Raw genomic sequence first — 1153433 nt, 5'->3', positions numbered from 1 at the left:
ACAAAACAGGTGATGGACCTAATAGCTGTTCCATGATAACGCATACCATATACTCTTAAGTGCCTTATAATCCTCGCGGTTATTTGCCAACTTTGGTATCGCTTTATCAAAACATGTCTTCGCGGATCTACTGGCGCCACACTTGGTGAGACTCTATGGAGCGCCGCATGAGGCACAAACTCTCCCACCTTCAATGAGGGAAGCCATGCAATGTTAAAACCGGGTAAAGATGAGGAACAATGTGAATCATACCGCCCCTTATCCCTCATAAATGTAGACACCAAAATAATTGCGAGTCTCTTAGCAGCTAGACTTAAACCACTAATGCCATTACTGGTGAGACCGGACCAGTCCGGCTTCAATCCGGATAGAGCGACGACACATAACACACGCACACTCTTCGCACTAGCACATTATCTGGCGCCGGAGATTAAGGCGGTGGCAGTGTTGTTAGATGCTGCTAAAGCATTCAACACGATAGATTGGAATTTCCTACACACGGTCCTAGTACGGATGGGGTTTCCTTTGATCTTCACACACTGGATCTCCATGCTTTACACGAACCTGTATGCACGTATCAGAGTGAACAAACATATATCAGAGCCAATAGCAATATGTCGCGGGACGAGACAGGGATGTCCGCTCTCCCCAATGCTTTTTGCATTAGTCTTAGAGCCATTAGCTTGCAAAATAAGACGCCACCACTATTCGGCCATACAACTTCCGACACGACCTATCCACATATCACTATACGCGGATGACATGGTTCTCTATGTCAAAAACCCAGAACAACACCTCAACCCCTTACTACGAGAATACATCAAATTTGGACATTACTCAGGGCTACAAATTAATTGGGGAAAGTCTCTTATCCTAGCATTAACGGACAGCACGGCCCCATCCGCCCTGAACTACCCACTAGAATGGCAGGATGACCCGACCAGATATTTGGGTGTATGGTTTCATAGGAATCCGGAGCTGGTCATCAGAACTAATTATGGGAGAGCGATATCAGCACTAGACGAAAAGATCAAGCGATGGAATAAATTGCCACTGTCATTGGCGGATAGAGCAGCCATCTGGTATTACTACCTAAGTTCCTCTATCTTTTTGCTAACATACCCATCAAACCGCCGGCAGAGGTGTTCCGTAACATTAACAAATTGGTACTGAGCCTACTATGGTCGGGCAAGCAAGCCAGACTAGAACTGCAAACGAAGACACTGCCGTATGAAAGGGGGGGCTTCAAGGTCCCGGACATTTATCTTTATTATCTTTGCGCCCAGGCGCAATTTGCGCACTACTGGTACCACGAGATACCCTTCCTAACACATGTTGCGGTGGAAACAGCAGTGGAACCGACTCAAGCATTTTGCAATAAGCTAGCCACTTTCTTCTACGATAAGGTAAACAATATCTATGCTAAATTTTCACTAGAAACACATCCGGATCCTTGCCCTAACGCTACCCCTACTAATCAACCCACCTTCTCACAATTTCATAAAATTAATCCTACTCAAGTCGCCGAAGTCATGAAAACCATCAAATCAGGATCTGCCAAGGATCCGTGCCCAGTCTCTATTCTTCCTCCTATTTCAGATCTCATTGCACTCCAACTTGCTAACATTTTCAATACCATGTTCAGCACTGGAGTCTACCCTGCAATCTGGAAGGATACTATCCTTAAACCCCTTCTCAAAAAACCTCACCTTGATGCGGATGACTCCAACAACTATCGCCCAATAGCCAGTCTGCCATTTCCAGCAAAAGCAGTCGAAAAATTGATGAATTCTCAATTATCACAATATATAGAAGAACACTCTCTATTGGACGATAGTCAATTCGGCTTCCGCAAACTCCATAGTACTGAGACCGCACTCATCAAATCCACCGATGAGATTAGGAAAGCAGTTGATCAAGGAGGAGCGGCAGTCCTCATTCTGCTCGATCTTACTGCGGCTTTTGACACGGTCGATCACAACATCCTGATCGACCGTGTCAATGCCAGCGGCATCCAAGCAAAAGCTAAAGACCTTATAAGATCTTTCCTTACTGGCCGTACCCAGACAGTTCAGTTAGACACCTTCTCATCTGAGCAACTGGCTTTACCTTGTGGTGTTCCCCAAGGCTCATCCCTCAGTCCAACCCTATTTAATATCTATGTCACCGATCTAGCAAGGGTTTTTAATTACTGGGGGATGAGCCTAACATCCTATGCGGATGACACCCAGCTGGTTCTTACCATCAAAGAGAACGGAGAAAAAATAGCTGCCAATTTCCAACAGGGCATGCTAGCCATCAGTCACTGGATGTCAGCTAACTGTCTCAAACTAAACTCTAATAAAACAGAGGTCATGACCTTCGGCAAACTTACTCCCTCCTGGTCAGATGCATGGTGGCCCACTAATCTAGGCCCCAGCCACCAAGGTTAAAAACCTAGGAATAACTATAGACAATAAACTCTCTTACTCATGTCAACATCACTGTCTCATCTTCTTTCTTTAAGCTGAAGGCCATAAAAAAGATTCTCCCACTTCTTCCCCCCAACTCTGGTAAAACCCTGGTCACCTCATTTGTCATGTCCTCTGTGGACTATTGTAATGGACTTTTAATGAATGCCCAACACAAGGTCATTAAAAGATTACAAGCTATACAAAAACGACACGGCTAGATTACTTTCCGGCACCCCCAAATTCAAACTCATTGCAGACACTATAAAAAACTATCACTGGCTCACAGTCAAACACAGTATAAAATTCAAAGCACTCTGCATAGCATACAAAGCTGCATACAAACAAGGTCCGCGCTTTCTCATTGAACCTTTCACGTTTCATGCCCCCAGTCAATCACTCCGCTCTATGAACAATTTCAACATGACAGTTCCACGCACTAGAACTGTTGTATGGGGTGATCGCAGCTTCCACGTCTCAATGGCAAAACTTTGGAACTCCCTTGATTTGGATGCTAGGTCTGCACCTTCTCGGATCATTTTCAGAAGAAAAATGAAAACATGGCTCTTTAATCAATAAATCATCCCTCCTTGCACTCTCTGCCTCATCCATAGCGCTGAGACGCCCTCGGGCAATTGTTCGCGCTCAACAAATCACATAAATAAATACATTTATTTATAAAGTTTTATATAGCGCAAACATGACCCTAGAGGATATCAGAGCGCTTTACATAACACCGTTCAGATACAATAGAAGGTAGAGGGTAAAATGCATACATTCAATTTACAGGTAGACAGTGGTAGGTAAGGTAACATGTTGAAAAACAGTAATATAAGAAAAATTTAAGTCTTAGGATGTGGATTTGTTCATTTGAAGTATTTTCACTTCTTTTTTGAAGGAGTAAGGGATCCTGCAAACATCTGGTGGTAATGAGCTCCAAATCTTCAGTGAGATACCGGAGAAGGCTCTGCAGCAGGTTCTATTTTTGAGGAAGGATTGTGGTTTCAGTAGTAGTGAGATAGCACTAAGCTAATGTCTGCAACCTCAAGACTGCTCTAGCTTTTGTGGTAAGTAACTGGGGGTTTTGATAGGAAGGGCTTTATGGATCATGTAGGCGATCTTTAGTTGTATTCTTGCCTCATATGGTAGGCAGTTCAATGCTTTTAAATATGTACGGGCAAATTTTGCGAATTCGTGGTACGCGAAAGCGCCGAAAGCATACTCGCGGTCTGCAAAATCTGCGAACTTTCATTCAATTGCGGATTTTTTTATTTTTGCTAGTTCGCAGGATTTTTTTCACCGCGGCTACCGCAAACTTATCCATGCAGTCTTCTATGGGCATGCCCATCTTCAGTTCCAGGGGGCAATTGCGTGTTCGCGTCCGTTTTTGAGTGCTCGCAAGGGAATGATCGCGCAAACTTACCCACGTGGTTGTAATGGGCACGGCCATCTTGTTTTTCATTCATTGCTATGGTTCTGGGCATGCCTTTTCTATCCGGTTTCAATCTTTGTAATCCTTTGAACTTTTTTACTCATTATCTATCTCTCTATTTTTCTACATCTATATTTTGTGTTTTTTCACCAACTTTTTGTTACTTTAATTACTACTTTTTTTTTTAGCTCTCTCTTCTTTCATTTACTTTGTTTTCCCTATTCTTTCCTATTTTTCCTTTCTTCTTTGACCCAGGACCATGGCAAAGGGAGCCGGCAGGTCGAAGGGGAAGAGTCCCGAACCCTTGCGGGTAATTAAGGGGGGAGTCAGTAAGTCCCAGGGAGATCTTCAGCGCGGTGGAGGTGGCCGCACTGGTCTTCTTTGTGCAGTGCCACCTCCCCAAGACCGGCGCGGCAGGCGGTACCAGGTATGGTCTCCGGGAGCGTCGCCAGCTATGGGGTAAGGTGTGCCGGGCCATGTATAGGGAGTCTGGGGTCCGGCGCATCTGCAACCAGGTGACGCACCGGTGGTCCGACATCCAGGACCGGGAACAAGACCTGCTCGACCTGCTTGGCTTCGAAATCCCTGGGCTTGGTGAGTACTAGTAGCTATTTAATAACTTCTGCTCTGTGTTATCTTGCAAATATATGTTTCTTCCAAAGGGCAAGAATGCTGCCGATTACATTGCAGGTAAATTATGTTTCAAAAGCTTCTGTGATTGCAGGTGCTCGCCTGCTCAGTCAGTGGCGGTGCTACTATGCTTACTTGTTTTCAATTTTGTGCTCTTTTGGCCTGAGTGATTATGTATAAGAGTACTTTACAGAACTGTGTAATGCTAGAGAGACTAGAGACTCAAGCCCAGTCCTTCCTTTGTACCCCTGCCACTAAGAAGAGATAGTGGTGGTGGATTGAAAGGTTGAGTATATTATGACTTGTTATGTAGTAGGACATTTTTTAGTGGTCTGCAATCATGACGGACTGTGTCTGTCACTTCGCGTGCTGCTGAGTGCTGCCTGTCCTAGTGAACCCTTTTCGTAGTTGCTTTAGTGAGTTACATAACTTTCCAAGTAGTTGTTCCGCGAATCCAGAAATACTATGTTGATATCCTAGTGGATCACATCGGATAGGTCAATAAATTTAGTGCAATTGTTGTTTATTTCCCCAAAATAATTTGTTATTGTTTTTTTGAAATGTTTGATTTCGTTGACAACAATCATCCATGTTTGTGTCTTTCTTTCATGTACATCAGCTCCTCCCAGGGGCAAGAGGACAGAGGTGGCGGCGCCGGCGGAGCAGGAAGGCCAGGATCGGTCCGCCGAGGGCTCTTCTGCTGGCCCCAGTTAGTTTTCCTGCTAATATTAATAATTATACTTCTCTAACTTTTACAGCACCTATTTATTCCAAACGTTCATCATAATTCTTTTTTTCCTAAATCGTCTTTGATCTTCTTGTAGACTGTTTCTAAATTCTTATCCTGCCTCTACTATGACTCTCTGTGCTACTACTATTTATTATTATTTGTCTGTGTAGCTAGCTAAGCTTGCACAGTTGGCAAAAGGTGTTAAACAAAACTCCTATTCAGCAATAGCTCTAGGCACTGAGTGCAGTCCTCTGGGTTGTCCATAATGTCTATTGAAGTCTTCTTAATGTTTATGCTTTGACAATTCCCAACAATAAAATGTCAATGGCCACCAAGAATAGGATACTAGTTTACTTTTTGATTGGATAGGAGGACATACTACTACTGTTGCAGGGACTATTCTGCACATACAGAACTATGGACAAGAAATAGGGCATTGGTGATAATAGGCGCAGATAGACTTTCCACATAGTCATAATAGAAGTTGAACCCCCAATCTCCTTACTGACTAGCTAGTGTGTCAGTCATTATTTAGCTCCCGAATGCAGCGATGATCCCCAATGATTATACAACCCAGAACATAAGACTACGGAGTCAGAGTACCCATCTCTCAGTCACGGAATCATGCTTGCAAATTGCAAACCCTTTCGCTCACTCACGACCAAAAATCACAGAGTCTATGTAAGTTTTAAAGCTTTATTAAAAGTAAAACAACTAGCTCTGTGTGTACTCTGTATATTAAATTTCAATTGTGCATTATATAAAAACATTTATTAAAATCAACTTCATAAAAGATAAACGGTGAACTCTTGAAAATTGAACAGTGGCTGATTTTACACATTAATTGTGGGAGAGCCCTCACCTGGTTGGAGCTTAAAGTCTTGGTGGTGATCATGACGACTCCGAGTAACATATTGCTCTTGTTCGTAGAAGGGAAGCTTCTGTCTGTTATGAGAAAAATGGTGCGTGTTAAAAAGCAAGCATTCGCCGCCACCACGGGTGGGTTAGGGCGGGTAGGGAAGTTTGTTTTATTCTTGTAATTGTTGCTTCACTGTATGCCCCCTGCTGGGACGCGATATATTGTACTCATGTTAATGTAAGTGACACCCCTTAGCACTTCCGATGTGACTTCCGACTGATGTATGTTCTTATCACTTCTTAAGCCCCGTAGGGCCTTTTTGATTCCCGGATAGTCACCTGCTCTGGCATATTCTTCAGCCGCATTCGGACAATGGGACGTGCTCCATACATTCAGCAGCTGTACCTTCACATTAGCTAATGGACCCTGTGAAGGGGCCTCCCTCTTTGTTCGTTGAACATACTCTTTAGGCGATATGTCGAATTCTTGCTGTATCTTGTCGGTCCCCTGCATGGGACTCTATGATGTCACTTTGGGTCCCTTGGGACTGTGTGCTTACAACTTCTAATAAAAATATCTTTGACAAAAAAGCAAGCATTCATCAGTTGTGCCAAAAACTGTAGCATGTTATGGCTAAGCATAAATAAAAACACCCTCCCCTTCCGAAAGGGGAATTTTTAGTGTAGACTAGAGAGTCACAAATGATATAATTTGTTTATGTAGTAACAGATATTTTTTCATTCCTAGACAAAATAGGGAATGGTGTATAAGGCATCTAAAAATATGAAATGTATTTTCTAGGCGTAACCCCATCGGCACAGCCCACCACCAGTGCCGGGGCCAGCGCGGAGGTGGTCACTCCAGGAGCGGATGCGGTGCCAGCAGGAACTGCTGTGGGGGATGCCACAGTAGTGTCGGGCAGTGGTAAGCTATTATATTCCTTACTTATTGAGATTGCAGAGTAGGCTCACTGCAGGGGTGTATATGTTGTATAGTACAAGTACACTTTACTGTTAAGAAGACTTACAAATTTAGAACTACATTTTTGTCAACCAGGTAGAAGAACATAAGTTACTTACCTGTAAACTGTGGTTCTCCAGTATTGGTGTCTTTCATAGATTCACATGCTTGAATATTCCCCGTCGTCGAAGTGGGAGTCCCACGGTACATAAATAGCAGTAATATATGCATATATAAATAAAATTACCATAATTATATAAATATATATACATACATAAAATACAGTAAAGTATCCAGAAAATTCAAAAGTACCACAGACCAGAATAGGCCCATAGAAAGCCTAAGGGAGAAAACTCAACTTAGTAACATATCAGTGTCATTATGTTCTGGTCCAAATTCCAGCCAATCAGGCTGTAGCTCCCTCTAGAACCTTCTCCTCAGAAGCCCAAGTCCTCAGATTTTCATAGCACCAAGTAACCAAAAATGCCTGAGGAGAAGAGAACCTCTGAGGGGAGGAAGGGAGGGTAGCATGTGAATGTATGAAAGACACCAATACTGGAGAACCACAGTTTACAGGTAAGTAACTTATGTTCTTCTACATTATTAGGGGTGTCTTTCATAGATTCACATGCTTGAGTAAGAGTAGAAAGCAGTAAACTAACATATAAGTCATAAAGGTAACAGTAAATTTTAAGCATATAAGAACATTATCATAAATATATAATGTATCATTATTCAAGAGAAAAAAACCTTTATGACTGGAGGCGGGTAGTAACAGAGGCTCACCTTTAATGGAAAAGATTCCGCAGCACCGCTTGACCCACTGCCGCATCCGCGGCGTCTGTTGACTGCAGGCAGTAGTGTTTTGTAAAAGTATGGCTGCTCGACCAGGTAGCAGCTCTGCAGATGTGTCGCAGGGGTACTCCCGCAAAGAGGGCAGCCGAAGTTGACACAGCTCTAGTTGAATGAGCTCGAACTGGAGCAGGAAGGGGCTTCCCAGCCCGTTGGTGACAAATTGATATGGCAGATGAAATCCACCTGGTTATCCTCTGTTTGGTAACAGGTTGTCATTTGCAGGTTGGACCATAAGCCACGAACAGCTGGTCTGACTTTCTGAACAGTGCAGTTCGCTGAATGTAAAATTTGAGACATCGTTACACATCTAATGAGTGTAATAAATGCTCAGCTGGAGATTGTGGATCAGGAAAGAAAGTTTTTAGGATGACTGGTTTGTTGAGATGGAAGTCACTAGGAACCTTTGGGATGAACCTAGGATTAGTACGTAATGTAACAGCCTCATTGGAGAATTGTAGGAAAGGAGGCTGAATTGTAAATGCTTGGATGTCACCGACACGCTTGGAAGATGTCAAAGTGAGCAAAAGTGCCACTTTCCATGTAAGAAACTTTAAACTTGCAGAGTGAATGGGCTCAAATGGAGGCAAGAGCAGCTGAGACAAAACTACATTTAAACGCCAGGCAGGCGGAGGACGACGAATGGGTGGAAACATTCGAAAGAGGCCTTTGAAAAATTGTTTAATGATTCTTGAAGAAAACAGATGTATACCCATCATGGCGGAAGCGGGAAATTGCTGCCAGAAACACTTTAAAGAGTGGAGTGTGAAAGTCCTGATTTTGCAAGAGATAAAAAGAAAGGTAGGATCTGTTCCGGTTTGGCCGTCTTGGGGTCCAAAGCTTTAGTGTGGCACCAAATAGAGAAACACTTCCACTTAAGTTGATAAGTTTTAATGGCGGATGGAGCACGGGCGCACGCTAGCACCTCTCTGCAATCATCTTCGATGTTTAAACGTACAAATTCATGGTGCTCAGGTTCCAGGCATGTAGTTGGAGATATGCCGGATCCGGATGGCAGATCTGGCCCTGCTCCCTCGTGAGGAGGTGAGGTAGCGGATGAAGCGGTATCGGGTCGGTCTGTGAGAACAGTAGCAGATCCGAAAACCAAGGACGTCTCGGCCACTTGGGTGCGATCAGGATGATATGACAAGGTTGAAACCTCATTCTGTGTAATAGACGAGGAATCAGAGGGAGCGGCGGAAAAGCGTAGATGAAGTCGTTCGACCAATTGATCGAAAATGTATTTCCGCTCTACTCTCTCTGGGGATGACGACTTGCAAAGTGTTGGCATTTCCTGTTGGAGGCGGTCGCAAAACAATCCATCTGCGGTTGGCCCCATTGTCGGAAAATGAAATCGAGAGTTGGTTGATTGAGTTCCCACTCGTGATCGTCCAATAAAGACCTGCTGAGCGAGTCCGCAAGAGCATTGGCCACCCCTGGCACATGAACGGTTGTGAGTTGGACTTGATGTTGAATCGCCCAGTCCCATATCTCTTGTGCCTGTCGGGAAAGTAGGAGGGACCTCGTGCCGCCCTGTTTGTTGAGGTAGTGCATGCTGGTGGTGTTGTCTGTCCTCACCAGCAGAGTGTGTCCCTGCACTAACCTCTGGAAGGATTTCAAGGCCAGGAAGATCGCCAAGAGTTCCAGCCGGTTTATATGCCAAGTACGCTGGGTTGTAGTCCACTTTCCTTTTACCGACATCTCGTCGAGATGCGCTCCCCAGCCTTCCAGAGACGCGTCTGTTGTGAGCGTCAGAGTCGGAGGTTCGTCTTGGAAAGAACGGCCTGTCGAGATGTTAGGAGGGTGAGCCCACCACTCCAGCGCCTTCTGAATGCGAGGCGTGAAAAAGATTTTGTCGTCGAACGACCCTGACACCTGTTTCCACTGCTTGTCCAGTTCTTCTTGTAGAGCCCTCATGTGCAATCTGCAATTGGGGATCAGTTGAATGCACGAGGAAGCCATGCCAAGGAATGATTTGAACGTTCGGACAGAAACGTACAGTTTTGACTGCAGGAAGTGCACCATCTTTAACATGCGGTCCTGTCTCTCTTGAGAGACGAACACCTTCTCCAGCCGAGAATCTAGCGAGGCTCCGAGAAAATCTCGCCGTTGTGATGGGTGAAAGTGTGACTTCTCGGCATTGATGGACAAGCCCAGGGTGTTGAACAGCGAGACGCAGACTTGGGGTGTTGCTTCGTCAACTGAAAAGTCTTGGCCTTTATACGGCAGTCGTCCAGGTATGGATAAAATTGGACGCCCTGCAAGTGTAGGAATGTGTGAGAACAACAGGAGTAAACCCATAAACCACGTTGGGATGGGTGTGGCGTGTAGAAAGTAACAGTTCCCAACAGGTAACAATATTTAGACAATTAATAAATGTATGCAGTCAGCATTACATGAACAAGAAACAAGGAGGCTCATATGATTTAAAGGGTTGTTATTCACCATTTCGGGAAAAGATGTATCGCATGGAATTACAGTATGTTGTTGCACTGTGCAGAGAGAATCATGTGACAACCCGAGTGCACTTGGTGATAAGGTGATATATACAATGAGTGACAAGTGGAGAAAACAAGTGCTGGGTATGTACAGCGTGAGCGGCGCAAAAGTGACAAAAAATTATACAGAATTGGCTCTACAGGATTAAGTTATAATCACTTAAAACATGGTACAGATAATTTTTCAGGAGCCAACAACGTTAATTGCGCCATAAAATTGCGCTGCGATGTCGACGGCGTTTCGATCCCTGTAAGTCGGGATCGTCATCAGGACAGGGTTGCAATTTCAAACAGTGCTGTGGGAAGAAAGGGCAAATCAGGAGGGATACTGGACGGGAAAAGGAAACTGGATGGGGCATCCCGCTGGTCAGGCACTACGCATGCATCAAACCGGTGATGCGGAGTGAGAGAGGGGGATTTTTTGGCAGTGGATGTGTAGAGGCAATAGCGTGTGAAAATGCCGTGTCGATGGGTGGCAAACGGGACGTGGGTACGAGGACTAGTACCGGATGTGTGAAGGTGGCTTAAAGAGGGAAAAAGTGGAAGAACCTACTGCTGGTTAGCACTATAGAAGGATTCTAACACTGGCAAGGGCAGCGGCATCAGCGTCTGCAAGGGGTCCTGTGAGGTTCCGTGACAATTGCAAGTGGTGTTTTCGACTCGTACGAATATGGTCGAGTCTGGTATCTATAAACCGCAAATGACGAGTTTAGTGGGTGTACGCAGTTTTGCTGTGCTAACCTAAACCGTTCGTTTGTTTCGTGGGTTTCCTCATCCGAGCCCACGGGTTCCATCTTAGATACGGCATCCATTTTGTCTCTTGCCCTCAGGTAGCCAGCGAACGGACACTGTCCGCTTCGCGACCCTGGGATTCCCAAGACTCTTGCGGAAGACACGTTTCCTTTGAAAGTGTCTGTATGATGAGGGGGATGATACTGTAAGGCAGATGGCCCCGCTCGAGGCTCATCTTGCCGTGCCGGTCTATTGTCTTAGCCGTGCATCTCATTAGGCGTGTCCCTTTGATGCCTGCAGCTCGTGTTTCCCGAGACCACCCTTTTACACCCTTTCCGATCTCCCCACTGTACTGTCTTCCTCTGCACCTGTTCTTGTTCCTTCTTCGATCTGTTTATTGCTGATTGGAATGTACTAATGGTGGGAAGATGGGTTTTTACAGTTGGGAACCACCAAATGTTTCCGTACTTACGTTCCGGAACCTGAATACATCAAAGCGACCCCTCTCGGGGATAATGATGGGAGCCAAGTTGTAAACCTTTGTGTACCATGTTAACCTATGAGAGAAATGTGTATAAAAGGAGCGATCCACAGTAGCAATTCGAATCAGATCCCGCGAACCTACATGCTGTGTACTTCACGTGACTTCTGTGTTCCCTGCAGTAAATAAACCTCGAATCTTTGACGCCGAAGGAAGTGTCCCGTGTCTCTGTCATTTGTACGCCGGAACAGGTTACCCACGAAGGTTTCAGGGGTTGTCCCCTGGCACCGCTGGGTCTTATAAAAACCCAGTCCTTCAGTTGGCGCCCAACGTTGGGCTGCATCAGTGGTACCGGTCCAAGCCCGACGATCGTGAGGAACTTCGTGTGAAATCTCCGAGGGAAGGTGCACCCCGCTTCATCGATCCTGTTGTCGAAATAAGTGGCCCTACGGCTTTTCCCGCGAAGATTCCCTCCTCCTGACGGCTGCGACGGACTGCTGCCCTGACTGTAGACCTGTTTTTTTTTTTTTTTTAATTTTTGAAAACCTTTATTGTGCATAAGGAAGAATAACACATACGGGCCTACAACCATCCGGCCGGCCACGAATAATCATTTAGCACAACAGCATACGATGCGGCGACACAGTACTGTAGCAGAATCACAAACATTTAAAGGAAGAAAGACTGAAGGATATCGCAGCACCTTGTCACAGGATAAATGCAGGTTAAATTTTAGGTTGTTTGTATGCGACTATCGGAGACAGGCCGTAGTATTCCGTACGATAAATGAAAATTTAGAACAAAGTCCATGCAGGTGGGACATGACGGTAGCAACTATATCAAGCAAGTCGAAGATTGATAATCAAGTCCCCGCCAGGCAGGATGGTTACACAATAGGTACGCTACAGAGCAGCATCTATGACCAGTCACAGCACCACTGCCACCCTACACCCAGCACTCCCAAACATGGATAAGAAAGTTAAAACCATAGAGGAGAACAAAACAGGTCCCATAGAAAGTAACAAAAATGAAATATAACCCCCCACCCTACACACATGCAGAGGCTATGGCCTACCCCCCCCCTAGCAGCGTGTCTGTCGCCCTATAAACCCGAAATTTAGGAAGAAGAAAAGTCGGAAGAAAGGAGAAAGTACAGCAGGAAGCGCAGAAGAAGGAAAAAGGGAGACAAAAGGAAAAGGAAAAAAGGGAAATAAAAATGGTCACTCTTGAATACAGGGAGGGAGAAAAGGACAAGCTAATCCGCCACTCCCCAAAGGAAAAAGTGGGGGGAGGAGCCCACTTAACATCAGAACTCCCGGGACCCCAGCCATCCACTACGCCCTACACTGAAAACCACCTAATCCGAAAGCACCAGCGCTGTATTAAATTGCAACAATAGGAGAGATGGAAGAAAACATTTCACAATATGTGCGCACAAAATTTACAGGAGCAGTTCCAAACCCTGTTCAGCCCACACTGGAAATCATAGGATCATCAAATCACATCAAGCAGGCCAATACAAGTCGATATCCGGACCTCCTAGTGCTGTCTAAGTCGCGAGCGACCAATACACCACGGCACCCGCCCAAACCCCGCCCCACCTAGAGAAGAAACCAAGATGGCCACCCCGGGCAACGCAGACACAAAGAGAGTTAAAATGGACGCCATCCTACACAGGCTACCCCCCGTCCCAATAGTCGTTGTTGGCAAGTCAGACACCCCAAAAATTTAACAGAGCCGATGGCTCACTAGGTATCAGGATAGTCAATTGTGGCTCCGACTGTGCCACGAACAAGACTGCAATAACAGAAAGGAGGCGCTAAGAGCGGGTGCCCAACGATATAAAATAGATCCCAACCAGCTGTAGAAGTCAATTTGCACTCCGCGTACGGTCCACACATTCTCCCCACACAGCATTTTGAGCCCGACCCCCATCAGGCAAGAGAGCAGTGCAGCAGACATACAATCTAGCCTTGACCAGATTTCGGACGTCCTGCAGTACACAGCCCTCCATGCATGTCGACCCCCTCATCAACAAAGGAACAAGATGGAAGCAGAGAGGAAGGGGGAGGATCACAAGTACAAAATGGACGACACCACCTACTCAATAATGATTCGGTTACAGTACATAGAGCCCCAAAATTACTCGGAAAAATCAGGTACAGCAGGGGAAAAGGCGAGAGTTCCAGTGAAAGAGTTTGCAGGGGGACCAGGAGTAGAATAGCCAGCAGTCCCACCTCCGGCATGAGCAGCGATTGTGGTGAAACAGTAGCCGAGTGCGGGAACAATGTATCCCCGGCAGAGTCGATATGCGACCGTCTGTAAACACCAGGCATGGCAGGGCGAAACATAGTCTCACTTGAAACCCTCGGCCGAACAGTAGCATTAACAGGAGCCCTCAAGGTAGCGATCTGTCCATGCTGGGAGCAGTCTCTCCGAATCTGCGCCAGGTCCAGGGCGATGTCGTCGAGCTTGTTGCAAAGTTCCTGGGAGTCTCGTGGCAGTGTCGCCCGTAGTTCTCGGAGGGCAAGCAGGACATCTTCGTAGGTCGGGGTAGGCAGTGTGCCCCCCCCGCGCCCATTGTCGGAAAGTGCAGGCAAGTCAATCCCTGGTGCGGCCGTGGCAGCACAGATAAGGGGCAATGGCGGACGGTCTCCTCCGTCCCGCGGGTCAACAGGGACTTCCATAGCGCCCACCAGCCAGGCACAGAAACAGGGGGGGGTGCGTTGTAAGCCAGCAGTTGTTCCGTCCGCCACCGCCGTGAATTGCTATGCAGCGGCGTCAGCAAGGTGCCCACTGCAACAGAACCAGGCGGTGTGGGCGAACGGGCGGGCAGCGATGTGCGGGCTAGTCCCGCAGTGGATCCGAGTCGTTCCCTCTCGACTCGTAACAATGGAGCCGGAGCGCCGTGCAATCGTCCCAGCAGTCGCGTGGCGAGCGTGATGTTCAGCACTCCACGGCGCCCGGGACACTGATTTCTCCGTTCCAGGGAGAGCAGCCCCTTCCAGGATGCGGGCGCTCCTCAAGCGGGTAGCTCGTCTTCACTCCGCCGAGGTCCGGCGGTAGGCGGCGAGGAGCGCCGGGGCAATGGCGTCGGGACCGGCACCGGGGTATCTCAGCCTTCCGGACGAGCCGAGAGTCCGGACAAGCATGGGCGAGATCAGCACGTCGTCCTCGTCTGAGCAGCCGATGAGGTAGGCAGGATAGCAGGCAGGATTGTTCGACGGGGCACAAGGACTGGCGGAGCCGGGAGCTCACACGTCCGCTCCGGTCGCCATCTTGGCTCCTCCCTGTAGACCTGTTTTGACGCCTGGCGTAGACCTTGGTACAGCGAGACGATTGACGGGCCTTCCTGGCGACGCCATCGATATTTGAGTTAAGTATTTGTGGGTCGCTCCCAGAGTCCTTAGTTGTGGTTGCTTAGTTGTTGCATGGTTCCATTGCATTTGTGGTTCTTGGTACTTGGTTCTTTGTTGTAATATTTGACGCCTGCAGACGCCAAAAACCGAGGGTTTTGTTCATTGCTGGGACTTGGTAAATCCCGTAACCCTTGAAGTTTGTGAACCTCAGCTAGTGTGCAAGATGCCTAGCCGTAGTACTTTGTTTAGTTGTTTTCGTTGTAGTGGTACGGATTCCCGATTGGAGGACTCATGTCCGATACCTCCGGTTGGAACTCCAACATATGAGCTCTACAGCAAGCACGGACTAGGTCCGATTACTTTTAATGAATATTGGATCCGCTATACTAAAAAAGATGGTGTACTTAGTTGGCCACCTCATGGTAGTTTCGAGACCCCGATCTTAGATAATCTCGAGACTAAATTGTTTAAGAAAAAATCAAGGCCGGCCATGTTTGATGCCTTTCGGTTGTGGCGTAAAGAGGCCAAACAGAGAGAAATCAGACTGTTAAAACGTAGTCAGAGAGATGGAGTTGCTACCATTGTAAAGAAAGCAGAGCAGTTACAGCGAGATAAGGAGGAAAAGGAAAAGGAAGTTTTCGATAGATTACAACGTATGTCTGTAGATAAGTGCTATCCTGCTTTACCGGCGGATACGGACAAAAAGGAGGAAGGTATCGAGGACCCCTTAATGTCTTATCTCATGAAGTCACCACCTCCGTACGCACAGGATACCGCAGTTCCTGTGGTTCCCCCTGCTCCTGTCCCTGCACTTCCAGCTGTTCCTGCTCCTCTACCTGCTTCTGTCCCTACTGCTCCTCCACTTGTACTTCCTCATACTCCTGCTCCCGCTGCCTCTACTGTTCTGGTTTCTCCTGCCGTTCCCTCTGTTTCTGGTACTTCTCTTGTTACCCCTTTGGGCTATTCTTTGTCCCCGTCTGTTCGACGCCGTACTCCTTCTGTAGCTGCTAACTTCTTCAATTCTCTTGGTCCTATTCTTGAGTCCGCTGGTTCGGACGGTCCTCAAAGACGTAGTCAGCTTCCTGGTGGTAGGGAGCGTGACTCTTTGTGTAATATGGCTATGGGTTGGATGAGATGCCCCGTTAGGAATCCTCCACGTGCGGTATTGAAAACGTTTGAGCAATTCAATATACCGACACAAAGATTGGTTTTTGAAGAGATGTGCAAGGTTTTGCGTGACCTAATATCAGCTGACGCATCCGATGATGTAATGACTGCCTCGACTAATCTACAGCTTCAGTTTTCAAGCGGAATGATAATAGGTACCAATGTTCGACGTGCAGTCGAGCAATTATTGTCCCTTCGTCCTTCTATAATGCCCCGAGCATTGTTTGTAGAAGACATTGAAGGACCGTTAGGAGTACCTGGTCAGTACCCCATGCGCGAAGTTCCACCAGTGTGGATGGCAGGTGATGCTGCTCATGTTCCGCCGATCCTGCCATATTTCCAGAGAGTATGGATACATCTCCCATGGAAACGATCAGAAGTTTTACAGGTAAAGCAATCTTTGCCTGACCCTCGCAAAAATCCTGCAGGGTACTACAAAGAATTATCGCAGCTCGTAGACGCTACGATAATGAATCTTGCCGATATTGATATGCTGTTTGGCAATGTCATGCCGCAACCGGTATGGACAAAGATTCGTCAGGAGAATCATGCGAACGAATTAGGTGGCGATTGGGCTGCGCTTGTAGCAGCTGATGGTTTACAAGTTGGTGGTGCGAAACCTGAACAGTTGATTGCTAATCTCCCTCAGAGAATTATAGCTCTAATGAAAACGCTTATGCCTGCCATGAAGGTAAATTAGGACAAACTGTCCGCCTGCAAGCAAAAGAAGGATGAGAGCGTCTCTGATTTCTTTACGAGATTTGAGGAGGCTTTCATCGACCACAGTGGTCAAGATATGGGTACCGAAGGTGGTCAGAGGTTGTTTGTGGACAAATTTGTTTCCAATTTATTGCCTGATTTGAGCAACAAATTAAAAAATTCTGAAAGTGCGTGGGCTGTTTCTACTTCTGCTCAAATATTGGCTACGGCCCAATATTATGAGAATAGAGAGAAAGAGGAGAACGATCGTGCTGACAAGAAAACGAAAGAACTCAAAACTAAAGTGTTGTTACAACAGGCGTATCCTCCGCGTTCGAATCAGAATGATTCGCAGCAACGTAATAGATCGCAGTCTCAATCGAATAGGTCACAATCACGTAATGATTCCTCCTCACAAAGATCATCGTTAGGGTACAATCAGTGTGCCTATTGTAGACAGGAGGGTCATTTGAAATTTGATTGTCCAGTCCTTAATGAGCGTAATAGTGGTAATTCGTCTAGAGGAGGTCGTGGTGGTTCTCAACAGACATCACGTGGTAGGGGTCGCGGTGCTCAGTACGATCGTTCCACTAACACTTTTGACTCCAATAATTGTTTTGATCAGCGTGGATCGTTGCAAGGGCGATCTGCTCAGTACAATGTAGATGATTATTACGTCGATCAGGGAACTGACGACGGTAATTACTAGGACAGCCATAGACAAGGAGAGGGAGTGGTATCAGTTCCGGTTGATCAGAGAGGGCCTTACGTCGCAGTTGCCACCTCGGGCGTCGTTGAGCCTTTTCTGTTGGACACTGGTGCAGCGAAAAGTTCCATAATGCATTCGAAACTCTCTGGCGCACCTTTGTCTGGCTTAACAAATCTTTCCGTTGGATTCTCTGGCGCCCCTGTTAGCAATCCAGTTTCACGCCCTTTGCCTCTTACAATTGGGCCACGTGAGCTCGAAGCTCCGTTGATTTTAACCACTGGTTGTGGTGAAAATCTTTTGGGCCTGGATTTGCTAAAACGTTTATTTGCGACTTTGTATTGTTCTCCTGCGGGAGTAAAGCTTACTTTGGGTGAGAGGGTTGTCTCTCCAATGTACTTGTCTCTCGATAAGCTTCCACCGGAATTGAGTTCTCTTCCTGCATCTTTGTGGGCAACAGGTCCCAATGACGTGGGCCTGCTTGACATCTCCCCTTATGTTGTCCATTTGAAATCTAATGTGCGGTTGCCACGTATTCCCCAGTATCGTATCTCTCTTGACGGCGAACGAGCACTGTTGGCGATCATCTACGATTTGATCGAGAAAGACGTTATTGAGGAGACCCGGGGAAACGTGTGCAACAGTCCTGTGTTGCCCATTCTGAAACGTACTGATCCTTCGAAACCACCTGTTTATCGTTTTGTTATCGATTTACGGGAGGTAAATAAAATTGTGATTCCTCAGTTCCCTGTTGTGCCCGACATCACGGCGCTACTGACTCTGATTCCAGCCTCGGCATCTTGGTTTTCAGTGATCGATCTGAAGAATGCGTTCTTCAGTATTCCGATTGCTGAGGAAAGCAGAGACCTTTTCGGTTTCTCTCTCGGTGGACGTAGCTTCCGGTTCAAGCGTGCTCCTCAGGGCTACTGTGAAAGTCCATCAATATACAGTCAAGCCTTGAAGGGCCAATTAGATGCGTTCGTGTTGCCGGCTGGTGCAGCCTTGATACAATATGTTGACGACTTATTGGTGGCTGCAGACACTCAGGACATTTGCAAAATTGCCACGGTATCGTTGTTGCAACATCTCTGTGACTTACATCATAAGGTGTCTCCTTCTAAACTTCAATATTGTTGTCAAGAAGTAACCTATCTCGGTCACTTATTGTCAAAGGAGGGAAGAAGGTTGACCCCAGAGAGAATTGCTGCGATCGCCCGGATGACTGTGCCAACAACTCAGAGAGATGTGCGTGCCTTTTTGGGCATCACGTCATACTGCAGACAGTGGATCCCGAATTTTTCACTGTTAGTGAAAACATTGGTGTCTCTTACGTGTAAGGACGTTCCAACTCCTTTACCATGGACGGAAGAATGTCAGAAAAGTTTTTCTGAATTGCATGACGCGTTGTGTTCGGCTCCTGTGTTAGGTACCCCTGACTACAGTAAGCTGTTCACATTATACGTGCACGAGAGAGAAGGTTGTGCGGTGAGTGTCTTGACGCAACCTTTTGGTGGTAAGCAACGTCCATGTGCATATTTTCCTCGACCTTGGACCCGGTAGCTAGAGCATTGCCGAGTTGTTTGAGAGCAACAGCGGCAGCTGCGGTGTCCATCCGACAATCAGCAGGATTGGTCATGGATAATATGCTTACGGTGATGGTTCCGCATGCAGTTGACACTCTCTTGAATCGTACGAAAACTCAGCACTTGACGAGTGCAAGGTTGTCTGGGTACGAGTTGACGCTCTTGGCAAGTCACATTCAGATAAAACGTTGTAATGTCCTAAACCCGGCGACGTTGTTACCTATTAGCACGGAGTCAGATGAAGTACCAGCTCATGACTGTTACTTAAGGACTGAGGAAGAAACAAAAGGTCGTGTGGACCTTAAAAACACTCCTTTGGATGATCCCGATGGGACTTTGTATGTGGATGGTTCATGTTTTAAATTGCCGAATGGTGATGTTACGACTGCGTATGCTGTGGTAACTTTGAATACTGTTGTGGAAGCTGCGAGATTGAATCAGAGCTCTGCTCAGGCTGCGGAGCTGATCGCTTTGACTAGAGCGTGTGTGTTGTCGAAAGGGAAACGTGTGAATGTGTTTACTGATAGTCAATACGCATTTGGCGTTGCGCATAGCTTTGGACGATTGTGGCGAGAGAGAGGTTTTATGACGTCGCATGGTACGAAGATTCAGCATGGACAACTTGTGAATGATCTTTTGGATGCACTTACATTGCCTAAGCAGGTAGCGATTGTTAAATGTAGTGCGCATCGTAAGGTGAGGGATGACGTTGGTCGTGGTAATGCGTTTGCGGATGAGACTGCTAAGGAGACTGCCCGGAACCTTAGCACTAGAATGTATGTGACGAGTTCGGTTAGGTGGCCTACAGAGACGAGTATGTGTGGGGATACCATCGAGAGTGTGAAAGCGATACAGAATGAGGCCACCGAGACTGAAAAGGCGAAGTGGAAAGAAAGCACGGGAAAGTTGGATGCGAATGGTTGTTGGATTGATTTGTCGGAGCACGAGAAGTGGATGTTGCCTGACGCGTATGTGCTAGCTGTTGTGACAATGGCACATGGGTTAGCGCATATCAGTGCGAAAGGTATTTGTAAGTTGTTGTCCCCTGTGTGGAAGAATGATGGTATCACGAAATGTGCTGAAAGATTGGTGAAGAATTGCATGATATGTATGATGTACAATCCTGGTAAGGGAACCCCTACACCTGCTGGTCATTTTGCACCCCCTTCATGTCCATTTGAAGTGATCCAGCTAGACTTCATCCATATGGAGCGATGAAATAACCTGAAGTACGTTTTAGTTGTGGTTGTGGTTTGCGCATTCTCCCGATGGATTGAAGCCTACCCTCTTAAAGACAACACTGCTATGTCCACTGCGAAAATCCTACTGAAGGAATACTTTCCTCGGTATGGAATGCCGCGAATCGTATGGTCAGATAACGGAAGTGAGTTTGTAGGGAGTGTAATGAAGAGTGTGTGTAAGGGCCTTGGAATTACTCAGAAGTTCCATAGCGCCAATCATCCCCAGTCAGCAGGTTTGGTTGAAGGGTATAATGGCACCCTTAAACTCAAACTAGCGAAGATTCAGGCTACGACTGGTCTTTCTTGGCCTGACGCTTTGCCTCTAGCTTTGTTGTCGACAAGGGCGACTGTACACTCCCGAGTAGGGCTTAGTCCCTATGAAATAGTGTTCGGTCGTCCTGCGAATGTTTGGGGGGTCCCTAGACCAAGTGTGTTTTCCAATCTTGAGTATCCAATGTTGATTGATTATCTACATGATCTGACTGCTAAACTGAGGTTAATTCATCAACAGGTTTACGAAGCATTGCCGACGCAGACGGAGGGTCCAGGCCACCAGCTCCAACCGGGAGATTGGGTGGTTACTCGAAACTTCGCTCGCAAGAGAAATCTGGAGCCCCGTTTCACTGGACCTTTCCAGGTCCTCCTTGCCATGAGAACTGCTGTCCGCTTGGAAGGTCGCAAGAACTGGGTGCATGCCACCCACACCAAAAAGGTACCTATACCTTTACCGGCGGACTCGTGGGTGAGGAAGGGCATTGCTTCATCTGAAACCGAAGGATTGCAGACCTTTGTACCTTTTAGCGACGCACAGCCTGTTGGAGAATCCTCAGTGCAGCAGAAAGACATTGTTGAACATTCGTCATCACACGACTCAAGATCTGAACAATCGACTGATCGACAGAACTCTGTCTCCTCATCGGATCCTTTGTTTGACGAATAGACACGTCCCGGAAAGAGACAATACTTTTTGCGATCCAATCCTAAAGACTAATAAAATTTTGTTTCTATCCTTTTGACATCTACGTTACCCCTTTGCCACGATCAGTCTAAACACACGTACCATTGTGATTTTTGTAAATATTGAGTTTTTTTCCATATGTGTTTTTGTTTCCACAGCTGAGAGACTTTTGTACATGCTTGTATACCTTACATCCAGGTGAACCGTAGGGCCGCGCGTGTACTTCCTTCTGGTTAGTAGGTCTTGACACTAGGTCAAAGACCGTCGGTTCCTAGGAACTCCTAGGGATTGACTACTGCTACACAGAACGAAGTGCGTCAAGAAACGTTGCGGACGGTTTTAGGGGATGGCGTTCTCAAAACTTGTGGACTTGGAAAAAGCTAGGGCGCAAAGATTCAAACTGCAACGAATTACCCGTACCAAATGCTTTATGTTTCAGGTGTTCCTTCTGTTTCTAATTGTTTCCTTGTTATTGGCGGGTGGGGTGTATTACATGATACTGTACTTCCTACCTTCTGCCATACCTACTCCTACTTCTGAACCTAAACCTACCTCCACTATATCCCCTCATTCCTTCCATATCTTACCCGAACACGAACAGGCTAGACGTGCAGAATTCAGAAATAATTCCTTTATTCAGCTCCTTCATCAGCACCAGTTAGTGGTTAACACTACTAATTGTTGGGTGTGTGGGTTAATGCCACATACCACAGATAAGGGAATTCCATATCTGGTCCTTCCTTATAGTTCCCAGGGTTCAGCTCGAGCATTTCAAACAATGTTTCGAAGTGCACTAGATTCCTACCCCAATCGAGAGCCACATCCTTCCCACTCTGGTCCTGGTTCGTACCACAAGCCTTTGGCTATAGCGATAGATGATTTAGATAGGGATATCTATGAACCGTCGCTCATCCCAGAGGAGGAGGTGCGAGCCTATAGGGTCCTGAGTAAGGTTGAGTATAGTGCGCTCGTGAATGAAAGACAGCGTAGAAGCTCGTCTCCAATATGGATCGTACCCCACCTTGGTAATTTCTGTCTACTGGGTCGTGGCCGAAGATCGAGAGCTAGGCTTGGAGAGAGTGCTTGCTCCGAGACTTACATCTTACCGATGCTCTCTTCCCCTGTGTTTCTGGCTGCTGAGGGTACATACTTCATCTGCCATGATCGTGCGTATACATGGTTGCCCTCTGACTTTGTGGGCTCATGTTATATCGCAAATTTGTTGCCCCTGACGTTCACTGTTGATGCAGATTATCACAAGACTAGAGTTGTGAGAGGCGTGATTAGCGAAGAGGACACTGCCGGTCAAGAGGCAGGAGACTTTTTCAAGGGTTTCCTTCCGTTTTGGGGACCTATGGTTAATAGTAGGAACCTGAGACAATTGACTCGAGTGGTGGAATCGACAGCTAATATCACTGCCAGTGCCCTTGGTAATATCACCACAGAACTTCAGGCGGATAGGCTCATGACGTTACAAAACCGTATGGTTTTAGACGTTGTTTTAGCAGATCGAGGTGGAGTATGTAAGGTGATCCATTCGAGCTGCTGTATTTTCATTCCAGATAACGCTCCGACTGTCTATCAAGCCATCTCAAAGTTGCATAAGATCTCTGAGTCCATACACGTGGACGTAGGGGATTGGACGCTACTTGGGTGGTTTTGGGGCCTGATGTCGACCTGGGGTTGGAAGATTCTGATGATCATCGGAGTTGTTGCGGCGTTTCTGTTCACGTGTTGCCTTTGTGTGCAGTGTGGTCCTGCCTTATGTGGCCTCTGTGCTACGACGTGTATAAGACAGCCGCCTGTTACCAAAGCAGCTCAGTTGGATAGAATTATGTTGCAGCAACATCTAGACGGTCTGATGAATATCGAATATGATTCCGACTAGTGCTTGCCTACATGAGGGCAAAAGGAGCGTCTGAGGTTCTGTGACAATTGCAAGTGGTGTTTTCGACTCGTACGAATATGGTAGAGTCTGGTATCTATGAACCGCAAATGACGAGTTTAGTGGGTGTACGCAGTTTCGCTGTGCTAACCTAAACCGTTTGTTTGTTTCGTGGGTTTCCTCATCCGAGCCCACGGGTTCCATCTTAGATACGGCATCCATTTTGTCTCTTGCCCTCAGGTAGCCAGCGAACGGACACTGTCCGCTTCGCGACCCTGGGATTCCCAAGACTCTTGCGGAAGACACGTTTCCTTTGAAAGTGTCTGTATGATGAGGGGGATGATACTGTAAGGCAGATGGCCCCGCTCGAGGCTCATCTTGCCGTGCCGTGTCTTAGCCGTGCATCTCATTAGGCGCGTCCCTTTGATGCCTGCAGCTCGTGTTTCCCGAGACCACCCTTTTACACCCTTTCCGATCTCCCCACTGTCCTGTCTTCCTCTGCACCTGTTCTTGTTCCTTCTTCGATCTGTTTATTGCTGATTGGAATGTACTAATGGTGGGAAGATGGGTTTTTACAGTTGGGAACCACCAAATGTTTCCGTACTTACGTTCCGGAACCTGAATACATCAAAGCGACCCCTCTCGGGGATAATGATGGGAGCCAAGTTGTAAACCTTTGTGTACCATGTTAACCTATGAGAGAAATGTGTATAAAAGGAGCGATCCACAGTAGCAATTCGAATCAGATCCCGCGAACCTACATGCTGTGTACTTCACGTGACTTCTGTGTTCCCTGCAGTAAATAAACCTCGAATCTTTGACGCCGAAGGAAGTGTCCCGTGTCTCTGTCATTTGTACGCCGGAACAGGTTACCCACGAAGGTTTCAGGTGTTGTCCCCTGGCACCGCTGGCTCTTATAAAAACCCAGTCCTTCACCTGTAGCCGGAGGAAAAACCGTAATTACCGATAGTTACAAACCGCGTGGAGCGGATCGTGAGTAGCGGTATTGGCGGGGAATTCGCCCGTCGTGCGACATATATTTCTTGTCTAATCGTGGCAAAACAGCTGGGATTGAGTTTGGTCGCTCCATTAGCTTCAGGCCCTCCTGCCAAATGTGGTCAATGATTGGAATTGTATGGGTTTGCTTTTGTTGTGGGTTCTTGAAATCATACAAGAAGCAATCAGTTTGTTGTTCCTCCATAGTAAGGTGAAAACGCTTAGTAGCACGGAGCATTAAGTTGTGGAAGCCTGCAATGTCCACTGGAGGCGAAGCTAAAGGTGAAGCCGGTGGAGTAGAGTATGTGTTGCCCCACTCCTGAAGACCGTTATCATCATCGGTATCATCAGTATCATGAGGATCTTAATTCACATTGTCTGTATCTGGTTGGGTATCCACCGTAGATGCGGGTGGAATAGATGCAGGAGGTTGTGGTTGTGGAGGAAGTTGTGGTTGAGGTTGTGGAGGAAGTTCTGGTGTTGGAGACGCAGGTGAAGATGGAGGGAATCTGCGGTAATAATCATCCAGCATGTGTTGCAGATTCATTACTAAGGATAAAGGTATCTGCGTAAGCTGCTCCATACTAGCTGGCTCTGTGTTGTCAACTGGAAATAAATCTTCCCCTTCGACGTTTTCCTCATCACCGTCCTCATCATCAAAATCCTGGCACTTAATGTGCAACTCAGATGGACTAGAAGCCTGTCTAAAAGGGCGTTCCCCTTCTGAATCGTTTCCAGATTCTTCATCTGCTGATTGAAATAATTGGTCTGGAAGACGTGTGCCGCTTCCCACAGGACTCAGTTGTATAAGTGGTACTTTCTTCAAAGAGGACGCAGTAACCACAGTAAAAGTAGCAGCTGAGGCCAAAGGTTGAGTTGACGTCAACGAGTCCGTCAACGTGGCTTCAGAATCAATCCGAGGCGTCTTCGTTTTCTTCTTCGTCGACGAAGATTTCTGTGCCGTCGACGATACAGTCGACGAGATTGGAGCCTTACTCGTTGACGAGGAGGGTGTCGTCGACGAGGACTTAGCCGTCGACGGGATGGCAACCGTCGACGAGGACGTCGACGAAGATGTCGTCGACGAGGCAGCCGTCGACGATGAGGGTTCAGTCGACGATGGCTTGGTCTTCGCCGCCGACGATGAGCACGTCGACGATGAGTTTTCTCCCTTAGGCTTTCTATGGGCCTATTCTGTTCTATGGTACTTTTGAATTTTCTGGATACTTTACTGTATTTTATGTATGTATATATAATTATGGTAATTTTATTTATATATGCATATATTACTGCTATTTTATGTACTGTGGGACTCCCACTTCGACAACGGGGAATATTCAAGCATGTGAATCTATGAAAGACACCCCTAATACTGGAGAAGACAGTCACCCTTGACTTCGCATTGGCAATAGCATTAGCGGCGGGAGTTGACGAGTAACCAATGGCCTCCTCTAAATTTGACTTCAACTCAGCTGTGAAAGTTTTATCGAGAAGCCAAGTCAGATCAGAGATGAACTTGATGGATGGGATTAACGAAAAGGGAAAGAAGGGTGTAAGGAAGGACGAGCGAGTTAAATTAATCACTGGCAAAGAATGATACGTGTTTTTGAATGCAGGCACATGTGTCTGGGAATCTGATGCATGGCCGGTTGAAGGCTGAAGCAAGGATGGGTGGAAGGAGAAAGAAAAGAGGACTGCCTGGGTGGGTGAAACAGAAACTTTATGTGTGCGCAATATATCCTTTGGTTCAAATTCAAATGAAAGTCAAGCACGGATGCATGGCTGGCGGTTTACAAAATAAAATAAAAAGGGTGTTTTTCAGTGAGAATAAGTAAGGTTTGTCCAGTTGAGACATTAAGAAGAATGATTGACATTTACTTTGAATGGATGGATGCCTGGGTGGTATCTTCCTCATAGATAGCATAGATAGCATAGGTGTATGTAGAGTAGACGGTCACTGGATGAAGAGTGTTACTTTGAAGAGCATGTAACACTGCACGTCCGTGCCAGAGTAGCAAGTAGAAGTTGTCATTTTTCAGAATACTCCCTTGACTAACAGTAGTTTGCAAACACAGCATATATTGTGTATCTATATTGTATAGTTCACATTATCAAGTCAAGTCACAAGTGCCTTCCTCCGGCGATTACGGGGACCACTCACTACCTCTGTTAATAATTTTTTTTCAACAGTGTCATTCATGTGTGGCCTATCGGTGTTCACTCAATCAATAAAAACAAAGCACCTAAAGTCATCCCTTATATAAGCAAATATCCTGTGAAGGGATAGCTGATCATATTATCTTCTTCATTTTCCTTTTGTAGTAGTCAGGGGCAGGCCAGGGTGAAAGTTAAATTAATTGAGCAGAAGCCCTTGTAACAGAGTATGGCCAGTGCCACCCGTAATAGAAAAGTAGGAGCTTAACCACCTGTATGCACTGGACTGGTAACAGTAACGCAAGTCTGCGTCATCATGGCTGCGTTTTTCTTGGGTGTAAGCTGACTGCGCTGGCATTATGCCGGCTTCCACAAGTTTACGTACTAATTTCGCTGAACAAAAGAGAAGAATAAGACTGGTGTACTGTCTGAGTTTAATGTAGTGAGTCCATATAGTGCTAGCAGAATTCCTGAAACTCCCACTAATGTTAGAGCAGAGGCCGACAAAGTGGGAGGTTAGATAGATACATGCCACAAATGTTATGTACTGTGCTTGCAAGTTGCTACTCTGACAACTTTCTGTTGAATTATTTTGTGTTAAACTTAAAGAGTATTGGTTACAGTATTTGTTTCTTTCTTGATATAGATACTCCTTCTAAACTATCAAGGAAGGAGTTGGCCATCGAGGCCAGGCGACGGAAGCTGGAGGCAATTGTCGCCGAAAATCGGCGTCTGGTGGCTCAGGAGGAGGAGGATGACTCGCAGTCAACATCCACAACAACAGCTGCATCCTCCTCCGTTGCCCCTGGGTCATACAGCCAGAGCAATACTACAGCGGTACGGCGCCGTGGTCCGGCAGCCACCCGCTGCCGCCGAGCAGCGAAAACAACAGCTGCCCCCCACAGTACATGCAAGGCTCGTATGCACCGATTGACCCTGCGAGTGGCCTACCTTGAGCAGGAGGTGGAGAGGCAGAAAGCCCTGCTCAAGGCCCTCCGGAGAGAGCTGCGTGACCACCTGGCAACAGGACACCGCCGGCCAAATTAGAGACTGGAGAGAGACAGCCCCTTGACCCTTTTTTAAAGACTTTGGAGGGGTGGGGGGGGGGGGGGAATTGGGCGTTGGGGTTTTTGAACTTGTGGGGACATTTCATGCACATTGGTTGGGGTTAGGGAGGGGGGTGGGTTGGGTCATGTGGGATAGTTCATTTTTGCTAGGCTCAAAATAATTATTTACTTTACACTTAAACATAGCATACACGTTTTTACTGTTTTGTGAGGGAGGCGGGGGGGGGGAGTTAACTACTGTATGTTTGTTTTCCTGAAACTTAACTGGCTGGTTGGTTCAAATTGTCTAAGTAATCGCCCAAATGTGTACAAAAGTGCCTCTGACAGAGTTAGTGAATTCAATTGTCCTACTACTTTACGAGTACTACCGTCAGTCTCTCCTCTCCTCCTACTCCATTATTCTTCCTCCCCAAAATGCTTATCTTACCTGTGATTCGTGTTTGAGAGTAGGGCTAGACACAGGGCTGGCTGCATGGCAAATGGCGATTAAGGTTGGCTATGGAATCCTGGACGGATGAAATGGCATCGTTGTTATGGTGGTAGTAGTGGTGGTACACACTGGCAGTAGCAGCATATGAAAAAAAGGAAATGAGACATTGAGTGGCCTGAGAGGAGCATTAAACAGTACGATAGTACACAAGAACAGTGCCATAAATTGTAGCCTAAGCAATGCTAAAGTATTCAATCAAAAGTTAACTACTAGTTGCGTGGATTATGGCTAGTACAAGAACTAGTACTGAAGGATGCAGCAGCATAAGCTTTCGTCACGTGTAGGAGGATGTTCTTGTTGATGAATCCACTCGATGGCGGACATGAAATTCTGAATTGATTTGCAAATACTCATGTGTGTGTGTCAAGCAGAATAGGAATATATCCTCAGATTCCTTGACCTGCCTTGAAATTGATTTTCTGTTGATTTTGACCTTATCCTCCCCAGCAAGCGTGTGGAATTATTGGTGTTATTTGCTCACAGCTCAATGAAAACCACACAGCCCGGGGGAAGAGGGTTAGGGTTTGAAAAATGGATGGGAATGGGGGTTTTTGGGAGAGAGAAAAAAAAGACACAGCATGGACAAACAGCAAATGAAGAAAAACAAATTTTTGGACACGACCATATCCATAAATCTTTTAAGGGACATAAAGGAAGTGCAAGCAGGACGTTGTTTGCCAAATGGACGGTTAGGTAACTGAAAAGTAGTACTTATACTACAACTTACTACTAAACAATTAGACAGTACAGGGCTGCAGTAATTACGCAATTTCTCTTGCCTATCTGCCCTCAGAGAGAATAAACACTTAGTAGTACATTACATTAGTTTTAAAAATAGCAAAGAAACTTATCAAATAGCTGTAGGGATGAATTTGAAGCAGAGAGCAAACGCACAGAGTCACACTCATAGAAGTTCACAACAATAACATTGTTTAAAAGATAAGGACAAGTAAAGAGGATACTGAAACTGTATGTTGTAGTTGTCCTGGTCAAATTGGTAAGTTGCATGCATCCAGCTATTCCTCTTATTCGCCGTACTCCTCCATTCCATCGGGCGCTCTGTCGATCAATCTTGGTGACCACACTGTCCACTGCCTGCCTGGCGGATGCGGAATTGGAGTTAATGTTTTTCCCATCGCACAGGGTAAGTGCCGGCCTGTAATTGTTGATGGAAAAACAGAAGGGGATATTAAAACACCCCGGAGAAAAAATATAAGGTACGGTGTGTAGTGCAAAAATAACACTTTCCCTTTCAGAGGCGACAGTATTAAATACATGCATCATTTCTAAAGTGCCTACTCTGAGTCTCTGTTTCCAGGGTAATAATTAGCACACAGCAGGCCAGGGCCATGCAGACGGTCAAGGCAGGCACCACTGAGTGAACCAACCTCCATGTAGCATACCTCTTTGACACAGCAGACAAAGCAGATCTAATTTTATACAGAAAGCCACATAGCCACAATTTTAATGAACCACTGTCTGGACTCTGGCATAACACTACACTCGCTCGACCACTCCATACCACGACTAGACAGACATGTAGTTCTGCTGTGGTTGTGGTTGTTGTTGACTTGTTTATTTATTTATTTTTTTTTAAAGTAATTTTTATTGTAGACATACAGCGCTCAGACCAGGATACATATATTCATATTATTTCTGTGACTTATTATCATCAATCATTCTTTGTCATGAAATACACAGCCTGTAGACCCACAACCCGGAGGTCGGGCGGCAGCAAGTAGTCGATCTGAGTTTTGTCTGGTTGCAACGTTTAGGATCATTTGTTTTCGCATTAAAGTGTGCATGTCTACTTTTCTGTCCTAACTTAACTGAACTATATAACCCCCCCCTTTACCCCGTCCCTGAATAACGCCATTCGAAATGTCTTCCCGTCCGGGCCTCGGCCGCTAATGGTTCAATCGCTAGTGCGAACAATAGGGGGGACGAGGAGCAGCCCTGACGGTTGCCCCTCTCCACCGGGTATTGTTGCGAGACCAAGGGCCCTATCCGCACACTTGCCACTGCCGCAGAGTATAGGACCCGCCTCCACTTAATATACCCTTCTCCCAGTCCGAATCGGTCCATAACCTTGTACAAATAGTCCCACTCTAGACTATCGAAGGCCTTTTCAATGTCTACGGATAGGACAAGAGGCGCTTGAGACACATCCTGTGAACTCTCTAGCAGGTGTGTAAGCCTCCTAATGTTAATCGTCGTGTTCCGGGCGGGGATGAATCCATTCTGGTCTGCGTGTACTAAGCCGGGCATATGCCGTAGGAGTCTAGATGCTAGTATGGAGCTCAATATCTTATAGTCAGCGGTTAGCATGGAGAGTGGCCTGTATGAGGCAGGGATACCACTTTCCCTACCCGGCTTCAGGAGCAGTATCACTAACGCCTCCCGCATTGATTGGGGCATTCGGCCCATTGCCTTGGCCTCCCTATATATTGTCTGGAGTCTCGGCGCTAAGATGTCTAGATATTTGCTGTAAAATTCAATGGGGCCCCGTCTAACCCCGGCGTTTTGTTGCGGGCCATTTTTTTGACCGCTCCCCTGATCTCTCCCAGGGTGATGTCCCTCCCCAGATCTTTCGCCTGTTCCTCGTCTAGCTGGGGCAATTGGAGGCCATCCAGAAAAACCTCGGTCTCAGTCTCTCGGTCCCCCTGTTCACTTTTGTAGAAGGCCTCATAATATCTTTGGAAGCCATCCAATATCTCCGTTTGGGAGTAACAGGTGCCCACTTCATCTTCTATAGCTAGTATGGGGGAGCATCGCTTCGTGGGGTTTGCTAACCACGCTAACAGTGTGCCAGCCTTGTCCCCCTCTACGTGGGTTCTAAGCATGTACGCTCGGTGGTCGAAGGCACAAAGTCATTCCACCTCCACCGCCACCCTAGCCGAGCAAACCTCTTCTTGGAGGTCGGGACGGCCAGGCCGCTTCTTCTCTGCATCTCGCAATTTGGAGTCGCCTTACTGATATCTTCTAGCAACACCTTCCGCGCGCCCACGTATTTTGTTATACATTGGTCCCTCACCACCACTTTAAATGCATCCCATTCTATCGCCCTGGTGGCTGTCGTCCCCTCATTATCGGTGAAGTATTGGGTTATACCCTCCTCCAGTGCCGCGCAGAACGACGGGTCTTCAAGGGTCTCTGGTCTCAGTTTCCAGGTCGGCACTCGAGGGACCTCGGTCGCCCAGGCCAAGTTACTGATTAGTGGGTTGTGGTCTGAGATCGTCCTCGAGAGGTACTCCGACCAAGTTACAGCTGGTACCACACCCCGCGAGCACAGTATCGCATCAAGCCGGACGTGTAGGTCATGCAGGCTGGAGAAGTGGGAATAATCGCGAGTCGTTGGGTGGTGCGCCCTCCATACATCAGTCAGCCCCCATCGCTCCTGCCATTCCAATCTACCCTTTGTGAGTCTGTGAACAGGGGAGTCTCTCAATGGTGGTTGGGGCCTATCTAGCGCCGTGTCCGCTATGGAGTTGAAGTCCCCTCCTATCAGGATCGGGCCTGCCAGGAAGTTTGCCAGTGTCCCCGACAACCCTGTTAGAAAAGCCAACTGCTCTGTACTCGGGGCGTATACGCTACACAGGACTATATCCCTCCCTTTCAGCCTGCCTTCCACCACCACGTATCTCCCCTTTGGATCCACTAAATGTCGTGTTGGTTGAAAAGGCGTCCCCGCCCTAATCCATATCAGTGCTCCCCTAGCATACGCTGAATAGGAAGTGTGAAAGACCTGACCCCTCCATCTCCTCTGAAGTGCCGTCCCCTCCTGCTTCGTGAGATGAGTTTCTTGCAGCAGCGCAATGTGGACCCCCCTTCGAATTAAGTAGGCGTGTACCTTATGCCTTCGTTGCATCGTGTGAAGCTCCCGCACATTCCAGGTCATGCACTTCAATACACCTACATTAGCCATTGTCCCGTAAGTCAAATCCCTGTCGCACATCGAATTTCAGCCCCTCACGGATGGTGTCTACCGCCCCAACTCCACCGAGTATTCCGAACTTTCCAGCACCCAGATTTCCCTGGAACAACAATCGCCAAACATGGAAAAAATCCCCAACAGTGTGCCCCCTCCTCCCCCCCAGAACAGGTCCCAATATTGGACTATCAGATCCCATCCAAACTAATGCAACTTCCCCAAACAGTGTTGCTATAACACCGTCGTAACCGTGGTTGCCTTAAGGGCTAGTGGAGCGCGGCCAAGGCTAGAAGGGAGCCACGCAAGCTCTCTCCCCGCACCCTCCCCTTTGTTCCCCCTATTCAGCAGCAGGCTCGAAACCCAGTTCGCAATCCCCAGTCATCCCATTCTTTAGTTCATGAAGTCCTCATTGGCAATCCTGCCCACTACCTGCCAGCTCCGAGTCAAATGTTCAGGATCGTCACCGATGTCAGTGGCGTCACCAGCGGGCCCTTGGTACTGTGCATTCCCGATAAGTCCGAGCCCGAGGCTGAGGCGTGTGTCTCGGTGTCCATGTCCTGTTTGGATTGGGAGCCTCCGGATCTCGCCAACGTTTCCATGGCTTGAAGCACGGCCTTCCTCTCCGCTTCCGTTTGCGATGCCCATGGTTTCCTAGCTCCATGTCGCCTCTTGCGCAATCGTTGCGATTTCCGTAGGCCCTTTGGCGCCCGTTCCCGTTCTCTTTCTTCTCGGGCCTTGGCTCCGTCAGTGCCCGCCTTATATGTGTCCCACCACTCCCATGCGTCCGCTGCCGTGCCAAAGAAGTGTGTCTTCTCGTCAATCACCACCCTGAGTTTTGCTGGGAAGAGCAAGGAGTATGGGATGCCCTCTGTCCGGAGCTCCTTTTTTAGCAATAGAAAGGAGGCCCGCAATCGCTGTGTCTCGAAGGTGAAGTCAGGGTACAAGGTTACTCTACTGTTCGCCATTTGAAACGGACCAGTGTCCCGGGCCCTCTGTAGTAGGAGGTCCCTCTCCTTATAGTGCAGCAATTTAGCGATGATCGGTCTCGGGGGTAGGCCTGGTTTAGGCGGTCCGGACGGAACCCGGTGCGCACGCTCTAGAGTCAAGAAGGGGGACAGGCCCTCTGGTGCCAACACAGTCCTGAGCCAGGTATCCAGGAACTCCACCATGTCCTCCCCTTCCTCCTTTTCCGGCACTCCTACGATACGGGCATTGCTTCGCCGACTCCTATTTTCGGCGTCCTCCGCTCGCCTTTCAAGGACCTGGATCCGATCGAGGGCATCCGTTAGTACGCTTTCTAGAGACTTATGTGCAGGAGCCAGGTCCTGTAGAGTGTCTTCAACCTTTTTGACCCTATCTTTGAGTTTGTCGTGGTCCGCTCGTAGGAGGCCCAGTCCCGAGACCACTTGTGCAATATCTTGCTGCAAAGTATCACGTGTGGCCGCTATGGCTTCCAGGATGCGGTTCTGCAGCTGCTGCAGCTCAGATGGGCCTGCAGGGTCGCCTTCTGCCATATCTGAGGCCGCCGCTCCCTCGGTCTTCCCCTTCGGCTTCACCATGTTTCTCAGCCACCTTTTTCAGGTGCGTCCACGGCCCAAGATCTTCTGTCGATCTCCGAACCTTTTCACGGGCGTTGGATCCTAGGTATGGGATCTTCGCTTTCTCAGCCCCTCCCGTTTCCGGATCGTCTCTGGATTATCACCCGGCTTGCCTGTCCGCTTCGGGTCTGCGGTTTGTTGTAGAGCTCCGTGGGTCACTCGGGCCAAGACCAGCGGAGCAGTCCCTCTCCTGGGCGTCTCGCCCTCATCAATCCGCACCACTCCTCGACTCTTCGCTGGTCGTAGGTCTGCACTTCGTTGGCCTTCGTCCGTCTACGTGACGCAGTAGCTCAGGTCACATCTCCATCTTGTCTAGTCTTTGTTCTCGGGCTAGCCGGCTCGGTGGGCAGGCTACCCTTTCGACATTTGTCGCCCGAGTCCGTCCCCGGGTCACCAATTCTTGTTCGGCGACGGTAATCGGATCCAGGGCTCCGGCACTTTCAAGGGGAAAGGTGGATCCGTAGCTGGTCAACTTTTATCACACCTCGGCCGCCATTTTAGGAGCGTCTTTGTTTCGCTTCGTTTTGAGACGGATCGGCGCTCCAGCTTCAAATCTCTATCAATCGGCTCCGTTGGTGGTTCTCCGTGTGCCCCTTGAGTTCGTCTGCCAGAGCCCCTGTTTTTCCGGGGTCGTCGTGGGTTTTTCTGCACCGATTTTCAGGATATTTGTGGGGATCGGGCGCGGAGCTCCGAGCTCACGCCGCCATTCCCTCCAGCGTCCAAGCCACGCCCCTTTGTTGACTTGTTTACCTGTTTGCCACTCACCTAATGGTCATAGTTCTTCCGTAAATCGACGATGATGTTTCATCCATCCCAGTGAGTGACTATAAAGATGTTATGTAACTTTGGTCATGATGACTCCTCATCACCATCATGGAGTTAGCAAACTCAATGTTGTTCATGCAGTCACAGTCTACACACAGTGAGTCCAAGGACACTTTCCATATTGAAAAATGCAACGTAGTGGCCCCGGCAGTAGAAGTACAATTTGTATTAAACAAGGTAAACAGAGTAGACTTAGAGTTTCATTTAGTGTGTAAAATATTAAATAATAACAGAACACATAGGATTCATTTCATCCACAACAAACAACCAGCAATTGCTTTCATCAGAGCCAGACAGCCAGTGTTGTCCACTGCATGCCATCTCATTATTCATTACCTGTTCCACTTTTTTTCAGCATCTTATTCTTAAGTGAAGGGCCACAGGGCAGCCTCTCGTGTCAATTTCAGAAGTAACAGTCAGCATAGTCAGTCATTCCAGTCCCACTTCTTTTGAGGGGACTCTTCTACGAAGCAACAGTTTCTTGATTCTGCGTAATCCAGCCATATGCCTTGAGGGAAATGGATAGGGAGAGTCTGGAGGAGGAGGTTAGAGGAGCATGACTGAGTTGTGAACTTGTGAACTTCAGGAATGCAGTCAGCGGCACCTTCAATATGGAAATAAGACGAAGACAGTGCTGCTGATGGATTTGTTGTGATTAAAGTTTTGTTGTGGTAAAAGTTGCAAAACAAAGAAAGACACACAGAAATAAATAGTGAATAAGTACGGGGAAAAAAGTAAGTATTTCAAGCCTAGGTGTCAGGGAAGTAGAGCTCGTCCTCAAACTCTGAATTGAAACAGGAGTAGGTCAGCTAACAGAGAAGGACTTCAGTCACCTAAGTCAGTGTCCTCTTCTTCCTGCGTGGATTCACGTATTTTGTAATCTGGTGGTATGAAGTGCTGATTTATCTTGATCATTGTTAACCTCTCCACATTTTTGGGTGAGAGGCATGTCCTTTTTGAAGTTACAATGGCACCAGCAGCACTGAAAACACGTTCAGAAGACACACTTGCGAGTGGGCAAGACAAAGAATTTATAACCAGCTTTGTGATCAGTGGCAATTGAGGCCTTTTCCCATACCAATACATCAATGGGTTCTGATCAAAGAAGACCTCCGTTAGGTCATCCAGATAGGCCTGCACCATCCACTCAAGGTCCTCCAGGGGTGCTCCACTTTGCGTACCATCTGTTGCCTTTGCATCAACACTGGAACGAGCAAAATCTTGATGAGTTATCTAATCCGCTTCCGACAATATTATGGCTGGGCCTGGTGCAGGTGATGATATGGTTGCTGGTGTCGTTAACGGCTCTGAGGGAAAGTGACTGCCTTCGGCCACAGAAGTGGACCTTGACGCCGGATGGCCTGCTGCTTCTGTAGTACTTGTAGTGGTTCCTTCAATTTTCTGCCGCTCTTTTTCGAACTGAGTGGCTGACAGAGCTAGCCAATGTTTTTACTTGGAAACATCTGCTTCAGAAAAAGGAATGAATGTATTGCTGGCCAGTGCCCTTTTGTACCGTGGATCCAGAATAGTGGCACAAATGTGATTTTGTTCTGAATGTATTGCTTTAAGCCTTGCATTGTCAACTAGGCGGTTTAATAAGCTCTCCGCCAACCGATATGAGTCTTGTTTTCAGCATCAACTCGAAACGATTAAACACCGCCTTCAGTTGGTGCTCTAACATGCCCAACAATGGGATAGCTTTGCCCAAAGTACATTCCGCCCTGCGGACTTCATGGGTGAAGACCTCAAAAGGACGAAGCATGTCTGTCAGGCTTTTAACTAGGTCCCATTCCTCCACCTCTAGCCTCATGACTTTCATAGAAGCAGCCCGTGCGTGAAATACATACTCATTGATTAACAAGTACTGCTCAGACGCTCAAGCATTTAGAAGGTTGAGTTCCAACGTGTTGCCACCTCCTGGATGAGTCCTCTGACTGGCACTCATCGGTCACGTTGAATGATCCTCAACTGATTCCGGACCTTAAAAGAATGGCTGAAATGTGTGCAGATTCTTCGGCAGAAGGTCAGTAACTTGCTGACTGTTTTCTTATTTCTAGAAATCTTGAACAATAATGTTAATGCTGTGCGCCAAACACAGCACTCTGAAATAGCCACCATCAGCCATGGCCTTAACTATATTACTGCTCCGTGGAAACATAACCAATCATGCGCATTCTTGGATGCAGCCAAAGACCTTACTGTTAAACTCTTCCAAAATGTTTACCGCAGTATGAGATTTCTCCATGGCAAACATGGCTACTGTTGCATGTTTCCGAGTAGCTTGAAAAATTGTGACACTGTCAACACCTGTAGCTATCTTCTCTCTAACCCCCACAAAAGCGACCCAGTGTGCAGTGATGCACATGTAATCAATGGCTTGGCAACTGGTCCACTTGTCTGTTGTGAGGTGGATAGTGTGAACAGCACTCTTCTGCAAAGCTGCCCCAATCACGTCCAGCACATCATAATGTAGTGCTGGAACCCCAACTCTGACAAAATAGGACCGGCTAGGAACCTTCCATTTAGGGCAGACTGTTGCCACAAATTCTAGAAAACCCACCCTTTCCATGAAAGAAAAAGGGAGAATGTCCAGAGCTAACATTTTAGCCAGCATTGCATTATACAGACGTGCCATTGGGTGGTTGCGTTCAAATGGCGCCTCCGACCAAAGCATGCTTTTAATGGTGATCTGGACCGTTTTCATATGTGACGATGATCCAGTCTTCTTCAACCCAGTTAGCCTCATTGATGTACTTTTTCGCACTGGTGTCTCTACCAGACTCTTACTGTGCCTCCTGGAAGTTGCTGGGGTAGAGGGTGTGGGCGCTACCACTGCAGTGCTGCTGCCAGGGGTACTGTCTATACCAGAAAAAATGTTTCTCGCTTCTTCACCTCCCCCCTGCACGATCAGCTCCTCGTCATCACCAGATGCAATATCAAAGGCTACATTTGGATTTGTACTTTTGGCTTTCCGGATGTTACTTAGGTGCGCCTCCCACTGGATGCTGTGGTGTTTTTGGATATGACCTATCAGGCCTCCGGTACCATAGTTGGTACCAAGCTTACCCCGACTAACTAATTGTTTACAAATCGAACAAATAACATGGTTTTCCACCTTTTTGCTAATACTAAAGAAGCCCCAAACTGAGGAGTTGAGATTTCTGGAGGTGGAGGTTCCACTTTCAATGCCAGATGAAGTGGAGGATGGGCGTGCCGGAATTTGTCTCTGTTGTGCACTTACAGAACCACTACTTGAGGTAATGGAGGTCGAGCTGAATGGAGGTTCCTGCCGGCCCTTATGAAGAGAAAATATGGAAGCTGTAGGTCGTGTTGGTGTAGCAGTTACCTGTGTTGGTGGTGGTACGAGTGCCACGCCGCCCACACCCCCCGCAGCATTTAGGGATAGGGTAAAAATGTCCGTCTGCTACATGCCCGCTGGGGCTGGAGTGAAGACTGTGATGACTGAGTCGTCATCGTCAGACTCTTCATCAGCAGCAGAATACACCACTTCTACTTCTTCTTCGTCATCACCCATAACTGAAAGCCTTGCGGGAACCTTCCTTTTGTTGGATTCCACTGGCCCAAACACTGCAGGAACGATGTATGACCAAATCCACTACCCCGACTCAAATGCCTCCCATGAGGTAGATAGCCATGAGAGGACACCCGAGCCCAGGGACGGGGACAGGAAGACAAACGAAAGGGACGTCAAAAAAGGCTTCACCCCTGAGCTGTACTGGACAATGAGACTCGACCACCACCTCCACGCCTCTGTACCTACGGAACAATTTACACACAATTACTTCTGTGTCCTACTCCGATATGTACCCCTTAGTCTCCCAATCCCATAACCACACTCCACCATGCAATGAAAAGACACCTCCTTACTTATGACTTGTACAGGATCAGCCTCGGGAGGTCTTTGGCAGCAGGTAGGATACAATCTCCACTGACGTAAGAGTTTCCAGTTCCAGATAGAGGTAGGAGATAAGGGGACTGCACTCGAGGACGCTTTCTGCCAAAAACGGGACTTTAGGGGGAAAAAGCCATTGAACTCGGCATAAAAAACCCCCAAACTAATGTCCTTGCAAGTGTTTACAGTCTTTAAACGGGGAGGGGGGTACAACAAACAAACGAATCCCTCTTCCGGGATCAGCAGCTCCTCCGTGGACTCAGTGCGGCTGAAAGCGCCCAAGCGGCACACAAAGAGGCGGATTGCCTACAACAAACGCGGAAGTAGAGGACGCTGCTCGGAATCCACGCAGATAACATGCCAGCTGGAGTTTCTCAGAACAGTAACTGACTCTCTTTCCGAGGAGCCGTCAATCGAGGGGACTGGAGCCCCAGTTACCCTCGATAAGCAACAAAAACACAACAGCACTAAGTAGTCAGGATAACGAAGGAAGAGAGGGAAGAAAGGGGGGGGCGGGATGCAGAATTCACATAAGATGAACCCAATGAAAGGAAAAAAAACGGAACAACCAGGAAAGGGATAGGGCAAGGCAAAAATAGAACCAATGACTCAGAGGGGATCCAATGACAAAGGAACACGAGCCCGTGAACCAAAATTCTCTCTAACAGCTCAGATACCACGACCCAGCACCTGGAACCCAAAGCTAAAAGATACCAAGCACTGAATCAAAGAAGGGGCGGTTCTTTTATCCCCTCAGGGCCGATCATGTGATGGTGGAGTATGGCCATAGAAGACAGACTAGACCTATTTCCTAACAGTATCTCCCCCCAATGGTCCTCCCCACCGGACGGGGTTTTGAGGGGTGTTGTCTATGGAACAGACGAACCAGCCGTGGCGCATGCACACTACCCGCTGGCTCCCATGTCCGATCCTCAGGTGTATATCCCTTCCAATCCACAAGGTAGAAGAGACGACCTCTCCTCCGCTTGGAATCCATTATAGCCTGAACCTCGAACTCCTCTTCCCCATCGATTAACAAGGGAGGGGGTGGTGGCAGCACCTGTGTTGATGGAATATAAGGCTTCAACAGTGACGTATGAAACACCGGATGGACCTTGTAATCATCAGGCAAAACAAGCTTCATGGCCACAGGATTAATCACCTGCGTTATAGCAAATGGTCCCACAAACCTAGGCTGCAATTTACGAGACCCCTGCAACCTAAGGTTGCGTGAAGCTAGCCACACCTGATCACCCACCTTGTAAGATGGAGCGGGAACTCTATGTTTATCTGCCTGAGCCTTCATGGTGACTTTGGTTGCCTGTAACTGTTCTCCAACTCTGTCCCATATTCCACCCAAGGACCTACAAATATCGTCTATGGCTGGCACATGCCCAGTAGGCTGGATGGCTAAGGCCCTAGGATGGTAACCCAATGAACAAAAGAAAGGAGTCATACCCACTGCGGAATGCAGACTATTATTGTAGGCAAACTCCGCAATAGGAAGAGCCACCATCCAATCACAAGACAATGACGACACAAGACACCTCAAATATTGCTCCATAGTCTGGTTTGTCCGTTCAGTCTGACCATCTGATTGCGGGTGGTACGCTGATGACAACCGTACATCTATTTTCAGCACAGAACACAGTTCCGTCCAAAAATGAGACACAAATTGTGCTCCCCTGTCAGAAACAATCGCAGATGGCAACCCATGGATCCTAACTATGGATGACATAAATACCAAAGCCATCTCCCTGGCAGTTGGAACCTTAGGTAACGGGATGAAGTGTGCCATTTTTGTGAACAGATCTACTACCACCATTATGGCGGTATGTCCTGTCACAGAAGGTAGATCCGTCACAAAATCCATACTAATGGTGTGCCAAGGAGCAGGAGGGACCTCTAAAGGCTGTAACAGACCCGACGGCATGCTATGGGTAGGTTTGCTAGTGGCACAAACGGGACAGGCGGCCACGTAACACTGTATATCCTTAATCAGTGAGTCCCACCAAAACCATCGCAAACACATCTCCCTCGTCTTTTGCATCCCCTGATTTGCTACCAGCGAGGAGGAATGACACCACTCCAAGACCATCTTCCTCAAGGCAGGGGGAACAAACAAACGGTTCCCATGATACAACAGCCCATCCTGCATCAATACCTGGGGTAAAGCCATCCAAGGGGCCAAATCCAATTGCCATAATTGCCCTTTGACTAGTGAGGGAAAATCCTCAGTGTATTGGCATTTTATATAGCGCACTACTTACCCGTAGGGTCCCAAGGCGCTTCGACCGCTGCAAAACCCTTCCTGGCTTCCCTGAGAGATGGTCCCTTAATGGGTATCTCCAGGGTGAGACCAGGCATCCCCGGCGGTCTGGTGGGGCCGTTAGTGAAGATGAGGCAAGCTAATGCCCAGAGTTGCCGAGTGTAATCGCTGATCAGAGTGGGCACCGAGGCGAGAGAATTATCGAGTCCGCTGACCCTGGTCCAGAACCTGCCGCGCCGGGAATCGAACCCTGGTCCCGGGCCGTCCTCTGCTCTCGGGTCTGCCGCCTCTAACCAGTGAGCCACACTATTTCTTCACCCCTACAATCTTCTCTTCACTGATCATAGGTCTGTCTTCTTTCACTCGTCCCTCCTCCTTACCTTCCATATGTATCCTAGAAAGGGCATCAGATTTTATCTGCTGTGCGGCGGGTCGATAGGTAATGACAAAGTCATACTCGTTAAAAAACAAGACCCACCGCATCTGGCGAGGTGTTAATGCCCGAGCAGACCGAAAGAATTCAAGATTCTTATGATCTGTATAGATCGTGACTGTGTGTCGAGCGCCCCAGAGATAATGACGCCACTCCTCAAAGGACAATTTCACCGCCAGCAGTTCCCTCTCAGCCACCGTGTAATTACGCTCCGCAGGCAACAGGGTCTTAGAAAAAAAGGCAATGGGGTGCATCTGACCCGTTTCAGCGTCCCTTTGGGACAACACCCCTCCCACTGCACACAATGAGGCATCCGTTTCCACAAAAAACGGTAAGGCAGTATCGGGATGCACCAAAACAGGAGCTGATGTGAAGGATCGTAGCAATTGATGAAAAGCATCCTGGACTTCAGTGGACCAGACAAAGGGAACCCCCTTCCTTAACAATCGGGTCATAGGGGATACGATATCAGAGAAATGGGGAATGAAGCGCCGATAGAAATTGGCGAACCCCAGAAGGGCCTGGATCTGCTTGACAGTAGATGGTATGGGCCAGGTAATAATAGCCTCTATCTTTCTAGGGTCCATTCGAATGCCCTCTGCTGTGATGATAAACCCCAGGAATTCTACCTTCTGAGTGCCGAACTGGCATTTCTCCAGTTTGGCGTACAGATGATGGTCCTGTAACTTCTGTAACACCTTAGATACATGTTCATGGTGTTCAGCCCCCGTCTCTGAGAAAATCAATATGTCGTCTAAATAGACGATAACACTTCTGTCCAGATATTCCCTGAGAACCTCGTTAATGAAGTATTGGAAGGCCGCTGGCGCGTTGCACAAGCCGAACGGCATCACGCGATACTCAAATAGGCCGAATTTGGTCTTGAACGCCGTCTTCCATTCATCCCCGGGTCGGACTCGAATGAGATGGTAAGCACCCCGCAAATCCAGTTTGGTAAATATGGTTGCTTTGCGGAGCTGGTCCAACAACACGGGGATAAGTGGAAGAGGGTACCTATTCTTCACGGTAGCCTTATTTAGAGCCCTGTAGTCCACACATGCCCTCTGTGAGAAGGTGGCCTGATATGCAGTGGTCACTATTCTAGTGAACACTATGTATCAGTCCAGCAACCCTTATTGATGATTGGTTGTAAGTCAACCTTATAGACCAGCTATCCTAGTAGCATGGATACGAGCAGTCTAAGGCTAAAGACTCGAGAGGGCGTGTTAAGCCAGCTGTTTACCACACATATACCCCTTGAACACCAAGTGAAAGGACACCACACAAGTGTTATGAAAATAAACAGTTATTTATTAAAGATCACAACAGCCCTGTACTCTTTATGAGGACAGGGTACTAAGCACAAACCAAAACTCTTACAAAAATACTTAAGTTAGCACAGTATATACAAATGCCCGAGGGGCACGGAAAACCATATACTCTGAAAGTGGAATGTGAAATTCCTAGCAGGTAAGTACAGTACTAATAGCTTTTGGAATCGCTAGGACTTGACTAGGGAATCGTTAGATTACTTCTAGGAGGCCTAGGGGACTCGGGTGCAGTGTGTGCACTCTCACGCGAGATGCGGACAAAAGTCTATGGTAGCTAGGAATTAGAAAGTTAGTGTTCTCGGGCGAACCCGACCTGGTAGGGAGAAAACGAAAGTAGATTCTGACCCTTGGATAGTGAGGCTATGCTGGGGCACCGAAATGCCGAAGTTACCTAGCCCAGGGGCTGCAGCTGCATAGGTCTGAAAAGACGTCGGGAATCCTCGTAGACGGACCAGGAGCCGGAAGAAAAGATGCTGGCCGGTGACCAGTGAAGAAAGTTCAGTTGGATCCAAGCCTGGATCTCGAAGATAGATGACACCTGAAAGCAGAGGGGACCAAGTTCGAGACTACTAGCCAGTAGTCAGTGGGCACCAGGAGGGCACCGGATGGTAGCCACCTCGACAAGGTGAGTGGGTGACGCTTGAGCTCGAAGATCTCACGGACCAGGAGGCGTTGTCGGCGACCAGGATGGAGGATCGAGCTGTCCCACGAAGATAGAAGCTGTCGGCGTCGCTGGACCCAGGATTGGGCAACAAAGCCTTGGCAAATTCAAGCCTACGCGGTGGACTTAAAATGGCGTCTGGATTGGACCAGGAGGGTCCGGGGTGCCTCTCTTCAAGAAGGAAGCAAGGGCCAGTCTGGAGCAACCAGACCAGCAGTCGTGAAGTCGTTGGGCGTCGTTCAGAAGGCCACAAGCCAGCCGGCTAGTAGCCAAACAACGCGGTGCACAGCAAACAGCAGAAGGGCCCCACGCAGATCGTGGAGATGCAGGGAGGCTGACCTTGGGTGCTGGAGCTGCGCAGGGTCGGGGCTTCTCGGACCCCAAAGCACTCACCAGTGGAGGACACGGTGGGCTTGCAGTAAAGATGTCGTGCAGTCTTGGCGATCGTCGGTCCCTCGAGGTCTCGTCGCACTCACGGTTCTTAGCTGGGCTGTAGAGGTGAGTAGAGGTCAGAGGTGCCAGGGAAGCCGGGTCTCGTCGAGCTGGGTCGTCGGATTCGTGATGAAGGACTTGCAGCAGACCGCAGTGTTCTTTAGGATGGTGCCCGCTTGATGCAGGGTGACTACTCCTTAGCCACAAGGGAGAATCTTGAAGAAGAAATCGTGAAGTCCTTTCGAAGAAAGTGGTATCTTGATTCCAAAGATGATCTAATTTGAACAGGGGGCCCGCTCCTATCTTTATACTAAAAAAGGGGGCTGACCCGGTGACTAGGTCCTGCCTATGGGTGGGACCAGGAGGGGGGTGGTTACACCCCTCTCCCCTGCCGGACTTCCCCAGGCCAGGGGCTGGTGTGCCCCTGGAACTGGTTCTGACTGGCCTATGCGTAGTGAGCACCGGGGTGCCACTCAGCAGTCACCTTCCTGAAAAGCCCTGCCTACCCAGGATACACAAAACCATGTCTGGGACGGTGCTAGCACCGCCCCTGACAGGAAACCCTTTGTCCAGGCTCCCCTCACTGGGAGGACTCCCAGCTGCAGGGGGTCAGACTCGTGTCTGTGGTGGCAGCATCCATTTTGTGGAGCTGAGGCTTCAGTTAACTTTAACCGGGGTTCACAGTTACATACATGTCGTGTCCCTCTAGAAGGGTGGAATGCTAACCCCGTCGCCAGAATTGGCGAGGGGTTAGTATTCCAATTCGTATGACACCTTACTCGACATGTTTTGATAAAGCAATACCAAAGATAGCATTTAACCGCGAGGATTATAATGCACTTAAGAGTATATGGTATGCGATATCATGGAACAGCTATTAGGACTTGGTTCCGCAAGCTGCAGACAGGCTCAGCTCATGCCAGAGCACCATCTCACACGATTCCAAGCACTCTGCCTTCAGGATTGTCAAGGCCTGCCATAGGAGTGACTGATAGGAATCTGTGTGTCCATTTTAGGGTTAGGTATAGGTATACTACACCTACAGCAAAGGGTGATTACACGACTTTGCCCCAGCTGTCATGCAGCCAGTTGTGTCAAATTTAGGAGGCCAGCCAGGGGTGGCATAATACATGCTGCAGCCCCTGGCAGCCCTGGGTACACCTATGCCCTGAGTTACAGGGTCTGATAAGGTGGCCCAGTACCAATTGGAAATGTACCTAGGGTACATGGAATCCATTTTAAAGAGAGAGCAGTAGGCCTGGGGTCCTGATTGGCAGGGTCCCAGGTCGACTATGTCCAAAACCAGCTAAAACACAGGGCAAAAAGTTGGGGGCAACCATAGTCAGGAGGTACCTTCCTACACCCTCAATGTCCCTTCCTTCTTCGGAATGAAAAAGAGCGCTGATGACACAGGCGAACAAGAGAGACGAATAAATCCCATCCCCAACATATCCTCTAAGTACTCCTTAAGATGTAACTCCTCGGGTTCAGAGAGCGCATATATGCGACAAGAAGGCAAAGGGACGCCAGGTATCAAATCTATTTTACAGTCAAAAGACCGGTGAGGAGGGAGACCCTGTGCCTTAACCTTATCAAAAACACCCCGAAAGGCAGAATACTGAGAGGGAACCGACATCACCTCCACCCCTGCACAAGACAAAGGAGGAATCCGTTCGCTAGCCTCCCTGTAACAATGTGTAAGGCAATGCTTGGAATCTAGAGTCCCCAAATGTTGCACCCAGTCGATCTTAGGGTTATGTTCCTGCAGCCAGGGGACTCCTAACACCAAACCAAAAGAGGGAGCGTCGATAAGGTCAAAGACCACTGACTCAGAGTGACCATTCTCACACAACAACGTCACTGGTTCTGTCTGGCGTGTTATGGAACCCGAGGTTAGTTCAGTCCCGTCGATGGCTCTCACAGGCTCTGGTTGTCTTTTGTATTGACATGGGATTTCTAACTTTTCCGCCAACGAGATGTCAATGAAATTCCCAGTAGCCCCGGAATCCAACAAAACAGACACGGGTACACGCCTACTCCCAGACATCAAGAGTTGTGCCGGAATAATGAAATGTCTTGGCACCTGATCTATCACACCCAGAACCTCATAGGTCCCCCCTGCTCCTCTTTTCATGGCTTGACTACGGTCCACCTGTACACATGCTACCTTTTTGCTGAATGCCTGTCCGGAGGGTTTAACAGGACACTCTCGGGCAAAGTGGCCCCCTTGTCCACTATACAAACATAAGTTCAGTTCCCTCCTCCTTCTTTTCTCTTCCATGGTTAACGGGCCTCTCACCCCCCCCCCTATCTCCATAGGCTCAGGAGCAGGCTTATGTTCCCCAAAGGGTTTTGTTTCCGGTTTCGTATAACTCCTCCAAGGTCCCTGAACCCGACTACGGTCACCACGCCTCTCAGTCAACCTATGGTTTAACTTCACCACCAGATCTATAAAGGCCGCACAGTCGTCTGGAGGATCAACCACCTGAGATACCACATATTGCAGTTCGTCACACAAACCCTGATAAAACAAGGAGGTTCTTTTGTCTGTGGGCCAATGTGTCTCTGACACCAACCTATTGAATGTTAAAACATAGGTTAGCAAATCCTGTTTGCCCTGTCTTAACTTGAGGAGCTCCGCATCGCTTGCCTGCATAAAAGCATGTTTAGCAAACAGGCCTCTCATTAATTCTTTAAACGCCAAGTAATCGTGCAATACCGGAGCATCACTTTTCACAAGAGGGATAGCCCACTGAGCCGCAGTGCCAGCCAAATACGATATTGTAAAAGCTACTTTAGCCGTATCATCCGGAAAAGCGGTCGGCCTGCACATAAAATGCAGTTGGCATTGAGTCATAAAGGTCCCATACTTATTGCTGTCTCCCATGAACCTCTCAGGGGGGGCCAAGGGAACAGGAACAGGCGTTGTAACAGTAACTGCTACAGGGGCTCCCCCCTCCGCTCTCTGTCCCGTCCCGCCTCCGTACTGAAATGTGGCTGGTTGGATATTAGGACCATGTCCCCTATCTCTCAACTGTTCTCTGGCCTTCACGGCCCCTAGCTCCTGTTTAAGTCCTGCGTTCTCCTGTTGTAAGTCCTGTACCTGAGCCTGTAAGGCAGCTACCGCCCCCACTATGTCCTGCATTGTAGGCGCCCGTTCGGCTCCCCCCAAGGGACCACCCAAGTCCTCGTCCATACCTCGTCCGGGCAGTGTATTTTATCGTGGGCTTGGTATTCTGTTGGATTCCACTGGCCCATACACTGCAGGAACGATGTATGACCAAATCGATCAATCAATCAATCAATCAATCAATCAAGACATTTATAGACCGCACTACTTACCCGTAGGGTCTCAAGGCGCTTAGGGGGGGGGGGGGGGGGGTGCCGTTACTGCTCGAACAGCCAGGTCTTGAGCTTCTTCCTGAAGGAGAGGTGGTCTTGGGTCAGGCGCAGGTCGGTCGGGAGGGAGTTCCAGGTCTTGGCGGCCAGGTAGGAGAAGGACCTTCCTCCTGTTGTCGCTCTACGGATGCGTGGGACGGCGGCGAGGGCGTGGCTGGCTGATCGGAGGTGGCGTTTGGGAGCGTAGAAGTTGATTCGGTTGTTGAGGTAGCTCGGGCCTTGATCGTGTAGGGCTTTGTGTGCGTGGGTGAGGAGACGGAAGGTGATTCTTTTGTTGACGGGGAGCCAATGCAGGTCTCTCAGGTGTCCGGAGATGTGGCTGTTTCGTGGGATGTCGAGGATGAGCCTGGCTGAAGCGTTCTGGATCCGCCGAAGTCTCTTCTGGAGTTTGGCGGTGGTTCCGGCGTAGAGGGCGTTGCCGTAGTCCAGACGGCTGGGGACGAGGGCCTGGGTGACGGTCTTCCTGGTCTCCGTGGGGATCCACCAGAAGATCTTCCGTAGCATGCGCAGGATGTTGAAGCACGCCAAGGAGACGGCGTTGACTTGTCTGGTAATGGAGAGGGAGGAGTCCAGGATGAAGCCCAGGTTGCGTGCGTGGTTCGTCGGTTTGGGTGCGGTGCCCAGGGCGGGGGGCCACCAGGAGCCGTCCCAGGCGGTGGGCGTGGAGCCCAGGATGAGGACCTCCGTCTTGTCTGAGTTCAGTTTCAGGCGTCTGGTCGACATCCACTCGGCTACCTCCTTCATTCCTTCGTGCAGGTTGGCTCTGGCGGCGGCGGGGTCGTTGGTCAGGGAGAGGATCAGCTGGGTGTCGTCGGCGTAGGAGATTATGTTGAGGTCGTGTTGGCGTGCGATGGCCGCGAGGGGGCTCATGTAGACGTTGAAGAGGGTGGGGCTCAGCGAGGATCCTTGGGGGACACCGCAGATGACTTCGGTGGCCTCTGACTTGTACGGTGGTAGGCGGACTCTCTGTGTTCTTCCGCCGAGGAAGGAGACGATCCATTCCAGTGCCTTCTCCTGGATTCCGACGTTGCTGAGGCGTTGCACTAGGGTGCGGTGGCAGACAGTGTCGAAGGCCGCGGAGAGGTCTAGGAGGATGAGGGCCGCTGTTTCTCCGTTGTCCATCAGGGCTCGGATGTCGTCGGTGGCGGCGATGAGGGCGGTCTCGGTGCTGTGGTTGGCTCGGAAGCCGGACTGCGAGGGGTCGAGGGATCCGTTCGTCTCGAGGAAGGCGGCCAGCTGTTTGTTGACGGTCTTCTCGATGACTTTGGCTTGAAACGGGAGTAGCGAGATTGGGCGGTAATTCTTGAGTTCGGTGGGGTCTGCTGTAGGTTTCTTGAGAAGAGCGCTGAGTTCGGCGTGCTTCCAGCTCTCGAGGAAGGTGGCAATGTTGAAGGAGGTGTTGATGATGTCCCGCAGGTGGGGTGCGATGACAGCGTCGGCCTTGTTGAAGACGTGGTGAGGGCAGGGGTCGGTCGGAGATCCGGAGTGGACGGAGTTCATCATGCGGACGGTGTCTTCGGTGCTGATCGGAGTCCAGGCTTGGAGGGTGGTGGTGGGCGGTGTTTCTGGGGTCGTGGCGTGCGTCGGTTGGGTGCTGAAGCTGTTGTGTATGTCCGCGATCTTGTTGTGGAAGTAGGAGGCGAGGGAGTTGCAGAGATCTTGCGAGGGGGTGATGTCGTTGTTTCCGGCGTTGGGGTTGGAGAGCTCTTTGACGATGTTGAAGAGTTCCTTGCAGTTGTGTGCGTTGTTGTCCAGCCGGTCCTTGAATGCAGTTTTCTTGGCGGCGCGGATCAGTTGGTGGTGCTTCCGGGTGGCGAGTTTGAGGGTGGTCATGTTGTCCGGTGTGGGACCAAATCCACTACCCCGACTCAAATGCCTCCCATGAGGTAGATAGCCATGAGAGGACACCCGAGCCCAGGGCAGGGGACAGGAAGACAAACGAAAGGGACGTCAAAAAAGGCTTCACCCCTGAGCTGTACTGGACAATGAGACTCGACCACCACCTCCACGCCTCTGTACCTACGTAACAATATACACACAATTACTTCTGTGTCCTACTCCGATATGTACCCCTTAGTCTCCCAATCCCATAACCACACTCCACCATGTAATGAAAAGACACCTCCTTACTTATGACTTGTACAGGATCAGCCTCGGGAGGTCTTTGGCAGCAGGTAGGATACAATCTCCACTGACGTAAGAGTTTCCAGTTCCAGATAGAGGTAGGAGATAAGGGGACTGCACTCGAGGACGCTTTCTGCCAAAAACGGGTCTTTAGGGGGAAAAAGCCATTGAACTCGGCATAAAAAACCCCCAAACTAATGTCCTTGCAAGTGTTAACAGTCTTTAAACGGGGAGGGGGGCACAACAAACAAACAAATCCCTCTTCCGGGATCAGCAGCTCCTCCGTGGACTCAGCGCGGCTGAAAGCGCCCAAGCGGCACACAAAGAGGCGGATTGCCTACAACAAACGCGGAAGTAGAGGACGCTGCTCGGAATCCGCGCAGCTAACACGCCAGCTGGAGTTTCTCAGAACAGTAACTGACTCTCTTTCCGAGGAGCCGTCAATCGAGGGGACTGGAGCCCCAGTTACCCTCGATAAGCAACAAAAACACAACAGCACTAAGTAGTCAGGATAACGAAGGAAGAGAGGGAAGGAAGGGGGGGCGGGATGCAGAATTCACATAAGATGAACCCAATGAAAGGAAAAAAAACCGGAACAACCAGGAAAGGGATAGGGCAAGGCAAAAATAGAACCAATGACTCAGAGGGGATCCAATGACAAAGGAACACGAGCCCGTGAACCAAAATTCTCTCTAACAGCTCAGATACCACGACCCAGCACCTGGAACCCAAAGCTAAAAGATACCAAGCACTGAATCAAAGAAGGGGCGGTTCTTTTATCCCCTCAGGGCCGATCATGTGATGGTGGAGTATGGCCATAGAAGACAGACTAGACCTATTTCCTAACACCTTTTACCTAGCTTTGTCGGCTCATGGCGTGCCTCCCTCTCAGACTGAATTGGTGGGTGCCAATCAAGATCTAGATCATCAGAAGGAAGGGGGATTGAAGAAGAAGTTGTACTAGTATCCCTCCTTTTCCTTGCTGGGGATCTGGAAGACAATGAATCATCAGAAGTGGCTTGCTCGGCTGATACCTCTGCATGAATCTCGATTTCCTCATGTGCCGCTACTTCTGGAGGAACAAGCATTGTGGGCAGTTGCGCCTCTCCTTGTTGCACCTGTGGTTGTCGTTGCGGCTGCGGTTGAACACCCATCAGGTGAGTTACACCCTGCGTTGATTGGATGCTACTTTGCGATGAGTCAACGCCAAATTCACTGGTCGGTGGTGAAAGAGCAATTAAAGTGGCTGCCTCGGTGGCACTCATGGGCTTGGGCCTAACTTGCCGTTGTGGCACTGAGACCAATGAAGGTGCTGCTTCCAGCTTGGTCCCCGGCGGACGCCGCTGCTGCAGGCGTAGTTTATTTTCCCCCAAAAAAGTGTCGGTCGGCACACCAGTCTCCTTGGAAAGTGGCGCCACTTGCTTCTTCTGCTCCTTCTTACTGGCAGTGGTACTGGTAACTTTCTTGGTAGAGGAACTACGGCCACCTTTCTTTGGGCCCATCTTCTTCAGATGTCAGAACAGCAGGACGCAGTTGCACGAGTTGCAGAGTTGTCTGTGGCCACACGTGACGTCAAGTGACGCTCTGCACACACCGCAGCAGGACTTCTTCCTGGCACTACAACAAGTGATGATGATGAGGATGATTCCTGGTTCTCAGTCTTTGTACACCTAAAAGCAAAGAAGCCAGAGGAACATCAGTTAAATAAATGTTGCATATGTCATGTTGCATATGTCATGCTTCAATTAATACTATTGCAACTAGGCATAATAGAAGAGACCACACAGAGAGAGTTGTTTCATGCACCCATTCATCATAACCCTAGGCCTACTGGCACGCAACCGCAAGCTTGCCGGCCTATAGCAAAAACTGCCTGGCCTCAATATGCCCCACCTACATGGCCAGGCCCTGGACCAGGCCCCAACACCACCCAAAAAACTACTCGAAATACACACAAAAATCACCCCAATCCAATGCCATCCATGCCCTAAATGATGTTTAAATTCAAGAGACCCCACAGAAAGACTTGGCCCATGCACCACTGAGTACCCCTGGGCATAATACATGAAAGCAAGGCTGACTGGGTGCAGGCCTATGGCGCAAAGCACATTTCCTGGCTTCAAAATGGCCTCTAGACACCTACCCACATGGCCAGGCCCTGGACCAGGCCTCAAAATGCCCCCCACCCACATGGCCAGGCCCTGGACCAGGCCCCAACAACACCCAAAAAAATTGAAATACACACAAAAATCACCCCAATCCAATGCCATCAATGCACTAAATGATGTTTACATTCAAGAGACCCCACAGAAAGACTTGGTCCATGCACCACTGAGTACCCCTGGGCCTACTGGCTAGTGTGGCTTTAACACGCACCACAAAATGAAAAAAAACTTCCACATATAACAGTGAGCTATTCAATTCCATGCCATCCATGTCGTAAATGATATTTAAGTTCAACAAAACTCACAGAAACAGTTGTATCATGCACCCATGACTAACCCTGGGCATACTGGATACTTTGGCTACCCACAATATATTTTCTTAAAAGTTGTGAAAAAGTTTATAAATTGTAGTTGCAGCAATCCCTTGCTCACTGGAGTGACTTACGGCACAACTTAGTTGGACAAACTAAGGTTTGCCCCACTGCGGTGCCCAGTGACCAGGATAGAAGGCTTAAGTGGGGTAGAGTAGTCGAGGAAGAATTCATGGCCACCATCCTGCCCAAAATAGAGGATTCAATTGCAACCTGTTTGGCCCAAGGCTCTTCAAACCAAGTAATCATACAGGCCTTTGATTCTATCTGTGCCCAAGTCACTAGGGACCTAACGGTACCTTAACCACTGTTCCCACCAAGGCCCTATAAATGGTTTGATTCTCAGTGCTCACGCATTCATAGATCCTTAAAAAAAGCCTTAAGGGACAAGCCGAGAGATAAAGCTTTAATTACTTGCCTGAGGCGGGAATACAAATTAACCCTAAAAAGAAGGAGAAATGCCATTAAAAATGAGGCCTGGAATAAACTTGTCAATATTTTTTTTTTTTTAATTTTTGAAAACCTTTATTGTGCATCAAGAAAAGAACAAATACGGGCCCACAACCAACAGGCCGGCCACGGATACGTCTGAAGCACCAAAGCATGCAATACGGCGACACAGTAACATCTTACCACACATGCAAGCATTTGAAAAGTATACTATCGGTCATAATGATACCGTGTCTCAGGAGTAATAAAGGTTTGTTTTATATTTTTTCTCGCAACCATTAAGTTCAGCATTCGTGATTTTAGCATAAACAAAGTAACGAAAAGAGCGGAGTCCGTGCAGGCGTGACGTGACAGTAACAACACTATTATATGCAATCATCTACCCAAAGCTCAATTCCTCCCAGGCGGCAGAGCGGCTCTGAATTTGTAATTTGTACAACAGGGTTACCATTTCTAGCGTCATAAACAGTGTTCATCGCCACCCACCCATCAACAGTCCCAAACACGGACCCAAGATATAGTAAAAGAAAAAGAGACTAAAGCGAAGAGAAATAAGAAGAAAAAGGAGAAAGAAGAGGAAAAACAAGGCACCATAGAAACCTAAATCGAGAAACTAAAAGCCCATCCCCCAACCCCCCACCCTACACGCATGCAGAGGCTACGGCCTACACCCCCCCCCCCGCAGTGTGTCTGTCGCCCCATAAACCCGAAATATAGATCAAGAAGAGGAGGAGAAAGAAGAAAGAATTATAACATCTGAAATATAGAGAGTAAGAAAAGATTATTCTAATCTAGAACTCCCACAAAAGAAGAAAAGTGGGGAGGAGCCCAACAAATATTAGGTCTCCCGGACACCCCAGCCATACAACACCTCCTGCCCCATATACAATAACAAAATTAGACAACATACAGTACGGAATAAAATAGGGAGAGGCCTCACATATCACAAGAGCTCGCATTGAGGAAGTGTCCCATCCCGAATCACCACCCGCCAGTCAGATCCAATTCGTCACCCCCCTCATGTGTTTCAGCAAAAACAGTGAACTGCGAGCGTATGATAAAGTGGGGAGAGGCACTGCAGTCCGCACCATTACACTGGAAAGAAGCGCTTCAATCCGAGACCTCACCGGCCAGGAAAGTACAATTCACCGTGGTAATCCTCTAACCCTGGCCAGTCCGCACACGTCCCTCCGGCCAGAACCCTCGTAGGGCAACCCCCAGTGGCAGAACAAAGGAACAAAATGGCCGTTCTCGACAGGGAGATGTTGTTCCGAGACAAAATGGACGGGTCCGTTCTCGACCAGTTGCATGAACCCAACGGAGTGATGTTAATAGGTGCTCCCAACGCTGCAGGATAACATAGGACAGGAGCAGGGCCAGCTGAGTGTGGGCATTCAAGCTAGCTAGATGCAGCTCCTGCGGCGCCGTCCTCGAGGGCAGCAAAACCACTGCAGGGATAATGGGCTCCAACAGGGGTGGAAACAGTGTAGCGCTAGTGGAGAAAGCAGGCAACAAACCGCGTTCGCTAACACTGCCGGAGAGCTGAATTATGGAGCACTCGTGCGGCAACAATGGAGCCCGGGTAGGAGTCAGGATAGGCAAAGTGTTACAGTGAGAAAAGCAAACCGGCGGTGTAGCCTCCACCCTGGGCGCATCAGCCTCACGTCTCTCGCACAGCGATAGGAAGCCTTCACACATTTCTGCCCTCCAGTCGGCAAGTTCAGCAAGGATCGAGCCATACGTTAGAGCAGCCGGGGATTCCATCCCCTCCATGATCACAGGCTCGGCTCCCAAGTCGGTACTGTGCCCAGGGCTTCGCGGTACAGTCCCATGCTGACCCGAGGCATCGTCAATAATCATCGCGCCCGGACCAGACATCTTCGAAGCTCCGCCGGGAGAATCACAGGGGCGCGTGGGCACAGCCAGCACAAGGCGAGAGGGACTTAGGTTGCTGCACCAGTCCAGGTCTTTTGGCAGCAGCGATCCCTAAGAAAACCAGATAGAATCAGGCTTGTGGGGGAGCTGCGGTAATCAAATGTCCGCCATCATGGGGGAGGCGCAGCACACCTCACCTGTGGGTCCCGGCAATAGCGGCACTCTCGAGGACTCCCGGTCGGCAGGCACGCCGATTACAAGTTAAGGGCAGGCGCGGACATTACCAGAGAGTAACACCGGTCAGGACGCCAGGGTCGCTCCGCATCCGTCACCCCTCGGGACTCCAGCTGCCGCCAGCAACGCATCCCATCCTGGGTCTCAGTCACGAGGGTAGACGCGGCCGCCGCCGACAACTCGATGAGAACTCAGGATCGCAGGCAGGCAGGGACACCGGGGGAACACCAGTCAATGCGGCGCACTTTCGCCGTTCTCCCGCTATCACTTAACGGCAGGATCAAGATCAGGATGTCCGTGCGGGGAACAGAGGCTCGAGGAGCCGAGAGACTACACGTCCGTTCCCGTCGCCATCTTGGCTCCTCCCCAAACTTGTCAATATAGATGTCCTTCGACATAGTAAAAACTTCTGGGATACCATAAATAACCAGTTTTTGTCGGGTACTGACAATACTGCCCTGGACTGTGTTATCCCGGATGAGAAATGGATTGACCATTTTCAAGATGTATATGGTAATGAAGGTGGTACATCCGTGGCTTGTTCAAGAACTGTTCAGGTCCACCTTGTGGTAGAGTTTGGGGAAGATGAGGTCTTTAAGGCTATAATGGACTCTTCCACAAATAAGGCGCCAGGGCCGGATGGCGTACCAGTTGACTTTTTTAGCTATTCCCCAAAAACTTGGTCACAAGTCTTAACCAGAGTATTTAGAGCTGCAAATGATAATATTTTCCCAAATACATGGGGCACTGCTATCATAGTCCCTATTTTTAAGAAAGGCAATCGGGAGGATCCAGGGTGCTATAGACCCATCTCCCTCCTTGACTCTGCGATTAAAATCCTGGGCAGTGTGTTATTGGGTAAATTAAGGACAAATCTGGAGGCTTGTGAGGGGCTCGCAAACATACAGTACGGCTTCCGGGAAAAGCGAGGTACCCTGGATCAATGTTCCAATCTCCACCTTCTTGTCTCTAAATACACGGTGGTCGGAGAGGGGTCAGTTTATCTGACCTTTATGGACCTCTCTTCGGCCTTCGACCTGTTTAACAGGTCCAAGTTATGGTCCCTGCTAGAAGAGATGGGGATAGAGGCTCCACTGGTAGGTTTTATGGCCACCTTACATCAGGACCTGTTCACTAAAGTAAGGGTCAATAGGGAGGGGAGATGCACTGATAGTTTCAGGTCAGAGAAAGGGGTGCGACAGGGGTGCATCCTGGCCCCCCTTCTCTTTACCGTTTATATTAATGGTTTAGGGAAACACCTTGAACTAGGGGTGGCAGATGTTTTGCGTGTAGGAGGAGCCCAGGTACCGGCCCTCTTATACGCAATACTAATTTATGATTATGATTATGATTATGAGAGGGTTTTTCTAAAGCGCACTTACACTCCAGGGAGCATCTTGGCGCTAGACATCGCTGTCTCCTCAAGAAGAAAAGAAAGAGCAGCTGTAGGGGTGTGTCCTGATGATGTAGGACTGTCTAAGAGTGGGGAAAAGGAATTAGATTAGAGCTAAGCAGAATGAGTCTTCTGTATTAAAAATCCAAGTTTTGCGCGTACTGGCAATAGTCTACAAATCTTATTGGACCGTTTTGGTTCATTTATGGAGAGCCTTGATTTGAAAGTAAATGCAACAAAATCGAACACTATGATCATAGGTCGCCAGAGAAGCAAGACCACCCGAGTAATTTTCACTTGTGGGGGTGATGTGGTTTCGAGGGTTCCTGTCTTCCCTTACTTGGTGGTCCTTTTCGATGAGAGGGGTTCTTGGGCCCCCCAGATAAAGGCAAAGAGTGTCTCTTTGGCTCGTTCAACAGCTGCTCTGATGCGCTTTTCGAAAAGACTGGAGGCTAAATCAATGGAGGCCTTGGTTAAAGTTTACAATAGTAAGAGTATTCCCATTGCTACGTATGGGTCTGCTCTGTGGGGATCCGTCAACCAGGATCACATTCAGAGAGTCGAAAAACTGGCTCATTCGTCAATTTCTATCTGTCCCAAATTCTACCCCCACGTTATCCATTCATGAGGAACTGGGCCTACCATACATTACTGACAGACTGAAGTTGGCACCCCTACTCTTTTGGATTAAAACATGGCTGAACTCTGAGCTGACGCTGAACCATGGTATTCTGTTGGACGTGGTATCAAGGGACCACGCCTTGAGAATACCCTGGTTGAGATACCTTAAAACCTCTTTTGCAGCGCTGGGGAGACCGGAAATCTATTCAGCCCCATCAAGTATTACAAAACGGATATTGGGTGGATTAAACATCATTTCCTTGAAAGGGTACGGTTAGAGAGAGAAGAGAGGGAAGTAACGAAACCGTCAGTAAGAGCTTACCTGATTCCAAGTACCACTCCCTCTCTGGAACCCTATTTAAAAATTGTTACTAATCCCCTTCACAGAGTCTTGCTTATTAAATTTAGGATGAACTTGATCCCCTATACACTTGGTCGTTTTCCTACTTGGGCAAAACCCGAGGACGCTCCACCTTGCAAATGCGACAATTTTTCCACCCAAGATACCCTACATTTCATGTTTGTTTTTTTGCAGATTTTATGCCTCCGCTAGGGAGAAATATCTAATACCTATTCTGAAGGATGCAGGCTTTCTTCAGGTTAGGCCAGCATTAATTTTCCTTCAAATGTTGGGCAACATGCACATTATTTTTTGTGTGGCATCTTACCTAACGGCTGCATTTAGATTAAGAAATAAACAAGCCCCAGGGAACATCTCATTTTAAATGCTGGCCTTGAGGGTTTTAATTAAATTACATTTTAACCTAAATTATCTATGAACTGAATTCTGTATGTAAATTGCAATGTGATTTTTATACTGGGCTAAAATCGAATAAAGCGTATTTTGACTGACTGACTGTAGTTGCAGCAACTGCAATGCCCCAAACAAACAACAGCAACTTACTTGTAAAATCTCAAATCCAAAGGTGATCCAAACAAAAAGTCCTCAAATATCCAGCAGCAGCCACAAAGAGTAATCCTTCCAGCTCAAGATCCAAATTAAAAGTGACCAGGACATGGACAAAGCGCTGGGAGGAGCCTGCTGGACAGGAACAGGTAGTTGGGAGACTCCGGGGCACTTCCTTCATCCCACCCCCAAAAAATGGACTCCTTGCACAAAAAAGTGCAGCCAAATGTCAATCTGAGGAGTTATTCTGATCCAAATCATCATTTTCAGACGGTTTATGCTGCCAGCGATTTCTTGTGCAGAATTGCAATTTTTGCGACTTCGAGAAAGCGAGCTGTTCAAATCTCTCGTCGGATGTCAGCTGCACGTCGCATCTATGTATTCGCAATTGTTTACTCTCGCGATGCGTGATAGCGGGCCCTTATGACATATTCTCAAAGTTTTGCAGTGCAAGACGGCGGGACTCCATTACGTACTCGCGGTCGAAAAGTCTCGTGCGATCACGCAGCCAGATCCAAAATGGTGCAGCGCCCGCAAACCGGGAGGAAAACAACTGGGCGAACTCAGAATCACGGTAAGTCAACGCCGCGTGCGAGAGATTGTATTTTTGAAGCACTACCAAGCCAAACAAATCCGCCAACTAGCGGATTGCGGATTTTTGGGTAATTTCGCGCGGACCGCGAAATTGCCAAAAATCCGCAAATTCCACAAGCGGAACGAATTTTCAGCCCATGATTACTTTTAAGGTTGGAGAATTGTGGTGGTTTCTTTTTGTTCCGGAGACCAGCCTGGCCACAGGGTCAGCTTGTATTAGAGTCAATAATGTGGGGAGAGCAGTTAAAGGTTATTAGATGCTTCAGCCAGAGGTCTATCTTTGGGGTATGGTTGGGGAGGGTGGGGAAGATGAGTAGGAATTCTGTTTTGTTGTTGTTAAGCATGAGGTGGTTGCCGGTGAGCAAATTTTGAATGTTATGCAGAATGGCGTTGAGAGAAATGAAGACCTATGGGGAGGAGACTTTCATATACAATTGTATGTCGTCTGCATACATGTGACATAGAATGTTCGTAGAGGTCAGCACGTTTGCCAGGGGTTCCGTGATTAGATTGAAACGGATGGGTGATAGTGCAGAGCCCTGTGGAATTCCTAGGGTGACCATAGAGGGTTGAGAGAGGGTTTGCTTCATCTTGATTCTTTTGGTTCTGTTTAGGAAAGAGGTAGTACGGGACCCTATAAAGTCATCCTTTGTTCCAGTAGGGACAATAGGTTGTCATGTTTAACCATGTCAAAAGCGGAAGACAAGTCAAGAAAAAAGACATGATTCATTATGGTCTAGCATTTTTATTACGTTATCCGTAATGTGAGTGAGCGCTGATTCAGTGCAATGTCCTTGACGGAAGCCAGATGGTGTTGATCTAGAAGATTGCAGTTCTCAATGTGGTTGCATAGTTGAGTTTGCACACATTTTTCAAGTTGTTCCACCAGAGTGGGGACGTTGGATAGAAGGTGGTAGTTGTTCAGATCTGTGTAGAGGGAACTGGCTTTTTTTAGTATGGGTGTAACCTGCCCTACTTTGAGACAGTCAGGTGTATTGCCTTGCTTAAGAGAGGCATTTACAATCTTTGACCATATGGGATGAATAGAAGTTTTTATCATTTTGAACATGGCAGGAGGTAGTGGACCAATGAAGTGATTGGAGGGATTAACCGCTAGAAGGATGTTGTAAATGTCATTTTCAGTGTAGGTCGTGAAGGTGTGGCATGAGGCATTGTTTTTGGGATTCCCACCAGTGCAGTAAATTGGTCCTTGACCTGGGAGTAGAATGTAGACTCATGATCGGTAGCTGATAGAAGAGCATTCTTAGATTGTAGGTCGAGTTCAATGTTTTTTGCTTTTTCTAATATAGTGGTCCTCGCAGTTGGGGGTAGCAGTCTCTCTTTGTTCCGTAGAGTTTGACGAGTTGAACGATTGTTGCTTAACTATTTCAAATAGATTTTTGGGCCGATTAATGCCTTGGTTCAGCTGAGTTTTAAAGAAGACCGCCTTTGCCTTTAAGGTTTTCCTGTTGTATGTTTTTCTCAGTGCTCTAAGGTGATTTAGGCGTTTCATAGAGGGTGCCGATCTCCATATTCTTACTGCTGAACTTAGTTTGCGTCGGTTAGAGTTCAGATTTGCGCTGAACCATTGTTTAGAGCTTTTGGTGGAAATGTTTTTTGTTGAAGGGGGGCTGTTGAGTCAAGTATTTCAAGAATAGTGGAGTTCTAGAAGTCTGTGCCTGCTTGGGGGCGATCAGGTCGGTGTTGCAACGGTTTGCTAGGTCTATAGGGTTCATATTTTGTGTATTCCTTTCCCATTGTTTAGTTTTTATAGGTTGCCATCTTTTCGGGGTCACCTTAATATTGATAGATAAGATGCTGTGATGGTCAGACCAATCGCAGGGGATAATGGAATCTAATGTGACATTTTAGCTATGATAAGGTCCAATGTTTCTCCCTTGTTGTGGGTTGGAATGTCACAGAATTGGGTCAGATCCGATAGGAAGGATTTAAGACCGTTTACAGCATGATCATTAGTATTGTTCCAATAGAGATTGAAGTCTCCTAGGTAAATCTGCAACACTTGTGGGTTGTCGTTGGATGTTATGACTTCCATTATCTGTTCCATGAACGGTAGATTATCACCAGTGGGGTGATATATTATGTGGAGTTTGCTAATGATGCAGTTGTTGTTTGCAATGTTGATGCAAAGATATTCACAGGTAGATAGAGAGGTGATGTCTGTTTGATTAACTGAGATTGTGTTTCGGTAAATGCATGCTACCCCAACGCCAGCTCTGTTTAAACGGATTATGTATTGGCTTGGAGTGACCAATAGGTTTAGGAGAGGTGAGGAGGAGCTATTTAGCCACATTTCAGTAAGGATAACAATGTCAAGCTCATTTGAGAGGATGAGATCTTAGAGGTCGGACACGTTTGCTAGCTGACCTGCAATTGAGAAGTACGCACTTCAGTTCGCTAGTGTAGTGGGTGAGGTCGGTCTGCACTATGCCGATATTTTTTAGATTTTTGCTATTTATAGATCTGTAGTTGTGAGTGGGTTCTCTGTAAGGATTAGTTTGAATGGTTTGTATACTATTCTGTGCAGACTTGGTATTGTCTAAAGGACTGGAATAAGATAGGAGGAGGTTGCGTATGTCATTATCAGATAACTCAGCAATTAGTCTCTTGGCACGAGAAAGGTTGTTTGGGGAAGGTATGGTATTATAAATAGTGTACTTGGGGTGAGGTTTTTGGCATATATATCAGTTTGTTTGGTAATTGATTCAGTTCACGGTGGCACTAGTGGCTCTGTGAGAATATAGGAGCTCTTGGTTGTGAAAATGTAATGGGCCTGGACAGACTAAAGAAGTTGCATGCTGCCAGATATTGTTCGGGAGATGGTGTTTATCTTACCATGGTTCCTGACGTGGGTACAAGACAATGTCTATCCAAAGATGCTCCCCTTCCAACTGAATTTGATCAAGTACCACCCACATTAGGAGCCACTGGCGACACTGATGTAGGCTTATTGCACATATCCCCAGTTTCCATACGAGTGAAGAATAATGTTACCTTACCAAACATTTCCCAGTACAAAATACCGAAGGAAGGAGAACAAGCTCTCCTTAACATTGTTCAGGACCTTATACGTAAGGGAGTTATCGAAGAGACCCAACGGCAACATATGTAATAGTCCTATTCTTCCAGTCCTAAAGAGGGCAAGTCCAGATTCCCCCACCGGTGCTGACGATGTATATAGTTTTGTGATTGATTTGGGCAAGGTTAATAAAATAGAGGTCCCGCAATTTCCAGTGGTTCCTGATATCACAACACTTTTCACGATTCCATCTACTGCTAAGTTTTTCTTTGTTATTTTTCAGAAAATGCATTTAGTATTTCCGTTCAACCAGACAGTAGGTATTTCTTTGGATTTTCACTGGCTGGCAAAAGCTTTCAATTCTGTAGAACTCCTCAAGGGTATACTGAAAGTCCTAGGATTTGTATTCTAGCATTGAAAGGTCAGTTGGATTCCCTCTCACTTTCTCCAGGCAAAGCATTGGTACAGTATGTCGCCGATTTGTTATTTGCCTCCGATACTGAACTAAGCTGTAGAGACAGTACCATAAAATTATTGTTGCACCTGGCACTTCATGATCACAAAGTTTCTCTTTTGAAGTTTCAGTGTTGTCAGCAGGAGGTCACCTATTTAGGTCACTTCCTGTCGGAGGGTAGAAGGTTAACGTCAGAACGCATCAGTGCCATTATTAAAATTCCCCGCCGCAGACTCAAAAGGACGTGCATGCTTTTATAGACTTCACTTCCTACTGCCGTCAATGGATCACAAACTTATTATTACCCTTACTAATTAAGCCCCTGCTTGCATTAACCAAAGATGTCCATGAGCCTTTGCATTGGACGCCTGACTGTCAGCAATCCTTTGAAGAATTAAAAATTGCCCTTTGCTCTGCTCCAGTACTAGGAAAGACCAATTATAATAAGCCTTTTGAGCTATATGTCCACAAGATGTGCTTTATCTGTTCTAACACAAAAATGTGGCGATAGACAGGGGCCTTGTGATTATTTTTCTGCTTTGCTTGACCTTGTCACAAGGGTCTTCCTGAGTTGTCTGCGAGCAGTCGTGGCTGTGGCCGGTTCGATCATACAATCGGTTGGACTTGTACTCGATACCGACATCACAGTCACGGTACCCCATGCTGTGGACTCACTTGAATAAGACAAGGAAACAACACCTCACCAGTGCACGTCTTACTGGCTATGAATTGACATTGTTTGCTAAACATATTACAATTAAAAGATGTGCCACTATGAACTTTGGCAATACTTCTGAGTACGTGTAGATAAGTCACAAATGTGCATACAGGCTGTACAACTCTTTCGGGACACGGAAACTTGCGTGTCCCTACTGCGAGTATTTGTTAATAATACACGCTTTGGAATGGAGCGTGATGAGTGCATGCACGCCTAAACTGGAATAAAAATAAAGGAATAGAAATCGAAATGAAAAGAAAGGAGTGCTTCAGACCTTTGACAGAGTGATTAGATTAATGCCGTTCCACCTCTGAAAGCACCCATGAGGATGACTCGTAATTCAACAGGAAATAAACACAAGGTTACGTCAAGGACTCTTCTAAACAAGGGACATCTAGAAAGAATAAGTTATTTAAAAAAATACATCTCTAATCATACAAACAATGGATGTTTTTGTTTACAAGTGGGATTTGAAAACACACGGACTTTGTTTGCACAGGACTTATTTATGTTGATATAAGTAACACGTAGCACTAGATGTTCGTCGGTAATTTAATCGGTAGGCACAGCACGGGGGTGTAAGGCTTGTATAGTTTTGTTTGCAGGGTGGAGTTTGGAAACCACGTGATGGGAGTGAATACAGGTGGGGTGGGGAACGTCAGGTTCAAAAGCGGGTATCTTTGAGATAATGAGATTTGGGAGCGGTGGATAAACCGGGTGGTTATACTGATCAAGACCATAAAGATACAGCAGGTATATATTAGGTTGTTACAGCGTAAATAAGTATGACGGTATAAACGAAGGGTTGGAATAGGCAGAGTGGGGATTTGATTCAGAGGGAAGACATTAGAAGTGAGTAAAAGTATGTATATGAAGGATTGAAGATGAGGAAGAAAGGGTGGTAAAAAGTGAATATGGAAGGGGGATAGTAGGCTTAGATAGGTTTTTTACACACAGGGGGTTACTAACAGTATTTGAGCCTAGTGATTATACCTGTCAATCATGTAGAAAAGCCCAAACTGGGGAGTTGGGGGATCGAGTGAGATGGGCGGTATAATTGGAAGGTTGAAAACTGTGGAGTATGGGGATTGAAACAATGGTGACGTCATTTGGGAGGTGGATAGATATTTATCGATGGGCACGTTTTGTTTTAGAAGGGGGTTTATAAAACATTGTAACACAACGTTTGTGTTTTATTTTTGATTATGCATTGTATGGGGCTGATGTGTATTTTTTGATACTTGTAGATACCCCTGAGGAAGGTCTTAATGTAGACCGAAATGCATTGGGTGAAGAAAATGTGCGGGAGGAATGAAGACAGATAATGTGCCTCGGTATAGGCCCAGATGGGCAATTCCAGAGTCATTTATAATGCGGGAAATGGTTGATCTTCATTTCCTTGACGTAACGGATAAAAGTGGATGAACTTAGAAAATAAACTTTGGAATAACTTTGGCAATACTTCTGAGTACGTGTAGATAAGTCGCAAATGTGCATACAGGCTGTGCAACTCTTTCGGGACACGGAAACTTGCGTGTCCCTACTGCGAATATTTGTTAATAATACACGCTTTGGAATGGAGCGTGATGAGTGCATGCACGCCTAAACTTGAATAAAAATAAAGGAATAGAAATCGAAATAAAAAGAAAGTGTATTTCAGACCTTTGACAGAGCCACTGTGAACCCAGCCACGGTACTACCCCTCCCTTCCGAGAATGATGCAGTCGACAATCATGACTGTATTTTCCGAACAGAGGAAGAGATGAAAGGACGGGCACACTTGATTGATGTTCCCTTATCTGATCCCCAAGGAGAACAACATGTCGATGGCTCTGGTTTTTAAATTACCAGATGTCACCACCACTGCACCTTATGCGATCACTACATTGCGTACAGTGGTAAAGACATCAAGGGTCCCCTACCAATATGCCTAAGCAGCACAGCTTGTTGCCTTTATAAGAGCTTCTGAATATACACAGCTGTTAATATTTACACAGACGGTACGCATTTGGGTTTGCTCATAATTTTGGGCTTCTCAGGGCAGAGAGGACTTCTTACATTGCATGATACTGAGATACAGTATGGACAGTTGATAGTACGATTATTGTCTACACTAACACTTCCTAAGAAAGTATCAGTCGTGAAGTGTAGTGCCCATAAGAAAGTGACAAATAATTTGGGTTGGGGATATGCGTTTGCTGATCAGACAGCCAAAGAGACAGCTCAGAGCAAGATGAGGAGAATGTTCATTGCAGGTCCACCTAGATGGGTTCCTGAGAAGATTGTGTTTGAAAACACGGTTGAGAGTGTAAAAGAGATCCAAAGTGAGGCCACAATCGAAGATTTTGCTGTGTGGCAAGAGAGTACAGCACGTTTAGATGAAAAAGGGTGTTGGATTGATTTGTCCGGAAAGCAGAAATGGATGTTACATGATTCATATGCACTCCCTGTAGGTACTAAGGCTCTGGAACAGCTCATATTAGTGCAAAGGGTATCTGTAAATTATTGGTCCCAGTTTGGTGTAATGACAAAGGGCCAGATGTATCAAAGGGTTTTGCCCATTCTATGTCTATGGAGAAATGTGTTGATACATATGGCCCTATATTTCTAAAATGACTGCACATTTAGTAAAAAATTGTACGCTTTGTTTGATGCATAATCCAGGAAAGGGCACACCCACACAAACCGGTAACTTTGCACCACCTACATTCCATTTTGAAGTCCTTCAGATGGACTTCATTGAGCTAGAAAGTTGTAACAACCTCAAATATGTCCTAGTGGTTATATGCACGTTCAGTAAATGGGTGGAGGCTTACCCCACTAAAGACAATAAGGCCACCACAACTCCGAAGGTCCTCATTAAAGAGTACTTTCCATGATTCGGAATGCCTAGAGTTATCTGGAGTGATAACAGACCTCATTTTCATGGGAAAGTGATTAGGCCGATATGTAAAGGTTTGCCTATTAAGCAGAAGTCCCCAATCACCCGCAGTCGACAGAACCTGTCTAAAAATATAACGGGAAAACAGTAAGAGAGAAAGGGATATATATATATCCTCCAAAACACAAACAGCCCCAAGGAGAGCGCTCTTTACCACAGTGGGTGCCGGTGCAGAGGACGGGCTTATCCTCCTCAAATTTCTCGCATAAAAGGTTCCTTGTCACAAGGAAAACACCGCACTCCAGCAGAGTATATTCTTTCAAGGGTTTATTTAGTGCAAATTAACACCATAGACCATCACCAACGCGTTGTTGCCCAGTCACTCCAGAATAAAGTTTTGATAGTGGGTAGCTTACGGGACAATTTTTAAATCACCAACCCTTTTTTTTACTCTCACAAAAAATTCAAAAAACAACCCCGCTCCACTGTAGTCAGGTGTCGCAGCACACCCGGATGGCACTTGGCTGTCCGGGTGGGACCCCGATGATGAAGCATGTCACCAACTAGGTTGGTGAGTGAGTGGTCTTCTAACAGAGGATGAATTTGTCCTTTCAGGCATTTTTGTGCACCTCTATTCTTCTGACGGAGGCATAAAGGAACCTCCTGGGGGTACTCCTCCATTTGTTTGTTTAAAAATATAACGGGACACTAAAATTGAAATTGGCAAAAAGTCAAGAGACTACAGGGTTGAGATGGCCAGATGCTCTTCCGTTGGCTATTTTGACAACTAGGACTACAGCATATTCTAGAACTGGCTTATCACCCTATGAGGACGTTTACGGCCAGCCAGCAAATGTCTGGGGTATCCTGAGGCCCCAAAAATATTTGCATAATGAATATCCTGTATTGCTTCATTATTTTGGACAATTGACATAAAGTTTACGTTCTGCTCACCAACAGGTGTGAGGCTCCTTGCCTCCTAAAAAAGAGGGATGTGGCCACAGAATCCAACCTGGTGATTTTGTACTGAAATAATTTTCAGAGGAAGAAAAGTCTGGAGCCCAGTTGGAAAGGTCCTGACCACGTTCTCCTAGCTACACAGACAGCTGTAAAGGTTGCTAGTTGGAAGACCTGGATACATGCAACTCACTGCAAAAGAATACCTTTGCCCTACTATCAGTGGGTCAGGGAGGGCATAGGAGACGTGGATTGTGAACAGGTGCCCAGATTTGTGCTCTTTAGCGATGCATAGCTGATTTGGACACAAACTGACAAAGAGAACGTCGATATTTTGAATGAGGCCTCCCCGCCAGAAATACGAGCTGTCCCAGAGCCTCTGTTCAGGGATCACACAGTGCCAGGAACTGCCAGGTACGACCTACATTCTCGGCTGAGGACCACCGAGTCCAAGGAAAAGAAAGATTAGGGATGGACTGCACAAGGTAGGAAAGTACTGAGCAGCAGAACCACAGAGGGAGTATTTTAAACGAAAAGTTGTATCTGTTTTGCTTTTGTTGTTTGAACATTATTCAGGAAAGTTTACTTTATCGACGTGGGATAGATTAGGAAAGACCTTAGGACGGAGCAAGCTCCACCGCCAGTGCTCAAGAGTGCCAACTGATGATGGACGATAGGAGCCTGTACCAGAGAGGCTCTGACGGACACTGGGAACACTTGCATTTCTTATCATTTTGCGCTTCTTCTTTAGTTTCATTAGGCATTCTTTTGGTAGACAAATTAATGAGGAAGCGCAGCCAATAGCTCCTAGACAAAGCAGTGCATTTGGGTCTATTCAAAGTAAAACTGCTTGTGTTATTGCTCTGATAATGGTGGTGGTAGTAGCAGTATTGGGGGTATTATGGTTCCTGGAAGATACATATAGTGTACCCACACTTGGCATGAGCAGACACATTCCTCTGAGACGCAATAGGAGGGATACAATGAACAACAGGTTTGTGGCAACACATAGAAGATGCTTTGGGAATGGGGCTGCCTGCTATCCTATTGTCAAAGATGAGCCTTTTGACCTACTTGTAAGGGAGCAGAACAACATCAGGACCCAATACTCCTCTCAAACTTCCCAGCTGGCAATGCTAACTTGCACGACAGGAAACAGAAAGGGGGGAAGGGGTTAGGGACAGAGAAGAGACTGCCAAGTCTTCACCAGGCCTTCTTCGTACATTCATCTGCTGTTGCAAATCTTCAGAGTGCTGTGCTGCGCTTGGTGAATTCTGTAACATTTTACACATATAGATATATATCTATACAATTCTACTTACATTACACTACTGATATTTACATCAATTAAGGCTCATCTTGTAAACACATACTTAACATATTCTTGGCTCTCTTCTTGTGTTGGTGGTAGCGTGCTTAGTTGTATTCACACTTTCTTGTGATAACTAATCTAGGTATCTGCAATTAACTTTTTACAACTCTGGCACTCTTAGTTATTCACATTTATTAGGTAATCCTTACTCTTATAATTTCCTCACTTGACTAATGTTCTGTATTAATTGGGTATGAACATATTTGGGTAATTCTTATCTTAATAGTGGTCTTTTATTCCTTTCTTTTTTAGGGAGAGAAACCACTGGAAACTTTCCTCTCAATCCCAGGGTAAGTATAAATTTCTCCAATTCTCTTGACTATCTGGTTTGATTTCTCTCTGGACTATCTCAGCTGCACAGACCCGACTCCCGTGCTTCCAAGGTAACTCTAAAATGCTACGAAGTACGAACTCTTTTTCCATGAGTTTTGGAAACTGTGAACAGTGCTTCACATACGGACTCTAACGCATGCACAACTGCTCTTTATTATTAATTGCATTGCCAAAGGTCTCCGAACACTAGCCCTAAGCACATGTGTAAACACTTGTTATCTCACAGCGTTTACCAAAAATATGCAGACACTAACTCTCTCACTGCGCAAACTCGAAAAACCATTAACTGGCTTTCATGCAGACTAGCCTGAGACAAAACACTTGGAACGACCTTACTTGGCTCCTTTGTCAGCTCCTGTTACACAGGTACGCTATATTTTTTCCGGAGCAGCAAACTAAATGACGATATCTTGCGGCGCAACTACCCTGACTACAAATTTAGCGCAGACCTTCAAATTGTGACCTACTCTTCTGCAATCTCAGGTGAAGTGCGAGATTATAAAGGAGACACTCATGGACATTCTAATGGTGCCACCTGTGTCACAACACTAGACCACTGACATGCATATTTCTTATTAGGGGCCATCTTGGACCTCCCAACCATGTGCCTGTAGGATAGTGACATTAACTGAACCCCTCACTGGTTTAAAACTGTGCCGGGTTCTGACATCTATCGGCTCTGTCGCTAGCCTCTGGACTGATTACCCATTGTCACCTGTTAATTACACATACACTCGACCACCAAAGTTTGTCGAAGGATATGTTCGGACTTGGTTACCCCGGGCAATGTTTGCATTACCGGAAGCCACAGGGTGAAGGGTAACCCAGCTGTGACGGCAGCACATATTGTGATAATTTTTATATGGAAGAGTAGAATATAACACTCGTGGGTTGGCATTATAAGAAGTGACAGTACCCCAACAGTCTGGTTATTATGCTGCTTGTTGCCCCATAGTGAACTTTAAATATACTTCTTTGTAAATCAATACTGTAGAAAAGAACATGTTTCCTGGAGCATTAATCAGATCCACAAACACCTGGAATGAATTCCAGATTTTCTGCAGTGAATTTTGAGGGGTTGATGTATGCACACCCACCGTTTTATTTTCTGTCCAATGGGACTTATTCCAACGTCTACAATGGTACTGAAGATGTGGCTCTTGGAATGTCTGCAGGGGTCCATGTAAGGACATCCCACCAAAAAAGAGATGGGTAAAAAGGACACTAACGAAATAATTTTGTGAATTAGTAACAGATATAGAAGTCAATAGCTATAACAATGGTATCACATTTGGATACATCTTGTCCTCTATATCTACCTTGGGCGTGTCATGCCTGCCGATCCGAGACAGTCGTGGTTTGCAATCGCTTGGTTGGCGAGAGCCGCTAGAATCTGGAGAGCGCATGCGCAAGGACTAGCGCATGCGTGAATATCCTATAAAGTCCTTTCTCTGTTACGGTACGACGCTTTGCGTTCCTTCCGGTTTTCGCGCATCGCTTCCGGGTCAGTGGTGGCGTCCGAGCATCGTCGGGAGAGGTCTACGGTTCCGCATCGTTCCTTTGATTATCGTGCACCTTTCTACCCAGATAAGTACAGGTGCTTTCATACTTAGATGTTAACTCGAGTGAAGTTGACTTCCAGCGCATGCTTGGTGTTGGAGTTTTGTTTTGGTTATTTGTTACACCTCATTACGGGGTTTGTTTGATTTGGCCTTAGAAGCAGGGGTAGTTTTTCTAGTTTCTTGGTAGGAGCAATACAGATTGTGCATGTAAGCTCCAGGAATTCTTCTACGCCTTATTTAAAGATACAAAACAGGTACGGCCATTTACCTAGGGGTCTATATCTGCATGACCAGTCTATGGTGATACTTATTGTCTCGCTTATGTTTTAGGGAATCACCAATAACAGACGTGTGGTACTTCTTGTGGAGAAACAGGGAGACATTCTTCTCACGGCACACTCAGCATTAGGTACCTTTATATATTGCTCATGATATATAGATCGGTTTCCAGTATACAAGGAGAGTAAACCTAATATCCCTACCTTACAGGAGTATTCTTTCCTCTGCATCACTCTATCCACTTTCTGTGAAGACAACAGAAGCGAAGTCAAGTACAGGTAGATGCCCGGTGTATAGTTTCCAGGTACTAAGTATCCTTGTCAATAACATTCATAGTCACAGATATACTAGACCCTCTGTTAGACGGGGACCTGGAGGGTCGGCCGAGGACACGGGGAGAGGCCTCCGGGGAGGGCCGTCTCCAGCGATTGTACAGACAAGTAACTTCCCCCCCCACAGATGGACACCACACAAGGATAAGGTTAACTCTCTTTATATGCAATTCTTGAGGTCAAGTATCACGGTACAGTGAGATCGGGACACGAGGGTCCTCTCAATTCTAGTCTCTGGAAGGGAAGGGGTAGCGGGACAGTCTTAGTACCGGTCCGGTACAAGTGGTAGGGTGGATAGCTCACAATCCTCGAGCTCGAAGTTCCGGGAGGTTGGGCCGCAGCAGCACCAGCGGCTCGGATGGTAGTTCACACAAGGAAGGGCCGCGGCAGCGCCAGCAGGTCCCTTGGAGGCCGTAGATTACCATGGGCCGCGGCAGCGCCAGCAGGTCCCGACGAGGATGTAGGTTGCAGCGGGCCGCGGCAGCGCCAGCAGGTCCCGACGAGGATGTAGGTTGCAGTGGGCCGCGGCAGCGCCAGCAGGTCCCGACGAGGATGTAGGTTGCAGAGGGCCGCGGCAGCGCCAGCAGGCAGGACGATAGTTCACAAGGCAGGGCTGCGGCAGCGCCAGCAGTCCGTCAAGGATGAGTTCTTCAAGGTGTCTCTCGACTCCAGGATACAACTGCCTTCCTGCTCTGGAGCTGCCCCAGTTATAGGTCTGGCCTCCTTTGATGTCCGGACCCTCGCTCTTGGAGGTCGGGAGGTCCGGGATGAGGGAAGCCCAGACACCCAGCAGGGGGGTGGAGCCAGCGCCCGGGGAGGCTGGGGGCGATCGGCACCTGGCGGGGGAGAGCCATCGACACTCCTCCCCCCCATTGACCTGCCAAGTGGTCCGTTCACCTCCTGGGTGGATGGTGGTGCCGGGATGTCGGGGCCTGGCCAGGCCCAGGGTTGGGGTCGGGCTGAGGCCACGCGGCCTCGTGGTGCAGTGTCCAAGATGGCGGCTGGGCCGGGCAATGGTGCTGACGGTGGCCCGGGCCAGTGATACAGAGATGTCCGGGAGCAGGCGTCCCGGAGGGTGCGGGTTGCGAGTCGCTTCTGTGGGTCGTCGGGGTGGTTCTTCTGGTGGCACCGGGAGAGCCGGTGTCCGGGCTCTGTCATGCGGGGAGGGAGCGAGCCCTTCACGAGGCCTGTCCAACACCCTCTATTAATCATTGTTCTTTATTTATAGGAGAAGGTCCTGAGGCCATAGGGAGTGCTGACCAGTTCTCTGCGCATCCTGGATTTAAGATTCCTGTGTCTCCCCAATCTTTCCTTGTTTTGTTTCCCTGCTTTCCCTACATTGGCATCATCTCTTATCACCAGTATATATATACCTCATTGGTGTAGAGTGAACCGGTGTGGGGGAGTTGTGGACAGAGCTTCAACTCCGTGGTGTTTCCGAGGCATCCTTCTACAAGGCACAACAGAACGCAAAGCCTTAATACATATTTGCCGCCCAAACACCATGGAGGTGACACTAGCTGACTTAGCTAATATGATGGGAAATCTCCAGTTAGAAACCCAGGCCTTAGCCACCAGATTAGATAGGATCGATAGGGATGGTTCTGGGGCCGCCTCGGGCTCACAGACACCAGTTATACAGGTGGTTACCCTTGCTCCCCCTATACCACTTGCACCCCCAGAACGCTTACCCGGAGATCCTACAAGATGTGCGGCCTTTATCAGCCAATGTCAGTTGCACTTCATGTGCAAGCCCACTTGTTTTCCTACAGACCAAGAGAAGGTGGCTTTCATGATTTCTTATTTGGGAGGCTCAGCTTCCAATTGGGCACTACCATTGATTGAACGAGATGATCCATTTATTATTGGATTACGATAGATTCAAGGGCAAACTGCGTAAATTGTTCGACAAACATACATTCACCCATGCGGCTGATACGGAGTTACTATTGTTGAAACAGAGAACTAGGGATCTGCCTACTTATATAGCGACATTCAATCGTCTAGTTGCGGAAGCCAGTTGGCCACAGGTAAAACGTAGTGCCTTATTCTATAAAGGGCTACGTGATGAACTAAATGATGCTTTGGCTCATGTGGTGGATCCTCCAGATTCCTGTCCTGAGTTGATTGATTTAGTGGTCAAGTTAGTTCATAGACTGGGAGAACGTAGAAAAGATAAGACGAGATATGAATATAGCAAAACTTTCTATAGAGAAAGAAAGACAGAGTCTGAGTCTAGTATAGTGCCGCCCTCAGAAGGAATAGAACCTATGCAAATAGGGAGTGTGAAGGGTCCAATCAGTGAAGCTGAAAGACAAAGAAGACGAGATCTTAAACTAGAAGACCCGATGCCAAAAGAGACTGAGGCAGCGGGTCATTCAGGATCTAAAGTCTCCTCAAACTCTCTCATTCAGAGTCACTTCTTTGTGCCTTCTTTATTACAGTGGCAACATTCTCAAACACGAATACCTATTATGATAGATTCCGGAGCCTCCGGTCATTTCATGGATAAAGGATGGGCTCAACAACATAATATTCCTATAGCACAAAAAGACATCATAGAAGAAGTCTGTACTATTGATGGTAGTACTCTGAAATCAGGGCCTATTACACAAACTTCTGATACCATCTTAGTGACATTAATGGATATCCACACAGAGAGCTTGTTGTTTGACCTCATATTGTCACCACAATTCCCTATAGTTTTAGGCTTACCATGGTTAAGAGCCCACAACCCCTCGATCGATTGGCAAAAGGGCAGTATTGGATTTGATCCCGAAATTTGTAAGGACCATATCAATCATTCAGTGTCACAAACAGAACAGGGGGAGGTGAAAGAGGTTCACTCTTTGCATTACGAACAGGATGTGGTTCATAAAGGTTGTAGCGCTACCACACATACAGAATTGCAAATAGACGAACCAGACACTTCGTTGCCGGAAGTCTATCTTCCTTTTCTGTTGATTTTTGATGCCAAGGAAGCCACGTGTTTACCCCCGCATCGGGGATATGACTGTAGAATTGATTTGCAGGCTGGTGCACGTATTCCCAATAGTAGGGTTTATGCGTTAACCGAAAAGGAGAATGTGTACCTGAGAGAATATCTCGATAAGATGCTGGACTTAGGTTTCATAAGGGTGTCTAGATCTCCTGCATCCTCAGCCCTTTTTTTTATACCGAAAAGGGAAGGGGGTTTGCGGTGTTGTATTGATTATCGCTCCCTCAATGCTGTTACCATTAAAAACCGCTATCCGCTCCCTCTCATCTCCTCTTTATTAGATCAGGTAAAGACTGCCAACTTCTTTACAAAATTAGATCTAAGAGGTGCTTATCACCTAGTAAGGGTAAAGGAGGGAGATGAGTGGAAGACGGCTTTTTGCACGAAATATGGTCTTTTTGAATATTTAGTGATGCCGTTTGGCTTGTGCAACGCCCCCTCTGCTTTTCAATATTTCATTAACGATATTCTGAGAGACATTTTGGATCAATATGTCATCGCTTACATAGATGATTTATTGATATATTCCAGTACATTGCAGGAACATATACTTCATGTACAGACTGTCCTACAAAGATTACGGGACAATTTCCTGTTCTGCAAATTGGATAAATGTTTTTTCCATAGATCACAAGTAGCCTTTCTAGGTTATATCATTTCATCTAATGGATTGGAAATGGATCCTCATAAGGTACAAGCTGTGGTGCAATGGCCTGCACCTACCTCAGTTAAGGAAGTGCAACAGTTCATTGGCTTTGCCAATTTTTATAGACGCTTCATTAGCCAGTTCTCAGACATAGTGACACCCATTACCAAACTCCTACGAAAGGGAATTCCCTTCGTATGGACATCCGAAGCTGATGAAGCATTTCAAAAGCTAAAGAAAGCCTTCACTAGTGCTCCTGTTCTGAGACATCCTGATCAGGGTAGTCCGTTTGTGGTAGAAGTGGATGCTTCACAGGTCGCAGCAGGAGGAGTTTTATCACAAGTCCATCCAGAAACAGGAGAATTACATCCAGTGGCGTTTTATTCTCACAAACTGACCGCTCCCGAAGTGAACTATGCTCAATCAATCAATCATAGGCATTTATAGAGCGCTCTACTTACCCGGAGGGTCTCAAGGCGCTGGGGGGGGGGGGTGCTGCTGCTACCCGAACAGCCAGGTCTTGAGCTTCTTCCTGAAGGCGAGGTGGTCTTGGGTCAGGCGCAGGTCGGGAGGGAGGGAGTTCCAGGTCTTGGCGGCCAGGTAGGAGAAGGACCTTCCTCCTGTTGTCGTTTTTCGGATGCGGGGGACGGCGGCGAGGGCGTGACTGGCTGATCGGAGGTGTCGTTTCGGAGCGTAGAAGTTGATGCGGTTGTTGAGGTAGCTCGGGCCTTGGTCGTGAAGAGCTTTGTGTGCGTGGGTAAGGAGACGGAAGGTGATTCTCTTGTTGACCGGGAGCCAGTGCAGGTCTCTTAGGTGTCCGGAGATGTGGCTGTGTCGTGGGATGTCGAGGATGAGTCTGGCTGAGGCGTTCTGGATCCGTTGGGAGTCTCTTCTGGAGCTTGGCGGTGGTTCCGGCGTAGAGGGCGTTGCCGTAGTCCAGTCGGCTGGTGACGAGTGCCTGGGTGACAATCTTCCTGGTCTCGGTGGGGATCCACTGGAAGATCTTCCGTAGCATGCGCAGGGTGTTGAAGCATGACGAGGAGACGGCGTTGACTTGCTTGGTCATGGAGAGGGAGGAGTCCAGGATGAAGCCCAGGTTGCGTGCGTGGTCTGTCGGTTTGGGTGCGGTGCCCAGGGCGGGGGGCCATCAGGAGTCGTCCCAGGCGAAGGGCGAGGATCCCAGGATGAGGACTTCCGTCTTGTCCGAGTTCAGCTTCAGGCGGCTGGTCGACATCCACTCGGCTACCTCTTTCATTCCTTCGTGAAGGTTGGCTCTGGCGGCGGCGGAGTTGTTGGTCAGGGAGAGGATCAACTGGGTATCGTCGGCGTAGGAGATGATGTTGAGGTTGTGTTGGCGTGCGATGGCCGCGAGGGGGCTCATGTAGACGTTGAAGAGGGTTGGGCTCAGCGAGGATCCTTGAGGGACGCCGCAGATGACTTCGGTGGCCTCTGACTTGTACGGTGGTAGGCGGACTCTCTGTGTTCTTCCGTCGAGGAAGGAGATGATCCATTCCAGCGCCTTCTCCTGGATTCCGACGTTGCTGAGGCGCTGCACTAGGGTGCGGTGGCAGACGGTGTCGAAGGCCGCGGAGAGGTCTAGTAGGATGAGGGCCGCTGTTTCTCCGTTGTCCATCAGGGTTCGGATGTCATCGGTGGCAGCGATGAGGGCGGTCTCGGTGCTGTGGTTGGCTCGGAAGCCAGACTGTGAGGGGGTCGAGGGATCCGTTCGTCTCGAGGAAGGCGGCCAGCTGCTTGTTGACGGTCTTCTCGATGACTTTGGCTGGGAACGGGAGCAGCGAGATGGGGCGGTAATTCTTGAGTTCGGTGGGGTCCGCTGTTGGTTTCTTGAGTAGAGCGCTGAGTTCGGCATGCTTCCAGCTTTCAGGGAAGGTGGCGGTGGTGAAGGAGGTGTTGATGATGTCCCGCAGGTGGGGTGCGATGACGGCGTCGGCCTTGTTGAAGACGTGGTGAGGGCAGGGGTCGGTCGGAGATCCGGAGTGGATGGAGTTCATCATGCGGACGGTTTCTTCGGTGCAGATCGGAGTCCAGGCGCGGAGGGTGGTGGTGGGGGGCGGTGGTTTGGTCGAGTTGGACGTGGCGTTCGTCGGTTGGGTGTTGAAGCTGTTGTGTATGTCCGCGATCTTGTTGTGGAAGTAGGAGGCGAGGGAGTTGCAGAGTTCTTGCGATGGGGTGATGTCGTTGTTTCCGGCGTTGGGGTTGGAGAGCTCTTTCACGATGTTGAAGAGTTCCTTGCTGTTGTGTGCGTTGTTATCCAACCGGTCCTTGAATGCAGTTTTCTTGGTGTCGCGGATCAGTTGGTGATGCTTCCGGGTGGCAAGCTTGAGGGTGGTCATGTTGTCCGGTGTTGGCTCCCTTCTCCAGGCTTTCTCGAGGGCTCAGCAGTTCTTCTTGGAGCTCTTGAGTTCGTCGGTGAACCACGGGGCCTTCTTGCTGCCGGGTCTGCTGGGCGGGGTCCTCAGTGTGGCGAGTTCGTCTGCGCAGTTGCTGATCCACTTTGTGAGGTTGTCGGCGGCCTGGCTGGGGTTCGCTGAGCTGGCGGGAGGGTGCTGGCTCAGGGAAGCGGCGAGCTGGTCGGCTGTGATCTTGCTCCAGCTTCTGCGGGCGACCTGTTGCTGGTGGTGGTGGGTCGTCGTTCTTCTGAAGGTGAAGTGGACGCAGCTGTGGTCCGTCCAGTGGAGTCCTGTGGCGTGGCTGAAGGCGATGTCTTTGCTGGATGAGAAGACGGCGTCGAGTGCGTGTCCGGCGAGGTGGGTGGGGGTGGTCACCAGTTGCTGGAGTCCGAGGTTGGCGAGGTTGTCGAGCAGGGTGGTGGTGTTGGGGTCGTTGTTGTTCTCCAGGTGGAAGTTGAGGTCCTCCAGTAGGATGTAGTCAACGGGGGGGAGGGCATGCGGGCTGACGAAGTCAGCGATGTCCTCGCTGAATTGGGTGCGTGGTCCCGGGGGTCGGTAGTTTTTTTTGGAAAAAAGAACGTGCACACCGGGTTATGTGTACTTAATAATTTATGAGTAACTTAGACAAGTATATTATAATAAATCATTCTCCACTCATGGAATTCTGATCAAGGTTATTTATTCTTTATGTATATTTAGTCTTTGTTGTTTTGTTTCTTTTTTATCCCTTTTTTTTCTTTTCCTTTTTTTTCCTTTTATATATACTCTTACTTATTTTGTTACAAAAAACATTTTTTTTACATTCAAATCATTAGGATGGTTTCACATAAAAACTGTTTTTTTTAAAACAACATCACCACTATTTAAGACTTATTATAAATGCAGAATTAATTCCTTCAACGCGTTTCGGCCCGTTGCCTTCCTCAGGAAATCTGCCTTGTTCTCTGTTATGATAACCGTAGCTAAAATGATGAGAAAGTAATACTTTAGTATTTATCTTATGCACAGATTTATTTAATTCTCTTGTCTAGCTGCTTACTTCAGATCAGGTTGCCTCTGAGGGTGGTCTTCGGGTCGGTGTGGATCTGGAAGTGTAGGTGTTCGGCGGTAGTCAGGATGTCGTCGGTGTAGGTCGTGATGCGGATGGTGTCCCTGTGGATGATGGCGATGCCTCCTCCTGTCTGGTTGGCGGTGCGGTCCCTCCTGGTGATCTTGTAGCCCTCTGGGATGGCGATGTCGGGCGCTGAGGAGGCGTTCATCCAGGTCTCCGTGAGGAAGGCAACGTCAGGAGCAGTGGTGTCGATGAGGTTCCAGAGTTCGATGGCGTGTCTGTGGACTGAGCGGGTGTTGAGCAGGATGCACTTGAGGTGGTTGCTGCTGGTGTTCGTCTTGGCGGGTGCTGGTGCGAGGCAGGTCCGGATGCAGGTGAACTTGCAGGCGGTACAGCAGAAGGGTCCGTGGGAGCGTCTCGGGGTGGCACGGTAGCATCCCGGGACTCGTCCGTCGTTGAGTGCGATGAGGGTGGCGGCGTCGTACGTCCGGCGGGTGGGCTGGGAACTGCGGGGGCCAGGGGTCCTGGCACTGGGCGCGGTCCAGGCACGGACGGGCGCAGGCGGGCTTACCTTTGGCGCACCTTCGGCGCTCCCGCAGCGCGCGTCCGCTGCGCGGTCGCTGAGGGGGCGTCATAAGAACGGATCCATGAGGGCGGGTCAGCTGTGAGGCGGGGAGCGCGTTGTCCTATCAGCAGGCAGGGGGGGAAAGGGAGTTGCTCGCAATAAAGAAGGTACTGGAAGAGTGGAGACCTTATCTGTTAGGCACTAGATACACGGTTACCATCATCACTGATCATAGAAATCTCCAATACCTTAAGACAACTGGAGCCCTTTCTATGAGGCAGCTCAGATGGACTCAGTTTTTCAGTGGGTATGACTTTGAGATACATTTCCGATCCGGGAAGAAAAATGGGAAGGCTGATGCTCTTTCACGGTTAGGGTTCGATTCCTTACCTTCAGCGGAGGTACCACCTCCTATTGTAGACACCAAGAGAATCATCGGGGCTGCCAGTAAGGAAGAAAGGTTTATGAAAGAGGTGCATGATGCACAGCAAACCCCCCAAACTTTGGAGTACCTGAAAGATCAGGAAACCCAATGGAAAGACGGGTTAGGTTACGTACAAGGAGGTCTATATATCCCCACAGTGCCATTGAGGCAAGAAGTTTTACAATGGTGTCATACACAGGGCTTAGCAGGACATCCAGGATGCAAGAGAACTTTAGAAATGGTAAAAAGTTATTGTTGGTGGCCCAGTATTTCACGGGATATACAAGAATATGTGAATACATGCCATGTGTGTGCACAGGGTAAAGCTTCTCACACTAAACCAGTAGGTCTGTTAAATCCTATTCCATACCCCTCCAGGTCCGTGGCACACAGTGTCTATGGATTTTATTGTGGAATTACCTCTCACAAGTACAGGGAACACTGCAGTATTAGTAGTAGTAGACCTATTCACTAAGACTGCACACTTCATTCCTTTGCCTGGTTTACCTTCTGCAATGAAGCTTGCCCAAGTATTTTTAAGGCACATTGTTCGGTTGCATGGCATACCCTTTGTTTTGATCACTGACAGAGGTACCCAATTCGTTTCACGTTTTTGGAGGCAATTATGTGGGTTATTACAAGTGGAAGTACGTTTGTCATCCAGTCACCACCCCCAAACGGATGGCCAAACAGAGCGGGTTAACCCCTTCCACGCTCATGACGAGCTGGGCTCGTCATGGTGTAGCCTCCACGCACGCTCATGACGAGCCCAGCTCGTCATGTAACATGGGTTTTAGAAAATCTCAGCACACGGCCGTAATTACTATCGCGCCCATGAGGTTAATCAAAGCCTGGAACAGCTGATTAGATGCCAATGTCTCCAGTCTCAGAAGGAATGGGACGAAGTCATCTGGTTAGCTGAGTTGACATATAACAACAGTCACCACTTCTCCACGTTATTCACTCCTTTCTATGGGTCTCATGGGTTTCATCCTAGAGTATTGCATATACCCCTTTCGATCACCTGCAACACTCCCTCAGTATCTGCTTTGGTGCAACATCTACAAACTGTGCACAATGCAGTGTCTGACAATTTGGACAAAGCCAAGACACAATATAAGAAAGGGGCAGATGCACATAGAACACCAGAACCTGTGTATAGGGCAGGAGATAAGGTATGGCTGTCATCTAAATACATAGCATTGAGAGGGGCTTGTAAATTTCAGCCTAAATATATTGGCCCTTTCCTTATCTCTAAAGTCATCAACCCAGTTGCCATGACGCTTGATCTCCCTGTGTCCATGAGAATCCACCCTGTTTTCCATGTCTCGCTTCTTAAGCCAGTTGTACCAGGTACACGTTTGCCACTGGGTCCACCTCCTGTTATTTTGGATTCTGAAGAAGAATATGAGGTAGAAAGTATTGTGGACTCCCGTAGGAGCAGAGGTAGACTGCAGTACCTCATACATTGGAAAGGGTATGGCATTGAGGAACGCAGTTGGGAGCCTGCAAGTCAAATTCATGCACCTAGGTTAGTGCGTTTGTTTCATAGACGTCATCCTGGAAAACCCAAACCTGTTGGGGGCAGTTTAGGTGGGGCGTACTGTCATGCCTGCCGATCCGAGACAGTCGTGGTTGGCAATCGCTTGGTTGGCGAGAGCCGCTAGAATCTGGAGAGCGCATGCGCAAGGACTAGCGCATGCGTGAATATCCTATAAAGTCCTTTCTCTGTTACGGTACAACGCTTTGCGTTCCTTCCGGTTTTCGCGCATCGCTTCCGGGTCAGTGGTGGCGTCCGAGCATCGTCGGGAGAGGTCTATGGTTCCGCATCGTTCCTTTGATTATCGTGCACCTTTCTACCCAGATAAGTACAGGTGCTTTCATACTTAGATGTTAACTCGAGTGAAGTTGACTTCCAGCGCATGCTTGGTGTTGGAGTTTTGTTTTGGTTATTTGTTACACCTCATTACGGGGTTTGTATGATTTGGCCTTAGAAGCAGGGGTAGTTTTTCTAGTTTCTTGGTAGGAGCAATACAGATTGTGCATGTAAGCTCCAGGAATTCTTCTACGCCTTATTTAAAGAGACAAAACAGGTACGGCCATTTACCTAGGGATCTATATCTGCATGACCAGTTTATGGTGATACTTATTGTCTCGCTTATGTTTTAGGGAATCACCAATAACAGACGTGTGGTACTTCTTGTGGAGAAACAGGGAGACATTCTTCTTACGGCACACTCAGCATTAGGTACCTTTATATATTGCTCATGATATATAGATCGGTTTCCAGTATACAAGGAGAGTTAACCTAATATCCCTACCTTATAGGAGTATTCTTTCCTCTGCATCACTCTATCCACTTTCTGTGAAGACAACAGAAGCGAAGTCAAGTACAGGTAGATGCCCTGTGTATAGTTTCCAGGTACTAAGTATCCTTGTCAATAACATTCATAGTCACAGATATACTAGACCCTCTATTAATCATTGTTCTTTATTTATAGGAGAAGGTCCTGAGGCCATAGGGAGTGCTGACCAGTTCTCTGCGCATCCTGGATTTAAGATTCCTGTGTCTCCCCAATCTTTCCTTGTTTTGTTTCCCTGCTTTCCCTACATTGGCATCATCTCTTATCACCAGTATATATATACCTCATTGGTGTAGAGTGAGCCGGTGTGGGGGAGTTGTGGACAGAGCTTCAACTCCGTGGTGTTTCCGAGGCATCCTCCTACAAGGCACAACAGGGCGGTATGATTATGGCCAGGGAAAGAGAGAGGCAGAGAATATTTCAGATGTTAAATTGCAGATTTTGTCCAATACCACAGTGGGGACTTTGAGATATTACTGCACAGTTAGAAAGCATGCAGGTGTATTCGGAACAGACTAGATATGCAGTAGATGCTATATTGGCCAAGTCTGGTGGTGTTTGAGCATTAATTGGTGATCAGTGTGTTTTGGGCATGGATAATTTGGAAAATAACATAACACAACACATTTTGGACATCATTCATAATGTCAAGGGCAATGCGAGTGAACATTGGAATTTGTCTTTCTTTGGTAGTGTGGGTTGGATTCTGAAGGAAATTGTTTATCTCATTGCAGTCTTAACATTCTGTTGTGTTCTCATACACTGTCTCTCACTTTGTTGTTCCTACTGTGTCACTGCTTTAACACCCAAGATATCTGTCAATGTTACAAATGCTGCTATGATGTTACAGAATGATAATGTTGATCTTGTGAACATAGATGAGGGAATTTTTGATGACACCTCTCTCCATGCTGTTTCTGCACCAGACATCAACAGTAATAAGTGCCCCAGCTCCATTTTGATCATGTGCGTAATTATGATGCTGTATCAAATTGTGATGATGTCCCATTTACCCCTGACTATGTGCCTGCTCCTCTTACTTTCTTCACAATGTCTTTAGCTCATGCTAAAAGAAAGCTTTGTTAGGTTATACTCATAGGTGCTTTTTTATGCCATGTATAAGTTAGCATTCGCTATGCCATTTTCTCTTTTAGATGCCATTTTGTATGCTGTTCGAAACTAATCCCGTCAGTTTCCGAGAAAGGCCCTTCCCTAAGTTTTGTTTCTGTAATGAATAACTGTTCATGCAAATGCATAGCTTTCTCCTCGTTTGAGAGTCTCTCCCACCTGTTTGGTAGTGTGATCTCAGCCTAGGGTAGAAAGGCTTTGGAGTATGCATCTTGATGGCCTGATGGGTTTTGCCGAGGCCAAAACAGAATTTCTCAGCATTGCTGGACAAAGGACGACAGGAGTCCTACTAAGAAGAATCGCCACTCGCTGTAATTTGACATTGTCAAGGCCTGTATGGAGACAAAAATGTTACCTGTACCCTCAAAGACCTCATGGCTACCTTGTATACCTTCGATGCGAACGCTGGACCCTGATCCGAATGGAGGGTGCCACATGCAAAAATTCCTACAAAGACACGCAAATCCCGGATGACAGTTCGAGCATCAGTGCTGATTTGTGGCCAGACCCATAAAAAGCAGTATCACAAATCCACTGCAACTAAGATAAACTTATACGCAGTATCAGAAGAGAAAGGACCGCAGTGATCTAAATAAACACACACAAGTGGTTTATTAGATATGTACAGCTGTGTTTGTGGTGGACGCGCAGCAGCCGAAGGTTTAATCTGCCGACAAATGTCACATGTAAGGACATATTCACGAGTCTGTTTGTACAAACCGCACCACCAGTAACGTTGCTGTTAGATAGATGCAGTTGCTGTAATGCCAGCATGAGCCGAGGCCATGCCCTCGTTAGTGGCTATTATCAAGGTTTGCCTGCAGTCCGCGTTGGGAATCAATCGGTCACCAATGTCGTTAATTCTCACATAGGGAACTTTATCAGGACTTAAATGATTAGAGTATTTAGAAGGGAAACCTCTAGGGTAATTACCTCCCTTCTCTGTTGCAGCAATAGCTGCCAAGAGGTCATCATCAATCTTACTTTTGGAACGTGTTACTGCTGCTACTACATAGGTTGCCACTGCTGTCTTTGCTTACTTAATCAAGACCATTACCAACAGCGTGTACTCCTACGCACTGGTGAACAAGGGTATGAATTACATTCACGTGAGGCAGACGCTCTTTAAGTTCTGCGACTCGAACTCAAAGCATTTTGTGTTTGATTGTGCTACCTTTGGAATCTCGATATTCATTCTGAGTCCAAAAGAATGCATTGTCATTGAAAGACTGAACACAGTAGTAAGAGTCACTTACAATTAGAGTAGTCACACGAGGATCAGCAAACTCCAGTGCAAGCACCAGAGCACATAGCTCTGCCAACTGGGCGGTACAGTCCCCTAATGTCTGTGTGTGCACGACATTGGACTTGAATTCGCCATTCACCATGGTACCCACCACTATTGAGCAGGCCGCTGAATAAGCATGCTCATACACCGTCGCCAGTTGCGCTGAACCGTCAGTGTAAATGATACAATGGTAATCCTCAAGCGGGCGAAGGACAAAGGAGCAGGATGAACAAATTCATACTGTAAATACTCCTGTGTCTGCAATGAGGGGTCTAAAATAAACGTGACATCCAGAGAAGTCAGTGAAACGGCCCATTGTAGCCAACGAGGATGCAAAGCTTTTGAATTAGGTACACTGGCAGGATACAGTGTTACAACCAACATATGTTTCCCCTGCGACAGCGCCCTCTCTTTTATAATCGCCATCTGCACTGCAGTCAAACCTTTTTCTAAAATAGAAAATCGCAATTTAGCCGAAGTGTAAAAGTGCGACTTGTAAGAAATAGGGACAGTGTCTCCTTCATTAAACATCAAGTATGTGAAACCCACTGTGCCTAGCACAATTCTGATAACCAGGTTCGTGTGGTTGTCACGTGTCACTAAGTATTTAGATTCAAGAAGATCAGACTGCATAGATTACAGTATAGATTAATGTTCTGGTAGCCAGCATGATTTAGTAAAAGTTGGTTGTATATAGGCATATAGCGGCTTGATATGCTGGGCATAATCAGGAATGCAAGTACGCCCGAAATAAAAAAAAAACAGTAAAGATTGTAGTTGTTTCAGAGTTGTCGGAGCGCGCAACTGTGCGCACTTCTCCAGGAAGTGAGGTGCTAAACCTCGACCTTCGTTGTTGAGCTCATAGCCCAGAAACAAAACTATGTACTCTGCAATGTGTGATTTTGCAAAGTTAAATTTGTAACCAAAGTCCGCAAATTTAACAATGATGCGGTCAATGCAACACAGATGCGGCCATTATTCGTCATCTGTGAGATAAATATCATCAACATAACAATACGCTTCCGGGTTGATGCTCTCCAACAGAGAGACGACAACATACGGCAAAGATGCCTGGACTCTATTTATAGCCCATGGCTAATCTTTTGAACGGTTTCTGTTTGCCGCCTGAAATAAAAGCTGTCCATGGACTACTAATAGAGAAGAGGTTATGACTGAAAAAGCCATTGGATATGTCAAGTGAGGTTTTAAACCTTTTTCTCCCGAGACTATCAACCAGGGCAGAACTGTGAGTATTCTGCACCGCGCAGGTCCGACAATGACAGTTTAAATGCTGGTAATCCAATACTAGGCAGTACAACCCATCAGGTTTGGTTACAGTAAAAAGAGGATTATCCATGGGTGACACATGTTGCAATCAGACCTTGATATTCCAATTGATCAAGGATTTCTGCGACAGGAGCTTTTGCTTCTCACTGCATGGGATATTGGGGTTCAGCCTGTGGCATAGACCACAATGGAATCTCATGTCTGGGTGAAAGTTTGTCCCATCCACATTGAGTATGGTACAAAGCCGGTGCAAGCACCTGAGCCCACTCTTCTGCAAAATTCTGCGACGGCACAGTGTGTATGCGAAACTAGGGAGAATTACCTCCTCCCCTCTCGGAGCGGCCAAAACGAAAGGCGGGGGGCCAGTCTGCCTCAGCTAACAAAATGTCATATGAAGAGGTCAGATTTTCCAAAAAATTCCTTTTTATTTTACGTTGTATGTCACTTTCAATTAAAAGTACTATGTCATATAGTCTTTCAGGGGGAGCCACTCTAGTGTCAGCTGTCTCTACGGTAATGAACGTTTCAGTTGCTGTCGCCTTCAGATACAGACAGTGCTTGCCGCACTACTGTATCCTCCGCTGCCTAGCAGCGTTAGCACCCATGTCCGGTTCCGAAGCGGTGTTCTCACTATACGTGGCATACCGTGCGGTTAAAGCAGCAACTTTCTTTTTCTGAAACTGAGGCCTTTGTTGTTGAAAGTCGTCCTTCTTGCCTTTACCTTATGTCTGGCAGGGCTGCTCACCACCCCGGATGGGGGGCTACTGGGGGAGTGGCTGGGCAGGAGGCTTCTCGTCCGCGGAACTGGCCACCATCAACACGTCCCAGCCCTCGGTGGAGGGCAAAATTGCAGAAGTGAGAGTGGACATGACTCATCAGGCAGGACCTTCGCAACGCGAATGCCCGGATTAAAGAGACTGAGTCCAGGAAATCCACTGTTGAAGATGACGTGCAGCAACATAAGGGACAGGTGGCCCATCTTCAGTCTCATACTCAGGAGTTGCAAGGCCGGGCGGAGGACGCTAAAAACAGGTCCAGACGCAACAACCTCTGCCTGGTGTGCTTTCCAGAGGGAGCGGAACAGGGTTGTATGGTGGACTTCCTGGAGAGGCGGCTGAGGTTCCCCGGGGATCCCTATCCCCTTGGTTTGCAATCGAGCGGGCTCACCGGTCCCTGGCCCCCTAACCAATGCCGGGTTCTCCTCCCCACCCGATCATAATGCGGGTTATTAACTTCAAGGATCAAGACATCATCTGGTCTGAAGTCCGCAAGCAACAATGGATCCTCGAAAAAAACTGCGCCATTATGATCTTCCCAGACTACACCCGTGAGGTCCATGGCCAGCGCCGCTCCTTCGGAGAGGTCAAGCAAATGTTGAGGGCACTTAACATTCAATTTCGGCTCCTCTTCCCGGCTCACCTGTGGGTGGTATTTGCAAACAAGCATTGGAAATGCAATAGGGCTTGCAGTGGAGAAGTGTAGCTCAATGGTTAGAGCGGCAGACCCTGATGCAGAGGTCTAGCCCGGGACCAGGGTTCAATTCCCCGCCTCAGCGGGTCTTGGGCTCAAAAATTCCACGGACCTGATAATTCTCGCCTCGGTGCCTATTCCAATCATGGAGTCCCACTCTGCAACTCTGGGCAATAGCTTGCTTAATCTCCACAACGGCCCCCACAACGCTAAGGATGCCTGGTCTCCATCTTGGGGGTGCCCAGGAGTGGACGCCTCACAGGGAAAGCCAGGATCGGTTCCACAGCGGTATTCGTGCAAGCGCCTTGAGAACCTTGCGGATGAGTAGTGCGCTATACAAGTATCAATTTACATTAGGAAAGTTTGAGCTATTGGTCTTATAAATGAATTTTTTTTATTTATGTGGTTTTTTTAAATAGCTAAATTAATAGCTTTGTCATTTACAATGCCAATAGTTATTACTTTCGCAAATGTGACACCTATAGCATTTGCAATGCAACATGTCTTTGTATTTACGTGACTTAGATGTATTGATATTACAAATAACAATGGCTTTTAATTTTTTTAAATAATACTTAAATAATTTATTTAATTTGTAATGGCATTAGCTTAAACTTTTGTAAATAACTTTTGTGAAGACTGTGTTCAGTGTTTTTATTGTGACGAAAATCCAAGAACAGAAGTGAAATATTAACATCTTTTTGTGATTTGTAATAAAGGTGAAAGCTTGAAAACAGCTTGAAACATTGAAAGAACATATTTGAACCAGTGATGCTGTGGTTGCGCTGAGTGATGCTGTGGTTGCGCTGAGTGATGCTGTGGTTGCGATGAGTGATGCTGTGGTTGCGATGAGTGGTGTGTGCATCGGTGGAGCTTAGTGGGTGCATTGGTGGAGCTGTTTGGTGGGTGCATTGGTGGAGCTTAGTTGAAGCATCGGTGGAGCTTAGTTGGACCATCGGTGGAGCTGTGTGGTGGGTGTATTGGTGGAGCTGTGTGGTGGGTGCCTCGGTGGAACTGTGCGGTGGGTGCATCGGTGGAGCTGTGTGGTGGGTGCATCGGTGGAGCTGTGTAGGTGGAGCTGTGTGGTGGGTGCATCGGTAGAGCTGTGTGGTGGGTGCATTGGTGGAGCTGTGTGGTGGGTACATCGGTGGAGCTGTGTAGGTGGAGCTGTGTGGTGGGTGCATCGGTGGAGCTGTGTGGTGGGGGCATTGGTGGAGCTGTGTGGTGGGTGCCTCGGTGGAACTGTGCGGTGGGTGCATCGGTGGAGCTGTGTGGTGGGTGCATCGGTGGAGCTGTATAGGTGGAGCTGTGTGGTGGGTGCATCAGTGGAGCTGTGTGGTGGGTACATCGGTGGAGCTGGGTGGTGGGTGCATCGGTGGAGCTGTGTGGTGGGTGCATCGGTGGAGCTGTGTCTTGGGTGCATCAGTGGAGCTGTGTGGTGGGGTCATCTGTGGAGCTGGGTGGTGGGTGCATCTGTGGAGCTGTGTGGTGGGTGCATCTGTGGAGCTGTGTGGTGGGTGCATCTGTGGAGCTGTGTGGTGGTTGCATCAGTGGAGCTGTGTGGTGGGTGCATCGGTGGAGCTGTGTGGTGGGTGCATCGGTGGAGCTGTGTGGTGGGTGCATCGGTTGAGCGGTGTGGTGGGTGCATTGGTGGAACTGTGTGGTGGGTGCATCGGTGGTGCTGTGTCGGTGGAGCTGTGTGGTGGGTGCATCGGTGGAGCTGTGTGGTGGGTGCATCGGTGGAGCTGTGTGGTGGGTGCCTCGGTAGAGCTGTGTGGTGGGTGCCTCGGTGGAGCTGTGTGGTGGGTGCATCGGTGGAGCTGTGTGGTGGGTGCATCGGTGGAGCTGTGTGGTGGGTGCATTGTCGCGTTCTAATCTAGGACCCTGATCGATACTGTGACCTTATGCCCCTATACGGCTATAATCCCCTTGTACCTCTATATTGGCATGACCGATCAAATGCAATATTCAGAAACTCGTCTCTGGCCTCACACGAACAGAGTCACATTTCAGAATCGCTTCCTCTGCAACTTCCTTTGCAGCTCATTAGTGCAAATGACACAGCGGAGGCCACTATCTAAGATTCCTAGACTAACAATCCGAGTTCTTCAACAAGATAAAAACTCAGGAACCTGGGAAAGCCCTGCTTGCTATGTTTTGATTAGTAATACAAATCTCCTAAATAATAGAACTCTAATGAGCACTGATAGACGATCACTTCCTAGTGACATCTTTATTGACGTCTTATGTCCAAAAACTTACGTCAAACAAGGCACCTTTCAGGTATAAATATTACCAACGTTGCCTTAAGCAAAGGCTGAAGCTGCTGCTGATGATACCATCGCTGAAGCTACTATCGCTACTGCTATCGCTGCTAACGAGCGAACGATGGTGTGGTGAACTTAGGAGCTGAACAGCCATCCCCCTGCAAGAGCCCAGCAGATGCAAGCTGCCCGCGGACGCTGCCCCTCCTCCTCCTCTTTGACGTGCTGAGAGAGACGCTGTCTTTTCTCCTGCTGAGAATTCCAGCTCCGGCGTTTCCAGCCTACTCTTGCGAGTGACTGGGATATCGAGTCCCTGGAAGGAGATACCAGACCTCCATCATTCTATTCCAGAGGTATGGTGTTGACTAAACCCCTAGAGAGAATTCTTGAAGCAAACCTTGGCAAAACCAACTTAACTAAAGCTACTTACTTACTCCCCTCCCAAGTATTAGGCTTAGGTCAGGTACACTGGGGTAGGCGTAGTTAGAAGCACCAACTGAGTACGTCAGCTAATGTATATATGAATGTATATATGTTTTATTCATTTTAAACCATTGTATGGCTAAGAAACCATATCAATGCTTTTACAGTATTATTTCGTAATACTCATTTTACTGTACGTCCTTTTTATAATAACAAGTCTTGCAATTGTGGCAATTCATTTCTCTTGTATGAGAAGAAAGACTGTTCAATAAATAATGCCTTTTATTGAAAACGCCCGTCTCTCTATTCTCTACATATTGTGAAAGTAATCTGCACAACAACTGACTGAGTAAAATAACTGTCTATTGTTTCACACGACCATAGAGATTGACTCTTATCTGAGGAGCAAAGTTGTCATGTTGCACGGTTGTTGGAAAACTGAATCCCTTCTTGTCTGTACCAGGGAAGCTGAGCACTTCCTATTCAGTCAAGAAAGTTTCCAGTGACCTCTGAGCTAGTTGGTAACAAACCCAATTAAGTTTAGCATAGTCAGTGGAGACCTGGAAGATCCGCACTTCTACGTCGATACTACTGTTTATGTTATTCCAATGCGCAGGGCCTATTGGGAAAATAGGAACTACACTACAGCATCGGTGGAACTGTGTGATGGGTGCATCGGTGGAGCTGTGTGGTGGGTGCATCAGTGGAACTGTGTGGTGGGTGCATCGGTGGAGCTGTGTGGTGGGTGCATCCGTGGAGCTGTGTGGTGGGTGCATCCGTGGAGCTGTGTGGTGGGTGCATCCGTGGAGCTGTGTGGTGGTTGCATCGGTGGAGCTGTGTGGTGGGTGCATCGGTGGAGCTGTAAGGTGGGTGCATCGGTGGAGCTGTAAGGTGGGTGCATCGGTGGAGCTGTGTGGTGGGTGCCTCTGTGGAGCTGTGTGGTGGGTGCCTCTGTGGAGCTGTGTGGTGGGTGCATCTGTTGAGCTGTGTGGTGGGTGCATCTGTTGAGCTGTGTGGTAGGTGCCTCGGGGGAGCTGTGTGGTGGGTGCCTCGGTGGAGCTGTGTGGTGGGTGCCTCGGTGGAGCTGTGTGGTGGGTGCATCGGTGGAGCTGTGTGGTGGGGGCATCTGTGGAGCTCTGTGGTGGGTGCATCGGTGGAGCTGTGTCGATGGAGCTGTGTGGTGGTTGCATCAGTGGAGCTGTGAGGTGGGTGCATCGATGGAGCTGTGTCGGTGAAGCTGTGTGGTGGTTGCATCAGTGGAGCTGTGTGGTGGGTGCATCGGTGGAGGTGTGTCGGTGGAGCTGTGTGGTGGGTGCATCGGTGGAGCTGGGTGGTGGGTGCATCTGTGGAGCTGTTTGGTGGGTGCATCTGTGGAGCTGTTTGGTGGGTGCATCTGTGGAGCTGTGTGGTGGGTGCATCTGTGGAGCTGTGTGGTGGGTGCCTCGGTGGAGCAGTGTGGAGGGTGCCTCGATGGAGCTGTGTGGAGGGTGCATCGGTGGAGCTGTGTGAAGGGTGCATCGGTGGAGCTGTGTGGTGGGTGCATCGGTGGAACTGTGTGGTGGGTACATCGGTTGAGCTGTGTGGTGGGTGCATCGGTGGAGCTGTGTGGTTGGTGGCACTTTTTATAAATCATTAGAAAAAGAGATCAATGAAATTCAACTAAAACCCATATATAGCAGAAGAGGAGAAAGCTCTAGTAACGGGATTCAGGATGAATGTATTCCTTTGAAGCAAATCGCCAGCATGTGAAAGGTGTAAAATAGCAATCAGCATAAAACGAAAATGCCAGCAAAAGACTTTATAAAATTCTGTGTGGCCCTGATAAAATAATTAGAGCGTTTAATTATATCATGACCAACAACTGTTATTGTTTCAAGAGCAGCGTGCAAGATGGTTAGGCTGCAATATAAACAAGCCCTCGGCATTGCTGTGGTGGGAAGGGGGGGCGGGGAGAGGCAAGAATATTGGGAACAACTTTGTTTTCAAGGTAGGCGGGCCCTTGTCCATTTAGACACTTATGAATCAGACAACATATTTTAAATTTAGTTCTCTGCCGGATTGAGAGCCAATGCAGTTGCTCAAGGAGGGGCTTAGATGCAGTTCTCGGGGGGACATTGAGAACAAGGCGAGCTGCCGTGTTCTGAGTGACCTGAAGCTTGGCCAACACACCTTCGTTGGCAGAAAGCAACAGGCCATTACAATAGTCAATCCGACTTAAAACCAATCCCTGAACAAGAGTTTTCCTAACGGAGTCTGGTAGTAGAGGGAAAACTTTACGTAACAGGCTAATGGTATGGAAGCATATTCCTGAAATATAGTTAATATATTGTTTAAGTGACAGATCTTGGTCAAATCGGATCCCCAGATTCTTCATGACCTGTTTGGGTTCTGGAACTGCTCCCAGGTCGTGCGGCCACCAATCTGGGGTCCATAGCATTTTAGCCTCTCCAAACAGCATTACCTCAGTTTTACTGACGTTGCACTGAAGGCAATTGGAAGACATCCAATTTGCCACTGCTTTCATGCCTGATGAGAAAGAGCTTCTTACATCAGCGGAGAGAGTCTTAAAGGGGAAGAGGAGCTGTGCATCATCCGCGTATGATACTGGGATGAAACAATACCTGCGCATCACTCTTGCCAGGGGTGCCACATAGATCATGAAAAGGGTTGGGCTTAAACAGGAGCCCTGTGGCACCCCTTTTGAGATCTCTACTTCCGCTGAACGATATGCATCCATGGTGACTCTCTGGGTGCGATCGGATAAGAAGCTCTTCAACCAGTCAAGGGCTTTGTTCTTGATGCCAGCGTTCGACAACCGATCGGTCTGGATGGTGTGTGACACGGTGTCGAACGCTGCCGACAGATCTAATAGAACTAGGATCACTGAGAGGCCCTTGTCCTGGTACATATGTAGATCATCAGTGACAGACAGAAGGGTGGACTCCGTGCTGTGTTTTGGCCTGAACCCTGACTGAGAGTAGTCCAGGGCGCCAGCAAGTTCGATATATCTGGACAGAACGTGGTTACATGCTTTTCTATCAGTTTCCTTAAGAATGGTAGTAAGAATAAGGGTCTGAGATTGGCTAGTTCGGTCCATGGGATGGCAGTATTTTTCCTAATGGGTCAGACAAGGGCTCGTTTCCATTCTCTGGGGACGTTACCTGAGCTGAGTGCGAGATTCACCAGTTTTTCAATCATGGGGCAGAGTTGTTCCGTCAGGGCAGGCATTATCCTAGCTGGGATGGTATCATCTGGACTACCACTTTTGATCTGTAATATTAATGAGGAAAGTTTCTTGTAAGGAGATGGGAGGGAAGGTATCTAATGAGTATGTATTCTGCTTAAGTTCGGTATCCACCTGAGGGAGCGCCGTATCTATGGTAATTGCCCTATTAGCGCAAACTATTTTATCGTAAATTATATCAATTTTGTTGGTGAAGAAGCAGGAAATGTCATCACATAGTTGTTGAGAAGCCAACTCAGGATTCACATGCAAATGGCTTGACAAATGTTTGTAAAATTTGATAGAGGACCCTTGGAGAGTTCCTGCAGCTTTGATTTGTGATGCAATATAGGCTTTGCGTGCTATGCGAATAGCTTTATGGTAGATAGATAATGCATCCCAATACTTTTTCTTATCCTCTGCCAGGTTGGAAGTTCTCCACCTCTTTTCTAATTTCCTGGCAATTAGTTTTAGTGTCCTTAAGTGGTCAGAAAACCAGATTTCTTGTTTGTTGGCCGGTCTGGGTTTGAACTGTTTCAGAGGGGCAATTTTATCTATCGCTTCCTTAGTTGCCCTTTCAAATTTATTAGGAGCGGTTACAATATTTTCCTGAGGGGAGAAGAGGGGGGAGTTAAACTTTTCCTTGAAGGTGGTGTCGGTGACTTTGTGCCACTGTCTATGTACACTCGGTAGTAAGATTGGGCGTGGGGGGGTGGGTTTGGAGTAGGGAGTAAGAAATTCAATAAAATGATCAGTCCAATTGACCTGTGTTGCAGGTAGGCAGGAGACTAACAGGAAGTTGGATAAGATCAGGTCCAGGGTATGACCTGCCTGATGTGTGGGCCCACTGTTACGTTGTATTAGTCCTAATGAGGACAGATCTGTTAATAGGGACTGCGCCTCGCTGCAATCCGACCTATCGCTATGTACATTGAAGTCCCCTACTAATATGAAGTCACTATCATTGTTGACATGTGGGGCTAGTAATTCTATCAGCGTGTTGGAAAAATTATTACATGGTCCGGGCGGGCGATATACTAGGGCACCCTTTTGACTTTCTTTGGGGGACAGTATTATTTTAAAAACTAATAGTTCAATTTCTGCGGTGCTTAATTCTTCTAAGACCGAAATGTTGATTCTTGTTTATGCACAATAGCGATCCCACCGCCTATTTTAGTGGGGCGGTCTAATCTAACTATTTTATAGTTACTTAGGACTCCCAGGGTTATGGCAGGAGTAGAGTGTGGTTTTAGCCACAGCCACTTTAAAAGAGAATGTCACATAACCAATTAAAAATATCATTAAACTCAATAGCAAAAACAAACATGGTATTAAAAATCTTTTCTGTGTAATTAGCTTGCATATCTTATTCTTAAAATTAATTGTCCTTACAGGTCTCTCCAACTCGAAGAAATCCATCCTAACTAAATTTGCTGCTCGCGATGGTAGGGTGTTCTATGCTAGGGAATGCCTCTGTCAACCCAGGGCAACTCCCTTAGGCCAACCAGAACCTTCGACCTATTGTCTAAGGCTTGCACTCCAAAGGCTTGGCACCGCGACCCTACAGCTGAACCCGGATGGCGGTTTGAAAAACAAAAATGAGTAGATCGGTGGAGAGTTAACCTGCAAACAGAAAAATCATAAAAACTTAATTTGTTCTTTATTAGTCCCATGACTCTTGGTCGCAAATTAGAACGATCTTTTCCAGGCAATGTTTGATCTTTGAACAAGAGTTCAGGCTCAGTAGTGTTCAATCGATTCAAAGGAGGCACAGATTCTTGCAAGAGATCGTCACTTTCTTTCTCAGAGTTTTTTCCAATCAGACGGGCATCGCTGAATAGCAAAAATCGTGGTCTGGGAGTCCTTCCTGGACCCACCGGTCGTACGGTAAGGGCAATGATGCCCGCTTGCAATGTACGCCGTGGATCCAGTGTTTGCCTTGCACTCGAACTGCAGAACGTGTAGACAGGAGAACTAGATGTGGTCCTGTCCAACGGGCTGATCATTCTTGTTCCGCTTAAAGTTTTTAGTGAGAACCAAGTCACCGGGTTTGATGGCGTGACCTGGATCCTCAGAAGCTCGTGGCAGGCTTTCTTAAACCTGTTGGTGTAAAACATGCAGTTTAGCCGTCAGTTCGTGCAAGTAATCAGGCAACACAGGATACTCGAGGTCACTAAACTTTGTTGGTCTTGGTACGCCCCAAATATTCGCCGGGCGACCAAACACAACCTCATACGGACTCAAACCCATTCGCGAATGCACAGTCATTCTTGTGGACAGGAGCGCTAAAGGCAAAGCATCTGGCCACTGTAAACCAGTGATCGCTTGGATTTTGGCTAATTTTAACTTTAGAGTGCCGTTATAGCACTCGACTAAACCAGCTGATTGGGGGTGATTTGCAGCGTGGAACTTCTGCCGAATTCCTAATCCCTCACATACTCTCTTCATTACTTGACCCACAAATTCACTCCCATTGTCACTCCAGATAATTCTCGGCAAACCAAACCTCGGGAAGAATTCTTTTATTAGGACTTTCGCTGTGGACAAAGCAGTATTGTCCTTCAAAGGATAAGCTTCCACCCATCTAGAGAAGGAATGTATGACGTTACAAAGAATTCCGTTGCAACGCATGCCTTTACCACGCATGCGTTACAACGGAATTCGTTTTCCACGCTTAACCTTTACCTCGAATATACCTTTACCACGCATACATTTACAACGTTTTTCGTTGTAAATGTATGCATGGTGAGGGCATACTCTTGATAAACGTTATAACTCTACCCTTAAATGCCCCCTGCCTCCACTCCTTATATTTACCCCTGCCCTTAACCCTTAATACATATATATTTATTTTACTAAAATGCCCCTTACCTTTTAATTCGCCTTCTCTCCTTCTTCTTTGGTTACGTCGGTCGTACGTCGTTGAGAGGAAGCGGAAGTTACTTTCCGTTTCCTCTCCAACGACATCGATTGCTTCAGCTTCGTCTTCACTTCGGCTTTTCAGGTAAGTTTTTTTTTGGGGGGGGGGGGAGGAGACCCCCCCAGCCCCCCTTTTTTATCCCAACGCTTTCTTTTTTTATGGGGGAGACCCCCAACCCCCCCTTTTTTTTTCATTTACCACACATGCCTTTACTACGTATTTTGTAGTAAAGGTATGCGTGGTAAAGCCTCTCGTTGTAACCACGCATGCGTTGTAAAGCATGCGTGGTAAAGGATTTCGTGGAAACGGCTTCGTTGTAGAGGCCGTTTCCCCTAGAGAAGGAGCAAATAACCACCAAAAAATTTTTCAGGTTGTTGCACCTCTCCATGAGGATGAAATCTAGCTGCAAAGCCTCGAACTGATACGTAGGAGGAGCAAAATGACCAGCTGGTGTTGGAGTCCTCTTACCAGGATTGTACATCAAACACACCATACAGTTCTTAACCAAATTCTCTGCACATTTGGGAATTCTCGCATTCTGCCAAACCGGAGCCAACAACTTACAAATCCCTTTCGAGCTGATATGTGCCATCCCATGAGCCATTGTAACAACTGGAAGCACGTGCACGTCAGGCAACAACCATCTTTGATGCTAGGACAAATCAGTCCAACAATCATTCGAGTCCAATCTACCCTTACTTTCTCTCCATTCATTCAACTCTTTCTCTGTAGCTTCAGCTTGGATGGATTTCACACTCTCAATCGTATCTTCACACATACTTTTCTTTGGAACCCATCTCGCCGGACCTGCAACATACATTCGGCTCATCATATTTCTCGCAGTTTCTTTCGCAACTTCATCCGCAAACGCATTTCCGCGACCAACATCATCCGTAACTTTCTTATGGGCACTGCATTTCACAATCGATACTTGCAACGGCAAAGTAAGTGATTCAAGAAGTTCATTCACCAACTGCCCATGTTGGACCTTCGTTCCATGCAAAGTCAAAAACCCACGTTCGCGCCACAAACGTCCAAAGCTATGAGCCAAACCAAACGCGAACTGGCTGTCAGTATACACATTCACTCGTTTTCCTTTCGCCAACACACATGCTCTCGTTAATGCAATCAATTCTGCTGCCTGCGCTGAATTATGTGGGATACGTGCAGCTTCAACAATCGTATGCAAAGTCGTAACAGCATATGCCGCAGTCGTATCACCATTCAGCAACTTAAAACACGAACCATCAACCCACAAAGTACCATCACACTCTGGAAGAGGAGTATCCCTAAGGTATATTCTCCCTTTCGTTTCTTCCTCAGTTCTCAGAAAACAATCATGTTGTTCTTCAATATCATCATCTGTCTCAGCTGAAATTGGCAACAACGTGGCTGGATTCAACGTGTTGCATCTTTTAATGTGCACATGACTCGCTAACAAGGTCAACTTGTAACCCAACAACCGAGCACTAGTTAAGTGCTGTGTCTTGGTACGGTTCAACAAGGTATCCACTGCATGTGGAACCATTACGATTAACGTGTTGTCCATAACCAAACCAGCAGACTGTCGAATTGAAACAGCCGCTGCCGCCGTAGCTCTCAAGCAACTCGGCAACGCTCTAGCTACCGGATCTAAAGTCGACGAAAAGTACGCACATGGGCATTGCTTATCGCCAAACTGCTGAGTCAACACTGACAATGCACATCCATCCCTCTCTCTCGTGGACATACAATGTGAAAGGCTTACTGTAGTCGGGAGTACCCAACACAGGAGCCGAACACAACGCATTGCGTAATTCGGAAAAGCTCTTCTGACATTCGTCAGTCCAAGGAATAGGATTTGGAGTATCCTTAACAGTAAGAGCTATCAAAGGCTTCGCTAACACAGGAAAAATTAGGGATCCACTGTCTACAGTACGACGTAATACCCCAAAACGCACGTACTTCTCTCTGTGTTGTAGGAACATTCATTTTCGCAATAGATTGAATTCTCTCAGGGGTCAGTTTCCTTCCCTCCTTCGATAAGAGGTGACCTAAGTAGGTTACTTCTTGTCGACAATATTGCAACTTGGAGAGAGAAACTTTGTGATGAAAATCAGACAAGTGGCGTAACAACGACAAAGTGGCTTCCCTACAAATCTCTTCATTGTCTGCAGCGACTAGCAAATCGCCAAAATATTGAAAAAGGGCAGCACCATCAGGTAAAACCAACAGATCAAGTTGTGTTTTCAAAGCTTGACTATAGATCGATGGACTCTCGCAAAAGCCTTGAGGAGAGTGCTTAAAGCGGAAACTTCGCCCTCCTAAAGAGAATCCAAAGATATCTCTACTTTCCACAGTAATCGGGATGCTGAAGAAAGCATTCTTCAAGTCAATCACCGAAAATCATGTGGCTGTAGCCGGAATAAGAGTACACAAAGCAGTAATATCAGGTACAACAGGAAACTGTGGAACAACAATCTTGTTCACTTCGCGAAGGTCGATCACAAACCTATAAACAGGAGGCTGTGAAGAATCTGTTCTCTTCAGAACAGGCAAAACGGGACTATTACACACATTACCTCTCATTTCCTCAATCACACCCTTTTCGATTAGATCATAAATAATCGCCAAAAGTGCTCTCTCACCATCACTCGAGGTACGGTACTGTGGAATGCGCGGTAACTTAGCATTCGCCTTCAGTGTCACAAAGTATGGAGGAATCTCTAAAAGACCTACATCGTTCGGACCAACAGCCCACAACGAATCAGGTAAAGAAGACAATTCAGGTGGAAATCTATCTTTTCGATATGTACATCGGAGAGATCACTCTCTTACCCAACGTAAGATGTACTCCTGACGGAAAACAATACAACATGGCATACAATCTCTTCAATAAATCCAATCCCAACAAGTTCTCACCGCAACCTGTAGTCAAAATGAGGGGTGCTTCAAATTTACGAGGTCCAACAGAAAGAGACAACGGAGCAGAAATCGGATTTGTAACCGGGGCGCCAGAAAAACCTACAGAAACGTTCTCAAAGCCAGACAAAGGTGCGCCAGGGAGTTTAGAGTGTATTATAGAACTCTTCGTAGCACCAGTGTCTAACAGAAAAGGCTCTGACACACCTGATGCAATCACTTCAACATAAGGTCCACTCTGATCTACTGGAACTGAAACCACTCCCTCTCTTTGTCCATGGCTGTCCTAACAATCATTACCATCCACTTCCTCACCTTCGACATAGTAATCATCTGTATAGTACTGTGCTGTCCTACCAGACGAACCTTGCGGCTGATCAAAACTATTCATTGAGTTCTGTGGAGGCAAAGAACATCCATTCTGTCCTCGACCTCTACCTCTAGGCGCTTGTTGAGCACCTCGACCTCTTACACCAGAAGCACCATTCGTGCGTTGTAAAAAAAAACTGAAAACTATTCTTAAAATGGCCCTCTTCTTTACAATACGCACACTGATTAGGCCAATACGGAAAACGCTGTTGAGAAGACTCGTTTCTTTGCGAGTTTCTCGAATATTGTGTCAGAGTGTAGACTAGCGCGCCTACCTAAAAGACTACGTTTCCCTGCACTCTCTGGCAAAGACTACTTTTCCCACAATCCTTGGCGGGATTACAGGATAACACCGGGCGGAGTCCGCCGTTCGGTGCTAGTGATTCCTGTGTTTGGAGGCTGCTGTTGTTCCTCTTCTCCGATGGGTTCCAAGTAGCCGGTTGGTTTCCAGCAATGACGAGTCGAGAGCCTGTACCCTGGTAACTTTTGAATGCGCTGGCTAGCGCGTTCCTTTTCGATACTTTGTATCGGCTTGTTCGTCCAAATCTGAACAGCGCTGAGTGTTTGTTTTGCCTCGCGGCTGCGAGGGATTATGTAAAGAACCTATATTTTCCTTGCACACGTATTTGGAGGATTCTGGGTGTGTGTGGTAAAGGACTGTGTTTTGGCTATTCAAGTGGCGGAGTGCAGGGGGGGGAGTTTGGGACCTCCGCACTACCGTCACGAAGCATTGGTTTGGGGCTACCTTACTCAGAACTGGTGGATATACAAATACCAAAGCGGAGTGCTGTAGTGAAGAAACTACGCCCTGCCGTGTTTGGTTATCTTTTTGTACGCATTGGAAGGAAGGAAAACATATGTGCTCTCATTTCACAACGGAGTGGATCTCTTTGCTTTTCTGTTGAGCACAAGGGTGCTCATTTAATCCTGGTGCATTTCGCTTATTCTTTGGAACTATTTACAAGCACATATATGTACAATGGGGTATGTGGATATCAACAACAAGGGTTTCTAGATAATGGAGTACTGTGGGTTGTTGCTAATACCTTCTTTTGTGTTGAGCAGGATGGAAGGAAGACGGGAGACACAGCAATAGGGTGGCGTAGAGTCCATGTATTACAGGTGAATTCAGGGGTTATTGACCTAGTGAGAATTCATGAGAATAGGTTTAAGTATTGTATTTAACCTTTGTACTTTTGTTTTTCAGTTTCTTTTTCCCTGCTGCCCCTTCCTTCTTCTCTTTGTTTTTTCTGGGTTTTTCCCCTTTTGGGATTTTTTCCCTCACCGTATCATCTGAACACCCTGTGTTTATACTTCAGGGTGTTCGGAGGGTCCGGAGGTGGAGCATAGTTGCTGCATGCGAATCCTGCGGAGTGTACACCTGACATATTGCTGATTCTGCTGATTATCGCTTTGATTATTAGGACGAGGTGGATAAGCTTGTTGTAGAAGAACTTTAGTCTTCAATTCCTTAGTCTTCTTATCCGCTTTCTCCAACTCAACTTTGCGCCTATTTTCATAGTACTGGGCTGTAGCCAAAATCTGCGCTGAGGTGGAAACAGCCCAAGCACTCTCAGAATCTTTCAGCTTAGTGCACAATTCAGGAAGCAAATTATGTACAAATTTGTCGACGAACAATCTCTGGCCACCCTCAGTAGCCATATCCTGACCACTATGATCTACAAAGGTCTCTTCAAACCGCGTGAAAAAGTCAGACACAGTCTCATCTTTCTTCTGCTTACAAGCAGACAACTTGTCCCAATTAAGATGCACTTCAGGCATCAAAGTCTTCATATAATTAATTATCCTACCAGGGAGTTGAGTAATGAGATCTTCAGGCTTAGCACCTCCAACTTGTCTATCATTCGCAGCACTAATATTAACCCATGTATCACCTAATTCTTGGTCATGATCCGCATGTAGAATCATACTCCAAATGGGCTGTGGGACAACATTTCCAAACAACATATCTATGTCTGCTAAATTCATGATGCACGAACCCACAGTCTGAGTGAGTTCTGAGTGAAGTAGTGTGGCTCACCAATTAGAGGCGGCAGACCCGAGAGCAGAGGACGGCCCGGGACCAGGGTTCGATTCCCGGCGCGGCAGGTTTCTGGACCAGGGTCAGCGGACTCGATAATTCTCTCGCCTCGGTGCCCACTCTGATCAGCGATCACACTCGGCAACTCTGGGCATTAGCTTGCCTCATCTTCACTAACGGCCCCACCAGACCGCCGGGGATGCCTGGTCTCACCCTGGAGATACCCATTAAGGGACCATCTCTCAGGGAAGCCAGGAAGGGTTTCGCAGCGGTCGAAGCACCTTGGGACCCTCCGGGTAAGTAGTGCGCTATATAAATGCCTATACATTTACATTCTTTATAATAGCCTGCTGGATTTTTGCGCGGATGATTGCCAAAACTTCAACACGCTTCCAAGGAACATGTACCCAGACACGCTGGAAGTGCGCAACAACAGGTGGAGCAGCATTAGGATCAGCAGGTCTCCAAACTGGAGGAACCTCACGCATCGGATATTGACGCGCTTTTCTCCTAACTGACGAATCAGGCTCAAACAATCGCTCAGAAGGAGTGTCGCTACGAAACGACAAGATAGTCGCAACTGCTCTTCCAACATCACTCGGACCGACACCGGTCCCTTTCGCAAATTCTGAACGTATTCGATACAACTCATCAGGAGCTTTACCTACTTCTTCAACCCATTGTTCATGGAGGAATCCACACATCATTTCAAAAACGTACCGCTGCTTCCCATTGAAGGAAGACATCCATAACACCCTCGATATACTGAGAAGCGTACGTAATCCACTTACGCGCCAAATGATCCAAAACTGTACGTTCATCTGTGTCAAGTCAAGTCAAGAGATTTATATAGCGCGCTACATACCCATAGGGTCTCAAGGCACTTGAGGAAGGGTGGGGGAATTACTTGTCGAATTTCCAAGTTTTAAGTTGCTTTCTGAATGCTAGGTGGTTCTGAGTAAGGCGAAGGTGAGTGGGAAGAGAGTTCCAAGTTTTAGCTGCCAGGTAGGAGAAGGATCTACCTCCCATGGTGGTTTTGTTGATGCGAGGTACAGTGGCAAGGGCTTGGTTGGAGGATCGTAGCTGACGGGAAGGGGTGTAGAAGGATAGTCGTGTGTTGAGGCATTCGGGTCCAAGTTCGTAAAGTGCTTTGTGTGCGTGGGTTAGGAGGCGGAAAGTAATCCTCTTATTTACGGGGAGCCAGTGGAGGTTTTTCAGGTGACCAGAGATGTGTTCTTTACGCGGGATGTCTAGTATGAGCCTGGCCGAAGCGTTCTGGATGCGTTGGAGTTTTTTCTGGAGTTTTGCGGTGGTACCGGCGTATAGGGTGTTTCCGTAGTCCAGGCGGCTCGTGACCAGTGCGTGGGTGACCGTTTTACGAGCTTCGGTGGGGATCCAGCAAAATGTTTTTTTGAGCATGCGAAGAATGTTGAAGCAAGATGATGAAACGGCGTTGACTTGTCTGGTCATCGAGATTGAGGAGTCCAAGATGACGCCCAGGTTCCGTGCGTGGTCTGTCGGGATGGGTGCTTTTCCAAGGGCTTCTGGCCACTAAGAGTCATCCCAGGCGGAGGGGGAGGTGCCTAAGATGTGGACTTCTGTTTTGTCTGAGTTTAGTTTCAGACGGCTGTGCTTCATCCACTCGGCTACTTCTTTCATTCCTTCGTGTAAGTTGGTTTTGGTGGTGTTAGGGTCTTTGGTGAGTGAGAGTGTGGTAAATATAATTTACCGTACAAGTTTTTCCATATAATTACTGACAAGTAAAAGAATAGCTCAATCAATGAGAGTCAGAGTCCGTGGTGTCTGAGTCATACGGGCTTTAATCGGGATGGCTCGAGCCATGGTAATCAATTCCATCAATACAAGGGTTCGGGGGTATATGCAATGATGGCAAAAAGATGTCAACGATTTATTAACAGTACATGACATATATAGTAAAACTGTACAATGGCGATGGATACAGTAGGCGTGACAAGTGAAAAGAATATGATAAAAACACATGTGCGTAGCAAAAAGGCGTGTACGGAGGTGTGTGCTGGAAACGTCACAAAACGTGTCATAAGTGGGTGGGTGCATAGAGGATTCTGCAGAGTCAGCTGAAACCTATGACCTGGGTGCGCGCGCAGCTGGTATGACGTGTGATTTGACGTGTATCTGGGGAAAACTGAGGGCTTGACTTTAGCACTAGTAGGGGAGACAGAAGTCTGGCATGTCAGATAGACCTGTCCCTACAACATATCTGATATCTTGTGTTTGGGGGATGTTTAATCTGAAGTAAAAGGTCTCTCGGGGAGAGGCTATTCTATACTGAATGCATATGTGTCTAAGTGCAATACGCGGGGCCATGGACCTACCCTGGTAACGGGAGCAATGAATTACATTGAAGGAGACAAGAAGGCTTGGCCCTTTGCTCTGCAGCCAGGAAGCTGTTTACCTATTTCATTAGACTGGAATGTGTTTTCGGGGAGGCTGAACTGGCTATGCTGATAACTTGAAGGCAAAATAATGTTTTGGCAGGCGGGCCAGGCCGAGCCAGGCACCGCTTCGCTTGGCAGGAAGTAAGGCAGAGGTCAGGGATGCATCTCCATGCTGCAGCTTTCAGAGGCAGAGACAGAAGTGGTTCGAAGGCAGAAATCAGGGCCTAGCTCTGCAGAGCCAGGAAAAACGTGAAAGTGCACCATGTAAAGACGTTGGCATGACATGGTTAGGAACTGAATTATCAATCCATTCATAGTGGATCTGATAGAGGACATGTTAACGTTGGACGCAAATGTATTTGCGTCTTCAGATTCGGTTGCGGAGGGAAGTTACATGCACTTTAAACTCGTACATGGAGACGTTGGGGTACACGTTAGGGGACATACTTGACCATAAAATTTTTCAATTACCTCAAGAGGATCAGTTGAGTGTCGTCAGCGTAGGAGATGATGTTGAGGTTGTGTTGGCGAGCGATGGCCGCAAGGGGGCTCATGTATACGTTGAAGAGGGTGGGGCTGAGAGAAGATCCTTGTGGCACGCCACAGATGACTTCAGTGGCCTCTGACTTGAATGGTGGGAGGCGGACTCTCTGGGTTCTTCCGGTGAGGAACGAGGTGATCCATTCCAGTGCTTTTCCTTGGATTCCGACGTTTTTGAGGCGCTGTAGAAGGGTGCTATGGCAGACTGTGTCGAAGGCAGCGGAGAGGTCGAGGAGGATGAGGGCGACTGTGTCTCCGTTGTCCAGCAGAGTTCGAATGTCGTCTGTTGCAGCGATGAGTGCGGTCTCAGTGCTGTGTTTGGCTCGGAATCCAGACTGTGAGGAGTCGAGAGATTTGTTGGTTTCGAGGAAGGCGGCGAGCTGGTTGTTGACAGCTTTCTCGATGACTTTGGCCGGGAATGGAAGGAGCGAGATGGGGGCGGTAGTTTTTGAGTTTGGTGGGGTCAGCTGTGGGTTTTTTCAGATGGGCGCTGAGTTCTGCGTGTTTCCAGCTTTCCGGGAAGGTGGCGGAGTTGAGGGAGCAGTTGATGACATCTCGGAGGTGTGGTGCTATGATGGAGTCTGCTTTGTTGAAGATGTGGTGAGGGCATGGGTCAGTTGGGGATCCTGAGTGGATGGAGTTCATCAGGCGGATGGTGTCCTCAGTGGAGATTGGGTTCCAGTTGTTAAGGATGTTCAAGGGGGGTGAAGGTCCTGCAGAAGGTTGGGTGGGTTGGTCTCCGGGTCGGTTGTCGAAGCTGTTGTGGATGTCAGCGATTTTGTTGTGGAAGAAGGAAGCTAGGGAGTCGCAGAGGGCTTGGGAGGGGGTGATGTCGTTGGAGTTGGCTGATGGGTTGGTAAATTCTTTGACTATGTTGAATAATTCCTTGCTGTTGTGGGCGTTGTTGTCTAGTCTGTCTTTGAATGCGGCTTTCTTGGCAAACCGGATTAGTTGGTGGTGTATGCGGGTGGCGTTTTTGAAGGCGTCCCTGGTGCTGGTGTTTGGGTCTTTTTTCCAGGTCTTCTCGAGGGAGCGACAGAGTTTCTTCGATTTCTTAAGATCATCGTTGAACCAGGAGGCGTTTTTGCTGCCTAGTTTGATTTGACGTTTTTTCAACGGTGCTAGGATGTCGGAGCTGTTGGATAGCCATTGAGTGAGGTTAATGGCTGCTTGGTCGGGGTTTGAGGAGTGGGGGGGGGGGGTTTAGAAGAAGCGATGAGGAGATCTGGTCGGTGGTGATTTTGTTCCAATTTCTTCACAGGGTGGGTTGAGGATGGTTGTGGATTGTGGTCTTATTGTAGATAAAGTGAACGCAGCTGTGGTCCGTCCAATGAAGAGCTGTGGTGTGACTGAATGAGACATGTTTGCTGGAGGTGAAGATAGGGTCGAGTGTGTGACCTGCAATGTGGGTGGGGATAGTGACAAGTTTGAGTCCGAGGTCGGCAAGATTGTCCAAAAGGGTGGTGGCGCTGCTGTCATTGCTCTTGTCCAGGTGAAAATTGAGGTCTCCCAATAAAATGTAGTCCTCGGAGGGGAGGGCGTGTGGGGTGATAAAGTCAATGATGTCGTCACTGAATTGTGCACGGGGTCCTGGTGGCCGGTAGAGGAGGGTGCCTCTGTGTGTGGTCTTGGGGTCGGTGTGGATCTGGAAGTGGAGGTGTTCGGCGCTGGCAAGGTTGACGTCTGAGCTGGTTGAGATGCGGATGGAGTTCTTGTGGACGATAGCGATGCCTCCACCCTCCTAGCCCTTAACCCCGGCCGACTCTCCAACTGCGCCCAAGCTGCTCCTGGACACACCCATGGACCCTTCACTTGCTACTCCTGCAAGTTCGACGGCACCAAGAAAAACCCCTCATCCACGATCGCACAACCGAGATCTGACTCCAACCACCTAAAATGCATCCTGCTCAACACCCGCTCAGTCCACAGACATGCCATCGACCTCTGGAACCTACTAGACACCATTTCTCCCGACGTCGCCTTCCTAACAGAAACATGGATGAACGCCTCATCAGCTCCAGACATCACCATAGCCATCCCGGAAGGAAACAAGATCATCCGTAAGGACCGCACCGACCAAACAGGAGGAGGCATCGCTATCGTCCATAAAAAATCCATCCGCATCTCAACCAGCTCAGACGTCAACCTTACCAGCGCCGAACACCTTCACTTCCAGATCCACACCGACCCCAAGACCACACTTAGAGGCACACTCCTCTACCGACCTCCAGGACCCCGTGCACAATTCAGCGACGTTATCACTGACTTTATCACCCCACACGCCCTCCCTTCCGAGGAATACATTCTGCTGGGAGACCTCAACTTTCACCTAGAAAAGAGCAATGACACCAACGCCACCTCCCTTCTGGACAATCTCGCCAACCTCGGACTCAAACAACTTGTCACTATGCCCACCCACATCGCTGGGCACACACTCGACCCTATCTTCACCTCCAGCAAACATGTCTCCTTCAGTCACACCACTACTCTCCATTGGACGGACCACAGCTGAGTTCACTTTACCTACAAAAAGACCACAACTCACAACCATCCTCAACCTACTATGCGAAGAAACTGGAACAAAATCACCATCGACCAGATCTCCTCATCGCTTCTCCAAAACCCCCCTGCCCACTCCTCAAACCCCGACCAAGCAGCCATTAACCTCACCCAATGGCTATCCAACAGCGCCGACATCCTAGCACCGCTGAAAAAACGCCAAATCAAACTAGGCAGCAAAAACGCATCCTGGTTCAACAATGATCTTAAGAAATCCAAGAAACTCTGTCGCTCCCTCGAGAAGGCCTGGAAAAAAAAGACCCAAACACCAGCACCAGGGACGCCTTCAAGAACGCTACCCGCATACACCACCAACTAATCCGATCTGCCAAGAAAGCCGCATTCAAAGACCGACTAGACAACGCCCACAACAGCAAGGAATTATTCAACATCGTTAAAGAATTTACCAACCCCGCAGCTAACTCCAACGACATCACCCCCTCCCAAGCCCTCTGCGACTCCCTAGCTTCGTTCTTCCACAACAAAATCGCAGACATCCACAACAGCTTCGACAACCGTCCCGGAGACCAACCTACCCAACCTTCTGCAGGACCTTCACCCCCCCTAGACTATCCTTAATGACTGGAACCCAATCTCCACTGAGGACACCATCCGCCTGATGAACTCCATCCACTCAGGATCCCCCACAGACCCCTGCCCTCACCACATCTTCAACAAAGCAGACTCCATCATAGCACCACACCTTCGAGACATCATCAACTGCTCCCTCAACTCCGCCACCTTCCCGGATAGCTGGAAACACGCAGAACTTAGCGCCCTTCTGAAAAAACCCACAGCGGACCCCACCGAACTCAAAAACTACCGCCCCATCTCGCTCCTTCCATTCCCAGCCAAAGTCATCGAGAAAGCTGTCAACAACCAGCTCGCCGCCTTCCTCGAAACAAACAAATCCCTCGACCCCTCACAGTCCGGCTTCCGAGCCAAACACAGCACGGAGACCGCCCTCATCGCAGCAACAGACGACATTCGAACTCTGCTGGACAACGGAGACACAGTCGCCCTCATCCTCCTCGACCTCTCCACTGCCTTCGACACAGTCTGCCATAGCACCCTTCTACAGCGCCTCAGAAACATCGGAATACAAAGAAAAGCACTGGATTGGATCACCTCGTTCCTCACCGGAAGAACCCAGAGAGTCCGCCTCCCACCATTCAACTCAGAAGCCACTGAAGTCATCTGTGGCGTACCCCAAGGATCCTCACTCAGTCCCACTCTCTTCAACGTATACATGAGCCCCCTCGCGGCCATCGCACGCCAACACAACCTCAACATCATCTCCTACGCGGATGACACTCAACTGATCCTATCACTCACCAAAGACCCTAACACCGCCAAAACTAACCTACATGAAGGAATGAAAGAAGTAGCCGAGTGGATGAAGCACAGCCGTCTGAAACTGAACTCAGACAAAACAGAAGTTCTTATCTTAGGTACATCCCCCTCCGCCTGGGACAACTCTTGGTGGCCAGAGGCCCTTGGAAAAGCACCCATCCCGACGGACCACGCACAGAACCTGGGCGTCATCCTGGACTCCTCACTCTCTATGAACAGACAAGTCAACGCCGTTTCATCATCTTGCTTCAACATTCTTCGCATGCTCAAAAAAACATTTCGCTGGATCCCCACCGAAACCAGAAAAACGGTCACCCATGCACTGGTTACAAGCCGCCTGGACTACGGAAACACCTTATTCGCCGGTATCACAGCAAAACTCCAGAATAAACTCCAACGCATCCAGAACGCATCAGCCAGACTCATACTAGACATCCCGCGTAAAGACCACATCTCTAGTCACCTGAAAAACCTCCACTGGCTCCCCGTCAATAAGAGGATTACTTTCCGACTCCTAACCCACGCACACAAAGCACTTCATGAAATTGGACCTGAATGCCTCAACACACGTCTTTCCTTCTACACCCCCTCCCGTCAGCTACGATCCTCCAACCAAGCCCTTGCTACCATACCTCGCATCAATAAAACCACCATGGGAGGTAGATCCTTTTCCTACCTCGCAGCTAAAACCTGGAACTCACTCCCCACTCACCTTCGTCTCACTCAGAACCATCTAGCATTCAGAAAGCAACTTAAAACTTGGATATTCGACAAATAACTCCCTACCCTTCTTCAAGCGCCTTGAGACCCTCCGGGTATGTAGCGCGCTATATAAATTCTTTGACTTGACTTGACTTGACTTCGTAGCCGTCAGAAAGCGGGGAACCTCGCAGCAAAGACTTTCGGGCCATGACAACATACAGGGGTCGATGAAGTGGCTGGCCTTCCTCCAGAATTTCCACACAAAGCTCTCCACGATCTTCGGGCTTGGACCGGTACCGCTGAAGTCGCCCCACGTTGGGCGCCAACTGAAGGACCAGGTTTTAGAACCTAGCGGCGCCAGGGAAAACGACCAATGCCTTCGAGTTCCCCTGCCTTGGCAAACAGAGACACGGGACGCTTCTTGATGACGTCAAAGACCAAAGTTTATTGGTTGCAACCAGGAACAGAGGTCTACAAAGCACAACACAGGTGGTTCGCTAGAGACTGCACAAATTCAATGAGCGGAGCATGGTCTTTTATGCCAAAAATAACATTCCAAAGGTGGCATTGGTTACATACAAACTAGCCAATCACGGGGTGACATTTCAAACATATCGCATGACGACAATCCCATTTTCAGTTGTCCAGCCCACCAGAAATGACCAAGCACATTCCAATTTCTTGTTCTATCAGGCCAGACAAACCCATCATAAAACCTCAACCCAAATCAGTGATTATGTCGTAAAGGAAGGAGCAGAAACAGATTGGAAGCAAGATAGAAAAGTGTGCAGTGTACTGTAAACTCCGGCACGTCCTGCTCTTTGATCTTTATCTGACCAGCTGCTTAACAAGGAACTGGCTCAGCGAGGTCAGCCTCGGGCAAGGGAGTCAGTTCGGCCAGGTCATTCAGAAGTCAGCTAAGGTGTACGTGTCTCAAGGACTCGTTCAGCCGTAGTCATCGGCCTATGTGAGGGCAACCACACAAAATGGCTGCCACACACAAAATGGAACCCGAAGGTTCAAACGAAATCCCTGAATACGTAGTGTTCTCATTGATCGATTAATGCGAAAACACTTGTACATACCGCACTCGTGATTGCGGTCTGCTGATACCAAAATCATCTATTTCCGACGGCCCTTATCGAACGGGTTCGGAACCACCGAACCTCAGACCCTCAAACTACGGAACTACACCATTTCATAGTGACTTTAAAGCAGGAATGGTGTGAAGTAATGTGCTATATACAGAAAGGAAAAGTAAAAATCAATAAAAAAACAGAACCGAGAAAAAGGTTCATAACATGTTCTGTCCCCAATGAAACTAGACAGTGCTTCTGCTTTGGGAGGGGAGGGGAGGGACGGAAGGGTGGGTGACTGCAAGTCCTCGTTGTGTGGGGTGGGTGGAGGTGAAGGGTTTATTTACAAAAAAGAAGAAAAAAGGAAAGTTTATTTACAAATACATGCAGGCTAAGTTAGGTTACTGAGACAGGCGTGGTATCATAACTACAGAATGATAGAAGACTTAATCCTACAGTTCTGGAGGGAGATAGCAGGAGGAAAAGGCTTTAAGGGGGGGGGATCTACCCATGTTGTGTAGGTCAGGATGACACTGTCAGGCACAGGGCCTTACGTGAAAGTTTCCAACCTGCTGACACTGTGTTGCGGTGGAGAGCCCTCCCTGCCACACAGTATGTACAGAAAATTCAAGTATCAGTCGTAAGAGACAAAACAGAGTCCAAAATTCTAAGTTGTACTCATCCAATGTGGACTGAGAGTTCCTAGTCATCATTAAGGCCGAAGGGGTTCTTGGTGTCGAGGAGCAAGATGTACTCAGACTCCAGCACTCGCAGTTGTTGCTCTCGGATATATATATATAGATATATATATATATATATATATATATATACACATACACACACACACACACACACACACATACATACATATATACACACACACACACACTATACACACACATATTGTAGTGTTTTAGCTTTTAAAGCACTACTCCTACACATTCATATAGTTTCTAGGCTACATATTAAACAAGCTATCCCTAATTAAAGGATGTTTTTAATCCTGGCAAATTAATACGCGACCTAGCATTAAATGTGTCATAAATTAAGCTGTAGGAAAGGCTCTGTTAATGAGACGTTTCAGGGAGTGCAGCAATTTAGCTCATCTGTAACCTTTGTGCAGGTGCTTAAAATGCATATGACCACTGTTTGTACGGCCCCTCAGTCTTCTGTGTCTTGGTGTCACTGCACCTGCTGCACCAATAATGCATACGCATAAATCGGAACACTGAAGCAAGCCCATGTTCCTAATAGGATGTCTGCTAACATTCTAGTCCACATTTCCAAGCCTTCTAACCAATTATAACATATAGAAAAAAAGCACTGTGCTAAAACAAAGCATTAAAGAAAAAAATGGATATAAATGTAAGCATTGTTTCTGTTCACTGCGTGTTACAAATTAAGCCATAAAAAGGATCTGGTATTGAGACTTTTCAGGGAGTGCAGCAATTAAGCTCATCTGTATACATTGTGCTGGTGCTTACAATGCATATGACCGCTGTTTGTCCTGCACCTTTGTCTTATGTGTCTTGGTGTCACTGCACCTGATGAACCAATAACGCATACGCATAAATGTGAACATTAAAGCATGCCCATGTTCTTATTAGGATCTCTGCTAATATTCTGGTGCACATTTAAATAGGAGTCTCTGCAACTTTGAAGCATTAATTATTGTTTTTTTAAAAAAAAAGGGAACAACAGTGAACAGTTGCGGACACTGGGCGTGTGTGACTAGGCATGATAATGGTGATAAGTTGGTCCACAACAAACATGCATAAAACACTGCTATGCAAAAATGGGTAGGAACCAGCATCCATTTTATTATTCTTTATCTGTAGTACAGAATCTTAAAATGCAGATAACCAGTGATTAAGGATCCCACTGTCTATGACCGCTGTTTGTCCTGCACCTTTGTCTTATGTGTCTTGGTGTCATTGCACCTGATGCACCAATAACGCATACGCATAAATGTGAACATTAAAGCATGCCCATGTTCTTATTAGGATCTCTGCTAATATTCTGGTGCACATTTAAATAGGAGTCTCTGCAACTTTGAAGCATTAATTATTGTTTTTTTTTTTTTAAAAAAGGAACAACAGTGAACAGTTGCGGACAATGGGCGTGTGTGACTAGGCATGATAATGGTGATAAGTCGGGCCACAACAAACATGCATAAAACACTGCTATGCAAAAATGGGTAAAAACCAGCATCCATTTTATTATTCTTTATCTGTAGTACAGAATCTTAAAATGCAGATAACCAGTGATTAAGGATCCCACTGTCCTGTGTGTCTTGGTGGCACTGCACCTGCTGCACCATTTAGTTTATTTATTTGAAATGTTTTATATAGCGCTGGCTAGACCCGGAGGTATCAGAGAGCTTTACATGAGTATCAGCCCATAGTTGCAGGTTACATTGTTACAAGGATTACACAGTATAAGAGCAAAGCTACATAGTTACATGATAGGTCGAGAAAAACAATAAGGACATATTCTCTTAAGGGAAAAAGCAGGCATGGGGAGATATTCGGGGAAGAGGGGGTATGAGCAGGGGAAGTAGACAAAGAATGAAGGAGGGCAAGAGGAGGGGGAGAGACAAAGCATGTAAGAGGAGGGGGTGGGTGACGGGGGCACAAACCGGTAGATGAGTAAAAGCGGATGTATACGCCTAAATCTGAAGTGGGAACCATGCCCATGCTGTTGATAGGATCTCTGCTAACATTACAAGGAACAATTTAATAAAAGCCCCGGCAACACTAAAAATACAATTTCAGTCCAGTAAACGCAGCTGTAAGAGAGATAGTAATAAATTATAGATAATTTAATAAATAGCTCTATTTTAGCCTTTAAAGCATGGCTTTTGCCCATTTGTACTGTTTCTGCGCTAAATGTTAAGCAAGCTACCCCCAAATAAAGTATGCTATTTAAACAGAAAAAAATAATAATCGCACTAGCATTGGATATGGCACAAATGAAGCCCTAGGAAAGGATTTGGTAATATGACGTTTCAAGGAGTGCAGTAATTTAATTAGTCTCTAGCTGTTGTGCTGGTGCTTAAAATTCATACAACCACTGTTTGGCAGGCCCCACTGTCCTTTGTGTCTTGGTGTCACTGCACCATCTGCCCCACTAATCCATATGCATAAATGTGAACTCTAAACCATGCCCATGCTCTTAACCGCTTCCGCGCTACCACATTTTAAGGCCTTTCACAATGTCATAAGAAATCAAACAAACAAGCACTGTACTAAAACCAGCGTTACAGAATCACTTGTGGCTATAGATGGAAACAAGGTTTAAGTGGCCTGCTTTTAAAAAATACACCGGTGTACCCTTCCCTAATCCGTACAGGGTGCCCGCAGCCAATTACACTGTTTCCGTGAACTTTTATGATTTTATAAATTGAGCAAAATAGTCCAGAGCCGGGAAACTTTGTAAAATGCCGGAAAATTAAACAAAGCAATCACAATACAAAAAGCGCTCGCCCATGGGCACTGCAACATAAGCATTGGCAGTTTGAGCTCCAAAACAACTTCACCAACACATGTGCACAGTTTGTATGCGCACTGTTCAAAAAATTACCCTCCCAAAATGACACTGTAAAAGACTGACTATTTATAATATGACTCCGATCTCAAACAAGAATACAAAGCTACCTTAGCATGTTATAAAAAACTAATTATAACGGAAAAAAGTAAATACTTTATCCATAAAATCAATGAGTCAAAAAACTCAAGCAAAACCCTATTCGACACTGTCAAAAAACTATCAAAATTCGAGAACAACAACTCTGAAACGTTAACTTCAGACTTCTGCAACGTGCTGGGAGAATTCTTTGTCAGCAAAGTATCCCTAGTATATGACTCCTTTAAAAACCATAACACAGAAATACCCATAAAGGATAACTCATCAACAACAATCCCAGTGAGTAGGGACTCAGATCCCACCACATTCTTCCAATTCACCCCCCCTACAGTGGAACAGATTCAAAAAGAAATCCATAGCATCAATTCAGGCAGCCCAATGGACCCATGTCCATCCAAAATAATGCATGTCTGCTCCGAACAACTGAGCATAGTATTAGAGAAATTATTCTCTCAAATCATTAAAACCAACATCTTTCCCGATGTCTGGAAAATGATATCGATCAGGCCACTTTTAAAAAAACCCAACCTGGACTGCGAAAACCCGAATAACTATAGGCCAATAGCTAGGATCCCATTCGCCGCCAAAATCCTAGAGAAACTCTTAAATAAACAATTATCCCGGTACCTACTGGACGGCAACTGGCTGGACCATTCGCAGTTCGGTTTCCGCGAAGGACATGGAACCGAGACCGCCCTTATTACAGCGGTGGAGGAACTTAGACAAGTACTGGACAACGGATCGAAGGCCGCCTTGATATTACTTGATCTATCGGCGGCCTTCGATACGATTAGCCATGAGACCCTCATAACACGTCTGAAAACAGCACAATTGCATGAATCAGCATGTGCACTCATCACCTCATATCTAGAGAACAGAACGTTCTCTATAGAATCAGGAGAAGCAAAATCTAATCAATTCAACCTACCATGTGGAGTCCCACAGGGTTCATCGATTAGCCCCACTCTTTTTAACTTGTACGTCACCCCCCTCGCACAACTAATAAGGGACTGCGGATTCACCCCTATATCCTACGCCGACGACACCCAAATTGTGGTGTCAATAAGTGAAGACGTAGAGAACACAGCAGAAAAATTTCAAATCTGCATGCAAAAAATAAGCCAATGGATGAGAACAAATTGTCTAAAATTGAATGGAGACAAAAGTGAGGTCATGATCCTAGGAGGGGACAAAAAAATCTGGTCCCATTCATGGTGGCCAAAAGAACTAGGAGGATGTCCTGAACCAACGGAGAAGGTAAAAAACCTAGGAATTACTCTAGACACTAATCTCTCCTTTGACGCCCAAGCGAATAAACTGGCATCATCCCTATGGTACATTTTAAAAATGATTAAAAAAATACTACCCTACATACCACTTGACTCACGAAAGACAGTGGTGACAGCATTGGCCATGTCCAGATTGGACTACGGGAACGGCCTGTACGCTGGAGCCAGAAAAAAAATTCTAACCAAACTCCAACGTTTGCAGAATGCAGCAGCCAGGCTGATATTAGGTACACCTAAATTTGAAAGAATCAGCCACAAACTTGGAGACCTACACTGGCTGCCAATCGAAAAACGAATACAATTCAAAATACTGTGCCTAGCATATAAAGCTACCAATGGTACCGGATCCCAATTTTTAAAAACTCATCTAAAAATATATGAGCCAAACAGAACCCTCAGATCTGGCCAAAAGAAAATAATTGCGGTACCAAGATTCAAGAGAGCAAACTGGGGAGGAAGAAGCTTCCTGGTACATACAGCGAGAATCTGGAACAAACTACCGCTAGATATAAAAACTAGTCCATCACTGATATCTTTCAGAAAGCAAGTAAAAACGTGGCTGTTCTCGGCATATCCCTAAACTAAACACCTCAAGAGTCAGAGTCAAATCACAGCGCCAAGACGCCTATGGGCAATCGCGCGCTTTACAAATGCACAAATCAAAATCAAATCAAATCATATAATAGCACCTGCACCACTATAGCTACAAATTAGCACTATAAAAGCAAATGTAACAAAGCCATTATTTAGCTGTAGTTTTAGACGCTATTGTAACAATATTTTAATTTTAATTAAAGACACATTTTATGTATACTTTATGTGATCTCTGTAACATAAACTAACAAAAGGAATATAATCCAGGAAGCTGAAAACATTGCGTTGAACTGTCATATAACTTGAACCCAGGCACTTTATTTTTCTTGACGAAATAACTACTTGTAAAAAAATAAAATTGCAGCTACGCTTTTAAACGTGTAGTAAAATATAAGGAGTTTTAGGCAATACGCTTTGAACAATTTAAACAAAGCAAAACAAAGCAATTTGAGTACGTTTATTTTGTAACTGGGCAAAGCAATGCATTCCCATTTAGTTCAAAAGAAAAACACAGACCGAAAGTCTGCTATAGTGTGAAACATTACATGTTTTCACCAGTTGGAAAACGAAACCAGACCAGGCTAATTAAGTTCTTTAAACTGTGTAGTAAAGATTGTAATCTGGTGCCTGGCAGCATCTGGGAGATGCAAAACAACTAATAGCAGGATGCTGAGCTCCGGAAAAAAAAATGGAAGTCACTGCTGAATTAAGGGCTAAAAACACACATCCCCCCTTCGCAATCGCAAACTTTCACATGCACACAAAATGCAATTACTTTGTTGTCGTCAAGAAATAACAATAGTTCATGTTTGCCTATATTTTACAAAGAGTACAGACCAAAGAAACTCAGTCAATAGCCGTAAAATAAATAACAAGAAAGCACTAAAAACAAAGCGCTACGCCCAGTTACATTAAAAAATGTGCTTTACTTAAAATATTTAGTTTTTGTGCATATGGGCATCCAATAAGTTATTTAAAGATGCTTTGAAAAAATCCTTAATAAGCACCGTTTCAATACGTGCAACCCGGGAAAGTGTCAAAAAATATGCGATAAATACAACAATTTTGCTATGCGAGCTGCCACAAGAACAATTCAGCATGCGCTTGCAAGTATATGTTCAACTAGGATCATTGAGAGATCGGTACTTGCCTTTTGGTGACGTGTTTGACTGTCTTTACTTGTGGCGCCATCTAACCTGTACATGTGTAATTTCGAAGGGAGGCCTACGCGCGCGACATCCTGTGCCTCACGCCCTCTAGTTGGAATCGGCATGGAGGGGGTTGTGAGGCAGCGTCGAATGACCTGGATAGATCGGGATCCTAGAGAGCTTTGCAACTAAGACATCAAACACTGCAAATACAGATCAAATAAACTCCTCAAATACCGATAAAGAAAAATAATAAAATGAACGCATATATATCCCCCCCCAAAAAAACACTACATAGCAGAATGCAATAGCATGTTTACTGTAGTTAGGCAGTGTTGCATGGGCGTTCCTGAAAAAAATAAAGGCTGATCTATAAAGTGCATTAGCCTGTCAAAAACTAACACAAGAAAACAGACGAGCTCAGGAACCAATTACTAACAAACAGCCGCAGTAGACTGAGATTCTACACATATCCAGATTACTTCATGCCTCGTAGAGGCAGCGCATGCGCTGCCCTATGCAAGACCTAAAAAACGGCAACTGTTGAAAGTTTTCTGGATTAGGTCTGAACTGAAATAGAAGATTTTGTATTAATACTCACCACAAAATTAGGTTTGTAGATTGTTGGACCGCAGGGTAATTAAGATGTGAGGCACATTTCAGTCTATTTTTTTGTTATAAACCAGGACTGTTTGGACATCCTCTAATTCTCCTCTGATGTCTCCATCTTTCATTTTCTCATTTATTAATCTCATTTTCACTTTTGCTGTTTCTGCTCCCCGCTTTTTCTCCCACCCTTCACTTTTGTCCTGCTAATCTCTCATTTTCCACTACTTTCCTTCCCACCCACTCTTTCTCTTACCTCTTCTGCTTTCTCATTCGGCCTTTGCCAATTTACTCTCTCAATCTTTTGGCTTTTCTAGCTTTTATTTACTTCCTCTTTTCTTCTATTCTTCCAACTGTCTGTCCCTCTCTGCTCCTCATACCACTCGTCTCCATTACAAACTTTCCATATTTCTAATTAGGTTGTCTCTCTTCTCCCATCGCATCTCTCATTTCTCCTTGTGTCTTAGTTACCTTCCCTCTAACATGGTTCGTTTTGTACCTTTTGTGTTTTCATGCTGATTGTAGCTCTCCCCATCTCCTTCAATCTTGCACTTATTTTTCTGCTCTACTCCCACATACCACCCTCCTCATATGCCTCATATACCTTCTAACTCCTCTGCGTGTCTCTTTTCCGTTCATCTCAAGACTATTTCTCTCAAGCACTTTTTTCTTGCAAGAGTTTTTCATAAATACTTCTTACTACCAGCTTTTCTCCTAACCCAAAGATTTTAGTTCAATCTGAGGCACCAATTTTATTTTTCACGTATAGAAACCAAAATATGTTGAAGTGCATGGTGGCTGCAGAAGCTGCTAAAAAAAACATGTTTAAGCTCCCATCACTCGATAGGAATATAACTATGTCATTAGAGATAACCATTTTGAAACGCTACTTGAATTCTTTAAATTATTCATTCACTAGGATGAAGAATATACCTCAAAAGAATTGCACACTGCTGCTCTTTGGTACATAAATAATTTTTACAGACCTGTTCATTATTTTGGGCCCAGGATATCAACTGTCTCCAGCGTTGCTGTGCTCACTTTGGCTGGTAATGTGATATCAAGCATGGGGCTAATCACACTTTTTTCCATTTAGTGAATGGGGTAGTACCGTGAGTGTGGTGGTGGATGCTGAGTTCTTACCTAAACCACTGCTCTCTGCAGTACCTCATTGCGCATGGACAGAGGTTAGCTAATTATGCACAACAATAGAATATTAGTGTGGTGATGCGGACATCAGTCCTAAAAGGTGTTACTGCAACCAGAGATGCAGTGCTCTTGGCAGGGAAGCCACACACTCCAGCGCCTCACACAACACACCCTTACCTAAACTTCCCTCAAATATGACCCTCCCGCACCTTTCAGGAGACTTCCACCTCACATTGCTGCCAGAGCCTCATACCTTACACTCCTGCATGTGGCTCCCACCTCACACTCTTACTAGAGCCCTCAAACACCCACCTACATGCTTCACATTCCATCGTCCCGTCTCACACTCCTGCCCAAGGCTCCCGCCTCACTCACATTCCTGCCCAAGCCTCCCGCCTCACTCACATTCCTGCCCAAGCCTCCCGTCTCACTCACATTCCTGCCCAAGCCTCCCGCCTCACTCACATGCCTGCCCAAGCCTCCCGCCCCACTCACATTCCTGCCCAAGCCTCCCGCCCCACTCACATTCCTGCCCAAGGCTCCCGCCTCACTCACATTCCTGCTGAGGCTCCTGCCTCACTCACATTCCTGCTGAGGCTCCTGCCTCACTCACATTCCTGCCCAAGCCTCCTGCCTCACTCACATTCCTGCTGAGGCTCCTGCCTCACTCACATTCCTGCCGGAGGCTCCCGCCTCACTCACATTCCTGCCCAAGCCTCCCGCCTCACTCACACTCCTGCTCAAGGCTCCCGTCTCACTCACATTCCTGCCCAAGCCTCCCGCCTCACTCACATTCCCGCCCAAGCCTCTCGCCTCACTCACATTCCCGCCCAAGCCTCTCGCCTCACTCACATTCCCGCCCAAGCCTCCCGCCTCACTCACATTCCCGCCCAAGCCTCCCGCCTCACTCACATTCCTGCCCAAGCCTCTCGCCTCACTCACATTCCCGCCCAAGCCTCCCGCCTCACTCACATTCCCGCCTCACTCACATTCCCGCCTCACTCACATTCCTGCCCAAGGCTCCCGCCTCGCTCACATTCCTGGCTCCTGCCTCACTCACATTCCTGCCCAAGCCTCCCGCCTCACTCACATTCCTGCCCAAGCCTCCCGCCTCACTCACATTCCCGCCTCACTCACATTCCCGCCTCACTCACATTCCCGCCTCACTCACATTCCTGCCCAAGGCTCCCGCCTCACTCACATTCCTGGCTCCCGCCTCACTCACATTCCTGCTGAGGCTCCTGCCTCACTCACATTCCTGCTGAGGCTCCCGCCTCACTCACATTCCTGCTGAGGCTCCCGCCTCACTCACATTCCTGCTGAGGCTCCCGCCTCACTCACATTCCTGCTGAGGCTCCCGCCTCACTCACATTCCTGCTGAGGCTCCCGCCTCACTCACATTCCTGCCCAAGGCTCCCGCCTCACTCACATTCCTGCCCAAGGCTCCCGCCTCACTCACATTCCTGGCTCCCGCCTCACTCACATTCCTGCCCAAGCCTCCCGCCTCACTCACATTCCTGCCCAAGCCTCCCACCTCACTCACATTCCCGCCTCACTCACATTCCCGCCTCACTCACATTCCCGCCTCACTCACATTCCTGCCCAAGGCTCCCGCCTCACTCACATTCCTGGCTCCCGCCTCACTCACATTCCTGCCCAAGGCTCCCGCCTCACTCACATTCCCGCCCAAGCCTCCCGCCTCACTCACATTCCTGCTGAGGCTCCCGCCTCACTCACATTCCTGCTGAGGCTCCTGCCTCACTCACACTCCTACCCGAGTATACCACCTCACACACCTTGTAGGAATCTCACCTTATGCTGCCAGCTCGAGCCTCCCTTCTCACGCTCATACCAGAGCCCCCCCAGCCTCACACACCTACCCGAGCCTCACACTCCTGCCCCAGCCTTCTGCCTCGCTCACTCTCCTGCCCGAGCCCCCCAGCCTCGCCCACCTCACCTCAGCCTCCCTCCCGCCTCACCGTTCTCGAGCCTTCTTCCGTTCCCGCCCGGTCTGTGCCCGCGCCGTCCTCGTGCGCTCTGCGCGTGCGCACTACAGCCCTTCCCACGGTCTTGTCATCTTCGCCGCGCGGCTCCAAGACTCCTCGCGCCCTCGGGCACTGGCGCAAGTACTGGGTGCGGTCCTCGCACTCCTCTCGGCCTATCCTTGGGCTCCTTCAGCGCCTCGTCTGGCCTATCCGCGAGCCCCTAAGGCTGTCCGCTCAGCCCTCGCGCTCCTCCTGGCCTATCGGTGAGTTCCTCGCGCTCCTCCTGGCCTATGGGTGAGTTGCTCGCGCTCTCCGCCCGCCCCCTCCTCGGCAGGCGCTGGCAGCTCCCTCTGAGGCGCCTCCTCTAGCCCCCCCGGTTCTTTTCCCCTCTTCGTCGGCCCCGGTCCTCGTGCCGCAGCCCGAGCGCCCCTCCCCCTCAGCGCGAGCGGTGCCTGTGGCCCCCGGCTCCCGCGGCCGTTAACGGCTGAGCGTCCGTTCCCCTGAGGGCCGAGACTCCGTCGCCTCCTCGCGTTTCTTCGGATCCCGGCCGGCCCGCGGGGGAGGTGAGTCAAAGGGACCGCCCCTTGTATTACCCCCCCGGACTGTGAGGGCTTCTTGTATCACCCCTCAGAGCTGTGCGGCCTGACACCTCTTTCAGCACACGCCAGGGCCATACATTGGTACATCCCCCTGTAACACCCGTCACAGCTTTAAGTGTGATGTCTTCTTTTATTACCCATCAGACTTGAACCGGTAGACTTCCTTTTATTACCCATCAGAGCGGCACAGGGTGACACTTCTTTTATTACCTTTACAATCTGTAGCCACCCCCCTTATATTACCCGTACGAGCTTTAGAGCCTGATGTTTATTTTCTTCAGAAATGAACAGTGAAACGTCCTTTTATTACTTGTCCGAGGTGTGCAGCATGACACCCTCTTTTAATTACTTGCTAGGGTTCCTTTTATTTCTCTTTACACAGGTGCAGATTAGTCTTACAGCAGTGCAGTATAATGGGTCTGGGGAGGCCCCTCACTCAGGATCAGGGCAAGGCACCTGCCATGTACCTGTTCATTCCACACTCCTTCGTGCACCCTAAAATGGAATGCTTCCATCTTTAAATCTTCACTCTCAGGCTGGCAACAGGGCACGCCTCACCCCCTTCCATTTCACCTTAGTAGGATACAGTGTGATCTGCACCGTTCCTATCGGAGCAGGGTCACGACCGATTTGCATTTAGCTGGGTCCAAACTGAGGTGGGAAGGTGGGCAAAAGAACAGTGGGTTGGAATGCTAGCCCTAGTGATTGGAGCGGTTAGGCTTATTGCAGGCATTCCTCTCATCACCTTTTGTGTGTTTTTTTGTTGATCTAGTGTGATCTTTTGATACGGTTTCCGACTTACCTGTAGGGATGAGCTAAAACCCCCACTGCTCTCCTCACACTGTATGTAGTGATCTCTATCTTTTCTTGCGGGATGCACACTAGCCCTAGACTTCCAAGTATCTCTGACCATCACACAGCCAGCAGGCACTTGATTACTTGATACATTAATGTTTGTTATTCTGGTTTGTTGCAGGTTGTTTTTAGATCTACAGGTACCACTTTGTAGGGTGCTGTAAGGGTGGTCATTACCACACTTCAAAAGTTGTTCACCACTACCAAAAAGTGTAGGTAGATCGTATCTGGTCCTGAAGAATTGACATTGATAAAAGGGCAAGAGACATGTTGACCCATGTCACAAGCGTATAACCTCACATCATTAGAGTGAAGATATGCATCTTTTTTACTTTTAATGAGGGTGGTGGCCATAATTCATTAAAATTATTTTGAGTGGACCTCCATTCCCTATTTTAATCCACATCCCTACACATAACTATCACCTACAATGATCTAGGGCCTTCACACACACTTCACACTACGGCATAAGGAATAAAGATCTCAGACAAAAAGGCCCCATCTCGGGTGCCGATTGGGTATTGCAGCGCCAACACAATAAGGAGCAGACCCGATGATGAAGCAAGACACCTAGCTGGTTAGTATGTGAGGGTCTTTTTCCGAAAGGAGGAGATTCTTCTCCTGATCGCCTAACTCCACACCACTATGTGGAGCCCCTGATCATACACAACTACCTACGCATCAACAACTGAGCCAACACATCTCAAAATTTGGGGGAACATGGCTGCCAGCAGTTAGGCGGTCGTGTAGCTCTCACCTTTCTTCACGTTTGGTGGTGTGCATTGCAACGCAAGGGTTTCTGCCTGAGGAACAGAGTCGGAGGGCGGGGTGAGGGGCAGACCTCTTGGCCTCCCGCAGGGGGTGTGCATTCGGCGAGTGGAGACATCTGCAGTGCTTTCTGTGCGCCGGGGGGGCCTCAGGCAGAATTTGTTAGAGGAGCTCAAGGCAGTGCAGAGTCTAAGCTGGGGAGTGTCTGGAGAAAGGAACAGTTGGGGGGGGCAGTGTACTATAAAGAAGGATGAACCGACATTTATGACACCAGCAAGGAATAAAATCGGGAGAAGACCGGCAGCAGCCCCCAGCAGTTCTGCAACACTAGGGAGGAAGGCAGACCGTTCAGGAATTAAAATCAATACTGAGGTAAGGAGGCTGGAGGGGCTTTCAAAAGGGCAGGTTAATAGATACACAGTGAGAAATAAACAAATCTTGGTAATCCCTGCTATATCCGATCTAGCCTCAAACAGACAGACACCATTACCTCTCTCCCGACTCCAGATCGTCTGGAAAAACCCGATAGATTGTCAGAAAACGGTGAAAGGAGGGAGAAAAAAAACAAAATTACTTGGCTAAGTTATAATATCCCCCTCCTTGCAGTCATATTTTAAAGTTCAAGCCCAGGGATAGGGGCAGCTAAACCAACCTCCACCAACAGACAAATCTAGTACAGACCAGTATGGGGGAGATTGCGAAAAGTAAAATTACCAGTTCTGCCTTGGATATTCTAAGAGATTTAGAGACTACTAACAGATACCAAGCTCTGGCAGATAAAGGAATAGAAGAGCAGTCACAGGAAATTAGTCCAATTTCGCTCTCTGAGCACGTTGTACACGCTAAACACCACACAGAAGTAGGAAAAGAGTGATTTGATACATAGAAAAAAAATCTGGGAAAGATACATGAAGTATTTGAGCTCTTAGAATGTAAGGTGAACTCTTTTGTAGAAAGATTGGAAAACATGGAAGTACCTGTAGAGAAGCTAAACAAGGAGGTTGAAATAAGTAAAAAGAAACTCTTCCCTTAGGGCAGGTAAAAAGTACTTAAGAGACCAGATCGAGACTCTAGAAAACAATGGATGACGAAATAATATAAGGATTTTAAACTTCCTCTCTTTCCCTGCTTTCCTCTGCCACAGCTCTGTAGGGCTTCTCCGCAATCCTGTCCATTGCTTTCATTTTCTGTCCTTCAAGCTCTGCTGGGCTTCTTTGCACTCCTCTGTCCCTGGCTCTCCTTTGCTACAGCTCTGTTGTGCTTCTCTGCACTCCTCTGCCCCCTGCTCTTCTTTGCCACAGCTCTGCTGAGCTTCTCTGCACTCCTCCGTCCGCTGCTTTCCTCAGCCACAGCTCTGTTGGACTTCTCTGTCCTCTGCTGTCCACCACCACAGATCTGTTGGACATCTCTGCAATCCTGTCCATTGCTTCCATCTGTCATTCTTCATTATAGCTACCTTGTGGTTATCTGGACTCCTCTGTCCCCCTTCTCTCCACTGCCACAGCGCTTCTCTGCACTCCTGTCCTTTCCTGTCATCTACCATTCTTCATCACAGCTTCCTTGTGCTTCTCAGCATTCCTCTGTCCCCTGCTCACCCACAGCACCGTTGGGCCTCTCTGCACTCCTGTCCTTTCCTGTCTTCTACCATTCTTCATCACAGTTTCCTTGTTCTTCTTGGCAGTCCTCTGCCCCCGGCTCTCCTTCGCCACAGCTCGGTTGTGCTTCTCTACACTCCTCTGTCCCCTGCTCTCCTCTGCCACAGCACCATTGTGCCTCTCTGCACGCCTCCAACCCCTGCTTCCCTCCGCCACAGCTCTGTTGTGTTTCTCTGCACCCCTGCCCATTACTGCCTTTTGCCATCCTTCATTACAGCTTCTGTGTGCTTCTCAGCATTCTCTGCGCTGTTGTCCATTCCTGCCATCTGCCGTTCTTAATCACAGCTTTCTGGTGCTTCTTGGAAATCCTCTGTCACCTGCTCTCCTCCACAACAGCTCTGTTGGGCTACTTTCTACTTCTCTGTGCCCTGCTCTCCTCAACCACAGCTCTGTTGGGCTCCTTAATTCTTCTATGTCCACTGTTCTTCTCCACCACAGCTCGATTGGGATCCATTTTGCCCTGCTCGCCTTCACCACAACTCTGTTGGGCTCCTTTGTTTTTCTCTGTCTCCTGCTCTCCTCCACCACATCTCTATTGGGCTCCTCTGCCCCCTGGTCTCCTCCACCACATCTCTGTTGGTCTCCTTTTTTCCCCTCTGTCCCTAACTCTCCTCCTCCACATCTCTGTTGCTCTCCTTTTTTTCTTCTCTGTACCTTGCTCTCTTCCACCACATCTCTGTTGGGCTCCATTGCTCTTCTCTGTCCCCCTGCTCTCCTCCACCACTGCTCTGTTGGGCTCCTTTGCTCTCTTCTGTCCACTGCTTTTTCTCTGCCACAGCTCTGTTGGGCTCCTTCGCTCTTGTTAGATTATGCTTGTTTATGCTCTAATAATGCCATGTATAATTTAGCATTCGCTGTGTCATTTTCCTTTTCAGACTCCATTTTGTGTGAGGTTCGAAATGAATCCTTCCGTGTTCTGAGAAGTACCCTTTGCTAAGTTTAGTTTCTGTAACAAAGAACTGCTTGTGCCCTGTCCTAGTTTTCCCTAGATAAGGAACCTCTCCCGCCTGGCTGTTAGTTTGAGCAGCACAGGATGAAACGGCCTTGAGTGTCCTGAACTGTGAAAGATATGAGAGTCAAAACCTTTTTGTCTTTCGCTGTCTAGCCACATCTGTTTGGAAAATTCCATTGTGAGCGTGTTCTTAGCTAACCATGCAATGTAGGGGGGCGTTGCCAGGCGCCAGCGAAGATGGCCGCTTGACTCGGGAGCTTCGTCGGAGCCAAGCCCTTACTGCTGTTAATCCAGCCATAATCTGTCCTGATTTACAATCCTCATATAGCCCCAGCCTGGCGCTTCGTGGCGGTGCCGGCAGCGCTAACTCCGGAGACTCTACTCACCTGTTACGCCGTGCGGAAATCCGGGACTGCTGGGCCCTGACTACTGCCGAGAGCGCTGGTGCCGCACACCCGGGCTGGAAGTCCACGCGAGGCCCCGTGCTTGCCGGCAGGAATCGGAAGGGGTGCTGGCGATGGCGCGCGGCCATGTGGGGGCCCCCTGGACATGACGAAGGAGCAGTAATGGCGCCAAAATCATCGGTATGAGCCAGTGAGTAGGCCGGCCTGCTGTGCATTTGGGGGCCTGCGGCGACCGTGTGTTGCTCCGCTGTTGGCCGGAGTGACTGGTAGCTCCATTAGACACAAGTGATTGCCGGGTGTTGAGTGCGGAGCCACGAGTCAGAGGCGGCGTCCGCTGGCCTGAAGGGGGCCCATTTGCAGCACATGTGAAGCTGGGGTGCCTCCGGCCCCCTTGAAGGAGAAGTGGTGTGTGCTTGGATATAGGCACAGAGACGATCACGCCACACCTTGTACAAAGACTCTGCCGAGCCACATGGGCCATTCTGCTGCTGGCCCCGGGGGCCGCCATATTAGAGAAGGACGGAGGTAGGAGCTCAGCAGGAATCCGACACGGGTGTGCAGTCGGACCGAGGGATTGAGGCATACGGTCTAAACGAGCATCAGGGAAACACCGCTTGAGAGGGCGGACCACATTCACAGGCTACACGGACTGTTCTGTGGGGTAACTCAGAGAGCATACCGTGTAGGAGGCAGCCGGGTGGGCCCCGGAACTGGTGGTGGAGGACTGCATCTATTGATGCCGGTTAAGCGTAGGAAAGGACGGGGAACTACGAGCCACAGCTGCTGGTGGGAGTGAAGGGTCCCTGGAGCGCGCCTTGTGCTCAACTACTATTGTCGGTGTGGCTCTCCGGCGGGCTGGTGTGCGCCACTGGAACGTTGCTCACTGATTGGGTGAGCCGACACCATGAGGCCTGAAAACACTGTTGCCACACAGACTAACAAGCTGGACAAGTACGCAGTCCAGCTAGGGACTCCGCAGGCTGCTAGTGCATTGGGAGACCAAGTAGACCCTAAAGAACCATCCCTGGCTTCAATCATAACAGCGATACAGACACTGGGTACTAATCTGGAGACAAAAATTGACAAAATCTCCATCGAAGTCAACCTCCGCACTGACCTCAGTAAAACCTCGGAAAAGCCCAAGGCAAATGAATCTGATATACGGGAGCTCCAAACCACCTCGAAGGTACTTGAACAACGCGTAAATGAATTGGTGCACCAACATCGCCAGGTGGCCCTGAAGCTGGAGGACCAAGAAGGAAGAGCCCACAGGACCAACATCCGCGTGGTAGGCGTGCCGGAGGACTCCGAGGGGCCTAGTGTGGAACTCTTTCTGGAACATCTGATCCTCACCCACCTGAAACCTAAGCGCCTGTCCAACATCTTCACCATTGAACACGCTCATCGTGCACCTATCCCTAAGCCCAAGCCGGGAGCGCCGCCCAGGACAATCATAGCGAAAATCCTGAGCTATAGGAATAGAGACGCTCTCCTACAGGCAGACGGGTGACCTACAATACGAAAATGCCACAATCCGATTCTTCCCGGACTTCACACTTCAGCGCTTAAGGTACAAAGAGAAAGGCGCTCATATGCAGGAGTGAAGGCGGTGTTGCGAGATAGAGGAATCAAATATATGATCTTCTTTCCCGCCAAGCTCAAGGTAATTGCGGGGGCAAATCTTTTATCTTCACTACGCTGTTGGACGTGCAAGTCTGGCTCGACAGAGAGTCGTCACGGGCTCCGGACCGGACGGAGGGGGAAAGCTGGAGAGACAATCAGGTCGCCTCGCCGGGATCGATGACCGAGAGGTCGGATGTGGACGGTCAAAGTCAGCGGTCTTGGCAGTCGAGGTCGGCCAGCCCCAAATGGGGGACTCTTCGAGAGGCGGCTGGCCATTAGTGGAGGTTGACCTGGCTACATGGACCCCTACGAACTGTCATGTATTGTGTGCTCCTGTGCAAGAGTGTGGGTCCTACCCTCTCTGGTGGGTCCTTGGGTATGGGGGGTTGTAATTTGATAATGTGATGACTTGTAGCCTCTGTAGAGTTAAGCTGCGAATGTTGAAGGTCTTCCCTCTTCTATGACTCTTTGGCCCGTGATGACCTCCGAAGGGTCGAAACACTAACTTGTCAGTGACAGGCTGCAACTTGATGTGACTGTGATCAAATCCTTGAGTAGTGTACCCTTCTGTAGCAAATTGTTAAGTTATGAGGGGTGGGCATGTGCAGCGGTTGGAGCTGGGGCCGGCACACTCTTCCCCTTAAGAAGGTTTTTAGGAAGGGGGAGGCTTCCTCACTCCTGGGTTGGGGTTGGGCGAAAGGCGCTCTGCTAATTGGGGATATGGGTAGTTCAAAGCCTACGAAGCAGGGAGGCGGGTTAGGGGGGGTGGAACGGCCATGATGGCCGTTCTCAGAAAGTTGGGATTTGGTCCAAACTCTATCAGCTGGGTGCATCTCCTCTATACCGAACCACTAGCTCAGGTGGTGGTCAACAACAAAATCTCAGACGTTTTCACACTAGAGAGAGGGACACAACAGGGTTGCCCCCTCTCACCTCTACTTTTTGCGCTCTCCCTGGAACCACTTGCCGTCTGGATTAGGCAGACTTCCTCCCTGAAAGAGATATGATGGGCAGACAGATTGGAGGACTGGATCTCGCTCTACGCGGACGAGATCATCCTCTACCTTACAATGCCACATGAGTCCATCACAAGGGCCCTAGATATCTTTAATCGTTTCGGAGAGCACTCCGGCTATTGCATTAACTGGGGGAAATCCCTCCTCTACGTCCTACATGGGGCCCCCCCTCAGATCCCGCGCTACTGCCCGATCCAGATAGCCATAGAAGGCTTCACGTACCTGGGCGTTTTCATCACCAAGGATCAGGCCACTCAATACGAGCGAAACCTTTTGACCCCCCTACAACGGCTCAAGAGAGACACTGCCACCTGAAAAAACCTCCTGTTGTCCCTGCTGGGCCGGGCAGTGCTATTTAAAATGATGGCGCTGCCACGGTTTCTATACACCCTCCAAAACTACCCGGATCCAGTTCCACAAAGATATTTTGCCACCATCGAGGCCATCCAGAGAGACCTTCTTTGGACCGGAATGCCCCGTTTGTCCTTACAAAAACTCATGCTTGGGTGGTTTGATGGGGGGATAGCGCTCCCGGACATCTGGAAATACTATTGGGCGGCACACCTGTCGGCCATCAACAAGGATACCTACTGTGCAGGGAATGACCCAGGGTTCGAGATGGATAAATGGCTTCTTCCGGGCAGGAATTTTGAGGCGGCCCTCTACTCTAGACCGGGTAGGTACCGCCTCACGGGACCTACCAAGTACTCAGTCCAGCTGTGGCACATAGTCCAAAAGAAATTGGGTTGGGCTGACAAACTTGCCCTAGCAACCCCTCTGTGGGCCTCAGAAAAACTGGGCACTCTTAGCCGCACAAAAGGATTCCGCAACTGGGACCTGATAGGGATATCTCGGATCAAAGATATGTGGGGCCCGGACGAGGTAATACCATTTGATGCCCTTAAACACACCTATGACCTGGCCCGGACGGAACACTTCCGCTACATGCAGGTCCGGCATGCACTTCAGGCCAATATTCCTCCAGGGACGCAGCTCCCGGAATCATCACCACTCGAAGACAGACTACTTGATGGCCACCTCCTGGAGAGGGCCATCTTTCTCACATATAAAAAAACTCATTAATCATACCCCGGACCCACTATAGCTCTGAGAGGGAAATGGGAGGCAGATGGGCTCTAAATTGATGATGAAGAATGGCGAGAGGCGCTGGCATCCCCCAGGGAAATAGCAATCTCTGCAAAACTGCGACTGATCCAGTTGAAGACCCCTCATCGAGTCTATGTCTCTAGCTAGCCCTGATGGGTCGTAGCGAAGATGGACTCTGTCGCAGCGGGTGTGGGGAGGCTGGTACCTTCTTACACATATTATGGGAATGCCAGGTGATACAGACCTACTGGACTTGGGTGCTCAATTGTATGTATGAGGTGTGGGGGGTGGAATTGCGCCCTGAGGCTAAGAGGTGCCTTTTTAATATCTGGGAGCCCTTCGATCTCCCTTCGAAAGGCAAACTATGGGCGACGTTAGGCCTAGCGATCGCAAAGACAAACATCGCAAGGTTGTGGGGGGCTGTCACACCACCAACGCTCAGTTCCTGGAAGAAAGATATGCATTGGAGTATGGTTCAGGATAAGACAGTTTGTGTCCACGGAAGTGGGTGGCGGTGTGGTCCAACTGGAACGACTACCGTGGAAATATATGTGAACCCCCCCACATTACTCCCATTGACGAGCTAACTGACTTATGATCTCTGTAGAAATAGACTTTTTCCCAGTATTAAATGTGATCTGACAGATTTGTAATTCCTGTGACTTTCATACGGATATAATGTACCAAATGTATTCCTTGTGTGTGATGACCACTTAACTTTGTTCTTTTTGCAAATAAAAAGATTTATAAAAAAAAAAACATGCAATGTACATAATGTAACTTTGTGCTTACTGTTCCTCAGTTCCCTCTGTAATACTCTTACAAGACTGTGCAGACGGAGCCCATATCTGAGCGTATACTAATCAGGGGTATGGAATTTATTAAAATATCTACTTGTCCATGGGGCAGGTTGCTTCATAAATCTACTTGTCCTGTAACAAAATCCACTTGTCCTCTTGGTGCCATGTAGAGCTGCCACAAATTATGGCAGCAATCTCATTATATAAGAGCTCTTGTATAGCCTCTCTGATTATGCCGGGGCATATACCATAGTAGTGTTTGAATACTAGTAATCATTTTATGTTGCCATGTTTCCGCAGACCTCCCATACTGAGAAATGTTTGAAATTTACTCCTGAGAGTGGCAGACGTAAACCTTTCTGAGTTGGGGGAAAAAGTAGTTGGAGGGAAAATGAACTTTCAAACATCCAGGTTTTCACATGAGCAAATCTACACATGCATATTTGCTCATGCTAAAATGCAGTTCACAAATATTTTGTAGAAGTACAATTTCTTGCCCTACTAATGTAAATTCTTGTGAGTTCACGAAAGGCATATACCAAAGGTGCACTTTTGAGACTTTCTTTAATACTTGGGCCCTTAATTTGGTCTGGCGTTAACCATGACCTTTTGTGTTTATTAAAATTGTCTCTCTCTCTCTGAATCGGCTGGCTTCACTGTGAGTGACAGCATTCTGCTCTTTCTCAAGGAGCATATCTGTACACAAAGTAGCTTTGTTCAGTGCCAGTAACTAATGTGGCAGTGTGTGCTTTTTTGAGACCAAAAAAATGTTTGCTTTTGCCAATGTTTGTTATAATGGTGAGGGCCCAGCAGCTCTCACATCAATAAGGTTTTACAAAATCCATGCCAAAACAAGTCACGCATTGCCAAAACTAAAAAGCTGACCACCAATGTCAGACCTACTGGCTTTGCCAAGGCTTGTTTAGTTTTGTTTCCCACAATCTTATTGAAACTGGTCACACAAATTTTCCAATATGAATATTTTTGAGCAATACTAGCATGCATCAACACATTTTACTAAATGATGCTGCAAAGAAATGGTACCTGAAATTGTACAGTAGTTTTTTCCCTACTTTCATTTTTTAGGAACATTTTATATTGAAAGCAAAGAAACATCAATCTTGCATTCAAGCTTCTGCAAATATTTGCATCTAATCAGAGCATTCTGTGAGCATCATGCATAGCCTCATGTTGCGAACCATAAATACAAGCTTGAACAGCATTAACACATGCACACAAATATTAACTTAACTACAGGCAGTACCCTTCCCTGAGCCTAAATGTGGTACTGCAAACTGGCAGCCAAAGGGTTTGTGCTGCGGTGGGGGTTGGGCCTACTTGTCCCAAGGACAAAAAACACATTAAAAGTTGTTGCCCTTGACCCCAAACAATATGTCCTGGGCGTCAGGCTATAGGAATTCCACATCCCTGACTAATAAATGATTATTGGTGTATATTCTCCACTGTTTCCCTGACTCTTCATTCGGTATGCAGTCCTGCCAAGTATTACGCATCTGCCGTGACGCTAACGCATTTCAGTGTGGTGATCCGCATCACCGCACTGAAAAGCATTGTCACGCATTTGCGTAGCTTCCCTAAGCACTGCCTAAACGATATCATGCAGTTAAAGTGTGGCAGCTGGCAGTGGCAGCACTCTCTACCTGGGCTGCGTGCGCTGTTCCTGCTGCAGGCTTGGGTCTTGGAGCAGAGTTGATGCTGCTGTTAGTCTCGCAGCGCAATGCAACAATGTTACATTTTGATTTCCGCGTCGCGGCTCACACAGCCCGACGTCGCTGTAGTGCCCAGGCCAGTCCGATACATTAATTAGTTTGGCGCCGAACGGAGGGGGGAGGGTGGAGGGGGGGGGGGGGTGTCACGTCCCGCTTGAGAAGGCAGAAGTTTGATTTGGGAGGAAGCAGCCTCTACTGGTGTGCTGGCGCCGCCACAATCTTAGCTCCTGCAGCACTGCCCGGGCCGCTATCGCATGAGTCCCACAGTGAAATAAAATGTATTATTCATCCCAAGGCTCAGCTTCATGTAATCGTCAGTGACCGGCAGTTGCAGTGGCTGCCGAGGAAAACCCATCACTGATTGGAGCAGCAGACTTTAGGACAGCCGGCACTTGGACTAAGGAGGCGGGCGGTAAACCTGAACTGCCACGGTGACTTGCAGTTTGCTTGCTTAGGAGAGTTGCTGCCTACAAAGGAGTCAAAGTAAGTACCAGCCACCAGAGTGTGTGCGTACTTATTCGACCCAGCGAAAACAGTACTTGCTGAATATTTAACTAAACACTAATTTGTTCATAAGCAAGCCAAATATGTGACGATCATGATTTACATCCTAAATGACAAGAAAATTCATGCAAACAAAATGCCATAAGTCTGCCTTTGTGTTTGGATGTGTTTTTTCAATGATTGGCGGGTTTTGTGTTTGTAAGTGTCAGACACGTGAAAGATTGCGAGAATGTTCTTCTGTACATTCGTCATGTAACGTTTCATGCCCCCTCGCTATGGTTCTATCACAAAGTACCTCTTGTGATATACGGATCCTTAATTTCTTGGATGTTTTTTCTCGCTGCGCACCCTGCTGAGATGGTGGCGAGTGTGTTATTCAAGGCACAAATGGATATCAAGTACAACCGATAACAAACAGCAGTTCATGTTCTTCAATAGTTTAGAGCCAGTTTGTTGCACTGTCGCAAGTGAAACTACTGTCACCAAAATGTTACATGCTTTTTTTGGCTAAAGCGCCATTCTGGCTGGAAAGTTAACTTGGCAACTGTGGTCTAAACTGCAGAGACGGGTAAAAGTAAAGTCCTGTGCCAGTAACTTTTTTTGTAATAAAAAATGAGGAAATCCTAAGCCAAAAATGAATCCCTGCGTGTGTGCCATCAGGACTGAGCACAATGTTTACACAGAGCTGGCTCGTCACCTTCCTCAAAAATATGTGTTCTGAAAGTCAGGTTAGTGAGACTATACTATTAGCCTATAGCTGTGGCCTAAAAGAGTGCCTCCCCGCTTTCTAATGCAGCCTGCATACAGCTCGTGGTTGGCGTCAATCGAGTGACTCTGCAGCTGATTATAATAAATCATGAACGCCTTCTAGACTGCTTTATCTATTTTTTGCAATTTTAGCTGCAGTCTGATAAATTCGTTATTTAACAATTATTTATTATGCTTTGAAGCAGTGAACTTGAACATTTTGTTGCCCAAATGGGTGTAATTTTCAATATTTTATGTTTCCCTCCTCCTCATTCCTTTATTTTGCTCGGGAGCAAGTGTCACTCATAGTCGCTGAAATGTCACTCATAATTTCACTGAAATTATGAAAGTGTCACACATAGCAATCTGAAACCTTGGCAGCTATGGGTATGGAAGGCAGAGATGTGGTCTGTGGTGACCCGAGTTTCCCTAAACGGATCACTTCCTTCATTTGGTGCCTGAATAGGGACTACATCGCAGCATGACCCATCCATTTTCCACAAAAGGAGAGGGTGAAAGGAACACAATTAAGTTTGAATGATGGCTCGGGGATCCCTGCTTGAAGAGATACTTTTCTCGCAGCTGCTGACTCTGTCCCACTGGAGAGTCCCTCGCCCAGTAGTCATCCCGACTGAAGTCCAGAACGGCGAACCTGTGATCTGAATGTTTGGTCCGAGGAGTCTGCAGTGGAGAGCTGGTCTATCTGTGCGCCTGACATCAGGTGAGTCTGTTTTAGTTTATGTGGATGTGGTACCATTGTAAATTGTTTTTGTTTCAGTCTGAGGGTGGTTTTGGTGAAAAGTGTTTTGCAAATACTTTGCCAGGTAAAATAACAACATTGTTTTTCTCTTTGCATTGCCTGGTATTAGTAAAATTTGGAGTTTGTGCTATCGTTGTTGTTCTACAGGTGCACGGTTGGCAGAATCTCAGCCTGCACCTCCTGAGGGTAGTCCTAAGTTTGATATGTATATAAAACATGGCCTTGGCCCTATTATGTTCAGAACGTCATGGCACAAATATCCGAGGGACAAAGCAGAGTTACATTGGCCTTTGACAGGATCCTTTGATGAACAAAAGATGAGAGTTCTTCAAGAACAGTTGTTTAAAAGACATAGTAGACAATCCATGTTTGACTCCCTCCGTACTTGGCAGAAGGAGGCCAAACGGAGGCGCTTAAAAATGGAAAAGGATGCTAGAAAGAGAGGTATGCAGACCCTTACACAGAAGGCTGGCGCTTATGATAAGGAGAAGCAGGAAACGGAGATAAAATGTGCGGGCAGGAGATTTTGGTTGCAAATTGATTGGTCCTATATGGCTCAGGCCGAAGGGGATATTTTCATGGAGATCCTTTTAGATGCCTGACCCCCACCACCATATGTCCCAGAATGGATATACCCAATTGTTCCCCATTAGCAACAACAACCTGCACAAGTTGCTCCTGTCTCTACTACTGTCACACCTATTGCCCCTGTTATCGTACCCCCTACTTCTCTTTCATTACAATCTCTGACTGCAGCAATACCTGTTACTCCCATTACAGTAATTTATCCTCCATTGTCATTAGTTACTGACACACCAGTGCGTGGTTCGGAAGATAGAGATTTGACCGGATTCAGAGAACGGTTTGGTCGGTTAATACGAAGTGAAGTGGGGGAGGAAGAGAAGAAAGTAATAGCTGGCCAGGCAATTCGGTGGGCTCACAACCCAATTTACAGTCTTGAGGCTATCTGGCAGGTAGAGCAAGACTTCGAACCCTTCTTACAGCAAAATGCCCTTAAACATATGTCCGACGCACTAATTGACCTCTGGCATACACACATCAAAACGGAAGCACCCTAAATATTATTTGATATTAGTGAAGGCGTTTAGGAACATTTCAACTCTAATTACTTATAGAGGCCATTTGCAAGATAACAGTCCCACTCAAATAACTCAGTTCCCAATGCGAGAAGTTCATCCCATTTACCACCCGGAAATCCGTGAAGTGACAGATCAAAATGGAGCGATTATCAGACCGGCTGTTGGTGCCTGTTTTTGGGAACAATGGGTTTATGCTCCAAGGAAAAGGAGTGAAGTTCTGGCCCTTAAAACTACGTTGCCTGATCCTAGAAAAAATCTTACTGCTTACTTTAAAGAATTGACAAAGGCTGCTTTTTCCATTTATTTATTTATAACTGTGATGACCCTCACTGATATTGAAATGTTTTTTGGTCTACTAGTTCCTGTTGATATTTGGCGACAGGTGCATACCCAAGAGCATGTCGCCAAGTTGAGCGGCACGTGGGATATGATTAAGGGTTGGGATAGTGATAGGAAGCCAGGAGACAAACCATGTGCTGAGTTACTCGCCGTGCCCGGTCACTTAATAACATATATGCACACACTCATTCCTCCAGAGAAAGTTAGTTGGGACAGATTGACAGCCTGTCGGCAGAAGAAAGACGAAAGTGTTTCTGATTTCTTTCACAAGGTTTGAATAGACGTTTCTGGATTACAGTGGGTAGGAAATGTCTACTGAGGGAGGAATCTTTCTATTTGTTGATAGGTTTCTTACAAATCTCCTTCCCGAAATAATGTCTAACCTTCAAGCAACTGAGAGTACTTAAACTATGTCTTCTCTCTCTGTGATTTTAAATATGGCCCAATAGTACGAGCATAGGGACAAGAAGAGAAAGACAAAAGTGACAAGAAACATAAGGATGTGAAGACAAAAGTATTACTGCAACAAGCGTATCAAGGTAACAATAGGGTACCCCAACAGCAACTCTTCCACGCTAGACAGTCACCCAAGACACCTTAGGGGCAGAATCAGTGCGCTTATAGCAAGAAAGAAGGTCATTGGCATAGCCAGTGCCTCGTACATTTGTGCAATGCTGCATCCACCAGAGGATGAGGTCCTGGAAAGAGGGGCCGTGGGATTAATAGGCAGCAACACACGGCTGCCCCTGTAGATCGTTCAGATAATTATTTTGACAACACTAGGGATAGGCAATACTACTATGACGTTGATGACGTGACAGGGATGTCTTTCAGCTGGGACTGCCAGGGACTGGGTACAGGACCAGTTCACATACCTTTAGTCTAGCGTGGCCCTTATGTCAAGATAGATTTGCAAGGATCTCCTAAGGAGTGTGTAGTAACTTGGGTCCAGACTGAAGGTAGATTTCAGGTAGATTTATTACCACAAGTTACAAGCTATTACAAATAGGATGAAAGCCCCACCAGGAGCGCCTGGCTAGGTGCTCAGCCCAAGACCAACTGTGATGAATCCAATGATAACATTCTACATGACATCACATTTACAGAATTCCACTGGTGGAGTCAAGGAAGAGATGTGGACATGCATATTAAGATATTACAGAGTGCTTGGTTGATACATGTGCCACAAAAAGCTCTTTTTGCCGACATCTGGTCGCTGGGGCAGCCCGTGTAGCCCATGTAACGGTTGGTTTTTCAGGAGTACCAGTTGTAAGCTCCATCTCATGCCCCCTTGCCCTTACAGTTGGCCCCTTTACCGTGGATTCCCCATTACTTTTGACTTCCAATTGTGGTGAGAATTTGATGTGCTTGGACCTTCTAAAGAAATTGCATGCTACCATATATTGTTCGCCGGATGGCGTCTATATCACCATGGGCCCGGACGTGGGTATCAGACAAGGTCTTTCTAAGGATGCTCCCCTTCCGCATGAAATTGATCAAATACCACCCACGTTATGGACCACTGGTGACACCAATGTAGGCTTGTGGCATACACCCCTAGTTTCTATACAGGTTAAGGACAATGCCATATTGCCCCACATTCCTCAGTATAAAATACCACAGGCAGGAGAACACGCTCTTTTTGATATTGTTTAAGACTTAATATGCAAGGGAGTTGCCGAAGAGACTACAGGTAACATATGCAATAGTCCTATTCTTCCGGTCTTAAAAAGAGCACCTTTAATCCTCCTAATAGTGCTAATGATGTATATCTTTTTGTGATTGATTCGCATGAGGTCAATAAAATAGTGGTCCCGCAATTCCCAGTGGTTCCGGATATCACTGCACTTTTAACAATGATTCCTTCTACTTCTAAGTTTTTCTCTGTCATTGATTTGAAAAATGCACTCTTTAGCATACCTATACACCAAGACAGCAGGTATTTGTTTGGGTTTTCTCTAGCTGGTAAACGTTTTCGATTTTGTCGATCTTGCACTCCTCAAGGTCCTACTGAAAGGTCGGTTGGATTCACTCTCACTTTCTCCAGGCAATGCATTGGTGCAGTATGTGGATGATTTGTTGATTGCTTCTGATAGGGAAAAAGGTTGCGAGGATAGTACAGCGAAGTTGTTGTTGCACTTGGCACATCATGGTCATAAGGTTTCCCTTTCGAAGCTTCAATACTGTCGACAGGAGGTCATCTTTTTAAGTCACCTTCTGTCGAAGGAGGGTAGAAGGTTAACACCAGAAGGCATAAGGTCCATCAATAAAATGCCCTGTTCACAACGTCAAAAGGATATGTGTGCTTTTATAGGCATCACTTCCTACTGTTACAAGGGGATCCCAAATTATTCCTCACTAATCAAACCTCTGCTTGCATTAACAACGAAAGCAGTGCTTGAGCCTTTGCCTTGGACGCCAGATTGTCAGCAATCTTTTGAACAATCAAAAGCTGCGCTTTGCTCTGCTCCAGTGCTAGGCAAACCTGAGTATAGGAAACAGTTTGTGTTGTATTTCCACGAGATGGCTGGTTGTGCTCTTTCTGTCTTGACTCAAAAGTTTGGCGATAGACTGAGACCTTGTGCTTATTTGTCTGTTGTGCTCGATCCTGTCACATGAGGCCTCCTGAGCTGTCTGCGAGCGGTTGCAGCTGTGGCCACTTCCATCAGACAATATGCTGGACTCATACTTGATACTGACCTCACAGTTATGGTACCCCATGCTGTAGATACACTTTTTTTTGTTGTTTTTTTTTTTGGTGCATTTCCTGTATGAGTGCCAAATCCACGTTGTGCCGCTGTAAATAGTTCATGACCTTTCTGAGTTTGCGATGATCATTCAGACCCCTCACATTCCATGTCAGTGCTCTGAGTGTACCCGCCTCCCCCTCTGGGGTTACACCGTTTGTACTAGACATCTTAGCAGTGGGGCAAATTGGCGAATGTCAGTAGATATTTCAAGGCTAGCATAGGCAGCATGAGCAGACAGAACGTATAACATTTTACCCAAACCCTCCCCAGTCCCTCCACCCCCCTCCCACAGCAGCCCCCCCCCCCCAACTTGGCCTTGCAGACTCCCATGCCTGGCTTTCACCTTGTGGATACCCTGCCGGGGTTATCTCCCAGGGGAATACCAGGACGGGGTCCCTAAGCAAGCGTTTAGAAACCAGTGGTGATTTGCGCTATATAAATTCCTGTACATTTACATTTACATTTACATTTCCGCATTCTACCCAATAAGGTCTCCCCCTCCCTCCTCCACTGTTTCTGTTCACCTCCTTATGACTACTCAGGTCAACATTGTGCAGACAAGTCCGCCTCAGTTTTATAGCAGATGCCAGACATATATCAGGTCTATTGCTACCTCCCTTTACTCCTGTCTCTACTTATCTGCCAGAAGTCTTCCATCGGAAGAGCGGACCAAGCAGCCAATCATATCCTCTCCGCAGGGCGGAATATTCAGGTGGCCGGAGATCTTTTGCACCCAGTCCGGCCTACTGTAAAGTTCAGGGTTCTTGGTCATTCCTGGTCGTCTAGATGACTATTTTCACCATCCTCCGGTGTTTCTGCGTTTCCATTTCTCTGCTCTCTTGACCATCTCTTCATTGCTTGCTGCAGTTCTTTTGGGTCTGTGAATATATGCGAGTGTCCCTGCCTATCGACACGCAGTTTGACGGGGTACAGCATCGCGTAATCCAGTCCCAGTTCTCTGAGGCGCTTCTTATGCGGGATGAAGTGTTTGCGCGCTTCTTGCACTTTAGCAGTGAAGTCCGGGTAAATTAATATTGCCGACCCTTCATATTGGAGTGCCGATTTGGCTCTAGCCAGCCTGAGGGCAGTGTCCCTGTCCCGGTAGTTGAGCAATTTAGCAATGATTGGGCGGGGAAGCGCTCCCGGCCGCGGGCCCAGAGCTCAGTGCGCTCGTTCCACAACAAACATTGCCGAGAACACCCACTCCCCCAGGAGGGTGGTGAGAAGCTTCTTGACGAATAGTTCCATTGTGCCAGTTTGCGTGTTCTCCGGCAGGCCCGTTATGCGAAGGTTACTGCGTCGTGAGCGTGCTTCTAAATCCTCCGTCTTGTCTTGGAGGGACCGCATCAGGCTCTCCACCTTCTTGTGCGCCGTGTCTAACTCTGTCTGCGCCTCTTCGACTTCTGTTATTCTCCTCTCAGCTATGTCGTGTTTCTCAGCATGTTTGTCTAGGCGTTCAGCTATGCGGTCCATCCTGTACGTCATGGCGTCCATTTTGGTGCCTAGTGCAGAGATGCTGGATTGAAGACTCTGTTCCATGGAGCGCAGCATGCTCTTGATATCAGAGCCAGCCACCTGGTCTTCCTTCGGCTGCGTGACTTCGCTGTGCTCCAAGGGAGGGCTTTGCAGCTGCAATCTTCTCTGTGCGAAGGGAAGTTTACTTTGCGTCTTGTCCCCTTTGCCCATCGCAATGGACGGTCCGCCACCCGACTGCGGGTGCTCTCGTAACTTGCCCCACCAGGGGAGCCCGTTCCGCGTCTGGGCGACTCAACGCAGACCAGGCCACTACACCACTTCCAGACGCAGGGTCACAACTATCGCCGTCAACCTGGTGTGGGGGGTCTTCCGCTTGACCTACCGTTCCCAACGTTGCAATAAAGTTCCAGCCCGGCCCGGCTCTATGTGTCCCACTCTGGAAGACTAACTCTGTACTACACCAGGGCCTCGCTGTAGTGGGAACAGCCGGTTGCCCAGCAGTGACGTCGTCCAGCACTCCTCACTGCTGCTTGTCTATATGGGCTACTGTTGCGCTCACGCGGCAGGGCGAGCTCAGCATGTGTACATATGCCAGGCTATGATCGCCACAGTCCTGCTCCTGCTACTGCTATCGCGGACCAGTCCACAGCGTGGGGCTTGCTGCTGGGATGTATTGGCTTAACTTCAGACCACCAATGCCACCCAACCGTCGCCGCCTCCACCGATGTCTTTCAGGCACCGCTGCTGCTAACGCCTCCGGGGGCGCACCCAGTGTCCCCGTGGCTTTCCTCCTGTGGGCCTCGAATCGTGTCCTCACTCCAGGTACCCGGCCCCCAACCAAGCCGTACCAGCACCACCGCTGCGCCGAGCCCCCCCCCCCCCCCGCCGCAAATGGCGTCCTCCAGCAGCATGTCACCTCTTCTGCCTCACGGGGCCTCAAGGGCGCGGTTGGAGGAGTAATCTTCCCTCACGGAGTAGCGGCGCCAGCTTCTCACCTTCCGACTCTGCCGGGAAGGTCCCGATCCGTGCTTCAGTGTGTTTCCCCCTCGGGCCTCCGAGGCGACCGCACTCCACGTAGCCGCACGTCCGTTCACGTCACCCGGGATTGTGTTTTGCTGGGGACCGCGGCTTTGCGGCCCATCAGCGTGCAGATCTTCGCCGCTCCGCGTTCGTGCCCCGGGGTGTCGAACCTCCGCAATTTTAGGGTCGCCGGAGTCCCAGCAACCTCCGCCATTTAGGGAGGGAGGGACCTACATTGTTGCTCTGTGGAAGGATAATGCAGGATAGAAGCGGTGCACGGCGGAGCTTCGGGTTTAAGCGGCCATCTTAGCTGCTGGCAAAACAAGGACACAGCACCTCACCAGGGCAAGTCTTACCGGCTATGAATTGGCATTGTTTACTAAAGATATTACGATTAAAAGATGTGCCACTCTGTATCCATCCACGTAACTACCCCTCCCTTCCGAGAATGATGCAGTTGACAATCATGACTGCATTTTCCAAACAGACGAAAAGACGAAAGGACTGGTAGACTTGGGTGATGTTCCCTTATCTGATCCCCAAGGAGAACTATATGTCGAAGGCTCTTGTTTTAAATTACCAGATGGCACGGCCACTGCACTACGAGCTTGTAAATTGAAAAAGGGGTTAGTTGTTAATATTTACACAAACCGTGTGCATTTGGGATGGGGCACAATTGTGGGCGCCTGTGGGCAGAGAGAGGATTCCTTACCTCCCATGGTACTAAGATACAACATGGACATCTAACATTACGATTATCTGCACTGACACTTCCTAAGAAAATGGTTATTGTAGTGCTCACAAGAAAGTGACAGATTTCCTACTCGTCCTTTCTGGCGAGTAGGAAAACAAACCAACTTTTGTCCTCTGTCTGTGAAAACGGAGCAAATGTGACAAGATAACAAGATTTAAAGGCATTTTTATTGCTCACAAAGTTAATGAGCAATAAAGATGCCTTTAAATCTTGTTATCTTGTCACATTTGCTCCGCTTTTAGAGACGGAGGTCAAGTAGGTTGCAGTTAGGTCGAGGACATTTTTTAAGGTACTAGTCCTGCAGGACTAGTACCATTTTTGGGATTTTTCGAGCCCTGCTCTAGTCATCCTGTCAGCGCGTTCCTTTTTAATGATTGTCAGCGTGTTCGGTTTCACTTGCGCATTCGGTTTTACTTTCACCGCCGCTAGCGCAATGCAATCTTACAACAGAGGTGGAGACACTTTGCACCCGAGGAGAGCGAGAAATATAATTTTCCGAAGCGGTAGACATCACTTGATGTTAAGCAGCCTTCAGCATTCTCTGATGCAGAGACATCAATGCTCCAGTCCTAGGCCGCTTTAAGTTTTAGCAGTGTCTCGTCCTTCACATAGAATAACCCCCAGCTCCTGTACAGTGTGTTAAGCCATGGGATTGGTTGTCGTACGACCCGAAAGTGCTATAATGAAGGGCCAAATGACATCTGTTGCATGACCAACAACAAACGATGTTCTTTAGGCTGAATTCACGGGCTGTCCATGTAAGTAGAAAGCAGGTGTGTTGTATGTAGGGACTGTATTCCTGAATGTATAAGTACGTGCATCAAATTTCTTTGTTTCATTAACCATATTCCACTTACGCACATAGTAAACCAAGTTTTCAACTGTTGAGTATTTGGTCAAGTTCCTTAGCTGTGAATTAAACATTAGCTCTTTAGGTTGACTTGCATACAGTATATTTATGACAGTTGACAAGCATCAGGCCTCGTTTAAAAGCTTGATTTTCATTTCACGCTTCTTCCTAACAAGAAGTTCCCAAACTTCTAGATGCTGTTTGGAAGTTCCCATAAGACTCTGTTCTGCAACTGGAACAGCTCCAATTCAGTGGCATGCTATGTGCAGAATTGCTTCGCCGCCATCTCCTTTAAAAGCCCTCTTCCTCCCTCTGTTTTATTTTTAGCCCTCCTTAATGACAGTGCAGCAAGATACAAGTAGTAATAGCTGGCTTTTACCGCCAAATCCTTTACAGCTTTCTTTTTTGTTGAGATTTATGTAATACGTACGTACGGTTATATGACTTTCCTACATCAATGTATAGTTGCATGGTATGTTTTTTTAACATTGGAACTATGAATGGCCTAACTTCTCGCTCATGAAGTCTATAATATAAAACCCAATAAATATATTGCAGTCTCCTGTGTACTGGAAGACCATATACTAAACAGTTTGGATCTACCACAAAGAACTACTCCTACCAGCCCAGACATAAATGCTTGACTACCTTGATGTCTATCCATATAAAAGCTCTGAATGTGTGGAAAGGTTGCTATCCAACTTTTAGAAAACGCTACAAGGCCACAGAAATGTTTATGTAAACACTCGGAGCGGGAATGGAGAAAGAGTTATAAGACCGAGGATAAAAATAAACACAAAAATTGCCTACGGGTATATAAGCAACTGCTGATGACATCGAAGCAAGAATACTTCGCAGCACAAATTAAGTCAGCAGAAAACTCAGCAAAGGAACTCTTCAAAATAATCTGTCAATTAGCTAATCCCTATTCTTCTAAAATACCTGAGAGCCAGGAACTCTGCGATAAAATTGCTAACTACTTCCTGGAAAAAGTTGAATACATTTTCTCAACTTTTAATAATGCTAATAAGTCGTCCCACGACTCAGGTACGGATTTGAATTCAACTTCACTAATAGACCACTTACTAACAAAATTCCCATTGCTGAGTAACACAGATACGACTACCCTTTTGCATAACGTAAAATCTGGCTCCCCGTACGACCCATGCTGTTATGTTATGTTAGCTGCATTTATTTTGCGCACAGCTGCTCCAGCGAAGGAGCGTCCTGGCGCATGGAAAAGGTGAGCATAACACAACGCGGAAAAAGTGAGAGTCAACATAAAAGGATTAAAACAGGTAGGTGCCCGATCAAAATTGCCAAAATGACCCCTCAGGCAATTACATCAGTGCTGACTCCCCTCTTTGAAAGGGTTTTGGAGGAAGGTGTATTCCCAGCACATTGGAAGACGGCCTCCTTGATCCCGCTACTAAAGAAACCAAATCTGGATCCGACAGATGTACGGAACTTCCAACCCATTTCCCGGCTACCTTTTCCTGCCAAAATGCTAGAGAAATGGATAAACAAACATTTGAGTAGCTATTTGCTAGAGGCAGAGATGCTTGACTATACCCAATATGGCTTTTGGGAAGGCCATAGTACAGAGACTGCTCTCCTTAAATCAACAGATGAGATTAGGAAAGCACTGGATCAAGGGGGCAAAGCAGCAATGATTATGCTTGATCTCTCCGCAGCGTTTCACACGGTCCATCACTCATTGTTGATGGGCTGTTTGTCAGCCTGCGGAGTAAAGAACTCCGCCTGGAAGGTTTTAAAATCTTTCCTTTCTGGGCGTAAGCAGATAGTAGCTCTCGGAGATTTCTGCTGAACCCCTTTTCATCTGCCCTGTGGGGTCCCTCAGGGATCATCAGTAAGTCCAACCCTATTTAATGTGTATGTATCGTCCCTGGCCCCACTAATAAGATCTTATGGGTTCCAGCTTACATCTTATGCGGACGATACACAGATAGTGGTCTCCCTCCTCCCTGGTTCAGAAGGAGTGGTTTGCCACAAGCTACACGATTGTATGGAAGCAGTCGGACTTTGGATGGCCAGCAATTGTCTGAAACTAAATTCAGATAAAACTGAGGTCATCCTATTCGGTAACGACATAAGCACCTGGACCCCAAATTGCTGGGCAAACTCCTTGGGTTCCTGTTCCTTCTACACAGGTGAAGAACCTTGAAGTCTACCTGGATGATAGATTGGACATGAGGAAACAAATCAACGCAGTGGTTTCTTCTACAATGTTCACTATTAGAACCACTAAGAAAGTTCTCCCTGTTCTGCCTAAGGAAAGTCGGTAGACGGTGGTCACGGCACTTGTCATGTCTAGACTTGATTATTGCAACAGCCTCTATTTAAATATCCAGAAGAGGCTGTTGCAGAGGCTACAGCTGTTGCAGAACACAGCTGCCAGGCTGATCGTGGGCCTACCTAAATTCTCTCTCATCTCTAGTGAAATCCGTAAACTTCATTGGTTACCGGTACGACAACGGATACATTTTAAATCTTTGTGCCTTGTCTTTAGATCGCTTCAGAAGCAGGGTCCATTATATCTGCAGGACCAATTGCAACGGTACTCACCATCCAGATCTTTGCGCTCATCAGGGCAAAGATTAGTAACCGTACCACCGGTGAAAAAGGCTCGCTGGGGTGGTAAAAGATTTGTGGTCGGAGCAGCAAAACTCTGGAATCCGCTCCCCACACGCCTGAGATGCTGTACCGAATTACTCCCCTTCCGAGAAATGCTTAAAACCTGGTTATTTTAGACTCTTCCTCCCGATAGTGTATGTTACCTTTTCTCATGGACAGCAGACAGCGCCAGGATACCCTCGGGTAACAGTTGTGCTTTACAAATTAATTAACATAACATAACATAACACCAATGTTACAAATATGTTATACAGTTGTTAATAACACACCATACTGACCGAGCACAGTAACAAGGGCCAGATGGAAGGGTCGATAATGACTGAATGTCTAAGATGTCTGCTCCACTCTCACCAGTCACAAACAAAAAATGGCAGCAAGGGAGTCCACCCCCTCATACCCGCATACAGCATCAGATATCCAGTAATTTGTCAATGGTGCACTGATACAAAAGACATAACATCCAACATTGGACACATTTCTCAATACTTTTCTCCAGCACTGGGCACTATACAATAGGTCCTGCTTCAGTTTTGGGCAATGTATCCTAAAGCTGTACTCGAACTCTGGCTGCAGTAGACCTATGTTAGCCCCTAAAGTAATTGCAGTGCTTCCGGCTAGGCAATGAGAAATGGGTACTGAAGCACAGATAGAGCTTCGGGTTTAGACACTATAATCCAGTAAGCTTTTCAAATCTGGTCCAAAAATGCCATACTTAGCCCCCTTGTTGGTCATAATATGCCACATATGGTGCTAAAAGTTATGGGAGTGACATTTCGCATGTATCCTCAAGTGAACACAGTACACGCCATTGATGTGCAAACTGTACATTGATAACAAAACCTTCCTGTTATGATGTTTATCGCTCCAAAATTACTTTTGCTCTCCTTGCGACCCTTCTATAATATTTACACAATGTTTAGTAACGCATTAACACATTCATAGACATTCAAGGACAAGGGTAAGATGCCCTGCTATCGAAAGTGCTGTATTTGTTCTTTGTTTTGCACATAACCTTAATAAAACCTTTCACACTAAAATACAAGCATAAAAATGCAATAGGTCTTGTCTTTCATTAAGTTAAAGCCATTTGCTTTGCTATACAATACCATTAGCAAAGCCAATGGCTTTAACTTAATCAAAGGTGAGACCTTTTGCATATTTAACCTTTTCCAGGCTCATGACGAGCTGAGCTCGTCATGAGGCATGGTGCTCCGGTGCTCATGATGAGCTCAGCTCGTCATGGGCCTTTGGAACGCTCAGGTGCGGGGAGAATTCCCCTGCTGTGCTGAGCGTTCCACGGGAGCCAATGCACCTGTGACGAGCTGAGCTCGTCATGAGCACTGTAGAGCATGCGGGCGCTGTGCGCGCCCCCCCCCAGCACAGCGGGGGAATTACCCCCGCAGCGAAGGGGTTAATGCTTGTTTCATTTTTCTTTTCCCTCTTGTTTATTATGTATCCTTTTGCTAGACAAGTTACTACGGAGGATCAGCCTAATGCTCCTATACAACGTAGTATGATGTGGTCTATATGAAGTAAAAGTTGAGTGGCAGCTACTCCCCGCTTGGCGCTGAGCTTGCACGCTTGAACAGCCACGCTGGGCTAATTCAGATTCTTCTCGAGGCATCTCGAGTTTTGTTTGAAAAATATTTTCACTGTGTCACTAATTTCGTAGTTCCATTTTTAATATTGCTTCTGTGCTTTAAACTGTGTTTTTAGATGCACGCTGTTCAATTATAACCACTTACCTGCACTCATTAAGGGATCCTAGACTTTACTGGGCTGTTCTCTGTTTCCTGACTCAAACCGGCACTGCAGCCAATCGCGGTGTGTGGACGGCGGGGCAGAGGCAGTGCCACACGGAGAGTCGAGCGGTTAGCGCTCTAGACCTCCGCTTCTGCAGGGCTATTTAGGCGGCGAGGAGGCTGGCGTTCTCGCGGTAAGAGTTGGTGGCAGCTACTCCCCGCTTGGCACTGAGCTTGCACGCTTGAACAGCCACGCTGGGCTAATTCAGATTCTCCTCGAGGCATCTCGAGTTTAGTTTTAAAAATATTTTCACTGTGTCACTAATTTCGTAGTTCCATTTTTAATATTGCTTCTGTGCTTTAAACTGTGTTTTTAGATGCACGCTGTTCAATTATAACCACTTACCTGCACTCATTAAGGGATCCTAGACTTTACTGGGCTGTTCTCTGTTTCCTGACTCAAACCGGCACTGCAGCCAATCGCGGTGTGTGGAGAGCGGGGCAGAGGCGGTGCCACACGGAGAGTCGAGCAGTTAGCGCTCTAGACCTCCGCTTCTGCAGGGCTATTTAGCCCCTCGTCGGCCCCAGCGCGCAACGGTGGCGCGCAGGGTGGCGCCAATCCTGCGCCAAAGACGAGCCTAAGACCAGCCCGTCTGGGCCCGTCCGGGCCAGGCCGGGTCTCGGGGCAAGGACCTCTGCTCATTTCAGTCCAAGACACTGCAGGTATGATATCTGCTGACCAGCTAAGGGGTCTGCGCCCCAGCAGACATAGGAACTGCTCTATTTTAAGCCCATCCCACCCAGATTTGCTATCTTGCCCTCACTGCGCTTTTACTCTTACCAATCTACAGCCATACCCTGGGGTTAGGCATAGTATCAGTAAGACAGCCCACCCCCCTGAGAAGAACCCAAAGGAATTTAGGTTCTACACCGTCAATTGCAGATCATTACCGCAGCACAAACTTGATATCTTTCACCTCTTATTAGATGAAAAGCCGAGTGCTGTATTCCTGACAGAGACTTGGCTACATGACAGTGCAGGACCTGATGTGGCTACCTCCCTTCCCCCGAATTATGCCATCGTCAGAAGGGATCGAGTGGGACAAGTGGGAGGGGGCATCGCAATTATCTATAGTAGAGAGCTTACGTGCAACATTGAAACAGTCAATATACCCGACTGCGAAGCGGCATTCTTCAAAATTGCTCTTAGTCCCAACTTCACGTTTTCCGGCGTGTTGATTTATCGGCCACCTGGGACAGGTACCTCATGGGCCGCAAATCTTGCTAACCATATCTCACCTTACCACCTTAATGCTCAAAACCTTACTGTATTGGGGGACCTCAACCTCCATTTGGAGGATGTAACCAATACTGCCTGTACGAATCTTTTAGAGGATTTTGCAGCATTAAATATGACTTTGCTTAATAAGGGCCCCACACACAAAGCTGGTCTCCTATTAGACCCTATTATCTCTAATATGCAGGACCTGAAATGGCTAACGACTGACCCTATTTTTTGGTCCGACCATTATCTTACACTCTTCAGTATTACATTAAAGGAGCCCACACGCCCTTCCTCGGTTCGCCCAGGGATCCTCATGAGGAACTGGAAAACATTAAACATGACCGAGCTGCATACTGCACTGAGGAAAAATCCCCCTGTCCACGACCAAGACATGGAAGGCACTGCACTCGCTACACATAAGTGGCTTGAGGATGCAGTTGACGCTTGCCTTCCCACATCCCGCTGTAGAGGGAAGGCGCATCGCCCTCCTGCCCCTTGGTACTCCGAGTCTTTGAAGTTAGAAAAATCAAAATGCAAAGCACTTGAAAGGCAATGGCGCAAAAAGTATGACCCGAGCAAAAAAGAGGCCTATCGCAAGGCTAGGAACATCTATCATTCGGCCTGTATGAAAGCCAAAGCCTGCTATGTTGCAGATACCATCTATGCGGCCACCAATAGAGCTCGTACGCTTTTTGATACTGTGAAGGAATTGGCCGGGGAAAAATCTATGGCAGCGGCCTGTCCTCTTAGTACTCAAAAATGGCAAGATTTGGCCTCTTTTTTTGTTGATAAGATTGAAATTATTATCTCCAATATCAATAAAAACAATACAGTTATGGATGGTCAGGAAGACACTACTCTAGCTAATAAAGGAGGACATTGTTTAGAATCTTGGCCCCTCATCACCTTGGACACTTTGAAACCACTACAGAAAACTATCAAATCAGGCTCCCCACGTGACCCAATTCCAATGAGTGTCATAAATCAGATGGATGATTATTCTTTATCAATCACGGAGACACTCAATGCATCCATTCAACTTGCTACAGTCCCAGCGGCATGGAAACATGCCATGGTGAGTCCATTGTTAAAAAAGCCCACTGCCGACCCGGAGGTCTTGGCCAATTATCGCCCGATTTCCCTGCTTCCCGCTTTCTCTAAAATCCTCGAGAAACACATTCATGGTGCTCTCACAACATTCACAGAAAACAACTGTTTACTCCACTCCTCTCAGTCCGCATTTAGGGCAGGGTGCTCCACAGAAACTGCTCTTCTTGGAGTAACAGAGAGGATCAGGGAACTCTTAGACGATGGCCAAACTGTTGCACTTATCTTGCTGGACTTAAGTGCGGCCTTCGATACCATTTCTCACTCCTGACTGCTAGCCAGGCTGGGGGAAAATGGTATTGGTTGCGCAGCGCTGGAATGGATAAGGTCATATCTGTCCCATCGCACCTTCCAGATTTCTTCCTCCCAGGCCTGTTCTGACACATTTAACTCCCCCCATGGTGTGCCACAGGGCTCAATTTTGAGTCCGCTGTTTTTTAATCTTTATCTCCGTCCACTTGCCGATCTAGCGGAGAGATCCGGTCTTGCCTTAATGACCTACGCAGATGATTCACAGATTATTTTTTCACTTTCAAAGTCTGACCCTCTAGCTCCATCTGTGCTCAATCAAGGTCTTCAGGAAATCTTCAGCTGGATGTCAAACAACCAGCTGAAGCTTAATGGGGAGAAAACGGAGATCCTCCTACTAGGGAAGAAGAAGGACCTCTGGAGTGCCCTCCACTGGCCACCGTCTTTGGGCACTCTTCCTACACCAGCTACCCAGGTCAGAAACCTTGGGGTCTCCATTGACAACTCACTATCCATGAAGCAGCAGGCCAATAAAGTGGCGGGCATTTGTTTTACCATCCTTAAATGGTTGCGTAAAATCTTATGGATGCTGCCTCCTGCCACCCAGAAGACCGTAGTCCATGCTCTTATTACATCTCGGCTTGACTACGGTAACATCCTCTACCTGGGCTCAAACAAGCAGTGTTAAGACGACTTCAACTCATCCAAAATTCCGCTGCTAGGTTGCTGTGCAAAATCCCCAGAAGAGCAAGGATCTCAAAGCACCTCAGGGACCTGCATTAGCTCAGGGTGGAGAACCGAGTTAGGTTCAAAGCCCTGAGCTACATGTTTAAAATTAAAGCCGGCACTGCTCCCAAATATTTACAAGATCTTGCCAGTCCCTACCTTCCTAAACGCAGCCTGCGATCTTTAACTGCAGCAAACTTTGCAGTGCCCAGGTTCAAATTGGCTAGAATTGGAGGAAGATCCTTTTCTTATTTGGGGCCTACCCTTTGGAATTCTCTTCCCCCCCCCATATCCGCAAGGAAGAAATTTTCTCCAGCTTCAGGAAAAGCATTAAGACCTGGCTTTTTGACAAATAACTGTCTGTTTGTCCTCCACTCTTCAAAGGTGCAGCTCAGTATCACAGTCTCGGCGCCGGGAAACCCTTTGTGGGTATCTGTGCGCCTTACAAATGTAAAAAATAAAATAAAATAAATAAAATTGTGTTTGTCATTGTTCTTGTAACGGTGGCAATAATAATATGTAGGGCCTTGTGGTTTCTGGAAGGTGCACATAGTGTAACCACAATTAATGTAGGTAAACACATTTTCCCAGGACGCAATAAGAGGGGTGCCACACATAATGTGTTTATAGAAATGCACAGGAGATTTTTTTAAAAGGGCCCACCTGCTATCCCACCCGATCTGTCACTAGCCTTTGAACTGCATACCCATTGTCGCTTGTTAACTACACATACTCTGCCACCTCAGTTTGTGGAAGTAAAGGGAATATCTGGGTTTGGTTATCCTGGACCATGTCTGTATCATCAAAAACACAGGGTAGAGGTTATCCGGGTTGTGAAAACAATACATATTGTGATAAATTTTATATAGAAAAGCAGAATATTAACACTATTGTGTTGGAATTACAAGGAGTTGACAGTACCCAGAGAGGCTGGTTATTTCCCTGCTTGTTGCTCCATAGTGATTAGTACAGATACCTTTTTGTACATCAATTGTTCAGGGACAATACTATATAAAAATATCCTTTCTCAAGATTCAAGCACTTCCGGAATTAATTCCAGATATGCTGCAGTGAATTATGAGGGGCCGATATATGCACATCCAGGTTTTTTCTTAATGTCCAGTGGCACTTATTCCAATGTCTTTAATGCTAACGATGATGTGGCTCTCGGAATGGTGCTGCTTTTAGGAGTTTCAAGTAAATAGGCGAAACCTAGAACAAAATGGGTAAAAAGGACACTAACAAAAGAATTTTGTGAACGGTAACAGACTTGAAAGTGAACAGCTGTAGTAATGGTATCACATTTGGATACATCCTCTCATCCATCTTTACATTGGGTGATACTGCCATGGCCAAAAAAGCCAGAGAATATTTCGGATGTAAGTTGCAGATTCTATCCAATACCACAGTGGCAGCCTTGATGGACATTACTACTCAGTTAGAAAGCATGCAGGTGTATTCGGAACAGACTAGATATGCAGAGGATTTTATCTTGGCAAACAGTGGTGGCGTATGCGCAATAACCCCTTCGATGCTCATGATGGAATGGTTCCGTCATGAGCATCGGTGCCCCTGTGCTCACGACGGAACCACGACGCAATGACGCTCTGTCGTCATTGCACAGAAACTGAAATTAGCCTTTAGGTTCATTTCAGTTTCACTTTCTATGTGCTCAGGGGGCTATCTCAGCACCCCGGGCATGTAGAAAGACGGGAGAGGTATCATTGGAAAGGGGAGAATGGTACCCCTCCCCAGTGGATCCCTGCTTGGGGATTTCCCCAGGAGGGCAAATGGAGAGCAAATGCCCCTGGGGGGGTATTAGCCCCCAACTGCACCCCCGGGGGTTAAGGGGGGGGGGCAAAAGCCCACTAGTCACAAGGAATTTTTTGGGGCAAATTTGAATTTGGGTGGGGGCTGCCCAAAACGGGCATGCCCATACCCCCAACCCCTCCCCCTGCAAAAATTACAGCCTTCCTGCCTCCCCTGGGAGGCAGATAGGGCAGTAGCCCCCAATCTGCCCCCCTTTTGGGCAGCCCCCCACCCTAATTCAAATTTGCCCCAAAATATCCCTGGCCTTGGGCCTCCTCCCGCCACTCTTCTCCATTTGCTGGCCTCCTAAACGGCGGCCAGCCATTGGAGAAGGAGTCTCAGTGTCGTCATTCTCTTGCTGTAAGCCCCGTCCTTTTTGGATTGGGGGGGCGTGTTTTTTCGTTTCTTTCTCTACTCTTTCCATTGGCTGGAATGTAAACAACAAGTCTAAAACAGGCCGGTTGTTTACATGCCATCCAATGGAGAAGAGGGGAGAAAGAAAAACACACCCCCCAGTCTGAAAAGGACGGGGCTTACAGACTCCTGCTGCCCGTCTCGCTTCCTCACCCGGTGTGCAATTTTCACGATCTCCTAATTCATGAGACTTGATAACTTGGTCTACGAGGTTTAACATTAAAGCAGAACACTGCACTCAGGGTACAAAAAATATTTGCACAACTCCACTGCTCTACTATCGCCTCTCGTGAACTGATCTATCTTTATAATGCTTGTGAATACAATTAACATTACACATGTGTTTTAAATCCCGCTATTCCATCCTACACATCCACTTAAAACATATATTTTATCTTATGCAACAACCCCAAACACGTTTAGTATAAACGCTCCTCTTCAAACGATTCCTACACCTAGCGGAGGCAAGCAAATTCTGGTGTGTCATTCAAAGGATCACCAAAGGCACAACGCTACCATGTCTAAGGTAATACACCAGAAAATAAACTGACGTATGGGTGCACGGCTGTCCTTCTTTCGCTATCACCGCCCAGACGTCTTTAGATACGGCGAATCTGCCGCCCTCGGTACCAATCTCGTTCTTTGTTCGCGTTGCTGATTGGCTATCGGCACTGATGCATCTGCCGCGCCAGAGGGCTCTTAGCGCTACATTTACTTCCTCGCAGGCGCGCAACTCCCTTCTACGAAAGTACTAACGGAGAAAAAAAAGCCTACCTGATGCGGACGGCACCGCCATGCTCTGACTGCAAGTGCCAATTATTGTTGACCGACGTAATTCGTGTAAGCTGTTTCACAGATAATATGTACGTTATAATTTTACAGGCGAGCTTGGGAGACTACTTTGTCGAATCTGCATCGCGGGAGATAGTGGGTGAACAGCGGGAGAACAAACAAGAGAGGCGCGTGTGAGTGACATCACAAGATGCGTGCAATGTGCGCCATAGGCCTTCTTTTATTTTTATCAAGGCGATTGCTCATAAACCAGGCGGTCCTCCATTGAAAAGGTGGATGTGGCGTCCATCTTGTATTGCTTTTTTAGGTCGAGACTGGCATTGGCTGGCTGGCGTAAGCTGCGCATCATTGCACACTGTCTACATGTGGGGTGGGAGGGGGCACTGGTCACACATCACAGCGTCTTGTATGCATGTTTTCTAATGATGGTAATTTCAGAACAAATGTATTTGTCTTTTTTCTACAAGTTGTGTATGTTCTGTAAATGTGTGCCCTCCCCGCACACATGACTGGATGTCGTGAATAGAGTATGCTTGAGTTTTCGATTGTGCAGTAGAAACCTGACATGCTCAGCTTCAGTTGAGTGTAAAACAGGGTGGTATTTTTGCTCCTCTGGTCCACACTTTGCCACATTTTCTGCACTTTAAATATTGCCAGATGGAGTAATTTATACCCCCACACCGCTTTCATTTTCTACATCACGTATTGTTTCCTGCTCACCCTGTGCCATCTGTGTGTGTGTGTGGCTCTGTGTGTGTGTGTGGCTCTGTGTGTGTGTGTGTGGCTCTGTGTGTGTGTGTGTGGCTCTGTGTGTGTGTGTGTGGCTGTGTGTGTGTGTGTGGCTGTGTGTGTGTGTGGCTCTGTGGCTGTGTGTGTGTGGCTCTGTGGCTGTGTGTGGCTCTGTGGCTGTGTGTGTGGCTCTGTGTGTGTGTGTGGCTCTGTGTGTGTGGCTCTGTGTGTGCGTGTGTGGCTCTGTGTGTGTGTGTGTGGCTCTGCAAATGCAATAGGTCTCGCATTTGCGAGAGATTAAGCTATTGGCATTGTAAATGACAATGCCATTTATTTATCTGTTTTCAAAACCAACACATACATAACAATTTTGTCATTTACAATGCCAATAGCTCTAACTTTTGCAAAGGCGAGACTGTTGCATTGTAAATGCTTCTTATTGGAAGACTTTGGGAAATGCTGGGTGTGTGGAAAATTGCGGATCCATGCAGATTCTTGAACTTTCCACTACAGAAATGTGATGAAAATGTGTTTTTTGGGACTATTCCTAAGGTTTACAAGGCATTCTCGGTAACAGAAACTGATGGGAGCCAGTCAAGTCACCCCATCCTGGATTCCCCTGGGTGTCTCGTTTAAAAAATGTATAGATTTGCTAGGTTTTCCAAGGTGCCGGCAGAGCTATGGTTCCTAAACTACAGCTAGGCACTTTGCAAAAAAAGGGTAACTTTTCATTGTTAAAATGTGGTGTGTTCATGTTGCGTTTTGCTGTCGTGGGCACTATGCCTTCCCACACAAGTGAGGTACTATTTTTATCGGAAGACTTAGGCTAATTCAGATTTGTAAAGCAACTGTTATTACTGATTGACTTTCGATGCATTTCTGCCTTCCAAATGAAAGACAATGTGTGAAAAAGAAGTCATTTTGATAAATGATCGATAATTCTCAAGCTAGTATGAGTATTCCTAATTTTGGAAATGTGCAAATATCTACTGTTTCCAAACTCTATCAGCCAGATTCATCAATGTCAAATTCTGCGATTTCTAAATTGCGAGAAAAAGCAAATCGCAATTTAGAAATCGCAGAACGGCATTCATGAATATTTGCGATAAAAAAATGCGATTCTCAACCGGCCGCAATCGGCGATTGCGAGCCCCCAGAAATCGGTAAATAATCGCAGAATCGTCCGATACCCAAGTTGAAATTGTGATCTCGCAATTACCGAAATCGCAAATTGCGATCTCGCTAATTGCGAGATCGCAAAAACAGGAAGTCGCATCCTGAGCACAGTGATGACATCCCAACCAGGACGTAGGCAGGTTCCACCCTCATTCAGCAGTGAGAGGCTGAAGTACAAGCAGCAGTGTCAGAGCTCCTCTCCAGTGTGCCTACAGGAGTAAAGCAGGAGACACCACAGTGGCAAGCATGTCACAGGATGCAGCAGGAGGATCTACTAGTGGGAGAAAGCGGAAAATAAAAATTTCTGAGCAGGAGCTCAAATACCTTATAGAAGGAGTATCAAAGGACCACAACCGGCTATTTGGCAAAGACTTCCGAAGGGTGCCTGAGACTGATAAAAGGCGCATATGGCTGCACATCCCCGCTAAAGTGAACTCCGTGGGGGTGACTCAGCGCTCGGTGGACGAGCTCAAAAAGCGATGGTATGACCTAAGAGGGCGGGCAAAGGAAAAGATTGCGGAGAGTCTGGGGGAGCATGTGGCGACAGGTGGAGGGGAGCCCACTGTCCCACCGAACACACCACTGGAGGACCGAGTGGAGGACACCATCAATCCACAGTCCTGCGTGGGTGTGATCCAGCTTGACTCCTCCCGACCCACACAAGACACACCAGGTAAGTGCCATGCGACTGCGACCCCCTGTCCCCCAAAAATGTCCATGACTCCAGTGTATCCCATATCAAAACCCAGTCATGCAGCCAAAGCACACCACTATAGCGCTAATGCATTGTGGGACATGTAGTCTGACCACAATTACCATCCTGCACCATTAAGCCAGACATGTCCAGTGAGAGTCAATCCTGCAGCGAGTCAGGGAATGGTAGTCTGCATGCATGTAGCAAGCCTAACTGTGTAAGGAACATGTCACTAATCAACGTCCACTTTACATCACAGGTGGCGCTGATGTCCCCAGCACAGACAGCGAAGCCCTGGTAATTGAGGACATCACGGAGGACACAGAGGGAGACACACATCATACCCCACAGCCCGGACCATCAGGGCAAGCTGCCGCACCAGCGGTCATCCCACCACCTGCCCCTGTGGCCAGTGCCACCCCTGTGCCAACAGGCGCTGCTGTACCACCGCGCAGCACACAACCACCAGTGGGTCCTGCAACACCAGCAGCAGGTCGCCAACCAACCCGCCGCCCTGCGGCTGTGAGGAGCCAGACAAGCGGACTGGTGAGGGAGCAGCGCAACAACACATTCTGCGCTGGCAGGGGCCGAAACGTGCGTCCAAGTGGGCTCTCCATTGAGCGCAGAATGCTCCATACCCAGGCCCGTCATCTTGCGGCCATCCACCTCCAACTGGACAAGACCGCACATAATGTAGCCCATATGTCAGACCGTATGGACAGGATGACAGCAGCTCTGGAGGCCAACACACAGGCCATGTTCAGCCAGCGGGATCTCAATCACCGCAGACACTGCCAACTGCTGACCCGCCTGTCAGCGTACACGCGGTCCAACTATATAATTGGGAACGCCACCTCCCAGCTCTCGCGACGCTCCCTGGCCATACAGGTCCAAATGGTCCAGTGCTGCCAGGACGTCGCGAGAGCCCTGGAGCAGGTGTCCACAGCCGTGCAGGGCATGCAGGCTACCCGCCATGGCCAGGAGGGGGAGGCAGACGACACCAGTGAGGCTACATCAAGCCATAGCAGCCAGTCCGTTCCACCGGTTGTAGCACCCCGCCGCAGCAGCAGGCCCTCTGCTGCCTCACGGCAAAATCTGGAGGAGGACGTTGAGAGGAGGTCAGGGGCAACTACCCGGAGGCGCCACTGAACTGTTGAACATTAGCATGAGGGTACATGCTGCCGCTACAAGCATGCCCTACAGACAAACGGACATATGACGCAATATGTCATTCATGTACCAGTTAGCAGAATGCCCAGTTTATTGTGCAGTAACAGTTACAAAAATTCTGACTAACTTAATCTGACTCATGTCATTATTTATGTTTTCATGCATGAGTTGAGTAATGGGTGTGGGGAGTGGGTGCACTAGAAATAGTTCATGCAGATTTGGTTGCGGCACCTGTGTCCTTCTGCAGGATTCTCACCGCGTGCGTGACGCACATGTGCAGGTGGTCGATTTTCCCCTTCTGACTCACTGCCAGAGATGTCTACAGGTATCCTGCGCTTGGTAGCAATGTTGTGGAGGATAGCACAGACGGCCACGATGCGGCAGAAGACCTCTGGCTCGTATTTGATGGCCCCACCAGTCTTGTGCAGTATTCGGAATCTGCTCTTCAAAAGGCCAAATGTCCTCTCAATGCAATTTCTTGTGCGTATGTGTGCTGCGTTGTAACGCCGTTGCTGTGGTGTTGCAGGGTTGAGGTATGGTGTGAGGAGGTACTCAAGGAGAGCGTAGCCGCTGTCACCTGAATGATAGGAGCAGAGGGTCAGTGCCTGTGCTGCGCAGCTACATTTTCAGTGTGATATTGTGGGGCATGTGTACTTACCCAGTAGGTGTCCTTCACCAAAGTCTCCCCTGGCCAGTCGTGTGTGAATGCCACTGTGCCGGAATATGAAGGAGTCATGTGTGCTCCCCGGGTACTGTGCCACTATGTCTGTGATGATTGTCTTTGCATTGCACACCATCTGGATATTGAGGGAGTGGTAGGACTTGCGGTTGCGATACATGTATTCCGTTTGTGCTGGTGGGCAGATGTGGATGTGGGTACAGTCAATGCATCCTATTATATGTAGGAATTGTGCTACATTATAAAATTGCAGCTTCGTGTCATTCAAGTCCTGTTGGCTGGTGGGGAATGAGATGTAGTGGTGTAGGCGGGTCAGCATGGACTTCAGGAAACTCCTTAGGCAGTGGGACATGGTGGGCTGGGATATTCCCCCTGCAACAGCGACTATACCCTGGAAGCTTCCGGAGGCCAGTAGGTGCAGGCTGCACAATACCTGCACATGGGTGGAACCGGCATTGGTCCTCCTTGTTGGGTGCTGCAGGAGGGGGTCTAGGTCCCGGATCAGCTTGATGATCATTGCCCCATTTAGGCGGTTCTTGGCGTAGATTTGCTCCTTGGTTTGGCCCAGTAGGGTGACCCGCTGATGGACTATCCGCTCCTGGATACGACGTCTGTTCCATGCTGCTCGCTGTAGCCTTCGCCGCCTGACCACCATGTAGAGTCCTGGCATTGTGAGAGTCCTCAGGCTCCAGCTGCATGTCCTTAAGTGTGTTTGGTCAGGCCTGCACCTGTTGGTAGTTTGCTAAAGTTTTTTTCAAATGATTTTTTTTTTTTTTTACTGGTTACCACCTCGTTTGGGTTCTCCTTAAATTGCGCGTCGCTAAGAGCAATTTTCGGGTTTTTCGCAATCTGCGATTTTTCATGAATGCCGATTGCGATTATTTTGCGAATTCGCTAATGTTTTCGCAGAATCCATGGTTTATCGCTATTTCAGAATCACAAATGGGCTTGTTCTAGGATTCTGCAAATTTACTTGCGAACTCGCAATTTTTTTTTGCGATTTCGCTATTTGGCTTTTTTTCCTATTATGAATTGCTTTCATTGAAATTGTGATCGCAATTGTTAATTCGCAGCTATTGCAATCGCAATTTGGCTTCATGAATCTAGCTGTATATTTTGTTCCTATTTCAGAAATCCATAGGTGTCTTTCATACCTATTTTTCCATGTATACATTTTTCCAGAACAGTTGCTATATACCCAGTACATAATAAAAAAACATTGCAAGTCGCTGCTCAGTTTTTTGCTCTGCGTTCGTCTGGTTCTTGGTGAACCTACAAGTCCTAAATATCATCACAACCAGTAATATCTAGCGGATGTAACAGTATGTTGCTTTTCAAAGAGCTGTCATAATTCGAAGAAGTTACAGGTGGAAACGTTGACACAAAAGGCTGTTTTTTCCAACAAATTTTCAATTTTTCCAAAATGTAACTCTTAGTTTCTATAAAGAAACCTTGACGGATCTACACAAATGACCCCTTGCTGAATTCAGAATTTTGTCTACTTTTCAAACATGTATAACGTATCAGGATCCATTATTGCTTTCATACCCATGTCTCCCATTAACTGGAAAGAGGTTAAAAGCACAAAAAATTTGCAAAAATAGGCTATGTCCCAGAAAAATGCTAAAACTGTAAAAAATGTTGGTTTTCTGACAAAAGTCTGACATTCTCTAAAAGCTGGGAACATGGTGATGTCAGCCCCACAAAAACTTTTTTGATACCATTTGTAGGGAAAAACCCAGACGGTTTCATTTGCAGCACTTTTTCCCAATTTGTCCCCCAAAAAAACAACATTTAGCTGTATTTTGGCTAATTTCTGAGTCCAGGAATCCACAAACCCTGGGTACCTTTAGAATTCCCAGGATGTTGGAAGAAAAGGACGCAAATTTGGCATGGATACCTTATGTGGTCAAAAAGTTACAGTTCCTTTGTTCGCCCTAAGTTGGCAGGGTATGGCCAGCCGTGGGTCCCTTGCTCGCTTTGCTACTGGATTCAAGATAGCCTGGATGATTAGGTTTATGAACACGAAACCGGTCCCAGGATGCTTGTTTCCGGTCCAGGGAAGACATGGCTTGGCAGTTCGGACTGGACTGTTCCCATGAGGCACAGGGTCAGTCTGATTTGCATATGGCCATGTCTGAACTGGGGTGGTGGAGTGAGCTAAAGAATGATTATGGATTAAACCCAGATCAGTTGACTGGGGGTGAGTGTTTGATTTGCTCGAACACTCCGTCGATCATCCCCTTTGGTATCGCTTTGTTCGCCCTAAGTTGGCAGGGTATGCCCAGACGTGGGTCCCTTGCTCACTTTGCCAATGGATTCAAGATAGCCTGGCTGATGAGTATTATGAACCCGAAACCAGTCCCATGATGCTTGTTTCCGGTCCAGGGAAGACATGGCTTGGCAGTTCGGGCTGGACTGTTCCCATGAGGCACAGGGTCAGACTGATTTGCATATGGCCATGTCTGAACTGTGTTGGTGGAGTGAGCTAAAGAATGATGATGGATGTTAGACCTGGCACCATTGGCGTGGGTCTCCCTTCCATTTTTGCTGTTGTCATGTAGTTTTGCTGGTGTTGTATGCTTTGGGCACTGTGCCACTGCTATTCAGTGCCGCAGTGCAAGTGCTCCCTACTGTAAATTGATGTACTAATCAGTGGTTCCATGATTGGCTATTTTGTTTACTTGTCAGACCCTAGTCTAGTGCACTGAGTGTGCCCAGGGCGTGTAAATCCAAATGCTGCTAGTGGGCTTGCAGCACTGGTTGTGCCACCCACAGAAGCAGCCCTTTAAAATGTGTCTAAGGTCTGCCATTGCAGAGCCTGCGTGCCGTCTGGTACTGCCATGCTGACTGGGCAAGTGCACCCACTTGCCAGTCCCTAAACCTTCCCTTTTCTTCATATCAGTCACCCCTATGGTAGGCCCAAGGGCAGGGTGCATTGTAAGTATTAGGTAGGACAAGCCCTGATGTGTGTGGCATGTCCTAATAGTGAATTACAGCCATTTTAGTTTTTCACTATTGCATGGCTACCTGAAATCCATAGGCCAGAATGGGCTGTTAGAGTTATTACATTTTATAATCCTAACTGTCTCAGAGAACATGGTAGAAATTCGAGTTTAGTTAGCCTGAGCTCAGAATAATAAAATACATCTTTTAGTAACATTTATTTTAATATTCTGTGTTTGCAAATACCACTTTTAGAAAGTATGTATTTGCTTGTCTAACCATTCAAACCTGCCTCTGCTAGGTTGTGTATTCCTATGTCTGGTTTTGTGAGTGACAGGGCTAGGTAATTCCAGGAGACAGGCTTAGTCACCCAGTGGTGAATAGATAGATCTGCATCTAGATGGGAGGGAGGAGTTGCACCTGAACCTTGAATAGTGCTGTGTCTGCCTTCCACAATGCTGGCTCCACCCCCTGGGGAGCGGCTGATGTCTCTGCCCTGCACACTGAAAGAAGAGAAGGAGTCCTGTACACAAAGTGCTCCAGGACTGTACTTGCCTTCCACAATGCTGGCTCCACCTCCTGTGGGGAGTCTGATGTGCATGCCCTGCACTGTGAAAGGAAAGGACAAGTCTGGTAAACAGAGTATTTCAAAACTGGTTTGGACTGGGCATTGGCCCCTCTCCCCTCAGAGAACAAAGTATTTTGGGGTATAAATATTGGGACCCTGGTCCCATGAAATTAGATCACTTTTGGTCTACAAGAAGAAACTATTACTGAGGAGAGGAACCTGAAGAAACTGAGGAGAGACTATTCCCAAGCTGAAGTGCTGCTTGTGGGATTGCCCTGCAGTGGTTGCCTTGCTGCCAAAGGAAGGAGAAAGGAACTTTGTGTACTTTGCCTTCAACTTGTGAAGGATCTCCAAGGGCTTGGAAAAGATCTTGCCTCCTGCTGAAGTCTCAGGGACAACAAACTTCACCCCCCAGCTCCCCAGAGTTCTTGTGGAAGTGCATGCTGCTGTTTTGGGCCATCTGAGGAACTGTGTCGCAAGGAGCTGGAAGCGTGACTCAACGAGAAGAAGCATGTCGCTTTGCTTGCCATCGCAACTCCGAAGGAGGGTGTCGCCGCTGGAACTGTCGCACTGCAACGCATCGGAGAGAAGCGTGCCGCAACGAAGAGGAAGCGTGTTGTTGTCGCTGCTGCTGCCATCGCAACTCCGAAGAGGGAAGGTGTCGCCGCTGGAGCTGTCGCACTGCACTGCATCAGGGGAAGAATCTCGCAACGAGGTCGGAGCATGTCGCCGTCGCTGTGCCTGCTGTTGCAACTCCAAATGAGGGTGTCGCCACTGGAACTGTCGCATTGCACCGCATTGGCCAAGAGCACCTCGCATCCCCGAGAAGCGCGCCGCCGTCTGAGCTGCTGCCGTCGCATCTTGGATGTCGCCGCTGTAGTTGTCGCATCAAGCGGAAGCTTCACGCATCGTGGGAGAAGAGAGTCACCGCTGGAGCTGTTGCCGGCGCATCGTAAGGGTGTCACCGCTGCAGTCCACGCATCGAGCCGGGGACTTCTCGCATCCCCGAGAAGCGTGCCGCATTTGGAAGATCTTCACGTCTTTATTTCTTTGCACCTGACTTTGCCGCATTTCCCATCCCTGCGACACTGCTTGTCGTAGAAGCGCAACACAACCTAAGGTACATTGACGCAGAATGTCCCATCTAAGAACTGAACTGAACTAAGCTTAAATCTACCACCTTAAAGTAATCGTAGTGTATATTTTTGTTGTTTATGGTCTTGTAGTAACTCTATATAAAGTCTACTTATATTTGATACAAAACCTGTGTGGTGTCCATTTGTAGTGTTGTCACTGGGTTACTGTATGTGGTCACAACTGCTTAACTTACATCGCCTCTGAAATAAGCCTTGACTGCTCGCACCAAGCAGCCTAGATGGTGAGCAGGGGTTATTTTAGGAGTGTAATCCTCTTGTCCTGACTAGAGGAGAGGGTCCCTATTTGTCAAAAGTAACTACCTGTGCCAACTAGAGACCCCCAAATCTAATAATGGATTAAACTTAGATCAGTTGACGGGGTGAGTGTTTGATTTGCTCGAACGCTCCGTCCATCATCTCCTACGGTATCGCTTTGTTCACTCTTTTTTGGCTGGGTATGCCCAGACGTGGGTCCCTTGCTCACTTTGCCACTGGATTTAAGATAGCCTGGCTGATGAGGGTTATGAACCCGAAACCGGTCCCAGGATGCTTGTTCTCGGTCCATGGAAGACATGGCTTGGCAGCTCAGGGCTGGACTGTTCCCATGAGGCACAGGGTCAGACTGATTTGCAATTGGCCATGTCTGAACTGGGGTGGTGGAGTGAGCTAAAGAATGATGATGGATTAAACCCAAATCAGTTGACTGGGGGTGAGTGCTTGCAATGTTCAACACTCTGTCCATCATCCCCTTTGGTATCGCTTTGTTTGCCCTAAGTTGGCAGGGTATGCCCAGACGTAGGTCACTTTGCCACTGGAGTCAAGATAGCATGGCTGATGAGGGTTATGAACCCGAAACCGGTCCCAGGATGCTTGTTTCCGGTCTAGGGAAGATAGGCTTTTCAGTTCACGCTGGACTGTTCCCAAGAGGCAGAGGGTCAGACTGATTTGCATATGGCCATGTCTGAACTGGGGTGGTGGAGTGAGCTAAAGAATGATGATGGATTAAACCCAGATCAGTTGACTGGGGGTGAGTGTTTGATTTGCTCTAACGCTAAGTCCATCATCCCCTTTGGTATCGCTTTGTTCGACCTAAGTTGGCAGGGTATGCCCAGACATGGGTCCCTTGCTCACTTTGCCACTGGATCAAGATAGCCTGACTGATGAGGGTTATGAACCCGAAACCGGTTCCAGGATGCTTGTTTCCGGTCCAGGGAAGACATGGCTTGGCAGTTCGGGCTGGACTGTTCCCATGAGGCACAGAGTCAGACTGATTTGCATATGCCCATGTCTGAACTGGGGTGGTGGAGTGAGCTAAACAATGATACTGGATTAAACTCAGATCAGTTGACGGTGGGTGAGTGATTGCAATGTTCAACACTCCGTCCATCATCCCCTTTGGTATCGCTTTGTTCGCCCTAAGTTGGCAGGGTATGCCCAGACATGGGTCCCTTGCTCACTTTGGCACTGGATTCAAGATAACCTGGCTGATTAGGGTTATGAACCCGAAACCGGTCCCAGGATGCTTGTTTCCAGTCCAGGGAAGACATGACTTGGCAGTTCGGGCTGGACTGTTCCCATGAGGCACAGTGTCAGACTGATTTGCATATGGCCATGTCTGAACTGGGGTGGTAGAGTGAGCTAAAGAATGTTGATGGATTAAACCCAGTACAGTTGACTGGGGTTGAGTGTTTGATTTGCTCTAACGCTCCGTCCATCATCCCCTAAGATATCGCAAAAAGTAGCAGGGGCCTAAGCGCGAACTACCCCAAATAGCCAAAAAAAAGGCTTAGCACAGGGAGGGAAAAGGCCTAGCAGCGAAGGGGATAATTGGTGACCGGTCCGTTATTGGCATATGAGAATTTAGAAAAAAATATAACACAACACATTATGGATGTAATTGAGGGGATGGCAAGTGGAAATTGGAGTTGGTCTCTTTTAGGTAGTTAGGGTTGGATCCTCAAGGAAATCATTTATTTTATAGCAATATTAATATTCTGTTGCATTCTCATTCAATGCCTCCCCCTTTGTTCTTAATGTGTCACTGTTTTAATGCCCAAACAGAAAATGTCAGCCCATGTTACCAATGCCGCTATGATGCTCCAAGCTGATGTTGATGGTCTTATGAATATAGATGAGGGAATATTTGAGGATTTCTCCCTCCTTGCTGTACCAATGTCTGATGTTTTCTATAAAGTGAGCCCATAGCTTCAACTCGATTGCATTTCTAATTTTGAGGCTCTATTCGCTTTTGATGCTTTTACATTGCCCTGCATATGTGCCTGTTCTCCCTGTTTTTTTTCTGCATAACAGAGCATGTCTTTGCTCATGCTAAAAGGAGGATTTGTTAGATTATGCTCGTTGATGCTCTCATAATGCCATGTATAATTTAGCATTCGTTGTGCCATTTTCTTTTTCAGACTCAGTTTTGTGTGAGGTTCGAAACTAACCCTTTCCTGTTCCGAGAAATACCCTTTGCTAAGTTTTGTTTCTGTAACAAAGAATTGCTTGTGCCAGTGCATAGTTTTCCCTAGATAAAGAACATCTCCCACCTGTCTGGTAGTTTGATTGCAGCCCAGGATGGAACGGCCTTGAGTGTCCTGAACTGTGCAAGATATGAGAGTATAAACCTTTTTTTTTTGTCTTTTGCTGACCGGCCACATCTGTTTCGAAAATTCAATTGTGAGCGTGTTATTATCTAACCATGCAGTGTACATAATGTACCTTTGTGCTTACGGTTCCTCAGTTACCTCTGTAGTACTCTTACAAGACTGTGCAGATGGAGCGCCGCTCTGAGCGTATACTAATAAATGATATTGGTGTATATTCTCCACTGTTTGCCTGACTCTTCATTCGGTATGGAAGGCTGAGAGGTGGTCTGTGGTGACCCGGGTGGCCCTAAGTGGGTCACTTCCTGCACTCTCCTCTGTCCCCTGTTCTCCTCAGCCACAGCTGTGTTGGACTCCTTAGTTCTTCTGTGTTGCCTGCTCTCCTCCTCCACAGCTCTGTTGGGCTCCTCTGTTCCCTGCTCTTCTCTGCCACAGCTCTGTTGGGCTCCTCTCTTCCCTGCTCTCCTCCACAGCTCTGTTGGACTCCTCTCTTCCCTGCGCTCCTCCTCCACAGGTCTGCTGGGCTCCTTTGCTCTCCTCTGTTCCCTGTTCTTCTCCACCACAGCTCTGTTGGGCTCCTCTCTTCCCTGCTCTCCTCCTCCACAGCTCTGCTGGGCTCCTTTGCTCTCCTCTGTTCCCTGCTCTTCTCCGCCACAGCTCTGGGGCTCCTCTGTTCCCTGCTCTCCTCCTCCACAGCTCTGCTGGGCTCCTTTGCTCTCCTCTGTTCCCTGTTCTTCTCCACCACAGCTCTGTTGGGCTCCTCTGTTCCCTGCTCTTCTTCGCCACAACTCTGTTGGGTTCCTCTGTTCCCTGCTCTTCTCCGCCACAGCTCTGTTGGGCTCCTCTGTTCCCTGCTCTTCTCTGCCACAGCTCTGTTGGGCTCCTCTGTTCCCTGGTCTCCTCCTCCACAGCTCTGCTGGGCTCCTTTGCTCTCCTCTGTTCCCTGTTCTTCTCTGCCACAGCTCTGTTGGGCTCCTCTGTTCCCTGCTCTTCTGATAGATACATCTGCCAGTGGATTCCTCACCTTGCGAATATCCCCTTGCGTCAGCAACATTCGGAAATTCTTTTCGTAGCTTCGCGCCGACGTGGACTTGGACGTCATTGAGACACGGCATCGCATGCGACTCCGCTGACGTCCCCGACGCCCATAATAGGCCCACGCCGGCGTGATGACATCAGTTCCCTTTTTTCCGCGTCGTCGACGCTAACGGTTTCGGGAATCTCAGTAGCCAACTGGTGACTTTGTTGCCTTAATATTTGCTTTCTGCTCCTTTGTATCTTCGCAATGTCGACAAAGAAGACCGGCTTCAAGCCCTGCAGGGAGTGCAGGAAGATGATGTCCATAACTGACCCGCACGAGAACTGCATTTGCTGTTTGAGCTCTGATCACGATGTGGATGGATGTTCATCTTGTCGGAAGATGAACCCGAAGGCCCTGAGAGAAAGAGAGACCAAACTCCTGGTAGCGAAGCTGAAGGCTGGCAAGGGAAAATCTTCGAGGTCTTGCTCTCGAAGGGTGAGGTCGAGGTCGAGATCGAAGTCAAGATCCAAATCTCGAGAGGAGTCGACTTCGAAGACCCCTTCAGACCATGCATCGAAGTCGAGCCCGCATTGGCAATTCCCGGCTCCGCCGAGGTCGTCAACGCCGGTTCCGACGTCGCCCGCTCCAGATCAACCTCGAGAGCATCCCACTGGTCCATCGAATTCGATACCGACGTCGATCTCGACTCCGTCAGAGCCGTTGGTGGATCCGACTGCGAAGCGTGTAAAGGAGTCCAGAAGGGAGGCACAACGCCTTTTGGAAGAGCAAAGGTATATAGAATCACATCCTGATATGTAGGAAGGTGAACCGGAGGAGGACTGTTTTGAGGATCTGGCTGACGCTGGTAGCTTGGATTTCTCTCCAGAGTGGGAGTTGTCATCAGGCTCAGATGCACCTTCAAAGGACGTCTAGCCCTATCATGTAGTGATGAGGAAGGCAGCAGAACTTCTGCAATTGACTTTACCAACAGTGGAGTTTAAGTCCAATATTCTAACAGAAGTTTTGCATTCACCTAGCTCTGTGGTGGAACCATTGCTTCTGTTTAATGATGCCTTAACGGAACCTATTATGGAGGTGTGGAAAAAACCACTGTCAGCTCCTGCAGTATCTAAGAGTGTGGAGAGAAGGTACAGGGTTGCACCTGAAGACCCTGCTTTTCTGACGACTCATCCATCACCTGAGAGTCTAGTCATTCAAGCAGCCTGTTCCAAAATGAATGTGAGTGCCTTTCCTCAAGTGCCCGGTGATAAAGAGGCAAAGAAACAGGATCAGGTGGCTAAAAAGACCTTCTCCTCTGCAAGTATGGCGTTGAAGTATTGTATTGTATTGTATTGGAAACTTATATAGCGCTCGGCTGCCCCAGCAAAGGGGCGTCCCGGCGCTGCGAGCGAAACTAAAAACAGAAGGGGAATACCAGAAGAGAAAAGATACAGTCAACTAATGCCACTTGCCTAATGGGGAGGTATGTGCATGCCCTTATGGATACTATGCGTACTTTAGCTCCTAAGATTCCTGATGCCAACAGGAAGGATTTTAAGGAGGTATGATCAGATGCACAGGCTGCAGCAGGCCAAGTGATAGAGTGGTTTGGACACTGCAGACTCAGTGGCACGTATCATGGGCACTGCGGTTGCCACTAGGAGATCGGCTTGGCTGAAATCTTCAGACTTTTCGGTAGATGTTTAGGCGGCTTTGCTGGATCTGCCGTTTGATGGCTCTGGTCTCTTTGGCAAGAAAGCTGATACGGCCTTGGAGAGATTTAAAGACAGTAGAGCAACTGCTAAATCTTTAGGTCTCCAGATCAGAGGTTCATCGGCCAGGAGGTTCAGAGGTTGTGGACGTTCTTCCTTTCGTAATTACCGACAGGGTCAGCAGCAGCAGCAACAACAGCAGCAGCAGAATCCCTTGTACAGATCTTACAGGGGAAAGCTAAGAGCTCGTCCTCGTGGACGTCAGGCCTCTTCCTCCTCCACCTCCTCCAACCCCCCAGCCTCAGAAAAGCAGCCCTAGATCCGCCATTCGGGATCATGCGGGTCCGGTGGGGGGTCGGCTTTCCCACTTTCTACGGGATTGGGAATCAGTTACATCAGATCTTTGGGTTCTCAATCTCGTAGAAAATGGATATGCCCTTCCCTGTTGGGAATTCCCTCCCAATTACCCTCCTTGCCAAAGTTTTTGCACAGAGGAACATCTGTTGCTTCTACAGGAGGAAGTGCAGACTCTATTAAGGAAGGGTGGGATAGAGGTGGTCTCAGAGCAGGAAAGGGGTCAGGGATGCTACTCCCGGTATTTCCTGATTCCCAAGAAGGATGGCAGACTTCGTCCAATCCTGGATCTCAGGATCTTGAATCTCTATCTGAAACAGAGATATTCAAGATGCTCACCCTTGCTCAGGTTCTTCAAGCGCTGCTGGAAGAAGACTGGATGGTGTCGCTCGACTTACAGGATGCGTATTTTCACATCCCAATCCTGAAGTCGCACAGGAAGTATCTCCGTTTTACGGTGTGATCGCAACACTATCAGTTTGCGGTCCTTCCTTTTGGAATTACTACTGCGCCTCGAGTCTTTACCAAGGTGATGGCGGTAGTGGCAGCACATCTCAGAAGGTCGGGGATTCCAGTATTCCCTTATTTGGACGACTGGCTGATCAAAGCGGAGTCGTCCGAGAGAGTGCTCCAACATCTGCAAGAGACAACCCAGTTGTATGTACAGGTTGGGTTTTCCGATAAATGTACCCAAGTCTCACCTGGTGCCCTCCCAGCGCATCCTGTTCATAGGTGCTGTACTGGACACAACTGTATGTCGTGCATTCCCTCCTCCTCAAAGGATTCGCGACATTCAGGAAATGATTCCTTTATTTTTCAATGGAGCGGTCGTTCCAGTCCTGAAGGTCCTTCGCCTGCTCGGTCTGATGGCTTCATGCATTCTGTTGGTCAACCATGCACGCTGGCACATGAGGGCACTCCAGTGGTGCCTCCGCAGGCAGTGGTATCAGCTCAACGGAGTTCTCAGGGAGTCAGTGAGGATCTCCAGAGAAGCTGCAGCGGATCTGTCTTGGTGGGGCGTGTAAGGCAGCCTGTCTGAAGGGAAGCCTTTTTTAACTGCCTCCTCCGGTGGCCACAGTAATAACGGATGCATCCACTCTAGGGTGTGGTGCTCACCTGGGGGACCTGGAGGTCAAAGGTCTTTTGTCTCCAGAGGAAAGGTTGCTTCATATCAACCTTCTGGAATTGCGGGCGATACGTTTGGCGCTCAAGGCCTTCCTCCCTTCCCTTCGTGGTCGGTCAGTCCAAGTCCTAACGGACAACACGACTGCGATGTGGTACATCAACAAGCAGGGAGAAGTGGGGTCGCAGTGTCTCAGCAGGGAGGCTCTTCGGCTCTCGTCCTGGATTCAGGACCATCAGATTTGTCTGATGGCAAATCATCTGGCCGGAGTTCTGAACGTTTGTGCGGACACTCTCAGTCGGCAATTCTCGGCCGATCACGAGTGGAGGCTCCATCCGGATGTAGTTCATGACATCTTTCAGATGTGGGGAACTCCTCGGGTGGACCTGTTTGCCACTCATGAGAATGCTCACTGCCCGTCTTTTTGCAGTTCCAGTATCCGATGCAAGGAGCCTTGGGGGACGCGTTTCAGTTGAGTTGTCGAAGACAACTCATTTACGCGTTTCCCCCCATACCTTTGATTCCTCGGGTTCTGAGGAAGATTCGCCAAGACTGGGCCGAAGTCATATTCGTCGCCCCGGATTGGCCAAGAAGGGTGTGGTACACATATCTTCTCCACCTCTCCTCTCACCCGCCGCTCCGTCTCCCTCTCAGGGCAGACCTCCTCTCCCAGATGGAGGGACAGGTTCTACAGCCCCACCTTCAGACATTACACCTTCATGCCTGGAGATTGAACGGGGCAACCTGAATTCCTTTTCTCTCCCACACGATGTGGTGGATGTCATATTATCAGCTAGGCGTAACTCCACTAAATCCATGTATTCCTACAGATGGTCTAAATTTGTCACCTGGTGTGGAGAAAAATCCGTAGACCCTATGAAAGCCCATTTATCTGATCTTGCTCTCTCTATGGCGCAGCAACGGCTTGCTGTTGCCACAGGTTATCTCTCGGCCTTGTCGGCATTTCTATGTTTGCCGGACCAGCTGTCTCTTTTCAAATCTCCTGTAGTTTTAAGATTTTTGAAGGGTCTTACTAATAAATTCCCTCCTACTCTCTTTATTGTGCCTCAATGGGACTTAAATCTTGTTTTAACATACTTGATGGGTGCTCCCTTTGAGCCCTTACACAAGTGTCCTATGAGGCTTTTGACTTTTAAGACGGTCTTCCTCGTTGCAATTACCTCGGCAAGGAGGGTAAGTGAGCTTCAAGCTCTTAGTTCCAAGCCCCCATTCTTGACCATTGATGCTGAACGAATGGTTCTTAGGACCAGGGCTGCTTTTCTCCCTAAGGTGGTGACTCCCTTCCACCTAGGAAAATCCATTACCCTCTCTACCTTTTATCCTCCACCACACCCTTCCAAGGAGGAGGAGAGATTACACCGTCTGGATCCTAGGAGGGCGGTGAGCTTTTACCTGGACAGAACTAAAGACTGTCGAGTGGATGACCAACTCTTTATTGGGTTTGCTGGCTGCAAAAAGGTAGAGCGGTTCATAAGAGAACTCTTTCAAGATGGATCATCCTCTGTATAAAGATCTGCTACTCTTTGGCCGGTAAGGAGCCTCCAGAGGGTATAAGGGCTCATTCTACAAGAGCTAAGTCGTCAACCTCTGCATTGTCTAGAGGTGTTCCTGTAGAGGATATTTGTAGGGCCGCAACTTGGTCCTCCCTCCACACTTTCGCGAAGCATTGCTGCTTGGATACCGAGGTGAGGAGGGACGGCCATTTTGCGCGCTCTGTCCTCCAGGATTTTCTGGTATAGGAGAGTGGACTCCCTCCTCCGAGAGTGGGTACTGCTGTGGGACTCCATTCACAAGGTGAGGAATCCACTGGCAGATGTATCTATCAGAAGAACAAGTTACTTACCTTCGGTAACGCTTTTTCTGGTAGATAGAGTATCTGCCTGTGGATTCCTCACTGACCCACCCGCTTCCCCGTTGTCCACTCTTCTATACCAGAGAAACTGTACTGTATTTGTTTTATGGTCAAAGAAAATGTACCATTTCAAATGTTTTCTTACATTTGCTTCACACTGTGTGTGTGCTACCTTGACTTTCTTGTACTGTGTATACTATGTATGTTTCTACTGTCATTGGTCCGTCCGTGTGCCTCGAAGGCACGGAAAAAAGGGCAGAACTGATGTCATCACGCTGGCGTGGGCCTATTATGGGCGTCTGTGACGTCAGCGGAGTCGCGTGCGATGTCGTGTCTCTATGACGTCCAAGTCCACGTCGGCGCGAAGCTACGAAAAGAATTTCCGAATGTTGCTGACGCAAGGGGATATTCACAAGGTGAGGAATCCACAGGCAGATAATGTATCTACCATAAAAAGCGTTACCGAAGGTAAGTAACTTGTTCTTCTCCGCCACAGCTCTGGGGCTCCTCTGTTCCCTGTTCTTCCCTGCCACAGCTCTGTTGGGCTCCTCTCTTCCCTGCTCTCCTCCTCCACAGCTCTGCTGGGCTCCTTTGCTCTCCTCTGTTCCCTGCTCTTTTCCGCCACAGCTCTGGGGCTCCTCTGTTCCCTGCTCTTCTCCGCCACAGCTCTGTTGGGCTCCTCTGTTCCCTGCCGCCCTCTGTGCTCTTCCCACAGCTCTTCCAAGCCTTTCCTCCTCTTCCCCAGCAGCAGCCCTCCCACCCCTCCGCTCTGCCTGCACAGCCCCCCCACCCTCAGCTCTGCCTGCACAGCCCTCCCACCCCTCACCTCTGCCTGCACAGCCCTCTGACCCCGCCCCTCTGCCTGCACAGCCCTCTGACCCCTCCCCTCTGCCTGCACAGCCCTCTGACCCCTCCCCACTGCTCTGCACAGCCCTCCCACCCCTCCCTCTGCCTGCACAGCCCTCCCTCCCCTCTGCCAGCACAGCCCTCACACCCTTCCCCTCTGCTCTGCATAGCCCTCCCACCCCCTCTGTACAGCCCTCCCACCCCTCCCCTCTGCCAGCACAGCCCTCCCACCCCTCTCCTTTGTCTGCACAGCCCTTCGACCCCTCATCTGTCTGCACAGCCCTCACATCTGCCTGCACAGCTCTCCCACCCCTCCCCTCTGCCTGCACAACTCTCTGACCCCTCCCCTCTGCCTGCACAGCCCTCCCACCCCCCTCTGTACAGCCATCCCACCGCTCCTCTGTACATCTCTTCTACCCCTCCCCTCTGCCAGCACAGCCCTCCCACCCCTCCCCTCTGTCTGCACAGCCCTCCCACCCCTCCCCTCTGTCTGCACAGCCCTTCGACCCCTCATCTCTGTCTGCACAGCCCTCACATCTGCCTGCACAGCCCTCCCATCCCTCCCCTCCCTCCCCTCCGACTGCACAGCTCTCGGACTCCTACCCTTTGCCTTCACAGCCCTCCCACCCTTCCCCTCTGCTCTGCACAGTCCTCCGACCCCTCAACTGTCTGTACAGCCCTCCCACCCCTCCCCTCTGTACAGCCCTCGCACCCCTCCCCTCTGTACATCCCTCCCACCCCTCCCCGCACAGCCCTCCCACCCATCCCCTGTCTGCACAGCCCTCTAACCCCTCACCTCTGCCTGCACAGCCCTCCCACCCCTCCCCTCTGCCTGCACATCCCTCCGACCCCTCCCCTCTGCTCTGCACTACCCTCCCACCCCTCCCCTCTGCTTTCACAGCCCTCCCTCCCCTCTGCCAGCACAGCCCTAACACCCTTCCCCTCTGCTCTGCACAGCCCTCCCACCCCCTCTGTACAGCCCTCCCACCCCTCCGCCAGCACAGCCCTCCCACCCCCTCCCCCCTGTCTGCACAGCCCTTCGACCCCTCATCTGTCTGCACAGCCCTCCAACCCCTCACATCTGCCTGCACAGCCCTCCCACCCCTCACATCTGCCTGCACAGCCCTCCCCTCTGCCTGCACAGCCCTCTGACCCCTCCCCTCTGCCTGCACAGCCCTCCCTTCCCTCTGCCAGCACAGCCCTCACACTCTTCCCCTCTGCTCTGCAAAGCCCTCCCACCTCCCCTATCTACAGCCCTCCCACCCCTCCCCTCTGCCAGCACAGCCCTCCCACCTCTCCCCTCTGTCTGCACAGCCCTTCGACCCCTCATCTGTCTGCACAGCCCTCCCATACCTCCCCTCTGCCTGCACAGCCATCTGACCCCTCCCCTCTGCCTTCACAGCCCTCTCACCCCTCCCCTCTGTCTGCACAGCCCTCCCACCCCTCCCCTCTGTCTGCACAGCCCTCCCACCCCTCACATCTGCCTGCACAGCCCTCCCACCCCTCCGCTCTGTCTGCACAGCCCTTCGACCCCTCATCTCTGTCTGCACAGCCCTCACATCTGCCTGCACAGCACTCCCACCCCTCCCCTCCGCCTGCACAGCCCTCGGACTCCTCCCGTCTGCCTTGACAGCCCTCCCACCATTCCCCTCTGCTCTGCACAGCCCTCCCTCCCCTCTGCCAGCACTGCCCTCACACCCTTCCCCTCTGCTTTGCACAGCCCTCCGACCCCTCAACTGTCTGCACAGCCCTCCCACCCCTCCCCTCTGTACAGCCCTCCCACCCCTCCCCGCACAGCCCTCCCACCCATCCCATCTGCACAGCCCTCCCACCCCTCACATCTGCCTGCACAGCCCTTCCACCCCTCCCCTCTGCCTGCACAGCCCTCCGATCCCTCCACTCTGCCTGCTCACCCCTCCCACCCCTCCCCTCTGCTCTGCACTGCCCTCCCACCCCTCCCCTCTGCCTTCACAGCCCTCCCTCCCCTCTGCCAGCACAGCCCTAACACCCTTCCCCTCTGCTCTGCACAGCCCTCCCACCCCCTCTGTACAGCCCTCCCACCCCTCCCCTCTGCCAGCACAGCCCTCCAACCCCCTCCCCCCTGTCTGCACAGCCTTTCGACCCCTCATCTGTCTGCACAGCCCTCCCACCCCTCACATCTGCCTGCACAGCCCTCCCACCCCTCCCCTCCGCCTGCACAGCCCTCCCACCCCTCCCCTCTGCCTGCACAGCCCTCCCTCCCCTCTGCCAGCACAGCCCTCACACTCTTCCCCTCTGCTCTGCAAAGCCCTCCCACCTCCCCTCTGTACAGCCCTCCCACCCTCCCCTCTGCCAGCACAGCCCTCCCAGCTCTCCCCTCTGTCTGCACAGCCCTTCGACCCCTCATCTATGTCTGCACAGCCCTCCCATACCTCCCCTCTGCCTGCACAGCCCTCTGACCCCTCCCCTCTGCCTTCACAGCACTCCCACCCTTCCCCTCTGCTCTGCACAGCCCTCCCACCCCTCCCCTCTGCCTGCACAGCCCTCCCTCACCTCTGCCTGCACAGCCCTCCCACCCCTCCCTATGCCTGCATAGCTCTCCCACCCCTCACCTCTGCCTGCACAGCCCTCCCACCCCTCTCTATGCCTGCAAAGCTCTCCCACCCCTCACCTCTGCCTGCACAGCCCTCCAACCCCTCACCTCTTCCTGCACAGCCCTCCCACCCCTCACCTCTGCCTGCACAGCCCTCCCACCCCTCGTCTCCGCCTGCACAGCCCTGCCACCCCTCACCTCTGCCTGCACAGCCCTCCCAACCTCCCCTCTGCCCGCAAAGCCCTCCCACGCCCCCCCCAACCCCCCCTCTACCTTCACAGCCCTCCTCCATCTTCTCTTCCTGCACAGCCCTCCTCCATCTTCTCTGCTTGCACTGGGCCTTCCGTGCCTGCCCTGCGCAGCCTCCAACCCTTCCCATCTACCCTGCACAGCCCTCCTCCCCTTCCCCTCTGCTCTGCACAGCCCTCCCAACCTTCACCTCTGCTCTGCACAGCCCTCCCACCCCTCACCTCTGCCTGCACAGCCCTCCCACCCATCACCTTTGCCTGCACTGCCCTCCCACCCATCACCTTTGCCTGCACAGCCCTCCCACCCCTCACCTCTGCCTGCATAGCCCTCCCACCCCTCACCTCTGCCTGCACAGCCCTCCCACCCCTCCCCTCTGCCTGCACAGCCCTCCCACCCCTCCCCTCTGCCTGCACAGCCCTCCCCTCTGCCTGCAAAGCCCTCTCACACCTCACCTCTGCCTGCAAAGCCCTTTCACCCCTCACCTCTGCCTGCACAGCCCTCTCACCCCTCACCTCTGCCTGCACAGCCCTCTCACCTCTGCCTGCACAGCCCTCCCACTCCTCGCCTCTGCCTGCACAGCCCTCTCTCGCCTCCCCTCTGCCTGCAGTCCTCCGATCCCTCACATCTGCTTGCACAGCCCTCCCACCCCTCCCCTCTGCCCAGTCCTCCCACCCCTCCGCCTGCACAGCCCTCCCACGCCCCCCTCCCCTCTGCCCAGCCCTCCCACCCCTCCACCTGCACAGCCCTCCCACGCCCCCCCCCTGTCTGCACAGCCCTCCTCCATCTTCTCTGCCTGCACAGCCCCCCTGCCTGCACTAGGCCCTCCGTGCCTGCACTGCACAGCCCTCCCACCCCTCCCCTCTGTCTCCACTGGGTCCTCCGTGCCTGCCCTGCACAGTGCTCCCACCATTCCCCTCTGCTGCACAGCCCTCCCACCCTCCCCTCTGTCTGCACAGCACTCCTACCCCTCCCCTCTGTCTGCACAGCCCTCCCACCCCTCCCCTCTGTCTGCACAGCCCTCCCACCCCTCACATCTGCCTGCACAGCCCTCCCACCCCTCCCCTCTGTCTGCACAGACCTTCGACCCCTCACCTCTGCCTGCACAGCCCTCTCACCCTTCACCTCTACCTGCACAGCCCTCCCCTCCCTCCCCTCTGTCTGTACATCCCTCCCACCCCTCCCATCTGCTCTGCACAGCCCTCTCACCCCCCCTCTGCCTGCACAGCCCTCCCACCCCTCCCCTCTGCACAGCCCTCCCACTCCTCCCCTCTGTCTGCAAAGCCCTCCCACCCTTCCCCTCTGCCTGCAAAGCCCTCCCGCCACTCACCTCTGCCTGCACATCCCTCCCACCCCTCACCTCTGCCTGCACAACCCTCCCACCCCTCACCTCTGCCTGTAAAGCCCTCCCACGCTTGCCCTCTGCCTGCACAGCCCTCCCACCCCTCCCACCCCTCCCCTCTATCTGCACAGCCATCCCACCCCTCCCCTCTGTCTGCATAGCCCTCCCACCCCTCCCCTCTGCCTGCACAGCCCTCCCACCCCTCCCCTCTGCCTGCAGAGCCCTCCCACCCCTCCCCTCTGTCTGCACACCCCTCCCACCCCTCACCTCTACCTGCACAGCCCTCCCACACCTTCGCCTGCAAAGCCCTCCTCTCCCCTTAAAAGACACTTCCAAATTTAATTCACGCCCTCTCTACTATCCGTAGGAAGTCCTTCCATTATAGGAAATTCTATTCTCCATGACTATAGAAGTGCATTCCCAGTGTGTTCCTGTGTTTTGAGTGTCTGGCATTTAGTGCAGTATTATACCTCTACTTGTACTTTGTACCCTTTTGTAATCATGCATACATGTCACTTTTCTGATAGATACATCTGCCAGTGGATTCCTCACCTTGTGAATATCCCCTTGCGTCGGCAACATTCGGAAATTATTTTTGTAGCTTTGCGCCGACGTGGACGACGTCACAGAGGCACGACATTGCGCGCGACTCCGCTGACGTCACCGACACCATAATAGGCCCACGCCGGCATGATGACATCAGTTCCCTTTTTTTTGCGTCGTAGACGCGAGGGGTTTCGGGGAATCTCTGTAGCTGTTAGTAACTTTGTTACTGTTTTTTCTGTTTTCTTGCTTTTTTGTCTCGCTGAAGATGTCGACTAAGAAGACCAGGTTCAAGCCATGTGGAGAGTGCCGCAAAATGATGTCGATCATGTAGGAAGGTGGATACCTGACTATGGTTACCCCAGATTTTTTGCCTATTGTTTAGCTGGTTTTCGACTTGGTTGGTCTGGGATCCTGCTAATCAGGACCCCAGGCTATCTGCTCTCTCTGTAAAATGGACTCCATGTACCTTAGGTACATCTCCAATTGGATATTGGGTCAACTTATGAGCCCCTGTACAGTGTACTGGCCACCCAAATTGACACAACTGGCTGATCACTCAGCTGGGGCAAGGTGGTGTAATCACCCCTTGTTTAGATATAGTATTCCTATATCTAACCTTATATCTAGACACATATACACCTATAAGTCACTCCTATGGCAGGCCTTAACAATCCTGGAGGCAGAGTGCTTGGTTTTATGTGAGATGGTGCTCTAGCATGAGCTGAGCCTGTCTGCAGCTTTCGGAACCATGTCCCTATAGCTGTTCTAGGATATTGCCATACCATATACTCTTAAGTGCATTATGAACCTCGCGGTTAAATGCTATCTCTGGTTTGGCTTTATCAAAACATGTCGAGTAAGGTGTCATACGATTTGGAATACTACCCCCTCACCAGTTCTGGTGACGGGGGTAGCATTCCACCCTTCTAGAGGGAGAAGACATGTTGTTCCTACTATTCCCGGTTAAAGTTAACCAGAGCCTCAGCATCACAAAATGGATGCTGCTGCCACAGACACAGGTCTGACCTCCTGCTGCTGGGAGTCCTTCCAGCGAGGGAGGCTTGGACAATAGGTTTCCTGCCTTTGGAGGTGCTAGCACCTCGCCCCAGACAGGAATTTGTGTATTGGGACAGGGAGGGCTGAAAGGATTGAGACACTGCCTGGGGCACACAAGGTGTCCCATGCATAGGCCAGTTCAAACCGGTGCTGGGGCACTCCAGCCCCAGCTCTGGCGCGAAACTGGACAAAGGGAAAGGGGTGTAACCACCCCCTTCCCTGGTCCCACCCATAGGAAGGACCTAGCAGGTAATCCAGTCCCTAAGATTGGTATATAGGTAGGAGCTGAGTCCCAAGACTTTAGATTATCCTGACTGAAACTCTGAAACAAAACTCTGGACCTTCATCACTCTACTTTACAAGGAGAGACCACCCTGCACAAGCAGGCACCAACAAGCGATCAACGGCTTGCTTTGTCGCCGCCTCCCGCCGGAGTCCAAGCCCAGAGCCTGACAAGAACCAGATTCCCAGACATCCAACAGCCCGATCCACAGTCCCTGCAAAGCTGAGACCCGTGGAGGCGACGAGAGACGTGGGACCGGCCATCTTGAAAAGTCTGCAACCTGCTAACTTTGCAGCCCCCTAGGCCTCCTCGAAGCTGTGCATTGCACACTTCGCGAGTTCTGCGTGGGGCCCTTTTGCATTTTCCTGCTCGACGCATCTGCCTGGTCACTTGCCCGTTGGCTAGTGGTTATCTTGGCGACGATACTTTGAATTTCCACCGCTGGTCTGTTTGCTACAGACTGGCCCTTGCTTCCCTCAAAAGAAGCAGCCCCTCAGACCTTGCTGGTCTGAGTAAGAAGCCAACTTCGTTTCCTGCGTGGGTTGTCTTTGCCAAGGCTTGTTAACTCCAATCCTGCAGCAGACTCCGCCGACAGCGAGAGCCTTCGTGGGACAGTCGGTGCCTCACTCCTGGTCGTCGACGCCTCCTGGTCCACGTGGCTGCAGAGATAAGCTTCCCATCAGCACCTGATTGCAACGCAACATCACCTGGTTCCTTCCTGGTCACTGACTAGTGACCCAGACTCTGTCCCCTCTGCTTTCAGGTCCTCTTCGATCCACCCTTGGATCCACCCGGACTCTTCTCTCCTGGCCACCTGCAGTATCTTTTCTCCAAGGCTCCATAGAACTCCACGACGAAACCCGACACACTTTGGGACCTATGCACCCGCTTCTTGTGGGTTAGATAACGCGAGTACTGCGGTGCTCCTGTAAAGAGTTAAACTCCTAGTTTCAAGTGGTTAGATTCTAGTCCAGTCGGAAGACTCCCAAACCTTTAACTTTCTAACTTTACGTACCCATTGACTTTTATGTGTGCACGCGTGTGCCTTTAGACACTGCACATGCATCCCGTGGGCCTCCTGCTCCCTAACTATTGTTAGTCCAGTGTAGCCCCATCGATTCTCAAGGCCCCAGGCCTTACCATTGTTCGTGACATGGTACTTATACCATTTTTTTAGTATATGGTGTAGCGGGCCACCCGGCCCTATGGATAATTGTGAAACTTTTGTATATTCTATTAAGTTACTTGTTTTGCTCTTGTGCTTCTGTGCTCATAAAGAGTTCAGGGGATTGATTTAGAAATAAATACATATATATATATATATATATTGAATATATATCCTGTGTGGTGTCCTTTGATTTGGTATTAAAGGGATTGCATATGGTAAAACAGCTGGCTTCACATGCCCTCTTGAGTTTAGCCTAAGACTGCTTTGTCCATGCTACCACTAGGATAGCTGGTCTATAAGGTTGACTTTACAACCATCACCATAAAGGTTGTTTGGACTGGTGCAAGGTGCTCACTAGAATAGTGAACATCATATACCAGGCCAACTTCTCACAGATCACGGACCCGCACGAGGATTGTATCTGGTGCCTGAGTTTGGACCATGATGTCGAAGGCTGTTCTTCGTGTAAGAAGATGAACCCGAAGGCACTTCGTGAGAGAGAAACTAAACTTCTGGTGGCGAAGTTGAGAGAAAGAAAAGAAAAGAAGACGTTGAGATTGTGTTCGAGAAGGGCGAGGTAGAGCTCAAGATCCCGCACGGCGTAGCCTTCGAGGTCGTCATCCGATCATGCTTCGAGATGAAAAAAAAAACATAAGAAGCAAAGGCATGGATCTCGACATCACTCCGGTAAGGATTCGGACTCGAGACCGAAGTCGCCTAAGAGGAAACCTGGAAAGGATGTAGTGTCTCCATCACCAGAGGTCTTGGATCCAGAAGGTGAGGCTTCGCCTTTGAAGTCGCTGGTTCAATCTCAGGCTCCGGTTTCGAATCCATCTCAGGCGCCGTCTCTGGCTCTAGAGGATGAAGAGGTCCCTTTGAATGAGGGCTCGACGTCTATGACACATCCACCTGTGGAAGAGGAGGCGAATCCGGAACCTCTGAAGGGTCAGTCTGTGGGTTTTTACCCACCTTTCCCAGCTCCAGGTCAAGACCCTACTGTGTTTTTAAACGCTATGTATGGAGTCTATTCCAGAGCATTGTACCCCTCTAGTTCACCTTTGGGTACCATGGGTCCCCACTTCTATGCTCCAGCTCCCTTAATGCCAATCATGCCGGCGCCGAGGTTGCCCACACCGATACCGCCGTCGCCGGCTCAGAGTCGACCTCGAGAACGGCGCCCTGGGCCTTCGGATTTGATCTCGACGTCGATACTGGCTCCGTCTGAGTCGTTCACGGATCCAACTGCATGGCTGTTGAAAGAGAGATCCAGAAGGGATGCTCAGCGCCTTATAGAGGAGCAAAGAAATACAGAAGCTGAGGCTGAGATGGAAGAAGGTGAGCTTTAGGAGGACTGTTTTGAAGATCTAGGAGAAGCCAGTGGTTTGGAGCTTTCTCCTGATTGGGAGCTGTCATCTGTCTCTGATGCCCCTTCAAAGGATGTTACGCCATACCACATGGTCATAAGGAAGGCTGCAGAACTTTTAAATTTAACTTTGCCTACAGTGGAATATAAATCCAATCTCTTGACTGAGGTCCTCCATTCCCCAAGTTCTGTTATCGAACCGTTGCTTCCCTTTAATGAAGCATTAATTGAACCTATTTTGGAGGTTTGGAGCAAGCCTCTTTCAGCTCCTGCAGTGGCTAAAAGTGTTGCAAGGAGGTATAGAGTTGCACCTGGGGATCCTGAATTTTTATACTCGCATCCTTTGCCTGAAAGTCTGGTTATTCATGCAGCCTGTTCAAAAAAGACTGTGGGTGTATTCCCTCAAGTGCCTGGGGATAAGGAATCCAAGAAACAGGATCAGACTGCGAAGAAGTCTTTCTCTTCAGCAAGTATGGCTTTAAAATCGACCAATGCCACTTGCCTTTTGGGGGAGATATATACATGCCCTGATGGACTCATTACGGATGTTGGCTCCTAAAATTCCTGAGGACAGCAGGAAGGATTTTAATGAGGTATTGGCCGATGCACAGTCGGCTGCTCGCCAAGTGATTCAGAGTGGGCTAGATACTGCTGATTCAGTTGCTCGCATCATGGGAACTGCCGTTGCCTCTAGAAGGGTTGCCTGGCTGAAGTCATCTGACTTTTCTGCGGATGTTCAGGCTGCGTTGTTGGATTTGCCTTTTGATGGTGTTGGACTATTTGGTAAAAAAGCTGATGCAGCTTTGGAAAGATTTACGGACAGTAGGGCTACTGCCAAATCTTTGGGGCTGCAGACCAGAGGTTCATCAACTAAAAGGTATAGATGTTTCGGACGTTCTTCTTTTCGTCCCTACCGTCAAGGAAAGTTTACTTCACATCAACCTTCTGGAATTGCGGACGATACGTTTAGCACTCAAAGTCTTCCTCCCTTCCCTTCGCGGTCGGTCGGTTCAAGTCCTGACGGACAACACCACCGCGATGTGGTATGTCAACAAACGGGGAGGAGTAGAGTCGCAGTGTCTTTGCAGAGAGGCTCTGCGTCTTTGGTCCTGGGTTCGGGACCATCAGATTTGTCTGATGGCAAATCATCTGGCCAGAGTTCTGAACACAGATGGAGGGGCAGGTTCTATACCCCCACCTCTGGACCTTACACCTTCATGCCTGGAGATTTAACGGGGCAACCTGAATTCCTTTTCTCTCCCACATGATGTGGTGGATGTCATTTTATCGGACAGGTGTGACTCCACCAAATCTATCTCTCCATCCAGATGGTCTAAGTTTGTCACTTGGTGTGGAGAGAAGTCTGCTGACCCGTTGAAGGCTTGTTTATCTGATATTCTACAATTTGCTCTTTCTTTGGCTCAGCAAGGGTTTGCTGTTGCCACAGTCAAGGGTTATCTTTCGGCTTTGTCAGTATTTCTCTGTTTGCGGGATCAGCCATCATTGTTCAAATCTCCTGTGGATTTAAGGTTTTTGAAGGGCCTTACAAATACATTTCCTCCTACTCCCTTTATTGTGCCTCAATGGGACTTAAATCTGGTGCTTACTTTCCTGATGGGTTCTCCTTTCGAACCTTTGCACAAGTGTCCCTTGAGACTTTTGTCTTTTAAGAAGGTCTTCCTGGTTGCAATTACCTCGGCAAGGAGGGTAAGTGAGCTTCAAGCTCTTAGATCGAAGCCCCCATTCTTGACCATTCATGCTGAATGAATGGTTCTTAGGACCAGGGCTGCTTTCCTGCCTAAGGTGGTGACTCCCTTCCATCTAGGACAGTCTATTACACTTTCTACCTTCTATCCTCCAACTCACTAGGAGGAGGAGAGACTTCATTGCTTGGACCCTATAAGGGCGGTGAGCTTCTACCCGGACAGAACTAGAGAGTTCAGAGTGGATGACCAGCTCTTTGTTGGATTTGCTGGCTGCAAGAAAGGAAAAGCGGTGCACAAGCGCACACTTTCAAGATGGATCATACTATGCATCAAGATCTGCTACTACCTGGCGGGTAAAAAAACCTCCAGAGGGTATAAGGGCTCACTCTACTAGAGCAAAGTCTTCAACATCTGCTTTGTCTAGGGGTGTACCTGTAGAGGACATTTGTAGGGCGGCAACTTGGGCCTCCCTCCACAATTTCGTGAAGCATTACTGCGTGGATTCTGAAGTGTGGAAAGATGACCACTTTGCGCGTTCTGGCCTCCAGGACTTTCTGGTATAGGAGAGTGGACACTCTCCTATACCACTGGCAGATGTATCGATCAGAAGAACAAGTTACTTACCTTCGGTAACGCTTTTTCTGGTAGATACAGTATCTTCCTGTGGATTCCTAACATGCCCACCCGCCTCCCTGTTGTCCACTCTTCTATCCCTTAGTTATTGGCAATGTTTTTATGTATATATGTTATTCTCAAAAGTAGTGTTTTATTCTACTTGAATTACTGCTTTGTCTTTACACTGTATGTGTTATCTTGACTATTGTATACTGTGTATATATCTACTGTTGTCGGTCCGTCCGTGTGCCTCGAAGGCACGGAAAAAAGGGCGGAACTGATGTCATCACGCCGGCGTGGGCCTATTATGGTGTCGGTGACTTCAGCGGAGTCGCGCACGATGTCGTGCCTCTATGACGTCGTCCACGTCTGCGCAAAGCTGCAAAAAGAATTTCCGAATGTTGCTGACGCAAGGGGATATTCACAACGTGAGGAATCCACAGGCAGATACTGTATCTACCAGAGAAAGCGTTACCGAAGGTAAGTAACTTGTTCTTTAGGTCTCGCGCCTAGCGATACACTGCGCAGCAGCGTTTGCGCAGCGAGAGTCCTTTTGTCCGGGTTTTCTAAATGGACCCTGGAAATGCACATGCTCTTGCGTGTGATTTTACCTTTGCGGCCTGCTGTTGACCTTTCCTTGCTTGTTTTTTTGTAAACGAGCACACAATAGGCATGGGGCGGGCGCATAGCCCTGCCCCTGGCCTATTGGTGTCTATTACGCGCATTTCCTGCCATATGGTTTCAATTATCGTGCCTAGAGACGGGCGCGATAATTGAAAGTATATGGCGTGCGCACCACTCACGGCTTCCGTAGCGATCTCAACTTACGGGGAGGTTTCAGCTCCGTGAATCCAGGCCGGGGAAATCCACTTTATTTGTGCAACAAACAAAACCTGTTTCCCAAAAAAGTTGTCATTCAGAAGCGTCCACCAGAAAGTTACGTTACCAGCAAGACAAGGAAGGTCCAAGGATTCCAAGGTTAAACAACGCTTTGATAAGCTGCTTTTATAGGTAGATGGAGACACACTCAAAGCTCTGGACCTCTTGAGCTTCATAAAGGAAGACAAGTTTGAAAAGTGGAGAGTGTGTATTCCATGAAAGATCAAAATTGTACTTATTTGGATTAATATCCGTTCTTTCAAATTATCATATAGAGGACAGAACTACATCAGGTTGCAGTGTGACATCTTTATTATTTTGTTGTGAGACATGGACAGCCGACACGTGTTTCGCCCCCTATTAAAAAAAAAGAAGCCCTATGCAACCTTATCGGCTTTTGTTAATATGCTTTTAAACGATCAGCGCAAATTTGACACACTATATTTTATGCAAGCTACTTTGCAGTATTTGTAAATCCTATATATGACGGGTCATATCGTATCTGGAGTCAACTACATGCACGTGAAATTTAAAGGATACCTTTTCCTTTTAACAGCTATTAAACGCCATGATCTTCTGAAACATGCTTAAACCGTATGTACTTTTTGATGTGTTCGACAAGTACAAACGCCCACCTCTACCAATTAGTAATGAGGACATGTGGGGCAACCCACTAATAGATAATCGCTAGGGCACTCGGGCCCAAATATATAAATAAACACATTAATAAAACACAAGTCCAAATACATGAATACTTGGTTAGCTTGTACCCTATATATTCTTTCATTATATGCATGACTTTCAAAGATGTTTAATGTGATAAATTGCATGTATTACTTGAACTGTTATGGTATAACATCAGGCCACAAACAATCTGTATATATATTTTTTATTAGAACTTACAGAAGGATTTTGCTCCACGAGTATTGAAACGCTTGTCTTTTGGACTTTGACAATTTGGAAACAGTAATGATATACGCTGTATATGTGTAAATAGGTATGACCGTTGCATATTGTTTATTATGTTCTTACTCTTTGTCTCGCTTTACTCTACTACCTTGGTTTGGGATTTTTTTGCACAATTTCTGTGCCGCTAGAGAACATTAAATGCTCGGTCGATCTGAGGCACACGTGAAAGCACACCTTTCTGGACTCTCCTTAAATCACTCCTTGTTAGGTCCCATTTTAACTCTTTGCACACATTTTCTGTTTTGGACCTTTTATAAGTACATGCGAATCTGTAACCACGTTTCTTGTGGTATGATACACCTTCTTTTCACGATCCATATAATGTATAACGTACAAGAGAGCTCTGATGCTAAGACATCAGAAAATATATCAATCACTTCTCACTCTAGGTGGTTTCTTTCTTCTTTCTTGGGGTCAACTGCTATCTCGCTTCATCTAAAATATTTCATCTATCTTTCCTTACAGCCTTGAGAAAGCCCCGGCGCAACTAGCCAATAGGGGGCGAAACACATGTCGGCTGTCCATGTCTCACAACAAAATAATAAAGATGTCACACTGCAACCTGAAGTAGTTCTGTCCTCTATATGATAATTTAAAAGAACGGATATTAATCCAAATAAGTACAATTTTGATCTTTCATGGAATACACACTCTCCACTTTTCAAACCAGAAAGTTACGTGTTGTCCGAGAAACTCCCGCCGAAGCACATCAAGCGTGACTAACAAGAACTACTCAGACGAGTGTTAAAAGCCGGCCGTGCTCCCCCTCCTCTCTCTGGACAGGGCTCTTGCTCCCCACACTTCTGTTTCAGGCCTGGGGCCCGCGGTGGCTCTGCTGGTCCAGGACACACAACAATCACATACGGATCACTAACACACACCTCACGCAGCGTAGGCTCCGCTCCCGGGCGCAGGCGGCAGTGTGCCCTCTCCAGCACCGGACTCGCGCGCTCCGCCGGCAGCGCACCCAGAGACAAGTTCCTCAGCCAGTGCTTCACCTCACATGCAGTCACTTCCCCATACATGGTGTCTTCGGTGACGGTCCTGCGTCTGTGTCTGCTCTCACACAGTGTTTCGTTGTCCCATGGAGGCGCTATGTCTCTGATCACCGGTTGTGTCTTCCTTGTGCAGGCAGCACATCTCTGTCTGGAGTGCACCGCGGTCTACGGGGTGTGTGTGTGTTCGCACCCACTGTATCTGCTGACATCACGTACAAGAGTTGGTGCACCTTGCCAAATAGCTTGAAGCTACATGTGTTACAGAATGAGCTGAAACGGAGGGCAGCCCCATCTTGTATCAGAAGCAGCGCCACTCGATTTTTTTTGCTGCCTTGGGCAAAAATGCCCAGGTACTTGCTGTCACACATCTGTAATACAGTTGACAGTCTAGTAGCTGGGGTGAGTGGAGCTAGGTGGGCTGAGGGGAAGAGGAGGGGTCAGGACAGGATGAGGGCAGTTAGAGTAGGGACAGGGTCGATACAGGTCGTGCTGAATAAAGCTCCTATATACTATAACATGTGTCCATGGTTATTTGTAGCTGGATGCTACAACTGGCGACGAGGAATGGGATGACCAAGCCCACTGTGTGCAGAGCCCCACAAGAGCGCCCTGTCCCAGGCAGCCTCGAGGCGAAGAGAGCGCTGCCCAAGGAAGACGGAGTTGCTGCCTGAGAAAAGGAACCAGCAGCAGGTGACCCTATCCCTCCCGCAGTTGAGAGGGACCCAAGAGGGAGCCGAAACACCGAGCGCTGAATCGCTCGAAGAAGAGACGCTGTTCGCGCCGAAGCGCGACTCACGCATGAAGCGTGCAAAACGGGTGAGCGCTGCACGAGCAGAAATCGGGAGCCCACCCCGACTCTGCCAAGCCCCAAAGGTGAAAGAAAAAAGAAAAGTGCCTCAGGGTGGAGGACATCGCCCCCACGAAGGTCTGCTGCCCCCACGAAGGTCTGCTGCCAAGCGCTGTTGAGCGCGGTGAAATCTGAGCCCGAGTAAGGTCCGACGTCGGAAAACCTCACGCCTGATGCGTGAGTGTTGGCACGCTGTCGCTGGAAAAGCGCGGGACCCTGCAAAGTAAGGCGGGACCCCACCCCAACCTCACCTGACGGTGGCGAAGACCAAAGGGAGCCAAATCTGGAGTTTGCTGACCCTGGAAGCGACTGCCGGTGAGTCCTGTGTGAAGAAATGGGGTCGAGTGAAGAGAGAAAGTAGTGCCTGCAGACAACTACGGCGGCCATCTTTGAGTCAGGCAACTTTTGGGACATCCTCCCTGTGCAAACTGTGGACGGCCATTTTGAGGTCAGGCAAACCAAGTTCAGCAACGAGCATTGGCGAACATAATAAAACAAGCATTGGTAACCATAAGGAAACAAGCATTGGCAAACGTAAAGAGGCAAACAAGCATTGATAAAAGCAAATAAACAAGCATTGGCGAGAAACAGCAAACCAGCACGAGCACCTACAAACGTGATGCAACAAACATTGGCCAACGCAAGCGAGGAAAAGAAACAAGCACAGACGCATGCAAGTGTAACGCCCTGAACGTCTCAGGATCGTTTAACAGACACGATAATGAGGACGCAACCACTTGTGAAGGGTTAGTTATTTTAATGAAGGCAAAAATAATACAAAGAGTAAACAAAAGTTATAGTCACTGGAATCTTCCAGGCTAAGTACGTTACCAGCCCACAGCACGGATGGTCCTAACCGTCCTCTGCATATACGCCGATCCCGGCGTATGCCAACAGAGGGCAGAAATGAAATGGCCGACAATGCCAATCGGTAGGCTGTGAGGGGCACGAAGAGTGTTGGGGAGAATCGAGGAGTCAGGGAAACACCCAGCCGGGGTCTCTACCTGAAGGGAGCAGCCGCTCAACCTTTTCCTCAGACTGCACCGGGACGCGGAGTCACCTCCTGGTGATGCGTCACCGATACCCCCAATCAAAAGCAAGAAGACTGAACCGAGAGCAGCCGCTCGATCGATCCTGTGGACTTCCGAGTCTGTAACGCGGCAAACACCTCCTGGTGTGCGTTACAGCTGGCAGTCCCTGTATCTCTGGTCGGGCTGGGAGTTACGACTCCAACCAGCAAAAGCGCCACTGCGCTTTGACTCAGCCGAGTCAAAAAGCGAAGCTCAATGGTTGACCGGTAGAGCTTCCGGGTCCTTCACAGGTGACGATGGGGCAAGACACGGCCCAGGGAGTAACGACTCGACCTACCTCCGTTCTTGCCTTACTGGAGCACCACTCCGGAACACTGCTCTTCACGAAGCAGGTACGTCGGTGTAAACACAATATCCGACAGCGTTGTACCTCCCGGTTCCTCCCTTTATAGGGCGTGTTTTCCTTGAGTTATGTAACAGCTCTCCTGTTTACATAAGGGCGTGTTTTCCTTGAGTTATGTAACAGCTCTCCTGTTTACATAACCTCTCAACCGCTAAGCATCCTGGGAGATGTAGTCCGTTTTCGCTGGTTACCGTTTTCCTCCCCTCGCATGACAGGAATTCTTGACAGTACATCCTCCCTCTCAGCGGCTCCCCACGGGGCCAGCGCTGGCAGGAAAACGCCGATGGAACAAGGAGACCAAGCGCGGAGCATGAACCCCTTCAGCCGGTTCCCATGATTGCTCCTCCGGGCCATAGCCTTTCCACGCAACCAGGTACCACAGCTTCCCCCTGCGCCATTTGGACGCCCGTATGCCCGACACTTCATACTCCACCTCCGACTCCACGCATACCGGCCTAGGTGTCCCAGACGGCTTGGAGGGTGCTGGTTTGAGCAATGATACATGAAAGACAGGGTGTATCCGCAATGACTGGGGCAAGCACACCTTCACGTTCACGGGACCCATACACTTGGTAATTCGATAGGGGCCCATGTACTTGGGATGGAACACACTGTTCTTTCGAAACCTCATGTTTCTTGTGGATATCCAGACGTAGTCTCCAGTGCGGTACAGTGGCCCGGGCCTTCTCTTCCTGTCTGCCGCAGCCTTGTATCTTCTCTTGGCCTCTATTAGGACAGCCCTTGAGCGCATCAACGTGTCTTTTATGTGTGCCACCCTGTCCGCTGTGGCGGGAATCCTGTCCTCTCTGAACGGATGTAGAAATGGCAAGAACCTGGGATGTTGGCCATAGTTGCTATAGAACGGAGATGACTGTGTGGAGCTGTGAGTGGCATTGTTGTAGGCTATCTCTGCAACCCATAGCAAGTCGACCCATTCTTCCCTGCCCTGGTCCACAAAACATCGCAGATACTGTTTGAGCGTTTGGTTCAGGCGCTCGGTTTGGCCGTCCGTTTGAGGGTGGTAGCTGGTGGACAGGGCGGTCTTAACATGCAGCGCAGTGCACCAAGTCTTCCAGAATTGCGCAGTAAACTGCGACCCCCGGTCCGACACGATCACCCCAGGTAATCCATGCAGTCGTACCACATTCTTTAGGAGTAGTGACGCCAATTCCCCGGCCGTAGGGACTCTCTTGCAGGGGATAAAGTGCCCCATTTTCGTCAAGTACTCCACCACCACCAGTATTGCCGTCATCCCCTGGTCTACCGGTAGGCCCACCACGAAGTCCAGTGATATGCTATCCCATGGTCTATCCGGGGTTGGAAGTGGATGTAAGAGCCCTTGGGTTCGGCCATGGTCGGCCTTCATCGTAGCACACGTAGGACACTCCTGTCCCCACCTCCTGACATCCACTCTCATGGTTGGCCACCAGAAATGCCGTCCCATGCTAGCCACCGTTTTTTCAAAGCCCAAATGACCTGCGCATGGAGAGTCATGGCACCAGATGAATGCTTGTTTCCTTAGCCTAGGCGTGGGTATCAATAGGCACCTGCCCTTCAGGGGTATCCCGTCCTTCAGCTGCCATTCTCTGTGACTGAAGAGCCACCTCCGCCATGCGAATGACCTGATCCCTCTCTTTATTCCCCTCAGGAAAGTATCCGGTTGGATAACCCCCAATACCATCCTCGGGGAAATGATGGAATGCTCGGTCGCAGGCAATGGTTCCTTAACTGCAGATTGACGGGACAGGGCGTCCGCCTTCCGGTTTTCCGTCCCCGGCCGATATGTGATGCGGAAGTTGAACCCCGCAAAGATCATCCACCGCAGCTGCCTGGGAGAAAGGTGTCTTGTGGCCGTCATGAACTGTAGGTTCCGATGGTCCGTGTACACCGATACCACATGTCTTGCCCCCATCAACCAATGCCTCCATTCGGTGAAGGCGTCCTTGATTGCGAGAAGCTCCTTCTCCGCAATATGGTAGTTGCGTTCGGCGTCGTTGAGTTTGCGGGACATGTACGCAACGGGATGAAGCACCCCTGTGTCGTGGTTGCGTTGGGACAAGATAGCCCCCAGCGCCACATCCGATGCGTCCGCTTCCACCACGTAGGGGAGATCCGGATCGGGGTGAGCCAACACCGGCGCCTTACCAAAGGCGTTTTTCAGGGCCTCAAAGGCTGTGTTCGCTTCAGGGGACCATACAAACTCCTTGGACTTCCTCAGTAGCTGTGTGATTGGGGCCACCAATCCTGAAAATCCATCTATAAACCGCCTGTAAAAGTTGGCGAAGCCAATGAAACTTTGGACGTCCTTCACGCTTTGGGCACCGGCCATTCTTTCACCGCCTTGATCTTTCGTTCTGCCATCTCCTGTCCCTCTGGACTCAGCATCACTCCGAGGAATTCCACGGATGTGACGTGGAAGTCACACTTGCTGAGTTTACAAAACAGCATGTTTTCCCTCAGCTTTTGGAGCACAGCTTTGACGTGGTGTACGTGCTCCTCCACACTGGACGAATAGATGAGGATGTCGTCGATATAAACGACCACGTAGATATCCAACTCCTCTCTGAATACCTCATTCAGAAAGTACTGAAAGGCTGCTGGGGCGTTGCACAGACCGAACGGCATGACGAGGTACTCAAAAAGGCCGAACCTGGTCTTAAAGGCGGTCTTCCACTCGTCTCCGTCCCTCATGCGTACCAGATGGTATGCCCCTTTCAAATCCAACTTGGTGTAGATACGAGCTTTCTTGACCTGTTCCAGAAGTACACTGATGAGAGGCAAGGGGTACCGATTTTTTATGGTTATCGCATTCAATGCCCTAAAGTCCACACAGGCTCTCAGCTCCCCATTAGCTTTCGGGATGAAGAAGAGTGGCCAGGCGGCCGGAGACTTGGACGGGCGGATGAATCCTAGCTTGAGGAGTTTATCCAGGTACCCCCGGAGATGCACGTTTTCAGGCTCCGTCAGGGCATACAGCCTGCCGCTGGGAACGCTGGCCCCTGGCACCAGGTCGATCTGGCAGTCAAACTGTCTATGTGGTGGTAGCACTTCCGCCTTCACCTCATCAAATACATCCTCAAAACTGTGATAAGCCTGGGGGAGAGCCACATCTTTTTCTGCCGCTGTAGCCACCGTCTGACTCCCGCTCTCATCTGCGTCAAGGGATTCCGTTCGTATTCCACAATGCAGGGTGCAATACGGTGACGTCATTTCGATGCGATGTGTTGGCCAATCCACAGAGGAGTTGTGTTTCTGTAGCCACGGCAATCCCAATATGACGCCATATTGGGGCGCTCGGATGATGTTAAAATCGATTTGTTCCAAATGGTTCCTCCCATATCTCATCGGAAGGACCCCCGTGTGCTGCCCGATGGGCCCCGTCACCAATCGCCTTCCGTCTACAGCATAGACGTCTTCGGGTACAGCTTTGGGAAGAAGCACTAGCCCTAGCCTGCATGCCTCGTTGTGGTCCATAAACATGCCAGTGGCCCCTGAATCCACCATGGCCACAACGGGTATCCACTGGTCATGCACTCCCACGTGCACCGTGAGAAACAGGTGTCGTTGTCCCTTAGTGACCGAGTTGGAAAGTGAAGGGATGGATGAGTGACTCCGAGATGCCCCTTCTTTGGTCTGGGAGTCCTCTAGTTTTCCGCCGGTATATCCACCACGGCTGTTACCGACCGGTTGGCCCGATAACGTGACGTCTTCGGTTTGGCAGGGCATTCACGTACGTAGTGGCCCTTTTTGCCACAATATAGGCACAATCCTTGTTTACGGCGTGACTCTTTCTCCGTGGCTGTGAGGCTCGCTCGTATTGCGCCGATGTCCATGGGTTCTCCCTTGGATGCGGTGGAAGTTTCAGGACTTCCCACCGTCACATAGGATGGAAGGGATTTTCCTTTTCTCCCTTGATCCCCCTTTCTTTCACTTAGCCTATGTTCCAGCCGTAATACCAGGTTGATAAGGCCCTCACATGTCTTGGGTTGAGGGTCAATATGAGCCACGGCGTCCTTGAGCTCATCGCACAGCCCTTGATGGAAGAGCGCCGTCTGTTTAGCAACAGGCCACTTGGTTTCCGCAACCAGCCTTCGGAACGCGTTGAGATACTGCACCAGGTCGTTGGATCCCTGTCTCAACTCAAGCATTTCACGGTCCGCCGTGTACGAGTCAGCCCTTCTGTCGAATACCTTCAGGAATTCCTCGCGAAAAGCACCCCAATCACATAAGATGGGGTCGTCCCTGCTCACCAGAGGTACGGCCCATTGTGCCGCGTTTCCAGCCAAATAGGAAATAAGGAAAGCCACACGAGCCTGACTCGTGGGGAACGCCTTTGGTTTGCACGATAAATGTAGCGCCACTTGTGTGAGGAATACCTGCACTGTGTTAGGATCCCCACTGTACCTCTCTGGTGTTGCCAAGGGGATGGCTACCGGCATTTCCACTACTACCGCAGGGGTCTGGTTCGTGAGGGAGGTGCTGGGCGTGAGCGGGTCCAATTGGATAGCATCCAGTCTGGCTTTTACATCGGCTGTTTCTTGCCTAGAGGCAGCAATTCAACTTGCACGGTCGCTAAAGCAGCCAGCACATCATCAAGTGTTGCCATGTCTGTTATCGACCGGGAGACAGTTAGTGTTATTAAGGTTGGATATTTTGTAACGCCCTGAACGTCTCAGGATCGTTTAACAGACACGATAATGAGGACGCAACCACTTGTGAAGGGTTAGTTATTTTAATGAAGGCAAAAATAATACAAAGAGTAAACAAAAGTTATAGTCACTGGACTCTTCCAGGCTAAGTACGTTACCAGCCCACAGCACGGATGGTCCTAACCGTCCTCTGCATATACGCCGATCCCGGCGTATGCCAACAGAGGGCAGAAATGAAATGGCCGACAATGCCAATCGGTAGGCTGTGAGGGGCACGAAGAGTGTTGGGGAGAATCGAGGAGTCAGGGAAACACCCAGCCGGGGTCTCTACCTGAAGGGAGCAGCCGCTCAACCTTTTCCTCAGACTGCACCGGGACGCGGAGTCACCTCCTGGTGATGCGTCACCGATACCCCCAATCAAAAGCAAGAAGACTGAACCGAGAGCAGCCGCTCGATCGATCCTGTGGACTTCCGAGTCTGTAACGCGGCAAACACCTCCTGGTGTGCGTTACAGCTGGCAGTCCCTGTATCTCTGGTCGGGCTGGGAGTTACGACTCCAACCAGCAAAAGCGCCACTGCGCTTTGACTCAGCCGAGTCAAAAAGCGAAGCTCAATGGTTGACCGGTAGAGCTTCCGGGTCCTTCACAGGTGACGATGGGGCAAGACACGGCCCAGGGAGTAACGACTCGACCTACCTCCGTTCTTGCCTTACTGGAGCACCACTCCGGAACACTGCTCTTCACGAAGCAGGTACGTCGGTGTAAACACAATATCCGACAGTGTTGTACCTCCCGGTTCCTCCCTTTATAGGGCGTGTTTTCCTTGAGTTATGTAACAGCTCTCCTGTTTACATAAGGGCGTGTTTTCCTTGAGTTATGTAACAGCTCTCCTGTTTACATAAGGGTGTGTTTTCCTTGAGTTATGTAACAGCTCTCCTGTTTACATAACCTCTCAACCGCTAAGCATCCTGGGAGATGTAGTCCGTTTTTGCTGGTTACCGTTTTCCTCCCCTCGCATGACAGGAATTCTTGACAGCAAGAGCCAGGTAAAAAACGACAAGTGGACACAAATAATCACGAGCAAATGCAAGGATTACAATAAGGAAACAAGCCCAAGCAAACGCAAAAGGCGTAGTAAGGAAACATAAACAAGCACTGGGAAGAAGCAAACTAGCATAAGCAAACGCAAGCAACGGGTAAAGATGATGATGAACACATACCGAAGAGCGTAAAAGGGAGAGGAGCTGCTGGACAGAACCGCACGAGGATCAGAAGAGGGCAAGACTGTGAAGGACAGTCCCAGAAACAAGCACAACATACACTGAAGTGACTGGAGGACTTGCGCTAGTGTACAGGGAACGCCTGAACGAACAAAGATGTTAAACGTGCCCAGCATCACCGCGGAAGAGTCGGTAACCGCCTGCCACTAGCATGCGGTTCGAAAGAAAAGGAGCCCCGTGTCTAGCACAGTGCAGCTGAGTGGTGGACACTTCGGAACGCACGAAATCTAAGTTTGATTCACTGGCACATACCGTGATGGTTGCAAAGATTATCAACGTCCCAGCAAATGACCAGACAGAAGGCCTCGAATAAAGAGGATCAGCTAAGAAGACGAGTGAACAGCCCGTGCCTTGCGAATATAATCTATCAGAATCCTCCTCTCATGGCGGGGGAAGAAGTAGCACACCGGTTCAATCCCTGCATTGAAGTACCACCCCCAGGGGTGCAGACGGATACTTGGAGTCTGTGTCTCAAACGGAACCAATGGCTGGCAACATTGGGTGACTTCCTGGACGCCAATGGTGAACAAAGGCAGAGAAAATGTCTAATGCTGCTCCTCCATTTGGTGGGTCCTGAGGGCCGATGCCCAATCAAAACATTTTCCAAAGAAGACACAGAAATCTATGAAAGACTCCAAGAGAAGCTATGTGCCCGTCTCTCCGCACAAGCAGAGGTGGATCATGATCGCATCGTTTTCAACACAGCTCGGCAGGAACCAGGCGAACCATTGCCAACTTTCATCATTCGGTTGCAAAACCTGGTACAAGGCTGCCATTTTAACACCTTTACGAATGAAGACGCAGTTCGACTCCGGATAATTGAAGGCTGTGCAAACCCCGACACAAAGCTCAAGATCCTGCTAAGAAATTGGTCGTTAGAAGAAATCATTAGGAAGGCTGAAATTGGAATACACGTCAAAGCAAGAGACAGATCAAAGGACCTGCCTCTAAAGGCAAAATATCAAGATGCCTGGACTGATGAAACTCGGAAAATACACAAAACAAAAAGGAGAGAGAGGGAAGGCAGACCAGTGAAAAGACAACGGGAGAGACAAAGTGACAAGGAGTACTCCGAGTCAATCAGTCAAAGGACAACCTCAAGGAGTTCTTCACCCTCAAGGTGTCATTCAATGTCTGACGAGGAGGGAGCGTCAAGTGGGACAGATAGCACCCCTGGACAAGATGGCAACCTGTACAACAAGAGAGTAAGGAAGACAAACTATAGAAGAAGAGATCAAAATGGTCAGAACTGGAAGTCATTCATTTCAAAAACTTTATTCGATTCAAAACAAAAGAATCATAAAAGTTGAACAATTACATTTACAAACATAATTTAAAATTAATTTTTAAAGAGAGTCTTACAGTTATAACACTATAAAATTCATTAGTTAATATAATCACAAATAAAGCCCATAGTTTTACTTTCAATTAATTCAGATGGTTCATGAATTCTTCGTACCGGGGTATATATTAGAGGGCAGGTAAGATAAGTAATAGAAAATCACAATGCAACAGTATACGATATACATAATCAAAGGGTCAGCTTCTTGGGGCCATATTTAGCCATACCGTTTTCTAATCAAGAGTGACACTTGTATAAAGTTTAACATTGCACAACAAACACCAGATGATGACAAAGATAATAAATAATCATAACCCTCTTTGTAATGGCATGGTTGTTTTTCCTTGAGGATCGGCTTAATAAACCTGATTCTCGGGTCCTTGTATAGAGAACAGAAAAGAACAATATGCATCGTGCTTTGGCTGTCTTTGTTATTACAAGGACAGGGGGGCAGTTTCTCGCACCAGCCCCCCTGTTTAGGAAACGCATAAAGGAAGTGCAGGGTGTGTAACCTAAACCTTGTCAAATAAAATCGCCATTGCACATGATTTGTGAAGGTTAGATAAAACTGGTGCTGCAAAGTGGCCTTAGGAACATAAGGGCTAACCAGGGAGTTCGCAAGCGGTGATTTCCAATAATTTGTTTTAATTACAGTTTTGATATCTCCCTGTATATTTTCGGGATTGTCAAATATATCTCCCAAGCCTATTCTATGGAGCATTTCTTTTACATAAGATAGCCAGGGGATCTGATTCATATTTGCCAGTTCTAAGCAGTCCCGGAGGATATCTCTGGTAAGCTGTAAGTCCTCTGATAGCCATATTTTGCCCCATAACAATAAAGGGGAAAGGCGAATGATGTCACTCACATAGGTTAGACCTATTTCGTTATGGGCAAATCTGTTTGAAGAGCCTGATGGAATAGCCAATACACGTTTTAAAAATTTATTCTCCATAATCTGTATCGTGTCAGGGCTATCGGTCCCCCAAACCCCTGCCCCATAGGTAGCAACCGACAAACATTTAGCTTTGTACAAGGTTTTTAGATGTATGACAGGTTTTTGGCCTAATTTTCCACAGAAACGAAACAGACCCTCTATTGAGCGACTAGCACTCTGAACTCGTGTCTTCATTATCGGGGCCCAGCTTAGTTTGTTGTTAAAAAGGTTTCCCAGATAATTAAAATTTTCAACCTTTTCAATAATGGAGTTACTTACTACAAACTTTCTACTTTTGGTGCCCTTTGGGCCACAGACCATAACAAAGGATTTGGCAAAGTTTACCTTGAGGTCTAGGTCCAACATAAATTTGTGGAAGGCATCAAGACAATGCTGCATACTATTTGCTGTGAGTGTCATGAGTACCGTGTCGTCGGCGTAAGAAAGCATTGGAATGCTCCTGCCGTTGACCTTTGGGAAATCATGACAGTGGTCCAACAGATATTTTTCTAGACCATTGGTGTATACAAGAAACGAAAAAGGAGCTAATATGCATCCTTGTCGGACGCCCTCAGTTGAGAGGATAGACTTAGTTTTCTCTCCCCCTGGCCCAAACCTTATGGCTACAGTAGTAGATTCATGGAGTCTACGGAGCAAAGTGACCAAGGGTTCCTCGAAACCCATGACCTCCATCATTTGCCACAGCTTGCTCCGACACACAGTGTCGAATGCACTTGAGAGGTCCATGAAGGCAAGATGAATTGAAGATTTCCTTGCCTTCACGTATTTCCCTATGATCAGGGCCAGGTTCAGGCACTGTTCGACAGTACCTTTGCCTTTTCTGAATCCATATTGGGAATTCACAATAAGGCCCACAGAGTCTGCCCATAATTCTAGTCTGGCTAAAATGACCCTACCCAGAATCTTACATGATGCATCAATTAATGAGATTGGGCGATAGCATCGGGGGTCTGATCTATCGCCCTTCTTAAAAATTGGCACCACTACTGCCTCCTTCCAAGATGCCGGAATACGGCTAATGACAACTGCTCTAAAAACGTTTAACAGCACGGGGGCCCAAGCCTTAACATTGTGCTTAAAAAAGTCCAAAGGCACTAGATCAGGGCCAGGTGCTTTTAATGGTATGCCTTTCGACAGAGCATCTTCCACTTCTTGCAGGGTGAGCGATGAGCTCAAGGACAGGGAGGATTGAGAGACCACCGTTTCCTTTGCATCTCCTGGTGATAGTTCGTTGGGTAAAGTTCCATGGGGATTAAAAATGTTCCCGAAATGTGATTCCCATGTTTCACATGCAATCTGCATCACAATATTGTCCTTGCCATTATTTGTAAAAAGGGGGCGATTGATGACTTCCCAGAAAAGCCTGCTATCCTTCAGTTCCGAGGCCTTTTCTACATCTTCCCAGGCTTGATTTTTTAAATCCGACTTTCTTGTTTTTATGGCTTCTTTATAGGCCAATCTGGATGCTCTAACCAGTTCTATATCCCTAGGTTTTTGTTTTAATGCCGCTTTCAGAGATCTGTTTGTTGCCGAACATGCAGCATCAAACCATCTTGGGCCTAGCCTTTTGTTTTTACCAATTGGTTTTATGAGGCGTTCGGCTACATGCCTACATAAAGATTCAAAGTTTCCTATGACCTTTTCTGGGTTAGTTGTAGGTGTTAGACATGCCTCGTATTCAGAGCTATATCCATTTAGGATCTCTGCCTCAAGACCCACCGCATCTATTTTACCCCATTTAAGAGTAATGCCTTGGTTCCTGCTATACTTTACAGGTTGCTCCCAAACAGGGTGTGTGGGTTTAATAGGACAAAACAGGGATAGGATTAGAGGGTTGTGGTCACTGGCAGCATTAGCAATTACTTCCAACTTATCAACATAGTAAAAGTGCCCACTGGAGACAATTACAAAGTCAATAAAACTCATCGTACCTCTGGTACCCTGAAACGTCGGTATTGGAGTAGAATTTAGGCCAACCCAGGGCTCCGCTATGCATAAATCATTTAGAATAATGATGTTGTTTAAGGCGTCCCCCTGGGGTGTATGTTTGAAGTGTAACAGGGGTTGATCATGGGAGTCTCTCAAGCCACACACCTTCGAGTCCCCATAGGTGCATAATGAACAGTTGAAATCTCCCACCCAGATGACAAATAATAGGGGTTGCTCTTGGCGTGCCCTGGCTATGGCCTCTTCCAATTTCGACATTACGAATGTCTCATTGTTGTCAAAGATGTTATAATACCAGTTAATCAGCAACAATGGTTCAGGAAACAAATTAACCAACATCAACACTTGAAACCATGGGGAGTCAACTATCATAGAACTTACAAGTTTACATAGTTTTAAGGAGGTTGCTGTCATTAGGCCACCTTTTGCCCTACCCACTTGTGAAGGTATCGCTAGGGTATTAAAGGCTTGGAAGCCCTCGATGTTCTGGGTGGATCGGCTCCATGTTTCCTGAAGGCACAAGATGTCAGAGTCACCCACAAAGTCTAACCATGCCTCATCCTCCAACCTTGAGGCGAGCCCAGCAATGTTCCAAGAAATTAGACGCATCCTTAGTTCATTTTGGTTCTTTCTGACTGGTTCAGGTAATACTTCCAGGTTATACCTTAAGATGATTGAACTTGGTTCACTTTCTTTAGTAAGGTCTGCCTCAGGGGCTTGGGCGTTAGAAGTACGATCGTCACCAACGGAAACATTCTCCCGTGAGTTATCGTTACAACTTTCTCCCTTCTCCCTCTGGCTGGGCTCACCTATTGTTAAGGTATTAGTAATACAGGGAGGATTTTGTGATGGTCAATCTATCTCTTCCATACCTGCAAGTGGATCAAAACAGTTTCTTAAGGGGATATTGCTTGGGAACCATCCTAGGTAATCTTCCCCCTGATATCTTGGTCTTAGGTCGTTGTGCCAAGTTTGCGAGGGGTTATTATTGTTATAAATTGATCCCCAATGGAAGCCATCACTCTGTTGCGGAGGTCCCCAGTTGTTTTGATTTGGCCATACGGCCCTATTTCTCCGGGCCCACCCAGGGTGTGTTTCACTGTTGAATGCCTGCCCAGTGTTCTTGTAAAGCAAAGTCGGGGGAGCAAAATTCAAATTTGGGTAAAAGTATTCTAGACCTATACATTGAATATCCCCAACTCTAGCAAATCTCGGTTTACAGCAGATAATATTTTTTACCCAGGTATCACTGAAGTTGATCAGGATACAGTCCCCCTCTATGTCCTTCTCGCTTGGGCCCACCCAGGGGACTCTGCGCACACTAAGTATTTTTGTTTTGGAATCAGGAGGGAGTGGTCTGTTAATGTTAAGCCAGTATATTATTTTGTTTTTTAGTTCCTGTATTGATTCCGTTTTATTGGGCAAAACTGGGGGTACTCCAGTGAGTATTACCATAAAAGGGGCTGAGTCTGGGGGCAAGTTTACAGGTGGTAGTTTCCTTTTGTGTGCTCTCTCGTTGTCGTTACTTACTGCAGGCCCCTGTGAACATGTTTGTTTGGGCCCTTGGGTAGTTCCCTGTTTAGCGATAGTAGCTTCTGGTGTTGGTGTTGGTGTTGCACTACCCATATTTTTACTAGGGGGCCCCACAGTGACCGCCACTGCAGGTTTAGTACGAGCTAATGGTACAGGTTTTGTGCGTACTAAGGGGAACGGTGCTGCCCTAGGGTCACCAGTTGTGAGTGCTTTAAAAGTTTTACTCACATTTTTATTCTCTCCCCCTTTTTTTGGATTACTAATGTTGGTGTTACCATTTTTATTGTTGTTATTAATGCCCCCCTCCTCAGGTAATTTATTCTTCAGTGCTAAAGTTTCAAGGGAATTGGTGTTAAGAGAGATGAGATGTTCCAATTGGTCTAATTTTAAATTAACAATTTGAATTTTCTCTAGGACGGGCAGCAAGAGCATCTGCACTGTTTTCTCAATTTCTCCCAGAAGTCGGTCATTATTATTGATATTAAATGAGAAAGTTTTCTGACCCGCATCAACTAGGTGGGTGCCCTTTTGCTTGGGAGGAATTGTCAAAGCTTTAGGTGGTGCTGGCTTCGCTGACTTAGATCTAGTTCCTTTTCTATGGTTTCCCCCTCTTTTACGTTTATTTGGATTGTTAGGTTCCCGCTCACAAAGTACTACATGATCTTGTGGAAGGATAGGCCCATTGTTGCTCAAGTTACTCAAGTTGCCATCTAAGGCATTTTCCCCCGTAATACCTGATGGAATAGGTATAGGAGTGAGTATAGGTGCTTCAGCTTGAGAATCCCCTGGGTCTACTATCGTAGTTGTCTGTGAATCAGAAATTACCACTAAATTTGGGCTAGCCTCTAGGTTACTATCTGCACTATCTGCACTTTGCTCAAGAGTAGGTGGCTTATTGGGGGTGATTTTAGAGGCAATATCTCCCAGGGATGAGCGTTTTCCTGTTACTAAGTCTAGGGACAAACGCTTTTCTGTAAGGGCAATTTCTTTTTCTAAGATCACAGTTGCCCGACTTATAAAATCATCTAAAGTTCCAGTGGCTTTCCCATTGTTCGTTTTTACAGTAACCTGTCTACCCTTCCCTGAGCGCAGGGACATCATGTGAGTTCTGGGAAACCGCTAAATATATAGTGCTAGAACTTACAACCAAACAGTTTAAAATATGAGATCTGTGATCACTGATGAAAGGGAGTAGCCCGACCCGACCTTGATCGGCCTTGGACGGCCTTAGACGGTCCCGCCCTTGTCCCGGGCTTCTCCCGGCGAGCTCCCGCGCAGCGGTATTCACACGTTAATTTATGGCTCTTACGGTGATCACCCGGTCGTTGGGGGCGGGGCGGGGAGGGAGAGCAGCCCAGGTGGAACGGGCGGGGTTACTGGGACTCCTGGGAAATGTAGTCCCAGCCCTCTTGCTCGCAGCCCTCAGCCCCTGTCTTACCCCAGCAGCAGCTAACAGCCCACGAAGGAGAGCGCCCCTCTGCGAAGCGGGACCCGCGCAGCGGGTTCCGCGAGGCGTTGGTGGAGATGCAAGGAATCCACAGGCAATCCAAACAGCAAGGCAGGTTTGTCAAGGTGTCCCACGAAGTGCAGGGCAAGCCGGTATTTGATCACCCGGTCGTTGGGGGCGGGGCGGGGCGGGGAGGGAGAGCAGCCCAGGTGGAACGGGCGGGGTTACTGGGACTCCTGGGAAATGTAGTCCCAGCCCTCTTGCTCGCAGCCCTCAGCCCCTGTCTTACCCCAGCAGCAGCTAACAGCCCACGAAGGAGAGCGCCCCTCTGCGAAGCGGGACCCGCGCAGCGGGTTCCGCGAGGCGTTGGTGGAGATGCAAGGAATCCACAGGCAATCCAAACAGCAAGGCAGGTTTGTCAAGGTGGAAGTCGACGCAGGAACACTCTTCGTCAAGTCGTGAAGATGAGTCTGAGGGAACATCCAGCAGGAGAACGCATCACACCCGTATCATGGGTGTCCAAGCACCAAACAAGTGGGAAGAAGAAATAGGTCGCATAAGACGAACTGATCCTCCCCAACAACGAACAAGAAAAGACCAATGCATCAATGGCACCCGGGACAACGAAGAAACTGAGAAGAAGTCGTTGATATGTGAGAAAGGCAAAGATGGAAAACCTCAAGACCAAACACAAAGAACAAGCACGTGGTTGTTGAACAACTTCTCAAATGAAACAACGTCAAAGACAAGTCGACGAAGGCGCCCGGAGAAGCGTCTTAAAGACAACCCTGAGTCAAAGAACAACGTGTCGAGGCCTACTCATTTCAGAAATCCATTACTCGATACATTCTCAAAGGAACGCTTTAAAAGGGGTGTGGCCAGGAACTCCTCTGATTCAGAGAGCGCGTCTGTCCGATCCTGGAAGTCGACAAAAGACTTCTCTGACTCAGAAAGCACATCTGTTCAATCCCGTGAATCGACCGAGTCATGGTCCCGACAACAGTCATGGCGTCAACCACCTGAACGCACCATGGAACCAAAGGACATCCTTCCCGTCAAGAGCAACATGTCACACACTAAGGTCTCTGAAAACTCAGTCACTCCACAAGACAACCTGCCATGTCAGTCACAAGTATATCCAGACATAGATCATACACCGTCACCCCTGAAGGGGTCTGCGAGGCTGACTCAAAGGACCTACAAAAGGAAAACAGAGACAGTGGACCTTAGTCACCGGATGGGAAGGGACCAGCCAGTCACTCCGCAAGGAAAGCCGGACGTGTCAGTAGAGAGAGATCATCATCGGATGAGAGAGAAACATGCCTACGCACAAATAGCCCACGAGTTCGCCATGCAACCCGAGGCCGCTAATGAGTTATCGAACCAAATCAAGACAGTCTCGTCAGATAGTACCGTACTGTCTGGTATACATGACCCTGAATTGGAGGACAGTGTTGCCCTCGACCGGACAAGACAAAAGGAAGCAAAAGTAGATGCGGGTGCTCGGAAGAGGACCAGAACATTATCCACTCATGAAGGAGACCGAGCATCTGAACCAACAGCAGTTACACCACAGGAAGGAAACATGATGACTGCAGAGTGTGAAAGTAAACAGTTCACACGCAACGTGATCAAAAATGCCCTGATTAAGACAACGGAAAGATTGACCAAAGCCAAGCCCACCACTGATTCAACACTACTGAGGCTTGAAGAACAGGCTGTCCGCCGACCCGTGTGGTGGATTAAAGAATTGCGAACACTGAGGACATTAAGCTCATTTTGTTAAGAAAGGGGGAGATGTAATACAGTTGACAGTCTAGTAGCTGGGGTGGGCGGAGCTAGGTGGGCTGAGGGGAAGAGGAGGGGTCGGGACAGGATGTGGGCAGTTAGTGTAGGGACAGGGTCGATACAGGTCGTGCTGAATAAAGCACCTATAAACTATAACCTGTGTCCATGGTTATTTGTAGCTGGAAGCTACAACATCCCTCTTTCAAGCACACACCTACGCACACACGAACAGCTCAGCTTGTTACTCGTCACGTAACATTTGCGTCCTAAACTAAGATCAGTTTAAATAATACACTTTGGAATGTGCATGTACACGTCATTGCTCTACACAAGTAAACATATCTCGCAGTCACCCCACGCCCCTGGGTGTACCCCTCAGGTAGACCTGTAACAAAGCAGTTAATGGAGTGCTTAATTTACAAGGGTCCCTCTTAATTTTTAATTCAAAATCCATTTCAGGGATAAAACATGTGGTGGTATATGAGCTTTGGAATCATGTTACGATAGTTTTGACACTATACCGAAGCAAGACGTACGTACTCTCAATAGTATCGCACGTGCAAGTGGTAAGAATATTTAGATGCAGTTTTCTCTTCTGTGCGTCACATATTTTCCGGCAGTCCAGGCCAATCAGCAATGAGCTGACCTCTGCTGACAGACTCATGAGTTGAAGCCGGCGCCAGGTATATGGTGAGCCTCTAGTGGTGCTTTCGGGCTTGAGAGCTTCTGGACCCCCACATTCCTAACAACTGTTGGTCCTTTGCTAAAGTGACTCCACACCAGCCCTGCCGGCATAGAGCCCTGTCCCTTTCCTACCGGGCCCCGCCGCAGACTTTCCTGACGCGAGGCCGTGCAGCCCCTGTGTGATGGTTCTTGATGTTCTTTGCTTAACCTGGTACCTTCAGACTGCTTTTTAATTGCAAGTGCAGGTTGTTTTTGTGCACTGACAACAGAAACGACGTGGCAGAGGGCTGTAATACAGCAAGTCAGCATTACTGTCCGTAAAAGCATAGCGGTAGAGTGGGATTTTAAGAGCTACTTAAAGCATAGAAAAGATACTCCATCTGGGTGCAGTAATACAGTGTGAGTGTTGTAGACAGACAGAAGCTATTAGCGAAGACACGCAGGCAGTGTATGGGGTTGTTTAATTGACTGCAATTTCTTTTCAGTCTTAAAAATTGACTATAGGGCAGGTTGTCTCTTAGAGGTTTCGGGTGGAAGCTTTTGTATGATAACAAACTGTTCTTTGCAGTCGGTTTTGTAAAAGTCTTTGTTTCAAGCTGTCCATCTTTAACAAAAATTGTTAGATCTAAAAAATCTATACTGGTATCATTTGATGTGAATGTGAATTTTAAACACTTGTCTCTTGTGTTCAACCAGTCTATGAATAGATTGAGCTCTTTCTCTTTCTTCAAGAAATTGCAGTCAATTAAACGACTATAAAAAACAAGCACAAGAATTAAGCCCAAAACTCCAAAGTCGGGACTACAAACAGGCCACTATTTCAAGATGCCATAAGAGAGCAAGCAACCAACCGAGAACTTCCCTACTTGAAACTGTCACAAAGGAACCTGTTCGAGATCTGGTCACATGTGTCACAACATATTGTCCGGCTACCTATACGGTCCAAAAACTGGTGAACAAGAACTGGCGGATTTTACCATCAGGGAATCTTAATTGGCCTAAACCCAGATTTGCCAACCGCAGAACGCGAAACCTGAAAGACATTGTGAGAAGTTGGCCTGATATATGATGCTCACTAGTTCTAGTGATCACCTTGTATCAGTCCAAAAAACCCTTATGGTGATTGGTTGTAAAGTCAACCTTATAGACCAGCTATCCTAGTAGCGTGGACAAAAGCCGTCTTTAGGCTAAACTTTGTTGGTGCTCCCTGGGCCGCCCCTCCTCCCCGCTACCGCTTCCCAGCTGCTGCCCCTCCCACACACGAATAGAGGGCTCTCCACCTCTTCTGACCAACTGTGACAGCCCGGACTTGCTCCAGAACGGTCGCTCCCTCCCTCACTCCCTGGTCCCACGCTTTGAAACTGCTACTGACCGCATTTGGGTATCGTTGCTAGCGCTGTGTGTGTTCTGTTATAGCGCTGTGTGTGCATTTCATCCTAGCTCGTTTTGTATAGCGCTGGGTGTGTTCATTGCTGCTCGCTCTGTATAGCGCTGTGTGTTATCTGTGAGAGCGCTGTGTTTGCATCACACTGTAACTCGTTTTGGAGAGATTTCAACCGACCTGGATCAGCCTTTGGCGCTGCTCGCTCCGCTCCGCATTGCAACGCTTTGGTGTACTGTAGGCGCTTTGATTCCATTAGCTGCCCCTGCCTCACTTTCACTTTGACCCTCCATTTTGTTTGTGTTGGTGCTCCCTGGGCCGCCCCTCCTCCCCGCTACCGCCTCCCAGCTGCTGCCCCTCCCACGCTCCGCCCCCTCCACCATCCATTTATGACCATTGCCCCCACGGGCAGCGTTCACGCGCAGCGGCCGCGCCCCAGTTGCGCCGAAGGTGCGCCAAAGGTAAGCCCGTCTACGCCCGTCCGCGCCTGGACCGCGCCCAGCGCCAGACCCCCTGGCCCTCGCAATGCCCAGCCCTCTCGCATTACTTACGACGCCTCCACCCTCCTAGCCCTTAACCCCGGCCGCTCCCCCAACTGCGTCCACGCCGCTCCTGGACTCACCCATGGACCCTTCTCTTGCAACTCCTGCAAGTTCGACGGCACCAAAAGCAGCTCCTCATCCACCAACACCAATCAGAGACCTGACACCAACCACCTAAAATGCATCCTGCTCAACACCCGCTCGGTCCACAGACACGCCATCGACCTCTGGAATCTACTTGACACCATCTCACCGGACGTCGCCTTCCTAACAGAAACATGGATGAATGCCTCTTCAGCCCCAGACATCACCATTGCCATCCCGGATGGATACAAGATCATCCGTAAGGACCGCATCGAGCAAACAGGAGGAGGCATCGCTATCGTCCATAAGAATTCCATCCGCATCTCAACCAGCTCAGACGTCAACCTTGCCAGCGCCGAACACCTCCACTTCCAGATCCACACCGACCCCAAGACCACACTCAGAGGCACCCTCCTCTACCGGCCTCCAGGACCCCGTGCACAATTCAATGACGACATCACTGACTTTATCACCCCACACGCCCTCCCCTCCGAGGACTACATTCTATTGGGGGACCTCAACTTTCACCTGGAAAAGAACAATGACAACAGCACCACCCCCTTCTGGACAATCTTGCCAACCTCGGACTCAAACAACTGGTCACTACCCCCACCCACATTGCTGGTCACACACTCGACCCTATCTTCACTTCCAGCAAACATGTCTCCTTCAGTCACACCACAGCTCTTCACTGGACGGACCACAGCTGCGTTCACTTCACATACAATAAGACCACAATCCACAACCCTCCTCAACCCACCATGCGAAGAAACTAGAACAAAATCACCATCGACCAGATCTCCTCATCGCTTCTTCAAAACCCTCCTGTCCACTCCTCAAACCCCGACCAAGCAGCCATTAACCTCACCCAATGGATATCCAAAAGCGCCGACATCCTAGCACCGTTGAAAAAACGTCAAAGCAAACCAGGCAACAAAAACGCCTCCTGGTTCAACGATGATCTTAAGAAATCGAAGAAACACTGTCGCTCCCTCGAGAAGGCCTGGAAAAAAGACCCAAACACCAGCACCAGGGACGCCTTCAAAAACGCCACCCGCATACACCACCAACTAATCCGGTCTGCCAAGAAAGCCGCATTCAAAGACCGTCTAGATAACAACGCCCACAACAGCAAGGAATTATTCAACATCGTCAAAGAATTTACCAACCCTTCAGCCAACTCCAACGACATCACTCCCTCTCAAGCCCTCTGCGACTCCCTAGCTTCCTTCTTCCACAACAAGATTGCAGACATCCACAACAGCTTCGACTACCAACCCGGAGACCAACCCACCCAACCTTCTGCCGCACCCTCACCCCCCTTGAACATCCTCAATGACTGGAACCCCATCTCCACTGAGGACACCATCCGCCTGATGAACTCCATCCACTCAGGATCCCCAACTGACCCATGCCCTCACCACATCTTCAACAAAGCAGACTCCATCATAGCTCCACACCTCCGAGACGTCATCAACTGCTCCCTCTACTCCGCCACCTTCCCGGAAAGCTGGAAACACGCAGAACTCAGCGCCCTTCTGAAAAAACCCACAGCTGACCCCACCGAACTCAAAAACTACCGCCCCATCTCGCTTCTTCCATTCCCGGCCAAAGTCATCGAGAAAGCTGTCAACAACCAACTCGCCTCCTTCCTCGAAACCAACAAATCCCTCGACCCCTCACAGTCCGGCTTCCGAGCCAAACACAGCACTGAGACCGCACTTATCGCAGCAACAGACGACATTCGAACTCTACTGGACAATGGAGACACAGTCGCCCTCATCCTCCTCGACCTCTCCGCTGCCTTCGACACAGTCTGCCATAGCACCCTTCTACAGCGCCTCAGAAACGTATGTGGAAAGTGAGCCCATAATTCTAGCGATGCCCAGGCTGCTGGCGCAAACCGCCTCTCAGTTCCCATTCTGAATAATTATCAAATAAAGAGACGGGCGCTGGGAGCAGGAATCAAGAACAGAGTTTATTTCTCATGAGGAGAGCATGTCATTTCGGACACGAAACACAGTGTCTTTCGGGAGGTGCTCTAACAAGTGAGCGTGAGACTCCGGCTTTTATACATTTGCAGAACATTTGATGATACAATCAGGTCAATGTGTCGCAAAAGGGAAACATTCCTATAATCCTCGTGATGATCCTATTCCACATACATTCACAATGGGGACCCTTGACCTGCTGATAAGAGGGGAGGGCAATCATGCAGCTGAGTGTGCCGTAGGATGTGTGCGCCTGATCACGGCCCAGGGGGTGGGATGGCTAGGCATACAATAAGGGCAGTAAATGGTATCTCCTGGCTTAGGCGATGGCCTCGGACATGTGTGGTCAGCCAGACTCGGGGGAAGGGGTCATCAAAGGAGTGGTATTCATGCCTGCGTGGACAATCGAGCGCGGAGGGAGGGCTCGTCAATAGAGGGGCATTCATGGAAGGGAAGGAGGTGCTGGTCAGGCGCGGCCGTGACTCGCAAGGACAGGGCTTTGCGGAAGAAGAGGGTTTATGACTTGTTCATGTGAGGAGAAGGAGGGGGGACGGGGTGCGTGCAGGACTAGAGCCGCGCAGAGAGGGAGAGAGAGAGAGAGAGAGATCTTACGACCTGTACATGGGGGAACAGGGGCAGCCAGATACAATTGGGGGGGCCATGTCAGCTGAGGCGAAGGATGCTTCTTCGAGAGGGGAATGGAGAAGGCCTGGGTCAAGCAGGAGGGTTACCTTTCACATCAGGGTCGCGCAAAGGGAGCGGGTTTCATGGCCTATACATGAGAGAGGGGGTGCAAGATACGCGCAGGAGGGAAGCTGGGGAGTCTAATGGGTAAAAAGGGCCATGGTGCCTAGAATGGCCGTGCATATACACAGGGGTACGGGTTCTTACTGGCAGGGTGATATAGTCAATAATTTACAGTATCCATGGTGCCCACAGGGAGAGGAGTGGGAGAAGAAGTGAAATGAATGCTGTCTATGTACATCGAATTTGTCAGATTTCACAGTCGCCCCTTTTTACATAGCAGCAATCATTTTTACAGCTGATGACATTACGGGCAGGCAAGCATCGATGACGAATTAGCACTTTGTCGATACTAACATGTGGCGTACAATCATAGACAGTTAAGGTGAAGGGAAGAATGCAGTACATACGAAATTACATTTTCGGTGTGTTCCTAACAGTTAAACGCATTACATAGCACAAGGCTTTCTGACTAAAAAAATGTGACCAATGAACAGTTTTGACCAGGCAGTTGAGAGCGGAATTCAGTTCAATGCACAGTATTTCTTCGTCACAGTGTCTTTTTATCAGCAAGCCATCACTGGTAGGCTCTAATCCGGGTACTTTCGGTGGCGCTGTTGAGCACCGGCGATGGAGCTACGTGTCCAGCTCGGTTCCATCCTCACGCGTTGCAGGGTGCGGTCAGTCCTCTGCTGTTAGACCACAGTCCTGTTCCCTAAACTGTCCGTTTGGTGGCGCCTTATGCTCGGCACCTATAGTTCTATGGCAACACCCTATTCCCATATGAATGCAGTTCTTTCCTTTGGCAAAAGGTGACGTGGGAAGGTGGGTGAATGTTGTTCAAACAGTCAATGGGAGAAAGAGTGAGCGGAGTTGGGTCAGAGTTCCTGGGACACACAAAAGGGACCAAGGGAGCAAAGGATAACAAGCAGGCAGGCCCATCAATCGGGCCCAAAGAAGGGGGACGGAGACTCCAGGCACACGTGGGTTAGCAGACGGAGGGCTTCAGGGCAGCCCGTCATTTTTCATTTTCCACGTCGAAAGTGCTGTCTCGTCCGTATCTTGTTGCTCTGCAGCTCCACCTTCGGTCGAGGTCACACGTGTCCCAAGATCTGTAGCCAGGCTGTACGTCACATCCGACCCATCTCCTTCGGTGCTCGTGCATCTTTGAATGAGTACAAGACAGTGTTTTAGAGAAATGGCAGAAGAAGATATCTACGCATGTGAATTCCTCCCTCAATTTTCCGCATTTGAGTCCTTATGGTCATTGGTCACAGTCAGAGGTCTATTACCAAGCAGTGCATGTGTCAGCATTCCTACTGAATTTATGGCAGGTATATTCATTGGCCCATTTATGATTCAAGTAAGGACAAGATAATATTTCCATCAACTGTGCATTACATCATTTTCAACATTAGCGCAGCATTTCCCTTCAGAACCGGCTAACATTTTCAGACAGGGCGGGGGTGCTATCGTCGGGTGTCGGGCAAAACAAGATATCCTCAACGGTCAGCAGCTACCCATGGTCATTATGTTTATACCGGGGACAACGGAAGCGGTTCTATCAAAAATGGGGCGGGGGTGCTTCAGGCGCTTGCGCTTGGGTGCAAAGGGGTGGGGCAATCTGGGTATTGGGTGTCAATCTAGACGTTGGCGTTCGTCTCTGAAGAACAGACATAGGATGCCATTGACATACAGTTCCCCTAGAAATGGCCTGATTTGGGGGACTTTAGTCGTCTTACCTGTCCTTTCTTTCTTAGCCAATTCAAGTTCATTCATTTTGCAGAAAGGAGAGGCAGTAACATGGCAAGATACAGTCATTTTAGTTTTGGTCAATTTCGCTGAACACCTTCGTGTTCAAATACGTATCAAATCGGAGTGGTGCCGGTGGGGCACAATTTTACCAAAAAGATGGACAGAAAATAGGGAGGCTCTCAAAGAGAGTGAGAGTCGTCCGCAGTCTAAACGAGCCATTCGGTACACGTATGACATGTAAGGAGAGAGAGAGAAAGAAGGGTGGAGAGAGAGACGTGTACGAAAATAGGTCATTTAGTGCGTTCACAACACGGAACAGCAAAGGTCAGGTAACATGCAGATATAGACAGAGGGGAGACATATATTCGTACGTTACGCACACACAAACTCTGACAGGGAAGACGGCACATGTATTACACATAGACAAGACATTCACAACGAGACAGGAAACAATTGTTAGTCTACAAGATCTGTTTTATATTTTCTACATATCGTTACTATCCTATTTATCTACGTGCTTAGCTCTTTCTGCCTTTCCCCCCTTTTTCTTCTCGTTTGTCACGCCTGTGAGCGTTCCCAATTACCAATACTCACACCTCCGTTGGCTGATCGGAAATTAACCTGGTCATGCTAGTTACCCATGGCTGGATCTTAAACCATTTTTCTGTTCCCTCCTGTGGTGGGAAGTTCTCCAGGCTGAGGCAACGGCAAGTATTGATCGGGAAAACAGTCGGACAGCTTGGCTATATCTGCAAGAGTGTGAGAAAGGGAGTAGTGCATTTTGAACATCGGCGACATTTCTAACTACCTAGACGGGTGGTGCCGTGGCAACCCTTATACGTACGATTTTCTTTGTCCTTTCCCTACCTATTCAAACGTCCGGTTACATTATTTAACACGTCCTTTCTAGTCAAAATTTTGTTCGTCATCCAGTACCTGTCCAGTTTCTATGTCAGTCCATCCTCTCAGTCGCTATGTCCTAAGGAAGAACAGTCATGTTAAGTCTACGTCTTTTCTTTTAAGAACCTATCGTTATAACGACTTCACACATATTCCCTCTTTTCCTTTTTCGTAGGTGGTCTGACCGTCGCTCTTCCACACTTCAGCCGACGTTCCGACGTGACCTGCAGAAGGGAGGGAAAAGAAGGGGTGGGGGTGGCAGCATTCAAAGTACATCAGCATGTAGTAGCCCGAAAATGTTTTTACTTACCACATACTCGACCCATCTTCACGTACCGCCTTTCTTTACCATCTCGGCGTTTAAGCCCAGATTTGACCAGAGAGGTCAGACAGATAATCGTTGACGATCTGTGCGACATGAGCTACTTGGTCGTAACCTCTTTTGATCGGGTACAAGGGTGGCGGCCAGGTGGCATTTCTGTGGTGTCGTTTCAGGGCTTCTAAAGCACCTTTCCGGCTGCCTGTCACACATAGTGTGGCTGCTAAATATCGGGTCCTTTTTAACCTTTAGCCTTCATCATACTTTCTCGTTGCTCATAGTAGTAATTCATTCAAAACTCATTAATGCAATCCGCTACAATGATGCTTTCGTTTCCAAAATGCCTTTAATAAAAGAGGGTTGACACATAAATACAGGCCTACAACCCGGTGGGCTAGCCACGGAGCAGATTGGAACTGTGCATGGGAAGAACGAAGCCGGTGGCAGTTCATTGTATAAAAGTGCGGCAGTGCAATAAAATCATATTAAACTCTCCTACAGAGCAAGCATGATGCATGTCAGTAATTCATCTTAAATACGTTCATAAATACATCGTCCAATGATCATTCATTTATACCAATTCATTTCCCAACTCATAAACAGTACCCACCCTTAAGTCAATTCATTGTTCAAGCACATACTCAATACCCTTCATATTTACTTTCATTATCCAAACGTTATATATATCTTGGTGCAAAAAGCTTGCGCGATCAGGGTGCAACAAAGTTCATTAAAAACGTCACATTTCGCGTCGGCGCCATTTTGGGTGGGGCCAGGCGAGTTCTAGCATAGTCAGAGTGTCTCTAGTCTCGCAAGGTTGGCCCAGAACTTTCCATTGGCAGTTCAGAAAGTCTCGTGCAATGTGGTTAACAGTCTAACAATATGGACCATGAGTCAAAGAGTGGGAAGGGCGGCAACAATTTTCCTACCGGGTCATTCTGGTGTTCCTCCGGAACTGAACAAGCCTGTGCCGTGGCGGTATCTTAGCCATTTCCGATCCAAGTCTGGTGCCGGCAGGAGCAGCACCGCTGTCGTGGTTCCCAGCAAAGGGGACGGGGGCACCCATGCAGGGGGTCGGGGGCCCCCCGGCTCTTATAGAATCTTCAAGGTCGAGGAGAGGCGATATGGAGCGTGTGCCCGTCCTGGGTAGAGGACCTCTTTTTGATGTTGACCCTTAAGCGAAGAGCGTTGGGGTGTCGCTGGAAGCCTCCACCTGGAGGGAGGTGGGGGAGGGCCGTTCGCGGCACCTCCCCCTTCCAGCGACCCTGCGCCGTTCCCCGGCTCCATAGTTTTCGACATCGGCCATGCCAGCCATTGATGATGGGGGGGGGGTGGTCGGCGGCTGAGGCAAGACAGCCCCCCCCCTTCCCTCGGCGACATGTGGCGGGACTACCTTCAACTCTCCAGGGAGCGTGGAATGTGGCTGGACCGCCTATACCTATGAAGGCAGGCGGTGAATTTGGCATGTGGCGGGACTAGCTGATCTGCCGCCGTTCTTGCCTTGGCTTCGGCTCTGGACCAGCAGATGATGGCATGCGGCGAATTTGAAATGTGGCGGGACTACTTGATTCGCTGTCGTTTCGCCTTGGCTCCGGCCCTCAACAGGAGCCGGATCGGGTGAGAGAGAGGGGTGGTCGGCGGCCGAGGCAAGACAGCCCCCTCTCTCCCCGCGGCCTGCAGGGCGGCAGAAGGGAGAAGACGGAGAGGTCCTTGTCATCCTTTTTGGACCGCCTGCCCAACATCGTCTCCTTCTGACCGTGGGCAGGCGAGTCCCTCGTGCCTCCAGGCCTCGCCTTCCGGATGGGCGTAACCGCGGGCCTGTTGCACTTCGGGAGCTTCCGGAATGGGGGTAGGTACTTATTGAGTTGTTTCTATTTCATGTGACCGTTATTTGGGCGGGGCGGGCAATGAGGCAGACATGTTGGGAACAGGAACAGGCAGTGAAGCCTAGCTACCTCGTGGCTATGTTCTGATATCGAATCTTTTCGCCATTTTACATTTCTTATTACGAACTACTTCTAATGTTTCTTATTTTTGGTGAAGTCAAAAGCTCATCAGGGGGTTACTGACTTAGCCTGATTTCCTTTTATTTTTCTTTCTCTTCCTTAGCGTGTTTCGAGCTAAAGCTTTTTGTTAGTAGGGAACGGTGATCACTTCATATTTTTATGTGTCCTTTTCACTAGGGGGGTACATCTGGACGGACCAGACGAGTCCCCTCCAATAAATGGTCCGGGGTGGAACGAGATTATCGATCAAAAGGGGAACATATATTCCTTCATTAGGGTATCATCCTGGACAGACCGAGCGATGTACTTCCACTTACTAGGGTAGCCTCCTGGACGGACCAGTCGGTCTATTTCTACTAAATGGCCCATGAGTAGAGAGCATATGTCCTCCATAAGAGTAGTCTCCTGGGCGGACCATGCGAGCTACCCCACAATCACCAACCAGTGGGGAGTGGGTAGGACTGACGAATTCACAAAGGGGCATAACCTACCCTTTTCTACTTGCAAAGACTAGACAGAGTGTTTCTATTTCACGTTGTTTGCAAATAGAAAATACCTCAAACGAAACAATTCCTGGAACAACAATGTCCAGGCAACCAACCAATCAGTGGGGAGAAAAACAGGCATGACGGATTACAACGGGGACAAATGTCTGCATTACCTGCCCTTCGCTATCCATAAAGGGAACAGAATATTCCTATTCATCTCTGTTTGTGGACAGGGAAGATCTCAAAGAGCAACAATCGATTATTAATCGACTTCAAACAATTCAGTGGGGAGAAAAGTAGGCATGACGGATTACACCGGGGACAAAAGTCTGCATTACCTACCCTTCTCTATCTGCAAAGAGGGACGACGTTCCTATTCGCCGCTGTTTGCAAACAGAGAATGTCTCGTTCTCAAGAGAGAACCAATATGTCAAGTAGCCCTCAAAGCTAAATGAACCAATACCAACAATGCCAGTATACAAATACCGGTTTTCAATACGAACAATCAATCAATAACCAATACCAACAATGCCAGTATACAAATACCGGTTTTCAATACAAACAATCAATCAATCAGGTGGACAGAGCCACCCTACCAATCAGGCGTAAAAACACCCTACTTAATCTTACCCGGACCGGACCATACGGACAGTTCTTTCGACTCCCTCCTCCAGCGCCCGATCGTTCTCTTACTCCATGTAGCATTCCTGTGGGATTCCAGTCAGGACAATAGGTCACTCAAGAGAGGTCCATTCAGAATTGGTGAAGTTCTGTCGATCGGCAGCCGGGCTAGGGCCCTCTCAAGGCAGGCATACCCCGATCAGTTTAGACGTTCACTTTTTCGTCTGGATCTCTCTTACCGAACCCTATGTCACTGATGGACCCCGCGTTGGGACGCCAATTGTGGAAAGTGAGCCCATAATTCTAGCGATGCCCAGGCTGCTGGCGCAAACCGCCTCTCAGTTCCCATTCTGAATAATTATCAAATAAAGAGACGGGCGCTGGGAGCAGGAATCAAGAACAGAGTTTATTTCTCATGAGGAGAGCATGTCATTTCGGACACGAAACACAGTGTCTTTCGGGAGGTGCTCTAACAAGTGAGCGTGAGACTCCGGCTTTTATACATTTGCAGAACATTTGATGATACAATCAGGTCAATGTGTCGCAAAAGGGAAACATTCCTATAATCCTCGTGATGATCCTATTCCACATACATTCACAATGGGGACCCTTGACCTGCTGATAAGAGGGGAGGGCAATCATGCAGCTGAGTGTGCCGTAGGATGTGTGCGCCTGATCACGGCCCAGGGGGTGGGATGGCTAGGCATACAATAAGGGCAGTAAATGGTATCTCCTGGCTTAGGCGATGGCCTCGGACATGTGTGGTCAGCCAGACTCGGGGGAAGGGGTCATCAAAGGAGTGGTATTCATGCCTGCGTGGACAATCGAGCGCGGAGGGAGGGCTCGTCAATAGAGGGGCATTCATGGAAGGGAAGGAGGTGCTGGTCAGGCGCGGCCGTGACTCGCAAGGACAGGGCTTTGCGGAAGAAGAGGGTTTATGACTTGTTCATGTGAGGAGAAGGAGGGGGGACGGGGTGCGTGCAGGACTAGAGCCGCGCAGAGAGGGAGAGAGAGAGAGAGAGAGATCTTACGACCTGTACATGGGGGAACAGGGGCAGCCAGATACAATTGGGGGGGCCATGTCAGCTGAGGCGAAGGATGCTTCTTCGAGAGGGGAATGGAGAAGGCCTGGGTCAAGCAGGAGGGTTACCTTTCACATCAGGGTCGCGCAAAGGGAGCGGGTTTCATGGCCTATACATGAGAGAGGGGGTGCAAGATACGCGCAGGAGGGAAGCTGGGGAGTCTAATGGGTAAAAAGGGCCATGGTGCCTAGAATGGCCGTGCATATACACAGGGGTACGGGTTCTTACTGGCAGGGTGATATAGTCAATAATTTACAGTATCCATGGTGCCCACAGGGAGAGGAGTGGGAGAAGAAGTGAAATGAATGCTGTCTATGTACATCGAATTTGTCAGATTTCACACGTAGGAATCCAAGGAAAAGCACTGGAATGGATCACCTCGTTCCTCACCGGAAGAACCCAGAGAGTCCGCCTCCCACCATTCAAGTCAGAGGCCTCTGAAGTCATCTGCGGCGTGCCACAAGGATCGTCACTCAGCCCCACCCTCTTCAACGTATACATGAGCCCCCTTGCGGCCATCGCTCGCCAACACAATCTCAACATCATCTCCTACGTGGATGACACTCAACTGATCCTATCACTCACCAAAGACCCTAACACCGCCAAAACCAACTTACACGAAGGAATGAAAGAAGTAGCCGAGTGGATGAAGCACAGCCGTCTGAAACTGAACTCAGACAAAACAGAAGTCCTCATCCTAGGCACCTCCCCCTCCGCCTGGGATGACTCTTGGTGGCCAGAAGCCCTTGGAAAAGCACCCATCCCGACGGACCACGCTCGGAACCTGGGCGTCATCTTGGACTCCTCACTCTCGATGACCAGACAAGTCAACGCCGTTTCATCATCTTGCTTCAACATTCTTCGCATGCTCAAAAAAACCTTTCGATGGATCCCCACCGAAACTAGAAAAACGGTCACCCACGCACTGGTTACGAGCCGACTGGACTACGGAAACACACTATACGCCGGTACCACCGCAAAACTCCAGAAAAAACTCCAACGCATCCAGAACGCTTCAGCCAGGCTCATACTAGACATCCCGCGTAAAGAACACATCTCTGGTCACCTGAAAAACCTCCACTGGCTTCCCGTAAATAAGAGGATTACCTTCCGCCTCCTAACCCACGCACACAAAGCACTTTACGAACTTGGACCCGAATGCCTCAACACACGACTGTCCTTCTACACCCCCTCCCGTCAGCTACGATCCTCCAACCAAGCCCTTGCCACTGTACCTCGCATCAACAAAACCACCATGGGAGGTAGATCCTTCTCCTACCTGGCAGCTAAAACCTGGAACTCACTTCCCACTCACCTTCGCCTTACTCAGAACCACTTAGCATTCAGAAAACAACTTAAAACTTTGATATTCGACAAGTAATTCCCCACCCTTCCTCTAGCGTCTTGAGACCCTATGGGTATGTAGCGCGCTATATAAATCGCTTGACTTGACTTGACTTAGATGCAGAGAAGACAACCCGACCAGCTCACTGCCATTGGGAGCAAGGCCCTGGAAATTGAGCCGCTACACACCTAGACAGAACTTTTTATGAGTTGGTGGGAACAACCATGCATCTTGTTAACGATCTCAAGGCAAGTTTGTGCCTGTAAAGCCAGTATGTAAATATCGAAATCGGGGCAGACCACTATACTGAACCATTGAGTAGGTGGGCTTAATCATCGGATTTTTTTTTTTTTCCCCAAAGAAGCCAGCTGTTTTACCACATATAACCCCTTGAATACCAAATGAAAGGACACCACACAGGTTGTTATGAAAATAAACAGATATTTATTAACTAACATACACCTCTGAACTCTTTATGAGGTCAGAGGCTAAGCACATGACAATACTAAAAAGGAAATACTAGTTCGCACAATATTTACAAGTGCGCCTTAGGGGCACGACAAACCATATACTCAAAACAATGGAATGCGAGGAAAGAAAATACCGTAAGGAGATCCAGAGGCTGGAGGATCGCTGGGACTACGCTACAAACTAGGTAAGTAAGTACAGGAGGCCCACGGGACTCACGTGCAGAGTGGGGACTCTCACGCGGGATGCGTACCAACGTCTATGGATACTACAGTGTTCGAAAGTTACGGATTCCGGACGAACCCGGCTGGATGGAGGGAAAACAACAGTGGACCTGGACACTAGGAGAGTGAACACAGACTTCAGCACCTAGAAGCTTTAGTTACCTAACCCACAGGCTGCGGGTGCATAGGGCTGAAGTTGCGTCGGGTTTGCTGCGTTGATCCCGGTGATGCCTGAAACAAGGAGTTGCTGGCAGGCAGCCAGATGGAGGAGTCCGGTGGTTCCAAGGTTGGAACTTAGAAGAAGGAGTCCTGAAAGGGAAGGGGACAGAGTCTCGGTCACTAGCCAGTGACGGTGCTGGAACCAGGAGGGAACCAGATGCTGTCGCCGCAGTCAGGTGAAGGAAGGGTCGCTTCTCTCTGTAGCTGCGCGGACCAGGAGCTGCTCTTCACGACCAGGCTGGAGGCACTAGCTGTCCCACGTAGTCTGCTGCTGTTGGCGGTGTTGGATCGTCGATCTGGTCAACAGGCCTTGGCTGATGCAAGCCACGCGGTGGAACAAAGATGGCGTCTGGTGCGGAACAGGAGGGTCCGGGGTGCTTCTCGTTTACAGGGAATCCAGGGCCAGTCTGGGGGAACAGACCAGCAGTGTTGGATTCTTCGGGTCGTCGTCTCAGAGGTCACGAGCCAGCCGGCAAGTGACCAGACAACAGGACCAGCAGCAACCAGGCAAAAGGGCCCCACGCAGATCTCGTGGATGCTGGGGGGGCTGGTCTTTGGTGCAGGAGCTGCGTCGGTGTGGGGCTTCTCAGACCCCAAAGCACTCACTCGAGGATCCCTCGGCGGTCGTGCTGGAAGCGCTGTGCAGGTTTCTCAAGATGGCCGTCTCCAAGTTGCTCGTCGCACCCACGGGTCTCAGCTGTGCTGTGGATGTGGGTAGAGGTCAGAGGAGTCTGGAGGTCCGGGTCTTGTGGAGCTGAGTCGTTGGATTCCGGGATGGAAGGACTTGCAGCAAACCGCACAGGAGCTTGATGGTGCCTGCGAAGCAGGATGGTCACTCCCTGACCATAGGGGAGATGCTTCAGTCTTCTGGTAATCAGGAGGTCGAAGGTCAAGAGTTTCTTCGTGGAAGTTGTCAAGATTAATCTAACTGGGAATGGGACCAGCTCCTACCTTTATTCAGCTAAAGGGGGCTGCACTACGACTAGGTCCCTCCCCTGGGTGGGACCAGGAAGGGGGGTGGTTACACCCCCTTTCCTTTGTCCGGTCTGGTGCCAGCTCTGGGGCTGGAGTGCCCCAGGAACTGGTTCAGACCAGTGTATGCACAGGGACACCTTGTGTGCCCCAGGCATGTCTCATTCCTTTCAGCCCTGTCCTACCTAATACACAAAATCCTGTCTGGGGTGGTGCTAGCACCTCCCAAGGCAGGAAACCCTTTGTCCAAGCCTCCCTCGCTGGAAGGACTCCCAGCAGCAGGAGGTCAGACTTGTGTCTGTGGTGGCAGCATCCATTTTGTGATGCTGAGGCTCGAGTTAACTTTAACTGGGGTTCACAGTTACATACATGTCGTGTCCCTCTAGAAGGGTGGAATGCTACCCCCGTCGCCAGAATTGGCGAGGGGGTAGTATTCCAATTCGTATGACACCTTACTCGACATGTTTTGATAATGCTATGCCAAAGTTAGCATTTGACCGCGAGGTTCATAATGCACTTAAGAGTATATGGTACAGCGTTATCATGGAACAGCTATTAGGACTTGGTTCCGCAAGCTGCAAACGGGCTCAGCTCACGCCAGAGCACCATCTCACATAATTCCAAGCACTCTGCCTTCAGGATTGATAAGGCCTGCCATAGGAGTGACTGATAAGAATATATGTGTCCATTTTAGGGTTAGATATAGGGATACTATATCTAAAGCAAAGGGTGATTACACCACCTTGCCCCAGCTGTCGTGCAGCCAGTTGTGTCTGTTTAGATGGCCAGTCAGGGGTAGCATAATACATGCTTCAGCCCCTGGTAAGCCCTGGGTACACCTATGCCCTGGATACCTAAGGTATGCTGTACAGGGACTGATAAGGTGGCCCAGTACCAATTGGTAAATGCACCTAAGGTACATGGTTGTCAATTTAGAGCGAGAACAGCTAGGCTGTGGGTCTGATTAGCAGGCCCACAGCCAGGGAAAGTCGTAAACCAGTGAAGCAAAAAGCAAAAATCGGGGGTGACCATAGGATTGCAGACCCTACTCTCACTCTCCTACAGACATATTAGTCGACACCCGTCCAAAAAAACAAATCACAAGTGGTCAGTTAAGGAACACCGACATGGTCATCGTAACAGGACACTATCCGTGTGGAACCTGCCTTGCCTGCAAATTGACAACCAAAACACTACAATTAACAGAGACATTGCTTTGGACCCAAAAACAACATACCAACTGCAACTCAACACATGTAATTTACATGATAACATGTCCCTGTGGTAAACAATACATAGAAATGACTTGCAGAAAACTAAAGTTAAGAATTGGCGAACATAAGAGCAATATTAAGCTGAAGAAAAACAACACGAAACTCTGTACCCATTTTGTCGAAACAGGACACAAAGCAGAAGACTTAAAATGGACAGTAATTGAAATTTTACAAGACAAGACAGGCAATGCCGAGAAAATCTTATATGAGAAGGAACAAAGATGGGTGAACAGACTCAAAACCCACCATTATGGACTGAATATTAAATTACCTTGGCACCAATTTGCATAATATCCCTCATACAGGAGATGCAACACACGTCATGTTACAAACATACCACACAAAGAGGGTAACATCACTTTGTTGATATGGGCATTATTTTTAACAGAATCCCCGTTTTTCATACACCAATTGCTTTGTAATCGATCTGCAAAATAGGTATTAATAACAGTATCATGCTAATCGATACTGAATAAAGATACCAATATGGCAAATCACGTTTCACCTACAAAAACGCCTGACAATGTCTGTTGTCTCTGCCTAAATGAATTCCCGCTGTCCGCTTTCTAGTTTGATGATTCCGACAATAGAAAAACGAAACACTGATGGCACTTCCGCGTCCAGGGGCAGCGTCAGCACCAGACACGGAACACGCCTTCCATTGCGGGTAAGAACAACCACGCCACAATTACGCGTTTCTAAACAACAGAAGTCTATCTTAGATACGACAATTAAGATCTTTATAATGGGAACAACTTAAACCCTTTATTTGTAGCCTGGGACCTAAAAGTCCAATCCCCAGAGGACACCAAAATACGACTAATCAAGGTAATGACTTCACCGGGGCTTTTTCGTCTGGGTTCTAGCCATGGGTAACTGCGCGCTAACCTCAAGCATGACATAACATGAATGGCGTATCTATCACATAATGATAGTTAGCAATTAACAACCGCTAACTACGATGCAAATAATTCTTTAAGAGTTATGAATTAATTTACAACATTTTCTCAACCAACAACCACAATTCATAAAATATGTGAATTAATACCACCAACATTCACAAATATAAAATGTGCCTTAATGCCCGCATGATCTCATTGCCCCAAGTGACTCGCTGAGATATTTTCCCCCGATATGTGAAAACTGTGAATAATATTTCCCGGACTAATAATGTCCGTTTAGAATAAATCTGAAATTTAATGCTAGAATGCACAGTGCTAGATAGCTAAAAAAACACACATGCAGAGGTACACCATTGATATCAGAAAAATCAAGAAATTCTGATTTTGTGATTTCTATTTCAGGTAAAATGTGCCTTGAATGAATAAATACTACGGTGGGTACAATTAGAACCCCTGATATACTACACAAAAGGTGTGAGTATCATTTTAATCTGTTTTGTCCTGACGAATGCTCCATAGACCCGGCTGGGCAGCAAGGAGCAGAAACATGTTGACTGTATGTTTTAAGTGATATACGCGGATCCAGTTGCTCGATCTATCAGTATACCCCTGTGTAATTTTTTAACAACAAACCACATCCGTTTGTGTCTGGATGTATGTTTTGTTTTTTAATATTAACCTTCTTTCGTGGTGGTACCTATATCAATCTCTGGACACTGCTACGCTACTCCAGGCTTGAGGTTGGCATGTAGCACAATAGATTACCCGATGATAAATGCCACAACGTCTTAGAGTATATCCATTTGTATTTCTTCCTTGTGTGACGTTACAACATGTACATTTGCAATGTTTCTGCTTGTATCTCTTCCTTGTGTGACTTTACATCTTATAAATGTGTTGTATTTGTATAGCGCGAACAGTAACCCGTAAGTGCTAGAGCGCGCAGTTTTCCCCAGGTCACCCGGGATACCAATTCTCTAACACGCACTGGGCCCTTGGCGTGAAGAACACATTAATTTCGTTTGGGTGAAAACTGGGTGAGGATTTCTCCTCCTGCACGCTGCTAGGAGTAATCAAGTTTGGATTTACCTCTGCTTACCATGCACCCGACTTACCACAGGCGCAATTCTTTGACGGACCTGGAGCTGTTAAGGAAAGTAGACAGGCCTAACATCCAATACACCTTAAAATCCACAATATACTTTCCACAGTTTTGTAAAATGACCACAGACACCTGATTAAGTTCGAGTTTTTATATAAGAATTCAAAGTGAAGAAGCCAGAATAATAAGCGATACACAGAGTAATATATCAAATATCAAAATCAATACCAAAAGATAACTTTGCACAAACAATATAACCATTTAGAATATATGGGAAACTACAGGGAGAAGTTTAGTACATACTATCCACTGCAACTTTATACTAGAACACAGGAATGGGATGGGACCTAGAACATGTACTTAACCTAAGTATTGAACTATTCTTGCTACTTTCACTGCAAACCACTAAAGGAAAGGGAAAAACGGGAACATGCTATGGTTTATAAAATCAATGAATTTCTAAAGGAAAGGGGAAGAGAAGGAACCAACTAAAATTCAAGCACATATAAGTTCAATGGCAATAAGGCAATAACACAGGTACGAATGCTTTATCAGATCAGAGAGAGAGAGAGAGAGAAAAGAGACATAAAAAGATACGCAAACCCACAATCTATATTTACCTAATTCAGATTGAAGACCAACCCTGGCCACGGGTCAGTTGGGAAGACGGGGACAGGGACCCTCAGAAAAGGAATGCCAGACTGCGAGCAGGTACAGCTCACGGAGAATAAGGACAGGATACCCCTCAGATTCGGATCAAGGACTGGGCCTCCCAGGGTACGACCAACACCCACAGCTTCGGACAGCAACGCCTGCGTTACCCCCTCCTGCAAGTAATCCGCCAGAAACCCTGATTGGATTTCGAATTCCCCAGCAAAGTGCTTCGCCAGCACTTAGGATTTTCCACCCCTTAGGAGTTTGTGGAAAGTATGGACAAAGTGCTCCGCAGCACTTTCAGAATGAGCACCTATTGAGATCGTAGGGTCAGTGACAGGTCTGCTACTCGGACAAGTCGGACAATTTTCCTAAGCTAAACTAGGGTAATTATACAATTTTGGGGACCCTCAGACCACCCCCTAATGTTGCAAGTGACAGTTTCCCATATTGTGATTGGTCAGGAGAGGTGGTGTGGTCTTTACCACCTCCTAGAATTCAACTTTCGCACGATTAATATTCAGTTTTCATACCCGCCCCCCAGGTTCACGTTCTCATGCACAGAATACAGTAATACAGGACAGTCTTTGCAATAGGTAGCAACAGTGTTGCATCTCTCAAGGTGAGGCGCCGTATTCCCAGTGATGTTCCCAGGCGCATTGTGCTTCAGGTGCCAGCTGGCTAGGCTTAGCTTCTGCGCAGATGGAACTTTCTCCGGTCACGTGACAGTGCCCAGCAGAGCTTCAAGCATGGCTCCGCTCATGATTACCCAGCCCACAAAGACGCGGTACATGAAAAGTAAGCGAAAACAAATTAGAATCATACATAAAAATGATCGCACTGTATACCGCGATAAGAGATAACCAACCCTTACTTTTATAATAACTATAGCATTAGGGATTAATGCGAAAGAATAGATAGGCTAAAAGCTGCTGCAGTAAGCAGAGAGCGTGGTGAGAGACAAGCGGCCATATTCAGCATCAATGCGCATGAGCACAGAATCCCTCCAGAATGCGAGTGCGTCACATCACATGGGTATGACCGACGCATGCGCAGACTGAATTGCGGCAAAGCAACCATATTCAGTGCAAGCTTCGTTAGTACTTGAAAAGACGAACAAGCAAGCATCCTAGGGACACCCGCGTGTAGGGGAAAACACGTTACAAATGACGAACAAAGGTGTTAATATTATTATTCCATTTAGACAAGGGTTTTGCATACGAGCAAGGCGCTATACGTGCGAATCCTTGCTCCATCAATCCCCTCTTTGATGATATTTACTATCATCACTACATGAAGGAAACAGATGCCAACTTTTCTCATTCATTCATATCGTCCATTTCGATTTCAATAAACTTATTGTTTAGTTTTCTTTCAGCTTCCTTATGAGAGTGGTGATTTTTCGCCTTTTTATAAATTGCACTTTTCAGCTCTTCTAATTCTAATTCATCAATGTTTCTTTTCACCCCCCTCGGATTGACTGTATATTTCTTCTTACACTTCTGACATTTGCAACAGATAAAAATGATCAATACAATCACACCTATTATGACTATTGGCATCAGTATTTTCCACAAAATGTTTCTACCTAGATTAGTAAACCAACTACCTATTGAGGAGAGACCTCCAGTCAGTCTCGTCCAGGCACTGTCAACCTCCAATGGTTTGAGTTCCTTTTCCAAATTAGTTATGTTCCTCACATATTGTTTTAATTCGATGCTCTTGTCAGGAATGTAGGTGCAACAATGTTGCGCCTTCAGCATTCTACAGACTCCGCCCTCTTTTGCTAATAGGGTGTCAAGGGCAAGACGGTTTTGTAAAACCATTGATCTGATCGCAACCATTTCAGTATTGACCAGCAGGAAACCAGCAGCAGTGTCCGTTGATAACCGGTCCACTACTGTAGACAATTTGCAGATTCTATGGGTGTTCAGAACTACCCCCATTCCAGGTATCAGTGCACTAAAAATATCACCTACAATTTCGCCTACACTTTCGCGTCTACTACGCACTAAGCCATTAGTTTCATCATCGCTTCCAGCTGCATTGTTCACATGGTATATTTTCGGGAAAACAATGCCAAAGTAGCAGCTCCCATACCAGTGATCCGGCAATTTGAAATAAGCCTTGTTCCCACATATATAATATATTCCGGGAAACACAGGTTCTGACCCATTTTTGAAACCCCAACCTCCAATTACCTTATAATTATGTTCACACTCGCTGGAACCGATGAATACATTGTTATAGTACTCTGTCTTTTCCCTATGGATACAAAGTTTCCCCTTTCTTTCAAAATCCAGCAACAAGGCAGGACTGGCTTCGCCTTCTGAGGTGTAATTCATGTGCTCAGCCCACTTAGGGATTCTATCCTTCTCGTCATTTGCCTTCTTCTGAAACTTTTCTCTCCTTCTGTCTGCCATCTTTATAAACATCTTTTCCTGCTCTTGCAGAGAACAGGTCAGATTGTCTTCCCTTGCTTGATCTAAGTCTATGTTACCTATAGTCAGGAAATATTCTCCCATATAGCGGGTCACGTCACTTGTAGTATGTACACGGTTCAAATGTCCTCTAACAGGAAGTTCAGAAAATACTACGTCATCATTTGAATAATAGTACTGCAAGGTGCTTCTATAGAACAAGCTAGCCAGTATACTACAGGATATTCCATAGGTCAAAGGTAGGTGGTGGTATGTCACGCCTTCAGCCACTGAAGTTGGCAGCTTCATGCAGACATAACAGTCCTCTATTTCCATAGCTTCTACATAATGCACTAACAAGTTAGCAAAAACATTTAAGTGCGTCCTGTTCTTTATTTTGTGAAAATGTAGTCCATCCTCATCTGGTGCTTCTAAATCAGGTCGGGTGTGTGTCAGTCCTACTCTTTTGTCGCGTCTCTCTAGTCTTCGTGGTGTGTCTGCAGTCGGTACAACCCCTACATCTACTGCTTCGGGTTCAGTAGGGGACAAGTTAGGATTCTTACTTATCATAAAAGGTAGAAAAACTGTTAGTCCTATCCACATTACTATTAGCATAGCTACACTACACAAGCATATCTTACAACAGGTTTTGAGACACCCACAGCGGGATCTCCCAGAGACACTCGGATCAGACATATTTAGCTTACAGGTGGCTTTTGCTACCCCTCTTCGTTTCTCTGCACAAAAGGCTCACTTCGGCTCTCTTAAGGAGGGTCTTCGTCCGAACTCCGATCAGCAATGGACTCGTGGTCACTGTTGCCACTGTGGTGAGGCTCGTCAATTTCTTCCAACACAAAGTACGTCCACTCAGGGCTCCGATACAGTCGGTTCTGTTTCTTTATTCTGTCGCTCTTTCTCAGCGATTTGCCTTGGGCTGCACTCCTTTCACTTAAAGCCCTTTTTCGGTCTTTATCGTTTTCGTCGACTGTCTTTAGTCTGAGCCTTAGTCTCTTGACGTATCGAGGTGTATTTCTTCCTCCGTGCCTCCCAGTGGTTGAGGAGACTTCTCCTTCTCCGTGCACTCTTTTCACTTTTTGTTGTGGCACTTCTGTTGTCCTGCCTGTCTGACTAGTTCCAGGTCTTTCGTCTATTTCTTCTGCCTGGTCGCTAATCTGTTCCTGTTCAGATTCAAATCGCACTTTCTTTTTACTTTTTGTTACTGTTGTTTCCGTTGTCTGAGCACTTTGATCTATTTCTATCTGTTCCTGTTCATGCTCTTCGACCTCTTCGCTTTCTTCTGCATGAACGTCAGCCCTAATTTCTAACTGTCCCTCTCCCTTCTCGGGAGTTTCAGGAGGAGTGTCGATGTCCTGATCTGACCCTACTTGGCCTACTTCCTGATCAGGTGTATTGTGGCTTTCATTGACCTGACCTGCTTCTTCTATTTCTGACTCACCTGGACTATCCCACTCACTGTCTAAGTAAGAATATTTCCGGGTTCGTATTGGATCATGAACCGGTTCGTCGGCGGGATACCATTCAACGTCTTGACTTGTGCTCGGCAGTTCGATGTCAGCTAGCTCCGGACTCTCTTCCTCGGAGGTCTCTTCAGCTGTGCTGCCTTCAGCTCCAGTCGCGTTTTCTCCAGATACCCGCTTTGTGTGGCTGGCGTGGATCCACTTCGGTACACCAGCGCACTTCACAGCAGTGGTAGTGACGAGGATCACTTGTCGTCGCTTTCCCCACCTTGGCTTCAAGCAGCTGCTCCGGGTGTGTTTCTTTAACACCACCCAGTCTCCTGGCTGCAGGTTGTGTGCTGGAGTCTTTGGCCACTCGTCTTCAGTCTCTCCAATCTGCTGAGAGAGAGAACGCACTTGGTCACCCAACTGCTTGCAGTATTCTAGCACCATATCATCAGAAATGCTTAGCAGTTTGTTTCCGGGTACCCATGCCTGGCGCATCACTCTTCCCATCAACACTTCATGGGGACTCAGGCCAGTCTTTCGATTTGGGATACTTCTCAAACTCATCAGTACCAGGGGTAAAGCTTCTATCCAGTTCATTTTTGTGGAATCACACATTTTTCCCAGTCTGGACTTCAGAGTGCCATTTATTTGTTCCACTACCCCAGAAGCCTCTGGGTGGTAGGCGCAGTGCAATCTTTGCTTCATTTTGAATGCTCTACAGAGTTCCAATAGGACATCGTTGGCAAAATGCCCACCTTGGTCCGTTTCGATTGTCTCTGGGATCCCATACCTAGGTATCAACTCCCTGAGCAATAGCTTGGCTGTGGTGATAGCGTCATTTTTCTTAGCTGGATATGCTTCCACCCACCTAGAGAATAGACAAACTATGACTAAAACATATCTGTATCCGTTGCATCTGGGCATGGTTATGAAGTCTGCCTGTATTCTTACGAAGGGACCTACTGCCTTTCCAATAGTACTCTGTTTCACTACAGTCTTCTTTCCTGCATTGAACTGCTGACACACTAGGCACCTCTGGCAAAACCTTTCCGCCTGGTCCCTGAACCCTGAATTGCAGAACACTTGTTCAAACACCCGACACATTGCATCTCTTCCCATATGTGTTGGCTCATGTATCATTCTGACCATGGGGTCGATCAAGCTATCAGGCAGTACAGGCACCCCATCCGGATTTACCACCACACCATCTTCTCGCAACTCGCATTCCTTTGCGGCCCACCTGCCTTTTTCTTGCCTGTCTGTGGCTTGTTGTATTTCTCTTAATTCTTCCCACGTTGACACATTATCAAACAACATAAGTTGGCAGCTGGTTCCATCCCACCGGGCAATTTGTAGGGACATCTGGTGTCGGGCACAAAACTGTGCAATTTTGTCAGCGTACCTATTACCGGCAGTCACGTCGTCATTTCCAGACCTGTGAGCCGCACACTTGACCACAGCCAATTCTTTGGGCAATTGGATAGCTTCCAGTAAGTTATGCACTACTTTCCCATTTCGGATAGGTGTGCCAGAGGAAGTCATGAATTCTCTTTGCAACCACAATTGGCCGAAGTCATGAACAACCCCGAAACAGTACTGACTGTCGGTGTAAACAGTAATTCTTTTGTTTTTTCCCCTCTTGCATGCTCGAGTCAACGCTATAAGCTCCGCCACTTGTGCAGATTTCACCTCACGCATGTAAGAGGCCTCGATGACTCCTGTCAGAGTAACCACAGCATAGGCAGCACTCAGACTCCCACTCTCATGTCTCAAACACGAGCCATCCACAAACATTGTTTTATCCCCGTCCCGTAGTGCTATTTCACGAATGTCAGGACGGGGCTTGGTGCTATATTCAGTCAGATCAATGCAATTATGTTCTCCACCCTCATCCGATTCTGCATCCAGAGGGACAGGTAACAGTGTCGCAGGATTTAGGACATTGCACCGGGAGATAGTTATATTTTCAGCACCAATCAAAATTCTCTCATACTTAGTCAGCCGACTAGGTGTGAGGTACTGGGTCCTAGTTCTAGTCAGTAGGATGACAACAGAGTGAGGAACATAGACAGTGACGGGATGTCCCATGACAATGCTCTCGCTCTGTTCCAGACTGACGCAAGTAGCAGCAACGGCTTTTAAGCAGCCAGGCAGTCCAGCCGCCACTGGATCTAGGGTGGCCGAAAAGTAGGCGACCGGCCTTCTGACTGATCCGTGCTCCTGAGTTAGGACTGAAAGAGCACAATTTTCTCTAGTGTCACAGAACAGTTCAAAGGGTCTATTGTATTCAGGCATACCCAATGCAGGTGCGGTACACAGACAGTTTCTCAGAGTTACCCAAGCATTCATACTTTCACTGTCCCACTGGACGGGGTCCTCCACTCCTTTCTTTGTCATATTTATCAGGGGTCGGGCTAGAGCCGCAAATCCTGCAATCCATTGTCTGCAGTAACCCACAACTCCCAAGAACATTCTCACTTCTTTCTGAGTTTTGGGCAGTTCCATTGCTCTAATTATTTTGATTCTTTCGGTAGTTACTTTCCGGATTCCTTTTTCTATCTGGTGCCCCAGATACTTCACTGAGTTTTTACAAAACTGCAATTTGTCAGGCGACACTTTATGTCCTCCCTTTCCTAGGTGATTCAGCAAGGCAATTGTGTCAGTGACACAGTCAGACTGGGTTTTAGATGCCACTAACAGGTCATCTATGTACTGCACCAAAACAGACTCTCTTGGCAGCACTAGGGATTCAAGGCACTTTTTCAGTATCTGGTTGAAAATCGAGGGACTTTCGGTGTACCCTTGAGGGACACGATTCCAGACATAGATATGGCTGTCGAATTCAAAACTGAAAAGGAATTTGCTTTCAGGGTGCAATGGGATGGAAAAGAACGCGTGGCACAGATCAATGACAGTGAACCATTCTGCATTCCAGGGAATCTGGTAGAGAATGACTGCAGGGTTGGGTACAATAGGACAGCAAGGTACGACAATTTGGTTTACCTTGCGCAGATCTTGCACTACCCTGTACTTCCCACTAGGCTTTTTGATCCCAATGATAGGCGAATTACAGGGGCTGCTCAACACTTCTTCAATTATTTCTGCTTCTAGCAGCCTCGTTATTTCAGTCGCTACTCCTGCCTTCACTTCTGCACTCATTTTGTACTGTCTTGTTTTGGGGTATACAGCATTTGTTTTGATTGTTATTTTAACCGGGTCCACATTTGCCATCAGGCCTACATCCTTTCCCGTGAAATCCCACACTTCGGGTACTACTCTTAGCTGGAGTTCCTCAGGTAAATCCTCAATTGTCAAAGGCTTGATATCAGCATCTTGTCTGACTAACATTAGTTTGTACAGGCCATCTTCATCGGGGGTCTGAATTTCAACGCCATTTGGTGTGCAGTAAATGGTACAACGCATCTTGCACAACAAATCACGTCCCAGTAGGTTTACAGGACTGGAATCACAGACCACAAATCTGTGCATTTCCTTGAAATTCCCTATAGAAATTTCCATTGGTTCAGTTACAGGGGTACTTATTATCTGATTTGATACGCCCACTACTTGGATAGCTTCTCCCGAGAGGGGTAGGTTAGGAACATCCACTGTTCTTACAGTAGATCTGGTAGCACCAGTGTCCAACAGAAAGGTGACATCTCTGCCTTCAACCTTTCCTTCAATGTATGGTCCAGTCTGGTCTACCGGTAAGGAGGCGCCAAGTACGCACTCCTCATCCTCCCCTCTCAGGCCCCGTCAATCTTGATCTTTACAAAGGAAGGTATCACTTAGCAGGTACTGTGGAATGACCGCATTTCTTTCACTCTCAACCTCCCATACTTCCGCCCTCTCATTCTGCTGACCCTGACTCTTAAAATTCTGTCTAGGAGCGCGAGGTACTGGAGGTAATTTTACCTGTTGCTGTGTTTTCCTTGTCCCCTCTTTCGGCACCTGTGGATTTAAACCATTTACAGGGGCATTACCAGCCTGTAGGTGTGGACACTCGTCTCTCCAATGCCCCATCTGGCCGCACCCATGGCACGGAAACTTTTTCATGGCTTCCTCACGACTCATTTTAGGTCTGGGCTTCCCTCCCCCCCCAGAATTGGTATTCTGAACATTATTATCAGAAGTCAATTTACTTAACTGTTTTTCTTGCTGTTCAGCTAATTTCACCTGTGCCCACATCACTTTCTCCTTGAGGGCTTTCTTTTTATTTTCGATTTCATCTTCGCAGTATTTTGCATATTTCAGGACATCATCTATGGGCTTTCCCTGCCAACTGATTTTGTTATCTCGAATCCACTGTGATATTTCAGGCCTTAATCCTAGCACAAATCTGTAACTGAAATGGGTCATGTCTTTCATGTCCACATTATCAATACCACTGTAAGTTTTGAATACCTGTAGTAACCTTTCGTAAAATGAATGCACTGTCTCATCACGTTCTTGGGTTGTTCTATCTATTCGGGTCCAATCTGTCTCTTTTGCGGGAACCTTTTTCTTGAGATATTGTATGACTTGATCATATTTCCTCATTACTTCAGGTGCAGGCGCACCTGTTTTCTCATCTCTTGGAAATTCCTCACTGGGCCAATCAATTTCAATTTTACAGTCGGTCCACAGATCTACAGGGACCACAATGTCGAAAAACCCATCCAGGTCTTTCAACAGGCATTTCTGAACCTTTATGAACCGCTCTACCTGTCGGTACCAGTCAACTGGTTTCTCACGTAATTTCGGGAAGTCATTCGTAAATGACACAATATCTTGTCTGGACCAAGGGACATGGACATACTTTCCTCCCGGGACCTCCCTCATGGGACACAACTTTTCTGTTGGGGTTACTTCCTTTAATACAAATTCTGATGTTACTGACCCAGCCCTGCTGCCTTCCTTTTTCTTCGCCCACCTTGTTCTCCACTTCCCCACTTCGCCCCACTTCTGCAGGAGTTTCAACAATTCCTTTACTTGGATCTGTTTCCCCATCACATTCAGGCTTTCTAAGTCTTTGTCTGTGAAGTCTACTCTGTAAGGTTTCTGAAGGATTTTGGAGCGACTAACATCAACTCCCATTTCTGTAGCGGCATCCATTATCTTTTCGTGGAGCACCCTAGCACTCCGGGTAAGATTTTTACTGATGAATAGTAACTCTTCTTCATTATACGAGCTCAGGCGCTCAACTCCCACGTTCCCAGCCATCATTTCTTCTATTTCTATTCTTAATTTATATATTTCCAATGTTTTAGGTTGAGAAGTGGTCTCTTTCTCTATCTCCTTTGTCCACCGGTCTAATTCTTCAGGGGAAACTAAAGAGGCGTTCCTAATTCCAGATGCACTTTCAATCACCACTTCCTTTTGTCTGGGCTGACTCCTTGTCCCTATTACACTGGGCCTCGACTCCCTTATGGGCAAATCCATTAAACTTCCAGATTCACACTCACTTTCCTGATCCTCATCTATGAATACTTCTTTCCTCGGGGTCTGGCAGCTAGGAGTAGGCAGTATTGGGGTGATGACAGGAGGAAGGGGACTAATCAAGTCATTTTTATACATTGGGATAGCAGGACCAATAGTTACCGGAATGGTCAAGGCCTCAGGATGGGGATGCATCTGTGCAATGGTTCTGGCTAAATCCTCTCGTTGTTTACAGAGGACTTCTCTCTCTTTTTCCTGCAACCCCCTTTCAACAGTATTGCCATGTAATACCTGGGGTACTAAGGATGGATAAATACTCGGGGCAGTCGGGGTAACCAATCGAGGGGGACTTTCCCCGAATGGCTGATAATTCGGGACTGTGGACTTGGGTCTGCAAAACTCATCCCTTCCACTAGGTTTACTGCTTGTAGCTATCCTGTCTGTATCACTTTCCCTCCTACTCCGGGGGTAAGTGGTAACAGAGCTTTGAGAATGCATCGAATCTGATTCTGCTACATAGGGAGGTGGATCCTTCAATAACAAGTCTTCCAGGTGTTCATCTTCTACATCCCCCATAGGGGCTAGGTGATGGGTTTTTGCTTTACATTTTCCTTTTTTCTCCTCTGATACTCCCATCATGGGAAACAGTCCTTCAGTTAACATAGACTGCCTCCACTGTTTCATTTTCTGCTCTTTGGTCGGCGTGGGAAGTCTGGGATACCACTTACTCACTCCTTTATCCATTCGGGGTTTATCTCGCTCTGCAGCCTCAATCTCCCATTCCTCCAAAGCTTCGTACTGGGTCAACCTAGGTCTAGGGTGTAATTCATTCATGCGGGTCCTTAAGTTAAACAGGATCCGACCATTAAATGTACCTTCAACAGGGAATGCCAGGACTCCGTCATCTATAGTATACTTTGCCCAATTTTCTAGCCAGACACAAGTGTGATACCCTTTATCAAACATCATGAAAGAAGCAGGGGTATTTGGCGGGGGAATGAGTACACCTTCTCTCGTTCTAATGGGCTTGTCAGTTTTGAAAAAATTCTTTACTTTATCCGAAAATGACAATTTTCTCTTTAATCCATACATCATGTGCGGTCTACCTCGTCTAAGCTGATCCTTATAAAATCCTAGGTATTTGGGATTCGGTATGAAGTCTGGATACCACATATAATCTTCGGGACTTTCTTTGAACTCGGCTTGATCAATTTTGTTTACTTTTGTACTTCCAATGCTAGCGCGACTTTTATTTCGCGCCACCCAATCAGGTCAGAGAATACAACTACAGTCAACCAATGGGTGCGCGGCCTTTTCGCAAGACAGAGTCTCCCGTTTCGGCACTCACCCCTCCTTCACAAATTCAGCTCCGCTACACGCCCGCTGTCCTGACCAATACCAGCGCGGCACGGAGTGACGTCAGAGCAGCTCTCCGACTGACTCCCGCCTTCACAAGGTAACGGAAACTTTTTACTCTCTCTAAAGTGCAAGTGCAAGTTTTAGTTAACAATACGCAACGTTTGCCACTATGTCTGAGTGTTCTAAAAAGAGAAAAGACTTTTCTTTCGCTACTAGTAAACCACTTCTGTCTACTTTTCATTCACTCTGGATAGACTTCTTTGCCTGTCCCTTCACACTAGTAACATAGAACCCGTTATTCTTCTGACTCATCCACCTTAGTCGGGGATATGTACTGAGCCAGGATTTCACCAGCGAACTATTTTACTTACCAGACAAGCCTCGAAGACCCTACTACTCCTTCCGTATGCGACCCTTACTAGGTGATATCGCAATGAAAGTTTTATAACGGACTCGTAGCTATCATTCACTCCAGAAACAAAGGTCCTAATTAGTGCTTCCAGTTATCCTTAACCCTGCACTAATTATTCAAACTTAGTGACTTCAACAGCTAACCGGATTCTACTCACCGTTAGCTAAAATACTTCCCCGGGGATTCAGACTACACTGAACATTTACACACAATTCTGGGTTAATTCAACATGCAGTATTTATAACAGCAATGCAAATTCATGAACATTTACATATAAAAACACATTTCAAAATTATTGTAAAAATACAGTAACAATCAACAGCACGTTTTTGTATTCACGGTTTGTTTATGACTATCCTGTCTACCTAATCTAACTAGTCCAAACCATCCTCTGCTAGCCAGAAATTACTGCTAGAGCGCGCAGTTTTCCCCAGGTCACCCGGGATACCAATTCTCTAACACGCACTGGGCCCTTGGCGTGAAGAACACATTAATTTCGTTTGGGTGAAAACTGGGTGAGGATTTCTCCTCCTGCACGCTGCTAGGAGTAATCAAGTTTGGATTTACCTCTGCTTACCATGCACCCGACTTACCACAGGCGCAATTCTTTGACGGACCTGGAGCTGTTAAGGAAAGTAGACAGGCCTAACATCCAATACACCTTAAAATCCACAATATACTTTCCACAGTTTTGTAAAATGACCACAGACACCTGATTAAGTTCGAGTTTTTATATAAGAATTCAAAGTGAAGAAGCCAGAATAATAAGCGATACACAGAGTAATATATCAAATATCAAAATCAATACCAAAAGATAACTTTGCACAAACAATATAACCATTTAGAATATATGGGAAACTACAGGGAGAAGTTTAGTACATACTATCCACTGCAACTTTATACTAGAACACAGGAATGGGATGGGACCTAGAACATGTACTTAACCTAAGTATTGAACTATTCTTGCTACTTTCACTGCAAACCACTAAAGGAAAGGGAAAAACGGGAACATGCTATGGTTTATAAAATCAATGAATTTCTAAAGGAAAGGGGAAGAGAAGGAACCAACTAAAATTCAAGCACATATAAGTTCAATGGCAATAAGGCAATAACACAGGTACGAATGCTTTATCAGATCAGAGAGAGAGAGAGAGAGAAAAGAGACATAAAAAGATACGCAAACCCACAATCTATATTTACCTAATTCAGATTGAAGACCAACCCTGGCCACGGGTCAGTTGGGAAGACGGGGACAGGGACCCTCAGAAAAGGAATGCCAGACTGCGAGCAGGTACAGCTCACGGAGAATAAGGACAGGATACCCCTCAGATTCGGATCAAGGACTGGGCCTCCCAGGGTACGACCAACACCCACAGCTTCGGACAGCAACGCCTGCGTTACCCCCTCCTGCAAGTAATCCGCCAGAAACCCTGATTGGATTTCGAATTCCCCAGCAAAGTGCTTCGCCAGCACTTAGGATTTTCCACCCCTTAGGAGTTTGTGGAAAGTATGGACAAAGTGCTCCGCAGCACTTTCAGAATGAGCACCTATTGAGATCGTAGGGTCAGTGACAGGTCTGCTACTCGGACAAGTCGGACAATTTTCCTAAGCTAAACTAGGGTAATTATACAATTTTGGGGACCCTCAGACCACCCCCTAATGTTGCAAGTGACAGTTTCCCATATTGTGATTGGTCAGGAGAGGTGGTGTGGTCTTTACCACCTCCTAGAATTCAACTTTCGCACGATTAATATTCAGTTTTCATACCCGCCCCCCAGGTTCACGTTCTCATGCACAGAATACAGTAATACAGGACAGTCTTTGCAATAGGTAGCAACAGTGTTGCATCTCTCAAGGTGAGGCGCCGTATTCCCAGTGATGTTCCCAGGCGCATTGTGCTTCAGGTGCCAGCTGGCTAGGCTTAGCTTCTGCGCAGATGGAACTTTCTCCGGTCACGTGACAGTGCCCAGCAGAGCTTCAAGCATGGCTCCGCTCATGATTACCCAGCCCACAAAGACGCGGTACATGAAAAGTAAGCGAAAACAAATTAGAATCATACATAAAAATGATCGCACTGTATACCGCGATAAGAGATAACCAACCCTTACTTTTATAATAACTATAGCATTAGGGATTAATGCGAAAGAATAGATATGCTAAAAGCTGCTGCAGTAAGCAGAGAGCGTGGTGAGAGACAAGCGGCCATATTCAGCATCAATGCGCATGAGCACAGAATCCCTCCAGAATGCGAGTGCGTCACATCACATGGGTATGACCGACGCATGCGCAGACTGAATTGCGGCAAAGCAACCATATTCAGTGCAAGCTTCGTTAGTACTTGAAAAGACGAACAAGCAAGCATCCTAGGGACACCCGCGTGTAGGGGAAAACACGTTACAAATGACGAACAAAGGTGTTAATATTATTATTCCATTTAGACAAGGGTTTTGCATACGAGCAAGGCGCTATACGTGCGAATCCTTGCTCCATCATAAGCATCCCGGCGCTTGTACTCCTACCACAAGGGAACCCCTCCTGGCTTTTCCTTGTGAGGTGTCCACTCCTGGGCATCCCATGGTGAAACCAGGCATCCCTTGTGTATCGGGGGCCGTTGAGGAGACTAAGCAAGCTATTGCCCAGAGTTGCAGCGTGGGGCCCATGCTTAGATTCGGCACTGAGGCGAGAATATCCGGTCAGAGAAATTTAAGCCCTATCCCGCCGAGGCGGGAATCGAACCCTGGTCCCTGGCCAGCGCTCTGCATCAAGGTCTGCCGCTCTAACCATTGAGCCACACTTCTCCACTCCATCTTGTACATTTGCAAAATGTTTTCTGTTTGCATCTTTTATGTAACTCATGTAATCCTAAGTCCTTATGTATCGCAACTGGTTCTTATGTAAAGCGCTCTGACAGCTTCAGGTAATGTTCGCGCTATATAAAAATCGCAATAAATAAATAAATACATTTCAGTTCTGTTCCTATTGTGAAGCCTCTGACAACTTCGGGTAAAGTCCGCGCTGAATAAAAACGCATAAAATAAGAAATCTCTCCCCTCTGCCTGCACAGTCCCCCTCTGCCTGCACAGCCCCCCCTCTGCCTGCACAGCCCCCCTTTTGCCTGCACAGCCCCCCTCCCCTCTGCCTGCACAGCCCCGCCCTCTGACTGCACAGCCCCCTCCCCTCTGCCTGCACAGCCCCCCTCCCCTCTGCCTGCACAGCCCCCCTCCCCTCTGCCTGCACAGCCCCCTCCCCTCTGCCTACACAGCCCCTCTCCCCTCTGCCTGCACAGCTCCCCCCTCTGTCTGCACAGCCCCCCTCCCCTCTGCCTGTACAGCTCCCTCCCCTCTGCCAGCACAGCTCCCCTCCCCTCTGCCTGCACAGCCCCCCTTTTGCCTGCACAGCCCCCCTCCCCTCTGCCTGCACAGCCCCGCCCTCTGACTGCACAGCCCCCTCCCCTCTGCCTGCACAGCCCCCCTCCCCTCTGCCTGCACAGCCCCCCTCCCCTCTGCCTGCACAGCCCCCTCCCCTCTGCCTACACAGCCCCTCTCCCCTCTGCCTGCACAGCTCCCCCCTCTGTCTGCACAGCCCCCCTCCCCTCTGCCTGTACAGCTCCCTCCCCTCTGCCAGCACAGCTCCCCTCCCCTCTGCCTGCACAGCCCCCTCCCCTCTGCCTGTACAGCTCCCTCCCCTCTGCCAGCACAGCTCCCCCTCCCCTCTGCCTGCACAGCCCCCTCCCCTCTGCCTGCACAGCCCCCCTTCCCTCTGCCTGCACAGCCCCCCTCTGCCTGCACAGCCCCCCTCCCCTCTGCCTGCCAGCCCACCTCCCCTCTGCCCGCACTGCCCCCCTCGCCTCTGCCTGCACAGCCCCCCCTCCGCCTGCACAGGCCCCCTCCACCTGCACAGCCCCCCTCCCCTCTGGCTGCACATCCCCCCTCCTATCTGCCTGCACACCCCCTCTCTCCTCTGCCTGCACAGCCCCCCTCTGCCTGCACAGCCCCCTCCCCTCTGCCTGCACAGCCCCCTCCCCCTCTGCCTGCACAGCCCCCTCCCCTCTGCCTGCACAGCCCCCTCTGCCTGCACAGCCCCCTCTCCCCTCTGGCTGCACAACCCCCCTCCCCTCCCGCCTGCACAGCCCCCGTCTGCCTGCACAGCCCCCCTCCCCCTGCACAGCCCCCCTCCCCCTGCACAGCCCCCTCTCCCCTCTGCCTGCACAGCCCCCTCTCCCCTCTGCCCGCACTGCCCCCCCTCCGCTCTGCCTGCACAGCCCCCTCCCCTCTGCCTGCACAGCCCCCTCCCCTCTGCCTGCACAGCCCCCCTCCCCTCTGCCTGCACAGCCCCCCTCCCCTCTGCCTGCACAGCCCCCTCTCCCCGCACTGCCCCCTCCCCTCTGCCTGCACAGCCCCCCCCCCCTCGCCTCTGGTTGCACAGATCCCCCCCCCCCCTCCGCCTGCACAGCCCCCCCTCCCCTCCGCCTGCAGTGGGTCCTCCGGGCCTGCAGTGGGAGCTCTGCTCCTCCTCTTTGTTGCCACCGCTCCTGCGTGTTGTTTTGCTGCGCACACATCTCGCTGCACAGCACAGCTCAGCCCAGCTCAGCACAGCTCCGCCGGGAGGGCTGCCTGGGGTGTCAGCGGGGGGGACTCTGGGCCCCAGAGCCTCTGATCGGACCCGCTTGTACTGCGGTGAGCCTCGTGGGGGGAGCAGGGGGTGTGGGTGCACATGGGGGGGAGGAGGCGATCCTACACCGCTGGGGCTGCATCTGGCTCCTCCAAGGCTCCACACACTGTTTACTACAGCCCGGTGCTGGCGTGTGACGCAGTGCATTCTGGGTCTTGCTGTCCTGTAGGGATCGGGCGTAGCTGCGGGGTTCTGCAGAGGACTTTAGAATGGGGTGGATGGGGGTACTCCAACCTGCCATGCGTAGGCTCCTACTGTCTCTTGTCTAGGTGTGTGTTTGATAGTGTTTGATACACAGGTGTGCAGGGAGCACAGCCCAGTGTATGTTCCTGTAGTGTTTGATACACAGGTGGCGGGGAGCACAGCCCAGTGTATGTTCCTGTAGTGTTTGATACACAGGTGTGCAGGGAGCACAGCCCAGTGTATGTTCCTGTAGTGTTTGATACACAGGTGTGCAGGGAGCACAGCCCAGTGTATGTTCCTGTAGTGTTTGATACACAGGTGTGCAGGGAGCACAGCCCAGTGTATGTTCCTGTAGTGTTTGATACACAGGTGGCGGGGAGCACAGCCCAGTGTATGTTCCTGTAGTGCTTGATACACAGGTGTGCAGGGGGCACAGCCCAGGGTATGTTCCTGTAGTGTTTGATACACAGGTGTGCAGGGGGCACAGCCCAGTGTATGTTCCTGTAGTGTTTGATACACAGGTGGCGGGGAGCACAGCCCAGTGTATGTTCCTGTAGTGCTTGATACACAGGTGTGCAGGGGGCACAGCCCAGGGTATGTTCCTGTAGTGTTTGATACACAGGTGTGCAGGGAGCACAGCCCAGTGTATGTTCCTGTAGTGTTTGATACACAGGTGTGCAGGGAGCACAGCCCAGTGTATGTTCCTGTAATGTTTGATACACAGGTGGCGGGGAGCACAGCCCAGTGTAGGTTCCTGTAGTGTTTGATACACAGGTGTGCAGGGAGCACAGCCCAGTGTATGTTCCTGTAGTGTTTGATACACAGGTGTGCAGGGAGCACAGCCCAGTGTATGTTCCTGTAGTGTTTGATACGCAGGTGTGCAGGGAGCACAGCCCAGTCTATGTTCCTGTAGTGTTTGATACACAGGTGTGTAGGGAGCACAGCCCAGTGTATGTTCCTGTAGTGTTTGGTACGCAGGTGTGCAGGGAGCATAGCCCAGTGTATGTTCCTGTAGTGTTTGATACACAGGTGTGCAGGGGGCACAGCCCAGGGTAGGTTCCTGTTGTGTTTGATACACAGGTGTGCAGGGAGCACAGCCCAGTGTATGTTCCTGTAGTGTTTGATACGCAGGTGTGCAGGGAGCACAGCCCAGTCTATGTTCCTGTAGTGTTTGATACACAGGTGTGTAGGGAGCACAGCCCAGTGTATGTTCCTGTAGTGTTTGGTACGCAGGTGTGCAGGGAGCACAGCCCAGTGTATGTTCCTGTAGTGTTTGATACACAGGTGTGCAGGGGGCACAGCCCAGGGTAGGTTCCTGTTGTGTTTGATACACAGGTGTGCAGGGAGCACAGCCCAGTGTATGTTCCTTTAGTGTTTGATACACAGGTGTGTGGGGAGCACAGCCCAGTGTATGTTCCTGTAGTGTGTGATACACAGGTGTGCAGGGGGAACAGCCCAGGTGTAGGTTCCTGTTGTGTTTGATACACAGGTGTGCAGGGAGCACAGCCCAGTGTGGGATCCTGTAGTGTTTGATACACAGGTGTGCAGGGAGCACAGCCCAGTGTTGGTTCCTGTAGAGTTTGATACTCAGGTGTGCAGGGAGCACAGCCCAGGTGTAGGTTCCTGTAGTGTTTGATACACAGGTGTGCAGGGAGCACAGCCCAGTGTGGGTTCCTGTAGCGTTTGATACACAGGTGTGTAGGGAGCACAGCCCAGAGTGGGTTCCTGTATTGTTTGATGGACAGGTGTGCAGGGACACAGCCCAGTGTAGTTTCCTGTAGTGTTTGATACACAGGTGTGTAGGGAGCACAGCTCCGTGTGGGTCCATGTAGTGTTTGATACACAGGTGTGCAGGGAGCACAGCCCATATGTAGGCTCCTGTAGTGTTTGATACACAGGTGTATAGGGAGCACAGCCCGGGTGTAGGCTCCTGTACTGTTTGATACACAGGTGTGCAGGAGCACAGCCCAGTGTATGTTCCTGTAGTGTTTGATACACAGGTGTGCAGGGGGCACAGCCCAGGTGTAGGTTCCTGTATTGTTTGATACAAAGGTGTGCAGGGAGCACAGCCCATTGTAGGCTCCTGTAGTGTTTGATACACAGGTGTGTGGGGAGCACAGCCCAGGTGTAGGTTCCTGTAGTGTTTGATACTCAGGTGTGTAGGGAGTACAGCCCAGGTGTATGTTCTGTAGTGTTTGATACACAGGTGTAGGCTCCTGTAGTGTTTGATACATAGATGTGTAGGGAGCACAGCCCATGTAGTTTCCTGTAGTGTTTGATACACAGGTGTGCAGGGAGCACAGCCCAGTGTGGGTTCCTGTAGTGTTTGATACACAGGTGTGCAGGGAGCACAGCCCAGATGTATGGTCCTGTAGTGTTTGGTGTACAGGTGCGTAGGAAGCACAGCCCAGGTGTAAGCTTCTGTAGGGTTTGATTCTCAGGTGTCCAGTGAGTGCAGCCCAGTGTAGGTTCCTGTAGTGTTTGATACACAGGTGTGCTGAGGGCACCCCAGCTGTAGGCTCCTGTAGTGTTTGATACACAGGTTTGTAGGGAGCATAGCACATTGTAGGTTCCTGTAGTGTATGATACACAGGTGTGCGGGGTGCAGCTCCGATGTGGGTTTAGTAATATTTGATACACAGGTGTGCTGGGAGCGCAGTCCAGGTGTAGGCTCTTGTAGTGTTTGATACGCAGGTGTGTAGGAAGCATAAACTCATTTTATCCAGTTTTATGGGTGTCATTCATAGATTCACATGCCTGAATCATTCCCCGTCGTCGAGACGGGAGTCTCCGGTACATAGCAAAGTAATGTCCTATAGACATACATAGAGAATAGTAGGCCTAAAGGCCTCACCTTAGTAACATATCCATGTCCTTTTGTAAAAAGGACCAAACTCTAGACAAGAGCCAATCAGCTATCACCTCCCTCTAGAACCTTCCTGGCAGGAGCCTCAGTCCCTCAGATTTTCTACCGCACGTTGTGCTAAGGGAGTCTCCACCTGAGTTCTGCTCAGGTTTGCTTCTAAAGCTTTATTTCTTCACAATTTGGATTCTTTCTAGGTAAAAGCGATTTACTATGGCTGATACTCATAAGAAGGGTCTTTTTAGAGCCTGTAGTTTTTGTGGTAAAAAAAGGCTCCACATCGATGACCAACACAAGAAATGCTTATATTGCCTATACCCGGATCATTCATCTAAGGACTGCAAAATATGTAGAACATTTTCCACAAAAACTCTCAAAGACCGAGAAGGACGCCTTCTGCTATGGCTCCAAAGGCTCAAGGACAGAGACAATCTGGAATCTTCTGAAGAAGGTGAGAGCTCTTCAGTCTCCTCTAAACTGTCTCTCAAAAGGCAAAGGGTAGCTTCCCCTAGCCCTCAAGACGCTCCTCCAAAGAAGACAGCTAAAAAGTCTTCAGAGGTCCTGTCAGCATCAGCGTCTGACAAGGAGGTTCATACCTTCAGAAAACCTGCGCCGTCGTCGACGACGACCTCATCGACATCATCATCGGTGCTCAGTAAGGCTGTGTCTCCTGCCTACGTCTCGACGACGACGGCATCGTCGACGTTAACTTCTTCAACGACGATTACCCCATCGTCGACGGCGGGTAAGCCCTTGTCGTCGACCATTGTTATTAAAAGGTCATCGTCGACGCCCAAAACGCCGTCGACGACTGCAGCGCCGACGACAGTCTACTCCGTCGACGAAGGCCACGCCGACGAAGACATCGTCGCCGAAAACATCGTCGACGGGCACACCGTTGACGAAGGCGTCGACGACGATGAAGGCTCCGTCGGTAGCGGCACTGTCGACGAAGACGTCGTAGACAATGAAGATACCGTCTACAGCAACACCGTTGACGAAGGCGTCGACGACGATGAAGGCTCCGTCGGTAGCGGCACTGTCGACGAAGACGTTGTCGACAATGAAGATACCGTCTACAGCAACACAGTCGACGAAGGCGTCGACAACTATGAAGACTCCGTCGACAGCGGCACTGTCGACGAAACCATCGCCGACGACCCTGTTGGAGCAGTCGACGTCGATAACCCTGTCGACGGTAAATGTCCAGAATGAACAGACTGTCGGCAATACATTGTCGACGATCACTCAGTCGACGAGCCAGGTGTGTATGACTGATTCTGGTTTCCATTCCACTTCTCAGGTCAAAATCTCGAAAAGGGCAATCACGCCGGACTTAACATCTCCAAGCCGGGTGCAAAGTCTCCCACCAGCTCATCTCCTACAAGATGAAGAATCGGAGGATATGCTCCAGGCAAACAGCCCTTCGGAGCTAGTGGTGAAATGTCAAAGCTCGGACGAGGAAGTAGTCCAGCAGCATACAGTACAGACGCACATTACACCCATGGTGTGTCTGCCAGCATCTCTAGTGACTGACGTAAGATTTCTGATTGAGGACTATAAACAAAGATTCCCAGAATCACCAGCTCCTCAACCAGCGGCGACAGTGCCATCGCCACGGCCTCGACCGCCGCCCTTGGTTCTCCAGCTGGAGAGGGTGCACGTGTCTTGTCCTCCATCATCTATGAAGAAGAAGAAGATCAACCAGAGGAGGGCAAAGTGCAGGATAAACAATCCATTCATGACGACTATAACGAATATGTCATCGATTCTCCAGCGTCTCCTGTGCCCGCTACTTCAGACTCTCCACCGGTGGACATCAGTGGTTTCCACATTTTGGTTGAGAGAGCGGCAAAATGCTTCCACATGACAATGGAATCTCAGGAGCATGACTGTTTCCTATACTACTTTAAAAACCCGCTTAAAAAAGCAGCGTGATCAATTCCAATAATTGATTATGTATGGGAACAGGGTCTGCAGTTGGTTGATGCAAACTCCAGCCTCAGTCTCGCCAGTAGTTCCAAGACTGGATAAGAAATACAAGGCCCCACCGTCAGCAGCGGCCTGCCTCACAGGACACCCTAAACTTGATTCGGTGGTCACTCAGGCGGTTCAAAAGAATTCAAGAAATCCCTCATCTCCTTTGACAGCGCCACCGGACAAGGAGGGGAGGAAGTTAGACAATGTAGGAAAGCGTTTTTCTACTATGTCAGCGATGACGGTGAAGGCAGCAAATACACTAGCGCTTCTAGGACGCTACAATAGACTGCTATGGGCGGATATTGCACCGTATTTATCTGAGTTACCAGACGCCTCAAAAGAGGAAGTACAATCTATCCTTTTGGAGGGTCAGACGTCAGCATCTGAAATGATAGACTGCACTATGGTTGTAGCAATGACTGGATTCCGGCAGCTGGCCGGGGCAGCCGTTTTACTGAGGCAAGGATGGCTTAAGGCAACCTCATTTAGACCGGAGGTACAGTCTAAAGTCCTAGATATGCCATATGATGGCCAACATCTGTTTGGAGCTAAGATTGACGAAGCTCTACAAGCTATTAAAAAAGACACGGACACAGCAAGAACGCTGGGTACGCTCCAATACAAGAACCAGTCCTTCGAGGGAACAGAGGACGAGGACAACCCTCATACAGAGGTGGTTTTCAGAGCAGATCATCATATTCTTCCAATCAGGGTAGAACCCAATATCAGAATCGACAACAACAGCAGGGCCGACAATCCTCATACGGAAAGTCAACCTTTAGGGGCAAAAATCAAAGGAGGAACAATGGCGGACGCCAATGACCTATTCATCCAGCCAGTCCAACCACCATCTACTTCTTTAAAGATTGGAGGAAAATTATAACCACGGACCAGTGGGTCCTTCAATTGATTCAATTTGGCCATTCCATGGAATTCGAAAGTATCCCTCCGACAACTCCTCCCCGCCCAATGCAACACAAAAACCTACGATTGCTTCTACAAGAACTCTCCATTCTGCTCAGGAAAGGAGCGATAGAGAGAGTACCATCGTCTCAGAAGGGGAAGGGGTTTTACTCCCGCTTCTTTCTCATTCAGAAGAAGGAAAAGAAATGGAGGCCCATTCTAGACCTCAGAGCGTTTGAACAAGTTCTTAAAGAAGCAGTCGTTCCGCATGGTCACCATACAGGAGATCTTGAACCTCCTGGAGGAAGGGGATTTCATGACGTCCCTGGACTTACAGGACGCATACTTTCATGTTCCAGTCCACAAAAATCACAAAAAATACCTGAGGTTTGCAGTTGCGGCCAGGCACTTCCAGTTCCGTGTCCTACCTTTTGGCCTCAAATCTGCGCCCCGCATCTTCACCAAGTGTCTCTCCCCGGTGGCAGATTTCCTCAGGCAGCATGGTCACCAAGTCTTCCCATATTTGGACGACTGGCTGGTGAAGGCACCATCCTTTGCAGGTGCCTCAAGATCCTCCCAACGCCTGTCTCAATCTCTTCAGTCACTTGGGTCTTACAATCAACCAAGAAAAGTCCGCTTTTCAACCTTCTTGCATCAGCACCTTTCTCGGAGCAACTCTGAACACAGGTTCCGCAAAGGCGTTTCCATCCCAGGAACGAAAACGCAAGCTCCTTTCTCTAGCCTCAACAGTAGCCTCAAAGAAAACGTTGCCAGGTCGTATCTTCAAATCTCTTTTGGGGATGATGTCATAATGCATCCTACTCATACTACATTGCTGTCTACGGATGTTTCCCCTACAAGAGGCTTTGTCCAGGCAGTGGACACAATGCACAGGGTCGTTCGACGACCGCATAACTATTACAGTGCGAATCATCAAGGCATTGCAATGGTGGATGTCATCAAAAAACCTCTAGCAGGGACTAACATTCCTACTTCCCGCAGCTCCTCATGTCATCACAACGGACGCTTCCTTGGAGGGTTGGGGAGCTGTCCTACAGGAACTACAGTTAAGTGGCAAATGGTCAGAGCTGGAAAAACATCTCCACATCAACCTACTCGAGCTGAGGGCAGTCTTCCTGGCCCTACAGTCATTCTTGCCGAGGATCAAGAACACCCTAGTGCTCGTCATCTTTCATAGATTCACATGCAACCCTCCCGCCTTTCCGGGAAGGACTCACCTAACTCTCTCAGTGTCACGCCTACTTAGCTTAGTGCGTACGAAAATCTGAGGGACTGAGGCTCCTGCCAGGAAGGTTCTAGAGGGAGGTGATAGCTGATTGGCTCTTGTCTAGAGTTTGGTCCTTTTTAGGTTTTGACTGGCCATGCGCTTTGCGCATGTGCCAAAAAACCTCTTGAGTTGTGTGTGTGTGTTTGGGTCGGCCTGTCTGTCAATGCCGGACCAGACACGGGGGCGTTCCCGAGATTCTTTGGCTTTTGCCGACGTCACGCGACGTCAGGCGAAAGCCGGGAACGCCCCCGAATCTGGTCCGGCATTGCCGGCACCTGCCTCTGCTATTTTGGTCCTCTAGCGCTTGGGAGCGCTTGATTTTGTTCTAGCGCTTGAGAGCGCTGTATTTTGCATCTAGCGCTGAGGAGCGCTTTGTCCGCCCAAGCGAGTGCCACCTCGCTTTTATTTGTGAATTCCCGGGAGGCTACCCCGGATTGCGGCAAAAAGAAGTTCCCCTCGGCCTCAGCAGCGCGACCCGGAGCCTGGGGGGCTCGTCTGCAGGGCCGCGCTGCCATTGGCTGTCTCGCCAGCCTATCAAGCTTTAGCCTGGCCGGAGGGTTGCCCGGCAACGGGAGAAGCGTCCTCGAGGACGTCGGGGAAAATGGCGGCCTAATCGCGGCTGGGGCGCCGGCCGCACGTACTGCCCAAGAGGAAGAAGGAGCCCAGCGTCTTGTCCTCGGCGAGGCTCTCGAGGGTGAGAGAGCCCCGCCCGCGGCCCGGTAAAACAAGCAGGGCACACTAACTGTGACATTCACCCCGTGACCTGGACGCACCCCCCACCCCCGCCCACTCACTCCTGCACACGCGCTTTAATTAAAAACACCCAGAAAAGAGCGCCTTTGTCGAAATGTATCGGACATGCGGATAGATATTAGACTGTTATCGACATGGCAAGGATGTATGTGTGAAGATAAGGAACATGCTGTCATCGGAGCGCGTGCAGCAACTTCACACGAAGGGGCGAACGATCTCCTGAAATAAACGTGCTCTGGGAGAACCTCTTGCAGCGATGTCCTCAGGTTAAGGGGGTGTTTTCTAGTTGCTAAATGTTTACGTTGACAATTTAGAAGCTCTATGCTCTAATCCCAGCTCCACCCTGTTGACAGCAAGCTTTGTGTGATCCTGGGACTCGCTTTTATCTCGTCTCTCCTGCCAACACAGTAGCCGCTCTCACTCTCTCCATGGGTTCCTTTACCCCTGAAGAGGTCGATGCCCTTTGGTAGGCACGGACAGTACTGCAGGCCTCAGTACTTTCGACCCCACACCCTTCACCAGTACCGAATGCCCCCCCCCCTCTCCGTGAAGCACACGGTGGGGTACCTCAGGGTCCCCTCCGTTAAGGAGAAGGGCGCGTTCCCTATAACCCATTGACACACGCCGAAGATCACACATTGTAACACACATTGTAACGAGTCATACATCTTTCTTCGTGCTTAAGCTGTGACACTGGGTTGGTCTTAAGTACACCTCGTTTAATAGTAGAAAGTCTGGTAAACATTTACAATTGAGAATATCATTAAATGAGCACAAATCGAACTCACGTTATCACTATTAGCATTCATGCATTATATTTCTACAGAGATCATGGCCGGTTTGGGCGATCTGTGCTTGAATCTGGCTTCCACCTGCGAACTGTGTGACCCTGGGCAAATCTCGCTTGGCTTTGTCTGTGCCCCGTTCATTTTCTCTGCCAAAACTATGGGCGCTCAGAAACAGACTGCCCCCGAGAAACAAACGCACTGACACTAGTTGCATTAGGAATTACATCTGTCGGAAAATCCTCACATTTAGAGCGTCCTAAAAACATCAACAAATAGACACGTTTCCATGCTCGTCGGCGTGACGGGTTTCCACTCAATGAATTAAAACACCAGATACGGAGGAGCTCGTTGCGGGGATGTGTGAGTTTCATGCGGGCTCCAGGTTTATTCAATCTACGCAGAGTGAACTCTGCCTTTCATTTTTTCACAAGTCGATAAAAGGAGTACCATTGGGTTGGAGTATAATGAAACCTTTAATTGACTGCAACCGAATAATCAAAATCCGCCGTAGCACGCGCTACAAATAAAGCACGTCATTATTTCATAGCCTTAATTCTTACCGTACAATGTCACTACAATATTCAGGGATCTTACACACACCGGATACAGCGAGGTCCGACCGTTAAAATATCGACGGGAAACCCTCAGATCCCGGCTCTAATCCCAGCTTCGCTGCCAGTACACAGTGTGTGTGATCCTGGGCAGACTGCCTCATCTCCGCCTGTGTCAGGCTCCCTAGCTGTCAAAAGTGGGGAGCGCTTAGAAACGGGCTACCGCCGATGACGTGTTATTTATAACCATCAAAGGAACTGATATATCTCCTCCCCCCCCCAATTAACCCTTTGCATCATAACATGTAGATAAGACACAGAAAATGAAGAATTCGGAAATAACGCACTCACCTGCACTGTCTTTTTTTGCATCATTAGGGCACCATCTCCGGGGGCGCGGTGGGGCGTTGTTGGTCTTGGCAGGGGGTGCCACACAGCGGGGGGCTCCTGGGGGTGATGGAGAGGGACGGGGGGGGGGGCTGAGGTGAGTCCCAGCTCTGCCGTGGGAGATGCGTCCACACGCACACACGCACGCACACATACCACACTCACGGCACAGCGGAGTCAGTTACAGAGCTGAGTCCCCCCCCCCCCCCCCCACCTCCAGGGCAGTCACTTCGGGTTTGTTTGTGACAACAATAGTTTGCTTGTGAAATGCCCGGCTCGGCCTCTCCTCGGCGTGGACTCTTTTTTGACAGCAGGCACGGGGGAGGGGGCGGATCGCTCACTCCCTCCTGAGTTTAGGCCCGGCTCTGGGTTTCGGGGCCCCGTTTCCCGGCAGAGACATATTTCAACGACGAGGAGGCTGCGATCTCTTATGCAGGGGACTCGTGTCTGTATCTCATGCCTTCATCATCAGTATCTGTGTGGACCACATTATTCTACACATTATGCAACTGTCGGAGGTTGAATCGTTTTCTTCTCTCTCCTCATTTCTCTGCATTGCTGTTCATTATAAAAACCAAAACCATTTATTTAAATATTTTTAAAAAAACTTGAAGCCAGGAAGACCAGGAAGCGAATAAACGTATATTTTCCAAGAAACCACAATTTCAGCGGGGGGCAGGTGCTTGTCCCTCTCAATATTCACACCACGCCTCTAGGGGGCGCTCTGCCGTCATACCACACTTCCATAGGCGCATGTGCCTATTTGTGGTGACGTGACACCTCCAAGGGTAGCACATGTCTAGCTGCAGTCACACCACGTGTCCACATGGCACATGCCTGTGTGCGCAGTCACACAACATCTCCAGGGGCGCACACCTCTGTTTATGGTCACACACCGCACCCCAGGGGGGCAAACTTCCATGTACCGTCAGGCACACCCCAATGAACGCAGGCGTCACTTTTTTGACACACCGGCGGTGCAGTGTGCTGGCCCATATTCACAAGCCAGGTGAAGCCACCCTGCGTGGCTTTTATTCATGGCTTTGTAAATATGGCCTCCTTTCACACATTACTCTGCATGAAAGTGGCGTTCCATGGGTGTTGCTGAGCGTGTTCCCATAAAACATCCATGGAACCTGACGCGTTCACAGATTTACTAAGTAAACCTGGAAATGCGTCAGATTCCTACGCTTTCCCAGAGGAGGCGTAGGAATGGCGCAACAACGAGAAATACCTTTATTTCTCCTCATGTTTCCCTTTTCTAGATGTGCTTCATTCTGCATAGAAAGAGGAAAACACCTCTCATGGCTTTTTTGTGCAGGAAAGTTTCCCTTCCTGCACAAAAACGATCACCCCCACAACGCAAACACCCTCGAACCATGGAGTAAGGATGCCTGCGTTGGCGCATGGCAGCCCCTTGTGCGCCGACGCAGGGAAGAAGGACAGGAATGCGCCGTATCTTGTAAATATGGAGCATTCCTTCCCTTTCCTTTTGACATACAGCAGCCCAGAAGACGGCTTGCTGAGCTGCCGTGCGTCAAATATTGTTACTATAGCCCTGCAGGGATACATGTATCTGTCTATAGTCACACCACATTTCTAGGGTGCTATATTTGTACAGTTCCATCCTACAGACCTTCCAATCAATGTTTTTTCTGCAAGAGCCCCTTATCTGGAAGGTCGTAGGCAGCGTCCTCTGTATTCCCACCCTCAGGCCATGCATCTGTGTTCTTCGGTTCATGGTTCAAGGTGTAGCGCTAACATGACCATCACAGATCTGTAATGGGGCTTTCAGCCTGCTAGGAAGGTCTGTCTAATAAAACTGGTAAAAACTGTCTGACTACGGGTGTTGCCCTACACCTCAAACCAGAAGTCCACTTAAAGTTATGGCACGAAGCACGCAGATGTCTAGAAGTGCTGGGACCTCTGTAAATGAGTTACAAACGCGAGAATCTGAAATTGTGTCCTTCCTAGCCATTTCTTTAGCACAAGAGGCTGACCTTGGTTGTTCTGGGTGTGTGGGTGTGTGTGGCTCTGGGTGTGTGTGGCTCTGGGTGTGTGTGGCTCTGGGTGTGTGTGGCTCTGGGTGTGTGTGGCTCTGGGTGTGTCTGGCTCTGGGTGTGTGTGGCTCTGGGTGTGTGTGGCTCTGGGTGTGTGGCTCTGGGTGTGTGGGTGTGTGTGTGGCTCTGGGTGTGTGGGTGTGTGTGTGTGGATCTGGGTGTGTGTGTGGCTCTGGGTGTGTGTGTGGCTCTGGGTGGGTGTGTGGGGGGGGCTCTGTGTGGCTGTGTGTGTGGGGGGCTCTGTGTGGGTGTGTGTGTGGGGGGGGCTCTGTGTGTGGGGGGGCTCTCTGTGGGTGTTTGTGTGTGTCATTTGCGAGAGAATAAGCTATTGGCATTGTAAATGACAATGACATTTATTTATGTTTAAAAAAACATAAATAAAAATAATGTCAAGAGCAATGCCAATAGCTCTAACTTTAACAAAGGCAAAACCATTGCATTGTAAATGCTTGTTATAAAAGGACATGGATATGTTACTAAGGTGAGCCCTTTAGGCCTACTATTCTCTATGTATGTCTATAGGACATTACTTTTCTATGTACCGGAGACTCCCGTCTCGACGACGGGGAATGATTCAGGCATGTGAATCTATGAAAGACACCAATACTGGATAACTGCAGTTACAGGTAAGTAATGCATTTCTTAGGTTCCTTTAGTGTATGATACATAGGTGGGCGGGGGTGCAGCTCGGATGTAGGTTCAGTAGTGTTTGATACACAGTTTTGCTGGGAGCGCAGTCCAAGTGTAGGTTTCTCCAGTGTTTGATACACAGGTGAAGGTGTGCAGGCAGTGCAGGCCCGGTGTGTGTCCTGTAGTGGTTGTTACTAGGTTTGAAGCCCAGGTATAGTTTTCTATGCTGTTTCGGCCCACCAAGCTTTTCCTGCAGTCAGTAACGTGGGTTGTGAGGGGGGAGGACGGGAGCAGCTCTCTCATTCTTTGCTCTATTTTCAGGTTTGCTTTGTTACGGCGATTGAAGATGTTTAATCAGCACCATCCTCATCTCCCGCACCCTCAACCGCCTCCTCATCACCCCCAGCAGCATTTCCACCAGCACATGATGCAGCTGCAACAACTGCTGCAGCAGCAACAGCACCGCCCGATGCCCATCCCTCACGGAGGAAGGTAAGTCTACGCACTTGCTGCACTCCGTCACATCTTGTTCCTATGGAGGGGGGTTCTCCAGTATTGTATCTTTTATAGATTCACATGCTTGAATCTTCCCCGAGTCTCCCTGTAACAGTAATAAGAGCAGTGTGTCAATTCACATTGATTTAAGACACCCAAACTTCAGCTAGTCGGAGCAGAGTCCCTGGAGTACTCATCCGCTGCAGAGCCACCATACCTCAGATTTCTTACCGCATATCGTGTGATAGGGAGTCTTCCTGAGCTCTGCTCATTCAGTGTTTCACTTTTACCCTTTTGACCAGTTCATCTCTTCACCTCATAGCGTCATCTGAGGTAGAATTGGTAAGACTCAGAATGTCTGAGTCTGCAAGACTTGTGGAAAATCCAGACTTTTCTCTGAAGTTCCACAAAAAGAATGTCTTTATTGCCTTTTTCTCGGATCAGAGACCCATAGAATGCAAGTAGAGCCATACTTTTTCCATAAAACCCTCAAAGATTGAGAGCGTAGATTGCTTCTGTGGCTCCAGAAAAAGAAGGCTGCCAAATACTCGGGCTCTGAGTATGAGGAGAGAGCTCATACCTCCTCTAGATAAAGAAAGGAGGGTGAAGTGTCCTATTCTCACAGAGAGTAAAGAAATTCAGGTCTCAAAGCAAAGAAGACTGCGGAAAAAAGATCACAAAAGGAGCTGTCTGGCTCTTCTTCCTCTAATCAAAGATTTGGTTTAGTACCTCTATTGATTCCTTCCACCCCTTCAAGGAGTCCTCTTCCAAACAAGATTTTCTGTGGAAGAAGCACTCACCGTCTACAGCCACTGTTTCCAGGATCAGGCAACCATCAACCGTCTCGTTGGCGACTGCCACTATGTCGACGATCCGCATTCGTCAAAGGAGGTGGTAATGTACTTATCACCTCCTTTTGGGTCGGCACTTTGCCCCTGAGAGTTTTCACAAATTAATGGGCTGCTGGTAGGAGTGCCTTGTTCGTAAAGCTTTCTCAGAAACTGTCAACTATGTAAGTTTTGTCTGTCTCAGCTGTGTCTCTTCAGCTGAAATGGCTCAAATCACTATGTAAAACTTTGGGGACCAGAAGTAGTGCAACTGCATTTAGAATTCTGAGATCTGATTCCTTTCTATTGTTTGTTATCTCAGTTGCTAAATGTTTGGGCTGGATGTGGACGTCGAGGTCAAAGATGTTCCCTAAAAAATTTATGGTGTTGCTAACACACAATATATAGTTGAAATACACACAGCTCAGTCAACCATTGATGTAAGCTGTTATGCTCTTTGCTCTTGTGTGTTGGCTATCGTGCGAACTATGTTGTAGGCCAACAATTTATTATCCGTTTGTGGTAATACTGTATTTCATTGTTTTAATGTTTTGCTAACTTGAAGTCATTATAAGTATACTACATTAGACATGGGTCCGAGTATGTAAGCTGACATGGAACTTCTTTTAATTGTGAATTGCTTATTAGTTTTTTTTATCGCTTTGATAAATTACCTGATTTGAAGTGTATCAACAGAATAGGTGGGGGAATTGCCATTGTCCACAGAAACACCTTCAAAATCTCGACAGACGCCGACGACACCCTCAACACCGCCGAACACCTGCACTTCAAGATCCACACCGACCCCAACACCACCCTCAGAGGCACCCTCGTCTACAGACGCCCGACCTCATCATCACACACGCCCTCGCCTCCACGGACTACATCCTCGGGGACCTGAACTTCCACCTCGAGAACAACAACGACTCCCAACACCTCCACCCTGATCGACAACCTCGGACTCAAACAACTTGTCACATCACCCACTCACTCCGCCGGCCACACGCCTGACCCCATCTTCTCAGCAAGCACCCACGTCTCCTTCGACTCCACCACTGAACTCCACTGGACCGACCACCACTGCATTCATGTCAGGTCCAGCAATCCTTGGAAAAGTATGGTGCTATGTGTGGTCCACCTCCTGATATCTCTAAGGTCTGATGATAGCCACAGACTCTTTTGAGTGATCAGGTGAGGGAAGGAAAGGGAGGGAAACGCAGGGAAGCAAATCTGTAACAAGAAGCACACAATGGTAAATCCTTCCTACTGTTACAGTGTTTATGGTAACCAACATAAGAATACTTTGTATGGAATTGCCTTCCATAATACCTGTAAAGAAAAATAACTGTACTTCATTCCAGGGTAGAATCGCCTAAGCCACTGCCTCTACTAGATCTAGAGATAGAAGAACAACATTATACCTTTCTCTCAATATACCCAGATAGACATTAAGGTGAGATTATACGTCATGCCTACCTAGAGAGGCTTAGTGGCTAGGAACAGGGGTGAGGAGCCAACATCCAAGGAGCTCAACTTGCCCCTGCTAGGAGAAATAAGCAGAGAGAAACGCCAATAGGCTTAGCCCAAAGAACGTATAATGATGATGCAGAATCATGTATACATTCGCAACCAGCAAGTTTTGACAGTGAATTGAAAATCAAAGCAGTAAGTAACAATGTTTCTCTTTCTCCCTTCTATGGGAATATACGCTTGCACTCAAGAAGGAATGATCCTGTCCTGACTGTATTTCCACCATACATGCCAAGGACGTGAGTATCAGAATTGTTTGTGGGCAATGTTATCAAATAAAGAACTGCACAGCCGCGCAGTGATTTGTCAGCAAGCTTCGAGGTCAACTAACACCCAAAGTCTGTGCACAAAGTGGCAACCTCGCAAGAGTCACGAAGACTCAACCAACGAGGTTGCGATGCCCAGACTACCAAGATCGTGAACGCTATACGTGCGCTCTCTGAAACAGGCTCAGCCCTGCAAGAGTCAAGGAAGAGACTCGTCCAACGGGGCTAACACGGAAAAATCAGCCCCGCAAGAGTCATGGAAAAGACTCAACAGGGCTCGTGACAGAAGCGGAAAATAGCACTCAGCAGCAAATGCGGGCCAAGAGAAGTTTAGTGCAAAGCACCCCTACCCGATCCTGAAGTCGCTGTAGCTGCAAAGTACAAGCCAGGAATTAGCAGCAGAGACAGGAGTTTCAGGAAGCACTATATCCGGCGTGAGAAGTTTTCCTGATATATGATGCTCACTAGTTCTAGTGATCACCTTGTATCAGTCCAAACAACCCTTATGGTGATTGGTTGTAAGTCAACCTTATAGACCAGTTATCCTAATGGTAGCATGGACAAAGCAGTCTTAGGCTAAACTCTTTTGGCATGTGAAGACAGCTGTTTTACCACATATAACCCCTTGAATACCAAATGAAAGGACACCACACAAGTAGTTATGAAAATAAACAAGATATTTATTAACTAACATACACCTCTGAACTCTTTATGAGATCAGAGGGCTAAGCACATGACAAGACTCTTAAGAAAAATACGTTAAGTTGCACAAATTACAATGGTGCCCTAGGGGCACGACAAATCATATACTAAGTAAATGGTATAAGGAAATCGATAGAAGGCATGGAGCTGTCCAGAGGCTGTAGGATCGCTGGGACTACACTATCCTAACCTGAGGTAAGTAATAGGAGGCCCACGGGACGCGTGTGCAGAGTGTGAACTCACACGCGAGATGCGTAACAAAGTCCATGTTCGAAATACAGGAACCCACTGTGAAGGGTTCAGAGACCTGGTTGGTGTTTTCTGGTTACTGCTTATTAAGTCAGTGTGTACCAAAATGTGAGAAAGAAAAATTTCTTTCTAGAGTCCCCTCACTCACCGGGGTTGCCCCACGGTGACATGCTTCATCATTGGGGCCATCCCAGTTCTCTACGAAAAGGGGCGTGCTACGACAAAACGACTACGCAGGAGCACTTGTTTGTGAGATGACTATGTGTGGTGTAAGTGTGGTGATGGTGGAGTGGGTGTGTAATTAAAAATACCGTGCTAGTGGGCCTCAACAATTTATTTTGCTCCTAGTGTGGTATAAATTAAAAAGGGGTAACACTGTATTCTAACTTTTAAATTGAGCTAGATCAGTGTTATGGTCAACATGTTTCAAGCTCCCCCAGGCTTTTCATCAGGACCATACAGGGTCCAGCCCTGTATTTCCACTCCTATATTCTAATGAATAGGTCTTTTTTTTTTTAAAAAGGAATACTAGTTTTTATGCTATACGCTGTTAATAATAAAACATGCGTGTTTCATATACATACGGTTTGTATTTTACTCGTATTGCTGTAAAAGAGAATGACATTTGATTAGTGGCGAACATCCCCCTTCACAAAGGGGGGAACACACATGCACCTCACTTCATCTAGGGCGTGGGTGTGCCCTGGGCACCATACTGGTGCGTGCTGGTTTTCAAACCGGTGTGAAAGATACAAAACTGTGAATAAAGTGGTTTAGTGATTTCACTCAGAAGACATAAGACTTAATGTGACTATTGACAAGACACACAACAACACCTACACATAAAATAATATCATGGCAAATGGTATATTTACATATATGAGTGTTAAGTTACACTTCATGGTCTCAGGCGAGGGCAGGATCGCCTCGTGGAAACATTGCTGTAAGGATTTCAAGGTAAAGGTTACATTCCTCCTTATCTATAGTTTCCTGCACGGAAAATCAATTAGACCCTCTAGAAAGGTTTGGCATAGCGGCATTACTGCGCCCTGCTGTACTTACTTCCTATCGGCAAACCCGCTCTGTACTACCTGTTCACTCCTCACCCGACCGCATACTGAAGCAGGAAGGGTGTGCCGGTGTATTTAGATTCACCGCGCTTCCGGGTTGCCGGGCCTCTTTACAAGACTAGACCGTTTCGTCTATGGCGGCCATCTTGAGGGTGTGTCGTTGAGATCGACACGAGTACTTGATAATTTTGTGTGTAAAATTGGTATATGGCCGAATTTTTGAGGGCGGAGTAATTTAGAGTGATGCTTTAGTGGAGGACTTAATTACAGTATAATTTAGAACACAGATATTTTTATTTATTGAAAAGGTAGGAATTTACGGGGTGCTTTAGAACCCATCCATATTTGTTGTAGTGTGTTTTTAGGATCCTCTGATAGTGGATTGGTGTTTCACTTTATCGTCAATAGATATTTCTACTTTCCTTTCTTTGAGAAGGATTCAGAGGAAGGGGGTTGGGATTTGGACAGTTTCAGAAATAGTTTCAGTTTCAGAAAAAAGGTACTTGTCCTTTTTGAAGTATTATCATTTCTACATGGCGGGGCTAGGGTCGAAATGCCCCCCATGGGATTTCATCATTAAGCCCCAGGGTGTCAGTGTGCAATCGAAACACCCATCTTTGTTCTCGCTCATGGAGGATTTTTTCCAGGTTGTCCTTATTCTTCACTACTTCCAGGACTACCCAAGTGAGGTCATTCGGTGTGTGGTTCTGCTCAATGAAGTGGGTGGTCATTCTGGTGGTAGCTCGTTTGCACCTTATGTTGCTTCTGTGTTCCACTATGCGGGTGCTGACCTTCCTAGTGGTCATCCCTACATAGTGTAGGTTGCATGTGCAAGTTATCAGGTACACCACTCCACTGGTGTTGCAATTGGAAAAACCTCTTAGCTCCCATCTTGTAGCATGGTTGAAGGTTATGGTTTTCGTTGTGGATGTTAAATGGCAAACACTGCAATTGTTACATGGGAAATGTCCACTTGGTAGTGGTTGGGATCTTATTGTTTGATTTGTAAGTATGGGACGGGTATGCACCAAAAAATCTTTCAAGTTTTTTCCACGTCTATGGCTGAACATGGGGGTAGGTATGGTTAGTCCACCACTGTTGATTATCGGCCAGTGTTTTTTGATTATTTTAGACACAGTGTCTGAAACTTGATTAAATGTAGTGATACAAATGGGTCTGTTGTTCTCTGATTGAGTTCTCTCTTTTGGTTCTAATAGGGCTTCCCTATTATTATTTGCAGCTCGTTTTTTTGCTTCCTTAATCAGTTTGTTTGGGTATTTTCTGTTTCTCAGCTTGTTGCCCAGGTCTTCTGCTTGGGTCAGGTAGTCAGTTTTTTTGCTATAATTCCTTCGTAAACGGAGGAATTGCCCGAATGGGAGGTTCTGTCTAAGATGGCGAGGGTGGAAACTGTCAAAGGCCAAGAGACAGTTTCTTGCTGTCTCCTTGAAGTGAGTTGTTGTAACTAATTTTCCTGACTCAGCATGTATATTCAGATCTAAAAATACCAAATCAGTCTTGCTCATTGAGCAAGTGAATTTCAGGAAGGGATCCTGTTTGTTGAGCCACGTCAAAAAAGTTTGTGCTTCTTCCTCTGTACCTTGCCAGATCAACAGAATATCGTCGATATAACGTTTCCATTCCAGAATTTGGTGTCTGTGGGGATTCCTCTCATTTAGTATTTTGTTTTTCTCCAACTGATGGACATACAGTCCGGCTATGCTCGGCGCGAAAGTGCTGCCCATGCTGGTCCCGTGTTGTTGTTTGTATAGTGTTGATTCGAAACGGAAAAAGTTTTCAGACAATGCTAGTTGGCAGCATTCCATCACCACATGTCGTGGGGTGTGGAATTCCCACTCGCTCTCGTATAGAACCTCCTCCAATATCTGTAAGGTCTCCCTGTGTGGCAAGCTGGTGTACAGACTTTCAACGTCCAGACTGATTAGAATACTGGATGTTGGATCAAAAGCTAGATCTTTTAGGAGGCACAGTACGTCCTTAGTGTCTCTAAGGTAAGTGTTGGTTTTCTGCACCAAAGGTCTGAGAAAGGCGTCCGCAAATTGCGACAGGGGTTCTAGGATTGACCCTATCCCCGAGACTATTGGTCTTCCTGGTGGATTTTCTAGTCTCTTATGAATTTTCGGGATAGTGTAAAAATATGGTATCGTTGGTTTCTTATTAGTCAGAAACTCTATTTCTTTCTTAATCAACCAATCGTTGGCTTGACACTCCTCTGTTAGGTAGGCAATCGCAATCCTTAATCGTTCTGTGGGATCTTCATCCAGTATGGCGTAATTTCTTGTGTCCCCCAACAGGCGAAGGCATTCTCTTCTGTAATCTGTGGTGTTCTGTAGGACGATTGCCCCGCCTTTGTCGGCTGGCTTGATGGTAATTAGGTTATTTTTTGAGAGTTCTTGTATTGCTGATTGTTCAGCTTTACTCGTATTGTGAAATACTTTGATTGTGCGTGGGTCCAGCTCCTGTACCTCCTTCATGACTGCTTTCTCAAAGGTCAGTATTTCCACGGGTAGGCTGTGGGCTGGTGGGACAAAATTTGATTTCTTTTGTAGTCCTGTGTCACTTTTAGATCGTTCTTCGGACTTTTTGTCTTGAAAGAAGACCTGTAATTTGATTTTTCTCAGGAATTCTTTTAATTCACAGCAAAGTTTGAACTTGTCTGTGGTTGGGGTTGGTACAAAACCTAAACCCTTATTTAATACTTGGATCTGTGTGTCTGTCAGGGTTATTGAAGACAGATTTACCACTAGACCGAGTTGGTGCTCGTGGTGGGTTCTGGGGGGCCTTTGCTCCGTGTGTGACGTACTGTTGTCACCACTGGTTCCGCCCATTGCACTCCTTGGCTGGGTTTGTTCTTTGCTCGTTGGGCTGGGCGGCCTCTCCCTAAAAAAGGTTTCCTCTGGTTGCCTTGATTGCCTTGGTTGTTTCCCCAGTTTTGGAAGTTTGGTTGATGATACATTGGTGGGCCATAGAAAAAAGGAGGCGGTGGAGGACCGTAGTTGTATGGGTCCTGGTACATTGGCCATATAGGTGCTTGGTTGCCCCTATACCCTCTTGTGTTGCCTCTTCCTCTTCTGGGTCTTCTGTTAGGGGTAGTATTGTAGTTGCTTGATCCCCCTGAGCTGTCTGATCCTGCGTCAGAGCCATCGCTATCAGTGTTATAGCCAGGGTTCCTGCTGCTGGTTCTGTAGTCATCCCTGACATAAGGATAGACTTTTTCATGTGAAAATATCTTCTTATCCTTGGATAGTTTGATATATTTCGAATCCTTTAGGCTAATTTCGAATTCGGACATAGTTTTATTCAGCTCATTTAGTCTTTTCGTGAGTTCTGCTGGAGTTTGGAAAGATTTCAGGCGAATCTCCATTGAATTAATCTCCTCTTTTAGGGAGTCTACTAGTCTGGTCGCTGTTTTTATGATCAGAACTAGCCAGTCTCTAGTGCAGTGCCAAGATATTTGTGAACAGTCTAGTTTGAATTGCTTGTCGTGCTGAAATATAAATGGTTCGTTCCTGACTATGAGGCCTCTTGGTGCGGCATTTGCTTGTAAGTATTCTGCCATCATGATGCCATGAATCAACGTTTTTATCTGTGTTCTCTTCAGTTCTGTTAGTTCGTCCCAACATTGGCTTGCATCACTATTTTCTCCAGTAGGTGCCCCTGCATGTGGTAGCATGGAGGCGATAGCCCTGTCTACTTCATCTTCCGAGAAAGATAGTCCTGTATTTTGTGCCATGATGATTTTAGTGAGATTTTTGGTGTGTAATGTCGAGTCACTAGATCAACTCGGTGTGTACCTTACAGTTGACCTTTTATGTAAAAACTCCCGCGGCTGCTTGATGCAAGAACAAAAAATAGGAGGGAGAGGGAGGTTAAACCAGTCCAGGTCGGCCTCCAGTCAGTATTCGAAATACAGGAACCCACTGTGAAGGGTTCAGAGACCTGGTTGGTGTTTTCTGGTTACTGCTTAGGTCTCTGAACCCTTCACAGTGGGTTCCTGTATTTCGAATACTGACTGGAGGCCGACCTGGACTGGTTTAACCTCCCTCTCCCTCCTATTTTTTGTTCTAACAAAGTCAATGGACAGTACAAATTACGAAAAGGTAAGTATTAGACAGTTCCGACTAGCTAGGACTAAAATGACTGGAAATCTGGACACTAGGAGAGTCAATCTACCCTTGAGCACCGAAATGCTCCTGTTACCTCACCCACGGGCTGCGGGTGCATAGGTGTCAAAGAGTGTCGGGTTTCCGCGTTGAAGTCTATGGAGCCTGGAAGAAAAGATGCTGCAGGCGGCCAGAAGGAAGATGTCCGGAGCGACCCAAGGGTGGATCGAGGAAGATGAAGACCTGAAAGCAGAGAGGACAATGTTCACAGTCACTAGGCAGTGACTGGAGTGGAACCAGGAAGGAACCAAATGCTGTTGTCGCGATCAGGTGAAGAGTGGACGCTTGACTAAGCAGCCACGTGGACCAGGAGGTGTCTTGGACGACCAGGATGGAGGCACGAGTTGTCCCACGCAGTTGTCCGGATTCGGCGTCAACAGGCCTTGGCAAAGGCAACCCACGCGGTGAGTGGAAAAGGCGTCTGGTGCGGACCAGGAGGGTCTGGGGTGCTTCTCCTTTGCAGGGAAGCAGGGGCCAGTTTTGAGCAACCAGACCAGCGGTAGTATTCCAATTTGTATGACACCTTACTCGACATGTTTTGATAATGCTATGCCAAAGTTAGCAAAACCGCGAGGATTATAATGCACTTAAGAGTATATGGTATAGCGTTATCATGGAAGCAGCTAAAGGACTTGGTTCCGAAAGCTCCAGACAGGCTCAGCTCATGCCAGAGCACCATCTCACATAATTCCAAGCACTCTGCCTCCAGGATTGTTAAGGCCTGTCATAGGAGTGATTTATATGGGGTATATGTGTCCATTTTAGGGTTAGATATAGGTATACTATATCTAAAGCAAAGGGTGATTACACCACCTTGCCCCAGCTGTGTTAGCAGCCAGTTGTGTCAGTTTTGGATGCCACCACGATAATAACGGTAACATCTTTTTGGCCCTCATTGCGCTACATTGCTCCTTGTTGTTGTTCGGCCATTTCCCAGCTTGACCCGAGCCCTCCCTCGACCTCGCTCCCGCCTCCCTGCTGACCCTCCCACGCTCCGCCCCCTCCACTCTCCATTTATGTCAGATGTACCAACGCGCAGCGTCCACGCGCTACGGCCGCGCCGAAGGTGCGCCAAAGGTAAGCCCGTCTACGCCCGTCCGCGCCTGGACCGCGCCCAGCGCCATACCCCCTGGCCCTCGCAATGCCCAGCCCTCCCGCATTACTTACGACGCCTCCACCCTCCTAGCCCTTAACCCCGGCCGTTCCCCCAACTGCGTCCAAGCCGCTCCTGGACACACCCATGGACCCTTCTCTTGCAACTCCTGTAAGTTCAACGACACCAAGAGCAACTTCTCATCTACGAAACCAAAACAGTTATCCGACCCCAACCACCTACAATGCATCCTGCTCAACACCCGCTCGGTCCACAGACACGCCATCGACCTCTGTAATCTACTAGACACCATCTCTCCGGACGTCGCCTTCCTAACAGAAACATGGATGAACGCCACATCAGCCCCAGACATCACCATTGCCCTCCCGGAAGGCTATAAGATTATTCGCAAGGACCGCACCGGCCAAACAGGAGGAGGCATCGCTATCGTCCATAAGAAATCCATCCGCATCTCAACCAGCTCAGACGTCAATCTCGCCAAAACTGAACACCTTCACTTCCAGATCCACATCGACCCCAAGACAACACTCAGAGGCACCCTCCTTTACAGGCCACCAGGACCCCGCGCACAATTTAGTGAAGACATCACGGACTTCATCACTCCACACGCGCTCCCCTCCGAGGATTACATCCTTTTGGGAGACCTCAACTTTCACCTTGAAAAAAACAACGACCGCAACACCACCACCCTTTTGGACAACCTCGCCAACCTCGGACTTAAACAACTTGTCACTACCCCCACCCACATCGCAGGTCACACACTCGACCCTATCTTCTCCTCCAGCAAACATATCTCCTTCAGCCACACCACAGCTCTCCTGTGGACTGACCACAGCTGCGTTCACTTTACCTACAACAAGTCCACATCCAACAACCACCCCCAACCCACTCTGCGAAGAAACTGGAACAAAATCACCATCGACCAGATCTCCTCATCGCTTCTTCAAAACCCCCCCGCCCACTCTTCAAACCCCGACCAAGCAGCCACTAACCTCACCCAATGGTTATCCAACAGCGGCGACATCCTAGCACCACTGAAAAAACGACAAATCAACCTAGGCAGCAAGAAGGCCTCCTGGTTCAACGATGATCTTAAGAAATCCAGTAAACTCTGTCGCTCCCTTGAGAAGGCCTGGAAAAAAGACCCAAACACCAGCACCAAGGACGCCTTCAAAAACGCCACCCGCATACACCACCAACTGATCCGGAATGCCAAGAAAGCCGCTTTTAAGGACCGACTAGATAGCAACGCCCACAACAGCAAGGAATTATTCAACATCGTCAAGGAATTTACCAACCCCTCAGCCAACTCCGACATCACCCCCTCTCAAGCCCTCTGCGACTCCCTAGCCTCATTCTTCCATAACAAAATTGCAGACATCCACAACAGCTTCGACAACCGACCCGAAGACCAACCCACCCAACCCTCTGCAGGACCCCCACCCCCCTTGAACATCCTCAATGACTGGAACCCAATCTCCACTGAGGACACCATCCGTCTGATGAACTCTATCCACTCAGGATCCCCCACAGACCCATGCCCTCACCACATCTTCAACAAAGCAGACTCCATTATAGCACCGCACCTCCGAGACGTCATCAACTGCTCCCTCAACTCCGCAACCTTCCCGCAAAGTTGGAAGCATGCCGAACTCAGCGCCCTTCTGAAGAAACCCACAGCTGACCCCACCAAACTCAAAAACTACCGCCCTATCTCGCTCCTCCCATTCCTGGCCAAAGTCATCGAGAAAGCGGTCAACAACCAGCTCGCCGCCTTCCTCAAAACCAACAAATCCCTCGACTCCTCACAGTCCGGCTTCCGAGCCAAACACAGCACGGAGACCGCCTTTATCGCAGCAACAGATGACATTCGTATTCTACTGGACAATGGAGACACAGTCGCTCTCATCCTCCTCGACCTCTCCGCAGCCTTCGACACAGTCTGTCATAGCACCCTTTTACAGCGCCTCAGAAACGCCGGAATCCAAGGAAAAGCACTGGAATGGATCACCTCGTTCCTCGCCGGAAGAACCCAGAGAGTCCGCCTTCCACCATTCAAGTCAGAGGCCACTGAAGTCATCTGCGGCGTACCACAAGGATCTTCACTCAGCACCACCCTCTTCAACGTATACATGAGCCCCCTCGCGGTCATCGCATGCCAACACAACCTCAACATCATCTCTTACGCCGATGACACTCAACTGATCCTATCACTCACCAGAGACCCCAACACTGCCAAAACCAACCTGCATGAAGGAATGAAAGAAGTAGCCGAATGGATGAAACACAGCCGTCTGAAACTGAACTCAGACAAAACAGAAGTCCTCATCCTAGGCACCTCCCCTCCGCCTGGGATGACTCTTGGTGGCCAGAGGCCCTTGGAAAAGCACCCATCCCGACGGACCACGCACGGAACCTGGGCGTCATCCTGGACTCCTCACTCTCGATGACCAGACAAGTCAATGCCGTTTCTTCATATTGCTTCAACATTCCTCGCATGCTCAAAAAAACATTTCGCTGGATCCCCACCGAAACTAGAAAAACGGTCACCCACGCACTGGTCACGAGCCGCCTGGACTACGGAAACACCCTATACGCCGGTACCACCGCAAAACTCCAGAAAAAACTCCAACGCATCCAGAACGCTTCAGCCAGGCTCATATAGACATCCCGCGTAAAGAACACATCTCTGATCACCTGAAAAACCTCCACTGGCTCCCCGTAAATAAGAGGATTACTTTCCGCCTCCTAACCCACGCACACAAAGCACTTTACAAAATTGGACCCGAATGCCTCAACACACGACTGTCCTTCTACACCCCTTCCCGCCAGCTACGATCCTCCAACCAAGCCCTTGCCACTGTACCTCGCATCAACAAAACCACTCCTACCTGGCAGCTAAAACCTGGAACTCACTTCCCACTCACCTTCGCCTTACTCAGAATCACCTAGCATTCAGAAAGCAACTTAAAACGTGGATTTTTGACAAGTAACTCCCCACCCTTCTTCAAGCGCCTGGAGACCCTCTGGGTATGTAGCGCGCTATATAAATCTCTTGACTTGACTTGACTTGACATGCTGCAGCCCCTGGTCGGCCCTGGGTGCACCTATGCCCTGGGTACCTAAGGTACACTGTACAGGGGATGATAAGGTGACTCAGTATCCAATTAGATGTGTACCTAAGGTACATGGAGTCCATTTTAACAGAGAGAGCAGGAAGCGTGGGGTCCTGGATAGCAGGATATCAGGCCAACTATGTCGAAAACCAGCAAAACACTAGGCATAAAGTTGGGGGCAACCATAGTCAGACATCCACCTTCCTACATCCGGCTTCCAGCGTGCGCCTGACGTCATCGACGGAACGTCCCCCACGGTCTCATGGGATATGTAGTTCCGCTACAGACGCCTCCGTCTACACGGAGCTGCGAAATTCGTCAGTGTTCTTTTGGGGCGCCTGGAATCCGCCGTGACAATCCACTTCACCTTCCAGAAACCCACCACCGCACTCAGCCGATACCTCGCCGCAGCTGGGGCAAGATCACCGAGGACCAGCTAACCACCTCCCTTGCCCAGAGCCCACCCACAGACCCCACCGACCCCGACACCGCCGCCTGCAACCTCAGACAGTGGATCAACAACTGCGCCAACACCCGCGCCCCGCTCAAGAAACCCCCCAATACCCAGACCAGCAAGAGAGCCAGCTGGTTCACCGAAGACCTCCAGGCCTTTAAGCGAACCTGCCGAAAACTGGGAAAAAACTGGACCGCGAAAGAACACCTGAAAGCTACACAGCCCACAGGAACGCCACCCGCTGACACCACCAACTCATGACATCCGCCAAAAGGACCACCTTCAGAGACCGCATAGACAACAATGCATACAACAGCAAAGAGCTCTTCAGCATCGTGAAGGAACTCTTCAACCCCAGCTCCAACACCAACGACATTCTACTATCTCAAGAACTGTGCGACTCACTGTCCACCTTCTTCTATCGCAAGATCATAGACATCCGCGACAGCTTTGACGCCGTCATCACCCCGGCAACCACCGACACCCCCGCCCCTACGGCCACCACCTGCACCAACCTCCTTCTCGCATGGACCAACATCAACAATGACGACACCATCAAGATCATGAACACCATCCACTCCGGATCCCCAGAAGACCCCTGACCACACCACATCTTCAACAAAGCCATCAGAACCATCGCACCTCATCTCCAGAAAACCATCAACATCTCCTTTGAGACAGCGACCTTCCCGCAGAGCTGGAAACACGCAGAGATCAACGCCTTACTCAAGAAACCCAATGCGGATCCCAAGGACCTAAAGAACTTTCGACTCATCTCCCTGCTCCCGTTCCCGGCGAAGGTCATCGAAAAGGCCGTCAACAAACAACTGACTAGCTTCCTCGAAGAGAACAGCATCCTGGACCCGTCCCAATACGGATTCCGTAGCAACCACAGCCCCGAAACTGCCCTCATCGCTGCCACCGACGACTTCAGGATCCTGCTCGACAACGGAGAAACCGCAGCCCTCATCCTCCTGGACCTGTCAGCCACTTTCGACACAGTCTGCCACCGCACGCTAAAAATACGCCTACACGACGCCGAAATCCAAGAAAAGGCCCTGGACTGGACCACCTCCTTCCTCACCGGGAGAACCCAGAGCATCCGCCTCCCTCCCTTCCGCTCCAAAGCCACTGAGATCATCTGCGGCGTACCCCAAGGATCATCCCTAAGCCCAACATTGTTCAACGTATACATGGCACCGCTCGCCCACATCGCCCGACAACACGACCTAAACATCATCTCCTACACTGACGACACCCAGCTGATCCTCTCGCTCACCAAAGACCACCACACTGCGAAAAAACCAACCTCCACGAAGGAATGAAGGCAGTCGCCGACTGGATGAGGAACAGCTGTCTGAAGCTGTACTCAGACAAGACGGAGGTCATCATCCTCGGTCCCACCCCCTCAGCCTGGGACGACTCCTGGTGGCCGACGGCACTAGGAGCACCCCCTACACCCACCGACCACGCTCGAAACTTGGGGGTCATCCTTGACTCCACACTCTCCATGACAAAGCAGGCCAACTCCATTTCCTCCTCCTGCTTCAACACCCTCCGCATGCTTCGCAGGATCTTCAAGTGGATCCCCACCACAACCAGAAGGACGGTCACCCAGGCACTCGTCAGCAGTAGACTGGAATACAACAACGCACTCTACGCAGGAGCCTCGGCCAAACTCCTGAAACTGCTCCAACGCATCCAGAACGCCTCCGCACGCCTGATCCTCGACATCCCGCGCCGCAGCCACATCACACCCCACCTGAGAGACTTGCACTGGCTTCCCATCAACAAGATGATAACCTTCAAACTCCTCACCCACTCACACAAGGCATTCCATGAGACGGGACCAGCATACCTCAACAGCCGACTCAGCCTCTACACCCCATCCCGCCAGCTCCGCTCTGCAGACCGCGCCCTCGCCACATCCCCCGCATCCGAAGAGTGACCGCCGGCGGCATATCATTCTCCCACCTCGCCACCAAGACGTGAAACACTTTCCCCATCCGCCTACGGCAGACCGAAGACCTCCTAACCTTCAGGACACTTCTCAAAACCTGGCTCTTTGAACAGTAGCAGCTCCCTCCTCCCCCCAGCGCCTTGAGACCCTCACGGGTATGTAGTGCGCTTTACAAATGCCATGATTGATTGATTGATTGATTGATATGTTCATGAGCTTTGTAAGATGACCAAGATACACCTATGATTATACGACACATTTGAGTCCATACACTTTGTGATCAAAGTTAGTCTTATCCGCGCTCGCAGCTGCTCCATTGACTAAGATTCCTCTTCAATCCGCATCATTGGTGTTGCTGTCTACAATGATGTCAGCGGACCCGTATACAGCTCCATCAATGGGGGAAAAAGATTTTGCGCTTGCTCCATCAAAAGGCACCACTCCATCTCTGCTTCAGGATTTTTCCAAAATTTCTCCATTGCCCCCAGCTCGCCTCCTGGATTTTCAGGAAACGAGGATGAAGGTCCGTTCGGCCCTGCATACAACCCTTCACAATTAAGAGTCAAATGTCAGTAGTCGGAGGAAGAAGAGGAGTAGGACGCCCCATCTTCTTACCTTGAGGGCAAGTACTCCTTCTCTGATAGCTGGCATCCCTCTGCTTAGCACTTGGATACCTTCCAGGAACATTACCTGTACAAAGACCAAGAGGATGAGCACCATCAAATCCATGAACCTTATCTATAGCATCATTAGACCTCAAACCTCCAAGCCAGTGTCCGCATCTGTACAGGCGTCCAAAGAACTCTGTGACAACTTCACCCATTTCTTCAACGACAAGATCTCAAAAATCGAACTATCATTAGATATCAACAACTCACACCTCACGAAGAGCATCACGGTTGTGCCACATGTTATCTCTCCTGGCTCCTCTCCCAACTCCTGGCTCAGCTTCCGTCCCGTTCAAGAAATTGAGATAATCACGTTGATCTCCACCTCCAAACCCTCAGCACATGTCCTAGACCCCATTCCTCCCCTACTGATCAAAAAAATTAAGCACGGCTTTGCACCGCTCTGGAGAAAAATCATAAATAGCTCCCTAAAAAACACGCAGATGACCCGCTCCTTTATGTCAGAGAACCGGAAGAGAACTTGACGGCGGTAATTAGGCAGGTGGTTAGATTTGGCGCGCTGTCTGGCCTTAAGGTCAACTGGGAGAAATCACTGGTATTCCCGCTCACGCCTGCTACCACTGAATTCGAGATGGACTACCCCCTAAGTTGGACGTAGACTCAATAAGGTACTTGGGCATCCGCCTACACACGGAGGCGGATATTGTGTTTCTGGAAAATTACGGCACGGCCATATCCAAGCTAGAGGATGATGTAGAGTTTTGGATTCGTCTCCCGTTATCCCTGATGGGGCGTCTCTCTATTATGAAGATGGTTGTCTTGCCTCGATTCCTCTTCACCAATATCCCCTTGGTTTTACCGCGCACCTTCTTTCATAGATTGAGACAATTAATGCTCAAATAGCCTGGGCCGGTAAGCAACCTCGGGTGCAGTGGGGGGTACTCACGCTGCCATACCAATTGGGTGGCCTTGGTGCACCAGATTTTGAATTATACTACAGGGTGGCGCAGGGAGCGCACCTGCATGCCTGGATCCACGGAGGAGAGGGGGAACCTACCTTAGGATGGAATGATTGTTTGCGGCACCAGTACACCTGCCGGCAGTTATCAAGCCAAGTCAAGAAATACTTTATTCGGTTCAATTTCCAAAACCACAAAAGTACAAAAACACACATAATGATCCACAAGACACCAGGCAGCATAATGACATAAAAATAAAATATAAAAAGAGAGGGAGTACCCAATTTAAAAAATGCTAACACATGATGTAATGATTTAAAAACAGCTATATGTACATCGTTGTATAGTTAAAAAAAGAACATAAGAGAATTTGATTTAAAACTTGATTCAAGTTACAGGAATTAATGTTTACAATAATTCATCTAGGACCAGTTAATCTTTTTACTAAGTCTCACCGCTATGGTTAGAAATCTGGCTACATTGTAAATTTCCCATACATTTGATAGTAATTGGAGATATAATAAAGCTGGCTTAACTTGCCTAAACCCTTTCCCCTTTAACAGGGGTATGATGAACTTTTTCCTGATATCTCTAAAATAATCACAGAAGAACAGGAAGTGTGCAGTATCCATAATTGAACAGCCATCACATTTACACAACTCTAAATCAAGTGGCTTGGTCCAACCAGGACGGCCAGAGATTAGCAGGTGAATTTTGTCTAATCGGAACTTGGTTAAAAGGAATCTATGATTTGAATTATTGACAACCTTTAGGTAAAGTTCCAGATCATGTCCAGAGGATACAATCAGTTGATGGGTCCTGACAGATGGCTTTAACAGCTCCGAACCTTCTCTGTCCATCCCTCGGTTCAACAAAAAAGTGTTTTTGACCCACTTCAGGTCACCTTTCACTAAGTTAGATGGTTCATTAACCACATGGCTGCTAGGCGTTTTCCCGTCCTGCGCTAAAAAATATAAAACACCATAAATCATGACGAGCTGGCCTTGTCATCCGCGCACGGCAGGTAAGCGCCATGACGAGCCCAGCTCGTCATTAGCTTCGAAGGGGTTAAACAATTCAGGCCGACCTAACTTTACACATAGTTGTTGTACGTATTTCAACCAAGGGATCTTGTCCCAATGATCCAGCCTTAGACAGTCCTTAAAAATTTCATGATTCACTTCCAGTTCCAGGTTAAGCCAGACTGAGATCCATTTTAGTAAAGGGGCCATAGCGATTCGGTCTTCCAGATAATCCACGCCGCATTCCTGATGTACTATGAAGCCGGCCGTGGATCGTGGCAGGGAGAGAATCGTTTTAAGGAAGTTATCTTCCGTTACCTGAAGCATTTTAACTGGCCTAAAACCCCATAGGTCTGCGCCATACATGGCGATGGCAATACACTTAGCAGCATATACCTTTAAAACTGCCTCCAGGGGTTTCACCCCTAATTTACGTGAAAAGCCCAGCACTGCAGAAATAGAACGTGCCAGGGCATTTTTTTTCTCCAGCAATTGGGGGTGCCACGTCGAACAATCATCAAATACAACCCCCAAATAGGGAAATCTGGAGACTCTTGTCAGCTTATGCCCATTACATTGCAGTGTCATTACATTTTTTCTGGCCTTCCCTTTCTGGGCCACCACCATGACATGGGATTTGCCATAGTTAACACTTAAATCAAGATTTATCATAAAATCATAAAATGAATTTAACAGGCATTGAAGACCCACTGCAGTTCTAGCTAGGAGAGCAGCGTCGTCCGCATATAATAATGCGGGCAATAGGTACTTCCCTGCCCTCGGGATGTCCTTGTTCGCTGCTCCCAAATCATTTATGTATAGTGTAAAAAGCAGGGGAGCTAAGATGCATCCCTGCCTTACACCATTGGTGATACTGATTTTACCCGTGCAGTTACCTTTTCTATCATATCGTATCGTGGCTGTTAAGTCCCTATGGAGGTCCGCTAAGAAATGCACAATATTAGGATCTATTCCAATTTTGAGAAGCTGGCCCCATAACTTGGATCTGTTTACTCGATCAAATGCCGAGGACAGATCCATAAAGGCAATATACAGGGATCCTGGCTTCGCTATTGTGTATTTCCCTATAAGCAATTGCAGATTCAAGCTTTGAATCACGTACACTCACCTCCCTGCCAGAACTCGCTATATCCAGCCAGCAAGCAGAGGCTTATGGGAGATGTAGTCAAACGCCAGATACTCATGGGAATTGAGTTCAGGTAGGCGCGCAGTCTAAACCCTGCCAAGAATGATCACCGCATCAAAAATCTGATCATATCTCCCCTGCACTCAAGGAACTCAAATGGCTTCCAGTAGAAATGCGAAGTAGCTTCAGAACAGCCGGCTTAACCCATAAAGCCCTTCACACCGGCAAACCGAGTACCTGGCGAAAAAACTCAGAAAAGCAGGCCAATCCAGGAATCTGAGAAGCTCTAACTCCCTCCTACTCATCTCATCTAAAACCAGAAGGAAAAGAACAGCGGAATGTTCTTTCAACGGAAGCGCCCCCAAAATTTGGAATTCCACCACCCCCCCCCCACACATCAGAACCTTGCCTTCCTTCGTGGAATTCAAAAGACAACTCAAATCCCTGTTGCTCAACCGCTCCCTCGGAAGTGGATAACTTGGGACAGTCAGTAATTATCAAGCTCTGCTCCAATCCTAAGACTCCGAAGACTACAATACGCTGCTCTTTACTCTGACACTCGTTGGTTGTTACATCGCTCCTATGTCATGTATCCGATGATTATATGCTATGCTCCTACTGTAAAGCGCTCCGATACCCTTGGGTCTGGACAGCGCTATAGAAAACTTCTTAAATAAATAAATAAAATAAAATTTGTCCGTTTCTTTAGTCACAGATTTACTTGTGATGCTTAACGATTATTACAAACGCTTCCCTGAGGCAAACTCTGCTCAGTAGCCTCCACCTAGGCAGGAAATCCCTATTGCCACTCCTGCTACACAAAGTACACCTAGACGGCAAATGATAAAATCGAGCAAGGACTAAAGACAAGACTGCTCCTGGTGGGAAGACTCCAGTTATTATTATTATTATTATTATTATTATTATAATATTTCTTATATAGCGCCAGAATTGACCCCCGAAGGGGTATCTCCGCGCTTGCCTTGGGAACCCGTCCTGGGTTTTCCCTGTGAGATAGCCCCTACAGGGCATCCCCAAGGTGAAAGCCAGGCATCCCGCCGCGGGGGGGCCATTGTGGAGATTAAGCAAGCTTAATGCCCAGAGTTGCAGAGTGTGAACCCATGATTAGGTCAGGCACCGAAGCGAGAATTATCGAGTCCGTGGACATTTGAGCTCAACACCCTGCCGCGTCGGGAATCGAACCCTGGTCCCGGGTCTGACCTCTGCTTCAGGGTCTGCCTGCTCTAACCAGTGAGCCACACTTCTCCACAATTGAAACTTTGTCTCCATGCTCTTCAAGTTTCTGCAACTTTGTGGCTGTGCATCTTGCGAGTCAGCAAGGACTCTGCCTGCATCCAAGCAAGAAGTAATCTCCCTTGGAGTAAAGGAGTTACTTATCCAGTATTGGGGTATCTTTCATAGATTCACATGCCTGAATCATTCCCCCTCGCCGAGGCGGGAGTCCCACTGTAAATACAAAAGTAGTGCCAAAAGTAACTAATCAATCAATCATAACACTTGTATAGCGCGCTACTCACCCGGAAGGGTCTCAAGGGGCTTGGGGGAAGGGGGCCGCTACTGCTCGAACAGCCAGGTCTTGAGTTGTGTCCTGAAGGCGAGGTGGTCCTGGGTCAGCCGAAGGTGGATGGGGAGGGAGTTCCATGTATTGGCCGCCAGGTAGGAGAAGGATCTGCCTCCGGCGGTGGCTCTTCGGATGCGTGGTACGGCGGCGAGGGCGAGGCTAGCGGACCGTAGCTGGCGGGTGGGCGTGTGGAAGGTCAGGCGGTCATTGAGGTACTTGGGGCCCAGGTTGTGGAGAAACTTGTGTGCGTGGGTGAGGAGCCTGAACGTGATCCTCTTGTTGACGGGGAGCCAGTGCAGGTTCCTCAGGTGGCCGGAGATGTGGCTGCATCGAGGGATGTCCAGGATGAGTCGGGCGGAGGCGTTCTGGATGCGTTGGAGTCTTTTCTGTAGCTTGGCTGTGGTTTCGGCGTAGAGGGTGTTTCCGTAGTCCAGACGGCTGGTGACGAGGGCCTGGGTGACCGTCTTCCTGGTTTCGATCGGGATCCATCTGAAGATCTTGCGGAGGGTGTGAAAACATGAAGAGGAGACGGCGTTGACTTGTCTGGTCATCGAGAGGGAGGAGTCCAGGATGAAGCCCAGGTTGCGTGCGTGGTCTGTTGGCTTGGGGGCGGTGCCCAGGGCTGGGGGCCACCAGGAGTCGTCCCAGGCGGAGGGTGATGGTCCTAGGATGAGGACTTCCGTCTTGTCTGAGTTCAGTTTCAGGCGGCTGTTCTTCATCCACTCGGCGACGTTTTTCATCCCTTCCTGAAGGCTGGTTCTGGCGGTGTCGGGGTCTCTGGTGAGGGAGAGGATCAGCTGGGTGTCGTCGGCGTAGGAGATGATGTTGAGGTTGTGTTGGTGTGCGATGGCTGCGAGAGGTCTAATGTAGACGTTGAAGAGGGTGGGGCTGAGTGATGATCCTTGTGGGACGCCGCAGATGACTTCGGTGGCCTCGGAACGAAACGGGGGGAGGCGGACTCTGTGTTCTTCCAGCGAAGAACGAGATGATCCACTTCAGTACCTTCTCTTGGATGCCGGTGTTGCTGAGGCGTTGGACTAGGGTGCGGTGGCAGACAGTGTCGAACGCGGCGGAGAGGTCCAGGAGGATGAATGCCGCTGTTTCCCCGTTGTCGAGAAGGGCTCGGATGTCGTCGGTGGCTGCGATGAGGGCGGTCTCGGTGCTGTGGTTGGCTCTGAAACCGGACTGCGAGGGGTCGAGGGATCCATTCGTCTCGAGGAAGGCGGCAAGCTGTCTGTTGGCGATCTTCTCGATGACTTTGGCAGGAAAAGGGAGGAGCGAGATGGGGCGGAAGTTTTTGAGGTCGGTGGGGTCCTCTGTTGGTTTCTTCATTAGGGCGCTGAGCTCGGCATGCTTCCAGCCCTCCGGGAAGGTGGCGGTGTCGAAGGAGGTGTTGATGACGTCTCGGAGTTGGGGTGCGATGGTGGAGTCTGCCTTGTTGAAGACGTGGTGGGGCAGGGGTCAGTCGGAGATCCGGAGTGGATGGTGTTCATCGTGCAGGCTGTGTCTTCGGTGGTCACCGCGGTCCAGGTGCGGAGGGTGGCGGTGGGGTGCGTTGGTTCGACGGTTGGGTGCGAGGATGGTGCGCCGAAGCTGTTGTGGATGTCGGCAATCTTGCGGTGGAAGAACGAGGCGAGGGAGTCGCAGAGATCTTGTGATGGGGTGATGTCGCTGTTGCCGGTGCTGGGGTTGGAGAACTCCTTGACGATGCTGAAGAGTTCCTTGCTGTCGCGGGCATTGTTGTCCAGTCGATCCTTCAGTGATTTCTTCTTGGTGGTGCGGATGAGCTGGTGGTGCTTGCGGGTGGCGTGTTTGAGGGCGGTCATGTTGTCAGTGGTCTGGTCGAGGAGCCAGGCTTTCTCGAGGGTGCGGCAGGTCTTCTTGGAGTCCTTGAGTTCGTCGGTGAACCAGGGGGCCTTCTTGCTTCTGGGTTTGCTGGTAGGGTTCTTCAGTGGTGTGAGGTCGTCGGCGCAGGCGGTCAGCCACTGCGTGAAGTTGCGGGCTGCTTCGTTGGGGTCCGGTGTGCTGGCAGGTGGGTTCTGGCTGAGGGAGGTGGTGAGTTGGTCGGCGGTGATCTTGCTCCAGCTTCCGTGCGGAACCTGTTGCGGGTGGTGATGGGTAGTGGTTTTTCTGAAGCTGAAGTGGACGCAGCTGTGGTCTGTCCAGTGAAGTCCGGTGGAGTGGCTGAAGGCGATGTGCTTGCTGGATGAGAAGACGGGATCAAGCGTGTGGCCGGCGTAGTGGGTGGGGGTGTTGACCAGTTGCTTGAGTCCGAGGTTGTCCAGCAGGGTGACGGTGTTTTGGTCCTCGTTGTTCTCCAGGTGGAAGTTGAGGTCCCCTAGGAGGATGTAGTCGGCGGAGGGGAGGGTGTGTGGGCTGATGAAGTCCATGATGTCTTCGCTGAATTGTGTGCGTGGTTCCGGGGGTCTGTAGATGAGGGTGCCTCTGAGGGTCGTCTTTGGGTCAGTGTGAATCTGGAAGTGGAGGTGTTCGGCGGCGGTGTAGGTGTCGTCGGCGTCGGTCGTGATGCGGATGGTGTTCTTGTGGACGATGGCGATGCCTCCCCCAGTCTGGTTGACGCGGTCCCTCCTGATGATCTTGTATCCATCCGGGATGGCGATGGCGATGTCGGGGGCTGAGGAGGCGTTCATCCATGTTTCAGTGAGGAACGCGACGTCTGGTGATGTTGTGTCGAGCAGGTTCCAGAGTTCGACGGCGTGTCTGTGGACGGAGCGGGTGTTGAGCAGGATGCACTTGAGGTCGCTGCTGGGGTTTGGCTTGGCGGGCACGGTGCATGTTCGGAGGCAGGTGAACTTGCAGGTTGTGCAGGTGAAGGGTCCGTGGAAGCGTTTCGGGGCGGCCCGGCAGCAGGTGGGGGTCCGGCCGGTATTGAGTGCGTTGAGGGCCGCGGCGTCGTAGGTTTGTAGGGTCATCTTGTGTCGGTGGGGGCCAGGGGTCCTGGCACTGGGCGCGGTCCAGGCGCGGACGAGCGCAGACAGGCTTACCTTTGGCGCGCCCGCTGCGCGTTTGCCACTCTGCCATATGTGGAGAGTGGGGGGGGGGGCGGAGCGAGGGAGGAGCAGCTGGGAGGCGGGAGCGGGGCAGCGAATGGGAACGGCCACAGAGGGAAGGGGGCGGGGCCGCAGGGGGGCAGCGGCGGGGTGCAGGTAGGTGGCGGGAAACGCAGGCAGGGGCTGGGCACAACAAGGGGCAAACAGAGGGAGAAATACACCAAAATTAAACAAGGAACAAAATTAATACAACAGGGGGAGAAATATACCAAAATTAAACAAAGAACAAAATTAACACAAGGATAATACAACACAGGGCAACAGGGCAAATGCAGCAACAGCGGTCGAGGGCCAGGAGCACAGCTGCGGGCAGGGCGGCACTCGGCAGGAACGGAGGGCAGCCTGAGCTCACTCACGGGGAGTGTGCGCGGTGCGTGGGGTGACCGGCCCAGAGGGTCAGGGTAATAGTAGTAGGCCCAAAGGAAAAGGCCTGAGACCTAGATCTTAGCAGCCTATCTACCTCATCATGGTAAAAGAACCAAAAGTTGGCCCCAACCAATCAGCTATCAGCACCCTCTAGAACACTCTCAGCAGAGCCAGTTCTCCTCAGATTTTCACCGCAGGTCGTATGGAAGGGAGCCTCCCTGAGTGCCATTCAGTTTTTCTTTATTTATTCCATGATGTCTGACAAGAAAGCTTTATTCAAACCCTGCAGAACCTGCAAGAAGACGAGAGTCCATGTTGATGATCAACATAAGGATTGCATCTACTGCCTCTACCCTAACCATGAGGCAAAAGATTGCAAAAATTGCTGTACCTTTCCTTAGGGATAGGGAGGTAAGAGTGCTGTTGTGGCTCAAATCCTCTTCCGCTGAGGAGGATGATAGAGCCTCAACTTCTAGCAAGAGAGCTAGATCCCAGGACAGTTCTTCAAGTATGGTAGAAAACACCATAAACCTTTTCACTGTACTTCTGACCCTTTACAGAGGTCTCCTTTCATTTCCTCTGGGTCAGCGCTGTCTCCTCAGTCCTCTGCTCACAAGGAGTCTAAGAAGGGGTCTTTAAAAACTGAGTAAAAGCCTCTCAAAATCTCCGGTTTTACCTCCGTCAACGATTTCTGTCACTTCTTCTGCTCCATCGTCGACGGACACTGTCTCGACGACGTCTATAACCTCTCCTATACTGTCGACGAGGATTACTATCCTTTCTAAGAAGACCGTCGTCGAAGAATCGTCTACGAAAACCTCGTCGACGAAGTCAGCGGCGAAGTCCACGTCGACGACAGTACCGTCGACGAAGCCTCCATCGTCGACGAAGACGCAGTTGTCAACTGACCCGTCGACAACACCATCGACGACTGTCCCATTGACGAAGAGCCTGTAGACGAAGAGCCAGTCGACGACATTGACGAAAAGCCCGTCGACGACAAGTTCATCGACGGAGAGCCCGTTGACGACAATTCCATGAACAGTGGATTTACCTGTTCAGTCTACGGCACCAGAGTGCCGTATCGAAACCTGTGATCCAGCCGGAAAAGGCTATCGAACCAAAGACAAGTGCTCCAAAGAGACTGGTCGATCCCAAAAAAGCCATTGACTCGACAAAGGACAGTCAACCGAAAAAAACTGTCGAGCACAAAAAGCGTGGCAAACCGAAAAACCCGGTTGATCCGAAATCACTCGTCGACCCGACCAAAAGGTCCGAGCCGAGGAAAACCAATACGCCACCAAAGGTCGTCGACACAGAAGGGGGTATCGACCCAGAGGCAATAGTCGATCCAAAACAGACTTAGCCGAAGAAATCAAAGACACAGCCACGGACAGTGGAAGAAGAACTCTTCCATCCAGATCCATCAGACGACCAGGCTAAGATGTATATTATTCCTGAGACTGGTATAGTCACAATCCTACACAGGAAGAAGAGACCACTGAACACTGACTCTCATGCCCCCATTCCTCTAAAGAAGAAGGACTTTGGGACTTCTCCCTCTAGAACCTTCATTCCTTTCTATCCCACTATGCCTACTACGCCTTTGGCTCCTTACCCTCCTTCTCACTATGGGGACAATGAGGGCGACACAGGACAAGATCCTGAGCATGATTATGACTATCCAGAGGATCCTAACCCCCAAAATGAACCATGGGGGGAGCCAACTGACCCATATGACACGCATCCCATCCCTGACGTCCCCTCATACACAACAAAGCCGTCACCTACTGACGACACCATTGTCTTCAACCAACTAATAGACAGGGCCGCGCAGTACCACAACGTTTACATGCACAATGACCTTATAGACGAAGACTTCTTATTTGACACTTTTCCCTACTTCGGAAAAAAACGTCAGAATACTTCCTATGCTAAAGAGGGTATGAAAACACGCGCCTGATATATTTAAAGATACAGCCAGGGCAGCGTAATCAATCCCAGGATTGAAAAGAAATATAGAGCAGCCCCCACAGACCCTACCTATATCAGAGGTCATTCACCATTAGACTCACTGGTAGTGGCTAATGCATGCAGAAGGGCCAACTCACAGACAACAGGGGAGGCTCCTTGTCCTGATAAAGAGTCCAAAATACTAGAGGCCTCGGGTAAAAGAGTAGCATCACATGCCTCCAATTCATGGAGAATTGCGAATACACAAGCTCTGCTAGCTTGTTACGACAGAGCACACTATGACCAGCTTGAAAGCTTAATGCAACACCTGCCTGAGCCTTTTAAAACCCAAGCGAATGACCTCATACAGGAGGGAAAATGTATTACAAACGCCTCCATCAAATGTGCGCATGATGCAGCCGACACTGCAGCCAGGTCTATTAACACTAGCGTTTTACTACGACAACATGCATGGCTGCAAATTTCGGGCTTTAAGAACGAGGTGCAGTCCACCATTCTTAACCAACCAGTCAATCAAGACTTCCTTTTTGGCCCTGCAGTTGACACCATTCTAGACAAAATGAAGAGACACAGAAACTGCAAAATCAATGGGTGCATTGCAGTTTCAGCAACACAGAGGTTCCTTTCGACGCTCCTCATACAGAGCAGCTACACAAGGCAATACTTCACATACAAAGGCAACACCCAAGGTTCCTTTAACAAGAACTCCAACAGAGTAGTTATAGGGGCAACAATAACAAGGGGAGAGGAGGTGGAGGCAATAACACCAGAGCCTCCACTGCCACAAAACAGTGACTTCATCACGCTACCTCCAGACCACCTAACACCGGTCGGAGGCAGACTCCAACAGTTCCTACCTGTCTGGCACGCAATTACCACGGACAGGTGGGTGAGACAAATTATCCAATCTGGCTACTGCCTAGAACTCACCTCTACCCCACCAAACATACCACCCATACACCGTCCTATGTTCAAAGAACACATCACCCTGCTACAACAAGAGGTGAAATGCATGATGGAAAAGGGGGCCATAGAGCCAGTCTCTTTCCAACACTAAGGGACAGGAGTATACTCCCTATACTTCCTTATTCCAAAGAAGGACGTTTCACTCAGACCAATATTGGACCTCAGACCCCTAAATCAATACATACTGTCGGAACACTTCCATATGATCACACTACAGCAAGTTCTCCTGTTGCTACAGCAAGGAGACTTCCTAGCAACATTGGACCTCAAGGACGCGTATTTTCACATACCCATCCATCCAGCTCACAGAAAATACCTCAGGTTCACAATAGAAGGTCAACACTACCAATTCAAGGTTCTCCCCTTCGGGGCAACCACGGCTCCAAGAGTGTTTACAAAATGCTTAGCGACAGTAGCTGCACATCTCAGGAGGCAACACATCCATGTGTTCCCGTACCTAGACGATTGGCTGATACAAGCAAAATCGTACCAACAGTGTGCAAGAGACACGTCTCAAACACTTCAGCTGCTACACAGACTAGGGTTTTCCATAAACTACCCAAAATCGCATCTACAACCATCCCACATACAACAATATCTGGGAGCTACTATAGATACCTCAGTAGCAAAGGCATACCCAAACTCAGCGAGGATAGCCAGCATGCAGATGCTCATTCGCAAATTTCTGCCACAACACACTCTTCCAGCTCGAGTCTTCATAAAGCTCATAGGCATGATGGCCTCCTGTCTATTCATTGTCCCCATGCCAGACTTCACATGCGTCCATTACAAGAATGCCTAGCACTGCAGTGGAACCAGGCTCAAGGACAACTAAAAGACCTAGTGTTCACAACTCTCAGCAGTGGTGGAACCAACAAAACCTTTTCAAGGGGCGACTGTTCCAAGAGCCGGTTGCACAACTAGTATTAACAGAGGACGCATCACTGACAGGCTGGGGAGCCCACCTCCTTCACTGCACAGTACAAGGGCTCTGGACAATCAAACAAAAGAAACTGCATATCAACCAACTAGAGTTGCTAGCGATATTCCTAGCCCTGAAAGCATTCCAGAAATACTTGTATAGCAAGACTGTGTTGATCCGGACGGACAACATAACAGCAATGTACTATATACAGAAACAGGGAGGAACACACTCTCCACAACTGTCCCACTTTGCACAGAGCATATGAAAGTGGGCAATTCCAAAAGATATCTTTCTCCTGGCAGAACACCTCCCAGGGAAAGACAATCAGATTGCAGAACTGCTCAGCAGGCACAGCCAGCAACTACACGAACGGGAGATTCACCCCCAATTTCTCCAACCATTCTTCAGGCAGTGAGGGCACCCAGAGATAGACCTGTTTGCCACAAATGAAAACTCAAAATGCCAGTACTTTGCCGCCAGGTTCCCTCATCCGTTGTCACAAGGCAATGCGATATGGATGAACTGGTCAGGCAGATTTGCGTACGCTTTTCCCCCAGCACCACTGATTCCGCTGTTCATAGGTGCGGTACTGGATACAACTGTATGTCGGACATTTCCTCCTCCACAACGAATTCGCGACATACAGGAAATGATTCCTTTATTTCACAATGGAGCAGTCATTCCAGTCCTGACGGTCCTTTGTCTGCTCGGTCTGATGGCTTCTTGCATTCTGTTGGTCAACGATGTACGCTTCCTCATGAGGGCGCTCCAGTGGTGCCTCCGCAGGCAGTGGTATCAGCACAACGGAGATCTCAGGGAGTCAGTCAGGATCTCCAGAGAAGCTGCAGCGGATCTGTCTTGGTGGAGCGTGGAAGGCAATCTGTCTCAAGGAAAGCTTTTTTAGCTACCTCCATCGGTGGCCACAGTGATAACGGATGCATCCACTCTAAGGTTGGGTGCTCATCTGGGGGATCTGGAGGTCAAGGGTTTTTGGTCTCCAGAGGAAAGGTTGCTTCACATCAACCTTCTAGACTCCACGAAGCTGGACAGTAAGTCACCAGGACACTGGCTGCCCACCTCTACACCCCACTCTGTCCTCCATGAAGGGCAGTAAGTCACCAGGACACTGGCTGCCCACCTCTACACCCCACTCTGTCCTCCATGAAGGGCAGTAAGTCACCAGGACACTGGCTGCCCACCTCTACACCCCACTCTGTCCTCCATGAAGGGCAGTAAGTCACCAGGACACTGGCTGCCCACCTCTACACCCCACTCTGTCCTCCATGAAGGGCAGTAAGTCACCAGGACACTGGCTGCCCACCTCTGCACCCCACTCTGTCCTCCATGAAGGGCAGTAAGTCACCAGGACACTGGCTGCCCACCTCTACACCCCACTCTGTCCTCCATGAAGGGCAGTAAGTCACCAGGACACTGGCTGCCCACCTCAACACCCCACTCTGTCCTCCATGAAGGGCAGTAAGTCACCAGGACACTGGCTGCCCACCTCTGCACCACACTCTGTCCTCCACGGAGCTGGACAGTGTCACCAGGACACTGGCTGCCCACCTCTGCACCCCACTCTGTCCTCCATGAAGGGCAGTAAGTCACCAGGACACTGGCTGCCCACCTCTGCACCCCACTCTGTCCTCCATGAAGGGCAGTAAGTCACCAGGACACTGGCTGCCCACCTCTACACCCCACTCTGTCCTCCATGAAGGGCCGTAAGTCACCAGGACACTGGCTGCCCACCTCTACACCCCACTCTGTCCTCCATGAAGGGCAGTAAGTCACCAGGACACTGGCTGCCCACCTCTACACCCCACTCTGTCCTCCATGAAGGGCCGTAAGTCACCAGGACACTGGCTGCCCACCTCTGCACCACACTCTGTCCTCCTTGAAGGGCAGTAAGTCACCAGGACACTGGCTGCCCACCTCTGCACCCCACTCTGTCCTCCATGAAGGGCAGTAAGTCACCAGGACACTGGCTGCCCACCTCTACACCCCACTCTGTCCTCCATGAAGGGCAGTAAGTCACCAGGACACTGGCTGCCCACCTCTACACCCCACTCTGTCCTCCATGAAGGGCAGTAAGTCACCAGGACACTGGCTGCCCACCTCTGCAACCCTCTCTGTCCTCCATGAAGGGCAGTAAGCCACTAGGACACTGGCTGCCCACCTCTACACCCCACTCTGTCCTCCATGAAGGGCAGTAAGTCACCAGGACACTGGCTGCCCACCTCTGCACCCCACTCTGTCCTCCATGAAGGGCAGTAAGTCACCAGGACACTGGCTGCCCACCTCTACACCCCACTCTGTCCTCCATGAAGGGCAGTAAGTCACCAGGACACTGGCTGCCCACCTCTGCACCCCACTCTGTCCTCCATGAAGGGCAGTAAGTCACCAGGACACTGGCTGCCCACCTCTACACCCCACTCTGTCCTCCATGAAGGGCAGTAAGTCACCAGGACACTGGCTGCCCACCTCTGCAACCCACTCTGTCCTCCATGAAGGGCAGTAAGTCACTAGGACACTGGCTGCCCACCTCTGCAACCCACTCTGTCCTCCATGAAGGGCAGTAAGTCACCAGGACACTGGCTGCCCACCTCTGCACCACACTCTGTCCTCCATGAAGGGCAGTAAGTCACCAGGACACTGGCTGCCCACCTCTGCACCCCACTATGTCCTCCATGAAGGGCAGTAAGTCACCAGGACACTGGCTGCCCACCTCTGCAACCCACTGTGTCCTCCATTAAGGGTAGTAAGTCACCAGGACACTGGCTGCCCACCTCTGCACCCACTATGTCCTCCATGAAGGGCAGTAAGTCACCAGGACACTGGCTGCCCACCTCTACACCCCACTCTGTCCTCTATGAAGGGCAGTAAGTCACCAGGACACTGGCTGCCCACCTCTGCACCCCACTCTGTCCTCCATGAAGGGCAGTAAGTCACCAGGACACTGGCTGCCCACCTCTACACCCCACTCTGCCCTCCATGAAGGGCAGTAAGTCACCGGGACACTGGCTGCCCACCTCTACACCCCACTCTGTCCTCCATGAAGGGCAGTAAGTCAACAGGACACTGGCTGCCCACCTCTGCACCCCACTCTGTCCTCCATGAAGGGCAGTAAGTCACCAGGACACTGGCTGCCCACCTCTACACCCCACTCTGTCCTCCACAAAGCTGGACAGTAAGTCACCAGGACACTGGCTGCCCACCTCTGCACCCCACTCTGTCCTCTATGAAGGGCAGTAAGTCACCAGGACACTGGCTGCCCACCTCTGCACCCCACTCTGTCCTCTATGAAGGGCAGTAAGTCACCAGGACACTGGCTGCCCACCTCTGCACCACACTCTGTCCTCTATGAAGGGCAGTAAGTCACCAGTACACTGGCTGCCCACCTCTGCACCACACTCTGTCCTCCACGAAGCTGGACAGTAAGTCACCAGGACACTTGCTGCCCACCTCTACACCCCACTCTGCCCTCCATGAAGGGCAGTAAGTCACCAGGACACTGGCTGCCCACCTCTGCACCCCACTCTGTCCTCCATGAAGGGCAGTAAGTCACCAGGACACTGGCTGCCCACCTCTACACCCCACTCTGTCCTCCATGAAGGGCAGTAAGTCACCAGGACACTGGCTGCCCACCTCTACACCCCACTCTGTCCTCCATGAAGGGCAGTAAGTCACCAGGACACTAGCTGCCCACCTCTGCACCCCACTCTGTCCTCCATGAAGGGCAGTAAGTCACCAGGACACTGGCTGCCCACCTCTGCACCCCACTCTGTCCTCCATGAAGGGCAGTAAGTCACCAGGACACTGGCTGCCCACCTCTACACCCCACTCTGTCCTCCATGAAGGGCAGTAAGTCACCAGGACACTGGCTGCCCACCTCTACACCCCACTCTGTCCTCCATGAAGGGCAGTAAGTCACCAGGACACTAGCTGCCCACCTCTGCACCCCACTCTGTCCTCCATGAAGGGCAGTAAGTCACCAGGACACTGGCTGCCCACCTCTGCACCACACTCTGTCCTCCACGAAGCTGGACAGTAAGTCACTAGGACACTGGCTGCCCACCTCTGCACCACACTCTGTCCTCCACGAAGCTGGACAGTAAGTCACTAGGACACTGGCTGCCCACCTCTACACCCCACTCTGTCCTCCATGAAGGGCCGTAAGTCACCAGGACACTGGCTGCTCACCTCTACACCCCACTCTGTCCTCCATGAAGGGCCATAAGTCACCAGGACACTGGCTGCCCACCTCTGCACCCCACTCTGTCCTCCATAAAGGTCAGTAAGTCACCAGGACACTGGCTGCCCACCTCTACACCCCACTCTGCCCTCCACGAAGCTGGACAGTAAGTCACCAGGACACTGGCTGCCCACTGCCCACCTCTGCACCACACTCTGTCCTCCATGAAGGGCAGTAAGTCACCGGGACACTGGCTGCCCACCTCTACACCCCACTCTGTCCTCCATGAAGGGCAGTAAGTCAACAGGACACTGGCTGCCCACCTCTGCACCACACTCTGTCCTCTATGAAGGGCAGTAAGTCACCAGGACACTGGCTGCCCACCTCTACACCCCACTTTGTCCTCCATGAAGCTGGACAGTAAGTCACCAGGACACTGGCTGCCCACCTCTGCACCCCACTCTGTCCTCCATAAAGGGCAGTAAGTCACCAGGACACTGGTTGCCCACCTCTACACCCCACTCTGTCCTCCATAAAGGGCAGTAAGTCACCAGGACACTGGCTGCCCACCTCTACACCCCACTCTGTCCTCCATAAAGGGCAGTAAGTCACCAGGACACTGGCTGCCCACCTCTACACCCCACTCTGTCCTCCATAAAGGGCAGTAAGTCACCAGGACACTGGTTGCCCACCTTTACACCCCACTCTGTCCTCCATGAAGGGCCGTAAGTCACCAGGACACTGGCTGCCCACCTCTGCACCACACTCTGTCCTCCATGAAGGGCAGTAAGTCACCAGGGCACTGGCTGCCCACCTCTGCACCCCACTCTGTCCTCCATGAAGGGCAGTAAGTCACCAGGACACTGGCTGCCCACCTCTGCACCACACTCTGTCCTCCACGAAGCTGGACAGTAAGTCACCAGGACACTGGCTGCCCACCTCTACACCCCACTCTGCCCTCAATGAAGGGCAGTAAGTCACCACGACACTGGCTGCCCACCTCTACACCCCACTCTGTCCTCCACGAAGCTGGACAGTAAGTCACCAGGACACTGGCTGCCCACCTCTGCACCACACTCTGTCCTCCATGAAGGGCAGTAAGTCAACAGGACACTGGCTGCCCACCTCTACACCCCACTCTGTCCTCCATAAAGGGCAGTAAGTCACTAGGACACTGGCTGCCCACCTCTGCACCCCACTCTGTCCTCCATGCAGGGCAGTAAGTCACCAGGACACTGGCTGCCCACCTCTACACCCCACTCTGTCCTCCATAAAGGGCAGTAAGTCACTAGGACACTGGCTGCCCACCTCTGCACCCCACTCTGTCCTCCATGAAGGGCAGTAAGTCACCAGGACACTGGCTGCTCACCTCTACACCCCACTCTGTCCTCCATGAAGGGCAGTAAGTCACCAGGACACTGGCTGCCCACCTCTGCACCCCACTCTGTCCTCCACTAAGCTGGACAGTAAGTCACCAGCACTCAATCCTGGCCTCCATGGTGCAGGACGGTAAGTCACCAGGACATTTGCTGCCGCCTACCTCTACATGACATCCTCCTGCTTTTGTTTATTTATTGTGTTCCAGCATGGGGTAACTCTTCATACAAAACTTGTACATTTGGCCAAGAGTGCATTCTGGTTCACGAGGCAATAGATGTTTTGCGTGGAATTACTATTCTCTTTGTCTTTGTAAAGCTGCCACTTTCCTGACCATTCCTCTTCTCTGCATGTCTTTGTAAAGCTGGCCCTTTCCTGACCATTCCTCCTCTTCTCTGCATGCCTTTGTAAAGCTGGCCCTTTCCTGACCATTCCTCCTCTTCTCTGCATGTCTTTGTAAAGCTGCCACTTTCCTGACCATTCCTCTTCTCTGCATGTCTTTGTAAAGCTGGCCCTTTCCTGCCCATTCCTCCTCTTCTCTGCATGCCTTTGTAAAGCTGGCCCTTTCCTGACCATTCCTCCTCTTCTCTGCATGTCTTTGTAAAGCTGCCCCTTTCCTGACCATTCCGCCTCTTCTCTGCGTGCCTTTGTAAAGCTGGCCCTTTCCTGACCATTCCTCTTCTCTGCATGCCTTTGTAAAGCTGCCCCTTTCCTGACCATTCCTCTTCTCTGCATGCCTTTGTAAAGCTGCCCCTTTCCTGACCATTCCTCTTCTCTACATGCCTTTGTAAAGCTGCCCCATTCCTGACCATTCCTCTTCTCTGCATGTCTTTGTAAAGCTGCCCCTTTCCTGACCATTCCTCTTCTCTGCATGCCTTTGTAAAGCTGCCCCTTTCCTGACCATTCCTCTTCTCTGCATGCCTTTGTAAAGCTGCCCCTTTCCTGACCATTCCTCTTCTCTGCATGCCTTTGTAAAGCTGGCCCTTTCCTGACCATTCCTCCTCTTCTCTGCATGCCTTTGTAAAGCTGCCCCATTCCTGACCATTCCTCTTCTCTGCATGTCTTTGTAAAGCTGTCCCTTTCCTGACCATTCCTCTTCTCTGCATGTCTTTGTAAAGCTGCCCCTTTCCTGACCATTCCTCCTCTTGTCTGCATGCCTTTGTAAAGCTGCCCCTTTCCTGACCATTCCTCTTCTCTGCATGTCTTTGTAAAGCTGCCCCTTTCCTGACCATTCCTCTTCTCTGCATGTCTTTGTAAAGCTGGCCCCTTTCCTGACCATTCCTCTTCTCTGCATGTCTTTGTAAAGCTGCCCCTTTCCTGACCATTCCTCTTCTCTGCATGTCTTTGTAAAGCTGCCTCTTTCCTGACCATTCCTCTTCTCTGCATGCCTTTGTAAAGCTGTCCCTTTCCTGACCATTCCTCTTCTCTGCATGCCTTTGTAAAGCTGCCCCTTTCCTGACCATTCCTCTAATTCTCTGCATGTCTTTGTAAAGCTGCCTCTTTCCTGACCATTCCTCTTCTCTGCATGCCTTTGTAAAGCTGTCCCTTTCCTGACCATTCCTCTTCTCTGCATGTCTTCGTAAAGCTGCCTCTTTCCTGACCATTCCTCTTCTCTGCATGCCTTTGTAAAGCTGTCCCTTTCCTGACCATTCCTCTTCTCTGCATGCCTTTGTAAAGCTGTCCCTTTCCTGACCATTCCTCTTCTCTGCATGTCTTTGTAAAGCTGCCCCTTTCCTGACCATTCCTCCTCTTCTCTGCATGCCTTTGTAAAGCTGCCCTTTCCTGACCATTCCTCTTCTCTGCATGTCTTTGTAAAGCTGCCCCTTTCCTGACCATTCCTCCTCTTCTCTGCATGCCTTTGTAAAGCTGCCCTTTCCTGACCATTCCTCTTCTCTGCATGTCTTTGTAAAGCTGCCCTTTCCTGACCATTCCTCTTCTCTGCATGTCTTTGTAAAGCTGTCCCTTTCCTGACCATTCCTCTTCTTCTCTGCATGTCTTTGTAAAGCTGCCCCTTTCCTGACCATTCCTCCTCTTCTCTGCATGTCTTTGTAAAGCTGGCCCCTTTCCTGACCATTCCTCTTCTCTGCATGTCTTTGTAAAGCTGCCCCTTTCCTGACCATTCCTCTTCTTCTCTGCATGTCTTTGTTAAGCTGCCCCTTTCCTGACCATTCCTCCTCTTCTCTGCATGCCTTTGTAAAGCTGCCCCTTTCCTGACCATTCCTCCTCTTCTCTGCATGCCTTTGTAAAGCTGGCCCCTTTCCTGACCATTCCTCTTCTCTGCATGTCTTTGTAAAGCTGCCCTTTCCTGACCATTCCTCTTTTCTGCATGCCTTTGTAAAGCTGCCCCTTTCCTGACCATTACTCCTCTTCTCTGCATGCCTTTGTTAAGCTGCCCCTTTCCTGACCACTTCTCTGCTGACCTGCTGTGCTTGTTCTTCATTGGAGGGGCTGGTCCCTCTTGATGTGAGCTACGCCTAAAGATCATCGCAAACACGGGTGAGGTGGACTCTTGCTTCCTCTAACTGATGGTGGGAGGAAAATCTACTCCAAAGGAGAGGAGACTGTTCTCCCTTCACCCCAGTGTGGAGACCACCGACGGCTGGTCCAAGTCTCTCACATGTTGTTCCTCTGGTGCCCATGAGTGGGCTTCTCTGGTAGGGCATGCTGGCTTTTTATGTGGGTGCTGCACGTACGGCGGGTCTATATGTTGGTCACCTTGGAAGCTGTCCCTGTTGACTGGGAACTCCCATTCCCTCCCATGGTCTTGTATGGGTTTCCCGCAGTCTCAGATGCGTTTGACTGTCAATCAACTCGATGTCGGTGGCTGCTCCAATAAGAGTCCCTCAAAATCCTGCTCTTGATCAGCCCTGACTGGCCTGAAATATGATTCATGCTACACCGACCCTCCAAAAGAACATAATGCACTTCCTCTGGATAGGAGGAGGTAGAGGAGGGGTGTGCCTTCCTCAAACTTGTAACTTTGAAATCCTCTGGACTTCGATGAGACCCTTCACACCAGTTTGAGAAAAGACGCTTCTTAAAGCCAGGACTGTGGCTGCTTTCTGTCTGCCGTGCGGGCTGGGACAAACCCTGGATCGTGGAAGAACCCTTGCTAAAGTGAGTGACTAGTAAAAGAGGATCTGACCTTCCTAGAGGGGAGAGAAACGGTCCTGACTGGTAGCAAACCCATGGCAAGGCCTAGCTGATTTAGGTTCTCTCTGGAGATTGCCTCTGAGGAGTGATCTGCCCACACCTAGGGAGATCTCTGTGATCCAGTAGCTATCACCAAAGCAGCAAATGCCATCATCTGCAGGATCCTTCATCCACCACCTGGGGCAGTCGTACATGAAGGGCCCCCGGGCATTTTGGTATTACAGAAGATGCTGCAGGTGCTTGTACGGCCCCTTCTGTAACACTGATTCACATAAAACGCCAGCGCTATCTTCAAGGGGGCGTCCCTTCATTTGCATGGGGGGTGCTCTATGCAAATAAGGAATCCCTTAGCCTCTCGCCCGGGCCGTATTAACGACGTGAGGCAAAGAAGCCCTCAGGAGGCGCACTTACAGTGTGCCAGACCTCTGCAGGGGGTAAAGACAGACATCCTCTTTAGAAGTGCAGGTGGGTGGCGCCTGCTCAGTCAAACAAGGAGCAGCTGTAAAGCAGCCGCTCTGTATTTCACGTAAATGCGCTTCCCCCAGGGCAGCACGAGGTCGCAGCTACCCTGGGGGCAGCATCATTCCATCGAGCACCCCATTTGAAGGACAATGGGCCCATGTGTAATGCGGCTCCTGCACACCTCTTGACTTCACACACCCCATCGTGGTGGTGGGTTCTGGTGTCTTCAGCTGGTCACGTTTATTCTAATGCTTGGGACCCTCCTCCTAGCTACGAGGTCTCCTAAATTATCTAAGTTTGAGGATCTAATTAGTCCCTGTCTTAAATGATCAGTTCCCAGTTTGGAATGTGGAGGCCCAGAGGGCTAGTGATGCTTCTGTTAAAGTTTGGCAACAAGCAGGGGCTCTGGGGGGGTGCTGGACCCTTCTTCATGTGAATGCCCTCCTCACTTTGTATGGACTTCAGGCGCCCAGTCAATGCCCTCCTCACATTGTACGGACTTCAGGCGTCCAGCGAATGCCCTCCTCACATTGTGTGGACTTCAGGCGTCCAGTCAATGCCCTCCTCACATTGTGTGGACTTCAGGCGTCCAGTCAATGCCCTCCTCACATTGTACGGACTTCAGGCGTCCAGTCAATGCCCTCCTCACATTGTATGGACTTCAGGCGGCCAGGCAATGCCAGCCTCACATTGTATGGACTTCAGGCGTCCAGTCAATGCCCTCCTCACATTGTATGGACTTCAGGCGTCCAGCCAATGCCCTCCTCACATTGTATGGTCTTTAGGCGTCCAGTCAATGCCCTCCTCACAATGTATGGACTTCAGGCGTCCAGTCAATGCCCTCCTCACATTGTACGGACTTCAGGCGTCCAGTCAATGTCCTCCTCACATTGTATGGACTTCAGGCGTCCAGCCAATGCCCTCCTCACATTGTATGGACTTTAGGCGGCCAGTTAATGCCCTCCTCACATTGTATGGACTTCAGGCGTCCAACGAATGCCCTCCTTACATTGTATGGACTTCAGGCGTCCTGTCAATGCCCTCCTCACATTGTATGGACTTCAGGCGTCCAGTCAATGCCCTCCTCACATTGTATGGACTTCAGGCATCCAGTCAATGCCCTTCTCACATTGTATGGTCTTCAGGCGTCCAGCCAATGCCCTCCTCACATTGTATCGACTTCAGACGTCCAGCCAATGCCCTCCTCACATTGTATGTACTTCAGGCGTCCAGTCAATGCCCTCCTCACATTGTACGGACTTCAGGCGTCCAGTCAATGCCCTCCTCACATTGTATGGACTTTAGGCGTCCAGTCAACGCCCTCCTCACATTGTATGGACTTCAGGCGGCCAGTCAATGCTCTCCTCACATTGTATGGTCTTCAGGCGTCCAGCCAATGCCCTCCTCACATTGTATGGTCTTCAGGCGTCCAGCCAATGCCCTCCTCACATTGTATCGACTTCAGGCGTCCAGTCAATGCCCTCCTCACAATGTATGGACTTCAGGCATCCAGCCAATGCCCCCCTCACATTGTATGGACTTCAGGCGTCCAGTCAATGCCCTCCTCACAATGTATGGTCTTCAGGCATCCAGCCAATGCCCTCCTCACATTGTGTCGACTTCAGGCGTCCAGTCAATGCCCTCCTCACAATGTGTCGACTTCAGGCGTCCAGTCAATGCCCTCCTCACAATGTATGGACTTCAGGCGTCCAGGCAATGCCCTCCTCACATTGTGTCGACTTCAGGCGTCCAGTCAATGCCCTCCTCACAATGTATGGACTTCAGGCGTCCAGGCAATTCCCTCCACACATTGTACGGACTTCAGTCGGCCAGCCGGATGCTAAGCATGTGGGACTAAATCCACCTGGTGTTGGCTACCCAACCAGGTGCCCCACCTGTGGATACTGAAGCCGGAGATCACAGTGCTTTTGGTATTTTTACGGATGCATATTTGTAAAATGAATCTTTTGATAGATTTGTTTTGCTTTTCCAAACAGCAAAACCCAACAATCAAGGAGCTCCATCAATAGTGCTGCACAGGACATATAAAATCGAGCTGGGTGTGTCGAGCACAGCGTTAGCACTCTAAAATATTCACTATTAAAGCCTCCGGGTCCTTTGTCTTGGGGCGTCCTGTTTTTCAAATGTTTTTGCGCTTTGTGGTTGTGTTGCACGATTGTTCTCTGTATGAGTTCAAATCCGCGGACCTTCCACTCTCTCGCACTCAGGACTGCTGAGAAACCGGCGAATCCGCCTCAAAGCGTCACTTACTCCTTATCTACATTTATTAAAGGTATTTGCATAATGCTGACCAATCACTGGTGAGATATGTAAAGATGATAAGAGAAAGGTAAAATGAATGTACCAATATAGTTCGGACCCCAGTGAGGTTTGAAAGAAGGCTAGTGAGTGGTCACCTAGTGCGACTAATTTCACCAATGGGATGGCGTAAAAACAAAGCATGGAAATATTGTCCTAACGGGGGTCATCTTCTTTGTCCTGAACCCACCATGGTAGCGTGCTGTACGTTTATCTGTGCTTGTTTAGTTTGTTTCATATTTTTTTCTAGAAATCAGTGCTTTATTCTTTGTATCTTTTCAGGGTGATGGCTCCACCACAGCAACCTCCTGCCCCACAGCAGCCCCCACCGCAACAGCAGCAGCCACAAATGATGACCCTGCGGGCAACGACTCGTGCAACCATTTTAAGCCCCAACCCAATGCTGCAGCAAGCTCTGTTTATGCAACACATGCAAGGTACTGCCAGTTGTATGTTTGTCCTTGGGTCAAGGTGAATTTTAAAGAAATGTCCTCTGAGCCAAGCAAGATGCTTCCAGACCAGTGTGTCTGGGGCAAGCAAGATCCTTCCAGAGCAGTGTGTCTGGGCCAAGCAAAACCCTTCCAGAGCAGTGTGTCTGGGCCAAGCAAGACCCTTCTAGAGCAATGTGTCTGGGGCTATACCCTTCCAGAGCAGGGTGTCCGGGGCCAGAAAAACTCTTCCAGAGCATTGTGTCTGAGCCAAGCAAGAGCCTTCCAGAGCAGCGTGTCTGGGGCAAGACCCTTCCAGAGCAGTGTGACTGAGCCAAGCAAGACCCTTCCAGAGCAGTGTGTCTGAGCCAAGCAAGAACCTTCCAGAGCAGTGTGTCTGGGGCAAGCAAGACCCTTCCAGAGCAGTGTGTCTGGGGTAAGCAAGACCCTTCCAGAGCAGTGTGTCTGGGGCAGGCAAGACCCTTCCAGAGCAGTGTGTCTGAGGCAAGACGCTTCCAGGGCAGTGTGTCTGAGCCAAGCAAGACCCTTCCAGAGCAGTGCGTCTGAGCCAAGCAAGACGCTTTCAGAGCAGTGTTTCTGGGGCAAGCAAGACCCTTCCAGAGCAGTGTGTCTGAGCCAAGCAAGCCCCTTCCAGAGCAGTGTGTCTGGGCTTAGCAAGACGCTTCCAGAGCAGTATGTCTGGGACAAGCAAGACCCTTCCAGAGCAGTGTGTCTGGGGCAAGCAAGACTCTTCCAGAGCAGTGTGTCTGGGGCATGCAAGACCCTTTCAGAGCAGTGTGTCTGTGGCAAGACTCTTCCAGAGAAGTGTTTCCGATAGATACATCTGCCAGTGGATTCCTCACTTTGTGAATATCCCCCTGCGCCAGCAACGTTCGGAAAACTCTTATGTAGCACACCGGCGTGGACGACGTCACAGGAGCACGGCATCGCGCGCGACTCCGGATGACGCCACAGACTCCTTTTTAGGCCTACGTCGGCGTGATGACATCAGTTCCCTTTTTTCCGCATCGTCAACGCTAACGGTTTTTTGGGATCTCTAGTGTTGTAGATAGTAACTTTGTTGCTATTTCTGTGTTATTGTATCTTCTCGAGCCACTGTCTTTAGCCGAAGATGTCGTCGAAGAAGACAGGGTTTAAGCAGTGCGGATCGTGTGCCAGGATGATGTCCATTACCGATCCGCATGATGATTGCTTGTGGTGTCTGGGCTCGGACCACGACGTCGGAGGCTGTCGTTCCTGTTCTAAGATTAACCCGAAGGCTCTGCGAGAACGAGAGGCTAAATTCCTTCTAGCCAAGGTAAAGGGAAAGGATGCCAAGAGGCCTTCGAGGTCAAGATCCAGACGCTCGAGGTCGAAGTCGAAATCGACGTCGAAGACAAGATCGAGATCAAGGTCCCGGTCGGAGTCGGCGTCGAAGTCTGCTTCGGGACATGCTTCTGGATCCTCGAAGAAAAAACATAAGAGGAAGATGCATAGTTTGAGGCATCATTCCGGCAGGGAGTCGTATTCGAAGAAGAGGTCTTCATCTCATAGGCATCTTAAGGACTTCATGTCACCATCACCATCTCGTGAGCCTGAAGGTGAGGCCTCGCCTTTTCAGTCTCGAGGCCATCTCCGGGTGCGAGTCTGGATCTGACTCTGGATCCGTGTCCGACTTCGGCACATGAGGAAGAAGACGATGAAGATACTCGGGCTCCGACGACTCCGGTGCATCACCCCGAAGAGCAGGAGGGTCATGAAGGAACGGTTCCGGTGCAGCCTCCTCTAGGGCAGCCAGTGGGTTCGTACCCTTCGTTTCCTGGTCCTGGACAGGACCCCTCGCATTTCCTAAATGCAATATATGGCGTGTATGCCAGGGCAATGTACCCCGCTGGTGCACCGGCTGGTCCCATGGTCCATTGTCTTATAACTTTGGCGTACCTCAAGCATACGCCCTGGCGCCTTTTATGCAGTTTTTCCGCGCGCTGCTTCGCCGACTCCGGAGCGACCTCGGGATCGGATTCGGGATTTGACGCCTGTTCCAGCTTCCCATCCTCAGACTGTCCAGCTCCTAACTCGACGCCGGCCCCAGCTCCGTCAGAGTCGCTACCGGATCCGACGACTTCGGTCCGGTTGGAGTGGTCGAGGCGTAGAGCACAGGGTCTCTTGGTCTCTTGGAATAGGAGTATGAGGATCCAGAAGTAGAGGAAGGAGAACTTTAGGATCAGGATGATTATTATGAGGATCTGCATAGTGCAAGTGGTTTGGAATTTTCTCCAGAGTGGGGGTTGCCTGCAGTTTCTGATGCAGATCCTCTAGGGATGTGGCTCCATACCACGTTGTGATTAAAAAGGCTGCAGATCTGCTGAACTTGACTTTGCCTTCTGTGGAGTTTAAGTCTAACATCTTGACTGAGGTTCTACATTCACCTTCTTCAGTTGTTGAGCCAACTCTCCCTTTCACTGAGGCTCTTACTGAACCAATAATGGAAGTCTGGAAAAAGCCCCTGTCTGCTCCTGCGGTGTCTAGGACTGTGGCAAGACGCTATAGGGTGGCACCTGGTGATCCTGAGTTCTTAACCTCCCATCCTTCGCCAGAAAGTCTGGTTGTTCAGGCGGCTTGTTCTAAGAAGTAGGCTGGTGTTTTTCCCCAAGTTCCAGGGGATAAGGACTCGAAAAAATTGGACCAGAATGCCAAAAAAGTGTTCTCGTCAAGTAGCATAGCCTTGAAATCTACGAATGCTACTCGTCTGCTGGGCAGATATGTGCACGCTTTGATGGACTCGTTAAGCAGTTGTCATCTCAGCTTCCGGAGGAGGACAGGAAGAATTTCAATGAAGTTGTATCTGACACGCAGGCTGCAGCTCGCCAGGTGATTCAGAGTGGCATGGACACGGCGGACTCTGTGGCTAGAATGAGTTCATCAGTCGCCACTAGGAGAGCCGCTTCGTTAAAATCGTCTGAATTTTCATCTGATATCCAGGCTGCTCTAATGGATTTGCTTTTTGATGGCACAGGCCTTTTTGGGAAAAAGGCTGATGCTGCCCTAGAAAGGTTTAAAGATAGCAGGGCGACTGCAAGGTCTTTAGGCTTACAAGCAAGAGACTCTTCCACCAAGAAATTCAGGGGTTTTGGTAGGTCTACCTTTCGTGCCTATAGGCATAGCCAACAGCAGCAGCAACAACAGAATCCTTAGTACAAGTCCTACAGAGGTAAATAAAGGGGTCGTGCCCGAGGTCGTCAAGCCTCCTCCTCCTCAACTTCTTCCTCTAATACCCACCCCCCACCTACAACAGCAAAGCAGCCCTAGATCCACCATTCTGGATCATGCGGGTCCTGTAGGGGGTCGGCTTACCTATTTTCTACGAGATTGGGAATCGGTTACATCAGATCTTTGGGGTCTCAATCTCGTAGAGAATGGGTATGCTCTTCCCTTTCGGGAGTTTCCTCCCAATTACCCTCCTTGCCAAGGTTATTGTTCGGAGGACCACCTACTTCTCTTACAGGAAGAAGTCCTGGCACTGTTCAGAAAGGGTGCAATAGAGGTGGTTCCGGAGCAGGAGAGGGGTTAGGGATGCTACTCCCGGTATTTTCTGATCCCCAAGAAGGATGGCAGACTTCGTCCAGTCCTGGACCTCAGGATCTTGAACCTCTTTCTGAAACAGGAGAAGTTCAAGATGCTCACCCTTGCACAGGTTCTTCAAGCGCTGCTGGAAGAAGACTGGATGGTGTCGATCGACTTGCAGGATGCGTATTTTCATATTCCCATCATGAAGTCGCACAGGAAGTATCTCCGTTTCACGGTGGGTTTGCAACACTACCAGTTTGCGGTCCTTCCGTTTGGACTTACTACTGAGCCTCGAGTCTTCACCAAGGTGATGGCTGTGGTGGCAGCACATCTCAGAAGGTCGGGGATTCCTGTGTTCCCCTATCTGGACGACTGGCTAATCAAAGCAGAGTCGCCGGAGAAGGTGCTCCATCATCTGCAAGAGACAACTCAGTTGTTGCACAGGTTGGGTTTTTCAATAAATGTACCCAAATCTCACCTGGTGCCCTCCCAGCGCAACCTGTTCATAGGTGCGATACTGGACACTACTGTGTGTCGTGCATTCCCACCTCAAAGGATTCGCGACATACAGGAAATGATACCTTTGTTTCACAATGGAGCGGTTCCAGTCCTGAAGGTCCTTCGCCTGCTCGGTCTGATTGCTTTTGCATTCTGTTGGTCAACCATGCACGCTGGCACATGAGGGCACTCCAGTGGTGCCTCCGCAGGTAGTGGTATCAGCACAACGGAGATCTTGGGAAGTCAGTGAGGATCTCCAGAGAAACTGCAGCGGATCTGTCTTGTTGGAGCGTGGAGGACAATCTGTCTCAAGGGAAGCCCTTTCAACTACCTCCATCGGTTGCCACAGTGATAACGGATGCCTCCACTCTAGGGTGGGGAGCTCATCTGGGGGACCTGGAGGTCAAGGGTCTTTGGTCTCCAGAGGAAAGGTTGCTTCACATCAACCTTTCGGAATTGCGGGCCATACGTTTAGCACTCAAGGCCTTCCTCCCTTCCCTTCGTGGTCATGTCAGTTCAAGTCCTGACGGACAACACGACTGCGATGTGGTATATCAACAAACAGGGAGGAGTGGGGTCGCAATGTCTTTGCAGAGAGGCACTGCGTCTCTGGTCCTGGGTTCAGGACCACCAGATTTGTCTGATGGCAAATCATCTGGCCAGGGTTCTGAACGTACGTGCAGACTGTCTCAGTCGGCAGTTCTCGGCCAACCACGAGTGGAGGCTTCACCCGGAGGTGGTTAGTCACGTCTTTCGGACATGGGGGACTCCTCAGGTGGATCTGTTCGCCACTCACGAGAATGCTCACTGCCCGTCGTTCTGCAGTCTCCAGTTTCCGATGCAAGGAGCTCTCGGAGACGCGTTTCAGTTGAGTTGGGACTCGCAACTCCTTTATGCGTTTCCTCCCATACCCTTGATTCCTCTGGTTCTGAGGAAAATTCGCCAAGACCGGGCCCAAGTTATATTGATCGCCCCGGATTGGCCAAGAAGGGTGTGGTACACAGATCTTCTCCGCCTCTCCTCGTGCTCGCCGCTCCGTCTCCCTCACAGGGCAGACCTCCTCTCCCAGATGGGGCAGGTTCTACACCCCCACCTCCAGACCTTACACCTTCATGCCTGGAGATTGAACGGGGCAACCTGAGTTCATTTTCTCTCCCTCACGATGTGGTGGATGTCATCTTATCAGCCAGGCGTGATTCCACCAAGTCCATCTATTCTTATAGGTGGTCTAAATTTGCTGCTTGGTGTGGGGAGAGGTCCATTGACCCTTTAAGGGCTTGTTTATGCAGTATTCTTCAGTTTGCACTTTCCTTGGCCCAGCAGGGTTTTGCAGTGGCAACTATCAAAGGTTATTTGTCGGCCTTATCGGCTTTTCTTTGTTTGCCTGACCAGCCCTCTTTGTTTAAATCTGATTGTTTTACGTTTCATTAAGGGCCTTACTAATACATTTCCTCCTACACCTTTTATTGTACCTCAATGGGACTTGAACCTTGTTCTTACATTCTTGATGGGTTCTCCTTTTGAACCTTTACACTCATGTCCCTTGAGACTTTTGTCTTTCAAGACGGTCTTCCTGGTTGCAATTACCTCGGCAAGGAGGGTAAGTGAGCTTCAAGCTCTTAGTTCAAAGCCCCCATTCTTGACCATTCATGCTGATAGAATGGTTCTAAGGACCAGGGCTGCTTTTCTGCCTAAGGTGGTTACTCCTTTCCATCTGGGGCAGTCTGTTACCCTTCCTACCTTCTATCCTCCCCCCCACCCTTCCAAGGAGGAGGAGAGACTTCATCGCTTGGACCCTAAGAGGGCGGTGAGCTTCTACCTGGACAGAACAAAGGAGTTCAGGTTGGATGACCAGCTGTTCGTTGAATTTGCTAGCTGCAGGAAGGGAAGATCGGTGCACAAGCGCACTCTTTCAAGATGGATAATTTTATGCATCAAGATCTGCTACTCCCTGGCGGGTAAGGACCCTCCTGAGGGTATAAGAGCTCACTCTACTAGAGCAAGGTCTGCTACTTCTGCTTTATCTAGGGGTGTACCTGTTGAGGATATTTGCAGAGCCGCGACTTGGGCCTCCCTCCACACTTTCGCGAAGCATTACTGCTTGGATGCCGAGGTGAGGAGGGACGGCCACTTTGCGCGTTCTGTCTTCCAGAATTTTCTGGTATAGTAGAGTGGATACCCTCCTCCGGCAGTGGTACTGCTGTGGGACTCTATTCACAAGGTGAGGAATCCACTGGCAGATGTATCTATCAGAAGAACAAGTTACTTACCTTCGGTAACACTTTTTCTGGTAGATACAGTATCTGCCTGTGGATTCCTCACTGACCCACCCGCCTCCCCGTTGTCCACTCTGCTATACCAGAGTTTATGTATTTTTTTGTATATTTATATGTATTTAAATTGGGTTTTTCATACCCTGCTTCGCACTATGTGTGCAGTTTTGAATTGTATGTACTACGTACACTGTATATATATGTATTTCTACTGCCATTGGTCCGTCCGGCGCCTCGAAGGCACGGAAAAAATGGCGGAACTGATGTCATCACGCCGACGTAGGCCTAATAAGGAGTCGGTGACGTCAGCCGGAGTCGCGCGTGCGATGCCGTGCTCCTGTGACGTCGTCCACGCCGGCGTGCTACAAAAGAGTTTTCCGAACGTTGCTGGCGCAGGGGGATATTCACAAGGTGAGGAATCTACAGGCAGATACTGTATCTACCAGAAAAAGCATTACCGAAGGTAAGTAACTTGTTCGTCTGGGGCAAGACGCTTGTTTCTAAGTGAGAGGGTGCTCCTGCATGAGCAGGATATGAACAAGGGAACCCAATATACCCTTGTAGGCTTGGGCATTAGACGTTTGAGGTCAATGTGTGCGACAAGGGACTTAATTGAAAGCAGCAGTAAATAACAATTGGGAGTAGTGCAAATGTATCGTCCTCCAGTGAATCAAATTTGATATCACACTAACAAGCTAGAGCATATCAAGCTAAAAATGGAAGGAAATGAAGGAAAGAAACACGGAGGTAGTAAATTATATGCAAAAAATTATTTTATATTGAGGGTCAAAGCATCTTATGGGGAGATACACAAAAAGCAAATCAAGCAAAAAGAGTTATGAACAGAGATACGGATTGCATCAACTCATAAGTTCACAACAGAAACATCAACTCCTGGTAGATATCACAGACAACCAGATTCTATAATTAATAATGGTCGTATGTTGGTGCCAGCGCAATGCTTCTGGAGATGATGGAAGTGTCAACGCCGGCGTGCTACAAAAGAGTTTTCCGAACGTTGCTGGCACAGGGGGATATTCACAAGGTGAGGAATCCACAGGCAGATACTGTATCTACCAGAAAAAGCATTACCGAAGGTAAGTAACTTGTTCGTCTGGGGCAAGACGCTTGTTTCTAAGTGATAGGGTGCTCCTGCTTGAGCAGGACACCCATGCAGCCTACGGAGTCCATTCTACCCCAGATATCTCCCATGGGCAGAAGCATGCATTATGCCACCAATGGGAGACCATGTAAAATGGATCTACAGGCCTGCTATTGCAGCCTGTGTAAGCTGGTGCTAGCACCACTTACTGAAGATATAGGTTTACTATATCGAAGGGTTACTGCACTTAAAACCTATAGGTCACCCCTATAGAAGGCCTTTGCAATCCTGAAGGCAGGGTGCTTGTTTCTAAGTGAGAGGGTGCTCCTGCATGAGCAGGACACCCATGCAGCCTACGGAGTCCATTCTCCCTGGTTGTCAGTGAAGCAGCCATGTACTATATACTACATAGAGGGGCACCGCGTAATTACACGATGACCATCACGAAAACGGCTGCAACAAATCCTATCATGTTTGGTATCAAACATGTTTGAATCATACCCCCACACTGTAAACAGTGTGGGAGGTATGATTCCAAGCACTGGTAGAGTCCTCCGTTACGCTCTCAGTGTTCCCGGTACCAGCCTTCTAGACCCGGGCAGCACAAAATGGTTGCTGCCGACCAGAGACACATTGCTGCCCTCCTACTGCTAAGCCAAGATCGAGCAGAGGAAGGTAGAACAAAAGGCATCCTGTCACAGGGAAGTGTGACCACCTCCCAGACAGGATTTAGTGTATTGGGACCGGGTGGGTGCGCTTGCCAGTGCCGGAAAGTCTGTTTGAGGGGCACAATTGGTTTCCCCGTACATAGTCCAGTTCAAACCAGTTCTGGGAGTCGGTGGCTCCCGCTCTGGCACGAAACTGGACAAAGGACATGGGAATAACCTTCCCCTTGGGAGGGTCCCCTGAATCTTCCCAACACTTTCCCTCGGGTACATACGGGCTTACCTGGGTGTAGGTCCCTAAATTCATCGTGGGCTAAGATTCAGATCCTATACCACTACACTTCTGCCGTCTGGGCACTCTGGACTTTGTTGGACTTCCTTTGGGCCTGACTTTGTCTCCCGTCCAGTCTGCTGCATTCTCTGTGCCTGTGCATCATACAGGAACCTTCCAAGGCCTGTGAATCATCAAAGACACCTGAAATAATCTCCCTTGGAGTGAAGGAGTCACCCCCCCTGCATTTGCAGGCACCGCAACAAAGTTGACCAGTCTAAAGATCTTGAGCTCCTCTGGACTCCTTTTGCTCTGCAACATAGGTGGTTGTTTTCCACCGCTCCAGAGGCCTGCCCTGCTCTCTCACCAATTGTTAATTGTATTTTTTAAATTCTTTTTATTGTTAACAAAACAACAGCACAGAGTTCCATTATTACAATGAACACATCAAAGTAGCCAGTAATGTGGTACATACAGTTTAGCATTGTCATATTAATTCTCTTCCAGGGGATCCGCATCAATAGTCATAAGCACATGAATATTCCCGCCCATGCGCAGGACCCCAGAAACATATAAAAACATATATGTGGAAACCATATATGTAGCTCTATATATATTTATATATATAAGTCCAGAATCCTGCAGTGGAGCAGCTCACAGCAACAGGTACAGACCACTCGAGCGCGTTCTCAGGGTGATAAAGTGCTTTTATTACTCCGTAACTGGCAGCATGACGCGTTTCGACCGTGGGCACCCGGTCTTGATCACATGACGAGACCAAAAACCAGCGAGTTTTTAATGCAGATAGAGAGCACCAACTCCTCCCAGTCTAGCATAGACATAAAAACATACTTGTGATAAAGACTACCCGAGAGTTCAAAAATCAGTACTACACTTGGAATATTTTACAAGAGGGTAAATCTCAATAATTAATGAATATATAAATGCAATAAAGTGCATAATAGTAATATATAAATATGCACAGTTTATAGAGAGATGAAATTCAATATATATATATATATATATGTATATATATATATCATTAGCAATAAACACACAATGCAGCCTTCCATATACTGGAAACGCTGAAGAATTTCCCTTGCGCATAAATACAATTCCAATAAAGCAGGGAGAAAGAAAATACATTTGGAAAAACTGCTTAAATGCACAGCAGAAACCATAATCCTGCAAAGAGGAATGAAAGAACATTGCCAGCACATAGGCTGCATTGTAGAAACATCAGTGTAGAAAGCTGAAACGCTAACCCACAGAAACACACAGAATAAACTGTCACCGTGCCTTTAATGCAGATGACCCCCTAGCTTCCCATCATGCCTCAGGGGTGACAGTTAGGTCAGTTGTTCTTTCTGGCTCCTTCTGTCCGGACCCTAGTAACTTTTTTTTTTTGTAACTCTTTTTATTGACAATAAAAGAAAACATAAACAAACAAGGCAATAGAAGGCAATACAGCTGGATACGTGTTCAAAGGGGGAAGAAAGCGCATTACAGTGAAGTAGTGTGGCTCACTGGTTAGAGGCGGCAGACCCGAGAGCAGAGGACGGCCCGGGACCAGGGTTCGAATCCCGGCGCGGCAGGTTTCTGGACCAGGGTCAGCGGACTCGATAATTCTCTCGCCTCGGTGCGTGCTCTGATCAGCGATCACACTCGGCAACTCTGGGCATTAGCTTGCCTCATCTTCACTAACGGCCCCACCAGACCGCCGGGGATGCCTGGTCTCACCCTGGAGATACCCATTAAGGGACCATCTCCCAGGGAAGCCAGGAAGGGTTTCGCAGCGGTCGAAGCGCCTTGGGACCCTCCGGGTAAGTAGTGCGCTATATAAATGCCTATACATACATACATACATACATAGAATTTAATACAAATCATCAGTGCAGAAAAAAATGGGGGGAGCAGGGGGAAACAGAGTCATAACACATTAGAACTAAACAGGACTAGGATTGTCGATTCAGGGGGAGAGAGTTACATCCGGGATATCGGTGAGGGGAGGTGTGCAAACATCACCCCGGTACGAGTTCCACTGGCCCCAAATTTTACCCCACTTCCTCGGTCTGCCGCGCGCTACATACACTGTTTTCTCCCGAAACATACACCAATCCATATTCTCCTTCCATGCCGAGATAGTGGGCGGCCTCTGGGACCCCCACAACTGTGCTATATCTCTCTTGGCGATCATATTTCCAAGGGTCGCCCACCGAGTCTGTGCCACATCATAATCAGTCTGTTCCCAAACATTCAGCAAACAACGCCTGGCTTCGGGCATCAGTGGAACACCCATGACTTCCTCCATCACGGCATGCACTCGATTCCAAAACACTACCACCTCCGGGCACTCCCAAATTATGTGGAGAAAAGTACCAGTTAAGCCACATCCACGCTTACATAACCAATCCACAGAATAACCCACACGAATCAGGCGAGGGCCAGTCACGTAAATCCGATGCAGGATCTTAAGTTGCACAAGTCGGAGACGGGCTGGAATCGCGACCTCCTTGGGTGAGGATATCGCAGATTGCCAGTCCTCATCATCCAGCTCTAAACCGTCACTGGTCCAAACCTCTCTGAGGTGCAACAACAGGTCTGTACCATCGTTAATCAATTACTTGTATATCAGAGAGATAGTGCTGTCTGGAACGTATCCGTCAAGCACCCGATCTTTGAGTGGGGATGATTCCGGGATAGCAACACCAGCAGGAAAAACCGCACTCAACGCGTGGCGGATCTGCACATAGCGGAAGAACTCCTTGTCATTAAGTTCATATTCTACCTTCAACTCCTCGAAGGTCTTAATCCTATCTTTGGTCCAGAGATCCCTAACTTTACAAATACCGATCATATCCCACTTCTCAAAGCCTTTCGTCCTCCACAAGCTGCCCAGTCTTTCAGACACATAGAGCGGAGTCGCCCGGGTCAATCGGTCCGTCCACCCCATTGCCGCATTCGCACACTGCCACACTCGCACTGCTATCTTAGTGGGTCCCGAGAGTTTCCCTCCAACAGATTTGGAGTAAAGCGCCCTATTATAATCTCCACCCTGCAGCTGCCACTTATCCATCTCAAACGCAGGGTTTAACGCGGGTCCGTACATTGCATGGTTAATCGCTCCCAGCTGCGAGGCCCAGTAGTATCGCTTGATATCTGGAAGTGCGATACCGCCGTCATACCAGGGAAGCGTCAGTTTGGCGAGGGCGATATGCGGACGTCCACCCCATATCAACCTCCTCTGCAGACTCTCCACCTCCGACCCTAGTAACTTAAGCTCTGTTTTTTTCTGATTTCTGTCAGAAATTACTGCTCATTTGTTGTCAAAAACCTCTTACTTCTATGTTTTTCTGCTGTTGAAGTACTTTTCTACTATTTTTGAGAGAGTTGGGCATAGTTTTCCAGTCAAATTTGCCATCTCTTTTTGACTCTTGCCCTTTCTGTGGCAAGAAGAAGGCTAAAACAGACTCCCATCCTGTCTGTCATTGCCATTTGCCAGTCACTGTACAAAAGAACACTGTAGGACAGAGAGAGGATTCACCTCTATGGGCTGGCTGAGAAGGGTAAAACACCTTCAAGAGGCAGGTCTCCGATGTAGAAGAGGAAAGAGAGAGCCAGATCTTCATCTAGAAGTAAGGTTCCAGTCTGCTCTCTATCGGCGTCTGGCTTGGCGACAAAAATACCTTCATCTGCAGTGAAAATGTCAACGAAGAGACCATCGGAGGCAGGCTCGCCGTCGAGTCGTTCTTCGTTGCTGCGGGCTCGCTCAACATCAAGGGATAGATCTCAGTCGTCGCCGTCAATTCGGCGTTCGCCGTCGAGACGTCCTACGCCGTCGCCCTGTTATCGGCGTTGAAGCACTAGTCTCCGTTGCCGTCAACCAGGCGGCAGTCAACATCGAGAAGTGCCTCGTTGTCACCAGAGGCAAGGCACACCACTCGTCCGGTGACGTTAAACGTCAAGGGCTAGATCTTCGTCGACGATGAAGAAGGACTCGTCGTCGAGACCTTGAGTCAATTATACTAGGCGTCGTTCGACGTTGAGACGGCAGTCTCAATCGACGGCGAGAAGTGCTTCGATCTCGACTCCGCTGGCTTCCAGTAGATGATCAGCGTCAGGAGAGAGATCTGAAAGGCCTAAAGACAAGAAGTTGAAGGTATTTCTCTGTCGATTCGTACTTCGTTAGGGTCTCCTGCACACTCATCGTCGAAGGCGAAGTCTGTCACGTCACATCATTGAACGTTGAAATACAAGGAGAGGTCGACGTCAAGGAGAAGATCTCGCTCTAAGGATTCACCAGTGACAGTGACGCATAGTCGGTCGACGTCGAGACACTCCCCATCGACGTTGCATCGTTCATCAAGACGCCGATCGCGCTCCAAAGATCGCAGAGAGTCCTCTCATTTTATTATGAGCCCTCCCAAGGCACTCTCGACGTCACGCAGCTCTTCTGCTCATTCTACAGAGCAGACAAGAACATCTCCAAGAGGCTCTACACGGAGACAGCGATCTCCTTTGATTCATCTTTCGCCGCAGAAAGAACCCTCTGGTCATGCTCAGTGGCATGCGGACTATTCAAGTCCACTGCACAGATCCCCACTACAACGTCTGGTGCAGGAGGTGGACAGGTCCCCCACTACTTGGACCAGGGATTATCGAGGCAAATTCCTGGAGCATAGATCAACTAATGCTTATCGCAAAAGGCGAAGAATACCATCTTGGTCATCATCTTAGACACACTCATCCAAAAGGGAATCCTTTCCTACACTTACGGATTGCCCTCTCTCAAGAGTGTCACCCATCGATGATGTTAACACCTTCCAAGATGTCCTCGCTAGAGGAGCACCGAAGCAGAGTATAGACATGTCAGCACCTCAGGTCACCACTTGAATAATTTTCGAGACCCTCCATCAGAGTTCTGAGGCTAGACCATTACTCCTTGAACCGGTGATGGACTTCTTCCTCACCCCATCGTCAAATATTTCCACATCTAGAGAAAGGAGGTTGGATGTGTTCGGTGAATCTCCAAGATACATACTTTCACATTCCAATTGCAATTGCAAGTTCCTGCGATTCATGGTAGGCGCGAAGCATTACCAGTTCAGAGTCTTACCGTTCTGCCTCAAATATACCCACGGGTATTCACAAAATGCATGGCAGTGGTGACGGCAGCATTCCATCGCCAAGGCTTGTTTGTGTATCCATACCTGGACGACTGGCTTTTGAAGGGATCATCTCCTCACATGATGCAGCACCACTGCCACATCTGCCTAGATCTCCTTCACCGCTTGGGCCTTCATGTGAACATGGAAAAATCAGTTCATCAGCCCACTCAGTCGCTCCACTATCTGGGCTCCACCTTGGACTCCGGCCTAGGAAAAGTGTTTCCTTCGGAAGAGTGACTGTTATCAGTGAGGAACAAATGCAATATCATCCTTCAAGCACATCAACCATCAGAAAGGCAAGTGGTGTCTATACTGGGGTCGGTGGCATCTTGCATATTTCTCATACCCAACTCCAGATTAAAAAAGAGACTGTTGCAGCAGCATCTGGAGGACAAATGAGACCAATCCTCAGGTCATTGGGATAACCGAATTCTCCTCTCTGAAGCTGGGAAGAAATCTATTCTCTGGTGGACTCAGCCAAAGAATCTTCTAGTGGGATTCTCATTCCATCATCCTCTTGCAAAACAATCCTGTAGCAGGGATTCCGTTCTCCTACAGAACTGTGCATAGAGATGTAGAACCTTAGTGAATTAGGGTGACCCAAAACTCACCTCAGTATCCAAAATCCCCTTACCGAGCTAGCTACAGTGTCTCATTGGTCATAACAAACTCCCAATGACTTAGACAAACCAGAACAGACCTATTGGGTGCCAAACATTTAATGGCGCATTCGCGCATCATGAGGATGTAAATGTAAAGGAATTTATATAGCGCAAATCACCGAGCGGTTTCTATGCGCTTGTTTAGGGAACCCGTCCTGGTATTCCCCTGTGAGATAACCCCGGCAGGGTATCCGCAAGGTGAAAGCCAGGCATCCCACCGCGAGGGGCCATTGTGGAGATTAAGCAAGATATTGGCCAGAGTCGCAGAGTGTGAACCCGTAAATCGAGTAGGCACCAGAGCGAGAATTGTTGAGTCCATGGACATTTTAGGACTCAAGACCCCGCCGAGCCGGGAATTGAACCCTGGTCCCGGGCTGACCTCTGCTTCCAGGTCTGCCTCCTCTAACCAGTGAGCCACACTTCTCCAGGTTCATTGCTGCAAGGCAGCTGCCCCCATAAGCGAGGGGGGTAAGACAGGCCCTTACTCTAGGGATTGTGGCCGCTTGTGTCCATTTGTAAGGCAAGCTGTTTCGGGAGCAGGGACTCCCACTGTACTTTTCACATTACCCTCTGCCTCATGGGGACGGGGAGGGCCGCAGTTCATCGGATGTTTTCTCAGGCTCGCCGGAACACTCTTAAATGCCGACATGACCTTATAGTGTGGCTAAAATGCTACTGGGCCACCATTCTTTCATAACGGCCAGTGCTCATTTGACATTGGCCAATACGGGAGACCTTGGAACATCGCTCTGCAGCGTGGGGCAGGACCAGTAAAATCGCGCAGCCCATCCCGGCAACAGACACATTGGAAATGAGAAAAACATGCCGTAAAAAAAAAAAAAAAAAAACAACTGCCCACTGTAGGAGAGTAGGGTCTGCAATCCTATGATCACCCAGATTTTTTGCTTTTGTTTCACTGGTTTACGACTTTCTCTGGCTGTGGGCCTGCCAATCAGACCCACAGCCTGGCTGTTCTCTTTCTAAATTACGAGATGTACCCTAGGTGCATATACCAATTGGTACTGGGCCACCTTATCAGACCCTGTAACTCAGGGCGTAGGTGTACCCAGGGCCGCCAGGGGCTGCAGCATGTATTATGCCACCCCTGGCTGGCCTCCTAAATTTGACACAACTGGCTGCATGACAGCGGGGGCGAAGTCGTGTAATCACCCTTTGCTTTAGATATAGTAGCTCTATATCTAACCATACAATGGACACCCGAGTCCCTATCAGTCACTCCTATGGCAGGCCTTGACAATCCTGAAGGCAGAGTGCATGGGCTCGTGTGAACTAAGCTCTGGCTCGAGCCGAGCCCGGTTGCAGCTTGCGGAATCAAGACCCAATGGCTGTTCCATGATAACGCGTACCATATCGGTAACTTCGGTGTCGCGTTATCAAGACATGTCGAGTAAGGTGTCATACAAATCGGGATGCTGCCCTCTCATCAACTCTGGCGACGAGGTTAGCATTCCGCCCTTCTAGAGGGACACGACATGTACGTGACTGTGAACCCCGGTTAAAGTTAACGAAAGCCTCAGCTCCACAAAATGGATGCTGCCACCACAGACACAAGTCTGACCTCCTGCTGCTGGGAGTCCTTCCAGCGAGGAGCACTTGGACAAAGGGTTTCCTGTCGAGGGCAGTGTTCGCACCGTCCCAGACAGGGTTTGTGTATTCTGGGTAGGTAGGGCTTTTGCGAGAAGGTGACTGCGGAGTGGCACCCCGGTGCTCACTACGCATCTGCCGGTTAGAACCAGTTCCAGGGGCGACAGCCCTGGCCTGGGGAAAGTCCGGCAGGGGAGAGGGGTGTAACTACCCCCCTTTCTGGTCCCACCCTTAGGGCAGGACCTAGTCATGTACCCACCCCTTTCTTTAGGATAAAGGCCGGAGCGGGGACCCTTCCAAATTAGATCATCTTTGAATCAAGAATACTTTCTACGAAAGGACTTCAAGACTCTTCTCAAGATTTCTCCCTTGTGGCTAAGGAGTAGTCACCCTGCATCAGCGGGCACCATCTAAGAACTCTGCGGTTTGCTGTAAGTCCTTCCTCAAGGAATCCGACGGCCCAGCTCGACGAGAACCGGCTTCCCTGGCACCTCTGACCTCTACCCACGTCATCAGCTCAGCTGTGATCTGTGGGTGCGACGAGACCTCGAGGGACCGGCCATCATCAGAACCTGCACGCTCTTAAAAACCAGCACGACCATCGAGGTAACTCTCTGGTGAGTGCTCTGGGGTCCGAGAAGCCCCGACCCTGAGCCGCTCCAGCACCGAAGTGCAGTCTCCCAGCATCTCCACGATCTGCGTGGGGCCCTTCTGCTCGCTGCTCAGCACGTTGTCTGGTCACTGGCCGCTGGCTCGTACCCTTCTGTGACGACGACCAAGAATCAACACTGCCGGTCTGGTTGCTCCAGACTGGCCCCTGCTTCCATCTTTTGAGAGGCACCCCGGACCCTCCTGGTCCACCCAAGACGCCGACAGCGACATCCGTCGTGGGACAGCTCGCACCTCCACCGTGGTCGCCGACAACGCCCCCTGGTCCGAGAGACTGCAGAGCCTAGCGTCGCCCACTCACCTGGTCGAGGTGACGGCCAACCGGTGCCTTCCTGGTACCCTCTGACTACTGGCTAGTAGTACGAACTTGGTCCCCTCTGCTTTCAGGTTTCATCAATCTCTACGAACTATTCAACACTGGTCGCCGGCCAGCAACTCCTTTTCTTCCGGCCCCTGGCTCGTCAGCGAAGACCCCGACGCCTGTAAGACTTGTGCAGCCGCAGCCCTCGTGGCTAGGTAACTCGGCATTTCGGTGCCTGCATAGCCTCCTTACTCTAGGGTCCCGAGTCCCTCGCTTCCGACTTGCCTTAACCTTTCCGTGTCCTAGGACACTTGTCTTTAAACTATGCACTTGAAGTATTTGCTAAAGAGATTTGGTTTGTGCTTAGTACCCTGTCCTCATAAAGAGTACAGGGCTGTTGTGATTCTTAATAAATATACTGTTTATTTTCATAACACTTGTGTGGTGTCCTTTCACTGGGTGTTCAAGGGGTACATGTGTGGTAAACAGCTGGCTTAACGCGCCCTCTCGAGTCTTTAGCCTTAGACTGCTCGTATCCATGCTACTAGGATAGCTGGTCTATAGGTTGACTTACAACCAAACACCATAAGGGTCGTTGGAACGATACATAGCGGTCGCTAGAATAGCGAACGTTGCATATCGGGCCAACTTCTCACATTGGTGAGCAGCGGTTGGGATTTGAGCTTGCTGTTGTTTTACCACACGTATCCTAAGAATATCTTGTTGAAAGATCGCACAAGTACTGTTAGTACATATAACTAAAGCTTAGAATACTCTGAGTTCTACTGAACCAGCTGTTGTAGCTCCTCAAGGCTTAGCACACCTTGGCTACAGCTCTTAGCAAGGGAAAAGTAGGAAAACACATAGTGTAGGTAGGTGCATCACTTACACCACACTAGAAACAGTATGTCGGGCCAAGGAGGAAACTCTGAGTCTCCCCTTGTGTCAGTTGACCCTCCACAGGTCATCCCTTCAGGATATACTGTGCTGAGCTTCAAGGAGTTAAGACGATTGTGTCACTCCCGGAAGATTCCGCAGGGGTCTAACCCCACAACGTCCTTTCTGATTGGTCTCTTGGAGACTTATGATGCCAGGAGAGCTGAGAAACTTCGTAGCTCTTCTAATCCAGAAGGAGACATGCCTCCCCTCGAGGGAACCCGAGACGATCCTGACCTCATTCATCTCGCAACCGAGAACGAGGATGTGGAGGAGGATGAGGATGAGGATCTCTCTGGGGACGAGGCAGATAAGGGACAGGTAGAAGTCGTCAGACTAAGCAGGTCCAACTTAAGCAAACATGATAGCGGTACTGGGGGACCCCTGGGGCCACTATCAGGTCAGCTTAACATGGGGAATGGACGAGCCAGATCTCTATCAAGAGGCTCTGGCAGATCCCTTCATACCAACGGCTCTCACAACTCTTCTCAAAGAGGGATGACGTCCCCTCAGAGGAGAGTGTACGAAGCGAAGGAAAGGGCAGCTAATCTGCGGATCGAAAGGGAAGAACTTGCCCTGGCCAAGGAAAAGCTTGCTTTCGCTAGAGAGCAACAGTTAAGTGGGGCAGTCCCCACTGGTGGCAGCAATGTACCTAGTAATAGGGAAAAGAGTTTCGATACGAAACACCTTGGGAAGATAGTGCCCCCCTTTAAGCAAGGGGACGACATCCACAAATGGATTACTGCTTTGGAGAGGGCCTGCACTGTGCAAGGCGTTCCCCAGAGTCAGTGGGCAGCTATCTTGTGGCTCTCCTTTGAAGGTAAAGGAAGAGACAAGCTCCTCACCACAAGGGTAGAGGACGCTAACAATTACCAAGTCTTGAAGAATACACTCGTTGCAGGGTTCGGCCTAACCACTGAGCAGTACAGGGTGCTGTTCAGGGATACCCAGAAAACGCAGTCTCAAGACTGGTCTGATTTTGTCGATTGTGCCACTAAGGCTTTTGAGGGCTGGTTGCTGGGCAGTAAGGTTACTGATTACAAAGGATTGTATAATTTGATGATGAGAGAACAAATTTTAAACAATTGTCAGAACCAGTTGTTGCATCAGCATCTTGTCGACTCGGATCTGACCTCTCCTCAAGAATTGGGGCAGAAGGCGGACAAATGGGTTCGTACGAGAGTTAAACAGAACCAGGGCCAGAATCAAGGTGGTCAGAAGAAAGCAGACCAGAAGGGTAAAGATTCTAAGGGGGAACAAAATGACCAGAAGTCTTCGACAGGTCCCCAACAACCCAAAGAGGGTGGGGGTCAGGCTCCCCAAAAGAAGAAAGAAGGCCAATCCAAACGTTGGTGCCAGTACTGTAAAAATAAGTCTCACTGGTTTAGTGAGTGCACCAAGAAAGGAGGAGGGCAGACTCCTGCCACTGCAGCCCCTAAGGCACCTGTGCCCCCTAGTACAGTCAGCAGTGGTAGTGCGCCTCCCAAGGGTTTGGTAGGGTTAACCCTGGGTTCTGAGGGGCGTGACAACTTAGTTGGCACACTCACTCAGGCTGTCCTTGTCAGTACAGGGGACGTGGACGTGTCCCCTGACGTAAGCCCCAATACGCTGGGCAAATACCGACAGACGCCTTTCATAAATGGAAAGATGGCTCAGGCCTATAGGGACACTTGTGCCAGCGTCACCATGGTGACGCCTAACTTCGTGGACCCTGGACAGATCATGCCAGGTACAGAATTCCTGGTGACCAATGCAAGCAATGTCACTACCAATCACAGTATGGCAATTGTAGCTTTCTCCTGGGGAGGGGTAACTGGCCAAAAGAAGGTTGTAGTTAGTCCAGACCTCCCAGTGGATTGTTTGTTGGGCAATGATTTGGAGTCGTCACAATGGTCAGAAGTGGAGCACCGGACTCACATGGAAATGTTAGGTTTGCCAGCACATGTGTTCGCTGTGACTAGGTCGCAGGTCAGGAAATGCCCCACTGAACAGGTGCTGGATCCTGGAACAACGGACCAGACACCTCCCAAGAAAAAGAGCAGTAGGGTTAAGGCTGCGCCTTCCCCCTTGCCCCAGGTCGAGGATCAAGTCTCAGAGGAGGCTGACCTACAGGAATTGAGGGAAACTGAGCCGAGAGAGTTCGAACTTGACCAAGTTGAATTCTTGGGCTCAGGGGGACCCTCAAGGGAAGATCTGGGGAAGGACCAATTAGACTGCCCTTCTCTTGAACCCCTCAGACAGCAGGCTGCTGCTGAGGCTGCAGGGAACGCCACAGGTACCCACAAGGTATACTGGGAAGATGGACTCCTGTACACTGAGGCAAGAGACCCCAAGCCTGGCATGACCAGGAGGCTGGTCGTCCCCTTGTCTCAGCGTGGTTTCCTACTTACCTTGGCCCATGAGATTCCCTTAGCAGGTCACTTAGGCCAGACGAAAACGTGGGACAGGCTTGTCTCGCACTTTCACTGGCCTCACATGAACGAGGATACCAAGGAGTTTTGCCGCTCCTGTGTCACTTGCCAAGCCAGTGGTAAGTCAGGTGGCACGACAAAGGCCCCCCTTATACCAATGCCTGTGGTGGGGGTGCCCTTTGAACGGGTGGGGATCGATATCGTCGGTCCCATGGAACCACCGACAGCATCAGGGCACAAGTTTATACTGGTGGTAGTGGATCATGCCACCAGGTATCCTGAAGCTATTCCCCTTAGGACCACTACAGCACCTGTTGTGGCAAGAGCCCTAGTTGGAGTATTCTCCAGAGTGGGCTTCCCTAAGGAGGTCGTCTCCGACAGAGGTGCAAACTTTATGTCGAGCTACTTAACTGCTATGTGGAAGGAATGTGGTGTTAACTACAAGTTCACTACCCCCTATCATCCACAATGCAATGGGCTTGTTGAGAGATTCAACAGGACCCTAAAAGGGATGATTCATGGACTACCGGAAAAGCTTCGGCGTAGATGGGACGTCCTGATCCCCTGCCTCTTGTTCGCCTACAGAGAAGTCCCACAGAAGGGGGTTGGCTACAGCCCTTTTGAACTTTTGTACGGGCATCCTGTAAGAGGACCCCTGTGTTTGGTGAAGGAAGGATGGGAGAGACCTCTCAAAAAGCCTGCAGCCAACATAGTGGACTATGTGCTCGGCCTCCGCTCGCGGATGGCTGAATACATGGAAAAGGCATCCGAAAACCTTAAGGCCAGCCAAGAACTCCAAAAAGCTTGGCATGACCAAAAGGCTGTCTTGACTGTTTACCAGCCCGGACAGAAGGTGTGGGTGTTGGAGCCAGTGGCCCCAGCAGCACTCAAGGACAAATGGTCCGGGCCCCACACCATCCTGGAGAAAAAGGGAGAGGTCACCTACCTGGTCGACCTGGGAACTCCCCGGAGCCCCCACAGGGTGCTTTATGTCAACAGGCTAAAAGCATATGTCGACAGGAAGGACATGAGTTTGCTCATGGCCATAGATGAGGGACAGGAGGAGGAGAGTGACCCTCTCCCCGACCTGCTCTCTCAGAATCCTGACGATGGCTCGGTAGATGGTGTTGTCTTTTGCGGCAGCCTCTCCGACCATCAGCAGAGCGACTGTAAACAGGTTCTTCAGTCGTTCCGACATCTGTTTTCTCTGACACCCAGTCAGACCGATTGGTGCACCCATGAGGTCGACACTGGTGACAGCCTGCCCGTAAAGAGTAAAATCTACAGGCAGCCTGATCACGTCAGAGACTGCATCAAAAGTGAAGTGCAGAAAATGTTGGAGCTGGGAGTCATTGAACCCTCGGATAGCCCTTGGGCTAGTCCCGTAGTTCTAGTGCCGAAACCTCACACCCAGGGTGGTAAGAGAGAGATGAGGTTCTGCGTAGACTACAGGGGTCTCAATGCAGTCACTAAGGCTGACGCCCACCCAATACCAAGGGCAGACGAGCTTATTGATAGGCTGGCTTCGGCCAACTACTTAAGTACGTTTGACCTGACAGCTGGGTATTGGCAAATCAGGTTAGCTGAGGACGCCAAGCCTAAGACAGCATTTTCAACCCCTGGTGGGCATTATCAGTTCGTGGTGATGCCCTTTGGTCTGAAAAATGCACCTGCCACCTTCCAACGGTTGGTGAATCATGTCCTTACTGGGCTGGATGACTTCTGTGCGGCATATCTTGACGATATTGCTGTGTTTAGCTCCACCTGGGAGGATCACCTGGTCCACCTGCGGAAGACGTTAGAGGCACTGCAAGCAGCAGGTCTCACTATCAAGGCCACCAAGTGCCAGATAGGGCAGACACAGGTTGTATACCTGGGCCACCTTGTCGGTGGAGGTCAGGTTCAGCCACTGGAGAGCAAGATACAGTCAATCAGGGACTGGGCTCCTCCAACCACCCAGACTCAGGTTCGAGCTTTCTTGGGCCTGACTGGATACTACAGGAAGTTTGTCAGGAACTATGGGTCCATTGTGACACCGTTAAATGAACTGACAAGTAAGAAAATGCCAAAAAAGGTTCAGTGGACAGCGAGCTGTCAAAAAGCATTCGATGACCTAAAGCAGGCCATGTGCACGGCGCCTATCCTCAAGAGTCCGGACTACTCCAAACCATTCATTGTCCAAACAGATGCTTCTGAGTTGGGTGTGGGAGCTGTTCTTTCTCAACTGAATTTTGATGGTCAAGACCAGCCCATTGCTTTTATAAGTAGACGGCTGACCCCTAGAGAGAAGAATTGGTCAGCTATTGAGAGGGAGGCCTTTGCGGAGAGGTGTGGCTCACTGGTTAGAGGCGGCAGACCCGAGTGCAGAGAACGGCCCGGGACCAGGGTTCGATTCCCGACGCGGCAGGGTCTTGGACCAGGATCAGCGGACTGATAATTCTCGCATCGGTGCCTACTCCGACCAGGGAGCACACTCGGCAACTCTGGGCATTAGCTTGCCTCATCTCCACAACGGCCCCACACAAACGCCGGGGATGCCTGGTTTCACCTTGGAGACCCCCAGGAGGGACTATCTCACAGGGAAAGCCAGGACGGGTTCCCCAGCGGTCTATAGCGCTACGAGGCCTCCGGGTAGCAGTGCGCTTTACAAGACACAACAATTTGCTGTGGTTTGGGCCCTGAAGAAGCTGAGGCCATACTTGTTTGGCACTCACTTCAAGATTCAGACCGACCATAAGCCCCTCTTGTGGCTAAATCAGATGAAGGGTGAAAACCCCAAACTGCTTAGGTGGTCCATTTCCCTACAGGGGATGGACTTCACAGTGGAACATAGACCTGGTACTGATCATGGCAATGCCGATGGGCTCTCCAGATATTTCCACTTAGAACAAGAAGACTTACCTGGTCAAGGTTAGTTAGTTGTTCCGACGTTTGGGGGGGGGTCATGTAGGAGAGTAGGGTCTGCAATCCTATGATCACCCAGATTTTTTGCTTTTGTTTCACTGGTTTACGACTTTCTCTGGCTGTGGGCCTGCCAATCAGACCCACAGCCTGGCTGTTCTCTTTCTAAATTACGAGATGTACCCTAGGTGCATATACCAATTGGTACTGGGCCACCTTATCAGACCCTGTAACTCAGGGCGTAGGTGTACCCAGGGCCGCCAGGGGCTGCAGCATGTATTATGCCACCCCTGGCTGGCCTCCTAAATTTGACACAACTGGCTGCATGACAGCGGGGGCGAAGTCGTGTAATCACCCTTTGCTTTAGATATAGTAGCTCTATATCTAACCATACAATGGACACCCGAGTCCCTATCAGTCACTCCTATGGCAGGCCTTGACAATCCTGAAGGCAGAGTGCATGGGCTCGTGTGAACTAAGCTCTGGCTCGAGCCGAGCCCGGTTGCAGCTTGCGGAATCAAGACCCAATGGCTGTTCCATGATAACGCGTACCATATCGGTAACTTCGGTGTCGCGTTATCAAGACATGTCGAGTAAGGTGTCATACAAATCGGGATGCTGCCCTCTCATCAACTCTGGCGACGAGGTTAGCATTCCGCCCTTCTAGAGGGACACGACATGTACGTGACTGTGAACCCCGGTTAAAGTTAACGAAAGCCTCAGCTCCACAAAATGGATGCTGCCACCACAGACACAAGTCTGACCTCCTGCTGCTGGGAGTCCTTCCAGCGAGGAGCACTTGGACAAAGAGTTTCCTGTCGAGGGCAGTGTTCGCACCGTCCCAGACAGGGTTTGTGTATTCTGGGTAGGTAGGGCTTTTGCGAGAAGGTGACTGCGGAGTGGCACCCCGGTGCTCACTACGCATCTGCCGGTTAGAACCAGTTCCAGGGGCGACAGCCCTGGCCTGGGGAAAGTCCGGCAGGGGAGAGGGGTGTAACTACCCCCCTTTCTGGTCCCACCCTTAGGGCAGGACCTAGTCATGTACCCACCCCTTTCTTTAGGATAAAGGCCGGAGCGGGGACCCTTCCAAATTAGATCATCTTTGAATCAAGAATACTTTCTACGAAAGGACTTCAAGACTCTTCTCAAGATTTCTCCCTTGTGGCTAAGGAGTAGTCACCCTGCATCAGCGGGCACCATCTAAGAACTCTGCGGTTTGCTGTAAGTCCTTCCTCAAGGAATCCGACGGCCCAGCTCGACGAGAACCGGCTTCCCTGGCACCTCTGACCTCTACCCACGTCATCAGCTCAGCTGTGATCTGTGGGTGCGACGAGACCTCGAGGGACCGGCCATCATCAGAACCTGCACGCTCTTAAAAACCAGCACGACCATCGAGGTAACTCTCTGGTGAGTGCTCTGGGGTCCGAGAAGCCCCGACCCTGAGCCGCTCCAGCACCGAAGTGCAGTCTCCCAGCATCTCCACGATCTGCGTGGGGCCCTTCTGCTCGCTGCTCAGCACGTTGTCTGGTCACTGGCCGCTGGCTCGTGCCCTTCTGTGACGACGACCAAGAATCAACACTGCCGGTCTGGTTGCTCCAGACTGGCCCCTGCTTCCATCTTTTGAGAGGCACCCCGGACCCTCCTGGTCCACCCAAGACGCCGACAGCGACATCCGTCGTGGGACAGCTCGCACCTCCACCGTGGTCGCCGACAACGCCCCCTGGTCCGAGAGACTGCAGAGCCTAGCGTCGCCCACTCACCTGGTCGAGGTGACGGCCAACCGGTGCCTTCCTGGTACCCTCTGACTACTGGCTAGTAGTACGAACTTGGTCCCCTCTGCTTTCAGGTTTCATCAATCTCTACGAACTATTCAACACTGGTCGCCGGCCAGCAACTCCTTTTCTTCCGGCCCCTGGCTCGTCAGCGAAGACCCCGACGCCTGTAAGACTTGTGCAGCCGCAGCCCTCGTGGCTAGGTAACTCGGCATTTCGGTGCCTGCATAGCCTCCTTACTCTAGGGTCCCGAGTCCCTCGCTTCCGACTTGCCTTAACCTTTCCGTGTCCTAGGACACTTGTCTTTAAACTATGCACTTGAAGTATTTGCTAAAGAGATTTGGTTTGTGCTTAGTACCCTGTCCTCATAAAGAGTACAGGGCTGTTGTGATTCTTAATAAATATACTGTTTATTTTCATAACACTTGTGTGGTGTCCTTTCACTGGGTGTTCAAGGGGTACATGTGTGGTAAACAGCTGGCTTAACGCGCCCTCTCGAGTCTTTAGCCTTAGACTGCTCGTATCCATGCTACTAGGATAGCTGGTCTATAGGTTGACTTACAACCAAACACCATAAGGGTCGTTGGAACGATACATAGCGGTCGCTAGAATAGCGAACGTTGCATATCGGGCCAACTTCTCACACCCACCGCCGCATGACGTTCTTAAAGGGGCGGAATGAGAAAAAAATCTACGGAACGCCCACGAATCTGCTCGGAGAATAATGGACAGATCTCTCTTCCAATGGCTAGCCTCCATTTATGGAGCTAGCCAATGGAAGAGACAGGCGGGACAAAGCCCCGTACTGCTAAACAAAAGATTTCGCCTGCACGAATACTGCTCCGCAGTGGACCCCAGGCGAAACCTTTAAAGGGGAGCGACTGGGTACAGTCGGGGGCTCAAAAAGTGATACGCGTGAGGGGAGGGTAGTGAGGAGATACACTGTGCACACTCTTCTAAGCTCTAGGTGACGGTAGTGCTCAGGGTAGGGAAAACGGGAACTCTGGTGCAAGATGACTACGGTCTAGCGTTTCCCTTCTTGCCCGCCCAACCTGAGATACGCGATCGTACCTGTGCAAGCCACGCTTCTCCGGAAGCGTGGCTGGGCGAGTCGCGGAGTCGTTGGCCTTCTGGCTCCTGTAGTCTCTGGGCTGGTACTCCGGTTGGCTCTCCGTCTGAGCTTCTCCTCTCGTCACGGTTCTCCGGTCTCTCCACGGTCTTGAACTCCTCACCTCCTCCGGTGTTTGAACACACAGGTCTCCCTCCGCGTCATCTGTGGGGGCGTGGCTTAGAGACAACTCGGCCCAGTTAAAGTAACTCTGGCCTTTTTCTTCTTCCGTGGAATAGTGGTGGGATTCTGAGTCCTTCCGTACTTCCGGCTGCTGAAGAAAGAGTGGGGAAAGGGAATCGTTGATATCATCCCATTCAACACGTAGGTATGTACTGGTTCGAGGCATGTGGGCTGCTGAATTCGTATCTGTGCATAGATCGCCGCCTAGTGTTGGGTCTGGATGATTGCACATTGTTGTCCTGGAAGAGTCTTCGAAGTATCACGAGATAGGTGGCTCCTCCCCTGGACTACAGTGCGCATGGGCATCGCCTCCATCCCCAGATTGTTTTTAGCCATTGGCAGAGATGGAGTGAAGTAAGTGAGTGATGCCCATGCTACGAGCAGATATATATATATATATGTATGAAGACTGCAGCTGCTACAGGCGCCGGGGAGGAGGGTGGGCGATATGAATGTCAGCAGCCCTACATGCCAAGAACAGATGCATACTGGTAAGTAGCATTTGCAGTTCGAGGCATGTGGGCTGCTGAATTCATATCTGTGCATAGAATACATAGCAGTCCCTCCATTAGCGGCGGCCGCCCGTGCCAGCTGCAGCAGTCTGAAAAAGTGTCTTGAGAACAGCCTGACCAACAGCTCTGCACTCCAAACAGCTGCCTGCTGTTTGGAGTGCACGTCTACACAGTAATGCTTAGTGAAAGTGTGTGTGGTAGACCATGTGGCTGCTCTACAAATATCCTCTAAGGGAATGTTACCTAGGAAAGCCATAGAGGCCCCCAACTTTCTGGTGCGCATGGGCATCGCCTCCATCCCCAGATTGTTTTTTTCCGCCATTGGGTTCGGATGTGTTTCGGTTCCCTCTGTCGGAATCGATAGTTGTTTAACTTTCCTAACTTGAGACCAAAAGGTCTTTAGGCTTAGCGTCGGTATCGTCTTCGTTCGGGTTTTGTTCTGTTTCTCAGCTCCGAACTCTTGCTGCCCCTCCACGTGCTTTCGGTGCGGACGGGCCTACACGACGCTCCAGACTACTGAACATGGAACGAACTCCGTTTAAGAGGTGCCCGGTGTGCACCTCTAAGTATTCACACCTCGACGTGCACCCGGTGTGCAACAAATGTTTGTCGCCGGACCATGATGAGGCCAGGTGTATGGCCTGCTCAAAGTTCCGGTGCAAGAAGACTCTCAAGCTTCGTCGGGCCGCTAGACTCCAGGCCCAGTTATCGGCACCACCGGCGCCCCCGCCGGACAACATCTTCGAAGAATTTGTTGGAGACGACGATGTCTTTCAAGTTTCGGACTCTAGCCCTGCGTCGGAGGGGGATGACTACGACGCGGGAGACGAGGAGTTTGATGAAGTCGTCGACAAGGTAGGGGACGACGATGGGGCCATTGCCACCGTGGAGGATAGCTCGGAGGAAGAGCATCCTCGGACTGACTCAGGGGTCAACCCCCACCATACGGCCCAGGTCGAGGGATCGCCTTCGGGCCTTACCCAAGACCTCATTAATCGTCCAGCAGCCCCGCCCCCGGGCCCGGCCACGGACATTTCTGCTGCGCCACTCCCGTTGAAGAAAACGAAAGTGAAGCCATCGGGGTCCACACCAACGGTATCGAAACCGAAAGTGAAAGTCGCACTGGTGGGACAGAAGACTCTAGAGGCGTCAAAGTCTAAGAAATTCAAAATGGCCGACTTGAAGAGCCACGCCAAGATGGCCGACCCGAGGGCCTCGGGGTCGAAGGCGAAGTCGACCGACGCGGCCGCCTCGGCGCCGAAGATGGTCGAGGTCGATGACCCAAAGAGAGCTTCGAAGAAGCGTCAAGGCGATTCCAAAGCTCTGGCTGCGCCGGCTCCGGCCGTCGAGGCCGAGGATGGTGATGTGTCGGCTCCGAAGACCGTGCCTTTCACCGACCCGACTCCGGACTCGGGGAAATTGCTCGAGCCGGTCAAGCCCTCTCCGGCCTTAACAAAGAAGGTCGCGGAGTCCCTGCAACGGATTCGGAAAGACGCTGTGGTTCCCGAACCAGAGGATGTGGTGCCGAAGCCCGCACCGAAGCCGGCAAAGGCGCAAACGCCTATCCGCTTCACGCTTCCGCCGAAGTCGACGCCGAAGGCTTTCGCTCCGAAGCATGGGGCAGGCGTGCCCTCAAAGGTGGTGTCAACACCCAGGGCGTCATTGGTGGTGTCGAAGCCCCGGCTCCAGCCCCTTGCGGAGGAAGAGCGTCGGGAGGTCATCATCGACGCCAATACCGGGAAGCTGTCTCTCCTCAAAAGGAAAATCACCACGGAACCGGTGTTGGAACATTTTCGCATTCCCCTCAAAAACAAGAAGGACTCTGCGGGTACTTCAGCCCCTATAGAGCCTGCATCTCCCAAGAACTTAGAACGTTCACCGACACATTCCAACGCTGGGGAAGGTGACGGAGAGGAGGGGGACGAGTATGACTATCCGGCGTCCTCGGATCCGGAGGAGGAACATGAACCTTGGTCTGCCGGAGGCGACCCAGAGGACCCTCAGTCGGGTCAGGAACCGCAACTCTTTGCGGCGAAAACCTCACCAACGGAGGACTCTGCAGCCTTCAACGCCTTGATTGAGAGGGCTGCAGCAAATCATGATGTCGAACTGCATTCGGATCCTGTGGATGTGGATTTTTTGTTTGACACTTTCTCAGTGGCTGAAAAGTCAGTCAAGACATTGCCAATGCTCCAGGGAGTGCTAAAGTACGCGCCGGAGGTCTTCAAGGAGCCCACTCGGGCGCGAGTCATCAACCCTCGCATTGACAAAAAATACAAGGCAGCGCCCTCAGATCCAACATACATCAAGGGACACTTGCCACTGGACTCTTTGGTTGTATCCAACGCACGCAAGAGGGCGAATTCACAGACCACTGGTGACGCTCCTCCCCCAGACAAAGAGTCAAAAATATTTGAGGCCTCAGGAAAACGAATTGCTGCACAGGCAGCTAACATTTGGCACATCTCAAACACGCAGGCCCTACTTGCACGCTACGATAGGGCACATTACCACATCCTAGAAACACCTCTGCAGCACTTACCTGATCAGTACAAGGAGGCAGGGGAAATGTTGATTCAGGAAGGAAAGCTAATCACTAACGCTTCCATCAAATGTGCGCTGGATGTGGCTGATACAGCCTCCAGGGCGATCAACACTAGCGTGTTGCTAAGGAGACATGCATGGCTTAGGATATCAGGCTTCAAACCAGATATACAGACAACCATCCTGAACCAAACAGTCAATCCTGACCACCTGTTTGGCCCCGAAGTGGATGCGACACTTGAAAAAATGAAGAAAGACACGGACACTGCTAAATCTATGGGGGCCCTCCAGTTTCAGCAGTTTCGGGGTGGTTCTTTTCGCCGCTCCAATACCAGAGGCACCTCAAGGGGTCAGGCATCGCAATCCACACAGTACTATAAGAGCAATACCCAAACCTCATACACCAACAAGGGTAGAGGTGGCTACAGGGGCAACAACGTCAAGGGCAGGGGACGTGGAAACAACAGCTCCAGGTCCTCCACCGCCAACAAACGGTGACGCCTTGTCACTGCCCCCCGACCACACAACACCGGTCGGGGGGAGACTCCAGCAGTTCCTGCCCGCGTGGAAATCCATCACCACGGACAGGTGGGTCAAATCTCTTATCCAGTACGGTTACTGTCTGGAACTTACTTCCACTCCACCAAACATACCTCCAAGAAACCGTCCTATGTCCGGCGAGCACATGCACTTGTTGCAGCAGGAAGTTCAAGTCATGCTGCAAAAAGGGGCAATAGAGCTCGTCCCACTGCAAGAAAGGGGAACAGGGGTTTACTCTCTGTATTTTCTAATCCCCAAGAAGGACGGATCCCTCAGGCCCATCCTGGACCTCAGGCCCCTCAACTGGTATATTCTCTCGGAGCACTTCCATATGCTCACGTTGCAGCAGGTACTCCCTCTGCTTCGACAGGGGGACTTCCTGGCGACGTTGGATCTAAAGGATGCATACTTTCATATCCCCCTGCATCCTTCCCACAGGAAGTATCTCAGATTCACGATTCAAGACCAGCACTACCAGTTCAGGGTTCTGCCTTTCGGGGTCACCACAGCGCCAAGGGTCTTTACGAAGTGCCTGGCGACTGTGGCGGCGCATCTAAGACGCCAGAACGTCCACGTCTATCCCTATCTGGACGACTGGCTCATTCAGGCAAAGACAGAACAGCAGTGCGCCGACCACGTGTCCCGCACCATTCATCTCCTGCACGATCTGGGATTCTCGCTGAATTACCCGAAATCCCATCTCCAACCCGCCCATATACGGCAGTATCTGGGCGCGACAATAGACACTCTGGCAGCCACTGCGCAGCCAAATTCAGTGAGAATCGCCAGTATCCAGACGCTGATCCAACGATTCAGACCTCAGTACTCGCTTCCAGCGAAAGTGTTCATGCAGTTGATAGGCATGATGGCCTCCTGCATCTCCATCGTCCCGCACGCGAGACTACATATGCGTCCGCTTCAGGAGTGCCTAGCACGTCAGTGGACTCAGGCTCATGGGCAACTGACAGACCTAGCGTTGGTAAGCGGTCGGGCGTACAACTCTCTGCATTGGTGGAATCCACAAAACCTTTGCAAGGGCCGACCGTTCCAGGAGCCTGTGCCGCAGATCATCCTGACGACGGACGCTTCTCTCCAGGGATGGGAAGCGCATGTACTCCACTACACAGTGCAAGGACTATGGACACTACAGCAAAGGAAGATGCACATCAATGTTTTGGAGTTGATGGCAATCTTCATGGCCTTGAAGGCATTCAAAGTACATCTGTGCAACAAGGTCGTGTTGATCCGGACGGACAACATGACGGCCATGTACTACATTCAGAAACAGGGGGGCACACACTCTCCGCAGCTACCTCATCTGGCTCAGAGCATGTGGAAGTGGGCCATTCAGAGGAACATCTTCCTCATGGCAGAGCATCTCCCGGGCAAGGACAACCAGATGGCGGACCTGCTCAGCAGGCACAGCCATCAGATGCACGAGTGGGAGATACATCCATCAGTACTCCAGCCGTACTTCCAAAAGTGGGGTCATCCAGAGATAGACCTGTTCGCCACAAAGGAGAACGCAAAATGCCGAAGCTTCGCCGCCAGGTTCCCACACCCGCAATCGCAGGGCAATGCGATGTGGATGAACTGGTCAGGCAGATTTGCGTACGCTTTTCCCCCAGCACCTCTGATACCGCTGGTGGCACGCAAACTCAGGCAGCACTCGATGACTCTCATCCTGGTTGCTCCGACGTGGGCTCGCCAACCATGGTACACCACGTTTCTGGAACTCTCCGTGGTACCGCATCAAAGGCTTCATCTCACTCCCAGCCTTCTGACGCAGAGCCATGGCGACATTCAGCACCCAGATCCGCAACAGCTCAACCTGGCGATCTGGCTCCTGAGGTCCTAGAGTTTGGCTACCTCAACCTTCCCCCCGATTGCATGGACATCATTCGGGAGGCAAGGAAGCCCACTACTAGAGCATGTTATGCGGCTAAATGGAAGCGGTTCGTCGTTTACTGTGTAAACCACAATATTGACCCGCTGGATGCTTCCATTCAAAACATCATTTGTTACCTGTTCCACCTGTACCAATGCAATTTGGCGTACTCTTCCATCCGCATTCACTTGTCTGCAATGGCAGCATACCTCCAGAATAGGCAACACCTGTCACTTTTTAAAGTCCCGGCTATCAAGGCTTTTCTGGAAGGACTCAAAAGGGTCATTCCACCACGGACACCACCAGCTCCTGAATGGAACCTCAATGTGGTTCTTACAAGGCTGATGGGTCCTCCCTTTGAGCCACTGCACTCTTGTGAGCTTCAGTTTCTGACTTGGAAGGTCGCTTTCTTAGTAGCAATTACATCGCTACGGAGGGTTAGTGAGTTGCAGGCGCTCACCATCCAAGAACCTTTCTTCCAGGTACACGCTAACAGGGTGGTGCTCCGCACTAACCCCAAATTCTTACCCAAGGTTGTATCTCAATTCCATATGAACCAGACAATTGAGTTGCCAGTGTTTTTTCAAAACCCAGAGTTGCTGGCGGAGCGGATGCTCCACACCCTTGACGTCAAAAGAGCCTTAATGTACTACATTGACAGGACAAAAGATTTTCGTAAGACCAAGCAACTTTTCGTTGCATTTGCCTCACACCACAAGGGAAACGCTATCTCCAAAGCTGGGATCGCTAGGTGGATCGTAAAATGCATTCAGATTTGTTACGCTAAGGCTAAACGCACTCTCACAATTCCACCAAGAGCCCACTCCACCAGAAAGTTGGGGGCCTCTATGGCTTTCCTAGGTAACATTCCCTTAGAGGATATTTGTAGAGCAGCCACATGGTCTACCACACACACTTTCACTAAGCATTACTGTGTAGACGTGCACTCCAAACAGCAGGCAGCTGTTGGTCAGGCTGTTCTCAAGACACTTTTTCAGACTGCTGCAGCTGGCACGGGCGGCCGCCGCTAATGGAGGGACTGCTATGTATTCTATGCACAGATATGAATTCAGCAGCCCACATGCCTCGAACTGCAAATGCTACTTACCAGTATGCATCTGTTCTTGGCATGTAGGGCTGCTGACATTCATATCGCCCACCCTCCTCCCCGGCGCCTGTAGCAGCTGCAGTCTTCATACATATATATATATATATCTGCTCGTAGCATGGGCATCACTCACTTACTTCACTCCATCTCTGCCAATGGCTAAAAACAATCTGGGGATGGAGGCGATGCCCATGCGCACTGTAGTCCAGGGGAGGAGCCACCTATCTCGTGATACTTCGAAGACTCTTCCAGGACAACAATGTGCAATCATCCGGACCCAACACTAGGCGGCGATCTATGCACAGATATGAATGTCAGCAGCCCTACATGCCAAGAACAGATGCATACTGGTAAGTAGCATTTGCATTCTTTATCCGACCCTCCTCGTCACATATAGACTGTAAAACATTAATCTCTGAAGTGCTTCTCCAGTCCTTCCTGACGAAAGGCAAACATCAACACTTTCGAAGATCTATTGTAAAGAAGTGCTCCTGAACCCGTAAGTGGGAGGGACTATTCAGTGCTTATGTTTTAAATGGAGATTCCCGAGATAAAACCAGGATAACTGGTAAGAAACTATTCCTTCCTTTCACCTTCCCTTTCTTTGTCTCAAAAAGCTGGTAAAGTAGTAAAATTGACCTTACTGCAATGCTTGGTAAAACTAAATGATATCTGCTAAATAATGTAATGTTTGCATGTAGGACTTCCCACACCCAACAGAACCCCTTAAACAGAATGCCTCCTATACATTTATCAAAGCCCTTGTGCTGTAGGTAGCAGGGTCCCTCAAGGTATGCCACAGACAAGCATCCAGCTCAACACTGGAGACTAAATCCTTCACCTACATCCAACAAAGCACATATACATCAATGCCACAAAAACCTATACTCAATGCAGTCAAGATGTGTTGGATTTGCAAACGTTTGCAAATGTTCCAGATGTCTATTTGTTATCATTAAAAGATAAAGAAATTCATTGGTGTTTTTGTTACTTAGTATTTAGTGATGCTTTTCTTCTGCAGGTAGCATGCGTGGATTTGCAATGGGGCCTTCACCTGCCATGCCGCAGTTCTTTACTCACTCAAGACATTCCATGATGAGAACTCCTCCCATTGGAATCTCAATGAAACCCCCGCAATTGGGCTTTCCAGGCATGTCCTTTCAGCAACAAAATCGGATGTTTTACAAGGTAAGAGACACTTCATTCCCATGATGGGCGTAACATCTAATGGAACAGTGACGCGTGTGTGTCGCTCCTTGTTAACATGACTTTTTTAAACCTACAATATTCCAAGTCTGGTCTTCCTTCTGGTCCCCAAACAGCCATGGAATTCTTTCACCATCCGTGATACTGATTCTGCTTTTGAGAAAGTGCAAAAATAAAACTACTTTTTGTTAAAGAAAATTTCTAGACCCAAACACTAGATGGTGAAATACTGAATCGGATGTGAATCTAGAATGGTCTCAAGCTTCAAAAGTAGTGCTAAAGGAATGTAAATGCTTTCCTCTTTCTGTTGCTGAGAAACAGAAAGAAAAATCAATGGACTTAGGGAGATGAAGAGGAAGCCCATATCAAAATGGTTAGTTCTCTGGGGGGGGGGGTCCAAGATGGCGACTGCAGCAGACTCGGAGTTGGAGTTGCGACTGCTGTGTTGAGCGAAGGCTGTACGAGTATCACCCCTCACTGCTGGGGGAGCGGAATGGGCCTAGTCAGCCCCCTGCCGAGCTGAGCATCCTACTCTACAATCTTGAGGGCTGAACCTATCACTAACAGGAGGATCCAGCGCCAGTGCCTGGTGACTCAATCTTAGGAGGGCACGTATTCCCTCTCTTGTGGGAACTCGGGGCTGGTGCTGCTGGGTGAGGGTGGCAAATCTTGCTGCACTTACATGGGGCCCTCGACTGGACTGACCGGCCAGCTGGCAGTGGAGTGACTGTGCTGCTTGTCAGACCCCGACACCCGCCCTGGCTGGTGCACATAACACGGGACCCCAAAGGGGGGTTACTGCACCACTATTGCAGTGTGTTCACTATTGTTTATATTGCTCTGGGAGATCTGTCTCGGCTGGATGGCGGTCTACTCCGCCCCTGAGCCTACTGACTTCTGTGTGCCACAGAGTAAAGATGGTGAAGCCAAAGTGCGCCAGGCCCCAGCTTACGGTAAGCGGCGAAGCGGAGATGGACAGGACGCCGATGGAAAAGACTCTTGGCAGCCTTCAACACCTTGAGAAGACTCTTCAGGCCCACTCTACACAATTCGACAGGGTGCTTCAGGCCATCATGGACACTAAGACTTCCCTGGAAACCTGCATAGACTCTGTTTCTGTGGAGGTTAATCTGATGCGGGCTGACTACCTCAAGTTGGCAGAACGAGTGGGGGAAACCAAGTCCACTTTGGCAGCTGTAAGACCATCAGTTCAAGAACAGCAGGAGCTTCCGAAACAGGTGGAAGCTGAAGTCGCCACCTTACATTGCAGGGGGGAAGATGACCAGGGCAGATCGAGACTTAATAACATTCACCTAATGGACTTTTCTGAACGCTCAGAGGGCCCTAACGTAGAGCTGTTCTTGGAAGACTGGCCAGTTAGATCATCCTGGATGTCAAGGCACCTAACGTTTTTCTCCATGGAATGTGCGCATCGCACACTGGGTTAATCCCCCTTAGCTCCTCCACATCCTATCCTAGCGCATCACCTCAACTATAGAGACGAAAACCTGCTTTTAGAACGCTTTCGCACCAAGAGCCCTTAGTCCCATGAAAATGCTCGGATTACGACATAGCCTGATTTCACCATTGAGATGCAATGCCGTAGCAGATCGTACTCTCAAGTCAAGCAACGTCTTCGGGAGCTGGACCTTAAAAATGCTCTTCTGTTTCCCACTAAGCTTCATGTAATTGATGGCGACAGGACTCGCATCCTCCACTTGCTGGAGGATGTGTGGAGATGGCGGCTGGATAGTACCCAAGCCCAGACATCGCCTTCCCAGGGCACAATCAACCAAAGATCAGGTGGCCGAGGAACCGTCCCGCTGGTGGCAGAGGCCTCCTTCTATGGTACGAACTCCTCTGCTCCCTTCCGGGATGGAACTGGGTTCAGACTTGGGTGGCTCACTTCCTGAATTAGTTGGAGATTAACAGGGCCCAAAGGTCACTCCTAGATCAGCTGAGGATCTGGAAGTGTGACACCACTGCCTGATGAGGCAACTGTCCTGCATTGGGTGACCTTTTCACAGGACTAGTTGCCAGCCTGAAGGGAAGAAACAATGTGCATGGGGACTGTGAGGTACTCACCAAACACTGTCGCTCTTATACTGGGGCCTAGCTATGTCCTTCACCCTGGCGCCACTTCACCCCGGCGCCACTTCACCCCAAGGTTCCCAAGTGGACTCCATTGTAGACAGTTTATTTGCTATTCTTTCTTTTCTTTACCCTGTCACTAGTGTACAGCTTGGGGATGATATTTTGGACGGGCCCTGCCAGGGCAACTGTCCCTGGTGGAATAGAGGTTTCACTTGTTGTGGTTTAACTAGATGCTCTGAAAGTGTTCCAAACAGTACTTGCTGCATTCCTGCATGTCACATATAAGTATAGGCCTTACCTAGACTCCATGGGACGGTTTTGGGGTGGGCAGGGATGTCTCACACTTTTCCCTTTTGCTTTGCACTGTGACCACCTTGACAGACACACTGGTCGATGCCCGTTTCCCCTAATATCTCATCTCATCACCAGGAACGTGTGTGGTGTGACCACTCCATCAAAACGCTATTGCATCCATGCCTTAAGCAGAGTCATGTACACATAGCTATTCTCCAGAAAACACACCTTAATGTCGCAGAGTTACATAAGCTTTTGGCTAAATGGAGAGGGCAGGTACATGGCACTTCATCATCCTTCTTAGCTCGTGGGGTACTAATATGGATAGCACCAGGAGTACCTTACATTGTGAATACACAGAATGGGACGCCCGGGGTCGATATGTGATTCGGGAAGGCCAGCTGGATGGAGCTCCTGTTACACTGGCTGCGATCTATGCTCACAACACACCGCAGGGAACACTTGTGCTTTTTGGGGATCCGTCTTTACCTCGACTCTGGGGCGGGGACCCATCCCCTCCAAGCAGCTGCTACTAGGCATACAGCTCAGTACCTCAGTCAATGGTTAACATGAATGCGTCTTCAGAATGTATGGCGGCTCCTACACCCATTGGACTGCGAGTACTCCTTTTACTCACAGGTGCACAAAGTGCACACCAGAATTGACCTTTTTTTATGGACAGCCCAAATTGATGCCCAGTTGGTCTGGGCGGAATTCCTGGCATGCACCCGGTCTGATCACTTCCCATTGCTGCCTACCTTGCAGGTATACTCACTTGGTGACTACAAGTGGAGGCTTTATCTGACCCTCCTTTTCATGCAGATCTAGCCCAATGCATCGAATGGTACTTTGCACTCAAAGCAGGTATGCTTACTAAACGTCTGATACATGTAATAGATAAGGCAAACTTCAATGCCTCAGACGCGGCCTTGCTGTCAGTCGACGCGGAAAAAGCGTTTGACCGTGTGGATTGGCAATATATGAATAACAGTCTGGCGAGATTTGGCCTGGAAGACCGGTTCCGCACCTGGGTAGCCAGCTGCTATGCATCTCCCCGGGCGACGATCAAAGTCAATGGGACGAGCTCCAAGACGTTTGAAATTCGGCGTAGCACACGTAAGGGCTGCCCGCTTTCACCGCTACTATTCGCCCTTTACGTGGAACCCTTTGCCCAACATATCCGAAACAACACAGACATCACGGGCATCAAATTCGGGGGAAGAGGAGCAGACCATCAGCCTCTATGCAGACGACATCCTAGTCGCTGTGGACAACCCCAGGGTGTCTATACCAGCATTCCTGAGGGAGATGGAGCGCTTCGGGCTGTCTCAGGATTCAAGATGAATGTGGGAAAGTCCGTTATTCTCCCCCTGGGCAGCAATACCCGCCGAGCCAACAGGGGAACGCTTCATATTGAGGGGCTGGCTGTGCAAACTGCACTGCCGTACTTAGGAATAGAACTAACTCCCTCAACAGCCCAGACAGTCGAACTTAACTACTCCAAACTTCTGACACGCATTCAGGGGGACATATCATGGTGGCGTCAACAACCGCTCTCGTGGTTGGGCCGGGTTGCCGCGGTCAAGATGTCCCTGTTACCGAAAGTGTTATACCTGTTCCAGACTATCCCGGTCACTCTTCCCTTGGGTATGCTTAAAAAGCTGCAGGATACCATGCTAGAGTTTGTCTGGGCTAACAAACGTCCCCGGCTCCGACGTGATCTGGTCACTAGGACGACGGCGGAGGGCGGATTGGGGGTACCTGACCTGAAGCGTTATTTTCAGGCGGCACAGATGAGATACCTCCTGGAATGGTCCCGGCCACTCTCCGAAAAGCACTGGCTTTTCCAAGACAGAGCGATGGCGGGTATGCCACTGTGGAGAGTCCCCTTTCTGGCACGGGCGGACAGACCAACCTATCTCAAAAAATCGCCTATCACCAAAAAACTCCTCCAGGTATGGGACGCGGTAGCGGTCCCGAGAGGTCTGACAACCTTTCCCTCACCAATGACGCCCCTGCTGGACAATCCAGCGTTTCCCCCTGGGGTGCCCCCCGGCTCCTTTCCCCAATGGCGACAAATCGAATGCGGCTCCGCGGGACACTTATTCGACCTCCAGGGCTTTATGACGCTAGACACGATAACAGACACATATGGACTTGACAAACCACACCGATTTCAGTATTTTCAGTTGCGGCACTGGCTCACACACAAAGACATTGAACCCCTCGTCGGCCGCACTCTCACCACATATGAGAAGTGGCTTCTCAGTAAATCTAACGACTCGAAGGCCATTACAGAATTATACAAAATGCTGGCCCCCACGCCACTCACAACGAGGTCGGCGGGTCAGAAACGATGGGGGAAGGAGCTGGGTCGCGCACTTTCAGACACAGAATGGCGAGACCTCTATTATCGAGCACACCACACAGCTAGAAACACAGCCAGCAAAGAATCGGTGGTGAAAGTGGCCTATTACTGGCACCTGACACCGGAACGCCTACATCAAGGTAACCCTCTGAGAGACCCCTCGTGTTGGAGGGGGTGCGGACAAGTAGGGACCAGCGCAGCGTTTTCGCCGCAGTGACACCGGAGTCACGCCAGAGTCCAGCCCGTCTGCGCCCGTCAGCGTCCCGGAGGCGACTAGGGCGACGGGCTGGACTGGTCTCTGGCGGCCTCTTCAACCACTTTTTTTTATCATGCTTCAACATTCGGCGCAGGAGCTCCGGTCTCTACAAAAAATGGGGGGCTCTTGCCGTAAGGTATTTCCGGCCCGCTACAAGGCTAAGAGTCGGTGCCCTGACTGTGGATGGTTGCCACACAAAATTCGGTTTACCGTACTAGACAGGGAGGTAGATAGCGTGAAGCATCTTTGTTTGCTTTTAAATACTAGATCACTCAGCCGACATGCTCTGGACATCTATGATCTTCTGGTAACAGAAAAGCCTTTGTGCTTGATGTTGACTGAAACGTGGCTAGGGGAGCTTTCTAACCCCCATATTGTTACAGCTATCCCCCCTGATTACAATATCTTTAGGCAAGATAGACTGAAAGGGCGAGGGGGGGGTGTGGCACTTGTGGTAAACAAACGTGCCACTTGCACCACTATTCCTATGGATGTTATCATGGGATGTGAATCCCTTGCCTTCTCCATAGTATTATCGCCGCACCAATCTTTTAAAGGACTTCTAGTCTATAGGCCCCCGGGACCGACAGGCACCTTCTTTGAAGAGCTCCAGTCGATAATCTTGACACTGGTGCTGAGATCTGAGCACTGCATATTGGCAGGCGACTTCAATATCCACATGGATGATGGAACGGATGTAGACACGATCAAAATGATGGATGTTACGGCTCCTCTAGGCCTTTCTCCATATCACCTTGGACCGACGCATGAAAAGGGCCATACCCTGGATCTGGTCTTCTCGACTACTTCTATAGAGATGTTAGTGCCTTTGCAGGTGCTATGGTCGGATCACAGGCTGGTCAAATACTATGTGTCGGAGGCAAAAAACCATCTAGTGCTCCTCCCCGGCAGTCTTGCCAAGGGTCGAGGGCGTACCACCGGGTGACTCCAGAATTGCTGGCACAGGCATGCCTGGCTCACCCTTGCCTTATGACAGGGGACCTAGAAAGGGATTTAGAACTGTTGCAATCATGACTCACGGATAGGCTGGATGATCTTGCCCCGGTGAGGCCTCCTCGCAATACAGCGAAACTGGCATCTGCCCCTTGGTTTACCGAAGCACTGGCGGCCTCACGGCGGCAGTGCAAGGTAGCAGAGAGAGCTTGGCGTTCGCAATATGATCCCGCGGCAAAACTAGCTTATAGAGCCTCTGTCAAAGCCTACCATCGCAACATCCTCTCTGAAAAAAGAGGCTATTTCTCGAGGAGAATTGAGACTGCTTCCAATTCGTGCAAGGAGGTATTCGCCATTGTGAGGGAATTTATGACCCCTCGTGCTCCTTCCACTCAGGTACCCCCTACTGAGGCATGGGTGAGTGCCCTTGCCAATTTCTTCACCTCCAAGATCAAATTGATTCAGGACTCTTTTCCCCTGAAGGGGGTAGAAGTTTCTCACTATTCTGAGGGTGTCTTCGATTTAACAGCTAGTGCAGACCCGGTCCTGGCAGACTTTCCGCCACTTTCAGTTTCCTCGTCCCTGGACCTGATGGCCTGCTTTAAATCGGGATCACCTCTTGACGTATGCCCTGCCAAATTTTTGGCAAAGATGGCCGAAGTCATTAATCCCATCGTGAATCCTATTCTGAACCACTCTTTGAGTGAGAGTGTGGTCCCTCAGGCCTGGAAGCAGGCGATGATCATCCCTCTGCTTAAAAAGCCCGGCCTGGACTCAGAGGTGCTGGCTAATTACAGGCCCATTTCGCTTCTGCCCGCCTTTGCTAAGATCCTGGAGAAGCACGCGCATACGGTGCTCTCCGACTATCTGGAATCCCATGATCTGCTGCACTCCACCCAATCCGGCTTCCGCACCAACTTGAGCACCGAAACAGCGCTCCTGGAAGTTTCGGAGGCAATTAAGGAGGTGCTGGACTCAGGAGGCAATGCTTGGGATGCTCGATCTGTCGGCGGCCTTTGACACCGTCCCCCACGAGGGTCTCCTCGCCAGACTTTATGAGATCGGTCTGAGGGGGACGGTGTTCAGCTGGTTCCGATCATTCCTGGCTGGCCGTCGACAAACGGTCTGGGCCTCCTCCAGTTCCGCCGAGATGCCGTCACTGGGTGTCGGAGTCCCACAGGGCTCAGTGCTGAGCCCGACTCTCTTCAACATCTTTATGACCCCTCTGGCGGCACTGGCGGAATCTTTCGGGGCCCAGATCGTTTCCTATGCCGATGATACCCAGTTCCTCTTTACCTGCGAGAAAGGAGCTTATTTTGACGGAGATGGTATCCGGGGTTGCCTTGGGGCTTTTTTTAATTGGTTCCAGCTTAACAGCCTCAAGTGCAACTCGGATAAATCGGAGGTACTCTTCTTCGGCTGCAGATCGGACCCACACTGGCAGGAATGGTGGCCTGCTAATATGTTTCCCCCTGCAGGCTCCTCCCAGTTAGCCAAGAATCTGGGGATTAAGATCGATAATGGTCTGACGTTGAGATCCCAGATTCTTGGTCTCACTGGTACCTGCTTCGGTCTCCTCCGGATGCTCCGCAAGTTTCTTCCTGTGCTCCCGGAGGATCACAGGAAGATAACGGTTCAGGCTATAATTGGCTAGAGAATGGATTACTCGAATATCCTTTATCTCGGCCTGCCGGAGTATCTGTTGTAACGACTGCAGGTGGTCCAGAATTCGGCAGCACGGGCCATCTTTGGATTACCCGGCCGAGCTAGAACCTCGGGCCTCCTGCAGTCACTCCATTGGCTGCCCATCCAGAAGCGGATAGTCTTTAAGGCCTTGACCTTGGCCCATAAAGCTCTACATGCTTCAGGAGCAAAATATCTCCAAAAAAGGCTAGCTTTTTACCATCCTGCAAGGTCCCTGAGGTCGGAGTCTTTGTTTCTTGCCGTGGTCCCTCGCATAAAAAGGGCACGTATAGGAGGTCGATCTTTAAAACTGCTGGCTCCGCAGCTTTGGAATACTCTGCCAGTGACATTGCGTAGTACCTCCAATCTGTTGGCGTTTAGGAAGGGCCTAAAAACCTGGCTTTTTACTCTTTAGATACCAGTCTTGATTTTAGTTTAGGGCCCTCTCATTTTTCTGCCTTTCCTTTTCCGTTATGTTGTGATACAGGTTTGCAATAAAGCGCCGGGACACTCTTTGAGTAGCCGTACGCTATACAAGACAAAAATAACATAACATAACATAACCATGATACACATACTGTGGGAATGCAAAGAAGTGCAGGACTATTGGGAGGAAGTACTCAAAGACATCGACACATACTTTGAAACAGAGCTTCCTCGTTTCCCGGCATACACGATCCTTGGTCTCCCCAACAGACTTATTTTCCCACTTAAATCCATTAGAGGGAGACAGATGGGGCTGGCATTAGGTGCTGCAACACAACACATCCTCTCCCTATGAGGAACGTCACGGTTCTCTTCCAGGGGATCCTCATCAATAGTCATAAGCATTAGAATATTCCCGCCCATGCGCGGGACCCCGGAAACAATATATTATATGTGCCCCACATATACATATACATATATATATAAATATATATATATAAAAATAAGCCATTGCAGCCAAATAAAACAGTAGAGCTGGAATATGCTGTGAAGAATTTCCACCATACATGTGTATTAGCATTAGAAACATGATAAACAACACCAATGCTTGTTTAGAAACTGTTTTAATGCTTAGAAAACAGCAGAAATTCTTATAAGACACTGTAAGCATATACAGCTCCCAGGCTGCATTGCAAATACCCAGTCTAAAAAGACTGAAAAGCTAACCCTGTGGCTGCATGTACCAAAACTGACGCTGTGCCTTTAAGGCACCTCTGCCCCTAGCTTCCCATCATGCCTCAGGGGTTACAGTTAGGTCAGTTGTTCTTTCCGGCTCCTTCAGGAAGGACCCTGGATACACAGCTCCACAGTTTTTCTGCCTTTTTCAGTCAGAAAAGCTTCTAAAGAACATTTTTTTGATTTACTTTGACTTTTTACATCAGGGTCAAGTAAATAACTGCTTAGCAGTCGAATTTTTGTGAGGTTTTTCCTGTCAGGATGCCTTCATTATTCGATGATTGCCCTTCTTGTGGCCACAAGAAGGCAAAAACGGACTCTCATGAGGTCTGTATTTTATGCTTGCCAGAAGATCATGATCCAAAGGACTGTTCTCATTGTCAAAACCTGTCTGACAGAACTTTAAAAGACAGGGAGAGGAACAGGCTCTATGGTTTGGCCCAAAGATCCATGAGGGGAAGATCTACAGAGAGGAAGAGTTCAAAGAGACCCAGAACTCCCTCCAAAGGCAAGTCGGAGCGTCCATCGACCTCAGCGCCGGGCTCGGCGCTGAAAAAACATCTGATGGAAAAATCGAAAGATAAAGCTCCGTCGACGTCGGGACCGGCGTCGACGAGGAAATCGTCGTCGAAAAGAAAATCACCGACGACGAAGAAAGCTCCGCCGTCGTCAACTAGGCGACGATCGGCGTCGAGAGAAGCCACGAGATCTCCGTCGACGAGAAGATCGACGTCAAGACGTAAGTCAACTCCGCCGCCGTCAACCAGGCGACGGTCGGCGTCGAGAGACAGAATACACTCGCCGTCGTCCCAACGTCGACAGGCTTCGAAGAGTGTGACACCTCCGCCGAAGTCTCCACGGAGGCGCTCGGAGTCGAGGAGCAAGAGCCCCCTCGGACGATCGTCGTCGAGGAAGGGATCATCGTCGAAGACGTGTCGGCGCTCGACGTCGAGGATGTCCGATCCTCCGCCGTCGCCACATGCCAGGTCGAAATCAAGGGCTTCGTCGACGACAGGACGTCGAAGGCCATCTCCGTCGCCGACAGACCAACGTCGGCCGACGTCGAGACCTCCGTCGACGGCAGGGCAACGCCGTTCGACGTCGAGACCTCCGTCGACGGCAGGGCAAAGCCGCTCGACGTCGAGACCTCCGTCGACGGCAGGGCAACGCCGTTCGACGTCGAGACCTCCGTCGAAGGCGGGACGACGCTGTTCGACGTCGAGGGAGAAGACACCGTCAGCGGCTCGACATCACAGGTCGACGTCGAGAGAACACGGGTCGTCATCGAGGCGTTCGACGTCGAAGATTATCACTCCGTCGACGCCGCAGAGGCGTCCAACGTCAAGGGAAAGACTTCTAAGACGTCCGCCAACACCGGTGAGACGAAAATCCCCTTCAGTGCCTTCGACTATTTTGGTGACCCAATCGGCTTCTCACCATTCCTCCTCAAGGGCCTCTAGCTCATCGAGGTCCAGTTCCAGGAGTAGAAGTCCGTTGCCCCAGCGAAAGATAACACTCTCGCCGAGATGGTATGCTCCTTTGCACACGTGGAAGGATTCTGGAGCGACGGAGAGGCTGCACAGATATGTAAGCCCACTCCACAGGTCACCTCTTCAGAGACTGGTAGAAGAGGCAGACAGACAGAGTCCTATCAGGCACCAATCACACTCTCGGGAGAGGAGAGCGGAAAGGTCGCATACCCCCAGGGTCTCCCGATCACCGCGGAGAGAGCATCCCAGATCTCAAACGCCGAGAAGGGAGAAACGAACTGAGAGGTCGAGATCTCCACGAAGGGAGCGTCGGAGAGAATCACGTTCTCCTCGAAGGGAAGACCGACCGAGAAGATCGCCAGTGAGGAAGGTAAAATCTCACCACAGGAGAAGGAGAACACCATCAACCTCCTCCTCATCCTCTTCAAGATCTTCTAAAAGGGATTACTCCCCAACGCTGGCAGACAGCCCTCACTCCAGAGCTTCCCCGCTTGACGACGTCAACACATACCTAGACGTTCTTCAAAGGGGCGCTCAAAAACTTCAAATAGAAATGGCTGTTCCAGAAGTTTCCACTACTGTAATTTTTGAGACCCTTCGGCACAAATCATATTCACGGCCTTTGCTCCCATTGGTTCCAGGGATAATGGACCCAATCAAGGAGGTCTTCCTCACGCCAGCGGCAATCAGGGCGGTTCCGGCACGTATCCAGAAAAAGTATAGGCCGGCCGACTCGGACCCAATCTTTGTTAAAGGGGAGCCTGCGGCGGACTCTGTTATCGTAGCCTCAGCTAGGAAGAATCACGCAGTCGCACCCTCTTCTTCAGTTCCTCCTGACAAGGACAGCAAGACCCAAGATTCTTGGGGACGCAGAGTGTGCAGCACAGCAGCTTCATCACTGAAAGTCTCTAGTGCCTCAGCACTTCTCGGCAGATATGATAGAGCACTGTGGGACTCCATGGAACGATTCAAAGAGAAATTGCCCAAGGAGGACCAGAAGGACTTTGAGGAGACAGTGACGGAGGGCTGTTTGGTGGCAAACCAAATGATCAGTTCGTCCGCAGATAACGCACTCCTAGCAGGACATGCCTACTCGCATGGGGTTTGCGCGAGAAGATCTTCTTGGTTGCGGTTGACGGGTCTCAAACCAGATGCCCAGCAACGCATCCTCAATCTGCCCTTCTCAGGATCTTCACTCTTTGGGGAGCATGCCGATCAGGAAATGACCCGCATGAAAACCGAATTGGACACGGTGAAGGCGGTTGGTCTGGAAAAGAAGAAAGAGCCGTTCAAGCGACGCTTCAAGACCAACAAGAACCGGGGAGGCCAACAGAGGGTTCAAACCCCTCAATGGTCTCAGAACAAGCCACAAGGGAAGACACAATACAGAGGAGGAAAATCAGGCAGAGGCAGAGGCGGACATCATCAGTCCTCTGCCACGCCCAGAGGAGGCAAGGCCTGAGCAGTGGCTTCCTCTGGCGCCGTTACCCACTCCAGTGGGAGGAAGTGCTTCGCAACACCTGGAAGAGTGGGTCAGCATCACAAAAGATCAGTGGGTGCTGAATATACTGCGCAATGGATATGCGCTACGTTTCCGGAAGAGACCACAACCGATTCCTCCAAAAAAGACTCGCTCGTACCATCTAAACCTCCTCAAAAGGGAGGTGAGCGTCCTCTTGCAGAAAAACGCAATCGAAGAGGTACCGCCATCCCAAAGGGGGAGAGGAGTGTACTCAAGGTATTTTCTAGTCCCCAAAAGAGACCAAGAGGACAAGTTCAGACCAATTCTAGATCTTCGGTCCCTCAACAAAGTGGTGGTCAAAGAGAAGTTTCGCATGCTGGCACTTCATCAGATATGTCCTCATCTACAAAGTGGAGATTGGATGTGTTCGGTGGATTTACAGGACGCGTACTTCCACATTCCTATCACACCAGGTCATCGGAAGTACTTGAGGTTTCTGGTAGGGAACAAGCATTACCAGTACAAAGTACTTCCGTTCGGTCTGAAATCCGCACCAAGGGTGTTCACCAAGTGCATGGCAGTGGTAGCGGCATGTCTACACAAAAAAGGTCTTTTTGTGTACCCATATCTGGACGACTGGCTCCTGAAGAGCCAGTCCCCTCATCAAGCCACCAAAGACTGTCGTCTGTGTCTTCAACAACTACACAGGCTTGGGCTCCACGTGAACACAGAAAAGTCAGTCCTGCATCCCACGCAAACCATCCACTATCTGGGAGCGGTCCTAGACACAAATTTAGGAAGAGCGTTTCCTTCGCAGGAGAGACTATCTTCCATGGGGCAGAAATGCAGAAAGTTACTTCAGTCTCCTCGTCCAAAGGTGCGAGAAGTAGCGTCTCTACTGGGCTCCATGGCGTCCTGCATCTTCCTAATTCCAAACGCCAGGTTGAGGATGCGTCCTCTTCAAGAGTCTGTGGAAGACCAGTGGGACCAAGCGACTGGAGATTGGGAGGATCGAATCATCCTATCTCAAGCAGCACTGTCCTCAATACAGTGGTGGACTCGTCCTCGGAATGTCTTGCAGGGAGTCCCTTTTCAGCAGCCTCTTCCTTCGATGTCTGTGATAACGGAGGCATCTCTGGAAGGTTGGGGTGCTCACATGGGTCGTCTTCAGATTCAGGGTCGCTGGTCGACCAACCTTCAGACTTACCATATCAACATGCTGGAACTTCGAGCAGTACATCTGGCGCTCAAAGCGTTCCTTCCAGCAATCACAACGGACAAGATCTTGGTTCAGACGGACAACACTACAACAATGTTCTATCTGAACAAGCAGGGAGGAACACGGTCTCGCCCTCTGTCTCAGGAGGCCCAAGCCATATGGCACTGGCTTCTGGCTCGGGGACTGTCGGTGGTGGCAGTACACCTTCCAGGCGAGCTAAACACAAAGGCGGACGCACTCAGCAGGCACTTCGAAGATCAGCCAGACTGGGTGCTAAACGACGAAGTAGTCGAAGAACTCTTCCGTTGCTGGGGCCGTCCAGACATAGATTTATTCGCGGACGACGAAAACGCCAAATGCCACGCCTTCGCGTCCAGGTTCCACCGACCAGGGACACAAGGGAACGCTCTCCTGCTGGAGTGGACAGGAATGTTCGCCTATGCGTTTCCTCCTCTGGCTCTGATTCCGAAGGTGGTGGCCAAGCTCATCAGATCGAGCATGGACATGATCCTAGTTGCTCCGGATTGGCCGCGACAATGGTGGTATCCAGACCTATTACATCTGTCGCTGTGTCCACACAGACGTCTGCCATGCAGACCAGACCTGTTGAGCAAAATGAACGGGAGGATCCTGCATCCCAACCTCCCGTCACTGAACCTGACTGCATGGCTCCTGAGGTCTTGCAATACGGACACTTAAATCTGCCTCCAGAATGTATGAATATTTTAAAAGAGGCAAAGAGGCCTTCCACTAGGGCGTCTTATGCATTCAAGTGGAAGAGATTTTTCATTTGGTGTAGGGACCATGGCTTTGATCCCACCACAGGACAAGAAGAGGTAGTCCTCCCTTACCTCCTTTACTTAGCGACATCAGGGTTGAAATACGCTTCTATCAGGGTTCACCTATCTGCCATAGTAGCGTACAGAAAATCACCTACACAAACGTCGTTTTTTCAGGTCCCAGTGGTTAAGGATTTCCTTCAGGGATTGAAGAAGGTCTATCCCCCTGTGAGAAATCCTTCTCCTCCCTGGGAGTTGAACCTGGTTCTCTCCAGGCTGATGTCTGCACCGTTTGAACCTATACACAAGGCCTCCTTGCAGCATCTCACTTGGAAGGCGGCCTTCTTGGTGGCAATAACCTCTGCTCGCAGGGTTAGCGAGATTCAAGCACTCTGCACCAAGGAACCCTACACGGTGTTTCACCACAACAGAGTGGTAATGAGAGCTCACCCCTCTTTCCTTCCAAAAGTGGTATCGGATTTTCATATAAACCAAACGATTACCCTTCCTTCGTTCTTTCCTAACCCATCGACCCCAGCTGAGAGGTCGTTGCACTCGTTAGATCTTAAACGGGTGCTAAAGTTTTACCTAGAAAGAACAAAGGGCACCAGAAAGACAGACCAACTCTTTGTCAATTATGGGTCAATGAGGACCGGGTTTGCGGCAGCCAAGAGGTCCATCTCCAGATGGATTGTCTCATGTATCAAACTAGCATACCAGCTGGCTGGCAAACCTTTGTTACAATCACCCAAAGCTCATTCCACTAGAGGGAAGGCAGCCACAACAGCATTTTTACATGACATTCCCATGTCAGAAATTTGCAAGGCTGCGACATGGAAATCAGTCCATACCTTTACAAGGCATTATTGCCTAGAGTCTGATTCCAGAGCGGATTCTCAAGTAGGGCAAGCCTCCTTGAGAAACCTATTTGGGTAGAATAAGGCCTACTGTTTGGGCCTACGAATGTGAATGTTACCTGTTGATTCCTTTGCCCGCAGGGATGAGGTGAGGCTCGCTACTCTATTCTAATGCTTATGACTATTGATGAGGATCCCCTGGAAGAGAAGGATTAGTTACTTACCTGTAATCCTAGTTCTCTTCCAGGGGTATCCTCATCAAAGTCATAAGCAACCCTCCCGCCTCCCCGGGCAAAGGACTTTGTTTATTAAGTAGGAGATGTTTTAACCTGTTATTACCATGGTTTTGTTTTCAGTCTCCGAAAAGAACAACTGACCTAACTGTAACCCCTGAGTCATGATGGGAAGCTAGGGGCAGAGGTGCCTTAAAGGCACAGCGTCAGTTTTGGTACATGCAGCCACAGGGTTAGCTTTTCAGTCTTTTTAGACTGGGTATTTGCAATGCAGCCTGGGAGCTGTATATGCTTACAGTGTCTTATAAGAATTTCTGCTGTTTTCTAAGCATTAAAACAGTTTCTAAACAAGCATTGGTGTTGTTTATCATGTTTCTAATGCTAATACACATGTATGGTGGAAATTCTTCACAGCATATTCCAGCTCTACTGTTTTATTTGGCTGCAATGGCTTATTTTTATATATATATATTTATATATATATGTATATGTATATGTGGGGCACATATAATATATTGTTTCCGGGGTCCCGCGCATGGGCGGGAATATTCTAATGCTTATGACTTTGATGAGGATACCCCTCGAAGAGAACTAGGATTACAGGTAAGTAACTAATCCAAACCCACGCACACAGGATGGTTGCATCAATTATGGTACATAATGGGAATGGAGAGAATCCAGGCTTCACTCACGCAAACATCTGACACATTCAAAGAAATATGGCAACCTATACTCACCCTACTCACTAGGGAATTTACTGAGCTCACATGCCCCAAATATCTAAGAGTCCTCAGACTATCAGATGAATTCCACAACAGGGCGACAGAGGAGACACGTAGGGCCTAGACCAGATCCCCTCAGACACTGGCTAAAGATGAACACACCGAGAGGAGGGAGGGGGATGGGAGAGGGAGGGAAAGGGCAGTTGGGGTTAGGGAGGGTCTAGGGAAGGGCATGGGCATAAAAGATTCAGCTTGCACTGTTTGTTCGGGTCCCCACTTTCTGAACTTCCACGGACAAAAGACAGTTGCCCCTGCAACCCAGGTATCCGGGGTATATGAGCTACGAAGGGAAGGGATTCAAGTGACGAGCAATGTTGATCCACTTGCTGTATTGTGCTGCTTTGCTGAATCCAATAAAATCAATTTGATCCAAAAAAATAAGCAGGTATGATACATCAAGGGCAGTCGAGTGGGATGCCCATAAGGTGGTGGTGCGCAGCCTCTGTTTATCGGCTTCCTGGGGAATACGTAAAAGTTTGTTGAGGGACCTTTCGAACATTGAACGCGGCCTTAGTTCCCTAGAAATACGGGTGTCCAACCACACGGCCCGGCTGATCAGCTTCACCAGCTGCGCAAGCAGCACAATGAAGTCAAGGGGACCATAAGCAAACATGATTCAAGGCAGCGCACAGCCCTGCAGCATGCAGAGGGGGACTGCTTGGGGAGATTGCTAGCTTGGCTTGTTCCCATTGATGCGATTTGTTTTGCTGGTAACTGGCTGCTTACCTCGCAGCTGGACATTAACTGGTCCTTCCACGATTATTACCGGGAGCTTTATGCTGCCCCAGTCCCCCACCCCCGAACCGCATGTGCAAATTCTTTGGCCCCCTCTAGCTGGCACGGCTGAATGCCTTACAGCGGGCCGAGCTGGAGGAACCATTGCAGCTTGAGGAAGTACGCATAGCCATGTTTGAGATCACTCGCAACAAGACCTAAGGCACTGATGGCTTACCAGTTGAGTATTACACCACCTTCCTCACCCAAACCACTCAACGCCTTCCTAATGTTTAACGAGGCTAAGGAGCGGGATTGCCTACCGCACTCAGAGGCCCTGATCATGTCTCTGCCCAAACCTGGCAGAGACCCGTTAAAGTTTCTTCATACCACCCTCTCTTCCTGTTTAATATGGATTGTAAAATCCTGGGCATGATATTGGCTGACCATCTCCTTCCCTTCTCTCAGTTGCTGGTTCACACGGACCAATCTGGTTTCATACCAGGACGCAGCACATTTTTGAATATTCGCCATCTTCCGCGCCTCCTGCATAACACACCAGCAGATGCTTTTGCCCAGGTCGCTGTGTCATTGGACATAGAAAAAGCATTCAACACCCTGACCTGGGATTTTTTATACTTATTCCTCACTCACATAGGGTTTGGACCAGGATTCTTGGGCTGGATGTGCACCCTCTATGCCGGCCCTATGGCACACGTGAAGACCATGCAGGTGATTTTGGGTAGGTTCAACCTCGGTAGGGGTACATGACAGGGCTGCCTGTTACGCCTCTCATTTTTGCGCTAGCCATTGAGCCCCTGACCTGGCAACGTTGCCAGCGGGCGGCGGGCGGGAGCATCCATGAACGTGACTTGTACCACATAATATTGTTCTATTCTGATGATGGCTTGGTCTTCCTATGGGAGGTGGAGTCGTCGTGGAGGCCTAATGTAGATTTCTGATCTCTGGTTTATGCATGAGCTGTCCTAAATCATTCATGTTTCCCCTAATGCGCAGACCTAATGAGGCCCGGCCGGAACCCCAACAGATTAGTTTGCAGTGCTGTCACAATACTTTCAAATACCCCACCGAGAAGGACCTTAAGGTGGAAAACCTTAAAAAAGCAATAATCTCCATACAGCGATCCTTGCCCTTCTAGCGCTCGCTCCCCTTGACCCCATATGGTTGAGCAGTAATGTCTAAAAGGTTAGTTCTTCCCCGATTGATGTATCTTCTTTGCGGCCCTTCCCCTTGTGCTCCCAGGAAATTCTTTTGTGAACTACATGGCCTGCTCCTAGAACTGACACAGAGTGTGTGCCGCCGCCAGGTTGCATAGTCTACATTACAATGCTCACTCCCTGAGGGTGGACTCGGAGCACCTAATCTCGAGCTCTATTACGCGGCTGCTCAATTACAATGGCCTATGGTGTGGTTGTGCACACCACAAGATCCCAAAATGTTCTTTTGCGCGCAGCTTTGCAAGGTATGAGCCCCTATAGCTGGCTGTCCAATCCTACCGTCCCCCCTTAGACACAAGTTCAGACAGATGGTGGTAGCCCGTGCCTGCTTGCGCAGATACGTATATCGCAAGGGCTCCACACTCCCATATTCCCATATTCTTCATCGATTGTTATTTGGCATTTACCTCTGCTGCGCTGGGAAGTGCAACGCATTCAACCAGCTCAGTGGAGCGACGTTGAGCCCACACAAGTAGGTGACCTTTGCAATGATGGCATGCATATGTCATTCCAAGGAATAGTTGAAACCTATGGGCTGAGCGCCGGTCACATCTTAATACACTGTGCTCTTCAATGTGTGATTCAAAAGATTTGGAACATTGGAGATGCCGAGCCACCTGCTTCTCAGATACTAAACACAGCAGTTCACACACCATTACAAGCCTATTACAATATCTCCCCGTCTGACCACGCTTTAACCCAGTGGCGGAAAAAAACAATCTGAGGATAGAGTCGATGACCATGCGCAGTATTGTCCAAATGAGGAGTCACCTAACTCGTGACTACAAAGACTTCTTCCAAGAAGACAACAACCTGCAATCATCCGAGCCCAACACAGGGTGGCGATCTAATGCAAAGTGTAGTGATCTGCAGCTCTACGTGCCAAGAACAGATGCATACTGGTAAGTAGCATTTTCCTTCTAGAACCAAGCAAGCCGGGTACAGGTAAGCACATCATAAGGCCACGGACTGCAAGATTTGCAGAACCTTCTTCACCAAGACCTTGAGGGACAGAGAGGGACGTCTCCTGACTTGGCTGCAGAAAATGAAGGACCGCAAGGAAGTTATGTCTTCTGACAGTGAGGGCTCCTCTTCGATGGTGTCATCAAGAAAATCGAAGAAGAGGGGTAGGTCTCCCCCTACTACATCTGATGAGCCCCATGTCAAGGCCTTGCCTGGGACCTCTGAGAGGCCTGCTTCCTAAAAATCTACTCACCACGGTGAAAAGGAGAGGCAGGGACAGCCTGAGGAGTCGCAACCTTCACTAAAGGCTAAAAAGATCGTCCCTGTGACTTCACCACTCTCTGACAAGGACAGAGGGGTGAAAAAGCCTTCTACTGCGACTCAGGAGATTGTTTCAGACAAGAAACAGCGTTCGTCGACGGTGAAAACCACAGGTACGTCAAAGATTTCTGTCAAGAAAGACTTGTCTTTAAAATTGGCCTCGTCGACGATGGCTACGACGACGGCACCTGCGCCGTCGACGATGTTTAAGATGCCTGATGCCTGTTCGTCGTCGACGAAAATGACTTTTTCCACGTCGACGACGATGACGGCGAGAGTCGCGGCGACGACAAGGACAACGTTGACGACGACACCTGTGACCTTGATGCTGACGACGAGTTCGTCGACGGTTCCGTCGACGATCCAGCCATCGTCGACGATTACCATCTCCCCGTCGACGATTCAGTCCTCGACGACGAGCGCAGTTTCTTCGTCGGCGCCTCCGTCGACGAAACAGTCTTTGAAGATTCAACCGTCGACGACGATTCCGTCGACGACGTCGTCGACGACTGGAAAACTTGCTTTTTCTCACAGGAAAAGACAAATAACACCGGAAATGACATCTCCACGGCAAGTTCAACGGTTTCCTCCTACCCTATTGCTGGATGAGGACTCTGAAGAAGAGGCTTATAGCGATTTCGGGCCGGCTTATAGCCCTTCTGACTTACAAGTCAAATTACAAGACGTCAGTTCTGAGGAAGGTGAAATGGAGCAACAACACTATGTTCCACAAGATTATTATGACCAACAGGAGAGGCCACGCATGCAGGTTCCTTTGCAGAAACCTCCACGTCAGTCTCAGCAGGAGATGGTGGCGATGCCATCCACTCTCATCTCTGATCTACAATTAATGTTGCAGGACTATCGGAGGCGATTTCCTACTCCACAGGAGGTTCAACAGGTACGCCCTCCTACACCTCCGCCATCTCAACCAGTGGCAGAACACTCTTTGCCTTCAAGAGGGCGTGACCCAGAGCCTGTAGACCATCCACAAGAGGTGGTGCCCATTCGGGATGATACGGATGATGATAATGCCTCATCTGATGTAGATCGGCAAGTGGACCCTGACCAAGATCAGAATATAGACCGGAATCAGGATGACCTTCGAGATCCAGACGTCATAGGGCCTGATTCCGCGATCTCTCCTCCAGCAGATATCAGAGGTTTTCACAACTTGATGGAACGAGCTTCCAAGAGATTTGGTCTTCCAGTTACCACAGGTCAGTCCAAATGTTTTTTGTATGATTTCAAAGAACCATTCCGGAAATCTGTACGTTCAATCCCCATCATTGAACATGTTTGGTCTGAAGGCTTAAAAGCTATGCAGAATCCGGCCAGGGCCCTCCCGGTGCTCCCCAGACTGGAGAAAAAATATAAGGTGCCAGAGGGCATCCCGGCATGTCTACTAGGTCAACCAAAACCGGACTCGGTTATCTCCCAGGCCGCACAGAGTAAATCTAAGAACCCATCCACGCCGCTAACGACGCCACCGGATAAAGAGGGCAGGCGTTTGGACAATGTTGGAAAAAGATTCTCCACAATGGCCAGCCTCCTCGTTAGGGCGGCTAATGCTTTGGCGATTCTGGGGAGATACGATCGCCAGATGTGGTGTGACCTCTCCCCGTTTGTGGAAGAACTTCAGGATGCATCTAAGGACGAGGTCAAAAAGATCTTACTGGAAGGGGAGCGAGCCTCTTCTGAGGTAATCGACTGCGCTATGGATATAGCAACTACGGCCTTCCGAGCGCTAGCCGGCTCGGCAGTTTTGAGACGCCAGGGTTGGTTGCGAGCCGCGTGGTTTAGAAAGGAGGTACAAAAGAAAATTCTGGATCTGCCTTGCGATGGGGAGATGTTATTTGGCAAACACGTGGATGACGCCCTACAGGGCATAAAGAAAGATACAGATACGGCCAAGTCCTTAGGAACTTTACAATACCGCAAAGTGCCCTTTAGGGGAGCAAGAGGAAGAGGATTCTCCTCCTATAGAGGCGGCAATCAGCACCGCTACTCTTCCAACTCCCAACCTGGCTAAACATACAAACCCCAGTATTCACAGAGGGGTTCTTTCTCTCGCCAGCCGTCGAGAGGACGACAAGGGCAGCAGAGGAGAGATAATACCAAGAGACAATAGCGGCCAGGTGTCTCTTTCTACTGTTCCTGTACCCTCGTTAACACCAGTGGGGGGCAGGATTGCCCATTGCCTCAACAACTGGATGGTCATAACAATAGACCAGTGGGTCCTAAACATCATCAAGGAAGGACACACGTTGGAGTTCCAAGATCTTCCTCCAACGAGAGCTCCAGACGCCTTTGCACCCAAACATCTGAAACTCCTTCATCTCGAGGCCCACCAACTCTTCACCAAGTGGGCAATAGAACCTGTACCTCTCTCCCAAAAGGGGAAAAGGTTCTTTTCCAGGTTCTTCCTGGTTCGGAAGACGAAGGACAAGTGGCGTCCGATCTTAGATCTACGACAGCTCAACACTTATCTCATCAAGTTGTCCTTCAGGATGGTCACTCTTCAGGACATCCTCCGCCTTCTCAATCCAGGGGACTACATGGCAACCCTAGATTTGGAAGATGCTTACTTCCATGTACCCATTCATCCAGCTCACAGGCAAGATCTTCGATTTACAGTAGGCAAGAGCCATTTTCAATTAAAAGTACTGCCTTTTGGTCTCCGGTCCGCTCCGCGGATCTTTACAAAGGTACTGGCTCCTGTGGCAGCCTTTCTCAGAAAGCAGTCTTTCGAAGTCTTCCCATATCTGGACGGTTGGCTGCTAAAGGCTCCTTCGTTCCAAGAGGCGTCCAGGGCAGTCACGAGCTGCAGACAACTGTTCGAGCAGCTAGGCCTTCGGCTCAACAGGGAAAAATCGATTTTGCGCCCCTCCAAAACAGCGAAGTTTTTGGGTGCGATCCTAGACACGGAGTGCTGCCTGGCTTTTCCTTCAGAAGAGCGCCAAACCAAGCTGATTCTTTCAGCTCGCCTTCTACGGACACGGGCGTTTCTGTCAGTTCGCAAATACAAATCGCTTCTCGGATCAATATCATCCTGCATACCATTGGTACCTCACTGCAGGCTGCAAATGCGTCCACTGCAGGAACAGTTGGACAAACAATGGCGTCAGGTGACGGGCTCCTTCGACGATAGGATTGTAATCCCTCCGGAAATACGGAAGGCAGGTAGCTGGTGGTTGCTAAAAGACAATCTTTCAGTAGGTTTGCCATTCCAACTTCCACCATCTCCCATGGTATTGACAACAGATGCTTCAATCGAGGGATGGGGAGCGGTCCTCCAAGAACTGAAAGTCAGTGGTCATTGGAGCTCAGTCCAAGTCAAGTTCCACATCAATCTACTGGAACTTATGGCCATTCGTCTAGCCTTGCAGGCTTTCCTTCCAAGGATCCGCAACCGTTCAGTGCTGGTTCGTACAGACAACACCACAGCCATGCACTACATAAACAAGCAGGGCGGAACGAGATCTTGCACCCTTTCGAAGGAAGCACAGAGGCTTTGGAATTGGGTGATCCAACACAATATCACCCTTTCAGCAGAACATCTGGCGGGCACACTCAATGCCACAGCGGACGCTTTGAGTCGCCAAAAGACTATCAGCCACGAATGGGAACTGGATCAGACCATTCTGAACGAACTGTTTTCACGTTGGGGGGCCCCAACCATCGATCTGTTTGCAACTCCCCAAAACGCCAAATGCCAGTCCTACGCAAGCAGGGTTCACCATCGGGGATCCTTGGGGAATGCGCTTTTGATTGCCTGGTACGGCGCATTTGTTTACGCCTTTCCCCCTATTCCGCTGATCCCGAGACTGATCCGCAAGCTCAAGGTGAAACCGTGCAGAATGATTCTGATCGCACCAGCATGGCCCAGGCAGTTTTGGTACACAGAACTTCTTCTCCTCTCCCAAGATCAACCGATTCTCCTGCGTCCTGTTCCATCACTGTTGACAATAGCTCACGGACAGGTTCTGCATCCAGACCTGAAGTCACTACAATTGACAGCGTGGCTCCTGAGTTCAGAGAGTTCCAGGGTTTAAATCTTTCAGGAGAATGTAAGGACATTTTGGCCCAGGCCTGAGCGCCTAGTACGAATAAAACCTATTGGGCTAAGTGGAAGAGATTCTTCCTTTGGTGTCGGAGAGAAGGTCTACATCCATATACATCCGCACCGCACCAACTCTTGCCTTACATCCTTTCTCTTGCGAAATCTGGATTGGCTCCTTCTTCTGTAAAGGTACATCTAGCGGCCATTTCTAGATTTAGACAATCATCATCAGGTCCTTCCCTTTGGTCTGCGAGGATCATTAAACAATTCTTGAAAGGTTTGTTCAGGGTGTTTCCACCAGTCCGGCCTCCACCACCAGCCTGGCATCTTAATTTGGTCCTGTCCCATCTAATGAGGGCCCCATTTGAACCTATTCATAGGGCTGACCTGAAGTTTGTCTCATGGAAACTGGCTCTTCTCTTGGCCCCGACATCGGCTAGAAGAGTTAGTGAGCTCCAGGCTTTCACAATTGAGGAACCTTTTCTGCAATTCAAGAATGATGTTCTCATCCTACGAACAAATCCTAAATTTATTCCGAAGGTACCCTCAGAATTTCATCTGAATGAGCCGGGGGTTTTAAAATCCTTCTTTCCGCGTCCCTCCACGCCAGCTGAAAGGGCTTTGCACTCTTTGGACATTTCACAGATGTCTCAAGTTAGACTGTTCAGAAAATCTTCCCAGCTTTTTGTTTCATTCAGTACTCCACGAAAGGGGTGTCCAATTTCTAAACCCTGCATTTCCCGCTGGATATCCAGTGCAATACACTTTTGCCATCAAGAAGCGGGGAAACCACTACAGCGAGCAGTTCGTGCTCATTCTACAAGATCAATGGCTTCATCTGTGGCACTATTCTCAGGTGTCCCGATCAAGGACATATGTAGAGCGGCGACATGGAGCAGTGTCCACACCTTCACTCGCCACTACTGCTTGGATTCTTCTGTGAAAGAGGATGCGTCAGTGGGCCAGGCTGTTTTGAGGAACCTTTTCCAATAAGTCGGTGAGCTTTCCTTACTATCCCGCCTTCCTGTTTCCATATTTTGTATTACTTGTGATTGTTCTGCTTTGTGATGCATGTGTATCTGTTTTTCTTATCAGGATTATGTATGACATTTACAGGTACACATATTACAAAATATGCTTTTGTCTTTACTGCTAGCTATTCTGATACAAAGCATGGGAATCTATGAAAGTTCCAATACTGGGGCAAGAAAACAAGTTACTTACCTGTAACGTTGGCTCCCCAGTATTGGTAACTTTCATAGATTCCCATGCACCCACCCTCCTCCCCTGGGAAAGCTCAGCCTTATTATCCAATGGTGTTGCTGTTCACAACGGCTACGAACATCTGAGGCTCTCTCAGGAAGGTTCTATGGGGTGAGGCTGCTCTGATTGGCTACTGCAAGAATTTGGTCTCTTTTACAAAAAGAGGTGGATAAGCTACAAAATGAGATGAGGCCTAGGCCTATTTTTAGGTTTCGAACCTGGCGAGGGGCACGAAGTGCCCCTCCCAGTTTGAAAACTATTGTCTTCAGTATGGACGTCGGCCCCGCCTCTGCCTCTCATTGGCTAGCTCCATAAATGGAGGATAGCCATTGGGAGGCAGAGGCTGTCAATCGCGCTTTCTCACGAAAACGCGATTCGGGGGCGTTTCTGGTGCTTTTTTTAAGCCCCGCCCCTTTGTCCCGGGCCGCGCTGCGATTGGCTGCCGGCCCGGGACACCCCCGTGACGTCATTCCCGGGCCGCGCTGTGATTGTGTGCCGGCCCGGGACCTGACTTGTTTGTATTTACAATTATAGGATAAAACACGTTTAAAAAATAGTGTAACATTGCAGCTCAAAACGATTATCTTTTCAGCCGAATCATGCCAGTACACTACAGAACCTAATGTAATAATTCTGTTGATTTTCGTATCGGACAAGGGCGCGTTCAAATCCATTTGGAGGGAAGGTAGTTTCCTTATGCGTTTAACAATAAACAGGTCTTCATAAAAATTAAATAGAGATGTTTCTACGGCTATACCCGCTGAAAACTAAATTGTCTGCACCTGGGAAAACGAGGAGACAGAAAGCAAGACTGTTTTGGGTGAGCCCTAACCTTGCGTGCATTGTCCGCGCGGTGGCGCCTCCGCTCGGGCCGCTGATATTTATTTACAAACTGCGCGAGGCGGGCGAAGCTCACCCAGCACGCCTCGGAGCTCCGTGTGCGGGCTGACGCAGACCAAGGTCCCCGGAGCGTCGGAAACTGCCTGGCGGGCCCTGGTGGTTGAGGTGGAAGACTCGTATGCGAGTGACTCTGCCCCAACCCTACCACCCCCTCTGCCCAATCCTATAAATGTACCGCGTCTCACACACCCCCTCGCAGAGCCAGCGGAGGCCGGGGCAGTAGCTGAGCCGCTCTACCCCAGTGGGGAACACTTCAGAGATAAAGACGTTCGAAGCTTATGGAGTTTGTCCAACTACAACTTAATCATTTGATAACAGCAGAGTTGCCTTACTGTGTGATCCCGTTACAGTCAATGCGTCCAACTAAGACTTATCAGTAACGAACCTGTCCCCAGGTGTGACAGTTACGGGGGCCGAGTTAGGTTGCTGTCGCCCGTTTTGACAGCGGCAGTCATGCATTTCAAAAATAACAAAAATAAGCAGGGGACTTACTCTTGGCATAAAAAGTAGCTTTTTAGATCGCTACCCAAACCTCGCTTACTCCCAAGTTCCAATTTGCTTTGGTCCGTGTCTCCGTAACCCCAAAGTTGCCGTCTGTAATATATTGCTGCATTGAGGAAAGTGGTATTTTAGGAGTGTCGGTGACGTCAAACAAAGTACAATAAGATAAAAGTATAAAAAGAACGAGGCGCAAAGGCGCAATAATGTAAAAAAGTAAAATAGAACCATAAAATAAGACAAACATCTAAACGTTTGAAACATTTCTTAATACAAAGACAACCCTCTCTCGTAAAATGGGGTGCCTGAAACGCACCGTCACTCATTTCACTTCAATAGGATTGCTTTTTTTTGCTTAACTTGTACAAAAGCACTGTCGCCGCCCTTATGCTCTGTATGGAGATCGGGGGTCGGCTTTCCCCCTCCAGGGCCCAACCCACCGCCGGGTGTGTCACCGCAGCCAGCGTATGCAGTCTCGTATTTCCCTATGTTAAGAAACTGCACAGAGCGCTATCTGTCGGGCACTACAATCTAAAACAAATTTGGTATTTCACAAACTCCAGGATCACATCTCTCCTTCTCCAGTTATCTCTGTATTTTCATATCGAGATATAGACAATATTAAGGGCACGTTTTATACGGGAAAAATCGCGGTTCAGAGTTTTGTCGTTATTAAATTTTATTGTGCACATCTATTTTTACGTGGCAACACATTTCTGATCATAAATGACTTATTGCGATGTTCTTGTCGCTTTTCAGCATTAGAAGCGTTACACCCGGATCAGTGCAGTACATATGGGGCAGCGGCCCTGCTCACTCACCGGTGGTCTGGTTTCTGCTCGGATTCTCCCCGGCCGCACCATGTCCAGTCACGTGCAGCCTTGTATGGACCAGGTGCCCTCTGTTGTCACTGCCCCATGAGTGTGGGGCTCCCTGTGGGACTCGCTCCCCCTCAGCACTGCTGGACGTGCCGCACTCCCAGGGGAAGGGGCCCTGGCCAGGCTTGTGTGGTGCCCAGTGACTGCTCTGTACCATCCACTCCACGGACATCAGGCCCTTCCCTGGCAGAGGCGAGGCTGTCTGCATTCCCACACTTTCAAAGTACTCCACAAAACTATGAATCACTCCCCGAGCCGCCGCTGCTTGACTTGCTGCTTCCAAACACTGGCTATTGTAACTTTCGCCAGTGCCTGGCCCTTAAATGGCAGAGCCCAGGAAATGATGCCTCGGACAATAGCCCGAGGAGCGTGCCCTTAATCTCGTTGTGTTCAGGTGATTGTCACATCCGACTAATCCCTGAATTCAGGCGTTAACAAGTGCCGGGGTCCCGATCCTGGCGCCAAGTTCATCTACGAGGCGCTCCGGGCGGGGTAATTGCATCTGGGCGCTTGTATCGCTGCGCAATGTACTTTAGAGGTCTAACCATTCATTGCCTCCATTCTTGTAAATGGATAATGGGGAAATTGTACAAGTTATCTGGCATTTTACGGGCTTCCTTGAGGCTGCATTCTTTTAAGTGATACACTAACACAATGGTACCTGGATCAAAGGCTGCACCGCCGGGGTGATGGTCTCCCATAATGTCCTGCGGGGCTCGTGTAGCCCACCTAATATGTCTGTCGCCGCAACCGCGCCATGGACAGACAGCCGACCAGACCAGCGGCTGTCACGGGCAAAGCCTCTTGGCCAATCAGCTGCATTCCCCTCTGGTTCATTCATGCATCCTTTTGCTGCAGAGAGGGATCGGTGCACTGATCTGCTGAACTATCACACCACAGCTGTAAATACCACGAGCAACGTTCATATACACATGTAAAATACATCTATCTATATCTATCCATACATCCATCCATTACTCCTTTCATCCATTCATCCATCCACCAATCCACCCATCCACCCATCCATCCATCTACCTATCTACCTACCTATCTATGTATGTCTGTCTACCTAGCTATAATCTACCCATCTCTGTCTGTCTGTCGCTGCTGTGTCTGTAAAGGAGTCCCCACAGTTACCCAATGGCGAACATTCATCGCAGTTGCAGGCATTTTTTAACTTCGAGTAATTGACACGGAATAAACCAGTGGAGCGGACATGCACACAGATGTCATATGTTGAAGATTGCGTCCATAATGCTGCCGGCACTGGGCCTGTTATCCTGTAGACGCAGAAAGACGTAAGTTCTTTCCATGCATGTCATTGTAACCCAAAGAGAGCAATCCGTGACAGACCACAGAAACGACACTTTGGTTTTTCAACACATGCCCATAATAGACCTCGCAAGGACACTGCCTTACAGACGTAAGGTCACCTTTCAATTTTGTGTTGAAAAATCATTATTTTTCTGACTGAATAAAGGTGGCCGGAAGCAGGAGTAAGTGGCGCTTTTTCTTTCCACAATGTCTGAGCGCTGCCGGAAAGGTTATATATTTTTTCAGGTCACACAAGTACACTGCGAAGAACGGGGATAGATTTAAAACATGGGCAGTGAGTCACATGCTCTACTGTACACCACAGCGAAACACAATTTCAGTTTCCGAGAGAAGTAGATGAACAAAAACGTATATTTTCAGTGACCCAGCTGTTTTTCTGAAAGTGAAACTGCAGATCAAGTGTGGCCTGGGTGAAGGGCCCAGAAAGAGCCAGGACCAGGGCCGCGCTCACCTCGAGTAGCTGCATGGAGATTTAAGATGTTACTGCAAGCTGATGCACGCGAATATTAAAGTGGAAACTATGACCAGTATCCCACGAACACCGATAACACGCAGAATACCAATATATTAAAAAAGATCAATACACAAATTGCCTTTAACTGGTGGTTCATATTGTGGTTTTGTTGTTGCACGAAGTGTCAAATAGGAGTTCCCACTACTCATCTGAATGCTGTTCTGTATCGACTTCGATAGGATGAATGGCTTAGTCGGCCCTGTAGGGAATTACAATCCTTAACCCGCATTATTATGGACACAGATTTCAGAGAGAAACACGTGTGCAAGTTTTGCTTGCAAGGAATTACATAATCCCATTTCTAACGGGAAATTAAAGGAAATACCATGTATATAAATATCTTGTTCAGCCAATCCTTCTCTGGCGCTGCGTCAAAAATCTGGGGTAGCGATCCGAAGCACTTAGAACAACAACCTCACATATTGCTGTCCACAAAGAAGGGGCAGAATTCCTTTTAAATAATTTATTTGATTAAATGATTAATAACTCGGAACTCCTGAATTCAATGTATATAATGTAATGCATTCCTTAGTTTGGACACAATTCTGTTAAGCGTTAGTCACAAACGGTGGTACAATCCCGGATGGATTGGACAGCATCGGTATTATTTACAGTCGATATATAAACAAGCATTTGGCAAAGCCAATAGGTCTGTTTTGCATTACCAGTTCAAAATAAAACATTTTAAAAGCCTCCTAAGGCAAAAGAAAACCAACATAAACGAGTTCTCTCTACATACAGTGCATTTATTTTGCACATTGATCATTTTGAGATGGAAATAGTCCCCTATGCATTCTACAGCAAGTACTTCATTTGAGGAGGGATGCTACACCAACACGCACTGGCGTTGCCAATAGGTCTCGCAGTAGGAAAGTTGGAGCTATTGGTTTTGTAAATTACATTTTATATTTATATATCGTTATTGGCATTGTCAATAACAATATATAAATATAAAATGTCATTTACAAAACCAATAGCTCCAACTTTCCAAATGCGAAACCTATTGGCAACGCCAGTGCTTGTGTCACTTTGTGCCTACTACTAAGGTATTTTCTATTTACCGAGGCTCCCATTCCGACGACGGGGAATGATACAAAGCATGGGAATCTATGAAAGTTACCAATACTGGGGAACCGAAGTTACAGGTAAGTAACTTGTTTTTTTACTTTTGCTAACACAGGACTGGATCTTGGATTCAGTCCTGGGTCATTTCCTGAAACAGGTGAGTAAATACGTTTTGGTTAAAGGTACATTTCAAAAGTTGACGCAACTTTTTCGCATAGAATCACCAATGTTATCCTGTGGGAGGAAATTCACTTAGCAGGTAAGTTAGGTTATCGTTACTTTTTCTTACTCGGTGCTGGGTCCTAGATTCAGCACTGGGACATTTCCTGAAAACAGTTGAGAAAATGTGTTTTGGTTATTCAGCTGATATTTAAGGAATATTTGTAGTTTTCAAAAGTCGACACTCAGAAACCTTTTGGGAAAAAAGTGTCAGTGTTATTCTGTGAGGAAAAAGAGGTTATCGGTTTCAAGGTAAGTAATCGGTCTATGGAGTTAGGGTCCTGTGGTTCTACCCCGGGGACTCCCAGGGTCAGTGATGCATTGTTGTTGCACCCTCAGCGGCACTCGGCGGCCGGGTGCAGAGTGTTGAGGCCCTATGTTATCCCATGGAGGATAGGGGGACTCCGGTTGGTGGCTGCTGGCAAGCAACCCACAGGGTTGTGGGAGCAAAGCTCCTAGGGTTAAGCTCAGGGCAAGTTGCGGACCAAGTTAGCACAAAAGGTGCACCCTCAGCGGCACTAGGGCAGCCGGGTGCAGGGTGCTGTTTTGAGGTCGGGTGCCCTGTTGATATCAATGGAGATTCTCCGGGACAAAGAAACACTGCAGGCTAGTCCTGCCTAGATCAGAAGCGGTCGCTCCCCGCGCTGCTCCCTGCTGCTAGAAGTGGTATCGTAGCGCTTCTGCCTGACGCATCCTGCTCAACACCGCTCGGTCCACAGACACTCCATTGAACTCTGGAACCTACTCAACACCACATCTCCGGACGTTGCCTTCCTCACAGAAACCTGGATGAACGCCTCATCAGCGCCCGACATCGCCATAGCCATCCCGGACGGCTACAAGATCATCCGAAAGGACCGCATCAACCAAACTGGAGGAGGTATCGCCATCGTCCATAAAAACACCATCCGCATCACGACCAATTCCGACGACTTCCTTGCTACCGCCGAACACCTTCACTTCCAGATCCACACCGACCCCAAGACCACACTCAGAGGCACCCTCATCTACAGACCACCAGGACCCCGCACACAATTCAGCGAAGACATCACTGACTTCATCAGCCCACATGCCCTCCCCTCCGAGAACTACATCCTACTGGGAGACCTCAACTTCCACCTGGAAAAGAAAAACGATAGCAACACCACCACCCTTCTGGACAACCTGGCCAATCTCGGACTCAAACAACTTGTTGACACCCCCACCCACCTTGCCGGACACACGCTCGACCCTATCTTCACCTCCAGCAAACACATCTCCTTCGATCACACCACAGCTCTCCATTGGACGGACCACAGCTACGTTCACTTCAACTACAAAAAGACCAAGAACCACAACCCCCCACAACCTATTCCCCGAAGAAACTGGAACAAAATTACCACCGACCAGCTCTTCACATCGCTTCACCAAAACCCTCCTGCCAAATCATCGGACCCAAACCAAGCAGCCACCAACATCACACAATGGATCACCCACAGCGCCGACGAACTAGCACCCTTGAAATACCATCAAATCAAGCAAGGTAGCAAAAAAGCCCCATGGTTCAACGACAACCTTAAGAAATCCAAGAAGCTCTGTCGTACCCTCGAGAAAGCCTGGAGAAAAAACCCAACCACTGACAACCTGGCCTTCTTCAAGAACGCCACCCGCAAACACCACCAACTCATCCGATCCACCAAGAAATCAGCATTCAAGGCTCGACTTGACAACAACGCCCAAAACAGCAAGGAACTATTCAACATCGTCAAAGAATTTACCAACCCCACCGCCGGCACCAACGACATCCCTCACTCCCAAGACCTCTGCGACTCTCTATCCTCTATCCTCATTCTTCCACAACAAAATCGTCGACATACATAACAGCTTCAAAAACCAGTCCGAACACCAGCCCACTTCACCCACCCCCGAACCAACACCGCACTCTAACAACCTTTACACCTGGAACCCAATCACCACCGAAGACACCATCCGCCTGATGAACTCCATCCACTCAGGATCGCCAACCGACCCATGTCCCCACCACATTTTCAACAATGCAGACTCGATCATCGCACCCCATCTCCGCGATGTCATCAACTGTTCCCTCAACTCCGCTACCTTCCCGGAAAGCTGGAAACATGCCGAACTCGGCGCCCTTCTGAAGAAACCCACAGCAGACCCCACTGAACTTAAGAACTACCGCCCCATCTCGCTCCTCCCATTCCTTGCCAAAGTCATTGAGAAAGCCTTCAACAGCCAGCTCGCCGCCTTCCTTGAATCCAACAAATCCCTCGACCCCTCACAGTCCGGCTTCCGAGCCAAACACAGCACCGAAACCGCCCTCATCGCAGCAACAGACGACATTCGAACACTACTGGACAACGGAGAAACAGTTTCCCTCATCCTACTTGACCTCTCCGCAGCCTTCGACACAGTCTGTCATAGCACCCTCATACAACGCCTCAGCAACGTCGGAATACAAGGAAAAGCATTGGACTGGATCAACTTGTTCCTCGCCGGAAGAACCCAGAGAGTCCGCCTCCCCCCTTTTAGATCAGAGGCCACCGAAGTCATCTGCGGCGTACCACAAGGATCATCACTCAGTCCCACCCTCTTCAACATATACATGAGTCCCCACGCATCCATCGCGCGCCAACACAACCTCAACATCATCTCCTACGCAGACGACACCCAGCTGATCCTCTCTCTCACCAAAGACCCAAACACCGCCAAAACCATCCTACACGAAGGAATGAAAGAAGTTGCCGAGTGGATGAAGAACAGCCGTTTTAAACTGAACTCGGACAAAACGGAAGTCCTCATCTTAGGCTCATCCCCCTCTGCCTGGGATGACTCTTGGTGGCCACCAGCCCTGGGAACCGCACCCAAACCTACGGATCACGCACGTAACCTGGGCTTCATCCTGGACTCCTCCCTCTCGATGACCAGACAAGCCAATGCCGTCTCATCATCCTGCTTCAACATCCTACGCATGCTCAAAAAAGTCTTCCGTTGGATCCCCACCGAAACAAGAAAGACGGTCACCCACGCACTGGTCACCAGCCGTCTGGATTACGGAAACACCCTTTACGCCGGAACCACAGCCAAACTACAGAAAAAACTTCAACGCATCCAAAACGCCTCAGCCAGACTCATATTGGACATCCCTCGTCAAGTTCACATTTCCGGTCACCTGAAAGATCTCCTCTGGCTCCCCGTCAACAAGAGAATAACGTTCCGTCTCCTCACCCACGCACACAAAGCCCTCTACGACCTAGGACCCGAATGCCTCAACACACGACTGTCCTTCTACACCCCCACCCGCCAACTATGATCATCCAATCAAGCCCTCGCCGCAATTCCGCGCATCCACAGATCCACCATGAGGGGAAGATCCTTCTCCTACTTAGTGGCCAAGACCTGGAATTCTCTCCCCACCCACCTCCGCCTTACTCAGAACCACCTCTCCTTCAGAAAGCAACTAAAAACTTGGATATTCGATAAGTAAAACCCTCTGGGTGAGTAGTGCGCTATATAAATTTCTGAACTTGAACTTGAGGATCTTCTAGGAGTGACCACCACTTTGAGGGGTAAGTTGGGATGTAGAGAGATGGTTAGGCACCCCTGGGTTGGGCACACAAGGCCGTTCGGACATCAGATTGTTTTACCCGATCTGGTCGCAGTAGGGGGTTCCTCTGGATTGCAGCTGCAGGGTCCGTCTGGAGGCTTGAGGCAAGTCAGGAGTCGCCGGATCTCGGGTCAGGATCGCCGGGGGGACCTCCTCGTGGTGTTTTTCCACTCTAGCTCGGGCCGGGTTCGGCGGGTGCAGAGTGGGATGGATTTGCGGTTCCTGGCTGGAACCAGGAACTGCAGTTCAAACACGTCCGGTGTTCACGGGAGAAACAGCTTGGAAAGTGAATGCAGGTAGGTCCTCCAGGGTTTTTGAGGTTGCTGGCCCCTGGACACGCAGGGGTTTTGCAGGAGCAGGTTCGAGGGGAGACAGGCCTTTAGGGCTCGGGCCAAGTCAGTGGGCGTTGTCCTCTTGTTACCTCCGCACGGCTTCTCGTCCTTCTCTTCTTTTTCTTGTGGTTGCTGGATCTGAGGAAGGAAGGTTCATTGTTACCCTAAATACTAAATTTAGGGGTGTTACAGGTAGGTAAAGGGCAGGGACCAATGGTTCCCTTCCCTGCGGTGGGTACACCCCTATTCTGCCACTCTCCAGTGGGAGCGGGGCAGGAGCCTGTCTCTGGTTGGCTGGGTTCCCCCTATCCTTAAGATGGCAGGGACTCAAGGTTGTGCTTCACCTCGCCTCCCCCACCTAAGCGGGGGTGGGGGGTGAGTTGGCAGAGGTGGGCACACCTCTCTTCCTCACTTAGTTTTTCCCGCCGGTTCTCCCGCCCAAAGCGGGGGGTAGAACCAGTGGGGGCCGGTTGCTGAAAGCAGCAAATGGTCTGGAGAGGCTCACAAAGGTGGAATGCCTTTGAAGCTGCCCCTGCCCTTCCTGGGGGAGGAAGTTTGGCACCTCGTCCTGGGATGTGCATTGTTTCAGGCCCCAGAGAGCAGCAGGCTCTCGACCCAAGAGGGCCAGAAACATGTCTGGTGGTGGCAGCCTAGGCAGGCACTCAGTCAGGTCACTAGGAGTTGGTCGAGTTTCAGGGGGCATCTCTAAGATGCCCTCTATCATGCATTTTACATTAAAACCCACACTGGCATCAGTGCGGGTTTAATGTGCTGAGAAGTTTGATACCAAACTTCCCAGTCTTCAGTGCAGCCATTATGGTGCTGTGGAGTTCGTAATGACAACCTCCTAGCACCATATTCTCCTAATGGCAGCACTGCACTTATTTTTTTAATTTATTTATTTTGAAAGTTTTATATAGCGCGAAAAAGATCTTTGCAGATATCAGAGTGCTTTACAAACACAAGGGGTAAGAAAACAAGAGAGTGATTAACAGACTTTTGAGCAAAGAATAGTTGTAGGTAATAAATGAGTAGCAAAATAGGGTAGGTACATGAGGGAGTATAGTCAATCAGCTAAACCAATAATACAAATAGACAATCAGATAAGCAAATAGTACAAATAGGTGCAGAGTCTCCAGTAGATCCAAAGTAAAAGTTCAGGTGAATTTAGCCATGAGGATAGCTTTTACTTCTTTCTTAAAAAATGTAGTGGAGGAGATAAGCCTGGTTTCTGGAGGGAGTTAATTCCAGATCCTAGGTGCCATTCCTGAAAAGGAGCGTTTATATGTTTTTTCCTTCTGGAATCTACGAGGTTTCAGAAGAAGATTCGTTGTACTTCTAGTGGTTCTTGAGCCACCAGATATTGTCAGCTTCTGAGTGAGGTAGCCGGGTGAGTTGTGGTGTACGGCCCTGTGTGTCATGCAGGCAATTTTCAGATGTATTCTGGCTTCAAAAGGCAGCCAGTTCAGGGATTTTAGGTCAGGTGAAATATGCGAGTGTTTTTTTGATCCAGTGATAAGTCTCGCTGCAGCGTTCAAAGAGGCTCTCAGGGGTGCAGTTATAGATAGGGGGAGTCCGCAGAGGGCGACGCTACCTTAGTCTAATCGAGGAATGACTAGGGCTTGTACTGCAGTTTAGAAGTCCTTGGCTGGGAGGAAGGGTTTAAGTTTCCTCAAGGTATTGATTTGGAAATTAGCTCCCTTAGTTGCCTTGCTGATATGATGTTGCATATTGAGATTTGTGTCAAGGGTTATGCCTAAGGATTTCGCAGAGTCCACGATGGTAGGTTGGCAGTTAGGTGCTTAAGCCAGGTTTGAGTGGTGGAGATTTTCGCGGGAGGTGAAATCAGAAGGAACTCAGTTTTCAGAGCATTGAGTTTGAGGTGATTATCGGCAAGCCATGATTGGGTGTTTCTGAGCGTTGAGTTCAGAAGTTTGATGTCTTTGGGGGATTGTAATTTGAGATATAGTTGGGTGTCGTCGGCGTACATGTGAAAGTGAACATTAGATGCTTGTAACAAGGTGGTGAGAGGTTCCTTGACCAGGTTGAACAATGTTGGGCATAGGGAAGATCCTTGTGGGACGCCTAATGTTACAGGCACTGGTGGGGACATCAAGTTGTTGCTCTTGAATTTCTGAGACCGGTTATGCAGGAAGGAAGTGAACCACTTGAGAACAGTCCCAGATAGACCCATTGTGGTGTTTAACAGCTCGAGTAAGTTGTCATGTTTGACTGTGTCACATGTTGAGGAGAGATCAAGAAGGATGAGGAGGCAGGTATCGTTTTGATCTAGGATTTGGAGGGCGTTGTCTATTATGTGTGTCATAGCAGTTTCAGTACTGTGCCCTGCTCGGAAGCCTGATTGATGAGGGTTGAGGAGGTCAAACTGATCAATGTGTTTTGTCTATTGGATTTGTACGCATGTTTCCAACAGTTTGGCAAGGGTGGGAATATTGGTAATAGGACGGTAATTGTTTAGGTCAGTAGGGTCAGCTGTTAGTTTCTTGAGTATAGGCGTGATTTGTCCCACTTTAAGGGAGTCGGAAATGACTCCTTGTTGAAGTTAACTGTTAATAATTTTGGTCCAAAGTGGGAGGAGCAATGGGATGAAGTCCTTTACAGCGTTAGCAGGAAGGGGGTCTGTGAGGTGATTAGAAGGTTTCAATGTGCTGAGCAGTTTGTAAATTGTTTCTTCTGAGTAAGTGTCAAAGGATGACCATGCAGCATTGTTTTTTGGTTCAGTGGGTGTTATGCTGTGGGGGTTGGAGTAAAGGCTTGCGTCATTGAGGAGATCGTTCCTTATGTTATTAGTCTTTAGATTAAAGAAAGCAGAGAAGTCTTCACAGGATGGTGTATCGCCCATTGTGCTATGTGATTGTTGGGGTTGTTCCTTCGATTGAGATCAAATTAGTTCAAACATTTTTCTTGGCCGGTTTTTTGCTTGGTCGAGCTGGAGGCTGAAGAAATCTGATTTTGTGCGCTTGAGTTTCCTGAAGTAGGCGTTTCTCTCTTTCTTCAGAGTTTTAAGGTGCAGTGCCGAAGGGGCTGATCTCCAGGTGCGCTCTGCCATTCGCATGGCCCGTCTATCTTCGTTGAGTCTTCCATTGTACCATGGGTTGGAGTTCTTAGTGGAGACTCTTTTCAGTTGCAAGGGGGCGGCCTCATTGATTATTGAAGTCATAGAGTTGAGGTAGTGGTCGGTCAAAGAATGAACGTCAAAAGCGCCGGTAGGGGGAAGGAGGAGATTGCAGCTGTGGGAAGGTAAAGAGTTTGGGTTGAGTTTCTTCAGGTCTCTTTTCCAGACCTTGGATTTGGTGGATTGAACCGGGTTAAATTTAACTTTTTCATTGATGAAGAATGTGATAATGTGGTGGTCTGACCAGTCACAGGGTTGGATTGACTCAAGCTGGGTAGAGTTCTCGTTGGAGATGATAAGGTCGAGGATAGAGCTTTATCGTGGGTCGGGCTGTTGCAGATTTTGGTGAGGTCAAGAGCGTTAAGGTAGTTTTTGAGACTATTTACCACCGCGTCCTTGTGATCATTCCAATGGAAATTGAAGTCACCAAGGAAAATTTGAGTGTTTTGCCGTCCGGAATTGGTTGAGATTGTGTCCATGAGTTGTTGGGTGAAGATGAGGTTGTCCCCAGGTGGGTGGTAGATGATGTGTAGAGAGCATACAGGTTTGCTCTCGCTGATGACATTGAGGCAGATGTATTCACAGGAGGTAAGAGGGAGGGGGGTGACTCTAGTAGCTGAGAGGTTGCTCCTATAAGTACATGCGATTCCACCACCTATCAAGTCTAATGATGTGGTAGTTGGGGGGAATTAGAATATCCATGATAGGTGTAGAAGATTCAGTTAACCAGGTTTCAGTCAAAATGGTTAGATCAAGGTCCAGTGTTTTGATGAGATCAGCGATGTCGGAGGAGTGTCTAGGGGCCGACCTGCCGTTGAGAAGTATGCATTTGAGCCTGGGGGTGCAGAGAGTGGTAGAGGGTTCTAGAGTGATGGGGACTTTTTTAAGATTATTTGGGACGGAGCCTCTGTTGTTTTGTGAGGGGTGCCTAAGGGGGTTAGAATGAATCGTGGGGATGGAAAGGTGTGTGGTGGCTAAGTGGTTTTGGGGAACTGAGTCATATGAGCGGAGGAGGGTGCATATGTCGTGGTCCGTAAGTGGATTGATGGTGCGTCGGGAGCGGTTGGTGTGATTGCGAGCGGGGATTGAGGTCCAGTGTGGGGATTTTTGTGTGAGAGGGTGAGTAGGATGGGTGGGGGATTTGTTAGGTGGGGAAGTGGTGGTGGGTAGGGGGTGTCTGGGTTGTGTGAAGAGTAACTTGAGAGGGTGTGGAGATCTTCTTTGATTTGGAGGAGGGTGGACATAATCATGTCCAGCGTGGGATTGGGGAAGGAGTTGGGGATGGGCACAGAGGGTGAATAAGTGAATAGGTTACTGGAGTGGGGGGGAGGAGTGTGGTGTTAGTGCAGGGGTTGGTGGTATTAGTGAGTGGGTTGGTGTTCGGAAGTGTAGTGAGGTTGGGGGGAAAGGGAGTGGTTGAATTAGGGAGGAGGTTAGTGGTATAGGTGAGGGTGTTGGTGGTAAGAGGGGTAGGAAAGTGGGGGGGAGGGGTGTGAGAGTATTAGTAGGGGGGGTTGGTGTTATTGTGCCGGGAGTAAGTGGTAGGAGGGGGAGGGAAGTTGAGGGATGAGTGTAGGCTGGTGGTTGTGGGGGTGCAGGTGAGGTAGTGGGGACTGAGAGTGGGGGGGGAGAAGTTGAGGGGTGAGTGAGGGCTAGGGGTGTCTAGCGTGCAGGTGAGGTAGTGGGGACTGAGAATGGGGGGGAGAAGTTGATGGATGGGTGAGGGCTAGGGTGGCGGGGGTGCAGGTGAGGTGGTGGGGACTGGACATAGGGGGGGAGATGGGATAGGAGAAGGTCCTGATGTGGGCAGGGGGAGTGTAGTTAAGGGAGGTAGGGTGTTCCGAGAGTCTAGTTGGAAGTGGGAAGGGAGGGTTATGTTGGGGGGCAGAGGGGGTGGGTGTGGGGAGGATGTAAGAAGAGGAGTGATCTACGGCTGTGATTGAGGGATGTGAGGTGATTGTAGAGGGTGGGTGAAGGAGTAGAGTACTGGGGGAAGGGGGGAGGTGTGTGTTAGTGGTAGGAGGCGCTGTGGAGTCAAGGTTGTTAGGATTGGAGGCTAGATGGATTGGAGTCTGAGGGTTGGAGATATATTCTTTGAAAGTGGGGAACAAGTTGCCGAATATTTATTTATTTAATTTTTTACATTTATAAGGCGCACAGATACCCACAAAGGGTTTCCCGGCGCCGGGGCTTATGGAGACAGAGCTGTACACAGAAGGCAGAGGACAGAAGGCCCCCTACTTATCGAAAAGCCATGTCTTAATGCTTTTCCTAAACGCGGCGAAGTTATCTTCCTTCCGGATGCAGAGGGGGAGGGAGTTCCAAAGGGTCGGGCCCAGATAGGAAAAGGACCTTCCTCCAACTCTAGCCAGTTTAAATCTAGGCACTGTGAATTTTGCTGCATTGAGGGAGCGGAGGTTGTGTTTAGGAATGTACGGCCTAACCAACTTCTGTAGGTACTTGGGAGCAGTACCCGCTTTAATTCTAAACATATAACTCAGGGCTTTAAACCTAACCCGGTTTTCCACCCTGAGCCAATGCAGATCCCTAAGATGCTTAGAAATCCTCGCTGTTCTGGGGATTTTACACAACAAACTGGCCGTGGAGTTTTGGACCAGTTGAAGACGTCTCACGACAGCTTGGTTGGAACCCAGGTAAAGGATGTTACCGTAGTCAAGACGGGATGTAATTAGTGCATTGACCACGGTCTTCTGGGTCGCAGGAGGCAGTATCCATAGGATCTTACGCAACCACTTGAGGATGAAAAAACAAGTGCCCGTTACTCTACTAACCTGTTGCTTCATCGATAAGGAATCATCGATGTAGACCCCCAGGTTTCTAACCTGGGTAGCTGGGGTAGGAACAACACCCAGGGATGACAGCCAGTGAGTGTCGTTCCAGAGATCTCTGTTTTTACCATGAAGGAGGATCTCTGTTTTCTCCCCATTGAGCTTCAGCTGGTTTTTAGACATCCAGCTGAAGACTTCATGGAGGCCTAGTTTAAGAGCAGATGGAGATAGAGGATCAGATTTAGATAACGAAAAAACAATCTGCGAATCATCAGCATAAGTCATCAATGCTAGGCCAGCTCTCTCTGCTAGGTCAGCCAGGGGGAGGAGGTACAAATTGAAAAATAACGGACTCAAGATTGAGCCTTGTGGCACACCGTAAGGCGAGCTGAAGATGTCCGAATGGGCCTGAGATGACGAGATCTGAAAGGTGCGATGGCTCAGATAGGATACAATCCATTTTAGCGCAATACCTCCGATACCACTCTCCCCCAGCCTAGCAAGTAGTCTGGTATCGAAGGCTGCACTTAGATTGAGCAAGACAAGTGCGATCGTCTGGCCGTCGTCAAGAAGCTCCCTAATCTTCTCAGTAACTCCAAGAAGGGCAGACTCAGTGGAAGGCCCCGCCCTGAAGCCCGACTGAGAGAAATGCAGTAGACCGTTATTTTCAGTAAACATAGTGAGAGCACCATGAATATGCTTCTCCAGAATTTTTGAGAATGCGGGAAGCAGGGAAATGGGCCGATAGTTTGCCAAAACCTCCGGGTCAGCTGTCGGTTTTTTGAGAAGGGGGCTCACCATGGCATGTTTCCATGCCGATGGAACTTTGGCGAGTTGGATAGAGGCATTAAGTGTCTCTGCAATAGTGGCCAAGGAAGAGTCATCCAACTGACTCATAATACTAATAGGAAAGGGGTCACAAGGAGAACCTGACTTGATGGAACGTTATAGAGATTTCATAATGTCTAGAGTGATAAGGGGCCAAGATTCAAGCCGAAACCCTCCTGTCAAAACTGGAGAAGTGTCTACTTGCTCGTCCATAATTGTCGAGGTTGTGTTAATGTTTGAGATGATAGTCTCAATTTTCTCCACAAAGAACGTGGCCAAGTCTTGGCATTGCTGGGTATTAAGAGGACCTGCCGCAGCCAAAGAATTTCCTCCGGCTAATTCTTTGACAGTATTGAAAAGAGTACGGGCTCTGTTAGAGGCTGCGTTAATAGTCTCAGTCACATAATAGGCTTTGGCTTTTGTACATGCAGAGTGGTAAATATTCCTAGCTTTACGGTAGATCTCTCTTTTCCTAGGGTCATATTGTTTGCGCCATTGCCTTTCGAGCGCCTTACACTTTGATTTTTCTTGTCTAAGACACTCGGTATACCAAGGAGCAGGTGGGCGGTGCATGTTCCCTCCACAACGAGTTAGAGGCAAGCAGGCATCGACCGCATTCTCCAGCCATTTTTGAGTCACGAGTGCATTATTTTCCATATCACTGTCCAAGACAGGGATTTTTTTCTTCAGGGCAGAGTGAAGCTCAACCATGTCTAGCTTTTTCCAGTTTCTCATGAGAGCCCGTGGTCGAGCCGGAACCAGGCGTGTGGGTACTCTAAGGGAGATGCTAAAGAGTGTTAGGAAATGGTCTGACCAGAGAATAGGGTCGGTTTTTAACCATTTAAGTTCTGGCATAGTAGATATGACAGGATCTAACAAGTGGCCAGCTTTGTGGGTAGGGCCCTTATTACGCAGCGTCATGTTATAAGCGGCAAGATCCTCTAACAGGTTCATACCGACGACATTTGATTCATCCTCTAGATGAATAGGTCAAGGTTCCTGTCTGTGGATTGAATTAAGATAATGCCGTTGTTGTAGATAGTGATGGTTGCTCTAGCTGGGAAAAGTTGGGATGGTGTGGTGGACAGTATTAAGCCATGGGCGGATTTCCTGGTGGTGGAGATAGTGAGTAAGGTGAGGAACGCTTTTCTCCATTGTGCTCTACGTATACTGTATAAGATGATATCGGTGCTCTTGGCTCCATTGTTTAGTGAGAAGTAGGTGTCTACAAAGGGGGTTTCAGGGTGGGACTTTAGGAAGTTGTGTTTAAAACGGTTGGCGTTTTTTTTGGAGAGCTCGGGGGGGGGGGTAATTAATTTTGTATGTGTGCTTGCCCGTGGGATCCATGTTGGGAGTAGAGGTGTAGGTAGGTGAAGGAATGGACAGTGCCTAGGAATGAACCTGGGTACTGTAGGCGTACAGGGCTCATGCACCTGTATCCTCACAACTGGCATCATTCAATCAATCATAGTACTTGTAGAGCGCGCTACATACCTGTGAGGGTCTCAAGGTGCTGAGGGGAGGGGGGTGCTGCTACTGCTCGAAGAGCCAGGTCTTGAGGAGTCTTCTGAAGGTGAGTAGGTCTTGTGTCTGCTAGAATGTGGGTAGGTAGGGTGTTCCAGGTTTTGGCGGCGAGGTAGGAGAAGGATCTGCCCCCGGAGGTCGTTCGTTGGATGCGCGGGGCATAGTGCACCCAGCTAGAGGAGTGACTGATGTATACCAACGTTGGCTCCATGTCTTACTGCCGTGACCGGGTCCGAAGCACACACCCTCTGGCTGGTCCGTATAAGAGGCGACTGCCGCACGGGAGATGAATGTTGGGAGACATTAGTACTTGAAGTGGAAGCCAAATCTGATGAACGCCATCCATGTGCCATTGACATGTCACTCACATGCATCTGTTGTATCTTACCATATGGCATCTTGGTTGCCCCACCACCACTGTCCACAATACATCGTTCCCCACACATGCAGCATTTCCACACCTTGCTCCCGACATGCAGCCCAAGTATACACTAACCCACTCCCAGGTTCAACCAGTCATCTATTACTTTTTTTTTTTAAATCTTTTTTTTATTGTTTTCATTGTTAGCATTGGCAGAAAATCAGGTTGATCACAATCACAATTTACTATTAATGTACATTCCCATATCAGCAATACAATCATTACATATATATGTTTTTGTAGTTCGTGTGGTTCCCCAGGCAATCCCTCTATGTACCTCCTGTTGCTCTCCCTATTGTTCCTCCTCCAAACTGTCTCCAGTACGATCCGGTGGCGGCACACATATGTCTCCCCTGAACTTATTCCACGCTCCCCATATATTGTTCCATTTCTGGGGACAGCCCATATTAATAAATACTGTCCTTTCAGCCATCATGGCCATGTCCATGTCACTGCACCAGGCTGCCAATGACGGCACTTCCGCTGCCCCCCATTTTTTCACTATATTTCGCTTAGCCAACATTAACCCCAGCATGGCCCACGTCTGCGCCTGATGAGTAAGGTCATTCGGTTCCCACATGTTCAACAGGCATCTCTTTGGTTCCGGTACCAATGATACCCCTTCAGTCTGCGATATCGTTCTCATTCTTTTCTTCCAGTAATCAGCTAGCTTGGGGCAGTGCCGTATTGTATGGTAGAAGTGTAGTGTAGTTCCTATATTCCCAATAGGCTCTGCGCATTGGAATAACAAATACTATAGTTTAGACGTAGGCCTGAGGTTGACTAGGTCTCTATCATATATATTAAACTTAATTGTGAGTGCCAGCTAGCTCAGAGGTCACTAGAAACTTTCACGAATAAACAAGAAGGGATTAGTTTCTGACAACCGCATAAACATGACAACTTTGTTTCCCAAGAATAAGAAATCAATCTCTAGAGTCGCGGAAACAATCGATAGCTATTTTACTCAGCCAATCGTGCATGCTTCGTTTCACTAGAGGTGCTGAGAAAATAGAGAGACTGGCGTTTTCAATAAAAGGTATTTATTGAACAGTCTTCTTTCTCAAGCATAAGAAATGTACTGCTACAATCGTAATACTGGTTATAAAGTACAAGGTATATAATACGAAAAGTATTATAAAGTAGTACTGTAAAAGCATGATATGGTTTCTAAGCCATAAATTGCCTTAAAACATATAAAATACATACAGTGATAAAATAATGACTAAAAGTACTCAACTGGTGCTTCTAAAATACGCCTACCCCGGTGTACCTAACCCAAGTCTAGTACGAGGGAAGAAGTAAGTGAGGTGTAGCTCAAGTTTAGCATTCTTTGCCAAGAATCTATTCCAAGAATTCTCTAAGGGTCTAATCAGCTCCGTACCTTGGTTTAGAATGAAGGAGGTCTTGCATCTCTCTCTCAGGACTCGATTTCCCAGTAACCCGCAAGGGTAGCCTGGAAACACTGGAGCTGGATTTCTCGGCTTGAGAAAAGACAGCGTCTCTCAGTGCGTCAGCTGGAGGGTCGGCTTCCTTCGGCACTTGCTGCTGCAGGCGTCGGGCAAGTAGTTAGTCGATCTGCGTCAAACCACCGTGTGTTTGTCTGGGCAAATGTAGGCATGGTTATACCTTGAAGGTGCCGAGTTTGACGTATGATTGGACTTAATAACGTCACTCAAAGACTCAGTTCTTTAAAAACTAGATAAATTAGTATTCAGGAGAGGCGAAGTCCCTAGCTGCTGAAGGCAGGTTTTTCTAAGAAATCGTTGTTGATTCTTGGAACTTAGTGGAAGTAGCCATGCCGTATTTGGGCTGTTTAGGCTCAGTCCAAATATGGTAATGATTTCTATGCCTATATAAGGATCGGGTAATTTATACCTATATAAGGGAATGAATCTGGAAAAATACACTAGGGTTCTAGATTCATTTACAACAGAAGATTCCCTCCTCCCCGCAACCTCTAAGGCAATATGCATTTGAAAAGGCTTGTGTTCATGAAACTAGTATAAAGAGTATGGAAAAACAAGTCTCAACTGATATGAAGCATATTATGAGAGCATCCATTCTAGCATAATACAAAAAATTACATTCATGAAATGTCTCTTAAGGTCATAGAAAAGAAACCGAGACTATCCTATAATATAATATTAGCTGCTGAAGGTGGGTTTTTCTAAGAAATCGTTGTTGATTCTTGGAACTTAGTGGAAGTAACCATGCCGTATTTGGGCAGTATAGGCTCAGTCCAAATATGGTAATGATTTCTATGCCTATATAAGGATCGGGTAATTTATACCTATATAAGGGCATGAATCGGGAAAATTACACTGGGGTCCTAGATTAATTTACAACACCCACTCCACGATTTTAAGTTTAATGAAACTAAACGTATAAGTACTGAACATTTCAAAAGCTAGTGTTTACAATCCCACCTAAAACACAAAATACAAATTGCATTTGAAAAGGCTTGTGTTCATGAAACTAGTATAAAGAGTATGGAAAAATAAGTCTCAACTAATATGAAGCATATTATGAGAGCATCCATTCTAGCATAATACAAAAATTACATTCATGAAATGTCTCTTAAGGTCATAGAAAATAAACCGAGACTATCCCATAATATAATATAATATTTATACCGTTTTGTGATGATGATTAGGCCAAATATTGTCACTAGGAAGTTTTTCAAAAGAAATCTTGTTCTCTAAGAATGGTTCTACTTTAAGCAGATTACTCTGTGCCAAAAAGTTCTATTTTGAAAAGGTTCAAATTGTTAGCTAGTTTGTTTTGAAAAAATGAAGGCCGAATCTCAGAGTTCAGGGAACACTGTGTTCATGAATCAAAAGTTATTCTCGGTGTCAGGAGAAAACATCAGATCGTCTAGGCTGGCAAAGAAACGGTCTACCATAGTAGGCGAAAGTGGGGCCACTTCAGTTAGCAGGTCAAATGTGCATAGATGAGGATCATCGCCATCTGCGTTTGAAGCATTAGCAATGTCCGCAGTAGGTGGTACCTGTGTGACTGTAGTGTCACGTATCTCACCCTCAGTTAGACTTGCCGGTGAGACTTCAATAAATGCCATCACCAGAATTGGTAGCCGTTGGGGGCAACACGATGCATGAGTCGTTACCGGACCTAGCAAAGCGTCAACATCCGATGGCAGGACTGAGGGAAGTGTAAGACAAATGTCCAACACGCATTCTTCTCCGCAAAGCAGGCATCGTAGAACAGGTAAGATGCAATCTTGCCAGATTGGTCTGAACGATCGAAACCAAGTTGTGTTCAGATCTCTTAAACAAGCCAAGCCAAGAATCTGTGTAATTCTCTCACGATACCTCATGGCCAGGAGGCATTGTTCCATGGTAGTCTGGGTATCGCTGGTGACCGGACTTGCCATATCGGAGCAGAAGGAATAAAAATAGAATTCCTGCTATGAGCCCCAAAATAAGAGGCAGACCGCCGAACACAGAGTGCACGAAATTTGGAAAAATGCAGAGGACTGCTTCAAATGGTGTTAACAGTACCGAAAAAATTGTCTTAAATACATGTGCGATGCCACTGGTATCTGACATATTTAAGATTTGACTTAACATTTCTGCAAAATGTACTGTGCAGTTTGTTGATAATGCATGTATTCTCTGCAAAAGTCCTTGCAACTTGCAGATCATACGTTTCTTTAGATGAGGTCAGTGGCACAGTTTTTTGCAAAAGAATGACTTTCATTCTGCTTAAAGTATCAATTTGTATAGAAGAGATATTCAGTGAAGGCCATAACTCCGTCTCCCTGTCTGTCTTGCTTTTTGGATACAATACTTGCATACAACAAGTGACCCTTGATGACACACTAACGAGATACGTTTTTCCTGGCAACATGCCACAACAGCTGTGGTCATTGAGCATAACGTAGCTGCCATTGGATAGCTGCCTGAAAATTGGTTCTATCACTGTGGAGGGTGTACCGTACAGGTGGCAAGAGAGGTTATTTGCAGATTTCGCTGGCTGCGAATAAATTAATACCTTGGCACAAAAGTGTACCACTTAATGAGTTCTTACAATTTTTACCACTAAGGAATACCTCTTTTCCCCCACTCCAACATTTGTGTGTGTAAGGTAAAGTCCAGGTCGACTTAATGTATTCTTTACCCAACCTTTCATACAGGCCCGCTGGTAAATGCTGTAGACAATACTGAAATTTGAAAATCGTCACTGATATCGTAATGGTGCCATGTATTATCCATTCAATGACAGGCTTCTCAGAAACTGTCAATGGTAATCTTTCCAGTTTTTCAAAGCTCAGCAACGTATAGTCTGCTCCTCTTTGTGCCAAAGAGATTTGTTTATCTGGGAGGTTAAATATAGTAAACAATTACGTTGTGTTGATTAGACGCCAAGGCACGTAGCCTGAACGAAGATTTTGTAACGTCCAGCCTAGTAGCATTATAGAACGTAACTGAGACTGGCCATGTTGTAACATTAGCAAGTCCTGCTCTAGTATGTCAATTGCAGATCATACAATGCTGTCCAAAGAATATATTCTGGAGGACAGAGTCGTTAACCCATTGTCCACTACAGAGAGAGTTTTCTCTAAATTAATACGATCAATTTCTCGAATTCTCTCTGCAGTTTCCATTTGCATTATTTTCCAAGCTTTGTTGTACGCAGCGTATATACCGGCGTATATGAAACGTTTTTGACGTGGTTTGCAAGGCCCCATTAGGAAATCTCGCAAATCATTGCCTTCTTTAAGTAAAGATAAGTGTTGTTTAATCTCTGGAAGTGTAGATTTATGTAGCCATTCAAGGCATAGCTCTCCTACACTGCAAGTAGGTACTATCCCTGGATGTTGTCTCTGGTAGTATCTTGGATCTGGCTTATTCCCTTTTAACCGTTGTGTTTTGTTCAGGAATCTATCTTGACAGTTATTAGTGTCTGAGGGCCGAATTAACCATTTTTTCCAATCAGGATTAGTTCTGCTGTGTTTTAAAATATATGGTACGTCTACCTCCTTTTCTGTAGTATCATTACTCTCAGATGTGGGTTTAGGTATAGACGGTTTATTTAAATCTTTTATCTTAGCCAGGCCAAGACAAGAAGTTTGTTGAACAGTGTCATTTAAAAACATTTGTTCTGGTATAATGCAGGCTCTGAACAGGGCTTCTAAACCTTGCACCTGCCAGTCTTTCGTGCCCCAGACAGTTTTTGTCTCAATGTTGTCTTTCCAAAAGTCAAAACCTAGTGTAGACAGCTGAGCATAAAAGTTTGCAGCAGAATAAATTTGTTTAGTATTGGTCAACATTGTTTTAATTCTTGTTTTATTTACATTTCTGAAATAAAACGTTTCTGGATTTGTCCCATTAAAACCTGAGAAGTATGGAAACTTTTCATAAAATGTTTTTGAGCTGCCCTTTGGCGGCGTTGGACAATGTTCCCATTGATTATATGTAAAAACATTCCTAGGGCTTGCAGATTTATGCAAATAATGATGACCATAATGATTAAAACAATACATTTGTTCATAATCTGATGACCCTTCTAAATAGTGATGTTCCGTAAATTTTGCAGACATTTCTAAATCAGACATCATATTATTAATAGTCTCAAAGTCCCAATCATCAGAAAATGTGCTAGGTGATACAAAGTCACTCAAAGAAACATTGAACTGGTGTGGAATCTTCAGCATTTCCACTGGGCCATAGATATCATAATCAGTTCTATCCCATGCTATACCTTCAGGTATAGGAACGGCTGTGATGTTTACTGATGACAGGTCTCTTTTTTCATGATGAGATGATTTGTGAGGTTTTAGGACCAAGTTGATTTTCTGACTTGCTGTGTCCACTGTACTGTATTTTCCATCTATCATTTTTCCCAAGCTTAAAACCAGAATGAGCCAGAGCAGGAGGAAAAGTACACCTAATCCAAAATTCAATCATTGGTGAAACCAGATATGTTTTTTCAAGTTGATAATAGAGTTCTGTTATTTTTTCAATGAAAGCTTTATTTGCTGGCGTTACTTCAGGTTCACTGGGATCCTCAGAGAAGGTATCAAAGTTGATAAAATAGCCAGAGGCAGTTCTGTCAATTGTTACAATTGCATCAGGATTATTATTAATCCTTGGAGCTGCTTCCTCCTTTGTCGTATTCGTATAGTTAGAGGCTACATCATTGTAGACTGGTGTTTCTTGAATAACTGTTATTTGGGTCTCAAGAGGCATGAGTTCCATGGCTTTATTGCATAGTCCTTCTTTTCTTACTGCAGATTTATCAAAGGTGATAAGTCTTTCAGTTTGAACCTCTTGGATAGTAGCGAGATTTGGTCTTCTGCTACATCTTGGGAGTCCACTGGGCCTACTACTTAATATCGGCCACACAATGTGGTTTGACCAGGTCGATGGACACAACTCTGTTCTCCCTTTTACCAGCAAGGGGCGGTAGTACTACTGATCTTGTTCCTTGGATTGCCAAAACAGGTACTGCTTTTCTGTAAGAAGGCCCAAATTCCTTCTTTACCGCGATCGTTTCCCTGACCAAATCCCCAATCTTTGGAATCAAGACAGGCCTTGCTGGGACAGGTGGTTATTCTTCAGTGGTCGTTGGCTTCTGCGTTGTTACTCAGACTTCTTCTTGTTTCATTTAAGTCCTGTAAAACAGCCAAACGATCTTTGACATCAAAGGGTTTTTGTTCCACCACTGAAGTTTGACAATCGAGGTCTTTGATTATCATTCTAGTACCAAACAGTAATTCATATGGAGTGATTCCACCCAGAGAATTTCTTGGCAGATTGTTAAGACTACGTTGGACACTTATTAGATGTTTGACCCACCCATCACCCAATACCTTAGCTGTTATGGATTACTTTATGTCACGGATTTTCTTTCCACTACCGCATTACCCTCAGGATGGAAGGGTCTAGAATACCGCAATGCAATGCCCAAGCTAGCCATGGCCTCTTTGTAAGCTCGAGAGCTAAACCCAGGACCCTGGTCCGAATGTAGCATGCTGATTGCGTATGTGCCGATAAAGACTCGCAAATCCTTTATAACAGTTCCGGTCGTCAGCCAAGCGCTGGGGCCACATCCAAATAAATCTTGTCCTAGTAGTTGTGGGACCGCATCTGTCCATCGTGACGTCTGCGTGTAGATAGCCTAATGCTTTCTAGCAATGGTATCTGAACTGGGCTGGCTACACTTTCGTCAGGTATCTGGTGGTCCTCAAAGCTGTGGTATCTGTAACAGGTATCACAGTTAATTCCAAATTCGTAAACTTGGACGCTCATTCCTGACCACCAGTACATCTCTTCTAATTCTATTAGAGATTTCAGGATCCCTTGATGTGCCAGACCCTCTCCCATATGTGCATCTTGAACCAAAAAAGCTCTCCGCTTCCTGTTTGGAATTACTCTGTCCCCCACTCCAGCGATTCAAGCAAAAGGAACGGAGTTTGCATCAATTATGTATGTATACGTGAGTGGATAGTTTAGAGGTAACGCCGCATTGTTGCCTTCCATTGAGGCTTTTACTGCTAGTAACGTTTCACTGTCTATTACTCTTTTTGAGCGAGCGATTGTAGCTACGGAAGCCGTTCTCACAGCTGCCTTCGCGGCTTCATCAGCCAATGAATTCCCTGCAACTTGAACGCCATCACGCTGATGACTCAGTGTATGAATCACATGAGTCTTTTGTAGTTCTTTCTGCAAAAGAACTACTTGTTACCAAAGCGTTTTATGCTTAATTGTGCCACCTTTTGCGTCTTTGAAACCGTTTTGAACCCAGTTCTGCAGATACTCATTGTAAAATTGTACGCAGTAATATGAATCGCATACTATTAGTGTGGGGAATTCGCGATCGGTATTTTCAAGCGCCATCTTGAACGCCTGTAGTTCAGCTCACTGAGCTGTACAGTCTCCGAGTGATTGAGTTTTAGTGACCATAGGTCTAAATTTACCTTCGCGCCAGCGACCTTTAACAATCGCGCACACAGCACTATAGGCTTGTTTACCCCCAATTGCGGGCTGTGCTGATCCGTCTGTATAGATTATACATTCGGAATGTTCTAGAGGTAGAATCTCGGTCGGCAGAGTACATTCGTGTTCGTATTGTAAAAAAATTCTTGCGTTTTCAAGTAGGGGTCAAAAACGTATTCAACGTCTGTTGCAGCAAGAGTGTTAACCCATTGTATCCATCTCAGATGTAAAGCTTTTGCATTTGGAATGCGTGCTTTCGTCACTGCCTCTAAGGCAAGTACAGGTGTGACGATCATTATTCGTTTTCCCTGTGCTAGAGCTCTCTCTTTTGCTACTGCAGTTTGAACAGCTGTCAAAAAAAATTCTGTAGAAGTGAATTTTATTTCAGCTTGTGTGTACAAGTGTGATTTGTGTGCTATTGGTACCTTTTCACCTTCATTAAAGGTTAGGTATGAGAATCCGCATCTTCCTGGGATGATTCGGATCACAAGGTTGCGCACATTGTCGCGTGTTTCTAACTGTGTTTTGCTAACATGTCTGTTTGCACTGAAAGCAAAATTTCTGTGTGGTTTTGAGTCCAATTAGTTGGTTTAAAATTAGGTTTGATTAATTCGTAGAGAGGTTTAACCCTACCTGCGTAATTCAGAACATGAGTTCTTCTGAAATTCAGGAAACCTAGAATTGACTGTAAGTATTTCAGCGTCTTTGGAGATTGGAGCAGCGCACATTTCTCTAGAAAGTTAGCTGCCAGGCATTTGCCTTCACTTGAAAGTTCGTATCCTAAGAATAGGACCTTGAGGTGGGCAATTCGTGATTTCTTAAAATTGAATTTGTACCCTTCAGACGCGAACCCCAGTATTATGGTGTTCACTCTTTTCAAGTGCACGTCCAAATCATCATCCTCAAGATAGATGTCATCGACATAAGATAATGCCTCATCATCATACATTTGTAGTAACTCTGTTACCCTGGCTGAAAATAACCCTAGACTATTCTTGAATTCTTGGGGGAGACGGCAAAATTGTCGCTGTGTCCCCATAATTGAGAAAGCTGTCAAATGCCTACTTTCAGGTGCAATATTTTGACAGCAAAAACCCATTTGAAATATCTAATGTGGTTTTATATTTTTTCCGCACAATGTTATTCATCAATGCTGCACTGTGTGCATTTTGTACTGCAAATGTTTTACAACAGGAGTTTAAGTCACGGCTTGCGCATGGTGTCGTATGCCGACGACACGCAGCTGGTCATCTCCCCATCGCGAGCGCCCGGTCTTGCGGCAGATATCTTCAGAGCATGCATGCAAGACCTAGCTGCCTGGATGTCTGCCAACTGCCTTAAGCTCAATGGAGGCAAGACTGAGGTGCTGGTGGTGGGGGGAGACCGAGCGGCCTGGACGTCGGCGTGGTGGCCACCTTGCCTAGGACCAACAACAAGCCCCTGCCAGGAGGCGAGGAATCTTGGTGTTTGGTTCGACTCCAACCTAACTTTCGGACCCCAGGTCAACCGCGTGGTTGGTTCCTGTTTCGGGATCCTCAAGACCCTCAGGAAGGTTCTAGAGCTCCTTCCTATCAAAGCCCGCCAAACACTTGTGCATGCACTACTCACGTCCAAGATGGATTACGGCAACCTGCTCTACCTGGGGACTCTCGAGAAGAATCTGAGCCGCCTGCAGGTTTTACAGAATGCCGCAGCCCGGCTGGTTCTCAGACTGCCCCAAAGATCAGCTTCTAAAATCGCGCTCCAGGCCCTACACTGGCTCCCGGTGAGAAGCAGGGTGCAATTTAAAGCACTATGCACCTGTCATCGGATTATCAACGGCAGGGCACCTCTCCCCCTACAGGGTCTCCTGACACAATACGAGCCTTCTCGTTCCCTCAGATCCTCTGGCTCGGGACGCCTGTCCATTCCTAAGGTGTCCAAAGCAAGGATGGGTGGCAGGTCCTTCAGGTACCTGGCTGCATCTAGCTGGAACAAACTCCCTGTGGCGTTGCGCCTAGAACCCTCAGAGTCCATTTTCAGAGCCAAGCTAAAAACATTTCTTTATGCCCGGTAGTGGGCTCCCATCTTAGCTCCTCCCACCTCAGCACCTTCCTGCTAGCGCTCGCATCACAGCGCGGGGACACGCCGTTGGCGTCACCATGCGCTTTACAAGACCCCCTATTATTATTATTAAGTGTCTGTAGTCCAATACCAAACGATATGAATTGTCTGGTTTGGAGACCGGAACAAAGGATTGTTCATTGACGAGGTGCATGTTTCAATCACCCCTTGGTATTCAAGTTGATTTAAAATCTCCCTGACTTGTTTTTTAGCTTCTTGCTTAACTGGATACTGCGTTTGTGCAGTAGGCTGATTTTTTAACTGGATTTTATGATGAGGAGAGTCCTCATCCCATCCTACATGATTTTTATATGATGCTGGAGCCTGAGCTACTGCCCATTTTCTGGCATATGTGTATTTTTTTTATGAATTGGAATGTGATTTGAGAAGGCTGGCATAATAATCTCTTCGCCATGTGGGCACTCCCTGACAAATTCAGGTGGCCAGTCTTGTTCAGCCAGAAGAATGTCATAGCCCTTAGAGAGCTTCTCCCCAAAGAGTGCTCTTATTTTTCTAGTTATGTCCCCCTCCATCCGGAGTGTTACTTCATATAACTTATGGGGTACACTAACCCTGGTGTCTGCAGTTTCAACTTGAATGGATTCATTCAAGTCCACTGTCTCCAGATGATCCTTCAGGATCTTGCGAACTATGGTGACTTCTGCTGCGCTGTCTAGCATTGTCTGGGCCCACTCCCCATTCTTGAGTTGTGTCCTCAGGATCCTCGGCATGTCTGATTTTTACGCTTGCTACCTTCTTTTTGGTGAATTGAGTTTTCTTATTTTTTGGAACGTGCTGTTCTTCTTTGGACTTCACGCGTTCCTCTTTCTGTTCTGATCGTCCTCTCCTCCGGATTTCTGCGAGGAAGTCTGAAAGGTGCGAGAGGAACGTGTATCAGTATCTTGATATCTATCAGGTTTTCTTAAAGTATCCCTATTTCTAAGGTTATACCTTTTTTCTGAGGGCTCCCGTTGGTGAGATCTTCCTCTGGACTGAGAACGTTTCTCTTTAGGAAGTGTCTGTTTAGTATTTTCCCACTTCTTTTTAGGAGTAGTGAGATTATTTTTTATAAACACCTTTTCAGGATTTTCTGTTAATTCGGGTTTTACTGGTTTCCCACCCAAACTATCTCTTCCTAATTCTTCATAAGATTTTTCAATAATTCCAGCAAGCTCATATGGTCGGTCTGTTATATCTGTTTCTTTTAACTTTTGGCGGATTGCCACGGATGCTGCTTTACCTCTAATGTTAGCTAACATTATAGCTGAGACCTGTTTTAAATCTTTCAGTAATTTCATACCTAGATTTAAGGCTGGTTCTGGACTGTATTCATTTTGAATCTGCCTCAGAAGATCTGGTATTACCGCCATAGACGAGACACCATGTGTTTTTGTGTAAATTGAAGCAAAGACTGTACCCCAAGTGTCACAGTCCTCCACATGTGGTGCTATCCCCATTGGTAAACAGATTGTCAGAATTCTGTTTCTCATGAGGTGTCAGAATTCTGTGTTTCTCATGAGGTGTACTATCAGGGAATACGGCCTCAATTTGAGTAATTTTCTGAGCTAACCAGAACGGAATATGTTCCCTCTTTGCGGGCAATTTATCAATGACCGATTGTATAGTCTGTGGTGTGATTTTGTTTGTATTCCCCTGGTGAGGGGTGTGCTGTGGAATCTTTACAGCTGGTTGGACTGTTAAAGTCCTCATGACATATTGAACCAATTGTCTGTGTATTTTAATTAACTGTTTCAGCTGAGCTAACAGTTCTGGACCTGTCATTCCGTTAATGTCAGGATGTGGTGTGTAGCTGGCCAGTACCGGCCATGTTGCTACTGGTCTACCTAGTAGACCGTGCCTGGTAATGTGATTTTGATGTTTTAGGACGCCTTTAAACCAGAGCTGATGCTCTTGGTATGTTAATGGAATTTCAACGTCCTCAAAAGGGACGTATTCCGCTGGAGGTTCCTCTTCTTTGTAGTAGTGGAACTCGTGTGTTATCGGATTTGCTGTAGGAAGCAGAATCCATGAATAGAATACCTCTGTTTGCCGATATTCATGTGCCTCTATAACAAAGATTACTTTACCACCTCTCGATGATACTCCATTTTCTATAAGTTTTATAGTTATGGTTTTCCTTATATTCGCCGGGATGATTATTGCATCCGGGTCATTTTGTTGCAGATTTGTGTCATCTAAGACGGCTTGAGCTGCAGCTGTAGTTAATTCTTCATCACTAATCATTATTTTACTGACTGAAGAGTTTGCAGAACAAGTTTCAAGGAAACAAAGATTAGGTGCACAATATTTTGGAACACTGGATCCTTCAATGTTGAACAAACCAAAAACTAATACATAGGATTTTCGTCCTACTGAGTTTTGGCGGATATTAACCTTTTACCCACTCCAGACGTCTTTTGGAGTATTTTACGGGAAAAAGGCGTCTGTGTGAAAAGCACGACTGAGTTACTCTAGTATCTAGTGTTAAATTATCGCCTTACCAAACGTTGGGCGCCATGTAGTGTAGTTCCTATATTCCCAATAGGCTCTGCGCATTGGAATAACATATACTATAGTTTAGACGTAGGACTGAGGTTGACTAGGTCTCTATCATATATATTAAACTTAATTGTGAGTGCCAGCTAGCTCAGAGGTCACTAGAAACTTTCTCGAATAAACAAGAAGGGATTAGTTTCTGACAACCGCATAAACATGACAACTTTGTTTCCCAAGAATAATAAATCAATCTCTAGAGTTGCAGAAACAAAAGATAACTATTTCACTCAGTCAATCGTGCATGCTTCGTTTCACCAGAGGTGCTGAGAAAATAGAGAGACGGACGTTTTCAATAAAAGGTATTTATTGAACAGTCTTCTTTCTCAAGCATAAGAAATGTACTGCTACAATTGTAATACTGGTTATAAAGTACAAGGTATATAATACGAAAAGTATTATAAAGTAGTACTGTAAAAGCATGATATGGTTTCTAAGCCATAAATTGCCTTAAAACATATAAAATACATACAGTGATAAAATAATGACTAAAAGTACTCAACTGGTGCTTCTAAAATACGCCTACCCCGATGTACCTAACCTAAGTCTAGTACTAGGGAAGAAGTAAGTGAGGTGTAGCTCAAGTTCAGTATTCTTTGCCAAGAATCTATTCCAAGAATTCTCTAAGGGTCTAATCAGCTCCGTACCTTGGTTTAGAATGAAGGAGGTCTTGTATCTCTCTTTCAGGACTCGATTTCCCAGTAACCCGCAAGGGTAGCCTGGAAACACTGGAGCTGGATTTCTCGGCTGGAGAAAAGACAGCGTCTCTCAGTGCGTCAGTTGGAGGGTCGGCTTCCTTCGGCACTTGCTGCTGCAGGCGTCGGGCAAGTAGTTAGTCGATCTGCTCCAAACCACTGTGTGTTTGTCTGGGCAAATGAAGGCATATTTATACTTTGAAGGTGCCGAGTTTGACGTATGATTGGACTGAATAACGTCACTCAAAGACTCTTTGAAAACTCTGCGAGGCCAGCGCCTCCTGCCACTCTGTATCATCTAGGTCGCCTAAGTCACGGGTCCATTTACCCCTGAGAGGTACCGTGGGATCCGGTAGGTTATTAATCAATTTGCGATAGGTGAATGATGTAGCTTGCTTTTGCATGTAATCCGTTAGCAGCCTGTCCTCCTAAGGGGAGGCCTCAGGCACCTCCGTACCATGCGGGATAGCCGCGAGCAGTGTGTGTTTAATCTGTGTATAACGAAAAACCTCTGAAGGTGCAAGCTCATAGTGTTGCTAGAGCTGTTCAAATGTGACCACGTCCCCCTCAGCCCTCATGTCACCTACCGTTGAAATGCCTATGGTATCCCATTGCTCAAAGCCCTTGCTGTTCCTAAGTCGTCCCAGCCGTTTAGTATCCCAGAGCTGAGTAAGTTGGGTAAAGACCCCTTGCCAACCCAACCGTATCTGCGCTGCATGCCATATTGTAACTGTGTGTTTTGTGGGCAGAAAGCATATTTCTTGGACCAAGGAGGAACCTGTCTGCTCTGTATGCGGGGTCTGCCTGTGGAGCATGTATCCACTGGTTAATGACCTTTAGTTGCGCCGCCCAATAATACAGCTGTATATTAGGGAGTGCTATCCCCCCATCATACCACCCCCGGGTCAGCTTATTCTGTGCTCTATGCGCCCAGCTTGTTACCCCAAAGCAGGGTGGACACCTGGGCAGCGATTTTCTTAAAATATCCTGACGGTGCGGGGGTGTTCTCTAGTGCATATAGAAACTGGGGTAGCGCCATCATTTTAAACAACGCCGCTTTTCCCAACAACGTCAGTGGCAGCAATTCTCAGTGTGCAACATCTCGCTTCAGACGCTCCAGCGGGGCGCCAGATTTTTGGAGAAGAAATCATCTGGATTTGCTGTAATGTAAATGCCTAATTATTTAAAAGAGTTGTTCGTCATCTGGAGCAGGAAGCCAGCAGGTAGTTGCGGTGGGGGGCTGTGTAATATGTACAGAACAGATATGGACCAGTTTATGGTGTACCCCGATGCCCTTCCAAAATTCTCACAGATATTAAGGAGAACCAGTATTGAGCGCCTAGGGGCGGCCAAGTACACCAATACATCATCCGCGTATAGGAAGATGCGGTCCTCCCACCCTTCTGTCCACCTGAGGCCCTTTATCATCGGCTCCCATCTAATCCATGCCGCCAATAGCTCCAGCGCCAGGGCGAAGAGTAGTGGAGACAGGGGACAAGCCTGGCGAGTCCGCCTTGCAAGCGGAAAGTCGTCACAAATGTGCCCATTGGCCGTAACGTGTGCCATAGGTTTAGTGTACAGGAGGTGAATCCACGCACAAAGCTTGGGGCCAAAGCCCAGATGGTGAAGTACTGCGAACAGGAAGGTCCACTCCACCATATTGAAAGCCATCCGTGCATTACGGAGCTTGAGCCATTACCCCACGTAGGCGCCTAAGATTCAGTGCAATATTTCTACCTGGCATAAACCCGGACTGATCCGGATGTATTAGAGTCGTAAGATGCGGTGCTAGTCTAGTCGCCAATACTTCCGCAAGGATTTTGGCTTCCGCGTTTCATCTGTTACTTTTAAACAACCCCGTCACCTCTCTTCCTCTCCTCCTGTGGCGTGCAGGAGGAGAACTAGTTCAACAAACCACCAACCTCCTTGTTTCTTACCTATCCATGTTATTACAATAAACCGGTTCCTAATAGAAAAGAAACAAGATGCGTCTCCAAATACTACTGTTTGCTTCTAATGGGCCTCGGAGCTCTCGAATTGTTAATTTGTTTACTGTTTCTTTTCTTATTATTTATTTCTTCCTACACATGGTTGAAGACTGCACAGTAAATGCTGATACTACCACCACAAACTGTTAAGTACCGAATACAATTTGAATGCCCTACAATCACCTTATCATACTGTGCTTGTGGAATCATGTTTTGGGAGCTCCACAAACAACTGTTGAAATACAATAAACGTGTTGTCAATAAAAATATTTATTCATGCAAAAAAAGTTTAGTTTTCATTCAGCAAATCATAAACAGTCGATAGCCCCACCCATGCCCTCTTTCCTAAAGCAGTTTTCATAAAAATTGGTTGTAAAACTTTTTCTTTTAAAAAGTCAATTTTTTAAAACAAAAATATAAAAGGCAGCTTATTTGTAGGCTATGTTGACTATATTTTGTTTATTTTCTTTAAGGAAATGTAAATTGTAATTTATAGTGATCACTAATTTAACAAAAGAAACATCTTTTTGAAAGGAAATGTGAGAGAAAAGAAGGGCAGTATCTAATGAAAGGATATAGTCTGCGGAGGCTGAAAAACTGAAACTATTCCTTAAGGAAGTACCCTTCACCTGAATTCAATTATGCCTTGTCAGTGGCAGTTTCTCCAGTTCCATTTCTCCACCTCCTCTTAACCCCTTCCACACTCATGACGAGCTGGGCTCGTCATGGTGTAGCCTCCTCGTACACTGATGACGAGCCCAGCTCGTCATGAAATAAAGTAAAACAGCAATTCCCAGCACAGGAGGGGAAAACTCATAGCAGCCATGTGGTTAACAGTATCCTGCAGCAATCTTCAGGCCTTCTTCGTAGAAAAATATTCCTAGATATTGGTGATCTTCTTTCACTCGTCGTCTTTTCAGCGTATGGATATTTTTGCATAGAACTGTGATACTCACTACAGCGCCTGGATGTGAGAGGTCTTCCCTGGGGCTTATATTGGTGTCTAGGTTATGAAATCTTGTGTCTAGAAGTGGGCCAGTCCAGCCAGCAGTGGAACTGTAAGGTGGATACCTGACTATGGTTGCCCCCAACTTTTTGCCTGGTGTTTTGCTGGTTTTCCGACTTAGTTGACCTGGGACCCTGCTATTCAGGGCCCCAGGCCTACTGCTCTCTCTGTAAAATGGATTCCATGTACCTTAGGTGCATATCTAATTGGATACTGAGTGACCTTATCAGTCCCTGTACAGCATACCTTAGGTACCCAGGGCATAGGTGTACCCAGGGCCTACCAGGGGCTGCAGCATGTATTATGCCACCCCTGGCTGGCCATCTAAATCTGACACAACTGGCTGCACGACAGCTGGGGCAAGGTAGTGTAATCACGCTTTGCTTTAGATATAGTATTCCTATATCTAACCCTAAAATGGACACATATATTCCTATCAGTCACTCCTATGGCAGGCCTTATCAATCCTGAAGGCAGAGTGCTTGGAATTATGTGAGATGGTGCTCTGGCATGAGCTGAGCCCGTTTGCAGCTTGCGGAACCAAGTCCTAATAGCTGTTCCATGATAACGCGTACCATATACTCTTAAGTGCCTTATAATCCTCACGGTTATTTGCCAACTTTGGTATCGCTTTATCAAAACATGTTGAGTAAGGTGTCATACAAATTGGAATACTAACCCCTCGCCAATTCTGGCGACGGGGTTAGCATTCTACCCTTCTAGAGGGACACGACATGTATGTAACTGTGAACTCCGGTTAAAGTTAACTCGAGCCTCAGCATCACAAAATGGATGCTGCCACCACAGACACAAGTCTGACCTCCTGCTGCTGGGAGTCCTTCCAGTGAGGAGAGCTTGGACAAAGGGTTTCCTGTCAGGGGCGGTGCTAGCACCATCCCAGACAGGGTTTTGTGTATCCCAGGTAGGCAGGGCTGAGAGGAAGGTGACTACAAGTGGCACCCCGGTGCTCACTGTGCATATGCCGGCTTGAACCAGTTCCAGGGGCACACCAGCCCCTGAGCTGGGGAAAGTCCGGACAGGGGAGAAGGGTGTAACCACCCCCCTTCCTGGTCCCACCCATGGGCAGGACCTAGTCGCGTGCCAGCCCCTTTCTTTAGAATAAAGGTAGGAGCGGGGAACCTTCCAAATTAGATCATCTTTGAATCCTGAAACTACTTTCCACGAAAGGAACTCTCGACTTCTTCTCAAGATTTCTCCCTTGTGACTAAGGAGTAGTCACCCTGCATCAGCAGGCACCAACTAAGTATCTTGCGGTTTGCTGCACGTCCTTCCTCCGGAACCAGACCGACCAGCACAACGAGACCCGGACTCCCTGCCATCTCTGACCTCTAACTGCCTCTACTGCACAGCTGAGAACCGTGGGTGCGACGAGACCAGAGGAAACGGCTATCATCAGAACCTGCACGACACTGATCCAGCACGACCGCCGAGGGACCCTCGAGTGGGTGCACTGGGGTAAGAGAAGCCCCAACCCCAAGCAGCACGAGCACCGAAGTCCAGCCCCCCAGCATCCACCAGATCTGCGTGGGGCCCTTTTGCTTCTGTGTTGCTTGCCACGTTGTCCGGTCACTTGCCCGTTGGCTAGTGACCCTCCAGACGACGTCCTCAGTTTGTTTCACCGCTGGTCTGGTTGCTCCAGACTGGCCCTTGCTCCCCTCCAACAGAGGAGCACCCCGGACCCTCCTGGTCCACTCCAGACGCCATTTTGAGTCCACCGCATGGGCTTGCATTTGCCAAGAATTGTTGCCCCAATCCTGGGTCCAGCATCGCCGACAGCAGATACCTTCGTGGGACAGCTCGCTCCTCCATCCTGGTCGCCGACAAAGCCTCCTGGTCCGAGAGACTGCAGAGCCCAGCGTCGCCCACTCACCTGGTCGAGGTGACTTCATCCGGTGCCATCCTGGTGCCCTTCTGATCACTGGCTAGTGATTAAGAACTGAGTCCCCTCTGCTTTCAGGTCGTCTTCAACTCCGATCCAGGCTTGGGTCCCATCGAACTTCATCACTGGTCGCCTGCCAGCAACTTCTTCTTTCAGGCTCCATAGACTGTAACGAGGATTCCCGATGTCTTTTGAACCCTATGCAGCCGCAGCCCCTGGGCTAGGTAACCTGAGCATTTCGATGCTCCAACGTAGGTTCACTATCTAAGTGTCCAGATCCTTTTACGTTTTCAGCCTAACTAGTTGGATTCGTCCGATAACACTAACTTTACGAAATCTAGCATCCATAGACTTTGTCCCGCATCCCGCGTGAGAGTGCACACTCTGCACCCGATCTCCCTAGGCCTCCTGCTCCTAACCTGAAGGTTCTGTAGTGTAGTCCTAGCGATCCTGAAGCCTCTGGATCTTGTTACTTACCTGCTAGTTTTTCGCATTCCACTTTTAGTGTATATGGTTTTTCGTGCCCCTCGGGCATTTGTGTAAATTGTGCAACTTAAAGTATTTTTGTAAGAGTTTTGTTGTGTGCTTAGCTCCCTGACTCATAAAGAGTTCAGGGTAGACTTGTTATGAATAAATATCCTTTTATTTTCATAACAACTTGTGTGGTGTCCTTTCACTTGGTGTTCAAGGGGTATATGTGATGGTATAACAGCTGGCTTAACACGCCCTCTAGAGTTTAGCCTAAAGACTGCTCTTGTCCATGCTACTAGGATAGCTGGTCTATAAGGTTGACTTACAACCAATCATCAATAAGGGTTGTTTGGAATGGTACAAAGTGATCACTAGAATAGTGAGCACTATATATCAGGCCAACTTCTCACATAGGGTGTGTTTAGAATTTATATAGTTTATATATACCTGGTGTGGTTCTCCTTTCATTTGGTCATTCAAGAGATTATAGGCTGGTAAAACAAGCTGCTTTACATTCCTTCAAGACTTAGCCTGCAGGCTGCTTTCCACAGCTACCACTAGGATAGCTTTCAATAAAGGTTGTCTTTAACCTATTACCTCTAAGGGGTTGTTTGGACTGGTGCAAGGTGCCCACTATAACTCGTGGACAGCATATGCCAGGCCAACTTCTCACATGTACCATTAACCACAGATCTCAGAAGGCATGCATACTCCCTGGGATATCTCTACATACAGCCTTTGCATGTTGGTGCCTTTGACCACAGGTCTGATATACACCCCTTGAGGTATCTCACCAGTCCTTACGTGTTGGTACCATTGACAAAAGATCTCTGGAACATCTGATCCTTCTTCTAGGTATCTCGCCAGCTCTTGGATGTTAGTACTTTTGAAATTGATCTGGGAGTACACATCTTTTTGGAGTATCTCACCAGTCTTTGAATTTTGGTTCATAAATGGATCAAACATGCACTTAGAACTCTGGTACTGGGATGGTGCTCCTTTGGGTGCCAGTTGTCCCCAGACATATCGCTTTGAATGTAAATAGATAAATGGTATTTGTGTAGCTCAAACCTAGCCAAAATAGACTGCAGTGTTCTGTTTAGAGTCATAGTCGTGCATACAGTCAACGAGTGACAGTAGAGGTAGCCGTTTACTGGATTCTTCCTTCATTGTGAAATAGTGTTCTTGTAAGAAATGTGTCTACAGCTCTTTCCTAAATTGGAGAAACGTTGCCTTGTTTTTCCTGTTTACGCTTCTTAGTTTCCAGTCTGATGGTGGTTTCCCTGTGGGCTTGCCAGGAGCCTTCAGAGATGTTGAGCTTGTCCGCTGGATATGTGGGGGTGCTGTTGATGATGGCTTGTAAATGATGCAGCTCGTTGTAAAGATGGTGCTGGCCTGCAGGAGGAGCCAGTGGAGTTCCATCCGGATGGGTGTTACGTGATCATATTTCTTGCGGATCTGGATAAGACGTACTGTGGATGCCCTAAGGGGTGCCAGTGCGGAGTCTGGGAGGATATTTAGCAGGATTTTACCATCAGTCACATGAAAGAGTAGAAGAGGTTGAACAAAAGTCCTAAAGATGCTTTGAAGAGGGCTGGGACTAGTCCATCTTTGTTTTTTGGCAATCTGTTCCTTGAGTCAGAAGTTGCAGTCCACTGTGAATTTAAGTGACTCTGCATTCAGTAAAACTGAGGGTTCAAATCCCTGAAGGTTAATGTCATTGAGCTGTGTTTGTACTATTCGCCCCAGTATTGGAACTTTCATAGATTCCCATGCTTTGTATCATTCCCCTGTCGTCGGAATGGGAGCGTCGGTAAATAAAAAATACCATGGCAGTAAGTACAAAAGAGAAAACTAGGCCTATGCCTCATCGCATTTTGTAGCTTGTCCACCTCTTTTTGTAAAAGAGACCAAAAATTCCGCAACAACCAATCAGAACAGCCTCACCCCTTAGAACCCTCCTGAGAGAGCCTCTGAGCTTGGTCTGGAGAAGCGTAGACTCAGAATTTAAAACATAATCCAATGGTTGGGGAGTTACATTTAATAGTAAGGTTTTTTTGTTAACAAAATTAACCCTTTTTGCAACATTAGGATAAGGAAAGACTGGGGAAAAACATCATAGTTCTCTAATCTATCTTTTGCAGTTTGCATGCAGCTGTTTGAATATTTTACACTGTAAGCATGTAGGCCAGGATGTTACCATGTGAGTTGATGCGTTTGAAACATTTCCTATTTCTTGTTTGGTTTGTAGGATTATCAGCGAGGCTACGAGAGGAAGCGCGAGTTAGAACCAGGGTCTTCTTCACAGGCAACAGGGAGTGGCGTGAAACCCATGGAAAAGACTGAGTTGGATGTCCCAAAAGCAGCATCAGAAGCAGAGCAGGGTGCCATCTCCCCAGCCGGTAATTCACGATGTGGCACAGACTCTGTGTATTGCTGCTTACTGTCTTCATTTGTGGATCCTTTCCAGTATAAGCTTGTTTTGGGAATTTTGGAAGCCAGATACTGTGTGATAGAGACATGTTTCTTCTTGTGTGTATCCTTTCCTCTATCCCTCCTACCAAACATTAGTGACCAGACATTGTGTAACACTGGGCCCTTTAATCCTGTGTGTATCAGTGAATACACCTCAACTTGAAACGGAACAAGCTCTTCTTGGTAACAATCGAGTCCGTTATGACGTGTTCCTGTTTTTTGTAATTCTCTCAGGGGTAGGAGGGGTGAGAATGAGTGAGTAAAGGGCAGCTGAAACAAAGCAGTCCCGTGACCTTGCAAGGCAATGGAGACCATAGAGGGCTTTATTGATTTACTGTGCACTCCATAGTAAACCACAAAACGCTTACCATACAGATGCACTCCAGTGCCTTGTCGTGCTATTGATGGCATCTGGAGCTTTACAATGACCAACCAGTGGTTTGAAACAAGCCCTTCATGCAGCCTGTTTTATTAGTAACCGTCAAGCTCGTTATGACGTGTTCTTTTTTGTAACTATCTTAGGTGTGGTAAGGGGGGTGAGAATAAGTGAGTGAAGGGCACCTCAAATGAAGCAGGCACGTGGAGACCATGGAAGGGATTGCTCTCTCTCATAACAAATGTTCTCCTGGTAATTGAAAAGAATGCTGTGGTTGAAAGACAAGATGAGACCTTGATTTACAGGCCTGTTCCAATACGCTTGGAGAAGCACAAAGCAAGCAGCCATGGGGGTGTGGGAGGGAGCAAGCGAATCCTTAAAACCTATGTAGGTAGCACTTAAGTGAGTAAATTTTTGCTTTAAGGATTCGTTATTTACCACCAACTATAAGTTGGTGGTAAATACCGAATACCTTCAAAAAAGTAATTATTTGCTTTTTTTCAAGGTGCCATGATGTATGTGCGCCACATGTGCACACATGCACGATGCAGGTGTGCAACAGGGTGTCAATGTGACACCCTGCCACCTTTGAATATGCTCCCGCTACTACCGATTCGGTAATACCGAATCGGTAATAGTGAATGGCTTCCCATTCATTCCTATGGGCCTCCAGGCCCATAGGAATGCATGGGAAGGTATTCCTTATTACCGAATCGGTAATAAGGAATATTACAGAAACTGTACATTTTACAGATTTATTACCTACATTATATTTACCGATTCCTAAATACCGAATCTGTAAAATTCGGTATTTAAGAATCGGTAAATTGAGATTACCTACATCAGGCCTTTAGTTGCCAAGGCAGTGGTGGTACAAAGACCTTCTCCAGATGTCAGCTGGATGCTATAGGAAGCTTCTTTGCAGAAACAACTGCTATCCGGGCTTCAGGAGTAAATGCAACACCTGCACCTACCATCCTTGAATTTTGCCACACGAGTCTTGAGGTCAGACAATATAAACATTGATTCTCTTCCAGGGGATCCTCATCAATAGTCATAAGCACATGAATATTCCCGCCCATGAGCGGGACCCCGGAAAACATATATCATATATATGTAGCTCTACATATATGTATATATACATATATAAACACCCACAATGCAGTCCTCTCTGGAAGAGCTGAAAAATGATGCAATAGAAAACCTTTGCACAGAAACATTCCAATAAAAAGCAGGTAGAAAGAAAAAACCTTTGTAAACTACTTTATTATACAGTAGAAAAGGTAATCCTGCAAGGAAAATGAAAGCATTGTCCGCACATAGGCTGCATTGTAGGAAAAACCATAGATTTGAAAGCTGAAAAGCTAACTCATATAGACAGTAACAGAAAACTGGCACTGTGCCTTTAAGGCAGCCATGACCCCTAGCTCCCATCATGCCTCAGGAGTGACAGTTAGGTCAGTTGTTCTTTCCGGCTCCTTCTGACAGGACCCTGGTTTCTACAGCTCTCTTCTTTCTGATTTTTGGCTGAAATTACTTCACTCTTTGAAGTGAAACCTCTTTACTTTGACGTTTTTTCTGTGTTGAAGTGTTTTTCAGCTGTTTTTGAAGGGGTTTGGCATTGATTTCCACTCAGAAATGCCTTCCCTTTTTGATGCTTGCCCTTCCTGTGGCAAAAAGAAGGCAAAAACAGACTCTCATTCAGTCTGTATTTTATGTTTGCCTTCAGATCATGATCCTCACACCTGCCAGCATTGCCAGCTCCTGTCCAAGAGAACTTTAAAGGACAGGGAGAGGATTCGCCTCTATGGCCTTGCAGAGAAAAGAAGATCCACCTCCAGAGGCAGGTCACTGCTGAGGAAGAAAAAGGAGAGAGCTTCCACAAGTAAGATTCCTGTGTGCTCTCCATCGGTGTCGGGCTCGGCGCCTCGAATCAAGCAACAGTGGTGTCGACAATAACATCGACAACGATAGCTATGACGACGGCAGCCTTCATTTTGATGACGAGCTCGTCGACGGTGCCGTCAACGCTTACACCTTCGTCGACAATGACTAGTTCTCCGTCGACGGTGCTCTCGTCGACGACGGTTTCGTCGACGGTGGAAAGAGTATGGATTGTGATAAAAAGACGGCAAATTACGCCTGAGATTACGTCCCCACGAAAGGTGATGCCCCTACCTCCTGCTTTAATTTTTGATGAGGATAATTCAGAGGAGGAAGAGGATGAAGACAATGATGGTCCTTATGGAGAGGCTTACAGTCCTTCGCAGCTCCAGGTAAAATATCAGGACTCGGATTATGATCGCTATTATGAGAAGGTGCGTCAACCTCCTCCCAGAGAGAAGCTACAGGAACAATCCCAGCACGGTATGGTGGCAATGCCTTCTTCGCTTATATCAGACCTGCAGATGATGCTCATGGACTATAGGAAATGGTTTCCTTCACAACCTCCTGAAACCATTCATATGCCTCCTCCTGTACCACCTCCCACTACATCGGAGGTTCGGCCACGGAATCCAGAACCTGAGGAGGTTCATCAACCATCGATTCAGGTGCATACAGTTCAGGATGATGATGATTCCTCGGACGACAGTGGGGATGTGACGGAGGTCCCTAATCCGAATAGAGAATGGGACTATTATGTGCTACCAGGTCCATCTTCTCGTTCACCTGATCCAGTGGATTCATCACCTGCAGACATAGGTGGTTTCCATGGAGCGGGCTGCCAAACGGTTTGGTTTGCCAGTTACTACAGTTCAAACGGACTGTTTTCTATATGATTTCAAGGAGCCATACAAAAGATCCGTCCGCTCTATTCCCATCATAGACCATGTGTGGTTTGAAGGAGTGAACGCTATGCAATCACCAGCAACCGTCATCCTGGTCTCACCGCGACTAGAAAAGAAGTACAGGGCACCTGATGGTAGTCCTGCGGGTCTGATTGCCCAGCCAAGGCCAGACTCCGTGATCTCCCAGGCAGCCCAAAGGAAGTCGAAGAACCCGGCGGCTCCTCTAACCTCTCCACCGGACAAGGAGGATAGACGCCTGGACAATGTGGGGAAGAGGTTTTCCTCTAGGTCAAGTCTCCTAGTTCGTGCCTCCAATGCGTTTGCGATCTTAGGCCGCTACGATCGCCAGATGTGGTGCGATATGGCTCCGATGATAGACCAATTACCGTAACCTACTAAGATGGATGCACGGAAAATCTTGGATGAGGGAGAGTGGTCTTCTGCAGAAATAATTGACTGCGCCATGGACATAGCGACGACGGCTTTCAGAGCCCTAGCAGGTTCGGCTGTCCTTAAGAGACAAGGCTGGCTTCGGGAGACAAGGCTGGCTTCGGGTGACCTGGTTTCGCCCTGACGTACGAGCAAGATATTGGATATGCCTTATGACGGTGACATGCTTTTTGGAAAGCATATCGATGAGGCCTTACAGGATATCAAAAAGGACACAGAAACAGCCAAGTCCGTAGGCACTCTTCAATATCGTAAAGTGCCATTCCGAGGAGCAAGGGGAAAGAATTTTAACAACAGAGGAGGATACCAACAACGTTACTCCTCGCATTCAGTCATCGCAGTCCTACAGACCCCAGTATACTCAGAGGCAAGGTCAATCTGCTTCTTTCTCTCTGCAGCAAGGCAAAAGCAGTCAAGGTGGCCAGGGTAGAGACAATGCTAAACGTCAATAGCGGCTTCCTGGCTCTTTCTACTGTTCCTACCCGTCTGATAACATCAGTGGGGGGCAGGATCTCTGATTGCCTGAGAAACTGGAAAGCGATTACATCAGACCAGTGGGTCTTGAATATCATTCGGTGTGGCCACACCTTGGAGTTTCAACAGCTTCCTCCAACCAGAGCTCCGGGCGCCAGCGATCAAAACATCTACGGCTCTTGCGTCTCGAAGCTCACCAACTCTTCATCAAGGGGGCAATAGAACCGGTCCCTCTCTCACAAAAAGGGAAAGGTTTTTATTCCTGGTTCGCAAAACGGAAGAGAAATGGCGTCCAATATTAGATCTATGGGAGCTCAACACCTATCTCAAAAACTTTCCTTCAGGATGGTCACCCTGCAAGATATTCTGCGTCTTCTGAACAACATGGCGACACTAAATCTGGAGGACGCATACTTCCATGTTCCGATCCATCCAGCTCACAGGCAATACCTACGCTTCACGGTAGGCAAGAGCCATTTTCAATTCAAGGTGCTTCCGTTTGGTCTCAGGTCGGCACCACGGATATTTACCAAAGTACTTGCTTCAGTAGCAGCGTTTCTCAGAAAGCAATCTCTAGAAGTATTTCCCTACCTAGACGATTGGCTTATAAAAGCTCCAACCTTTCAAGCAGCTTCCAGGGCAGTCTCAAGTTGCATCCAATTTTTCATCCATCTGGGCCTGCAACTCAACAAGGAAAAATCGAGCCTTCGCCCATCCAGGTCAGCAAGGTTTCTAGGATCTATCCTGGACAAGGATTAATGCAAAGCTTTTCCAAACTTGTACTGTCAGCTGGTCTCTTGCAAAAGAGGAAATCGCGGTCTGTCCGTCTTTACAAGTCCATGCTAGGATCGATATCATCCTGCATACCATTGATTCCGCACTGCAGACTTTGAATGCGCCCGCTGCAGGAACAGCTGGACAAGCAGTGGTACCAAGCGGAGGGCTCGTTCGACGACAGGAAAACGGTGACACCAGCAATGAAAAAAGCGTGCAGCTGGTGGCTGGTAAAGGACAACATCTCAAAGGGTTTAACCTTCACGCTTCCTCCGTCTCCCATGGTTCTCACCATGGACGCCTCATTAGAAGGATGGGGAGCTGTTCTGCAGGAGCTACATGTGAGTGGTCATTGGGATCCAGATCAGCGCAGGTTCCACATCAACCTGTTGGAGCTCAAGGCTATTCGCTTGGCCCTAAAGGCCTTTCTGCCACGGATTCAGAATTGTGCAGTGCTGGTCCGCACGGACAGCACGACGGCCATGCAAGCATGGCGGGACGAGATCCCGAACACTTTCCAAAGAAGCTGAAGAGATTTGGGACTGGGCGATTCTCCACAACATTGCTCTTATAGCAGAGCACCTCGCGGGCTGCTCAATACAACAGCGGATGCGTTGAGTGGCCAAAGATCGATCAGTCACGAATGGGAATTGAACCAAGCCATTCTAGACGAGGTCTTCGCATGCTGGGGAACCCCAACCATAGACCTGTTTGCGACTCCAGAGAACGCCAAATGCCAGCTCTACGCAAGCAGGGATCACCATCGGGGATCCTTGGGGAATGCGCTTTCGATTGCCTGGTGCGGCGCATTTCTCTACGCCTTTCCACCAATACCCCTGATCCCGAGACTAATCAGGAAGATCAAAGCGGAACCTTGCCGAATGATCTGGATTGCACCAGCGTGGCCCCGACAGTTCTGGTACACAGAACTCCTTCTACTTTCTCGGGATCTGCCAATTCATCTGCAGCCGGTTCCGTCTCTCTTGACGATGTCTCAAGGTCAGGTGCTCCATCCAGATCCGAGCTCACTCCACTTGACAACGTGGCTCCTGAGTAACGAGAATTTCAGGACCTGAACCTCACCAAGGAGTGTAAGGATATTCTGTCTCAGGTCAGAGTCCCAAGTACGAATAAGACCTATCGGGCTAAGTGGAAACGGTTCTGTCTCTGGTGTCAGAGGCAGAGTCTTCACCCATACACTTCAGCTCTGCATCAGATTTTGCCATATATTCTTTCTCTGGCTAAATCGGGTTTGGCTCATTCTTCGATCAAAGTACATCTGGCGGCCATCTCTAGATACAGACGGACATCTTCAGGTCCTTCGCTTTGGTCTGCGAGGATTGTGATACAGTTCCTGAAGGGCCTTTTCAGGGTTTTTCCTCCGGTCCGGCCTCCTCCACCAGTATGGCAGCTTAATTTGCTATTGGCTCATCTGATGAGAACCCCTTTTCAGCCCATTCATAGGGCGGACCTTAAATTTCTATCATGGAAGCTGGCTCTTCTCTTAGCTTTGACATCAGCTAGAAGGATAAGTGAGCTCCAAGCGTTTACAATTGGAGAACCTTTTCTACAGTTTAAGAAGGATGTTCTGATTCTGAGAATGAATCCAAAATTCATCCCGAAGGTTTCATCTGAATTCCATCTGAATGAGCCGGTAATTTTGAAATCTTTTTTCCCTTGACCTTCTACACCAGCTGAGAAGTCTTTACATTCTTTGGACGTTCAGAGATGTCTGAAATTTTATCTGGAACACACAAAACCTTTCAGGAAGTCTCCTCAACTGTTTGTCTCTTATAGTGCCCCGCGGATGGGATTTCCGCTGTCAAAGCACAGTATCTCTCGTTGGATTTCCAATGCTATCCAATTTTGCCATCAAGAAGCGGGCAAGTCGCTGGAAAGAGGAGTTTGTGCTCATTCAACTAGATCTATGGCATCGTCAGTGGCTCTATTTTCAGGAGTCCCTATCAAGGACATGTGTAGGGCAGCTACGTGGAGCAGTACCCACACCGTCACAAAGCACTACTGCCTGGATTCTTCTACGAAGCATGATGCAGCTGTTGGACAGGCTGTCCTGAGAAATCTTTTTCAATGAGAGGTGAGCTTTCCCTACAATCCCTCCTTCCTGTATTGCACATTTTGTATCACTTGTTGTATTCCTGACTATGGTAACATTTATGATTTCTTTCCTGTGAGGATCACTATGTAACATGTAATGCTATTCATGTAACAAAATGTGCTTTTATGGCTTACTGCTAGCTATTCTGATGCAAAGCATGGGAATCTATGAAAGTTCCAATACTGGGGCAAGAAAACAAGTTACTTACCTGTAACTTTGGTTCCCCGGTATTGGTAATTTTCATAGATTCCCATGCGCCCACCCTCCTCCCCTGGGAAAGCTTGGCCTCTTTTCATGTTATGATTGCTGTTACACAACGCCTACGAAAATCTGAGGCTCTGAGGCTCTCTCAGGAAGGTTCCAAGGGGTGAGGCTCTTCTGATTGGTTGTTGCAGAAAGTTTGGTCTCTTTTACAAAAAGAGGTTGATAAGCTACCAAATGAGATGAGGCCTAGGCCTAGTTTTCTCTTTTTGGACCTATTACTATGGTATTTTTTATTTTATTTTCGAGGCTCCCATTCAGACGACGGGGAATAATACAAAGCATGGGAATCTATGAAAGTTACCAATACTGGGGAACCAAAGTTACAGGTAAGTAACTTGTTTTCTTCCCGCCAATGTGCGGGGACCCCGGAAATAATATAAAAAATATATATGGAAATCACATATATACAGCTCTACGTATATGTATGTACATATATCATTTTTTCTCATAACAATGCAGCTCCCATAGGAGGCTAAACAATGGAATTACCCATATAAAGATTATTTGCAAACATATAAAAAACACATGAGGGCAAGTAATGTTCGGTTCAGTTCATAAACTTTATTTCAATTTTAAAAATCACAAAAGTTGATACAAAATACACATAGCGGTGAAGATAAAACAGTCTAATGTAGCTATTAAAATGATTCTTCCTATTCAACTATTAAAATAGTTCATCTAATATTGTAAGTTCCACTCTAAAATGCAAAGTTATACGATTGCTATATTAAAAAAACTCTTAGAATGCCCGACCAGGCTAACACTTGGAATACCAACTAACATTGTTTCATGTTACAAAACGACTACTTTCTTAACAAACAGTAACAATGATAGAAAGTGCATAGTGCTGATGCAAAACCTAAGCATCTACCTTAAGCTGTTATCTCTCCAGCAAATTACCCACACCCATCCCAAAAAATTTGCAACAGCGATCACAATGGACTCTTCCATAGATGTGATTAGAATCCTGAATGCTTCGTTGCTGGACCGGGTCCCCAAGTTCGAACATAGGGGTTTCAACCATCTTAGCCTGGGCTTATTATAAGCTGGACAGGCAAATAATATGTGTATCGCGGATTCAATTGAATTCGGGCAATGTGAGCAATTACTGCTGATCGAGCTACACCATTTGCTGGTAAATGCCTTAGTAGGGAGTGAACCCACCCTAAACTGATGATACAGTTTCCTATCTTTAGGGATGGTAATTAGATCCCAGTAGCCTTCATACTTTACTTTTTTGCTTGAAATCAAGGAAGGCTCTAGACAAAGAGGGTACAGAAAGGGCCGCAAATCGCCTCATAGTTCTCAATTCCCAGTATGCTACCTTGAGCTCTGTTTTGGATTGAGAGACCGTGTCGGCGAGGGAAGTCCATAGGTTGCTTAGCCCCATGTCACAGAGTGTAATTCTAACACACCTTAACCATGGAATTGTATTCGTGACATCTGCCTCTTTTACATCTTTTAATGCCAGGGCATAGTGTGAAAGCTTGGGGGTCACCCATAGCCTTCTCCAGTATGCAACTGGCCTATAGTGAGCCACATTCCTAATGGAAGGACAGCCCAGATCCAGGTATAAGGGTAGTAACGGATGGACTGTGGGAGGCCAATTAAGGACCGCAGGAACTTGTTTTGTGCTAGCACCAAGGATTCAATGTTGGCATATCTCCATAGCTCGGCCCCGTATAGGATCGAGGCGCCAATTTTGGTGTGTAGATTTGTAATACAGGAGCAATGGGTTTAGTATATGAAGATCTCTGCTCCTTGAGCAATGCACCCGACAATTGTGCGTGCTTAACTGTGAGCAATTCTATTTGGGGCTTCCAGCTCAATTTTTATTAATGGTTACCCCCCTCAAACCCGCTTCCCCCAAATAGGAAAAAATCTCAGTTTATTCCAATGTTCCTCCCTTCATTTTGACTCTACCCACAATCTTCTTATGTTTGTGCCGGACCATGTACTTTGTTTTATCCACATTAACAATTAGTTTGTGGTCCTCGCAAAACTCCTCAATCTAGAAAGGGCATATTGAAGGCCCTTTCTTGTTTTGGAGAGGATGAGGGTATCATCTGTAAACATAAGTAACGGGATCCTGTGCCCAACTAGTGACGGCGCATCAGTAGGGAAATTCTTAAAATAATTCACCACCCCATTTATGTATAGAGAGAAGAGGAGGGTACTAGAACGCACCCATGTCTAACCCCTTCTCTACAGGAAACGTTTGCGTGGTATTTCCCTGCGCATCCCATCTCACCTGCGCGCAGTTAGTGGCATGTAACTTGACCAGAAGTGCCAGAATGTCTAACGGCATACCTAGCTATAAAAAAGTGCGCCACATCTTGGTTCAGGGAACAAGGTCAAAGGCCGACTTTAAGTCGACGAAGGCTGCGTAGATGGTGCCTCCCCCTAGGACTAAGGTACGCCAGTAAATAAGGATAAACCTGAACACCTGATGGTGCTAGTAGATGACCGAAACCCGGCCTGGAGGTGAGACAGGATGTTGCATTCCTCCATCCAGGCCTGAATCCTACTTAGTACCAACCTTGCCAATACTTTTTGTATACAATCGATAAGGCTTATGGGCCTATAGTTCTCTGGTAAACTGTGATACCCTTTTTAGGTCTCGGGCCTAGCGTACACTGCGCAGCAGTATCGCGCAGCCAGAGTCCTTTTGTCGGGGTTTTGAAAATGGACCTAGGAATTCCACGCAGCTTGTGCGTGTTATTTCCTAGGTCCATTTTCATTGGCCTTTGCGTCTGTGTACTTTTAAAACAGAAAACGCAATAGGCCATGGGGGGTCGCATAGCTCCGCCCATGGCCTATTGGTGTCTGTTACGCGCACCAAAGACCATATGTCTTCAATTATCGCGGCCGAATGTGGCCGAGATAATTGAAGACATATGCTCACAGTGGCGCCCGCGCGCGCACCACTTGCAGGCGTTTTTTAAGGTTACAAGTTAATAAGATTGTTTGCCCGGTGGTGACTGGTGATGTTACCTGGCAGTGGACTATGCCCAGCTGGTGGGGGGTGGCTACGCGACAGCCCCGCCCTTTAACGGAAGTGTTCGAGTTGGAAGTGGGACAGGCACACTGGCCCCAGGCATGTGCTGCAACGCTGATCGTTACGGGAGGTTAATGATTTTACATTGTGGGGCTAATCCAAGTCTCGGAGGCCAGCAGTGTTTAAGTGTGCAGGGTGAGCAGTGTGTGGGTGTCCAGGCTAGCAGTGTGTAAGTGTGCAGGGCTAGCAGTGTGAAAGTGTGCAGGGTGTGGAGTGCTTTGATGCTGGTGAGTGTGCAGGGTGAGCAGTGTGTGAGTGTGCAGGGTTAGCAGTGTGTGAGTGTGTAGGGTTAGCAGTGTGTGAGTGTGTAGGGTGAGTAGTGTGTGAGTGTGCAGGGCTAGCAGTGTGAAAGTGTGCAGGGTGAGCAGAGTGTGAGTGTGCAGGGCTAGCAGTGTGTAAGTGTGCAGGGTGAGCAGTGTGTGGGTGTTCAGGGCTAGCAGTGTGTAAGTTTGCAGGGTGAGCAGTGTGTGAGTGTGCAGGGCTAGCAGTGTGCAGGGTGTGGAGTGCTTTGATGCTGGTGAGCATGTAGGGTGAGCAGTGTGCGAGTGTGAGCAGTGTGAGTGTGCAGGGTGAACATTGTGTGAGCGTGTAGGGTGAGCAGTGTGTGAGTGTGTAGGGTTAGCAGTGTGTGAGTGTGTAGGGTTAGTAGTGTGTGAGTGTGTAGGGTTAGCAGTGTGTGAGTGTGTAGAGTTAGCAGTGTGTAAGGCGAGCAGTGTGTGAGTGTGCAGGGCTAGCAGTGTGTGAGTGTGCAGGGCTAGCAGTGTGTGGGTGTGCAGGGCTAGCAGTGTGTGGGTGTTCAGGGCTAGCAGTGTGAGAGTTTGTAGGGTGAGCAGTGTGAGTGTGTAGGGTGAGCAGTGTGAGTGTGTAGGGTGAGCAGTGTTTGAGTGTGTAGGGTGAGCAGTGTGTGAGTGTGCAGGGCTAGCAGTGTGTGGGTGTTCAGGGCTAGCAGTGTGAGAGTTTGTAGGGTGAGCAGTGTGAGTGTGTAGGGTGAGCAGTATGTGAGTGTGTAGGGTGAGCAGTGTGTGAGTGTGTAGGGTGAGCAGTGTGTGAGTGTGCAGGGTTAGCAGTGTGTGAGTGTGCAGGGCTAGCAGTGTGTGAGTGTGCAGGGCTAGCAGTGTGTGGGTGTTCAGGGCTAGCAGTGTGAGAGTTTGTAGGGTGAGCAGTGTGAGTGTGCAGGTTGAGCAGTGTGTGGGTGTCCAGGGGTAGCAGTGTGTAAGTGTGCAGGGTGAGCAGTGTGTGGGTGTGTAGGGTGAGCAGTGTGTGAGTGTGTAGGGTGAGCAGTGTGTGAGTGTGTAGGGTGAGCAGTGTGTGAGTGTGTAGGGTGAGCAGTGTGTGCGTGTGTAGGATTAGCAGTGTGTGAGTGTGTTGGGTTAGCAGTGTGTGAGTGTGTAGGGTGAGCAGTGTGTGAGTGTGCAGGGCTAGCAGTGTCTAAGTGTGAAGGGTGATAGGTGTGTGAGTGTGCAGGGCTAGCAGTGTTTACGCGTGCATGGTGAGCAGTGTGTGGGTGTCTAGGGCTAGCAGTGTGCAGGGTGAGCAGTGTGTGGGTGTGCAGGGTATGGAGTGCTTTGATGCTGTAGGGTTAGCAGTGTGTGAGTGTGTAGGGTGAGCAGTGTGTGAGTGTGCAGGGCTAGCAGTGTGTGTGTGTGCAGGGCTAGCAGTGTGTGAGTGTGCAGGGTGAGCTGTGTGTGAGTGTGCAGGGTGAGCTGTGTGTGAGTGTGCAGGGTGAGCTGTGTGTGAGTGTGCAGGGTAAACATTGTGTGAGTGTGCAGGGTAAACATTGTGTGAGTGTGCAGGGTGAACATTGTGTGAGTGTGTAGGGTGAGCAGTGTGAGTGCAGGGTGAGCAGTGTGTGAGTGTGCAGGGTGAGCATTGTGTGAGTGTGCAGGGTGAGCATTGTGTGAGTGTGCAGGGTGAACATTGTGTGAGTGTGCAGGGTGATCATTGTGTGAGTGTGCAGGGTGAGCAGTGTGTGAATATGCAGGGTGAGCTGTGTGTGAGTGTGCAGGGTGAACATTGTGTGAGTGTGTAGGGTGAGCAGTCTGTGAGTGTGTAGGGGCAGTGTGTGAGTGCAGGGTACAAAAACTCGAACTAAGTCCACCACACACACACTTAACACCACACATAACACCCCACAAATAACACCACACACATAAGACCACACACACCACACACCACACACACAACACCACACACACACAACACCACACGCACCACACACACACACACACCACCACACACAACACCACACACACACTCACTACCACACACACTCGCCACCACACACACTCGCCACCACACACGCAACCACACACACAACCACTCACTCACACAACCACACCGTCAGTGCACACTTTCACAAGACACAGACACCATAGGTCGTCAGTGCACGCTTTCACTGGGCACAAACATCACCAGCCGTCAGTGCACGCTTTAACGGGGCACTAACACCACCAGCCGTCAGTGCACGCTTCCACCAGGCACACACCACCAGGCGTCAGTGCATGCTTTCACCAAACACACACACCACCAGCCATCAGTGCACACTTTCACCAGGCACACAAACCACCAGACGTCAGGGCACGCTTTCACCAGGCACACACACCACCAGCCGTCTGTATATGCTTTCACCAGGCACACACACCACTAGCCATCAGTGCTCGCTTCCACCAGGCACACACACCTCCAGCCGGCAGTGCACGCTTCCACCAGGCACACACACCACCAGCCATCAGTGCACAATTTCTACAGGCACACACATCACCAGCCATCAGTGCACACATCAATTGTTAACGCATCTACAATTAAGTATTGTAGCAATCGCAGTATGGTGCACTTTCCTTTTAAACATATTCATCTAAAGCGCAGCATGCCATCATTGCCATAATTCCAATCCAACCCACATAATTCCACTACACACCACATGCATACACTCCATAACACATGGCTAAAAGACATTGCCATTTACAATGCCATTAGCTCTTACTCAAATAAATCCGAGACCTGTTGCATTTACAATGCTTGGTTAAAAATGGGAAGAATTTCTGCTCCTGCCCAAGTACCGGGCATAAGTGCTCCACTAGCTATGGCATTCACTAGGAGCTGAAGGTATGATGCCCAGTTGGGTAAATTGTGAAAGAACAGATCAGCGGGAATGCAATCAGGCCCTGGTGCCCCTGCCTCTTGGTATTAGCTGGAGTGCACGTTCCACCTCTTTCTTAGTAAAATGTAGGGTGGATGCTGGAGGTGGCATATCATGAAAATCATGCATAACACCTGCACATGCAAACTGAGTTTTAAAATGAGAAACCCATTGATCGGGCTCCACATGATTCTGGGGGACCTTATTAGGGGCCCCACTACCCCACCTCACCAAATGCCAAAAAACAGTCATATTTCTCCCTGAGTAACACTTGAACTCTGTTTTTTAATGAGCCAAACACTCATATATCATGAAAACTGCAAATAAAGTAGACATTGTTAGCCTACTGACTGCATTGTAAACCAAAAGCATAGAAAATGACAGCATTTTCAACAAAACTGGCACCGTGCCTTTAAGGCTTCCCATCATGCCTCAGGGGTGACAGTTGGGTCAGTTCTTTCCGGCTCCTTCAGTCAGGACCCTGGATTTTCAGCTCCTACCTTTTTTGACTTTCTGTTAAAAATATCTTGATAATCTTCAAGTTTTTCACTTTCACTCGACGTGTTTTGACTTCAAAGTGTAGGTGCTGCCTTTTTGTGTTACAGAAAAGGTTTATTTTTGTAAAAAATGCCTTCCCTTTTCGACCCTTGCCCTTCCTGTGGCAAGAAGAAGGCCAGGACTGATACACACCCTGTTTGTATCCTCTGTCTTCCCGAGACACTTTCTTCAGACGGCGGTCATCATTGCAAGAACTTGTCAAGGAGAACCCTTAAGGACAGAGAGAGAATTCGTATTTATGGCCTCTCTGAAAGAGGCAGGTCTCCTAAAAGGCAGCAGAAGAAGAGAACCCAGTCGACGTTGAGAGAAGTCCCGACCTGTTCTCCGTTGGGATCAACATCGAAGCTACCTATGACGACGAAAACAACATCGAAGACTTTGATGACGGCTCATCATCACTCGACGGCGAAGACTTCGTCGTCGAAGGCATCGGTTCCTCCGTTGCCGTCAACCAGGCGGTGTTAAACGTCGGAACAGATCACTCCGTCGTTGTCACGGCAATCGACGTCAAGGCACAGCGCTCCGTCGTCGCATTGACGTCGAGGCACAGAGCTCCGTCGACGCTTCATCACTGGCATTCGATGTCGAAGCAGGTTACTCCATCGTTGTCTCACTGGCATTCAACGTAGAGTCACAGGTCTCACGGTCTTCGGCGTCAAGGCACAGGACACCTCCTTCGGCGTTGAGGCAGCAGCAGCATGGTTCCTTAACGTCGATCCAACATACCTCGACGTCACCGGTCAACGTCGAGACAGAAATCTGCTGAAACAGCATCGAGGAAGGAGGCGGCATCGGCGTCAGAGAGGCGTTCGATGTGCAGGGGGCGTCCTACAGTATGTTCAAGACCTCCTTCTAAGAAGAGGAGGTCTTCATCGAGGCAGATGTCTCTGTCAGGATTCCAGGCAGCACAAAGACACTCCAGATCTCCGTCTAAGTGCCCTTCCGGAGAGGCCTCTCTTCCAGGGAGCCTATCGTCATCGCCTTCAGGCTCTCATGATTCACACCGAGGGTCAACATCCAGATCCCCCGGAGGTGGTGATCTCGTCTTCTGACAGCCCAGTGTCAAGACATTTACAAGCAAGGTCATTGCATGAAGAGGTGAACCCATCTCCTCCGGCACAATCTCCTGAGAGGAGAGAAGGGCAGAAGTCGCCTTCCATCAGGTTGTTACCTAGATGGTACAGACCATTGCATCACTGGGCTACTGAGAAGGACACAACAGTGCGGGAGTACTCCAGTCCCCAACACAGGTCTCTATTGGCTCGTTTTATCCAGGCAGCGGATCGTGATCAATCCCCTTCAAGAGCCTGAGAACCGACCCACACCCCGGTGCGTTCACACAGACGGAGGTCCAGATCCATATCCAGGAGCAGGAGGAGAGTGCACAGATCTCCTACTCCTTACTCATCTTCTACTCACAATTCACATAGAGACTATTCTCCAACTCTGACGGACAGTCCACCGTCGAGAATCTCTCCAGTGGATGACATCTACACATTCTGGGCAGAGGGGCACTTAAGCTGGGTATTCCTATGCCAGCCCGCCAAAGCAAGTCTTCCGTGATATTTGAAACCCTGCATCACAAGACAGCAGCTAAACCTCTGCTTCCCTTGGTTCCGGGCATCAGAGAACCGGTCATTGAAGTCTTCCTCAAGGCACCGATGAAATCCGCTCCACGGAGGATCCTGAAAAAATATCGTTCGCCAGAGGATGATCCACTCTTCCTCAGAGCCAACCCTCCCCCGGATTCAGTAATAATTGCAGCGGCGAGAAAGACCCATGCCGTTGCATCTTCCTCCACTGTACTTCCAGACAAGGCGAGCAAGACACAAGATTCTTCAGGACGGAGGGTGTGTGGCACTTCGGCCTCCTTGCGAAGAGTATCCAACGCGGAGGAGCTCCCGATAGATCCCTGTGAGATTCTCTACAACTCTTCACTGAGAAGCTTCCTCAGGAGGATCGCGGGGATTTTGATGAAAGGAGGGCAGGCAGGTTTCCAATCAGATCATTCACGCTACAGCTGATGGAGCCACCCTATTGGCGCATGGATATGCTCATGGGGTATGCGCATGGAGATCATCTTGTCTGCGACTCACAGCGCTCAAACCAGAAGCACAGTCACGTATCCTCAACTTGCCTTTCTCTGGGTCATCCTTGTTTGGTTCACACTCTGACGAGGAAATGCAACGTATGAAAACGGAACTGGACACACTAATAGCTGTTGGCCTGGAAAAGAAAAAAGAGTTCCGTAAGAGATTCCGCCCGTACAATCGGCGTTCTTCCCAACAGAGGGTTCAAACCCCTCAGTGGCAGAAGAATTAAGATCAACAGGGGCAACAAAAGTCACAATACAGAGGCAGGCGCTCCTCAAGAAGTGGAGGAAATCAGTGTCAAGGCAACAACTCCAACAAGACGCAAGCCAAACAATGAGTTCTCCCTTCTCCTAGTGCCGTTGACCACTTCAGTGGGGGGGGAGTATCACAAATCATATCGAAGAGTGGCGAGCGATCACAAAAGATCGCTGGGTGTTAGCTATGCTTCAGAATGGATACTCTCTTCGTTTTCAACATCGACCTCCTTCAATCCCTCCAATGCCAACATCGGGTCACCAGGTAAAACTCCTGCAAAAAGAAGTGGCCATCCTTCTCAAAAAGTCAGCCATCGAGAGGGTACCAGTAAAGGAGTTTACTCAAGATACTTCCTAGTCAAGAAAAAGGGCCAAAAAGCAGATTACAGACCCATTATGGATTTGCGGACACTCAACCTGTACATCAAGAAGGAAAAGTTTTGCATGTCTTCATCAAATATATCCACATCTCAGGCAGGGGGATTGGATGTTGTGACGGGGGGTGCCAGATGACCCCTTGTCAGGATACACCCCAGCGACATATTAACAAAACATTCTCCCCTTTTTCTATGCAACAAAAGGAGAGCTGGAAATCGACAGATACGGACATGGCCTTACCCGAACTGGGACAGAAGGAGGAACACTTTCTTTAATTGGGCAGAGCTCGAGCAAGAACACGCCCCCAGAAGTGACATGGTCGAGGGAGTAAATACTGGAAACAACACCATACCGGTGTGTTAATCACCCGGAGAAAGCAAAGGCGTAAGGAGAAGTGAGGGCGAGAGCGAAGGAGGCAGGTTCGAGGACAACGCGGAAAAGGAGACGAGTGGAGAAGACCGAGAGCGGAAGCAGATCGCCACGCAGTTAAGCCAGGAGGCCAACGACAAGGCGCTTCGCCAAGCTACACTTCAAGGGAAGTGTGGCTCTCCCAGGTACGTTCCCGTATAGCGGGCTGGGCGGGTATCAAGGGATTTCAACCCCCCCTGAACCCTCACACGAACGTCCCATGCACTTCCCTGTTCCTCACTCCACCGGCACTTCGTATCGCACTTCTTTTGAGCCAAAGAACCTTGTGCACACATGTGAACCTAATCCCCCTTTCCCCTAAACACTGTATATAAAAGTACACCCGATTGAAGCTAGTCTGCCTTCTTTCTTTTCTTTTTGAACTACGGTGGCGGCAACGACGGCCGAGCCAGCAACTACATCTCCCAGAAGCCCTCGGGTGTGGAGAAGAACCGGACTGGAACATTGGAAAGAGAGACTCTCTCCCACCGGAATAGACGCTAAGCCTCCTCTCCCGTATTACCGCAGTGTGATAAGGCGTCGTCGGTTGTTAAAACCAATAAAGCCCGCATTATCGTTATCCCCTGTGTCCGTGAGTCATTCCGGCCCACAATAGATGTGTTTGTTGGATCTACAAGATGCATACTTCCACGTCCCGATCACTTTACGTCACAGACAATTCCTGCGGTTCCGGGTGGGATCCGCTCATTACCAGTTCAAAGTCCTCCCATTCGGGTTGAAGTCAGCCCCCCCGAGTGTTCACGAAGTGCATAGCGGTGGTGGCAGCCGCTCTGCGCCACAGGGGTGTCTTCGTGTACCTATATTTGGACGACTGGCTGTTGAAGGCTCCTTCCCCGGACAGTGTAAGGAACCATTTCCTGAGATGCATCGACCTATGTCACGGACTGGGTCAACATGTGAATTTCAGCAAGTCAACTTCACACAGAAAATACATTTCTTAGGAGCTCTGTTAGACTCCGAGGTAGGAAAAGTGTTTCCTTCGGAGGAGAGACAGTGTTCCATCATTCAGAAATGCCAACTGGTTCTGCACAACAATAAGTTGCCGGTGCGACGGATTGCCTGCCTTCTAGGGTCGATGGCATCCTGCATCTTCCTGGTCCCCTATGCCAGACTATGGATGCTTCCTCTCCAGCAGGATCTGGCGGACAAGTGGGACCAGCAGTCAGCTCGCTGGGACGACAAAATAACCTTGTCAAACACAGCTCGAGAGTCCATACCTTGGTGGATGAAAAGACGAAATATGCAAGTCTGAATTCCTTTCCATCAACCAACGCCGGCCCAGACACTGATCACAGATGCCTCGCTACAAGGCTGGGGGGCACACATGGGACATCTCCAGACACAAGGACTGTGGTCTCCCAAAGAGCGCTCCTACCACATCAACATGTTGGAGCTGAGGGCAGTCCATCTAGCCCTCAAAGCTTTCCTACCCTTTATTCAAGCAACATCAGTGTTAGTACAAACGGACAACACCACCATGTACTACTTGAACAAACAGGGAGGAACACGTTCACGCACCCTTTCCCTGGAGGCGCAAAATCTGTGGCATTGGCTCCTGGCCCAGAATCTGTCAGTCACAGCAGCCCATCTCCCAGGAGAGCAGAACGTGGGAGCGAATGCTCTCAGCCGTAATTTCAGAGACAGAGAGGACTGGGTTTTCAACGACGAGGTCGTCTAAGACATCTTCCAGTCATGGGGTCGTCCCACCATAGATCTCTTCGCGGACAAGGAAAATATCAAATGCCGAGACTTCACCTCACGGTTCTACCGGCCAGGATCGAAAGGGAATGCCCTTTTGATAGACTGGTCAGGGGCATTTGTGTACGCCTTTCCACCCCTTCCGCAGATCCCGAAGGTGGTGAACAAGCTAGCTCATTCGGCCACGAGGATGATTCTCATTGCCCCAGACTGCCCGAGACAGTGGTGGTACCCAGACCTTCTACAACCATCCGAGTGTCCTCACACGAAGCTGCCGTGCAGGCCGGACCTGCTATCCAAGATGAAAGGGAGGATTCATCATCCCAACCTTCCCTCACTGAACTTGGCAGCATGGCTCCTGAGGTCCTACAATACGGCCACCTTGGACTGCCGCAGGACTGCATGTCCATTTTAAAAGAAGCAAGAAGACCTTCCACGAGGCATTCTTATGCATGCAAGTGGAAGCGTTTTTACTTGTGGTGTATGCAGAACAATTGTAATCCTATCAAAGGTCAGGAAGAGGTCATTCTCCCTTACCTACTTTATCTGGCGAAAGCAGGATTGAGGTCTAATTCCATTAAGGTGCATTTGGCGGCTATAACGGCTTGTAGACGCTCACCCTCTCAACCATCTGTTCGAGGCATATGAGCTGCAGATCGTACACTATGCATTAGATCGTCACCTGGTGTTGGGCTCGGATGATTGCAGGTTGTTGTCTTCTTGGAGAAGTCTTTGTAGTCACAATATAGGTGACTCCTCCCTTGGACAATACTGCGCATCGGCTCCATCCTTAGATTGTTTTTTTCCGCCACTGGGTTCGGATGAAAGTTACTCCGCTCCGCTAGAAAAACTTTTTCAGCAACTCCGAAGCGCAAAAACCTCCTACAATCAATATTGACGTCGAATATACAACTTTCGACGCCATTAACTCGATTCCGGTTCATCGACGCGGGCCGCTAGGCCTATCTACGCCGTGCGTCCTACACCACATGGAAAGAACTCCGTTCAAAAGATGCCCGGTATGCCGAGCAAAATTTCCGCATAGCGATCATCACGAGGTCTGCAACCTCTGTCTATCGCCGGATCACGCCGAGTCGACCTGCACAGCTTGTGCATCCTTCCGATCGAAAAAGACCATCCGGGATCGGAGGGCCTGTCAACACGAGATGAAATGAGATGAGCCCCCGCACCGGAGAATATCTTCGATGACGAGGTTCCGCTCGTTCCGGAAGAGGATTTGCCTGATCTCCAGATCATATCGGAGGCAGAGGACTCAGATGACTCGATTCCATCACGTCAACCCGTGAGTACCTCTGTCCCTGCACTGCATACACTGCCCAAGCCAAAGGCGATGGTCAGCACTTCGCCCAAGGGGCCCAGTCGAGACCAAGTACTTCCTCCTAAAGCCCAGCCTTCGAGCTCGGCTCCGAGGAAAACATTTACGCCTTCAGGTGCTTCGGCACCGAGCAAACCACACGTGCCGATTCCACCACCTCCATCTGCACCGAAGCCAAAAGATCCTTCGGCACCGAAAGCAAAAGATCCTTTGGCACCAAAAGCGAAGGATCCTTCGGCACCGAAAGCGAAAGATCCTTCTGCAACGAAGACTAAAGAGGCATAGGCACCGAAAGAAGCTCCAGCTCTGGCTCCGAAGCCGTCGACTTTCAAAACTAGAGAGGGAAAGCCGGCGTCTGACGCCACAAAGCCAACGAGACCACCTTCCACTCCGAAGACTCCTGCGTTGGTGCCAACACCCGCAAAGCCTGATTCCGAGGTTCCTAAGCCCTCGGACACACCTGTCAAGCCGAAAACAACACCTTCGGCACTGAGAACTTTGCCACAGGACGCTGTAGCACCTCCAAAGGCAAAACGACAAAAACAACCTCTGTCGGAACCAAAAAAATCGACGCCGAAGAAGGTTGTAGAGGAAGAAGAACTGTTCAGACCAGATCCTAAACAAAAGAGGATCTACATGAACCCAAAGACTGGACATGTAGGTGCTATACCTCATAAAAAGAGACCAGCAGAAACACCACCTGCACCTGTGGTTCCTGCCAAAAAGAAGGACTGTGCAACTTCCCCTATGCATCCTCCCTCTCCTGTATCTCCTTCCTCTCCTGTCCCTCCTTACATATCACCTCAAATCTCTCCTGTAGACTCTCCTGCATCCTCACATTCACCACAAACTGATGAGGAGTATGACCTAGGTGGTGGGGAGGATCCGAATACAGACCCAAATACATATCCTTTAGATGAGGAGGTCTATACCTTTCCACCTCATAATGTGCCTGATATCCCGAATCCGCAGTTATACCCATCAAAGCCCTCTCCTCCAGAGGACAGCATTGGTTTTAATCACCTCTTACACAGGGCTTCTATCTACCACAATGTTACAATGCATTCTGATGGAGGATTTTCTGTTGGATACTTTTGAGCCATCATACAGACCTACTCACATTCTTCCCATGATCAAAGGAGTTATTAAGCACGCTCTAGAAATATTCAAAGATCCTGTATGCACTAGGGTACTGAATCCAAGAATAGAAAAAAAATGTAGGCCTGCACCCGCTGACTCAACCTATATTAAGGGACATCCTCCTCTAGACTCTTTAGTGGTGACCAATGCAAGAAAACGAGCGAATTCACAGACTTCTGGTGAAACGCCCCCACCTGACAAGGAATCCAAAGTTATTGATGCGTCAGGTAAAAGGATAGCTGCACAAGCAACAAATATATGGCGCATTGAGATACACAAGCTCTTCTCTCACGTTATGACAGGGCTCATTACGACAAATTAGAGACACTAATACAGCACATTCCAGATCAATACAAAGATCAGGCAACAGAGCTCATACAAGAAGGCAAATTAATTTCAAATGCCTCAATAAAATGTGCACTAGATGTCGCAGACACAGGAGCTAGAGCTGTAAATACAAGTGTCATACTCGGAAGACATGCGTGGCAGCGCATTTCAGGGTTCAAACAAGAAGTGCAAACCACAAACTTTAACCAGCCTTTTAACCAAAACCAATTATTTGGCCCAGAAGTAGACACTACACTGGAGAAAACGAAAAAAGACAGACTCTGCAAAGTCAATTGGAGCTCTACAGTCCACACAGAGTAGAGGTTCTTTTCGTCACTCCTTTTTATAGAGGAGGCTCCAAACTGACTTGAGCAGATACAACAACATCTTTTAAAACGCAAACACAAACATCCTCTAACAAAGGGTATTTTAGAGGAGGATACAGGGGCAAAAATAACAAGGGAAGAGATCGCGGTAACAACTAAACAGGGACTTCCCTCTGCTCCCCCAACAGCATTCCACTCCTGTGGGGGGGGCAGATTAACACAGTTCCTGCCTGTCTGGAACTCCATCACAATGGACAGGTGGGTGAGACAGATTATCCAACATGGCTACTGCCTAGAATTTACAGCAACCCCCCCCAAACATACCACCCAGGCAGCGTCCTATGTCTACAGATCACCTGACTCTGCTTCAACAAGAAGTTCTAGCACTTCTACAAAAAGATGCTATTCAACTAGTCCCATTAGAGGAACAAGGGACAGGGGTTTACTCGCTGTATTTTCTAATTCCCAAAAAGGACGGGACACTGAGACCAATTCTCGACCTCAGGCCCCTCAACCATTACATACAATCAGATCATTTTCATATGATCACTCTGCAACAAGTGCTCCCACTATTGCAACAAGGCGATTTCCTCTCAACGCTAGACCTGAAGGACGCCTATTTTCACATCCCAATACATTCTGCTCACAGGAAGTACCTACGGTTTGTGATAGAAGGACAACACTATCAGTTCAAAGTCCTTCCATTTGGTGTCACAACAGCTCCACGGGTGTTCAAAAAGTGCTTAGCAGTAGTAGCAGCACATCTCAGAAGACAACAGATACATGTCTTCCCTTACCTGGATTATTGGCTCATAAAAGCCAAATCATTCCACCAATGTGTACAACACACTCGGCAGACAATTCAATTGTTGCACAACTTAGGGTTTACGATCAACTACACAAAGTCGCACCTAGAGCCTTCGCACGTGCATCAGTATCTAGGAGCTACCATAAACACATCTACAGCTCTAGCGTATCCCAGTCCAGCCAGAATACAGAGCATTTAATATATAATAAACAACAGAGGAGTGACTGTGATACAAAAAATATATATTACATGTGATAGTTGTGAAGTTTGTTGAAAAAACAAACAGACTCCGCCGTGCGCCGCACGCGTGATCAATGCTCACACGCGTGTGACGCACACAGCGGGGTAGTCTCAGAGTCCCAGACTATGCCCGGAAGACTATTCCCATTTAAGGGAAGAGTCTGAGGGTCTGATGGTCACACGGTCAAGGGGGGGAAGAGACCCTACTTCTTAGAAGGACCCTCAGTCACCACTAGTTGGTGACATGCTTCATCATCGGGTCCCCGCTGGGGTGACCTAATGTCTCCCCAGCGTGCTACGACGCCTGGTTACAGCGGAGCAGGATGTGGTGAGTGTAACAGTGCCCAAATTATGAGGTGACTAGTTGTGATTGTGCAAATGTGTCAAAAATAATTAAAAAATGCAAGGGTTGTGCCTTTAAAAATTTTTTAATAATGGCCAACCTGCATTGGTTAAAAACAACGTGAGTGGACTCCCCAGGTTCTTAATTAAGGAACCGGAATCCTAGTTGAAAGGCATGAATTTGGTCGACATGTTTCAGCTGATGATAGCGTTTCGCTCAGCTTTCTTCAGGACCTAAACAAAAGTCCTCCGGTGGTGTGCGCGCGCTAAGGCATACCCTCCCGAGAGGCTCTAAGTGTGAAAAAATATATACAGTGAAAGTACAAGATAAACACCACACTACACACTTGGTAGGGATGTATGAAGAGACTACAGAGCATTTAAGCCTTAGTCTCCACTTTTTAACACCAACAGTCTCTCCAAGCAAGGCCGTTCATGAGATTAATAGGCATGATGGCATCTTGCATCTTCATAGTTCCACATGCAAGAGGGCAAATGCGCCCATTACAAAAGTGTCTGGCACAACAGTGGAATCAGGCTCAAGGTCAGCTCACAGAACTGGTGTTGGTAGACAGCCGTACGCATCGCTCTCTGCAATCGTGGAACACCAAAAACTTGACAAGAGGACGGCCGTTCCTCGAGCCTGTTCCACAAATAGTGCTCACAACAGACGCATCCCTCACAGGATGGGGAGCCCATCTCTTACACCATACTACTCAAGGTCGATGGAACAACCAACAAAAGCTGTTCCATATCAACCATCTAGAGCTGCTAGCGATATTCTTAGCACTCAAAACATTTCAACTTCAGGTACAGAACAAAGCTGTCTTAATCCGGACGGACAATATGACAGCAATGTACTATATACAAAAACAGGGGGGGACAAACTCTCTGCAACTGTCCCAGCTCGCACAGAACATTTGGAAATGGGCCATTCCTCAAAACATTTATTTGTTAGCAGAACAGCCTCCAGGGGTTCACAATCAGATAGCGGATCTGTTAAGTCGGCAGTCACAACAGATTCACGAATGGGAACTATATCCACAAGTTCTTCAGCCATTCTTCCAATGGTGGGGGCACCCACACATAGACCTGTTTGCCACCCACGAAAATGCAAAATGCCCAACCTTCGCCGCCAGGTTCCCACACCCACGGTCCGAGGGGAATGCAATATGGATGAACTGGTCAGGCAGATTTGCGTACGCTTTTCCACCTCTCCCCCTCATTCCACTAGTGGTGCGGAAGCTCAAACAACAGTCTCTCAAGCTCATACTAGTAGCTCCCACATGGGCACGCCAACCGTGGTTCACCACACTATTAGATCTCTCTCTGGTTCCACATCAAAAGTTACAGCTCACACCCTCACTGTTAACACAGAACCATGGAAAAATCAGACACCCAGACCCAAACCAACTGAATTTGGCGATCTGGCTCCTGAAGTCTTAGAGTTTGGTTATCTCAACCTACCACCAGACTGCATGAATATCATTAAAGAGGCGAGAAGACCCACTACCAGAGCGTGTTCTGCCGCCAAATGGAAAAGATTTGCAATATATTGCAAACATAATCACATTGATCCACTGGATGCTTCCATCCAAAATATCATTTGTTACCTGTTACATCTACAAAGGTCTAATTTGGCATACTCTTCCATACGCCTACATCTTGCAGCAATTGTAACCTATTTACAAAACAGGCAACACTTGTCTCTTTTTAGGGTACCTGCAATCAAAGCATTTATGGAAGGATTAAAAAGAATAATCCCTCCCAGACTGCCACCTTCTCCAGTATGGAACCTAAATTTGGTCCTTACGAGACTCATGGGACCCCCTTTTGAGCCTCTACATAAATGTGAACTACAATTTCTGACAAGGAAAACTGCTTTCCTTGTTGCCATCACCTCTCTCAGAGGAGTAAGTGAAATACAATCGCTCACTATACAAGAACCATTTTTTCAAATACATACTAATAAAGTGGTTCTCAGATCTAATCCAAAATTTCTTCCAAAGGTTATCACACCTTTTCACCTAAACCAATCTGTAGAGTTACCAGTGTTTTTCCAAAACCCAGACTCTGTAGCAGAAAGGGCTTTACACATGTTAGATGTTAAAAGAGCTCTGCTACATAGATCGAAGTAATTCCTTTAGAAAGACAAAACAATTGTTTGTATCTTTCTCTCCTCCACACAAAGGCAACCCTATCTCTAAAGGTGGGATTGCCAGGTGGATTGTTAAGTGTATACAGATATGCTATCAAAAAGCTAAACGCACACTAACAGTTCCTCCTAGAGCACACTCTACTCGCAAACTAGGAGCCTCTATGGCTTTCTTAGGAAACATACCACTAGAGGACATATGCAAGGCAGCAACATGGTCTAGCGCCAGGACACCTCCGGGTATTAGAGCGCTCTATAAATATGTAAAATAAAATAAATAAATAAATACAATACACACCTTCACTAAACACTAGTGTGTTGATGTGCAAGCCAAGCAGCAAGCTGCAGTAGGCCAAGCTGTCCTTAGAACACTGTTTCAGAATGCTGCAACGGATACAAGCGACCACCGCTAGGAGAAACACTGCTGCACAATCGATGCATAGTGTACGATCTGCAGCTCATATGCCTCGAACGGAAAATGCTACCTACCAGTATGCATCTGTTCTTGGCATGTAGAGCTGCAGATTCGAACACGCCCTCCCGCCTCCCCGGACTTGTATCTGTTCCAGTTCTCATCTTACTTAGATGCACACGCATGGACATCCCTTTTTTTCTCTTCACTTATACTAACTCCATTATTTCCCATCATGGCGAAAAACAATCTAAGGATGGAGCCGATGCCCATACGCAGTATTGTCCAAGGGAGGAGTCACCTACATCATGACTACAAAGACTTCTCCAAGAAGACAACAACCTGCAATCATCCGAGCCCAACACCAGGTGGGGATCTAATGCATAGTGTACGAATCTGCAGCTCTACATGCCAAGAACAGATGCATACTGGTAAGTAGCATTTTCCTTTTTCCAGTTGCAAGCTGTTAAGGATTTTCTGGAGTGTTTGAAAAAAGTCTACCCTCCGGTACGACCTCCGTCGCCACCCTGGGAGCTAAACCTGGTGCTATCGAAATTGATGGGTCCACCTTTTGAGCCCATACACAAAGCAACCTTGCAACATATTTCTTGGAAGGCTGCGTTTTTGGTAGCAATCACGTCAGCTTGCAGAGTGAGCGAGATACAGGCACTCTGTTCCAAAGAGCCCTATACAGTTTTCCATCTAAATAGGGTGGTGTTGAGGACACATCCCTTGTTTCTTTTTAAGGTGGTGTCAGATTTTCATGTGAACCAGACCATCTCTCAACCCACCTTTTTCCCAATCCCTCTACTCCAGCTGAGAGGCCTTTGCATTCGCTGGACCTGAAAAGGGTTTTAAAATTCTATCTAGATCGGTCCAAATCTATAAGAAAATCTGATCAACTGTTTGTCAACTATGGATCAATCAGATCTGGTTTTGCAGCTTCGAAACGTTCCATTTCCCGATGGATAGTTTCATGTATCAAACTTGCTTACCAATTGGCGCAAAAGCCCCTGGGGTTTTCTCCCAAAGCACATTCCAAGAGAGGAAAAGCAGCTACTACAGCTTTTCTTCATAATGTGCCCATGTCTGAGATCTGTAAAGCGGCGATCTGGAGGTCCGTCTATACGTTTACCAGACACTATTGTCTGGAGTCAGACACCATAGCAGACACCCAAGTAGGCTAGGCCTCCTTGCAGAATCTGTTCAACAGCTGATTTCGGCTGTTGCATTTTGTTGGTTCATGGTTTTTCTCATTTACCTGCAGGTGGTTGATGGGCTTGCTAGTCTATTCAGTGCTTATGACTATTGATGAGGATCCCCTGGAAGAGAGGGATAAGTTACTTACTTGTAATGCTAGTTCTAGTTCCAGGGGTATCCTCATCAAATGGGAGAAGGACACGCACAACCATGTATAAACAATTGTAGACCAAAGGTAATATGGTGTTGCATGCTCCTGGGGCTTCACTTTCTGTTCCAACAAGCGTTACTAAGAAGTGAATGATGTTGCAGCCCCTGAAAGAGGAGCTGTCCCCCAGTGCACAGCGTGAAAAAATTCAATAAAATGGTTCAATCCAATGTAGAAAATTGAAAATCTTTAGACCATGCAGCAGTTGGTTGTCTTGTGTTTAATAACCATTAATCTGTTTTAAACATGCAATGTTCATGCTTAAACTTCTTTACAATATAATTCACCAAAATAAGTATTTCCAATGGCTGGACAGCCAAAGCCTCAAAATTTTAAATCAATGTCCATCCAAAAGTAATGTCCATCCCAATCCATTTCGGCCATCGGTTCTGCCCTTCATCAGGGGAACGTTATATTCAATGGTGAGGACGAAGACACACGGTGTAAGGGTGATGATTAAGGGGAGTCATTTTGGTGAATAGGTTCGATCTGGCATGTAAAATCCAGCGGTGTGGCGTTTGTACCTCTAAGTAGTGTGCAGACTGCCACAACTTTGGATTGCGGTTGAGTCTTTTCTCTTATTGACACGACTACTACTACTACTAGTAGCTAACAGTTCGTCCTTTACGACGTCGGACGGTCAAATAACGAGGAATTAGGAAACCTATCGTGATCACTATATTCGGCCACTGCTTGGAGGTTACCATGTACAGCGGCATTAGAGAGTTGCCCCATAATTAGTTTTTTCGTACACTACGTAGAGGTATCCTCCTCCAACAGCAACTGAGAGTTGTGCGCCGGGACAATTTTACTGTTCGGGTTCGGGACGATATACATTTTTCGTGCCCACCACTGAGTCCACATTCTGCAGGGATCCACCCACCCGTTGTGGTCACAATACCACATCTTCATTTGATATTTAATTCCTATTCTGTTTAGCCTTGAGAAAGTCTTGGTACGGACTAAACACGTTTTGGCTGTTTCTTTGATGCTTGTGAATAAAAAGAAAATCATGTTCAAAAAGACCTCAGCTTGATCATCTTGTCTCAAGAAGGATATCTTTCATGAAGCATGCTTATATTATGACTGTTTTGATGAAAAAATTGTTGTGACTAACAAGTTATCTTTATTATCGCTTTCAGGATAGTGCTTATTTGACCCTTTTTGTATACTTTCTATACCAAGACAAGCAACAAAGGTTCTAGGAACTGCTTCTCAAACAAAAAAAAAGAATTCTGTGTGTCTGTTCACTTAGCTTCTGGGCATCATGTCCTCAGCAATCAATATGATCCCTCTTGCACGCCTGAAAACGCGAGCCTTACAGGAACAGCTACAAACAATAGAACGAGAGCCAGTTCATCTGGCTCGCAAGTCTCTTTACCCTTCTCTGTGCACCAACTACCTTCAGATTCAGACGGACAACGCGACAACTATGTTCTATCTGAACAAGCAGGGAGGCACGAGGTCAAGAGTCTTGTCTCTGGAAGCACAAGCCATCTGGCACTGGCTCCAGGCAAGGGGCCTTTCCATCGTGGCAGTTCATCTAGCAGGACTTCAAAACGTCCAAGCAGACTGCCTAAGCAGAGTCTTCGTATAAGTACACGATTGGGTGCTCAATGAGGAAGTCACGCAGGAGGTTTTTCTGCGCTGGGGCGTACCGGACATAGACCTGTTCGCAGACGCGACCAATGCAAAATTCCCCATCTTCACGTCCAGGTTCCCCCAACAAGGATCACTGGGGAACGGACATTTAATCAGCTGGTCGCAGACATTACTCTACGCCTTTCCTCCCCTGCCTCTGATCCCGGCGGTGATCCAGAAATTCTACAGGACCAACACCAGGATGATCCTGATAGCGCCAGAGTGGCCACGCCAGTGGTGGTACCCCGATCTTCTACAGCTGTCGGAGGTCCCGCACCGGCGACTTCCTTGCCGTCCAAACTTGTTATCCAAGGACCAGGGGAAGGTGTTTCATCCCAACCTCCCCTCCCTTCGATTGACGGCATGGCTCCTGAGGTCATCCAGTATGGACACCTAGACCTCCCAGCAGACTGCATGAACATTCTTAAAGAAGCAAAACGACCCTCCACTAGGAAGTCGTATGCTTTCAATTTGAAGAGGTTTTTCTTATGGTGTCATGAACACTCTCTCGACCTGGTACATGGCCAAGAGCAGGTGATTCTACCTTATCTGTTGCATTTAGCGAGATCAGGCCTAAAATACCCCTCCATCAGGGTTCATTTAGCTGCCATCACAGCATATAGGTAGTCACCTTCTCAAACATCTTTCTTCCTTGTGCCTGTAATTAAAGATTTCTTAGAAGGGCTTAAGAAAGTCTTCCCACCGGTGAGGTCCCCCTTTCCTCCCTAAGAGCTTAATATCGTCCTGACTAAACTGATGAGTGCTCCTTTCGAGCCTATACATAAGGCTTCTTTGCAGCACTTGACCTGTAAAGCTGCTTTTTTAGTGGCGATTACCTCTGCCCGTAGGGTCAGCGAAATCCAGGCCTTGTGTTGTAAGGAACCTTACACAGTTTTTCATGCCAACAGGGTGGTCCTACGAACGCACCCAGGTTTTCTGCCTAAGGTAGTCTCAGACTTTCATATCAACCAGTCTGTTACCTTACCTATCTTTTTTCCTCAACCTTCTACTCCCCCGGAGAGGTCATTACACTCTCTAGATCTCCGGAGGGTCCTGAAGTTCTACTTGGCTAAAACCCTGCCACTTGGAAAGTCTGACCGGCTTTTTGTTAATTATGGCAGCACTAAAACTGGCCTGTCAGCCTCAAAACGGTCCATTTCTCGCTGGATTGTCTCCTGTATAGCTTTAGCTTACCAACTAGCTAACAAGACCTTAGATAAACCACATGCACACTCTACTAGAGGGAAAGCTTCAACTACAGCTCTCCTCCGTAATGTTCCTATTTCTGAAATTTGTAAAGCGGCAACTTGGCGGTCTGTGCATACCTTTACCCGCCATTATTGGCTGAACTCAGATACTCAGGCTGATGCCCGAGTAGGGCAGGCTTCTTTAAGGAACTTATTTGCATAAGATGTATTTGCAATGTGTACTTTACTCAGTCTTTGAGGTATTATTTCTTGCTCGTCCGCGAGACTTTGGGTAGGAGCTTGCTAATCTATTCATAGATTATGACTATTGATGAGTATCCCCTGGATGAGAAGGATTAGTTACTTACCTGTAATCCTAGTTCTCATCCAGGGGTATACTCCTCAAAGTCATAAGCTCCCGCCCACCTCCCCGGACGAGTTTGTTCATAAAGTTATGAGATGTTTACTGTGGATCTACTCAGGTGTTATGCACCTCCAAAAAGAACTGACCCAACTGCCACCTGTGGTGCACCATGGGAGCAGGGTGTCGCCTTCAGTTCTTAAAGGCCGGTACCCCTACTCTAATGCCTTAAAGGCAAGCAGTCGGTATTTCTTTGTTGCTTTATACTCTACTGCAGCCTACTGGCAAATGCCTGTAATTACAGGTTTTTCCTGTGGCAATAAAGCATTGTTGTATGCAAATGTTTACTGCTCTCTCCACTACTGTGTGTATGCTAATTTTATGTAATTTTGCGGCAATTTTGCCAGTTGGGAAATGTTTTAGGCTGCAAATATATGTTTTCACATATATATATATACATATATTTTTATATGTATTTTCTATATGCTCCGTGATCCCGCACATAGGCGGGATTATTCACAGATTATGACTTTGATTAGTATACCCCTGGATGAGAACTAGGATTACAGGTAAGTAACTAATCCTTATTCATCACCACACCCACTCGGTGACATGAGGATAAACACAGTGTTTGATGGTGGGATGTGCAATGGGGAATACATGATCTAAAAACTACAAGGTATAGGGCACGGAACGTTATGGAAAGAAGGGGGACTATGGTGCCTATAAGGGGACGTGAGGTTTAGGGTATTTCAGGGTTTGTACGTCTCACGTGCTGTACACCCAGACCCTCCCTATCCAACCCCCCGTGTTTGTCCACCGCCCATCTCCCCTGCCCCCGCTACACCTTTCCTCTCTCTCTCGGTGACTCACCGGCTCTGCCGCAACTCTCCTGAGTTGCGGACTCTCTCCAGTGTTCTCCGGTGGGCTCCACCACTCCTTTATTTCTTTAAAACCCGAGGCTGCGGGTTTTAAAGAAAAGGGTCCTCCTTAATTTTAAAAGGTTCCCTTACACATTAGAAGGTATAGCGACGCCTTCTTGCCAATATTTCTCGGTGAGGTAGTCTGCTCTGAATTCAGTGCGTCCGAGTCCGTCCTCACGTTATGGATGCTTCAGCAGTAGATGCATCTACCCTTTTCTTTAAAACCAGCAGCCTCGGGAAGTGAACAACTAGAAAGGTAACCCTCTAACAAACAACGGGGACCGTTTCTAAATCCATGGCCTCTGGAAGCGAATGAATAGACAGGCTTTTCCATGGTAATTTAGAGTCTCTGTGGTGCAAATCATTCTACCTACCCGGGACACCTGCTGGCTCCCATAAGAGTACTTCACTGAAAAACGTTAATCACTCAACCCACAGCAGCGCTAGGCAACCGAGTCTTTGATCCGGGCGTTTAGATGAATAAGGGTACTCAAGATATGAAATCCATGTCCTGAGGATGGTCTCCTACATGAAAGAATAGAGACCGAAACGTCGACTGTGGCTTTATCTACCATTGAATGCTCAATTAATTTTGTGATAGGTAGAAAAGCTTTAGCAATTGATGTAGTAAGGACTGTGTAAATTAATGTATTTACCCTTCTACGTTATTGCTGCTCATTTTGTACCCAATATTTTAACTTGATTCAAAAAAGATTAAATACTTTTTGTCTATATACACCCGCTCTTTGCTCTCTCCTTCCACTGATTACTAACAGGTGACAGTTTTTGAATACATGGAATTTCTGTTGTTGCATAACCAGCACTAGTGGGTTGAAATTACTAAGCCCACACGATTTCATTCTCTAAGTTATTTTAAAATTCTTTTGTTTACTAAAATCCCTTGAAGGTACCTTCATCATATCATACTATTTGCCCAAGCCCTCAAGGGTAAACTGGGTTGCCCACTATCAATCCCCTTACTGTGACCGGCGCCAGTAAGAAGACTCTGACGTCGAAGTGCACCCGAAGCCCCTGGGCCTTGGTTAGCTGCACAGACGGTGCCCCTATGACCCCCTACATCCTAACTTACCTCTGGTGTTGTTGGTCTTCCTCTTGCAACCTCTAGTGCCACGCCTGCAGCCTCTTTGCCATAAGAAGAATCCTATTTGGAACACATTGGGCGCCCAATGTCCAAATGGCACCCTGGACCTGGCCGCCCCAGTGCCTCTGGTGGTGTATGTTTGGTGCTGCTTTGTGGCTCTCCTGTGCTCAACCTAACCCCCAAAGATTTGCCCCTGCAACCAATCTACTTCCCTGCAAGCTGTGTGGCTCCTGGCACCCCCTAGCTCCACTGGAAAGCAGTGGGCCGGACACCGATTTTGACCTCTGCACAAGGCCGCTCCTGTTTTGGTACTCACCTGACGCCTGGCCCTTGCTGACTTTTTACCTGTTTAACTGCGTTATTATTTTCCCTATAGGGTAACATTGGACTATGTTGAAAAGTAGAAGTGTCGATTTTTCAACGTATAAAGTATTTTTAATTAAAACTATGCTTACCTTATTACAAAGATAAAAATAAAATACGAACAAAGTATATATTCTAAAATGTATCAGAATCTCCTTGAGTCCTGTGTCCATTATTGAACCTTGTTGTGCAACAAATGTCTTCCACTCCTGTGTGTGAGGCCTAAGCCTGCTCGCCCACACTACCACTAATAGAGCACTTTGGGTTTTTCATTGAGCCCTGTACAGTTTGGGGAACCTCTGGACCCTGTGCACGGTGTCACCACCTAGTGCCAATACCATATACAGAGCGAACTTCCTACAGATGTGCTACATTAAGGCATGGAGGGTGCTCTACGCTCCTCCATGGGCACACTCTACTGTGGCCTTCTGAGGCCACCTCACCAGAGCTGATATTTGTGAAGCAGCTGACTGGTCATCCCATCATACTTTTATAAGCATCATTCTCCAGTATTGGGGTGTCTTTCATAGATTCACATGCCTGAATCATTCCCCGTCGTCTGAGTGGGAGTCCCACGGTACATAAAAAAGCAATAATATGCCATAATATCCTAGAAAAACTTTGTAATAACCAACCAGGAAGTAAAGTAGCCCAAGCTACAAGAGAAAAAACTTCCACACTCATGACTATCCTAGTCATTTTGTATAGCACAAACTGCAGCCAATCAGGCGACAGCACCCACCAGAAAGTTCTCCCCAGAGGCTCAGGTTCTCAGATTTTCGACCACACGTTGTGTGAAGGGAGTCTCCCTGAGCTCTGCTCAGTACTTCTCTTTTTCCTTAAAGATTCCTTGACTTTAAGATGTCTTCCTCAAAGAAATCTTTATTCAGACCTTGTGACTCTTGTGGTAAGCTCCGGCTTTTCTCTGAAGATCCCCACAAGAAGTGCATTTACTGCCTGTACCTGGACCATCAGGTGAAGGACTGCAAGATATGTAGGACCTTCCCTCAGAAGACCCTCAGGGACAGGAAGGGCCGCTTGCTTCTGTGGCTACAGAAGCTCAAGGATCAAGATAATCCTGTTTCTGAGGCAGGCAGTATTGCCTCTGGGTCTACTACAGCTTCTAGGAAGAGAGCTGCTGAAGAGGTATTATCTTCTCCTGGGGCCAAGTTGTGAAGAAGCAACAATATTCTAAGGGGTCTGAGAGGCCTTCTACTTTTAAGGTTACCCCCCTGCTAAGAGCAAACGTTTGCCATCTACACGCCGGAGAAGAGCGACCAAAAATTTACCTCCGAAACCAACGTCTGACTTTTCCTTAGAAGAAGACCCCGTCGTCTACGGCGCCGTCAAAGACTCCTTCGTCGACGAAGGTTTCCGTCGATGCAACATCTACTTCTACGGTAACCTTCTTTTCACCTAAACCTGAGATGATCATGTTGACATCGTCTCCTCCGTCGACGTTGGTCTATGTCTCAGTCAAGCCTATCTCCTCGACGAGAAAATCTTGATCTGCCATCATCAGTGCCTCATCGACGGCCAAGCTTAAGAAGATTCCATCGACGACAGCTTCATCGTCGATGTCACAGTCGATGGTTGCTCCATCGTCGTCGACGACCTTCCCGTCATCTACGAGCTCGTCGACGACACCTACACCGTCGACGACCAGATCGTCGACGAAGGCTCCATCGTCGACGGCGACTCCGTCCTCGACGAAGGCTCCATTGTCGACGGAGACTCAGTCGTCGACGAAGGCTCCATAGTCGACGGAGACTCCGTCGTTGACAAAACCCTCCTCGTCGACGAAGGCAACTGTACCGTCGACGACGACCTTATCATCGTCTGGGTCCATTCCTCCGTCGACGAGCCTGTTAACGATTCCTCCGTCTACGCCGCAACTGTCTACATGTAAAACAATCCAGGTTTGGTCACCATCTACAGCTTTTACATCAACACCGAAGCCTTCCTTGCTACAGAGACGAGGTTCTGGACTGGAACCTTTATCTCCATTGCACCTGTTGCCTTACAGAGTACCCTTACAGGTCCCTGAGAAAATGCTGGACTCTGAGGATAGTGAGGAAGATTCTGATTTGGATGGAAGGTTTGGAGCAGCAACAAGTACTTCAGAATTGCTTATCAAGTACCAAGAAGAAGATCAAGATGATCAACCTTCGCCTGAGCATGTGTCATCACCCATTACTAGTGTGCCCACAGCTCAGATGCCTGTGGCATTGCTAACGAATCTACAGCACATGCTTAACGATTATTACAGGCGTTTTCCACCATCTGAGTCGGCGGACTCTGTGCCTCCTACACCTGTGGTGCAAGCGTCCACGTCTGATTTCAGGTCTCCAAGGCCTCCTTCGCCTGTAGCTTCCCATCATCCTGAACAATCATCTGACGAAGAAGAGAGAGAGTAAGGTGAAGTTGATGACCGATCCTTGTTGTCAGAGTGGGACGATTATCAGGTCCAAACACCTTCTCCTTCACCTCCGGTTACTGCAGATTCACCTCCAGTGGATATTGGAGGCTTCCACCTGCTTATGGAAAGAAGTCATAGAGGAATGCTTCCTCTATGACTTCAAGGACCAGCCAAGGAAGCAGACTAAGTCAATACCGATTATCGAATTCATCTGGAAAGAGGGACTTAAGGTGATGTCCACTCCTGCTTCTATCCCTCCAGGACTGCTGAGAATAGACAAAAAATATAAAGCACCTGACAAGTCTCTAGCTTGCCTCATAGGGCACCCTAAGTTAGATTTGGTGATCGTACAGGCTGCACAGAAGCGGTCCAGAAATCCTTCATCCTCGATCACAGCCCCACCGGATAGAGACGGCAGGCGTCTAGATGATATTGGGAAACGTGTGTCTACAATGGCTGCAACTACGGTCCGGGCTGCCAACTCTTTAGCCATTCTAGGCAGGTACGACCGGCAAATGTGGTCGGACATTTCGCCGTTTATCAACATGCTTCCAGAACCTTCCAAACCGAAACTCTGAAAGTACTGCAGGAGAGAGAGAGAGAGAATCTCAACCGAGATTATAGACTCTGCAGTTGATGTGGCTTCGACTGGATTCAGACAGCTAGCGGGGGCTACCGTCCTGCGCCGGCAAGGCTGGCTAAAAGCGACATCGTTTCGGCAGGAGGTGCAGGCTAAAGTCTTAGACATGCTTTTCGACTGAGAAATTTTGTTTGGCCCGCACATAGAGGAAGCCTTGCAAACAATCAAAAAGGACACAGAAACAGCCAGATCCCTCAGCACCTTACAATTTCAAAAGCCGCCCTTTCGAGGTGCCAGAGGACGCGGATCGTCCAATCCTAGAGGAGGTTATAGTCAGCAATCTTCCTACAGACCTTATCATGGGAATCAACGTTACCAGTCCCAACGTTACCAATCTTACGGCCAGCGTAAGTAACACAACCTATTCCCAAAACAAAAGGAAGCCTGCTTACCGTGGAAAGGATTTTAATAAAAGGCAATGATTTTCACCACCTGCCACCACAACTGCCGCATTCCCACATAAAAATTGGAGGAAGAATCTCAAAATTTTACTCAACATGGTCCTCAATAACGTCGGACAGGTGGGTCTTAGACATTGCGGCCAAGGTCCATGCCCTCGAATTAAAAAAATTTCCTCCAAATGTTCCCCCAAGGGGCCCACCTCCAGCTCATCTCAAGGAGTTGTTTTCCCATATCAATCTGATGTTAAAAAAAGGAGCAATCGAAAAAGTCCCTCAGCTTCAGAGAGGAACAGGATTCTTTTCCAGATTCTTTTTAATAAGGAAGAAATCCGGGGAATGGCGTCCAATTCTAGACCTTCGTGCCCTCAACAAGTACTTGAGAAAACTATTGTTTCGGATGCTATCACTCCAAGAAATACAGCATCATCGGCAGGGGAGTACATGGCCACCTTGGACCTTCAAGATGTGTATTTCCATGTTCCCCTTTTACCCCGTCACAGGAAGTTCCTGCGTTTCAAAGTGGCTGGCAGGAATTTTCAGTTCAAGGTCCTCCCCTTTGGACTACGATCAGCACCCAGAGTGTTTACAAAGGTCCTAGCTCCAGTAGCAGCACACCTCCGGCTGGAGGTAATACAAATTTTTGCAGCGTGAATCTTTCTGGATTCACTATGCTGTGCATCATTCCGCGGTCTTGTGGTTGGGTCCGGAATCGTAGTCTTTTCTTTGTTTTTTCGTAGCCCAGGTGGGCATCGATGTCCCACCTTTTGGTGTATTTCCAGTGACGTCGGCGCGCTTCCTGTAGAAGCACCCACTCTTGGGCGCCATCTTCAGATTCTTTTTTCCGCGATTGGGTCTGGATCGTTCCCGAGAGGGCTCCAGACATTTTTGGAGAAAAGAGAAGAAAACACGCAGTTTTTGGACAAAAAACATTGGAGAAGACTTAAGGAGACTTCATCATCCAGAAGATCGACGAAAGAGGGAAGGAAGTTCAACAACTTCGATTTTCCATCGAGGAATGCGAGTGCAGGGGGCCCCCTGAATGCATGAGATGTACAAGACTCCTTTCAAGTTCTGTGCAAATTGCCACCACAAGTACGCACAGAAGGACCAGCACCTGGTTTGCAACCTCTGCCTACCGGTAAACCACGAGAGCAGCGACTGCTAAGCCTGCTCCTCCTTTACGCCGAAAACGCTTCGAGTTCGAGCGAGACAGAGAGTAGCCAACGCCACGATGCAGAGCAAGGGCCAGCCTCCATCCCTTCGAGACCTGGGCCTATCTTCAGACGAAGAAGACAACAACGCCGCCGAAGGGACGGCTACACGGTCGTAGAGACCGATATTAGGAAGAATCCAAAGAAGGTAGGAGACTCTACGGCCCCTAAAGCCCCGAGAGACCAAGAGTCTCGAAAGATCGAGGGAAAATCCTCGAAAGCACCGGCGCCGAAAGCTTCGGCGCCCGCACCTAAACCCAGGCCCAGTGGATCCTCTGAAAAGGAGTCCGCGGTGCCAAGAGCTGAAGAACAGCTAAAGCCGTCGAAAAACGTCTCCGAAAAGGAACGTCCGATGCCGAGGGAGAAGGACCCGATAAAGGCCCCAGCGCCGACGCCGAAGATAAGCTCGGCGCCGAAACCTTCGATGCCGAAAATAGGTTTGGCACCGAATTTACCGCCTGAAGAGACTGGCCGACCCATTGGACGCAGATCTGGCTGCCGAAATGGAGAAGAAGAGGCGTCTCAAAGCCGAAATGGAGAACATCCTGCAACAAAAAAAGGATTTCGACGCCAGGATGAAAGACTACATAATCCCGACGAAGCCCAAGCCACAGGTGCATGAGGTGGTCGAGGAGGAAGAGGATGAAGGCGAGGAACAGTCGGAGAATGTTGAAACATTCGACGAACCGGACGAAGAGGAGGCCTTCGACTACTATGAGGAGGACGACGACCGCAGGACGCTCCTGGGTTCGGCGACCTCGGAAAATCAGGAGATCGACTGGCAAGAAGTCGACACAGGGAGTCCTGAAGAGAGCGTCAACACGTATCCTTCGAGGCCTTCGCCGCCAGATGACATTGGGGTGTACAACACCGTCATCAGGATTGCAGCGGCTGTCTTCAAGGTGAAACTCGACGAAGAGCAGCAGAAGGCTGACTTCCTCCTCGAGACATTGCTCCCCACACAGACCAAGAGCCAGTACCTGCCAATGCTGGAAAGTGTCTTGTCACAAGTAAAAAAAGCCTTCAAGGAGCCGGCTACATGCAAGGCAGTCACACCAAGGACTGAAAAGAAGTATAAACATTCATCCAAGGACCCAGCCTATATCCAGGGCACGGTCTCAGCTGACTCAATCATTGCTGCCACAGCAAGGAAGAGGGCTAATGTGCCTACTACCTCAGGACCACCTCCAGACAAAGAGAGCAAGAGGATGGACTTGGTAGGGAGAAGAATTGAAAGGAATGCCGCGATGCACTGGCGAATGGCCATTTCCAACGCACTACTAAACAGGCATCAGTACCAAATCATGGAGGAACTGGGCAAGTTGATAAAGAATATGCCTCAGGAATTCAGAGACAGAGCTGAAAACCTAGTCGAAGAGGGGAAGAATGTGGCAAACTCTTGCATCAAGACAGCTCTGGACGGAGCGGACACCTCCAGTAGGCTCATGATGATGGGCATCACAGAAAAAAGACAAGCCTAGCTCAGAGTGTCAGGCTTCAAGCCAGAAGTACAACACAGCATCCTGAACACTCCGTTCAACGGACAGACCTTGTTCAGGGCCCCAGTAGACGAAAAACAAATAAAGAAAGACAATGAGACAGCAAGGTCCATGGGGGCATTGCAGTTCAGAGGGTCGAAAAGGGGCACCCCATCACGAAGGCCCAACGGCAGGGGTGGTAACCAGCCAGGAACATCGCACCAGGCGTTCCAACAATCCTACCAGGCGGAGAACCAAACACAGCAAGGCCAACAAAAGCAGTCCTGGCAATACCAGCAGAGGGGCCAGTCCTTTCGCGGGAGAGGCAATGGACGTGGCCAGAATAGGAGGGGAGGTCAGCAATGCCCCGCCAAGTGACTTAGTCAGGCAACGTGTGCCCACCCAAATAAGAACTCCCAGAGTGAGGCACAAGGACAACACGCAGGGGTCAAGCGCACTAAGTACCTGCTTGCATGTGAGACCAGTGGGAGGAAGACTAAAACATTACTTCCAGGAGTGGAAGGCAATAACTTCAGACAAATGGGTTCTAAACATCATGCAGTTCGGATACTGCATAGAACTGGAAAAGACACCAACAAGCAGATAGCCGAAGAGAAGGCTGTGAGAAGTTGGCCTGATATGCAGTGCTCACTATTCTAGTGATCACTATGTATCAGTCCAAACAACCCTTATTGATGATTGGTTGTAAGTCAACCTTATAGACCAGCTATCCTAGTAGCATGGACAAGAGCAGTCTTTAGGCTAAACTCTAGAGGGCGTGTTAAGCCAGCTGTTCTACCATCACATATACCCCTTGAACACCAAGTGAAAGGACACCACACAAGTTGTTATGAAAAGAAAAGGATATTTATTTATAACACAACAACCCTGGACTCTTTATGAGGACAGGGTGCTAAGCACAATACAAAGCTCTGAAAGAAATACTGAAAGTCGCACAATTTACACAAATGCCCGAGGGGCACGAAAAACCATATACTACAAAAGTGGAATGCGAAATTACTAGCAGGTAAGTACTACTCTCAGAGACTTTAGAAACGCTGGGCCTACAATGCTGAACCCTTAGATTAGAAGCAGGAGGCCTAGGGACGTCGTGTGCAGAGTGGAAACTCTCACGCGCAATGCGGGACAAAGTCTATGGAGGCTAGTAAATGCAAAGTTAGTGTTCTCGGGCGAACCCGACTAGGTAGGCCAAAAACGAAAGTGGATCTAGACACTTAGAGAGTTGTTCTACGCTGGAGCACCGTGGTACTCGGTTTACCTAGCCCAGGGGCTGCGGCTGCATAGGGTTCAAGTGTCGTCGGGAATCATCGTTGACAAACCAGGAGCCTGAAGTAAGAGTTGCTGGCAGGCGACCAGTGAAGATGTTCCGGGCTGATCCAAGGACTGGATCAGTTGAAGAAGAGTACCTGTAAGCAGAGGGGACCAAGTTCTGAATCACTAGCCAGTGATTAGGTGGGCACCAGGATGGCACCGGACGAGGTCACTCAGCCAGGCGAAGAGGTGACACTGGATTCTGCTGCTGCACGGACCAGGGCGCTGGTGTCGACCAGGCTGGAGGTCTGCGAGCTGTCCCATGTCGGATGTCTGCTGCTGGCGATGCTGGATCCGGTGAAGGAGGCAACAAGCCTTGGCTACGGCAAGCCCACGTGGCGACACAAAATGGCGTCTTGAGTGGACCAGGAGGGTCCGAGGAGGGTCCCCTTCAGGAGCAGACTAGGGCCAGTCTAGAGGAACTAGACCAGCGGTGAAACAAACGTAGGACGTCGTCTGGAGGGTCACTAGCCAACGGGCAAGTGACCGGACAACGTAGCAGCAGCCCAGGAGCAAAAGGGCCCCACGCAGATCTGGTGGATGCTGGGGGGCTGGACTTTGGAGCTCGTGCTGCTTGGGGTTGGGGCTTCTCTTACCCCGGTGCACCCACTCGAGGGTCCCTCGGTGGTCGTGCTGGTTCAGTGTCGTGCTGGTTCTGATGGTCGCCGGGTCCTCTGGTCTCATCGCACCTACGATTCTCAGCTGTGCTGTAGAGGCAGGTTGAGGGCAGAGAGGGCAGGGAGTCCGGGTCTCGTCGAGCTGGGCAGTCTGGTTCCGGAGGAAGGACGTTTCAGCAAACAGCAAGATACTTATGTGGTGCCTGCTGCTGCAGGGTAACTACTCCTTAGTCACAAGGGAGAAATCTTGAGAAGAAGTCGAGAGTTCCTTTCGTAGAAAGTAGTTTCAGGATTCAAAGATGATCTAATTTGGAAGGGTCCCCGCTCCTACCTTTATTCTAAAGAAAGGGGCTGGTACGCGACTAGGTCCTGCCCATGGGTGGGACCAGGAAGGGGGGTGGTTACACCCCTCTCCCCTGTCCGGACTTTCCCCAGCTCAGGGGCTGGTGTGCCCCTGGAACTGGTTCAAGCCGGCATATGCACAGTGGGCACCGGGGTGCCACTTGCAGTCACCTTCCTCTAAAGCCCTGCCTACCTAGGATACACAAAACCCTGTCTGGGATGGTGCTAGCACCGCCCCTGACAGGAAACCCTTTGTCCAAGCTCTCCTCGCTGGAAGGACTCCCAGCAGCAGGAGGTCAGACTTGTGTCTGTGGTGGCAGCATCCATTTTGTGATGCTGAGGCTTGAGTTAACTTTAAACTGGGTTCACAGTTACATACATGTCGTGTCCCTCTAGAAGGGTGGAATGCTAACCCCGTCGCCAGAATAGGCGAGGGGTTAGTATTCCAATTCGTATGACACCTTACTCGACATGTTTTGATAAAGCGATACCAAAGTTGGCAAATAACCGCGAGGATTATAAGGCACTTAAGAGTATATGGTACACGTTATGATGGAACAGCTATTAGGACTTGGTTCCGCAAGCTGCAAACGGGCTCAGCTCATGCCAGAGCACCATCTCACATAATTCCAAGCATTCTGCCTTCAGGATTGTCAAGGCCTGCCATAGGAGTGACTGATAGGAATATATGTGTCCTTTTTAGGGTTAGATATAGGTATACTATATCTAAAGCAAAGAGTGATTACACCACCTTGCCCCAGCTGTCGTGCAGCCAGTTGTGTCAGATTTAGATGGCCAGCCAGGGGTGGCATAATACATGCTGCAGCCCCTGGTAGGCCCTGGGTACACCTATGCCCTGAGTTACAGGGTCTGATAAGGTGGCCCAGTACCAATTGGTAAATGCACCTAAGGTACACGTGTCAATTTAGTGAGAGAACAGCTAGGCTGTGGGTCTGATTAGCAGGCCCACAGCCAGGGAAGTCGTAAACCAGTGAAGCAAAAAAAGCAAAAATCTGGGGTGATCATAGGATTGCAGACCCTACTCTCCTACATGACCCCCCCCCCCCCCCCCCCCCAAACTTTGGGACAATAAACTAACCTTGAACAGGTGAGTCTTCTTGCTCTAAGTGGAAATACCTGGAGAGCCCATCTGCATTGCCATGATCAGTGCCAGGTCTATGCTCCACTGTAAAATCCATCCCCTGTAGGGAAATGGACCACCTAAGCAGTTTGGGGTTTTCACCCTTCATCTGATTTAGCCACAAGAGGGGCTTATGGTTGGTCTGAATCTTGAAATGAGTGCCAAACAAGTATGGCCTCAGTTTCTTCAGGGCCCAAACCACAGCAAAGGCCTCCCTCTTAATAGCTGACCAATTTTTCTCTCTGGGGGTCAGCCTTCTGCTAATAAAAGCAATGGGCTGGTCATGACCATCAAAATTCAGCTGAGATAGAACAGCTCCCACACCCAACTCAGAAGCATCTGTTTGGACAATGAATGGTTTGGAGCAGTCTGGACTCTTTAGGATAGGTGCTGTGCACATGGCCTGCTTTAGGTCATTGAATGCTTTTTGACAGCCTGCTGTCCACTGAACTTTCTTTGGCATCTTTTTACTTGTCAGGTCATTAAGTGGAGTCACAATTGATCCATAATTTCTGACAAATTTCCTGTAATGACCAGTCAGGCCCAAGAAAGCTCGAACCGGAGTCTGGGTGGTTGGAGGAGCCCAGTCCTTGATGGATTGTATCTTGCTCTCCAGTGGCTGAACATGGCCTCCACCTACAAGGTGGCCCAGGTATACAAGCTGTGTCTGCCCTATCTGGCACTTTGTGGCCTTGATAGTGAGACCTGCTGCTTGCAGTGCCTCTAACACTTTCCTCAGGTGGACCAGGTGGTCCTCTCAGGTAGAACTAAAGACAGCTATATCATCAAGATATGCTGCACAGAAGTCATCCAGCCCAGTGAGAACTTGATTCACCAGCCTTTGGAAGGTGGCAGGTGCATTTTTCAAACCAAAGGGCATTACCACTAACTGATAATGCCCACCAGGGGTAGAAAATGCTGTCTTGGGCTTGGCTTCCTCAGCTAACCTGATTTGCCAATACCCAGCTGTCAGGTCAAATGTGCTTAAGTAGTTGGCAAAAGCCAATCTATCTATAAGTTCATCTGCCCTTAGTATTGGGTGGGCATCAGTCTTAGTGACTGCATTGAGGCCTCTGTAGTCTACGGAAAACCTCATCTCTTTCTTACCACCCTGGGTGTGAGGCTTTGGCACTAGAACTACTGGTCTAGCCCAAGGGCTATCTGAGGGCTCAATGACTCCCAGCTCCAACATTTTCTGCACTTCTGATTTAATGCAGTCTCTGACATGATCAGGCTGTCTGTAGATTTTACTCTTAACTGGCAGACTGTCACCAGTGTCAACCTCATGGGTACACCAATTGGTTTGACTGGGTGTCAGAGAGAACATATGTCTAAAGGATTGAAGAACTTTTTTGCAATCCTTTTGCTGATGCTCAGAGAGGCTGCCACAAAAGACAACACCATCCACTGACCCATCATCAGGGTTCTGAGTGAGCAGGTCTGGGAGAGGGTCACTCTCCTCCTCCTGTCCCTCATCTGTGGCCATGAGCAAGCTCATGTCCTTCCTGTCGACATATGCCTTGAGCCTATTCACATGGAGCACCCTGAGGGGGCTCCTGGGAGTTCCAAGGTCCACCAGGTAGGTGACCTCTCCCTTTTGCTCAATGATTGTGAGGGGCCCAGACCATTTGTCTTTGAGTGCTGCTGGGGCCACTGGCTCCAACACCCACACCTTCTGTCCAGACTTGTACACAGTCAGGACAGCCTTTTGGTCATGCCAAGTTTTTTTGGAGTTCTTGGCTTGCCTCAAGGTTTTTAGAAGCCTTTTCCATATACTCAGCCATCCTGGAGCGGAGACCAAGTACATAGTCCACTATGTTGGTTGCAGGCTTTTTGAGAGGTCTCTCCCATCCTTCCTTCACCAAACACAGGGGTCCTCTTACAGGATGTCCATACAAAAGTTCAAAAGGGCTGTAGCCAACCCCCTTCTGTGGGACCTCTCTGTAAGCAAACAAAAGGCAGGGTATCAGGACATCCCATCTACGCCTGAGCTTTTCAGGTAGTCCATGAATCATCCCTTTTAGGATCCTGTTGAACCTTTCAACAAGCCCATTGCACTGTGGATGATAGGGTGTGGTGAACTTGTAGTTGACACCACATTCCTTCCACATAGCAGTCAGATATCCTGACATGAAGTTTGCACCTCTGTCAGAGACAACCTCCTTAGGGAAGCCCACTCTGGAGAACACTCCAACTAGGGCTCTTGCCACAACAGGTGCTGTAGTGGTCCTAAGGGGAATAGCTTCAGGATACCTGGTGGCATGGTCCACCACCACCAGTATAAACCTGTGCCCTGATGCTGTCTGGGGTTCCATTGGACCAACAATGTCAATCCCCACTCTTTCAAAGGGTACCTCCACCACAGGTAGTGGTATAAGGGGGGCCTTTGTTGTGCCACCTGACTTACCACTGGCTTGGCTAGTGACACAGGAGCGACAAAACTCCCTGGTATCTTCATTAATGTGAGGCCAGTGAAAGTGTGAGACAAGTCTGTCCCAAGTCTTATTCTGGCCTAAGTGTCCTGCAAGGGGAATCTCATGGGCCAAGGTAAGAAGGAAACCTCTCTGTGACAAGGGGATAACCAGCCTCCTGGTTGACCAGGGTTGGGGTCTCTTGCTTCAGAGTACAGGAGTCCATCATCCCAGTATACCCTGTGGGCACCTGTGGCGTTCCCTGCAGCCTCAGCAGCAGCCTGCTGTCTGAGGGGTTCAAGAGAAGGGCAGTCTAACTGTGCCTTCCCCAGGTCTTCTCTGGAGGGCCCCCCTGAACCCAGAAACTCAACCTGATCAGGTTCAAGTTCTGTAGGCTCAGTTTCCCTCAGCTCTTTGAGGTCAGCCTCCTCTGAGACTTGATCCACAACCTGGGGCAAGGGGGAAGGCAAGGACATGTCACAGCAAGGACATGTGCTGGCACACCTAACATTTCCATGTGAGTCCTCTGCTCCACTTCTGACCATAGGGATGACTCCAAATCATTGCCCAACAAACATTCAACTGGGAGGTCTGAACTAACCACAACTTTCTTTTGGCCACTTACCCCTCCCCAGGAGAAAGCAACAATTGCCATACTATGGTGGGTAGTGACATTGCTGGCATTGGTCACTAGGTACTCTGGACCTAGCATGATCTGTCCAGGGTCCACAAAGTTAGGTGTCACCATTGTGACACTGGCACAAGTGTCCCTGTAGGCCTGAGCCATTTTTCCATTTATAAAAGGTGTCTGCCTGTATTTGCCCAAAGTATTGGGACTTGCATCAGGGGATATATCCACATCCCCTGTACAGACAAGGACAGCCTGAGTGAGTGCGCCAACTAGGTTGTCATACCCCTCAGATCCCAAGGTTAACCCAACTAATCCCTTGGGAGGTGCACTACCACTACTGACTGTACTAGGGGGTGCAGGTGCCTTAGGGGCTGTAGTGGTAGGAGTTTGCCCTCCTTTCTTGGTGCACTCACTAAACCAGTGAGTTTTACTTTTACAGTATTGGCACCACCTTTTAGACTGGCCTTCTTGAGTCTTCTTTTTCTGCTGTGAAGCCTGACCCCCACCCTCTTTGGTTTGTTGGGGGCCTGTCGAAGACTTCTGGTCATTTTGCTCATTCTGGTTATTACCCTTCTGGTCTACTTTCTTCTGACCACCCTGGTTCTGAGCCTGGTTCTGCTTGACCCTTGTTCTGACCCATCTGTCTGCCTTCTTTCCCAATTCTTGGGGAGAGGTCAGATCTGAGTCAACAAGGTGCTGATGCAACAACTGGTTCTGACAGTTATTTAAAATCTGTTCTCTCATGATCAGATTGTACAACCCTGTATAATCAGTAACCTTACTGCCCAGCAACCAGCCTTCCAAAGCCTTAGTGGCACAATCCACAAAATCAGACCAATCCTGAGATAGAATTTTCTGGGTATCCCTGAACAGCAACCTGTACTGCTCAGTGGTTAAGCTAAACCCTTCAATCAGTGTATTTTTCAGGACTTGGTAATTGTTAGCATCCTCAGCTCTAGTAGTGAGGAGCTTATCTCTACCTTTGCCTTCAAAGGAGAGCCACAAGATAGCTGCCCACTGACTCTGGGGGACGCACTGGACAGTGCAGGCCCTCTCCAAAGCAGTCATCCATTTGTGGATGTCATCCCCTTGTTTAAAGGGGGGCACTATCTTACTCAGGTGTCTAGTATCTAAACTCCTGTCCTTTTCTCTAGGTAAAATGCTGCCACCAGTGGGGTCTGTCCCACTCAATTTCTGCTCTCTTGCAAAGGCAAGTCTCTCTTTGGCCAGGGCAAGTTCTTCCCTTTCAATCCTCAGATTGACTTCCCTCATCTTGGCCTCATGCTCTCTCCTCTGAGGGGATGTCATCCCTCTGTGAGAAGAGGTCTGAGAGCCATTGGTTCTAATGGATCTGTTAGAGCCTCTGGATAGACCTAACTCGCCCATTACCAATGTTAAGCCTGCCTGAGAGTGGCCCTGGGGGTCCCCCAAGTCCATTCTCATGCCTGCTTAAGTTGGTCCTGGTGAGTCTACTGACTTCTACCTGACCTTTGTCTGCCTCATCCCCTGACAACTCCTGACCCTCCTCCTCTCCTTCACTAACTGTTCCTTTGAGTTGGAGGTCAGGGTCCCCAAGGGTTCCCTCTAAGGGGGGCATGCTCCCATCTGGATTAGAAGGGCCTGTGTTAGAAGCCCTCCTGGCATCATAAGTCTCTAAGAGACCAATCAGGAATGGGATGGTAGGGTTAGAACCCTGTTTTAGCTTCCTGGAGGTACACACTTGTCTCATCTCCTGGAAGCTAAGAGCTGCATATCTTGATATGACCTGTGGAGGGTCAACTGACACAATGGGGGCCTCTGAGTTCCCTCCTTTGTCTGACATGCTTCTAGTGTGGTGTAAGTGATGCACCTACCTACACTATTTGTTTGCCTACTGATCCCTTGCTAAGAGTTGTAGTCAGGGTGTGCTAGGCCCTGTTAAACTACAACAGCTGGTTCAGTAGAACTCCGAGTATTCTAAGCTAAGTTATATGTACCTTGGTACTTATGTGATCTTTCAAATGATATTCTTAGGATACGTGTGGTAAAACAACAGCAAGCTCAAATCCCAACCGCTGCTCACCAACGTGAGAAGTTTGCCTGATATGCAGTGCTCACTATTCTAGTGATCAATATGTATCAGTCCAAACAACCCTTATTGATGATTGGTTGTAAGTCAACCTTATAGACCAGCTATCCTAGCAGCATGGACAAGAGCAGTCTTTAGGCTAAACTCTAGAGGGCGTGTTAAGCCAGCTGTTATACCATCGCATATACCCCTTGAACACCAAGTGAAAGGACACCACACAAGTTGTTATGAAAATAAAAGGATATTTATTTATAACAAGTCTACCCTGAACTCTTTATGAGTCAGGGAGCTAAGCACACAACAAAACTCTTACGAAAATACTTTAAGTTGCACAATTTACACAAATGCCCGAGGGTCACGAAAAACCATATACTACAAAAGTGGAATGCGAAATACCAGCAGGTAAGTAACAAGATCCAGAGGCTTCAGGATCGCTAGGACTACACTACAGAACCTTCAGGTTAGGAGCAGGAGGCCTAGGGAGATCGGTTGCAGAGTGTGCACTCTCATGCGGGATGCGGGACAAAGTCTATGGATACTAGTATTTCGTAAAGTTACAGTTATTGGACGAATCCGACTAGATAGGCTGAAAACGAAAAAGGATCTGGACACTTAGTGAACCTACGTTGGAGCACCGAAATGCTCAGGTTACCTAGCCCAGGGGCTGCGGCTGCATAGGGTTCAAAAGACGTCGGGAATCCTCGTTACAGTCTTTGGAGCCTGAAAGAAGAAGTTGCTGGCAGGCGACCAGTGAAGAAGTTCGATGTGATCCAAGCCTGGATCGGTGATGGAGACGACCTGAAAGCAGAGGGGACTCAGTTCTTAATCACTAGCCAGTGATTAGGTGGGCACCAGGATGGCACCGGATGAAGTCACCCCGACCAGGTGAGTGGGCGACGCTGGGCTCTGCAGTCTCTCGGACCAGGAGGCGTTGTCGGCGACCAGGATGGAGGTGCGAGCTGTCCCACGAAGGTGTCTGCTGTCGGCGATGCTGGACCCGGGATTGGGGCAACAAACCTTGGCAAAGGCAAGCCCACGCGGTGGACTCAAGATGGCGTCTGGAGTGGACCACGAGAACAAGGACCCCTCCGCCGTCGTCAACTGGGCGACGATCGGCGTCGATGATGAGGTCTCCGTCGTCGTCTCGACGACATTCGGTTTCGACATCTCGAAGACCTTCGACGTCGAGACCGGATGCAGCTCCGCCGTCGTCTAGAAGACACTCGGCGTCGAGTGAGAGACATCCTTAGTCGTCTGCTTCTCATCGCCGTTCGACGTTGAGACAGCACTCACCTGCTTCTCATCAACACCAGTCGCCGTCAAGACGGCGTTCGACGTCGACAAGATGGCAGGAGCCTGGATCGGCGTCTGGAGCACGTTCAACGTCGAGACAGGCCTCAATGAGGTCTGGGGATGGATCCGTCCTCCTGGTGACGGAGTCAGCCTCACGCCATTCGTCCTCTCATTCTTCCAGGAGGGCTTCTTCTATGTCGCCCACTCCGGAACCTGCTACCGCGTCCGCAAGTCTCCTTCGAAACCAAAGGAGGCCCCTGCTGCAGTTCAGTGTTTCCAAAGATGGTATCTACCTGTAAGTCATTGGCAGGACTCTGGAGCAGTAAGACGGATGCAGGAATATGCCAGTTCTGCACATAGGTCTCCTCTTCAGAGACTGGTGGACGAAGCGGACAGAGCGAGCCCTCCTAGACACAGGCATGAGAGGTCTCTGGAGAGAAGGCACGACAGGTCACGTTCTCCGAGACGCGAGGAACACACTGTGAGATTGAGAGAAAGGAGTAGTAGTGCACACTGAAGAAGTAGGAGAACGCATCTACTTTCTCGACTTCCTCCACCCGATCCTCCAGGAGGGGTTACTCCTCCACACTATCGGACAGCCCGATTTCCAGGGTCTCTCCCATAGACGAAATTTCCACCTACCATGAGGTTCTGCAGATAGGTGCGCAGAAGCTCAATATTGAGATGTCTGTCCGCAACTCACGACAACAGTGATTTTCTAGACTCTTCATCAGAAGACAGCATCTCGTCCTTTGCTGCCATTGGTTCCTGGGATCCTTGACCCTGTCATGGACACTTTTTTAACTGCAGCAACCATTAAGGTGGTGCCGGCTCGTCTCTTGAAGAAATACAAGCCAGCTACCTTGGATCCGGTCTTCGTCAAGACAGATCCGCCTGCAGACTCTGTCATTGTGGCGGCAGCGAAGAAGATGCATGCTGTTTCGGCCACTTCATCTGTTCCACCAGACAAAGAAAGAAGGTCCCAGGACTCGTGGGATCGCAGGGCCTGCAAGTCTGCTGCTGCCTCCCTTAAAGTCTCCAGCGCTGCTGCGTTGCTTGGCAGGTATGACCGAGCTCTCTGGGACTCTTTGGAGCGTTTCAAAACCAAGCTCCCAAAGGAAGACCAAAAGGATTTCGCTGAGATAGTCACAGAGGGATCTTTGGTGGCTAACCAAGTGATAAGCACATCGGCAGATGGCGCGGTGCTATCAGCGCACTCTTATGCGCATGGAATATGCGCCAGGATATCGTCCTGGTTACGATTAACAGGACTGAAGCCAGATGCTCAGCAAAGAATCATGAACCTCCCGTTCTCTGGCTCTTCTCTCTTCGGCACTCACGCTGACGAAGAGATGAATAGGATGAAAACCGAGTTGGACACGGTCAAAGCGGTTGGGTTGGAGAAGAAAAAGGAGTTTAAGCGCCGCTACAAATTCAACCAGCGCAATGGGCCTCAGCAGAGGGTTCAAACCCCTCAGTGGTCCCAAAACAAGAACCAGGGGAAGACCCAGTTTCGAGGAGGAAAGTCCAACAGAGGTAGAGGTGGTCACCAACAGCAGTCCTCTACCACGACGAGAGGCGGGAAGTCATGAGCAGTTGTTTCCTCCGCTGTTGCCCACTCCAGTTGGAGGAAGTGCTTCTCAACATTTAGCAGAGTGGGCCAGAATCACAGGAGATGGCTGGGTGCTGAATATACTACGCAATGGATATGCGCTACGTTTCCGTGCGCTTCCGAAGGACATACCACCAAAAAAGTCTTGTCCTCATCAGTTAAAGCTGCTTCGAATAGAGGTGAGAGCTCTTCTCCAAAAGCAGGCGATAGAGGAGGTTGCACCTGCTCAAAGAGGAAAAGGAGTTTACTCCAGATACTTTCTTGTCCCCAAAAAAGATCAGGAGGACAAGTTTCGACCAATCCTGGACCTTCTACTTCTGAACAAGGTCATTGTGAAGGAGAAGTTTCGCATGTTGGCCCTTCACCAAATATGTCCACATCTGCAAGTAGGGGATTGGATGTGTTCTGTGGACCTCCAAGATGCGTACTTCCACATTTCCATCGCAAAACGTCATCGGAAGTACCTGCGGTTTGTGTTCGGCCACAAACATTATCAGTACAAGGTCCTGCCCTTTGGACTGAAGTCGTCTCCGCGAGGACCGATCCATCCCCAAATGCATGGCAGTGGTGGCAGCTTTTCTTCACAGAAAAGGTCTCTTCTTCTATCAATACTTGGACGACTGGCTGCTAAAAGGTCCATCCCCACTGCAAGTGAGTCACGACTTCCAGTTCTGTCGGCTCCGTTCTGGACACAAGTGTGGAAAGAGCGTATCCTTCGGAGGAGACACTGTCTTCCATGAGACAGAGATGCAGGCTTCTGCTCCAGGTGCAGAATCTGACAGTCCGGCAGGTGGCTTCCCTGCTAGGATCCATGGCGTCCTGCATCTTTCTCATTCCCAAAGCCAGGCTGAGGATGCGTCCTTTGCAGCAGACTCTGGAGGACCAGTAGGATCAGTTGACAGGTTGCTGGGAGGATCAGATCTCTCTCTCCCAGGTGGCGAGATCCTCCCTCTCATGGTGGACTCAGCAGCGGAATCTGATGGTAGGAGTCCCTTTTCACCAGCCACTACCAGTGCAATCGGTGGTGACAGACGCGTCTCTGCAAGGCTGGGGGGCACACATTGGGTGCCTTCAGATTCAGGGACATTGGTCGGCAAAAGAACAGACCTGCCACATCAACATGCTGGCGCTACGAGCAGTCCATCTGGCTCTGAAAGCTTTCCTGCCAGCAATCGAGTCCGATTCAGTCCTGGTCCAGACAGACAACACGACGACTATGTTTTACCTGAACAAGCAGGGTGGAACTCGGTCGCGTCCTCTCTCCCTGGAGTCGCAAGCGATCTGACACTGGCTGCTCGCCCGGAACCACTCGTGGTGGCGGTGTAACTTCCAGGAGAGCTAAATGTCAAGGCAGACGCACTCAGCAGGCACTTAGAAGATCAGCCAGACTGGGTTCTACACGACGAGGTGGCGGCGGACCTTTTCCATCGTTGGGGTCGTCCGGAAATAGATCTATTCGCAGATAACGAAAACACAAAATGCCACGCCTTCGCGTCCAGATTCCACCGTCCAGGGACAGAATGCTCTTTTGATGGACTGGTCATGGACATTTGCCTACGCCTTTCCTCCTCTGCCCCTGATCCCAAAGGTGGTGTTCAAGCTACTCAGATCCAGCATGACCATGATTCTGATAGCTCCAGACTGGCCACGGCAGTGGTGGTACCCGGACCTTCTACATCTGTCGATACTTCCACACAGGAGACTACCTTGCAGGCCGGACCTGCTGACTAAGATGGGAGGGAGTATTCTTCATCCCAACCTTCCCTCACTGAACTTGACAGCATGGCTCCTGAGGTCCTGCAATACGGACATTTAAATCTGCCTCCTGATTGTATGCATATTTTTAAAAAAGCAAAAAGACCCTCCACACGAACGTCATACGCGTTTACGTGGAAGAGGTTTTTTCTGTGGTGTAGAGCACATCACTTTGATCCTACGAAGGGGCAGGAGGATGTTATCCTCCCTTCCCTTCTGTATCTAGCAAGTTCTCCAGTATTCAATCTTTCATAGATTCACATGCTTGTTACTTCCCCGTTGTCATGGTGGGAGTCTCCCGGTAAATAATAACCATAGCAGTAGAAGAAAAACTGCCTGAAACCATAGAGTAGTGAAACCAGAGGGTAACCTCTCCTCCTCATTATGTGGCCCAAACTACAGCCAATCAGCAGCCAGCCCCAGCCTACACCATTCCCAGCAGAGCCACCATACCTCAGATTTCCAACCGCCTTCGTGTGAGGAGTCGTCTCCCTGAGCTCTGCTCAGTTTTTTCTCTCTTCACTGAACTTTTGACCTTCACTCTTCAGAGTCAGGTATTGTGTTTGTTCTTGTCAGCATTAATAATCTCAGAATGGCTGAAAGCTCCAAGAAGAGCCTTTTCAGAGCTTGCAGGTCCTGTGGAAAGGCCAGGCTATTTTCTGAGGATCCTCACAAGGAGTGCTTGTACTGTCTGTACCCTAAGCATATTCCTAAGGACTGCAAGTATTGTCGGACCTTCTCTGCCAAAACTAGGATAGAGAAGCGCACCTTTTATTATGGCTTCAGAAAAGGAAAGCTCCAGACTCTGAGTCTGAGGGGGAAGCCAAAGGACACACCTCTAAAAAACAGAAGAGAGGGTCCTCTGAGGAAAAGGGAGATGGGAAGAAACCTAAAGCAGGAAAATCTAAGGAAGGTGAATCCTCTACTTCTCTCCCTCCAACTCCTCTCAAGCCTTCCTCAGGAAAGAAGGCTCCGTCGTCGCTTCCGTCGACGAAAACTATCGAAATTCCAGTCAGATCGCCGACGAGACCGTCGACGGCCTCGACGACGACCACCTCGTCGACGACTACGACAATCTCGACGACGACAGCTTCGTCGACGACGACGACTCCGTTGACGGTGAGTTCCAGACCTTCGTCGACGGCAAGATCCTTGTCGACGAGCGTACCGTCGACGATACCGATGATTGTTCCGTCGACGACCCCGTCGACGATGAAAAAACGTCGACGATGGCATCGCCTACAAGGATTACTTCTACTTATATTTCTATTAAGAGGATGACTCCGTCGACGGGACCGTTGACGAGCAAAAGAGGGGAGTTTTCTACGCCAAAGATTTCACCCCTGCTGCCCTCTACTAGTCTGGATTGCCAGGAATCTGAGGAGGAAAGATTCTACGGTGTTGCGTACAGTCCGTCGCAGCTCCATATTAAGCATCAGGATACTGATGAGGAAGGCCAACAAGAGGAAGAGGAGCATTTCTCTTTTAGAGATCGGCCGGTCAAGGGCCAGATGAGATACGAGTCATTTCATCAGGCTTGTCATTATGACGACGAAGAGGAAGTAGATACGCCCGCGAGGGAAGAGGCTATGTCAGTGCCTGTCTCTCTTATTTCAGATCTGAGAAGCATGATTGACAGTTATTACCGTCGATTTCCGGAGGATAATGCGCCCGTCTCTTCCGCGGCCGCTGGGAATGTTTCACAACCAGCAAAAGAAACACCCCTGATTCAGCCTCCTACTCCTCCTCCACCTCCTCGGAAGGAGGTACAAAAGGTTATCACGATTCGTGATGATCTGCATGATTCTGATCAGGATGATCAAGAAGAGGAATGAGAAATCACCCAAGATGACGTGGTTGGGGATGAATGGGACCAATATATAGTTCCAACGTCTCCGGTGTCTCCATTGCCCCAATCAAGCTCTCCGCCAGAAGACATAGCCAGTTTTCATGATTTAATGGAAAAGGTGGCTAAGAGATTTCAGCTTGAAATGCCAGCCAAGGCTAGTGAATGTTTCCTCTACGACTTCAAGGAGTCATCCAGGAAATCCGTGAGAGCTATACCGATTATTGATCATGTCTGGTCTGAAGGTCTCAAGCTGATGAAGAATCCAGCCTCAGTTCCAGCTTCTATACCCAAGCTGGATAAAAAGTATCGCGCTATAGAGACGGCTCCAGCATGCCTCATTGGCCGGATTCGGTGGTGACCCAAGCAGCGCAGAAGCGTTCCAAGAACCCAATGGCAACATGCGTGGCACCTCCTGATAAAGAGGGCAAGAAGATGGCTGGCATAGGTAAACGTTTCGCAGTCATGGCAGCAGCTTCAATCAAGGCAACTAATGCTATGGCGCTTCTGAGCCGGTTTAATAGGCAGATGTGGTCGAACATCGCACCAATTCTGTCGCACCTTCCGGAGGACAAAAAAGAGGAGGCAACTACCATTTTACAGGATGGAGCCAGGGCAGCATCAGAATCCATAGATGTGGCAATGGATATAGCTTCCGTAGCTTTCTGTCAGATGGCTGGGGCGGTAGCTCTACGGAGGCAAGGATGGCTCAAAGCCACATCCTTCCGTCCAGAGGTTCAATCTAAAATCTTGGACATGCCTTTTGATGGCGAAAGCCTCTTTGGAAAACACATTGACGATGCATTGCAGGAAATAAAAGCAGATACGGACACTGCTAAATCCTTGGGTTCACTACAGCAGAACCGTTTTCAATCCTTTCGTGGCCGAGGCTCCAGGGGAAATTTTCAACAACGATCCTCTTTCCAATCAAATCGGTATCAACCTTACAACCAGCAGGGATACCGTCAGTACTCCCCCAACCAGCAATATCGGGCTCCAAACACTTCTTTCCATCAACAGGGAAGAAGAAGGTCCGCCGCCAGAGGGAAGCAGACAGTGAAATTCTTCTGTTGCTTCGCAAGGGAGACTACATGGTCTCTTTAGACCTGTTGGATGCATACTTCCACATTCCAATACACCAAAAACACAAGAAGTATCTGCGATTCACGGTGGCGGGGCGCCATTACCAGTTCAAAGTTTTGCCTTTTGGCCTGAAGTCTGCCCCCAGAGTATTTACAAAATGCATGGCTCCAATAGCGGCACAATTAAGACAGCAAGGTCTCCAAATTTTTCCCTATTTGGACGACTGGTTAATAAAGGGACCATCGTTCCAAACAACACAGAGATCTCTGAGGATGTGCATAGATCTCTTCCAAAGTTTAGGTCTTCGGATAAACAGAGAGAAATCGTTTTTTCATCCGACTCGCTCTCTACAATTTCTAGGAGCAATCCTGAAAATACAGGAACTAAAAGCGTTCCCGTCAGAAGATCGAATAACAAAAATCTTGAATCTGATTGCAACTCTGACATCAAAAAAGTTCACTTCCATCAGAATATTCAAGTCATTACTGGGGATGATGTATGTGAGAAGTTGGCCTGATATATGATGCTCACTAGTTCTAGTGATCACCTTGTATCAGTCCAAACAACCCTTATGGTGATTGGTTGTAAATCAACCTTATAGACCAGCTATCCTAATGGTAGCATGGACAAAGCAGTCTTAGGCTAAACTCTTTTGGCATGTGAAGTCAGCTGTTTTACCACATATAACCCCTTGAATACCAAGTGAAAGGACACCACACAGGTTGTTATGAAAATAAACAAGTATTTATTAACTAACATACACCTCTGAACTCTTTATGAGATCAGAGGGCTAAGCAAATGACAATCTCTTAGGAAAAATACGTTTAAGTTGCACAATTTACAATGGTGCCCTAGGGGCACGACAAACCATATACTAAGTAAGTGGAATGTGAAAGTCAATACTAGGAATGGAGCTGTCCAGAGGCTGTAGGATCGCTGGGACCACGCTATACTAACTTGAGGTAAGTAATAGGAGGCCCACGGAGCACGTGTGCAGAGTGTGAACTCACACGCGAGATGCGTACAAACGTCTATGGACAGTACAGTTTAAGAAAAAGGTGAGTACGGACGTCCCTGACTAGATAGGACTGAAACGACTGTGGAACTGGACACTAGGAGAGTCAAGCTACCTTTGAGCACCGAAATGCTCGTGTTACCACACCCACAGGCTGCGGGTGCATAGGTGCCAAGTCGTGTCGGGTTCCGGCGTTGAAGTCTATGGAGCCTGGAGGAAAAGATGCTGCAGGCGGTCAGGAGGAAGGTGTCCGGTGTGATCCAGGGGTGGATCAGTGAAGAGAAGAACCTGAAAGCAGAGGGGACAATGTTCAAAGTCACTAGCCAGTGACTGGAGTGGAACCAGGAGTGGAACCAGATGTCGTCGTCGCGATCAGGTGAAGGTGGATGCTTGTCTCTGCAGCCACGTGGACCAGGTGGTGTCTTCGACGACCAGGATGGAGGCACGAGCTGTCCCACGCAGGCTCTTGCTGTCGGCGGTGTCGGCTTCGGATTCGGAGTCAACAGGCCTTGGCAAAGGCAACCCACTCGGTGAGTGGAAACGGCGTCTGGAGTGGACCAGGAGGGTCCGGGGTGCTCCTCTTTTGGAAGGGAGTAAGGGCCAGTCTGGAGCAACCAGACCAGCAGTGAAGTTGTCGGAGTTCGTCGTCTAGGAGGTCACCAGCCAGCCGGCAAGTGACCAGACAACGCGTCGAGCAGCAAACAGGCAGAAGGGCCCCACGCAGATCTCGTGGATGCTGGAGGGCTGATTTTCGGTGCAGGAGCTGCTCTGGGTCGTGGCTTCTCAGTCCCCAAAGCACTTGGACGAGGATGCCTCGGAAGTCGTGCTGGAGCGAAGTTCTGCTTCTTTCAAGATGGCCGGTCCCACGTGTCTCGTCGCACCCACGGATCTCAGCTGTGCTGCAGATGTAGGTAGAGGTCGGAGAGGTCTGGGAATCCGGGTCTCGTCGGGCTCTGAAGTCTGGATCCTCGAGGGAAGACGACAAAGGGAAGCCGCTGGATGCTGATGGTGCCTGCTTGTGCAGGGTGGACACTCCTTGCCCACAAGGGAGATTTCTTCAGTCTTCTGTGGAGCAGAACATCGAAGTCCAGAGTTTCTTCTTGTAAAGTTGTTTAGGATAATCTAATTTGGAATGGGACAAGCTCCTACCTTTATCCGGCTAAAGGGGGCTGTACTACGACTAGGTCCCTCCTCTGGGTGGGACCAGGAAGGGGGGTGTTTACACCCCCTATCCTTTGTCTGGTCTTGCGCCAGCTCTGGGGCTGGAGTGCCCCAGGAACTGGTTTAGACCGGAGTATGCACAGGGACACCTTGTGTGCCCCAGGCATGTCTCATTCCTTTCAGCCCTGTCCTGCCTAATACACAAAATCCTGTCTGGGGTGGTGCTAGCACCTCCCAAGGCAGGAAACCCTTTGTCCAAGCCTCCCTCGCTGGAAGGACTGCCAGCAGCAGGAGGTCAGACTTGTGTCTGTGGTGGCAGCATTTATTTTGTGATGCTGAGGCTCGAGTTAACTTTAACCGGGTTTCACAGTTACATACATGTCGTGTCCCTCTAGAAGGGTGGAATGCTACCCCCGTCGCCAGAATTGGCGAGGGGCGAGTATTCCAATTAGTATGACACCTTACTCGACATGTTTTGATAATGTTATACCAAAGTTGGCAATAACCGCGAGGATTATAATGTACTTAAGAGTATATGGTATAGCGTTATCATGGAAACAGCTAAAGGACTTGGTTCCGAAAGCTGCAGACAGGCTCAGCTCATGCTAGAGCACCATCTCACATAATTCCAAGCACTCTGCCTTCAGGATTGATAAGGCCTGCCATAGGAGTGACTGATAGGAGGATATGTGTTCATTTTAGGGTTAGATATAGGGATACTTTATCTAAAGCAAAGGGTGATTACACCACCTTGCCCCAGCTAATTGATCAGCCAGTTGTCAGATTTGGATGGCCAGCCAGGGGTGGCATAATACATGCTGCAGCCCCTGAGTGCACCTATGGCCTGGGTACCTAGGGTACACTGTACAGGGACTGATAAGGTGACTCAGTCCAATTGGATATGCACCTAAGGTACATGGATGTCAATTTAGAGAGAGACAGCTAGGCTGTGGGTCTGATTATCAGGCCCACAGCCAGGGAAAGTCGTAAACCAGTTGAAGCAAAAAGCAAAAATCGGGGGTGACCATAGGATTGCAGACCCTACTCTCCTACAAAGTCCTCCTGTATTCCATTGATCCCAAACTGCCGTTTGCAGATGAGACCGCTGCAAGAATCCTTGGACAAGCAATGGGTCCAAGCCCTGGGATCATTCGACGACAAGCTGATCCTAACCGGTCAGATCAAACAAGCAATGTCATGGTGGAGTATCAGGAGCAACCTTACGAAGGGGCTGTTATTCGAACCTCAGTCACCAAGTTACGTGATGACATCAGATGCTTCATTGAGAGGTTGGGGAGCACACCTGCAAGACCTAGAGATTTAGGGCCTTTGGTCTCCTCAAGAGGCAAAACTTCACATCAATCTCTTAGAATTGAAAGCCGTCTTTCTGGGCCTTCAGGCTTTCCTTCCCAGAATCCAGGGTTCATCGGTCTTAGTGAGAACAGACAGCACAACAACAATGTTTTATCTGCGCAAGCAGGGTGGCACGAGATCGAAACCTCTATCGATTCAAGCACAGAGAATCTGAAACTGGCTATTGCGCCAGAACATAACGCTGCAAGTGGAACATGTTCCTGGAATAGACAACGCAAGGGCGGATCTGTTAAGCAGGTCATCAGACATTTGCCACGAGTGGGAACTATGCCCAGTCCAGCTAGATCGGATTTTCAGCATGTGGGGCAGACCGAGCCTGGATCTGTTTGCAACTCAGAGCAACAAAAAGTGCAGACATTACGCCAGCAGGTTCCCTGTTATGTTATGTTATGTTATGTTAATAACATTTATTAGGCGCAACAGCTGCCCCAGCGAAGGGGCGTCCTGGCGCCTGATCATATGCAACAACACAACCGATCAGAGCTGACGAAGGGGGATACTAGCCTACAGAAATGAACAAGTGGGTTTTAATGGCCCTTCTAAAAAGGGTCAAGCTGTTGAGGGCCCGAATGTGAACAGGAAGGGAGTTCCACAAATCTGCCGCCAGCACGCGGAAGGAACGTCCTCCCATCCTGCTAAGCCTGAACCTAGGCTTGTTCGCCAAATACTGGGCTTCGGATCTGAGGGATCGCGTGGGGACATAAAAAGAAATAAGGCCTGTCAAAGCCGGAGGAGAAGAAAGCTTTAAGATCTTAAATGCCAGACAGAGAACCTTAAATTTAATTCTCTGTCTGACCGGAAGCCAGTGCAGAGAGGCCAGTACAGGAGAGACAGAACATCGTCTCGGAAGACCTACAATGGCCCGTGCAGCAGCATTCTGCACCCTCAGCAAGGTTCCAGAGGGAATGCTCTTCACCTCCGATGGACAGGGATGTTCGCCTATGCCTTCCCTCCTTTTCCCCTAATTCCCAGATTACTGAGGAAAATGAGACCAGAACCTTGCCAGATAATTCTAATAGCCCCAGCCTGGCCGAGGCAGTTTTGGTATACGGAGCTTCTACAAATGTCAGTGGAACCAAAGATACAGCTCTCAATAACCAAGCATCTGATTTCCATGAACGGGGGCCAAGTTCTTCATCCACAATTGACCTCTCTAAAATTGTCGGCTTGGAACCTTTTGAGCACGAATTCCAGTCAGTAGTTATTCCTCCGGAATGCCATGAAATATTGCAGAGTGCCACAGCGATGTCTACCAACAAAACATACTGCAAAATGGAAGCGATTTTGTAATTGGTGCGTTGCTAACGCAGTGCATCCATTGTCGTCCTCTGCTGAGCAAATTCTTCCTTATTTACTACATTTAGCCAAAGCAGGACTTGCGCACTCATCTATTAAGGTCCATCTAGCAGCAATATCCAGATAAAAAAGATCTCCAGGATGTCCATCTTTGTGGTCAGACTAATCAAAGAGTTCTTAAAAGGGCTGTTCAGAAAGTTTCCTCCTGTTAAGCGTCCTCCACCTTCATGGCAGCTTAACACAGTCTTGTCACAACTTATGAAAGCTCCGTTCGAGCCCATCCACAAATCAGAACTACAATTCTTGTCATGGAAGGTAGCATTACTGCTGGCGCTCACATCAACCAGGAGAGTGAGCGAGATCCAAGCCTTTTCTATTTTGGACCCCTCTATACAGTTCAGGCCAGATAAAGTGATGCTAAGAACTAACCCAAAATTTGTGCCTAAAATACCTTCTTCTTTTCATCTAAATGAACCTGTGATCCTGCCTACATATTTTAGAAATCCTTCCACAGCGGCTGAAAAAGCTCTACATACTTTGGATATTGGCAGATGCCTAAAATTTGACATTGAGAAGACAAAAGATTTTTGCAAATCAAACCAACTGTTTGTCGCTTACTCGGGGCCCAGAAAAGGTCTGGCCCTGTCACGTTCCTCCATTTCCAGATGGATTGCACCCGCTATTGCCTTCTGTCATGAGAAAGCAGGAAGGCCTCTCGACATGAAAGTCCGTGCCCATGATACACGGAAAATGGTGACGTCTTCTGCATTGCTAGCAGGAGTATCCCTTCCAGACATATGTAGAGCAGCAACCTGGTCGACTGCTCATACATTCACTAAGCATTACTGTCTGGACACGGAATGGAAAGCAGACGTAGCAGTGGGGCAGGCAGTTCTGCGACATCTCTTTAAATAAGGTACATGTTTATGAATTGTATTCTACTAATTTTTTCTATATGATATGTTTTTCTCTTTACGCTAATAATTATAATGGCAAAGTTTGATTGTTCATTCCTTTGGATTTGTAATAAGTTATTTTTTTAATAGAAGCAATTTATGGCACACAGCCCCGGGAAAGGAAAGGGGTCTAGCCTAGAAACGCTCTAACTACAAGGACTGCTATCTAATCTGATACAAGCATGTGAATCTATGAAAGATTGAATACTGGAGAAAGAACTAGTTACTTACCTGTACACTATGGTTCTCCAGTATTATCTTTCATAGATTCACATGCGCCCCGCCTCCCCGTTTCCATTAGGTAGGCCACCTTTTATCTCTGGTTTCCTGCATAGCTTACCCTTGGGCGGTAGGAAATCTGAGGTATGGTGGCTCTGCTGGGAATGGTGTAGGCTGGGGCTGGCTGCTGATTGGCTGTAGTTTGGGCCACATAATGAGGAGGAGAGGTTACCCTCTGGTTTCAATACTCTATGGTTTCAGGCAGTTTTTCTTCTACTGCTATGGTTATTATTTACCGGGAGACTCCCACCATGACAACGGGGAAGTAACAAGCATGTGAATCTATGAAAGATTGAATACTGGAGAACTTGCTAGATACAGAAGGGAAGGGAGGATAACATCCTCCTGCCCCTTCGTAGGATCAAAGTGATGTGCTCTACACCACAGAAAAAACCTCTTCCACGTAAACGCGTATGACGTTCGTGTGGAGGGTCTTTTTGCTTTTTAAAAAATATGCATACAATCAGGAGGCAGATTTAAATGTCCGTATTGCAGGACCTCAGGAGCCATGCTGTCAAGTTCAGTGAGGGAAGGTTGGGATGAAGAATACTCCCTCCCATCTTAGTCAGCAGGTCCGGCCTGCAAGGTAGTCTCCTGTGTGGAAGTATCGACAGATGTAGAAGGTCCGGGTACCACCACTGCCGTGGCCAGTCTGGAGCTATCAGAATCATGGTCATGCTGGATCTGAGTAGCTTGAACACCACCTTTGGGATCAGGGGCAGAGGAGGAAAGGCGTAGGCAAATGTCCATGACCAGTCCATCAAAAGAGCATTCTGTCCCTGGACGGTGGAATCTGGACGCGAAGGCGTGGCATTTTGTGTTTTCGTTATCTGCGAATAGATCTATTTCCGGACGACCCCAACGATGGAAAAGGTCCGCCACCACCTCGTCGTGTAGAACCCAGTCTGGCTGATCTTCTAAGTGCCTGCTGAGTGCGTCTGCCTTGACATTTAGCTCTCCTGGAAGTTACACCGCCACCACGAGTGGTTCCGGGCGAGCAGCCAGTGTCAGATCGCTTGCGACTCCAGGGAGAGAGGACGCGACCGAGTTCCACCCTGCTTGTTCAGGTAAAACATGGTCGTCGTGTTGTCTGTCTGGACCAGGACTGAATCGGACTCGATTGCTGGCAGGAAAGCTTTCAGAGCCAGATGGACTGCTCGTAGCGCCAGCATGTTGATGTGGCAGGTCTGTTCTTTTGCCGACCAATGTCCCTGAATCTGAAGGCACCCAATGTGTGCCCCCCAGCCTTGCAGAGACGCGTCTGTCACCACCGATTGCACTGGTAGTGGCTGGTGAAAAGGGACTCCTACCATCAGATTCCGCTGCTGAGTCCACCATGAGAGGGAGGATCTCGCCGCCTGGGAGAGAGAGATCTGATCCTCCCAGCAACCTGTCAACTGATCCTACTGGTCCTCCAGAGTCTGCTGCAAAGGACGCATCCTCAGCCTGGCTTTGGGAATGAGAAAGATGCAGGACGCCATGGATCCTAGCAGGGAAGCCACCTGCCGGACTGTCAGATTCTGCACCTGGAGCAGAAGCCTGCATCTCTGTCTCATGGAAGACAGTGTCTCCTCCGAAGGATACGCTCTTTCCACACTTGTGTCCAGAACGGAGCCGACAGAACTGGATATTGGCAGATGCCTAAAATTTGACATTGAGAAGACAAAAGATTTTTGCAAATACAAGCATGTGAATCTATGAAAGATAATACTGGAGAACCATAGTGTACAGGTAAGTAACTAGTTCTATCTGGTCCTAAGTATGCTTCTATCAGGGTGCATTTATCTGCCATTACGGCGTACAGGAAGTCACCTAGTCAGCCCTCCTTTTTCCAGATGCAGGTGGTCAAGGACTTCTTACAGGGGTTGAAGAAAGTGTATCCCCCTGTTCGAAACCCTTCTCCTCCGTGGGAGTTGAACCTGGTTTTATCAAAGTTGATGGGCCCTCTTTTTGAGCCAATCCACAGAGCTTCCTTGCAGCATTGGTCTTGGAAGGCCGCTTTTCTGGTAGCCATTACATCAGCGCGCAGAGTAAGCGAGATCCAAGCACTGTGTACCAATTAGCCTTACACTGTTTTCCACCATAACAGAGTAGTCTTAAGGGCGCATCCTTCTTTTTTCCTCCCCTAAAGTGGGGTCTGATTTTGACATCAATCAGTCCATTTCCCTGCCATCTTTCTTCCCTGATCCAGCGACCCCAGCTGAGCGGACGCTTCATTCCTTAGACCTTAAGAGGGTGCTTAAGTTCTACTTACAAAGTACCAAGGAAATAAGGAAAACAGATCAACTGTTTGTTAATTATGGCGCCATGAGAACAGGCTTCCCAGCCGCTAAGAGATCCATTTCGAGATGGATTGTTTCATGCATTACCTTAGCTTATCAGCTGGCGAAAAGGCCCTTACCTTAACCTCCCAAGGCACATTCCACCAGGGGGAAAGAGGCCACTGTTGCTTTCTTGCATGACGTCCCTATGTCAGAAATTTGCAAGGCCGCAGCCTGGAAATCAGTTCATACTTTCACGAGGCACTACTGCCTAGAATCTGATTGCAGGGCTGATGCTCAAGTAGGCCAGGCCTCCTTGAGAAATCTGTTCGGATAGTTGTTTCCTCTATCCTAGCTTGGTTTTTACTAGGCTTACTGATCACGTTTTCTGTGTTCTCCTTTGCCCTCAGGGAGATGAGATGAGGCTCTCTATTTTATTCTAATGCTTATGACTATTGATGAGGATCCCCTGGAAGAGAAGGATTAGTTACTTACCTGTTATCCTAGTTCTCTTCCAGGGGTATCCTCATCAAAGTCATAAGCAACCCTCCCACCTCCCCGGGCAAAGGACTATTTTAATCTGGAAATTGTTAACCTCCTTGTTCAATGGTTTTTTCAGTCCCCCCAAAGAACAACTAACCTAACTGGCATGATTGGAAGCTTGGGGTCATGAGTGCCTTAAAGGCACGGTGTCAGTTTATTGCTATGCAGCTACAGGTTAGCTTTTTAGTCGTTTTAGACTGTGTATTTGCAATGCATCCTGGGAGCTTTCTATGCTTTCAGTGTTGTATGAGAATTTCTACTGCTTTCTAAGCATTAAAACAGTTGCTAAACAAACTTTGTTGTTTCTCATGTTTCTAACGTATGTTATTCATGTATGTTGGAAATTCTTTACAGCATGATTCAGCTCTGGTGTTTATTAGGCTGCAATTGTATATATACATGGTTATATATATATATGTGGGGCACATATAATATAGTGCTTCCGGGGTCCCGCGCATGGGCGGGAATATTCTAATGCTTATGACTTTGATGAGGATACCCCTGGAAGAGAACTAGGATTACAGGTACTCCTTCTTGCATTCCTTTGATACCAAATTGCCGCCTCAGGATGAGGCCTCTTCTGGAAGAACTCAACCTGCAATGGCTGCAGGTCTCCGGCTCATTCGAAGATCTCATTCAAGTCACCCCTCGCATCCGAGAGGCTCTTCTCTGGTGGATTCAAGAAAGAAATCTACAGAAGGGTTGCGCGTTCCTTCAAGACGCGCCAAACTACATAATGTAATGTAATGTAATGGTGTCTTGTAAAGCACATGTATCACCCCGCCATGGGGTATCTCAGCGCTGTAGACCGCTGGGGAACCCGTCCTGGCTTTCCCTGTGAGATGGTCCCTGCTGGGTATCTCCAAGGTGAAACCAGGCATCCCCGTCGTATGTGGGGGGCCGTTGTGGAGATAAGGCAAGTTAATGCCCAGAGTTGCCGAGTGTGATCCCTGGTTAGAGTAGGCATCGAGGCGAGATTTATCGAGTCCGCTGACACTGGTCCACGACCCTGCCGCGTCGGGAATTGAAAACTGGTCCCGGGCTGTCCTCAGCTTCCGGGTCTTCCGCCTCTAACCAGTGAGCCACACCACTCCATATAATCACCACAGACTCATCCCTCGAGGGTTGGAGAGCACATCTTCAAGGGCTGACGGTCAGCGGGAGATGGTGCTCTCAACAGAAATTCTGGCACATCAATCGATTAGAACTAAGAGCCATCTTCCTAGCCCTCAAGTCTTTTCGTGCAATCATTCAGGGGCCCACGGTATTGGTTCGCACAAACAATACTACGAGCATGCATTATTTAAACAAACAGGGAGGAACTCAGTTGGTTCGTCTATCTCAAGAAGCCCAGGAGATATGGACATCGGCGATACGACACACAATCAATCTCTTGGCTGTTCATGTACCGGGAACGGCAAACGTTCTGGCGGACACCCTCAGCAGGTCAACGGGGTCCACCCACGAATGGGAACTTTATCAACAAACGGTGGATCTGATTTTCCAGCAGTGGGGTCATCCCGATCTAGACCTCTTTGCGACCAAGAAGAACAGCAAATGCCTGTTCTTTGCAAGCTGGCATCCCCACAGAGACTCTCAGGGGAATGTGTTTTCAATCAACTGGTCTCAAACATATGCTTACGCCTTTCCTCCGATACCGTTGGTTCCCAGAGTTCTCCGGAAGGTGAAGAAAGAGCCAGGTCGCCTGATTCTCATCGCCCCCAGGTGGCCTCGCCAATACTGATTCACCGAGCTCCTTCTCCTCTCAGACTGCGATTCAATACAATTTCGACCAATACCGAATCTCCTCTCCATTCAGAATGGCCAGATTTACAATCGGGACCTGGCCTCTCTAAAATTAGCAGCTTGGCGCCTCAGTACCTTGAATTCGCCCTTCTGAATATCTGTGCAGTTTTTAAGGAGGTACTGGCTAATGCACGAGCACCTGCTACGATAAAGACGTACAGACTTAAATGGAAAAAGGTTCTGTATCTGGTGTCAATCAGCTGGGATTCATCCTTTTCAAGCAACACTGGATCAGATATTGCCTTTTTTCTTACACCTGGCAAGATCAGGTTTATCTCATGCAACACTAAAGGTTTTCCTAGCAGCCATTTCAAGGTACCGTCAAGATGGGTCCACCTCTCTTTATTCTTCAAGAATAATACAGCAGTTCTTTAAAAGACTGTTCGAGGCATATGAGCTGCAGATCCTACATTTAACAAAAGATCGCCACCTGGTGTGGGGCTCGGATGATTGCAGGTTGTTGTTGTCTTCTTGGAAGAAGTCTTTTGTAGTCACGAGATAGGCGACTCCTCCCTTGGACAATACTGCGCATGGTCATCGACTCCATCCTCAGATTGGTTTTTTCCGCCTCTGGGTTCGGATGAAAGTTTTCCGCTCCGGCTAGAAAAATACTTTTTCTGCTTTTTTCGAAGCGAGAAACTTCAAACAAACTTCTTTCGACATCGAACAGACTCTCGACATCACCAGCTACATTCCGGTGCGTCGACGCGCGCCGTTGGGCCCATCGGCGCCGTGCAGCCTACGCCTCATGGAAAGAACTCCATTCAAGAGATGGCCGGTATGTCGAGCAAAATTCCCTCATAGCGACCATCACGAGGTTTGCAACCTCTGTCTCTCGCCAGAACACGAATCGACCTGAACAGCCTGTGCCTCCTTCCGATCGAAGAAAACAATTCGAGATCGGAGGGCCCGTCGACACGAAATGAGAAGATCAGCACCAGCACCGGAGGCCATCTTTGAAGAGGAGATCGTCAAAGAGGACGTCTCCGAGGACGAATATTCAATCGAAGATATCTCCGAGGACGAGGCTCCACTCGGCGCAGAGGAGGACTCGCCTGATCTCCAGATAATATCGGGGGCAGAGAATTCGGATGACTCGATCCCGTCTCGACAACCCGTGAGTACACCTGCCCCTGCACGACATACATTACCCAAACAGAAGGCAACGGTCAGCACTCCGCCCATGGGGCCCAGTCGAGACAGACATTTACCCTCCTTCGGGCCCGGCTCCGAGGAAAGACAAATGGCCTTCCGGTGCCTTCCGGTGCCTCGGCACCGAAGAAACACCATGTGCCAGTTACACCTCCTCCATTGTCACCAAAACATCCTTCGACACCGAAGATTTCGTCGGCACCGAACATAAAAAACCCTTCGGCGCCCAAAGATAAAGACACTTCGGCACCCGTACCATCAGCGCCAAAGACAAAAACTGGACCAAACCTGAAAGCTTCGACTCCGAAACCTTCCGGTTCAAAAAACAAAGAGGGGAAGCCTGTTTTCGACGCCACCGGCCCAGCAAAACCTGTCTCCACGCCGAAAGCTCAAATACCGGTACCGAAGACCCCAGATAAGGCTAAACAACATTCGGCACCGAAAACGTTGCCAAAGGACTCGACTACTCCTCACAAGGGAAAAAGTACTAAACAACCTCTATCGGCTCCAAAAAGATCGACGCCGAAGAAGGTTATAGAAGAGGAAGAACTGTTTAAACCAGATCCTAGACAGAACAAAGTCCATATTAACCAAAAAACTGGACATGTGGAAGCAATCCCTTATAAGAAGAGACCAGCAGACACACCACTTACACCTGTGGTTCCTGCCAAAAAGGACTGTGCAACTTCTCCAATGCACCCTTCTTCTCCTTCACCTTCTTCCTCTCCTGTTACTCCATGTGTAGAACCTATACCACACCACCCTGATGAGGAGTATGATTTGGGTGGGGGGGATGATGTTCCAGAAACACATACATACCCTTTAGATGAGGATGTTAACACAGATTACCCTAAGGATGATGAGGATGCATATAATTTTTCACCAAATAATGCACCAGACATCCCTGATCCTCAGTACTACCCAAGAAAACCTTCCCCTACAGAGGATAGTATTGGGATGAATCATGTATTAAACAGAGCTGCACTTTACCATGGGGTTCCCATGCACTCTGATGACATTGAGGAGGACTTCTTGTTAGACACTTTTGAACAGTCACAAAGGTCTACCCAGATATTACCAATGATTAGGGGAGTCATAAAACATGCTCCAGAGATTTTTAAAGATCCAGTAGGGTGTTAAATCCTAGAATCGAGAAAAAGTATAGACCAGCACCAGCTGATCCAGTATACATTAAGGGTCATCTGCCATTATACTCCTTGGTAGTGTCAAAGGCACGCAAAAGGGCCAATTCTGAAACTTCTGGGGACACACCCCCGCCTGAGAAAGAGTCCAAGATCATTGATGCGTCAGGGAAACGAATTGCTGCACAAGCAACAAACATATTGCGCATAGCAAATACACAAGCCTTACTCTCACGCTACAACAGGGCTCATTATGATCAACTAGAAAAGTTAATGGAACACCTACCAGATCAACACAAGGATCTAGCAGCAGAACTTTTACAAGAAGGCAAATTAATTTCAAATGCCTCAATTAAATGTGCACTAGATGTAGCTGACACAGCATCCAGAGCAGTAAACACTAGTGTTATTCTCAGGCGTCACGCATGGTTACGCATCTCAGGTTTTAACCAGAGGTACAAACTACCATTCTAAACCAGCCCTTTAAACAGAACCAATTGTTCGGGCCGGAGGTAGATAATACATTAGAAAAGATGAAGAAAGACACAGATACCGCTAAGTCTATAGGGGCGTTACAATACACCCAAGCTAGAGGTTCATTTCGCAGCTCCTCTTATAGAGGAGGCTCCAAGCAGACCTGCGCAGACACAACATCATCTTTTAAAACACACACACAGACCTCCTCTAATAGAGGATTTTTTAGAGGAAGATACAGAGGCAATAACAACAAGGGAAGAGGTAGAGGTAGTAACAACAACCGCTCCTCTTCCACTCCCAAACAATGACTTCCCTCTGCCTCCCCTACAGCATTCCACTTCTGTGGGGGGCAGACTTTCACAGTTCCTACCTGTCTGGATCTCCATCACAACAGACAGGTGGGTAAGACAAATTATCCAACATGGCTACTGCCTAGAACTCACAGCAACCCCCCCCAAACATACCACCCAGGCAGCGTCCAATGTCTGAAGAACACATAACTCTGCTTCAACAGGAAGTTCTAGCACTCCTACAAAAAGATGCTATTCAAGTAGTTCCATTAGAAGAACAAGGAACAGGAGTCTACTCCCTGTACTTCCTAATTTCAAAGAAAGACGGGACTTTAAGACCAATTCTCGACCTCAGGCCACTCAATCACTACACTCAATCAGATCATTTTCACATGATCACTTTACAACAGGTACTCCCATCACTACAACAGGGAGATTTTCTGTCCACACTAGACCTATATGACGCCTATTTTCATGTTCCTATACATCCTGCGCACAGGAAGTATCTAAGGTTTGTCATACAAGGACAGCACTATCAGTTCAAAGTCCTCCCATTCGGGGTTTCAACAGCACCACAAGTGTTTACAAAGTGCTTAGCAGTAGTGGCAGCACATCTCAGAAGACAACAAATACATGTCTTCCCCTACCTAGACGACTGGATCATAAAGGCAAGATTGTACAACCAGTGTGCACAACACACAAAGCAAACAATTCAAACACTGCACAAGTTAGGGTTTACGATAAACTACACCAAGGCGCACCTAGAGCCTTCGCATGTTCATCAATATCTAGGAGCTACTATAAACACATCAGTATCTCAAGCCTATCCCAGTCAAGCCAGGATTCAAAGTATTCAGAACTTAGTCTCCCTTTTTCAATGCCAGCACTCTCTCCAAGCCAGAGTGTTCATGAAACTAATAGGCATTATGGCATCTTGCATCTTCATAGTTCCCCCCGCAAGACTGCAAATGCTCCCACTACAGGAATGTCTAGCACAACAGTGGAATCAGGCTCAAGGTCAGCTCACAGACCTGGTGTTGGTGGACAGCCGTACATATCGCTCTCTGCAATGGTGGAACACCAAAAACTTGACAAAGGGACGGCAGTTCCTAGATCCTATTCCAAAGATAGTGCTCACGACAGATGCATCCCTCGCAGGATGGGGAGCCCATCTCTTGCATTATACCACACAAGGCCAATGGAACAATCAACAAAGACGGTTCCATGTCAACCATCTAGAGTTGCTAGCAATTTTCCTAGCACTCAAAACTTTTCAAGTACAAATCCAAAACAAAGCTGTCCTAGTCCGGACGGATAATATGACAGCCATGTACTACATACAAAAACAGGGGGGGACACACTCTCTGCAACTGTCCCAACTTGCACAGAACATTTGGAGATGGGCCATCCCTCAAAACATACATCTGACAGTCCTGCAATAAAAGCATTTATGGAAGGATTAAAAAGGATAATCCCCCCAGGTTACCACCTGCTCCAGTATGGAACCTAAATGTGTTCCTTACAAGACTCATGGGACCCCCTTTTGAACCGTTACCTAAATGTGAATTACAATTTCTAACATGGAAAACTGCTTTCCTTGTTGCCATCACCTCTCTCAGAAGAGTTAGTGAAATCCAAGCATTCACAACAGAAGAACCATTTTTTCAAATACATCCTAACAAAGTGGTTCTTAGACCCAATCCAAAATTCCTACCAAAATTGATTACTCTTTTTCACCTAAACCAATCAGTAGAGTTACCAGTTTTTTTTTTTTTTAAACGGACTCTGTTGCAGAAAGAGCTTTACACACCCTAGATGTTAGAAGAGCTTTACTATATTACACAGACAGAACTAAATCATTCAGGAAAACAAAACAACTATTTGTATCCTTCTCTCTCCCACACAAAGGCAATCCTATCTCTAAAGGAGGTATTGCTAGATGGATTGTTAAGTGTATTCAAATCTGCTATCACAAGGCTAAACGTACACTAACAGTTCCTCCTAGAGCACACTCCACTCGCAAACTAGGAGCCTCTATGGCTTTCTTAGGAAACATACCATTAGAAGATATATGCAAGGCAGCAACATGGTCTACAATACACACCTTCACTAAACACTATTGTGTTGATGTGCAAGCCAAGCAGCAAGCTGCAGTAGGCCAAGCTGTCCTTAAAACACTTTTTCAGTATGTTGCAACGGATACAAGCGACCACCGCTAGGGGAGACACTGCTGCACAATCGTTGCAAAAGTGTACGATCTGCAGCCCATATGCCTCGAACGGAAAATGCTACTTACCAGTATGCATCTGTTCTTGGCATGTAGAGCTGCAGATTCGTACACGCCCTCCCGCCTCCCCGGGACTTGTATCCGCTCCAGTACTCATCTTACTTAGATGCACACGCATGGACATCCTATCTCTTTACTTCTACTAACTCCATCATTTCCCATCATGGCGAAAAACAATCTAAGGATGGAGTCGATGACCATGCGCAGTATTGTCCAAGGGAGGAGTCACCTATCTCGTGACTACAAAAGACTTCTTCCAAGAAGACAACAACAACCTGCAATCATCCCAGCCCAACACCAGGTGGCGATCTATTGCTAAATGTAGGATTCTGCAGCTCTACATGCCAAGAACAGATGCATACTGGTAAGTAGCATTTTCCTTTCAGAATGTTTCCTCAAAAACGTCGTCCATCTCCATCATAGCATCTCATTATAGTGTTAGTGCAGCTCATGCGGCACCCTTTTGAACCAATTCACAGGGTGGATTAAAATTCCTAACATGGAAAGTGTCTCTGTTGTTGGCTTTGACTTCATCTAGAAGAGTCAGTGATGTCCAGGCTTTTACTGTCGATTCACCTTTTTTACAGTTCACGTCTTTTTCAGTAGTGCTCCGCACAAACCCAAATTTTCTGAGGTTTGGTGGCCTCAGGGGGAGCGGTGTTCTCTTGGCTGAATATATGAGATATTCAAATGAGATGATTGTGCTACGTGACTGTTTTCAGCCATTCAGGCTCGGTTTAGGGTTGTTCTGCTGTTTTAATGTTATTGTGGCACTTCAAACTCGAGGAGTGGGAACTATATAGACATGTCAATCTGTAAATAATATTACCAGCCCTAGGTTGGCATTAAGCACGTTAAACTGTCCTGTGAGTAGTTGGCCTGATATGCAGTGCTCACTATTCTAGTGATCACTATGTATCAGTCCAAACAACCCTTATTGATGATTGGTTGTAAGTCAACCTTATAGACCAGCTATCCTAGTAGCATGGACAAGAGCAGTCTTTAGGCTAAACTCTAGAGGGCATGTTAAGCCAGCTGTTATACCATCACATATACCCCTTGAACACCAAGTGAAAGGACACCACACAAGTTATGAAAATAAAAGGATATTTATTTATAACACAACAACCCTGGACTCTTTATGAGGACAGGGTGCTAAGCACAATACAAAACTTTTAAAGAAATACTGAAAGTCGCACAATTTACACAAATGCCCGAGGGGCACGAAAAACCATATGCTACAAAAGTGGAATGCGAATTACTAGCAGGTAAGTAACTACTCTCAGAGGCTTTAGAACCGCTAGGCCTATAATACTGAACCCTTAGATTAGAAGCAGGAGGCCGAGGGACGTTGTGTGCAGAGTGGAAACTCTCACGCGCAATGCGGGACAAAGTCTATGGAGGCTAGTAAATGCAAAGTTAGTGTTCTCGGGCGAACCCGACTAGGTAGGTCAAAAACGAAAGTGAATCTAGACACTTAGAGATTAGTTCTACGCTGGAGCACCGTGGTACTCGGTTTACCTAGCCCAGGAGCTGCGGCTGCATAGGGTTCAAGTGTCGTCTGGAATCCTCGTTGATGAACCAGGAGCCTGAAGTGGAAGTTGCTGGCAGGCGACCAGTGAAGATGTTCCGGGCTGATCCAAGGATGGATCAGTGAAGAAGGATACCTGTAAGCAGAGGGGACCAAGTTCTGAATCACTAGCCAGTGATTAGGTGGGCACCAGGATGGCACCGGACGACGTCACTCAGCCAGGTGAAGAGGTGACACTGGATTCTGCTGCTGCACGGACCAGGGCGCTGATGTCGACCAGGCTGGAGGTCTGCGAGCTGTCCCACGTCGGATGTCTGCTGCTGGCGATGCTGGATCTGTTGAAGGAGGCAACAAGCCTTGGCTACGGCAAGCCCACGTGGCGACACAAAATGGCGTCTGGAGTGGACCAGGAGGGTCCGAGGAAGTTCCCCTTCAAGAGGAGACAAGGGCCAGTCTAGAGGAGCTAGACCAGCGGTGAAACAAACGTAGGACGTCGTCTGGAGGGTCACTAGCCAACGGGCAAGTGACCGGACAACGTGGCAAGCAACACAGAAGCAAAAGGGCCCCACGCAGATCTGGTGGATGCTGGGGGGCTGGACTTCGGTGCTCGTGCTGCTTGGGGTTGGGGCTTCTCTTACCCCAGTGCACCCACTCGAGGGTCCCTCGGCGGTCGTGCTGGGTCAGTGTCGTGCAGGTTCTGATGATAGCCGGTTCCTCTGGTCTCGTCGCACCCACGGGTCTCAGCTGTGCTGAAGAGGCAGGTTGAGGTCAGAGATGGCAGGGAGTCCGGGTCTCGTCGTGCTGGTCAGTCTGGTTCCGGAGGAAGGACGGGTAGCAAACCGCAAGATACTTAGTTGGTGCCTGCTGCTGCAGGGTGACTACTCCTTAGTCACAAGGGAGAAATCTTGAGAAGAAGTCGAGAGTTCCTTTCGTAGAAAGTAGTTTCAGGATTCAAAGATGATCTAATCTGGAAGGGTCCCCGCTCCTACCTTTATTCTAAAGAAAGGGGCTGGTACGCGACTAGGTCCTGCCCATGGGTGGGACCAGGAAGGGGGGTGGTTACACCCCTCTCCCCTGTCCGGACTTTCCCCAGCTCAGGGGCTGGTGTGCCCCTGGAACTGGTTCAAGCCGGCATATGCACAGTGAGCACCGGGGTGCCACTTGCAGTCACCTTCCTCACAGCCCTGCCTACCTGGGATACACAAAACCCTGTCTGGGATGGTGCTAGCACCGCCCCTGACAGGAAACCCTTTGCCCAAGCTCACCTCGCTGGAAGGACTCCCAGCAGCAGGAGGTCAGACTTGTGTCTGTGGTGGCAGCATCCATTTTGTGATGCTGAGGCTTGAGTTAACTTTAACCGGGGTTCACAGTTACATACATGTTGTGTCCCTCTAGAAGGGTGGAATGCTAACCCCGTCGCCAGAATTGGCGAGGGGTTAGTATTCCAATTCGTATGACACCTTACTCGACATGTTTTGATAAAGCGATACCAAAGTTGGCAAATAACCGCGAGGATTATAAGGCACTTAAGAGTATATGGTATGCGTTATCATGGAACAGCTATTAGGTCCATCACCTGTTTTGTTGGCAATTACCGCCATAAGTGCGCTGGGGATGCTCAGACGTGGGTCCCAGGCACTCCACACCACTGGAGTCAAGCTAGCCGGGCTGATGAGAGGTGTTACCTCGAAACCGGTCCGGTCCTCGGATGCTTGATTCCGTTCTGGGAAGGACATGGCTTTTGTAGTTCGGACTGGACTGTTCCCATGGGGCACAGGGTCAGAGCTGATTTGCATATCGCCATTGTCTAACCCAGGGTGGTGTGGAGTGCAAAAAAACGATGGATTTGGGCCCAGATCTTTGGACTGGGGTGAATGTGTGACATTGATCCACATTCTGTCCATCACCTGTTTTGTTTGCAATTACCGCCATAAGTGCGCTGGGGATGCTCAGACGTGGGTCCCAGGCACTCCACACCACTGGAGTCAAGCTAGCCGGGCTGATGAGAGGTGTTACCTCGAATCCGGTCCAGTCCTCGGATGCTTGATTCCGTTCTGGGAAGGACATGGCTTTTGTAGTTCGGACTGGACTGTTCCCATGGGGCACAGGGTCAGAGCTGATTTGCATATCGCCATTGTCTAACCCAGGGTGGTGTGGAGTGCAAAAAAACGATGGATTTGGGCCCAGATCTTTGGACCGGGGTGAATGTGTGACATTGATCCACATTCTGTCCATCACCTGTTTTGTTGACATCCAAAATTTGACACGTGCTCTCAAAACATCCTCCGCTCGCATGCAGAATAGACACCAAAACACGTCGACACAATGTTACAATACAAGGTAGAATCGTTAAATAGTCAAGCAATGCACACGATGTGACTAGAAACGTCCCTTAACTCTGAGAATACAAAGCATGTATGTGTGTATAGTGTCCACGGCATACATTCTCGGAAGTTCCCTTCAATACAATACACTCACTGTATACATTCTGCAATCCAGTTGCGCGGTAGGCACAGCTATATGATTTACCATTTGTAAACATGTCCTGCGTGCCAACAATACCTGCTAGGCACGTACTGTGACGACGCACAGGATACCTACCCTGCAATTACCATAAAAGCACCACACTGTGCACACGTGTGCCTCATTTGAACTCCACGCAAATAGAATGCACAGTATATCTGCTCTGCCTAAGTAACAGATATCCCCCTAATGCACACAAACAACACTAGTCCTCATCCCATCCTACCGTCCACATCTGCAACACAAAACAGAGCCAGCCTACACTCCCAAACAAAACAACCACAAATGTACCACTCGCAGTCACTCCACAGGCCTTTTCATAGTTTCACACCACTCCAATCCTTGACAACAGTTTTCTGATGCCATGCATAGGATACATCCCTTCGCACCCTATGCGCATGCCAAGCCCATTGACTTTGCCAATGTTTGTTATCCAATGGTAGGCAGAGGCAGTGGCAAGCGAACGAAGTGCCAGAGGCAATGTGGCATCATGCCTTCAAGAGCCTGATAGCGGGTCTAATTACAAGACTCAGCAAATGCAATTTCAGGCAGTCCTTTGATTGCTCTGAAAGCCATACTCCGAGAGCGAGCTGCGGGAGGCATGTGTGCGATGCCTGCGGCTGCAGCCTGGCTCGGACAAGCACGCTGTTTACAGAGCGCTTTGAACGCACATTTGAATGTGATTAGGGGTGGAAGTCTGCTGTCTGAGACGGACTTCAAATGCTCCGTTGGGAAGTGTGTGCCTGAAGCTACTGTACACAGAAAAGGCCTTTAAGACCAGCTTGAAAGGACAGAAAGGATGCCACAGCTCCTGGAATATTTCTCGAGCTTTTGAGACCATGTCCACTGAAGATTTGGGTGGGTAAACTGCAGGTCAAACATGTTGACTCGTGGTAGGGCAGACGTAAACTTTCATCCAACGAAGGTTGATGCGATCACTACGAGGAGTCTGATTGAGAAACACCAGTCCGCGCTGCCATCAGCTCTTCGCCGGCCTGTGAGGAGTGGGAGGGCGGGGGCTGCCTGCGCATGCGCGCCACTCTAAAGTTTCGTTTTGACGAGCGCGAGCCCGGAGAAGAGAAGTGCCGCACGAAGTCCCGGGTCCCAGGAGTCGGCCCGGGTGAAGACCCGCGGGGAGACTGCTGGGCCCCCATGCCTATGGGGAGAGCTCCGCTTCTTGGTAGAGTGGCAGAGGAGCTCGAGTGCTCTGCGGGGCTCCCTTGGCAGATGGTGCGAGCCCGAGTCAGACTTCTGTGAGGTAAAGGGGGGGCGGGGGGGCTGTGTGCCTGTATGTGTGTGCCTGCGTGTGCATGCGCGCGCCTGTGTGTGTGCGTGCATGCATGCATAGGGGTGGGGGCTGGCTGTGTCTGTGTGTGTGCGCCGTTAATGCATAGGAGCGGAGCTGGAAGTTAGTCTGCGCAAGGTCAGCTCAGACGCGCGCTCCCGCGGTCAAAACTGAGACTGCAAAAGCGCGCGTCTGAGTCGTGTCCACATTCCCAAATACGGATAACAATAGTTGTCAAAGCTGACAGCAATCAATGCTTCACATTGAGTGCAGGTCGTGCTTCGACCTAAAAAGACAATAAAAGAATAATTCAGTAATTTCTGAATCGAAAGCCCAGTTTTATAAGAATTTCGCAATTCCATACTTTATTGTGTCTCGCCTAGAGAGTTTGGCTTTTAAAAATCAGGATTCGTTTTTATACAACAATATTAGATAGATGAAAATCAAATTCCTTCTCCAAATGAACTTTGTTTTTTCAGCTGGAAATAAATGGAAGATTTGAAAAGAAAAATAGACAGCAGTGATGATGAATACAAATTTGCTCCCTTGGTCTCCAGTGTTATTTACCTTACTCGTAGGACGATTCCTCCTTGCGGATATTCGACCAACTTAATTGAAGACGCTGTATTAAAAACGCAGGAAACAATATCTGATGAGAGTCGAGCAAATAATTTTATTTCTCAAAATTTCCACTAATTGGCAGAAGCAGGATATTGTGTCATCAGAAACATAGAGCAAAGTTAATGTATTTACCTTTTCTGTACTAAGTGGCAAGTTTAAAAAAATCTAATTTTATTACGAGAGGTTGGTGTATTGTAGAACAATTTATTACAATAAAATCCACCCAGAAAGCTCAATAAATTGTTTTAGATGTTAGGCCACCAAAGGCGCAAATAGATCTGTCCTAGTTTATCCAGTTTTTAGTACTCCATAATTGAATATCTTGAAAGTATTCTTTCAATTCAAGATGTCAAAATGTGATCTATACTTAAGTGCTGGTGGCATACTCGTTAATGCCATCATCCAAGCATTGGTAGTGTGAAGAATTCTATACGAAGCAGCTGGAGCAAGTCAAAAGCTTCCTAAAATATGGGAGGAATTGTTTGTCTAACTCACTATTACATGTTATTTTAGCATTCATTTGTCTGTGTCCCGTTATTTGTTGGTATGTAGATGGGTCAGAATGATTCCGTTAATGAATTCTATTCTTGTGCAGTTTGAGACGTAACATTACGTTTTTTCCCTTTCTGCACTTTAGTGTTTTAAAGCTTGACTTGAGGCATATATGACAAAGTAGACTAATTGTATTCATTATTTTATCAAATTATGCATTTCTTGTAAATGTGCGTTACTATATTTATGTACCTCTGCATTTAAAAAATAGAAAGGTACATAGCTTGTTTCTTATTTCATTTGACTTCTGTACTTCCCAAGCTGTACTTCCTCGCTCATGACAATTGTTCTGCTTTTTTAGCTTTTCTTTTATGTATTTTAAAATATGTGATCTGTTTTTTAGAACCAGAAAACCAAGCGGAATCTACATCTGAAGACGGGCCTGAGCCCTCGGCGAAGAGGCTGAAGAGGTATTGGTTTGGTCAAGGCTTGTGTAGAAAGAGATTGGGCGCCTCTCTTGGTTGGTGCGTTTGGTTTTCCTTATGTTGAATGGAAGGATTTCTCTGTCATGGATTTGTAACTAGATGATCAGGGCATGTCTACTCTCCCTAGTCATGGATACAAATTACAGTTTAGCTCTTGCTCTTCTGTGTAGCCATCACCACCACATTTCTTCCCAGAAGTGGAAATGAATGTTCTTGTCGTCAGAGGGTGAGTGCTGCTGTCTCGAACTTTCAATTCCCCCCCACTGCAGTGAATACTGCAGCCTCAGGGCCTGAAAACTCTGCTTTTTGACAATTTTCTATAAAATGCGACACACTTCTTTCAATGGGTGATCGAAGGCCCGTCCAGCAGAGCTGTGGTTGCAGATGTAGCTTTTCTAAAAGCATATCACCATCACAGAGGTCTCTTCTAAGTATATCCAGGAAACCTTGGATATTTATTCATTCTCTGCTTTCTGGTTTGTACCAACTGTTTCTTTGAGTCGTACTAATTTTATCTCCTGAGGTAATCTGCTAAGTAATTGAGCTATTTATGCCTGAGCTACTCTCTCTGCTCTTTGTTCATTTTCCTTCCTCTGGCGGCTGCTTGCCTTTTTGAAACAAGCTTGAGTTTGAGGCATGATAAAGAGTAGGTATGATCTGTGTGAGAAGTTGGCCTGATATATGATGCTCACTAGTTCTAGTGATCACCTTGTACCAGTCCAAGCAACCCTTATTGTGATTGGTTGTAAGTCAACCTTATAGACCAGCTATCCTAATGGTAGCATGGACAAAGCAGTCTTAGGCTAAACTTGTTTGGCATGTGAAGCCAGCTGTTTTACCACATATAACCCCTTGAATACCAAGTGAAAGGGCACCACACAGGTTGTTATGAAAATAACCAAGATATTTATTACTAACAAAACACCTCTGAACTCTTTATGAGATCAGAGGGCTAAGCACATGACAAGACTCTTAAGAAAAATACGATAAGTTGCACAAATTACAATGGTGCCCTAGGGGTACGACAGACCTTATACTAAGTAAATGGTGTAAGGAAATCGATAGAGGAAATGAAGATGTCCAGAGGCTGTAGGATCCCTGGGACTACACTACCCTAACCTTAGGTAAGGAGCAGGAGGCCCACGGGACGCGTGTGCAGAGTGTGAACTCACACGCGAGATGCGGGACAAAGTCAATGGACACTACAAATTACGAAAAGGTAAGTAAAAGACAGTTCCGACTGGTTAAGACTAAAACTAGAGGATACCTTGACACTAGGAGAGTCAATCTACCCTTGAACACCGAAATGCTCTTGTTACCTCACCCACGGGCTGATGGAAAGTGTGTTGGGTTTCCGCGTCGAAGTCTATGGAGCCTTGAAGAAAGATGCTGCAGGCGACCAGGAGGAAGATGTCCGGAGCGATCCAAGGGTGGATCGAGGAAGTTGGAGACCTGAAAGCAGAGGGGACAATGTTTACAGTCACTAGCCAGTGACCAGAGTGGAACCAGGGAGGAACCAGATGCTGCCATCGCGATCAGGTGAAGAGTGGACGCTTGACTCTGCAGCCACGTGGACCAGGAGGTGTCTTCGACGACCAGGATGGAGGCACGAGCTGTCCCACGCAGGCTCTCGCTGTCGGCGGTGTTGGATCTGGATTCGTAGTCAATAGGCCTTAGCAAAGGCAACCCACGCGGTGAGTGTAAAAGGCGTCTGATGCGGACCAGGAGGGTCCGGGGTGCTTCTCCTTTGCAGGGAAGCAAGGGCCAGTCTGGAGCAACCAGACCAGCGGTGTAGATTTCGTGGATCGACGTCTAGGAGGTGACTAGCCAGCCGGCAAGTGACCAGACAACGCGTCTAGCAACAATCAAGCAAAATGGCCCCACACACATCTCGTGGATGCTGGAGGGCTGATCTTCTGTGCAGGAGCTGCTCGGGGCTGGGGCTTCTCAATCCCCAAAGCACTTTCTCAAGGATGCCTCTGAAGTCGTGCTGGAAGCGAAGTGCAGTTTCTCCAGTATTGGGGTGTCTTTCATAGATTCACATGCTTGAATATTCCCCGTCGTCGGAGTGGGAGTCCCACGGTAAATAAAATAGCAATAAATACTAAATATAATATATATATATAAAACATACATATATATATATATATATATATATATATATATATATATATATATATATATATGTAATTCTGGTCAGATATGCGGAAACAGACCGCGAAAAAATACAGGAAAAAATTGATGAACTGAACAAAGAAATTAAAGATATTGGACAAACAGAGGAAGAGGAGAAACTGAGAAAAGATATGTTAAGCAGATTACAAAAAGAAGAGGAAAAGATCAGGGAAAGGAAGGCATACAAGTACCATCGAGATAGAATGGACTATGAATGCGGCAGAATATTTACTTTTGCCAAGAAATACGAGAATATGAAAATCTCTAAATTCAGTGGACTAAATACAAATGCGAGTAGAGCTGATCTGCACACTAAAGCAGGGCACTCTTCTGCGTCAAGTCTAAGCTCAGCAGTTGAGAGTGAAACAGATGATGCACGACAAGGGAGAGTCCCAACGTCCATCTCACTAGTGGAAGAAGTGGGTTTTCTGGTGGAAGAACAGAACCAAACCCTCCGGCCAAAACGCCAAACAAACAAACCTTTGGCAAAACCAAAAGCCGCACCTGCAAACGCAGAGAAAGGCGACGGGCAAGACAAAGGAGAGAGCAACAGAAGATACCCACGGAGGTGGAATCGCAAGTAAGACAAGAAATAAACAAAAGGGATGAAAGAAATACAAACAAAAATATAACAGTAACCAATTTGTCAGAGGTAACACTAAATACAGCTGAATTACAACTCTTATCTCTGGGATTGTCCTTTGCTCCTGAAAGCACTTTTGACTACGCATCCACAAGAATGGATATACACAAAGGAATACGGAAACTAAAACTGAAAAAATACCATCTACTCAAAAAGAATTCCGAATTAAATAGCACAAGTGAACCTGCCCCTGATGAACGGATACAAAGTGAATTAATATTCAATACACAGGAGAGGGAGTTCATTCAAGACTTAGATGACATGAGATCTACACAAACCCAGGAACTCATGACACTAGGAGCATGTGAACCAAATACTGTGTCTCAAAAACTTGACAAATGCATCACAAACTTCAAACCTCAATCAAAGTTAGTTCCAATTATGCCTCGTGATGGGATCGATATCATGAACAAATCATTAGAGATCTCAAAGATTCGAATACAGCCATAAATAAACCCAAACAAAGGAAACAAAGGAAAATGGAAAAAAGTTATAACCAGTTGTTGACGAAATTATCAAAAAACCGACAGATTGTTGTGCACAATGCGGATAAAGGGGGCAATCTTGTAATTTGGAAAAAATCAGACTATATACAAGAGGCCCAAAATCAACTGGCAGATACAAATGGTTACCGTCGCTGTGACCAGGCAACATTGAAAAAGACAAATGATCAGTTATATAATAGGCTGTTGGCCTGGAAAGGATTGGATTTAATAAGTAAAGAGGAGTTTTTATTTTTAAAAAATGACAAACCCACGACACCGGTGTTATATTTTATACCAAAGCTCCACAAAAATCCTCTAAACCTTCCGGGACGACCAATTATCTCGGCAATGAACAGCTTGACGGAACATATGTCGCAATATATCGACCACTTTTTACAAGAGTTTGTGCACAAACTGCCCTCATATTTAAGAGATACTGGTGACTTTTTAGCCAAAATTAACAACATAGATTGGCAATCAGATTATTTACTGATAACAATGGACATTACATCATTGTACACCAGTATCAGCCATAAAGATGGTTTGAGGGCAACAGAATTTTATCTTAGACAGAGACCAGATGAACATAAACAACATAGCAAAATGCTTTTGGACATGATGGACTTCTGTTTACATAACAACATATTTCTGTTCCAACATGTTCTTTACCAACAAATACGAGGTGTAGCTATGGGGGCCAGTTTCTCCCCAAGCTACGCCTGTCTCCATATGGGATGGTGGGAGGAACTGGTCCTCCATAGAAAATTTGGAGACATACTCAATGAACATGTAAAATGTTGGTGGAGATATATTGACGATTTATTTATTGTTTGGAAGGGTACAAAAAGAGAGGCTGAAATATTTATTGAGAATTTGAACCAGAATGAAATTAACTTGCATTTTACTTCAGAAATAAGTCCAACAAATGCAACATTCCTGGATGTAGAGCTATACATAGAGAGTGGGAAATTAGAAACTAAAATCCATAGAAAACCCACTGCAGTAAATTCTATACTGCATGCTAACAGTCATCACCCCAGACACCTGGTACAAAGCATCCCTTACGGGGAAATGCTAAGACTAAAGCGCATATGTAGCACACCCCAGGAACTAAAAATTGCACAAGATGCCAGTAAACTCCGTTTTCTGCAACGAGGGTACACAGCACTATGTATAGATACAGCCATTAAGAAAAGCAATGCAATAACTAGATCAACACTCTTACACTCAGCCCTAGCACAATTACCAATGACCAATGAGATATCTGAGCCCCCTATACAATCTGACAAAGACTTTAGGATGATTGTAAGATACAATAAACAGTATAGAGAGATTAAACAAATAATTCAGAGGAATTGGTCTCTAGTGAAAAATGATCCAACACTAGAAAACCATCTCCCCAGTAAACCCACGGTCACCAGTAGGAGGGCGCCAAATATGAAAGATAGATTGGTGGTTAATAATCCTATAGAACTCCCGAAAAAGAATTGGTTTAACCAAAGGAAGGGGTTCTATAAATGTCAGGTATGCAAGGCTTGTTTAAATGGTGTAAATACTAAGAGTGTTAAACTGGCATTTGGCAAAGGGGATCATGTAATAAAACATATGCTAACATGCAAAACAGAATATGTGATTTATGTTCTAGAATGCCCCTGCAAGCTAAAATATTTGGGAAGCACAAAGCTGCAGGGGCATAAAAGAATATTACAACATATTCGGGCTATAAAGAACAAAGATCCTATGTACCCAGTTGCTCGACATTTCAATGAAAAACATCAAGGAGATGAAAAATTATTAAAGTACTTTTTACTCGATACTATACCCCCAAGTAAGAGAGGAGGAGACAGGGATGAGAAATTACGAAGACTAGAGACCAAATATATCTTGGATCTAGATTCGAAACATCCACATGGTCTGAACGCCACCGAAGACCTGTATACCTGTCTCTAGATCTACAGAAGTATTTAGTTAAGATGTGGGGATCAAAAAGCTTATTCCCTAAACTGAAAATATCAATCAGAGGACGGAGGGAAAAGATCTAATACCCGAGAAACAGAGTCAACATAAACATTAAACCTCACGCATTGGAAAAGGCAGGAATACATAAGAATTAGAAAACTTTCTTTAACAATGGTTTTTAAATAAAGGACAAAAGAAAGTTTATTCCTAGCCTATCACCAGTGATCCTTGTACAAATGTTTTTAATTCAACTTCACCCTTTTTTTAAGCACTTTTTTCTCACATAATTTTTAGAGAGTACAATATATATTACCAACAGAGGCTTCTAGTTGGTAAAACAGGTAGCTAATAAGATGAAAATAAAGGTATTAAGATAAGAGTGACAGTGGAAAGAAAGTAATAGACCATGTAGAAACCAATATAAGGAAAAAAATATGCATATTGATGATTTTAAATATAAAGTTTTATATTTTAATCTATATGGAATTTTTTAAATGTATAGGAAATATTTGTAGAATACAGTGTTACATTAGATCTGAGAGATAAAAAGATTGGTTGTACATATGGTATTTAAACCATGATGAAGTTGACATGAATTGGCACAGAACAACATAAATGTTGCATAAGGTATTCATACCGTGACTTTAATGCTAAAATTTGCACATTCGCATAAATTTGCACATATAATTGTTTTACTAGAGAGGCACAATTTGCACTTTGTAAAAGGCAGCTATATGCAGTGACTTGCACATGAAAATATGTACTGTATTGCGATATTTGCACAAGCGTTATTTGCACAAGTGTCCATGTCAAGGGTACAACAATTATGAAAAATATCTGTGAAGACTCACTGTAAAAGAAACAGAGAAATTACTAAAAATTTAACTAAGATGGCACTAGACCGATACTGTCACTTTGAAGAAACTACCAAGTAGCACTGTTTTAATGTACAAATGAGCACTGTCACTTTAACACAGCATCACTAGCAAAATGAAAAGAGAAAAAAGTGGTGGGTTTGGCATTTAAGGGGTCAGGTGACGTTATTTCGTGTCATGTGATCAAGGTACGTTGTACCGAAACGCGTAATGGCCGACATCTGCACAGCTAAATAAAGAAGATTCTGAGCACTTATTTGGGTCTGTACTCCACGTTCTTTTCAAAGGAGAAAGGCGCAGGCGACTGCTCGTGCGAGTGGAGTGGCGCGATACATATATAATCAGGAGAAAAACCCTGAATTACATATTAGAGAAGGTATACACTGCCTAACCAAAATTCTACATAGGAATGCACCAATCAGGCGACAGCAGCCCTCTAGAACCTTCTCCTCAGAGCTCAGCACCTCAGATTTTCTACCGCACGTCGTGTGTAAGGGAGTCTCCCTGAGCTCTGCTCAGTTTTTCTCATCTCTTCAAGTTTTTTCCTGTTTCTCAACATGTCTACAAGTAAGAAGTCTCTTTTCAGAGCTTGTTCATCCTGTGGAAAACTAAGACTTTTTTCTGAGGACCCACACAGTAAGTGTATTTACTGTCTTTACCCTGACCATGAGGTGGGGAGTTGTAAGTTCTGTAGAACATTCTCTACAAAGACTTTAAAAGACAGAGAAGGCCGTACTACTCTGGCTTCAGAGGCTAAAGGATAAGGACAATGTACTTTCTGATGCTGAAAGTCTAATTTCCGGCCAGTCTAAAGCAGGTTCAAAGCGTGGTAGTGTGCAGGAGGTGCCTTCTCCATTTTTGAAAAAGAAGAGGATGTCTCTCTCCTTGACCCCTGCGGTGTCTTCACCACTTCCTACCACTTCTGGGCCCACAAGACCTGGCTCTCAGGCTCCTTCTGCATCTACTTCTAGTTTTTCTGTGAAGAAAAACTGATTTTCCGTCAACGACGGTGTCGTCTACAGTTCCGTCGACGAGATTTACTGTATCTGGTTCCAAGTCAACGACGACGGTAACGACGAAGCTTGCATCCAGATCGTCGACAGCCCCTTCGTCGACGTCTTCGTCGTCGATGAGAGTAATTCTCACGTCTAAGACTGTTTCATCAATCATCCCAATTTCGTCGTTGACGAAGAAACCTCCGTCGTCGACGAAGAAACCTCCGTCGTCGACAGTCCGATCGTCGTCGACAAAAGGTTTGAAGATGTTGATTTCGTCGACGCCTTCGACGACGAGTGTTGACGAGTGTTACGTCATCGTCTGTTCCATCGACAGCTGTCCCGTCGGCGACTGCTCCGTCGACGACTTTCCCGTCGACAAAAAAGATAAAACAGAAGACTTCGTCGTCATCGACGTCAATGAAGGTTCCGTCGACGGCTCCACTGCTGTCGACGATGTCCCCGTCGACGATGTCTTCATCGACGACGGTTTCGATGGCGATTTCAAGTAAGAAGACCGCAAAGACTATTGCACCGTCTATGCCTACGAAGGCTCCGTCGACGGAAGGATTGTCATCGACGTCAAAATCTCAAGATATAGTCACAGTGACACTGTCTTCATTTGCCACATTGCCCTTGTTGCAGCTGTCTTCCAGCAAAACGGAAATGGCTCTTCCACCCTCTCCTTTGTTCGCTACAGATTCAGATCAGGAGTCTGAAGGGCAGGAACATGAAGCTTTTCAAGAGGCTCAAAGTCCATCAGAGTTGATAATAAAGTGTCAGGACTTCAGTAATGATGAGGAGGAGCAGTACGGCCATCATGATGAGGTTCAGACTCAAATGCCGGCTGCGATGTTGCCATTCTCAATGATTTCAAGCCTACAAAATATGTTGGATGACTATAATCGCCGTTTCCCTCCATCTCCTCAAGTGGCTACTGTTCCATCTGTTTTGACCCCGATTACGGAGCCGTCTACCGCTCCTCCGGAACCTTCACTGCCTGCTACCAGTCAGAGGCAAACTTCAATTCAGGTTCACGCAACTTTGTATCCTGATGATGATGACGAGAACCCTCCTGAGCGAGAGGATGGTGAAGTTACAGATGTGGGTGGTGATGATCAGATGGCGGAGTGGGACGACTATCGGGCACAGACACCATCCCCATCTCAGGTGACGCCAGGGGATTCTCCTCCGGTGGATATTGCAGGCTTCCATCAATTGATGGACAGAGCAGCTCAACGATTCAAGTTGCCACGAGTTCAAAGAGAGGAGGATTGTTTCTTATATGATTTTAAGAACCAACCATATAAACAGATTCATACTGTTCCAATAATAGATTATCAGGGCTGAAGGGGTGAAACTCATGAAAACCCCAAACTCTTTACCGGCGCAATTGCCGAGGTTAGAGAAGAAATATAAGGCGCCGGTGGGATCTCCAGCATGCCTTACGGGCCAGCCGAAGCCTGATTCTGTCGTTACGCAGGCAGCTCAGAGAGGATCGCGGAATCCTGCATCTACTATCACAGCTCCCCCAGACCGTGAGGGCCGACGCCTTGATGCTATAGGTCGTAAATTTTCATCAATATCTTCCACTACTGTGCGAGTGGCTAACGCTATGGCCATTTTGGGTCGATATGACCGTCAAGTTTGGGCAGATATGTCCGCCTATGTGGCGTTACTTCCGGATGCTTCTAAGGCAGAAGCGCAACAGCTTCTTCAGGAAGGTGAACGTACTTCCGAGGAATTGATTGTGCAGTGGATGTGGCCTGCACTGAATTTCGACAACTCGCTAGAGCGGCCGTCTTATGTCGGCAAGGTTGGTTGCGCTCAACCTCTTTCCGTCAGGAGGTTCAAGCAAGAATTCTTGTTATGCCTTATGATGGCGAATCCCTCTTCGGAGCGCACATTGACGAGGCATTGACATCTATAAAGAAGGACACGGACACTGCACGTGCCTTAGGTACGCTTCAATTTAAGAAACAGCCCTTTCGGGGTGCTCGAGGACGAGGCACTAATTCCAATTTTCGAGGAGGAAGCAATCAATATCGCTCCTACAACCAAACCAATCAGCGTTTCTCCGGAAACCGTCAACAATCTTTTCGTCAACAGCCAGCCAAGACCTATAGAGGAAAGTCCACTTACAGAGGAACTTCCAACAAACGACAATGACTTGCCTTTAACTCTGCAAATTGGAATCTCTCTGTTTGGTTCTCTATGGTCCTCCATCACCACGGACCATTGGGTGCTCGACATTGTAAACAAAGGCCATGCATTGGAATTCACCGAGATACCTCCTCCGTCGCCACCTTCCGGGCCTCCACCCCCGCACCTCAAAGAACTCTTTCATCAGGTTCGCCTTCTGATTCAGAAGGGTGCGGTAGAAGTGGGACCAAGGTCTCAGAGAGGGAAGGGGTTCTATTCCCGTTTTTTCCTAATTGTCAAGAAGAACGGAGAATGGAGACCCATTTTGGACTTGAGAGCGCTCAATCAAAATCTCAAGACTCAATCTTTCCGCATGTTGACGCTTACAGAAATCTTGCGTTTGCTCTCAGTTGGAGATTTCATGGCGACTATCGATCTCCGAGATGCCTACTTCCATGTCCCAATACTCCCAGGTCATCGGAAGTTTCTACGATTCAAAGTGGGGCAACAGCATTTCCAGTTCAAGGTCCTGCCATTTGGCCTCCGTTCCGCTCCTTGAGTTTTTACCAAGATATTGGCTCCGGTCATGGCTTTTCTTCGCCTCCAAGGTGTCCCTTTCAGAGTAACGACGGCACCCAAGGTGTTCACAAAGTGCCTGGCGACGGTGGCAGCACATCTAAGGAGACAGCACATACATGTCTACCCTTATCTGGACGACTGGCTTGTTCAAGCAAAGAAGGCCCAGCAGTGTGCCAGCCACATGTCCCACACCATTCATCTTCTTCACAGTCTGGGATTCTCGCTGAATTATCCAAAGTCACATCTTCAGCCCGCCCACGTGCGACAGTGCCTGGGCGCGACGATAAACACTCTGGCAGCCAAAGCTCAGCCAAATTCAGCGAGAATACACAGCATGCAATTGCTGATACAAAAATTCAGACCCCAACACTCGCTTTCAGCAAGAGTGTTCATGCAGTTGATGGGCATGATGGCCTCCTGCATCTTCATAGTCCCGCACGCGAGACTACACATGCGTCTGCTTCAGGAGTGCCTGGCACGTCAGTGGAATCAGGCTCAAGAAGAGCTAAAGGATCTAGTGTTGGTGAGCGGTCGGGCATTCAACTCTCTGCATTGGTGTAACCCACAAAACCTTTGCAAGGGCCGACCGTTCCAAGAGCCTGTGCCACACATTATACTGACGGCGGACGCGTCTCTCCAGGGATGGGGAGCTCATGTACTCCACTACACAGTGCAGGGACTATGGACAGCACAGCAAAAGAGGATGCACATCAACCTTCTGGAACTGATGGCAATCTTCACGGCGATGAAAGCATTCAAAGTACACTTGTGCAACAAGGTCGTGTTGATCCGGACGGACAACATGACTGCCATGTACTACATACAGAAGCAGGGAGGAACACACTCTCCACAATTGTCTCATCTGGCTCAGAGCATGTGGAAGTGGGCCATTCAGAGGAACATCTTCCTCATGGCGGAACACCTCCCGGGCAAGGACAACCAGATGGCGGATCTGCTCAGCAGACACAGCCACCAGATGCACGAGTGGGAGCTACATCCATCAGTACTCCAACCGTACTTTTAGCAGTGGCGTCATTCACAGATAGACCTGTTCGCCACAAGGGGAAACGCAAAATGCCAAAGCTTCGCCAGCAGGTTCCCACATCCACAGTCGCAGGGCAATGCGATATGGATGAACTGGTCAGGCAAATGCGTACGCTTTTCCCCCAGCACCTTTAATACCGCTGGTGGCACGCAAACTGAGGCAACACTCCCTCATCCTGGTTGCTCCAATGTGGGCACGCCAACCATGGTACACCACGTTTCTAGACCTATCCGTGGTACCGCATCAAAGGCTACACCTCACACCCAGGCTTTTGACGCAGAGCCATGGCGACATTCAGCATCCAGATCCGCAACAGCTCAACCTGGCGATCTGGCTCCTGAAGTCTTGAAATTTGGCTACCTCTACTTGCCGCCAGAATGTATGAATATCATCAAGGAGGCAAGACGGCCCACGACCAGAGCTTGCTATGTGGCTAAATGGAAAAGGTTTGTCATATATTGTCAGCAAATCAAAAAGGAGAGAGAGGACTAGGTAAGCCAGTCCGGGTCCCCTGGTTATATGTAGAGATATCAATATAGGACTAGCTATGTTGTGTTAGAGGAGACTCAGAAGGTATATCTGTAGGCAAACCCTTAGGTTTGGACATGAAGCCCTCACACACCAACCTAGTTGGTGTCATGCTTCATCATCGGGCCCACCACAGTGACACCGAATGTGTCCCGGGTGTGCTGCGACTCCAGATTACTGAGGAGCAGGTATTCTTACTGAGTGTGCAGTGCTGGTGAGAATGGAGGTGAAAGGTTTAAAAGCTATCCAGGAGGTCCCAGTTCCCGAGGGTAAAGGTAAATTTAATACCTGGGCCCCTGTTAGCAAGATAAAAAGGCTGTGGACGTTGTGGAGTATATTAGGGGCTCCTACGTCCTTGTGGTCTACATGTTTCAGCCAGGCCTTTTGATTAAAACTGGCTTTCCTCAGGACCAAATGAGTATGTGTGAGTGAAAATAAACTATATTAAGTGAAAGTGTATGGTAAAAAAGTGTTGCACTCGCTAAGGTGCCGTACGTGTAAGAGGGGGATTCCCTCTGCTTTACTGTACATAAAACACAAAACAGTACAGACATACAAAGAGAGTCATTGAGAATGGTATTAACCAAAACACAACAATTGCCGGCTTCTGGTGTGCGTGAGCGACCTAGAGCGGCAAAGAACTTAGCCATGAGTGTGCCATGGCTATAGTGAACTATGGCGGTAAATTATTAAACGCAGTGGCAGTGGTGGGCTACACAGCGAAACAGGCATAGCGTGAGGTACAGGTAAGTGTAGAACATAATTCCTCACACTTGCTACTTGCTGTTAAAGCCTCATGGGTCACTTGGCAGGGAGGGAAAGGAGACCCTAAACATTTGTAGAGGATTACAGTTAGGATATCACCTGTGGAGAGAAATTGTTGCTTACCCAGAGCGTTGTGCAGAGATCAAGCTTACTCACGGTATTTCCGATCAGCGGTTCCTGCGACCTATCGTCCTGCTCCAGTGTCCCGAGTGAGCTTTGCCAGAGTCAGGTAAGGGCTTAAATAGCCGGTTTGATTGTTATCACCTGGAGAGGGGAGAGGGCGCGGTCGCGTTTTCTGTTTAGGGCGCAGGCGCTGGGAGCTAGCGGTTTTTACCTAGCGCATGCGCAATGTGAGGGTTCCAGCGCATGCGCGGTAGAGGTGAATGCGAGCGCTATGCAGTCGCGCATGCGCCATGGTACTGGGTTGGCAATGGTAGTGGCAAGTGCGCGCGGGTCCGTGCGCCACTGAAGGAAAAAGAAAGGAATAAAGTAAAAGGCCCAAGTGGGTCCCTTATTATTTAAAAAGCAACAACAGGTATATATAGGTCAAGGAGGCAATTACAGAATAGGGACAGACCACGAGTCTGAGCGCAGACAGGGATACTGACCAATATCTTACATATGTGTTTTTTATCTCGCCAGAGCATTCCACGGGATGGAATCATTGAGCCCCTCTATATGGGTAGAGAGGCGATAAATCCAGCGTTGCTCTTTGGTGAGCAGGGTCTTCTCATCACAACTTGAAAGTGCGAATTGTTCGATCACCGTCCAGGTGAAATCATTCGGGGTGTGATTTTGCACGATGAAATGCTGGGTCAGTTTGCTGATGTTTTTACCACAGCGCATGGTGCTTCTGTGTTCAGTCATCCTAGTTCTGACCTTCCTAGTCGTCATGCCTACGTATCTCAAGCCACAGCGACAGGTGATTAGGTATACTAGGTTAGATGAATTACAGTTTGTGAATTGTCGTTGTGTCCAGGTTTTCCCAACTTCCAACGACAATGTCTTTGAAGGGGTAGTCAGGTGGCAGACGCTACAGTTGTAACACGGTTGGTGGCCTATTAGTTCTGGTAGGCCCCAGGTGTTTAAAATTGTCTGGCTGGTTTGGTGTGTTTTTCTGGGTCTCGTAGTGACCAGCTGATCCTTCAAATTTTGTGCCCTTTTGTATGCGAAGCGTGGGAGGTCCCAGTTCCTCGTGCCTGAATTGATGATTTTCCAATTTTTGCGAATTATACTGGAGACCTGATTGGAGGCGGTGTTATAGGTGGTCACACACGTCATGGTTGGTGTTTCTGGTGGTCTGACCACGGCCTCCAGAAGGGCCTCCCTATTCTGATTGCGTGCTCGTTTACAGGATTTTGTAATGATTCTGGACGGGTAGCCACGATCTTCCAACTTGTGGACCAAGGCTTTGGACTGGTGTTTGAAGTCATGGAGGTTGCTGCAGTTCCGGCGAATACGGAGGAACTGGCCAAATGGCAGATTCTCCCTCAAAGGTCTGGGGTGGAAACTGTCAAAACGCAACAACGAGTTCCTGGAAGTTGGTTTGTAATGAGTCGTTGTGGTCAGACCCCCCTGATCAGCTTTTATGTTGAGGTCCAGGAACGCCAGTTCAGTAGAACTGCTAGTGCAGGTGAACTTCAGAAAGGGATCAAGGCTATTGATCCAGGTGAGAAAATCTCTCAATGTCTCCTCATTGCCTTCCCAGATAATGAGGATATCGTCAATGTATCGACGCCAGATTGTTATATTTGCTGAGTAGGGGTTCGTGGGGGCTTCGATGTTTGTCTGCTCAAAGTGGTGGACGTATAGCCCCGCCACGCTCGGCGCAAAGACACTGCCCATCGAGGTACCATTCGTTTGTAAGAAGAATGTGTCCTCGTATTGGAAATAATTCTCTTTTAATGCCAACGTGGCGCAATCCAAGATGAAATGACGGGGTGTGCGATGTTGCCAGTCAATCTCCATCAAGACATCATGGAGTACCTTCAGTGTGGCATCCTGAGGGAGGCTCGTATATAAGCTCTCCACGTCTAATCCCACCAGGAGGTGCTTGTCACTATCGAAACTGACATCCTTAATGATGTTAAGGAGGTGCTTCGTGTCTTTGACGTAGGATGGAGTTTTTTGAACCAATGGGTTGAGGTAGTGATCACAGAACCGCGATAGCGGTTCTAGGAGGGACTTTATCCCAGACACTATGGGTCTGCCCGGTGGTGGGGTGACCCCTTTGTGCACCTTGGGCATGATGTAAAAGTAAGGTACTTTTGCATCACGTGTGTTAAGATATTCAGCTTCTTGTTTTGAGATGTATTCCGCGTCAGAAGCCTCCTGTACTAGTTCTGTGATCTTTTTCTGTAGATCTTTGGATGGGTCTCTCAGTAATTTCCTATAGTTACGAGTGTCACTTAATAGCCTGCGGCATTCGGTGTCGTAGTCGATCTTGTTCATGATGACTATCCCTCCACCTTTATCTGCTGGTTTGATGATGCGGGTAGGGTCATTTTGGAGTTTTTTGATGATTTCCCTATCCTGAAATGACAGATTGTTGAAATGGTTTTGGGGTTGTAATTTCTCAACTTCTGAGTATACTGCCAATTCGAAAGTACTGATCTCTACTGGCACGGTAGCCGGTGGTGGAGTGAAGTTGGATTTAAGTTTCAGCCCTGTTTCATTGGTGTTTTCTGAGTCAAGGGGTTTCTCCTTGTTTTCGAAAAACGCTTTTAGCTTGAGTTTTCTAAAAAACTCGGCCAGCTCGACATGGAGTTTGAAAGTATCTAGTCTGATGGTCGGGACAAATGACAGTCCTTTATTCAGGACATTGGTTTCTTCATTGGTGAGGGGTACGTCGGCGAGGTTGAATACCAGGGTGCCGGTATTGGTTGGTTCAGCTACTTGCTGGGGCCCGCTTGCTCTTTGGCTTTGTTCCTGGTGTTGGCACTGACCGGGTCCTCTTCTGTGGACCACTGTGCTGGTTGAGGCGCCCACTGTACTTGCTGTGGTGGATTCCTTCTCTTGCCGCGGGGTCTGTGGCCTTGGCCTAAAAAAGGATACCGCTGATTTGGGTTGTTCTGGTAGTATGGTACCTGGCCAGGCGGAAATAAAGGTGGATATCCATAATATGGAGGCATTGGGCCGAATGGCGGAGGCCCGAAGTTTTGGAATTGCGGGGGGCCTTGCCATAGTTGTGCTTGTTGTTTTCCTCCACGGCCTCTCCCTCTGGCTTTGTAGGATCCATTACTGGAGCCGCTAGAGATTGAACTAGTATCACCTGAGCTGTCCGTGTTCTGGCCTCTTGTGGGTGCAGTATACGTGTCGTCAGCATAGGGATAGGTTTTTAGATAGCTAAAGTTTTTTAGATCCTTTTCGAATTTCTTTATCTTGGTTTGGGTTAGGTATTCTTTATAATCGTTCATCTCCCGATTTTGATCTTCCAATTTCTTCTTGTATCCTGTCAGAGTGGTTTTGAAATGGGTCTCAGTCGCCTGGATCTCTATCATCACTGCGTCTGAAAGGCGTTTGGCAGTTTTTATTATCAAGATGAGCCAGTCCCTGGTGCAATGCCAGGCTATCTGAGCCCAGTCTTTCCTGAAGGTGACATCGTCAAGGAATATTCTAGGAGCGTTAGTGACCAGTAAGCCTTTAGGCGCTGTGTTGGTCCTCAGGTATTGTGCGAGGATAACGCCATGCAAAATAGTGCGTATCCTGTTACGCTTTTTCTCAGTGAGAGTGTCCCAATCTGTAGTTTGCGCTACTGTTGTTGCTGTGTTAAAATCTGCCAAGAGTGTGGGGTCATCGAGGATCTCAGTGACGTCATCCTCGGTGAATGTTAGGCCTGTGTTTTGTGCCATCTTGCATCAGTTAGGTATCTCTCGCAGCTGCGCGCTGCCAATTATCAGCAAATCAAAAAGGAGAGAGAGGACTAGGTAAGCCAGTCCGGGTCCCCTGGTTATATGTAGAGATATCAATATAGGACTAGCTATGTTGTGTTAGAGGAGACTCAGAAGGTATATCTGTAGGCAAACCCTTAGGTTTGGACATGAAGCCCTCACACACCAACCTAGTTGGTGTCATGCTTCATCATCGGGCCCACCACAGTGACACCGAATGTGTCCCGGGTGTGCTGCGACTCCAGATTACTGAGGAGCAGGTATTCTTACTGAGTGTGCAGTGCTGGTGAGAATGGAGGTGAAAGGTTTAAAAGCTATCCAGGAGGTCCCAGTTCCCGAGGGTAAAGGTAAATTTAATACCTGGGCCCCTGTTAGCAAGATAAAAAGGCTGTGGACGTTGTGGAGTATATTAGGGGCTCCTACGTCCTTGTGGTCTACATGTTTCAGCCAGGCCTTTTGATTAAAACTGGCTTTCCTCAGGACCAAATGAGTATGTGTGAGTGAAAATAAACTATATTAAGTGAAAGTGTATGGTAAAAAAGTGTTGCACTCGCTAAGGTGCCGTACGTGTAAGAGGGGGATTCCCTCTGCTTTACTGTACATAAAACACAAAACAGTACAGACATACAAAGAGAGTCATTGAGAATGGTATTAACCAAAACACAACAATTGCCGGCTTCTGGTGTGCGTGAGCGACCTAGAGCGGCAAAGAACTTAGCCATGAGTGTGCCATGGCTATAGTGAACTATGGCGGTAAATTATTAAACGCAGTGGCAGTGGTGGGCTACACAGCGAAACAGGCATAGCGTGAGGTACAGGTAAGTGTAGAACATAATTCCTCACACTTGCTACTTGCTGTTAAAGCCTCATGGGTCACTTGGCAGGGAGGGAAAGGAGACCCTAAACATTTGTAGAGGATTACAGTTAGGATATCACCTGTGGAGAGAAATTGTTGCTTACCCAGAGCGTTGTGCAGAGATCAAGCTTACTCACGGTATTTCCGATCAGCGGTTCCTGCGACCTATCGTCCTGCTCCAGTGTCCCGAGTGAGCTTTGCCAGAGTCAGGTAAGGGCTTAAATAGCCGGTTTGATTGTTATCACCTGGAGAGGGGAGAGGGCGCGGTCGCGTTTTCTGTTTAGGGCGCAGGCGCTGGGAGCTAGCGGTTTTTACCTAGCGCATGCGCAATGTGAGGGTTCCAGCGCATGCGCGGTAGAGGTGAATGCGAGCGCTATGCAGTCGCGCATGCGCCATGGTACTGGGTTGGCAATGGTAGTGGCAAGTGCGCGCGGGTCCGTGCGCCACTGAAGGAAAAAGAAAGGAATAAAGTAAAAGGCCCAAGTGGGTCCCTTATTATTTAAAAAGCAACAACAGGTATATATAGGTCAAGGAGGCAATTACAGAATAGGGACAGACCACGAGTCTGAGCGCAGACAGGGATACTGACCAATATCTTACATATGTGTTTAATGATTCCATCCCGTGGAATGCTCTGGCGAGATAAAAAACACATATGTAAGATATTGGTCAGTACCATTGCCAACCCAGTACCATGGCGCATGCGCGACTGCATAGCGCTCGCATTCACCTCTACCGCGCATGCGCTGGAACCCTCACATTGCGCATGCGCTAGGTAAAAACCGCTAGCTCCCAGCGCCTGCGCCCTAAACAGAAAACGCGACCGCGCCCTCTCCCCTCTCCAGGTGATAACAATCAAACCGGCTATTTAAGCCCTTACCTGACTCTGGCAAAGCTCACTCGGGACACTGGAGCAGGACGATAGGTCGCAGGAACCGCTGATCGGAAATACCGTGAGTAAGCTTGATCTCTGCACAACGCTCTGGGTAAGCAACAATTTCTCTCCACAGGTGATATCCTAACTGTAATCCTCTACAAATGTTTAGGGTCTCCTTTCCCTCCCTGCCAAGTGACCCATGAGGCTTTAACAGCAAGTAGCAAGTGTGAGGAATTATGTTCTACACTTACCTGTACCTCACGCTATGCCTGTTTCGCTGTGTAGCCCACCACTGCCACTGCGTTTAATAATTTACCGCCATAGTTCACTATAGCCATGGCACACTCATGGCTAAGTTCTTTGCCGCTCTAGGTCGCTCACGCACACCAGAAGCCGGCAATTGTTGTGTTTTGGTTAATACCATTCTCAATGACTCTCTTTGTATGTCTGTACTGTTTTGTGTTTTATGTACAGTAAAGCAGAGGGAATCCCCCTCTTACACGTACGGCACCTTAGCGAGTGCAACACTTTTTTACCATACACTTTCACTTAATATAGTTTATTTTCACTCACACATACTCATTTGGTCCTGAGGAAAGCCAGTTTTAATCAAAAGGCCTGGCTGAAACATGTAGACCACAAGGACGTAGGAGCCCCTAATATACTCCACAACGTCCACAGCCTTTTTATCTTGCTAACAGGGGCCCAGGTATTAAATTTACCTTTACCCTCGGGAACTGGGACCTCCTGGATAGCTTTTAAACCTTTCACCTCCATTCTCACCAGCACTGCACACTCAGTAAGAATACCTGCTCCTCAGTAATCTGGAGTCGCAGCACACCCGGGACACATTCGGTGTCACTGTGGTGGGCCCGATGATGAAGCATGACACCAACTAGGTTGGTGTGTGAGGGCTTCATGTCCAAACCTAAGGGTTTGCCTACAGATATACCTTCTGAGTCTCCTCTAACACAACATAGCTAGTCCTATATTGATATCTCTACATATAACCAGGGGACCCGGACTGGCTTACCTAGTCCTCTCTCTCCTTTTTGATTTGCTGATAATTGGCAGCGCGCAGCTGCGAGAGATACCTAACTGATGCAAGATGGCACAAAACACAGGCCTAACATTCACCGAGGATGACGTCACTGAGATCCTCGATGACCCCACACTCTTGGCAGATTTTAACACAGCAACAACAGTAGCGCAAACTACAGATTGGGACACTCTCACTGAGAAAAAGCGTAACAGGATACGCACTATTTTGCATGGCGTTATCCTCGCACAATACCTGAGGACCAACACAGCGCCTAAAGGCTTACTGGTCACTAACGCTCCTAGAATATTCCTTGACGATGTCACCTTCAGGAAAGACTGGGCTCAGATAGCCTGGCATTGCACCAGGGACTGGCTCATCTTGATAATAAAAACTGCCAAACGCCTTTCAGACGCAGTGATGATAGAGATCCAGGCGACTGAGACCCATTTCAAAACCACTCTGACAGGATACAAGAAGAAATTGGAAGATCAAAATCGGGAGATGAACGATTATAAAGAATACCTAACCCAAACCAAGATAAAGAAATTCGAAAAGGATCTAAAAAACTTTAGCTATCTAAAAACCTATCCCTATGCTGACGACACGTATACTGCACCCACAAGAGGCCAGAACACGGACAGCTCAGGTGATACTAGTTCAATCTCTAGCGGCTCCAGTAATGGATCCTACAAAGCCAGAGGGAGAGGCCGTGGAGGAAAACAACAAGCACAACTATGGCAAGGCCCCCCGCAATTCCAAAACTTCGGGCCTCCGCCATTCGGCCCAATGCCTCCATATTATGGATATCCACCTTTATTTCCGCCTGGCCAGGTACCATACTACCAGAACAACCCAAATCAGCGGTATCCTTTTTTAGGCCAAGGCCACAGACCCCGCGGCAAGAGAAGGAATCCACCACAGCAAGTACAGTGGGCGCCTCAACCAGCACAGTGGTCCACAGAAGAGGACCCGGTCAGTGCCAACACCAGGAACAAAGCCAAAGAGCAAGCGGGCCCCAGCAAGTAGCTGAACCAACCAATACCGGCACCCTGGTATTCAACCTCGCCGACGTACCCCTCACCAATGAAGAAACCAATGTCCTGAATAAAGGACTGTCATTTGTCCCGACCATCAGACTAGATACTTTCAAACTCCATGTCGAGCTGGCCGAGTTTTTTAGAAAACTCAAGCTAAAAGCGTTTTTCGAAAACAAGGAGAAACCCCTTGACTCAGAAAACACCAATGAAACAGGGCTGAAACTTAAATCCAACTTCACTCCACCACCGGCTACCGTGCCAGTAGAGATCAGTACTTTCGAATTGGCAGTATACTCAGAAGTTGAGAAATTACAACCCCAAAACCATTTCAACAATCTGTCATTTCAGGATAGGGAAATCATCAAAAAACTCCAAAATGACCCTACCCGCATCATCAAACCAGCAGATAAAGGTGGAGGGATAGTCATCATGAACAAGATCGACTACGACACCGAATGCCGCAGGCTATTAAGTGACACTCGTAACTATAGGAAATTACTGAGAGACCCATCCAAAGATCTACAGAAAAAGATCACAGAACTAGTACAGGAGGCTTCTGACGCGGAATACATCTCAAAACAAGAAGCTGAATATCTTAACACACGTGATGCAAAAGTACCTTACTTTTACATCATGCCCAAGGTGCACAAAGGGGTCACCCCACCACCGGGCAGACCCATAGTGTCTGGGATAAAGTCCCTCCTAGAACCGCTATCGCGGTTCTGTGATCACTACCTCAACCCATTGGTTCAAAAAACTCCATCCTACGTCAAAGACACGAAGCACCTCCTTAACATCATTAAGGATGTCAGTTTCGATAGTGACAAGCACCTCCTGGTGGGATTAGACGTGGAGAGCTTATATACGAGCCTCCCTCAGGATGCCACACTGAAGGTACTCCATGATGTCTTGATGGAGATTGACTGGCAACATCGCACACCCCGTCATTTCATCTTGGATTGCGCCACGTTGGCATTAAAAGAGAATTATTTCCAATACGAGGACACATTCTTCTTACAAACGAATGGTACCTCGATGGGCAGTGTCTTTGCGCCGAGCGTGGCGGGGCTATACGTCCACCACTTTGAGCAGACAAACATCGAAGCCCCCACGAACCCCTACTCAGCAAATATAACAATCTGGCGTCGATACATTGACGATATCCTCATTATCTGGGAAGGCAATGAGGAGACATTGAGAGATTTTCTCACCTGGATCAATAGCCTTGATCCCTTTCTGAAGTTCACCTGCACTAGCAGTTCTACTGAACTGGCGTTCCTGGACCTCAACATAAAAGCTGATCAGGGGGGTCTGACCACAACGACTCATTACAAACCAACTTCCAGGAACTCGTTGTTGCGTTTTGACAGTTTCCACCCCAGACCTTTGAGGGAGAATCTGCCATTTGGCCAGTTCCTCCGTATTCGCCGGAACTGCAGCAACCTCCATGACTTCAAACACCAGTCCAAAGCCTTGGTCCACAAGTTGGAAGATCGTGGCTACCCGTCCAGAATCATTACAAAATCCTGTAAACGAGCACGCAATCAGAATAGGGAGGCCCTTCTGGAGGCCGTGGTCAGACCACCAGAAACACCAACCATGACGTGTGTGACCACCTATAACACCGCCTCCAATCAGGTCTCCAGTATAATTCGCAAAAATTGGAAAATCATCAATTCAGGCACGAGGAACTGGGACCTCCCACGCTTCGCATACAAAAGGGCACAAAATTTGAAGGATCAGCTGGTCACTACGAGACCCAGAAAAACACACCAAACCAGCCAGACAATTTTAAACACCTGGGGCCTACCAGAACTAATAGGCCACCAACCGTGTTACAACTGTAGCGTCTGCCACCTGACTACCCCTTCAAAGACATTGTCGTTGGAAGTTGGGAAAACCTGGACACAACGACAATTCACAAACTGTAATTCATCTAACCTAGTATACCTAATCACCTGTCGCTGTGGCTTGAGATACGTAGGCATGACGACTAGGAAGGTCAGAACTAGGATGACTGAACACAGAAGCACCATGCGCTGTGGTAAAAACATCAGCAAACTGACCCAGCATTTCATCGTGCAAAATCACACCCCGAATGATTTCACCTGGACGGTGATCGAACAATTCGCACTTTCAAGTTGTGATGAGAAGACCCTGCTCACCAAAGAGCAACGCTGGATTTATCGCCTCTCTACCCATATAGAGGGGCTCAATGATTCCATCCCGTGGAATGCTCTGGCGAGATAAAAAACACATATGTAAGATATTGGTCAGTATCCCTGTCTGCGCTCAGACTCGTGGTCTGTCCCTATTCTGTAATTGCCTCCTTGACCTATATATACCTGTTGTTGCTTTTTAAATAATAAGGGACCCACTTGGGCCTTTTACTTTATTCCTTTCTTTTTCCTTCAGTGGCGCACGGACCCGCGCGCACTTGCCACTACCATTGCCAACCCAGTACCATGGCGCATGCGCGACTGCATAGCGCTCGCATTCACCTCTACCGCGCATGCGCTGGAACCCTCACATTGCGCATGCGCTAGGTAAAAACCGCTAGCTCCCAGCGCCTGCGCCCTAAACAGAAAACGCGACCGCGCCCTCTCCCCTCTCCAGGTGATAACAATCAAACCGGCTATTTAAGCCCTTACCTGACTCTGGCAAAGCTCACTCGGGACACTGGAGCAGGACGATAGGTCGCAGGAACCGCTGATCGGAAATACCGTGAGTAAGCTTGATCTCTGCACAACGCTCTGGGTAAGCAACAATTTCTCTCCACAGGTGATATCCTAACTGTAATCCTCTACAAATGTTTAGGGTCTCCTTTCCCTCCCTGCCAAGTGACCCATGAGGCTTTAACAGCAAGTAGCAAGTGTGAGGAATTATGTTCTACACTTACCTGTACCTCACGCTATGCCTGTTTCGCTGTGTAGCCCACCACTGCCACTGCGTTTAATAATTTACCGCCATAGTTCACTATAGCCATGGCACACTCATGGCTAAGTTCTTTGCCGCTCTAGGTCGCTCACGCACACCAGAAGCCGGCAATTGTTGTGTTTTGGTTAATACCATTCTCAATGACTCTCTTTGTATGTCTGTACTGTTTTGTGTTTTATGTACAGTAAAGCAGAGGGAATCCCCCTCTTACACGTACGGCACCTTAGCGAGTGCAACACTTTTTTACCATACACTTTCACTTAATATAGTTTATTTTCACTCACACATACTCATTTGGTCCTGAGGAAAGCCAGTTTTAATCAAAAGGCCTGGCTGAAACATGTAGACCACAAGGACGTAGGAGCCCCTAATATACTCCACAACGTCCACAGCCTTTTTATCTTGCTAACAGGGGCCCAGGTATTAAATTTACCTTTACCCTCGGGAACTGGGACCTCCTGGATAGCTTTTAAACCTTTCACCTCCATTCTCACCAGCACTGCACACTCAGTAAGAATACCTGCTCCTCAGTAATCTGGAGTCGCAGCACACCCGGGACACATTCGGTGTCACTGTGGTGGGCCCGATGATGAAGCATGACACCAACTAGGTTGGTGTGTGAGGGCTTCATGTCCAAACCTAAGGGTTTGCCTACAGATATACCTTCTGAGTCTCCTCTAACACAACATAGCTAGTCCTATATTGATATCTCTACTCTTGTCATATATTGTAACAACAATGACATTAACCCACTGGACACATCTATTCAAAACATCTGTTATTTGCAGCACTTATACAGGTGTAATTTGGCGTACAGTTCCATTTGTATGCATGTATCCGCAATAGCAGCTTATCTTCAAAACAGGCAGCACCTCTCGCTATTCCGAGTGCCTGCCATTAAGGCTTTTCCAGAAGGACTCAAAAGAGTGATCCCTCCCAGACACCCGCCTTCACCGATCTGGAACCTCAATGTGGTCCTCACCAGACTGATGGGACCACCTTTTGAGCCTCTCCACTCTTGTGAGCTTCAGTTTCTAACCTGGAAAGTGGCTTTCCTAGTAGCCATTACCTCACTACGAAGAGTTAGTGAACTCCAGGCCTTAACCATTCAAGAGCCGTTCATACAGGTCCACGCAAATAAGGTTGTACTACGCACCAACCCTACATTCATGCCTAAGGTGATTTCGCAGTTCCATATGAACCAGACCATAGAACTGCCGGTTTTCTTTCCCAATCCAGAAAATGTCGCAGAGAGATCCCTACACACATTAGATGTCAAAAGGGCTCTTATGTACTATATAGACAGAACTAAAGACTTCAGAAAAACAAAACAGCTTTTTGTTGCTTTTTCACCACAACACAAAGGCAACCCGTTTTCCAAAGCAGGGATAGCCAGGTGGATCGTTAGGTGTATTCAAATTTGCTATGCTAAGGTTAAACGCACACTAACCATTCCACCAAGAGCACACTCCACACGTAAACTAGGAGCATCCATGGCTTTCCTGGGGAATATTCCTTTAGAAGAGATATGTAAGGCAGCCACATGGTCCACCACACATACATTTACGAAACACTACTGCGTAGATGTGCATTCTAAACAGCAGGAAGCTGTAGGGCAGGCTGTTCTCAAAACTCTCTTTCAGACTGCTGCAGCTGGCACGGGCAGCCTCCGCTAATAGGAGGGACGGCTATGTAATCTATGCACAGATATCGATTCAGCAGCCCACATCCCTCGAACCGAATATGCTACTTACCAGTATGCATCTGTTCTTGGCATGTAGGGCTGCTAATATTCAGATCGCCCACCCTCCTCCCCGGCGCCTGTAGCATTCAGAATTACTATGAAGCATGGACAACACTCACTGTATCACACTCCATCTCTGCCACAATGGCGAAAAACAATCTGAGGATGGAGGGGATGCCCATGCGCACTGTAGTCCAGGGGAGGAGCCACCTATCTCGTGATACTTCGAAGACTCATTCAGGACAACAATGTGCAATCATCCGGACCCAACACTAGGCGACGATCTATGCACGGATATGAATGTCAGCAGCCCTACATGCCAAGAACAGATGCATACTGGTAAGTAGCATATTCTTACTTTTTCTGTTTAATATTATATGACTGCTCTTTAGCATTTAGTCATGTTTTTCATTGATAATGTATTTACTTCACTATTGTGGTTTATTTATTTATTTATTTATTTATTTTATTTATTCAAAGTTTTATATAGCGCGAACAAGATCTTTGCAGATATCAGAGCGCTTTACAGAAACAAGGGGTAGGGGCAACAAGAGGGTGATTAAACAAACTATTGGGTACAATATAGTAGTCGGTAGTAAGTGAGTAGTAAAATAGGATAGCAATCATGTAAAAATATAATACCAATAAACAATCAGGTAACCAATAATACAAAAACGGTGCAAAGTCTTTGATCCAACAACAATAGAGTTCAGGTGAACTTGGCCATAAGGATGGCTTTTACCTCTTTCTTAAAAAATGCAGTGGAGGAGATAAGCCTGGTTTCAGGAGGGAGTGAATTCCAGATCCTGGGTGCCATTCCTGAGAAGGAGCGTTTGTATGTTTTTTCCTTCCGGAATCTTCGAGGTTTCAGGAGGAGAATTTTTGTACTTCTATTGGATCTCGAGCCTCCTGATATAGTCATCTTATGAGTGAGGTAGTTGGGTGACTTGTGGTGTACGGCCGAGTGTGTCATACAGGCAATTTTCAGCTGTATTCTGGCTTCAAAAGGCAGCCAGTTCAGGGGATATATGCGAATGTTTTCTTGAACCAGTGATGAGTCTCGCGGCAGCGTTCAAGGAGGCTCTTAGGGGTGCGGTTGTTGACAGGGGGAGTCCGCTGAGGGCCACAATTCTGTAGTCTATGCGAGGGTTGACTAGGGCTTGTACAGCAGTTTGGAAGTCCTTAGCTGGGAAGAAGGGTTTAAGTTTCCTCAGAGTGTTGATTTGGAAATTAGCTCCTTTGGTTGCTTTGCTAATGTTCTGCTGCATGTTGAGGTTGGCGTCCAGTGTGATGCCTAAGGATTTCGCGGATTCCACAATGGTGGGTTGGACATGGAGCACAGTTAGGTGATTGAGCCAGATTTGGGTGATGGCGATTTTCGCAGGAGGTGAGATCAGAAGGAACTCAGTTTTCAGAGCATTTAGTTTGAGGTGATTATCGGCCAACCATGATTGGGTGTTTCTGAGTGTGGAGTTCAGAAGTTTGATGTCTTCCGGGGATTGTACCTTGAGGTAAAGTTGAGTGTCATCGGCGTACATATGGAAGTGTACATTAGATGCTTGAAGCAAGGTGGTGAGTGGTTCCATGACGAGGTTGAACAATGTGGGAGATAGGGAAGATCCTTGTGGGACGCCTAAAGTTACAGGCACAGATGAGGACAGCACGTTGTTGATCTTGAACTTCTGAGACCGGTTATGTAGGAAGGAAGTGAACCATTTGAGAACAGTCCCGGATAAACCCATTCTGGTATTTAACAGCTCCAATAGGTTCTCATGTTTGACAGTATCAAATGCTGAGGAGAGATCAAGAAGGATGAGGAGGCAGGAATCATTGCGATCAAGGATTTGGAGGGCGTCATCAATTATGTGCGTTATAGCCGTTTCCGTGCTGTGTTTCGCTCGGAAGCCTGATTGATGAGGGTTGAGGAGGTCAAACTGATCAATGTGTTTTGTTAGTTGGAGTTGTACCCATTTTTCCAGCAGTTTGGCCAAGGTGGGGATATTGGTGATAGGGCGGTAATTGTTTAGGTCAGCCGGGTCAGCTGTAGGTTTCTTGAGTATAGGCGTGACTTGCCCCACCTTGAGGGAGTCTGGGATGAGTCCTTGTTGAAGGGAGCTGTTAATGATTTTAGTCCAGAGTGGGAGGAGCAGGGGGGTGAAGTCTTTTACAGCATTAGCAGGTAGGGGGTCTGTGAAGTGATTAGAGGGCTTCAAGGTGCCGAGCAGTTTGTGAATTGTTTCTTCAGAGTAGGTGTCGAAGGACGTCCATGATGCGTTGTTTTTAGGTTGAGTGGTAGTCATGCTGATGGGGCTGGAGTATCGGCTTACATCATTGAGGAGATCACTTCTTATGTTGTCGGTCTTTAGCTTAAAGAAAGCAGAAAAGTCTTCACAGTGTGGAATATCGCTTGTTGTGCTGTGTGATTGTAAGGGTTGCATCTTGGTTTGAGTTTTGACTAGTTCGAACAGTTTTCTTGGTCAGTTTTTTGCTTGGTCCAGCTGGAGGCTAAAGAAGTCAGATTTTGAGCGCTTGATTTTCCTAAAGTAGGCATTTCTCTTGTTCTGAAGCGTTTTAAGGTGCAGTGCTGAGGGGTCAGATCTCCAGGTGCGCTCTGCCATTCGCATAGCACGCCTGTCTTCATTGAGTCTACCATCATACCAAGGGTTCGAGTTCTTGGTGGAGACTCTCTTCAGTTGCAGGGGGGCGGCTTCGTTGATTATTGAGTTCATAGAATCGAGGTAGAGGTCGGTCAGTGATTGAACATCAGAGGCGCCCGAAGGGGGAAGGAGAAGACTGCAGGTGTGGGAAGGCAAGGAGTTTGGGTTAAGATTCTTCATGTCCCTTTTCCAGATCTTGGATTTGGTGGGTTGAGCCGGGTTAAGTTTAACTTTTTCGTTGATGAAGAAAGTGATAATGTGGTGGTCTGACCAGTCACAGGGTTGGATCGCCCCCAGTTGGGTAGAGTCCTCTTTGGCGATGATAAGGTCGAGGATCGAGCCTTTGTCGTGTGTCGGGCTGTTGCAGATTTGGGTGAGGTCAAGCGCATTAAGGAAAGTTTTGAGACTATTCACCACTGCGTCTTTCTGATCGTTCCAGTGGAGATTGAAGTCACCCAGGTAGATTTGAGTGATCTGCCGACCGGCGTTGGATGAGATCGTGTCTATGAGTTGTTGGGTGAAGGTGAGGTTGTCACCGGGCGGGTGGTAGATGACATGTAAAGAGCATACAGGTTTGCCCTCGCTGGAGATATCGCGGCAGAAGAGTTCACAGGAAGTGAGGGAGGGGGAGGTGACTTTAGTAACAGCGAGGTTGCTCCTAAAAATGCATGCGATTCCCCCGCCCGTCTTGCCAGTCCTGTCGAGTCTAATGATGTGGTAGTTGGGGGGGGGGGGGGGGACTAGTATGTCCATTATAGGTGTAGAAGTTTCAGTTAGCCACGTTTCAGTCAGAATGGCTAGGTCAAGATCCATTGTTATGATGAGATCCGCGATGTCGGAGGAGTGTCTCTGGGCCGATCTGCAGTTAATGTTAATGTTAAAAATGGTCTTCTATAGCGCACGGCTACTCCAAAGGAGTGTCCCAGCGCTTTTTATTGGTGACCAGAAAAAAACAGACAACACACAACCATAACAGGTTCAATACAGAGGACTAAAGGGGACCAGCACTATAAAGAGCGCCCTAGCGGGCAAAGAGCCAGGTCTTTAGGCCCTTCCTAAAAGCCAGTAAATTAGATGTACTACGTAGAGTCAAAGGGAGAGAGTTCCAGAGTTGCGGAGCTCGCAGCCTGAAAGAACGGCCTCCAATACGGGCCTTTTTTACTCGGGGAACCACAGCCAGGAAAAGGGACTCCGATCTCAAAGATCGTGCCGGATGGTAAAAGGCGAGCCTCCTTTGGAGATATTGGGCTCCCGAGGCGTACAGAGCCTTATGGGCCAGTGTCAAAGCCTTGAATGTTATCCGCTTCTGGATAGGCAGCCAATGGAGCGACTGCAATAGGCTAGAGGCTCTGGCCCACCTGTGGAGGCCAAAGATGGCCCGTGCAGCCGTGTTCTGGACCACCTGCAGGCGGTGCAAGAGATACTCCGGTAGGCCAAGATATAGTATATTGGAGTAATTTAATCTTGAACCGATTAAGGCCTGAACCGTAGTCCTCCTATGTTCCTCGGAGAGCAAAGGGAAGAACTTCCGGAGCATCCTGAGGATGCCAAAACAAGTTCCTGTGAGAGTCAGAACCTGGGATCTAAGCGTCAGCCCGTTGTCAATCTTGATTCCCAGGTTCTTAGCTAGCTGGGACGAGTGCGCTGGAGGGAACATGTCGGCAGGCCACCATCCATGCCAATCTGGGTCAAGTGGGCAGCCGAAGAAAAGTATCTCAGATTTATCTGAGTTGCACTTGAGGCTGTTTAGCTGGAACCATTTAAAAACAGCCCCAAGGCACTCACGGATACTCTCTCCGTCAAAATCTTCTCCCTTTCGGCAAGTAAAGAGGAGCTGGGTATCATCGGCATAAGATACGATCTGGGCCCCGAAGGACTCCACCAATGTCGCCAAAGGGGTCCTAAAGATGTTAAATAGAGTCGGGCTCAATACGGAGCCCTGAGGGACTCCGACTCCCAATGGCGGCATCTCGGCGGAGCTAGAAGAGGCCCAGACCGTTTGTCGGCGGTCAGCCAAGAAAGATCTAAACCAGCTGAACACCGTCCCCCTCAGACCGATCTCATAAACTCTGGCGAGGAGACCCTCATGGGGGACGGTGTCAAAAGCCGCCGACAAATCAAGCATGACCAGCATAGCTTTGCCTCCTGAATCCAGCGACTCTTTAATGGCCTCCGACACCTCCAGCAGCGCCGTCTCGGTGCTTAGATTGGGGCGGAAGCCAGATTGGGAGGCGTGTAACAGATTGTGAGACTACAAGAAATTGGAGAACACGATATGTACATGTTTCTCCAAGATCTTAGCCAACGCAGGGAGGAGCGAGATGGGCCGATAATTGGCGGGAGCCTCCGGGGCAAGGCTCGGCTTCTTAAGAAGGGGGATGACCATAGCCTGCTTCCACACCTGCGGGATCACCCCCTGGCTCAGGGAGAGATTCAAGAGCGGATTTGCCAGAGGATTTATGGCAACCGCCATTTTCGCCAAAAATTTGGCCGGGCATGGATCAAGGGGCGACCCAGATTTAAGATTGGCCATAAGTGCCAACGACGAGGGTGCCGACAGTGGCGGAAAAGCTGCCAAGACTGGACCTGGAGTAATTGGATGGACTGGCTCATCCGCGAGACTGGGATGAACATCAACCAGCTTTGTAGGAAAGGAGTCCTGGATCACCTTTATCTTTGTGGTGAAGAAATTGGCGAGGGTAGCAACCCATGACTCAGAAGGAGCGACCTGCGTAGAATTTGAACGCGGGGTTGTGAATTCTCTAACGATCGAAAAGATCTCCTTACAAGAGTTGGCTGCGTCCTCAATTCTCCTGGCAAAATAGCCTTTTTTCTCCTGGAGAATTTCCCAGTGGTAGGCTTTAACCGTTGACCTGTAGGTAAGCCTCGCCTCAGCGTCATACTGAGACCGCCAAGCCCTTTCGGCAACTTTACACTGCCTACGGGAGTGCACCAGCGCATCGGTGAACCAAGGAGCAGAGACCCGTTTGAATGTAGTTCGGGGGGGAATCACGGGGGCTAGATCGTTCAGCCTGTCTGTTAGCCACATCTGCAGGGCTTCTAGGTCTTTGTCCAGATCACCCGTAAAAGGGAGGGGATGGTCCAGAGAGGCCTGGGCCAGCATCTCCGGAGTCACCAGTTGAGTAGGATGCATTTGAGTCTGGGGGTGAGAAGGGTGGTCGAGTGTTCTAGAGAGAGGGGGACTTTTCTGAGATTATTGGGGACATCTGTTGCTTAGAGTGGGGGGCCTAAGGGGATTTGTGAGAATTTTGGGTATGGGGAGGTGTGTGGTGGTTGTGTGTTTTAAGGGACCTGGGCCAAATGAGCGAAGGAGGGTGCATAAGTCGGGGTCCGAAAGGGTGTTGAGGGCGATGGGGCGGTAGGTGTGATTGCGAGCGGGGATAGAGGGCCAACGCGGGGAGTGTTGATTGAGAGGGTCTGTGGGGAGGGTGGGGGACTTGTTGGGTGAGGAAGTGGTGGTAGGTAGGGGGTGTCTGGGGTGTGTGAAAAGAAGTTCTTTGATTGTGTGGAGATCTTCTTTGACTTGCAGGAGGGTGGATATAATCATGTCCAGAGTTGGATTGGGGATGGGGTTGGGGATGAGAGCCGTGGGCGAGTGGTTGAGTAGGGAGCTGGAAAGGGAACTGGGGAGGGGGGGAGGGATATGCTAGCGTTAGTGCAGGGCTCTGCGTTAATAGTAAGTGGGGTGGCATTCGATGGCTGAGAGAATTTGTGGGTGAGGGGTGTGGATGAGGTAGGGGGGAGGTTGGAGGCATAGGTGAGGACGCTGGTGGGAGGCGGCGCAGGTGAGTTGAGGAATGAGTGTAGGCTGGAGACGGTGGGGGTGCAAGGAAGGTAGTGGGGGCTGAGAATGGGGGGAGAGAGGAGGAGGGGTTAAGGTAAGGGAGGTGGTGTGTTCTGTGAGTCTAGTTGGGAGAGTGGGGTAGTGGGGAGTGAGAGTGGGGGGGGGGGAGATAGGGTGGGAGATGGACCTGCCGCGGGACGGGGGAGATAAGTTCAGGGCGGTGGTGGTTTCTGCGAGACTCGTAGGAGGTGTGAGGAGGGGGGTAGGGAAGGTGGGGGTATGGAGGATGTATGAGGGGGAGTGATCTTCGCCAGTGAATGAGGGGTGTGGAGAGGTTACATTGGGTGGGTGACTGACTACAGCGCTGGGGGGATGGGAGAGTTGTGTGTCGTTCAGCTGTTGTGATAGGTTAGACATGTTAGATTGAAGATTGGAAGTGGAGGGTGTTGTGTAGTATGTGGTGTTAGGAATGGAGGTCCGCCGGTTGGAGATGTGTTCTATGAAGGTGGGGAACAGGTTGTCGAGTAGGTCAAGGTTCCTATCAGTGGATTGGAATAGGATGGTCCCGTTGTTGTAGATGGTGATGGTGGCTCTGCCTGGGAAAACTTGGGATGGTGTGATAGAAAGCGTTAGGCCATGAGCGGATTTTCTGGTGGTGGAGATAGTAGGGAATGGAGAGGAACGCTTTCCTCCACTGTGCTCTACGTAGAGTGTAGAGGATGATATTGGTGCTCGTGGCTCCATTGATCAGTGAAAAGTAGGTGTCCACAAACAGGGTTTCAGGGTGGGCCTTCAGGAAGTTGTGTTTGAAGCGTTTGGCATTTTTTTTGGTGAACTCGGGTGGGTAGTTAATTTTGTATGTGTGCTTGCCCATGCGTTCCATGGTGGAAGAGGTGTAGGTAGAAGAGGGGGGTGGTGTGCGTGGGTGAGTGTGTGAGGTTACAGGGCTGTAAGAATGAAAATAAAATAAAAATTGAGGATAGCCTTAGGTATGGGCAGTTGATGAGGATGACTAGTCTAAGATGGCCACCAAAGTGGAGGACTAGTCAAAGATGGCCGCCAAAATAACATATAGACAGACAAGAGTAGTAGTCCTTTGTCTGTTGTTGATGTTGTGGTTTTAAATATATGTTTATGGGAGTGTATCACAATAAGTCTCTCACCATCCGCAACCGACTTTTGTCTGGCATACTGATTGCTATTCTGATTCAGGCATGTGAATCTAAAAAAGATACCCCAATACTGGATAAGAAAACAAGTTACTTACCTGTAACTTCAGTTATCCAGTATTGGCATCTTTCATAGATTCACATGCACCCACCCTCCTCCCCAGAGAGTCAGTCCTCTCATTTTTGGGATACTCATTTCCCACTTTTGCTAACGAACATCTGAGGAGAACTGGTGCTGCAGAGAGGGTTCTAGAGGGTGCTGTGAGCTGATTGGTTGGAACAAAGACTTTGGTCTTTTTAGCAATAGGCTACTGCAATCTAGGCCTCAGGCCTTTCTCATAGGGCCTACTACTGTAATTTACTTTTGGCACTGCTTTTATATATACCGTGGGACTCCCAATTCGGCGATAGGGAATGATTCAGGCATGTGAATCTATGAAAGATAACACACTATATTTAGGGTAGGGTCAGAAGCCAATATTTAAAGACTCTACGGGATACACAGCCCCATATAAGACATTCAAAAACACAAAAAATATCCTGAAGTCTAGTAAATAGGATCACAAATACTCATAAACCAAGACTCTAGTGGAATATACAAAAATTGTATGGATTCCCATCACTCACCAGTCCTGGTGACATGCTTCATCATCTGGGTCTCCTTTTACAGGGCTTCAACTCCACCCTAATGATGGAGGAGCCCAAGGATGTTTTCAGATATCAAAACAGATGTGAGCAAGTATGTTCATAAGGTGTATGGGAAAGTGCAGTGCAAAAAGTGATGTGAAATCTAAAATTTCAGAAAAGGGGGTGGTGATGGACAGAGTATCTGAATTAAGCAGAACACTCCTACCCAGTCAACAGATCAGGGCTTGATCCATCATCGTTTTTTAGCTCACTGCACCATCCCAGCTCAGAACCTGGCTACATGCAAATTAGTCTGTCCCTGGCCCAGTGCATCATGGGAACAGGGCAGACTAAACTACCAAGCCAATTCTTATACTGGGAAGGAAACAAGCTTCCGGGGACCGGTTTCTGGCATTTCAGCCGTCATCGGCCCGGCTTGCTTGAATCCTGATGGTGCAATGAGCTAGGGACTCACATCTGAGCATACCCTTCCACGCTTATGGTGAACAAAACAATTCAGAAAAGGGGGTGGTGATGGACTCACTGCACCATCAGGATTCAAGCAAGCCGGGCCGAAGAAGGCTGAAATGCCAGAAACCGGTCCCCGGTAGCTTGTCTCCTTTCTGGTGAAGAATTGGCTTGGTAGTTTAGTCTGCCCTGTTCCCATGATGCACTGGGCCAGGGACAGACTGATTTGCATATAGCCAGGTTCTGAGCTGGGATGGTGCAGTGAGATAAATAACGGTGATGGATCAAGCCCTGATCTTTGGACTGGGTAAGAGTGGTCTGCTTAATTCAGACACTCTGTTCATCACCACCCCCTTTTCTAAATCTAAAATTTAGGCGTAATCAGGCCCCCAAGTTTATTATTGGCTGATACGGTCAAAGGTTAAAAACAGTGCAAAGGAACAGTTTCAACAGATAGCTGTCCATAACTAATCAATCGGTCAACATGTTTCAGCATGAACAGGTAAAAGTCCACCTGATGCTTTCTTCAGAACCTAATTAATATTAGTGCTACTGCAATGTGATGTGAAATACACAAATGTGAAAAAGTACCAAAAAAGGATACACTGTGGAACAATATAACTCCACAGCTTAGTTCTCACAGCGCTCAATCCTCGTGTCTTTTGAAAGATCTATAAAAGATACAAGTGGTACAAGAAAAGTCTTGGGATACATTATATTCGTCCTATCCAAAAGTCTATGCAATCATAATTAATTTGTCAGACTAGCCCCCATCGTGGGCACTCATCTATCGAGCCTTGCCTCAAAAGTATAGAGGAAATACCTCACCCCACCTGGCAACAACTCAGGAGAAAGGAGGCACCGCTCTAAAAGGGGGAAAAAGCAATACACTGAAATGATAATTTCCATGGTGGATTGTCCACCCTTTACGTTCCATTCACACATCTCTATCGTCCGTGACACTACAAAACAAAAGTCACTCCAAACAACCAACATACTTTCAATGTGTTACCCCAAAAGGGAAATGTCATCCTTGATCATTAGCACTATAGTGATGTTAATGTAGCCCAGTGTATTCTGAATAGAACCTGTCTGGAAAATCAGTTAGGAACCTTAAGAAGAGGTTGCAAGCAACTTAGGATTCTGAGTATTCTTGTGCCCACCTTCCTTCTAGTGATGTACTGCAGTGAGCATTTCATCGTCTGCACCGCCTCTTAGGTCCTTTCCAGACATATGTTGCCACCAGCCTCTGTGCCACCTACATCACTGCCAACGTTTCCAAAGCAGCCTGTGGCGCTTCTGGCAAAATTTCACCATCCTCTTCTCTCCATAGTCGTATGGGATACAGAGCATGGTAGAAAGATTTCCTCCCCATAGGCATGATAGGCATCATTCCTGTGACAGACTCCGTACACCTCTATATCGTCAGCATCCTCTTCTCTCGATAGAGTAGTATGGGATACAGAGCGTGGAAGGAAGCTTTCCTCTCCATAGGCATGATAGGCATCATTCCTGTGACAGACTCCGTACACCTCTATATCTTCAGCATCCCCTTCTCTCGATAGAGTAGTATGGGATACAGAGCGTGGAAGAAAGCTTTCCTCTCCATAGGCATGAAAGGCATCATTCCGTACAAGTCTATATCGTCAGCATCCTCTCTCGATAGAGAAGTATGGGATACAGAGCGTGGTAGGAAGATTTCCTCCCCATAGGCATGATAGGCATCATTCCTGTCACAGACTCCGTACACCTCTATATAGTCAGCATCCTCTTCGTCTTATGGAAGCTATTTTCCAACCGATTTGCCTTAATGATGTTTAATCAAGTTTTAGTTACTGGGGCAGCAAACCTCAATATACCAGTGTCGTTTTTGAGACACACTTACATTTCTACAGCCAGGCCTTCACATCCTCTTTTGGAACTGCCAGGGGTCTTTATACAAAATCAGCTTCAACCTGTGTTCTAGACAGCAGAAAAAAATACAAGACCCTCTAACAGAGTCTTCTTTTCTTAAGGGGTCATCCACAACCTGATTCCGCCATCATTCCAGCAGCAAGGAAATACTATGCGTCTGCAGCTCACCCTGAAAAAAGAAACGAAACACCTGGATTCTGTAGAGGCGGAAATGTGTGGCATATATGCTCCTGGTGTTAAAGTTAAAGATGCCAGAACAACAGCTTTACTTGTTGGCAGGAGGGTCAGATCATTATTATTATTATTATTATTATTATTATTATGAAAATTTTTTATAGAGCGCATAGTCACCCGGAGGTATCCCAGCGCTAGGATCCCTACGTCTGCGGGTCCGGGGGCAAAAAGAAGGGGGGTGGAGGGAGGGAAAGCAGGAATAGAGGGGGAGAGTTAAGTTAAGGGAACAGGTGAGTTTTCAGCCGTTTCCTAAAATGTAAATAGTTAGGTTCTGTTCTCAGGTCTCGAGGGAGAGCGTTCCCTTATGGGACTTGTAATGTTTCTTAGACTCTCTCACAAAGAGAGCGAGAGTACTTTCAGAGGGATCTGACAGAAGGAATGATAGTGAACCAGATGATTATTGTGTCTCAGATGACTTTGATTTTGAAACTCATAGCTCCTGTCAGGGTCTAGCAATGGGTCGTTCATCCTGGCTAGGGTGGACAGGATTGAAACCTGTAGTGCTGCAGCATATTTTGAATCTGCCCTTTTCTGGTACCACACTTTTTGGTTTTGACTCTCAAGCTAATGAGGAGCTGCAGCGGATGAAGACTGCGATGGAAATTTTGAAAGCCGTAGTCATGGAAAAGAAACGGGAATACAGGATACATTGCAGCCCGTCGGATCAGTTGTACTTCCCACATAGGATTCGAGCCCCCTCAGTGGCTTCAGCTTCATCAGTCACAAGATAGGTTGTATCAGTATAAGTAATCTTTGTGCGGCAGGTGGTCAGCCATCATTAGTGGCCACTGGCAACACCACCTGCAGGAGGAAAATGGTGACTCCCCCAGTCCTCCTCTAACATACGTCTCTCCATGGGGAGAAGCCTAGTGAAACACCTTCCACAGAGACAAAGCATCGCAGAAGACAATTGGGTGCTGAATATTGTGCAACAGGGCTACATCATCTCCTCTAGGCATTCCTCTAAAGTTGTCATCCCTACTCTTAACTAGACTGGCTTCAACAGGAGGCCAGCACCTTTCTGGTAAAACAGTCTGGAGAAGGAGTCCCATTTTCTCTAGAAGAAAAGGGAATGTATTTCCATTACTTTCTGATTTGATGGAAAGGGACTGGAGGAAGAATTCACACATATTGTCCCAAACTGCAAGAATTATCTGTCACCCTATACAATGAAAGACACGACTAGACAGACATGCCAGATTACACTCAGATGAAAAATAAGATATTAAAAGAGGAACTGAGCTGTAAGGTGATATTGTAATTAATAACAAACCAGGTTGCCATCAGAAGCTAAGGGCGACATCGGAGAGAGACCTAGGCTCAGTGGAATATATAGATCAGAAAGCAGCAGTAATGCACCCGAGAGAGGTGGCCATAAAAATAAGACCGCCACTGATCCAGCTGGGTGTACTGGATCAAGGTTGGGCTACTAATCACTCTGGCAAAGATCACTTCAGTTCCTAAAAGGTTAGGGAGCTCATATGGATCGTCTCAGAGTATAAAGCGCATGGACCCATATCAACCCCGCTCAACCATACCAGTCTGATGGAGTCGAGGAATGTCCACGACGCTCTCAGATATTTTGGACCAGAAATAAAGACCACACATTATCTAAACATGCATTACCAGATGCAGAGTGCTGTCTCTCAAAGAGCTCACTGATTTGTTTAAAATGCCGAGGTGGATTCACTCTGCAGCATTAGGCAGCAAAGTCTTCAACTACTGGGAGTAACTGCTACTAGATCTGTTTTCAAATGCAGAAAGCGTGAAGTGTCCGATCTCAGCACCTGGTACGACCACCCAGCAACCTAGGGTAATGCCCTTTAGACCGAATGGTCAGGGACGTTTCAGTATGTGTTTCCGCTGATATTCCGATCCCATCAGTAATAATCAAATGAACTTACTCCAGAACAAGTATGATCCTCATTGCACCAGAATGGTGGTTCACCAGCCTACTGGATTTATCGCAGCTTCCACACATAAGACTGCAGTGCAGACCAGATCTCCTCCACAATAATAGGGGCCGGACCCTCCCCCCCAACTTACTATCCTTCAATTTGCCAAAGTGACATCTGAACTTTGATTGTGTGGCTAATCTAATGGATGCCAAATATTCATCTACTAGAATTTCAGACTTTTCAAAGATTTTGTATCTGAAAAAATGGCTGGAAAAATATCCGACAGAAGCAGTTCTTCTAACTCTATTTTTCCATATTTAGGCTTGTAGTTCTCTTCTTTAAAAAAGTCAATGCTGCTGCTTTTTATAGGAAGTGTCTTTCATAAACCTCTTTCTCCAGGGTCCTAGTTAAAGACTTCCTAGAACACATAAAAAAGGTTTCCTTAATGGTCAGGAAACCACTACCACCTTTGGAACTCAGTGCCTTCTTTCAAAATGAATGGTCCCCATTTCAAAACTATTTATAGGGCCACCTGTAGCACACTTTGTGGAAGACTACTTCCCTACTACTGATCACATCCGCTCCCGGTGTTAGTGAAATGAAGTCTTTATATTCAAATGAGCTATACACTGTTCTCATAAGGACACACTTGCATTTTCTTCCCAGGGTAGTCTCTGATTTTCATGTAAATTAGGCTGTTGTTCTTGCAGTCTTTTTCAGAATTCGTGCACACCATCTGAATGTTTTTACTTCCTCTTTTAAGGAGGGTTCTGCATTATTGCTATTCATTGATAGTCGTAAACGCTTGAATGAGCTCCTACTGTCTGCGTGGATCTGGAGCACCGTACCACAGATCTGGTGTTCATATAATAGAACACAGGGTGTGAATAATCCACCTGTCTCCAATCAGCCTTTCAAGAGGGACTTTTTTTCAGAAAAACCAACAGGTTCATTCTGACATTTTTTTTTTATATTTCTTTTTATTAATATATAAAAATCAATGAAACAAAATTAACAAATGCATTGGGGGTCCATCAACAATATTTCTGCAGTGTTCGGAGCAGAGGAAGTCTTGCAAACAGAATATGATACACAGAATAGTATAAAACTTAGAATCAAGGGGAATCCTGAGTGTCTGAACACTATCACAGTGCCACAGTATGTGCAAAAACGTCGCCATCTCTCCACAGCCTCTCTTGCATTCGCCATTCGTACTCCATCCCATCCTCACCAGAACCGGACCCGTAACATACGATCTATGTAGAATCTTTAATTCCACCAGACCTAACCTCATCTGTATTGCCACTACCCTAGGTGAAGGACACAGCATCAACCCAATCCTCATCGTCTATCTCCAAACCATCAGCAACCAACGCCACCCTGAGAGACCCCAACGGGTCGCCCATGTGATTAATCAACTTTAGATAGATCAATGAAATAGTTTTCTCTGGGATATGCCCATCCAATACACGATCTTCAAGAGGGGAGGCCTCGGGGAGGGTGTCCCCCGGTAAAACATGGGAGAGGAGGGCATGCCTGACCTGTAGGTAACGAAACCGCTCATTACTATGAAGGTGATGTCTCTGCTGGAGCGCCTCAAAGGACAGTACTTCCCCTTTCCCCCAAACATCCTTAATCTGACCAATACCAATCAACTCCCACTTGTCAAATCCTTTGGTGGTCCACAGATTGCCCAATTTGGCGGAGCTAAAGAGAGGGGTTGCGAGAGTCAATTTCCCTTCCCATCCCAAACTCCTGTTAGCCGCATGCCAGACCTTCACCGCATGTGAGGTGGGACCCGTAAGCGAAAACCGCCCCAGCCGATTATACAAGGCCCGAAGGAAGTCCCCCCCGGGCGACTAACTACGATCCATGGCATTCCCAGGGTCCCCTGGCAAGCCATACACACTATCTGATTAATAGCCGCCAACTGGGAGGCCCAATAATATTTCTTCAGATCGGGAAGCCCGATACCTCCATCATACCAAGCCAGGGTGAGTTTAGCATAGGCGATGTGGGGTCTACCATCCCACAGAAGCAGCCTCTCAAGCGCCTCTATTTCCTTGAAGTATTTAGCGGGCACAGGGTCCATGGCATTTTGGAGAGCATATAAAAACCGAGGAAGCGCCAACATTTTAAACAATACTGCTCTGCCCAGGAGAGACAGAGGCAAGGCCCTCCAACGCTCAACATCAGTACGTAGTCTAACCAGCGGTGGCAACAAGTTCTCTGCGTATCTTGTCCTGGCGTCCAGGGCAATATAAATTCCCAAGTAAACAAAGCCCGTAGTAGCAATTTGGAGGTTGCAGGTCTGTGGAATCACCGGCGGGTCTCCCGACAATACTAACAATACAGACTTCACCCAATTAATAGCAAATCCTGACTACTCACCAAACACTCTGAGAATGTCAAGAAAGACAAGCAACAAGGATCTAGGCGAAGTGAGATAGAGAAGCACATCATCTGTGTAAAGCAAAATCTTGTCTTCCCAATCCGGGGACCACCGCAGCCCACGTACAGACCTATCCCATCTGACCCAAGCCGCCAACGGCTCCAGCGCCAACGCAAACAGAAGGGGCGACAGAGGACGTCCCTCTCTCCAATGCAAAATCACCGGATTGACAATTGTTCACAACGACGCGAGCCAAGGGGGCAGTGTATAGCAGGCGCACCCATCCAATAAACTCAGGCCCGAAACCCTGCTTCTCCAAGACTGCGAACAGGTACGACCATTCGACCCGATCAAAGGCCATGGTGGCGTCCAGGGACAGCAACACAGCGCGTTGCTACAAATCACGGGCCCTACCCAGCACTCCGTGTAAACGCCGAAGATTCAATGCAGTGTTGTAGCGTGGCATAAAGCCAGACTGGTCTGGGTGTACCAAAGTGGAGATCACCTTGACCAACCTGATCGCCAGTATTTTAGCCAAAATCTTGGGTTCTGCGTTGAGCAATGAAATAGGTCTATAGGAAGAGGGGGAGGCTCAGGGCTTACCTGGTTTATATTCGCAATCCGCTGATCATAGGGGAGGCTACCAGACTCTTTACTCTCAAGAAACATGGCTTTAATATGCGGCGCGATTTTGTAAGCATTTAATTTATAGAACTCAATCGGAATACCATTGGAGCCTGTTGCCTTCCCCGAGTTAATGCTCTTGATGGCTCCCACTATTTCGTCATCCGTAATAGCAGAATCTGTATACTTCCGATCTTCTTCAGACAAACTAGGCATAATAATGTCTCTAATCATCTCAGCCATGTACAGCGCCAGTATATGCGTCCGAGGAAGCATAGACACTCTTATAGTGGCAGCCAAAAGAATCCGCGATCATCTGAGGATCTGTGAGCGCCTCAGGACCGCCACTCTCAAGCTCAGGTACCAACCGAGAGGCGCGCTCCCAACGCTCCAGCCACGCTATGAGCTTGCCAGCCCTATCGCATGTTCATAAATCCTACTCTGGACATCATTATGTTGAGTCACCGCCGATTCCCTAGACAGCCTATGGTACTCGTCTTGCTTGAGGAGTAACTGATGCTGATTCTCGGCAGACGCACCACTGGCAACTTGCTCCTCCAAGTCGACAACCTCTGCCTCAACAACATTAATCTCCACCAGACGTCTTTTTCTTCCCCCCAATGAGACAAAGCCTCCCCACGTAGAACAACTTTATAGGCCTCCCACAGCGTCTGCGCAGAATCCACGGTACCCTGATTATGTTCAAAATACTGTTCAGAAGCCCTACATATCTCTTTCCTAATGACGGGGTCTCGAAGGTGCCAGGCGTTAATAGGCGCAACTCTACCCACCGTAGGCTGTCCCATCTCAACTCGGACCCAAACTGGGGAGTGATCGGAGATACCCCTACCCAAATGACGCGCCTCCCTGATAGTGTCAGCCATAGCCGCAGGCAACAGAATATAGTCAAGACGCGACATAGAGCCACGCGCCGCCGAGAGATGTGTATAGCTCCGTAGTACAGGATTCAAGAGACGCCACAAATCAATCAGACCCAAAGAATCCAAAAATTCGGGGAGCCACTGACGCGATGGAGGGAGCGAGCTTGGCGGGGTACGGTCTAAACTACCATCGGCAACTGTATTAAAGTCACCACCAAGAACTAGAAGACCAAGTGGGAGCGAGAGAAAAACCTTAGCAAGATCCTTAAAGGTGTCAGATTGGAGGCCTGGGGGAACATAGATAGAGAGAAAGGTGACAGCTTTACCCCCGATCCTCCCAGAGACACCCACATATCTGCCCCGCTGATCGGACCACGTAGCCTGAACCTCAAATGGGAAGGCCTTCTTCAACAAGTTTCCAACTCCCCTAGAGCCTGTCATGAACCCTGCATGTGCGATCAGTTTATATCTCCCTCTATGAAGGGCCATACAACGATTACCCACAAGATGTGTCTCCTGCAGAAGTACCACCTCTGGTGAGTGACGCCTGATAAGCTGACTAACCATACCTCTCTTGATTTTGTCCCCCAAACCATTCACGTTCCAACTCAACACCCGGATCCCCGATTCATGATTAGAGCAAGACATTCACCCCATTCCACAAGCGCACATTCACATCCGCCGACACCCAATGCATATCAAAACGAAACTGAAACCATAAAGAAACAAACGATTCCCCTCCCTCACTCAAAACCCTTCCCCCCTCCCTGCACCCCTGCATTAGGACTACGCCCCAACCCCAACTCGCAGTGTGCCTGTCGCCCCGCCCAACAATGGTAACTAAAAGTAGGAAGAGGAGGCGCCTGCCGCATAGCCCGCTAACCCATCTCCCCAAAAGATTCATGTCTAAGGAACAAACTTAGTAGCCCAAAGCAGTACTGTTACACAATAAGAAAAGGTTATATCCACCCCTGTGTCCAAAGACCAATTAAATCGTTCAGTGCAGAAGTCTCTCATTCCGGGCCCTGCCGCTCGTCCTCAGTCTCTTGTCGCCGGTCTTCAGCACCATCCGCCATCACAGTGTCCAACCAATCCGATGCCACCTCCGCATTGTCAAAAAACCAAGTCTTCCCATTTGTTTCGACTCGTAGCTTAGCAGGACATAGCATCGAGTATTTCATCTCTTTGTCTCTCATCCTCCGCTTGACTTGGAGGAAACTCTGACGCATCCTCTGTACAGCTTGTGTAAAGTCCGGGAAGAATGACAGTGGTATTTTCGTACCGTAGCGGGCCATCCATCCTTGAGGCCTGGAGTATGACATCATGGTCCTGAAAATTCAGGACCCTCGCAATTATGGGTCTAGCTGGCGCCCCCACTTTCGGCGGCCTGCCCGGAACCCTATGCGCCCTCTCCACTGTAAAAAACTTGCTGAGTCCCTTAGGCTTCAGATGTTTAAGGATCAGGTCTTCTACAAAGAGATCAGGTGTACGATCTTCCGCCTTTTCCGGTACACCTAGGATGCGAATGTTGTTGCGCCGATTACGGCCCTCATAGTCATCAAGCAGCCGTCGGGTCTCCTCCCGTGCCGCTTGCAAGGCCCGGACCTCTCTCTGTACTTCAGCGACGTCATCCACCAGGCTGGTCGTTTTGATGTCCAGGGACCTCACTTTTTCACTAGTCTTAGCGTGATACGTGCGCAGAAGGTTAACATCAATCTTAACCGAGTCCAGTTTGGTATCAAGCGCATCCATCCTAGTCCCCATAGACGCCTCAATCCTAGTGCCAACATCCATTATGTCTTTCAGAGAAGGCTTGGAGCTGCCACTTGGGGAGGCGGGTCTGGTCGCGGGGTGTTGCCTCTGGTCGCTCGGAGATCCCTTAGGAAGTGTATATCTGTCCAGTTTATTGGACTGGACAGCTCTCTGTACTCTCCCACCTTTGGGGGGAAGTTTCTCGGTCTCCGACCTCGCCGCCATGGAGGGTGAGCGAGGGGGCCTCAATCAATCGGCCGATGTCGCACAAGTTCACACCTCCGACAACACTTCACACCTCCTCCGCGTTCCAAGAGCCGAACCAGAAGCAGTCAATTAGTGCAGGGAAGGCCCCCTCAAAACGCCAAGCCGTCAGGAATAATTCCTGGTAAAGGTTCAGGTGGAGGCACCACTTCCGGTCGACACAGCCGCTGTTGTCGCATTAGTGCCCGGCCAAAATTGTCACAACAGTCCGCGACTCAGGCGACGGAAAGGCCCAAAATTTCAGACGACGATCCGGGAGGGTAGAATTGCACCTTTCGAGCCGCAATTTCACCAGGGCGCAGCAATGCTATTCTCCCATCGAATGCGGTCCTCAGGTCACAGGATAACTGGCAGGATAGACGAACGGAGGAACGGGTCTGACAGAGCTACACGATCACGCGGCCATCTTGGTCCCGTGCTAGGCTCCTCCTCCCCATTCTGACATTTTTAAACTACATTTCAACTTCTTATGTTCAAATTCAGTTTTAAATGAAACTTGATGGCCTTATAATGTAAAACCTACTGGATTGATGTTCATGGATACCCTCCCAAGTGCAAAATCAGGTTTTGTTTCCTGTATACTCTGGAAGGGCCACTGAACACAACTAACTGCAAGCACTCTTGCATTTCAGATATCCTTCTTGTCTTGGAACATAGCGGGCCTAAGATCCAAGAGTGTCTCCCCAAATTGGAATAGCCTAGTTAAACAGTATGATGTTTTCCTATTCCAAGAAACATGGTCCATAGATCCATTATTTCACCCTGGGTTTTTGACTTTTTATGTCCTGGCGACCCGTGTGGGTTAACAATATGGATAAAACAGGACATAGGCTATAAGATACTGGCCCTTGCTACACATTGCCCTGACAGACCAGCTCTCATGTCAACATTGACATTTTTAATATTTATACGAGAGGACTAAAAGGCGGAGAGAGGTCCAGAACCGTGATTGCCCTTGATGGATTATTAGAAAGTCCTCAGGTACATCTTCTCTTGTAATAACCGCGTACTTTAACTTTCGAACCACTTGATCTAGATGAGAACAATCTAACCGAAGAGGAAGATGCACGCTGGGACTTCCCAAGTCTATAATTAGCACCTGATAAAAGATGGACAGAAGCAGCCCTTCAACTCAAAGCTCTCTGCTGAGAACCATATCCGACAAACAGGAGCCCAATACCTACAATAGTTGGATATCTGATCTGAAACTGTGGTCTGCTCTCATTTATATGGTGATTATCGAGAGAGTTGAGAGTCGCCACAATCTACTGAGCTTTGCAATTGAATACCAGCAAGGGAAAATCTCCTAATACCTTGACCTTGACCGGAGACTTGTTAATCTCTACTGACATGAGACGAGTCAAGTGGACTAAGGTAGTAGAAAAGCCAGATATATTATCCACCATGAGCAGAGATGTGTCATTTGCAACAGCAGAGCTAGGACAAAGATTAATTATAAACTATTTGATAAACTCCTAACCCATTTTCATAGACACTCTCATATCAATGGCAATCCTCCTAAGTCACAGCAACATTGGTACAATAAAGAAAAATGCAGACAAGCGCAAAAGCTTCTTGTGGAGGCTATAAAATCCAAAAACTCAATCTGCATCCAACAATCAAGGAAATCTTATAAGACTATCCAGGGCCAGCAAAAAGATTGGTACGAAAATAGATGGTAGGACCTCAAATTAGCAAGCTCTGGGAAAAATCTCCAACACTTTTGGCACTTAGTTAAATGGGAAAGGAGGGCAACCAATACCCCCGAAAAAGTATATAACTCCAGATACAGGGACTGAACACTTTGCTAGACAATATGCAAAGGAAGATGAGCAGCAAAGCAAGCACACTGTCGAATTTACCTTTAGTCCTTCGGTTCTATCAGGTACAAAGATTTCTATCCTTTTATTTGCAGATGACGCGCTCATTATCTCTAAAACTCTGAGTGTTTTGCAGTTTTCTTCAGTATACGAGGGTTAGTAATCAATAATACCCCCCAAAAATGTATGGTTTTTAATCGGCATCAATCATTCAGGAGTGCTATCAAACTACTTAAGGTCCCTCTACCTTTGATACTTTTTACTGTCAATTTGCCCCAATCACTCTTTCTTTTTTCTGTGTCCTGTGAGAAGGATCCAAGAGAATGTGCAAGGTTTTATGCATTTCCAAAGTAATACTCGAGAATCTGGAGGGCCAAACAGAAACTTCAGGATACTGTGTTCTCAGAAGAAAGCACTAGCTGGTGTCTTTTCACAGTAGCGAACACATCACAAAAGGCGCAGGCAGCCTGTTACTTTAAACTGCCCCGCTACGAACCGCATACCCATTGCGGTGTAATTGTCACGTAAAAAATGTAAATAATGAAATCGGAGCGGAGAGCCCAAAAACACCTGCAATGCCCCTCAGCCCCGAGAGGAGATGATCCAGAATACCTGATAACGCGTAGGGTTGTTCTGCTCGCAGGATTCAAGCAGGCTTCTTCGAGGAGAGAAAGCTTATCTCTGGCAGTGACCCGAGCGACCTCGAGCGGGGAAGCACCTTCCGCTACTCGGTCTGGAAGGTTTGTCAAGCGCCGTTCTCTGCACAAGGCAGGGCTTATATCGGAACAGTCTTTTGGTTGTCACATGGTTTCTCCTTCCTATCACTGTGCCCCATGGCCTTCTGGGGGATGTAGTGCAATAGGGCAAACTGTGAAATAACGGGATTTCATGCAAAACAGAGAAAGGTGTTGTGTGTTTTTCACTTATACTAGTTCCCTTTCGTGTCTGAAAACTAGTAATCGCATCAAACTGTTAACCCGAAACCATAGAGAAATCAGACACCCAGATCCAGTCATGCTCAACCTAGCGATCTGGCTCCTGAGTTCCTAGAGCTTGGGTGCCTAAATCTTGCACTTGATTGTATGAATGTGATCAAAGAAGCTAGGCGTCCCACCACTAGAGCCTGCTATGCAGCCAAGTGGAAAAGATTTGTGATACACTATACCGTTTCAAAACTTTTATTCGGTTTTCAGACAATGATTAGAGCGGCAGACCCTGATGCAGAGGTCTGGCCCGGGACCAGGGTTCAATTCCCCGCCTCGGCGGGTCTTGGGCTCAAAATTCCACAGACCTGATCATTCTCGCCTCGGTGCCTATTCCAATCATGGAGTCCCACTCTGCAACTCTGGGCAGAAGCTTGCTTAATCTCCACAACGGCCCCCACAACGCTAAGGATGCCAGGCCTCCACCTTGGGGTTGCCCAGGAGTGGACGCCTCACAGGGAAAGCCAGGATGGGTTCCACAGCGGTATTCGTACAAGCGCCTTGAGAGCCTTGCGGGTGAGTAGTGCGCTATACAAGTATCAATTTACAATTTTTTACATAAAAAGTACAGAAATAAAATATTGCAATACATGTTAAAATCTCAATATTTTGATTCGTTTAAAAACCTTTTCTAAAAATATTTCATTAAGATGCTGTACAAGAGAACAAGAAATCAAATAAACAGAAGGTCAAACTTTACAGCGAATTTTTAAACATTATTTTAAAAAGCAAGCTACGCACTTAGCAGCGTATTGAGAATCTAAAGACTGAAGGGCCAGATAAACGGGCCGGCAGGTTCTCAGGCCCATTTTACGAAGAAGGGGAATGATCCAACGCTTGCGGGGGAGCTCGTAATATCTGCAGAACAAAGTTACATGCTTTGAGGACTGGGATGATATTCCGTCACAAGGGCATTTCATTAAATCATGCGACCAGTCATGTTGATTGGGAAAGGTAACAAGACGAAAAAAAGAATTAAATCGAAACCTAGTCAAAACATATTTTTCATGATTAGTTAGAAAAAATGTTAGGTATGGTTGAATACCAAGAGCTGACTGGACCGATAGAATCTGTACATTTGATGGTTTAATTACTTCTTAGGAAAGACGCAAGTCTCTGAGATGGATTACAAAACACAAAACACCTAGTCCCAAAGGCAATACTTTATGTAGAACTATGGGCATGATTGGATTTGTCAATAAATCATTCCAATTACTCATCTAAAGATAGAAGTAGTTGTCATGCTCAAGAAACTTGCCAAAAATAGTTAATAAAAGTAGCCACTCTCTGATACATCTAAACATTAGACAACACAGTACTAACATTCACTAGAAAGACAACATTTGAAAAAATGTGTGAATAGCTAGCGGACACCTCACGGGCGAACCACCAATGGGGCTCCTGGTTGGTACTCACCAGGTTAGCCCTGTTCTCATCATCGGTGTCCACTAGCTTAACGCAAACGTGTCCGACTCCCAAAAGTAAAGAGACAGTGAATGGTGCAGTGTACACAAACTTATATGTGACAAAAACTAACAACATTCAACATATAACAAGACCATATACTGTGCATGCAAGACACATAGACCTTTTTATTTGTATCTTCTTGTCTGCAACAGTAAACATATAAACATAAAAGAGGAGAAAAGCGAATACTACCTATCGATTCGCTTTCACCTCATTGCCGACATGTTTCATTGCCATGGTAGATTTTCAGGCAATTTCTTCAGGGCGAATGATTTTAAAGAAAGCCACTGCCAGCAGTACTATGGTGGACGTGCTGGTTTAGGACTTGTGCTATCATACCGCTTATGATCGCATCTTTGGACGTCAGACAACCCACTTCCAGACGGTAAGTGTGGTCTCGTGCTCCCTTAACTTGTATCTGTGGAGAAGGCACGGGCGGCGTCTTCTCAACACCGGATCCGGTGTTGAGAAGACGCCGCCCGTGCCTTCTCCACAGATACAAGTTAAGGGAGCACGAGACCACACTTACCGTCTGGAAGTGGGTTGTCTGACGTCCAAAGATGCGATCATAAGCGGTATGATAGCACAAGTCCTAAACCAGCACGTCCACCATAGTACTGCTGGCAGTGGCTTTCTTTAAAATCATTCGCCCTGAAGAAATTGCCTGAAAATCTACCATGGCAATGAAACATGTCGGCAATGAGGTGAAAGCGAATCGATAGGTAGTATTCGCTTTTCTCCTCTTTTATGTTTATATGTTTACTGTTGCAGACAAGAAGATACAAATAAAAAGGTCTATGTGTCTTGCATGCACAGTATATGGTCTTGTTATATGTTGAATGTTGTTAGTTTTTGTCACATATAAGTTTGTGTACACTGCACCATTCACTGTCTCTTTACTTTTGGGAGTCGGACACGTTTGCGTTAAGCTAGTGGACACCGATGATGAGAACAGGGCTAACCTGGTGAGTACCAACCAGGAGCCCCATTGGTGGTTCGCCCGTGAGGTGTCCGCTAGCTATTCACACATTTTTTCAAATGTTGTCTTTCTAGTGAATGTTAGTACTGTGTTGTCTAATGTTTAGATGTATCAGAGAGTGGCTACTTTTATTAACTATTTTTGGCAAGTTTCTTGAGCATGACAACTACTTCTATCTTTAGATGAGTAATTGGAATGATTTATTGACAAATCCAATCATGCCCATAGTTCTACATAAAGTATTGCCTTTGGGACTAGGTGTTTTGTGTTTTGTGACTGCATGAGTGGAGGGCTACCTAGTCCCTGAAATCCCTCTCAACTCCTATTTTTTGTACACTCTGAGATGGATTAGACAAAGGTTTTTCAGGTCTTTCCTGGTGATGTCTGACTTTGTCATGGGCTCAGAGAAGTAAATTGTACAGTTCAAATCCTTAAGGAAATTGGAGACATATAGAAGCCAAGGGATTTTGCTCCAATTTGCCAGGGCTTAGCAATCGGTAATCAATGTACGGGTTAGATGGCATTGCGTTTTGGTCCAAATACGGTGCCACAACAGAATCGGCTGGCATCTGATGTTATCTGCGACTCTGGGCAATAGCTTGCTTAATCTCCACAACGGCCCCTCGCGGTGGGATGCCTGGCTTTCACCTTGTGGATACCCTGCCAGGGTTATCTCACAGGGGAATACCAGGACGGGTTCCCTAAGCAAGCGCTGAGATGCCCCAGGGTAAGTCGTGCGCTATATAAGTTTCATTCATTTCATTTCATTTCATTAAGATTCCTAAATAAGGATATTCCCTGGTGCATTCCAACCTAACTTGTTCAATGAAAACTGGTTTAGGGTTCTTCGCCTTGGGGCCGATGTGCATAACAAAGGTTTTATTTTTATTCACTTTCAGCCCTAAGGAGAGTATAAACTGATAGTATTTATCTAACTGTCTTTGTAACTGGATTAGTGTTATTGCTAAAATTACAGAGTCGTCCGCGTAAAGCAGAGCGGGAATAGGGTGGTGATTGATAGATGGAATGTCCTGACTGAAGATCTGTCAGAATGTTATTCATAGACGCCCAATCCTGGAGACGTTCCAAGATCAGCCGGCCAGCGACTTTCCCCAGGGAGTCCAGGAGGGAAATGGGCCTGTAACAAGCTGGATTATTACGTTCGCCCTTCCTAAAAATTGGGAGCAGGATAGAAGATGACCAAGAATCTATTAGGCCTATTTTTGTAACTGCTGCCATTACCTGGGTGACGAGAGGTGACCAGAGTTACATGTTATTTACAAAGATGTCTAGTGGAACCCCATCCGGGCCGGGGCCTTACCAGTTTTGGAAGATGACAATGCATTAATGACCTCATTGTGATCAAAGTGGAGGTCAATAGGAAATATTTGGTCCCCGGTACCTTCGCTTGCCACCTGAACCTCAGTTATAGTATCTGCGGATGGGCCACCAAATATCTTTGAAAAGTGAGCCACCCACTCGTCGGCCGTCACAGCAACATCTAGGTGTTGGGAAGATGTGGCATCTACCAAAAAAGGTGATTTGACCGTGCGCCAAAACAGAGAACTGTCCTTACGTAGGCAGCTCTCATGTAGTTGGGCCCATAGATTTTTCTTTATTTCCTTTTTGCGGTTGTGCTGTGCCGATTTGTAGACATTTCTAAGTTTAACTATCTCAGCAGGATCTCTGTCGTGGTTGTGGAGGGCTCTTTTTAGGTCAGTTAAAGCTTTACCGCAGGTTGAGTTAAACCAACCTTTGGTTTCCGTTTTCTGGATTTATGTTTGCGAAACAGTTCTGCCCGTATAATTTTGATAATTTCCAGAAAACTAGATATAATCAACTGTGGAGGGGAATCTGTTGCCACACAATTATTCATCCATGGGAGGGCTCTAGGTATCACTTTGCCAGTAATTGCTTCTTGGTCGACTTTGGACCATTTTACCGAGAAGCCGTTTACTTTATCCATGGACAGTGTTTGTTGGTTTAATAAGCTGACCCTAGTTAGCTGAAGTGAAACATTGTTAATTGACAGGGTGACACTATTAGGAAAATGATCGCTACTAATATCTGAGCCTGTTTTAAAAGTTTTCAATTGACCCTTTAATATCTGGGAGCATAGAATATAGTCGATGACACTTGACAGACCCCTTCCATGAAATATTGGAAGGAATTCGGCGGGTGGATCCACAAGGTTATTTGCGTATTCCAACTCCAATAAGAAAAAACACTCATTCAGGCAGTTACCTAGGTTCGTATGTGTGAAATGGGTCAGGGAGCAAACGTTTTCGTCTTGGAGGCCACAGGTGCCATTCTTATGGTTATTGCACAGAGAAACATTAACATCCCCCCCCCCCCAATCACATAGAAAGTAAGAGAGGTGTACTTGTTCCATTGTTCTATTAGAAAGGATGTGATTTCAATTAAAGTTTTGATACATTCGGCGGACTGGAGGTTATTATAGAAGTTAACAAAAAAATACAGTATACACTTATTAAATGAGACCTTTAAGATTTGAAAGTTCTCATTGGAAAGAAGAACAGTTAAGTTCATGGATGGTAAGTTATTTGAGGTGTATACTACTAGACCCCCCTTAGGTCTACCGTAGGTTTTAAGGCTAGCTGGGACATAGTATGTCTTGTAACCCTGAATGTGTATAGGCTCAATGGCCCAGGTTTCCTGTAAGCATACTATTAGGTGTGCACTTACTGTGTCTAGCCATGGTTTGTGGTTTATGGTGGAGCGGAGGCCAGCGACGTTACAAAATAGGACAGAAAGGGTCTGAGTAGAGTTTACCGGGTCTTTTGTGTTGGAGAGAGCGTTGGGATCTAGTGTACCTGACTGTGAGTATAGATGTGATATTGGAGGTGAGGGATGTAATTCAGAGGGGTCATCAGGGATAATAGAGTTCTCTAGCAATAAATCTGAATCTGTTGATCTTGGGGGAACTACCTTCCCCGTATTACCAGATAACTCGATGCATTTTATTGCGTCTAAGGACATTGATGATTCAGAGGTTATTGCTACGGGGGAGGAAGATATTATTAGTTTTAATTCTGTCATCATATCAAGGATACCATTTATGGAACATGATTTCGGGGAGCGTGAAGATGATGGTAAGGGTTTAAACTCCGAGAGCGGGGGACCTGTGCTTTCCTGACTAGTACACGATGATGGTCAATCTACCATTTCTAGGCAGTCAAATCTGTTTGCAAGTGGAATGCCTCTCCAACCCAAGGGGGGGGCAGCATCTCTACCTCCATATCCAGGCCAGTCAACCCAGTCTCTTCTCCTGTCCCAGTTTCCTACTTGGGTCCAGCTCCATTCTGGGCCTTCGTTGTAGCGAGGTGTTGGCGGGTAGAAGTAGGAGAGTCTTTTTGTATCTATCCCGTCGTTTGTTGCTGGCATACCCCAGGAGCAGATTGTGAGAAGTTGGCCTGATATATAGTGCTCACTATTCTAGTGATCACTGTGTATCATACCAAACGACCCTTATTGATGATTGGTTGTAAGTCAACCTTATAGACCAGCTATCCTAGTAGCATGGACAAGAGCAGTCTTTAGGCTAAACTCTAGAGGGCGTGTTAAGCCAGCTGTTATACCATCACATATACCCCTTGAACACCAAGTGAAAGGACACCACACAAGTTATGAAAATAAAAGGATATTTATTTATAACAAGTCTACCCTGAACTCTTTATGAGTCAGGGTGCTAAGCACAATCCAAAGCTCTTAAAGAAAATACTTTAAGTTGCACAATTTACACAAATGCCCGAGGGGCACGAAAAACTATATACACTAAAAGTGGAATGTGAAATACTAGCAGGTAAGTAACAAGATCCAGAGGCTTCAGGATCGCTAAGACTACACTACTGAACCCTAAGGTTAGGAGCAGGAGGCCTAGGGAGATCGGGTGCAGAGTGTGCACTCTCACACGGGATGCGGGACAAAGTCTAAGGATGCTTGTATTCGTAAAGTTACAGTTATCGGACGAATCCGACTAGATAGACTGAAAACGACAAAGAATCTGGACACTTGGATAGTGAACCTACGTTGGAGCACCGAAATGCTCTGGTTACCTAGCCCAGGGGCTGCGGCTGCATAGGGTTCAAAAGACGTCGGGAATCCTCGTTGAAGTCTATGGAGCCTGAAAGAAGAAGTTGCTGGCAGGCGACCAGTGAAGATATTTGGAGGGATCCAAGCCTGGATTGATGTTGGAGACGACCTGAAAGCAGAGGGGACTCAGTTCTTAATCACTAGCCAGTGATTAGGTGGGCACCAGGATGGCACCGGATGAAGTCACCTCGACCAGGTGAGTGGGCGACACTGGGCTCTGCTGTCTCTCGGACCAGGAGGCGTTGTCGGCGACCAGGATGGAGGTGCGAGCTGTCCCACGAAGGTGTCTGCTGTTGGCGATGCTGGACCCAGGATTGGGGCAACAAACCTTGGCAAAGTCAAGCCCACGCGGTGGAGTCAAGATGGCGTCTAGAGTGGACCAGGAGGGTCCGGGGTGCTCCTCTCTTGGAAGGGAGCAAGGGCCAGTCTGGAGCAACCAGACCAGTGATGCAATCGTCGTGGTTCGTCGTCAGGAGGGCCACTAGCCAGCAGGCAATTGACCGGGCAACGCGGTGAGCAGCAAAGAGCAGAAGGGCCCCACGCAGATCTCCCCCACCGAACTCTGGGATCTACTCGACACTACATCACCGGACGTCGCCTTCCTTACTGAAATATGGATGAACGCATCATCAACACCCGACATCGCCATAGCCATCCCGGACAACTACAAGATCATCCGAAAAGACCGCACCATCCAAACAGGAGGAGGCATCGCCATCGTCCATAAGAACACCATCAAAATCAAGACCAGCTCCGACGACATCCTCACAACCGCCGAACATCTTCACTTCCAGATCCACACCGACCCTAGGACCACACTCAGAGGCACCCTCATCTACAGACCTCCAGGAACCCGTAAACAATTCAGCGAATCTATCACCGACTTCATCACTCCACATGCCCTCGCCTCCGAGAACTACATTCTACTGGGAGACCTCAACTTCCACCTGGAAAAGAAAAACGACAGCAACACCACCACCCTTCTTGACAACCTGACCAATCTCGGCCTCAAACAACTTGTTGACACCCCCACCGATGTAGCCGGACACACGCTCGACCCAATCTTCACCTCCAGCAAACACATCTCCTTTGATCACACCACAGCTCTCCAATGGACGGACCACAGTTGTGTTCACTTCAGCTACAAAACCACCTCGTCCCACAACCCCCCACAACCTATTCCCCGAAGAAAATGGAACAAAGTCACCACCGACCAACTCCTCACATCGCTCAACCTAAACCCACCCCCCCCTCTCTTCGGACCCAAACCAAGCGGCCTTCAAACTCAAACAATGGATCACCCACAGTGCTGACGAATTAGCACCCTTGAAAAACCATCACACCAAACAAGACAGCAAAAAGGCCCCCTGGTTCAACGATGAACTTAAGAAATCCAAGAAACTATGCCGATCTCTCGAGAAAACTTGGAGAAAAAACCCAACCACCGACAACATGACCACCTTCAAGGCAGCCACCCGCAAACACCACCAGCTGATTCGATCCACTAAGAAATCAGCATTCAAGAACCTACTCGACAACAACGCCCATAACAGCAAGGAACTATTCAACATCGTCAAAGAACTCACCAACCCGACCGCAGCCTCAAACGACATCACTCCCTCACAAGACCTTTGCGATTCGCTATCCTCCTTCTTCTACAACAAAATTGAAGACATACATAACAGTTTCGAAAACAGCTCCAACGAACAATCCTCTCCACCCCCTGCAGAACACAAACCACCCTCGAACAACCTCAACGCCTGGAACCCAATCACCACCGAAGACACCATCCGCCTAATGAACTCCATTCATTCTGGCTCGCAAACAGACCCATGCCCCCACCACATCTTCAACAAAGCTGACTCCATCATCGCACCCCATCTCCGTGATGTCATCAACTGCTCCTTCAACTCTGCTACCTTCCCAGGAAGCTGGAAACATGCTGAAGTCAGCGCTCTCCTGAAGAAACCCACTGCGGACCCCTCTGAACTTAAAAACTACCGCCCCATATCCCTCCTCCCATTCCCGGCCAAAGTCATTGAGAAAGCCGTCAATAACCAGCTCGCCGCCTTCCTTGAATCCAACAACTCCCTCGATCCCTCACAATCAGGCTTTCGAGCCAAACACAGCACCGAAACCGCCCTCATCGCAGCAACAGACGACATCCGAACACTACTAGACAACGGAGAAACAGTGGCCCTCATCCTACTCGACCTCTCCGCCGCCTTCGACACTGTCTGTCACAGCACCCTCATTCAACGCCTTAGCAACATCGGCATAAAAGAAAAAGCCTTGGACTGGATCATCTCGTTCCTAGCTGGGAGAACTCAGAGAGTCCGACTTCCCCCGTTCAAATCAGAAGCCACCAAAGTCATCTGCGGTGTACCACAAGGATCATCACTCAGCCCCACCCTCTTCAACGTTTACATGAGCCCACTCGCTTCCATCGCACGCCAACACAACCTTAACATCATCTCCTATGCTGACGACACCCAGCTGATCCTTTCCCTCACCAGAGACCCCAACACCGCCAAAAGGAATCTTCACGAAGGCATGAAAGAAGTTGCCGTATGGATGAAAAACAGCCGCCTAAAACTTAACTCAGACAAAACAGAAGTGCTCATCCTAGGTTCCTCCCCCTCTGCCTGGGACGACTCATGGTGGCCTTCGGACCTGGGCCCAGCACCCATTCCAACAGACCATGCACGTAACCTTGGCTTCATCCTAGACTCCTCACTCTCGATGACCAGACAAGTCAACGCCGTCTCATCCTCCTGCTTCAACGTACTTCGTATGCTCAAAAAAATCTTTCATTGGATCCCCGCCGAAACAAGAAAGACGGTCACCCACGCACTGGTCACCAGCCGACTGGACTATGGAAACACCCTCTACGCCGGAATCACAGCCAAATTACAGAAAAAACTCCAACGCATCCAAAATGCATCAGCGAGACTCATTTTGGACATCCCTCGCCAAGATCACATTACCGGCCACCTGAAAGACCTCCACTGGCTTCCCGTCAACAAGAGAATAACATTCCGTCTCCTCACCCACGCACACAAGGCCCTCTACAAACTAGGACCCGAATGCCTCAACACTCGACTATCCTTCTACACACCCACCCGCCAACTTAGATCCTCCAATCAAGGCCTCGCCGCAGTTCCGCGTATCCAAAGATCCACGATGGGAGGTAGATCCTTCTCCTACTTGGCGGCCAAGACCTGGAACTCACTCCCCACTCAACTCCGCCTTACACAGAACCACATCTCCTTCAGAAAAGAACTTAAAACCTGGCTATTCGATAAATAATTATTCCACCCCCAATCCCCCGACCTCCCCTCCTCCCCCCCAGCGCCTTGAGACCCTCTGGGTGAGTAGTGCGCTATATAAATTCTTGAACTTGAACTTGTGGATGCTGGGGGGCTGGACTTCGGTGCTGGAGTGGCTCAGGGTTAGGGCTTCTCAAACCCCAAAGCACTCACTCGAGGATCCCTCGGCGGTCGTGCTGGATAAGCGTCGTGCAGTTTTGAAGATGGCCGGTCCCTTCAGGTCTCGTCACACCCACGAATCTCAGCTGGGCTGATGATGCAGGTAGAGGTCAGAGATGCCAGGGAATCCGGGTCTCGTCGAGCTGGGCAGTCTTGATCCGGAGGATGGACTTACAGCAAACCGCAAGCGCTTAGATGGTGCCCGCTGGTGCAGGGTGGCTACTCCTTAGCCACATGGGAGAGTCTTCAGAAATGTTCAAGAGTTCTTTTGTGGAAAGTAGTCAAGATTCAGAATTATCTAATTTGGGAAGGGGGCCTGCTCCTACCTTTATCCTAAGAAAAGGGGCTGGCCCGCGACTAGGTCCTGCCCATGGGTGGGACCAGGAGGGTGGTGGTTACACCCCTCTCCTTTGTCCAGTCTCTCCCCAGCTCAGGGGCTGGGGTGCCCCTGGAACTGGTTTGAGCCGGCATATGCACAGTGAGCACCGGAGTGCCACTTGCAGTCACCTTCCTCTCAGCCCTGCCTACCTGGGATACACAAAACCCTGTCTGGGATGGTGCTAGCACCGCCCCTGACAGGAAACCCTTTGTCCGAGCTCTCCTCGCTGGAAGGACTCCCAGCAGCAGGAGGTCAGACTTGTGTCTGTGGTGGTAGCATCCATTTTGTGGAGCTGAGGCTTCAGTTAACTTTAACCGGGGTTCACAGTTACATACATGTCGTATCCCTCTAGAAGGGTGGAATGCTAACCCCGTCGCCAGAATTGGCGAGGGGTTAGTATTCCAATTCGTATGACACCTTACTCGACATGTTTTGATAAAGCGATACCAAAGATAGCAAATAACCGCGAGGAATATAATGCCCTTAAGAGTATATGGTACGCGTTATCATGGAACAGCTATTAGGACTTGGTTCCGCAAACTGCAAACGGGCTCAGCTCATGCCAGAGCACCATCTCACATAATTCCAAGCACTCTGCCTTCAGGATTGATAAGGCCTGCCATAGGAGTGACTGATAGGAATATATGTGTCCATTTTAGGGTTAGATATAGGAATACTATATCTAAAGCAAAGGGTGATTACACCACCTTGCCCCAGCTGTCGTGAAGCCAGTTGTGTCAGATTTGGGTGGCCAGCCAGGGGTGGCATAATACATACTGCAGCCCCTGGTAGGCCCTGGGTACACCTTTGCCCTGGATACCTAAGGTATGCTGTACAGGGACTGATAAGGTAACTCAGTATCCAATTAGATATGTACCTAGAGTACATGGAATCCATTTTACAGAGAGCAGTGGCCCTGGGGTCCTGAATAGCAGGGCCCCAGGTCAGCTAAGTCGAAAAACCAGCAAAACACCAGGCCAAAAGTTGGGGGCAACCATAGTCAGATATCCACCTTCCTACATAACCCCCCCAAACGAAAGGAGATAAGGCTATCCTTGACCAGGTAAGCCTATATTGCCTGAGTGGCCATATGAGGTGGTATATGCACTGGCATGGTTACCCCCTTTTTCATGGTCCACTAAGCAATCCCTCACCCTAAGGGTATCTGAGGGTCTCCACCATAGGGAATCTCTACCTGTGGTGTGTTTTGGCAAAGTAAAAGGCTGGTGTTGGGATGGAGTACTGAAGTGAGACTCCACTAATGTTGGGCTCAACTTCCTCCAATCACTATCCACCATATGCGCCTTTCTTTCCAGGACTGAGTTGCTGTGAGCTCTCAGGGTCAACCTCTGGCTACCTAAAGCTGGAGGCTGTGTCCCTCTGTTTGGCTTACTGGAGGAACAGGTCAGGTTTGGGGTTTTTAGGCCCCAGGTTTGGCTGTGCCCAACAGTGTCAATCTGTGGGAGGTCCGTAGCTAATTTTAAGGGGGATCCCTCAGGAGTTTGTTTTAGTTTCACTGGGCTAGGACTACTAGCTTCAGTGCCCTTAATCTGCTGATTGGGAAGTTTTTTTGGACAGGGGACCCTTTGGGGTCCACCACTGGCCTCCCTGATCTCCACAGCCCTGGGCTGATTGAGGCAGGGTAGAGAGGGGCAGGTTACCTGCTCCAGACTGGGTCCCACCTTGGAAGGGCCCACTGACAGCAGAGGCTCTGCCAGGCTGGGCCTGACTACCTCTGGGGTAGTTTCTTCACAAGGGGTCAGATCAGTTCCCTGAGGAGGCTGATCCTTTCCTAAAGTCTGGTGGGAGGGAGATTTCTCTTCCTCCTCAATGCTCTCTGTCTGAGTGGAGTGATCCATAGTTTCAGGCTTCACAACACTATTATCTGTCTGAGTTTGAGCTGTGGCCATCACAACTCCACCAACCTTTTCAGGAAGGGACTCAGTTTGGGTATGGGCTGTGACCATCACAGCCTTGCCAACCTGTTCAGGGAAGGAATCTGTCTGAGATTGGGCTGTGACTGGCACAGCCCTCCTGACCTGTTCAGGGAGGACATCTTGGACTGGGGCTGTGGCTATTACTGCCCCACTAACCTTACCAGGGAGGTTTACCATTTTAAAATGGGTTTCTTGCTCTACCTCAGCCCAGGCTGAGATCTCTAAATCATTCCCCAGTAGGCAATCTACAGGCAAGTTTGGTGACACTGCCACTCTCTTGTGGCCAGTGACACCTCCCCAGCTGAGATTGATCACTGCTATGGGATGATCTCTCTGCACTCCATCAATGTTGGTTACCTGGTATGTGGCTCCAGGTATAAGTTGCCTTGAGGTGACTAGGCTCTCAGTCACCATGGTGATGCTAGCCCCTGTGTCTCTGTAGGCCTCAACATTTGAACCATTGATGAGGGGCTCCTGTCTGTACTTGCCCAAAGTGTTGGGACAAGCTGTGAAGTTGGCAAACCCCATGCCAGTCTCACAGACAAGAGTATCTAAGTCTGGGGACCTGGTTAGGCCAGAGTCCCCAGGAACTCCCAAAGTAAATGCACCCAGATTCATGGGGGCACTCCCACCACCTGGGGGATTACTACTAGTAGTAACAGGAGGCTTGTAAGTGTTACTTAGGGGTATGTTCTCCTTATTGTTGTTGGCCCTTGGGCAACTGCTGTCAGTTTTGTAATGGCCTACCTGTTTGCAGGTATGACAATAAGGTTTATTTTGGGTATTGGAAGGATTTTGGGACCCACCCTTTTCAGAGGAGTTTTGGGGCCCTGTGGTTTGATCAGAAGATTTATTCCCACCCTTCTCTTGAGGCTTGGTTGATTCCTTCTTTTGGTTACCACCCTGATTCTTAGGCCTAATCCTGGTTCTGACCCATTTGTCTGCCCTCTTACCCAATTCTTGTGGAGAGGTCAGATCAGAGTCTACCAGGTGCTGGTGTAATAACTGGTTCTGACAATTATTTAAGACTTGCTCTCTCATAATAAGATTATACAATCCTGTGACGTCAGTAACTTTACTACCCAATAGCCAGCCTTCTAGAGCCTTAGTGGCACAATCAACAAAGTCAGTCCAATCCTGAGACTGAGTTTTCTGGGTGTCCCTGAACAGCAATCTGTACTGCTCAGTTGTTAAGCCAAACCCATCAACCAGTGTATTCTTCAGGACTTGGTAATTGTTAGCATCCTCAGCTCTAGTAGTGAGGAGCTTATCTCTACCTTTACCTTCAAAGGAGAGCCACAATATAGCTGCCCACTGACTTTGGGGGATGCACTGGACAGTGCAGGCCCTCTCCAAAGCAGTCATCCATTTGTGGATGTCATCCCCTTGTTTAAAGGGGGGCACTATTTTACTCAGGTGCCTAGTATCAAAACTCCTGTCTTTATCTCTAGGGATAATGCTGCCACCAGTGGGGTCTGCCCCACTCAATTTCTGCTCTCTAGCAAAGGCAAGTCTTTCCTTGGCAAGGGCAAGTTCTTCCCTCTCAATCCTCAGATTGACTTCGCTCATCTTTGCTTCATGCTCTCTTCTCTGAGGGGATGTCATCCCTCTGTGAGAAGAGGCCTGAGAGCCATTGGTGCGAATGGATCTGTTAGAGCCTCTGGATAGAGACCTAACTCGTCCACTCCCAATGTTAAGCCCACCTGAGAGTGGTCCTGGGGGTCCCCCAGTTCCATTCTCATGCATGCTTAAGTTGGTCCTGGTGAGCCTTCTGACTACTACCTGACCTTTGTCTGCCTCATCCCCTGACAACTCCTGATCCTCTTCCTCTCCTTCACTTCCTGTTCCATTGAGGTTGAGGTCAGGGTCCCCAAGGGTTCCCTCTAAGGGTGGCATGTTCCCATCTGGATTAGAAGGGCCTGTGTTAGAAGCTCTCCTGGCATCATAAGTCTCTAAGAGACGAATCAGAAATGGGATGGTAGGGTTAGAACCCTGTTTTAGCTTCCTGGAGGTACACACTTGTCTCATCTCCTGGAAGCTAAGAGCTGCATATCTAGATATGACATGTGGAGGGTCGACTGACACAATGGGGGCCTCTGAGTTCCCTCCTTTGTCAGACATGCTTTTCTAGTGAGGTGTAAGTGATGCACCTACCTACACTATATGTTTACCTACTGATCCCTTGCTAAGAGTTGTAGTCAGGGTGTGCTAAGCCCTGTTACACTACAACAGCTGGTTCAGTAGAACTCAGAGTATTCTAAGCTAAGTTATATGTACCTTGGTACTTCTGTGATCTTTCAAATGATATTCTTAGGATACGTGTGGTAAAACAACAGCAAGCTCAAATCCCAACCGCTGCTCACCAATGTGAGAAGTTGGCCTGATATATAGTGCTCACTATTCTAGTGATCACTGTGTATCATTTCAAACGACCCTTATTGATGATTGGTTGTAAGTCAACCTTTAGACCAGCTATCCTAGCAGCATGGGCAAGAGCAGTCTTTAGGCTAAACTCTAGAGGGCGTGTTAAGCCAGCTGTTAAACCATCACATATACCCCTTGAACACCAAGTGAAAGGACACCACACAAGTTGTTATGAAAATAAAAGGATATTTATTTATAACAAGTCTACCCTGAACTCTTTATGAGTCAGGGAGCTAAGCACAATACAAAACTCTTAAGAAAATACTTTAAGTTGCACAATTTACACAAATGCCCGAGGGGCACGAAAAACCATATACACTAAAAGTGGAATGCGAAATACTAGCAGGTAAGTAACAAGATCCAGAGGCTTCAGGATCGCTAGGACTACACTACTGAACCCTAAGGTTAGGAGCAGGAGGCCTAGGGAGATCGGGTGCAGAGTGTGCACTCTCACGCGGGATGCGGGACAAAGTCTATGGATGCTAGTATTCGTAAAGTTACAGTTATCGGACGAATCCGACTAGATAGACTGAATACGACAAAGGATCTGGACACTTGGATAGTGAACCTACGTTGGAGCACCGAAATGCTCAGGTTACCTAGCCCAGGGGCTGCGGCTGCATAGGGTTCAAAAGACGTTGGGAATCCTCGTTGAAGTCTATGGAGCCTGAAAGAAGAAGTTGCTGGCAGGCGACCAGTAAAGATATTCGGAGGGATCCAAGCCTGGATCGATGTTGGAGACGACCTGAAAGCAGAGGGGACTCAGTTCTTAATCACTAGCCAGTGATTAGGTGGGCACCAGGATGGCACCGGATGAAGTCACCTCGACCAGGTGAGTGGGCGACCCTGGGCTCTGCTGTCTCTCGGACCAGGAGGCGTTGTCGGCGACCAGGATGGAGGTGCGAGCTGTCCACGAAGGTGTCTGCTGTCGGCGATGCTGGACCCAGGATTGGGGCAACAAACCTTGGCAAAGTCAAGCCCACGCGGTGGAGTCAAGATGGCGTCTGGAGTGGACCAGGAGGGTCCGGGGTGCTCCTCTCTTGGAAGGGAGCAAGGGCCAGTCTGGAGCAACCAGACCAGTGATGCAATCGTCGTGGTTCGTCGTCAGGAGGGCCACTAGCCAGCAGGCAAGTGACCGGACAACGCGGTGAGCAGCAAAGAGCAGAAGGGCCCCACGCAGATCTCGCTGGGGGGCTGGACTTCGGTGCTGGAGCTGCTCAGGGTTAGGGCTTCTCAAACCCCAAAGCACTCACTCGAGGATCCCTCGGCGGTCGTGCTGGATAAGCGTCGTGCAGTTTTGAAGATGGCCTGGTCCCTTCAGGTCTCGTCACACCCACGAATCTCAGCTGGACTGATGATGCAGGTAGAGGTCAGAGATGCCTGGGAATCCGGGTCTCGTCGAGCTGGGCAGTCTTGATCCGGAGGATGGACTTACAGCAAACCGCAAGCGCTTAGATGGTGCCCGCTGGTGCAGGGTTGCTACTCCTTAGCCACAAGGGAGAGTCTTCAGAAATGTTCAAGAGTTCTTTCGTGGAAAGTAGTCAAGATTCAGAATTATCTAATTTGGGAAGGGGGCCTGCTCCTACCTTTATCCTAAGAAAAGGGGCTGGCCCGCGACTAGGTCCTGCCCATGGGTGGGACCAGGAGGGGGGTGGTTACACCCCTCTCCTTTGTCCAGTCTCTCCCCAGCTCGGGGGCTGGGGTGCCCCTGGAACTGGTTTGAGCCGGCATATGCACAGTGAGCACCGGGGTGCCACTTGCAGTCACCTTCCTCTCAGCCCTGCCTACCTGGGATACACAAAACCCTGTCTGGGATGGTGCTAGCACCGCCCCTGACAGGAAACCCTTTGTCCGAGCTCTCCTCGCTGGAAGGACTCCCAGCAGCAGGAGGTCAGACTTGTGTCTGTGGTGGCAGCATCCATTTTGTGGAGCTGAGGCTGTGTTAAGCTTTAACCGGGGTTCACAGTTACATACATGTCGTATCCCTCTAGAAGGGTGGAATGCTAACCTCGTCGCCAGAATTGGCGAGGGGTTAGTATTCCAATTCGTATGACACCTTACTCTACATGTTTTGATAAAGCGATACCAAAGATAGCAAATAACCGCGAGGATTATAATGCACTTAAGAGTATATGGTACGCGTTATCATGGAACAGCTATTAGGACTTGGTTCCGCAAGCTGCAAACGGGCTCAGCTCATGCCAGAGCACCATCTTACATAATTCCAAGCACTCTGCCTTCAGGATTGATAAGGCCTGCCATAGGAGTGACTGATAGGAATATATGTGTCCATTTTAGGGTTAGATATAGGAATACTATATCGAAAGCAAAGGGTGATTACACCACCTTGCCCCAGCTGTCGTGCAGCCAGTTGTGTCAGATTTGGGTGGCCAGCCAGGGGTGGCATAATACATGCTGCAGCCCCTGGTAGGCCCTGGGTACACCTATGCCCTGGATACCTAAGGTATGCTGTACAGGGACTGATAAGGTAACTCAGTATCCAATTAGATATGTACCTAGAGTACATGGAATCCATTTTACAGAGAGAGCAGTGGCCCTGGGGTCCTGAATAGCAGGGCCCCAGGTCAACTAAGTCGAAAAACCAGCAAAACACCAGGAAAAAAGTTGGGGGCAACCATAGTCCGATATCCACCTTCCTAGACAGATGTGCTCAACTGTGAGTGGGTCATCAAAGTTGACAATAACGCAGTCACCCAGGATTCTTTTCGGCTCTTTGCCTAGCCATGGGACCCTGCGAATTATTGAGACTAGCGGAGTACGGTGGTAGAGGTCTGTTAATAGACAACCAGTGCAATACTTTGTTTTTTAAAGACCAGCCTGGTTCCTCTGTGTTTGTACTCAGCTCAGGAACGCCAGCCATAATCACCACATAGGGACTTGCTTCTGGTGGTAGGTGTATTGGGTGTCCAACCCTTCCCCTGGACCTGGTGTTGGTATTTTGTACCCCTGGAGGCTTAGCTTGGTCGGACGTCTGGGTTTTAGGGGGAGCTAGAGTTTTTGTAGTAACAGGGCCCTTCTTCACCATTGTGGCGGGGGGCTTTTGTTGTACAGATGACACTTCAGTGGCGGGTTTTGTGGCTTGCGCCCCTGCTTTAGTAGTTTTGTTATTTGCTTTTTGCACCATTGTTTGTCCAAGACCCGTCCCCTTTTGGATTATTGAGGTTGCAGTCAGAGCTGCTATCTGTTTTTCTATCTTTAGGAGGGTCTGTTCAATGGGTTGGATATAGGTTTTAATTAATTCCCCTAATCTAATTAGCAGTTGGTTGTTTATACCGCAGATTTTACACCCTCCACCCGTGTTACTGTTTGCACTGAGATTTGCTACGTCTGTGGAAAGATTAATTATTTCTGCTGGTGAAGAAATCAACTCTCTCTGTATTGGACCAGGTTGTCCTGAAGGCTGAATGGTAGGTACTTACGGTGTGGAAAACATCTCTTTTTAATTGTTTGAATTGTGTTATTCATTAAATATAGCAGATTTTGATGACATAAATATTATAATTATTATAGAGGCTTTTGTAGCGCGCTCTGTTACTAAAAAATAGTATCCTGGCGCGAGAGAGAGGGAGAACAGATCAAATTATATCCAGATTAGAGAGACATCCGTTAAGCAGTGATGTTAAAGAAATGGGTTTTTAGGCCCTTCCTGAACGCCGTAATGGATGAGGATGTTCTCAAATGAAGAGGAAGGGTATTCCAAGCTCTCGCCGCTCTGACAGAGATGGATTGGCCGCCGAGCCTGCTGTATTTAAACTTTGGCACATTCATTTGGTGGAGATTGATTGACCTGGTTGGGGACATAAAGGGAAAATCCTTTCCTCAGGTAAGCTGGACCCGTTTGATGGATTGCTCGGTATGCCAGCACAAGGATTTTAAATAAAATCCTTTGAGCAACTGGAAGCCAGTGAAGAGTTCTAAGAGGTTGACGGACACTAGAACTTCTGGGTATATTAAACAACAGCCGAACCGCAGCATTTTGAATGACTTGGAGGCGATGAATCAAATAGGCCGGGAGTCCGCAGAAGAGGGCATTCGCATAATCCAATCTGGATAATATGAGAGCGCGAATGACCGTCTCCTTGGCCTCTCTCGGAAGCAAAGGGAGAAATCTGCGCAGGGTTTTGAGTGTGGAGAAACAAATTCCAGTAAGTTTTTTCAGATGGTCTTCAAATCTGAGGTTGTTACTAAACCAGACTCCTAGGTTTTTTGCAGGTCCACCGATGGATTTGGGGCATGGGAGATCGGTGGGCCAGAGAGAGTCACTAAAGTTATCTGAAAAGAAACCATACAGCAGGATTTCAGATTTACTCTCATTACATTTAAGTTAGGCACAAGCCAGCCAGCGAAAGACCGATGATAAACAGAATTGAGCTCTCGACGTGTCCGAGTTGAATAGAGTTGAATACATAGCCAAAAATTAGGTCCTTTTTTAGGTCTCTGCGTCAACGCGCGGAAGCGCGTCTCCGCCGGAGATCTTTTGTCAGCGACTATGCTTCCCAGGAGACAGTCCCGGCCACGCGCATCCAGGCGATTTGTAACTGGAACGCGCGCTGTGGCCAGGCGCTGTCTCCTGGGAAGCGCAAGCACCACACACGCATGCGCATACACACACACACAAGCGCCCATGCACGCACGCACATACATACATACAGAGACACCACCCCTGACACATACACACACGCAAGTGCACCGAGGCCCCCCGCCCCCCTCCCCCTCCCCCCCCCCCCCCGCCGTCACCGTCGCACACATACATACACACACACACACACGAGCATACACACACACACACACACACGTGCACCAATCCTGCTCCAGCCTTTAGGAACTTACCTTACCTCAGCACGCGGCGCCCAACCTCCTGCTGGCGCGGCCCCGGGGCTCTACACCGCTCACAGGAGCCCCGGGCCGCGAGACGCAACGACTCCGCCTGCCTCCTCTTCAGTTCCGGTCTGAACGTGGCCCCGCCCCCGTCACAGGCGACCGTGCCTGACTTCCGGGGCGGCCGCGATACTAAGAGACTGCTGGGGACAAAGTGTGGTCTGTGGAGTTACAATGGCTGCAAGCAAGGGGTGAGTGTGAAAGTGCCAACCTTATTTATGTTGGCGTCGTGCGGCGCAGCCAGCTGTAGCATTTGATTAGTGCCTAAACAATAGCGATGCGGGCCACGAGCGGTTATTTCGCAGAACAAAGATGCATTGCAGATTGCTTTATGTCGCGTCCATTGGCGCTTATTATGAGAAGTGTACGGGCCTGACGGAAAGTAATTGCTTTCCGCCGGTGTTTTGGTTGGCTGCCGTACATCAGGTAGCCTGTGTTTTCTTTGTATTCACGGGCGGCTTGTACAAGAGAATGGGCTGATTTCCCACAAGGGCATTCACGCTAATTAATTTAGTTATCCCAAGAGCTTAACAAGTTGGAGCCCATGCTGGCCGAGTAGCGGCGTTCTTCCACAGTACAATCACTTCATGGTATTTAAGATTAAGCGATGTTCCTTCCCCATGCGAACGAGCTCACGTGGTCATCTCTGGGCGCGTCTTCGCTTCCCTCGGATTCTAACAGGGAGGTGTCCGCTTTCTGTATTTTTAGTGGTGAGTGGTGAGGGCAGAGTGGTGAGTGGTGAGTGCAGAGTGGTGAGTGCAGAGTGGTGAGTGCAGAGTGGTGAGTGGTGAGTGCAGAGTGGTGAGTGCAGAGTGGTGAGTGCAGAGTGGTGAGTGCAGAGTGGTGAGTGCAGAGTGGTGAGTGCAGAGTGGTGAGTGCAGAGTGGTGAGTGCAGAGTGGTGAGTGCAGAGTGGTGAGTGCAGAGTGGTGAGTGCAGAGTGGTGAGTGCAGAGTGGTGAGTGCAGAGTGGTGAGTGCAGAGTGGCGAGTGCAGAGTGGCGAGTGCAGAGTGGCGAGTGCAGAGTGGCGAGTGCAGAGTGGCGAGTGCAGAGTGGCGAGTGCAGAGTGGCGAGTGCAGAGTGGCGAGGGCAGAGTGGCGAGTGGTGAGTGCAGGGTGGTGAGTGTGCAGAGTGGTGAGTGTGCAGAGTGGTGAGTGTGCAGAGTGGTGAGTGTGCAGAGTGAGTGTGCAGAGTGGTGAGTGTGCAGAGTGAGTGTGCAGAGCAGTGAGTGCAGAGCAAGTGTGCAGAGCATTGTGTGCTGTTGAGTGCAGAGTGCTGTGTATTGGCAATGTTAATGACAATGCCCATTTATTTTTGATTTAAAGAAAAAAAATGTCATGAGCAATGCCAATAGCTCTACCTTTAATGATGTCGAGACCATTGCATTGCAAATGCTTGTTAAACACGTGGCATCAGTTAAATACACATTATCATTGGTACACAGAATTTACTTTTTTAGCTGAAATATACTGTTAGTACTGGTGATTGACCCTTTGTAACTTTACCTTTCCCGCCTGATTAATGGCATGCGTATTGAATAATAAGCTCACTATAATGTGCACTCAATAGGAGTGGACACACCTTCATACCGTCCTTTTGGTGGGGACGCCCTTGTCCTTTTTGTAAACCACTATCCCCCCAGTCCCCTATTTAGCCTGTGTGGGGTCCTCCTTTAATTTTCTAACTGAATGGTAGGTAAGGCTTTGTGATTAAGTTGTTTCTTGGGATGGTTCACTGTATGCGATTTCTTTGTTTTCTTCTGTTTAGGTATCGCTCCCTCCCTTAATCCCCTATTTAGTGCTGTGGTGGAATCCTCCTGGTTCGGGCTTGCAAAAAGAACAGGTGTTTTTTCTAACAGCATAGATGATTGCGAGTCTGAAAACTCTAAAGATGCTGACAGGTCGACTGTACATGGCACAGTGTGTGTTTCTACGTGTACTTCCAGTAGTGACCCGGGTTCCAGTAGGCGTGTAGGTGTCTTATCAACAGCAAGGGAACCCATCGAGGACCGTTTGGCCGTGACCAAATCCTGTGATACCCTTCGTTCTAGCAGGATTATGCCTTGGTCAATTGCCTCGTTAGCCCTAGTGATAAACGGGTCAATTGGGCCAGTTATCTGTGCAGCACACTGTACCAATAACACAATCAATCCTCTAAATGAGTCTATTGAAAACATCATATGTTACCTACTACATCTTCAAAAGTGGAATCTAGCTTACACATCAATCAGGTTACATCTCGCTGCCATAGCAGCATACCTGCAAAATAGACAACATCTCTTATTATTCAGGGTACCTGCCATTGAAGCATTTATGGAAGGCCTCAAAAGAATAATTCCTCCCAGGGTACCACCCTCTCCAGTATGGAATCTAAACATCGTTCTCACTAGGTTAATGGGCCCTCCATTTGAACCTCTGCATAAATGTGAGCTACGATTTCTTACATGGAAAGTGGCGGTCCTTATAGCTATCACATCTCTCAGAAGAGTCAGTGTGCTACAGGCACTAACTATTCAAGAACCATTTTTACAACTCCGTCATAACAAAATGGTTTTCAGAAAAAAACCTAAATTCCTTCCAAAGGTTATTACTCCCTTCCATCTCAACCAATCTGTAGAGTTGCCAGTCTTCTTCTTACAATCACAAACAGTAGCAGAAAGAGCTCTTCCTACTTTAGACGTAAAAAGAGGACTTCTTTACTATATTGAAAGAACAAAACCACAAAACCTTTTCGTAAAACAAAAACGCTGTTGGTTTCCTTTTCACCACCACATAAAGGTAATCCCATATCAAAGTCAGGAATTGCAAGGTGGATTGTCAAATGTGTACAAATTTGCTATCACAATGCAAAACGTAGACTTTCTATTCCCCCTAAAGCTCGTTCCACTTGCAAAATAGGGGCTTCCATGTCATTTTTAGGAAACATTCCCCTAGATAATATCTGTAAGGCAGCTACATGGTCTACACCGCACACATTCACAAAACACTATTGTGTAGATGTGCAAGCAAAACAACAAGCTAGTGTGGGCCAGGCTGTACTCGATACACTATTTCAAACTACTGCAACAGATACTGGTGGTCGCTGCTAAAGGTACGGTACTGCTATGCGATCTATGTATAGTGTGTGATCTGCAGCTCATATGCCTCGAACGGAAAATGCTACTTACCAGTATGCATCTGTTCTTGGCATATAGAGCTGCACATTCACACATGCCCACCCACCTCTTCGGCTACCTTTATCTGTTGCAGTATTATCTTATTTAGATACAACATACATGGACATCTTTCTGTTCTCACAAAACTCCATCATTTCCCTTCTTGGCGAAAAAACAATCTAAAGATGGAGTCGATGTACATGCGCACTATTGTCCAAAGGGGGAGTCACCTATCTCGTGACTTCCAAAGACTTTTCCAAGACAATAACAAACTGCAAACATCCAGGCCAAACATCAGATGGCGATCTATGCATAATGTGTGAATCTGCAGCTCTACATGCCAAGAACAGATGCATACTGGTAAGTAGCATTTTATACAGTATTGGGGTATCTTTCATAGATTCACATGCCTGAATCATTCCCCGTCGCCGAGGCGGGAGTCCCACGGTAATAATATATACAATAGCAGTGCCTTAGAAAATTATTTGTAGTAGGCTGAAAGACTATAGGCCCAACAAGGCCCAACATTTAGCAGCCTATCTACCTCATTATATAAAAAGAACTGAAAAAGAAGTTCCAACCAATCGGCTGTCAGCACCCTCTAGAACCTTCCCAGCAGAGGCAGTTCTCCTCAGATTTTCACTGCACGTCGTGTAGAAGGGAGTCTCCCTGAGTGCCTACTCAGTTTTCTACTTGTTCCTTCAGAATGTCTGAAAAGAAAGCCCTTTTCAAGGCCTGCAGGACCTGTGATAAAAAGAGGGTCCATGTAGATGATCAGCACTCTGACTGCATCTACTGTCTGCATCCTTCTCACATTGAGAAGGATTGCAGGATTTGCCGCACCTTCCCTGCCAAAACTATCAGGGACAGGGAGGCAAGGGTTCTTTTATGGCTAAAATCATCTTCTACAGATGATGAGGACAGAGCTACTACTTCAAGCAAAAGAGCCAGATCTAAAGATAGCTCTTCTCCTGAGAGGACAAAACATCACGAATCCTCTCATAGAGCTACAGAACCCGCAAGGAGGTCATCGTATCCTCCCCTTGGATCTCCATCAACTCCAACCTCAGGATCTTCAACAAAAACTGTGAGTACAGCCCAGGCAAAAACTGTTGCTCTGGTGTCTTCTCACACAGTATCTGTGACTTCTACCACCTCAAGCTCTTCTGCTACGGTGTCTACTTCTTCTATCACCTATTGTGTCAGCGAAGGTTTCCTCAAAGAAATCTTCTGGAGCTGAGGACATTTCTTCTATTTCCTCTAAAACATCGTCGACTGTTCCAACGACGACGATGCTATTGTCGACGAAGTTGTCGTCGACGAAAGCCCCATTGACGTCGAAGTCATCGTCGACGAAAGCCCCATCGACGTCGAAGTCATCGACAACGAAGAGCCCGTCGACGACGAAGATCTTGTCGACGAAGAGCCCGTCGACGATGAAGATCTTGTCGACCAAGAGCCAGTCGACGACAGTCCCGTAGACGACAGCCCCGTTGACGTCGGTCACGTCGACGTCAGCCCCGTCGACGTCTGTCATGTTGACGAAGATTCCATCGATGCCAGCCCCGTCGACGACGTCACCGTCGACGGCGGACCCGTCGACTGTGAAACCGTTGATGACGTCACCCTCGACGACGAGTCCGTCAACGACGAGCTCGTCTACGGCAATTCCATCAATGAGCCAACCACTTTCAGTGCACCTTCTCAACAAGATGCCACCTGCAAGAGTGCAATACACTCATTTTCAGTTGAAGACCTATCAGAGGCAGGACTACTCTAATATTTCCCCGCTTCTGCCGTCACACATTTTGGAAACGTATGTCGAGGAGGAATCGGATGAGATTGATGAAGATGAAGAAGATCCCTTTGGGATTGCACGTCATCCGTCAGAATTGCGGATCAAATGTCAGGAAGAAGATGAAGAAGACGATATGCAAGAGCATTTCTATCAGGAAGATTTGTCTACACCTTGCTATAGACAATCATACAGACCTCCACGTTCCGAGGAGACAAGTCATCTCCCCCCTTCTTTGATCCATGACTTAAAAGCCATGTTAGCAGACTATGGCCAAAGGTTCCCGCCTATACCGTCCACGCCAGCTGTGCCTCCGGTACCAGTAGAAGTACCCAGGCCTCCATCACCACAGGCTCCAGTGTCACCAAGACACACTGTGGACCTTACACCACAAGATGATCAGGATTCTTCCTCTGCGGATGAAGATGGAAGAGAGGAAGGCAAGTTGCCTAATGACAACACACCTGCAGATCCTTGGGATGAATACATAATCCCCATGCCTTCACCTCCTTTGCCGCAACCCTCGGATTCCCCACCGGAGGACATTGGCGGCTTTCATTATATTATGCAAAGGGCTGCTACAAGATTTCAACTGCCAGTTACTATTGAGCAGTCAGACTGCTGTTTACATGACTTCAAAGAGGGGTATAGGAAGATCACCAGGGCTATAACCATTATAGATTTTATTTGGAAGGAAGGTATTAACATTATGAAGACCCCCGCTACTATTCCTGCAGTTCTTCCTCGTATTGAGAAGAAATATTGAGCATCGCCAGACACTCCATCTCGTCTGGTGGGCCATCCACGTTCAGACTCTGTTATATCTCAAGCTGCTCAACAGAGGTCCAAAAATCCATCCACTCCAATCTCAACACCACCGGACAAGGAGGGCAGGAGATTGGATCTTATAGGAAAAAAGTTCTCCACCAATGCTGCAGCTTCCGTTAAAGCAGCGAATTCCTTGGCAATCCTTGCTCGCTATGACCGTCAGATGTGGTCGGATCTATCCAAATTCATAGATTTAATACCAAAAGATCATAAACAGGAAGCACGTAAAATAGTGCTGGAAGGAGAGAGGGCGGCATCAGAAATAATAGACTGCGCCCTAGACATCGCACACACTAACTTTAGACAGTTAGCAGGCGCGGCAGTCCTCAGACGACAGGGCTGACTCAGAGCTCCCTCCTTCAGACCGGAAGTGCAAACTAAGATCCTGGATATGGCTTACGACGGGGATTCACTCTTCGGTAAACACATAGACTACGCCTTACTTGCAATCAAGACGGATACCGACACCACCAAATCACTTGGCACCCTGCAATATAAGAGAGGCTCTTTTAGAGGGGCAAGGGGTCGTGGTTTTTCTTCCAGGGGAAATTACCACAATCAACAGAACAGGCAGTACCCGTAGGAAGGTGGATACCTGACTATGGTTACCCCAGATTTTTTTGCCTAGTGTTTAGCTGGTTTTCGACTTAGTTGGCCTGGGATCCTGCTAATCAGGGCCCCAGGCTATCTGCTCTCACTGTAAAATGGACTCCATGTACTTTAGGTACATCTCCAATTGGATATTGGGTCACCTTATGAGCCCCTGTACAGTGTACCTTAGGTACCCAGGGCATAGGTGCATCCAAGGCATACCAGGGGCTGCAGCATGTATTATGCCACCCCTGGCTGGCCATCCAAACTGACACAACTGGCTGATCACTCAGCTGGGGCAAGGCTGTGTAATCACCCCTTGCTGAGGTATAGTATTCCTATACCTATTTAAATATTGACACATAATAACCTGTAAGTCACTCCTATGGCAGGTCTTAACAATCCTGGAGGAGGAGTGCTTGGTTATGTGTGGGATGGTGCTTTAGCATGAGCTGAGCCTGTCTGTAGCTTTCAAAACCATGTCCTTATAGCTGTTCTATGATATCGCCATACCATATACTTTTAAGTGCATTATAATCCTCGCGGTTAATGCTAACTTGGGTTTGGCTTTATCCAAACATGTAATGTAAGGTGTCATACGCTTTGGAATACTACCCCCTCGCCAATTCTGGCGACGGGGGTAGCATTCCACCCTTCTAGAGGGAGAAGACATGTTATTGCTGACTATCCCGGTTAAAGTTAACCAGAGCCCCAGCGTAACAAAATGGACGCTGCTGCCACCGGCACAAGTCTGACCTCCTGCTGCTGGGAGTCCTTCCAGTCACGGAGGTTTGGACAATAGGTTTCCTGCCTGGGGAGGTGCGAGCACCACCCAAGACAGGACTTTGTGTATTGGGACAGGGAGGGCTGAATTGAATGAGACACTGCCTGGGGCACACTAGGTGCTCAATGCATACCCCAGTTCAAACCGGTTGCTGGGGCACTCCAGCCCCAGCTCTGGCACGAAACTGGACAAAGGAGAGGGGTCTAAACCACCCCCCATCCTGGTCCCACCCACAGGAGGGACCTAGTCAGTAATCCAGCCCCTTCCCAGTCCTGAGACTTTAGATTAGATCCTGACTGAAACCCGAAACGAAACTCTGGACCTTCGACATTCTGCTGAAGCTGAAGACTGAAGAATCTCCCTTGTGGCCAATGAGTGACCACCCTGGGCAACCAGGCACCATCCAGCAAATCAACGGCTTGCTTTGTCGACATTCCCGCCGGAACCCGAGCACAGAGCCTGACAAGACCCAGACTTACAGACCTCTCTGACCCTCTCTTCACGACTGCAGCATAGCTGAGATCCATGGAGGCGACGAGACACGTGGGACCGGATATCTTGAAAAGCCTGCAACTTGCTACCTGTGCAGCTCCTGAGGCACCCTCGAAGCTGTGCACTGGGGATTGAGAAGCCCTGATCCCGAGCTCCATCTGCGACGAAGATCAGCCCACCACACTCCACGAGTCCTGCGTGGGGCCCTTCTGCATTTGTTCTGCTCGACGCGTTGTCCGGTTGCTGGCCCGTTGGCTAGTAGCCTCTGTGACGACAATCCTTTTGAACCACCTCGCTGGTCTGGTTGCTCCAGACTGGCCCTTGCTTCCCTGCAAAGGTGAAGTACCTCAGACCTTGCTGGTCTGCACCCGGAGCCTTTGTTGTATCCTGCGTGGGTTGCCTTTGCCAAGGCTTGATTACTTCAATCTAGAAGTCGACCCCTCCATCTGCCAGAACCTTCGTGGGACAGCCCGTCTCCAGCACCTGGTCGTCGTCAACGCCTCCTGGTCCACGTGGCTGCCAATACAAGCTTCAAGACAGCACTTGATTGCTCCTCGACGTCGTCTGGTTCCTTCCTGGTTCCACCCGGTCACTGGCTAGTGACCCAGACTCTGTCCCCTCTGCTTTCAGGTCCTCTTCATCCTCGATCCACCCTTGGATCCACCCGGACATCTTCCTCCTGGTCGCTTGCAGCATCTTTCTTCTGGTCTCCATAGGCTTCAACAACGAAACCCGACACATCTTCACACCTATGCACCCGCCGTCCGTGGGTGAGGTAACACGAGTACTTCAGTGCTCCCAAGGGTATTGACTATCCAAGTGTCTAAGTCTCTAGGTGTTTCCTTCTAGCCAAACCGGAAGTGCCCTAAATCCTTCTAAATCTAACTTCTAAGTTCCCATTGACTTTGCATTGAATCCTGCGTGTGTGTGTAAAGACACTGCACGCGTCGCCTGTGGGCCTCCTACTTCTAACCTATTGTTGAGATAGTGTAGCCCCAGCGATTCCCTAGGCCCTAGGCCTTTCCTTTTCTCGTGATGTGGTACTTATACCACTTTCTTAATTTATGGTTTGCTTCGCCCCTAGGGCCTAACCGTAAAATATACAACTTAATGTATAATAACTAAGTGTCTTATTATGTGCTTTTCAGAGGAGTGTATTAGAAATAAATACATATATATTTTATATATATCCTGTGTGGTGTCCTTTGATTTGCTATTCAATGGGTTACATTTGGTAAAACAGCTGGCTTGACACGCCCTCAAGAATCTTTTAGCCTAAGACTGTTCTGTCCACGCTACCACTAGGATAGCTGGTCTATAAGGTTGACTTACAACCATCACCATAAGGGTTGTTTGGACGGGTGCAAGGTGATCACTAGAATAGTGAACGCCATATACCAGGCCAACTTCTCACAGTACCAATCTCAGTACACACAGCCATATTACCACTCTTCATACAGACAATCTACCTCCAGTAATTTCTCTTGTCAGGGAGGAAGACGTAGAACAAAAAATCAGGGACGAGATTCCAACAAACGCCAATGAGCTCTGCCGGATGCCAGTCCAACAGCCTCCCCTCCCTGTGGGCGCGAAGATCTCCGCCTTTTACCAGCAATGGCGGAACATTACTTCGGATCAGTGGGTCCTCGACCTAGTCAAAAAAGGACACACTCTGGAGTTCTTAAAGAAACCACCTGCAACCCCGCCCAGGGGTACCCCTCCTCGTCGTCTTCACTTACTGTTCAAAGAAGCCTTAAACATGTTTCGCAAGAATGCGATAGAGAAGGTTCCCATTCCGCAAAAAGGAAAAGGATTCTACTCTCGCTTCTTCCCATAAAAAAGAAGTCGGGAGAGTGGAGCCCGATTTTGGATCTGCGCAAACTCAACATATTCCTGAAGAAACAGGGTTTTCGCATGGTGACGTTGGCAAATGTGCTCAATTGTCGAAGGGGATTTCATGGCTTTTCTGGACTTGGAAGACGCTTACTTCCATATCCCTATACACCCCAAACACCGCAAATACCTGCGATTCACAGTGGCTGGCGTCCACTTTCAATTCAAGGTGCTCCAATTCGGTGTGAAATCGGCACCAAGAATATTTTCAAAATGTTTAGCCCCAGTTTCTGCAGCACTGAGGTCGCAGGGAATACAAGTCTTCCCATACCTCGACGACTGGCTGCTCAAGGGACCATCAAGACAGGCTGCAAGGCAAGCGGTCAACAGCTCCCTCCGTCTATTCTCAAACCTAGGGCTCACTCTCAATGCAAAGAAATCTCAACTGCAGCCCCGTCAAGTGTTAACCTTTCTGGGAACGTCACTGGACACCCAACAGTGCAAGGCGTTCTTGTCTCAGTAACGGCAGAACAAACTTCAAAAACTGGCAAAACTAATCTCAACAAAAAAGTCACTTTCTGTCTGAACATATGCTTCTCTTCTGGGGATGTGCTCGTCAGCGATCAGTCTAGTCCCATTGGCAAGACTCAGGATGAGGCCGCTGCAAGAAGAATTACACTGACAATGGCGACAAATAGGAGGTTCTTTCGTCAATCGCATAAAGGTGACATTCAGAATGAGACAAGCTCTTCTATGGTGGTCAAAAGAAAACAATCTGTCACCGGGCCTCATGTTTCTCCAAACCATTCAGAGTTTATCCTGACCACGGACGCTTCTATGGAAGGTTGGGGAGGTCATATCCAGGACCTTCAGATTCAAGGGCGATGGTCTCACCAATATGGGCAGAAACACATCAACCGTCTAGAGTTAAGAGTCATTTTCCTGTCTCTGCAGGCGTTCCTGCCGAGAATTGCAAATTCCTCAGTACTGGTGCGTACGGACAATACCACCAGCATGTTCTACATCAACAAACAAAGGGGGGACGAGATCTCTCTCCCTCTTGCAGGAAGCTCAAGAGATGTGGGAGTGGATTATACAACACGGCATAACCCTCAGAGCGGAGCTTGTGAGGGGTGTTCAAAACTCTCTAGCCGACAACCTCAGCAGATCTCTCACAGGTTGCCACGATTGGGTTCTAGAGCAGAATCAGGTGACCAGGATCTTTCGGAAATGGGGCACGCCAACTCTGGATCTGTTTGCGACGCCACAGAACACCAAATGCCTGTACTACGCCAGCAGATTTCTTCAACGGGGGTCAAGAGGAAATGCCCTGTCGATGAGATGGTCCAGAATCTATGCATATGCCTTTCCCCCGATTCCTTTAATACCGATGATACTGCAAAGATGTAGAGGGAACATTGCACTCTTCTCCTCATTGCTCCTCGCTGGCCGAGACAGTACTGGTTCCAAGAACTGCTCCTGCTATCTCAACAGATTCCAATTCGTCTCAAACCGACAATTTCAATGTTGACAAGGGAAGGAGGTCAGATTCTACACCCGGATCCTCAATCGCTTCACTTGCACGCCTGGCTCCTGACTTCTTAGAGTTTAAGGATCTCAAGATTTCTTCAGACTGTAGAGAGATTCTGTCTCAAGCCCGTGCTCCGAGAACTATCAGAACGTACCGTTTTAAATGGAGGCGATTCTGTAGTTGGTGTGAAGCAAATAATATTCATCCGCTCCAGGCTCCACCTGAGGATATCCTTCCTTACTTGCTATCGCTAGTCAAAGCAGGTCTGGTCTTCTCTTCTATAAAAGTACATCTGGCCGCTATATCCAGATTCAGAAAAAGTTCAAACAAGCCATCACTATGCTCTTCCTCATTGATAAAGCAATTTTTCAAAGGATTATTTCGGGCTTTTCCTCCAATCCGACCTCCACCTCCTGAATGGGATCTCAATATCGTTTTGTCCCAGGTAATGAGGAGGCCCTTTGAACCTATTCACAGAGCTGAACTAAAGTTTTTAACCTGGAAAGTGGCTATTTTACTAGCTCTCACTTCAGCCCGGAGAGTTAGTGAGATACAAGCTTTCACGATTTCAGAGCCTTTCCTTCCTTTCTCTAAGGACTATGTCACCCGGAGAACCAATCCGAAGTTCATCCCTAAGGTACCATCTCAATTTCATATAAACCAGCCGGTAAAGTTAAAGACTTTTTCCCGGATCCTGTCACACCGGCAGAAAAGGCCCTGCACTCTCTTGATGAGAAACGATGTCTAAAGTTCTATCTTCAAAAAACTAAGGCCATAAGAATATCTAACCAGCTATTTATTGCTTATGGACCGGTCACGCTAGGACAAGCCGTGACGAAAGCAAATATAACTAGGTGGTTATCCTCAGTAATACAATTCTGTCACGAAAAGGCTAACAGACCTTTAGTCAGAAGCACATTCCACCAGAATGATGTCGGCGTCGACAGCCTTATTTGCTGGGGTCACGCTGGAGGACATTTGCCGAGCTGCTACATGGAAGAGTGTCCATACTTTTACAAAGCATTACTGCTTGCAGTCGGCATCACAGGATGATACAGCAGTTGGAGAAGCGGTGCTGCAGCATCTTCTTCATTAAGGTTAGACTTTTAAAAGGTCTCACATATTATATTGCTGTCATAAGACTATGTATGATATACTGTAATGTTTTGATTGTCAAATTACTATGAAATATATTATCTGAATATAATTATTCCTTTAAGAAGATTTTCTGCATATATGTATATTTACATTTTAGTGCTCTATAACCTTCCGGGTGAGTGGGGGATATGTAGAATTACGCTTTGTCTCCCACCTTCCGCAAAAGACAGATATGGTTTTACTGCTTGCTATTCTGATTCAGGCATGTGAATCTATGAAAGATACCCCAATACTGGATAAGAAAACAAGTTACTTACCTGTAACTACGGTTACCCAGTATTGGTATCATTCATAGATTCACATGCACCCACCCTCCTCCCCGGCAGAGCAGTTCTTTATTAGGGATACATACTTCTCACTTGTGCTAGGAAAATCTGAGGAGAACTGCCTCTGTTGGGAAGGTTCTAGAGGGTGCTGTCAGCTGATTGGTTGGGACTACTTTTCAGTCCTTTTTACATAATGAAGTAGATAGGCTGCAAAGTTTGGGCCTAGTTGGGCCTATAGTCTTTTCAGCCTACTACAAATAATTTTCTAAGGCACTGCTATTGTATATATTATTACCGTGGGACTCCCGCCACGGCGACAGGGAATGATTCAGGCATGTGAATCTATCAAAAATGCCAATACTGGATAACTGTAGTTACAGGTAAGTAACTTGTTTTCTTCCTTTTTATACACAATAGCTTATATTTGGAATCCAGAAATGCAGAGCAATCCAAAACTTAATAACAAGTGTACTACTATTCTATGTTCCCACTTTTCTCCCGATAAAAACTGTACCTCACCTGTGTAGCTTGCCCAATCGCCTGCAACAAAATACATCTCAAAACATTACTTGGAGACATCACATTTCACCCAGCAAAATAAATGTTTCTTTACAATGTGGGTAGCTGCAGATTTTGAGCACTAGCTTAACCGCCACCCAGGGAAGCCTACCGTACCCAGGCATTTCGGAAAGCTGGTCATACAGGGTAGTGTGACCTGTGTGGTTCTCACAAGGTTTTGTTTACCTAAAACCCTTTGCAAACCTCAAACTTTGACTTGAAACTTGCATTTTTCTCAAATTTTCAGAGAGCGAGTTACTGAATCCGCTGAGAGCCACTAATTTCCTACCATCCAGCATTACCACGTGTCCTGATAAAAATGGTACCTCACTTGTGTGGGTGGGCCTAGTGCCACCAGCATGAAAGGGCTTTTAGTATAACATGGACACATCAAATGTTTCCACTCAAAACCGACCTGTTTTCTCATTTTGGATCTGTGTGGATTTTAGGCCCTAGATCAGGCACCAAATGTACCAACAATTTGGATTTCTAACTGCGGATTCCGCACCTTTTGGATATTTTCCCAGACTTTACATTGGATGTGGAAAATCTTCAGCAGTACCACTGCATGCTAGTAGACAGCCCAGTGGCTCTGCCTCCTTGTCGTTCCTCGCTAGATGTGACGTGTGCGGGCATATATATCGAAGCCACCCATGCGCACTTACATCAGTTCCTTTCTTTGCATGCGCCCGCAGAAGCAGACCAAACTCATTAGTAAAGACCAATATGCAGATCCCTAGATTGAGATCTTTTAATGTGGGGAGACCAGTTCATGGAACGGGGGTGGGAGGGTCTATGAGGAATCTGCAGTTAGAGAGAAAGAGTGTTACCGAAGATAAGTAACTTATTCTTCTGCTAGAGACTTCTCACCGCAGATGCTTCACATTTTTAATAGATGCCCAAGCAATAACTCCTATGAGGTGGGTTTCGGAAGTAGCTCAAACCTTTAAGTCCTGGAGGACTGAGTGGGCTCGCAGGGTCCTGACGGTTCAGGCAATAGTGCCTCTTGAACATATGGAGTGACACCCTTGTAGCAGCTGGACACATGTCTGGAACAGGCAGCCCATGGGCCAACACAGTGGTAGCAGCCTTGCTCTGGTAGAATGAACCTGCAAGCCATCTGTATGGTGCTTTTTGACCAGTGAGTAGCAGATCTTAATCCAGAGCAGAATCCAGTGGAAGATGGTCCTTTTCTGCACAGCTTTGCATTTCTTCTCCCCTATGAACTCAATAAGGAGCTGATAATCCACCCGGTCGTCACTAGTATGATTGTTATAGAAGCGGAGAGCTCTTTTCGAATCCAACCTGTGAAGCGATTCCTCCATCTTAGAAGGATGAGGTGAAGCAAAGAACACCAGAAGGGTAATGGTCTGAGCAACATGAAATGGAATCATTATCTTCCGAAGGAAGGAGGCACGTGTCTGGAGGACTAGTTTGTCTAGTTAAGGCAGGTCAACAGAAAGGGCCTAAAGCTCGCTGACCCGTCCCTTCTGATATTATGGCAACAACAAAGACTGACTTGAAGGTAAGGAGCCTGAGAGGACAACTGTGGAGGGACTGAAAAGGCAAACACGTCCCTTTGAGGCGTACCGTAAGAAGGAGGAGGAAAAACCATATTGTAACCCCTTGAGGAAATACATCACCACTGATTTGAACAATTAAGGCTGGTCCAGCAACCAAACAACAAAACTTTGGACTGCTTGGCATGGGGTGGGTTGATCTGTTTAGTGTTGTCATTTTTTATTGGAAATTTGAAGATAAAAGTACAGATGCAAATAATGATACAGAGTAAAATCTTTGGTATGTAAAAAATGGTACAAATGAAGAAAAGCATTAAACAGAATATAATAAATATGAGAACATAAGGATAACGTATATTCCATAATCCTAAATGCAATGATAATGAAAAGATTATAAAATAAGTGCAAGATGAAAGAAGAATGAAGGAAAGGAAAGAAGAATAGAACAGAAAAAGAAGAAAATAATAAAGAAAGAGGAAAAAGAAGAGAAAAAGAAAAGAATGGATAAAAATCCCAGAGCAACACAGATTTACATAAAAAGAGGTAAGGGAAGAAAATGTATAGATGAGCAATACGAGAAGGACTCAAAAGAATAGAATTAAGAAGGTGGGACAATCAGAGGAGAAGGAGGAGTGGAGCCAGAATTATCACGTACAGAGGCTTCCAGAAAAGGAGACCACACCTGGAGAAAAATGGAAGCTTGATCCTGCAAATTATAAATTGTACGTTCATGTAGAGCTGTTTGCAACATCGCCACCAACCACTCCTCCTGCGAAGGGGGCAGAGGAGATTTCCAGTGCCGTAGTATACAAATTTTTGCCGTGGCCAGAGCCGTATGGAGAAGACGAGTTTGTGGTTTAGAAAGCTTCGGAAGGCTACGAAAATCATGCAAGATAATATTCAGAGAGGTAAGGGGTAGAGGGAGTGACATAGTAGTAACCAACGTCTTCCGTACAAAAAGCCAAAAAGGTGTCATATGAGGGCATTCACAAACAATATGCGTAATATCACAGCCAGAGGCTGAACACCTCCAAAACAAAGTATGTGATATTAACTTATCATGGTGTAACTTGACTGGAGACCAGTGCCATTCATGTAGAATTTTAAAAACACAACATTTAAGACGGGCTTCGCGAACTCCCTTATGTAACCCTTCCAGTATTTGGTCCCATTGAGTATTGGAATATGTAACCGAGAGGCGAGATTGCCATTATAACTGGAGAGCTTGTGAGAGGGGTTGTGAAAATAGAGGATGCAAGAAAGTTTTATAAAGACCAGAAGTCACACCTTTAAGATTCCCCCACAGCTGTAGATAGGACAAAAGAGGAGATACAGATATCAAATCAGGTGGGGGACCTAAATGTTTCGTGAGAGCTTGCTGGAGCTGAGTGTATGGCAGATGGAATTCCTCACAGAGTTGAGAAAAAGATTTAAGAGTGTTATTGTGAAACAACTGATCTATTGTCTGAATACCAGCTTCCTGCCATATGGGCCAGGACAGAGTGCGACCTCCAACCCGAACGGCAGAATTAATCCATAAAGGAGCTTTAATATGGATGCGTGTGTTAGATTTAAGTATACGATGACTCCTCTGCCAAGATTTGGACATTGCAAATAAGATAGGGTTTTTAGGATCAAAAGAACTGACCCCTTTACCATAAAGAAGGGACAAACCTGGACCAGAGGCTAACAAGTGATGTTCAAGAGGGACCCATTGAGGTATATCTTTAGATTTAGGTAGAAAAAAGACAAGTTGCGAAAGATGAAGAGCAAGTGAGTAATGTTCGATAGAAGGGAGACCCAAACCCCCTTGTGACTGATGAGATTTTAATTTTTCAAAGGCAAGACGCAGTTTAGCCGTGCCCCAGACAAAAAGTTTAATTTTGGAGTCAATGGATCTCAAAGTGGTTAAGGGGATGTGAAGAGGAAGCATACCTAAGACATAAAGGAAACGAGTAAGAGTAACCATCTTGACCGCCTGTACTCGCCCCAACAAGGACCAACCGAGAGCCTTCCATTTATCAAAGTCTCTTTGCATTTGCGCAATTAAAGGAGTCAAATTGTCCGTGACTATATTATCCAACCCTCTATTTATTAAGATTCCTAAGTACTTAAGCCGGGATGATTGCCAATGAAAAGGGAAACCAGAAATCACATCCTTTGTTGTACTAATAGTCATGGGTAATGCTTCACTCTTGTCCCAATTTATCTTGTAGCCAGAAAAGGAAGAGAAATCATTAATGATGCGGAGGAGAGCAGGAAGGGAGCGGGGGAGATCAGTAAGTGTAAGGAGAACATCATCTGCATATAAATAAATTTTTGAGTGACCAATTGGAAGGGGAACACCTATTACCTCAGTAGATTGTCATACCGCCGCAGCTAAAGGTTCCATTGCGAGAAGGAAAAGAAAAGGGGAGAGTGGGCAACCTTGACGAGTACCTCGTCTGATTTGGAAAGGGGTGGATAGGAAACCGCCGCAATTGACCTGAGCCGATGGATCATCGTAAAGCAGTCGCACTTTATCTATAAACTGATCACCTAACCCAAACCTTTGCATGACAGAAAAAAGGTATTCCCACTCGATACGATCAAATGCTTTTTCAGCATCTACAGAAAGGAGTAACGCATTGTCAGTAAGATGTTTAGCTGACCATAAAGTATGAGACAGGGTGCGTAAATGGTTACGAGATGACCTACCCGGAACAAAACCTACCTGCGAATTATGGATTAAAGAAGGTAGAACTTTACGAAGGCGTGAAGCAAGAATGCTAGCAAGTATCTTAACATCAGAATTTAAAAGAGATATGGGCCTATAACTACTGCACAACAAAGGATCTTTGCCAGGTTTCGGTAAGACAGCTATAACGGCCTTGTTGGAAATAGGACCAAGAGAAGACTCCTCCACCGCCTCCCCAAATGCAGCATGTAAAGTATCGATCATACTCTGACCGGTCCATTTGAAGAATTCAGGAGGGAATCCATCATCTCCCGGAGCTTTATGATATGGCAATGCAGCTATCGCTGAAGATATTTCATCCTTCGTAATAACACCCTCCAGTAGGGCTCTACCCTCATCGGAGAGTTATGGAAGATGGACTGCAGCTAAAAAATTGGACATCGCAAGTGTGTCTATATGAGTGCTTGGAGAGTAAAGAGATCTGTAGAATGAAGCAAATTCTTCAACAATCTCTTGTGGGGGGGAGGAGCTACGACACCAACCAAGATGGCCGCATAGTCTCCCGGCTCCGCTGACCTCCGTCCTACGCTCTACTATCCTGTCACCTATCCTGATCTCCTGCCCCGGATCCGTGTGTGTGACCTGATTTGCACTCCGATGATGTGATCCCGGGGTTTATCCGACATCGTGGAGCGGAGTAACGTCGAGGACCGATTTGAGGCCTAACCAAGCCGAGAAGCCGGGGTCTCGAGTGCTGGCCTAGCCGGGTCCGAGTTGAACAACAACGGACTGTTGAATGCGGTTGGGTCCGGTCTCTGGAACATTCAGAATTTCGGGATTGCTCTGCTACCAGCTGCTGCCTGGTGTTCTATATGAGGTGAGGTGACGAGTGACGCACGGCGCTGTGTTGCGGGGGTCCCGGACCGGGGGTCCGGCATTCATATCGCCGGTACCCCCTGGGTTGGAATCTCCCTACGCGCTACTGCATGCTACCAATCTGCCCCTCATGGCTCATTCCTGCTCCGCCTAATCTTCCCCCGGAGAAGGCGCCTCTCTGTGGGGAACACCATGCCTGAGGAACAATGGAAGCTGACGGAGCAGGCTCAAAGTGGCCCGTCATTGCGGACGGTGCTGGAGGCCCTTGTGGCACTTCAGGAGACTGTTAAAGCCCAGACCTGCAGCCTGTTGTTGGTGGCGGATGGAATCAAAGGATTGAGACCGGATCCTGACTTGACGCCCGAGACCCGGCGACCAGCTCGCCTTTCGATTGACGCCCCGGTGGCGTACTTAGACCCGGTGCTGGAAGCTGTATTTGCCCCTATCGCAGTGGAACTACCCGAAAGTACTGTGCTTGGTGACTCAATTAATCCGTTGGAATCCCCGTATTTTCAACTGTCGGAACATTTACATGCTGTCCCCACTTCGGATCCTTTCAATTGGTACTGTGACCTGTTTTGGACTGTGTCGGCCCCCCTCCCCAGTCGGTCTATCAAGATGGCGGATGGGATAAAGCCTGGCTTCGGAGACGGGGAGGGGCATCGTTGGTACCAGCGACTAATTTGGGACCTTCGGTTCTTTTTTCATCTGTGGACCTCTGTTCTGCCAACTTCTGTGTACCTTTTGAGATTTTGAGGACGGGGCTTTCTTCCCCTGACGGACTCAGCGAATTTAATCGACGGGGCCAAGGCTGAGATTGTTGTCTGGGTTGTTCATTGTGGTATTATGGTTAACGGGATTGTTTTATTGCATTAACGGAGTCCGGGGCGGGGTTGGTTAGGATGGGGGCGAGAGACCGGGAGTGCGTTGCATAAAGCCCTCCTCCATTTCCCCTCTTCGGGTGGGGTTTAATTTCTTTTCCTTTTTTCCCTGTTTCCGTTCTTGGGCGACAGGCACGCTGCTAGGGGGGTAGGCCGTAGTCATCTGCAGGGGTGCAGGGTGGGGGGCTGGGGGATGGGAGTTATGTTTTTTCTTTGTTTCTATGGCCTTTTTTTCTCTTCTTATCTTTCTTTGGCCTTTTCTTTTCTCCTTTTCCGGGTCAGTGTAGTGGGTTCATTGTTCGGTCCATCTCTGCTTTCATATCTGTGCCTCAACTCTCGCGATGTTTCGGGGCCACGGGGCGGGCATAAATGTTGGCGCGAACCGTAATAGTATGCTTGTTTATCCGGATGTCGTCTGCTTTAACGCCACTGATTTACATAAAAACGAATTAACTGTGGACACACTATTTCGCTCGCCCCCTCTTCATAGCTTGAGATATTGTATGGCACCTGATCCTTCTAATTTAATATTATAAAATGAAACCTTTTGTATCCTGTTCCCAATTTGATATGGCTTCCAACCAGTGCGCATTGTGGATGTAGCGACTATGTTCCCCGGGAGGCTGGGTCTGAAGTTTTGATCGTAGTATTGTGTTGCAATTGCTTGGCGGCCAGCCCTGGGGGTTGTAGGCCCGTGTTTGTATCTGGTTGAAAATGTCAAATAAAGGTTTTCAAAAAAACAAAAAAAAAAAAATCTCTTTTGGTCGAGTAAGTACGTCACCATTACTTGATTTAATAGCTGGGATTGCCATATTGGCCTCACTCTGTCTCAATTGCGCAGCTAACAGCCGACCAGCCTTTTCACCCTGCTCTTAATGACGTCCTTTCATCCTTTGTAAAGCGTACTTAGCTTTAGAAGTAAAGGAACTATTAAGAGACATTCGCGCTTTCTCCAGTGATTTCCGAACCTGAAGGGTTGGATTTAAGATATATGATTGAGAAAGTTGGCGAATGTCCTACTCCAAAGCAGTCGGTTTATCTGCCTTTTCTTTATTGCGAAAAGCAGCGTCCCGCATGAGTTGACCCCTAATCGTTGCCTTGGCCGCTGCCCAAACCATTCTCTTAGAAGAGACTGATGTATCATTGAGAATAAGATAATCTTGGAGCTGTGATTGCAAAAGGAGTTTACCTGCTGGTGCTCTGTACCTAGCTATATTCAAGCGCCATGGTTTACGTCCGGGTTTGGAAAGACCCAAGTCTAGAGACAAGAGAACAGGGGAATGGTCAGAGATGGCTGCTTCCAGGATCTGGGACTGTGTAACCAATTGGACTGCCCATTGTGAAAGAAGAAAGTAATCAAGACGTGAGAATGTACCATGCACCTGTGTTTGGAGGGGAAAATTAGAGAGGCTTACCTGCACGATAATTTGTGGAAAACCCACCCACATTTGTGGGATTTAGTCAGTAGGGCTACTTTGAGGCTCGGGAGGCATACATCGCGGCGCTAGCCGCCATCTTGGGTGAGTGGGTTGGGAAAGTGGGCCGGTGACTAGGCGCCATCTTGGTTGGCGGGCTAGACGATCGCATAGGCGGTCTCCCGCGCTCTGCTTCCGCATCTTGGTATTTAAGGTGAGCCCTTACTTTCAGGAGGTAGATCTTATAGAACCTGCACGCACGCTACCGCTTCTGTTAGCTTTTTAACCTTATCTTTATTTTAATTTTAAATCGCCACAACCTGGCTTCTGTTCATGCTTCGCGCTAGTGCTGTAATTTGCGCAGACGCGCCTGTGTTTGGAGGGGAAAATTAGAGAGGCTTACCTGCACGATAATTTGTGGAAAACCCACCCACATTTGTGGGATTTAGTCAGTGGGGCTACTTTGAGGCTCGGGAGGCATACATCGCGGCGCTAGCCGCCATCTTGGGTGAGTGGGTTAGGAAAGTGGGCCGGTGACTAGGCGCCATCTTGGTTGGCGGGCTAGACGATCCCATAGGCGGTCTCCCGCGCTTCACGGTGATAAATAACTATGGTGCACCCAGCGTGCAGCGTTGGCGCGCAGCGGGCGCGTCGTAGGCGCGCCGGAGATGCGCCAGAGGTAAACCCGTTTGCGCCCGTTCGCGCACAGGACGCGCTGGCGGCTGGAAATGCTGCCTCGGTCCCCCTCACGCCCCTAACTCATACCAAAGAAGATCTACTAGTCCCGACCCCTGTTGTCACGGGAGAAACTCTTCCTTCTACTACTGCCGAAAACCTCAATTCTCTGGTCTGCGGCCTGCTAAATGTGCGATCTTTATGCAGGCATCATACAGAGATAGCGCTACTCATAGAACAACATGAGTTAGACGTCTTATTCATGACTGAAACATGGACGAGGACAGATAGCGGTATAGAACTGGGACAAGCTTGCCCCCCAGGTTACAAGATTAGACATAACCCTCGTGTTGGGGCTAGAGGAGGAGGTGTAGGACTGATTTATAGGGACTCACTGGACTTCTCCCAGTTTGAAATCAAGCAAATCAAGGATTATGAACTGATGGGTTTCTCTCTGAAGGGACAGGGTGGGGTACTATTAACTGGTCTTCTGTGTTATAGACCTCCGGCTGGCGGTACATCGGCTGTGTCCGACCTTACCGATCTAATATACGACCTTTCCAACTCCCTTGCCAGACTGATGGTACTGGGGGATTTTAATATGTGGCCAGATGGACCTACAGACTCAGCCTTTACATATCTCACACAGGCTTGTCGCAATATCAAACTAGAGCAGTTGGTTCTTTCTAAGACTCATCAGATGGGACATGTTTTGGATTTGGTCTTTGCTGACGCTGGCCAGGTAAAGGTTAGCAATATCCTTCCGCAGTGCTGGACGGACCACGCCCTAGTCCTTTTTTCAGTAGCTCTCTTGACGGGCTGCTCTAAAACTAGTAACACAGGTATGGCTAGGACGGGGAGAAAATGGTCCAGGCTTCTGAGAGGCGCAACCCTTCCAAATCTGCTTGCTGAAGCTTTTCAGCTGGCAGACAACGCGGATGAAAGCTATAACGCGCTCACCCAGCAAATTAAGACCACCTTGGATAGGCTGGCTCCGCTAAGAAAAACGCGAGACAGAACAAAAACTGCCATGCCATGGTTTTCGAGGGAACTTCTCAGTAGTGAACTAACTCAGCAGTGCAAACAGGCGGAGCAGAGATGGAGGAGACATTATCTGGCATCGGATAAGATTCTCTTCAAACAGGAACTCGCAGCCTACAAAGCACAGATTAAGTGTGCAAAAGCGAGGTTTCTGGAGGAGACTTTACTGTCAGCCTCAAACAAAGCACAAGCTTTGTTTAAAATTGTCAACGAGCTGTCACGACCGGCCTGTGCTACCACCGCTATCCCAGCCTCTCAGCTACTATCCGATTCATTGGCCAAGGCCTTTGAAGACAAGATCGCGACAATCCTGAGCAACCTAAATCCCACGACATCTGGGGCTGCTCATCCTCCTATATTGGAGTTGGAGGCTGGGAAAGCCAGGCTGGAAAGTTTCCCTCTCCCGTCTTTTGCAGAGTTTGGTGTCCTAGCGGATAGTGTATCCTCTGGGTCCCCCCTTGATGTTGTTCCGCACAAACTCTGGAAAGTCTTTAGGGAAGAGCTGTACCCTCCTCTCCACGCAATTTGTTGCCAATCTCTTGGCTCCGCCCAGGTCCCGGACAGCTGGAAATTTGCAGTTGTTTCTCCATTACTGAAGAAAGAATCACTGGATCCCTTATGCCCCGCTAATTACAGACCCATATCATTACTTCCCTTTCCGATTAAGATCCTGGAAAAACTGGTCACAAGACACCTGTCCAGCTTTTTGGAAGTTAATGAATGTCTGGATGCGGCGCAGTTTGGTTTCAGACCAGCACATGGAACCGAATCAGCCTTGGTGACTGTCTTGAGTGACCTTCGTTCGCGTGCCGACTATGGACGAGCAGCCTTTTTAGTGCTGCTCGACATGTCGGCAGCGTTCGATACGGTCAGTCATGCCATCCTGACCAGGAGACTGGAGGAGGTTGGGGTGACGGGCCTGGCCCGGGATTGGCTTGTTTCATACTTGGCCAATAGACATCAGGTAGTTGCCCTGCCCCCCTTTAAGTCCACCGTTAAAAGGGTTGGTCAGGGAGTACCCCAGGGCTCGGCCATCAGCCCTATTCTTTTTAATCTGTACCTCCACCCCCGGTCAAGCTAATTAAATCATTTGGCATTTCAGTCACCAACTACGCTGACGACACCCAGCTTATTTTCTCCTTCGAAGGGGAGAATGCGGTGTCCCTGGAGACCTTTCACCATTGCATGGCCACCACGGCAACATGGCTGAGTAACAACTCGCTGCAATTTAACAGCTCAAAGACAGAGGTGTTACACTGCTCAGTGGACCGGGTCCCTCGATCTCTACCACAGGACTTCTGGCCCCCCTCCTTTCAGGGCACGGCGGCAGCAGCTACCTCGGTTCGGAATTTGGGAGTGACAATGTAACCGAGTCTTCAACTGGACGGTTTCATTGACAAACAGTATCCACCTGCATGGGCCTGTTGCGTTCTCTCAGGAAGATTCTTCCTCTGCTCCCTGTCAATGCTAGACCAGAAGTAGTGCGCAGCATCATTCTAAGCAGACTGGATTACTGCAATGCACTACTTCTGGGGGCACCTGCTATGGCGATAGGTAAGCTACAAAGAGTGCAGAATTTCGCGGCTAAGCTAGCACTCTCCCGCCGTCGTTCTGACTCATCTTCCGCAGCTCTTAGAGACTTGCATTGGCTCCCTATCCCTCAACTAATCGAATTCAAGGCGCTATGTCTGGTCTTCCGGGCTCTGCATGGCTCGGGACCGTTGCCCTTACAGGAGATGTTCACTTGGTACACCCCAGCAAGAGCTCTCCGTTCTGCCTCTGCCTATTTGGTGGTTGTTCCTAAGTTCCGGAGAAAGCGAATGGGTGGCCGCACGTTTGTTTTTCACGGCATCTAAGCTGTGGAACGATCTGCCACTGTCGCTCAGATGCTCAGGAGACCTCCCTTCTTTTAAAAAACTATTAAAAACTCATTTGTTTCCTAGGTTAGGATAATTGCTCTATGATCCTTCTTTGATCGTGTTTCAGGACCTGTTTGATCTCAGCGCCAGGATGCCCGTCAGGTGACAGAATGCGCTTTATAAGTGTGTTATACATACATACATACATATATGCGAAGGGGAGAAAAACATGTATTCTTTGTCCTGAGGATGACTCAATCTCCAGTGATCAACTAAACCAATATCAGCAAGAATGTCCCGGAAAATGGCTCTATCTGGAGCATTAACAGTGTCAAAACAACCCGTTCTGTCCAGAGCCGGATCTGGTGTCAGATTTCAGTCTTCTCCAATGAGAAACTGGGAGGCATCAATTTCCGTGAAAAGGCGGTTCAGTCGGAGAAAAAAACTGTTTTTTGGAGCCTAATGGAGCATAAATGGAACCAAGACAGATGAAAGAGTTCCCAATCTTCAACTTGGCAAATACATACCGACCTTCTGGATCAGACCATGTTTTGAGAATTGTGAAGGGAAGTGACTTTCGGCGAAGTATGGCTACCCCACACTTACGAACAGGGTTAGGGTTGGTGGGATCATGCTTGGAGACACTACTATGAATCACCTTACCGACCCAATCTCTGCTGAGTTTACTAGATTCAATGTCATCTAAGTGTGTTTCCTGCAATAGAGCAACGTCCACATGTTTAGATCGTAAATATGTTAGTACTTTTTTACGCTTAATATAATGAGTGAGACCATTAACATTCCAGGAAATCACTGACCACGAATTAGGAGAGGACATCGTAGGTGAGGTCAAAAGGTAAATAGAAAGGAAAGGAAACACTTGAACAAAAATTAGAGAAGAAAGATGTTGCACTGGGAGATAATAGACAAAGTGAGTCAAGGAAAAGGAAAAGAAGAAAAAGAAAAGAAAGGAAGAGAAGAAGGAAAGAAAATACAGAGGTAGTTTAGAAAAGCAAAATAAGTATCTAAGATAAACAAATCAGGTAGAAACGAACAAAAGAAAAAGAATAAAATAGAAAAAGAGAAGAGAACCTAGACTGTTATCTACGGGTCTGGGAGCACTGAAAACAGCGCCAAGGGGTAATCGGACCCCCTCCAAGGAAAGAAGACTGGGGATCTAGAGAGCAAAGGAGAATATGGAATATGCGAGACAAAAAAGAGCAAGGCAACATTATCAAAAATTGTGTGAAAACATTAAGTATTCGTCAAATTAGTGTGTTCATAGATTATGTACACATCCCTGCATTGGGCACTCCCCTAAGGTTCGTCACGAAAGACAGACTCCACTGTACTTTAAAGTAAATTTATTTGTTGTTCATTAAATGATAACGTTGTGTATTCAGTTCATACTTTCATTTCATTATTCCTTGTATTTCAACAATGTAATGATTTCCAAAATAATGCTCCAATGCATTTCGGGCAAGAGTCGCCCTTTCTCAAGGAGCCCTAAAATTCAAAACGGCAATGGTTTGCTACATAGCCCATCATAATAACGAAATACATGCAAAAACAATTATATCCAACATTTTAAAAGTTCCATAGAGTTTGAATTGAAGTGACTAAACGGTAACAGAACATATTCATCCATGGTATACGAATGTGCTATGGTTTAAATGAGTGTCAGTGAAAAAAGGTGCTCGCCTAAATGGTAAAGTGGCTCATGGTTTAAAACGGGTGCATACGGGAGTGTGAAGGGTTGAGGAATACCTAACGTCGGACATAAAGGAAAAACAAGGAGAGGCTCACATGGTCTTGAAGTTCGAAAGGGTTTCAAGGAAGCTGTAACAAAAACCAAAACAAAGTCAGCATATGTGGCAAAGGTTACCCTGGTGGTAACGTGAATTCATCATTTTAACGTGCAGGCGGGGAACCCGACTTACTGAAATGGTTAAGGGTACACGAAGTATCCTGATATCTTCCATCCGAATCAGGATCGGGATACGGAAGTTTGACTCGGCGTTGGAGGAAATGTTTATCGCGGTGACGCGTAGATATAAAAAGAGGACTTACGGGAAGCTATTCAGACAGGTTGAGTGAATGACTAGTATATAGCGTCCGATCGCGCCAGCGACATCGAAGATGGACTTATGACTGAATCATGTCGGCCATCTTGAAAGGAGTGTTACAAAGAAAAAGGGGGAACCTTAATTGTAAGCAACAAAAAAGGATAAAGAGAATGTTGCAGAAAAATGTGTTACAAAAAAAGGGACCTTAATCAAGTGCACACAGTGAAATTGTGGTATACCATAGAAGCACGCTATATGACATATAGTGAGTATTGAAAGTGGGTTGGATGTACAAGAATGTTGGTTAATAGACGCACAGCAGAAATCAGTGTCCACATGTACCTCAGTGGATACTTATAGAAAACAACTAAGTTCAATACGGTCATTCAGACCAAATGGTTTCAAAGATTGCTTATGATATATCCATGCGGTTTCTTTCTGTAGAAGAACTTTGTTATTGTCTTTTCCTTCTTTCTTCTCAATTAGCTCTAATACCATGAATTTTAATTGTGCCACACTGTGGTTGTGTTCCAAGAAATGCATAGCCACACTGTATTTTTCTTGTTTGGTCCGTATGTTTGACTTGTGTTCGTTTAGGCGAATTTTTATTTTCCTTTCAGTTTTTCCAATATAGATTTTCCCACAAGGGCATTTGAGCAGATAAATTAAGTTGGTCGAATCGCAGGTTGCATTCACATTGATTTTGATTTCAGTACCCTTCATAGGATGGTTTATTTTGTTGCCCTTAATGATGTTATTGCAGCTGTTGCAGTTGAGACAAGGTCTCATTCCTTTGTATTCAATTTGTCGACCCTTGTGTCTCTCGACAGAATTTCTCTTATTTTGTTTGCTCTGGTGTATGCAAATATTGGTGGATGTTTGAAAAGATCTTTAAATTCAGGTTCAGATGATAGGATTCGCCAATGGTTCAGTATGATTTTTTTATATCTTCCGCTTAATGTAGAGTGTTTCGACACTAACACCATTCTGGTGTCTTCACTTTTGGTTGCTCTCATGATTGCTTTTTCCTGGGTAATGTTTGATGCTTTGTAGCGTAAATGGACGGTTACGCCACCAGCAGGAGCACCCATACATGATCAACTCTTCTTAAACAAAGTATTTAAAAACACAATCGCAACTAGCTGTGCACCGTACCTATTGATTCTTTTTTCAAAACATTAAGTATTATCATAAAGCAAAACCAATGAATAAAGAGAATGATTAAGTGCATGTTATAAATATAATTCAATAAATAATAACTCGAGAGGGCAAGAAAAGAAGACTAAAGGAAGTGGAGTAAATGAAGGAGTCCCCATAGCAAACAGTAAAAGAAAGAAATAAGATATATGAAGGAAACATGAGAAATAATGTATGAAAGAGAACAAAGTAAAGAATGCCGTAGGAAGAGAGAGAGAAAGAATTTGTAGACAAAAGAAGAAAAGCACTCATAGGGAGACAAGAGAGCATGACTAGAGACAATATATATATAAGTGAGTAGAACAATATAATAAAAGTGTATTATGTCAAAACCCAAAGTATCTGATAAAGCAGATGAACAGTGTAAATCTAAACACAATAACCAGAACATGGAAAAGGGGCATTAATGGGGAGTAAGTCCCATATGTAATAAGCATGTACAGTATATAATGAGCAATACCTACAATGCATAAATACTCCAATTTGTTGAAAACTCACAGTATAACAATAAAACATATAGCACAAAATAAAACAATGTGCATAGTGTATAATACTATAGATCCACATGTGAAGAAGAAAACAATTAGAACATCAGATACTAGAAATTATCCTAATCTAAAAAATAGCAATAATACAATAAAGAAACAAAGAATATCCTATAAAACCGGAGTAATTAATATATGAAACGAATAGCAAGAAGCGTAATAATAGAACAACACCATAGCTCGGGGGGCGAACAAAAGGAGAGAAAAAGCACTTGTGGGATGAGGAATAATCTTATAGTATACAATAAGCAAAACCTGTAATAATTAAATAATTGCAAACTGCAAAGCACAGTTTTATTAGTAGATATAGGAGAACAGTAAGGTATAGAATATTATATAGGACACTAAGGAGAGTGGGTCTTATTGCACCATGCATTAAAAACTTGGTGAGCTAAACGAGCAGAGAAAACATTATGAACAATAAACACTGCTGTACACTTATAGAATAGAAAAAGTAATAAAACATTAAAGCATTTAAAACTCAGTCAGCATCAGAAGGTGTCTTAAGAGGCGACCTAGATTTGTCTCGTTGCTGCATAGTAGTATGAGAGGAGACAGAACGTAAAGCCAATTCCTTGCCATCCTGAGAGCGAGGCAGACGAGTGAAATCCCTGCCACGTTCTCTAAATTCAGGAGAGGAATACAATTGAGATGTTGGAAGATTTGTAGAGGAGGACTTGGACCGAGAAGAGGGAGCAGAGGGAGGAGTCTGCGTTTCCATATCCTGGGATCTGATATCATTCAGAAACTGCTGTAGAAGTGCAGGTCTTTGGACTCACCATTCCTAATAATACGAAAACGAGCAGGCTCAAATAATCCATATTTGATGTCCATTTGACGTAGTTGGGGTCGCATGGAAAGAAACGCCTTTCGTCGTTCATTCGTTTCTTTAGAGAAATCTGCAGCCATATGGATGGTATGACCCTGAAATAGAAAGCAGCCATGAGTATGAGCCAATGTTAGAATCTGTCTGGTTTGTTCATGTCGTAGGAAGCAAGCAATGATTGGTCTAGGTCTTGCCGAAAGTCCAGGACGCAAAGGGCATAATCTGTGACCACGTTGGAGTTCAAGAGGAGGAGTAAAAGAAATCCCAGTCATAGTGGGATGGGCATCACAAAGAAAGGACTTCATGTCTTGCTTCTCAACATTTTCTGGAAAACCAAAAAAACGGATATTATCCCTACGACTTCGATCTTCCAAGTCGATGATCTTACTGTGTAGGAAAAGTAAGTTTTGATCTGAACCCTGAACAGAATCCAGACGACCCTCTATGTCTATTATTTTAGAGTCAAGAACATCAATCCTGGAATGAAACGTAGTAAGTTCTGCCCTGATAGACTTTGTTTCTGTGGTCAATGAAGACATAGCAACATCCAGACCCTCTAACCGGCGATTGACCCCAGAGAGTTCTTGTAATATACATTGAATAGTGTCAGATAAGGATTTGTCAGTTGAAGGCGGTACAACTTGCGATGAAGGAGGTGACGTTGAGCCATTACCCTTAACTGTTACAGAAGAAGATTGTTTTACCACTTCTTTGAAAAGTGGCTGTTTAGGACCACGACCCCCATTTCTATTGTTAGACATGTTCGTATACCGTTTTAGAAGCACACAAGGTCACAAAGTTATTCCAACGACAGGCATAAATAGATTTGGATGATGGACGTCTGGCTTCCAAGAGGACATTCACTACTTCTGGAGGAATGTTGAAAGCACTCAACTGTTGCCGCACAAGCTCCAAGCATGGAGGTGCAGGTTGCGCATGCCCAGGATCAAGACCCGGCTCTCCTGATCCAACAAGAAATCTTGCCGAAGGGGTAGCTAGATTGAAGGACATAACCTAGCATGTGCCTTTGTAAAGCGCACGTTCACCCAAGGGTATCTTGGTGTTGAATAACAGATGTTTATTGTTACCCAGCTCAATAGTACTCATTTCATCGAGCTTGGAGGGATTAAAGGCAGAGTGGACCCGGGGGGATTAGAACCAGTGACCATGAGGTTGAACACAGGCCCCAACCGTGGACGCCTTAGTCCACTGAGCCACCAGGCCAGGCAGATGCTCATGCCCAGAAGTCAGGATACTATACTCTCCATGCCCAATCAGGAGCCACTGGAAAGACTTGGGCCTGGTCGGTCGTGATCTTCTTCAAAACTTAGGCAGAAGACGTATCTGCGGAAAGACATATAGGAGTCCCGAGTTCCATTCTATGTGGTGAGAAACACCTTGGAAAGTCCAACACGCAAAAGTACTGACATTGCGCATTCTCGCATTCTCAGCAGTGGTAAAGGGATCGAGCCAGGGTTCTTCACATTCACAGAAAGACCGTGCAGCCCCTTCATATGTAACTTTCATTTGTGATTCGCAAGACGTTGATGGCTTACTTTGTTCAAGTAACCCGCTAGGTGGTGTTTCGCCAGAAAAGTCCCTTGAACACCTATCCACATCCAGAGATTGCAAGCCACCTTGCATAGGGTCCACGAGCCCACCCAGTCTTGCTTGTTGAAGTAGCATGTGGTGTAGGGGATGGTGTTGTGGGTGTGCACCTGAACCAGCTTCCCTTTGATGGAGGGCAGAAAGACCTTCAGTGCCAAGCAGATAGCTCTCAGCTCCAGAAGGTTGATATGGAGCTGGGCGTTCACTGGAGACCAGACGCCTCTGATGTCCACCTCTCAAAGATGATCCCCCACCAACCCAGAAGCAGTGCATTGGTGACCTCAATGAGCACTGATTGTGGTAAGGAGAGAGAGTCTGCCGCTGAGCAAATCGCTGTCCTGCAGCCACTACTGCATATCTTTTGCAGTCTCCTCAGAAATCTGGACCACCTTGGAATTATCCCTTTGGTGCTATGCCCAAGTGAACTACAGATTGCTCTGTAGAGCCTGCACATCCCATCTAGCTTGCTTGACCAGCAGGATGCAGGCACGGCCATCAGTCCCAGCAGCCTCAGAGCCATACTGACTGAGATCCAGGAGAGATGTTGAAACCGAATCATAGCCAGAATGTCCTAGACTCTCTTCTCCGTGGGCTAGGCATGCACTGCACCATGTCCAGAATGCCTCGTAGAAAGGGGAGTATCTTTGGAGACTTCCGGTGTGACTTTGTCAGATGATAGTGAACCCCAACAATGTTAAAAGGTTTGCTGAAGTCTGGAGTTGGGAGATGACTACCTGGGGCAAGCCCACCTTCAACCGCGAATCTGAGGTAGGGAAAGACTGGGAATCCTGCAACCACCACTGACACTTTCGCGACCACCGAGAGGCACTAGTAAGGCCAAAGGGGAGCACAGCAAACTGAAAATACTCATGGCCTACTGTGAAGCGCAGGTAACACCTATGGGGCTGCAAGACAGGTCCAATGCCACCGTCCAGTCTCCAGGGTAGAGGGCTGATAAGACCTGGGCCAGTGTGACCATCTTGAACTTGTCCTTTTTCAGAAAGGCATTGAGAGGGAGTGTAAGTCAATTATGCAATAGAGGCCCCATTCTTCTTCTACACCTGAAATCACGTCCGACTTCTGGCACTGGAACCCTCTCTCTGGCTCCTTTCGCCAAAAGAGCCTCGACTTCCTGCTGCAGCAGAGGCAGAAGGTCCTTCCTCAGGTGGGCGTGGCAGGGTTCAGAGAAGGATTATTATTTGGTGTCCCTAGATATCAGGGGCATTTTATATCTAGGCAAGCAGCCCAGCGAGACACTGAAGGGATCACAACAGTGGGGTACTGTTTGCATAGGGTGTCCTGACCACATTGGAGATGCTGGTGGCTGAATATAGTCTCGCCTTCGTACAATTTCAAGCACACCAAGCACTGTTAATGGAAATGGGCACCCTTTGAGAGATCACAGGCATTTGATCGAAGGCACATGAGCTGAAACACCCACAATACAGAACTGGGGATGGCAGCAGGTTAATTACCCGTTTTATAAAGAAATATGGGAAATCTCAGGAGTCTTACTTGTCAGACTGAGAGACGAATGGGAATCCGGCTCTGTGTGGTATGAGGAGGGTGAGTCATGGGTGGGACTTCAGTGACAGCACAGGAGGCAGATGATGGTTCAGGGCAGTGGTGTTGGACGTGTGCAGCGGACAGGCTGAGTCGGTACTGATCCAAGGCATGTCCAGGGACCTATCTTGGGACTACTACCAGGCAGTCTTCCTCACTTCTCTGCCTGAGTGGAAGATTGTGCTGGAAAAAAGCAAGGGTAAAATAGAGAAAGGAGAGGGGCAGAACAGAATTAACAAGAGAGAGGTCAAACATTTAGGGTTACCAAAGGAATGAGGAGCTATCTAGTGGAGTGATGATCCAGAGGAGAGCAAAATTAGGGGGGAGAGAAGTCAGAGCAGGTGTATAAGCTAGAGGGAGGTTGTGCCTGTGGTGCAAGTGGGCGGCGCTTGTGATGGATCTGCGTGGTGGCCTCCTTGAAACATTAACAACTGTTTATAAGCTTGTATTCCCTGGGACTTTAGAATTCTTTTTTCTTTTACTCTATCATGGAATATTGTTCCCTTTTTATTTTGCTAGTTGGAAGGTTGAACCCACGAAACAGTTATCATGGCTGACCAGTTGCCTATCTCGCAGCCCCTCCTAGGCGCGTGTGCTTTGAGTGGGGCAGAGAATATACGTTGCAGATGATCCCTGCACGCAGTGGGTTTATGGGCTTTTTTTTTTGTGTCATAATTTTTTATTGGAGTTCAAAGATAGGCAATTTCATAGGTTACAAAACAATATAATAAATATAAATCAGTATGTGACAAATGGGCTTTTTTCTTGCTCATGGTACAAAGAGTTGGGAAAAAACAGGGGAATGATAACAGGCATCCGTAAATAATGATCGTTTTGGGTTTTTTCAGCTTGGAAGAAGAAGGCTGTGATGGAGAACCTTGTGTTGGCGTGAGCCAGGAGGAAGAGGACACAGATTCCCCAGAAACAGGTGACCGGAATGTTGCATCTTCAGGAACTCATCCTTTTTCCTCTGTTGTTGAGAAGGGTGTGCTTATTTGACCCCTAAGGCAGTGTCCATTTAAACAGTGAGGAGAGTAGGTGCCATGACACAGAAGACGCTGTTGCCCTTTGCCAGAGCTTGTGCCACCTTTGCCCACTTAGGGGGGTGTAACACTTTAGCCACAGAGGAAGGTTTATCCTTTTGCCTATCAAGTAAGAACGCTGAGAAGGACAGATAGTAGAGTCCTGCAGATCCAACGGGTGAGATAATACCAGACCTCTAGATAAGTGATTTAATGGAATATAGCAGCATCCTGTAAATTGTGCAAACTCCCAATCACAAGCATCCCTGCACACATTGACAGACATGTGGCCACACCCTCAGCCAGTTCCCCTTTGTTTGAAGAATAGAGAAAGAAAGTCCCCTGAAACAAGAAAACATACAAAGTCTAAGAGCCATCTACAGAGTTGGATAGGGTGGGGGTTCTTCCAAAAAGTGGGGAATATCCGGTCTGCCCTCTTTAATGTGCCATTGACAGTGGTGGACAAGACATCTGCCCTCTGCGGTAGCTATCCGTCATACAACAAACTCTTGAAGATATGTTCACATAAGCTAGGTGGACAGATCACCATCATGGGATTTTCTTAAAAAAGTTATAGAGAAGTTAATGTTAACCAGGTTGTAATAGCAGCTACATGACAAGACCTCAAAAGACATGCAGGTCACAAGTTAAGGTTCTATATTAACATCAATTTCTAACGAGTCGCACTCACTTCATCCCACCAACACTCATGGAAGGCAGAATTGATATTTGACTACCTAAAGGTATGCTGTTCCTCTTGAAGTGGTGCCTAGTCAAAAAAGTCAGTAGACCAACCACTGTCATTCGTAATGACAGGATAGGTGGTATCTGGCGTGGGAGGGAGTGTGGAGGGATTCCTTCTACCGGAACTAGGCTCCTCACACACCCAGCAAGCTAGGTGTCATGCTTCATCATCTGGACCTGCTCCTCGTTGGGTCAGCGCTGCAATGCCCAACAGGCACCTGTAAAGGGGCTCTTTATCGGAGATCTTTTGTTCCTTGCCGTATGATGAAATGGGGGTGTATGGCCTGTGATGTGTAGATATAGTGGAGTGGAAAGGTGATTTAAAAGAAGTAAGATAGTCCAAATAACACGTTTATTCTGGCTGCTATCCACCTCATTAAAACAAAAGAGTGACAGCTTATCTGACACCAGGGTTCAGTTAAAGCTATGCTCATCTCTCCAGGTCAACATGTTTCTTGCCTAATGGTGAGTTCAATCTGTGGCAATTCTTAAGGACCTAATCAGTGAATTAAGTAAATCTATCTACACCTTGTGGTGGGGCTATTTGCTAACTACTACATGTATTCACTACTGGTCAAATTCTCTGTAGTGTTTTTCAGTAACCTAAAGAAATGGATATATGAATGGAAACACAAATGTAACGCCGGTATTCTAGTCACAGAGTATTCCTCACTTGCTCTCCAATCACCTTCTGTGAGAAAGTTGCTCTATATATACTGGACTAGAATGAAGTACAGTGTGTATAGAGTCCACCAACCCCAGAGGTATAACAGAGGTTAAAGTAAAAACTGACCTTACTCTCCAAAGTGGTAGCTTGGTCGAGCAGTAAGGCAGTTCCAGAGGACAGTGTAAAGCAGTTGTTGTACACACTCAGTCAGCAAAAGGTTTCACACACTCAAGGACTGAACTCCAGGCCAATTGCATTTATATCCACAGATATAGGTGTTTTATTTTTAGAACCAACATGTCACAAACTAGGCAGGATGACTAACCTTAATATTCAGATGCAGCAGGAGCGATGTCGTAGCCTAATTCCTTCCTCCCTAGGAGCGGTTCCCCAGACGAGCCATAGGTATAACACTCCTCTAGGAAGACCTCCCCCAGGGAAGGGGAAAAAATGGAGAAAGAAAATACAACAGGCTGGCAGCCAGAAACCATCTACAGCAGGCAAAGACAGGTTAGGTGTTCCTCTCTAAATCTGCTTGCTGAGTCTGCATGGATACACAAGAAGACACTTGTAAATACTCACCCCCCCCCCTTAATGAAACCAAGAGCAATAGAGATATAGATACACGGTGAATACTCACTAGTCTGAACTGCCACAAACATCCAAGAGGAAAATTGATAAAGAAGAATAAATAAAAGAAAACAAATTCAAAGAGTCACAGCTCCAGAGAGAAAGCAAAACTCTTAGTCTCGAATGCACATCTAGGAAGCTAATGTGCTCTCTCAATGAAGTCTCGTTTTTCAATTAGCCTGTTCCAATTCTCCGTGGCAAGTAAATATACACTAGTTCATGTCTTTTCCGATCCACAGGAGATAACAGCTCCAACTAGTCAAACAATATCCAAGCCGATAAACATATAGGCGGTGCTCAAAAGATAAGAGTCACGGAGCTCCAAGAAAGAATGTTAATTAGAAGCGTCCGCTTCTATCACTGTACGGAGAGGAGGCGCTGTACAATCGGCGTTCCGTGGCTCAGCCCTTTGTACAGTCAAGCCCAACAATGCTCACGTACCCGAAAAAGCAGCAGGCGCCGGCTCCTTCTATCAGCGCGGCTTCGGGTCTCTCAGCGCGGCTCCGGTTCTCTCAGCGCAGCTCCAGGTCAAAGGGCACAGACGAGCCGTGCAGCGGGAAAGTCTATCAGCACAGCTTTTGCTCGGTCTCCGCTCACTCCGAGCAATCAAATGTTTCACAAGGAAATAACCAGGGGCCCCGTAAGGCTTAGACAAACGCTTGGGTTCAGGATAGATAGGCTTTAGAGGTAACAAGCACCGGAAGGAAGGGGAACAGAAAAAATATAGCAACAGAAAGAACTAAGTAAAGACACAAACAGCAGACTAAGCAGCAGGCACTCTGGGAGATGCTGTACTCATATTAAGGGCCTACAACGTGACAGAACCACCTCTCTAGGACCGACGTCTCGGCGGTCCACCAGGCTTAGATGGGTACATAGCGTGAAAACGCCGCAAAAGGCTAGGGCAGTGGAGATTAGAACGAGGCTCCCAAGAGCGTTCCTCATGCCCATAACCTTTCCAGTCAATCAGGTATTGTAAAGCACCCCTCACTCTCCTGGAATCGAGTACAGCTCGCACTTCATATTCAGTGTCCCGATCTATATCCACAGGCTGTGGCCTCCCCATTGCTCTGGTACCTGGCACATACGGCTTCAAAAGAGACACATGGAACACTGGATGTATGTGCCATGTAGGGGGAAGACGAAGCTTCATGGCCACCGTATTGATAACAGCAAGAATGGGATATGGGCCAACAAATTTGGGTTGCAGCCTTGTGATCCCCTTCAATTTCAAGTACTTCGTACTCAACCATACCTTGTCTCCTATAGTATACTCTGGTTCAGGGGTTCTTTTTCTATCAGCCTGTTTTTTGTCATGGTCTCTGGCTGCCACCAACTGCTCTCTGGCCTCCTGCGCTATAGAGATAAGGTGAGCATGATGCTCCTGTATAGAAGGAAGGGAGGAAACACCAGGGTGATCAAAAGACAAAAAATTGGGATGAAAGCCATGAAGACAATAAAAGGGCGAACATCCCAAAGATGAATGGGTAGCGCTATTGTAGGCGAACTCCGCCATCCACAACAACGTTCTCCATTCCTCACTTTGTTGCAGAGTAAAACACCTTAGATATTGTTCAAGTGTTTGATTAAGTCTTTCAGTTTTCCCGTCTGTCTGGGGATGATAGCTTGTTGACAAACGGGCATCGATATTCAGGATGTCACACAATGCCTTCCAAAACTTAGAGGTAAACTGTGTTCCCCTATCCGTGATAAGAACAGAAGGGACCCCGTGTAACCTAACCACATTTTGCAAGAAGACTAAGGCCAATTCCCCAGAGGTAGGCAATTTAGTTAGGGCTATAAAATGACCCATTTTGGTTAAATGATCAATAACCACTAAGATGGTGTTGTTGCCGTGACTGAGAGGCATCTCCACGATAAAGTCCATAGAGACGGTGTGCCATGGCGCTGGGGGTATCGGTATAGGGCGTAACAAACCGCTACTTCTTTGATGCTGTGCCTTAGCCTGAGTACATACAGGACACTTAGCCACATAGTCCGCAATGTCCTTCCTCAAGGTCTCCCACCAAAAATACCTGATGACAGTTTGCAAGGTTTTCTGAACACCCAAATGACCACCTAATGTAGAATCATGAGTCCATTTCAGAACTTGATTTTGTAGTTCTGTCGTAAGCACATACAACTGTCTGTCCCTGAAAAGAAGTCTGTTTAGAAGTGTTCTCTGCTGTGGTTCCACAGCTATCCAGGTTTGCGCATTAATCAGTTTGACTTCCTCTTCAACTTGTTTCAAGAAATCAAGGGAGCCTGAAATAGCTGAAGCCGATGGAGAGAAGGATGCCTCCTGGAGAATGACTGGTGGATCCTCAGGGTCTGGAGAAAGGTCCCTCACTGCTGATTCTGGTCTTGAAAGCGCTTCAGCTTTACCATTTTGGGGACCCGGACGGTATTTAATTACGAAATCAAAATGCGAGAAAAACAAAGACCACCTTAATTGGCGTGGTGTTAACGCTCGTGCGCTTTTCAAAAAAAGGAGATTCCGATGATCGGTGAAGATTTCCACTGTGTGTCTGGCCCCCATAAGATGGTGTCTCCACTCCTCACAAGCCCTCTTAATGGCTAGCAATTCCTTATCAGTGATGCTGTAGTTGATTTCACAGGAGGATAATTTACAGGAGTAATATGCCACCGGATGTAGTTGTCCAGTATCCAGGTTTCTCTGTGAAAGAGTACCTCCTATGGCATAGTATGATGCATCCGTCTCCATTATGTAGGGTTGGCTAGCATCTGGATGTCGGAGAATGGGAGCAGTCACAAAACATGTCTTTAGAGTTCGGAAGGCACATTCCGCAGGATCAGTCCACTTGAAATTGGCTCATTTTTTCAACAAATAGGTCAAACGTTGTATGATCCTAGAGAAGTCTTTAATAAACCTCCTGTAAAAGTTTGCAAAACCCAAAAAGCTCTGCAAAGCTTTTACGGACGAGGGAGATTCCCACTGGATAATAGCTTGTGTTTTCTTTTTATCCATCTGGATACCATTCGGGCCGATGACATAACCCAGGAACTCCACTTCTCTCGTGTGAAACAAGCACTTCTCCAACTTGGCATACAACTCATGTTGTTGCAGTCGTTCCCGGACTTCCATCACGTGCTGAACATGTTCCTCTCCCGTAGAGGAATAAATCAAGATGTCATCTATATAGACTATACATGAAACATCCAATAAGCCTCTCAACACCTCGTCCATAAAGAATTGAAATGCCGCGGGGGCATTGCATAGGCCAAACGGCATCACTTGATATTTGTACAGCCCGTATCGGGTGCGGAAGGCAGTCTTCCACTCATCTCCTCTACGGACACGCACCAGATGATATGCACCCCGCAGATCCAACTTGGTGAATATCCTAGCATCTTTTAACTGGTCCAACAAGACTGGAATCAGAGGCAGCGGGTACCTGTTCTTCCTGGTAACTCTATTAATCGCCCTATAGTCTATACGTGTCCTTAAGCCCCCTTCCTTCTTAGGGATGAAAAATAGGGGCGACGAAGCAGGAGACGTAGACGGACGGATGAATCCGGATTCCAACAATTTCTTCAGATATTGTTGTAAGTAAGTGTTTTCAGCTTCAGTGAGAGCATATACCCTGCTACACTGAATATTTGCTCCAGGTTCCAACTCTATGACACAGTCATACTCCCGGTGTGGGGGTAGTTTACTGGCTTCTCTTTCACTGAAGACCTCCTGATACCTTTGATATACGTCCGGAAGGGTAGTCATTGCGTTGACTCCCAACTCTCTTCCTCCAGAAGCCAACGTACTAGCAGGCGTTTCCATTCTAATTTCCTCGTGAGGATGCGTTGGAATACAATGTTCTGCACAATATACAGAGCTCAGTGTAATAGAACGAGCAGCCCACTTAACAAGTGGGTGATGTTGGGTTAACCAAGGCATACCCAAGATCAACCTAAACTGAGGAGCGTCGATTAAATCAAAGGATATGTGTTCATAATGTTCTTGTCCTACTTGCATCACCAATGGACAGGTATGATGACACACTGGTCCCGATGTCAAATCCGATCCATCTACAGCTTTCCCTGCTTCAGGTACCTCTTTTTCGATGCAAGGAATTCCCAACCTCCTAGCATATTGTACATCAATGAAGTTACCTGTAGCTCCAGAATCAAGCATGGCGTGTACCATTACAGGTATTTCTCCGGGCAATGTAAGGGTAACACACAAATTCATGTGGGGCACAGAAGGTTGCATGGTATTAGCTATTGCATGAGAGACCTCTTTCACCTCGTCATAGCTCAAACCAAGGGCCTCTGGTTTGTTTGAGCCTTCTCGTTTCCCGAATCCTGTGAAGGATATTCAACAGCAGGTATGTTTCTGATGCTCTTTGTTTTTGCCTTGCAGTCTCTGATAAAATGTCCGGGCTTTCCGCAATACATGCAAAGCTTTTGGTTGCGTCGGCGCGTTCTTTCTTCTGAACTCAATGGACCTCTGACTCCCCCTATTTGCATAGGTTCTGTAGTGTCCGCAGTAGATGCACCCTCCGATGCCACTCTAGGTTTTGGTACTGGAAAACGCAACTCATAGCGGTGCTTATCGCCCTTACGTTCCTGTAATCGATGATCTAGCTGTATAGTAAGATCTATCAATTCTTCACAAGAAGTGGGCATGTTCACCACCTGGGCCAGAACATCCTTCAGTTCCCCTCTCAATCCTTGATAAAACAAGGAAACTCGTTTGGCAGATGGCCAATCAGCCTCGACAACAAGACGGTTGAAATGGGTGATGTAGGTTAATAAATCCAGTGATCCCTGTTTAAGCGTTATAAGTTCCCGATCCAAGGACAACATATGAGCCTTGCGGTCCAACAACTTACGCATTTCATCACAAAAATCGTCAAAACTAGCTAACACAGGGTCGTTTTTATCAATTAAAGGAAAGGACCAACTCGCAGCGTTGCCTCCCAAGTAAGACAACATAAAGGCGGTCTTAGAATGGTCATCAGGAAAAACAGAGGGTTTGCACATGAAGTGCAGCTTACACTGCCCTAAAAAGGTACTAAATTTCCTAGGATCCCCTAAGAACCTTTCAGGCGGTGCCAATGGTAGTTGAACAGGTTGTATAACCTGAATGGTGGATGGACCCTGCACTCCTGGGGCTAAATGGGAAGATGTTTGGACAGGGGGGGGGGGTAAAGTGGCCTCCCTAATATACTGCTTTCCTGTAGTCCTAGCTTGGGCCAATCCCTCAACATCACGTCTAAGAGCACCCATCTCATTCCGCATATCATGGTTCTCCCCTCTCACTGCGTCTACCTCTACCCGTAAAGCAGTTAAAGAATCCAACACGGTTTGCAATACAGTGTTGGTATCCATCGCTCGAGCCGCAAGAGGACGTGGGCTTGTCACTCTGTCACAAACTAGGCAGGATGACTAACCTTAATATTCAGATGCAGCAGGAGCGATGTCGTAGCCTAATTCCTTCCTCCCTAGGAGCGGTTCCCCAGATGAGCCATAGGTATAACACTCCTCTAGGAAGACCTCCCCCAGGGAAGGGGAAAAAAAGGAGAAAGAAAATATAACAGGCTGGCAGCCAGAAACCATCTACAGCAGGCGAAGACAGGTTAGGTGTTCCTCTCTAAATCTGCTTGCTGAGTCTGCATGGATACACAAGAAGACACTTGTAAATACTCACCCCCTCCCCCTTAATGAAACCAAGAGCAATAGAGATATAGATACACGGTGAATACTCACTAGTCTGAACTGCCACAAACATCCAAGAGGAAAATTGATAAAGAAGAATAAATAAAAGAAAACAAATTCAAAGAGTCACAGCTCCAGAGAGAAAGCAAAACTCTTAGTCTCGAATGCACATCTAGGAAGCTAATGTGCTCTCTCAATGAAGTCTCGTATTTCAATTAGCCTGTTCCAATTCTCCGTGGCAAGTAAATATACACTCGTTCATGTCTTTTCCGATCCACAGGAGATAACAGCTCCAACTAGTCAAACAATATCCAAGCCGATAAACATATAGGCGGTGCTCAAAAGATAAGAGTCACGGAGCTCCAAGAAAGAATGTTAATTAGAAGCGTCCGCTTCTATCACTGTACGGAGAGGAGGCGCTGTACAATCGGCGTTCCGTGGCTCAGCCCTTTGTACAGTCAAGCCCAACAATGCTCACGTACCCGAAAAAGCAGCAGGCGCCGGCTCCTTCTATCAGCGCGGCTTCGGGTCTCTCAGCGCGGCTCCGGTTCTCTCAGCGCGGCTCCAGGTCAAAGGGCACAGACGAGCCGTGCAGCGGGAAAGTCTATCAGCACGGCTTTTGCTCGGTCTCCGCTCACTCCGAGCAATCAAATGTTTCACAAGGACATAACCAGGGGCCCCGTAAGGCTTAGACAAACGCTTGGGTTCAGGATAGATAGGCTTTAGAGGTAACAAGCACCGGAAGGAAGGGGAACAGAAAAGATATAGCAACAGAAAGAACTAAGCAAAGACACAAACAACAGACTAAGCAGCAGGCAACCTCGGAGATGCAGTTTTCATATTAAGGGCCTAAAACGTGACACAACAGTTATAAAAATATACTGTTCGAGGCATATGAGCTGCAGATTACACACTATGCATAGATGGCCACCTAGTGTTGGGCCCGGATGTTTGCAGTTTGTTTTGTTGCAGAAAAGTCTTTCGGAGTCAAGAGATAGGTGACTCCTCCTTAGGATGATACTGCGCATAGGCATCGGCTCCATCCCCAGATTGTTTATTTCCGCCACCGGGCTCGGATGTGTTTCCATCGCTCCGTGTTGGAACCGATTTCCTTCGGCGCGCAATCCTCACCAAACTACAAAACTTAGTTTCAAACGCTTTCCAATCGACGCTAATTTTCAAACATCGAGGATCTCGATTCCGGTCGTCGTCGACGGCCTTCGGGCCTACCTAGGCCTCAATTCAAGCTCATGGAAAGGATGCCATTTAAGAAGTGTCCTCAATGTGTGTCGAAGTTTCCCCCACCGACCTGCATGAGGTGTGTAACCTCTGTCTCTCTCCGGAGCACGAGGCGAAAGACTGTTCAGCTTGTGCCTCTTTCCGCTCCAACAAGACTATCCGGGACTGAAGAGCGAGGAGAACAATGGCTCAAAGATCTTCAGCTCCGATTCCGGACAACGTCTTCGAGGAGGACGGCGACCGGGAAACAACGGAGGAGGGATACCATACTACCGCACACCGTGTCTGGAGAATAACGTACCCGTTTTTCTAAAGTGCCTCAGCAGATGGATCCCCTCCCGGCTACTGCCTTATACACACCCGTATTAAGTGGAAAACTCTGATAAACTTGACTAATCCTATTGAACGGAACATAGCAGCAAGACTATTTTCTTGCGCTTTACTGGATGTACCGGTCCTACTGACCAGTACACATGCACATACACACTCAGTGAATACCTCCATGAGTACCAGACTTTTCTCAACTCACTTGCTCGGAGTTGAGTTAAAAGCCCTGAAGAGTCGTGTTGACTCATCTGTACACGACGAAACACGTGTCGGCTTACTATGACTGTTCTTCAAGTCTGGATACATTAAAACTTCATCTTGCTGGGACAAGAGAAACACCAAAGGATCTGCTTTGATTTATTGTATTGTGTTTGTCATTGTACTAAACTTATCTACCCCATTGTAGTTGCGAGAGCACAGCTGTGTACTATTGCTAAGTCCTGGACTTTTTAGACGGTTAAGGGTTTTTTCCGTCTGCTCTTCACGCACTACTCTTTGACTACTTACTCCACACACTGTAACGTATTAATTGAGGCAGAGCGCCCCTAGTATCTGATTTCTCTCAAAACCCCCATCGCAGTGTCTTCGAGGAGGGCGTCAAGGTCCCTGAAAAGCATGACGTCGACAGCAGCTCCGAAGCATACAATTCCGAAGTCGAGGACATCACTCCAGCGCAGCGGGTCATATGTAAGACCGTCAAACCCCGACCCCTCCTCAACACAGAAGGCCCCGGTCATACCCTCACCCTCCAGCTCGGGTGCAGACCGTCAAACTGCTTCTACTGCCCCACCTTCGGGCCCGGCTAAGAGGCTAACAAAGCCTCCAGGCGACTCGAGCTCGAGTCGACCTTCACACGGTGCCGGCGCACACAAACCGGCACCGAAAAAGACAACGGCCCGACATCCAAGCCATCGGCAGCGAAGCACACCACTACTCCTTCGGCACCGAAACCCAGGCCGGAACCAAGCAAGCTCGCTTCGGATTGCAAGACATCACCGGAACCGAAAAAATCATCAGATCCGAAAAAGTCATCGGATCCAAAAACCGTACCGGAACCGAAAAAACACTCCGAACCGAAAAAAGCTTCGGAGCCGAAAAAGACGGCTGCCTCCCCAGTAAAAGACATTGCCAAGAAACCAAAACAGGCCATCTCGGTGCACAAGACTTCATCCTCACCAAAAGATCGATCCCCTGCAGTGGATTTATCCTACCCAGACCCTGCTCAAAAGACTCTGGCTAAGGACCCAGTCACTGGACGCCTAGTTTTGGCTCCAAAAAAGCGACCACTGGACACACCAGCTCCAGCTCCTTATTCAAAGAAGGACATGGCTACCTCTCCCTTAAGACTGCCTTCCCCTTCTCTCTCGCCTGTACCATCACCACCACCACAGCATTCTCCATCATTCCCCTATCACACTCCACAGGGATGATACCTCTGACGATATGGGGGGTAACACACCTGATCCAAAAACGCCCACAGGATCCCCAGACCTGTGGGACAATTATACCACCCCAGATGTCCCAAATGTCCCTCAGGATGACATATACCCCTCAAGGCCTTCCCCACCAGAAGACACTATAGGGTTTAATGAATTAATTCACAGGGCTGCACATCATGTGGTAGATATTTATACAGGCCCTGTTGAGGAAGACTTCCTGATGGATACATTTGATAATGCACAAAGGTCTTCATCCATCTTGCCCATGCTCCTGAAGTCTTCAAAGACCCAGTCAGAACTCGGGTCATTAACCCTCGGATAGAGAAAAAATATAAAGCTGCCCCATCAGACCCAGCATATATTAAAGGCCCAGTACCACTAAACTCACTTGTAGTTTCCAATGCACGCAAGAGAGCAAACTCAGAAACATCCGGTGAAGCTGCACCACCAGATAAAGAGTCTAAGCTACTTGACGTATCAGGCAAAAAAACAGGGCCTCATGCAGCAATCATGTGGCGTATCACCAACACACAGGCACTACTAGCCAGATATGACCGGGCACGTTACGATGAGCTAGAGTCACTAATGAGGCACTTCCCTGACAAGTACAAGGATAGAGCAAACAAGCTCATCCAGGAGGGGAAAAACATCACAAACACATAAATGTAAATGTAAATGTAAATGTCAAGGTATTTGTAGAGCGCACTGTCACCAAGCGGTTTCCTGGCGCTATTACTCATACCGCTGAGGAACCCATCCTGGCTTTCCCTGTGAAGTGTCCACTCCTGGGCACCCCCAGGGTGAAGCCAGGCATCCTAGCGCTGTTGGGGCCGGTGTGGAGGTTAAGCAGGCTATTGCCCAGAGTTGCAGCGTGGGGCCCATGATTAGAATAGGCACTGAGGCGAGAATTGTCAGGTCCGAGGAAATTGAGCCCAAGACCCGCTGAAGCGGGAATTGAACCCTGGTCCCGGGCCAGAGCTCTGCATCAGGGTCTGCCGCTCTAACCATTGAGCCACACTCCTCCACAACACATCTATTAGGTGTGCCCATGATGCAGCAGACACGGCCTCTAGGGCAGTTAACACCAGCGTCTTGCTATGCAGACACGCCTGGCTGCGCATATCAGGGTTCAAATCCGAGGTACAAAGCACCATTCTTAACCAACCTTTTGACGAACAAAACCTATTTGGACCCGAGGTTGATGTATCATTAGAGAAAATGAAAAAAGATAGAGACACCGCCAAATCTATGGGAGCCCTGCAGTCGCAGGCTCCCAGACGTTCATTTCGTCGCTCAAACTATTGAGGTGCCACCAGGGGATATACTTCAGACACAGCTTCTACCTCGTACAAAGCCCCTACACAGTGTACCTACAGATAAGGCTACCAAAGGGGTGGGTACAGGGGTAACAATAACAAAGGCAAAGGCAAAAATAACAACTCCGTCTCTGCCTCTACCTCTGCCCAATGACTCCCTTCCCCTTCCCCCGTCCCATTCCACTCCTGTCGGGGGAAGACTTCAACAGTCCCTGCCAGCCTGGGAAAACATCACATCAGACAGGTGGGTGCTCCAAATAATTCAATCAGGTTATTGTCTGGAACTACAATCTACCCCCCCAAACATACCACCCAAGCAGCGTCCAATCTTACAGGAACATTTAACATTGCTCAGACAGGAGGTAATATCCCTCCTGCAGAAAAATGCAATAGAAATAGTTCCAGAGCACCAGAAAAACAAAGGAGTATACTCCCTATATTTCCTAATACCAAAGAAGGACGGATCCCTAAGACCCATCCTAGACTTCAGACCTCTAAACATTTACATACAGTCTGATCATTTTCATATGGTCGCACTTCAACAGGGCCTTCCACTACTGGGACTAAACGACTTCCTTGTCACTCTAGGTCTCAAGGACGCCTACTTCCATATTCCCATCCACGCAGCACACAGAAAATATCTCAGATTTGTGCTAAATGGACAACACTACTGTTAGAACTGGCTATTTCTGGTAGGCTAAGGCTGACGCCAAAGCCAGGCAGAAACCACCATTCTAGTCAGGGCGAGGGAGTCACACGCCAAGATAACCCCTGCTCCCCTGGTAGCTTGGCACGAGCAGTCAGGCTAAACTCGGAGGCAATGTGTAAAGCATTTGCGCCAGCACACAACAGCAACAACATGCTTGGCACACCACAAAAGGAACTCCACACAAGGTTATTATATAATAACTTTTGTATTGTAAAAACACATCAGATAGTATCACACAATATACATGGTGCCAACTGGCACGGGCAATATTCACAAGGGATTATGTACAGGACAGGGCCACATGGGACACTGTCAGAATCAACACTTTTAGAAATAGAATAAGTATAGCACAAGATAACAGTTATAAAATACATCCAGTAACTACTGGGAACAGGTACCAGGACCTCACTAGGACCACCTGTACTAAAAAGAACAACCACCTAAGTATCACACAGCATTTAGGGGTATAAGCACAACACATTACACATGATGCATGAAAACACATTCAGCGGTGTAGTAAAGGGAAACACATGATGCCTAAAAACATTCAGAGGTGTAAGACAAGGGAAACACATGATGCATAAACCTACACATTCAGCGGTGTTCAGAACAAATACAATAGCGCAAAAATCACATGAGCCACCTCCTGTGGCAGTCCCTAGACCAATTGGCCTTGTTGGGGCTCAGACGCCCTGTGTCCAAATGTCAGGGCGCGCTGCCATGCAGCGCCAGTCCAAGCACAAGCCTAAACGTAGCAGGTGCCCACTACTTGCTGGGCACCTGGGAACACACAAGACCTAAACGGTGCAGCTGCCCACTAATTGCTGGGCAGCTGGGAACTTCAATTGCGACAGGGTCCTCACTGACCCTTAGGAAACAAACTGCGCTCAATCGTTGGAGCCACACAGGCTCTTACCCCACACTGCGCAGGACGTTGGAGCCACACAGGCTGTTGAACAATTATAGGCCCCTGGAGCCCTCGAGGCTCTTAACAAATCCCTCGCAGGCAGGAGGGGGCGGGCACCGGCAATGTGCCCCGACGCCCCCTCTAATTAAAAATGGCCAAACGCTGGAGCCAAACAGGCTCTTAAACAAAATAGTCTCCAGGGAGCCCTCAGGCTCTCCAAACAACTGTGCCCCCTAGAGCCTCCGTGGCTCTAAACACAATCATAGGGGCAGGGAGCCTCTCGGGGCTCTACACACGTTGGGGCGACCCACTGCCAACCGGGGCCACCCTTGAAGCCCTCGTGGCTTCACGCTGACCATGAGCGCGAGCTCGCGCTACCGGGGGGGGGGGTCGGACACCGACAATGTGTCCCGGCGCCGCTCCCTTTCCTCTGCCCCACTCACCGGTTTACTGGCGAGCGGCGGCTCTCCTCCCTCGGGGCTCTCTCAGCACACGGGAGTCCCTGCAGCCGGCCACGCTCCTTCTCTCGGGGCTCCCTCTCGGTCACGGGAGCCCCGCAACGGCCGCCATCTTCTTCCTCGGCTCTCTCGCTCCTCCAGCAGTCCCGAAGACAGGGACCAATCCGGACGCGGCGTTTGGGGCGAGCCTCTGACACACCCGGGAGTCAGCCAATGGCAGTGCGGCTCCCGGGACAGGCTTTCAGTGACGCTCCGCTTCTCAGCCAATCACGGCACGACCACGGCGATGACGCTGCGCCGCACGGGCCTATCCTGTCGCGGCGTTGGTGAGGGGGCTCGGCTCCTCCAGCCAATGGGAGCGCAGCGGCTCCGATCTTCACCGCGGCAGCCTGTGTTTACGAACGGCAACTTCTGGGGGTATTCCTGGCCCCGGGCAGTGGCGGTGAACAGGCGGCAGATGAGTTTTGAGGGCGCAGGTCACGGGAAGACCGCCCTCTCGGCCTCACAACCGCGCTAGAGCAGAATTCACGAGGGGAGGCACCACAGACCTCCAAAAATATTGAAACTCGGGCTAAATAGCAGGTCCGAGAGCAGCTCCATACTGCAAAGGGTCAAAATAAAGCGCTCCAAAGCGCTAGAGGCAAACAAAGCGCTTCCAGGAACTTTTAGGCTATCATAAGCCCAGGCAAAAGAAAGAAAAAGTTCTCTGAAGGGAAAGGCAGCTTCTCCATGCTGCCAATGGTCCCAGAGATTCCCAGGGGCAAAGCAAAGTCCCCCCAATCAGCCCAGGCAAGGCAGAGGGGTCCCCCAGAAGTCCTCCAGGCATCCAGGAAAGTCCATCAGAGCTCCAGGGGCTGGGCAGGGCCCAGGGATTCCCCTGAGCCCAAGCAGCAGCACGCCCCTGGCAGATTCAAGTCAGAAACAAGAACAAATTGGAAGGGGACACAGCCCCTTCTTATACAGGGAAAAGTCTTTGAAGTCTTTGTGCAGGCAGTGTGAGAACCAGCTAGAACTGGTTATAGGGAAGTCCCTTCAGTATCAGGGACAGAGGTGACAGTCGCCCAGCGGGGGTGGAGCCAGCATTGTGGTCAGGCAGGCACAGCCCTTCACTATCAGGTGCCATCTCCTCCCACTTCCCTGGCAGCAGATGCTGCCTTTCATTCATGGGCTGACTCAGACAACCTCCTGGGCTCTCCAGCCCCTGTCACCCTCAAACCAGACAGTCAATCCACAAGCAGGCCCAGCCACTCCTGGACCAGGCTCACCAGCCAATCACACGCCAGACACAAATTACACAAATATGCCAACTTCTAAAAGTGGCACTTCTGGACTAGACACAATCATGCCGCATATACCATTAAGCAGCATTCCATCTCACGAGTTCTCTCATACCAAACTCGCCCCTGCACTCCCCACACATCAGGAACTACCATGGGCATACATATTTCCCATTCATTTCTATAGGAGGGCAGGTCACTCACCACACATACAGAGAGCGCAAGCACTTTACACTGTACCACAGTGAAAAAGTGCGCAGAGGCCTAAAATCACCCCACCAGGTTCCAGAAACAGACTAGGAAAAAGGAAAAAGTCTCGGGGTGAACCTGCCAAAAGGGCCAGGTCCAACAACTACCAGTTCAAAGTGCTCCCATTCGGAGTCACAACAGCTCCAAGGGTGTTTACCAAATGCCTAGCAGTAGAAGCAGCACACCTAAGAAGACAACATATTCACGTCTTCCCATATCTGGACGACTGGCTCATAAAAGCCAGCTCATACAGACAGTGTGTACAACACACACACGCTACCATTCAACTGCTTCACAACTTGGGATTCACAGTAAATCACACCAAATCGCATCTGCAACCCTCGCACATACAACAGTATCTCGGTGCTACAATAAACACCCAACTAACACTAGCCTATCCCTCTCCAGCCAGGATAAGAAGTGTACAAACTCTCCTAACAAAATTCAAACCGCAACACTCGCTACCAGCTCGAGAGTTCATGCAGCTCATAGGAATGATGGCATATTGCATATTCATAGTTCCTCACGCAAGATTACAAATGCGTCCACTTCAAGAGTGCCTAGCACGCCAATGGAACCAGGCTCAAGGTCAACTAACAGACCTAGTGTTGGTAGACGGTCTGACTCATCGTTCTCTGCAATGGTGGAACACCAAAAATCTTTCCAAGGGGCGACCGTTTCTAGAGCCAGTTCCTCAAATAGTCATGACAGTGGACGCATCGCTTTCCGTCTGGGGAGCCCATTTACTGCATCACACCATGCAGGGCAGGTGGACACCGCAACAAAAGTTACTCCATATCAATCATTTGGAGTTGCTAGCTTTGTTTCTAGCTCTGAAAGCATTTGAAACTCAAGTGTCAGGCAAAGCTGTCTTAGTCCGCACAGACAATATGACAGCTATGTACTACATAAACAAGCAAGGGGGGGACACACACTCTCTGCAGCTCTCTCAGTTAGTGCAGCAGATATGGAGATGGGCTATACCGCTAAAAATCTTCCTCTTAGCCCAACACGTCCCAGGAGTACAAAACACTATCGCAGATCTGCTAAGTCGACAAACACAGCAGATCCACGAGTGGGAACTTCATCCACAAGTTCTTCATCCGTTCTTCAAATGTGGGGACAACCTCAGATAGACCTCTTTGCCACTCACGAAAACGCAAAATGCTCAAACTTTGCCGCCAGATACCCACACCCATTGTCCAAGGGCAATGCGATATGGATGAACTGGTCAAGACTATTTGCGTACGCTTTTCCTCCTCTCCCACTATTTCCGTTAGTGGTGCGCAAATTACAACAACATTCCGTGACACTCATTCTAGTCGCTCCAACTTGGGCCAGACAACCGTGGTACACCACGCTGCTGCAAATGTCTGTGGTGCCACATCAAAAACTAAATCTATCTCCACGCCTATTAACGCAGAACCATGGAGAGATCAGACAACCGAACCAAGCTCAGCTCAACCTAGCGTTCTCTTCCAGGGGATGCTCATCAAAGTCATAAGCACTGAATATTCCCACCCAAAAACCTTGTAAATGTCCTGCAATTATAAAGGAAACAAAGAACACATTAAATCAAATATCCTTTGAATTTTGTGTTTTAATGAGTAAAACCACTCATAACTCCTGAAAATTGCTCATAAAAGACATTGTTGACCTCAGGCTGCATTGAAAAGCAATAACATAGAAAATGAAAGCTTTTTCAACAAAAAAATGTCACTGTGCCTTTAAGGCAGCCCTGACCCCAGGCTTCCCATCATGCCTCAGGGGTGACAGTTAGGTCGGGCTGTTCTTTCCGGCTCCTTCTATCAGGACCCTGGTTAACAGCTCCCACCTTTTTTTAACTTTCTGTCAGAATTACTTGGTGTTTTCTTCAAGCTTAAGCTAGGAGTTACCTTAAAAGCTCCGCAGATCAAGACCTCAGTAATTTTTGAAACACTACAGCATAGGTCTGCACCCAAACCTCTTCTGCCTTTGGTGCCGGGATTATAGAGCCAGTTATGGACGTCTCTTAACCCCAGTGACGGTCAAGGCGGCTCCGGCAAGGATCCTTAAAAAGTACAAATCTCCAGAGGACGACCCGCTATTCCTCAGAGCTGATCCTCATCCGGACTCGGTGATTATCGCGGCGGCGAAGAAGTCCAATGCAGTCGCCTCATCCTCCACTGTGCCTCCGGATAAGGACAGTAAGATGCAAGACTCGTGGGGAAGGCGGGTCTGCAATACATCAGCAGCTTTTCTCAAAGTTGCCAATGCAGAAGCCATCTTGGGGCGTTATGACCGATCCCTGTGGGATTCTCTGCAGCGTTTTGTGGAGAAACTCCTAGCAGAGGATCGTAAGGACTTTGAAGAAATCCTCCTGGAAGGCAGTCAAGTCTCCAACCAGGTGATAAGTACCGCAGCGGATGGGGTTACCCTAGCAGCTCATGGGTATGCTCATGGGGTAAGGGCAAGGAGGTCATCATGGTTGCGCCTAACGACTTTGAAACCAGAAGCCCAAGCGTGCATATTGAACTTGCCTTTTTCAGGTACTTCGTTGTTTGGCAAAAGTGCGGACGAAGAGATGCAGCGCATGAAGGCAGAGCTGGAAACTCTCAAGGCGGTGGGTCTTGAGAAGAAGGAGTTCAAGAAGAAATTTTGCTCCTTTAACACGCGCTCTACAAAGCAGCGGGTTCAAACCCCGAACTGGCAGAAGAGCCACGATCAGCAGGGGCAGCAAAAGTCCCAGTACAAAGGAAGGCGTAATTACAAGGGAGGAGGTAATCAACGCCAAGGCAACAACACCGGCAAGACTCAATCCAAGCAATGAGTTATTTCTTCCCCCAGCGCCGTGGACCACTCCAGTGGGGGGAAGCCTGGCAAATCATTTGAAAGAGTGGCAAAGCATCACAAAAGACAGATGGGTGTTGTCGACGCTTCAGAATGGGTACTGTCTTCGTTTCAATCATCTGCCTCCACCGGTTCCCCCGATGTCAACATCAAATCATCAGCTGCACCTACTGCAAAGAGAAGTTGCCACTCTACTCAAAGTCAGCTATCGAGGGGGTGCCAGTTTCTCAGAGGGGAAAAGGGGTGTACTCCCATTATTTTCTGGTCAAGAAAAAAGGACAGAAGGCAGAATACAGGCCCATTCTGGACTTGCGAACACTAAATCTGCACGTCAAAAAGGAAAGATTTCGCATGTTGGCGCTTCACCAAATATATCCACATCTCAGGAAGGGAGATTGGATGTGTTCGCTGGACCTTCAAGATGCTTATTTTCATGTTCCAATACACCCCAGTCACAGAAGATTTCTTCGGTTCAGGGTGGGGACCTCCCACTATCAGTTCAAAATCCTACCGTTTGCGTTGAAGTCGGCCCCTCGGGTGTTCACGAAGTGTGTTGCAGTGGTGGCAGCTGCTCTACGCCGCAGAGGGGTCTTCGTGTACCCATACTTGGACGATTGGCTGGTGAAAGGTCCTTCCCCAGTCAGCGTAAGAAATCAGTTCCAGACTTGTATACAGCTCTGCCAGAGACTAGGGCTACATGTCCACTTCGGAAAGTCAGTCATTCAGCCCACCCAGAGAATCCACTTCCTTGGAGCTCTGCTAGACTCCGAAGCAGGAAAAGTGTTTCCTTCGGAGGAGAGACAATCATCAATCACCCAGAAATGTCAACTGATTCTTCGCGGCAAGGCTCAGAAAGTGCGCAGGATTGCCTCCCTGCTAGGGTCGATGGCGTCTTGCATCTTCCTGGTCCCGAATGCCAGACTTCGAATGCGTCGTCTTCAGCAGGATCTGGAGGACAAATGGGACCAACAAACGGCTCGCTGGGACGATCACATCACCATCTCAGACGCAGCTCGAGCTTCTATTCCGTGGTGGACAAAAGCTCAGAATATGCAGGTGGGAGTCCTGTTCCATCAACCTCCCCCTGTGCAGACACTGATCACAGACGCTTCCCTTCTGGGCTGGGGAGCGCACATGGGACCACTGCAGGTGCAAGGTCAGTGGTCACACTATTAAAGTACTTACCATATCAACATGCTGGAGCTGAGAGCAGTCCACCTAGCTCTCAAAGCGTTCCCGTTGATTCCGAAGGTGGTGAGCAAGCTAACACACTTGTGCACAACAATGATTCTGATTGCTCCCGATTGGCCGAGGCAGTGGTGGTACACTGACCTGCTTCACCTGTCAGTGACTCCTCACAAGAGGCTACCATGCAGGCCGGACCTGTTGTCCAAGATGGATGGGAGGATCTACCATCCCAACCTTCCGTCACTGAGCTTGGCAGCATGGCTCCTGAGGTCATCCACTGCATGCTCATTCTGAAAGAGGCAAGGCGTCCTTCCACCAGACATTCGTATGCATGCAAGTGGAAGAGATTCTATATGCGGTGTATACAGAATAGTCATGATCCGATCAAATGTCAAGAAGAAGCAGTTCTTCCTTATTTGTTGTATCTGGCTAAAGCAAGTTTAAAATTTAATTCCATCAAGGTGCACCTAGCGGCCATAACGGCTTATAGGCGGTCATCTTCTCAAACCTCTTTTTTCCAGCTAACATCTGTCAAGGACTTCCTGCAAGGGTTGAAAAAAGTATACCCTCCAGTGCGTCCTCCTTCCCCACCCTGGGAGTTGAACCTGGTGCTATCAAAGTTAATGGGTCCTCCTTTTGAACCCATTCACAAAGCTACTTTACAACATCTTTCATGGAAAGCAGCTTTTTTGGTGGCTATCACGTCAGCTCGCAGAGTGAGCGAGATTCAAGCCCTCTGTGCCTCAGAACCCTATATGGTGTTCCATTTGAATAGGGTGGTGCTGCGGACGCATGCATTTTTTCTACCTAAAGTGGTGTCAGATTTTCATGTAAATCAGACCATTTCTCTGCCCACTTTTTTCCCCAACCCCTCTACTCCAACTCTGCATTCTTTAGACCTGAAAAGGGTTTTAAAATTCTATCTTGACAGGTCTAAAGTGATTCGTCATTCTTATCATCTTTTCGTTAATTATGGATCGATCAGGACAGGCCATGCTGCCTCCAAACGTTCCATTTCCAGATGGATCCTTTCATGTATTAAACTTGCTTACCAGCTAGCGCAAAAGCCCCTGGGGTTTTCTCCCAAGGCGCATTCCACCAGGGGAAGAGCTGCAACTGCGACTTTTCTCAATAATGTGCCCATGTCTGAGATCTGTAAGGCGGCGACCTGGCGGTCCGTCCATACATTGTCTTGATTCTGACACGAGAGCTGATACCCAAGTAGGACAAGCCTCAAAAGAATAATTCCTCCCAGAACTCCACCAGCACCAGTGTGGAACCTGAACATTGTTCTTTAAAGGTTAATGGGTCCTCCCTTCGAACCATTACATAAATGTGAATTGCAATTCCTAACTTGGAAAGTAGCTTTCCTGGTAGCAATTACTTCTCTCTCTTAAAAGGGTTAGTGAACTACAAGCATTTACCATCCAAGAACCCTTTTTGCAAATGCATCATAACAAAGTGGTTCTTCGTACTAATCCTAAATTCCTTCCAAAGTCATTTCACCCTTCCATCTGAATCAATCCGTTGAGCTGCCCGTATTCTTCTCTCAGCCTCAAACATTCGCAGAAAGAGCTCTACACACCTTAGACGTTAAAAGAGCTCTGCTGTACTATATCGAAAGAACACAATCGTTTTGTAAAACAAAACAACTTTTTGTGTCTTTTTTGCCGCCACATAAAGGCAACCCTATATCAAAATCAGGGATCGCCAGATGGATTGTTAAATGGATACAAATTTGTTACCACAAAGCAAAACGCACATTAACAATTCCTCGAAAAGCCCACTCAACAAGAAAGATAGGGGCTTCAATGGCATTCTTAGGGAACATCCCCTTAGATGACATATGCAGAGCAGCTACATGGTCCACACCGCACACATTCACAAAAAAGTATTGTGTAGATGTGCAAGCAAAACAACAAGCCACTGTGGGCAAGGCTGTACTCAAAACACTGTTTCAAACTACTGCAACAGATATGGGTGGTCGTCGCTAACTGTGGATACTGCTATACAATCTATGCATAGTGTGTGATCTGCAGCTCATATGCCTCGAATGGAAAATGCTACTTACCAGTATGCATCTGTTCTTGGCATGTAGAGCTGCAGAGTTACACACGCCCACCCGCCTCCCCGGCTACCTTTATCTGTTCCAGTATTATCTTGATTAGATACAAATCACATGGACATCACTACTTCTTGTACAGCTCCATCACTTCCCTAATGGCGAAAAACAATCTGGGGATGGAGCCGATGCCCATGGGCAGTATCATCCTAAGGAGGAGTCGCCTATCCCGTGACTCCCAAAGACTTTTCTACAACAAAACAAACTGCAAACATCCGGGCCCAACACTAGGTGGCCATCTAAGCATAGTGTGTAACTCTGCAGCTCTACATGCCAAGAACAGATGCATACTAATAAGTAGCATTTTCCTTTCTTGTTATGAGTTCTCTCATGTAATTACTTTGCAAAGGAGCAATAAATTTCGTGCACACAATTAATACAGTATTGACAGTAAGCAACACAATCCTAAAACACACTATATCATTGAGCTCAATGGATTTTCCACATGTAAGTACAGTTGATTACTATATAGATTACTTTAGTAGTCCCAGGACTAGATCTGAGATTCAGTCCTGGGGTCAAAGCTGAAACCAGGTTAGCAAAAACGTTTTAGTTACTGTAGTGAATTTTCATGAATATAAAGCTGTTTTAAAAGTTCACACTTAGAAACTTTTCAAAGGAAATCTGACAATGTTATTCAATGGGAGAAAATTCAGGTTGCAGGTAAAGTACGATCGTGTTACTTTCGTAATCCAGCACTGGTCTCCTAGGGCCAGCACTGGGGTCTTAACTAAAAACAGGTAGGTAATTGCATTTCAGTATTTCGTATGGTTTTTAGACAACATTTCAAGTTTTCAAAAGTAGACAGAAGGAATTTCATAGAAAATCAGACAATGGGTTCCTATGGAGAAAATACAGGTTACAAGTAAACCCGCCAGGGATTACTTTTGTGGTTCAGTACTGGGCTGAAAGGTACAGCACTGGCTTCTTCCCTGATCACAGGTGAGTACTTAGGAATTCGGACTTTGGCTGATTTTATGTGAATATTTTCAGGTTTCAAAACTTCACACTTGAAAAAATTTCGAGTCAAAATGAGTCAATGTTATCCAATGGCAGGTAAGTAAATTACTGGTTTCCAGGTGAGTACTTGGTTGGTGAGGTTAAGGTTCTGGGCATAGGCTCAGAGGTCCCCCAGGCTCAGGTAAGTACAGTTAGTTCACTCCCAGCAGCACAGGGGCGGCCGGGTGCAGAGGTAGGTAGGCCCAATGATATCCAATGAGGGAAGGGGGGCCTTCGGTTGGTGGCTGCTGGCTAGCAGGCCACGCGGCTGTGGAAGCTGGGCTCCTGGTCACTTGCTCAGGGCAAGGGGGAAGTAGGATAGGACACAGGGGTCACAGCCAGCGGCACTCGGGCGGCTCGGTGCAGGGTGCTTTTTAGCCGTCGGGCGCTCAATGTTATCCAATGGGTAAAGTCAAAAAGGAACAAAAGCTGCAGGCTCGGGGACGGAGACTCTCCAGGGGCACTTCGAGTGGTAAGTTTGGATCTTGGAGCACAGGTAGGTACTCCAAAGGGAGGCACAGGGGGCTGTAGGGCGCCGGGTGCAGGGGTGTCTTTGGGTGTTGGAAAAGCTTACCCTCGGCTGGTCGCGGTTGGGGTGGCTCCTTGTTCTTTTTTTTTTTTTTTTTTGCAGAGTTTTATATAGCGCGAACTAGACCCGAACCGAATCAGGTATCAGAGCGCTCTACATATCACCAGTTACGTTACATGAGGACACACATTCATTTTAGGCACAGGGAGATTAAGTGATTTGCCCAGAATCACAGGAGGTTTTGGCGTTGTTACCGAGACTCGAACCCAGATCCCCAGGTCCGAGGTCGAGCGCCCTAGCCGTTAGGCCAACTATTTGCCTTGCATACAGGCAAGTGGGTGGGTTCAAAACACTTAAGTATCGTATCATATCATTTTAGGGATTGCATCTTTGGAATACTGTGAAAAGAACATACATTTTGTGAATCCCAGTCATCATTAGTAGTGTACTCACAATCAACCTAAATGTGTGGCTTAGTTTTTAAATGTCCAAATTACTCCATTGACAAGCCTTCTATTTGATGCTGCAGTTTATCTGATTTTGATGACACTATAGCATGTGTTTAAAAAAAAAGGCAAAGGAAGGGCAGCGTTGTCATTTCCATCGGACTAACTAGGAGATATCAAGAAAGGCCACCATTTCAATATTACTTTTAAGATTTAGGATGCTCATATAGACAAGTCTCTTGGATTCGTTTGTTCATTAGAATTAGCGGTGATCATCTTTCTGCTTCACTCCTGAATCATCTAGCACCAAGGCCATGCCGGTCTGTTTTAGTCATATCTGTGCATTTTTAGAGCTATAAACGTATTTAAATGTGTTAGTGTCTCATATTAATATTTCTCCTGAATCATTGTTCCCAGGCTGTTACAAGACATCTTGGTACTCATACAATTGTATGCATAACAAACACATTTTTATAAATCTAAGCTGGACAGCTGCTTCACCTTGTATCTAGCTCCTGTAAGAATGGCAATATTAAAAACCATCTACTTAATGAGATTGCACATGCCACTATGTGTGCCATTGCTTTAAGGACCTTATGAGCCATAACTAATGCAAAATTTAAATGTCCAACTTGAAGGAGGGGGAAAGAACAAGACAGTGCTCAGTACAGTGACATAAATACCAGGATATGAAAGTAGGGATTGTGTCTAAGCTCTGCAACTGGTAATAGTTAACAACCAGGCAGAAGAGTATGTATTAAAAAGTACTTATCTGTACAACAGGTTGTAGAAAGCTGCAGGTCCATCAAATGAAGCAAATCTTGCAGTATTTTTAAAGTTTTGTATTTCCAGAGCACCCTTTCACAAAACACGAAGTTTAAACCTGACCTAAAAAAGCCCTAACTGGGAGTACAGAAGAAAGACTCTCCACTTCATAGACTGGTACGCAGTCATAATTTGAAAAAGATAGGTTACGCATGATCATATGTTAAATGGCTCCATTTTTTCCAATAGTGAGGATTTAAAAAAATGCACAGGATTTCTCAATCCAATAACCGAAAATAATTTTAGCATATTATGAAAGATGTTGGAAAAGAAGCACCCGACAGCATATAAAGTAAGGCAAAAGGTTGCAATAGCCATAAAGTTAATGAAGATACAGATACTCACTAAAGCCAAACGGGGGGGGCTCATTTTAAAAATGCACTCCCTTACCTACATAAAACACCTTTGAAATGTCTTATAAGCAATGGCCAGAGGTTCAAAGTAGTACTCTTGGCTGCTGCTGAACAATGATTTGACATCAAAAAGGAAAGACTGAGAGATGGAGATGTTGTGGTATAAAAAGTCCACAGTAAGGTTAAATACTAAAGTTCTGAGTCAGCAGGCGTCGGCTGGTTTGTCAAGGAGGTTCTTTGGGCACTGGACTTTGGGTCCCAGTCACCGGGGGGACGTCCTCGTGGTCTTGGTCAAGTTGGGCACGGCCCGGGCTCGCCGGGTGCAGAGTGGGCTGGTCCGGAGCTTCCTGGTTGGCACCAGGTGGGTTGTTGCAGCAGAACCTCTGCTGATGGGAGTCCCAGTCTTCAAGAGGGTCAAGGCAGGCAGGTCCTCCGGGTGTCCTGATGTTGCTGTCCGCAGGAGTCGCCAGGATTAAGCAGAAGCAGGTTCCAGGATCGACAGGCCGGTAGGGCTGGGGCCAAGTCAGTTGTTGTTGTCCTGTTGTTAGCAGCTGCACGGCGGGTCTTCTTCTTGATATTCTTTCTTCTTTTCATATCGGGATCTGAGGAAGGAAGGTTCAGGGAGCCCCTAAATACTGAATTTAGGGGCGTTACAGGTATACAAGGACAGGGACCAATGGGTCCCTGCCCTGAGGTGGGTACACGCCCGTGCCTGCTCCTCTCCTGTGGGAGGGGGGCAGGAGCCTAGCTGTGATAGGGCAGGGCTCCCCATCTTCAAGATGGCCGGAGCTCGGATCGTGCTAAACCTAGTCTCCCCCACCTGAGGGGTGGGGTTGGCACAGGCTGGCACTCCCCCTTCCTGACATAGTTTTCCCGCCATAGTGGGGGGCAGGACTGGTGGGGGCTGGTTGCTGGGTACAGCAAATGGTCTGGAGAAGCTCATTGAGGCGGCATGCCTTTGAAGCTTCCCCCTGCCCATCCTGGTGGAGGAGACCTAGCACCTCACCCAGGATGTGCATTGTTGCAGGCCCAGGAGAGCGGGAGCTCTCCACCCAGGGGTCCAGCAACATGTCGGCTGTGTGGCAGCCACTCAGCCAGACTTGGATTGTAGGTTAGGGTTTCAGGGGGCATCTCTAAGATGCCCTCTGGTGCATTTTACATTACATCCCGCACTGGCATCAGTGCGGGTTTAATGCGCTGAGAAGTTTGATACCAAACTTGTCAGTCTTCAGTGTAGCCATTATGGTGCTGTGGAGTTGGTAATGACAACCTCCTAGCACCATATACTCTTAATGGCATCCCTGCACTTACAGTGCCCAGGAATGGCCCTGGGCACTGTAGGGGCACAGGGCTCATGCACCTGTGCCCACACCTCTGGCATAGGGCACAGCGGTGACGGAAGTATGAAGATTCTGTGGGCATGGCACACAGGGATGTGTGCCATGTCGACTCTGGTTTTAATTCTGTACTTATGCACTCAGCCTGCAAAGGCAGTGTGTGGGTGCCAGGGTACAGGGCCCCTGATGGTGGCACAATAAGTGCTGCAGCCCTCAGGGGTCTTCTCTGGTCACCATGCCCTGGGTACCTAGGGTACCAACTACTAGGGGCTGAAATATGGCCATAGATGCTAATTGGGTTTTGTTTCAGTACAGTTTTAGGAAAGGAACACAGGCCCTGGGTACCTGGTTGGCAGGAGCCCAGGGCACACTCGGTCAAAGCACATCAGCAATTCAGAAAAAAGTGGGGGCATACCAAGGCAAGAAAGATGGCACTTTCTCACACCTCCTTTACTGTAATGCGACTATTAAAGTGAGATACAAATCTAAGCACATGCTGGAAATAAAGGGGAGTGGGGGGGTCATATCTTAGATACCTCAATAAAACCATATGCAAACAATCAAAGGACTGTCCCTCCCCAGAGGGGAGTTGTAGTGAGGGCATCACGCAAGGGAATAGTGGTTCACTCATACAAAAGAACATATGACTGTGTATATAAAAAGCTCCATTCATAGTGTCTAGAAGGTGGTATTGGTGCCAGTCGTTGTACAACTCACCTCCCTATATTGGAAATGTCACCTCAGTCGGTGTGCGGCGGTTCTAGTAGGCACCTGGAACATGGTGTCCTGTAAAACATGTGAGGCAAGGAAGGTGAAAAGGTCACAAGTCGTTAGATAGTTGTACACAACCCGTTCCTGCTCTCATCGCCTGCCCTTATGTGGATAGCAGCAGGGAGTATTTCAATGTATTGCCGGTTCCCAAATGTGAGAAGTTGGCCTGATATATGATGCTCACTAGTTCTAGTGATCACCTTGTATCAGTCCAAACAACCCTTATGGTGATTGGTTGTAAGTCAACCTTATAGACCAGCTATCCTAATGGTAGCATGGACAAAGCAGTCTTAGGCTAAACTCTTTTGGCATGTAAAGCCAGCTGTTTTACCACATATAACCCCTTGAATACCAAATGAAAGGACACCACACAGGTTGTTATGAAAGTAAACAAGATATTTATTACTAACAAAACACCTCTGAACTCTTTATGAGATCAGAGGGCTAAGCACATGACAAGACTCTTAAGAAAAATACGATAAGTTGCACAAATTACAATGTGCCCTAGGGGCACGACAAACCATATACTAAGTAAATGGTATAAGGAAATCGATAGAGGAAATGAAGATGTCCAAAGGCTGTAGGATCGCTGGGACTACACTAACCTAACCCTAGGTAAGGAGCAGGAGGCCCACGGGACGCGTGTGCAGAGTGTGAACTCACACGCGAGATGCAGGACAAAGTCAATGGACACTGCAAATTACGAAACGGTAAGTAAAAGACAGTTCCGACTAGTTAGGACTAAAACGACTGGATACCTGGACACTAGGAGAGTCAATCTACCCTTGAGCACCGAAATGCTCTCGTTATCTCACCCACGGGCTGCGGGTGCATATGTGTGAAAGTGTGTCTGGTTTCCGTGTCGAAGTCTATGGAGCCTTGAAGAAAGATGCTGCAGGCGACCAGGAGGAAGATGTCCGGTGTGATCCAAGGGTGGATCGAGGAAGATGAGGACCTGAAAGCAGAGGGGGAAATGTTCAAAGTCACTAGCCAGTGACCGGAGTGGAACCAGGAAGGAACCAGATGCTGTCGTCGCGATCAGGTGAAGAGTGGACGCTTGACTCTGCAGCCACGTGGACCAGGAGGTGTCTTCGACGACCAGGATGGAGGCACGAGCTGTCCCACGTAGGCTCTCGCTGTCGGCGGTGTTGGTTCCGGATTTGGCATCAACAGGCCTTGGCAAAGGCAACCGATGCAGTGAGTGGAAAAGGCGTCTGGTGCGGACCAGGAGAGTCGGGGGTGCTTCTCCTTTGCAGGGAAGCAAGGGCCAGTCTGGAGCAACCAGACCAGTGATGTAGTTTTCGTGGATCGTCGTCTAGGTCACTAGCCAGCCGGCAAGTGACCAGACAACGCGTCGAGCAGCAATCACGCAAAAGGGCCCCACGCAGATCTCGTGGATGCTGGAGGGCTGATCTTCTGTGCAGGAGCTGCTCGGGGCTGGGGCTTCTCAATCCCCAAAGCACTTTCTCGAGGATGCCTCTGAAGTCGTGCTGGAAGCGAAGTGCAGTTTCTTCAAGATTGCCGGTCCTCGTCGCACCCACAGATCTCAGCTGTGCTGCAGATGTAGGTAGAGGTCGGAGAGGTCTGGAAGTCCGGATCTCGTCGGGCTCTGAAGTCTGGTTCCAGGCAGGAAGGACGACGAAGTGAACTGCTAAGACGCTTGATGGTGCCTGCTTATGCAGGGTGGTCACTCCTTGGCCACAAGGGAGATTTTCTTCAGTCTTCTGTGGAGCAGAACGTCGAAGTCCAGAGTTTCTTCTTGTAGATTAAATTCAGGATAATCTAATCTGGAATGGGACCAGCTCCTACCTTTATTCGCCTGAAGGGGGCTGTACTATGACTATGGGTGGGACCAGGAAGGGGGGTGGTTACACCCCCTATCCTTTGTCCGGTTTCGCGCCAAAGCTGGGGCTGGAGTGCCCCAGCAACTGGTTTGAACCGGGATATGCACAGGGACACCTTGTGTGCCCCAGGCATGTCTCATTCCTTTCAGCCTGTCCTACCTCAATACACAAAATCCTGTCTGGGGTAGTGCTAGCACCTCCCAAGGCAAAAAACCCTTTGTCCAGGCCTCCCTCGCTGGAAGGACTCCCGCAGCAGGAGGTCAGACTTGTGTCTGTGGTGGCAGCATCCATTTTGTGATGCTGAGACTCGGGTTAACTTTAACCAGGGGTTCACAGTTACATACATGTCGTGTCCCTCTAAAAGGGTGGAATGCTACCCCCGTCGCCAGAACTGGCGAGGGGGTAGTATTACAATTCGTATGACACCTTTCTCAACATGTTTTGATAATGCTTTTCCAAAGTTAGCAATAACCGCGAGGATTATAATGCACTTAAGAGTATATGGTATAGCATTATCATGGAAACAGCTCAAGAACTTGGTTCCGAAAGCTGCCGGCAGGCTCAGCTCATGCTAGAGCACCATCTCACATAATTCCAAGCACTTTGCCTCCAGGATTGTTAAGGCCTGCCATAAGAGTGACTTATAGGAGTATATATGTCCATTTTAGGGTTAGATATAGGTATACTATATCTAAAGCAATGGGTGAATACACCACCTTGCCCCAGCTGTGTTACCAGCCAGTTGTGTCTGTTTAGATGGCCAGCCAGGGGTGGCACAATACATGCTGCAGCCCCTGGTAGGCCTTGGGTACACTTATGCCCTGGGTACCTATGGTACACTGTACAAGGACTTACAAGAGTGACCCAATACCAATTGGTAAATGCACCTAAAGTACATGGATGTCAATTTAGAGAGAGAACAGCTAGGCTGTGGGTCTGATTAGCAGGCCCACAGCCGGGAAAAGTCGTAAACCAGTGAAGCAAAAAGCAAAAATCTGGGGTGACCATAGGATTGCAGACCTTTCTCTCCTACACCAAAGATAGCCAAAGTTTACCCCTGCGGACGGACAATAAAGGAGTAGGGCTATCGCACTCACCACTGCAGTGTTAAGCGTCTTCGAAATGATGTTCGCCCAACCATCTACCGGGATAAATATCCCAGCCACATTCCTCCCGGTCTGCCCCCCAGAGAGTAACCGGGTGTACCAGATTGGCGGCACACTAAATTTCCTGTTCCCATCCTTGACCACACCTACAGCGGGTTCGGTCAGGTACGGTCACGAACCCTTTCCAAGAGTATCGTTATGGCCGCCGTAATTGCTAGGAACACTACTACTGCAGTTCCTAGACCAAACAAGGTATTACGCGAACCGGGCTCCACCCCCTCCTCGCACGTGACCCGGAACAGTACTTCAGCGCCCATGAAAACTGACACACACTGATCCGGTGCCGGCAAGGAGGGGTAGGTGACTCGACCTCGTTCCCCAACGGAACGGTGAGTATTAACGATACACTTGAAAATCCAAGTGGAAAAATTTGAATCAAAATTGGTTGCTCCAACATGTCATTTTATTTCAAGACATGAGTTATTGTACTTTCATTACTTCATGAAATGTATTTTTCTTCTGTATGAATCCATAAAAATGCTTGAGAAACACAAACGTGTGTTTGTTTAGCCCCATGCATTTCGGGCAAGCTCCTGCCCTTCGTCAGCTCATATGCCTCAAATAGAAAATGCTACTTACCAGTATGCATCTGTTCTTGGCATGTAGAGCTGCAGAGTTAGACACGCCCACCCGCCTCCTCGGAACCTCTATCTGTTCCAGTGTTATCTTACTTAGATACATTACACATGGACATCTTTTCTGTTTCTTACAAACTCCATCATTTCCCATAATGGCAAAAAACAATCTAAAGATGGAGTCGATGCCCATGCGCACTACTGCCTAAGGGAGGAGTCACCTATCTCGTGACTACAAAGACTTCTTCCAAGACAACAATAAACTGGAATCATCCAAGCCTACACCAGATGGCGATCTATGCACAAGTAAGTCATTCTACAGCTCTACATGCCAAGAACAGAAGCATACTGGTAAGTAGCATTTTCCTTTCGGGGCTAAGTGTTCAGCTTACAGTCTTAGTTTTCAGGATGAAGAATCACCACTCGACTAGGTTCAGGTAAGTATCAAATCTGCACCTTCAGCGGCACCGGGGCGGCCAGTTGCAGGGTTCAAACTTGTGATCTGGTGCCAATGGAGAAAGGGGGTAATCAAAGTGATGGTGCTTACAAGGGAGTAACAAAGTATGATAACCCAGTCGCTGGAGATTCAGGTAAGCACAGGGGGCCACAAGGCAGCACTGAAGTTATACCCTCAGTGGGACGGGGGAAGCCGGGTGCAGAGTGCCATCACAATGTCGGATGCCCAGGGCGAACCAATAGAGGAGATTGGTCTTGAAGGAAGGCTGCAAGCTCATTACAGGAGGCCGGACAAAGAAAGCCCGCAGCTGCTCAGGTAAGTAGAGATGCTTGGGGATGTAGGGGCACCGTTGGTTGCACTCACCAAGGCCCAGGGGCTTTGGATATAGAGATGTCATTAGGCGTCGAAAAAGTCTTAACGGGCATATCACGATCAGGGGGAGTCTTCGAGTTGAGGATGCAGGCGTCGAGGTGGAGTCCGGCAGGGGTCAGCCCATAGTGGACTCTTCCTCAGAAGCACTGGGGAACCTTCACAGGACCGGTGAGCCTCTTGAACTCAGGTCATGGGTGTCAGGTGCAGAGGTGGGTTCTGGGTGGGTTTGCGGTTCCTCAGGGCATAGGTCTTTGTTCTTTAAAGTTTGTTTCTTCTGGACAGGTCTGTTGTTCACAGGAGATCTTGGTCTTTGTCGAAGGCAGTCAGTCCTCCCAAGGCTTTGAAGGTTGCTGGGCTACTGGATGGGTCATCTTTTGGCACAGGATTGTCAAGGACTTTCACAGGCCGGTAGGGGTGGGGCCAAGTCAGTTAGTGTCTGTAGTCTTCTCTGCTGGTGCCAACCTATTGTGTCCAGCACTACTTAGGTCATCAGGGACCTCCTTTCATGATCTGGGGGTGCCACTTAAATAGTAGATTTAGGGGTGGTACTGGGGAGTGCCAGGTGGGGACCAATGGTTCTCATCCAGGGGATACTTATCAATAGTCCGAATCTATGAAAAATCCCCGCCCATGTGCGGGATCCCGGATCATATAGAAAATGCATATATATACCTATTTATGAATATGTGAAAAGATATATATATATATATAAGTATACAGCCTAAAACATTTCCTCAATGGCCAAAATGCTGAAATTACATAGGTTTGTATTTATTTTATTTTTATTTGTGCGATTTTATATAGCGCAAACTTTACCCGAAGGTGTCAGAGCGCTTTACATAAGAACCAGTTGAAAACATAAGGACTTAGGATTACATGTGTTACATAAAGGATACAAACAGAAAAAAATGCAAATGTACAAGAGGTAAAGTCACACAAGGAGGAGGTACAAATGGATATACTCTAGGAGTCACAAAGGAATGGTAGAGAGTACAAAGGTCTGCTGCATATACTAGTGATTAGAGTTATCTCTATCTACATGGGGAAGGGATACATATGGATATACTCTAAGAGTCACATAGGAATGGTAGAGAGCATAGCGGACTACTGCATATTCTAGTGATTAGAGTTATCTCTATATACATAGGGAGGGGATATGACTGGATATACTCTAAAAGTCACATAGGAGACTAGTCGTTAGAGTTATCTCTATATACATAGGGAAGGGATATGACTGGATATACTCTAAGGGTCACATAGGAATGGTAGAGAGTACAAAGGTCTACTGCATATACTAGTGATTAGAGTTATCTCTATATACATAGGGAAGGGATACACATGGATATACTCTAAGGGTCACATAGGAATGGTAGAGAGTACAAAGGTCTACTGCATATACTAGTGATTAGAGTTATCTCTATATACATCGGGAAGGGATACGAATGGATATACTCTAAGAGTCACATGGGAATGGTAGAGAGTACAAAGGTCTACTGCATATACTAGTGATTAGAGTTATCTCTATATACATAGGGAAGGGATATGACTGGATATACTCTAAGAGTCACATCGGAATGGTAGAGAGTACAGAGGTCTACTGCATATACTAGTGATTAGAGTTATTTCAATATGCAAAAAAGCAGAGTTCCATAAGTGTGGATGCAGTCACAGCACAAAGGGAGGGTGGGAGGGATGCAAGGGTATGGAGAGAAGGCAAAGCAGAAAAGGGAAGAAACATTTGAGGATCATCAAAGGGGGAAAGGGTTAAAGGACGAGGGAATGGATGGAGGGTCAGAGTCCAGAGAAAACTGTCCGAAATCAGCAGCAAAATGTCGGCCAGCACAGAACAAAAAGTAAAGAAGTCCAGGAGAGAAGGTGGGAGCCCAGGTGGGAGATGAAGCTCTCCCAACCCCTAAGGAAGAAAGGGAGCAGTAAAACATTTGTCATACAACAATGCTTTATTGCCATAGAGAAAACCTGTAATTGCAGGCATTTGCCAGTAGGCTGCAATAGAGTATAAAGAAACAAAGAAAAACTGACACCTTGCCTTTAAGGCATTAGAGTAGGGGTACCGTGCCTTTAAGACCTGCAGGAGACCCCTTGCTCCCATGATGCACCACAGGTGGCAGTTAGGTCAGTTCTTTTTTCCGGCTCCTTCTGAGAGGATCCTGGAGCTTGAGCTCTTCAGTTTTTGTGACTAAAACTGATTTTGAACTAATTTTTTCAAAACATTTGACATTTTCTGTATTCTAAAGGCTTCTTCTGCTGGTTTTGTGGACTTCCATAAATGTTTTCCAGTCAGAATGCCAGCCTTCTTCAGAAAATGTCCTTCCTATGACAAGAAGATGTCACTGGCAGATCCACACTCGGTGTGTGAGTCGTGTGTCTTGCACAATCCTGACCAGTGCCACCATTGCCCGAAGTTCTCCAGGCGGACCCTCCCAATAGGGAACGCATAAAACTCCATGCACTGCTGGAAAAGGACAAGAGTCATCAGGGTGGTGGCCATGGAGACCCCAGACCACCATCTTCCAGCAAGCAACATCAGAAACGGCGACATTCTACGAGGAAGGGAACAAGAGATTCACCGTCGAAGTCGCCGTCGAAGAGCCCCAGTTCTCCAGTATTAGGGTGTCTTTCATAGATTCACATGCCTGAATCATTCCCCGTCGTCGGAGTGGGAGTCCCACGGTACATAAAAAAAGCAATAATATCCTTGGAAAAACTTGGTAATAACCAACCAGGAAGTAAAGTAGGCCAAACTGCAGCCAATCAGGCGACAGCACCCACCAGAATTTTCTCCCCTGAGGTTCAGGCTCTCAGATTTTCTACCGCACGCCGTGTGAAGGGAGTCTCCCTAAGCTCTGCTCAGTTTCTTTCAATTTTCTTCATTTCGCTTCAATTTTTTCTTCATATATCACAGTTTTCTAATGTCGTCTTAGACGAAGTCTATCTTCAGACCCTGCGTCACTTGTGGAAAGCTGATACCTTTTCCTGTGAACCCTCTTGAAGAGTATATCGACCAGCACTCTGCCTGTCTCTGACATGGTAGAATTTGAATTTGAATTTAAAATATTTATATAGCGCGGCGTACACCATGCGGTTTCTTGGCGCTTTGGAGGCTCAATTAGCAGTAAAAATCCAGGACTAATAGAGAGTAAAAAAGATCAGTTTATATTAAGAAAGGCCTGGGTAAAAAGGAGGGTCTTAAGATCTTTGCGAAAGGAGGAGTAATGTGTGGCCAGGCGCAAGTGATCAGGAAGGGAATTCCAAAAGGAGGGTGCCAAAAAAGAGAAATTGGCTCCACCCCATTTCTTGCGTCTGTACCGGGGAACCTGAAGGAGTGATTGTGTGGATGACCGAAGCTCGCGGACAGGGATGTACTCTTTAAGTAAGGAGGAGATGAAGGCCGGGGCAGTCCCTTGGCGCGCCTGAAAGACCATACATCCGGTTTTAAAGAGGGAACGCTCCCTCACAGGTAGCCAATGTAGTGCTTTCAGCAGGGGAGTAGAGTGACAGGATCGGGGGAGGCCATACACCAATCTGGCCGCCTGGTTTTGAACCAGCTGGAGCTTCCGCAGGCTATACGCTGGGATGCCGTTGTAGAGGGCATTGGCGTAGTCCAGCCGGGAAATAACCAGAGCGGACATGATTAGCTTAAGTGCGAGAGGAGAAAAAAAACGAGAGACAGAGCGGATAGTTCGAAGAATAAAAAAGCAAGAAGAAACCACAGAAGTAATTTGAGAATGAAGATTGAGTTGGTTATTAAGTTTAATGCCCAGAGTTTTAACTGAGGAAGAAGGTGCAGGAGGGGAACCTAAAGAGGAAGGCCAGAAAGAAGAGTTCCAGGGACTGGAGGAACCACCCGTAAGGACCAATTCTGTTTTATCTGGATTCAACTTCAGATGGTTGTGGTTCATCCAGTCTCTGATGAAAATCATAATTGACTGAAAATTAGAGATAGAATGAGGAGAAGAAGACAGATTAAAGATAAGCTGGAGGTCATCTGCGTAATTAAACACAGTGACCTCCAGTTGTTGAAGTGCAGCAATCAGAGGATAGATGTAGAGATTAAACAAGAGGGGGGAAAGAGAAGAACCCTGAGGGACACCACAGGTGACTTTGAGTTGGGTGGCCGAGAAATCCCCCAACCGGACCGCCTGGGTGCGGCCCCTCAGGAAGGACGATAACCAGACCAGGGCTGAGCCCTCGATCCCCGCCGCACCGACACGGGAGAGTAAGATGGAATGGTCCACCGTGTCGAATGCGGCGGAAAGATCGAGGAGCACCAGAGCCTGGTGACTGCCATAGTCCATGCCCTCCCTGAGATTGTTCAGGACCGACACCACGACGGACTCGGTGGAGTGCCTAGGCCGAAAGCCTGCCTGGCGGGACGCAAGGCCCCCATTAGTTTCTACATGGGCACTGAGGACCGATGTTACATGCCGCTCCAGCACCTTGCCCAGAAAGGGCAAGAGAGAGATGGGACGGTAGTTGGCTGGAGCGGAAGGGTCCGCGCCAGGCTTCTTGAGGATGGGGACTATGGTGGCAGATTTAAGAGATGGAATTACCACCCCCTGGGCCAGCGAGCTATTGAGAAAGGATATAGGCGGTTCGGGACAAGCGGAGTAAATCTGTTGCAGAATGTGGGCTGGGCAAATGTCCGCCGGGGAACCAGATTTTACTTTGGGAAGGATTGCCAAAAACCCTTCTTTAGTGATCGACGGGATAGAAGAAAGAGAACCGTGAATAGTCGGGAGAGAGGGCTCAGAAAAAGTGGGAGAGGGGGGTGGAATGTTAGCTCTGATGTTGACAATTTTTTCTAGAAAATAAGTATTCAAAGAATCACAGAGGGACTGAGAAGGGAGGGGCTTGAGAGTGGCTCTGTCAGAATAGGCCAATTCCTGGACAATGGAGAAAATCTCCCTGGATTTGTTTTCCGCTGTCAGGATTTTTGCTGAGAAGTGTGTAGTTTTAGCACTTAGTATGGCTCTTTTGTAGTCACTCAGCAAAGTCAGGTATCGATTTTTTTGTAGCGGGCAATAGTCCTTTCTCCATTGTCTCTCGGCCTGCCGAAGGGTCAGTTTTTTTGCCTTCAAGTCGTCACCAAACCACCGATTAGACTCCTTGGATCTACGGATCGAAATCCGTCGTAATGGGGCTACCGTGTCACAGCCTCCAGCAAGCCAGGTGTCAATTGCTGCGGCTTGAGAGGTGGAAGATAAGCCCTCTAAGTTGGGTGCGGCGTTCAACAGCGAGGATGACAAAGCGGGAAGGTCTACCCTATTCCAATTCCGTGCCCAGGTGTTTTTGGCCGGCAAGATCTTTTTTGCCGATTTAAGGGAAAGGGAAAAGGAAATCAGGGCATGGTCTGACCACGGGCAAGGGGACACAGTCATGGAAGAGACCGAGGCATTAAGCGACCAAACCTGGTCAAGTACATGGCCATGGGTGTGCGTAGGGGTATGCAAATGGGAAATAAACTTGAAAGATGCAAGTGAATCAGAGAATTGCTTAGAGGCAGTACATTCCTGGGGATCTGAAGGCCAGTAATTAAAATCCCCCAAAACCAAAACTGAGGCGTGATTAATCGCTAGAGTGGCCAATAGGTCCTGAAAGGCCGGCAAAAACAGGTGAGATGGCTGGGGTGGGCGATACATTAATAAACAGGTGAGCGGGGGAGAAAAGGCAAGTGAACGAGCTACCAAGTGCTCAGTAGGATTTACAGTAGAGGAGGGGAGAAGTTGAAAGTTATGCTCGGAACGGGCAATGAGAGCCACTCCACCTCCTGCCTTACCCGCTGGTCGATCAGCGCGAAGGGCCACATAGGATGGGGGAAGGGCAGCCAACAAATAAGGCAGGGAGGAGTCGCAAAACCATGTCTCTGTTAGCAGTAACATGTCAGGCTGGTGAGTATCAAGCAGCACAAATAGCTCCTGGTGATGCTTTACTGCCGACCTGGTATTGAGTAAAATAAGAGACAGGGGGGGAGAAAGGAGCGCGGGGTCAGGATCAGGGGAATGGGGCAGGGAAGGGATCAAATTGGTAGGTATGGAGTCATGGGAGGTAGGGTCAAGGCCAAGAGCTGAGATGCGCCTAACAGTGGGTGTAGCCAATGGCCAAGGGCCCTGAAGAGCAAGCAAATCAGTGGAAGAGTAGGAGAGGACATGATAACACGCCCCTAGCCCCGTCTGGCCGCGGACGGGCGCAGACGGGCTTGACTTAGGCTCGACTTCGGCGCGCCTTCGTCGCGCCCGCTGCGCTCGTCCGCTGCGCTTCCTCATAGGGGGACGTTTAAGTAGGGGCGGAGCGCGGGGGGTGTGGCGCCGAGCTAGGTCGCCTGACCAGCCCAAGCTAAGATGGCGCCCACACTCCACCGAGCCCTGCTGAATACAGTTAAAAAGATTGTCTCCTGTTGACTCTGGAGAGTTAAAAATAGTAAGAGTGATCCAGCGCCGCTGCTCTCGATCTGCAGGGCGTTTACAAGCACAGTCTCGTGTCACAGCCTCGTGTTCCACTGCAGGCGCGAACCCTCTGCCACCGGGGTCGCCTGCCTCCAATGTCGAGCGCTGAGGGAGCTGCTCCAAAGTAGGGGCGGAGCGCGGGGGGTGTGGCGCCGAGCTAGGTCGCCTGACCAGCCCAAGCTAAGATGGCGCCCACACTCCACCGAGCCCTGCTGAATACAGTTAAAAAGATTGTCTCCTGTTGACTCTGGAGAGTTAAAAATAGTAAGAGTGATCCAGCGCCGCTGCTCTCGATCTGCAGGGCGTTTACAAGCACAGTCTCGTGTCACAGCCTCGTGTTCCACTGCAGGCGCGAACCCTCTGCCACCGGGGTCGCCTGCCTCCAATCAGGAGGAGGAGTAGGAGGAGAAGGGGTTGTTTTTGTGCTTAGACTATACCCCCCTTCTGATGTGGGAGGATTTTTTTGTTTGTCCTGCACATTAAGGTTTTAAGTGATGCTTCTCCTCTACTTCACCAGCTGAAGTAACATCACAATTAAGGGGTCTCTGGCCTTCTTTGAGTCTGCCTCCCACATCTACGCCAACGAGATTTACTGTTGGGCGTCTAGACTCACTCTGTGCACTTTTCTACGTGAAAATGTGCCAGCTTGTTGACGATACGGTCGATGTACTCTCTTACAACAATCTCTGCCGTCACTGGTGCTCTGCAACTACAACGGCTCCAGGCATTTGTCAACGACAGTGAGGACAGTGCCCTCTCGTCGACTGCAGGCTCGTCGACCACTGGGAGTTTCGTCAATGGTAAATTTCGTCGACAGTTGGCCTCGCCGACGGTAGGCTCGTCGACTGGGGCCTCGTCGACGGTGGCCTCGTCGACGGTGGCCTCGTCGACGGTGGCCTCGTCGACGGTAGGCTCGTCAACTGTGGCCTTGTCGACGGTAGGCTCGTCTGCGTTGAGCTCTGTAGACAGTAGGCTCTTTGACAGTGAGCTCCGTAGACGGTGAGCTCCATAGACGGTGAGCTCCATAGACGGTGAGCTCCGTAGACGATGAGCTCCGTAGACGGTGAGCTCCGTAGACGGTGAGCTCCGTAGACGGTGAGCTCCGTAGACGGTGAGCTCTGTAGACGGTGAGCTCTGTAGACGGTGAGCTCTGTAGACGGTGAGCTCTGTAGACGGTGAGCTCTGTAGACGGTGAGCTCTGTAGACTGTGGGCTCCGTAGACTGTGGGCTCCGTAGACTGTGGGCTCCGTAGACTGTGAGCTCCGTAGACTTTGAGCTCCGTAGACGGTGCACTCCGTTAGACGGTGGACTCCGTTAGACGGTGGACTCCGTAGATGGTGAGCTCCGTAGACGGTGAGCTCTGTAGACGGTGAGCTCTGTAGACGGTGAGCTCTGTAGACGGTGAGCTCTGTAGACGGTGAGCTCAGTAGACGGTGAGCTCTGTAGACTGTGAGCTCCGTCAACATTCTGCTTCGTCGCCAGTTGGCTTCGTTGACGGATGACCCTGTGAACTGTTGGATTCGTCGACGGTTGAGCCCGTTGACAGATGGTTTCACGCACTGTTGACTTTTATGCACAGTGCTTTTGTAGACGATTTATTTCGTCGACAGCAGCTTTCCGCAAAATCCATGTGATGGCTTTTTACTTCCGCCATTATTCTTCTTGGACAGCAGATTGCCGTATGAACATGTTTTTTCTTCAGATCAGAATTATGTATTTCTGACAGCAAGGCTGCCACGGCCTGTACCATGGCGAGATTACGTCTTCTCTTACAACTGGATCCCCTCCTTATGAAGAGAGCGGCAAATCGTTTTCCCCTTTAGCCTCGTCCTGAGGGAAGAGGTCTGTTTTTCTCTATGATTTAAAAAAAAAAACAGAAACAAGTTTGTTCAGTTTACTATCATGGACTTTATTTAGCAAGAAGGTGTTAAACTCATGCAGAGGCCAAACTCTGTGCCGGCGGTTTTTTTCCACGCCTCAACAAGAAATGTGAAGCTCCAGACTAATCACCTGCTTTTCTAGTCTCTCAGCCTACCCTGACTCAGTCATTACTCAGGCGGCACAGCGATTATCTTGCAATCCAGTTGGGCAGGTATGCCGCCAGATGTGCTCTGACATGTTGGCGCTAGTTGAACTTATTCCAGAATCCTCCAAGCCTCACGCTTTGAAGATCCTGCAGAAGGGAGCGAGAGAGAGAAGTGCATCAGAAATAATACACTGTGCAGCGGACATTGCGTGTACAGGTTTTCGACAGCTCGCAATAGGGGCAGTCTGGCAAAGACAATTTTGCTTCAATGCTACGTCTTTCGCAAAGAGGTTCAGACTTCAATACTTCACTTGCCTTTTGATAGAGGATCCCTTCTGGTCAGCATGTTGATGAGGCACTGCAGACCATCTTAAAAGACACAGATACTGCCCCCACCCTCAGGACTCTCCAGTATAGAATCGCAGCCTTTTCGTGGTGCCGAGGACGTAGCTCCACGTCCTTTTTTTCAAGGGAGTTCCATCCAGTATTGGCTCCTACAATCAGAACTAACAGCGTTACTCAAATCAAACGCAGTCACATAGGCATAGTACCAACAGGTCCTACATAGAAAATCATCGTACAGCCGAGGCAACTCTTCTAAGAAACAATGGATTACCTTGAACCCACCTTTATTCCCTCAAAAAACGTTGGAGGTCTCCTCTCTCACTTTTATTTTTTTTATTTTTTTATTTATTATTATTGGTCAAAGGTGACAGAGGACCATTGGGTTTTTAAACGTCGTGCCCTAGGGCACTCTCTAGAATTTGTCAAATTTCCCTCTTTCTACACCTCCAAAGGGATCTCCACCTCCTCATCTACGGGAGTCATTTGCACAAGTGTCTATATGGATACAAACAGGGTCCGTCGGAGTGGTTCCGAATCTCCAACAGAGTTAGGGGTTACTCTCAGTTCCTCATCAGCAAGCAAATCAGGAAAGTAGTGCCTGATTTTAGATCTTTGCGCAAACTTTACGAATGTTGTACCTCAAGAAAGTCCTAAAGTTCTTATGCCAGAACGGCTTTATAACTACATTCAACCTCCAGGATGTCTATTCTCATGTGCCAATCCTTCCTAAGCACAGGAAGTGGCTACGCTTTACAATAGGTACAAAACATTTTCAATTAAAGTCCTACCTTTTGGACTTGGGTGCGCTTCACGTGTCTTTACGTAGATCCTGGCACCAGTGGCAGCCTATCTACGTCTGCAAGGCATACAAAATTATCATTACTGAGACAACTGTATAATAAGGGCTCACTCTTATTTACAAGCAGTCCGGCACACCCAGACTTGTCAGTCACTGTTTCAAAACCTGGTTTTCAATAAATCATGACAAGTCCCAACTAGTACTAGCTCCGATATGAACATTTCTCGGAGCATCAATCAATACAAACCTAGCAACGGTGTTTGTCTCACACGAATGACAGGCCTGCAGCTCCCACTTGGTGGTTCTTCTACATACAAAAAAGTCAGTTTCCGTAGATCCTTAAAGTCATTCCTGGCCACGGCCTCCACCTGCATCCCGTTGGTTCCCAACTACAGATTACACATGAGAAAAATGCTAGAGGAGCTAGACCAGCAGTGGTTGCAAGTCTCCAGTTCATTCGAAGTTCTCATTCAAATCACTCCTCTGATGCGAGAGGTCTTTTATTTGGTGGGTCCCAGAAAGAAATTTGTAGAAGGGGTGTGCGTTCCTTCAGGAGGCTCCAAATTACACAATCTCCACAGACGCATCCCTCGAGGGTTGGGGAGCACATCTTCAAGGGCTGAAGGTCAGCGGGAAATAGAGCCCTCAATCTGCACATCAATCTGCTAGTGCTAAGTGCCATCTTCTTAGCCCTCAAATCCTTTCGTGCAATCCTTCAAGGGGCCACAGCATTGGTTCGCACAGACAATACTACAAGTATGCATTACTTAAACCGGGAGGAACGAGGTCGGTTCTTCTATCTCAGGAAGCCCAAGAGACATGGGTTTGGGCGATATGACACAGGGTCAATCTCTTGGTTGTTCATGTGCCGGGAGTTGCAATGTGCTGGCGGACACCCTCAGCAGGTCAACGGTGTCCAACCACGAATGGGAACTGCAAAAGCCAACAGCGGATCGAATCTTCCAGCAGTGGGGTCATCCTGATCTAGACCTCTTTGCAACCAAGAAGAACAGCTAATGCCTGTTCTTTAAAAAATGGCATCCCCACTGGGGCTCTCAGGTTCCCAGAGTTCTCCGGAGGATGAAGAAAGAGCTGTGTCGCTTGATTCTCATCACCCCCGGGTGGCCTCGCCAGTACTGGTTCACCGAACTTCTTCTCCTCTCAGAGTGCGATCCAATACAGTTTCGACCAATACCGAATCTCCTCTCCATTCAGAATTGTCAAATTTGCCATCCAGATCCGGCTTCTCTAAAAATAACAACTTGGCGCATGAGCACCTTGAATTCGCTCATCTGAATATCTCTGCGGATGGTAAGGAGGTACTGTGGCTAACGCGCGAGCACCTGCTACAATAAAGACATACAGATTTAAATGGAAAAGATTCAGCATTTGGTGTCAATCTGCTGTGGTTCACCCATTTCATGCAACACCGGACCAGATATTACCTTTTTTCTTGCACTTAGCAAGATCAGGCGTATTTCATGCAACGTTGAAGGTCTTTTTGGCAGCTATTTCAAGGTACCGTCAGGATGGGTCCACCTCTCTTTATTCTTCAAGAATACAACAGTTCTTTAAGGGACTATTCAGAATGTTTCCTCATGTACGTCGTCCGCCTCCATCATGGCATTTTAATGTAGTATTAGCGCAGCTCATGCGCCACCCATTTGAGCCAATTCACAGGGTGTATTTCAAATTCCTAACATGGAACATTTCTCTTTTGCTAGCTAGGAGTCAGTGATGTTCAAGCTTTCACAGTCAATTCACCTTTCTTACAATTCACGTCCAATTCTGTGGGGCTACGTACAAACCCAAAGTTTATGCCTAAGGTGCCTTCGGATTTTCACCTGAACGAACCAGTCATCTTAAAGATGTTTTTTCCTAATCCACAATCCCCTGCGGAGAGGGTATTACATGCCCTTGACATCAGAAGATGTTTTAAAATTCTATTTACAAAGGACCTCTGCCGTTCGCAAATCCGATAAACTGTTTGTTGCCTATGGAAAGATACGGCAAGGACAAGCAGTGTCTAAACAAACCATAGCTAGACGGATTTCTGCAGCAATTGACTTTTGCCATCTACAAACTGGAAGACCTTTACAGCATAATAAAAGAGCTCACTCTACAAGAGCTGTTTCTTCCTTGACTGCTCTTTTCGCTGGAGTTCCTCGTCAGCAAATCTGCAGAGCAGCGACTATGTCCAGCAGACATACTTTCACCAAGCAATATTGTTTGGATGCTGCCAGCTAGGCTGATACGTCAGTGGGTCAACGGTTCTACGCAATCTTTTCAGATAAGATGAGCCTCTGTTTTCCCTCCTCCTCTGTACTACTTTCCAGACGCTTATTCCATGCCTATATTGGGTGCATTCTCATGTGATTGCAAGTTTTTCATGCATATATGAATGTTGGCATTTTATTATGTAAATGTATATACTTGCTATGTACAAACTATGTTTCAATGGCGTCTTCCAAGCATTATTTCGGTACTGCTATCTATTCTGATTCAGGCATGTGAATCTATGAAAGACACCCTAATACTGGAGAAGAACAATAGTTACTTACCTGTAATCTGTGGTTCTCCAGCATTGGTGTCTTTCATAGATTCACATGCAACCCGCCCACCTCCCCTCAGAGGCTCTTGGCAAGGAAGTTTTTAGCTTCACTCCTGTGTGAGAAAATCTGAGAGCCTGAGCCTCTGGGGAGAACATTCTGATGGGTGCTGTCGCCTGATTGGCTGCAGTTTGGACTATACAAAATGACTAGTATAGTCATGAGTGTGGAAGTTTTCACTCTTGTAGCTTGGGCTACTTTACTTCCTGGTTGGTTATTACAGAGTTTTTCCAAGGATATTATTGCATATTATTGCTTTTTTTATGTACCATGGGACTCCCACTCCGACGACTGGGAATAATTCAGGCATGAGAATCTATGAAAGACACCAATACTGGAGAACCACAGATTACAAGTAAATAACTATTGTTCTTACTCTTCAGGAACACCATCTCGTCGTCGAGAGTCTCCGCGCATGCAAGTAACTCGGCGTCAAGGCACCACATTTCGGGCTCGAAGTCTGTGGGTGCTGAGAGACCTAAGTCTCCGTCGACGTCGAGGCTTCCGTTGACGTCAAGACACTCTCGGCCGCCCTCGAGGGGGTCAGCGTCGAGAGTCGCAACGACAAACATCTTGCCATCAGTGGGCTTGCCGTCGTCGAGAGTGTCGTCGAGGTCCCACCACTCGACGTCAAGAAGATCGACGTTGACACGACGGCATGGAACATCGCCGTCGACACGACGTCACGATAGATCGCCATCGACTCAACACAATGGCAGATCAACGTCGAGATCTCCAAATCGACGCCGAAGGTCGACGTCGAGGTCACCTCATCGCCGTAGGCGATCGACCATTGAGACCTCATTCAACGCCGATGGTGACTCAGACCTCATCGCCGTTAAGGCACTCGACGTCGAGAGAAAAAACTACAGGAATCACGGAGGAGTCCCAACGGTGTCAGGTCCATGCCAGGTTCCGTCACTAGGCTCCCTTCAGCCCCTATTTTCAAGGTTCAAGGTAACTCTTTGCAGCAGTTTCCAATCTGGGGTTCCATCCAGAAACAGGTTCATGTTTGCAGTCAGAGGGAGGTTTGGTTCACGCTTCCTGATTGCTCCACCAGGGTGTTAGGTTAGCGTTCTAGTGTTCCTCTGCTGTCCGCCATTTCCTTTTCCTGCACGTTCTATGTGGCGCACTTCAACTGTCCATTCCCGGCAGCTAGACATCCTGCTTTTGGCTCCTGTCATAGTCTCCTAGATCAGTCGAGTTATAGCCCCCCTTTCCCGTCAAATAATTCTCCAAATCATATCTTTGGGCTTTTGTGGGAAATAGAGTAGTCCCAAGTCCGATATTTGCTCCGTTCCGTTTCCTGCCGCAGCTCCGCATTGTCGAGTGTTCTGTGGAGTCGGTTGGAATTTCTGAGGCAGTAATTCTTCAGCGGACATTTCCTTTTGACAAGTAATTCATCCGCTCCGATTCCGAACTTGAGCCTTAAGAAGTTTCTATTCTTCATTAAAAACTTCATTGCAGCGCTTTTGTGCTGTCCAGCGCTATTCTTGAATTATTATCTACAGAGTGGCAGAGACAATCATTTTCTGGTAGAGTCTGCGCAGTTCTTAATAGACTCTTTCAGTTATGTCAATTGTAATGTAATGTAATGTAAGGAGTTATTTATACCGCGCAACTATCGCTCCAAGGAGCATCTTGGCTCCCACTTGTATGGCTGATCAGATAGAATTCTTACACTAGGGATCTGGCAGTAGTGTCAGGTAGGGTAAAGATCCAGGTTTTTAATTGTTTCCTGAATTCAGTTTCTCTGTCCAGAGCTCTTATGTGAGGTGGGAGGGTGTTCCATGCTTTTGCACCTAATACCGCGATGGACTTGCCTCCGCGGGTCTTAAGCCTGAATGATTGAACTGCCAGAAGATTGGCGTTGGTCGAGCGGAGAATTCGGGTTGGATGATATCTGGTGAATTTTTTCCGCAGATACAGTGGTCCACGTTTATGAAATGCTCTGAAGGTGATGAGCAATATTTTAAATAGAATTCTTTTAATGATAGGTGGCCAATGTAGAGTTTTAAGGGCTTCTGTCGCTGATGATCTTCTGGGCCACTTTAATATTAGTTTGGCCGCCGAATTCTGCACCATTTGGAGCCTATGGGTGACCTCCTTATTGGTGCCTGCATATAATCCATTACAATAATCAAGATGAGATGTTACCAGTGCGACCACTACTGTTTTCCTGGCCTCCAAAGGAAGGAGATCGAAGAACTTTCTCAGACTCTTTATAACACCAAAGCACGTACCTGCCACTTTCAGTGCCTGCTGTTTAAAGGACAAATTCCTATCAAAGGTCACTCCCAGATTGCGGGCCGTGATAGCAGTATTGGGTGGAATTTCTGCTTTCTCAGGCCACCACAGTCTGGGTATGAATTCATTGTTTGGGCCCATCGGTATTATCTCCGTCTTCCCGGTGTTACATTTCAAATGATTAGTTCGCATCCAGTCAAAGGTCGCCGTAAGGCAGCCCTTGAGTTTCTCTTCCCAGTCCTGGTTGTCTTTGTCCATGGTCAGGATCAGTTGCGTGTCGTCGGCATAGGCTATAGCTTCTATGCCAAACGAAGCAATCAAGCTGATTAGGGGTGCGGTGTAGACATTAAACAATGTCGGTCTAAGACTAGAGCCCTGAGGTACTCCTGTCGTGAGTCTTCTCTCCCCAGATTGAAATTCTCCTAGCGTCACTACCTGTCTCCTTCCACTCAGGAAGTTCTTGAGCCATTCAAGTACCACGCCAGTGATGCCAAAGGATTTCAGACGGTCTATCAGAATGATATGTGAGACCGTATCGAAGGCCGCCGATAGGTCTAATAGAATCAGGACGGCCTTCTTCCCTTGGTCTAGGGCTGTACGGATGGTATCTGCAGTATGCAAGAGAGCAGACTCCGTTGAGTGCTGTGCTCTAAAACCTGCCTGGTTAGGGTGCCATACTTCACTCTCTTCTAAGAACCTGGTCAGTTGTTGATTGACCATAGATTCTGTGATTTTGCATAGAGCAGGAAGTAAAGAAATGGGACGCAGATTAGATAATGTGGTGGGATCAGGGAGCTGTTTTTTTTGAAGGGGTCTCACTGCTGCAATTTTCCACTCTGAGGGGACATTGGCTGTGGCCAGGGAACTATTTACAATGTCGTTAATGACAGGGTTGGCAACCTCCACAATAAGGTGCAGAAGTTTAATAGGGCAGGGGTCAAATGGAGAACCAGATTTGGTGCGGAGTATAGTCCGCCGGGATTCCTCTAAGCTGACAGGTTGGAAGCTCGTCAATTGTTTCTCTACCAATCTCTCCTTTCCATTAGCTTCGTCACTGGTCAGGCTAGGGATTACGAAATCCTTAGTCAGGCCCTGTACTTTAGCTTCAAAGTACTCGGCGATGGCCTCAATCAAAGCAGTGAATGAAAGGCAGTTTTCAATTGTAATATAGTCAAGTGACTCTCCAGTGATTAAACTGCAGTTCCTTGAGTACAGTGTGCTGCTTCAAGACAAGATATCTACGAACTACTACAAGTAAATTGGAGTATTAATTATATGCATATGGTTATACTGTTATTTACCACCTCTACTAGACGCTACTTTCAAAACAGACACTAACAACAACTTGAGTCCTACAATTCTGCAAGAAAAGACTTATTGTAGCAGTACTCTTCCACAAAAGAGAGGCAAAATCCACATAGTAACAGGTATAGAGAGGTGGAGCAGAGAGAGAGTAGAATTTCCAAGTGTTGTTTGAACTATAGTAATTATCTGTTAATTGTTTCAGGTGTTCACCAGCTTCTCGAACACAAGAGGTAGTGAAGAAGGCACCAGTGTGGAAGTCTCTCTTTGTTGTTTGTTATCCACTTCCCCTTTCCCTTCCATTCCTGGGCTTGGAGAAATCCGGGTGCAGGGGTGTTTGGGAATTTGGAAAATATTCAGCATTGAAGCCTTGGTCATTCGCTCCCACGGAATCAAGATAATTCAGGTACTGCTTCTGACAGATTGAAGTGCCTTAAATTACCTTCCGTCTGGGCCAGATGGCTGAAGGGTTGGATGTCAAGGCCTTGGCTTCGGTGTTAGAGGGGTTACAGAAACAGTTGAGTGAAACTAGGGAGGAGGTGAGGAAATCTAATCAGGAGGCTAGTTATTTGCGTCAGAGAATAGAAGAGCTTTCTGAAAGTCCACGTCCAAATTTTGGGAGTATCAAGTCATCTTCTTTTGCGCCCTCTTCCTCTTCTTCTTCAGAGTTAACTACACAGGTAGTGCATGCTATGTCCCCTACCATTCCATTGGCCCCCCCGAGAGATTTCAGGGAGATCCCCATAAGGCACAGGTTTTTCTTACACAGTGCTCTTTGCATTTCCTTTGCAAGCCCATTTTGTTTAAGGAGGATCAGTCTAAAGTGGCGTTTGTGCTGTCCTACCTGAGTGGCGATGCAGCAGTGTGGTCATTACCACTGGTGGCTTGTAATGATCCGGTGTTGTACAAATTTGAAGAGTTCAAGGCTGAATTTTTGCGTATCTTTGATCGAAGAACTATTTCACAAACTACAGACAATGAGCTATTGGAGTTAAAGCAAGGAAATCGGGATCTGGTGGCGTATTTGGCACAATTTAACAAATTGATCGTTGAAACCAGTTGGCCGGAATCTAAGAGGGCGGCAATTTTTTACAGAGGTCTAAAGGATGAATTGAAGGATGGACTGGCTCAGATTCCAAAAAGACCAACCGACGTATCTGAACTTATAGATATAGTTTTGCAGATAGATCAGCGGCAGGCGGAAAGACGTAATTAACGTCGGAGTGATGTTCGTACTCTCCCACCGCGATTTGATCGAGCCAGGTCTGAGTTGGTCAAGAACCAAGAGGGCCAAAGTCATTCCAATGAAGAACCCATGCAGGTGGGAACGATCCGAGGTCCTCTTACTAAGGAATAAAGAAAAGAGGCGTCAGGGCAAGCTGTGCATGTATTGTGGTCAGTCGGGCCATTTTGTCAAGGAATGTCAGAAGAAACCCAAGACCAGCTCGTGGGTAAAAGACCGGCTCCACCAGTAGACGCAGTTGCACTGGTGGGAGCAAGTGAAGAGACCACTCCAAAGCCACAGTTTTTGGCGAATACTCTACAGTCTGCAGCCCCACATTTGATTTTGTCTAGTAAGATTTTTTTCGGAAAAACTCATGTGGAAGAAGTTTCTGTGATGGTTGATTCGGGGGCTACAGAGAACTTTTGTGACATCCAATTTGCCAAATCTTTAGGAATTCAATTTGAAAAGAAGCTAAGACCAGAACCAGTTCGGGCTGTTGACGGCACAAATTTGTCTTCAGGGCCTATAGCCTATGATACAGAAGTGATAACAGTATTGGGTCCGGGAGAACATCGGAGTTACATCCGATTTAATCTCATTGATGCACCTCAGTTTCAGCTCATACTTGGTTTGCCTTGGCTCACCGAGCATAATCCACAGATCGATTGGTCTAGACGCACAGTGGAAATGAACTCAGATTTTTGTCGTGAGCACTGTTTTCAGTCAATTCCAGAGACCTCAAGTTCCACCATGTCATTAAATTTGGCGAATCAAATTCAGATGATTTGTGCTCTGGAAGTTCCTGTAATTCCAGAGGAATATCAAGATCTGAAGGAAGTTTTCAATGAGAAAGAAGCTCGAAAATTGCCACCTCATCGAGAATATGATTGTCGGATCGAATTAGAGCCGGGAGCTTCTTTGCCGTGCAGTCGAATTTATGCCTTATCGGAACCAGAGAACATCCATCTGAAGGACTACATCGAACAAAATTTAGCCAACGGTTTCATTCGACCTTCACAATCCCCCGTGTCATCGCCTCTGTTCTTCATTCCTAAGAAGGATGGAACTTTGAGAACCTGCGTTTGTTATCGGGCCTTGAATTTAGTCACTAAAAAGAATCGTTATCCACTACCCCTCATTTCTGAACTCCTCGATCAGGTCAAGGATGCTTGCGTGTATACCAAATTGGATTTACGTGGAGCCTACCATTCGGTGCGCATGGCTGAGGGTGAGGAGTAGAAGACTGCATTCCGAACAAGACTAGGGTTGTTCGAATACCAAGTGATGCCTTTTGGGCTATGCAACGCCCCAGCAGCTTTTCAGCATTTTGTGAACGATGTGCTTCGTGAGTACCTGGACCGATTTGCCGTGGTTTACATCGATGATATCCTCATTTATTCAAACAGTCTGGAGGAACATGTTTGCCATGTACGTGCTATTCTGGAGCGGCTGTTGGAGAATCATCTGTTTGTCAAGCTGGAAAAGTGTGTTTTTCATTCTTCTAGTGTGGAGTTTTTGGGTTTCATCCTATCTCCAGAGGATGTATCCATGGATAATTCTAAGCTTCAGGCAATCAAGTCTTGGCATGCACCAAGGTCTGTGAAGGAGATACAGAGCTTTTTGGGATTTGCCAATTTTTATCGGCGCTTCATTCAGAATTTCTCAGAAAAGGTGAGCCCAATTACTCGTCTACTCAAGAAGAATGTACGATTCATTTGGGAACGTGAATCGGAGGAGGCTTTTCAGCTGTTAAAGGAAGCATTTGTCACCGCTCCTGTTCTGCAACACCCCAATTTGAAGGAACCGTTCTTTATTGAAGCTGATGCATCCAATTTGGCAATAGGAGGAATTTTGTCTCAACGTCAGAAAGACACGGGTCAACTCCATCCAGTGGCTTATCATTCCCGTAAACTATCTCCTGCAGAGATCAATTATTCAATTGCGGATAAGGAACTCTTGGCAGTAAAAGAGGCTTTCAAGGTTTGGAGACATTACTTGTTTGGTGCGAGACATGTGATCACTGTCTTCACAGATCATCAGAATTTGCAATTCTTAAAATCTGCCCGAACTCTAACTCCTAGGCAACTGCGGTGGTCACTCTTTTTTGCAGACTATGATTTTGTTTTGACCTATAAGCCTGGTTCAGCTAATGGAAAAGCAGATGCCCTTTCAAGTTTGAGTATGGGAGAAGAAATTGATGCCAAGGTGGAGGGATTTATCATTCCAGAAGAAAAGATTGTGGCCATTGCGGTCGAGGATAAATTGGAGAATCGGATTAGAGAAGAATTCACTAAGACTGAATTTTCAAATTGGGAAATGGAAGGTCCAGATCGAAATGTTAGGGATGGGAAACCATTCCTACAAGGGAAGATGTTCGTCCCCAGTGAGAATCTACAAAAAGAAGTCATTCAGCAGTTCCATGATCATCAGTTGGCTGGCCATAAAGGTGCCAAGAAGACTTTGGAATTGATCAAGAGAACCTTCCTTTGGCCAGGCATGGACACTCAGGTGAGGCAGTACATCACCACTTGTGAACCGTGTGTTAAGGGCAAGAGTTTGAGACAATCCCCGCAGGGTCTCCTAATGCCTTTACCTGTTGCCCCATCTCCCTGGCACACTATATCCATGGATTTCATTGTTGATCTGCCCACTAGTCAGGGGTATTCAGTGATCTGGGTGGTAGTGGATCAGTTTTCTAAAATGAGTCATTTCATTCCTCTGAAGACCCTACCCACAGCATCTCAGTTGGCCACACTGTTTGTGGAACACATTGTCAAATTGCATGGGATCCCCAAGGTAGTTATTTCATATCGTGGGCCACAATTTGTTTCCCGATTTTGGAAGTCCTTCCTAAATGGTTTGGGGGTTGACTCTCGTCTGTCCACCAGTTATCATCCGGAGACGGATGGACAGACGGAAAGAGTAAATCAGGATTTAGAACAATATCTCCGGATGTATTTGATGGATCAGGAAGGGGAATGGCCTTCTTTGTTGAGCACAGCAGAGTTTGCTTATAACAATTCAGTCCACTCAGCTACTGGTTTCTCCCCGTTCTTTTTGAATTCAGGTCGTCATCCCAATATGTTGGTTGGGCGGGTGGATGTTGAGGTCCCTGCGGCAGAGGTGGTGATTCGAAATTTACAAAGATCCTATCAGATAGCTTCTTCTAATCTCAGTAAGGCTAAGGGGGCATACAAGGTTCAGGCAGACAAGAAGCGAAGAGTAAGTCCCATTTATGAGCCTGGGGAAAAAGTTTGGATTTCCAGCCGACACATGCGGTTGAGGGGGAATCGGAAGTTCCAACCGAGATTTGTGGGTCCTTATGCAGTGGTTCGGATGGTGAATCCAGTGAGTGTAAGAGTAGCGCTCCCTAAGTCACTGAAGATCCACCCAACTTTTCATGTCTCGTTGATTAAAAGAAACCCCCCAAATTTCAGACGTGTCCTACCCCCAGCCCCAATTCAAGTGCAGAACTCTGAAGAATTTGAGGTCAAGAGGATTTTGGACTCTAAATTGAGAAGAGGGAAAATCTTCTATTTAGTGGACTGGAAAGGTTATGGTCCTGAGGAAAGGTCTTGGGAACTCAGTAGCAATGTTCATGCTCCAAGATTGGTCACAGAATTCCATAAGATTCATCCACTGAAGCCCAAGGAGGGGGCTTTGGTGGGGGGTACTGTCAGGTCCATGCCAGGTTCCGTCACTAGGCTCCCTTCAGCCCCTATTTTCAAGGTTCAAGGTAACTCTTTGCAGCAGTTTCCAATCTGGGGTTCCATCCAGAAACAGGTTCATGTTCGCAGTCAGAGGGAGGTTTGGTTCACGCTTCCTGATTGCTCCACTAGGGTGTTAGGTTAGCGTTCTAGTGTTCCTCGTGCTGTCCGCCATTTCCTTTTCCTGCACGTTCTATGTGGCGCACTTCAACTGTCCATTCCCGGCAGCTAGACGTCCCGCTTTTGGCTCCTGTCATAGTCTCCTAGTTCAGTCGAGTTATAGCCTCCCTTTCCCGTCAAATAATTCTCCAAATCATATCTTTGGGCTCTTGTGTGAAATAGAGTAGTCCCAAGTCCAATATTTGCTCCGTTCCGTTTCCTGCCGCAGCTCCGCATTGTCGAGTGTTCTGTGGAGTCGGTTGGAATTTCTGAGGCAGTAATTCTTCAGCGGACATTTCCTTTTGGCAAGTAATTCATCCGCTCCGATTCCGAACTTGAGCTGTAAGAAGTTTCTATTCTTCATTAAAAACTTCATTGCAGCGCTTTTGTGCTGTCCAGCGCTATTCTTGAATTATTATCTACAGAGTGGCAGAGACAATCATTTTCTGGTAGAGTATGCGCAGTTCTTAATAGACTCTTTCAGTTATGTCAATTCAATCACAGCAGTGAATGAAAGGCAGTTTTCAATTGTAATATAGTCAAGTGACTCTCCAGTGACTAAACTGCAGTTCCTTCAGTACAGTGTGCTGCTTCAAGACAAGATATCTACGAGCTACTACAAGTAAATTGGAGTATTAATTATATGCATATGGTTATACTGTTATTTACCACCTCTACTAGACGCTACTTTCAAAACAGACACTAACAACAACTTGAGTCCTACAATTCTGCAAGAAAAGACTTATTGTAGCAGTACTCTTCCACAAGAGAGAGGGAAAATCCACATAGTAACAGGTATAGAGAGGTGGAGCAGAGAGAGAGTAGAATTTTCAAGTGTTGTTTGAACTATAGTAATTATCTGTTAATTGTTTCAGGTGTTCACCAGCTTCTCGAACACAAGAGGTAGTGAAGAAGGCACCAGTGTGGAAGTCTCTCTTTGTTGTTTGTTATCCACTTCCCCTTTCCTTCCCATTCCTGGGCTTGGAGAAATCCGGGTGCAGGGGTGTTTGGGAATTTGGAAAATATTCAGCATTGAAGCCTTGGTCATTCGCTCCCACGGAATCAAGATAATTCAGGTACTGCTTCTGACAAACGGCAGTCGGTTCCAAGGTCCAGATCGTCATCTGGAGACCGGTCATCGTCTCTAGGACTGCATATTGTGGAGATATCATCTGAGTTATCCCCCAGACCTGCAGAGGAGAGGGCCCACGGTCTGTCGCCTCGCCATCCGCAAGGTGCCGGGTCAGGTGGCCCCAGTAGTCCGGGCTCAGACGACTCCCGCACGTATTCGCCATCCAGGACCACTCCTTGGAGAAGCGCTCCGGCTGGACCCTCGAAGTCTCCCCCTAGGAGACCAAGATCGCCTTCCAGACCAAGATTAGCCTCTACACGTCGGTCTAGGTCGAGGGGTCGTCACGGCCGTCATCACGACAGACCCCATAAGAGAAGGTGCACAAGATCACCCACATGGTCCTCCTCTACAAGATCTTCGGTCCGGGACTAATCCCCGACCTTCTCTTCAACTCCTCCATCGCGGGTGTCGCCCATCGATGACATCTCGACTTTCACAAATGTTCTGGGTAGAGGTGCAAAAAAACTCAACATCACTTTGCATACCCCGGTGGTTCCCACGTCCGTCATCTTTGATACCTTACATCACCGTACAGCTCCTAGACCGCTGCTACTACTGGTGCCAGGATTTTTGGAACCGACTATGGCCACCTTCCTCACCCGTGCGACAGTGGGTTCCATTCCATCCAGAATTGCCAAAAAATACAAGGCTCCAGCAGAGGACCTCTTGTTTCTCAGGGCTGATCCACCAGCGGACTCAGTTATTGTGGCTGCAGCCATGAAGTCCCACTCAGCTTCTACAACATCCTCTGTCCCCACTGAGAAAGATAGTAAACAGATGGACTCATATGGGAGGAAGATGTGCAATACTTCAGCGTCATCAATGAAGGTTGCGAGTGCCTTCTCTGGAGATATGACAGATCTCTTTGGGACTCCCTGGCACGATTCACCAAGAAGCTTCCTAAAGAAGACCAGCAGGATTTCACGGAAATTCTGCAAGAAGGGGGGCTAGTAGCCAATCAGGTGATAAGTGCTGCAGCGGATGCTTAATATCTCGCCGCTCATTGGCTACTCCTATGGAGTCTGTTCACGACGCTCAGCCTGGCTGCGCCTCACAGGCCTCAAGCCTGAATCCCAGAAAAAAATACTGAACCTTCCATTTAATGGCTCGTCTTTGTTTGGGGCTCACGCTGACGACTAGATGAACAAAATGAAGGCAGAGATGGACACTGGCTGTTGGCCTAGAAAAGCGCAAAGAGTTCAAGAAACGTTTCTGTCAGGACGACAAACGTGCTTTACCAACAGAGGGTTCAAACCCCTCAATGGTCCTCCCAGAATCAACAAAGATCACAGTTCCAACATAGGCGCCCTGGAAGAGTAGGTGGCAATAACAAACAGCAGTCCACCTCTAAGCAGCCTCCCAAGCCTTGAGTCGTTGCTTCCTCCGCAACCGTTCGCCACTCTGGTGGGAGAGAGTGTAGCTTTTCACCTGGAAGAGTGGGAAACCATAACAAGGGACAAATGGGTGCTGAATATTGTGCAGCATGGTTACTTGCTGAGGTTCAAGCCTCCTTCTCTGCAAGTGCCCCCCCAATTTAGGCGCCTTCCTCATATTCAAAGTCAGCTGTTAAAGGACAAAGTATCTATCCTTCTGGCAAAGAAGGTCATAGCAGAGGTCCCGCCCATACAAAGAAATCAGGTGGTATATTCCTACTACTTCCTAGTCCAAAAGCGAGGAGTAGCCAAAGAGTACAGACCTATCCTAGACCTGCGCCTGCTGAACAGGTTTATCAGAAAGGGAGAAATTCTGTATGCTGGCCTACACCAGATCTTTCCGCACCTCCATCAGGTAGACTGGATATGTGCCATCGACCTGCAGGACGCCTATTTTCATATACCTGTCTCAGTGAAGCATCGCAAATTTCTCAGGTTTCAGATCTCTTGTCACCACTATCAGTATCGAATGCCTCCGTTCGGCCTCAAATCCGCCCCGCGGACATTCTCCAAGTGCATGGCGGTGGTGGCTGCCTTCCTCCGCAGACGGAAGATATTAGTCTACCCATACCTGAAAAGCTCCACCCCTACTCTACTTCAGAGCCATCTCACATACTGCCTCAACCTGATGCACTCCTTGAGGTTGCAGGCCAACTACAAAAAGTCGGTCCTCAACCCCACCCAATGAATACACTACCTGGGTGCCTCCCTGGACTCCGCTGAGGCAAGCGTGTGTCCTTCGGAGGAGAGGTGATCAGCGAGGCTTCTTAAGTGCCGCACTCTTCTCGACACCCAGAGACTTACTGCCAGACACTGCAAGACAAGTGTTGTCACTACTGGGATCCATGGCCTCGTGTATCTACATTGTACCCAATGCACGCCTTCACATGCAACCTCTGCAGCAGGCACTCTAGGATCAATGGTCTCAGAGGTCAGGTCACTGGGAAGATTGTGTCTCTCTCCACCAACTCGCCAGAGACTCCATCAGATGGTGGATGAAACGCTCTCACCTGCTGCAAGGGGTTCAGTTTCATCAGTCGCCTCCAACGCAGACAGTGGTCACAGATGCCTCAATGTAAGGCTGGGGAGCTCATATGGACCAGCTTCAGGTACAAGGTCTCTGGTCCGAGACAGAAAGAAACTATCATATCAACTTCATGGAGCTATGGGCGGTCTATATGGCGCTCAAGCCTCTTTACCCGTCTCTTCAGTCCAGGCACATTCAAGTTCAGACAGACAACACAACAACAATGTTCTATCTGAAGAAACAAGGAGGCAGCAGGTCACAAGTTCTGTCTCTGGAAGCGCAATCCATTTGGCTGTGGCTTCTGGCGAGAGGTCTCTCCATTGTTGCAGTTCACCTACCAGAGATCCTGAATGTTCAGGCAGACAGTCTAAGCAGAGACTTTGTAGAAGCGCATGGCTGGGTGCTCAACGAAGATGTCGCCTAGGAAGTGTTTCGGCAATGGGGAGTGCCAGACATCGATCTGTTTTCAGACTCGGCAAACTCGAATGCCCCGTCTTCGCATGCAGATTCCCCCAGCAGGGATCAAGGGGGAATGCACTTTTGATCAGCTGGTCACAGGCATTGCTGTACGCTTTTTCTCCACTCCCTCAGATCCTGGTGGTGATACAGAAGTTCTACAGGACCAACACCAGAATGATTCTGATAGCGCCGGAGTGGCCATGCCAGTGGTGCTACCCGGATCTCCTCCTATTGTCAGAGGTTCTTCACCGGAGGCTACCATGCCGCCCGGACTTACTGACCAAGGACGAGGGGAGGGTGTTTCATCCCAACCTTCCCTCCCTTCGATTGGCGGCATGGCTCCTGAGGTCATCCAATATGGTCACCTAGACCTTTAGGCTGACTGTATGAACATACTTAGAGAAGGAAAGAGACCCTCCACCAGAAAGTCTTATGCTTTCAAGTGGAAGAGGTTTTACTTCTCCAGTATTGGGGTGTCTTTCATAGATTCACATGCTTGAATATTCCCCGTCGTCGAAGTGGGAGTCCCGCTGTAAATAACATAGCAATGTAGCCATAGCACAAGCATATATACATAGAGAAAGCAAACAACCATAGAGTTTTCCTAGATAGACAACATATCAATTCTATGATATTTCTTAGTCATTATGTTTTGGTCCAAATTCCAGCCAATCAGGCGTCAGCACCCTCTTTGAATGTTCTCCTAAGAGGCTCAGGCCCTCAGATTTTCTACTGCATGTCGTGTGAAGGGAGTCTCCCTGAGCTCTGCTCAGTTTTCTTTTCAAATCTCTCAGGAAATTAGTTTTTTGGAATGTCTACCACCACGAGGCCCGATCGTCGATGGAAGGGAGCCGGTTCAAACGATGCCCCCTTTGTAACTCTAAGTACCCGCACATCGATGTACACCCGGTGTGCAACAAGTGCCTATCTCCGGGGCACAATGAGGCCAACTGTCTAGCTTGTGCTCAATCAGGTCGAAGAAGACGCTTAGACTTCGACGCGCAGCGAGGCAGACGATGACGATGCCAGCACCCGACCCGGTGAATATCTTCGATGAAGAAGATGATGAGGCCGTCGAGAATGAGGATCCAGAACAGCAGTCGGATCCCGGTTCGTAGCATGACTCCAACTATTATGAAGACGACGAAGAAAACGTCGAGGTTAAAAACGTCGTCGAGGTAAGGGGACGACGCATCACCCATCGGAGCCGTCGATGACGACTCGAGCGATGAACCAGGCCCACCAGTGAGTACGGGGCCCGGAACAGACACTGAAAGACTTCCAAGGGCTCAGGTCGAGGCATCGCCAGAAGGCCTTAGCCAAGATCATGACGAACATTTTATAGCCCAGCGTATCGGCCCGGCTAAGAATATATCACACGAGCCACCAGTCGAACATTACCAGTCACTAGGTAAATCGAAACCGAAAACCATGGAGTCGAAAACGAAACCGAAACTGCTAGAGAAAGTCTTCGGATCGAAGAGTTCGAAACCATCGGATTTGACAAGGAAGAAAAGTGTCGACGACCCTGCGGGTTCACAAATAAAGAGTGTCGAACCGAAGATCGGTATGCTGAAGTCCATGACTAAAGTCAAGCACGTCGAACCGACGAGGTCGACGTCGACGGACAGCGACACAAATAAGGGACTCGAGTCTCGGAAGGTTCTTGATCCGAAGCAACGAGTCGACAGGCCACAGTTCGTCAAAGGCCTCGAGCCGAAGTCCAAGAGCGGCTCGAAGGAGCACGTCGAGTCGAGGCAGAAGAGCGCACCTCCAACGCAACAGGCGCCTAAAACATATTGGGGAAAAGACAAAGTCGATTGGACCAATAACGACGCTGGCCCCGAAGAAGGTCACTCTGTCTACAAAAACTATGCCACCGATAAAATTCGGACTGCCCCCAACTGCACGGCCTAAGGCGGTCGATCCGAAAACTGGGATCGAAACGTCCAAGAAGGTGTCAATGGGGAAAAGGAGTCATTCTCTAGAAGAGGACACTGTGTACCAAGAGCCCTCCTATGATGAGCAGTCGAAGCTACATATCGACTCCGACTCTGGCAGACTTACTATTTATCAGAGGAAGATCAAGTCAGAAAATCCTCTTGAAACATCTAAAATTCCACTCAAAAAGAAAAGGGATTCTTCCACATCACCTGTCCTTTTTGAGACTGTAAGGGACCATGGCCAGGACACTTCTGCATACTCACCCACACGCACTAATGAGGATATGGGGTATGACTACAATGAAGAATTTAATTACCCTGCGGACATGGATCAGGATGACCAGACTCAAGCCTGGACAGACCCTGTTGACCCGGGGGAGTCACAGACTATTCCTGACACTCCTTCTTATCCTGTCAAGACTTCGCCAACAGAAGATACAGCTGCGTATAACGCATTATTAGAAAGGGCAGCACACAATCATGATGTGGAAATGCATGCTGACCCAATTGAAGAGGACTTCCTATTTTGACACTTTCTCCACTTCAGAGAAATCAGTCAAGACATTGCCAATGCTGAAAGGTGTCCTTAAACACGCAGGAGACATTTTCAAAGAAACCACAAGAGCAAGGGTTGTTAACCCCACAATCGAAAGAAAATACAGACCAGCACCTGTGGACCCTACATATATTAAGGGACAGCTGCCACTGGACTCTTTGGTGGTATCAAATGCTCGTAAGTGTGCCAACTCACAAACCACTGGTGATGCTGCTCCTCCAGACAAGGAGTCTAAGATATTAGAAGCTTCTGGAAAAAGGGTGGCTGCTCAAGCAGCTAATATATGGAGAATTTCTAATACACAAGCCCTATTAGCCAGATACGATAGGGCTCATAATGACTCACTAGAGCAACTGCTACAACATTTGCCTGATGTCTACAAGGATGGAGCAGAAACACTAATACAAGAGGGAAAACTCATATTTAACGCATCCATTAAATGTGCGCTAGACGCAGCAGACACCGCAGCCAGGGCCATCAATACAAGTGTCATGCTCAGGAGACATGCGTGGTTACGCATCTCTGGGTTCAAACCTGAGATTCAAACCACATTATTAAATCAGCCTGTGAACCCTGATTATTTATTTGGTCCTGATGTGGACACAATAGAATTAGAAAAGATTAAAAAGGACACAGACACAGCCAAGTCTATGGGTGCCTTGCAGTCACAACAATTCAGAGGAGGCTCCTTTCGTCGCTCCGGTAACAGAGGAGCTGCACGAGGCCAGGCATCCCAGCAGACTCCATACAATAAAGGGAGCACGCAGACCACCTATAATAAAAACAATAGAGGTGGATACCTTGTCAACAGCAACAAAGGCAGTGGACGAGGGAATACCAACACCAGATCCTCCGCCAATACTGAACAGTGACGTCTTGTCACTGCCCCCAGACCATGTAACACTGGTCGGGGGACGATTACAGCAGTTCCTGCCAGTCTGGGAAAGCATTACCACAGACAGGTGGGTGAGACAACTTATCCAGTAGGGCTATTGTCTAGAGCTAACCTCCACTCCACCCAACATACCCCCAAGGCACCGTCCTATGTCCGCAGAGCACATACACTTATAGCAGCAAGAGGTCATCAGCATGCTGCAAAAAGGGGCCATAGAACTCGTACCTATAGAACAACAGGGTACAGGGGTATACTCGCTGTACTTCTTAATTCCCAAAAAAGACGGGTCTCTCAGGCCAATACTGGACCTCAGGCCCCTAAACCAATACATCTTGTCAGAACATTTTCACATGCTCACTTTACAGCAGGTTCTACCATTACTCAGTCAGGGAGATTTCCTCGCAACACTAGGCCTAAAAGACGCATATTTCCACATACTGATACATCCGGCACACAGGAAATATCTCAGGTTTACCATACAGAATCAGCACTACCAGTTCAAGGTCCTGCCTTTCGGGGTGACAACAGCCCCCAGGGTGTTTACCAAGTGCCTAGCGACAGTAGCTGCGCACCTATGGAGACAGCATATTCACGTCTACCCCCTATCTGGACGACTGGCTTATCCAAGCTAAGTCGGCCCAGCAATGTGCCAGCCACATGTCCCACACTATTCACCTCCTACACAGCCTCAGAGTCTCATTAAACTACCCAAAGTCTCATCTTCAACCCGCCCATGTACGACAGTACCTGGGAGCGACAATAGACACTCTGGCAGCAAAGACACAGCCAAACTCAGCAAGAATCAAGAGCATTCAATTACTAATTCCGAAATTCAGACCTCAACACTCGCTCCCAGCACGGGTGTTTATGCAGTTGATATGCATCTTCATAGTCCCTCACGCGAGACTACACATGCGTCCGCTTCAGGAGTGCTTAGCACGGCAGTGGAACCAGGCTCAAGGACAATTAAAAGACCTAGTGTTGGTGACCGGTCGCGCATACAACTCTCTGCATTGGTGGAACCCACAAAACCTTTGCAGGGGACGACCGTTCCAAGACCCTGTACCACAAATAGTGCTTACGACGGACGCATCTCTCCTGGGATGGGGAGCGCATGTCCTCCATTACACAGTGCAGGCACTATGGACGACACAGCAAAAGAAGTAGCACATCAACCTGCTGTAACTGATGGCAATCTTTATGGCAATGAAGGCGTTCAAAGTACATTTGTGCAACAAAGTTGTGTTGATCCGGACGGACAACATGACTGCCATGTACTACATACAGAAGCAGGGAGGGACACACTCTCCACAGTTGTCACATCTAGCGCAAAGCATGTGGAAGTGGGCCTTTCAGAGAAACATATTCCTCATGGCAGAACACCTCCCAGGCAGGGACAACCAGATGGCGGATCTGTTCAGCAGACACAGCCACCAGATGCACGAGTGGGAGATACATCCCTCAGTGCTACAACCGTACTTCCAGCAGTTTGGTCACCCAGAGATAGACCTGTTCGCCACAAGGGAAAACGCAAAATGCCAAAGCTTCGCCGCCAGGTTTCAACATCCGCAGTCTCAGGGCAATGCGATATGGATGAACTAGTCAGGCAGGTTTGCGTACGCTTTTCCCCCAGCCCCGCTCATACCACTAGTGGCACGCAAACTGCGACAACACTCGATGACACTCATCCTAGTTGCTCCAACGTGGGCGAGGCAACAGTGGTACACCACGTTCCTAGAACTTTCCGTGGTGCCTCATCAAAGGCTGCGATTAACACCCAGTCTTTTAACGCAGAGCCATGGAGACATTCAGCACCCAGATCCGCAACAGCTGAACCTTGCGATCTGGCTCCTGAAGTCCTAGAGTTTGGTTACCTAAACTTGCCTCCTGACTGCATGAATATTATCAAGGAGGCAAGAAGACCTACAACCAGAGCATGCTATGTGGCAAAATGGAAACTATTTGTCATTTATTGTAACAATAATGACATAAATCCACTAGATGCATCAACTCAAAACATCATATGTTATCTGTTACATTTACACAGATGCAATCTAGCCTACAGTTCCATACGTATACATTTAGCTGCGGTGGCAGCTTATCTTCAGAACAGGCAGCACCTTTCACTCTTCAGAGTGCCTGCTATTAAAGCTTTCATGGAGGGACTCAAACGAGGGATTCCTCCAAGACACCCACCTTCACCTGTCTGGAACCTGAACGTGGTTCTAACCAGACTGATGGGACCACCTTTTGAACCTCTACACTCGTGTGAAATACAATTTCTAACATGGAAAGTGGCTTTTTTAGTGGCAATTACATCACTTAGAAGAGTTAGTGAGCTGCAAGCCCTAACTATTCAGGAGCCATTCATCCAAATTCACGCAAATAGGGTAGTGCTACGGAAAAAACCCTAAATTTATGCCAAAGGTGGTTTCCCAGTTTCACATCAATCAAACAATAGAACTGCCAGTGTTCTTCCCAAATCCAGATTCAGTGGCAGAAAGAGCTCTACATACACTATACGTTAAGAGAGCTCTCCTGTACTATATAGACAGGACAAAACATTTCAGGAAAACTAAGCAACTATTTGTTGCCTTTTTACCACAGCACAAAGGCAATCCCATTTCCAAATCAGGTGTAGCCAGATGGATTGTTAAGTGCATACAGATTTGTTATCAGAAAGCTAAACGCACATTAACAGTTCCCCCAAGAGCGCATTCAACACGCAAGTTAGGGGCATCCATGGCTTTCCTAGGAAACATTCCTCTAGAAGAAATATGTAGAGCAGCCACATGGACAACCATACATACATTTACAAAACACTACTGTGTAGATGTACACTCCAAACAGCAAGCAGCTGTAGGACAGGCTGTACTCAAAACTCTTTTTCAGACTGCTGCAGCTGGCACGGGTAGCCACTGCTAAGGGAGAGACTGCTATACATTCTATGCACAGATATGAATTCAGCAGCCCACATGCCTCGAACGGAATATGCTACTTACCAGTATGCATCTGTTCTTGGCATGTAGGGCTGCTGACATTCATATCGCCCGCCCTCCTCCCCGGTGCCTGTCGCAGCTGTAGCACTCAGAATTAATCTCTAGCATGGACATCACTTACTGTATCATACTCCATCTCTGCCACAATGGCGAAAAACAATCTGAGGATGGAGAGGATGCCCATGCGCACTGTAGTCCGGGGGAGGAGCCACCTATCTCGTGATACTTCGAAGACTCTTCCAGGACAACAATGTGCAATCATCCGGACCCAACACTAGGCGGAGATCTATGCACAGATATGAATGTCAGCAGCCCTAAATGCCAAGAACAGATGCATACTGGTAAGTAGCATGTTCCTTATTGTCTGTATCCTGAACATCCATTTAAGGATTGCAAGATATGTAGAACCTTCTCACAGAAGACCTTGAAAGATAGAGAAGGCAGTCTCCTTCTGTGGCTACAGAAGTGGAAGAATTCAGAGAACCCTGTCTCTGATGTTGAGAGTGTGTCTTCTATCAAAACTTCTTCATCTTTGAAGAGAACCAGTGAACATCAGAAGACCTCTCCTAAACCTAAAGTGGTGAAGAAACATCACAAGGACCAGCCTTCCACTTCAAGAGGGGTGAGTTCTCACCCTCAGAGTCTTCCTACTCCTGTTATGCCCTCGAGATCTGACTCTCAGGCGTCTAAGACTCCATCTACGCAGTTTTTACCTCAGAAACTGCTATCCTCGTCGACGACTCCATCGCTACCCCCATCGATGAGAGCTGCGGTCGTCGAGTCTACGTCGACGACGTCGACATCATCATCTATGAGGACGGCCTTGATCCTGTTGTCGGCATCTTCGCCGTCGACGGTGGTATCAGTGAAGGTGAGGCCTAACTCGTCGACTATACCTTTGACATCGTTGACGATACTGTCCAAGCAGAAGAAGAAAAAGGCTCCGTCAACGCTTACCTTGTCGTCGGCGGTGGTGACCTCGTCGACGGCGGCCTCGTCAACGGTGTCTTCGTCGGCGGTGGCTTCGTCGGATGTGACTTCGTCGACGGTGGCCAAGTTTGCCATCCCGACCCAGCATCTCTACACTTGGCGGCTTGGAACCTGAGCACTATGAATTTATGAATTTGGACATTCCTAGGGATTGTAGAGAGGTCCTAGCAAAGGCCAGAGCACTGTGAAGATATACAAACTTAAATGGAAAAGATTCTGGCTATGGTGCAGTGGTGCCCAAGTGTACCCTATACATTCCACTCCAGAGCAACTTTTGCCTTTCTTTTTGCAATTGGCAAAGTCAGGCCTCTTGTTTGCCAACTTAAAGGTTTTTCTAGCAGCAATCTCACGATTCCGTCAGGATGGCTCTAACTCTCTTTACTCTTCCAGAGTCATTCAACAATTTTTTAAAGGTCTTTTTCGGATGTTTCCACCAATTCGTAGACCACCTCCTCCTTGGCATTTAACCACATGCGTGCGGGGGTTATTTTTGCGCTACGCTGCTTTTTTCCAAAAGCTGCATTACATGACGAGCTCAGCTCGTCATCAGCACACGACCACCGTGGCTGATGACGAGCTGAGCTCGTCATCAGCATCGAAGGGGTTAAACATTGTCTTGGCACAAGTAATGAGACACCCTTTTGAGCCAATTCAAAAAGCTGATCTTAATTACATTACCTGGAAAACTTCTCTACTTCTGGCTCTCACTTCCTCACGTCGAGTCAGTGACATTCAGGCGTTTACTACTAGACTGCCTTTTCTTCAGTTTACTAAGGACTCAGTCTTATAACGCACCAATCCAGTTTTCATCCCTAAGGTGCAGTCAGACTTTCACCTCAATGAACCAGTAGTTTTAAGTCATTTTTTCCCAATTCTCAGACACCAGCAGAAAGAGCACTCCACTCCTTGGATATTAAAAGGTGTCTAAAATTCTATCTTCAAAAGACAGCGACCATACGTAAATCAGACCAGCTTTTTGTGGCCTATGGGATGATGCGGAAAGGACATCCAGTCACCAAAAGGACAATTGCACGCTGGATATCTTCTGCTATTACCTTTTTGCCACCAACAAGCAGGAAAGCCACTTCCTACCTCTGTCAGAGCATATTCTACTAGAAAAGTTTCCACGTCTACGGCGCTGTTTGCTGGTGTGCCTCTTCATCACATTTGCCGAGCTGCAACATAGTCCAGCAGGCACACTTTTACGAAGCACTACTGTCTAGATGCTGCGTACAACGCTGATTCAGCTGTGGGACAAGCAGTACTTCGAAATCTTCTTAAATAAGATAAGCCTCTGTTGCTTCCCTCCTCCTATATACAAGGTACTTTCTTTTTCTTTTTTATATACTTCAGTCTTTTGGACTGTGCATGATTATGGTTATCATTATAGTGTCATTATTAAGATGATTGATCAGTACCTTGTATTATTCTAATTCTACTGCTCACTACTCTTATTCAAGCATGTGAATCTATGAAGGACACCCCAATACTGGAGAAGTCTTGGCCTGACCTTGCCAAGTGTAACAAGTATGGGAGAATCACCTGCTCCTGACCTTGAATTGGATTGAGAGCATTGTCCTTACACCAAATGAACAAAGTTACTGACCTGTAAACTGTGGTTCTCCAATATTGGTGTCTTTCATAGATTCACATGCAACCCACCATAAAACCTTCGCCAGCGCAGGGCAATTGCTAAACAGCAAGAAAAATAACAATTTCTGCCTAAAAGGTAAAAAAACTGTCCAGCTCTAGCTCCAGAATCCTCTCAGAAGGAGCCAGAAAAAGAACTGACCTAACTGTCACCCGTGGTGCATGCATTGAGCAGAAGGGCTCTCTAAGGTTCTTACAGGCAAAGTGCCTAGATTCTTGAAGGCAAGGTGCCAGTTGTCTTTTCTGTCTGAGGACAGTCTTTCCTATGCAGCCTATGGGCCAAACTGCCTGCAATTACTTGTTTTTTTCCTTGTTCTGGAAAATAAAATATTATTGTATGAATCCATTTGGGTGTATGGTCTCTATTACAAGTAGTCTTAATTTTTTTTTGTTACTACAAGTATTGCTAAAATTATTTTCTAGCTGTTTGTCCCTATTTTGGTTAAGAATTCTTTCTTTGGGCTGCATATTTACATATATGTACGTTTATACATATTTAGGTGTATAATTTTAAAAGTTTATAAACTTAAATTTCTGGGCATACACCTGTATATGGATGTACATATATGTTTTTTTATATATATATGTATATGTATATATATTGGTATAAGCTCCGGGGTCCCGAACGTGGGCGGGGATTATTCACTGCTTATGACTTTGAGTATACCCCTGGAAGTGAACTAGGATTACAGGTAAGTAACTTATCCTTCTCATCCAGGGTTATACTCATCAAAGTCATAAGCGACCCATCCACCTCCCCGGACGAGCATTACTGGAAAGTTATTGTATGAAGATTACGGATATACTCAGGTGCTTGTGCACCTCCAAAAAGAACTGACCTAACTGCCACCTATGGTGCATCATGGGAGCCAGGGGTCTCCTGCAGGTCTTAAAGGCACAGTTTCCCTACTCTAATACCTTAAAGGCAAGGTGTCAGTTTGTATTTGTTACTTCATACTCTACTGCAACCTACTGGCAAATGCCTGCAATTACAGGTTTTCTTTATGGCAATAAAGCATTGTTATATGACAAATGTTTACTGTTCTCTTTCTTCCTTAAGGGTTGGGAGAGTATAGGTGCTACAATTCAAACCTATGCATTTTGGTCATTTTGGAAATGTTTTAGGCTGCATATATATATATGTTTTCACATATGCATACATAGGTGTATATATATCACCTCCACAGCGGTTCCTTCTCGGGAGTTGATGCAGCGCTCTCGCATGTGTGGTATCCTGCGGCAGAACCAAGCCGCTAATTATCCCAACAACTTTTTCCCCGAAGGGGAAAACAACGGGTCGCACAACTAGCTTGGATTTAAACAGCAATCCTTTTTATTTTTAAAAAGGATTGCTGTTTAAATCCAAGCTGGTTGTGCGACCCGTTGTTTTCCCCTTCGGGGAAAAAGTTGTTGGGATATATATATATATTATATGTATTTTCTATATGCTCCGGGATCCCGCGCATGGGTGGAGATTATTCATAGATTATGACTTTGATGAGTATACCCCTGGATGAGAACTAGGATTACAGGTAAGTAACTTATCCTTCTCTTACCTGGGGTGTCTACAAACACTATTATGCCACTCTCCTGTTGGAGGGGGCCGTAGCCCTAACCCTGATTAGAAAAATCGCACCATCCTCAAGCTGGTGGGAACTGAAAAATGTGCTTCACTTCGCTTCCTGCACCTGAGGTGAGTTAGTTCATGTCCCTCTAAAAACCCTTCCTTCTCTCCTTCAACCCCTTCTTACTCCAGCCAAACCCCTTTTGCTCAGCATTGTTATGGAAGGCTGCATTGTGTGTTTATTGTTTTGTGTGTATATATCTATACTACTATTATAAAGAGAGAAGTCTGTCCTTTGAGCCAGGTAAACTCGAAAAGTACACCACCAATCTAAACACCCAAGACATCTATGAAAACCTCAGGGCAAGCAGAAGGACATAGGCGATATAAAAATTAAAAATATAAAAACATTTACGAATAAAAATAAAGTAGTCCCTAGAAAGTAGCGCCGGCCGCGACGTCTGCGTGATGACATCGGGAGCGCGGGGAGGAGCGGCGTTCGGGAGCAACAGGAAGAGCGGAGGACATGAGCGCGGGGAGGAGCTGCGGAGGACAAGCGGAAAGGAGCGGCGAGAAGCGGAGGAGCAGTGGCAGCGCGGGGAGGAGCGGCGGATGAGGTAGCGGACAAGCGGTCAGGTGCGGTGAGAAGCGGAGGAGCAGTGGAGCGGTAAACACAGCAGCGCGGGAAGGAGCGGCGGATGAGGTAAGTCAAGCATCCGCGGGTGCGCAGCGAGGGACGGGCGGGGGCCATGAACAGTGAGTGATAAAGGGTGCGCAGCGAGGGACAGGCGGGGGCCATGAACAGAGAGTGATAAAAAAGCATTTTACACAAAGTCAGGACGTTGGGGGAAACAAAGCGTGTGCAGAAGCGGCCGCTCTGCTGCGCCTCTCCTGCTGCGATGCTGCCCCCAGCCCCTTTCTGCACGGGCTGCTAGTGTATATATGTATATATATATGGTCTGAGCTGGAGCAATAAATCGTTATGAAACTGAATTGGAACTGTGTTGTGCCACATCTCTTGTGTCAAAATATATATATATATATATATATATGTTTTACTGGTGCAGTCGACAATAAACAGATGATTGAACTCTCCGTGTGGGCATTTTCATGAAGGGGACCTTTGTTGTTTGATGTTTAGCGGCTTTCCCGGCCGCGAAGATGCCCTGCTACATACTATGCAGATCTGCATCACGTACCTACCTGGTGCTTAAAGAACGGTGAGCCACGGATTGTTGGACATTTTAAAGGCAGCAGTTACAGGTTTCCGCATCGGCACCAACCCACTGGGGTCCGTAACTTGTATTGAACTTGGGTCACAACAAGCAACCACTTGGGATTAATAAACAAGGAACTTCAAGTACCGAGATGCAGTGTTGCACACGCCCACAGGGTGGGACTTGAGAATATTTAAAGAGTTCCTTAGAGATGCTGTTGTTTCCTGCTGAATGCCACTGGTGAAGGAATGAATATTCTGAAACGCGTTTGGCTTTATAGTGTGGGGGCAATGATGGAACTGTTTTACTGGTGCAGTCGACAATAAACAGGTGATTGAACTCTCCGTGTGGGCGTTTCATGAAGGGGACCTTCGTTGTTTGATATATATATATATATATATATAATTTATATTTATTATATAACTACATAAATGGTTTCCACATATATGTTTCCAGGGTCCCGTGGCTGGTTGGGAATATTCTGGGGTCCCGCGCATGGGCAGGAGTATTCATGTGCTTATGACTTTGATAAGGATACCCCTGGAAGAGAACTAGGATTTCAGGTAAGTAACTTATCCTTCCTTGATTAATCATAAGGGAGGGGAAACAAATTCACTTAGTTTAGCCCAGCGTGCTTGATAAATCAAATAGCTCTATCAGACCTATCAGACTGAGCGCCAAGATACCCGTAGGTTGATAGCAGCGCTATATAAGAACACAATACATACATACAATACAGGGTTTTTGCCAATTGCTCTTGAGGAATTTCTAGAAAAACTTCATATGATGAGTTGTCTTTGAGAAGCAAAATTGATTTATCTGATAGAGACTACTAGCCGCAGATTCCTTCACGTAGAATTATCCCCAGGCATGATCTGGATCCGGACAATCTTTTGCGCAGAATCCCTGCGCACCGGGGGGGGGGACATCACCCGACTCCGCCCAGGCGTTGTAAACGTACGTTTTCCTTTTCCACGGGCAGTGCGGATTCTGTTTGTGCTACTTGGCCTGTTTAGGCCTTTCCCTTTCGCTTTTGCGTGTGTGTGGGAACAGTGTGCGAATGCCTTCTGGCTTTAAAACGTGCTCGTCTTGTGGACCCCTGATGTCTGCGACGGAACCTCACCCCACCTGCAAGTGGTATTTTGGGGAACACCACGACTCCACTGATTGTGAGGCGTGCCAGCAGAGGAAGCTGAAGTCCCGGCGGGAGCGCCGGATAAAACTCCTCTCGGCTTGCATGTCCAGGTCGGCGGCGTCCTCTCGCCCGGCCCCTGCGGAGGGTTCTCGAACCCACTGCCTCCCTCGTCGACAGCGTCCTTATACCTGTTCGCAAGAGCGTCGCTCGCCTGTCTGTAAGTGTCGCAGTTTGTCCCCAAGGGTCGGCTTTCACGTGGTGCGGCCCCGCGTGCCGTCCTCTTATCCGCAGTTTCCCGGTGTGCGAGCGCCTAGAGCCCAGATGGAAACATATGGGGCGGCTTTGCAGGCCTCGCCGGCTTCTTCCCACTCCTCCTTCCCCTCCTGGGACCTCAGCGGATCCCTTGCAGTGTGCAAGGACCTCCGTGGCGTCGCCGGTGGCTCCGGCCCAGGCGCCTACTGGCTCGGATCCAGCTTTGGAGGATGTGGTGCCGTTGGGATGCGGCCCTTTGGGGTTCCCTCCTTTGGACCACGGCGCCTCTGCTTCGCTGCAAACTCCAGCGGGAGTCCCTGTGGTGTTGCTGGAGGTCGCCAGGTCTTGGGACGCACCCTGAGCTCCTTGCGGTCCTCTGGACAGGCGGCGGTCTTGTACGAGGCCAAGGTGACGCCGCTTTGGCGCCGGCGGGTGCTGGGCCTGGCGGTGCCACAGGGGTCGGCGGAGGGCCCCTCTCGTCCCGGGTCCCTCTCATCCCTCCACGCAGGTGGCTGCCTCGTCGTTGGTTGGGTTAATGCCTTTCCGGCGCCGTTCCCTCGCCGCTCCGGCCCAGCCCCGGTCCCCTGCACCGTGGCGGTCACCCCTGGTCTGGTTGTTGACTCGTCTTCAAACGCCTCCTCTTCTCCAGAGGTTTGGCGTTTGCTGGTGTGATCCTTGCCGGAGACGGGCCGCCACGTCGTGGCATTTTTACTGACATCATCTAAGGGCAGCTCCTTGCTGTCTCCGCGGCCTTCGCCAGAGGAGCCGCAGGTTCCCCACTCCTCGGTCCCTCTTCCTTGTTTCCAGACCTGGCCCTTCACTCCTCCGGTTCGCTTGGAGGATGACCGCCTTAGCTTGCAGCCATCATCTAACGAGGAGCTGCTTTCCCCTCCGCTGGGCCCTACAGAGGTGAGTGCGGCTTTCGCTCGCGCTGTTTCCACGGCTGTGGGAATTTTGCGCATGGGTGATCCAGCAACCCATTTCCCCCCAAATCTTCTTCTGGAGGTTCTCCATCAGGGTTCTGGTGGCAGGGAGCTGTTGCTTCCCTTCAAAAGTTCACTCCATTCTTCTCTCTTGGGGACTTGGGGCCGTCCCGCCACGGGGGACCCGGCGCCCGAACGCCTTCTACACCGCCATCATCCGGCGACGCGTGATCCGATGTGTCTTTCCTTTCACCCCTCTACCATAGGCCCTCTTTTGCAGACTGCCTTTCCTTCTCTGCCGCCGCTCTTGTCTCCCCCGTCGCGGGAGGCCCACTCTCTGGACTCCTGGGGGTGCAATATGTTTGCCTCGACCAGTGCGGCTCTGTGGGCACTTAACACACTGTGTGTTTCGGCTCGGGCAACTTCTTGCTTCTGGGACTCGGCGGCGTCCCTTATGTCTGCTGCTTCACAGGAGGGTGTCTGTGTTGATTTGAGACACCATGTGTTGGATGGCCGGGAGCTAGCGGCGTTATTCTTCGCTCCACGTTGAACATCTCGGAGGTGCTGGGTCGTGCCATGGTTTCTTCAGTTGCTCTTCGTTGCCATGCCTGGCTTCAGGACAGTGTGCTCACAGAGAACGTTCGAGAATGGTTGGTGGACCTTCCCTTCGATGGTGCTCTTTTGTTCCATGCCCCTGGGGACTCTGCCATCCAGAGGTTCTTGGCGGGGCTTCGTCCTCCTCCTCCCCCTCAGTGACCTGCGCTTTGATCTGGTTCTTGGAGGTGTTCTTCCGTTGGGGCGAGCTGCCCCGGTTGTCTGTTCTGTGTGCTTCACGGCCACCCGAGTCCTCCTTGTTGGGACTGTGGTTCTGTTAGCTGCTAGCCAGCCCTTCTTCTTGACTGTTTGTTTTTTCTTCGGGTTTTCTGCACCATGCTGGCCCTGAGATTGGGCCTTCTGTATTTTTCCTCTCTGGCTGCTTGGTAAGCCTTCTGCAGGTTTTTGCCGCAGGTCTTTTTTTGTTGTCCTCTGCTGCGGAAGTGTTTTCCTAAGAGGTTCCCATGTCTTGGGACGTGATCTGCCCTATTTGGGGTACTGGTGGCTGTTACATAGCCCTGTTATGTGCTGGGGAGCTGTGGTAGCCTGCAGGCTTCTGCTCTCCGTGGCGTTATAGTATATTGCAGGTTCAATCTTCTTGCTGATGTCTTGGGGTAGCTTAAGTTCCGCCACAGGGTGTTCTTCTCTGGGGTCACTGCGCTGTTTTGCCTGGTCTGGCCTGCTGTCCATTGCCTGGTGTCATGGTCTTGTCCAGTCCCACTTCTTTTTGGGCCGTGTGTGCGGTCTCCTCCCTGTGGCGTGTCCGGACTCGTCTTCTTCTTCTTCTTCGGGTGGAGTCTGGCTTGGTCTGAATGCTTCTTCCAATGGGCCTTGCACCCGGTTTTACCTCTTCTTCCTGTGGGAGGAGTTGGTCTCTGTCGTCTTGTCCCTTTTTGCGGCGCAGTTCGTCCCTGCGGGCTGTTGGGAGGTTCTTCCTGGTTGACCTTAAGTTAAGCTTTTAGGCTTCTGCCTGTTTATTGCTGGCAGCGCCGTTGTGTCTGGGATTGCCTTTGCTCTGCCTCTTCTCCTTGGGGTCTCTAGGTTACTCTTCTCCTTCGGTGCTCCTCTTCCTGGCCTTGGCCGGAGGTTTGTTGCCTGTACGGGCGTGGGGTGCTTGGCCTCCTTTTGCCTTGCCTTGCTTCCTCTGCTGGGTGAAGGACAGGCTGCCTCTTCTTTCTTTTCCTGCATCCCCTTTGGGGTTGGTGGTCTTCCACTGGCGGGGTTCCCTTTGCCTCGGGGGACGGGGCTCCTCATCCTGTCTTCGGTCTCGGCCCCCGTGGGACCCTCTGTTATGGCCAGGCAGGTGGGGTCCTCTTGCAGACCCTCCTTCCCCTTGGGTGTGGCTAGGGTATCTATTCTACATGAAGGAATCTGCGGCTATTAGTCTCTATCAGATGTACGAGTTACTTACCTTCGGTAACGATGTATCTGATAGAGACGATTCTAACTGCAGATTCCTTCATGGCCCACCCTTCCTCCCCGTTCAGCGAGGACTTTTGGCTTGGTCTTTTGCACTTGCCTCCCTGTGGGTGACTGTGTCTTCTATGTGTACATTCTTTCCCTCTTTCTGGCAGGATGTTCGTCCTGTTTAATTGTTACGTCCTCCTCTTTTGGCACATTGGAGGATAGGTTTGTGGGTGCTTCTGTTCCCTTATGCTCTGGTTGCTCCCGGTTGGGGCCTACCTTCCACCCCATCCCTCCACTCCTCCCCCCTTTTCTTACTAGGGTTCCGGGCCCTCTGCTGTCCTCTAAGTTAGGGACTTTTGGCTGTGCCCCTACCCTTTGTTCCTTGTGGGGGTTGTCACACTCTGTGATGGGGCTGTCTTGGAGTTTTGTCGTTCCTTGTCTGTCCCAGACTGGTACCACTTTGTTGCTTTGGTTGGGGTTGTAGTCCTGCCACATGTTGCCATGACATTTTTACATGTGCCCTTTGTCTCCAGGGGGGCTATCTCTGTACTGACAGGGTTGCTGCTCAGGGCTGGGCTCTGTTCTTTAATCTTTTACTGCCTTTGGGTGCTGCAGTGCCTGTCACTGCTCCTCATGGTGTTGTTCCTCACCATTCCTTTTCTGTTCTATGCACACTGTTCCTATACTCTCACAGTTTTGTCTGATGGCTCCGTGTTGTGGAGCGGAAAAGTTCTCCGAAGAAAACTGACATGGGCGCGCCGGGGTGGGACTTATGTGACCTTGCTGACGTCACGTACTTTGACAACACCTGGGCGGAGTCGTGTGATGCCTGGGGATAATTCTACGTGAAGGAATTTGTGGCTACAATCATCTCTACCAGATACATTGTTACTGAAGGTAAGTAACTCGTACATTAGTCTCCCATGACCAGTATGGAAGAGACTAGCTTGGATATACTCCAAATAATCAGTTTTTAACTGTTTCTTTGAGGCAAGAGTCAATGATGTGGGTCCGACCAAACTCATCTAAGGCCTAATTTTTCAAACCAGGATTGGACATGCTGAGCCACGGGAAAGTCAGGCCTTTGTCAATAGACAGCAATTCCTTTACAACATTTCAGTATGGCTTACGCCCCTCCTCACCCAGTATGTAAGCGGCCTTAGCCGGGCAATTTCTTCCACCCTTTTAAGTACCACATCAAGGAACATGGGGGTTAGGGGAGTACTCTTGGGAATATGGAGAAGCAAGCAAACAAATGTGTTTTTGCTAAGATAGTGTGGGTCTGTATGCATGTGGCCCCATATTTCATTGTCACATAAGGCCGTGATTGAACATTTAGTTTGTATAGCTCTATAGCCACAAGCTCTTGAAGTTATTCCCTGGTGTTTTTTGGTTGATCCTGGTGTGAGCACTGCCCTTCTTTTCTGAATATTGAGGGTCCACGAGGCCCTGCTATTGAACATAATGCCCAAATATTCAAATCTAAAAACTCATTCCAGATCCTCATTGCCCAGGGCTAGGATGTTTTCGGATGATCTATGTGTTCTAAATACCATACATTTTGTTTTTGAGATGTTAATCTCCAGGCCTTTAGCCACACAAAAAGTATTAAAATTGTCCAATAGTTGCTGCAATCCCATAAGCGTCTGAGAGATTAGGAGGGTTTTGTCAGTGAATAATAAAGCAGGAACACTATCCCCTTCTAAATTGAAGGTGTCTATATATCCTTGACGAAGGGCCTCAGTAACAACAATAACAAATTAGGGGAAATGGGTGAAGGCAAACACGCATCCTTGTCTCACCCCTCTCCATATTGGGATTCAGTCTGTTAGTTGCCCCTGGGGCCCCCATTTCACCTGCGCATAGGTATCTTGATGAATTCTTACTGTTTGGCCAAGAAGGGCGTCAAGAACCCCTCAGGTTTTTAGTGTGCCCGTAGGAACTCCCGAGGGACCAAGTCAAAGGCTGCTTTAAGGTCAACAAAAGCTATATACTGATGATCTGCTTTGAGCTTTGTGTAGATTAAAAGGAGCATTCTCAGGACTTGGTCTGTGGTGCTGACTTTGGGTCAAAACCCAGCTTAGAAAAAGATTAAGATCTCTGCGCATTCAATCAAGTAATTTAGTTTATTTGGCAACTGCCTCGCATAAACCGTTTGGAGAATATCCAAAAGGCTTATTGTCCTATAGTGGCCAGGGATTCTCTGATCCCCCTTTTTATAAATCGGGATAATTTCCCCCCTTTCCATGTCCCGTGGATCGGAGCCCCTGCGGCTGTTGTATCCTTCAGGCAGTTCACATATGGTGCACAAACCGACATGTCATGGCTTAGTAGCTTGCTGAGAATGTATCTAGTCCTGGGCCCTTGCCTAGTTTAATCGCAGCAATAGGTACTCCAGTTTCCTCAAGTGTAAAGTGAAGGTTTGAGGAAAAAAGGTCTTGAAGGGAAAATAAGGTCAGGGAGGGAGCAAGCTGGTGTGATAAGCTAAGTTGGGGCATGATCATATCAACTTAGAGAATTATCTATATATCGTTTTAAAAAGTTCTCCAGGATCCCACACAAGGGCAGGACTTTTGAGTGCTCATGACTGATGAGGATTTCCCTAAAAGAGCTGTAGGATTACAGGTAAGCAACTTTTAATTCAACATATTGGTGTGTGATACCTTTGCTCAGAAGGGGTCCACTTCTTTGAAGCCAAGAGTTCACCCAAGTGGACTTCCCAACCTTTGGACTCTTACGTCGTTCAGTTCCAAATATCAGTGACTAATGCTGTATCTCCTGCCCTGCTTCTCTTTCTCTCTCCTCTCTGGCCTCTCCTTTTTCCTCCCTGCTTTTGTCTCTCACTGGTGTTTTGCTTTCCCCTGTCCCGCTAGGCGCTTTCCTTTCCTCTGCATCTCCTTGTTTCCTCTCTTTCTTTACTTCATATACTCCTCATGAACATCTCTCCTCCTGTCACATCTCCTACCTGTCTCTCTCATCTACTTGGTTCCTCTGCCTTCTAACAAGAGAAGTAAACATGGACCAAGAAGCGTTCACTTGACAGGTGCAGGCTGGGGAACTGGCGTGCTCAAGAGTACAAGGCAAGGCACACACAAAAGTATCTGACAATACAAATATACATGATACATACAGTGCAATACAGAGTATCCCTGATAATCAGTTGGTTCAGTGGGGGACGCGCTATCTACAGAGTGATCACACTTGCATGGGTAAGATGTCTTCATTCCTGAGCAAGTGATAACATACATGGTGAACTGGCTGGAAGATTGCAGGTCCAATAACCTTTTCCTTAGCACCGTCACTTGGGTTAGCCCCCGCCTCATTGATCTCACACAAATGGGTTCAATGGAAAGTTGTGAGGTCAGTCCTCATCCCCTTCAGAGAAAGTGACTGGCTGATCATGGGTAAAGCGGAGGCTCACAAGGCCTCATGCACCCTATAGAGCTGCCTCTGGTGTGACATGCAAGGCTGTAGATGGCAGTCTGCAGCCGTAATTCCCAACAGCAGTTGGCTAGCAATTGCCAACGACTATACTATGAAAAAGCCTAACATAACAACAGCAAATATATTGTAGTGAACTTGTGGGCTTCATATAATGTTCTTTGTTTCCAGGCCTCGATAGATTGCAACAGTGCCAGGTTGACTGTATTCCAAATGCACAGAACATCTCTATGGATTCCAAGACTGAGGTGGGTAATTCAGATTTGTGTCATTCCCTACCTCCTCTCCTCTCCCTGCCACCCCTCCCATCCCTCCAGCATCATGGAGCTACAAATGTTCAGTTAAGGATTACAAGAAGATATATGCTTGAATTTCATATGTGGGTTAAGCCTCTGTTGGTGGTAATTAGTAATAACTCATGTGTCTGCCACTCACATGTCAGCAGAAGACTGGGATTGTTCACATTCGCATACAAAATATCCAATAACTAGGCAAGTGAGAACTAAACATGTTGTTGTGTTTGATTGCTATTGTCCCAGTGCCAGTAAAACCTAAAACATGAAGGGTAATGTTGTATTAGTGTAGACTACTAATATATCATAAAAAGCAATGCGGGATGGCCAAGCAAGGGTTGGTGATCGTGAACACAGAACGATACTCTCCACCAGCTGTAAAGAGTGTTTCCTTCTCCAGCCATGGATCGTTCATAGATTCGCTTGCTTAAATATTCCTCAACTTCAGGCTGGGAACCCATGGTAGACAATGTTCTCTTACAGGGGATCCTCAGAAATAGTCCTAAGCAGTGAAGTGATCCACCAATGCACGAGATTCCTACAATATATAATTATATATTGTAAGACCTGACACCCTCTGGTGGTGGTCCACCAAGCCTTTTGCCTTTGCCCCTCCTATTTTGCTAAATTCATTTTTGTTGGCTTTAAGACTCTGCACACTCTACCATTGCTAACCATTGATAAAGTTCTGTCTCCCTAAAACATGGTACAATTGGCATAAACCTAGTTAGCATATTAAATTTACATATAGGACTCTAGTAAATGGTACTACATGCAGTGGCAGCTAATGACATTTAAAAGTGGTGGGGTGAAACAGCAGCAGGTATCAGGGCTCACAGCTAATGGGAATAACTGTATAGTGCTCTCCGCTAAAACCTACCTGGGATTGCCTGTCTCCTGATTTCTACCCGTGGATCTTTGGAGGCGCTCTGGGGCTCTGACAAAGCTCAAGGACGCGCAACGCTGGTCTCCCCCACTGCCGCTGCCTTCTGCAACCTAGTGCGCGGCTGCTGAGGGGGGAGACTACATCTCCCAGGCCTCCTTGTGGCTCAACGCCACCCACACGCCGATTTCGCGCCAGGTGGCGCCTAAAAGGACGCCAGAGTTGCGGCGAAGCGGGTGCTCTCCGCTAAAACCTACCTGGGATTGCATGTCTCCTGATTTCTACCCGTGGATCTTTGGAGGCGCTCTGGGGCTCTGGCAAAGCGCAAGGACGCGCAACGCTGGTCTCCCCCGCTGCCGCTGCCTTCTGCAACCTAGTGCGCGGCCGCCGAGGGGGGAGACTACATCTTCCAGGGCTCCTCGTGGCTGGACGCCGCCCACACGCTGATTTCGCACCAGGTGGCGCCCAAAGGACGCCCGAGTTGCGGCGGAACGGGTGCTCTCCGCTAAAACCTACCTGGGATTGCCTGTCTCCTGATTTCTACCCGTGGATCTTTGGAGGCGCTCTGGGGCTCTGACAAAGCGCAAGGATGCACAATGCTGGTCTCCCCCACTGCCGCTGCCTTCTGCAACCTAGTGCGCAGCTGCCGAGGGGGGAGACTACATCTCCCAGGGCTCCTCGCGGCTGGACGCTGCTCACACGCCGATTTCGCGCCAGGTGGCGCCTAAAAGGACGTCGGAGTTACGGCAGAGCGGGTGCTCTACGCTAAAACCTACCTGGGATTGCCTGTCTCCTGATTTCTACCCGTGGATCTTTGGAGGCGCTCTGGGGCTCTGACAAAGCGCAAGGACGTGCAACGCTGGTCTCCCCCGCTGCCGTTGCCTTCTGCAACCTAGTGCGCGGCGGCCGACAGGGGAGACTACATCTCCCAGGGTTCCTCGTGGCTGGACGCCGCCCACACGCTGATTTCGTGGCAGGTGGCGCCCAAAAGGACGCCAAAGTTCCCGCGTCGCGGGACGCAGGCGGGCGATGCCGGGCTAAGCCCGGGCAAAGGGCGGGCCGTCTGTGGCCATCCGTGGCAGGACAAGGCTGGGCTGGGCCATCCCACTTTGGCTTCAGGAACAATTAAATACCGGTAAGAAGCTACTCTTCCCATAAAATCTGGAAAGGGAAATAGCAAAGGATGGGTAAGAGGAAACTAGCGTTAAATGGTGGGAAAACTAGTCCTGAAGTTGTCCCCATTACAAACTTTTTAAAAAGTGCTGTGGGGAAATTAAATAATGAAATAAATCTCGTTGAAGAAGAACTTCCTGCCACAAAGGATGCTCTAGACGCGGCTATAAAAAAATTGCATCTAGAGGCTGGGAGTCTGCGACTTGCCTCGCCGCCCAAATTGTTAAAGGTTGCTGCCAAGAGTAGCGAAAAAGCTCCTGAGATTGAATCCACTAGCCATCGTGAAGGTAGTCCAGTAAATACTATAGGCATGGAAAATCCATGTATCATGACAACCCCTCTAGACATCTCTGTACTTTCTGACTCTTTGGAAATGGTTTCACCCCCGGCAAAAAAATTGAATCAGCAACCGCCCAAAGCAAAAGAAACACCGATAGCTAATCAGCAGAAAAAGGTTAAACCCAAATTTAAATCTAAAAAAGGGGTAAAAAATCAAGGGCATATATTGGATGAAAATATGGTTGACTGTGCCCAAAAAGCAATAAACCTTGAAAATCTCTTTAAAAAACTGCATGGGAAAATAGACTGTATCGAACGCCGACTAATGTCAGAAATAGACCAAGTGAAGAAGAATGTCACTCACCTCCTAGAACTGGTTTCAATCCAAACACTGGTGAAAGGGTCATCAGATGAGACTGAGAAGAAAAAACTGTCTTGGGGCACACAGTGTGCCTCAAATTGCACAACTAGAAATCAGCTAAGATCCATATGTCAAGTACCATCACAGCAGAATGATTCATTACCAGGTCGATCAACAAAAGTGGATAAAGTCGGATTTAAAAATATGGCGCAGCATTATGGGGGAGAGCTAACACTGTAATCCTTCAAACACACGAGAATACGTTTTTAAAACGACTGCTTGCAGTCCCTAATTCTACATCTAACTGGCTAGCTCATAGAGAGTTGTCTGTTCCCTATATTAGGACAATTCTGTGGCTTGAATATATTCATATTTTAATAAGTAGCTACGGAATAACCCTAGACCGTAAAGAACCTATGTCTATTCAAGATTATAGTAAGAAAGAATTGATAACAAATGTAATTGCCGCCATGGACTTAGTAAGGGAGGTTGAATCCAATGTAAAACAAAGTATCATTTCTTATCAAGAGCGTCCGCTCTTTATGGGCATACAGCCCCATCTTATCATAGTAAGAAATGTACATCATAGATTCCTTCTGACTAGATTAAGACTTGGGACCCTACATTATCTGGCCGCATTTCCTGAGATTTGGAGAAGGTACCATGTCTTACCAAATTGTCCTTGTGATGGAAAATCTCCCCAAACCACGCTGCACTTTGAACTTTTTTGTGAATTTTATAGGGATATTCGTAAGTTTGCCTTGAAACCTTTATTTTTGGCAAACAAATGTTGTTATTATGAAGTTTGCAGGATGAAAAGATTATGAATGCTGCATGTACTTTTATCCAATTGTCTATTAAGAAAAGAAAGACTTATTCCCATTTGGAGGTCCTAACCTATGAAAATTAAGAGATTTGATGTTGGACAATGTAACACACAATATTTTAAATATGTGATATTAAAAAGATCCATGTATTTTAATCGTCTGTGATGATTAATGGATTTATAAGATTTTATTGAAATCATATTAAATCCCCCCCCCCCGGACTTTTTGTCTAATATGTACTGTATTTGTAAATAGATGCGACTGTGTAAATATTGTATTTTTAATTGACTTTTTAGTATGCTTTTATGGTCATGTGAAATGTACTGAATAAAGCCTTTTTGATTTGATTTGATTTGAACTGTATGGCCATGTTCTCCAGTAAAATTAGTTTCACTTACAGTTTGAAAAATGTAATATGTTAAAATATATTTTAAAAAACAACACATCCACTTCCCAGGGCCTCCAAAATAGAGACAATATCAGCTTCTGGTTTACAGTAACTTGGGCCAATTGTCTTTTGATTGGACCTGGACAGAGTCTGATGCAGCCATCAGGTGCCACTGGAGCATGTTCACCGGCCGATCACCTTATTTGTACTTCATTTGTCCATGTATTCGAGTAAAGGCAATTTTTAAGCAGCAAAGAATGTGTTGTATACGAACTAGAAAGCATCACTACGGAACAGCAGGGAGAAGGAATGGTACTTCTCTCGAATTCGTTAGAAAAAGTCCAAGTACATGATGGCCAGTACCATGAATCCCTTGGCTAAACTCGGGATGAATGGTAAATATTCCTCAATCTTATCACTAACTACAGGCCTTGAGACAAAGGTGGCCATTCACTCTGTTGATCTTTGCATTGTCTAGTTAAACCCTAGAAACGCCCATGATTTTGAAGGTATAACACTTGGAAAATTAGAGTATAAATCTCCACTCTTTACAGATGATGTTTTGTGTTTCCTCACAGACCCTGAAACACCGATCCACGTCTTGCTGTGAGAACTAGACAATTTTACTGAGGCCCCAGGTTTAAAGGTCAATTTCTAAATCGTCTGCAGTGTGAGTTTCATACCTAGGGGGCTTTAGCAAAGAAACAACGCAGAAAGAAGAAATAAAATGGAGCAAGATGTCCATTCGATATTTAGGTATTTACCTTACAAGCTCAGCATGGGATGTCTACCTTCATAATCTATTGCCTTTATTAGAAGCCTATTACAAAGGTTTATGATTATGGTGGAAGATGGGAAGCTTCCTGCTGCGCTGAGTGGCCAGAATTAAAATAAACCTCTTAGTGAGACTCCTCAGTGTGTTAAATGGCTACCACCTAAACCTTCTAAAGCTACCACCTAAACCTTCTAAAGCTACCACCTAAACCTTATAAAGCTACCACCTAAACCTTCTATAGCTACCACCTAAACCTTCTAAAGCTACCACCTAAACCTTCTAAAGCTACCTCCTAAACCTTCGAAAGCTCTCACCTAAACCTTCTAAAGCTCTCACCTAAACATTCTATAGAAGCAATAAACCATCTAAAGGTACCACCTAAACCTTCAAAAGCTACCACATAAACCTTCTAAAGCAGCAATAAACCTAATACAGAATAAATTGGTGACCTTTGGAAATGTAAAGCCGGGTCTGGTGGCTCAGTGGACTAATGCGTCCACTGCAGGGGCCTGTGTTCGACCTCATGGTCACAGGTTCAAATCCCGGCGGGTCCACTCAGCCTTTCATCCATCTGAGGTCGATAAAATGAGTACCATTGAGTTGGGTAACAATAAACATCTGTTATTCAGCGCCAAGAAACCGCTGGGTGAACGTGCGCTTTACAAATACACATGTTATGTTATGTTATGTTATGTTAAAGCCTCAAAAGTACGAAGGCCCACACTATATAGTAAGCCATTATAGGGAGGGCTAGGATTCCCAAATGTTGAAAACTATATGTACAAAGCCCAACTGCAGCCGGTACTCGACGGCTCCTGTCCCAGTGTGGCGGGCCATTGTAGAAGTAGCCCATTCCAAGGTTCTACTTCATAATCTGACATGGCTGCCCAGAGACGCAAGTCCTATGGCATCAGTAATAAGTTATATATCACAACATTATTGCATTACTAGCATACCCTTACAATTCCTTCCCTAGAGTTTTCAATCACTCACAGCCCTGGCTTCCCTCTGGGGCTGTCAAGTACTGGTTTCCAGAGATGGAGCGGACACATACCTCTGAGGTGAGGAGATGCATACATGCATTGAGAAATGGGAGACTGGCGAATAGAAATAAAACCCTCTCCGAGTCCATATGTCATAATAAGCTAGCAACAAAATGCTTTCACTCTTACATAAACAGCTTACAGGCAGACGAACCACACAGATACACGGCTAACCGGGCTAGAGTTTTTGGGGTACTGATCGGATACGAACAGCCGATTCCACAACAGGCACACAGCTCACAGAGAGTGGATGCAGCATTGGAATGAGATAGTACTTTACCCCCACTAGATAAAGAAACTTTTACAGGTGTCCTGACTGATGTGGAAGGTTTGTGTCGAACAAGGTGACATGATTCTCACGTAGATGTACATGCCTTCAAGCTTGTGAATCTATGAAAGATCCAACACAGTAGAAGAAGAGCTATCGTTTGCAAGCATTGATGGGGGTAACAGATGTGCATGCCTTCAAGCGTGTGAATCCATGAAAGATCCAGCACAGGAGAAGAGCTGTAGTTTGCCAGCATTGGTGGTGGTAACACATGTACATGCCTTCCAGCGTGTGAATCTAGGAAAGATCCAACACAGGAGAAGACGAGCTATGGTTTGCCAGCATTGGTGGTGTTAACATGTGTACATGCCTTCAAGCTTGTGAATCTATGAAAGATCCAACACAGTAGAAGAAGAGCTATTGTTTTCCAGCATTGGTGGTGTTAACATGTGGACATGCCTTCAAACTTGTGAATCTATGAAAGATCCAACACAGGAGAAGAAGAGCTATTGTTTTACAGCATTGGTGGTAATAACAGGTGGACATGCCTTCAAGCGTGTGAATCCATGAAAGATCCAGCACAGGAGAAGAGCTATAATTTGCCAGCATTGGTGGTGGTAACAGATGTACATGCCTTCCAGCGTGTGAATCTATGAAAGATCCAACACAGGAGAAGAAGAGCTATGGTTTGCCAGCATTGGTGGTGTTAACAGGTGTACATGCCTTCAAGCTTGTGAATCTATGAAAGATCCCACACAGGAGAAGAAGAGCTATTGTTTTCCAGCATTGGTGGTGTTAACAGGTGGACATGCCTTCAAGCTTGTGAATCTATGAAAGATCCCACACAGGAGAAGAAGAGCTATGGTTTGCCAGCATTGGTGGTGTTAACAGATGGACATGCCTTCCAGCGTGTGAATCCATGAAAGATCCAGCACAGGAGAAGAAGAGCTATTGTTTGCCAGCATTGGTGGTGTTAACAGGTGTACATGCCTTCAAGCATGTGAATCTATGAAAAATCCAACACAGGAGAAGAAGAGCTATTGTTTTACAGCATTGGTGGTGTTAACAGGTGGACATGCCTTCAAGCGTGTGAATCCATGAAAGATCCAGCACAGGAGAAGAGCTATAGTTTGCCAGCATTGGTGGTGGTAACAGATGTACATGCCTTCCAGCGTGTGAATCTATGAAAGATCCAACACTAGAGAAGAGCTATCGTTTGCCAGAATTGGTGGGGCTAACATGTGTACATGCCTTCAAGCCTGTGAATCCATGAAAGATCCAGCACAGGAGAAGAAGAGCTATTGTTTGCCAGCATTGGTGGTGTTAACAGGTGGACATGCCTTCAAGCTTCTGAATCCATGAAAGATCCAACACTAGAGAAGAGCTATTGTTTGCCAGCATTGCTGGTGTTAACAGGTGGACATGCCTTCAAGCTTCTGAATCCATGAAAGATCCAACACAGGAGAAGAAGAGCTATTGTTTTCCAGCATTGGTGGTGTTAACAGGTGTACATGCCTTCAAGCTTGTGAATCTCTCAAAGATCCCACACAGGAGAAGAAGAGCTATTGTTTGCCAGCATTGGTGGTGTTAATAGATGTACATGCCTTCAAGCTTGTGAATCCATGAAAGATCCAGCACAGGAGAAGAAGAGCTATTGTTTTCCAGCATTGGTGGTGTTAACATGTGGACATGCCTTCAAACTTGTGAATCTATGAAAGATCCAACACAGGAGAAGAAGAGCTATTGTTTTACAGCATTGGTGGTAATAACAGGTGGACATGCCTTCAAGCGTGTGAATCCATGAAAGTTCCAGCACAGGAGAAGAGCTATAATTTGCCAGCATTGGTGGTGGTAACAGATGTACATGCCTTCCAGCGTGTGAATCTATGAAAGATCCAACACCGGAGAAGAAGAGCTATGGTTTGCCAGCATTGGTGGTGTTAACAGGTGTACATGCCTTCAAGCTTGTGAATCTATGAAAGATCCCACACAGGAGAAGAAGAGCTATTGTTTTCCAGCATTGGTGGTGTTAACAGGTGGACATGCCTTCAAGCTTGTGAATCTATGAAAGATCCCACACAGGAGAAGAAGAGCTATGGTTTGCCAGCATTGGTGGTGTTAACAGATGGACATGCCTTCCAGCGTGTGAATCCATGAAAGATCCAGCACAGGAGAAGAAGAGCTATTGTTTGCCAGCATTGGTGGTGTTAACAGGTGTACATGCCTTCAAGCATGTGAATCTATGAAAAATCCAACACAGGAGAAGAAGAGCTATTGTTTTACAGCATTGGTGGTGTTAACAGGTGTACATGCCTTCAAGCGTGTGAATCCATGAAAGATCCAGCACAGGAGAAGAGCTATAGTTTGCCAGCATTGGTGGTGGTAACAGATGTACATGCCTTCCAGCGTGTGAATCTATGAAAGATCCAACACTAGAGAAGAGCTATCGTTTGCCAGAATTGGTGGGGCTAACATGTGTACATGCCTTCAAGCCTGTGAATCCATGAAAGATCCAGCACAGGAGAAGAAGAGCTATTGTTTGCCAGCATTGGTGGTGTTAACAGGTGGACATGCCTTCAAGCTTCTGAATCCATGAAAGATCCAACACTAGAGAAGAGCTATTGTTTGCCAGCATTGCTGGTGTTAACAGGTGTACATGCCTTCAAGCTTGTGAATCTCTCAAAGATCCCACACAGGAGAAGAAGAGCTATTGTTTGCCAGCATTGGTGGTGTTAATAGATGTACATGCCTTCAAGCTTGTGAATCCATGAAAGATCCAGCACAGGAGAAGAAGAGCTATGGTTTGCCAGCATTGGTGGTGATAACAGATGTACATGCCTTCCAGCGTGTGAATCCATGGAAGATCCAGCACAGGAGAAGAAGAGCTATTGTTTGCCAGCATTGGTGGTGTTAACAGGTGGACATGCCTTCAAGCTTCTGAATCCATGAAAGATCCAACACTAGAGAAGAGCTATGGTTTGCCAGCATTGGTGGTGTTAACAGGTGTACATGCCTACAAGCTTGTGAATCTATGAAAGATCCCACACAGGAGAAGAAGAGCTATTGTTTTACAGCATTGGTGGTGTTAACAGGTGGACATGCCTTCAAGCTTCTGAATCCATGAAAGATCCAACACTAGAGAAGAGCTATGGTTTGCCAGCATTGGTGGTGTTAACAGGTGTACATGCCTACAAGCTTGTGAATCTATGAAAGATCCCACACAGGAGAAGAAGAGCTATTGTTTTACAGCATTGGTGGTGTTAACAGGTGGACATGCCTTCAAGCTTCTGAATCCATGAAAGATCCAACACTAGAGAAGGGCTATCGTTTGCCAGCATTGGTGGGGGTAACAGATGTGCATGCCTTCAAGCTTGTGAATCTATGAAAGATCCAGCACAGGAGAAGAAGAGCTATGGTTTGCCAGCATTGGCGGTGATAACAGATGTACATGCCTTCAAGCTTGTGAATCTATGAAAGATCCCACACAGGAGAAGAAGAGCTATTGTTTTCCAGCATTGGTGGTGTTAACAGGTGGACATGCCTTCAAGCTTCTGAATCCATGAAAGATCCAACACTAGAGAAGAGCTATGGTTTGCCAGCATTGGTGGTGTTAACAGGTGTACATGCCTACAAGCTTGTGAATCTATGAAAGATCCCACACAGGAGAAGAAGAGCTATTGTTTTACAGCATTGGTGGTGTTAACAGGTGGACATGCCTTCAAGCTTCTGAATCCATGAAAGATCCAACACTAGAGAAGAGCTATCGTTAGCCAGCATTGGTGGAGGTAACAGATGTGCATGCCTTCAAGCTTGTGAATCTATGAAAGATCCCACACAGGAGAAAAAGAGCTATGGTTTGCCAGCATTGGTGGTGTTAACCGATGTACATGCCTTCAAGCTTCTGAATCCATGAAAGATCCAACACTAGAGAAGAGCTATTGTTTGCCAGCATTGCTGGTGTTAACAGGTGGACATGCCTTCAAGCTTCTGAATCCATGAAAGATCCAACACAGGAGAAGAAGAGCTATTGTTTTCCAGCATTGGTGGTGTTAACAGGTGTACATGCCTTCAAGCTTGTGAATCCATGAAAGATCCAGCACAGGAGAAGAAGAGCTATGGTTTGCCAGCATTGGTGGTGTTAACAGATGTACATGCCTTCAAGCTTGTGAATCCATGAAAGATCCAGCACAGGAGAAGAAGAGCTATGGTTTGCCAGCATTGGTGGTGTTAACAGATGTACATGCCTTCAAGCTTGTGAATCCATGAAAGATCCAGCACAGGAGAAGAAGAGCTATGGTTTGCCAGCATTGGTGGTGTTAACAGATGTACATGCCTTCCAGCGTGTGAATCCATGAAAGGTCCAGCACAGGAGAAGAAGAGCTATTGTTTGCCAGCATTGGTGGTGTTAACAAGTGTACATGCCTTCAAGCTTGTGAATCTATGAAAGACCCCACACAGGAGAAGAAGAGCTATTGTTTTCCAGCATTGGTGGTGTTAACCGATGTACATGCCTTCAAGCTTCTGAATCCATGAAAGATCCAACACTAGAGAAGAGCTACTGTTTGCCAGCATTGCTGGTGTTAACAGGTGGACATGCCTTCAAGCTTCTGAATCCATGAAAGATCCAACACAGGAGAAGAAGAGCTATTGTTTTCCAGCATTGGTGGTGTTAACAGGTGTACATGCCTTCAAGCTTGTGAATCTATGAAAGATCCCACACAGGAGAAGAAGAGCTGTTGTTTGCCAGCATTGGTGGTGTTAACAGGTGTACATGCCTTCAAGCTTGTGAATCCATGAAAGATCCAGCACAGGAGAAGAAGAGCTATGGTTTGCCAGCATTGGTGGTGTTAACAGGTGTACATGCCTTCAAGCTTGTGAATCCATGAAAGATCCAGCACAGGAGAAGAAGAGCTATGGTTTGCCAGCATTGGTGGTGTTAACAGATGTACATGCCTTTCAGCGTGTGAATCCATGAAAGATCCAGCACAGGAGAAGAAGAGCTATTGTTTGCCAGCATTGGTGGTGTTAACAGGTGTACATGCATTCAAGCTTGTGAATCTATGAAAGATCCCACACAGGAGAAGAAGAGCTATTGTTTTCCAGCATTGGTGGTGTTAACAGGTGTACATGCCTTCAAGCTTGTGAATCCATGAAAGATCCAGCACAGGAGAAGAAGAGCTATGGTTTGCCAGCATTGGTGGTGTTAACAGATGTACATGCCTTCAAGCTTGTGAATCCATGAAAGATCCAGCACAGGAGAAGAAGAGCTATGGTTTGCCAGCATTGGTGGTGTTAACCGATGTACATGCCTTCAAGCTTCTGAATCCATGAAAGATCCAACACTAGAGAAGAGCTATTGTTTGCCAGCATTGGTGGTGTTAACAGGTGTACATGCCTTCAAGCTTGTGAATCCATGAAAGATCCAGCACAGGAGAAGAAGAGCTATGGTTTGCCAGCATTGGTGGTGTTAACAGATGTACATGCCTTCCAGCGTGTGAATCCATGAAAGGTCCAGCACAGGAGAAGAAGAGCTATTGTTTGCCAGCATTGGTGGTGTTAACAAGTGTACATGCCTTCAAGCTTGTGAATCTATGAAAGACCCCACACAGGAGAAGAAGAGCTATTGTTTTCCAGCATTGGTGGTGTTAACCGATGTACATGCCTTCAAGCTTCTGAATCCATGAAAGATCCAACACTAGAGAAGAGCTACTGTTTGCCAGCATTGCTGGTGTTAACAGGTGGACATGCCTTCAAGCTTCTGAATCCATGAAAGATCCAACACAGGAGAAGAAGAGCTATTGTTTTCCAGCATTGGTGGTGTTAACAGGTGTACATGCCTTCAAGCTTGTGAATCTATGAAAGATCCCACACAGGAGAAGAAGAGCTGTTGTTTGCCAGCATTGGTGGTGTTAACAGGTGTACATGCCTTCAAGCTTGTGAATCCATGAAAGATCCAGCACAGGAGAAGAAGAGCTATGGTTTGCCAGCATTGGTGGTGTTAACAGGTGTACATGCCTTCAAGCTTGTGAATCCATGAAAGATCCAGCACAGGAGAAGAAGAGCTATGGTTTGCCAGCATTGGTGGTGTTAACAGATGTACATGCCTTTCAGCGTGTGAATCCATGAAAGATCCAGCACAGGAGAAGAAGAGCTATTGTTTGCCAGCATTGGTGGTGTTAACAGGTGTACATGCATTCAAGCTTGTGAATCTATGAAAGATCCCACACAGGAGAAGAAGAGCTATTGTTTTCCAGCATTGGTGGTGTTAACAGGTGTACATGCCTTCAAGCTTGTGAATCCATGAAAGATCCAGCACAGGAGAAGAAGAGCTATGGTTTGCCAGCATTGGTGGTGTTAACAGATGTACATGCCTTCAAGCTTGTGAATCCATGAAAGATCCAGCACAGGAGAAGAAGAGCTATGGTTTGCCAGCATTGGTGGTGTTAACAGATGTACATGCCTTCAAGCTTGTGAATCCATGAAAGATCCAGCACAGGAGAAGAAGAGCTATGGTTTGCCAGCATTGGTGGTGTTAACAGATGTACATGCCTTCCAGCGTGTGAATCCATGAAAGGTCCAGCACAGGAGAAGAAGAGCTATTGTTTGCCAGCATTGGTGGTGTTAACCGATGTACATGCCTTCAAGCTTCTGAATCCATGAAAGATCCAACACTAGAGAAGAGCTATTGTTTGCCAGCATTGGTGGTGTTAACAGGTGTACATGCCTTCAAGCTTGTGAATCCATGAAAGATCCAACACAGGAGAAGAAGAGCTATTGTTTTCCAGCATTGGTGGTGTTAACAGATGTACATGCCTTCCAGCGTGTGAATCCATGAAAGGTCCAGCACAGGAGAAGAAGAGCTATTGTTTGCCAGCATTGGTGGTGTTAACAGGTGTACATGCATTCAAGCTTGTGAATCTATGAAAGATCCCACACAGGAGAAGAAGAGCTATTGTTTTCCAGCATTGGTGGTGTTAACCGATGTACATGCCTTCAAGCTTGTGAATCCATGAAAGATCCAGCACAGGAGAAGAAGAGCTATTGTTTGCCAGCATTGCTGGTGTTAACAGGTGGACATGCCTTCAAGCTTCTGAATCCATGAAAGATCCAACACAGGAGAAGAAGAGCTATTGTTTGCCAGCATTGGTGGTGTTAACAGGTGTACATGCCTTCAAGCTTGTGAATCTATGAAAGATCCCACACAGGAGAAGAAGAGCTATGGTTTGCCAGCATTGGTGGTGTTAACAGATGTACATGCCTTCAAGCTTGTGAATCCATGAAAGATCCAGCAAAGGAGAAGAAGAGCTATTGTTTGCCAGCATTGGTGGTGTTAACAGGTGTACATGCCTTCAAGCTTGTGAATCTATGAAAGATCCCACACAGGAGAAGAAGAGCTATTGTTTTCCAGCATTGGTGGTGTTAACAGGTGGACATGCCTTCAAGCGTGTGAATCCATGAAAGATCCAGCACAGGAGAAGAGCTATAGTTTGCCAGCATTGGTGGTGGTAACAGGTGTACATGCCTTCCAGCATGTGAATCTATGAAAGATCCAACACAGGAGAAAAAGAGCTATTGTTTTCCAGCATTGGTGGTGTTAACAGATGTGCATGCCTTCAAGCTTGTGAATCCATGAAAGATCCAACACAGGTGAAGAAGAGCTATCGACACCGACAACAGCGAGATCCTTCGTGGGACAGTCCGTATCCAGCTCCTGGTCGTCGTCGACGCCTCCTGGTCCATGTGGCTGCAGAGACAAGCTTCCCATCTTTATCTCTTTGCATCTCGACATCGCCTGGTTCCTTCCTCAGACTCTGTCCCCTCTGCTTTCAGGTTCTTCACTGCTCCGATCCACCCTTGGATCCACCCGGACATCTTCCTCCTGGTTGCCTGCAGCATCTTTTTGCAGCTCTCCATAGGATTCGACGAAGAAACCTGACACGAAAAAACACCTATGCACCCGGCTTCCCTGGGTGAGGTAACTCGAGTACTCCAGTGCTCCTGTGGGTAATAACTATCCAAGTGTCCTAGTTTAACTGGGTTTTCCCGTAGCCCGAAATCAACTACTTTGTAACTTTTACGTTCCCATTGAAAGTCTATGGTAACTTGCGTGTGTGTTTAGACACTGCACACACATCCTGTGGGACTCCTACTTCTTAACCTTTGGTTGTCTAGTGTAGCCCCAGCGATTCTCTAGGCCCTAGGCCTATTCACCTTTCCTGAAGTGGGTCTTATACCACTTACTTAGTATACATTTCGTGAGGCCCCTAGGGCAGAATTGTATTTGTGCAACTTATAGTATGCTTATTGAGTAACTTGTGCTGTATCTAGAACTCTGACCTCATAAAGAGTGCAGAGGGGTTGTGTTAGTAATAAGTACATATATATTTGATATATACCTTGTGTGGTGTCCTTTCATTTGGTATTCAAGGGGTTATTATTGGTAAAACAATTGGATTCACATGCACTCTGAAGTATTAGCCTAAGACTGCTTTGTCCATGCTACCGTTAGGTTGACTTTACAACCATCACCATAAGGGTTGTTTGGACTGATACAGGGTGCCCACTAGAAAAGTGGACATCACATATCAGGCAAACTACTCACATTAACCACACTAGACCTCAAGGACGCCTACTTCCACATTCCCATACATCCTTCTCAAAGGAAGTATCTCAGATTTGTACTAGAAGGACAACACTATCAGTTCAAAGTCCCTCCATTCGGGGTCACAACTGCACCACAAGTGTTGACAAAGTGCCTAGCAGCAGTAGCAGCACATCTCAGAAGACAACATATCCACGTCTTCCCATACTTAGACGATTGGCTCATAAAAGCCAAGTCATTCAATCCGTGTCTCCAACACACATCTCAAACAATTCAAACACTGCACGACTTGGGGTTTACAATCAACTACGCCAAGTCACATCTCCAGCCCTCTCATGTACATCAATATCTAGGGGCTACCATAAACACCAATACAGCTTTAGCTTATCCCAGTCCAGCCAGGATACAGAGCATTCAAGCCTTAGTCACAAGGTTTCATAACCAACACTCTCTCCCAGCCAGAGTGTTCATGCAACTAATAGGCATGATGGCATCTTGCATTTTTATTGTATCATATGCAAGACTGCAAATGCGCTCATTACAAGAATGTCTAGCACATCAGTGGACTCAGGCTCAAGGACAACTAACAGACCTTGTGTTGGTAGACAGCCGCACACATCGCTCTCTGTAGTGGTGGAACACCAAAAACTTGTCCAGAGGGCAGCCGTTCCTAGAGCCAGTTCTACAGATAGTACGGACAACGGACGCATCCCTGACAGGATGGGGAGCACATCTGCTCCACCACACAACTCAGGGAAGATGGACCGCTCAACAAAAGGTGCTTCACATCAATCACCTAGAGTTGCTGGCAATTTTCCTATCACTGAAGTCCTTCCAAGTGCACATACGGAACAAAGCTGTCTTAATCCGGACGGACAACATGACAGCCATGTACTACATACAAAAACAAGGAGGCACACATTCCCTGCAGCTGTCCCACCTCGCACAAAATATTTGGAGACGGGCCATTGCAGAAAAGATATATCTGCTTGCAGAACACCTTCTAGGAGTTCATAATCAGATAGCCGATCTGTTAAGTCGACAGGCACAACAGATTCATGGATGGGAACTACATCTGAATGTTCTTCAAACAGTCTTTCACAAGTGGGGTCATCCAGACATAGACCTGTTTGTGACACACGAAAACGCAAAATGCCCAACCTTTGCTGCTAGGTTTCCACACCCATTGCCCAAGGGCAATGCGATATGGATGAACTGGTGAGGCAGATTTGCGTACGCTTTTCTGCCAATCCCACTAAAACCACTAGTGGTACGCAAGCTCAGACAACAGTCTCTCAAACTGATCCTGGTGGCTCCAACATGGGCACGTCAGCCGTGATTCACCACACTGGTGGAGCTCTCTCTAGTTCCACACCAAAGACTGTCGCTGACACCATCGATGCTAACGCAGAACCATGGAGACATCAGGCATCCAGATCCAAGTCAACTGAATCTGGCGATCTGGCTCCTGAAGTCTTTGAGTTCGGTTACCTTAACCTACCACCAGACTGTATGAACATCATTAAAGAAGCCAGGAGACCCACTTCTAGAGCTTTCTATGCTGCTATATGGAAAAGATTTGCCATTTACTGCACCAATAATCAAATTGATCCTTTGGATCCTTTCATCCAAAATATTATCTGTTACCTTCTCCATTTACAGAGCTGTAATCTGGCATATTCATCCATATTTTTTTTAAACAGAATTTGTATTGTTTTGATTGCATAAGAAGCGAAATAAAAGGCAGAACAGCAGGAATACAGTCCCCTCATAGCCATCAACCCATGACAAAACATTTGTATGGTGGGGCCTCTCCTAGCATATTCATCCATACGCTTACATCTTGCAGCCATTGCGGCATATCTACAAAACAGACAACATATGTCGTCGTTTTGGGTACCAGCAATAAAAGCTTTTATGGAAGGATTAAAAAGAATTATTCCTCCTAGGTTACCAACCTCTCCAGTGTGGAACCTAAACATTGTTCCTACCAGGCTCATGGGACCCCCTTTTGAACCTTTACACAAATGTGAACTGCAATTTCTCACATGGAAAACAGCTTTCCTCATCGCTATTACCTCTCTTAGGAGAGTTAGTGAGATTCAAGCTTTCACTATACAAGAACCATTCTTACAATTACACCGTAACAAAGTGGTTCTAAGGACTAATCCTAAATTCCTTTCTAAAGTAATTACTCCTTTTCATCTAAACCAATCTGTAGAGTTACCAGTGTTTTTTCAAAACCCAGACTCTGTAGCAGAGAGAGCTCTACACACACTAGATGTCTAAAGTGCTCTTCTCTATTACATCGATAGGACCACATCCTTTCGCAAAATAAAGCAACTATTTGTAGCTTTCTCTACACCACATAAAGGCAACCCCATTTCTAAATCAGTTAGAGTAAGAGTTATTTTTATTTGCATAGTTAATTAAAACCAATTGCAATACAAAATCCAAATATAAAAAATTAAATCTGCATACATGATAAGAACAGCGTATCGTAATCACAATTTCTCAATTCATTTTAAAATCTCAAAGAAGCATTCTAATAAATTTGCCTTTAAAATAGGTACAATTTTGTTTTATAATGTCGTCTAAAAACATTTTAAATTCAAGTTATGTCATTTTCATTTCCAGTTCCTTCATACTTCCTGTTAAATTGGCCTTGGCAATAGATACAGTTTTGTTTTATAGTTTTGTCTTAAAAACATTTAGAATAACATTTTTGGCATTTTCTTTTCAACTGCCTTCATAAATTTCACAAAACTGCATTTCAACTGTGGGTCCTGAGATGCAAAGCAGGCGATAACTGCCTTCCTCCGAGAGCGTATCCCTCGTTGATTGAAGTGATGTTTCAGCAGATGTTTTCGTTCATCCAACAATTTGTCACAGGAACATAACAAATGCAGCATATCCTCTGGCACTAGGCCACATAACCGGCAGAGGGATTCTGTTTTGTCTTTTGGCCAGTGTGGGAAGTGTCGAATGCAGGGTGGCAGGCCCATCCTATACCTTAAAAAATACATTTTAGTAGTTTTAGCATAGCCCAACCCAAAGTAACTCTGTGCAGCTTGTGCCGAGTAAGAGTTCAGAGTCATCCAGCCATGTGTTCTTTTTGAGAGGGCTGCCTTATCTTCAACCCACGATAGATGTTTGATTGTTTTCTTGACCAGATTTATGAGCGTTGTATGATTTGTTGAGGTATCCCAAAGCTGTTTTAAGCCCGTATTTGCCAGGCTGCTTTTAAGATACTTGGCAGCTGGTGAGGAAGGGTGTTGCTCTAGCTCTGTCCATAGATGCTCATTTAGGGTTCCTTGTTTGAATTTCCTTACTTTGTCCCAGACAGTAATTATATATACTACAAGGCTGCCTTTGACCATATAAATCAGAACATTTTATGGTCCCAACTGAATGGTTGGGGGTTACCGAGGCCTCTGCTAGACCTGCTGATTAACCATCATACAGAGACCTGGGTTCAGATAAAGGTGGGGGATGGATCACTCCTGTCAAGGCGCATACCAACCAATAAAGGCCTCAAACAGGGATGCGTCTTGGCTCCCACACTATTTAATCTGTTTTTAGGAGATCTTTTACCAATCCTAAACAGCTGGAACTCTCATGCCCCCAAGCTGGGACGGCTCCAATTACCGTGTCTTCTCTACGCAGACGATATAGTCCTAATAAGTCACACGAAGGTAGGGCTACAACACCTCGTGAATACAACACATGGTTATTCTGAATCAAACCAGCTGACTATAAACTTGGAAAAAACACAGTCAATGACTATCAGTAAGAACAAGAAAAAATTGACGTCTTGGTATTGGAACAACACACAAATTGATGATGTGTCAGTGTACAAATATCTAGGAGTAAAGATTGACAACAGTGGACAGTTTACTGCACAGAAAACGAGCATCAGAATAATCGCAATCCCACCACCTTTGCCGCTTAATCTGTCGTGGCGCTGAATGAGGTATCCTGGGGGGAGGGCCTGGACTATGTCCGGATCGGAGTTGATTAATAACCAAGTTTCTGTTAAAAACAGTATGTCTAATGTTAGGTCCTGCAGCAGTGAGTAGATTTCTAGGGAGTGTTTAGGCAGGGACCTGCAGTTCAATAGGGCCATACTAATGCGTGTTTCGACTTGAGGAGGGGTCTATTTTGTCGAGAGGGAGTATTGGCAGGAGGCGCAGGGGCTGTGTGGTCCCTCTGGGGTGAGTGAGTGAAGGCATGGGGAGTTTTAGGCCGGTCTCTATTGGCGGAGTGAGTCACGCGAGAAAGTGATGGTTGTGGTGGTGGGGGGGGAGGGCAGGGGTTCCTGTCCCTGGGCCCGGCCCGGTCTGGCACGGACGGGGCACAGACGGGCTTACCTTTGGCGCGCCCGCTGCGCGTCATGGGAGGCATGGGGTTTTAAGCTCTGGCGCTGATGACTGGCTGCTGAACACTAGAGCGCTAACCTTGCTGCCCACGGGCACTTCCGGTCTGCGTAGCCTTCCCTCCACTCAATCGGAACACTCCATGGTGGACCGGGGAAGCGCAGCCTGGTGCCTGTGAGGTTGGAGCAAAGGGTGAGTAGGGTTACGGCGATTTTTCAAAATTGGTGCAGTGAATTAAAAGAAAGTTTCCTGGGGCTTCCAACTGGCGATCAGGATGTCCTGGGATTGTGGGTGTGTGGGGGTAGTTCGGCACGGTGGCAGAGTGAGTAGCAGAGTTGCGAGGGCTTTCTGCACGGTGCTCCTACCTTCCACTACTTTCCCAGTCAGTGCTTCTGTTCTTGTGCTTATCTACTGCGCGCTGGGATGTCAGCAGGGTTTTAAACTCTGGCACTGATGACTGGCTGCTAAACACTAGAGCGCTAACCTTGCTGCCCACGTGCACTTCCGGTCTGCGTAGAAAAGGTAGAAAACTTAAGTGCCCTTCTGCGGGTAAGCTAGCAAAAAGTGCCTAATCTAAAGTGAGTTAAATGAATCTTGTGTTCAGAGTTATCTACCCATAATAAATATGATTCTCCAGTATTAGGGTGTCTTTCATAGATTTACATGCCTGAATCATTCCCCGTCGTCGGAGTGGGAGTCCCACGGTACATAAAAAAGCAATAATATCCTTGGAAAAACTTGGTAATAACCAACCAGGAAGTAAAGTAGCCCAAGCTACAACAGTAAAAACTTCCACACTCATGACTATCCTAGTCATTTTGTATATTCCAAACTGCAGCCAATCAGGCGACAGCACCCACCAGAATGTTCTCCCCAGAGGCTCAGGCTCCCAGATTTTCTACTGCACGTCGTGTGAAGGAAGTCTCCCTGAGCTCAGCTCGGTTTTCTTCAATTTTCTTCATTTTACTTCAATTATTTCTTCATAAAATCACAGTTTTGTAATGTCTTCTTACACGAAGTCTATCTTCAGACCCTGCATCACTTGTGGTAAGCTGTGAATTTTTCCAGCACTCTGCCTGCCTCTGACATGGCAGGAGGAGAAGGGGTTGTTCTTGTGCTTAGACTTTACCCCCCTTTTGATGTGGGAGGATTTTTTTGTTTGTCCTGCACATTAGTTTTTAAATGATGCTTCTCCTCTACTTCACCAGCTGAAGTAACATCACAATTAAGGGGACTCTGGCCTTCTTTGAGTCTGCCTCCCACATCTACACCCACGAGATTTACTCTCGGGCGTCTAGACTCAATCTGCGCACTTTTCTACGTGAAAATGTGCCAGCTTGTCGACTATATGGTCGATGTACACTCTGACGACAATCCCTGCCGTCACTGGTGCTCTGCAACGACAAACGGCTCCAGGCAGTCGTCAACGACAGTGAGGACAGTGTCCTCTCGTCGACTGCAGGCTCGCTGACCACTGGGAGTTTAATCGATAGTAAATTTCGTCGACAGTTGGCCTCGTCGACGTTAGGCTCGTCGACATTAGGCGCGTCGACGGTAGGCTTGTCGACGGTGGCCTCGTCGACGGTAGGCTCGTCGACGGTGGCCTCGTCGACGGTAGGCTCGTCGACAGTGAGCTCTGTAGATGGTAGGCTCCTTGACAGTGAGCTCCGTAGACGGTGGGCTCCGTAGACGGTGGGCTCCGTAGACTGTGGGCTCCGTAGAAGGTGAGCTCCGTAGACGGTGAGCTCCGTAGACGGTGAGCTCCGTAGACGGTGAGCTCCGTAGGGCGGTGAGCTCCGTAGGGCGGTGAGCTCTGTAGGACGGTGAGCTCCGTAGGACGGTGAGCTCCGTAGGACGGTGAGCTCTGTAGACGGTGAGCTCTGTAGACGGTGAGCTTAGTCAACATTCAGCTTCGTCGCCAGTTGGCTTCGTTGACGGATGACCCTGTCAACTGTTGGATTCGTCGACGATTGAGCCCGTTGACAGTTGGTATCACGCACTGTTGACTTTTATGCACAGTGCTTTTGTGGACGATTTATTTAGTCGGCGGCTGCTTTCCGCTACTTCCACGTGATGGCGTGATGGCTTTTTACTTCGGCCATTATTATTCTTGGTTTTTTTTCCACGCCTCAACAAGAAATGTGATGCTCCAGACTATTCACCTGCTTTTCTAGTCTCTCAGCCTACCCTGACTCAGTCATTACTCAGGTGGCACAGTGATTATCTTGCAATCCAGTTGGGTAGGTATGCCGCCAGATGTGCTCTGACATGTTGGCGCCAGAATCCTCCAAGCCTCACGCTTTGAAGATCCTGCAGGAGGGAGAGAGAGAGAGAAGTGCATCAGAAATAATACACTGTGCAGCGGTCATTGCGTGTACAGGTTTTCGACAGCTTGCAATAGGGTCAGTCTGGCAAAGACAATTTTGCTTCAATGCTACATCTTTCGCAAGGAGGTTCAGACTTCAATACTTCACTTGCCTTTTGATAGAGGATCCCTTCTGGTCAGCATGTTGATGAGGCACTGCAGACCATCTTAAAGGACACAGATACTGCCCCCACCCTCGGAACTCTCCAGTATAGAATTGCAGCCTTTTCGTGGTGCCGAGGACGTAACTCCATGTCCTTTTTTCAAGGGAGTTCCGTCCAGTATTGGCTCCTACAATCAGAACCAACAGCGTTACTCAAATCAAACGCAGTCACATAGGTAAAGTATCAACAAGTCCTACATAGAAAATCATCGTACAGCCGAGGCAACTCTTCTAAGAAACAATGGATTACCTTGAACCCACCTTTATTCCCTCCAAAAACGTCCGAGGTCTCCTCTCTCACTTTTATTCCAATTGGTCAAAGGTGACAGAGGACCGTTGGGTTTTTAAACGTCGTGCCCAAGGACGCACTCTAGAATTTGTCAAATTTCCCTCTTTCTACACCTCCAAAGGGACCTCCACCTCCTCATCTGCGGGAGTCGTTTGCACAAGTGTCTATATGGATATAAACAGGGTCCGTCGGAGTGGTTCCGAATCTCCAACAGAGTTAGGGTTTACTCTCAGTTCCTCATCAGCAAGCAAATCAGGAAAGTAGCACCTGATTTTAGATCTTTGCGCAAACTTTACGAATGTTGTACCTCAAGAAAGTCCTAAAGTTCTTATGCCACAACGACTTTATAACTACATTCAACCTCCAGGATGTCAATTCTCATGTGCCAATCCTTCCTAAGCACAGGAAGTGGCTACGCTTTACAATAGGTACAAAACATTTTCAATTAAAGTCCTACCTTTTGGACTTGGGTCCGCTTCACGTGTCTTTACGTAGATCCTGGCACCAGTGGCAGCCTATCTACGTCTGCAAGGCATACAAAATTATCATTACTGAGACAACTGTATAATAAGGGCTCACTCTTATTTACAAGCAGTCCGGCACACCCAGACTTGTCAGTCACTGTTTCAAAACCTGGAGCATTGAGCTCGCCAGTTAGGGTTTTTTTATCACTATTTTCTGGTTTAAAGTGACATTTTTTTAGTTTCACTCAACGTCTTTAATACTTGACTTACTAAATCCTGATTTTTGGCTTATTTAATAAGTGCCCGGCCTTTGGAAAAAAAATGGCTAAATCGGACCCACATTCGGTCTGTATTGCTTGCCTTCCTTCATCTCACAAGCCAGACCAGTGTTACCACTGCAACAAGTATTCAAAAAGAACCCTTAGAGAAAGGGAGAAGATTAAGCTGCATTCTATGCAGGAGAAAGGAAAGGAAGCAGCAAGTGGCCGAGAAGAACATCCCTCAAAGAAGCCCTCCTCTCAACCAAGGCTGCAGCACAAAGCGAAAGGTGAGAAAAGGAGACGCCGGTCTCACACGCTGTCGAGGGACAGATCGACATCCAAAATACCTTTGTGCTCCGAGTCAGCGTCAAAATCGCCATTGAGGCGCACTTCGCCGTCGAAGCAACCAACTTCAGGTGGGAAGTCCCATAAGACGAAGTCGACACCAACGCGTAGGCAGTCCGGCTCACCTACGACGTCAGGCGGCAGTGGCTTGAAGTCAACTCATTAACTTCGAATCCCACTGCCGAGAGAGTCCATTGTGACGTCGAGAACACCACCGACGTCGATAGGTCCACTCGCTTCAATGTCGAGTTGAACACTCAGGGCCTCAACACCGGTGAGGCACAGTTGTTCGCCGACGATGCGTCTGCACGGGCATTCGCCGTTGAGACGCATGACTTCGACGCATCCGTCGCCAAGGAGGTTGACGTCAAGGAGATCGACGTTGAGATCTCAAAAAACACCCTCTGGATCTAGGAGGTCAAGAAGATCGCAATCCAGATTGACAGCGAGGAGATCCACGTCGAGGAGATCACATTCCAATCACAGGTCTCCTCCTGCCAAGAGACCTAGGGCGGCATTGAGAGACCGCTCGACGCGGGATGCCCAAGTTGTGACGTCAAGGAGTGCCTCTTCCTCCGCTTGACTTCAGATAGTGCAAGTCACTCCTGAAACCTCACCAGTGCCGACTCTAGCCTCTGCAACTAATATCTCCTGGAGATGGCTGGGGACATAAGGAAGAGGAAGATTCACAAGATAACGACTGCCACGTTTGTGAGAAGTTGGCCTGATATATGATGCTCACTAGTTCTAGTGATCACCTTGTATCAGTCCAAACAACCCTTATGGTGATTGGTTGTAAGTCAACCTTATAGACCAGCTGTCCTAATGGTAGCACGGACAAAGCAGTCTTAACCTAAACTCTTTTGGCATGTGAAGGCAGCTGTTTTACCACATATAACCTTTTGAATACCAAATTAAAGGACACCACACAGGTTGTTATGAAAATAAACAAGATATTTATTACTAACAAAACACCTCTGAACTCTTTATGAGATCAGAGGGCTAAGCACATGACAAGACTCTTAAGAAAAATACTTTTAGTTGCACAAATTACAATGGTGCCTTAGGGGCACGACAAACCATATACTAAGTAAATGGTATAAGGAAATCGATAGAAGGAATTGAGCTGTCCAGAGGCTGTAGGATCGTTGGGACTACACTACCCTAAGCTTAGGTGAGTAGCAGGAGGCCCACGGGACGCGTGTGCAGAGTGTGAACTCACACGTGAGATGCGGGACAAAGTCAATGGACAGTACAAATTACGAAAAGGTAAGTAAAAGACATTCTGATAGATACATCTGCCGTGTGGATTCCTCACCTTGTGAATATCCCCCTTGAGCCAGCAACGTTTGGAAAATTCTTCGTAGCACGCCGGCGTGGACGACGTCATAGGAGCACGGCATCGCTCGCGACTCCGTCTGACGTCACCGACTCCATATAAGGCCCACGTCGGCGTGATGACGTCAGTTCCCTTTTTTCCGCGTCGTCGACGCTAACGGTTTCTGGGATCTTCTGCGATACTTTTGTATCTTTTCGCTGTTTAGCTGATTCTGTTTCTCTGTTGGAGTTCACTTCAACGCCGAAGATGTCGTCGAGGAAGACAGGTTTCAAACAATGTGGTTCCTGTTCCCGGATGATGTCGATCACCGATCCGCATTCTGACTGTCTATGGTGTCTTGGTTCGGGTCACGATGTTAAGAACTGTCGTTCCTGTGACAAGATGAACCCCAAAGCCTTGCGTGAGCGGGAGGCGAAGCTTCTGTTTGCAAAGGTGAAGGGAAGGGAAGCCGGAAGGTCTTCGAGGTCAGTGTCCAGGTGCTCGAAGTCGAGACAGCTGTCGCGGTCGAAGTCGAGGTCGGCTTCGAGGGCCAAGTCGAGGTCGAGAGAGAGATCGAGGTCCAGAGGGAGGTCGAGGTCCTGATCCAAGTCGGCCTCGGGCCATGCTTCGGGCTCCTCGAGAAAGAAGCATAAGAGGAGTAAACATCACTCCAGGCACCACTCTGGCAAGGAGTCTTCGGATTCGAGGAAGAAGTCACGTAAACATCACAAGGACTTCGTATCTCCTTCTCCTGCTCTATCTCACGTTGGTTCTCCAGTTCAAGAGCCGGAACAGGATCTGGAGTCGCACCATTCATCGGTGCATGAAGAAGAGGTTCCTCGAGCACCGACTCCGGTTGTGGAGCCTGAAGAACAAGAGGGCCAGGGTGCGCCTTTGCCGGATCAGCCTCCTTCGGAGTGGCCGTTGGGTTCGTACCCACCCTTTCCAGGTCCAGGTCAGGATCCCTCGCAGTTTTTAAACGCCATGTTTGGTGTTTACTCGAGGGCAATGTACCCCACTGGTGCGCATGTTGGTCCCATGGGTCCTTTGTCTTTCAATTTGGGTGTGCCCCAGGCTTATGCCCCGGCCCCCTTTATGCCGTTTATGCCGACGCCTTGTACTCCTTGGCTCGGTACGGCGCCGCCGAGGTCGTCGACTTCGCATGCGGCTTCGCCGACTCCGGATCGGCCTCGTGGTGATTCGGATCGTGGTGCTTCCCGTCCTCCGGCTCCTCGCTCGATGTCGGCTCCGGCGCCGTCGGAGTCGTTGCCGGATCCATCGACTTTGGTCCGTATGGAATGGTCGAGGCGCAGGGATCAACGCCTCTTGGAAGAGAAGGAGTGTATGGACTCCGAGGTTGAGGAAGGGGAGTTGCAAGATCAGGGGGATTGTTTTGAGGACCTTCAAGACGCAAGTGGCCTGGAACTTTCTCCTGAGTGGGGTTTGCCAACCGTTTCAGACACTCCATCTAAGGACTTGGCACCCTATCATGTTGTTATTAAGAAGGCTGCAGAGTTGCTAGGCTTGACTTTGCCCACAGTTGAATACAAGCCCAACATCCTTACGGAAGTTTTGCATTCGCCTTCTTCAATTGTGGAGCCTACACTTCCTTTTACAGAGGCATTGACTGAACCAATAAAGGAGGTCTGGAAGAGACCTTTGTCTGCTCCTGCGGTTTCCAGGTCAGTGGCAAGGCGTTACAGGGTGGCTCCTGATGACCCTGAATTTCTTTCCTCGCATCCTGCACCGGAGAGTCTGGTAGTGCAGGCCGCCTGTTCCAGCAGGGCTGCGGGCTCTTTCCCTCAGGTGCCGGCAGACAAGGACTCTAAGAAATTGGACCAGTCTGCTAAAAAGATTTTCTCCTCAGGTAGCATGGCCTTGAAGTCCACCAATGCTACTTGCCTTTTGGGGAGGTACGTTCATGCTTTAATGGACTCTGTTAAACAACTTTCTCCTAAGCTTCCGGAGGACGATAGGAAGAACTTTATCGAGGTGGTTGCTGATACTCAGGCTGCAGCTCGTATGGTTATACAGAGTGGTATGGACACGGTGGACTCTGTTGCCAGAATTATGGGCTCTACTGTTGCTACAAGAAGGGCTGCATGGCTTAAGTCCTCTGATTTTTCTTCTGATGTTCAGTCTACATTGTTGGACTTGCCATTTGATGGGGCAGGCCTCTTTGGCAAGAAGGCTGACGTAGCTCTGGAGAGGTTCAAGGACAGCCGGGCTACGGCGCAGTCTTTGGGCCTTCAGATGAGGGGCTCTGCGGCTAGGAAGTACAGGGGTTTTGGCAGATCCAATTTTCGTCCCTACAACCAGGGACAGCAGCAGCAGCAGCGTCAGAATCCTCTGTATAAAACCTACAGAGGAAAGCAAAGGGGCCGTGGTCGTGGACGCCAGGCCTCCTCCTCCTCCTCCTCTTCCTCTAATAACCAACCCCCTCCCCCTGCAGCAAAGCAGCCCTAGATCCGCCATTCTGGATCATGTGGCTCCGGTGGGGGGTCGGCTTACTCATTTTCTACGGGATTGGGAATCGGTTACATCAGATCTTTGGGTTCTCAATCTCGTAGAAAATGGGTATGCTCTTCCTTTCCAGGAGTTCCCTCCCAATTACCCTCCTTGCCAGGGTTTTTGTTCGGAGGACCACCTTGTTCGCCTGCAGGAAGAAGTCCTGTCTTTGTTCAAGAAAGGTGCGATAGAGGTGGTTCCAGAGCAGGAAAAGGGTCAGGGGTGCTACTCCCGGTATTTCCTGATCCCCAATAAGGATGGCAGGTTACGTCCAATCCTGGACCTCAGGATTTTGAATCTCTATCTCAAGCAGGAGAAATTCAAAATGCTCACTCTTGCGCAGGTTCTTCAAGCGCTGTTGGAAGAATACTGGATGGTGTCGATCGACTTGCAGGATGCGTATTTTCACATCCCAATCCTGAAGTCGCACAGGAAGTATCTCCGATTTACGGTGGGATCGCAACACTACCAGTTTGCGGTCCTGCCGTTTGGTCTTACTACTGCGCCTCGAGTTTTCACCAAGGTGATGGCAGTGGTGGCTGCACATCTCAGGAGGTCGGGGATACCTGTATTCCCGTATCTGGACGACTGGCTGATCAAAGCGGAGTCGCCCAAGAAGGTGCTTCATCACCTGCAAGAGACATCGCAGCTGTTGTTCAGGTTGGGTTTTTCCATAAACGTGCCCAAATCTCACCTGGTGCCCTCCCAGCGCAACCTGTTCATAGGTGCGGTACTGGACACTACTGTATGTCGTGCATTCCCTCCTCCGCAAAGGATTCGCGACATTCAGGAAATGATTCCTTTGTTTCACAATGGAGCGGTTGTTCCGGTCCTGAAGGTCCTTCGCCTGCTCGGTCTGATGGCTTCTTGCATTCTCCTGGTCAACCATGCACGCTGGCACATGAGGGCACTCCAGTGGTGCCTCCGCAGGCAGTGGTATCAACACAACGGAGATCTCGGGGAGTCAGTGAAAATCTCCAGAGAAACTGCAGCGGATCTGTCTTGGTGGGGCGTGGAAGGCAATCTGTCTCAAGGAAAGCCTTTTCAGCTTCCACCATCGGTGGCCACGGTGATAACGGATGCATCCACTCTAGGGTGGGGTGCTCATCTGGGGGATCTGGAGGTCAAGGGTCTTTGGTCTCCAGAGGAAAGGTTGCTTCACATCAACCTTCTAGAATTGCGGGCCATACGTCTGGCGCTCATGGCATTCCTCCCTTCCCTTCGCGGTCGGTCGGTCCAGGTCCTGACTGACAACACGACCGTGATGTGGTACATCAACAAGCAGGGAGGAGTAGGGTCGTGGTGTCTTTGCAAAGAGGCTCTGCGCCTCTGGTCCTGGGTTCAGGACCACCAGATTTGTCTGATGGCAAATCATCTGGCCGGAGTCCTGAACGTACGTGCGGACATTCTCAGTCGGCAGTTCTCTGCCGACCACGAGTGGAGGCTTCACCCGGAGGTTGTTCGCAACATCTTTCAGATGTGGGGGACTCCTCGGGTGGATCTGTTCGCCACTTGCGAGAATGCTCACTTCCTGTCATTCTGCAGTCTCCAGTATCCGATGCAAGGAGCATTGGGGGACGCGTTTCAGTTGAGCTGGGGAGGTCAGCTCCTTTACGCGTTTCCTCCCATACCCTTGATTCCTCGGGTTCTGAGGAAGATTCGCCAAGACCGGGCCCAAGTCATATTGGTCGCCCCGGATTGGCCAAGAAGGGTGTGGTACACAGATCTTCTCCACCTCTCCTCTCACCCGCCGCTCCGTCTCCCTCTCAGGGCAGACCTCCTCTCTCAGATGGAGGGGCAGGTTCTACACCCCCACCTCCAGACATTACACCTTCATGCCTGGAGATTGAACGGGGCAATCTGAATTCTTTCTCTCTCCCTCACGATGTGGTGGATGTCATACTTTCTGCCAGGCGTGACTCCACCAAGTCCATTTATTCGTACAGGTGGTCTAAGTTTGTATCTTGGTGTAGGGAGAGGGATGTTGACCCGTTAAAGGCTCATTTATCTGATATCTTGTTGTTTGCTCTTTCTCTGGCACGGCAAGGGTTTGCTGTTGCCACTGTCAAAGGTTACCTTTCGGCCTTATCGGCATTCCTCTGTTTGCCGGATCAGCCCTCTCTTTTTAAATCACCTGTGGTATTAAGATTTTTGAAGGGACTCACTAATAAGTTCCCTCCTTCTCCCTTTATTGTTCCTCATTGGGACTTGAATCTTGTGTTAACCTATCTGATGGGTTCGCCGTTTGAACCCTTACACAAGTGTCCAATGAGGCTTCTTTCTTTTAAGACGGTCTTCTTAGTTGCGATTACCTCGGCAAGGAGGGTAAGTGAGCTTCAAGCTCTTAGTTCCAAGCCCCCGTTTTTGTCCATCCATGCTGAAAGAATGGTTCTTAGGACCAGGGCTGCTTTTCTGCCTAAGGTGGTTACTCCCTTCCACCTAGGTCAATCCATTACCCTTCCTACCTTTTATCCTCCCCCACACCCTTCCAAGGAGGAGGAGAGGCTTCATCGCCTGGACCCGAAAAGAGCGGTTAGTTTCTATCTTGATAGGACTAAAGACTATCGAATAGACGATCAGCTCTTCGTGGGTTTTGCTGGCTGCAAGAAGGGCAGATCGGTGCACAAGCGCACACTTTCCAGATGGATTATTCTCTGCATCAAGATTTGCTACTCTCTGGCGGGTAAGGACCCTCCTGAGGGTATTAGAGCTCATTCAACTAGAGCGAAGTCTGCTACTTCTGCATTGTCTAGAGGTGTTCCTGTTGAAGACATTTGCAGGGCCGCGACTTGGGCCTCCCTCTACACTTTTGCGAAGCACTACTGCTTGGATGCTGAGGGTGAGGAGGGACGGCCACTTTGCGCGCTCTGTTCTCCAAGATTTCCTGGTGTAGCAGAGTGGGCACCCTCCTCCGGGAGTGGGGACTGCTGTGGGACTCTATTCACAAGGTGAGGAAACCACACGGCAATGTATCTATCAGAAGAACAAGTTACTTACCTTCGGTAACGCTTTTTCTGGTAGATACAATATCTGCCTGTGGATTCCTCACTGACCCACCCGCCTCCCCGTTGTCCACTCTGCTATACCTGGTTTTATATGCAAATGTATTTATGGTTTTATCTGATTTTGTATAGTTTTGCACTTTAATTGCTTTTGATTTGCATGTGCTGTGTACATTGTGTATATACATATATATGTATTCGTTGGTCCGTCCGGGTGCCTCGAAGGCACGGAAAAAAGGGCGGAACTGACGTCATCACGCCGACGTGGGCCTTATATGGAGTCGGTGACATCAGACGGAGTCGCGAGCGATGCCGTGCTCCTATGACGTCGTCCACGCCGGCGTGCTACGAAGAATTTTCCGAACGTTGCTGGCGCAAGGGGGATATTCACAAGGTGAGGAATCCACAGGCAGATATTGTATCTACCAGAAAAAGCGTTACCGAAGGTTCGTTCCAACTAGTTAGGACTAAAACGACTGGATACCTGGACACTAGGAGAGCCAACCTACCCTTGAGCACCGAAATGCTCTCGTTACCTCACCAACGGGCTGCGGGTGCATAGGTGTGAAAGTGTGTTGGGTTTCCCCGTCGAAAGCAGAGGGGACAATGTTCAAAGTCACTAGCCAGTGACGGTAGTGGAACCAGGAAGGAACCAGATGCTGTCGTCGCGATCAGGTGAAGAGTGGACGTTTGACTCTGCAGCCACGTGGACCAGGAGGTGTCTTCGACGACCAGGATGGAGGCACAAGCTGTCCCACGCAGGCTCTCGCTGTCGGCGGTGTTGGTTCCGGATTCGGCGTCAACAGGCCTTGGCAAAGGCAACCTACGCGGTGAGTGGAAAAGGCGTCTGGTGCGGACCAGGAGGGTCCGGGGTGCTTCTCCTTTGCAGGGAACCAAGGGCCAGTCTGGAGCAACCAGACCAGCGATGTAGTTTTCGTGGATCGTCGTCTAGGAGGCCACTAGCCAGCCGGCAAGTGACCAGACAACGCGTCGAACAGCAATCAAGCAAAAGAGCCCCACACAGATCTCGTGGATGCTGGAGGGCTGATCTTCTGTGCAGGAGCTGCTCGGGGCTGGGGCCTCTCAATCCCCAAAGCACTTTCTCGAGGATGCCTCTGAAGTCGTGCTGGAAGCGAAGTGCAGTTTCTCCAAGATGGCCGGTCCCACGTGTCTCGTCGCACCCACGGATCTCAGCTGTGCTGCAGATGTAGGTAGAGGTCTTAGAGGTCTGGAAGTCCGGATCTCGTCGGGCTCTGAAGTCTGGTTCCAGGCAGGAAGGACGACAAAGTGAACCGCTAGGACGCTTGATGGTGCCTGCTTGTGCAGGGTGGTCACTCCTTGGCCACAAGGGAGATTTTCTTCAGTCTTCTGTGGAGCAGAACGTCGAAGTCCCGAGTTTCTTCTTGTAGATTCAATTCAGGATAATCTAATTTGGAATGGGACCAGCTCCTACCTTTATTCTCCTAAAGGGGGCTGTACTGTGACTAGGTCCCTCCTATGGGTGGGACCAGGAAGGGGGGTGGTTACACCCCCTATCCTTTGTCCGGTTTCGCGCCAGAGCTGAGGCTGGAGTGCCCCAGCAACTGGTTTGAACCGGGGTATGCACAGGGACACCTTGTGTGCCCCCCGCATGTCTCATTCCTTTCAGCCTGTCCTACCTCAGTACACAAAATCCTGTCTGGGGTGGTGCTAGCACCTCCCAAGGCAGGAAACCCTTTGTCCAGGCCTCCCTCGCTGGAAGGACTCCCAGCAGCAGGAGGTCAGACTCGTGTCTGTAGTGGCAGCATCCATTTTGTGATGCTGAGGCTCGAGTTAACTCTAACCGGGGGTTCACAGTTACATACATGTTGTGTCCCTCTAAAAGGGTGGAATGCTACCCCCGTTGCCAGAACTGGCGAGGGGCTAGTATTCCAATTCGTATGACACCTTACTCGACATGTTTGATAATGCTATGCCAAAGTTAGCAATAACCGCAAGGATTATAATGCACTTAAGAGCGTTATCATGGAAGCAGCTAAAGGACTTGGTTCCGAAAGCTGCAGACAGGCTCAGCTCATGCTCTCACATAATTCCAAGCACTCTGCCTCCAGGATTGTTAAGGTCTGCCATAGGAGTGACTTATAGGAGGATATGTGTCCATTTTATGTTTAGATATAGGTATACTATATCTAAAGCAAAGGGTGATTACAACACCTTGCCCCAGCTGATTGATCAGCCAGTTATGTCAGATTTGGATGGCCAGCCAGGGGTGGCATAATACATGCTGCAGCCCCTGGTAGGCCTTTGGTGCACTTATGCCCTGGATACCTATGGTACACTGAACAAGGACTTACAAGAGTGACCCAATACCAATTAGATATGTACCTAAGGTACATGGAGTCCATTTTAACAGAGAGAGCAGGAAGCCTGGGGTCCTGGATAGCAGGATCCCAGGCCAACTATGTCGAAAACCAGCAAAACACTAGGCAAAAGGTTGGGGGCAACCATAGTCAGATATCCACCTTCCTACAACGTTCTCCTAGTTGAACCAGATCCAGATCTCCTATAATTTAATCAGTGCACTCATCTCAGAGACATGAGCGGCGTGCCACTCCACAAAGGTTCCCAACTTTGAGAAGGCACTCAACACGTTCTCCTAGGAGTCGGGCATCCAGATCTCGCCACCGCTCTCCTAGAAGACAAAGCCTTAGATCTTCTTCGTGGTCTTCAGATTCAAAGGCAGATTACTCTCCTGCTCTTTCTTCCTCTCCTCCAAGTAGAATATCGCCCATTGATGATATCCTGACCTTCAATGAGGTTCTATGTAGAGGGGCTGCGAAGATTCATATTGAGATGCCGGTTTCTACCGCTAAAACGTCATTATCTTCAAAACACTCCACCAAAGGTCTTCATCTAGACCGTTGCTTCCCCTAGTGCCTGGCCTGCTAGAGCCTGCTCTTCAAAAAATTCCCCCATCTCGGATCACTAAAAAGTAGAAGGCTCCTGAGAAGGACCTGTTTTTTATGTGGGCAGACCCTCCGCCGGGGCTCGGTTATTGTGTCAGCAGCACGGAAGAACCAGATGGGGCAGCATCATCTGCGGTACCCCCGGATAGAGACAGTAAGGCCATGGATTCTGTCGGTAAGAGATTGTGCACCACCTCAGCATCATAAATGAAGGTAGCCAGTGCCTCGGTCTTACTGGGTTGATATGACCGCGCTTTGTGGGACTCTCTCTCACAATTCACTGAGAAGCTCCCATAGGAAGACAGACAAGATTTCCTTGAGATACTCCATGAAGGGGGTTTGGTGGCCAATCAAGTCATCAGTGCAGCGGCTGATGCCTCTGACTTAGCTGCCCATGGTTATGCACATGAGATTTGTGTCCGTCGCTCTGCCTGGTTGAGATTGACGGGTTTGAAGCCAGAGGCTCAACATCGTATCCTCAATCTCCCCTTCAATGGCACATCCCTCTTCCTCTCTCATGCTGATGACGAAATGTCCAGGATGAAGACTGAACTGGACACTATGAAGGTGGTTGGGCTCGAGAAGAGGAAGGACTTCAGGTGACGCTACCGCCCCTACGATCTACGCCAATACCAACAGAGTGTTCAAACCCCTCATTGGTCCTCCCAGCAACATCAAAGAAGATCACAGTCCTACCAGCGTCATCCTGGTAGAGGACGGGGAGGGAACTCCAGACAGTCCACACCTGCTGCCAAGCAATAACAGAAGCCGTGAGTGCCTGCTTCCCCTAACTCTGTTACCCACTCCGGTGGGGGGAAGTGTCAGTTTCTACCTGGAAGCTTGGACCAAAATCACACTAGGCAAGTGGGTGCTCAATATTGTGAGGAATGGGTATTCTATCAGGTTCAATTCCCTCACCGTCTATTCCTCCTCGAAAGACTGTCATCCATTGCATAAATCTTCTGAGAAAAAAGGTGTCCACTCTACTCCTAAAGGAGGCCATCGAGGAGGTCCCATGGCACCAACGTCGACAGGGGTCTACTCCCGATATTTTTTGGTCCCAAAGAGAGGTCCAAACAAGGAGTTCAGGAGTATACTAGATCTCGGGCTTCTCAATAAGTTCATTCTGAGAGAGAGGTTCAGAATGCTGGCATTACATCAAATAATCCCGCACATACATCAAGGGGATGCCTTTCGGTCTGAAGTCAGCTCCTCGCACATTCTCAAAGTGCATGGCAGTAGTAGCTGCTTTCATGAGGAGGAAACAAGTTTTTGTCTACCCTTACCTAGACGACTGGCTCCTCAAGAGTGCGTCTCCAACTCTTCTACAGCAGCACCTCGCTTACTCAAGTTTCAAGTTTAACATTTGTATAGCGCACTACTCACCCAGAGGGTCTCAAGGTGCTTGAGGGAGGGGGGTACTTTACTTATCGAATATCCAAGTTTGTAGTTGTTTTCTGAATGAGAGGTGGTTCTGTGTAATGCGGAGGTGGGTAGGGAGAGAATTCCAGGTTTTGGCCGCTAGATAGGAGAAGGATCTGCCCCCCATGGTGGATTTATGGATGCGTGGGATTGCGGCGAGGGCTTGGTTGGATGATCATAGTTGACGGGTGGGGGTGTAAAAGAACAGGCGCGTGTTGAGGCATTCGGGTCCTAGGTCGTAGAGGGCTTTGTGTGCGTGGGTGAGGAGACGGAACGTTATTCTCTTGTTGACTGGGAGCCAGTGGAGGTCTTTCAGGTGACTGGAAATGTGGGCTTGGCGGGGGATGTCTAGTATGAGTCTGGCTGAGGCGTTTTGGATACGTTGGAGTTTTTTCTGTAGTTTGGCTGTGGTTCCGGCGTATAGGGTGTTTCCGTAGTCCAGTCGGCTTGTGACCAGTGCGTGGGTGACAGTCTTTCTTGTTTCGGTGGGGATCCAACTGAAGATTTTTTTGAGCATGCGTAAGATGTTGAAGCATGATGATGAGACGACGTTGACTTGTCTGGTCATCGAGAGGGAGGAGTCCAGGGTGAAGCCCAGGTTATGTGCGTGGTCCGTGGGTGTGGGTGCGTTTCCCAGGGCCGGTGGCCACCATGAGTCGTCCTAGGCGGAGGGGGATGAACCTAAGATGAGGACTTCCGTTTTGTCCGAGTTCAGTTTTAAACGGCTGTTCTTCATCCACTCGGCTACTTCTTTCATCCCTTCGTGTAGGTTGGATTTGGCGGTGTTTGGGTCTTTGGTGAGGGAGAGGATCAGTTGGGTGTCGTCTGCGTAGGAGATGATGTTGAGGTTGTGTTGGCGCGCGATGGATGCGAGGGGACTCATGTATAGGTTGAAGAGGGTGGGACTGTGTGATGATCCTTGTGGTACGCCGCAGATGACTTCGGTGGCCTCTGATGTGAAAGGGGGAAGGCGGACTCTCTGGGTTCTTCTGGCGAGGAACGAGATGATCCAGTCCAATGCTTTTCCTTGTATTTCGAGGTTGCTGAGGCGTTGTATAAGGGTGCTATGACAGACTGTGTCGAAGGCTGCGGAGAGGTCAAGTAGGATGAGGGCAGCTGTTTCTCCGTTGTCCAGTAGTGTTCGAATGTCGTCTGTTGCTGCGATGAGGGCGGTCTCGGTACTGTGTTTGGCTCGGATGCCGGACTGTGAGGGGTCGAGGAATTTGTTGGATTCGAGGAAGGCGGCGAGCTGACTGTTGAAGGCTTTCTCAATGACTTTGGCAGGGAATGGGAGGAGCGAGATGGGGCGGTAGTTCTTAAGTTCAGTGGGGTCTGCTGTAGGTTTCTTCAGGAGGGCACTGAGTTCGGCATGTTTCCAGCTTTCCGGGAAGGTAGCGGAGTTGAGGGAGCAGTTGATGACGTCTCGGAGATGGGGTGCGATAATGGAGTCTGCTTTGTTGAAGATGAGGTGGGGACATGGGTCAGTTGGCGATCCTGAGTGGATGAGTTCATCAGGCGGATGGTGTCTTCAGTGGTGATTGGCTTCCAGTCGCAAAGGTTGTTGGAGGTGGGTTTTAGTTCGGAGGTGGGTGGGGTGGACTGGTCTCCGGACTGGTTATCAAAGCTGTTATGTATGTCAGCGATTTTGTTGTGGAAGAATGAGGCTAGGGAGTCGCAGAGGTCTTGGGAGGGAGTGATGTCGTTGGTGCCGGCGGTGGGGTTGGTAAATTCTTTGACGATGTTGAATAGTTCCTTGCTGTTGTGGGCGTTGTTGTTAAGACGATCCTTGAATGCTGATTTCTTGGTGGATCGGATCAGTTGGTGGTGTTTGCGGGTGGCGTTCTTGAAGGTGGCCAGGTTGTCGGTGGTTGGGTTTTTTCTCCATGTTTTCTCGAGGGTGCGACAGAACTTCTTGGATTTCTTAAGGTCATCGTTGAACCAGGGGGATTTTTTGTTACCTTGTTTGATTTGATGGTTTTTCAAGGGTGCTAATTCGTCAGCGCTGTGGGTGCTCCATTGTGTGAGGTTGGTGGCTGCAAGGTTAGGGTTTTTTTTTGTTTTTTTTTTTTAAACCTTTATTGTGCAGATAGTAGCATACAAATACGGGCCTACAACCAATTAGGCCGGCTACGAAGCAATCTGGAAAGCACATAAATCAATAAAGAGGTTTCACAGCAGTCACCCAGTATATTGCGGACCAGTAGTTCAATCGTAGAGGAGCTGAGTGTGACCACCGGACGCAGGATCAAAGAAGGTTAATTTTATAATAGAAATCATAGCAGGATCAGTTGCAGTTTAATCATCTGAGTGTCCACAGCGGGCCACGAATCAATCAGCGAGACATTAAGGCATCAATAAAAACGGTCATCAGCAATAGTCTACAGCAATCAGAATAGAGATGCCATATTTCCAACCAGTACCCATCGTAGTCCGCCACGCACACACAGACCACCAAATTAACATACTTATACCTAACTGAGTAACCAGAACGGCAAAAGGAGTTACAGTCATTCTCCATACTGACCCAGAAGATAAGAAAGAGGGGGAACAATAAAAAAAAAAGAAAAGAAGGAACGCCGCGCTGCTGTACGCGCCCCCACAGCGATAAGGGCGAGCAAAGTGACTGGGGACAACGTTAATGGGGGGTGGGGCGTTCAAGTCAGGATATCTGTGCAATCAATATCGTATAAAGGAAGAGAACCACACCCCCCCACACACAAGCGAAACACGCACAGCCACGGCGTCCTAAGAAAGGGACACAAAAGAGCCATAGAAACTATTAAAAAAAACGGTCAGAAAAAGACCCATACCCACCCACCCCACCCTGCACCCCTGCAGAAGGCTACGGCCTACCCCCCCAGCAGCGTTCCTGCCGCCCTAAATAGGAAACCCGAAATATAGGAGAAGTTAGAGAGAGGGAAAGGAAACAAAAGTGACAAAAAAGGAAAAGGAACCAGGGGGAGAGAAGAGCCATCAATCGAAGCCGTAACCCCGGCCGCGCCCCCACCTGCGTCCAAGCCGCTCCTGGACGCACCCATGGACCTTTCTCCTGCTACTCCTGCAAATTCAGCAGCACCGACAACATCTCCGCTACGACCACAACACAGATTCCCGACCCCAACCACCTAGAATGCATCCTTCTCAACACCCGCTCGGTCCATAGGCACGCCATTGACCTCTGGAACCTACTAGACACCATCTCTCCTGACGTCGCCTTCCTAACGGAAACATGGATGAACGCTTCCTCCGCCCCTGACATCGCCATCGCCATCCCTGATGACTATAAGATCACACGCAAGGACCGCACCGACCATACAGGAGGTGGAATCGCTATCGTCCATAAGAAAACAATCCGCATCTCAACCAGCTCTGATGCCAACCTCGCCAACTCCGAACACCTTCACTTCCAGATCCACATCGACCCCAAGACCACACTCAGAGGCACCCTCCTTTACAGACCACCAGGACCACGCGCAAAATTCAGTGAAGACATCACGGACTTCATCACCCCACACGCGCTCCCCTCCAAAGACTACATCCTTCTGGGAGACCTCAACTTTCACCTTGAAAAGATCAGCGACCGCAACACCGCCACCCTCTTAGACAACCTCGACAACCTCGGACTTAAACAACTGGTCACTTCCCCCACCCACATCGCAGGTCACACTCTCGACCCCATCTTCACCTCCAGCAACCATGTCTCCTTCAGCCACACTACGGATCTCCTCTGGACTGACCACAGCTGCGTTCACTTCACCTACAACAAGCCGAAACCCATCATCCACCTCCAACCAACTCTACAAAGAAACTGGAACAAAATCACCACAGAACAGATCTCCACATCGCTCCTTCAAACCTCCCCAGCCCTCTCTTCTAACGCCAACGAAGCCTCCTCCAACCTCACCCTTTGGTTATCCAACACCGCCGACACCTTAGCACCACTGAAAAAACGTCGACACAAACTTGGCATCAAGAAGGCCGCATGGTTCAACGACGACCTCAAGAAGTCCAAGAAACTATGCCGCTCCCTTGAAACGGCCTGGAAAAAAGACCCATCCACCAGCAACAAGGACGCCTTCAAAAGCGCCATCCGTACTCACCACCAACTGATCCGAAAAGCCAAGAAAACAGCATTCAAAGATCGACTTGACAACAACGCCCACAACAGCAAGGAACTTTTCAACATCGTCAAGGAATTTTCCAACCCCTCGGCCAACTCCAACGACATCACCCCCTCTCAAACCCTCTGCGACTCCCTAGCCTCTTTTTTCCACAACAAGATTGCTGACATCCACAACAGCTTTGACAACCAACCCGGAAGCCAACCCACCCTACCATCAGCTGACCATCTTCCCCCCGTTAACACCCTTAACGCCTGGAAGCCAATCTCCACTGAGGACACCATCCGCCTGATGAACTCAATCCACTCTGGATCCCCCACAGACCCATGCCCTCACCACATCTTCAACAAAGCAGACTCCGTCATAGCTCCGCACCTCCGAGACGTCATCAACTGCTCCTTCAACTCCGCTACCTTCCCAGAAGACTGGAAACACGCTGAACTCACCGCCCTTCTGAAAAAACCAACAGCAGACCCCACCGAACTCAAAAACTACCGCCCCATCTCGCTTCTTCCATTCCCGGCCAAAGTCATCGAGAAAGCCGTCAACAACCAACTCGCCGCCTTCCTCGAAGCCAACAAATCCCTCGACCCCTCACAATCTGGCTTCCGAGCCAAACACAGCACTGAGACCGCCCTCATCGCAGCAACAGACGACATTAGAACTCTGCTGGACAATGGAGACACAGTCGCCCTCATCCTCCTCGACCTCTCTGCAGCCTTCGACACAGTCTGCCACAGCACCCTTTTACAACGCCTCAGAAACATCGGAATCCAAGGAAAGGCACTGGAATGGATCACTTCGTTCCTCACCGGAAGAACCCAGAGAGTCCGCCTCCCACCTTTCAAATCCGAGGCCACCAAAGTCATCTGCGGCGTACCACAAGGATCCTCACTCAGTCCCACCCTCTTCAACGTATACATGAGCCCCCTTGCGGCCATCGCCCGCCAACACAACCTCAACATCATCTCTTACGCGGATGACACTCAACTGATCCTATCTCTCACCAAGGACCCCAGCACCGCCAAAACTAACCTACACGAAGGAATGAAAGAAGTCGACGAATGGATGAAACAAAGCCGTCTGAAACTGAACTCAGACAAAACAGAAGTCCTCATCTTAGGTAAATCCCCCTCTGCATGGGACGACTCCTGGTGGCCGGAAGCCCTCGGAAATGCACCCATCCCGACAGACCACGCACGGAACCTTGGCGTCATCCTGGATTCTTCACTCTCAATGAACAAACAAGTCAGCGCCGTATCCTCTTCCTGCTTTAACATTCTTCGCATGCTCAGAAAAACATTTCGCTGGATCCCCTCCGAAACAAGGAAAACAGTCACCCACGCTCTAGTCACGAGCCGACTGGACTACGGAAACACCCTATACGCAGGTACCACCGCTAAACTCCAGAAGAAACTACAACGTATCCAAAACGCCTCAGCCAGGCTCATATTAGACATCCCACGCAACGAACACATCTCTGGTCACCTTAAAGACCTCCACTGGCTACCCGTCAATAAGAGGATTACTTTCCGACTGCTTACCCACGCACACAAATCACTCTACGACATCGGACCAGATTGCCTCAACTCTCGACTGTCCTTTTACACCCCCTCCCGACAACTTCGCTCTTCCAGCCAAGCCTTCGCCACTGTACCTCGCATCAACAAGACCACCATGGGAGGCAGATCCTTCTCATACCTGGCTGCCAAAACATGGAACTCACTCCCCGCTTACCTTCGCCTCACCCAGAATCACCTAGCGTTCAGAAAGCAGCTTAAAACGTGGATTTTTGACAAATAATCCTCCTCCCCTTCCTAAGCGCCTTGAAACCCTCTGGGTACGTAGTGCGCTATATAAATGCTATGACTTGACTGACTTGAATCATTCTGCCCTTACCCCCCGCCATCACCCACATTAATACAACAACAAAACAAAATCGACATAGTCTCGGGTATCATAAACCTTCGAAGGAATCGTCCATAGTATCATGGTTGAGGGCACTTCTCATCTCCATCCGCCCACCATCAGTCCTCCGGGTCCAGAACCGGCTCACCCCTGTCCTTTCTTAGCCATCGCTACCGCGTGTGGTAGAATAGTGGGCAGCAAACAAATCAAAGTGGTGAGGCCGTATGGTAGAAACAGGACAGACCATGGGAGCAAACCAGAGGACTCCAGCAACCAGCGGGCAAGCAAGAACTTTGTGCGGCAGTCTAGACGTTTCAGCAACGACAACGGGAACAACAAACAGTGTGGGTAAAGTCTCACCGCCCAGGAAAGTAGAGTCGTCCCCGCAGGATAATACTGGAGTCTCGCCGGGGCAGTTCGAATCGGCAATCTACGTTGTTCCCCGAGCAGTCGAGCAGGAACGGGCCCCGACGCGGTGCCCATGCCAGCGCCCGCCACGATCAGGGCGACCCCGGGATCCGGGGCCGCTGGTGTATAGTCTTGTTGATGCACAGTGACAGCACTCCTCACGGCAACAGAGGGGGACGAAACAGCACACACTCAGAGCCGAGCCGCGTCCAAGAGGGGCGGCCCGACAGCAATGGCGGCCGTCCTTCTATCCAGCACAAGGGTGTCGAGGGTCAAGGTCGTGCATAAAGTCTTTAAGGCATCAAGAACATCACCAAGCGTGGGCTCCCGCTCACACGACCAGACCCCCGTACACTTCAGTGGCACAAATTCGCCGCCCCGGTGCAGTCCGTGATTCAGGGTGCCGGCCGCCATCTTGCAGATTTAGCCGCGTCCCCGTGCGCCTCAACTCCTGGAGCGGGCTCTCAAGCAAGGCCACCACGGGAGCACCCTCGAGCCCCAGGAATGACAATCTGGGTGCAGAAAGGAGAGCCACCAAAAGGGGGACCGCCAGCGCCACAACCCCGCGGGCGCCACACGCAGACTCCGGGCGCAGGGCTTCAAGATGGCCGGACAAGGCAACAAGGGGGGGAGCCTCCTACACGGTCTTCCCCCTTCCACGTTGTGCTGGACCTCACCACGGGGGCCTCCGGCCGCTGGACCAGGCCCGATCCGTTGCCATCGGCATAACCGCACCACGGCCTCTCCCAGGCGACCTCTCCTCTCCACCGGGGACCGCCGTCGACACCATCTCGCCGGCTGACCTCCACAGTCAAGTCCCCAGTCTCTACGCCGCGGAGGCCCCGGACCAAGCAGGGGTATAACTTCGGATCAGCCGCTCGCAGGAGCCCCCGGGACAGATGGTGAGTACAAGCTTTCCTTCGTCTTTCCGAGTCTTCCCGAGTATGTCGTCTCGGGGCAGGATACGTATCAGGATATATGAGTTGGGCAGGAAGGCTGGCGGAGCCGAGCTACAGTGCGGCCATCACGGTCGTGAGCTTGGCTCCTCCAAGGTTGGGTTTGATGATTTTGCAGGAGGGTTTTGGTTGAGCGTTGTGAAGAGTTGGTCGGTGGTAATTTTGTTCCAGTTTCTGCGGGGAATTAGTTGCGGGTGGTTGTGGGTCGTAGTCTTTTTGTAGTTGAAGTGAACGCAGCTGTGGTCTGTCCAATGGAGAGCTGTGGTGTGATTGAAGGAGATGTGCTTGCTGGAGGTGAAGATTGGGTCGAGCGTGTGTCCGGCATAGTGGGTGGGGGTGTTAACAAGTTGTTTGAGTCCGAGATTGGCGAGGTTGTCCAGAAGGGTGGTGGTGTTGCTGTCGTTGTACTTTTCCAGGTGGAAGTTGAGGTCTCGCAGTAGAATGAAGTCCTCGGAGGGGAGGGCGTGTGGGCTGATGAAGTCAGTGATGTCTTCGCTGAATTGTGTGCGGGGTCCTGGTGGTCTGTAGAGGAGGGTGCCTCTGAGTGTGGTCTTGGGGTCGGTGTGGATCTGGAAATGAAGATGTTCGGCGACTGCGAGGTTATCGTCGGAGCTGGTCGAGACGCGGATGGTGTTCTTGTGGACGATGGCGATGCCTCCTCCTGTTTGGTTGATGCAGTCCTTTCGGATCATCTTGTATCCGTCCGGGATGGCTATGGCGATGTCGGCCGCTGATGAGGCATTCATCCAAGTTTCTGTGAGAAAGGCGACGTCCGGCGAAGTGGTGTCGAGAAGGTTCCAAAGGTCAATGGCGTGTCTGTGGACCGAGCGGGTGTTGAGCAGGATGCACTTCAGGTGATTAGTGCCGGATCTCTGTTTGGAGTATTAGGATTTGGTGTGGGTCTTGATGCAGTCGAACTTGCAGGAGTGGCAGGTGAAGGGTCCATGGGTGTGTCCAGGGGCGGCTTGGTGGCAGTTTGGTGGATGGCCGGGGTTAAGGGCTGAGAGGGTTGCGTCATCGTACGTTATGCGGGTGGTGTTGATTTTGCTGGGGCCAGGGGGGTCTGGCGCTGGGCGCAGTCCAGGCGCGGACGGGCGTAGACGGGCTTACCTTTGGCGCACCTTCGGCGCGCATAGGGCGCATCCGCTGAGCGTGAATGCTGCGCTCAAAAGCATCTGTCATAAGTGGATAGTGGAGGAGGGTGGGGCGAGGGAGGAGCAGCTGGGAGGCGGGAGCGGGGTGGAGAGCCGGGCTGGGAGGCACAACAACAACAACAAAATGGCAGCAAGCCAAAAAGCCAAGCAGGACGAGATTGGGGCACAAGCTTATTAATGGCAATGAAATGGGCAGTGGCACCGGCACAATCAGACACAAATAAGTTAATCAAGCAAAGGCAGCAATGTACAATAGTGTCTTAATTAATGCGCTGTTAACAGTATAGCGCTACGAAATAAATCGAATCAGGCACAAATTATTTCTGGAGCAATGCGCTATTGATTTTAAAGGTCAAAGAGCTGTCTAGCACAATGGCGCTACGATACCAATTTCTCAGCAGAGAGCAGCGTGGGGAGCGACCGCTTCTGAGGAACAAGACAGATAGGCAGATGGGAATCAGACAAGTTTAAGGTGTACATTCGCCCAACATCAGACAGATAATGAATTGGGAAAGACATGTGTTGCGGCGATTCAGTTGGGGGATCTAGTGTACATTCTGTACAGCAAGCTTTACGTATAATAAAAGGATGATGGGTGACGTGTACTCAACATGTCTGTGCTTTCTGTTCTAATCCACAGAATACAAAACAGTGTGGGTCATCGGACACTCATACGTGTCCAGGGTGGCTAACAAAACTTGCTGCCTTGGGTGGAATGCTACGTTCCCATTTCAACGGACAAGGGTGCAATGGTTCGGAAAAGAGGACTTGCGCTGGAGAGAATTGTGGAGTGTCATTGAGGAATTATGCGCACGTGCGGAGGATCCGAGTATTTTAGTAATTCATCTCGGGGGAAATGATCTTCCAGAGATGGGGCGGGGTGACCTGCTTCACACGTTAAAGAAGGATCTCACCAATTTAGTCAAGTGCATGGGCCCAACGAAATAGTATGGACCGAGATAATTCCTAGAATGGTATGGGCTGGTGCGCGCTCCCAATATGGTATGGAGTTGTCAAGGAAGAGGCTAAATAGCCTAATGGCCAAATTTCTAAGGGGGGCAGGCTTAGCGATTATCAGGCACACTCTGATTAACTTGCGGCAGCCGCACTATTACAGAGCAGATGGGGTGTACCTTTCGGACACTGGGACGGATGTCCTGCTACGAAATATGCTAGCAGTGTTGTAGGCTGTTGGTAGTTCGCAAGAATGGGGCCGCAGTTAAGGCATGGGGGGGGGGGCCTCGCAGGCAGCGATAGCTCCCGGCGAGGCATGGCGGTACTTACAAAGCGATCCAAGAACAATACAAAAGCAGGTGGCGCAGCGGGCTCAGACTACAAATGGGGTAGGCAGGACCCAGGGGGTCACTGGCAAGCTCCCAGAGCTCCCTGTGTTCAGGTGAACCGGAAGTAAACAATTAAAGGCGCAACTTGGGCGGGGACAAACGCCAACCCGGAAGGGAATGTGTGGGCCCCGGAAGTGAAAAGGTCACCCGGCCGGGTGGGAACCGGCTGGTTACCCGGGAGTGAGTGGACACCGGATGCAAAAGGGGCCATCCGGTTGGGTTAAAGCAGACGCTTACCCAAGGAGTGTTTGGAAACCGGAGGTAAAAGGTTACCCGGTCGGGCCGGAAGCAGAAGCTTGCCCGGAGAGAAAGGAAAAGGTGTGTCCCAGGGAGGGGGTTACATTGGCAATGATAGCTGCACTGAATGTAGGGCACAGTGCATTTGCATAAGCTGGGTCTACCCGTCAATTTAAAAGAAAATCCATCCTCAATCCAACACAGAGGACACCGTATACACACAAGCGTATCCTTCGGAGGAGAGACTATCATCCATTCTCCACAAGTGTCAGACCCTCCTGAAGATACCTCAGCCCACGACCAGGCAGGTCTCATCTCTACTGGGTTCGATGGCCTCATGCATTTTTCTAGTTCCAAACTCCAGACTTCACATGAGACCTCTACAGCAGACTCTAGAGGATCAATGGTCTCAAATCTCCAATCGCTGAGAGGACACTCTAACTCTGCCTCTGTCTGTCCGGCTCTACATCAGATGGTGGATGCAACAGACACATCTCCTCATAAGAGTTCCTTTTCAAGAGGAACTGCCCAAGCAGACTCTGGTGACGGATGCGTCCCTTCAGGGATGGGGCGCTCATATGGGGTGACTACAAATCCTAGGAATGTGGTCAGAGAGAGAACAACTATACCACATAAACATGATGGAGCTCAGAGCGGTGCATATTGCTCTCAAAGGCGTTTTTTTCCTTCCATCAAATTGACTGCTCTGCTTGTTCAGACGGACAATACATCAATGATGAACTACCTGAACAAGCAGGGGGCACCCGTTCCAGACCCCTGTCGCTGGAAGCACAGGCGATTTGGAAGTGGGTTCTAGCACGAGAAATGAAGATCTCCTCAATTCATTTACCAGGCGTCCTCAACGTCCATACGGACGGCCTAAGCCGGCCTTTCGCAGAAGCCTCGACTGGGTGCTAAAACAAGAAGTGGCGCAAGACATCTTCCACAGCCGGGGAACACCAGACATAGATCTCTTCGCAAACGCAGAAAACGCAAAATGCAGCGTCTTCGCCTCCATTTACCCGCAACCAGGCTCCAAATGAAATTAAATTAAATGAAAAGAAAATGTATATAGCGCAATGGCTACCCAGAGGCGTCCCAGCGCTGCAGAGGTTAAAGCTAAGTGAGGGACGCTAGACTTAGAAGGATTGTAGAAGAATATTTAAACAGGTGTTTTATTAAAAAGCCAAGTTTTGAGGAGCTTTCGGAAGGTAAGTAGTTTGGGCTCTGATCTTATTGCTCTATTGATAGACTGGTCAGAGACATTACTCTATGCTTTTGCACCAGTCTCCCTCATTCCCCTGGTGATCAGAAAACTGTACGAATCCAAGACAGAGAGGATCCTGGTTGCTCCAGAGTTGCCTCGCCAGTGGTGGTACCCGGACCTTCTTCATCTGTCCAAAGTACCTCAAAGGAGGCTGCCATGTCATCGGATCTGTTGACCAGGGCGGGCGGAAAGGTGTTCCATCCCAACCTGCCATCCCTGAGGTTAGCTGCTTGGCTCCTGAGTTCATCCAATAAGGACATTTAGGTCTCTCTCAAGATTGCATGCAGATCTTGAAGGAGGCTAGGAGATCTTCTACGAGGAAGTCTTACGCTTTTGAGTGGAAGCGTTTTTACATGTGGTTTACTGCTGAGGGTCATGACCCTATTCGAGGTCAGGAACAGGTACTGTTACCATACTTACTGTATTTGGCCAAAGGAGGTTCGCAATACTCCTCCATAAAGGTTCACCTGTTAGCATAAAGAAGTTTCCCACTCAGGCTTCTTTCTTTCAGATGCCAGTTGTTAAGGATTTCCTGGAGGATCTAAAAAAGGTCTACCCACCCGTTAGGTCTCCATCTCCTTTCTGTGAGATTAATGTGGTCCTCTCTAAGTTAATAGGTCCCCCATTCAAACCTATCCATAAAGCTTCCCTTCAGCACCTTTCGTGGAAGACTGCTTTTCTCGTGGCAATCACATCTGCTCGCAGTGTGAGCGAGATACAAGCCTTATGCTCTACAGAGCCTTATCTCAATTTTCACGCGAACAGAGTGGTGTTACGAACTCACCCAAGGTTCCTTCCTAAGGGGGTCCCGGAGTTTCACATCAAGCAGTCAATTACCCTTCCTTCTTACTTTGCAAACCCTGTTACTCCTGCAAATAGAGCTCTGCACTCTTTAGATCTAGATGGATAGTGTCATGTATCATGTTATCTATCACCTGGCTCAAAAGCAGCTCCCGGGCAAGCCGAGGGCGCATTCTACAAGAGGCAAAGCTGCTACGATAGCGATGCTTAAAAATTTACCTTTTCATGAAATTTGTAAGGCAGCCACATGGCTTTCGGTTCATACCTTCGCACACCATTACTGCCTTGATTCTGACACTCAAGCAGATGCTCAATTTGCACAAGCATCCTTGAGAAATTTGTTTGGGTAATATATGTTTTGGTAAAGTGGTTTTGATATGCTGGTATTCATCCACAGGGTACGGGGATGGGCTTGCTCCTCTATTCAGTGCTTATGACTATTGATGAGTATCCCCTGGACGAGAAGGATAAGTTACTTACCTGTGATTCTAGATCTCTTCCAGGGGTATACTCATCAAAGTCATAAGCAACCCTCGATCCTCCCCGGACAAATAAAAGAGCCATATATATGTATCTGTTACCCATGCTGTGATTACACTGTTATACGCCGTCCAAAAGAACTGACATTGCATGATGGGAGCCCTGGGGGTTCCTGGAGGTCTTAAAGGCACGGCACCAGTTTTCCCAATTGTTTCTATAAGCAGCCTCTAGGTTAATCTGCCTCTATGATCTTGCCTTTTTACCTTTGAAAATAAAGGTTGTGTGTTTCAAAGCAAACTCAAAGCAGTTTTCTTTATATGTATCATGAGAATAGCATGACTTATGTTTCTTTATTTTTTCAAATGTTAAAGTATTTACAATGCATTTGTGGCAGTTTTGAGCCTAGTAACGTTTTCAGGCTGTATATGTGTGTTTCGTGAATAAAGCTGACTCCAATGGTTACCCTGTTGTGGCCTCTTCTCTTTCTACGGAGGAGTTGTGGACATTTATTCAGCGCGATCACCAGTGTCGCGCTTAAGAGGCCCCCACAGCATCAAGTTGGCCTTGGATTTGCTGGTCTCTGCCTCGGCGGAGCTTTTTTTGCATCCAGGTTACTGGAATTTCCAAGGCCCACATCCGGGCCCGGTAGAAGATGGAGCGATGAGGCAGTCATTGAGTACACGCTGGGCAAGGTGGATTTCCAGCCTTGCCCCCGCTGTAAGGATCATTGTGACTCTGGGTTGCTGCGGTCTGGGGACTCGAGTGAGCGGAATTCGTGGGACATACAGACTTTGGGGGTTTGTAAACATCAGAGCTCTAATCCACCCCCGCAATACCTACCGGCAAGAATCTTGCATTCTGGGACCTGTAGGTGCCATGCATTAGGCGGCCCACAGGAGGTCTATGCACATGGAACTCACCTGGGGGCGGAGCAGCTCACGAGCAATCAGGATGGGGTTGGGTATTTAATTCCAGAACAAGCGCCTGCATCCTAACACCCCTGGAGCTGAAGAAGGCAAACAGGCGCTGAAATGCATTTGCCATGATGTGTGTTTCGTGAATAAAGCTGACTCCAATGGTTCCCCTGTTGTGACCTCTTCTCTTTCTACGGAGGAGTTGTGGACATATTATTTATGTGTAGTTATATGCATATTATTTGCTATTGCTCCGGGGTCCCGCACATGAGTGGGACTATTCAGTGCTTCTGACTTTGATGAGTATACCCCTGGAAGAGAACTAGGATTAGAGGTAAGTAACTTATCCTTATCTCATCTCACAGAGTTGGTGAGATTCAGGCACTTTTGGTTCTTTAACCATGTAGGATTTTCCATTCTAATAGGGTAGTCATGACAACCCATAAAGTTTTATTTTCAAAAGTGTGTCAGAATATCATATTAACTAGATTATTGCTCTTCCAGTTTAAAAAAAAAACTATCCTCTAGCTGAACGTTGCTTACCCTCGATAAACATCAGGAAGGTTTTATGTTTTTGTGTTAGCTCAAAATATCACAAAAATTAAACCATTTGTTTATCAGCTGTGACCCATGTACACAGGCCTAATTTCCTCAAAACATCTATTTCTTGCTGCATTGCGTCCTCCATGTCTCTCAGTTGGTAATTGTTAATAAACTGCTGCCATGTTAACCCAGAGGCCATTCCACCATATGAAACCTAGTTACTTCAACCTCGATGAAACACATCCTGTTAACAAATGTATTGATCTTGATAAGAGAACTAACACTAGTGTAGGTCAAGGTATTTTGAGAAATCTTTTTGGGTGACTGTCTATTAAGAGTTTATCCTTCTGTACAGTTGATTTAAATTTGACCCCTTCTAATCAAAAACCCCTAGGGGAAAAATGGCTTTGCCCTCGTCGAGGGATCGTTCCATGTCGAAGGTTTTCTCCATCGGACAGAGTAGCGGGAAGGCATCGGGCACGCTCTTCTCATGGAGCAAGATCTGGAGACTCTAGCCATTTGGCGTCACGTCATATGACGTTGAGACACTCAAGATAGACGTCGAGGAGATGCTCGCAAACCAGAGATACTCCCATATTGGTAACGCAGAACAGATCCACGTCACGACAAACGTCTCATCCCTCTCCGAGATGGCGGTCACGTTCAAGATCGCGTGGGGCCTCTTCGCATTCCATCCGAAGTCCCCCACAGACAATTGCCTCTTCTCGCAGTGCATCTGTGCAATCTTGAGGTCCTGCAGGCTCCCCTTCTAGAAGCCCTCATAGGAGACAAGAAACCCCTTCGGTTCACCTCTCTCCCAGATGTATGCAACCACTGTATGTGTGGCAGTCGACAGCAGCGGGCGGAGGAAGAAGGGCGGCTGAATATTCAAGCCCTGTACATAGGTATCCTTTACAGCGCTTGCTGCAAGAAGCACACAAATCGCCTACCACTCGCCCCAGGGAGCACAGAGGCAGGTCTCCGGACCGAAGACATAGCCATCATAGAAGGCAGCGTACACCATCATGGTCGGCAACGACAACGCAATCATCTAAGAGGGATTATTCTCCAACCCTCACGGAGAGTCCTCCCAGCAGAGTGTCACCCATTGATGACGAGGAACACTTTTCACGATGTGTTGACCAGAGGTGCACAGAAGTTGGGCGTTACCATGGCCACAACTCAGACGACAACGTCTATTATCTTTGAAACGCTGCACCAACGATCAATGTCGAGACCGTTACTCCCCTTGGTACCGGAAGTCATTGAACCAGTGATGGACGTTTTTCTGGCCCCAGCATCAGTAAAAGCAGCTCCTGCAAGGATCTTAAAGAAATATAAGCCTTCAGCTTCGTAACCTTTGTTTTTAAGGTCTGATCCTCCCCTGACTCCGTGATAATCGCGGCAGCGAAAAAGACACATTCGGTGGCATCTTCATCTGTCCCACCAGACAAGGACAGTAAAGTCATGGACTCTTGGGGAAGGAAAGCCTGTGGTTCGGCTGCATCCTCGTTACAGGTGTCCAATGCTTCAGCCCTGTTAGGGCGTTATGAGAGATCCCTGTGGGACTCTTTGGATGGTTTCAAGGCAAAACTCCCGAAGAAAGACCAACAAGACTTCGCGGAGATTGTCCAAGAGGGATCTTTGACCCCTTCTAATCAAAAACCCCTAGGAGAAAAATGGCTTTGCTTGCTACTCTAATCTAAGGTTTGACTATCAATGAAGATTCTGTGAAGCAGAAGAAATTGTGAATGAATGTTGTCCTGTTTCAGCATAATAAGCATCTTTGTTGAAATCATAAACAAACCACCTCCCTCCCCAGCCTTCTCTCTTAGTTATATATGATAAAGTGTAGTCTCTGGTTCCACCAATATATCCACCAAAACGACTTTACTCTGTGAGGCAGTTTAGGTCTTGAGACTGTGTATTTATCTAAATGATCATCTCAATTGTTTTCTGATGTATATACTATAAACCTTCGTACAGTCATAGTATTAGTCAACCATTTCACTTGGGTTGTGCCCAAATAAGCTCATCTAGATCTAGGATTTGATGACCCAACTGGTTTCAAAGAAAATAATTCTTTGTAGTAGCTTTTCAGATCCTGTTTTAGAGAGGACTTTGCTTTGAGAGAAATGTGAAGTTTTATTGGATTTTGTTTTAATAGGCACCAAGTAGTGGGAGCTCTTTAAAAGTGACGATCCAACAGAGCAGCGAAAGTCGAGCCATCAGCGCTACCGCTCAGAAGCCTGCACCGAGGACCAGCGAGGGGAACACCGCAGTGCAGCCAACTCCAGGAGTCGGGCCCAAGTTCTTCTGTTACATCTGCAAAGCCAACTATCACACCCTGGAGGTAAGGCACATGGGCCAGGCGGAGTGGGGGTGGAAAAGGTTGGCGCATGAGGGCGCCATGTCTACCCTGTGGGTCAGTGTTTGCACTCTGAATTGCCTGAGAACAAACGAGGATCGAAATAACATGAATGGTTTAGCAAATGCTTTGAAAAATGAAGAAGTATTGTCTGTTTTCTGAAGCAGTGACTCTCCATTGATAATCATAAGAACTCCATAACACCAGTCAGTACGAGATCCTATAGCACCATCACAAAATAGTTCAAGAAAGCACCTTTATTCACAAAACGTGATTTATTTTCATGCAAAATTCCAATTGTGGTAAATTATTAGAAATGCTGTATTGGCTGAATTTCACTTAAGGCTTGATTTAGGACTTCGTGGACAGGGTACTCTGTGACAAACATGACAGAAATCCCATCTACCTCCTTACTAGTGCCTTGTATCCTATGGCACTTGTAAAAAGGTGGACGGGAGTTACGGAGGAACCCTCTTCCAAATCAGGCCTTCTCTTCCAGGGGATCCTCATCATAGTCATAAGCACATGAATATTCCCGCCCATGTGCGGGACCCCGGAAAACATACATCATATATATGTAGCTCTACATATAGGTATATATAGATATATAAACACACTCACAATGCAGTCCTCTCTATAAGAGCTGAACAATGCTGCAATAGACTTCTTTGCACATAAACATTCAAATAAAAGCAGGGAGAAAGAAAAACCTTTGAAAACGGCCTTATTACACAGTAGAAAAGCTAATCCTGCAAGGAAAATGAAAGCATTGTCCGCACATATGTATTGCGATTTATATAGCGCACGTATCACCCGAAGGCATCAAGGCGCTTGCCTTGGGAACCCGTCCTGGTATTCCCCTGTGAGATAACCCCAGCAGGGTATCCACAAGGTGAAAGCTAGGCATCCCGCCACGAGGGGCCGTAGTGGAGATTAAGCAAGCTATTGCCCAGAGTCGCAGAGTGTGAACCCGTGAGTCGAGTAGGCACCGGAACGAGAATTATCGAGTCCGTGGAATTTTTGAGCCCAAGACCCGCCGAGGCGGGGAATTGAACCCTGGTCCAGGACCGATCTCAGCTTCCGGGTCTGCCGCCTCTAACCCCTGAGCCACACTTCTCCACATAGGCTGCATTGTAGTGAAAACCATAGAGTAGAAAGCTGAAGAGCTAACTCATATAGAAAGTAACAGAAAACTGGCATGGTGCCTTTAAGGCAGCCATGACCCTTCGATACCATCATGCCTCAGGGGTGACAGTTAGGTCAGTTGTTCTTTCCGGCTCCTTCTGACAGGACCCCGGTCTCTACAGCTCTTCTTTCTTCTGACTTTTAGTCAGAAATTGCTTCATTTTTTGAGGTTAAACCTCTTTCCTTCGACATTTTTCCTGTGTTGAAGTGTTTTTCAACTGGTTTTGGCATTATTTTCTAGTCAGAAATGCCTTCCCTTTTTGATGCTTGCCGCTCCTGTAGCAAAAAGAAGGCAAAAACAGACTCCCATTCAGTCTGTATTTTATGTTTGCCTTCAGATCATGATCCTCACACCTGCCAGCATTGTCGTCTTCTGTCTAATAGAACTTTAAAAGTCAGAGAGAGGATTGGCCTCTTTGGCCTTGCACAGAGAAGATCATCTTCTAGAGGCAGGTCACCGCTGAGGAAGAAGAAGAGATCATCAGCGTCGGGCTCGGCGCTACAAGACCCTTCTTCAGCAATGAAAACGGCGACAAAAAGACCATCGGTGCGGGCTCGCCGTCGAGAGAAGACCGGTGGTCGACGAAATTCACAGGTACGTCGAGGCCTCCGCCGTTGTCAACCAGGCGACGATCGGTGTTGAGGCAACGATCTCCGTTGGTGCGGGCTCGCAGAACGCCGAGAAAGAGGCCTCCGTTGTCGCCGTCAAAGCGGCATTCGACGTCGAGACAGGCTCCGTCGATGCCTAGTCACAGTCGTTCGACATCGAAGCATGGGACTCCGTCGGCGTCAACCAGGAGATTGTCGACGTCGAGTCAGGCTCCGTCGTCGCCTAGTCACCGGCAATCGACGTCGAACCATTGAACTCCGTCGACGTCAACCAGGCGATTGTCGCAGTCTTAGGATCATCAGCGACCGGCGTCCATGCATACGTCTCTGTCAACGTCGTCCAAAAGGTGTTCGACGTCGAGGCAAGTACCATCTCCTCCGTCGGCATCAAAACGACGTTCGACGTCGAGGTCCAGATCCCCGATGAGGCGGAAGTCGACGTCAAGGCCAAGGGTGTCGACGTCGAGGGATCGTTCGATGTCGAAGGTTTTCTCCATCGGACAGAGTAGCAGGAAGGCATCGGGCATGCTCTTCTCATGGAGCAAGATCTGGAGACTCTAGCCATGCGGCGTCACGTCATATGACGTTGAGACACTCAAGATAGACGTCGAGGAGATGCTCGCAAACCAGAGATACTCCCATATTGGTAACGCAGAACAGATCCACGTCACGACAAACGTCTCATCTCCCTCCGAGATGGCGGTCACGTTCAAGATCGCGTGGGGTCTCTTCGCATTCCATCCGAAGTCCCCCACAGACAATTGCCTCTTCTCGCAGTGCATCTGTGCAATCTTGAGGTCCTGCAGGCTCCCCTTCTGGAAGCCCTCATAGGAGACAAGAAACCCCTTCGGTTCACCTCTCTCCCAGATGTATGCAACCACTGTATGTGTGGCAGTCGACAGCAGCGGGCGGAGGAAGAAGGGCGGCTGAATATTCAAGCCCTGTACATAGGTATCCTTTACAGCGCTTGCTGCAAGAAGCACACAAATCGCCTACCACTCGCCCCAGGGAGCACAGAGGCAGGTCTGCGGACCGAAGACATAGCCATCATAGAAGGCAGCGTACACCATCATGGTCGGCAACGACAACGCAATTATCTAAGAGGGATTACTCTCCAACCCTCACGGAGAGTCCTCCCAGCAAAGTGTCACCCATTGATGACGAGGAACACTTTTCACGATGTGTTGACCAGAGGTGCACAGAAGTTGGGCGTTACAATGGCCACAACTCAGACGACAACGTCTATTATCTTTGAAACGCTGCACCAACGATCAATGTCGAGACCGTTACTCCCCTTGGTACCGGAAGTCATTGAACCAGTGATGGACGTTTTTCTGGCCCCAGCATCAGCAAAAGCAGCTCCTGCAAGGATCTTAAAGAAATATAAGCCTTCAGCTTCGTAACCTCTGTTTTTAAGGTCTGATCCTCCCCTGACTCCGTGATAATCGCGGCAGCGAAAAAGACACATTCGGTGGCATCTTCATCTGTCCCACCAGACAAGGACAGTAAAGTCATGGACTCTTGGGGAAGGAAAGCCTGTGGTTCGGCTGCATCCTTGTTACAGGTGTCCAATGCTTCAGCCCTGTTAGGGCGTTATGAGAGATCCCTGTGGGACTCTTTGGATGGTTTCATGGCAAAACTCCAGAAGGAAGACCAACAAGACTTCGCGGAGATTATCCAAGAGGGATCTTTGGTGTCAAACCAAGTAATAAGAGCAGCAGCTGATGGTGTCTCCCTGGCGGCGCATTCTTATGCGCATGGCGTTTGCGCACGCCGTTCCTCTTGGTTGCGACTCACCACTTTGAAACCAGATGCTCAACAACGCGTTCTTACCCTTCTCCGGTACCTCTCTGTTTGGGGCCCTTGCAGACGAGGAGATGGGCAGGATGAAGACAGAATTGGACACCTTAAAAGAGGTTGGCCTTGAAAAACAGAGAGAATTCAGAAAGCGTTTCAAATAGTACAATCGCAAAGGGGGCCAACAGAGGGTTCAAACCCCTCAATGGTCCCAGAATAAGCAGGGGAAATCCCAATATCAAGATCAACGATCTTCCAGAGGAAGAGGGGGACGCCTGCAGCAATCCTCTTCCACACCCAAGGCAGGAGGAAAGCAATGAGTCTATGCTTCCTCCAGCACTGTTGCGCACTCCAGTCGGAGGAAGTATAATGCACTATGCTCAAGAGTGGCGCACAATAACAAAAGATCAGTGGGTGCATAATATACTAGTCGATGGCTACGCACTACGTTTTTGCAAAGCTCCAAAAGACTGTCCTCCGATAAAATCCAGACAACATCAGCTGGATCTCTTGCGTCAGGAAGTGGCGACCCTTCTAAAAAAGCAAGCAATAGAAGTGGTCCTGTTACTACCAAGAGGAAAAAGCATCTGTTCCAAATACTTCCTGGTCAGGAAGAAAGACCAGCAAGGCAAATTCAGACCCATCTTGGATCTGCGTCTTCTAAACAGATGCATCAACACGCTCCCCCTCCAGATTAGGTCCAACCCTAATTTGTCATCTTTTCGGAAGCAATTAAAGACTTTCCTTTTTAACGTTCACCATTATTATCCAGTATTATGGGTGTCTTTCATAGATTTGCATGCCTGAATCATTCCCGGTCGTCGAGATGGGAGCCTCGGTAAAAAGAAAAGTAATATCCTATAGACATACATAGAGAAAAGTAGGCCTACGGGCCTTGCCTTAGTAGCCTATCTATGTCCTTTTGTAAAAAGGACCAAACTCTAGAAGGTAGCCAATCAGCTACCACCTCCCTCTAGAACCTTCCTGCCAGGAGCCTCAGTCTCTCAGATTTTCATCCGCAAGTTGTGCTAGGAAGTCTCCACCTGAGTTCTCCTCAGGTTTCTTAGTTTATCTCTTTTTCTCACAGAAATTGGATATTTCCTTCAGAACTCAACTATGGCTGATCAACAGAAGAAAGGTCTCTTCAGGGCTTGCTCATCCTTTGGTAAGAAAAGACTACACGTCGTCCTTAGCTTCATACTGTTGTTAAGCAACTTCACTGATCAAATAGCGCTTGGCGCCCCTGGGCAGCAATCGCGCTTTACAAATGTATGTTTCATTTCATTTCATCAAAAAAGAAAAATTCCAGATGCTGTCTCTCCATCAGATTTTCCCTCACCTGAAGACGGGCGATTGGATGTGCTCAGTGGATCTTCAGGATGCATACTTCCACATCCCGATCACGGCACGGCATCGCAAGGTCCTACGTTTCACGGTAGGGAAAGATCATTACCAGTTCAAAGTCTTGCCCTTCGGCCTCAAGTCAGCCCCAAGGGTATTCACAAAGTGCATGGCGGTGGTAGCAGCTTACTTACATCATCAAGGCCTACACGTATACCCATACCTAGACGATTGGCTACTAAAAGAATCGTCCCCTCGTCTGGTACAGGAGCCTGTTCACATGTGTCTGAGCCTTCTTCATCGTTTGGGCCTTCATGTCAATCTGGACAAGTCAGTCCTGCTACCGACCCAATCGATCCACTATCTGGGAGCCACTATCGATTGCGTCTGAGGAAAAGTGTTTCCTTCGGCGGAAAGACTATCATCAATGAAGATCAAAGGAAACCTGATTCTTCAAAGTCCGCGGCCGTCAGTGAGGCAGGTGGCTTCTCTGCTGGGCTCAATGGCCTCCTGCATTTTTCTCATACCCAATGTCAGGTTGAAGATGAGACCACTTCAGCAAGACCTGGAAGACAAATGGAGTCAGGCCTCAGGTCAGTGGAACGGACGGATTCTTCTATCCCCCTTTGCGAGGAAGTCCATCCACTTGTGGGTACGCCCTCAAAATCTCATGGTGTGAGTTCCATTTCATCAGCCTACGCCTGTACAATCCCTGATCACAGAAGCCTCGCTTTAAGGCGGGCGGGGTGCATCTGGGCACCCGCGTAGCTAGGGGGGGGCGAGGGGGGCGGTCCGCCCCAGGCGGCACCTTTTTTGAGGCGGCACCTTTTTGAACTAGTTAGTATGAGGCGGCCGTGGCTGCGCGGGCCGTCTCTGACTGACTGTCTGGACAGCAGCCGAGGCCCGTTGCGGCCGCGGCGGCCTCTGTGACTGTAGGCACTTTGATCCAGGCAGCGGAGTGCATTGATGCTCGATCACTCGTTACCCGCCCGGCCGTTACCGTTACCCAGCAATCAAGTTAGCAATCAAGTGATTGTTGCCAACCCCCCTTCCCCAGTCTCGCTCACACTAGTCCTCCAGCCTCCAGGGCCGTCAATCAGTGGTGGCGCGCGCGAGCGCAACCAATGACGGCCCTTGAGGACATTTTTGGCCAGCCCTCGCCGCACCGTAGCAGTGTGACGCGTTACGCTCTCCTGCCCGCTGCGCTTGCTCGCCCCTCGTCCCGGCCCCGTCTAGTAGTCGGACTTTGCGTGGAGAGGAGACCACCTTTCTGAGTGACTTGCCTGCTTACTGTAATTCGAGGTGAGACAGACTGTGAGAAAGTAATAAAGAACCGTCCGAATTACAATGAATGATTGCAATGCACCGTGCACGGCCACGACAGCACCAAGTTACACTCTGTTCTGTTTTCAACAAGCAAGCAGGTCCCAGACTCGCTTTGCACTCTGCCGCGGCCCGTTAGGTTTTGGATCTCATTCTAGGCCTCCTTCCTTGTTGTATTCACTCATACACGACGAAGTAGAGTAAAGTAATCCATAGTAGGCAGGATGGCGCCCGCTCCTGCCCGGGAGGGGTGGTCACCCCCTCTCTCTCTGTGATGCAGCCAGATGCCAGGCCTGTCTTTTGCCCCTTTTTAAACTCCATCACGTCCACTCCTGGCATGCTTCTCGCCTCCACTGCAAGCACAAACAGTGCGGGCATGAAATAATGGTATTTTTTACATTCGGTGTCCCACAGCACAATCATTGATGGGGGATTGTGGAAAGCTGGGGTCATGCACCACAAATAGCCAGAGAATCCAACCACACAAATATTTAACCATGTCCAAACTAGAAGAGAACACATACAGCATATTTATATTTATTTTATAGTTTTTGTTATAGCGCTGCTAGCCCAGAAGAGTGACAGAGCACTTTATAACTAAGGGTGCTAGGATATACTGTGGAGAAGCAACAGCTGTGCAGGTGTAAGATGTAGGATAAACAATGTAAAATGAGCAAGAGAACACTGTACTTTTTAGGTCTCGCCTGTCGATGCGCATGCGCATCGAGCAAGCAAGACTATGGGGGCTCATCGACTCTTTATCTAACTTGCAAGGAATCGTGGCGATTCCTTGCAGTGCCCGTGACTTTTAAGCTCAATGCGCATGCGCATTGAGCTTAAAAGCGCGTGCACGTCCATCTTTGTTTACCCGCTCCGCCCCCTCCCCTTCCCGCCGTGTCGCATTTCTCCTCCCCCCTCCCCTCTCTTCCCTCCGTCTTGTTTATTTTACCCGCTCCGCCCCCTCCCCTTCCCGCCGTGTCGCATTTCTCCTCCCCCCTCCCCTCTCTTCCCTCTGTCTTGTCTTGTGAGTCTCTGTAACTGTACCCTGCCTTCAGCGTCACGCTGCCTACGGGGCCAGCCTCCTACAAGCATCCTTTCGCCTCCCCCCTCCCCTCTCTTCCCTCCGTCTTGTCTTGTGAGTCTCTGTAACTGTACCCTGCCTTCAGCGTCACGCTGCCTACGGGGCCAGCCTCCTACAAGCATCCTTTCGCCTGTTAGCATTAAGGGCGCTCCTACCTTGCACTCTCCTTACTGAATATTCGCACCTGCGAGCTCCCCTTCTCCTGCACTCTATATGCTAACACGTTGCTATTGCAAGCTTCCTTTTGTTTGCACTCGCTAGTGGAAATTTTGGCTGCTGCAAGCGTCATATTCCTTACACTCTGGTTGGCTGTTGCAAGTTTCACTCTGCTTGCAATCGCCGATTGAAAGCTTGGCTGCTGCACGCTTGCTTGCACCCTGTGGTCGAAAGCTTATGTCAGGCAAGTTTGCTTGCACTCTCCGGTTGAAAGCTTGTCTGGTGCAAGCTCCCTTGCACTCTTGTTGAAAGCTTAGCTACTGGAAACTTCATTATTCCTGCACTTTACCACACACGCCCCTAATCTCGCTGCACAGTGGTGCCAGACTACTGCAAGCTTCCATCCACACGCAGGCTCTCCTGCACACCAACGTCATTCTTTTCGTGTGACCCGCCACAGACCGACCTTTCTACAGGGCTGAGGAGGGGGTGGGGGCAGCAGGGCGTCCTTTGCAAAAGGTTTTAAACTGTACAGTTTAATCGATAAACTTTCCATTTGGTGCATCAAGCAGGCATGCATTCCTGAATCAACACTGCATGACCCAGTTTGTGGTAATTGTACAGTTTTTCAATCCCTGGTTTAATTTCGTTCCTGTTTTTTTTTTTCATTTCTTCAAGTTGTCTCCTTAATTTAAGTGTAAGGCTTGCAAATTATTATAAACATAGATAAGAACGGAAAGACACACTCCTTTCACGTGCCCCTGGCTGTAAAAGGAAGTGACACATAGGTTGAAAGCCTACAGAGCGTGTTGTGCACATGAAAGTGACAATGCGGAAACAAAGCAGCTGGCTGCTCTGGAGTCTGCAGAGATCTTATCGACTCTATAACCGTCTCCACCACAAATGGGCCCCAAACACTGTCGATCGCACAAACTGGCCGTATGTTAAAGTGATGCTGACACTCTAATGGATGTTTTCCACTTTGAATTCTCCCAGCTCTGCCCAGAAGAGAAACTTTTTCCTTTCAAACTGATTTGCCCAGTGCAGTTCTATTCACTTTAATCCTAAATGTGAATTCCTGCTTGCATACAATAATATTGTATTTGTGCACACAAACGAAATGGATGTGTTCCTAAAAAGCAGGGAATACATACATGAAATAAATGCACATTTGAATCGTTCATTAAGGATAAAAGCATATTTGGAAATTAATTTGCCAGAGTGCCTGTGTCAACCAGGGAGGCCTTGAGGACAAATAGCTGGGCTTTCAGAAACTTGATCCCAAACACGACTTGCTCATAATATGAATGTCTCTTTTTATGAGTGCCTAAGTTCATTGTGTTTTGTGGCTTGGAGATAACACACGCACAAATCTAGTCAGACGCAAATGCTATTTCAAAGTGTTTGTATATTGAAGTCAAATCGTTTTCCATCAACAAGCACATTTTCAATGTCACTTCACATTGTGAAATGAATGGAAACGAACAGCTGTGTTAAGAGATACATTTTTTGCATTAAGAGATATATTGTGTGCATTAAGAGATATATTGTGTGCAACTACTGATTACAGAATATGCAGCCCTTCATGTGTGCGGTCTGTGTGCGGACACACATTTATAGCATATCTAGTTTTAAAAACCACCATATTTTTCGTATTTTACACTGGCAGTGAGCTGCTCTTCAGCAGGGGCATCCCATGCCACTGACACTGCCCCAGCCCTTACAGTGTATCTGAAATGGCAACATGGAATTTTTTACTTTTACTAGAAGGCACCACCGTTTTCACCTTTTACAGTGGCAGTGAGTTGCACGTCAAGCAGGCTTTTCTATTCCGCTAATACTGCCCCAGCCCTTCCAGACTTTCCAACTCACACTCCACCTACACATAATACCAGTACACTCAAAATCACATAACTACTATCCATATAATGCCACTGCACACTATGCCACATAATTCCACTACACACATGCACCCCACACCAAACATTTACCCGTCACACAATTCCACAACTAACAATTCCAACCCAACCTACATAATTCCACACTGCATACATGTACTCGACTGCACAACACACCCTCACACCCTCTCACCCTCACACACCCCCTCACCCACACTCACCCTCACTCCCTCACCCTCAACCCCTCACCCCCTCACCCTCACTCGCCCTCACCCTCACTCACCCTCAACCCCTCACCCTCAACCCCTCACCCTCAACCCCTCACCCCCACTCGCCCTCACCCTCACTCACCCTCAACCCCTCACCCTCAACCCCTCACCCTCAACCCCTCACCCTCAACCCCTCACCCTCAACCCCTCACTCACCCTCAACCCCTCCCCCTCAACCCCTCACCCTCACTCACCCTCACTCACCCTCACTCACTCACCCTCAACCCCTCACCCTCACCCTCAACCCCTCACCCCCTCACCCTCACTCGCCCTCACCCTCACTCACCCTCAACCCCTCACCCTCAACCCCTCACCCTCAACCCCTCACCCTCAACCCCTCACCCACCCTCAACCCCTCCCCCTCAACCCCTCACCCTCACTCACCCTCAACCCCTCACCCTCACTCACCCTCAACCCCTCACCCTCACTCACTCACCCTCAACCCCTCACCCTCAACCCCTCACCCTCAACCCCTCACCCTCAACCCCTCACTCACCCTCACTCTCACTCACTCTCACTCGCCCTCACTCACCCTCACTCACCCTCACTCACCCTCACTCACCCTCACTCACCCTCAACCCCTCACTCACCCTCACTCATCCTCACTCACCCTCAACCCCTCACCCTCACCCACCCTCAACCCCTCACCCTAACTCACACTCACCCTCACTCACCCTCACTCTCACTCACCCACCCTCACCCTCACTCACCCTCACTCACCCTCAACCCCTCACCCTCACACAGTGCAATAGGTCTCGGAGCATTTGAGTTAGAGCTTTTAGAATTGTTTATGGCTTTTTTTATTTGTAATTCTTTAGCATTGGCTACAGGAAACAAAAATGCTAAAGATTTACAAAAAAACCCCATAAACAATTCTAAAAGCACTAACTCTAATGCTGCGAGACCTATTGCATTTCCAATGCTTGTTGGATCAGGTCAGTACTATAATTTTGGGAATAGGGATGGGTAAGGGCGTAGCTGGTACCTTTGGCCGGTATTTAAGTCAGTGGGAGCTATGGCAAGCATGTGCCCAGCTCACAATTTAGACATGCCAATGCCTCTAATGTTCTGATTTGTTACCTTTGCCTCAAATTGTAAAGCGCTCTGATATCCTTCGGGATCAAGTTTGCGCTATATAAAACTTTATAAATAAATAAATAAATGTAACTTGCATGATCGAGGTAACTGTTAGCAGCAATACTTCGTGTCACTCCTCGGAGGCTCGGACATCTTTCAAGTGCTCACCGTCTTTTTTCCCCAGCACCCCCCTCCACCCCCCGCCCCCCCCCAAGGGGCGGCAATCTGAGGGGTAGCCCCGGGCGCCACAAGCTCTAGCTACGCCCCTGCATCTGGGTCCTCTTCAAACTCAGGGGAGATGGACCCCCCACAAGCAGACTTACCATATCAACATGCTCGAGCTGCGGGCAGCCCACTTGGCCCTCACGGCTTTTCAACCAGCCCTTCAGTCCGACTCAATATTGGTTCAAACGGACAACACAACCACCATGTACTATTTAAACAAACAAGGTGGAACACGAACTCGTTCTCTGTCTCTCGAGGCCCAAGCAATTTGGCACTGGCTGCTAGCCAGCAACCTGTTGATCACGGCAGTCCATCTACCGGGAGAGCAGAATATTCAGGCAGACTCCCTAAGTCGTCATTTCCAAGAGCAAGAGGTACTGGGTGCTCAACGACGACGTAGTGGACGACATTTTCCAGTGGGGTCATCCCAGCATCGACCTCTTCGCAGACGAAGACAACAGAAAATGCCACGCCTTCGCCTCCAGGTTCTTCCGACCAGGAACGAGGGGGAATGCACTTTGCTGCTGGCTAGGTGGCATTTTACCGCGCTGCGGTTTTAAGCGCTGAAACTTTTTATCTCTTATTATTTGACGCATTTAGCGCGTTTTTGCTTCGCTTTTATTTTGGCTGCATTTTTAACTGTGTTCTGTTTGGGCTCTCCCCCCCCTCATACCTGCACTTAATTCTGGAATCTTCACCACCGTTTTCGGTGGGCCCGGGTTCTGTGGGTGGTCCGGGGACTGTGAGTCGATCGGCGACCAGCGCCATCTTGGCTTGGGAACTGGCTTTCTTCGGCGGGCGCCATTTTGGAGCGTCCACGCGCTCCTCCCTCCATTCGGCGCCTATTTAAAGTTGCTCTTCCCCGCGCAGCGGGAACGCGCAGCTGGGACGCCGTCGCATGCCGGAGTCGTGCCTGAGTCCTGCCCGTCTGCGCCCGTCCGCGCCTGGACGCGCTGGGCGTTGCGGGCAGTCGGGATCCTGGTGAGCTGGTTCTGGCTCTCGTTACCATGCTGGTGTACTCTGGCGATACTCTGCGGGGTATAGGACGCTCAATCGGGAGTTGTACCCTTCCCCCAATACACCCACTAGCGGGCCCCTTTCACTGTTCATGTGGAAGGTGGTCCTTGGATCCCCCTACCCTGAGCTCACACGAAAATCCTGCGGTTTCCCTTAGTAGAAACCTCGCCGGGCACTCCCTCCGCATCTTTAGCCTGAACGCCAGGTCTCTGGTGCTGCATTACCAGGCCGTATTTGACCTGATACAGGAAGAGGCCCCGGACATCGTAGCCATCACCGAGACGTGGTTGAAGGATGACGATGTGGGCATTATCAACTTGGCTTTTCCCTCTGATTTTTCGGTTTTTACCCTTAATCGATCTACCAGAGGAGGGGGTATTGCGTTGGCCTTGCGACCTGGCCTTACTGGTAGTTGGTCTGGTCTGACCATTGCGGGATGTGAAAGTGCGGTGTTTAAAATCTCGGTCACCCCTCAGTTCACACTCTCGGGGATGGTGGTCTATCGCCCCCCTGGGAGTGATGTGGCGTTTAGAGCGGCCCTCCCCGACATGGTTAGCTCCTTGGCAGTAGGCTGCCCCAATTTTTCGATCCTGGGAGACCTCAATTTACACTTTGAGAACCTCACCTCCCCCTCGGTTAGCGGTATTCTCGCTGACCTGGAGGCCCTTCAATTGGTGCAATTGGTCCGACAGCCTACTCATACAGGCGGCCATACCTTAGATCCTTTCTTCACTAATTTGGCAGACGCTGCTGTCTCCGCCGTCACACCTCTTGGCTGGACGGACCACTCTCTGGTTTCCATTTGTACCCCTCTGCCGGGAATGATTGTTGTTCCCCCGGCTAAGATGGTTATTAGGCGGCAATGGAGTAAACTACGGCTGGAGGACCTACATCGTGCCCTCGCCGAGGAGCCTTTACATCTTCCGCTGCTGGTGGACTCAGGCTATGAGAAGTTCTGCTCCTGGATTTCCAAGGCGCTCGACGCCCTTATTCCACTTACCGCTTGCAAAGTTAGCTCCAGGGACTCCAGCCCATGGTACGATGGCGCCCTACGTTCACTCAAGGGTAGTTGTAGGCGAGCAGAGAGGGCTTGGCGGAAGGCGTACGATACCGGGAAAAAGGCTATTTATCTCGCCTCCGTCAAAGTGTACCATCGGGCTGTTTGCCAAGCTCGGGCAGCTTATTATGCTACTGAATTCGGCAACAGCTCTAACCCCTCTAAAACCATCTTTAAAGTGATGAAGGATCTCCTGGCAAAGCGTGCCTGTACCACTACGACTGGCTCCACCACTCACTGTGAGGCTCTTGCTTGTTTCTTTTTGGAAAAGGTCCAAAACATCTATCGGACGTTCCCTTGTACAGAGCCTCCAGTTGAGACCCCGGTTAACATCTATGGTGATTCCACCCTGCACGTGCTGCCCCCGCTGACATCTGAGGGGTTTGACCTTCTGGCTCTGCAGGTCAAATCAGGGTCCCCCGCTGACCCACTTACTGCGACTCTCTTTAGGGAGCCGTCGTTTGTGGGACGGGCCGTGGTTCACTCCCTGATTAACATCTCTTTGGAATCAGGCACGGTACCTGCTAGCTGGAAGCGGGCAGTGGTCTCTCCCATTTTAAAGAAGCCATCTCTGGATCCAGATAAGCCTGAAAACTATCGGCCCATCTCCTTACTCCCGTGGCCGACCAAAGTGTTGGAGGCCCATGTCAACAAAGTTCTGTCGGCTCACCTTACCCATGCTAACATCTTGGATCCCACCCAGAATGGGTTCCGTGCTGGACACAGCACGGAGACCGCGCTCCTCTCCATGGCTGAACACCTTCGCACGGTGCTGGATGCGGGCCAGACAGCAGCGCTCGTCTTATTGGACTTGAGCGCTGCGTTTGATACTGTCTCGCATCCTATCCTGTTGCATCGCCTGGAGGAGATTGGGCTGGGTGGATCTGCCCTCCAGTGGTTCCGGTCTTTTCTAAACGATCGTTTCTTTAGCGTTGCTGTCCCACCGTTCCAGTCCCAATTCCATCCTTTGAAACAGGGGGTGCCGCAAGGATCCTCGCTGAGTCCCACGTTGTTTAACATCTACGTGAGACCGCTGGCTGAGGTCGTCAAGCAATGGGGCATGACTATGGTCTCATATGCTGACGACACTCAGCTAGCGGTTACGATCAGCGGGGATGCGGACCGGGATGCCCCCAGGTTTCAGAGTGGCCTTAGGGCGGTGGCGAGCTGGATGAAGAACAACTGTCTCCAGCTCAACGCTAAGAAAACTGAGATCATGATCGTAGGCAAGAGATCGGAGCTTTGGGGGGACAGATGGTGGCCTACGGAGCTGGGGCCGGCCCCCGCCCCGGTCACGGAATTAAAGAACTTAGGAGTATGGATGGATCCTTCCCTCAGCTATGTTGGCCATACGAAGAAAATTGCGGCCTGTTGCTTTGGCATCATACGGTCGCTTCGCCCGGTTTTGAAGTTCTTTGACCATCGCACCAGGCAGCTGATAGTCCAGGCTACAGTGTTATCCCGCCTGGACTATGCCAGCTCTCTTCTGGTAGGGTCCAACGTGGCTGAGGTTACCCGCCTCCAACGCGTCCAGAACGCTGGGGCGAGAGCCATTGTTGGCCTTCCCCGTACTTGCTCTGCCTCCAGCACTTTGAGATCACTGCACTGGTTGCCTATCAAAGCCAGAATTCAGTTTAAAGTGCTGTGTATGGCGTTCAAGATTTTGAAGGGAGCAGGTCCCCCCATTCTTGCGGACCTTCTGTCATGGTATGTGCCCACTCGGACCCTGAGATCCTTGGGTCAGGCACTTACTGTGGTTCCCCGATATAGGCTGTGTCGAGCTGGTGGCCGTTCCTTCCGGGTCAGAGCAGCCGAGCTCTGGAACTCCCTTCCTGTAGAGTTGCGACTGTTAGATGATCTGCTAGTTTTTCGTAAAGCCTTGAAAACCGTTTTGTTTTAATAAATTCACTTTTTTTCCCTCTGTTCTGTTTCCTGTGGTGTTGCATCTTTACCTGCCATGCGCCTGGACGCCCCTTAGCTGGGGCAGCAGTGCGCATTACAAATGTATGTAACATAACATAACATAACATCAGTTGGTCTGGGATGTTTGCATACACCTTTCCACCCCTCCCTCTCATTCCGAAGGTGCTGGCGAAGCTCCAGGATGAAAATGATACTAATAGAACCAGATTGGCCTCGCCAGTGGTGGTACCCGGATCTCCTGCAATTGTCAATTCGTCCGCATCGGAGACTTCCATGCAGGCCGGGCCTTCTTTCCAAGATGGGGGGGAAGATCTTCCATCCGAGCCTTCCCTCCCTCAGCCTGACGGCATGGCTCCTGCGGTCCTACAGCAATGAACACTTAAATCTTCCTGCAGACTGCATGGACATTCTAAAGGAATCAAAGAGGCCTTCCACCCGAGCATCATACTCTATGAAGTGGAAGAGGTTTTATCTTTGGTGTGTTCAAAAGGGTTGGAGCCCAACTACTGGTCTAGAGGAGGTCATACTACCGTACTCACTCTATTTGGCCAAGTCGAGTTTAAGGTACTCTTCTATAAAGGTACATTTGGCAGCCATTACGGCTTATCGCAGGTCTCCTAACCAACCTTCATTTTTTCAGCTTCAGGTGGTTAAGGATTTCCTACAGGGGCTAAAGAAGGTTTGCCCTCCTGTGAGACCTCCCTGTCCACCTTGGGAGCGGAATTTGGTATTGTCCAAGCTCATGGGTCATCCATTTGAGCCCATCCATAAAGCTTCTCTGCAACACCTGTCTTGGAAAGTGGTGTTCCTGGTGGCAATCACCTCTGCATAGTGAAAGGAAGTTATAGCTAGAAAAGGTTCTAAACTATTGTTGGCTGAAAGAATACCCTTCTATGTCTCAAATGTAGACATATATGAGATAAGCACTCTACAACAATCTGATAAACAAAAACATTTTTTTATATACTTATTTTGATTAGTTTATTTGAATTATTTTTTCTTTTTGTTGACTTATACAAAGTTCATATTTAAATAGATGAAACAATGATACAAAAGTGCATTTGAAAATCAAAATTAAATTACATGTGAATACATTCATATACTATCAGAAACTATATACAAATCCATGCAATAGATTAAAGCGTTGATTCGGGCAGTGCGTCAGATGTCTTACAACGCGCGTTTCGGCACACAGCCTTCATCAGGTAGCCGTCCACTACTCTATAAAACACATGACATAAATGTAAATGATACAATACGAGTGCCTATGTAACATAACCAATTGATAAATAGCGGTATTCACTAAAAGAACAGAACTATTACATATATATATATATACACTTGCACAATAGGTAACCTGATACATTACACTATTAAGTTAACAAAGCCTTCAATTTGACAATGTTATAGCCTCACACTGTGAATAATTGGAATGGAATAAAAAGGAATAGTTTTTTTTGCAAAAATATATACATTTACATAAGTAGTGTGGCTCACTGGTTAGAGGCGGCAGACCCGAGAGCAGAGGACGGCCCGGGACCAGGGTTCAATTCCCGGTGCGGCAGGTTTCTGGACCAGGGTCAGCGGACTCGATAATTCTCTCGCCTCGGTGCCCACTCTGATCAGCGTTCACACTCGGCAACTCTGGGCATTAGCTTGCCTCATCTTCACTAACGGCCCCACCAGACCGCCGGGGATGCCTCGTCTCACCCTGGAGATACCCATTAAGGGACCATCTCTCAGGGAAGCCAGGAAGGGTTTCGCAGCGGTCGAAGTGCCTTGGGACCCTACGGGTAAGTAGTGCGCTATATAAATGCCTATACATTTTTATACAAATATCTCAGAAAAATATAACAATACATTCATATCTACATATATTTACACCAAATTCTACAATTTCCTATTCAAATCGTCTAGTTCAATCATCCTGATCGTTATAACACATTACTATGACTGTTATTGGACAGTTCGCTGTATATGGGATGAGTATTCTTACCATAATAAAGATGGCAAACAGGGATATACTGTGGTTTCAGCTCAGTTGGCATGTAATAGAGCTCCGTGCAGACGCAGGAGGATTTTATCTATAAATAAGAAGATGCCTATTAATACTCCATTCTACAAGTAATTTTATGGAGAAGATGCGAAGGAACAGCAGTATAAAACAAAAGCGCTCCATGACGTCATTTACCTTGGTCGAAAAAACGATGCCGACAACCTTCCGTCTGGGAATAACTGGCTCCAAGTGGGCTCTGTGGAAACCGATGAGAACCGAGCACCATAACGCCTTGCTCTTTAGAAATTGGCCGGAAGTGCATAAAGACCAATGAAAGGGTCGAAAATGAATTCAAACAGCCGAAAAAAAAAAAGATTTTTTGTTAACGTGTAGTTTGGAAACACGGCAACAGCCCTAGATAATCTAGTCGCGTGCTCGGGCGGGCTTCAGCTACTTGTGAAGCCACGTGTATATAGCTAACGTCAAATGTGCCGAATTGACTGCACGAACACTTGACGCTGGAGGCTGATTGCAACCGATAACGAATCCCGTCAAAGATGTTGGAATATTAGCACGAACACATGCCACTGTGGGCTTATGTACTCGGTAATATGTGGGTTGCTGATTGCAACCGATAACGAATCACTTCGAAGGTGTTGGAATATTAGCACGAACACATGCCACTGTGGGCTTTATGTACCTGGTAATATATGGGTTGCTGATTGCAACCGATAACGAATCACTTCGAAGGTGTTGGAATATTAGCACGAACACATGCCACTGTGGGCTTTATGTACCTGGTAATATATGGGTTGCTGATTGCAACCGATAACGAATCACTTCGAAGGTGTTGGAATATTAGCACGAACACATGCCACTGTGGGCTTTATGTACCTGGTAATATATGGGTTGCTGATTGCAACCGATAACGAATCACTTCGAAGGTGTTGGAATATTAGCACGAACACATGCCACTGTGGGCTTTATGTACCTGGTAATATATGGGTTGCTGATTGCAACCGATAACGAATCACTTCGAAGGTGTTGGAATATTAGCACGAACACATGCCACTGTGGGCTTTATGTACCTGGTAATATATGGGTAAAGATGATACATGAAAAATAGAATGACCTGTTCTAATGGTTCAAGATAACCATCTCTGGGTATGAATAAATATTATTAGAATGCCACATATTATGTTATCCCGTATTTGACCGAGGAAAGGAGTAGATGTTAAAACATAATATAATAGGGCTCGAATATTATATTTTATGAAGATAGAATTACCCACAATTTGATGTTATGGAGCAGGGTGGATGGAAAGAGGTATATGTCTGCCTGGTTAGTCAGCACAAAGACTCCAGGAGCTTTAGAACTCGAAACCACAGTATGTCTGTTACATGAGTCCTATAGGTACAATTAAAATGTATACTTCGTTACAAAAACAACTAGTTCATAACTTCAGATTAAAATGAAGAAACAATTGTTATGATCAATGTACCTGCATAAACCCATATGCATACTCCCGCATAATTGTTTTGCCGTTCAATTTATCAATAGCTGTACATCCTCTGTTATACATTCTTGAATACAAATCAATGAAGACATGTGGCAACTCTAAACTAGTTAGAATTTACATTAATAGAAATATTCTAATCTAGCTGAAAAAAATCAAATCAAATGATTGCATTCTCCCACGGTAGTTCTTGATTCAGGCCGTTATGGACTGTGTTTAACATAAAGATATAGTACACTTCTCGTTTCTTCCTGAGTTTATCAATATCAATTCCATCCTTAGGAACCATCTTCTCCAATATAAACCACTTGATATCTTCAGGTGTGTGTGGTTACATTCAAGAAAATGTGATACCATTGGTGAATTGATTTTAGAGGTACGTATTGCAGACCTATGTTCTGTTAGTCTGGCATTCAATGAACGAGAAGTCTCTCCCACATAAGCTTTCTCACATGGGCAGATTAGTAGGTAAATGTTTTTTGTTTTACAGTTACTCATACATTTACTTACAATTTTTTGTCCGTTATATTGCACTTCTTTAGCTTGGATAGCAAGGGAGCATACTATACACGTACCACATTTAAAATTGCCTACCAATGGTATCATGTCTGTGATGTTATACTGAATGGGCTCCTTAACTTTGTTGGGCATGCGAGAGCGGACAATCAGATCTTTTAGGTTTCTATTTTTTCTGTATGCGAACATTGGTTTTTTGATTTGTTCTTCTTTGCTGTTATTTACATTTAGTAAGTGCCAACATGAACAAATGGTTTGTCTAATCTGTTCGTTTAATATAGAATGGCGTGTGACAAAAACTAGATCGTCCGTTCTAGTTTTAGTGGAGCCTGATAAGATGTGTTGCCGATCAAAAAATCTACCCCGATTATAGGCATCCCGAACCAGCCGGTGCGGGTAGCCTCTTTGAATACATTTCTCCTTCATGTCTGTGGATCTCAGGTCATAGTCTTCAAGTTTAGTACAGTTTCTTCGTAAACGAAGAAACTGTCCAAAAGGGATGCTGCTTTTTTGTTTGGTTGGATGAAAACTATTAAAATGTAACAATGTGTTACGGGCCGTTGGCTTAACGTATAAGTCTACAAATAGTTGTCTCTCATCATGTTTTACGGTTATGTCCAAGAAGTCCACTTGTACATTACTGATTTGAGGCGTGAACTTTAAGTTTTCATCACATAGATTCAACCATAAGATAAACTCATGGAGAATGTCTTCATTGTCATCCCAAATGAAAATAATGTCATCTATGTACCTTGACCAACAAAAAAAATGGACTCAAAAAATGGCGCTACCTCATTGAAAATATATTGTTGTTCGAAGTGTGCAACGTATATGTTGGCTATAGTGGGCGCACAAGAGGCGCCCATGCTGACTCCTTTAGTTTGCTGGAATAAGTCGCCACGGAACTCAAATACATTTTCTTCTAGAATGATCTTTAGGCATTCAATAATGAAATCATGATCACATTCAATTTCATATAGATTCATAAACCATTGGACTGCTAAAATGGCACCATTTCCCGGAATGTTGGAGTATAAGCTCTCAACACGCAGAGTTAGCGAAATTCAGGCTTTGTCATCTAAAGAACCCTATACAGTGTTCCACCATAATAGAGTGGTTATGCGAACCCACCCGTCTTTTCTACCTAAAGTAGTGTCGTAGTTCCATGTAAATCAGTCCATCTCTTTGCCCTCTTTCTTTCCATACCCTACGACTCCAGCGGAGAGAGCCCTGCATTTGCTGGATTTAAAGAGAGTTCTCAAATTTTACTTAGAAGCCACAAAATCTGTGAGAAAATCTGACCAGTTGTTTGTCAACTATGGTTCGGTCAGAACGGGTTTTGGTGCTTCCAAATGTACCATCGCTAGATGGATAGTCTCGTGTATAAAGTTACCTTACCAATTGGCAAATAAACCTTTGCTTGCTAGCCCTAAAGCTCACTCAACTAGGGGCAAAGCGGCAACAGTGGCTTTTTTGCATAATGTACCGCTGGCCGAGATTTGCAAAGCGGCAACTTGTAAATCGGTTCACACATTTACCAGGCATTACTATCTGGATTCAGACTCCAGAGCAGATACCCAAGTGGGCCAGGCCTCCTTGCGGAATCGGTTTAAGTGTTGAAATCTCGGAGTCTGTGCTCGCCTAAAAGCAGGTTGTTTTTTTCTGATGTCTGCATAGTTTCCAGTCTACTTTCCCGCCGGATGAGGGGTTGGCTTGCTATTCTATTCATGTGCTTATGACTATTGATGAGGATCCCTGGAAGAGGATTAGTTACTTACCTGTAATCCTAGTTCTCTTCCAGGGGTATCCTCATCAAAGTCATAAGCAACCCACCCGCCTCCCCGGGCAAGTAGTTATGTGAAATATATGTATGATTTTTAAAGAAATGGTCTGCGGTTATCCGCAAAGAACAACTGACCTAAATCTCACCCCTGAGGCATGATGGGATCTAGGGGTCATGGCTGCCTTAAAGGCACAGTGCCAGTTTTCTGTTACTTTCTATATGAGTTAGCTGTTCAGCTTTCTACTCTATGGTTTTCACTACAATGCAGCCTATGTGCGGACAATGCTTTCATTTTCCTTGCAGGATTAGCTTTTCTACTGTGTAATAAGGCCGTTTTCAAAGGTTTTTCTTTCTCCCTGCTTTTATTTGAATGTTTATGTGCAAAGAAGTCTATTGCAGCATTGTTCAGCTCTTACAGAGAGGACTGCATTGTGAGTGTGTTTATATATGTATATATACCTATATGTAGAGCTACATATATATGATATATGTTTTCCGGGGTCCCGCACGTGGGCGGGAATATTCATGTGCTTATGACTTTGATGAGGATACCCCTGGAAGAGAACTAGGATTACAGGTAAGTAACTATTCTGTAGTAGGGGATCTCTGTGTATAGTCATAATCTAGAGAATAGTCCCGCCCATGTGCGTGGACCCCGGCAATCAAAAATAATCTCTTAAGTTGTCAAAATCATGCAGAAACTGCAAAGACACTTAAGAGAGAATTTAAAGACAAATAATGCAGCCTATATCCACAGGCTACACTGTCCAGTACTTCAACTAGAAATTCCACCAAAAATCACCACACACAGCCCAGCCTGCCAGTTTCTACCATAGAGAAACCTGCCTCCCCCAGTCCAAGACTCAGGAATGATAGAGAGGAAGGTAGGGACAGACAAGCCCCATAGGCTGCCATTATGTGGCTTAAATAGGATACTGTGCCTTTAAGAGAACTTTCCAGACTTCTCCCAGTATCCCAGAATGCATAGCAGGTCCAACTTACTTTCAGTTCTTTTTTCCGGCTCCTGCTTACAGGACCCTGGCATTGAGCTCTCCCTTTTTCAAGGGTTTATTGAATTCGTTTTTGCACTTTTTGACTTTTAAAAGTGCTGTAATTACTGCTTGGTGTTCTCTTCTCACTTTTGTGCTGTTTTTTAGGCGTTTTGGGGCTCCAAAATGCCTGGCCTTTTTGTTAAGTGCCCAGCATGTGAGAGGAAGAAGGCCAAAAGCGATCCCCATGATGTCTGCATCGTGTGCCTTCCAGAAGATCATGGCCCTGAGGAGTGTGTGATCTGCCAGCAACTTTCTGCTAGGACACTCAGGGACAGATTGAAGATCAGGCTGGCTGGCCTGGAGGATAGGCGCCAACGTGCTGCAGGTGGGTCTGGGCAGCCTGGGAGGGATCCCTCTGCCCCTGCTGAGGCCCCTGGGGGGCTCCCCGGGGGCAGGAAGTCCAGCCAACGATCCCATTCTCCGTCGACGTCGAGGGCTTCGACGACGGCGTCGAGAGGGATGACGACGGCGTGCTCCCCATCTCCCCGGGGCTCCGGGTCGAGACGGCGTGACGGCTCGACGGCGAAGGAGAAGCCGACGTCGAAGCCGCCGTCGACGTCATCGTCTTCGTCGACGTCGAGGTCTTCGTACCGACGCCGAAGGCTCAGGGACGTGCATCGGCGCTCGCCGTCGAAGCGGCACCGACGCTCGCCGTCGAGGCGACACCGTCGGTCGTCGTCGAGGCGACACCGCCGATCGTCGTCGAGGCGACACCGCCGATCGACGTCGAGGGGCTCCTCGACGTCGGGGACATCAGGACGACGACGACGATCGACGTCGAGGGCGGACCGCCCGACGTCGAGAGGGCGACGTGAGAGGTCGCGCAAGAGGGGATCGACGTCGAGGAGTCGACGTTCGACGCCGAGGATGAGAGGGTCGACGTCGAGGGGACGACGTTCGACGCCGGAGTCCAGGAAGCGCCGTTCGACGCCGGAAAAGCGTCGTTCTGCGTCCAGCAGACAGCGGTCAGCGTCGAGGAGTAGGTCTCCCTCTCCCAAACGACGCAGAGGGGGCTCTAGCCCCAGGAGTCACGCCACTTCCAGTGGACGCAAGAGGAAGAGGTCGCCTGCGGATGGGGATGGATCTCCGCACCCGTCCCCTAAAGGGTCACCGAGCTCGGTGTACTCGGAAGTGTACACTCCATCTCGACCCGGGACTCCTGCTCCTCCACCCGTACCGAAGGAGGACCCTCCGCCCGTGCCACCACTTCCTACGGGGGATCCTGCTCCACCTCCGGTCCCACCGCATGGGCCCACCCCGCAGCCGGTGGTTCCTCCGCCGAGGTCCACTTCACTGCCGTCACTGCCTGTTCCTCCCAAGGGGACCCCGAAACCGAAGCCCCGGGAGGATCCGAAGAGTCCCCGTGAGAAGCCACGGAAGACCCCTCCTCGCAAACCGAAGGAACGCCCTAGAGCTGGCAGGTCTCGTTCTCGCTCTAGGCACAGATCTTCCACGAGGTCGAGACACCGCCATAGGAGGCGCGAATCTCGCTCTCGCACGAGATCGTCTGGGACCAGGGACTATTCACCTACGCTGTCGGGGTCGCCGGACACCAGAGTGTCCCCGATAGATGACCTGGTTGCCTTTCAAGACGTCCTGTTGAGGGGCGCGGCGAAGCTAGGCATTACACTGACAGTGCCTACTCCGAAGACGTCCGTCATTTTCGAGACTCTACATCAGAGGCACATGTCTCGTCCCCTCCTGCCCTTGGTGCCGGGCTTGGAAGAACCGGCTATGGCGCTGTTTCTCACCCCGGCTGTGACGAGAGCGGCCCCGTCCAGGCTACTAAAGAAATACCGGGCTCCCGACTCGGATCCGGCCTTCTTGAGAGCGGAGCCTCCGCCTGACTCCGTCATCGTCACGGCGGCCCGCAAGCAGCACTCCACCACCCCGACCTCCACGGTTCCCCCGGACAAGGAGTCTAGGTGGATGGACTCGGCGGGGCGAAAAATCTGTGGGACTTCCGCGACATCCATGAAAGCGGCAAGTGCCACGGCTCTGTTGGGGCGTTACGACCGCGCCCTCTGGGACTCCCTCGAGCGCTTTGCGGAGCATCTACCTCGGGAGCAGCGTGAAGACTTCATGGAGGTCCTGAGTGAGGGGATGCTGGTGGCCAACCAGATAATCAGCGCGGCTGCAGACTCTTCCCTGTTGGCTACTCACGGGTTCTGCCACGGGATCAACCAACGGCGCCACGCCTGGCTCTGACTGACGTCCCTGAAACCGGACGCGCAGCAGAGGGTGGCCAATCTGCCGTTTTCCGGGGAGACACTCTTCGGGAAGCACGCAGATGATGAAATGGCCCGCATGAAGGCGGAGGCCGAAACGCTGACGGCGGTGGGCCTGGAAAAGCCCAAGGAAACCAAGAAGCAGTACCGCCCTTTCCAACGGCGGTTCGGAGGGCAAGGCCGAGGCCGGGGACAGGCTTCGGGGCACTCGCAACAGCAGCAGCCGTTCCGTAAGCCGTTCCAGAAGCGGCAGAAGGGCAGAGGAGGCCAGCAGTCGGCTTCGGCGCCCAAGGGCCAGGCGGGGCCTAGGCCCTAGGAACTTACTTCCCCCGGATCCGTTACCCACTCCGGTAGGGGGAAGCATCCAACTTTTTCTGGCAGAGTGGAGAAAAATTACTCAGGACAAGTGGGTGCTGAATATTGTTTGCAATGGATACAGTCTTCGGTTCACCAGCCCTCCTCCAGCGATTCCCCCGGTCAGCTCGCAGTTCCAGCTGCGCGAGCTTCAGGCGGAGGCGGATATCCTGTTGAGGAAAAGGGCGATAGAGGACGTACCTCTGTCTCAGAGAGGAAGTGGTCTGTACTCCCGGTTCTTTCTGGTTCACAAGAAGGACAGGAACGAGTTCAGGCCCATTCTGGATTTGCGACAGGCAAACAAGTGGATTCGCAGAGAAAAGTTCCGCATGCTGTCGTTGCACCAGATCTACCCTCAGTTGCAACAGGGAGACTGGCTTTGCGCTATAGACCTACAGGATGCTTACTTCCATGTGCCCATTGCACACAAACACAGGAAGTTCCTGCGGTTCCAAGTCGGCACCAATCACTATCAATACACAGTACTCCCATTCGGGCTGAAGTCTGCGCCAAGGACATTCTCGAAGTGCATGGCGGTGGTAGCGGCACACCTGAGGAAGAACGAGGTGTTCGTCTACCCGTACTTGGACGATTGGCTGATCAAGGCATCCTCCTTCTCGGAAGCGCGAGCACACTTCCAGAAGACGTGCGTTCTCTTGAACAAGCTGGGGTTGCACATCAACATGGCCAAGTCTGTCCCGACTCCGGTCCAATGCATACAGTACTTGGGAGCCTCCATCAATACGCTGTCAGCAAGCGTGTCTCCTTCGGAAGAGCGACGATTATCACTCCTTCGGAAGGCTCAGGCTCTTATGACGACTCCATCTACAACAGTGAGGACGGTGTCTTCTCTACTGGGATCGATGGCCTCTTGTATCTTCCTGACGCCGCACGCACGGCTGCACATGAGACCGTTGCAGGAGTGCTTGGAGGATCAGTGGGATCAGAGGAAAGGATCTTGGGACGACAAGATTCGCCTGTCGCTGCATGCTCTTCAGTCCCTGAAGTGGTGGTGTTCGGCGGAGAATCTCCTCAGAGGGGTTCCCTTTCACAAGGACATTCCCACGCAGACTGTCGTGACGGATGCGTCTCTTCTGGGATGGGGAGCGCACTCCGGGACTCTACAGATTCAAGGCACGTGGTCACCGATGGAGGCCACGTATCACATCAATTTCCTGGAACTCAGGGCTGTTCACTTGGAGCTGAAGGCCTTTCTTCCGTCCTTCCAGACCAACTCTCTGCTTGTACAGACGGACAATACCACCACGATGTATTACCTCAACAAGCAGGGGGGCTCGAGATCGCGCACTCTGTCGCAGGAGGCGCAAGCGATCTGGCACTGGCTCCTAGCCAGAGGACTGACGATAACAGCCACCCATCTACCAGGTGTGCAGAATGTTCAGGCAGACGCACTGAGCAGACTGCTTCAGGAAAACCACGAATGGGTCATAAACGACGAAGTACTAGGAGAAGTCTTCGCAAGGTGGGGAACTCCAGACGTAGATCTGTTCGCCACCGCCGAAAACAGCAAGTGCAGAGACTTCGCCTCCAGGTACTTCCAGCAAGGGACGCTGGGGAATGCGTTATGGATCGACTGGACGAACAGCTTTCTGTACGCCTTTCCTCCCATTCCCCTGATTCCGGCGGTGCTCATCAAGCTGGCCCGGTCCAGGGCTCGGATGATACTCATCGCCCCGGAGTGGCCCAGGCAGTGGTGGTTCACGGACCTACTTCACCGGTCTCTCCTTCCTCACATCCGGTTGCCGTGCAGGCCGGACCCTCTCACGAAGTTCGGGGGACGGATGTTACACCCCAACCTCTCGTCTTTGAGTTTGGCGGCATGGCTCCTGAGATAGTGCAATATGGCCATCTGAATCTGCCCGACGATTGCATGGACATACTGAAGGAGTCCAAGAGACCTTCCACTCGGACTTCATACGCTTACAAGTGGAAGAGGTTTTGTATCTGGTGCCAGTCTAAGAAACATGATCCTACGACCTGTAAGGAAGATGTCATCCTTCCCTACCTTTTACATTTGGCGCAGTCTGGCCTTAATGTGCATTCCATTAAGGTTCATCTGGCTGCATTGACTGCCTACAGGAAATGCCCTTCACAGACTTCCTTTTTCCAGATCCCCGTGATCAAAGATTTTCTGGAAGGATTGAAGAAAGTATTCCCTCCTGTCAGGCTTCCCTCGCCTTCATGGGAATTGAATGTGGTGCTGTCCAGATTGATGAAAGAACCTTTTGAACCTATTCATAAGGCTTCGTTGCAGCACCTGTCCTGGAAGGCGGCGTTCCTCGTGGCCATTACATCGGCCCGCAGGGTGAGTGAAATTCAGGCGTTGTGTTGTAATGAACCTTATACTGTATTTCATGCTGCTAAGGTTGTTATGCGTACTCACCCTAAATTTCTTCCCAAGGTTATTTCTGACTTTCATGTCAACCAGACTATAACTTTACCTACGTTCTTTCAGAACCCTTCATCCCCAGCGGAGAGGTCTCTCCATTCTCTGGATGTTAGGAGGGTGTTGAAATTTTATCTGGATAGAACCAAAGATATCCGTAGGTCTGACCAGTTGTTTATCAATTATGGATCGGTCAGGACAGGTCTTGCGACCTCTAAGCAGTCCATCTCTAGGTGGATTGTGTCCTGCATACAATTGTGTTATCAGAAAGCTAATAAGACCTTAGGAGGTAAGCCTAAGGCTCATTCCACCAGGGGCAAAGCTGCCACGACGGCTCTGCTCCGTAACGTGCCGATTGCTGAGATCTGCAAGGCAGCCACTTGGAAGTCGGTTCATACCTTTGCTAAGCATTACTGCCTGGACACTGACGCCAGGGCAGACGCTCAGGTTGGACAGGCTTCACTGCGGAATTTGTTCGCACAATAGTGGCATTATGTATTTATTCTCCACCGCCGCTTAGTTGTGGGGATGGGCTTGCCATTCTATTCACTAGATTATGACTATACACAGAGATCCCCTACTACAGAAGGAGTAGTTTCTGTCCTGTAACTCCAGTTCTGTAGTAGGGGTATCTCTGTTATAGTCATAAGCGCCCTCCCTCCTCCCCGGTGGAGAATTCTTCAGGTGAACAATGCTGCAGGTCTGGCGTTTTATACGCCTTCAAAAAGAACTGAAAGTAAGTTGGACCTGCTATGCATTCTGGGATACTGGGAGAAGTCTGGAAAGTTCTCTTAAAGGCACAGTATCCTATTTAAGCCACATAATGGCAGCCTATGGGGCTTGTCTGTCCCTACCTTCCTCTCTATCATTCCTGAGTCTTGGACTGGGGGAGGCAGGTTTCTCTATGGTAGAAACTGGCAGGCTGGGCTGTGTGTGGTGATTTTTGGTGGAATTTCTAGTTGAAGTACTGGACAGTGTAGCCTGTGGATATAGGCTGCATTATTTGTCTTTAAATTCTCTCTTAAGTGTCTTTGCAGTTTCTGCATGATTTTGACAACTTAAGAGATTATTTTTGATTGCCGGGGTCCACGCACATGGGCGGGACTATTCTCTAGATTATGACTATAACAGAGATACCCCTACTACAGAACTGGAGTTACAGGACAGAAACTACTCCATCCTTCTTTTCTTTACAAATGAGGCTAGTACTTATTTGAAATGACCAATACATTAAGAAAGACTTTCACAAATCTTTTTTTCAACAAACAAAACGAAGAGGAAAGAAGGGCAGTGTAGTCAGCCTGCAGCTCAATGTAGTTGGGAAGTTGGGCTGCTCCTTGAAAGATAACATGCAGCTCTACTTAAAAAAGAAAGCAGGCAGGATAGAGCCCCAGAGGGCCTGCACAGTTTTTCTTCCTTCCTCTCACCTTCCTAAAGAATGCAAGATCTCTATAAAAAATATCCTGAAAAACTCTGAAGGAGAGAAAAAGATGTGAGCTGCATTGACAAGCAGGAAAAGGCAGCACCAGGAACTGGTCTTTATCATGGAAAAGGGACTGCGGCTTTACCTCCTGCTACTGCCTCTGCAGACTCCCCCAGACTACCCATCCGTTCAATGGCGAGGTATAGGATGCAGAGAACAGACACTGGCGCAAGTTATAGTTGCCCTAGGGCACAAGTTATAGTTTCACTGTAACTGTTGAATTTTTACGGTTTTGTGCATGTAGAATCTGAACCTAACTATAACGTCCTTCTAATTTTTTTGTGAATTTTTAAGGTTTTTAACATTTTGTTTCCTAACTATAACATCCTTGTAACCTTTGTTTTTTTAATGAAAAACATAATATATATGTGTGTGTGTGTATATGTATTAATGTGTGCATGTTTGTAAGGTGTGTGTGTATCAGCAACAAAAGTCTCCTTCTGGATTGTCAGGGACCCGAGGAGAGGGGCGTGCTCACCAGCGGAGTACCGACAAATTTAAATATACAATCCACAGAGTCAGCGCGCATGAACGCGGTTACGGATGTAATCGAAATGCGTTGTGAAATAAAACACTAGGTGAAACTTCTACGAAGACGGAGCTTCTTTTACTGAGCGCTTGCTGACTCTGTGGATTGTGTGCATATATATATATATATTCTTCACACAAAGTGATCCTCAAGCCATGTGAGAGCGCTCAGCAGTGTGTGCTCCACCCAGGGGTCGGATCCAGACCCAGGAAATTTTTATCAAACAAAAGAGGCGGCACAATCAGGATATTTCTTTAAGCCAATTTCTTTAAGCTCACGGTGAGCAAGGCCAGTTGTGGCTGAAACGCGTTGGTGGGGTGAAGTCTTGATTAAAAAGGCTTAAAGAAATATCCTGATTGTGCCGCCTCTTTTGTTTGATATATATATATATATATATATATATATATATATATTACCTACTGGCGGTCGCCAGTAGGTAGTTATAGTTAGGATTATTTTCAATACAAAATCTCAATATTCTATTGTGAATAACTTTGGCGCCGGTTGAGGAATCTGCCTGAAAATTTCCTCAAATTTGCCTCGCGGCGCTCCGGTCCTTCCCTGAAAGTTCGAGGGGGATTCGTCAAGCGGGGGCCGAGATAAAAGGTTGGTCCCAAAACGTGTTTTCCCCATGTTAATTTCCATAGGGCGGTCGACCTCACTTTTAGCCCGAACGGCTGAATGGATTTCCACGAAACTTGGCAAAATTGTAGGGACTGGTAGCCCGATGTGCCTTTGCTATGTCTCAAGATAGGTGCTCCAGTGGATTTTGAGTAATTTACGTTCAAAAAAATATATAGATCTATAAGCGCTCCCCGGTACGCGCACCGGGGCGCTAACCAGCGCGCTACGCGAGTTCGCGCGCGGAAAGCTGATTGGCTCTCGGGTGTCTGTCAACATTCCAAACAGTCCGGAGCGGCCGCCATCTTGTGTCTCGGTAGGATCGAGACACAAGAGGTGGCAAAAACAAAGGGGGAAATGACCATAAGGGGGCAGAGTAGACCCCCCCTGACCCCCTAGGTTTGATGTGGGGGCTATAAAAGGGCCCCGCAGGGCAAAAAAAAAATATCTTTTTTTGATTTGCGCGTGGGGAGCGCCCGGTACGCACACCACGGAGCGTACCGGGAAGCGTTCCATGGGGAAAAAAGAATGGTAGAGTTTTTAAAAAATGTAGCCTTTTTTTTATAAATTGGAGGTAGTTCTAAAAAGAACTGTTTTTTTCTTCTTTTTGTTGTTTTGTATTTTTTTAATGTTTTTTGAACATTTTGTACTTTTTTTGGCTTTTATGAACTATTTTATATTTTTTTTGTTATTTTTATGGGGTGAAACAAAAAACAGGGAATTGAAAATGGCTCAACTGGAGCAAAAAAAAATCAGGAAAAAATTTGGGTTTTTTGGGGCAATTGTGTTTGTCACCAGCAAGGAGGATGAGCTTTATGCTCTGCTCACCATAGGAGATGGTCTTACCACAAAAAATACATGTGATCCTGAATTCCCCAAACTGTGGTTGTATGCAAGGGATCATCTCCCTTGTCTCTGGTCCCGATGGAGTGGGTTGCTTTTGTTTGGAGGTGCTGGGTGAAGATTGGGGAGGGTTACTGGCCAGTTCTCTTACCTCTGCGGCAGCATAGTTGTTCGGATGCTTGCGCTGCATGTGCCTAATCATGGTATTATTACCAAAAGAATATTTCTTTGTTGGTGTTCCCCCTTGACAGTTCAATGCCACAGATTAGGCAAGTCACCTTGGGCGCATTGACTTTCTTCTTGCCCTCTGGGATAGAAAAAAACTCCGATACAATGTGCTGCCTTGGCTTGTATGGGGTATTGTCTTCTGGCAGCCACCTTCTCCCCTCCTCCTCCTCCTCCTCCTCCTCTTCTTCTTGACCACCAATGTAATGTTGTGGTGGTCCTGGTGGTGGTGGTGGTGGTGGTGGTGCAGATGCTCCAGCTGCTGCTGCTACTGTAGCCATTTTAAAGTACAAAATATGTCTGTTAGATCTCCAAACAGGTCTTCCTCAGTCAAAGGACAAAGTCAGAATAAGGAAAAAAGGTGGGGTCTTTCATCATTTGTCACTGACGATGTCGTGAGTGATGTAATATGTGACGTCATCAGCAGTGCATTGCAGGCGCGCTTGTTGTAGTGAGTCCAACTAACTATAACGTTGGAATTTCTATGGATTTATGTCAGTAAAATTTCCAGCTAACTATAACTGGTGTGAAACCTATGGTTTTTTCATTGAATTTAATAGGTTTTTAAAATGCTAATTCCTAACTATAACTGGTGTGAAACCTATGGTTTTTTCAGTGAATATATATATATATATATATATATATATATATCCACCAAAGTCCCAACTTCATCAAGAAAAAGGGGGCACACCCACGAGAATTCTTTGTTCAGCTAATTTAATGAAGTAAGATCCCCCCACACTTGGCAATAAAGTCACTGAGACACGTTTCAGCTGCGCACAGCCTTTCTCAATCAGTGACTTAACAAATTGAACAATGTTTTTAAAACCACTTCAATCATGAACATAGAAACAGTACTTTAACTGATTTCCCCAAATAATGAGCAGAATATGCCAACAGATATGTTTATACGTTATATAATCACGCGTGCAATCCAGCTATGGTCTTGCGTACATATTAAAACACTGATCTCAAGCCACAGTGACCTTTCAGTGTAATATCAATGCATAGCACGCTGCGCAATTGTAGAGACATCAATCCTGCCAATATTAGCGTTCAACTGATCTTAAAATATAAATACGGAAAATCTGTGCTCTTTATTACTTAGTTTGTTCACAAAATATTTCGTGGTAATCAAGCAAGCCCAGGCCAAGAAAAAGGAGGAGTCCAAAAACACATCTGCACACATTTTCCATAGACATTTTTAATCCCTCCCATGCTGGTGACAGAACCGCTACGTCACGCCCCTCGGGTGGGCTGTGCTGGTGACGGAACGGTTCAGTCACGGGCCGCTCGCCGCGCCTGCACGGCGCGTTCTATTGAGGAGGCGGGCCGTGACGGAACCGTTCCGTCACAAGCACAGCTCACCCGAGGGGCGTGACGGAGCGGTTCCGTCATCAGCGTCGGAGCGCCGCGCGGCCCCCCCCCGCCCCTTAGCACTGCGGCGGAATTGCCGCCGCTGCGAAAGGGTTAAACAGCGCTACTGCTAAAACTGCTGAACAGAATAACACCAATTTTGTCAGGAAGGTTGATCTTGGTCCACAAAATGTTTTGTAATTTGCTGTAAATCTGTTCAGTAGTTTTTGAGATATCCAAGGATCAAAAATATTTGTATATCTAGACAGTTGTGTTTGAGGGACTCTCACGAGAGTACCTTGAACACAATATAAAACAAGCATTTGCAATGCAATAGGTCTCACATTTACGCGAGTTTGAGCAATTGGCATTGTAAATGACAATGCCTTTTATTTATGTTTTGGTTTTTAAAACATAAAAAAAGGCATTGTCATTTACAATGCTAATAGCTTAAACTCTCACAAAAGCGAGACCTATTGCTTTGCAAATGCTTGTTTATGTCTACAGTTGTTCCTTACCCCTTGAATACAGCTCTGTCGCTCCATAGATGGGTTTAGAACCAACGTAAACACAAGTACAATAACACTGTAAGCACATTTTTGGCTGATCTGGTGAAAATGGTACTTTGTTGATTTGAATTCACAGGCCCTGGGCTGTACATTTTCAACCTTCAAAATGGCTCATCTGGAGTGATGCACAAACGGCTTGTAGCTATTTTCATGCTAAACTTGTCATCCTGCAGATGTGGTCAGTGCCCAGCCCTTTAAAATCAATACCAGTGCAGCTGCGGGCACAGCTGCAACACATGTAATGAGCTTTCAATTTTTGTACCCGACAAGGCCTTCAGAGATCAGATTTTAGTGCTATGCAAAGACTTTCCGGGACACTGAACAAATATTTACAGTTTTAATTCATAGTGTTTTCTTGATTGAATCAAGATATCGAACAAAATTATTTTCTAAAAAAAAAAAAGAACAGCGGGTGGGTGTTGTGTCTGCGGTATCGCTGGTTACTCCTTCATCGGGCTTCACACTCTGGGGCTGTGCACACTGACCCTACGACTGACTATATTATTGCAGTGTTAGTGGCGGACTTGTCTGGCAGTTAAACAGGAACTTGGGTGTTCAAATTACGCCCAACCTCCTGGAAAGACACAAACAAAAACTCTGAGCATGAGAGTGCTAACCTCGTGTGAAAAAAAATCAAGCCAAAAGCATTTTCAGATGTAGAAGGAGAAAGGGGTAGAATACCAGGAACTCACAGGTACGTACTGGCGTCGGCTGAAAACTCCCAACCCCGGCTGAGCCACACCGGGCATATTTGGGAGAAACCCTGAAAAGAATATTTCTTTAGAACTTATGATGAATTTCAGTTTTGTTGGTGCTTGCACTGACAACATATTCATCAAGCGCTGTCGAACCTTAAAGGCACATGTGTGTGCTGAGCCCACTGCCTCTTTCCAAGCTGCCCTTATTTTACATTATACATATATTTTTAAGAATATACTTTCCTGCTCGTGAGATCTTTAATGTATGTTTTCCAGCTCTGCGTCGTGTAATTAATTATTACTTCAAAAGCAAGTAAGGCGTCTGACTAAACATGATTCACGAGTGCCAAAACAGTCAACAAGGACGAGGGGGTGGGAGGAATTAAGAGGTGTAGCTAGAGCCTGCAGACACCATTAAATCGAAAGCACGCCGCCATGCCCGCGTGCACATTTTGTACACCCATACGCGAAGTGGCATTTTCGTTGCTATGACAACAAAAGCATCGCAAGATGGCATCGGACTGTCTACAGTCCCACCGACATGCGCATGTTGTCTGCTATGGGCAGATGCGAGAGCAGTCATCTTTGTCCATGCAGACGCGTGCTTGAGTCCACGGGGAGAATTGATTGCAAAAGGTCCTCTCTGGCGAGGGCAGCGCATGCGCTGCTTTCGCCATGCGGGACCTAAAAATAGAACGCTCTGAATGGCCTCGGGGGCTTTTTCCCCTTGGGCCAACCTGCTCCCATGGGAATGGGGCTCCCATGGGAGTGTGCGCTCTGATTGGCTGTCTACAACAAGAGAAAAAATGTTGAAGGCAGCCACTACTGGACTCGGGGACTTAGTCCCTTGTCCTGAGATTATTTCGTTAAAAAAAATATATATAATGGGGTATGGTATGCATACCTTGCACCCCTTGTGTGGGGTTCTAGGGCCAAAAATAAAAAATTATATATTTTTTTAAATCTGCGATCCCCTTGAGTCCTGCGGGTTTGTGACACATTGAGAAAAAAATTGGTGTTTTTAATTCAAGTAATATGACTCTGGAGTGGGCATGGGCCCGGGGGTCCCCTTAATTAAACAAGAAGGCCCCTTGGGTTGAGGTCCGGGGTCCTTAAAAGCCCAAGAAGTGGGGCCACACTCCCTTCCGCTTAAATAAAACAAAAGGCCCCAGAGGATAGGGTCCCTGGCATCCCTAGAGGCTTGGGGAGGGGGCAGCACACCCACTTCCCTTAATAAAAAAATGTATAGCCCTGGCAGATGGGGTCCCCAGGGACTATAGGGGCTCAAGCAGGAAGAGGGGGGCATGTCCCCCGTAATAAAAAAAACGGTGGCCCAGGGGATGGGTCTGCAGAACTTGCAAAGGCTCTGTGCCCCTCTCCTTATAAAATATAATTGACATGGGTGTTCAAGTGTGCATCCTGACAGCCAAAATATTTTTTATTTAAATGAATAATAAATGAGGTGCAGGAGACGCTCAATTATTACTCACTGCTCCTAGGAAAGAGTGGCCCATGATGTCCTAAAGCATTTTAATATACAATATTTTTATGCTTGTGGTGCCCCTAGAAGAGGCAGCGGCATCACCAAGCATTTTGTTTATTTGTTTATGTTGTGAGAGACTGCGGTAAGTGAAGCAGCCCCCGAGCAACATTAAAAAAAAAACAGTAAGTCTCCTTGGCCTTTAAATCTCTGATCCCAGCGCGCAGGCGTTGCTTTGGAGAGACCCGTAGCCATCGCCACAGCTTTGGGGGCAAAAACGTGCTCGTGTTGCATTGCAAGCAATGCAACACGTGCACATCTTGGCGATTTCCTTTTGGTAGCGCGTGGCGCAATATGGTCATGCTCCCACGAGGTAATTGCGCAGGACCCCCTCCTGCCGCGCGCCTTTTTTTATTGCAGATCTGCTTTCAGGGCCGCGCTGCTTCAGTGCCGCGCGGCCAATGCTTGTTTTATTTTTTTTGTCTGATAGCCTCCATTTAATATGCGATACCCGCCCGCGGCCCGCTCAATCTGAAACAGTACCGATCTGGTATAAAACTACGAATCCCATCGTAACTGCTGGGATTCATTGGCTTACGGGTGAGCGTGCATGTGTGCAACGTACACAGGGCGTTTCACAGATTGATGCACTCAATGCTGCCGCGCTCAGCTGTTGCGGCTTTACTGACGCACGGCCAATGCTTGTTCTGTTTCCTTTAGGATGTATTTTGGTGATTCACTACGGTCAGCGCTTTATTATCAATGTTGCTTTTGTACAGAGGTTTCAAGAAAAAGTGGTTCTGTCGGGTAGGTCTATTATTTCTTCAAAATACAATATATGGAATACTTAGAAATGATGATATTCTCAACACACACAAGGAGAAAAAACAAAACCAATACTCTTTAAATCTGTGCTCAATTTTTATCAGAATTACTTCATTCCATTATGAGCTATTTGTTTATATCAAAATGAAAACAAGTCATATACAAATTACTGTTTAGTGACATTTGTGCATAGTGAAAAAGTGACACAGTGCGCAATATATACTATATCCACAGGATATTCAATCTAAAATTGTTTCTGTAGGAGAGGCCAGTGTTCTATTTGAAACCACAGTTTCGTCTTTATTGTAGAAACAGCGTCATACTGGACATAGAGATAACGTCGACGTTTCGACCCTTCTGTGCCCCTGTTGGTGGTCACGGCGGGTCTTTATCAAGGCGAAGAGGCGGGAATTATAGATGCACTGTCCTATCAGGCATGGTGATTCTAAGCCTGGATTACAATGGCAGAAAGGATCTAACCTCGAAATGAAGTCAGGGAACAGAGTCTCGGCAGCAAATCCAAACGTTTGTACAGAGCACATAAAGTTGTTGATTATTTGTAAGTAAAAGGTAGGGTGGTGAATTTTGCATTATCACTTCTCAAGACGCTTCACATGCGAGCTTCGTTCATTTCTGGCTGTTCATTCTTTAGTTCTCTTCTCTAAACAGACCCCACCTTTTCCCTGATTCTGCAGCACCAACATGGAGATTTTGAGGCTCAAAGTTCATTTATGTTGCGGAAACTTTTCAGTATTTTATTTTAAGTGTTCCTTCATAGCCAAAACCTCACGGAGTCTTACCTTTAACTTACCCTTCCATTAACATCTTCAGCCATCACCATCCTCGGCGATCATATCTCTGTCAACTGCCTGCTCTGGTATTCTCTTCTCTGCTACCTCCTCTTCCATGACCCTTCCTTCCATCTCGCGTCCCTCCGCCATTATCTTCACACTCCTCTGCCGTTGCAATGCTCCTTGAACTTTGTTATTCAACTTCGCAAGGCCATATAAGCATTTACACACTGAAGCATTTTGCACATTTTGTGGCAGCAGCTTGTCTTCTGCTGTGTTTCTAAACTTTGGTATCCCTTGTGTAATACTATTTGAAATCCTGACATATATTCACAGTGCTTTCTTTTGTGGGCTGGACGCTCATAGCACTAAAAATAAATGCATATTACTATTCCTCAACCTGCCAACCAGGATTCAAATCAGTGCCTTACCAATTGAGCTTTGCTAGTAGAGCCATATATTTTCAACACATATGCGTAACTCACATTTATTTGTTATTTAATACATGTGCCTTACATGTTATATGCAGTTACTTCTAAGTAAAAAAACACAAAATAGCTCCTGAAAATGGCAAGATCAATTGCAAGTTGTGAGAATAACACATCCTCTTATTGTGTAATTTGCGCTTCCTCTGATACCATCATATTTATGCAAGAATTCCCTGCTACACCTAAGAATGCAAAATGCACCTACTGGTGCATACTGAAATACAATAGGTCTCGCATTTGCAAGAGTTTGAGCTATTGGCATTGTTAATGCATCTTATTAATCTGTTTCAAAAACCTGCAAATGGCGCATAAACATGCACTTTGTACTTATAGTCGTTGCTTACGAGAAGCGAGGCTGGCAGTAATAGAGGTGCAGTTACTGCCAGCCTTGCTTCTCTTAATCAACAACTATAAGTACAAAGTGTGTGTTTACGCGCGGCTTGCAGTTTTTCAAAACACCTAAATAAAAGGCATTTTCATTTACAAATGCCAATGGTTCAAACTCTTGCAAATGCGAGACCTATTGCATTGCAAATGCTTGTTTAAAATCACCCTAGCTGGAGCTCTATGCTCTTCAGCTGGAGTGCAATGCCCTCTTGAGGTTGTTTTTGTGATTACATTTTGTTGTTTGAAAATGTTAAAAGAAGCTTGGCAGACTCGGCAATTCCAAGGGTTTCCGGAACTGGGATACCATTGGGATCACGTCAGTAGGTGATCTGTGGCAGAAGGGACAGGTAATACCGTTTACACAACTACAGGCTACCTATGGTGTGGTGGAGACAGAACGTTTCCGCTATATGCAGATCAGACACGCACTAGAATCAGCTCTGCCACCAGGTGCAACCCCAGAGGAATCCTCACCACTGGAGGATAGGCTACTGACTGACCACCTAAACAAGAAGGCAATATCCTTGACGTACAGAAAAATCATTAACAATAGATCTGACCCTACCGGGACAGTGAAGGCGAAATGGGAAACAGACATAGGGGACATTGACGAGGCAGACTGGCGGGATGTGCTCGCCTCCCCTAGAGAGGCTCCAATTCCATCCCTGTTGCGTCTAGTACAACTCAAAATACTGCACCGCACATACTACACAAGGGTGTTGCTACATAGAATAGGGAGTGCGGATTCAGCACTGTGCCTGAGGGGGATAAGGGGAAAAGGGGACCTTTTTTCATACAATATGGACCTGCCCCGTAATTGGTAGATATTGGATGGCAGTGATGAGAACACTTTCCCAAGTTACAGGAATTACGATATTGCCAGAGCCAAAATACTGCCTATTGAACATCTGGGAACCAACGTTTTGAGCGTGGTAATGCAGGGATGGGTCACACTGGGAGTTACAGTGGCAAAACGAAACATAGCACAGCGATGGGGTTCTGGACTTAGTGCAACGTTAGCCCAGTGGTGCGCAGACATGGACCTTGCAATGGTAGCAGAAAGATCGTTTTTTATATTCAGAGGATGTCCCAAAAAGTGGGAAAAAGTATGGGGAAGTTGGAATGTGTATAGAGGCGGAATCTGTGAGCCGCCGCTCCCGGAAGACTCTGATTTGGACTCTGATGATGGCGCCTGACTGTTCCTTGTACCTCAGATTGGAGAGGTGGAGAGTTGGTCACATCTGGCTGGTGGAAAGACGTTGATAATTGAAAGAGGGTGTGTATGCAAATCTGTAATTGTGATCGATACTGATGTTATAGACGAAATACTGTATGATGATTGTTCAAATCTATCAAATAAAAATGTTATAAAAAGTAAAAATGTTAAAAGACAGTCTCTGAGACCTGTTAGTTTTATAAACAAAATAAAGTCTAGAGTTTTTCTCTTAACATTTTTCAGCCCACCAAATGGATCATAAACAATATTTTTGTAAGCCGCCGAAATGCATCTTGGAGAAATAAACGTCCCTGTTTGCACCGTTGGTCCTGAGTGCGGCTGTTTGTTGTCTTATGGATTTTACACGCAACACTGCCTTGGGGCAATAGAGGTTGTTTGGTCTTTTATATATCTTTATATATATTCATTAAAAAAACAAAGGTTATAGAGACATTACAGTGGGCTTCACATTTTACACACACAGAACCATAGAAATTCAGCCGTTCTAGTTCTACTTCCCTCAAGAAACTATAACCGCAGCGCCCCCATGTACTGTTTTCTCTCAATGATTTTATTGCAAATGTTGCAGGGATATTATGATGTCATTGAAGATGTCATGACTGATGTCATATGAGGGCGTGAGTTATAGTTACTTTCGGCAAGGCCCTGCCACATCTTGGGGGCATACAGTCCTCCACCCTGAGCCGATTTTTGGCTCTGGGGACCCCATCTTTGGGGGCCCAGCCTTATTAACAAGGCACGCAGCTCCCCCTCGGCCCCCATCCCGGGCTGATTTTGGCCCAGGCGACCTCATCTCCCAGGGCCAAGCCACATTATGTGGGAGGGGCGCACGCAGCCCCTCTCCCTGGGCCATTATTGACCCTTGGGACCACATCGCCCAGGGCCCGGGCCAGTAAAGTGTGGGTGCCTTGGAGCCAACCCAAGGCACTCACTACATCAGAAGTTGGTATCACCCACAGTTAGCAGCTAAAAATGCTGCAGGAGCAATTTTTCCAGCTAATTCCCTCCCCACCTCAGTGCGAGCAGGGAAACAGATGAAAAGTCCTGCCCGTTGGGAACAGACTTAGTGTTTGCTCTCGCTTAGCGGAAGCTTTGAAATTGCTCCTACCAAGCGAGATAGGACACAGGTTTCCCTGGACGCACCTGTGTGGGAAGGGAAACTGCTATGACCCTGGTGGGTACCCTGGGACTTAACTAGAGCTGGCCTTAGGGGATGGGGTCCCCAGGACGTTTGATGGCTCCGGGAGGGGTGCAGCCCCTCTCCCATTTGTTTGCACAACCGGAAGTTGGGACCCTTGGGGATGAAATTGGCCTGGAGTAGGGGGGAGAGGGGGTCGTATGCCACTCTCCCCTTCATTGTTTTGGCCGAGAGCAGGGGTGGCTGTCCCCAGAGCCAAAATTGTCCCAGAAGGGGGTTTTGTGCCCCACCTCCCAAAATTACAAAAGGCTTGTTCCCAGGGAATGGGGTCCCCGGATCCAGAATCGGACCAGGGATAGGGGAGTGCAACCTTCCCTCCCAATGTAAATATCAGCTGTGGCCTGGTTAGTGGTTGTTCTCTGGGCCGAAAGCGGCCATGTGAGCCCCCTCCCCAGTTAATATAATAACGGATTCCCCTGGGACCTGGACCACCCGGGGAGCTAATAAAAACAGTGCAGGAAAACGTGCTTGTTGTTTTAAAAAAAAATCCCACTCCCCGAATTCGCAGTAAAAAATATTTCCAAAAATGAAAAAGTTTTAGGCCCCCAGAGGATTAGGGTATTCCTACCCTGCTGACTTATTTGTTTTTAATGTTTTTTCTTGGGACTCTGCCGAGTTTGAGTCGAAGAGTACTGCCACCACTTCTGGTTGAAGTGGAGGCAACCAATCAAGGCATTCCTAATGGCACATAAATTCCCGGAACCACTGCGGTGGATATTTGTAAATGTTTTTTCTTTAATAACTCCAAAACTATTGAATGGATTTACACCAAATTACAAAAAGAGATCTTTTTGAACCAAGATCTAGCTTTCTGCCAAATTTCCATCTGGCGGTACGTACATAGTTGTGCCTGAAATCCCTATAAGAAATTGCATAGAGACAATGCGTTTGGGGACCCCACCTCCCTTTTTCTTGCCCCTGCTTTACAAATCAATTCAAAACGTTCAAGGCAGCAGCTGAAGTGAGTGGCAATCAAGTTTTGAAAATTTCATGAAGATTCATCAAATGGCGCCAAGTTAAAAGCAAAACAAAAAACGCTCCACCTATGGAAACTATTCAAAATGGCTGAGTTCACTAACAGAAGCAATAAATCCCCTCCTGTACCTCGAGCCAGATGCCCACGAGGCTCCTCTTCGTAACTCCTCCGCATAGGACCTCCATAATAGAGATAAGACTCCCAGGGATTGCTCAAATAGAAACTGAAACTGCCAGGCCCTGCTCTCAAAGGAACAAATACAGACAGAGGACTACTGTCTCTATCGCCCTTACTTGGAGGCCATTTTAGATTGGTCTCTCTCTCCCTGGCTGCCATCATGGACTAATCATCCACCCACTTTCCTGTGATAGAGTGTCTGCCTTCTATTGCTGTATTACACTTCTAGTCGTTTTTTTTGTACATTCTTATTCATTGCACTTTTATTATTATTATTATTATTTTTCACTTGGTATGTTTTGATGGCTACCTCATATATTTTGGCTGCTCACTATCATCACTTCTAACTCATATATCGTGTATTGTCACTGTTGACTCATGTATCTTGCACTTTTTATTATTAGTATTGTTATTTTTCACTTGGTATGTTTTGATCGCTACCTCATGTATTTTTGGTTGCGCACTACTGTCACTTTTGATTCTTGTATCTTCAGATTGCATCTGTATTTCGTTCACGACTGCATATAGATGTGTCGCATTTTTGTAACCTGCACCCATTACACTTTTCATTCCTATATGCACTGATTACTACCTCATATATCTTGCACTGATTACTACCTCATTCATTTTGGCTGCTCATTAGTGTCAATCTTGCTCCACTCATTTCTCGCTTTCCTCTCCTATAATTTACCGACTGCTACCTCAAGTACTCTGGTCGCTCACTAGTGTCACGTAGGCGCACTAGTGTCACGTTGGAGCCCTAGGGGACCTACCTGTCGCGTGTAACTGATTGCGTTGCATCTGTATTCTGCTCTTATTCTTTCAGAATTATTCCTCCAATTGTATTCTGCACTACTCTGTAAATCTCTGCACCCATTTCTCGCTTTCCCCTCCTGTAATTTACCAACTGCTACCTCAAGTATTTTGGTCGCTCGCTAAAATCACTAGAGTCACGTAGGCGCACTAGTGGCCCTAGGGGCACTCTAGAGCCTTGTAAACTGTGGAGGCATTTGTAGCGTGCATTCAGCACATTTATTTATTTAACCTGCAACATGGATTTATTCGGCAAGCACACATATAAAATCAACTACCCACCCGTGCTCACCAAAAAAGCCGCCAAACGCTTCAAACACGGCTTCCTTAAGTCCCACCCAGAAACCCCCTTTGCCGACACCTACTTCTCGTCGGTCAATGGACCCTTGAACACCGATATCATCTTCCACACTACACGCAGAGCTCAGTGGAAAAAAGCGTTTCTCACCCTACTCAACGTCTCCTCCACCAGGAAATCCACCCATGGCCTAACACTTTCCATCACACCATCCCAACTCTTCCCAGGCAGAACCACCATCACTATTTACAATAACGGGATTGTCCTAATTCAAGCGAAAGACAGGAACCTGGAACTTCTTGACAATCTGTTTCCCACTTTCAAAGAGCACCTATCCAATCCTCGGACTTTCACTCATATCACCTCCTGTCCTTCCACCCCTGACGACACAGCACCCACCCTTAACACCCCAACCAAGTTCAGCACCGGAACGACACTCTTCTCACCTTCACACCCAGCACCATAGTCACTGACCTACCTGCGGCAGCTAACCCTCACCACCCCTCAATCTCAGACAGAGACCCCGCTCCTCCTTACTCCACCCGCTCCACCATCCCCCCTACCTACCCTCACCCCTCCGCTCATCCTCCCATACCCCCCCCTACACTTTGCAAGCCTGTCCCGTCCTCCACACCAATCTTCTCAGAACACCCCTCCTCCCCCAACTGTTCCCCACATAACTTGGCTCTCTCTCCGCCTATCTCGCCCCACATTCTTAGCACTCCCGTCCCGCCTAGCCTTCACCCCTCCTTCAACCTTTCACCCCCCACTCTCACTCCCCACTATCCCTCCTCCTCCCCCATTACTTCCAGCCTCCACACCGCCCTCATTCACCCTTCCCCTCCTAGCACTGATGCCCCTCCCGACAACGCCAACACCATCCCTAACATCTATCCTCTCTCTAACACTCCCAACCTCTTCACCAGCTCCACTTCCCCATCCCGATCCTCACCCGTCTCCAACAACCTATTCGCCGGTTCATCGCCTGTACCCCTCCCCAACTCCGCGCCGAACACCACGCTCGACATGATCATGTCCTCCCTCCTCCAATTGAAAGAAGAACTACACTCCATCAAAGAGTTGCTCATCACACACTCCAGACACCCTTCTACCACCACCACCTCTACACCTAATAACACTCTCCCCGCGCCTCCTACACGCCTTACCACACAACACGCCCCACACCGGACTTCTATCCCCTCTCGCAACTCCAACAATCACAATACCAATCACAATCGCATTACCACCAATCGCAATACTCCCTTTACACCTAACAACACTTCCTCCTCACCGCCTACTCGCCCTATCACACAACTCCCCCCACACTGGACCTCTATCCCCTCTCGCAATACCAACAACCGCCCTAGACGCACTGCCAATACGTTCACAGACCATGAGACACACGTCCTTCTCCAATCTTACGTCCCGGCTCCCCAAAATCGCTTAGCCACCAACCACCTGCCCATCCCAACGATCATCTCTAACCCCCTCAGGCACCAAAAGGATAACAGAGGCGCCGTCCCTAACAACTTCACTAATGTGCCCATCACTACAGAACCTGCCTCCACCCTCTGCGCCCCTAGCCTCAAATGCATACTTCTCAACTGCAGATCGGCCCAAAAACATTCACCGGGGGTCGCCGAGCTCATCATGTCTCAGGAACCAGATCTGGCCATTCTGACTGAAACATGGTTGTCAGATACCTCTACACCTATCTTGGATATACTAGTCCCCCCCAACTACTGTATAATTAGACTTGGAAGGCCCATAAAGACAGGCGGTGGAATTGCCTGTATCTACAGAAGCAATCTCTCTGTTACTAAAGCGTCCGCCCCTTCTCTTACTTCCTGTGAATACCTCTGCCTTGATGTCATAAGCGAAAGCAAACCGGTCTGCTCACTCCACATCATATACCACCCACCTGGAGACAAGCTCTCCTTCTGCCAACAACTCATGGACACAATAACAACCAATTCAGGACGACAAAATACCCAAGTTTTCCTTGGCGACTACAATCTCCATTGGAACGACAGCAGTGACACAGTGGTTAATAGCCTCAAAAGATTCCTCAACGCCCTTGATTTCACCCAAATATGCAATAGCCCAACTCATGAGAAAGGTGCTATCCTCGACCTTATCATCGCCAAAGAGAACGCTATTCAACTGGAGTCAATTCAACCTTGTGACTGGTCAGATCATCATATTGTCTCCTTCCTTATCAATGAAAAAATTAAATTTAACCCAGTTCAACCCTCTAAGCCCAAAGTCTGGAAAAGGGACATGAAAAAACTCAACCCAAACTCATTACCGCCTAACAGCTGCAATCTACTACTTCCCCCGTCCGGCGCTACGGACGTCCAACTCCTGACTGACCACTATCTAAATGCTATGTCCACAATAATCAATGAGGCTGCACCCATGCAACTGAAAAGAGTCTCGTCCAAGATCTCCAACCCATGGTATGACGGGAGCCTCAATGAGGATAGACGGGCCATGCGAATGGCAGAGCGCACTTGGAGGTCAGACCCCTCTACACTGCACCTAGAAAGCCTGAAGAAGCAGAGAAATGCCTACTTCAGGAAAATAAAACGCTCAAAAAGAGACTTCTTCAGCCTCCAGCTCGCCCAAGCGAAAAACCGCCCAAGGAAATTGTTTGAGCTAATCAGAACACAATCCAAAGAACAACCCCAGACAATCAGCACCATGGGCATTACACCTTCCTGTGAAGAATTCTCTGCTTTCTTTAACCAAAAAAGCGACAACATACGAAGCGATCTCCTCAATGACGCAATCCTTTACTCCAACCCCCAACTCACAGCAGCGCCTGTACCAAAGAACAACGCTACATGGTCATCCTTTAGCATCTACTCCGAAGAAGAAATTGGCAGACTGCTCAGCACTCTGAAACCATCCAATCACCTCACTGACCCTCTTCCTGCTAACGCTGTAAAAGACTTTACCCCTTTGCTCCTCCCACTCTGGACTAAAATCATCAATAGCTCTCTTCAACAAGGATCCATCCCTGATGCCCTTAATGTCGGACAAGTCACACCTCTATTAAAAAAACCAACAGCAGACCCCACTGATCTAAACAACTACCGCCCTATTACAAATATTCCCACCCTCGCCAAACTGTTGGAAAAATGCGTACAGCTACAACTGACTAAACACATAGACAAGTTTGATCTCCTCAACGCACATCAATCAGGCTTCCGTGCAGGGCACAGTACCGAAACAGCCATGACGCACATAGTGGACGACGCCCTCCAAATCTTAGACCAAAACGAAACCTGCCTCCTCATCCTTCTGGATCTCTCCTCAGCATTCGACACAGTTAAACATGAGAATTTACTCGAACTGTTAAACACAAGAATGGGCATCTCAGGGACTGTTCTCAAGTGGTTCACCTCCTTTCTACACAACCGCTCACAAAGATTCAAAAGCAACAACCTGATGTCCTCTCCGGTACCTGTATCGCTAGGTGTCCCCCAAGGATCCTCCCTCTCCCCAACACTGTTCAATCTAGTTATGGAACCTCTCACTACTTTGCTACAGACATCCAATGTTCACTTCCACATGTATGCCGACGACACCCAACTCTATCTCAAAATACAATCCCCCAAGGACATCATGCTTCTGAACACCACGATCAGAAACACCCAGTCCTGGGTTGCAGAGAATCACCTCAAACTCAATGCCCTGAAGACTGAGTTCCTCCTGATCTCTCCTCCCGCAAAAATCTCCACGGCTCAATCATGGCTTAAGCACTTAACGGCTTTAAATGTACAACCTACCGTCGTAGACTCAGCAAAATCCTTAGGCATAACACTTGATGCCAATCTCAACATGCAGCAGCACATCAGCAAGGCAACCAAAGGAGCGAACTTCCAAATCAATACCTTGAGGAAACTTAAAGCCTTCCTTCCAGCCAAAGACTTCCAAACTGCAGTACAATCTATAGTCATCCCGCACATAGAATACGGAAGCACCGCCCTCTGCGGGCTCCCACTAACAACTACGGCACCCCTTAGAGCGTCCCTTAACGCTGCAGCGAGACTCATCACTGGCTCAAAAAAACACTCGCATATTTCCCCTGACTTTAAATCCCTGAACTGGCTGCCTTTTGAAGCCAGAATACATCTGAAAATCGCCTGCATGACTCACAGGGCTGTACACCATAACTCGCCCAGCTACCTCACTCAAAAGCTGACAATCTCGGGTGGCTCTAGAACTACTAGAAGCACAAACAATCTTCTGCTGAAACCCCGAAGATTCAGAAAGGAAAAAACCTATAAACGCTCCTTTTCAGGAATGGCGCCCAGGATCTGGAACTCACTTCCTCCTGAAACCAGGCTCATCTCCTCCAACAAACTGTTTAAGAAAGAAGTAAAAGCGATCCTCATGGCTAAATACACATGATCTATTAACCTGTATCTCTCATGAATCCGCTCCGTAATACCGGCCTGACCCCTTGGTCTACTAGTACTATTTGTATTATGACTTATTTGATTGTATATGTTCCCTCTTTGTATTTTGATGTACTACTGACGCACCTGTCTGACTTGCACACTGTACCTACACTACCTCATCCATCCCTACTTTTGTACTACTGATGCACCTGTGTGACTTTACATCCTGCACGCACCTACCTCAACTATGCCCACCTTTATGTTATCTCCAAAAACACTTGCAGCACGTTTAAATAAGTATATGCATACTTTTGTACTTTTATATTATTGGCGCAACGGTTTGACTATGTACCTTGTACTGACACTACCTCACCTATGATCTACCTCCGGTTGTTCTTTGACCTCCATATGTAATTATGCATATTGTACCTAACTACCTCAACTGCTACATGCTACATGCTATTACTGTAAAGCGCTCTGATATCTGCAAAGATCTTGTTCGCGCTATATAAAACTTTCAAATAAATAAATAAATAAACTATACCTACTTTCGCCCACCAGTAGGTAATATATCTCTATATGTACACACACACAGAAAAAGTAGTAGTCTTTGTTAAAATAGCCACATTTCGTTTGTTTCATTTTAAAAAATACTTTCCAATTGTAGGAAAACAGATATGGTAAAGTGATCTGTCACAAACCCTATTTTTATGGGAAAAAAGAGGAAATGCAAGTCAAATTTAAGACCTAGTCTATGCGTCTAGAGTACTAAACTGACACTGTGCCTTTAAGACCTTAACCTCTCTCCAATGTCCCATCATGCACCGGGGGTGACAGGTCAGTTCTTTTTTCCGGCTCCTGTCATAAGTTCCCTGGGGTACTGAGCTTAGCTAAATGCAGCTACCTCCCTCTACATCCTTTAGGACCAGAGAGCTTTTCCAACATTTTCTGGCATAACCTTATTTATTTCTGACAAATGCCTTCATTCTTTATGAAGTTTCCTAATTGTGGCAAAAAAAGCCCTGACAGACCCTCACAGTCTCTGCCAGGCGATGGTCTTCCGGAAGGCATACTATGCAGAGTGTAAACATTGCAAAAAAATGCCATGAAGGACAGGTAGAAGATCAGACTGCTCAGGCTACAGGAGGCGTCAAGTGGGTTGAGGAGGTAATTTACCATCTATCACTTTTCACACTTTACAGATTACGTAAGTGGTAGAGCCAAGTAGTGCAGTGACTCCACAAAAAACGCGAATCCTGATAGACGTCCAGACCCATGATGTCCATTACAGGTACAGCACCAACCTGCTCATGTCATTGATGTCAGGAGATTACAGTAAGGCAGAGACTTCAGACATTGAGGCAGCCACTGTTGACGTTGAGACCACCACCATCTACCCCGGAAGCACTGTCTCATTTGACGTCAAAACCTCTGTCCTCTGTTTCACCATCGCAGAGACATACGGATGACATCAATACCTATATTGATGTTTTGGTAAGAGGATTTCCAAACTAAACATACCTATTCCGATTCCTGATACATCTTGTTCTGTGATGTTCGAGACAAACCTTATACGTCCCTTTGTAGGAAGCTGGCTCTTTATATAGTGTGTCAAAAACACAAGAGGGAGGTAGAGCGAAGGGTTGGATTCTTGCTCCACAAGGATACTTAAATAAACACATGTTGAAGCACTCGGTGTTCTGTAAAATACCCCTCACACATTTTACAGAACACTGAGTGCTTCAACATTTGTTGATCACTCCTCCCCCTTCCCTCCCTCTGTGTTGGATTCTTTGTGTTTATTTAAGTTTCTTTATGTAGTGTACCATAACGAAGTACACTGTGCAGGGAGTCCACTGGGTCTCCAGTTGGTTCACGGAGGCAAAAGTAAATAATACTTATGCTGGCTTTTGTGTTAGAGTGGGCGAGCAGTTAGGCTTTTCAGAGGGTAGTGCTAAGCATTTGTTATACTCACAGAGGCAATAAATGTGACACACACTTAAAGAATGAATCTGAGACCAAATTAGAAAAATAGCACTTCCTTTTATATATGTTTCGAACTCGAAAACTTAATTTTAAGGTAAGTGCAGTTTTCAATAGAAATATTCAACGTTAAGTAAAGCATTCAAACCTGTGCTTTTTTATACACAATGCAATCAATCAAACAATATTTAATCGATCATTTCCCAGGTGATCATAAAAAATCATGGATTCATATAAAACAGTCAAACGATTACAAAATGTTAAATACAGCAAATGAAAATAGAATGCATACCAGGCACGATAGCCTTAAAAAGGACCTATTCTAAAAATGAGATAATATAAAACAATACAGTCACAAAAGCCACAACATAAGATATAAATAGAATTGAGCATTCGTTGGTTAGAAAAACATTGCCTTTCTCACACGTTTATTTAATGAATTTATTTATTTATTTAAAAGGTTTTATATAGTGCTGGCTAGACCCGAGGGTATCCGAGCGCTTTACAAGGGTTGGGCGAGGAAAACATTTACAATATAACATTGGTACAAAAAGGACAGTAAAAACAGTATTCATAGGACAATTCTAACATGGGCAAGAAAAATAAGAAATATAGTGAGGCCCTAAAAAGAATTGGATAGTCCTCGCTAGCGAGGGACATTAGGGATGAGGGGGGGGGGGGGATATGAAAGAAGGAGGGAACTGAGGAGGCTGATGGAAGAGGTTGTAGCATGCGGGAGTAGACAGTAATTATAAGAGAACTGGAGGGGGAGGTTAGAAGTATATGAAACAAGCATTTGCAATGCAATAGGTCTCGCATTTGTAGGAGTTTGTGCGATTGGCATTGTAAATTACAATGCCTTTTATTTAGGTTTTCTGGTAATCCGCAAGCAGTGCTTAGACACACACTTTGTACTTATAGTCGTTGCTTACGAGAAGCAAGACTGGCAGTAACTGCGTCTCTTAACTACCAGTCTTGTTTCTCGTAAGCAAGGACAACGAGAACAAAGTGCTTGTTTACACACCGCATGCAGGCTTACAAAAAAACATAAATTAAAGGCATTTTCATTTACAATGCCAATAGCTCAAACTCTTGCAGATGCGAGACATATTGCATTGCAAATGTTTGTTGAAATAAGTCGACTGTTAGGTTAAGGGACGTTTGATCCTTTGAAATATGCTAGGTATCCCGTGAGACTAGGGCTGCTTTCTGGATGGATGCGCTAGGGGACGTTCAACTCACTCTGACTGGAAGCTGTCAGCCATAAGTGACATTTCCAGAGCGGATCCTCATCCTGGCTAAGTGCAGTTTGCCAGGAAGTCCATCTTGAGGTTCCAGCCAAGTGCTCCCAGAAAGGTGAGGAGAGAGGAGAGAGCAGCTATTAAATTGATGGGTAACTTGAAATGTGCCGTGGAGAAAGAACCCTGGTTCCAGACTTAGTTAGCAAAAACTTTGCATTAAGCTACATATGAAACCAAACTGGATCCATTGGATTGCCTTTGCCAACACACGCAAGGTAAAGAGCTGTGCATGAAAAAGCAACAGTTAGACATGCTCCCCGTTTGCAGGGAAGAAAATGGTGGCTTTTGCCGGCTTGTATAGATCACTAGGCCTCGTTCTCTTCACACTCTTCCCGATGCTGGCATGCTAATGCCTGTATCACTAGTGCTTGTATCACTAGTGTCACCAGAGAACAGCTTTACTGGATGTAGCAGGGTAGACCATGGTGCTGTACAGGACTTGTAAATTGGCAGTGCTGTGGTACTTTACTTGAAGGGGCAATTTGAGAACTAGCATAGCAATGTAGAGTCAAGAATGGGACTGGTTTCTTAATGGCAACACATACATCTATTTAAAGCCATGGGAGATATTAAAAATGAATGCATGTGGATCAAGGCCCGGATTATTTACAGAAAACGATGCATTTTGTAAAAACCTAGGTTGTAGCAAAAGGAAACTGAACATGTGCTTAGTTATATTTGATGGTTTGTAAACGTTACAAACTATTATCAAAAAGGCAGTAAATTAGATCGAAATGTGCTGGTTCTGTTTTTTAGATAAACGGTTGCTTCTGGTGCTTCAAGAGTGATCACAGCGCTGCATGGGTCTGTTTTTCACGTCTGCGAAAGAGGATAATTACGTATTTTCACACACGTTGATATGAAAGGACAATGTCAAGTATTAGAAAATTGCACAAATTGTCAGCAATGAATGCCTTTCAACAGACCGCGCAGATGTATGTTTAGCAATTGTTTCCCAGCGCGGGCTGAATATGGATCAAGTTTAAAAGTCATAAAAACAAGCTGGCCGCGTGGAGCCGAAGGGGGAGGGAAACTGAAAGTGCACGATGCGCACGCTGCCAGCCTCCGGGGACAGGAGATGTGCACAAGTACGGAGTGCACATCTCCTGCCTGCGCGTGACACCTCCTGTCTCCCTTCCAGCACCAAAGCGGCAACAATAGGTCTTCGCTAGCGAGACCTAAAAATGAGAAAAGGGAGGGAGTGAGTCGGGTATAATGGGGCGCGAACATAGTACAGTCCAGAGCAGGTTGAGACACCGTGCTAGGCGGCAAGGATTAAGGACCCCAGTATTTGTTAGAAGGTGCAGCTTGAGGTCTTTTTTGAAGCTGAGGTAGGAGGGGTTGCAACGTAGATCTTTAGGGAGGGAGTTCCAGATAGGCACATTTCCGGAGAAGGAGCATGATTGAACAAAGGAGGAACTAGTATGAGAGCATTGGTGCTCCTCATTTCTCTCGAGCAGCTCACTTTGTGGAGTTTACCTGAGAGATACAATGGGGTGTGATGATGCAGGGCTTTACGCGTAATGCAAGTGGTCTTGTCAGTGGATCTGCCTTCGATGGGAAGCCATTTGAGACCTTTGAGGATGGGGGAGATGGGGTCAAACTGTCTACAATCAGAAATAAGCATGGCCCGAGGTTGAGGACTGATTTGGGCTAAGTGGGCTATCGGTGTTCCAGAGAGAAAGGCATTACCAGTGATTCAACAACTAATTTAAAGGCAACAGCTGGTATGAAGGGTTTAATTTTCTTGAGGTGATGAAGAGTGAAGAGAGTTCCTTTGGGAGAATTTTTTATGTGGGGAGTAAGGCTGAGGTTCTGGTTAATATTTATTCCGAGGGATTTAACTGAGTTAGAAGTGGAAAGAGAGCAGTTGAGAGCTTTAAGGTCAGGGATCCAATGATGAATGAGGAGCCGGTTCTTTTTAGGAGCGAAGAGAATGATTTCTGTTTTTTAGGGTTGAGTTTAAGGTTATTGTGATTAAACCAGTGGAGAATCCTAGTCAGGGCATCATTGAGGCGTAGAATGTCAGCTTGGGATTTGATCTTATAGTAAAGTTGGGTATCATCAGCATAGAGGTGGAAGTTGATTCCTGCTTGCTTAAGAATGAGGGTGAGGGGTTCCATGAAGAGGTTAAATAGAGAGGGAGAGAGAATAGAACCCTGGGGAACACCCAAGAAAGGAATAGGTTTAGAGAGGCAATTGCTGATTTTAATTTGTTGTGTTCTGTACTGAAAGAATAAGGTGAACCATTTGAGAACAGGACCATTGAAGCTGAAACGATCTTTGAGGGTGTTGAGTAAGGCGGAGTGGTTAACAGTATCAAAAGCAGCAGAGAGGTCAAGGAGAATGAGAACGAAGGCCTCCCATTTGTCAAAAGATTGGTGGATGTCATCAATAACCCGTGGCCAAGGAGGAGTTGATGATGGTGGTCCAATATGGCGCAATGATGTGTTTTAAGTCTTGAACAAGTTTAGCGGGAAGAGGGTCCATGGTATGAGAGGAGGGTTTAAGGTCAGTGATAATGTTGAAGACTTCAAGCTCTGTAACGGAAGTTAAGCCAAGAAGCATTAATTTTTAGCTGGGGTTTGGTGAAGAAGTGTTCAGGAGGGGGACAGCGAGTGGGAGATGAACAGAGTCAGGGGGGGCAAAGGTGTGAAAGGAGACTTGGAGGGGAGGTCTATTTCTATTTAAAAATTTCTATTTAAAATTATTTATACAGCGCACGTACACCAGCGGTTTCAGGTCATAGAAGGGTGATGAACAATCTGGAGGGGGGGAGTTAAGCCAAAGGATTGATCGATTTTGGAGATTTTTTCGGAAAAGAAGTTCTCAATTTCTTCACATCTTTCGATAGAGGCCATCAATTTGGGGGGTGCCGTAGCTGTTTGATTTTTGATGATGCTAAATAGTTCCCTGGGTCTATTTTTAGCCCAGTCGAGTTGTGCGCGGAAGAAGGAGTCTTTCTCATTAAGGATGTGCTTTTTAGGTCTCTCCTGAGCCAGCGCATGCCCTGCTCTGGCAAAACATTTAGTGTGTGGGCTTTAAAAAGCCGACCACAGCTTTTTGGCTGGCATACAGCGTGCGGTTACGCGCACAATGACGAGCAGAGGCACCATCTGGCTTTCCTCTCTCGTCATGGTGCACGCACTTTGCGCACCACTCGCCAGCCTGAATTCACTTTTGCCAAGACGTGATATGACACGAGAATCAGAGAGAATTGTTTACGTACTGATGTGTCCATGCGGGGAGAATGTCTGTCAGAGAGATGTCACGAAACATACAGATCAGGCGTGAGAAACATGAATCCGAAACACAAAGTAGGAACATGAATCAGAATGCTGCATGGCCTTTATATGCCTACATTTCACAACTTTGAAATATCAGGTTTATAAATCATACTCAGACCTCCAGGGATTAACATTAGATACACGTTTTTACACAGAGTTATCTGTTGTTGGATCACATTTGGACACTGCAAGGTCAAAAGGTGTACATGGATTTCAAAGCTACACATTTTTGTAACAATGTGATACAAAAAACCAAGATATAGACAGTGAGAAGTTGGCCTGATATATGATGCTCTCTAGTTCTAGTAATCTTGTATCAGTCCAAACAACCCTTATGGTGATTGGTTGTAAGTCAACCTTATAGACCAGCTATCCTAGTGGTAGCATGGACAAAGCAGTCTTAGGCTAAACACTTTTGGCATGTGAAGCCAGCTGTTTTACCACATATAACCCTTTGAATACCAAATGAAAGGACACCACACAGGTTGTTATGAAAATAAACAAGATATTTATTACTAACAAAACACCTCTGAACTCTTTAAGAGATCAGAGGGCTAAGCACACGCAAGATACGGGACAAAGTCAATGGACAGTACAAATTACGAAAAGGTAAGTAAAAGACAGTACCGACTAGCTAGGACTAAAACGACTGGATACCTGGACACTAGGAGAGTCAATCTACCCTTGAGCACCGAAATGCTCTTCTTACCTCACCCACGGGCTGCGGGTGCATAGGTGTGAAAGTGTGTCGGGTTTCCGCGTTGAAGTCAAAGGAGCCTTGAAGAAAGATGCGGCAGGCGACCAGGAGGAAGATGTCCGGAGTGATCCAAGGGTGGATCAAGGAAGATGGAGATCTGAAAGCAGAGGGGACAATGTTCACAGTCACTAGCCAGTGTACGGTGTGGAACCAGGAAGGAACCAGATGCTGTCGTTGCGATCAGGTGAAGAGTGGACGCTTGACTCTGCAGCCACGTGGACCAGGAGGTGTCTTCGACGACCAGGATGGAGACACGAGCTGTCCCACGCAGGCTCTCGCTGTCGGCGGTGTCTGATCCGGATTCGGAGTCAACAGGCCTTGGCAAGGGCAACCCACGCGGTGAGTGGAGATGGCGTCTGGTGCGGACCAGGAGGGTCCGGGGTGCTTCTCCTTTGCAGGGAAGCAAGGGCCAGTCTTGAGTAACCAGACCAGCGATGTGGATTTCAAGGATCGTCGTCTAGGAGGCCACTAGCCAGCCGGCAAGTGACCAGACAACGTGTCGAGCAGCAACCCAGCAAAAGGGCCCCACGCAGATCTCGTGGATGCTGGAGGGCTGGTCTTCGGTGCAGGAGCTGCTCGGGGCTGGGGCTTTTCAATCCCTAAAGCACTTTCTCGAGGATGCCTCTGAAGTCGTGCTGGAAGCGAAGTGCAGTTTCTCCAAGATGGCCGGTCCCACGTGTCTCGTCGCACCCACAGATCTCAGCTGTGCTGCAGATGTAGGTAGAGGTCGGAGAGGTCTGGAAGTCCGGGTCTCGTCGGGCTCTGAAGTCTGGTTCCACCAGGAAGGACGACAAAGTGAACCGCTAGGACGCTTGATGGTGCCTGCTTGCGCAGGGTGGTCAATCCTTGGCCACAAGGGAGATTTTCTTCAGTCTTCTGTGGAGCAGAACGTCGAAGTCCGAAGTTTCTTCTTTGTAGAGTTTCAATTCAGGCTAATCTAATTTGGAATGGGACCAGCTCCTACCTTTATTCTCCTAAAGGGGGCTGTACTATGACTAGGTCCATCCTATGGATGGGACCAGGAAGGGGGACTTACAAGAGTGACCCAATACCAATTGGTAAATGCACCTAAAGTACATGTATGTCAATTTAGAGAGAGAACAGCTAGGCTGTGGGCCTGATTAGCAGGCCCACAGCCAGGGAAAGCCGTAAATCAGTGAAGCAAAAAGCATAAATCTGGGATGACCATAGGATTGCAGACCCTACTCTCCTACATAACCCCCCCCCCCAATCTTAGGGACATTAAACTAACCTTGCCCAGGTGAGTCTTCCTGTATTAAGTGGAAATACCTGGAGAGTCCATCTGCATTTCCATGGTCAGTACCAGGTCTGTGTTCCACTATAAAGTCCATCCCCTGTAGGGAAATGGACCACCTAAGAATTTTTGGGTTTTCACCCTTCATTTGATTTAGCCACAAGAGGGGCTTATGGTCTGTCTGAATCTTGAAGTGAATTCCAAACAAGTATGGCCTCAACTTCTTCAGTGCCCAAACCACAGCAAAGGCGTCCCTCTCAATAGCTGACCAACGTTTCGCTCTAGGGGTCAGCCTTCTACTTATAAAAGCAATGGGCTGGTCATGACCATCATTATTCAGTTGAGATAGAACAGCTCCTACACCCAACTCAGAAGCATCTGTTTGGACAATGAAGGTTTTGGAGTAGTCTGGACTCTTGATAATAGGTGATGTGCACATGGCCTGCTTCAGGTCATCAAATGCCTTTTGACAGCTAACTGTCCACTGAACTTACTTTGGCATTTTCTTGCTTGTCAGGTCATTGAGTGGGGTCACAATGGTCCTATAATTTCTGACAAATTTCCTATAGTAACCAGACAGGCCCAAGAAAGCTCTGACCTGTGTCTGGGTGGTTGGAGGAGCCCAGTCCTTTATGGCCTGTATCTTGCTCTCCAATGGTTGAACCTGGCCTCCACCTACAAGGTGGCCCAGGTACACAACCTTGCTCTGCCCTATCTGGCACTTAGTAGCCTTGATAGTGAGGCCTGCCTTTTGCAGGGCCTCCAAAACTTTCCTCAGGTGGATCAGGTGATCCTCCCAGGTGGAGCTAAAGACAGCAATATCATCTAGATATGCTGCACAGAAGTCATCCAGCCCAGAGAGAACTTGGTTCACCAACCTTTGAAAAGTGGCAGGTGAATTTTTCAAACCAAAGGGCATCACCACAAATTGGTAATGACCTCCTGGGGTAGAAAATGCTGTTTTGGCCTTGGCATCCTCAGCTAACCTGATTTGCCAATAACCAGCTGTCAGGTCAAATGTACTCAAAAATTTGGCAGAAGCCAATCTGTCAATGAGCTCATCTGCTCTTGGTATTGGATGGGCATCTGTTTTAGTAACAGCATTGAGACCCCCGTAGTCTACACAAAACCTCATTTATTTATTTATTTTAAAGTTTTATATAGCGCGAACAAGATCTTTGCAGAAATCAGAGCGCTTTACAAGGACAAGGGGGTGATAGGATAATAGTATGTGATAGTTGAGGTAGTTAGGTACAAGGTGCATAGTTACATAGGTAGGTCAAAATACAAGAGGTAGGTCAAAGTTGAGGTAGTGTAGGTACAAGGTGCATAGTCAAACAGATGCGCCAATAGTATAAAGGTACAAGAAGAAGGAGCATATACTTGTTTGAGCGTGCTTAAAATGCTTTTGGAGATAGCATAAAGGTAGGCATAGTTGAGGTAGGTGAGTACAGGGTGCATAGTCAAACAGGTGCGTCAACAATATAAAAATATACAAAGAGGGAACGTATACAATCAAATAAGTCGATAATACAAGTAATACAAATAGTCCAAGGGGTCATGCAGGTAGTACAGAGCGGATTCTTGAGAAATACAGAATAATAGATCATGTGTATTTAGCCATGAGGATCGCTTTTACTTCTTTCTTAAAAAGTTTGTTGGAGGAGATGAGCCTGGTTTCAGGTGGGAGTGAGTTCCAGATCCTGGGTGCCATTCCTGAGAAGGAGCATTTATAGGTTTTTTCCTTCCGAAACCTTCGAGGCTTCAGCAGAAGATTGTTTGTGCTTCTAGTAGTTCTAGAGCCACCAGAAATTGTCAGCTTTTGAGTGAGGTAGGCGGGTGAGTTCATGTGTACAGCCCTGTGTGTCATGCAGGCGATTTTCAGATGTATTCTGGCTTCAAAAGGTAGCCAGTTCAGGGATTTAAAGTCAGGGGAGATATGCGAGTGTTTTTTTGAGCCAGTGATGAGTCTCGCTGCAGCGTTAAGGGACGCTCTGAGGGGTGCCGTTGTAGTTAGGGGTAGCCCGCAGAGGGCGGTGCTACCGTATTCTATGTGCGGGATGACTATAGATTGTACTGCACTATGGAAGTCTTTGGCTGGAAGGAAGGGTTTAAGTTTTCTCAAGGTATTGATTTGGAAGTTCGCTCCTTTCGTTGCCTTGCTGATGTGCTGCTGCATGTTGAGATTGGCGTCAAGTGTTATGCCTAAAGATTTTGCTGAGTCTACGATGGTAGGTTGTACGTTTAGAGCCATTAGGTGCTTAAGCCATGTTTGAGCGGTAGAGATTTTTGCGGGAGGTGAGATCAGGAGGAACTCAGTCTTCAGCGCATTGAGTTTGAGGTGATTCTCGGCAAGCCAGGATTGGGTGTTTCTGATCGTGGTGTTCAGAAGCATGATGTCCTTGGGAGATTGTATTTTGAGATAAAGTTGGGTGTCGTCGGCATACATGTGAAAGTGAACATTGGATGCTTGTAGCAAAGTAGTGAGAGGTTCCATAACTAGGTTGAACAGTGTTGGGGAGAGGGAGGGTCCTTGAGGGACGCCCAGCCATCCTGGGTGTGAGGTTTTGGCACTAGAACTACAGGACTAGCCCAAGGGCTCTCTGAGGGTTCAATAACTCCCAATTCCAACATCTTTTGTACTTCTTTCGTTATACAGTCCTTGACGTGGTCAGGTTGCCTGTAGATTTTACTCTTTATAGGCAGACTGTCACCAGTGTCCACCTCATGGGTGCACCAGTTTGTCTGACTGGGGGTCAGAGAGAACATATGTCTAAAGGATTGAAGAACCTGTTTGCAATCCTTTTGCTGATGTTCAGAGAGGCTGTCAGAAAAGACTACACCATCTACTGACCCATCATCAGGGTTCTGCGTGAGCAGGTCTGGGAGAGGGTCACTTTCTTCCTCCTGTCCCTCATCTGTGGCCATGAGCAAGTCCATGTCCGCCCTGTTAACATATGCCTTGAGCCTGTTCACATGATGCACCCTGTGGGGGCTCCTGGGTGTTCCAAGGTCCACTGCTCAATGATGGTGTGGGGTCCAGACCATTTGTCTTGGAGAGCTACTGGGGCCACTGGCTCCAACACCCACACCTTCTGTCCTGGCTGGTAAACAGTTAGGACAGCCAAGCTTTTTGAAGTTCTTGGCTGACCTCAAGGTTTTTGGTTGCCTTCTCCATGTACTCTGCCATCCTGGAGCGGAGACCAAGTACATAGTCCACTATGTCAAGGTTAGGCTTTTTGAGAGGTAACTCCCATCCTTCACAAGACATAGGGGTCCTCTTACAGGATGCCCAAATAGAAGCTCAAAAGGGCTGTAGCCAACCCCCTTCTGTGGGACCTCTCTGTAAGCAAACAGAAGGCAGGGTAAAAGGATGTCCCATCTTCGCCTAAGCTTTTCAGGTAACCCTTTTATCATCATATCAAAGGAGAGAGTAAGGGAATTTTACATATACTATGTGAGGTGGGAACTCCTGGTCCCCGAAACGAATTACAAAAACAATGGAGGAGTACCCCCTCAGAAAGGGGAGGCAGGGAGAAATTCTCGGAGTCTAGGGTTAAGCGCTAGAGTCAGCACAAAATGCCCCAACCCGTTGTCGGATAATGCATATCCTTATAGAAGACCCCTCACTCACCAACCTGGTTGGTGACATGCTTCATCATTGGGGTCCCACCCCATAGGCCGAGTGCCCACGGGGTGTGCTGCGACACCTGACTACAGTGGAGCTGGTTAGTTTTTCTTTTATATGTGCATAACTATCAGAATTGGCAAGTGTATTAAAAGAGGGCCAAAACTACTCACTTCAAGATTTATTCTTGAGTGCTTGAACCCTCATAAAAACAGTGTGGCACCTGTGCCTAATTAGGTAGGCTTTGGTGTCTAGAGAAGTATAGTGCTTTAAAAATAGCGAGGTGTGCTATGTGAAATGTGAAGTTCTACAAATACTACTAATAACTAGGTCTACATGTTTCAACCATAGGGGTGATTCTTTGGTTTTCGTCAGGACCGTGAATTATGAACTGGGTGGTCCGCACACGCTAAGGAGCGTCCTGCCCTAGTTCAAATTAGAGACTGCAAATTGCGATCTCATGTAAAAAGATGCGTTATCCTTATTCGGGAAAACCTGTAAGACAAACGGGGGAACAAAAGAATGTTGGGATCACATACCAGGGTAGACAAAACAATGAGTTACATTTAACACATATGTCGCTGGTCATAATCACAAGCTAAGGATCAATAGATGGAGTCATGCCAGCGTTTTAGTTTAAAACAATAGGGTCCATCTATTGCGATCAGGAATAGCTTCAGTGATATTTACCGAACTGTGCCTGAAGTACAGAGCCAGCGCCAAGGAGAGGTGTCGGACTGAATTGGCAACTGGGGATAACGTGTAAACAGGGGGCCGTAGAAAGGGAAAGTGATCTCTATCGTGCTGCGTTCTGGGCGGCTACGTAGGTCGGGTTTAGTGCAGTGGTGATGTCGCTAAGGTGGATCACAGTGGCGACGATTGTTCAAGCTTACGCTTGAGGCGGAAGCTACTGCTTCATGGGCACCGGCATTTCCAAGACGGCAAATGTCCGTCACCTGTAAATTTTCAGAGACAGAGGCAAAATCGTGCTGAGAGTTGTTGACCCGCACGTAGGTCGGGATGGTTGCACTTACTTGCGGCTTCTGTTCGTCTAGCGGTAAACCTACTTGGTTACTGCTGGAGGTGCCCCGTGGAATAATTGGGTTGTATGCGAGATGCCGGTAAAGTAAGGCGTTTGCATTTCCTGGTTGGACGTGGCCTCGGCACGTAATTCTACGTAAGCCAATCGGAACGCGTTGCCGGGGAGGGAACATTTCTCTCTGCCCCAACGCGTATTGGCTACAGCATGTTACCTGATGGTATGGTTACCATGGAGATCAAGATAGCCACTTCTCATTTTGTGGGAGGAGAGAGTTTGGATATCACACGGACTCTCACCCTGAGGCAAAAATTAATTGGATTAGTGAGATTTTGACAGAGTGAAAAAGAGAAAAAGCAGGTAAATCTCAGAGGCAGTCAAGCAATGTTAATTTGGTATTTTCATAGGGAAATATGGCGCATAAAGACTGCTGGTTGTTGAGAGCAGCCTCCTGGTTCGTAGGAAATGTTCTGCTCTAAATGCCATAATTCTGGGAAAAGGAGCTTATCCCATCACGGTATTCCACAGGATATTATCGTTCAAACCAGACTTGTGGGTGGAAAGTCTGTATACCCACCTCTGTTCTCTCTTAAACAGGCGTTGAGTCAGATTGGCTCCTGGTTTGATCTGTTCAATAATTGTCCATTGCAAGTCGTCAGGTGTATGTCCCACCGACAAATAATGCTCAGTGAGTCTTGTATCACCTAATGAAGCCATTCAACATATAGCTTTGGCATTGTGTGGGTGGCTTGGTTTACCTTTACAGCTACAATACTTATCACCATAAATTAGTAACCACTGCCGGCAAAAGTAAGACACTCAATGCAAAACTGTTCTTTTTGTATCATGATTTGTATTTACTTCAGCTCATAAAATAATAACAAAGATATCCTTTACTTGCTCTAAGATAGAAGGTTATATGCACCTGATAAAGAGGTTTTCATGAAATGTAAGGAGTGCGTAATTCATTTGCGACTTTGAACAATAAAAAGTAATGTCAACAGTAAAAACTGTCCATGATTTAGAAAGATTCAGAAATTGAATAATGTCCACTCTGTGTGCCTTCTTTCATCGTGCCTGCATTTTTAGGTACAATGATTTGCCCACCAGGTGAGTTTAGGGACAATTGTACTATTGAAAAAAACACAAATAACAGCTATTGTGCAAATATTTAGATTTAAATTGTAAAGTGAACATCACACAATCGAAGAACAGAACCCAGATGTGCACATGAAACAGGAATGTATATGGTGATCTGAGATGTAGAACATAGAAGTGCGGCCTGATAGGAGAACATGAGGGAAACGAAATAAGCATAGCCAACAGGTCTCGCCTTTGGGACCTTATAAGTATTTAGTTAAAAAATTCATCCAACATGTTAAGCAAAGCATTTCATTAACACACATAAAACCTCCTAAAACATATTTGATCTAAAAGCCCACAATTATCTGATCTAAAATAGCTATTTATTGAGTTGGATTTCATCTTTATAGATTCCGTTAAATGCCCCTCAAAAAATGGCCAACCGGTATCTTGGCCATTTAGCTGCTGTAAGAAGAGCAAAGCTTTGTGCTTAATACATGTGCGCCCGTGCAATAGAGGCAAAAGAAAACAATGTGCAATAAGGTCTGGTTTGATTGCTCGTAACATAGGCAAATGCAAATATTGTTTGAGGAGTATTGCTCTAAGGGAAAAAACAACATCCAGCGTATCGTTCCTAACGTAAAACGAGTCAGTAGGTTGCATTCATACACCTTTTGTACAAATAATAGGTATGGGGCGATCCCTGCTGTCTTCTGAACCAAACAATAATCTCTTACAGACGCTTCACCGCTTCCATGGCCTCCATAGAGGCTTGTCTGTATGAAGAAAAGCATTCCTGGGTCCAGCTTTTATCTTTTTGATGATACTTTCTGGGTTCTCAAACAAGTGTGCGCAGTCCAGAGCCAAAGTGGTATCTCTTATATATTTGAGCCATGGAAATTTCAGTCCATGATCACAAGCAAGGCAATCTCTAACAACTGCACGGTTGAGCTCAGCTTCCTTATTTGACCAAGGGTTATTGGGGCAGCACCAATAGGGTCCTGAACATACTCAAGGCGTCATTCTTGGTGAAAGGAGAAGTGGGGTGTCGAGGTAGAAACTCCCAACAGGCTACAGCAAAATCTATTTTCCTCGACTTGAATGGCAGCAACGTCCCTGTAACCTCATACACCCATGTCATAGGTCCAAGCAAGAAGGCATTTCCTTTTATACATTTCTTTTAATGGGGCCAGTGGCTTTCTACCAATGCAAGCAGCAAGAGAGAAAATAGTTCTGACTGCACAAGAAAATCGGGTTAGTGTACTTCTAAAACATTCGGACCATGTGCAAGCATCATCAAAATCTAGGGCAATATAGGAAAAGAGCATACCCTGTCTAATGTTTTCCCTTCAATCAATTAAGTACTAGTTTTGGTGTTCTTGGGACAGCACACCATAATGAATGTTTTGGAGTCATTTGTTTCCAAGTCAAGACCCTTCATGAATTTAACTTTAAGTTACTGAGTAATAACTTCAGACCCTTCGCCGTTCTAGCAAGAAGCACTGCGTCATCCACATAAAATAAGACTGGCTCAGCTTTATTTTCAACAAGCATTACATCTGCCCCAGCAACATTTAGTGTCCTCTTCAAATCATTAATATACAATTAAAAAAAAGGATGGAGGCAGGTACAAAGCCTTGGCATACTTCTCAATTGACTTTAAATGGAGAAGTACACTCTCCGGCCTCACCAAACCTTACTGAGGCTATGAGAATCTGGTGTAGGAGTCTGAGCTATCCTGGCTGAAGAGGGGTGAAACCCCGAAATCGGTCCTAGGATGCTTGTTTCCGGTCCAGAGAGGACCTGGCTTGGCAGTTCGAGCTGGACTGTTCCCATGAGGCACAGGGTCAAGACGGATTTGCATATGGCCAGATCTTAACTGGGGTGGCATGGTAAGCAAAAGAATGTTGGAGTTAACCCAGATCTCTTGACTGAAAGTGAATATTATGATTTGTTCTGTATTCTGTCCATCAATTGTGTGTCTATAGTATATATAGAGCCAGCTCCCTGCTGCACCTTCTTCCACCATATGATTAAGATGATCTACGACAACATCGACAACCCAGACCACCTCGTTGCTCCAGCTCCCCTCTCATGCGACGTAGTAACAGACCCTGCTCAAATGGATCCTGCTCATTACAGAAAACACCTTGAAGACCATGAAAAGCATCCACTCAGGAGCACCCTCAGACCCCTGCCCACACCACATCTTCCTCAGAGCCGCCTCTTCCATCACACCCGAACTACGTCAGACAATCAACTGCTTCTTTAAGATCGGCACCTTTCCCGACAACTGGAAACATGCCAAAGTTAATCTCCACCTGAAGAAACCCTCTGAGGACCCAATGGACCTGAAGAACTTCAGGGCCATCTCCCTGCTCTCAATCGCAGCCAAGGTCATCGAAAAGGCCATCAACACCCAGCTAGCAAACTTCATCGAACCTAACATCGTCCTGGACCTCTCCCAATCTGGATTCCGAAGCAACCACAGCACCGAGACCGCCCTACTTGCCACTACCGAAGACATCCGCTCCCTCCTCAACCAGGGCAAAAGGCAGCCCTCATCCTCCTGGACCGCTCTGATGCATTCAACACCATCTCCCACCGCACCCTAACGCCCAGGCTCCATGACGCTGGCAAGCGCGGCAGGGCCCTCGATTGGATACGCTCCTTTCTCACTGGCAGAACTCAGCAGTTCAGACTCCGTCCCTACCTCGCGGAACCGTCAAAGACCAACTGTGGAGTGCCCCAGGGTGCCTCCCTTAGCCTCACCCTCTAAAATGTCTACATGGCCCCCCTTGCATCCTTCTTCAGAAACCACAGGCTTGACACCAGCTCTTACGACAATGACACCCAGCTGATCCTCTCCTTCACCAACGAACCCAGCATCATCAAACACAACTTCCAAGAAGGAATGAAAGCCGTCGCCACCTGGATGCAGAACAGCTGCCTGAAACTCAACTCAGAAAGTACAAAAGTCCTCATCCTTGGCTCCACCCCCTCTGCATGGGACGACTCCTGGTGGCCCTCCGCCCTCAGAAATACCCCAGCCCTGACAAACCGCACTCGAAACCTCGGCATCATACTAGACTCATCACTCACAACGAACCACCAGATCAACACCGTAACCTCGACCTACTCCAATACTCTCTGCATGCTTTGAAAGACTTTCGGATGGATCCCAACCAAATCCAGAAAAACTGTCACACACACTCATCAGCAGCAGACTGTAGTACGGCCACGCTCTACACCAGAATCAACAAAACTCCTTTGCAAACTCCAGACTACACAGAACACCGCAGACAGACTGTTCCTTGAAATCCTCCGTCGCAGTCACATCACCCAACACCTCCGTGATCTCCATTGGCTTTCAGTCGAAAGAATAATAACCTTCAAACTCCTCACCCATGCATTCAAGGCCCTTCACAACACAAGACCCCCATACCTGAACAGCCACCTCTCCTTTCACGTACCCAAAAGACACCTCAGATCAGCCCATCTCTCTCTTGCCACCGTCCCACTTATCAACAAGACCAGAACAGGAAAGTCCTTCTCCTACCTCGCAGCATAAGCCTGGAACATCCTCCCCCTCCGGCAATCTCCCACATTGCCCCAGTTCAGGATGGACATCAAGACCTGACCCCACCACTCGACAGAGCCAACCCCCTCCCCCAGTGCCTTGAGACCCTCATGGGTGAGTAGTTGCGCTTTACCAACCCTAATTGATTGATTTAAAGCAGGTATAGCTAGATGGATTATTAAATGCTTACACATGTTATGCAAAAGCAAAACGAACACCCACAACTGTGCCAAGACCATATTCAACAAGCTAACAGGAGCAACCACAGCTCTTTAGGAAATACCTCTCAATGACGTTTGCAAAGCAGCAGCATGGATAAACACACACACTTTCACAAAGCAATCAAGAGAACAAGCTCTAGTTTTTATCAAACACCTGCACCATCTCATGCCCAAAGCCACAGCGTGGAGGGCTACTGCTTTACAGTCTATACATAGCATGTGCATCTGCAGGCAACGCATGCCACGAAGGGATTGTTATTTACCCTGTAAGCATCTATTTGTAGCATGTAGTGCTACAGATCCACATTCACACTCCTGCCTCCCCGACCGGTATTAGATGGTGACAAAATACTTACAAACACAGTATGTCTAACAGAGAATGCTATATCCTCAGTCCTTTCATGGCAAAATGAAAACAAACTTTCTAAGGAACAAATCGTTTGACGTGCACAATGCCTCGAGTGGGAGGAGAAACGATGCACGACGCTTATCGTAAAACTTCCTCGAGAAAAACAACTTGCAGAGTCCATACCCATCACTGGAAGGCAGGGGCATGCAACGCATGTGAATCTGCTGCACTACAGATGCCTCCACGGCTCCTCCACCCACTGTGTCTCTGGATAGGGAGAGTGAGAAGCCCAACTCAGTGGGAAGCAAGATATGCAGCACATCTGCCACTACAGTGAAGTGTTCACTAGCCACCTGCCTAGGAATCACTGAAGTACTTAACGAGGGCATGTTGGGATCAAACCAGGTTACTAGTGCTGCTACAGATAGCTCCATCCTTGCTGCGCACAGTTACTCTACTGGCCTGACCGTAAGACACACCTGAGGCACAAAAAGAATCCTTAAATTGCATTTTTCTGGAAACACCTTATTCGGCTGGCCATGATAAGTCCCGAATTTAAGCCAAGATGGAGTCTCAAATGGTTGTAGGCCAGGGAAAAAAGAAGCAGAAAAAACTGTTTTTACAAGCCTTACCATCAGCACTCTTATCCAAAGAAGCTTCAAGCCCATCAGGGTCCGCAGCATAATATCAGAGGTAGCCAGATCGCTTACAAAGAAACCAGTCCGGGGCCAGCTAGAAATATCAACCAGCAGCAGGAACCAAGCAGTGATTCTTCAGTTCCCCCTTTTCTGCTGCCCACTTTGGCGGAGGACACCATCTAAAATTTAAGGAAGAATGGCGATCCCACCCCACAGAAAAATGGGTCCTGAAATTCATTCAAAATGGCTATTATGCTAGATTCAGATACCTCTCCCAGTGATACAACCAAAGAAATAAGTTCCACACATCTGTAAAAGCTTCAAGAAGCTGACCTCCACTTACAGAAGCAAGCTAGGGAGAAAGTTATCTCTTCCTTAAAAAAGTTTTGAATGTATTCCTCTTGTTTTCTGGTGAAAAAGTAAGACCCCAAGAACGAATGCAGGCCAATTCTGGGTCTAAAACGGGCAAACAGATGAAGACAGGAGGAAAGTTTCAGTGTGCTGGCACTCCAATAAAACTACCCACAGCCCCACCAGGGATTGGCTATGTTCCATAGATCTTCAGGGTATGACCTGCGGTGTACACATAGTGAAGAAACATTGGACATTTCTGAGATGACTATTACGAATACTAGGACTTTGTCATTCCGCCTAAAGTCTGTAACGAGGACCTTTCTCGAAATGATTGGCAGTGGTTACAATCCATCTCAGAAAACAGAAGAACTGCCAGTGCTTCCCAAAAGACACAGGAATTCCATGGAGCAGTGAAACTGTTCCCCTGCATCTTGCAGGTACCAAACACTGAACTGTGAGGCTTTAAGACTGTGAAAATCTGACGTCGGAAGGCACCACTTCACACGAGTCGCCTAGCCCGAGCTGAAGTGGGCTAACGGTGTTGCCGTGGTTCCCAGATCCTCCAGACTTGAAGCGCACCTTGGGTATCCTCGATGTGGACTTCTCGACGCCGCTTGCAGCCTCTGTGCCGAGCATTGAGAGCCCTGAACCCCCTTGTTGATTCACCCCGACTGGCCTCCCAGTCCGACCCTGCAGCATCTGTTCACAAAGACCGATGCCCATCTACACACACTGGGCACCCAACCCTGTTCTGCACCCTGCCCTAGTGCAGCTGGAGGTGACCTGCTGGTGCTGCCTTGAACCTCGCCCGATACTCACCTCAAATCCAGGCGGTTGGTCTTAACTGTATGCCGTATTTGTTTTTCCTCCCATAGGATAACATTGCAGCCTCTGAAAAATGAACTATGTATTGACTTTTCAAACACAAAAGTACTTCTCTTGAGCGTATTGATTCTGGTGCCTAAACATATATAAAGATACATGTAATTTTTATAAATTGATGTGGCTCCTTATTGAGTAGCGTCCATCGTTTATTGACTATTGTGTGTATTTGCAGATGTCAAACTCTCCTCTCTGAAAAGTCTTAGACTGTTTGACCACTTTACCCCCTAGAAGAGCACATTGGATTGCTAGAGCTAGCCCCTGTTCACTTATAAGGGAATCCCCGGACTCTGTGCACTGTCTATCTTTTTTTTATATACTACATAAAGAGCCGGCTTCCTAGAACAGGTTACTCCGTCATAGGGGTAAAAGAGTATCTGTCTGACAAACTCTGCCTACCCTATTTTAAGTCAGGCAGACCTTCAGGTTTACGTTGACGAAGTAAACTTTACTAAGACAGTGTAAACATCCCTCCAATGGCCTGAGGTAAGCCAACCGAACGTCCACTCTCTAGAGTGGGCAATTGTGGCTGTTCTTTTTATATCCCCACAGTATGAGTGTAAACTCCTATAGTATTGGACCCATTCATATTTTTTCTTTTGGTGTAAACATCTGGCACCAATGGCGGACGCACAGAAAACCTTTAAAATGGCTTTGTATAAACTGCAGTGGCTGTCGGTTAACTCTAAAGGTGTCAGGCTGAGTAAAAGCCTCCGCCACCCTGACTCCCTTCACTCTGTGGGCCAAACTCTCAATCAAGCCCAAAGAGTCCAAAACATAAGGGCGTTCGGCTACAAAGAGAATTACATTCAAGTCTATGTCAATCCTTTTCTTTGTAACCGCAGAGCCTCGCCTCGGCGAACAATCCAAGAGTATCTGTATCTTTGAAAGATACCAAATACTGGAGATGAACGGCTTTCTTGTATGCTTGTAAGTGAAGTTATGCTAATCTAATGCTGTTTTTGTTCCTTCTGGCATCGTAGCAGTTCCAATCTCACATGGCGACAGCACAGCACCTGCAGAGACTCCAGGAGATTCAGCACATAAGCAATACCTGCCTGGTGACATTCATGCCCGTTGCCAAGGAGAGCCAGCTTCCTGCGCCTGGGAGAGATGGGTGAGTGTCGTTAAGCAGCTACGACCATGTCATAGGGTTATTAACGTGTACATGCTACTTGGGAGAAGCATGAAAGTACAATCCTTACTGGGAACATTGCTTGAATCTTTACATTTGCAGAGGAAACTGCTTTATTTTGGTATAGGCTTTAATCTCATGCTGTATGCGTTGGTATTCAGGGTCACATCTTTGGCAAGGCCGCATGATGATCTCCCTGACCTCTAGAGTGTCTCACATGATCTGATGGAGACTTCCAGCCGCAGATTCCTTACCTTAGAATTAGACCTAGGTGTCAGACTGGATCTAGAAATTGTTTCATGAGCAGTACAGTACCTCTGTGTGCCTGTAGGTAGCATCGTTCAGCTCCGCATTGTGTCGGCTGTGCCGGAAGTGACGTGCCCAGTGCCTATATAGGCACCACCCTAGCGCGCTGACATTTCTTTTCTTTTTGCACCAGTCATTGCAGATCAGGAGAAGAGCTATCTCCAGTCACTTTTTGACTGAGCTTTTTTTTTTACCCTTTTGTCGAAGATTTTCTGAGACATTATCTCCTGGTGTTTCAGGGATGTCCGCATGGAAGGCTGGCTTTAAGCCCGGTGGCACCTGTTACTGGGAAATGTTGGCGATGGACCCAAACCTCATCTGCCTCGGGTGCCTCGAGAGCGACCACGAAATGAAGATCTGCATTGATTGTTGCACTATGCTCCCAAAGGCCTTGAGGGAGCCCTCCCTCAAGCTCCTTTATGAGCAAGTCCACGGCGGTCTCTATCCTGATCGAGAGGAAGGTCTTGGAATTTCTTGCATAGCGACTACAAACGCTCGCCTTTGCACTCTAAGTCGTTTGGGTAAGTGCCGCAAGCTTATGCTTATGACTATTGATGAGGATCCCCTGGAAGAGAAGGATTAGTTACTTACCTGTAATTCTAGTTCTCTTCCAGGGGTATCCTCATCAAAGCCATGAGCAACCCTCCCGCCTCCCCGGGCAAAGGATTATTTTAAGAAGGAGATATGGTTAACCTAAATGTTTCATGGTTTTTTCAGTCTCCGCAAAGAACAACTGACCTAACTGTCACCCCTGAGGCATGATGGGAAGCTGGGGGTCATGGGTGCCTTAAAGGCACAGTGTCGGTTTACTGCATGTTGATGCAGGTTAGCTTTTCAGTCTTTTTAGACTTTAGTTTTGCAATGCAGCCTGGGAGCTTCCTATGCTTTCAGTGTTTCATGAGAATTTCCACTGCTTTCTGAGCATTAAAACAGTTCTAAAATAAAACTGTTGTTGTCTCTCATGTTTATAATGCATGTTTGTTCATGGATGTAAGAAATGGGGTTACCAAATCTCCAAGGGGGTAGCATGGAACCAAGCGGGCAGGCCAAACTTCGGAGGACGTGTGAAGCACTCACGCAGTACCCAATGACGACACACCAGGCACACCACAAAAGAGGCAGGACACCAGCTTGAGTTGGAAAATTAGTAAGTAGTTTAGTATATCTCCAACCTGCAAGGCAACAAGGCATAAACAGTGGTATCACAACGCTGCGCCAACTGGCACCAGAGCCAAGTGTATCAAGGGGGATTATTTACATGGGAAGTAAGGGCTGAGTCTGTAAGTCTGTGGCTGAAATAAAGAAGGTGATTAAACTTGTCATTAAACCTGGGGTCAATATGGCGGGGCCAACTCAGGCTCTCATCCTTAGCCGTAGGCTGTAACTGCAAAGTACAGCATTAGCATATGTACACCTCATGCAGTATAACTCCAACCCCACCCCTGTAAAGGAAAACTTCATGGCATCACAGCAAATCACAGCAAATCCCAACAGACAGGAACACCTGTAATAAATCAGCAATGCTTGCTTATTAACATGGGATATAACCAGGGGCCTGGAATGACGCATCAGGCCAGCACAGGGGCAGGACATCTGCAGTAAAATGGCACATCAACATTAGATATCGGTCTCATCACCTTAGGCCAGGGGGATGACCATCTCATCAGGGCAGTAGGCACCTTGTATGCAATAGAACCTTAGGCATACACATTACGGTGTGACATTAGGCATTTAACCCTGAGCATATCAGCACTGGCGCATTATTCCTGAGCAATACCGTGGGCATCCAACACATTGCGCACCGCACCAGTGCGTACATTAGGCTCACTTAGGCAGGTAAATAACATCCGCAGGGGCCCACAACCTTATTTGTATAACAGCCTGGAATCAGCGTAGGATCACCTAGCAGGCGTGAAACATCCATATACATTGGCATCAGTAACGGTAATAACCGGTCACAACCAATCAAACATTTCCTATGACCTGGTCACTGGGCAGGAATAAACATTTCACTAGGGCAACCCTAAATATCTTTTCGGGCGACTAACACTTCCCCAGAGGGGCAGTCGGCCTCAGCAGTATAACGCATGGGGATGCCCACCATTACCAGGGGCATTAACACTAGGCCATAAGCACACTGGGCGCGAAACCATCGGCCTGAACATCAACCCAGCCTTAACATAAGTCCTGGCCCTAGCTCTTGGGGCTTAAATAACTCCTTGGGGGACCCAGGGGCAAAGCATTGACCTCCAGCCTACACCAGTTCGCACTTCACGCCATCGCCCAGTTCAGGGTATGTTTACCATCCAATCAGGGCCAACTGGGGGGGGCCTCACACTTTGGGCTCCATCCCAAGGTCTCTAATATTCCAAGTCATGGGGGGGGGCGGACACCGACCCTGTGTCCCGTTGCGCTCTCCACCCCCTCACACAGTTTGAATAGGGCCCGACTCACCGGGCTACTCCGGGGCTCCTCCCTTTGCGGTAGGCCAGGCACCCTTCTGGTAATTATTTTAAACACGCCATAAGTGTGCCTACACGCGGGATGGGCTCCCGCTGCGCTATTCACTCCGCAAAAGGGCGCGAACACATGGGGTAGGCACCCACAGCGCTATTCACGGCGCTCAGCTCCTCTCTGTGGCCACACAGCTTTCAGGGCCCTGGGGCTCAAAGGGCCAGCAGCACTTCTCCAGCGCTTTGAATTTACAGCGCTTAACAGGCAGCTCCTCACAGCACAGCTCCCTGGGGGTACAATCCTCCCCATACAGCGCTTCTGCAGCACAGTGCTTTGCAGATTATAGCGCTTGGCAGACAATCAGCAGAGCAGTCTTGGTCACAGCACTCTGGGGACACAAGCAGTCTTCTGCAGGCCGGCGCTTCCAGGCACACAGCGCAAGGGGGGCGGACAGTCCCAGTAACACATCCAGGGGTCCCAGGGTAACTCTTCTCACTGGGGGTCCAGTCCACAACACTCCTTCCCTTCTCGGCGCTTCTTGGTGCAGCGCTTGCGTAGCGCAGGGTCTCGGCAGCTCCAGGGACCTAGGGGAGCCCTCCTTCCTCAGGGGACCAGGGGACAGAGCAGTAGGCACTACTGGGCCAGGTCAGCAGGTAGTGAGGGCATCATCAAAGCAGGGTGGTGGGCTTTCACCATCCCCACTGCAGCGTGGCCCTCCTCCCACACGGCAGCCGGAACTCCTGAAGTGGGGCTTCACAAGCCCTGGGGACAGTAGGGGGGTCCTAGATGGGTGCAGGGTCCAGCACACAGGCCCAAGTGGTGGTATCCCCTGGCAGCAGGTCCCCTCACATTCCTGTCCCAGCTCTGTCTCTGCTCATCACATCTCTACTGCTCTCCCTGTACCAGAAAGGCTGGAAGCTTCTAGAAGGTCCCTCCAAATGCTGGTATTGCTGGGTACCAGACAACTAGACCGCTAACCCACCTCAGACAGGCGAACTAGTTCTAACTGGCTCAGAGGGAGGAGTAGAGCACCCAGGGTGCCAGGCTTTCCCTCCAAATGCAGGGGTGGCTGGGTACCTAATAACTAGACTGCTAACCTCCTGCAGTCAGGTGGCACAACGCACAGCCATGGCAGCCATTTTAAAAACACAACATTTTACCAGGGTGCATTTTACAATGGGGGAAATTAACAAGTGCTCACACCATTGCAAGACATCACATTTTTAAAACAGGGCAACTCCTACCACACACGCCTATACAGGTTTACTACCATGGGGGAGACATCCTAGTCAAGGGGGTCAAAAGCGAAAAATTTCAGGGGAGAAGGCCAAGTCCAACAATGGATGATGAAAATTCTTTACACCATAATTCAGCTCTGGTGTTTATTAGGCTGCAATTGCTTTTTTTAAATATTTATATATATATATATATATATATATATATATATATATATATATATATATATATATATATATATATATATATATATTTATATTCTTTCATACCAAACTTCACGATTAAAGAAGGCGCTGACTCCGTGAATCTGAATCCAAACTTTATTCTTTGATCAGTTTCCGCCTTGTTCACTACATCTGCCTTTGAGTATAGGGCGTACATTTATGCACAGAAACATGGGTGTGTCATTCAATTAGCGTTACAGGTTAAATCCAGATGTTGCCATGGTTACATTGTGGCTGAACCTGTATCGAACAGTCTTTTCACCCTTTTTACACCCAGAGAGAGCATTATTTTAGAAACATTTTACATCTGTTCGTATTTCACCAAATACATGTGTTTCAATATTTATGACCTTCTCGTCATACAGCATGTTAAAAAAGTCACAGCTGAATTAAGGTCATCTTATACCCATTAGTGGTGACAATAGTGAAAGGAAAACAAGTTAACACAACATGCTACATATTCCTGTTGGTCCCTGCCATGGATGTTCCCATTAAAAGGTCCTGCCTTAGTAGCCCATCTGGTTTGCCTGTGTGTTATTGTCTCGGTGATGCCTCGAGCAAACGCTGTGTACATGTGTTGGGAGGTCAAGTGATTTCCCAAGAGGGGCCAGAGGAGCCGAAAACACTCTACGTGGTGAATGTACCCCTAGGTAAGTGGTTGTGGAGTGCGGCGATGTGATTAGTAGCTATCGCGAGATACGCAAATATTCTCTCCCGTGTTCCCTAAGACATCCTCTCTGATGTTTTGTTTGCCCAAGTGGGCGATCGCAGCCAGGTATAGCTTGGGATCTCGAGTAAGCGATAGTTTAAAAAAAACCCGTGAGCTACATGAATGTGTAAGAATCCCTTAGGTTTGTTTGGTTGTAGTGACATACTGGTTAGCGAATACCAATACTTAGTCGGAGTTTTGGCCAGAGCTTACTGGGAGGACCCGTTAGGAACATCGTGCGTATGGACCTCCTCTAAATAGAGTGAGTGGCTCGGGGGGCAGGTAGTAGATATGTGTTATTGTGCTGGTGAATGTGGTAAATATGAATATAACTAGGTGATGTGTTCTACCGACATATTCCTATGTCTGTAGTGTGCTCTATTGTGCTCATGTGCAAACCCGTGAGTTGTGTATTACGTGAACTGCAGATGTTATACGAATGGTACTAGGGGAAAGGAATCAGACAGAGATATTATTTAGAGGTGAACACTTAAGGCTTTGTCTGCATTCAGGCCGAATGGGATCTTAGCGTTCAAAAGTATGATGTACCTTGACTCCAAGCGGCGTAACGCCAATGGGCGGTTACCTCTTCTTATATTTTTCGCAATGCTATCTATGACAAAATATTGGATGTTATTAGCATTGCCTTTATGTGCCTCATGGATGTGTCTGGCTACTGGGTACGCCGGGTCATTGTTAGCGATTGCTCGCAAGTGCTGTAAAATCCGCACATGTGCTGGATGAATTGTAGAGCCTACATATCTCTTGCCACATGTACACACTAGCACATATACTGCAAAGTCAGTTTTGCATGAGAACGAGCCCCTCAGCATGTATGGTTTGTTCCTAAACGGAACGTGAACTTTGGTGGTATTCACGCCGTGAGTACACGCCTTACACTTAGAACATTTTTTGAAACCTTTTTGGGAATCCAGCCAATCTGCAGTCTTTTTGAGTGTTGGTGCATTGCAGACAATCTCATTCCTCATTGACTTAGCCTTTCTGAATGTTATTAAAGGACTTTTTCCCACTGTTTCACCTATGTTTGCATCTCCACGGACTAGGGGCCAATGTCTCCTCAGGATTTTTCGGAGATTACTATGGTATCTGTTGTACCCAGTTATTAACCTCGGTGGATTTTTACTGTTGTGATCCGGTTCTTTCACCACAGTTTCAGGGAAAATTAGATCTTTCCTGTTTTTTGCTCTACACTTGTCTTCCGCCCTGTGGCATGTGCTTTCTGTGTACCCCCTCTTCCTGAGTCTTGTAAACAGCTCCTGTTTGGCACTAGTGAGTCCTTCGGTGGTGCTACAATTTCGTGTCATTCTAAGGCTCTCGGCATATGGACTTGACTGTTTCAACGGTGTAGGATGGAAACTGTGTGCATGTAGAAGGGCATTCCCTGCAGTAGGTTTCCTGTATGTGCGTGTTTGTATCTTGTTGTTTTGCACATATAGTTCTAGATCAAGAAATTGGATGTTTACAGCGCTGGTATTACATGTAAATTTCAAATTGAGCATATTTTCATTCAAAGCTAATGCAAATCTTTCTGCATCTTCAACACTGCCCTGCCATAGGATAAAAATGTCATCGATGTATCTTTTGTACATCACTACATTATCCAGTATTATGGGTATCTTTCATAGATTCACATGCCTGAATCATTCCCCGTCGTCGGGGTAGGAGTCCCCGGTAAATAACAATAGTAATGTCACATAGACATATACTTAGTACTAGGCCAGTGGCCTCACATTAGTAGCCTATCTAGGTCCTTATGTAAAAAGGACCAAACTTTGGCCAGGAGCCAATCAGCTACCATCACCCTTCTCACCTTCCTGGAAGGAGCCCTAGTCCCTCAGATTTTCTACCGCACGTCGTGCAGAGGAGTCTCCACTGAGCTCTGCTCAGGTTTTTTCCTATATCTTTGGTTTTTTGACTACTTTTTCTTCAAGTTCAGTTGGAAAAGGAGTATTAGTATTTAATATGTCTACTACTCCTAAAAAAGGTCTTTTTAGGCCATGTGCCTCATGTAGTAAAATGAGGTTACACATAGAGGACAAGCATGAGGACTGTTTGTATTGCCTCTATCCTCAGCATTCTGCCAAGGAATGTAAGATTTGTCGCACTCTCCCGGTCAAGACATTGAAAGACAGGGAAGGGCGACTGCTTCTGTGGCTCCAGAAACTGAGGAACAAGGACCAAGTCTCCTCAGGTGAGAGTGAGTGTTCCTTCAGAAGTTTCCACTCCTCTCCTAAAAGGCCTCGACAGACATCTCCAGGTCAGTCTGCTGTGCCTCCTCACAAGAAGCCGAAATCTGTGGAGGGTCATCCTAAGGTCAAGCCTTCTCTTCAGATGACAGCCTTCAAAAAGCCTGCGGTGGTATCTTCTGGCCTGCCTGTGACGATGTCAACAGTTTCCATTTCGACATCCACGGCGACTACTTTCTCCATGGCTTCCACTGCCACAACGTCGTCGACGATGGGTAGGTCAATACCTTCTGTTATTCCTCTCACAAAACCGCCGAGGACGCTCCCGTCGACGTCTGCTTCATCGTCGACGAAGACAAGGCTTCCAGCGTCTATGAAGAAACCATCGTCGAGTTCATCGTCGACGAGGACTTCGTCGTCGTCGAAGCCACCGTCGACGAAGACACCGTCGACATCGGGACCGTCGACGAAGACTTCCTCGTCAGCGACGAATGCACCGTCGACGACGGCTCCGTCGACGAGGACACCGTCGACGACGACACCGTCGACGAGGACTCCGTCGACGAGGGCACCGTCGACGACAACAGCACCGTCGACGACGACACCGTCGACGACGACACCGTCGACGAGGACACCGTCGACGAGCACACCGTCGACGAGGACACCGTCGACGACAACACCGTCGACGACGACACCGTCGACGACGACTCCATCGTCGTCGAGCCCGTCGACGAGGACACCGTCGACGAAGCCGTCGTCGTCGTTGATTTCTGCAGTGTCGACGCCGCCGTCGACGAGGGCATTGTCGTCGACGAGGACATCATCGACGTCGATGCAGTCGACGATGAGAATGTATGATAACATGTCAACTATTGTAGACGCTCCATCAGACGCTACAATGAATCTACAATCAAAGGGCTCTCCGTCACTGAAGTATTCCTATACCCATTTTAAGATGTCATCATGCATGGTGACACCAGAGATGACTTCACCTAGCAAAGTCCAGCAACTGCTGCCAACGCAATTTCTGGAGGCAGAAGACCCTGACGTGGAGAACATGTTTCCCATAGCATCCAGTCCCTCTCATCTTAACATTAAGGTTCATGAGAGTTCAGACTGTGAAGATCTCGAAGAGGTGGCAATTCAAGAAGAAGTTCGGCAGCATACCACTGTTCAGCCTATGGTATGCCTCCCGGCTTCAATTGTCTCTGACCTACAGTTTCTGATTTCAGACTATAAACAAAGATTTCCGTCTTCTGCTCCTGCTTCAGGAGTGCCAGCACAGCAGGAAGCTCCAACACCTCAACGTCGCCAGCGACCACCTCCGCTGGTTGTGCATCCTGAGCATGAGAAATTGCCTCCTCAAATTTCTTCTGATGAGGATGAATATGAGGAAGAAGTGAGACATGATGAAGTCCAAGATGAGGAAGGTGAAATACATGATGAGGATTCTGATGATAACAACAACCAGGATCCGGCATCCCCAGAGCAAGTACAGGATGATTCTCCCCCTGAAGATTTAGGGGGATTCCATAATATAGTAGGGAGAGCGGCTGCGAGATTCAACATCCAAATAGCTTCGGAAACGCAGGACTGTTTCCTCCATGACTTTAAGGAATCCTTCAAAAGATCTGTTCGATCCATCCCAGTAATCGATTATATATGGGAGCAAGGACTTAAAATTATGAAAAATCCTTCCTCACTCATTCCAGTGCCGGCTAGACTTGAAAGGAAGTACAAAGCCCCAGACACTGCTCCCGCATGCTTAACTGGCCAGACTAAACCGGACTCAGTTATATCACAGGCCGCTCAGCAGAAGTCTAGCAACCCGTCAGCGGCAATAACAGCGCCTCCTGATAAAGAGGGGAGAAAACTTGATGCCATCGGCAAAAGATTTTCTTCTATGTCCGCCCTATCAGTCAGGGCTGCAAATTCTCTAGCATTACTAGGTCGCTACAATCGACAGATATGGGCAGATATAGCTCCATATCTAGAGGCAATCCCAGAAGACCAGAAAGAAGAGGTTAAGAAAATTTTGCTGGAGGGCGAACGCTCTGCCTCAGAGATGATCGATGTGGCCTTAGATATCGCTTCCACAGGATTTCGTCAACTGGCAGGAGCAGCGGTTTTGAGACGCCAGGGCTGGCTAAAAGCCACAGCATTCCGGCCTGATGTGCAAGCCAAAGTTCTAGACATGCCATTTGATGGCGAACTGCTCTTCGGTGAACATATCGATGATATGCTGCAAGGTATTAAGAAGGATACCGACACGGCGAAAGCCTTAGGCACCCTACAATACAAAACTAATTCCTTTCGAGGATCCAGAGGTAGAGGGCAGCAGAATAGGGGCAGCTATCAAGGTTACAAGTCCGCTTATAACTCTTCTCAGCAGTACAAGCCTCAATATCAGCAGAGACAGCAACAAGGACGAGCTTCCTACAACAAGTCGTCCTTTCGAGGGAAAGGAGGAAAGAAGGATAATTACAGACGCCAATGACTGCTTTCTCCAGCATACCTCCACCTCTTCTCCACAATTCGCAGTTGGAGGAAAAATTACCAACTTCCTTCACAATTGGAAACAAATTACAACAGATCGTTGGGTGCTGCAGTTAGTTCGCTTCGGACACACTTTGGAGTTTGTGGAACATCCTCCTCCGAACCCACCATGTCCTATGCAGCACAAGAATCTACGCCTACTTCAACAGGAGCTTTCTCTAATGCTCCAGAAAAGAGCAGTGGAGAGAGTTCCTCGAGGTCAGAAGGGGAGAGGATTCTATTCCCGATTCTTCCTGGTCAGAAAAAAGGAGAAGAAGCAATGGAGACCAATACTGGATCTGAGAAACCTAAATATATACCTCAAGAAGCAGTCCTTCCGTATGGTTACCCTCCAGGAGGTATTACACCTACTCAATCCAAAAGACTATATGGTATCCTTAGACCTCCAGGATGCCTATTTTCATGTCCTCATTCACAAGAGTCATCGACAATTTCTGAGGTTTGCAGTGGCAGGCAGGCACTACCAGTTCAGGGTTTTACCATTCGGCCTGAAGTCAGCTCCACGCATCTTCACGAAGTGTCTGTCACCAGTAGCGGCATACCTTCGCCAGCATCATCACCAAGTCTTTCCCTACCTAGACGACTGGCTCATCAAAGCTCCGACTCGGATAGGCGCAGCCAAGTCCTCTTCGGCCTGCCTTCATCTATTCAAAAATCTGGGCTTAACACTCAACCAGGAAAAGTCAACTCTCCAACCGTCACAACGTCTCAATTTCCTGGGAGCAACGTTGGATACACAACAAGAGAAAGCCTTTCCTTCCAGAGAACGTCAGGTCAAGCTGAAGACTCTGGCTGTCCACATTCAGGCCAAGCAGAGAGTCAAAGTTCGACTATTCAAATCATTGCTAGGAATGATGTCTTCCAACATTTTTCTCATTCCTCACTGTCGCCTACACATGCGGCCTCTACAGGAAGCCTTAACAAATCAGTGGATCCAATCTACAGGGTCTTTCGACGACTGGATCAGGATCACTCAGGTCATGAAGAAAGCTCTGAGATGGTGGCTTCTGGGCGACAACTTAAACAAGGGTCTCCCTTTTCTTCTCCCAGTCTCTCCTCATGTGATAACCACAGACGCTTCACTGGAAGGATGGGGGGCGTTCCTACAGGAACTGCAAGTACACGGTCAATGGTCAGTGGCAGAAAAACAACTCCACATCAATCTGCTGGAATTGAGAGCAGTGCGCCTGGCACTTCGAGCATTTCTGCCCCGTATCAGGAACTCCCCAGTGCTTGTGAGGACGGACAACACCACCACAATGCACTACCTGAACAAGCAGGGGGGTACTCGATCCAGGACGTTGTCTCGAGAATCTCAGCAAATCTGGATCTGGCTGGTACAACACGACATTTCTCTGCGGGCAGAGTATGTCCCAGGAGTAGACAACACCCTGGCAGACTCGCTAAGCAGACAGCGTTCACTTTGCCACGAGTGGGAGCTCGACCAGCAGACGCTCGACTCGGTGTTCTCCCGTTGGGGCAAACCTCACCTGGATCTCTTTGCGACGAAAGTGAACGCGAAATGCCAACATTACGCAAGCTGGCTTCCCCAGAAAAGGTCCCTAGGGAATGCCTTTTCGATGACATGGTGCAACGTCTTTGCTTACGCTTTTCCACCGTTTCCCCTGATCCCCAGGGTTCTGCGGAAACTGAAAGCAGAGAGTTGTACCATGATCCTGATAGCCCCAGCGTGGCCGCGCCAACACTGGTATACGGAGCTACACCTTCTATCGCTGGAACCTCCAATTCTATTCAGGACATGCCCACATCTCCTCACAATGAACCAGGGACAAGTCCAGCATCCGGATCCAACATCTCTAAAATTATCAGCTTGGCTCCTGAGTTCAGAGAGTTCCAGGATTTAGATATTCCACAGGAATGCAGGGTCGTCTTAGCCCGGGCTCGGGCTGAAAGTACTAATAAGACGTATTCCCTCAAGTGGAAAAGGTTCTGTTTGTGGTGTAGAACTCAGAATTTGCATCCGTTCACTTCTACTCCAGCACAAATTCTGCCCTACTTGCTCCACTTAGCCAATTCTGGACTGGCACACGCTTCAATAAAGGTCCACCTGGCGGCCATCTCCAGGTTCAGACGATCTTCGTGTGGAGCTTCGTTATGGACCAACAGACTAATCAAACAGTTTCTGAAGGGATTATTCAGATCTTTCCCTCCAGTTAGAGCACCTCCACCTACATGGCAACTAAATGTGGTACTAACTCAACTAATGAAACACCCGTTTGAGCCAATCCACAGAGCAGATCTAAAATATTTGTCATGGAAGACAGCTCTATTGCTGGCGCTCACGTCGGCAAGGAGAGTGAGTGAACTGCAGGCTTTTTCTGTGCAAGACCCCTTCATCCAGTTCAAGAACGACAGGGTCATTCTACGGACTAACCCTAAGTTTATACCGAAGGTTCCGTCCTCTTTCCATCTCAACGAACCTATTGTCCTACGATCTTTCTTCCCGAATCCATCATCTGCGGCTGAAAGATCTCTTCACTCATTGGACCTCAAACGATGTCTCAAATTTTACCTTCACAGGACGGAGCAATTTCGAAAGTCCAACCAATTGTTTGTTGCATTTAGCAGACCCAGGAAAGGCTTAGCTTTAACAAAACAGAGCATTTCCAGATGGATTTCAGCGGCCATCGCCTTCTGTCACCAACAGGCGGGCCACCCTCTGCCTTCAAAAGTACGAGCACACTCCACTAGAGCGGTTTCCACCTCCTTGGCGCTCTTTGCTGGGGTATCCATTGTCGACATTTGCAGAGCGGCGACATGGAAGACACCACATACGTTCACCAAGCACTACTGCTTGGACTCTGAACTTATGAAGGATGCAGCAGTGGGGCAGGCTGTCCTACGTCATCTATTTCATTAGTGGTGAGCCTTCTTCCTATCATCCCACCTTCCAGGTAATTTATCGCACATTTCTTATCAGGTTGTGAGTATCATGTAAACTGTGTAACAACTTGTGATAAGATTACTATGTCTTTACGAATGTATTATGCGAAATGTGCTCATTATTGCTTGCTATTCTGATTCAGGCATGTGAATCTATGAAAGATACCCATAATACTGGATAAGAAATGCGTTACTTACCTGTAACAGCAGTTATCCAGTATTGGTATCTTTCATAGATTCACATGCAACCCACCCGCCTCCCCTGGAAGGGCTCACCTTCTCCCTCTCAGTAGGTACTACTTAGCACTGTGCTTACGAAAATCTGAGGGACTAGGGCTCCTTCCAGGAAGGTGAGAAGGGTGATGGTAGCTGATTGGCTCCTGGCCAAAGTTTGGTCCTTTTTACATAAGGACCTAGATAGGCTACTAATGTGAGGCCACTGGCCTAGTACTAAGTATATGTCTATGTGACATTACTATTGTTATTTACCGGGGACTCCTACCCCGACGACGGGGAATGATTCAGGCATGTGAATCTATGAAAGATACCAATACTGGATAACTGCTGTTACAGGTAAGTAACGCATTTCTTGTTTTGCATGGTCTCTGCGTGCTGGACTTTAAGTACCTGCTCCTCCCACCAGCCCATATGCAGATTCGCATAGCTGGGGGAGAATCAAGTTCCCATGGCCGATCCCTGAAGCTGTTTATAATGTAATCTGTCAAAGATAAACGTATTGTTTGTCAGACACCACTCAGTCATTTCCAACAACATCTTTGTGTGGTGGTACAGTTCAATGGGTCTACTTCCTAGATAGTGTTCCATGGCTTTGAGACCATCTCTGTGTCTGATGCTGGTATACAGCGATTGGACATCTAATGTCATAAACTGGTAGTTGTCATGCCATTCTATATCGAAGATCTTTGACAAAAAATCACCCGTGTCTCTGATGTAGGCCGGGAGCTTTTTGACTTCAGGTTGTAGGAAAGAATCAATGAAAATGCTCGTTTTTTCGAATAGGCTGCCGATCGCTGATATTATCGGCCTCCCGGGTGGTGTTTCTTCATTTTTATGAACCTTGGGTATTAGGTATAGTTGAGGTGTCATTGGATAGTCATTTTTTAGATAGTTGAACTCGTCCTTATTGATGAGGCCCATTCCTTTCCATCTGTACAACTCATTGTGATATTTTTCTTGAATGCCCACATTGTAGGTTGGGCTTATCCTCATATAGCAATCTTTGTCTTGGAGTTGAGTGAGGGCTTCTTTGTTGTACATTTGTAGGGGCCAAAGGACCACGTTGCCCCCCCTTGTTTGACCATCTGACCACAACATCAGATCTTGATTTTATCCTTGTCATAAGGTTGGTATATTTCCTTCTGTGGTCCTCATTTTCCTTCCAATACTCTTTGGTACTTTGAAAGGACAGTTCTTTTAGGTCTTTGATGACATTGTCTGAGAATAAATCCAGATTATCTTTGGGCATTGCGGGCATAAACTCTGATTTGGGTTTGAAAGCTGTTTTAACTGTCGCGTAAATGTTGAGTTCTGATGCGATGGCTGCTCCACTTGGTGTTATCCCATTGCCTACTGTTTCTTGCTCCAAATCAATTAGGTTTTGCAGAGCCTCCATGTTAGCCACTGACAGATTCCGGTCGGGGTCTTCCATTTGTATGATTATTGTTGGGCGTTTTTTTGCATTTATAAAATACTTTTGCAGTTTAAGTTTTCGAACATACTGAAACAAATCAATGCGAGTCTGGGCATAATCAAAGTTTGTGTTAGAACAATATGTTATAATCCCAGGGATAAAATTTCAAGTTCTTGTGCATTAAATTCCATATCTGTTAGGTTAATGACTGTGTTGTCTATTTCATTTTGTACTTCCATTATCGGCGTCTGTAGCGTCTGTTTTGTGGTTTGTTCTGTTGTCGATTTTGGCCTTGTTTTTCTCCACCGTCTGTTTTTTCTTGTCCGGATTATGGTTGTTGTTTTTGATTTTTGTTGTGTGATTTCCCTTTGTCTGCTCCCCCCTCTTGTTTCGAAGGGAAACGTGGCCTCAGTGTCCTGAGGCGCTGTATTCTTAAAAAAGCCAGTTCTTGTGCAGGAGTTGGTGGTGGGCCCACTATGCCAGTGCTATGATTACTTTCAGCATCGGTTTCGTACTCTGAGCTGATTTCGTTCTCACTTCGTTCTCACTTTGTTCCACTGTTGTATTTGCCCCACTTGCCTGTGGTTTAGGGGGTTGCCTTCTTATTTGGTCGTACTTTTTAGCAAAGGTATAGATTCTTCCGCTCATATAGTCGTTGCGGTCCCGCTGAAATTTTATCGCTTTGCGTTCCTTGATTTCCGTTTCATGTTTGAGAACTCTTTCTTTGATTTCATTTAGACTCTTGGTAATTTCCTCTTGATTTGGTTTAAGTTCAAGTTGTTGCATTATCTCATTGATGCGAGATATCATTTTTTGTCTATCACTTCCTGCAAACTGAATTAAGATTTTCAGCATGTTTTCTGAGGATTTAGCGCTATTGTCAGCCCACATTTGTAACATTTCCGGGTCTGGGTCTTCATACGTGGGGGCCACTAAGATTCTGAGCCCTCTGGGGATTCTTCCCACTTCCAGGTACCTCGTGAGGGATTTCACTTCCCACCATTTCCCGGTCTCTTTTTTGCGAAGTTTTTCCAATTCAATAAGTAGTTTCTTTGTTTCATCCAGTACTGTGGATTGTGCCTGGGCGCTTGGAGGATTTGTGCCGCTTTTGCCTGTGTCAGTGTCCGTGAATACATCTAAAGCTGCTTCCTCTCTCTCCCTTTCCCATTCGGCAGACATACTGATGATGCTTTTTCAATGATTTCGGTTTGCATAGATTCACTGCCCGTGTGTATATTGCTCAAACACCGGGTCTCCCTCTCCCATGAACCGAACACTTTTTGCCTGCTTCCCGTTACTTCCAGCTGTCGGCCGTCTTACCTGGAAATCTCCAACTACTCTCCAGCCGTCGTGGATCTCCAGACAGTCGGCGTCCCACTGTTTTGGCAGGTCACTCGGGTCTTGGCTCTTGCAGGTTCCGGGGGGCTCTGTGTGTCTTTTTTTGAAGAAATACCAGCAGGTGTCCTTCTATACACAGTGCAGCCAAATCGAGGAGGGTCAGCATTGGGTTTCAAGGACTTCCACCCTATTTATTCTTTCATACCAAACTTCACGATTAAAGAAGGCGCTGACTCCGTGAATCTGAATCCAAACTTTATTCTTTGATCAGTTTCTGCTTAGACGCGTTTCGGCGTTTCCGCCTTGTTCACTACATCTGCCTTTGAGTATAGGGCGTATATTTATGCACAGAAACATGAGTGTGTCATTCAATTAGCGTTACAGGTTAAATCCAGATGTTGCCATGGTTACATTGTGTCTGAACCTGTATCGAACAGTCTTTTCACCCTTTTTACACCCAGAGAGAGCATTATTTTAGAAACATTTTACATCTGTTCGTATTTCACCAAATACATGTGTTTCAATATTTATGACCTTCTCGTCATACAGCATGTTAAAAAAGTCACAGCTGAATTAAGGTCATCTTATACCCATTAGTGGTGACAATAGTGAAAGGAAAACAAGTTAACACAACATGCTACATATTCCTGTTGGTCCCTGCCATGGATGTTCCCATTAAAAGGTCCTGCCTTAGTAGCCCATCTGGTTTGCCTGTGTGTTATTGTCTCAGTGATGCCTCGAGCAAACGCTGTGTACATCTGTTGGGAGGTCAAGTGATTTCCCAAGAGGGGCCAGAGGAGCCGAAAACACTCTACGTGGTAAATGTACCCCTAGGTAAGTGGTTGTGGAGTGCGGCGATGTGATTAGTAGCTATTGCGAGATACGCAAATATTCTCTCCCGTGTTTCCTAAGACATCCTCTCTGATGTTTTGTATGGATATATATATGTGGGGCACATATAATATAATGTTTCCGCGGTCCCGTGCATGGGCGAGAATATTCTAATGCTTATGACTTTGATTAGGATACCCCTGGAAGAGAACTAGGATTACAGGTAAATAACTAATCCTTCATCACACTACCTCCAGACCATCTAACACCGGTCGGAGGCAGAATCCAACAATTTCTACCAGTCTGGAACGCAATTACCACAGACAGGTGGGTGAGACAAATTATCCAGTATGGTTATTGCCTAGAACTCACTTCTACCCCACCCAACATACCACCCAGACACCGTCCTATGTCCACGGAACACATCACCCTGCTACAACACGAGGCATGCTGGAAAAGGGGGCCATAGAGCCAGTCCCTTTCCATCACCAAGGGACAGGAGTATACTCCCTATACTTCCTTATTCCCAAAAAGGACGGGTCTCTCAGACCAATACTGGACCTCCGACCCCTAAATCAATGCATCCTGTTGGAGCACTTCCATATGATCACACTACAGCAAGTGCTCCCGTTGCTCCAGCAAGGAGACTTCCTAGCAACATTGAACTTCAAGGATGTGTATTTTCACATACCCATCCATCCAGCTCACAGGAAATATCTCAGGTTCACAATAGAAGGTCAACACCTTCGGGGTGACCACGGCTCCAAGAGTGTTTACAAAATGCTTAGCGACAGTAGCTGCACATCTCAGGCGGCAACACATCCACGTGTTTCCATACCTAGACGATTGGCTAATACAAGCAAAATCGTACGAACAGTGTGTAAGAGACACGTCTCAAACACTTCAGCTGCTACACAGACTAGGTTTTTCAATAAACTACCCAAAATCGCATCTACAACCATCCCACACAGCAATATCTGGGAGCTACTATAAATACCTCAGTAGCAAAGGCATATCCAAAGTCAGCGAGGATAGCCAACATGCAGATGCTCATTCGCAATTTTCAGCCAAACACTCTTTGCCAGTGTGAGAAGTTGGCCTGGTATATGGCGTTCACTATTCTAGTGATCACCTTGCACCAGTCCAAACAACTCTTATGGTGATGGTTGTAAGTCAACCTTATAGACCAGCTATCCTAGTAGTAGCGTGGACAGAACAGTCTTAGGCTAAAAGACTCTTGAGGGTGTGTAAAGCCAGCTGTTTTACCTTATGCAACCCCTTAAATATCAAATGAAAGGACACCACACAGGATATATATATATATATAAAATATATATGTATTTATTTACTAACACACTCCTCTGAACTCTTTATGAGGTCAGAGGCCAAAGCACATAACAAGACACTTAGTTATTATACGTTAAGTTGCACAATTTACGGTTAGGCCCTAGGGGCGAAGCAAACCATATATTAAGAAAGTGGTATAAGTACCACGTCAAGAGAAAAGGAAAGGCCTAGGCATTCCCTGGGGCTACACTATCTCGACAATAGGTTAGAAGTTGGAGGCCCACAGGCAACGCATGTAGTGTCTTTATACATACGTGGGATTCAATGCAAAGTCAATTGGAACTTAGAAGTTAGATTTAGAAAGATTTAGGACACTTCCGGTTTGGCTAGGAGGAAACAACTAGAGACTTAGACACTTGGATAGTCAATACCTCACCCACGGACGGCGGGTACATAGGTGTGAAGATGTGTCGGGTTTCGTCGTTGAAGCCTATGGAGACCTGAAGAAAGATGCTGCAGGCGACCAGGAGGAAGAAAACCATCCAAGGTTGGATCGAGGATGAAGAGGACCTGAAAGCAGAGGGGACAGAGTCTGGGTCACTAGCCAGTGACCAGGTGGAACCAGGAAGGAACCAGACGACATCGAGGAGAAATCAGGTGCTGTCTTGAAGCTTGTCTTGTCAGCCACGTGGACCAGGAGGCGTCGTTGACGACCAGGTGCTGGAGGCGGGCTGTCCCACGAAGTTTCTTGCAGATGGAGGGGTCGACTTCCGGATTGGAGTCGACAAGCCTTGGCAAAGGCAACCCACGCAGGATACAACAAAGGCTTCACCTTTGCAGGGAAGCAAGGGCCAGTCTGGAGCAACCGGACCAGCGAGGTGGTTCAAAAGGATTGTCATCACAGAGGCTACTAGCTAACGGGCCAGCAACCGGACAACGCGTCGAGTAGAACAAATGCAGAAGGGCCCAACGCAGAACTCGTGGAGTGTGGGGGGCTGATCTCCGTCGCAGATGGAGCTCGGGATCGGGGCTTCTCAATCCCCAGTGCACAGCTTCGAGGGTGCCTCAGGAGCTGCACAGGTAGCAAATTGCAGGCTTTTCAAGATGTCCGATCCCACGTGTCTCGTCGCCTCCACGGATCTCAGCTGTGCTGCAGTCGTGAAGAGAGGGTCAGAGAGGTCTGGGTCTTGTCAGGCTCTGTGCTCACACAGACCCTGTCCCCAGTGCCGATCGCTCCTCGCACCTCGCGGCTCCCTCTGAGTGCGCTGGTCTCCCCCGCTGCCACTGCGAGTTCGCCGCTGCCCCTGAGGTGTTTTCTTTTCTGGATCTTGTCTTTTTTTCACACCTGATTCTGTTCTTGTGCCCTGTTGTTGCCCCTGTTTCTCTCACTGTATTGTTGTGCATATGTTGTGACTGACTCTGTACTTGTGCCCTGCTGCCGCCCCTGGTATCAGCTGTTATTTTTCGCTGCCCGTAGGACCGTTTTTTACCGCTTGTTTCACCCCGCTCCCTGCCGCTGCTCCCCTTCGGCCCGCCGCTTTTTCCCTTCTTTTACCTCTCCCATCCGCCACCCCGCTCCTGCCTCCCAGCTGCTCCTCCCTCCCACTTCGCCACTTATGGCGGAGTCTACGCGTACGCGCAGCGGCCTCGCCGAAGGCGCGCCAAAGGCAAGCATGTCTGCGCCCGTCCGCGCCTGGACCGCGCCCAGCGCCAGGACCCCTGGCCCTCGACGAGGCCAGCCCACCCAACGTACTTACGCCGCCACCCTCCACGCTCTCAACACTAGTCGGAACCCCGCCTGCTACCAAGCCATCCCGAAACGCACCCACGGACCCTTCACCTGCCAAGCCTGCAAATTCACCTGCCTCCGAACCTGCACCGCACCCGCCAATCCAAGCACCAGCAACAATCACCTCAAGTGCATCCTGCTCAACACCCGCTCCGTCCACAGGCACGCCGTCGAACTCTAGAACCTCCTTGACACAACATCACCAGACGTCGCCTTCCTCACAGAAACCTGGATGAACGCCTCCTCAGCCCCCGACATCGCCATAGCCATCCCGGATGGCTACAAGATCACCCGGAGGGACAGCGTCAACCAAACCGGAGCAGGCATCGCAATCATCCACAGAAACACCATCTGCATCACAACCAACTCCGACGACACCCTCACTGCTGCCGAGCACCTTCACTTCCAGATACACACCGACCCCAAGACCACCCTCCGAGGCACTCTCATCTACAGACCCCCGGGACCACGCACACAATTCAGCGAAACCATCGCAGACTTCGTCAGCCCGCACGCCCTCACCTCCTCAGACTACATCCTCCTAGGAGACCTCAACTTCCACCTGGAGAACAAAAAAGACTGTAACACCGCCACCCTGCTACACACCCTCTCCAACCTCGGACTCAAGCAACTGCTGGACATCCCCCACCCACTACGCCGGCCACACGCTTGACCCCATCTTCTCCTCCAGCAAGCACATCTCCTTCAGCCACTCCACCGGACTACACTGGACAGATCACAGCTGCGTCCACTTCAACTTCAGGAGAACCACGACCCACCACCACCCGCACCAGGTTCCCCGCAAAAGCTGGAGCACGATCACTGCCGACCAACTCACCACCGCCCTCAGCCAGAACCCACCCACCAACGCAACGAACCCCAGCGAAGCAGCCCGCAACCACACACGGTGGCTCACCAACTGCGCCGATGACCTCGCACCACTGAAGAACCCTTCCAGCAGACCCGACAGCAGGAAAGCCTCGAGGTTCACCAATGACCTCAAAAACTCCAAGAAAACCTGCCGCACCCTCGAGAAAGCCTGGCACCACGACCATACAACAGAAAACATGACTGCCCTCAAGAACGCCACCTGCAAACACCACCAGCTGATCCGCACCACCAAAAGGACAACATTCAAAGAACGCCTGGACAACAATACCCACAACAGTAAGGAACTCTTCAGCATAGTGAAAGAGCTCTCCAACCCCAGCGCCTGCAACAACAACATCACACCCTCGCAAGACCTCTGCGACTCACTCGCCTCGTTCTTCCACCGCAAGATCGCCGACATACACAACAGCTTTGGCGCACAGACCACGCACCCAACCACCGAACCAACGCCCCCCACCACCACCCTCTGCACCTGGACCCCTGTCAGCACTGAAGACACCACCCGCCTGATGAACACCATCCACTCCGGCTCCCCAACTGACCCCTGCCCACACCACATCTTCAACAAAGCCGACTCCATCATCGCACCCCATCTCCGGAACATCATCAACAGCTCCTTAGCATCCGCCACCTTTCCGGAGAGCTGGAAACATGCCGAGCTGAGCGCCCTCCTGAAGAAACCCACCGCGGACCCCACGGACCTCAAGAACCTTTGCCCCATCTCGCTCCTCCCTTTTCCGGCCAAAGTCATCGAGAAGACCGTCAACAAACAACTCTCCGCCTTCCTCAAGACAAACGGATCCCTCGACCCCTCAAAGTCCGGCTTCCGAGCAAACCACAGCACCGAGACCGCTCTCATCGCAGCTACCGACGACAGGTCCCTGCTCGACAACGGGGAAACTGCTGCCCTCATCCTCCTAGTCCTCTCAGCAGCCTTTGACACTGTATGCCACCGCACCCTGATACAGCCCCGCAGCAACACCGGAATCCAAGGAGCGACCCTGGAGTGGATCATCTCGCTCCTCGCCGGAAGAACCCAGAGAGTCCGCCTCCCCCCGTTCCGATCTGCGGCCACTGAAGCCATCTGCTGCGTTCCGCAAGGATCCTCACTCAGCCCCAGCCCTCGCACGCCAACACAACCTCAACATCATCTCCTACGCTACCCAGCTGATCCTCTCCCTCACCAACGACCCCGCCACCACCAGAGCCAGCCTCCAGGAAGGAATGAAAGACGTTGCGGAATGGATGAAACTCAGCCGTCTGAAACTGAACTCAGACAAGACGGAAGTCCTCATCCTGGGACCATCCCCTTCTGCCTGGGACGACTCCTGGTGGGCAACTGCCCTGGGCACCGCACCCAAGCCAACGGACCATGCACGCAACCTGGGCTTCATCCTAAACTCCTCCCTCCGATGACCAAACAAGTCAACGCCGTCGCATCATTCTGCTTCAACACCCTGCGGATGATCTGAAAGATCCATTGGATCCCCACCGAAACCAGGAAGACGGTCACCCAGGCCCTTGTCACCAGTCGACTGGACTACGGGAACACCCTCTACGCTGGAACCAAAGCCAAACTCCAGAAAAGACTCCAGCGCATACAGAACGACTCATCCTGGACATTCCTCGTCACAGCCACATCTCTGCTCATCTGGAAGACCTGCATTGGCTCCCCGTCAACAAGAGGATCACGTTCAGACTCCTCACCCACGCACACAAGACTCTCCACAACATGGGCCCGAAATACCTCAAAAGCTGCCTCACATTCTACACACCCACCCGCCAGCTCCGATCCGCCAGCCTCGCCCTCGCCGCCGTCCCACGAATTCGCAATTCCACCGCCAGAGGAAGATCCTTCTCCCACCTGGCGGCCAAGACGGGGAACTCCCTCCCCACCCATCTACGGCTGACCCAGAACCATCTCTTCTTCAGGAAACAACTCAAGGCCTGGCTGTTCGAGCAGTAGTGACTAACCCGAGGGGGTTAGTATTCCAAAGCGTATGACACCTTACACAACATGTTTGGATAAAGCCAAACCAAAGTTAGCATCTAACCACAGTGAGGATGATATGGTATGGCAATATCATAGAACAGCTATAAGGACATGATTCCGAAGCTGCAGACAGGCTCAGATCATGCTAGAGCACCCTCTCACACATAACCAAGCACTCTGTCCCCAGGATTGTTAAGGCCTGCCATAGGAGTGACTTACAGGTTACTATGTGTCTATATATAAGTAGGTATAGGAATACTACACCTAAGCAAGGGGTGGTTACACGACATTGCCCCAGCTGAGTGATCAGCCAGTTGTGTCTATTTGAGTGGCCAGCCAGGGGTGGCATAATACATGCTGCAGCCCCTGGTAGGCCTTGGTTACACCTGTGCCCTGAGTACCTAGGGTACACTTCTACAGGGGCTGACAAGGTGAACCAATTCCCAATTGTGGATGTACCTAGGGTACATGGTGTAAATTTAGAGATAGTGCATCTGTGCTGTGGCCCACAGCCATATCTAAGTCGAAAACCAGTAAAGCAAAGCAAAAAGTGGGGGTGAACATAGGAAGCAGACCCTGCTCTCCTACAGCCAGCTCGAGTCTTCATGCAGCTCACAGGCATGATGGCCTCCTGCATATTCATTGTCCCCCATGCCCGACTTCAAATGCTTCCACTGCAAGAGTGTCTTGCAAGACAGTGGAACCAAGCTCAAGGACTACTAAAAGACCTAGTGTTGGTAGACAGTCACGCTTACAACTCTCTGCAGTGGTGGAACCCACAAAACCTTTCCTAGGGGCGACTGTTTCAAGAGCAAGTTCCACAACTAGTACTAACAGCGGACGCATCACTGACAGGTTTGGTAGCCCACCGACTTCAATACACAGCCCAAGGGCTCTGGACAATCAAACAAAAGAAACTGCATATCAACCAACTAGAGTTGCTAGCAATATTTCTAGCCCTGAAAGCATTCAAGAAATATTTGTCCAACAAGACTGTGTTGATCCGGACGGACAACATGACAGCCATGTACTATATCCAGAAACAGGGAGGAACACACTCTCCACAGCTGTCCCAATTAGCATAGAGCATATGTAAGTGGGCAATTCCAAGAAACATGTTTCTCCTAGCAGAACACCTGCCAGGGAAGGACACTCAAGTAGCGGATCTGCTCAGCAGACACAGCCAGCAACTACACGAATGGGAGATTCATCCCCAAGTTCTCCAGCCAATATTTCAAAAATGGGGGCACCCAGAGATAGACCTGTTTGCCACAAAATAAAACTCCAATTGCCAGTACTTTGCCGCCAGGTTCCCACATCCGCTGTCACAGGGCAATGCGATATGGATGAACTGGTCAGGCAGATTTGCGTACGCTTTTCCCCCCAGCACCACTAATTCCGCTGGCGGTCCGCAAACTATGGCAACAGTCACTCACAATGATCCTAGTTGCTCCCACATGGGCGAGACAGCCATGGTACACAACGTTCCTGGAGCTTTCAGTAGTTCCTCATCAAAGGCTGTGCCTCGCACCCCATCTTCTAACTCAGAGCCATGGAGAAATCAGACACCCAGATCCCAATCAGATGAACCTAGCGATCTGGCTCCTGAAGTCTTAGAGTTCGGATACCTTAACTTGCCTCCAGATTGCATGAACATCATTAAGGAGGCAAGACGGCCAACTACTAGAGCGTGCTATGCAGCTAAATGGAAAAGATACGTCATTTACTGCAACAATAACCAAATCAACCCATTAGATGCTTCCATGCAAAACATTATATGTTACCTACTGCATCTTCAAAGATGCAACCTAGCATACTCTTCAAAAAGGCTACACCTCGCTGCTATAGCAGCATACCTTCAAAACAGGCAACACCTTTCACTGTTTAGAGTATTAGCAATCAAGGCTTTTATGGAGGGTCTTAAAAGGGTGATCCCTCCAAGACCCCCTCCTTCCCCAGTCTGGAACCTAAATATAGTACTTACCAGACTTATGGGACCTCCTTTCGAACCTCTAAACTCATGCGAACTGCAATTTCCAACATGAAAGGTGGCTTTCTTGATTGCCATTAGCTCACTCAGGCGAGTTAGCGAATTAAAAGCACTAACAATTCAAGAACCCTTCATGCAGATACATGCTAACAGAGTAGAACTTAAAACAAACCCTAAGTTTATGCCAAAGGTCATATCCACTTTCATATTAATCAATCAATAGAACTGCCAGTGTTCTTTCAAAATCCACAGTCAGCAGCTGGAAGAGCCCTACACACACTGGATGTAAAGAGAGCTCTGCTTTATTATGTGGACAGAACAAAATCATTTAGAAAGACAAAGCAATTATTTGTTGCTTTTTCACCACAACATAAAGAGAATCCCATATCCAAGTCAGGAATAGCCAGATGGATCGTTAAATGCATTCAAATATGTTATCAAAAGGCTAAACGCACTTTAACTGTCCCCCCAAGAGCACACTCTACGCGAAAAATGGGGGCATCCATGGCTTTTCTGGGAAATATTCCTCTTGAAGACATATGTAGAGCAGCCACATGGATTACCATACACACTTTCACAAAACACTACTGTGTAGACGTGCAAGCAAAGCAGCAAGCTGCTGTAGGCAGGCTGTCTTCAAAACTCTCTTTCAGACTGCTGCAGCTGGTACAGGTAACCACCGCTAGAGGAGATACTGCTATACAGTCTATGCACAGATATGAATTCAGCAGCCCACATGCCTCGAACGGAATATGCTACTTACCAGTATGCATCTGTTCTTGGCATGTAGGGCTGCTGACATTCATATCGCCCGCCCTCCTCCCCGGCGCCTGTAGCAGCTGCAGTGTTCACATATCATTTCATGGCATGGTCATCATTCACTTAGTTTCACTCCATCTTGGCCACAATGGCTAAAAACAATCTGAGGATGGAGTCGATGCCCATGCGCACTGTAGTCCAGGGGAGGAGCCACCTATCTGGTGATACTTCGAAGACTCTTCCAGGACAACAATGTGCAATCATCCGGACCCAACACTAGGCGGCGATCTATGCACAGATATGAATGTCAGCAGCCCTACATGCCAAGAACAGATGCATACTGGTAAGTAGCATATTCCTTATTATTGTTTAGCGCAGTGCGGCAACCGAAGCGCAGCGAAGAGCCATATTTCTTAAAATGGCTGCCTCTGCACACAACCTTTGCATCATGGTGCAGCGGGGTGTGTGTGCTGTTTAGTTTGAGTTGCACAGAAGCATACTCTTCCAAAGCAAAATCCAATGTCTTGACGAATCCTTAAACATGCCGTGCATTATATGTGTGCTGTACAGAGCACATGGAATGTGTGAAACATTTGTAGAAATTAAAACCTTTCCCATGTTAGCGCCTGCTTCAAGCCGGTGGTATGTCTCCTGTAAAGCCTGCTTTGGCTATCTTAGTAAATTGGGCTTTACATCAAACACAATGGGTGTTTACACTAACCTGCCTATGTTACACCCAAGTAACACCCCCTTATTACAGAGGGACATAAAACTCCTCAATGCAGAGAGCTGTTTACACTGAGAAAAAGGCAAGGAAGTAAATCCACTGCAAGGGTTTCGCTGCGCGTCATCACTGTGTGAATTTGTCCTCCACAAACCCTTGGTCAGTCTGGCCTCAGCTTCTGGGGAGATGCTTCACATTCAGAGTAGAAGCAGGAACAGTTTTCTAAGAGCTACGCCATTATGGCCAGAACTTCGACCGGAAGCGCGTCTCTTAGAAGGTGGTGGTCCTGGCCCATTGCTCCCTTCACGGCCCAGGCCATAACATGTCTCTGGATGCCAGATGGACGCCTCTCATTGTACAAAATCATATTTGGCAAAAAATACTACTTGTTGTTTCCCTTGTGTTGGACCACTGAGGAAAGAGGAAAGCCCTCTCCAAATCTGGTTTTGCCTGAATGAGCCTTTCATGCAGTCAGATTCATCCAAGAAGGGCGCCGCGACTGTATTCATCCGCAGTTTATATCCACCACACTTAACACGGAAGTTATTTAAAGGCAATGAAATAAGGGGGAGCGAGCATGCACTCAGGTGATCTGCATGCCCAGAGCGGACAGCTGACAGGTGCATTAGAAGGAGAGTCAACTGCTGCTTTCTCAAGAGTTCTCGGAAACGGAGGATGACGGGTTCGAAACCCAGATTATGCGGTGAAGATGACGAGTATGGGGAGGTTGGCGCTGCAGAGGACATTGCATTGGGAGAAACGTGGAATACTAAAGTCCTGCCAAAGAAAATAGGAAGTCCGGTATTAAGATTGTGCAGAGGAGATGGAGCGGGCATTACTGGGCAGACCTACATGGGGTGGGGGGAAGACAACAGACTTGGAAAGGTACGGAGAACAGGTTTGGGGGATGAGAAGAAGGCAGTCTTGAAGGCTGTGGAGGGGGCTTGGCACTGCAGAGGGCAGTCTTGAAGGCTGTGGAGGGGGTGGGCAGTGCGGAGGGCAGTCTTGAAGGCTGTGGAGGGGGCTGGGCACTGCAGAGGGCAGTCTCGAAGACTGTGGAGGGGGTGGGCAGTGCGGAGGGCAGTCTTGAAGACTGTGGAGGGGGTGGGCAGTGCGGAGGGCAGTCTCGAAGACTGTGGAGGGGGTGGGCAGTGCGGAGGGCAGTCTTAAAGACTGTGGAGGGGGTGGGCAGTGCGGAGGGCAGTCTTGAAGACTGTGGAGGGGGCTTGACACTGCAGAGGGCAGTCTTGAAGGCTGTGGAGGAGGCTGGGCACTGCAGAGGGCAGTGTTGAAGGCTGTGGAGGGGGCTTGGCACTGCAGAAGGCAGTGTTGAAGGCTGTGGAGGGGGCTTGGCACTGCAGAGGGCAGTCTTGAAGGCTGTGGAGGGGGCTTGGCACTGCAGAGGGCAGTCTTGAAGGCTGTGGAGGGGGTGGGCAGTGCGGAGGGCAGTCTTGAAGGCTGGGGAGGGGGTGGGCACTGCAGAGGGCAGTCTCGAAGACTGTGGAGGGGGTGGGCAGTGCGGAGGGCAGTCTTGAAGACTGTGGAGGGGGCTTGGCACTGCAGAGGGCAGTCTTGAAGGCTGTGGAGGGGGCTGGGCACTGCAGAGGGCAGTGTTGAAGGCTGTGGAGGGGGCTGGGCACTGCAGAGGGCAGTGTTGAAGGCTGTGGAGGGGGTGGGCACCGCAGAGGGCAGTGTTGAAGGCTGTGGAGGGGGTGGGCACCGCATAGGGCAGTCTTGAAGGCTGTGGAGGGGGCTTGGCACTGCAGAGGGCAGTCTTAGGAAGAGGCTTTGTGTGGACAATAGACTTGGGAAGTGGATGAGTTCCAAAGGGCAGTCTTGCAGAGTGTGGGGTTGCAGAGGGCAGACTTTGTGGTGGTGCAGAGCAAAGCCTTGTGATCAAGGCATTGTAGAGTGCAGACCTGGAAGGTGATTTGGTGTAGAGAGATGACTTGGGAGGTTGGAAAGTTCCAGAGGGCAGGCTGGGGTGTGGGGTTGCAGGGATGGCGGTTGGCTTTAGAGTAAGAACCTTGAGGTCTGCGGGGGGCAGTCTCTGGGTGCCGTAAAGGGCAGACTGAAGCATGTACAGTGTTGCTTGATTAAGCCTTTATTTCTTGAGAGTTGGCTTGAAAAAAAGGTTTGTTTCTTTTGTTCTCACAGAAGAGTGAAGCCCCAGCAGAGATGGTGCAATGCCTGTCAGCTCCACTTCAGCGGAGATTTGATCCTGCACCGACGCACCCCAGAGCATAAGGTACAAAGATGAGCGATTGTACATCAATAGCAATTTGAGTAAGTAGACCTAGATGTTCTCCACTAGGGGATGTTCAGGTTTGTGATCTGTGACCACTTTTTACTGTATCGTACTTTTCAATATTGAATCCAAAAAGAAAGTTTAGATTGCCTAATACTGGACATATTGGCCAATTGTCATTAATTTTCCCTAAAAGAAGATGGCAACTTCAAACATAGATAAAAGGGAACAGAAGACCTTCACAAACACTTTTTAATTGAAAAGTGCAGTGTCTCCAAATAGGCTGCAGCTTGAGAATGCTTCTTTAAGGATCCAAGCAAAGAAGCATGGAAGCACTCCACATCGAAATAAACTTCATCTCCTAAGAGGACAACATTTGATTTCACAAATCAAAATCATACGTACAACAAGCATTTGCAATGCAATAGGTCTCACAATAGGAAAGTTGAGCTATTGGCATTGACAATTTTTTTATTTATGTGTTGGTTTTGAAAATAGCGAAATAGCTTTGTTATTTACAATGGCAATACTTTTAACTTTTTCAAATGTGACACCTATAGCATTTGTAATGCAATATGTGTTGTATTTACGTGACCTAGATGTATTAATATTACAAATAAAAATGGCTTTTAATTTTTTTAAGAATTAATACTGAAATAAAAGTTATTGTAATTTATAATGGCAATAGCTTTTGTAAATATTTAAAGATTATGTTCATTGTATTTTATTGTGACGGAAATCCAAGAACAGAAGTGAAATATTAACATCTTTTTGTGACATTTGTAATAAAGCTTGAAACATTGAGAGAACATATTTGAACCAGTTGTTGTTGAATGGTTGCACAGATTGATGCTGTGGTGGCGCTGAGTGATGTTGTGGTGGTGACGAGTGATGCTGTGGCGTTCAGTGATGATGTGGTAGCGCATAGTGATGTTGTGGTGCCCCTGAGTGATGCTGTGGTGGTGCTGAGTGATGCTGTAGTGATGCGATAGCTAGATAGAGTGAGTGCGATAGATAGAGTAAGTGCGATAGATAGATAGAGAGAGGGCGATAGATAGAGGGAGGGCGATAGATAGAGTGAGGGCGATAGATAGACAGATAGCTAGAGTGAGGGCGATAGATAGATAAACAGATAGATAAAGTGCATTTATGTTGAATTGAGTAGAGTAAGTATGAGGTGTGCAATTATGTTGCATATAATTATGTGGCACTGAGTGGTATTTGGAGTGTATGTTCCATTGCAGAGTGTGTGAGGGTGCAGAGTGTGTGAGGGGGCAGAGTGTGTGAGGGTGCAGAGTGTGCAATGTGTGTGAGGGTGCAGTGTGTGTGCAGGTGCAGTGTGTGTGCAGGTGCAGTGTGTGTGTGGGTGCAGTGTGTGTGAGTGTGCGGTGTGTGAGTGTGCGGTGTGTGAGGGTGCGGTGTGTGAGGGTGCGGTGTGTGTGCGGTGTGTGTGTGTGTGCAGTGTGTGAGGGTGCAGTGTGTGCGCAGGTGCAGTGTGTGTGCAGGTGCAGTGTGTGTGAGGGTGCGGTGTGTGTGTGTGTGTGTGCGGTGTGTGTGGGTGCGGTGTGTGTGTGGGTGCGGTGTGTGTGTGCAGTGCGGTGTGTGTGTGTGTGGTGTGTTAGTGTGCAGTGTGTGAGGGTTCAGTGTGTGTGAGGGTGCGGTGTGTGAGGGTGCGGTATGTGAGGCTGCGGTGTGTGAAGGTGCAGTGTGTGTGTGAGGGAACAGTGTGTGCGAGGGTGCGGTGTGTGAGGGTGCAGTGTCTGTGAGGGTGCAGTGTGTGTGAGGGTGCAGTATGTGTAAGGTTGCGGTGTGTGAGGGTGCGGTGTGTGAGGGAGCGGTGTGTGTGAGGGAGCGGTGTGTGTGAGGGTGCAGTGTGGCTACAGACATGATCTATTAGCCATAAACAGGACCAGGCAGCTGTGCTCAGATCTTAAAGGGAGCAAACTTTCCAATGAATGAAGAAAATAACAGATAAACTGTGTGTGAGGGTGCAGAGTGTGTGAGGATGCAGAGTGTGTGTGTGAGGGTGCAGAGTGTGTGTGTGGGTGTGGTGTGTGTGTGGGTGTGGTGTGTGTGTGTGGGTGCGGTGTGTGAGGGTGCGGTGTGTGAGGGTGCAGTGTGTGAGGGTGCAGTGTGTTTGAGGGTGCAGTGTGTTTGAGGGTGCAGTGTGTTTGAGGGTGCAGTGTGTGTGAGGGTGCAGTGTGTGTGAGGGTGCGGTGTATGAGGGTGCGGTGTATGAGGGTGCGGTGTGTGAGGATGGACAGCATCAGGGGAGGTTCTTATCCCTTATGTCTCAGACGTGAACAACCACCTGAATTTATGGGACTGGGAACCTATTATGATCCTGTTCTGCCTGCACCTGGCCGCTTAAACGGTAGCTTCCGCAGACTATCACTTTCATAGATCAAGTGATAAACGTACGAATGCGATTGCGTGTGAATGGGGGTTGAATGGTGCACTCTTAATGGGAGCGAACGTGTGAAGGGATGATTTGAACACTGGGTTGTGGAATAACAAATAAAATACACGTGCAACCAAGCGTACACATACAGACAGATGCGCGTGTGCGCGCGCGGAAACAGACACGAGAACAACAGAGGATGCAGAAGCATAGTTTGCGGCAGGAGTGGACAACGGACTCAAAGAATAAAAATAAAAAAGAAGCAGACTGAACTCCTTTCGCCTGCATAGGGCATCATATTCAACAAAGGCCAAGGACTTAAAGGCCTTGCACACTGTATGCAGAGGCTAGTAACGGGTTGTGCATGGGTGGCCTTATCTTTCCAGCAGAGAGGCCACCCACTGAATGGACACGACTCCATCCTTGCAGCTAAAGAGACCAAGGGCTGAATGTACATTGGATTCCTTGCCGTGCAAGTAATCCCTTCAGAGATTTATACGCAGCCTGCCCGTCGCTAGTGTTGAATAAAATATCATCTTATTATTTTTTATGAGAATATTCGCCCACGAAATTGGTGCCTGCCTCGCGGGCGGTCTCAGGCGCAGTCTCGGCTTCTGTTTGCGCTCGGAGCTCCGACGGGCCTCTCTCTGCACGGGATCAGGTGTGACTGCAGCTAATAAGCTTTGGTCGCACCGACCTCGGTCCACCCCCCTCCCGGCAGCCCGTCTGTGCACCGCATATGAGGACGGCGCGTGGACACGGGCATCCCTGGCTAACGGAGGCAGAATTCCCCGGGAGTTGGCAGAGGCTGCGTTCATTTCAGTAGCAGATTGGGAGCACCGTTTCCTTCCGTCAGAGTCAGACCATCAGCCTATCAATGTAACATGCTCTTTTCATATAGCGCTTAATGCAATTGCTGTCTCACTTTGTAGCGCTGTGCATATTTTATTGACTTGTATCTACAGCCTCACACAACTATACAATCTATAGACACAACTCTTCTTTTCATGTAGGAAGCCCTTTCTGTTCTCTTCCCACTCTTACCTACACAGAAGTAAATATTTGACATAACCCAAGGCTGGAATTCACAATCGTTTGTAGAAGAACACACACAAGATACCAGCCACTTATGGGCATTTGCCTACTTTCAAGGCATCACATCACCTACTCCTTTCCACTGTGTGTAGATATTCACACACTTCAAATGACAGCATGCTCTCATAAGTGTACTAGTGAGTAAATCCATTTGTCTGTGTAAAGTCACATCTTTTAAATAACAAAATACATTTTATACTTGTACGAAGAGCAGCTGTGCATCTAAATTCAATTTAAGTGCGTTTACATGGTACAAGGAAGAGGCCTAATGTACATAATCCCAAATTAATTACGATATAGTAATGTACTTTTACAAATATGAGATGTGCAATTCAAAAGAAATCTGACGGAAATTAAGGAAGGGAGCACAGTTTTGAAGCGTCCCGACTTGTACCCTCTGGAAGTGTCCCTGCAAAGGTGGTTCACTGAATCTAAAGAAACATCTATAACAATTAATGTTGATTTGACTCATACTTTTCAATTAAACGTACTATTATACATGAACGCAGATGTTAAATTTTGTTTGCACCGGACTCGTTTTTTTTAATGGACGATACAGTTAATTTTCCGAGTGTCTCCCCAGGCCTCTGTCCTGGAGCCAGGCCAGGGTCTGTTCACACAGGCAGCAACGAGGGGGGAGGGGAACGGGGGGGGGGGGGTCGGAGAGGGGGAATAGTCACATAAAGGCGTGCTGCTTAAGTAACTAGAACTGAGCACTTGTCTTTGCGCAATGATCTAATGTTTTCATAGGAGTGCAGTCCTGTGGGAAAAACAGCTTGTTATTGTGCTGAAAACTGTCAGGAATCATAAGTGGGTGCACATTTAACACTAAATAGGAATCGAAATATTCTAGTTGAAACTTAATGTTTTCACCGAATACAAAATAAATAATACTGAAAACTAAAAAGACGTGCATTAAACTTAATGTAGACAGATACTGACAGCATTGTTTAAAAATAAGAAAGTCCCATTAAACCGAGCGCAAATGCCCTTCTCAGTTATATAGCGCTCTGAATCCTTTAGGCGCTGATATGAATATAATACATCACTGCAGAGTCGGCCGTCAGCCACAGATCTACCGAACAGTCCGGAGAGCACAATCTATAGACGTGCTACTGCAGTGATGACTTTGTCGGAGACTGCGGCTCTCGAGGACATCTTGCTGTCTTGCTCCTCATGCTGTTGGATGTAGGGAGCAGTAAACATAGACAGTAGTGATCTACGGGCTGGGGAGGGTTAGGAGATATTCAGAACGCAATGTGCCTCCGGCTCGGGCACAGGGCATCTGACTGCGTGCAAGTAAGTACAATGCCACTGCGCGGCCCCGGATAGAAGAAGGCTGCAGGAAAGGCAGGGGCTGGTGCAGGGCCTTTAACTTAACCCCAGAGGCCCGGACTTCAATGATATTCTTTCCGAGCCGGAGCTAATCTACCGCCGGTGACCATAAAGCTGTGTCACGCTAGCCACCACTCTCACGAAAAAACAAGAGGGTATTACGCGTCTCTCTACCTCATTGCGCCAGCTCCGGGCTCCTCTTGAATTACTCGACCCTAAGCTAACATGTTCTGTTTCTCATGCTGTGACTGCTGTACCACCACTTCGAGTGCCGAGGAGGTAAGCTCCCACAAGCTTCTTTGTCCATGATCGAAACCATAAAACAAGATGTGCGCACGCACTCATGAAAACGAAACTAAGCGTGGGGGCGGGACTTCCGTCTTGTGCGCGAATTAGCGCCCACGGAGTTCCTGGCCCGAGTAGCAGTGGTGACGCGGGCTCCCATGCCCGAGGGAGAGCCCCGCAGAGGCTACAGAACACCGGATTGCCGGTAAGTGGGACTGTATTCGGGAGCGGGCGGGCGGGGGGGGGGGGCGCGTGTGTGTATGCGACGGCGGGGTTGGGTTCTCTGTATGTATGGGTGCGTGCATGGGTGCTCGTGTGTGTGTCTGTGTGTGCATGTCTGTATGTGTGTGTGCAGGGGGGCGGCAGCATGTGTATGTGCGCGCGCGCCTGTGTGAGTGCAGGGGGTGGGGGCTGGCTGTGTGTGTGTGTGCGCCGTGTTTGCATGCAAGCCAAGCGAAAGCAGGGGCTGTGTGTACGTGTCTGCGCAAGCACGTCTGAGAGGCGCGCTCCCGCGGTGAAAACTGGAAAGGAAAAGCGCGTGGCACATTGCTGTCCACATTCCCAAATACGGGTAACATTAGTTGTCTTGCTGACAGCATTCAAAGTTTTCTCATTGAATGCTAGGTCAGCTCGACCTAAAAACGATTAAAAAAAAGAATAATTGACATGATGCGAGCAGTAAATAAGGTTGTGAGTATCTCAGATTGATACATAGAGAAAAAAACAGGTACAATGGTATTGACAATACGATAAGGTCAAAAACAGATTTAGGTGTAAACTAAAATAAAAGCGATGCTTGGAAGTGACATGGCATCATTTATAAATAGCACTTATGGTGAGTATTGGTGCACAAGTGGTAGTCGTCGCAGTGAGAAAGTATCCGGTATAAACAGCAGCTGCGGGTAGGCTCAAAGACAAGTGGTAAATGGAGATTCTGCACAAGGATCTGGGGGTGCGGAGGGGGGGATCATGGGCGTTTATTTGCACTGAAGTAGTTGTCTAGTGAAGACCAAATTTTTCTATGAGGGGGACGCCAAGGGGTGTTTAGGAGTGAAATATTGTCAGCACCTCGCAGGTTGGAGATCCAGTTTAGCCAATGTTTAAAGGATGCTTTGCGGGTGTCTTTCTAGTTGTTCAAGATTATTTTCACAGCCGCTGTAAATAGAAGGTCAACCAAGGCCCTGTCGCCTTCGGATAACGAAGCAGCTTTAGTAAACCCCAAAGCTAGGGTGGGAAATTCCAGTGTGAGGGAGATGGAGAATACTTTAGTGATGAACGCAAAGATTGTTAATGTTAATGTGAATGTTAATGTTATGGGTGTCTTATATAGCGCGCGGCTACTCCCAAGGAGTGTCCCGGCGCTTTCTGACCCATAGCTGAAAACAGAGAATGAAAGAAACAGGAAACAGACCAGTTATTGACTATAAAGCCAAGTTTTCAAACCCTTTCTAAAAGCCAACAGATTCGGAGTGCAACGGAGTTCCAAGGGGAGGGAGTTCCACAGCTTGGGAGCCAGATGTTTAAAAGAACGGCCACCTATCCTAGCTTTTCTAATGATTGGGACAGTTGCCAGACCAAGAGATTCAGATCTAAGGGACCTTGTGGGCTTATAGAAAGTAAGCCGTTTCTGAATGTAGTTGGCCCCAACCGCATGGAGTGCCTTGTGGGCCAATGTAAGTGCCTTGAAAACAATCCGCTTCCTGACAGGCAGCCAGTGAAGGGAAAGTAACAGCTCCGATGCTCTGGCATGGCGGGGAAGGCCGAAAATGGCCCTCGCCGCAGAGTTTTGGACCTCTTGAAGTTTTTGGAGAAGGTAGTCCGGGAGACCCAAATAAAGAACGTTAGAATAGTCGAGCCTGGAACAAATTAAGGCCTGTACCGTCAGCCTCCTATGGACCAAAGGAAGCAAAGGGAGGAACTTTCGCAACATTTTCAGGAGACCAAAGCATGTGCCGGTAAGGCCTGTTATCTGGGATTTCAATGAAAGATTGTTATCAATTTTAACCCCCAGATTTTTTGCCACCGAGGAGGAAGATGACGGAGGAGACATATTCACCTGCCACCAGTCCTGCCAAGGCGGGTCTGCCTGACAACCAAAGAAAAGCACCTCCGATTTATCAGGGTTGCAATTGAGGCTGCTTCGCTGAAACCAGTTGAAGACAGCCCCAAGGCAACCACGGATGCTCTCTCCGTCAAACTCCGCACCCTTTTTACAGGTGAAGAGAAGCTATGTGTCATCTGCGTATGATATGATCTGGGCTCCAAAAGACTCCGCCAGTACCGCCAATGGAGTCATAAAGATGTTAAAAAGGGTCGGGCTAAGCACCGACCCTTGAGGAACTCCGACCTCCAACGGCGGTACTTCGGCAGAGTTCGGGGGGGGCCCAGACCACCTGTCGACGACCCGCTAAATAAGATCTAAGCCAGCTCAACACCGTCCCTCTAAGACCGATCTCATAGAGTCTACTCAAGAGACCCTCATGGGGGACGGTGTCGAAGGCCGCCGACAGATCTAACATCACCAGCATAACTCTTCCACCTGAGTCAAGAACTTCCTTGATGGCTTCATTTACTTCCAAGAGAGCGGTCTCGGTGCTCAGATTGGAGCGAAAGCCTGACTGGGTGGGGTGGAGCAGACCATGATCTTCCAGGAAAGTGGAGAGCACAGTGTGGACGTGCTTTTCCACAATCTTTGCCAGACTCGGTAAAAGGGATATTGGCCTATCATTTACATACTTCTCAGGGTCAAGGCATGGCTTTTTCAGAAGTGGAACAACCATTACCTTTTTCCAGGCCGGCGGGACAGTGCCACTAGCCAGGGATAGATTAAGAACAGGATTTATTAAAGGGTTCAGAATCTTGGCGGTATTGGCCAGAAAGGTCGCAGGACAAGGGTCCAGTGGAGAGCCTGATTTGATCCTGAGAAGGAGATCCAGAGAGGTGGAAGTAGACATAGCTGGAAACTCCGATAAGACAGGACTGGATTCGGTGGATGAGGTTGATGGATTACTATCAGTGAGAACTGAGCTAAGGCCAGAGGAGGGAAAGGAGTCTTGGATCTGTTTGATTTTTGTAGTAAAGAAGTTGGCCAACTCGGTGACCCATGATTCAGAGAACTTGTGCTGAGCTGCACTAGCTTTGGGAGAGACAAACTCCTTGACAATGGTAAAGATTTCTTTACAGGAGTTGGATGCTGACTCAATTCTGGTTGAAAAATAATTCTTTTTTGCCTCCAGAATATCGGCGTGATATAGCTTAATAGATGCTTTGTAAGCGGTCTTGGCTTCCGCATCATATTGCTTTCGCCATAGTCTTTCGGCTAACTTACAGTTGCGTCGGGATAGAGCCAGAGACTCGGAAAACCATGGCGCCGAGCTACGCTTGGTGGATGAGCGGGGCGTAGAAAGTGGGGCAAGGTCATCCAGTCGCTCAGTCAGCCATCTCTGTAACCTATCAAGGTCACTCTCCAGATTACCTGATAAGATGCAGGGGTGTTCCTGATAGGCTTGGGCCAGACTTTCAGGAGTGACCTTATGGTATGGTCTACTAGGATGCCTGAGATGGTTAAAGTTTATACAAGATGATTTACTTCTGCCCTGAATTAAGAAACAGATCAAAAAATGATCAGACCAGAGAACAGGGATGGGACAAGTCATGACAAGGGGGACGGTGGAGAACACTTGATCCAAAGTGTGGCCCTTATCATGAGTCGCACCCGACAAATAGGGAGTTAGACCTAAGGGGGCGGTGATGTCATTGATTTTAATTGCAACACCATCCAGCTCAGCGTCCATGTGAATGTTAAAATCCCCTAGCACTATGCAGTGTTCAACCTTCAAGCAAAGTGTGGTAATTACTGATTGTAACTCATCAAAGAAAGGACACCGCAGGCCGGGAGGTCTGTAAATCAGGAGCCCAGAAAACGATTGATGGGGGGACAAAGTGATGGTAATGACAAGGGATTCACAGCCAGAGATGGACATAGATGGCACAACCGCACAAGTGGCAGATCTTTGGACTACAAGTGCAACCCCTCCGCCCCTACCCAAGGATCTATCCTGTCTATAGAGTATATAGTCCGGCGGGATGGCTGTAGCAATATCAGGGTTGGATGACTCACTAAGCCAGGTTTCGGTAAGCATTAGACATAATGGTTTTTCGGTTGTCAACAGCTCAAAGATGTCCAAAGCATGTCTGCATAGAGAGCGGGTGTTAAGTAGTAGGCACTTGTGGTTGTTAACAGGGAGAGGACGAGGCTCCTCAGATGTCCGGTAGATGTTAGGGTGCCACCTACAGCCGGGACAACAGCATTTACCTTTGTAGCGCCCTGGAAAGACAGGCTGACAGGTAGCAAAATTAGTCCTAAGAGATAGTAGAGCAGCTGCTGTGTAAGTAAGCTTGGAGCCGACACCCCCTGCCGCGCCGTCCGCAGCCGAGGCGCGGACGGGCGCAGACGGGCAGGACTCTGGCAGGTCCGGTGCGTCCGCTGTGCGCGTCTGCTGCGCGGAGTCATCACTATCCGTTTTTAAAGCGCTGCTAGAGCGCGTAACCAGCCCGACCCACACCCAATATGGCGGCCAAAAACCGAAGGACACAGCCCTCGGCGTCGATACTCAGCCGAGAGCTGGTGGAAGGCGAAGGGAGGGGGAGGAATGAGCACAGAGCGCCAGAGAGCGCTTAGGAAGTCCCACACACTTATTAAAATCAAGTCTGTAGAACGAACTACCAGAAGTCTTAAAATGTGCAAAATAGAAAAAGTAAAGAGGGAGACCTCCTGGCTTCCGCCTCAGGAGGGAAAAGCAGCTTAGTCAGAGAATCACACGCTTGATCCTGAGAGTCCCTTTTAAAGCGCTGCTAGAGCGCGTCACCAGGCCGACCCACACCCAATATGGCGGCCAAAAACCGAAGGACACAGCCCTCGGCGTCGATACTCAGCCGAGAGCTGGCGGAAGGCGAAGGGAGGGGGGGGAATGAGCACAGAGCGCCAGAGAGCGATTTTGAGATTTTGTCCCAGAAGGCTGTAACACATACACACTTGAGTAGTAAGTGTTGAAGATCGCCTTTTTCCTCGTTGCAATTCCAGCAGGTGCGTTGTCTCTAATATTATGTAAAAAGAGGCGTGCTGGAGTCCAAAAAGCTTTGTGGAGGAGCCAAAACTTAGTCTGGGAGAAAGTAGGGCTTTTTTTGTGTTGTGTGGTAGATTCCCATGTTTTGGCCCATTCCACATCTAAGATTGGTGTTGAGGAGTATGATTCCCAAAACTGCCGTAGATCTTTATTGAGGTTGCACTGTTGTGGGCACAGTGTTGTGGAGGTCTCTGGGTTCTCTGTCGCGATTAAGATATCGTCGGCATATGCCGCCAGTTTCACTTGTGTTTCTCCGAAGCTCACACCCGCTATATCCTTATCCTTATTTTGCTTCATGTCTGACAGGAGAGGTTTGAGGGCTAGGAGGAACAGCGCAGGGGAGAGGCGGCAGCCTTGTCTAGTGCCTTGTTGTAAACGAAATGAGTCTGAGAGAGTGCCATTAATGGCGATTCTAGCAGACGGCGAGGAGTATAAGGCCATTACCATGTTAATATAGGAGGATCCAAGGATAAAGGTGCTCATACAGTGTTGTGAGAAGGACCAGGATACTTTATCGAATGCTTTTTCAGCGTCGAGAGTTATAGCAACCATTTGTGTAGGGGTTATTTTGGCTTTTTCGAAGATGTGGCATAATAACCTGGTGTTATCGCTTGATAAGTGGTGTTTTGAAAAACCTACTTGCGAGGTACTAATTAGTTTGGGAAGTACGGCATTGAGTCTAGACGCAAGAATTTTTGCATAGATTTTGCAGTCCAAATTTATTAGCGAGATGGGGCGATAATCTTTATTTAAGAGGGGTCCTTACCGTCTTTTGGGATAACAATTATAGTAGCTTCGCTCATTGATTTTGAGACGCTGCCAGAGGTGGCAATCAAGTAAAAAAGTTTCAGTAGAAGGGGGGCGATCAGTTCTTCAAAATGCTGAGAAAAACCATCCCGGCCTGGGGCTTTGTTTCTTTTAAGGGACTTGATGGAGGCCAGAATTTCTGTGTCCTTAATAGGGGAGCCTATGTGAGCTCTATACTCGTCTGAGAGTTTGGGAAGATTCAAAGTATCTAGGTAGTTAGTGCAAGCAAGCAACCGGATCAAGTATCATCTCGTTTTTGTAGAGATCCTCATAAAATGATTTGAAGGTGTCTACAATTTTTCTTTGTTTTGTGTGCGTCTGGCAGTCCTGAGGAACCTCTTCCAATAATTGGTGAGCTTTCCTTTCTATCCCACCCTCCCTAATTTTGCACATTTTGTATCTTTATGTCATGGTGGCTTTGCAATGTATACTATGACACAAAATGTGGTTTTTTTATTGCTAACTGCTTGCTACTCTGATACAAAAGCATGGGAATCTATGAAAGTTCCAATACTGGGGCAAGAAAACAAGTTACTTACCTGTAACTTTAGTTCCCCAGTATTGGTAACTTTCATAGATTCCCATGCGCCCGCCCACCTCCCCTGGGAAAGCTCAGCCTTATTATCCAATGATGTTGCTGTTCACAACGGCTACGAAAATCTGAGGCTCTGAGGTTCCTTCAGGAGGGTTCTAAGGGGTGAGGCTCTTCTGATTGGCTGATGCCTAAGTTTGGTCTCTTTTACACAAATAGAGTGATGGGCTACAAAAGTGAATGAGGCCTAGGCCTTTTTCTTTCTCTTTTGTGCCTACTGCTATGTTATTTTTGTTACCGAGACTCCCATTCCGACGACGGGGAATGATCCAAAAGCATGGGAATCTATGAAAGTTAACAATACTGGGGAACGAAAGTTACAGGTAAGAAACTTGTTTTCTTCACTTTATTGTTTGTTTTAGAACTTTAGAGTACCATGTAATTAAATCTCCCTCTTGGAAATAAGATAACAGTGCTATTTAATACAGTTCAAGTTCTTCCAGCAACCTTCCTTTCCATGACATGGTATACTTAATTCTAAACTTGTGGAGCCATTATACTATTCTAGGTTTACTATCATTAATTTCTTCCACTGAAAACACGCACATCACTGGATCATTCCACAAACACATGTACCAAGCAGAGCTGCCCCTTGAAGTGGGCAAACCACAAATTAACAGGACGAGCTGAGCCAGAGCCGAGCCAAGGGTCTGGCTTGGCTTTTAGAGCCTATGCATGAGCCGAGCCAAGGGTCTCGCTTGGCTCTTAGATCCCGTGGATGAGCCGAGCCAGAGCCGAGCCAATGGTCTGGCTTGGCTCTTAGAGCCCATGCATGAGCCGAGCCAAGGGTCTGGCGTGGCTCTTAGAGCCCATGCATGAGCCGAGCCAGAGCCAAGCCAAGGGTCTGGCTTGGCTCATAGAGCCCATGCGTGAGCTGAGCCAGAGCCGAGCCAAGGGTCTAGCTTGGCTCTTACAGCCCATGCTCAAGCTGAGCCAGAACCAAGCCTAGGGTCTGGCTTGGCTCCTTCAGCCCATGCACAAGCCGAGCCAAGGGTCTGGCTTGCTCTTAGAGCCCATGCACGAGCCGAGCCAGAGCAGAGCCAAGGGTCTAGCTTGGCTCTTACAGCCCATGCTCAAGCTGAGCAAGAACCAAGCCTAGGGTCTGGCTTGGCTCCTTCAGCCCATGCACAAGCCGAGCCAAGGGTCTGGCTTGGCTCTTAGAGTCCATGCATGAGTTGAGCCAGAGCCGAGCCAAGGGTCTGGCTTGGCTCTTATGGCCCATGCGTGAGCCAGAGCCACGCCAAGGGTCTGGATTGGCTCTTACAGCCCATGCACAAGCCGAGCCAGAACCACCCCAAGGGTCTGGCTTGGCTCTGAAAGCCCATGCACAAGCTGAGCCAGAGTCAAGTCAAGGGTCTGGCTTGGCTCTTACAGCCCATGCTCTAGCCGATCCAGAGCCAAGCCAAGGGTCTGGCTTGGCTCTTAGAACCCATACATGAGCCAATCCTTGTAAATCATACAAAAACCACCCGTACAATATGAAAGCTCCTCTTCAAAATTCAGAAATTGTTGTACATCAAAGTATCGCACTGCAGTGAAAGTGCCAATTAAGTAATCGTTTTTAAACATGAGCCATCAGTGAACTAAGAGGCAAGACAGTTGTCATGTAAACCCTATGCGTTGTCCAGATTATAGAGCAGCATTATATTCTAATAAATCAAACACAATAAGTTTTGGTACAACTGCTATTGCCCCAGTATTGGAACTTTCATTGATTCCCATGCTTTGTATCATTCCCCGTCATCAGCTTGGGAGCCTCGGTAAATAGAAAATACCATAGCAGTATGGAGACGAACGGATCCCTCGACCCCTCGCAGTCCGGTTTCAGAGCCAACCACAGCACCGAGACCGCCCTCATCGCAGCCACCGACGACATCCAAGCCCTGCTCGACAACGGGGAAACAGCGGCACTCATCCTCCTGGACCTCTCTGCAGCGTTCGACACTGTCTGCCACCGCACCCTAGTCCAACGCCTCAGCAACATCGGCATCCAAGAGAAGGCACTGGAGTGGATCATCTCGTTCCTCGCCGGAAGAACACAGAGAGTCCGCCTCCCCCTGTTTCGATCCGAGGCCACCGAAGTCATCTGCGGCGTCCCCCAAGGATCATCACTCAGCCCCACCCTCTTCAACGTCTACATGAGTCCTCTTGCTGCCATCGCACGCCAACACAACCTCAACGTCATCTCCTATGCCGACGACACCCAGCTGATCCTCTCCCTCACCAGTGACCCCGACACCGCCAGAACCAGCCTACACGAAGGGATGAAAAACGTCGCTGAGTGAATGAAGAACAGCCGCCTGAAACTGAACTCAGAAAAGACGGAAGTCCTCATCCTGGGACCATCGCCCTCCGCCTGGGACGACTCCTGGGGGGCCCCAGCCCTGGGCACCGCTCCCAAGCCAACAGACCACGCACGCAACCTGGGCTTCATCCTGGACTCCTCCCTCTCGATGACCAGACAAGGCAACGCTGTCTCCTCATCATGCTTTCACACCCTTCGCATGCTTCGCAAGATCTTCCGATGGATCCCGACCGAAACCAGGAAGACGGTCACCCAGGCCCTCGTCACCAGCCGACTGGACTACGGAAACACCCTCTACGCCGGAACCACAGTCAAGCTACAGAAAAGACTCCAATGCATCTAGAACGCCTCCGCCCGACTCATCCTGGACATCCCCCGACGCAGCCACATCTCCGGCCACATGAGGGACCTGCACTGGCTCCCCTTCAACAAGAGGATCACGTTCAGGCTCATCACCCACGCACACAAGTCTCTCCACGACCTGGGCCCCAAGTACCTCAACGACCGCCTGACCTTCTACACGCCCACCCGCCAGCTACGGTCTACTAGCCTCGCCCTCGCCTCCGTACCACGCATCCGACGAGCCACCGCCGGAGGCAGATCCTTCTCCTACCTGGCGGCCAAGACATGGAACTCCCTCCCCATCCACCTTCGGCTGACCCAGGACCACCTCGCCTTCAGGAGACAACTCTAGACCTGGCTGTTCGAGCAGTAGCTGACCCCTTTCCCCCAAGCGCCTTGAGACCCTTCCGGGTGAGTAGTGCGCTATACAAGTGTTGATTGATTGATTGATTGATTGATTGATACAAAAGAGAAAGTAAGGCCTAGGCCTCATCTCATTTTGTAGCATATCCACCTCTTTTTGTAAAAGAGACCAAAAACTTGCAACAACCAATCAGATTAGCCTCACCCCCTAGAATCCTCCTGAGAGATACTCAGAGCCTTAGATTTTCTACCGCACGTTGTGCTAACGGAGTCTCCTTTGAGCTCTGCTCAACTTCTACTCTTCAGAGAGTTTTTTCAAGGTTTTTTCTTCAGATTCTTTTCAGATTCACTTCAGATTGTTAGCTGCCTTCCAGGATGTCTGTAAAGGAGAAGAAGAAGGCCCTTTTCAAGCCATGTTCCACCTGTGGCAAGAAAAGGCTTTTCATTGAGGATAAGCATAAAGACTGCATCTATTGCCTCTATCCTGACCACAAGGCTGTGGACTGTAAGATCTGTCGCACCTTTTCAACAAAGACCCTCTGGGACCGTGAGGGTAGGCTTCTGACATGGTTCTAGAACTTGAAATCCAGGAAGGATCCTGTCTCCAGTGACAGTGAGGATTCAGCATCGGCATCTTTCTCAAGAAGGTCAGTGAAAAGGGGTAGGATTTCCTCTTCTCCTTCTGTGGAGCGTCCTTCTAAGGCCTCAAAAAAGACCCCCAGTGAGTCTGAGAACCAGGGTCCAAGCAAATCTCCTCACCGAGGTGAAAAGGAGAGGGTAGGACCATCTACGCCTTCCAAGGCTGCGAAGACTGACCCAGCCTTCAAGAAATCCTCTTCCCTATCTTCTGAGAAGAGTTCAAAGTCCTCGACGATGAAAGTGTCGACGGGGAAGTTTCCGTCGACGAAGAAATTGAAGACGAAATTCAAATTGGTTTCGTCGACGAGGGATTCATCGACGAGGGGATAGTCGTCGAAGAAGGAAGCGTCGACAGTAGGTTCATCAGCATCGACGGGAGGTTTGCCGATGACGATGTCGTCGACGAAGGTGTCGACGACAAAGGCGTCAACGAGTACCACAGCATCGACAACGAGAGTGACCGCGTCAACGACGATAACGTTGACGAGAGCATCGACGACGGCGACTTGAACGACGACGACAGCTGGATCGTCGACAGTTTCATCGTCGACAACACCAATCTCGTCGACGTGTGTGCAACCATCGTCGACGGAACCGTCGATGATGTTGTCATCTGAAAAAAGGATTACAATTTCAATGACAAGAATAACGCCGGAGATGACATCTCCGAGGATGGTGACCCCCTTGCCACCAGCTTTGCTCTTTGAGGAAGGGGACTCTGAAGGGGGTTATGACCAGGAGGATGGTGGACATCATCAGGCGGCCCAGTCACAACATTATTCTGGGTAGGATATGGTTACAGTACCATCTTCGTTCCCACAGGACTTGCATAAGATGCTGCAGTACTACAAATCTAAGGCTATTAGGCCAATTCTGGTTCCGGCAGCGCCTGCAACGCCTGTCTTGGCTACTCCTGGATTACCTGCTCAGGTGTCCCCTCAGCCTCAGACATCTTTTCCGCAAGATCCTTAAAGGCCGGCAGATGCCCATGATGATTCCTCGGATGAGGATCAAAATTCGGATCATGACTCTGTACATCCGACTGAATGGGATGAATACATCATTCCAGATCCTTCATCTCCAGTTCCGGATCCAGTAGATTCCCTGCCAGCGGACATAGGAGGTTTCCATCAGCTGATGGAAATAGCAGCTGGCAGGTTCAAATTGGCCATGCCTGCAGTGGCCATGGATTGTTTCTTGTACGACTTCAAGGAACCCTTCAGGAAGACAACAAGGTCCATACCTATAGTAGATCATCTGTGGAAGGCAGGCCTGAAGGCTATGAAGATCCCAGCGGCGGTGGTCCCTGTGCTACTGCGTCTGGATAAGAAATACAGAGTACCTGACGATGGGCCGGCGGCCTTAACGGGCCATCTCAAACCAGACTCAGTTATTTCGCAAGCAGCGCAGAGGAAATCCCGCAACCCCTCTGCTCCCTTAACAACTCCTCCGGACAAGGAAGGGCGGAGATTGGATAATGCTGGGAAAAGATTCTCGTTGATGGTGAGTCTTCTGGTGTGAGCTGCCAATGCCCTGGCAATTTTGGGTAGATACGACCGCCAACTTTGGTGTGATGTTGCTCCGTTCCTGGACCAGTTACCTCCAGAATCCACATCAGAGGCAAAAAAGATCTTGCAGGAGGGTGAGGCGACGTCAATGGAGATCATGGACTGTGCCATGGACATTGCAACAACAGCGTTTCGTTCCTTGGCTGGGGCGGCAGTCCTCCGTCGCCAGGGGTGGCTGAAGGCTACCTGGTTTCGACAGGAGATTCAAAACAAAGTCCTGGATCTTCCCATTGATGGGGAAGCATTATTTGGAAAGCTAATCGATGACACTCTTCAGGAGATCAAAAAGGACACAGAAACTGCCAGATCCTTGAGTACCCTTCAATACCGCAAGTCTCCTTTTAAGGGTTCCAGAGGCAGAGTTAATAACTACAGGGGATCCTATCAACAGCAGCATTATTCATCCACGGGCTCAGGTTCCCAGCAGTACCGTCAGCCTTATCAACAGAGACAAGGCCAATCTTGTAACTACTCTAGGCCTTACAATAAGGAGAAACAGGCTAGCCGAGGACTGGATTCGTCCAAGCGCCAATTACGGCCTCCTGGCTCTTCCTACTGGACCCTCCTCCAAGAAGTCATCAGTTGGAGGCAAGGTAACCAAATACCTTCAGAACTGGTCCAAAATAACATCGGACCGTTGGGTGCTCAACATCATTCAGAAAGGACATACCTTGGAATTTACGCAAGTCCCTCCACCCAAGCCCCTGGCAGCCATTCCATCGAAACTCCTACGGCTCGAAGTCCAACAGATGCTCTGGAAGGGAGCGATAGAGCCGGTCCCCTAAAATCAAAAGGGACAAGGATTCTAATCCAGGTTTTTCCTGGTAAAGAAGACGCTGGAGAAGTGGCGCCCCATTTTAGATCTCAGGGAGCTCAACACCTTTCTCAACTCCCTGTCCTTCCGGATGGTCTCTCTCCAAGACATCTTGCGGCTTATCAGTCCGGGGGATTTCATGGCCACGCTCGATCTTGAGGACGCGTACTTCCATGTCCCGATTCACCCAGCACACAGAAGGTTTCTACGATTCACATTAGCCAAGAGCCACTTTCAATTCAGGGTTTTACCCTTTGGTCTTCGCTCAGCCCCGAGGATTTTCACAAAGGTGCTGGTGCCTGTAGCGGCATTCCTACGAAGAAACTATTTTCAAGTCTTCCTCCTATCTGGACGATTGGTTGCTGAAGGCCCCGTCCAGGGACGCAGCGCGGGACGCTGTTCGCGCCTGTACAAACTTGTTTCAAAATCTGGGACTCACTTTAAACAAGGAAAAGTCATCCCTAGTCCCGTCCAGAAACACGCGTTTCTTGGGAGCTATCCTGGATTCAAAGCACTTGAAAGCCTTTCCGACCCTGGAAAGGAGGGAGAAACTACAAGCTTGGCTCGGGACTTACAAGAAAGAAGGTGTCTTTCAGTACGCCGCTACAAATCTCAGCTGGGGGTAATTTCATCATGTATTCCCCTGATTCCTCACTGCAGACTCTACAGGAGCAACTAGACAACCAATGGAAACAGGTTCACGGATCGTTCGAGGACAAGGTGACTGTCACTCCAATGATGAGGGAAGCGGCCTTATGGTGGGCAGATCAAGACAACTTGTCCCAAGGTCTATCCTTCGTAAACGACCCGTCTCCTCAAGTAGTAACAACGGACGCGTCATTGGAGGGTTGGGGAGCAGTGATGCAAGACCTACATGTCAGCGGTCATTGGTCTCCTCTGGAGCCACAGCTCCACATCAACCTTTTGGAGCTAAGAGCAATAAGACTGGCTCTGCAAGCTTTTCTTCCCGCTTAGGAGGTTCGCAAGTGCTTATCAGGACGGACAACACCACGGCCATGCACTACGTGAACAAGGAAGGAGGAACCAGATCTCGTCCGTTGTCGCAGGAAGCTCAACAGATCTGGGAATGGGCGATACTTCAGGGAATATCGCTAAAGGCGGAACACTTCCCAGGAGTTCTAAACGAGAACACTGACAGACTGAGCAGGTCATCCTCAGTGAGCCATGAGTGGGAATTGAACCAGCGAGTTCTGGAAGAGGTCTTCAGCCAGTGGGGCAGACCGGAGGTGGATCTCTTTGCCACACCGACCAACAAGAAATGCCGGTCTTACGCAAGCAGATTTCACCACCGAGGGTCACTGGGGAATGCGCTTTCGATAGCCTGGTCAAGGACATTTGTCTACGCCTTTCCCCCCATCCCTCTGATCCCGCGGCTCACCAGGAAGATCAAAGTGGAGCCGTGCAGGATGATATTGATAGCCCCTGCTTGGCCGAGACAGTTCTGGTACACGGAACTCGCTCTGTTGTCGCAAGTTCCTCTTCTTCCTTTGAGGATTATACCAGATCTCCTCACAATGTCCGAAGGACAAGTTTGGCACCCAGATCCACAGTCATTACACCTGACAGCATGCCTCCTGAGCAGCGAGAGTTTATGAATCTCCCCATCTCAAGCGAAATTAAGGAGGTCCTCTCCCAGTCAAGGGCTCCTTCAACGAACAGGACTTACCGTCTTAAATGGAAAAGATTTTGTTTCTGGTGTAGGAGAGAAAAGATTGACCCCTTTACTTCCAAGCCTCATCAGCTCCTACCTTATCTGCTGTCCCTGGCTAAGTCGGAACTAGCCCATTCGTCAATTAAGGTTCATTTGGCGGCCATTTCGAGATACAGAAGGTCTAGGTCTGGACCTTTTTTGTGGTCTTCCAGGATTGTCAAAAAGTTTCTTAAGGGCTTGTTCAGAGTCTAACCACCAGTGAGGCCTCCGCCTCCTACTTGGCATCTAAATCTAGTCCTTTCTCAGCTCATGAAAGGCCCATTCGAACCAATTCATCGTTCTGACATGAAGTTCCTTTCATGGAAATTGGCTCTCCTCCTCGCTCTCACATCGGCTTGACGTGTTGGAGAGTTGCAGGCCTTTACTATCCAGGAGCCTTTCCTACAATTTAAAAGGAACACTGTAATCTTGAGAAGTAACCCTAGGTTTATGCCCAAGGTATCCTTGGACATCCACTTGAACTAGCCGGTTATTCTGAAAGCGTTCTTTCCTCAACCGGCTACACCAGCGGAAAAGACACTGCATTCTTTGGATGTACAACGGTGCTTAAAATTCTACTTGGAACGTACTAAGGGATTTCGGAAATCCTCTCAATTGTTTTTTGGCCTTTGGGGGTCCAAGCAAAGGCCTCCCGCTATCCAAACAGGGGATAGCAAGATGGATCACAAGTGCAATTCTGAATTGCCACACTGCTGCAGGAAAACCTCTGACTGGCAGGATTCGTGCACATTTCACAAGATCTGTGGCATCTTCAACGGCCCTCTTTGCGGGGGTACAGATTAAAGACATTTGCAGAGCTGCTACCTGGAGCAGCGTTCACACCTTTACTAAGCATTACTGCTTGGAGTCCTTACAACAAGAGGATGCGGCAGTGGGCTAGGCTGTCCTGAGGAACCTCTTCCAATAATTGGTGAGCTTTGCTTTCTATCCCACCTTCCGTTGTTACACATTTTGTATCTTTATGTCATGGTGGCTATTGCAATGGATTTATGACACAAAATGTGTTTTTTTATTGCTAACTGCTTACTACTCTTATACAAAGCATGGGAATCTATGAAAGTTCCAATACTGGGGCAAGAAAACAAGTTACTTACCTGTAACTTTGGTTCCCCAGTATTGGTAACTTTCATAGATTCCCATGCGCCCACCCACCTCCCCGAGGAAAGCTCAGCCTACAACAGATATGGTGACTGATACACAACGGCTACGAAAATCTGATGCTCTAGGTTCCTTCAGGAGGGTTCTAAGGGGTGAGGCACTTCTGATTGGCTGAGGCCTAAGTTTGGTCTCTTTTACAAAAAGAGGGTGATATGCTACAAAAGGGAATGAGACCTAGGCCTTTTTCTTTCTCTTTTGTACCTATTGCTATGGTATTTTTGTTACTGAGACTCCCATGGGAATCTGAAAGTTACCAATACTGGGGAACCAAGTTACAGGTAAGTAACTTGTTTTCTTCTGTTTCCTGTTGTGTGTTGCATGCTGGACACCCTTCCTCTGTCTGTCAAGCCCATTTGTTAGTAAAAGCACGTACGGGTAAGGTGCTATATCTAAACTGGACGTACAGTTTCCTTGCCACCTGTGGAAGGATATCATCCATAAAGGTTTCAAGTTTGTAATTATCCTTCACTGTGAGGAACTGAGATGTAAGGGTGCGCAGTTTGGGGTTTGAGTACATGGTCTGGAGCTTTTGGGTGCGATAGGTCCTTGGTAGTAAAGCTCGAGGAACCAAGGGGCTGATAGCCCCTGGAGTACTCCACAGGGTTGGTTGCCGAGCTTTTCACACTTGTGCTTTACATGTGCAAACCAAGGAACCTTTTTCACCAGACACGGGTAGGATAGAAGCTAGTTTGTTTCTGCCTGGTAAGATACTAGTTCGGGAGTCGCCCAGAGTCTTCGCCAAAAGGTTAGAGGTCTTAACGCGACCTCATCTTCGATCGGCGAAATGCCCAGATTTAGTCGCAAGGGGATTAACGGCGAACCCGCTGGGAGACCCATTATTTGTCTTAAGAATCTGTTCTCCACTACAGCTAGAGTCGAGGACGAACAGTGTGCCCAGAGTTCCGCCCCGTTGAGTTTGGCTCCCCGCGCTTGCGCCCTATACATTTCAATTGCGGGGCCAATAGGTTTAAATGGCAATTCCCTTGCCGATTTGGCTATGCTCCCAGCAGTCTGGGATAACTTGAGCTTAGCTTTGGCTATTTGGGCCGCCCACTGCATATCTGCTGTAAGGGTAACACCTAAATACTCAGACAGACACCCTTTCCAAAAAAATCCCATTCAATTGCGGATTAGGTGGTGTTGCCTTGGGGGAATTAACAATATATATATACACACACACACACTTGATGGCACGTGTGGCTGTAGATACACATGATTAGCGTAGGTCCGCCATCTAGTGTTTGGCTCGGAAGTGTGCACGCTTTTTTTCTTGGAAGAAGCTCTTCAAGTCATGAGTTATAGTGACTCCTCCTCTCGCTTGCATTGTCATTGATTTCATTGTTAGATAATTTTTTTCCGCCCTCTGGTTCGGTCGTGTGTTCCTCTGGTCCAATTGACACCATCAATAGGATCCTTATCTATCACCGTCAGTATTGTTATCGATCAAAATTCAATCTAAAATAGGAACAGACACCTTTTAAATTCTGTCCCTCATGTCATTCCAAATTCCCACAAACCGATTTACACAAGGTTTGTAATTCCTGCCTCCCATCGGATAATCAAGATCAAAACTGTGAGGCCTGTAAATCTTTCAGGTCAAAGAAGACTCTTGGGGCCCTAAAGCAAGAAGAATGCAAATCTCTTGATGCAGCATCGATGAAAATAGAGGCACATCCGTAAGCTGCAGACGAGAGTACTTTCTCTCAAGAACAAAGCGCTGACTCTGAGGCAGAAATCCTTACACCTGGGCAACGAACCAGGAGTAAACTGCCCAAAAATGTACTCCCAAGATACAAAAGTCTGCTGATTGGCCTCTACTGCCTTCAGGCCATGGTCAGCATGGAAAAACTGACCACAGAAGTCATAAACTATCGATCTGAAACAGTCCACCTCTGAATCAAAAAAATCTTCAGATTCGAAAACATCCAAAGTAGATACGTCCAAACCTTCGGTACCAAAATCTTCAGATCCCCCCCAAAAAAAGCTCAGACTCCAGCTGTAACTATAAAGCCTCGTGTCTCAAACACTCGTCACTGAGCCATACTGGAGACAAATTAGTCAACAAGCATTTACAATGCAACCGTTTCGCCTTTGTAAAAGTTAGAGCTAATGGCATTGTAAATGACAATTTTTTTTATTTATGTGTTGGTTTTGAAAACAGATAAATTAATGGCATTGTCATTTCGAATTCCAATAGCTTAATCTCTCGCAAATGGACGATACCTTACACGTATTGTTTCTAAGCACTGTATTAAAGGTAGAACGAAACAACACATTTCACGAGCACTTAGATACATTTGATATATTGAAAACGGTTGCTAACCCAACCCAACACCCATCTTGCTACAACCCGTATGTTGAGCACTATTAACAGCAAATATAAATTATATAGCTGCAGTACACATTCAAAACTCGGACACACCAAATTAATACAAGTCTTCCACTGGAACACCTTCCCCAAAGATTTGTTTAGTTTACTATTCCTTCTCACTTTCAAGACAGAACTGAAGGCCAATGTGTTCAGTTTCAAAATACCCTAGGCACCGCTCCACAGCTATAGGTCTTGCACCTGATATTATTTTGCCCACAAAATCAGTAATTGCCTAAATGTAATGTAATTGTATTGTTTCATTCACCAATCATGCTCACTACTGTTGCATGTGACAATGTTATCACAGTGCCAACACTCCAATATACCTAATTTGTGGTAGAAATAATTCATCCAGAAATACAGACACATGGGTATAAGTCCCCCACAGAGAGGGCATAAAAGTATGATTTACCACATGGATTCAGACATTCTATTGCACGCTGCTTTGGAGAGCCAGAATGTCTGCACATATTTGCGAAGAACATTTTTTCTCACTACTACATTGCTCTTAAAAGTTTTTGGGGTCTAGTTCCTATCCTACTTTTCTTTTCTATAAGCAACCTTAAGGCAGCTGCAGTAAAGAATGCTGCTCTCAGCAATACAGGATGTAGAAATACTGCTGGAAAAAAACACATTGATGTTATTTTTTCCCCCGGCTTGTCCTTCTGTGTCTGTCTAAGTGTAAACCATTCCCTTATCAGCGTCTGATGGAATGAATGACTAACTTCATGAAGGACACTGCAGCATAAGTTGTCTGTTGTATCGCTTGTTTTGCATCGTCCTCGGTTATAAACAAACTTTCCCGAGACAAGCTCAGATATCTGACCAGTTTGGTTCAATAAAGAAATTAAAACACAGGCACATTTAACTCTAAACAGCATCTTACAATGTGTTATTGGCCTAAATTTTCAACCCTGAAGTGGTTCGTCCACCGAAAAAAATCAGAAGAGAGGACATGGAAACTTACATACGAAGTACCTGAAAGTAATAAATTCAGCTTGATTTAAACTTGAAACCTGTCTGCAATATCTGCAGAAACATGTAAAAAGTGCTTTAGTATTGTAACTGTTCTTATGCCAAGCAATCCAACGCCCATCAGGTCTAGCTCACTATGTACAACTGCAACATACATTAATAGTCACTATTACACATGCCCAGTCAGTTTTATTCTCCAGGTCAATTTATCAATTTGCATGTTGTATGTACAGTTATTCTACCCTGGGGAACATTAGAGGACGTCACAGAGTAACTATGAAAAGCATTTACAACAAGAGCTGCCCTGCCGCCGGCACCCTTCACCAGCCCCAGTGCAGAAACGTGTCCGCATCACCGGGCCCTCGGGTTCTTCTCACCATGCCTTGCCTGGCACCCCACCATCACCGTGCAGGGCAGCCCGCGCCCTTCCTGTCACCCGTGTGGAGCCGTGCCTGGTTCAGGGTTCGGCCACCGCTCAGCGACACCCGTGCAGCGCCGAGCCTGATTCCCCACGGCTCTCTCTCACCAGGGACTGTCCCGGCAGCGCCTCGTCAGCGCTGGTGCTCACATGTGCCACCCCTCGTCCAATATACATACCGCCATTCCCTCTCACGTCAGACCCGGCACAGCGCCCTTTCGTGTTTACTCCAGCGTGTACATACTCACCCTCACTAACACCCCTCCCCCTCATCTCCTCCCACACTCCCCTACTGCGTTCACTCTAGTCACCATCAATGTACACACCACACACCTCCCAAATACGCAGCGCTTTACACGCACAGCGTGAGTCCTGACAGCACCAGCCGCCCTCCCCCCCGCCACACACACACATACAGACTGGGGGTCGAAGTGTCCTACAAAAAGGGAGTCTGCTGCTTACCTCAGCCCTGGGAACGGCAGAAAACCAGGCATAAGATAACCACAGATGATGGCTGGAGGGCGCGAGGGATAGGAAACAGCGGGAGGGGGGGGCGGGAAAGGCACGGACAGCGGAAGGGGGGGGCGGGAAAAGCACGGACAGCGGGAGGGGGGGTGGGAACGGGCACTCACCTGGACTTCTCCCGCCCACCGCCGAGATGACGCGCACAGAGGGGCGGAGAGGGAAGAAATCGCGGGAACGCCCACGAATCTGGTCCGGCCATGACGGACAGATCTCTGTTCCAATGGCTAGCCTCCATTTATGGAGCTAGCCAATGGAACAGAGGGGCGGATTCCCGACCAACATATTATTCTCATTAGGTTTTCGCCTGCGCCGAAAAGCTGCGCAGAGCGCAGCTCTCGACGAGGCGAAACCTAAAAAGCATACAGTTGAGCATTCTTCAAACCAGTATTTGAAAAATTGCAACAGCAATTGGACAGTAAACAAAAACATCTAATAATTAATCCAGATACAGAAAATACTTACTAGACCTCCTCAAGAACGTAATTCCTGAAAAGAGAAGAAAACAGGAGGATAAAGCCACCAGTCAACTAAGGCTTACTTCTTCTCCAATACCACATACACCTTTACCTCAATAATCTCCAGACCATGGGGATAAACATTCAGAGGGGTCATGTTGGACAGGCCACATGACGGGCCGCTCTCCCCCGGCTCGACCAAGCCCGAGTCAGTCATACAAGCACCACACACCACCATTGCACGTCCTACGTCCCCTCAGGGACACCTGCCCTCGAGCATGATAACCTCGTGGGTCCGATCCACGGCCGACCCACGCGCCCAGCCCGGGCCGCCATCTTGGACACTTCGCCACGAGGCCGCCTGGCCCCCGATCGACCTCAACCCCGGGCCTAGCCCGGCCTCAGACATTCCGGCACCACCCTCCACCCAGGAGGTGAGCGGGCTACTTGGCAAGTCAATGAGAGAAAGAGGTGCCGATGGCTCTCCCCCGCCAAGTGCCGCTCGCCCATCGCCTCCCCGGGCGCTGGCTCCACCCCCCTGCTGGGTGTCTGGACTCCCTCATCCCGGACCTCCCGACCTCCAAGTGCGAGGGTCCGGACATCAAAGCACGCCAGCCCTATAACTGGGGCAGCTCCAGAACAGGAAGGCAGTTGTATCTTGGAGTCGAGAGACGAAAGAAGAACTCATCCTGGACGGACTACTGGCGCTGCCGTAGCTCTGTCCTGTGCACCATCATCCTGCCTGTTGGCGCTGCCACAGCCGTCGTAACCTTCATCCTTCACCGTCGTCCGGATCTGCTGGCGAGGCCGCGGACCGTTGTAACTGTCATCTGCATCGGGACCTGCTTGGCTTCTCCACGGCCCGTCGACCATCCTTCATCCATATCGGGACCTGCTTGGCTTCTCCACGGCCCGCCGACCACCCTTCAGCCATCTCGGGACCTGCTTGGCTCCTCCACGGCCCGACCAGCAACCACGCCGAGCTCAAGGATTGAGAGCTATTGAACTCATTGGTAACTAAGACTGTCCCGCTACCCTTTTCCTCAACCAGAGATCAGAACCGAGGGGACCCCTGAGTCCAGACCTCCTTGTATTATATCAACGTAACCTAAGAAGTGCATATAAAGTCTCGTTAACCTTCAATCTTGTGTGGTGTCCGTCTGTGGGGGGGAAGTTACTTATCTGTACAGTCGTTGGAGACGGCTCTCCCTGGAGACCTCTCCCCGTAATCTCGGCCGACCCTCCCGGTCCGTCTAACATTGGTGGCCAGCGGCGCGATCCGAATCACCGCATAACGTACAGAGAGTAGCTCACCCCACAACGAACAACAATGTCGACTAAAGAGAGCGGATCAACTGAGAAGTTCCAAATGGAAAAGCTAGAGGAATACAGCCATCGTGAACTAAAGCAGTTCTGCATCGAACTAGGTATCGCTACCACCGGACTAAGTACCAAGGACGATTTTAAGCATGCCCTAGAATCTTGGGCAGAGACCGGGGATGTCGAAGCCCCGGAGCAAAGCACCGCGAAAAAGACCAACACGGCCCCTGAAGAGCAAAGAACGGGTCTCTCGCAAGACGAGATCCAAGAAAGAGAAAAAGCCCGACTACACGAACTTGAAATGGCCCGACTCAAGATGGACATAGAACTCAAATTGGCCGAGCAAAAAATAAACTTAGAGCACCTTCGCCTCCGAGAAGAAAGAGAGGAGAAACAGAGGCAAAGGGAGCTCGAGGAAAAAAGGCTAACGTACGAGCACGAGCGGAACCTAGCCGAGATCAACCTGCGCAAACAGAATAAAGAATTAGGGGTGCCCGACAGACCGTCCACCCCCGGGACCACGGACAAAAAAGTGCACATCCCCAAGGATGTGGTCCGAGAATATTTTCGAGAAGACGACATCCAGCAATGGTTTAAGGCATATGAAATCGCGATGACTGCGCACCGGATCGATAGAGCCGACTGGGGAGCCGGCCTATGGGGCAAATTCCTCAATGAGGGCCGCGATACTCTGTTACAGCTCCCAGACCACCAGATGACCTCCTACGACCATATGAAAGCGGCCCTCCTCACTCGCTATGGCCTCACGCCCGAGATGTACCGTCAGAGGTTCCGAGACTGCACACGCATTCCAGGTACAACTTGGGTGGACTATGTAACGTACTTCAGCCGAGCCTTCGAAGGCTGGATCAGAGGGAACAACGTCACGACCTACGAGCAGTTGTTCAATCTGATGGTATGGGAGCATCTGTCCAACAACTGCTTCATTGAACTACGCCAACACCTCCTCGACAGCAAGTTAACCGATCCCCGGCAGCTCGCAGCCGAAGCTGACCGGTGGGAGATCACCCGAGTGGGCCGGAATGGGTCCTACGAGCAGAACAGGAACAACAATGGTCACCACCGATCCAGAGGAGGAGGAGGGGGCCAAGGACGAGGAAGAGACAACACTCCGGCCGCCCCCACTACCAGCACCACCCCCCCGGCCAACCGGGGCAGCACCCCGGCGCGACCGGGATACAGAGCCAGTGTTACATGTCACCGATGCCAACGAGTAGGCCACTATGCAAATGACCCAAGCTGCCCGCAGTATCCGAGCCCAAGACCCCGCCAGGTGGCCGCCGCGGCACTAGGGGAAGAACAGATCTCCGAGGAACCAGAAACAGACGAGCAAGAGTATCAAGGGTGGGAGCCAGCCGCCATGACTCTCGCGTGCTTAGGGGGAAGAGACATGGTCCCGCGGGTCCCCCTACCCGCTAACACCCAGAAGTACAGCCAATGGGTGAGCATCAATGGACAACGGGCCGAAGCCCTTCGAGACACCGGGGCCAGTGTGACAGCCGTCCGCTGTCATCTGGTGACCCCAGAACAATATCTACCGAACATTCTCTGCCCTGTACGATCAGCCGACAACTCGGAGAGTCTGTGTCGGATGGCCTGCGTCCTCTTTGAGTGGGGAGGGGTCTCCGGCATGTTGAAAGTAACGGTCCGAGACGACGCCCCCGTGGACTGCCTCCTCGGAAATGACCTGGAAAGCTCCCCGTGGGCAGCCGTGGAGCGAAAAGAACACTTGGGGATGTTGGGCGTCCCAGACTGGGCGTGCGTCACCACCCGGTCTATGGCCGCCCGTGCCAACCATCACCCGGAAGAACCAGAATGGCCGGCGCCTCCGCCTCCGGTCGCCCCCGCCGAGACCCCCGACCAGGGCATCCCCCTCGAACCTGCTCAACCTTCCGACCTTGCTAATCTCGACCAGTGGGCTCAAGAAGGGGGGCCCACACAAGAACAATTTCGTCAGGAGCAGAAGACCTGTCCCTCCCTTGAGGGACTCCGACAACAAGCGCTCGCCCAAAGCGCAGGGGATACCTCCGGAACTCATTGGGTCTACTGGGACAATGACCTACTGTACAGCGAGCAACGAATCGCCGAGCTGGGGGCCAACCGAGTACTAGTGGTGCCACTCCGCTTTAGAGACTTCCTGCTAAATCTGGCCCACGATGTCCCCCTGGCAGGGCACCTGGGACAAGATAAAACCTACAGCCGCCTAGTGACCCACTTCTTCTGGCCAAAAATGAGAAACGATGTGCACCAGCATTGCCGATCTTGCCCCACGTGCCAAGCCAGTGGGAAGAGCGGCCGCAAATTAAAGGCCCCCCTGCAACCCTTTCCCGTAGTCACGACCCCATTTGAGAGGGTCGGAATAGACATTGTGGGACCCCTGGACCCACGTACAAGACAAGGCCATCGCTTCATCCTAGTACTAGTGGACCACGCCACCCGCTACCCTGAGGCTATTCCTCTCCGGACCGTCACAGCCCCAGTGGTCGGCAGGGCCCTGATGGGGATCTTCTCCCGTGTGGGGTTCCCCCGAGAAGTCGTCAGTGACAGAGGCACGAACTTTATTTCCAAATACATGAAGTCCCTCTGGCAACAGTGTGGGGTCACCTACCGCTTCACGACCCCCTATCACCCCCAAGGAAACGGACTTGTTGAGCGGTTCAATCGCACTCTAAAAGGGATGATCGGGGGATTGGAAGAACCCCTCCGTCGCCAGTGGGACGTGCTGCTGCCGTGCCTCCTCTTCGCCTACCGGGAGGTCCCACAGAAGTCCCTAGGCTTCAGCCCATTCGAGCTGCTCTATGGGCACCCAGTACGGGGGCCACTCAGCCTGATCAAAGAAGGCTGGGAGTTGCCTCCGGCCAAGAGTCCTCCAGATGTCTTCCGATACCTCCTCACCCTCCGCAACCAGTCCCAGCGGTTCAGAGACCTAGCGAAAGCCAACCTAGAGGCCAGTCAAGAGGACATGAAGAGATGGTATGACCAGAACGCCTCATCTATTGAATTCGAGCCGGGGCAACAGGTCTGGGTAATGTCCCCCACAGAACCGTGCGCTCTCCAAGACAAATGGACGGGACCCTTCAAAGTAATCGAGCGCAAGGGACCCGCCACCTATCTGATCGATATGGAGTCCGCCCGGAACCCGCTCCGAGTCCTCCACACCAACAGACTGAAACCCCACTTTGCACGAACAGAACTCAGCCTCTTGATGGCCACAGACAACGGGGTTGAGGACGACTCCGAGCCTCTCCCTGACCTCTTGCGGACCCAGGAGCAAGACGGCTCCGTGGATGGGGTCCGACTCTCGGAGACCCTCTCCCAGGAACAACGCCAAGAGTGCCAAGCCCTCCTATCACGGTTTGCCAGCCTGTTCTCCCTCACCCCAGGTGTCACTTCCTGGTGTGTGCACGATGTGGACACCGGAGACAGCCCTCCTATCCGCCACCGGGCCTACCGCGTACCTGATCGGGTACGGGCCTGCATCCAGGCAGAAGTAACTAAGATGCTCACGCTCGGGGTCATCGAGCCCTCCGACAGTCCATGGGCCAGCCCGGTCGTACTGGTCCCCAAAGCAGCCGCCCCCGGAACCACACCCGAACTCCGGTTCTGTGTCGACTACCGGGGCCTGAATGAAGTCACCAGAACGGACGCACACCCCATCCCCCGGGCGGATGAACTGGTCGACCGAATGGGCGCTGCCCGCTACCTCAGCATCTTCGATCTAACGGCAGGATATTGGCAGATCGGCCTCACACCCCGAGCACAAGAACGTTCTGCCTTCTCCACCCCCGATGGCCACTATCACTTCACGGTCATGCCCTTCGGTATGAAAAATGCCCCAGCGACGTTCCAACGGCTCGTCAATCAGGTCCTGGCGGGGCTCGAAGAGTTCAGCGCCGCCTACCTGGACGACATCGCTGTGTACAGCCACCACTGGACCGAGCACCTCCACCACCTCCAAGCAGTGTTGCAAGCCCTTCAGCGAGCTGGCCTCACGATCAAGGCCAGCAAATGTCAAATTGGACAAGGGTCAGTAACCTACCTCGGACACCAAGTGGGAAGCGGTCTAGTGGCCCCTCTTCAACTGAAAATTGCTGCCATCCAGAACTGGCAACCCCCTAACACTCAAACTGAGGTGCGAGCCTTCCTGGGCCTCACGGGCTACTACCGAAGGTTCGTGAAAGACTATGGTACCATCGTGGGGCCTCTCACCGAACTCACGTCGAAAAATCAGCCCAAGAAGGTGAACTGGACCCCAGAGTGTCAAGCGGCCTTCGAACAGCTAAAGGCCGCCATGTGTTCCGCTCCTGTACTCCAGGCCCCAGACTACAGCCGGGAGTTCGTCGTCCAGACGGATGCCTCCGACCAGGGCATTGGGGCGGTCCTGTCCCAGGTGAACACCGAAGGCCTTGATCAACCGGTGGCCTTCATCAGCCGGAGACTCCTACCACAGGAGCAACGCTGGAGCACCATAGAGAGGGAAGCCTTCGCTGTGGTATGGGCCCTCAAGAAGCTCCGACCCTACCTTTTTGGCACCCACTTCCGGGTGCAGACTGACCACCGACCCCTGCAGTGGTTGATGCATATGCGGGGGGAAAACCCAAAACTGCTACGCTGGTCCATCTCCTTGCAAGGTATGGACTTTACCGTTGAACACCGGCCTGGGTCTGACCACGCCAACGCGGATGGCCTGTCCCGGTTTTTCCGCCTCGACGAAGAGAGTCCCCAAGAGGATGGGTAACTCTCCCCGCCTTCAGCTGGGGGGGACGCATGTTGGACAGGCCACATGACGGGCCGCTCTCCCCCGGCTCGACCAAGCCCGAGTCAGTCATACAAGCACCACACACCACCATTGCACGTCCTACGTCCCCTCAGGGACACCTGCCCTCGAGCATGATAACCTCGTGGGTCCGATCCACGGCCGACCCACGCGCCCAGCCCGGGCCGCCATCTTGGACACTTCGCCACGAGGCCGCCTGGCCCCCGATCGACCTCAACCCCGGGCCTAGCCCGGCCTCAGACATTCCGGCACCACCCTCCACCCAGGAGGTGAGCGGGCTACTTGGCAAGTCAATGAGAGAAAGAGGTGCCGATGGCTCTCCCCCGCCAAGTGCCGCTCGCCCATCGCCTCCCCGGGCGCTGGCTCCACCCCCCTGCTGGGTGTCTGGACTCCCTCATCCCGGACCTCCCGACCTCCAAGTGCGAGGGTCCGGACATCAAAGCACGCCAGCCCTATAACTGGGGCAGCTCCAGAACAGGAAGGCAGTTGTATCTTGGAGTCGAGAGACGAAAGAAGAACTCATCCTGGACGGACTACTGGCGCTGCCGTAGCTCTGTCCTGTGCACCATCATCCTGCCTGTTGGCGCTGCCACAGCCGTCGTAACCTTCATCCTTCACCGTCGTCCGGATCTGCTGGCGAGGCCGCGGACCGTTGTAACTGTCATCTGCATCGGGACCTGCTTGGCTTCTCCACGGCCCGTCGACCATCCTTCATCCATATCGGGACCTGCTTGGCTTCTCCACGGCCCGCCGACCACCCTTCAGCCATCTCGGGACCTGCTTGGCTCCTCCACGGCCCGACCAGCAACCACGCCGAGCTCAAGGATTGAGAGCTATTGAACTCATTGGTAACTAAGACTGTCCCGCTACCCTTTTCCTCAACCAGAGATCAGAACCGAGGGGACCCCTGAGTCCAGACCTCCTTGTATTATATCAACGTAACCTAAGAAGTGCATATAAAGTCTCGTTAACCTTCAATCTTGTGTGGTGTCCGTCTGTGGGGGGGAAGTTACTTATCTGTACAGTCGTTGGAGACGGCTCTCCCTGGAGACCTCTCCCCGTAATCTCGGCCGACCCTCCCGGTCCGTCTAACAGGTCAGAAAACTCATGTTTGAGGCATATGAGCTGCAGATTACACACTGTTGGATAGATCGCCATCTAGTGTTGTTCCCGGATTTTTGTCCTGAAAAGTCTTTGGAAGTCACGAAATAGGTGACTCCTCCTTTGGTTCACATTGCGCATGGGCATTGGCTCCATCCATAAATTGTTTTTTTCCGCCATTGGGCTCTAATGTGTTTCCTGCACTCCGGTTTGGAATCGATTCTACTTTCGGTGCGCAATCCTTCACCCTTTTCGACGGTATTGTCTCGAACGCGTTCCCCAATCGACGCAAGTCTCAACAACTTCGAAGTCTTCGATTCCGGTCATCGGCGAAGGCCTTCGGGCTTACCTGGGCCTTATCCTCTGGCTCATGGAAAGGACGCCATTCAAGAAATGTTCTCAATGTGGGTCGAAGTTTCCCCACCCCGATCTCCATGATGTGTGCAATCTCTGCCTCTCACCGGAGCACGAGGCCAGAGACTGTTCAGCTTGTGCCTTCTTCCCCTCCAAAAAGACAATTCGGGACAGACGAACTCGAAGGACCATGGCTCTCTCATCATCTTCAATCCCCGACGACATCTTCCAAGAGGGCGTCGACGTGCCAGAACAGGAGCGGGTCGAAGAAGGCATAGTCAGTGACTCCGGAGCAGAGGACTCAGACGTCGAGGACATCACTCCGGCACAGCGGGTCGCAAGTACATACGTCGAACCCGACCCACCCTCGAAAAAGGCTTCGGTCACACCTTCACCCTCGTGCCCAGGTGCACACCGAGAGACTGCTTCCCATGCCCCGCCTTCGTGCCTGGTAAAGAAACCTAATAAGCCTTCAGGCGACTCGGGCTCGAGTCAGCCTACCCCCGGTACTGACACACACCTACCTGCACCGAAAAAGAAGCCATCCTCTTACTCATCCACGCCGACCGCTGCTTTGACATCTAAGCACTTGGCACCGAAGACTGGCAATGGCTCCTCGACCCCGAGAACACACTCGGAGCCGACCAAAAAACTGCCTCCAAAGGGCCCACTCCCATGCCTCGGAACCGAAAAAGGCCTCGGAACAGACAAAACAATACGTTCCACTGGCCAAAGAGACTACAAAAGGTCACGGTTCGAAGCCAAAAGAACCTAGAACTGCTACTGAGTCGGTGACGAAAAAGCCTACTGAACCAAAGACCTCGGCACCAAAGGATCTACCTTCTACAGAAGAACTATTTCGACCAGATCCTACCCAAAAAACTCTTGTGAAAGTTCCCAAAACTGGCCTCTTGACTCATAGATCCAAAAAGCGACCACTAGATGTGACTGCACCGGCGCCTCCTAAAAAGAGAGACATTGCAACCTCTCCATTAAGGATCCCTTCTCTTCCTCCTCCACCACATCACTCTCTTACACCATCCCCATCTCCAGTAGAAGATGATGATGTGGATAACGCCTCTGATGATACAGGGAGAGGTGCGGACAATGGACCACTAGGGAATCCTAGTCCTCCTGACTCCCCTGACCCCTGGGATGATTATAGCACCCCAGACGTCCCTAATGTTCCACAGGATGAAATATAACTCTCCAGGCCTCCACCCACCCGAGGACACTGTGGGCTTTAACCAACTCATCCATAGAGCTGACCAATACCATGGGGTTGACCTACACGCAGACCCCGTGGAGGAAGATTTTCTCATGGACAACTTTTGACACCACACAAAAGTCCACCTCAATTCTACCCATGCTTAAGGGGGTCATTAAGCATGCACCAGAAGTATTTAAAGATCCAGTCAGGGTTCGAGTCATCAACCCCCAGATCGAGAAAAAGTATAAGGCTGCCCCTACAGATCGAGTCTATATTAAAGGGCCTGCACCACTTCTGGGATGCGTCTGTGGTGATGGTCATTGTTGGGTCAGGTGGCGTTAGAGGCTTCCCTATTGTTATCCTCTCTTTGGTCCACCACTTCATTTCTTCCTGCACCTTGTGCGTTACAACCACTAGATCCTCCCAGCTTCCTGTAGCTTGTAACCATTGCTGTTACAGCCACTCTTGGAGTGGTCTCATCTGCAGGTGTACATTGGGGACCAGGTGTATGCATGACGCCATCATTCCCAAGATCTTGCTCACTGTCCTCACTGTCAGAGCTCGCCCCTTCTGGTAGTGACGTTTCTCTCTCAGTAGGCTGAGCGTCCTCTTTTCGCTGGGTAACACCCTGCTAGCCATACACCTGCCAGGGAAGGACAATGTAGAAGCATATTGGCTCAGCAGGCAGACTTCAGCATCCCACGAGTGGGAACTCAACATACAGGAAACAGAAAGACTATTCAGGAGGTGGGGCACTCCGACAATAGACTTGTTTGCAACACGCCAGAATGCAAAATGCCAGTACTTGGCATCCAGACAACCAGAGGCACTATCCCAAGGGAATGCCCTATGGATAAGCTGGTCAAAAACATTTGCTTACGCTTTTCCCCCGATACCACTGATTCCCAGGGTTCTCAACAAATGCATGACGAGCAACATGTCCTGGTGGCACCACAATGGGCCAGGGAGACCTGGTACTCACAGATAGTGGAGATGGCGTAGGGTCCACCCCACAAGTTCTCAAAAAGAAGAGACCTACTCTCCATGGAAAACGGAGAAGTTCTACACCCAGAGCCGGAGAGCCTCCACCTCTCAGCTTGGCTCCTGTGGACTTAGAGTTCGCACATCTAAAACTACCAGAGAGCACCCTGCGGGTGCTGCGAGAGGCAAGAAGGCCTAGCACACGCAACTGCTATGGGGGAAAATGGAAAAGATTCACTCAATGGTGCTGCAAGAAAAAACTCCATAGAAAGCTGACCAGGGAATGAACGGTGCTGAGATACCTCACACACCTAATAAAAGCTAAGCTAAGCTCATCCTCGCTGAGGGTACACCTGGCAGCGATTGTGGCATACACAAGAGGAGAAACAGGGAGAAGCTTCTTTACATCTCAAGTAGTAAAAAGATTCCTGGAAGGGGCTAAGAGAATAGCGCCACCAAAAAGGATGCCGCTGCCGGCTTGGAACCTGAATGTGGTACTGACAGAGCTCATGAAAGCACCTTTCGAACCCATACACAAGGCATCACTGCAAATGCTGACAATGAAAGCAGCCTTTCTGGTAGCAATCACCTCACTGCGCAGGGTGAGCGAACTACAGGCAGTAACACTGCAGGAACCCTACATCCAGATACACAGTGACAGGGTCGTGATGAGAACAGACCCGCACTTCATGCCAAAGGTGGTGTCAAGGTTCCACATGAATCAGAGTATTCAAATTCCTAGCTTCTTCCAGAACCCCACGACAAGCGCTGAGAAGGCGCTCCACACTCTAGACGCTAGAAGGGCAATGATGCACTACATTGAAAGGACGAAGGAACACAGGAGGACAAAACAGTTCTTCGTATCCTTCGCAAACAGTTACCTGGGTAGACCAGTGACTAAAAACACCATAGCTCGATGGATCGCACAAACGATACAATTCTGCCACAAGCAAGCGGGGCAGAAGCTAACAGGAGGGGCACAGGACCACTCGACCAGGAATAAAGGAGCAACAATTGCCTTTCTGGCCAACACACCAATTCAGGACATATGCCTGGCGGCAACATGGGCTTCAGTGCACACGTTCACTAAGCACTAATGCGTGGATGTACAGATGAACAAGGAAGCACAAGTAGGACAAAGAGTGCTTCAACATATATTCAACAACCAACGCTCATCTTCCACCCAGCCGCCACAAAAGTAACGAAACCGCTACAAAATCTATGCACAGCATAGTGAATCCAGAAAGATTCACGCTGCAAAACGAATAGTTTCTTACCTGTTGGTGTAGTTTTGCAGCTTGAAGATCTTTCTAGATTCACTAGCGAACCCACCCGCCTCCGCCAGAAAGATGAGGCTGGAGAAGAAGGTGGAAACACATGGAATAGAAAGCAAGTTGAAGCTTACAAGATACGTGAAAAGAATTACGTTGGAGAAAGGATTAACAAACATAGCCATGGATTCACTACAAGGACACAAAAGAGAAAAAAATAATCCGAAGATAGCGCCCAAGGGTGGGAGCTTCCGCCGGAAGCATGCCGACGTCACCGAAGGTACACCAAATGGTGGGACGTCGACGCCCACCTGGGCTACAAAAAAAAAAAGAGAAAAAAAGACTACGATTCCGGACCCAACCACCAGATAGCGGAATATGCACAGCATAGTGAATCCAGAAAGATCTTCAAGCTGCAAAACGACACCGACAGGTAAGAAACTATTCGTTCTCCAGTATTGGAAGCATTCATAGATTCACATGCACCCACCTTCCTCCCCTGAAAGGCCCACCTTGGATTTGGCACGAAAAGTGTTTGGTATGCACAAGTGTGCGAAAATCTGAGGGGCAAGAGGTTCTCTCAGGAGTGTTCTAGAGGGTGAGGAGAGCTGATTGGTTCAGGGAAAAATTTGGGCCTTTTTTTACGTAACAAAGGCTATGGGTTGCAAAAGGGAAATGGGCCTCTTTTCATTTGCTATACTGCTAAGCATTGCTTTTTTATGTACCAGAGACTCCCGTCTCGACGACAGGGAATAATTCAGGCATGTGAATCTATGAAAGCTTCCAAAACTGGAGAACTACAGTTACAGGTAAGTAACTTGTTTTTTTTCCCAAACATCAGGTGAGGCCCCCCACCAGATAAGGAGTCTAAACTCCTGGACGCCTCTGGCAAACAAACGGCGTCACAGGCAGAAAACATATGGCGTATTGCCAATACTCAAGCACTGTTAGCGAGGTACGACGGGGCACATTATGATGAGCTGGAATCCATAATGCAGCATCTCCCAGACAAATATAAAAATAGGGCCAATGAACTCATACAAGAAGGTAAAACTATTACCTATACCTCCATCTGCTGTGCCCTACATGCAGCAGGCACTGCTTCAAGGGCAATTAACACCAGTGTCCTTTTGCGCAGGCATGCCTGGCTACACATTTCAGGTTTCAAACCTGAAGGCCAGAGTTCCAACCTCAATCAACCATTTGATGAGCAACACCTATTTGGCCTTAATGTTGACATATCCCTTGAGAAAATGAAAAAGGATACTGACACAGCTAAATCTATGGGAGCATTGCAGTTGCAAGCTTCCAGACGCTCCTTTCGCCGCTCATCATACAGAAGCACCACCAGAGGCTACTCCTCAGATAGACCCTCCACTTCTTACAAAACCCCTACCCAATCCACCTTCACTAGAGGCTACCAAAGAGGGGGCTACAGGGATAACAACAACAAAGGCAGAGGCAAGACTAACAAATCCCATTCTGCCTCCACCCCTACCCAATGACTTCCCTCCACTTCCCCCACACCATTCCACTCCAGTTGGGGGAAGACTACAACAATTCCTTCCTGCCTGGACCAACATCACTTCAGACAGATGGGTGCGACAAACAATTCAATCGGGTTACTGTCTCGAACTAACATACCCCCCCCTCCCCAAACATACCACCCAAACAGTGTCCAATGTCACAAAAACATTTGTTACTGCTATAGCAGGAGGTAATATCCCTCTTACAAAAAAGTGCAATAGAACCAGTCCCCCTGCACCAACATAACAAGGGAGTTTAATCCCTGTACTTTCTTATCCCAAAGGACAGCTCTCTAAGGCCTATTCTAGACCTCAGACTCCTAAACCTATACATAAAATCAGACCACTTCCACATGGTCACACTCCAGGAGGCCCTTCCTCTCCTTTCACAAAACAACTTCCTTGCTACCCTTGATCTCAAGGACCCCTATTTCCACATTCCCATTCACACCGCTCACAGAAAGTATCTCAGATTTGTTGTGGACGGTCAGCACTATCAATTCAAAGTACTCCTATTCGGAGTCACAACAGCACCAAGAGTGATTACCAAGTGCCTAGAAGTAGTGGCAGCACATTTAAGAAGACAGCACATTCACGTCTTCCCATATCTCGACGACTGGCTCATAAAAGCCAGCTCATACAGCCAGTGTGTACAACACACTCACACCAGTATCAAATTACTCCACAACCTGCCGTTCACAATAAACCACACCATATCCCATCTGCAACCGTCCCATATACAACAATACCTCGGTGCCACAATAAACACCTCAAAAGCGCTAGCTTATCCCTCTCCTGTCAGAATAGCAAACATGCAAGCTCTTCTAACAAAATTTCAACAGGAACACTCTCTTCCAGCTCGATTGTTCATGCAACTCATAGGGATGATGGCCTCTTACATATTCATAGTGCCTCATGCAAGACTCCAGATGTGTCCCCTTCAAGAGTGCTTAGCACGCCAATGGAACCAGGCTCAAGGTCAACTAACAGATCTAGTGTTGGAGGACGATCTTACTCACTGCTCAATGCAGTGGTGGAACACCAAAAACCTTTCCATAGGGCGACCATTCCTAGAGCCAGTTCCTCAAATAGTCATGACAGCGGACGCATTGCTCTCCGGCTGGGGAGCTCACCTACTGCAACACACCATGCAGGGCAGGTGGAAACCGCAACAGAAGTTACTCCACATCAACCACCTGGAGTTACTAGCTGTATTTCTAGCCTTAAAAGCATTCCAAAAGCAAATATCAGGCAAGGCTGTTTTAGTTCGCACTGACAACATGACAGCCATGTACTACATACAAAAATAAAGCGGGACACACTCTCTGCAACTCTCTCAGCTAGCACAGAAGATATGGAGGTGGGCTATACCTCAGAACATTTTTCTCTTAGCCCAGCATGTTCCAGGGGTACAAAACACCATAGCCGATCTGTTGAGCCGTCAGACACAACAGATCCACGAGTGGGAACTTCATCCTCAAGTTCTTCAACCGTTCTTTCAGATGTGGGGACAACCTCAAATAGACCTCTTCGCCACCCACGATAACGCCAAATGCCCAAGCTTCGCCGCCAGATATCCACACCCACTGTTCAAAGGCAATGCGATATGGATGAACTGGTCAGGCAGATTTGCTTACGCTTTTCTGCCTCTCCCACTCAATCAATCAATCAATCATAGACATTTATAGAGCGCTCTACTTACCCGGAGGGTCTCAAGGCGCTAGGGGGGGGGGGGGTGCTGCTACTGCTCGAACAGCCAGGTCTTGAGCTTCTTCCTGAAGGCAAGGTGGTCTTGGGTCAGGCGCAGGTCGGGAGGGAGGGAGTTCCAGGTCTTTGCGGCCAGGTAGGAGAAGGACCTTCCTCCTGTCGTCGCTCTTCGGATGCGGGGGACGGCGGCGAGGGCGTGACTGGCTGAACGGAGGTGTCGTTTGGGAGCGTAGAAGTTGATGCGGTTGTTGAGGTAGCTCGGGCCTTGATCGTGAAGGGCTTTGTGTGCGTGGGTGAGGAGACGGAAGGTGATTCTCTTGTTGACCGGGAGCCAGTGCAGGTCTCTCAGGTGTCCGGAGATGTGGCTGTGTCGTGGGACGTCGAGGATGAGTCTGGCTGAGGCGTTCTGGATCCGTTGGAGTCTCTTCTGGAGCTTGGCGGTGGTTCCGGCGTAGATGGCGTTGCCGTAGTCCAGTCGGCTGGTGACGAGGGCCTGGGTGACCGTCTAGTGGTACGAAAACTACTGCAACATTCACTGACTCTCATTCTAGTTGCTCCAACTTGGGCCAGATAACTGTGGTACACCACATTGCTAGAACTTTCCATAGTACTGCAGCAAAAGCTATACCTATCTCCACTCCTATTAACACAGAACCATGGAGAGATCAGACACCCGGACCCAGCTCAGCTCAACCTAGCGATCTGGCTCCTGAGGTCCTAGAATTCGGTTACCTTAACCTTCCCCGGACTGTATGAACGTTATTAGAGAAGCTAGACGTCCCACCACTAGGGCATCGTTTTGTAATATACTGCCATACATCAATCCTCTAGGTGTGTCTATTCAATACATCATAGTATACTTACTGCACCTCCAAAGATGTAACTTAGCGTACACGTCTATTAGACTGCACCTTGCATCATTGCAGCATATCTACAAAATAGGCAACATCTATCACTCTTTAGAGAACCTGCCATAAAAGCCTTTATGGAAGGCCTCAAAAGAATAATTCCTCCCAGAGCACCACCTTCACCTGTGTGGAATTTAAACATTGTTCTCACACAGCTAATGGGTCCTCCCTTTGAAACTTTACATAAATGTGAGCTACAATTCTTAACATGGAAAGTTGCTTTCCTAGTAGCTATTACTTCTCTACGAAGAGTTAGTGAACTACAAGCACTAACCATTCAGGAACCTTTTCTGTAGATGCATCATAACAAGGTTGTTCTCCGAACTGTAATGCGTTTATTTGTCTGGGATTTAGGCTGGAATTCCTGTTGTGTATTCTTACTGTTGTCAATATTGGATTTATGTCCTTCCCTCCTTCCTTTGTAAAGCGCTCTGATATCCTTTGGGATCTTGTTCGCGCTATATAAAACTTTGTAAATAAATCCTACATTTCTTCCTAAAGTCATTTCTCCCTTCCACCTCAATCCATCTGTGGAACTGCCTGTATTTTTCTCGCAGCCACAAACAGACGCAGAAAGAGCTCTTCATACCTTAATGTCAAAAGAGCCTTGCTTTACTACATCGAGAGAACACAACCCTTTCGTTAGACAAAACAACTTTTAGTGTCTTTCTCACCGCCACACAAAGGCAACCCTATATCAAAATCTGGGATAGCCAGGTGGATTGTCAAATGCATACAGATTTGCTACCACAAATCTAAACATACGTTATCTGTCCCTCCTAAGGCCCATTCTACAAGAAAAACCAAACAACAAACTACTCTGGGCCAGGCTGTACTGAAAACACTATTTCAAGCTACTGCGACAAATACTGGTGGTCGCCGCTAGGAGGGGTACTGCTATATGATCTATGCACAGTGTGTAATCTGCAGCTCATATGCCTCGAACGGAAAATTCTACTTACCAGTATGAATCTGTTCTTGGCATGTAGAGCTGCAGAGTTACACACGCCTCCCCGGCTACCAGTATGTGTTCCAGTATTATCTTAATTAGATACAGCATACATGGGCATCCTTCCGGTTTCTTACAAAGCTCCATCATTTCCCTGCTGGCGAAAACAATCTAAGGACGATCCGATGCCTATGCGCAATGTGGTCCAAAGGAGGAGTCACCTATCTCGTGACTTCCAAAGACTTTTCGAGGCAAAAACTAGTGCAAACATCCGGGCCAAACACTAGATGGCGATCTATGCACAGTGTGTAACTCTGCAGCTCTACATGCCAAGAACAGAGGCATACTGGTAAGTAGCATTTTCCTTACAAGGGATCGGTGTGAGGATGATCAAAAAACACTACCCCCGCAAATGACTGGGGCACATTTGACACAGATCCAGACCTTTATCCCTCTAAACTCTCCCCATCAGATAATACTCAGATAGTATGACATTATAAATAGGGCCTATTAAATAATAATAGGATCTCCCAAAGAACGTATAAGGACCTGGGAATCTGTACAGTATCAACAACACTTGATCCTGACTTATATGATGACCCACCCCAAAGAGTGTGGGACTTAATTCAAATGGTTATGCAGAGAGTTGTCCGATGCATTGATTAGTGACCACAAGAGAAAAACTAATGACAAAACAATTTAGTAAGATAAAATCTTTCTTTTATGTCATTCTGAATAAGCTATTTTCAATTACATTAAGACCATAAACAGTTGTCAGAAAAGGGTGAAGAAAGGAGTGCTCATGTGTGAAGTGAACGTGAAAAGATAATCGAAAAGAATAGTAAACAACAATTGTATCCTAGTTTATCCCCTTCCATGCTGATGACGAACCCCAGCCGTCATGCACTACGGTGCTCGTGTGCTGATGATGGCTGGGGTTCGTCACGGCCCGCCCCTGTTCCTGTTGTTTACAGCACACCAGGGAAATTGCGGTCGCATGGAAGGGGTTAAACACACAACATTGGTTGGAATAGGTCCATAATCTGCCGAACCAATGTTAAGCCTGTATACATTGTCACTCTACTATGTCATCCCATAAATGACCTCTGAGCATTGAGCACGGGTCAACGGGTAGTATTACAGGCCATAAAAGGGAAAATTGTCGACGTTTCGACCCGTCTTCCGCAATAAGGGTATTTTCTACCACCGCATGTGGTTCTTCATCAGGACATGTGGACAACTGTGGTGTTTAGCCTGGACATTCTATAATATATATGTTGACCAAGGAGGGTATGAATCCTATTTGTACAAGCTTTATGGAGTCAGTCCCCACTGTGTGAGAAAATGCCCTCTTTCTGCATGGTTGCCCCCACTTTTTGCTGAATTGCTGATGTACTTTGACTGAGTGTGCCCTGGGCTCCTGCTAATCAGGCACTCAGGGCTTATGTTCTTTACCTAAAACTACATTGAAGCCTAAACCCAATTGGCGTCTCTGGCCACAGGTCATCCCCTGGTATATGGTACCACAGGTACTCAGGTCACTGTGAGCAGAGAAGGCCTTTAAGGTCTGCAGCACTTCTTGTGCCACCCTCAGAGGCCCTGTACCCTGACACTCACACACTATCTTTGCAGGCTGCGTGTCTTGGTGCAGAACAAAGTGAAGAGTTGTCATGGCACACATCGCTTTGTGCAATGCCTACAAACCACTGCCCTGGCATAGATCAGTCACCTCTCTAGCTGGGTGCCCTAAACCAGTAGTGAGGGTACAGGTGCATGAGCCATGTGCCCTTACAGTGTATAAGTCCATTCTTAGACATTGTAAGTGCAGTGCTGCCATTAAGAGTATATTGTGCTGGGAGTTAGTCATTATGAACTCCACAGCACCATAATGGCTGCACTGAAAACTGAGAAGTTTGGTATCAAACCTCTCAGCACATTAAACCCACACTGATGCCAGTGTGGGATTTAATAACAAAAATGCACACAGAGGGCATCTTAGAGATGCCCCCTGAAAACGAACCTACCACTAGTGTCCAGGCTGACTGGCTGATTTCAGCTCCACCACCAGACATGTTTCTGGACCTCTGGGTCGAGAGCCTGCTGCTCTCTGGAGTCTGAAACAATGCACATTGCCAAGCCTCCTCCCCCAGGATGGGCAGCGTTCATGAAGGGGAAGCTTCAAAGGCATGCCGCCTTTGTGAGCCTCTCCAGACCATTTACTGCTTTCAGCAACTGGTCCCCACTGGTTCTGACCCCCACTTTGGGTCGGAGAATCTGTGGGAAAAACAAGTGAGGAAGAGAGGTGTGCCCACCTCTGCCAACTCCACCCCTCAGGTGGGGTAGGCGATGTGAAGCCCAACTCTCTGTCCATGCCATCTTGAAGATGGGGGGACTCATCCAACCAGGGACAAGCACATGCACCCCTCCCAATGGAGGGTGGCATAATAGGGAGTGTACCCACCCCAGGGAGGGGCACCATTGGTCCCTGCCTTTTACCTACCTGTAACACCCCTAAATCTAGTATTTAGGGGCACCCCTGAACCTTGCTTCCTCAGATCCAGACAAGAAACAAGAAGAAACGAAGAAGGAGGACCGAACAGCTGTGCAGCAGTTAACAAAAGGAAGAAGCCCACTGACTTGGCCCCAACCCCACTGTCCTGTCTCCCCCTCGAAACTGCTCCTGCAAAATCCCGGTGTATCCTGCATCCAGCAACCTCAAAAACCCCAGAGGACCTTCCTGCCTTCACTTCCAAAGACTGTTTCTCCAGTGAACACCGGATTTATTCAACTGCAATCTCTGGCAGCAGCCGGAAACCTCGAATTCGCCCCACTCTGCATGCGCCGTCCACGGCCCGAGCTCAAGTGAGTGTGAGTGCTGGCCATGCCCAATGGGGTTGCAAATCGCGCCCGCCTCATGAATATTGATGAGGTAGGTTGTTTGCGACCCCATTGGGAATCTTAAAACAACGCAATTTGTGAGTTGCAAAATGGAAGGGTCGTACATCTGGCCCTTACTTTCTGATTCACAAAAAGGACAGAATTCTAAGACCCATATTAGATCTTAGACTACTAAACAGATATATCCTCTAAGAACGTTTTCATATGGTCACTCTTCTAGATAAAATTCCACTTCTCCAAAAAGGAGATTTCATGACAGCATTAGATCTAAAGGATGTATATTTCCAAACCCGATTCCTTCAGCACACTCGCAATATCTCAGGTTTGCCTTCAACAGACAGCACTTTCAGTTCAAAATTCTACTCTTTGGGGTCACCAAGGCCCCCAGAATATTTACCAAATGTCTGGCAGTAGTAGCAGCCCATTTAAGGAGACAAAATATACACGGATTTCTATATCTAGACGATTGGCCTATCACAAGCAACATAAATTACACGTGTTTTGCAAAGCACTCAAACACAATCAATTTACTGCACAAACTAGATTTTACAATAAATGCAGTAACATCACACTTACAACCACTAAAAATACAGCCTTACTTGGTAGTAATTCTACATTGTCAGACGGGAGTAATTTACCCAAATGCAGCCAGAATTCCAACTTTCAAAACTCTGGTGCCACTAGTTCAGCCTCCAAAACAAATATCTGAGAGGACAGTTAGGCGTCTCCTAGGAATGAAGGCGTCACCGAGCTCCGCTGGGGCTAGTCGAGCTCTGAGCGGTGTGTATGGGGAGCGGATCTGTGTCCGAGGGTGGGGTGGAAATGGATTTCATTCATAGTTTGGAGCTCTCCATAACACCATGTTCGAGGCATATGAGCTGCAGATTGCACACTGTGCATAGATCGTCACCTAGTGTTGGGCCCGGATATTTGCAGTTTGTTGTTGTCCTGAAAAGTTCTTTGGAAGTCACGAGATAAGTGACTCCTCCTTTGGACCACATTGCGCATGGGCATCGGCTCCATCCCCAGGTTGTTTTTTTCCGCCATCGGGTTCGGATGTGTTTCATGCGCTCCGGTTTAGAACTGAATTTCCTTCGGCGCGCAATCCTCACCCAGTTCGGCGGTATTGTTTCGATCGCCCTCCACATCGACGTGATTCTTCACCACTCGAAGTCTTCAACTCCGGTCGTCGGCGAAGGCCTTAGGGCCTACCTAGGCTTTACTTTCTGGCTCATGGAAAGGACGCCATTCAAGAAGTGTCCTCGGTGTGGGTCGAAGTTTCCCCACACCGACCTACATGAGGTGTGCAACCTTTGCCTCTCAACGGGGCACGAGGCCAAAGACTGTTCCGCTTGTGCCTCATTCCTCTCCAATAAGACGATTCGGGACCGACGAGCCCGAAGAACTATAGCTCGCTCATCAGCTTCGATCCCCAACGACATCTTTGAAGAGGGTGTCAACGTGCCAGAACACCAGCACGCCGAAGACTCCCACGTCGAGGACATCACTCCAGCTCAACGGGTCGTAAGTAAGACCGTCAACCCCAACCCTCAAAAAAGCCTTCGGTCACACCATCACCTTCGGGCCCGGTTGCACACCGAGAGACTGCTTCTCACGCCCGCCTTCGGGTCCAGCAAAGAAGCCCACTAAGCCTTTAGGCGGCTCGGGCTCGAGCCAGTCTATCCCCGGTGCCGATCCTTTACCGACTCTTAAGAAGAAGACATCTTCCTCAACCACGCCAACTGTTGCTCCGACACCTAAGCACACGGCGCCGAAGACTGGCAGCGGCTCATCAATGCCGAAACCATACTGAGTAAAAAACCGCCTAAAGCTCCAGATTCACACGCTTCGGAGTCGAAAAAACACCCGGAACCGAAAAAACAGGTTCTGGTAAAAGACATTTCAAAAGGGCACACTTCTAAACCAAAACACCCAAGACAAGGTCCTGACTCGGAGCCGAAAAAACCTACGGCGCTGACGCCGAAGGATCTGCCCTTCTCAGAAGAACTTTTCACACCGGATCCTTATAAAAAACTCTTGTAAAGGATCCTAGGACTGGTCAATTGACTCTTAGCTCCAAGGAGAGACCACTTGAGGCGCCAGCACCTCCTCCTCCTCCTCCAAAGAAGAGAGACATTGCAACCTCTCCATTAAAGGTCCCTTCTCCACCACCTCCCCATACTGTTCCTCCTCCTACACCACTTCACCATTCACCGACACCATCAACTATTCCAGACGATGATGTAGACACAGACTCTGATGGCACAGGTGGGGGTGCACATGACCCAGCAGGGACCAAAAGTCCTGCTCAGTCACCTAATCCATGGGATGATTACAAGACCCCTGATGTGCCTTACGTCCCACAAGATGATATATACCCTTCCAGACCTTCCCCACTAGAGGACACTATAGGTTTTAACCTACTAGTCCAAAGAGCTACCCAGTATCATGGGGTGGACTTACACACCGATGCGGTGGAGGAAGATTTCCTATTAGACACTTTTGATAACACACAAAGGTCTACTGCCATTTTGCCAGTGCTTAAGGGTGTCATCAAGCATGCAACAGAGGTTTTTAAGGATCCTGTCAGGGCTAGGGTCCTCAATCCTCGCATTGAGAAAAAATATAAAGCTGCCCTACAGATCCAGTTTATATTAAAGGTCCAGCACCATTAGATTCTTTAGTAGTGTCTAATGCATGCAAATGTGCTAATTCTCAGACATCAGGTGAGGCCTCACCACCAGACAAAGAATCTAAGCTCCTTGACGCCTCCGGCAATCAAACTGCGGCACAAGCAGCTAACATCTGGCTCATTGCCAACACCAAAGCGCTGCTGGCAAGATATGACAGGGCACATCAAGATGAACTAGAGTCCATAATGCAGCATCTACCAGACAAATACAAAAATAGGGCCAATGAACTTATACAGGAAGGTAAAAATATTACTAATACTTCCATTCCTAGATGCTGCAGATACCGCCTCAAGGGCAATCAATACCAGCACCCTTCTATGTAGACATGCCTGGCTACGTATTTCAGGTTTTAAACCCGAGGTACAAAACTCCATCCTTAATCAGCCATTTGATGAGACACATTTATTTGGCCCAAATGTTGACGTGTCTTAAGAAAAAAGACACCGATACAGCAAAATCTATGGGAGCCTTACAGCAGCAAGCTCCCAGACGTTCTTTTCGTTGCTCATCATACAGAGGCAACACAAGAGGCTACTCCTCGGAAAGTCCCTCCACTTCTTACAAAACCCCTAGCCAATCCACATTCACTAAGGGCTACCATTGAGGAGGTTCAGGGGTAACAACAACTAAGGCAGATGCAAAACCAACAACTCCCGCTCTGCCTCTACCCCCACCCAATGACTTTCCTCCCCTTCCCCCCCAACATTCCACTCCTGTGGGGGGAAGACTGCAACAATTCCTTCTTGCCTGAACCAACATTACATCAGACAGGTGGATGCGACAAATTATTCAGTCAGGTCACTGTCTAGAACTAACATCTACCCCCCCCAAACATACCACCCAAAAAGCGTCCAATGTCACAAGAACATCTATCACTGTTAAAGCAAGAAGTAGTATCTCTGCTAGAAAAAAGTGCAATAGAACCAGTTCCTCTGCACCAACAAAACAAGGGGGTTTACTCTATATTTTCTAATTCCAAAGAAGGACGGCTCTCTAAGGCCTATTCTGGACCTCAGACCGCTAAACATATACATACAGTCAGACCACTTCCACATGGTCACACTCCAATTACAAAACTACTTCCTTGCTACTCTAGATCTCAAGGACGCATACTTTCCAATTCACAAGGCTCACAGGAAGTATCTCAGATTTGTAATAGACAGGCAGCACTATCAATTCAAAGTACTCCCATTCGGAGTCACAACAGTACCAAGAGTATTTGCCAAGTGCTTAGCAGTAGTGGTGGCGCATTTACGAAGACGGCACATCCATGTCTTCCCGTACCTCGACGACTGGCTCATAAAAGCCAGCTCATACAACCAATGCGTGGAACACTCTCAGGCCACAATCCAACTGCTCCACAACTTGGGGTTCACAATAAACCACACCAAGTTTAATCTGCAACCATCCAAAGTACAACAGTACCTTGGTGCCATAATAAACACCTCAACAGCCCTAGCTTATCCCACTCCAATAAGGATAGCCAGCATGCAAACTCTTCGAACAAAGTTTCAGCCAAAACACTCCCTTCCAGCTTGAGTGTTCAAGCAACTCATAGGAATGATGGCCTCTTGCATTTTCATAGTGCCCCATGCAAGACTTCACATGCGTCCGCTACAAGAGTGCTTATCAAGTCAATGGAACCAGGCTCAAGGAATTAACAGACCTAGTGTTCGTAGACGGTCGGACTCATCGCTCTATGCACTGGTGGAACACCAAAAACCTTTCCTAGGGACGACCGTTCCTGGAGCCAGTTCCTCAGATAATCTTGACTGCGGACACATCGCTCTCCGGCTGGGGAGCTCACCTACTGCAACACACCAAGCAAGGCAGGTGGACACCGCAACAAAAGTTACTCCACATCAATCATCTGGAGTTACTAGCAATATTCCTAGCACTAAAAGCTTTCCAAAAGCAAGTATCAAACAAAGCTGTGTTAGTCCGCACGGACAACATGACAGCCATGTATTACATACAGAAGCAGGGAGGCACACACTCCCTGCAGCTCTCTCAACTAGCACAGGACATATGGCGGTGCGCTATACCTCAAAACATATTCCTTCTAGCCCAGCATGTTCCGGGAGTACAAAATACCATAGCGGATCTGCTAAGTCGTCAAACACAACAGACCCAAGAGTCGGAACGTCATATGCAAGTTCTTCAGCCATTCTTTCAGATGTGGGGACAACCTCATATAGAACTATTTGCCACCCACGAAAATGCCAAATGCCCAAGCTTCGCCGCCAGATATCCACACCCACTGTCCAAAGGCAATGCAATATGGATGAACTGGTCAGGCAGATTTGCATACGCTTTTCCACCTCTACCACTCATGCCACTAGTAGTACGCAAACTACAGCAGCATTCTCTGACCCTCATCCTAGTTGCTCCAACGTGGACCAGACAGCCGGACCCAGCTCAACCTTGCGATCTGGCTCCTGAAATCCTAGAATTTGGATATCTCAACCTTCCTCCAGACTGCGTGAATGTCATAAATGAAGCTAGACGTCCAACCATTAGGGCATGTTATGCAGCCAAGTGGAAACGATTTGTAATATATTGTCACAACAACAATATTAAACCTCTAGATGTGTCTATTCAACACATCATTGGATACTTACTGCATCTCAAAGATGTAACTGAGCCTACACGTCTATAGGCTACATCTTGCTGCAATAGCAGCATATCTGCAAAACAGACAGCATCTATCTCTGTTAGCCTTTATGGAACGCCTCAAAAGAATATTTCCTCCCAGAGTACCGCCTTCACCTGTGTGGAATTTAAACGTTGTTCTCACACGATTAATGGGACCTCCCTTTGAACCCTCACTCAGATGTGAACTACAATTTTTGAAGTGGAAAGTTGCATTCCTAGTAGCTATTACTTCTCTGCAGAGAGTTAGTGAACTACAAGCACTAAGCATTCAAGAACCCTTCTTGCAAATGCATCATAATAAGGTCGTTCTCCGTACTAATCCAAAATTCCTGCCCAGTCATTTCTCCCTTCCATCTCAATCAATCTGTGGAACTGCCCGTTTTCTTCTCGCAACCACAGTCAGTAGCAGAAAGAGCTCTTCACACATTAGATGTCAAAAGAGCGTTGCTATACTACATAGAGAGAACACAACCCTTTCGTAAGACAAAACAACTTTTAGTGTCTTTCTCACCACCACACAAGGGCAATCCCATTTAAAAATCTGGAATAGCCAGATGGATTGTCAAATGCATACAGATTTGTTACCACAAAGCTAAACGTACGTTATCTGTTCCTCCTAAAGCCCACTCTACAAGGAAAATAGGGGCTTCAATGGCATTCTTAGGGAACAGTCCCTTAGGTGACATCTGCAGAGCAGCCACATGGTCTACACGGCACATATTCACAAACACTATTGTGTAGATGTGCAAACCAAGCAACAAGCTCATGCGGGCCAGGCTGCACTCAAAACACTGTTCCAAACTACTGCAACGGATACTGGTGGTCGCCGCTAAGAGTGGGTACTGCTATGCACGCCCACCTGCCTCCCCTTGTGTGTTCCAGTATTATCTTAATTAGATACAGCTTACATGGACATCCTTCCTTTTTCTTGCAAAGCTCCATCATTTCCCTGCTGGCGAAAAACAATATGGGGATGGAGCCGATGCCCATGCGCAATGTGGTCCAAAGGAGGAGTCACCTATCTCGTGACTTCCAAAGAACTTTTCAGGACATCAACAAACTGCAATCATCCGGGCCCAACACTAGGTGGCGATCTATGCATAGTGTGCAACTCTGCAGCTCTGCATGCCAAGAACAGATGCATACTGGTAAGTAGCATTTTCCTTTCAGATACAATCCTGGTTGAAAATGATACCATTTTGTGTATCCCAGAGAGCTAATTTCGGTAATGTTGGGATTCCGTACGCTGACACCACCGGTTCCATTCCACTAAGAAAGGACATAGAACATGCATGTTGCTAGTGGTTACACAGCTGTCACATGTTTTGATAGGTATCAATGCAGGTCCTGTCAGAGGCAGACTGGGCTGGAAAGTTATGTATGTGTTGACCATGGAGACACGACCCACCTCCATACATGAGGTGTCTGCTTGCCCTAAGGTGTATGGCAGTGTCACAGGGAGTGGGTCCCACTTAAGGGAGTAATGGAGGAAGCTCTGGTCAGAGGAATAGATCAGCCTTGCAAGAGCTATTTGTGGTAGCGACAAGGGTTGGCACCTGTGGTTGTGCTGGATCGGTGGGGTGCAATGCTTTTCAAGGTAAGAATGTTACCCCTAATTTGAACCTGCAGCACTATATTGTATGCGGGAACAGAAGTTCATCAATCTCAGCACCGTGTCCACTTGCAGCTTGAAAACCTCTGTAGGAAAACTGATGAAACTGTCCAAAATCTGCCTATGTGAAGCCTCCGTGCTAGAAAGGGCAGCCCCATGTTCATAACGGGGTGGGGGAGCGGGGCAATATGGCCACTAACACAACAGCTACTTGTCCCATCTCACTCTGTCATTTGTTGTTCTTGTTGCAGCTGGCCAAACATTCCCTGCGTCCCTTCTGCACTGTGTGCAGCCGACACTTCAAAACTCCAAGGAAGTTTGTGGAACACATGAAGTCACCAGAGCACAAAGAAAAGGCTCGTGAGGTAAAGAAAACCTAGACTTGTGGCTGCTAAAGACTGCCAGGGTTGATTGGAGGAGACAATTTCCTAGCGTTCACTGGGTGGGAGTGGAAAAGTCAGTTACTGACTTCTCAAGTTGAAGAGGAATAGGGATGTCAAGTTTCAAGACTGATTTACAGGTGTGTGAACCCATTTTAAAAACACTTGTTATTTTCTTCATATTAACACAGAAGAACATAAATAAACCAGTGGAATTCCTATAGTTACAGATCAGCATAATCTCCTTTACATGTGGTACTGTGTGTTGAGTTGTTAGTCCATGACTCGGTAAGACCTTGAATGGCCAGGTCGCTTCTTACTTTTACATCTGGGTATCTGTGGATTTCTCTACGCTGGTTCATCCCACCGTACACCCCCTCCATTCCCTGAGGTCCTGCTTTGTAGATCCCAAGATGATTTCCATCCTACCTCTTCTGCTTCTCAAAGAATCCAGAGTTGTGAGCTGACTGTGGCCTGTCCCTTCATTGCAGGAGAGAGTCTTGGAGAAGGAGCCGGGTGGCCCTGAGGACGCAGAGGAGTTAATTACAGTAGATGCAGTGGGATGTTTCGAAGATGACGACGATGAGGAGGATGGGACTGGCGAAGAAGAAAACGCTGAGGTGCTGTTTGAAGAAGACTGTACTACCAAAAAGGTAATTTAAAAGCTTTTATTGAAAGGATTGTTTTTGCAGCTCTTTCTTCTTGGGTTACCCTACTCTTGTAATTGTATATATCCGTTCACGCATACAACTCTCTACTCACATGGCTGCACTCAAAAGTTTTGTGTAAGACCAATGAAGCTTGTAAATTGGTTCAAATGGTCTTATGACTTCAGTACAAAAGGCCAGGGTCCTAGACGGATCCACTGGAGCCGAGTATCTCAGTCTGACCTCTTCCAACTCAATGCATAGGAAGACCTTGCTGAAGGACGCTTCATCAGCATCAGGATGGCCACACAGTCCTTGTGAAGCTGTACGTGTGCGGACTGCAAGAACTTAGGAACCAAGCGCTCCAAGCTCAGTGACGCAGGGCTGGAATGGTAGAGTCTGCCCAACATCTTCGAAAGCCAATCTGACCTGTTCAGCAGCCTTGTGTGCTGCAGAAAAGACAACTGAAGACGGTCTGGGACCCCCATGGGTGAGCTTAGTCTAAAGCAGTGAGAATCATCTTTGAATTGTTGCTTCCGCACCTTTTTGGGAGAAAAGAGGTCAGAGGAAAACAATTGAGAAAGCCTCTCAAACAACTTTTATCGAAAGTGCTTGTTCTCAGTATCAGTTGAGGCTCAGCTTGTCTATTGTTTTGTCCAGTAGTCCCGGAACATGAACTGCTTTATGCCTCTAGCCAGCGTACAATGCCAAATTGTGCTATGAGAGAGCAGCCTGGACTTTGGGTCAGATGTATCAACATTACACTTTGCGAGTCTTTAATACCGAATTTTACCAATTCGCTATTATAGACTCGCAAAATGCAATGTACGTAGGGATCTGCTAATATATTCTGATTCCTACAATTCAATTCAATTATTTTATTATGTTTTGGCTCTCAAAGAGGGCCACATAAAAATTCACAATAATAAAGAAAAGACATGTTACAATCGCAAGAAAAATGACATTCAGACGCATATTTGAATAAAAATAACATACAATGACAAATCTACAACAGGAAGCATTGACGAACATCTCCAGAAACCTATTAATAAATAGCTAAAAAACCTTTGAAAAATTTAAAAATATAGAAACAGAACATTTCATTGGGAGGCCGATAAAGTGCTTGCAAAAAGCTGTTCAAATTAGAAATGCCCAAACGAAGACAAATAGGTTTTAACCATTTGAGACGCAATATACGAAGCGCAGGACAGATCAGCAGAACATGCGTCCGATCCTGAGTACTCAGGTTACATAGATTGCACATAGGGGAAGAGCCATGCCATTTTGATAAAAGTAGATTTAAGGGTAATAGGTCATAACGTAACAAAAACCATAATCTATGGATACCATGTGACAAGTTCCATGTAACATAAGGTTGAGCCAATTTAATCGAATAAGAATTACGCAGAAGGTCTACTCCCCTTTTTTCATGAATTATCTTCTTATCTGCCTGGAAACACAGTTCCCACGAGGCCTGTTTTAATAGGAGTTTTAACTGAAAGGGAGATTGCAGAAACAGAGAGTTTTCATCTAACTTCAACAAGGTTACAGCTTTTCTGAAATTCCTTACAATTTGTGAAAACTCCTTAAAATTGCCCAGTAATTCAGTTTTGAGGAGAGCTCTCATCGTCCCCAGTTCAGCTCTAGCCAGGCAAGCCACCCATCTTACCAGGGCACATAGACCCTGTACCCAGCTGCTCCTGAGACCGTAGTCGAGCCTGCAAGCGGCCAAAGGACACGCAGTATTCAGGGAAGATAGGGATCTTAAAAGTTTCCCCTCAATCTTATGACAGAAGTCCCAATATTTCATCTCAATAAGTTTGATACCATAAAGCATCGTTGCCGGAATTTTGGATCTAAATACCTCCAATAAACACGAGAAATGCCTTTTCCCAGTGGCCTGATACAGGGAATTTAGACCTTTGCCATGAGCGAGGGCTTTCCGTGAACTATGCTCAATGTGAGGCCTCTCGCTCAAGTTAGCAGCAATGATTTTCCCCAGAAAAGTATAGGTTTTTACCACCTCCAATTTTTGACCATCAATATACCAACCATAATTTTCCGATCGGCACTTCTTTTTTCCAGCTATGCACATAATTTTACTCTTGGAGATGTTAATCTTCATGCAATGCGCAACAGAAAAATCATGGAGGGCTTGTAGTCGATTTGCAAGGCCTTTGGGGGTCAGATCCAAAATAAGGACGTCATCTGCGTACATCAAACAAGATATTGGGGACCCCCCAATCACCGGAGCAATACCTTCACTGGCAGACAGGGCAACAGGCAGGTCAACCGTATACAAGGAGAACAAAAGGGGGGCCAATAAGCAGCCTTGTTTTAGGCCATTCAGGGAAGGAATATGATGGGAAAGCCCCTTTTCACCCCCTTGCAAAACACTGCACCAGGTCTCTGAATGGAGCGTGCGGACAAGCTCCAATAAGTAGGATGGGACACCAAGCTCTGCCAACTTTCTCCACAGCGTTCTACGATCCACTTTATCGAACGCTGTGGAGAAATCAATAAAAGCCGCATAGACGACCCCCCCTCTCACCTGCACATATTTATCAGTTACCACCTGAAGAGTGGTGAGATTGTCTAAAGTACCATGCCCCCTACGGAAGCCAGTTTGTTCAAGTGGCAGGATGTTGTTCTCCTCGACCCAATCGGAAAGAAAACTTAAGAGGCATTTCGCAAAAACCTTTCCGATAGAGTCGAGGAGGGCGATCAATCGATAATTACTGGGACAGTCCCTAGTTCCCTTCTTAAAAATAGGGACCAAAATACTTCCCCTCCAGGAGGCAGGAACCGTGTTAGACATGAAGCAGGCTTTAAACAATGGATATAAGATTTTGCTCCACGTTGGGGGATCCTGTTTTAGGACTGTCATGGGGAGTTCATCGGGACCCATTGCACCAGAGGAGCGCATGTTCCTTATAGCTATTTCAATTGATTCTTCAGTAGGGTAGGAAATGAGTTCCTCAGGCGTTGTAGCTAGGACAATATCCTCCCCTGATACGCCATTCCCAGCGTAGAGGTCCCGAATATATGTGATCCAAACCTCTTCAGCTATAGGGATGGGGCGAGGGCTTGTTCTAGTACCGCAACCCCTCCCAATTATTGCCCAAAAATCTCTAATCCTACCATGGACAACTGATTCCCTTAAGTTGATCCAGACTGTATCTTCGTTCTCCTTTTTTATTTTCGCCTTTAATCTACATCTTTCTTTTTAACCTAGAGATTTCTTTTTCGCGTTCCATAACTCTGTCTAGATATTGCTCACGGACTAGTTTATTTATTTCTTTGTTCAGGATGCGTAGTGCACTAGGCACAACTGCCCCTTTTCTAGGGCGAGTAGCCTTTTTTACATCTAAAATGATATTCCGCAAAAGCTTTTCGAAATTAACTATTTCCGAACCACACCACTCATTAAGTTCTAGTAGAGTCTTACATAGTTTGTCATGGACCCCATTAATGGCAGAGGGATTCCAAAAGCATCTTCCCGAAGAAGCATGAAAAGCTACATCACTGCCATTAAGGGCCCATGGCACAGTGGGTGTTGGGTTTAAGGAAATAGTTATGAGCATTATACAGTGATCGCTCAGAGTAGTTGGGATTATCTTAAGGTCCTGAATACAGGAAAACAAACCATAATCCGATATTGCATAATCAAGAATAGAAGACCCGAAAGGGGACTTGTGTGTAAATTTAGCAGGCACATCAGACGGGAGTCTCCCATTTAATATAAGTCCGTCGACTGCCGCAAGTTCTTCTAACAGAATCTTCCCTCTTTTATTAGTCACTATTTTATCTGGGAAGAGGGATTGGGGTACAAGATGCGCTTCTTCTTTGGGTTTATTTCTGAACAGCTTCAAACTAGTATTGGAAATTTTGCAATTCAAATCTCCTACTAGGATAACTTCCGGAGGAGATGGTACATTTTTAATTTGGCCAATATATCGAACAACCTGCTTCAATATGAGATTAAAACGCTCTTCAGGAGGGATGTACACATTAATAATTACAACGGAAGACTTTTTTAGGTTACCCGACAGGTTTGCTATTGTTATAGCTTGGAAGAGATTACTAGGGTCAATGTAATGGGCAAACCTCCACTGCAGATTATTAGATAATAAACAGGCAATTCCCCCCCTAGCATGACCTTTCTTGGAAGGGGTGGCAGGAACTTCCAGTACATAGAAATCTTTTAAAACGTCTAACACATTAATACACCACGTTTCCTGGATGCAGATCACATTCGCTCCCATAGAAAATAAAAGGTCAAATTTCTCTGGGCTATTATGAATCCCTGCCGCATTCCAAGAAATAATTTTCAAAGGGGTGTTAAAGATGGTGAAACAATTTGGGGTTATCTGTGATCTTAGTAGATAAAGCACTATGCAGCCAATTCCACTGATTATTATCCTCTATTGAGGAGAAATTCTGGATTAGTGGAAGTGGCTTAACCTGGGAGACCGAACGTTTCCCTTTAGAGACCCAGATCTTTAGGTCTCTAAGTGGAGAGGCTGTCCCGTTTTGTTTATCACCCTTAAATGTCAACCCATGTACCGGGTAAGTGTTACCGGAACTAAACATAGGGAGAACGTCAATGCCGGTTCGTTGGAAATTCTTTGCTTGCTGCAATATCAAATTCACAATAATTGTGGAGTAAAATTTAACCCTTACACATGAAACCTTGTCTCCACCAAACAAAGAAACTAGTTCAATGTCCCTAGATTGAATAGGGTGAAGACTTTCCATCTCACTAAAACGCTTAAGCAGCCATGTTCTATTTAAGGGTAAATCAGCATCGAATAATGGTACAAAGTCTAGCACGCGAGTGTCCACATAAGTCTTTAAGTTTTTTGGCTGGAGAGAGGGCGGAGGGCGATCTCCAACCTCTGGTGCCAGGGAAAAAGGAGAGGCCAGAGGATTAAGTGGCCCAAGTTGGTGTGCATCAGAGGCTCTTGTCGCCACCGATACAATAATATTAGGGGCCGGGCCCTCCTTTTGTAGTAAATCTTCCACAGCCGTTGGTGGACCACATTCACTGCCCACCTTTAAAGACATAGAAGTTTGCTCTGAGACTCTTTCTTCCTTCTCAGACAAGACTATAGAGTTTTGGAAGATTATTTGTCGTTGTCTTTTCTTCCTATATTTGCGGATCGGTTTCCTTTTATTCCCTTTATTATTTCTATGTTTTCCGTTTTTTACCTTCGCTTCTTGTTTAGCTTCAGGTTGTTCTTTTTTATTTTCCGACAAGAAAATTGGAAATAGATCTTGAACCACTTTGGAGCCAGATATAGATTTGTTTTCTTCCTCAATCTCGAAAACAGAGTTCATTACACAGTTGGGAACAGCAGTCGAAGGCAATATTGGAGTATGCGTTTCATGATCAATTACTGCAGCTTTTGTGCCGGAATTCACTATAGGCTCGTTTATTTTCCCCTTAGGAGAGCCAGATTCGGCTTTAGGGGAAGGAACATTCATTGTTTCAGATGTTTTTTGTAGTAATGTCTTCAGTATTTGGGTAACTGAATCCAGGATACAATCCGAGCTGCCTACAAATTTCCCCAAAAGAAACAGTATAGAGGCTAATAATTGTTCCAGAGCAATCAAGGATTCCGATATAGGTTTATTACCGGCTTCAACTGTAGGACAAATCTCAGATAAATTAAGATCCGGACTCCTAGAGGCTTTTAGCAGGTCAGACATGTCCTGTCCATTTAACGAGGGAGTACTGCTATAAAGCATTAGCCCAGATGGAGTAGCACCCCCAGATGGCTTATTGGGTTCTAAAGCCTCCAAACTGGCTGCATCTACATAACGGCCGCACAGTTCAAGATCAATAGATAGTGATGAAGCTTCACCACCTAACCTGTCATTCACAGAAGGAGCTTGAGGCATGAGGGGTTGGTTCTCTAATTTTCCTTCTGTAGCGAGAGCACCAAGCTTACTCTCCCCCTTTCCTTCAAGCTGAACAAGACAGGAATTCACCTGCGCTGCTGTTTGCGCTGGCACGGACATCAAGACTGGTAACATAGAGTTCGTGGTGACTTGAATAGAGTCCTCCCGACCCGCTTGAAGTAGGGCTTCCTTTACCGCGGTATTATACTTCTTATCCACCGGTTTGTCCCATAACTCAAAGAGTTGGCATTGGCCCTTCAGCGGGGGATTATTTACAGATTTATTTCGCGTGGGATTGGGAGCAGTTTTAGCACTAGATCTTCCTCCCACTAGTCTTCCTGAGCGTAATTTTTTTGACATCTTTTACAGACTCTTCCCACAATTCATAGTTATTCAAAAAGTGTGCCTCCAGAAGATGAAATCACAGGATACTACAATGTCCGTAAAAATATAAATAAAGCTCTGGAGGTGCCACAATAACTCACCGGTGGAAGATAGCCAAGAAACGACGTATTAATGTTGCCCTGTGTCACTTCCACTAACAGTATATACTATGAATAGTGTCCAGTGGCAACGTAAATGAAAATAACCGGGCCCAGCCCAGCCTACCTCAGCCACTGAGGGCCACAGAGGGCCCGCCCTTTGCCCGGGCTTCGCCCGGCGTCCCGCGAGACCGGGGTGTCTCCGTATTTCTGCGCCTCCTGGCGCGAAACTGACGCGGCCGGTGCCGCTAGGGCTGCTGGGCAACGTAGTTTACTTGCCCCTGCACCGCGCTCCACTCGCCTCTGCAGGTGAAGGTTCAGAGAGCGGGAGGCGGGCGGGCAAAGACGCTGTGCCGGTAGTTCTCTGCTGCAGCGTTTTACACAGCGTTTTCCTCAGCAACAATCCAGGCAAGGTTGCAAAGTGACACCCCCTCGACCGGGGTGTCTCCGTATTTCTGCGCCTCCTGGCGCGAAACTGACGCGGCCGGTGCCGCTAGGGCTGCTGGGCAACGTAGTTTACTTGCCCCTGCACCGCGCTCCACTCGCCTCTGCAGGTGAAGGTTCAGCGAGCGGGAGGCGGGCGGGCAAAGACGCTGTGCCGGTAGTTCTCTGCTGTAGCGTTTTACACAGCGTTTTCCTCAGCAACAATCCAGGCAAGGTTGCAAAGTGACACCCCCTCGACCGGGGTGTCTCCGTATTTCTGCGCCTCCTGGCGCGAAACTGACGCGGCCGGTGCCGCTAGGGCTGCTGGGCAACGTAGTTTACTTGCCCCTGCACCGCGCTCCACTCGCCTCTGCAGGTGAAAGTTCAGAGAGCGGGAGGCGGGCGGGCAAAGACGCTGTGCCGGTAGTTCTCTGCTGCAGCGTTTCACACAGCGTTTTCCTCAGCAACAATCCAGGCAAGGTTGCAAAGTGACACCCCCTCGACCGGGGTGTCTCCGTATTTCTGCGCCTCCTGGCGCGAAACTGACGCGGCCGGTGCCGCTAGGGCTGCTGGGCAACGTAGTTTACTTGCCCCTGCACCGCGCTCCACTCGCCTCTGCAGGTGAAGGTTCAGAGAGCGGGAGGCGGGCGGGCAAAGACGCTGTGCCGGTAGTTCTCTGCTGCAGCGTTTTACACAGCGTTTTCCTCAGCAACAATCCAGGCAAGGTTGCAAAGTGACACCTGATTCCTACGTATTCCTTATTTGCGAGTCGCAAATTGCGAGTCTCAAATAAGGATTGGCTTCCTATTCATTTCTATGGGCCAAGAGGCCCATAGGAATGAATGGGAATTGCATGCGCAATTTGCGAGTACCCAACAGGTACTCACAAATTGCTCATGCATTTCAAGGATGCAAGGGTTCCAAAAGGACACCCTGTTGCACCCCTGAAATGTGCATGTGTGCACATGTGGCACACATACATGCCCTAAGGGCATGTATGTGAGCCACATGGCACTTTGAAAGCAATATCTCAATTTGCGATGGCTACTAGAATAGCATTTAGGGAATCGCAAACTGTGATCCTCTAAATGCGTGCGCAAAAAAGAGAATCGCAAATTTTACGATTCCTTATTTTGAAAGTGGATTTTTTCTTCCCTACAATGCACACTACGATTTTGCGATCGCAAACAGTGAAATTCTGTGAATTTCACTGTTTGCGATCGCAATTTTTGATTAATACATCTGGCCCTTTGTCCCTTCCTGAATGTTCAAATAGTTCATCTGTGATATGTTGTCTGTGTGTAGTATAATAGAGTCCTTCAGAGCCTGCTCCATGTTGATGTGGTAACCCTTTTCCAGCAAGGAGCACAGCTCCCTGTGTCATAAGGATGTAAATCTGAGCACTTCAGTTGTCCAGAGAGGTGACTGTCACCACTGTTGGTGAAGGAATCGAAGGTCAAAAAGGAAACTTGTCCAGGGGGATTTTCATGTATACTGCACGTTTTGCAATCTCCTTGTTTATAATACCGTTTAAATTGTGGGAAAGTGGGTTTCTGTTGCCGTACTCTGCCCTTCCCCTCCGCAACACACACACTTTTTACTTGGTTTTTGATGCAACTTTAACTGTAGAGTTCTGGGTCCCTGCTGTCCAGGATCCCAGTACCAGTGTTCTTTCTCCGAAAGCATTTCCACAATTGTCACTTCGGACCCCCTTGTAAGTCCCTAGTAAATGGTACCTTGGAACCTAGGGCATTGGGACTAAAGAGGGTTCCCTAGGGACCCCTCACCAACGCCATGCCACTGCTCCTTCAGCTTGGATGCCTTGGTACAGTGAAAAACGTGAACATCGACATGGCACACTGCCTGTGTGCCATGCCAACCAGCACTGCCTAAAGTAGAAGTAATTCACCCCTCATTAGGCATTTCAGCCCTAAAGCAGGGTGCACTAAATCACAGTTGTAGGCATATCTGCATGAGCAGATGTGCCCCTACAGTACTTGTCTATTCTTGGATACTGTAAGTGCCAGGGCACCCATAGAGAGTACATGGGCTGTAAACTCGATGACTCGAGTTCCCAGGCACCAGGATGGCTACTCTGAACCCAGGAGCATTTGGTACCAAACGACTCCCCTTAATAAACTCACACTGATACCAGTGTTGGATTTATTAAACCATGTACTCCGAGGGCACCTCAAAGGTGCCCCCTGAAAGCCTACCAACCCCGGTTTGGTCTCTGACTGGGTTTAAGCCTGCCACCATTAGACCTGTGTCTGGACCCCTGGATGGAGAGCCCCTGCTCGTTGTGGCCAGACACAAAACACATCCTGAGCGGAGGTGTCACACCTCCCCCCCAAGATGGGCACAGTGCTCGAGAGGGAAGCTTCAAAGGCTTGCTGCCTTGGTAATGTGACCCCAACCTCAGTTGATAGTAGTAGATGGCAGCCCCCGGTTCAAACCCCCACTTTTAGCGGGAGAACCGGCAGGAAAAATAGGAGGTGCCCCGCCTCCCTTCACCAGCTTCACTCCTCAGATGCAGGAGGCAAAGTAAAGCAAATTTTTCAGTACCCACCAACTTTAAGATAGTGGGACTTATCAAATCAAGGCTAGGACTATGCCTCCTCTCACGGGAAGGAACCCATTGGGCCCAACCTGCTACTCCCCTGAATGGCCCCTAAATCTAGTATTTAGGTGGCTCTCCCAGATCCGTGCAGAGAAGACTGAAGACACCCACTGACTTGGCCCCAGCCCTACCAGCCTGTTTGCAGCTTCAAAGACCTTGCAAAGAAAACAACGCCTGTCCTGCAGCCAGTGACCTCCAAACCCTCTGGTAGGACTGCCTATCTTCGAAAAAGACCAGAACTCCTCAGGACAGCGGACCGGTCCCCAAGAAACTAAGACAAAGGACTCTGGTGCCCCCCGGAACCGCGATTTGATGTGATGTGATGTGAAGGGGTTTTATAAAGCGCAGGTTGCACTCCAAGGAGCATCTTTGCGCTATAGAAGAGATTTAATGCTCCTTGTGGTTGTGGAGAGAAAGGGGTATCTAGACTAGGTTTTTACATTGCTGTTCAGAGAGCGTGAATATCCCGGTTTTGAGAGCCTTTCTGAAAATTGTTCCTGTGGGGATTTGACGAAGATGAAAGGGAAGAAGGTTCCAGGCCTTGGAACCTAGTACCGCCAGGGATCTTCCTCCTTTCGTTTTAAGTCGAATTTGGGAATAGTGAGAAGATTGGCCCCTTGGGACCTGAGGCATCGTGTGGGGCTGTAGTGCTTGAACATTTTCTTTATGTAGATGGGTCCATTTCCATTGAAAGCCCTGAAAGTGATCAGTAAAATTTTGAAAAGCACCCTTTTGTGGATGGGCAGCCAGTGCAGAGTGTTCATTGCTGCTGTGGCCGAGGTTCTCTTTTTCCATCCTAACACTAGTCTGGCTGCAGCATGTTGTACAATTTGTAATTTTTGGCAGACTTCTTTGTTAGTCCCTGCATAAAGACTATTACAGTAGTCGATGCGGGAGGTAATGAGGGCTACGGCGACTGTTTTCCTTGCGGAGAAGGGGATGAGGTCGAAAAATTTCCTGAGCCCTTTAATGATTCCGAAGCAGGTCCCTGCTACGGCAGTGGCTTGTTGTTTGAAGCTCAGGGAGGGGTCAAATCTGATCCCTAGGTTACGGACTGAGGCGGCAGTACTGGGGGGGCAATGGCGTCCTCAGGCCACCAGGATGTGGGGTTGAAGGTGTTTCCTTTGCCGAAGGATAGAATTTCGGTTTTCCCAGTATTGCACTTAAGATGATTTAGATGCATCCATTTAAACGTGGCAGTCAGGCAATTTTGGAGCTTTGTTTCGGATTCACAGGTGTCATTCTCTAGCACCAGAATGAGCTGCGTGTCGTCAGCGTATGCGATGGTATCTATGCCAAAAGATGAGATGAGGGTGATAAGTGGGGCCATATATAAATTGAAAAGTGTGGGGTTCAGGCAGGAGCCTTGGGGGACTCCAGAGCCTACTAACTTTTCTTCTGACCTGTACTGTCCTAGGACCACCACTTGTCTCCTATTAGCAAGGAAGCTTTTTATCCAGCTCAGTGCAGTTCCGGTAATGCCTGCCGCGGCTAGACGGTCCAGGAGAATGGTATGGGACACATTGTCAAAAGCCGCGGATAGGTCTAGCAGGACCAGGACTGCTTTCTTTCCCTGATCTAGTGCTGCACGGAGGGTTTCAGAGGAGCAGATTAGGGCTGATTCTCTAGAATGCTGAGCTCTGAAGCCAGCTTGGTTGGGATGCCAGATGTTATTGGCTTCAAAGAAAGCAGTAAGTTGTTTATTGACAGCTTTCTCAGCAAGTTTGCGAAAAGCTGGGAGTAAGGAAATGGGGCGAAGATTTGTGAGGGTAGAAGGGTCCGGTAGTGTTTTTTTTGCAAGGGTTTGACCGCTGCGAGTTTCCATTCTTCAGGGACCAGACCGCCGGCACCAACGACATCACTCCCTCCCAAGACCTCTGCGACTCCCTAGCCTCATTCTTCCACAACAAAATCGCTGACATACATAACAGCTTTGGAAACCAGTCCGAAGACCAGTCCACTACACCCAACTCCGAACCAAAACCGCCCTCTAACATCCTTTGCGACTGGAACCCAATAACCACTGAAGACACCATCCGCCTGATGAACTCCATCCACTCGGGATCGCCAACCGACCCATGCCCCCACCACATTTTCAACAAAGCAGACTCCATTATCGCACCACATCTCCGTGACGTCATTAACTGCTCCTTCAACTCCGCTACCTTCCCGGAAAGCTGGAAACATGCCGAACTCAGCGCCCTTCTAAAGAAACCCACAGCAGACACCACTGAACTTAAGAACTACCGTCCCATCTCGCTCCTCCCATTCCCTGCCAAAGTCATTGATAAAGCCGTCAACAGTCAGCTCGCCGCCTTCCTCGAATCCAACAAATCCCTCGACCCCTCATAGTCCGGCTTCCGCTTCAAACACAGCACCGAAACCGCCCTCATCGCAGCAACAGACGACATTCAAACTCTACTGGACAACGGAGAAACAGCTGCCCTCATCCTACTTGACCTCTCCGCAGCCTTCGACACAGTCTGTCATAGCACCCTCATACAACGCCTTCGCAACGTCGGAATACAAGGAAAAGCATTGGACTGGATCATCTCGTTCCTCGCCGGAAGAACCCAGAAAGTCCGCCTCCCCCCTTTCAGATCAGAGGCCACCGAAGTCATCTGCGGCGTACCACAAGGATCATCACTCAGTCCCATCCTCTTCAACATATACATGAGTCCCCTCGCATCCATCGCACGCCAACACAACCTCAACATCATCTCCTACGCAGACGACACCCAGCTGATCCTCTCCCTCACCAAAGACCCAAACACCGCCAAAACCAACTTGCACGAAGGAATGAAAGAAGTAGCCGAGTGGATGAAGAACAGCCGTTTAAAACTGAACTCGGACAAAACGGAAGTCCTCATCTTAGGTTCATCCCCCGCTGCCTGGGACGACTCATGGTGGCCACCGGCCCTGGGAACCGCACCCATACCTACGGACCACGCACGTAACCTGGGCTTCATCCTGGACTCCTCCCTCTCGATGACCAGACAAGTCAACGCCGTCTCATCATCATGCTTCAACATCCTACGCATGCTCAAAAAAATCTTCCGCTGGATCCCCACCGAAACAAGAAAGACGGTCACCCACGCACTGGTCACAAGCCGACTGGATTACGGAAACACCCTTTACGCCGGAACCACAGCCAAACTACAGAAAAAACTCCAACGGATCCAAAACGCCTCAGCCAGACTCATACTAGACATCCCTCGTCAAGCTCACATTTCCTATCACCTGAAAGACCTCCACTGGCTCCCCGTCAACAAGAGAATAGCATTCCGTCTCCTCACCCACGCACACAAAGCCCTCTACGACCTAGGACCCGAATGCCTCAACACGCGACTGTCCTTCTACACCCACACCCGCCAACTACGATCGTCCAATCAAGCCCTCGCCGCAATTCCGTGCATCCATAGATCCACCATGGGGGGGAAGATCCTTCTCCTACCTAGCGCCCAAGACCTGGAATCCTCTTCAACATATACATGAGTCCCCTCGCATCCATCGCACGCCAACACAACCTCAACATCATCTCCTACGCAGACGACACCCAGCTGATCCTCTCCCTCACCAAAGACCCAAACACCGCCAAAACCAACTTGCACGAAAGAATGAAAGAAGTAGCCGAGTGGATGAAGAACAGCCGTTTAAAACTGAACTCGGACAAAAAGGAAGTCCTCATCTTAGGTTCATCCCCCGCTGCCTGGGACGACTCATGGTGGCCACCGGCCCTGGGAACCGCACCCATACCTACGGACCACGCACGTAACCTGGGCTTCATCCTGGACTCCTCCCTCTCGATGACCAGACAAGTCAACGCCGTCTCATCATCATGCTTCAACATCCTATGCATGCTCAAAAAAATCTTCCGCTGGATCCCCACCGAAACAAGAAAGACGGTCACCCACGCACTGGTCACAAGCCGACTGGATTACGGAAACACCCTTTACGCCGGAACCACAGCCAAACTACAGAAAAAACTCCAACGGATCCAAAACGCCTCAGCCAGACTCATACTAGACATCCCTCGTCAAGCTCACATTTCCTATCACCTGAAAGACCTCCACTGGCTCCCCGTCAACAAGAGAATAGCATTCCGTCTCCTCACCCACGCACACAAAGCCCTCTACGACCTAGGACCCGAATGCCTCAACACGCGACTGTCCTTCTACACCCCAACCCGCCAACTACGATCGTCCAATCAAGCCCTCGCCGCAATTCCGTGCATCCATAGATCCACCATGGGGGGGAAGATCCTTCTCCTACCTAGCGCCCAAGACCTGGAATTCTCTCCCCACCCACCTCCGCCTTACACAGAACCACCTCTCCTTCAGAAAGCAACTAAAAACCTGGATATTCAATAAGTAAAGTACCCCCCTCCCCCAAGCGCCTTGAGACCCTCTGGGTGAGTAGTGCGCTATACAAATTTTCGAACTTGAACTTGAACTCCTACTTACACCTGTGGCTTGTAAATAAGAGTGATGGTGCTTGTGATTCCAAGGAACACAACCCTGTTTGTTCCTTCAAGGGCAAAGCCCAAAAATTGCAATGAATGGTACGAAATCAGCACCCATCCAAAAAGTATTTTCTTTGTAATTTCAAATGTCCACAATACATATAAAAGTGCACGATCCTGTAAAAAAAGGTCCAGATTCTTGCAAGATTTTCTTATTCAAGCTCTTTATTGTGGACATGTGAGGGTGGGTGTACAGCGGGCCGGAAAAGCAAGCGAGGAGGCCGTATATAGTGTGCTATAGTAGGGGTTTATTTCAAAGTCACAGGGTAGAACACAAGGAGAACAAAAGAGGAAGTCCGGGTCTTGGTCCACTCCGGGTCGGCGCTGCCGCTTGCGGTCTTCGGCGGGTCCAACGGCGGCTCCAGCGATGGGGAGGATCCACGGAGGGCAGGGAGCAAAAAGAGAAACAAAAGGGACCGTTAGTCCTATCCTAGTCGTAGGATCTCTGCTGCAGTCACCGTCACCCGGGTGTGTGGGGAAGGACCAGAAAACGAGGCAGTGAGGTAAGGAAGGGACCGGGAGGAAGGAACAAGGGGTAGGGGGAAGAAAAGGGTGCTTGGTCAGGACGTGAAGAGGGGGGGGGGCGGTTCGAAGAGTGCCGTGCTATACAAGTATAATACAGTGCAGGGGGACGTGATTCTAAAGAGAAGGGGAGATTTACAGGGACTATATACAGGGAACTCCTAGTGAGTTGAATTAGTGAGGTTAAAGGCACTCACGTGGTCCGCCGTAACTCTCCCGTTGAGTTACGGCCGCTCTACAGCCACCTCCTGTGGACTCCACCACTCTTCGGTCCACACGTCTGCTTCAGCCGTCTGCTCTCCGTCTCCTCCGTCTTCACCGTCGCATCCACCAGTCCGAGGTTCCTGCCACAAATCTCCGACAACTTGCACTTCCGGGCTCTCCTTTTTATCGGGTGCTGTCGCTGCCATAGGGGCGGGGCTTCCGGAGTCCGCGATATTTAAGGCTGTCCGGCCCGATGTTCTGGTTGGTTCCTGTGGGGAAAAGAAGCGGTTGATTCTCTGGCGTTTCGCTGGCGTCTCAGGTCGAGTCCTTACGGTGGTAGTATGAGGCCGGGGATACAGTCCCGGGGGGGGCGAAGGAGGTGAGTTCGGGGAAGGGTGGAGTACTGGTCGGGTTGGTCGGGATGCGGTCTCACATCCCCTTTCCCTAGCTGTCCTTCCTGTAGGGGAGGGAGACGCCGGGTATCGTGATAGGAAATCCGCATTGCCCTGTTCGGACCCCTTCCTATGCTTGGTGGTAAAACGGAAGGGCTGTAGGGAGAGGAACCATCTGAGGACCCTGTCATTCTGACCTTTATTCCGGGCCATCCACTCCAGAGGGGCGTGATCCGTGTAGAGGACAAAGTCTCTGCCCTCCAGATAATAGCGGAGATGGTCCACCGCCCACTTGATGGCCAGGGCTTCCTTCTCCACCACAGCGTAGTGTTTTTCTCGAGGGAACAACTTGCGGCTGACATATAGAATAGGCCTTTCTTCACCTTGGGAATCCTTTTGGGATAATACTGCCCCTAACCCATGGTCGGAGGCATCCGTTTGTAGGATAAAAGGTCTGGAGTAGTCGGGGGGTATCAGGACAGGGCTGGAGGTCAAGGCTTCCTTCAAGTCCATAAAGGCTTGCCAGGCTTCGGGAGAGGGATTCCGTAGCTTCTCCTCGGATCGGTTAGCTTTCGTCAGCAGATCCGTCAGGGCTGCGGCTCTCTGGGAGAAGTTTGGCACGAAGCGTCGATAATATCCGAGAAGCCCGAGGAAGGCTCGGAGGTCCTTTTTAGTGTGGGGGAAGGGAAGGGACCGAATGGCAGCTGTTTTGCTTTCTTGAGGTCGGATTACCCCGTCGCCCAGAAGGTACCCCAGGTATTTAACCGTTTTCGCCGCCAAGGTTGTTTTGGCGGGGTTGATGGCGAACCCAAAGGACCCTAGGGAGGAGACAACGTCAAATAGATGTTTCAAGTGTTGGGGCCAGCTGTCACTGAAGATGATGATGTCATCCAAATACGCGCCAGCATACTGGGCGTGGGGTCTCAGGACGCGGTTCATTGCGCGCTGAAAGGTGGCGGGGGCCCCGTGTAGACCAAAGGGCATAACCAGAAACTGGAACAACCCCTCAGGGGTAGAAAAGGCGGTCTTCTTTTTATCCTGTTCCCTGAGGGGTATTTGCCAATACCCTTTGCATAGATCCAGGGTCGATATGTACTTTGCTTTGCCTATCCTTTCGATCATTTCATCGACCCTGGGTAAGGGGTAGCTGTCAAAGGTAGAGACTTTGTTGACCTCCCTAAAGTCTATACAAAACCGGACCGATCCATCCGGTTTGGGCACAAGGACGATGGGTGAATTCCAGTCACTCACTGAGGGTTCTATGATTCCCATCTTCTGCATGTCGGCTATCTCTTGTCTGATGACCTCTCGGCGTGCCTCGGGAAGTCTATAGGGCCTTAAGCGTACTATTTTTCCTGGTGTGGTTTCTATGGCATGCTCTGTGATGCTGGTTCGACCAGGTGAGGAGGAAAAGACCGTTTTCAGGGGGGCCAGATACTCCCGTAATTCCTGGGTTTGTGTTGGAGTCAATTCTGGATCAACACAGGTGTCAAAAGAGAGGAGTTGGCGATCGGGTTTTCCATATAGCACGGGACGGGGTCCTTCCCACTTTTTCAGTAGGTTCACGTGGTATATCTGGGAGGTTCCACGGTTAGGGTCTATCTCAACCTCGTAGGTAACCGGGGTTACCCGTCTGAGGATGGTATAAGGCCCTTGCCACTGTCCAAGGAGCTTTTGGTCCGATGAGGGCATCATGAGGAGCACTAAGTCGTTGACAGCCAACTCACGGGGTCTGGTGCCTTTATCATACTGCTTTTTTTGGTTTTCTTGAGCACTCTCGAGATTCCGTCTCACTATGTCTCGCATCATCGAGAGGTGTGTCTTCAAGTTCTCCAGGTATTCCGGGAGCGGACGAGTGCGATCTGGTTCGGCCTCCCAGGCCTCTTGGGCCATGTCCAGCAGGGTACGCGGGGGACGACCATATAGTAACTCGTATGGTGAGTAGCCGGTGCTGCTCTGGGGCTTGCAGCGGATGGCGAAGAGGGCCAAGGGTAGCATGTCCTCCCACCTTTTGGCTTCGAGGCCCAAGAGTTTCTTGAGGGTCTGCTTGAGGGTGGCGTTGTACCGCTCCACCAACCCGTCCGTTTGCGGATGATAGGCCGAAGTACGGATTTGTTTTATCCCCAGTTCCGCGCACACTTGCTTCATTAAGGCCGAAACGAAAGGTGTGCCCTGATCGGTCAGGATTTCCCGGGGAAACCCCACCCGGGAAAACAGGGAGATCAGGGCTTTGGCTATCGTTTGGGTAGTGGGTTGTCTCAGGGGTATGGCTTCAGGAAAGCGGGTGGCGTAGTCGACTACGACCAGGGCATAGCGACAGCCGCTACGGGAGGGCAAGAGTGGTCCTATGATGTCCATCCCTATTCGACTAAAAGGGACGTCTATGAGAGGAAGGGGTTGCAACGGCACTCTGGGAGGTCTGTGTCGGCTGTTTTTCTGGCATACAATGCATTCCCGACAATAGTTTTTGATTTTCTGGTACACCCCGGGCCAAAAGAATTTCTCTAAAATGGTTTGACTGGTCTTTTCGTCGCCAAAGTGACCCCCCAGAAGGTGGCTGTGGGCAAGAAAGAGGACTTTGTCCTGGAAGGGAGCCGGGATAAGCAACTGGGCGTTCTGCTGGGGCCCACCTTTTCTGTACAGCAACCCGTTTTTCTTAAAGAAATAGGGACCTACTTGCAAAGGGTCTTCGTGTTCGAGCGCCCTTCCCCACGCTTCCTGCAGAAGGGGATCTTCTTGTTGGGCCGCTCGGAATTCCCTATTCGTCTGCCACGGATGGTCATCAGTAAGCACGGGATACGCTTTGACGTATTCTTTCCTTTCTTGTCTCTTCTGGCTTCTGGTTTTCGGGGTTTTCGGAATCGTTGCGGGGTGGTTTTGGCCTGAATAAGGAGCGTCCTTCCACCACTGAGACAAGGAGTTCGAGGTGTCCTGAAGAAGCGTAGGCAGCCCCGGATAGTCACTCCCCAGAATGGCTTGTTCGGGGAGAGCGGGAACCAGACCAATGGTGAGGGAGGAGCCGGGGTCATGCTGGTGTTGGACACACACCCGAGTAGTGGGGTATTGTTTGGTGTCCCCATGGACGCACTGAATGGCAACCATCCCGGTAGGATTGACTGGATGTGCCAGATCTTGAGGTCTCAGGACGCTTTGTCGGCAGCCACTATCGGCAAGGGCCATGACTCGTTGGCCGTTGATGGAGACCGGATAATGAAAGGCTGGGGGTGTGGTGCCCGGAGGGTTGCATAGATAGTTCCTTACAAGTCCGACCTCCATAGGCTCTTCCTTTTGCGGGCACATCCGGGCAATGTGACCGTAGCCACCACAGGCATAACACTGGGGTCCTGGGTTAGGGGGGCGGAACACAACCGGGGAGGAAAACAGGGGTGTGGGTTCCGGTCTTCGGGGTAGAAGGGGTCGGAGAGGGCGCGATGTACCAGCATTCGAGGCTCGCTGCGGATGTTCCTCCTTGCCCCGCTGGAGTTCCTGGGCCCGGCTGAAGGCGGAGGCTATCTCAATGGCTGTTTCTAGGGTGAGTCTGGAATGTTGTCTCACCCAGCGCTGTGTGGCAGGATGTAAAGAGTTCAGGAACTGTTCCAAATAGATTTTCTCAAGTATCTGGTCTTTTGTTGAGTTTTCTGGCCTGAGCCACCGGTTTGCAAGATCCTTGATTCGGAACGAGAGGGCCCGGGGATTCTCTTGCGGCCTCTCTTTGGCTTGGCGTAGTTTTAGTCTATACGTGTCGTCGTCGATCCCAAGCCTTTCCAACACGCACCTTTTGATATCGGCATACGGGGTGGTGCCCTGTATGTTGGCCTGCTGGTATGCGGCTTGTAGATCGCCAGTGAGAAGGGGTCCTAAGTATTGCCCCCAGCGGTCCTCTGGCCAGTTGGCTGCTTGGGCAAGTCGTTCAAAGTTAGTAAAGAAGTAGTCCGGGTCTTCCCCCGGGACGTACTTCTGCAGCACCACCGAAGGAAGGGAGGCTAGGGGTCTCTGCTGACCCAGGGCCGTTGTTAGCTTCTCCATACTCTCTCCGTGGGCGGTCCCTTGACCCTTCAAGACGTCATGGAGTTGGCCCCTATCGTCCTCGGCCGTCTTGAGGAACTGCTCCATCAACTTGGCAAACTGCTCCTGGGAATCCGCCATCTTCTTCATAACGGCCTCCATGCTTCCGGCAGATCCCACTTCTGACACCAAATGTGAGGGTGGGTGTACAGCGGGCCGGAAAAGCAAGCGAGGAGGCCGTATATAGTGTGCTATAGTAGGGGTTTATTTCAAAGTCACAGGGTAGAACACAAGGAGAACAAAAGAGGAAGTCCGGGTCTTGGTCCACTCCGGGTCGGCGCTGCCGCTTGCGGTCTTCGGCGGGTCCAACGGCGGCTCCAGCGATGGGGAGGATCCACGGAGGGCAGGGAGCAAAAAGAGAAACAAAAGGGACCGTTAGTCCTATCCTAGTCGTAGGATCTCTGCTGCAGTCACCGTCACCCGGGTGTGTGGGGAAGGACCAGAAAACGAGGCAGTGAGGTAAGGAAGGGACCGGGAGGAAGGAACAAGGGGTAGGGGGAAGAAAAGGGTGCTTGGTCAGGACGTGAAGAGGGGGGGGGGCGGTTCGAAGAGTGCCGTGCTATACAAGTATAATACAGTGCAGGGGGACGTGATTCTAAAGAGAAGGGGAGATTTACAGGGACTATATACAGGGAACTCCTAGTGAGTTGAATTAGTGAGGTTAAAGGCACTCACGTGGTCCGCCGTAACTCTCCCGTTGAGTTACGGCCGCTCTACAGCCACCTCCTGTGGACTCCACCACTCTTCGGTCCACACGTCTGCTTCAGCCGTCTGCTCTCCGTCTCCTCCGTCTTCACCGTCGCATCCACCAGTCCGAGGTTCCTGCCACAAATCTCCGACAACTTGCACTTCCGGGCTCTCCTTTTTATCGGGTGCTGTCGCTGCCATAGGGGCGGGGCTTCCGGAGTCCGCGATATTTAAGGCTGTCCGGCCCGATGTTCTGGTTGGTTCCTGTGGGGAAAAGAAGCGGTTGATTCTCTGGCGTTTCGCTGGCGTCTCAGGTCGAGTCCTTACGGTGGTAGTATGAGGCCGGGGATACAGTCCCGGGGGGGGCGAAGGAGGTGAGTTCGGGGAAGGGTGGAGTACTGGTCGGGTTGGTCGGGATGCGGTCTCACAGGACACAAATGGAGTTCCTTCTTAGCCAGCCAACGCGTTTCGTCTCCGACAATGAGACTTCTTTAGGGCTTAAACGTTAATTGATAATCATAAATCAGTACATCATGGTAAATTTCCTCAAAAACAGCATGTTATGATAATTTCTAAAAAGCTCTTTATCTTGACGAGATCTGCTCAAAGGGATAGAACCCGTACACAATCAGGAATCCCTATCTATAAGATAGTTGTGTTTCTAACACTGTTATTGTCGTGCTTGATCTTGATAATCTAAGAAAGGTATGATAACCAGCAGAAATTCCACATCAACGGTAGGACACCAACTTGCATTGTTATGTTATGTTAATTAATTTGTAAAGCGCGACTGTTACCCAAGGGTGTCCTGGTGCTGTCTGCTGTCCATGAGAAAAGGTAACATACACTATTGGGAGGAAGAGTCTAGAATAACCAGGTTTTAAGCATTTTTCTGAAGGGGAGTAATTCGGTACAGCATCTCAGGTGTGTGGGGAGCTGATTCCAGAGTTTTGCTGCTCCGACCACAAATCTCTTACCACCCCAGCGAGCCTTGTTCACCGGGGGTACGGTTACTAATCTTTGCCCTGATGAGCGCAAAGATCTGGATGGTGAGTACCATTGCAATTGGTCCTGCAGATATAATGGACCCTGCTTCTGAAGCGATCTAAAGACAAGGCACAAAGATTTCAAATGTATCTGTTGTCGTACCGGTAACCAATGAAGTTTACGGATTTTACTAGAGATGGGAGAGAATTTAGGTAGGCCCACGATCAGCCTGGCAGCTGCGTTCTGCCACAGCTGTAGCCTCTGCAACAGCCTCTCCTGGGTATTTAAATAGAGGCTGTTGCAATAATCAAGTCTAGACATGATAAGTGCTGTGACCACCGTCTGCCGACTTTCCTTAGGCAGAACAGGGAGAACTTTCTTAGTGGTTCTAATAATGAACATTGTAGAAGAAACCACTGCGTTGATTTGTTTCCTCATGTCCAATCTATCATCCAGGTAGACTTCAAGGTTCTTCACCTGTGTAGAAGGAACAGGAACCCAAGGAGTTTGGCCAGCAATTTTGGGTCCAGGTGCTTATGTCGTTACCGAATAGGATGACCTCAGTTTTATCTGAATTTAGTGTCAGACAATTGCTGGCCATCCAAAGTCCGACTGCTTCCATACAATCGTGTAGCTTGTGGCAAACCACTCCTTCTGAACCAGGGAGGAGGGAGACCACTATCTGTGTATCGTCCGCATAAGATGTAAGCTGGAACACATAAGATCTTATTAGTGGGGCCAGGGACGATACATACACATTAAATAGGGTTGGACTTAGTGATGATCCCTGAGGGACCCCACAGGGCAGATGAAAAGGGGTTGAGCAGAAATCTCCGAGAGCTACTATCTGCTTACTCCCAGAAAGGAAAGATTTTAAAACCTTCCAGGCGGAGTTCTTTACTCCGCAGGCTGACAAACAGTCCATCAACAATGAGTGATGGACCATGTCAAACGCTGCGGAGAGATCAAGCATAATCATTGCTGCTTTGCCCCCTTGATCCAGTGCTTTCCTAATCTCATCTGTTGATTTAAGGAGAGCAGTCTCTGTACTATGGCCTTCCCGAAAGCCATATTGGGTATAGTCAAGTATTCAATCTTGCATCCCTGATCAGAGAGATGCATGAGGCCTTGTATCCCAAATCCTCACTTCATATACTGAAGGGGTATGAACCACATGGATTTGTAGACTTTTCTGACAGATGCAAACATTGCCCCAGTATTGGAACTTTCGTAGATTCCCATGCTTTTGATTTTGTATTGTTCCCCGTCGTCGGAATGGGAGTCTCGGTAACAAAAATACCATAGCAGTAGGTACAAAAGAAAAAGAAAAAGGCCTAGGCCTCATTCCCTTTTGTTGCATATCCACCTCTTTTTGTAAAAGAGACCAAACTGAGCATTAGCCAATCAGAGGAGCCTCACCCCATAGAACCTTCCTGAGTGAACCTCAGAGCCTTAGATTTTCTACTGCACGTTGTGCTTAGAGAGTCTCCTTTGAGCTCTGCTCAATCTCTACTCTTTCAGAAGTTTTTCTTCAGGATTTCTCTTCAAAATTGTTAGCTGTCCCTGTCAGGATGTCTGATAAGGAAAAGAAGGCCCTTTTCAAGCCATGTTCCACCTGTGGCAAGAAAAGATTATTTGTTGAGGATAAGCATAAAGATTGCATCTACTGCCTCTATCCTGATCATAAGGCTGCGGACTGCAAGATCTGCCGCACCTTTTCAACCAAGACCCTCCGGGATCGTGAGGGGAGGCTTCTTACATGGCTCCAGAAGTTGAAGTCCAGAAAGGACACAGTCTCCAGTGACAGTGAGTCATCGACTAGAAGGTCAGTCAAAAGGGGTAGGGGTTTTGAAATGACAGGCAATCCAAGTTGTATTCACTTGCAAATATTGAATAAACTGCCAAGAGTATTGCGTAGTTAAAGCATCAAAACATCATTTATAAAGATGCGATCTGCACCAACACGGAGTTTGGAAGGGCAGATAACAATGGTGCGCACCAAATGCTTGGTAAACACCAAATGTCCAGTTATAAGACAGCGACCATAAAGAGTACAATACTCCGAGGCTTAATAAGGTCGAAACAGAACACCACGACGGTAGTTAGGAGCAACATTTTAAACGTAAAGATGAAGCAAGGATGTCCCACGATAATAAATAATAATCATTAAAATGTGGTTACAATCCATCTGTGTCGTAGAATAGGAAAATAATCCAGGGGTCACTCACAGTTCAAGAGTCCTGCAGTCTTGATTCTTTTATGCGGTAATCAAAAAAAAAAAATGTTGAGATGTCAATGTAGTCCATAAAATGGGTATCCCATCCTCCGTTGTCAGTTTTGAAATGACAGGACGCTGTAATTCTTGAATTGGTGAAGTTTATTAATACAAGGTAAAAAACCCTGGACACAGCTTCTCCACCACCCAACCGACTTCATCTCACTCCAGATCTCCCCAGAGCATCAGAACACATAGGTTGCTAAGCAAACATAAGATTCCACAATATTGCATAACAGTTCCAGGGAATGAAAGGCAAAGAAGATATAACAGGGTTCCCCTTCTCCTTCTGTGGAGCATCCTTCTAAGGCCTCAAGAAAGACCCCAAGAGAGTCTGAGAGCCAAGGTCCAGTTTAATCTCCTCACCATGGTGAAAAGGAGAGGATAGGACCATCTACGCCTTTTTCTGGTATGGAGGCTGATCCAGCCTTCAAAAAACCCTCTTCTCAGTCTTCTGGAAAGTCTGACAAAAGTTCCAAGTCGTCGACGATGAAGGCGTCGTAGACGAAGGCTCCGTCGACAAAGGAATTGAAGCCTAAGCTTAAAATGGTACCATCGACGGGCTCGTCCACGGGACAATCGACGTCGACGGGATCGTCGACGGCAGTAATACCGACGTCGAAGAAGGTGTCGACGACGACAGCGACGAAGATATCGACGACAACAGCGATGTCGACGAGGATGTCGGCGACATGTGGTGATGAGTGTTCGTCGACGGTGGTGATGACGACAGTGTCGTCGTCGACGACGACAACATTGACGACCACGGCAGTAGCGTCGACGGTCTCGTCGTCGACGACATCGACGCCCATTTCCTCGTCGAGTGTTCTTTCATCGACGACGCCTATTCCGCCGACGACGGCGGTATTATCAGCACCATTGTCGACGGGATCGTCGACGATTTTATCGTCAGAGAAAAGAATTACGATTTCTATGACGAGAATTACACCAGACATGACATCTCCCCTTGCCTCCAGCTCTACTTTTAGAGGAGGATGATGATTAATCGGAGGATGACGATGGCTATGCAAACAGTCCATCCCAGCTTCTGGTTAAATGCCAAGAGATTCTGACGGAGAGTACAACCAGGAATGTGGTTATCATCATCATTCTGCCCAGCCTCAGCAGCACTCAGGACAAGACATGGTTTCTTTACCATCATCTTTCTTGCAGGACCTTCACAACATGCTGCAGGATGAAGTCCTTAAGGCAGTGAAGAATCCAGCAACGGTGGTCCCTGTACTACCACGCCTTGACAAAAAATACAAAGCGCCTGAGGATGGTCCAGTGTCTTTGACGGGACACCTAAGACCAGACTCTGTAATTTCACAAGCGGCTCAAAGGAAGTCACGCAACCCCTCAGCTCCTTTGGCAACTCCTCCAGATAAAGAGGGCAGGAGGTTAGACAACGCCGGGAAGAGGTTCTCTTCAATGGCGAGTGTTCTAGTGCGGGCAGCAAATGCCTTGGCGATATTGGGGAGATACGATCGCCAACTATGGTGTGATGTTTCGCCATACTTGGATCAACTTCCTCCAGAGTCAAAAACAGAAGCTAAACAGATTTTGCAAGAAGGGGAGGCAACATCAATGGAAGTCATAGACTGTGCCATGGACATTGCTACGACGGCTTTTCGTTCTTTGGCTGGGGCTGCAGTCCTTCGTCGCCAGGGATGGCTTAAGGCGACTTGGTTTAGACTCGAAATCCAGAATAAAATCCTGGATCTACCTTTTGATGGAGAGGCACTCTCCAAGATATTAAAAAGGATACTGAGACTGCTAAGTGTCTGGGTACGCTTCAGTACCGTAAAGCTCCTTTTAGAGGTTCCAGGGGCAAAAGCACCATCTACAGAGGCTCTTACCAGCAGAAAAGGTACTCATCATATGGCTACGGTTCACAACAGTACCGCCAACCTTATCAGCAAAGGCAAGGCCAGTCCTCGAATTTTTCAAGACCTAATAACAGAGGGAAGTGGGCTCGCCAAGGACGTGATACGTCCAAGAGCCAATAGCTGCCTCCTGGCTCTTCTTACTGTGCCCACCTCCGCAAGATCATCAGTAGGAGGCAGGATGTCACAATACCTTCAGAATTGGTCCAGGATAACATCAGAGCGATGGGTGCTAAACATCATTAGAAAGAAGGGCCATACTTTGGAATTCATGCAAATCCCTCCATCCAAGCCCCCTGCTGCCATTCCATCGAAACATCTGCGTCTTCTGCGGCTCGGAGTTCATTAGATCTCTTACGCCGACGACACCCAGCTGATCCTCTCCCTCACCAACAACCCCGCCACCGCCAGTGCCAACCTACTCGAAGGGATGAAAGACGTCGCTGAGTGGATGAAGAACAGCCGCCTGAAACTGAACTCAGACAAGACGGAAGTCCTGATCCTGGGCTCGTCACCCTCCGCCTGGGACGAGTCCTGGTGGCCCCCCGCCCTGGGCAGCGCACCCATACCGACAGACCACGCACGCAACCTGGGCTTCATCCTGGACTCCTCCCTCTCCATGACCAGACAAGTCAACGCCGTCTCCTCATCGTGCTTCAACATCATGCTCATGCTACGTAAGATCTTCCGGTTGATCCCCACCGAGACCAGGAAGACTGCCACCCAGGCCATCGTCACCAGCCGACTGGACTACGGCAACGCCCTCTACGCCGGAACCACTGCCAAACTCCAGAAGAGACTGCAGCGGATCCAGAACGCCTCAGCAAGACTCATCCTCGACATCCCCCGACACAGCCACATCTCCGAACACCTGAGAGACTTGCACTGGCTCCCGGTCAACAAGAGAATCACGTTCCGACTCCTCACCCACGCACACAAAGCCCTACACAACCAGGGCCCAAGATACCTCAACAACCGCCTCAGCTTCTACACTCCCACCAGCTCCGCTCGACCAACCACGCCCTCGCTGCCGTCCCCCGCATCCGAAGGGCCACCACAGGAGGAAGGTCCTTCTCCTACCTGGCCGCCAAGACGTGGTACTCCCTCCCGACCCACCTCCGCAGGTCTCAAGACCACCTCGCCTTCAGGAAGCAGCTCAAGCGCCTTGAGACCCTCCGGGTGAGTAGCGCGCTATATAAATGCTTTGATTGATTCATTGATTGAAGGTGCTATAGAACCGGTCCCTGTAGGAGAGTAGGGTCTGCAATCCTATGGTCACCCCAGATTTTTGCTTTTTGCTTCACTGGTTTACGACTTTCCCTGGCTGTGGGCCTGCTAATCAGACCCACAGCCTAGCTGTTCGCTTTCTAAATTGACATCCATGTACTTTTGGTGCATTTACCAATTGGTATTGGGTCACTCTTGTAAGTCCTTGTACAGTGTACCATAGGTACCCAGGGCATAAGTGAACCCAAGGCCTACCAGGGGCTGCAGCATGTATTATGCCACCCCTGGCTGGCCATCCAAATCTGACACAAGTAGCTGATCAATCAGCTGGGGCAAGGTGGTGTAATCACCCTTTGCTTTAGATATAGTATACCTATATCTAAACCTAAAATGGACACATATACTCCTAAGTGCATTATAATCCTCGCGGTTATTGCTAACTTTGGCATAGCATTATCAAAACATGCCGAGTAAGGTGTCATACGATTTGGAAAACTACCCCCTCGCCAATTCTGGCGACGGGGTAGCATTCCACCCTTTTAGAGGGACATGACATGTATGTAACTGTGAGCCCCGGTTAAAGTTAACTCGAGTCTCAGCATCACAAAATGGATGCTGCCACCACAGACACAAGTCTGACCTCCTGCTGCTGGGAGTCCTTCCAGCGTGGGAGACCTGGACAAAGGGCTTCCTGCCTTGGGAGGTGCTAGCACCACCCCAGGCAGGATTTTGTTTATTGAGGTAGGACAGGCTGAAAGGAATGAGACATGCCTGGGGCACACAAGGTGTCCCTGTGCATACCCCGGTTCAGACCAGTTACTGGGGCACTCCAGCATCAGCTCTGGCGCGAAACCGGACAAAGGATAGGGGGTGTAAACACCCCCCTTCCTGGTCCCATCCATAGGATAGACCTAGTCATAGTACAGACCGGAGAATAAAGGTAGGAGCTGGTCCCATTCCAAATTAGATTATCCTGAATTGAATCTACAAGAAGAAACTCTGGACTTCGACGTTCTGCTCCACAGAAGACTGAAGAAAATCTCCCTTGTGGCCAAGGAGTGACCACCCTGCACAAGCAGGCACCATCAAGCGTCCTAGCGGTTCACTTTGTCGTCCTTCCTGCCTGGAACTAGACTTCAGAGCCCGACGAGATCCAGACTTCCAGACCTCTCCGACCTCTACCTACATCTGCAGCACAGCTGAGATCTGTGGGTGCGACGAGACACGTGGGACTGGCCATCTTGGAGAAACTGCACTTCGCTTTCAGCACGACTTCAGAGGCATCCTCGAGAAAGTGCTTTGGAGATTGAGAAGCCCCAGCCCCGAGCAGCTCCTGCACAGAAGATCAGCCCTCCAGCATCCACGAGATCTGCGTGGGGCCCTTTTGCTTGATTGCTGCTCGACGCGTTGTCTGGTCACTTGCCGGCTGGCTAGTGGCCTCCTAGACGACGATCCACGACATCTACACCGCTGGTCTGGTTGCCCCAGACTGGCCCTTGCTTCCCTGCAAAAGAGAAGCACCCCGGACCCTCCTGGTCCACACCAGACGCCTTTTCCACTCACCACGTGGGTTGCCTTTGCCAAGGCCTGTTGACGCCGAATCCGGAACCAACACCGCAGACAGCGAGAGCCTGCGTGGGATAGCTCGTGCCTCCATCCTGGTCGTCGAAGACACCACCTGGTCCACGTGGCTGCAGAGTCAAGCGTCCACTCTTCACCTGATCGCGACGACAGCATCTGGTTCCTTCCTGGTTCCACTCCGGTCACTGGCTAGTGACTTTGAACATTGTCCCCTCTGCTTTCAGGTCTTCATCTTCCTCGATCCACCCTTGGATCGCTCTGGACAGCTTCCTCCTGGTCGCCTGCAGCATCTTTCTTCAAGGCTCCATAGATTCAACGCGGAAACCCGACACACTTTCACACCTATGCACCAGCAGCCCGTGGGTGAGGTAACAAGAGCATTTAGGTGCTCACGGGTAGATTGACTCTCCTAGTGTCCAGGTATCCAGTCGTTTTAGTCCTAACTAGTCGGAACTGTCTTTTACTTACCTTTTCGTAATTTGTACTGTCCATTGACTTTGTCCCGCATCTCACGTGTGAGTTCACACTCTGCACACACGTCCCGTGGGCCTCCTGCTACTTACCTAAGGTTAGGGTAGTGTAGTCCCAGCGATCCTACAGCCTCTGGACAGCTCCATTCCTTCTATCGATTTCCTTATACCATTTACTTAGTATATGGTTTCTCGTGCCCCTAGGGCAACATTGTAACTTGTGCAACTTAACGTATTTTTCTTAAGAGTCTTGTCATGTGCTTAGCCCTCTGATCTCATAAAGAGTTCAGAGGTGTTTTGTTAGTAATAAATATATTGTTTATTTTCATAACTACCTGTGTGGTGTCCTTTCATTTGGTATTCAAGGGGTTATATGTGGTAAAACAGCTGGCTTCACATGCCAAAAGAGTTTAGCCTAAGACTGCTTTGTCCATGCTACCATTAGGATAGCTGGTCTATAAGGTTGACTTACAACCAATCACCATAAGGGTTGTTTGGACTGATACAAGGTGATCACTAGAACTAGTGAGCATCATATCAGGCCAATTTCTCACAGTCCTCTCCTCTCAAAGAGGAGAAGGATTCTATTACAGGTTCTTCCTGATAAGGAAGACGCTAGAGAAATGGCGCCCCATTTTAGATCTCAGGGAGCTCAACACCTATCTCATCTCCCTGTCCTTCCGGATGGTCTCACTTCAAGACATACTACGTCTCATCAATCCAGGGGATTTCATGGCCACGCTCGATCTCGAAGATGCGTATTTTCAAATACCGATTCACCCAGCACACAGAAGGTTTCTACGATTTACAGTAGCCAAGAGCCACTTTCAATTCAGGGTTTTACCCTTTGGTCTTCGCTCAGCTCCGAGAATCTTCACAAAGGTGCTGGCACCAGTAGCAGCGTTTCCACGGAAGAATCACTTTCAGGTCTTCCCTTACCTGGACCATTGGTTGCTGAAAGCTCCGACCAGGGAGGCCGCGAGGGAAGCGGTCGCCCCATGTACAAACCTGTTTCTGAATTTAGGTCTCACTTTGAACAAAGAGAAGTCATCTCTGCTCCCATCCAGGACAGCAGGCTTCCTGGGAGCCATCTTGAACTCGAATCTCAAAAAAGCTTTCCCAACTTTGGAGAGGCAGGAAACACTGCAGACCATGGCGCTAGACTTACAAAGAAGAAGGTGTCTTTCAGTACGCCGCTACAAATATCTTCTGGGGGTGATTTCTTCATGCATTCCTCTAATTCCACACTGCAGATTGAGGATGTGTCCTCTTCAGGAACAACTGGACATCCAATGGAAACATATTCACGGGTCGTTCGACGACAAGGTGGCCATCACCTCGGCAATGAAAAAGCGGCCTGGTGGTGGACAAAGCAGGAAAACTTGTCCCAAGGTCTATCCTTCGTAAGAGATCTGTCTCCTCAGGTGGTGACGACGGATGCGTCGTTGGATGGTTGGGGAGCAGTACTGCAGGACCTGCATGTCAGTGGACATTGGTCTCCTCTAGAGCCGTCGGCTCCACATCAATCTCTTGGAGCTCAGAGCAATCAAACTGGCTCTTCAAGCTTTTCTCCCTCGCCTAAGAGGTTCAAAGGTTCTTATCCGGACGGACAACACCACGGCCATGCATTACGTAAACAAGGAAGGGGATACCAGGTCTCTCCCGTTGTCTCAGGAAGCTCAAGAAATCTGGGAATGGCCGATCCTTCACGGCGAGTGGGAACTGAACCAGCGGGTTCTGGACGAGGTCTTCCAACAGTGGGGAAAACCTGCAATAGATCTATTTGCCACACCGACCAATAAGAAATGCCAGTCTTATGCAAGCAGGCTTCACCACCGAGGATCATTGGGGAATGTACTTTCGATAGCCTGGTTAGGGACATTTGTCCCCCCATTCCACTGATCCCGAGGCTTATCAGGAAGATCAAAGTAGAACCATGCAAGATGATCTTGATAGCCCCTGCTTGGCTGAGACAGTTCTGGCTCACGGAACTCCATCTGTTGTCGCTGGCTCCTCCTCTTCCTTTGCGAGCCATTACAGACCTTCTAACAATGTCCGAAGGGCAAATTTGGCATCCGGGTCCAGAGTCATCGCACCTGACAGCATGGCTCCTGAACAGCGAGAATTTATGAACCTTCCCATCTCAAATGAAATAAAAGAGGTTCTCTCCCAGGCTAGAGCCCCTTCCACGAACAAAACGTACCATCTCAAATGGAAGAGATTTTGCATTTGGTGCAGAAAAGAGTGTTGACCCTATTTCTTCAGAACCTCATCAACTGCTGCCTTATCTTTTGTCCTTGGCTAAGACGGGGCTGGCCCATTCATCCATAAAAGTTCAATTGGCAGCGATTTCTAGGTACAGACGTTCTGAGTCTGGACCTTCTCTTTGGTCTTCCAGGATAGTTAAACAGTTTCTCAAGGGATTGTTCTGTGTCTATCCCCCGGTGAGGCCTCCGCCTCCTACTTGGCAATTACATTTGGTCCTCACACAACTCATGAAGGGCCCACTGAACCAATACATCGATCAGACATGACATTTTTTCATGGAAATTGGCTGTCCTTCTTGCCCTCACATCAGCAAGACGCATTGAGGAGTTGCAGGCTCTCACAATCCAAGAGCCGTTTCTCCAATTCAAAAGGAATACAGTAATCTTGAGGACTAACCCAAAGTTTATACCCAAGGTGCCCTCGGACTTCCACTTAAATGAGCCGGTTATTCTTAAAGCTTTCTTTCCTCACCCTACTACACCAGCGGAGAGGTCACTGCATTCTCTGGATGTACAACGGTGCTTAAAATTTTATTTGGATCGCACCAAGGGATTCCGTAAATCCTCCCAATTGTTCATTGCTTTTGGTGGTCCTTGCAAGGGCCTCCCTGTATCCAAACAGGGTATTGCGAGGTGGATTACAAGTGCCATTCTACATTGCCATACTGCAGCGGGTAAGCCACTGACCAGCAAAGTTAGAGCGCATTCCACAAGATCAGTGGCTTCTTCAACAGCTCTCTTCGCGAGAGTGCACATCAAAGACATCTGCAGAGCTGCGACTTGGAGCAACGTGCACACTTTTACAAAGCATTACTGCTTGGAATCCTTGCAACAGGAGGACACGGCCGTGGGCCAGGCGGTCCTGGGGAACCTCTTCCACTAATTGGTGAGCTTTCCTTTCTATCCCACCTTCCTTTATCCTGCACATTTTGGTTTTCATGTAATGATGGCTATTGTAATTTAAATTTATGCCACAAAATGTGTTTACGGCTACTGCTTGGTACTCTGATACAAAAGCTTGGGAATCTATGAAAGTTCCAATACTGGGGCAAGAAAACAAGTTACTTACCTGTAACTTTGGTTCCCCAGTATTGGTAACTTTCATAGATTCCCATGCGCCCACCCTCCTCCCCGAGGGAAGCTCAGCCTTCAGCAGATGTGGTTACAGTTACACGACGGCTACGAAAATCTGAGGCTCTGAGGCTCTCTCAGGAGGGTTCTATGGAGTGAGGCGGCTCTGATTGGCTAATGCTCAGTTTGGTCTCTTTTACAAAAAGAGGCAGATATGCTACAAAAGGGAATTTGGCCTAGGCCTTTTTCTTTCTCTTTTGTACCTACTGCTATGTTATTTTTGTTACCGAGTCTCCCATTCCGACGACGAGGAATGATACAAAAGCAAAAGCATGGGAATCTATGAAATTTACCAATACTGGGGAACCAAAGTTACAGGTAAGAAACTTGTTTTCATATCTCTTGTAAGAAAGACACACAGTTCCTTTTTCCTTGTCTTGGACCTCAATAAAGTATGTAATGCTTTGTTAGAACCAGTGCAGAATTCTTTTCATTCAGACTCAACTTGTAGAGTAAGTCTACTGCAAATTGCATACCTTGTTTGGGATGAAAAGAAAGCATTGGTTAACCAATCATCCGAATTAACACTCCTGTTGAGGTAAGCTAGAACTACTGCTACAACTTTTGAAAAAGCCACGGGAGAAGATTTCAATGCACAAGAATTCCTTCGACCCATGCAGCTGCTTGTGGTTTATTAACAGTTGGCTGGCTCGTGGCAACCCACTTTGGGAGCTTCTGGCGGGCATGTGTTTTAGAACCCTACAGGCTCCTTGGAAGGGGAATTGTTGTTGGAATATTCCGCTTAAATTAGGTGGAATAGTCTAGTAGCCCATCACAACCATCTGGACCAATGAGAAAAGCCTTTGATTTGTTAGGATGCTTGGTATGCCCATGGCCGCTCCCTTGGCTATTCGTAATGGAATATCATGTCAGAGGTCTATACGAGAACCGGTGCTCTTGCACTTACTAGACGATGCTCTGTAGTCATCCTTAGGTGACTTTTGAGGCTCATTCCTCTTGTCACCTTGATACTTTTTTCTTTCCTGCAATGTGCAGTTGGCATTAGGTCATAACAAGACTTTGACAGGTGACTCCTAGCCTAACATAATGAATGAATACATTAAATCTTTATTCGGCCAATATCTTTTAGCCATGAATACAACACAGTATAACCCGCCAGCATCCACATTAAAATGCACCTAGATAAAAGTATAAACAGATATGTTCTATCTTTTTGTAAAGCGCAACGAATCACACCCGTAGGTCTATCTCGCCACTCGGCCTACACAAATAATGCATCTACCCATTAAAATAACCTTGAGTGAAATCCACTCAGCTACACAGATAATCAGGAAATCAGGAAGTTGATTCCATGCTCTCGGGGCAGTGTAAGAAAAAGCTCTGCCTCCATATCTTGAGTCACGAATCAGAGATGTAGACAAAAAAACCTCGCCACTAGCTCTCATGATGTGTACAGGATAATAATAGCTTAGTGTGTCCTTCAAATATGGACAAGATCTACCTAATAAGGCTTTGTGGACGAGAGAGCATATCTTAAAGAAGATGTGCTTTGTGGCCGGTAGGCAGTAGAGGGACCTGAGAATAGGGGATGAAGGAGAGCCTGCTGGAAGGCTACAGATTAGTCGGACAATTGTTTTATTTACATCTTGAAATTTTGTTGAAGGTGTCGTTGGCTGCCATTAGCAAGGCATTGCTGTAATCTAGGTGACTGATTATCAGTGCCTGGACCAATGCTTTCCTCGCCAAGGCAGGAAGCCAAGGAAAAACTTTCTTCATAATATGCATGGTGGCAAAACATGTTCCTCTAGTCAAGGTTGCATGATATTTCATGGTCAATTCAAGGTCGATATTTACCCCTAAATTTTTCAAAGATTGACAGGAGCACGGGCAGTTCCCAATTCCCAGATGTTGCACCTTACCAAATAGCAAGATATCTATCTTCTCGTTAATCAATTAAAGACAGTTACTCCAGTAATGGAACTTTTAAAGATTTGCATGCTTGAATCCTTCTCTGTCGTCGACGGGGAATGATTCAAGCATGTGAATCTATGAAGGATTCCAATACTGGAGTACTACAGTTAAAGGTAAGTAACTCATTTTCTTCCAGGACAGCCAAGCAGCAATGTCTCTCATACAGTTTTGGAAGAGATGCTTAGTACCCGCGATGCTGTTTTCTTTGGAAATGATCAGCTGTGTATCGTCTGCATACAAATTACTTCAAAGCCATAGGTTTTAACAATATGCGCCAAGGGAGTGTAGTATTCTCCTATTACTATCTATCTCTTATGATAACTTGCTCCTAGCTACTCAGCCTGTGTGAGTGTCCCGAGTGGAATGCTTGGGTGACTGGAGGAGAATGACGGTTGGATGGATGGGGCTGAGCAGCTAGCAGGCTGCTCCCGGTTGGACTGTTGATGGTCACTAAGGACTGCTGACTGAGATCTACACTTATTTAACCTGTTTATCTACTCTTCAATAAAGCTACGTTGACTTCTTCACACCTGTGTTGTCCTGATTACTACACTTATTTTTGGCGACGAGTTGGAGATGTCCCCACACTCAACAGTGGGTACAAGTGGCCTGAGAAACCTCATCATGCTTTCTACAATATGCTGGAGAAAAGATATTACAAGTAACGGACGACTGGTCAAAGCAACAGGAACAATTTGCTACAGAAAAGACTCAAGAGGCCTCACAGGTATTTCTCTATAAAGACATTCAGCTTCCGGTGTCCATCACACCGGACAGCCCCCAGACAAGCGTGCTGTACTCCTTCTCAAAAGGGTACTACATCAAGATGCGTCATGAATGTTGCCCAGAGGGAAACCACATGTACAGGAAGCCACTCGATTTTCGTTATGAATGCTGCGCAGAGACACTTTCTATATACAAAGTAAGCTACTTTTTTTATTCCATGGATGCTGCGCTGAATGTGTCAAATGTTACATCTGGGTGCATGATTTCTGCTTGCGCTGGTGCTGATTTACACTATGGAACTTGTACAGAGTTGTGCTCTTGGCTTGGGGCCAATGGCAGTACCACGCAGGCAATGCATATCGCGCCGTCTCTCCCACGTAGCCACTACCTGTTATGGACTTCTCTCTGGCTGTGGTTGCCAGAGTGGTACATGGTGTTGCTAACACATTTTGTTGATGCTTTGGACACTGACTGTGCTGGAGTTTTAGACGTAGCCGGTCTGACACAGCCGGTTCGTGAAAGATTGAACTTTGAGGGTAAGTTTTATTTGACTTAATTATGGGCCTTGGCTTCCCCTTAACATTTGCCAGTTCAACCGCTTTGCTGTAGTTTGAAAAAACCACGTGCGTCATGCTCAGTGCGCGTTCTCACCTTCTTACGGATTCTTTGACTTTCGGTGACGCATTGGATTCCTTCTCCGTTTCAGTCTCACTCTGCAGTGATTTTGGCCACACACTCTCGCCTACAACCACCCAGCACTGCGTCACCTAACGTGCCGCCATCTTGCAGTTGGCACCATCTTTACAGCATTGCCTTGCTTCATAAGCCATTTGCAAACCACGCTCATGCCATTTACCAACCACGTTTTTTTAACAACTGCGTCGTCTTCAACAGAGTTATTTGGAACATGAAGACTGACGAGATTGTCGTGTTCAAGGTGAAGAAGCATGAGGCTGTTTTTTCTACACCGGCGGTGAGTGAAAAGTATTTATTTTCTTCTTCACGTTCCACACTAGGATTTCAAGAAACTACAACATGAAGAAATTTGGCCCAGTATTGGACTTTCATAGATTCCCATGCTTTGTATCATTCCCCCGTCACCGGAATGGGAGCATCGGTAATAGAAAAATACCATAGCAGTAGGTACAAAAGTGAAAGACAGGCCTAGTCCTCGTCTCATTTTGTAACCTATCCGCTTCTTTTTGTAAAAGAGACCATAAAATTGCAACAACCAATCAGAGTAGCCTCATCCCATAGAACCCTCCTGAGAGAGCCTCAGAGCCTCAGATTTTCTACCACATGTTGTGCTAAGGGAGTCTCCACTGAGCTCTGCTCAGATTTCTCTTAAAGTTTTGGAATTTTCTTCTTTTTCTTCTTTTTCAAATCTAATATGTCTGATAAGGAGAAGAAGGCATTATTCAGAGCTGGTGCTACCTGTTCAAAGAAGAGGCTATACATTGAGGACAAGCATAAGGACTGTATATACTGCTTGTACCCGGATCACAAGGCCACAGATTGTAAGATCTGTAAGACTATCTCTACGAAAACCTTGAGAGACAAGGAAGGCCGCTTGTTAACCTGGTTGCAGAAAATGAAGTCTCATAAGGAGATTCTATCATCCGACAGTGAGGATTCTTCCTCAGCTGCGTCCACCAGGAGATCCAGAAAAGGGGTAGGTCCTCCCCTTCAACATCTTCTGAGCCCCCTGTTAAGGCCCTGCAAGTGACCTCTGATAGGTCTGAGAGGCCCAGTCCCAAACAATCTCCTCACCGAGGTGTAAAGGAGAGGCTGGGACGGACTGAGGAGACACAGTCATCAAAGAAGGTACAGAAAACCCCTTCTATTGCTTCTCCACCATCTGAAAAGGAGAAGGTATTCAAAAAAACTGCTACTGTCCCTCAGGAAGGAAAATCGGATAAGAAATCTCGTCCGTCGACGACGAAAATATCTGGTACATCGACGACATCCAAAATTTACTTGGGTTCTGTTACAGCTCCGTTAACGGGACCTTCGACGGCAGCTTTGTCGACGGCGGCTGCAGTGATATCTTCGTCGACGTTTAAGGTACCTGTTCCCTTCTCGTCGACGATGGTGCTTACATCTTCAACGTCGACGATGATGACATCGAAGATAACGTCGACGGCTGCAACGACGACAGTGGTGATGATTATGACGACGAGCTCGTCGACGACGCCGTCGTCAGTCCACCGTCGACGAGGTCCATCTCTCCGTCGACGAAGTCCATCTCTCCGTCGACGTTCCCGTCGGCGACGAGTTTGTCGACATTTCCGTTGGCGACGATTCAAAGGGTCCATATTTCTATAAAAAGACAGCAGATCATCCCACAGATGACATCTCCTCGCAGAGTAACACCCTTGCTTCCAACTTTACTTTTGGAGGAGGAATCAGATGATGAGGATGGCCCTTATGGGGATGCTTACAGCCCATCCCAACTTCAAGTGAAGTACCAAGATTCAGACACTGATGACTACTATACGGAGGAACGCCATTTTGTTCAGCAAGAGAGGCCTCAACAACAAGACATGGTGGCAATGCCTTCCTCTCTCATAACGGACTTGCAGATGTTGCTACAGGACTACAAAAGAAGGTTTCCGTCTAAAGCTTCGGACCAGCAAGCGCAGCCTCCTCCTCCTTCCATTCCTGCTACTCCTCCAGTTACAGTGACACCTCATGTTTCTCGTGCTTCGGAGCCAGATCCAAAAGAAAGCTGTGAGAAGTTGGCCTGGTGTATGATGTTCACTATTCTAGTGAACACCTTGCACCAGTCCAAACAACCCTCATGGTGATGGTTGTAAAGTCAACCTTATAGACCAGCTATCCTAGAGGTAGTGTGGACAGAACAGTCTTAGGCTAAAAGACTCTTGAGGGCGTGTAAAGCCAGCTGTTTTACCATATGTAACCCCTTGAACATCAAATGAAAGGACACCACACAGGATATATATAAAAATATATATGTATTTATTCACTAACACACTCCTCTGAACTCTTTATGAGGTCAGAGGCAAAAGCACATAACAAGTTATACTCAGAAATACTTTAAATAGCACAATTTACAGTTAGGTCCTCGGGGCGCGTAAAACAATATACTAAGTAAGTGGTATAAGAAACACGACTCTGGAAAGGAGAAGGCCTAGGGCCTAGGGAATCGCTGGGGCTGCACTATCTGACCCTTAGGTTAGGAGTAGGAGGCCCACAGGCGGCGTGTGCAGAGTCAGTACTCTCACGCGAGAGTCAATAGAAAGTCAATAGGAACATAAAAGGTGAGTAAATGAAGATTTAGGACACTTCCGGTCTAGCTAGAAGGATGCAACTAAAACCCTAGACACTTGGATAGTCAATAACCTTGGGAGCACTGAAGTACTCGCGTTAACTCACCCACAGGAAGCGGGTGCATAGGTGTGAAGATGTGTCGGGTTTCGCCGTTGCCGTCTATGGAGCCTGTGAAGAAAGATGCTGCAGGCGACCAGGAGGAAGATGTCCGGGTGGATCCAAGGGTGGATCGGAGTTGAAGAAGACCTGAAAGCGGAGGGGACATGGTCTAGGTCACTAGCCAGTGACCGGGTGGAACCAGGAAGGACGTCGTCACGGAGCTATCAGGTGCTTGGGTGAAGCTTGTCGTTACAGCCACGCGGACCAGGAGGTGTCGAGGACGACCAGGTGCTGGAGAGGAGCTGTGCCACGAAGGATCTCGCAGATGGAGGGGTCGGCTTCAAGATCGGAGCTAACAAGCCTAAGCAAAGGCAACCCACGCAGGATACACAAGGAGCTTCTGGTGCAGACCATTAGGGTCTGAGGTACTTCACCTTTTCAGGGAAGCAAGTGCCAGTCTGGAGCAACCAGACCAGCGGTGGAGTTTCAAAAAGGATCGTCGCCAGGGGCTACTAGCCAACGGGCCAGGAACCGGACAACGCGTCGAGCAGAACACAAGCAGAAGGGCCCCACGCAGATCTCTGGGAGTGTGGGGGGCTGGTCTTCGGTGCAGGTGGAGCTCGGTGTCTGGGTGTCTCAGTCCCCAGTGCACAGCTTCGAGGGGGCCTCAGGAGATGCGCTGTTAGCAAGTTGCAGACTTTCCAAGTTACCTGCTTCCACGGGTCTCAACGCCTTCCACGGGGCTCAGCTGTGCTGGAGCCGTGCAGTGGGGTTAGAGGGATCCGGGAGTCGAGGTCTTGTCAGGCTCTGTGCTCGGGTTCCGGCGGGAACAGGAACTGTGAGAAGTTGGCCTGATATATGATGCTCACTAGTTCTAGTGATCACCTTGTATCAGTCCAAACAACTCTTATGGTGATTGGTTGTAAGTCAACCTTATAGACCAGCTATCCTAATGGTAGCATGGACAAAGCAGTCTTAGGCTAAACTCTTTTGGCATGTGAAGCCAGCTGTTTTACCACATATAACCCCTTGAATACCAGATGAAAGGACACCACACAGGTTGTTATGAAAATAAACAATATATTTATTACTATCAAACACCTCTGAACTCTTTATGAGATCAGAGGGCTAAGCACATAACAAGACTCCTAAGAAAAATTCAATAAGTCGCACAAATTACAATGGTGCCCTAAGGGCACGACAAACCATATACTAAGTAAATGGTATAAGTAGAACGATAGAGGAAATGAAGATGCCCAGAGGCTGTAGAATCGCTGGGGCTACACTACCCTAACCTTAGGTAAGGAGCAGGAGGCCCACGGGACGTGTGTGCAGTGTTAGAACACACATGCGGGTTTCAATGCAAAGTCAATGGGCATGAACAAATTACGAAATAGGTAAGTAAAGACAGTTCCGAATGGTTGAGACTGAAACTACAGGATACCTGGACACTACGAGAGTCAATCTACCTATGAGCACCGAAATGCTCTCGTTACCTCACCCACGGGCTGCGGGTGCAAAGGTGTGAAAGTGTGTCAGGTTTCCGCGTTGAAGTCAATGGAGCCTGCAGGCGACCAGGAGGAAGATGTCCGGAGTGATCCAAGGGTGGATCAAGGAAGATGGAGACCTGAAAGCAGAGGGGACAATGTTCACAGTCACTAGCCAGTGACCGGAGTGGAACCAGGAAGGAACCAGATGATGTCGTCGCGATCAGGTGAAGAGTGGACGCTTGACTCTGCAGTCACGTGAACCAGGAGGTGTCTTCGATGACCAGGATGGAGGCACGAGCTGTCCCACGCAGACTCTCTCTGTCGGCGGTGTCTGTTCCGGGATCGGAGTCAACAGGGCTTGGCAAAGGCAACCCACACGGGAGTGAAGATGGCATCTGGTGTGGACCAGGAGGGTCCGGGGTGCTTCTCTTTTTGAAGGAAGCAACGGCCAGTCTGGAGCAACCAGACCAGCGGTGTAGATTTCAAGGATCGTCGTCTAGGAGGCCACAAGCCAGCCGGCAAGTGACCAGACAACACGTCGAGCAGCAATCAAGCAAAAGGGCCCCACACAGATCTCGTGGATGCTGGAGGGCTGGTCTTTGGTGCAGGAGCTGCTCGGGCTGGGGCTTCTCAATCCCCAAAGTACTTTCTCGAGGGTGCCTCAGAGGTCGTGCTGGAAGCGAAGTGCAGTTTCTTCAAGATGGCCGGTCCCACGTGTCTCATCGCACCCACGGATCTCAGCTGTGCTGCAGATGTGAGTTGAGGTCGGAGAGGTCTGGAAGTCCGGGTCTCGTCGGGCTCTAAGTCTGGTCCCACCAGGAAGGACGACAAAGTGAACCGCTAGGACGCTTGATGGTGCCTGCTGCTGCAGGGTGGTCACTCCTTGACCACAAGGGAGATTTCTTCAGTCTTCCGTGGAGCAGAACGTCGAAGTCCAGAGTTTCTTCTTTGTAGTTTCAATTCAGGATAATCTAATTAGGAATGGGACCAGCTCCTACCTTTATTCTGCTAAAGGGGGCTGTACTATGACTAGGTCCCTCCTTTGGGTGGGACCAGGAAGGGGGGTGGTTACACCCCCTATCCTTTGTCCGGTCTTGCGCCAGCTCTGGGGCTGGAGTACCCCAGCAACTGGTTTGAACCGGGGTATGCACAGGGACACCTTGTGTGCCCCAGGCATGTCTCATTCCATTCAGCCCTGCCTATCTGGATACACAAAGTCCTGTCTGGGGTGGTGCTAGCACCTCCCCAGGCAGGAAATCCTTTGTCCAGGCCTTCCTCGCTGGAAGGACTCCCAGCAGCAGGAGGTCAGACTTGTGTCTGTGGCAGCAGCATCCATTTTGTGATGCTGAGGCTCGGGTTAACTTTAACCGGTGTTCTAGTTACATACATGTCGTGTCCCTCTAAAAGGGTGGAATGCTACCCCCGTCGCCAGAACTGGCGAGGGGGTAGTATTCCAATTCGTATGACACCTTACTTGACATATTTTGATAATGCTATGCCAAAGTTAGCAATAACCGCGAGGATTATAATGCACTTAAGAGTATATGGTATAGCGTTATCATGGAACAGCTATAAGGACATGGTTCCGAACGCTGCAGACAGGCTCAGCTCATGCTAGAGCACCCAATTCCAAGCACTCTGTCTTCAGGATTGATAAGGCTTGCCATAAGAGTGACTTATAGGAGTATATGTGTCCATTTTAGGGTTAGATATAGGTATACTATATCTACAGCAAAGGGTGATTACACCACCTTGCCCCAGCTGTTACCAGACAGTTGTGTCTGTTTAGATGGCCAGCCAGGGGTGGCACAATACATGCTGCAGCCCCTGGTAGGCCTTGGGTACACTTATGCCCTGGGTACCTATGGTACACTGTACAAGGACTTACAAGAGTGACCGAATACCAATTGGTAAATGCACCTAAAGTACATGTATGTCAATTTAGAGAGAGAACAGCTAAGCTGTGGGTCTGATTAGCAGGCCCACAGCCAGGGAAAGTCATAAACCAGTGAAGCAAAAAGCAAAAATCTGGGGTGACCATAGGATTGCAGACCCTACTCTCCTACAGGGACAAAGCAAGCTGTCGAGTTGCTGGACGGTGCCTGCTTTCCAGGGTGGTCACTCCTTGGCCACAAGGGAGATTTCTTCAGTCTTCAGTGAATGTCGAAGGGTCCAGAGTTTCGTCTTCAGTCGATTCCAGGTTTAATCTAAAGTCTCCTGGGTCAGCTCCTTCCTTTATACAACTAAAGGGGGCTGATTTGCTCAATAGGTCCCTCCTATGGGTGGGACCAGGAAGGGGGGTGGTTACACCCCCTTTCCTTTGTGCAGTTTCGTGCCAGAGCTGAGGCTGGAGTGCCCCAGCAACCGGTTTGAACTGGCGTATGCATGGAGCACCTAGAGTGCTCCAGGCAGTGTCTGATTCTATTCAGCCCTCCCTGTCCCAATACACATCCTCCTGTCTGGGGTGGCGCTCGCACCTCCCTAAGCAGGAAACCTATTGTTCAAACCTCCGTGACTGGAAGGACCCCCAGCAGCAGGAGGTCAGACTTGTGTCTGTGGCAGCAGCATCCATTTTGTGATGCTGGGGCTCTGGTTAACTTTAACCCGGATAGTCAGAACTAACATGTCTTCTCCCTCTAGAAGGGTGGAATGCTACCACCGCCGCCAGGACTGGTGGAGGGGGTAGAATTCCAAAGTGTATGACACCTTACACGACATGTTTTGATAAAGCCAAACCGAAGTTAGCATTAACCGCGAGGATTATAATGCACTTAAGAGTATATGGTATGGCAATATCATAGAACAGCTATAAGGACATGGTTTATAAAGCTGCATACAGGCTCAGCTCATGCTAGAGCACCATCTCACACATAACCAAGCACTCTGCCTTCAGGATTGTTAAGGCCTGCCATAGGAGTGACTTATAGGTTACTATGTGTCTATATGTAAGTAGGTATAGGAATACTACACCTAAGCAAGGGGTGATTACACAACCTTGCCCCAGCTGAGTGATCTGCCAGTTGTGTCTATTTGAGTGGCCAGCCAGGGGTGGCATAATACATGCTGCAGCCCCTGGTAGGCCTTGGTTACACCTATGCCCTGGGTACACTTCTACAGGGGCTGACAAGGTGAACCAATTCCCAATTGTGGATGTGCCTAGAGTACATGGTGAATTTAGAGAGAGTGCATCTGGGCTGTGGGTCTGATTAGCAGGCCCACAGCCACATCTAAGTCGACAACCAGTAAAGCAAAAGCAAAAAGTGGGGGTGACCATAGGAAGCAGACCCTACTCTCCTACAAAAGCCATCAGGAGGTTATTCCTATTCAGGATGATGATGACTCAACTGATGACGATCATCAGGTAGATCAAATACCAGACCCAGATAGAGATTGGGATGAGTATGTTATTCAAGATCCAGCCTCACCATTGCCGGATCCTGCTACCTCTCCTCCAGCACACATTGGAGGTTTCCATAACCTTATGGAGAGGGCGTCCAAGAGGTTTGGTCTTCCTATTACTACAGTACAGTCAGACTGTTTCCTTTACGACTTCAAGGAGCCTTACAGAAAATCCATCCATTCAATACCGATAGTTGAACATGTGAGGTCGGAAGGTACTAAGGTGATGCAGAATCAAGCTACGGTCCTTCCTGTTCTTCCCCTGGCTGGAGAAAAAATATAAGGCTCCAGAAAACAGTCCTGCTTGCCTGACTGGTCAACCGAAGCCGGAGTCAGTTATTTCCCAGGCAGCGCAAAGAAAGTCCAAAAATCCATTGGCGCCTCTTACGACACTTCCAGATAAAGAGGGATGACGCCTGGACAATGTAGGGAAAAGGTTCTCCTCAATGGCCAGCCTTCTTATCCGAGCTGCTAATGCTCTTGCAATCCTGGGTAGATATGATCGCCAAATGTGGTGCGATTTATCCCCGTTTGTTGACCAACTTCCGGATGGTGCAAAGGAAGAGGCCAAGAAGATTCTGGAGGAAGGAGAACGTTCATCTTCGGAGGTGATAGATTAGATTGTGCTATGGACATAACAACCACGCTTTCCGAGCTCTAGCGGGATCAGCAGTTTTAAGGCTTCAGGGCTGGCTTTGGGCAACCTGGTTTCGCCAGGAAGTTCAAAATAAGATCTTGGACTTACATTATGATGGAGAAATGCTTTTTGGAAAGCATATAGATGATACCCTTCAAGACATCAAGAAGGACACCTACACAGCAAGGTCCTTGGGGACATTGCATTACCGTAAGGTTTCTTTCAGGGGTGCGAAAGGGAGAGGTTTTTCATCGAACAGAGGTGGCAACCAACAGTGCTACTCTTCTTACTCACAGTCCTCTCAGTCATACAAGCCCCAATACTCACAGCGCCACGGTCAAGTCGGTGTCTTTCTCTCGCCAACCATCAAGAGGACGACATGGACGTCAGGGGAGAGATATGTCTAAACGACAATAGCGGCTTCATGGCTCTGTCGACTGTTCCTCCCCCTCTAGTAACATCAGTGGGGGGCAGGAACTCAGAATACCACCACAACTGGAAAATGATCACATCGGATCGGTGGGTCCACAACATCGTACAATTCGGCCACACACTAGAGTTTCAAGAATTTCCACCACCCAGAGCTCCTCACACCACGGAATCGAAACATCTTAATCTTCTGCGTCTCGAAGTTCAACAGCTGCTCATCAAAGGGGCGATAGAATCGGTTCCTCAGGGAAAGGATTCTATTCCAGGTTTTTCAGATGAAAAGTGGCGCCCAATTCTAGACCTGAGGGAGCTCCACACCTATCCCATAAAACTCTCTTTTCGGATGGTTTCTCTCCAGGATATATTGCGTCCCCTAAATCCTGGCGATTATATGGCAACTCTAGATCTAGAGGACGCATATTTTCATGTTCCCATTCATCCGGCCCACAGGAGGTATCTTTGCTTTACAGTAGCCAAGAGCCACTTTCAGTTCAGAGTCCTACCTTTCGGACTAAGATCTGCACCGCGGATATTTACAAAGGTATTGGCACCAGTGGCAGCTTTTTTCAGAAGGCAGTCTCTGCAGGCGTTACCCTCATTGGACAACTGGCTGATAAAAGCTCAAACCTCTCAAGCAGCCTCAAAAGCAGTCGAGGATTGTATTCAACTTTTCAGTCATCTGGGTCTAGGCCTAAACAGAAACATGTCTGTCCTTCTTCCATCCAGGTCGGCAATGTTTCTGGGTGCCATTCTGGATACAACTCTTTGCAAAGCTTTCCCTTCAGAGGAGAGACAGAACAGACTGATTCTTTCTGCCAACCGATTTCAAAGGAAACAAACTCTTTCAGTCCGTCAGTACAAATCCCTTCTAGGATCGATGTCATCTTGCATTGCATTGATTCCGCACTGCATGCTTCACATGCGTCCCCTGCAGGAACAACTAGACATGCAATGGCGTCAAGCAGAGGGGACTTTCGATAAAGATTACTCATGTCATGAAGAAGGCGATCAGGTGGTGGACTATAACAAGCAATATCGAGGAAGGTCTCTCCTTCCTGGTTCCTCCCTCTCCGTTAGTCCTGACCACAGACGCTTCTCTAGAAGGCTGGGGAGCGGTATTACAGGATCTTCAAGTGAGCGATCACTGGTCTCCAGAGCTTCACACCTCTCACATCAACCTACTGGAACTGAGAGCAATTTGTTTAGCTCTACAAGCTTTCCTTCCAAAAATTCGAAATTCTACAGTCCTGGTGCGCACAGACAACACAACGGCCATGCATTATGTGAACAAGCAGGGCGGAACAAAATCCAAACTTCTTTCAAAAGAGGCTCAGGAGATCTGGGAATGGGTGATTCATCACCAGATATCTCTCACAGCAGAACATCTACCAGGTTCTCTCAATGTGGAGGCGGATTCATTGAGCCGCCTAAGGTCGGTCTCCCACGAATGGGAATTGGATCAGAGAACTCTCGACAGAATATTCTCTCGTTGGGGCACTCCTCTTATAGACCTGTTCGCGACTCCACGGAACAAGAAATGCCAATTCTACGCAAGCAGGTATCACCATCGCGGGTCGCTGGGGAATGCCCTTTCGATAGCCTGGTCAGGCGCATTTCTTTACGCCTTTCCACCGATTCCTTTGATACCAAGGATACTGAGGAAACTCAAGACGGAACCCCACTCCATGATTTTAATAGCCCCAGCTTGGCCCCGACAGTTTTGGTTCACAGAGCTCCTCCTTCTATCTCAGGATCAACAAATTCTCCTACGTCCCATTCCTACCCTGCTGACGATGTCTCAGGGCCAAGTAATGCATTCGGACCCGAGCTCTCTGCAATTGACAGCTTGGCTCCTGAGCACCGGGAGTTAAATGCTTTGGATATCCCTCAAGATTGCAAGGACATTTTAGCTCAAGCTCGGGCTCCTAGTACAAACAGGACCTATCGTGCAAAATGGAAGCGTTTTTGTGCATGGTGCCAAAAGGAAAATCTTCATCCTTTTACTTCGGCTCCTCATAGAATCTTACCGTACATATTGTCTTTGGCCAAATCAGGTCTTCAACACTCTTCCATTAAAGTGCATCTGGCAGCGATCTCGAGGTTCAGACGAACAACCTCTGGCCCTTCTCTTTGGTCCGCGAGGGTGATCAAGCAATTCCTAAAGGGTATGTTCAGGGCATTCCCTCCGGTGAGCCCACCTCCTCCAATTTGGCAACTCAACCTGGTCCTTGCCCATCTCATGAGGGCTCCTTTTGAACCAATACATAGAGCGGACTTGAAGTTTGTGTCCTGGAAGATTGCTTTTCTTCTGGCGATAACGTCAGCCAGGAGGGTTGGAGAACTTCAAGCTCTCACAATTATTGAGCCTTTCTTACAGTTCAAAAAAGAATCTTTGATCTTACGGGCAAATCCGAAATTTATCCCAAAAGTCCCTTCGGATTTTCACCTAAATGAGCCTATAGTACTAAAGACTTTCTTTCCTCGACCTTCATCTCTGGCGGAGAGATCTCTCCACACTTTGGATGTCCAAAGATGCCTGAAGTTTTATCTTCTACCTACAAAAGAATTCAGGAAGACTTCACAACTTTTTGTCTCTTTTAGAGCTCCAAGGAAAGGTTTGCCCTTGTCAAAGCAGGGGATATCACGTTGGATTGCCAGCACAATTCATTTCTGTCAACAAGCAACGGAGAAGCCGCTGAAGGGACGGATCAAAGCTCATTCCCGTTTGAGCCCGTTCGAGACTGTACGATGCTGGGCTGGGCCTCCCCTCTTAGTTCCTGCCGTTCCCAACATCTACCATCGTACCACAGTAAGTGATCATCTATCACATTTATTTTGCATTAAAAAATGGCAGTACGTATGGGGCGGTCAAGGAAAAACACTGGAGTGGGCTATGTGGCAGGAACATTAGATCAGTTCATCCATCTCAAGGGCTTCATCTGTACTAGCCCACGAGATAGCAATTACTGAACGCAGACGCTCGGTTGACCCGATATTCCCTAAGAGGTCGTCACTAGGGGGGATAATGAATGCTCATTCTCCGTCAAACATTCTTCAATCCGCCTCACTCTCTGTGTCCCAGTCGTTGAGCCCAAGTCTGCATCGGAATGATTCTTTAAGTGTTATCGAGGAGCGAGAGTGTGCTAGCCAATCTCTGGTTCAGGGTGACATGTTGAGAACCCATTCTAGCAACACTGTACTATGTACGGCCTCTGTGCACGACCAACCCACTAACTCCAATCAGCACACGCAGGGTGCAATTTCGAAAAGGAAAAGAGGATGACCCCATCAGAAGGGGAAGAACTCTAAGGCATCTAAACGGAGTAAAAAGGATCCAAGCGCAAATGTGGCTCCTGAAACGGAGGATCCACTACCACCATCTGTAGCAACAAATGTCCGGATTTCAGAAGAGAGGAATATTGGACTCCAAAACTTGGATGAACAATACTGGTTAAAAATAGGTGCCCTAATAGAAACATCTTTAGAACCCATATTATTGAGACTCCGAATAGCAGAAAACAAGCTTTTGCAACTTGAGTCCACACTAAGTAATACTGTTGAGGATATCAAGAGTAATTTAGTGGGTGATGTACAAGGCACGAATGCTTTGAGGGAGGGAGCAGAGCGGGTGGCTGAGGGCCGATTGGGTACTAATCTAACTGTAACCACGGGTACTGACCCCTTGCCATTGCCTATTAATAATAAGAGGCCAAAAACAACTAATAATGGAAAGTCGATGGCTGTTGGGTCAGGGCCAGTGGGTGGGGATCTGAGAAAAGCTAAAGTGGCAGAAAATGTTCATTATCAACATCTAGATCTCCCCCCTGTGTGTAGCCCCTGTGTCACTGTGCTGATTGGTGTCCCATCAAACAAGGGTACTCAGAAACTTACGAGCAGCTAAAAAACAAGACAATCCACTGGCTAAACATCAATAGACCACTACTCCCCGGGCACAGTTCAGGATTCTATTTGTAAGAAGGGTGTCCTGGGTAGGAGCAAGGCAGAAAAACACAAAAGGAGACTGTATTGTTATTAATTTTAATGATCCGAGGGCCACTTCGCATGTCTGTGGGGGCCCTCTGTCAAACCCGCAAACCCTTATACAGGCAAGGGACCTGAGGTACTTTTATGCATCTCTAGATAATGTCTTATACCCAGGGAATTTTGGGCATGCGGAAGGTATAAGGGCTCAATTGACTGTCTGTCCAACCAGGGGAGAAGGTGTCCAACCGCCAGTAATTCCCCTTTATAATAGATTTAGCGCACTTGACTCTGTGGATTGACTGACTGCAGTCCACAATGAGCAAGCACCTAACTTGGGCAAAGAGAAAAGCACTAATGTACCATTACAGGGAGACAGAGAAGAGCTGTTTAGACCCTTGGGTGCAGTGGGGGGCAATAAGGTAATAGTCCCCAGATTGGGAGAAAATGACAGGGAGTGTGGAGGGACAACCTGCTTAGAGTCAAATGGTCACAACAGCAGAGATACCACTTGTCATGTTATCTAAATCCCGCAGTTTACTTTTGGAAATAGTAATATAATGACTATCCCCGAAACTGATGAATTTGCCAGCGGCAGCCAAGCTAGAAACCCTATGTGTACTGGCATAGCTAACTTAATAGAGCAACCAGGTACGCCATCAGCACAATTAAGCACTGGTGGCGCAAGATTATTATCTTGGAACATTGCGGAGTTGCTTCTAAATTGGACCAAGCAGACTGGGGGAAATTTATCGATTCTCATGAAATATGTGTTTTCCTGGCAACTTGGACGCTAGAACCACAATATAGGGTAGGCTTTGCGGCCTATTGTGAGGGTGCTGTTAACGGCACTACAGGGAGACCGTCTGGGGGCCTTTGCATATGGGTTGCCTTACACCTGGGTTGCAAGGTCAGACGAGTTGAAACACACTCGCCTGACATAACTTGCATCCTTTTGTCCTACAAGAACTCTCAGCAACTTGCCATTGTAAATGTTTATTCCCGACCGGTCCAGTGTGGTGGGATTTCTCCAACCCTAGTGAGCCTGTCAAATCTTTTAGAAAGCTTGGCAGGAAATGTAAAAAAAAATGTAAATGTAGTGCTTATATAGCGCACGAATCACCCCTGAAGGGGTCTCAAGGCCCTGTACACATACCGCTGTGGAACCCTTCCTGGCCTTTCCCTGTGAAGTGCCCACTCCTGGGCACCCCCACGGTGAAGCCAGGCAACCCAGCGCTGTTGGGGCCGTTGTGGAGATTAAGCAAGCTATTGCCTAGAGTTGCAGAGTAGGACCCATGATTAGAATAGGCACTGAGGCGAGAATTATCAGGTCCGGGGAAATTGAGCCCAAGACCCGCCGAGGCGGGAATTGAACCCTGGTCCGGGCCAGACCTCTGCATCAGGGTCTGCCGCTCTAACCATTGAGCCACACTTCTCCTAACCCCTAATCTAAACCTTATAATTTGTGGAGATCTCAACTGTCATTTTAAGCCGCTAAATGGAGCCGCACACACAATAACTGATGAAGAAGACTCAACCTGGTCAATCCCCCCCCCAACATGTACTCTGCTAAACGATGGACTCCGCTAGCCCTGCAGATAACTGCACTGACCTTGACTATTTCACTGAGGGCCTGTAATGGCCGCTTCTCTAGCGATAGCCCTGGACCACCAACCTTTAAGAGGTTGGGTCAGGCCACGGTTATCGATTATATCATGATTAGCGTGGAGCTATGGCATAAGGTGGCTGACTTCATTGTAGAAGAAAGATGCGAGAGCGACCACAATCCCATAGTTAGGGTTTGTGATTTCCAATGGTCTGGTTCAAGTGGGGCTAGCGATGAGGCGTTTAAAAATAATTTGGTAATTGTTGAGGGAGGGAGGCGTATCAAATGGACAAAGTTAAAGCAATTTGAGGTACTAATGTCCAAATTATAGGCTAATGTTATTCCAGTGTTACAGAGAACTAGTTACATAGCTGGGAAACTAACATATCCCAGCTTTGATAGTGAGCTAGGAGTGCTTCACCAAGAATTGACTGAGGCTCTGGCTGGGTTTTTTAATAAGAGCGGCACCGTCAACCTTAAAACCGGTGGTGCTAGGAAATCATGGTACACGAAAGCCTGCAGGGCAGCAAAACAAACCCTGCTTACAGAATTGAAAGGGGCCGACCCCTCCCGCGTTACGGAGGCTAGGAAGGTATATAAGACTACTATTTTAAAGGCCAAAACAGAGTGGGAAACAGGAAGGTGGCAAGATATTAAGATGGCCCTTGACCAAAAAGATAGCAAAAGCTTTTGGAATTTGGTCCACCATGGGAAAGTGGAAGGTAGAACTACACTCGACCCTAATATTGATGAAGGTGCCTGGCTTGCATATTTCAGGGATCTGAATTCTTGCCCCCTCCCTGGCCCAAATATTAATAACACTCCCAGTAGTAATTTTAATCTTCAAAGCCTATGTGATGCACCCCCATTTGTTACGGGAGAATTGGTATCCGCCTTAGCCAAACTGCAGCCCAACAAAGCTCCAGGATTGGATAAAATACCGGGTGACTTATTTAAATGTGAGCAGTTAATTTGGACCCCATACCTTTTAGCACTATTCAATGCAATTCAATATGGTCTTCCGGCACCATTGACGTGGGCAGGTGCAGAGATTGTCCCAATTTTCAAGAAAGGCTCCCCATTTGAACCGTCAAACTACAGGCATATTAGCCTTATCGACGTCCCTCAGAAACTGTATGGTAGGTTGTTGCTAGGGAGATTGCAGGAATGGATGAAAGATCAAGACATACTTACCCCATTACAAGCGGGTTTTAGGGCCAAAATGTCTACTGTCGATCAGCTGTTTAGATTGCAGCTGATCCATCGGAAGCACGTGGTCCTTGAACAGGGCAGTTTATATCTTACTTTCGTTGACTTAAGGTCGGCGTTTGATATGGTTGATCGTGATCAATTGTGACACATCCTATTAAACATGGAGCCTCCACCTTACCTCTGTTCACAATTGCAACGCCTCAATGAGGGCACCTATGCTAGAGTGAGATATGGAAAGGATGCACAACTGACGGCCCCCTTCTCTGTTGACAAGAGGGTTCGCCAAGGCTGTGTCCTTGCGCCAACCCTTTTTACTCTTCCTCAATGGCCTTGTGGACGACCTGAACTGTGCAAAAGATTTGGACTCCCCAAAGATAGGTTCACGTAAATTCCCTGCCTTAATGTTTGCAGATGATACCTTGCTCCTCTCAGACAGACACCCATGGGGATGCAGCGAGTATTACGGGAATTCACCCAGTTCTGCAAAAAGAGAAAACTCCTAATTAACATCAATAAAACAAAATACACGGTATTTAATGCCAAATTTTCTACTTACCCCCATCCAGTAATGGATGACATACCGTTGGAAAGCGTTCACATCTTTGAATATTTGGGACTGACCATAAATGATAAAATGTCTTGGGTTCCCCAAATTGAGAAGGCGAATCTGAGGCTTGCACAAACAATAGGGGCTTTGAGGAAAGTGCACAATGGCAGTACTGTGAAGGCAATTAGTCCCAACTTGAGATTTACAAAGTTCAAGCACGCTCTGCAGCTATGTATGGAGCGGAACTCTGGGGGCACAGTAAAACAAACACACTGACGACCACCGAAAATAAATATCTCACAGGTATCACAGCGCTCCCGACTAATACCCCGTTAGTCCCGCTTAGGATGGACTTGGGTATCCTCCCAGTAGCAGATTTATTTGCGAGCCGACCACTGTTATACTGGAGGCGGCTATGGAGCACAGCTGAACTGAGACACTACAGGGAGGAACTCAAGTCACTCCTATTGATACCTGGAGCTGTGCTAAACATACCATGGTTGTCCTTTGTGAGAGCTTCCCTCCGCGCTATTGGTAAAGAGGATTTATGGGTTTCCCCAGAGGAAGGATGCCCGGCTATTTCGAAAAAAACTCTAGCGAAACATCTGAAAGATCACAATCTGTCGAGCATAAATCAAGTGGTAACCACCTCAAGTCTGACCTATGGGTTTTTGAATTTTAAATCGTATTACTGCTTTGAACAGGTTTTGGACACAATCCATCCTTCGCTTACCAGGAGGCTCTTCCTCCAATTCAGATTTGGCACCCTGCCACTATTTGCAAAAACAAATAAGTGGATTGATGAGGCTTGTTATTTATGCCCTGGCTGCCATGTGGAGGAGGAAACTGAAATCCACATGGTCCTCTTTTGCCCGGCTTACAAACAGGCTAGGAGGAAATGGATTATACAACTGTGTAGGAATATGGGCATAAGGAATTACTCTGCCATTTTCAGAATTTTAAAATCTGATATGGACCCATTGTTTGTGACTGTTATTTCTAAATTTCTACAGGCAATGTGGTTGAAACGAAGGTACCTTCTAGAAATGTACGTCTAATTTTAGAACTGTTGTCCTTAGAAGTACACTTTTGAAGTGCTTTTTACCCATTCCCATCCAAATGTTTAATAATTTTCTAAATGCTTTTTATATTATTATTATTTTTTTTAACAATATGGATAAAAAATGACAAATGTTTTAATTTTGTGATTATTGATGGTATTTCTGTACTATTGTGTAATTCATAAAGTAACCACCGGAATTTAAGTTATATATGTATGAACTCAATCTGTGTGCTTTTATGACTGCAAAAGTTTGATTGATTCAGATGCTCCGTCCATCACCACCCCCTTTTGTACCGCCACATAAGTGTGGCAGGGTATGTTCAGACGTGAGTCCCTTGCTCACTTTGCCACTGGATTCAAGCAAGCCGGGCTGAAGACGGCTGGAATGCCAGAAACCGGTCCTCGGAAGCTTGTTTCCGGTCCAGGGAAGACATGGCTTGGCAGTTCGGCCTGGACTGTTCCCATGAGGCCAGGGGCAGACTGATTTGCATATAGCCATGTCTAAACTGGGGTGGCAGAGTGGGCTAAAGAACGGTGATGGGTTAAACCCTGATCTTTTGACTGGGTGTGAGTGTTTGATTGATTCAGATGCTCCGTCCATCACCACCCCCTTTTGTACCGCTTTTGGCTACCATGAGTGTGGCAGGGTATGCTCAGACGTGAGTCCTTTGCTCACTTTGCCACTGGATTCAAGCATACCGGGCTGAAGACGGCTGGAATGCCAGAAACCGGTCCTCGGAAGCTTGTTTCCGGTCCAGGGAAGACATGGCTTGGCAGTTCGGGCTGGACTGTTCCCATGAGGCACAGGGTCAGACTGATTTGCATATAGCCATGTCTGAACTGGGGTGGCAGAGTGGGCTAAAGAACGGTGATGGATTAAACCCTGATCTTTTGACTGGGTGTGAGTGTTTGATTGATTCAGATGCTCCGTCCATCACCACCCCCTTTTGTACCGCTCTAATCATTGAGCCACACTTCTCCGTAGATACCCTGGTTTCTTCCTAACACTCCAGAAGGTGCTGGTCCCAGATCTGGAAACCCCTCTTTTGGGTAAGGGATTTTACTGCGTCCTGGATCCCATATTGGATCGTCACCCTCCCCGCGCGGGCACAAAGCCGCGCATGACGAAGCAGCTCTGCGAGGTAATGGGGAACCTAGGGGTGAGAGATATATGGCGCCAGCTACACCGGCCCTGCAGCTTTGTACATGTTTCTCTCCCACTCATAACACACACAGCAGGCTGGACAGGATTTTAGTCCCCAATGTTGACGCTTCTATCTAGCTGGCGATCACTCATCAGGCTCTCTTTCTGTCTGACCACTCCCCAGTTACGTGCACGGTGACGTGGGAGGGGCTGCCCGCCCGCGAACCTGGCGGATGCCGGGGGATCTTTTACAGGATCCGATAACGAGGGACTCGGTCCAAAATGCACTCAACAGTTACCTAGAGTTGAACTGGCAGGAGGGGTCCATTGCCTATTCCACCAAGTGGGATGCCCTTAAGGCGGTCATAAGGGGTGAGTGTATGGGCCTCACTTACGGGGTCAGGCAGCAGCTTCTCCGGGAACTGAGGGTGACTTGTTGCACCAGCAAATGTTGCTGGACCCTTATGACTTGCCTGTCTTTCCTGATCTCCCTCTACCACCTGGGCCGCTCTCAGCTGAGTATTGACGCTGAGAGCCGGTCCCGGGGAGGCGAGGGATCACAGCGGCCATCTTGGGTGTGGGGGACGCACTCACGCGCTCTAGCTGCCCTTAAAATACGGACAGGTCTCTCCGCGTAGCGGACGCGTTTGCGGACGCGCCGGATGCCCGCCGGAGTCACGCCAGAGTCCAGCCCGTCTGCGCCCGTCCGCGCTGAGGACGGGCTGCAGGTCGGGCTGGACCCAGCTCTCACATCTGCGAGTTGTGGCTCTTCCGGACGCTATTCTCATTCCGACCTCCTGGCCCTCCGTCCCGTGTCCCTGCCCTGCTCCCACCGTTTCTCCCCTGAGGGGATCTTGCATTCCCACAGGTGCTGGGCCTGCTCGGCCTTCCTCAAATTTCCGAAGGATGTCTCTCCCTCTGCGCCCCTCCCGTGCACACAGCCTGTCCAACTGCGGAGATCTGGCTTTCTAATAAATGCTCGCTCTCTGATCAAGCATAATGTTGCATTTCACGACTTCGTCGACAGTCGACAACCAGACTGGGTATTCATTACGGAGACTTGGGCCTCTGACTCCTCCGGACATGATCTACTTATGGCTATACCTGACGGCTATGCCCTTTATAGGCAGGACAGACAACTACGTAGAGGGGGAGGCATCGCCATTCTCGTTAAAACTCCCTCTCTCTGTGTGATCAAACCTATATTTTTACCCCCTTCTCGTGTGGAAGCACTCTATTTTTGTATTACCCCTTCTCCCTCAATTTCTTTCTCTGGGATACTTATCTACAGACCTCCTGGTACCAGGACCAGCTTTCCTTCTGAACTCATGACTATTCTTGAACCGTATATTGGAAAAACAGCCTTTACCATCTTGGGTGATTTTAATTTTCACTTAGATGAGACCAACTCTAAAGACACTATCTCTCTCGTCGAATCCCTTAAAGCGTGTGACTTCATCCAGCACGTAAATAGTCCTACACATAAGGCAGGACATATTCTTGATGGTCTATTTTCCAACGACGACAGGCTTTCCACTGGTGCTCCATTACAGGTGGTCTGGTCCGATCATTTTGCTGTACCATTTGATCTTGACATCTCCGGCACCTGTTCCTCCAATCACAATACTACTCCCTTTATTCTCAGGAGAAACTTAAGGAATATCTCAGATGACACTATTGCCCCTCTGATCTCCACTTCCGAACTTCTATCTGTCACGGATGCTTCAGAGGCAGCCCAGTCTCTGACTGACTCCATCTCCAAAGCAGTTGATAAGCTTGCCCCCTCATCCCTGTGCTATGTAGCACGCCTTAAACCTACTGCACCCTGGTTCTCTGACCAGCTCAGACTTATGAGACAGGGTTGCAGGAGTAGTGAAAGGAAGTGGAGGAAATCCTGGGACTTAAAAGATAGAGAGGCCCATAAATCCGCACTACGTGCCTACAAATACCAAGTGACAATCAAGAAACAGGAATATTTTTCAAATCTGACCAGCTCTCTTTCTTCTTCAAGAGATCTTTTCAAAATCGCTGACTCTTTATGTTCCCTGCAACTTCCCGACCCAGTAGTCAGTTCCCAACAACTCTGTAACGATATTTCAGACTTCTTTCATAGTAAAATACATGACATTCACGTCGCTCTCGAATCCCACCGTCTTGCTCTTGATCATAACACTCCCCCTCTCATATCCAATCTGGATGCTCTAGGCAAGGACCCCCCCTGCCTATTCACATCTTTTCCTTCCCTATCCCTTGAATCTCTTAATTCTCTTCTTGACAAAATTAAATCGGCCTCCCCCCTTGATCCAATACCCCTTAAGAAACTGAAAGAGTGCAGAATTCACCTTTCTCCTCTTTTGCTTGACGTCTTAAATAAGGCCATCGCGCAAGGCTCTTTCCCTTCTATTTGGAAGAAGGCTATAGTCAAGCCGCTACTTAAGAAGCCGACTCTGGACCCGGCCATGCTGAAAAATTTTAGGCCCATTTCGCTTCTTCCTGCACCCGCGAAGTTGCTTGAGTCGCATTTGAATTTCCATCTATCTGCCTTTCTCGAATCTTCTGAATACCTGGATAACACTCAGCACGGTTTCAGAAAACACCACAGCACAGAGTCCGCCCTTACCTATGTGGTCGATAACATCCGACGCAAGGTGGACTCTGGCCAAACCACAGTACTAGTTCTGCTGGACCTCACGGCCGCTTTCGACACCCTCTCCCCCGCCATCTTGTCATCTCGGCTAAGGGAGGCGGGTGTCACTGGATCGGCCCTGAGTCTCCTAATTTCCTTCCTGACCGAAAGGGAACAGAGAGTGATGCTTGGGAACCACCTCTCCCCTGCCAAGTCTCTGCAATGTGGGGTGCCACAAGGGTCGGCCTTAAGTCCGACCCTTTTTAACATCTATGTGGCCCCCCTTGCAAGACTTATTAAATCTCAGGGGATGGAGGTGGTATCCTATGCAGACGACACGCAGATTATGGTCTCTCTTGCCCACACCTCGGTTAGTACATCTGCCGCCAGCTTCAGGGTCTGCATGCAGTATGTGGCAGACTGGATGACTATAAATTCCCTGAAGCTGAATGGTGAAAAAACCGAGGTGTTAATATTTGGGAAGAACCAGAATCTGTGGTCGAGCGAGTGGTGGCCTTCTTCTCTTGGCATCTGCCCCACTCCCTCCCTTTCTGCCAAAAATCGGGGAGTGATATTTGACACCTCACTCTCTATGTCCCTGCAAGTCAACAGGACCGTTGCTACCTGCTGTGGTGTGATCCGGGTACTCAACAAAATCCGTGGGTACCTTTCCCCCCAGGCGCGTAAACAGGTTGCAGTCGCCCTGGTGGGTTCAAGACTGGACTACTGCAACTCCCTCTATATGGAAGTCAACAAAGGGTTGATCCACCGTTTGCAGACTCTTCAGAACTCTGCAGCACGCTTTGTTTTGAATCTCCCCAAAGCTTCCTCTGCCACCTTAGCCAGGAAGGAGCTTCATTGGCTTCCGGTACAGCACAGAATCGCCTTCAAAATTCTCTGCCTCACCCACAGAGCATTGATGGATGGTCCTGCTAGTGCCATTGGCTCACTCCTCTCGCGCTATGTCCCCACAAGAAATCTGCGCTCTGCGGGACTCTGCCAACTAGCTGTTCCCCGCATCAAATCTGTCAGATGGGGAGCCAGAGCCTTTTCCGTCGTCGCTCCTCAATTGTGGAACTCCCTCCCCATGGAGATAAAAACTCTCCCCTCCATCGACTCTTTCAAGAAGGCCCTAAAAACTTTTTTCTTTAAGAAGGCCTACTTATGATTAACTATCACTAGGTAGGGTCTTAAGTTGCTGTATTTAATCTAGGCGCCTTGACGCCCACTGGGCTAAGTTTGCGCGATACAAGAAACCCCTCATTCATTCATGAGGCACAGCAGGAGGCGGAACGAGCGGCCCGAGCCTGTGTACATGACATCCTATATCGGCTCGATAAGTACACCTTAGGCCAATTTAGACAGCGGCTTCATAGGGAGGGTGATAAGGCGGGTCGGATGCTGGCCTGGGTTCTACAGCGGAAATTTGCCCCGGAGAGGATAGTGACGCTGAGGGATGTAGCGGGGCACATGGTGCACTCTGAAGGGGACATACTCCAGGTCCTCCAGCCCCATTTGCGAACGGTGTATGCGGCCGACCCCGATGTTTCTGAAAACTCATACCTGCCGTACTTGCAGGATTTAGACTTGCAGCAGTCCCTACCTAGGGACGCAGTGGAGAACTTAGATGCAGCATTGACGTTGGGGGAGGTGCGGGTGGCTATAGCCGGTCTCCCGAGAGTCAAGGCTCCGGGGAGTGATGGTTTTCCCCCGGAATTTTATCAAGCGTACGCTGACACAGTTGCCCCTAGCCTGTTGCAGGTGTATGTTGAGGCGTTTGAGAGTGGTGTTCTACCGCCCACCATGAACTAGGGTGAGATCTGTATGATTTTAAAACCGGGGGGTGACAAATGTGACCCGGCAGCGTACAGACCCATTACTATGATTAATACGGACGTCAAGATTTTGACAAAACTTTTGGCAGCCCGTTTAGTGGCGCACATGGCGCATGTGATCCATTCGGATCAATGTGGCTTTATTCCGGGACGCAATACCGCCATGAACTTGCGGCGGTTGAATCATATCCTGCATGAAGTTCGAGATCGGGAGGAACCATTGGTTATAGTGTCTATCAATATAGCCAAGGCGTTCGATACAGTTGATTGGGGCTACCTACTGGTGGTCCTCCGAGCGGTGGGCATGGGCCCCAATTTTTGTCGCTGGGTCAGCCTGATGTATACAGCTCCCTGTGCCAGAGTGCGGCTGGGCGCGGAGCGTTCTGCGGAATGGCGGCAAGGTCGGGGGACGCGGCAGGGGTGTCCCCTCTCGCCGCTCCTCTTTGCGGTCAAGGTCCGCGCGGAGATGGCACAATAGGGTATCCTGGTGGGGGACACGTGTAATGTGGTCTCTTTGCATGCGGATGATGCTCTTTTCTATTTGAGGGCGCCAATGTATGTATGTATGTATGTATAGGCATTTATATAGCGCACTACTTACCCGGAGGGTCCCAAGGCGCTTCGACCGCTGCGAAACCCTTCCTGGCTTCCCTGAGAGATGGTCCCTTAATGGGTATCTCCAGGGTGAGACCAGGCATCCCCGGCGGTCTGGTGGGGCCGTTAGTGAAGATGAGGCAAGCTAATGCCCAGAGTTGCCGAGTGTGAACGCTGATCAGAGTGGGCACCGAGGCGAGAGAATTATCGAGTCCGCTGACCCTGGTCCAGAAACCTGCCGCGCCGGGAATCGAACCCTGGTCCCGGGCCGTCCTCTGCTCTCGGGTCTGCCGCCTCTGACCAGTGAGCCACACTACTTCGCTACCCGTACTGTTGCACCATCTCGACCGCTTTGGGGAGGCCTCGGGTTTGTGGATCAATCGTAACAAGTCCTTGATTTTTCCTCTGGCGGTTTACGGGGATGGACCGGCGGAGGACGTCCCAGACCTAGGTCTTTGCTGGGAACAGGAGGCCTTTCAGTATTTGGGGATTCAGGTGGCCCCGACGGACTCGCAGGCTCTGGCTCGAAACATCGGTCGGATACTTACATCCTTACAGAGTTCGGTGACTTTCTGGAATACATTGCCACTCTCCCTTATGGGACGGCTCGCTGTCGCAAAGATGGTAATGCTTCCCAGGACACTATATGTCCTCCAGAATTCGCTCTGCCCTATTCCACGCAAATATTTCGCACCCTTAATACCTTGCTAACGTCTCTGCTTTGGGCGGGACGACGTAGCCGGGTTGTGCTTCACACCCTGGTCTGGAGCTGGGAGGAAGGTGGACTGGAGGCTCCGAGGTTTGATTTATATTAATATGCAGCGCAACTGTTACCGGCAGCGAGGTGGTTCGCGGATGCAGACGGGTGGGAGATGCAGCTTTTGGCTGGGAGTGCCACCGAACGGATGTTGCAGGTGGCATTGATGAGAGGGAGGGCAGCGGATGCGACCCTACCACATGTGGAGCACCAAACGGCGGCAATCTGGCAGAGGTGTGTGGAACGAGTACTGCGTCGAGCCCCCTTTCATAGGGAGTTGCCGGTTTGGATCTTAGCGCCCATTGTGGCTATGGAGGAGCACATGTCCTTTAGGGACTGGAGAGCAGGAGGCTGCGATACCTTGGCTGACCTCTATCCGGGCGACTCGTTTGTCTCTTACGAGGAGGCTGCGGAGGCCTTTGGGTTGGGGGGGGGGACAATATTTACATTACCGCTGCACTCCATTCAGGAGGTGGCGAGGGAGTCTGGCCCCAATTCCCGGAGGCGCCTCAGACTTCTCATACATTGAACATCATTCTCTCCTGTGGTAGGGGCCGTAGGTTGATGTCCTTACTTTACTCCGCACTGCGCCAGGACTCGGAACCGCCAGTCCAGCCTGCGTGGAGCGCCTGGGAAACGGATCTGGGGGAGACCCTGGAGGCCGGGAAGTGCAAGCTTATAGGGGGTCTTACACGTAAAGTGTCATGTAATGCCCGATTTAAGCTCACACGCTTTAATTTTATTCACCGCACTTATATGACACCGGTCTCCTTGCAGCGCTTCTCATCAGACAGGGAGGACACTTGCCCCAGGTGCGGAGCTGAGAGGGCGGGGTTCCTACATCTGGCCTGGGATTGCGCATTGGTGCGAAGTTTCTGGATGGAAGTGGTGAGACGTATAGCCGCCGCTACCGGCCTTAACATAGACTTGGCACCGCTCCACTGTCTGCTGGCTCTGGTTCCCCGGCCTAGGAAAAGAGGAAAAGGAAAATCCCCTATAAATATTACAGCTTATGGTGGTTCTGGCACGGCGTAGGGTGGCCATTACCTGGATGGGGCCCCAGAGATTCCCGCATGGCTGAGGGATGTTCGGGAGTGGTCTCTGGCGGAGGAGACTCATATGCAATGCACGCGCAGGGATGACAGGAAAAAGATGGCTAAGTCAGACCCTCATTCGGGCTGTATTGCTTGTTTGCCTTCTTCCCACAAGCCAGACCAATGTTACCACTGCAGCAAGTTTTCCAAGAGAACCCTTCGAGAGAGGGAGAAGATCAAACTGCATTCCTTACAACAGAGAGGAAAGGAAATAGTGAGTGGACGAGAAGAGCATCATTCAAGAAAGCACTCTTCTCATTCTAGAGAGCGCAAAGAAAGAGGTGAAAAACGAAGGCATCGGTCTCCTTCTCCGTCGAGGGACAGATTGTCATCCAACGTACCTCTGTGCTCAGAGTCGGCTTCGAAATCGCCGTCGGACCGTCCGTCGACGTCGAAGCATCCTTCGCCGTCCATGCACCCTTCGTCGTCGAGACATCCCTCGCCGTCGAGACAAGGTGAGAAGAGACACAGGATGAGGTCGTCATCCACGCTTAGGTGGTCCAAGTCTGGCTCGCCTACGACATCAAGAGGTCGGGGCTCGACGTCGACTCATCGACGTCGAAGTTCACCGCCGAGAGGCTCTGGACCCACATCGAGGTAGACGGCGAGAGGTCCAATGGCATCGGCGTTGAGGCGAAGACCAAGGGCTTTGACGCCGAAGAGACCCAGCCATTCGACGTTGAGACACATACCATCGACGTTGTAGCCGAAAAGGTCAACGAGGAGGAGATAGACGTCGAGATCGAAGAAAAGACCTTCTGGGTCTAGGAGGTAGAGATTTAAATTTGAAACGAGTGTTGAAATTCTACCTTGATAAAACAAAGAGTGTACGAAAGTCTGACCAACTATTTGTGAATTATGGTCCGTTGAATACAGGTTTTCCTACCTCTAAAAGGTCCATTTCTAGATGGATAGTGTCATGCATTTTGTTACCTTATCAGTTGGCACAAAAGCAGCTCCCGGGCAAGCCGAGAGCACATTCTACAAGAGGCAAAGCTGCTACAATAGCAATGCTTAGGAATGTACCAATTCATGAAATTGGTAAGGCTGCCACATAGCGTTCAGTTCATACCTTCGCATGCCATTACTGCCTTGATTCTGATACTCAGGCGGATGCTCAAGTTGGTCAAGCATCCCTGAGAAATTTGTTTGGGTAATATCTGTTGGTAAAATGTTTTGGTAGGCTGGTATTCGTCCGCAGGGTATGGGGATGGGCTTGCTAATCTATTCAGTGCTTATGATATGAGTATCCCCTGGAAGAGAAGGATAAGTTACTTACCTGTAATCCTAGTTCTCTTCCAGGGGTATACTCATCAATGTCATAAGCAACCTTCCCTCCTCCCCGGACAAATACCAGGCCTGTATATGTACATGTTACCCATACTGTGATTACACTGTTATACGCCGTCCAAAAGAACTGACCTGTCACCTGTGGTGCTTGATGGGAGCCTGAGGGTTCCTGGAGGTCTTATAGGCACGGCGCCAATTTTCCAATTGTTTTCTATGCAGCCTTTCTGGGCTAAATCTGCCTCTATGATCCTGCCTGTTTTTACCTTTGAAAATAAAGGTTGTGTGTTTCAAAGAAACTCAGGGCAGTTTTCTCCTATACATATATCATATATGGTAACTTATATGTCTTTATTTGGTCAAATGTAAAGGTTTTACATGCAATAATGGCAGTTTTTGGAGCCTAATATGGTGTTTTCATGCTGCATATGTATATGCATATTATCTATATATATGGGTATTTATGTGTATATATATATATATATATATATATATATATGTAGATATATGCATATTATTGGCTATTGCTCCGGGATCCCGCACTTGGGCGGGACTATTCAGTGCTTATGACTTTGATGAATATACCCCTGAAAGAGAACTAGGATTAGAGGTAAGTATCTTATCCTTACTGACTATTTTACTTATCTTTTGCTGTTTTTATAACAGTCATAAGATGTTTTGTATATGTATTGGTCTTATACATTTATGCTTGTATTTTTAAGATGTTTTGATTATTTGTCTTATCTTGTACTTTTAGCTTTATAGTTTTTAAATGTTTTGTTAAATCTTTTGCTTGTAAGGAAAGCGATATGTAGTGTTCTCCTATTACTATCTATCTCTTATGATAACTTGCTCCTAGCTGCTCAGCCTGTGTGAGTGTTCTGAGTGGAAGGCTTGTGTCAGAATGACAGTTGGATGGATGGGGCTGAGCAGCTAGCAGTCTGCTCGCGATGGGACTGTTGATGGATACTTAGGGCTGCTGACAGAGATCTACACTTGTGATATATTGAAGATACTTACCTGTTTATCTACTCTTCAATAAAGCTACGTTGACTTGATTACTATAGGGAGCAACATAGATATTAAAAAATGGTGATCCCTGAGGCACTACCATGGCGAGACAAACCTGCTGAGATCGGAAGGAACCAAGTGTAGTGATGTGTGTCCGGTCTTCTAAATTAAAAAAACAACAGCTAACCACTGCAGAACGGTACCTCTGACTCTGATCTCATACAGTTTGCTCATCAGAACTGAATGAGGAACGGAAAGCTACAGAGAGATCCCAAAGTACAAGCATGACCGCAGCACCAGCGTCCAAAGACAGACAGATGGAATCTGTACCTGCCACCAGTGCGATCTCAGTGCTATGGGCTGCTCGGAACTTTAATTGAGAGGGATCAGCAGAACCTCTGTTGCTAATTCAACTGATAAAGGGGCTACAATCCTGGGAGTACAAACGTCCACCGGAGAACCGGATTTCGCTTTTATCAAGGCTGTTGAAACTCGTTCTAATGTAAGAGGTGCGAACCTATTCCAAAGTGGAAAAGAATTATTATGAGGTGACATCACATTAATCAGGTTGCTCCTGATTAATAGCAAATTTCCTATAAATCATTACCACTTTTCCTCAAAAAAGTCTGCCAGAGAATTGCACTTGTTGAGATCAGCACTATTATCACCGACCTAGGTACTGTGTAGGACGATAGGGCCACGTCTTATAGGACTAACGTCAGCACTATTATCACTGTCCTAGGTACTGTGTAGGGATATAGGGCCATGTCTTATTGAGCTAACTTCTGCGCTAGTATCACCGACCTCGGTACTGTGTAGGATATAGGGCCACGCCTTATCGAGCTAAATTCTGCCCTATTATCACCGACCTAGATACTGTGTAGGGTTTTTGGGCCATGTTTTATAGAGGTAAATTCTCCCTATTATCACTTACCTAGGTACTGTGTAGGGATATAGGGCCACATCTTATAGAGCTAACTTCTGCGCTATTATCACCGACCTCGGTATTGTGTAGGGATATAGGGCCACGTCTTATAGAGCTAAATTCTGTCCTATTATCACCGACCTAGGTACTGTGTAGGGATATAGGGCCACGTCTTATAGAGCCAAATTATGTTCTATTATCACCGACCTAGGTACTGTGTAGGGATATAGGGCCACGTCTTATACAGCTAAATTCTGCCCTAGTATCACCGACCTAGGTACTGTGTAGGGATTTTGGGCCATGTCTTATTGAGCTAACTTCTGGTAGATACATCTGCCAGTGGATTCCTTACCTTGTGAATATCCCCCTGCGTCAGCAACGTTAGGAAAATTCTTTTGTAGCACGCCGGCGTGGACGACGTCATAGGAGCACGGCATCGCGCGCGACTCAGTCTGACGTCACCGACTCCTTATTAGGCCTACGTCCGCGTGAGGACATCAGTTCCCTTTTTTCCACGTCGTCGACGCTAACGGTTTCTTGGGATCTTCTATTGTGCGGATAGTAACTTTGTTACTATTGTGAACTTTTTGTTCTGTATCTGTTTGGAGTGCTGTCTTCCTCCGAAGATGTCATCGAAGAAGACAGGATTTAAGCCATGCGACTCGTGTGCCAGGATGATGTCCATTACTGATCCTCATGGTGACTGTTTGTGGTGTCTGGGCTCGGATCACGACGTCAAGGGTTGTTGTTCCTGTTCGAAGATGAACCCAAAGGCTCTTCGAGAACGAGAGGCGAAACTCCTTCTTGCCAAAATTAAGGGTAAGGATACCAAGAGGACTTCGAGGTCAAGATCAAGACAATCGAGGTCGAAGATGCAGTCGAGGTCTCGTCGGAGTCGGCTTCGAGGCATGCTTCGGGTTCCTCGAAGAAAAAGCACAGTTCGAGACACCATTCCGGCAGAGAGTCGGACTCGAAAAAGAAGTCGTCTTCTCGAAGATCTCAAAAAGGCATGATATCTCCCTCTCCAGCTCGTAAGCCTGTAGGTGAAGCCTCGCCTTTACAGTCTCGGGAGCCAACACCAAATCCGGAATCGAATCCGTTTCCGGAGCCGTACCAGTCTTCGGTGCACGATGAAGAGGAAGTTGAGGCTCCTCCGGTTTTGGCGACTCCGGTACACCAACCCGAGGAACAAGAGGAACAGAAGGAGTTGAATCCGGTACTGCCTCCTCAGGGGCAACCAGTGGGTTCGTACCCTCAGTTTCCTGGTCCAGGTCAGGACCCTTCGCATTTTCTAAACGCCATGTATGGCGTATATGCGAGAGCAATGTACCCCTCTGGTGCACCGGCTGGTCCCATGGATCCATTGTCATTTAATCTGGGCGTGCCTCAAGCTTATGCTCCGGCGCCTTTCTTGCTGTTTATGCTGGCACCGGTTCCACTGTGGCATAGCGTCGCTGGCTTCGGAGCGACCTCTGGATCAAAATCGAGGTTCGACGCCGGTTCCAGCTTCTCATTCAAAGGCGGCTCGAGCTCCTCATTCGACGCTGGCCCAGACTCCGTTGGAGTCGTTACTGGATCCGATGACGTTGATTCGGATGGAGTGGTTGAGGCGTAGAGCGCAGCGCCTTATGGAGGAGAGAAATTATGAGGAACCTGAGGTTGAAGAAGGCGAACTTCAGGATCAGGAGGATTACTTTGAAGAGTTGCAGGATGCAAGTGGTTTGGAACTTTCACCGGAATGGGAGTTGCCCGCTGTATCTGATACTCCTTCTAAGGATGTGGCTCCTTACCATGTGGTGATTAAGAACGCTGCAGAACTATTAAATTTGACTTTACCATCTGTGGAGTACAAGTCTAACATCCTTACGGAGGTTCTCCATTCTCCGTCCTCTGTGGTTGAGCCAACTCTACCATTTACTGAGGCTCTAACTGAACCTATATTGGAAGTCTGGAAGAGGCCTCTTACGGCTCCTGCGGTGTCAAACTCAGTTGCTAGACGCTATAGGGTGGCACCAGGAGATCCTGAATTCTTGTCTATTCATCCTCTGCCAGAGAGTTTGGTGGTCCAGGCTGCTTGCTCAAAGAAATCGGCAGGTGCTTTTCCCCAGGTTCCTGGAGATAAAGACTCTAAAAAGCAAGATCAAAATACGAAAAAGGTGTTTTCGTCAAGTAGTATGGCCCTTAAATCCACGAATGCTACTTGTCTGCTAGGCAGATATGTTCATGCTTTGATGGACACAGTGAAGCAGCTATCATCTAAGCTTCCTGAGGAGGATAGGAAGAACTTTAGTGAAGTGGTATCTGACACGCAGGCTGCAGCTCGTCAGGTCATAAAGAGTGGTATGGACACGGCGGATTCAGTGGCTAGGATCATATGGTCTTCGATTGCCACTAGAAGAGCTGTTTGGTTAAAGACTTCCGAGTTTTCAGCTGATGTTCAGGCTGCTCTGATGGATTTGCCTTTTGATGGCACAGGCCTTTTCGGAAAGAAAGCAGATGCTGCTTTGGAAAGGTTTAAAGATAGCAGAGCGACAGCAAGGTCCTTGGGTCTGCAGACTAGAGGCTCTTTCACCAAGAAGTACAAGGATTTTGCAAGGTCTACTTTTCGTACCTATAAGCAGAACCAACAGCAGCAACAACAAAATCCTTTGTACAAGTCCTACAGGGGTAGACAAAGAGGTCGTCCTCGTGGACGCCAAGCCTCCTCCTCCTCCACTTCCTCCTCTAATACCCACCCCCCACCTACAACAGCAAAGCAGCTCTAGATCCGCCTTTCCCGGTCATGCAGGTCCTGTGGGGAGTCGGCTTACTTATTTTCTACGAGATTGGGAATCGGTTACATCAGATCTTTGGGTTCTCAATCTCGTAGAGAATGTGTATGCTCTTCCCTTTCGGGAATTCCCTCCCAATTACCCTCCTTGCCAGGGTTTTTGCTCGGAGGACCATCTGTTGCTCCTTCAGGAAGAAGTACAAGTACTGTTCAAAAAGGGTGCGATAGAGGTGGTTCCAGAGCAGGAAAGGGGTCAGTGGTGCTACTCCCGGTATTTCCTGATCCCCAAGAAGGATGGCAGGCTTTGTCCAATCCTGGATCTCAGGATCTTGAACCTTTAAGTGAAGCAGGAGAAGTTGAAGATGCTCACCCTTATACATGTTCTTCAGGCGCTGCTGGAAGAGGACTGGATGGTGTCGATTGACTTGCAGGATACGTATTTTCACATCCCAATCCTGAAGTCGCGCAGGAAGTATCTCCGTTTTACGGTGGGGTCGCAACACTACCAATTTGCGGTCCTTCCGTTTGGTCTTACTACTGCTCCTCGAGTCTTCCAAGGTGATGGCTGTGGTGGCTGCACATCTCAGAAGGTCAGGGATTCCGGTATTCCCTTATCTGGATGACTGGCTGATCAAAGCAGAGTCTCCAGAGATAGTGCTCCATCATTTGCAAGAGACAACTCAGTTGTTACACAAGGGAAATTGGTGTCTGTGGGTCTGCTCTGGGACTTCTTTCCTCTTTTCTCGAACACAGAGAACAAAGGATAATGCTGGGCTCATTCCTATCTCCATCCCTGTCTGTGCAATGTGGGGTCCCCCAAGGGTCAGCGCTTAGTCCTACCCTTTTTAATATCTACGTGACCCCCCTTGCCAGACTTATTAGATCTTTTGGGATGGAGGTAGTGTCCTATGCGGATGACACCCAGATCCTAGTCTCTCTCTCCCAGCCAGCTACGTCAACTGCCGCAAAGTTTAGATCTTGCATGGAGGCAGTTGGCCAGTGGATGATCCACAATTCACTTAAGCTGAATGGGGAGAAGACAGAGGTGATGGTTTTTGGTGGAAAGGAATCGACCTGGTCGGCGGAGTGGTGGCCGGATTCGCTGGGTGCATGTCCCGAGCCCACCCAGTCAGCCAAAAACCTGGGAGTTATGATCGACCCCAACCTCAGTATGTGCCAACAGGTCAACAGGACTGTTTCGACCTGCTGGGGGATTATTCACACACTGAGGAAAATCAGGCACTTTCTGTCACCCCAGGCAAGAAAGCAACTTGCTGTTGCCTTCCTGGGCTCGCGTCTGGACTACTGCAATGCGCTGTATGCAGGGTTGAACAAGAGTCATCTACAGCGCTTGCAGGTGGTCCAGAACGCAGCAGCGAGATTTGCTCTTGACCTACCTAAGCGTGCCTCTGCCACTGAAGCCCGAAAACAACTGCACTGGCTCCCCGTTGAATACCGGATCCGTTTCAAATCCCTGTGCCTGGTGTACAAAGCTCTTGCTAAACCCAACCCCACAAGTATGGGATCCATTCTTTCTCGGCATAACCCGAGTAGAAATCTTCGCTCCGGTCACAAACTCCTCCTCTCTGTACCTCGTGTCAGAAAAGTAAGATGGGGAGGTAGGGCCTTTTCCTTTTTGGCCCCCAAGTGGTGGAATGCCCTCCCTCTAGAAGTAAAATCTAGCCCCTCTCTGCAAACGTTTAGATCTGCGCTCAAGACCCATCTTTTCATACTTGCATACCCCTAGTGGTATTCAGCATTAGTGGCACTCTATTCTCTGTATACTTTCTGTTTTTGATTTTGATAGGCGCCTTGATACCTTCGGGTTTAGTCTGCGCATTACAAATTGCTTAATAAATAAATAAATAAATAATAAGTTGGGTTTTTCGATAAATGTACCCAAATCTCACCTGCTGCCCTCCCAGCGCGACCTGTTCATAGGTGCGGTACTGGACACAACTGTATGTCGTGCATTCCCTCCTCCTCAAAGGATTTTCGGTATACAGGTAATGATTCCTTTATTTCACAATGGAGCGATTGTTCCAGTCCTGAAGGTCCTTCGTCTGCTCGGTCTGATGGCTTCTTGCATTCTGTTGGTCAGCCATGCACGCTGGCGCATGAGGGCGCTCCAGTGGTGCCTCCGCAGGCAGTAGTATCAACACCAAGGAGATCTCAGGGAGTCAATGAGGATCTCCAGAGAAGTTGCCGAGGATACATCTTGGTGGAGCGTGGAGGGCAATCTGTCTCAAGGAAAGCCTTTTCAGACTCGTCCATCGGTGGCCACTGTGAAATCGGATGCATCCACTCCAGGGTGTGGTGCTCATCTGGGGGATCTGGAGGTCAATGGTCTTTGGTCTCCAGAGGAAAGGTTGGTTCACATCAACCTTCTAGAGTTACGGGCAATTCGTCTAGCACTCAAGGCTTTCCTCCCTTCCCTTCGCGGTCGGTCGGTTCAGGTCCTGACGGACAACACCACCGCGATGTGGTATATCAACAAACAGGGAGGTGTAGGGTCGCAGTGTCTCTGCAAAGAGGCGCTGCGTCTCTGGTCCTCGGTTCAGGACCATCAGATTTGTCTGATGGCAAATCATCTGGCTGGAGTTCTGAACGTGCGTGCAGACAGTCTCAGTCGGCGGTTCTCAGCCGACCACGAGTGGAGGCTTCACCCATAGGTGGTTTGTCACATCTTCCGGACGTGGGGAGCTCCTCAGGTGGACCTGTTCGCCACTTACGAGAATGCTTACTGCCCGTCATTCTGCGGCCTCCAGTTTCCGATGCAGGGAGCCTTGGGGGACGCGTTTCAGTTGAGTTGGGACTCACGGCTCCTTTAATCATTTCCTCTCATACCCTTGATTCCTCGGGTTCTGAGGAAGATTCGCCAAGACCGGGCCCAAGTTATATTGATCGCCCAGGATTGGCCAAGAAGGGTGTGGTACACAGATCTTCTCCACCTCTCCTCGTGCTCGCCGCTCCGTCTCCTTTTCAGGGCAAATCTCCTCTCTCAGATGGAGGGGCAGGTTCTACACCCCCACCTTCAGACATTACTCCTTCATGCCTGGAGATTGAACCGGGCAACCTGAATTCCTTTTCTCTCCCGCACGATGTGGTGGATGTAATTGTATCGGCTAGGTGTGACTCCACTAAATCCATTTATTCTTATAGATTGTCCAAATTTGTTGTTTGGTGCGGAGAGAAGTCCATCGATCCTTTGAGGGCTCGTTTGTCAGATATACTTCTGTTTGCACTTTCTTTAGCGCAGCAAGGGTTTGCTGTGGCAACAGTTAAGGGCTATCTTTCAGCGTTGTCGGCTTTTCTCTGCCTGCCGGATCAGCCATCCTTGTTTAAATCTTCTATTGCTTTGAGATTTCTGAAGGGGCTTACAAATAAATTTCCTCCTACTCCCTTTAATGTGCCTCAATGGGACTTGAATCTTGTGCTTACTTATCTAATGGTTTCTCCTTTTGAACCTTTGCATAATTGTCCCTTGAGGTTGTTGTCTTTTAAGACGGTTTTCCTGGTTGCAATTACCTCGGCAAGGAGGGTAAGTGAGCTTCAAGCTCTTAGATCGAAGCCCCCATTCTTGACCATTCATGCTGAACGAATGGTTCTTAGGACCAGGGCTGCTTTTCTGCCTAAGGTGGTAACTCCCTTCCATCTGGGGCAGTTCATTACCCTTCCTACCTTCTATTCTCCCCCTCACCCTTCCAAGGAGGAGGAGCGGCTTCACCGTTTTGATCCTAAGAGGGCGGTGAGTTTCTATCTTGATAGGACAAAGGACTATCGAGTGGATGACCAGCTGTTTGTCGGATTTGCTGGCTGCAGAAAAGGAAAAGCTGTGCACAAGCGCACACTTTCGAGATGGATAATTCTAAGCATCAAGGTCTGCTACGCCCTGGCGGGTAAAAAAACCTCCAGAGGGTATAAGGGCTCACTCTACTAGAGCAAAGTCTTCTACATCTGCTTTGTCTAGAGGTGTGCCTGTTGAGGATATTTGCAGAGCCGCGACTTAGACCTCCCTCCACACTTTTGCGAAGCATTACTGCTTGGATTCCGAGGTGAGGAGGGACGGCCACTTTGAGCGCTCTGTCCTCCAGGATTTTCTGGTATAGGAGAGTGGACACCCTCCTCCGGGAGCGGGGACTGCTGTGGGACTCTATTCACAAGTTGAGGAATCCACTGGCAGATGTATCTATCAGAAGAACAAGTTACTTACCTTCGGTAACGCTTTTTCTGGTAGATACAGAATCTGCCTGTGGATTCCTCACTGACCCACCCGCCTCCCCGTTGTCTTCTATACCTGTATTTATGTGTTTTATGTATATTTATATATATATTGGGTTTTTTTCATACCTTGGCTGTGCACTATGTGTGTAATTTTGAATTGTATGTACTATGTACACTGTATATGTGTATATCTACTGTCATTGGTCCGTCCGGGTGCCTCGAAGGCACGGAAAAAAGGGCGGAACTGATGTCATCACGCCGACGTAGACCTAATAAGTAGTCGGTGACGTCAGACGGAGTCGCACGCGATGCCATGCTCCTATGACGTCGTCCACGCCGGCGTGCTACAAAAGAATTTTCCGAACGTTGCTGACGCAGGGGGATATTCACATGGTGAGGAATCCTTCCTTCCATCACCGACCTAGGTACTGTGTAGGGCTATAGGGCCGCTTCTTATAGAACTAACGTCTGCGCTTCCATCACCAACCTAGGTACTGTGTAGGCATATAGGGCCAAGCGATTTATTCACCGATCTAGACACTGTATAGGGATATAGGAACAGGATTTATAGAACTAACTTCAGAGCTTCCATTACCGACATAGGTACTGTCTAGGTATTCAGAGCCAAGTACTATAGAAGAATTGCTATATGCAAAACTGATGCAGCTCTGGATACTGTAGAGGGACACAGGGCCACGCCATATAGAACAACTGCCTTGAGCAGTAAGGTCGCCTAGCTGGGTACTGTGTAAAGGTTCAGCACCACACCTTACATAACAGCAGCCTTCAATGTCATCGTGCCTGACAAAGGTACTGGGTAGAAATGTAGGCCTACGCCCTGTTGATCTGCCTTCAGTACCCCAGTGCATGACAAAGGTACTGGGTAGGAATGTAGGGCTACGCCCTGTTGATATGCCTACAGTGCCCCGGTGGCTAATAAAGGTACTTCGTGGGAATGTAGGCCTACGCCCTGTAGAACTGCCTTCAATGCCCCGGTGGCTGACAAAGGTACTGCGTAGGAATGTAGACCTACGCCCTGTAGAACTCTCGTTATTGCCCCCGTGGCTCACAAAAGTACTGCGTGGGAATGAAGGCCTACACCTGTAGAACTGCCTTCAGTGCCCCGGTGGCTAACAAAGGTATGCATAGGAATGTAGGGCTACGCCCTGTAGATCTGCCTTCAGTGCCCCGGCGGCTGACAAAGGTTCCTCTTTGGGAATGTAGGCCTACACCCTGTAGAACTGCCTTCAGTGCCCCGGTGGCTGACAAAGGTACTGCTTGGGAATGTAGGCCTATGTCCTGTAGAACTGCCTTCAGTGCCCCGGTGGCTGACAAAGGTAAAGCGTAGGAATGTAGACCTACGCCCTGTAGAACTTCCTTCAGTGCCCCGGTGGCTGACAAAGGTACTGCGTAGGAATGTAGACCTATGCCCTGTTGAACTGCCTTCAGTGGCTCACAAAGGTACTGTATCGGAAAGAAGGCCTATGCCCTGTAGATCTGCCTTCAGTGCCCCGGTGGGAACGCAGTACCATTCCCACCGGGGACAAAGGTACTGCATGGGAATGTTGTGAGAAAGTGGCTCTATATATACTGGACCAGAATGAGGTACAGTGTGTATAGAATCCACAAACCCCAGAGGTATAACAGAGGTTAAAGTCAGGACTGACCTTTCTCTCAAAAGTGGAAGCTTGGTAGAGCAGTAAGGCAGTACCAGAGGACAGTGTAATGCATTTGTTGTACACACTCAGTCAGCAAAAGGTTTCATACACTCAAGGACTGAACTCCAGGCCAATTTTGTTATATCAAAAGATATAGTTGTTTTATTTTTAGAATAAGTGGTGTGGAGTGGTGTGGCTCACCGGTTAGAGGCGGCAGACCCGGAATCAGAGGACGGCCCGGGACCAGGGTTCAATTCCCGACGCGGCAGGGTCGTGAACCAGGGTCAGCGGACTCGATAATTCTCGCCTCGGTGCCTACTCTAACCAGGGATCACACTCGGCAACTCTGGGCATTAGCTTCCCTCATCTCCACAACGGCCCCCCACAAACGCCGGGGATGCCTGGTTTCACCTTGGAGATACCCAGGAGGGAACATCTCACAGGGAAAGCCAGGACGGGTTCCCCAGCGGTCTATAGCGCCAGGACGCCTCCGGGTAGCAGTGCGCTTTACAAGACACACACATTACATTTACAAGAACCAACAGGTATCAAATTATACTTTTCTCAATGTGAGTACTCTCATGTAATTACTTTGCAAGGAAGCAATGAAGTTTGTGAACACAATAGATACAGGGGTTGCAGTAGGCACCACAATTCTAAACACACTTTAGCATTGAGCTCAATGGGTTTTCATCATATAAGTACAGTTGATTACCACACAGATTACTTTAGTAGTTCCAGGACTAGATCATAGATTCAGTCCTGGGGTCTGAAACCAGATTAGCAAAAACGTTTTAGTTACTGTTGTGAATTTTCATGAATGTAAAGCTGTTTTAAAAGTTCACACTTAGAAACTTTTCAATGAAAATCTGGCAATGTTATCCAATGGGAGAAAATTCAGGTTGCAGGTAAAGTACGATCGCGTTACTTTTGTAACCCAGCACTGGTCTCCTAGGGCCAGCACTGGGGTCTGAACTTCAAACCGGTAGGTAATTGCGTTTCAGTATTTCGTATGATTTTTAAAGAATATTTCAAGTGTTTAAAAGTAGACACTTAAAAGAAATTTCATAGAAAAGCAGACAATAGGTTCCTATGGAGAAAATACAGATTACTAGTAAACCCGGTACGGATCACTTTTGCGGTCAGTACGGGGCTACAAGGAACAGTACTGGCTTCACCCTGATCACAGGTGAGTACTTCGGTATTCGGGTGATTTTATATGAATATTTTTAGTTTCCAAAACTTCACACTTAGAAGATTTTTGAGTCAATGTTATCCAATGGCAGGTAAGTGAGTTATCGGTTTCCAGGTGAGTACTTGGCTGGTGAAGTTAGGGTTCTGGGCATAGACTCAGGGGTCCCCCAGGGTCAGGTAGGACAGTTGGTTCACCCCCAGCGGCTCAGGGGCGGCCGGGTGCAGAGGTAGTTAGACCCAATGTTATCCAATGAGGAAAGGGGGCCTCCGGTTGGTGGCTACTGGCTAGCAGGCCAAGCAGCTGTGGGAGCTGGGCTCCTGGTCACTTCCTCAGGGCAAATGGGGAAGTAGTATAGGGTACAGGTTGCACTGCCAGGGGCACTCGGACAGCTGGGTGCAGGGTGCTTTTGAGCCGTCGGGCGCTCAATGTTATTCAATAAGAAACTTGAAAAGGGAGCAAAGGCTGCAGGCTCGGGGACGAAGGATCTTCTGGAGCGACCAACACTTCGAGGGGTAGGGTAAGTTGAGATCTTGGAGGAAAGGTAGGCACCCAGGAGTTGGGTACAGGGGGCCGTGGGGCGCCGGGTGCAGGGGTGTGTTTTGAGGTTGGGAAATCTTACCCCCTGCTGGTCGCGGTCGGAGGGGTCCTCTGTCCTGAGGCTGCAGGCGTCGTCGGGGTCATCGAGGAGGGTCTTTGGACACTGGACCTCGGGTCCCATTCGCCGGGGGGCCTCCCCGTGGTCCTGGATCACTCGGGCACGGGCCGGACTCGGCGGGTGCAGAGTGGGTTGGTCCAGAGCTTCTTGGCTGGCACCAGGGGTGTTGTTGCAGAAGAGCCTCTGCTGATGGGAGTCCCAGGCTTTAAGAGGGTCAGGGCAGGCAGGTTCCAAGGTTGCTGTCCGCAGGAGTCGCTGAGATTAGGCAGGAGCAGGTTCCAGGATCGACAGGCCGGCAGGGCTGGGGCCAAGCCAGTTGTTGTCGTCCTGTTAGCAGCTGCGCGGCGGGTCTTCTTCTTTATCTTCTTTCTTCTTTTCTTATCGGGATCTGAGGAAGGAAGGTTCAGGGAGCCCCTAAATACTGAATTTAGGGGTGTTACAGGTAGGGTAAGGACAGGACCAATAGGTCCCTCTCCTGGGGTGGGTACACCCCTAGCCTTCTCCTCTCCTGTAGGAGGGGGGCAGTAACCTAGCTGTGATTGGGCAGGGCCCCCTCATCTACAAGATGGCTGGGGCACAGGGTCGCGCTTCACCTCGTCTCTCCCACCTGAGGGGTGAGGTTGGCACAGGCTGGCACACCCTCCTTCCTGACATGGTTTTTCCTGGCAGTCTTCCCGCCAGAGTGGGAGTCCAGACTGGTGGGGGGCAGTTGATGGGTACAGCAAATGGTCTGGAGAAGCTCACAGAGGCCACAAGCCTTTGAAGCTTCCCCCTGCCCATCCTGGGGGAGGAGACCTAGCACCTCACCCAGGATGTGCATTGTTGCAGGCCCAGGAGAGCGGAGGCTCTCCTACCCAGGGGTCCAGCAACATGTCTGCTGTGTGGCAGCCTCTGCAGCCACTCACCCCAGACGTGGATTGTAGGTTAGGTTTCAGGGGGCATCTCTAAGGTGTCCTCTGTAGTGCATTTTACATTAAATCCCACACTGGCATCAGTGTGGATTTAATGTGCTGAGAAGTTTGGTACCAAACTTGTCAGTCTTTAGTGTAGCCATTATGGTGCTGTGGAGTTCGTAATGACAACCTCCCAGCGCCATATACTCTTAATGGCATCACTGCACTTACAGTGCCCAGGAATGGCCCTGGTTACTGTAGGGGCACAGGTCTCATGCATCTGTAGGGCGCCCAGCTAGAGGAGTGACTGAAGTATGCCAGGGCAGTGGGCTCAGTGGGCATGGCACTCAGGGATGTGTGCCATGTCGACTCTTTGTTTAGTCCTGCACCTAGAAACTCAGCCTGCAAAGGCAGTGTGTGGGTGTCAGGGTACAGGGCCCCTGAGGGTGGCACAATAAGTGCTGCAGCCCTCAGGGGTCTTCTCTGGTCACCATGCCCTGGGTACCTAGGGTGCATTTACTAGGGGCTGACAGGTGGCCAGAGATGCAAATTGGGTTTTAGTTTACACACAGTTTTAGGGAAGGGACACAGGTCCTGGGAACCTGGTTGGCAGGGACCCAGGGCACACTCAGTCAAAGCACATCAGAAGTTCAGAAAAAAGTGGGGGCAAACCAATGCAAGAAAGATGGCAATTTCTCACAAATGTAGGGCTAGGCCCTGTAGAACTACCTTCAGTGCCCCGGTGGCTGACAAAGGTACTGCGTAGGAATGTAGACCTGCGCCCTTTAGAACTGCCTTCAGTGCCCCCGTGGCTCACAAAGGTACTGTGTCGGAATGTAGACCTATGCCCTGTAGAACTGCCTTCAGTGCCCCGGTGGCTCACAAAGTGCTGCGTAGGAATGTAGACCCACGCCCTGTAGAACTGCCTTCAGTGCCCCGGTGGCTAACAAAGGTATGCATAGGAATGTAGGGCTACACCCTGTAGATCTGCCTTCAGTGCCCCGGTTGCTGACAAAGGTACTGCGTGGGAATGTAGACCCACGCCCTGTAGAACTGCCTTCAGTGCCCCGGTGGCTAACAAAGGTATGCATAGGAATGTAGGGCTACACCCTGTAGATCTGCCTTCAGTGCCCCGGTTGCTGACAAAGGTACTGCGTGGGAATGTAGACCCACGCCCTGTAGAACTGCCTTCAGTGCCCCGGTGGCTAACAGGTATGCATAGGAATGTAGGGCTACACCCTGTAGATCTGCCTTCAGTGCTCCGGTTGCTGACAAAGGTACTGCGTGGGAATGTAGACCCACGCCCTGTAGAACTGCCTTCAATGCTCTGGTCATAGACCTGGACACTGTGAAGGATTGTAGGGTTATGTCCTGTAACACTGCCCTTAGTACTGTGATCACAGCCCTAGATACTGTGTAAGATTGTAGGGTCATGCCATACAGAACTGTCTTTTGGGCTCAGGTTACTTACCTGTATAGAAATGTAGGAGCTTGTCCTATAGAAGTGTCGTCAGCGCTATGGTCACAGGCCTAGTTGCTGTATAGGAATACACCTACTGCCTTCAGCTGTACTGTCACTGAACTGGGTCCGTGTAGAGACGCAGGGCCAAGTTACACAGAGTAATTGCCATTAGGCATGAGTTCATCAATTCTAAATACTTTGTGGGGACCTATGCAAGGTCTTGTTGTCCTAATCACTTTATGGGGTTAGGGCCACCCGTCTGTCCCAGTACATCCTATATCAAGACTGGATTCAGCTCTCGCGTCACAGTACTGTAAATTGTATAGAGATGCGAGGCTCTCTTACCTAAAACGACTGATGCCTTATCCTCTGAAAAGAGTCCCTGGATCATCGGAGCTCTGATAATAACCTGTCGCCGGAGCTTGTAGATAGGTTCTGCAGGTCTGTCCAGTGTCCATGATATGAAGGGGGGCGCTTGTTTTGTTTGTTGAACATGAAGCACAAATGTAGAATGTATCAAAGAATTTGTCAAAACTGTTGTGAAGGCTAGAGACAAAGTCATATAGTTGGTTGTGCAGAGTACAACTGCATTATCTTTAACATATCTATATTTTGGTAAATATAAACCACGTGCTGTAGAGACCAAAGAAGAACCCCTCCTCAGTGGCTTCTTGTCCGCCAGACTCCCCCCTGCCCACCAGCGAGAAGAGATGACAGAGTTTGTGTTCTTTCTTGTTTGCAGGACGGGACGAAGGAGAAGTCTTTCGAGGACTGCGAAGACAACGAGGAGTACTGCCCAGACCTGATGTACGGTAAGTGTCCACACGCTGACATGTAGCAGTTCACTGACAACCTGCACAGGTAGGATTGTCTTTGAGGCTGGTACATCCTTTATGGTAAGTGTCCTTACGGCTCAGATCATAAAGATAAGGTGATGGAAAACCTTGTCTGCATCCTAGCTTATGGTGCTTCAGCATTGTGTGTGGTACCTAGCTTTACCTCCAGTCTCAATGGACCACAGAGAGTCCCTTGCTGCACGCCAAGTAGCCTGTGCTTTTGACTTGTGCTGTCCTGTGCCAGCACCACCTAGGGTTCCTGCACCCCAGGATAGGCGGTCATTCCTTGGTTTACACTTGATGCTGTTTCCAAGATAGAGATAGATTTGTTGCCCTCCACGCCTGTCCCTGGTGCACCGATCCCTGTAGAGCCACGGTTAGAATCTGTCTTACGCTGCTCTCTGTATTGTAAGACTTCGTCATCCAATGCTCTTTCAGTGCCACATCCATCTCTCCTGAGATCTGTCTTCTGGGTGTGATGTCTTAGCTAAAGGAGGAGTGTAGAATGATGTGTCAATGCAGACTTTGAGTTGCTAGGATCTTTGAGAAAAAGATGGGTGGGATTAAAAAAAACTACTGTGGAATTGGCGTTCTGAGCAGTCTGGAAGAGTTCTAGCAAGCGCAATGATTTTTGGGGACTGCCTGGCTCTTGAGTTCCATTGTTAATAGCTCATTGCATTTCATCTCTTCCTTGCTTCTTTGTGTCGCGTCCTCTGTCCTCACTTTCTAATGCTGTTCTGTTGGCTCTTGTGACATCTCCACTCTTGTTGAAGTTCCTGTACCCCCTAATAGACGTTGTCTGTCCCTCACACCTTCCCTTAGCCTGCTGATGGGAAGCCCTGCTCTTCTGGACCAGCAAGCTAATCCTGTGCCTTCTTAAACCTTCCTTCTTTCTTATCATTTTTATTGACCCTGATGTCTGACTTGCCCTCCCGTTTCGCAGGCCCGGATTTTATGGTCCCTGTGGCAGGTTACCTCTGCAGACTGTGTTACAAATTCTACCCTAGCGACTCCGCCGCCCGGATCGCACACTGCAAGTCCCTGATGCATTTTCAGAACGTAAAGGTCAGATTCTTCTGCTGCTGCTGCATGGCTCTGCTTTCGTATTTCTTTCTACAACTTCCCATGGATGTGAACCATACCACAATCCCTGTGTTTTTTATTTGCTGCATGGGCTTGTTTTTGTAATTTGTGCCATAACTACTTTGTTCTGTGTGTTGCAGCCCCTGCTTTGTGTCCTGTACATCTCCTCTGCTTCAGCATGGCTCATGCTAGTCATAGGTTGTTCTCTGTGGGTGTAGTCCTGCACTGTCATGCGTGCCACAGCCCTTGCATTCTCTTTGCTATACAGCGTGTCATTTGTTATTCTGTAGGCCTCTTCCTCCTCACTGTCAACCATGCCACTACCACATGCTCTCTGTGCAACATCACTTGGATTTTGGTTTTCTACCTTGATGTCCTTCTCAATGTGCTATAAGCCACCAGACTACTGGACATGTTTGTGTGTGTTCCACCATGGCGTGAATTGTTTAATGATGCATGGCCTGCTGTACACTATTTGCGGATCACCCTCTGTGAATTGTTTGTGTATCTGTGCTCTCTCAGTTGCATGGACCGTTTTTTCCTTGTCTGTGTTGGTCTTCCTTTTAGATTTGAATTGTCTCACACTCCTGCGTTCCCGTTTTTGCATTGCCTCCTTTTACCATTACATGTCTGGTCGCCTTCGTCTCTGTTCTCCTCAGTGTGAATTGTGCCACAGTCCAGTCCTTTCTGTGCTGCATCCGCCAAGCTTTTGTAGAACTGTTGATGTAAATTATGATTTCTGAAATAATCTCTGCTTTTGCATCAGTCCTCCCCTTTTATTAGTTTTTTTCTGAATTTTGTTTGGCCTCAGGCTCTGATAACAATGCTGTACCTCTTCCTGACACCCTTGAGCTGAAGTGCCCTTACAATGCTGCCCTTTCATTAAGTTACTCTGCACCATTTACTGCTTCTATACCAGTGCTTGGATGCCGGTCTGTGTTGTAAACCTACTATGGTCTTTAAAGAGGCGTTTGCTTTTGGCTAGTCCCTCTCCAGTGCTAATGTTCCCTTAGTGGTCTACCAATGTCTCCTCATTCACCCTTTACTGTCACAGGTGACCTACTGAAGTAACTAGTCCTGTTGACGTTGAGCTGGCTTGAGGTTTCAGTTAGTGTACTCGGAACCCAGCCATCAGGGTTAGGATCAAGTCACTAGACAGCGCTTGTGAAGGAGTTAAGTAATAGTACAGCAAATTTAAATAGTGCCTCGGTTCTTGAATTTTATCAGATCACCACTGCTGAAAAATGGTGGTTAAGAAGTGCTTGCGCGCCAACATTGGATCTTTCATGTATGTATGTATGTATGTATGTATGTATTTTGTATTTATAGAGCGCATATATCACCACAAAGTTCTCATAGCGCTTGCTAGTGCTCAGGAAAGGGAAAAAATGTGACAGCCAGATGGAGAGGACTTAGCTAGAATAGCCAAGTTTTAAGGAGTCTACGGAACGTCTTGTGGTCTGGAGGGAAAAGGGTAGAGTATTCCAAGTTTCAGGGGCCATCCGGGAGAAAGATCTACCACCATTTCTGAAAGTGCTGATCTTCGGCACCGTCGGTATTTGCTATTGGACCTAAGGGTTCTAGCCTGTTGGTGTATAGTGAGTTCACATATCTGAAAAAAACCTATTAGTTATAGATTCCTTACCTTAGAATTTCCCCCAGGCGTCAGACTGGATCCGGAAAGTCTTTTGTCAGCAGTACCTCTGCGCGTCGGAAGATGGCGTCGGTCGGCTCCGCGTCCGTCATTGAAGTTGCGGTAGCTACTTAGACGCCGCCCTCACGTCCTCTCAGTTCTTTCTTTTCCCGCACCAGCCAACGCAGATCCAGAGAGCGGTACCTCCAGTCACTTTTTGACTGAACTTTTTGAGCAACTTTTGTCGATGTCTTTTCAAGTCTTCTGGCTCCTGGTGACGTAGGGATGCCCGGTTTTAAGGCCTGCGGTTCCTGTTCTGGAATGAGGTTGGTGATGGATCCGCACCTCGTGTGCCTCTTTTGCCAGGAGCGCAAACACGACCCCCAAGTCGTGCTCCGACTGCCGGACCATAGCTCCGAAGTCTTTGCTGGAGCGGTCCTGAAAGCATCTTGGGTGCTGGCAGTCCGCTCCATGCCATTCGAGGGCCCGTCGCGAGGGAGGTTGAGGGAAAGGTCGCGGAGCCATCACCACTCGTCATCCAAGTCTTCGCACTCGGGATCCGGTAAGTCGAAGCACAAGAACAAGTTGAAGAAGCTCTTCGACTTCTCCCCGTCGGTCGGCTGACGTGACGAAAGATGCAGGTGGTGCCACTCCTGCGGCTCTGCGTGCGTAGCCTGCAGGGCCGACTCAGTTTCCTTCCCTTTTACGAAGCCATGCATGCCATCTTTGGGCAGCCCAACTCCGGCGGCGCACCTTCAGGCCCGCGGACTCGGTTGGGGGCCCTAGCCCTTCCCTGCCGGCGGCCCCAGCCCCGGCGCCACAGGGCCCCCATGGATCCATGCCTGGATCCGGATCGGCGCCAGTCGACCTTGTGACACCTCTACCGGCGCAGACTCGACCGGCACGCCGCCGCCTAGACCCCCAGCCGGTGTCGACCCTGGCTTCCAACCTGATGTGAACACGGAGCTGGACCTGCGCTGGCCGACCCTGGATCCGGTGCAGATGGCTACTTTTGCCCCTGTTTCCACCCTGGCCATTTTGAGCCAACCTGGCAGCCAGCGGAGGGTGAGGAAGACTGGGAGAGGTCTGGGGTCCCTTTGTCAGACCAGTTGGGGTACGAATAGGACTGGAGAGAGCACCTTGGGGGATGCCAGTGGTCTGGATACCTCCCCAGACCTTGGCATGTTCTCTCCTCCTACTGTGGCTCGGAGGAGGGAGCGTCTTAGGCAGTGGTGTTGCGTAGGGCGGCTGAGGCTCTCAACCTCGAGCTTCCTACGGTGGCATTCAGGACTAACCTCCTGACAGAGGTGCTTCAGCCAAGAGCGAGTTCTTCGGAGCCCCTGCTGCCATTAAATGAGGCCCTGACCGACATCCTTTTGGGCACTTGGTCCAGGCCCAACACGGGGGGCTCCCGTGGATAGGATGGTTGCCCGACACCACCGTCCGGGCGACCACATTTTCCTCTCTCGCAACACCCCACCCCATAGAGCTTGGTGGTCCAAGCTTCTACTACGAAGAGCGCATTCCGTAACGCACCACCAGATAGGAATCCAAGAAGCTGGATCATCTTGGGAAGAAGGTTTTTCTCCCGCCAGCTTGGGACTGTGGTCGGTAAACACTGCATCTCTATTGGGCCGTTATTTCCACTCTGTGTGGGAAACAGTTGCGTAAGTGCTGCCTCAGTGTCCAGAGGAGGCCCGGGCTGTCCTCTCCCAGGCCGTTGCTGCAGGGAGAGATGCAGCAAAGTTTACCATCCGCTGTGGGCTGGATACTGCTGACTCTCTAGGCAGGACGATTTCAACGCCGGTAGCCCTTGTCACTATGCCTGGATCAGATTGACTGGCTTTTCTGGGGATATCCAGAGCGCTCTTCTAGACATGCCCTTTGATGGCGTCACCTTTTTGGCGACGAAGTCGACCTAGAGCGTTTCAAAGACTTACGGGCTACGGCCAAGTCCTTGGGCCTTTCCACTCGCCTTGCGCAGTCTGCTTTTCACTCCTTTCGGCTACGGAAGGGGTACCCCACTATGTCCCATCCAGGGCCACAGGCTGGCGCAAGCTGCACAACCTTCGTGGGGACGTGGGAACCACCGCCGTGATTCTGGGAGCCAGCGAGCGGGCTAGTCCACCAACCCACAACCCCCCACCCACTCCCCCCCCCCCCTGCTTCCACCTCCAAATGTTCCTAGTCCGCCCTTTCAGGCCCATCAATCGCCAGTGGGCGTCGGGATCCGCCATCACCTCCTCCACTGGCGCACCATCACGTTGGACAGGTGGGTTTTGCAGATTGTCCGAAGGGGCTACTTCCTCCCCTTCGAGACTACCCCTCCAGTCATGCCACCTCGGTACCATCGCATGTCGGAGGATCACCTGGGTCTTCTCCAACAGGAAGTTTCAGCTCTCTTGGCCAAGGGAGCCATTGAGTGCATTCCTGTCTCAGAAGTAGGTTGTGGTTGCTATTCCAACTACTTTCTGGTACCCAAGAAGGACAAGGGCCTGCATCCTACCGTGGACCTCAGGAGCATCAATCGCTTCCTCCGGAAGGAGAAGTTTAAAATGTTGACTTTAGCTCAGGTCTTGTCTGCCCTCGACCCTGGAGACTGGATGGTAGCGTTGGACCTGCAGGACGCCTATTTTCCATCCCAGTCCTGCTAGCCCACCGGCGCTACTTACGGTTCATGGTAGGCCATGAGCATTTTCAGTTTACCGTGCTCCCCTTAAGTCTTACCAGCACCCTTCAGGTGTTCACAAAAGTGATGGCAGTGGTTGCAGCTCATCTACGCAGATGAGGGGTTCCAGTCTTCCCCTATCTTGATGACTGGTTGTTGAAAGCCGGCACGCCCCAGGCAGTCATCTCCCACCTCCGGACTACGGCCGACCTCCTGCATTCGCTGGGGTTCCCCATCAACGTTCCAAAGTCACACCTGCAGCCCTCTCAGAATCTCCTCTTCATCGGAGCGGTTCTGGATACAACGCTGTGTTGGGTCTATACTCCCGAGCAGCGAGACCGGGATATTCGAGCTATGATTCCAATCTTTCAGCCCTTACCCTGGGTTTCGCTCAGGATGACTCTCCGGCTGCTGGGCCTGATGGCCTCCTGCAGCAATTTTGCGCATAGGAATTTCCAAGGCGGCACTCACTAGGCGGCGCTTTTCGTTGAGAGAGAAGAGTTGCGGTCTGTAGTACGCCTTTCCTCCTATACCACTTCTGCCCAGAGTGCTTAAGAAGATCAAGTGCGACCGGGCCCAAGTCATTCTTGTGGCTCCGGATTGGGCACGAAGAGTCTGGTATCCCGAGCTACTCAACATGGCCATAAATCCTCTGATTCGACTGCCTCTTCGGGAGCATCTTCTGTCGCAGCAGCAGGGGCGGTCCTCCACTTGAACCTGACCAGCCTCCACCTCCTTGCGTGGAGATTGAGCGGCGGCAGTTGACGACGTTTGACTTGCCTGCCGAAGTCTGTGATGTAATCTTGGCAGCCAGGTGTCCCTCCACTAAGACGGTATACGCCTGTCGATGGAACTAATGCATGGCATGGTGCGCACCAAAGACTGTGGATCCCCTTTCCGCCCCTCTTTCTGAGGTTCTCTTGTTTCTCCTCTCTTTGGCCCAGCAGGGCTCTGCTCTGGGCACTAGTAAGGGCTATCTCTCCACCATTTCCGCCTTTCTAAGGCTTCATAATCAGCCTTATCTCTTCAAGTCCCCGGTTGTAAATCGTTTCTTAAAAGGCGTTACTAATCTCTTTCCTCCTATCCTCTTCGTAATGCCCTCAGTTAGACTTGAATTTGGCCTTGACCTATCTGATGTGCGCTCCCTTTGAGCTGCTTTACAAATGTCCTTTACGACTTTTAACTCTTAAGACTACTTTCCTGGTAGCCATCACATCTGCCAGAAGAGTGAATAAGCTCCAGGCTCTTTCATCCAAACCTCTTTTTCTGGCTGTAAATTCGGACAAGGTTGTCCTAAGAACTCGTCCATCCTTCTTCCCATGGTGGTCACCTCCTTTCACATCGGGTAGACCATCACTTTGCCCACCTTCTTTCCGCTTCCGCATCCTTCTAAAGAGCAAGAGAGGCTCCACCGCCTTGACCCAAAACGTGCGCTTTCCTTCTATCTGGATCGCACAAAACAGTTCCGGGTAGCTGATCAACTCTTTGTTGGCTTCGTGGGCGCCAAGAGAGGTCTGGCCGTACACAAACGGACCATTTCTAGATGGGTCGTTTTGTGTATTAAAGCCTGCTATTCTCTAGCTAAAAAGGAGCCCCCAGTGGGTCTACGCACCCATTCCACCAGGGAGACGGCAGCCACTACTGCTTTGGACAAGGAGTCCCTCTGAATGACATATGTCAGGCAGCCACATGGGCATCGCTGCACAAGTTCACCAAATAATACTGCCTGGACAGCAAGTCCAGAGAGACTGCTTCTTTAGCCGTTCTGTTCTCTAGGACTTTCTTGTGTGATCTTGGTTTGCAGACCCACCACCGGGGTTAGTATTGCTGGGGTATCTATTCTAAGGTAAGGAATCTATAGCTAGCTGTTTCTTTTAGATGAACAAGTTACTTACCTTCGGTAACGATATAGCTGTAAGAAGCCTAGGTAAGTTATGATTCCTTACCACCCCACCCATCCTCCCTGTTCTGCGAACTGATTTCTAGGGTTAAGGACATCTTTTCAGGGCCCTAGTTTTGTTCACCAGTGGTCAGTGTCTTGCATAGCTCTGCGCGCGGAAAGTCGTGTACAGAATTGACGACAGTGCGCAAGGGAGACATCTAAGCAGCTACCGCAACATCATCCCGGCGACCACGACGCCAACGAAGGATGCGAAGCCGACGCCACCTTCCGACACGCAGAGGTACTAATGACGAAAAACTTTCGGGATCCAGTCTGACACCTGGGGATAATTCTAAGGTAAGGAATCTATAACTAACCTATGTTTCTTAACAGATATATCATTACCGAAGGTAAGTAACTTGTTCGCTTGAATTATTCCCCTGTCATCCTGTTGAAAACCCTTGGTAGGCAACTTACATACATGCTCAATAAAATTACAGCAGGGGTGAACTACATTCAGTCAATCAACCTCATTATATGACCTGAATTTTGACCAATCAGGTGACAGGACCGAGAACTCTACAATTCCAAAGACTTCGAAGTGCCATATTTTCTGCAGCATGTCTAATGTACCATTTTACTACCCAAAGGGGATTATGGCTGAAGCACCTGAGAAAAAGCCTTTCTTAAAGGTCTGTAGTCATGTGACAAAAAGTAGTTTTGCAGCTGGAATCCTTTTCTGGATTCACATGCTGTGCATTATTCCGCCATCTAGTTTTTGGGCGCTGTCAACCACCATCTGGTGCCAGGTGCGTCCCCTGTGGGATGTCAGACGGTGCCCTGGAGGTCGTTGCGCGTGGTAGCCATCTTCAGATTCTTTTTTCCACCGTTGGGTCTGAAAGCAAGACTGGAAGCGCCAATGTTTTTTCAGGATATCCCGGGGAAAAAAAAGAAAAGGCCGGAAAAGGTTCCAGAGAATTACACCGAACATCGATGTCTCAACCAGAGATAAGAATAGGACTCCGGGATCAACAAGGAAGACCTCTAAGGTCGACAAATGGCGAGGTAGGGGCCATGGAAAATACCCCTTTTAAGTTCTACCCTGAGTGCCACCACAAGTCCGCACAACGCGATCCACACGACCCGTGCAACCTCTGCCTACCGAAGGACCATAAAGACAAGGACTGTGAAGCCTGTGCAATGTTCCTGTCGAAAACAGAGAGAGGTCCACTATGCCACCATATCTCAAACATCGAAGAATACTTCTCTTAAGGACCTGGGCCTGTCCAGTGACAACGAGGACCAGGGAATGCCAGCAGAGTCGACGCACGAGGGATTGGACATCAAATTTCTGGAAGGAGACTCCGAGAAACCACCCGCCCCCAAGAAGGTGAGCGACACAGGGAAGAAGACGAATAAGGTAAGACACCATGCACATCCGTCAGAACTGAAGGGCCAAGAAGGGAAAGCGCAACCCAAGGCAGCCCAATGGCGAGTAAAAAGGCGATCAAAGGTCAACCGCGATCTAAAGAGCCCCACTGAACCCTACCAAGGGATACCGAAGAGGGAAAAACGCATAAGATGCCGAAAACGAGAGTCGAACACGAACCCCGGAAGAAAAGTGCGACACCGTCAAAGGACGTAAGCGTGAGCAATAAATAAGTCTCCTGTGTCCGATGCCTAGAGAACACTCCAGGTCGAGAAGAAGAGAAAACGACTCGAGGTGGTATCGCTCCTCCAGAAGAAAAAGGAGCTTGATGCGACACTTAAAGACTTCTGGATTCCGTAAGCCCTGGTCACCGAACCGGAATTGTCAAAGCAGAAGAAGCGGAAGACGCCGAAGGAGAAGAGGAAGACATCCTTGAATCCCCTCCGACCCCTGAACCTCACGAAGAAGATCCCGAGGACTACGCAGACGCTCCAGAAGAGGTGGAAGCCTCCGAACATTTGTAGGACACATGGAATGACCAACACCGAAAGTCCTAATGAGGAGATATGCTGCTATCCGTCGAAGGCATCACCACCAGATGATATAGCCTTCTACAACCAGCTAGTTAAAAGGGCAGCAGACACTTTCAGTGTACCCCTCGAGGAAAAAGGAGACACTTGTGTCCTGCTGGAAACATTGGCCCCTGCCAACAAGGGAACACAATACTTGCCAATGCTACCAAGCATCTTAGATCATGGCAAAGTAACCTTTAAGGAACCAGCCTCAAACAAGGGGGTGACATCAAGGGTCGAGAAAAAGTACACGGCCTCCTCCAAGGAACCTAAATATATTCGGGGCAACACTGTTTCTGACTCCATCATCATCACCACAGCTAGAGGAAGAACAAACGCACTCTATAACACTGGACCCCCACCAGGAGAAGAAAGCAAGAGAATGAATATGTTGGGAAGAAAGATGGAGAAAAATGCAGTGACACAATGGCACATTGCTAACTGCAACGCCCTCCTGAACAGATACGGACACCAGCAGTGGTACGATATAGAGTAGCACATCAACAAGCTCCCTGAGAGGGAAAAAAAAACAGGAAAATCTAATGTCCAAGAAGGCATACACATGCCTTAAATCTGCACAAGATGCAGCAGACACTGCCAGCAGGCAAATGTGCACAGTCACCACCAAGAATATAAGCTTGGCTTAGGATCTCAGGGTTCAAACAGGAGGTACAAACCTCCCTCATCAACAGTCCTTTCACAGGGGACGCACTATTTGGGAAGGAGATAGACTAATCCCTCCAACAACTCAAGAAGGACAATTCCTTCCAATCCTATAGAAGGAAAACGGTTATATACAGTCACAGGTAAGTACCGCCAGAGCGATGGAAGCCCTGCAGCAAAGCGGTACCTTCAAAAGAGGTGGGTTCAACAACGGAAAACCCACAGGAAGAGGTGCATTCGGCCAAGAACAGCAAATGTGACAACAGCATCAAGGTCAAGGGAATGGACAAAAAACAGGCCAACAGTCAGGATACCAAGGTTGGCAACACCAACCTAGGCAGCCCTTTCGAGGAAGAGGCAGGGGCAGAGGCCAGCCCTCTATAGAAAGAGGAAATAGCTCAAGTTGACTCCCAAATACAGCAGGACCCACATCAAACACCAGTGGGGGGAAGAATATCAAAATTCTTCAAACAGTGGCAAAAAATCACAACAGAAAATTGGATATTAAATCTGGTGAAATACGGTATTGCACAGAACTAACAAAGACACCACCTGCAAACCCACCAAAAACGAAAAGTTTCCTAAAACAAGAACTCATACAGATAAATTTGGAAATAAAGGAACTGCAAAAACAAGCAATAGAATTAGTAACAAAATAGGAGGTTTTTAAGGAAACTATTCACCATACTTCCTAGTTCCCAAACAGGACCTATCACTAGGCCAATACTGGACCTAAGGTTCATAAATAAGTTCATCTAAACACAACACTTCAAAATGGCTACATGTGGGAGGGCGGGCTTTATAAACAGGCGTGGAGGCTGAAGTATGGGTTTAAACGAAGATGTTTTATTGAAAACAAACAAAGATGGGATAGGTTTGGTGGATTGATCCTCGGTAACTTCTTCTTCTTCTGAGGTCTCCGATGAAGAACTGGGCAATGGCGTGGTATTCTTGTCTTCAGGACCCAGGTGGTCTTCCTGGAGGCTCATAGGAGAGTGAAGAAATAAAGAAGGGTACCGTAAGAATGGTATATAATGAATGGACTAAGGTTTCCCTTCACCACACCGTAGGTGTATGAACAAAAATACGGTTCGTGCAGAAGAGGTGAAAACCAATAGATACCTGGCTAGGAAGTAAAAAGGGGTGGGGGCCTTTACGTGACTAGGAAGGGGTAAAAGAGGGTGTTAAAAGAACGAGTGACCGAGTGGCAGATATGAGCTTTTGAGCGATTCTGATATGTGGTCCAATATTGCAGCAAAAAAGGCAAAACCCACCAAGTGCTTACGAACCCCAACCTACACTCTCTTCCACTTCCCCGCTCCCCAAATCCCCTGAGCCGTTGGCACTCATCGACCCGCCGCAACTCTTCCAGAGTCGCGGCCGCTCTCCGGCATCCTCCGGACACTACCAGTCCTCGCACCAGCGATCTTCTTCCACGTCCAGGTTCACTGGCGTCTCGACTTCCACGGGTCCCATGTCTTCTTCTTTAGGTCCTGCGCCTTGTTTTTCTGGTCCCGCGTTTTCCTTCTCCGCTACCTTCTTCCTGCTTTCGTCCTCGTCCTGCATGCCAATCCTCGCTGACCCTGCCCATTGACTTAGGTGGCCTTTCATTGGTTCGTTTCCACTGCTTCCGGGTTCCATGTGGACTGCTTCCGGGGTGTTCCAATCGTTGCGTCCCTGAGGAGAAACATCAGAGGAGTATGGTTGTGGTAGTCCAGTGGCATAACAACGTGGCATGACCCCTATTAGTGGCGTCCCTCCCGGCGTTAGTCTGGTAAGGCTCTCGTTTACGTCGGGGTCCGTCTCACATCCCCTTTCCCTTGCGGTCCTTCTTTTAGGGTCTGTGTTTTGGGGATATCTGGATAGTCTACATTCCCTTGTTCTTTCCCTTTTCTATGTTTAGTAAGGAACCTATAAGGCTGTAAAGACAGAAACCATCTAAGTACCCTTTCATTGTGACCCTTCTTTCTGGCTAACCATTCTAGGGGGGCATGGTCGGTAAAAAGGAGGAACTCTCTTCCTTCCAGATAATATCTTAAGGAGTCAATGGCCCATTTGATTGCCAGGGCCTCGTTTTCAATGGTTGCATTGTTTTTTTCACGAGGAAAGAGCTTGGGACTAATGTAGAGTATCGGTTTCTCGCCTTGTGGGGTTTCCTGTGATAAAACCTCTCCTATACCCTGATCTGAGGCATCTGTTTGTAAAATGAAGGGGCGGGTATAATCTGGGCTGATCAGAACAGCGTCCGAAGTCAGGGAGTTTTTCAAGGTCTCGAAAGAGTGTACTACCTCAACTGGGGGACATCTCAATATCTCTTCTGTTCTGCTATTTTTGTGAAGTAGGTTGGTTAGTGGGCTGCTAGTTTGGAGAACATAGGGATGAACCGTCTATAGTATCCTAACAACCCAAGAAAAGCTCTTAAATCTTTTTTTGTTCTGGGTAACGTGATCTGGGATATGGCTGTCACTTTGGATGACTGCGGTCTTATAACTCCTTCTCCTAAGAGATAACCCAAGTACTTAACTGTCTCAGCAGCCAAGTGGCTTTTGGATGGATTTTTTCTCAACCCGTGGATTCCTAAAGTCTAGACAACTTGGGAAAGGTGTGACATATGTTGTTCCCATGTATCATTATAGATCACGATGTCATCGATATAAGCCCCGGCATAATCGTCATGGGATCTCAATATCATATTCATGGCTCTCCGAAATGTGGCTGGGGCCCTGTGTAAGCCAAAAGGCATCATCTTAAACTGGTACAACCCATCAGGGGTTGAGAAAGCCGTTTTTTCAATGTCTTCCTGTTTGAGTGGGATCTGCCAGTATCCCTTGCATAGATCCAGGGTACTAATATACTAGTCTCTCCCTATTCTCCCCACCATTTCATCCACCCGGGAAAGGGGTAGGTGTCAAATTCCGATATCTTGTTTACCTCGCGAAAATCTATACAAAATCTGACTGAGCCGTCCCGCTTTGGCACAAGGACAATGGGTGAATTCCATTCGCTCCGGGATGATTCAATAATGTCCATTTGAAGCATCTTTTGTATCTCTTCTCTTATTACTTGTCGGTGGGATTCAGGTATACGGTATGGCCTTAATCTAACCCATTTACCCGGCGGTGTTTTAATGGTATGTTCAATGAAATTAACCCTCCCAGGAGAGGTGGAAAATATATCAGACAATGGCTGTAAAACCGTGAGCAATTCAATTTTTTTAGCAAAGGGTAACTCTGTACAGATACTCTGGTGTAACAAGGGGGTCTGGGATTCCACCACATTCACTGTGGTAGGCATAGGGCCCTCCCATTTCTTAAGCAAATTAATATGATATATTCGGGTTATGTGCTTGGTGGAATCAGTTTCAATGCTATATGTCACCGGGGTTACCTGAGCGATGACTTTGTAAGGTCCCTGCCATTGCCCCAAAAGCTTTTGGTCGGAGGAGGCCATCATAAGTAATACGAGGTCCCCCACTTGAAAAGTTCTATTCTTAGCCCCTTTGACATATTGACCTTTTTGGGCTATCTGTGCGTTTGAGGTTATTTCGGACTATATCCCGGATTTGTCTGAGATGAGTCTTTAAGTTTGAGACGTATTCTAGGAGGGGTTTCGTATTGTTTGGTTCTTTTTCCCATTGCTTCTGGGCCATGTCAAGCAAGGTGCTGGGTTTATGGCCATACAACAACTCAAAAGGGGAATACCCAGTACTTTTCTGCTCCTTACATCTAATGGCGAATAGGGCCAAAGGGATAATATCTTCCCATGTCCGCGCCTCTAATGCCAGTAGTTTTTTTAGGGTGGTCTTAATGGTGGCATTGTATCTTTCCACCAGCCCATCTGTTTTATTTGTTTCACCCCCAACTGGGTACAAATGTCTCATCATTTTGGAAACAAAAGGTGTCCCTTGATCTGTCAAAATCTCTTTTGGGAACCCCACCCTAGAGAAAACATTAATCATAGCCTTGGAAATATTGGCAGTGTCTGGACGGCGAAGAGGTATTGCTTCTGGGAACCGTGTTGCATAATCCACAATAACCAGAACATAACGACACCCACTTTGTGATGGTAGCAAGGGTCCTATAATGTCCATGCCAACTCGACTGAACGGTTCATCAATGATAGGGAGAGGAAGCAAGGGTACCCTTGGGGGTTGGTAACAACTATGTCTCTGGCAGATTGGGCATTCCCTACAGTATTTTTTCACCTGATGGTATATCCCTGGCCAATAGAATCTGTCTAGGATGGTTTTCTCTGTTTTATCAGCCCCAAAATGTCCCCCAAGAAGATGGCTATGGGCTAGGTATAATACTTTTTCTCGGAATGGCTCGGGGATTAGCAACTGTGCTTTTTGAGTAGGTCTCTTTTTTCTGTACAATAAACCTTGTTTGACAAAGAAATAAGGACCTACATGGTGTGGGTCTTAGTCTTCAAGCGCCTTGTTCCATGCTTCTTGAAGGAGAGGGTCCTCCCGTTGGGCAGCATGGAAATTCCGGTCTGTTTCCCAGGGGTTCTCTTCGGGTATAATGGGCATCACCATGGCTTCTCTCCCTTTTTCAGCCCTTCTTTGCCTTCGACTCTTCCGGGGTTTGGAAGATGGCCATTATTTTCCTGTATCACTGGAAAAGGGAGCAGTAGATAGCCATTAATTTTCAGCTATGGGGGTATTCTGCAACAACTGAGTTAGCTTAGGATAGTCATTTCCTAAGATTACTTGTTCGGGTAATCGTGGTATGAGGCCTACAGTTAAGGATGTTCCGTTATCCTGGGGATGTTGGATCTGCACTTGAGCAGTGGGGTATGGTTTGGTGTCCCCATGTACACACTTAATGGCCACTACTCCGTCTATGGGCCTTAGGTTATTATCAAGGTCTTGTGGTCGAACTACGCTATGCAAACAACCTGTGTCAGCTAAGGCAGTTAAAGGTTGGCCGTTTACAGAGACAGTGCACCTATATGTGGGTGGCTTTCTTTCTGTAGGGGAACAGTAGTAATTGCGGACCATCCCTATCTCCATGGGTTCCTCTTTTTGTGGACAGAACCTGGCTATATGTCCCATACCTCCACACTGGAAACATTGCGGTCCTACAGTGGGTGGACGAATAAGAGGAGCACTAGGGGGTGGTGTGCTGGGTATGAAAGCAAGAGGTTCAGGCTTCTTAAGGAAGGGAGGACGGGGAGGTCGATGAGTTGCGTGTCCCCCTGTTTTCCCGGTTGACTCCTCTCTTCCTTTTTGAAAATCCTGGGCTCTATTGTATGCGCTAGCTATCTCTACAGCCGTTTCCAGAGTAAGGTTTGCTCGTTGTCGGACCCAGCGCTGAATTGGAGGATGAAGGGACGTTAGATATTGTTCTAGATGGATTTTGGCCATAATCCCATCCTTATCTGTAGTGGCAGGTTTTGGCCAACGATCGGCCATATCCTTTACTCTAAAGTATAAAGCACGAGGAGTTTCTTGGGGTCCTTCCTTCATTTGTCTTAACTTCACTCTGTAAGTCTCGTCATCTACTCCCAATCTTTCTAAGACACATTTTTTTATATCGGCATAAGGGACTGCTCCTTGAAGAGTTGCTGCCTGGTAGGCGGCCTGTAAGTCACCTGATGACAGGGGTCCCAGATATTGCCCCCATTTTTCTGCAGGCCAGGAGGCTGCGGTGGCCATTCTCTCGTAATTGTTAAAGAAAAAATCAGAATCCTCTCCAGCCACATATCTTTGTAATACTACAGATGGCAAAGTTGTAGGTCCTCTTTGTTGCCCCAATGCTTGAGCGAGTTTGTCCATGGCTGCTCCATGAGTTTGTCCTTGTCCTGTGATGACTTTCTGAATCTTGTCGCGGTCTTCCTGTACAACAGTCAGGAACCGTTCCATAATTTTTCCCAAGTGTTCTTGATTCTCGCCCATCTTCGCCAATGCCGCCTCCATTTTGCCTTTGGATCCCACTTCTGACACCACCTGTGGGAGGGCGGGCTTTATAACAGGCGTGGAGGCTGACGTATGGGTTTAAACAAAGATGTTTTATTGAAAACAAATGAAGATGGGATAGGTTTGGTGGATTGATCCTCGGTAACTTCTTCTTCTTCTTCTGAGGTCTCCGATGAAGAACTGGGCAATGGCGTGGTCTTCTCCTTGTCTTCAGGACCCAGGCGGTCTTCCCGGAGGCTCATAGGAGAGTGAAGAAATAAAGAAGGGTACCGTAAGAATGGTATATAATGATTGGACTAAGGTTTCCCTTCACCACACCGTAGGTGTATGAACGAAAATACGGTTTGTGCAGAAGAGGTGAAAACCAACAGATACCTGGCTAGGAAGTAAAAAAAAGGGGGGGGGGGCCTTTATGTGACTAGGAAGGGGTAAAAAAGGGTGTTTAAAGAACGAGTGTCCGAGTGGCAGATATGAGCTTGTGAGCGATTCAGATATGTGGCCCGATATTGCAGCAACAAAGGCAAAACACGCCAAGTGCTTACAAACCCCAACCTACACTCTCTTCCACTTCCCCGCTCCCCAAATCCCCTGAGCCGTTGTCACTCACCGGCCCCGCCGCAACTCTTCCAGAGTCGCGGCCGCTCTCCAGCATCCTCCGGACACCACCAGTCCTCGCACCAGCGATCGTCTTCCACGTCCGGGTTCACTGGCGTCTCAACTTCCACGGGCCCCGCGTCTTGTTTTTCGGGTCCCGCGTTTTCCTTCTCCGCTACCTTCTTCCTGCTTTCGTCCTCGTCCTGCGCGCCAATCCTCGCTGACCCTGCCCATTGACTTAGGTGGCCTTTCATTGGTTCGTTTCCACTGCTTCCGGGTTCCGTGTGGACTGCTTCCGGGGTGTTCCAATCGTCGCGTCCCTGAGGTGAAACATCAGAGGAGTATGGTTGTGGTAGTCCAGTGGCATAACAACGTGGCATGACCCCTATTGGTGGCGTCCCTCCCGGCGTTAGTCTGGTAAGGCTCTCGTTTACATCGGGGTCCGTCTCACACTACACTAAAAGAAAGAATTCCCCAAACCAAAAGAGAAGATTACATGGCAACAATAGACCTCAAGGATGCCTACTTACACAATCGTATGAATGAAAAACACAGAAAATACCAACCGTTCCTACACAGAGGAATGCACTATCATTTCAAGGTACTCGCTTTTGGAATGAAGTCCGCACCAAGGGTTTTCACCAAGTGCCTGGCCGCAGTGGCGGCACACCTAAGAAGAGGAGGGATACACATTTACCCCTACCTAGACGGCTGGCTCATAAGGGCAAACCCAAGACAGAAATGCCCCAAGCACATTCAAACAGCTGTTCACACACTGCAAGATCTAGATTTCTCTATAAACCACAAGAAGTCATCCACAAAGCCAGAAAGAAAAAAGATTTTCCTAGGTGCAAGATTAAACTCAAGAAACGCTCAGGCGTACCTGACGCAGAAGACAATCCAGGTAATAAAGCAAGAAACATTACTCTACCACAAGGGTCAGTCTCTGACAGTGAGGAGGGTCATGAAACTTATGGGCATGATGGCATCATGCATACCACTGATTCCTCACGCCCGCCTACACATGCGCCCGTTTCAAGAATGGCTGACTAACAACTGGTCCCAAGCCTCAGGGAGTTGGGAGGAGCTAGTGGTTGTTACGCACAGGCTGCAGGCAGAAATACAATTGTGGGCATCCAATAACCTAGCACAAAGCAGACCTTTCAGGACTCCAACCCTTTCTGTGACAATCACTACAGGCGCATCCCTCAGCGAATGGGGCACACACCTCAAACAGCTGAAAGTACGTGGTCAATGGAACCAACAGGATTCAATAAAACACATCAACTACTTAGAAATAAACTGTGTTCCTAGCACTGAAAGTGTTCCAGAAACACATTCAGGGGAAAACTCCAATATCCTTTATGCAAAGGGTGCTAGAAAGGACAAGACAACCAATAACAAACCTAATCCTCAATGCCCCGCAATGGCCAAGACAGACATGATACTCAAGCCTGTTAGAACTGTCCAGGGGAAGGATAATCAAGATCAAAACATACAAGGACCTATTGACAATGCAACAGGGCCAGATCCTCCACCCAGAGCCAAAGACGCTGCAACTAGCCACCTGGCACCTGAATACGTAGAGTTTGGCCACCACAACCTGCCTCAATGAACAATGGAAATCCTTAAGGAAGCAAGAAAGCAAACTACAAGAAATGCAATGTCGCAAAATGGAAGTGCTACACCTCCTGGTGCGTAGCTAATAACCAAATAAATTCAACCACCACACAAGAAACAGTGATCATCAACTGGACAGCCACATAAACTACTCAAGCATAAAGGTGCATCTCACTGCTATCGTAGCAACTATGAGGGAAAGAGCATGCAAAAGCTTCTTCTGATAGATACATCTGCCGTGTGGATTCCTCACCTTGTGAATATCCCCTTGCGTCAGCAACATTCGGAAATTCTTTTTGTAGCCTCGCGCCGAATGAATGAGGCCAGTCATAAAACGATTCCTAGAAGGATAAAAAAGAATTGCTCCCCCTCAAACAGCACCAGTGATCATGTGGATGCTAAATACCGTGCTCACGCAACTAATGACAAAACTGTTTGAGCCCATGCATAAGGCAGAACTCAAGCACATCGCCTCCAATATCAAAATAATTCTACAAAGAGCTGCAGTTCACCTAGTCGATACTAGATGTCCCTCACGAGTCAAATGCAAAACCATTGAAACCCTTTCATCAAGCATTAGCATTTGACTCGTGAGGGACATCTAGTAACCACCAGTTGAACTGCAGCTCTTTGTAGAATTATTTTGATATTGGATACTATATAATATTTACTGCCCACTGCTAATCTCATCCCATAATGCTTTGCGGGGCCTTTGGTTGGGAATATTTTTTTGCCAATAACTGTGCTTGGGGTGGTACTAAGAGGATGGGACCACCACCAAATTGTTCAATAATATGTGCTTTTTTGTTTTCAAGGCATCTGTTTGGTACTCCCCGTAGGTTAGGGAGGATCCCAAAATCATCACCTCTCACACTGCTTGCTATTTGTTCAGTTTCACTTTTGTGAAAGTACTATTTGCGCTTTAGCATGTAAAGATCAAGATACTTATTTTGTCATAACTGGCACTGTGCCGGATGATGCCATTTGCAATTTTTTCACAGTGCAGACGAGTACACAGTGTTTTCAGCTACTCTACGCAGACTTTGTGTACTATGTGAAGTTCAAAGTATACTACGTGAAGCTTCGTGTAGTGCTGCTATGCAAACTACGCCCAGGCCTAATCCATCCCTTCATCGAAAGGAGCACCAACGTAACCAGGGTGTATCCATCATCATTGAGTTTTACCGTTCCTTCACAACCACCACCAGATGCTGCATCGTAGGATCATCACCGATAGTCATTAACGTAAAATATTGCTGCTAACATGTAGAACCCTGGAACACTTCTGGACAGAAAGGTTTCTTTGGAGGAGAGATTTAAAAGTTTTCACTTGCATATCCTATACCAAAGTATGGTATAGTGTGCAGACTCCAGTGGCTTTACAGAAGCTAAAGCAGATAATACTAAAAGCTCTATTTGTTGTAGTGTGGTCGAGCAGTTAGGCTGATCAGAGAGTAGTGCTAAGCATTTATTGTACACACTCAGACAAGAAATGATTACTCACACTCAAAGACTGTATCCAAAAACAATTGTTTGGTATACAAAGTTATTACAACAACTTTTAGAATGGTAATACTTTTCAAATGCATTAGGTATTGTTTAGTTAAGGCTGTCAAATACTTTACTGTGAAATGAAAATACTTTGGCAATGTCAAGCAAACAGTAGCAAACTTAGCAAATGTAAAGATAGACATTTAGTGTAATAGATAGAAAACAATACAATCCTATGGAAGGAAACAGTTCTATACAGTTACAGGAAAGTACTTTCCTTACATAGCCAGGCTTTGGACCAACACTGGGCAAGGGTCGGACCAAGGTAGGTACTGCACAACCACCAGCAGCACTGGGGTGGCCGGGTGCAGAGGTCACTGGGCCCAATGTTAGTAAATGGAGACTGGGGGCACCCACCAGAGGTGTGGTTTGAAGGTATGTACCTGCAGTTTAAGGGCGCAGGCCCCGGGGATAAAGCCAGAACGGGGGGGGGTCACAAGGCAGCACCAGCCTTACACCACCAGCAGCACAGGGGCGGTCAGGTGCATGGTGCAAATCCGTGGCGGGCACCCAATGCCTTTCAATGTGGGATCCTGGTCACACGAAGAGCCTGCAGGCTTGGACCAGGAGGCTGGAGGAAGCAGGTAAGTTGAGATGTTGGAGGGCTGGGCACCGTCGGCGGGCTCCCCAGGGTTGTAGCGGAGGATATAGGGGTGCACTTTGGTGTCGGATTTTCTTTACATGAGCTGGTGGTGGTCAGTGGGACCCTTCAGGATGATGCAGCAGGTGTCTTTGTGGAGTCCAGGAGAGGCAGCCAACACTGGATTCGAGGTCAGGATCACTGGCAAGACTTTACTGGACAGGTGAGCCACTCGGACTCTGGCCGTGGGCTTACGGTTCTCCCACCTCAGGGGGTCATAGACATGTCTGTGTGTGGCAGGCTTGTGTAGACGAGGGAGGAAGGAGGCACTGGCATCAGTCAAGCCACCATGGAGCTGTGGAGTTCATAATGATAAACTCCCAGCCCATGTACTCAGTATGGCTTCACTGCACTTACAATGTCTAAGAGTAGACTTAAGACACTGTAGGGGAATATTGCTCATGCAGCTAATCCCTCACCGGGGGTATAGTGCACCCTCCCTTAGGGCTGCGAGGACTGCTACATCAGTGAATTACCTATGTGGTTGAGGGCATGGCACATGTGAGCTATGTCCACTCTTGGGTTTTGTCTGCACCAAAACACACTGTCTGCAGAGGGTATGTGTTTGGTGAGGGGTCTCTGAGGCTGGCACAATACATGCTGCAGCCCTTGGAGTCCCTCTCTAGTCACAATGCATTTGTTAACACAGATACCTTTTACAAGGGAAGTCTATGTGGGCAGAGGTGTGCCAATTGTGGAAACAAATGTACAGTTTTGGGAAAGAACACCGGCACTAGTAACCTGATTAGCAGAACCAAGTGCACATTCAGTCAAAGTGGGAGGTAACCTTTGCAAAAAGGGGAACTTTCCTACACCAGCTATCTCAGGAAGGGCTGTCATTCCCGAGCTGTATCTCACGGTATCTGAAGGAAACAGGTTAGTATTAGATTCCTTACCTTAGAATATCCCCAGGCGTCAGACTGGATCCGGAAACTTTTGCGTAGCAGTACCCTTGCACGTCGGTAGGCGTTGTCTGCGGTTCCGCGTCCGTCGTTGGCGCCAGGATGACGTCGCCGAAGTACTTAGACGCCCCCCTCGCGCGCTGACGTCAGTTCATCTTTTCTCCGCGCCAGCAAGCGCAGATCCGGAAAAAGTTGTACCATTAGTCAATTTTTGACTAATTTTTTCGATACTTTTTGATCATTTTTCGAAGTCTGTCGACTCAGACGGTGCCGGTAGGGATGCCCAGGTTAAAACCTTGCGTCGACTGCAACCGACTGATGTTGGTTACCGACCACCATCACCGGTGCCTTCACTGTCTGTGCCCCGATCACGACGACAAGTCCTGCTCTGACTGCCGGGCCCTGACGTCCAAAGCTAGACGGGAGCGATCCCGCAAGCGACTCGAGCTCCGGCAGTCGGACCCGCGCCGCTCGAGGTCTCGGTCCGCGAGGAGGTCGAGGGGTCGGGGCCATCACACCTCTGGGAGTCGTCACCAGTCTTCGGGCTTGAAGTCCTTAGGTAAGAGGCACAAGAAGTCGAAGAGGCGTCATCGCTCTTCAGACTCCCCCCTCCCCTCCCCCCCAACGTTTGCGGGAAGCCGCCAGGGTTCGGGCGACACCGCCACCGCGGCTCCGAAGGCGTCGCGGCCTGCTCCATAACCACTGGTCCCTGGGCAGAATGCGACGCCGGAGGAGATCGAGGCGTTCCTCACGGCCATGAGGTCACTCACTCCTCCATCGGGTTCCGCGGCCCAACTGGGTCCCCACGCGGGTGCTTCGTCCCGACACCGTTGGGTGCTTCGGCCTCGGCGTCGTCAGCGACTTAGGTCCTGACGCCGCAGGGTCCTGCCGGATCCGGCTCCGGGTCGTCGCCGGTCGACCTCACGACCTCGCCGGCGCTGGCCCCCAGGGTGTCGCCTCCGGCGCCATCCTAGGACGACGTCGTCCCTGGTTCTACCCTCGATTAGAGTCCGGTGTCGGAGCGGCGCCGTATTTGACGCCGCTTGGAGATTTCTATTTCTATGACCCGGCCCCATCCTTTGACCCTAAGTATCAGGAGATGGGTGGAGAGGAGGATTGGGAGGGGTCCGAGGACCCTCTGGCACGTGAGTGCCAGTCTTCTCAGGACTGGACAGGTGAGCTTGGGGATGTCAGTGGTCTGGACACTTCGCCCGACACTGGTTTTGTCTCCCCTCCTACCGTGGCTACGGAGGAGGGGGCTGCCTATAGTGTGGTGCTGACGCAGGCTGCCAAGGGCCTTGAACTCCCCGTCGCTGCCGTGAGGACTAACCTCCTCACTGAGGTCCTTAAACCGCAGGCAAGCTCGACTGAGCCTCTGCTGCTGTTTAATGAGGCCTTGTCAGACGTTCTTCTGGGCACTTGGTCCAAGCCTGCTACAGATCCGCCTGTAGATAGGAACGTGGCCAGGAGCCACCGCCTGTCTCCGGGCGACCCTTGCTTCCTGTCCACCCACCCCACCCCACCCCCTAGAGCCTGGTCATCCAGGCCTCTAATTCCCAGTCCGCATTCCCGACGGCTCCCCACGATCGGGAATCCAAGAGGTATGAGCAATACGGGAAAAAGGTATTCTCCTCCCTGAGTTTGGGGTTGCGGTCAGTCAACACTGCGTGCCTCTTGGGCCGTTACACCCACTCTCTGTGGGACACTGTCGCGGACGTGCTGCCAAAATGTCCGGAGGGGGTCCGGACTAAACTCGCCCAAGCCCTTGCGGAGCGTCAAGATGCGTCACGGTATTCCATCTGGTGTGGGCTGGATACCACGGACTCACTAGGCAGAGCGATGGCAAAAACGGTGGCGATTCGTCGCCACGCCTGGTTGAGGTCCGCCAACTTTTCGGCTGATGTCCAAAACACCCTTATGGACATGCCGTTTGATGGCCGTCGCCTCTTTGGCGACAAGGCAGACCATGCGCTTGAGCGCTTTAAGAACTAACGGGCTACAGTCAAGTCCTTGGGCCTCTCTGCCCCGCACCAGCAAAGGGCTGCTTTTCGCTCCTTTCGTGGCCAAGGAAGGGGCGCCCCCACACGTCCTGCCAGCCACGGGCCGCAGACTACCATCCAGCGCGGGGCAGACGTGGAAACCGCCGTGCCGGTGGTCAAGGACAACGGCGAGGCCAGTCCACACCTGCCCCTGCAGCATCCGCCTCAAAACCCTCCTAGTCCGAGCTTTTAGGCCCATGTGATGCCAGTGGGCGGCAGGGTTCGCCATCACCACCTCCACTGGCGCACTGTCACATTGTGCTGCAAATCGTCCGAAGAGGCTACTCCCTTCCCTTCGAGGCGACCCTTCCAGCCATGCCACCGCAGTACCACCGCGTGTCGGGGGATCACTTGAAACTTCTACAAGAGGAAGTTACGGCCCTCTTGGCCAAGGGGGCCATCAAGCACGTTCCTGGGCCAGAAGTAGGGTGTGGTTGTTACTCCCACTACTTTCTGGTACCCAAGAAGGGCAAAGGGGGCTTACACCCTATCTTGGACCTAGAAATTCAAGATGATGACACTGGCTCAGGTCTTAGCTGCCCTGGACCCAGGAGACTGGATGGTAGCGTTGCACTTGCAGGACGCTTATTTTCATTTCCCCGTCCTGCCGGCCCACCGGCGTTACCTACGGTTCACGGTAGGCCACGAGCACTTTCAGTTTATCGTGCTCCCCTTCGGCCTTACCAGCGCCCCACGGGTGTTCACGAAAGTGATGGCGGTAGTCGCAGCTCATCTGCGCAGGTTAGGGGTTTCAGTCTTCCCCTACCTTGACGACTGGTTGTTGAAGGCGGTTTCGCCACTCAGTCGTCAGCCACCTCCAGACTACGGCCGACCTCCTGCACCTGCTGGGGTTCTCCATCAATGTGCCGAAGTCACACCTGTGTCCCTCTCAGAAGCTCCTCTTCATCAGAGCGGTTCTAGACTCAGTGCTGTTTTGGGTTTATCCTCCCGAACAGCGGGTTCGGGAATTTCAGGCTCTGATTCCGATCTTTCAGCTGTTATCCCGGGTCTCGGTCAAGTTGACGCTGCAGCTTCTGGGGCTGATGGCCTCCTGCATCCTTCTGGTGCATTACACCAGGTGGCGGATGCGGGCTCTGCAGTGGGACCTGAAGTTTCAGTGGACCCAGCATCAGGGCAACTTGTCCGACCATGTCTTGATCTCGGAGGGCACTGCAAGACAGTTGCAGTGGTGGCTCACGGACCGCGATTGGGTCAGCGGCAGATCCCTCTCCCTACCCCAACCGGAGCACGTAGTGATGACGGACGCGTCCCTCTAGGGCTGGGGGGGCCACATGGGAGAGGCGGAGATCAGAGGCCTCTGGTCTCCAGCGTAGTCCCGATTCCACATCAACCTTCTGGAGCTGCGGGCGATCCGGCTTGCACTGAAGCCATTCCTCCCCTCTGTCTAGGGGAGTGTAGTGCAGGTGTTCACGAACAACACCACCGCCATGTGGTACTGCAACAAACAGGGCGTGGTGGGGTCGTGGACCGTATGCCAGGAGGCTCTGCGCCTCTGGCAGTGGCTGGAACATCAGGGCGTGACCCTGGTGGTTCAACACCTGGCAGGTTCCCTGAACGCCAGGGCAGACGAACTCAGCCGTCGGTGCATAATGGATCAAGAATGGCGTCTGAACTCGGACGTGGCGCAAGGCCTCTTTCAGCAGTGGGAGAGCCTTGGTTAGATCTATTCGCCACAGAAGAGAACGCGCAAGGTCATCAGTTCTGCCTGTTGGAATTTCCAAGGCGGCACTCGCTCGGAGACGCTTTTCGTCACAAGTGGAGCTGCGGTCTATTGTACGCCTATACCACTTCTGCCCAGAGTGCTGAAGAAGATCAGACGCAACCGGGTCCAAGTTATCTTTGTGCCTCCGGACTGGGCACGAGCTACTCAGCATGTCTGTCGATCCCCCGATTCGTCTGCCTCTTCAGGAGGACCTTCTGTCGCAGCAGCAGGGGACGGTCCTCCACCCGAACCTTTCCAGTCTCCACTTCCATGCTTGGAGATTGAGCGGCGACAGTTGAGGCCATTTGACTTGCCTCCTGAAGTTTGTAATGCGATTCTGGCAGCCAGGCGTCCCTCCACAAAGTCGGTATACGCCTGCAGGTGGAACAGGTTTGTGGCATGGTGCACAGCAAAGGCTGTGGATCCACTCTCTGCCCCCCTTTCTGAGGTTCTCCTCTTCCTTCTTTCTCTTGTCCAGCAAGGCTCTGCTCTGGGCACTATCAAGGGCTACCTTTCTGCCCTTTCCGCCTTCTTAAGGGTACCTTATCAGCCTTCTTTGTTCAAGTCCCAGATTGTAAATAGGTTCTTGAAGGGCATCACTCCTATGTTTCCCCCTGTTCCTTTCGTGATGCCCCAGTGGGACTTGAACCTGGTTCTGACCTACCTGATGTGCGCTCTCCTTTTGAACCGCTTCATAACTGTCCTCTCCGTCTTCTTATGCTTAATACTGCTTTCCTGGTTGCCATCACCTCTGCCAGGAGAGTGAGTGAGCTCCAGGCTCTTTCCTCCAAGCCTCCTTTCCTTTCTGTCCATCCGGACAAGGTTGTGTTGCGGACAAGACCCTCTTTCCTGCCCAAGGTAGTCACAGCCTTCCACAACAGGCAGTCCATCAACTTGCCTACCTTCTTTCCGCCTCTGCATCCCTCTAAAGAGGAAGAGCGGCTCCACCGTCTGGACCCAAAACGTGCGCTCTCATACTATCTGGATCGCACACGCCAGTTCCGGGAGGATGACCAACTCTTTGTTGGTTACGTGGGCGCTAAGAAGGGACGGGCGGTGCACAAACGGACCATCTCTCAGTGGGTCGTGTTGTGCATCAAGGCATGCTACTCTTTGGCTAAGAAGGAGCCTCCTGTTGGGCGGAGGTCCCATTCCACTCGGGCCACGGCGGCTACTACTGCCCTGGGCCGGGAAGTCCCCTTGCAGGACATCTGTCAGGCAGCTATGTGGGCCTCGCTGCACACGTTCGCAAGACACTACTGCCTGGACAGCCAAGTCCGGAGGGATGGCTTCTTTGGCCGTTCCGTCCTCCGGGACTTTCTGGTGTGATTATTGGTTCGCAGACCCACCACCGGGGTTGGTATTGCTGGGGTATCTATTCTAAGGTAAGGAATCTAATACTAACCTGTTTCTTTCAGATGCACAAGTTACTTACCTTCGGTAACGATATATCTGTAAGAAACAGTAGTTAGTATTAGATTCCTTACCGCCCCACCTGTCCTTCCCGTTCTGCAAACCGATATCTAGGGTTAAGGTCATCCCCTTTCAGGGCCCTAGTTTCATGGCACCAGTGTTGGTTTTTATCATGGCTCTGCGTTTCTGGCGAGGAAAAGCTGTGTATAACAACTGACGTCAGCGCGCGAGGGCCGACGACTGACGCGGAACCGCATACGACGCCTACCGACGCGCAAGGGTACTGCTACGTAAAAGTTTCCGGATCCAGTCTGATGCCTGGGGATATTCTAAGGTAAGGAATCTAATACTAACTACTGTTTCTTACAGATATATTGTTACCGAAGGTAAGTAACTTGTGCGTCAGGACCACCATGAGATACGGCCACCCAAGGTATCAAACGCCTTTTTTATGTCAAGGGATGCAGCCCATCATCCATGTGCGCCTCACCCAGTCCATCGCGTGGAACAACTGCTGAAAATTAACAAACCTGTTGAGTCTAGGTATAAAATCATTGTTGTCTGAATGCACCAAGGAGGAGACCAACACAGTCAGGCGATTGGCTAGGACTTTGCTGAGGATCTTGTAGCCGAGATTTAATAAGGACAGTGGGTGATTGGACTTCACATTTAGAGGATTATGCTCCGATTTAGGGAATATAACAATGATAGTTTCCCTCATGGAGAAAAGTAAAGATCTACTTTCAGCAATGGAGGGGCCAACTAGGTGCCATGAGCATAAAATTCAACGTGAAACCCATCCGTACCAGGCACATTCCCAATGGTTATCTGATTTATTGCTTCAGTAATTGGACTATCCAACTCCTGGCGTTGTAGGGAGCGAACTGTGGGAGTATGGATGAATTGTAAGCAAGTGGAAATCCTCTCTGGCTCCACCTCTACTGATTCTTCATACAAGCCCCTGTAGTACTCCCCAAACATATTGTTGATCTATGCCTGAGTGTTGACCACCTGGCTCGTCTGAAGGCGTAGAGCTGAAAATGGGTGTTTGGGGGTTGGCGAGGGGTAGCAACCATGCCATTAAGTGGCTGGCCTTATCACAATGTTTATGTTATCGCCGCAAATGAACCTTGTAATCAAAATTAGACAATCTGACCACTAATAGTCTATAGTCTTTTCACGTGGTGAGCAAGAAAGCATGCTTACTGTGATCAGTCATACAGTCCCTTTCTAGCTGTCCGATACGGTCTGCTGCCGCAAGCGCTTTCTCACTCAGACCCTTGCACACTCCATACACTGTTTTCAGATCCCCCCCCTCCCCATTCCCTTTTAGAAGGTGTCTCATTCAGCCATGGTGTCTGAAGCTGTCCCTTCCTTGTCTAGGAAATAGTGGTCTAATATCTCACCAATCTGGACACTGAAACCCGCTTCATCAAGAGCAGCAGCAGGTAAGCACCTGGTAGAGATCTTCTGTTTAGGCCTGCCCCAACTAAGTGTTATCAGTACAGGGTTGTGGTCTGAAGTGGTGCATCCCAGATCCTCGGCAACCGAGCACTGTATGTGGGAGGACTCTGTGTACAGGATGCAAAAGCGCAGGACCGTGCCCTTGGTAGAGGAGCCTTAAATCTATCCGCTGCTGGTTCCAACACCCCTTAAAAAAAAACCACACCACAGTGTAGGGTCCCCTGGGTCTGCGAGCAGGGCCGGCGACAACGTTGTGAAGAAATCTGCCTGCCATGTGGTCTGGGCATATACTGCTACTATCAGTTGCCGCCCATCCAGCATTTCCCCCATCACCCGTCAGTGTGTGTGTACTCTGAGAGCCACCCACACAAGTTCTCCCTGTGCACAGTTTGAATAGGTTGTCCGATATATATATACCCCCACAATAGTCTGTTTAGCCTGGTGCGGAGGTAATTTTCTTGTAGGCATGCAAAGTGTACCTTGTGCTTTCAGTCTTTTTAGACTGTGTGTTTGCAACGCAGCCTGGGAGCTTCCTATGCTTTCAGTGTTTTATAAGAATTTCTACTGCTTGCTGAGCATTAAAATTGTTCTAAAACAAACTTTGTTGTTGTTTCTCATGTTTCTCATGCATGTTATTCATGTATGGTGAACATTTTTTACAGCATGGTTCAGCTCTGGTGTTTATTAGGCTGCAAATATATATATATATATATATATATATATATATATATATATATATCCCATATATTCTCCAGTATTCAATCTTTCATAGATTCACATGCTTGTATCTTCCCCGTCGTCATGGTGGGAGTCTCCCGGTAAATAATAATCATAGCAGTAGAAGAAAAAACTGCCTGAAACCATAGAGTAGAGAAACCAGAGGGTAACCTCTCCTCCTCATTATGTGGCCCAAACTACAGCCAATCAGCAACCAGCCCCAGCCTACACCATTCCCAGCAGAGCCACCATACCTCAGATTTCTAACCGCCTTCGTGTGAGAAGGAGTCTCCCTGAGCTCTGCTCAGTTTTTTCTCTCTCTTCACTGAACTTTTGACCTTTGTCAGCTGGATTCAGGTACTGTTTTTTCTTGTTGGAATTACTTCAGTCACGATGTCTGAAAGCTCTAAGAAGAGTCTTTTCAGAGCTTGCAGATCCTGTGGCAAGGCCAGGCTTTTTTCTGAGGATCCTCACAAGGAATGCTTGTACTGCCTGTACCCCAAGCATATCCCTAAGGACTGCAAGTACTGCCAGAACTTCCCTCCCAAAACTCTGAGGGATAGGGAAGGGCGCCTCCTTATATGGCTTCAGAAAAGGAAGGTTCATGACTCCGAATCTGAAGGAGAAGCCATGGGACACTCCTCTAAGAAGTTAAGAGGGTCCTCTGAGGAAAAGGGAGATGTGAGGCATAAAGCAGGAAAATCTAAAGAAGGGGAACCTTCTACTTCACTCCCTCCAACTCCTCTCAAGCCTTCCTCAGAAAAGAGGGCTCCGTCGTCGCTTCCGTCAACGAGATCTGTTAAAAATCCAGTCAGATCGACGACGAGATCGTCGACGACGGCGGCGAAGACCGTTCCGTCGACGATGGCGACGACGACCGTTCCGTCGACGACCAGGACCAGTCCGTCGACGACGACGACGACGACAGTCTCGATGTCGACAGCTTCGTCGACGACGATGACAGCGACGACTCCGTCGACGGTGAGAGTTAAGTCTTCGTCGACGGCGAGATCTTCGTCGATGAGCATCCCGTCGACGACCCCGTCGACGAGCATCCCGTCGACGGCCCCGTCGACGGCCCCGTCGACGACCCCGTCGACGGTGGATAAATCATTGAAGATGTCTTCTCCAACAAAAATAACGTCAACTTACATTTCTGTTAAAAGGATTGCTCCGTCGACGGGGGGGTTGACGAGCAGAAAAGGAGAGTTTTCAACACCAAAGATATCACCTCTGCTACCTTCCACCATTCTAGATGGCCAGGAATCGGAGGAGGAAGGATCTTTTGGAGCGGCGTACAGTCCTTCTCAGCTCCATATTAAGCATCAGGACACTGATGAGGAAGATCAACAGGAGGACTATGCCTTCACAGACCGGCCGGTCAGGGGCCAAATGAGATATGAGTCTTTCCACCAGGCCTATCACTATGATGATGATGAGGAGGAAGTGGATACGCCTGCACGAGATGAGTCAATGTCGGTACCAATCTCTTTAATATCCGACTTAAGGAGTATGATAGACAACTATTATCGTCGTTTTCCAGAAGATAATGCTCCGGCGGCCTCTGAGAAAAGCTCTCAACCTGTTAAAGAGGCGCCTATAACTCAACCACCTCCCCCTCCTCGGAAGGAGGTTCAAAACGTAATTACAATTCGTGATGACCTGAATGAGTCGGATCATGAGGAGGAAGAAGGAGAAATTGCTCAGGACGAGGAAGTGGGAGACGAATGGAACCAATATATTGCTCCAACGTCTCCGGCGTCACCCTTGCCTCAATCAAGTTCTCCTCCAGCGGATATAGCCAGCTTTCATGACCTGATGGAGAAAGCGGCTACAAGGTTCAAACTTTCTATGCCAGTAAAGGAAAACGAGTGCTTCCTTTATGACTTTAAGGAGTCCTCCAGGAAGTCGGTAAGAGCTATTCCTATCATTGAGCATATCTGGGAGGAAGGACTCAAATTGATGAAGAATCCAGCTTCAGTCCCAGCGTCCATACCCAGGCTGGACAAGAAGTATCGCGCTGTAGAGAAGGCTCCAGCATGCCTTATCGGACATCCTCGTCCAGACTCGGTGGTGACTCAAGCAGCCCAGAAGCGCTCCAAGAACCCGATGGCCACATGTGTGGCGCCCCCAGATAAGGAGGGCAAGAAGATGGATGGCATAGGAAAGCGCTTTGCGGTGATGGCAGCGGCTTCCATCAAAGCTACCAACGCAATGGCTCTGCTGAGTCGGTTCAATAGACAGATGTGGTCGGACATCGCGCCTTTCCTGTCACACCTTCCGGAGGACAAGAAAGAGGAGGCAACTACCATTCTTCAAGATGGAGCCAGAGCAGCGTCGGAGTCCATAGATGTGGCAATGGACATATCATCTTTAGCTTTTCGCCAAATGGCTGGGGCGATAACCCTACGGAGGCAGGGATGGCTCAAGGCTACGTCTTTTCGGCCGGAAGTCCAGTCTAAGATATTGGATATGCCATTCGATGGAGAAAGTCTCTTTGGAAAACAGATTGATGAGGCGTTGCAGGGGATAAAAGCAGATACCGACACTGCTAGATCCTTGGGATCATTGCAACAGGGCCGTTATCAGTCCTTTCGAGGTCGTGGTTCCAGAGGACACTTTCAGCAACAACGGTCCTCTTATCAATCTAATCGGTACCAACCGTATAACCAGCAGGGCTACCGTCAGTACCCCTCCAACCAACAATATCGGTCCTCAAACACTTCCTTCCAGCAGCAGGGAAGGAGAAAGTCCGCAGCCAGGGGAAAGCAGGACTCTGGGCGCAGACAGTGATGTTCCGCAGGCGCCTCTATTGCCGCTTCAGATCAACCAGTTCCACTACCTCTCTCAGTTTCTCCCGTATTGGCAGTCCATAACATCGGACAGATGGGTATTGGACATTATTACACAGGGTCACACCCTGGAATTCTCGCAAAAACCTCCAAATCGTCCACCCCTTTGCAGAGTTCATCAACACCTAACGGCTCTCAAAGCAGAGGTCTTATCGCTCATTCTGAGAGGAGCAATAGAGGAGGTACCACCAAACCAGCGGGGAACAGGTTTTTATTCGCACTTTTTCCTTATAAGGAAAAAGCAGTCATCGAAATGGCGACAGGTGCTGGACCTCAGAGATCTGAACACATACATAAAAAAGATTTCTTTCCGTATGCTATCCTTGCAGGAAATTCTGCTACTGCTTCGCAAAGGAGACTACATGGTCTCTCTAGACCTGCTGGAAGCATACTTCCACATTCCGATTCACGAAAAGCACAAAAAATATCTTCGATTCATGGTGGAGGGGCGCCATTACCAGTTCAGAGTTTTACCTTTCGGACTGAAATCCGCCCCCAGAGTTTTCACGAAATGCATGGCCCCTATAGCGGCGCACTTAAGAAAACAAGGTCTACAGGTGTTCCCTTACTTGGACGACTGGTTGATAAAAGGACCATCGTTCCAAGCAACGCGAAGATCTCTACAAATGAGCATGGATCTCTTCCAAGGTCTAGGTCTTCGGATAAACAAGGAAAAGTCATCCTTTGTCCCGACTTGCGTTCTACAGTTCTTGGGAGCAATCTTGAAAACACAAGAATTGAAAGCTTACCCTTCAGAGGAAAGGATAATAAAAATCTTAAATCTGACTGCATCCCTAGCAGCAAAAAAGTTCACTTCCATCAGGATATTCAAATCATTACTGGGAATGATGTCCTCTTGCATTCCGCTGATCCCCAACTGTCGGTTGCAAATGAGACCGTTACAGGAAGCACTGGACAAGCAGTGGGTCCAAGCCCAGGGTTCCTTCGACGACAAGCTGGTCATAACAAAACAGATCAAGCGGGCAATGTCATGGTGGGGTATCAGGAGCAATCTAACAAAGGGCCTCACTTTCGAACCACAATCACCAAGCTACGTCATGACGTCAGACGCTTCATTGCGAGGTTGGGGGGCTCATCTGCAAGACCTAGAAATTCAGGGCATTTGGTCTCCTCAAGAGGCGAAACGTCACATCAACCTATTGGAATTGGAAGCAGTCTTTCTGGGCCTCCAGGCTTTCCTTCCCAGGATCCAGGGCTCAGCGGTTTTGGTGCGGACAGACAGCACAACAACAATGTTTTACCTGCGCAAACAGGGTGGAACGAGATCAAAACCCTTGTCGATTCTGGCACAAAGAATCTGGAAATGGCTATTGTGTCAGAAAATATCGCTGCAAGTAGAACATGTTCCGGGAGTGGACAACACAAAAGCGGATCGGTTAAGCAGGTCATCCGACATTTGCCACGAGTGGGAAATCAACCAGATCCAGCTGAATCGGATTTTCAAGGTGTGGGGCAAACCAGGCCTGGACCTGTTTGCGACTCAGAGCAACAAAAAATGCAGTCATTATGCCAGCAGATTCCCTCAACAAGATTCGAGGGGGAACGCTCTTCACCTCAGATGGACAGGGATGTTCGCATATGCCTTCCCTCCTTTTCCCTTAATTCCCAGACTACTAAGGAAAATGAGAGCAGAACCTTGCCAGATAATACTGATAGCCCCGGCATGGCCGAGGCAGTTCTGGTATACGGAGCTTCTGCAGTTGTCGGTAGAACCGAGAATACAGCTCCCGATAACCAGAGATCTGATTTCCATGAACAGAGGCCAAGTACTTCATCCGCAACTGACCTCACTAAGATTGTCTGCTTGGAACCTTTTGAGCACGAATTCCGGTCCCTAGATATCACCCCAGAATGTCGTGAAATACTGCAAAGTTCTGTGGCTCTGTCTACCAACAGGACATATGTAGCAAAATGGAAGCGATTCTGTAGTTGGTGCATGACTAAGGCACTGCATCCCTTAACGTCCTCGGCTGAGCAAATCCTTCCGTATTTACTACATTTAGCCAGATCAGGACTGGCTCACTCATCTATAAAAGTCCATCTAGCTGCAATTTCAAGGTATAGAAGATCACCAGGATGCCCTTCCTTGTGGTCTAATAGGCTAATCAAGGAATTCTTGAAAGGGCTGTTCAGGAAGTTTCCTCCTGTCAAGCATCCTCCACCTTCTTGGCAGCTTAACACGGTATTGTCGCAGTTGATGAAAGCTCCCTTCGAACCCATACACAAAACAGAATTACAATTTTTGTCATGGAAGGTGGCTTTGCTGTTGGCGCTCACGTCTGCCAGAAGAGTGAGCGAGATACAAGCTTTTTCTATATTGGATCCCTTCATTCAATTCAAGCCGGATAAGGTGATGCTAAGAACCAACCCTAAATTTGTGCCTAAAATACCCTCTTATTTTCATCTAAATGAACCTGTCATTCTGCCGACATATTTTAAGAACCCATCCACGGCGGCTGAAAAAGCTTTGCATACTTTGGACATCGGCAGATGCCTAAAATTTTACATTGAAAAGACTAAAAGCTTTCGCAAATCAAACCAACTGTTCGTTGCTTACTCAGGAGTCAGAAAAGGGCTGGCCCTTTCACGTTCCTCCATATCCAGATGGATTGCTTCCGCTATTTGCTTCTGTCATGAGAAAGCAGGAAGACCTCTCGACAGGAAAGTCCGTGCCCATGATACACGGAAAATGGCGACGTCTTCTGCATTGCTGGCAGGAGTACCCCTTCCAGACATATGTAGAGCAGCAACCTGGTCGACTGCTCATACATTCACCAAGCATTACTGTCTGGACACGGAATGGAAAGCAGATGCAGCAGTGGGGCAGGCAGTCCTGCGACATCTCTTTAAATAAGGTACATGTTTATGACTTGTATTCTGCAACTTTCTGTTTACTGTATAATATGCTTTTCTCTTTACGCAAATAATTATGATGTCAATGTTTAATTGATCATGCCTTGGTATTGTGGAAAGTTCTTTTGTAATAGAAGCAATTTATGGCACACAACCCCGAGATAGGAAAGGGGTCTAGCCTAGAAACGCTCTAACTACAGGAACTGCTATCTAATCTGATACAAGCATGTGAATCTATGAAAGATTGAATACTGGAGAAAGAACTAGTTACTTACCTGTACACTATGGTTCTCCAGTATTATCTTTCATAGATTCACATGCGCCCGCCCGCCTCCCCGTTTCCTTTAGGTAGACCGCCTTTTATCTCTGGTTTTCCTGTATAGCTCACTCTTGGGCGGTAGGAAATCTGAGGTATGGTGGCTCTGCTGGGAATGGTGTAGGCTGGGGCTGGTTGCTGATTGGCTGTAGTTTGGGCCACATAATGAGGAGGAGAGGTTACCCTCTGGTTTCTCTACTCTATGGTTTCAGGCAGTTTTTTCTTCTACTGCTATGATTATTATTTACCGGGAGACTCCCACCATGACGACGGGGAAGATACAAGCATGTGAATCTATGAAAGATAATACTGGAGAACCATAGTGTACAGGTAAGTAACTAGTTCTATATAGTGTTTCCGGGGTCCCGCGCATGGGCGGGAATATTCTAATGCTTATGACTTTGATGAGGATACCCCTGGAAGAGAACTAGGATTACAGCTAAGTAACTAATCCTTCTGCATGCAAGCCTAAATCAGGTGCCACTTGACATAGGAGACCATTTCTCTCAAAATCCACATGAGGACCCGGTTTTACTGCAAGCACATATTTTTTTTTTTTTTTTGAAACTTTTATATAGCGCGAACAAGATCTTTGCAGATATCAGAGCGCTTTACATAGAATGGGTACATGAGGGAGTATAGTCAGACAGATAAATCCATAGATCAAACAGTACAAATAAGTGGCTGCAAAGCCAGTCATGTGAGTAATAAAAACAATAATACAAATAATCAGAGGGGTCAAACATGTAGTATAGGTCGATGCAGAGTATTAACAGAGTTCGAGATAATAGTTATAGTGTATTTAGCCATGAGGATAGCTTTTACTTTATTTTTAAAGAGTGTAGTGGAAGAGATAAGCCTGGTTTCGGGCGGGAGTGAGTTCCAGATCCTAGGCGCCATTCCTGAGAAGGAGCGCTTATATGTTTTTTCCTTCCGGAATCGTCGAGGTTTCAGCAGAAGATTGTTTGTGCCTCTGGTGTTTCTAGCTCCCCCAGAGATTGTCAGCTTCTGAGCGAGGTAGCCGGGTGAGTTTAGGTGAACCGCCTTGTGTGTCATGCAGGCGATTTTCAGATGTATTCTGGCTTCAAAGGGCAGCCAGTTCAGGGATTTCAAGTCAGGGGTAATATGGGAGTGCTTTTTTGACCCAGTGATGAGCCTCGCTGCAGCGTTTAGAGAAGCTCTTAGGGGTGCGGTTGTAGTTAGGGGAAGTCCGCAGAGGGCGGTGCTGCCATATTCTATTCGAGGGATGACTAGTGCTTGTACTGCGGTTTGGAAGTCTTTGGCTGGGAGGAAGGGTTTAAGTTTCCTCAGAGTATTGATCTGGAAGTTCGCTCCCTTTGTTGCCTTGCTGATATGTTGCTGCATGTTGAGATTGGTGTCGAGTGTTATGCCTAAAGATTTTGCTGCTTCCACGATGGTGGGTTGGACATTGAGTGCGGTTAGGTGTTTAAGCCAAATTTGAGTGGTGGAGATCTTCGCTGGAGGTGAGATCAGAAGGAACTCTGTTTTCAGGGCATTGAGTTTGAGATGATTATCGGCAAGCCAGGATTGGGTGCCTCTGATCGTTGAGTTCAGGAGCAGGATGTCTTCGGGGGATTGTAATTTGAGATAAAGTTGGGTGTCATCGGCGTACATGTGAAAGTGTACATTGGATGCTTGTAGCAAGGTGGTGAGAGGCTCCATAACTAGGTTGAACAGTGTTGGGGATAGAGAGGATCCTTGGGGGACTCCTAGCGTTACAGGTATTGGCGAGGACATCAGGTTGTTGCTCTTGAATTTCTGCGACCTGTTGTGAAGAAAGGAAGTAAACCACTTGAGAACAGTTCCAGATAAACCCATTCTTGTGTTTAGTAGTTCTAGTAAATTCTCATGTTTGACGGTATCGAATGCTGAAGAGAGATCAAGAAGGATGAGGAGGCATGTGTTGTTTTGGTCTAGCATTTGAAGTGCGTCGTAAATTATGTGAGTCATAGCAGTTTCTGTACTGTGTCCTGCTCGGAAGCCTGACTGGTGAGGGTTGAGGAGATCAAAATGTTCAATGTGTTTAGTCAATTGTAGTTGTGCGCATTTTTCCAGTAGTTTGGCGAGAGTGGGAATATTGGTAATGGGACGGTAATTGTTGAGATCAGAGGGGTCAGCTGTGGGTTTCTTTAGCAGAGGTGTGACTTGTCTAACTTTGAGGGAGTCGGGTATGATTCCTTGTTGGAGAGAGCTGTTGATAATTTTAGTCCAGAGAGGGAGAATCAAAGGGGTAAAGTCTTTTACTGCGGTAGCAGGAAGGGGGTCCGTGAGGTGATTGGAAGGTTTCAGGGTGCTGAGCAGTTTGCCAATTTCCTCTTCCGAGTATGTGCCAAAGGTTGACCATGTAGCATTGTTTTTTGGTTCAGTGGGTGCTAAGCACTGGGGTTTGGAGTAGAGGCTCGCGTCAATGAGGAGATCGCTCTTTATGTTGTCAGTTTTTTGGATAAAGAAAGCAGCGAAGTCTTCACAGTTGGGTGCTTCACGAATAGTGTTGAGTGGTTGGGGTTGGTCCTTGGATTGTGATCTGATTAGCTCAAACAGTTTTCTCTGGCGGTTTTTTGCTTCGTCGAGCTGGAGGCTGAAGAAATCAGATTTGGAGCGTTTTATTTTCATGAAGTAGGCGTTTCTCTTTTCCTTCAGAGCTTTTAGGTGCAATGCAGAGGGAGCTGATCTCCAGGTGCGCTCTGCCATTCGCATGTCTCGTCTATCTTCATTGAGACTCCCGTCGTACCATGGGTTGGAGATTTTAGTAGAGACTCTCTTTAGCTGCAAAGGCGCAGCCTCGTTAATTATTGAAGTCATAGCGCTGAGATAGTGGTCAGTCAGGGTTTGAACGTCCGTAGCGCCTGTCGGTGGCAGCAGGAGATTGCGACTGTTAGGGGGCAAAGAGCCTGGGTTGAGTTTTTTCATGTCTCTTTTCCAGACTTTGGGCTTGGAGAATTGAGTCGGGTTAACTTTGACTTTTTCATTGATGAAGAATGTGACGATATGATGATCTGACCAGTCACAGGGTTGGATGGACTCGAGTTGGATAGAGTTCTCTTTGGAGATGATCAGGTCAAGGATAGAACCTTTCTCGTGGGTCGGGCTATTGCATATTTGGGTGAGATTAAGGGCATTGAGGAAATTTTTAAGACTATTTACCACCGCGTCATTGTGATCGTTCCAGTGGAGGTTGAAGTCACCAAGGTATATTTGGGTGAGCTGGCGACCGGAATTGGTTGAGATCATATCCATGATTTGTTGGGAAAAGGTGAGGTTGTCCCTGGGTGGGTGGTAAATGCTGTGTAGAGAGCATATCGGTTTGCCCTCACTAATAATGTCGAGGCAGATGTATTCCCAGGATGTTGGGGATGGGAGGGAGGTGGTATTGACTTTCAGAACTGAGAGGTTGTTCCTGTAGATGCATGCGATTCCACCACCTATTTTGCCTGTTCTGTCGAGCCTGATAATGTGGTAGTTGGGAGGAACCAGAATGTCCATTATAGGTGTCGAAGATTCAGTTAGCCACGTTTCAGTCAGGATGATTAGGTCAAGGTCCAGCGTTAAGAGGAGATCGGCAATGGCAGCGGAATGTTTCGAGGCCGATCTGCAGTTGAGGAGAGTGCATTTGAGACGCGGTGTGTTGAGGGTGGTAGAGGGTTCTAGAGAGAGAGGGACTTTTCTAAGGTTATTGGGGATGGAGGATCTGCTGTTTAGTGTGGGGGGTCTAAGGGGATTTGAGTGTATCGTGGGAATGGTGAGGTGTGCAGTGGTTGTGTGGTTTTGGGGGGCTGGGTCATAGGAGCGGAGAAGGGTGAGTGTGTCGAGGTCAGAAGTGGGGCTGTGGGTGCGACGAGGGCGGTTGTTGCGATTGCGAGCTGGGATTGAGGTCCGGTGTGGGGAGAGTTGAGTAAGAGTTAATCGGAAGGGTGGGGGACAGGTTGGGCGGGGGGGGTGTAGTTGTGAGAGGGGTTGCAGGGGCGTCGAGGGGGACGAGGGCGGTTGCTGCGTATAAGAGCAGGGATTGACTCCCGGTGTGGGGCGTGTTGAGTGAGGGAGTCAGCAGGAGGGGTAGGGGACAAGTTGGGAGGGGAGGTGGAGGTGGGTGAGGGGTGTATGGGGTGTGTGGAGAGTAGTTCTTTGATGGTGTGTATGTCTTCCTTGATCTGATTGAGGGTGACCATGATGTTGTCCATCGTGGGGTAGGTGGTGGGGGTGTCAGTCAGCGGTGAATGACTGACCAGGGAATTCGTGTGCAGGTGGGAGAGTGGGCTGGTGTTCGAGCAGGGCTGCGTTGTGTTAGTGTACGGGATGGTGTTAGGGAGGAGAGAGGTTTTGGGCGGGAGGGGTGTGGATGAGGTAGGGAGGAGGTTGGTGGTATGAGTGAGGGCATTGATGGTAGGCTGGGGGATCAAGGTGTAGGCTGGGAGACTTATAATAGTGGTGGGGGTGCAGGAAGGGTAATGGGGGCTGAGAGTAGGAGGGGAGATGGGGTTGGAGATGGTCCTGTTGTGAGGAGGGGGAGTTAAATTGAGAGAGGAGGTGTGTTCTGCGTAGTTAGTTAGAGGGTAATGGGGACTGAGAATGTGGGGGGGGGTAGAGAGAGGGATGTGTCGATGTGCGTGTCGTTCTGGTGCTGAGCTAGGTTAGGTGTGTTGTGGGTGGGAGCTGTGCTGTCAGGGGTGAGAGGAGTGTTAATGACAGCTGTAGGTGTGAGAGGAGTGATGATGGTATGTGTGGAGGTCCGAGGGTTGGTAGAAGGGGTGGGGGTGTGAGTGGTGTGTGAGGGAGAGTGACCTGTGTCTGTGTTTGAGGCGTGTGTGGCAACTGCCTGGTGCTGAACTGGGATAGAGGGGTTGTGGGTGGGAAATGAAAGGTCAGGGGTGGTAGGTGTGTCCCTGATAGAGGAGTATGTAGTAGCTAACTGGCGCTGAAATATGTTAGAAGGGTTGTGGGTGGTGGGAGCTGTGAGGTCATGGTTGGTGGGACTGGAGGAGATATGAGTGCTGGTCCGCGAATTGGAGAGGTGCTCTTTGAAAGTGGGGAACAAGTTGTCTAGTAGTTCCACGTTCCTGTCTGTGGATTGAGATAGGACAAACCCGTTATTGTAAATAGTGATGGTGGCTCTGCCTGGAAAGAGTTGGGATGGTGTGATGGAGAGAGTTAGGCTGTGCGCGGATTTCCTGGTGGAGGAGATGGTGAGTAAGGAGAGGAACGCTTTTCTCCATTGGGCTCTGCGTGTGGTGTGGAAGATGATATCGGTGTTCATGGATACGTTGACCGGTGAGAAGTAGGTGTCAGCGAAGGGGGTTTCAGGGTGTGACCTAAGGAAGTTGTGTTTAAAGCGTTTAGCGGCTTTTTTGGTGAGTGTCGGTGGGTAGTTGATTTTATATGTGTGATTGCCGATAGGCTCCATGTTGGGATGGTGGTTTAGGTGGGTATGGGAGAATGCACTATAGTGGTACACATGTGTAGAAAAATACATACATACAGTGAGATACAAAGTACAAAAGTGGCACTAGTGGTCAACCAGCAAAACCCAAGTATAAGAATGTGCAGAAAAACAAATACCTACAGTAGGTTACAAAGTACAAAAGTGGCAATAGTGATCAACCAGCATAACCCAAATATAAGAGTGTGCAGTAGAGCAAATACATAGAGTAAGTTACAAAGCGTAAAAGTGAAGTATAATATTCCAAATATAAGTATAGTACTGGGACAAGCTACAGATGCAAACAACAGGATACATGGATCAAAAGTGACCCTAGGGGGCAGAAGTGACACTAGTGAGTAACCAGAAATATATGAGGTAGCAGTCGGTGCATAACATGAGAGAGGAGTGAGAATGGATGCAGGTTGCAGAACTGTGCAGAGTAGTGCAGAATACAGTAGAAGTATATGATATATGAGGTAGCAGTTGGTGCATAGTAGGAGAGAAAAGTGGGAATGCGTGCAGGTTGCGGAAATGTGCAGAATAGTGCAGAGTGCAAGTGATAGTATAATACTGATAGAATATAAGAACAGGATACAAATGCAGACAACAATTTACATGAATCAAAAATCAAAAGTGACATTAGTCAGCAACCAAAAATATATGAGGTAGCAATCTGTGCATTACAAATGTTCAAAATCCAGGTAGAAGTATAATACTGCAATAATAGGCAGACATTCTTTCACAAGTCAAAAATCAAAAGTGACAATAGTTAGCAACCAAAATATATGAGGTAGTAATCTGTGCGTTACAAATGTTCAAAATACAGGTAGAAGTATAATACTGCAATAATAGGCAGACATTCTTTCTCAAGATGGTGTAGATACATAGCTGAGCAAAGTATTTGGTGGTTGAGATTAGTCTAGAATGCTAAGTTCTTAGTGTATGTTCAGATAAAGCTGAAAATGACTAGTCCAGGATGGCCGCCCAAGAGAGAGACTAGTCAAAAAAAATGGCCGCCAAATAGGTGAGATAGAGACAGTAGTCCTCTGTTTGTTGCTGTCGATTAGATAGCAGGGAAGAGCAGTTTCCCTTCCCCTTCATGCAAGCCCCGTTTCTAGCTTGCTGGGAGGGAGCCTTATCTGGAGTTGTTGAGGAGCCTCGTGGGCACCTAGAGGTACAGGGGGGATTTATTGCTTTATCTTAAGGTCCCCGCCATTTTGAACAAAGGAGTTTTAACAAAGGAGTTTAGAACCACGGATAAGTGACCATAAGTGAGGAGACCTACACTCTCGGGGTGACTTCATGTGTAGAAACCAAGAGAGTAGTGTCAGCTCATACAGCCACACATGCGGTACCCAAACGTAAACAAAAACCCCAAGATTACTTCCCCAGGCCATGGTGTAACAGCGCAATGCCCTACCACAACCCATACATAGTCTACAATGCACAGAGAAAAACTTGTTGGGGGGGGGGGGGGGGGGGGTTGGTTAATACATGGCTGCCTGTCTAGAGAACTCCACCTGCCCCTTAACGTATTGTTGAGAGTGTGACATATTTGTCACCACCACCATAGTACGGTAAAGAGCTAGGCAAACACAACTGTAACATTGACTACCCCTTTCCTCCTCACTTTTCATAGAAAAAGGACAGAGAAACCCTAATGTCTTTAGAGAGGATCAGTTTTCAGGGTTACCTTGAGGGCCCCCTGCAATGTCTCTGGGATTTCTTCTTGTATCGATCCACTCAAGGATAGCATCTCCAAAACTTCTATGGCACCAGCCTCTACTCCAGCACCAGGGGACCACACTCGCACCACTGCCGCCACTGCCTGGGCTCTTTCCTGCGCTGCCTGTTCTTGTGTACTGCGTGAGCGGGTTTTGCGATTCGTCCGGCGTCTATTTCGTATTGCCGTCTTCTCTGCTGAAGCAGGGGACTCGCTCACTGTGGCGCCATCCACAATAAGGTAGCGTGCAGGAGCAGTCGGGTGTGCACCCTGCAAGTTGGCAGTGCGTGGATGAGCCCTGGATGGGGTAGATTTACAGGATAATCGTGGCGTTGGGACAGAGCACGCGTCTATGCGATTCCTCCCATTGCCATCTTGGCCACTACCCCACTGTAAACAGATTCTTAGAGCCACAAGAGCACCGTTTGCAATGAAAACATGTACCCAAGAGTGGAATTGTATCACAAATTGGCCAAGACCATGGATCTTGTTTTTGATGTCACTGTATCTTTTGTTCCAAATGTGTTAGAGCTGGTGAAATCAGGGCTGTGCTTCTAAAAAAGTTAATCTTGTTGCAATTTCGAGGTATCTCAGAAGGCCAGATAAACCTTTTGCGTCTGCTACAAGACTGATTAAGAAATTCATGAAAGGTTTGTTAGATCTTTTCTCGCAGAGGATCTCCACTGACAATCATAAGCACTGAACAGTCCCACCCACAGGCAGGGTCCCTGGAGCATATGCTTCAAAGTCACATTTCCTCTGAGTAGAGTTTTCACCGCTATTGTTTTGCAATAGGATGGATACGTCTTTGATTTTTACCTGGATTTACTACTTCTTCTTTACAGTCTTGCTGTCATTGCTCAAGATGATAAGGAGATGATATCTTTGGTGGTATTGCTGCCGTAGAATACTTCAATCTGAGACAGTATCAATTATGTACAATATTCAGAACCCATGTGTCGCTGGTTTTATTTTTCCACTCTTCCAGGTTAGCTGTAATGCTTCCTCTTACCGGAGTGGATAATAGAGATGGGGAACAGAAAACTCATTGCTTGCCACCAGAGTTTGGTTTAGTGGCTTGGTCAGGCTGTTGTTTTCCTCCTCTTCTTATAGACTGCTTTTGTGGCTACTCTTGAGGCCAGTGAGAGGCTGCACCCTCTGATGGAAATATCGTTATTGTAGGGCCTACAGAAATGTCTTCTATATTCCTACTTTTTCTTTAGCCCACTGCCCACATTATGTTCTGTATTCATGCAAGACATCTCGTTGTCAGCATGAGGTTCAAACAATGTGCTCCCTGAAAAGGGGGGGGGTTCAAGATCCGGTGTTGGGGTTCAGGTTTCAGCCCTGTGAGCCTGAGCTAGGATGAGCAATGTAAAGCCAAACCATGGCAGTACCCTTGAGCTGCTAGTATGGAAGTGTCTGCTGCAGCACTGATGATCTGGTTGGATACCATCATGCCATATTGACGATTTCTTATAAATATCGATGACCGATGTAGTGGCTGTCAAGACAATATTCGATTTGTTGGCACCCCTGATCAGAACCTCCAGGAATGTATTAATATAATCTGCAGGAGAAATCCTCACTGGAGGGGAGTCCGTCAATGGAGAAGAGAAGAGACCAGAAGAAGTGGTTGTATGATCTGATCTTGACGATCTCGATCCGAATGGAGAATCGATTCTGGAGGTTGAACGTCTGGGAGATATTGCTCTACAGTGATGGTGGTGATAGCTGGACTTTAATCTAGACCCAGACCTGTGACAGGGTCTGGTATAATGTGATTGAGATCCAGAGTGCCTTGGTGCCGGTGTAATTGGGGCGACCAACTTATGTGTGCCTGACTGGTCTGCACCAGCGTGCCACTTTTAGACAGGTTTCGGACCCATTGAGGTGGAAGCCTTTTGCTCTTATGGGTCAGAAGCAAAGCCTGCTGTTGGTGGAGGTGCTTCACACCTACCCCCAAGTAGGAACAGCATAGTACAGCGGTGACCCTCAAAGGGTTCCTGCCTTTTGTTATGTGACCAGGGCCTCTCCAGATAGTGGAGATGCCTGACCAAGACCACTTTTGGCGGCAAGGTCGGCAGGAAAATTAGTAAGCAGGAGAGGTGTGTACCCTCTCGGCCAGTACCACCCCATAGCTGCCCTGAGTTGAATTGTCCCCCTCCATTGAAAATTTCCATATTGTTTGGAGGATTCTAGCCAGTAGGGTTAGGGCTATGCCCCATTCCCTGAGGGAGTGGACCTACAAAGGGTGTAGTTCATCGGCTACTACCTTCGAATCCCAGTAATGCCCCAAAATGTAGTATTTAGGGGCACCCCTGATCCTTAAACCTCAGATTACGGATGACCTACAAAGAAGAGCTATTCAGCAGCAAAGACTGAAGATACCAACGGACTTGGCCCTAGCCTTACCGGCCTGTCTGCAGCATTCAAAGGCCCTGCTACAGAAGAGGTACAAAAGGGGGTGGTGATGGACGGAGCATCTGAATCAATCAAACACTCACACCCAGTCAAACGATCTGGGTTTAATCCATCACCGTTCTTTAGCCCACTCTACCACCCCAGTTCAGACATGGCTATATGTAAATCAGTCTGACCCTGTGCCTCATGGGAACAGTCCAGCCCGAAGTGCCAAGCCATGTCTTCCCTGGACCGGAAACAAGCTTCTGAGGACCGGTTTCTGGCATTCCAGCCGTCTTCAGCCCGGCTTGCTTGAATCCAGTGGCAAAGTGAGCAAGGGACTCACGTCTGAGCATACCCTGCCACACTTATGGCGGCCAAAAGCGGTACAAAAGGGGGTGGTGATGGACGGAGCATCTGAATCAATCAAACACTCACACCCAGTCAAAAGATCTGAGTTTAATACATCACCATTCTTTAGCCCACTCTGCCACCCCAATTCAAACATGGCTATATGCAAATCAGTCTGACCCTGTGCCTCATGGGAACAGTCCAGCCCGAACTGCCAAGCCATGTCTTCCCTGGACCGGAAACAAGCTTCCGAGGACCGGTTTCTGGCATTCCAGCCGTCTTCAGCCCGGCTTGCTTGAATCCAGTGGCAAAGTGAGCAAGGGACTCACGTCTGAGCATACCCTGCCACACTTATGGCGGCCAAAAGCGGTACAAAAGGGGGTGGTGATGGATGGAGCATCTGAATCAATCAAACACTCACACCCAGTCAAAAGATCTGGGTTTAATCCATCACCGTTCTTTAGCCCACTCTGCCACCCCAGTTCAGACATGGCTCAATGCAAATCAGTCGGACCCTGTGCCTCATGGGAACAGTCCAGCCCGAACTGCCAAGCCATGTCTTCCCTGGACTGGAAACAAGCTTTTGAGGACCGGTTTCTGGCATTCCAGCCGTCTTCAGCCCGGCTTGCTTGAATCCAGTGGCAAAGTGAGCAAGGGACTCACGTCTGAGCATACCCTGCCACACTTATGGCGGCCAAAAGCGGTACAAAAGGGGGTGGTGATGGACGGAGCATCTGAATCAATCAAACACTCACACCCAGTCAAAAGATCTGGGTTTAATCCATCACTGTTCTTTAGCCCACTCTGCCACCCCAGTTCAGACATGGCTATATGCAAATCAGTCTGACCCTGTGCCTCATGGGAACAGTCCAGCCCGAACTGCCAAGCCATGTCTTCCCTGGACCGGAAACAAGCTTCCAAGGACCGGTTTCTGGCATTCCAGCATGTTCTCAGGCCCATTTTACGAAGAAGAGGAATGATACAGCGCTTGCGGGGAAGCTCGTAATATCTACAGAACAAAGTTATGTGCATTGTAGACTGGGATGATATACCATCACATGGGCATTTCATTAGGTCATGCGACCAGTCCTGCTCGTTGGGAAAAGTAACTAAGCGAAAAAAAGAATTAAATCGGAACCTAGTCAAAACATATTTTTCAGGATTAGTTAGGTGGAATGCTAGGTATGGTTGGATACCAAAAACAGTCTGGACTGATAGGATCTGTACATTTGAGGGTTTAATTACTTCTTGTGAAAGACGCAAGTCTCTAAGATGAATTAGACAACGTTTTTTCAGGTCTTTCCTGGTGATATCTGTCATTGTCATGGGTTTTGAGAAGTACGTTATACAGTTCAAATCCTTAAGGAAATTGGAGACATATAGAAGCCAAGGGATTTTGCTCCAATTTGCCAAGGTTAGGCAGTCGGTAATCAATGAACGGGTTAGATGGCATTGCATTTTGGTCCAAATACGGTGCCACAACAGAATCGGCTGGCATCTGATGTTATCTATCAAGTAATCGATACCCAGCTCGATGTGGCAACTGTATATTGCGGAGCTTTGAGGAAGTGCCAATAAGTATTTTAGGAACCCGTTTTGAACCGTTTGTAAATTGTCTACAGGAGCATAACCCCAAACCCCTGCGCCATAAGTTGCTACGCTATGGCATTTAGCGTGGTAGATTTTGAGCAACTCTGCTGGGGCAGGTTTACCCAGTTTCCTCGAAAAGGAAACGAGAGCGGAGGTTGCTCTCTGAAAAAGTAGCTTTTTACTTATCATGGCTTGTTTCCAAGATAGTCTGTCATCCATTAAGATCCCTAAATAAGGATATTCCCTGGTGCGTTCCAACCTAACTTGTTCAATGAAAACTGGTTTGGGGTTCTTCGCCTTGGGGGCGATGTGCATGACAAAGGTTTTATTTTTGTTCACTTTCAATCCTAAGGAGAGCATGAACTGACAGTATTTATCTAACTGTCTTTGTAACTGAATTAATGTTCTTGCAAAAATTACAGAGTCGTCCGCGTATAGCAGAGCGGGAATAGGGCGGTGATTAATAGATGGAAGGTCCCGACTCCCTTCAAGCATGGCTGCTTCCAGCCCGTTGGTGTAAAGATTGAATAGGAAGGGAGCCAGGACACAACCCTGTCTAACACCTTTATTTACTGGAAAAGATGGAGATAATTCACCGCCAATCCCATATCTCACACATGCAGTAGCATCGGAGTAGAGTTTGCGGAGAAATTGGATAAGAGGAGTGTCTACCCCAATTCACAGAGAATGGACCACAGCCTCGAGTGAATGACGCAAACAAATGCTGCGCTAAGATCAACGTAAACTAGGTACAGGTTACCTCGTTTGGCCCCTACATATTAACCAATCAGAAGGGTTAGGTTCAATGCCTGCTCAACAGTACCAAGTCCCTCCTGGAAGCCGTACTGGAGATCTGTCAGGATGTTATTCATAGACGCCCAATCCTGGAGACGTTCCAAGATCAGCCGACCAGCGACTTCCTAAGGAGTCCAGGAGGGAGATGGGCCTGTAACAAGCTGGATTGTTACTTTCGCCCTTCTTAAAAATTGGAAGCAGGATAGAAGATGACCAAGAGTCTATTAGGCCTGTTTTTGTAACTGCTGCCATAACCTGGGTGACGAGGGGTGACCAGAGTTCCAAATTATGCACAAAGATATCTAGTGGAACCCCGTCCGGCCTGGGGGCCTTACCAGTTTTGGAAGATGACAGCGCGCTAGTAACCTCATTATGATCAAAATGGAGGTCAATAGGAAATGTTTGGTCCCCGGTACGTTCACCTGCCAGGTGAACCTCAGTTATAATATCTGCGGGGGGCCACCAAATATCTTTGAGAAGTGGGCCACCCACTCGTCAGCCGTCACTGCCACATCTAGGTGTTGGGAAGATGTGACATCTACCAGAAAGGGTGATTTAACCGTGCGCCAGAACAGAGAGCTGTCTTTGCGTAGGCAGCTCTCATGTAGTTGGGCCCATAGATTCTTCTTGATTTCCTTTTTGCGATTCGGCTGTGCCAATTTGTAAGCCTTTCTAAGTTTAACAATCTCGGCAGGATCTCTGGCTTGGTTGTGTAGGGCTCTTTTTAAGTCAGTTAAAGCTTTACGGCAGGTTGAGTTAAACCAGCCTTTGGTTTCCGTTTTTCTGGATTTATGATTACGAAACAATTCTGCCCGTATGATTCTAATAATTTCCAGAAAACTAGATATAATCAACTGGGGTGAGGAGTCTGTTGCCAAACAGTTGTTCATCCATGGAAGGGCTCTGGATATCACTTTGCCAGTAATTGCTTCTGGGTCGATTTTGGAGCATTTTACAGAAAAGCCATTTACTTTGTCCATGGACAATGTTTGTTGGTTTAATAAGATGACCCTAGTTAGCTGGGGTAAAGCATTGTTAATTAACAGGGTAACACTATTAGGAAAGTGGTCGCTGCTAATATCAGAACCTGTTTTAAAGGTTTTCAGTTGACCCTTTATTATCTGGGAGCATAGAATGTAGTCGATGACACTTGACAGACCCCTTCCATGAAATGTTGGAAGGAATTCGGCGGGTGGTTCCACAAGGTCATTCGCATATTCCAACTGCAGTGAGAAAAGACACTCATTTAGGCAGTTACCTAGGTTTGTGTGTGTGAAATGGGTCAAGGAGCATCCGTTTTCGTCCTGGAGACCACAAGTACCATTCTTGTGGTAATTACACAGAGAAACATTAAAATCCCCTCCCCAAATCACATAACAAGTAAGGGAGGAGTATTTGTTCCGTTGTTCAATTAGAAAGGATGTAATTTCAGTTAGAGTTTTGACACATTCAGCAGACTGGAGGTTATTATAAAAGTTAACAAAAAAGTACAACGTACGCTTGTTAGATGAGGCCTTTAAGATTTGGAAGTTTTCGCTGGAAAGAAGAACAGTTAAGTTCATAGATGGTAAATTATTTGAGGTATATACTGCTAAACCTCCCTTAGGTCTACCATAAGTTTTAGAACTAGCTGGGGCATATGTTTTATAACCCTAGATGTGTATAGGCTCAATGGCCCAGGTTTCCTGTAGGCATAGTATTTGATGTGCACTTACTGTGTCTAGCCATGGTTTGTGGTTAATCTTGGAGCGAAGGCCTGCGACGTTCCAAAACAGAATAGAAAGGGTCAGAGTAGGATTTGCCTGGTCACTGATGTTAGGGTGAGCGTTAGGAGCTAAAGTATCTGACCGTGGATATGAATCTGGTGTCTGAGCAGTGGAATGTAATTCAGAGGGATCATCGGGGATATTAGAGTTCTCTAGCAGTAAATCTGGCTCTGTTGATCTTGGGAGAACTACCTTTCCCATGTTACCAGATGTCTCGATAATTTTGTTTATTGCGACTTGAGACATTGGTAAATCAGAGGTTATTTCTACGGGAGAGGTGGGTGTTATTCATTTTAATTCTGTCGTTAATAACATTTGTGGAGCGTGATCTCAGGAAGCTTAAAGATGATTGTAGGGATTTGAACTCCGAGAGCGGAGGATCTGTGCTTTCCTGACTGATACAAGAGGGTGGTCAATCTACCATTTCTAAGCAGTCAAATCTGTTTGCGAGTGGGATGCCTCTCCAGCCTAAGGGGGGAGCAGCATCTCTACCTCCATATCCGGGCCAGTCAACCCAGTCTCTTCTCCTGTCCCAGTTTCCTACTTGGGTCCAGTTCCATTCTGGTCCTTCGTTATAGCGAGGTGTTGCCGGGTAGAAGTAGGCGAGTCTTTTTGTATCCATCCCGTCGTTAGTAGCTGGCATACCCCAGGAGCAAATGTGCTCAACTGTGAGTGGGTCGTCAAAGTTGACAATAACGCAGTCTCCCAGGATTCTTTTCGGCTCCTTGCCTATCCATGAGACCCTGCGGACTATTGAGACTCTACTAGCGGAATACGGTGGTAGAGGTCTGTTGATAGACAACCAGTGCAGTACTTTGTTTTTTAAAGACCAGCCTGGTTCCTCCGTATTTGTACTCAGATCAGGAACCCCAGTCATAATCACCGCATAGGGACTTGCTTCAGGTGGTAGGTGTATTGAGTGTCCACCCCTCCCCTTGGACCTGGTGTTAGTATTTTGTACCCCTGGAGGCTTAGCTTGGTCAGACTTCTGGGTTTTAGGGGGGCTAGAGTTTTTGTTGTATCAGGGCCCTTCTTCTCCACTATGGCGGGGGGCTTTTGTTTTACAGATGTCACTTCAGTGGCGGCTTTTGTGGCTTGCTCCCCGGCCTTAGGGGTTTTGTTATTTACTTTTTGCATTCCTGTTTGTGCAGGACCCATCCCCTTTTGGATTTTCGAAGTTGCAGTCAGAGCTGCTATCTGCTTTTCAATGTTTAGGAGGGTCAGTTCAATGGGTTGCGTATAGGTTTTGATTAATTCCCCTAATCTAATTAGCAGTTGGTTATTTATACCGCAAATTTTACACCCTTCACCCGTGTTACTGTTTACACTAAAGTTTGCTATGTTCGTGGAAAGATTAATAATTTCTGGTGGTGAAGTGATTAACTCTCCCTGTATTGAACCAACTTGTCCTGATGGCTGGATAGTGGGTAAATCATTATGATTAGATTGTTTCTTAGGATGATTCGCTTTATGCGATTTCTTTGATTTATCGCTCCCTCCCTTAATCCCCTGTTTGGTGCTGTGATGGGATCCTCCCGGTTCGGGCTAGCAAAAAGAGCAGGGGGTTTTTCTAACAACATAGATGATTGCGAGTCCGAAAACTCTAAAGATGCTGACAGGTCAACCGTGCTTGGCACAGTGTGTGTTTCTGCAAGTACTTCCAGTAGTGACCCGGATTCCAATAGGCATCTAGGTGTCTTAGCAACAGCAAGGGAGCCCAGCGAGGACCGTTTGGCCATTGCCAAATCCTGCGATACCCTTCGTTCTAGCAGGATTATGCCCTGGTCAATTGCCTCGTTAGCCTTAGTAATAAACTGGTCGATTGGGCCAGTTATCTGTGCAGCACCTTGTGCTGTTTTGCTTCTGCTACCTCTAGTTGTCATGGTGTAGTATAGGAATTATCAAGATTAGGACAATGTAAAAGAAGATGTAAAGTGATGTTTGGCCAATGAGGATAAGTTTCGCGGTGCAAATATAAATAAGGTGGCCCAGTCCAGTCTTACCCGGTCTTTAACAGGCTTAAACGGGCCCGGCGTCCCGCGAGGCGGGGCTGGCGCAGGTTATATGCGCCTCCTGGCGCGTGTCTCCGTGTTACTGCCCGCATTGGGGCTGCTGGGGAATGTAGTTCCCGCTCTCGCTCTCCACTCGGCGGCACCACTCGTCTGCTGGAAATTGCGAGTGGGCGGCGGGAGGCAGGCAGGATAACCCAGCGGCTGTTCTATACCCAGAAAGTACGTTCTTTTACTTGTGTTGCGATACACCGACTCTGTGTCCTCGGTTTAGCAGAAAAGAGAGTCCCCGCTCTGCAGGGGCTGGCGCAGGTTATATGCGCCTCCTGGCGCGTGTCTCCGTGTCACTGCCCGCATGGGCTGCTGGGGAATGTAGTTCCTGCTCTCGCTCTCCACTCAGCGGCACCACTCGTCTGCTGGAAATTTCGAGTGGGTGGCGGGAGGCAGGCAGGATAACCCAGCGGCTGTTCTATACCCAGAAAGTAAGTTCTTTTACTTGTGTGGCGATACACCGACTCTGTGTCCTCGGTTTAGCAGAAAAGAGACCTTTGCAGGAGGAACTGCACCTTCAGTGGCAGCAAGCGATAGTTTGCTTCAACGACATCATCAAGGTCACACCATGCATGGTGGACTCTCTCCACTGGTGGTCACGGATAACAAATTTAGCAGAAGGACTCACGTTTATACAAGGAGCCCCAGATTTCGTTCTGACCACAGATACGTCCATGGAAGGTTGGGGCTGTCATCTCCAAGAATTACAGATACAAGGCAACTGGTCTCAAGAGTACAGACAACGTCATATCAACAGCCTGGAGTTACGAGTCATCTTCCTATCTTTACAAGCTTTTATTCCAAAGAGTGCGGGCTCATCGGTACTAGTTCGAACCGACAATACCACCAGCATGTTTTAAGTGAACAAGCAAGGAGGGACAAGATCAGCAACTCTGTCAAGAGAGGCTCAGGAGTTGTGGGAATGGGTCACTTTCCACAACATCACCCTCAAGGCGGAGCATGTCAGAGGCCTTCACAATACCTTGGCAGACACGCTCAGCAGATCCCTATCAGACTGTCACGAGTGGGAGTTAAAGCACGACCGACTAAACAGGGTGTTCCAAGTTTAGGGCAAACCAATATTGGATCTGTTCGCAACAAAGCAGAACAAGAAATGCCAATATTACGCCAGCAGATATCCTCAACAGGGTTCAAGGGGGAATGCCCCGTCCATGCGATGGTCAGGAATTTGTACTTACGCTTTTCCCCCAATCCCTCCAACACCAAAGGTGTTGCGCAAGATGAAATCAGAGGGCTGCCGTCTCATCCTAATTGCTTCCCGGTGGCCACGACAGTACTGGTTCCAAGAACTTCTCTTGCTATCCCAGGACCCGCCAATCCGTTTCCTTCCAACACCCACACTGCTGTCGAGGAACAAGGGGCAGGTGCTTCACCCAGACCCTCAATCTCTCAATTTATACGCATGGCTCCTGATTTCCTAGAATTCAAGGACCTTGATATTCCTCAGGATTATCGTGACATCTTAACCAAATCAAGAGCTCGAAGCACAATTAAGACTTATCGTCTTAAGTGGAAGAGATGTTGCTGTTAGTGTGAAACTAACAAAGTGCATCCGATAGAAGCTCCAGCAGAACAGATTCTTCCTTATCTACTATATCTGGCTAGGTCTGGACTCACTGTCTCATCAGTTAAAGTCTATTTAGTCGCTCTCTCCAGATTCAGAAAAGTTGCTAAAATTCCATCACTATGTTCATCATCTCTAATCAAACAATTTATAAGGTCTTTTCCGAACTTTCCCTCCGTGGAGACCTCCTCCACAGGAGTGGGAACTTAACACCATCCTCACACAGTTGATGAAACACCCATTCGAACCCATTCACAAAGCCGAACTCAAGTATCTCACATGGAAGGTCGCTCTGCTTCTGGCTAGAACATCCGCTAGAAGAGTAAGTGAAGTTCAAGCCTTCACTATAAAGGAACCATTTCTGCATTTCTCTAAGGATTATGTCACTCTCCGAACTAACCCTACATTCATACCTAAAGTACCGTCCTAATTTCACCTCAATGAGCCGGTGAAGTTACGAACTTTCTTTCCAAACCCGACTACTCCGGCGGTAAGAACTTTATATTCTCTGGTCATCAAAAGATGTTTAAAATTCTATTTGCAGAGAACAAAATCCTTTAGAAAATCTGATCAACTATTTGTGGCTTCCGGTCAAGCCACACTGGGAACAGCAGTCACAAAAGCCACAGTTGCTAGATGGCTAGCTTCTACGATCCATTTCTGTCATGACAAATCAAACAGACCATTGCTGAGAAAGATCAAAGCTCATTCCACAAGAACTGTGGCAGAGTCTACAGCATTATTTGCTGGAGTAACTCTAACGAATATCTGCCGTGCTGCGACATGAAAGAATGTTCACATTTTCACGAGGCATTACCGCCTTTAATCAACATTTCAAGAGGCTGTCCTTCGCCACCTTTTTCTTTGAGAACAGTTCAGGTACCCTTCGTTCGCTTAATATTCATATTCATATATATAGAGAGATATATAGTTATACATGTATACATTTATTTATTTTCATGTGAGATGTACATAAAGTTTACATATTCATGACTGTATGTAAATATGCATGTATCTTTACAAATCTTTATATCATGTTGAACATGTGAAAAGTCAGATTATGATGCACGTTAATTATTTATGGGTGCAACTGGGAGTTTATCAGTACAAGTCTCCCACCATCTGCAACCGCCTATCTAATGGGCATACTGCTTGCTACTCTGATTCAGGCATGTGAATCTATGAAAGATACCCTAATACTGGATAAGAAAACAAGTTACTTACCTGTAACTACAGGTTCGAGGCATGTGGGCTGCTGAATTCATATCTGTGCATAGATCGGCGCCTAGTGTTGGGTCCGGATGATTGCACATTGTTGTCCTGGAAGAGTCTTTGAAGTATCACGAGATAGGTGGCTCCTCCCCTGGACTACAGTGCGCATGGGCATTCTCTCCATCTTCAGATTGTTTTTTTCCGCCATTGGGTTCGGATGTACGTTCTTGACTCAAGTTCGGAATCGATACAAATTCTTTTCGCAAGGCCAAAAGGTCTTCGGGGCGTCGGTATTGTCTCTCGTTTGGTGCCTACTTGATACAGTTCTTCTAACAGGACGTCAAAGACAGTTTGCCTTCTTCGACACCAAAGGCCCCATCGACGATCAACAATGGAACGGAGTCCGTTCAAGAGTTGCCCCGTCTGCAACTCCAAATACCCTCACATTGATGTGCACCCAGTGTGCAATAAATGTCTATCTCCGGACCACGACGAGCCCACTGCATGGCCTGTTCCAAGTTCCGGTCCAAGAAGACGCTTCGGCTTCGCCGCGCCGCACGACAGTCGGCGCTGAGAACGGCGCCCGACCCGGAGAACATCTTCGAGGCCGAAGACTATGAAAGCGTCGATGAAGAGGATCTTGACCAGCAGTCGGACCCTGCGTCGGAGCAAGACTCCAACTATGATATGGACGAGGAAGAAGACTAAGTCCATGAGGAAGACGTCGTTGAGGTAGGAGATGACGCGGAAGCCATCGGAGCCGTCAATGATGACTCGAGTGATGAGCAAGGCCCACCCGCAGTTGCGGGACCCAAAAGTGACACTGTACTCTCTACGGCTCAGGTCGCGGCCTCGCCGGAAGGCCTTAGCCAAGGTCTTCACCCACATTCGATAGCCCCGCGTCAAGGCCCGGCTAAGAATGCTTCTAAAGAGCCATCGGTCGATCAACCAATCTCAGTGGTGAAATCGAAACTGAAACCGACGGATGCAAAATCAAAACCGAAACTGCTACAGACAGTACTTGATCGACGGACTCGGATTCGTCGTCTCCGAAGAAATCTAAAAGTGTCATCGACCCTTCGGGGTCACAAGGGGGCGTCGACCCGAAGAGGGGGGCGCCGAAGACCGTCCCTGCAGTCAAGCACGTCGCAGTGACGCCGTCGATGTCCAAACATGGCGACACTGGCAAAGGACTCAAGGCTAAAAAGACTGTAGATCCGAAGCTTACAGCCTCAAAGCCACTGTGGAGCAAGGCCTTCGAGTTGAAAAGCAAACCCGACCCGAAAGAGCATGTCGCGTCGAAGCCAAAAAGCGTACCTCCTGCGCACCAGGAGCTCGAGTCGACGAAAGGCCGCAAGCCAGCTACTGATCTGCCGAAGTCGGTCAGACCGAAGACAGTGCCACCCCCAAAAAAAGGTTGGTTTGTCTCCAATGCTCGCGCCACCACTTAAATTCGGACTACCCCCGACAGCTCGACCAAAAGCGTTCGAGCCACAAAAAAGCACTGACACGTCCAAGAAGGCATCGGTAGTTTCAAGGTCTCCGTCCATTCAGGAGGATGTGGTGTTCCAGGCACCATCCTATGACAATCAATCAAAGCTGTTCATCGACTCAGATTCTGGCAGGCTCGCCATCCACAAAAGGACGATCGCTCCAGAATACCCCTTGGAGTCATACAAAATCCCTCTCAAAAGGAAAAGGGATTCTGCCACCTCACCTGTTCTTTTTGAACCTGTGGAGTCCTATGCCCAGGACTATGTCTATTCTCCCACACGCATCAATGAGGATATGGGGGAGGTATACAATGAGGATGACTTTTCTTATCCAGCTGACACGGATCAGGAGGAACCTCAAACCTGGATTGACCCTGATGAGCCTCAAACCACACCTGACACTCAGTCCTACACTGTCAAAACCTCGCCTACTGAGGATACGGCAGCGTTCACTGATTAAAAGGGCAGCCAATAACCATCACGTGGCAATGCACGCTGACCCAGTGGAGGAAGACTTTCTCTTTGATACCTTTTCGACTTCAGAAAGATCGGTAAAGACATTACCCATGCTAAAGGGTGTCCTTAAACATGCTACTCACATTTTCAAAGAGACCACAAGGGCAAGGGTTGTAAACCAAGGATTGAGAGGAAAAACAGGCCTGCGCCTGTGGACCCTACCTATATCAGGGGCCAACTCCCATTAGACTCCTTAGTGGTGGCTAATGCTCGCAAGAGAGCAAACTCTCAAACAAGTGGTGATGCTCCTCCTCCGGACAAAGAATCCAAAATCTTGGAAGCTTCTGGCAAACGTGTAGCGGCTCAAGCGGCTAATATTTGGAGGATCTCAAATACACAGGCCCTATTAGCCAGATATGATAGGGCTCACTAGGACACGTTAGAGCAGCTACTACAACACCTGCCTGATGCTTATAAGGAGGGAGCAGAAATGCTGATAGAGGAGGGAAAGTTAATTTCCAATGCATCAATCAAGTGTGCACTCGATGCAGCAGACACAGGAGCTAGGGCCATCAACACTAGTGTGATGCTAAGACGCCATGCCTGGCTCCGCATCTCTGGTTTTAAGCCAGAGATCCAAACAACTTTGCTCAATCAGCCGGTTAACCCTGACTTTCTCTTTGGTCCTGATGTAGACATGACCCTTGGAAAGATTCAAAAAGACACTGAGACAGCAAAATCCATGGGGGCTCTGCAGTCACAACAGTTCAGGGGAGGTTCCTTTTGTCGCTCCGGTAACAGGGGAGCCTCTAGAGGTCAAGCATCACAGCAAGCGCAATACAACAAAGGAGGCACGCAGGCCACCTATAACAAAAACAACAGGGGTGGATATCGTGGGAGCAGCACCAAGGGCAGAGGACGAGGAAATGATAATGCCAGGTCCTCCGCCACCAATAAACAGTGACGCCTTATCACTGCCCCCAGACCATTTAACACCGGTCGGGGGAAGACTTCAGCAGTTCCTGCCAATCTGGGAAGGCATAACCACAGACAGGTGGGTGAGACAACTTATCCAATACGGCTATTGTCTAGAACTAACCTCCACTCCACCCAACATACCCCCAAGGCACCGTCCTATGTCCGCAGAGCACATGCACTTATTGCAGCAAGAAGTACTGCAGGGGCCATAGAACTCGTGCCTTTAGAACAGCAGGGCACAGGGGTGTACTCACTGTACTTCTTAATCCCAAAAAAGGACGGATCTCTCCGGCCCATTCTAGACCTCAGACCCCTGAACCAGTACATCTTGTCAGAACATTTTCACATGTTAACTTTGCAGCAGGTTCTACCGTTGCTCAGTCAGGGGGACTTCCTAGCAACACGACCTAAAGGACGCATATTTCCACATTCCGATTCACCCGGGACACAGGAAATATCTCAGGTTCACCATAAACAACCAGCATTACCAGTTCAAGGTCCTGCCTTTCGGGGTCACTACTGCCCCCAGGGTGTTCACCAAGTGCCTGGCGACAGTGGCTGCGCACCTTCGAAGACAATACATCCATGTCTATCCTTATCTGGACGACTGGCTTGTCCAAGCAAAGTCAGCCCAGCAGTGTGCCAGCCACATGTCCCGCACAATTCACCTCCAACACAGTCTAGGATTTTCACTAAACTACCCAAAATCACACGATAATCACACCTTCATCCCGCACATGTTCAACAGTACCTAGGTGCAACAATAAACACTCTGACAGCAACAGCGCAGCCCAACGCTGCCAGAGTCAACAGCATGCAATTGCTGATTCAGAAGTTCAGGCCCCAGCACTCACTCCCAGCGCAGGTATTTATGCAGCTGATAGGTATGATGGCCTCCTGCATCTTCATAGTCCCTCACGCGAGGCTACACATGTGTCCCCTTCAAGAGTGCTTAGCACGTCAGTGGAACCAGGCTTATGGACATCTAAAAGACGTAGTGTTGGTGACCGGTCGTGCATACAACTCTCTGCATTGGTGGAACACACAAAACCTTTGCAGGGGACGACCGTTCCAAGTGCCTGTCCCACAAATAGTGCTGACAACGGACGCATCTCTCCATGTCCTCCATTATACCGTGCAGGGACTATGGATGACGCAGCAGCTAAAGATGTATATCAACCTGTTGGAGCTGATGGCAATCTTCATGGCAATGAAGGCATTCAAGTTGCATTTGTGCAACAAAGTCGTGCTGATCCGGACGGACAACATGACTGCCATGTATTACATCCAGAAGCACACTCTCCACAATTGTCTCATCTAGCCCAGAGCATGTGGAAGTGGGCCATTCAGAGGAACATGTTCCTCATAGCGGAACATCTCCCAGGCAAGGACAACCAGATGGCGGACCTGCTCAGCAGGCACAGCCATCTGATGCACGAGTGGGAGATACACCCCTCGGTGCTCCAACCATATTTCCAGCAGTGGGGTCAGCCAGAGATAGACCTATTCGCTACACAGGAAAACGCAAAATGCCAAACCTTCGCCGCCAGGTTCCCACACCCGCAGTCTCAGGACAATGCGATGTGGATGAACTGGTCAGGCAGATTTGCGTACGCTTTTCCTCCAGCACCGCTCATTCGCTAGTGGCACGCAAACTGCGACAACACTCCATGACGCTCATCCTGGTTGCTTCAACGAGGGCAAGGCAGGCGTTCCTATAACTTTCAGTGGTGCTGTGAGAAGTTGGAGTCTGCCACCCACAGTATGAATGAGATACATGTGGGGCTTGGAGTGTTCGAGGCATGTGGGCTGCTGAATTCATATCTGTGCATAGATCGCCGCCTAGTGTTGCGTCCGGATGATCGCACATTGTTGTCCTGGAAGAGTCTTCGAAGTATCACGAGATAGGTGGCTCTTCCCCTGGACTACAGTGCGCATGGGCATCGACTCCATCCCCAGACTGTTTTTCGCCATTGTGGCAAAGATGGAGTGTAACACTGTGAGTGATGACCATGCTAAGAGTAATTCTGGGTGCTGCAGCTGCTACAGGCGCCGGGGAGGAGGGTGGGCGATATGTCAGCAGCCCTATATGCCAAGAACAGATGCATTCTGGTAAGTAGCATATTCGGTTTGAGGCATGTGGGCTGCTGAATTCATATCTGTGCATAGAATACATAGCAGTCCCTCCATTAGCGGCGGCCGCCCGTGCCAGCTGCAGCAGTTTGGAAAAGTGTTTTTGTGAGAAGTTGGCCTGATATGCAGTGCTCACTATTCTAGTGATCACTATGTATCAGTCCAAACGACCCTTATTGATGATTGGTTGTAAGTCAACCTTTTAGACCAGCTATCCTAGTAGCATGGACAAGAGCAGTCTTTAGGCTAAACTCTAGAGGGTGTGTTAAGCCAGCTGTTATACCATCACATATACCCCTTGAACACCAAGTGAAAGGACACCACACAAGTTGTTATGAAAATAAAATAAAAGTATATTTATTTAGAACACAACAGCCCTGGACTCTTTATGAGGACAGGGCGCTAAGCACGATACAAAGCTCTTAAAGAAATTCTGAAAGTCGCACAATTTACACAAATGCCCGAGGGGCACGGAAAACCATATACTCTACAAGTGGAATGCGAAATTACTAGCAGGTAAGTAATACTCTCATAGACTTTGGAATCGCTAGGCCTACAATGCTGAACCCTTAGATTAGAAGCAGGAGGTCTAGGAACGCCGTGTGCAGAGTGGAAACTCTCACGCGTAATGCGGGACAAAGTCTATGGATCCTAGTAAATGCAAAAGTTAGTGTTCTCGGGCGAACCCGACTAGGTAGGTCAAAAACGAAAGTGAATCTAGACACTTAGAGAGTTGGTCTACGCTGGAGCACCGTGGTACTCGGTTTACCTAGCCCAGGGGCTGGGGCTGCGGCTGCATAGGGTTCAAGTGTCGTCGGGAATCCTCGTTGACGAACCAGGAGCCTGAAGTGGAAGTTGCTGGCAGGCGACCAGTGAAGATGTTCCGGGCTGATCCAAGGACTGGATCAGCTGAAGAAGAGTACCTGTAAGCAGAGGGGACCAAGTTCTGAATCACTAGCCAGTGATTAGGTGGGCACCAGGATGGCACCGGACGAGGTCACTCAGCCAGGCGAAGAGGTGACACTGGATTCTGCTGCTGTACGGACCAGGGGCGCTGATGTCGACCAGGCTGGAGGTCTACGAGCTGTCTCACGTCGGATGTCTGCTGCTGGCACTGCTGGATCCGGTGAAGGAGGCAACAAGCCTTGGCTACGGCAAGCCCACGTGGCGACACAAAATGGATTCTGGAGTGGACCAGGAGGGTCCGAGGAAGGTCTCCTTCAGGAGGAGCCTAGGGCCAGTCTAGAGGAGCTAGGCCAGCGGTGAAGTAAACGTAGGACGTCGTCAAGAGGGTCACTAGCCAACGGGCAAGTGACCGGACAACGTGGCAAGCGACACAGAAGCAAAAGGGCCCCACGCAGCTCTGGTGGATGCTGGGGCTGGTCTTCGGTGCTCGTGCTGCTTGGGGTTGGGGCTTCTCTTACCCCAATGCACCCACTCGAGGGTCCCTCAGCGGTCGTGCTGGGTCAGTGTCGTGCTGGTTCTGATGTTCGCCGGGTCCACTGGTCTCGTCGCACCCACGGTTCTCAGCTGTGCTGTAGAGGCAGGTAGAGGTCAGAGAGGGCAGGGAGTCTGGGTCTCGTCGTGCTGGTCGGTCTGGTTCCTGGAGGAAGGACGTCTTAGCAAACCGCAGATACTTAGTTGGTGCCTGCTGCTGCAGGGTGACTACTCCTTAGTCACAATGGAGAAATCTTAGGAAGAAGTCTTGAGTTCCTTTCGCAGAAAGTAGTTTCAGGATTCAAAGATGATCTAATTTGGAAGGGTCCCCGCTCCCACCTTTATTCTAAAGAAAGGGGCTGGTACGGGACTAGGTCCTGCCCATGGGTGGGACCAGGAAGGGGGGTGGTTACACCCCTCTCCCATGCCAGACTTTCCCCAGCTCAGGGGCTGGTGTGCCCCTGGAACTGGTTCAAACTGGCAGATGCACAGTGAGCACCGGGGTGCCACTTGCAGTCACCTTCCTATTCAGCCCTGCCTACCTAGGATACACAAAACCCTGTCTGGGATGGTGCTAGCACCGCCCCTGACAGGAAACCATTTGTCCAAGCTCTCCTCGCTGGAAGGACTCCCAGCAGCAGGAGGTCAGACTTGTGTCTGTGGTGGCAGCATCCATTTTGTGATGCTGAGGCTTCGTTTAACTTTAACCGGGGTTCACAGTTACATACATGTCGTGTCCCTCTAGAAGGCTGGAATGCTAACCCCGTCGCCAGAATTGGCGAGGGGTTAGTATTCCAATTCGTATGACACCTTACTCGACATGTTTTGATAAAGCAATACCAAAGTTGGCATAACCGCGAGGATTATAATGCACTTAAGAGTATATGGTATGCGTTATCATGGAACAGCTATTAGGACTTGGTTCCGCAAGCTGCAAACAGGCTCAGCTCATGCCAGAGCATCATCTCACATGATTCCATGCACTCTGCCTTCAGGATTGTTAAGGCCTGCCATAGGAGTGACTGATAGGAATCTATGTGTCCATTTTAGGATTAGATATAGGTATACTATATCTACAGCAAAGGGCGATTACACCACTTTGCCCCAGCTGTCTTGCAGCCAGTTGTGTCAGATTTAGATGGCCAGCCAGGGGTGGCATAATACATGCTGCAGCCCCTGGTAGGCCCTGTGTACACCTATGCCCTGAGTTACAGGGTCTGATAAGGTGGCCCAGTACCAATTGGATATGTACCTAAGGTACATGGAATCCATTTTAGAGAGAGAGCAGTAGGCCTGGGGTCCTGATTGGCAGGGTCCCAGGCCAACTATGTCGAAAACCAGCTAAAACACAAGGCAAAAAGTTGGGGGCAACCATAGTCAGGATCTACCTTCCTACAGGTGCCTCACCAATGACTGCGCCTCACTCCCAGTCTCCTCACTCAGAGCCATGGAGACATTCAGCACCCAGATCCGCAACAGTTGAGCCTTGCAATATGGCTCCTGAGGTCATGAGTTTGGCTACCTCAACTTACCCCCTGACTGTATGAACATCATCAAGGAGGCCAGGAGACCTACAAACAGGGCATGCTATGCGGCCAAATGGAAGCGATTTGTCATTTACTGTTCCAATAATGACATAAATCCACTGGATGCGTCCACGCAAAACATTATCTGTTATTTGCTACATCTATACATATGCAATCTGGCATACAGTTCCATCAGGATACATTTGGCTGCAATGGCAGCTTATCTTCAAAACAAATAATTACAACAAGGGGTCAAAACAGGCAGCATCTTTCTCTTTTCAGGGTGCCAGCCATTAAAGCTTTTATGGAGGGACTCAGAGTAATTCCTCCCAGACACCCTCCTTCTCCTGTCTGGAATCTGAATGTGGTTCTCACCAGATTAATGGGACCACCCTTTGAACCTCTTCACTCTTGTGAGATACAGTTTCTGACATGGAAAGTGGCCTTTCTAGTGGCAATCACATCACTAGGAAGAGTTAGTGAGCTTCAAGCACTAACTATTCAAGAGCCTTTCATGCAGGTTCATGCTAATAGGGTAGTGCTGCGTACCAACCTTACATTCATGCCTAAGGTGGTGTCGCAGTTCCACATTAACCAAACCATAGAGCTACCCGTTTTCTTCCCAAATCCCGATTCAGTGGCAGTACGAGCACTGCACACTTTAGATGTTAAAAGAGCTCTCCTTTATTACGTTGTCAGGACAAAGTATTTCAGGAAAACTAAGCAACTGTTTGTTGCCTTCTCCTTACAACACAAAGGCACCCCCATTTCCAAATCAGGTATAGCCAGATGGATTGTTAAGTGCATACAGATATGTTATCAAAAGGCTAAATGCACGTTAACACAAGCGCATTCCAAGCGCAAGCCAGGGGCATCCATGGCTTTCCTGGGCAACATTCCTCTATAGGATATATGTAGAGCAGCCACATGGACCACCATACATACATTTACCAAACACTACTGCGTAGATGTACACTCCAAACAGCAAGCTCCTGTAGGACAGGCTGTCCTCAAAACTCTTTTTCAGACTGCTGCAGCTGGCACGGGCAACCACCGCTAAGGAGGTAACTGCTATTTATTCTATGCACAGATATGAATTCAGCAGCCCACATGCCTCGAACGGAATATGCTACTTACCAGTATGCATCTGTTCTTGGCATGTAGGGCTGCTGACATTCATATCGCCCGCCCTCCTCCCCGGTGCCTGTCACAGCTGCAGCACTCAGAATCATTCTCAGGCATGGTCATCACTTACTGTACTACACTCCATCTCTGCCACAATGGTGAAAAAAAATCTGAGGATGCCCATGCACACTGTAGTCCAAGGGAGGAGCCACCTATCTCATGATACTTCGAAGACTCTTCCAGGACAACAAGGTGCAATCATCCGGACCCAACACTAGGCGGCGATCTATGCACAGATATGAATGTCAGCAGCCCTACATTCCAAGAACAGATGCATACTGGTAAGTAGCATATTCCTTATCCAGTATTGATATCTTTCGTAGATTCACATGCACCCACCCTACTCCCCGGAGAGTCAGTTCTCTGTTTTGGGATACTTACTCTCCACTTGTGCTAACGAAAATCTGAGGAGAACTGGCTCTGCAGAGAGGGTTCTAGAGGGTGCTGGTAGCTGATTAGTTGTACCAAAAGGTTGGTTCTTTTAGCATAATGATGTAGATAGGCTACTAAGATTTAGGCCTCAGGCCTTTTTCCTTAGGGCCTACTACTGTTATGTACCTTTGGCCCTGTTATTTTATTTACTGTGTGACTTCCGCCTCGGCGGCGGGGAATGATTCAGGCATGTGAATCTATGAAAGATACCAATACTGGATAACTGTAGTTACAGGTAAGTAACTTGTTTTCTTCTTCCAAAAGCTTTAGTTCGTAAACATTTACTTACCTGCAAATTGCTGATTGGGTTTCTTCCAATAGGATAACAATTGTATTGATTGAAAAATGCACTGTTTCCGGTTTTAATATTGAAAAACGTATTTTACTCCAACAAAGTACCTTTGGTTCTATAAAAGAAATATACTAAAAGTAATATTTTTACAGACCATTGGTCTCGACTTTGACAATTGAGTGTGTGTAATCATTTCTTGCTTGTGTGTGTACAAGTGCCTAGCACTGCCCTCTGATGAATCTTACTGCTCAACCATACTCCCACAAAAAAGAGCATTAGTATTATCTACTTTAGCCTCTGGGGATCCGCTGGACTGTACATACTATACCTTAATTTGGTATAGTATATACAGAGCCAGCTTCCTACAACATTGGGCAATCCATCACTGTGCTGTCTTTCTACACTCCACCTCACACCCAAGGAAGAGGAAGGCATACGCTGTCTTGACTCTAAGAGGGCCCTCACTTTTTAAATCGATCGGTCTAGAGACAGCTGTTTGTGACTTTTCTGGTGTGAAAAAGGGTAAAGCAGTGCAAAGGAGAGCCATCTCCCAATGGATTGTGCTACGTATTAGAAGTGCTATTGACTAGCCAAAAAGCAGCCCCTGAAAAGCTTGCATGCGCATTCACCAGAGCAAATGCTGCTATGTGGTGTGCTGGTCTTAAACTTTTGTCAAGCTGCTACGTGGGTGCGCCGTCACACTTTCAAGAAGCACTTTTGCCTAGATAACCAGGTACAGCGGGGTGGGCATTTAATCGAATCTGTCCTGCAGGATTTCCTGATGTGAGCCATTCCACAGACCCACCACCGGGGTAGGTACTTCTTGGGTAGATTTTCATAAGGCGAGGACTCTGCAGTTTGTTACCTCTGTTTATAGGGTTAAGGAGATCCCGGACTGATCGGCTTACGAACCTTACACCTCAGTTAGTTACCTCAGTGTATAGGGGGAAGAAATAGTGGCAGCCAGGTAGGCTATCACTGCACCACCAGTGGGTAGCGAAGAATTTGGGACTCTGGTAGGACGTTGCCACTGAAAGAGAAGAGTCAAAGAACTTTGAAGCAATTTTGGACTTTATAAATACGTTTTGAACGGTCTTTTTCGCTTATGTGTTGCCTCTCATACCTTGTGTTTTAAGTTTATAAGGTTAATGTGATCTAGTTAACGTTATCCCAATTTATAAGGTTTAGGAGCTCCAGGTCTGATCAGCTTACGAACCTTCCACCTCAATTAAAGTTACCTCAGTTTTTATCGGGTTAATGAGATCCAGATAGGATTGGCTTAGGAACCTTTCACTATTTTCGACCCCGATAGGCTTTTGATGAAGACCCAAATTCCTATTTTGTATACGATGGGTCCAGATCAATTTCTTTATCATTCTTTTTAAAACAGCTTCACACTGTAAATGTTTGTCATGTTCTCAAATGCGCTGTAGGCCATCTCTCATCGGACTCCTAGAATTGAGGATTTATTTTAATTGTGTCCATGAAGCTGCAGACGGGCCCTCTCGTCGAGTGCAGGGCGCATCACTGGAGCCAGCACTACAGAAAGTCGAAAGGAAAAATGGCATTGTCCACTTTGCTATCATTTTGAATGAGAAGTTGATGAAACCAGCCTAATACTCTTCTAGCAACAGCCGGTCAACAGCTAAGCATCTCAACTAGTGAAACCATAGGAAGATTTGCCACTCCCCTCTCCCTGCACATCCCACTATCGCTTTATCACTAAGTTTGTGCTATACAAGAACACAAAATAATGCATTCAAAGGTGTTCCTTGGCAAACAATAGTAACTTTGCAACCTTACTAGAGTAGGGAGTCTGCTTCAGCAAGCTTCAGATTCGGTGCTTTTCCAACAGAGTAAGAGAGAAGTAAAGTGCGGATTCAAACAGACAATACAACAACCTTACCATCTGAGACAGTAAGGAACTTTGGGACACCTGGCACTGGCTCTTCCCCAGGAAGCGCGCCTTCACAGCAGTTCACCTAGTAGCTGAACACAACGGCCAGGTGCACAGGGTAGCATCCTCCCTCTTTAACAACTTTCCCGGTCAGACCTTCTGTCACATTCTAAAACCTCAAATATTCTGTGTTTGAAAGCCGTAAGCAAGCCAGGATCCAAGGGAAAACTCACTTTTGATGAACTTTTCAGACATCTATTGCTTTTCAATGGAATTTTGTTCCAGACTGTGGTGATTGAATTGAAAGGGCAAGCATGAGCAGAATTTATCCATAGTAGACATGACCGTGATGCTTCCCAGACCTCTTTAATCATCAGAACAGCTACCCCGGTGATTGTCAAACTGAGCCTGCTAGCCAGGGTGCGAGGCACAATCTTACACGCTGGTGGCCTTCCTCACAGATTTGTAGAATTAAGTCATTTAAAACTGTCCCGCGATGTATGAACATCTTAAAATAAGGCAAATACCTTCCACAGGTCATCATTCCTATTTCAGCAGAAGATTTTTCACATTTGGGGTTTAGAGATGTCCCCCAGCCCCATGATCTACACGGGGAATGGTGTTACTGTAATAATATTTAGCAAAGCCCAGTCGACCGTTGCAGATATGTGCATGAAAAGCTCTTCCAGATGTCTTTATCACTATCCCAGGGATCTCATGGAGGGAATTAGAAAACTGTTCTTGTCACTGTGAGCAGGGAGGTTGTATGTTTCTGCAAAAACTGAATTTACCAAACAAAGTTTTGCCCCATCTGAGGCATTGCACACAAGTGTTCTGTCCCTCCCCTAGTAACCATCACATCTGCACACAGGGTTAGTGAGATCCTAATATGTGCGTGAATGAGCCTTCTGTGTGGTGTTTCGATGGACTCCCTGTACCACAAAGAACATGGTTTAAGGTACTATGCCTAACTCTGTAGAACAAGTCTGCTCTACTTGTGAAATCTGGCTTCACATTATACATTTACCAGGAGTTTAAGATCCAAGAATGCTGCTCACCTCTGCCAAAGCGAGCCCAGATAAATCAAACCCTGAGGAAGAGGCCTCAAAGTCCAGGGCACCAGCCACTGAAACAAACTGAGCTACCCTGAAGTAATAGCCTTCCAGGAACGACCTATCCCTTTAGACATGCCCTTAAATTACCATTGACTGAGGGCAACCACCTCTTCACGGTGACCGGCCAGTCACTCCAATATGACTTCTCCAAGATCTGTCACCCTTCTTAGTGCTTCCAGGTAGACTGCTTGAACATTTCCACTCGCCTGGAGGTCTTGGACTAAACTGATTCACAAGTCAAATCCACTCCCTGGGTTCTGACCTGGTTGCAAAGCAGCACAAACACATTCAATAAATAAGAGCCCATTGACTTTCCTGGCCAAAGTCATCCGATTACCATGGAAATCCGATAATGCATCACTTCCAATATTTATTCTAAAGCTCCCCTCCCGGAGACACAAAAAGCCCCTTGCCCCCTCTTTTCTTATCTGAAAAGGGCTCTCCGGGACCGGCTAGATTAAAAAAAAAACATTAATTAGTCGAAACTTATCAATGCGGTTTTTATGGGGACTGTGTCTCCCAAGCTCTACTACCAAACATCAAACTAACCCTTGTAAGGATTACCAGAAGCCCATCATCCAGTGGTAATTCAGTATTTACAGCTCTTCACCGAAGCATCAGCTGCTGAGCTCTGCGGTGCACAGCTGTCTAGACCCAGACTCCCCAGCTGCTAAGCTCTGTGGTGCACCGCTGTCTAGACCCAGACTCCCCAGCGGCTGAGCTCTGTGGTGCACCGCTGTCTAGACCCAGACTCCCCAGCGGCTGAACTCTGCGGTGCACCACTGTCTAGACCGCGACTCCCCGGCTGCTGAGCTCTGCGGTGCACCGCTGTCTAGACCCAGACTCCCCAGCGGCTGAGCTCTGCGGTGCACCGCTGTCTAGACCCAGACTCCCCAGCGGCTGAGCTCTGTGGTGCACCGCTGTCTAGACCCAGACTCCCCAGCTGTTGAGCTCTACGGTGCACCGCTGTCTAGACCCAGACTCCCCAGCGGCTGAGCTCTGCGATGCACCGCTGTCTAGACCCAGACTCCCCAGCTGTTGAGCTCTACGGTGCACCGCTGTCTAGACCCAGACTCCCCAGCGGCTGAGCTCTGCGGTGCACCGCTGTCTAGACCCAGACTACCCAGCTGCTGAGCTCTGCGGTGCACCTCTGTCTAGACCCAGACTCCCCAGTGGCTGAGCTCTGCGGTGCACCGCTGTCTAGACCCAGACTCCCCAGTGGCTGAGCTCTGCGATGCACCGCTGTCTAGACCCAGACTCCCCAGCGGCTGAGCTCTGCGGTGCACCTCTGTCTAGACCCAGACTCCCCAGTGGCTGAGCTCTGCGATGCACCGCTGTCTAGACCCAGACTCCCCAGTGGCTGAGCTCTGCGGTGCACCGCTGTCTAGACCCAGACTCCCCAGTGGCTGAGCTCTGCGATGCACCGCTGTCTAGACCCAGACTCCCCAGCGGCTGAGCTCTGCTGCGCACTGCTGTCTAGACCCAGACTCCCCACACATCTCTGCAGACCATGTTTGGAGAATTGTTGTTATCCAACAGCTGTCCACTTCCCCTCTTTTCATTCACCTTTGCGGATTTCCGAATGGTGGGAAGATTGGGATTCTGTTGGGGTTTCACGAATATTGCTTAATATTTCAAGATGGAGACGGAAACATTTTCTTGTGATCCTTGTTCTCTTCCCACCTCTTTGGAATACCTGGAGTGCACAACCATAGGTTGAGATCTTCCAAAGCTGGACCACTGCTCTTTGGGAGGATAATAGGCATAGAAGACAGTATTTCTAGCCTGTGCTACCAACTGCGCATTTTCTTAGATTAAAAAAAAAAAAGTGTTTACCGTTCTATCTATAAAAAAATAATCCAATGCTCTTCGATGGGTGTATGTTTTAAAAAAATTGTTATTAAGTGCTCTTTTACCAAATGTTCTGGCGTCTCGCAGAAATACAAAAAACTATTCACTGTTGAAAAAAACAAAATCAGGAAAGATTTCCATGATGCAAAACTAGAATAACCACTCGGCAGCCTTTCCTTGTTTGTGATCAGAAGGCTCTATGGTAGAATTAAGGGTCACTGCTCCCTGTGGGAGGTGCAGAATTCACTAGACCGCTGAACTGCATGAATGCATGCTGGAGTGGTACCCTCAGGCCCTCCAGCTTAGAATGGAAGGATTAGTTGCAGAGAGAGCTGTGTGCAAGGCCCAAATGTCCGCAGCAGCAGGTATGTCAGCGTTGAGCCAGGCGCAGAGCAGTGCTGTGAACCAGGGAGCTTTCTCCCCGATTCTGTGCTTGCTTTGGGCACTTGAGCCAATTCCTGCCCAGTCTACTGAAGAAGATGGCTTGGGCGGCACAGTCAGAAGAAGAATTGCAACCACATTCAGCCTTTGTCACTTCTACAAGATGCCCACTGTAATCGCAGGGGGGGGGGATTCATCTTTGGGTCCAATTAAGATCCCACGTAGAAAGTTTCCCATCCTCCGGGCCAGAATGGCCCTCCTCCTCTGCCTCAGAGGTGTGCACTGGTGCAGTTCTGCACAAGGCTGCAGAGCCAAATGGAATGTGCTTTGCATACACTGTAGCACTCTCATTGCACTGGAATTAGCAAGGGTTTGATCTCCGTCTTGTGAACTTCTGCTCACCTTCCCCAGAGGTGCACAAGGGGGTTATTACTCTGATGATGCAGGCCGAAAAAGCTGTATACGATTAGATGTTGCACCCATGAAGTCCCCGTCTACCCATTCCCCTGCTACTGTGCTAAGAACTAAGCCTGACACCACCCTGATGTGTTCTTTCTTCTTTTCCCACAGAAATTGAGAACAGAAAAAAGTCAAACACAGCAAGAGGCGAGCTTGTGCCCTCAGGATCCTGGATCTGCTCTGGAGGATGACCAGAGCCTGGAGCATGGCAGCCATGGTCCAGGGGAGGTGGAGCCCTGGCCCCCTGAAGACTGCAGCACCCTCAGAGAGGATGGCAAGGACATGGGTGAGACCACAGCAACTGCAGGAGACAGCGAGACTGAGCGTGAACATGAGGAAGAAGGCCAGGAGGAAGGTGTAGAAGCTCACGAGACCAGAGATGCTACCTTGGAGGAAGGCGAAGCAGCGGCTATAAGTCAAGACCTCTCAACGGCTGTCCCCAGACGCTCATGCAGGCGCAAAAACAGATAAAAATACTCAGACGGCCTTTTTCTTAAATATGCAAAATAAACATATTTTCTTCAGGCAACAATGACCTAGTAGGTTGTACTGGCATGTGGTTTATTTAAAATTAGTAATAAAACTGGTTTGATATTCTTCAGTGTGTTTTTATTGTAGTTTATTTCTGGCACATTGAATAAAGCAAATGCTGTTCCAAGAACACCTCATGTAGGGGATAAGATAGTCAGTTGTCGCATTTTCTGTCCCTCACAAGCAGGCCAGGAGCTATCCTGTGAGTAGGTGTCTCCAAGTTGGACAGTAAGTAGCCATTCTTTCTGTTCAGAGGTGCAGCATTCTCACCATTGACCACTAATGGGATGAACAGTGAACGCAGGGTTAGAAGGTTCACACAATTCACAAAGCTGCCTCTTGCGCGATAAGTGATACCAAGTGAAACAAAATTGCAGGTCATAGGTTCAAGAGGTCAGCAGCGACTTCAAATAGCCATTAGTGGGGCAAGAGTAGTAGAAGGGATCATAGTGCAGCTAGATCATGTCAGAAGAAGCCATCCAGCGACTACAGGGGAGGAACACTTGAAGGACAGCTCTCCCAGGATAGGGGTAATACCACACCGACAGTAATAAAGACTTGTTATTCATTATTTGTATTACATTATTCCACATAGATTCAGAAAAGCACAAGTGCTCCGAGTTTGATGCCCCTTTCTATCGATCCTCCAAGGCTGCCAGAACATTCCACTTTGGTCCTGATAGTCTGCGCACCCTACAACAGCCTCCTACGACTAGCCTGGCAGTGTTGTTAGACTAGATACCGGGTGGAAGACCACAGCACAGTCCCATGCCAATCAGTTCCTCTAGATGTCTATTGCACAAGACCCCAGCCTCGGGTAGATCCACTAGTACCCAGGAGCACACGTCAATGTGTTGTTTCTTCCAAGGAAGTTGCATCGAAGAAGCGAGCGCATCCATCCTGTTCATCCCCCTGCGAGAGGACACCTTGGCTGCCGCTCTGCTCCCGAAACTCCCGCCGAGCCTCACGGTTGAGCTCTAGCAGCTCCTGCAGCTGCTCATGTAGATGGTCGTTCCTCTCCTCCAGATGGTCCAAGCAAGAGTTAATCTGATCCAGCATTGAGTTAATGGATTCATACTCTAGAGAGAGAGAGACAGACAGACCACCAATTAACACCTTACAAAGAGAGCACAGAAAGCAGCTTTCTTTCTGCAGAGCCTGAAGCCTGCATTTACTCTTCTTCCCGGATGTAAGAGAAGTTGCAAATGATGTCACTTTGTAATATTTTTCTGTTCACTCCCTTTGCACTGGTACTTCTCCTACAGTCCACACAGAGCCAGACCTCTCAAAGGTCCAACACAATGGAACCATTTTCTTTCTTTGCACTGCTGTAGATCACGTGGGATCACTGACAATTTGTGGTTTAAAATAGTGTTTTCTACCTGGATGTGCATGGTAGCAAGTCGTTTTTGTATATTGTTGTGGTTGTGATCTACATATATTCACTACTATTATAATTTCTCAATCAATTAAATAAACTTTATTCTGTTTCACAAAAGTTACAGAAGAATCCAAAATACATTAAAACACGATTACAATAAATAGTATACCATATAAAATAATTAAAAACCCGAAGCTTCCCTCCTAATTTAGTCAAAAACAATAAAATGCCTAGAAACCGGACAGATCACATCCCCCTTAGATTGATAGTACCCATTAAGGGTGGGTTGGTCCTCCTCAGCCTAAAAAGCCCATAAAGGATCCAGTTATGCTTAAGAATCTAGACAAGCCCGAGTTCTTACAGTGGATTTTAAGTAGCCAACAATAAAAGATATACAGTCCTCCTTCAACAATTGTAAATACAGGAGAGCAGGGCGAGCCTGGGTAAAATTCTATCTCTTTAGAATAGAAACTAAAAAATGCCTACGAGGTATCACAAAAAAGGTACAGAAGAGCACAAGTGTAGCAAATCCTGTGGAGACTGTCCGTCACAGCCACAGGGTGCCAGCAATTGTCATCTACTGCACCCTCTTGGCCTGGCAAGCAAGAGGTGGAAAGATGACTTCGAAACCTAGTCAATAGAAACTGCTCATATGTGGATAAAGACCCAAAAGATATGGTTCAGTAGATGAACTTGTTTTAAGCGTTAAATAAAAACGAACACTAGGTTTCTGCAGTTCCCGCTTATCTCTTTCCAATTTTCTTAAGGTGAGAAAGGAATCCCTAATTGTCTCCACGTCCTTCTTTACAATAGTAAATGATGTAAAGATTGAACAAATATGGGGCCAGAATACATCCTTGCCGTTCTCCCCTACTGCTGCTAAAGGCCGAGCGACAAGGAGGTCCTAGGAAAAGTGGACATTTGCCCTAGTCTTCCTTTGCAGGTCCTCTACCCCCACAGGCCTCATGGACTGCCACAGTTTATCACTGTTCACGCAATCCAATGTGGAGGACAGGTCCATGAAGGCGAGGGAGACCGTGCCTGGACGCTCCACAGTAGATCTGCTTAGAACCATGGTGAAATTAAGGGATTGGGCCACAATAGACAGCCCAGGGTGAAATCCAAACTGAACATCTGACAAGATCTTATATCTTCCGCCCAAATGGAAAGGGTTTCTAAAAGTATAGGACCCACCACCTTAACCACTGAATCAAGAAGTGAGATTGGCCTATAGCGATAGGTGCTACTCCGATCGTCCTTCTTGACTACAGTAGAAGTTGCCCAGGACTCAGGGCGACCACTCCGAGCGGCTGCATTCAACACAGCCACAAGGACCGGGGCCCAAAAGAGTGTCTCAGACTTAAAAAGATCAGGAGGAATACCATCTGGTCCTGGAGATTAGTTGGCCGTTAACCCTACAATGCCAACATAGACCTCTCCCTGTTCGAAAACCATTCCAGAGGCGTCCATATCATGGCCTGCCAGACAGGTTTGTTCCATTGGGCTTACAAACATGGTTTTAAAATGGAGATCCCATTCCTCCTCTGTACTATGCAAGTCTAAAGCCCCCCCGCAACCCCCCCCCCTTCCCTACATCATGCTGAAAGAGTGGTCTATTAACAATGCACCAAAACCAGGAGCTATTCCTAAGGGTACTAGACTCAACTCACTCCCTCCAGGCCGCCTTCAAATCTCTCTTCCGTTTGGCTAATATTATTTTATACTCTTTGCGGCACACAAGAACAGAGATTGGTTTCTCAGGTTAGCTTTCAAGGCTTCCTTCAGCTTTCTTGCCGCCTCGGAGCAAGAAGAATCGAACCATCTGGGGGTAGAAGTTGTAACTCTACGAGCCGGCACAATTAGAAGTTCTCCAATGTTGATGAAGATAAGATTATAAGCACCGATAACCTCCTCGGGGGAATACCCTGCGAGGTACACCGTGCAAGCTCGGAAGCAGAAGATTCTTTAACTGCATAATAAAACTCATCTGGAGAGATCTGGGACCATTGAAGTCGTCGTTGTCCGTCTGTTGGTCTTAGCGTACCTTTAGATGCCACACTACTACTTCTTAATAAAAGCGGACCACACAGTTGGGCGCAGAGCGGGTTATGGTCACTAAAAACACTTTCCACAATAGTGAAACCGCAAAATAAAGCTTGCAATGAGGATGAAATTAATAGGTGTTCTATAAAAGAACCACTACCTCTCCCTTTAAAAGTAGGAACGAGAGCTATGCTATGTGGGTCGGATAGTGATATCAGGGACATCAAGTTCATTTAATAAATCATTTAATAATTTCCACTGGGCAAGCTGATCAAAGGGGGGCATGAGATGTGCACTCCGTATGCGTGGACATCTCCTGTCCCCGTGTAGGGCTTTCACTCTCCCTCCCTGGAGAGCAGGAAGCCGCCTCAATATTTGGAGCTCACTGGGAGGACTTCCGCGCGCCCGCTGCATCACACCTGTATTTTCTGGGCATTATACATCGGATTGCAGTAATGAACTGCCAGTCGGACTCTTCCCCGCAGGGGATTCAGGACTGTTCATTCCCGTTGGAACGGAGATATTGGACTTCGCAGAGAGTTTTTCTTTTAAAACTACCCCCGCCGGGTAGAAAGACAGTAGTTGTAGATCTTGTGCATGCGAACAAAGCTCGGGGTGCCCTGGTGCCGCTTCCGCGGCGCCGAATTAAAGCCAACGCCGTTCCTAACATAATCTGTGCCCATTTTTATACAAAAAATATAGTTCACATTTGTATGGCAATCAGTAGACCAGCATTTACAAAGCCAATCCACCTTGCTTTGCCACTGCTTGTTGTTCGTCAGCATTGGATTTACTGCGCAGTTTTAATTCTTATTCTGAAGGTTTTCGATTTTTACTGCAACTTTATTCGTTAGATATTTGCCAGACTGTTCTTACTTGTATTAGAAGGTCTTTGAGTATCAGGAAGAGATACGGGTAACGTGATGGGACTATTGAGATATTTGAATGATTGGGATTATGGTCAGATGCATGCAGTGACTTGTATGTGTTTTATATACTATGCTTTGATGGCTTTGTAAGACAATGCAGTGGAATAACTGGCCAGGACAATAATGGCACTGACTCATCGGATTTTTTTTATACTCCTAAGATGGCCGTCATGCTGCGTGTATGCACAATGTAGCGACCATTTTGAAGTATTGTAAAATAACATTTAGCCAATTAGAATATCATTGTCTATTTTTCCAGGAAGACCACTACTTTAGTATTGATTGAACATGCCAGCCATCCTGAAAGCATAGGAAACAAACCTCCACAAGGTCAAGTCATAGCTTCTGGCCTTACCAAAAGCTTGCAAAACAAGCCTTGGCAAAACCATTAACTGAGGTTGGCGATCTTAGAACATTATTTTCCATAATTTCAAGATAGTGGCCCTAGCACTGCCCTCTAGTGTTTTGGACACTTCAAATACTGTGTTCAATCACAAGATGGAACACCGCCACATCAGCCATTATAGATGCCAGCTCTATTGATCAAAATATGGCAGAACAATCTGGATGGGAACTAACACAGAAATAACATCAAAGCGGCATCTTTAGCTATAAATTAAGTAAATGATACTGCTCTGATCCAACTAAAGGTTGTCGCCCGGAGGGTTTTAAAATGAAAATGTGCTCCATGAGAACTTGGGTGAGTTCTGCTAATAGACCTGAAGCCTCTCAATGATCATTCATGGCAAATATACCAACCCCTTTTACCCACCACCCTCACAGAGAATGGACAGTATTTGATAAACAAAGACAAATAAAATGAAAATGTTATTATCGATGACAAAATATACAAAAAAGAAATATTGACAGGTAAGTCTAGATTTCCTATATCTTTGTCCACCCCCCCCCCCCCCCCCCCCCCACCCACTACGCCGGCCACACGCTTGACCCAGTCTTCTCTTCCAGCAAGCACATCTCCTTCAGCCACTCCACCGGACTCCATTGGACTGACCACAACTGCATCCACTTCAGCTTCAGAAAAACCACAACCCACCACCACCTGCTACAGGGACCTCGCAGGAGCTGGAACAAGATCACCGCCGAGCAGCTCACCACCTCCCTCCGCCAGAACCCTCCCGCCAGCACAACGGACCCCAACAAAGCAGCCAGTAACCTCACACAGTGGCTCACCAACTGCGCAGATGACCTCGCACCACTGAAGGACCCTCTCAGCAGACCCGGCAGCAAGAAAGCCCCTTGGTTCACCGACGAACTCAAGACCTCCAAGAAGAACTGCCGCACCCTCGAGAAAGCCTGGCGCCACGACCAGACCACGTACAACATGGCGGCCCTCAAGCACGCCACCCGGAAACACCACCAGCTGATCCGCACCACCAAGAAGACAGCATTCAAAGAACGACTGGACAACAATGCCCACAACAGCAAGGAACTCTTCAGCATCGTCAAAGTGTTCTCCAACCCCAGCGCCGGAAACAGCGACATCACTCCCACGCAAGACCTCTGCGACTCACTCGCCTCGTTCTTCCACCGCAAGATCGCCGATATACACAACAGCTTCGGCGTACCATCCACGCACCCAACCACCGAACCAACGCCCCCCACCACCACCCTCTGCGCCTCGACAACGGGGAAACAGCGGCCCTCATCCTCCTGGACCTCTCGGCAGCGTTCAACACTGTCTGTTACCGCACCCTAGTACAGCGCCTCAGGGCTGTTTGCACAGATGTAGTTTCCTCCGAAGGGTGCATGGCGAGGTGAATAGTTAACTGCGCACCTCTCTTGCATACACTTCAAGCCCACTATGTGAGAGGAGAAGCAGGTAGTACTGACATTAGCAGAGAGGCTCCCTGGGGATCCATTCGTACTTCTGTCAAACAAGACTAAAGAGCTCCAAGTACAAAACACACAACTTAGTGAATCAGATCTCCTTGAAGAATGTGTTTGGCTAACTGGAGACACAAGAGGAGCGTCTTCATCTGTTCTACAGGGAATGACACTGCGAGTGCTAATATAGAGGACGAAGGAGGACACTCTGTTTTGTTTAAGTACCTCTCCGTCATGGTGATTTTCAAATGTGCAGTGCACTCCTCTGTTGAACCAGGAGAATAGTTGGGTTTGAATCAAAGTAGACCCAAAGTCATTCATACTACCGTAGTTGGGTTTGTATCCTAGTAGATCGTATCCCATTCCTACTACTGTGGTTGGGTTTGGATCCAAGTAGATCGTATCCCATTCCTACTACCATAGTTGGGGTTCAATCCACGTATACCTATCACCGTGGTTGGGTTTGTATCCAGGTAGATCCCATCTCATTTCTACTACTGTAGTCGGGTTTCTATCCAAGTAGATCCTATCCCATTCCTACTACCATAGTTGGGTCTGGTTCCAAGTAGATCTGTCTCATTCCTACTATTAAAATAAACTGCCCGTCCCACCCTGAACAGACAGTAACGCCGCTGAGGGAAACCTTAAAGTGGCGAGATTCACACAAGAAGATGTCCGTGGTTTACCGATGCGGTCCAAGGGATGTGATGTCAAAGGTTTTGTTAAACGGAGAGAAAATCAATGCAATTTGGCACAGATAGTTTCTAACGGTGAGTTGGTTCTCATCTAGATTAGAAAATATCAAACAGGATAAAGTCCAATAACTGAGGATCAGGTCAATGATGAACAATAAAAGTACAACAAAAATTGCCAAAAAAGAGGATGCGGATGTGGTGGAGGGGCAATCCTCAGAGGGTGTAGTAGCACCTCATACATCAAGGATTTCACAGAATAAACACTTCTAGCAGAGGCACTGCCTCCACAGAATAAACACTTCTAGCAGAGGCACTGCCTCCACAGAATAAACACTTCTAGCAAAGGCACTGCCTCCACATAATCAACACTTCTAGCAGAGGCACTGCCTCCACAGAATAAACACTTCTAGCAGAGGCACTGCCTCCACAGAATAAACACTTCTAGCAGAGGCACCGCCTCTACAGAATAAGCACTTCTAGCTAAGGCACTGCCTCCACAGAATGAACAGTTCTAGCTAAGGCACTGCCTCCACAGAATGAACACTTCTAGCAGAGGCATTGCCTCCACAGAATAAACCCTTCTAGCTAAGGTACTGCCTCCACAGAATAAACCCTTCTACTAAGGTACTGCCTCCACAGAATAAACCCTTCTACTAAGGCACTGCCTCCACAGAATAAACCCTTCTAGCTAAGGCACTGCCTCCACAGAATGAACACTTATAGCAGAGGCACTGCCTCCACAGAATGAACACTTCTAGCTCAGGCACTGCCTCCACAGAATAAACACTTCTAGCTCAGGCACTGCTTCCACAGAATAAACACTTCTAGCAGAGGCACTGCCTCCACAGAATAAACACTTCTAGCTCAGGCACTGCCTCCATCGAATGAACACTTCTAGCAGAGGCACTGCCTCCACAGAATAAAACACTTCTAGCTAAGGCACTGCCTCCACAGAATAAACCCTTCTAGCTAAGGCACTGCCTCCACAGAATAAACCCTTCTAGCTAAGGCACTGCCTCCACAGAATAAACCCTTCTAGCTAAGGCACTGCCTCCACAGAATAAACCCTTATAGCAGAGGCATTGCCTCCATCGAATGAACACTTCTAGCAGAGGCACTGCCTCCACAGAATGAACACTTCTAGCAGAGGCACTGCCTCCACAGAATGAACAATTATAGCAGAAGCACTGCCTCCACAGAATGAACACTTCTAGCTCAGGCACTGCCTCCACAGAATAAACACTTCTAGCTCAGGCACTGCCTCCACAGAATGAACACTTCTAGCTCAGGCACTGCCTCCACAGAATGAACACTTCTAGCTCAGGCACTGCCTCCACAGAATGAACACTTCTAGCAGAGGCACTGCCTCCATCGAATGAACACTTCTAGCAGAGGCATTGCCTCCACAGAATAAACCCTTCTAGCTAAGGCACTGCCTCCACAGAATAAACCCTTCTAGCTAAGGCACTGCCTCCACAGAATAAACCCTTCTAGCGAAGGCACTGCCTCCACAGAATGAACACTTATAGCAGAGGCACTGCCTCCACAGAATGAACACTTCTAGCTCAGGCACTGCCTCCACAGAATAAACACTTCTAGCTCAGGCACTGCTTCCACAGAATAAACACTTCTAGCAGAGGCACTGCCTCCACAGAATAAACACTTCTAGCTCAGGCACTGCCTCCACAGAATGAACACTTCTAGCTCAGGCACTGCCTCCACAGAATAAAACACTTCTAGCTAAGGCACTGCCTCCACAGAATGAACACTTATAGCAGAGGCACTGCCTCCACAGAATGAACACTTCTAGCTTAGGCACTGCCTCCACAGAATGAACACTTCTAGCTCAGGCACTGCCTCCACAGAATAAACACTTCTAGCTCAGGCACTGCTTCCACAGAATAAACACTTCTAGCAGAGGCACTGCCTCCACAGAATAAACACTTCTAGCTCAGGCACTGCCTCCACAGAATGAACACTTCTAGCTCAGGCACTGCCTCCATCGAATGAACACTTCTAGCAGAGGCACTGCCTCCACAGAATAAAACACTTCTAGCTAAGGCACTGCCTCCACAGAATAAACCCTTCTAGCTAAGGCACTGCCTCCACAGAATAAACACTTCTAGCTAAGGCACTGCCTCCACAGAATAAACCCTTCTAGCTAAGGCACTGCCTCCACAGAATGAACACTTCTAGCTCAGGCACTGCCTCCACAGAATGAACACTTCTAGCTCAGGCACTGCCTCCACAGAATGAACACTTCTAGCTCAGGCACTGCCTCCACAGAATGAACACTTCTAGCTCAGGCACTGCCTCCATCGAATGAACAATTCTAGCACAGGCACTGCCTCCACAGAATGAACACTTCTAGCAGAGGCACTGCCTCTACAGAATGAACACTTCTAGCTCAGGCACTGCCTCCACAGAATGAACACTTCTAGCTCAGGCACTGCCTCCACAGAATGAACACTTCTAGCTCAGGCACTGCCTCCACAGAATGAACACTTCTAGCTCAGGCACTGCCTCCATCGAATGAACACTTCTAGCAGAGGCACTGCCTCCATCGAATGAACACTTCTAGCAGAGGCACTGCCTCCATCGAATGAACACTTCTAGCAGAGGCACTGCCTCCACAGAATAAACCCTTCTAGCTAAGGCACTGCCTCCACAGAATGAACACTTATAGCAGAGGCATTGCCTCCATCGAATGAACACTTCTAGCAGAGGCACTGCCTCCACAGAATGAACACTTCTAGCAGAGGCACTGCCTCCACAGAATGAACACTTATAGCAGAAGCACTGCCTCCACAGAATGAACACTTATAGCAGAAGCACTGCCTCCACAGAATGAACACTTCTAGCTAAGGCACTGCCTCCACAGAATGAACACTTCTAGCTCAGGCACTGCCTCCACAGAATGAACACTTCTAGCTCAGACACTGCCTCCACAGAATGAACACTTCTAGCTCAGGCACTGCCTCCATCGAATGAACACTTCTAGCAGAGGCACTGCCTCCATCGAATGAACACTTATAGCAGAAGCACTGCCTCCACAGAATGAACACTTATAGCAGAAGCACTGCCTCCACAGAATGAACACTTCTAGCTAAGGCACTGCCTCCACAGAATGAACACTTCTAGCTCAGGCACTGCCTCCACAGAATGAACACTTCTAGCTCAGACACTGCCTCCACAGAATGAACACTTCTAGCTCAGGCACTGCCTCCATCGAATGAACACTTCTAGCTCAGGCACTTATTTATTTACGGATTTTGTAAAGCGCACGGCTACCCCCAACGGGGGTGTCCCGGCGCTAAAAAACTGTCAGCAGGAGAAGAGGAAGTAATCTAAACAGATGAAAATAGCCAAGTCTTGAGGCGTCTGCGGAATAGCACTTCAGAAGGAGCAAATCTAAGATCAATTGGTAGACTGTTCCAATATTTGGCTGCAAGGACAGCAAAAGCTCTACCCCCCATTCTTGTGCGACGGAATCTTGGCACAACCATGAGGCACAGATTGTTGGAACGGAGATCCCTGACCGAGTAGGACAATCTCAGTCTTTTTCTTAAATAATCTGGGCCAGTTCCATTCAAAGCTCGAAAGGCGAGGATGAGCGTTTTGAACTTGATGCGATTGGCGATAGGCAGCCAATGAAGCTCTTTACGAAACGCTGAAATAGGATGTCTGTAAGGAATGTTGCCAATCAGTCTTGCGGCGGCGTTCTGCACCACCTGGAGACGTTCAATTTGGTATAGAGGGGCCCCCGCATATAAACTGTTAGCATAATCCAGGTGGGCGGTAATTAAGGCCTGGGTGACAGTTCTGCGTGCCTCCATTGGCAAGAATGGAAAGATCTTCCTCATCATTTTTAATTTACCATAGCAAATCGACGTGACCTTATTGATTTGAGGGCTGCAGGATAGTGTATCATCAAATATAAACCCCAGGTTACGGGCAGAGTGAACCGGGGTAGGGGGAGGGTTAAGTATCGTTGGCCACCAAAGTGAGGGTGGAATGGCCATTTTTTGATTGAAAAACAACACCTCCGTCTTATCGGTATTCAATCGCAAATGGTTAGTGGACATCCAAGAACAGATTTCGCCAAGACAGTGGCGGAAACTGGAGAGGCTGGAGTCAGAGTGATCGCTAAAAGAGAATATGAGCTGAGTATCATCAGCATAAGAGATCACTCTGACTCCGCATGCCTCTACTACCTTGGCCAAAGGGGCTAGGTAAACATTGAAGAACAAGGGGCTTAACGCTGAGCCCTGTGGAACTCCGCGCGCCAGAGGTTTGCATTCTGATTCAAAAGGTCTAAGAAGAACCCTCTGTGATCGTCCTTGGAGGAAGGAACGCAGCCACGCTAAGGCAACGCCGCTCACTCCAATCTGCACCATACGGTCAAGAAGGATTTTATGTGACACCGTATCGAAAGCGGCGGACAGGTCGAGGAGGACCAACATGGCCTCCTCGCCCTTGTCCACACACTCTCGCACAGTCTCTGATACTTCTAACAGTGCGGTCTCAGTGCTGAAACCAGTACGGAAACCGGACTGGGAATCATGCTAAAGAGAATTGGTCTCTAGGTATTCTGCTAGTTGAAGTTGGACTGCCTTTTCCAAAACCTTCGCGGGTTTCGGAAGGAGAGAAATAGGCCGATAATTACTAAACTGAGTAGGGTCGGCATCGGATTTCTTTAAGATGGGCACAAGCAGAGCTTCCTTCCAGGCTGAGGGGAATTGGCCTAACTGTAGAGAGGCGTTCCAGATGGAAGTAAGTGGCTCTAACAGTAAGGTAGACAACTCACTCATAATTTTTGAGGGAACCGGGTCCAAAGGGGAACCAGATTTGCACAGTAATAATAGTTTACGTGCAAGATCAGGGGTGAGATCCTTAAAGGCGACTAATGTAGGAGCAGTGTTCTGGTTAATTAAAACCGGGGAAAGGGGAAGGTCAAGGGCTCCAGCAGGAGGGAAGGAAGATGCGATTTTGTCAATTTTTTCTTGAAAGAAGTCTGATAGTCCATTACAAAGAGACTGACTAGCAAGATTATTAGGTGTCATAGCAGGGGGTTTAACAAAATCCTTGACAATTTTTAATTGTGTTTTTACCGAATTGTCTGCGTCTTTAATTTGGGTGGCAAAAAACTCTTTCATGGCCAATTTTTTTGATTTAGTGAATTTCCTAAGGGCCATTCTGTAGATAGATTTAGCCTCAGAGTCACACGTAAGTCTCCATTTACATTCGAGTTTTTTACAGTGGCTTTTTTCTTTACGTAGGGCATCTGAAAACCAAGGAGCAGATGGGCGAGATCTTGCAGATGACATAGATGTACAAGGGGCAATTTCATCGATCGCTGCCGATAAGGTCGTGTTAAACTTAGTAACACAGTCATCAATATTACCTAAGTAAGACTCCAGAGAGCAGCTAAATAATGGCTCTAGGGTAGTACAGGTGACCTTATGCCATTTTCTAGCATAGCCTGAACCTAGTTCCACCGGGATAGGTGCCTGAGGGATAGGGATATCAAACGCAAGCAAAAAGTGATCGGACCATGTGAGGGGGAGGGAAGGATACGTAATTGTCCCTGAAAGGTTGGAGAAAAGAAGATCTAGTGTGTGGCCCGCTACATGCGTCGGGCCATGGATGAGTTGCGTCAGACTCAGGCTCTGGAGAGAGTCGAGAAAGCGTGTGGCTTGGGTACAGGTGGGGTCATCAACGTGGAGGTTAAAATCACCCAAAACTATAAAGTGTGGGTGCTTAAGGGATAGGTCCGTGATGACGTGCACCAGTTGTGATAGGGCAGAGGGAGAGGCTTTAGGGGGGTTGTAGACTAGGATGCCGGTAAGGTAGACTGCGGCAGAATCAGCAACAGAGAAATAAATGGCTTCAATCAGACCAATATTAGAAATTTTCTTGATAGTCATATTCAGGTGGGTTTTAAACAGGATGGCCAAGCCACCTCCTGTCTTTCCCTGCCGGTTAGCGCCTAAAAAGCGATAGCCTGGGGGGGTGGCCAAGAAGATATCAGGATTTGAGGTATCTTTAGTCCATGATTCCGTAAGGAATAGTATATCCCAACTATAAGTAGTAAGGGTCGACCAAATTTCATTGGCATGACGGGGGAGGGAACGACAGTTGATCAATGCAAGTTTTAAAGGACAAGATGACAAGGCGGAGGGTAGGGGACGGGCGCGTTCGCGCCATGGGGGGATAGATAGGAGGCAATGGGAGCATTTAAAAGAATGGCCATCTAAATCAGTAGGGGAACAGCGATCAGCTATAAAGCAGGAGCCCGCACCTACTTGTAGCAGCTGTTCTCTGGTCCAGCTGACGCAGGTCTCCTTCACGCCCTGGGCAGGGGGACTGGCCCTAGGCCCGAGACAGGCGCGGACGGGCGCAGACGGGCTTGCCTTAGGCGCGCCTTCGGCGCGCCCGCTGCACCCGTCCGCTGCGCGGACGGGATGCGTAGTTGCTTATACACATGACAGGAGGGTGGGAGTGGTCGAGAAGCTGTACCGCTACCCTCCCTACCTGCCTTCCCAAGATGGCGGCGTCAATTCCGCGTCTACCGGCGTCAGCGCCTTGAATTCGGCTGCGCCGGTAGAATCAGGCTTGTGACACAAACCACGGAGGAGAAGCAGATCTCTCCTACAACGAGCGATGTTACAGGAATTTAAAATAGCGCCTGGTAAAATATATACATTTCTTAAAAGCAAGTCCTGAAATAGGGTAAATACACACCAACAACTTATACAGATGAGAAGAGAAGGGCGCCCCCGGCTTCCGCCTCAGGGGAAAGTGATGATTAGGCACTGCCTCCATCGAATGAACACTTCTAGCACAGGCACTGCCTCCACAGAATGAACACTTCTAGCAGAGGCACTGCCTCCATCGAATGAACACTTTAAGCAGAGGCACTGCCGCCACAGAATGAACACTTCTAGCTCAGGCACTGCCTCTACAGAATGAACACTTCTAGCTCAGGCACTGCCTCCACAGAATGAACACTTCTAGCTCAGACACTGCCTCCACAGAATGAACACTTCTAGCTCAGGCACTGCCTCCATCGAATGAACACTTCTAGCAGAGGCACTGCCTCCACAGAATAAACCCTTCTAGCTAAGGCACTGCCTCCACAGAATGAACACTTATAGCAGAAGCACTGCCTCCATCGAATGAACACTTCTAGCAGAGGCACTGCCTCCACAGAATAAACACTTCTAGCAAAGGCACTGCCGCCACAGAATGAACCCTTCTAGCAGAGGCACTGCCTCCACAGAATAAACACTTCTAGCAAAGGCACTGCCTCCATAGAATGAACACTTCTAGCTCAGGCACTGCCTCCATCGAATGAACACTTCTAGCAGAGGCACTGCCTCCACAGAATAAACACTTCTAGCAGAGGCACTGCCGCCACAGAATGAACCCTTCTAGCAGAGGCACTGCCTCTACCGAATGAACACTTCTAGCAGAGGCACTGCCTCCACAGAATGAACACTTCTAGCAGAGGCACTGCCGCCACAGAATAAACCCTTCTAGCTAAGGCACTGCCTCCACAGAATAAACACTTCTAGCAGAGGCACTGCCGCCACAGAATGAACACTTCTAGCAGAGGCACTGACTCCACAGAATAAACACTTCTAGCAGAGGCACTGCCTCCACAGAATAAACACTTCTAGCAGAGGCACTGCCGCCACAGAATGAACACTTCTAGCAGAGGCACTGACTCCACAGAATAAACACTTCTAGCAGAGGCACTGACTCCACAGAATGAACACTTCTAGCAGAGGCACTGCCGCCACAGAATGAACACTTCTAGCAGAGGCACTGCCTCCACAGAATGAACACTTCTAGCAGAGGCACTGACTCCACAGAATGAACACTTCTAGCAGAGGCACTGCCTCCATCGAATGAACACTTCTAGCAGAGGCACTGCCTCCATCGAATGAACACTTCTAGCAGAGGCACTGCCTCCACAGAATAAACCCTTCTAGCAGAGGCACTGCCTCCACAGAATGAACACTTTAAGCAGAGGCACTGCCGCCACAGAATGAACACTTCTAACAGAGGTACTGAGTACTTGACCATGTAAAGCACTACTAATTCCAAGAGGCATCACAAACAGCTCATACTGCGGAATATAGGAGGCGCTTTATAGGCTCGTCCTCATGGGCAGTGGACTCTGGAACAGCAAGCCCCTGGTTGGGTCCAAGAGTGGTTCTCTGCTCCCACCTCCTGCACCGATGTCCAGTAGCCACTTTTGGTGTCTCCCTGTTGAGGCATCCAGGGTTTCACCACCTTCAATACGTGGACTGTTCATGACTTGGTGTCAAGGAAGGATTCACTCCTGGACAAGTTTTCTTCATGGACGACCAAAGCTTATTATTATTTTTTTTAATACCCCAATAGATAATTTTTCCAGGATGATAATTCAGGGTGCAGTACAATTGTCCAATGGATCATAATGTCCGCATTCAGTGAAGACTTACAACTAAATATTGCTCTTCTAGACATCAACAAGGGAAGTCCTTATCAAAGGGTTTAGCCTGAGTGAGAAAAGCTGCCTTTACACAGTTACCCAGGAAAACGCTCCAAAGCTCGTGGGATACACCCAGTCTGGGTTAATCCATGGACCAGCCACACAGATTCTTATCTCCCTACACATAGCAATCACATGAAACTCAAAGGAAGCCAGTCACTTGGTCAAGCGTAGGACAACATTCCTCATGTTGTTGGTGCAGATGGGCCTACACTTGCAACACTGTACAGGAGAAGCAGGCACCTCTTCAGGTTGCCCCTGGCGGGTGGGTCAGTAATATACGCATCCAAAGAAAAAGGTTAAGGTCCTCTAAAGTCCTGAGGCAAACATGAGCTAAGACGCTCTACCGCACTGGAATACAAAGAACAGACATAGTGCCGCGTGCTAAGCCTTTTCATGCGGGTCCTAGTATCTTTGGTGGGTGCTGTGCTGGCATTACTACTGCTGTATGCTAAGACCTATAATACTCGGACGGGGCAAATGTTTACTTACGGGTAAGCATTCAGGGTCATTTGTTATTACTTCAAGGCAAGAGCCCGCCTGGTCGCCAGTGAACTGGAAGTGGCGGTTTGCCATCCTAAAACTTCACCTCTAACTTTACTTGGGTACAACCTTTGTTGTTTGGGGTTGGGTTTATGGGTCCATTGGTTCGTATTACTTTTAACTGAAAACTCTTCATCAGGGACTTCAGCCTACTGAGTTGTCCAATATAACGCCCTGAAAAAGAACACAAACAGGGGGACAGACACTTTATAATAGAGTTGCTACAGTTTTTTTAGGTCGAGCCCAGCGGAAGCCTGCATGCGCTGCTCGTTCTGCGAGGCATGCAGTATTAGGGTATGCAATAGAAGCCTCGCCCATTGTCCGGCAATATTTTTAATTGGCTTGTGCCATTGTCCTTCGTGAACGCTGGCTTCCGATTCATTATGAGGCTTGTTAGTTTCGCCTTGGTACCGCCTTGTCTCCTTTAGTTACCGGCTACAAGGACTGGACCTTTTACTGGTGGTGTTACATGCTCTGCTTTATAAGTTGGTGAGCAATGCTCTTCACGTATTCCACACCACATTGCAGCAGGCCAACTACTGTATTTATTTAAAGGACTACGCGGTCCGCTTTTACTATAGCAGCCGCACTTATTCACTTATTTAATGTATCGTGCAGTCCACTTTCAGTTTAGTGGCCGCGCTTAATTAAATATTTTACAGGCGGACGCTTTCAGTTTAGTGGCAGCGCCGATTTATTTGATTAATTAATAGATCTGGCAAAAGAGTTTTAACCCACATTAAAGCAACTCACAGGCGCGAGGACAAGCAGCTGAATCTACGAGCTGCCGTGACATCGCAGAATCTGCTGCACTGCCCCTGCCTGCGACAGCTGTGCATTTCACTCCCCCAGTTTATATACAGAGCTCAATAAGAGCATTCCGTTGTGCATGGAAGGGATGACCGGGAGTTGGCATCCCTTGGTGTGTTTTTTAGGTTGTGCAGATGTAGAGCTGGAGCGTGCATGCAATCCTCCCTCTGAGAGGCTTATTGTCATCAATAAGGTTTGAGAAGGGGACTTGAAGCCCCGCCCATCATTCCCATTGGCTGGCGTCATCATTTATGCATAACGCTGGCCTCTGATTGAAAATGAGGCTTTTTTGTTACCGCCTGGTCTCCTTTTGGCCCCGCCCACCCAGGCTGGATCTTTTTCTTGCTGCATTACACTGTCTCCTTCCGTTACTCTGTGAGCACTTGTTTTCCCTCGTTCATACAATGGCGCCAGCTTGTCCCAGAATGGCTCTCAGCCTGGCACTTACACCAAATTGTTCCGCTCGCATCTTGCCTTGCAACAATAGCTCGTTTCTCCAACCTCCCTCTCTCGTGCTTTTCGTAGACCGCCCTGAGCAAATGTTTCCAAGAAACGAACATTCCCACCAACCAGCATCATCATCAGATGGTAAGTTACCCTCCAGGGACTCCTGGTGTGACGGCTGTTGCAGGTGGGGGTCTGTATTGCTGATGTAGCAGTGAGGTATGTAAAGCTGGATATCACCACTGTTCCCCTGCCCCAGTCGCTGTCTGTGGGGTAGAGGCATGCCCACATGCTCTGCCAGCCCTCATGCCATGTTGAGGCAGATGGGAGGTTTTTCCAGTGAACATTGCTTCGCTGTTCGCCCAGCCGTACTTCTGTTGTATCCGAGTGGCGTGGTAGTGGTTTACTTCCGCCTATAACCGTACAGACCCCAGCCACACTTGCTATTAATGTGCAGAAGACGGCATTGTTTTTCCAGATCAAACGCTGGTTTCGCAAACGCGTCACCTGCCTCCCCTCAGCAGCGACACACCGTTGTATTTCATTTGCTATATATAGCCTCAAACGTCACTTTGTGAGCTATAGGAATGGTTAAATATGCTGCTTCATGAAAGCTAAATACAATATTAGAACCCGAATACTTGTCAATTCGATTACAACAATCGCATCGAGTTTTCGGTGTAAAATAAATTCCCGATGATTGATCAGCGAAGGATTCCACAACTGGACGGATGTCCTCGAAATAGATCCAGGGGCCGGTTTCTTTAATCATTTTTAATTCCGTCATAATCACTGGGCTCAAACCCTCTTGCCAAATGTTCACACCAGTCGAAGAATGATGCAGTACCCTTGCTCTCATGAAACAAGCATTGACAAAGCCAGCAGTCTCGCTCCTAGGAGAGGTTTTGATTTTGGCAGTGAGGTAAGGGGAGAGAGGAGAGATGGCCTACGGGGGAGGAGGGGTGGATAACGAAATGATTTGAAAATAGTGATATAAAGTGGCAATGTTGGCCGCATCATGGCGCTCTTTAGGTCCACATTGGGGGGTGGGGTGGAGGATAAAAAAATGTTTTAAAGCGTACAGGAGGTGGAAATGAGACAGTGGGAAGAAAAGAAAATGCAGAAGTGGAGAAAGGCGGAGGGTAGAAAGAACACAAGAGCAATGATGTTAAGGAAGAAATGGAGAGAGAGATTGGAAGTGTATCAAAGAAAGCTTAATTATAGGATAAAACAAGCATTTGCAATCCAATAGGTCTCACATTTACACAAGTTTGAGCTATTGACATTGCAAATAACAATGCTTTTTACTTTTTTTTCGTTTTTAAAATATAAATAAAAGGCATTGTCAATAGCTTAAACTCGCATAAAAACGAGACATATTGTCTATGCCAATGCTTGTTCTTTACAGCAGAGGCTGTGTCAGAACAAGACAGGCCTGGGCGGCAGAGAGCTGGATGAGGCTGGGGCCGAGCAGAGCTGAACTGGACACAGAGGCGTTCAACCTGCAAGGTCAGAAAGTGCACAGAAACACACCCTTCCAGGGCTGCATACACATAAACACAACACACGTGTGCAGAGCTAGATGCAGACACGCACTTTAGAATACACTCTCCCAGTGTATCCTGGGTTGGGGGGGGGGGGGGGGGGGGAGGGGCAGGACACATCTGAAGACCCTGAGCTCCAACTTTGACAAGTGGAGACATATACCAATGGTGTCCTTGAGCCATCGTTCACCTATCAGGGAAGCACTTACCCACCACATAACGAACATGAACACTTGCGGCAGAAAAAGAAAGGGATCGAGAAGTGCTGGAAATGTTACATTCTGCTCTCCCCCACTTTCTCCCCAAGTCCTCCTCCTCCCTCACTTTGGTCACTCATTCCAGCTTCCTCCCCAGTTTTTCCCACCCCCTCACTTTTCTTGCCAGCTCCCACTTACCTCCTTTGTCTGCACCTTATCCTCTTCACTTGCCTTTTCAGCCCGTCCACCCCCCTCTTTGCCCAACCTCTCTCGCTCCCTCCCCGTCGCATTCTTCTTCCTCCCACCCCTGCCTACTCCCTCTTCCATCGTCTTCCTCCCCGGCCTTGCATCCCATCTCTTCCTCCCTCCTGCAGTGATTTCTCATCCCATTCCCTTTGCCTCCTTTTCTCACCTTTCCCCTTCATCTCCAGTCCCCTCCCTCCACCTTCCTTCCTCTTCCCTCACTTCTCTTCCGCCCTTTGCTTCATCTCCCCATCACCTTCCCCCACCCTTCCTCACTTTCCTTCCTCCACATTAGCTCAACTATCGCCTTGCACCCTTCTCCCCAGCCCTCGCTCCCCTTGACCCTCTCCCCAGCCCTCACTCCCCTTGACCCTCTCCTCTCTCCCCAGCCCTCACTCCCCAGCCCTCACTCCCCTTGACCCGCTCCTGTCTCCCCAGCACTCACTCCCCTTGACCCTCTCCTGTCTCCCCAGCACTCACTCCCCTTGACCCTCTCCTCTCTCCTCAGCCCTCACTCCCCTTGTCCCTCACTCCCCTTGTCCCTCTCTCCCCAGCCCTCACTCCCCTTGTCCCTCTCTCCCCAGCCCTCACTCCCCTTGTCCCTCGCTCCCCAGCCCTCACTCCCCTTGTCCCTCACTCCCCATGTCCCTCACTCCCCAGCCCTCACTCCCCTTGTCCCTCTCTCCCCAGCCCTCACTCCCCTTGTCCCTCTCTCCTCAGCCCTCACTTCCCTTGTCCCTCTCTCCTCAGCCCTCACTTCCCTTGACCCTCTCCTGTCTCCCCAGCCCTCACTCCCCTTGACCCTCTCCCCAGCCCTCACTCCCCTTGACCCGCTCCTGTCTCCCCAGCACTCACTCCCCTTGACCCTCTCCTGTCTCCCCAGCACTCACTCCCCTTGACCCACTCCTCTCTCCTCAGCCCTCACTCCCCTTGTCCCTCACTCCCCTTGTCCCTCACTCCCCTTGTCCCTCTCTCTCCTTGACCCACTCTTCTCTCCTCAGCCCTCACTCCCCTTGTCCCTCACTCCCCTTGTCCCTCTCTCCCCAGCCCTCACTCCCCTTGTCCCTCTCTCCCCAGCCCTCACTCCCCTTGTCCCTCTCTCCCCAGCCCTCACTCCCCAGGTCCCTCTCTCCCCAGCCCTCACTCCCCTTGTCCCTCTCTCCTCAGCCCTCACTTCCCTTGTCCCTCTCTCCCCAGCCCTCACTTCCCTTGTCCCTCTCTCCCCAGCCCTCACACCCCTTGACCCTCTCCTGTCCCCCCAGCCCTCACTCCCCTTGTCCCTCTCTCCTCATCCCTCACTCCCCTTGACCCGCTCCTGTCTCCTCAGCCCTCACTCCCCTTGTCCCCCTCTCCCCCTCCCCAGCCCTCACTCCCCTTGACCCACTCCTCTCTCCCCAGCCCTCACTCTCCTTGACCCACTCTTCTCTCCTCAGCCCTCACTCCCCTTGTCCCTCTCCCCAGCCCTCACTCCCCTTGTCCCTCTCTCCCCAGCCCTCACTCCCCTTGTCCCTCTCTCCCCAGCCCTCACTCCCCTTGTCCCTCTCTCCCCAGCCCTCACTCCCCGTGTCCCTCTCTCCCCAGCCCTCACTCCCCTTGTCCCTCTCTCCCCAGCCCTCACTCCCCTTGTCCCTCTCTCCCCAGCCCTCACTCCCCTTGTCCCTCTCTCCCCAGCCCTCACTCCCCTTGTCCCTCTCTCCCCAGCCCTAACTCCCCTTGTCCCTCTCTCCCCAGCCCTCACTCCTCTTGTCCCTCACTCCCCAGCCCTCACTCCCCAGCCCTCACTCCCCAGCCCTCACTCCCCAGCCCTCACTCCCCTTGTCCCTCTCTCCTCAGCCCTCACTTCCCTTGTCCCTCTCCTCAGCCCTCACTCCCCTTGTCCCTCTCCTCAGCCCTCACTCCCCTTACCATCTCCCTTCTCTCCAGCCCTCACTCCCCTTGACCCACTCCTCTCTCCCGAGCCCTCACTCTCCTTGACCCACTCCTCTCTCCTCAGCCCTCACTCCCCTTGTCCCTCTCCCCAGCCCTCACTCCCCTTGTCCCTCTCCCCAGCCCTCACTCCCCTTGTCCCTCTCCCCAGCCCTCACTCCCCTTGTCCCTCTCCCCAGCCCTCACTCCCCTTGTCCCTCTCTCCCCAGCCCTCACTCCCCTTGTCCCTCACTCCCCTTGTCCCTCTCTCACCAGCCCTCACTCCCCTTGTCACTCTCTCCCCAGCCCTCACTCCCCTTGTCCCTCTCTCCCCAGCCCTCACTCCCATTGTCCCTCTCTCCTCATCCCTCACTCATCTTGACCCGCTCGTCTCCTCATCCCTCACTCTCCTTGTCCCTCTCTCCCCAGCCCTTACTCCCCTTGTCCCTCTCTCCCCAGCCCTCACTCCCCTTATCCCTCTCTCCCCAGCCCTCACTCCCCTTGTCCCTCTCTCCCCAGCCCTCACGCCCCTTGTCCCTCTCTCCTCAGCCCTCACTTCCCTTGTCCCTCTCCTCAGCCCTCACTCCCCTTGTCCTCTCCTCAGCCCTCACTCCCCTTGTCCCTCTCCATTCTCTCCAGCCCTCACTCCCCTTGACCCACTCCTCTCTCCCCAGCCCTCACTCCCCTTGTCCCTCTCTCCCCAGCCCTCACTCCCCTTGTCCCTCTCTCCCCAGCCCTCACCCCCTTGTCCCTCTCTCCCCAGCCCTCACTCCCCTTGTCCTTCTCTCCCCAGCCCTCACTCCCCTTGTCCCTCTCTCCCCAGCCCTCACTCCCCTTGTCCCTCTCTCCCCAGCCCTCACTCCCCTTGTCCCTTTCTCCCCAGCCCTCACTCCCCTTGTCCCTCTCTCCCCAGCCCTCACTCCCCTTGTCCCTCTCTCCCCAGCCCTCACTCCCCTTGTCCCTCTCTCCCCAGCCCTCACTCCCCTTGTCCCTCTCTCCTCATCCCTCACTCCCCTTGACCCGCTCCTGTCTCCTCAACCCTCACTCCCCTTGTCCCTCTCCCCAGCCCTCACTCCCCTTGTCCCTCTCTCCCCAGCCCTCACTCCCCTTGTCCCTCTCTCCCCAGCCTTCGCTCCCCTTGTCCCTCTCTCCCCAGCCCTCGCTCCCCTTGTCCCTCTCTCCCCAGCCCTCGCTCCCCTTGTCCCTCTCTCCCCAGCCCTCGCTCCCCTTGTCCCTCTCTCCCCAGCCCTCACTCCCCTTGTCCCTCTCTCCTCATCCCTCACTCCCCTTGACCCGCTCCTGTCTCCTCATCCCTCACTCCCCTTTGTCCCTCTCCTCAGCCCTCACTCCCCTTGTCCCTCTCTCCCCAGCCCTCAGCTCCCCTTCGCCCCCCCCCGGGCCCTCAGCTCCCCCCGGGCCCTCAGCTCCCCCCGGGCCCTCAGCTCCCCCCTCGGCCCCCCCTGGGGCCCTCAGCTCCCCCCTCGGCCCCCCCTGGGCCCTCAGCTCCCCCCTCGGGCCTCACCGTGCTCCTCCAGCCCGTCCTCCGCCTCGGCGGCCCCCAGGGGCCCCTCCAGGTCCCCGTTGGGCCCGGACATGTCTGGAGCTCGGCTCAAGCTCTGCCTGACTGACCTTGAGAGTCACGTGACTGCACCGGACACGTGACAGTCTCTGCCTGACTCTAACATGGCTCCAGCTGCAGATCGCACATGCGCAGTAGGGGCGTATTAGTAGTTCCCTTGGTTCACACCTAGTAGCCAGACCAACGGTGTGCGTGCGGGAGGGAAATAGAGAGGGTTTGCGCATGCGCTCTAACCATGGACTTACAATAACCTGTTGCTCGGGCCCGCCCGCTCCTGTGACGGCAGCGCTCAGGACACCAAGATGGCGGCCTGCAGGGGGTGCCTGCTGAGGCTGAGCCCCAGGCTGGAGGCGGGCAGGGGCTGCCTGCTGCTCCCGGGGGCAGCATGGAGGACCTGCAGGGCCACCCCAGGGGCAGGGGGGAGGGGCTACCACACAGCATGGACGACCAGCAGCACTGCCCTTCCAGGGGCAGGAGGGAGGGGGCAGCAGACCCTCCTAGGGGCAGGAGGGAGGGGCCACCACACAGCATGGAGGACCAGCACTGCCCTTCCTGGGGCAGGAGGGAGGGGGCAGCAGACCCTCCCAGGGGCAGGAGGGAGGGGGCAGCAAACCATCCCAGGGGCAGGAGGGAGGGGCCACCACACAGCATGGAGGACCAGCACTGCCCTTCCTGGGGCAGGAGGGAGGGGGCAGCAGACCCTCCCAGGGGCAGGAGGGAGGGGGCATCTGACCATCCCTGGGGCAGGAGGGAGGGGCTACCACACAGCATGGAGGACCAGCACTGTCCTTCCTGGGGCAGTAATCAGGGGGCATCTGACCCTCCCAGGGGCAGGTGTGAGATGGCTGGGGACCTTCTTTGGGGCAGGAGCCAGTGGATCTTTGCCCTTCCCGTGGCTCAGGGGTAAAGGGCCCCTGCCAGTCCCTGGGCCTGGAGTGCAGGGCAGCTGGTCCCCTGCAGGGGTGAGTGGTCAGCGAAGGTACGGCGCTGGGGGAGGCGGGCATGGCCCGTCCGGTGCCCAGAGCAGGCGCCGTGGGTACCTGGGCATTGCCTTCCTCATAGGGGGTGCACTGGGCCTCGCCCAGGCGGTGTGGTACTACACGACGGAGCACCTGGCTGAGCAGGTGGCCACCAAGGTAAATCTGGACAGAGTCGTAGCGTTTTCTGACCTTACATGCTGTCTAACACTACTTCGTCTCTGCATCCTTCAATCAATCGGGGAATTGTAAGCGCGCTACTCACCTGTGAGGGTCTGAAGGCGCGGGGTGTCAGCAGATCTGTTTAGCTGAAGAGCCAGGTCTTGAGAACTTTCCTGCTCTGGCTCTGTGGATGCGTGGGGTTTCGGCCAGTGCGAGGTTGGCTGATCGAGGTTTCTTTTGGTTACGTGGAAGGTGATTCTGTTGTTAAGGTATTTTGGTCCAGTGTTGTGTAGGCATGGGTGAGGATTTTGAAAGTGACTCTTTTCTCCACAGGGAGCCAGTGGAGCTTCCTTAGGTGTTGGCTGATGTGCTTGTGCCGAGGGATGCCGAAGATGAGTCTGGCGGCGGTGTTCTGTATCTTCTTGAGTTTGTGGAGTAGTTACTTGTTATGCCGGCGTATTTTATTTATTTTTGACATTTGTACAGCGCTCTGTTACCCGTAGGTGTCCTGGCGCTAAAGTGGAGTAGAGTGCGTTTATATTTATATATATATATATATTTAATTTCTTGTATCGCGCTGGACTCGACCCCGTAAGGGGTATCTCCGCGCTTTGTTCGCCGTGGATAACCGACTTCAGTGCTTCTGAGGGAAAGCTATAGAGGGATTATATTTCCTGGAACAGAAGTGCTTTTAAGGTTTTCCTAAAGGAGAGGTGGTTGGTGATTTGTCTGAGACTGATGGGAAGTTTGTTCCACAGAGTCGGTCCTATAAGTGATAGGGCACGACACCCTTGTCTGGTCTTCTTAATGAATGGAGTTTCCAGTAGAAGTTGGTTGCTAGATCGTAGAAGACGATCCGGTTTGTATAAATGAAATATTTGAGCAAGATATTTGGGGCCATCTCCAAAGAGGCATTTGTGCACTGTACAACAAATTTTAAATTTAATATGTTACCGTATTGGTAGCCAATGGAGCTCCCTCAAAAGGGGTTTAGACGGAGTTCTTGTGGGGGCATTAAGAATTAATCTAGCCGCCGTGTTTTGGACCACCTGCAATCGGTTCAATGCATCCTCATTAGCTGATATTAAAAGGCCGTTGCAGTAATCTAACCAACTTATCACCAAGGCCTGTACAAGGGTCTTTCTGTGGATGTCAGGTAGAAGAGGGAAGACTCGCCTCAACAGACCAATTGTTCGAAAGCATGCTCCTGTAATAAAATTTGCATGCTCTTTTAGGGTTAGATTCTGGTCAAGCTTCACTCCCAGGTTTTTGACTGACGGCTTTGGGCAGGGTACAGGTCCTAGATCTAAGGGCCACCAGTCGGGAGACCAGAGTATACTGGCTTTCCCAAAAAGCATTACCTCGGTCTTCCCGACATTGCACTGGAGGCAGTTGGAAGCCATCCAGTTGGACACTGCTCTCATGCCCTCGGCAAAGTTGTTCTTAACGTCAGAAGTAAGAGAGTGGAAAGGAAAGAGGAGTTGGGTGTCATCGGCATATGACACCGGTGTGAACCCATACTCTCTCACAATCTCAGCGAGGGGGGCCACGTACACATTAAATAATGTGGGGCTTAGGCATAAGCCCTGTGGCACCCCCTTAGTGAGCACCCTAGAGGTGGAGCGATAGGGGCCCAAGCTGACAGATTGTGAGCGGCCGGAGAGGAAGCTCTCTAGCCAGGACAGTGCCACACCTCCAATACCCATCTTCCGCAAACGGCCAAGAAGAATGTCATGAGACACAGTATCAAAGGCGGCAGACAAGTCTAACAGCACCAGAATCATCGACCCTCCTCTATCCTGTGACATCTTGATGTTATCGGTCACGGTGAGGAGTGCAGATTTGGTGCTGTAGTTGGGCCTGAACCCAGATTGTGAAGGGTCCAGACCCCCTGTCGCCTCTATGAAACTGGAAACCTGGATGTTTACATGCTTCTCGGCCAGTTTGCTCAGGAAAGGCAGCAAGGAGATGGGACGGAGGTTGGAAAGTTCTGTCCATGGCAGTGCCGAGTTTTTCCGTATGGGATTCACAACTGCCTCCTTCCATTGTTGAGGAAGTTGCCCCTCTTTAAAGGAGAGGTTCAGAATCTTATGAATCATTGGACAAAGTGTCTTGCTCAGTGTGGCAGTTAATTTGGCTGGGATCAGATCTAGGGGAGAGCCCGTTTTCATATTATTTATTAGTGACATAATATCACTATGGCTGGCTTCAGGAAAAGCAAGTAGGGTGTCCCCTTGTGTCTCAAGGTGGATTGTACTTGGGGCCTCAGTGTCCTTAGGGCATTTAGCTGAGGTAATTTTCTTGTAAATGGTTTCAATTTTGTCCTAAAAAAATAGGGAGATATTATTACACAAAATTTGGGAAAATTCATCTGGACTTTCACATGCCAATGGTTTTGTAAAGGTCCACAAGATTTTATACAGCTCTCTAGTAGAGTTGCCAGCTTCAGCTAATTGTGATGCAAGACTATTCTTTCTTGCTTTCTTGATGTTTTTATAGTAGATGGACATGGCCTTTAGATAGTTTGCCTTACCATCGCTGGTGTGGGTTTTTCTCCAGAGTTTTTCCAATTTCCTACACCCTTGTTTTTCTAATTTTAGCGGTTCGGTATACCATATCTCTCTCTTGACCACCGGGGGATGTTTAGTTATTTTTTGTGGGGCCAGAAGGTTAATTGTATCCAGGAGGGCGGCATTGAGTTTGGACAGAGCTGACTCCGCATCGTCTGAGTCTAGTATTACTGGATCTTTCCAGACTTTCTCGAATGCATCCGAAGTAATCTTATGCCAAGGTCTTCGCTTGATAGTCAGGGCAATAGGAGGTTTATTAGGGTTTATCCAAGCCCATGAAAGAAAATTCTAACATGCTATGGTCTGACCAGTTTATAAGTTTAGGGGGTGGCAATGTAACGTAGAAAAGTTAGCGAAAATTAAATCCAGAGTATAGCCACCTCTGTGAGTGGGTCCACAATTCTGTAAGTTAAGACCTAAGAGGGCAAGATCGACCAATAGAGTCTTTGTTTCAGAGTGTTCCAGGATATCTACATGAAAATTAAAGTCTCCAAGTAAGATGAAGTTCCCTCTGGCTTTCATGTGTTGTGCTAGCAGTTCTGTTAAGGACAGAGTAAAGCCAGCATTGGGTCCGGGGGGCGGTACACCAGGGCACCTTTCCAGTGTTCCTTAGGTCCTATCTTCATTTTAAAAATCATAACTTCCATTGAAGATTGACTGATTGTAATGGCTGGATTTTCTGTTTAGATGGGATCAGCCCCCAGGGGCCCCTGTGACCCAGCCAAAACGTACTCACCTTCCCTTCTCAGATCGTATTTACACTGAGTAGATATAACGATGAATATACAGGTCGCACCTAAGAATGGGGAATGACAATATACATATATGGATTTTCTACAATATCTTATTCACATCAGTTGGCCTCGCGGTCGCCTCGACCCAGACCGTTCTACCCCAGGGCAGATCTGACACACAATCCGGCGTGTCTACACACGGGCCTGCAGAACCCAATGCTCCCTTTTCCAGCGTTCGCGATCCTGCGAAACATAGACGTCAGTATCCCCCCTGACGCTCTCACTTAGTCTTATACCACAATCCGGTGGCTTTACACGGCAGTATCCCTCCTGCCGTTCTCATTAACGCCGCATATCAACGACGACCACATTCCTATGAAACATTATTGGGATGATATCTCGACAGTCTACTTAGGATAAAACTACAATAATAACTTTGGATATAGGTCCAGATTGTATAGTGTACTCGTTGCTTTTGACATCAGAGGTTCACTCACTCCCTATTTGTGTGATCACCACTTACCTGATTGGGATTACTCGTCCATTCATGCGCCTAGCTTTCACCTAGGAGTTGCGTTTACCAAGATTGAACATAAGCACCAGGCACACGGTAATTCTATATGAATTAGGGCATTTATTAACCATAAACATAAATCACATTACTATGCAGCATTACATTTGCACAAGAAATAAAAGGGAAAGATTAGGGTGCACGCACTATAAAGATTGGTCGGACTTCACCTGGTTAACGGGAAATCGGGACTCGGCAGTCATCTAGGCTCCTGTCTCGTCTCTGGGTCCTGGCTCGCCTTGCAGTCACCCTCAGCCGTCACAGGTACACGTCTGCACTGATAGGCTCAAACTCGTCTGCTCTCCCTCAGGACCTCGGAACCTTGCTGTTAATTAGCTACCGTCTCTCTCTCTCTCTGCATTAGTGCGCTCCGCGCCACTTCTCGTTCAGTCTATTTTCAGAGAGTTTCGGTCTTAAATCTTTCTCCGACTTCAAAGATGGCGACTTGTCCACCATGAAAATGAATAATGGTAGAGATGCTAACGGCTAGATGCCGCCTACGGACTGACTGACTGAAAGACTAACACCTTCGCTAATATCAAAGCCCGTTCCTTCATGGAAATTCACGGCCAGTAACCTGCCGCCCACCAAATTCTTGTACCTCCCCGTACCAAGGACACTTTCCCAGCCGGCCGGCCTGAAGTTGTGTCTTCGGAGTGGAGAAAAATACATTCCTTCGATAAGGGTCAGCCTGAACCGGTTCTCTCCAAGCGAACAACAGCTTGAAACTAAAACATTACATTTCACCTAGAAAGCCTTCTCGAGCTACCAGGCAGAAAGCAAAATGGAGTCTGTCTCGCTTAAGGCCTACGGAGCCCATAATATACATAGCTCCATGAGAAACAGATCGGCATGTTAGCAAATGAGTAAATCATGACTAATACCCATATATCTAACCCCTAACTTAAATTCATAAGCCTTACTCTAAGGAAAATGGCACGAAAATGCCCTTATATTTATAAGACAGGATCCCTGTCTATCGGCCTAATCCCTATGCTATGAGGGTGATAGGCTGGAGTCACTCTCCATCATTCTCCTTCTCCAGAGGGCTGGCAGAAAGACAGCCATAACATTACACCCCTTGACTCCAGTCTATTTACCAATACCTAAATGGAACTAACGTCAGTAGACGAATAATATGAAACAAAACTAACTGATCTACGACTCTTTGTAACTCTAAAAAATTGTAGCAGGGAAGGGATACACTGAATGAAGCAGCAAATCACTATAAGGACACATACAACAATAATAACCCCTCCCAAAATTTGTCATAAAAAATGCATGTCAGGGAGCCAATTAAAAAGCCAGTCAAAGAAACCCTGATCTATGTGTTCCCTAATTTCTGCCGTCAAGTCGTGGAGTTTATTAATATGGGACTGGATATCTTTAGAATGGTCAGACAAATTAAAACAGAAATTGGAGGACTTCTGCCACGCGGATCGCGTAGCTCTTGTTATCCCATCACTCGGCGTCGGTAGATCCTCTCCTCTCCCGGCGTAGCAGGCCAAAAGGAGTCCAGCGCCGACACATCCTGCAGCAGCAGTCCAGAGAATGATCTGAAAGAATACAAACACAGGCCTTAATCATTCTCGTAAATAACATTTGTCAGCTGGGACAGCTTCCCAGCCATCTTTCCCTGGCTTCATCACCAAAACGGTGTTGTCATGACCGGTCGCAATAATATCAGCCTGTTCAGGAGGATTTTTAGGCGATTGCACCCATATTTTAGCTCCAGGAAGATCAGATGATCCGAAGCCTTTCTGTCCACGCACAGTTAGCAACGTTGGGGCAGAGCCTTTTTTGATCTCACCACTGAAGACAGGCATAATCAATAACTGAGCAACACGGTCAGACTTTTTGATAAACAAATCCATCTCACTGCTATTAAGCAAGAGAACCTTAATCTCTCCCTGATAATCACTGTCGATCACACCACCAAGGACTTGAACACCTTTCAGGGCCAGGCCAGATCTAGGGGCAATTAATCCAAAACTACCGGCAGGTATAGAGACACCAATGCCAGTTTCAACAATGATTCGATCTTTTCCTGGGAAGTGTAGATCATTTAAAGCATGCAGGTCGAGGCCTGCGGAACCTGGGGTTGCTCTACATGGGGCCAAAGCACCGGGGGTAATTTCCCAATATGTGACCGTAGCAGCAACAGAATTAGGTTTTGCATCAACATGTGGAGGAAACAAACGCATCAAAGGAGATTCAGCATGCAACAAAGGACGATTATTAAGTATTAACAAAGCTTGAAGTAAGACATCTCTCCACTGGCTGTAACGGTCATCAGTCAACTTGCGCAACTGTTCTTTCAACAAACCATTCATTCTCTCAATCAGTCCTGAAGCTTGTGGATAATATGGAATGTGAAATACCCAGTCGATATTGTTTTCCATACAGAATTCCTGCACCAATCTTCCACGAAAGTGGGATGCGTTGTCTGATTGAATTTGGAATGGGACACCATAATATAGGATAATCAGTTCCAGGGTTTTAATTGTGTTCACTTGGGTAGCATTCTTGCAAGGGAAAGCGACCAAAAGGCCACTGTAGGTATCAACCACTGTACAAATGTATTGACAATTTCTGCTCATAGGGAGCGGACCAATATAATCAATCTGCCAAATTTGGGCGGGCAATTTACCTCGATGTAAGTGACCTCGAACAATTTGAGGCACCTCTTTCTTTCTAGAATGCTGGCAAATGGGGCAATGTAAAATGGCATCTTTAATTAAAGAAAAGGGAATATGAATTCCCCTATCAGCAGCCCACCTGTTAGTGGCTTTCTCTCCAAAATGTCCTGCTTTCTGATGGGCCCATTTCGCCCATCCCGCCAAATCAGAATCTTGCATGTCAACCACTGCCTCAGAAATTTTAGACTGTTCATCTGCAATGTTATGGAAAAATTTGTCAAGGGAGTCGATTGGAGTATGAGCATCCACGTGAAAGATTGTTACAGTACTCTGCGGAAGCAGTTCCCAAATTTCTTGCCACAATTCTTTACCCCACAACTTCTTAGAATGCAATTCCCAATTGTGCGAGTGCCATGTAGGCAACCACACCGCTAGTCCATTTGCAGTGGACCAAGAATCAGTGAAAATATGACATGTACCTGGTAACTCTTGTTTCAAAACTTGGTAAATCGCATAGAGTTCAGCATATTGACTACTCTTACCGTCTCCAGTTGTGCTCAACAATTTCTTAGTAGTCGGGTTATAGGAGACAGCTTTCCAATGTCTCTTGTCACCAATGAACTTCGCAGAACCATCCGTAAACCACACATGTTTTCTATCCTCCACGGACAGATCATCAAATGATTTACCCCACTGCACGGGAGACTCCTGCACTACGGGAACCGAACGCTCACTCTCAGCTTCATTGGAGGGCGCCTGCGCCACTCGCTCATGTAAAACCGCAACACCTTTCGGACCCACACGTGCCCTGTCCTGAATGTACCATTTCCATTTAATCACACTAGCCTCCTGAGCATGTCCAATTCGATGGGATTTCGGTGAACTCAAAACCCACTGCATGATGGGAATCTCAGGCCTCAAAATCACAGCATGGCCTAAAGTCAATTGCTCGGTGTCCACCAGAGCCCAAAAACAAGCAAGCAACTGTTTTTCAAAAGGAGAATAACGCTCACCAGCCTCTGGTAGCTTTTTGGTCCAAAAACCTAATGGCACTTTTTGTCTGCCCTGCTTTTGCCACAAACTCCAATTGGCATACAGACCTTCCACGGACACATTCAAATCCACATTACCCTCACTCACGGGCCACAAATCCAAAGCATACTGAATAGCTTCTTTAGCCAAATCAAAAGCAGTCTGTTGAGGTTCACCCCACTCAAACGCATTCTTTTTACGAGTGACTCGATACAGTGGAGCCAAAATTTGACTCAAATGTGGAATATGTTGGCGCCAAAATCCAAACAACCCAATAAAGGATTGCGCCTCTTTCCTATTTCTGGGAACAGCAAAATCAAGAATTTTACGTTTAACTTGTGGGATCACTTCTCTGTGACCTTCATGCCAATTAATTCCTAGAAATTTCACAGCTTGGGATGGAGTTTGTAATTTATCAGGATTAATTTCCCAGCCTTTTGCTCGCAAACAGTCAATGATCTGATCTAAATGAGACTGTACTTGGTCTTGCGTTTCACCTTGAATCAAAATGTCGTCAATATAATGACAAATCTGAACTTGTGGAATCGTAGGCACTTCAGACAAATGTTCCGCCACCAGCCGGTGACAGATTGTAGGGCTATGTACATAGCCTTGAGGAAGACTCCGGAACGTCATTTGACGTCCATTCCATGTAAAACTGAATTGTTCTTGGCATTCGGGGGCAATCGGAATCGAAAAGAATGCATTAGCAATATCGATAGAAGCATACCATGTACCAGGATGCTTTTGAATTCTCTCAATCAATGTAACAATGTCGGGCACTGCCACAGTCAATTTAGGTGTATGTTTGTTCAATTCTCGATAATCAACAGTCATGCGCCAAGAGTTGTCACTTTTGCGCACGGGCCAAACAGGATTATTCCAAGCGGATGTGACCGGAGTAATGACTCCCGCGTCAACCAAATCCTGAATCGTAGCTGTAATTTCTTCATGACCACCTGGGATGCGATATTGTTTCTGAGAAATCACTTTCGTTGCTAAAGGGATCTTAATAGGTGGCATGCGTAAACGGCCAACCCGTACGGGTCTGGTCGAAATGTACTGTCTAGTACCAAACTGATAGTAACCATCATCCAAATGCAAAGTCATACCTTTCAAGATGTCAATTCCAATAATGTATTCCAAAAGTGGCACAACCAACACAGAGTATTCTCTACGAGGAATCCTACCAATTTTAATCTCAAGTGCAGTTTGAACTGCGGGCGTTTCTTTACCACCCAGGCCGGTAATTGTGAAAGATTGTCCATGAAATTTTCTCGACTTACCATGAATTAAAGTGGCCTCCGCCCCAGTATCAACCAACGCTCGGGCCCTTTGGATATTACGATGTTTCCAAAAAATCTCAATATCTACATATGGTCTGTAATCTCTGTGGGCCCACCTGCGTACCGGAGCTTGACCTATTTCCTAGTCATTTTTCCTGCGTTCAGTCAACCAAGACAGATCAGGGTAGATGTTTTCAGTTTTCTTCGGTATCAGAATTTCTTGTTCATATCCGTCTCCAGTACGAAACGGATTAGTATCATGTTCAAAAAGTTGCGAATTACGGTCAGAGAGTCTATTACGATCCTCCCTCCTTCGTATATCAGGGGAATAACTCCTTGCATCTCTATGTCTGCTAGAACCACGATCATCTCTTCCCCTTTCACGATCATCCTCTCTCCCCCTCCCATCACTACGACGGGGGGAACCACCACGTTCTTGGCGCCGGTCATCACGGCGATCAGAATTCACACGTCGTCTCTCATCACCACTGTCATCCGAACCACGATCATAATCATTCTTTCGCACACGACGGGCACCTTCCTTCCGATCCAAACCACGCTTACGGAACATATCCCATAGGATATTATTGGGTTCACCATCGATCTCTTCCCTTTTCACACCATCAGCAACGAGAGCAAGAAACATGTCACGTCTAGAGAACTTATAGTCCCCACCAGTACGACCCTCAGGTCGGGATTGTCTTTCAGGTTTAAACCATTCACCCAGCTCACCAAGCTGACGAACAGACTCAAGCACAGCAGACAAAGGATTGCCAGTTTGATTAATCAATAAAGTCATCATGACCTGCTTGTAAGCAACAGGAGAAGAACGGATAATGCGATTACGCACAGAAGACGTTAAAAGACCATCCAATAATCTGTCAGCAGTACTAAGGAAGATACAGGTTTTCATGACTTCTTCCTTTAAACGTTGCGACGCATCGCGCAGAGTATACCACGGCTTTTCATCAGAGGGCCAATCAGACTCTGTTGGATATTTATGGTTACAGCCATCAGACGCAAGCTGGAGCAAAGAAGTTTGGACATTACCATTAAAATTTCGAAAATGGTCCTGAATAGTGGAATCAGAACTCAAAGAGCAAAATCGTAAGCAATCAACGGCATCGAGCATAATACCGGAAGCGCCAAGCTCATAAAGGCGCACCATCCAGGTAAGCAAGGTCTCACCAGGTCGTTGTTTAAATCGTTGCAGGATGTCACTGATCTCCTGCTGAGTAAAATCTTCAATACAGTCAAGAGCGATACCACCCGGATTACCAGGGGCTTGTTGTAATTTCCGTCGAAAAATCGGGTGAGCAGAAACTGCGGGAAGAGCTTCCGAGGAAGCCCGCATCTTAGATTTAACATCACAATCAGGGCAAGCTACGTCGTCCGCACGGGAAGAACGAGCACGGTCACAATCAGGAGTTGAATCAATGCACGAAGCAGATTTACAATCACGTCCGGAGCGAGAAGACTCGCGCTTGTCACCCTCCTCTGCCGAGGAGTCAGAAGTATGAGAATCCCAGATATTACCGTCCCACTCATCGGGGTTCCAATCCATTCCAGCTTTTGCTACAACCATACGCACTTTGCGTGAAGACACACGTCCACGACGATGTTTATACTTATATCGTGCAATACGGACCGCAGCCCTTTCGGCAATGGTCTGATATGTTTCAAGTTTATCGGCAAGCAATTTATTTTGACAACGCAACAAAGTGTGCGCATTTTGCAACTCGACACACTGTCCTTCCGAATCTTTAAACTGTTTCTGTAGTTGCACAACCCTCTCATGCATTATTCTGTATGCATTAAGGACAATCCACCCTCTGCGTCCTAAAATAGGAAGCTCATCACCCTTCACTACTGGCGCTTTCTGTAGGCACGAAATCACATCAGCAGGCTCCGCCTGCTCCAAGAATGAAGACCAATTTTCGCTCAAACCAGTAGAATCAGCCCACTCACGGGCCAAAGCCTCGTAAGGCGTAGACTCCCAGCCGGGAATCTGAATCGGTAATTTGAAAACCGACGATGATTTTTTCACAAACATAATGATACACAAAAAATATATACACAATTATAAACAAAATTTTATACGTACAAGCCGAGCGCAAACCAACGAGATAAAAACAACACAATGCACACAGGCTTCGTAAACAGTTCGTGACGCCAGATGTAATGGCTGGATTTTCTGTTTAGATGGGATCAGCCCCCAGGGGCCCCTGTGACCCAGCCAAAACGTACTCACCTTCCCTTCTCAGATCGTATTTACACTGAGTAGATATAACGATGAATATACAGGTCGCACCTAAGAATGGGGAATGACAATATACATATATGGATTTTCTACAATATCTTATTCACATCAGTTGGCCTCGCGGTCGCCTCGACCCAGACCGTTCTACCCCAGGGCAGATCTGACACACAATCCGGCGTGTCTACACACGGGCCTGCAGAACCCAATGCTCCCTTTTCCAGCGTTCGCGATCCTGCGAAACATAGACGTCAGTATCCCCCCTGACGCTCTCACTTAGTCTTATACCACAATCCGGTGGCTTTACACGGCAGTATCCCTCCTGCCGTTCTCATTAACGCCGCATATCAACGACGACCACATTCCTATGAAACATTATTGGGATGATATCTCGACAGTCTACTTAGGATAAAACTACAATAATAACTTTGGATATAGGTCCAGATTGTATAGTGTACTCGTTGCTTTTGACATCAGAGGTTCACTCACTCCCTATTTGTGTGATCACCACTTACCTGATTGGGATTACTCGTCCATTCATGCGCCTAGCTTTCACCTAGGAGTTGCGTTTACCAAGATTGAACATAAGCACCAGGCACACGGTAATTCTATATGAATTAGGGCATTTATTAACCATAAACATAAATCACATTACTATGCAGCATTACATTTGCACAAGAAATAAAAGGGAAAGATTAGGGTGCACGCACTATAAAGATTGGTCGGACTTCACCTGGTTAACGGGAAATCGGGACTCGGCAGTCATCTAGGCTCCTGTCTCGTCTCTGGGTCCTGGCTCGCCTTGCAGTCACCCTCAGCCGTCACAGGTACACGTCTGCACTGATAGGCTCAAACTCGTCTGCTCTCCCTCAGGACCTCGGAACCTTGCTGTTAATTAGCTACCGTCTCTCTCTCTCTCTGCATTAGTGCGCTCCGCGCCACTTCTCGTTCAGTCTATTTTCAGAGAGTTTCGGTCTTAAATCTTTCTCCGACTTCAAAGATGGCGACTTGTCCACCATGAAAATGAATAATGGTAGAGATGCTAACGGCTAGATGCCGCCTACGGACTGACTGACTGAAAGACTAACACCTTCGCTAATATCAAAGCCCGTTCCTTCATGGAAATTCACGGCCAGTAACCTGCCGCCCACCAAATTCTTGTACCTCCCCGTACCAAGGACACTTTCCCAGCCGGCCGGCCTGAAGTTGTGTCTTCGGAGTGGAGAAAAATACATTCCTTCGATAAGGGTCAGCCTGAACCGGTTCTCTCCAAGCGAACAACAGCTTGAAACTAAAACATTACATTTCACCTAGAAAGCCTTCTCGAGCTACCAGGCAGAAAGCAAAATGGAGTCTGTCTCGCTTAAGGCCTACGGAGCCCATAATATACATAGCTCCATGAGAAACAGATCGGCATGTTAGCAAATGAGTAAATCATGACTAATACCCATATATCTAACCCCTAACTTAAATTCATAAGCCTTACTCTAAGGAAAATGGCACGAAAATGCCCTTATATTTATAAGACAGGATCCCTGTCTATCGGCCTAATCCCTATGCTATGAGGGTGATAGGCTGGAGTCACTCTCCATCATTCTCCTTCTCCAGAGGGCTGGCAGAAAGACAGCCATAACACTGATCTGCTCTATTACAGATATTTTAGGATTTTCTTTATATATAATGGCGATTCCACCACCAATTTTATCAGGACGGTCCTGTCTTAAGATTTTATATCCCATCAGGATCCCCAGAGTGATAGACTGGGTGGTGTGTGGCTTTAACCATGTTTCCGTTAGGAAGCAAACCTCTGGTGTGAGACTATTGATAAGGTCCCATATCTCGGAGTGGTGTTTCGGCAATGATCGAACGTTGAGGAGAAAGCTTTTCCAGCCTTTCGCCACTGGTATATTTTCCCTAATGCACCCGGCGATGATAGTTGTTGGTGTTCCCTGAAACCTACATGTAGCACAGGAAAAGGGCCCCTCGGGACATGGCCAGTAATCGCGGTCACAACTCTGTACCCCCTGAGGTTGTAGATCTAATAATGTTTGAGTGGGGTACCTGATCCGGGAGCCTTTTGGATGTTTCCATTGTCCAGGCTGCTGGTGATGAGTGCGTTGATGACTGTCTTCCTTCACTCGGGGGTTGGGGGGGTGGAGATCCATTTGAACATCTTATGAAGGATGCGGAGGGTGAAGAAGCAGCTGGAGGCGACAGCATTGACCTGGCAGTTCATGGTGAGGGATGAGACAAGTACGATGTCGAGGTTTCTGGCATGGTCCGAGGGGGTCGGTGGGCCACCAGGTGTTGTCCCATGCTGAAGGGGTGGTTCCGAGGACAAGGACTTCTGTCTTCTTGCCGTAGAGCTTCAGGCAGCTGTTGGTCATTCAGACTGTGACGTCCTCCATTCCTTTCTGGAATTTGAGTCTGGCAGTGGTGGGGGTCTTTGGTGAGGAAGAGGATGAGCCGGGTGTCGTCAGCATAGGATACGATGTTGAGGCCGTGTTGTCGGACAATGGTGGCGAGGGGGGCCATGTAGATGTTGAAGAGGGTCGGGCTTAGTGATGACCCCTGTGGGACTCCGCAGGTGGTTTCAGTGGGGTCGGAGAAGAAGGGTGGCAGCCTGATCCTTTGCGTCTTTCGGTGAGGAATAATCAGACCCAGTCTTGGGGGGGAGGGGGTGGGGGGATTCCATGTATGCCAGCATCGTGTAGTCTGGCGACGAGTGTGCCGTGGGAGACGGTGTCGAAGGATGCTGATAGGTCGAGTAGGATCAAGCTGCGGAGTGGCCTTGGTCCAGGAGTTTGCAGATATCTGTGGCGGGAAGTAGGGCGGTCTTGGTGCTGTGGAATCTAGGTTGGGACGGGTCCAGGACGGCGTTGTCTTCGATGAATCTTGTCAGTTCCCTGTTGACTGTTTTCTCTGTAACTATGGCCGCGAAGGGGAGGAGCGAGATGAGCCGGTAGTTCTTTAGGTCCGTGGGGTCAGCTGAGGGCTTCTTGGGCAGGGGCCTGACTTCTGCGTGTTTCCAGTCATCTGGGAAGGTGCCTGTTTTGAAGGTGGTGTTAATGGTGCGTTGTAGTTCGGGTGCGATGGCGGCTCTGTGGTAAATGTGTGGAACGCAGGGGTCGGTGGGGGCCCTGAGTGGGTGCCTTTCTTGGTTGAGGCTGTGATCGGTGTCCAGGTGGAGCCGGTGGGCTAGCTGGTGTGTCTGGGGTGCAGGCCGGCTAAGGCGTCTGGTGGATGGTTGACAAAGTTGTCGTAGAGGTTTTTGATTTTGAGGTGGAAGTAGGTTCCAAACTTATCGCAGAGGTCTTGGAACGGGTTGATGTCTGTGGCTTCGCTGCGGGAGTTGGTGAATTCCTGGATGACACTGAAGAGTTCCTTGGAATTGCTGTAGTTGGCGAGGATTTTGTTGTGGATGAAAGTTCTTTTGGTGGTTTTGATTCAGTTGTGGTAGTCCGTCATAGCGTCCTTGTAGGTGGTGTAGTTTCCGTATATCTTGTTGTTTCTCCAGTTCTTCTCCAGGCATCTGCAGGTGTGTCTGGCTTCTTGGAGATCGATGGTGAACCAGGTGGCTTTCCTGGTGCGCTGTTTGTCAGGGTTGCGTAGCGGGGCAAGCATGTCTGCGGCGTTGGAGATCCATGTGTGGAATTCCCTGGCTGCTAGGTTGGCGTCGGGTGTCGAGGTGCGGTTGTGTCGGATGAGGGTGGAGTTACGTTGTTCATCAGTGACTTAGCTCCAGTTCCTTCATGGTGGACGTGGGGATGGTTTGAGTGACTTAGGTTTGTCGATGAGGAAGTGTTCGCAGTGGTGGTCGGGCCATGGGGTTTGCGTTGTGTGGCTGAAGTGGATGCTGTTTCCTACTGCGAAGATGGGGTCATGGGTGTGACCTGCCCTGTTGGTCGGTGTGGTGGTGAGTTGTTTGAGTCCGATGTTGGCGAGGTTGTCACGAAGGGTGGTGGAGTTGGGGTCGCTGGGGTTGTCGAGGTGGAAGTTCAGGTCTCTGATGAGTATGTCTTCGGGAGCACTCCTTCCAACCTACATTTTTTTTTTTATCTCGGAACAGTTGCTATCCGTGGTGGTCTATTGAAAGCAGACCAGGACTACAATGCCCATAATGCATAACGTTGTCTTATGAAAGCCCAAGGCAGAATACTGAGTCCCCTTTAACATGGAATGAGGTGGCCAAACTTACTGCTCCGGGTTTATCCACCATTGTGTTATGCTAAAAACCACCACACTACAGTCCTTATTCACCGCTGCATGATGCTAAACCATCACACTACAGTCCTTATTCACCGCGGCATGATGCTAAACCATCACACTACAGTCCTTATTCACCGCGGCAAACCACCACAGTACAGTTATTACCCGCCACAGAATGATGGTAAACTACCGCACTACACTCCTTATCCGCCACTGCACAATGCTAAAACACCACACTATAGTCCTTATGCACCACTGCATGATGGTAAATCACAACAATACAGTCCTTATCCTCAGCCGCACAATGCTAATTCACCACACTACACTCCTTAACTTCCACTGTATAATGGTCTACCACCACTCTACAGTCCTTACCAGTCACTGCACAATGGTAAACCACCATCCACCACTGCACAATGCTAAACCACCACAATACAATTCTTATCCACCTCTGCGTGATGCAAGTAAGTACATTTGTATTCGGTTATATTCATAAACATAAAAGAATATGGTATAAATATACATACATATCGAGGACTGGGAATTTTTTGTAGAGATTGTTTTACCTGTCGTATTGACCCCCTCTCATCCTCCACAGAGAACTACGAGACACTGCATTTTACCATACAGTTAGCTCCCTCTGTTTCCTTTGTTGGTATCATTTGCTATAAGCCTCCTGGCCCAAGGACTAACTTTTGTCACAATCTACTCACATTACTAGAACCTTTAGTCAGTAGGTCTAAGTTCACTCTCCTTGGTGATTTAAATTTTCATTTGGAATTACTCGAGGACAATAACACCAAAGCTCTAATAGAGGGTCTAACCTCCTGTGGGCTTAACCAACTTGTTGACGGCCCTACTCATACTGCCGGACATACCTTAGATGGTATCTTTTCCAATGACACCAGACTGGCGATCGGAACTCCGATCCCCCTGTCCTGGTCCGATCATGGGGCAATTCCATTTTATTTCAATATGACTTCCTCTGGTTCTGATCAAACCAATAGGAAAGGATGGGAGATTAGGAGGAACTACAATAATATATCCAACACTACTCTCACCCCCTTCCTGACAGACATCCATCCCCTCTCTCTGCCTGATGCAAATGAAGCTGCTCTGGGTCTGTCGACTGCTCTCTCTAATGCTCTGGACACGCTAGCACCCCTTAAAAAACATTACTCGGCCAGTAAAAGTCCCTCGTCGCCCTGGTTCTCGGAACATCTAAGATTACTACGGCAGAAATGTAGACAGAAGGAGAGAGCCTGGTATGCCTGTCCTGACCCCCAGGGGAAAAATCTACATAAGTCAGCCTTGAGAGAATACAAAAAGGCCATAGCTGAAGAAAAAAAGAACTACTTCAGCAAGATCACCACCTCACTGAAATCATCTAGAGAGCTTTTTGAAATCATTGACCCTTTGTCAACACCTAAAGTCATCGAAGCAGTGAATGAGTCGCAGGAGCTCTGCGATGATATCGCAGGCTTCTTCCACTCCAGAATTTCTGACATTCATACTTCCCTCAATACCGAACTGGATGCCAACAGGGCACTCTTGCCCCCCCTCCTCCTTTTCACACATTGAGACCCTTGAATTGGGCTCCTCGTCTAATTTTTCCAGCTTCCCTCATCTGACGCAGGACGGATTAAATCGCCTTATTGATGCCACTAAATCATGTTCGCCTCCTGATCCCTGCCCTCTAAAAATCTTGAAGTCCTGCAGAGAGACCGTCCTCCCTCCTCTCTTGCAGGTTATGAACATGGCCATTGATGAGGGGTCTTTTCCAACTCCTTGGAAATCAGCAGTTGTTAAGCCTCTTCTAAAGAAACCTTCCCATAATCCTGAAGTCTTAAAAAACGTCCGGCCAATATCTCTGCTTCCAGCCCCGGCAAAGATACTCAAGGCCCACCTTAATTCTCATCTGACTACATATTTAGAAAAGACGGGTCTTCTTGACATCTCCCAGCATGGGTTTCGTGGTGCTCACAGCACCGAGTCCGCCCTCACTGTCGTAGTTAACAACATCCGCTCTGAGGTGGACAGAGGGCAGACCACTTTATTGGTGCTACTTGATCTCACGGCAGCATTTGATACCCTGTCCCCTTCAATCCTGGTAGACCGGCTGAAGGGGATAGGGGTGGGGGAAGTGCCCTGTGTCTTCCATCTTCCTTCCTCTCTCAGAGACAGCAAAGGGTCCAGCTCAGTAGTTTTCTGTCTCCCTCCCAGGCCGTACAATGTGGGGTTCCTCAGGGCTCCTCCCTGAGTCCTTTGTTATTTAACATCTATGTAACCCCACTTGCCAAGGTAATAAGATCTTTTGGGTACCAAATATTGTCCTATGCAGACGATACCCAAATCATCATTTCCACCACCTCACCAGCCAAAGATGCTGCCTCCAAATTTCGAACTTGCATTTAAGCAGTCTCGCAATGGATGGTGCGTAACTACTTAAAGCTCAACGGGGAGAAGACGGAAGTCCTAGTCTTTGGAGGAAACCATGACATCTGGTCCGAAGACTGATGGCCCCCCTCTTTGGGAGACTGCCCCCAACCCACTAACTCGGCCAGGAACCTTGGCGTTCTCATAGATTCGGCTCTCCTTTGACCTTCAGGTTAACAGAACAGTATCCACCTGCTGTAATACCATCCGCATGTTGAAAAAGATCGCCCCCTACTTGTCATCTGATGCCCGCAAGCAGTCAACAGTTGGCCTGGTATCTACCAGGTTCGACTATTGCAGTGCGCTATATGGGGGCATAAACAAGAAATCTCTCCATCGCCTTCAGATGGTTCAAAATTCTGCTGCTAGGATGGTCCTAAATCTACCCAGGCTATCCTCTGCAACTCAGGCCAGGAAGGATCTCCATTGGCTACCCATACATGCCAGGATTTCCTTCAAGCTCTACTGTCTGGCCCACAGGGCTGTGTTTGGTTCTGGCCCTGAAGGTATAAAGACTCTTGTTAGTCCCTATTCTCCCAAGAGAACCCTCTGTTCATCCTCAGGAAATCTGCTTGCTGTCCCCAGATTTAAAAAGGCGAAATGGGGAGGAAGAGCCTTCTCTACTCTGGCCCATAAACTGTGGAATGACCTCCCCCCCCCCCGAACTTTCCAACCAACCCTCTTTGGTGACTTTCCGGAAGCTCATGAAGACTTGGCTCTTCTCTCAGGCTTACTAAATTATTTCTTCCTGTATTTTTATATACTTTTATGTGTGGACTGCGCCTTGATGCCCTTTGGGCTAAGTTCGCGCAATATAAATAAACTTTCATTCATTCATTCATTCAAGCATAAAAACAGCAAGCTCGCAATATAAACACAAGTTATAAAAGATGATAAAAAACAACAAATATCCCTTATAGAGAACATCCACAGCGTCGCTTATATAAACATTCTCAAATAGCAGCAACAAAATTAATGAGTCCTAGAATGCCTCGATCTTAACGCAGCTAAAAAACAATCAGTGCTCAATTTCAGTAAACAGGCCTTTTAATCTTGTTCTTTTCTTGACACGTTTGCTGTGCATTCAAAGACAGAGGTCAAACGTCAGGCTCTCTCTTCCAGGGAGCTTGGTGTTAACTTTTCTTCCTCTGACTTCAAAGTGCGAGGAGTTATGTGACAATCATGAGGGTTGTGGGGGAGTGCTTGAGGAAGGCTATTCAATGCTATTTTTTATAGCCCACAACAAAATGTAAATGTCTGTAAATGTGCAGATATTTCATAAGTAGAAAAGCCCAAATTAAAGCACATTTATTGTAACTCTAACGTGTGGTAGAAAAATATTTAAAAGTGACCAAATCATTACAATAGGTGATGATATTTCCAACCCATTAGCGCTCTTGCGCTCTATATTTTTATCTTTGAAACTGTGTGTCTGCAAATGTAATGGTGATTTCAATTAAAGATGTGTTGTCTGTAATGAAAGTACGAAACCACATCATGCATATTCCATGCTAGGCCACTGCACTCTACTCTGCACCACTCCATTTTAATCATGCCACTTCACTCTACTCCGCTCTGCACTACTCCACTCTTCTCTACTCAACTCTGCACCACTGGACTCCAGCACACTCTGTGCCAATCTACACCACTGCACTCTACACTATTCCAGCCTCGGCCACTACTCTCTACCATGAACAACTCCACTATGCGCCACTGCACTCTGTGCCACTGAGCTCTACTCTGCACCACTGTAGTCTACCCCACTGCTCGCTATGCCTCTCTACTCTAAGCGGCTGTACTCTACTCCACTGCACAACACTACTCTACAACACTGTACTCTCTCCAACGCTACTCTAATGCACTCTACCACTGCACTCTAATGCACTACACTGTATGCCACTGAACTCTACGCCTCTCTACTCTGCATCACTGTCCGGCACTGCACTCTGCCACTCTACTCTGCACTCTAAGCCACTGCATTCTACGCCACTGCTCTCTACTGTGCACTACTTTAATCTATGCCGCTGCATTTTACTACTGTGCATTGTATGCCACCAAATTCTGTGCTACTGCACTCTACGCCAATGCACTCTACACCAGTCCACTCTACTCCACTGCTACCCCTGTTGCCATGTCCCTCTACTCTTCAACACTCTACTCTGTGCTAGTGCTCTCCATGACCATATACTCTGCAACACTGCACTCTATGCCACTGAACTCTACGCCACTCTACTCTGCACTACTGCATTCTTTGCCACTGCACTCTGCGCCACTCTACTCTGCATCACTTCACTCTACGTCACTGCACTGCATGCCACTTAACGCTACGGCACTATACTTCACTCTGCAACACTCTACACTATGCAACTCTCTGTAAATTTGGCCATATTACTTATGTGTGCGGGCTGTAAAGACCTTGCAGAAATTAGGCAAATACATGTACTGTACTCTCTGCCGTTTCGGTCGGTATTCCCTGGGGTGTACGGATCGCAGAGATCCATTTCTCGCCCTCCTCCTTCTTGGCTAGCCAGGCCAGGAGTTTGCCTGTCTTGTCCTCCTGCTCGTAGATCTTACTTTGTTTGGTGTATAGAGCGTTCTGGCTTGCTGCTGCAGCGTTTGTCAAGATCACTCCCTGAGGTGGGATAGGCGGTCATCTTAACTTGTGTCCGGAGCCTCTATGTATGTGGCTTCCCCAAGCTGTATCTCCTCCAGCTTCAGTATCTTGGCCTCACTATCCCGTTTCTTTCCTATAACATGGGAAATAATTTGACCTCTCAGTACTGTTTTTTAGCTCCCCCGGAGGACCAGCCCGGAGGATACCGACCCCCTATTTGTCTGAAAATAGCAGAATGTCTCCTCTTGGACAAGTTTCCAAGTTGTCCAGTCTGTTAATCCCAGGGATCTAGGTGCCGGGCATGCATTCCTTGGTGCCAGAGTTAAGTGAATAGTGGGGAGTGGTCCAAGATATCTCTCAGTATGTACCAGGCGTGTTTTGTTATCTGTGGCATTTGGGTGTGAGTACTAGGAAATAGTCTAGTCATGCCAATGAGCGAACTGTGTTGGAAGAGTAGGAATATTACGTAGCCTAAGGATGTGTGGCCCTCCACAAGTCTGTCAGCCTCAAGACTTCTGTGAATGTGCGGAGACGTGCACCTTCCCAGGGTGACCACCCTGATTAAAGTGCTCTATCTACATCCCCCTATGAAGTCACGTTGAGGTTCCCTCTAAGCACCACCAGCACATCATTGTGGATCCCGGTCAACCACGTTCTCATCTTTCTCAGGCCTTCCTCCTGAAGACCCAGTGGGAGGTAGCAGGACGTCATGATCAGCCTTTCCCCGTTCCACATGCTCTCCACGGCAGCCCTACTTCCCTCAGGGCCCACCCATGTTTTTGCCACCAGGAAGGGCAAAGACCTACAAACAAGTATCCCTGTCCCTCTGGACTTAATGGAGTAGCCTGCTTGGACCAGGCCCTTACCCAAGAACCCACAGTTGTTGCCTGCCAGGTGTATTCTTTAATGAAGGATAACGTCCGGGGAGTGGCGGGCGAGGTACTTTATCTCCACCCCTCTTTTTAGTTTGTTGCCAAGGCCATTATGTTCCAGAATCTTAAGGAAGATGTCCTCCCTCAGTGTGCGAAGTGTAGTCTGTGACACAGCTGGGGGGGATTGTTCCAGGGGCCTCTGACAGGCCTCCCTCAAGTCTTTGTCCAATGGTCAGTCACCTTCGCTGCAGCCTCCCTCAAAATACCCACCCTCCCAATCGCTCGTGCTGTGAGTTCAAAACTACACTCCTCCCCAAGTCCTGTGTGTGGACACATTCATCAGAGAGCTAGGAAAATATGTAGCTCCATTCTTTACTTTAAACTAACGTCAATCTTCTATTCTACTCCAATCATTTTAGGGGGTCAGTTGTGGTAGGGAATGCACCGCTTTCTCTTGGCAGCAAGGCCCCAGAGGTATCCGTAAAGCCAAAGTTGTACTTCAGGGAAGCACATATCCACCTTCTGAGGGATTTGTTAATGAAGATTAGATGATCTGCCTAAACTTGACCAATGTCTATTGACTGGTTTTTAGCTCTTCGCCCATCACAGGATTCTTTGTGTTTTACAGAACCACCTGCATTGGACAATCCCCACCCCAGGACGTGGGCAGCGTGATCAATGCCGCAAAATCAGATCTGCTTCACAATAGGCCTATGGAATAACTTTGCTTCAGGATGGATTCCTAAGCAGCAAAACTTCAGTTTTTCCACTTTCAACATACAATCAATAAAGGAATGGAGGAGAGTGTTCCTACAGGGGAGCCTCTCTCTGGCCCGTTTGATGAGGTTCCTAGCCCTTCCTACTTCCTCCTTTCAAACCATTTTCTGGGCCCTCTGCATTACTGGGTCCTCCAAAGTCTGAAACACTTTCAACTGGTAGTTCTGACAAAAGAGGCCAGGCAGGAGGTCCTGTGATGTCTTGGCCACATGCAGATGTAAAAGGAATGGCACATTTCAATTCCTCCCTCGAGTTACTGCAAATCAGACCCCGGAAGACCAGGCTGGGGCGCAAGGTGTCGCAGCTTACCCACAGGTGGGAGGTGGTCCGACGGAGACCGGCGTCTACACATCACCGGTGTCTAGAACTTTGGTATGACATGGCTGACACTGCGCCGGTAAAACATAGAGTGGAGCATATTATAGCCACGACAAATAACAGTTTCAGTTTAATTCAGGACCCTGCCAAGGATTGCAATCTGGGTTCTTAAGACTTGGTTTTGGGAAACGTGACTGTTCACGGAAGAAGTCTAGGGTTGTAGTGGTCTTGTATGTTGAGTATCCCATAAAAGTGGTAAAGAAAGTGAAATGTTTAATTCTTGCCTCTGTGTCTTCATTAGAACTGGAAATTCTCATTTCTGATAGCTAGAATTGTTTTCATTCCGATTGGTGGGGATCATCGGCCCTTTTACCAATAATGGTCATTGTTTTTTCCAGTACTCACTCACAGGGGAACAGTTTCCTACATGCTTCGAGGTGTGCAGCCTGGAGGCACGCTCTTGTAGAGGCCCATAGACCCCATCTCCACACCAGCTCCGATGCCCCTGAGGCAATGCTTCACCTACTGTGGCAGTGTTTGCCTGCTTCCTCTGGGCTCCTCTCAGACACCCTGAGCCTTCCCTTAACCTCGCAATGGACGGTGTGACTGGGGGAATCAACTGCTTGTTCTGTGGCCCTGAGCTCTTCCACCTTCTCTTATATTCTTTCCCAAATCCTGCTTACACCCAGTCTATATTCTTTCCTAAACCCTGTGTACACCCAGCACCCTCTTATGACCACAAATGTTCTTAAGACTACTTTGAAATGGCCTCTGATGCCCAAGGGACCTGTGAATGCTGACCCTTAAAGAGTCTCTGACCACGGATCCCCGCGATTGGACCAGATATCCTTGTGAAGTTCCCATTCACGGAAGTAACACACTTTGTGTCACTTCCTGTTCCAAGGCATGCAGGTTGGTGGGGAAAGTGATTCTCTTGGCTTGTGCTGTTGGCATTTCGTTGTGTTCTCATAAGAGTCCTGGTTATTCTCTTTGCAGCGGTCTGAAGGTGACCTCCGTTTGACTCTTTATCAATATCAGACGTGTCCCTTTTGTAGCAAAGTCCGCGTCTTCCTTGACTACCACAAGGTGCCCTATGAAATTGTGGAGGTGAACCCAGTCCTGAGGAGTGAGATCAAGTTTTCCAGCTACCGTAAGGTGCCCATTGTCCTGGTGGGTGCGGATGACGCCATTGTGAGTATTGCCAGCCCTTCTTTTGGTTGAGACTGCCCCCGTGTGAAAGCCTGGTCTGATATTAGGAATTGGAAATCATGACCATGTTGTAGATATTGCAATCCGAAGACCCCTGACAAAGGGTCTGACTCGACCTGAAATGCATTGGGTAGTATCTTTGCAGCGATAACAGTATGAACTGTGGAATACAACACATTATCATGGATACGGATTGCTAATGAACATCACAGTTAATTAAATGTGATGATTATCCATGCAAAAAGTGTGATTGATTGAAAAGTGTTTTGATGGAAATGCGACCGGCAGCTAGGGAGTGGTTCTTCCGCACCTGCCACATATTTGCTCATCATAAAACCTGATCTTATGCCACAGCACTCGATTTACCTTCATTTTTAATGTCTTGTTTTTTTCTGCAGCAGCTGAACGACTCCTCTGTGATCATCAGCGTGATCAAGACGTACCTAGTGTCCAAGTAAGCCGTGTGACTGCTGCTGCGTTGGGCATGGTGGGGCCGAGCATTGAGCATATGTGTAAGAGGTATATCCCCATGCTGGGGCCGAGCATTGAGCATACGTGTAAGAGGTCTATCGGCATGGTGGGCCGAGCATTAAACATACATGTACGAGGTCTATCGGCATGGCGGGCTGAGCATTGAACATTCGTGTAAGAGGTCTAACGCACGACTAAACCCCCCCACCCCCATTGCGGGCCCATTCCTTATCTGCTTCGCTTTAAACGGAGCGCTTCCTGATTCTTAGCGACTCGCTGATTTTCAGCCCCTCCCTCATTCGAGCCCTGGTACCGGCAAAACGGCGACCCACTGCGGTTGATGCCGTGAAGTATTGCCCTCCCCCTATTCTACGTGACTGCTAATTCCTCTCTACCAGGCTATTGTGTCCAATACCCTTTAGGCAGAATCTTTGTCCTGATGATGATCCCACGGATTATGTAAAAGGGACCGAAACGCCGTCGACTTGTTGAAACACCATATATCTAAATGTATACCAAATGTGATATGCGTATAATGGTGTAATTGAATTTCTGTCATTTCTTCACTTTCAGAAATCGTTCACTTTTTGCCTAAAAACTCTTCCCTCTGTCTCTTTACTACCCTGTCACCTTGCCAATTTGTAAGCGTGAGGGCACAGGCTTGTGTCTCACTCTAATGAATGTAAGGTATTTTTTTGATTGTTGAAATATACAGTAAAGATTTGTGATCCCTGTCCGGCTGGACAAATCACCTTCCTTAATATAGGTCCATGGTGTCTAGATTTATTTTTTCCTTTGAATTTAATTGTGCATGGGACCATTGTTGTTTGAGAAATATGTTCCCCGAGGTCCTGTGCTGACTCGTTTGGGCGCCCTTGTTGTTTTTGATACGCTTTCTTGTCAAGCACACCTCCCGGTCTATTTCACATACACATTAGATAGATACTAGGACACCTGCTCTGTCCATCAAGTTTACACATCAGGAATGTGCACACTAACTTCCCCCATCCCTCCCTCAGGCCCATCCCTCTCTGCCCCTCACATGTACTCACCCCCTCCAGTCCATCAGGCCTACCTCTCTCTGTATGTCACATGTACTCACCCCCTCTCCTCCAACAGGCTCACCCCTCTCTGTCCGCCACTTGTACTCGCCCCCTCCATCACGCCCACCCCTCTCTGTCCGTCACATGTACTCACCCCCCGCACCCGTCCATCACGCCCACCCCTCTCTGCCCCTCACATGTACTCTTCCCCACCCCCGCACGGAGGGTCATGGCATGGAGGGGATGGGAGCAAGGTGTGGTCTGCCCTGGTGATGGGTGGTCTTGTCTCAGCAATGGTGTTGGTTTGTGACGCTGAATTGTGTGTTTAAGCAGGTGTGGGTGGAGTTGAGGGATGGTGTGGCCTTCCTTTGCCCTGATGTATGTCTATTGTAGTGCTTTGTTTCTCTCTTAACTCTGGCGGCACACCTCTGATGGAAGGGTTTCTGTTTACAGGCGGAACTCGCTGGCAGAGATAGTGTCGTACTACCCTTCAATGAAGGCTGTGAACGAGAAGGGCAAGGAAGTGATCGAGTACAACAACAAGTACTGGCTGATGCTAGATAAGCAGGAGCGTCACTCTGTGTACCCCTCCAAGGAAGCCGGAAAGTAAGTACCCAAGAAGGGCTGGTGTGCCCCCGAGATGTCCATGAGAGGAGCATAAACAGTGACGACTCATATGTAAGCAATGGTGCCTCAGCAGAAGTATAAAGAGCAAAGATTCTACCAAAAGGAAATGAGAGCAAGGACCATGAGCAGGAACTGTGTGTAAGTAAGCAAGGGAGCCTGATCGTAGGCTTCATAAGCAGGGCTGGTGTGTACTGACCCAAAGAGCCGTAAAACAGCCCCCTGAGCAGGACTGGCGTGTACCCAGCCGTGGGAGCTCAAGCGTCGGCCCCATGAGCAGGACTGGTGTATACCCAACCGTAAGAGCTCAAGCGTGACTCCCGTGAGCAGGACTGGCGTGTACCTAACTGTAGGAGATCAAGCGTGACTCCCATGAGCAGGACAGGGTTGTATATAACTGTGGGAGCTCAAGCGTGACTCCCGTGAGCACAACTGGCGTATACCCAACCGTGGGAGCTCAAGCGTGACTCCCGTGAGAAGGACTTGGGTGTATCTAACCGTGGGAGCTCAAGCATGACTCCCATGAGCAGGACTGGCATATACCTAACCCTGGGAGCTCAAGTGTGACTCCCGTGAGCAGCACTGGTGTGTACCCAACTGTAGGAGCACAAGCGTGACTCTCATGAGCAGGACTAGCGTAAACCTAACCGTGGGAGCCAGAGCGTCAGCCCCATGAACAGGACTGGCATATACCTAACCGTGTGAGCTCAAACATGCCTACTGTGAGTATTACTGACGTGTACCTAACTCTGGGAGCTCAAGCGTGACTCCTGTGAGCAGGACTGGTGTGTACCTAACTGTGGGAGCCAGAGAGTCAGCCCCATGAGCAGGACTGGCGTGTACCTAATCGTGGGATCTCAAAGGTCGGCCCCATGGACAGGACTGGCGTATACCTAACCGTGGGAGCTCATGGCTGACTCCCGTGAGCAGGACTGGCGTGTACCTAACTGTGGGAGCTCGGGCGTTACTCCCGTGAGCAGGACTGGAGTATACCCAAACGTGGGAGCTCAATTGTGACTCTCGTTAGCAGGACTGGCGTATACCTAACCGTGAGAGCTCAAGCGTGACTCCCGTGAGCAGGACTGGCGTGTACCTAACTGTGGGAGCTCGGGCGTTACTCCCGTGAGCAGGACTGGAGTATACCCAAACGTGGGAGCTCAATTGTGACTCTCATTAGCAGGACTGGCGTATACCTAACCGTGAGAGCTCAAGCGTGACTCCTGTGAGCAGGACTGAGGTGTACCTAACTGTGGGAGCTCAAGCGTGACTCCTGTGAGCAGGACTGAGGTGTACCTAACTGTGGGAGCTCAAGTGTGACTCCTGTGAGCAGGACTGAGGTGTACCTAACTGTGGGAGCTCAAGCGTGACTCCTGTGAGCAGGACTGAGGTGTACCTAACTGTGGGAGCTCAAGTGTGACTCCTGTGAGCAGGACTGAGGTGTACCTAACTGTGGGAGCTCAAGCGTGACTCCCGTGAGCAGGACTGAGGTGTACCTAACTGTGGGAGCTCAAGTGTGACTCCCGTGAGCAGGACTGAGGTGTACCTAACTGTGGGAGCTCAAGTGTGACTCCTGTGAGCAGGACTGAGGTGTACCTAACTGTGGGAGCTCAAGCGTGACTCCTGTGAGCAGGACTGAGGTGTACCTAACTGTGGGAGCTCAAGCGTGACTCCCGTGAGCAGGACTGAGGTGTACCTAACTGTGGGAGCTCAAGCGTGACTCCCGTGAGCAGGACTGAGGTGTACCTAACTATGGGAGCTCAAGCGTGACTCCCGTGAGCAGGACTGAGGTGTACCTAACTGTGGGAGCTCAAGCGTGACTCCTGTGAGCAGGACTGGCGTGTACCTAACTGTGGGAGGACAAGCGTCAGCATTGACCACCCCAAAGGAAACTCCATGGAAGGATCCCATCAAGCCCCCTTAGGCAATTGTAAAAGTATCTTAATAATTAATAAACAAAATTACAATAAAGCAATAAGGGCTAACGCAGATATGAATTTTAAAATCTTTTGTAAAAATAGCACCACAAAGCGCCAGTGATAGTCAATGCTGAAGCAGGATGCAGGCTAATTGTTCCCCAGTCGTCTGGATATACACAGCTCAAAACCCAAACTGAAATGATTAATTTTGGCGTCAGGCGTTACAAAAGAACTGCCCTTGGGCTCAACAGCCTCCTGTCATGAGCTGCAGGAAATGGAAACAAAACACTAGCGGGCTGCCAGCAGGAATGACACTTCACCGCTGTAGCACTTTGGCCAATATTGTCTCATAAAACCTTATAATCCGCAGTAGAGCGTGGACTATTAAAGACCGCTTTGACTTGGGGGGCCTTTAATAAGGGAGCAGGCCTTTAATGGTCGGTAAAGCCCAGCTGCACATGGCTATTAGGCTATTAGAACATTTCACCCCAAAGGGCAGAATGCTCTAACAAATAAAACCAAGGCCTCTCGGAGCTGTCAAGGGCAACATTGGAATGTTGATGCTCCGGGCCACTATGGCTGTTAGAAGCCGGGAGCATTCCACTGCCTTCAATGCAGCGCCCAGCATTCCAGTGTTCTATAAAATGAAGCCACTGTCCTGCCCTCATCACAAAAGCACAAGTCAAAGAAAGGCAACAATTATCAACAACAAAAAATAGCAAAAAACACAAGCTTTTTATAAAAGAAATTAGGCACAACTAAAAAAGAACCAGAGAAAAACAACCACATTTTGGGGCTTGGTTAGATGGGGATGCGCGGGGCCAAAGAAGAGTCTATGATCGGGGATCATCTGCAGGGAAGGAACCAACCATTTCTCCTCTTTGTACCAAATTTAAATATCGCTACCTGATGGCGGAGACCGCAGAGAAGGAATTATTATCAATCACTTAAAAAGTAAACAACGAGTAGGATTCATGTCACGGGTGAGCTCCCCCACCTCGGTTCTCTTGTTGCAACTCCCATGCCAGCTTGTATCACCCACTCAGGCCAAGAAGCCACTAGGGTTTCTATATCCGAAGCTCCGCTTAGCTCCTCAATGTATAACGGGCAGTCTTGGACCAGAAGTTGAGGAAAGCCCCTGGTCCCTGCAAGGGCACGCCCGGTGCCCACTAGGGCCAGTCCTGCCCCCCTTCAGGGCTCGCCAGGTGCCCACTTGGGTCAGTCCTGCCCCTGCCGCACAGTGTGCCAGCGGATATCTTCTGAGATAATGTATCCATCTGGGTTTCAGCCTTCGCTAGGGCACTGGACGCTGTATGGCGCCATCCTCCGGCCCGACGTCAGGGAACAAGGCAGCAAGGATTGCCATCTATGAAAAGGAGCCAGGGTATTCCACCGTCTGCAGGCCAGTGTCGACTCTAGATGCTGCGGGGAGAGGATGCTAGGCTGTAGTTAAACCGACCATTAAGAAAATGGGGTAACCCATAAGGTATGGACCTGGGCGTTCAATAATATCAAAAAAACAATGGTCCTAGACCTATTAATTATACAAGTTGAATTAAATCAATAATATCCGCAATATTTTGTGAGTAGAGCAACAATCCGTCTGCTCTATTGTACAGAAAAACTTTTTACCACAAAATGAAATGAACCTAAACCACCAAAACGAAATTACTTTTGATTTATTAACTTATTCATCATCTTTTTTGTTTTTTTGTATTTTAACAATTCATTTTAAACACAACATCTTATTTCCAAATTGATAAAAACAGAGGTTGCCCAAGAGAAAAATTGTGCAAAAAAGGAGGGTGATCAAGAGTGTGAAAACAAGTGAACGGAAAGGAAACAAATTAGTGGATAGAGAGAAATTATTCACATTATTTGCAAAACAATACCGGATTTATGCTTAACCGTATTGGGACCCTGGCCAACGTTATTTTGGGGTTTTTCAATCAGAGCACTTTTGAGTAGACCTATATCTGAAAAGTAATTTGCACTTTATAAAGTTCTTTTTTAGTTGGTCCAAGGGTGATTAAAAATACCGTCGACGTTTCGACTCGTCTTATGCCCGACCGGTAATTTAAACCTGGGGATTGCGAGTCTTCATCAGGACTGGAGATACAAAACGTAGGCAACCAAGGGATAATAATAACCCCTTCAATAGTACAAGAGCAAGAGGAAGTGGTCCTGAATTCCAACTTTCCTTATAATATATCCTCACCACATCTTGGTAGGGATACAGTGCTTCATACAAGCACCCTGGTAGGTTATTACCTTAGCGACTTTTTCATTAGAATTCTAGATAGCTCCCGTTGATCAATCCGGTAGCTTGTATGCGCGTTTGTCAATGCATATGGTAGGGGTGTCTATTCCTCGAGTCAAATTTCTTTCTGCCGGTTATTCGAGTAGCGTAATGCAGCCAAGCCTCGCTCAGGTCGAGGACGCCGCCGTCCTCGACCCGAGCGAGGCTTGGCTGCAATGAAAAAGTCGCTAAGGTAATAACCTACCAGGGTGCTTGTATGAAGCACTGTATCCCTACCAAGATGTGGTGAGGATGGAATCAACAAAATAAGGAATATTATAAGGAAAGTTGGAATTCAGGACCACTTCCTCTTGCTCTTGTACTATTGAAGGGGTTATTATTATCCCTTGGTTGCCTACGTTTTGTATCTCCAGTCCTGATGAAGACTCGCAATCCCCAGGTTTAAATTACCGGTCGGGCATAAGACGAGTCGAAACGTCGACGGTATTTTTAATCACCCTTGGACCAACTAAAAAAGAACTTTATAAAGTGCAAATTACTTTTCAGATATATGTCTACTCAAAAGTGCTCTGATTGAAAAACCCAAAAATAACGTTGGCCAGGGTCCCAATACGGTTAAGCATAAATCCGGTATTGTTTTGCAAATAATGTGAATAATTTCTCTCTATCCACTAATTTGTTTCCTTTCCGTTCACTTGTTTTCACACTCTTGATCACCCTCCTTTTTTGCACAATTTTTCTCTTGGGCAACCTCTGTTTTTATCAATTTGGAAATAAGATGTTGTGTTTAAAATGAATTGTTAAAATACAAAAAAACAAAAAAGATGATGAATAAGTTAATAAATCAAAAGTAATTTCGTTTTGGTGGTTTAGGTTCATTTCATTTTGTGGTAAAAAGTTTTTCTGTACAATAGAGCAGACGGATTGTTGCTCTACTCACAAAATATTGCGGATATTATTGATTTAATTCAACTTGTATAATTAATAGGTCTAGGACCATTGTTTTTTTTGATAGTAGTTAAACCGACTGCAGGACTCGGCGAGGGGGCCTGACACGGTCAGACATTTCAGAAGGGTGAGGGCACCATTCATCAGGCTACAAGGCTTGTTCGGATCTCCCTCAATGGATAGCAGTCAAAAACTGTCAGCCTTTGACTTCTAGCTGTCCCTTCTGATTGGCACCCCTGAGAGCTCAGGGTTTTCCAGCAAAAGGAATCTCGTCCGTCCAAGATGTGAATGAGAAGAGCCCACCCTTCAGAGCTGAGGGTTAACGAGGGGGCAGCACCTTTACCTTGCCCCTTAATCTCTTCCTGAATGATATGGGTGAAATCCTCTTGCACCCAGATCCTGACATTCCCGGGATTGGAGGATTCCAGACCCATCGTCGCGCTTTGCTGACCTCACTGCCTTCTTACCACAGACCAAGCAGTCACTGCAGCTGCTTCGGGAGTCACAAGATATTGCCTCAATGCAAATTGAACCATCAATAAAACAATCTTCAGGGTCATATGACCCCAAAGACACCTGGAATCAATGTTTTAAAAACCCGAAATAAATAGGAAAGAGCAAAACGTTTCGCCTATCTGAGCATGCATTTTGACGAGAAGATGGCGCATCCATCCAAACACGGGGCCTCCTGAGACCAAAGGTAGGTGCAATCCTCCGTCTGCCCATCCCTTCGGCAGTCAGTCACTCAAACCTGCCATTGAGGCATACAAACCAAAGGCAGTGGACCTTACGGCCAACGCTGAGTGCGCTCACAAGCCAAGGCCACGCAAGGACCCCCCGACCACTCCCCCTAGCCAACACTGGGTTTGCAGACCTCAGTACTGAGTCCCCTCAGGCTTCCGAGATCGCCAAAGGCCCCATCTGGCTACCGGCGGTCACCGTGAGGATTGTGGACGGGCTGCTCACTCCAGTCACTGTATTTGAACCATATCTAGTTTGTTACTCTCGGAAAAGAAACTGAGGCTTTTTTCAAAATTCTGACTCAGAGTGCTTTTTGTCTTGCACTAAAAAATGGTTGAAAAACAGAAGAACCAGTGTCCCATGTGCATGTAAACGTGGAGGCCAAGAAACAGGTCTGCACTTTCTGTTGATTCACACTGGCACTGCCAAGGGACATCAGGCAAGCCATTCTTTTAAATCGCACGCTCAGTCAGTAATCTTATAAAACGCTGTGGTGACCCGTAAGGGTCTCAAGGCGCTGAATGACTGTACAAGAAAATTTAGCGAGGCTCTAACACTCTTCCTCCAGAAAGACTTACAAGAAGTATACACAAAAGTTTCTTTATATCTTCTGCGAAACTGGCCTCCTCACCATCACTAACCGGGGCGAGGGACAGTTCCTGCTGCTTTTTTACTACCCAGATTGAAGTACCGAGCAAAACATTCATAGCCTATCTATTTTGTTTTAGGAAAAATGTACAGCATTTTGCATGTTTTTTCTTTTTTACTCACTTTTGTAGGGATTTACTTTATTTGTATGGCCTTTGGCCATCCAGAATAAACACAAAATACACCCTGAAGGACTATTTCAACAACAAGTTTATTTTTAAAACATGTATTTGTGAGTGGTACTCGTGGTACCCAGTCAATGTTAGTATTACATAATACAACAAACTTATTATTTTTTGATGAGGCTTACTCCATTATATACAGTAAACGTCCAGGTTAATTTAACACCTTGGCTGCTATGGGTTTTCCCCCTGGGTGCTGCAATTCCATAAATCCCACTTTACATGACAAAACCAGCTCGTCATAAGCACAGGGCAGGTAAAGCCCATGACGAGCTGGCTTTGTCATCAGCACTGAAGGGGTTAAAGAGCAAAGATAGGGGTCTTATACAAGACACACATCTGCTACCCCTATAGACACCAAAAATCCACCTGAAATACAGAGATGTTACTATAGTCAACCAAAGAATTGAATCAACCAATCTCAGGAGTCCATACTCATTTTACTTTATGGATTATTCCATTTGTTCTGTGCAAGAGTACCTGTGGATATATTGTTGACTCTTCGGTACATAAGACCATCTTTGTCCAGGCGCTTTATTTAGAAATAAAATCATTTAGCAAACAGCATTAAAATCTGTCCCAACGCATTTCAGCTCTGCTTCTGAGCCCTGCTCACTGGAGAATAGAAAGTTCTTGCTCACAAAGCTCCAGTGAGTGTCAGTGGCTGCAAGAGATCCGGCCTGGGCACAATTTCAGGCTGACTGCAGCGGAGCGTGGTCAGATACACCAACCAGGTGCATCCGCTCCAAGATTTTACCCTCTGGCTTAGCTTTAAGTCCCAATCAACCACAGGCATACATGTGTAAAGCTCCTGAAGACCCCAGGGGAGGCGCTTTGGGACTCCCAGGGCGTCCGATTGAGGCCAACAGCAATTTCCAGTCAGGGTCCAGTAACCACTGGTTATCTGGGTATTTCCAGGAGAAGGCCTCTTGAAGCTTGTTTCCCTGTAGCCACACAGGAGATCAGCCAACTGACCCTTGGAGTCCACAGCTCGAGGGGATTTAAATCCCCTCGAGCTCCGAGAGGCCTTTGTAAGACATTGGAATGTTGCTCTGCGGGCCTTTAATGGCCTGTAGAAGCATGAAGTGCTCCATTGAATGCAATGGAGCTCCTACCATTCTAATGTTCTATTATAGCCGTATAGCCCGCCGTAGAGGGCTATACTGGCTATTAAAGGCCCTCTCCAGCGTTAAAGGCCCGAGCCTAAGGCCTTTAACAAGGGAGAGGGACTTTAATAGTCGGTATAGCCCAGCTACGAAGGGATATAAGGCTATTAGAACATTCTGCCACTAGAGGACAGAATGTTCTAACGAAAAAAAAACAAGGCCTTATGGGAGCGTGAGGGGATTGGAATCCCCTCAGGCTCCCTGAAGCCTTTGTTCACAGCCAGAGCTGTGAACAAAGAAACATTTGAATGTTGGAGCTCCAGGCTTATAGCAGCCATTATCAGCCCGGAGCACTCCATTGTTTTCAATGGAGCTCCCAACATTCCAATGGTCTAATAATATTTAGAACATTGGAATGTTGGGAGCTCCATTGCAGACGATGGAGCGCTCCTTCCTTCTACGGGCCGGTAAAGGCCCGCAGAGCAGCATTCCAATGTTCTACAAAGGCTTCTTGAAGTTCGAGGGGATTTATATCCCCTCGAGCTTCGCTTCGAGAACCCTTTGTTTAATTTGTTAGAACATTCTGCCCTCTAGTGGCAGAATGTTCTAATAGCCTTATAGCCCTTCGTAGCAGGGCTATACGGCTATTAAAGTCCCGCTGTTTTGTTAAAGTCCCTCGCCTTCGGCTCGGGCCTTTAACGATTCAGCGGGCCTTTAATAGCAGGCATAGCCTGCTACGGCGGGCTATAAGGCTATATTAAAAGGGAGGTTTTTACCTGTCAAAAAGGGTTATTTTTAGAGGCCGCATTGCAGGTTTTACACGTCCCAGTCTGGCTATAGCGGGGTAGGCCTGAAACCATGTTTTCTTTTGTGACAGTAGTAAATGGCGCAACAAATGCGGTAGTACGCAGGTGATAGTTAACTTTTCAAGACAATGGTGTAGTTTTGCACCATATACTATGACCTTCTAGAAAAGTTAAATACGCCAATCGGGATTCGCTAATGTCCTGATGTTTAGCAGTCGTTGCACATACACTAGTCGCTGGACAGCCGTGCCTAGTGTGCAGAATCTAAAACCAGCAATAAACTAGTGCCAAACAAAAGGCAATATTCAGGAATGAGCACACACAAATGTGAATTTCTCGCATACATTATTCGATCAACTGCCCATTTATGCATGGCTCCATCCATCCCCTGCGAAAGGTGCTAATATTAACAACATGACTCTCAGCTTTCTGCTTCTTATGCGACCCTGCCTACTCACATGTTCATTTGCCTCCACAGGATCCTATGTTTATCTTCCTTTTTTTTCTCACTTGCATTTTCTTCCTTCTGACTTGTATCCAGGGAGGAAATGAAGTGGAGGCGATGGGTGGATGACCGGCTGGTCCACCTCATCTCTCCCAACGTTTACCGCACTCCTGGCGAAGCTCTGGCCTCCTTCGATTACATTGTCCGTGTGGGCAAATTTGGTTCAGTGGAAGGTTTTTTTGCCAAGTACTTTGGTGCAGCTGCAATGTTCATCATCGGCAAGAGGCTGAAGAGTCGGTGAGTGAAGTTTTAAAAAACTGAACCTACAAATAGAATAGATGTAAGAATCATTTGCTGTCTCCTAATTGTCTGCCCATTCAGCATTTTCAGTTGAATTCTAGTACTGTGGTTCCTATGCTCTTGCCTCCCCCCACCCCTTTTTAGGTTTCGCCTAAGTGAAAGCTGCGCACTGCGCAGCTTTTCGCGCAGATGAAAACCTAATGAGAATAACTATGTGGCTTGGGAATCCGCCCTCTGTTCCATTGGCTAGCTCCATAAATGGAGGCTAGCCATTGGAACAGAGATCCTTCTGTCATGGCCGGACCAGATTCGTGGGCGTTCCAGCTATTTCTTCCCTCCGCAACGTCATGCGGCCGTGGGCGGGGTTTATTTTTTTGTTGTCGTCCAGGTTTGTTTTGGCCATTCCGCGGCCGACCGCCGCCGGAGGAAGTCCCCGTGAGTGCTTGTTTTTCCTTGCCTTCCCGCCCCCCCTCCCGCTGTCCGTTCCCGCGCCCCCCCCCCTCCGCTGTCCGTGTGCCCGTGCTTCTTGTTTTTAACGTGTTCGCCCGACTTGCTCCAAGAGTGTTGTTCTTTCTTTGCACCTTCTCCCATCTTTCGCCTGCCCTGTCCCTACCCCGCTCTCAGTGTCAGACTCACAGCACTGGCCACCAGGAAAACTGCGAGCACGGCCGGGCCGGCGCCCCCACACGGCGGCAGCTGCAGCAGAGCCCAGCCACCACTCAGGCGACCGCAGCAGCCGCGTTCCGAGCAGCCCGATGCATTTTTTTTCCGGATACTATTGTCAGTCAATGACACAGCACGATGGCCTGCCGTGCCGCTGCGCTGCATGATGACTGGCATGATCGGCGCAGGGAGTCTGCCAGCAGTGGCGCAGCTTATCTTATCTACCAGTGGGGCCGTGACCCCGTCACCTGGGTGACCCCATGCAGCTCACAGCCGCGGCCGCCGGACGACCATGTAATCACGCTTGACTGAGAAGACCCGCGTTGTCCCAGTAAGTTTTTACTGTTGTTTTAGTTACTCAAGTTTCCGCCACTGCTGGGCAGGCGCTGCTGACATAGCCGGGCAGTTGGAGCTATAGTACTTTACAGCTCCTGTGAAGCAAAGCAGGCATGGTTTTGTTTTCGTTATGGCAGTTCGTCCACCCCCCCCCCTCCCCGACAACATAATGACTGATGTTGCCGGTCGCCCTTCAAATCACACCCAAGGAGCCGAGAGGCCTCTATACCACGTCGTCATCAGCGAAAACCGAGCCCCACTGCAGCTCTGGGAACAGCTGCCATCCAGGGGCCGTAATAATTACGGGGTCATTAAAAAAATAATCATGTCACAAAGAGAAGCGCTGTGCATTTTAGAGTTATATTTTGTGTTCTATGACTGAATATTTACCTGCCTTTATTAACTTGGTCTTTTAATGAGTGTCACTGCCTGCTGCAATTCCACAAAACACAATATGTGCCTGCCCCCCTCCCGCTGTCCGTGAGCCCGTCCCCCCTCCCGCTGTCCGTGAGCCCGCACCCCCTCCCGCATTGGCGATACTGGGAATTCGGGGGTGTTCCACTTTAGGAAGGCAGTGTGGTGTGCAAGCATGTTAACGTGTTGGTTGAGCAAACTATTCAAGGCGCCCTGGTCTCCGGATCTAAAATATGATAAAGAGGCCGGGAAGGTCCGGCACGGTGTGTTCCGGCGCTGGTTGTTCGTGTATCCATCTGTATCTTTCCCTGTACTTTTCTGTTGCCCGTGCCTGCCTGCTAGTGAGAGTCTGTGCAGTGTGCCCTTTCTGTGTTTGCTTTTCTGTCTGCGTCCGTGCGCATACATTTTTGTTTCTATATGTGTGTGTCGGTATCCCTCCGTGTGCGTTGTTTTTGTCTGTGTGTTTGACTCTGTGTGCATGCGTGTCAGTATGTTTCAGTGTATGTGATTCTGTGTGTGCTTGAGGTTGTTTCTGAGTGTGTCTCTGTGCATATGTGTGGTTTCTGTCTACAAAGTGGAGGGAGGGGTTTGAGGTGTCACGCACGCAGTCTCGACGGGGTCCAAAGGCTGGCATTGTGATGACGAGAGAAGGTGACGTCAGACTGCAGAAAGCATGTCAACGTGTTGGTTGAGCAAACTATTCAAGGCGTCCTGGTCTCCGGATCTAAAATATGATAGAGGCCGGGAAGGTCAGACGTCTCCTTCTGAAGTTAGGCCTTTGTTGGCACGGGCAACAAGGTTATTATTAGAAGTTCTAAGAAGGCGGGCACAAGTGCGTCTCTGCAGAATTCAGAGTAGGCAACAGTTGACCATAATGTACCTGTTAACCCTCATCTTCACAAATAGGCTTCCTATTCGTTGGAATCCAAACCTCCCAGAAATGGTCACATATGTGATTTAGGATGGCGCCGCTGCTGCCACAGGGGCGGGGGGACATATAGACAGTATCGGAGGGGCCTTCTGCTTCTGGGATGCTGGTCAGGGGGCAGAGTGGACCTTCCATTTCCGGCACGGTGTGTTCCGGCGCTGGTTGTTCGTGTATCCGTCTGTCTCTTTCCCTGTACTTTTCTGTTGCCCGTGCCTGCCTGCTAGTGAGAGTCTGTGCAGTGTGCCCTTTCTGTGTTTGCTTTTCTGTCTGCGTCCCTGCGCATGCATTTTTGTTTCTATATGTGTGTGTCGGTATCCCTCCGTGTGCGTTGTTTTTGTCTGTGTGTTTGACTCTGTGTGCATGCGTGTCAGTATGTTTCAGTGTATGTGATTCTGTGTGTGCTTGAGGTTGTTTCTGAGTGTGTCTCTGTGCATATGTGTGGTTTCTGTTTACAAAGTGGAGGGAGGGGTTTGAGGTGTCACGCACGCAGACTCGACGGGGTCCAAAGGCTGGCATTGTGATGACGAGAGAAGGTGACGTCAGACTGCAGAAAGCATGTCAACGTGTTGGTTAAGCAAACTATTCAAGGCGTCCTGGTCTCCGGATCTAAAATATGATAGAGGCCGGGAAGGTCAGACGTCTCCTTCTGAAGTTAGGCCTTTGTTGGCACGGGCAACAAGGTTATTATTAGAAGTCCTAAGAAGGCGGGCACAAGTGCGTCTCTGCAGAATTCAGAGTAGGCAACAGTTGACCATAATGTACCTGTTAACCCTCATCTTCACAAATAGGCTTCCTATTCGTTGAAATCCAAACCTCCCAGAAATGGTCACATATGTGATTTAGGATGGCGCCGCTGCTGCCACAGGGGCGGGGGGACATATAGACAGTATCGGAGGGGCCGTCTGCTTCTGGGATGCTGGTCAGGGGGGAGAGTGGACCTTCCATTTCCGGCACAGTGTGTTCCAGCACTGGTTGTTCGTGTATCCGTCTGTCTCTTTTCCTGTACTTTTCTGTTGCCCGTGCCTGCCTGCTAGTGAGAGTCTGTGTGGTGCGCCCTTTCTGTGTTTGCTTTTCTGTCTGCGTCCGTCTGTGTGTGTGTGTGGTTCTGTCTGTGTGGGTGCATGTGGCTCTGTGTGTTGCTCTGTGTGGGTGCAAATGCAATAGGTCTCGCATTTGCAAGAGATTAAGCTATCGGCATTGTAAATGACAATGCCATTTATTTATCTATTTTCAAAACCAACACATAAATAAAAATGTTGTCATTTACAATGCCAATAGCTCAAACTTTTCCAAAGGCGAAACAATTGCATTGTAAATGCTTGTTCCTTCTGGGTATTCAGTGACATCTGCTTCTGTGTGTTGGGCTAGCGGTAGAGTGCTGGTGTGTGTGGTGTGTAGTCAGTAGTCTTTACATGATTGTGGTATCTCTTCACACAGAATACATTGTTGGTACTATACATGCAGGAGATGCATCCGTGTTGTGTCATGCTGTCTGAAGTGGGTACTTGAGAGAGATCTGTAGTGTACTCGTAGGATTGATATCTGTGCTTATGCATGAGAACCCAGTCAGTGTGTATGTGCGTGAGTGTCATCTGTGCTTATGTGTGCGATCAGACCCAGCATGTGTACGCGTGTCATCTGTGCTTATGTGTAAGATCAGGCCCTGCATGTGTACGCGTGTCATCTGTGCTTATGTGTGAGATCAGGCCCAGCATGTGTACGTGTGAGTGTCATCTGTGCTTATGTGTGAGATCAGGCCCAGCATGTGTACGTGTGAGTGTCATCTGTGCTTATGTGTGAGATCAGGCCCAGCATGTGTACACGTTTCATCTGTGCTTATGTGTGAGATCAGACCCAGCATGTGTACACGTGTCATCTGTGCTTATGTGTGAGATCAGGCCCAGCATGTGTACACATGAGTGTCATCTGTGCTTATGTGTGCGATCAGACCCAGCATGTGTACGCGTGTCATCTGTGCTTATGTGTGAGATCAGGCCCAGCATGTGTACACATGAGTGTAACCTGTGCTTATGTGTGAGATCAGGCCCAGCATGTGTACACGTTTCATCTGTGCTTATGTGTGAGATCCGACCCAGCATGTGTACACGTGTCATCTGTGCTTATGTGTGAGATCAGGCCCAGCATGTGTACACATGAGTGTAACCTGTGCTTATGTGTGCGATCAGGCCCAGCATGTGTGCGCATGTCATCTGTGCTTATGTGTGCGATCAGGCCCAGCATGTGTACACGTTTCATCTGTGCTTATGTGTGAGATCCGACCCAGCATGTGTACACGTGTCATCTGTGCTTATGTGTGAGATCAGGCCCAGCATGTGTACACATGAGTGTAACCTGTGCTTATGTGTGCGATCAGGCCCAGCATGTGTGCGCATGTCATCTGTGCTTATGTGTGCGATCAGGCCCAGCATGTGTACACGTTTCATCTGTGCTTATGTGTGAGATCCGACCCAGCATGTGTACGCGTGTCATCTGTGCTTATGTGTGAGATCAGGCCCAGCATGTGTACGCGTGATTGGTATCTGTGCTTATGCGTAAGATCCGGCTTACGGTGTGTACGCGTGAGTGGTATCTGTGCTTATGCTTGAGATTCGGCCTAGAGTATGTATGTGTGAGTGGTATCTGTGCTTGTCTATAAGATCCAGCTTAGAGTATGTACGCATGAGTGGTAGCTATGCTTATGCATGAGGTCCGGCTTAGTGTGTGCGCGTGAGTCGTAACTGTGCTTATGTATGAAATCCAGCTTAGAGTATGTAGGCGTGAGTGGTATCTGTGCTTATGTGTGAGATCAGGCCTAGCATGGGAACGTGTGAGTGGTAGCTGTGCTTATGTGTGAGATCAGGCCTAGTGAGGAAACGCCTGAGTGGTAGCTGTATCTGTGCCTACGAATAAGATCCGGCTTAGAGTATGTACGTGTGAGTGGTATCGGTGCCAATGTATAAGATCCAGCTTAGAGTATGTACACTTGAGTGGTAGCTATGCTTATGTGTGAGATCCGGCTTAGAGTATTTACGCGTGAGGGGTATCTGTGCCTATGTATAAGATCCGGCTTAGAGTATGTACGCGTGAGTGGTAGCTGTGCTTATGTGTGAGATCAGGCCTAAAATGGGAACGTGTGAGTGGTAGCTGTGCTTATGTGTGAGATCAGACCTAGTGAGGGAACGCCTGAGTGGTAGCTGTATCTGTGCCTACAAATAAGATCCGGCTTAGAGTATGTACGCGTGAGTGGTAGCTGTGCTTATGTGTGAGATCCCAGTAGTGAGCTGTGTGGTAGCTGTGCTTATGTGTGGGATCCAGCTTAGAGTATGTACGTGTGAGTGGTATCGGTGCCAATGTATAAGATCCAGCTTAGAGTATGTACGCGTGAGTGGTAGCTGTGCTTAGGTGTGAGATCCGAATTAGAGTATGTACGCGTGAGTGGTAGCTGTGCTTATGTGTGAGGTCCGGCTTAGAGTATGTACGCGTGAGTAGTAGCCCCGGCAACCGGTTTGAAATGGGCTATGCACAGGGACACCAAATGTGCCCCCAGTGCAGAATTCAAAGCCCTCTTGGAGTGCACCCACCCATCCCCAATACACTAAAGCCTGTCTGGGAGGTGGTGACACCTCCCTGTGACAGGAAACCTATTGTCCAGGCCTCACCTGCCGGAGTTTCGTCCAGCAGCAGGAGGCCAGGCTCATGTCTGTGGCAGCCATTTTGTAATGCCAGGGTTCAGTTAAGCTGGTACCAGGTGTACTGGTGCGGTCATGTTTCTCCCTCTAGAAGAGTGGAATCATACCCCCGCCACCGGAACTGGCGGGGAGCGCGGTATGATTCCAAAGTGTTTGACACCAAACACGATATGTTTCCTTGCAGCCATTCCAAAGTTAGAATATACCGCTAGGTTATAGTGCACTTAAGAGTATGTGGTCTGGCTGCATCACAGAACAGCCCCAGAGAATAGATTCCGAAGGCTGCAGAGGGGCCCTGCTCATGCATGGGCACCCTCTCACACAAAACCCAGCACCCTGCCTTCAGGATTAATAAAGTGATACCACAGGGTCAGACTGATTTGCATATGGCTATGTCTGAACTGGGGTGGTGGCGTGAGCTAAAAAATGGTGATGGATTAAACCCAGATCAGTTGACTGGGGGTGAGTGTTTGATTTGCTCAAACGCTCCGTCCATCCCCACCCCCTTTTGTATCGCTTTGTTCTCCCTAGGTTGGCAGGGTATGCCCAGATGTATGCCCAGACGTGGGTCCCTTGCTGGGTCCCTGGCTCACTTTGCCACTGGATTCAAGCTAGCCTGGCTGATGATGGCGGATTAGCTTGAAACCGGTCCCAGGATGCTTGTTTACGGTCCAGGACAGATCAGTTGACATGGGGTGTGTGTTTGATTTGCTCAAACGCTCCGTCAATCATCACCTTTGGTATCGTTCAGGATTGATAAGGCCTGCCATAGGGGTGACTGATAGGTGTATATGTGTAGTGATATAAGGTAGATATAGGGAACCTATATCTGAGTAAGGGGCGCATGCACCACCTTACACAGGCTGCTGTAGCAGTCCTGTGGTGTCATTTTGGAAGGCTGCCCGGGGTGGCATAATATGTGCTTCAGCCCCTGGTAGGCCTCTGGGGTGCCTATGCTCTTGGTACCTAGTGTACCATATACTAGGACTCATAAGGGTACCCCAGTAACCAATCTGGAGTATTCCTAAAGTACATGGAATCTTTTTAGAGAGGAAGCAGCTAGGCTGGGGTCCTGGATAGCAGGGCCCCAGCCAGGCAAAAGTCGGAAAACAGTGAAACATCAGCAAAAAGTGGGGGTAACTATAAGAAGCAGATCCTACTCTCCTACAGATGGGACGCCTCATGAGACGAGCAGCAATAGGGAAGGCTCCTGCGAAGTTATCCTGATGTCTTCCTTGAGAGCCCTGAACCTTCACTGGGGAGTTGTCCCAGTCAGAATCTATTGACACTTCCAATTTTTCAGACAGGCTTGGGAGATGTTGGGACAAGGAGCTTTAGGAACTTGCAAATGCTCTTAACAGCCCGAGTTAGGAGGGGGGACGAAGGGTGCGCCTTCAAATGACAGATGAAGTTGTATCTCAGTTGTCAGTTTCTAATACTTAGGCTTTCTGAGAACTTCAAAACCTGCAAACCTTTCACTTAGTTGCTCATCAGAAATGTTGGTGAATGTCAAAGTTAGCATGCGGATCATGTGGCAAGTACCAAGGCGGTCTCTATGCCAGTGTTGACTTCCCCTTGCTTTCTGGACAAAGTTGCTCAATTAAGTCTTCTTGGCTTTGGGATGTGCCTCTGCTGACCCTTCCCAGAGACGCGTGCAGGGGTTATGGATCTTACTCTCTTGGAAGCACTTCCAGGCACTAGAGCACACGCAGCAAGGGCTGCTGGGACAGTAATTCTTAAACAAGAATGGCTCTTCCTTAGCAGGGAGACACATTCTCTCCAGATGGTACAACTAGAATGCCACATTGCTTGACATTATGTATGCGAACGGACTAAATGGTTGATGCACATTTTTATGCCCCATAACTGACCTATGATACTGTCCAGATCAAGTACCTCACTCAGGCCAAAGTATCTCATTTGAATCTGCTGACCTAACGAGTGCCGACTGTTCTCAGCTGTTGCCTCTGTAACCGACAGCATGGTTAAGATTGAACTTATTACTGGGAGAGAGTAGAAGATAGCCTCCCATGAGTTTTGCAAGGTCCCTTGGTTGGTCCCTTCATTGGAGACCTCTAAGGATGCTGTCTCTATGCTGTCTTCAACGTTCAGCGTTGAAAGGTAAGCATGCCTCGTGCGGAGCAGTCCCAAGCCGAGAAGGTGGTGCTTACCTCTTTCCAAAGGATCCTTTCTCTGTAAAGGAATCCATGCAGAGTATAAACAGTGATATCTGTGGGATGTAGAAAGGGTGCCAGTGTGATCCTGTGTCTTCCCAGGCTTCCTGGTAGTGTATGTAGCTGAGGCTGCCCTTTTTCCATCTGCTTGTGATGTATAAATCTGTATCACAATCAAAGTCCAAACGCGGTCCACTTCCGGTCATACTGATGGCCTACTCATGTCTATTGTGGGTGCCAAGTTAGAAGCAGTGAGAGCCGCTTCATGTTGATACCTTATAAGGATTGTTTTCTTATGTCTCCAGGAGAGGGATGCCGGGTCCTTATTACTAGCGTTGGGCAATAAATTCCACGCCGCATGGCTCACCAACGTTCAGTTGACGTAGGAGAATTTGTGTCCCTTAGCGTGAATTTCAGGCGCTAGAATTCCTCTCAGTGAGATTTCTCAACACAGGCGGTCATGGCAGGTCGTAACCGTTAGCTTTGAGAAAGCTGCTGCATGAGTTAAAAATCTCTTCGAACGACAGAAAGAAGCAGCGCTCTCTGGTGCGCCACGTGGTGCCTTTCGCAGTAATTTTACAGCTTTGAACAAGCTCTAAGTGCTAAAAATCAGCCACTCAGCGTATCGTGCCAAAATCTGCCCGCTTGCGGAACTCCATGGAAACTCAGTTTTTATGCAACTCTGCGGATTTCCGCAGAGTGATACTTAAGAGTTCTGTCCACCCCTACTTATTACTGGCTTTGCGCTGGCTTGTTTATTTTCTTGCCGTTCATTGATGTTATCGCTCTTGGTTGCCTTGTTCGGTCTTTTGGTGTGTACAACTTGAAAAGGACCTGCTTGTTGGGTTTTTCCCCACTGTAGATGAGGGTGTACATGTGCTTTTCTAGGTACCAGACCAGTCTGAGTTAAAGAGCTCAACCAGATTTTAGAGGAAACCAACCGCAACAAAACTCAAGACTTGGTTGATGGGCCCTGAAAGTCTGGAACAGGACCTCCTTTCCTGCACCTATGTAGCTGTCCATGTTTTTATAACTGTTCTGCAAAAGGAGTTTCATTCTCTGCCTCAGCAATTCTTCTGACTGCGGTAGAATATATATCGATGAAACCCACAGCCGAGGGGAAAAAAGCTAAACATTCTGAGGAGTAAAACAAGGCAGTTGGATCATCATAGCTGGCTATAGTATTGACTGCCAGTAGTGTACAGTTGTGACTGGTATTCTGGTATACTTCTGTGTTTCTCTGTGTGCAGCACTGCCACCACATGACCACAGAGGCAAAGGGGGAGCGAGGGTTATATCCTCCGTCGCACTTCCTTCCAAATTACTATCAATTCAAAATGTTGCCTCCAAGCCAATTAGCAAGTCAGTGCTCCCAAATATTCAATATTCTCCATTAAGAAAGGCATTTTCGCAGCATGTGGTCTGAGAGAGTAGATGCAGAAAATAGATACTGGTTCAAGAAGAGAACTGGTGCTTGGTATGGCTGCCGAACAGGAGCCGCTTTTCTTAAGTTGTGAATTTTTGGAAGGATATAAAAATATGGTGCTTTGGATTCAGTTTAATGAGCTGCTCTGTTTCAGGTTTAAAATCCATCCAGCAATTTCTGCCCCATAAACCATCGTTTTTATGATGTCAAGTTCTTTTGTGAGTTCCTCTGATAGAATTTTGTAGCTATTTGTGTCACAAAGTTTCAGGCACTCCTTTTTGTATTCCTCTGTGGACATAACTATTGCACCGCCTTTGTTGGACTTTTTACTAATTAGCTCACATCTGTTAAATGCAGTGCTCAGTGCACTATGTTCTTCAGATGGTACATTTTGAAGTGAGTCTCTGATTTTTGTTTTGATTTGGTTTTTTTTGTTGAGAGTTATCACACACGATGCTTGAGAATTCTAATCTATGATCACCTCTGTCTTCACTTTTAAGAGGGAGAGGGTAGGGTCATAAAAAGATATTTAAGAAGTAGTCTCAAGCAGCGTATTGTAGCATGCTTCATCATCGGCGAGCTCTCACACTGGGGTAGGAACAATGGCACCCAGCGGACTCAACAGGGGTCCAAGGACATGGAAGTTCTTATAGATCTTATTTCAGGACAAATGCAATGGTCCAGTTCAGGTCAGAAAGATTAAACATACCTCTGGGTATACCCAAGAAAATTCCTTTGTTATAAAGTACCCCTGGTAATGATTTTTAAAAAAAGGTATCGTCAACAGATGAAATGCAATGATTCATCTGACTATCTGGACTCCCTGAACCACCAACATGTTTTGACCTATACTAAAGCCCAGACGGTCTGAGTTCTTCATCAGGATAAAAGGACTCCCTAGCTGTGATGGTCATTCATAGCATGCGAAAAGGATTTTTTCCCTACTAGTCCATAATCTACTAGAACCTAAACCTGAATCATTTTAAACTACAGGCTTCATGGTTCAGTGTGGGGTAACGCCTCATCTGTTGTCCAACTTTCCTCAACACCTAAAACAGGCCCCCTTTCACTGCTATCTCGATACGGCATTTATGAACCTAACCTACTACTACTACTTAAAGTGAAACAAGCATTTGCAATTACCATAGATCTCACAGTTACACAAGTTAAAGCTATTGGCATTGTAAATGACAATGCCTTTAATTTATGTTTTTAAAACAAATACAAATATAAAATGCATTGTTATTTGCAATGTCAATAGCTCAAACTCGCGTAAATGCGAGACCTATTGCATTGCAAATGCTTTTTTTTGTAATATCCTCCCTTATCTGTGCCCCTCTTGAAGTATTTGCATGCAATGTAAGTACCAAGAATGGGCTCTGTGCCGAAAGATGTGCAAGGCCGTGAAATTAAGCCAAAGGTATTATCAAATCAAATCACTTTTGACCCACCTTCCCATAGTCTAGCCCTTCCGCTTCAGATCTGCATGAAGCCAGAAATACTTGCAGGGAGCTTGGCTTAAGGCAGCCTGCCAACATCCTCACATATGCACTAACCAGCTCCAAAGTTACTAGGCCATGAAAACGTATCATGCCACAGAGGACCAAACATGCGGATGGTCTGTCAAAAGTCATGAAGATGCATCAAAGTATGCCACCGTTTTCGAAAATAAACACTTTTTCCCCATGACGGACTGGTTCAAATGTCCAACACTAATCAGGATGCCAAACATCTCCCACATCCTGTGCAAACAGAGCTAACCTTGGAGGCAAATCAAAAAATGCTTCCACTGCTGACCACAGCCGGCACCTCTGCGTGATGAAAGGATACTGAAGCTTGGAAAGGTGCAGCTTGAACGTCCCCTCCTTCTCCCCCTCTACCCCAACTATCTGGCCCTCCTCCTCTCCATCCACTCTCCACGCTCCTCCAGCTTGCAGAGCAAGGACCCCACGAACCGCACTTAGAAGGAGGGGCAAGGAGGAAGTTATGGATGAAGGGCTCGGGAGCTCGCGTCAGGGGGGATGAAAGGATGAGGACCAGCTGCCCGAGGGCACTTTCATCCTCCCATGCACTCAAAGGATTCCTGCTTCACCTGGAGGCGATAATCGATGGCTTCTGCCGCCACACCCAGCCACGGCTGAGAGCTGCGCTCCAGGCTTTTACAGTTGTGTTTAAGGCCAGGGACTCGAGCTCAGCCCCTCCCAGTTCCTCTGAGTTTGGGAGACTGAAGAGAGAACTTATTAAACAAATAAAGAACAGGCCGCTGTGAGCAATGGGACATAGGGAGGAGGGCGATGGCCATAGGAGGGGCGGGCAGGTGATGACCTATAGGGCAGGCAATGGATGATGGGGCATTGGACAGGGTTTTGGCGAGGGATTTGGAAAAGCGTCACACCATACATGCATAGTTCTCTGGCGTGAAGTCAGCTTTTACTGCCACTCCTGTCCGAGAGATCCCAAACCTTCCCAGCCCTGACAGCACCGGGTGCAGTCTGTCCCCGACAGCCCGCCGCACCTGCAGCCATCTGGCTGCACTCATGGACTTTTTCGAGAACGGAAGTGAAACACAAGGACGAACAACCAGAAACTCTTTTTGGTTGCCAAGGACGGCTCGACTAACGAGGTGTAGGACCGTGTGAGGATGAAACGTACCATTCATCGACCTGTATCATGAGCGATAGCTCCGCTGTTTTGGGTACGCTGGCTTACTCTCTGGCAAGGCAGTCACTGAAAGGGCATTAGGGCTTGAACAGAGCCAGTCATGCCAGGTTGGTCTGATATAGGACTCACATCCATTTTGAAGGCCGTACGACGCTCCACTGAGACAGACATGACTGACACTACCCCAGCCCTAACAGCTTCGCAGTAATTCTGGCCACTAAACATCTTCTCACACATGTCACAGACTATCTTAGCCGCTCTGATCTTGCTGCAATAGTGGCCTGAGAGAGTTGTTTTAATTTCACGACAGGGAGGACTTCTCTTTACAAATAAGTTTGACGTGATTTGTAGGATGCCTTTTCATTCCCATGCTCTGCCCTGCCTTAAACCATGGCCCCTACAATGTGACAGCCGGGGAGTGATGTGCTTAATTCACACAGCCAATTAAATGTAAGCAGGGCATCTATTAAAGGCAGAGCTCAGGGTGGCCTTTGTCTTGCATCTCGCCCCCAAGTGAGTTAAAAGCTGCGCCGCTGACAAGCTGTCTCCGTGGAGCCAACGGGGGGGGGCGGGGGGCTGAGGGAAGGAAAGTGAAAGCGCACGATGCGCGCACTACTAGCCTCCGGGAACAGGGGATGTGCTGCGTACAAAGTGCACAGCTCCTGTCCGTATGCGTAAGGTGCCCAGCCATTCAGAGCACAGAAACAAAAAGAGGAAGTTAGACATTCTTGCCTGTCACATAGGCGGGGCCTGTGACGCGGCCGGAAGAGGCCGGTGTGGCTCGTTGAAGCGGGGCTCCCATGAAGAAGGGAGAGCCCCGCGGTTGCGGTCGAAGTCCCGGGTCCAAAAAGGGGGCTTGGGTGAAGTGGAGAGGCGGCGTCTGTTTCTACAGGGCTCCCGTATACTGAGGGAGCCCCTGCAGGGCGTCGCATGGGATCCCCGCAAACTGAGTCTCTGCACAGCAGCCCGGTGAGAGGGGTTGCATGCTGGCACTAGCGAGTGCCTGTCCTGAGCAGTCCTGCCATTGCAGGCCACTCCATCGGGGCATATTTTATTTTAAGCACCAGTGCGCTCCCATGTCTGGGGCATTTTGTGTATTTCACGCGTGCAGCCGACGGGGGGAATGGAAAGTGAAAGTGCATAAGGCTGCTAAGGACGGAAGGGGGACAGGAGATGTGCACACCGCATGGCTGTACGTGCGTGTTCACGCGTGCATGCACATTTCCAACTCGGCAACAATAGATCTCGCTGGCGACTGTGATTTCGCGCTGCGTCGCCAGGCAAGACCTAAAAACAGAAGTATCCAAAGATCGGAATTCTCGAGTATATTGTGTGATAACTGCCTCAAAGGCGGACATACTAGAGTGTGAATCTCTTTCATCTCCTGGGGGGTTTAAGTTGATTTTTTTTTTTTCTTTTTACTTTTTTGAGCATCAATTGATCAAATGTTAGAATTTCTTCTGGGTACATTTAGCTAGGGACTTAAATACTGTGTGACACGCCAAAGCTCTGTGTCTGTTTGCTTTTGCCCCCTTTATTAAGCATGTTTAGCAAATGATAAATGTACTTGTATTTTGTTAAAACAAACTCTGCACGTTCACAGTGACGTTAGAAGCGAGTAGTCCTTCTGGCCAGGTGTTTGTTTAATACAAAACACTGGTGATTCCCAGTGTCGTAAGTTCACTATCACATTTGTTTGCTCGTCCTAAGTAGGGCATCCTTTCCTTCTCTCCTGGCCACCTTTTGTGTTTGGTCCGACCAGTATATCCATTGGTTTCCTGTCACTAAACCAGGCTGGTGATTGAGGGGTAACTATTGGTGAGGTGAGAAGCGCCCAAAGTTATTCTTCCACTATATCTGGGGTGAAAAAGCGTTTGCACCCAGCGATCGGTGAACCCCTTCTGGGGGAGGCCTGTATACTACTCGCCGCTGCTCCATTTGTCAGAACTTTGTGATTAGGGTTTCTTCTTTTGTGTGTTTGTGCATACTGTTGCTATTGTAAAGACTGGTATCTTTATCCTCTGTTAAAAAGGGGTACAGCGTTTCGTGATTACGGTTTTAATATCCATTTGCCATTTTAGTATTTTTTTGTTGAGACAGAAATTTCTCGTTCCAATTCATCCCTTTATTAATTTCACTGAGGCGTTTTTTGTAAACGGAGGTCTGTATGCTGATCTTTAGTTTGGTTTCACTTGCCAAGTCTGATGAGAGGAGCATCCGAGATGCACTTGGCGCCATAGACAGTAAAACTAGTCAATCTCTAGTACACTTACATGCTATTTGAGAGCACTCTTTTGGGAACACAAGGTCCCCCAAAAAGAGGCGTGGTTCATTCAGGACAGTCCACTCCGCGCTACACTCGTTCACAAATACTTGGTCATCCTGGCCCTGTCGAGGGCTGTTTTGACTTGGGCTCTTTAGATGGGCCGAGTATTCCCATTCTTCTTGATGACCAGCGCTCCATGGCCTGCTGGACTCACCTAGACGGAGTCGATCAAATGAATGCGGTCTTTTCATCATCAGAGCTGAATCCCTGGTGATTAGCCACAATGCAGTCAGTAATTTATCAGGTACACAGGAATGCTGGTATCCTACTCAGACAGTATGGATCCAGAGAAGATACTCTGGTATCAAATATTGACTTATCAACCACCGCACTAAGACCAAGGGGGAGACCGGATTAGATCAGACGTCACATTTCCTCCCAGATCACAATTCATGAAAAATGCTGTGATGTTCCTAAAAGAAAGCTGAACCCAAAATGTATCTCTGTGATGTCTGAGCTTATGTCCGAGGATTATCTGTTACAGGATGCACGGTCTCCAGGGCCCACGTGTGAATGGTGTTTCTGTTCACACACGTGTGTTGCACTGTTTTGGAACTTGCGTGTGTGCACAGCACTGATTCCAGTGCTCACGTGTAAGTGGTGTTTGTGTTCATACATGTGTTTTGCACTGTTCTGGTACATGTGTGTGTGCACAGCACTGCATTCAGTGCCCACATGTGAGTGGTGTTTCTGTTCACACACTTGTGTTGCAAAGTTTGGGTTATTGTGTGCGCACAGCACTGCATCCAGTGCCCACATGTGAGTGGTATTTGTGTTCACATACATGTGTTGCACTGTTTGGGTACTTGCGTTTCTGCACAGGATAGTCTTCAGTGTCCAGGTGAGTCGGGTTTGTGTTCATACATGTATGTTTCACTGTTTTGGTGCTTGCATATGTGCACAGCACTGCATCCAGTGCCCACATGTGAGTGGTGTTTGTGTTCACACATGTGTCTTGCTCTGTTTTGGTACTTGTGTGTGCGCACAGCACTGCATCCATTGTTCATGTGTGAGTGGTGTTGGTGTTCATAAACGTGTGTTGCACTGTTTGGGTACATGTGTATGTGCTTTCCACTGTCTCCAGTGTTCGCATGTGAGTGGTTTTGTGTTCATACACATGTGTTGCACTGTTTTGGTACTTGTGTGCACAGCACTGCATCCAGTGCCCACGTGTGAATGGTGTTTCTGATCACACACGTGTGTTGCACTGTTTTGGTACTTGTGTATGTGTGCACCGCACTGCGTCCACTGCTCATGTGTGAGTGGTGTTTATGTTCACACGTGTGTTGCACTGTTTTGGTACTTGTGTGTGTGCACAGCACTGCATCCACTGCTCATGTGTGAGGTGTTATATACATGTCTGTTGCACTGTTTTGGTACTTGTGTGTGTGCACAGCACTGCATCCACTGCTCACGTGTGAGTGGTGTTTGTGTTCACGCACGTGTGTTGCACTGTTTTGGTACTTGTGTGTGTGCACAGCACTGCATCCACTGCTCATGTGTGAGAGGTGTTATATACACGTCTGTTGCACTGTTTTGGTACTTGTGTGTGTGTGCACAGCACTGCATCCACTGCTCACGTGTGAGTGGTGTTTGTGTTCACGCACGTGTGTTGCACTGTTTTGGTACTTGTGTGTGTGCACAGCACTGCATCCACTGCTCATGTGTGAGAGGTGTTATATACATGTCTGTTGCACTGTTTTGGTACTTGTGTGTGTGCACAGCACTGCATCCACTGCTCACGTGTGAGTGGTGTTTGTGTTCACGCACGTGTGTTGCACTGTTTTGGTACTTGTGTGTGTGCACAGCACTGCATCCACTGCTCATGTGTGAGAGGTGTTATATACACGTCTGTTGCACTGTTTTGGTACTTGTGTGTGTGCACAGCACTGCATCCACTGCTCACGTGTGAGTGGTGTTTGTGTTCACGCACGTGTGTTGCACTGTTTTGGTACTTGTGTGTGTGCACAGCACTGCATCCACTGCTCATGTGTGAGAGGTGTTATATACACGTCTGTTGCACTGTTTTGGTACTTGTGTGTGTGCACAGCACTGCATCCACTGCTCATGTGTGAGAGGTGTTATATACACGTCTGTTGCACTGTTTTGGCACTTGTGTGCACACCCTGCCTCCAGTGCACGAGTGATCATTTCTTCTGAGCACTCTTCCATCCTTTCTTGTAAATTATAAACAGGACAATTGGAATTATGCGATGCTATGGAATTTTCTGCATAAGTATGAATTTGCCACAAAAGCCATCATCATCTGCATAAGTTACAAATTAAAAAAAAGTTTATAGTTCACAAAATCTAAAGTTGCTTAAAACTATGCAGAGCAAGGAGGCTTACTGCGCATTACTCGTCCCCTCCTCTGCGGAGTATCACATGCAGTGATACTGAGGAGGTGCAACATCTGCCAGACACTGTTAACATCGTAAAATGAAGAAATGGTGATCCTGCCACATAATGTGGCATTGTGCTGCATCATTTGCCTTTACTTGCCACATCATTTAGTTATCTGTGCCTCATAATGTGTTCCTCCCCTGCAGCATACCTTCAGTGACCCTGTCTGTAAAGGGCTCAGCTGCCCGTTTGGTGCCTTAGAAACACTGTGAATGACATGTGAGCGATGTGAACTGTTGTATGTGCCGTGTCTAGTGTGCATATTAGAGGAGTATGTGAATGTTAATGTGCACTACTTCTAGCATGCACATGTCTTTGGTATCGGTTAACCATGTAGGCGCTGTGCGGTCTGTAATTTGTGAAGGGAGTCGGGTATGTGCTTGGAATGCGCATTCTGTGTTGAATGTATGTCGCCGTATACATTGAGAGGGTGTTTACGTGCTGTGGGTGAAGTGTTTGAATCAGGCTGGTGTTCTGGTGGTGTTCCACACACTTGTGCATATGTATGGGCCATGTGTGTGTAACAGTACCCACACGTCTCAGTTTCCTAATTGTGTCATCTCTCTGATCACAGGCACCACCTCCAGGATGACGTGCGCCAGGACCTGTACAAAGCAGCCGATGATTGGGTGAAGGCCATTGGCAAACACCGGCCCTTCATGGGTGGGGAGCAGCCCAACCTCGCTGATCTGGTGAGCAAAGGTTTAGGGAGGTATCAGGCCCATCAGGGAGGGAGACGTGCAGATATGTGTATATATATATTCACTGAAAAAACCATAGGTTTCACACCAGTTATAGTTAGCTGGAAATTTTACTGACATAAAACCATTGAAATTCCCACGTTCTAGTTAGTTGGACTCACTATAACTTGCGCGCCTGCATGCACTGCTGATGACATCACATATTACATCACTCATGACATGGTCAGTGACATCACTCATGACATCACTGATGACACCATCCAGTGAATGTGTGTATTTCTGAAAAATAAATATGTTTTATATATGTATATGTAAAGGTCGATGGAAGAATAACTATTTAAATAAGTGTCTAAATGGATGTTTTAAAAAAAAATTGATTGGTTAACTGGCTTATTAAGTGTATCTTAGTGAATACATATATTAGCGAGTAATTTTTTAATTTTTTAATATTTGTATCAGTGTTTCACTTTGTATATAAGTGGCTGCATGGGTTGGCGACTGACTCACTGTTTGTATGTGTTTTGAAGACAGCATATGTGCAGGACTGTATGGGTGGATGAGTGTGTATATGTGTGTGTTAGTGAGTGAATGCCTGTCTCACTAGTGTCTTTATGAGTAACTACATATGTTTTAATCTAGTATATGTGAGTTTTGATGTATAAAAGTGAGTATATGTGAGAGTGAGAGATTGAAAGAGTTCCTGTTTAAATAAGTATGTGTTTCTATAAGTGATTGTTTAATAGAGTAAGTATGTGTAAGTTTCCTTAGAAGTAATGTGCTAGTGTGTGTATAGTTGTATATGCAAATAAATGGATGTTCAATAGTTTATTTGCATGTGTGAGTATGTGTGTGAGTAACTTTTGGATGACTGTCGGTGTGTAACAGGATGTATAGGTGTATCACTACATATGATGAGTGAGTATATGTATGAGTGACTATATAGAACTGTTGCTGAATGAGAGGATGTGTATATAGATGGTGGAATTACTGAATTGGTTGTTGTAACTGGTATGGGTATCTCCATTTTTTTGAAAATGTTAGTTTCTATTTTTGAATATGTGTTTCAAGGGTTACATTACACTGAAAGGAGGTCTGTCACTCTGTCACAAGGATGGTGTCATCAGTGATATAATGAGTGATGTCACTGACCATATCATGAGTGATGTAATATGTGAAGTCATCAGCAGTGCATTGCAGGCGCGCAAGTTATAGTGAGTCCAACTAACTATAACGTGGGAATTTCAATGGTTTTATGTCATTAAAATTTCCAGTTAACTATACCTTGTTGAAACCTATGGTTTTTTCAGTGAATTTAATAGGTTTTTTAAATGCTAATTCCTAACTATAACTGGTGTGAAACCTATGGTTTTTTCAGTGAATTTCATAGGTTTTTTAAATGCTAATTCCTAACTATAACTGGTGTGAAACCTATGGTTTTTTTCAGTGAATTTCAAAGGTTTTTTTAATGGTAATTCCTAACTATAAGTCTCACTTTATAAGTAAGACTGTTAGCGCTCTAGTTGTTCTTTAGAATCCTCTGGTACATTCTGTCATTGGGCTATAGTTGCTCTACATCTGGCTGATATTTGGACTACATTTGTATTTTTTGTCTCTGGTGGCCATCTTTGGGCTACATTGGGCTACATTTGGGCTACATTTGGGCTCTAACATATATATATAGCCCAATGTAGCCCAATATATATTTTTTCAAAGTTAATTTTCTTAAAAACCACTTGAGCATATATCTTGAGACATAGCAAAGGCACATCGGGCTACCAGTCCCTTCAATTTTGCAATTTTTTTATTTTTATATTGGGTGAGCGTCCCGGAAAGCGTAGTATTATGAAGCGCCCCGGGGCACGTACCGGGGAGCGTCCCGTTAGCGCCAATGTCGCGAACGAAAACATGATCGTGACGTATCGCGTAGCCGCGTCCGCGTGATACGCATGGCGTAAACTCACCCGGAAGCATTCGGCGCGCTTACGTGACGCGCCCCGGGGCGCGTAGCGGAAGCGCTTCGGGTCATGTGACCTGAAAATAACACTTTTCATTGGTTCATAACAGTTTTGGTTTCATAATGATGAAACCCCTGGTCACGTGACCTAAAAATAACACTTTTCATTGGTTCAGGATATTTTTTTTTTCCAAATGATGAAAGCCCCCACCTTTTTTCCTTATTCTACCTTTGTGCTTTGAGAGAGGTAGACCTGCAGTTATATCAGTCGAAAATGGCTACATTAGCTGCAGCTGCTGGATCTTCTGGACCACCACCACCACCACCACAAGGACCTCCACAACTTCACAGTGGTGGAGATCAAGAACAGGAGGAGGATGAGGAGGAGGAGGAGAGTAGATTCGTCCGAGAGGACAATATTACCTACAAACCAAAAGAACACATCATATGGCAATTTTTTTCAATCTCCAACGACAAAAAAAAAGTAAATGCACCTAAAGCAACCTGCTTAATCTGTCATCAGGACCTGTCAAGGGGGAATCCCAACAAAAAAAATACTAATTTGGCAACCACACAATGATCAGGCATATGCTTCGAAAGCATCCAAATAACTGTGCTAGGGCAGAGGTCAGGGAACTGGCCAGAAACCCTGTCCAATCTTCTGCCAGCACCTCCCAAACTAATGTTTCCACCCCATCAGGACCGGAAGTTAGGGAGACATGCTCCACCATACAAACCAAATTTTCAAATTTAAAAATGGTTTGTAAATTTTGTGGACAAACAATATGCTATGGAGAGCAATGCATCACACTTATTAATCGTGCTTGGGATAACCACAAGTGCCCAAGGAAACATTAATTTGTTCCACTTTTTTTTTTCTCCTGTTGAGCCCTTTTGAAATCCCTGTTTTTTGTTTCTCCCCTTAAAGAATACAAAAAAAACAAAAAATGTTCAGAAAAGCCAAGAAAAGTTTTTTTTTTTTTAAAAACAATTAAAAAAAAAACAACAAAAAGAATTAAAAAAACAGTTCTTTTTTGAACTACCTCCAATTTATGGAAAAAAAGGCTTCATTTTTTAAAAACTCTGTCATTCTTTTTTCCTCATGGTACGCTCCCCGGTCCGCGCACCGGGCGCTCCCCCCCGCGCAAATCGAATTTTTTTTTTTTTATTTGCCCAGCGGGGCCCTTTTATGGCCCCCACATCAAACCTAGGGGGTCAGGGGGGTCTACTCTGCCCCCTTATGGTCATTTGCCCCTTTGTTTTTGCCACCTCTTGTGTCTCGATTTTACCGAGACACAAGATGGCGGCCGCTCCGGACTGTTTCGAATGTTTACAGACACCCGAGAGCCAATCAGCTTTCCGTGCGCACCTCACGTGGCGCGCCCGGAGCGCTCCCCGGTGCCCGTACCGGGGCGCTGCCATAGATATATATATTTTTTAGAACATAAATTACTCAAAAACCACTGGAGCACACATCATGAGACATAGCAAAGGCACATCGGGCTACCAGTCCCTACAATTTTGCCAAGTTTTGTGCAAATCCATTCAGCCGTTCGGGCTAGAAGTGAGTTTGACCGCCCTATGGAAATTAACATGGGGAAAACACGTTTTGGGACCCCCCTTTTATCTCGGCCCCCACTTGACGAATCCCCCCAAACTTTCAGGGAAGGAGCAGAGCGGAGCGGGCCATTTTCATGGAGAAATTTGCGAAGATTCGTCCACCGGCGCCAAAGTTATTCCCAATAGAATGTTGCGGTTTTCCTATGGAAAGTAGATCCTAACTATAACTACCTACTGGCGACCAGTAGGAGATATATATGTATGTATGTATGTATATGTATATATATATATATATATATATATATATATATATATATATATATATATATATATATATATATATATATTCACAGAAAAAACCATAGGTTATAGTGGATATATAGTTAGGAATTTGCATTTAGAAAACCTTGAAAATTCAATGAAAAAATCATAGGTTATAGACCATATATAGTTAGGAATTCGCATTTACAAAACCTTATTTTACTCGCATAAAACCATTGAAATTCCATATATAGTTAGAAGCGCTAACTATATATCGCGCACCCGCAATCCACTGCTGATGATGTCACATATTACATCATTCATGACATGGTCAGTGACATCACTGATGACATCACTGATGACATCTCAAATGACATCACTGATGACATCACTGATCACAACATCCAGTGATTGTATGTGTCTGTAAAGTTTAAATATGTTTCACATATTGAAGAATGAGTGGATGTATAAGTGTCTGGATGAAGAATTTAGTAGGTGCATGACTGACTGTATGAGTGAGTGATTAAATGTGTCTCACTGAGTGCATGGGTTAGTGACTAAACTGTCTTAATTTGTGCATCAGTATGTTTGTTGTTGTGTAAGCTGCTGCATGTGTTGATCAGTAGCTATAAGAGTGGCCATATGGGTTATTGATTGGTTGCCCAAGTATTTGAATGGGAGGCTAAGTGTGTGTGTGGGTGGCTGGGAGGTGCGTGACTCTGTGCATAGATGTGTAAGCAGTTGATTCACTAGGAGTATGAGTTCAAGAGTGCATGTGGAAACAGCTATATGGGCGGTTGACTATGCATGGGTGTGTTGGTGAGTGAATGGATTTCTCATTGCTACATGTGCAAGTAAGTACGTATGTAAAACACAATACATGTGAGAGTTGAGATATATAAATAACTGAACATAAGAGCCAGTGAATGTGTGAGTGGCTGTATCGATCACTGTGAGCTTGTATCCGGGATTATATAAGAGAATAAATATGTGTTATTATATGTTTGAATAAGTAAGATGTGTATAACTTTATAGTTGAGGAAATGGAGGTGTGATTGATTCTTTGCATGACTGAGTAGGTGTGTGAGTAACTCCATGGATGAGTGACAGTCTGTGAGTGTCTGTTTATACTGAGTGTATGTAAGGTTATATTAGAGTCTGAAGAGGTTCATTGTATTATCACATAAGTGATGTGATCAGTGATGACAAATGAGATGTCATCAGTGATGTCATTTGAGTTGTCATCAGTGATGTCATTTGAGATGTCATCAGTGATGTCATTTGAGTTGTCATCAGTGATGTCATTTGAGATGTCATCAGTGATGTCATCAGTGATGTCACTGACCATGTCATGAATGATGTAATATGTGACATCATCAGCAGTGGATTGCGGGTGCGCGATATATAGTTAGCGCTTCTAACTATATATGGAATTTCAATGGTTTTATGCGAGTAAAATAAGGTTTTGTAAATGCTAATTCCTAACTATATATGGCCTAAAACCAATGGTTTTTTCATTGAATTTTCAAGGTTTTCTAAATGCAAATTCCTAACTATATATCCACTATAACCTATGGTTTTTTCTGTGAATTTCATTGGTTTTTTAATAGCAAATATGAAAAGCTTTAAAATGTCAAGTACGTGATAGATAAAAACATTTTCGTATTTATGCACGCTGATGTGCTTTGAACGCTGCACCCCCCCCCCCCCCCCTCTTTTGTCTTAGTAGTACTCTCTCTTTGCAGATACTGAAGGGTAGTTAACGCAGGCCTTTACCACCGTTGTAATCCGTCGTGCCTCCTTGTCTCTCCATTTGATTGATTGTTGTCCAAGCATTTACTGTTTTAGAATTGGTTCTCTTTGGATCATTCTCTATTTACAAACAAGCACAAAGTCGCAATACTCTGTTTAGTCTTTGCAGATAGTGAAAAATCGTGTAAAAAAATAAAAGTAATCGAGCAAAATCAGTAGGCCACTAATTGGATCTCTTTTTGACCTCGCTAAAATAGAAATATTAGGAACAACCCTTCATGAGAAATACGAAAATAGTGAGATGAACTGAGCTCCACACCATGAGGGCTGCAAGACAGCTCGGCTCCATCACCCATCCCGCACAAAATAACGACAAACCCTATGCAAATATTAAAAATATAGACAACACACCAGCAAAGAAACAGGGTAAAACATTTTATTAAAAAACTATTTACATAACGTTGGTTTATAAGATGATGTCAGTAGTGGACCGATGTGTGAATAGATCGAAAACAGCACAAGGCTCCAAGATCCGGATGGCAAGCTCCTGGATGTTGGGTGCCATAGTTTAGAGTTCTGAATTTCAGCCTTTTTCAATGCCTGTGCTTTGTTGAATCAAAATGGCGGCTTGACACAAAGCTGACTCAAGCGTTGCTACTGATGCTATGCAGACCAAAACTGGTTTTCAGTTTGTACATTTTTCTAGATTTTTCAATCCAAGTTTGGTTGACTTTGTAGAACGATGGCTTCAGATTTTCAACATACGGTGTGGTGGCGCTGACTGGGAGGGGGCGCTTCGCTCCTGCCCCCTCCCCAAGTAAGATTTTCATACGTGAAAGTACGTTAATGGTTTTGGTCCCTGAGATGCTTCGATGTCACTACCATTCTCAAATAGCATAAGTTCTGGATGTTGGGTGCCATTGTTAAGAGTTCTGAGCAGTGCTTGTAACACTGTCTGAAGCTTATTTCCACCTACTGCAGCTTCACTATTCTCAAAGTAAGTGAGTGTCGTTTGTGGACCTGACTGCATTAGAAAACAATGTGATATGTTACCTTCCTAAACAGCTTGACGGAGGCCCCTGAGGGGCGGTGTGATGGCCATGGACTCGGAGAAGACGCTTGGCTCCGACACCCTCCCCAAGTCTTATAGCACTGGTGTAGCCTGAGATCGCCCCCGACATAGGCGGCCGGCTCCCGGGGTCCGGCGGAACTTTTTGCCTTTTGATGACTCTTCAATTCTGGACCTTGTCCCACAATCCGTTTGACCTGAAGACAAGCTGTAGTGGGGCGCCCCTTTATCGTTTTAGTTGCCATTCCGCCCGCTTTTGCTACACTGTGCCTCTTCCGCCATTCAGCTGTTTACCGCCCGCTCTTGCGACTACAGCGTCTCGCTCACCATGTAGTTGAGATGCGCCCGCTCTTGCGCTGCAGCGATAGGCGGCTGCCACAGGACTCTCAAAATGGCGGCCGGCTCTTCGGTTTTGGGCCTGGTCCACTAAAATGGCCCTGGGACTCCTTGGAACTCGGACGCTTGTCTGCTAGGGCTTGGGTCCCATTCTCGAAAAGCGTCCCCTCAGCCGTGAAGATTCTACAAAAGTCTTGGGGGCCTCCGACTCCCGCAGGCTTCTGGTGGGGAGCGGCTGCCATGATTGCTCGTGGAATGGCCACGACGGAGCTACGAGATGGTAGTGGTCTCATGCTGACGCCAGCTTTAGTCTGAAACATCCAGAAACACTATAGACTACCAATTCGATCAGTTCCGGTAGCGCCCCAACATGACCCGGAAGAGAAGAACTTGCCCTCCCCTCTTTGACTGATGGTTCTTGTTGCCTGTCCCCTCTGTTGTCATTTAACAGAACTTTTTGGACTGCTGAAAGGGGTTGTGTTCTGAACGCTGGTTGGTGGAGACATTTAGACTATATTCTTGACCTACGTTGTCGCGTAATGCGTTTTATGACACGCCGCGTTAGCGCACCCGGAAGTGATCCGAGGCGCGGCGCGCAGCGCGTAACGTAAGCATAACAGGTCATGTGACTTGTTAATAAAACTTTTCATTGGTTCATTTTACTTTTGTTAATTTAATGATGAAAAGCTTGGTCATATGACCTAAAAATTACGCTTTTTATTATTTTCGAACAATATTTTTTTTTCAAACATATGTTATAATATTCCAGGCTAATGTACTTTCCCGGAAAATTTACAACTGTCTTGCAAGTAAAATATATTCCTTTTTCGAGAAAAAGGGCGTTTCTTCCTTCCATGACGGAGCCGTTGAGTAAAAGAGATTCGGCCTGCTGTCTTAGTCGCCGATACGCCTGATTATCAGATTCTTATCGATCACTTTATGTTGCAGACATGAAAAACACAACTGCCCTTGACCATTTATCTTTACTGCGTTCCTACATATTATACCTTTTTATCCGTCATGTAATTGGACTGCTTTATTTCACTTGCCTTTTACTGATTCGAAAACAGTCACTAAAAGTAAAAACTTTACAAATGTAAATACTACTACCGTGTTTTGTTTTAAAAACCTTTATTGTGAAAATGTCAGTATACAAATACGGGCCTATAACCACGTGGGCCGGCCACGGAGCAAACTGAAATCGTATATGATGAGGAGACATTTACATTGTAGAAGAACGTAACGAGCGGGCCATTAGGTGACAAGAACAAAGGTGTCTAACAGTTGCGGAATCGGTGGACGTACATTTTGTAATTAAAATACGACAGGGCCACTTACAATAACATTTTCTAGATATACATTTGCGGGCAAGGAGTTACGAGTCCCATTTATACCGGCGCCATTTTGGGCGAGGCCGGGCAGGTCCAAGATATAGTCAAAATGTCTCCACCAACCATCGGCCAGACCAGAACCCCTTTCGGCCCTTTATGCTACAAGATGGTGTCTTCCATTCAGAAAATATTGTTGGCAGCATTTTGAAAGGAAACAGAAACAGCCGTTCTCCTAGTGAGTTTCACATTGTTACATTTAGGAAGAATGTTGAAGAGTAGTATGTGGAAAATCTGAAGCCATTTTTCTACAAACTCTCAATCAGACTTGGATGGAAAAAAAAAACCTGAAGAATGTACAAACTGAAAACCAATTTTTGTCTGTATAGCACCAACAGTAACGCTTGAGTCAGCTTTGTGTCAAGCCGCCATTTTCATTCAATCAATAGCGTCCCCCTGCACACATTCAGGGACCTGGTCGTGTCTTCAGATGAAACGCATTGTAGGAAAAGAAGCAGAAAGGAAAAGGAAAAAAGTTCCGCCGGACCTAGTGAAGCTGCAGCAGGTGCAAATAAGCTTCAGACAGTCTTACAAGCACTGCTCAGAACTCTCAACTGAGGCACTCAACATCCAGGACTTGCCATTCGGATCTTGGAGCCTTGTGCTGGTTCCGACCTATTCACACATCGGTCCACTACTGACATCACCTCATAAGCCAACGGGGCACCCCACGCCGACTTTCGGCGCAGCATTGTAGGATGGCCACACCAGTGCGGCAACTTGCTGGACACAACATCGGGGCCATCCAGATCTCGGCGCGTTCGACTCACTGTACCGCAACAGTGACCGCAACTCAGCTGGACACGCCGTCTTTCGGCGCAGCATTGTAGGATGGCCACACCAGTGCGGCAATTTGCTGGACACCACCTCGGTGCCATCCGGATCTCGGCGCGTTCGAGTCACTGTACCGCAACAGTGACCGCAATTCAGCTGGACACGCCGTCTTTCGGCGCAGCATTGTAGGATGGCCACACCAGTGCGGCAATTTGCTGGACACCACCTCGGTGCCATCCGGATCTCGGCGCGTTCGAGTCACTGTACCGCAACAGTGACCGCAATTCAGCTGGACACGCCGTCTTTCGGCGCAGCATTGTAGGATGGCCACACCAGTGCGGCAATTTGCTGGACACCACCTCGGTGCCATCCGGATCTCGGCGCGTTCGAGTCACTGTACCGCAACAGTGACCGCAACTCAGCTGGACACGCCGTCTTTCGGCGCAGCATTGTAGGATGGCCACACCAGTGCGGCAATTTGCTGGACACCACCTCGGTACCATCCGGATCTCGGCCCGTTGTGCTGCCTTCGGCCTATTCGCACATCGGTCCGCTACTGACGCCGCCTCACGTGCCAACGGATTTTCTACGCTTTTTGTAGCCCTATGCCGCATAACAGGTCATGTGACTTGTTTATAAAACTTTTCATTGGTTCATTTTACTTTTGGTTTCCTAAAGATGGAAGGCTTGGTCATATGACCTAAAAATAACACTTTTCATTGGTTTAGAACATTTTTTTTTCCCAAACGATGAAAGCCCCACCTTGTTTCTGGATCATTCAGACTGAAGCTGGCGTCAGCATGAGAGCACCACCATCTCGTGGCTCCGTCGTGGTCATTCCGCGAGCAATCATGGCAGCCGCTCCCCACCGGAAGCCTGCGGGAGTCGGGGGGCCCCCAAGACTTTTATACAATCTTCACGGCTGAGGGGACGCTTTTCGAGAATGGAGCCCAAGCCCTAGCAGGCAAGCGTCCGAGTTCCAAAGTGTCCCAGGACCATTTCAGTGGACCAGGCCTAAAACCGAGGAGCTGTCCGCCATTTTAAGAGCCATGTGGCAGCCGCCTATCGCTGCACTGCAAGAGTGGGAGCAACTCAACAACATGGTGAGCGAGACGCTGTGGCCGCAAGAGCGAGCGCAACTCAGCTAGATGGCCGCCACCTGGGGAGGCCCGTTCACGCCGGCTCCCCCACGCCCCCCCCCCCCCCCCCGGGCCGCCGCACGCCAATTTTCGGAGCAGCATTGTAGGATACCAAAACCAGTGCGGCAGTTTACTGGACATCACCTGGGTGCCTGTCGTACATGTTGTGTCAGCCATGTGACACTGGACACAGACCGCTACTGACGAGGCCTCCCCCCGCACCACCCGGGACGCCCCACGCTGTTTTTCTGTGCTGCATTGTAGGATCCCTAAACCAGTGCGGCACCCAGGCGACATCACCTGGGTGCCGTCCAGAACTCTGCACGTTGTGCTGCCTTGGGACTATTCGCACAACAGACCGCTACTGACGAGGCCTCCCCCCGCCCCACCCGGGACGCCCCACGCCAATTTTCGGAGCAGCATTGTAGGATCCCTAAACCAGTGCGGCACCCAGGCGACATCACCTGGGTGCCGTCCAGAACTCTGCACGTTGTGCTGCCTTGGGACTATTCGCACAAAAGACAGCTTCTAACCATTGTTGCTTTTTGTGTTGAGAAATGTTTAAATGTTTTTAGTTTTTGTTCCGTTCGTTAAAGTTAGTAGTTAATAAAGTTTTATAACCTTACTTTGTTGGAGTGTTATCTATTTTTTTAAAAACGGGTGAATGGGGCCTTGAATCGGGTTATTGTCATGTGTGGGCTTTGGAAGTGTGCTGCTGCAGGATCGGACATTTCAAACTCAAATGCACGTTCTTTTTCTTACCTTTCCGAAGCATGGAGCGCAATAGCAGGCAGAGAAAGGGTGATGCACGTGTTGAACACTACCTGACCTGGCAAGTTGCTGGCAGTGCCCCCCCGCCCGCTCCTGAAAGAGGGCACACACACACCGCCGCCCCGAGTACTTCACAAATCTTTAAAAGACCATGCGCTTGTTCATGAGGCTTAAATGGTTTATCACCTCTTCTAGAACCCCTGCATCGACCCTCTGACGTTTCATGGAAAAATTACCATGTAACACAATACCAAGCCCTGTCAGCTGAAACCCCCAAGGAATCGTGGGGCATATTATCAAGGGGGTTTATCTCCGCTTTTTTGGCTTTAAAAGCCATGAAAGCGGAGATAAAATTATTTCCCTATTACCAAGCTGTCGCTAACACCAGTTAGTGACAGCTAAAAGGAGATAGCGACCATCTTCGGCCCCACTTTGCATGTCAGTGATACTTATCACTAATGACATGCAAAGTGGCGTGCCAAGATGTTAGCGACTGGAAACAGTCCCTAACATCGCTACCTTCTATTACCAACTTTTGGAGATATTCGCGCTAAGCGCGAATATCTCCAAAATCTAACACCTGCCCTGAGCAGTTCTTAGCCATGTTATCCAATGGGAGGTGGATAACATGGCTAAGAGCATTAGATCGATAATACATGAATATCGCTGACTTTTCACCTGCCCTGAGCAGTTCTTCGCCATGTTATCCAATGGGAGGTGGATAACATGGCTAAGAGCATTAGATCGATAATACATGAATATCGCTGACTTTTCTGCGATAATAGCAAGGTTTATCTGCGATAAAAATCGCCGATGTGCGGCGATAATTTTTGTCTCTAAACAAGTTAGAGACAAAAATTATCGCTAGTTGTTCGTAATATGCCCCCGGGTTTTTGCTTGCAGAAATCGGGAGGCGGGAGACTAGCACTGAAATCAGTACTCACACGCCTGAATCAGGAGGATTGGCATGTCTGAATTCTCTACAGCTGGGGCCATAAACTACATCCGCAGGGTTAGGTGATAGCCTGGGACCAGCCTGGCATCTAAAATGGCTGCCGTGCACGACAAAATTGTGGCATTCGAAAAAAGGCAAGATGGCGCAGCCGCTGGAAGAGATGTATCAACATATATCAGCCTCCTCAGCCACCCTCAGGAAACATAGGGGATTAGGATACGTCTCCCGCACCCCCTTATACCTAGTACTTTAATTAACGAAGCACAAAATGGCGAATTCCCGTTTCGCTACCAGTTTGCGGCCCAGTTCGCGGCCCGTGAAGCGCTTCTACCGTGAAAAATCATTTTTTTTTTATTTTCCCCACGGGACCCTTTAATAACCCCAACAACATTCCTAGGGGGTCAAGAGGGGGATACCTTGCCCCCTTTCATTAAATTCCCCCTTAGTTTTTCACCTTTTCTTCTCTCTCGATCCTACCGAGAGACAAGATGGCGGCCGCTCCGGACTGTCACGCAGCAAAAAAAAAAAAGCTCACGCACAGCCGCTGGAAGAGATGTATCAACATATATCAGCCTCCTCAGCCACCCTCAGGAAACATAGGGGATTAGGATACGTCTCCCGCACCCACTTATAACTAGTAATTTAATTAACGAAGCACAAAATGGCGAATTCCCGTTTCGCTACCAGTTCGCGGCCGCGCTTCTACCGTGAAAAATCATTTTTTTTTTATTTTCCCCACGGGACCCTTTAATAACCCCAACAACATTCCTAGGGGGTCAAGAGGGGGATACCTTGCCCCCTTTCATTAAATTCCCCTTTCGTTTTCCACCTTTTCTTCTCTCTCGATCCTACCGAGAGACAAGATGGCGTCCGCTCCGGACTGTTTAGAATGTTGACAGACACCGGAGAGCCAATCAGCTTTCTGCGCGCAAAGTTCCGATAAGCGAAAAGTAAGCGGACCGGATCGCTGCCCAGAGCGCTGTTACAGATAGATATCTTGGTTTGAACGTTAATTTCTCAAAAACTACTGGAGCACATATATTGAGACCTAGCAAAGGCACATCGGGCTAACAGTCCCTACAATTTTGCCAAGTTTCGTGCAAATCCATTCAGCCGTTCGAGCTAAAAGTGAGTCCAACCGCCCTATGGAAAAATGAATGGAAAAAACGCGTTTTGGGACCCCCCTTTTTTCTCAGCCCCCCCTTGACGAAACCCCCCTAAATTTTCAGGGGCTGCTCAGAATCAAAATGTGCCATTTTCCTGAAAATTTCAGCCGATTCCGTCCACAAACGCCAAAGTTATTAGACATAGAATTTTCAAAAGTCCCATAGAGAAAAAATTCTAACTATATATACCTACTGGCGATAGCCAGTAGGTAATATATGTATATATATATATATATATATATATATACACGTGTATATATACATATATAGATATTCTATCGAGTGACACATCTGTCCTGGGCTGTTTGCCATAGGTGCGCATGCTGCATCAACCGCTCACAGTCGCATGGGTGCCAGGACAGATGTGTTCGTTTTAGGCTGAAACATGTTGATCACTACTCAGCGCGCCTGCATCTAATGATTGTAGCCACACTTTCTGTCTTCTGTTTTTAACCCTGGCACAGGGTGGCAAGAATAAAACTCACCTGGCTCACCCTGTAGCTAGTTTTACTTGCTCACTTCCTTGCACTGCACCTTTCCCATCACTCCATTTGCTCTCATTGGGTTTTAGGAAAACCCAGTACATCTGAAAACATCCCTGAGCTCCTCCCTCGCAGTGAGAGGTTTGTAGCCCGATTCATGACTTGACTTCATGATGCGAGGAGGACTCCCCATTATGAGGCATGACCCCTTTGGTGTGTGAGGGAATCTGTCCTTAAAAGGGACACCCCCACCCCCTGTAAGTCAGTTTGTTTCCCTTCTGTGACGTCACTCAGTTTTTCTGGACCTGAGTGCTTTTTGTGTATTGAGTTATTGACTGTGGCCCTCGCCCTCGCTGGTCCCTCTTCTCTTCTCGGGCCCTCCTTGTGTGTGTACCTGATCCTACTAAAACCTTTGTTTCCATCACACTTCAAAGTTACAGAAAAAAGATCTTCATTTGGCTTTCCCAACTGCTGAATGTGTACAGTTCGTTTACAGGTATTTTACACGTTGTGTGTTTAAAGACGTCCTCCAGCTTGCCGTTCCCTCTTCATTCACCCCGGCAGGATTGTCACATCATTCACTATATTTTTCTTTCTCTGACTGCAAAGCGAGAGGAGTTTGAAAACACCAGACTCCGTGGGAAGAAATAGCCTGACATTCGACCTCCGTCTTTGAATCCCTAACACAATAAATACAGACTGAAGGCATCTTTATTTATTGCCTGCACTTTGGCAACCACCAATGGGTCGTAACCCAAAGTTTGGGAAACATTGTTCTATTCGACCTGATCTGAACCCAACTGGCTGTCTGGGTAGGAGAGTCTAAACCAGCGAGGTGCCTAGGCGCCACACCTGGATTCGTTGCACTTGTTTCTTCTCCACTGTCTTTAATGGACATGTCCTTCGACGGCTCTTGGCAGTTCGAAGCGAAGCCTGACTCTGCCTTTGAGTGTTTCAAAGACAGGAAGGCCATCGCCATTCTCTAGACCTGGCTCCAAAGGGTACCCAGACCTCAAACCCTCTCTCTGCAGCACCCCTTTAATTTGGCCTTGGGGGCACGCAGTCAGCCAGTGGGAAATCCAGGTCCCGGTCTACCTCTGTCTGGAGGCGCATCACCAGATATCAATGGGTGCTCCTGATTGTGGCACTCAAATCTTTATTGTTTAAGTTAATTAAAACCATAACAATGTCATAATGCAAATAGGATATCAATAGTTTAATAACAAATAAATGATTTAAAATATATATATATAAAAAAGATGGCATGTTACTTATTTTATCCTAAAAGCTGGAAGTGATATCCCTATCATGAGACCAGTAAAAATTAGTTTGTGATTCTGTGTCGCAAGGTTGTTGTCGTGATTACGGTTTCATCAAATATTAACATTGAAAACTTTTTAAAAATGTTAAAATTGCAATAAAGACACTAAACATTACCGGGGTCGGCAGGGCCGGCTTCCATCAGCCAAATAGTTTTTCTCATAAAATAGTCGAAATTGCCTCATTTTACAGGTCAGCCGAGGGTCTGTCGTACCGAGTCCTCTAAAGATGGCGGATCTACAAGTTCGGATCCCTCTGTCATTAAAAGCCTTTTGTAGGAGCGATACGCGTCTCGGTTTTAAGCTGGGGCAGACACATATGAGATGGATACAATCTTGCCACGCTGCACCACATAAGCTACATGTTTTGACGCCTGTATACTTCCATGCAGGTTGATCAGCCAGGCTTGGTAATACCCCAAATCTGGTTGCCATTAACTTGCGTTTCAAGTGGGGCGAGTGTTTACCGAGGTATTCCACCGGTCGGAGTGATGTATAGGATTGGAGGACCATCCAGCCATGGGATCTTTTAGCTAAGGTACATTTGTCTTCTAGTTATGATTGCAGCCTAGCCGCCTTGTTTGTTATGCACCGATACTCCCTCCTTTCCTGTTTATCCCCTTAACATGCCATCTTTACCTCAAACATTCCCAGAGCATCACATGTCCATACTCCATGGAGAAGCTGTCGCTGTCTTGGCCAAGGGAGCAATAAAGAGGGTGCAGATATCTGGGATCAGGACTGGCTGTTACTCCTATCATTTTCTCATACTGGAAGGAGGATAGTGGCCTGCGCCCCATTTTTGAATTTCACCCTCGGAGGTGCAGTGTGGGGTTGTGGATTCTGTACAAAAGGAGGGTAGCTGATTCCTTTTGTGCGTATACTTCCAGATAGGAGCACCTGGACCTTGAAAGGCTCCTAGTCCCGCCTTCTTTTGATTGATTGTTGTAGATCTGCACATTGAAGCTGAACGCCCAGGGCGTCTCCCTGATCACCCAGCAACTGGCAAGATTTTTAAACGCCAAGGTAGACTAACTCAGCCAACGTAGCCGAACGGATCACAAATGGAAGTTACACACATAACGATGTACAGGGTATTTTCCAACAGTGGAAAGACCCCGGCTGGGTCTATTTGCCGCCACATAGACCAAGCAGTGCCATGTTTTTTTACCTGTCAGAGTTCCCAGGCCTGTTGGAGACTCCTTCCACCAGGACTCCCATATGCCTTTCAACCCCTCCCTCTCCTGCCCAATGTGAGACACCGGGCCCAAGTCATCCTAGTGGCACCGGACTAGGCAAAGAGAGAGTGGTACCTGGAGCTTCTGGCCATGAGCACATGTTCTCCAATCCAGCTTTCCCTTTGAGAGGACCTCATGACGAAGCAGCAGGGCCGGGTTCGCACTGGAGCATGTGCAGTCTACACCTCCATGCCTGGAGGTTGAGCGGTAACAGTTGATGGTTTTGATCTTCTTCCTGACAGGATTGGTGTCATCTTAGCAGCTGAGCATTCACCCATAAAGTCTACGTACCTCAGACGCTGGGAAACATTTGTTGCTCGGTCTTCTACTCCAAGCATTCAGCCCCTGAATGCCCTTATATGAGGTCTTCTATTGTTCTGTCTGTCGTTCGCCCCGCAAGTCCTCGCTGCGGGAACTGTTAAAGGTTAACGTCCGGCTTTCCTACATTTGCCAGATTAGCCTTCCCTCTTCAAGTGACTTGTTGTGGCGCGGTTTTTGCAGGGGCTGGTCCATTGGTCCCCACCAACATCATTTATGACTACTCACTGGGACTTTAATTTGGTTCCCACACACTTAATGTGCACTCCTTTTTAACCCCTTAAGTGCTGCCTCGGTGCATTGGCCGACGGCAGCACTACCTCCCCAGTGCTGCGCACGACCATTGGACGTCCATTCAGCACTAGTTCCAATGGACAGCGCAGCACTGGGGAGGAATGTTTAATAGCATCTATGAGGTTAAGACAATGCACAGTTGTCCTTCCACCTGCTCACTATCAAAACAGCGTTCCTCATCGCCATAACATCCGTCAAGTGAGTGAGTTAACCTCTGGCCTTGTCTGTGGTCCCTCCATATACATCTTCCCAGACAAACTGGTTATCCAGACAGAAGTGCGTTTTCTATTGAAGGCAGTTGCGTCCTTTTTACCCTCCACCGCAATCCGCTAAAGAGGACGTGCAGTTGCATCATCTAACCCAAGAGGTCGCAAAGTTTTTATATTGATCAGACCAGAGACCATTACCTGAACGATCAATTCTTAGTGGGCTTCTCTGAAGTATAGAAAGGGAAAGTGATACAAAAATGCACTTTCTCCCACTGGAATGTTTTCTGTGTAAAGATCTGCTATGGGCCAGCCAAAAATCAGCCCCAGAACGTTTGCGTGTTCATTCCCTCAGAGCAAAACCCACCACCACTGCGTTGATGTGTAATGTGCCAGTCATGGACATTTGCGGGGCTGCTACTTTGGAAGCCCTCCACACGTGTACCAAACACTACTGCCTGGGTAGCCAGGTCTAGCATGATGGACACTACCCGATTGGCCTGCAGGATTTCCTGGTAGGAGCCATTTAACATACGCACCATCAGAGGAGGTGTACTGCTTCGGTATCTATTGACAAGGCGAGGAATCTGCGGTTAGAAGTCTCTATCGGAAGAACATCTTGCGTAACTTGGGTAACAACGCCTTTTCAGGTAGAGACTCTGTGTACCTGCAGATTCCTCAACCACCCTCCCTGGTCTGCTGAATTGTTTCCTATAGATCATTATTAATATGCCAATATCGAACGCATACACAGTGTCGTATTCAGATTTCTCTTGCTCTGCACCAGTGGGTGCGGACGAAGATCAGAACGGAACTGAGGTCTGCGCACGCTGGTGGTGCTCTTTTAGTGGTTCCAGTGTCCTAATCGGAACTTTCCGACCTGACATTGAGCTGCACAATGCCGCCTGTTGATGCGCAAGGGACTTGGTTGAAAACTTCTGGATAAATCTGGTGCCTTGGGGAAATTCACGAGGTGGGGAATCTACAGTTAGAGTTTCTACCAGGAAAGGTGTGACTGAAGATAAGTAACTTGTTTGTCTGGATGCTTGTCACATTCTGAACTTTGCCACTTTTATATGATGCAGTATTTAACAAAATCAAGTACCCCAGTAACTTCATTTTTGAGGTCGGGTCTAGAGAGTACTTTACTTGTCTCACCAGCCCTTTGTTTTCCAAATAATACTATACAGTTATACAAGGACTTTTTTTTCAGCCATCTTCATCCATTGGTCTGTTCATGAGACTTCTACATTTTGCTCTCGCTCACAACAGCCCTATGCACAAGGCAGTGTGTCAGTCCACTTCGATTGTGTATCTTGAGTGACTGCATTTTCACAGATTGCACGTGCACTTCAGTACTTGAAGGCTGCTCCTTTATTTTTTATATATTTTATGTAACACCCATGCAAAAAAAGGGAAATAAAAACTATTGCACTCTTGCAAAGGCCAACCTATTGGCATTGCCAAAGCTTGTTTTGTTTATTTGTAGCCCCCTTTCCAGAGCCAGGGCTGCAGCTGCCACAACTACACTGCTGCAATCTCTTGGCGTCTAGACATCCTGTGGCAGGGGCTGAGGGGCCATATCTTGTTCTTATCTTTTTTGTAGTCCCATGGGACCCGATTGTGCTCGTCCATGTTCACTGTGCTGATTGGCAGTGCCAGGGCCTGGGTTGTTGTTTTATTTCTAAGGCCCCTTAACTAGGCAGGTATTTCTTCAGAGCCTAATGAAAGTAGATTTTCGCTCACCTCCACTGTTCTTGGTGTCATGAAATGGAGATGCAGGTAGCATTCAGCCATGTGCCTGGTGCTCAGTATTAAACTAGGCTCTTAATTTGTCAGATGGCCATCTGCTCATTGCACATTTTCACTTTAACTGTTTTTTTTTTGTCAGAACTGATTTGTATTCATATTTATTTTGAGCAGTCTGGTCACCCACAGCAGTCATCCTAGAGTTGTGGGTGTGCTGCCTTCTTCCTTGATGTCTAGATCAAGTCTTGGGTATGTTCTTCCTTTTGGTGTAGACACTTTGTGATTTATGCCTGGAAGCTGCCTCCTGACAGACAGAGAGAGAGAGAGAGAGAGAGAGCGAGAGAGAGAGGCCTGGAGAAGTAAGGTGGTCTTTTCATTCAGATGTGAAAGCTTTGCGATTCATGCCCAAGAGCGATCTTCTGTTTCTGTTTCTGTTTCTGTTTCTGTTTCTGTGTGTGTGTGTGTGTGTGTGTGTGTGTGTGTGTGTGTGTGTGTGTGTGTGTGTGTGTGTGTGTGTGTGTGTGTTTGTGTGTGTGTGTTTGTGTGTGTGTGTGTTTGTGTGTGTGTGTGTTTGTGTGTGTGTGTGTGTGTGTGTGTGTGTGTGTGTGTGTTTGTGTGTGTGTGTTTGTGTGTGTGTGTGTGTGTGTGTGTGTGTGTGTTTGTGTGTGTGTGTGTGTGTGTGTGTGTTTGTGTGTGTGTGTTTGTGTGTGTGTGTACGTGTACGTGTGTACGTGTGTGTTTGTGTGTGTGTTTGTGTGTGTGTGTACGTGTGTGTGTGTGTGTACGTGTACGTGTGTGTGTGTGTGTACGTGTACGTGTGTGTGTGTGTGTGTGTGTGTGTACTAGTTTCCTTCTCCCAGTGAGGTGGTCTTCTCTCCCTCCGGATGCTGAAGGCAGTGTGTGCCTCTCATTACACCACCATCTGTGCTGGAGTCATTGGGTCTGTTCCTCTCATTCAAGGCTGTGATATTGTACTTCTGTTTCTATCCATGACATTCAGTGTTTTCTACTCCTTTTTTTCTTGTGGTGCAGGCGGTGTATGGCGTCCTCCGAGTGACAGAGGGCCTGGAGACCTTTCATGATCTCATAAACAACAGCAAGATTGGACCTTGGTACTGCAGGATGGAGAAGGCGATACAGGAGAACAAGGTGCCCTCTGGCTGAAGAGGATGAGGTTCTCTCCGAGGTGGTTCTGTGAGAAGTAGTTTGCAACCCCTCCAGGCTTACACGACGAAGAAGAGATGCCGACACGTAGAGCCATCCTTCACAACTCCCACACTTTCCGTCTTTGAAGAGCCTTTCATGCACACTCCAACCTCTCTGCCCATTCAGACCAGCACCGCTCCCCTATTCTTCAAGACCCCTATTAACCATGCCCTGTCCCTTTCTCACCACCTGTCCACTTCGAGCAGTCCGAAGTGACCGCACTTCATGGTGCTTGATCTGTCCCTCTCCCTGTAGGGAGCACTCAAGCTACAGTAGCTCTCAGGGGTCTGCACCGGGGCTGGAATCTGGTGTCTGTCCACCACCAAAGAAAATAATTCAGAACCTTTCGCCTCTGTGAGCACTTGGACCTATGTTTAGGCTTTACTGTACTGTGACTGGCAACTGATGCCAGAATGTTTGGAAACGGTTATTATGTGGAACTTTGTGATTTTTCGCATTGGCATTTGAGAAGATTGCTGTCCAGGCCCAGGGTCTTGGCCTGTACAGCGATAGATTGCAGGGTGCCCGCCTTCCAAGCCCTTCTGCCTGTGAGGTCTTGGCCTGTGCAGTGATTGATTGCAGGGTGCCCTCCTTCCAAGCCCTTCTGCCTGTGAGGTCTTGGCCTGTGCAGTGATTGATTGCAGGGTGCCCGCCTTCCAAGCCCTTCTGCCTGTGAGGTCTTGGCCTGTGGCAGAAGGATTCGCTGCTCCTTCCTGTGCGGAGCAGATCCACTCACTCAGGACGCATCCAACGGCCTATGAGAGGACGGTTCCTGGATCAGCAACCTCTCTGCTGAGCTAACTCAGAGTAAACCTTTGGGCAGCCTCTGCCCCTCCTCTCAGAGGTGCAGCAGCAGTCAGCAGTAAATAGAATTAGCAGAGCTTGTTGTTCCTTCCCATTGGGGGTTTGTTGCTTTGCTAACATTTGTCTTCTGGTATCTGGGGGGCTTTGTCACGAGGATCACAGTCTGAACAAACCATTACCTGCATGATCGCAGGTTGTACCAAAAAATGTTCTGTGGTCACTGACTGGGTTTAACTTGCTGTAGTTGGTTCACCAGCCTCTACTTTCAGTACAAGGATGAAACCACAGACGAGAGTGCAGAAGTACTAAAGGCGATATCATTAAACGGTTCTAAAAAACAAAGCTGTGGTCGATGTTTACTGTCAAATATCATACTTTGAAGACTTTAGTCCTGATGCTGGTATTGGGCAGTACATGGGGAAGTACTCTGGCATTGGGCAGTATTACGGCATTGGGCAGTACTCTAGCATGGGGCAGTACTCTAGCATGGGGCAGTACTCTAGCATGGGGCAGTACTCTAGCATGGGGCAGTACTCTAGCACTGGGCAGTATTCCAGCATTGGGCAGTACTCTGGCATTGGGCAGTATTCCGGAATTGGGCAGTACTCCGGTATTCTGGCAGTACTCCAACATTGGGCAGTACTCTAGCATGGGGCAGTACTCTGGCATTGGGCAGTATTCTGGCATTGGGTAGTATTGCAAGAGGAAAAGCAAGAAATGTTAGAGCTTTTCAGGATTTAGTGTTTAATGGTCAAAATCTGATGAACAAATGTTAAGAATGAATGATTTATTGTATGATTACTTAAAATAGTTAAAAATGTAAGTCAACACCCAGAGTTTGGTCAAAAATGTCACTACCAATATTTTAAAATCGGAAATTCATGACTTGCTGAATTGGTTTCGTATTATGTATCAATTGTTCTACAAGGGTGAAGCTCTTTAAAAAGTGGGTGCTGGTGCTATAAGGAAGAAGGCCAAGGTATAACAAGCATTTACAATGCAATGGTCTCAGCATTGTTAAAGTTAGAGCTATTGGCATTGCTCATGACATTATTTTTATTTATGTTTTTATATTTAAAACATAAATAAATGGCATTGTCATTTACAATGCCAATAGCTTAATCGCTCGCAAATGCAAGACCTATTGCATTTGCACCCACACAGAGCCACCCACACAAAGCCACCCCCACACACACATACAGAGCCACACACACAGAGCCACACCCCCACACACACACACACGGAGCCAAACGCACAGAGCCACACACACAGAGAGCCACACACACACACCTCTCTGCCCAGTAACGCCCTAGGGAACAGAGGCACAAAAAAACGGATCACAAACAGGGCACATAGGCACAAGCATGGCACAGAGGCACACAAACCGGATCATAAGCAGGGCACAGAGGCACAAAAACCGGATCACAAGCAGGGCACAGAGGCACAAGCATGGCACAGAGGCACAAAAACCGGATCACAAGCAAGCACAACCAACGAGGGGGGTGGGGGGGGCACAACCAACAAGGGGGGGGGGGGGCAGGACAGCAAGCACAACCAACGAGGGGGGGGAGACAGCAGGCGCAACCAACGAGGGGGGGCAGGACAGCAAGCACAACCAACGAGGGGGGAGGGGGGGGAGACAGCAAGCACAACCAACGAGGGGGGGGTGGCAGGACAGCAAGCAAAACCAATGAGGGGGGGGCAGGACAGCAATCACAACCAACGAGGGTGGGGGGGCAGGAGAGCAAGCACAACCAACGATTGGGGGGCAGGACAGCAAGCACAACCAACGAGGGGTGGGGCAGGACAGCCAGCACAACCAAAGAAGGGGGGGCATGACAGCAAGCACAACCAACGAGGGGTGGGGCAGGACAGCCAGCATAACCAACGAAGGGGGGGCATGACAGCAAGCACAACCAACGAGGGGGCAGGGGGGGACAGAGGCACAAGAACCGGGCATACAGGCACAAAAACCGGATCACAAGCAGGGCACAGAGGCACAAAAACCGGATCACAAGCAGGACACAGAGGCACAACAAGCAACTAAGGGGCAGGGGGGCACAGAGGCACAAAAACTGGATCACAAGCAGGGCACAGAGGCAAAAAAATCGGATCACAAGCAGGGCACAGAGGCACAGCAAGCAACGAGGGGGCACTTTACAAATACGTGAGGAAAAATTAAGACTTACCTCTAAAAGCAGCCAAATGTCTTATGTAAACAAAAACATAATATTATCAAAAATAGATGTAAACGTAACACATTAAATATACTTGCCCTAAAACTGAGAAATACATCAGAGGATAACAAATACGTTAGGCAAAAATTACACTTACCTTGAAGTTACATGTAACGACGCTCGTGCAGTTACCTATAAAGTACAACAAAACAAAACTTGGCAAAAAGATACATGTACTAGTTACAAATTTGTAAACATTATTATAAACTTGCACTTACCTTAATGTTGCAGCGTCACATACAGTTATTTCGAGGACTCTCCTAAAGATGTCGCTTGCCGCCGATTGAATGAAAAACGTGCCCCACCCTGATGTATCCAAATGCGGAACTTTACCCCAAAAACGGATTAACAGCACATTCGAGAAAAAAAAAGCGCCAATAACAAATAGCATGAACAATACATTATATATTTAAACTTAACTACAAATGATGAAATCATGAAAAAGAAAATCAAGCACAATATGAAGTCCTAAAACACGAACACATTTCCTGATAAAAACATAATGAACTATAATACAAACACATCACAATACCAATTAAACGCACATTAAATAAACTGCTATAAGTAGCATAGGAAATAATACATACAACATAAAAACAAGCGCCTAAAATAGGGAATAAATTCGTTAAAAAAATGTACACTTGCCTCAAAAAACAGACAAATGTATTATGTAAACCAAAACATACTTTTCCAGAAGAATAGATGTAAACCAGAAACATTAAATGTACTTACCATAAAGTTGCCGCAGCCCTATCCAACAGAATCATGAGACGAAATGGGGTAAAGTTATAAAAGCCATAAAATGTATAACATAAAAAAAGAAAAGCGGGCTTACCTGTGGCCATAAAGTACAGCATACATACCAAACAAAGCAATTTGTGCAGGCTAGTGCACGAAGACAACACAACCCAGGGTAGACTTGTAAAAAAAAAATGCATTAAATGAGCAAGAAAGGCAGGACAAATACATAAAAGGATAGAAAAGTATAACGTAAATAAAATACTATATTGTAAGTAGAAGATAGGAAATAAATTACATTGAATACACTTACCCGGAACTTGCCGCAACCCGACCGACAGTACAATAGCTTCGCCAAGTCCGCAAAGATAGCATTGTCGCAGATTCAACAAAACTAAAAAAAAATTTTTAAAACAGTTAACAGTATATTCGGCACAGGCAAAAACAGTGGTTAACTTTAAAAAAAATGTTAAGAGACGAAATGGTGTAAAGTTATAATAAAAAAAACGCATTACATAAGAGAGAAAATAAAGAGGGCTTACCTGAGACTGCACTGCATGCACAACGCTGCACGGAACCGCTACGGGCCGGGGTAGACCTGTAAAAGGAACAAAAAAAAGCATTAGACAAGAAACATAGACAAGATGGCTTACCTGAGACCCGCAAACAGCTGCATACATACCGGGCAAAGCACTCCTTGCACGACGCTGCACGTAAACGCCACGGGCCGGGGTAGACCTGTAAAAAGGAACAAAAACAAGCACAAGCAACGAGGGGGGGCAGGACAGCAAGCACGAGTAACAAGGTGAGGGCAGGACAGCAAGCACGAGCAACTGGGGCAGGGGATGAAGCACAAGCAACGAAGGGGCAGGACAGCAACCACTCACCGGAGGACTCTGCAGCTTCTCGACTTCTTCCAGCGGCGGTCGGGCAGAAATGGCGTCACAAAAGCGGCACCATTTTCGCATTCGGGGGCATGGTTTTTGCAGTTGAGTGATGGATGACGTCACGGCGAGAGAACTGCAAAAAACACGCCCCCGAATCCGAAAAAGGACGGGCTTGAACGGAGTGACGCCCCTCTCCTCCAATGGCTGGCCTCCGTTTAGGAAGCCAGCCAATGGAGAAGAGGGGCGGATTCAAGCCTCCCGTACTAAGAAACATTAATTCTCGGCTGCGCGACACTGCTGCACAGTGTACGCTAGGCCGAGACCTAAAAAGGGGAGCGGTGAAGCAAGGGGACACGGACCCCTCCTACAATAAACATTGAATTGTTGCCTCCTCCGAGGCGGTGCTTCTGTTTCTGTCAGTCCGCCTCAGTCATCACTCGGGCTCAGCCGGCTCCTTTCTTCGCAAGGCTGCCTGAGGGCATTACATGCTTAGGAAGCCTGGATCTGATAGAGACTTCTAGCTGCAGATTCCTTACCTTTGCATTTCCCAGGCGTCAGGCTAGATCCAGAAACTTTTGCTGAGCAATACCCCTTGTGCGCAACATCGTGTGGCTCCATTCGTCTCTGCGTGTCATCGATGACGTTGGTAGCGACATTGTGGTGCTAACATAGGCACCACCGAGGCACGCAGACATCAGTTCCTTTCTTTCCGTGCCAGTTAAGCGCCAATCCGGGAAGAGCTACCCCTCTTCCGCTTTTTGGCAGGCTTTTTTCTCGACTTTTGTTGAAATTCTTTGGCAAGGGATGTCAGGTAATCAATCAATCAATCAGTGACACTTATAAAGCGCGCTACATACCCGTGGGGTCTCAAGGCGCTGGGGGGGGGGGGAAGCCGCTACTGCTCGAACAGCCAGGTCTTCAGCTTCTTCCTGAAGGAGAGGTGGTCTTGGGTCAGGCGCAGGTCGGTCGGGAGGGAGTTCCAGGTCTTGGCGGCCAGGTGGGAGAAGGACCTTCCTCCTGTAGTCGCTCTTCGGATGCGGGGGACGGCGGCGAGGGCGTGGTTGGCTGATCGGAGGTGGCGTTTGGGAGCGTAGAAGTTGACTCGGCTGTTGAGGTAGCTCGGGCCTTGGTCGTGTAGGGCTTTGTGTGCGTGGGTGAGGAGGCGGAAGGTGATTCTTTTGTTGACGGGGAGCCAGTGAAGGTCTCGCAGATGTCCGGAGATGTGGCTGGTTCGTGGGATGTTGAGGATGAGTCTGGCTGAGGCGTTCTGGATCCGCTGGAGTCTCTTCTGGAGCTTGGCGGTGGTCCCGGCGTAGAGGGCGTTGCCGTAGTCCAGTCGGCTGGTGACGAGGGCCTGGGTGACGGTCTTCCTGGTCTCGGTGGGGATCCACCAGAAGATCTTCCGTAGCATGCGTAGGATGTTGAAGCATGCCGAGGAGACGTTGTTGACTTGCCTGGTCATGGAGAGGGAGGAGTCCAGGATGAAGCCCAGGTTGCGTGCATGGTCTGTCGGTTTGGGTGCGGTGCCCAGGGCGGGAGGCCACCAGGAGTCGTCCCAGGCGGAGGGAGAGGAGCCCAGGATGAGGACCTCCGTCTTGTCCGAGTTCAGTTTCAGGCGGCTGGTCGTCATCCACTCGGCTACCTCTTTCATCCCTTCGTGCAGGTTGGCTCTGGCGGCGGCGGGGTCGTTGGTCAGGGAGAGGATCAGCTGGGTGTCGTCGGCGTAGGAGATTATGCTGAGGTTGTGTTTGCGTACGATGGCCGCGAGGGGGCTCATGTAGACGTTGAAGAGGGTGGGGCTCAGAGATGATCCTTGGGGGACGCCGCAGATGACTTCGGTGGCCTCTGACTTGTACGGTGGTAGGCGGACTCTCTGTGTTCTCCCGTCGAGGAAGGAGGTGATCCACTCCAGCGCCTTGTCCTGGATTCCGACGTTGCTGAGGCGCCGTACTAGGGTGCGGTGGCAGACCGTGTCGAATGCCGCGGAGAGGTCTAGGAGGATGAGGGCCGCTGTTTCTCCATTGTCCATCAGGGCTCGGATGTCGTCGGTGGCGGCGATGAGGGCGGTCTCGGTGCTGTGGTTGGCTCGGAAGCCGGACTGTGAGGGGTCGAGGGATCCGTTCGTCTCGAGGAAAGCGGCCATCTGCTTGTTGACGGTCTTCTCGATGACTTTGGCTGGAAACGGGAGGAGCGAGATGGGGCGGTAATTCTTGAGGTCGGTGGGGTCCGCTGTTGGTTTCTTGAGTAGGGCGCTGAGTTCGGCGTGTTTCCAGCTCTCGGGGAAGATGGTGGTGTCGAGGGATGTGTTGATGATGTCTCGCAGGTGGGGTGCGATGACAGCGTCGGCTTTGTTGAAGACGTGGTGAGGGCAGGGGTCGGTCGGTGATCCGGAGTGGATGGAGTTCATCGTGCGGATGGTGTCTTCGGTGCTGATCGGGGTCCAGGCGTGGAGGGTGGTGGTGGGGGGTGGTTGTTCGGTCATGGTGTGCGTTGGTTGGTTGTTGAAGCTGTTGTGTATGTCCGCGATCTTGTTGTGGAAGTATGAAGCCAGGGAGTTGCAGAGGTCTTGCGATGGGGTGATGTCGTTGTTTCCTGCGCTGGGGTTGGAAAGCTCTTTGACGATGTTGAACAGTTCCTTGCAGTTGTGTGCGTTGTTGTCCAACCGGTCCTTGAATGCTGTTTTCTTGGCGGCGCGGATCAGCTGGTGGTGTTTCCGGGTGGCAAGTTTGAAGGAGGTCCTGTTGTCCGGTGTCGGTTCCCTTCTCCAGACTTTCTCGAGGGCTCGGCAGTTAGGAAGCCGTGCAGGACTTGTTCCTGCACGATGTCGGCTACCGATCCCCACCGCGTATGTCTGGTGTCTTGAACGAACCACGATTCGAAGTCGTGTTCAGACTACCGGACAATGGCTCTGAAGACCTTGAGGAAGCGGGCATTGAAGTTGCTTGCGGCCCCGCAGTCGACACCGTTGAGCGAGACTCCGAGGAGGTCACGATCCTGTTTACAGAGGAGGTCGCGGTATCGCTCTCGTAGCCCTTAGTCCTCTTCCTCCCATATGAGGTCATCTGGACACTCGAGGAAGAGGCACAAGTTGAAGTCCAAGCGGACTTCGACTTCACCTCAACTGGCGTTCGTCATCAAAAGAGGTAAGGAGCACCGATGCTCTAAGCACGATTCTGCAGAGCCAGAGTTGACTTTGCGCCTCCCTCCATTTCCAGAAGCTGGAGCAACTCCCCCTCAAATGAAGGATTTTTACAAGGCCATGCGCCGCGTATTTGAGCAGAACGGCCCCGTTGGTGAGCCCTCTGCCCCGCGGGGTCGATGGTGCCCCATGGGGTTCGATGTTGTCAGCTCGACCATGGCGTCGGAGTGGCCTCAGCAGTCCGATCTCTGATCCGGTTTGACGCCGGTCGTACCAACGCGACCTTCCCCGGCGTCCAACCCGAAGTCGGTGCCAGCAGCTGTCAGTGGCGCAAGCCCCATTCTCATCCCTGACAACATGGAGCCGGAATAGCGTCATTCGACGCCGATTCCAACGTCGACAGAACTCGGGGTTCTATGTTGTCGCATGAGTACTTTGTGGACGTGCTAGGCTCAGGAGAGGAATGGGAGGATTATGGAGACTTTAGAGAACCAGGCTGTCTCTGAGGAGGCAATGGACTGGTATGGGGAATTTGGGGAAGCCAGTGGTCTGGATACTTCCCCAGACTCTGGTATGCTCTCTTCACCTAGGGTGGCTAAGGAGGAGGGGGTCCTATCCTATGGCGGTTAAGAGGGCAGCTGAGGTCCTTGGACTGGAACGGCCCTCAGTGAAGGTTAGGACTAATCCCCTGACCGAAGTGCTTCAGCCTGGGGCTGCCACCTCTGAACCCCTTTTCCCCTTTAATGAGCCACTTACTGATGGCCTTCTAGGAACTTGGTCCAAACCTAGCACAGGGGCTCCTTTGAACAGGACGATTGGACGTCGCCATCGCCCAGCATCCGGTGACCCAAAGTTCCTCAGCCAACACCCCACCCCAGAAAGTTTGGTGGTGCAGGCCTCTACTTCTCAGGGCGCATTCCCTTTCGCCCCTCTGGATCGGGAATCCAAGAGACTGGACTCATTTAGGAAGATGTTTTCCTCCAGTCTGGTATTGCGGTCGGTGAATACTGCATGCTTAATGAAATGAAATGAAAAAGAAATTTCTAAAGCGCACTGCGGCCAAGCGGCTTCCTGGCGCTGAGGAGCACAACAGTATCTACAGAGGGTCCCATGAGAGGTTAGCCGGGAAATGCCTCAAGAAAAAGAAAAGTTTTAAGGGCTTTACGAAAGTGAGAAAAAATGGGGATAGAGCGGATGGAGAGAGGGAGATTGTTCCAAATCTGGGGGGGCCAATACAGAAAATCGGGTGCCCCCGGTTCGGGATTTGCGGAAGCGGGGGACATGAAGGAGAGAAAGAGAAGAAGAGCGGAGAGATCGACTGGGAGCGTGGGAGGAGATTAGAGAAGAGCGGGGCGGAACGAGCGTGCGCCCGGAAAGCCAGACAGGCTAGTTTAAACCGGGACCTGAAGAGAACCGGGAGCCAATGGAGGGATTTGAGGGCCGGGGTGATGTGGGAGGATTTGGGAAGACGAAGGATAAGGCGGGCCGCCTGGTTTTGGATGGCCTGGAGACGGCGAGTTTCGTAGGCGGGGATGCCTACGTACAGGCCGTTGCCATAATCCAGGCGGGATGTAATGAGGGCCGTGATAATGGTTTTAAGGGCATCAACAGAAAAGAACCGGGAGATCTTGCGAATAAGGCGGAGGGAGGAAAAACAAGAAGACACAACGGAACTGATTTGGGCGTGGATGGAAAGATCATTGCTGATCTTGATGCCCAAAGTCCGGACTGAGGAGACAGGAGAGGGGGGAGGACCAAAAGAAAGGGGCCAGTGAGCAGAGGACCAGGGATTAGACGAGCCGCCAGTAAGGACGAGCTCCGTTTTATCGGGATTGAGCTTCAAATGGTTGAAGCTCATCCACTGAGAGATAAAAACAAGGGTAGAACAGAACTTAGGGAGAGAGTCAGCTGGGGAAGAGAGATCGAAGACGAGCTGGAGGTCGTCTGCGTAATTATACACAGAGACCCCCAGCTCGAGAAGAGAGGAGATGAGGGGGCGGATGTAAAGATTGAAGAGAAGAGCGGAAAGGGAAGAACCTTGAGGGACCCCACAGGTGACCGGGAGTGGGGGAGCAGAAAAATCAGAAAGGTGAACTGCCTCTGATCTGCCTTGGAGGAAGGACGCGATCCAGGAGAAGGCAGTGCCTTGGATGCCCGCTGCGCTGACACGGTCGAGAAGGATGGCATGATCGACCGTGTCAAACGCAGCGGACAAGTCCAAAAGGACCAAGGCCTGGGGGAGGTTGCTATCGGCCTTGCCCTTAAGTTCATCCAGGACCGCGAGGACCACTCCCTCAGTGGAGTGGCCAGGACGAAAACCCGCCTGGTGGGAGGCCAGAAGATGATTCTCCTCAATGTAGGCGGAAAGGCAGGATGTCACATAGCTTTCAAGAATCTTCCCTAGGTAGGGGAGAAGGGAAATCGGCCTGAAGTTAGATGGAAGGGAGGGATCAAGGCCAGACTTTTTCAAAATAGGAAAAACAATAGCAGATATAAAGGAGGGGGGAACACAGCCCGAGACCAAAGAAGTGTTAAGAAAAGTGAGGGGGGGGGGCCGGGCAACTAGTGTAAAGAGTTCTAAGGATCCGTGCGGGGGCACAGTCTGCAGGAGAACCGGACTTGACCTTAACGAGCAGGTCAAGGAAGAGCTCAGAAGAAATAGGTTCAAAATGATCGAGAACAGAGGAAGATAGATAAGAATGGTCAGACAGAGCAGGTTGGGACACAGTGGGAATATTGGCCTTAATGGTGATAATTTTATTGATGAAATAATCGTTCAAAGAGTGACAGAGGGATTGAGAAGGAGCAGGGGAAAGACAGGCACGATGGGAGGTAGCAAGACTGTGAACTAGTGAGAAGATCTCACGGGACTTGTTGGCCGATAGGGCCACTCGCTCAGTAAAATATTTAGATTTGGCCGCTAGAATGGCTTTTTTATAGTTGTTAAGAAGGGCTTTATATTTGAGACGGAGGGTAGGGCAGTAATTGCGACGCCAATGACGCTCCGAGCGCCTGAGCTCTAATTTCAGGGATTTAAGGTCACTAGAAAACCACTTGTGAGCGTCATGGGGGCGAGCCGATTTAATCTTTTTGAGTGGAGCGACCTGGTCGCAAGCAGATGAAAGCCAGGTGTTAATGGCGTTCGCCTGACTTTCCAAAGACAGGTCAGTCAGGGTAGGAGCGGATGAAGACAATAAGGAGGAAAGGTCGTTAAGATCAGTCTTATTCCAGCTTCGGGCCAAGATGTTTTTAGGCAGGGGAGCTTTCTCAACATGACCTAGATGGATAGAAAAGGAGATCATGGAGTGGTCCGACCAGACACAGGGTAAGATGGAAGTGGCCGAGAGTTGACAGCGTAAGGACCAAATTTGGTCTAAGATATGACCGTGAGTGTGGGTAGGGGCCAAAACATGAGGTAGGAAATTAAGACACTGAAGTGTGGCAGAGAAATCTTTGGAAGAGGAGTCTTCCCTCGGATCACCCGGCCAAAAGTTGAAGTCGCCGAGCAGGAGCAGCGAGGAATTATTTACCGCCAAAGTGGCCAGAAGATCCTGCAAGGTGGACACAAAAGGTTGCATGCTTTGAGGTGGGCGGTACACGAGGACCACCGTAAGGGGTACCGGAAGATTAAGAGAGCGCGCCACCAAGAAGTCAACACTGGGTATGCGGGGGTGCGGAAGAAGCTGGAATTTCATGGAAGAGCGAATTATCGCCACACCCCCTCCAGTTTTTCCGTCAGGGCGGTCAGCACGAAGGGCATAGTAGGTACTAGGGAGAATAGCGAGAAGGTCAGGGAGTGAATCAGAAGAAAACCAGGTTTCGGTGAGGAAAAGAAAATCCGGGGAATCAGTATCCAAGAGATTGAAAAGGGCAGTTTGATTTTTGGTGGCGGAGCGGGTATTAAGAAGGATAGCAGAGGCGGCTGGGGGACCGGGAATGAAACCAGTAGCAGAGGGCATGGAAGAGGTGGAGGGTGAGGAAATAGGGGAAGCAGGGGAAGAGCAGGGAAAGTAGGGGCCATAAATGCCATGCGAAGATAAGTGTTGGACTGCAGAAGGAGAAAGAGGAGCAGAGACAGTAGCTGGGCAGAGGTGTACACCAAAGGAAGGGCAGGGTCAGGGGCCCCGGGTCCCGGCCCGGCGCAGACGGGCTTAACTTAGGCGCAACTTCGGCGCGCCTTCGTCGCGCCCGCTGCGCTCGTCCGCTGCGCAGCCGGGACTGGCCCGCCATTATGTAGGGACACATGAGAGGGAGTGGCTAGGGGGGAGTGGCCCAAACGCTGCAACGCTGACCCAGAGCCGCCCAAGATGGAAACTCGCCCGTCTCAGGAGGAGACGATCAGCGGGAGGCGCTCTGGGTGGCGTGCAGGAAGGAAAGGATGGAGGCTGCTAAGAGGTGCTGTGCTGCCGTGCGCGGAAGTCCAGAGCGCAGCTGGGGGCACAGCGAGCGATGACCAGGTCGGTAAGAGCTTTAAAAAGTAAACGTTCCTCCCGGCGAAGCCTCGGGAGTTCTGAGAGCTGAAGTGGAAGGCTTAGTGGATCGTTTCTCCCACTCTCTTTGGGAGACGGTTGCGCAAGTGCTGCCACAAGCCCCAGAGGAGGCTGTGCTCCCCCAGCCTGTCAAGGATGGGAGAGATGCAGCAAAATTTACCATTCAGTGTGGTTTGGATACGACCGATTCACTGGACAGGTCTATTTCAACGACTGAGGCCTTGAGGCGCCATACCTGGCTTCGTACTTCTGGCTTCTCAGGGATGTCGCAGCCAATTTGATGGACATGCCCTTTGATGGAACCCGCCTTTTTGGGGAAAAGGCTGACTCGGTCCTGGTCAGGTTCAGGGACTCTCGAGCTACGGGCTGATCCTTGGGCCTCTCCTCCACTCCTCCACCCCTTGTCGCAGTCTTCTTTTTCACCCCTTTCGTGGCAACGGAAGGGGTTTCCAGCCGAGTCAGCCCTATCCTAGCCACCACCCCGCACAGGCTACCCAAGCTGTGCGTGGACGTGGTATATTCCGTCCTCGGAATGGAGGCCAGAAGTCGTCCGCCACACTGCCCCCAGCAGCCGCAGCCTCCAAGCGCGCCTAGGCTGATCTGCAGGACAACACTACTCCAGTGGGTGGGAGAATTCATCATCATCTGCCCCACTGGATCGCAATAACAACAGACAAGTGGGTCTTGCAGATCGTCCAGGAGGGCTATTCTCTTCCTATCCTTTCTTTTCCTCCTGTTAGTCTGCCAAGTCAGGAACGGCTGGCGGAGGATCACTTAAAGCTGCTCCATGAGGAAGTTACGGCTCTTTTGGCCAAAGGAGCTATAGAAAGGGTTCCAGTTTCAGAAGTAGGCAGTGGCTGTTATTTCTGCTACTTACTGATTCCGAAGAAGAACATTTTGGTTCTTCGGACTGTCAATCTCTCCCTTAAAAAGGAGAAATTCAAAAAGCTCACATTGGCTCAGATCTTGTCTGCCCTGGACCCAGGAGACTGGATGGTAGTGCTGGACCTGCAGGATGCCTATTTTCACGTTCCCATCCTGCCGGGCCACAGGCGTTACCTGTGGTTCAGGGTAGGCCAGGAGCACTTTCAGTTTACTGTGCTCCCCTTTGGCCTCACCAGAGCCCTCAAGTGTGTTCACCAAGGTGAAGGCGGTGGTTGCAGCTCATCTATGCAGATCAGGGGTTTCAGTCTTCTCTTACCTCGACAACTGGCTGTTGAAGGCGTCCTCGCCCCAGGCAGTCGTCTCCCACCTTTAGACTATGGCGGACCTCCTACATTTGCTGGGGTTCTCTATAAACGTGTCGAAGTTACACCTGACTCCTTCTCAGAAGCTGTCTTTCATCAGAGCTGTTCTGGAAACAGCGCAGTTTCGGGCTTATCCTCCCAAGCAGCGAGTCCATGATATTCAGTTTATGATTCCGATATTTCAGCCTCTATCCTGGATATCGGTGAGGTTGATTCTGAGGCTGTTGTGCCTCATGGCCTCCTGCATCCAATTGGTAAGATACGTGAGATGGCGTATGCGGGCTCTGCAGTAGGACTTGAAGTTCCAATGGGCACAGCATCAGGGAAATCTCACAGACATGGTTCAGATCTCGGAAGGAACTGCGAAGGATCTGCAGTGGTGGTTAACGAACCGAGATTGGGTCAAAGGCAGACGTCTCTCCCTTCTGCAACCAGATCTCACAATTAAAAGAAAGGAGCTATCCCGGGCGCGCCAATGGCACGCGGAAGGCGCGCCTAAGGCAAGCCCGTCTGCGCCCGTCCGCGCCGGGCCCGCGCCTAGCGCCAGTCCCCCTGCCTCTTGTCCCCTATAAATCTCCTGGACCAGCAGCCAGCTCGCCACATTAAGACAAGGCGTCTGCACCCCCACGGCCTGCTGCAACCTCCTGGATTTAGAGAAGTCCTCCTACACCTGCTCTCGGTGTACCTACTCCATTCCCGCTATGCGAAAGCGGGTCCCCCAGATCCAGAAAGCTGTTAAACCGCAGCCCCCCACTAAACTAAAAGCAGCCTTAATTAATTGCCGATCCTTGCCTGCGCATGCCTCTGATATCTGGCTTTTGCTGGATATACATAAATGGGACATACTATTCCTTACGGAAACATGGCTTAAAGATTCTTCTAAACCAGACATACACCTGGCCATTCCCCCTGGCTATCGATTGTCAGGTATCAATCGAGATAATTCCAAATCTGGGGGGGGGCCTTGCTGTTATTGTCAAATCCCACCTTATTATGAACATTAAAAAAATACCTAACCTGGGCCTTATTGAAGCCATGTACCTCACAATAAATGACTCCGCCACTACGATTTTTGCCGGCATCCTGGTCTACAATTCCCCCTACTGCTACCTCCGCATCTCTCAGCTCTCTGTTGCACTCAATCGCGGACTTCTCCCTTAAACACTCTTATTTTACAGTGTTGGGGGATTTTAATCTTCATGTTGACAATCTCGCCTGCGCCCAAGCATCATTTCTGCTTGAATCCCTACAAGGACTAACTTTGTCCCAACTAATTAAAGGTCCTACCCACAAAGCAGGACACACGCTTGATCTTGTTTTTACAAATCATCCTGGCATCACTTCTCTTCCTTCCTTGCCCCTCACATGGTCAGACCATTTCCTCCTCCCTTTTGAAATCACTATTTCCTCTGCCCCTTCCCTCCACCATTAACAGAGATTTTGGTCGCAAATGGTCCAAAGTTACCTGTGAGGCTATTGACCCCTGTTTTCTTTATCAGTTCAATTCATTGGAGGATCTTAATAAGGAAACTGAGAGATATAACTCTGCCCTTATTACTGCTTTAGATACCATTTCCCCTTTAGCTCCCATGACTTCTGCTAGATCTCGTCCATCTGCTCCATGGTTCTCTCCCATGTTGAGAGAGGAAAAGAGCAGGTGCAAACAGCTGGAACGTAAATGGCGCCAGTCCTATGATCCTACTATCAAATTAGCTTATAAAACGGCCCTAAACAAATTTCATAAACTCAAACGGTCCACGATGAGAGCCTATTTCTCAAAACTTATTCACCAGGCTCAGAACTCCTCAAAAACTCTCTTCACAATTGTGAAGGATTTCGTGAATCCGCCTGCCTTGAAAGCCCACTGTGCCCGCACTCAAGCTCTCTGCAATGGACTTTCTGATTTTTTCCAGGAAAAAATTATCAAACTTTCTTCTTCCTTTGATCCTGTATCTTCTAGTCCCCAGCCAGGAGTATCAGACACCCAGCTTTGCTCATTTAATTCTTTTGACGAGCTGACCTTAGATTCAGCTTTGTCACTTTTAAATCAGGTTAAGTCAGGATCTCCGCTGGACCCAGTGCCTGCCAAAGTGATTTGTAATCTGGCCCCTGTTTTAATCAACCCTCTTCTTTCCATCTGGAATTCTTCTTTGACCCTTGGTCATTTCCCTTCAGTTTGGAAACAAGCTAGATTGCTCCCCATTTTAAAGAAACCAGATGCGGATCCATCCCAATTCAGCAATTACCGTCCCATATCCCTTCTGCCTAAACCTGCTAAAATTCTAGAGAAAGTGGTCCAGAAACAATTAGCCCTGTACCTAGAAACCAACCTGCTACTGCACGATTCACAGTCCGGTTTTAGAACCGGATATAGCACCGAGACCGCTTTACTAGAGGTGTCTGAGACAATTCGTGAATCAGTGGACAGAGGCGAGGAGGCCATGCTGGTCCTCCTCGACCTGTCCGCTTCATTTGATACTGTGTCTCATGATATACTAGTGACTAGGCTACAGCAGTTGGGAATTGGAGGCACGGCCCTGGCATGGATTAAATCGTTCCTCTCAGGGAGATCCCAAAGGGTACTTCTGCGTCCCTTCGAATCAGAGGACAAACCCCTTTTGTGCGGTGTGCCTCATGGCTCCGCCTTGAGTCCTCTTTTGTTTAACGTGTATTTGGGCCCACTTGCCAGGGTAGTTGAATCATGGGGAGTCAGGGTGGTCTCATACGCTGATGATACTCAGCTTGTTTTTTCTTTCAGAGACCACTCTGACTCTCATTTCTCCAACTTTCGTAACTGCCTTGGCAACATCTGCACATGGATGGCTTCTAATCACCTGGCCTTAAATACAGACAAAACAGAGGTGCTCTTTTTTAGCCGGAAATCAACTCCCCCCGCCACCTTGTGGTGGCCCACGGTCCTGAACCCCCCGCCCATTCCAGTACAGTCAGCCGCAATCTCGGCTTCCTTTTCGACAACACCTTGTCCTGTAAAGCTCAGGTTAACAAAGTCACCGCGGCTTGCTTTGGCAAGCTGCGCATGATTAGGAAGATCTTTCCTTACCTCCCTCAGATGTCCCGTAAAACGATTGTCCATGCTCTCATCACGGCACATCTGGACTACGCTAACAGCTTATATGCTGGGGCCCCCCTCTATCTCATTGACCGATTGCAAATCGTTCAGAATGCGGCAGCTAGGCTTATTGGAAACATCCCTACCCGCAAATCGGTCAAAGCATATCGGAATGACCTACATTGGCTCCCCATCGCCCGCCGGATTCAGTTTAAAATCCTGACCCTTGCCTTTCGGGCCATCCATGGAATGGGCCCAGCATATCTGAGCAAAAGACTTAAACTATCAATGTCGGAAAGACACCTTAGATCCAATAGCCTCCGTCTCCTGACTGTTCCCAGATTTAGGCTCTCCCGGAGTGGCGGCAGAACGTTCGGCGTGACGGCGGCTAAGTACTGGAATGGCCTCCCTTTGGACCTCAGGTTTACCGAGTCAGAGCAGATCTTCCGACGCAAATTAAAAACCTGGTTGTTCACTCAACTCTGATCAGGTGAGTCTCCATTGCTTCAGGTTGGATGGATGGACCCTGGTTCCCCTCTTCTGTGATCAACTTGTTTTCTTAGCGCCGGGACACCCCCGACGGGGGTAGCTGCGCACTTTATAAGCTTCTTAAAATAATCATAATAATTGTGACTGATGTGTCACTTCTGGGATGGGGTGGCCACTTGGGAGAGATGGAGATCAGTGGTCACTGGTGGAGACGGAGCTTCACATAAACATGTTGGAGCTCCGAGCGATTTGCTTGCAATTGAAAGCCTTTCTTCCCTCTGTCAAGGGGAAGTTGGTGCAGGTGTTCAAGGACAACACCATCGCCATGTGGTACTGCAACAAGCAATGCGGGGTGGGGTCATGGACCCTTTGTCACGAGGCCCTGCGTCGCTGAACGTGGCTGGAACATCGGGGCATAACCTTGGTGGTCCAACATCTGGCATGTTCTCTGAACGCAAGGGCGGACGATCTCAGCCGTCGATGCCTAGCGGATCACGAATGGCTTCTCCAGTCAGAGGTGGCACAAGGGAGAACCTTGGTAAGATTTGGTCGCATCCGAAGAGAACGTGCAATGTCAGCAGTACTGCGCGGTGGAGTTTCCAAGACGTCTATCACTAGGTGACACGTTTCGTCGCAAGTGGAGCTCAGGCCTGTTGTACGCCTTTCAGCCCATACCACTCCTGCCCAGGTTTCTGAAGAAGAGCAGGGGCGACCCGGGCCAAGTCATCTTTGTGGCGCCGGACTGGGCAAGGAGAATCTGGTATCCAGAGCTTCTGAGCATGAGTGTTGATCCTCTGATCAGGCTGCCCCTTCGGGAGGATCTTCTGTCGCAGCAGCTGGGGAGGGTTCTCCACTAGAACCTGTCCACTCTGCACCTCCATGCGTGGAGATTGAGCGACGGCAGTTGATGCTTTTAATCTTCCTCCCGAGGTCTGTAATGTTGTTCTGGCAGCCAGGCGGTCATCCAATAAGTCAATGTATTCACCTGCCGTTGGCAGAAATGTGTATTATACTGTACAGAAAGGTCTATTGAACCTCTTTCTGCTGTACTTTTATTTATTCTGACCCTTGGCCAGCAGGGCTCTGCTTTTGGAACTCTCAAGGGTTGCCTTTCTGCTCAATCTGTCCACCACTGGGATAGTATGGCTTGGGTATCTGATTCAAAGGTAAGGAATCTGCAGATAGAAGTTTATATCTAGCTGCAGATTCCATGCAGCCCTACCCATGCCTCCCTGCTTTGCGGACTGATATTGTAGGTCCAGGGTTTCTCCCCTTTCAGGGCCCTAGTTTTGCACACATTTACGTCAGTCACTTTGTGGCTCTGCGCTTCTGGCATGGAAAAATGAAAAGTACAGGCGTCCGTGCGCATGGGTGGCGGCTATGCAGGGACCGCGAAGTCATAACCAATGCTACCGAAGTCATCAACGACATGTGAAGCCGAATGGAGCCACCCGACGCCGTGTGCAAGGGGTATTGCTCAGCAAAAGTTTCCGGATCCAGCCTGATGCCTGGGACATTCAAAGGTAAGGAATCTGCAGCTGGATCGTCTCTACCAGATAATGCATTACCGAAGGTCAGTAACTTGTTCTTCTAAACCTTAGGACCCAATCTGGAAGGACCTGAGGCACGTGACAGGCAGGATACTCTGAATTTGGGCTTCAGCCAGGTGTACCTAGCTCCAGGAGGTTGGGGCAGACGCTTTCATCTGGAAGGATGATTCTGGTACTGCCCCAGCTAAGGGCCACTGTCCATGCTGGCCTCTCTTTAATCTGCCCGACTTGTGAGCGCCTACTGGGGTGAGGCCAGGTCCACAGCACATCAGCTGCTGAGAGTAGGCTGTAGTGTCGATGAAGTCCTAATGTGTGAGTGCGCCTTATGGCGGAGTTCTGTCCTATCCTGGATGCCAGACATCGGATTTGCCTGTTTGTCCAAAGGTTTGCTCAGCGGCTTGCGTGATAATGTGCTCTTCCAAAGGTCTTCAGCTCTAGTGCATGTAATGAATTCTCCAAGTCTGCTTCCCATGCGGAGGATCCTTATGTCGGACAGGCCGGTAGGGGACTTTATAGAGAATTGGTCTGTGCCCTCTTAAGTTTAACGCAGTACAAGAGGAGTGTGCTTTGGAGCATCCGTTATCACGCAGGAAGGTTGAACGCCAGTCACAGGTGGGCTTGAGATCTTGCATCAGGTAGATGACATATATACTCATAGGAACTGCGCTGGATATTGTCAAGCCGCTCAGCAGGAGTGTGTCTAAAAGCAACAAACCTGAAGTTCATTCACAGTCCTTAAGCTTGCACAGTTTGCCAACATCCGCCCGTTCAGCTGATTTAAGCCTTTGTGCACCGTGCGTTATTCTTTTTTGTTAAATGTTTTTATTGAGTGAGACAAAGAAAAGCAGGGCAATTTCTCTCTCGCCCCCACATTTATAGATATATATCCCCGCGCCCAAGCCCACCCCCCACCTTCCCACTGTTGTCCAAACAAGTTCAATGTGGGTTGGATTATACATCTGTGATTTCCTACTCATACAATATCGTGGAGTACAGATGCAATGCAGTTCAATTATAAGATTTAATCGCATGATCCAATTAAATTAAGACACACTTTATAGCAGCAACCTCAAAGTGCAGTTGAGGCTAGTGACCTTTTACAAGAAAGTGCTTGTGCATAGCCTTGTTTACTCTTTTAGCAGCATATTATGAAAGTGCCAAGTTTTTAAAGTGCATACGTTTAATCTCCGTATTATTAAACATCATGAAAGGAGTTCTCGGTGTTGCCACACAAAGCAATACAGCCTGTTCTCGAGCATGTATATAATTACCCTTCAGGTTGTTCCCTCCACTTGACAAAACATTACCAATTTCCTGCCCCTTCTTTTTGGCATTATACCCCCTCCGTTTATATATCACTTTCTCAAGATTCTACGTGCTGTGATGAAATGCTGGGGGTGGGATCCAGCCATGCTGAGGCTATACATATTCTATATATTGCCATTTCGATGCAACTAAGAGCCTCGCCGTCCTTCCTCTTCAGGTTAGTTATACCCAGCATAGTTAACGGGGGTTACATTCACTTCTTTAAGAATTCCTCTATTTCTCTAATGAGCGGACCAAGCACATTACAGGTGGCAAACATATGCATTAAATCTGCCTTACATGCCACACACCGCGGGCAGTGCACCCCTTTCGCCTGCCCCCGCTTAGCAATCCGATACGGAGTGTATTATAACTCGAAGCATGTTCTTTAATACTGTGCTTGGAGGTTCGCAGGCATTAAGATAGATAAGGTGCCTAAAAAGGCGATTTGAAAGTCTGCATCTGTAATGCCTGAAGTCTCCTGCCACTTGGTTAAGCTTTTTTCCAAATCATCTTTCATATATTCGTTCAGCCTCTCATATAACACCCCAGTCCTTGGAGCAACAGGTTGCATTATTCTGTCCTCTAATTCACGGCTCTCAAAATTCTCCTTCCTTCCTCCCTTCCTCTGCAGGGTCTCTAACCTGTAGATATTTTTAAAAATTCTGTTGGTTGAATCAAATTTGGCTCTCAGTTCTTCAAATTACATTAAACTACATAAGGAGCAAAGGCAGCCTATATACGTTACACCTGCCTTTATCAAAATAGCAATCATTAAAAATGTATTTAATAAAAATGGCGTGTTATAATTTATTTTCCCATGTCCTATCAAGCGCCGTACCGGGGATCATTCTTTAAAAGCCATAAGCAGTGTCTCAATGTGCACCTTTTTATGGCATCCATAGTCAAGTTGGCTCCATAGACCGCCACTTGCGTCATGGCCAATCACATGTTCTAAGGGGGAGCTATCATTAACTAGTCCCGTCGCAGGATCCACATTTGGAAGTGCTGCATATTGCACTATGGAGGCCGCCTACCAGGATAATTTTAGAGTCGGTAAGGCCAGGCCGCCACTCTCCCTGGGCAGGGACCGGTATTTAATCTATCTTTTAGTTCTTGAAGAAGCCCAAAATGAACTGTGCAAATATGGTTTTGAACTTTTTCAACCAGGAATTAGTAAAGAAAAGGGGGATTGCTCTTGAAAAATACCAACATTTTGGGGAAAATACAATCTTAATTATGGTCAATCTACCAATCAATGTGAGGTACAGATTATCCATTTTTAAGCGCTTTTTTAATTTCTGCAGCACAAGGTTCTAAGTTTTCCTTTACTACCACATTGATTTCAGCGGCTATCACAACCCCTAGGTATGTTGTGTTCGAGGCATATGAGCTGCAGATGGTACACTATGCATAGATTGCCATCTGGTGTTGGGCTTGGATGGATGTTTGCATGTTATTTTTGTCTTCGATGAAGTCTTGTAGTCACGAGGTTGGTGACTCCTCCTTCGGTCGACAGTGCGCATGGGCTTCGGCTCCATCATTGGATTGTTTTTTTCCACCATCCGGTTTGGATGTCACTATGCTGCGCTCCAGATCGGTGTCGTTATCGAACCCCCTTTGACCCGCAATCACACTCAACCAACGGTATTGTCTCGATCGCGTGCCTTCTATGCGCACCCTCGACAACTTTCCATTAAACTCCGATGCCTTCGAACCTCGCCGTGGGCTGTTGGGCCTACCCGCGCCGGTAGAGACCGACCTCGATGGAATGGACTCAATTTAAGAAATGTCCAGTGTTTTGCTAAGTTTCCACACTCTGACCTCCATCCGGTTTGCAATCTGTGCCTCTCCAGAACATTGAGAGGACGATTGTGAAGCTTGTCTCTCCTTCAAGTCCAAGAAGACCATACGGGATCGTCGAGCTTGACGCCGCGACATGCTGCGAGGCACAGGTTCCATTCCGGGCATCTTCCATCCATGTCCCGATAACCTTCCGGAGCCCGAACAAGAAGAGGTTCCGGACTCCGAAGTAGACGTCTCTGACGCCGAAGATGACATCACCCTGGCTCAAAGGGAGGTGGGTACCGAGACCCAAGCCCATACCATTGGCTCCGGTAACACCTTCGCCTTCGGCCTCAGGTCTACACCGTACAAAAACTTTGAATGCCCCGCTTCTGGGCCCGGCACCGAAGGACAAGGAAAAGCCATCTGGCTCAAGCCAACCACCCTTTCTTGAGAAACCACCTTCGCCACCGAAAGCTCAGTCAAAGTTGCCACGCCCTCTTCCACCAGCACCGGGAAAACATTTGGCACCGAAACCAACTAAAGATCCCTCGGCACCAAAGCAGCCTGATGAGGCATCTGCACCTAAGTGACCGGATAAAGTATCTGCACCGAAACAGCCTGATAAGCCACCGGAATAGAAAACTTTGGCACCAAAATACACAGAAAAGACTTTGGGACCGAAAACTTCAGAGCCAAGACCATTAAAGGACAAGGCACCGAAGGCTTCGGAACCAGGGAGGATGCTGTACCGGATTATGTCCCAAAACATGCAAAAACAGTTTCCAAAGAGAAATCCTCGACGCCAAGCAAACCTATTGAGCCCAAAGAGCTTTTCTTTCACGATCCAAAACAGACTACCATCATTATTCACCCAAAGACTGGTCACACAGTCACCAAACTACCTACAAAGAGAAAACCAGAACATTTGCCACATGCCCCAGTTCCTCTAAAAAAGATACACATAGCTACTAACACTTCACCACCACCTTCACCTCCACCATCAGTGTACCCTAATTTAATCAATTCGCCACCGCACTCTCCACAATCAGAGGACAGTGACAATTCACATGGGGATGGGCAACTGGATGAAGACAAAATGCCAGTAGATCCTGATGATTCACCACAGGAACCAGACCAATGGCATGATAATAATACTGATCCTGATCTAACCAATTATCCTGATTTCTACCCTTCAAAACAATTCCCACCAGATGACAATGTGGGTTTTGCCCAGCTAATCAATAGGGCCACTGCATACCATAAGGTGAAACTTCATTCAGATCTTGTAGAAGAAGATTTTCTACTGGAGACTTTTGCCCACCCACAATAATCTACTCATGTCTTACTACCCATGTTACAAGGCCTTCTTAGGCACGCTCCTGAGGTGTTCAAAGACCCAGTTAGAGCTAGGGTTCTTAACCCCAGAGTAGACAAAAAATACAAAGCGGCTCCCACTGACCCTATATACATCAAGGGCCAACTCCCCTTAGATTCACTAGTAGTTGCCAACGTACGCAAAAGGGCAAACTCCCAAGGGTCAGGTGACACACCACCTCCTGACAAAGAATCTACATTATTAGACGCGTCAGGTAAACGTGTGGTATCTCAAGCTGCAAATTCATGGAGAATAGCAAACACACAAGATTTTCTAGCAAGATACGATAGGGCCCACTATGATGAGCTAGAAAAGCTCATTCAACATCTACCTCAGGAGTATAAGGACTAAGCCAATGACCTTATACAAGAAGGTAAACTCACAACCAATACATCCATCAAATGTGCCCTTGACGCAGCAGACACTGCGTCATGTGCAACAAATACCGGTGCTTTGCTACGTAGACACGCCTGGCTCAGGGTATCTGGGTGTAAACAAGAGGTACAACATACCATTCTAAATCAACCATTTGATCAAGAGCACCTCTTTGTCCCTGCAGTGGACGCATCTTTAGAAAAGATTAAAAAAGACACGGACACCGCAAAGTCTATGGGAGCCTTACAGTCACCATCTACCAGAGGATCCTTTCGTCGCTCCTTCTATAGAGCAGGTTCCAAAACAAATTCATCAGAACCCCTCTGCCTCATCCTACAAAAGTCCCAATCAGGGCTCCTTTTCCAGGGGATATAATAGAGGAGGCTACAGAGACAACAACAATAAGGGTAGAGGCAGGGGTAATAACACCCGCGACTCCCCTAATAACAAACAGTGACTTCTGTACGCTTCCTCTGATGATCCCACTCCTGTCGGGGGACGCCTCTCACAGTTCCTACCTGTCTGGAATTCCATCACAACAGAAAAGTGGGTAAGGCAGATTATCCAGTATGGTTCTTATCTGGAACTCACTTCTACACCTTCCAACATTCCTCCAAGACGGCGTCCAATGTCATTAGAACACCTGACCCTCCTCAAACAGGAGGTCTTAGCAATGAACAAAAGGATGCAATAGAAGTAGTTCCTCTGCCTCGTCAGTGCACATGAGCATATTCACTTTATTGTCTTTTTTTTGTTTAAGAAATTTTTATTAAGATTTTTTTTAAAAAATACAAAACAAAAGCCATAATGAAACGTAGGTAATCTAAGTAAAATCAATTAGGCATATAACATAAGATACATGTGTAAGGAGAATAGATAAAAGAGAAAGGGGAGCGAGAAAGAGAAAGAAAAAAGGAAAGGAAAGAGGAAGAAAGAAAGTAAAGAGAGGAAGAATCAATGCAATAAGTTAATATTATAGAAAAGAAAGAAAAAGGGTTAACGTAAAGGAGGATGAGAAGAAAAGTAAGTAGTGAAGGGAAGCCAAAGGAGATCATATCTGATTTTTTGAGAAACCGAAGAAGAGGAAACAGTAGCAATCCTGTGTTCATCACAGATAAAATTCCACCAAGTAAATAACGATAATTTGGAATTGTCTTTCCAGGATGATAAGATTACCTTAAAACCGAAAGCAATAAAAAGATCAAACAGGCTCGGAATAGAGGAAACAATATCTACATCGGGTGATAACGATCCTAAAAAGCATTCAATAACGATAGAGTAGCATTGAAGTTAAATGTTGGCATGAAAACATTCCAAATTGAATCCCAAAAAGATGAAACAGAAGAACATTCATAAAGTTCATGTTTTAGCGTGCCTGTTTCACTGGAACTTGACCAGCAAAGAGGAGAGGAGGTTGGTGAAAACTAACAGGAGTAATAATAGCTCTATGATAAATAAAATACAAAGACTGAGTTATACGTGCAGCAGAAACTTTGACCACAATTTCTCCCAGGTTATAACAGAGAGAGAAACGGACAGATCATTTTCCCATGCAATCTCAATAGTAGACTTAGAACGATCAGTAACATTAGATAACAATAATTTATATACAAGGGCGGCTTTGGGTCGGTGAGTTGAAAATAAAGGATATAGAGGAGTAGAAGGAGTTAAGATGGTGGGTCAGGTGGGAGTAAAAGAGTAGATAAATGAGATTGTATGGCATGAACAATGATGTTGTATTCATTTAAAAAGGAATCCGGTAACTGATAGCGTATTTGTAGATCATGAAAGGGGATAGTAGAAAAATTGTGGAGAAATTGATGAACAAACGTGATGTCCTTTTCCTTCCAATATTTGTAGTAGAAAGATTTGCCTTTATATTTGAGAAATGTATTGTACCATACCATAGAGGATAAAAAACATTGAAGAGGAGTCAAATCCTTAGAAAATGTATTATAGAGTAAACTTTGGGAATATTTCAGAACAGGGTTTTTGGATAAAAAGGTACAATTTGACATAAAAATAATATGTTGAAAAGAAAAATCCTTTAATAATGAACGTTCAAAGAGGATCCATCTGGGAACAGGAATATCCAAAAAAAGATTGTTTAATCAAAAAACTGAGTGGTAAGCCTTAAAGTCAGGAAAGCGAACTCCACCTTCATTTTTAGGTCGAATAAGTTTTTTTAGAGCAATACGTGGGTGTTTATTATTCCACAAGAATGTTATACAAATAGAGTTTATTCTAGAGTAATATAACTTAGGGATTTTAATAGGAAGCATAGACACTGTATATAACACATGAGGGGCAATTATCATTTTAATAGTATCCAATCTACCCCACCATGAAAGATATAAGAGAGACCATATGAGGAGGAGGGATTGAAGTTTCTTCAGTAGTGCGCTAAATGTGAATTTAAGAGTATCAGTTAGGGTTGACGAAAACCATATGTCAAGATATTTAATTCTGGAGGGACACCAAGCAAAATTAGTATCATTAAACATAAATTGGTAGCAAATAGAGTTCAAAGGTAGAACTTCAGTTATTGATAAATTAAGTTTATAACCAGAAATAGAGGAGCAGAGTTGAACCTCACTCATAAAATGTGGAAGGGAGTCAACTGGATTGGACATATAGACTAGAATACTCACAGATCACCTTTTCCCTATCCCCTGTTCCACCACCCAAGCCCACTCCTGTGAGGAATGTCTGGGCGCGCTCATGGAATCGTGTCGACATCGAAGCCCTATCGACCCTCCTCTATTCTTCCAGCCCCGATGTGACCGCGCTACCCTCCGCCGGTCAGGTAGACGCTATTACCAATTGGCTGCGAGCCGGGTGCGATACTGTCGCCCCTCTAAAACGCATCGCAACCAAACGTCCTAAAGATGCAAATCGCTGGTTCTCAGACGATCTAAAGATCCAAAAACTCGCTCTCCGCCAAGCCGAACGACAATGGAGACGAAACTACTGCCCCATTGCCAAAACCCGGTATACTGAACTCCTCACTCAGTATAAGAAAGCCATATTAGATACAAAGAAAAACTATTTCTCTTCCAAAATCCAACTCGCGGAGAACCGGCCAAGAGAAATCTTTTCTATCATCCAAGACCTCGCCTTTTCCGATAGAGTTTCACTCAAACCATCACCGTCTCAAACACTCTGCGACTCACTCAATCGCTTCTTCCTAGACAAAATCACCAAAATTAAAATCAAAATTCCCCATCCATCCCCGACCTTCACCGACTACCGACGTCCTCCAGCCACTGCACATCTGGACTCAATTCCCCCCCTATCGACCGAGTCATTTCTCTCTATTCTTCCGCTGGTCAAGTCCGGCTCCCCGCTGGACCCCTGCCCTGCCTATATCCTAAAGCAGATCTACACCTTCTGCCCCGCACCACCTTTAATGCTCCTCAACAGCTCACTGGCTCAGGGCATCGTTACCCCTGCACTCAAATCGGCAGTGATCGTACCGATCTTAAAAAAACCTGGAGCAGATCCTTCCGACCCTGCCAACTTCCGCCCAATCTCCCTCTTGCCTTTCCTGGCAAAGGTATTGGAACGACATGTGGTAAAAACTCTGAGCGAGTTCGTAGAAGGCCACGGTGTTTTGGCCTCAAGACAGGCCGGCTTCCGCCCAGCCCACTCAACTGGGTCCGTTATAACATCGGTCCTGGACAACCTCCGTCAAGGAATGGACACCAATCAACAACAGGCCCTGATCCTCTTAGATCTTTCCGCCGCATTCGACACCGTGGACCATACCATCTTACTCTCACGTGTCGAGGCGGCGGGAATCCGAGGAACAGCCCTACTATGGCTATCCTCCTTCTTGAGCGGGCGGACACAGGCGGTTCGTCTGGGAGAGTTTTCCGCAGATTCCTTACCCATCCAGTGCGGTGTCCCCCAGGGTTCCTCTTTATCCCCCCTTTTATTTAATCTTTACATCGCCCCCCTTATTTTTGCTCTACAGCAACTGGAGGTCTCTGTGTACAACTATGCAGACGACCTCCAGCTTATTTTCCACCTTTCCCCTGCCCCCGAGTCTATGTCAAAGGTTCAGTCCATCATGACCTTCATCCAGGACTGGATGAATTTCAACCACCTGAAACTCAACCCCGATAAAACGGAGTTGGTGTTGACGGGTGGTTGCTCCAGTCCCTGGTCCTCCTCCTTCTGGCCCCCTCATTAGGTCCCCCACCCACTCCTGTAACCTCTGTCAAAACCCTTGGTTTCAAAATTAATAACCAACTTTCCCTACACTCCCAAGTCTCTGCTGTGGTTTCCTCAGCCTTTCTCTCACTCAGGACTATCCGCAGAGTCTCACGATTTTTCGCCCCAGACGCACTCAAACTAATTCTTATGGCCATGGTGACATCTCGCCTAGATTATGGCAATGTCCTTTATCATGGCATGCCCGACTACCTTATGAGGCGCCTCCAGCTGGTTCAAAATCAGGCCGCTCGGCTGGTTTTTAACCTCTCTAAATCACACCATGTAACTCCTCTCCTCTTTTCCCTCCACTGGCTCCCTGTCCGGCAGCGCGTCCTATTCAAGCTCGGCTGCACCATCTTTAAAGCCAGGACAGGCTCTGCCCCTTCCTTCATCAACTCGGCTATTCAAACCTACACTCCCTCACGAGACCTCCGATCCTCCTCCCACCACCTTCTCGTGGTTCCCCGCTTCAAACGGAAGAAGTGGGGTGGCTCCAAATTTGCAACCACGGGCCCAGCTTTTTGGAATTCTCTCCCATTGTCCCTCAGAACCTGCACCCAATACCCCCTCTTCCGCAGAGACCTTAAGACCTTCCTTTTTACCCAAGCCTTCCCATCCTGAATCTTCACCTCTCCCCTTTTCCGACCCGCCGAGTATCTGTTGCCAGTGAGCGCCAAGAAACCGCCAGGTGTACGAGCGCTATACAAAACCCTTCAAATTCAATATCATCTGCATAAGCAGATATTTTAGTTTCAACAGAATTAAGTTTAAAGCCAGTAATCTGAGAGTTAGTCCGAATACGTTCTAAAAATGGTTCAAGGCATAGGATAAATAATGAAGGAGAAAGAGGTCATCCCTGCCTTGTACCTCTAGATCAGGAAAAAAATCAGAGAAATGGTTGTTAACAAAAATACTGGCTCGAGGGCAAGAATACAAAAGTTTAATATAAGAAATAAGTAATGTATTGTAATGTATTGGCATTTATATAGCGCACTACTTACCCGTAGGGTCCCAAGGCGCTTCGACCGCTGCGAAACCCTTCCTGGCTTCCCTGAGAGATGGTCCCTTAATGGGTATCTCCAGGGTGAGACCAGGCATCCCCAGCGGTCTGGTGGGGCCGTTAGTGAAGATGAGGCAAGCTAATGCCCAGAGTTGCCGAGTGTGATCGCTGATCAGAGTGGGCACCGAGGCGAGAGAATTATCGAGTCCGCTGACCCTGGTCCAGAAACCTGCCGCGCCGGGAATCGAACCCTGGTCCCGGGCCGTCCTCTGCTCTCGGGTCTGCCGCCTCTAACCAGTGAGCCACACAGTGAGCCACATTGGAGAGTTTGAAACATGAATTGCCAATTAATACGGTCAAATGCTTTTTCAGCATCTAAAGATAGAGCTGCAAGGGGGACCTTACATTTTTTGCCATGGGAAATAATATTAGTAAACATTCGAGCATTGTCAGAAGCTAATCTACCTTTCACAAATCCAACTTGGTCAGTGTTAATCAAAAGAGGAATGATGCTATCAAGGCGGGACGCAAGAATCTTGGCAAAGATTTTACAGTCATAATTAATTAATGAAATAGGACGATAATTTTTACAATATGATTGGTCCTTATCAGGTTTACGAATTATGACAATTAAGGCATCCATAAAAGACCCAGATGCTCTAGCACCAGCAATAAAGGAATTAAATATTAATAGTTTGGGGGCAAAAATTGAGTTAAAGGTAGAATAAAATTCAACAGGTAATCCCTCAGGACCTGGTGCCTTCGATCTTTTCAACGATTGAATGGCAGTGATGACTTCCTGAAGAGTAATGTCCTTCCCCAATGCATCAAATTCATCAGGAAGTGAAGGTTGGGAGGGAAGACCTGAGAAAAAGGAATCTAAATTTTGAGTGGAGGGGAATGTGTCATCAGAGTAAAGAGATTGATAATATTCATGAGAGACCGCTGCAATATCTTCGTCTGATGAGACCAATTGTTTAGTAGACTCGTTGAGTATAGGGCCAATAGTTTTACGTTCAGACTTGAATTTTAAGTAATTTGCTAACATTTTACCTGCTTTATTTTGACCCCCTTGATATTTAGATTTAATCTTAAGCAGAATGTTACATGCTTTAATGGTTGATAATTTATTAAGTTGAGTTTTTGCTGCAATTAAATCATGTAGGGCATTAGGAGATTTAGAGGAAAAAAATGTATGCTCTAATGTAGTTGATCCTCATACTTATGTCTTGAGGCCTTCTTCTTTTTTGACACATAGGAAATAGTAAAGGCATAAAGAGCAGCCTTAAAAGCATCCCAGTTATTAGGGATAGAAGTATCTAATGGATGTGACGTCTTTGATAAAAACTGTATCAGATAATAAGAAAGTATTACATTTCCATCTGCTAAATTTGGAGGAAGTAAGTGAAAAGTATAAAACAGCATAAACAGGTGCATGGTCTGAAATAAAAATGGATCCAATTTCAGATTTTTGAATAGAGGGAAGAAGGGACTTAATAACCAAAATGTAATCAATCCTAGAACGAGTATGATGCATAGTGGAGAAAAAAGTGTATTCAAGCAGATCAGGGTTACGAGTTTTCCAAACATCAAATAACGGACGAGAGGCAATGGCCGATTGAAAGGATTTATGAGATTTATCAGGTTGAAATTTACACTTGGACAGTCTATGAGAAAAAGGGTCTAACCATTGATTGAAGTCACCAGCAACAATAGTATTAGTGCAATCAATTGAGGAGAGAAGGATTTTAATATCATTCCAAAATTTGGGATCTGGCCTAACAGGACCATAGTTATTTAACAAAACTAATGTTTTGTATCACAATCTTAGCCATTACCCATCGACCAGCTGTTTAGGCCCGCCTAAACAGCATTACTCAGTGAGGAAGAATCCCTTGGCTTCCTGGTACTCAAACAAACTTAGGCAGTTGAGACAAGGGTGTCGAAAACAGGAGAGGCTCTGGCGGGCCCATCTTGATCTCTTGGAGAAGGAACAACACAAACTCTGTCTAAAGGAATACAAGTTAGCCATTGTGGAGGAAAAGAGGGCTTATTTTTCTAAGATTACTGCCTTTCTTAAGTCTCCTAGAGACCTTTTTAAAATCATAGACTCCCTATCCTTTCCCCAGGTTGCAGACTCTATAGTGGAATCTCAAGAGTTGTACGATAATATTTCTGCCTTTTTCCATACTAACATCTTGGATATCTATGGCACGCTTGAAACTTTAAACTTGGGTATGGGACCGTCTATTTCCCCTACCTCTTCTGAGGCCGGGAGTCTGTTTGGTGAGCAGCTCCCGAGTCTTCTGTCCTTTCCTCTTTTAATATCAGAGGTGATGACCCAGCTTCTGGACAATACTAAATCAGGCTCTTCCTTAGACTCCTGTCCGCTTAAAGTTTTGAAAGCCTGCCGGGAAGCGGTTATTCCAACTCTCATGAATGTTATGAACCGTGCCATTTCGGAGGGAGTTTTTCCCTCCTAATGGAAGATGGCGGTTGTAAAACCTCTCTTGAAGAAACCTGCTCTGGACCCAGGAGTCTTGAAAAATTTTCGTCCCATTTCTCTTCTTCCTGCCCCCGCAAAGATGTTGGAGTCCCACCTTAATTTCCATCTTAGTTCTTACCTTAGGGACTCTGCCCTCTTGGATGTCTCTCAGCACGGCTTTAGGAAACATCACAGCAATGAAACGGCTCTTACTGTTGTTGTTAACAACACTCAGATCGACAAGGGCCATACCACTCTTTTGGTCCTATTAGACCTTACCGCAGCCGTCGACACTCTGTCCCCATCTATACTGGTGTCTCGCCTCAGGGAGTTAGGGGTCGGAGGCTCTGCCTTGAGCCTTCTTGCTTCCTTTCTTTACGAAAGGGAACAGAGAGTGAAACTGGGCCAGTTTCTGTCTGCCCCTAAACCTGTGCATTGTGGGGACCCTCAGGGCTCTTCATTGAGCCCCACATTGTTTAACATCTATGTGGCCCCACTTGCCAGGGTGGTTAGATCATTTGGGCTGGAGGTGCTGTCCTATGCTGACGACACCCAAATAATGGTTTCTCTTACTCACTCCGTGAAGGATTCTGCCCAGAATTTCAGGAGCTGTATGGAGCCTGTCTCCCAGTGGATGGTGCAAAACTTCCTGAAACTAAACTGGGAGAAAATGGAGGTTTTGATCTTTGGGGGCAATCAGGATATCTGGTCCAGGGATTGGTGGCCGCCGTCACTTGAGGAATGTCCCCTCCCTTGCCAGTACGCTAAGAACCTGGGGGTGCTAATGGACACTGGCCTCTCCTTTGACCGTCAGGTCAATAGGACTGTTTCCACTTGCTGTGGCATCATTAGGGTTCTTAGAAAGATCGCCCATTATCTTTCCACGGATGCTCGGAAACAGGCTACGCTAGCATTAGTCTCCTCTAGATTGGACTATTGTAAAGCCCTTTATTTGGGCGTTAATAAGAGCCTTATCCATCGCCTCCAAATGGTCCAGAATGCTGCGGCAAAGATGGTTCTGAACCTCCCTAGATTTGCTTTTGCTTCTGCAGCCCGGGAGAACCTTCATTGGCTCCCTATACATTCCAGGATCACTTTTAAAACTCTCTGTTTATCTCATGGAGCTTTCCAAAGCACTGGTCCTATGGGGATTAAGTCACTTGTTCATCTCTATTCCCCTAGTAGATCCCTTCGTTCCTCCTATAAAAACTTTCTTGAGGTCCCCAGGTTTGTAAAAGCGAAATGGGGAGGCAGAGCATTCTCCTCTGTTGCACCCAGATTGTGGAACTCTCTCCCCCCTGAGCTCTTGGGGCAACCTTCATTCACTTTGTTCCGTAAGGCCTTAAAAACTTGGCTCTTTTCTGAAGCATACTTGTAATGCCGACTTTGTCTGATCATGTGTTGGATGACCTGTTTTGGCGCCTTGATGCCCTTGGGCTAAGTTGCGCAATATAAGACTCTATTCACTCATTCATCATCATTTTGAGTGGATAAAATTTGAACTGATAAAGCTTTATGAAACAATATAGCAACACCTCCTTTTTTGTTGGATGCAGGAGAAAAAACAACTAGCCCACCCATTGTCTCTTCAACTTTAACGACTCCACATCTGAACAATGAGTTTCTTGAAGAAATGCAATTTGAGAATTAAGTTTAGATAAATGTGACAGTACCTTTTACCTTTTGACTGGATTCCCAAGACCCCAGACGTTTTACGTGACCAAGTTACACATAATGGAGGATTGGGAGGATGAAGAACATGCGGAGTAGATACACTTCAAGGACATGACTACAAAAAAGAAGACACCATACAAGAAGACAATCCAACAAAAAGATCCAAAATACTAAAATACATTAACCCTAAGTCAATAACAAAGAGCACCAAAATATAAATATAAATACAAAGAAACAAAAAATATACGATCAAAGAGAAAGCAGAAGAAGAAAAAGGAGAAAGAGAAAGGGATAGAGCAAGAAGATAAAGAGGAACAAACAGATCAAAGCAAAACAGCCAGATCTGTAAGAAGGGAAGAAGACAATGAAGAGGAGGCATATTGGCACGAGGCAAGGCGGGTCCCGAAAAGGAAAATAAGATATAGAAGAAGGAGAACCATAATTAAGGCAACATACAAAAAGATAGAAGGGAGTATAATGCAAAAAAGAAGAACAAATTAGTGTGAAAAGATTAAGAAAAAAAAATAGAGAAATAAATGAGAGAGGAAAAACAATTAATAACAAAGAAATGGAAGTAAAACAAAACAAATGAAGTTAAAGAGGCATTTCTAAGGAGCTACAGAAGAAAAACACAAGAAAAAAGTCAGTTTGATGTGTCAATTCCAGTGGAAGAGAAGCTACGGAGAAAAAGTTTGAGTTTTTCAGGATCATCAAAGGTACGTGAGCGTCCATCGTGTGTAATTTTGAAAAGACATGGATGGAGAATTCCGTATTGAATATTAAGATGTCTCATCTGAGGACGCAAGGCGAGGAATTCCTTACGACGAGCATTAGTTGCATTGGAGATGTCTTGCGAGATGTAGATATTCTGTCCAGACCAAATGAGACGACATTTGAGTTTGACAGCTTTCAAAATAGACATTAGTTCAGTAAATTCCAAAAAGAGCATGATAATGCCTCAAGGTTTCGTAGGGTTGTTGGTAAGGCGTCCCAAACGATGAGCTCTTTGTATATTGAGGAGAGTAGAGGAAGATGGAAGGCCTAGAAGCTCAGGAAGGAATTTCTGAAGAAACAGTATCATATTAGATCCTTCAACATTTTCCGGAAGGCCATAAAGGCGTAGGTTGTTTCTATGATTTCTATTTTCAATCTATTATCTGTGTGTAGTTTCAGTTTATGAATTTCCTGTTCAAGTAATGGAATTTTTGTAGAGATATCTTGAATGTCGCTGACACGTTGTTCCAATTCAGATACTTTGCCTTCCATGACGATCTATCTCTCCTCTATTTGAGCTAGTTTTTCATTTGTTGCAGACATAAATGGTTGAAGACCTCAAACTTCATCCAAAATTGAATCCAGAACTGGGTTCTGAGAGAAATGAATTGGAGGAGGTGGGTCGTTTTTGTGTCTCTTTGGTTTCGTGCCTGTGACAGAAGACCTGGCCAAGTGAGAGTCATTAGCCATTGTGCCGAAAGAAAAGGGAGACACCAAAGAAAGAAGAAGCTTGGTATGAAACTTGAACGACCAAAAGGAATGGAGAGGGAAGTAAGTACTGCAGTAGATAGAAGAAGGTCAAAAAAACATCAACACAGCTCCTCGGAAAAAAAAACGCCTATGGTATTTGCGGTTGATAAAAGTGCAGTACAGACAATGTGGTATGAAATATATAGTTGAAGTATAGGTACTGTAGCACTCGGAGAGTGATAGTGGCATATCAAATCAAGGAATAAGGAAACATGAGCTCAGCGGCCAAAAGAGGCGGCCGCCCACATTTCCAATATGATAAAAAATGCCATGAAAAGGACTATGGGTAGGCTAAAGGCATTAAAGGTAAAGACACTGCATACCTAAATCGTTGCACAAGACCAGCATGGTAATTGCAGCACTCCGTGTGGTAACATAAGCCTTCTCCACACCTGAAAGCAAAAAAAAAATGTCCAAAGAATAATGCCACAAAAAAACAGCTTGTTCATGACACTCCATATGTATATTGCCGTAAATTGAGAGTCCCTGAAAGGCAGCAGTAAAGAAAAAGTAGTTGGCAGGTGAAGAGAAGAAGGCACGGCAACATAAAATTGCGGTCACCCCCACCTCAGCCGATTATCGCCACTCAGGAACAACTTTGCCCATGAATATCCATCAGTATGCAGCCATTATTCAAAAAACTTAGAAGGGGCAGCGTTGATAGAAAAATTACCGAGGCTTTATGGAGAGACGTGGGCGCAAAGACCTAAAATGGCGGCCGCCCGCGTCTCAGCTGAGGGAGAAATCGGCAAAGTTCGCAACGAAGGACCCGAGACATAAACAAGGTCCAAATGCGGTCCGGAGACTTACCGCATTCTGGGGAGTCAATGCCCGGCACTCCGGTAAGAAAAAACGGCACCGAAGCGTCTCCAAAGCAGGTAAAGAGATCCGCTGAATCGCGGAGCTCAAGCCGGGTCCGCCATTACGCCTCGGCATCCAAGCCACGCCCCCTTCACTTTCTTTTCTAATCCCAAAAAGGGACAGCTCTCTCAGGCCAATACTGGACCTCAGACAGCTCAACTTTTACATTCAATCAGACCACTTCCACATGGTCACTTTACAACAAGTGCTTCCTCTACTACAGCAAGGTGACATTCTCTCCACTCTAGATCTAAAGGACTCCTACTTCCACATTCCCATACATCCTGCTCACAGGAAATATCTCAGGTTTGTGGTAGATGTTCAACACTACCAGTTCAAGGTGCTCCCATTCGGAGTCACTTCAGCACCCAGGGTTCTTACCAAATGCCTTGCGTGGTTGCAGCACATCTCAGGAGACAACGAATTCATGTCTTCCCTTATCTGGGCGATTGGCTCATAAAAGCAAACTCCCAGAACAGCTGTGTTCAACACATACTCCTGACAATACAGTTGCTTCACAGTCTGGGATTCACAATAAATCTAAGCAAATCCCATCTCCAACCGTCCACAAAGCAACAATATCTAGGGGCTACACTGAATACTTCCATAGCCCTAGCATATCCCAATCCCATCAGGATAAATGCCATACAAATGCTAGTTCAAAGATTTCAGCCACAACACTACTCACTACCAGCAAGAATGTTCATGCAGCTAATAGGAATGATGGCCTCTTGCATTTTTCTCGTCCCTCATGCAAGATTGCAAATGTGCCCATTACAAGATGTAAATGTAAATGTAAATGTACATGTATTTATATAGCGCAAATCACTGACCGAGGTCGGTATCTAAGCGCTTGCTTAGGGAACCCGTCCTGGTATTCCCCTGTGAGATCACCCCGGCAGGGTATCCACAAGGTGAAAGCCAGGCATCCCGCCGCGAGGGGCCGTTGTGGGGATTAAGCAAGCTATTGCCCAGAGTCGCAGAGTGTGAACCCGTGAGTCAAGAAGGCACCGGAGCGAGAATTATCGAGTCCGTGGAATTTTTTAGCCCAAGACCCGCCAAGGCGGGGAATTGAACTCTGGTCCACGGCCGATCTCAGCTTCCGGGTCTGCCGCCTCTAACCCCTGAGCCACACTTCAAGGGGCCACACAAGAGTGTCCAGCACGTCAGTGGAACCAGGCTCAAGGTCAGCTAACAGATCTGGTGTTGGTGGACGACCGCACCTATCGCTCTCTGTAGTGTTGGAACACAAAAAACCTTTCCAAAGGGCGGTTGTTCCTCGAGCAAGTCCCACAGATAGTACTAACAACCGATGCATCGCTCACCGGCTGTGGAGCACATCTCCAAAACCATACCACTCAAGGGTTATGGACCTCTCAAAAAAAAACAATTTCACATCAACTACCTGAAATTGTTAGCAATCTCTCTAGCGTTACAGTCTTCCGCCAGAGTGTATGAACGTTATCAAAGAAGCTAGACGCCCATTCACAAGGGCATGCTATGAAGCAAAATGGAAGAGGTTTGTTATTTATTGCTCACACAACAAAATCAACCCACTGGATGCTTCCATTCAAAACCTCATCTGTTACCTTTTGCATCTACAACAATGTAACCCAGCGTATACATCTATAAGGTTACATCTAGCTGCCATAGCGGCCTACCTACAAAACAGACAACATTTGTCTTTGTTTAGGGTTCCCGCGATCAAAGTTTTTATGGAAGGTCTTAAAAGAATATAATTCCACCAAGAGCTTCACCCTCCCCAGTGTGGAATCTCAATAGAGTTCTTACCAGACTAATGGGCCCTCCATTTGAACCTCTACACAAATGTGAAGTACAGTTCCTTATTTAGAAAGTAGCATTTTTAGTCGCCATCACATCTCTCTGAAGAGTGAGCGAACGCCAGGCACTAACCATACAAGAAGTGTGGCTCACTGGTTAGAGCAGGCAGACCCGGAAGCTGAGGTCAGACCCGGGAACAGGGTTCAATTCCCGACGCGGCAGGGTCTTGAGCTCAAATGTCCACGGACTCGATAATTCTCGCTTCGGTGCCTGCTCTAATCATGGGTTCTCACTCTGCAACTCTGGGCATTAAGCTTGCTTAATCTCCACAACGGCCCCCCTGCGGCGGGATGCCTGGCTTTCACCTTGGGGATGCCCTGTAGGGGCTATCTCACAGGGAAAAAAGCCAGGACGGGTTCCCAAGGCAAGCGCCGGGAAACCTCCGGGTAGCTGTGCGCTCAATAAATGCAATAATAATAATAATAATAAGAACCATTTTTACCAATCCATCATAACAAAGTGGTTCTTAGAACAAACCCAAAATTTTTACCCAAAGTGGTATCTGCCTTTCATCTAAACCAGTCTGTTGAGTTACCAGTATTCTTCCCTCATCCAGACTTAGTGGCAGAAGGAGCTCTACACACCTTAGATGTTAAAAGAGCATTACTTTACTACATTGAAAGAACGAAATCCTTTAGAAAAACAACTTTTCGTAGCTTTCTCCTCACTTCATAAGGCAATCCTATATCCAAAACAGGAATTGCAAGGTGGATTGTAAAATGCAGACAAATATGCTACCTTAAAGTCAAATGCATGTTAACCATTCTCCCTAGAGCTCATTCAACACGTAAACTAGGGGCATTTATGGCATTCTTAGGGAACATTCCCCTAGATGACATATGCAAAGCAGCAACTTGGGCCACACCACACACCTTCACAAAGCACTATTGTGTAGATTTGCAAGCAAAACAACAAGCTAGTGTGGTCCAGGCTGTATTAAAAACACTATTTTAAACTACTGCAACAGATACAGGTAGCCACCGCTAAGGAGGATACTGCTGTATAGCCTATGCATAGTGTACAATCTGCAGCTCATATGCCTCAAACAGAAAATGCTACTTACCAGTATGCCTCTGTTCTTGGCATGTAGAGCTGCAGAGTTGTACATACCCACCCTCCTCCCCGGATACCTCTATCTCTTCCAGTCTTATCTTACTTAGATACATCACGCATGGACATCTATCTATTTCTCACTATTCCATCTAACCCTAGTGGCAAAACCAATCTAACGATGGAGCCGAAGCCATGCGCACTATCGACCGAAGGAGGAGTTACCAACCTCGTGACTACAAGACTTCTTCGAAGACAAAAACAACATGCAAACATCTGAGCCCAACACCAGATGGCAATCTATGCATTGTGTACAACTCTGGGAACAAGGAAACAAGTTTTTAGGAGAAACCCTTTTATGAAAAGAGAGGGGTTTAGTGCTGTAACACAAATACAAGGGTTCCCTTTTCATGTATTCTTTGGTAAAGAGACTAAAGTCTCTGAGGGATCCAAATAAGAGACAGTGGGTAACTACTGGGTTATATCTGAGGTTGTATAGGGGTACAACTCTGCCCCTCTACATGCCAAGAACAGATGCATACTGGTAAGTAGGATTTTCCTTTTTTAACTACTCTGTTATCCATAATCGATGCAAAATCGTTAGTTACTATATGTGTTTTATCCCTAATCAGGGCATATCCGGACTGAGCACCTAATCTCTGGGCTTCCATTTCAATTGTTGTATCGCCTTCTCAGGATGCGATATAGCTAGTGCAATATTGGTGGCATAATCCAACACCTCGTCTGCCGACCCAGACTTAAATAATTGGGGGATATCCGCAGCCAGCTCTAGACATTTCAAAAAGGGTTCTATATATATCGCAAACAACAGCGGTGGACAGAGACACCCTTGTCTTGTACCTCTTATTATTTTAAAAGCCTCAGTCAATTCCCAATTTACAAGTATTCTGGCCTTGGGTTCTTCATACAGGTCTTTCACTAATACGTTAAGCGTTTTGTATAGCCCGACAGCTGCCCCAGCAAAGAGGCGTCCCGGCGCTGATTAACTGATCCCCTATCCCTTTCCAGTGCATAGAGGCCCATAGAAACTTCCGGGAGACCCTATTAAAAGCTTTTTCAGCATCTTAAAACATTGCGGCCATAGGGTCTCCTGACACTTGCCTCGCATCAAACAGTGTAATGATCCTTCTAATGTGTTCTATGATAAAGCCATGTTGTCTCGGAAACAACGTTGTGTATAATCAATGACAGATGAGAGAAAAGGGTTTTAGTATTAAATCTTTTTGTTGAAAAAAGAGAAAAAGGCAGCTCATACAAACATGGAGAGGCATTGCTGTTCAAGAACACTTCATACAACAGAAGAGGCATTAGAACTCCAAGAGAGCTACAAGGCAACAGCTCCCACGCCCCGCAATGCCCTCCCATCCCCAAGGGGACTGTAAAGCCGAGCCTACAACAATAAAGGAAAAAACAGTACCCTATCCCCACCCCCCGCCCCAACCCTCCATCCCTGCCCCGTTCCAGGTCCATAATCCCCAGCACACAAACCACCATCCACACCAGGGCCTCTCAATGATGAACCTGTGATAGGCGTAGCAGACGCAGACACCGGGGGCATGTCACCTCTCTGAATTCTGTGGCCAGCAGAGACAAGAACGGCTGCCACAGTTCGGCATACCTTCCCCAGCTTTGATCAAGGACAGCTTTTCCATGCTGAGCACTGCCCAAAGTCGAAACAACCAGCATTGGAAAGTGGGGATATGCGCAGTGCGCCAGAAGGAGAGAACATTCTGAACTGCAGAGCCTAGGGCTATAGCAATCAGCCTCCCCCTACGTGATTTCAACGGACAGGTCAGCGCATTCGGTAGACCCAGCAGGACATAGGCAGGGAACCTTGGGATCTCCGTATTAAAGTCAGCATCTACCTCGTCCAACATCAATTTCCAGTAACCCTGGATCCGGGTGCATTACCACAACAGGTGTACCAACGTGCCCCTTTCACCACAACCCCGCCAGCTGGAGATGTCCCTTGTGGGATCCATTTCGTGCAATCTCTCCGGCGTGTAATACCAGTATGTCGCCAGTTTGGTGAAGGTGTCAGTCAGTCCCATATGGTATGCAGAGTGTCGTGCTCGGTAGTATATGTCCTCCCATTCCTTGTTGGTGAGCTCCCGACCCAGCTCCCTCTCCCAGCGGACCCTGCTTGGATTATACACCAGTGTATATCGTGCCAGCAACATGCGATACAGGTCTGAGATGAGTCATTTATCCGATGTCCGTGTGAGTATCCAGTATTCATAAGGGCTCAGCTTCCTATCCGCCTCCGCCCGCACCTGAAGCATTAAGTGCCCAATGTCGCACTTGCAGGTAGCGGAGCCTCTCCGTCCCTGGCAGGCCATACTCCCGCCACATATGTTCGAAGGGGACTATCCCTTCCTTTGTGTATAGGTGGTGCAGGACACTGTATCCCGCTGGACGTCACCTGGCAAAGGCCGAAGCGTCGCAACCCGGCCCGAAATCTGGGTTGTGTACCAGCGGCGTAAGCGGGGAAGGAAATGTGGTCAACTCATGCCTTAGATTAGTCTGGTCCCATACCTCCATGGGTACCTACGTGATAAATGAAGCATATAAATTAGGAGGGCGATGCACCTTAAGGAGGAAGGGAACTTCCTGTAATGGTCGGCCCGCCACGGCCTGGTCTTGGAAGAGCCAGTGCTTTTCTGACTACCACCTGCTCCATTCCACCAAGGTCCGGAGCTGCACTGCCTAATAGTAGAGTCGCAGGTCCAGGAGGCCTAGGCCCCCCTGCTCCGGCAGCAACATGGCTAACCTAAGCTTCATTCTCGGGCGCTTGCCATTCCAAATGAATTGGGCAAGTTCTGACTGTGTTTGCCTGATCCAACCTTCCGGGGGTCGCAGGGGAACAGCCCGAAAGACATATAAAATCTGAGGCAAGATGGTCATTTTAACGGCAGCGACCCTGCCGAGCCAGGACAGGGACCTCCATCTGCCGAGTTCTGCCCGCAGCGTCTGGCGCAACTTGGCATAATTGATACGAACCGTACCGGGCAGAGTGTCCGCCAGCTGAATCCCTAGATATGGGATCGCTTCCGTCACCCACCGGAAGGGGAAACAGCTTTGTAAAAAAAATGTAAATGTAGTGCTTATATAGCGCAGGTATCACCCCCGAAGGGGTCTCAAGGCGCTGTACACATACCGTTGTGGAACCCTTCCTGGCTTTTCCCTGTGAAGTGCCCACTCCTGGGCACCCCAAAGGTGAAACCAGGCATCCTAGCGCTGTTGGGGCCGTTGTGTAGATTAAGCAAGCTATTGCCCAGAGTTGCAGAGTGGGACCCATGCTTAGAATAGGTACCGAGGCGAGAATTATCAGGTCCGGGGAAATTGAGCCCAAGACCCGCCGAGGCGGGAATTGAACCCTGGTCCGGGCCAGACCTCTGCATCAGGGTCTGCCGCTCTAACCAATGAGCCACACTTCTCCACAAATAGGCTTGTGTCTGCCCCTCTAGTGAGAGGTCCAGCGCCTCCGATTTTTACATATTAATTTTGAAGCCCGCTGCTCCAGCAAAGGAATCCAGGATCTCCACACACGCCGGCAATGAAGTTCTGGGGGAGCCTATTGATAGAAGGACGTCGTCCGCATATAGACTTACCGTGTGTACAAATGCGGCAAACTTGATCCCCTGTACCCTTGGGTCTAATCGCAGAGCCTGCGCCAACGGCTCCGTATACAGTGCGAACAACAGAGGCAACAGTGGGCACCCCTGTCGTGTCCCTCGTTCAATGGGAAATCGCGGGGATGAGCAGCCATTGACCCTCACCGTCGCCGTGGGGAAGGTATAACAATTCAGGACCCAAGTCCTGAAAGTCGCTCCCAGTCCTGCTTTGAACAATACCTTCTCCAAATATGGCCAGGGGACCCAATCGAAGGCTTTCTCCGCGTCGATGCCGAGTAGCATGTTTTCCCCACTGGTGCGCATCGCTTTCTCTATCAAATGTAAGGCTCTCTTAGTATTATCAACTGTTTGGCGCTCTGGAATAAAACCTGCTTGGTCCGGGTCTATCAGTCCCTGCATAAGTGGAGCCAACAGTGCGGCCAGAATGCCTGTGTAAATTTTAAGATCGACATTAAGGAGAGATATGGGGCGGTATGCCCCACAATGAGTGCGGTCCTTCCCCGGTTTAGGGATGACCGAGATGGTATCGTCTAGCAAGTCCCGTGGGATCGCTCCGGGTTCCTTAAAGGAATTAAATGAAGCTGTCAATAACGGTGTCACCTGGGGGTAGAAAGTTTTATAAAAAATGGCTGTGAATCCATCCGGACCCAGCGGTGGGGACCACTAGACTGACTGTCCGGACACTGCAGGCTCTGCAGGCGGGGTCCCCCGCCCAAGGTCGCACCGTCCCCTTCTCCCGCTGGCCCGACAATAGCGAACGGGCCTCACTGGCCCCACAGCAGCCCCCGGCCAGCACAGCCTCCGGCCAGCACGGCCCCCGGGGCCTCACGCAAAGTCCGCGCGGGCCGAACCCGCCACTAGCACACTGACTCTCGCGCAGTAGGGCCCCAGCCGAGGCGCACTCAAGCCGGGCGTGCTCCGCTACCAGCCCCGGACACGTCTCCTCACTGCCACTCGCCTCCAGGCCGCTCCCGGGCCGGACCGCTCCCCGCGGCTCCGAGAGTCACGGACGTCCCGTATGGCTCCTTTCTAGCACCGGAGCCCGTTAGGGCAGCAGGTGTTCTCCGGTGGGGCCCAAACGCGGGGGACTAGGTGCTGTAGAAATTGAAATGCTAACGGCCGGCGGCTGGAGCTCAGGGAAGCACGTCCGCTCACACCGCCATCTTATCCACGCCCCCCGAGAAAAGGGTTTTAGAATAGATTTTTACATCCCCATTTATAAGGGTTATTGAACAATAGGATCCCAATTCCTCACTAGGTTTTTTTTTGGGGGGTGGAGACAATAATCTTGGGCCATCGCCCATGATGCTGGTGGATTCATATCCTCTGTAAACTATACAAACATAGTCGTCATATTTTCTTTCAGTTGCTCCAGAAAAAAACTCATAAAATTCAGTAGGAATCAGATCAGGTCCGGTCGCCTTCCCTTTTGGTGAACTAGACAAGGCTACAGCAATCACATTCCAGCTCAATGGTTGTCCTAACTGGTCCCTCTCTTCAACTGATAGAGACATCCCAGTCACTTATTATTATAATAATTATTATTATTATATATAAATTTATATGGCGCTAGAGCTACCCAGAGATTGCCCGGCGCCTTACGGACACAAGCTAAACAACAGAGCAACAAGAGAGACAAAACTATATATTAAATAACCAAGTTGTGATGCCTTTCCTAAATTTGATATAGTTTTGTTCCAAGCGTGAAAAGTGAAAGAGGCATTGAATTCCACAGAGCAGGAGCGAGCAAAGAGAAAGAGCAGCCGCCTATACGGGTCAGTTTGGATCTAGGGGTCACAAATTTGGCTTGCTTCGAGGATCTAAGGGCGCGAGTTGGCTTGTATTTGTGAACCAGAGTGCTCAGATAATGAGGGGCCGTGCCGGCATTCATTTGTACATGTAACTCAGGGCTTTAAATTTAGATTGATTATCAATTCTTAGCCAATGTAGGTCCCGGAGTGACTTAGAAATGGAGGCTGTTCGAGGTAGCTGACATAGGAGTCTAGCTGCCGAATTTTGGACCACTTCTAGCCTACGGATTACATCCTTGTTTTCCCCTAAGTACAGGATATTTCCGTAGTCTAATCTTGAGATGATCAAGGCCTGAACAACCGTTTTCTGTGTTTTAGAAGGCAGGACCCATAAGATCTTTTTAACCATTTTAAAATGGTAAAACATATTGACGCAACCTTAATTGCTTGTTGACGGCTAGTCAACTGATCATCTATTATAATACCCAAGTTACGGACAGATTGAGAAGGTGTGGGAGGGGAACCCATTTGGTAAGGCCAATGTTGCGGTCCCCAAAGATCTTTATTGCCGCCCAAAATCAAGAGTTCCGTTTTTCCTCCATTCAATTTAAGTTTGTTTGCGTGCATCCATCCCACAATATTTTGTAAGCCTATTTTAAGGGTTGGTGATTTAGCGGTGCTATTAGTCGAAAGAGAGAAAATAAGCTGGGTATCGTCTGCATAAGAAAATATCGTAAGTCCAGCTTCCTCTGCTATGTCAGCTAGGGGGCTAATATAAACATTAAAAAGTAAAGGACTTAAAATCGATCCCTGAGGAACTCCATAAGAAGAGACGTGTGATCTGGAGTTAGATGTTGAAGAGAACACTTGGAATGTGCGATTAGTTAAAAAGCATGCAAGTCATTTCAGCGCAAGGCCGCCAATACCCTTAGAATTAAGAGTTTGAATAAGTCTCGTGATATAGTGTCAAAAGCGGCACTCAAATCTAACAAGATGAGTGGCACTGTACCCCCTCCATCCAGTTGCCGGCGAACGGTTTCCGTAACTCCCAGAAGTGTTGATTTCGTTGAGAATCAGGATCCGAAACCCGATTGAGACGAATGCAGGATATTTTGGGAGTTCACGAATTGGGTGAGTTGGCAGTAGCGAAACTGGGCGGAAATTAGAAGGAACCTCTGGGTCAGCATTTGCTTTCTTCAACAAAGGAAGGATCATCGCATGTTTCCAATTGGCAGGTATTATTACCTCAGCAAGTGAGGCATTGAGAAGGTCCATAATCCATTTCAGGATCAGAGGGTCCAGTATTTAAAATTGAAATTGGAAAAAGGTCCTTTGGAGAGCCTGATTTGATACTATTCAGGGTATCTTTAAATGACGTTATGTCAAAAGGTAGCCATCTATCCAGTATATTCTTTGTAACATCCGGTAATTCTGAGGGAGGTGTAAAATTTGTTAGTGGACTATTAGCCTGCGGACATTGTACTCCATTCGTATCGAATTCTGAATAAACTTTCTCTATTTTCTTATTAAAAAACACTGCTAGATTTTCACATTGTGTTTCCGTTAGATTAGGCGGTTTTGGTTGGTGTGTAGCACCTGACAATTCTTGCACCATTTTAAAAAGTATTTTCGAATTGTTTTGTGACAACATGATATTGTTCTTTATATGTTCTGCACGTGCTGCTTTACATAGTGCCTGGTAGCCTTAGATGGCTTGTTTATAGTTCTGTTTTTCAGTTGGGGCATAGTGTTTCCTCCATTGCCTCTCTAGAACTTTACATTTTGTTTTTTCTAGTTTAAGTTTGTCTGAAAACGATGGAGCAGGAGGCCGGTGGCTGTTAATTTTGTTTTTAGTTAAAGGAAGACGCGTGTCTAACGACAAACTTAGCCAGCTATGGATGGTGTCTGCATCGGTGGGGCTGACTAGCTTTATATCAGATCTGGAGTGCAAAAGATGAGTATTAAGTCGCTCAATGTTCATTTTTTCCCAGTTTCGCATTCCAATAGGAGCATCCTTGGCGGTCATTGGCTCCTGTCCCAATACCGGATTAATCTTAAAGCTAACTAAAAAGTGGTCCGACCATACCAAAGGAAGGGCTGGTTCGCATATAATGTTACTTAAATTAGAGAAGACTGGGTCCAGTTGGTATCCTGCTTTGTGCGTATGGCCAGTATTACATAAGGTAACTTTAGAGCTGCTAGGTCAGAGACCATTGTAGCGCTAGTTGCGCAATTACCATTGTTAAGATGTAGGTTCAGGTCTCCTAATATTGAAAAATTTGTAGCTTCAAGAACAAAGGGAGCGATAAAGTCAGGAAGCGCCGCTGCACAGGCACCAGCTGCGCCCGGAGGTCGATAAATTAGCATCCCAGAAAAGGTAAATTGGGGCGTAAGAGCAAGCTTGAAAAGGCCGGCTTCACAGTTATTGATCGGAAGTTCTTCCCATTTACAATTGAATTCATTTAAAAAAAATATTCCAATGCCCCTCCTATTTTATTCACACGATCCTTCCTAAGGATCGTGTAGTTATGGGGTAAAGCAGTGGCTACATCAGGGCCAGAGCTATCATTCAGCCACGTTTCTGTCATGAAGATGGCATCCGGCTGAAAATGTATAAGTAAGTCAAAAATGTCTTCTTTATATTTCAGAAGCGACCTGCAATTAATACTAAAGAACAAGAATTCTTTAGTGTCCTCTTCCTTTTTGTGCTCTGAATGGTGAGTAGAAGCCCATGTTAGGTCTATATGATCACATAATGCCGGAGAGAGAGCACAATTGCAGCAGGAGCAGTTAAAAAGGTAGTTATTCCATGGTGCGATCTCACAATTCTGTTGTATCTTAGGGTGTAGCACGCTGAGATCTGTATGGGAGTTTGTGCGGGGAACAGAAAAAAATTGCCTAGGGGTTATGACCCCTGGCCCCGGCCGGACGCAGAGGGGCGCAGACGGGCTTGCCTTTGGCGCGCCGCCAGCGGATCCTCTGTGCGTAGCCTCCATGTGTGACTAAATAGTCAGACGGTAATCCTCCCGCCTCCCCGCTCCTCTGCCCCGGAAATGACGTAGATCTACCACCTTCACTCCCTTCACAAACAACCGGGAAAACCCGAGGTGGACCGGGGAGCTGGCGGGTAACAATGGGCGTCCGAGATGCAGGTAAGGAGGCTGAGATCACCCTTCTCAAGTAACTGTGCGAAATAGCTCTGATCGATTCTAAAAGTGAATACTAAAAGTAAGGACACTTGCTCCAGATATGTTGCTATTCGTTCTTCCATCTCATTCTCCCACTGATCTGTCTTCTATGTATAGAGCCCGATAAAATTTGCAAAAGGCTGTTCGAAGTTCATCAAATCCAACACTGGTCCTTCACTTCCTAAATTTCACTCTGTGTGATTTCTTGCCTTGTCCTAACTGCGTGAAGGTGGCCAACCCTTTCACTGCACTCATACATATTCTCTGGGTGCACTGTCGCTTTTTCAATGTCCCTCTTCAGTAGTTTCTCCCCAATTTCTGCTTTATTGAATGTTCCATCTAGATGAGCATCCTCTAAGCCGTCCTTCTGTTGCAGGGCCTTAATTAGCTTAGCTTCAGCCTGGGCCAAGGTTGATTATTATTACTGAAGGCACACTTTCTCCATTTTGTTTTTCCTAATTGAGTATTAAATTCTTTCTTCCCGTATCCCTGCCTTTTACTTATCCACACTGTACCTACAGATGCCATTCCTAGATTTATTTGTATTAATTCCGGAATCCACCTCCTCGGGTGTGCCACATAGGCCTCATCAACCAACAACGCTCTTTCAAATGTCTAACTAAGAAGAGGGCTTTTCCTAAAAACCCCCACCCTCTTGATTTAGTACCAGAGGATTGTGATCTGAGAGACACCTGGGAAAGCTTTTGATTGTGCTTTTCTGTCTAATCAACTGTGAGACAAAAAAATAATCCAGCCTCACATGCTTCTGGTGAGGGGCAGAGTAATATGTGAAGCCATGTTCTTGAGGTCTCATTTTAGCCCATGCATCGCTCAAACTGTGCAACTGATAGATATTATATATAGCCTGATAGACTTTAGGTTTCTTTTCAACATATAATTCACCCTGTTCCGAGCCACTAGCTAGATTAATATTAAAGTCCCCACACATCACTATCGGTAATTGCCAGTGCGATAATTCGTTCGACAGCCATACTAATAAAGAAGTGTCATCCACATTGCTACCGTAGAGGGAACATATTGTAAAGTTAGGGAAGCCTGGGGCTCTGCAATAACCCAGCACCCGGATGAGTCTGTCCGGACTAGGGAAAACTGTATAGCCTTGTTATGGGTTAAAATTGCTACCCCTATGTACGGGTACCTTGAGTTGTAGCTCCTGCAATCCTATATCCTAGGCATTTTGAAAGATCTTTTTGATTACCTTCTAAGTGGGTCTTTTGAAGACAGACTATGTCTGCCTGCAGTATTTCCAGCCCTTGGGATACCATCTGACTTTTTTAAGATCGTTCAAGCCACATATATTGACCGTTGCAATCCTTAGTTTACCCATCTTTAAATTCTTTAGTATTACACCACACTACAGATCTCTTTACTTCATAATAGCACCCAAGCGTTCCCTGAATAACATCCTGTGCATAAGTCGCACCCTGTTCAATGCTTGCCTTAACCCCCCTCCCCCCGGAAGCAGGGATCTCCCTTTCCCAGACTCTCCCAGACTCCCCCAAGCCCCCTCAAAAACCTAGGCAATCAGGCATAGCCAGAGCGATGTGCGTCTGCCTCACCATCACCTTTGATATATAAAAATAGAATTTCATTGGAAAATGCCCATCTTTTGTTTTCAAAATAGCCTTTTATAGTACTGTGTTTAGTGACCTAGTTACTTAGGGGATTCTCCTCCTTTTTCTTTCCTTATTTCTTGCAGGATGCCCTGAGTTTGGATCTCAGATAAGAAGGTACGAGATGTTCCTTTATATTTAATTTTGAGCCTGGCCGGATTCTGAAGAAAGACCACTGCCCCTGTTTTATGAAAGGGAGATATTAACTGTCGTAACCGCCAGCGCCGTTCCACAGTTGCATGGGCAAAATCCAGCTTAACAAAAAAGGAGAGACCCCATCATAAGATTACAAAGCGTTAGGTCGGGCTTGGTCGTACATCTATTGTCTCAGCAGGAAATTTCCGGAAAATACAGATATAGCCCTAAGTCTTTCTTGGGGCTGTTTTCTCATCAATAATGGGACTCTGTAAGCACGCTGGATCTCACTGTCCCAGTCGAGCTTCAATTTCTCGGGCAAGGTGTTCTTCAAGAGATTAAATATGTACAATCTAGGGTTGCTACCTTCCACTCCCTCCAGGACCCCCAAGAAGCGCAAGTTGTTTCTACGCTGTCTGTTTTCCTGTTCCTCCAGTTTGAGCATTACATCAAACAAAGCATCTCCCTGGCCAGTATTCTGCACTTTCAGGGATTCCATCTCAACTTCGAGAGCCTCTGTCCTCATTTCCATAGATGTCACTCTCTCAGCAATATCTCTAATTTGTTTTATTTATTTTACGCATTCCTGCTTGTACTTTTTTTGTTTGCTACTCTGGCTCTGCACCCATCCATCTGAACTTCCTCTTGCATCTGTTTGATAGACAGAAAAATATCCTTTCATGTGGGTTCTTTTTCTACGGTGTCCATTTTTGACTCTTCTTTCGGCCCTTCTTCCGGTCCTTCTTCTTGATGTACAGCCCGTGTATCGGAGTAATCCCTCTTCAACTGCTTGTCGACATGCCAACTCTGGCTGTTTTTTTTTTTCTTCCTGCAAGCTTCTTCCTTTGTGTTGTTAGAATCTTATCTTCTAAGGAGCTACTGCCAGATTTTAAAAAGCCCTCACTACTAGATGAGGTATCTTCCTGCCTGTGGGATCCGATTCATCAGTTAACAAGGAGAACCTCTTGCCTACTACATCAGACGATAGTTCTCCTCTACATCATCACTCCATACTGGTGAGCCCGATACACGCCAGGATTTCAACTCCCCCTTTCCCTATATTGTCCTTGATCTGGCTGGGTGTCTCACCTTCCAGGCTTGGTGCTTCAGCCCCATCCGTGCCCAGTGAGTTCTCTTCCTTTTTTTTCCCTTCCTTTATGGTCTCTGGACAGGAGGCTAGTAGTTCAGGAGGACTAGCGGCATCTCCTGTCCTCTCACTGGATCCTGTGTTCCCTTCCCCCCCTATAATGATCCAAAGTCTCATTTGCCCTGACTAGGGCTAGAGCATTAGTCTTTCTTTTATGCCAGTCAGTGGAAAAGAGGTTAATAAATAACGACTTTAGGGTCAGTTGCATGGGGTTCCCCTCTTCCTGTGTTACTGGCTTTGACAATGTCTTTGTTACCTCGGTCTCTTGCTTTACCTTTCTTCCCATGCAGGCACCGCCACGTTGTTTAACTTCTGCTGAGGCTCCATTGGGTCCTGTTAGGTGAGGGCCCACCGGTAGTGTGGGACTAACACCCGAAAATCCAGAGGCTCGGGTTTTCCCCGTCTAGCCGCCATCCACGAACTCCCCCGTATCCGCCAACACCAACAGTCTTAATCTCTCAAGTTAATGCGTCAAGTACACGTTCCCGCAAGACGCCATACAATCGCCTGTAGCAAGACGTCCAGCAACCAACTCGCTGTGTCCGGTCTCAGATCATACAGTCACTCATTGCAGCATCGAGCCATCAAGGGAGACGGTAGGCGTGCTGCAGCTACTCACACAACATCAATGGCCTCCCCCATGGTCCGTTTCATAAATGGTTCTATGCAGCGTGCTTTTTAGGTCGAGCTAGTGTTAGCAGCGCGAAGCGCTGCATCCAGCGAAAGACAGACCTTATGTTATCCACTTGCTGGGAATGTTGGACAGGGGATGGGCACGTGCAGGGCCGTCGGCGATTTCATCGCGTGTGCGTGCATGTACAGCCCTGCGCTGTGCACATCTCCTGTCCCACATTCCTACCAAGTCAGCCTCTCGCAATCCCGCGCTGACACACAGCCACACACGCATGCACACACACACAGACACAGCCACCCCCCAATCTCGCTCACGCAGGCACACACACAAAAACAGGCGCGCACGCACATACACACTCCCCCCCCTCAGCCAGTGCAAGCAACTTCTGTTCAAACAGCCTGCTTACCAGCTCGGACTTGCCCGTCTCCTGGCACGCCGCGGGGCTCTCATCACCACACGGGAGCCCCGTGTTGCCTCTGGTGCCATGCAGTCTTCGCCCGGTCCCTCTGATAGGGCCAGGGACTTCAGCATTCAGGCTGCAGGGTTCCGGATGATCTCCCGGCGGTTCCTTCCTCTTTCTTTTTCAGGCCCAGCCCACGTCCCAACGAAGGCTGCCTGCCTTCCGCGATGTCGCACGGCCAATGCTTCTTACCAAAGTTACCCCTTTGTCCTTCTGCAGCTTGCCGGCGCTGATAGAAGCAGCTGCCTGTGTCCAAAAAGGAACTGCGCATTTGCATTTTTCCGCTCTTGAACCGAGGAGGGTAGTGTGAGAATCGACGTGGATTCAACCTCCCATCCCCCGGCCTCCATCCCTTGAAGTCATTGCTGAGGAGTGTATTTTTTATCTAATTTTACTTGATGGACCGACATGCCTAAGCATGCCACCCTTTGTGACCTGTGGAAATATTTTTAGCTGCTAAAAATGATTACATGTGATACAATTAGGTGGGGTCATAGGGAAGGTGGGCGAGTTCTGGCCCGTATCGCTGTCGTCTGACATTAAAGGCCTGTTTATACGCTGATGTACATTTGTGGAACATGCTTCACCTTTTCACGCCTTGGAGACATAAATGCAAGGACTTACCTGCACGCCACACACTGCTGCATTACTCACACTGCTGCACGCCTCACACCGCTGCATGCCTCACACCGCTGCACGCCTCACACTGTTGCACGCCTCACACCGCTGCACGCCTCACACCGCTGCACGCCACACACTGCTGCACGCCACACACTGCTGCATGCCACACACTGCTGAACGCCTCACACCATTGCATGCCACTCACTGCTGCACGCCTCACACTGCTGCACGCCTCACACTGCTGCACGTCACACACTGCTGCACGCCACACACTGCTGCACGCCGCACACTGCTGCACGCCACACACTGCTGCACGCCACACACTGCTGCACGCCACACACTGCTGCATGCCTCACACTGCTGCACGCCACACACTGCTGCACGCCACACACTGCTGCACGCCTCACACTGCTGCACGCCTCACACTGCTGCACGCCACGCACTGCTGCATGCCTCACACTGCTGCACACCTCACACCGCTGCACGCCTCACACCGCTGCACGCCTCACACTGCTGCACGCCTCACACTGCTGCACGCCTCACACTGCTGCACCCTACACACTGCTGCACGCCTCACATTGCTGCACATCTCACACTGCTGCAGGTTGCACGCCGCACACTGCTTCACGCCTCACACTGCTGCATGCCTCACACTGCTGCATGCCGCACACTGCTGCATTACTCATACTGCTGCATGCTGCACACTGCCGCACGCCTCACACTGCTGCCCGCCTCACACTGCTGCCAGCCTCACACTGCTGCACACTGCTGCATTACTCACACTGCTGCATGCTGCACACTGGCTGCATGCCACACACTGCTGCACGCCACAAACTGCTGCACACCTCACACTGCTGCATGCCTCACAACACCACCACATCACTCTAGGACACCACCACATCACTCTAGGACACCACCACATCACTCTGGGACACCACCACTTCACTCTGGGACACCACCACATCACTCTGGGACACCACCACATCACTCTGGGACACCACCACATCACTCTGGGACACCACCACATCACTCTGGGACACCACCACATCACTCTGGGACACCATCACATCACTCAGGGACACCACCACATCACTCTGGGACACCACCACATCACTCTAGGACACCACCACATCACTCTAGGATACCACCACATCACTCAGGGACACCACCACATCACTCGGGGCATCACTCAGGGGCACCACCACATCACTCACAGACACCACAACATCACTCAGGGACACCACCACATCACTCAGGGACACCACCACATCACTCACGGACACCACCACATCACTCACGGACACCACCACATCACTCAGAGACACCACCACATCACTCAGGGACACCACCACATCACTCAGGGGCACCACCACATCACTCAGGGGAACCATCACATCACTCAGGGACACCACCACATCACTCGGGGACATCACCACATCACTCAGGGACACCACCACATCACTCAGGGACATCACCACATCACTCTAGGACACCACCACATCACTCAGGGGCACCACCACATCACTCAGGGGAACCATCACATCACTCAGGGACACCACCACATCACTCGGGGACATCACCACATCACTCAGGGACACCACCACATCACTCAGGGACATCACCACATCACTCTAGGACACCACCACATCACTCAGGGACACCACCACATCACTCTGGGACACCACCACATCACTCTGGGACACCACCACATCACTCTGGGACACCACCACATCACTCAGCCCAACCATATCATCACTTAGCACCACAACAGCACTGTCCTTGCTTGCTACCAACAAGCATTGCCATAGCCAATAGGACTCGCATTAGGAAAGTGTAAGCTATTGGCTTTGTGAATAAAAATGCTATTAATTTATATATTTTCAAAGCCAACACATTATTAAAAAAATTGTCATTTACAATACCAATAACTCACACTTTCCTAATGCGAGACCTATTGCATTGCAAATGCTTTTTTCAGGTGTATTCCATTTCGAGGTCCAATTTATCTTGACCCATGTGTAATGATATAGCCTTTTTATTGCTCTTAACTGCAGGGGTGGAATTTCCAGAATCACTCCAACCCAAGTCAATAAATGCGCGTAATGCAATGTCCTTCCTTTTTTCATTCATTGCTCGGTCAAGCAAGGTTGCTAGGACAAGCAAATGATCGATGTTGCATCCTTTCTGGATGACTATATCCCTCCTTGCATAGGACCGCTGTTGTCTTTACGCCTTTGATTCTGTGCCACAAAATGAATTATGGTCAAAGTTAATTAATTGGGGTATATCTAATACTTTATTAACCTCAAATGATCAAAGCCACTGGCCACACATCACAATGGCAATAATCAAAATTCAAACACCTCAAATGACCACAGCCACTTGCACTACACATCAAAATGGCACTAGTCAGAAACAAGTCACCCCACCTGATCGTTCACTCGACATCCTTGCCAATTCTCGCTCGGGCGGCCTGTTCACAGCTGGCTTGGACTCTCAACCGGGACTCAGGTTCCGTTTGTCTTACAGCAGTACGTCTACTCTGTAAGTGAGCTCCCAGCTCAGCTGTCAGCAAACCTCAGCTTTATAGTCTCCAAACACACGCTAGAAGTTTCGAGATTCTTCCTCCCTGCACAAGGAAACTTACTTGAACTGGCCAGCTTCCAAGCAAGCACTCCATTGCAGGAAGGAGTTCCCATGTTACTTCTACGTTCTCGCATGTTCCAGCCTTTATTTTGACGAAGTTCACAAAAGCCTTCCAGAGTATTAAACAGTCTGTCACAAAAACATTAACCCAAACAACTTGTGAGCGTGGCTGTATGCGCAGATAAAGCTTAAGCCGGGCTGAGTCAGAATTCAGGATGACATGAGGCCATGTCAAAGCCAACAGTAAGAAATTAAAAATTGTATAACACAATGGGGCGGGGCTAGCAGCCGAGAGAAATGGCCGCAGCCTAAGGGGGCTCCGGGGATAATATCGATTCCCCAACAAATCCGACTACTTATCCGGAGGTAAAACTGTTCCCAGAGTCTACATTTCAAGATCAGAGGAGGAGCGGCGATAAATGATCTGGCGCTGGAGACCCTACGTGCCTGAAATCGCGAGTTACAGACGGCGGAGGGTGAGCGCCCACACCCTGAGCGGAAGCCGGGGCCTAAATTACACTGGTGAGTCCGGGTGCCTGCAACGAGATTGGCGGAGTGAGCTATGGTGGGGGAGGCAGAGACTGACGCAGCGATTCTCGGCAGGCTCGCAAGGTAAAGGCTCTGCCTGCCGACCCCGGAACAGCAAGCAGTGAACGTCGCATTCCCCACCAGTACGCAGGTGCTGCGAACATTAACGGGCAGTCAGGAAGGACTGCTGAAAAGAAAGTGAGCAAACCATTTGGAGCCGCCGGAACTCGGAGAAAGGAAGCGGCGCATCGGCAGAGGTGAGAACTCTACTGCATGTGTGAAACACCCGGTGGGACGCCTGAGATAACCACAGGGCTGCAATTGAGAGGATTGCAGACCAACTAATTGCACTTGGACGATGTGGTGCTCGCAAGCCCAATTAAGGATCAGTGCGAGGCAGACAGTGGACTAGACCATCAGTGGATTGGATAGACATATAGCGCGCCCTCAACCTTGCAGAACAGTGACTGAGGGGCATATAACAGGAGGGTGCTGTTGTACAGACACCGTGCTAAGCCAACGGCAGGTGCGACTGGGGTATCATAAAAACGGCAGAACAGACCTGAGGATACCCAGTACTCCCTCCCCCCCCACCAAGGCACCGCTGCTGTGACGCAGGACAGAGATCAACGAACCAACGACGCGCAGTGTTGAGGTAGGATCCCCTGGTGAATAACTGTCGCAGACCCCCCGCAACGGCATACGCAGCTTCACCGCGGAGTGACGGGTGCCCCTGCAATATAGATAATGAGTGGAAGAGGGACCCGCGCGACCCAGCAGAGTAAATTGGACAAATTTGCCTACACTAAAGACTTTCCTTCTTTACCGGACAATAAAGGCCAAATGAACAAAGACAAAGAGGCAGAGTCTGGCCCTAAAGTAATGTTAGAAGATATCATGGCGGCCCACCACAATGTGCAAAGTACGGTAGGCTCCATATCAACAGATGTCACATTCTTGCGCGCCGACTTTCAGAAAATGTCAGCCAGGGTCACAGAGGTGGAGCAGGTGACAATGGCTCTCTCCAAGGATTCTACACTCCTGATCAAGAAAGTGACACGATTAGAGGAGGAGAACAGACGTATGGCAGCGAAACAAGACGACCAGGAAGGGCGCCCCCGCCGAAATAACGTCCGCATTACGGGGCTTCCGGAGACGGAAGGGGGCCCGGCTATGGACCTCTACGTTGAAGACCTCATAAAATCTCGCCTGCAACCTCTACGTTCGGTGATCGAGTAACTTCAGGCTACCATGCCGTTTTCTGTCTCTTCAGGATACAGATCTGAATTGACAGATCAGCTAAATATTTGCTTGAACCAAGGAACCATCCTGTTTTACAATAGTTTCGTAAAGACAGTTTTAAAGCCCTGAAGAAGTCTCATTCATGAGACGAAACGCGTCAGCTAAAAAAGAAAAAATCTGTTGTAAAATTGGATCTTTTTATGTACTTTTGAATACCACAATAAAGAATTGAAAGCCAACTTCATTCAAGTCCGGACCTGTTCATATGGAATTTATTTTGCTGATTGACTGAAAGACACTTAAGACTGTGGAAGATACTTTTTGATGGGTGCTGATTCCATATCTCGTGTTTAGAATTTTGGGCTTTGCCCTCAAAGGAACAGACAAGGTTGTGTTCCTTGGTTTCTTGAGCACCATCGCTACACTTCAAAGACACAGATAATAACAGGTGCAGGTTTCCTTGCCTCAACCCTTGTGTGTATCAGTGTATTGCAACCTAAGGGACTCTCAAACTTTTTTCAGTGGAACGGTCACATAGAGTGCCGGGCGGACAGCCGAAGCCCGAAGCCCCCCGGACACCAGTGTTGGCCTGTATCTTCAACTTTCGGGACAGAGATGCAAAATTACAGACAGCCCGGGTGGCGCCGCCCATCCAAGTTCAGAACTCTGTCATATCTTTCTTCCCGGACTACACGGCAGCGGTTGCAGCATGCTGCAGGAGTTTCTTGAAGGTCACTGAGGGCCCGTGAACTGCCGTACTCCATGCTCTTCCCGGCAAAGCCACGTGTCATGGCAGACGGCAAGACTTGGTTCTATGAAACGCCGGAGGAGGCGCATGACTGGCTGGAGGGGTGGCGAATGGCGGGCAGTTTTGAGTCCGCATGGCAGGAAGGCAGGGAGGGGAATGGGGGGGAAGGGATTGTTTAACGTTTGTTCCCAAGATGGTTACTACATGGTACAATACACAGTCCGTTATGCAGTAGCACAGCACATTAAGAAACGCTCTCACTCTATCCTGACACATCTCAATGGTCTTACTGGACAATTTGGGAATGAAATCGAAGGGCACAGCACAGGATGAAGCAACAGTAGTCCCTTGTACCATGGTACCTACTCTCTCCCAAGTCACATGGAATGCAAGGGGTCTGGGTTATAAGATTAAACGAGGCATAGTTATACAATGCATCAAAAGAGGTGGCCCGGCAGTGGTGTTACTGCAGGAGACGCATCTTACTGGCACGTCCAGTAGGGCGATGGACAGATGGGGGTACAAAATGGTGGTCCACTCAGAATTCACGTCAGGATCCAGGGGGGTAGGCATACTACTGAAGAAACAATTTCTACTGATTGTGCATGCTATTAGGTCCGATACAATGGGGAGATTTTCCACTATAATTACGCAGTGGGAGGGTCGGCCCCTAAACATAGTGTCTGTTTATATCCCCCCAGCGTTACATGCAGTGGCACTGCCAGACCTCAGTGATTTCTGCTCGTCCTTCCGGAGAGGGAGCTTATTATTGGAGGGGAACTCTGAGTGAAACCTTAGACAGGCTCCCCGTCCAATTTGGTACATCAGGAGGATCACGCCTGGGGAGTTTCTTAGATGCTATGGGCCTTATAGATATATGGAGAAGGCACCACCCAACAATTTACGTATCACCCGGGAGTCCATAACAGCCTAACTAGGATAGATTATTTCTTGAGTTCCATGGGTTGTCTTAAAAATGTAGAGACTATAGAAATTGGACCCCGGGCATTTCGGACCACTCCCCAATATTGCCTAAATACACCTACTACCAACAGAAGAGGCTCCGCATTTACCCGATACGCCCTGGTTACTTACAGGTTCCGAAAAATAGAAGGGCGCTTAAAAAAGGAACAGACCAATATTTTCAAGACAATATGGGATCGGTGGCCTCACCGACCACCCTCTGGGAGACGTTTAAGATAGTTGTCTGCGGACAGGCCATTTCCTCCATTTCAGCACATTAAAGGGAGGGGCAGCTAGAACTGCAGAGTCTAGAGTCCGAATTGCACACTGCCGAAGCCCAACACGCTGGGGAACCCACCCCTGAAACTGCCACCAACCTCAGACTTAAGCAGCATCGACACAAAGAACACCTCACAACATTGACTAGACAACAGATACAGAATCTCTGTTTTCTAGATTTATTTGGGAGTTCAAGAAACCTTGGAGGGCTCTCAAATGGATTATGCTACCGAAAGAAAGAGGGGGGTTAGCTATGCCAAACTTTAGGATTCACTACTGGGCAAAGGTGGCCAAATATTGCGTGAATCTGATAGCTAATGTATCTAGCAATCTCTTAATCCCTACCCCACAGGAAATGGTACTGGGGGATAGAAGCAAAGGGTGTTTATGGCGCCATGTTAAGGATAATTATTTTAAGAAAAATAAACTCAAGACTATCTCCAGCATTTGTAAAGTGTGGATCAATATCCGCAAACTGCTAGAGCTGGTACGCTACTCTTGTTATACCCCAGTTAACGGTAATACCGATCTTCCAGAGATCTTGCAGGATGGGTTCATGTCTAGGTGGATCAGGGCAGGGATTAGCCAACTGGGCTGATTTTTAACCACAAATCGGTTGAAAAGCTTCTCAGAGCTTCGTAATGACTATAACATCAGCAATAGGGACTTTTTAAAATATCTACAGATTAGGGATTTCTTGTCAAGGAAAATGGGGGGCGAGGTAAATTTCAAAATAATGCAGCTATAGATAATTTGTGTACGGAAACAACTCCTAAAATCGGGCAAATTTACAAGAATTTCAATAGCACTTCACCGGATGATTTAGATAAGCATTATGCTAGGTGGCAGACTAATCTAGCGGTGCAGCTAGTAACCCCCGCACGTGCGTTAGAGCTTTCACAAACATGGCTTATGGCTATTAAATTGCAAGCGCAATTTTATAAAACATTCTTTGCCCTGTACTACACCCCCTATAAAATGGCCAAATGGGCCAGCGGACAGGGAACTACTTGTCCACGCTGCTCACTGGTTGCAGCCGATGACATTCATATGTTCGCCATGTGCTCAGCACTTACTAATCATAAGTTAGATATATCTAACTTTCTATCTGATATATTCTATGTAGGAATTACTATTTCCACTGAAGAAATATTACTAGGAGTGGCTGTATCGGAGCGGCCAATAGACCAACAAGGGTTGATCTTTGTAGCTATGGCGGCTCTCAGACTGTGTATAGCCTCCTCATGGCTGGACCCTCAACCACCGTCCTTCACGCAATGGAGGGCTAGATTACTTGCAATCTGTAGTGTGGAGGTGGCCATATATAAAAATAAAGGAATAAAAAAAAAGAGGCATGTAGATCTGGGAACCATTGATACAGCGGATACAAGCTCACGCTTACGGGCAATATGTCGGTGGAAGGGGGTATCTCAAAAGAGGTAGAGGGATCTTGAACTCAGTCTAGCTATTTTTATTTTCATACATGATTATGATGCTGCCTGCCTTTATAACCCTTCTCGGGCGTCACACTTTACAGCATATGTATGATTTAATTTGCTTTGGAAATCTGTTTCTTTTTTAGTCAATTTCTGGTGGTTTAACCCGAATTTGTATCATGAACTTGGTCTTCGGGGGGTCGGGGGGTGAGTGTATTAATTGTCAAAAATATGAATAAAAACATTTTTAAAAAAAGACAACATACAGACCACGCGACATAAAATATATGACGTTGGCGCCAAAGCCAGGAAGGTACTAGCGTGGCTAAACAGGAGAGATAAAAGTGAAAGGTGGATTGCGCAGCTGTATACAGAGGAGGGGGAGGTCACAACCGACCCGCACACAATAGTGGGCACACTGGCACGACCTTTTCAAACCATTTACTCATCCGACTTGGAGATGTCCATAGAGGAGGCGCTGACTTATATACAGGATCTCAACATGCCCACACTAACTCCGGAAGCGGCAAAAGAACTGGAGGGAGACATAACGGTTGACGAGCTGCAAGCAGCCATCGGTGCGCTGCAGTCGGGCAAATCTGTAGGTCCGAACGGCATTCCGATTGAATTTTATAAAAGAACGGCAGACAACACTGCACCTCACCTATTAAACATGTTCATGGATAGTCTAAAGATGGGCCACCGGACCAACGTACGGCCACAATAGTGTCTATTTGGAAACCTGGAAAGCCGGCGGATAGGTGTACCTCGTATCGACCCATCTCCCTGATAAATGCGGAAGCCAAAATCCTCGCAAACCTGTTAGCCAGTCGGCTCACTCCGCACCTGTCAGCACTCATACACCCAGCAAGCCAAAATCCTCGCAAACCTGTTAGCCAGTCGGCTCACGCCGCACCTGTCAGCACTCATACACCCAGACCAATCTGGCTTCATGCCAGGCAGGAACATGGCCCTTAATTTGAGGAGACTGCATGGGGTTGTAGCTCATGCAGTCTATCTCGAGGAGCCGGCAGTGGTGCTCTCCTTGGACGCGCACATGGCGTTTGACATGGTCAAGTGGCCCTTTCTCTTTACAGTATTAAGGCACCTAGGGTTTGGCCCAAAATGTTGCTCGTGGGTTCGACTCCTATACACCAAACCTATGGCGCATGTCACTGCTAATGGTCATATATCAGACGATTTTTCCCTGGCAAGGGGCACACGCCAGGGCTGCCCACTGTCGCCGTTACTTTTCGCGCTGGTATTGGAACCTTTGGCGGCATGGATATGATGGGAACCAACGATACGAGGCCTCTAATGGACAGAAAGTTGGGAGGACCGAGTGTCCCTCTATGCCGATGATATCCTGTTATATCTGAGCACACCGAGGCGCTCCATATTGTCTCTCCTGGACGTGTGCACGGCTTACGGTGTGGCTTCAGGATATACCATTAACTGGTCCAAGTCGATACTTTGTGTACTCCAAGGCCCTCCGCCACACCTTCCAGATAGTTACCCGCTTAAGATAGCGGGAAATACGTTTAAATATATGGGTATCTACCTAACTGCCAACTCCGGAGAATTTTTTAACAAAAACCTGCAGCCACCACTGGAGCGTCTTAGGCGAGATGTACGTCACTGGGAAACACTGCCACTAACGTTATTAGGAAAGGCAGCGCTTTTTGAAATGATGGACTTTCCTCTTAGAGAATACACCATACCAAGTACTGCCAACTTATTTCAAGGCTATCTCGGCGCAGGTTTCTAGCCTCTTATGGGGTAATAGGCTAGCACGGATCGCACAAGCCAAATTGGTGAGAGGATGGTATGATGGGGGAATAGCACTCCCTGATGTTCAGCTCTATTACTGGGCGGCGCAGCTAAAGGTGATTAACCAATGGTTACATGTCCCACAATCGGATCTGGCATTCAAGGCAGATAAAATGCAACTTGGCACAAGGGGTATGCTTTCGCCCCTATATGACAAGAAATTGACGTTACCAAAGTTTGGCCCACTGCGCCATCTCTACGAATTGGCGCCCTCTGAAGTATTTAGATACATGCAAATTAGACATGCTCTGATGAGGGCGCTGCCACCTGGCTCCGAAGTCCTGGAGGCGTCTCCTATGGAGGATAGGTTACTAACTGGTCACATGCAGAAGAGGGCTACCTCTTTTACTTACTGCTAATTAGTGAACAACCTGCCCGACCCAACAGGACCCCTACAAGCAAAATGGTCGCAAGACATAGGGAATATGGACTACTCAGAATGGCAAGAAGAGTTGGCGTCCCCAAGGGAGATGGGCATACCCTCGCGCCTTAGGCTTGTACAACTCCGAATACACTGATCATACTACACCAGACTTGTTCTGCACAAGATGGGAAGAATAGAACACCCCTTTTGTCTCCGTGGTTGTGGAGAAGAGGGAACCTGTTTTCATACTATATGGGAATGTCCCAGACTAGCAGCGTAATGGACACAAGTGTTGCGCACTATGTCGCAATCAGAGGGGATGTCGCTAATACCACAACCACGCAGATGCCTGCTAAACATATCGGAGCCAAATGATCTCACACGATATGGGCAGAGTTGGGTTACATTTGGAATTGTGCTAGCCAAGAGAAATATAGCACAAAAGTGGGGTGGGGTGGAGGTGCCTTCTCTTGCAGCGTGAGGCTGAGACATGGATGAGGCCATGATAACCGAAAGGGCAGTGTTTAATAGTAGAGGATGTCTGAAAAAATGGACTAAAATCTGGGGGACATGGAACGAATAAAGGGGGGGTATTTGTGATCCGCCGTCAGATAGTGAGGATGATGACTTAGAACTGGATGAAGGGTGAGATGCTGTGGGTGGTGGAACAGGGCTTGATTCTAACTGCTGACAGTTGGAAAAATAGTGTACTCGTGCTACTTGTTGAACTATGTACTACTGGAGTGTGGAGTTATGATGCTTTATTCTGTAAACAACTGACTCATTTTGTTGAAACGTTGAAAATGAATAAAATGTATTTTTTTTAATTAAAAAAAATTGTATAATACAGTGCACATTTGTGCACCACTGCTTATAGCATCACATACTTCATCTCTTGATGAACTGCTCATAACACTGCACTTCGAGACCAAGCAGTACATTTCACACCTCTCTCTCATGCTTTCAAATGCACATCCCACACATTCTGTTCTTGGCAAGGCTGTCCTACTCCGAAACAGCTCCCACTGAAAGACTCAAAGATTACAAGAAATTATTTTTTTGTTAGACACAAGGCATATGCAGTACGTCGTACATTCAGGCTAGGATAAAATAACACACAAAAGTCAATTAAAATAATGGTAGTCCAAGGTCATCACTGGGTGTCAGACCACAAGAGTGCCTAAGCACTACATTAGGGTGGCCTCCATATTTCGAGGGTGTGGCAGCACTGAAGAACTTGGTGCATTCTGCTATTGGGGATGAAACATTCAACAATATTTCCTGAAAACATTTGATATTGAAATATTTTAAAGGCTTTAATATGTTTAGGTTATTTCTCAATAGAATTTTTTTGCCCCTGATATCCCAGGATCTTAGTAGCATTCTCTTTTGGGTCGATTTTGGAATATCGATGGAAGCCAGGCCCAATTGTCAGGAGTGGTGCCTGAAGTGATAGTATGTGTTCTTATGCTGTCTACGGCCTTAGTGTTTACTTTTAAATTGAAGTCTGCTCTAACATTCCCATCCGCCTCTTGGGCGCCATGTAGTATTGGAGTTATTACAAGGCTGTTGATGTCAGATGGTCCTCTATGCCGAATGGTTCAGGAGAGCTTAACGTAATTGAGCAAAAACTATGGGATATTTCGAGGGGGAAGAACTGTTTTGCATCGCCCTCCCAAATCATAGATAATACTGCACCCCCACACGGAGGCACACACACAGTGAAACAATAACAAAAAAAACACCAGGCAAGGGATTTCACTCTCATAAAATGAGACACATCAAAAGACTGTTTTCAGAATAAAGGATGAGGTTTTATTTATGCATCACTCTCTAACAAGAAGGCTTTCCCAGATGACAAAAGAACAACATTCAAATGTATAAAGGTATATATATATATATATATATATATATATATATATATATATATATATATATATATATATATATATATATATATATATATATATATATATATATATATATATATATATATATATATATATAAAAAATATTTTCTCCAACCTTCTATGATTAAGGAATCGGCACTCGTAGTCATGGGTGTTCTCCTGTTTATTGCTTAGGCTGCATCACACACACAAACCTCACAAGGACGCGTTTCGGCAGTCTTGCTGCCTTTTTCGACCGGTCATGCGCCATATTGGTGCTTCTTTTAAAGTAAAAAAATTGTAAAAATAGAAGATGCCCTTTCCTTAACACTGATTGGGTATGCACTAGCATGTGGGAAATTAACTATGCAAAAAAAAATACACAGCTGTCAAAGCTCAGAAAAGGTCGCAAACAGGGTAAAGCTTACAGATAACATTACTTCACTGTTATTTTACCATCTGTGCTACTGAGGATTAAGTCTTTCCGTTCATTTTATGAAAAAAGTCCCATCATGCATTTCTACGTCACTCGCAAAGCCCGGACTGGATTATTACAAGTCCTTGGATTGAAAGATGGCATCTCAATAATGTTCTTTTAAAAGCCCAAAAGGTCACACATTTCTGCCAGTGTGGGCAGAATTCTTTCCAGCGTAGTCGTTCCGCATATTATCAGCTTCTCCCACTTGTCTCCGTTTATAATGGTAATTTCCTCTCGGAACACCTCAATTGTAAATACAAAAAAATCAAGTTATTAGGGAGAAGGACTCATGGTGACTGCTTCATGCTGCTAAAACTCAAGTCCCTGTGTCCAGTGCAGCCTATGCCTGAAAGCGTATTTTTCTGACTTATACTGGGTGCTTCCTTGTGTCTGGACAAAGCTGTACCTCTCTGAAGAGCTCTAATTAGAGCGAAACACTGTGTCGGGGGTTGCTTTTATTCATTTCAGGTTGGCTTGGTTGGTATTTTACCAATTCAAAGCTGTAATACTGTGCCTGGAGTGGTGAATGGCTTTTGTCATTTTACAGCTCGGCGTGGATAGAACTGTGCTAGTCCTATGCTTAAACACTTTGCTGTAGAAATGGCAAAAGACTTTGTCCATTTCGATCTCTGCGTGGATAGCACTGTGCTATTCCTATGCCTAAAGACCTTGATAGAAAAGCAGACATTTGAGGTGAGCAGATCTAGAGTGTCGCTGGTGTTGAGAGTGCTCTAACAGGAGCTGCTTTCCACCTAAACTTGACAACTACCCAGAGGTCTCTGCTTCCTTTTTTGCATAATTTATTTGTCACTCTATGCCTGAAAGGGTATTTTTCTGATTATATATATATATATATATATATATATATATATCTCGACGTGCTTTTCTTGTGAAAGAAAATAGAAGCCACCATGGGGAGGTTCCAGGGAACAGCCTTTATTCTCAAAGCAACAGGCAACAGGCAAATGCATTTCGGCCGCGAGGCCTTTCTCAATGCCCCCAGTTGCAGAAAATGAGCACGCCTCCTACCCTCGGGCTACTATCACTGTCCTGCTCAGTCTTGATTGGCTGTTGTCTCCATTCCTCCCACTCCGGCCGGAGTGGGCTGCCCCACATGCAGCTCTCACCAGATTGCTGAACTGCATGTCCCAGAATGCCACATTCCAGCAAAGGGATTTCATGGTTCGAGAAGTCCGCCTATTCAAATGTGTGACTGGCAGGTGAGTTCAAGAGTAGAGCGTGCCTCCATTTCCATCATAATCGAGTTAAGTGCTCCCTCGAGTCCCCAAGCCGCAGCTACCCTAAACACCCAGGTTGCGTCTTCACGAGGCTTCGGATGACACCGCATCCGGTCCACAGAGAGGCGGAATTGCCTCTACATCGCGTCTCTTCCTTCTGGGGTCACCAGGTGTGCACCGGACAATCTGCTACCGCAGAAAACAATCACGCATCAGCCGGAGCTGCCGCTGCCAATGGATCCGGTGTAGCTTGCGCTGCGGGTTGCTTCCAAACCGTGTCACTGGCGAACCACGGTAATTGATCTCGACGTGCTTTTCTTGTGAAAGAAAATAGAAGCCACCATGGGGAGGTTCCAGGGAACAGCCTTTATTCTCACAGCAACAGGCAACAGGCAAATGCATTTCGGCCGCGAGGCCTTTCTCAATGCCCCCAGTTGCAGAAAATGAGCACGCCTCCTACCCTCGGGCTACTATCACTGTCCTGCTCAGTCTTGATTGGCTGTTGTCTCCATTCCTCCCACTCCGGCCGGAGTGGGCTGCCCCACATGCAGCTCTCACCAGATTGCTGAACTGCATGTCCCAGAATGCCACATTCCAGCAAAGGGATTTCATGGTTCGAGAAGTATATATATACATACACAAGCATTAATAACACACTTTTAAGTAAGCAAATGCAACAGTTAAATGCATGGAATAAAATACAAGCAGATAATAAAACTGGACGTCCACTGCAAGAAATCAGAAAGATATATACACTAAATACATCAGATGATTATAACCACTAGAGACTTGAATGTGCACACAGACACACTCCCACATCACACTGCCAAAAATCAAAAGAAAACACCTCATATGATTATTAGCACTGGAGACCTGAATGTGCACAAGTATCCAACATTCTTGCCAGCTCAGCTGGAGGAGCCCTTGACAGCCAGGCAGAAGTCTCGATCGTTACCCTAAACAAAAGTTCTCTGTGGTAACACGTCTCTCCACAGCGAGCTCCCGTCTGGGGGCCAAGATTTCCCACCTTTGTTACCTTTTACTCAACCTAAGGAGAAGTTTCTAGAAACCACAACCCTTCCTTCTGTTATGAAAAACCTAGCTGACGTACTGGTGTGTGTCAAGGGCAAGACAGAAGCTGATAAACCCACAAATACGACCAGAGGAAATTTAGAGACCACCAGAGGCCGATTCCCCACTCGTATAACTGAAAAACACAATGTGGGCATCTTAGTCTAGAAGTTCAATGATGGGTTATTGAATTGTCCCTTTCTTAGGACAAATCCCCTCACCCACCCAAAGGTGGCATGCTTCATCATAAGGGATCTCCTTACACTATGAACCTAGTCATAACGACTGGGCATTGAAGGTCCAAGGATTCCAGGACTATATCTGTTTTCACAGAGGTTTTTGTGGAGGAAACATACTCAAAAACTCTGGACCTTTTAGAGTTTTAGAAGAGAACAGTTTTGTAAAAGGTAGAGTATGTGTTTCAGGTTTTTCTACGTGATGTTTTTAGGTTGAATCCTTTAATCGTTGATTCAAATTGTCATTCAACAAATAAGGTCGATCCAAGGTTTAGAAAGAGTATAACATTTTTATTGGTACAAAATTGAACGAAGACAGCCGACACGTGTTTCGCCCTCTTTGGCGAATTGCGCCAGGGCTTTCTCAAGGCTAGATTCAGTTTCTCAGCAATAATCAATTGGATTCTCAAAGTATATCATGATCGATATATACAAAGGCAAATTCCTTAAAAGTTTCAATTTGGAGTTGAATCTCCCGCCAGGTCTACATGTTAATTCCCACAGGTCTACATGTTAATTCATGGCTAATTAGATGTCTCCAGACTTTAAAAATGCAGTATCTACCCACGTTTGTGCCCAGCATTACCCAGACCAGAGTCAGCAGGAGCATTACAATATAACAAGCAAGGCAATATCAATAGGATATAAGCTTATACATGAGGCACACCTCAAAACAAGTAGGTCATCTCAATGTGGCATGCAGGGGTAACCAGGCCGGCAACAATTATGGAACAAACAGCAATCGTTGTCAAAGAGAGAACCCATAAAAACAAGAAGGATACCAGGTTCATATAATCAACTGTCCGAGTCCGAGTCTCCAAGTTTTTCTCGTCTCGGCGAGCACCTCTCCAACTGACGAATAAAGAGAAGTGCCTCCTTAGGCGTCGAAAAGGCATGCATTTTTCCATTGTGCTGGACTCTCAGTCGGGCGGGGTAGAGCATTGCATATTGGATGTGCAGGGTTTGCAACGTTTTCATTACAGCATTAAATTCTCTGCGCGCCTGCTGCACTGCTACTGTAAAATCGGGAAACAATTCCACTTTCATCCCCTGGTAGTTCAGGCTGCCCTTCTCTCTAGCCAGACATAGTGCAGTGTCCCGATCCCAGTAATTTAGATGTTTGGTTATAATAGGTCGAGGTGGTGCTCCCGGGATAGGACGGGCAGCTAGGGAATGGTGAGCTTGTTCCACAATGAGCACTTTCGAAAAATATTCCGCCTCCAAAAGAGATGTAAGCACAGTATCCACAGATAGAGTTCCATAGGCCTGGTGTTGGTTGTCTCCAAAATGCCAGTGATTCGTAGTTGTTCCTTCGGGACCAGGCCTCCATGTCCTCATTTTTGGCTTTGATGACTTCAAGTTGCTTTTCCATACTTGCACAGTAATTGCTGACTGCCTCAACTCGGTCCTCCGCGGTGGAGATGCATTGTTCAGCCTCTGCAAGCTGGGCACCCTGTTTATCTAACTTTGAACCGTAATAAAAGAGAGAGGACCCCCTAGAGAGACCAGGGGAAATAGGGTATTTGTACCATCAACAAAGAAATGATTCCCTTGGCCATAAGTCACAAACAACTTAATTATGAATATTCCACACACAGATATATGCCCAAAGTGTTATGTTCTAACAATATTTATTAAAAAGGTAAAATTTGCTAAGTTCACAATCTATCTTGTAACACATATATGGAATTACATGAAAAATAGCACATAATGTATGTTAAAAAAACTTTGGTTTCTCTTTAAGAGACACTTGCATGAACAAATTATTTAAAAAAACAGCCAATACATTAACACATTTTCAATTATGACCAGCATAAAAGAGAGAGATAATTGTAAGACCCAACCCTTGTCAAATACAGTGGTACATTCAATCAGACAAAAAACACCACATTGGTACATAGATCCAATCAATATCATGCTTGTTCGTGTCAGTCCTTAAATTGTACTTTTAACAACAGTGTTGATGCGTTTCGATGGTTTCCGTAATTTTATTCCATTTTTTTTGCATTGATAACATCAAGCGTTCCGATTTCGTGCCCGAGCCAGATTCAGGGTCCGTTTCGGTGTCAGATACGTTTGGGGTATGAGGTTTAGGAGTTTCCTTAGATTCAAAGGTCAATTTGCCCTGATTCTTGTCTGTGCGCCCCATAGTCAAGTGTGGACGTGGGCACCCTGCGAGGAAGGAAGACGCCGAATCGCAGCTGAGAGTGACGGTATAAATGGATCAGGATCCAGTGGTACCAGAGTATTATAGCAGGTAAGACAGGTCAATTAACTGGCAGCTGACTTGCACCACCCACCAGTGCAGCAGGACACCCTTGCCAGACACAAAGCCCACAAGCGGAGCCCTTCCCAAAGTAGCAGTGGCCTATGGGCAGATCAGTAAATAGAGCGCAGTGTGATTGATTATGGTATGCACGGCCTGGAGTGTGTGCCAATGAGGTGCAGACAGCCTACAGGGAAAAAATTGTTGATGAGGCCCACGCGACCCTTGACCCTGTCACCAGGTAGGTCCCTCCCTCAGCCACCACACAGCCCTCCTGTGTGCCCTTGACCTCGCTGCTGCCACTCACTCACTTCTGTGCCCGTCCTCTGTCCGCCTCGTTACCACCACTGCGGTGGGTTTTTATTGTCAATTGTTGTTGCCAGCTGTATTTCCCTCAGTTTACTATGTGTTTTTGCCCCGCTGTACTGTGTAACCCTTTACTCTCGTCCCTCTGTGCCCCCATCGCCTTCCTGATGGAGACCTGGCTGACCCCCTCCTCGGCACCTGACATCGCCATAGCCATTGCGGAAGGCTACAAGATCACCCGCAGGGACCGCACCAACGGAACAGGAGGAGGAATTGCCATCGTCCACAGACACACCCTCAAAATCACGGCACACGTCGACGACACCCTCAGCACCGCCGAACACCTGAACTTCCAGATCCACACCGACCCCAACACCACTCTCAGAGGCACCCTCATCTACAGACCTCCCCGGGCCCCGACCACAGTTCAGCGACTCTATCACCGACCCCGTCAGCACACACCCCCTCGCCTCCACCGACTACATCCTCCTCGGGGACCTGAACTTCCACCTCGAGAACAACAACGACACCAACTCCTCCACCCTGATCGACAACCTCTGCAACCTCGGACTCAGACAACTCGTCACTGCACCCATACACTCCGCCGCACTCCGCCGGCCACACGCTTGACCCCATCTTCACATCAAGTGCCCACGTCTTCTTCGATCGCACCACCGAACTCCACTGGACCGACCACCGCTGCATCCACTTCACCTTCCGGAAACCCACCACGCACCACTGCACCCAGCAGGTGCCTTGCCGCAGGTGGGGCAAGATCACCGAGGGCCAGCTTACCGCCGCCCTCGCTCAGAGCCCACCCGCAGACCCAACCGACCCCGACCCCGACACGGCAGCCCGCAACCTCAGACAATGGATCAAAGACTGCACCAACACCCTCGCCCTGCTCAAGATGATCCCCAACACCCACACCAGCAAGAGAGCCAGCTGGTTTACCGAAGACCTCCAGGCATCCAAATGAACCTGCCGAAAACTAGAGAAAAACTGGACCCACGAAAGAACACCGGAAAGCTACACAGCCGACAGGAACTCTACCCGCCGACACCACCTACTAATCAGATCCGCCAAAAGAACCGCCTTCAGAGACCGCCTAGACAACAACGCACACAACAGTAAAGAGCTCTTCAGCATTGTGAAAGAACTCTCCAACCCCAACTCCAACACCAACGACATCCCACCATCACAAGACCTGTGCGACTCGCTGGCCACCTACTTCCATCGCAAGATCGCCGACATCCATGACAGTTTCATTACCTCCACCACCCCGGCAACTACCTACATCCCCGCTCCAACAACCACCATCCGCTCCAACCGCCTGCTCGCCTGGACCAACATTAACGGCGAGGACACCATCAAGATCATGAACACCGTCCACTCCGGATCCCCAGAAGACCCCTGCCCACACCACATCTTCAACAAAGCCATCAGCGTCTTCGCACCTCACCTCCGGAAAACCATCAACATCTCCTTCAAGATGGCAACCTTCCCAGAAAACTGGAAGCACGCAGAAATCAACGCCCTACTAAAGAAACCCAAGGCGGACCCCAAGGACCACACGAACCTCGGGCCCATCTCCCTGCTCCCGTTCCCAGCGAAGGTCATCGAAAAGGCCGTCAACAAACAACTGACCAGCTTCCACGAAGAGAACAACATCCTAGACCCATTCCAATCAGGGTTCCGCAGCAACCACAGCACCGAAACTGCCCTCATTGCCGCCACCGACGACATCAGGATCATGCTTGACAACGGAGAAACTTATTTTCAAAAAACAGAGGTCCTTAGTAAAAGAAAAGGAAATTCTGACAATAAATATAGACTAAATAGAGCTATATTTTTAAGAATGCCCAGCCGGACACTTTAATTTCTTATAAGGAATAATATAAAACAAGGGGAATAGAACACAAAGTGCGATGGAAGTGGGACACCAGCCGATGTCCGACTAACACACTTGGGGAACAAACACAATTCAGGCAAAAACGGGTTATCTGACAATTAAAATTGCAAAATGATAATCCTCAGTATACACATATGCATGTTCAAGTTGTATGTTAACTATGCATTTAGTACACTTGTTGTCGACGACGTTTCGAACCTCACAAATTATTGGTTCATCCTCAGGACAAAATGATTGCCTAAAGAGTTAATAATTAAGCTTGAAACCCCTATACAGACATACATGTGTTATACAGTAGCAAGGAAAATAATAATAAAGGAATAAGGAGGGAGAAAAAAAGGAGACAAAAAGAATAAAACATGTCAATTAATCAGTCCCTTGTCTCAATTGCATAAGTAGTACCACACTCATCTCATGCCAAGGTGTTGAAAGCGGTAGGGTGTGGTACATGCCATTAACATGCAGTGAGCTTGCATATAGTTGGAACGACGGAGTCGCATTTATTGAGGCTAGTAGTAACAATCATGCTAGCGGTAATAGGAATGGTGTAGGTGATGGGGTTGGTGCCATACGACAAGTGCACGCAAACTGTGAATTGCGTCCGTTTCAAGTGTGATCGTCGCGTTAGCGGAAAGGAGGGATGAGTCTTGTAAAGGGGCGGAGTGAGAGAGTGAAGGGTTACAGGTGTCGCTGGGCAGAGCAATCAAGGTTACAAACAATGCGTGATTAATTGTAGAGGATGCCAAGCAGCTACGGGTGATGAGCTTACCAATCAAGATAAGCTGAAAATCGCTTTGGTAAGGGTAATATTTCCAGTAAATTTCTATGGACAACAGAAGATAGTACAATTAATTAAACTCCTAGAGAAACGCCCACATGCTGTCACCCGTGGGAATAAAGACTTACCTAGGGATAGAATCTACAACGGAGAAACCGCATCCCTCATCCTCGTGGACCTGTCAGCCGCGTTTGACACAGTCTGCCACCGCACACTAAGAGCACGCCTCCACAACGCCGGAATCCAAGAGAAGGCCCTGGACTGGACTACCTCCCCAACACTGCCAAAACCAACCTCCACAAAGGCCGACTGGATGAGGAACAGCCGACAAGCTGAACTCAGACAAGACGGAGGTCCTCATCCTCGGCCTGGGACGACTCCTGGTGGCCGACGGCACTAGGAGTATCCCCTACACCCACCAATCACGCACGAAACCTAGGGGTCATCCTCGACTCCACACTCTCCATGACAAAGCAGGTCACATTGTCTCCTTCTCCTGCTTCAACACCATCCGCATGCTCCATAGGATCTTCAAGTGGATCTCTACGGAAAGTAGAAGGACGGTCACCCAAGCCCTCGTCCGCAGGAGACTGGACTACGGCAATGCACTCTATGGAGGAGCCCCGACCAAACTCCTGAAACAACTCCAACGCATCCAGAATGCCTCTGCACGCCTGATCCTCGACATCCCTTGCTGCAGCCATATCACAACCCACCTGAGAGACCTGCAATAGCTCCCCGTCAACAAGAGGATCACCTTCAAGCTCCTCACCCACGGACACAAGGCACTCCACAACACCGGACCAACGTACCTCAACAGACGGCTCAGCTTCTACACCCCCGCCCGCCAGCTCCATTCCGTGGACCACGCCCTTGCCACCGTCCTCCGCACCCGGCGCTACATGATCATGTGATTGTTCCCTGAGTGTTTAAGGTCAATACTGCTCCATGTTAGA

The 1153433-nt window shown here is 48.3% G+C and overlaps 3 protein-coding genes across 4 annotated transcripts; 2 read left to right on the top strand and 1 right to left on the bottom strand.

Annotated features, from left to right (window-relative positions):
- Positions 1 to 235773: 235773 nt before the first annotated feature.
- On the top strand, positions 235774 to 984448 carry CIZ1 (CDKN1A interacting zinc finger protein 1). Of its 2 annotated transcripts, XM_086924896.1 has the most exons (16): positions 235774 to 235914; positions 248617 to 248787; positions 288686 to 288840; positions 322537 to 322703; positions 385890 to 386040; positions 464209 to 464275; positions 562624 to 562703; positions 638920 to 638996; positions 689397 to 689582; positions 757152 to 757285; positions 785310 to 785400; positions 836941 to 837054; positions 837561 to 837722; positions 914646 to 914715; positions 915683 to 915804; positions 983963 to 984448. In XM_086924896.1, the coding sequence occupies exons 2-16, from the start codon at positions 248642 to 248644 to the stop codon at positions 984320 to 984322; spliced, it is 2082 nt and encodes a 693-aa protein (XP_086781022.1). In that variant the 5' UTR covers positions 235774 to 235914; positions 248617 to 248641; the 3' UTR covers positions 984323 to 984448. The 2 variants fall into 2 exon arrangements, with proteins under 2 accessions (XP_086781022.1, XP_086781023.1); XM_086924897.1 differs by lacking the exon at positions 915683 to 915804 and having other exon boundaries at positions 235775 to 235914.
- Positions 984439 to 1007260, bottom strand: BBLN (bublin coiled coil protein). Its single transcript, XM_086924899.1, has 2 exons — positions 1007026 to 1007260; positions 984439 to 985461 (listed from the first exon to the last, which is right to left on the bottom strand). The coding sequence occupies exons 1-2, from the start codon at positions 1007096 to 1007098 to the stop codon at positions 985229 to 985231; spliced, it is 306 nt and encodes a 101-aa protein (XP_086781025.1). The 5' UTR covers positions 1007099 to 1007260; the 3' UTR covers positions 984439 to 985228.
- A 96-nt stretch (positions 1007261 to 1007356) lies between these two features.
- Positions 1007357 to 1082039, top strand: PTGES2 (prostaglandin E synthase 2). The gene is made up of 7 exons (XM_086924898.1): positions 1007357 to 1008218; positions 1031533 to 1031727; positions 1032144 to 1032199; positions 1033713 to 1033865; positions 1043032 to 1043232; positions 1060830 to 1060947; positions 1080720 to 1082039. The coding sequence occupies exons 1-7, from the start codon at positions 1007385 to 1007387 to the stop codon at positions 1080849 to 1080851; spliced, it is 1689 nt and encodes a 562-aa protein (XP_086781024.1). The 5' UTR covers positions 1007357 to 1007384; the 3' UTR covers positions 1080852 to 1082039.
- The last annotated feature ends 71394 nt before the right edge of the window (positions 1082040 to 1153433 follow it).

This window comes from Lissotriton vulgaris, chromosome 5, assembly GCF_964263255.1.
Source record: "Lissotriton vulgaris chromosome 5, aLisVul1.2, whole genome shotgun sequence".
NCBI classification, from domain to species: domain Eukaryota; kingdom Metazoa; phylum Chordata; class Amphibia; order Caudata; family Salamandridae; genus Lissotriton; species Lissotriton vulgaris.
The sequence above is the reverse complement of the archived record's forward strand: the minus strand, read 5'-3'. Positions and strand labels throughout refer to the sequence as shown.

Excerpts from the sequence above, each read along its gene's own strand:
- BBLN (XM_086924899.1), bottom strand. The coding sequence starts at position 1,007,098 with ATGTCCGGGCCCAACGGGGACCTGGAGGGGCCCCTGGGGGCCGCCGAG. Across the intron at positions 985,462-1,007,025 it reads GGACGGGCTGGAGGAGCACG|AGTATGAATCCATTAACTCA; the intron begins GTGAGGCCCGAG and ends CTCTCTCTCTAG.
- PTGES2 (XM_086924898.1), top strand. The coding sequence starts at position 1,007,385 with ATGGCGGCCTGCAGGGGGTGCCTGCTGAGGCTGAGCCCCAGGCTGGAG. Across the intron at positions 1,031,728-1,032,143 it reads TGGGTGCGGATGACGCCATT|CAGCTGAACGACTCCTCTGT; the intron begins GTGAGTATTGCC and ends TTTTTTCTGCAG. Across the intron at positions 1,033,866-1,043,031 it reads CCCTCCAAGGAAGCCGGAAA|GGAGGAAATGAAGTGGAGGC; the intron begins GTAAGTACCCAA and ends ACTTGTATCCAG.
- CIZ1 (XM_086924896.1), top strand. The coding sequence starts at position 248,642 with ATGTTTAATCAGCACCATCCTCATCTCCCGCACCCTCAACCGCCTCCT. Across the intron at positions 837,055-837,560 it reads ACAAAGAAAAGGCTCGTGAG|GAGAGAGTCTTGGAGAAGGA; the intron begins GTAAAGAAAACC and ends CCTTCATTGCAG. Across the intron at positions 915,805-983,962 it reads TGCATTTTCAGAACGTAAAG|AAATTGAGAACAGAAAAAAG; the intron begins GTCAGATTCTTC and ends CTTTTCCCACAG.